This window comes from Lepus europaeus, chromosome 8, assembly GCF_033115175.1.
Source record: "Lepus europaeus isolate LE1 chromosome 8, mLepTim1.pri, whole genome shotgun sequence".
Taxonomy (NCBI): Eukaryota; Metazoa; Chordata; class Mammalia; order Lagomorpha; family Leporidae; genus Lepus; species Lepus europaeus.
Window position 1 is genome coordinate 92,376,629 of NC_084834.1, and position 902,607 is coordinate 93,279,235.

The following is a 902,607-nucleotide window of genomic DNA, read 5'->3' on the forward strand; positions in this document are numbered from 1 at the left end:
TGTCAAATTGTTAAGTCAACAACAGGAGTCACTGTGTACTTACATCTCATGTGGGATCTGTCCTTCAATGTGTTGTCTAATGTGCAGTGATGCTATAACTAGTACTGAAACAGTATTTTTACACTTTGTGTTTCTGTGTGGGTGCAAACTGATAAAATCTTTACTAATTATATACAGAATCGATCTTCTGTATATAAAGATAATTGGAAATGGAAAAAAAAAAACCTGGTGTTAAATTGGAAATTGCATAGAAAATTAATTAATTTTTAAAAAAATATTATGTAGGATCTCTGTCTTTAATGTGCTGTACACTGTTATTTAATGCTATAACTAGTACTCCAACAGTATTTTTTCACTTTGTGTTGCTATATGGGGGCAAACTGTTGAAATCTTTACTTAATATATACTAAACTGATCTTCTGTATATAAAGAGAATTGAAAATGAATCTTGATGTGAATGGAAGGGGAGAGGAAGCAGGAAAGGGGAGGGTTGTGGGTGGGAGGGCAGTTATGGGAGGGGGAAGCCATTGTAACCCATAAGGTATACTTTGGAAATTTATATTCATTAAATAAAAGTTTAATAAATGAAAAAAAATTATATTCCAAAAGCACCTATATTTAAGGATTTTTCATCTTAGATAATCAGGGTCAAAAGAGACTAGGCACATGAGGCTCCTCAGAAAATAACAACACATATCTGAGCTGAACCTTTGATCTTAGCCCATCTAGGCTAGCAAGAAGCTTTGTATATCACAAGGTATAGTGAGTATTCCAAAGCAGGAGCAATTTGCTTCACTACTCCTGAAGAAGAAAACCAATTATCACTTCATAATTTCCTTTTAAAGTTAATCCTCTTCTTAAAAGTGAGATTTACAGTTCTGAATTCTCATTTTTCCATTTCCAAGAGAAAGGAGGATTCTCTAGGCTATTCTGATTCCATGATGATGCCCATGAGTAATTGAATTTATTCCCAAACCTGTTTGTGCAAGTTATGCTTATTTTTAAAATTACATTTTACTTCAAGATCACCAAAGAGTACCTGAGGGGAATCAGACAGTAGTTGTTTCTATGAAAACTGAACTTAATACTGTGGAGAGAGTTGCTGAATTAATTTTTCTGAATTAGGTAAGGGATTGAGATGGTTAAAATAGTGAGGAGAAAATTGTAAAAATGTGGACATTTTATGCATTCAGGTTTCTTGGCCCATATTAAACATTTTATGCAAGTTAAAATAAAATGAAACAACTTCCAGATAGAAATCCTGGTGATATATAGTGATAGGTATGGTCACTGTGCATCTTGGATTGCTTGGAGCTATCGTTTTTCATTGATGACCAGGTGTCCCATCTAATTTAGCATTTCTCCCTGAAATGAAGTGTTAGCACTAATATTTATATTATAGCACTAATCTTTATATTATAGTAAGCCAAGATGGGATAGCCATCTATTTTGTGTTGTGAACTTCTGCCATGGCCTCTTTACTAATGTGTGAGATGCATGTACAGTGAACGGAGAAGATTTATTGGATATTTTCTGTCTTGTAAAAATATTTACTGAAGTGAGGCATCCTGCCCATCAGCAAATATGGAATATTTTGAAAATATCATATTGAGATTTTATAAACTTTAGATCCAAAAATTCCCCGTAAAGGGTGAGGATATTTTTTCAGTTAAACAATATACCTATAGACAAAAAGTTCATTGAAGATGTCAATATTTTAAAATGTAGTGACTATAAAATGCAACTTTTAAAATGATTACAAAAGATTTTGTGAAAAAGAAAACAAATGAGTAAAAGCATATTAAAAAACTACATCAGCTAGAAAAATTCCAGTGACTCAGTATGGGACAGCTATTGCTTAAAAACTGATAAAAATCTGTGGATGATTAAGATGACTTAATTATTCTGCTTATTTATTTTAGATATTCAGATAATCAATATCAAGATTGTAAAAAATTTGCTTTAATATATATGAATGCACAATTCCATTTTTAGGAAGAATTTTGATTTTGAGAAATGTCTTAAAATGTAGTCATTTGTAAGTATTTTAAAAAATTACAGTCCTAGCTTGAATGATAAATTATAAGAACATTTAATATACATGTGGAGCATCAGTCAGTATTTCTGTGATTAAAGAAAAATCTTTGGCCGGCGCCGCGGCTCAACAGGCTAATCCTCTGCCTTGCGGCGCCGGCACACTGGGTTCTAGTCCCGATCAGGGCACCAGCTTCTGTCCCGGTTGCCCCTCTTCCAGGCTAGCTCTCTGCTGTGGCCAGGGAGTGCAGTGGAGGATGGCCCAAGTGCTTGGGCCCTGTACCTGCATGGGAGACCAGGAGAAGCACCTGGCTCCTGGCTTTGGATCAGCGCGGTGCGCTGGCCGCGGCGGCCATTGGTGGGTGAACCAACAGCAAAGGAAGACCTTTCTCTCTGTCTCTCTCTCACTGTTCACTCTACCTGTCAAAAAAAAAAAAAAAAAAAAAAAAAAAAAAAAAAAAAAAGAAAGAAAAGAAAAGAAAAGTCTTTGACCCTCATTTTATAGATTGGTGAAAAATTATACAATTCTATATCTAAATAAAAATACAGATGTATATTTTTTGTATATAGTTAAGTTTTACTGATGAATATATTTAATTTGGATTCATTTTAGCTATATAGAATAAAATGAGATAGAGGAAACTAGATGGAAGTTTATCTCTATCTCAATATAAAAAATAGTAAATGGTGAATCTGGGTTTAGATCTAAACTCTGCTGTTATTCATTGTACCATGGGTAGCAGTTATGGTATTTTCTACTGTAAGTAATAAAACCCAACTACACATGCCCCTTGTAAATAACAGGGGTTTAACTCTCAAAATAATGGCAGGTCTGGTATTAGAGGTTCCAAGGTTGGTTGATTTAGTGGCTAAAAAATGTCCTTAATGACTTAGGCCTTTTAAAGTCCTTTAGTTCCTTGTGATTGCAAGGTAGCGCAAGAACAACCAGTGAAGAAGAATAGGGTCCTGTGTGTATATGTCACATTTTCTTTATCAATTCAGCTGATGATGGACACCTTGGTTGGTTCCAAATTTTGGCTATTATGAACAGAGCTGCCATAAAAATGGAGGTGCAGTTATCTCTTTAATAAACATTGTGTTCAAGACTTTTGGTTTTAACCAAGTAATGGGATTGCTGGATCATATGGTAGGTCTACTAGTTTTAAGAAGATTCCACACTAATTTCCACAGTGGTTGCACTAATTTACATTCCCACCAACCATATATAACTATTTCCCTTTCTCCACGTCTTTACTAGCATTTGTTACTCTTTCTGTTTTGGATTTTAGTCATTCTAAGAGAAGTGAGGTGATATCTTATTGTGGTTTTGATTGGCATTTCCCTGATGGCTAGTGATGTTGAAAACTGTCTATTGAATTCCTCTGCCCATTTCTCAACTGGATTGGTTGATTTTTGTAGTTGAGTTTTTTAAGTTGCTTATATATTCTGAATATTAATCCTTTGTTAGATAGGTGGTTTGCAAATATTTTTCCCATTCTGTAGGATGTTTCTCCACTCTATTTTCATTTACTTTGCTGTACAAAAGCTTCTGAGTTTGATATAATCCCATTTATTTAGTTTTGCTTTTGTTGCCTGTGCTTTGGGGGTCTTGTCCAAGAAGTCATCCCCTACACCAGTGTCTTGGAATGTTTCACCTACATTTTCTTCCAGCAACTTCATAGCCTCAGGTCCTAAATTTAGGTCATTGATCCATCTTGAGTTGATTTCTGTGTATGACAAGAGGTATGGATCTAATTTCATTCTTCTACATACATGCATCTAGTTGGCAGCACAATTTATTTATTCCAATGTACGATTTGAGCACTTGGTCAAACATACATACAGTTGGCTGTATGTATATGAATTGATTTCTGTGTTCTCTATTCTGTTCCATTGATTTATGTATTGGTTTTTATGCCACTACCATGCAGTATGTTTTGAAGTCAGATATTGTGATGCCTCTAGCTTTATTTTTCTTGTTCAGTATTGCTTTGGCTATTCTGTATCTTTTATGATCCTGTATGGATCTTAGGATTTCTTTTTCTAATTTTGTAAAGAATGTCACTGGTATTTTGATGGGTATTGCATTGAATTCATAGATTGCTTTAGGTAATATAGATATTTTAATGATATTGATTCTTCTGATCCATGTGCAAGAAGTCTCTTCCCATTTTTTGTTTCTTTGATGATTTCTTTCATCAGTGTTTTAAATTTTCATTGTAGAGATCTTTCACTTCCTTAGTTAAATTTGTTACTAAATAATTGCTTTTTTTGTTGGTTGTTGTAAATGGGACATTTTCTTGATTTTTCTTTCTGTGAGTTTGTAATTAGCATACAAAAAAGCTACTGATTTTTATGTTTATTTTGTTCCCTGATAATCTACTGAATTGGTTTTTCATTTCTAACAGCTTTTTGGTGGAATGCTTAGGTTTTTCTGTGTGAAACATCATGTCATCTACAAACAAGAAAAATTTGACTTCCTCTTTTTTTATTTAGTAAATATAAATTTCCAAAGTACATTTTATGGATTACATTGGCTCCCCCCCCCCGTAATTTCCCTCCCACTCACACCCCTCACATCTCCCGCTCCCTCTCCCATTCCATTCACATCAAGATTCATTTTCAATTATCTTTATATACAGAAGATTGATTCAGTATATATTAAGTAAAGATTTCATCAGTTTGCACCCACACAGAAACACAAAGTGTAAAAATACTGTTTCAGTACTAGTTATAGCATTACTTCACATTGGACAACACATTAAGGACAGAGATCCCACATAAGGAGTAAGTACACAGTGACTCCTGTTGTTGACTTAACAATTTGACACTCTTGTTTATGGTGTCAGTAATCTCCCTAGGCTCTAGTCATGAGTTTCCAAGGCTATGGAAGCCTTTTGGGTTCACCGACTTTGATCTTATTCCGACAGGGTCATAGTCAAAGTGGAAGTTCTCTCCTCCCTTCAGAGAAAGGTACCTTCTTCTTTGATGGCCACGTTCTTTCCACTGGGATCTCCCTCGCAGAGATCTTTCATTTAGGTCTTCTTCTTCTTCTTCTTCTTCTTTTTTTTTTTTTGTGTAGAGTGTCTTGAATTTCTATGCCTAAAATACTCTCATGGGCTCTTCAGCCACATCCGAATGCCTTAAGGGCTGATTCTGAGGGAAGAGTGCTATTTAGGTCATCTGCCATTCTATGAGTCTGCTGTGTATCCCGCTTCCCATGTTGGATCCTTCTCTCCCTTTTTGATTCTACCCGTCAGTATTAGCAGACACTAGTCTTGTTTGTATGTGAACCCTTTGACTCTTAGACCTATCAGAGCCATCAATTGTGAACTGAGATTGATCACTTGGACTAGTGAGATGGCATTGGCACATGCCACCTTGATGGGATTGTATTGGAATCCCCTGGCACGTTTCTAGTCCACCATTTGGGGCAAGTCCGATTGAGCATGTCCCAAATTGTACATCTCCTCCTTCTCTTATTCCCACTCTTATATTTAACAGGGATCACTTTTCAGTTAAAATTTAAACACCTAAGAATAATTATGTGTTAATTACAGAGTTCAACCAATAGAAATGGAACAAAAAAAATACTAAAATGGATAAAGTATTACACTGTACATCAACAGGACAGGAGCTGATCAAGTCACTATTTCTCATAGTGTCCATTTCATTTCAACAGGTTTCTCCTTTGGTGTCGCCAATCAGGGAGAACATATGATATTTGTGTCTTTGGGACTGGCTTAATTCACTCAGCATGATGTTTTCCAGATTCCTCCATCTTGTTGCAAATGACCAGGTTTCATTATTTTGACTGCTGTATAGTATTCTATGGAGTACATGTCCCATAATTTCTTTATCCAGTCTACTGTTGATGGGCATTTGGGTTGGTTCAAGGTCTTAGCTATTGTGAATTGAGCTGCAATAGACATTAATGTGCAGATGGCTTTTTTGTTTGCCAATTTAATTTCCTTTGGGTAAATTCCAAGGAGTGGGATGGCTGGGTTGTATGGTAGGGTTATATTCAGGTTTCTGAGGAATCTCCAGACTGACTTCCATAGTGGCTTAACCAGTTTGCATTCCCACCAACAGTGGGTTAGTGTCCCTTTTTTCCCCACATCCTCTCCAGCATCTGTTGTTGGTAGATTTCTGGATGTGAGCCATTCTCACCGGGGTGAGGTGAAACCTCATTGTGGTTTTGATTTGCATTTCCCTGATTGCTAGTGATCTTGAACATTTTTTCATGTGTCTGTTGGCCATTTGGATTTCCTCTTTTGAAAAATTGTCTTTTGAGGTCCTTGGCCCATCTCTTAAGTGGGTTGTTTGTTTTGTTGTTGTGGATTTTCTTGATTTCTTTGTAGATTCTGGTTATCAACCCTTTATCTGTAGCATAGTTTGCAAATATTTTTTCCCATTCTGTCGGTTGCCTCTTCATTTCCCTGACTGTTTCTTTTGAAGTACAGAAACTTCTCAATTTGATGCAATCCCAAATGTTAATTTTTCCTTTGACTGGATGTGCTTCTGGGGTCTTTTCCAAGAAGTCTTTACATGAGCCTATATCTTGCAGGGTTTCTCCAATGCTCTCTAATAATTTGATGGTGTTGGGTCATAGATTTAAGTCTTTAATCCATGTTGAGTGAATTTTTGTGTAAGGTGAAAGGTAGGGGTCTTGCTTCAAGCTTCTGCACGTGGAAATCCAATTTTCCCAGCACCATTTATTGAATAGACTGTCCTTATTCCAGGGATTGGTTTTGGATCCTTGATCAAACATAAGTTGGCTACAGATGTTTGGATTGATTTCTGGTGTTTCTATTCTGTTCCTTTGGTCTATCCATCTGTTTCTGTACCAGTACCATGCTGTTTTGATAACAACTGCCCTGTAGTATGTCCTGAAATCTGGTATTGTGATGCCTCGGTTTTGTTTTTGTTGTACAAGATTGCTTTAGCTATTCGAGGTCTCCTGTGTCTCCATATGAATTTCAGCATCATTTTTTCCAGATTGAGAAGAAGGTCTTTGGCATCTTGATTGGTATTGCATTGAATGTATAAATTGCTTTTGGGAGAATGGACATTTTGATGATACTGATTCTTCCAATCCATGAGCATGGAAGATTTCTCCATTTTTTGGTATCCTCTTCTATTTCTTTCTTTAAGTTTTTGTAGTTTTCATCGTAGAGATCTTTAACATCCTTGGTTAAGTTTATTCCAAGGCATTTGATTGTTTTTGTAGCTATTGTGAATGGGATTGATTTTAGAAGTTCTTCCTCATCCATGGCATTGCCTGTGTACACAAAGGCTGTTGATTTTTGTGCATTGATTTTATATCCTGCTACTTTGCCAAACTCTTCTATGAGTTCCAATAGTCTCTTAGTAGAGTTCTTTGGGTCCCCTAAATGCAGAATCATGTCATCTGCAAAGAGGGATAGTTTGAGTTCTTCCTTCCCAATTTATATCCCTTTAATTTCTTTTTCTTGCCTAATAGCTCTGGCTAAAACTTCCAGAACTATATTGAATAGCAGTGGTGAGAGTGGGCATCCCTGTCTGGTACCAGATCTCAGCAGAAATGCTTCCAACTTTTCCCTATTCAATAGGATGCTGGCCGTGGTTTTTTCATAAATTGCTTTGATTGTATTGAGGAATGTTCCTTCCATACCCAGTTTGCTTAGAGTTTTCATCATGAGAGGGTGTTGTATTTTATCAAATGCTTTCTCTGTGTCTATTGAGAGAATCATATGGTTTTTCTTCTGCAGTCTGTTAATGTGATGTATCACATTGATTGTTTTGTGGACATTGAACCATCCCTGCATACCAGGGATAAATCCCACTTGGTCTGGGTGGATGATCTTTCTTATGTGTTGTTGCATTCTATTGGCCAGAATTTTATTGAGGATTTTTGCATCTATGTTCATCATGGATATTGGTCTATAATTCTCTTTCAATGCTGCATCTTTTTCCGGCTTAGGAATTAAGGTAATGCTGGCTTCATAGAAAGAATTTGGGAGGATTCCCTCTTTTTCGATTGTTCTGAATAGTTTGAGAAGAATTGGAGTTAGTTCTTCTTTAAATGTCTGGTAGAATTCAGCAGTGAATCCATCTGGGAATCCATCCTGGGCTTTTCTTTGTTGGGAGGGCCTTTATTACTGTTTCAATTTCTGTCTCAGTTATGGGTCTGTTTAGGTATTCCATGTCTTCCTGGTTCAATTTAGGTAGGTTGCATATGTCCAGGAATCTTTCCATTTCTGATAGATTTCCCTGTTTGCTGGCATACAAGTCCTTGTAGTAATTTCTGATGATTCTTTTTATTTCTGTGGTGTCTACCTAGAAAAAACACCACTTATACATAACCAGAGGTATAAATTTCAGCTTTCTCCTTCTGACATCTTCAATTTCATGTATTTTTGACTCTTAGGTTAAGAATTCTTGAATCTAGTGGTTGTTTTCTAGATTTTCAAAGTAATAGATTAAAATAATGAATTTCTTGTGAAATTGGCAATATGATTTCCTTTTCTAAAGAATATTTTATTTGAATGAAACTAGGAGTAAGAGAGAGAGAGAGAGAGAGAGAGAGAGAGAGAGAGACTGACTGCCATATGCTGATTTATTCCCCAAATGCTGGCACAGCCAAGCTTTGTCGCATCAAAGCCAAGAGCCTTGAACTCAATCCAGGTATTTTACATGGGTGGCAGGGACACAAGTACTTGAGCTACCACCTTCTGTCTCTGTAACTGGAAGCAGAGCCAGGACTTGAATCCAGGCACTCCAATATTGGGTGTGAGTGTCCCAAGTAGCGCCTTAACTGCTGCACCAAGCACCCATCCCTATGATTACTTTTTTTTTTAAATGGTACAGTATATCATATTATCTATCCCCTCATATCTGGATTGCTAGTCTCCAGAAAGCTACTTGCAGCTATATACAGCATTAAAATATTCTGCAAATGAAAAAGTATTTCAGTTCTGATGGTTTTGTGAGAGGAAGCTCTGTTTATCCTTAGCTGTCACAGCAGCTGAGTAATATTCCCTGGTACTCTCTACTGCAGATGAGGAATATGAACAGGTGCACTGTTCCTACTTTCTTCCTGGAGTGAAAAGGGCTTTTCCACTAAAGTACAGTGCCAGTGATGCTAACATAAACATTCTTGGAGAAACAGGGGCCACATTCCAGGTGGTACCTTTTTCTTTATATTGATGCCCTTGATGATAGTAGACATTCTGTGCAGAATGGGTTAAGGGTGGCAATGGCACAACACTGCTAGGTTCACAGCGAGTCATCATAACCACAGACAACAGATGTTTCCCAGAGTTCTCACTGCCTGTGTGAAGCCAAGGTAGTTGCTATGGATTTACAGTGTTTGGTTCCAGAGTGTTTGCAGGGAGTAAGTGACAACAAGACCATGGGTTGATGGCAGGGAGAAGAGTTGCCTCTGCCCCCGTTAGGAAAAAAAGTTGCAGAATAGAGAGGAGGCAGTGCACAAATTCATAGCCAGACTGAATTTATTCAGAGAAAATAAATTTGCAAAAGTGGATGACCAACTGCCCACGTGCACATTGATGGAACAGATGGTAGAAGGCCTTGACCTCCAGGGGCCAGGCCTTTTTATATTTTAGGAGGGCTAGGGATGGGGGTGGGGTAGTGGGCAGCAGGCAGAGGGAATTCCTGGAACTGGTCTTTCAAGTGTTCCAGCAACTGGTCTTTCAGGTGGCTGGGGGGGGGGGGAGGGGGAAGGGGGGTATGAAGGCAAGAAGGTGTGAGACATTGAGATTCAAGGGCAAGGAGTACATTCCAGTGTTTATTTCTTTTGGGCTGTGAGTGACAATATCTGAGGCTTATGTCCTTGTTCCATGAGCCCCAACCATCCAACTCCAGCACAAGTGGCAACTTTTCAGCTGTGAGATAAGTAGGCAAGGTGATCATAAAGTCTTGTCCTTTTATTTGCTCACTGTTCCAAAAGGTCAATCCTCTCTGTGCTTCTACATGATATTTCAAAATTTAGATAATTTAAGTGTGAGGATGTGTAGTTAGTAGATCTGAGTAAAAAGTTGACGACTAAAAGTCATTATGTATAAAGTTTGGCAGCCAAGGTTGCAAAATTAGGCAAGGAGCAACAGTATGAACAAGTGTAAGCAATTCTGATTCTAGGGAGGCAACTTTAATTTGGAATGTCTCAGACGTTGGCAATATTTAGGTAGTTCGAAGCAGTGGTCATCTAAATGTGCCTATACTACCATCATCCTGAAGCACAGATTCTGTGACCTTCTCAAAAGGGAAACCAATGTGAATCCAAGAGATAGAGGTAGGTGAAGGGATGAGATCAAAGTGAAACTTAAGATTGAAAGTTGTCAAGATTTTTATAAGGCCCGAATCAGCCAGTGCATCAGAGACATGAGGAGCTTAATAGTACAGCAATACCTCAGAAAGAAATCTCTTCATCTTCTAGAAATATCATGCAGAAATACAAGATAGATTTCTAGGTTTGGGAACTTAACCGGTGCTACCATGCTATACTTACTCCTCATAGAGCATCAAAGGAAGTTTAGTTTATATCACAAAATACAGGGTTCTCCATAAACTTTATTAGATGATCTTATTTTTGTGATTTATTATAGAAAATTTGAAATAAAGACAAAAGAAGAGAAGACAATATAAAAATATGGTCACCCTGTTTTAACAGTTACCAGCATCGGACCAATTGCATTTCAACTAGAGTCCTTATATCTCCTCTTTCTTTCCTATGGATGTTGAAGCAACCTCAGATAGCATATTATTTCTTCTGTTAAAATTTAGTATGTGTTGTAAAAATAAGAACTAATTTTTACAATTTATTTTTACTTTTTGAAAGAGCAACATATATATATATATATATATATATATATATATATATGCACACACACATATCTTCTATCTAATAATCTCCTCAAATAATCTCCCCAAATGACTTGCAAAGCCAGGGCTAGGCCAGGTTGAAACCAGAAGCCAAGAACCCCCATCTAGGTCTCCTACATGGGTGGTAGTTACCCAAGTACCTGAGCCATCATCTGCTGCCTCCCAGGGTGTGCATTAGCAGGAAACTGGATGGGAAATGAAGTAACCAGGTCTTGTGGGTGTCCCAAGCAGTGTATTAACCTTCTATGTCACAATGCCCACCTCAAGAACTGTTTTAACATCATTATACCCCTAAAGTTAATCACTTCTTCATCAGAGAGCCATTTTTCTATTCATTCATCTTTTTGAGTGCTTGCTGAGCCCTTTCTTTGTAGTAGCTCCTGTGTGAAGTCCTAAGAACATGTCAAGTAAAGCAGATATGGCCTTTGCTTTCCCAGAGCTGCAGTATGTCTGTGAATACCAATAGTGAGAATGTAATTGCACTTAAGCTGTAGATGTTCTGGATATGATTGCTGAATTCCAAGTTCAGCAAGTTGGTTGTTTTGTTATTGATTTATTTCTTATTGTACTCACTTATTAGTAGTTAATATTTAGTTATGACTCACTACTCTTTAATTTTACTATTTGTCATCTTGGTTTAAAAAAAAAACAGTTACAAAAAACAGTAAGATAATGATTCTCACCCAGAACTTCCTAAGCATTATATAAGATAAATAATGCCAGGAAGCAGAGAATTTCTGTCTTATTCATCCAGTCATCCAGTTATCAACTACTCAATGTCACTAAGGTAAGATGAATTCAAAGAAGATGGAAATGCTCAGACCAATTTGTTTTCTAAGGCCACAGAGAGGAGTAATTTGCATTGAGCAATGCCTCTTCTGTGTTTGATTGGCACTATTGCCTGAAAGTCCGGTCAGATGTTTGAGATGAAATATTTTGAGCAATGTGTTTGATTTAATAAAGCCAGTAAGAACTTGAGACAGATTGATCATATTTTTAAAAAGTTCTTCCCTTTAAAAATATAAGTAAGACTATGAGATAAGGAAATGAGTAGGGAATGTCATCCACCAAACTGAACCATGTCTTCCTTGTTTATAGCTTTACAAAGTTGTGTACCTCTTACCCAATCACTATCCCCAATTTCATGCCTGTTTCTTAATTGCCAAACACAATTTTGGCTTCCTTGTTCTATGCATTCAATACTGTATTCTTTGTTGTGACAATGAGTTGTCCTACAGCCTACTACAAATATCTAAGTGTGTGAGTATTTTTAAGTTATCCATTGGATCTGGAAGTTTAATTCTTTTTTTTTTTTGAAATCTCTGTTTCTATTGAAGCTGTCAGGCTATATTTCTTGTGGAAAATCGAAGTGGTCCATTTTTGACAGCCACCTCTTTACCCGTGACTCTGAATCAACAATAAATAAAACTACTGACTTATTCAAAGGAAACAATAGGCCTTTCTCCACAGGCTCAAGGAGGTTTTAAGTCACTCATGTGTTTTATATTTACTGATTATTATTATTTTATAGAAAGCTTTTATTTAATAAATATAAATTTCATAAGTATAACTTTTGGATTATAGCTGTTCCTCCTCCTCCTACTCCCTCTCCCATTCCATTCTTCATTAAGATTCATTTTTAATTATCTTTATATATAGAAGATAAACTTTATACTAAGTAAAGATTTTAACAGTTTGCACCCACACGGACACATAAAGTATAAAGTACTGTTTGAAGACTAGTTTTACCACTAATTCTCAGAGCACAACTCATTAAGGACAGAGGTCCTACATGGGGAGTAAGTGTACAGTGACTCCTATTGTTGATTTAACAACTGACACTCTTATTTATCATCTCAGTAATCACTCAAGGCTCTTGTCATGAGCTTCCAAGGCTATGGAAGCCTCTTGAGTTCACAAACTCCAAAATTATTTAGAGAAGGCCACAATCAAAGTGGAAGTTCTCTCCTCCCTTCAGAGAAAGATACCTCCTTCTTTGATGGACCCTTCCTTTTTTAAGATTTTATTTATTTTATTTGAGAGGTAGAGTTACAGACAGTGAGAGGGAAAGACAGAGAGAAAGGTCTTCCTTCTGTTGGTTCACTCCCCAAATGGCTGCAACAGCCGGAGCTGCACCGATCCAAAGCCAGGAGCCAGGTGCTTCATCTTGATCTCCCATGTGGGTGCAGGGGCCCAAGGACTTGGGCCATCTTGTACTGCTTTTTCAGGCCATATCAGCGAGCTGGATTGGAAGAAGAGTAGCCAGGATTAGAACTGGTGCCCATATGAGATGCTGGCACTGCAGGTGGAGGATTAACCTACTGCACCATGACATATGACCTGATTGCCCCTTCTTTACACCGGGATCTCGCTCACAGAAATCTTTCATTTCAGTCATTTTTTGCCACAATGTCTTGGCTTTCCATGCCTGAAATGCTCTCATGGGCTTTTTAGCCAGATCCGAATGCCTTAAGGGATGATTTTGAGGCCAGAGTGCTATTTAGGGCATTTGTCATTCTATGAGTCTGCTGTATGTCCTGCTTCCAATGTTGGCTCATTCTCTCCTTTTTAATTCTATCAATTATTATTAGCAGACACTTGGTCTTATTTATGTGATCCTTTTGACACTTAATCTTATCTTAAACTGATTAACTAGTAAGATGGCATTGGTACCTGCCAACTTAATGAGATTTGGAGTCCAATGGCAAGTTTTTAGCTTTACCCTCAGGGGTAAGAGCGAGGGAACTTGTGCTGAACTGTACATCTTCTTCCTCTCTTATTCCAATTCTTATTTTTAACAGGGATCACTTTTCAATTGGATTTAAACACCTGAGAATAATTCTGTGTTAAGTAAAAAGTTCAACCAATGGTACTAAGTACAAAAAGTACTAAAAAGAACAAAATAGTAAGCTGTTCTTCAATAGTCAGGACAAGGGTTGATCAAGTCATTGCTTCTCATGTCAGTTTCACTTCTACAGGTTTCCTTTTAGGTGCTCGGTTAGTTGTCACAGATCAGGGAGAACATGTGATATTTGTTCCTTTGGAACTGGTTTATTTTTTATTTTTTATTTTTAACTTTTATTTAATGAATATAAATTTCCAGTGTACACCTTTTGGATTACAATGGCTTCCCCCTCCCATAACTTCCCTCCCACCCGCAACCCTCCCCTCTCCCACTCCCTCTCCCCTTCCATTTGCATCAAGATTCATTTTCAATTCTCTTTATATACAGAAGATCAATTTAGTATAAAGATTGCAACAGTTTGCACCCACATAGAAACACAAAGTGAAACATACTGTTGGAGTACTAGTTATAGCATTAAATCACAATGTACAGCACATTAAGGACAGAGATCCCACATGAGGAGCAAGTGCATAGTGGCTCCTGTTGTTGACCCAACAAATTGACACTCTAGTTTATGGCGCCAGTAACCATCCTAGGCTGTCGTCATGAGTTGCCAAGGCTATGGAAACCTTCCAAGTTTGCCGACTCTGATCATATTTAGACAAGGTCATAAAAGACAGAGTGAGGATAGTAACCAATGATCCTAAGAGTGGTATTTACCAGGTTTGAACAATTATACAGCATTAAGTGGGGAAGAGGACCATCAGTACACACAGGTTGGGAGTAGAGCCATTGGTGGTAGAGTAGAGGTTATGATTACAAAGGAATGAGGCCCAAGTGTGCTAGACAGGGTCTAGAACAAAGGACAGAGTCATTATTAGAGGAGCTAAGAAAGGTGCTGTCTAAGCTACAATTAAGTTTTCTGATGGAACTGGTTTATTTCATTCTGCATGATGTTTTCCAGATTCCTCCATTTTGTTGCAAATGACTGGATTTCATTTTTTTTTTTTTACCATTTTGTAGTATTCCATAGAGTACATATCCCATAATTTCTTTACTCAGTCTTCTGTTGATGGGCATTTAGGGTGATTCCATGTCTTAGCTATTGTGAATTGAGCTGCAATAAACATTGAAATGCAGATAGCTCTTTCATTTGCCAATTTACTTTCCGTTGGGTAAATTCCAAGGAGTGGGATGGCTAGGTCATATGGTAGGGCTATATTCAGATTTCTGAGGTATCTCCAAACTATTCAAAGTTTAATTTCTATTCAAGTGAGCTAGTTGAATTTAGGTTGCATCTTTTAATTCTCAGCTTTATTTAATTTTCTCCCAATGGTACTCAAGGAGAATATTTGTGTTCATTAATATTTTGTTGTTCTTATTCTTTTTCATAATTTGGTTGCCATTTATTTTCTCTTAACTTTGTCATAAGTTTCTCAAAACATTTCTCTTAGCTTTTAGTGTCCAAGGTTTAATGTATTCTTTTTCTCAATTACTTTTTTCCCTGCTTTTCCCTAAGATTATGATTCCTGTCCCTGTTGATATCAGATATGGCCAAATCACTTGTTAGACAATGGAATGAGAGTAGAAGTACCATGGACTGCTTCTCTAAAGCAGTTCTAAGAGCCATCTTGTCATCCATCATTGCCCTCCCTCTGCCATGAGAAAAAAATGAGGGCTGCTCCTTTGGCCTCCCAAGCTGAAGGCATTCAATGGGAACTGAGGCTAAGACAGTCATAAACAAAATACATGAATATTTGTTGCTGTAAAAAATTAGGGGGTTGCTGTTACAGCATAAAGGAGCTGACAAATATAAAGGAATGTGCTAGTATCATTACTGTTATGAGACAGTGCGATGGATTGTTATAACAAAGATGAAATAGGGTGTTTAATTGAGTTTTATTAAGTCTGGGTTTGACTCAATTTAAATTTTACTAGTTATGAGTACTTGGCCTATTTATTTAATTATTTGAACCTCAACATTTTCCATCTGTAAAAAGGGAATAAACCTATAAATTCATTAACTCTGTGTAAGAGCAGATGGAATGACTGCGTTGATGTATTTCTTGCTGTTGTAACCAACAATCAAGTGTAAAATTATATAATGACTCAAAATTCATGGAAGCTGATTTCTGATTCACCTCCACTGCACTGTGGATGTTCCTTATTGTTAGTTGTAATTCCTCCCAACAATGATTTAGGAATCAGACTTTTTCATTCTCTCTGTGGCTCTGCTGTTTACATTACGTGGCTTCTACAGTTGTCTGTTGGTCCTATCCATGAAGTAGTACACATTGCTTCTACTCTCAGTCTATAATGATAGGAATCCAGTCACATCCTCATACCCAAGAACAGTGGAGGCTGAAAATACAGTCTGATTATGTGCTCAAGGAAAACAGGAAGTGGATTTGGTGAGCAGTTAACAGTATCTGTTGCTGTAATATATGTAAAGGGTCTGAACTACTAACTGGAATCTAACAGATGCTTAATAAATGAGTCTTTCCTATTTTCTCTAGATTCCTTTAAGTCTTATCAGGTACATGCCATTTAAAATAGAATATCTAGGGACAGGTTTTGTGATGCAGCAGGTTAAGCCACTGCTTGGAATGCTTGTATCCTATATCAAAGTATAGGTTCTAGTCTTAGGCTACTCCACACTTTTGACCCAGCTTCCTGCTAAGGTGCCTGGGAGGCGATGGATGATGGCCTGGGTACTTGTGTTTCTGCTACTCAGGTAGCGGGAAAATGGATGGAGTTTATGACTCCTGGCTTCAACTTGGTCCATCTCCAGTATTGCAGCCATCTGGGGAATGAAACAGAAGATGAAAGTTTCTCTCTCTCTCTCTTGGTTTCTCCTCTTTCTGTCATCCTGCTTTTTCAAATAAATAAATAAATAAATAAACTTTTTAAAATGGTATATATAGACTTTGAAGCCATGAGAATTTTTTTTTTAGCTCAGGGGTCTTCCTTGCCTGATAATTCTTTTTTTTTTTAAATTAATTAATTAATTTATCTATTTGACAGGCAGAGTGGACACTGAGAGAGAGAGACAGAGAGAAAGGTCTTCCTTTACTGTTGGTTCATCCTCCAATGGCCACTGCAGGTGGTGCACTGCACTGATCTGAAGCCAGGAGCCAGGTGCATCTCCTGGTTTCCCATGCGGGTGCAGGGCCCAAGCACCTGGGCCATCCTCCACTGCACTCCCAGGCCACAGCAGAGAGCTGGCCTGGAAGGGAGCAACCGGGACAGAATCCAGTGCCCCGACCAGGACTGGAACCCCGTGTGCCAGTGCCGCAGGCAGAGGATTAGCCTATTGAGCCACGTCGCCGGCCCTGTTAATTCTTGATATTCATATGGCAGCTAGGTTAGAGCAAAGGTCTTGGTTCATTGACAATCAGAATTACAAGTAATGCTAGAGGCATTTAATAAATGTCTGCTCATTGTCTAACTGAATAAATATGCCTGTATCTATTTTAATAAAATATCATGATTGAGCTAAATGTTGGAACATTTTGAAAGTCAAATGGTGAAATATGAGGAGCTGAACTGGCTTTCTAGAGACTGGCTTTGCCATCCTTTTTACTATTTGCCTCTTTTTACTAAGTGTTTATTTACTAATTTACTAAGGAAACTTAAAAGTGAAGTGTTAATTAAATTTAAGCTAAAATTTCAATTTTATTTTCATTGTTATTGAATGATTCCTTTGGATCTGCACTTTACTTACATTGGATACATGTGAAAGATACTGATAATTTCTGCTTGTTGAAATGAAGATTGTGAGAATCATTGCAAGCCTGGAAAGTTGTGAATCTCAGGTTTTCTCGATCTCTTCTTGAGTAGCTGACCTTGAGCAACAGACCTCACGTATATGGGCCAGGATGATGATAAAGCCTTGCTTACAATCATACATTCCTATCCTTATGAGTTTTAAATGAAGTAAAGCATATAAAACTGTGAATACATTTTCTGGCATATAATAAATCCTCAGTATGTGGTAACGTTTCTATTATTATGAATAGTAGTGATGATGCCAGTAGCACGATAACATAGAAAACTAATAAGCTGCTACCAAGGAGCACAATATTTTTTAAGAGTTACACTATTCATGCAAAATAGGAATATTTTAATATCTATTCCTTGAGAATCCATCAATCCCTAGAAGAATGTAGAATGAGGTTGTAATCTGCCTTCTAGGTCACTCAGAGCAAACTTTTGTTCTCACCTGAGTGTTTTCGACATTGTGTAATTTGATAGTAAACAAATTATGTCACATGCTTAGCGTGTAGGTCTTAATAATTTTTGAAGGACCACTAGAGGGTGCTACTTTGTTAGGAAAATAAAAGCACCTCCCTACAGTAGCTTCAGTCTGCAGTCGCGACGACTGAGGTTAGGGGCTAGCTTTGGGATCTCTGCTGTGAGTATCCGGACACAATTTATTCCTTTGTCGTTTATGTCAGAAGTAAATAGCAGTAGTTTAGGTAAGCCACAGAAGTTTATTCAAATAAAATGCTAGTTTTTTCTTTCAGTAAAGGTTTATACCAATTTTGTGAGGGAAAAGCTGTGATTATTTCTTACCCAACACAATTGTGAGATTGTATGACTTTGTTATGAGAGGTAATCTGGTTTTAATATATGTGTTGTGTTTTTTACTAGGTGTCTATTGTTTTAAGTTTGGTATAATGATTTTATTCTGTCTTTGGTAGTTTTTATTGTAAGGCTTAGTGAAAATGAAGATTTTGTATTTTTGCCCTCTGAAAAATACTATTTAGTGTTTCAAAGGTCAGAAATATATTCAAATTTATATGATGTGCAGATGAACTAAATGTGTGACCTTCATCTTCGTAACTCTGGGTTTAAAATGACTGTTATGTTGGTGAGAGGTTGTATTAAGTGTCAGCATTAATTTTGAATAACAGTCTTTAGTCTGTAGCTCATATTCAATGGCAAGTGATTCTTCCTGGAGCCAATTATCTAAGGACAAAACATACCAGTATGGGTTTAGTCAAAAGATTTCTGCAGCTTAACTGTTGTCTTTTCAGCTACCTGTGAGTTGAGATTGTCGGTAGTTTGGTGAGAGGAAGAAGTATGTAGGAGACCTAAAAGGATTCTAGTTTTCTACTAGGGGTGAACCTGGACAGGAACTCAAGTTCTCAAGTGTTTTTGTTTATTTTTATTCAAAGGGGAGAGAGGGAGAGAGAGGGAGAGAGAGGGAGAGAGAGGGAGAGAGAGAGAGAGAGAGAGAGAGAGAGAGAGAGAGAGAGAGAGAGAGAGAGAGAGAGAGAAAGAAGTCTTCCATCCGTTGGTTTACTCCCTCAAATGCCCTCAACAGCCAGCGCCAGGCCAAAACCAAAAGCCCAGAACTCAGTCTGGGTCTTCAGTATGAGTAGTAGAGACCCAAGTACTTGAACCATCATCAGCTGCTTCCCATTATTGGGAAGGTGGTTTGGAAGCAGAGGAGCTAAGATTTGAATCAGCACTATGATGTGGGATGTAGGGATCCCAATCAATAACTTAATGTACTGCAACATGATACACATCCCAAAGGGGTTCTCATTTTTGAACTCTGGCAGGAGTTCTCTTCCTGACAGTGTTTTTTAAATCCATTCTACATATTGCTTTCAAAATGTGAGAGGTGGGGAAAAAGTTTTCTGATTTGTCTTGCCTTACTGAAAGGAACAGTTAAAAAGTTTGAGCCAAAATTCTCTGGCTGAGCCTAGTTTTCAAGCCTTTTGTGTTCCCTTTGGCAGGGTAACTGATGACCAGTGCAGGCTATGTTTGAGTATGGTCATGGGGCTGGCTCATACATGTAGGTACTTCAAAAACTTCAAAAAGAAATTTAAAAAAAATTTAAAAATTAAATAGGTTTGTTTTGGTGCAAAATAATCCTGAAATTGATGTACAGTTTTTAAATAATAGCGATTTCCATGACCTTTCAGAAGGCCCAGGTATGCTTGACCATAAGAGGTTAGTACCTTTTCATTCTCCACTTTACCCTACTTTAAGTGTTAATCCAACTTATTTGGCTTGTTTGTATGTTGCACTTTTGGAATAGCTTTGGTAAATTAAGTAATTATTGGTGATGGGCGAGGGGGAGGTGTCAGGATGGTCTGATGATTTTTTGCTGTTGGGGTGTTCTTCAATTCCACACTTCAAATCTTGTACAGAGACTTTGAGACTGACAACATTTGCATGGCAGTATAATATGAAAAACTATTTTTTCCATCCATGTTTCCCATTAATGTAGATCATGGCTTTCTTTTTTACTAAGTCTACTTGAGGATAGAAATAAAGTGGAATGGGTTATCTCCATTTTAGGGGCATAAGGAAAGTCTAATCTATATTTTCTTGAAGCAGAGTAGCTGGCTAAAGAGTCCATGCAGTTGATCAGAAGGGGAATTGTCAAGTCTGAGCTAAGACTTTACTGAGAAAATGCCTGTGTTTGAATTTGCCAGCTTCATGAAAGCATGGATTACAGAAAATAATATTTGATTAGAAGGAAGTTGAGAGTTAATACCCTGGTTCTCTTCTGCCTCTCCTCATTGTGGCCTCTGACTTTACCTCAGATACAGCATAGATGTAACCAGGCTTTATTTTTTGTTTCTATTTTGTAGGAAATCATACTATATTTTGTTTGTATCAGAGAATTGTTTGGGTTGATATACAAACAGGTGCCCTAAACTAGAGGTCAATAAAACTGTTGCTATGTGTGTGTTAATGTGGTCATCAAAATGAGCTTTATGAGATTAGTTGAATATTGCTGGGAAAATACCCCATTTTTTTCCCATTCCATGATTTTCTTCAGCATTCTGACTTCTCATTCTATACATTTCTATTTGGTAATTGACTGCATTAGACATTTCCTGCTGACAACAGGTGCTAAGGGTAGGATGAGGAGAAGGTTGAAAAAGGTGGCTCACCTTCCCTTGTGGTAAACAGATCGTCACTGCCAATGCCCTACTGCTGCCCTTTTGTCTTCAATTTCTTCCTGACTTTTATATGACCAAATTCTGTCTTTAAGGCGCATTGTATTCTTGGTTTCTTAAGTTTAGATGCTCAAATAATTCTATGGGGTTCCCTTTACAGAGTTAGAACTTGAGTGGACATGAAATTGAAAACACTGGACTTGGAATTGTTATTTTTTCCTCATGTTTTCTCATTTGGAAACTTAAGAGGTGTAATGTTTTTCCGTAGCTCCCTTTGCCATATCTCCAGCTCTTAAGCTCTGGATCTAGGCTCCCCTTTTTACCTTATTAGAAGGACTGATGTTAGGGAGCTGTCTTCTCTTGCCTTGTAAGTTCTTAATCAAGTCCAGTAAATAAAGGCCTGGATTTCCCTAAATTGATAAGACGCACACACACACACACACACACTCCAAATTTCTCTATATAGGAAGAGATGGAAAACAAGGAAACCCAAATATCACCTTTATGATTGGTGAAACTCAAATTGGAGAATGAATTTGGAATGTGACAATAATGAGTATCCTAATAATAAGCTGCAGGCTTTACCAGAATCAACACAAGAGCTCCTGGGTGGGAGTCTCTAATGCTTAATTAAAAGCCATGGTGGTGCATGTATACCATCTCGGGGCAGCAGGCTCCCCCGAGAGTGGCAGGGTTGGGGGGAAGGGGTTGAGCTGTGTCTACCTATATCCTCTTCCAAATTCATCCATCAAGGTAATTGACTTCACAATTATAGGGTGAGAAGTGTTGGAAAAATCACCTTACAGAAAACTGAGTGGAGGTAAAGAACTGTCCCTTCTCTTAGTCTCCCAAATCTTCTCCGTGAGTTCATTTTCCTACATTATGGAGCCTAACCCAGTCTGTGGAAAGCAGGTTACTGTTGTGTTAGAGGAAACACCTGCAGTCAATCATGAGGCTATTGTCCTACACTGATGTCCAACTTTTGGTGACTCTTCCTGGGACCACTGATGAATGAGGTATCTGTCCTAGAAATGTCCAAAAGCGGTTATACTAAAGCTGAAAATTTTCCTTTCTATTCTCAGCCCAAATTATATCCAGCTACATTGTCTAAGCTTATTAGAGATTTTTCAATGCTATTAAATGATCACAAGACACTATTCCAATAACATGTCAAAAACTAAATTCCTTAAATTTAAATATAAATCTCTGCCCATTATTAAATTCTTCAACAAAAATTAAAGTGCAAGCTTAAACTAAACTCTGACAGCCCAGACTCAAATTATTTCACTTTTGTGAGTTGAAAGAAATTAATGGAAAAAAAATCATGCAGTCCAATTTCTTATTCTGATCAGTGTCAGTAGAGAGCTCTCGATGGTTGGATTGCATGAGCTTCCTATAGCAGTTGCAGGTGAAGACATTTCTTGTGAAATACGTGTTCCTTCTCAGCTTCAGAAATTGCATTAACTCAATGACAACTGTCTAACATGATTCTTTTTTTTTTTTTTTTTTGGACAGGCAGAGTGGACAGGGTGAGAGAGAGACAGAAAGAAAGGTCTTCCTTTTTTCCTTGGTTCACCCTCCAATGGCTGCCGCGGCTGGCGCCCTGCTTCCGGCCCACTGCGCTGATCCGAAGGCAGGAGCCAGGTGCTTATCCTGGTCTCCCATGCAAGTGCAGGGCCCAAGCACTTGGGCCATCCTCCACTGCACTCCCGGGCCACAGCAGAGAGCTGGCCTGGAAGAGGGGCAACCGGGACAGAATCCGGTGCCCCGACCGAGACTAGAACCTGGTGTGCCAGTGCCGCAAGGCAGAGGACTAGCCCATTGAGCCGCAGTGCTGGCCTAACATGACTCATTTTCTACAAGATTATTATAGCATTGAACCCACTCCCACCAAAGTTAGAAAAACATGGAATCCCTAAGACCATAGAACAGTTGTCCAGTGAACATTATATTCCCCAAACTCAGTATTTAGTGATGTCAAAGTTTCTAGAAGAGAATCAGGGAGACCTGAGGTCAGGGTGGATGGTCCTGATTATACTCTGATCAGGAGACTGCTCCAGGTATGCCATTTTTTCAGAATCTATGACTGGAGGACTTGAATTTAGTTGGGAGGAATCACCTCTAAAGAAGTTACTTTTGGCCTCATGGAATTACCAGATCTTGAGGGAAAATCTGTCCATGCACACGATTTCTTTGCCTACAAATGGACAATTGAGAGATGCTGGGCAAGCTTAGGAATTTGCAAGGATTTCTACATTGTTATTTGACATGCCTCTGGCATGTGGGTTTCAGGTATCCTGATGGTAATTTAAGGGAATTCTGTCCATCGACATGTTCTCTGGTCTTTCCTGGGCCATGGGGGCAGACCCATCACTCTTGCCGTGAAATTGCTTATCCCTACTAAGATATCTAGGGGAGTTTATTGAGAGTGGGCATCTCTCTGAGTGTGTGTTTTTTAAAAGATTTATTTTATTTGTTTGAAAAACAGAGTTACAGGGAGAGAGAACAAGAGACAGAGAGGTCTTCCATCTGCTGGTTCACTCCCCAAATGGCCGCCAAGGACCTGAGGTGGACCAGGCAGAAGCAAGGAGCCAGGAGCTTCATCGAGGTCTCCAACATGGGTGGCAGGGGCTCAAGCACTTGGGCTATCCTTCACTGGTTTTCCAGGCCCTTAGCAGGGAGCTGAATCAGAAGTGGAGCAGCTGGGATTCAACCGACACACATATGGGATGCTGGCGTCAAAGGCAATGGCTTTACCTGCTATGCCAGCTCTTCTCCCTGTGTTTTCCGAGACAGTGTATCTGGCATAAAAAATGTAAAGCCAGGACCCCACACACATGTGCTTTAAAGTGCTCATAGAACTTGGATACCTTGGAAACAGACTAAAAGCAGCAAAAACTGTTTCACTTATTGTCTGTATACAATGGGTAGGTAGTGCAAGGTCATGCTGTAGCAGCCAGTTTCTGAAGGTCTCTGTGGCCTATGTGGCTTTATTTAAGGCCTATGAAGCCTGGCCTGTGGAAAAACAGCCTCTCACTGTATTAAAATAAGCGCACACCTGTGGACAAGCCACCACAAGCCATGGCTCGTCATCCAATTCAAAATCCCCTTGCGACCTATCCTTTAAAGGCCAAGGTCTAAAGCTGCTTAGGCCACATGGGTTATGAGCACACAGCACAACTGTGAAAACCAGTTACATGGTGCGAATCACCAAAGTCAACAACAGATGTGGCCTGACTTCACCCATTCCCTCAAGAGTCAATGTTATTTTTGCTATCCAGATTGCACTCCATATTCACCCCTCAGTGTCGCTGGCTTCAAGGCATCATATTCTAGCATTCCCATGAACTGAACTTCCAAATTGTAGGCAGAGGCAGAGGATGCTCTGGCCTCTTAAACACAGTACTTTGGATAAGAGCAATGAAGGTCTGTGTAGTACCTGGGTCCCAAGACTGGGGAGGACATAGGGAGCTGGGATACTTAGACACATCTCTTTTCTGAAATTCAGCAATCAGTAACTCCACCTTGATGCCCAAGTAGCTGGTGTATTTAGAACAAATCCCTCATGCAAAGGAAAGGAGTGAAGTTCTAGTCCCCTTAACAAGACTTAAGTAGATTTCTCCTGTGATAGTCTGTTCTTGAAACAAGTTTCATTCTCTAGAATGAAAAAAAAAACCCACTCCACACTGAGCAAACAAGCACAAAAGACTTAGTGTGCTAAGTAACTGAGAACTCACTAGTGAATGGTGCAACTGATGCATCATCAATTTCAATCCTGTTGCAGAAGTTTTCCCCAGGTGCTTTACATATGTCAGCTGTAACCGATCTCTTCAAACACTCAGTGTAACACTTCTCTGGAAATGCTTGGTTATGCCTCATTTTCCAAAAGTGGGCTGGAAAGATTTCAAGTAACATGGATGGGGGAAAAAGATTGAACGAATAGGAACATGATTCACAATGTGTGCTGATACAGGCAGATGTAATTACATTAAATTAAATGAGGTAATGCTCATGAAAGCACTTCACAAACTTGTAAAATATCATTTGAAGGTAAATTTTTAGGCGTTATGTTCTTTTCACATGGCTTGCAGTTTGAAATCCACAGTACCTATCATAAGGAACTAGTTCCACTCTCTGAAAGAAAGCTTGGCCTTGAAGTGGTAAATGATCTCCTCAGCTTTAGAATCCATGGTCACTAATGAAATGAATGTGCAAGTGGGACTAGAAATCAGTTCCATTCTCTTAATGATTGGTGTCATACGCTGGTGAGTGCCAGGATTCGTGTGACAGGAAAGCCACTGTGGCATGAGACCCTGAAACAATGAAAATCTACAGAAAAATGTTGCTGACATCAAATTTAGATATAAAAGAGGAGAAATGTATATTTTGGAACCAAAGAGAAGTTAATACCCTTTTTGTTTTCTTTGCCTGTATTGATAAAAAATTTGATCAGTAATGCCTTCTTAAGAATGATAAAATAATATTACAGAAAATCTCCAATCTGCCTCCATTGTTCTAATCCTATATAAATTTAGTATAAGTAAATTTTAGTCAGAGCTTTAATAGCCTGTTATTTTGCTATTTTGTTCAAATGGTTAATTCAGTGATGCGTTCTCTCAAGTCTTAATAAAATATAAATCCTAACTTACAGTAAGTTCTGTAGTGCACAATGTAAAATTGTGCCAATTGTGATTAATTTGAAAACACAGTTTATATATTTGGGGAACAGTTTGAGCAGGACACATATTTTTGCCTGTCCCTCTGCTCAGTTTTGTTTGTGGGAAGTAAACTGCACATTATGAGCCAGGCTTACCCACAACTGGAGTTAGAACTTTCAGACCCATTGTGCATCACCTCATTCCACCATTCCATAATAACTCAAAAGTGACAACCCTCTTGCAAACTTCAGACCTTTCTCGAGGTGAGGTGCTGTGTTTATATGCATTGTGGTATTTATGTGTTATAGTACTTAAAGTATTTATGTATTTTATGTTGTAACCATTTCATGTGTGTCAAACTGGGCCATGATTTTTATTAGATTCCTTTAAAATTTTTTATTTATTTCATTTTAATTGAAAGAGAATGAGAATGAGAGAAATTTTCTATCTACTGGTTCATGCCCCAAATGCATGCAACAGCCAGGGGTGTTCCAGCCTGAAGTCAGGATCCCAGAATTCTATCCATGTCTCCCACATGGGTGACAACTACCCAGGTACTTGAGCCATTATCTGCTGCCCTTCCAGGATGAGCATTAGCAGGAAGCTGGATCAAAAGTGGAAGAGCTGGGACTTGAACCAGGCTACCCAGTATGGGAGGCAGGCATCCCAGTCAGTGACTTTCCTGCTGTACAAAAATGCCTGCCTCAGGTTACTGATTTTCTAAGTCACTGATGAAGGTTTTGAGTATTTTGTTGCTAATCTCTTTCTCTTTCTTTTCAATGAACTTTATTTTCCCCCAAAGAAAACTTTTACAAACTTCATGCATCTCATAAATACAACTTTAAGAATATAGTGATTTTTCCCACCATTCCTGCCCACCTACCCACACGCCCACCCCTCCTCCTCCTCCCTCTCCTATTCTCAGTCCCATTCTCCACTAAGATCCATGAACTTTATTGTTGTTGTAAAGCTTTATTTTATTTATTTGAAAGAGTTCAGATTGAGGCAGAGCCAGAGAGAGAGGTCTTCATCCACTGGTTCACTCCCCAAATGACCACAACGGCCAGAGCTGAGCTGATCCGAAGCCAGGAGCTAGGAGTTTCTTCCGGGTCTCCCATGTAGGTGCAGGGACCCAAGGACTTGAGCCTTCTTCTACTTCTTTCCCAGGCCATAGCAATGAGCTGGATCGGAAGTAGAGCAGCCAGAACTCGAACCGGTGCCCATATGGGGTGCTGGCGCTGCAGGCTGGGGCTTTAATGTGCTGTGCCACAGCTCCAGCCCCTCACATTAACTTTATACACAGAAGCCCAACTCTATACTAATTAAAGAGTTCAAATATTTGCACAAAAAACAAAAACAATAAAAACAAAAAAAAAGTGTTCCTCAACAGTCGAGACTAGTGTTGTTCAAAGTCATTGCATCTTGAAGTTAATTTCACTTCTTCTTTTTTTGTTTTTAGAAAATTAATTTTTTTATTAAACTTTTATTTAATGAATATAAATTTCCAAAGTATAGCTTGTGGGTTACAATGGCTTCCCCCCTCCCATAACTTCCCTCCCGCCCGCAACCCTCCCCCCTCCCGCTCCCTTTCCCCTTCCATTCATGTAAAGATTCATTTTCAATTCTCTTTGTATACAGAAGATCAATTTAGTATATATTAGGTAAAGGTTTCAACATTTTGCCCATATAGCAACATCGAGTGAAAAAACTACCATTGGATTACTAATTATAGCATTAAATAGCAATGTACAGCACATTAAAGACAGAGATCCTACATAATTTTTTTTTTCAAAATAATTAATTTTCTATGCCATTTCCATTTTAACACCAGGTTGTTTTTTTTTTTTTTTTTTCAAAAAAAAAATTAATTTTAAAGAAGCACCCAACAATGATACATCATTTGGGAGCAGTTAGACATAGTTATAATACAACTCTTTGAGGACAGAGGTCCTGCATGGGAAGTTAATGCACAATGACTCTTGTTGTTAATTTAATAATTAACACTCTTATGTATGACATCAGTGATCACCTGAGGCTCTTGACATGAGCTGCCTAGGCTGTGGAAGCCTTTTGAATCCATAGATTCCATCAGTATTTAGATAAGGCCATAAGCAAAGTGGAAGTTCTCTCCTCCCTTCAGAGAAAAGTACCTCCTTCTTTGATGGCCACTTATTTCCATTTATTTCACAGGGATCTTTTATATAGAACATTTTTTGCTACAGTGTCTTGGCTTTCCATGCCTGAAATGCCCTTATTGGCTTTTCAGCTAGACTAGAATGCCTTAAGGGTTGATTCTGAGGTCAGAGTGCTATTTAAAGTGAGTGTCATTCTATGAGTCTGCTGTGTGGACTGCTTCCCATGTTGGAGCATTCATTGCTTTTTAATTCTATCTATTATTATTACCAGACACTTAATCCTATCTATATGATTATTTTAACACTTAAGATGGTATTTTACTACCCAGTTTAAGGGGATTTGGGATTCCATGGCAAGTTTTTAAACTATACCCTTAGAAGTAAGTCCATAAGAATGTATGCAGAACTATACAGATTTACAGTTATAAACTTCATACACTTCATAATTACAACTTTAAGAACATGGTGATTCTTCCCATCATACCTGCCCTCCCACCCATACTTCTATACCTCTTCCTATTCCCTCTCTTTCCCACTCTTATATTTTATTGAGATTATTTTCAATTGACTTTATACACATATGTTGAATTTTATGTTAAGAGTTCATTAAATAGTATTAAAAAAGAAAACTGTTTCTCAACAGTCAAAACAAGGGCATTCAAAGTCATTGCTTCTCAACGTGTCAATTTCACTTCTACAGATTGCCTTTAAGGTGCTCTATTATCACAGGTCAGGGAGAACATATGGTATTTGTCCCTTTGGGGTTTGCTTATTTCACTAAATATGATGTTTTCCAGATTCATTTATTTTGTTGTACATAACTGGATTTCATTTTTAACTGCTGTGTAATATTCCATAGAGTACATATCCCATAATTATTTATCTCTTCTTCAGTTGATGGGCATTTTTGTTGATTCCATTCTTGGCTATTGTTAACTGAGCTGCAATAAGCATGGGGGTGCAGATAACTTTTATTTGCTGATTTCATTTCCCTTGGGTAAATTCCCAGGAGTGAAATGGCTGGGTCATTTGGTAAGTCTATTTTCATATTTCTGAGGTATCACCGTACTGTCTTCCATAGTGGCTTTATTAGTTTGCATTTCCATCAACACTGGATTAGGGCACCTTTTTTCCTACATCCTCACTGGCATTTGTTGTTTGTTGGTTTCTGTATAAAAGCCATTCTAATGGGGGTGAGTTGAAACCTCATTATGGTTTTGATTTACATTTCCCTAACAGCTAATGATCCTGAGCATTTTTCCATGTGTCTAGTGGCCAGTTGGATTTCCTCTTTTAAAAAATGTTTAAGTCCTTTGCGCATTTCTTCACTGGGTTGTTTGCTTTGTTATTGTTGAGTTTCTTGATCTCTTATATATTCTGGTTATTAATCCTATATCAGTTGCAAAGTTTGCAAATTATTTCTCCCATTCTGCTGGTTGCCTCTTAACTTTCCTGAGTGTTTCTTTTGCCATACAGAAGCTTCTTAATTTGATGTAATCCCATTTGTTAATTTTGATTTTAGTTGCTTGTCATAATCTCTTTTAAAAAAGATTTAATCATTTATTAGAAAGGCAGAGTTAGAGAGGGAAAGAGAGAGAACTTCCATCTACTATTTCACTCCCCAAATGGCCACACTGGCCAAGGCTGGCTCAGGCCCAAGCCAGGAATCAGAAGCCACATCCAGGTCTCCTACATGGGTTACAGGGACCTAAGCACTTGGGTCCTCTGCTGTTGATTTCCAAGGGCACATGAGCAGAGAACTGGATCAGAAGTGGAGCAGCTAGGATTTGCTCCAGTGCCTAAATAGGGTGCCAGTGTCAAGGCATGGCTTAATCTACTGTGCTACAATACTGACTCTCAAGCTTGTTTTTTCAATTCTGAGAGTTTTGTATAGTAAAGTAATTTTAAGAAATGCAAGTGTTGCATAATAGTAGAACCGACTAGATTTTAAATTCAGTTCTTGTTTTTATTTATATTTTGAGACAACAAGCAACACAATTCTGTATTTGTCCTATTTCTGGCCCCTATCTTTTTTGGATGGTACTATTAGCTCATTTGCAGATTCCTGCAAGATGTCCACTAGCAAGTTCCTATGGGTAGCAAGGCTGGTTTTAGATTTGCATGGACTGGCAATAATTTCTTGAAGGAATTCGTTTACAACACTGGGCAGGAAACAACAGGAATCTTTCTTTATGTTCAGAGACACTAATTGATAGCAGTCCTGTATCCTTGATGCTGTGAATTTGAGAGGAAGTTTAGCAGTCAAAACCTTCCACATATGGTATTTAATGAAATATGCATATAGAATGTAAAGAAAAACATTTTTCCATGATTTTTTTTCTTTTGTGCATCTGTCTCAAGGCTGGTGAACAATATAATGTATGTGAGCTCCTCAAAGTGTTCATAGATAATGGAGTTAAAAATAAGTTTATATGGGGCTGGTGCTGTGGCATAGTGGGTAAAGCTGCCGCATGCAGAGCAGGCATCCCATATGGGTGCCAGTTTGAGTCCTGGCTGCTCTATTTCTGATCCAGCTTTCTGCTATGGCCTGGGAAAGCAGTAGAAGATGGTTCACATCTTTGGGCACCTGCACCCATGTGGGAAGACCCAGAGGAATTTCTTGGCTCCTGGCTTCAGATCAACACAGCTCCAGCTGTTGTGGCCATTTGCGGAGTGAATCAGGAGGTGGAAGACCTCTCTGCCTCTCCTTCTGTCTCTATGTAACTCTGACTTTCAAATAAAAAAGTAAATCTTTAAAAAAGTTTATTCAGGTACAGTTTTGAAATCCATTTGTATAAGGAGTAGTCCCAAAGTTCATGGAAAACAAGTGTTATGGGGAAAAAGTATGGAATTGATAGTTGCACAAAAATAAAATTATCTTTTAACAACACATTTCAACACATTAAACTTTTTGAAGTACCCTTATTTCCTATGATTTTTCTCTTCCAAGATCTTTATTTCCAAATTTGTGTCTGGAAAGCTCTTATCTCATTCACCATGAGCCCTATCCTACGCACAGTCACAATGGATAAAGTATAAGTTATGAACTATATTCTCAGTGATATGAGGGGAATGTACTTGCTTATAAAACTGTGAAGGGATATTGACGTTTATTGACTTCTTTCCATGTGCTACTCTGTTCATTTTTAACATCTCATTTAATTTTCAAAATATCCCTCATACATTTTATTCTCTCCAATGTAACTGAAGCTCAGGGAAGGTTATTATCTCCCAGTTGCAAGGAGCATTAGGGTCGTGCATCAGCTTGGGTTCTCTGAACACAGGCATGGAACTGTTTTGGCAAGAGATTCATTGATGTAAATGCTTGGGAAGGAATAGAGGGCAGGAATAAGAGAATCTTTGAACTGTGATTCAAATCTAACATCAGAGAGGAGACGAAAGGGAACAGGACCTGGTAGGAAGAGTCTCCGAATGCATGTGGTTGGGAGAAAGTCTCAGGCAGACTAGTGTCTTGAGAATCTTCAGGAAAAGGAAGCCTGATAGAACAGTCGAGCAATGACCCACCTCTGGTTTCCCTAGTATGCTCAGTCGTTGGCTGGGAGTAGACCTAAAGGAAGATATCTCAAGGAATATCCAAAGGTGAGGTTGCAGGAGGCTGATGATCAATTGTGAACTCCTGAGCAAATTTTCTCGACAGGAGATCTGAGGGGTGTGCCAGGATGACCACCACAGTCACAATTCACCCTGAGATCTGCCTGATTATAAAGCTTTCTCTACATGGGTAATGTCAGCGTTGGTGGCAAATGTAGTTAGTTTCCTGCTAATCCAAATAACTCCCTTAATTGCCTCCAAACAACATAATTTGAGTAAAATCTGTGAATTTGATATGCAGACAGCAGCTTGCTCTATGTAAATCTCTCCTAAAGAGAAATTGTGTACTGCCACTAAAAGCAAGGACAGAGAAGCAATTTTCTACAGCAATCGTTCTTAACCTTGGCAGCACATTAGAGTCAGAGTGAGGACATAGTTAAAGTTTCCTGTGGCTGTTCTGCACCTTGGATCAATTAAATCAGAGGTTTGGGGAGGGGGGAGAGCCTATGCATTAGTTTTTGTTAGAGGTTCTCAGGTGATTTTAATGTGCACTGAAAGTTGGGAGCTACTATATTGGGGTCTTTAAAAAGTTCACAGAATATGTGTTATAAAAATACTATGAAATCCATGGTTCCAAAGTTTATTACACCAAATTTTTATCTATTTTCAGTTGATTTTTTGAGGTAGTCATGTATTTTAAAGTATATCTGCCTATAATAAAGAATAAATACCAATTTCTTTACCAGTCCTACTACTCATTCCCACTCCAGGGAGTTAATGAGTTTAGGAACATTCCAGGGGCCACCAAACTTAAATTTTTTTTCGATGGGAATCCATAAAAGATATTCCTATATCTAATTTATATTTGCATTCACATTGCTATTTTCATTATATTTTGATTTGAATACACTTGCTTGTTTTCTTTAATGAAACAAAAATCATTATATAAATTAGCATAAGGAAGGAGTCCTTGTTCCTCTGCCTATAGTTGGCAGCATGGCTTTCAGAAGTGTCCAGAACCCTAGGGAATTCTGGCTACAGAAATAGAGAGAAGCCATTCTGCCCTCATGTAGGAAGAAACATTTCTTTATTCCTCCAAAATTTGAAAATGTCTGGGAAGAAAGAGTATACATTGAACTGAATAGAAATTTCAGATTGGGTATGTTTTTACTTATGATTGTATTTTTACCTTAAGTTATTATCAGTAAAAATAAGATGCTCGTTATAAAACTTGGAAAAATAGAAATGCAGATAGAAAAAGGGATATATTTAATATGAAAAATAGTTGTTTAGAAATCCAAGCTGGTCAATAAATATGCCGCTTATGTGCCTCAAAACTTGTGTGTTAAATTAAGATGGATTGATTGTTTTTAGCCCATGTGTATACTCCTGAGGAACAGTCGTTTTCCTACTTGTTACTTGTTGAGTTCTTTATTTAGTGGAGGATTAAGCTTGTGATTATAAAGTCAATTGAAGTATATCATTGTATAAATTAAAAGAAAAATTGGGAATGAGGAGGGAGGGTGTGTACCATGGGAAGTATCACTATGTTCTCTTTTAAAAAAGATTTATTTATTTATTTATTTGAAAGTCAGAGTTACACAGAGAGAGGAGAGGCAGAGAGAGGCAGAGGTGGGGGGAGGGAGGGAGGGAGGGACGGAGGGAGGGGGAGGGAGAGGCCTTCCATCTGATGGTTCACTTTCCAATTAGCTGCAATGGCTGGATGGAAGATTCATTCTCCCCCCCCCCCCTTTCTGTGTGTGGGTCTCCTTCTCTCTAACTCTGTCTTCTAAAGAGATAAGTAGTCTCTTTAAAAATCAAATAAGTAATAAAGCTAACCTAAAATCTATTTTTAAGAATTGGCAACTCTAGCCGGCGCCGTGGATCAACAGGCTAATCCTCTGCCTTGTGGCGCCGGCACACCGGGTTCTAGTCCCGGTCGGGGCACCAGATTCTGTCCCGGTTGCCCCTCTTCCAGGCCAGCTCTCTGCTATGGCCCGGGAAGGCAGTGGAGGATTGTCCAAGTCCTTGGGCCCTGCACCCCATGGGAGACCAGGAGAAGCACCTGGCTCCTGCCATCGGATCAGTGCAGTGCGCTGGCCGCAGCACGCCGGCCGCATTGGCCCTTGGAGGGTGAACCAACTGGCAAAGGAAGACCTTTCTCTCTGTCTCTCTCTCTCACTGTCCACTCTGCCTGTCAAAAAAAAAAAAATTGGCAACTCTAAAAGAAATCAGTGAAAAGACATTGTTCCTGAACATTTTTTTTCTTGGTCTATGTTTAAACTTCAAATTATCAAAGTTTGAAATTTATCATTTAATAAAGATTGTACTCAAATGGTATTCTACATAGAATATTCCCACTAATACTGTTGGCCTCTGAAATACGTGAATTCAGCTCCATTTCTTGTTTCTACACTTTGTTTGAAAAGGCTTAGTATCCTTACAGCTCGACTGGGACATGGTTTATCTCAAATCTCTCTGATATATATTCATATCTTTAAACAATGCATTAGAAATAGGCAGTGGTGGCACAGCAAGAGTGCGGGTGATGAATGAATTAGAACTCGAGTTATTTCAGTGTTATCCTCTCAGAAGTCTTGGAGTTGCATTTGTGTTTACTGTGCATACAGTGAAACATTGTGAACTGTGGCAGGCCACACTTTTGTTTTGTGTGTGCAAATTTTAATTCTTACATCAAATATTTTGTTGAATTCAAGTAGTGTGTTTAAAATGGAAATTTACTCTTCTGTTTGTAAATTTTAATTTAAAAGGCAGAGCGAGTAAGACACAGAGAGAGAGAGAGATCCTGCATTTGCTGGTTCATTTCCCACATGCTCAAATTGTCAGGTTTGGGCCATGCAGAATCCAGGATCCTGGAATTCCATCCTGGTCTCCCACAAGGGTGGTAGGGGCCCAATTACTTGGGCCATCTTCTACCACTTTCCTAGATGCATTAGCAGGAACCTGTGTCAGCAGTGCAATAGCCAGGACTCAAACTGATGCTTTGAATCACAGTGGCAGCTAGACCACAGCACATGCCCTTTACTCTTCTTTATATCTTTGTTAATGCTTTAAAAATCAAACTAATAATCAAGGAACTGAATCATTGCATCAATATGATTTGGAGACTTAGATATTTGTCTTATTAAAATTCACTTTTAACCAAACTGGCATAACTACATACAAAACTGGATAAAAAAACAAATTCAGTGTCTTTCTATGTTTGCAGGCTGCTACTCATTCCATTTCATGACTATTACTGCAGACAATATCGCACAGAGCAGGAGAGAGTTGAAAAGCCATCTGCTCTGTTACCAATACTCCAGGTGTGCTGTCGCTCATCTGTTTATGCAAAGAACTTGAAAGTCACTTTAGCAGGCCTGTCCTTTTCCTTTATTGTGTTGTTTTCCCCCTTTCCTCTTCTTTTGCTTGCTTCCAGCCCCCTTGCTCCCAGGACTGGGAATCTTTCCTGGAAATTTTGAAAGGAGTCCCTAATTACATTTACAGTTGTGGTTTTCCTGTGTTGTCAAAGAAGCTTAGAGTAATCCTGCCTTAGACCTGGTCAAGAATGAGCTGTGAAAGCCTGAAGAAATCGGTGAGATTGATTTGTCTGTTGCTAAAGGAAGTGTGATGAGTATTCTGCTCAGAAAGGTAAATCTGATTTGGACTGTCAAAAGGAGATGGGTTAGATTAAATGGTCACTATATATTGTGAGTCCTGTTCAGTAGAAGTGTTCAAACATTTAATTGCTCTTCGGTTGGTAAGCAAAACTGACAACTTCTTTTTGAAGGTGCATAGTTAAGGGTGAAAGGGAAAATTGAATCTCCATGGATTTAGAGAATTAAAGCATGGAATGAAAGAACTATAACACCGGAAGAATCACTTCACACCTGTACTCCTGTTTCTAAGTAGAATGACATGAAAATGTCCTTGGAGAGATATGAAAGCAGGGTGCATTAATGAAAAAGAATTTGGAGTTGGCATCCTGAGTTCTCATTTCATTTCTGTACTAAATAATTGCATGAACTGGAAAACCCACTAATCATTCTGGTAACAAAGAGAGATAAGGTAATAGGATATATGCAAGCCATACTTTAAACTATTTTTAATGGTGTTTTAAGGGCTTACTTGAGTTAGAAATGTATTATAAAAAGCATCCTATTTCCTTTGATGTTATAGTCAAAGAGAAGTAATTTCTGGAGTCACACTGATTTTTTCACAAAAAGTAAACTAGAGAAGAATTTTATCAATACAGTATATAGCTTTAGGATACAGATATGTGCAATGTATTCCAAATGTGAATAATTAGTACTGTTAAAATGAACAGTATCATTTTAATGATCACACATATTCTAATTTCTTGAATTTTATTTATAAATCTTTTTAACATGCAAAAAAGTGAAAAAAGAATAAGAGTAATATAACAAATATCCATGTGTATAACACTCTTACACAATTGTAATATTTTGCCATTTTTGTCTAAGAGTTCTTTTGAAGAAATTAAACACATTGGACATTGTTGAGCCCCTGCTTACTACTTCCTCATCCCCTTCCCTTCTCTTGCTCTAGGAATAAGAACCATCCTGCATTTTATGATTGTCATTGTCATACATGATAGAGGTCACAATCTGCTTTCAGTTCCTAGCCCAGTAGACTGCAGCTTTAGCTCTGCCCTCTACTATTTTGTATTTCAAGTCCCCAGGAATCATATCATACACCTTACAGGCATTGTATGTACTTCAGATTCTCTCATGAGAATCCTGGTCTCTGGAACCTTAAGCTCCCCATTTTAGCCTGAGCTGCTGCAGTGATACATTCCTTTTAGAGAAGCCAATGATCTTAAGTGCAGCAAAACAGCACTCACTGTGTACTCGGACACCTTCTGCCATGCAGCTCCTTCCTGAACGCCGGCAGGTATGGTCTCAAGTGTTTACAGACCAGAAAGTGTGTGAGAGGAGTGGGTAGGGGAAGAGTAGAAGACCTTTGCAGGAAAAGCATTAACTACTGGGAGATGGAGGCTGCGAGTGAATTCGTTTCTTTCCTCCATGGGCTGAGAAGTTGTCCATATTGCTTCTCAGGAGACACTGTTTTTTTTCCCTTAAGATTTGTTTAAAGTCAGATTTGTGGAAGGGAAGTGAAAAAGGGAAAGAGAGAGGGAGGGAGATAGATCTTCCATTCACTGGTACATTCCCCAAACTGCTGCAACAGCCCAAGTCAGGAGCTGGGATCTTCTTCCAGGTCTCCCACATTGGTGCAGGGCTGCAGCTACTTGGACCATCTTCTGCTGCTTCCCAAAGTGCATCAGCAGGGAGTTAGGTTGGAAGTGGAGCAGCTGGGACATGAACCAGTGCCCATATTGGATGCCATTGTCGCATGCAGCTGCCTAATGCCACAATGCTGGTCTCAGAAGATAGTCTTACAAGATGGTCAGCCAAAGTTAATACCTGTAATTTTTTTCCCCCCTTATTCCTTGTCTCACTTCTCTTTTATTTATGCCCCATGGGGTTGTTCTGCCTGATAAACTAGTAAGCCATGCTTGGAAGGGTAGGTTAGAACAGATATACTTATTTTGTTCCAGCTCTTTTTGTCTTTTTCTGTACACATTTTGTCTATCATTTCTATATGTTTGGAGCAAATATTATCTTATTCTGTCTTGAAAGAAATCAGTGATTCTGTTTTTGCAGTTGTTTTCTTGCTGAAAACATGAGCATTATCTTTGCATTCTCCAAGGAATCTTACCATTAGTTATTCATGTATTTCCTATTACATATAAAGCAACAAAAACAAGCTCTTATTAGAGAACCTGACACAGAAGAGGGATACAGTGAATATTTGTTCCTCTATTGTATCTTTTTCTAAAATGTTATTACTAAAAGGCAAGTATTTGTACAACATTTCCTATGCTTTGCACCTATTCTCATATTATAGATGACGCATGCTGGTGATTTTTTTTTTAAATTTGTATCTGTCTTTATCGTAACTCTGAACTTGAGGGCAGGCATTGTGTCTCATTTATCTTTGCAAACAGCATTGTGCCTGTCCCAGTTGACTTGTTAAGGAATGTGGAATGTATGTGATGTTTGATGTGTGCATAGATAAATGGGCATACACATTTTGGCTATTTATATGCAATTCCCTTGATATCTTTTCTGAATATAGAACCCTATCAGTAGGTCGTTGGCAGTTCAGTGTCGTGATGGTGTGTATGCAGCTGTTTGAGCAAAATTTACTCATCACTGTGAGAGTTTGGAAAAGAGAATACTCTGTGAATAGCATGCTTCCAGTAATTCAAGATATGATTTATAAGGGGACAGTAACATCAGAAGAAAAGTATCTGGCTAGCAATGAATGCTATCAGTGTCACTCTTCTTCACCCCTCAGTGGATTGTGGAGGGTCAGAGTGATGGGATCAAAGTTGTGGACAGAGAGTTGTTGAATGATTGGGAGGATGCCAGGATGAGAAAAAAGCCACAGTCCAAAATGACTCTCATGTTTAAAATGTGGGCAGTAGGAAGGATGGTTATTTCATTTGATGAGACAGGCACACAGGGAAAAAGAAAGATGTGCAAGGAAAGTAGAGGAGCTTGAGTTCTGGCTGACTTTAAGATTTATTTTATTTATTTGAAAGACAGAGTTACATAGAGAGAGGGAGAGACAGAAAAGTCTTCTATCCTTTGGTTCACTCCCCAAATGGCCACAATGGCTAGAGCTGGGCTGATCTGAAGTCAGGAGCCAGGAGCTTCTTCTGGGTTTCCCATGTGGGTGCGGGGGTGGGGGTGGTGTCCAAGAACTTGGGCCATATTCTGCTGCTTTCCCAGGCACATTATCAGGGAGCTGGATTGCAAGTAATGCTGCCAGGACTTGAATTGGTGCTCATATGGGATGCCAGCATTGAGGGCTGCAGATTAACTTGCCACACCACAGTACCAGGCCCCTGGCTGACTTTAACATGAAAGAACATCCATTCCTTCACAAATGGATATATGCAATATATGTTGAACACCTGTTTCTACAAAGCTTTGTGGTAAACTTGAAGCACGGGAATGGTATTGTCTGTTAGCCCCTTAAAGAATGTGAGTTTTTTTTCTTTTTTAAAAGATTTATTTATTTATTTGAAAGTCAAAATTGCACACAGAGAGGAGAGGCGGCGGGGGGGGGGGGGGGAGATCTTCCATCCACTGGTTCACTCCCCAGTTGGATGCAATGGCCAGAGCTGTGCCTATCTGAATGCAGGAGCCAGGAGCTTCTTCCATGTCTCTCATGTGGGTGCAGGAACCCAAGGACTTGGGCCATCTTCTACTGCTTTCCCAGGTCATAACAGAGAGCTGGATTGGAATTGGAGCAGCCAGGACACAAACCGGTGCCCATATAGGATGCTGGCACTGAAGGTGGCGGCTTTACCTTCTACGCCACAGTGCCGGCCCCAAAGAATTTCATCCACGTTTCAGGTAGCTCAAATGTAAGTGGAATAATTTCTTTTAGATGGCAAAATAGTAATTGAAAAATTTGTTTTACTTAATAGGCAATATTGGTATGAAATGAGAGATGAAATATCATAAAAACAAATTTGAGAAAAACTGGATGTCTGTTAATAGTAGGCCATAGCTGCTCCCACCATCAAATATATTCTTAAGTTATAGTAACACAGGTATATGATGAAATGGGGATATAGAAGACTTTTGTAAAATAAATGCATAAATGATAATCGATTATAAAATTTTCAGATCACATGTAGGATAGGTACTGTGTTCCATTCCTGGTGCTGTTTTCTTAGCTAGCATTAGTTCATCAACCAGATGAGCCTAATTCCATGTAGAATGATAAGGAAATGTTAAAGGGCCTAGTCACATTTAGGAACAAAATTGCTTTGCAGTATTTAGCCTCACTGCTCACTGTCAATTACTAAACTGAAAACATCTTGCTAGAATTATAAGGGAGGAATAGTTGATATAAGAAAAGATATGACAGTCTAATAATTGAAGTTATCCTGTGTCTGTGAGAGTTGTTCACACAGAGGCTAGATGAAGGGAGGTAGCACAGGAGCTCCTGTTGAACAGCAGACTTTATCACTTGCATCAAGTTAGCTGGTATTGGTATTCGAACAGTCGAACTCAATCTGAAGCTAAAGAAGACAGAAGGGACTAGAGGGTTCAGAGTTTGCTTGTTACCAACTTTCACACTAAATAGGAGGAAGAAGATATGTAAAATGACTCTGCTCCAGGGTTTTGGACATTTATTTTTGTCAGTTGTGCCACAAGGTGACATTCTCAAGAAAGAAGAAAATAAAGGGAATATTAATTTACAGGTTGGTCGGAGAAAAGGTTATTATGATTGCACACAGATAAAAAGGTCATGTTGAAAGCCTCTTCAAGTAGAATTCCTTTAATAAAGGTCTTTTAGGAGAAAATGATTGTATATACATTTTAACTGTTTATAGACCAGTTGATTTTGCGAAGCTAAATATTTGTGAGCAGAACCCACTGATGTTTGCAATTATTCAGGCTTATTCATTCATCTTTTGTACATTTGTTAAATAGCTACCAAAGACCGGAAAATAAGGAATAAAAATAAAAGGTTATATCCTTACTACAAACATTGTAGTAAGGGAGATAAGAAGTATACAAATGATCGGATGCAATGTGATAAATAATATATTAGAGGCAGTTACAGCTTAACTAAGGATGATCATCTCTTCCTGGATCTGAGGGTGATTTACAGGATTGCCCTGAAGAATGAAATTCAGATAGAGGAGAGGGGAAGGACTTTCTGTATATGAGACCCACATGTACAAATGCACAAAACACAATACACTGAAGTCTAAGTGTTTTCAGGGTTTTGTAGGTAATTCTATATAACAGCAATAATACCACCTAACAATTGGTTCCTGCTTATTATAGCCAAGATACCTCCCTGTGCATGCTATATGTATTAACTAATCTAATACGTATAGCAATCTGGGGCAGTTTGGCTCCAAAATATTTTAAGAACATTTATTTATTTGAAAGGCAGAGTGATAGAATGACTGACTGACAGAGCATCTTCCCTTGCTTTCCAAGGCACATTAGCAGGGAGCTAAACTGGAACCCAGCAGCCAGGACTCAAACCAGTACTCAGATATGGAATGCTGGCATCGTAGGTTGTGGTTTAACCTGCTGCACGACAGTGGCCCCACTAAAGGTTTTACTTTTAAGTTTAACTTTATATATATTTCCTTGAAAAGACCGTTTGAGAGTTGATTAACTATTGTTTTTGTTAGTATAGGAGAGTAGATACCTTTAAACTGAGGGAAGAGTAGAATTCAGATGCACATTTACATGTTGCTGCTGGGAGGGCAGATTGTCACAAATACTCTAGAAAGCAGTTTGCTGTTATCTTGTAAAGCTGAAGAGGTTCAGTCCTAGTGTAGACAGAATGATTGTACTCTTAGGCTTACTCCCTACAGAAACTCCCGAGCTTACGCTCCAGGAGACAAGTAGAAGGGTGTTTAGCCTGCTTGTATTAGCACACACACAAAAGCAAAAATCCAAGTGTTCATCATTAGTAGATCAGCTGTGGCAGCGGAATAGTTAAAATCACTGTGTTATATGTCCATAATTAAGATACTACCACAATAAAAATGAATGAGTTATAGCAACATGGATGGACTTCAAGAAGATTGCAATAAGCAAAAGGAGCAAATTGCAGAATAGGCAAACACCATTTGTCTAAAATCCAAAATATACTAAATTTAAACAATGTGTTTCTCAGATATACAAACATGTAAAGACATTGAAAAGCTGGGGAATAACTTTTTAAAAAAATATTCAAATCATGCTTCAAATTGAGATGCATCCCAAAATTAACAATATTATACAAGTATAACCATTAGTGTTCTTAGTTGTTCTATAGAAAACAAGACAGTGTCTTATGATTGAAGGCTTCTTTTTATTTACTTATTTTTTTATTTATTTTACAGATAGAGTTAGACAGTGAGAGAGAGAGAGAGACAGAGAGAAAGGTCTTCCTTCCATTGGTTCACCTCCCAGATGGACGCAATGGCTGGAGCTACGCCGATCTGAAGCCAGGAGCCAGGTGCTTCCTCCTGGTTCCCCATGTGGGTGCAGGGGCCCAAGCACCTGAGCCTTCCTCCATTGCCTTCCCGGGCCACAGAGAGAGAGCTGGACTGGAAGAGGAGCAACTGGGACTAGAACCTGGTGCCCGTATGGGATGCCAGCGCCGCAGGCAGAGGATTAGCCAAGTGAGCCACGGCTCCAGCCCTGAAGGCTTCCTAAATTTAATGAACTGCAGTAAGAAAAAACATTTTAAGAAAGAATATTCGGAGAGTAATTCTGATAATACCTCTGAGATTATATAAATGATAAATAGAGAAATTGTAGGATATGATACCAGAGTGGTAGATGAAGTCAGATAATTGAGGAGGTTGTATGCCACAGCTAAAGTGGTGGACCCTATAAGAAATAAGAAGCTGTTAATCAGGTTTATAAAGGGAAATAATGGGATAGATTTATATAACTTTTTGGAACTTAATTTTGATATTGTCCTGAGTTGATTCTTTACATTCAACACTTTGTTTTCTATCAATATTACTTTTAAAAAAGTGAACTTGAGTGACAATGAGTTCAAGATTAGTTTTTAAAATAATGTGGATCTCGTGTAAGGAGAATGGGTATCCATTTCCATCTGATAGCAAATTAGTGTGTTCTCCTGTTCCCATGGGGTGATGTTGGAGGAGGCCTAACAAAAGTCCAGGACCTTCATGATCACCCAGTGATCGTGAAGTCGCCTCCATCATAGGGTAGACCATAGGGGGAACTGGAACTCCCACCCTATCTAGTAGTAATGAGGAGTCACTCCTCACTGCCTTTGGTGTCAAGGAAGGCTCAGTGGGGAATCTGGACTTCTGTCTCCACCTGCCAGTGACAGGCAGCGTCCTTCCAACCTGCCATGCTAGTGTTCTAGAAAACCAGCTAAAAAGGGTTTATATAAGATCCAGAGGTTCATAATATATTATAAAAATATTTGTGTTTCAATAAACATGCAAGATACTAAGAACCAGAATGCTTTTGAAATGGAGGAAGGAAGTCTGGTAGTAGATATTAACACTGAGATGAAAGAAATGATAGGATATGTGAAACAAATGTTAGGAAAAAAAACACCAAAACTTCAGCAGTGACGTAGAAGATATAAAGAAGAATCAAATGGAAATTTTAGAATTGAAAAATACAATAACTGAAATTAAAGCTCAGTAAGTTGGCTCAGTAGCAGAGTGGAAGGGACGAGGTGTCAGTGAACTGGAAGATAACACAATAAAAATTAATCTGAAAAACAGGGAAAATAGAATGGGCAAAAATTAACTAAAAACAGAGCCTCTGAGGTCTGTGTTACTCTAACAAAAACTCTAGCATTTATAGTGTTAAAGTCCTAGAAGGACTAGAAAGAGGACTGGAGAGTACTTATAAATGAAAGGGCTGAAATTTCCCATATCTAGCAAGAGATATCAACTTACATATTCAATAAATAGAGTGAATATCAAAATAGGATAAAATCAAATAAATGCACTCCATGACAAATAATGGAAGTGTTACTCTGTTCCTAAATCTGTATATATGAAACTTGTATAACTTAAATAAAATTAAAAAAAGAAGAATCTTGAAAGCTGCCAAAGTGAAGTTATGCTCAAATAAGTTTAAGAGAAAAACAATTCAAATGACAGTGCATTTATCATTACAAACCATGGAGATCAATGGGAAGTAGCACAATATTTTTTAAGTGGTGAAAGAAAAGAAATTTCAACCCAGAACTTTATATCCAGGAAAAATAAAATCTTTCAGATTGAGGGGGAAATCAAGATATTCTCAAACGAAGGAAAACTATGAGATTTTGTCAGTAGTAGACCTACCCAAGAAGAATGTCTTGAAGAAATTCTTTAAATATAAAAAAATGCATGAAGGAAACTTAAAGGATCAGAAAGGAATAAAGAACATCATGATAAACAAAAATATTGGTTGAGTACAATAGACTGTCCTCTTGAGTTTCCTAAATTGTGTTTTTATGCTTGAAATGAAAATTCTGTCTAAGGTGATTTTAAATGTATAAGAAATATTTAAAATAATTTTAAATAAGAGAAAAGGAGATGTCAAGGTAGGCAAAGTTGCTATATTTTACTTATTGTAATTGTTTGTAAATTAATGTAATACCTTGGTGCAGCCACTAAAAAAATGCTGCACAAAAAGATATACTCACAAACACTATGGATAAATCAAAAAAGAATTCTAAAACTAGGGGAAAGGTGACAGAAATGAAAAGCAGAGGGAACAGTAAACAAAAAATAGTAAGATAGTGATAATGATGTTAAATGTAAATGATATAAATACAGTGCATCAATTAAAAAGAAAAATTGAATGGATTTGAAAAATAAAGTATATGCTTTCAACAAAAAATTCACTTCAGATGTAATGATATAGGGAAGGTGAAAGTAAAAAGATAGAAAAAGTTATATCATGAAAACATTAATCAAAACAAAGTAAGAGTGGTTACATTAATATCAGCCAAAGTAGACTTCAGAGCAAAGAAAGTTGCTAGGAAAAGAAAGGGACATTACAGTCATCCTGTGTGTCTACAGAGGGGGTGTTCTGGAACTGCTGTTACCAAAATCTGCAGATGCTCCCATTCCTTAGATAAAATAGTGCAATATTTACAAATAACCTGTAGAAGTCCTCCCATATACTTTAAGTCATTTCTAGACTGCTTATAATATCTAATACAATGTAAGTGTTAGGATAATTGCTGTTATGCTGCATGGTTTGAGCAGTAATGACAAAGAAGAAAGTCTGCACCTGTTCAGTACAGATATAATTTTTTCAAACATTTTTGATGCTAGGCTTTTTGAATATTCAGATGTGGAACCTGAGGATATGGAGTGTTGACTGTATGTAGCGATGAAAGGGTTAAAACACCAAAAAACAATAATCCTAGCTGTGATTATAGTACTAAACAAGAGAACAGAAAGATGGAGCAACAACTAATAAAACTGAAAGGAGAAACACACAACTTCATGATTATAGTTGGCAACTTCAAGATTTTCCTCTTTCAGTAATTGATAAGAAGACCAGACAGAAAGCCAGCAAAGATCCAGAAGAATTCACCAACACCGTCTACCAACAGGATCTGATCACCACTTAGAGCATGCCACACAACAATTGCAGGATACACATTCTTTTCAAGTACCCATATGGCACACCCCAAGATGGACCATATCCTGGGCCATAAAGCAAACCTCAAAAATTTCAAATAATTGAAGTCATGCAGAATGTGTTTTCTAACCACAGTGAAACGCACTGGTTATCAATAACTGAAAAAAGAGAAAATTTCCAAAACACTTGGAAACTAAGCAACACATTTCTAAATAATCCATGGATCAAAGAGAAGGTCTCAAGGGAATTAAAAAAACAAACAAACAAACAAAAACCAAAAAACAAAACAACAACAACAACAAAAAAACCACCACATTGACCTGAATGAAAACGAAGATATAGCATTTAAAATTTGTTGGACACAACCAAAACCAAAGAAATGCTGAAAGATGAACTTTATAACACTAAGCACTTACCTTAGAAAGTGGGGAAAGTCTCAAGTTAAGAATCTAGAGAAAGAAGAGCAAAATAAGCCTAATGCAAGCCCAGGAAAAATAATGAGCAGAAATCACTGAAATTAAAACCAGAAAATTAGTCATACAGATAATGAAAATAAAAGCAGAGTCAATAAAATTGATAAATAGCTAGCAATCTGAAAGAAGGCAATTAAAATGATCAGTATCAGGAATAAAAAGAAGGGGGAAAACCAGGTTTTGATGGCACCTTATGATGAAGTCAGGGATGTAAGAAGATACCCAGGAAATGTCGTCATGGTGTGTGGATAGTCAGAGGATGCGGGCTGAAGCCAGAGCAGACTGACCAAGGCCAAAGGAGCGTGACAAGGAAAACTTGAATTCTAAGGCATACTCCACAGGGTTTTTTTTGAGCAGGAATGCTATTGAGTGGTTTCATACTATAATAATATAGCCCATTTCCATGAACGTGATTTCTGTTGCACACAGGGAAGACTTCTTCTTGCTTTAAGACAATTTACTTTCTCTTGATAATTAAAATATTTCAGTAAAATATAACTACTTTTACATAATGTTTCTGTAAAGTATAATTTCAGGTAGCCATTGTGGAAACTGGGCATCTGCTTTATTCATGCCGTTATATTTTCTCTATTCTGATGCTTTGGCATCTGCAGCTTTGCTAATCCTACAAAAGAACCAGCAAACAACTTGCCTGGGTGTGTGCTTTCCATATGCAAGCCAGTAAGCCTGGAACTCATACCTCTACCCCTTCCTTTACTGGGTTCTCCTAGGAATCTCCTACTTTGGATGACTATCCACCTGCCCTAATAACCCCTGGGCCAGATACCTAACAACTAAGACAGCACCTGTGTCACCTAGCCTGCTGACATATTCAAATTAGCTGCTCCTATGCCTGTTTACCCTGCTTTGCCTGTTTCATCCCATGGAAATCACAATAAAGGTTCTTGCTTCTTTTTTACGCTTGGTCCCCTCTGCCTCCTGACTAACCTGGTGTTTCCCAGGTGGCCCCTTCCTCATGGTGTGCCCCGCCTACTCTTGGGAACTGTGTGTAATAAGCTATTTTTTTAAAATGACAATCATCTCCTGTCAAGTTCATTGTTCCTAAAAAATAATAAAACCTACATTTAAAGCCAGCATCCTAACATATTGCAGAGTGGGGCATTGGTGTGCTGTGGGGTTTAGAACTTGATATTAGGACATATATTTAGTTCTCTATACAGGGAATTGTGTTCAATTGAAGATGGGCAGAATATTTGGCAAATGTTAACTATACTGGCTTTCTCAGAGCTGGACAAGAAAACCTTTACTTAAGGCTCATATGACATTTTTGGAACAATATAAAAAAATCACTCATTATTATGAAGTTTCATAGTTTACAAGCCATTTTCAAGCACCTTATCTCATTTGAAACACACAATGCTACCATAATCCTTATTTTATAGCTGAGGAAATTGAAGCCCAGGTAGCTTGTGAATTGCGCAAATTCACAGCTTTTAGGTTTCAGAAACCTAACTGTTCCTAATTCAGCATCTTGTATACTGGAATGATCCTGTGACATTTATTGTCAGAGTAATGATTCTCAATGAGACATAAGAAAAAAAAAAAAGCCAGAGAGGCCCAAAGTTCGGAATACATTTCAGAGACATGATACTACGTTATCAATTTTGAGACTCATTTATCTAGTTTTCCTTTGCCTAAGACTCTTTTCATTTAACTGATAGTTTGCTCTCTTATTTCTTCAATTACCCAAAAGCTCTGCATTATTATTATTTTTAAAGATTTATTTATTTATTTGAAAGAGTTACACAGAGAAGCAGAGGCAGAGAGAGGGAGAGAGAGGTCTTCCATCTGCTGGTTCACTCCCTAGTTGGCTGCAACAGCCAGAGCTGCGCTGGTCCGAAGCCAGGAGCCAGGAGTTTCTTCCAGTTCTCCCACACAGGTGCAGGGGCCCAAGGACTTGGGCCTTCTTCTACTGCTTTCCCAGGCCATAATAAAGAGCTGGATCAGAAGTGGAACAGCCGGGACCTGAACCAGCACCCATATAGGATGCTGGCACTGCAGACAGTGGCTTTACCCACTATGCCACAGCACCAGCCCCTCCACATTAGTTTTAATTAAGCTTTTATTTTTGAGATAATTATAAATTCACACCCACTCTTATTTTTTTTAAACTTTTATTTAATGAATATAAATTTCCAAAGTACAGCTTATGAATTACAATGGCTTCCCCCCATAACTTCCCTCCCACCCACAACCCTCCCCCCTCCTGCTCCCTCTCCCCTTCCATTCACATCAAGATTCATTTTCAATTCTCTTTATATACAGAAGATCAATTTAGTATATATTAGGTAACGATTTCAACAGTTTGCCCTCACATAGCAACACAAAGTGAAAAAATACTGTTGGAGTACTAGTTATAGCATTAAATAACAGTGTATAGCACATTAAAGACAGAAATCCTACATGATATTTTTAAAAAATTAATTTTCTATGCAATTTCCAACTTAACACCAGGTTTTTTTTTCATTTTCAATTATATTTATATACAGAAGATCAATTCTGTATATACTAAGTAAAGATTTCATCAGTTTGCACCCACACAGAAACACAAAGTGTAAAAATACTGTTTTAGTACTAGTTATAGCATCACTTCACATTGGACAACACATTGAAGGACAGACCCTACATGAGATGTAAGTACACAGTGACTCCTGTTGTTGACTTAACAATTTGACACTCTTGTTTATGGCATCAGTAATCTCCCTGGGCTCTAGTCATGAGTTGCCAAGGCTATGGAAGCCTTTAGGGTTCGCCGACTTTGATCTTATTCCGATAGGGTCCTAGTCAAAGTGGAAGTTCTCTCCTCCCTTCAGAGAAAGGTACCTTTATCTTTGATGGCCCCGTTCTTTCCACTGGGATCTCACTCGCAGAGATCTTTCATTTAGGTCACAACCACTCTTAAAAAAATACAGAGGGCTTAAGTGGTTAAGCTGCTCCCTGCAATGCTGTCATTGAGTCCTGGCTGCTCCACTTCTGATCCAGCTCCCTGCTAATGCACCTGGGAAAGTAGTGGAACATGACTCAATTACGTGCTCCTCTGACACTTATGTGGGAGACCCAGATGGAATTCCAGGCTCATAGTTTCAACCTTGTCTCACTGTAGCTGTTATGGTCATTTGGAAAGTGGACCAGTGGATACAAGATTTTCTCTTTCTCCCTCTCTAACTCTGCTTTTCTTATAAATATTTTTCAGATTTTATTTATTGTTTATTTTTATATAAAGTGGGCACATTTTATAGGTTTCATACATACAGATTTAGGAGCATAGTGGTACATCCTACCTTACCCTCTCTTCTTTCTCTTTTCTTATTCTTTCTTTAAATTTTTATAATGACATACTTTCAGTTTATTTTATGATAATAAGATTAACTTTCCACCAGTAAGGAATTCAACAAATTGTAAGAAAAAAAAACACTGTACCTCAACAGTAGAGGCAAGGGCTATAAATAGTAATCCTCAAAATACCAATTTTACTGATATATATTACATTTTTTAGACTCTGCTAGTTATCACAGATCAGGGATTTAGTATATGGTTTTTGTTTTCTTGGGACTGGCTAATTTCAATAAGTATAATGGTTTCCAGTTGCATCCACTTTGTTGTGAAAGACAGGATCTCATCTTTTTTATGACTGAGTAGTATTCCACGGTGTACATATACCATAATTTCTTTATCCAGTCACTGATGATGGGCATGGTTGATTCCTTATCCTAGCTATTGTGAATTGAGCTGCAGTGAACATGGGGGTATAGGTAACTCTTTTTTATGTTGATTTTATTTTGGAATAAACTGTAAGAGTTTGGGGGGAAATCATTCAGACCATAGCAGGTACATTGAATCTTTCCATATTATTTCTGTAGGGAAAAAGTACCCAAATCATTGTTGGTCAGAATGCAAACTAGCCCAGCCATTGTGGAAGACAGCATGGAAATTCTTTAGGAATCTGAAAACAGATCTACCATATGACCCAGTCATCCCACTCCTGGGAATTTACCCAAACAATATACAGATCATTTTCATTACTTCAGGGATCCATCCTGTTGCCTTTTCATATCCATACTCATACTGTTCTAGTCCGTTTTCCCTTCTTAATCACTAAGAAGCACTAATATATTCATTATTTCTGTAATTTTAAAAAATAATTTCAAGAATGTCAGTGCAAATGGAGACATATAGTATGTAAACTTTCAGATTTTTTTTCACTCAGAATAATTCCCTGGGGATTCATCTAGGCTGTTGAGTCCACCTGCCCTTCCTCCCCCCACTGCTTTGCCTTTACTCTTTTGTCAACATCAGTTGGGCATTTTTGTGCTATTTTTGGGTAGCTGTTCTTTTACATTCATACTTCTTGTGGTTGTTTTTTATACTTACAACACTGAAATTAAGTTAAACTGTCACAGGTAGCAATGGTTGTGAAGATAAATACAGAGGATTGAAAGTGAAAATATCTACCTGTGGAAAAGTTGGGTAATTTGTATTAGATAATATGTGTCTCATACTGCTTATGTAGCCAAGTCCAATGTAAAAATACGTGATTGAGGTAGGGAGATTCTGCATTCTTTGTTTATACAGAGCACCAATTCTGTACTAAGCTCTGAGTGTTGGTTATTTGAATGTTGCTGCTCATCAGCTTACACATCGCTCTTAGAGAAACCTCTGATGGGTTAGAAGCCTCTGATGGGTTAGAGTGGTTAAGACTTGTGGGCTGTAAATTAGGTGAGTTCTAAGGTAAAGGAGAAGCCCTAGATACTTCATCCCTGCTCTGTCTACCACCTAAATCTGGGATGCCTGATACAATCCCCACACATCTTCAGTAGGAGCATTAACTGTAGTACCTTCATTGCATGTGCAAGAATAGTGATTTACATGTGAAGGCATTTTTGATCCTTACCTACAACTCAGAGCTGCTTCCTTTCAATCCCAAAGAATGACTCTCCTTTTCTTACTGGAATTAAAAAACTCAGTATTTTTGAAACTGTTTGTTGAAAAGCTATTATTTTCAATTGTTTCTCTTTAGAGGGGCTAAGCTATTTTGTTAACAGGCAGTATAGAAAACATGTGTGGACCGGATGGGTAAATGATATTATAACATTTCTCAGTGGATTCATTTTTATCTTTGGTGTCTACTAATTAAATGACCAGAGGATTTCATTCCCTGACTTTTAATGTATGCAAATGCATTATAGACCAGAGGTCTCCTTGCTGCTTCCCTTGTAGTAAATGCTACACACAAGGAAATAGGAAAGATTTGGATTCTTTCTCCAGACAAATAGATCTTGCTGTCACTTGTGCCTAAGTAACTTCTGCTTGTCACCCACCAAGAAGAAGTTATGACTGCTGCTTTATTTAAAGAGAAAAAAAATCTAATAATACAATCTGCTTTGTGTCTTCTAATAAAAACAGAAGGCTTTTATGTTGAGATGGTGCTTGTCAAAAATAGCATAACATATACTCTTCATATTTTATCATTAATTCATTATTTTATTTTCTATTTGTATGTTTAGAAGCTTTAGTCTTGTCTATTTTGATAGATAGCATGTTGTTTCAGCTATTAGAGTTTGACAGAATCACTCAGTCTCAGCTTCTGTAAGTGCTGACAAACACAAATAAGTTGTCCTGATTTTAATGTCTTTGGGTATATAATCATAGATTGCTTCTATTATCCTAAATTACTTATTTGGTGTTGAGGGTATGGATAACTTTCCACAAATCTGTCACCAGTGCCAGAAAAAAAGGTTAACTTCATATTTATTTATTTATTATTTTTAAAAAAGTTTTATTTATATGCAGTTTATTTGGCTTACAATTTAATCATTTTAGATATACTATTCAAGTGATTAGATAGATAAGTGGATACATAGACTGGCCAATGGATACATATATCAGATAAATGATAGGTAGAAAGATAGACAGGTAGATAGATAGTGATTATGATCTTTCAGAATATACTCAGAAATGGAATTGTCAGATCATATGTTGTATTTTAATTTGTGGGGAACCTCCATACAGTTTTCCATAATGGCTGTACAAATTTACATTAACACCAGCAGTGTGCAAGGGTTCACTTTTCTCCACAGTGTTGTCAACATTTGATATCTGTTTGTTTTCTAAATTTAAGTTCTACAAGTTTCATTTATACAAATTCAAAAACATAGTGGCACGTCCCCCCTCACCCTTCCTCTGCCCATGCTTAAAATCTTCCTTCCCCTCCTTCTCAGATTCCCACTCTTAATTTTTTTTATTTTAGAATTTTTTTTTTTTTGACAGAGTGGATAGTTGAGAGAGAGAGAGAGAGACAGAGAGAAAGGTCTTCCTTTTTGCCCTTGGTTCACCCTCCAATGGCCGCTGCAGCTGGTGCATCTCGCTGATCCGAAGCCAGAGCCAGGTGCTTCTCCTGGTCTCCCATGCGAGTACAGGGCCCAAGGACTTGGGCCATCCTCCACTTGCACTCCCGGGCCCATAGCAGAGAGCTGGACTGGAAGAGGGGCAACCGGGATAGAATCCGGCGCCCTGACCGGGGACTAGAACCTGGTGTGCCGGCGCTGCAAGGGTGGAGGATTAGCCTGTTAAGCCACGGCACCAGCCCCCACTCTTAATTTTTACAATGATCTATTTTCAGTATACTTAATGATATATAGTTAACCTTACTCTAAGTAAAAGAGTTCAACAAATAGTATGAAGAGAAACAAACAAAACAAAACATTGTTCCTCAAAAGAAGAGACAAGGACTATAAACAATCGATTCTCAAAATGTCTATTTAATTCCAATATATTGTATTTCAGGTGCCCTATTAGTTATCTTGGATCAGGGAAATCATATCTATTTTTTGGGGACTGGCTTATTTCACTAAGTATAATGGCTTCCATTTGTGACCATTTTGTTGCAAAAGGTGGAATTTTTTTTACAGCTTAGTAGTACGAATAGTGTATATCTACCATAATTTCTTTATCCAGTAAACAGCTGATAGACATCTGGGTTGATTCCATATCTTAGTTATTGTGAATTGTGCTGCAGTGAACCTGGGAGTATAGATAATTGTTTCTTTTACTGATTCCCAGGAGTGGGATAGCTGGAACATATGGTAGGTCTATATTCTGATTTCTGAGGTATTTCTGTACTATCTTCCACAGTGGTTGCACCCAGTGTACTTTCCCACAAACAGAGGACCAGGGTACCTTTTTCCCCACATCCTTACCCAGCATTTGTTGTTTGATTTCTGTATGAGAGCCACTCTAACTGGAGTGAGGTAAAACCTCACTGTGATTTTGATTTCATATCCCTGATAAGTAAAGATCCTGAGCATTTTTTCAGGTATCTGTTGGTCATTTGAATTCCCTCTCTTGAAAAATGTCTGTTCAAGTCCTTTGCCCATTTCTTAACTGGATTATTTGTTTTGTTGTTGAATTTCTTGAGCTCTTCATAGATTCTGGATGTTAACCATTTATCACAGGGTTTGCAAATATTTTCTTTCCATTCTGTCAGTTGCCTCTTTACTTTGCTTAGTGTTTCTTTTATAGTGCAAAATTTCTCAGCTTGATGTAATCCCATTTGTCAATTTTAGCTTTGATTGCCTGTGCTTCTTAGTTATTTTCCAAGTCGTCTTTGGGTATGACAATGTCTTGTAGAGGTTCCCCAGTGTCTCTAATGATTTGATGGTATCAAGTCATAGATTTAGGTCTTTGATCCATTTTGAGTGGATTTTTGTGGAAGGTGTAAGGTAGGTATCTATTTTCATACTTCAGCACATGGAGATTCAATTTCCCCAGAACCATTTATTAAAGAGATTGTCTTTGCTCCAGGGATTGATTTTCGCTTCTTTATCAAAGATAAGTTAGTTGAAAATGCATGGATTGATTTCTGGAGTTTTTATTTCATTCCATTGTCCATAAGTCTGTTTTTGTGCCAGTACCAGGCTGTTTTGATTATATCTGTTCTCTAGGATGTCTTGAAATCATGTATCATGATGCTCTGGCTTTGTTTTTGTTGTATAAGGTTGCATTAACTATTCAGTGTCTCTTGTGTTTGCATATGAATTTCAACATAGTTTTCTCTAGATATGCAAAGAATGTTGTTGATATTTTGACTGAGATTCCATTGACTCTGCAAATTGTTTTTGGCAGTATGGACATTTTTGAAAGATTTATTTTATTTATTTATTTATTTATTTATTTTTTTAATTTTTGACAGGCAGAGTGGACAATAGAGGGAGACAGAGAGAAAGGTCTTCCTTTTGCCGTTGGTTCACCCTCAATGACCGCCGTGGTAGGCACGCTGCGGCCGGCGCACTGCGCTGTTCCAATGGCAGGAGCCAGGTGCTTATCCTGGTCTCTCATGGGGTGCAGGGCCCAAGAACTTGGGCCATCCTCCACTGCACTCCCTGGCCACAGCAGAGAGCTGGCCTGGAAGAGGGGCAACCGGGACAGGATCGGTGCCCCGACCGGGACTAGAACCCGGTGTGCTGCGCTGCAAGGTGGAGGATTAACCTACTGAGAAGTGGTGCTGGCTGATTTATTTTATATTTTAACAATAGAGGTAGAGAGAGGAGGACACACACACACACACACAGAGAGAGAGAGAATCTGTCTTCTATCCACTGGTTCACTCACCAAATGGCCACAAGGGGCAGAGCTGAGCTGATGGAAGCCAAGAGCTTTATCCTGGTCTCCCATATGGGTACAGGGGTCCAAGCACTTGGACCATCTTCTGCTGCTTTCCCAGGCAATAACAGGAGCTGATCAGAAGAGGAGCAGCCAGGACTCGAACTGGCAGCCACATGGGATGCCAGTGCTGCAGGCTGGGGATTTAACCAGCTGTACCACAGTGCCATGTCAGTATGGACATTTTGATGATGTTGATTCTTCAATCCATGAACATGGAAGATTTTGCTATTTTTAAATTTCTTCAATTTCTTTCTTTAGTATTTTGTAATTAAAAAAAAATTTTTTATTTGGGGGGGGGGGGGATTCTGCTCCCAGGCAAGGTTCCCTGGTCCCAACAGAGTGGAGCTGGGGAAGTCACACATCAGAGATCAGGAGGGCTCCTTTTATAGATACAGGGTGTGGGGGTTAAAGGTAGAAGCGGGTCTGATCCTCATTGGTTGACCTTTAGGCACCTGCAGGGACCTTAACAAGGACTTTTCTTCCCCGGAAGTACAGGTAGGGGACTTTTTCCATTCCTGGAAGTATAGGCCTTCCTTCCATGCGGATCCCAAAGCTACCATCCCGACCTTTTGATGATAGGAAAGGGAGCGATGATGAGTCTCTTTGGCTACTACCTGCTGACTGCAGACGTCGTCTACGGGGGCCCATTGGGGTATCTGGGGCTCCACATGGAGCCCATACACATGGTGTGTATGGATGGAGAAGCATCTGGTTGACTGCCTGGTTGCTGAAGGCCTTGGTTCATTCCATTATCACCTGCTGTAAACACTTAAACAGACACTGTAGTATACAAGTCAAGGTGAGAATAGCAACCAATGATCCTCAGAGTGGCATTAACCAGGTACTGAAAGGATTTCATAGAGGAGAGGAAATGAGGGGGGTCTCTGGATCCTTGTGAAGATTGTTTATGGACGTTGTTTAAATCTGATCCCAGCCGAGACCAGGAGAAAGGCCACTCAACTTTTGCAGGTAGAGGGATTTGTCTGTGGAGTAATTCTGAATAATCATACAACATTAAGTGGAGGAGAGGACCATCAGTACACACAGTTGGGAGTAGAGCCATTGATGTTAGAGTAGAGACTATGATTACAAAGGAATGAGACTCAAGTGGGCTATACAGGGTCTAGAACAAAGGACAGAGTCATTATTAGAGGACCCAAGAAAGGTGCTGTCCTACGTCACGAATAAGTTCTCTGATTGAGAGACAAATAGAAACTGGCAGAAGGGGCTTGAAAATAATCTGGTGGGCTTTAGGCCTTGTAAGTTAAGAGGCCAGATCTGTCTGTCTCTTCACATGGGGCTACATCCTAATGGAGTGTGAACTTCCTTGGGGGAAGGCACCCTGTTGACTTCCATTACCTACCTGGCCCAGGAGGAGAGCTGGCCAGGTAAAGGCAGGTGGCTTCTCTAACAGGAAATTTACAGCTCCCTGCAATGTTGCTGACTCTACTTGGCCATCCCCTCAGCTGCAGTGGTCACTTTGGAAGTTGGGCTGAGTGAAGGGCTTTTCAGCTTAGAACCAATAAGATCCATGGCTCTGACCTGAAGTCCTTTGACTCCAGGGCAAGTCCATTTCAGTGATCCAACTCTTGGCTGGCAGAACTGCCAGGGCTCTTCACAAGCTGACTTCTGCTGAAGCCCAGGCTTACCACATTGCAAGCCACTGTAGTAGACTGGCCTGTTGGGTCTCCTTGAGGGCAGATCACTGTACAGAACAGCCATCCTGCAACCTATCTTTACATTTCTGATGCCTAGCTTTCTTTTCCTCCTGATTTTTGTTAAAGCAGGCCAGAGGATGCAAGTCAAGGGGTGTTCAAGTCCCATCTCTAATCTTTGGTGGCCTAACCTAAAAGTCTATAGTCACAAGCATGTTATATAGAGAAGAGAGAGCAGGAGAGAAGAAAGAAGAGAAAGGCAACCAGAGGAGGAGGCTAGAGAGCCACGTGTTCAGGAACAGGTCCTTTTAAAACTTTGCCGGAGGGCGGCCAGGGAAGCAGAGCAGCGAATCTCATTAGGATGGGGGGTAGAGCTTGACACTGGTGGTTGGGCCATGTGGCAACCTGGCTTCCAGCAATGGTGGTGGGGGCTAGAGGGAGGGGCAGGACATGGTGTGGGATGAAGAACGGGCATATGGGGGTGGGAGGTTCCTGGCTAGCTGTGGGGTCCCCAGGAACTCAGGAGGGTCCAAAAAGGTGGAGGGTGGAGAGTTTGGCAGTAACACAGAAGAGGCATCTGTAGGAGGTGGGGGCCTGATCTTGGCCAGCAAGACCTGGGCCGTAGAGCAGGCAGAGAGGATATTAGAGGAGAAGAGGGTAGGATGGGAGCGGAGGTCTCAGAAAGCTTGGACATATGGGACCCTCTGACCATTTTCTCTCCCTGCGGCAGAAATTCTCAAGATAATTAGGCCATGCCTGGGTGGAGTAGAAGATTAGGCATTTACGACGGACGTAAGTCCTGGGCCAGTCCAGTTTCTTCAAGTTCTTTAGGAGGCAGGCAAGGAGCATTTGAGTCCCACCCTCGGGATTGGCCAGATACCATGGTCTCCCCTGGTAGCCCGGATCTACTGGAATTCAGGCAAGGCGTCCCCTGTCCCGGACTTCAGTAGACAGATTAGAGGTCAGTCCTCTACAGGGTCAAGCCAGCAGCGGGACATCTCCACAGCTGCTGGGAGGCTAAACAGCGGTGAACAGAGCCCACGTGTGCACGATTTGGAGGTCTCTGTCCAGACGGAGAGCTAGCCGGAGATCACAGAGACTGGGCCAACCCAGAGGAGGGGAGGAGAGCGAGCAAGGGAGGAGATACTTACAGTAGGTTGAGTGTGGTCCATAGTCAGCCTGGGGCACCAGACAGGTTCAAGGAGCGAGGGGGCCTTGAACCCAAAAATGGGAAGCGCGCACCCTCAGCTCCCGGTTTCAGCACCATCAGCAAGGTGTCGGCGTGTAACAAATCTTCCCAGCAGATGAATCAATTAATTCACAGGCTTTTATTGGGATTCCGCTCCAGGGTGAGGTTCACAAGTCCCAACAGAGCGGGGCCAGGGAAGGTCGCAGTATTTTGTAATTTTTATCACAGAGTTCTTTGATGTCCTTGGTTAAATTTATTCCAAGGTAATTGATTCTTTTTGGAGCTATTGAGAATGGGACCAATCTTAAAAGTTCTTTCTTTCTTTCTTTCTTTTTTTTTTTTTTTGGACAGGGCAGAGTGGGCAGTGAGAGAGAGACAGAGAGAAAGTTCTTCCTTTACTGTTGGTTCACCCTCCAATAGCCACTGCAGTTGGCGCGCTGTGGCTGGCGCACTGCACAGATCCAAATCCAGGAGCCAGGTGCTTCCTCTGGTCTCCAATGCAGGTGCAGGGCCCAAGGACTTGGGCCATCCTCCACTGCACTCCCGGGCCACAGCAGAGAGCTGGACTGGAAGAGGGGCAACCGGGACAGAATCCGGCGCCCCGACTGGGACTAGAACCCGGTGTGGCAGTGCTGCAGGTGGAGGATTAACCTATTGAGCCACGGCGCCTGCCAAAAGTTCTTTCTAAGCTTTGATATTGTCTGTGTATACAAAGGCTGTTGATTTTTTCTGTGTTGATTTTATATTCTGCCACTTTACCAAACTCTTTTATGAGTTGCAGTAGTCTTCAATGGAGTCTTTTTGATCCCCTACATAGATCATGTCATCCGCAAATAAGGATAGTTTGATTTCCTCCTTTCCAATTTGTATCCCTTTGTTTTCTTTTTCTTGCCTAATAACTTTGGCTAATGGCTTTTGACTAATGGCTTTGGCTAGTGGCTTTTGACTACTTTGAATAGCAATGATCAGGAAGGCATCTCTGTCTGGTTCCAGATCTTAGGGGGAATGCTTCCAGCTTTTACCCATTCAATAAGATGCTGGTCGTGGGTTTGTCATAGATTGTCTTGATTGTGTTGAGTAATGTTCCTTTTTTTTTGACAGGCAGAGTTAGACAGAGAGAGAGAAAGGTCTTCCTTCTGTTGGTTCATCCCCCAAGTGGCCGCTAGGGCTGGCGTGCTGTGCTGATTCAAAGCCAGGAGCCAGGCACTTCCTCTTGGTTTCCCTTGTGGGTGAAGGGCCCAAGCACCTGGGCCATCCTCCACTGCCTTCCCGGGACACAGCAGAGAGCTGGAATGGAAGAGGAGCAACCTGGACAGAATCCAGCGCCCCAACTAGGACTAGAACCTGGGGTGCCGGCGCTGCTGGCAGAGGATTAGCCTAGTGAGCTGTGGCGCTGGCCAAGTAATGTTCCTTACATATGCAGTTTGCTTAAGGTTTTCATCATAAAAGGATATTGTATTTTATCAAATTCCTTCCCTGCATGCATTAAGATAACCATATGCTTTGTGTACTTCAGTGTGTTAATGTGATGTATCACATTGGTTGATATGCAAATGTTGAACCATCCCTACATACCAGGGGTTAATCCTATTTGGTCAGGGTGAATGATCTTTCTGATGTGTTGTTAGATTTAATCAGCTAATATTTTGTTGCTGATTTTTGCATCTATGTTCATCAGGATTGTTGGCCTATAGTCTCTGTTGCATCTTTTTCTGGATTAGGTATTAAGGTGATGAAGACTTAGTAGAAGGGATTTGGGAGGATTCCCTCCCTTTCAATTGTTTTGAATAGCTTGAGAAGAATTGGAATTAGTTCTTCTTTAAATGTCTGGTAGTATTCAGCACTGAAACCATCCAGTCCTGGGCTTTTCTTTGTTGGGAGAGTCTTTGCTACTGATTCAATTTCAATCTTAGTTATTGGTCTGTCTAGGTTTTCTATATCTTAATGACTCAATGTTGGTAGATTTTATGTTTCTAGGAATCTATCCATTTCTTTAGGGTTCTCAGTTTGTTGGCATATAGTTCTTTGTTTTAATTTCTGATGATTCTTTTTATTTCTGTGGTATTTGTTATTATATTTCTTTTCTTATTTCTGATTTTATTGATTTGTGTCTTGTTCCTCTTTTTTTGTTAGCTGCAGCAATGGTGTACCAATATTGTTTATCTTTTCAAAAAAATCAGCTCTTCATTTCACTGATTTTTTTTTTGGTTTCAAGTTTATTTCTTCTCTAATTTTAATTATTTCTTTCTTTTTACTAGTTTGGGACTTTGTTTGTTGTTGTTTTTCTAGGTCCTTGAAATGCATTGATAGCTTGTTTATTTGGTGCCTTAACAATCTCTTCATGTCGGCAATGATTGCTATAAACTTCTCTCTTAACACTGTATCCCATAAGTTTTGATATGTTGTGTTGTTGTCTTCATTTGATTCCAGAAATTTTTTGATTTCTCTTTTGAGTTCTTCTTTGACCCACTTTTCATTCAGGGGCATGTTTTTCAGTCTCCGTGTGTTTGCATATGATTTAGAGATTCCTGAGTTGTTGATTTCCAGCTTTATTCCATTGTGGTCAGAGAAAATGCATGGTACGATGTTCTTTCATTTAGGTCCTCTTTTTTTTTTTGCCAGAGTGCTTTCCATGCCTAAAATACTCTCATGGGCACTTCAGCCAGATCCGAGTGCCTTAAGGGCTGATTCTGAGGCCAGAGTGCTATTTAAGACATCTGCCATTCTATAAGTCTGCTGTGTATCCCACTTGCCATGTTGGATCATTCTCTCCTTTTTGATTCTATCAGTTAGTATTCACATACACTAGTCTTGTTTGTGTGATCCCTTTGACTCTTAGACTTAAAGTGTGATCAATTGTGAATTGAAATTGATCACTTGGACTAGTGAGATGGCATTGGTTCATGCCACCTTGATGGGATTGAATTGGAATCCCGTGGCACGTTTCTAACTCTACAATTTGGGGCAATTCAGAAAACCTAATCAGCAGTCCAGGAGGCAGTGGCAGGCAGGCAGCAACGTTAGGCCAGTGGCTCTTGTGTGCAAATGTTATCCAGAGATTCTAGCAGAAGGAATTGTCCATACTCTCCACTGACTTTGAGCCTGGGAGGTGGCTGGGCAGTCATGTGGGACAGTGGGGCGCCCACAGCCTTCCAAGGCTAAGATGACTAGTGGAGCTGTCTCAGGGAACATCTGCCTCTCTGTTGACTGGACAGGCTGTCAGGGAAGAGAGAAACCTCTAGAACCAGCTACTATGGGAGCCTAAATGAAAGATCTCTGTGAGTGAGATCCCAGTAGAAAGAACGGGCCATCAAAGAAAGAGGTACCTTTCTCTGAAGGGAGGAGAGAACTTCCACTTTGACTATGACCTTATCTAAATAAGATCGAAGTCAACGAACTCAAGAGGCTTCCATAGCCTTGGAAACTCATGACTAGAGCCTAGGGAGATTTTTGACGCCATAAACAAGAGTGTCAAATTGTTAAGTCAACAACAGGAGTCACTGTGTACTTACTCCTTATGTGGGATCTCTGTCCTTAATGTGTTGTCCAATGTGAAATAATGCTATAACTAGTACTCAAACAGTATTTTACACTTTATGTTCTGTGTGGGTGCATACTGATGAAATCTTTACTTAATATATACTAAATCGATCTTCTGTATGTAAAGATAATTGAAAATGAATCTTGATGTGAATGGAATGGTAGAGGGAGCGGGAGATGGGAGGGGTGCGGGTGGTAGGGAACTTATGGGAAATCCCATTGTAATCCATAAACTGTACTTTGGAAAATTATATTTACTAAATAAAAGTTTAAAAAATGCATGGCATGATGTTGATTTTTCTTAACTTACTGAGACTTGCTTTATGGCCTATCATATGGTCTATCCTAGAGGATATTCCATGCACTGGTGAAAAGAATGTGTATTCTTTTGTGGAGTGAAAGGTTCTCTAGATAGCTGTTAGGTCTATTTGGTTTATAGTGTCAATTAACTCTATTTTTTTTCCTTGCTGATTTTCTGTCTGGTTGACCTGTCTATTGCTGAATGTGGGGTATTGGAGTTCCCTGTTAATATTGTATTTAAGCTAAGTCTTTATTTAGGTCCATTAAGATTTAAGCCAGGCATCCTGTAATTGAGTGTGCCTACATTTATTATAGTGACATCCTCCTGTTCAATTTATCTTTTAACCATTACATAGTGCCTTTCTTCATCTCTTTTAACAGTCTTTATGTTAAAGTTTATTTTGTTTGAAATTAGGATGGCTACATAGCTTTTTTTGGTTTTGTTAGCATGGAATATTATTTTCCAACATTTCATTTTCAGTCTGTGTGCATCTTTGTTAGTGAGGTCTGTTTTTTTGTACTTAGCAAAAAGTTGGGTTTTTAAAATTTTTTATTTATTTATTTATTTTAACTTTTATTTAATGAATATAAATTTCCGGCCGGCGCCGTGGCTCAACAGGCTAATCCTCCGCCTTGCGGCGCTGGCACACCGGGTTCTAGTCCCGGTCGGGGCACCGATCCTGTCCCGGTTACCCCTCTTCCAGGCCAGCTCTCTGCTGTGGCCAGGGAGTGCAGTGGAGGGTGGCCCAAGTGTTTGGGCTCTGCACCCCATGGGAGACCAGGAGAAGCACCTGGCTCCTGCCATCAGATCAGCGCGGTGCGCCGGCTGCAGCGCGCTACCGCGGCGGCCATTGGAGGGTGAACCAACGGCAAAAGGAAGACCTTTCTCTCTGTCTCTCTCTCACTGTCCACTCTGCCTGTCAAAAATAAAATAAAAAAAATGAATATAAATTTCCAAAGTACAGCTTATGCATTACAATGGCTTCCCCCCTATAACTTCCCTCCCACCTGCAAACCTCCCCTTTTCTGCTCCCTCTCCCCTTCCATTCACATCAAGATTTGTTTTCAATTCTCTTTATATACAGAAGATCAGTTCAGTATATATTAAGCAAAGATTTCTACAGTTTGCCCCACATAGCAGCACAAAGTGAAAAATACTGTTGGAGTACTAGTTATAGCATTAAATAACAGTGTATAGCACATTAAAGACAGAGATCCTACATGATATTTTTAAAAAATTAATTAATTTTCTATGCAATTTCCAATTTAACACCAGGTTTTTTTTTTTTTCATTTTCAATTATCTTTATACAGAAGATCAATTCAGTATATACTAAGTAATGATTTCATCAGTTTGCACCCACACAGAAACACAAAGTGTAAAAATACTGTTTTAGTACTAGTTATAGCATCACTTCACATTAGACAACACATTAAGGACAGATCCCACAGGAGATGTAAGTACACAGTGACTCCTGTTGCTGACTTAACAATTTGACACTCTTGTTTATGGCGTCAGTAATCTCCCTAGGCTCTACTCATTAGTTGCCAAGGCTATGGAAGCCTTTAGGGTTCGCTGACTTTGATGAAAACTCTAAGCAAACTGGGTATGGAAGGAACATTCCTCAATACAATTAAAGCAATTTATGAAAAAACCACGGCCAACATCCTATTGAATGGGGAAAAGTTGGAAGCATTTCCACTGAGATCTGGTACCAGACAGGGATGCCCACTCTCACCACTGCTATTCAATATAGTTCTTGAAGTTTTAGCCAGAGCTATTAGGCAAGAAAAAGAAATTAAAGGGATACAAATTGGGAAGGAAGAACTCAAACTATCCCTCTTTGCAGATGATATGATTCTTTATTTAGGGGACCCAAAGAACTCAACTAAGAGACTACTGGAACTCATCGAAGAGTTTGGCAAAGTAGCAGGATAAAAATCAATGCACAAAAATCAACAGCCTTTGTATACACAGGCAATGCCATGGCTGAGGAAGAACTTCTAAGATCAATCCCATTCACAATAGCTACAAAAACAATCAAATACCTTGGAATAAACTTAACCAAGGACGTTAAAGATCTCTACGATGAAAACTACAAAACCTTAGAGAAAGAAATAGAAAAGGATACCAAAAAATGGAGAAATCAATCAATATCATCAAAATGTCCATTCTCCCAAAAGTAATTTACAGATTCATTGGAATACCAATCAAGATATTCAAGACTTTCTTCTCAGATCTGGAAAAAATGATGCTGAAATTCATATGGAGACACAGGAGACCTCGAATAGCTAAAGCAATCTTGTACAACAAAAACAAAGCCAGCGGCATCACAATACCAGTTTTCAGGACATACTACAGGGCAGTTGTTATCAAAACAGCATGGTACTGGTATAGAAACAGATGGATAGACCAATGGAACAGAATAGAAACACCAGAAATCAATCCAAACATCTACAGCCAACTTCTATTTGATCAAAGATCCAAAACCAATCCCTGGAATAAGGACAGTCTATTCAATAAATGGTGCTGGGAAAATTGGATTTCCACATGCAGAAGCTTGAAGCAGGACCCCTACCTTTCACCTTCCATAATAATTCACTCAACATGGATTAAAGACTTAAATCTATGACCCAACACCATCAAATTATTAGAGAGCATTGGAGAAACCCTGCAAGATATAGGTACAGGCAAAGACTTCTTGGAAAAGACCCCAGGAGCACAGGCAGTCAAAACCAAAATTAACATTTGGGACTGCATCAAATTGAGAAGTTTCTGTACTTCAAAAGAAACAGTCAGGAAAGTGAAGAGGCAACTGACAGAATGGGAAAAAATATTTGCAAACTATGCTACAGGTAAAGGGTTTTTTTATTTTAATTCATTCAGCAGGTTTGTATCTTTTTACTGGAGAGTTGAGGCTATTTACATCCAAGGTGACTATTGATAAGTAACAACATGGCCATGCCATTTTTCTGTAACTATTCCTATTGTTTATTTTGGATTTCTTTCATACTTCTACAGGGGGATTTTCTGCCTTCTCATTCTTTCATAATGAATCTTTCTGTGTTTGTGTGTGTAGCACATCGTTAAGCATCTTTTGTAAGGCTTGATGAGTGGTGACAAATCTTTCAATTTCTGTTTGTCTTTATTTCACCTTTATTCAGAAGTAGAGCTTTGCAGGGTATAGTATTCTAGGTTGACAGTTTTTTTTTTCTTTTAAGATTGGACTGTGTCTTGCAATTCCCTTCTGTCTGTAGGGTTTCTGATGAGAAGTCAGCTGTGAGTCTAATTGAGGATTTGCTGAAAGTAATCTGGCATTTCTCTCGTGGTCATTTTAGAATCATTTCTTTATGTTTGACTGTGTAAAGTCTGACTACATTGTGTTACGGTGAAATCATTTCTGCTCATGTCTATTAGGAGTTCTATGTGCTTCCTCTACTTGGACATCCCTTTCTTTCTCCAAATTAGGGAAGTTTTCTGTTATTATTTCACTAAGTAGTCTTTCTAGTCAATTCTGTCTTTCCACAACTTCAGGAACTCCTAAGATCCATGTGTTGGGTTGTTTGCTAGTTATCCTATAGATCTCCAACACTGTTTTTAAGTTTTTTTTTTTTTCTTTAGTCTGTCTGTAAGATTTCCAAAGATTTTTCTTCTAGTTTGGATATTCTTTCTTCTGCCTCACCAAGTCTGCTGTTAAGGCTTTCCACCACATTTTTTATTTGATCTATTGAATTCTTCATTTCTAATATTTCATTTTGATTTCTCCTTAAAATCAAAATTTCATGGGGAAAATTTTCACTCATGTCATGTATGGTTTTCTTCCTTATTCTTGTTTCTTTAGTTTATTCATTTGTTTTTAGGCATTTGTGGAGTTGATTTTTTTTTCTTCTGATGGCTGTTATCTTTGCACTATTCCTCTGTGCCTTAGTGGAATGTCTGCACTTTCAGTGAATACCAAGAGGTGTGTCGTCAGTGTGGTCAGGAAGCTCTGGTGAAGTCTCCAGACTGGGGTGAGTTTCCAGGGTCACACCCAAGTTGGGCATGGTAGATCTCAATATTCAGCTATTCCCTGCATTTTCTCCTATAACCACTGAGTCCCCACGGTCTCAACACACAAGGCCAGTTTTAGAGGTTTCTCTCTTCCCTGACAGCCTGTCCAGTCAACAGAGAGGCAGATGTTCCCTGAGACAGCTCCACCTAGGCGTCTTAACCTTGGAAGGCTGCAGGCGCCCCACTGTCCCACATGACTGCCCAGCCACCTCCCAGGCTCAAAGTCAGTGGAGAGTATGGACAATTCCTTCTGCTAGAATCTCTGGATAACATTTGCACACAAGAGCCACTGGCCTAACGTTGCTGCCTGCCTGCCACTGCCTCCAGCACAGCTGATTAGGTTTTCTGTCTCAGTCCACTGCTGTGTGCAGGCACAGAGGCTTCTGAAATGGTGACTGTCTTGGCTGGGCAGCAGGTGCTGCTTTGGGGAACTTCTGGGGAAACAGATGTCCCCCTCCACTTCCGCTGGTCCACGGGCAACCACCAGCAACTGCCAGCCCCCAGGGATCCAGTCCACATCCATATCATGCTCTCCTTCCAGCTGCAGTCTGGTCTCGCTTCCATCTCCAAGCTGCTGCCTGCCCTGACCCTCAGCTGTTGCAGCTGCGCTTGTGCTCATTCTGTGTGTCTGCACCCTCCACACAGGTCCATGGCATTTTACCTTCTCCTGTAGGACTTCCAGTGCAGTTTTCCAATTTTCCCCTGGGAGTGTACTTCCTACACTTTTCCTTTCACTGTTTATTCTTAACCCAGCGAAACATGTAGCTCCCTAATCTGCCACCTTGGAATCTTCTAAGTTACATATTTAAAAGTTATATGGGGGCCCGGCACCGTGGCTCACTAGGCTAATCCTCCACCTGCGGTGCTGGCACTCCGAGTTCTAGTCCCGGTCAGGGCGCCAGATTCTGTCCCGATTGCTCCTCTTCCAGTCCAGCTCTCTGCTGTGGCCTGGGAGTGCAGTGGAGGATGGCCCAAGTCCTTGGGCCCTGCACCTGCATGGGAGACCAGGAGGAAGCACCTGGCTCCTAGCTTCAGATCAGCGGCCATTGGGGGGTGAACCAATGGAAAAGGAAGACCTTTCTCTCTGTCTCTGTCTCTCACTGTCCACTCTGCCTGTCAAAAAAAAAATAGTTATATGGGGTAGTAGTGTCAGTTATCTCACCAAACAAATGATTACCTTCTCTATTCCTTAGATGAGGGTTTGGAGATATTTCTCATTTACATAATAAGGAAAGCTGTGCTATTGCATAGTATAACCTTGTATCACAGTCATGCTCTGTGTAATGATATTTGAAGGACCACACATGGATGGTGACTATTCCATATAGCCCAGGGCTGCAGTAGGCTATGCCATCTAGGTTTATGTAACTGCACTCTATGATGTTTGCAAAATAATATTGCCTAAGGACACTTTTCTCAGAATGTATCACTCTCCTTAAGTAAGTCATGACTGAGCTAAATTATTATTTCACAGTATAAGTACATTTCTAATAAATATAATTGGAAAATAAGAATTCTTAAAGGCAGCATAAATGTAATTTTAAATTGCTCATATTAACATTGCTGTTTTTCTGCTTTGGGACTTGATTGAAGGATGTTGAGCAACATAAGTGAATCAATGTACTGATTCATTTTATACCTTACATGCAGAGCATGTAACAAAAATACTCACAAACTTTATTGAGTATCTGCTGTGATTTAACTACTCTGCTTTATGTGGTGGGTGAGGAGGTTGGGTATTACAGCTGAACTCCTCTAACAGCCATAAGCAGCAATGGCAAAATCAGTAGGGGTTTGAGCTTTGTCTGTGACACCTGTCTTCTAGTGCTATGTCTTGGTCTCGTGGATGTTTGGTCATCTGGTGTTCCCAGGCTCTGGGTTTCAATCCCTGCACCCTCATTCCATCATCGACAGTTACTTGTTGTATGCCCTGTCTCATCAGGGTGCTTTTCCTATTATCCAAAACGTCAGCCACCTACTCTGATCAAGGGACATGGACGCATGTCTTCTCATGAATAGCAAAACTTAAACCTCAGGGAGTGAGTAACACAGGAATTTTAAATGGTGCAGAAGTTGCACAGGCTGCGTTTTCATAGGGTTCAATCTGTATATGTGTGTGTGTTTCATTTGATTTTTATTGTAAAATTAAGCTCTCAATGGTAAAATTAAATAAGGAAAATTGTTATGTGTGTGACATGTTCATTTCATTAACTTTTTTTGCAGTTCTGATATAAGTGGAGTAAGTAAAACTATGAATAGTGCATGAATATGTTTTGTAATTAGATCCATAGCTTTGTGGGATTTCATCAGTGCATTGGCAGTTTTTTAAAATCAAATCACTTTTAACATTTGGGGGTAGTTTGGTGATTATTTCTATATGTTCTTGGATTTTTGAACATCTATCATGTATAAATTCAAACATGTTCTTCAATTCTGTTTCATGCTAGCTCTTAGTATGGCATGAAAATTTTCCTGAGGAGAAAAACAAGCTGAGCATTTAGGACCTGTGAATCCTAAAGCAGTCAATATACAAAGCTTCCCAGCTACCCATCACTGAAATGAAAGAAGGTGAACAGTCCCCTCCTTCCCACCAAAACAAAACAAAACAAAACTAAACAGAAACATCAGTACAAATTTAACCCATGGTCCTTTGTCATCAGCTTTCTACACTCTGGGTCCCCAGATGACCCTCCTAAAGATGGAAAGCCTTTGCTGCCTTGCTTCTTCTTTATGGTATCAAACACCTTTTGCAAAAAGTGTTTTTTTTTTTTTTTAGCATGCTCATCCTATCTCAGCAGCCCTGCAAGATGGGTGGCAAAGTTGCATTTGACCAAACCCCACCCCCCTTTTTGTATCAAATGAGTAGTTTCATATTGTTACTGAGATAGCTTGGAGTGCCCACACCAAGGTGCCACACCACACCTAGGTGCATTAACTGAAATAATCAGAGTCTGGTTGAAAGGTTAAAGTTTATTCAGCTATTCAAACTAAGGATTTAAATTCAGCAAATGGCCAGCCCATTGCCTGAATTTGGTTACAGATTTTATGCTTTTCTTGGAGAGTACCTTACATTCCCTCAGGGGATGCCATCTGTAGGCAGAGAGAGGCAAACAACGGGGTCCCTAATCACTCTTCCTACTATGGCCCTAAAACCTAAAGCTTGCTGCTTCAGGTCCAGTTGATGTTTGCTTGCCTGTGGTCAGCTTACCTGCTTCAGGCCCTCTTCCCAGTGTGGACAGCATCATTCTGATTTGGGCCTCTGCAGTCCCTGTTTAAGTTCATAGGTATTAACCTGGTTTTAATTTTATATCCAATTTGGAAAGAAAATTACAGTGCTTTAACCTCCGACACTGAAAGATTTCTACTTAAAGAATGCTTGCAAGTGCAATATAGAAATTTGTTTTATGTGTCATTTTGTATATCATGTAAGTTCCCAAGAAGTGTAAGTCCTTAAATGATCATATTTGTTTTCTTTAAAATCAAGCGTCGTGAAAATACATCTTCTAAACAACCATATTGTTCCATTTTAAATAAAATTAAGCTAAAAATATATAAAAATTACATATATTGTAACTATACTCCTGTAGTTATCAAAAGTTTCTCTTTGTTTCTTTGTGCCAATAGTGCTATTCCAGTGATCCGTAATTTTTATTATCATCTGTTTAGAAATTTCATAGATGTGAGTGGAGCTGTATTCCAGAGCAAATTATTTGTTTTGCCTATCATCACCAAACAGTAGTAATAGCTGTCTGTACTTATTTTATTGCTAGCTTATGCAATATTGGTTACTATTAGGCATTTGTAGCATAAATTAATGCTTCTCAGAATGCAGCTGTTTTACTTTGCCAACTCATTGTTTTTATTTTTTATTCTTTCACATTAAATTGTACTTTTCAGTTTAACTATTCCCAGAAATCACTTCCATATATAGTGTATTTATTTATTTATTTATTTGAAAGTTAGAGTTACACAGAGAGGGAGAGGCAGAGAGGGAGGGAGGGAGAGAAAAAGAGGCCTTTCATCCTCTGGTTCACTCCCCAGTTGACTGCAATGGCCAGACCGGTGCAGATCTGAAGCCAGGAGCCAGGAGCTTCTTCTGGGTCTCCCATGTGGGTACAGGGGCCCAAGTCCTTCTGCCATCTTCTATTGCTCTCCCAAGACCATAGCAGAGAGCTGGATCAGAACTGGAGCAGCTGAGACTCAAGCCAGTGCTCATATGGGATGCCTGCACTGCAGACTGGGGCTTTAACCCACTGAGCCACAGTGCTGGCTCCATAGTGTATTCTTTTTTACATGGTGTTTAAGTTTGTCACATTAACTGCTGAGTGCTCATAAGAAGAGGAATAAGTAGTAAGATTGAATGTGGCAAAGGAAGGGGTAAATATTGAATGTACATATAGCTCCTGGGATGAATCATTTTATGCTAGAAACAATTGGGAAGAAACAGAAGTGATCATCTATTCTTAATGAAAAGTACTAGTCCTATACATTTGAAAGTAGGAGAAGTGATTGACAAAATGAAATTCTTTGCTTGTGAGGCTGGAGGATCAGCATCAAAGTTGAAAGTTGATTAGCTTAATGTACATTCAAAAGATGGATTGGAGTCTGCCGGAGGAATTAAAAGCCAAGCATGGTGAAAGGGATGTTGATGAGATTACTGCTGCAACTTAGAGCTAGTTCTATAGGTTCAAGGCCTATTTGAATCTGCACAACATCAAAGTGAAGAGAGAGGCTGCACATACTGATAATGTAATTTCTTAGGCAAGTTCTTCACCCAGTGAAGATGAAATTCATCTATTTTTGGGGAAAAAATGCCACTAGAAGTTTATAATGAGTTGTAAGAAATCAGAGCTTTGAAGGACCACTCAAGCTTCCACTGGACGAATGTGTCCTGGGATTGCAAATTTAAACCTTCTGTTTCAAACAGCTTTTCATTTGAGGAGTACATCGTAACAGAGTTCACAGGTAGCAGAATGGAGAGTATGTTTATCCATTGCCATAGTCCTGATGATATTGCTTGTGAAGGCAAAAGTGAACATCCATGTTTAAATACTAAGAATGCTGAAGTTGTCTTTCTGGTGTGTGTTAAAAAAATTTACTTTCTGATTTTTAAAATTGTGGTTAAATATACATAATACAAAATTGCCATTTTAGCCATGAAGAAATGTACAGTTCTGTGGTGTTAAGTACATTCACATTATGTGCAACCATTACAGCCATCACTGACAGAACTTTTTGCTTTTCCCAACAGAAACTGTACCCATCTACACTAACTCATCATTCCAGCTTTGCCACCCCGGAAGCCACCATTCAACTTTGTGTGTCTATGACTGACTTCTGTTTCTGTCTCTATGAATGACTACTCTAGTTGTCTAATGTGGGTAGAATCATACAATGGTTGTTCATTCACAAGTGGCTTATTTCTCTCAGCACAAGCTTTTCAAGGTTTATCTGTATTGTAGCATGTATTAGAACTTCCTTCCTTTTTTAAGGCTGCATAATATTCCATAGTATGGGTATAACACATTTTACTTATCCATTCATCTGTCAGCTTACTCTTGGGTTTTTCAGTATTCTGGCTTTTGTGGATAATGGTGCTATGAACATAGTTATACAAGCATCTGTGTAAGTCTCTGCTTTATTTTAAAAAAAAAATTTAGCAAATCCCCACTATAATTCTCTTGGGTAAAATTGGTAGTCATGTGGCAATGCTATTTTTAATTTTTTGAGGAGCAGACATACAACTTTCAGCAGTGGCTGTATCATTTTTTTTGTATCTTTTGCATTTCTGCCAACAATACATAAGAGTTCTAGTTTCTTACCAATACTTGTTATTTTCTGATCTTTGGAAAATAGATATCTAATGGATGTGAAGTGATATCTCATGGTTTTGATTTACATTTCCTTAACAGCTAGTGATGTTGAACATCTTTTAATGTGATTACCTGTTACTTGAATGTCCTCCTTGGAGAAATGTCTGTTTAAGTTCTTTGCCCATGTTTGAGTTTGATTGATTGTTTCTTGTTGAGTTCTGAGAATTCTTTATATATTCTTTATATATTCACAAATAATTTTCCTATTTTGTTGGCTGTATTTTCTTTTTTATAAAATTTTCATGTGTTTTATTTTAATTAATTAATTTGAGAGAGAAAGAGAAAGAGACAGAGACAGAGCTACTATTAGCTGGGTCATTTTCTGAATATCTAGCTGGGGTAGAGTTAAGGCTGGAGGCAGGAGCCAGAAACATCAGAATTACACAGAGAGAGGAGAGGCAGAGAGAAAGAGAGAGAGAGAGAGAGAGAGAGAGACAGAGAGAGAGGTCTTCCATTCCATTGGTTCACTCCCCAAATGACTGCCAATGGCTGGAGCTGCGCCAACCCAAAGCCAGGAGCCAGGAGCTTATCCTGGGTCTCCAATGTGGGTGCAGGATGGCTAAACCAGCTCTTTCTTGGTTTCTGTTGGCACGGAATATCATTTTCCATCCTTTCACTTACAGTATGTGTGCATCTTTGTTGGTGAGATGTGTTCCCTATAGGTTGCAAATAGATGGGTTTTAGTTTTTAATCCATTTAGCCAATCTGTGTCTCTTAACTGGAAAGTTGTGGCTATTTATATTCAGGGTGACTATTGATAAGTAATGATTTTGCCCTGCCATTTTTCCTTAAATATTTCTATTTTTACTTTTAATTTCCTTTGAACTTTTACTGGGATTATTCCTTCCTTTACCTCCTTTTGTAGTGATGACTATGTTTCTGTGTTTCTGTGTGCATCACATCCTTAAGCATCTTCTATAGAGCTGGATGGGTGGTGACAAATTCTTTCAATTTCTGTTTGTTATGGAAGGTTTTTATTTCACCTTCATTCATAAATGAGAGCTTTGCACAGTGCAGTATTCTGGGTTCTCAGTTTTTTTCCTCTTAAGATTTGGATTATATCTCACCATTCTCTCTTAGCCTGTTGGGTTTCTGATGAGAAGTCTGCTGTGAGTTTAATTGTAGATCCTCTGAAAATAATCTGGCTTTTCTCTAGTGCACATTTTAAAATCTTTTCTTTATGCTTTACTGTGGAGAGTTTGATTACAGTGTGTCATGGGGGAGATCTTTTCTGGTCATGTCCATTAGGAATTCTATGTGCTTCCTATACTTTGATGTCCCTTTCTTTTTCTAAATTAGGAAAGTCTTCTGATATTATTTCTCTAAAAAGGCCTTCTAGCCCTTTCTTTCCACGCCTTCAGGAACTCCTATTCCTGCATTTTGGATAGTTTAATAGTATCCTTAGATTCTCTACAGTGTTTTTTAGTTTTCTAATATCTTTTTTTTCTGACTGTATAATTTCCTGTGATTTGTCTTTTAAGTTGGATATTCTTTCTTCTGTTTCACCAATTCTGTTGTTAAGGCTTTCTACTGCATTTTTTATTTGTTCTATTGAATTATTCATTTCTAAGATTTCATTTTTTAAGATTTTTTAAAATTTATTTGAGAGAGAGAGATACAGACTTTGAGAGGGAGAGAGATAAAGGTCTTCTGTCTGATGGTTCACTCCCAAAATGGCAGCAATGGCCCGAGCTGCACTGATCCGAGGCCAGAAGCCAGAATCTTCTTCCAGGCCGCATCGTGGATGCAGGGGCCCAAGCGTCTTGGCCAACTTATACTGCTTTCCAAGGCAATAGCAGAGAGCTGCATTGGAAGAGTAGCGGTCAGGAATAGAACCAGCACCCTAAGGGATACCTGTGCTACAAGCAGAGGCTTAGCCTACTGAGCCACAGAGCTGGCCCCTAAGATTTCATTTTGATTTCTCTTTGAGATCTAAATTTCAGGGGAGAAATCTTTCATGTCATGTACATATTTTATTAGCTTGTGTATTTGCTTCTGATTACTTCTAAGTAATCCTACAGTCAATTTTTTGAATTCCCTTTCTGGCGTTCTTCAATCTCTTCATCTTCATCATCTAGTGTTGAAGTGTTTTGTTCTTTTGAGGGCATCATGTAGCCTTCATTATTCTTTTTCTTGAATTGGTGTATTCATTATTTGGCATTTGTGAAGATACTTGTTAGTTTCTTCATTTTTTTTCCTGCTGTGGCAGCTTCTATTTTTGGACTCTTCCTCTGTGGATTAGTGGAGTGTCTGCTTTTTCAGTGAATACCTAGAGGAGTGTTGTGGGTGTGGCCAGGGAGCTCTGTTCAGTGCTCCATGGCAAAGGGAATGTCTGAGGTGACACTAAGGTTGGGTGTGGTAAATCTCCTCATTTTTTTTTTTAAATATGAGGGAATGTTTGTTCTGCTCTGTTGGCATAGACTCAGCTCAATTCTTCTCAAAGAAGCCAGTGCTTGGGCACTAGCCCTGATGGGTATAGTATTTATTGTGCTTCCACAAGAGCTACACAAAGGATATGTGCAGTCATTGGTGTAAGCATAGATTTCCCAGCAATGTCCCTCTCCAGGGAACCAGGGAGCCCTGAGCATGTAGAGCCTCACACAGTGGCTGCCCAAAGTCCCAGCCACACTCTGAGCCCTCCCACGCAGCCTCAGTGTTTTCACAGTCCTGACACACAAGCCTCCCACAGTCACAACCATCCAGGCCCCTGTCAGTTCTCCCTTCCAGACTCAGATGTCTCTGCTCGGCTGATTGCTGGGTACAGACATGAGCTGGTACAGTTGTTATGTATGTCCAAAATGGTGCCCATTGTCTATCAGCTTGTTACAGGACATCATTCCAGGGTGGCTAGGGAGAGAAAAACATGGTCAACTCTTTTTTTCTCCTCTAATTTGGCAGGTACACTATCCCACACAGGGATCTAAGCCAGATTCTCTCCAGGCTCTTCCTGCAGCTTTATTGCTAGTGGTTTGTGCTGCTGCAGTCTGGTCTCACCTCACTCTCCAAAGCTGGTGTGGAGGCTCTTGGCTGCTGGAGTCCTGAGCTATGTGCATCTACACCCTCCACATAGGTCCACCGTGTCCCTCTGATTTGCATGGCGTTTCCTCTGCCCTTTTTCCCCCTCACTCTTCCCTGAGCCTGCACTTTCTCTACTTTTTTAGAAAGTATCTTCTCCTAGACTGGAGCTGTAGATTCCTTCGTTACTCTGTCATCTGAATTCTGTCCCCTCACTTTTATTTAAAAAAAAAAAAGATTTTTTTATATATTTGAAAGGAGGGGGTGGAGAAATGGTCAGGGAAAGGACAACTGAGAAACCCTCCTTTCACTGGATTGTTCCTCAAATGGCCACAAAAGCCAGAGCTGTGCCAGACAGATACCAGGAGCCCAGAACTCCATCTGGGTCTCCCACATGGGCGACGAGGGCCCAAGCACTTGGGCCATCATCTGTCATAGTAGTATGAATACTGGATTAGAAACAAATTAGTTGGGACTCAAACAGAAGCTCTGATACTGGATGCCAGAGTCATAAGCAGTGGCTTAATCCAGTGTGCTATGATGTCAGTCCCCTTCACTGTTCTTTATTTACTCTGTCACTTCAAGTGGTAGCCATTGAATTTCCTTCCTGAATACTTCTCAGGTGGATCCACTTCTGTGAATCTTTACTGCCACTTCCCTACTTCTGACCATCATCATTCTTCCTTTAGACTATTGTGGTAACTTCTGTACTGGTTTATTTTCCTCCAACATTGTAATCCACATGACTATAAGAGTAATATTCTTTTTTTAAAAAAATATTTTATTTGTTTATTTGAGAGGTAGAGTTACAGACAGTGAGAGGGAAAGACAGAGAGAAATGTCTTCTGTCCGCTGGTTCACTCCCCAAATGGCCGCAACAGTCGGAGCTGCGCCGATCCAAAGCCAGGATCCAGGTGCCTCTTCCTGTTCTCCCACACAGGTGCACGGGCCCAAGGACTTGGGCCATCTTCTGCTGTTTTCCCAGGCTTATAGCAGAGAGCTGGATTGGAAGAGGAGCAGCTGGGACTAGAACCAGTGCCCATATGGGATGCCGGCACAGCAGGTGGAAGATTAACCTGCTGTGCCATGGCGCCAGACCCAAGAGTAATATTCTAAAAATATAATTCTTATGATTATATCCTTGTTTATTCCTGCTAAAGATCCTCCACTGCACTCCCTGGCCACAGCAGAGAGCTGGCCTGGAAGAGGGGCAACCGGGACAGGATCGGTGCCCCGACTGGGACTAGAACCCGGTGTGCCGGTGCCGCAAGGCAGAGGATTAGCCTGTTGAGCCACCTGCACCCCATGGGAGACCAGGAGAAGCACCTGGCTCCTGCCATCGGAACAGCGCGGTGCGCCGGCCGCAGCGCGCTACTGCGGCGGCCATTAGAGGGTGAACCAATGGCAAAGGAAGACCTTTCTCTCTGTCTCTCTCTCTCTCTCTCTCTCACTGTCCACTCTGCCTGTCAAAAATAAAAAAAAAAAAAAAAGAGGAAAAAAAAATCCTTCATAATCCTAACTCCTGTCCGTTGTTTATGAAGCTTTGTTCTGCACGGAGCCTGCCTTCATCTTCAGTCTCATTTTTTTTTTTTTATTGGTCATATACTGTTTACTAAAATATTTTCTCTTTTTTTAAAAAAGATTTATTTATTTATTTGAAAGTCAGAGTTACACAGAGAGAGAAGGAGAAGCAGAGAAAGAGAGGTCTTCCATCTGCTGGTTCGCTCTCCAACTGGCCACACGGCTGGAGCTGTGCTGATCTGAAGCCAGGAGTCAGGAACTTCTTCTGGGTCTCCCATGTGGGTACAGGGGCCCAAGAACTTGAGCCGTCTTCTACTGCTTTCCCAGGAGCAGCTGGGTTCCTACCAGTGCCCATATGGGATGCTGGCACTGCAGGCTTTACCCACTATGCCACAGCACTGTCCTTGAAACCATTTTTAATTTTCAGTATAGGACATATTTGTCCAGCCACTGGCCATTTGTATCTTTTTCTTTATACTTGGAGCTGACTCCTTGTTCTTCACATTTGATAATTCCTCTTTTGTTTAGCTTTTGGCATAGAAGTTAAATTTTATCACCTTTTAAGTCCTGTCATTGGTCCCTTAAAGTGTTCAACCACCTTAGCACACTACATATCATGTTGTAATTGCCTGTTTGCTGCGATGCATTGTATTTCCATACCATCTCTGGCCCTATACCTTTGCATCATGAAGATGCAAGGTGAAGCAGCACGGTGAGTGGTGGAAGCATTCTTGACGCTTTCCGTGCAATGGAATACTGATCAATTACTCAGTTATATAGAGATGTAACCATGAAATTCATTCATGTATCTCACTAAACTTGAACAAACTTCATCCCCAAGTTTCTCTCTAATATCATCTCTCTAAACATCCTATAACCATGCCACTACCTCCTGACATCAGAGGAATGGGAATTTAGAATGGAAAGAGACAGTGGGATTAAATAATTGAGGTTAACATTTTTAACTTTTTCAAATTTTGCAAAACTTATAAGAATTTTAAGTATATTACAAGGGATCTTGGAATGATCTATGCAAGGGAGCATCCCTGAAGTTTGGTAATTTTAAGATAAAGCTGTGATGGAAGACAAAGCTTTCCTAGTTGAAATAGGGCTGTGGGTGGGGCTGGTGGCTGGAACCTGGTCCAAAGTAATTCACCAGTCTCTCCTTTCTCATTCCTGGGAATACCCTAAAATACCCCTGTCTATCTCTGAGCATAGTTGGAACATTGCCTTACTTTCCAGTGTGCCTTCCTTTAACACATGCCTTGAGAACTGAATTTCCAGTAAGAAACATTAATTTTTCAAATATGAAGAGGAAGCACAAGTCTCTTCAGCAGAAAAATTCTTTCATAGATTTAAGAGTGCTTCTGTCATTTATTATCAAAAGGGTAATTCAAATTTCTACTCCTGATTTGGTGGGAAAACAGCCAACTTTCAAAATCATATCAAAACAAAGCAGCAAAGACCCTCTTTTGAAAGGGAAATGATGAATTGGTAGGAAGTGCCGCTGTGAAGGCAGCGAGAGGTGGTGCAATCAGCCTGTGATTACAGATGTATTGCCTCTGGCTGCCGAGCCCTCAGTGCAGGCAGTAGTGATTAGGTTGCACAGTATAAATGCCTGCCCATATGAACACAATTTGGTAAGGAGTGTTTGAAATTTTCCAGCCATAATCAAGTAATATTATTGAAGAAGGGATGTTTGTGAGACTTTGTATGCATACTCTAGGCACCTTAACATGGAAACTACTTTCAGATTCAGTGATAAATGCCCCCACTGCTGTGGGCTCGTTTGCACAAAGAACAGGGATTCTAAATGTAGCCATCATCCAAGAATGCAGGTAACCACCTTGTAGAGGAGGCATGTACTTTAATTCATGAAGAGTGTTCCTGCTTCTTTTTTTAAAACATGGAATCTATAGTCATTGTTTGTGATAATATTTGAGATAATGTCCAAATGAAACACAGTTACATAATGAATTTATAGAAAATGAAACTCTGTTCTTGGTGCCAGGATATGAGGGAACCAATGAAATCTCTTTCACGAACTTACAAATTTAGATTCTCTTGAGAATTAAACTAGGAACATAAAAATACAGAAGTTATGATTGGCTTTAAGAGCAAATATGTGGACAAGAGTAAGAGAACAGCTAAATCATCAATAATGGTGAACTGGACAGAATAATTTATATGAAAAAGGACAGGAGTGAGATTGCAGTTAGAATGTGGAAAGTTCCTCAATGATTTCTGGCTCATTGGAGAAAGAGAATAATGGAGAATGTCAAGAAAGTGAGGGGCCTTAAATGAGCAGATGTAAGGCAGTCAAATGAACTAATGTTGACACTGCCCATCTTCTACCTTTTAGTCTTAACTTATCTCAGATTAAGTTTCACATATGGTGTAAAATTGAGCTGTGATCCTCAGTTCTCATGTAGGTGTTGTACTCCAAATTTGTGCTTTTTTTAAATCAGATTTTGTTTCTTGCTTGTCCTCTGCATTTTGATACAGAGTTTTTAATATTTTCTTTCTGTTTAAATTTTTTTTACTTAATTTTATTAGAGAAAATGAGAGAAAGAGAGAGAGAGAAGAAAGAAAAGAAAGAAAGAAATCTCTTCCAATCCCCTGGTTCACTCCCCAAATGACTGCATCAACTATGGCTGGACTTGGCCAAAGCTGGGATCCCAGAACTCCATCAAAATCTCCCATGTGAGGGGCAGGGGCCCAACTATTTGAGCCTTCACCTGCTGCCTCCAAGGATGCTCATTATCAGGAAGCTGGTTCAGCGCAGACTAGCTGGGACTTGAACCAGGCATTCCAACATGAGATGGGGCATCCCAAGTGATGACCTAACTGCTATGCCAAATATACATTTTAGAATCAGCTTGCAATTTTTACAACCACATTGTCCTAGGTTTGTGACTGGAATTATGTTGAATCTATAGTTGTTGAGAATTCTCAGTGTGACAATTTTGGTTTCTGATGCACAGACGTAGTATATTTCTCCATTTATTTAGGTGTTTAATTTCTCCTAGGAATGTTTTATAGTTTTCATTATAGAAATATTCCATAGTTTTTGTTAACTACATTCCTAAGTGGATCATTATTTTGATGCTATTGCAAATAATATATCTCAATTTTTATTTGTCAGTTGTTCATTGCTAATTTATAGAAATGCAATGGAGTATCATATTGACTTTATGTCTTATCCTTGATAATCCATTTAATCATTATATTCTTATTCTTTGTAGATTTATTAAGACTCAGGAAATAATGATGCTGATTGTGCATGAAGAAAGTTTCAATTTCTTATTTTTCCAATCTACACACAGTTTTTTCTTTCCTTTTTTTTTTCATTACACTAGTTGAATGAGGAGAAAGTGAATTTTCTTATCTTGTTCCTGATCTTAGAGTGAAAGCATTCATACATTTGCTGTTAAAAATGATGTGAGTTGGGGCTAGTGTTGTGGTGTAATGGGTTAAGCAGCCACCTGCAGCACCGGCATCCTAAATGGGCATGAATTCAAGACCAGCTGCTCCACTTCCAATCCAGATCCCTGCTAACTTGCCTGGGAAAGTAGAGGAAGATGGCCCAAGTGCTGGGCCCCTGCACCTATGTGGGAGACCTGGAAGAAACTCCTGCCTCCTGACTTTGGCCTGGCCCAGCCCTGGCCACTGCAGCCATTTGGCAAGTGAACCATCAGATGGAAGATCTTTCTTTCTTTCCTGCTCTCTCTATAACTCTGCATTTCAAATTAATAAAATAAATATATATATATATATTTTTTTTTTTGACAGGCAGAGTGGACAGTGAGAGAGAGAGACAGAGAGAAAGGTCTTCCTTTTTGCCATTGGTTCATCCTCCAATGGCTGCCTCGGCTGGTGCGCTGCGGCCGGCGCACTGCGCTGATCCGATGGCAGGAGCCAGGTGCTTCTCCTGGTCTCCCATGGGGTGCAGAGCCCAAGAACTTGGGCCATCCTCCACTGTACTCCCTGGCCACAGCAGAGAGCTGGACTGGAAGAGGGGCAACCGGGACAGGATCGGTGCCCCGACCGGGACTAGATCCTGATGTGCTGGTGCCGCAAGGCGGAGGATTAGCCTGTTGAGCCGCTGCGCTGGCCCTAAAATAAATATTTTTAAGAGATGTAAATTGTTTATTTTAGATGTCCTTTATCAGTTGAGTGACTTTCCTACTCTTCTTTGTTTCCTGAACATTTTTTAAAAACATCATGGTTATTTAACTTGTTAAATTTTTTTGCAGTTATTGATATGATATATACATTTTCAAATTTATTCTGTTAATATGGTGAATTAATTGATTGGTTTTCAAATGTAAAACCAATCCAAACTTTCTGTGTTGAATCATGCTTGGTCATGATGCTAATATATATATTTTAATACATACAACTATAAAAACATGAAATATGCAAATAGATGAATATAAAGATATAGGAAATATAAGCATATTGTATGCATTTGCATATATTGTATATATTATTAGATTCAGTTTACTTGTATTTTATTAGGGATGGTTTGTATTTATATTCATAGGGGTTATTGGTTTGTATTTTTTTGTAATGTCATTTTTTAAGGTTTATTGCTGAACTTATTCTGGCATTAAAACATTAATAGGTTTGCCTTCTCCTCTGTTTTCTGAGAGAGTATTCATAAGCTTGGAATGTTTTCTTCCTCAAATGTGTAATAGAAAAATGAGTTATGTCATGTGGACCTGGAGTTTGTGAGTATGTATGTGCTTACTCATTCAGTTACTTAAAATATGGTTTCAAATTTGTATTTTTTTCTTTTATAAATAATTTGTCTTTCAAAGAATTTGTCTATTACATTTAAGTCTTTGAATTTAGTAGTATTCTATTCTTGATTAATCTAGCTAGAACTATATAAATTTTTAAAAGATTTGTTTATTTTGAAAGGCAGAGAGAGAAAGGGGGGGAAGAGAGAGAAAGCTTCCATTTTAAACCTTGGAAATCAATTACTTAGAGAATGGTATTAAAATTATAACTTGTATTTATTTCTCCTTTTCATTCTATCAATTTGTATTTTTAGATTTGAAACTGTGTATTTTGAATTTTTTCAGGGTATCTTTATTCAAGATTACTAAGTCTTCATTATTATTATTTTATTAATATAGAATGTCCTTATAACTGGTAAATTCCTTATTTTAACATATGCTTTAACTAATATTAATGTAGCCACTGCAGCTTTCTTATGATTATTGTTTGCATGTTATATAACTTAACCCTTGTTACTTTTTGATGTTTGTATTTTTAGGTTTAATGTACATCTCTTCAAAATGGCATACAATTGTGTTTTGCCTTTTATCCTAATATTTAATTTGATGACGTAGTCCATTTTCATTTCTTGTAATTCTTGATATGGTTGGGTTTCAGTCCATTATCTAACATTCTTCCTCCATTTGTTATTTGTTATTTTATCCTTTTCCTGTTTTCTTTTGGACAAATATATTCTAATATTCCATTTTGCCTCCTCTATTATTTTTTGCTTTATGTTTTTGCTATTTTTAATTGATTCCTTTAAATATTACAGTATTAATCTTTTAAAAAAATTTATTTATTTGAGAGGTAGAGTTACAGACAGAGAAAAAAAGGTCTTCCAACTGCTGGTTCACTCCGCAAATGGCCGCAATGGCTGTAGATGAGCTTATCTGAAGCCAGGAGCCAGGAGCTTCTTCCAGGTCTCCCACTTGGGTCCCAAGGACATGGGTCATCCTCCATTGCTTTCCTGGCCATTGCAGAGTGCTGGATTGGAGAGGAGCAGCCGGGACTAGAACCATCACCCACTTGGGATACTGATGCTATAGGCAGAGAATTAACCTACTGCGCCACAGCACAGCCCCCATTGTATTAATCTTTAACTTATTAAAATATTATACTTGTTGTTGTGAAATATAAGAAAATTCCAATAATAAAAACTCACTGATCCCCTTTATCCTTTGTGACTGTTCTCTTGTGTTTTACTTCTAGACATGCTGCAAATCACCTAGTGTATTATTATTATTTTGATTTAAACTATTACTTAATTATGTTTTAGAGAAAATACGGGAGTGCAGTGGAGGATGGCCCAAGTCCTTGGGCCCTGTACCCGCATGGGAGACCAGGAGAAGCTCCTGGCTCCTGGCTTTGGATCAGCGAGATGTGCCGGCCGCAGCGGCCATTGGAGGGTGAACCAATGGCAAAAAGGAAGACCTTTCTCTCTGTCTCTCTCTCTCTCACTGTCCACTATGCCTGTCAAAAAAAAGTTTAGTTAATAAATATAAATTTCCAAAGTACAGCTTATGGATTACGATGGCCCCCCTATAATTTCCCACCTACCCACAACCCTCCCATCTCCCGCTCCCTCTCCCATTACATTCACATCAAGATTCATTTTCAATTATCTTTATATACAGAAGATCGATTTAGTATATATTAAGTAAAGATTTCGACAATTTGCATCCACACAGAAACATAAAGTGTAAAATACTGTTTGAGTACTAGTTATAGCATTAATTCACATTGAACAACACATTAAAGACAGAGATCCTACATGAGGAGTAAGTGCACAATGACTCCTGTTGTTGACTTAATAATTTGACACTCTTGTTTATGGCGTCAGTAATCACCCTAGACTCTTGTGAATTGCCAAGGCTATGGAAGCCTTTTAAGTCTGCTGACTCCAATCTTATTTAGACAAGGTCATACTCAAAGTGGAAGTTCTCTCCTCCCTTCAGAGAAAGGTGCCTCCTTCTTTGATGGCCCATTCTTTCCACTGGGATCTCACTTGCAGAGATCTTTCATTTAGGTCTTTCTATACATCATTGCGTTTATGTGTAGTTTTTAAAAAATCTTTTCTGGTATTTCCCACTTCCATGTGTCCTCTGGACTATCAATTGAATTTGAAACAGCCCACTAACTGTTCTCTGCCAAGCTTTACAAAATTTTCCTCTGCAAGTTTACATGTTAAATACAGCAAAAGACTAAAAAAAAAAAAAAAAAAAACAAAAAAACAAAAAAACAAAAAAAAAAAAACTGGACCCTTGTACTCATCTCCTTCTCTGCATTGCAACTTTCAGTGAGCTGTCTTTCTAGTATCAGTTTTGATATCATTTTGAGAGTAAGCAAGAGCTGTAAGCAAGTCACAACATAGGACTGCTTCAGAAAACATTGGCGTGAAAAGGAAAAAAAATTAATCTAGCATTTGTTCTTTGTTATACTTTTTTGTTATCTAAAATAAGTTATTACAAAAGCAGCTTTTACTAATACTGAGTGTTGAAATTAAGCCAGCATATGCTGGCATAGTTACAGTGATTGTATTGTACAAACTGTGACAGCTTCAATCATGAGATGTATAACTGCTGCCTCCATGTCCTCTGAGTGCCTGCCTCCTGCTCCCTAATAGAGCAAGTCCTAGGATGCCCCAATCCTTCATCCTGGAGCGTTGTATATCTACCTATAATCTAGCAGCTTAAAAGGTTAAGATTTGGATTTGTAGGGGTACTATTTGTGCCTATTTGTGTAATGCAATTTATGTCTTATATTAGCATACTAATTTTTTATTTACAAGTGGTTAAATAATCTAATAGAATCCCTACTTATACAGATATTGTGATTAAACTTCCAAGTGTCTGCAAAATGACATTAAATTCACTCCCTTCCAGTGGATTGAACTGATCAGAAAATTACAACTACAGTCTAAATATTTGTCAGGGACCATTGCCTTGACTTTAGTGCCACTTACTGGTTTTTGAAAGTTGGGAGTAGTCAGCTTTTTTGCTTCAGAATTATATGACTGATATGCCATCCACCAGTTTCTCATTTTACACACAGTTTAATTCTGAATTAAGCTAGCTGTCAAAGAGCAAATTGTTTTATCCCCCTTTGGAATTGCTTTTACTAAAGTGTGGTTGGTAGTATACAATTAGTTTGTATTGAAAGATGTTTTAAGAAATGATATTCAAACTCATCATGCCATGAGGATGGGCTCTTCGTAAGAAATTATGGGAATAAATTGTTACCAGGACTTCGTCAGGGAGGATGGTTTTGTTACTTGACAGTAACTTGTTTATGTGCATTTAATGAAAACTGTGTTGAATAACTAATTTTGTTTTTCTTAGTGGATTAATCATTAACAATCTTAGAGCTAAATTTGTTTCTCATTTTTAACACATATTCATTCTATCATTTTCTTTCCATTTTTAAAACCTCATATGGCAATTTTTTTTGACAGGCAGAGTTAGTCAGTGAGAGAGAGAGACAGAGAGGGATTTTATTTATTTGAAAGACAGAGTTACAGAGAGAGGTAGGGACAGAGAGAAGAGGTCTTCCATCTACTGGTTCACTCCCCAGGTGGCCGCAACGGCTGGAGCTGCACCGATCAGAAGCCAGGCGCTTCTTCCATGTCTTCCACGTGGATGCAGGGGCCCAAGGACTTGAGCCATCTTCTACTACTTTCCCAGGCCATAGCAGAGAGCTGCATCAGAAGAGGAGCAGCCGGGACTAGAACTTGCGCCCATATGGGATGCCGGCACTTCAGGCTAGGGCTTTACCCCGCTGCGCCACAGTGCTGGCCCCAATTGGCAGATATTTTTATAAATTTCTTATATGATTGCTTTTTATTTAATTTTTTTGTTTAAAAAATAATAGACATAAAAATTGTATGTATAGGGCCGGCTCCGTGGCACAGTAGGTTAATCCTCCGCCTGTGGTAACGGCATCCTATGTGGGTGCTGATTCTAGTCCTAGCAGCCCCTCTTCCAGTCCAGCTCTCTGCTGTGACCTGGGGAAGCAGTGGAAGATGGCCCAAGTCCTTAGGCCCCTGCACCCACTTGGGAGACCCTGAGGAAACTCCTGGCTCCTTGCTTCACATCGGCGCAACTCCAGCCGTTGCGGCCACCTGGGGAGTGTACCAATGGAAGGAAGACTTTCTCTCTGTCTCTCACTCTCACTGTCTGTAACTCTACCTCTTAAAGAAATTAGTAAAATCTTTAAAAAAAAGTATGTATATATGGAGTACTATGTGATATTTGAATGTATGTGTACATTGTATAATGTGCAATCAGGGTAAATGCATCTGTCTTCTCAAACTTTTGACATTTTCTTGTGGTAAAATCATTGCAAATCCTGTCTTCTAGTTTTTTCTTTTAGAGAAGTTTACAGTAAATTATCTATAGTCACCTTACTGTGTAGTAGGTCCCCAGAAATTCTTTTTTTTTTAATTTGACAGGTAGAGTTAGACAGTGAGAGAGAGAGACAGAGAAAAAGGTCTTCTTTCCATTGGTTCACCCCCCCCCCCCATGGCTGCTATGGCCAGAGCTATGCCGGTCCAAAGCCAGGAGCCAAGTGCTTCCTCCTGGTTTCCCATGCTGGTGCAGGGGCCCAAGCACTTGGGCCATCCTCCACTGCCTTCCCAGGCCACAGCAGAGAGCTGGACTGGAAGAAGAGCAACCAGAACTAGAACCCAGTGCCCATATGGGATGTGGGCACTGCAAGCGGAGGATTAACCAAGAGAGCCACAGTGCCAGCCACCACCCCCCGAAATTCTAACTCCTATCTTGGCATAATTTAGTAACCATTAATTAACCTTTCTGCATCTCTCTGTCCCCCTACCCCCCTACCCTTCTCTTCCCAGTCTGTGGTAACTACCACTATACCTTAGTTTCTGTGTTATTGCTTCACATATGAATTAGATCATGTGATAGTTGTGTATCTGGACATGGCTTATTTGACTTAACATAACAGCCTCCAATTCCATTGATGTTGTGAGTGATAAGATTTAATCATTTTTATGGCTGTATTGTATTCCATTGTGTTTATATATCAGACTTTGTTTATCCATTCATCAGTGATGGGCATTTAGGTTGTTCTGCTTCTTAGCTATCGTGAATAGAGCTGAACAAAGTCTAGGAATGCAGATGCTTCTTCCACAGAGAATTTTCAGTTCCCCCATATGTACACTCAGTAGGATTGCTTAATCATATGGTAGCTCTATTTTTAGATTTTGAAGAATTTCTGAATGATTTCCCACAATGGCTGTACTAGTTTACATTCCGCCAATAGTATATAAGGGTTACCTTTCTGCCCATCTTTGCCAATACTTATTATTATTTTGTCAGTTTTATAATTTCCAATCTAATAAGTAAAGTGATATTCCACTGTGATTTTGATTTATATGTCCCTGGTTATTAGTGATGTTGAGTATTTACTCTTGTACTTGTTGCCCATTTGTATGTCTTTGTTTGAGAAACATCTATGTGGATATATTGCCCAATTTTAAATTAGAGTATTTATAGATCATATCTTAAACAAGTAGAAGTTTCAAATGCATAAGAGAAATATATAAATTAAACATAACAAGTTTTCCATTAAAATGTTTTCCTGTATATTAAAGAAGCTGGGATCTAATGGCTCCATTATAAGAATAGTAGTTCTATACTTGTACTTCTGTGGTGTTTCGTTTTCGACCAGAGTCCTGCACATTGCATGCCATTGATTAAAAGATGCCACGTTCCCCCTCACCATATACAATTTCCTAGTGAGAAATCTAGATGAACTTTACAATTGAGAATGCCTTACATTAGATAGAGGTAGTATAATAGTTATGTGTGTTTGTGAATTGTAAGGGAACAAGAAGAGGCTGTCTTCATTTTCTCTTTGTAAACTAATGGAAACCTTGACTTTTCTGCTGTTCATCACAGTCTTCATCCCCCTTCCCCATCCTCTTTTTTTGGTAATCTTGATGCATTTTTCAAGGCTAAGTACAGATATCACATTCTCCTTGAGATCTTTCTCATCTCAGGTTAGGATATCTGTTTTTATACTTTAAAGCACCCAGCGACTCTCCCATTGTACATATCCTACTATTTTGTGATTATTTATTTGTGTGTTAGGGAAGCACTATAGCAGAATGGTTATGCACGTAGCTTTTGGAAATAAATACCTATAGATTATGAACTCATAGGCAAAGTAAACTCTTTGATCGTCTATTTTTTTTTTTTTTTGGACAGGCAGAGTGGATAGTGAGAGAGAGAGAGACAGAGAGAAAGTTCTTCCTTTTTGCCGTTGGTTCACCCTCCAATGGCCGCTGCTGCTGGCGCATCTTGCCGATCCGAAGCCAGGAGCCAGGTGCTTCTCCTGGTCTCTCATGCGGGTGCAGGGCCCAAGCACTTGGGCCATCCTTCACTGCCTTCCCAGGCCATAGCAGAGAGCTGGCCTGGAAGAGGGGCAACCGGGATAGAATGCGGCGCCCCAACTGGGACCAGAACCCTGTGTGCTGGTGCCACAAGGCGGAGGATTAGCCTGTTAAGCCATGGCGCCGGCCAACTCTTTGATCATCTATAAAAATGGATCTTTATGATAATTTATCATGAAATTATTGTAGGAAATAAATGACTTAACATATTTAGAACAGAGCTTGACACAGTGTTCTCACTTCTGTCCTTTCCTCCCTCCCCACCTCTTCCTCCTCCTCATCCTTTACTTCTCATTCTCTTCTTTTTTCTTCTTTTTTTTTATTTAGTAAATATAAATTTCCAAAGTAGAGTTTTTGGATTACATTGGCTTCCCCCCCCATAATTTCTCTCCCTCTTGCACCCCTCCCATCTCCCGCTCTCCCATTCCATTCACATCAAGATTCATTATCTCATTCTTTTCTTCTTCTTCTTGTCTTCTCTTCTAAAATGTGAGCACTAGAGACCAGAACCAAGTCCCAAGTCTTTTGTTTTGTTTTCCCAGAACTTACAATTTATACAACAAAGTCTCTATTCTACTGGATGTTTACAAATGAATGACGTTCTGTATTGGTGCTAAATCTCAAGTTGCATGTCATCTGTACAATGACAGGTGTATCCACATTTTGGGTAGTGTGAAAATTCCACTATGTTTGTGAAAATGCCTAATGAAATTGAGCTAGTACAATTACCAGCACATCTCTCTAAATGATGCAAAATCATTGTCTATATTGGAAAGGGTTTAGTAATTTATTTAATAAATATTAATTGACTGCCAACTCTGTGAGGTATTATCCAAAAACTTGGAATTGCAGAGGTGAAAGACAACCTCTGCCTTCAAAGAACTAATCTAACAAGAGATGTGATATCATACTGTTTTTTAAACTGGTTACTTTATTTGATAGGAAAAGTTTTTTTGTTTTGTTTTGTTTTGACAGGCAGAGTGGATAGTGAGAGAGAGAGACAGAGAGAAAGGTCTTCCTTTTTGCCGTTGATTCACTCTCCAATGGCCACCGCGGCTGGCGCATCTCGCTGATCCGAAGCCAGGAGCCAAGTGCTTCTCCTGGTCTCCCATGCGGGTGCAGGGCCCAAGGACTTGGGCCATCCTCCATTGCCTTCCCGGGCCATAGCAGAGAGCTGGCCTGGAAGAGGGGCAACTGGGATAGAATCCAGCGCCCCGAACGGGACTAGAACCCGGTGTGCCGGCGCCGCAAGGTGGAGGATTAGCCTGTTAAGCCATGGCGCCGGCCCAATAGGAAAAGTTCTTACTTGCAACCGTTTTGGATAGTATATAAAGTAAGAAAGTCTATTGTTTCATGATTTTATTTTCTCAGAGTTGGCAGGGTGATCATGAGTATATTCATTTCTTATAAAAGTTTTTAATATGTATATACTTACATTATTATAAGTATTACAGATATACAAATTTACAGCACACATTTGCAAATAATGACATTTACTACTCTACTGAAAATCCCACACAGCCAATTGATTCTTGGTATGTGTGTGTGTCTTTTTAGCCATTTTATTTCAGAATAGTTTCAAATTTACAAAACAAAAATTGTAAAGTAGAAATAAAAGATTCCCATATACCCTTTTCCCATTTTTCCTGATTATGTTTGTTATATTTAATAAACTATACCCAGAGCTCTCCCTCACTTTTTAATCCAAACATCTTTTATCCTTCTGCCACTCCCAGCCACTAATAAAAAGAACCTATTTCTTATTTCCTTACCTACACAGATCCATTTAAAAATTATAATTGAGTGACTAGCTGGTGGTTGGCATTCCTTTAGAATGCTTAAAAATCATTCATGGTATTAGATATCATCTCAGAAAAACTTCTTCAATGACAGCTTCTTTTACTAATTTAAGTTTGAACTTACTTAGAACCACTGTGAATTGTTAGACTGAAATATTACTCCCAACCTGTAGTTTTTCCATTGGTATCTGTTGTACTCAACTTGTCAGTACATGAGAAGTAACTCAGTAAAACAGACACAGTCCTTTTGGGTTTATGATGTGCTGCTAAAACAGTATTAGCAGTAAAGAAATAGCTTGGAAAACTGGTTTATATGGTAGGAAATGTGTTCATGAGAGAGATTATTATAATAATTTTTCTGTTTTAATTTCCTGAGGATTTAGTGTTTAATTTGTGGTTATTCCATCTGCATTAGTGCCCCCCTCCAGTTTTTAGCTGATGTTATTTCTCCCATGGTACGTATCTCAGCAAATGATTCCTCCAAAATATTACATGAATTCTATATTCTAGTCGATAATCTTGGAGCAGGAGTCCATTTCCTGCGCATAGTTATCAAAAGTATTCTCATTCATAGTGTTGACAATTTTGCTTCTTTCCCCTTATTTGTCTATCTGGCATTGAACTCCCATGTCTTTACCATTTATGAACTATTGGCAATATTCAGACCCAATTATTATGACTCACTTGGAATCTTTGCCAGGTTTCTCAGCACTTAAAAGATATTTTTCTATTTTATGTGCTCTAATTTTCACAGAACAGTTGGCACATATGCCTTGTTTTATTCAATTTCAAAAATGAATGCCAGGTTTGTGGTTCCCATATTTAAATCATTTACACATGTAGCCTCTAGTTCTAAAAACTCAGAGTAAGACATCTTTTATAGATGCCTTTAACTAGCATGGAAGTGAAATTTAAACAATGAACATCTTTGGATGAGGCATTAGAATGAATAAAATGTTTTTCCAGTTCTGTGAGGAAGATTGTGAATGTTTATTACCTTTTAATAATTATGCTTTCTTAGTATATCTTATAGAAAATATTTATTACCTGTAAAGATTAGTTTTCTAATTTGTAATATTTATGTCAATGAGGCTTCTCTACAATGCTGTAAGGAATTCTTTTTAAAATTTTGTTGTGTTATGATAAGAACACAACATGAGATCTCCTCACAACAAATTTTTATGTGAATGACATATTATTGTTGACTATAGGAACAATGTACAGATGACTTCCAGTGCTTGTTCATTTTGCTTACTCAAAACTTTATGCCCATTATTTAGTAATTTCCCATTTCACATTAACCCAGGCCCTGGAAGCCACCATTCCAATCTTTGCTTTCATAATTGACTATTTTAGATACTTCATGTAGGTAGAATCAGGTAGCATTTATCTTTCTATAATGGCTTATTTTACTTTTTTAAAAAAATAACTTTTTAAAAAAGATTTATTTATTTATTTTAAAGTCAGGTTTACACAGAGAGAGGAGGAGAGAGAGGGATGGAGAGAACTAGAGAAATAGAAGAGTGAGTGAGAGCAAGAGTGCCAGGCTGAAGCTAGGAACCAAGAGTTTGTTCTGAGTCACCCCCACAGGTAGCAGGGGCCCAAACCCATGGTCCATCTTTCAATACTTTCCCCAGGTCATTAGCAGGTAGTTGGATGAGAAGTGGAGCAGCCAAGACACAAATGACCCTCACGTGGGATGCCAGCACGGCAAGCTGCGGCTTAACCTGCTACTCCATGACGCTGGCCCAATAAAGGGTAAGTGAAAGGGGCAGCTGGATTTGAACTGAGGACCTCTTGATTTGTAGTCATGTGCTCTGCCATTGAGCTATACTCCCTTTTATTTCACTGCCTAAAGGTATTCAGGGTTCATTCGTGTTGTGTATTGCAGAATTTCTTTCTTGTTTTTAAGGATGGATTGTATTCTCTTGTTTGTATATACCACAATTTCTCCAGTTGTTCATCTGTTGATTGACATTTGAGTTGTTTCCACATTTTGGCTGTTGTGAATAGTGATGCAGTGAATGTGGGGGTGCCAGTAAGTCTTTGGGATCCTAATTTCCCTAGCCTTGAGATAAATATCCAAATGTACAATTACTGGATCATGTACAAATTCAGTTGTTAATTTTTTTAACAAAATATTTATCCATTTGAAAGGAGGAAAAGACAGAGACAGAGACAGACAGAGGTGGTCCATCCTACTGGTTCACTTCCCAGATGCCTGTAACAGCTAGGGCTGGACGAGACCAAAGCCAGGAACCTGATACACCATCCAGGTCTCTCATGTTGAAGGCAGGGACTCATGTACTTGGACCATCATCACCTGCTCCCTCCCAGAGTCTGCATTAGTAGAAAACTGGAAGTCCGAGCAGAGCTAGATTTGAATGCAGGTACTCTGACATAAGATACAGGTGTCCCAAGTAGCATGTTAATGATTCCCCAAATGATTTCTTTTTAATTTTTTTAGGGATCTCTGTATTGTTTGCTATAGAGGATGCACAATGTTGCATTTTCACTAACATTATGCAAGATTCCAAATTCTGCAAGGTTTAACCAACACTAATTCTCTTGTGGTTTTGATGATAACCATTATGACAGTTGTGAGGTGCTGTCTGACTGTGGTTTTGATTTGCATTTCCCAGATGGATAGTGTTGTTGAGCATATTTTTTATATACCCATTGGGCATTTGTGTGTTTTCTTTGGAGAAATACCTATTCAAGTCCTTAACCCATTTTCTTGATTGATTTCTATTGAACTAGAGGAATTTCATAGATAGCTTAAAGTTAAATCTCTCATCATGCATATGTTTTGCAAGTATTTTCTTCCATTATTTAGGTTGGCTTTTACTTTGTTGATTCTTTCTTTGCTATGCAGAAGCCTTTCCACTTGAAATAGTCCTACTTGTTTATTTTTATTTTTGTCTTCTCTGCTTTTGGTGTTACACCAATGCAGTCATTGCCAAGACCAATGTCATGAAGATTTTCCTCTGTATTTTCTTCTAGTAGTTTTACAGTTTTGGGCCATATGTTTAAGTGTTTAATTCCTTTGTGTTGACTTTTTTTGTCTTTGATGTAAGATATAGATTCATTTTTATTCTTTTTTTGTGAAATGTCCAGTTTCCCAAACACTACTTTTTTTTTTTTGACCAGAAGAGTTAGTGAGAGGGAGAGACAGAGAAAGGTCTTCCTTTTTCCGTTGGTTCACCCCTCAAGTGGCTGCCATGGCTGGCACGCTGCGGCCGGCGCGCTGCGCCAATCTGAAGCCAGGAGCCAGGTGCCTCCTCCTGGTCTCTCACATGGGTGCAGGGCCCAAGGACCTGGGCCATCTTCCACTGCACTCCTGGGCTACAGCAGAGAGCTGGCCTGGAAGAGGAGGAACCAGGACAGAATCCAGCACCCCAACTGGGACTAGAACCCAGAGTGGAGGATTAGCCAAGTGAGCCACAGTGCCGGCCCCAAACACTACTTTTGAAGATATTTTTCTGTCCCCATTTTGTATTTTTGGCACCTTTGTCAAAGATTAATGAACCTATATTAACCTATATGAACATACGTTTATTTCTGGCCTCTTAGTTCTATTTCATTGATTTGAATACCTGTCTTAATAGCAATACCATGCTGTTTTGATTACTGGTGTTTGACAATGTATTTTGAAAGGAAGTGTGATGCCTCCAATTTTGTCCTTCTTTTGCAAGATTTATTCATGGGGCTGGCATTGTGATGCAGTAAGCTAAGCAACTGCCTGAGATGCCAACGTCCCATATGAATGGTGGTTCCAGTCCTGGCTGCTCCCTCCCTCTGTAACTGCCTTTCAAATAGATCAGATATAAATCTTTTAACAATTTAGATTTGCCTATTTGTGGCCTTTTTTGGTTCTGTATAAATTATATATTTTTATAACCCTGTAAACATTGTCATTGAGATTTGGTAAGGATTGCATTGCATCTGTAGACACCTTTGAGTATTAAGGACATTTTAACAATATTGAGTCTTCCAGTTCATTAGCATGGGGATATTTTCATTTATCTGTGTCTAATTTAATGTCTGTCTTCAGTGTTTGAGATTTTCAGTATATAATTCTTATTTTATTATTATTTATATATTTGAAAGTCAGAGTTACATTGAGGGAGAGGAGAGACAGAGAGGGATATATTTTTCATCTGCTGGTTTATTTCCCAAATGGCTACAACAACCGGAGCTGGGCTAATTTGAAGCCAGGAGCCAAGAGCTTCTTTCAGGTCTCCCATATGGGTGCAGGGGCCCAGGCACTTGGGCCATCCTCCACTGCTTTCTGAAGCACATTACCAGGGAACTGGTTTGGAAGTAGAGCAGCTGATACTCGAATGGGCACCCATATGTAATGCCCACACTGCAGAGCGCGGCTTAACCCACTACGCCACAGTGCCAGCCCCAGTATTTAATTTGTCTACATCCTCAGCTGTATCCTTTGGCCACATTGTCCCATTTCCTCCATCAGCCCTCTCTTTCCCACTCCCTTCCTGCACATGGTAACCACTGTTTTATTCTTTATCTCTGTATATTTGACTTTTTTTGTTAAAGGTTCCACATGTAAGTGTGATTATGTAATATTTTTCTTTGGGTCTCCCTTACTTTGCTTACTATAATGTTTTGTAGGTCCACCCATGCTGTGGCAAAAGGCAGAATCTCTATTACTGAAAAAAAAAAAAAGAGAGAGATAGTGAATGTCTGTGAGAGTGCGGGGAAAAAAGGAAACCTTAGTACGTTGTTGGTACAGCCTTTATGAAAAGTAATATGGAGATTCCCTAGAAATTAAAAATAATATTACCACATGATTCAATGATCCCTCTTCTGCATATAGACCCAAAAGAAATGAAACACTAGCTTGTAAAGATATCTACCTCCCCATGTTCATTGATGTATTGTTAACAGTAGCCAGGCTAATGAAACAATTTAAGTGAACACCCAAAGTGGAATGTATAAAGAAAATATGGTATATATGAGTGTACAATTGGGTTGTTAATCAGCCAGAAATTTATAAAATGGAGTGTTAACATTTTCTATATATATGATCAGGTTGTCTGCTGATAAGGATGTTATTGCTCCCTGTTTATTTTAAGAGATGTTTATTTCATTTCCTGACTAATTGCTCTAACCTGGTCATCCAGTATTGTGTTGAATTGAAGTGGTGGGAGTGCACATCCTGAGGCAGCCTGATTCTTGTTCTTGAAGAAAAAGCTTTTTGCTTTTCCTAGTTGAGTCTGATGTTTTCTGTGGGATTTTTTCTTTTCTATTTTGTGGTGAGATTTCCTTTTAGTTCTAGTTTGTTGAGACTTTTATCATGAAAGTGTGTTGAATTTTGTCAAATGCATTTTCTGTGTCTGCTGTCCTGATCACGTGATTTTTCTCCTGTATTCTGTTAATGTGGTGTGTCACATTAATTTATTTTCATGTGTTGAGCCATTTTTGCATCCCAGAAATGAATCTCACTTGGTTTTGGTTTGTGGTTCTTTTTTTAAAAAAAGATTTATTTATTTATGTCAAAGAGAGTCTCTCTGTCTCAAGCACACACACACACACACACTCACTCACACACAAGCCAAGGCTCAGCTAGGCAGAAGCCAAGAGCTCCATCTGGGTCTCCCACATGGATGGCAGGAATTCAAGTATTTGGGCCATCATCTGCTACTTCCCAGGTGAATTATCAGGAAACTGGATTGGAGGCAGAGGTGGGACTTAGACACTCCAATATATAATGTGGGTGTCAGACGTGATAGCTTAACATATTATATTGCATTGGGGTAATGATTCTTTTCATGTGCTGTTTGATTTGGCTTACTCATATTTTGTTGAACATTTCTGCATCTGTATTCATTAAAGATATTGGACTGCGGTTTTCTTTTCCTATTATATCCTTTTCTGGCTTTGGTATCAGGATAATGCTAGTCTTATATAATAACTTTGTAAGTGTTCCTTACTCTTCAATATCTTGGAGCAGTTTGAGAAGAAGTGGAATTTATTCTTCATTAAATGTTTAGTAGAATTCACCAGAGAACTCATGTGGTCCTATGCTTTTATTTGTTGGGAGAGTTTTGATTTCTGAATTAATCTCCAACGTTGTTAAATGTCTGCTGGGACTTTCTATTTCTTCATGATTTAATTTTGGTAGCATGTTTCTATGAAGTTATCCATTTATTTTAGATTAATCTTGTTCATGCCCTAATGAAAAACAACTAACCATTAACAGCAGAATCCATAGTCAATACCATGGACATCTCAATTTGTTCTGTGTATGCAATTATAAAAAAAAAAATTAAAGTGGAGGAATATTTCTCCTCAGTGGGTGCCAAAACTCCCAAATCAGCTACAGACAAGGGCAGGCCTTTCAATTCAAAATTTAAATTTAATTATTTATTTGAAAGGCAATACACAGAGATACACAAAGAGAAAGATCCTAAATCCCTTGGTTCAATTCCCAAATGCCTACAACAGCTAGAGCCGAGCCAGGCAAAAGCCTAGAGCCTTAGAACTCCTTTTCAAGTCACCCACATGGGTATCAGGGAGCCAAGCACTTGAACCTATACCTACTTCCTTTCAGGGTGCTATTTGGAGCAAGCCTGATTAGAATTAGTATAGGGACTTGAATCCCACTGGTTCTATGATATGGAGTCTCAAGCATTGTGTGTTCATCACTGTGCCAGAATGCCTGCCCATCACTGAAAATGTAAACCAATAGGATTGAGATGCTGAAGAATTTCCTCAAAGAATTGGAACAGGAGGTGAAACATGGCTTTACCAGTATGATTATGAAGGTAAAGCACAATCAAAGCAATGGCTACCTGGTGATGAAAGTGGTCCTGTCAAAGCAGAAGCTGACTCGTCAAGAGTAAAGGTCACAACAACCTTTTCTTTCCCTTGGTATTTTGTTTGTTGACTTTTTTTGAAGGTTAAAAAAATAACATCTTAGGGCGGAAAGATGGTCGAATAGGAAGGGAGCACGCTGATAGTCCGGGAAGAGACAGTTTAATAAAAGTGGAGATACTGCAGGTTCAGGGAAGAGTAGGGGAAGAAACAGCAGAGGAAACTCTTCCGGAACTAGTGATTCACAGTGGACCTGTGTGGAGGGCATGGGACGCCAGGGTTCGGGACACCAGCGGCAGAAACAACACATCAGCACTGGAACGCAAGGTGAGCCGAACCTCAATACCCCAAGACACCTGTGGGCAAATGGAAAGAGGAAACTAGAGGGAACAAGGCTTGAAACCCCGTGGAGAAAAGTTCACCAGGCTAACTAGAAGAGAGAGAAAAAAAAAGTGACCGATACGGACACAAGTTTCTCTCTCTCTGCTCACCTCTCAAAGGCGAGCAAGACAAAGAGAAGGCGGCATTTTGGACATACATCATAAGCAGGGCAACCTCAGGTCTCCACCCGCCCTCAGCCAAGCAGGAAAACCTGACTCTGGAGGGGGGGGTGAAATAACAGGAGATTAGGACCTAGTGAACGTGTGGTGCTAATGAAATGAGACTGTGAAAAAAGAGACGGTGGGGGAGAGAACTCATGGAATTCACGTGAGTACTCACCAGAGACACTACAATTCGCTAACCTTGGCAATCCAGTGGGAGACTGCAGGAGAATTTGAGCCTACACTGAGGTCAGCACAGATTCCCTGTGTGGTCCTTGGGAAAGAGCTTCCAATCTCTGGCTCCTGTGGGTATATCATTCACCGGCTAACTACCTCCAATTCCACTCAGCTGTGAAGAATTACTTCCCTTTTGAATCAAAAAAAGAAAGAAAGAGAGATTTACTATGCCTAACCTGGGAGTGTCACCTTTGGCACACCCTTCACCCTGAGGAACCAAACAGAGCTCTCAGGCCATACCCATCTCAAGCCTCTAAGGCTCCATCGAAAGCAGACAGTCTACTAAATACAGTCATAGTATAACAAGAAAAAACACCACAGTGAGGGAAGAAGAATCCAAAGAATATCTCCAAAATGCCAAGCAACAAATACAGAAACCAAGGAAACAAGAACAAGGAGGACATTATGACAACCCTAAATTAACCAGACACCCCAACACAAGATTATGAAGATGATGAGCTAGAAGAAGTGCAAGATACAGATTTAAAAAAATTTATGATGAGAACAATTAGAAGTTTTCAAAAACAAATGCTTGAGCTACGGAATTCTATACAGGGCAGGATAGAAAAATCTCTCTCGTGAAAATGAAATATTAAGGAGGAATCAACATGAAGCACAGAAACTAGTAGAACAGGAAAGTGTGATAGTGAAGAGAAATCAAAATGAAATGAAGAACTCAATAGATCAAATGACAAACACATTAGAGAGCCTTAAAAACAGAATGGGTGAAGCAGAAGAGAGAATATTGGACTTAGAAGACAGAGCACAGGAAAGTATACAGTCAAACCAAAGAAAAGAAGAGGAAATTAGAAATGTAAAAAATATTGTTGGGAATCTAGAGGATACTATTAAAAAACCCAACATTCGGGTTCTAGGAGTTCCTGAAGGCATGGAGAGAGAGAAAGGATTAGAAGGCATTTTCAGTAGATACTAGCAGAAAATTTCCCAGGTTTGGAGAAGGACAGAGACATCTTAGTACAGGAAACTTATAGAACCCCTAATAAACATGACCAAAAGAGATCCTCACCACTACACGTCATAATTAAACTCACCACAGTGAAACACAAAGAAAAGATCCTAAAAGGTGCAAGAGAGAAACGTCAGATTACTCTCAGAGGATCTCCAATTAGACTCACAGCAGACTTCTCATCAGAAACCCTTCAAGCTAGAAGGGAATAGCGAGACATAGCCCAGGTACTAAGAGAGAAAAACTGCCAGCCCAGAATATTATATCCTGCAAAGCTCTCATTTGTGAATGAAGGTGAAATAAAGAACTTTCACAGCAAACAGAAATTGAAAGAATTTGTCGCCACTCATCCTGCCCTGCAAAAGATGCTTAAAGATGTGTTACACAGAAACACAGAAACATGTTCATCAATATGAAAGAAGGTAAGGGAAGGAAACCTCACAGCAAAAGATCACAGGAAGTTCAAAGCATATATTAGAAAATAATCTTTGGGAAATAGCAGGGGAAAGTTACTTCTTATCAATAGTAACATTGAACGTTAACGAACTGAACTGTCCAGTTAAAAGACACCGATTGGCTGATTGGGTAAAAGAACAAAACCCATCTATTTGCTGCTTGCAAGAAACACATCTTTCCAACAAAGATGCATACAGACTGAAAGTGAAAGTCTGGAAAAATATATACCATGCCAACAGAAATGAAAAAAGAGCAGGCATCTTAATATCAGACAACATAAACTTTACCACAAAAGTGTGAAGAGAGACAAAGAGGGGCACTATATAATGATTAATGGATCAATTCAACAGGAATATATAACGATTATCAATGTATATGCACCTAATTACAGGGCACCAGTTTATTTAAAAGATTTGTTAAGGGACATAAAGGGAGAATTAGACCCCAACACAATAGTACTGGGGGACTTCAATACTCCACTCTCAGAAATAGACAGATCAACAGGACAGAAGATCAAAAAGGAGACAGTAGATTTAAATGACACTATAGCCCAAATGGATCTAACAGATATCTACAGAACTTTTCATCCTACACATAAATAATTTACATTCTTCTCAGCAGTACATGGAACCTTCTCTAGGATTGACCACATACTAGGCCATAAAGCAAGTCTCAGCAAATTCAAAAGAATTGGAATCATACCATGCAGCTTTTCAGACCATAAAGGAATGAAGTTGGAAATTAGCAACTCGGGAATCCCTAGAGCATATGCAAACACATGGAGATTGAACAACATGCTCCGGAATGAACAATGGGTCATAGAAGAAATTAAAAGAGAAATCAAAAATTTCTGGAAGTAAATGAGGATAACAGCACAACATACCAAAACCTATGGGATACAGCAAAAGCAGTGTTAAGAGGAAAGTTTATATCAATAGGTGCCTACATCAAGAAAAATGGAAAGGCACCAAATAAATGAGCCTTTAATTCATCTCAAGGATCTAGAAAAACTGCAGCAAACCAGACCCAGATCTAGTAGGAGAAGAGAAATAATTAAAATCAGAGACGAAATCAACAGGATTGAATAAAAAAAAATTACAAAAAATCAGCCAAACAAGAAAGTGGTTTTTTGAAAAACTAAATAAAATTGCCGCCCCATTGGCCAAACTAAAAAAAGAAAAGACCCAAATCAATAAAATCAGAGATGAAAAAGGAAACATAACAAAAGACACCACAGAAATAAAAAGAATCATCAGAAATTACTACATGGACTTGTATGCCAGCAAACAGGGAAATCTATCAGAAATGGATAGATTCCTGGACATATGCAACCTACCTAAATTGAACCAGGAAGACATAGAAAACTAAACAGACCCATAACTGAGACAGAAATTGAAACAGTAGTAAAGGCACTCCCAACAAAGAGAAGCCCAGGACCAGATGGATTCACTGCTGAATTCTCCTAGACATTTATAACTCCAATTCTTCTCAAACTATTCAGAACAATCAAAAAAGAGGGAATCCTCCCAAATTCTTTCTATGAAGCCAGCATCACCTTAATTCCTAAGCCGGAAAAAGATGCAGCATTGAAAGAAAATTACAGACCAATATCCATGATGAACATAGATGCAAAAATCCTCAATAAAATTCTGGCCAATAGAATGCAACAACACATCAGAAAGATCATCCACCCAGACCAAGTGGGATTTATCCCTGGTATGCAGGGATGGTTCAATGTCCACAAAACAATCAATGTGATACATCACATTAACAGACTGCAGAAGAAAAACCATATGATTCTCTCAATAGACGCAGAGAAAGCATTTGATAAAATACAACACCCTTTCATGATGAAAACTCTAAGCAAACTGGGTATGGAAGGAACATTCCTCAATACAATCAAAGCGCTTTATGAAAAACCCACGGCCAGCATCCTATTGAATGGGGAAAAGTTGGAATCATTTCCACTGAGATCTGGTACCAGACAGGGATGCCCACTCTCACCACTGCTCTTCAATATAGTTCTGGAAGTTTTAGCCAGAGCTATTAGGCAAGAAAAAGAAATTAAAGGGATATAAATTGGGAAGGAAGAACTCAAACTATCCCTCTTTGCAGACGATATGATTCTTTATTTAGGGGACCCAAAGAACTCTACTAAGAGACTATTGGAACTCATGGAAGAGTTTGGCAAAGTAGCAGGATAAAAATCAATGCACAAAAATCAACAGCCTTTGTGTACATGGGCAATGCCACGGATGAGGAAGAACTTCTAAGATCAATCTCATTCACAATAGCTGCAAAAACAATCAAATACCTTGGAATAAACTTAAGCAGGGATGTTAAAGATCTCCACAATTAAAACTACAAAATCTTACAGAAAGAAATAGAAGAGGATACCAAAAAATGGAAAAGTCTTCCATGCTCATGGATTGGAAGAATCAATATCATCAAAATGTCTATTCTCCCAAAAGCAATTTATACATTCAATGCAATATCAATCAAAATACCAAAGACATTCTTCGCAGATCTGGAAAAATGATGCTGAAATTCATATGGAGACACAGGAGACCTCGAATAGCTAAAGCAATCTTGTACAACAAAAACAAAGCCGGAGGCATCACAATACTAGATTTCAGGACATACTACAGGGCAGTTGTAATGGAAATAGCATGGTACTGGTACAGAAACAGATGGATAGTCCAATAGAACAGAGTAGAAGCATCAGAAATCCATCCAAACATCTATAACCAACTTATATTTGATCAAGGATCTAAAACCAATCCCTGGAATAAGGACAGTCGATTCAATAAATGGTGCTGGGAAAACTGAATTTCCACGTGCAGAATCATGAAGCAAGATCCCTACCTTTCATCTTACATAAAAATTCACTCAACATGGATTAAAGACTTAAATCTATGACCCAACACCATCAAATTATTAGAGAGCATTGGAGAAACCCTGCAAGATATAGGCACAGGTAAAGACTTCCTGGAAAAGACCCCAGAAGCACAGGCAGTCAAAGGAAAAATTAACATTTGGGGTTGCATCAAATTGAGAAGTTTCTGTACTTCAAAAGAAACAGTCAGGAAAGTGAAGAGGCAACCGACAGAATGGGAAAAAATATTTGCAAAGTATGCAACAGATAAAAGGTTAATAACAGGAATCTACAAAGAAATCAAGAAACTCCACAACATCAAAACAAACAACCCACTTAAAGATGGGCCAAGGACCTCAAAATACATTTTTCAAAATTGAAATCCTAGTGGCCAACAGATACATGAAAAATGTTCAAGATCACTAGCATTCAGGGAAATGCGAATCAAAACCACAATGAGGTTTCACCTCACCCCTGTTAGAATGGCTCACATTCAGAAATCTACCAACAATAGATGCTGGAGAGGATGTTGGGAAATAGGGACACTAACCCACTGTTGGTGGGAATGCAAACTGGTAAAGACCTATGGAAGTCAGTCTGGAGATTCCTCAGAAACCTGAATATAACCGAACCATACAACCCAGCCATCCCACTTCTTGGAATTTACCCAAAGGAAATTAAAGTGGCAAACAAGCCATCTGCACATTAATGTTTATTGCAGCTCAATTCACAATAGCTAAGACCTGGAACCAACCCAAATGCCCATCAACAGTAGACCGGATAAAGAAATTATGGGACATGTACTCTATAGAATACTATACAGCAGTCAAAAACAATGAAACCCGGTCATTTGCAACAGGATGGAGGAATCTGGAAAACATCATGCTGAGTGAATTAAGCCAGTCCCAAAGGGACAAATATCATATGTTCTCCCTGATCAGCGACAAAGAACTGAGCACCAAAAGGGAAACCTTTTGAAGTGAAATGGACACTATGAGAAACGGTGACTTAATCAACCCTTGTCCTGACTGTTGATGAACAATGTAATACTTTTTCCCTTTTAGTATTTTTTTGTTCTACTTAATACTATTGGTTGAACTCTGTAATTAACACACACTTATTCTTAGGTGTTTAAATTTTAACTGAAAATTGATCCCTGTTAAATATAAGAATGGGAATAAGAGAGGGAGGAGATGTACAATTTGGGACATGCTCAATCGGCCTTGCCCCAAATGGTGGAGTTAGAAACGTGCCAGGGGATTCCAATACAATCCCATCAAGGTGGCATGAACCAATGCCATCTCACTAGTCCAAGTGATCAATCTCAGTTCACAATTGATCACACTGTTAGGTCTAAGAATCAAAGGGATCACACAACAAGACAAGTGTCTGCGAATACTAACTGATAGAATCAAAAAGGGAGAGAACGATCCAACATGGGAAGTGGGATACACAGCAGACTCATAGAATGGCAGATGTCCTAAATAGCACTCTGCCCTCAGAATCAGCCCGTAAGGCATTTGGATCTGGCTGAAGAGCCCATGAGAGTATTTTAGGCATGGAAAGCCAAGACAGTCTGGAAAAAAAAAGAAGACCTAAATGAAATATCTCGGAGATCTTTCCCTTCTCTGAAGGGAGCAGAGAAGTTCAACTTTGACTATGACCCACTCAGAATAAGATCGAAGCTGGCAAACTCAAAAGGCTTCCATAGCCTTGGCAACTCATGACTAGATCCTAGGGAGATTACTGATGCCATAAACAAGAGTGTCAAATTGTTAAGTCAACAACAAGTGTCACTGTGTACTTACTTCTCATGTGGGATCTGTCTTTAATGTGTTGTCCAATGTGAAGTAATGCTATAACTAGTACTTAAACAGTATTTTTACACTTTGTGTTTCTGTGTGGGGGCAAACTGATGAAATCTTTACTTAGTATATACAGAATCAATGTTCTGTATATAAAGATAATTGAAAATGAATCTTGATGTGAATGGAATGGGATAGGGAGTGGGAGATGGGAGCGTTGCGAGTGGGAGGGAAATTATGGGGGGGGGGAAGCCATTGTAATCCATAAACTGTACTTTGGAAATTTAAATTTACTGAACAAACAAAAAAAATAAAAAAAACCCATCTGCTTAAAAAGATTTATTTACTTATTTTCAAAGTCAGATTCATAGAGAAACCAGGGATGGTGTGGGGTGGGGATAGAAAGATCTTCCATTCGCTGGTTCACTCTGCAAATTGCTGCAATGAAAGCAGGAGCCAGGAGCTTTATCCAGGTCTCCCACATGGGTGGCAGGGAACCAAATGCTTTTGGGCCATCTTCTGCTGGTTTTTCCATGCCATTAGCAGGGAGCTGGATCCATAGTGGAATAGCTGGGGCATGCACTGGCACCCACCTGGGAGGCCTGCATCACAGGAAGTATAAACACCAGCCCCAACATCTGCTTCTTAGGAGAATGTTTTGAGAAAGCTGGCTATAGCTTTAGCAAAAAACTACCTGGTATACCTTCCTGTATCTTTCTGCTCATTGCCAATGCTCTTGCTAGCTCTGCTCATCAAACCTGGGTGTTTTTTGAGAGTTTTGAGGGGAGATCACTGGGGCATATATCATGCAGTCCTGACTTGGCTCTTCCCTCGACATTTCTGTTTGCTAACCTTAAAAAAAAATCTCTAAAGCACACCCGATTTTTCTTCAGCTATAGAAATGTAAAAAGGCTACTCTTGCTTGGTTAAATTCCCAGGACTCTTAGTTCTTCAGTGTCTCGAATGTGATACAGCTCACATTGAGAAATAAATTTTATTTCTCTCTCATTTTTGAAGTTCAATTCCATTTTCCCATAAAACCTTTAAGACATCACCTCTTGTAGAGCAGAGGAGTTCAATATAAACAACTTTATTTTTTTATGTTCATCTAATGTAAAATATTCTCTTTTCAAGTCTACAGGATTTAAAAAAAAATAGGCTTGGACTTTGGATGACAGCCAACTCCTTAAAAATGGTGTAGCAGAGACTTTTTTATACAGGATAAATATGGGATATATGGAGCTATATCTAAAATGATTATTCATTTTCTGACATAAATAGTTATAATGATACAGTATTTTTATAACTTTGTTATTGTTATGTATAGATTTGGTTACATCTTGAGAGATGATATTAGACCTGATCTTTGATAGTAATTACAAGATAGGTAATCCTGTTTCCATTGTACTAAGCTATCTTAATAAAGTTTCCTCTGAAATATTGGAATTTTCATTAACTAAATTTTAAATTACTATGAAATTACCACATAATATCATTAATTATATTGTTGAAATTGGAAAGATGTAATCCGATATAATTAAATGAGTGGACTAAGTTTATTCACCAAGAAAATCTGGGGTGTGTGTGTGTGTGTGTACGTGTGGAACTTCGTATACTGAATAGTTTGTGGTATTTGAGTCCTCCTAACTCTGAATTCCTATTTTCAGATAAAATAGAAACTGTAAGCAGCAATGCAGTGTTGTTATCTAAATGTAGTTGTCACCATGGCCTAATAAGTTTGATTAGCTCCATTAGCAGGAATGCAGGAATGCCGGAATGCCCTATGGGGAACTTTAGATCAAACACATTAAAAACCTGGATTGCCAACAAACTCTTAGTCCTCCTTGGCTGTGGGAGTGGGAGTCAATTTAAAAATTGATTGTCTCATAATTGGATTTCCTGGGGTTATCATATCAGTAGCATTTCAGAACTCCACTGATTTCCCTTTAGCTACATGAAACACTTCCCTTGCTTTCCTCCCATTTTATTTTGTTGGAATAGTTCAGATTCTCACCAAAAAACTTGAATGGCAAAGTGAGAAAGCATTGTAAATCACTGGATATAGCTAGCTCATGGGATTCATTTTGTTTTTATTGGTAGCTGAATTAATGAAAAGTTCACAGGGAAAGAGGAATAAAGTATTTCTGCTCATAGTTAATGCCACATTATGATTTTTATGTTGCTTGTATTCTTTAAATGTTTGTATGTAAATGACTTTAATACAGAAATCAAGAATGAGATTGAACTGTTTTTTTTTACAGATTTATTTATTTATTTGAAAGGCAGAGTTACAGAGAGACAGAGGCAGAGAGAGAGAGAGAGAGAGAGAGAGAGAGAGGTCTTCCATCCGATGGTTCACTCCCCAATGGCTGCAGTGGCCAGAGTTGTGCCGATCTGAAGCCAGGAGCCAGGAACTGCTTCCAGGTCTCGCACTTGGTTGCAGGGTCCCAAGGACTTGGGCCATCTTGTGCTGCTTTCCCAGGCCATAGCAGAGAGCTGGATTGGGAGTGGAGCAGCTGGTTCTTTAACAAGCACCCGTATGGGATGCCAACACTGCAGGCAGTGGCTTTACCCACTGCGCCATAGCTCCGGCCCCAGAACTAGACTGAACTGGGAAAAGAAGTAGCGTTACCTTCTATGGGCCATTCTCAAGAAAACTCATTCCAGAGATTTTATAGTCAGTATCTCAGATTTACAAATGACTTATCTTTCCATTTTCTTTTTTTAATATTTACTTTAACTTTTAATTTTAACTAATTTTTAAAAGATTCAGTATGATTTTTAGGTACAAGTCCAACAACATGATGATATTCCCTCTCTTCCTCCCACCCTCCTTCCAGCTACCTTTATTTTTTTTTTAGTTTTTGAAATAACATTTTAAATTTATATTACAATAAAAAGGCTTAATATTTCATCAAATAAGAATTTTTAAAAATATAAAAAAAGATCCTAGATTAGGGGGAATATAGACAACAGATATAAACAATAATTGAATGTATAAATGAACATTTCAGCCATAGACAGTTTTTTTGTCAATTAGTCATCTATAATTTCAACAAAATAAAAATTATAATGTAACATCTATATATTTTCTGTGTGGTTACAAGATCCCACATCTGGGAATTTGACCAAATGTAATGAAATCAGCACATGAAAGAGTTATCTGTACCCCCATGTTTATTGCTTATCAATTTACATTAGTTAAGATATGGAATCAACCCAAATGTCCATCAATTGATGACTGGATAAAGAAATTATGGTGTGTGTGTATATATATATATATATATATATATATTATGCAATGTTAATAAGCTATAAAAAGGAATGAAATCCTATCTTTTGCAACAAAATGGATTCAATGGGAAATCATTACATGTAATGAAATAAGCCAATCCCCAAAAGACAAATACCATGAGTTTCCCCCAATCTGTGGTATCTAGCAGAATACAAAAGTGTAATGTATAACTATTTTCATTGCAGTCTGATTAAAATTATTCTTGTGCATAAAAGTCTAGATGAATTTAATTACACATGACTTTTCCTATTTTTTAAAAATTTTATTTAAGTTATACAACTTTCATGTATTTCATATATACAGATTTAGGAACATAGTGATACTTCCCACCCTACCCTCACTCCTGCCCATGCTCCAACCCTTCTTCCCCTTCTCTCTCCCATTCCCACTCTTAATTTTTACAAAGATCTACTTTCAGTTTACTAATAATCTTAAGGTTAACCCTACACAAAATAAAGAGTTCAACTAATAATAATAAGAAAAAAACACTGTTCCTCAACAGAAGAGACAAGGGCTGTAAATAATAAATGAATCTCAAAATGACCATTTCATTACAATATATTGCATTTTAGGTACTCTATTAGTTGCCCCAGATCAGAGAAAACATATGATATCTGTCCTTTTGGGACTGGCTTACTTCACTAAGTATAATAGTTTACAGTTATGACCATCTTGTTGCAAAACACAGGATTTCATTTTTTTTTTTTTTTATTTTTGACAGGCAGAGTGGACAGTGAGAGAGAGAGAGAGAGAGAGAGAAAGGTCTTCCTTTTGCCGTTGGTTCACCCTCCAATGGCCGCCGCGGTAGCGTGCTGCGGCCGGCGCACCGCGCTGTTCCGATGGCAGGAGCCAGGTGCTTCTCCTGGTCTCCCATGGGGTGCAGAGCCCAAACACTTGGGCTATCCTCCACTGCACTCCCTGGCCACAGCAGAGAGCTGGCCTGGAAGAGGGGCAGCCGGGACAGGATCGGTGCCCTGACCGGGACTAGAACCCGGTGTGCCGGCGCCGCAAGGCGGAGGATTAGCCTGTTGAGCCACGGCGCCGGCCCAGGATTTCATTTTTTACAGCTGTGTAGTACTCATAGTATATATGTATGTGTGTGTGTGTGTGTGTGTATATATATATATATATAATTTTTTAATCCAGTCAATAGTTGATAGACATCTGAGGTGATTTCATGTCTTAGCTATTGTGAATTGTGCTTCAATGGACATAGGGTACAGATAATTCTTTCATATACTGATTTCTTTTGGTTTGGGTAAATTCCAGTAGTGGAATGGCCAGATTATAGGTAGGTCTATGTTCAGATTTCAAGGTATCTCCAAACTGTCTTCTATAGTGCCTGCACCAGTTTACATTCCCACCAACAGTAGATTAGGGTACCTTTCCCCCACATACTTGCCAGCATTTTTCTTGTTTGTTGATTTCTGTATGAGAACCATTCTTGGGGTGATGTGAAACCTCATTGTAGTTTTGATTTGCATTTTCTTGACTGCTAGTGATCATGAGCATTTTTCCAAGTGTCTATTGGCCATTTGAATTTCCTCTGTTGTAAAATGCCTGTGCGAGTTCCACTGGCATACACATTTATTTTTGTGCATTTCTTAACTGTATTGTTAGTTTGTTGTTGAATTTCTTGATATCTTAATAGATATTAAGCCTTTAGCAGTTGCAAAGTTTGCCAATATTTTCTCCCATTCTGCCAGTTGTCTCTTCACTTTGCTGAGTTTCTTTTGAATGCAGAAGATTCTTAGCTTGATGTAATCCCATTTGTCAATTTTGGTTTTGATTATCTGTGCTTCTTGTGTCTCTTCCAGGAAGTCTTTATGCCAATGCCTTGCATGGTTTCCCCAATGTTCTCTAGTAATTTGATGGTATCGGGTCGTAGATTTAGGTCTTTGATCCATTTTGAGTGGATTTTTGTTTAAGGTGTAAGGTAGAGGTCTAGTTTCATACTTCTGCATGCAGAGATCCAGTTTTTTCTACCACCATTTGTTGTAGAGACTGTTCTTTCTACATGGATTGATTTTAACTGCTGTTGTAAAAAATAATGTGGTTGTAGATGTGTAGATTGATTTATGGAGTATCTATTCTGTTCCACTGGCATGCACATCTATTTTTGTGGCTGTACCAGGATGTTTTGATGAGAAGTGACCTGTAGTAGGTCATGAAATCTGGTATTGTGGTACCGCCTGCTTTGTTTTTATTGTATAAGTTGGATTTAGCCATTCAGATTCTCTTGTGTTTCCATATGAATTTTAGCATCATTTTTTCTAGATCTGAGAAGAATGTCATTGGTACTTTGATTTGGATCACATTAAATCTGTAAATTTCTTTTGGTAGTATGAGCATTTTGATGCTATTGATTCTTCTAGTCCATGAACATGGAAGACTTTTCATTTTTTTAAAGATTTATTTATTTTACTTGAAAGAGTTACCAAGAGAGAGAAGGAGAGGGAGAGGGAGAAGGAGAGAGAGAGAGAGAGAGAGACTGACTGACTTACTTCCATCTGCTGGTTCACTCCCCAATGGCCGCAATGGGTGAGAGCTGTGCTGATCCCAAGCCAGGAGCCAGGAGCTCCTGCACATGGGTGCAGGGGCCTAAGGACTTGAGCCATCTTCTACTGCTTTCCCAGGCCACAGCAGAGAGCTGGATCAGAAGTGGAGCAGCTGGGACTCAAACCATCACCCATATGAGATGCTGATGGTGGCTTTACCCACTATGCCACAGTACTGGCCCCAATTTTTCCTTTTTTATTATCTTATTCTTTCTTAATATTTGGTAATTTTCATCATAGACATCTTTGACATACTTGGTTACATTTATTTCAAGCTATTGTGAATGGGATTAACCTTAGAAGTTTTTTCTCAGTCATGGCACTGTCTGTGTATACAAAGGTTATTGATTTTTATGTGTTAATTTTGCATCATATCACTTTACCAAACTCTTCTATGAGTTCCACTAGTCTCTCAGTGGGGTCTTTTGTATCCCCCATCTATACAGAATGATGTCATCAAACAGGGCTAATTTGACTTCCTCCTTTCCAATTTGTATTCCTTTGATTTCTTTTTTTTTCTTTTTTCTTTTTGGTCTAAATGCTCTGGCTAAAACTTGCAAAACAATATTGAATAGCAGTGGTGGGAGTGGGCATCTTTGTCTGGTTCCAGATCTTAAAGGAAATGTCTCCAATGTTTCTCCATTTAATAAGTTGCTGGCTGAGAGTTTGCAGTAAACTGCCTTGATTTTAGGAATGTTTTCTTCTCCTTCTCCTCCTTCCTCCTCCTTCCTCCTTCCTCCTTCCTCCTTCCTCCTCCTCCCTCCTTCCTCTTACTTTTTGACAGGCAGAGTGGCTAGTGAGAGAGAGAGGCAGAGAGATAGGTCTTCCTTTTGCCATTGGTCAACCCTCCAATGGCCGGCGTGGCTGGCGCGCTGCGGCTGGCGCACCTCGCTGTTCCGAAGGCAGGAGCCAGTTGCTTATCCTGGTCTCCCATGGGGTGCAGGACCCAACCACTTGGGCCATCCTCCACTGTACTCCCGGGCCACAGCAGAGAGCTGGCCTGGAAGAGGGGCAACCGGGACTAGAACCTGGTGTGCCGGCGCCACTAGGCGGAGGATTAGCCTGTTGAGCCACGGCACGGAATGTTTCTTCTGTACCCAATTTGCATAAGGTTTTCATAAAGAAGGGATGTTGCAATCACATGCTTTCCCTGCATAATTTTTTAAAGATTTTCTTTATTTAAGAGGTAGAGTTACAGACAGTGAGAGGGAGAGACTGAGAGAAAAGTCTTCCATCCACTGGTTCACTCCTTAAATGCTGCAACGGCCGGAGCAGGACCAATCCAAAGCCAGGAGCCAGGAGCTTCTTTTTTTATTTTTTTATTATTTTATTTTTTCATTTATTTTATTATTTTTTTTGACAGGCAGAGTTAGACAGTGAGAGAGAGAGACAGAGAGAAAAGTCTTCCTTTTTCTGTTGGTTCACCCCCCAAGTGGCCACTACGGCTGGCATGTTGCGGCCGTCACGCTGCACTGATCCAAAGCCAGGAGCCAGGTGCTTCTTCCTGGTCTCTCACGTGGGTACAGGGCCCAAGAACCTGGGCCATCCTCCGCTGCCCTCCCGAGCCACAGCAGAGAGCTGGACTGGAAGAGGAGCAACCAGGACAGAATCCGGCACCCAAACTGGGATTAGAACCTGGGGTGCTGGCACCACAGGCAGATGATTAGCCTAGTGAGCTGCGGCGCCAGCCGCCAGAGCTTCTTATGGGTCTCTCATGTTGGTGCAGGGATCCAAGCACTTGGGCCATCTTCAACTGCTTTCCCAGGCCATAGCGGAGAGCTAGATTGAAGAAGGAGCAGCTGGGAATAGAACTGGCACCCGTATGGGGTGCCAGCACTTAAGGTGGAGGATTAGCCACTGCACCACAGCACTGGCCCTTCTCTACATTTATTGAGATAGTCATTTGGTACATATAACTTCTAACAAGTATGTTTCCAGGGCCAGTGTTGGGGCATAGCAGTTTAAGCTGCTGTCCATGACACCGGCATCTTATATGGGTGCTGGTTTGTGTCTTGGATGCTATGCTTGTATTTCAGCTCCCTATTAATGTACCTGGCAGAGCAGTAGAGGGTGGCCCAACTGCTTGCACCCCTGCCACCCACATGGGAGACCCAGAGGACGCTCCAGCCTTCTGGCTTTGGTCTGGCCCAGCCCCAGCTATTATGGCCATCTGGGGGAGGTACCTAGCAGATGAAAAATCTCTATCTATTTCTCCCTCTCTTATTTTAACTCTGACATTCAAATAAAATAAATTCTTTCAAAAAAGACTACCTTTCCTTAAATATTTATTTGATTTATAAAGTTAATACGATCCTCCTTGGATTTAATCAAAAGTTTTCCCTGATCTTCAATATCCTGATTTGTCATAATATTAGTGACAACACTAATATGTTTTCTATTATCTAAATGAACTAAGTAGACTGAAATTTTATTTTTCAAATATTCACTTGACATATTTACAGAGAAAGAGGTGGAGACAGAGACAGAGACAGAGACAGAGACAGACAGAGAGAGAGAGAGAGATCTCATCTGCTGGTTAACTCCTCAAATGACAGGATATGGCTGGGTACAAATTAGGAGCTTCATCCTGGTCTCCCATGTGAGTGCAGTGGTCCGTTCACTTGGGCCATCTTCTGTTACTTTCCCAGGCTTATTAGCATGGAGCTGGATTGGAGGAAGAACAGCCAGATCTTGAACTGGCACCCATGTGGGATGCTGGTGTCACAGGTGGCAGCTTAATCTGCTGCACCTTAGTGCAGGCCCCAATGGACTAAATTAACTGAAAGTTGTTGATCATCTCAGTACTTTAAAATGATATGCCAGTGATCATTGTCCCCTTCCTCATGTATTGAAAAAAGTCTCCAGTCATCACAAAGCATCTTTTGTATCACATATCCTTATTAATTTAGATTCTTAAAGCAATCTTCATTAAGTTATTCTGTCAAACTTCTTAATAAATCAAATAAATTTACAAATTCCCCTTTTTTCATTTGTTATTTATTCTCTTTTTCCTTTCCTAGTGGTGGATTAGTTGGGCATTCTGCCTTAGAGCATTCTGTTAGTAGATTGTACCTGCCTGAGTGTGCACTGTCTTTCCTTGCAGTAGATACCATTCTGCCTGATTGGAGGGGGCTGCCATATTTTAAAGAGTTAATCAAAGTGTAGTGAACTCAGCCCTGTGCCATGTGTGCTGAATGTAATAAACCAGAAGGGAGAAGTAGAGTTCTTTATTACTATCCCTTGGCATTTTGTGTCTTTTGCACATATCTGCTTTTAAAATTCTGTCCTTAGCTAATTTCTACCACCACGCTGAGTACCCTAGTCTTATCATCAATTTGTGTGGTTGTAGTTTTATAACATACCAGTTTTCTGGATTCTGAAACTAGGCCCATGTTGTTCCTCTGTTTTTAGTACTCTCATCTCTTTTCTCTATTAATCTCCTTCTGATTTTAGAGATCCAACACAAATTTCTGATTCTCCCAAGAACATTTTTGTACATAAAAGACCCAGGGAGTCTACTTTTCCTCTGAATGCCTGTGGCATGAGGACTGTGCCACATTTTGCCGTATGCCATTTGCTACCTTGAATTGCTAGTGCTGTCCTCATGGAGTGAACTTACCTTCCACACCAACTCTGTTCCTCTTTCACAGTTCTTATCCCTGTGAGTCATGACTGCAACAGGAACATCCACCTTCAAAATACAGGTTCAGACCCAAAGAGGGGCACAGAAAGTCATCTACAACTCTCCTGTGTTTCTCAACAGCTGTTTCCTTAGACATGTTTTTTTGTTTTGTTTTGTTTTTGTTTTTTTGACAGGCAGAGTGGATAGTGAGAGAGAGAGAGACAGAGAGAAAGGTCTTCCTTTTGCCGTTGGTTCACCCTCCAATGGCCGCTACGGCTGGCGCATCTCACTGATCCGAAGCCAGGAGCCAGGTGCTTCTCCTGGTCTCCCATGCGGGTGCAGGGCCCAAGCACTTGGGCCATCCTCCACTGCCTTCCCGGGCCATAGCAGAGAGCTGGCCTGGAAGAGGGGCAACCGGGATAGAATCCGGCGCCCCAACCAGGACTAGAACCCGGTGTGCCGGCACCGCAAGGTTGAGCCACGGCGCCGGCCCCCTTAGACATGTTTATGTGAAATCCCATGCCATCTCATTGCCTGTTTTTTATTACTTCTTGCAACCCATTGACTCAAAATGCAGTCATCTCTTTTTTCGCTTTCTGCTATGGCTTTCTACAGTTGGCTGGATTACCATATTGCCCACATTGAATCCTTTCTCCTAAATGCAGCTAGTATATTTGCTAAAATGCAAATGTGACCTTTTAACTTTCCTGCTTAAATCTTCATTGATTCCAAAATACCGTTAAAATATCGTGCAAGTTTTCTAGCATGACAAACAAAATCCTTTATGATCTAGTCTCTGCTTAGTTATCCAACCTTACATCTAGGAATATTCCACTTTCCAATCTAAGCTCCTGGTATACAAGCTGAACACAGATATTGCCTGTATTACTGAAATTTTGTGTTGTCTCGGAATTTCTGCTAAAGCCTCAAGCATTTTCTATAACCTCTAAAGTGAGGTGCAAGACATTTCTATAGGACTTTTTTAAAAAACACTGAATCAAGTTTGTGACCATAATTTTTACATTAGTCTATGTAAGAGAAAAGTAGAAATTCAAAAGGCAGTTTTCTGGAAGTGGGAGAATTACTGGAGGTAGATGGCGCTGAGGTGTTCCCACCACACAGTAGAAATCAGAGCAACTATATCCTCTTCTGCAAGATGCCTGAGGGGTAATCAAGGGTGTCACAGAGATGGGCGATGTCTGAACAAGGTGCACACCGAATCTAACAGCCTTACTGAATATTTACTGTGCTGTGGAATTGCTAGTTTGGGCTCTGAAATATAATGAAGTAGAGTGTGGAGAATTCTGCCTTGGGTATTAAGAACCTGTGTGAAGCCGGCGCCGTGGCTTAACAGGCTAATCTTCCATCTTGCAGCGCCGGAACACCGGGTTCTAGTCCTGGTCAGGGCGCCGGATTCTATCCCGGTTGCCCCTCTTCCAGGCCAGCTCTCTGCTATGGCCCGGGAAGGCAGTGGAGGATGGCCCAAGTGCTTGGGCCCTGCACCCGCATGGGAGACCAGGAGAAGCACCTGGCTCCTGGCTTCAGATCAGCGCGATGCGCCGTCCGCAGCGGCCATTGGAGGGTGAACCAACGGCAAAAAGGAAGACCTTTCTCTCTGTCTCTCTCTCTCACTATCCACTCTGTCTGTCAAAAAAAAAAAAAAAAAAAAAAAAAAAAACCTATGTGAACCTGGAACCTGGAAATTTTTATCCTCTTGTTGAATTTGAAGGGCAGTAGGTTGGCTGAAGTGCCAGTGTGAAGGAGACAAGGCAACAACAGTTGGTAGAAGCAGCGTCCGTCAGAGCTAGGAAGTGGGAATTTGCTGTGGGTCGGGTGGACTCACCTCGTGCAAAGGGAAGGGGAATCTGGCCTTGGGCTCTGCATGAGAATGTAGCCCAGATGCAGGAGCTTGACGAGGATCTGAGGAGGGAATGTGTTGTCTGCTTGTAGCAAATCAACATGGAGGATTCTTCAGAGGTCAGGGTGGGTGTCTAGGAATACCCAGGCATCTCATAAAGCAGTTTGCATTTGAACTTCCTCTATCTGAGGAGCCTGATATATAACTGGCATCTACCAAGACAGAAATACAAGCATGTTCAGTTAATAAAAAGATCTCTGTCCCCTGTCCTGTAATTCTTCTTCCCTTTATTTCTTGGGGCATCTTGATAGGATGGAGAGAAGACAGAGCAGGAAGAGTGAAAAAAAAAAAAAAAGAGACCAATCTCTCCCAATTGCAGATGTGGGAGGCTTGTGCTGGACAGAGAAATTGCAAATGAGCTATGATTTTCCCATTTCTTTGTCAAACTTTCACTGAGCATTTATTTTATGGCTGGTGCTGTGTTAGGTACAGGGCACACAGGAGTTAGCAAAACACACAAAGATTGTGCCTAATAAGGGAGGAGAAATGAACAGAGTTCAACTGTAAAAATAAATATGTAGCAGGTGATTTGTGCTATGAGTAAAAAGTAAAGTGGGAAAGAGGGGAAGAGCAGTAGAATGTTATGTAAGAGGTGAGGAACGTTAGCCACCCAACAAAGACAACTAGATTCACTGATGGGTTGGTTCTGGAGTAAGATATGGGAAAATAGCTTGAATTTTGGCCTGAACAATTGGAAGGATGAAACTCCCAGTAGCTGCAAAGGGCTGTAAAGTAGGAGGAGCAGGTTGGGAGCAGGTTAATTTTGAGATGTTTGTTAGACTCCCAAGTGTAGATGTCATGCAGAATTTTAGAGTTCATGGGGGAGGTTGGGTCTGGAGATACAAATGTGGAAGTGGATACTGTATGGATGTCAATTAAGGCTATGAGATTGGGTGAGAATAAACTTTTGGTTTATATTTTTTAAACTATTTTTCAAGCTGAAGCTAACTGAGAAGTGATATGATTGGTGCAGGTTGGCAAAAGGGGTTTGAATTTGATAGGAATCCATGGAGCACATCAGTTAAGTGATAGGCGAGCAAGAGAGTTTCCTGTTTGTGTTCCATCACATTCAGCTCATTCAGCAGACAGATTATACCCTAAATGTACCGTGCCATCTCTAGTCTTCTTGTATTTCCTTATGCCTGGGTATTCTCCACTCCACCTATTTTTTTCCCAGATAGCTGTTTGGATTTTTCTGACATTCCATTTCACAAAGCATTTTCTAACTCACGACTCAATCTGTTCCCTTTCCATGAGCCGTGAGGCCCTTACGTTTCAAGATACCATTTAATTGTTCCTTGTCCCTTTCAAAAAATGCTAAGTTCATTGAGAGCAGAGATTCCCTTTAATTAACCTCTGTGTCTCCAGTGTGTAATATAAGACACACACATGGGAGAGGCCCTAGAAATAAATGTCAGCAAGCAGGAGAAGGGCAGAGATCATGCATTTTACTTTGCATCATTTCCTCTGATGCTTGGGTAACACATGTCACACCTAGGAAAGCAATCTGTGAATGTCATTCTTGTGCAAGGAGTGCTAGTGCTGCTTGCTGGTGTTTGATCACTGTAAGGAGCAGAACTTGCTAGCAGTGGCCAGGCACAGTCCTTGTCCGTAGAAATACTGGTGAGTTCATTTATCTCTACATATACAAAGATGATAAAAAGATTTGTTGAGAATGACTGGACTTCTGGAATGAACACTATATAATTTCTATGCATTTATCATTTGTACAAATGTACAATGGGTCTGAATACTTAGATATTTCTCAGTGAAACAATATACACCCAAGTTAACAGAATCCTTTTTGGTCTGTATTGATGTTCATCTGTGTGCGTTCTAGAATGACTCTCTTACAGGTTCTGTACTGGGCTTGTATTATGTAAGATCAGATGTAGCTGAATACTCGAAAGGACCTGAAATAACAGCTCATTAAATAACATATCTGTTTATTTTTCCCTATTGCAAAAGAAATCCAAAGACAAGGGGATTGAGTGGCTTCACAGTCACTAGGGTCTCGGGCTTTTTCTTGGTTTCTATTTTCTTACCCTAGCAGAGTTTCCATCTTCAAGGTCACGTCAGGCTCTGGGAAGGTTTTTGAAGTTCCATCCATATATGTGCTAGACACCACAGGAAGAAAAGGAAGGACAATAGGGACTTTGCAATGGGGTGCTACATTGAATCAGCCTTCCCAGGAGCCTCAGTGCATGCTTCCGCTTGTATCTCATCAGCTAGAACTTAGCGGTATGGCACCTGCTTACTACTGCTGGTGTTATGACTCTTGCAGCTACTGCTAGGGTTTATTATTTAAAAAAATAGGAATCAGTGACAGTGATGAATATGGTCTCTGCCATGACTGTATTCTTGTGCCAGGGTTTACTATTTACCACACTGTTGCTTATTTTATTCCATGTTCCTTTAAATACAAAGCTTTGTCTATTGATTTCCACAGAAGGCCTCGTTTCTCTCCAATCTTCTGTGAAAATCCTGGCTGGCTCCTTTGCTGGTCCACAGAGGAATGATTTTGTTAGTTTGCCTGGCCTTGCTGCTCTCTGCCCTAAACTCTCCCTCTTGCGTCTGTCTTCTCACAGCCAGCTGCACTGTCCTTGGAGCGCGGAGACAAAGGGCACAGATTTATTTTGCTCCCTTTCAGTTAAAGTCCTCACTCTCTTGTCAGAATGTGAGCTGAAACTCTAGGCTGTCTGTGAGGCATTTTGATACTTCCTGGAGAAAGGATGGTGGGGGCTGGAGGGTGTCTCCCTTGCGCCCTGGTGTGGGCAGCACATTGCTGTTTATTTTCACTAGTTGCTCTTCCTTGCTGATGCCAATTCCTGGATGGGTCTTTTCCTTCTCTGCCCTTATCCTTGAGATGGTCCTAAATGCAATTCTCTCAGGATCTGCTGCTGCCATCATGAAGGCGTCCTTGGAGGGGAAGCCCTTTCTGTTCCACACTAATATCAAATAAGCTCCATGAGTTTATAAGACTTTGTGCAAAGATTTGAGTAACTATGCTGAATTATAATGTAGATAGTAGAAAATATGAACTATATGAAAAATGGGTTTTTTTCTAAGATGGAAAATTTTTTCGGAGGGTGTGTTTCTTTGTGGTTCCTGTACCTCTTAACACCTTTGATGATACTTCTCCTCTAACCATGGTGGCTAGTGTTATACCAGAGCCTATTTAAAAGATTTCTTTATTTACTGTAACAGCCAGTACTGGACCAGGCTGAACCCAGGAGCCAGGAGCTTCTTCCGCATTTCCCATGTGGTGCAGGGGCCCAATAACTTGGGCCATCCTCTGCTGCTTTCCCAGGTACATTAGCAGGGAACAGGATTGGAAGTGGAGCAGCCGGGTCTCGAACCAGCACCCATATGAGATGTAGGCGTCGCAAGTTGTGGCTTTTTTTTTTTTGAACTTTTATTTAATGAATATAAATTTCCAGTGTACAGCTTATGGATTACAGTGGCTTCCCCCTCCCATAACTTCCCTCCCACCCGCAACCCTCCCCTCTCCCGCTCCCTCTCCCCTTCCATTTGCATCAAGATTCATTTTCAATTCTCTTTATATACAGAAGATCCATTTAGTATAAAGATTTCAACAGTTTGCACCCACATAGAAACACAAAGTGAAACATACTGTTGGAGTACTAGTTATAGCATTAAATCAAAATGTACAGCACATTAAGGACAGAGATCCCACATGAGGAGCAAGTGCACAGTGGCTCCTGTTGTTGACCCAACAAATTGACACTCTAGTTTATGGCGCCAGTAACCATCCTAGGCTGTCGTCATGAGTTGCCAAGGCTATGGAAGCCTTCCAAGTTTGCCGACTCTGCTCATATTTAGACAAGGTCATAAAAGACAGAGTGAGGATAGTAACCAATGATCCTAAGAGTGGCATTTACCAGGTTTGAACAATTATACAGCATTAAGTGGGGAAGAGGACCATCAGTACACACAGGTTGGGAGTAGAGCCATTGGTGGTAGAGTAGAGGTTATGATTACAAAGGAATGAGGCCCAAGTGCACTAGACAGGGTCTAGAACAAAGGACAGAGTCATTATTAGAGGAGCTAAGAAAGGTGCTGTCTAAGCTACAAGTGATTTTTCTGATTGAGAGGCAAATAGAACCTGATAGAAGGGGCTTGATAATAATCTGGTGAGCTTTAGGCCTTGTAAATTCAGAGGCCCAGACCTATCTATCTCTTCACATGGGGTATATCCTAAGGGAGGTATGAACCTCCTAGGGGAAGGCACTCTGTTGACTTTCATTACTTGGCTGGCCTGGGAGGAGAGCTGGCCAGGTAAAGGCAGGGGGCATCTCTAACAAGAAATTTACAGTTCTGCCTACAATGTTGCTGACCCTACTTGGCCGTCCCCTCAGCTGCAGTGGTCACTTTGGAAGTTGGGCTGAGTGAAGGGCTTTTTAGCTTAGAGCCAATAAGATCTGTGGCTCTGACCTGGGCATCCTTGGACTCCAGGGCAGGTCCATTTCCAGTGATCCAACTCTTGGCAGAGCTGCCAGGGCTCTTCACAAGCTGACTTCTGCTGAAGCCCAGGCTTACCACATTGAAAGCCACTGCAGTAGACTGGCCTGTTGGGTCTCCTTGAGGGCAGATCACTGTACAGATCAGCCATTAATAGGCCTGCCACCCATTGCTTCTGATGCCTAGCTTTCTTTTCCTCCTGGTTTGTGTTAAAGCAGACCAGAGGATGCAAGTCAAGGGAGTGCCCATGTCCCATCTCTAATCTTCGGTGGCCTGAACTACAAGTCTATAGTCACAGGCATGTTCTGTAGTAGTTTTTCTAAGGTAGACAATGCCCATGAGGAAAATTATATTCTCACTTTAAAACTTTCTTTCCCTTTGGTCTGAAAGGGAGGTTTTCTCTACTTACTGTATACTTCGCTGATGGCGAAGTGAATCTAGCTAGCAGAAAACTTCCCAGGTTTGGAGAAGGACAGAGGCATCTTAGTACAGGAAGCTTATAGAACCCCTAATAAACTTTACCAAAAGAGATCCTCACCACGACATGTTGTAATCAAACTCACCACAGTGAAACATAAAGAAAAGATCCTAAAATGTGCAAGAGAGAAACGTCAGATTACTCTTAGAGGATCTCCAATTAGACTCACAGCAGACTTCTCATCAGAAACCCTACTAGCTAGAAGGGAATGGCGAGACATAGCCCAGGTACTAAGAGAGAAAAACTGCCAGCCCAGAATAGTATATCCTGCAAAGCTCTCATTTGTGAATGAAGGTGAAATTAAGACTTTTCATAGCAAACAGAAACTGAAAGAATTTGTTGCCACTCGTCCAGCCCTGCAAAAGATGCTTCAAGATGTGTTACACACAGAAACACAGAAACATGGTCACCAATATGAAAGAAGGTAAAGGAAGGAAACCTCACAGCAAAAGATCACAGGAAGCTCAATTTCTCTTTGACATAGAATTAAACTCTGATGCTCTGTTAAAGCAATGTGTTAAAGTAATCTATTATGTTCTCTTGATGTCTGTTAAATTCTAATTGTTCAAAAACAGCTGCATTTTTATTAAGAGCTATGGGTTATTTAAATATGTGCTTATTTTCAAAGATTTGAATAATCACCTTGTAACAATGATCAAATTTGGTCTATGTTAGGTCATGATTTTAAGGAATCTTATTTCAACCAGATATTTTGGATTTTGAGCCTTCTTGGCATTCTTGACAGGCATTCAAAAAATCAAAGTTTCAAACAATCTGGTCTCTAAAATTTCCAGTAAATCCTGGACATTGGTTTTTCCAGTTTGGGTCCAACTGAAAAAATTGAAGGACCTATGTCTCTCATCTTATAGAGACACCAACTAATCAGGCTATTTGGATTATATTAGAAGGACTGTCAAGATGTGATGTGGTACCAGACTTTAAGTTTCTATAATGGAAAATGCTATTAATACAAATGTTTGAGAATTAAAAAGTCTAATGATCTTGTGTTACTAGACATGATAGTTATCTTAATGAGAAAGCCCCAGAGGCCTAAAGGGTTAAATACTTGTAAAATCCTACAGGTGCTTTCAAAAATACTGTGAAGTAAGCAAGTGCCACTTGTTGGTTGATGAGTTTATAATTTTAAACATGGCAACTTAAAGTCTTTTGTCATCCATAGTTATATATGATGTGCTTCTCATAAAACAAAAGTTGTGGCTTTACACACTATGCCATAATGGAGTCCTCAGGAGCCTATTTTCAGCCTGATTCTCCCGGGACTTTATCTCTCTAGGTTTGAATACCTAGAGGTAATACCCTAGAGTTCAGTCACTAATGATGTTTTTAGCTCCACAGGAGGTTCCAGAGTAGGTATTAGATTTGCTGGTAGATTGGATCTATTGTAAAGGAGATGCGAAACCAGCATGGTTTTGGCCTGAACAATGGGAAATTTCCTAAGCAGTATGAATTTTTTTCTATCTATTATCTGGAGATAGCTATTTTGTCTTCTACACATACACCCAAACATCTTACCAAAGGCAAACAATCTGGGGCCACTCATGGCTGGTAAACAAATTATCTGAGACTTAATCAGAGAAGGCTTTAGGAAACTTTTCTACTGTGGACTGTGTGTCTACTTTCATTCTAATAGAGGGATGTTGTGTTTCCATAGCAATCTGTGTTAGAAGAAATCTATGTATGTCCTGCCGCTGCCCAGCTATTTTTGTTTGCTGTTAATTTTGTGGAGAACTGGGAAATGAAGGTTTGCTGATCCAGAAATTAAAAAAAAAAAAAACTTGATTACTTTTGAAAGAGATGTTTCAGAAGATTTTTTTAAAAAAAATATACCTTAGAAAGTATCTAAAAACCTGAGATGCGAGAAGTAGGACAGCGGGTTCATGGCCTGGCCTGAGGCACCGGCATCCCATACGGGCACCAGTTTGAGACACAGCTGCACCTTCTGATCCAGCTCTCTGCTATGGCGTGGGATAGCAGTGGAGGATGGCCCAAGTCTTTGGGCTCCTGCACTCGCATGGGATACCCAAAAGAAGCTCCTGGCTCCTGGCCTCGGATGGCGCAGCTCTGGCTGGTGCAGCCAGTTGGGGAATGAACCATCAAATGTAAGACCTTTCTGTCTGTCTGTCTGTCTCTCTCTCTCTCTCTCTCTGCCTCTCCACTCTCTATGTAACTGACTTTTGAATAAAAAATCTTAAAAAAAAAAACCAAATATTTTTGCCATCTTACGGATTTTTTGGTAGTATTGGTGAACAATTATTCATCCCACAAAGTAACATTATAATAAGGAAAAATGGACTTTATTTTTTAGAAGAGTTATAGGTTTACAGCAAAATTGAGTGGAAAGTACAAAAAGCTCTCATATACATTCTATATGGTTAACTTTAAGATAAAATATTCATTCATTCTTCTTCTATGAAATTGTAATGAAATTAACCATACAATTGGAATTAGCAGTTTTAAGGTTAACTTTCTAGGAACTATTGGAGATAATCATGCTGGGACCCAGAATAATTCAGACATAATAGTATTTCCATTTATTCTTTCCCGCCAGATTTGTATTTTATTAGCTAAACCATCATTCTGTTTTTGGATTGAAATAGTGCACCTATAATATGCATGGAGTGGGTTTCATTCAAATATATTCCCTTTATCTATTTGATAAGTGAATAATGTGAGAGTAATTTAATTATTTGTAAATCATTATAACTCAATTTAAATAACTGAATATGGAAAAAGTGGCAATGTTATGGCTTTGCTATTGAGGAAATTACTTGTTGCCCAGGTTACTCTTGAAGTAACTATAATCTCCATTGAAGGAACTATAATTTCCATGATTCTTTATCTACCTAGTTCAAGTCTCTGATCCTGCTAATTGTGCTTATGCTGATAATTTTTCAGATGCCCTAGAGCTTCCACTTATCACACATAAGTAAATGTTGGTGCCAGCATTTCTTCATGAGTTCTGTAGCTCATGCTAAGACCTTAGGAATTTCCATTCCACCAATTTATCATGAGTAGCTTTTTGAGTTCTCTTTAGTGAACATTTTTAATCCAATAGAGCAGCAATGGCCTTGCCATATTGTCCCTTTCAAAGTTTCTCTTGAGGTGCTTTATGTTGGTTTTGCGACTCAAGGGAGATCATAAATGATTTTTAAAACTATCCTACCTTATTTGTGTGTGTGTGCGCGTGTGTGTGTGTGCACGCGCACTTTCTCTTTTGGGCAATATTATAAGTTCTTGATTTAATATAGACCAGGAAACTTCAAAAAGCTTATGGAAAAATGGAATTAAAAGATAAGCTTATTTTGGTGCAAACATCTTTGAAATCTTTGCATATGAGTATAATTTGGACTCTTTCTCTACCATTTCTTCATAAAGATTCTCTTTGTCCCTTAAATCTTGGTGTCTTCTTAGGAGAAATAAATGTGCCGGAACTATCAGATAAATGTTTCATAAATATTTACCTGGAGAAGAAAAATTTTGGAAAGTCCAAGAATTTACTTAACATGGTGGGCATATGCTACACATCTCTTCTTTCAACAATTCACTCACCAGTCTGTAATGAATAACCAGCGTTCCAGATATCAGCTCTAATTATTGGTAAAGTGAAGTGGGCATGTGTGATTGAGGCCTGAAGGAGCTTACAGTGGGATGGAGAGGTGGATTTGTGAATTCAGCATCATAGTCCTGTGAAGTAAAGATTATGGTAGAAGTTTGCTTGTTGACAATATGAATCAGAAGGGAGTAGGAAGGGATCTAGAATTGTTCCGGAGGTAAGCTACCTTTGAAGTTTGAAAGGATAAGTTGAGTTAGCTTGAAAACAGGAAGAAATAAAACATTTGAGGGGAGGGAAATGTGAAACACTGTGTGTTTTTGAAGAGTAATAAATCTGTTGATGCACAACCAAGGGGGAAAATGGAAAAGTGATGGAGAAGGTGCCTTCTCATGAAGGGCTTTGTGTGTAAGTCATGCATTTTGAACTTTAATATGAAAGTTAATTCCAAGAAGTGGAATAGGGAAAGGGTGCACTGCTCTGGGCTAGGAGAAAATAGTTAAAAAAAAAAAAGGAGGAAGAAGTACATTTTCAGGGGAGACTTAAAGAGAAAACTGCAATGGAAATTCTAAGGAAGGAAGAGGGATGCTGTGGAGCTGTGTGGAATGTGTGCATGTGCAGTAATGAGCATAGACACAGCACATAACCCCAGTATCTGAGAACCAGTGAAAGGACCAGTTTGAAGAGCTAGATGAGATCAGACTGCAGTGCCCATGCCACTGGTTATACAGCCAGAGGGGGAGACTAGTGAACTATGCTGTTTTTTGAGTCTGGCCTGGAGCCCTAAGGGCAACAGTATACCTGCTAACACAGCAGGGAAAAAAAGGGGGTCATGTTTCTCTTACCACCCCAACCACCACCCCACACTCATAATGATGCCTGGCAATGCACTGAGAGAAAACAGGCACCAATTTGGACATAAGCAGCAGCTGGAGCAGCTCTAGTGTATACATCCAGCACTGGCCATCTTGTCAGCAGTGGTAGCAGATGCAGTAGGCAGGCGTTCAGGTTAAAATTGATTAGGTTTGTGAGCTGGAAGACTATGCCTTTGCCATGCCCCTGTGTGACCTCACGCCCTACTTGATACCTTCACCACACCCCTGTGTGACCTCATTCCCCTACCCGTCCACACCTGGGTGCACACCAGCCAATCAGGTTAATTCCTGGCCTAGATGCTCCTCCACATAGCTGGTTCCTTGTGCTCGACATGAACCCAGATTTACCTCTCTCTTTTAGACAAAGTTCTCACTCCTATGCATCATTCTCACTAACTAAAGGCTTAAAATGTACCATGCTGCCTTGTTTATCTGTGCTGGTATTTAGAATTCTTCTCTAAATATTAGGCAAGAACTCTCTCTGGCTTATTAATATTGGGGATTAATAAGCATATGTTGATATCGTATGGCATCCCAAATTCCAGTAGCATATGTGGCACCCCAGATGGCACTTCTGGGGAACTTTGAGGGGACACATTTTTGTGTAAATTTTAGGGGGTCATTTCCGATATCAGCAGTGACTGCTCTAGTGTGCATATCTGACAATGGGCAAAGAGAAAGAACCGATCTAATACCAGTACTGACTTTAAAGGATCTTCTGTGCACCTGAAGACTGATGGGGAGAAGGCACCATTGTGAAATGAGTAGGGGTTGTGGCCTGTGGCTCTTATGCATAAGTGTGATCCAGGAATTTTACCAGTGGGAAAAATCCACATTCCCCACTGACTCTGAGTCTGGCTGGGAGAATTGACAAGGAGCTGGGCACCCACACAGAATAGTGAGGTACCTCCAGGCTCTCAACATATCACAGGATCTGGGGCTCACTTAACCTAAGGGAAGTACCCCAGACAGCTGGTTCTGGAAACGTCCCTGTCTCTCTGTGGTCAGAACAGGCTAGTGGGGTAGAGCAGATCCTCTGTACCCCAGGACTGTGGGAGCCTTCTATGTTGAGACTGTGGGAACACTGACTACATGAGAGGGTGTAGGTTGTGGCTGGGGCTCTGGGTAATCATTGTGAATGACTGTACATGCTCAGAGCTCCCTGATTGCCTAGGATAGATCATTGCAGCAGTATTTGTGCTCACAGTAAGGACTGCACAGATCCTTATGTGGTTAATTTGGCAGTATGGGTGAGGATTTTGCCAACTCTAGGCTAACACTTGGGCATTGATCACCTTGGAAGAGAGGAGGTGAGGTTGTTCTTAGGCCAACAGAAACATAAAAATATCCTCCTTTTTGCTAACAAGAGGAGATCAACCAGGCCTACCTTGGTTGTCACTATGGATACTTGCCCAACCCTGGAGCACTGACCAGAGCTCCCTGGCCATACCAAGCACACACCTCTTGGTATTCACTGAATGAGCAGACACTCCACTAACCACAGAGGCATAGTACAAAGATGAAAGTCATCAGAGAAAAAAACCAGTAAGTATTTCCACAAATACCTAAAAATAAATGTAAAATTCAAGGAACAAGAATAAGGCAGACAATTTGACCCTTGCAAAGGAATATAACATCACTTCACTATTAGAATATAAAGATAAAGAGATTCATGAAATGCCTGAAATGGACTTCAAAAGATTGATCATAGGATTATTTAGAAGCAATTAGATGCAAATTCAAAAGTTAAAGAAATCTATATATGACATAGATGAAAAATTTTCTCATGAAGTTAAGATTATGAAGAGAAGTCAAAATGAAATATTAGAAATGAAGAATTCATTATGTCAAATAAACAATAAAGTGGAAAGCCATAAGAACAGACTTGGTGAGGCAGAAGAGAAAAAACTGAGCTAGAAGACAAATCTTTTGAAATTTTATAATAAGACTGTTCCCAAAGAATAATATATAGTAAAATTAAAAACAGTGTCGGAGATTTATGGGATATTACCAAATGAATCAAAATATGGGTCTTAAGATTTAATGAAGGGGTGGAAATAGAGAATGGAAATGAAGGTCTATTCAGTGAAATAATTACAGAAAACTTCCCTAATTTGGGGAAAGCAAGGGATGTCCAAGTAAAGGAAATACATAGAACTTCTAATAGACATGAACAGAACAGATCTTAACCCCAACACATTGTAGTCAAACGTTCCACAGTAAAACATAAAGATTCTAAAATATGTATGAGAGAAATGCCAGATTACTTTCAGAGATCTCCAATTAGACTCATACTGACTACTCATCCGAAATTCTGTAGGCTATGAGAGAAAGGAGAGACAAGGTCCAAGTCTTAAAAGAAAAAAAAAACCCTGTAAACCCAGAATACTGTACCCTGCAATGTTTGCATTTATGAATGAAAGTGAAATACAGATGTTCCAAACAGAAATAGAAAGAAATTGCCACCACTCCTCTAACCCTAGATTTTACAAAAGATGCTTATGGATGTGCTGCACACAGAAACACAGAATGATAGTCATCAGTATGAAAGAATATGAAGGCAAAAAATAAATAAATCACCCAGTGAAAGTATAAAGGAAATCCAAAAAAGTAGGAATATTTATGGAAAATTGATAAGTTGTTACTTATCAATAGTAACCTTGATTGTAAATGGCCCATATTCTCCAATTAAAAGAATCAGACTGGCTGAGTTAATTAAAAAAGAAGACCCATGTATTTGCTGCCTATAAGAAACACACCTCTCCAACAAAGATACATGCATACTGTAAGTTAAAGGATGGAAATAGGTATTCCATTATAATAGAAAGCAAAATGAGCAGGTGTAGCCATCTTAATATCAGACATAATAGACTTTAACACATAAACTGTTAAAAGAAAGTATAGCACAATGTAATGATTAAGAGATCAGTTCAGCTGGAAGATGTGACTATAATAAATGTACCCAAAGCCACAGCACATGGCTTTTTAAAATTTTTATTTTTTTAAATTTTTTACCAGGCAGAGTTAGAGAGAGAGAGAGAGAGAGAGAGAAAGAGTTGTGGACAGTGAGAGGGAGAGAGAGAAAGATCTTCTTTCAGTTGGTTCACTCCCCTAATGGCTGCTACGGCTGACGTTGCATTGATCCAAAGCCCGGAACTGGGTACTTCCTCCTGGTCTCCCATGCAGGTGCAGGGACCCAAGCACTTGGGCCATCCTTCACTGCCCTCCCGGGCCACAGCAGAGAGCTGGACTGGAAAAGGAGCAATAGGGACTAGTACCTGGTGCCCCAAATGGGACTAGAACCTGGGGTCTCGGTGCCGCAGGTGGAGGATTAACCAAGTGAGCCATGGCACCGGCTGGCACATGGCTTTTTAAAACAAATGTTAATGGATCTAAAGAGAGACACAGACTCCAATATAATAGAAATGGTGGACTTCAACATCCCACTTTCATCAGTGGACAGATCAACTAGCCAGAAAATCAACAAAGAAACAACAGAGCTAATCAACACTATATACCAAATGGACCTAATGGATATCTTTGGAACTTTTTATCCCATAGTTGTAGAATACCCATTCTCCTACCAGTGCAGGGAACGTTCTCTAGGAGAGACCACATGCTGTGTCATAGAGCAAGTTTTAGTAAATTCAAAACAATAAAAATCATACCATTAGGTTTCTGACCTCAATGTGATGAAACTGGAAATTAACAACTCAAAAATCACTAGAACATATGCAAACACAAGGAGAAGTTTATAGAAATTGGTACCTACATTAGAAAAATGGAAAGGCACCAAATAAATGAGCTATCGGTGCATCTCAAGGACCTAGAAAAACAACAATCCAAACCCCAAATTAGTAGGAGAAAAGAAATAATTAATATTAGAGAAAAAATAAATTGAAACAAAAATACAGAAGATCAGTTAAATTAAGAGTTTTTTTTTTTGAAAAAACAACTAAAATTGATACACAATTTGCCTAACTAAAAAAAAAGGGAGAAGACCCAAATTAATAAAATCAGAGTTGAAAAAGAAAATGTAATAACAGGTACCAGAGAAATAAAAAGGATAATCAGGAGTTACTACAAAGAGCTGTATACCAACCAACTGGGAAACCTAGGAGAAATGAGTAGATTCCTGGACATACACAATCTACCAAAAATGATCAATGAAGACATAGAAAACCAAAACAGACCAATAGCCAAGATGAAGATTGAATCAGTAATAAAGCCCCTCCTAACAAAGAAAATCCAGGACCAGACATTTAAAGAAGAACTAATTCCAATTCTGCTCAAGCTATTCAAAACAATTGAAATGGTCAAATCCTTTCAGACTCCTTCTGTGAAGCCAGCAACACCTTAATTCCTAAATCAGAAAAAAGATATAAAAGAGAAAGAGAACAAAAGACCAGTTTTCCTAATAAACATAGATGTAAAAATCCTTAACAAAATGCTAGCCAATTGAATCCAACAACACATCAGAAAGATCATTGTCCCAGAAGGAGTGGGATTTATCCCTGGTATGTACGGATGATTCTAGATTTACAAATCAATAAATGTGATGCATCACATTAACAAACTGAAGAACAAAAATCATATGAATATTCCAACAGATGCAGAGAAAGCATTTATTAAATTTAACATCCTTTCATAGAGAGGACTTTGTGCAAATTGGGCATAGAAGGAATATTCCTTCAAGACAATCAAAGCAATCTATCACAAGCCACAGCCATAAGCATCTTATTGAATGATGAAAAGTTAGAAGTTTTCCCACTAAGATCCAGAAACAGACAAGGATATACACTCTCACCATTACTATTCAGTATAATCCTGGAAGTTTTAGCCAGAGTTATTAAGCAAGAAAAATAAATCAAAGGGATACAAATTTGGAAAGAGGAATTAACATTATTGCTATTTACAGATGACATGATTCTATATATAGGGGAACTAAAAGACTGTACTAAGAGACTACTAAGAGACTACTGGAACCCACAATTTGGTAAATTGGCAGTATATAAAATTAATGCATAAAAATCAATAGTCTGTTTATATGCAGATAATGCCATGACTGAGAAAGAATTTCTAAGATCAATCTGAACACAATCACTACAGAAAAATTAAATACCTTTGAATAAATTTAACTGAAAATTTCCAAGATCTCTATGATGAAAAACACAAAACATTAAAGAAGAAGACAGAAAAGTGGAAAAATCTTCCACGTTCATGGATTGGAAGAATCAGTATCATCAAAATATCCATACTACCAGAGCAATTTACAGATTTAATGCATTCCCAATCAAAATACCAATGACATTTCACTCAGGTCTAGAAAAATACAATGCTAAAATTAATATGGAAGCCAAATATATAAAGCAATATTATACAACAAAAACAAAGCCAGAGGCATCACAATACCAGAATTTAAGTTGTACTACAGTGCAGTTATAATCAAAACAGCTTGCTATTGGCACAAAAATATACATGGAAATGAATGAAATGGAATAGAAACTCCAGTATTCAATGCATGCATCTACACCCAACTAATCTTTGACAAAGGAGGTAAAATGAATCCCTGGAACAAGGACAGTAGGGAAATTGGATATCTGTGTACAGAAATATGGAACAAGACCCTTCCCTTACACCTCATACAAAAATCAACTCAAATCAATCAAACATCAAAATCTGTTACCCAATATCATCAAAATACTACAGGAGAATATTGGAGAAACTGTGCAATACATTGGCAGAGGCAAATATTTCTTGGAAAAGACCCCAGAAGCACAAGCATTGAAAGCAAAATCAAATGGGATTATTGCAAGGGTAGAAACTTCTGCACTTCAAAAGAAACACTCAGCAAAGTGAAGAGGCAAACAACAGAATGGGAGAAAATATTTGCAAACTATGAAACTGATAAAGAATTAATATCCAGAATCTATAAAGAGCTCAAGAAACTCAACAACAACAAAACAAACAATCCATTTAAGAAATGGGCCAAGGACTTGCATAGGCATTTTTTAAAAGAGGAAATTTGAATGGCCAACAGACACATGAAAAAATGATCAGTATCATTAGCCATCAGAGAAATCCAAATCAAAACCACAATGAAGTTTCACCTCTTCCCAGTCAGAATGCTTCTCATACAAAAATCTACAAACTATAAATCCTGCGAGAATATGGGGGAAAATGTATCATATCCACTCTTGGTGGAAATGTGAACTGGTGCAGCCATTTTGGAAGACCATATGGAGATAACTAAAAAAAAAAATCTAAAAATAGTTCTACCATAATACACAGCCAGGCCGGCACTGCGGCTCAATAGGCTAATCAGTTCTAGTCCTGGTCGGGGCACCAGATTCTGTCCTGGTTGTGCCTCTTCCCATGCAGCTCTCTGCTGTGGCCCAGTAGTGCAGTGGAGGATGGCCCAAGTCCTCGGGCCCTGCACCCACATGGGAGACCAGGAGAAGCACCAGGCTCCTGGCTTTGTATCAGCGTGGTGCGCCGGCTGCAGCACACTGGCCGCAGCGGCCATTGGGGGGTGAACCAACGGAAAAGGAAGACCTTTCTCTCTGTCTCTCTCTCTCACTGTCCACTCTGCCTGTCCAAAAAAAAAAAAAAAAAAAGACACAGCCATCCAGCTCTTGAATTTACCTGAGGGCAATGAAATCAGCATATTAAAGAATTATCTTTACCCCAGGTTCATTGCAGCTCAGTTCACTATGGTTAAGATATGGAATCAACCCAGATGTTCCTCAACTGATGACTGGATAAAAATTATAGTATATATACACTATGTACACTATGGAATATTACTCAGTGGTTAAAAAGATTTAAATCTTTTACACCAAAATGGATGTAATTGGTAACCATTATCCTTAGTGAAATATGCCAGTCCCAAAATACAAATACCATATTTTTTCCCTGATCTGTGATAGCTAACAGAATACCTAAAATGTAATGTATTGGAGTAAAATGGACATTTTGAGATTTGATGATTATTTATAGCCTTTGTCTTTGTCTCTACTGTTGAGGAACAGTGTTTTTTCCTTCATATTATTTGTTGAACTTTTTACTAAGTGTAAGGTTAATATTATGAGTATAAAGTAAACTGAAAATAGAGGCTTATAAATACTAAGAGTGACAATAGGAGAAGCTGCGAGAAGAAGGGTGGGAGCATGGGTGGGAGGGAGCATAGGATGGGAAATATCACTATTTTCCTAAATCTGTATATGAAACACATGAAGTTTGTATACTTTAAATGAAAGTTAAAAAATAAGGTGAAAATTATAGGGATATTCAAAAGGATTTTCAAGCAGAGTTGGTAAATGATATTTACATTTTAGGATCATCATTCCAGTGGTAATTAGGAGGAGGAATTTGAAGCAGGTTGGATTGAGAGAAAGCCATATAATTATGCTGCTACTGTGATACCAAGATGAGAAAAGGTGAGGAGTTTACCTTAGTGTATTACTGGTGGGAGTAGATTGAAAGGGAAAGAATAAAAAAAAATAAAGTTGATGTCTCTACTATATCTCCTTTGTCCCTAAATGAACACTCAGTTTGTGATACTAGTTCATAGAACAGGAAATGCAGAAAACAATATGTTTTTTTGGGGATATTGTTTTTTGTTCATGTTCAGATAGAAGTGACACTGGTACATTAATATGGAGACATCCACTCTGCAGTTCACATTATGTGTCTGAAGTCAGAAGACACATAAGGTAGGGACTTAGGAGCTGTTGCTATTAATGAGGGAACAAAAGTGTTGAGAAATCTTAACATTTTTTAGGCATGTAGAAGATAAACTCATGAGAGATATTGAATATTAATTTTCTTAGTACTTATTTTTGTCATTTACATTATCTTTGTTTATATATGGTCATAAATAAGACGCTCCAAAGCATGCTTTAAAAATTGTGGTAAAATATATGTAACATAAAATTTAGCACTTTCACTATTTTCAGTGTACATTTCAGTGGTATTAAATGAGATAGGGTCGCAATGGAGTTTCAACTCAAATTTCCTCCATGATTAGTAATGTTGGGCATGTTTCATGTGATTGTCTTCTTTGGACATGGGAAAAAATGTTTATTCAATACTTTGGCTATTTTCGATTACTTTTGTTTTTGGTTGTTGAGTTTTCAGAGTTCTCTATATTGTGTAAAGAATTATACTTTATCAGATGTGTGACTTGCAAACATTTTCTTTCTGTAGATTGCTTTTTTATAGTAAATTTTGATATACAACTTCATGAAGTCCAGTTTATTTATTTTTTTATTGCTCTGCTTTTGTTATCATATGATAGAAACCATTTCCAAGTCCAATATGAAGATTTTGTCCTGTGTTTACATCTAAGAGTTTTTGGTTTTAGTTCTTAGTTAGGTGTCTAATCCATTTTAGTAATTGTTGTGCACAGTATTAGGTAAGAATACAACTTCATTTATTTATTAAGATGTGTTATATACTTTCTTCAGCACCATTTGTTGAAAAGATTGTCTTTTGTCTATTTAATGATCTTAGTACCCTGGTTAATATAATTTGGTCATAAATGGGGGGTTGTATTTCTGGGCATTTTATTCTAGCCCATTGGTCTATATGTTTGATTTTATGCCAGTAATGTACTGGTTTGATTGTTGTAGCATTGTAGCATATTTTGAAACCAGGAAGTGTGAGTCTTACATTTTTTTCTTATTTGTCAAGAGTTTTCAAAAACCTATATGGAATCCTTAAGATTCCATATAAATTTTAGGATGTGTTTTTCTATTTCTACAAAAATATCATTAAGATGTTGGTAGGGATTGCATTGAGTCTGTAGATTGCTTTGGGTAGTTTGGATATTTTAAATAATTCAAGTCTTCCAATCCATGAACTTGCAGGTGTTTCTACATATTTATATTTTATGTATCTTATGTAACTTCTTGCTGCAATATATTTTAGTTTCTTTGTACAAATCTCTTACCACTTCGGCTAATTCTTAAGCATTTTGTTCTTTTTTATGCTCTTGTGAATACAATTGTCATGTAATATCATTTTCATTATTTGATAGTGCATAGAGAGCAACTGATTTTTGTATACAGCCTTTGTATTCTGCTGCCTTGCTGAATTCATTTATGAGTTTTAACAGTTTTTTTTTTTTTGTATGTGTGGGCCTGTAGACTTTTGAAGGGAGAAATAGAAGGAGGAAGTATTGAGGAAGCATACAAGGAACAGATTGGGTGAAAACTGATATTTTTATAATGGATAATTTGTGAATCTAAGAACATAGGATAACACAGTGGGTCCTTTATCTATAAACTTTGGGATCAAATCTGATTTACTTTAAGAACATCCGAATTCTTTTTGTTCTAGTACTATTGTTTGAACTCTGTAATTAACACACAATTATTCTTAGGTGTTTAAATTTTAACTGAAAAGTGATCCCTGTTAAATTTAAGAATGAGAATAAGAGAGGGAGGAGATGTACAATTTGGGACATGCTCAATCTGACTTGCGCCAAATGGTGGAGTTAGAAATGTGCCAGGGGATTCCAATTCAATCCCATCAAGGTGGCATGTACCAATGCCATCTCACTAGTCCAAGTGATCAACTTCAGTTCACATTTGATCACACGGAGAGGTCTAAGAGTCAAAGGGATCACACAAACAAGACTAGTGTCTGATAATACTAACTGATAGAATCAAAAAGGGAGAGAACAATCGAACATGGGAAGTGGGAGACACAGCAGACTCATAGAATGGCAGATGTCCTAAATAACCTTCTGGCCTCAGAATCAGCCCTTAAGGCATTCGGATGTGGCGGAAGAGCCCATGAGAGTATTTTAGGCATGGAAAGCCAAGACACTCTGGAAAAAAAAAAAGAAAAAAAGACCTAAATGAAAGATCTCTGCAAGTGAGATCCCAGTGGAAAGAACGGGGCCATCAAAGAAGGAGGTACCTTTCTCTGAAGGGAGGAGAAACTTCCACTTTGACTATGACCCTGTCTGAATAAGATCGAGTCAGAGAACCCTAAAGGCTTCCATAGCCCTGGCAACTCATGACTAGAGCCTAGGGAGACTACTGACGCCATAAACAAGAGTGTCAAATTGTTAAGTCAACAACAGGAGTCATTGTGTACTTACACCTCATGTGGGATCTGTCCTTAATGTGTTGTCCTATGTGAAGTAATGCTATAACTAGTACTGAAACAGTATCTTTACACCTTGTGTTTCTGTGTGGGTGCAAACAGCTTTCTTGTAGGAATACAAATTGAGGCATATTGTGCATAATCTTGACCCATTCCAAATATAGATCTACCTATTATCTTTACTTTTCAAGTTTGTTGTTGTTATTGTTTCCAATATTTATAAATGTGCTTGTGAAATTTTTATCTCTTCCACTTGGAAGTTACAGGAAGGAACTATTGGGCATGTATTGCTAAATGAGTTGTCTTAATAAGAAGAAATAGGGGGAAAGGAGCTAATTAAAGTAATGGTTTTGTCCTTCAACAAGACAATTGAGAAAAGGAATGAAGGACTTGGAAATGGTTCAGTGAAAGTAAAAGTTCAAGGCTTGTAATTAGAAAGTGGCATTTACTTTTCCTTCTGAATTTAATTCCATTTGACAGTCTCTTGTGCAAAACTGTCCTGTAAATTGTCAGACACCCACTCTATATTTTCTTCTGAGATAGGTTTGCCTTTCTTTTTATGTTAGCAAGTGGAAGCTTAATGAACTGCAAGACTAATATTAAAATAAGCATTGTCACAAAGGGTAGAGGATTCCTTTGAGCCCTAATAAGAAAGCAATGATGGTGAATGGCCAGGCAGCATATTAATCAAAACTTCTTTTAAGACATCAGGACAGTACCAAGAATGAGTGCCTGTGTTTCCCTTGTACTTTGGGAAACAGGCCAATATCCAGCAGCACCACACATCAGATCTCATAGGAGGGACCCTGACTTTTCAGGTCAATAAATTGCTTAGGGGAAATCAGCCACTGTACAAGTATAATACAGGACAAGGTGGTAGATCTTTAGCCTCTGGTCCTATTTTTGCCACTGCAGTATCAGGGTGGGGGAGCATCATCTTTCCCACTCACCTGATGAGGTGGTGGGACTGCAGTCACGGTGGGATTCAGCCGTGTGCATTGGTGGCCTGTGGGCCTGATCTGCCACCTCAGAACTTGATTTTGATTGACTCCTTTGAGCACATGGCTCCAGATGTTTCTTCCTTTTCTATAACTTTCTGTCTGAGCAGCAAGCCTGTGGCAATAAGTCTTGGGCAAATGAACACTTCCCTCTAAGTCTCCTCTTAAAATCTCGTTAAATAAGCAACTGTACAACAAGGACTAGGAGAAGGCATCCTTGGACCATCACAGACCTGTCTGTGTGATGTTGAGAGTCAAAGTGGGACCACTTCATAACACAAGGCTATATTTTTGTAGAAATTTCACGTTGGTTTAAAGAATGCTTCTTTATCCAAACTTCCTCTGAGAAGCTGGGTGTGGTTCATTAATTGTGACAAATGTATCAGGCTAATGGAAGATGTCAGTAACAGGAAGAGGTGAGTATGGGATATCTGGAATTCTGTACTGCTTCCCAAATTTTGTTTTGTAAATTAAAAAAGTTATTCTGAAATAGTTTATTTTGAAAAAAACAATGCTGCTTTAACAAAGTGATTGTGTTTTTCATGTTGTAGCATTAGCTCCTTAAGAGCCCTAGTTGTATCAAGTCCATTTGCTAAGCAATTTAGTGTTCACATAACTGAAGTTAACGGGTGTTACCAAGTATTAGGTGCACAATGGGAGCATTGTCATTGTGTTTATATTACAGATAGGAAAATGGAGACTCTGAAATATTAGCTTACCCAAGGTCACATAGCTAATAAGTGATTAAGATGAAGTTCAAGGCCAAATTGGTATACCCAGTTCCAAATGTAGCTAAGACCATGGCTTGTGAAAATACACATAATGCCTTTATCTACACTGATGATGATTTTCAGAGGTCTTGCATTGCAATGTCTTTTATTGTCTCCCAAGATCCTATAACATGATGTCATGTTGACCTAGACACAAAATTCACATCTCTTTAGTTTTATATAAATCCACTCCACCAGATATTAATTAGTAAATAGAATTTACTGAGGATTTCATAGGAGAATCAGATAAGGACTTTATATTACTATGATACAAACAACTTTAATTTTTGTTTGCTTATTTAAGAGATAGGTAAATAGAGATGGACAGAGATCTTCCATTTGTTTCACTCCCTAATTGCTTGCAGTAGCCAAGGTTGGGTCAGGCCTCAGCCATGATCCCAGAACTCAGTCTGTCTCCCACATGTGTGGCAGCAACCCAACCACCTGAGCCTCCCAAGGTGCAAGGTGGGAGGAAGCTGAAATCAGAAGTCTAGGTGGGGCTTGAACCAAGGCACTCCAATAGAGAATGCAGTCATCCCAAGCAGCATCTTAACCACTGTGCCAAAGACTTGCCACACAAGTAACTTCAATTGTCAGCATGTATTTTACTATTTTCAAAGTATTTACCCTTTGATTTGTCATCATGAAGAACTTCTACCCATCTCAGCCTTTTTTCCAATTATTATCTCTACTTTCTTCTCTTCATTTTTCGCCTTTCTTTGCAACTCCCTTCAGGAGCCAGTCAGCAAGAAAAACAACTAATCCAAAAGCCGATTTCTTTCTTTAGTTTCTGTTTTTTCTAAAGAAGCAACTTTCCTCTGTCCCTGAAGCTTTGGTACCAAAGTAGTCAATACCTCACTTTCTACCTTTAGTACTTATTGGTGTATCCACTGCCTCTTTTCTCTCAGAAAAATTCGCTTTATAAGATGAACATAAATGTTCTTACATGTACGATTAGTAGATGGAATACTTAGTTAACTGTAGATTTTGAGGTCTGATATTCAACATCGAGCCTCTTCTTCGTACGGAGAGCTGCACTGCTCTGCCCTGTCTGAAAGTGTTTCAGGTTGGAAAGTGCAGGAAGAGTAAAAGGAAGATCCTGGGATGGGCAGGGGAGCAGGTGCTGAAGAAGTCTTTTACCTTCATGTTTTGGGGGCACGCTTTGCATATGGACTTACAGATGTGAATGAAAAGTTTCTTCTCCTTTGGTGCAACAGATAAGACACCTTAGGATATCCACATCAAATACTGGAGCACCCGGCTTTGCGTCCCAGCTCTGTTGCTGTTGCTGCTTCTTTTTTATAAAAATTTATTTATTTGAAAGGCAGTATTATGGAGAGAAAGAGAGAGAGAGAGAGAGAGAGAGAGAGAGAGAAGAGGAGAGGAGAGGAGAGGAGAGGAGAGGAGAGGAGAGGGGAGGGGAGGGGAGGGGAGGGGAGGGGAGGGGAGGGGAGGGGAGAGGAGAGGAGAGGAGAGAGGAGAGGAGAAGAGAGAGGAGAAGAGAGAAGAGAGAAGAGAGAATGATCACAACAGCTGGAGCTGGACCAATCTGAAACCAGGAGTCAGGATCTTTTTCCAGGTCTGCCGTGTGGGTGCAGGGGCCCAAGGACAGGGGCCATCTTCTGGTGCTTTCCCAGGCACATTAGCAGGAAGCTGGATCCAGAGTGGGACAGCTGGGTAGGTTGCCAGCACTGCTGGTGGTGGCTTTACCTGCTATGTAGAGCCCTAGCCCACTAGCTATGCTTCTGATTCTAGCTTCTTGCTAATGCACATGGTGGAAGGCAGCAGATGATGACTTAAGCAGTTGGATCCCAGCCACTGATGTGGGAAACCTGGATTGAGTTCTTGGCTCCTGGCTTCAGCCTGGTCCAACCTAGGCTGTTGTAAGCATTTGGGGAGTGAACTAGTAGATACTAGATGTCTTTCTGTATCTGGTTTTCCATCTCTCTTTCTTTCAAATAATATGGATAAAGAAAATTTAAAAATACCCTACTCGATCCACTACCTTTAAAGTTCTTATCTCCATGTGCTTGTCTTGTGCCTTAACTCAGAAAATAGTGATTTAAAAAAATCAGAAGCAAAGATTTGAGAGGAGGAAATTTGGAGGTGGAAGAGTAATGTTCACTGCTTTAGCCATCTTAAATGTTATGATTCCTAGAGTTATAAAGGAAAAGTTTTCTTAAATTTTTTTGAAAGGTGAGAAGGAGGGCATAATTAGAATGTATAGTACTTGTGAATTGCCAGTTTCTTTTTCTACAAAGGTGATTTTTAAAAAAATAAATTACAAAAAATAGTGCAGATACTTTTTCTTTCAAAGGATGCCATTTTGTAGGACTGCAGAGTCCCTTTCTTATGCATTACCTCTGGACTGTGATCAGAAGAGGTTGTCATAATCTACAGATGAATTGAGTAGTAACTGTCAAGTTAGTCATGTCCACATTCAGTTTGTCTGTTTACAAATGGGAAGCATTTGGTTCGACTGAGTCTTCCTTTCAACTAAATTGCTTTAAAGTGAAGTACTAGAAAAATCTTTTCTGAATGTGCTGTGTCAGTTAACTGTCATTCAGCATAATGAGGTAATGAGGAACTTATAGTTCATCCAATGTTTTAAAGAATTAATACTATGTATAATAACAATTTTCCCAGAAATAGAATGAGTTTTTTAAAACTAAATTTCAACTAATTTATAAAATAGCAAATTGAAGGCTTATTCTGCTGCATAATACAGATTCTAAAATGAATGTAAAATGTATTAAACACAGCCCTTGCCCATAGGAGGCCCCCAGTTGGCAGAAAGAACAAGCTCATCTCATCTGTGTGCATGCTGCTGCCCAAGAGTGCTCACACAGCACACGGACTAAGCATGTATGCAGCTTGAATGGTTTTCAGTGGTGATGACTTTGACCTGGCTAGTTTAAGTGTGGTTTGATTGGCATAATAGCTATAATGGTGCAGTATAGATGTAAGAAACTGGGAAATGTGCTTAGAAAATGGTTCATAGTTTAGTGAGGCCTGAGTCTAGTTATGCTGGGGATGCTTGTGGGAGATAAGGCAGAAAAGGAAAACCAAGGCCCAATTTTAACTTAAAGTGTCTTTGAGTATAATGCTAAGTAGTTGGTACTTCTGAAAACCAGTGCCCTTCTCCCAGGAAACAGCTATGAACAAACAGCTGAGCAATGTTGGCTGTCTCCTCAGGCATTCGCAGTAAATAGTAACACACATGAGTGAAAGAGTAAAAGAAAAACAAAAACCTACTGTAGTAAAAAATCATTTTATTTTGTTTAACATGGGTTAACCCGTATGTACTGAACTGTGGAATCCTTGCTTACAGAACATTTTTGAGCCATGGAAGGAAACCCATGTTTCACAGAACTCAGTTTGAGAAAAACTTCAGTCATTACCATAGGCAATGGGAAAGAATATGGAATGTTTAAGGCAACAATAAAAGAATGTCTTTTTTCACTCAGATTGTTTATGTATTTCAAGATAATATAGCATCTTGGGGCCAAAATTATGAACCATAATTGTTACCATTTTGGGTATATGCAGAAGTGTGGATTCATAAATATTTCTTTTTTTTTAATTAAACTTTTATTTAATGAATATAAATTTCCAAAGTACAGCTTATGGGTTACAATGGCTTCCCCCTCCCAAAACTTCCCTCCCACCCACAACCCTCCCCTTTCCCGCTCCCTCTCCCCTTCCAATCACATCATGATTCATTTTCAATTCTCTTTATATACAGAAGATCAGTTTGGTATATATTAGGTAACGATTTCAACAGTTTGCCCCCATATAGCAACACAACGTGCCCGATCTCGTCTGTCATAAATATTTCTTATTAACAATATGAAGGATAGTATCCTAAAATATGGGATTTCTCTGAAGGAGCCACCCTATTCATGACAAAGTTAAATGCCTAGCTGATATGGCTAATATTGTGTATAAAAGTTAACTGACAATCAGTTTCTTTGACATATTCATTAACTGGTGACAAATGAGCTGCAGAATTTGCTTATAGAAATGTTCACAGATCTCATTGACCTTAAGAAAGAAGGCAACAGCGAGTAATGAGGACATTTTGGCAGTTTTTAAAAAGATGTCCTTGGGGCTGGTGCTGTGGGTAAAGCTGCCACCTGCAGTGCTGGTATCCATATGGATGTCAGTTCTAGTCCTGGCTGCTGCTCTTCCAATCCAGCTCTCTGCTATGGCCTGGGAAAGCAGCAGAAGATGGTCCAAGTCCTTGGGCCCCTGCACCCACATGGGAGACCCAGAAGAAGCTCCTGGCTTCAGATCGGCGCATCTCTGGCCATTGCGGCCATCTGAGGAGTGAACCAGCGGATGGAAGACTCTCTCTGTCAATGCCTCTCCTTCTCCTCTGTGTGTAACTCTAACTTTAAAGTAAATAAATAAATCTTTTAAAAAAAGTCCCTTTCCAGTACAGCATGATGCTTTTCATTTTCTGGTGAACTGCACTGAGGTTTCTTTTTGCTTCAGTCTCACTTTAAGAGTTTATATGCTTTATTTTATTATTATTTTTTTATTTATTTTTTTTTTGACAGGCAGAGTGGACAGTGAGAGAGAGACAGAGAGAAAGGTCTTCCTTTTGCCGTTGGTTCACCCTCCAATGGCCGCCGTGGTAGCGCACTGTGGCCGGCACACCGTGCTGATCCGATGGCAGGAGCCAGGTGCTTCTCCTGGTCTCCCATGGGGTGCAGGGCCCAAGCACTTGGGCCATCCTCCACTGCACTCCCTGGTCACAGCAGAGAGCTGGCCTGGAAGAGGGGTAACCGGGACAGGATCGGTGCCCCGACCGGGACTAGAACCCGGTGTGCCGGCGCCGCAAGGTGGAGGATTAGCCTAGTGAGCAGCGGCGCTGGCCTTGATGTCCAACATTTTAATAATTAATTATTTTTTACAAATAAAATTAAGGTACTCTTATTGAGTAGTCCTCTATTGTAGTGAGTCTTATTAAAAAGAATTGCATAAAATATTGTTAAAAACTATTACATGAGATATTACAGCTACATGCAATAATATTCTGAAATCACATGGTTACAAGGTAATCATGTCTTCATCACTAATTTCCAATTTGTGCATTTTGGCGAGTACGTTGTGTCTTTGCAGATGTTCTTCCCTTTGCCCATGTTCTTTTGGGAAGGTTCTTGCCCCATTTGTCGTCATGATTGACTTCCTCTCCACTGTGGCTTGAAAATAATTTACTCCCCTTACAACTCTTCCTGTGATTTGATTACCATAGTGGTGGTATTTGGACGTGGGGCCTTTAAGAGCTGATTAGGTTATTAAGTAAGAGTAATGCTTCTCTTGTGGATCTCCATTAATTATTCTAGGACGGGATTAATTTTAGAGGGAATAGGAGAGCTCTCCTTCTCTCAAGAGTGGATGTTATAAAGCAGGGTTACCCCTTGTGTTCTGCCTCTTGCGTACATGACCATTTGCCCTTTCATTTGGTGGCAGGAGTCAAAGCAGCAGGACAGAAGCCAAGCAGGTTCCGGCGCTGTGTCCTTGGACTTCCTGTCCTTCCGAACTTTGTTATTTATAAGTCGCCTGTCTCAGACATTCTGTTATAGCCATGGAAGATAGTCTAAAACATTCCCCTTCTTCAAATCTTCTAGAGCAGATAATCCACTTTGCATGGTGAGGATATTCATAGCCTGAATCTCAAGGACAGTAGGAAGGTTCAAAGATCTAAGGGGGGGAAATGTGAGACATTTTGTATTTGGAGTATGATATATATATATATATATATATATATATATATATATATATAGAAAAGTAAGTTAAATACTAACCTACAAAAGTAGACAGACTTCAGTCAGGGAAGATTGTATATAAAATTTTATAATATTTTTCAAGTCTAGTGCTGGGGAGAGATGATTTGAATTTTAGAAAGATCACTCTGAAAGCAGTGTTGGGGAAGACTTGTGTGAGACTAAAAATGTTTTTTTTTTTTTAGTAGAATATAGTAATGTTATGGATAGGAGATTACAGGGAATTTCATTGTGACAATAAAAATTGAGAAGTTGGGATAGGGTGGCAGATAAAATATCTAAAAATGTATTTTCATTTAGATTGATGAATATGGGTATTAGAATGGCAGAAAAAAATAGAATATTTTCTGGCATTATTTCTAATAATTCTGGTGTTATTCTAGACTTTGGCAACTAACTTTCTAGTGTCCTCATCCAAAGTAAGAAATATAAGAGGATGACCATATTTTAGGGAAGGATTTTCAGTAAGGACATGTACAAATTGAGCTTGACATGCTGTGGAAAATGGAGCTAGATAAATGATTATCAAAGTAAGGTCTGTCAAGGCTTCAGATCCCCAAGAGCATTTCAAAGAGGTATGTGAGGCCAAAATAATTTTCATAGTAATATATGATTTGCAAATATTTCCTCTCAGTTTCCAGGTTGCCTTTTCCCTCTGGTATTGGTTTCTTTTGCCACATAACAGTTTTCCACTTGTCTATTTTTGCTTTTTTATGTGCTTTTGGTAGATATCTAAGCAATGGTAGCCAATATCAATGTACTAAAGCTTTGTCTCCCTCTTTACAGTTGTGGGTCTTATCTCCTTTCAGTTGATCTTTGTATGTGATAGTAGATAAGGACCAATTTCATTCTCTTGCATGTGTGGACTCAATCTTCTCAACACATTTTTTGAAGATACTATCTTTTCCTTATTGTTTATTGTTGGTACTCTGCCAGATAGTTGACTATGCATGGATTTATTTCTCGGCTTTGTATTGTTTCATTGGTCTGTATGTCTGTCTTTATGTCATGCCATATTGTTTTATTGCTTTGTATATGTTTTTGATATCTTACTAATCTATTGTGAAATCAGGAAATGTGATGCCTCCAATTTTATTCTTCTCAAGATTGTTTTGGCTATTAGTGGTCCTTGTGGTTCCAAATGAATTTTAGGATTTTTTTTTCTATTTGTGTAATAAATGCTATTGAAATTTTGATAGGCATTGCATTGAATCTATAGATTACCTGGGAATTATGGACATTTTTACAATATTAAGTTTTCAAATTCATAAACGTAGAGTAACTTTTTGTTTGTTTGTGTCTATTGAATCCTGATAGTAAATTTTCATTTCAATTATTGTATTATTCAGCTCCAAATTTGTTTGCTTCTTTCTGAACATTTTATCTCTCTTTATTAAAATTCTGTTTGTTCATACATAGTTTTCTGAGCTCATTGAGAATCTTAATAAGTTACTTTTAATACCTCATCAGATAATTTTCATATTTTCTTTCTTTAAGATATGTTTGTGGAGATTTATTGCTTTTCTTTGATTTGGGTTATTTCTCTTTTTTTTTTTTTTGTTTTCCCTGTAACTTTGCATTGGCATCCACATATATTTCGAAAAAAAAAAAAAAGCCACATCTTCAGTCTTTAGTGAATGCTTCATATAGCAAAAGACCTTTAGCAATCATCTTTGCTAAAAATTCTTGGCTTTCTCAAACCTCTTCTATGGATATGTCCTCCTTGGAGTTGTATGTATGGATTCTTAATTAGGAGAATTTGCATTTCTTCTTTTCGGGAACCCATAATATCTTACTGTCTCTGGTATCTGTCTGTGGCCCCATGTGCCCTTTGAAGCAACAACATGCCACTTAGCTCTTTTTAGTTTTCTATGACACTCAGACATCTAGAGTATATTGACTTCCTTCTCTGCTCCAAAACAAATGTGAAAGAATCCAGTGTCTTGACTGAAACACGTAAACCTGCAATACTGGACATGTGTTCTACTCTGTTCTTTGTCCCCTCGAGGAAAGCCCGCATAACTGTATTGGCTTCTGTCTGCTATACTGTAGTACTTCTGGAGAGGCAACATGTTATGCAGCTCTCCTTTGTTCTGAGGCTTCTACTGTATGCTGGATCCTGTCAGTGTTCCATGACAGGTAGAACAGAAGCTAGTCCCCTGGGCTTCTGTGAGAAGTCAGAATGCTGGATGCACAGTCTAGGTTTCTCTTTCCTTCTCCAGGGAGAAACTGGGAGCTAGGAGTTACTTCCTGATCACATGGTGCTGGGATGGAAGAACCTATATCAGCTAGCCTTATTAATAATTTCAAATATCAATAATTTTGGTGGGTTCTTGCTTTCTATTCAGAGAAGAACCCTGAATATCAGCTTAAAATAAACCAGGTGGCATGATAAGTTTTTTTTTTTTTAATGTTTATTCAGTGAAAGAAATGTACAGGAAAGTGAGGGCTTTATTTAGGGCAGACAGAAATCTAGAAGCACAAGTTAGGTCTATAGCAGGCAGAGAGCAAGCCAGGAGGCATATGGAGCAAGGCATGTGATTAGGAGCAGCCACAGCTAGCTAGTGCAGGAAGCAAGGCAGAGGCAGAGAGGCAGCCTTTTGGCTGCGCCTGAAGGGGTGGGGGGTAAAACAAGGGAGGAGCCTACTGTGCTCCAGGCCTTTCATTCACTTCCAAAGGGGAGTGGTTACATAGTCTGATTGACAGGTGGGCTCACAGGTGAGATCAGTTAGGGATCTGAGATCAAGAAAGTGGGCAGGATGAAGGCATGGTCTCTGGCTTACAAATCTAATCAAGTTGATCCTGTCCGTCTGCCTAAATCAGAACTGTTGAGAGGATGCCATGCATTGTCCTGGCTTCATGCTCACCTGAGGTGCAGGAACCTCTTGTTTCTGAATTTCTCACAAGGCAATTGGTTCATATATTGTTGAGTCAGTGCTTTCATGGGAGAAAAGAAAGTCTGGAGCTTCTTATCCACCATACTGCTGACATTACTCTTTATCTCTTAAAAATGTTTTCTCCCATGGGTTTTTATGTCTTGTGAATGTTAAAATTAAATTTCTAAATAAATGCTGAACACTATATGTAGAACAATAGAGAGAATGAGAATGAGATAAACAGTATTTGTGCGTGAAAATATGCTGTCATTTTCCCACAGAACTCTTAATGTGAGGGCATGAAACAATTTAGTCAGGAGTTGATCTGGGTTTGCTGTTTGTCATTGCTATTGTCATCCTCAGTGCACTACAAGCCTTAAACTTCTCTTTTAATGAGCTGCTTTTGCTTTCGTCCTTGTGTGTGGGCTAGGGTGCCAATGAATTTGTCTGAGTGTTTGTTTTCCACCTTCCGTTTTCACATGTCCCTGAGTGCCTGTACCATGAAAGGGTTCTTTTCTTGCTCTTGTTGGTAACACAATATAAGCCTTTTAGTGGTGATGATGAGTTTTCTGTTGTCTGAATCCGCTTCAATCTGACACACAGCTTGCATACCTGGATCTTAGAAGTAGGGCTCTCTCAGCATTCCTTCTTCTGTCTCTGAAAGCTAACCCCAGTCTTGGAGCTGTGGTTTGTACTGGACAGGAGTTTCTTCCCCCACCCCCAGCAGGAAGCCTCAACTTCGTATCCATAGATATAACTAGAACTAGAATTATTTCCTGTCCTTTCACAATATAGAGGGTTTTTCCTTTTACCTTTCTTCTAGATGCAAAGGATCACTGACTGTGTTTGAGAGATACAGAAATTGCTGTCCCATTCCCAGAAGTTGAAGGCTTTCATTTCTTAGAAAGGAAGGGACAAAGGAAGCTGGGAGGAATTCATATTTTATTTACTAACAGCGACTGACATGCCCTTTAGCCCTACAATGTTGAGGCTGGTTCTTTACGATCTTATACTTTGTCCTTTCTTTCTTTTGAGTACCCAGAGGAAGCAAAGAAAAGCACTTGCAAGTAAGTAAAATTCCCCAGCTATTCCAGACTGACTTGGTAGTCCCACAATGGCCTTTAATGGTGCAATACTTGATTTTTTTACCCATGTGTTTAGTGGCCACTTCTTTATCCCATACTATGCCACAGATAAAACATGTTGTAAATTCTGTCTCAGAAAGACTAGTCTTTATTTAGAATTCAGTTTATTTGGTTGGCTTGTGGGATTAGCTATCTAATAGGAACAAAAATTATTATTTTGTAGTTCAACTGATTTTTTCATTGTTAAGTTGAGAATAACTATTCAATTTTCTTCATTCTGAGACCAGTGGATTTTAATTAAAAGATTATGAAAAGTTAGGGTCTGATTTAAAATTGTACATTTGAAATTACCTTTAACAACCTACCAATTGTTGAATTTCAATGTTGTATTAAAGAAGGATATTCACAAATATCTGAAAAGGCTGTTCAAATATTACTCTATTTTCCAACTACTTATCTGTGGAAGGCTGATTTTTTTGGTGTGTGTGTGTGTAATTCAACCAAAAAACCTATCACAAGAAACCTAGCAGATGTGAGAATCCATCTGTCTCCTATTAAGCTAGGTATCAAAAACATTTGCAAAAACTAAAATCATTCTACTCAATACTTTTAATCTATAAAATACAGTTATTGAAAGTGTGCATTGTAGCACAGAATAAGTTTGCTATTTTCTGATGAATCAATATTTCAGTAGTTAATAAAATAGCTATTTAAAATACTAAATATTTTAAAAATCATTTTGTTTTTCTAATACGAAATTCTATAGATATAACCTGTAAAAACAATACATCTTGAATTCTCAATAATTTTAAGAGTATAAACAATTCCTACTATGAAGAAATTTACATACCACTGAGATAGGTAAGTTTGATAGTATGTGCTTGGAGCTCAGAAGGAAGATATGAGGTAAAGACACTGATTAGAAATCCATAGATAATGGTTTATAAAGAAGATTGTGGGTATGGATAATGTCCAGAGAGAGTACAGAATGGTGGATGAAGAGACCCTGTAGAATCCCCATGTAATATGGCTCAGTGGAGGAAGAGAAATAATCAAGAAATACTGGGAATAAACAGTCAGGAGAATACAATACCATAGTGGTCAACAGAGTTAAATCTGAGAAGAAAAGGTTAATTTTACTGCAGCTGCGTATTCTTCTGTTTAAATTTCATTTATCAATGAAATTATCACATTTTAATTTCATCCAATATAGGTCATTGTCAAAACCATGTTTTGGTAATCTATGTGAACTAGTAGAAACACTTTGTACCCATTTGAGCTAATGCATTGAATCCAACATTTTAATTCAGAGTATCCAAACCAATATATCTGTTTTTACAAAACTGACATTTTAAAGCACTATATTTCAGGCAGTAACATTTTATATTTTAAAGATGCATGCCATGAACTATCATTGCTTTATTTTTATTGGCAATGAACTGTTTATTGCCTTTAGTTCTAATTAGTTCATAGGATCAGTTCTTGATCCTGTATTTTGAGGTTTTGTTTTCCTGACCCAAATGCAAAATTAAAAGGGTTTTAATTTAAGTTTGGCTTTTTAGGATAAGGAACTTGAGGCTTGTACAACTGTTGGAAAAGCTGCGGGACCACAGTCAGAGAGGCTGCCATGAATAATTTGAAAGTCAGTTACACTGAGGGAGGGAGGGAGAGAGGGAGAGAGAGAGAGAATATCTTTCAAGAATCTTTCATTTGCTGATTCACTCCCCAAGTGGCTGCAACAGCTGGGTCTGGGCCAGGCTGAAGCCAGGAGCCAGCAACGTCTTCTGGATCTCCCACATTAGTTGCAGGAGCCCAGACACTTGGGCCATCTTTCACTACTTTCCCCATGCCACTAGCAGGGAGCTGGATCAGAAGTAGAGCAGCCAGGACAAAGTTGGCATCCATATGGGAATTCTGGTGTTACAGGCAACGGCTTTACCTGCTGTGCCACAACGTGGGCCCCATGACCATTCTTGAAGTATGAAGTAAGCACATCTCAAGATTTTACCAGGGACCTGACTGCAAATCTCATATCATCTGGGCCAAACTTGCCACTGGAGAAGAGCAGCCCCTCCTTTCTTAAGTGTCTCAGTGAATGACAGATCTGATTGGGAATATGGAGGGAAGAGGATTCTGGGAAGTGTGTTTTCTAACTTTCCACCTGTACAGTAGACACAATTTTAGAAAAGGGTGGTGGTGATGCTGAGTTGACCATAAGAAATTCAGAGCAGAGCCTAAAGTGTTGGGGCACACTAGGAGACCTGGTAAGGTTTACAGCCTAAAGTAATGCACTAGCGTCAACAGAGAGTAACTTTTAGTGAGATTTTTTTTTTTTTTAATAGAGATTAACTGGCTGGAGGGCGTTCTGGCTTAAAGTGTGGCTGCATGTTGAGGCTTAAGCCAGGAAGATGGCAGAAAATGATTGACCATGAAAATTCTCCAGGATAAATTCTCAAGCTATCTTTCCATTCTTTTTTTTTTTTTTTTATTTGACAGGTAGAGTTATAGAAAGTGAGAAAGAGAGACAAAAAAGTCTTCCTTCTGTTGGTTCACTCCCCAAATGGCTGCTATGGCTGGTGCTGCACCAATCCGAAGCCAGGAGCCAGGTGCTTGCTTCTTCCTGGTCTCCCATACGGGTGCAGGGGCCCAAGCACTTGGGCCCTCCTCCTCTGCCCTCCCAGGCCACAGCAGAGAGCTGGACTGGAAGAGGAGCAACCGGGACTAGAACCTGGCACCCATATGGAATGCCAGTGCCACAGGCGGAGCATTAGCCAAGTGAGCCACGGCGCCGGCCCCTATCTTTCCATTCTTAGCATCTTGAGTTATCCCAAACCTGCTGTAGTGAAGGGATTCTTTTATTCTTCCATAAGCTTGTGTTTCTGTTTACCTGGGATGATTTCTCTCCTTTCCTCACATGGCTGCCTCTGTATTATTTTTTGGATCTTAGCTCAGAAGCCTTCCGCTAAGATGGATATCCCTGTGTTATATCTAAAGTATTCTTATATGCTGTCACAATGCCTTGATTATTTCCTTCAGGGGTTCTAACATAATTACTATCTTTACATTATTTATTGTAACAAGTGTTTAGTTAGATATAAGCATAAGAGCTCAGAAGGAAGAAATTTATAAGTGATACTAAAAGCTACTTTGTAGCAGGCCAGTAGGAGAGTTGTTTGAATAATGTGACTTTCAAGAATCCTGCAAATCACGACATGTTGGTAGCTGCTACTCTGTTTATATGCATAGGGATAGGCATTATCCATATAGGCAAGCATTATCTTCTCTTCATTTATATCTGCATATTGTTCTTAGGTTAAATTCTTCAATTGCTCTAATGGTTGGTACATGGGCATGTAGTCAAAAATTCTGAAATTGCTGATTGGTTTATGTATTTTACAAATACATATATCTATTAGCTGTGCAACATTTCCAGCACTTAAATATCAGTGGTATTGAATTTGCCTGGCAATTAGATAATAACTAATATCCTCTGTTGAGACCCCTGCCAACCTATCTGCATTTACAAGACTATAGCTATAAAGGTACATTTTCTTTATATTCCATTTTATAATATCAATCTCAAAAAAGGGAACAAAAAACACGAGACTGTTAGATTTCCTTAAGAAACAATTCCCTATTTGTCATTATAGATTATACTGCTAAGGTTGGTGGGAATTTGGATTACAGTATTCTTAGTAGTGGGGACAGAACTATGATCTTTGTTATGGACAAATACTACAATATGCTCTTATGTATTTATTTCTTAAGATATGGTTCAATACATGATAAAGCTGAATCCATTAGATAAAGATGTTCTTCTATAGAGACTGGCTTCATTTTTCCTTATTAAATTGCACTCTTTATATATTATGTTTGTTGTGGAATCATGCATACAAAGTGGAATATCATTTGACCACCTCATTCTATTTGACTGCTATTTCTCCAGTATCTTCCTTCACTTCCCTTTTCAGTTCCTTCATTTTATCAGCCACAAACCCTATATATTCTCCATTTGGCATGTTTCCCAGACAAATCTTTCATATTTGCATCTATGCAGTATTAATTCAAGTCCTCCCCAGTGATGTTGTTTTTAGATGGCTGCTGCAGATTTCAAACTTTTTTTTCTTTTCTTGAATTCGTATCTGAACTCAATCCTTACCAAATGGGGCAAGTTGCATAGTCTGGGTTTCAGTTTGTATTTAAAAGTGTTTTATTAATTTATTTATATTTAAAAGGGGAGGGGAATAGCAAAGGAGAGGGGGGGAGGGGGGGGAAGATAACTGAATGGAAGGGAGGGGTGGGAAGGGGAGAGGAGGAGAGGAGAGGGAGAGAGGCTGAGATCTTCCCTCTGCTGGTTCACTCCCCAAATGCCCTCAACAGCCATAGCTGGCAAAACCAAAGCAAGGAGCCAGGAATTCCACCTGGGTCTCCCATGTGGGTGACAGGGACCCAATACTTGAACCATTATCTGCTACCTCCCATTGTGTGTGTTAGCAGGAAGCTTGATAGGAAGCTGCAGCCCAGCTCCAGCCTAGACACTCCAATATGGGATAAAGGTGTCCCAAGTGACAGCTTAACCTGCTGTACCACAATGCTTGCCCACAGTTTTCAGTTTATAAAATTGGCACATTCATACCAGCTTATTAGACTTGTTATGAAGTTTACATGAGCCCGGCGCCACGGCTCAACAGGCTAATCCTCCGCCTTGCGGCACCGGCACACTGGGTTCTAGTCCCGGTCAGGGCACCGGATTCTGTCCCGGTTGCCCCTCTTCCAGACCAGCTCTCTGCTGTGGCCAGGGAGTGCAGTGGAGGATGGCCCAAATTCTTGGGCCCTGCACCCCATGGGAGACCAGGATAAGCACCTGGCTCCTGGCTTTGGATCAGTGAGGTGTGCTGGCCGCAGTGCGCTTGCCGCGGCAGCCATTGGAGGGTGAACCAATGGCAAAGGAAGACCTTTCTCTCTGTCTCTCTCTCTCACTGTCCACTCTGCCTGTCAAAAAAAAAAAAGATGAAGTTTAGATGAGCTAACATTTGCAAATGCCTAGCACTTAATAAGTTCTCAACAAATAGAAGGGAAAAGAAAGGTTCTCCATAATACGGTCTACTTCCCCAGCCTCATCTCCTTCCATGTTCTCAAATATAGTCTCTGCTGTAGTCATCTGGCCTCCTTCTGATTCCTTAAATATTCCCCCATTTTACCTCCTATCATTTCCCACTCTACCTGCTTGAATCCAACTCAAGAGTTAAGGTCCACTTCAAAAGCTCTGATCCTAACAACTGGGAGTAATATTTCCATTTTCTGCACTCTCCTGAGGCAGTCCCGTGCTCAACCTGGGCCATCCCCATCCTAGCAACTCTGAATGTCCCCAAAGTTGTCTGCAGGGTCCTCTTCTCCTCCCAGGAAATTATATGGTTAGAGGAGGACATGAAGAGACTTCATCCAGAGGCCCAACAGATCTGAAGCAGGTGTCCCCATTTGCTGTAAATCAGGAAGGCTTTGTATTTCTAAGATATCTCTCTTGACTCCTCCCACCCAGGGTACCAGATGTAGTAGCCAGCATGATGTCTGGAGCTTTCTCTTTCCATATCGAGTTTTATCTTTTGTCGACCTGGGACCTACTTGTTTATTTTTTAAAATTTATTTTATTTTTTATTTTTAATTTTTTTTGACAGGCAGACTTTAGACAGTGAGAGAGAGAGAGAGAGAGAGAGAGAGACAGAGAGAAAGGTCTTCCTTTGCCTTTGGTTCACCCCCAAAATGGCTGCTCCGGCTGGCGCACTGTGCCGATCCGAAGCCAGGAGCCAGGTGCTTCTCCTGGTCTGCCATGCAGGTGCAGGGTCCAAGCACTTGGGCCATTCTCCACTGCCTTCTTGGGCCACAGCAGAGAGCTGGACTGGAAGAGGAGCAACTGGGACAGAATCCGGCACCCCAACTGGGATGAGAACCCGGAGTGCCGGCGCCACAGGCGGAGGATTAGCCTAGTGAGCCGTGGCACCGGCAGCCTGGGACCTACTTGAATCAACTGTTCTTTCAGCTCCTTAGGTTCCCATCTGACCTCAGTCCTTAAGTGATGCTCTGTTTCTTCTCTGCCCTTCCTATTCCCATTTAAGCTGGACTACAGGGTTGGTCATTCATTGTAGTAATGCCATCTATTTTTGCATCTCTACTTGATTTTACCAGTTAGAATTTCCACCAAAGGAAATAATATACTTAATTCTAAGCATTTAGCTGAATCTTTAATACTGTTAGTTGTTTGTCCTTGATTTTGAGCTATGTAATTCTGTCCCAGGAGTTTACCCTATCTCTTTCTCTGAATTGGAACCAGTCTTTCCCTGTCTCCAGGTCCCTGGTTCTTCTTTACCCCCATTATTCCTTCTCATCTGGTGAATCCATACCAAACATTTTGTAGAAACCAATCTTTATACCCCAGTACTTTTCATGGACCTGATATTCAGTCCCTATTTATGGGTAGTAGTGGCTTTTATTCTATAATTCCTGTTTAGTACAACTTCTGACATAGTACCTTGCAAATAGGATGCATTTGATGTCACATATGCATATGTCAAATAAATGTCCAATGCTTGAATAAAATTGATTAGTATCATGGGTTAGATTTTTAGATATTCCTTTTGAATAATGTGAAGTTGTTTTATTGGTGATGCTGGGTTTTTTGAGGAGGAGGGGTACAGTTAAGAGAGTGGGTTTGACCCAAGCTTTCCAATTTAAATACACATACTTAAGGGCTGAGGGAAATTGCTCTGGGTTTCATCCTTCAAATACTAGATAGGAAAAAAAAATCCATGCCTCGTATAGTCATTTCCTCTCCACTGCCTGCATGTTTAGACTGAGGTAGATGTTGACAAGTTACTCTAGAAAGTTCACAGGGGCTCCAAGACACCAACATAAGGGAAACGGCAGGTGACTCACAAAGTCCTTTTCAAAGGACTCCTACAAGAGGCCCAGTTATGCTACAGATATTACTTGTCCTTGGCACTCCCTGCGCAAGCTATATGTGCTAATTTTAACAACATAGACTACTCTGGAGGGATTCCTACTGTCATTTTGTCACGTTTCAGAATAAAAATGCTAGAAGCTTATGCTTATGTTAGCGAGCTTTCTCAGTTCCACAGTGGTGTCTATCAAAACTGTCAAGTTAAGGGGAATAAGAGAATATTAAAGCCAAATGGTAAGTCTATTTCCAGTTTTCTAAAGAAATATCTGGACCATTTTCCCCAGTGGCCGCACTAATTTACGTTCCCACCAATGCTGTGTAAGAGTTCCCCTTTCTGCACATCCTCACCAGCATCTGTTACTGTCTGTCTTCTGGATAATTGCTATTCTGACAGGGGATAGGTGATATCTCATTATGGTTTTGGTTTGCATTTCCCTGATGTTGAGCATTTTTTTCAAACATGTGTTGGCCATTTATATTTTCATCTTTTGGATGCTGTCTATTGAGGTCCTTTGTCCATTTCTTAACTGGATTTTATTGTTGTTGTTTTTGTTGAGTTTTTGAGTTGCTGCTTTATTCTGGGTAGTAATCCTTTGTCAGATAGGTAGATTGCAAATATGTTTTTCATCCTATCAGCTGTCTCTTCACTGTATTGATTGTTTACTTTGCTGTGTAGAAGCTTCTGAGTTTGATATAATACCATTTGTCTAGTGTTGCTTTTGTTCCCTGTGCTTTGGGGGTCTTATCCAAGATGTCATCACCTGCACCAATGTCGGAAATATTTCCCCTACGTTTTCTTCCAACAACTTCATAGAATCAGATCTTAAATTTAGGTCTTTGGTACATCTTGAGTCGATTTTTCTGTATCATGAGAAGTAGGGATCTAATTTCATTTGTCTACATGTATATATATCCAGTTTTGCCAGTACCATTTATTGAAGATATTATTCTTTCTGCACTATATGGTCTAGAAATTTTTGTTAAAAATCAGTTTGCTGCATGTATGTGGATTAATTTCTAGGCTCTCTGTTCTGTTCCATTGAACCTGTGTTTCAGTTTTTATGGCAGCATTTTATAATTACTGTTATAATTACTGTTATAATTACTATATCTTTGTGGTCTGCTTTGAAATCAGGTATTATGATGCCTCTAGGTGAATTTTTAAAAAATTTTGTATACACAGTTTTAATAACATTATGGGAGCTGGCATTGTGTGGCATGGTGGGTGAAGCTGACACCTGCAATGCCAGTGTCCCATATGGGTACCAGTTCAGGCCCTGGATGCCTCACTTTCCATCCAGCTTCCTGCTAAAGGCCTGGGAAAAGCAGCAAAGATAGACCAAGTGCTTGGGTCCCTGCTACCTCACGTGGGAGACTTGGAAGAAGCTTCTGGCTCATGCCTTTGGCCTGGCCAGCTCTGGCTCTTGCGACCATCTAGGGAATAAATCAGTGAATGGAAGATCTCTTTCTGTTTCTCTCTCTCTCTGTGTCACTCTTACATTAAAAAAATTGCTATACTTCCTACCGTCCTTTCTCCCTTTCTTATTTTATTTTAATTTTTGAGATAACATACTTTATGTTATAATCACAAGCTTAATCATCTACTAAATAAAGAATTCAGCTACTAGAAAGTAGAAAGACCACTGTTCCTCTGGGTTATACAGAAGGTCTTTCAACAGTAATCACATCTTGAGCTGTCAATTTCACTAATACATTACATATTTTTTGTACTCCATAATTGTGATATTTGTCTTTTTGGGATTGGCTTATTTCACTTGACATAATGACCTCCAGTTACTTCTATTTTGTTCAAAGCAGGATTTCTTTTTTTTTAAAAAAAGATTTATTTATTTATTTATTTGAAAGGCAGTGTTACAGAGAGGCGGAGGGAGGTGTAGGGGGAGAGTGTCTTCTATCCACTGGTTCACTACCCAAATGGCTACAACCACCAGCGCTGGAGCCAGGAGTTTCTTCCTAGTGTCCTACACTGTAGGATCCCAAGGATTTGCCATCTTCCACTGCTTTTCCAGGCCATAGCAGAAAACTGGATCAGAAGTGGAGCATCTGGGATTAGAACCGGCTCCCATATGGGATGCCAGCACTACAGGCATTGGCTTTACTTGCTAGTCCACAGTTCCAGCTTCAGTGATTTTATTTTTTTATGACTGAGTAGTATTCCACTGTAGGTGTGCACACGGGTGTATGCATGTGTGTTTGTGTGTGTGTATATATATATATATATATGCATGTGTATTTGTATATTCAAAACATGCCTGTTCATATCCTTAGCCCAATTTTTAAATTATTTGTTTTGTTGTTGCTGAGTTTCTTCAGCTTATTATATACTCTGCACATTGATACTTTATCAGAATAATATATAAAATATTTCCAAACTATATCGTTGATAAAGGATTAATATCCATCTTGACTTTTTTTTTTTTTTTTTTTTTTGCTCAGGATTGCTGTGGCTATCTGGGTCTTTTGTGATTCCATATGAATTTTAGGATTGCTTTTTCTAATTCTGTAGACTGTCATTGGTATCTTGATAGTGTTTGTATAAATCTGTAGATTGTTTTAGGTAGTATAAACATTTTAACTATGTTAATTCTTCCAACCGATCAACTGATGGGGAAAGAGTACCTTTCAATTATTTTGTGTCCTTGATGATACTTTGTGTATTGTTTAAGAAAAGTATGAGTAAAAGAAATAGGTCTCCAAATAACATATACAGTATAATTCCACTTAAATGAAGTTCAAAAATAGACCAAGAAATTATTAACACAAAATAGAAGAGAGTGATTTCCTGCTAGGAGGGAAGATGAGGCAAAGGGAGAGGGTACTCAGGGGGTCTTCCAGACTATTGTAATGTGGTACTTATTGGCTGGATTGAAAGTGTAGGGATGTCTATTATTGTTTTGTAAACTCTACCTATATATTTTATAAACTTCCTACACGTGTGCTATCCCACACAGTTGCAAAATATTTTAAGAGTAATATAACTGCTAAACCGTAAACTACCAGGCAACTGAAATGAGAACTAACTTTAGATTTCATGTCTTTTCATTCATCTGAGCATCAGGTAATGTTGTTATGCAGGTATACTATCTGCAGAATCATCTTTATTGGGGCTAATCACTAAATATTTTTTGTGAAATATAAAACAAATAGCAACATTATATGCAGTAAAGTACCAAATAATGCTGAACATAAGTAAAAATAGCTTCCAATGACCCAGAATGTATTTTATTTTTTCAAAGAAAATTTTAGTAGGAGCAAAACCAAAATTAAATGAGAAAAAAAAGATGGTTAACAACAAAAACTTACCAGAGATCCAGAAACATTTTAATACTTCATATTTCTCATACTTTAAAGAACTTAGAAACCAACGTTGAAAGTAAAAAAAAAAAATCCCAATAGTGATAACAATAATGGAAGCTAATACAGTGACTCAATAACCTACTTTTCTCATGTGCGTAAGGCACCAATTTTTTTTATATTGACCCTGGTTTAAGAACAAAATATGGACTAGATTGCATTTTCCCTCATAACTGGGTTTTGCATTCCTTCTGTCCAAATTCCTTCCTATGTGGATATCTGTGTGTGTGTACATGATCACACCTGTGTTGACAGCTTAGAACGCTAAGGCTTTTTGAGGATTTAGGCTTGGAATACTTTGAACAGTTGCACAGAACACAAGTAAAGAATTTCATGCTTGAAAGATATAAATTATTAGGAGTCTATAATATGTTTCTTTGAATTTATGAAAAAAAGAACACTTTGTGTAATCAAACATGCATGTGCCAGTTAAAATTTGTGAGCTTAATATGTATACAAAAGAAAGGCGAAAAAATCTATTTGGAAACATATCACTATAAATAATCTAATCAATAGAAGGTTTTGAAATGCCAAAATTTTACATTATGTGACACATTTTATTTTAGCATATTGTGAGGTTGAGAGAAACGAAGTTTGCCCTCAGAAAAATTGTTTTCCAATGAAATGAAGGGATCCACCCAGGGAGGACCAGGGCTACGAAAGTTGAAATTGATGTCAACAGAGTAAAATCGCCTTGATTTTCAGTTTAGTGAGACTCTGGTGTATATGTCTGCTCCCAAATCTTAGATGCTAATTTGCATTCTCCAGTGGAAATATCAGCTCAAAAATTAGAGAATAAAGACATTCACCTATGGAGGTGGGAGGTATAATGGGAAAAATAAGTTTGCACAAAAGCAAAAGGAACATATTATATCTATCCATGTTAATCAAAATAGTCTTTCATTTAAAAATATGAGCCAATATCTAAGTATCACCTGATATTTAAGAGATACAAACGATGCAAATGAGAATCATTAGGATGAAAGAAATTGAAAAATTCAACTGGGAATAAACAGATGTAACATGGGGAGCTGAAACCCAACCTACCACTGAATACTTTTTCAATTGTGATTTATACCTTTAGAGAAATTGATGAAGACAATATACCTATAAAACAGAAACAACTTTTATGCAAAAGGGTCTTTTAGAGATTAACAAGATGTTCTGGGAAATTTAAAGTATGAAAAAATACTATCAATGAAATTTTTTAGAATGTAAGGAAGATAGAACATATGATGGCAAGTTTCAGAGATAAGTATTAATCTAGAAAGTTTAACATACATCCAAAAAAGGTAAGAGAAAATGAGAAGAGATAAGGAAACATTTATTAGATGCGATGGAAGACATATGTTGTCAGATTGTGAGTGTCTACTGCAGTCACTCAGCTTAAATATATTTACCAAGCACACATAGATGTATTTCTGTGAAGGTCATCAACAAGAAAGATATACTAAAAACTCATTAAAACTTGTAGACATAGGTACAATCATAGGGAAAATAATAGGTATAAAGGCATAATAATCAGATTAATACTTGATTTCTTTTCTATAAAATAGCGTAATACAATTACAGTTATGATGGGATATAATTTTGCACCTAAAATTCCATATTATATCAAGCCATCACTCACAGATAGAGACAATAAAGATGTTCTACCATGTGCAAGAATCCAGAAGCTCTTTCTATTCCTAACTTTTCCTCAGGAACAAGGAGTCAAAAACTCTTAAGTATTACTTCGAGAACAGTGGGGAATAAAGAATTCCAAGAAGAAAAGGGTTTGTAATACCAGGAAACAAAATAACTATTCAAAAATCTAGTGAAAAGAAATTCCAGCATGACAGCTGTATAGATCATTCTAGAATGTATTCAGTCCAAATTAGCACAGGAAAGCAGAAGATTTCTTTATGAATACCTGTGAGAAAAATAGGATGCAATTTTCTCAATGGATATTATGGTTAAAAACTGGAAGTTATTAATAACAATGAATAGAAGTATTTCCTGCAACAAGAGAATAAAAGGCAAACTGAAATTCAATTTGAAGAAACAAATATAAAAGAAATTCTGGCCAGAATATGTAACAAATAAAAACTGGATGATTTGGGCAGTTGGAGTAAGAAAAATAAAAAAAAAGAGAATCCATTTGAATATGAAATATCTTAATAGTAAGGTTTAGTGAATAATCCCTTTTCTATGGGTCCATTCAATTGATGAGTCTTACAATTACTAGTAATTAGATCATAACACTGTATATACTGTTTCTGCGTTTCTAGGTTTATAAATGAAGCCCTGAAATCTTAATTAGAAGCAATCTTCAACTTAAGATGAGATTACATCACAATAAACTCATTATAAGTTGAAAATGCATTAAACATCAGAGATTAGCCCAGCCAGCCTTAATTATGCTCAGAACACTCACATTACAATACAGCTGGGCAAAATCTGGGCTTCTCTGATTAAACCATGTAGTAGATAAGTTCTATAAAGCGGTGGTTATATGGGATTTGAATGAGGCTAGTGAGTGGAACTCAAGGAAATACAGATTCCAATGTGTGTGTGTGTGTTTACCATATCATGAAGTGCTAAGCATCATATGTAGCATAGCACGACAGTAGGTTTAGAGCACAAAAGTACCAGTAAGAAATTTTTAGGGAATACATGAGTTTAGTGATCTATCAGTAAATGTTAATTAGAATACATTAATGGAAATTGAAAGGCCATGAAAATGAGCAATATTCTGTTGGTTTGCATCTTCCTATGGTATATACGTCCTCAGGACCAGATTGATTGTGTTTGACCTTCCAGAGGTTATGGTAAACTAGGACAAGGAACTCTGATATGAATCCAGAAGTCTTCAGGTGATAAATTCCTGGTACTGCCTGTATCAAGCCGTAAAATCTGATAAGACACAAACAGGTATGTAGTCACAATCTGGGAACCTCTCACTGTGTGGTTCATGAGCACCTATAGTAAAAACAAATAACAGAAAAACCCTAGGGAAATCCCAGTGCTGCTCCAATCCTAGGAACTTGAATTTATAAAGAGTATACAGTGCATGATCAACACTTTAACAAGTCTGAGCAAAAGCTCTTTGGGAGGAGGGAATTGTCCATTCTTCCTAACTAAATGGACTATTCTGGTTTTTGAGTCAGTTTTTTCTCCTATTAAATTGCACTGTATCCAAGTGATCTAGTTGAATGTTATGTGGGTCTGGGGAAGGTCTGGCAATTGCTTTCACACTGAGAATATATCTGTTAGAAATGTTCCAGCTTAGCTTCTAGAACTTGTTGATCAGGAACAAGCCAAGTTACAAAGGAAAGGAGTGTTATTATGACGTCACCTTGTGTTCATGACTCTGCCTGCCCTGAGACTGCATCGTCTCATCTTCCAGCTCTAATCGTTCTGGGACACTTGCAGACACTATCTAGTTTTTTGTTTTGTTTTCTTCATACAGCACTCTTCTGTTATGAACCTAGGCATTCAGGTGTAAGTGAACACAGGTTGTGTTCAAAAACAGTTATCTAGGATGCTGTTGAATCCCTAAAAGGCTATGGGATTTATGGTGAAAAAATTTTATTAGAAACATGTGTAATAAGAGGCTGGCTTTGTGGCATCGCAGGTGAAACTGCTGCCTGTGACACCAACATCCCATATGGACACCAGTTCATGTCCTGACTGCTACACATTCCTATCCTGCTATAGGCTGGGGAAAGGCAGAGGAAGATGGCCCAGGTGTTTGGGTCCCAGAACCCTTGTGGGAGACCCAGGTGAAGCTCCTGGCTTCGCCCTGGCCCAGTGCTGGTGGCTGCAGCCATCTGGGGAGTGAACCAGTGGATGAAGATATCTCTCTCTGTCTCTCCCTCTCTCTCTTAACTCTGACTTTCAAATAAGTAAATAATTCTTTTTTTAAAAGATGTATTTATTTATTTGAATGTCAGAGTTATACAGAGAGAGAAGGAGAGTCAGAAAGAGAGAGAGAGAGAGAGAGAGAGAGAGAGGTCTTCCATCTGTTGGTTCACTTCCCCAATTGGCCACAATGGCCAGAGCTGTGCCGCCCTGAAGCCAGGAGCCAGGAACTTCCTCTGGGTCTCCGACGCAGGTGCAGAGATCCAAGGACTTGGGCCATCCTCTACTGCTTGTGCAGGCCATACCAGAGAGTTGAATTGGAAGTGGAACAGCCGGGACTTGAACACATGCCCATACTGCAGGCTTTACCTGCTATGCCACAGCACTGTCCACCAGAAGTAAACGAATTCTTAATAAATATGAATAATAAAATCTTAGTTTTAATGACAAAAGTATTGCATTTAATAGCTTTCCTGAAGATAGTTGACAATTATGTGTATCTTACATTAATTAATTCTTAAAGATATTGGTCATCCCACTCCAGAATATTTCTGAGAGTGCCTTCTAACCCCTTAGCTAATTCTATGCCTTTCATGTTTTAAAGGACAATGTAAAACACAATATGCAAAAGAAGGTTACTTAAATAGGCAATTATAGTAGAATTTATTTTATTTCATTATGATGTGTCTATTCTCAGTACAATGGTCACAAAATCTAACAAAAATTCACCCTGAATGCATCATTCTTTGAGATTTCTTGAAATGTTGTAAAGAAACATATTGCTTTGTGAGTATCACTATTTCTATTCCTTATTGCTTTCACATGTTGTTAAAAAAAGGCATATTTAGATCAAATAGAAAAAGTTTATGTGAAATTTTGTCAAGTGGTCTGTTTGAACAACCAAGACTTGTCCTTTGGTGTTGGAGTGGTGAAGTAGTTCTCTAACATACCCCTGCATTCTCATCTGGATCTAAGATTTCTTAAATATTTATTTATTTGAAAGATGGAGAGAAATAGAGATCTTTATCTACTGATTCACTCCCCAGATGGCATTGACTGAGGCTGGGCCAGGCTGAAGCCAGGAGCCAAGAAGTCAATCTGAATCATCCGCTTGGGTATCAGGGGCCCAAATACTTGGGCCATCCTCTGCTGCTTTCCCAGGTGCATTATCAGGGAGCTGGATTGTAAGCCGAACAGCCAGAAATGGAACTGACACTTTATATGGTATCGTTCCTTGAGTATTTGTAATTCAGTAACTGTTGAAACATCACGTGCTTCTACTTTACAGCTGTACAGGCTAACAAATTGGTTTTTGCTGGAGATATATTAATTCATTGAAGTAACAAGTTATGTCATATGCATTGGCTCTGATCATATGTATTTTGGCAACATAATCTTCCTGCATATTTAGCCAATTATACTTCACATAATAAAATTGGCAAAATATATTATTTCTTAATCTCAGTTTCTTTGGTATATGCTGTGCTTTAAATCATAGAGTTAGGAGCAGGTGTTGTGGCACAACTGGTTAAACCGCTTCCTGGTATGCTGGTATCCTGTATCAGAGCACTGTATCAGAGTCCTGGTTGCTCCACTTCTAATCCAGCTTCCTGCTATTGCCTCTAGGAAACAGCAAGATGGTCGAATTATTTGGGTCCCTGTCACCCCTCTGGGAGACCTGGATAGAGTTTCAGGTTCCTGGTTTAGTCTGGCCCAGATCTGGCCCTTGTGGACATTTGGGGAGTGAAGCTGTAGATGGAAGAGCTCTCTCTCTTGCTCGCTCTCGCTCTTTCTCTCTCTCTTTCTCTCTCTCTTTCTCTGTTTCTGTAATTCTCTATTTCAAATTAATACAATTTATCTTTTAAAAATATGGTATTATATGTGACAGGGATAACAAAAAGTAAATTGTGATTCAAATATTATTGAATGTCAATTTTCAAACATTTTATGCAGACTGAAGTGTGGAGGATACTGAGCACAGATCTGTAAGATATCTCATCCTTATTTGAACCAAGACAACTCCGAATATATGAGTTTTTACCTATGCACGGTATCTATAATGCTAGGAAACGTGTGTGTGTGTGTGTGTATTAACAGGTTTGATGTGTTCTCATGACTTTGCATTTATGCTTCCATGCTTTTAGCTTTAGACTTCTGCATGGATTTTAACTAAAGAGAGTATTCAGAGGCTGTAGAATATTGAAAACTAATGTTCTAGAAAGTTCTTATCTTTTATCTTTGGCTACCAGAATAGAAATAGTGCCTTTGGGTATGGACTCTTCCAGATCACTGGTTTCAAATACTCTTTATTCAAATGCTTAGGGGTGGATGGTTTTGCAAAAAGTAGTTTTCAAAATCACTATGGTCAATTACATTTGAAAAATGTAGAGGGATCTAGGGGAAAATATAATGATCAAAAGCGATTTATTACTTTGAATAAAAGCCATCCTTCCATAGAAGTCTGCTTCAGATAGAGTATAATCACAGTGCCTTGGACATTGATTGAGAAAACCAGTGCCGCCTGTGGAGAGTTATGAATGGAATACTCTGTTCCTGTGTTATTTTGGAACAGGAGCTGGGACGTAAAAGTATCTGTTCAGTGAGCTTCTTGTAACTTTACATAGTCTCATAATCTTGACACTAGACACTTCTATCTTGTCTCCTTTTCATTAAAAGAAGAGATGGCCTATTAATATAACACAAACATTCTGGGGGGAAAATGACATTTCTTTAAGTAATGTATAAAACACAAGGGTAAGAACGTCCCTGGAAACTACTCTTTGCAGCAGTGGGTGTTTAATTAAACTTAGCTCTAAGCTTAAATTAAAAATTAGGAAATTTTGCTTAAAAAGCATAATAACATAAGGTGTATTTCAAATAAAAGTATTATAAATTTATCACCTACACATTAACTAACTAAGCATTTCAAGGTATTCTTGATTGCTTGTGTGAAGATAAATATCTTAGTATTCTTATACTTTTGCATTTAAGCTTTTGATTTTGGGATAATTTTTTATTTACAGAGAAGTTGCAAAGATGGCTTAAAGAGTTCCCATAAACCCATCACTTAGTTTCCTCTTACGATATTTTACATAACTGTGGCACACTTGTTAAGAGGCTAACATCACTATAATGCTATTAACTAAACTAGAATTTATTTGGATTTCCCATTTTTTCCACTAATGTCCATTTTATATTCCATTCAAATGTATCTCATTACGGTTCTCACTTCCTCAGTCTCCTCTCATTTGTGACAGTTCTACAGCTTTGCCTTTCATGACTTTGACATTCTCACAAAATACTTAAATGAAATTTTTTTAAAAGAAAGTCAACAAAAGTCATTGTAACATTTAGGGCATGGTAGCTAAAAACGAGGTTTAAGATTCTGCAATGTTCTGAACTCCAGATGTCAATGATTTCCTACAGAATAACCTCATATCCAAACAAAAACAACTTAGTGGGTGATCTGAAGCATGTGTAAGGGAAGTAAGTTTAATGAAATGCTGGTACACAGATCAGAAGATTTGAATTCCATCACTAAAAAGTAAAACAATCTTCAGTATTCTCAAAATATACTAAGATATATTGCATATTAAGTAAAAAAGATCTAAAGAGATAAGTGGAGAATACTGAGAATTTTTAGAAACTCCAGTGAAATTTGTCATGTATAATATTTAGGTGGTCTACAAGCTTTTTACCTTCCCAATATTTCAAGTCCTTCTGTTACCGGAGGGAAGGCCATGGAAGCCATGGGGTTCTTGTCTTCACTTTATATAGTTTCAGTTTTCATTTTGTGCTCACTGAGATAAGTGTGGTTTTCCTTTGTTTTTGGTGTGTTCATGGCCTTATTCTCAGCTATGCTCATTTCATACCACCACACTCCCCAGGCAAGGAGTATTTAATTCTTTTTACAACTATGCAAATAATGAGAGGCTGTCTTCTGTTTATAGTTATGGGCCAAAATAAATTCTATTTGTGGGAATGAAAGCTGTCTCCCAAATAAAAATAAAAATTATTGGGTAGTTGTTAAAGTTCTCAAAAAATAGTGAAAAAAGTATTATATATTGTTGTTGAAAAGGAAATATGTGTGTGGATATGTTAATCAGTTTGAAATTGTCCAGATATATGCTTATTTATTATGTGACTCCAGAAGGTATAACATTAAGGGAACATGTGTTGCAATTTTTGCATAAAATTTCAGTGTTTTTAATGAATGGTTTCAGTGACTTCTTCATAAAATGGCTTGTACAAGGAGGATACTTTACAAAGATCATGGAGAATGGACTTAAAGGATGAATTTATTTTGCTGAAAACATTTTCAAAATCCATGCAGCATACTTTTTACATAGTATGCATTTTCCATGAACTTTAAACAACATTTTTAAAAATTTACTTATTTGGGGCCGGCGCCATGGCGCAGTAGGTTAATCTTCCGCCTGTGGCGCCAGCATCCCATATAAGCGCTGGTTCTAGTCCTGGCTGCTCCACTTACAGTCCAGCTCTCTGGTGTGGCCTGGGAAAGCAGTAGAAGATGGCCCATGTCCTTGGGCCCTGCACCCACGTGGGAGACCAGGAAGAAGCACCTGGCTTCGAATCTGTGTAGCTCTGGCCATTGGGGCCATTTTGGGGAGTGAGCCAGCGGAAGGAAGACCTTTTTTTCTGTTTCTCCCTCTCACTGTCTGTAACTCTGACTCTCAAATAAAATAAATAAAATCTTTAAAAAAATAAAAATTATTTGACAAGCAGAGAGGGAGATAGGCTGATAGAGATCTCCTACCCACTGATTCACTTCCCCAGAAAAGATCTGTAACAGCTCAGTGTGGACCAAACCAAAGCCAGGAACCAGGAACTCAATCTAGTTCTTTTGCATGTGTGTCAGGGACCCAAATATTTGAGCCATAACCTGCTTCCCCCCAGGGTGCACAGGAACAGGAAGTGTGGTGATTACTCTGACCCCAGGCACTCTACCGTGGGATGTGGGCATCCCAGGCTGTGTCTTTACAACTCTGCCAAGTGCTTACCACTCCACATGCTTTTTGAATAAGTCACTATGTATGTATTTCAAATTGTTTTACCTCCCAATCTTTTTTTTAAGATTTATTTAAAGCCAGAGTTTTAGAGAGAGAGAGAGAGAGAGAGAGAGAGATCTTTTATCTGCTGGTTCACTGCCTAGGTGGCTGCAATGGCTGGGGCTGGGCCAGGCCATAGTCAAGAGCCAGGAGCTTCCTCCTGGCCTCCCATATGGGTGACTAGGACCCAAACAATTGGGCCATCTTCAGCTGCTTTCTCACATACATTAGCAAGGGAGCCTTATTGGAAGTGGAGCAGCTGGGACCCATATCTCAGGTGGCAGCTTAACAATACTGCCCTCTACCACATCTTTTTCCACAAACTTTGAAGCCTTATTATATTTAAAGTACAGACTTTTTTGAACAAATTATTTTAGTTATAAGATGATTTGTTTGTTTGCTGGAAGTTGCTAAAATACATTTGTCAGCAAGGGCAGTCATCATGGCTCACGCAGAATATGCTAGGTGGGAAGCCTCAGCCCATAATGCTCTCTTCAGAAGACTATTTTTATAAACCTGTGACAATAGCTAAGATTTTAAGGTTTTAAGACTATGATCACCACTATTAGGCTACAGGACTCTGAGAGTATGACATTTTTTATGAAATTGAACACAAAGCAGCTAATTCCCTTTTGTTGTCCCACCCATTGGCAGATGGGTAACATTATTATTAACATGAAACAGTCATTGACAAGAAATTCTCTGCTGCTGATAATGTGACATATTCCTCAGGTATCATTGATTTCCTTAATGGGCCTGATGATTGGATAAGCTAAAGTGCTGGGTCAGAATCAGTCAATAGGTCATGTTTTTGTTCATAGGGGATCCGGGGCAAGATTTAATTTGACATTAATTGAGAAATAAGCATGTAATATTGCTCCATAGTTTATAAGAAGTAAACACATATTTTACCTTAATAGTTGTTCTGATTGCTTAATATAAACTTTACATTTGTACAAAAATTAATTGTTTAAAAAAATAATAAAGAAACCTAGGAAATCATGTCTCTTCTCATTCAGATTCAGTTTAACTTAGGGTCCTGGAACCATTTTGTTTTCAATTCAATGAGCACACACGTCTAATTACTTTGATTTCCTCTTTGTGCCATTTTCCCACTAAGGTGGAATATTCATTCTGTATTATTTCTTGTTTAGTCTTAGATAAATGTTTTATATTTAGCCAGTAAATATTCTGTTTTGGAGTTTTGTTTTGTTTTTTTTGACAGGCAGAGTGGACAGTAGAGGGAGACAGAGAGAAAGGTCTTCCTTTTTACCGTTGGTTCACCCTCCAATGGCCGCCGCGGTAGCGCGCTGCGGCCGGCGCACTGCGCTGTTCCGATGGCAGGAGCCAGGTGCTTCTCCTGGTCTCCCATGGGGTGCAGGGCCCAAGCACTTGGGCCATCCTCCACTGCACTCCCTGGCCACAGCAGAGAGCTGGCCTGGAAGAGGGGCAACCGGGACAGGATCGGTGCCCCGACCGGGACTAGAACCCGGTGTGCCGGTGCCGCTGTTTTGGAGTTTTAACTGGGATACCTCTGTCTTTTCCTGGGATTTGGTGAGTGATGTGGAGAGAGAAGGATGTACAACTACGAGGTCTACTCTTGGAAGTTGGACAAGCAACACAGATAGTTGATAACCTGCAGTGATCACTAATTAGAGAATTAACTTGATAAGCAGGAAAAGTGTCTCTGAATTTTAGGTATCTCTGGTGACAGTCTGATTGGTAGTGGGGGAATTCCATGAAGTAGTGTACTGTTGTAAAAAGAGGATCCAGTTCAACCCCAGGGAATTTTGAGGAGGAAGAACATTGTTTATACTGAAATGAGTTTAGCAGAGCTGGGTCTGGAAACCCTGTACCTAGACATGAAAGGACCTGGCTGTTATTGGCATGTTGAATACTAAGTTAACAGCTAGAAACTCGCAGCAAAGGAATAAGACAGACACAATTCAGGTATATGAGCTGAAGTTCAAGGAGCACAAATGAGAGATTGAGAAGAAGGTAGGGATTTGCTTTTCACATCTCTGGAGCATGTACTACTATTTCAGGATATTTGAGAGACAGATCCCAAAATAGGATTTTATTAGACGAAACAGCTGTGTGAGCAAAAATGGGGAGGGAGCTGTGAAAGTCTGAGGTCAGAGGGGATGCAAATCTGACCTTGAGTGAAATAGAATAGGAGGGAAGATTGGGAGGAAGCATCTAAGTTTGCCACATAGCTCAGGAAAGATACCATGAGGCTATTTAGGAATTCACAAACCGGTGTCCCGCTATCAGAGGCCTCTGATTTCTCCCATGAGAGGCGGCCTGCCTGACAGTGCCCACAGAGCTCAGTTATGCATTTGGGGCAGCCGTGGCAATTGTGACATTGATGCCAATGTGGTGGTGGGTTTTGGAGCACAGCAGTTATGACTTATAGAGTTATTCTCCTTGGACAAAGAAATGTATCAGAAAAGAGAGCCTGAACCAGGTACTTTCATATGGGATATAGGAATCCCAAGCAACGGCTTAACCGCGGTGTCAAAAGTGGCCTAATGGATTACTTTTGTGTGAAGAGAAAAAAAATAATTGGGTGTGGCAGATAATTACCATTATTCACTATATAATCAGACTTCCAAGGGTTATTCATAAGAGGGTAGACTGCTTGGGATTCCTGTATCCCATATGGAAGTACCTCGTTCAATACCTGACTGTTTTCTGATTCTAGTTCCCTGCTAATGCACACTGTAGCAGGCAGCAGGTGATGGGCTCAAGTACTTGTGTCCCTGTCACCCACATGGGAAACCCAGATTGAGTTCCTGGCTCCTGGCCTGGCTCTGGATGTTAGGAGCATCTGGTGAGACAAGGGATGGGAGATGTCTATTTGCCTCTCCCTTACTCTTTCTACATTTCAAATAAATTTTAAAAAATAAAAAATACTCTAAAGATAATTTTATTTTGCTTCTATTCAGTATGAGAAACAAAGGAAATCAAAGTACTCCATATATATATATGTATATACATTTACATTATATATTAGTCCATATTCTTTTAAAGTCTTGCCAGTGATGGTATTGGTTATCTTATTTCTTATTCATTCATCTTGAGACTTTTGTGTTTTATTCATGTTGTCTTCTGGGAACAGCTTCATATTCTCTCTGATCTTGGCTTTATTAAAGGTAATACCTTCACTAAAACAAACTTTTCCTGTGTTGGTCTCATCTCCTAAACTAATAGTACAGTCGGTTTAGGATATGCTCTGGGCCAAATCATTGCAGTTCTTTTCAGCTAAGTGAATGTGAATCCCTGAGGACTTGTAAGGTATATACTCGCAGTTCTGTTGCATTTGCTGAATTCACTGATATACCCCTGAGAGAGAGTGTTATAACACTGACCACTGAATCACACCTCCTTTTTCCTGTGGCGGTTCCTCTAATCAAGAGATAGAAGCTGTTTTTACACTCTTTGTAACTAGCCTTGTGACTTGCCTTGACAAATAGAATGTAGCAAACACATTAGCACTATAGTACAAGCACAAGGGGTCTTTAGAAAGTTCACAAAAAATGCATATTTAAAAAAAAATCAGCCGGTGCCGTGGCTCACTAGGCTAATTCTCCGCCTTGCGGCGCTGGCACACCGGGTTCTAGTCCCAGTTGGGGCGCCGGATTCTGTCCCGGTTGCCCCTCTTCCAGGCCAGCTCTCTGCTATGGCCCGGGAAGGCAGTGGAGGATGGCCCAGGTCCTTGGGCCCTGCACCCCATGGGAGACCAGGAGAAACACCTGGCTCCTGGCTTCAGATCAGCACGATGCGCCAGCCACAGCGGCCATTGGAGGGTGAACCAATGGCAAAAAGAAAGACCTTTCTCTCTGTCTCTCTCTTTCACTGTTCACTCTACCTGTCAAAAAAAAAAATCCTGTGGATTTCAAAACATTTTTATCCCCAAATAAATATTTAATCCTTTTTTTTTTCCACAAACTTTTTAAGGTACCCTCATTCTTTTTAGGCCTAAGATCTCTAATAGTGTTTATCCTTATCTTATGACTAGTTCTGTTTTGTTAAATATTTTTATTTATATAAGGTGAACATATTTCATGTATTGCATCTACACAGACTTAAGCGTGCAGTGATGCTTCCCATCCTACCCTCCCTGCTGCTCATGTTCCCACTCTCCCTCCTCCTTGCTTTCTCATTCTTTCTTTGGTTTTTACAATGACATACTTTCACTTTATCTTGTAATCATAAGCTTAATCTTCCACTAAGTAAAAAATTCAACAAGCAGTAAGAAGGAAAAAACAAAAAAACTGTTCCTTAACAGTTGAGACAAGGGTTGTAAATAATAATCAGATCCCAAAATGTGAATTTCACTCATACACATTACATTTTTTTGTACTCTATTAATTACCACAGATCAGGGAAAACATATGGTATTTGTCTTTTTGGGACTGGCTTAGTTCACTAAGTATAATGGTTTCTGTTCGCATCCATTTTGTTGCAAAAGACAGAATTTCATTGTTATTTATGACTGAGTAGTATTCCATAGTATATACATACTGTACTGTTTTTATAAAGATTTATTTATTTATTTGATAGGCAGAGTTACAGACGGAGGAAGAGACAGAAAGTGGTCTTCCATCCACTGGTTCACTCCCCAAATGGCCACGATGGTGGGAGCTGGGCAGATCTGAAGGCAGGAACTACAAGCTCCTTTTTGGTCTCCCCCAGGGGTACAGGGCCCAAGCACTCAGGCCATCTTCTACTGCTTTACCAGGCTATAGCAGAGAGCTGGATCAGAATAGGAGCAGCTGGGACACAGACCAATGCCCTTCTGGGATGCCAACAGAGTTTTGACCTACTATGCCACAGTGCTGGCCCCTACGTTTTCATTATCTAGTTATGGGTTGATGGGCATCTGGGTTGATTCCATATCTTAGCTATTGTGAATTGGGCTGCATTGAACCTGAAGGTGCATGTAACTCTCTCATTGGCTGATTTCATTTTGTTTGGGTAAATTCCCAGGAGTGGGATGGCTGGGTTATATGGTAGATTTATTTTAAGATTTCTGAGAAATCTCCATTGTGTCTTCCACAATGACTGTATTTGTTTACATTCCCATCAACAGTGTATTAGGCACCTTTTTCCCCACATCTTCACCAGTGTGTTTTTATTTATTTATTTTTTTTAACTCAAATAGCCTTTTTGAAGACAGTTCAAATGGAGGAGAATCAGTTGACAGCTTACAGCAACTGCCAGACATGTGATGGGAGTCATCTTGTACCCTCCAACCCCAGTCTAGACATCAGATGGCTATAGCTACAAGTGTGATCCTAGGTGAAACTAGAGAAACTTCTCAAACTGATACTCACAGGATTCTGAAAGCTGATAAGTCACTATTATTTTAAACATTGAAGGTTTACAATTGTTTTTTATTCATCAATAAGTAACTGACACATCTTCAAGGAGTATGGCTTCTACTTCCTCAGAGTTTAGGACTGAGGTATAATCCAGATTGTTACTCCATGATTAAAAATTTATTCATCTCATGTTTCCCTAAAATCTGTGATTTTTGATTCTGTTCAGTAATATCCCTAAGTTTATTTTGATGTAGAAATAACCTTAAAATTTTCCTACCATTAAATACAACAGATGCTCAAGAAAAAATGCTATATTTATCCTGTGGCAACATAATCCCTTGAATACCACTTTGTAACCTCAATTTCAGCAGCATAGGTTTCTAATGTATAGCTACTAAAATGCAGAGTATCAGGAAAGAAGGTGATTTTCACTGTCTCTCCTTGCCTCTCTGAATGCTGCTTCCCCATCATTTGTGATGTGATGAGTGCTCCTGCACTTCTTCCTCTGCATCCTTGCATAAAAGTCTTAGTTATCTGACCACAAGCAGAATCTCATAAGCAACCTCAGTAAAAAGCTCTAGACCTGGTTTTGTTCAGCTCTCCATGGACCTCAGGCCTTGTTTTTGTTGAGAAAGATGTGACCTGTTCATTTTCATTGTTGCTAGAAGGAAATTAGTTGTTGCCTGGCAACCAGTTGCCCATCAGCAGCGGGAGTTATGGAGGAATCATCTTACATATTTTCTGAAAAGGTTAGACTTATCCAAATACACAACAGGGCTTGAAAAAATTATACAGGAAGACAAGAAAATAAAGAAATGTCTGATCTTACAGTTTAGTTTTATTAAAATGTTGAAATGCTTTTATATTTATTGATAAATAGCCGCAAATATGATCCAAATGATTATTCCCTGTTTCCAAGTATCTCATTTCCTCCCCATACCTCACATACAAAAGATTAGGATCTGGAACAACAGGACTCTGTTCCAGGATTGTGTATCAGTAATTCTGGTTGTTAAGCGTTATTAATATTCCTAGAAGTGACTATACCAAACGGTTCAATTTAGATTTCACCAGAATAATTTGGAAGTAGACTGAAGGAAGTATGAAATAATTAAAGAGAATATGAATGAGAGGACTTGTGCCAAAACACCATGACTTTGACATGGTCTATCATGTCCACATCTTGATCATGAAGAGACTGAACTATTATATAATCTTTAGAGCTATGATCAGTACAAATATTTTAAGTGCTTTTAGTTAACCATATCCTTGTTTCTAGTTGAAAGACATCTTAACTTAGGAAATATACTATTTAAGTGTGGGCACTTGGAAAAGTCATTAAGTTGCCACTAGGGATGACCCAATTCCCATATGAGTGTGCCCGACTGAGTACCTACTACTCTGTTTCCATTCTGCTCCCTGCACATGCACATCCTGTGAGGCTCAAGTACATGAGTCTGTGCCAGTCATGTAGAAGATCTGGAAGGATTTCCAGGATTTTGACTTTGGCCTAGCCTGGTTCTGCCTGTTACATGTGTTCAGGTGTTTGGGGAGTGAATCAGCACATGGACTATCTCGGTCTCAGTATCACTTTCTCTCTCTCTCTCTCTCTCTCCCCCTCCCTCCTTTGCTCTCCTACCCTCCCTCTATCACTCCTTCTCTCTGCCTTTCAAAGAAATAAGAAAATAAACAAAATTTAAAGCACATGCTTTAATGGTTTTTAAAAATAAGGAAAACATATACTATTTAGGTAAAAATAAACCTCAGAGTCCGGCAAGATGACGGAATAGGAAGGAAGCACACTGATAGTCAGGGAAGAGACAGTTTAATAAAAGTGGAGATACTGCAGGTCCAAGGAAGAGTTGTGGAAGAAACAGCAGAGGAAACTTCCGGAACTAGTGATTCATGGTGGACCTGCGTGGAGGGCACGGGAGCCCACGACTTGGGACACCAGCTGCGGAATCTATGCACCAGTACTGGAATGCGAGGTGAGCCGAAACCTCAGTAGCCCGAGACACCAGAGGGAAAGCGGAAGGAGGAGCCTAGAGGGAACGAGGCTTGAAGCCCTGTGGGGGAAAGTTCACCAGGCTAACTAGAGGAGAGAGGAAGAAAAAAGGAACTGGTATGGACATGAGTCTCTCTCTCCGCTCACTTCTCATTTTGGACATACATAAAAGCTGCGTGAGCTCAGGGCTGTGCCCGCCCTCAACCAAACAGAAAAACCTGACTCTGGGTGGGAGGTGTGTGAAATAACAGGAGGTTAGGACCTAGTGAATGTGTGGAGCTAATGAACTGAGACAGTGAAAACAGAGATGGTGGGTGAGAGAACTCACGGAGTTCACGTGAGTACTCTCCAGAGACGCTACAATTTGGTAACCTTGGCAACCAGGTGAGAGACTGCAGGAGAATTTGAGCCCACACTGAAGGCAGCACAGATTCTTTGGTCCTTGGGAAAGAGCAGACGAATGTTATACCAACAGGAGCCAGAGATAGAAAGCTGACTACCTTCAATTCCACTCAGCTGTGTGGAATTACTTCCCTTCTGAATCAAAAAAAGAGAGAGAGAGAGAGATTTACCATGCCTAACTGGGGTGTGTAACTTTTGGAACACCCTTTACCCTGAAGAACCAAACAGAGCTCTCTGGCCACACCCATCTAAAGCCTCTAAGGCTCCATCAAAAGCAGACTGTCCACTTAATACAGTCATAGTATAACGAGAAAAAACACCAGAGCAAGGGAAGAAGAATTCAAATATCTTCACAATGCCAAGCAACAAACGCAGGAACTGAGGAAACAAGAACAAGGAAGAAAATATAATGCCCCCAAATGAACAAGACACCCCAAGCCAAGATTGTGAAGATGATGAGATAGAAGAAATGCAAGAAACGGATTTCAAAAAATTTATGATAAGAACATTTAGAAGTTTTCAAAAACAAATGCTTGAACTACATAAATCCTTACTGCACAGGATAGAAAATCTTTCTCACGAAAATGAAATCTTAAGGAGGAATCAAAATGAAACACAGAAACTGGTAGAACAGGAAAGAGTAATAGTGAAGAGAAATCAAAATGAAAGGAAGAACTCAATAGATCAAATGAAAAACACATTAGAGAGCCTTAAAAACAGAATGAGTGAAGCAGAAGAGAGAATATCAAACTTAGAAGACAGAGCACAGGAAAGTATACAGTCAAACCAAAGAAAAGAAGAGGAAATTAGAAATGCAAAAAATATTGTTGGGAATCTATAGGATATTATTAAAAAACCCAACATTCGGGTTCTAGGAGTTCCTGAAGGCATGGAGAGAGAGAGAGAATTAGAAGAAAGAAAGAATTAGAAGGCCTTTTTAGTGAGATACTTGCAGAGAATTTCCCAGGTTTGGAGAAGGACAGAGACATCCTAGTACAGGAAGCTCATAGAACCCCTAGTAACAATGATCAAAAGAGATCCTCACCACAACACGTTGTAATCAAACTCAAAACACAGTGAAACAGAAAAAAAAAAAGATCCTAAATGTGCAAGAGAGAAATGTCAGATTACTCTCAGAGGATCTCCAATTAGACTCACAGCAGACTTCTCATCAGAAACTCTACAGGCTAGAAGGGAATGGCGAGAAATAGCCCAGGTACTAAGAAAGAAAAACTACCAGCCCAGAATATTATATCCTGCAAAGCTCTCATTTGTGAATGAAGGTGAATTAAAGACCTTTCACAGTAAACAGAAATTGAAAGAATTTCTAGCCAGTCATCCAGCCCTGCTTAAACATGTGTTACACCCAGAAACACGGTCATCAATATGAAAGAAGGTAAGGGAAGGAAACCTCACAGCAAAAGATCACAGGAAGTTCAAAGCATATATTAGAAAATATCTTTGGGAAAATGGCAGGGCAAAGTTACTACTTAACAATAGTTACATTGAACATTAATGTGCTGAACTGTCCAGTTAAAAGACACCGATTGGCTGATTGGGTTAAGGAACAAAACCCATCTATTTGCTGCTTACAAGAAATACATCTTTCCAACAAAGATGCATGTGGACTGAAAGTGAAAGGCTGGAAAAAGATATACCATGCCAACAGAAATGAAAAAAGAGTGGGCATCTTAATATCAGACAACATAAACTTTAAAGGAAAAATGTTAAGAGAGACAAAGAAGGGTACTATATAATAATAAAGGGATCAATTCAACAGGAAGATATAACGATTATCAATGTATATGCACCTAACTACAGGGCACTGGTTTATTTAAAAGATTTGTTAAGGAACTTAAAGGGAGACTTAGACCCCAACACAATAGTTCTGGGGGACTTCAATACTCCACTCTCAGAAATAGACAGATCAACTGGACAGAAGACTAACAAGGAAACAGATTTAAATGACACTATAGCCCAAATGGATCTAACAGATATCTACAGAACGTTTCATCCTACACATAAAGAATTTACATTCTTCTCAGCAGTACATGGAACCTTCTCTAGGATTGACCACATACTAGGCCATAAAGCAAGTCTCAGCAAATTCAAAAGAATTAGAATCATACCATGCAGCTTCTCAGACCATAGGGGAATGAAATTGGAAATTAGCAACTCAGGAATCCCTAGAGCATATGTAAACACATGGAGATTGAACAACATGCTCCTGAAGAAATTAAAAGAGAAATCAAAAATTTTCTGGAAGTAAATGAGGATAACAGCACAACATACCAAAACCAATGGGATACGGCAAAAGCAGTGTTAAGAGGAAAGTTTATATCAATAGGTGCCTACATCAAGAAATTGGAAAGGCACCAAATAGATGAGCTTTCAAGTCATCTCAAGGATCTAGAAAAACTGCAGCAAACCACACCCAAATCTAGTAGGAGAAGAGAAATAATTAAAATCAGAGACGAAATCAACAGGATTGAATCCAGAAAAAAAAATTACAAAAAATCAGTCAAACGAGGAGCTGTTTTTTTGAAAAACTAAACAAAATTGACACCCCATTGGCCCAACTAAGTAAAAAAAGAAAAGATCCAAATCAATAAAATCAGAGATGAAAAAGGAAATGTAACAACAGACACCACAGAAATAAAAAGATTCATCAGAAATTACTACAAGGACTTGTATGCCAGCAAACAGGGAAATCTATTAGAAATAATAGATTCCTGGACACATGCAACCCACCTAAATTGAACCAGGAAGACATAGAAAACCTAAACAGACCCATAACTGAGATAGAAATTGAAACATTAATAAAGGCTCTCCCAACAAAGAAAAGCCCAGGACCAGATGGATTCACTGCTGAATTCTACCAGAAAGAAGAACTAACTCCAATTTTCTCAAACTATTCAGAACAATCGAAAAAGAGGGAATCCTCCCAAATTCTTTTTATGAAGCCGGCATCACCTTAATTCCTAAGCCAGAAAAAGATGCAGCATTGAAAGAAAATTACAGACCAATATCCATGATGAACATAGATGCAAAAATCCTCAATAAAATTCTGGCCAATAGAATACAACAACACATCAGAAAGATGATCCACCCAGACCAAGTGGGATTTATCCCTGGTATGCAGGGATGGTTCAATGTTCGCAAAATAATCAAGGTAATACACTACATTAACAGACTGCAGAAGAAAAACCATATGATTATCTCAATAGATGCAGAGAAAGCATTTGAAAAAATACAACACCCTTTCATGATGAAAACCCTAAGCAAACTGGGTATAGAAGGAAAATTCCTCAATACAATCAAAGCAATTGATGAAAAACCGACGGCCAGCATCCTATTGAATGGGGAAAAGTTGGAATCATTTCCGCTGAGATCTGGTACCAGACAGGCATTCCTACTTTCACCACTATTTCACTGCTATTCAATATAGTTCTGGAAGTTTTAGCCAGAGCTATTAGGCAAGAAAAAGAAATTAAAGGGATACAAATTCACAGATGATATGATTCGTTATTTAGGGGACCCAAAGAACTCTACTAAGAGACTATTGGAACTCATCGAAGAGTTTGGCAAAGTAGCAGGATATAAAATCAATGCACAAAAATCAACAGCCAATCCAAACATGTACAGCCAACTTATATTTGATCAAGGATCTAAAACCAATCCCTGGAGTAAGGACAGTCTATTCAATAAACAGTGCTGGGAAAATTGGATTTCCATGTGCAGAAGCATGAAGCAAGACCCCTACCTTTCACCTTACACAAAAATCCAATCAACGTGGATTAAAGACTTAAATCTATGACCCGACATCATCAAATTATTAGAGAACATTGGAGAAACCCTGCAAGATATAGGTACTGGCAAAGACTTCTTAGAAAAGACCCCGGAGGCACAGGCAGTCAAAGTCAAAATTAACATTTGGGATTGCATCAAATTGAGTAGTTTCTATACGGCAAAAGAAACCAGAAAGTGAAGAGGCAACTGACAGAATGGGAAAAAAAATTGTAAACTATACAACAGATAAAGGGTTAATACCCAGAATCTACAAAGAGACCAAGAAACTCCACAACATCAAAACAAACCACCCACTTAAGAGATGGGGCAAGGCCGGCACCACGGCTCAATAGGCTAATCCTCCACCTTGCGGCACTGGAACACCGGGTTCTAGTCCTGGTTGGGGTACCTGAGTCTGTCCCAGTTGCCCCTCTTCCAGGCCAGCTCTCTGCTATGGCCCGGAAGTGCAGTGAAGGATGGCCCAAGTGCTTGGGCCCTGCACCCCATGGGAGACCAGGATAGGCACCTGGCTCCTGCCTTTGGATCAGCATGGTGTGCCGGCCGCAGTGCACCTTTCATGGCAGCCATGGCGGGTGAACCAACGGCAAAATGAAGACCTTTCTCTCTGTCTCTCTCACTGTCCACTCTGCCTGTCAAAAAATAAAAATAAAAAAAAATTAAATAAAAAAATAGATGGGCCAAGGAACTCAATAGACATTTTTCAAAAGAGGAAATCCAAATGGCGAACAGACACATGAAAAAATGTTCAAGATCACTAGCAATCAGGGAAATGCAAATCAAAACCACAATGAGGTTTCACTTCACCCTGGTTAAAATGGCTCACATGCAGAAATCTACCAACAACAGATGCTGGTGAGGATGTGGGGAAAAAGGGACACTAACCCACTGTTGGTGGGAATGCAAACTGTTAAAGCCAGTATGGAAGTCAGTCTGGAGATTTTCAGAAACCTGAATATAACCCTATTATACAACCCAGCCAACCCACTCCTTGGAATTTACCCAAAGGAAATTAAATCGGGAAACAAAAAAGCCGTCTGCACCTTAATGTTTATTGTAGCTCAATTCATAATAGCTAAGACAAGGAATCAACCTAAATTCCCATCAACAGTAGACTGGATAAGAAACAATGGTACATGTACTCTATAGAATACTATACAGCAGTGAAAAACAATGAAATCCTGTCATTTGCAACAAAATGGAGGAATCTGGAAAACATCATGCTGAGTGAAATAAGCCAGTCCCAGAGGGACAAATATATGTTCTCCCTGATCAGTGACAACTAACCGAGTACCAAAAAGGAAACCTGCTGAAGTGAAATGGACAGTATGAGGAACAGTGACTTGACCAGCCCTAGTCCTGACTGTTGATGTACAATTTAATACTTTATCCTTTTTAGTATTTTTTTGTTCTACTTAATACTATTGGTTGAACTCTGTAATTAACACACAATTATTCTTAGGTGTTTAAATTTAACTGAAAAGTGACCCCTGTTAAATATGAGTGGGAAAGAGAGGGAGGAGATGTACAATTTGGGACATGTTCAAACTGACTTGCCCCAACTGGTGGCATTAGAAATGTGTCAGGGTATTCCAATATAGTCCCATCAAGCTGGCATGTACCAATGCCATCTCACTAATCCAAGTGATCAATTTCAGTTCACAATTGATCATAATGATAGGACTAAGAGTCAAAGGGATCACATAAATAAGACTGTGTCTGCAAATACTAACTGATAGTATCAAAAAGAGAGAGAACGATCCAACATGGGAAGCAGGATACACAGCAGACTCATAGAATGGCAGATGTCCTAAATAGCACCCTGGCCTCAGAATCAGCCCTTAAGGCATTCGGATATGGCTGAAGAGCCCATGAGAGTATTTTAGGCATGGAAAGTCAAGACACTCTGTCAAAACAGAAAAAAAAGAGGACCTAAATAAAAGATCTCTGCGAGTGAGATCCCAGTGGAAAGAATGGGGCCATCAGCCGGCGCCACGTCTCAGTAGGCTAATCCTCTGCCTTGCGGCGCCGGCACACTGGGTTCTAGTCAGGGTTGGGCACTGAACCTGTCCCGGTAGCCCCTCTTCCAGGCCAGCTCTCTGCTGTGGCCAGGGAAGGCAGTGGATGATGGCCCAAGTTACTGGGCCCTGCACCCACATGGGAGACCAGGATAAGCACCTGGCTCCTGCCATCGGAACAGCGCGGTGCGCCAGCCGCAGCGCGCCTACCGCGGTGGCCATTGGAGGGTGAACCAACGGCAAAAAGGAAGACCTTTCTCTCTGTCTCCCTCTACTGTCCACTCTACCTGTCAAAAAAAAAAAAAAAAAAAACGGGGCCATCAAAGAAGGAGGTACGTTTCTCGGTAGGGAGGAGAGAACTTCCATTTTGACTATGACCTTGTCTAAATATGATCAGAGTCGGCGAACTCAAAAGGCCTCCATAGCCTTGGCAACTCATGACAAGAGCCTAGGGAGATTAGTGACGCCATAAACATGAGTGTCAATTTGTTAAGTCAACAACAGGTATCACTGTGCACTTACTCCTCATGTAGGATCTCTGTCCTTAATGTGTTGTCCAATGTGAATTAATGCAATAACTAATACTGAAACAGTATTTTACACTTTATGTTCTGTGTGGGTGCAAACTGATGCAACCTTTACTTAATAAGTACTAAATTGATCTTCTGTGTATAAAGATAATTGAAAATGAATCTTAATGTAAATGGAATGGGAGAGGGAGTGGCAGATGGAAGGGTTTCGGGTGGGAGGGAAGTTATGGGGGTGAAAAGCCATTGTAATCCATAAACTGTACTTTGGAAATTTATATTTGCTAAATAAAAGTTAAAAAATAAATACATCAATCAATTTAACTGAAAAAAAAATTTAAAAAACCCTCAAGTTGCAATGCTAGTAAATGACACAAAACACAAGAAACAAAAGTATGCTGCTAGCTATGGCTAATTACAAGCCTTTGAAGGAAACCAGAATAAACAAAAAGGAATAGAACCATAAGTTTTGTAGATTATTTATTACTTTTACACATGCCACACTGAGTTGCCTTTGGAATTGGGTTTATTGATTACCAATAATAAAACTACAAAAAGGGTTTAATAGTGTGGTAAACTCTCTTCCACAAGAATGACATGATGTATTGTATGGGTTCCACATCCTGACAATAGATTCAGAAAGAATACAGTATATTTTTCTCCCAAATATTCGAATTAGGGAATTGTTCTTACTTAATTTATATGCAGTAATAGTGATGATTAAATGAGGTTCTATGTATAAAGACATGATGGTAGACATTAGCAAAATGATGATCTATGGAGCCCCAATACGTAAAGATGGAACTTAAGTCATCAATAATATGAAGTGAGGAAAATGGAGCTATAACAGGTTGGAGTTGTTGAATTAATATCAGTTCAAATTAGATTGGCCTCACTACAGGATGTTGTGTGTAAGCCCATTGATAACCACATGGAAATATCTATAGAGTATGTATAAAAGGAAACGAGATGGAGGTCAAAACTTCATGATTCTTCTTACATGAGAAACACAGACTAGTCAAATTTACTTTGCCAGAAAGTAGAATAGTGGTTACTCTGTGCTTGAAGGAAGGAGTAGTGTGTTATTTAATGGTTTCAGAGTTTCTGTTTGAGGTTTGAAAAAGTTCTGGTATTGATGGAGGTGATGGTTACACAATAATGTGAATACATTTACTGTCTCTGAATTCAACATTGAAACTAGTAAATTTTATGTACCACCATTAAAACTGAAGCCAAAAATCAAATGACATGAAATAATAAAGAATCTAGATTGACATGTTATTTCTAGAACATTTCTAGAAATTATTTTGCATATATGTCTCAATTACTCAGTTCGATGAGAGTTGTCATAAGTAAATCAAGGCTGAAGGAATTAAGTATTTTGTCTAAAGACAATGCAGGATGGTGAAAAAGATGTAAGTCTGTGTGGATCTGAGTAAAAACTCATTCCTTCTACAATTTCATAGAAAAGAGAAGGAAATTAAAGATAGGCACTCAGAAAATTTATGATGAAATGTGCAATTAGTATATTATAGGAATATATATAAAAACAAAGTAATAACCTGGCATTGGAAAGTCTAAGTGTATATGGGCTTGTTACTATGAAATACTCTATTTTCAAAAGTAAAGAAAATATTAATAAAATTGACTTTATTCAATGAAACTCTTATTCATTATTTGATTTGGTTATTCCTTGTTATAATGGCAGAAGATGCTAGATACTCATCCAAGTATATGGTGTCAGGTTTTAGGACTTTAGGGATCAAAGGAGAGGAAGGCAGCTAGTTGAACTAGAGAAGACTTTTAGGGGTGCATAAAGTGGGGGAGGCAAAGCGAGAGTGGGGCTGAGCCTGTGCAGACAGTGGGCAGGGCTTTGAAACTTAGATTTCATTCCCTGTGAGCAGCAGGCAGAGTTCCTTCTCAAGCTGCTTGGTAGGGGGAGGTGCAGAGCTCCACAGGGACCCAGATAAGGTGGAGGGACATTGTTAGTGGCATGTAGACAGGTTCTTACAGTACCTTGCCTTAGCAGTCTGGAATGTCCCCAGGTGCAGGGCTTTCTGGAGCAATAAACATTCCAATAGCCTTTGCATGATCTGCCTGTTCTGAGATTTATCAGGCCTGGTGGTTCAGGCCCAGTGTTTTCACACATGGTTTTCTTTTCTTTCTGAGTGCATAAGCTGACTATACGTCCTGGGCTCTTTGTATTTACAAGTTATCATACTGTTTGAGTTCTAGCCAATGGGTTAAAAAATATTGTGCATTTTTTTAACCTGTAAGATCTTCCCACCAGTGTCCTGCATTTCTTTTTCCCTTTAGTTGTAAAGGATAGAGATAATATCCAGTGTGACCTTCAAAGGCACCAAGGCGGCAGAAACCCTATCTCCCTAAGTCCTTGCATAATTGTAGCACAAAGATGTCCTATGTTCTTGTTCAACCACCTAATGTTGTCCATGATCAAGAAATACATTTTCTGGTGATATATAAATATATAATTTTATACATATATTTATATTTATTTACTTCAACCTTAAAAGAAAGAGGACATTATTTCATTTGTAGCAGTATGGATAAATTGGGAGGACATTATGTTGAGTGAAATAAGCCAGACACAGAAAACCAAATGCTATGTGATGTCACATGTGACACAGAAGTGAAGAATAGCATGCTAGTTGCTAAAGTATGGGAGAAATAGGGAGATGCTGGTCAAAGAGTACAAAGTTTTAGTTACAGAAGGTGAATAACTTCTAGATTTCAAGTGTGCAGCATGTTGGCAATTTTCAATACTGTTTGCTGTACTTGAAATTTGCTAAGAGAAGAATTTTAAATTTCTTGACATACACACAAAATTGATAACCATGTAAGATGATGGAGATGATGACTAGCTACCTGAAAGCACAAATTGAATATTACTTATTTAAAATACTTGAGGAAAGAAGTGTTGCAAATTTTGTATTTAAAAAATTTGGAATATTAGCATGCATATAATGAGATAGCTCCAAGAAAGCACCCATGTCTAAACACAAAATTCATTTATACTTTATATATATCTTGCGTAGTGTGAAAATAATTCATATAATGTTTTTAGTGCAGTTGGCAGTTTGACTGCAACCTATCACATGAAACTTGGTGTGGAGTATTCCACCCATGGCATCATGTTGGTTCTCAGAAGTTTTAGATCTTGATTTTAAGATTAGGGATGCTCATGGGAGACCAGGAGAAGCACCTGGCTCCTGGCTTCGAATCAGCACGATGCGCCGGCCGCAGCGCGCCGGCCACGGTGGCCATTGGCCGCAGCGCGCCGGCCACGGTGGCCATTGGGGGGTGAACCAACGGCAAAGGAAGACCTTTCTCTCTGTCTCTCTCTCTCTGTCCACTCTGCCTGTCAAAAAAAAATATAAATAAAAAAAATATTAGGGATGCTCAACCTGTAATAATTCCACAATATTTCACATATATCTAAACCTCAGTTATATACCTTAACTATCACAGTGATCTGAATCTTTACTCCAAATTCACATGTTGAAAACTAATCACTGATGTGATGGTATTGGGAGGTAGGGTTTTTGAAGGTGATGAGGAATTGGGGTTCTTATTAAAGTGATCCCATAGAGTTGCTTTGCCCTAAGGTGCCATGTGTGAATGAGAAGGGCACCTCACCAGGCATCCATCTGCTGCTATCTTCTTATTGGACTTCTCAGCCTCCACTACTATGAGAAATACATTTCTGTTGTTTACGAGCCTCCCAGTCTTATATTACAGTACAGTAAAGTACATTGTATTCTTCTGTAACCATCTAACAGACTCAATGAAATACATATAATTTTTGACAATAACACCTCAAAAAGAGGATTAAAAGAAAACCTTTCATTAAAATCCAAACATCAAAAATAAAAGCTTTGGTTAAAAAGGAATTATAAGTTTTGGCCGTGATCATTAGAGGAGATGATAAAACTATAAGTTTTTTGTGAAGGTAATATAAGCTAGGATGAAAATGATAAACAAGACTAAAATATAAAAGTCCATTGGATTGAATTTTATTTATTTCTAAGTTAACCACTGAAGGTCAACTCCTTGAAGGAGAGGACTGTGTTTTATTCAGTTGTTTTTCTCTTTCTAGCAGGGTTTCTCACAGATGAACTAATAAACACTTCATGGGATCTTGAAAAAAGTCTTTATTGCTACTTTAGTCTCTCTGTTTCAAAATTGTAGTGGTTGTAGTGAGAAACTATTAATTTTTCTTGGAAAATTATATAGTTTAGAGCTAAAAACGTTCAAAAGACACAAGTTTAGAGCATAGAACATATATGTAGTATATTCATACTTATAAATTAGAATGCTGTGTTCATGTTTTATACTAATTCTTCCAAAATCAATAATTGATTAGAGCACTCTTATATATGTTATGAACTGGAGTGTTTCTCAGTTCCAGTATCTCAGTATTTCTAGTTATTAACATGTTAATTGCTCTTCTTTACAATGACATTCAATGTGTTTGCCCACCTAATAATTTATAATTTATAAATAAATATATAAATTATAATTGAGTTGTTTAGCACCTTGCATATAAATTCACTATGCATACAAATTATAAATCAAGATTGGTAAACAATAAAATGTCTAGTTTTATATGTTTATGGGTAGTAAAGGGAAATGTACTCACTGGTGTACATTCAATATGCAATGCAAAATGTCACAGTAGTTGTAATTTGAATAGATATTGGGTTTTCTAGTTCCACTGAATTCTCTTGTTGAAAGTTTTCAAAGGATGCTAACAGATGCCTAATGTGCTGATCTATCACAAAGAAAAAGACACTAAGACTATGAAATGATGAATTGGTCTCTATCATTGCATTGCTTTGGAAACATTGAAAATAAAAAAGAAATAGTAGTAGCAAAAACCTATTACAGTTATGTATTACTTAATGACAGGGCTATATTCTGAAAAATGTGCCATTACCTTATTTTGCCATTGCATTATTCTGTCATTGTGTCAACATCATAGATTGTATACACACAGTCAAATGGTATGACCTACCATACCTTAAACTATTTAGGATGTATATATGGTATAACCTATTCTCATAGGGCTGTGATTAACAAAACAAAATATGAGTAAATCAAGCAAATAGAAAATAATGCAATCCTGAGACAAGTAAGCAAGATGTAGAAGACTGCTGCTGGTGTATTGTACAGTAAATTTTTTTATAAATAGATGGAGTATGCTCCAAAATATTGACAAAATTTATGGTTTATAGGTAAACCAGTAACACTGGTTTATTATCAAGTATTATAGACTATGCATAATTGTTTGTGTTATACTTTTATACAACTGATAGCCCTGTAGTTTTGTTTACACCAGCATCACTACAAATATGTGACTAGTGCATTGTGTGTTACATTGTTACAATGGCTGCAGTATCACTAGGAGATAGGAATTTTTCTATTCCATCCTATTCCTATCATACTTCCATTGCATATGTGGTCTGTTGTTGAAATGTTATTTACTACAAGACTACTTTGTGAAATTTTGAAGTTAGTCACTTTTTAAGAAATTATTTCTTGGTCAGGTGAATAAAGTTATAAAGTAATAAGTATCTTAATTTCTTCTGAGATTTGTCCTTTCACTTTATTATGTTTTAATCTTTATATTTATAATGTTTTCTGTCTTTGTCATCAAAAGCAGTGGTTCTCATCTCTGGAAGCTTGGTTTGAATGGACTTGAATGTATTTTTATATCTGTCATGCCACTAATTTATATTCTTTTTTTTTTTTTTACTGTCTCCTTGACTACATGGAATGCAGTTATAAGAATTGTTTTCTTTCTCTGGTATACTAATCCTATAATCTATGTGAACTCTAGGTTGATTTCAATTGATTGGGTTTTTCCTACTAATTATCAGTGATGTGTACTTGCTTCTTCACCTGATGTCTATAATTTTTTATGGGCTGCCACACACTTTGAGTTTTACCTTCTTGGATGCTAGATAGGTTTTATTCCTAAAATGACACTAACGTTTATGTTGGGACACAGTTAAGTTATCTGACAACACTTGAATCCTCTTGAATCTTTTTTATAAGCTTTCTTGGAGCCATACTTATTCTAGAGCTATGATGGCAAAACCCTTCTGAGTATTATTCTCACTGTTCCATGGATTACGAACATTTCTACTCTGGCTAGTGGGACTGGGAGTTATTTCTTACTTTTAGTAAGCATAAATCTCCTCCTGCCATTTTTCTATTTAAGCTTCTAAAATGACTCCCATGGATATGAACAGGTGGATAAATGACAAAGATCTCCAATGTGTAATGTCTGAGAGCAGAGATAGGAGTTGTGGGAGAGGATATAGAAGGTGGTGATGAGAAATACGTTGTAGATATGTGCTAGTTAATGTGTCCTAAGACTTACCTGAATTTCTTAAATAGTGAATACTGTTGAGTAAATAACTCAAGGATGACTAATTGAAAACAAAAGAGCTATAATTGAGAGCTTAGGAGTCAGATATATAAGTTTTGAAGAATTGAAATTTGTACTTAAGAAAAATAAAGCATATATTGTAAACCTTCAAGGTAACTCTCCACAGCCTTGTGCAAGACTATTAAAGATACAGTACAGTGTCTTCATTCAGTTATTTATTTAGCAGAGATCTGAGTGTCAGAATTGAGTTCTAGAAGGGTGACAAGGATAACTTCTGAAAAACTTCCCCTTGAGCACGCTGGGCTCTTGACAAGTAGTTGGCATTTCCTGAGACTGATTATGTGTTTTCTTTTTTCATTTTATTTGAAAGGCAGAGAGATGGAGAAACTGATTGAGAGAGATCTCCCATCCTCTGGTTCACTTCCTAAATGGGTACAACAGCCAGGGGGTGGGCCAGATGGAAGCCAGGAGGCTGAAACTCGATCTGAATCTCCTAGATTGGATGGCAGGAACCCAACTACCTGAGTCATCACCTCTGCCTACCAAGGTGCATCTAGCAGAAAGCTGGATTGGGAATGAAACCAGAACTTGAACAAGCATTCACATGTGTTATGGTGTTATGAGGGCATCCCAAGTGGCGTCTATAAGACCGCCACAAAACACACCAAATACCGGAGTTAGAGGAAAGGTTTATTGTTGGGTTTGGAAAGCCCGACAGGCAGGGGGTAGAAGGTGAGAGGATAAGAGAGAAGAGGAGAGCGTAAGAGAGGGATCAAGAGAGACATGTGTTCAGGAACAGATCCTGTTAAACCTTTGCCAGGGGGTGTGCAGGGAAGTAAGAGTAGTGGATACCATTATGTTGGGGGTAAAGCTGACACCTGTGGTTGGGCCATCTGGTCACCTGGCTTCCAGCAATGGCAGCTGGGGTCCAGAGCCCAAGGTGGTATCCGGGGCATAGATGGTGCCACACATAAGACTGTGCTATTTTACTAACAGTATCATAATCACTACACCCATCCCTACGTTTAGAAACTATGGAAAAGTTAGCTAACGTATTATGGAGGATCATAGATTGTTTACTAATTGTAGAATTGACCAAGCTGCTGCTGGGGGGCATTAAGGAGAATAAAAACCTTGGTCTTGTTTCAAACTATGTTTCTAAAAAAAACTATATTTCTAGAGCCATAACAAATCCATGCAAAAATGTAATGTTGCAAACTGAATATTCATAAACAGTACAGATGGAAATGTTTTACCTGGTTATATCATAATCAGAGACACATCCTTCCTTCTCATCAAATGGTTATATGGTTCACATTTTTGTTCCTGGATACATGAAGACACAAAATGTGACTAATAGAGATCTTTGGACAGTGAATTCTGAGCCCTTTGGAGTGTCATCTATAATGGACATACTTTTAAACTTGTAGACAGAATTTAGTTCAAAGACTAATTTTTTTCACAATATGGCTAACATTTCTATAAAATTTTTCTATTATAGTCCTTGAATCAGGCCAATATCAACATAAATTAAATTTTATTATACTTCAAATTATTAATATGAAATTATATTTTGGGGATAAATTTAAAGCAATGTTAGATGCTGAGGTAGGTTTTTTTTTCCCTCCAAACATGGCAAATAATGCATACTTGTGTATTAAGGATAAATACACACATCCAACATGGCAACACATGTGCATTAGAATATGATGAGGTGACTGCGGAATCTGTTCATTCATTGATCTAGTATTTAAAAGATGGCAACTTTAATGTGTGATTTGCATGTGAAAGGAAATCTGAAAATACTAGTAGGGAGATTTTCACATCAATGTAAATTTTTCTGACTAAAATCTGTTAAGTGTCAGTGGTTATTTTATAGACATGTGAAAAAATTTCTTATTCAATAATATGGTTCTTCATCTAATAAATACAATGTATATGTCTATTGAATGTTAGAACACCTGTGTTGATTTGGTTTTATTTTTGAAGACTGATGATCTGGAGTCTAGAATGTATCCAGGATATAAAATATATAATGTCTATAAAACTCAAGTTACTGAAAGTATAAAAAAGTATAAAGCCTGGACCTCTGTTTTAACATAGGAACTTTTCATATTGACCAGAGTAGTTTTCTTTTATATTAAGCAATGTATTTTTGGAATGCTTTTGTGGAATATTCATGTAATTTTTGCCACTTGTCCGATTCTCTTCTCCTGTGGTTTACATGTCAATAGGCTCTTCATTTCTTAGTCATAATCTGACAGCTGCTAGGTTCCTGTTAATAAGTTCATTTGGATTCATGCTCATTCTTAGGTTACACACTCCCAGCTTTACTCTGTGTGAGGCAAATCTTCTAATTTTGCCAGCCTATATTGGCTGTTGTTGGTTGCTGATACAGCATCTTGAAATATGCTGCCTGATGATTGGGTTTAATAAAAATTGAATTGCATGTGTGACATTTTCAATCAATATTCCAACATTCATATTTACAGTGTTAAGATGGTAACGCAATAGTTAGGCTCCAAAGAAACTGTGTTTCATTTTAAGGTTTCCTTGCTAATATCAACAAGGCAGATTTTCAAGTAGTTCATTAGCATTTCATGCAAAATTAGTTCTTATGCAGTGTTCTAGAAGTGTCTGCATAGATGGCTCTCCTCACATCCAGGCTTAGCTAACTCCTACTCTAACCTGAAGACTCGGTTTAATACTGTCTCAGATTTACAGGTCTCCTCACACCTGTGCACCTCCTGTGCTACTCCTCTCTGGTGTCCTCATCATCGGGACCTTTGGTACCTGCTACTGTAATTATCTGTTTACCTGGAAGACAGATTTAGCCTGAAGCTCTTTTTACTCTAGGGTCTCTACAATTTGGCATCAGTAAGCAATTGATAAAAGCTGGCTGAATGAAGAATGGCATGACTTTTAAAAGTCATTTTATAAGGTTAGTGAGTATCCTTGCCTTTTTCATTGCAGTATCTGTAAAGTATACCTTGACTACCAGCAATGTTTTAGCAGAGTTGGTTGACAGAAAACCTTTATGAGAGAGTTTTTCTGGAGGCAGGCATTTGGTGCAGCGGTTAAGACACCACTGTGCTGCCTGTACCCCATACTGGAGTGCTTGGGATCTGGTTCGTGCTCCTCTTCCAATCCAGTTTCCTGATACTGTGCACCTTGGGAGGCATCAAGTGATGGCTCTCAAGCACTTGTGTTCCTGCCACCCTTGTTAGGGACCTGAATGGAGTTCTGGGTGTCTGACTCCCAGCAGAATATATAATCTAAGTTAAACTCTACAATAAGCCTTTATTCAGGAATTAGTGTTTCCATTTTATGGATGAGAAAATTAGGTATCACAGAAGTTATTTCTTCTTCAGAGCTGCAGAGTTAATGATGAAGTCGCAATTTAAAACAAAATGTCTGAGAATAACAGTAATAGATTTGGTAAAATAATGACTCGGGATTTTAGCCACTTTAATTTCTATGGATCTTTTTGATGACCTTGATAAGAGAATTAATACATTTTTATTAGAAAGTGTTCACAGATACTGAAAAGATAATACTTTTATATAAACTTTCATATATGCAACTTATAAATAATAATTTACATGTAATTATTTTCTTTTCCTAGAATAAAATTATTAATTTAAGCAACATGCTGATTTTTCTTTAATATTTGCACATGAACTAACTGAAGAGTCTAATTAGGTTTTCTTAAATATAGTTGATGTTTTTCATCCATAGAATGTCAGGAGACAGACAACCATTCTTCAGTCAGTAACAGCCAGGTAATTGAAAGTAAGAGGTATTTGATCTGATAATGTATGGCTGCTAGCATATTGGAAGCTTTTGAAATAGGATGCAAAGTTACTAAATGACCAAGGAATATATCTTTTAATGGCATATCTGAGGATAGATAACAGTGTACATGTTTATTTCCTTTGGGAAGCAGTTATCATTAATGCTTGTAATGAATGTTTTCAAGGATGGAAAATGAATGAAGATAGGCCACAACCATGTGAAAGGATAAGAGTAGTTGTCAAGTACAGATGACAAATCAGATGGATCAATCTGTTTCCAAAAGCTATTATTGCCTGGTGTGTGTGTGTGTGTGTGTGTGTGAGAGAGAGAGAGAGAGAGAGAGAGAGAGAGAGAGATAGACATTAGTTTTAATATATATGTTACCACTCTTTGTAAGTACAGGGTGGTCAGTCACCATTCCGTAATCATCTTTGCAAGTGATGCACTAATGTTTTATGTCAAATGGAATTTGTAAACACAGTGAGTTAAAAAATATAAAAACAATTGTTTGAATCTGAAGAGGGAACCCCTAGTACAGGATCCATTCCTCAAGACTGAGCTGGGAAAGCAATCCCAATGGCAGAGCTGCACTATGGGTTCAGATTTTTGTGATTTAGTTTTCTTTTAAAAAATACAGCATCCCAACTTCTAAGAGTTTATTCAGAAATTATAGCAGAAAGCAAACCTTTCTTCCCTTCTTTATCTCCCTGTCTTTTAGTTTTCTTCCTAGAGGCAACACCAGTACAATTTTCCGAGTCTCTTCCCAGATTATGTATTTATTTTAAGCAAGGGAATTTCTGGAATGTTTTGTAATGTGTATGTCCCCATGGAACACATTAAATGCACTCTCCTTTTCTCTCCTGCACCTTTGGAGTGCTCTGGAATGAAAAATTCAAGTTGCCTGGCTATTCTGTCATCACATGCTTAATATGCTATGTAAATTGTTGGCATGGTTGCCCTCTGTGGCCCTGTCACCAGAGAACTCCCATTATAGCAGCACAATGAATGACAGGCCAGATCCCGTAGCATGTGTTTAATTTTCAATGAGCTAACATGAGAATAAAAAATAAATCTTCGTATTTAATGAAGGCTTATTCAGCTTACCCAAGCCATATATTACCTTTCTAGCAGCTGGGTGATTCTAAAAGAAAATTTAGTAGATTTGTGAGATTTTCCTTATAAAATAGTCATAAATATATGTGTGTGTGTCTATATATATATACACATATATATGTATATATATGTATGTATATGTATATGTATATATGTGTGTATATATATACACACATATATACATATAGACACACACACATATAGACACACTATATATATAAAACTATATATATTAGATTATATATATAATGATAGTTGTCTTCTATGTCACGAATGAGGAAAAATTCTATATTTAGATTCCTTGTTCACACCTTTGTAAGTTATTATGAAGATGTTATATATTTTAATAAGGATGTGAGACCTATTGTAAACACAGCATTATTCACATATAATTAGCTTGGCACAAACTAGACAAGTGTTTTAATGCTTAATTTGCTAAGTTTTGACATAGGTATGCATTGTGACACCATCACTACAATCAACAGAGCAAACATATCTGTTACTCCTACGAGTTTTTTACTGTCCCTTTGTCATTCCTCTCATCTGCCTTCCCCAACTTCTACCCAGTCAATTGGTAATTTATTTTATGCCACTGTAGGTTACTTGGCATTTTCTAGAAATTTACATAAATGGAATCACACTGTGTATGTTTTTTCATCTGGCTTCTTGCACTCAGCATAATTATTTTAAGATTCATCCATATTGTTGCATGCTTCTTTGCTTTTTATCTTCTATTTCTGAGTCCAGTGCATAGATGAAGTGCAGTTTATTCATTCATTTGTTTAGGGACATTTAAGTTAGTTCCAGCTTCAGGCCACTACAAATGAAGCTTCTATAAACATTCACATTCAATTCTTTATGAGAATGTGTGCTTTGATTTATCTTGCATAAATACCAAGGGGAGGGATGGGTGAGTCACATTGTGTGTGAATATTTCATTTTTAAGAGACTGCCAAACTGTATTCCAAAGTGGCTATATCATTTTATAGTCCCGCCAACAGTGCATGAGAATTTTTGTGGCATAATATCCTGCCAATTTTTGACATGGTCATTGTTTTATTATTTTTTTTAGATGTATTTATTTATTTGAAAGCCAGAGTTACAGAGAGGCAGAGACAGAGGGGCAAAGAGAGAGAGAGAGAAACAGAGGTCTTCCATCCACTGGTTCACTCCCAAGATGGCTGCAACAGCTGGAGCTGGACCAATCCAAAGCCAGGAGCCAGGAGCTTCTTCGGGGTCTCCCACACAGGTGCAGGGATCCGAGCACTTGGGTCATCTTCTACTGCTTTCCGAGGCCATAGCAGAGAGCTAGATCAGAAGTGGAGCTGCAGAGACTCAACCAGCATCCATATGGGGTGCCAGCATTGCAGGCAGTGGCTTTATCCGCTATGCCACAGTACCACCCCAAGTCAGTTTTTAATTGTAATTTTTTAAAAAGATCTATTTATTAAATTGAAAGAGTTACACAGAGAGAGAAGGAGAGACATAGAGAGGGGCGGGGGGGGGGGGAGAAAGAGAGAGATCTTTCATCCACTGATTCACTCCTCAATTGGATGCAATGGTCAGAGGCGCGGCAATCCAAAGTCAGGAGACAGGAGCCTCCTCCAGGTCTCCCACGCAGGTACAGGGGCCCAAGAAGTTGGGCCATCTGCTACTGCTTCCCCAGACCATAGCAGAGAGCTGGATCAGAAGTGGAGTAGCTGGGACTCGAACCAGCTCCCATATGGGATGCTGGCACTGCAGACAGGGTTTTACCTGCTATGCCACAGCACCGACCCCTTTAATTATAATTTTACTAGGATTGTTATGTTTTGTTTTCAGTTTGTATTTCTTTAATGAATAATGTCAGTATCCTTTTCTGTGTTATTTGTCATTTGTTTCTGTTTCTAGATACAGGATCTATTCTAACTACTGCTTTTTTTTTTTTTTTTGGAAATGTCTTTAACTAGATAGTAGACAGTGATTAGCAAATGTTTCCCAGTCTATGCTTATCTTTTTGTTTTCTGTAATGCCTTTTAAATAACAGGTGTTCCTAATTTTGATAAAGTACAATTTAAAAAATTTAAAAAGTTGTGTGAATTGTGCTCATTGTGTCATATCCAAGAACTCTGATAAAAGTCATAAATATTATTTCTAGAGATTTTATAATTTTTGAGTTTTACATTTATATTTATGATATCTTTGAGTTAGTTTAGTACATAGAGAAATGTATTGAGCTAAGTTTATTGACTTGCTCCCAATACTACCCTATTTTGATTACTGTGGCTTTATAATAATTACTGAAATTCCAAAATCTTTGTCTTCCAACTTAATTTTCCTTTTCCAAAGTCTGTTTGCTATTTTAGGTCCTTTGCATTTGCATATGAATTTTAAATTAGCTTATCAATCTCTCCATAAAGGCATGCCTTAATTTTGATTGTCATTGCATTGAAACTATAGTCCAATTTGGAGAGAACTTAAATTTTACAAGTACTGAGTTTTTATTCCATAAATACATTAAAGTAAGCTTACCCCATTTGTTTAGCCCTGTTTGAATTTCTCTCAGAAATGTTCTATATTTTTTGTAGTAAATGCCATGTATATATTTTGAGAGATTTACCTGTTTCTTAAATTTTTATGCTGTTGTAAGTTATATTTAACATCTTCAGATTGATTTTTTTGCCATCATACAGATTGAAGTTTTTGATCCTTCAGCCTTGCAAAAATTCTAATTAGTTTTAATTAAGCTTTCTTTAAGATTCAACAGGATGTTGTGTAGACATTCTATCATCTACCACTAAGGATAGTTGACTTCTTTGTTTTCTATTCTGGATGCCTTTTATTTATTTTTGTTGCCTAGAACCTTTCGTGCAGATTTGAATGTAAGCGATGAGAGTGATCATTTTTATCTTTTCCTAAACTAATTGTGGTAAAAGAAACATAACTTAGACTTGATCGTTTTAAGTATGTAGTTCTGTTGCAGTAATTATATTCACATTGTTAAGTTGTCATCACCACCATCCATCTCCAGAATATTTTATGTTCCACAACTGAAACTCTACACATTATGTACTAACTATCTCTTCCACACTGCCTCCTAGCTCCTGGTAATTAGCATTATACTTTTTGTTTTTATAAACTTCATTACTCAAGGTCTCTTATATAGTCTCTTATATAAATGTTATAATAGACTGAATATTTGTCCTTTTGTGGTTGTCATATTTGACCTAGGATAATATCCTCTAGAATATTCCGTCACACACACACACACACACACACACACCGCTGCCCTGCTATCCCTAGGGAATTGGTTCTAGGACCCTTGTGGATATAAAATCTCATAGATACTCAAGTCAGCTATATAAGTAACATAGTATTTGCATATATTCTGTGAAATTCTATATATTTTTAAAATAATCTCTTTCTGATATACATGGCCTAATATTATGTAAATCCTAAATAATTTTTATGCTTAATTGATTAGAAAATAATTGCAAGGAAAAAAAGTCTGTACTTGTTCAATACAGATAAAAACAAATTTTTTCTGAATATTTTGATCAGTGATTCGTTGAATCTCTGGATGAAGAACCCACATACATGGAGACAACTATATCACATTTCATTTATCCGTTCATCTATCTATGGGCTGGTATTTAGGTTACTCCTACTTTTTAGCTATTGTAAATACTGCTGCTTTGAAGGTAGGTGTGTAAATATATATTTGAGCATTTCACTGGATTATTTTTTGAGTATTTAGCCAGCAGTGGACCAGCAGGATCTGCAGACAATTTGATTTTGATAATCTTTAGGCAGTACCGTACTGTGTTCCCATAGTGACTGTACCACTTTAAAATCCATAGACCATGTGTAAGGTTCTAAGTTACCCCATACCCTTGCCAACACTTGTTATTTTCTTTTTCTTTTCTTTTTTTTAAATAGAACCCATTCTGATAAGTGTGAAGTAATATTTCATTGTGGTTTGAATTTGCATTTCCCAGTGATTAGTGTTGTTGAGCAGCTTTTCATGCCCTAGCCAGCATTTGAATTTCTTTACTGAAGAAAGATCTGTTAAAGTTCTTTGTCCACTTTTTGCTCAGCTCATTTGTTTTTTGTTGGTGGTGATTGTAGAAGTTCTTTATGCATTATAAATATAAACATCTTAGCAAATATATTATTTAAAATATTTTCTGCCATTCCAAGGGTTGCCTTTTTATTTGGTTAAATAAAATGTGCAGAAGTGTTGATTCTGATATGGTCCCTTATTGATCTTTTACTTTTCTTGTCTATGATTTCAGTTTCATATTTAAGAAATAATTTCCAAGTTCAATGTCATGATGATTTTTCCTTGTGTATTCTTTGAAGATCTTTTTGATTTTAGTTCTTATGTTTAGGTATTGGACCCATTGTGTGTGTGCGTGTATGTGTGTGTGTGTTGTGTAATCGTTCAATTTTATTCTTTTCTAAGCAGAAATCCTGATTTCCAGCACTATGTGTTAAAGAGTGTATCCTTTTCCCATTAAAGGATCTTGGCACCCTTGTCTAAAATCATTTAATCACACTTGTGAAGTTTTATTTCTGACCTTTGTTCTGTGCAATCATTCTTTCTATTAAACATGGCTTTTTTTTTTTGAAGGGCATTATCATTTGAGTTTGACGTTACACATATGATTCCATTGTCTTCTTGCTTACAGAGTTTCTTATGAAAAACCAACAGTCTTTTTTTTTTTACTTTTCTTCTGTGCAAGTTGTGTCTTTCTCTATTTTTAATATGAATGGTCCTCAAATTTTGATTGAACTTAAAACTTTTACAGTTTACAAGAGTGAAAAAGAAATGTGAGGGTCAGCGCTGCAGCTCACTAGGCTAATCCTCCGCCTGCGGCACCGGCACCCAAGGTTCTAGTCCCGGTCGGGGTGCCAGATTTTGTCCTGGTTGCTCCTCTTCCAGTCCAGCTCTCTGCTGTGGCCCAGGAGTGCAGTGGAGGATGGCCCAAGTTCTTGGGCCCTGCACCCGCATGGGAGACCAGGAGGAAGCACCTGGCTCCTGGCTTTGGATCAGCGCAGCGCGTAGGCCGTAGCAGCCATTTTGGGGGTGAACCAACAGAAAAGGAAGAACTTTCTCTCTGTCTCTCTCTCTCTAACTCTGCTTGTCAGAACAAAAAAAAAAAAAAGGAAGAAAGGAAGAAAGAAAGAAAGAAATGTGCATTTGGTAAACACTATTTTTTAAATTTTAAATTTTGATCTTTTCTCATACTGTCTTATAAAACCATAAATTCAGCTTCCAGATGACAAGGGTGAATGACAGATACTCTACATTGTACTATGTTGCTATGGTGTAAGGTTAAGTAGCTTAGGTATATATTAAAATCAGTTTTGATTTGTAGTACTTTCAATTTATGATGAGTTTTTTAAGCTATAATTGCAGCCTAAGATCAGAAGCATCTGAATTTTATTTTTCATTATCACTTTTGGTAATTTGACTTTTATATACCTAATTTTTATGTACCTTTTTATGTATCTTTTTTATGTACCTCATAGTTTTCTTTGTGTTGTTAGTGGTTGGCATTAGTAGCATACCTGGAATCATGTGCTTACAATTTTTATGAAATTTGGAAATGTTTGTTATTATTTCTTCAGACATTGTTTTCTTAAGTGATGCTAACTATATATGAGAGGATCTTTAAACAGTTCAAAGAGGCATAGGTGTTTTCCCTAGGGATTAAGATGCTTGTGGGATGCCCGCATCCCAGTACCTGAGTTTGGGTACTGCCTTCAGGCTCTGACTTCAGCTTCCAGTTAATAAAGACTCTAGGAAACAGTGGTGATATCTCAATGAATTGGGATTTCACCACTCACATGTGAGAACTGGATTGATTTCCTGACTCCCTGCTTCAGCTCTGGTCATTAAAGGCATTTAGGGAATGAACCAATTGGAGAAATCAATTTCTGTCTGTCTCTCTCTTCCTCTGTTAAATAATCAAAAACTGAATGGATTTCATTTTTGGCTCCAACATAATGGCTTTTAATTTAGTTTTCCACAAACTTGAAAAAAATACCCTCATATATTAATCTTTTTGAAGTTTTCTCATAGCTCACTAATACTGTTCATTTTTAAGTCTTTCATTCTTTGTAATTCACATTTGTTTTTATAGTTTCTATTGCTATGTCTTCTTGCTGATTAGTATTTTTTTATGCAATGTCCAATTCAGTGTTTATTTAATTGGGTGTGTTACTCAACTAAGATATAGTAGTTTGCACCAATAGTAGTCGGATTTGTGTCTTTTTTTGTATTTCTTGTCACTGCATTTTACAGATGATGACACTGAGGCAAACAGAGTATAAATAACTTGCCTGAGATTTTAGAGATATTGAGATGCCAGAATATAAACTCAGGCAGCCTGACTTCCCAGACACTTTGTTTTTGATTACTATTTGTAGTCTTATCATAAAATGATGTATCATACTATGTTTTTAGAAAAACTTTTACTTAATAAATATAAATTTCAAAAGTGCAACTTTTGGATTATACTTCCCCCCCCCCATAACTACCCTCCCACCTGCAAACCATCCCATCTCCCACTTCCTTGCCCATCCCATTCTTCATTAAGATTCATTTTTAATTATCTTTATAAATAGAAGATCAACTTAGTATATACTAAGTAAAGATTTCAACAGTTTGCACCCACACAGACACACAAAGTATAAAGTACTGTTTGAAGACTAGTTTTACTGTTAATTCTCGTAGTACAACACATTAAGGACAGAGATCCTACATGGGGAGTAAGTGCACAGTGACTCCTGTTGTTAATTTAACAATTGACACTCTTATTTATGATCTCAGCAATCACCTGAGGCTCTTGTCATGAGCTGCCAAGGCTATGGAAGCCTCTTGAGTTCACAAACTCTGGTGTTATTTAGACAAGGCCTTAGTCAAAGTGGAAGTTTTCTCCTCCCTTCAGCGAAAGGTACCTCCTTCTTTGATGGCCCGTTCTTTGCACTGGGATCTCACTCACAGAGATCTTTCATTTAGGTAATTTTTTGCTTTCCTTGCCTGCAAAACTCATAGGCTTTTTTAGCAAGATCCAAATACCTTAAGGGCTGATTTTGAGGCCAGAGTGGTGTTTAGGGCATTTGGCATTCTATGAGTCTGCTGTGTGTCCCTCTTCCCATGTTGGATCCTTCTCTTCTTTTTAATTCTATCAATTATTATTAGCAGACACTGGTCTTATTTATGTGAACCCTTTGACAATCCTATCTTTGTGATCAACTATGTACTTAAACTGATAACTTTAACTAGTAAGATATATCATATTATTCTTTCCCAAAGCATTTAGAACAGTGCCTGACACATGTAAAGGATCTGTTGTAGTAAAATGTTGGTGAGCTGCAAAACTTCCTCAAGATTAAAAACTCCACTCTGATGACACTCCTGAAAATTTTCCTAATCTCTTATCACCATTGTTAAATAAGTTTCCTCTTATGTATTTCAATTCATCTTGCTCTTTCTTATTTTAACAGCTTTACAGAATTGTGACATTTAAACCTTGAATGAAATGCAAGTTGGATGGTGAGTCCAAATTTTAGGGTGTGGACAGCTTGCTGGCTGCTCAGTGCATGAGATGTTTTGTGTGGTTGCCGAAAAGCAGCTTATTATATGCCAACTGGAAGAGAGAGAGCAAGATTACTCTGCATAGGCAATGTACCGTAGAGATGAGGCAGTTTTCAAGGGCTACACTGAAGCTACCATGAGGCTTCCAGGTCTGTTGCATATAGTGACTCAATCCCAGTTATGTGAACAGAAGTAACTCTGCAGAATTGCAGAGTCTGTAACCCTCACAATGGCTTGAAGCTTCCATAGGAAGCTACTGGCTAGATTGTAGACTAATGTGATCTAAATAGGAGTTGAGCTGGAGGCAAAGTGCCTAATTATTCTAACAAGATCGGTGGAAGTCTGGTTGCCCCATGCTAAGCTCCTTGTATTGCTCATCTGTGCAAACCTCAACTGTTCCCTCCCTTGTTATTTACTCTATTTCTCCTCCTTGGACCCTGGGGAGTTTTTATCCTGTTTTGGGGGCAGGGTACTTTGCTCTAATTTTCTTCTTTGCTCTTAGATCCTTCAGAGTAGGCTATTAGGCTTTTTTTCTTCTTTTTTTGACAGGAGGAGTGGATAGTGAGAGAGAGAGAGAGAAAGGTCTTCCTTTTTGCCGTTGGTTCACCCTCCAATGGCCGCCATGGTCGGCGCATGGTGCTGATCCGAAGCCAGGAGCCAGGTGCTTTTCCTGGTCTCCCATGCGGGTGCAGGGCCCAAGGACTTGGGCCATCCTCCACTGCCTTCCCGGCCATAGCAGAGAGCTGGCCTGGAAGAGGGGCAACCGGGATAGAATCCGGCGCCCCAACCGGACTAGAACCCGGTGTGCCGCCGCCGTAAGGCGGAGGGTTAGCCTGTTAAGCCACGGCGCTGGCCTATTAGGCTTTTACAACTTGAAAATACGGTTGTGATATAATGAATCCTCATAAAAATAAGATTTTACATTAAAAAATCAGATTATTGCAGAAATGGAGGGGCACATAAGAAATACTGAAAAAGGGGAAAGCACCTATTACTATTTCAAATATATTTGTCTCCAAACTAAGCTATAAACTCCTTAGGGGTAAGGAGTATGTTTTCATAAATGGGAGGAATGGATTTGAATACTTAATTTAACACTGACAAAATTGTCAACTTTTTACATTTTTCATTGGCATTCTACTCTAGAAGAAATTGCTATATTATGGTATCCTATAATTTCATTCCTGAAAATGTATTGTGTACCTGATGACAATTTACCTTTGTGGTACAGAGTCTATTTATTTTATAAGACTAATATTAATTACCTTAATTTTAAGAACTGTCATAGTGATTTTCCCTTCCAACCCTGATTATAGCTCATAACTACATATTCTAAGGGCTATAATGTATAAAATTATAGTGGTAGACATCACTTGCTGGATCCAGCCAAAGTGAAACTTAAAAAATATCATGTAAACTTGTTATTTCAGAACCATGGACTCACATTCTGGATACTTACATCATGGTTTCGGTTGTATGTATGCATTTTGTGGCACCAGGAAGCTATTGAACACCTAAAGATATGTGATTTTTATTTTTATGATGGGGGACTGAAATTGGATCAGTTGTAGGCTTGCTGCTTGGCATGCATGTCAATTCTGGAAAAATTATCCTTCAGGACAAATAAAACACAAATTTTACTAGTTATTTAGTTTATTCGGAAATGTAATATTTGCAAGTATAGGTAAATTTTATGATTTCTCTGTGAATAAAGAGTTTCTTTATAATTGAATTTCCGAATATACAATGAAGTACTATCATGGTAGAATGTTGAGAAATGAACTCCATTTTTTTAAAAAAAATTTATTTATTTGAGCAATTGAGTTACAAACAGAGAAGGAGCAACAGAGAGAGAGGTCCATCCACTGGTTCACTTCTAAAATGGCCACAATGGCTGGAGCTAAGCCAATTCAAAACCAGGAGCCAGAAACTTCTTTCAGGTCTTCCATGTATCTGCAGGGGCCCAAACAATTGGGCCATCTTCCACTGCTTTCCCAGGCCTTAAGCAGAGAGCTGGATTGGAAGTGGAGCAGTGGGGACATGAACTGGCACTCATATGGGATGCCAGCACTGCAGGCAAAGGCTTAAATTATGCCACACCACCAGCCCCAATAGGCTTCCTTAGGAACTCTGTGGAAGAGTCTTGGACATCATCATAACCCCCGGAGCATGCTGCTTGTGGCTGAGAAGTGGGTGAAAATGGATTTTTGATGGTAAGCCAGGAAATTTTTGAAATTTCTTTTTTTAAATTTTTATTTAATGAATATAAATTTCCAAAGTACAGCTTATGGATTACAATGGCTCCCCCCTCCCCATGACTTTCCTCCCACCCACAACCCTCCCCTTTCCCGCTCCCTCTCCCCTTCCCTTCACATCAAGATTCATTTTCAATTCTCTTTATATACAGAAGATCAGTTTAGTATATATTAGGTAAAGATTTCAACAGTTTGCCCCCACATAGCAACACAAAGTGAAAAATACTGTTGGAGTACTAGTTATAGCATTAAATCACAATGTACAGCACATTAAGGACAGAGATCCTACATGATATTTTTAAAAAATTGATTAATTTTCTATGCAATGTCCAATTTAAAACCAAGTTGTTGTTTTTTTCATTTTCAACTATCTTTATATACCGAAGATGGATTCAGTATATACTAAGTAAAGATTTCATCAGTTTGCACCCACACAGAAACACAAAGTGTAAAAATACTGTTTCAGTACTAGTTATAGCATTACTTCACATTGGACAACACATTAAGGACACAGTAAGTACACAGTGACTCCTGTTGTTGACTTAACAATTTGACACTCTTGTTTATGGCGTCAGTAATCTCCCTAGGCTCTAGTTATGAGTTGCCAAGGCTATGGAAGCCTTTAGGGTTCGCGGACTTTGATCTTATTCCGACAGGGTCATAGTCAAAGTGGAAGTTCTCTCCTCCCTTCAGAGAAAGGTACCTCCTTTGATGGCCCTGTTCTTTCCACTGGGATCTCACTCGCAGAGATCTTTCATTTAGGTTTTTTTGTTTGTTTGTTTGTTTGTTTGTTTGTTTGTTTTTTCTGCAGAGTGTCTTGGCTTTCCATGCCTAAAATACTTTCATGGGCTCTTCAGCCAGATCCGAATGCCTTAAGTTCTGATTCTGAGGGCAGAGTGCTACTTAGGACATCTGCCATTCTATGAGTCTGCTGTGTCTCCCGCTTCCCATGTTGGATTGTTTTTTCCCTTTTTGATTCTTTCAGTTAGTATTAGCAGACACTAGTCTTGTTTGTGTGATCCCTTTGAGAATTTTTGAAATTTCTATAGCAGTTAGCTCACCTTGAACAATACAGCTTGTTCATAGACTTACCATTCTTCCCGGTAATCTTTCCTTCCATTCAGAAACAAACTGTGCATTTTGAAATCTCAGTGAAGAATGGCAAATAATTTTACCTCATTAACCTCTTACATGACTGATTATGGAAGGCGGAAGGATAATTCACTTTAACAGACATTTTTGAGGCTATCTTTTATTGCAGTGGGAAAAGAGTCCAAACCCATTAGTGATCTTCATCATGGGCAAAGGTCAGAATCGTGGTATAACTGTTATGTGTTTGAAATCCTAGGGAAGGACAATTAACTATTTTTAAGGCACAGATAAGGGAAATTGCAAGATAAGACCATGTTGTACCCAAAGATATTTTCCTGGTAATAACAACATAGTTTACTATTGCAACCATATAGATTTAACCTTAAGTCCCAGGAACAAGTGCCTGGATCTTAAAAATATTTAGCAAATCTTTGGCATATGAATAAGTGGAGATAACTGGAGTTTGCCTATTAAAGGAAATTCTTTTAGGCTATATTGTGGAGAAAGATCACACACTCACCCAGTGGTGCCAGCCTCCTGATCATCTTTGGGTTATCAGTCCTTAGACCTTGGTCCCAATGAGGACAAAAACCTTTGTGTTAGTTTCAGCTCTACCCGCTAGAAGACCACCTGATAAATCAGAGGCATCAGTTAAATATTTGCTGACTCAATCAAATGAGGTTTAACGTACTCTGGCTTTAATTTGTCTTCCAGAGTTGAAAGTTGTCACTCGCTATGTTTACAGGTGATAGTACTTTTATGCTCAGCCCCACAGGTCTTAACAGGCAGTCTCTGTGTTTAATCAGTTATTTAACCATATCAGAGCAAGATGTTATTGTTCATGGGGAATGGGCCCTAGAATCAAAATACAGAGACCACTACTTCTTAATCTCTGAAGCATTTGGTTCTGTGACTCGATATATTACAGTATTGTAATAACATTTTGCAAGTACAATACCGGTCCTTCCTGAATAGTTGCACTGATGAATTCAAATAAGCAAAGCAATGTTTATAAATGTAGATCTGTAGATAAATTTTGTTAACCATCATTGAAGGGCTTAGTTGCCTCATCTTTTTTTAAAGATTTTATTTATTTATTTATTTGAGAGGTAGAGTTACAGACAGAAAGAGGAAAGACAGAAAGGTCTTCCATCCACCGGTTCACTCCCCAAATGGCTGCAATGGCTGGAGCTGGGCCAGTCTGAAGCCAGGAGCCAGGAGCTTCCTCCAGGTCTCCCATGCAGGTGCAGGTGCCCAAGTGCCTGGGCCATCTCCTACTGTTTTCTTAAGCCATAGTAGAGAGCTGGGTTGGAAAAGGAGCAGCTGGGATATAAACCTGTGCATGTGCCACAGGAGGTGGCTTAACCTACTGGGTCAAAGCACTGGCCCTTAATTGCCTCATCTTACTTACTATTCAATAGTTCGTAAAACATTCATAATGCACATTAACCATGAGTTGTTTCACATTGAAAAGAATAAAGAAGGCTCAATAGTAAGTTACTTGCAGGGCCAGAATCATGGGCATGGACTCTGTATAGTTGTGCTACTATTGGTTAAAGCTCTTAAAATTCTCAATAATTTTTATACAAAGGACCCCAGATGTTCAATTTGCACTGCACCTGCAAATTATGTCACTGAGCCTACTGTGTGACATCTTGTAAAATAGACCTTATAGATAAGTAGGGCATTGTCTGGCACAAAACAGGCACCTTTAACAAAAATTGTTTTTTTAAATGGATAAAATGTTTTAGTAGAATGTCATAAAAATACAAATGCCTGTACTTAAGTTTGGGCCAAAGAGGTTTTTATTCAGACTAGCAAATGGAAGCAGAAGGAATAAAGGGCAGGAAAGAACAATCCAAAGTTATTTTCTTTCTAAATCTGAGAGAGCAGGAAGCTGAACCTGAGTTCATTGCCTATGAAGCTAAATAACAGAAAATAAATTGTTACTTGTAAAAGAAAGTTATTATCTTTTAACCTCTTATATTTTTATGGAATATTTGTAACAATATACTCAGAAACATTTGAAAGTATATTAGACAATCCATTGAAAACTATTTTCTGTTATCATATTTAGATGGGCTCTTTCTATTTTCTGTGAATATCATTCCTCTTCTGTAAGTTGTATATTATGAATTGCTTCTTGAGATTTTTATAGACTTTTGTCTCTGTAGAGCTCAATGCTGGGAAAATAGCATCTTTCTAAGCTGCCTAATATTTGACAGCACACAAGTATCAAATAAACCACAAATGCAGGGAGAATGACATTAGATCAATGATAGGAATGGAAAGATATATCAAGCTTTCCAGTACAACATTAGAAATTTAGATTTACCTATATGTGGCTGTGTTTTCAGCATAATATCATACATCATTTTATGTGAATTATAGTTTTTATAAAATAACTTAAAATTGGTGAAGTCATCATCAAACATTTTGCATAACCACTGAGAATAGCACTGGTCAAAATGTCACTGATTTGTTTTGCTTGAGATGTAGTCTATTTGATGCGTAACCAGACATATTGAAAGATTACTGCTTCTGTAATTGCCTTCCTTTGCCACTGTAGTCCTGACCATCTGCTGAGATGAGTTAGATAATGGGTTTGGTCTCATTTCAGACCTGTTATTTCTATCGGGCAGCACAAAAGCAGCAGTGTGTGCATATGTTTAAACATTAGGTTAGATGTTTAATGTCTCCATAATTTGCTAGAGACCAAGAGTGACGTATCTGATTATTTTTTTAGATGCTAATTAATAAACTATATTCTCACTAGAGAGGTGTCATTTATTCTGGAAGAAATAAATTATCTTTTCAATCTAGAAAACTAGAAAGTTTCTAGTCCATTCTGCTGCCAGTGTTAGGCATTCCACTGATAGAAAGTAGCACTTTCAGATTAAGTTGAAATATTGGCATGCTGGCTGACAGTTGCTGCTTATTTCTTTTTTAATGGAAAAATTTAGCTAAAATGGGGTATTGATTCAATTTTGGAACCATATTTCCTTGGAAGAGGCCTCTTTCATTTATAACAAATTAGAAGTTATTTTCCTGCCTGCTACATCTTCCAATTTCCTCAGTAACTATCTTAAACAGAATTAATGAAACATTTCAAGTTTTAACAGAGTTGTTAAATATTGGTCTTCTATTTGGGGTTTTTAGTATTAAGAAAAAATAAACATTCTGAGAAATCTAGAAACTTGAAAATATTAATATAGTACATTTTGCGTGCAGGCATGTTGGCACCTCATATTAAGTCATCATTTGGGACACTTTACCCGTGCTGGAGTGCCTGGGATTGAGTCTTATCTCCTCTTCTGATTCAGCTTCCTGTTAATATACCATGGGAGGCAGCAGATGATGGCTTGTTCTTGAGTCCCTGTTACCCATGTGGGAGACCTGGATGGAGTTTCTGGCTCCTGATTTCCGCCTGTCCCAACACTGGCATTGCAGGCATTTGGGGAGTGAAGCAACAGATGGAAGATCTTTTTATGTATCTGTCTATCTCTGTTGTTTTGCCTTTCAAGTAAATATAAATTTCTAAAATAATAAAATGTAAATAATATATAACTCAATTTATTTTTAAACATATACATTTCTTCTAAGTCCTTTTTGTTACATTATCACTTATCTTAATATAACTTTAAAAATGTGAAAAACAAAATATATAAGTTCCTTAATTTTATCCTTCTTAGATTCTACATATATTACTGAATAAATATGTTAGTTATGGCATTTTTTCCTGGTTGTATTAAAATTAATTTTTTAAAGTAAATGTGTAACAGAAGCAGAACAGAAGAATATAGGGCTAGGAATCATGAAGATAAATATGATACTATATGCATTTTTGAACAACTCCTACGTTGGATTTAGTCCTTATGTACCATTCATGTAATGATACAATGGCATTTCCTTTGATACAAACAAAGGGTAATAGTAAAATGGGATAATTATTTTGAAGAAAAGTAGGTCAACATGACAGTTCCTTTTCCTGTAACAAATCTGCCAATATATATTTAGGGATAACAATAGCGGGCAAAATATGCAGCTGCTGTTTTTCAGAAATCCCACAGGTCTACTCTTCTGTTAAGTATATTCCTCTAATTTGTTTTAGGGAGAAATTATGTGTTTTGCCTGCCAAAACAGTACAAAGCAAACATGTAGTACCATTTTACCGAGGTTCAAGTTATAGCGAGATTTTACCTCGAGGGGGAAAATAATTCATTTTCAGAGGGCATAAAATCAGACAGAGGAAAGTAGGAAAAGATTAGACATGGTTTCTGGTTGCCAAACAGGAAGTCATGGTGATACATTCCTCAAAGAAGCTCAACTATAGTCAGGATACCCTCTTCTGTCATTCCTTCCTCAATCACCACTTCAGAAACATCAGCTTCTGGGCCAGAACCGCTTGCCTCACTGACATTTCTCGTTTTTGTGTGTGTGTGTATTGTTCCTTTCTTATTTTAATGTTAACAGATTCAATGTAAGTTGTAGATACAAGTCTAAGCACTCAATTTATTCACCTCCTGTCTTCCTCTCTCTAGCCATCCCGCCCTCCTTTTTCCTGTCCTTCTTTCTGTCTCTTTTATTATTTTTGAGATGGTATATTTTAAATTTCCATTATATTAAAAGGATTAATACTACTTTGAATAAGAGGTTTAACAAGTAAAAAGCAAAAAGACTGTAGTTATTGGGAATATAGACAATAGCTATAAATAATTGGATGTATAAATGACCATTTTACCCTTATGCAGTTTTTCTGATCAACTAGTCATTCATAATTTCCTTTTTTTCTCAACAGCCTTTTTTAATTATTGCTTTTTAAAAATTTATGTAAGGTATATAAATTTCATGTATTTACTATATACAGATTCAGGAACAAAGTGATTCTTCCCACCCTACCCTCTCTCCTGCTCATGCTCCCACCCTTCTTCCTCTTGCCTCTTCTATTCCCATTTTTTTAATCCAGGAACCTCTCATTTAAGGTATACAAACTTCATGCATTTCAAATATACAAATTTAGGAACATAGTGATTCTCCCCACCCTACTCACCCTTCCTCCTGCACACACACACCCTTCTTCCTTCTCCCTCTTCTACTCCCATTCTTATTTTTTACTAAAATCTATTTTCAATTAACATTATACACAGAAGATAAACACTACATTAACCCTATTACCATTCTTAATTAGAACAAACATCTATTTTCAGTTAACTTTATACTAATAAGATTAACCGTACACTAAGTAAAAATTTCAACAAATAGTATGAGGAAAAACCACTGTCAACAGTCGAGACAAGGACTCAAATCTCAAAATGTCCTTTTCACTCCTATAGATTTACCTTTTAGGTTCTCTAATAGTTACCACAGATCAGGGAAAAAATATAGCATTTGTCTTTTGGGGACTGACTTATTTCACTAAGTATAATGGTTTCAAGTTGCATCCATCTTGTTGTAAAGCACAGGATTTAATTTATTGTATGGCTGAGTTATATTCCATACTGTATATATACCATTTTCTTAATCCAGTTATCAGTTGATGGGCATCTGGGTTGATACCATATCTTAGCTATTGTGAATTGCAATAAACATGGGGGTACAGATAACACTTTCATATGCTGATTTCATTTCCTTTGGATAAATTCCCAGGAGTGGGGTGGCTGGGTCATATTGTAGACCTATTTTCAATTTTCTCTTGTATCTGCATACTGTATTCCACAATGGCTGTACTAGCTTGCATTGCTGTGGGTTGAGATACCTTTTTCCCCCACACCCTCCCAAATATTTGTTGTTTTTTGATTTCTGTATGAGAGCCATTCTAACTTGGGTGAGGTGAAATCTCATTTTGGTTTTGATTTGCATTTCCCTGATGGCTAGTGATCTTGAGCATTTTTTCAACTGTCTGTTGGCCATTTGATTCCTCTTTTGAAAAATGCCTATTCAAGCCCTTGCCCATTTCTTAACTGGATTGATTGTTTTGTTGTTGTTGAGTTTTCTGAGCTCTTTATAGATTCTGGATATTAATCTTTTATCCATTGTATAGTTTGCAAATTTTTTTTCTTATTCTGTCAGTTGACTTTTGACTTTTTCAGCTGTTTCATTTGCAGTGCAGAAGCTTATCAGCTTGATGCAATCACGTTTGTCAATTTTGGCTTTGACTGCCTGTGCTTTGTAGGTCTTTTCCAATAAATCTTTGCCCATGCCAATGTCTTCCCCAATGTTCTCTTCTAGTAATTTGATGGTATCAGGTTGTAGATTTAGGTCTTTAATCCATTTTTAGTTGATTTTTGTATAAGGTGTATGGTAAGGGTCTTGTTTCATACTTCTGCATATGGAGATCCAAATTTCCCAACACCATTTGTTGAAGGGAATGTTCTTTCTGCAGGCATTGATTTTACCTCCTTTGTCAAAAATTAGTTGATTGTAGAGGCTTGGATTGATTTATGGGGTTTATGTTCTTTTCTGTTGGTCTACTTGTCTTTTTTTGTGCCAGTACTTGGCTGTTTTGATGATAACTGCTCTATAGTATGTCTTGAAATCTGATATTGTGATGCCTCCTGCTTTGTTTTTGTTGTTTAAGATTACTTTAGCTATCTGGGGTCTTTTGTGATTCCATATGAATTTAACATGTACCTTCTGAGAAGAATGTCCAGGGATAATATTGAATTTGTAAACTGCTTATGGTAATATGGACATTTTGATGATATTAATTCTCTGAATCCATGAGCATGGAAGATTTCTCCATTTTTTGTGTCTTCTTCTATTTCTATTACATTAAAGTTTTATAATTTTCATCATAGAAAAATTTGACATCCTTGGTTAAATTTATTACAAAATATTTAATTTTTTGTAGCTATTATTAATGGGACTGATCTTACATGTTCTTTCTCAGCAATGACATTGTCTGTATATACTAAAAGCTATTGGTTTTGTGTTTTAATTTTATATCCTGCTACTTTACCAAACTCTCTTATGAGTTCCAGTAGTATTTTACTGGAGTTTTTTGGTTCCCCAATATACAGAATCATGTCTTCTGCAAACAGGTATAGTTTGAGTTCATATTTTTCTATTTGTATCCCTTTGATTTCTTCTTGTATTATAACTCTGGTAAAACTTCCATGACAATGTTGAGTAGCAATGATGTGAGTGGGTGTCCTTGTCTGGTTTCAGATCTTAGGAAGAGTGCTTGCAACTTTTCCCCATTCAATATGATGCTGGCTGAGATTTTGTCATATATTTCCTTAATTTTGTTGAGGAATGTTCCTTGTATACACAATTAAGGTTTTCATCATGAAAGTATATTGTATTTTTTCAAGTTCCTTCTCTGCATCTATTGAGATAATCCTATAGGTTTTATTATTCAGTTTGTTAATGTTATGTATCATACTTATTGATTTGTATATGTTGAACAATCCCTGTATACCAGGGATAAATCCTACTTGGTCTGGGTGAATGATCTTTCTGATGTGTTGTTGGATTCAATTAGGTAGTATCTTGCTGAAGACTTTTGCATCTAATGATATCAGTCTGTAGTTATCTTCCTTTTGTTGAAGATTTATTCATTTGAAAGGCAGAGTTGCAGAGAGGGAGGGATGGAGGGAGGGAGGAAGAAAGAGAGAGAAGTCTTCCATTTGCTGGTTCACTTTCCAGATGGTTTAATAACAGGAGCTGTGCCAATCCAAAGCCAAGAGCTAAGAGCGTCTTCTGAGTCACTTATGCAAGTACAGGGGCCCAAGTACTTGGGTCATCTTCTGTTGCTTTTCCAGGCCATTGTAGAGAGGTGGATTGGAAGTGGAGCAACCAGGACTAGAACCAGTACCCACATGGGATGCCAAAAGTGCAGGTGGCAACTTTACCTGCTATGCCACAACTCCGTTTCCACTCGTTCTTTCTTGTATCTGTTTCTGGTTTTGGAATTAAGGTGATGCTGGCCTCATAAAACAAGTTGGGAGAATTTCCTCCCTTGCAATATTTTGAAATAGTTTGAGAAGAATCGGAATTAGTTCTTTAAATGTCTGGTAGAATTCAGCAGCAAAGCCCTCCGGTCCTGGGCTTTTCTTTTTCTTTTTTTAAGATTTATTTTATTTATTTACAGACAGAGAGAGAGCGACAGAGAGAGAGGTCTTCCATCCAATGGTTCACCTCCCAAATGGCCAGAATGGCCAGAGCTGCGACGATCCAAAGCCAGGAGTCAGGTGTCTCTTCCTGGTCTCCCATGTGGGTGCAGGGGCCCAAGCACCTGGGCCATCCTCCACTGCCTTCCCAGGCCACAGCAGAGAGCTGGACTGGAAGAGGAGCAGCTGGTACTAGCCCATATGGGATGCTGGTGCTGCAGTCAGGGATTAAGCTAGTGCACCACGGCACCAGCCCCTCCTGGGCGTTTCTTTGTTGGGAGGGACTTTCTTACTTATTCAATCTTTCTTGGTTATTGGTCTGCTTCGATTTCCTATGTCTTTGTGCCCTAATTTTTTGGATTGTATGTTTCCAAGAATCTATCATTTCTTACAGATTTTCAGTTTATTGGCACATAGCTCTTTGTGGTAATTCCTGATGAGTCTTTTTATTTCTGTGGCATTCATTGTTACATCTCATTTTTCATCTCTGATTTTATTAATTTGTGTCTATCTCTCTTTTTCTCTTGGTTAGTTAGGCCTGTGGCCTATAATTTTGTTTATTTTTTCACAGCTAAAAAACACAGCTCTTCATTTCACTGATCTTTTTTTTATTCAATTTTGTTTATTCTCTAATTTTAATTGTTTATTTCCTACTAATTTTGACTTGGTTTGTTGTTTTTCTAGATCCTTGAGATGCATTCATAGCTAATTTATTTGATGTCTTTCAAATTTCTTTATGTAGGTTCCAATTGCTATAAAATTCCCTGTTAAAAATGTTTTGCTTTATCCCATAAGTTTTGATATCTTGTATTGTCATCTTCATTTATTTCCAGGATAATTTCCCTTTGATTTCTTCTATGACCAAGTGTTCATTCAGGAGCATGTTGTTCAGTCTTAATATGTTTGCATATTTTCTTAAGATTCTTGATGTGCTAATTTCTATCTTCATTACATTGTCACAAAAGATACATAGTCTAATTTCCATTGTTTTGAATTTGCTGACACTAGCCTTATGGCCTAGCATACATTCTATACTAGAGAAAGTTCCAGGCTGTGATGAAAAGAATGTGTATTCTGGGGTTGGCACTCTGGTATAGGGGCCAAAGCTGTCACCCAAGTGTCAGCATTTCATATGGGTTCTTGTTCAAGTGCTGGCTGCTCCACTTCTGATCAAGCTCCCTGCTATGGCCTGGGAAAGCAATGGAAGATGGCCCAAGTCCTTCTGAGACCCAGAAGGAGCTCCAGGCTTTGGACTGTCCTAGCTTTGGCCGTTGCGACCATTGTGGGAGTAAACCAGCAGACAGAAGACCTCTTTCTTGTGCTCGCTCGCTCTCTCCCTCGCGCTCTCTCTCACTCTCTGCATCTGCCTCTCTATAACTCTGCCTTTCAAATAAATAAATAAATCTTAAAAAAAAAAGAATGTGTATTCTACAGCTGTGGGATGAAAGGTTCTGTAGATACCAGTTAGGTCCACTTAGTCCATAGTGTCAGTTCAATTAGTTGTTTCTTTGTTGATTTTCTGTGTAGTTGATCTGTCCGTTGATGAAAGTGGGTTGTTTAAGTCCCCTGTTACTATTGTACTGGAATCTATGTCTCTGGTTAGATCCATTAACAATTGTTTTAAATAGCCAGGTGGCCTGGCATTGGGTGCATATACATTTAGTATAGTCACATCTTCCTATTTAATTGATCCCTTAATCATTACATAATGCCCTTCTTTGTCTTTTTTAACAGTTTTTGTGTTAAAGTTTATTATTTCTGATATTAGGATGGCTATACCTGCTCATTTTGCTTTGCATTAGCATGGAGTATCTTTTTCCATCCTTATCATTTCAATCTGCCTATATCTTTGATGGTGAGGTGTGTTTCTTGTAGGCAGCAAGTAGATGGGTCTTGTTCTTTAATCATTTCAGCCAGTTTGTATCTTTTAACTGGAGAGTTGAGAACATTTGTGTTCAAGGTTATTATTGATAAGTAACAACATGCCCTGCCGTTTTTCCATAAATATTTTCATTAATTTCTTTCAAATACCTTTGTAGTTTTAAAAATATTTATTTATGGCCAGTGCCACAGCTCAATAGGCTAATCCTCCACCTTGCAGCGCCGGCACACCGGGTTCTAGTCCCATTCGGGGCGCCAGATTCTGTCCCGGTTGCCCCTCTTCCAGGCCAGCTCTCTGCTATGGCCCGGGAGTGCAGTGGAGGAAGGCCCAAGTTTTTGTGCCCTGCACCCGCATGGGAGACCAGGAGAAGCACCTGGCTCCTGGCTTCGGATCAGCCCGGTGCGCCGGCCCCAGCACACTGGCCACAGCAGCCATTGGAGGGTGAACCAACGGCAAAGGAAGACCTTTCTCTCTGTCTCTCTCTATCTCACTGTTCACTCTGCCTGTCAAAAAAAAATTATTTATTTGAAAGGCAGAGTTACACAGAGCAGGAGGGAGAGGCAGAGAGGTTTTCTAAGCACTGTTTCACTCCCCAGTTTGCCACAGTGACTGGAGCTGGGGCAATCTGAAGCCAGAAGCCAGGAGCTTCTTCTTTGTTTCCCTCATAGGTGCAGGAGCCCAAGGACTTGGGCCATCCTTTGCTCTTTTCCCAGGCACATTAGCATGGAACTATATAGAAAATGGAGCAGCAGGGACTAGAACCAGCACTCATATGGGATGTTGATGTCACAGGCAGTGACTTTATATGTGCTGCCACTGCACTAGTGCCTTCATTTGTAATTTTACTATGAGATTTTCTACTTTCACAATGATTATTATCTTTCTCTGTTTCTATATGTAGCACTTCCTTAAGCATAATTTGTAAGGCTGGGTGAGTGGTGCCAAATTCTTTCAATTTATGTTTTTTTTTATGGAAGGTCTTTATTTCTCCTTCATTTGTGAGAGCTTTGCAGGTACAGTATTCAGAGGTGACTTTTTTTCTTTTAAGGCTGTAATTATATGTCCATTCTCTCACAGCCTGTAGAATTTCTGATGAGAAATCAGCTGTGAATATAATTGCCCTGAAGGTAATGTGACATTCCTCTTGTGTACATTTTAGAATCTTTTCTTTATGTTTTACTGTTTAAAGTTTTACTGTAGTGTGTCATGGTGAAGATCTTTTCTGATCATGTCTATTAGGAGTTCTATGTGCTTTCTGTACTTTGATGTCCCTTTCTTTATCCAAATTAGGGAAGTTTAGGGAAGTTTTCTTGTGATCATTTTACTGAATAAGACTTCTAATCCATTCTCTCTTTCCCCACCTCCATGAATTCCTAAGATCCATATGTTGAGTCACTCGTTAGTATTCCATAAATCTCCAATACTGTTTTTAACTTTTATAATTTCTCCCCCCCCCTTTCCTCTTTCTCTACCTCTCCTTCCCCTCCTCTCTGTTTTTAAGGCTTCCAACTGTATTTTTTATTTGACATGTTGAATTCATTTCTAGTATTTCAGTTCAGTTTCTTTTCAAAATTTCAATCTTGTAGGAAAACTTTTTATCCATGTCATCTATGGATTTCTTTAACTCATGAATTTGCTTCTCATTGCTTCTGAGTAATCTTATGATCATTCTTTTGTATTCCCTTTTAGGCATTTCATCATTTATTTTGTCTTCACATTCCAATATTGAAGGGTTGTTGTGCTCCTTTGGGGGAGTTGTATTGTCTTCTTTGTTCTTGTTTCTTTTATTTTTGTATTTAGTTTTAGGCATTGGTGGAAACACTTGTTGGTTTTCTCCACTGATGGATTTTGTCTTTGATCTATGCCTCTGTGGCTTAATGGAGTCTCTTCTCTTTCAGTGAGTCCCTAGAAGCATGTGCTGCATGGGGCTAGGGAACTCTGGTCAGTGCTCCCTTATGGTGTGAGAATCTAGGATGATCTAGGATGACAGCACGTTGAGCATGGTAGATGTTGTCTATTGTTCAGCTTAAGGGAGAGTATGATCACATCTATTGGCATAAGAACAACCTTCCCTCCTGTCTTCAAATGTGATCAATACACAAGGTTAGCACACAGTGGGCCCAACCCTCACTCACACTGGCATGTGAACTGCACAAAGAATCTGTGCAGTCCTCAGTATGAGCATGGCACTTTCAGCAATGACTCACCCCAGGCAGTCAGGGAGCTATGAGCCTCTGACGCCAGACACAGCGATTGCACAGAGACTCAGCTACACCTAACACCCTATTGTGAAGTCATAGATTCCCACAGTCACAGTGCAAAAGGCTTTCCCAGTCATGGGGCGCAGATGATCCCCTCTGTTTGTGAGCCTGCCCTGCCCATGGAGAGAGTGGAGTGGTTTCCAGAGCCAGCTGTCTGTGTGTGCTCCACCTTGGCAGCTGGAGCCCCAGAGCCTGTGATAGATTGAGAGGATAGGGGTACCTAAGTAGGCATCTAGCACCCTGTCAGCCCCCTTAGCCAGACTCAAAACCAGTGGGAAGTCTAGATTCCTCCCTCTGCTAAGATCCCCTGATCATGCACACGAGAGCCACCACAGCCTCCACTTGTGTCAAGATAGCACCTTATCCCCTCAGCTTACTGGGTCCATTGTGTGAGGCTGGGGAGAAAGAAATGTGTTTTTCCTTCCCTGGATTAGGGGGTACCCTGCCCCCTGTTGGGACTGGAGGCCAGACTCCAAGACAGTGGGGTCTAGAAGGCTTTCCTTCAACCAATATCACCGGTCATGCTGGCTGCTGCAGTCTGCTCTTATCTTGCTCTCAGAACCTGATGTCTCCTCCAGCTTCCAGCTGTGGGACTCATGGATGGTGAACCCCAATTCCTACTGTGTTTCTGTACTTTCCATGCTGCTCCACCACAGTTCCTCTCCCTTCCATAGAATTTCCACTGCAAACTTATCTCCAGCTCTCCCCTGGGAATACACTTCCTCCATTTTTTTCTGCTGTCTTCCCCTGGTCAGAATAAGCATATCCTTTCCCTATTTAGCCTTACAGTTCCTGTTTTTAATCAGAAAGTTGAAAAGACTGTATACAATTTTTATGTATTGGTTAAATAATTTCCTTAAACATTCAGCACAGGTGAAACACTAACAGTTCTATTTCTTTGTTTATCCTGAAATTTCCCACTTATTATTACTTTACAAATTAAAATATGGGCACTTCCCTTGGCTTCCTAGCTCAGAGGACACAACATGAATGTTGAGAACATGGGATAATGGGAGGCATTAAGGAACCTCAAGGAGGCCAGGACTAAGTGGCATTGCCCATGCTGTGGTGGTCAGCAAAGCCGTGTGAGTAAGCAGGATTGATGAACAGAGAGATGAGACACCAAGGCCTTTAACAGGAAGCAGTCTTTATTTATTTATTTTTATTTAATGAATATAAATTTCCAAAGTACAGCTTATGGGTTACAATGGCTTCCCCCCTCCCATAACTTCCCTCCCACCCGCACCCTCCCCTTTCCCGCTCCCTCTCCCCTTCCATTCACATCAGGATTCATTTTCAATTCTCTTTATATACAGAAGATCAGTTTAGTATATATTAGGTAAAGATTTCAACAGTTTGCCCCCACATAGCAACCCAAAGTGAAAAAAATACTGTTGGAGTACTAGTTATAGCATTAAATAACAGTGTAAGCAGTCTTTATTATGCCAGCATAAGGCTCATATTCAAAAGGACTGAGCCCCAAACAAAATCATTTCTTACATATTTTTAGCTTCTTTGTCTCCCTTATATGGCTTCATACGTACGTTTGATTGGATATTCTAATGTTACAAGGCATATATAGGTAACAGATAGCACATGTGTACCTAGTTGCTGATAATGTTTAACTAGTTTCCTTTGATATACCTTAATATTTCCTCCCCACAATACTGATCTGTACACTGTCTAGAACTGGCTAACACCATCACTCAGTGCTGACAGGCAGATATTCAAGTAGTTACAAGCAGGTAGATGGGTTGCATTCTATCTCAGGATAGGCCTTTTCTTCCTATGTTCCTGGAAGGCTCCTGTCGTATTAGGGCACATCAAGAAGTTTGTGAAAAATGGAATTAAAATATGAGATTATATTGGTGCAAAGAAAAAACAATTTTGCTACAGTTTTTCATGATATGCGTTCCACGTATGTTATGGAAAAGTGTTTTGCATAAAGATTAACATGTTTTTTTCTTAAAACATTTTATTGAAATATAGTATGCATACCAAGAAAAGCAATAGATATACAGATAAATGAATCTTTTGTCTTCTGAACACACTCCTAACCAATACCCAAATTAAAAAAAGACATTACTAGTACCCCAAGAGTTCTCACTATTCCCCCTCCCTCTCCATTTCTCTCACTTTCTTTTGTTTTAAACTTCTTGTTCTTTAAAAAATATTTATTTATTTATTTGAAATGCAGAGTTGCAGAGAGAGAGAAGGAGAGACAGATTTTTCACCTGCTAGGTCATTCCCCAAACGGCATCAATGGCTGGGGCTAGGCCAGGCCAAAACCAGCAGCCAGGATGTTCCAGATCTCCCACATGAGTGACAGGGGCCAAGAACTTGGGCCATCTTCTGCTACCTTCCCAGGCACATTAGTAGGGAGTTGCACTGGAAGTGGAGTAGCCAAGACTTAAAGCAGTGCGTATAAGGGATGCCTATGTTGGCAAGTGGCAACCTCATCCTCTATAACCCCTATAACTCTCTTCCTCTCTCTTTTTTTCAGATAGTGAAGGATAGCATTATATTTTCATTTACATGGAATGGCTCAGTGAAGCAATGTTTATAACTAAATACTGAAGTAGGTTACATCCACACAATTTTTATACTCTATTAACTTTCACAAATAAGAGAAAATGTGATATATATGAGTCTGGCTTATTTCATTTAGTATAATGATCTCTAGTTACATCCATTTTCTTATAAATATCAGGATTTCATTCTTTTGTGTGGCTGAGTAATAATCCATCATGAATATAAACCACATATATTTAATTGTTAGTTGATGGACATCTAGGTTAATTCCATATCTTAGCTATTGTGAATTGAGCTGCAATAAACATGTCAATGCAAATATCTCTTTTATATACTGAGTTCATTTCCTTTAGATACATTCCCGGGTGGGATAGCTGGATCCTATCATAAATAAATTTTTAGTTTTCTGATGAATCTCCATATTATTTTCCATAATGGTTGTAGCAATTTGCATTCACATCGACAGTGTATTAGAGTACTTGTTTTTCTACACACTCACCAGCATTTGTTATTTTTGATTTTTGAGTAATAATAGCTATTCTAAATGGAGTGAGGAAATACCACATTGTGATTTTTGTTTGTATTTTCAGGATGGCTAGTTGTCCCAACCATTTTTCCTGTATCTGTTGGCCACTTACATTTCATCCTTTGAAAAAGGCCTGATTACATCCTCAGCCCATTTCTTAACTGGATTGTTTGTTTTGTTGTTGTTGAGTTTCTTGATCTTCTTATACATTCTGGGCATTACCCCTTTATCAGATGCATAGTCTGTAAATATTTTCTCCCATTTTGTCTCTTCACTTTGTTAATTGTTTCCTTTTCTGTGCATAAAGCTTCTTATTTTGATGGGTTCCCATTTGTCCATTTTTGCTTTGTTTACCTGTGTTTCTGGGGTCTTCGTCAAGAAATCTCTGCCTAGGCCAATGTCTTGTAATCTCTATTCCCCTCTAGTAATTTGATGGTTTGAGGTCTCAGCTTTGGATCCTTGATCCAATGTGAGTTGATTTTTGTATAGGGTATAAGGTAAGGGTCTTGTTTCCGGATTCTGCATGTGGAAATCCAGTTTTTCAAATACCATTTATGGAGGAGACACTCCTTCCTGCAGAAAATGATTTTAGCTAGTTTTTCGAAGATTAGTTGGTTGTAAATGTGTAGATTAATTTCTGGTGTTTCTATTCTCTTCTACTTGTCTACATATATGTATTTTTGTGCATCAGGCTGTTTTGATTATAACAGCTCTGTAGTGTCTTACAATTTGGTATTATGATATCTCTAGCTTTCTTTTTTTTTAAAAGATTTTATTTTTTTGAGAGGTAGAGTTACAGACTGTGAGAGGTAGATACAGAGAGAAAGGTCTTCCATCTGCTGGTTCATTCTCCAGATGGCTACAGTGGCCAGAGCTGAGCCAATACAAAGTCAGGAGCCAGGAGCTTCTTCAGGGTCTCCCACATGGGTGCAGGGGTCCAAGGACTTGGGCCTTCCTCCGCTGCTTTCCAGGGGCATTAGCAGGGAGCGGGATCAGAGGTGGAACAGCTGGGACTTCAACCGGTACCTGTATGGGATGCTGGTGCTGCAGGCCAGGGCTTTAACCCACTGTGCCACAGAGCTGACCCCTTAACTTGCTTTTAACTCTTAATTTCAAACATAGACACACAATCAAATTATAGTTCATGAGAATGTTGGATGGAAGAAAGAGTGGCAGCTGAGGAGGACCTCACGTTGTCCTCTGATTGCTGGAGTATTTACAAATGTATACGTGGGTACTTCAAAAAGTTCTTGCAAAAGTAGAGTGAAAGAAAAGTTTATTTTGGTGCCAACATTGTTTAAAATCCATAATTTCATAATATACATTGTCCCTGAATGTGTCAAAGGCCCTGCAGTATGTGTGGATTTCAGATTTATTTTGCAGCAAAACAAAGATCTCTTATTTCCAATTTCCATGAATTTTTTGAAGTGCTATCATGCTTATCCACATTATTGCATGACTGTAAAGTATTATGTTTTAGATGCATCTTCCTGTTTTCCAAAACTGGATTTCTAGCTTCACGTAACTTGCCATTAATGAAAACACACATTAAAGTCCACCAGTGCCTAGCAACACATTGCTCTTACTCCCCAAGAGCCTAACTTCCCAGTACTGGTGAGACGAAAAATAAGATCTGCTTTAGGTTCAGTTTTACCAAGTTTATCTGGAACTTGATTGACATCCTGGAAGGAGTGAGAAGTTAGAGATCCCAAGAGGGAAAGCCTGAGCGTGCCTTTCACTGTTCTGGTGAGAATGTTTCTTGGACTGAAAGGTCAAGGGCCCCAGCGTTGTCATGACAATCAAAGTTCCCCACAAAAGAAGGGCATTCGCAGAGGCAACAGTCCTCTGTTTAATCTTGATTTCTCTCAGTTCCACAATTACCAATTAAATGTTAGGGAAATTGTTAATAGAGAAGCAATGTGCCATGAGATAACATGGCATCACCAGGAAGTTATTACTAACAGCTTTGTAGGGAAGAGACATTTATTTTGTTTCTTGCTAATAAAAGGAATATATGTCAAACTGTTGAAAGGTTTGTCAATATAAGGAAGATAATGTCTCAGTGAGATACTGAAGTAAATATTTAGACATTTTCATATGTTTCTGCCCAGCTTTTTCTATGTGTGTAAGTCTTATCTGTTGAGATTACACTATCTATACAATTTTCAGTTTTGTTGATTTTTTTCACCAAAAACTATATGAAATATCTTTTCACAGTAAATATTATTAAGAAACAATTTTAATCACTCAGCAATAATCTAAATATATATATATCGGATTATTTGATTCCTCATTGTTGTATATTTATATTGTGACTAAATATTTTTTTGCTATTATAAATAACATTACAATAAAAAGTTCAGGGAACATAAATATTTTCCTAGATTTTGTATTTTGTTTTCCTTGAGGCTGATTTCTGACTTACTGGCTCAGGGAGTATAAATATTTTAAGCTATTCTGGCAAATATTTATTATTCAGACTTGACATGCATTTATTCCAGCTTTCTGTCTTGATGATTTAGCATTTTTTATTAAAAGAATTTGTGTGTCCCTAAAATGTCATCAGACTCCCATACACTAGGCAGTTCATTGATCCTATTTTGAGGTGTGTGAAATTATGTGTATGTGTGCATATATATGTATGGTTATGTACATATATATCTATGGTTATATGCATATAATGACTAAACCAAAAAAAAAGTTTTTTTCAGGAAGTATTAGTTCTGTTAGGTTTTAAAACATAGGCTGAGGGGCAAAATGGTTTATGTTCAGATAAACATAGGGAATCCTACCTAAATGTTATTGCATTTGCCCTGCCTAGCTATTTACCCATGGCTAACAGCTGCCTCGAGAAAGCATTGGAGAATTGTATGGAATGGAAATAGAGTCTCTAGTTTATTACCAGCAAGCAATCTTGCTATGGGACTGGCGACCTGAAATATTGTTCTTTCACATGGGGAATACTTTTCAGAGTCTATAGGAAGTCAGGTAGAAAGCAAAGTTTTGGTGCTCTCGACACATCTTGTGGGGGCAGATAAGTGATGAAGACGGGTATGTTTGACAGCTACTATAACTTTCAAGTCACAGAGGGTAATGTGGCCCCTGGGATTATTTGTACTAATCCCTTACTGAGATGTATAGATTTTTACTATGTCTTCTTCCTATTCCTTTTCATATAGTGACTTGGACAGAATCATAATTACACCTAAAGAAAAGCACAATAGAGGTTTCATAACGATGTTTCCTAGCACATTAGAAGGTACATGTGTCCTAAGCAAACAGTAAAGAAGATCCGAGATGGTGTCTAGTGTTTGAAGAAGTCCTTTTTTATTGAGTGATATTTTTCTTCTCATTTGTTCTCTGTATATTTTGATGTATGCATCTCTATGTCTCTAGTGTAGTTTAATGGTTAGAAAATATGGCCTGTGGCAGCTGTGATATTCTTTTCATAGGGGATGGGTTGGAAGCATAGTTTCTTGTTTTTCACAAAAATCTTATGTTGCTGGTGGGTGCTGAGGAATGGGCATTATTTTTCAAGAAAACTTGTCAAATATTTGTGATAAGTTTTATCTTATACTTCCTTAAAGGAAAACTATTTATTAAATGAATCAATAACAAATTTTAAAAACCACCATAAAATTTATCAGATCATTTTTTTTAACCAGAAGCACTTTTTAGTTATTTTTAGTATATTTGTATTATCTTAGAAACTGAAAAATCTTTCTTTTGTTTGCCCTGTAAAATTGATTTCTAGGACATTTGCACATTAGGAAATAATGAAAAAGTTAATAGATGCAAAATAAAAAGGGAGACTATGATATAGAAGATAGAATGTTCTCAGAAAAGAATGATGGAGAAGGACATGTGCTCAATATTTTAGAAGATTTTTCTTTTCACTGGGATAGGGTGTGTTCATGCTGTGGTTTGGATATGATTTAAGTGTGACTTTTGAAGTTCATTGGTCCTCACTGTGGTCTGAAGTGTTGGACCCTTCAAGAGATGGGGCTTAGTGCAGGGTAATTAGGTCATTGGAGCACTGCCCTTGGAGCAGATTGATGCTGGTCTCACAGAAGGAGATCGTATTCATGACATGGGCTGTAATAAAGTGAAGTTACACCATGCCATTGCCCACTTCTTCACCAAGTATTTGCCTTCCCGCTTCTTTGCCATGTTATGATACAGCCAAGAAGGCCCTTATTAGAGTCCAGACGCATGGAGCCACCAGATGTTGTACTTTCAGACCCCCAAAATAATGAGCTAAATAAACCTCTTTTCCTTATAAGTACCCAGCTTCAGATATTTCGATATAGCCATAGCAAATGGATAATTTTCTCTTTGATTTCTACTCTTTGATCGTAGCTCTGTTTTTTGGAATTTGTTAGAATACATCTCATTATTCTCCTAATAATTCTTCATATATTTGAGAACAGTCATCACTGTTCCCAAGAGTGTATATTCATATTTGTACCAAATATTTCCTTTAATATCATGAATACACATATACATTTGGTCATGTGTATTTGCAATTGCATGTATTTTAGCACTTTTGCAATTAGACAAATTGTAATTCTTAGAAATCACTTTTGTGCTACGAATTTTTCTTCCTCATCCTGCTCAATTATTAGTAAAATATAAAATGACATTTACATATATGTCCACCTATTTCTGTGAATCAGGATAAGGCTACAGGAATCAGGCATTAATATTCTCCTAAAGGCCTTTCTTTTTCTAATAGTGTCCCCAGAAACCTAACTCTTACTCCCCTACTGCAGGCCCCAGAAACTTATTGGATCCCTGACGTCTTCTTTTGGAATGTGAAAGGTAATTTCTCCCAATACCATCACTGTATAATTTGAGTTTACCTAGTTATAGAAAGATGTGAATTATCAGTTGAGAAACGCATTTTAAGGCACACAATATGTGTAGAGATGTGGTCAGTTGAGCTTGCAGACTCAGACAAAATTTTCTGATTCGTTGTGTGAAGCCCAGCCTCATCAGTGAAGCTTATCTTTCCCTCACCCACCTGCTGGTCTCATCATTGTACTAAACCTGTGAAAAATCAGAGACATTTCTAGACTTCATAAAGCTGCAACTAATGCTGACTTTTTAGGACACATGGTATTTAAGGGAAATTTTGTTTCCTAATAATTCTTTGAGGTTAAATAGTATATGTAAGGCACAGCAGTGGTTTTTAAATAATTTATGTAGTAATCTTTCATAGGAAGATTTTTTTTTTTGACAGGCAGAGTTAGTCAGTGAGAGAGAGACAGAGAGAAAGGTCTTCCTTTGCCGTTGGTTCACCCTGTAAGTGGCCGCTATGGCCGATGCGCTGCGTCGATCTGAAGCCGGGAGCCAGGTGCTTCCTCCTGGTCTCCCATGCGGATGCAGGGCCCAAGGGCCTGGGCCATCCTCCACTGCCTTCCCAGGCCACAGCAGAGAGCTGGACTGGAAGAGGAGCAACAGGGACAGAATTCGGCACCCCAACCAGGACTAGACCCTGGGGTGCCGGTGCCGCAGGTGGAGGATTAGCCTATTGAGCCATGGCGCCGGCCATGGAAGATCATTTGAGATCAGAAGTAGAGGCCAATGATAGCACTTGCATATTTTAAAGTGATTGAGGAATTACTGATAAAAGACATATTTACATGTTCAAAAATAGAATATAGAGAATCAATTTGAGTTAATTTTATGTGATTGTAATTATAACTGTAATTTTACAAGGTACTTTAAAATACAAAAAACTTGTTGAGCTCAATGGATACTCCAACTTAACACCTGAATAAGGATGTAATATCAGTGGCAAATTCCTCACCAATTCTTGAGTGCATGGTTCTTGATGGTACATTAATTCTCCTCACTTATGGGAACTGGCAAGGGAGTCTTCAAGACATACTGGCCCTGCTGTTAGAACTCTGGGAACCAATGGATTGGCAGTGTTGTGAGAGTAATGACCAGAAACCGTGGAGCCAGCCAGACTGCTTGGATTCAGATTCTGGTTCAGTCTCTTATTAGCTGCAAGTCTTTGGGCAACTAACCTAACCTCATGTTCATCAGTACGAGAGAACTAACGATATTCCCTACCTCACAGAGTTTTCGTATAAGCAATAAATGAATTAATATTTCTAAGTCTCTTAGAATCTCTCTGTTAAAAGCAAATCAGAGAACCTTAAATGTCCTTTCTGTCTCAAGAAGCCTCTCTTGTGGTTTCCCTAGGACTTCCATGCACTATCAGAGTTTCTCTCAATTTATATGTAATTACCAGGTGAGATTTTGCATTGTGACTCAACTCTCTCCCACCAAATTACATCCCTTGGAATCAGGTTATTCATTTAGTGTCATCAGCACATCTAGAAAGAAGGTGACCCAGAAGGTGTTCAATGGGCAGTGCTGAAGCTTTCCATTTGGCCCGGAGGCACTAGTCTATGTGTCTGAAAATGAAGAATAACTGAGTTTCTATGGAATATTTGGAGTCTGAGGGATTTTACAGTGTTGATAGTGAATTTGATTTATAAAAACTGACTACTTGACTACATTAACTACATTGTCTTGGTAATTTTTGGTAATATGTAGACAATTAGTCTTAGAGAATGAGTTATAACGAATTCGGTAACAGTGTTAGAAGTAGATTTAAGATACCCTGTATATAGAATTGTTTCACCTGCAAATAGGGATAGTTTGACTTCCTCCTTTCCAATTTGTATCCCGTTGACTTCTTTTTCTGGCCTAAAAGCTCTGGTTAAAACTTCCAGGACTATATTGAATAGCAGTGGTGAAAGTGGGCATCCCAATCTGGTTATGAATCTTAGGGCGAATGCTTCCAGATTTTCCCTATTCAATAAGATGGTGGCTGAGGGTTGGTCATAAATTGCCTTGATTGTGTTATAATTCTAAATCCCAATTTTGGGGTATTCTACACCCCAATTTTCTTAAGGTTTTCATCATGAAAGGATGTTGCATTTTATCAAATGCTTTCTCTGCAACTGTCAAAATACTCATATGGTTTTTACAGATTGATTAATTTGTGAATGTTGAGCATCCCTGCATACCACTTTGTGCCGGTGAATGATCTTTCTGGTGTGATTTGGATTTGATTGGCTATTATTTTGTTGAGGAATTTTGAGTCTACATTCATCAAGGAAATTGGTCTATAGTTCTCTTTCACTGTTGTATCATTTCCCGATTTTGGAATTAAGTTTATTCTGTCTTTATATAAGGAGTTTTGGAGGATTCCTTCCCTTTTAATTATATTAAATAGCTTGAGAAGAATTGGAATCAATTCTTTAAATGTCTGGTAGAATCCAGTTGAAAAGCAGCTGGACCTGAGCTTTTCTTTGGAGAGTCTTTATTACTGATTTAATCTCTTTCTTGGTTTTTGGTCTATTTAGATTTTCTCTGCCTTCATGGCTCAATTTTGGTAGCTTCTATGTGTCCAAAAATCTATGCATTTCTTCTAGGTTTCCTGATTTGTTGGAACATAGCTCTTTGCAATAATGCTTGATGACTCTTTTATGTGGCATCTATTGTTACATCTCATTTTCCATCTCTGCTTCTATTGATTTGGTTCTTCTCCCTCTTTTTCATTTTTTTGATTAGTTGACCAATGGTGTTCATTGATTTTTTTTTCAAAAATCAAGTTCTTCATTTCACTGATCTTTTTTATTTTTTGTTTCAATTTTTTAAAAAGATGTTTTATTTATTTATTTGAGGGGTAGAGTTACAGACAGTGAAAGGGAGAGACAGAGAGAAAGGTCTTCCATCCGCTGGTTCACTCCCCAAATGACAGCAACAGCCAGAGCTGTGCCAATCCAAAGCCAGGATCCAGGAGATTCTTCTGGGTCTCCCACATGAGGGCAGGGGCCTAAGGGCTTGGACTATCCTCCACTGCCCTCCCAGGCCATAGCAGAGAGCTGGACGGGAAGAGGAGCAGCTGGGGCTAGAACCGTTGCCCATATGGGATGCCACCGCCATAGGCGAAGGATTAACCTACTGCGCCACAGCGCTGGCCCCTCAATTTTGTTTATTTTCTAATTTTTTAATTTCTTTTCTCATCCAAATTTTGGAGTTGGTTTTTTGTTCTAGGTCTGTGAGATACCTTGATAGCTCATTTATTTGGTGCCTTTCCAATTTCATGATGTAGCATCAATTGCTATAAACTTAACTATTAACACTGCTTTTGCTGTGTCCCCTAAGATTTGATATGTTGTATTGTTGTCTCATTCATTTCCAGAATCTTTTTTATTTCTATTTGGATTTCTTCTATAATCCCCTGTTCACTCAGGAGCATGTTGTTCAGTCTCCATGTGTTTGCATATATTCTAGATAGTAACTTGAACTGTTGATTCTTGAGTTGTTGATGACCACGTTCCATTGTCATCAGAGAAGATGCATGGTATGATTTTGATTGTTTTGAATTTTCTGAGATTTGCCTTATGGCCTAGCATATGGTCTATCTTAGAGAAAGTTCTATGAACTGGTGAAAAGAATGTGCCTTCTGCATCTGTGGGCTGATTCCATTTTGTCTATAGGGTTGATTAACTCTATTTCCTTGCTGATTTTCTGATTGATCTGTCCATTGCTGAAAGTGGCATGTTGAAGTCCCATTATTATTCTATTGGAATCTATGTCTCCCTTTAGATCTATTAACATTTATTTAAAATAGAGAGGCACCCTGTAATTGGGCCCATTTACATTTATTACAGTCATATCTTCCTATTGAATTGATCCCTTAATCATTAAATAGTGCCCTTCTTTTTCTCTTTTAACAGTGTTTGTGTTGAAGTCTATTTTTTCTGATATTGGTTTGATTATACCTGCTCTTTTTTAGTTTCAGTTAGCATAAAGTATCTTTTTCCACCCTTTCAATTTCAGCCTGTGTGTATCTTTGTTGGTGGGATGTCTTTCTTGTAGGCAGCAACTAGATGGGTCTTGTTTTTTAATTCATTCAGCCAGTCACTATCTTTTACCTGGAGAGTTGAGCCATTTACATTCAAGGTTAAAATTGATAAGGAATGACTTGACCCTGCCATTTTCCCATAAATATTCCTCTTGTTTATTTTGGATTTAATTTGTTCTTTTACTAGGAGATTTTCTTCCTTCAGACTTTAATTGTGATGATTATGTTTCTATGTTTCTGTGTGTAGAAATTCTTAAGCATCTTTTGTAAGGCTGGATGAGTGGCTGCAAATTCTTTTAATTTCTATTTGTTATGGAAGGTCTTATTTCACTTTCATTCATAAATAAGAGCTTTGCAGGGTACAGTATTCTGGGTTGACAGGTTTTTTCTGTTAAGGCTTGGACTATGCCTCGCCATTCTCTCCTAGCCTGTAGGGTTTCTGATGAATAGTCAGCTCTGAGTCTATTTGGAGATTCTCTGATAGTAATAAATGGAGTTTCTCTCATGCACATTTTAGAATATTTCCTTTTATTTTATTGTGTGGAGTTTGACTACAATGTGTCACGGTGAAGATCTTTTCTAGTCATGTCTAGTAGGAGTCCTAATGTGCTTTCTCTACTTGCAAGTCCCCTTTCTTTCTCTAAATTGGGGAAGTTTTCTGTAATTATTTCACTAAATAGACCTTATAATCTTTTCTCTCTTTCCATGCCTACAGGAACTAAGACCCATCTGTTGGGTCATTTGATAGTATTCTGTAAATCTCCAACACTGCTTTTAATTTTGCTAATTTCTTCTTCTTTTACTGGTCTGACTATAAAATTTCCAGAGATTTTTCTTTCGGATATTCTTTTTTTTTAACTTTTATTTAATGACTATAAATTTCCAGTGTACAGCTTATGGATTACAATGGCTTACCCCCCACATAACTTCCCTCCCACCCGCAACCCTCCCCTCTCCCGCTCCCTCTCCCCTTCCATTCACATCAAGATTCATTTTCAATTCTCTTTATATACAGAAGATCAATTTAGTATAAAGATTTCAACAGTTTGCACCCACATAGAAACACAAAGTGAAACATACTGTTTGAGTACTAGTTATAGCATTAAATCACAATGGACAGCACATTAAGGACAGAGATCCCACATGAGGAGCAAGTGCACAGTGGCTCCTGTTGTTGACCCAACAAATTGACACTCTAGTTTATGGCACCAGTAACCATCCTAGGCTGTCGTCATGAGTTGCCAAGGCTATGGAAGCCTTCCAAGTTTGCCGACTCTGATCATATTTAGACAAGGTCAAAAAGACAGAGTGAGGATAGTAACCAATGATCCTAAGATTGGCATTTACCAGGTTTGAACAATTATACAGCATTAAGTGGGGAAGAGGACCATCAGTACACACAGGTTGGGAGTAGAGCCATTGGTGGTAGAGTAGAGGTTATGATTACAAAGGAATGAGGCCCAAGTGCACTAGACAGGGTCTAGAACAAAGGACAGAGTCATTATTAGAGGAGCTAAGAAAGGTGCTGTCTAAGCTACAAGTAATTTTTCTGATTTAGAGGCAAATAGAACCTCACAGAAGGGGCTTGATAATAATCTGGTGGGCTTTAGGCCTTGTAAACTCAGAGGCCCAGACCTATCTATCTCTTCACATGGGGTACAGCCTAAGGGAGGTGTGAACCTCCTAGGGGAAGGCACTCTGTTGACTTTCGTTACTTGGCTGGCCTGGGATGAGAGCTGGCCAGGTGAAGGCAGGTGGCATCTCTAACAAGAAATTTACAGTTCTGCCTTCAATGTTGCTGACCCTACTTGGCCGTCCCCTCAGCTGCAGTGGTCACTTTGGAAGTTGGGCTGAGTGAAGGGCTTTTCAGCTTAGAGCCAAGAAGATCTGTGGCTCTGACCTGGGCATCCTTCGACTCCAGGGCAGGTCCATTTCCAGTGATCCAACTCTTGGCAGAGCTGCCAGGGCTCTTCACAAGCTGACTTCTGCTGAAGCCCAGGCTTACCACTTTGAAAGCCACTGCAGTGGACTGGCCTGTTGGGTCTCCTTGAGGGCAGATCACTGTACAGATCAGCCATTAATAGGCCTGCCACCCATTGCTTCTGATGCCGAGCTTTCTTTTCCTCCTGGTTTGTGTTAAAGCAGACCAGAGGATGCAAGTCAAGGGAGAGGGAGAAAGGATTAGAAGGCCTTTTCAGTGAGATACTAGCAGAAAATTTCCCAGGTTTGGAGAAGGACAGAGGGATCTTAGTACAGGAAGCTTATAGAACCCCTAATAAACATGACCAAAAGAGATCCTCACCACGACACGTTGTAATCAAACTCACCACAGTGAAACATAAAGAAAAGATCCTAAAATGTGCAAGAGAGAAACGTCAGATTACTCTTAGAGGACCTCCAATTAGACTCACAGCAGACTTCTCATCAGAAACCCTACAAGCTAGAAGGGAATGGCAAGATATAGCCCAGGTACTAAGAGAGAAAAACTGCCAGCCCAGAATATTATATCCTGCAAAGCTCTCATTTGTGAATGAAGGTGAAATTAAGACTTTTCATAGCAAACAGAAACTGAAAGAATTTGTTGCCACTCATCCTGCCCTGCAAAAGATGCTTAAAGATGTGTTACACACAGAAACACAGAAACATGGTCACCAATATGAAAGAAGGTAAAGGAAGGAAACCTCACAGCAAAAGATCACAGGAAGCTCAATTTCTCTTTGACATAGAATTAAACTCTGATGCTCTGTTAAAGCAATGTGTTAAAGTAATCTATTATGTTCTCTTGATGTCTGTTAAATTGTAATTGTTCAAAAACAGCTGAATTTTTATTAAGAGCTATGGGTTATTTAAATATGTGCTTATTTTCAAAGATTTGAATAATCACCATGTAACAATGAACAAATTTGGTCTATGTTATGTCATGATTTTAAGGAATCTTATTTCAACCAGATATTTTGGATTTTGAGCCTTCTTGGCATTCTTGACAGGCATTCAAAAAATCAAAGTTTCAAACAATCTGGACTCTAAAATTTCCAGTAAATCCTGGACTTTGGTTTTTCCAGTTTGGGCCCAACTGAAAAAATTGAAGGACCTATGTCTCTCATCTTATAGAGACACCAACTAATCAGGCTATTTGGATTATATTAGAAGTACTGTCAAGATGTGATGTGGTACCAAACTTTAAGTTTCTATAATGGAAAATGCTATCAATACAAATGTTTGAGAATTAAAAAGTCTAATGATCTTGTGTTACTAGACATGATAGTTATTTTAATGAGAAAGCCCCAGAGGCCTAAATGGTTAAATACTTGTAAAATCCTACAGGTGCTTTCAAAAATACTGTGAAGTAAGCAAGTGCCTCTTGTTGGTTGATGAGTTTATAATTTTAAACATGGCGACTTAAAGTCTTTTGTCATCCACAGTTATATATGATCTGCTGCTCATAAAACTAAAGTGTTGTTGGTTCTGTGTTTAGCTGTCCTCCTATAGGTTCCTATGGACTTTTTCCAGCCACTTCTATTGTATTCAGTACTTTGGGATGGCTCTGTAAACAGATTAAACCAATAATGTATTAACAGTACCAACTGAGAGAAAGTATGGTGAACTGAGGTTACTAAAAACAAAAAGCAATTCAAATCAATTGGCAATCTACAAAAAGAGTTAAAGATTGTAAAAGCTGTTATTAAAATTGCTATATTGGTCTATTATGCTATGTTCTATGTGTGTACTCATTGTATGTTCACATGGGGAAATTTTATTAAGAGTTTTATTTTAAATGGCTTATAGATAAGATTGTCCATAAATTTAAGCTGCTAAAATCAATCAAAGATACATTTTAATTTGTGTGACCTGAATCTATGTATCATATGTTTTATACTTGTTGGTAGAAAGAAACTAAAAACATTTTATATGGATGTGCTTAAGTTTATTGGTTAAACAAACTACATACACCATGTTAGATATTTAAGAGGTGTTTCCAAATACATGATTCTTGCCATTTATAGAAGGCATTGGACCTTCTGGTAAATGTTTTCTTAAGTTGTTATCTAATGGTTGAAACGGTTTGCTAAGTACTCATGTAATATTGCTATTGTCAGCAAGCGATCTAGGACTTGCCCCCTCATTTCTCTATTCCAAGCCCAACTTGTTCTTTCATTTCTCTATTCTCTTCAAGGTAGGAAACTAATTCTATTATGAAGGAATCTGTAGGATGCACAATTTAATCTTTAGACATTATAAAAGAGATGGCTAACATTTTTCTGGAATAGCATAGCCAAAATAAGAACGTAAATAATAATCTCATAGCTAGATTCACTTCACCATCAGCCAAGTATACAGTAAGTAGAAAAAACCTCCCTTTCAGACCAAAGGGAAAGAAAGTTTTAAAGTGAGAATATAATTTTCCTCATGGGCATTGTCTACCTTAGAAAAACTTCTACAGAACATGCCTGTGACTATAGACTTGTAGTTCAGGCCACCGAAGATTAGAGATGGGACTCGGATATTCTTTGTTCTGCCTCACCTAGTCTGTTGTTAAGGCTTTCTGGCATATGTTTTATTTGAGCTATTGAATTCTTCAATTCTAATATTTTATTTTGGGTTTTCTCTATCTCCATTTCATGGGAAATATTTTCATCCATATCATGTATGGATGTCTTTAATTCATGGATTTGCTTCTTATTGCTTTTGAGTAATCCTATGATCAATATTTTGAATTCCATTTCTGGTATTTCATCAATCTTTTCATCTTCACACTAGAATTTTGAAGTATTGTTTTGTTCCTTTGGGGGTGTCATGTTGTCTTCCTTATTCTTTTTCTTGAATTTTCTGCTTTTATTTTTGGGTCTTTGTGGAGATACTTGTTTTTTTTTTTCCCTCTGATGGTTTTAATCTTTGTACTATGCTTCCGTGGCTAAGTGGGGTGTCTTTCACTGAATACCCAGAGGCGTGTGCTGGTTGTGGCCAGGGAGCTTTGTTCAGTGCTCCAGAGTGATAGGAGTACCCAGGGTGACACCGAAGTTGGGCCTGGTAGATCTCCTCTTTTACTTATTTGTTTTTAATCAGAATGGAGGGTTTGATAAGCCTTGTTCATGTAGTCTCACCCTCACCTCCTCTCTTTCAATGTAATCAATGCCTGGGCGCTAGCTCTGTTGGGTGCAATATTTAGCCATGCTGCCACAAGAACCACACAAAGGATCCATGTTGTCCTCAGTGGGATCACAAATTCCTCCTCAATGACCCAGCCCAGGCAATCAGGGAGCCCTTAAGATATGTAACCACCCACAGCAACTGCACAGAGACCCAACTACATCCTGTGCCCTCCCACATAGCCACAGTTCTAGCACACAAGGCTCCTGCAGTCGCAGGGTGCCAAGAATCACTCTGCCCTACCAGTCAATCCCACCCACAGAGAGGTGAAGACACTCCCAGAGCCATCTGGCTGTGGGTGCTCTGCCTAGGCAGTTTAAGCCCCAGAGCCTGTGATGTGTTGGGAGGCTGGGGGCATCTCCCATTTCTACCTGGGTGCTCTGCCTGCCCCATCAATACTCCCAGCCAGACTCAGGCTTCTCTTCTCGGCTGGTTGCTGGACATGCAAACACAAGCTGGTGCAGCTTTTGGGTATGTCCAAAATGGTGCACACTCTCTCTCAGCCAATTTCAAGGTACTGTTTTAAGGGGAATGAGGAGAGAGGAACATGCCCTGTTTTTTTCCTTCTAGGTTGGCAGGTACTGTGTCCCCCACAGGGCTTCATGAAGAATCACGCCAGGCTCTCCCTGCAGCTGTATCACCAGCGGCTTTGGCTGCTGTAGACTGGTCTCACCTCACTCTCCAAAGCTGGTGCTGAGGCTTTCAGCAGCTGGGGTCCTGTGTTGTGTCTGTACTTGTGCTACGTGTCCACATCCTCCACGCAGAGCCACAGTGACACTCTTCCTTCCGTGGAGTTTCCGCTGCCATTTTTCTCTAACTTCCCTGAGATTGCACTCTCTTCACTTATTTTTTTTTTTTAACTATCTTCCCCTCGCCTAGTACAGTAAGCTCCCTCCCTACTCCACCATCTTGTACTGTCCCCCCTGTGTGGTTCCTTTTCAATGAGATTGTTTTATATACACACTCATAAACCTACTATTTTCCTTGTTACATACTAAATTGTATCATTGCATTTCCAATGTGAACTTACTTTACATTTCTGGAATTAACCCTAGTTAGTCATGATTTTATCTTCTTCATTAGTATAATATCATTAGCAAATATTTTTAAAAAATTCTTTCATTTAGGTGAGACATAATAATCTGACATTTCCTTATGATGCTTTTTCTGGTTTTGTCAGTGTCTGCTCTCTGATCTTCATTTTTTCTGATCACACCCTCAGCAGTCACTTATCACTCAAAAGATTGTTTTCTCCTGAGAAAGGAAACAAGCTTTGTTAAGTTTTACAACCTGGTACTCTAGGGAACAATCAAGTTGGAGGACAGAATAAATTTATTTGGACATCCCTGTGCAAATAGGAACTCAAACATCTTTAAGACAGTCTCTGCCCTCCAGTGCCCAATTTAATCAAGAAGATAAATCCTGTGTAGAAATTGACTGTTAAACAAGGTATCCTATGATGTATAATGTGTAAGTGGTTGAGTAAATGAATGCTATAGGATTCCACAAAAGCAAGAAAAAACTAGAGCCTTGTAGCATCATGGCAATGTTCATCAAACGTGAAGTTCTTAAGTTGCACCATGAAAAATGTGGAGAGATGGAGAAGATGAAGGAGGTAATTCCCTGATACTAGTATCAGTGTGTGCAAAGTGGAAAGCAGGTACAGATCTGGGTTCAAAGCTCTACTTTACCACTTAATCATGAACTTAAACAAGTGATCTCAGCTCTTTGATTCCATTTTCTGATCTGTGGAAATATGGACAATAATGCATGTTTTTGAGAGTTAAATAAAATATCTTGGAAGGCACTGAGTCCAGTGCCTGCAGCATGACTCAACAATGTAATCTAACTCTGTTTCCTCTCTGTTACCCTGGCCTTTCATTTCCTCTGACTCAGCAAGTTTCTCATACAGAAGATTTTGTTTCATTTAGTCTTCCCTTCCCATTGTTATGTTCATCACATCCTTTCAACTCCTGGTATGTTAACAATTCCAAATAAGTGACTTTAAACAAATGCTTCCAAAAGGAACCCCCAAACCGATTTCAAGAAATATAACATTTACATTTTTCACAAGCACTGCCTTAAACCTGAAGTACAATATGCTATTTGCTATTTCTTTCATGAGAATAATAATTAAAATGATTCCATGTACTAGAGAACATGTGTTACAGACATATTTCTATATCATCTGTGAATATAACTGTTTATTTTGCTGACTATTTTCTGTTATAACTGCAGTGTATGTAAGAGATTTTTAAAAAAGATTTATTTATTGAAAGACAGAGTTACAGAAGCAGAGGCAGAGACAGAGAAAGGTTGTTCATCCACTGGTTCACTCCTCAGATGGCCTCAACAGCCAGAGCTGCGCCAATCCAAAGCCAGGAACTTCCTCTGGGTCTCCCACGCCAATGCAGGGGCCTAAGGAATTGGGCCATCGTCTACTGCTTTCCCAAGCCATAGCAGAGAGCTGGATTGGAAGTGGAGCAGCTGGGACTTGAACTAGTGCCCATATAGGATGCTGGCACTGTAGGTGGCTGCTTTACCTACTACGCCACAGTGCCGGCCCTGTATAAGGGATTTTGACACAGGGTAATTTAATCATGTGGCTGGTGTAACAGTCAGGTCAGAGAAACCTGACCTTAGCTATACTAGTGCTTTCTTTATTGCTTTGTATTCCTTAGGCTAATGTGGAGATGAGAAGCCATGCACATGTGGAATTAATGAATGTGTGGAGTTAATGATGAATTTTGGAGATTATAATTAGTGAGATATATAACTCTCCATTATCAAGTTTTCTGCTGAAAGTAAGGATATACTCCACCTGCATTCTGGACACCTGTATGTCAATCCATAGTGGTAAAAGTCATATTTCCTTAGTTTTGAAGAATGGATATAGAGTGCAGAGACTTGCCAGCACGTATAATAGTCATCTTATAGTTAAATGGGTGTGGTATGCAATCTGGCATGTTGGGTATGAATTGATAAGGTGATACAAACACATATGTTTTCTGTGTTGCTCCATCTCAACTCTGTGTCACCTTTCTCTTTTCCAATAACTTAGAATCTAAAAGAAAATAGGTAGCTATGCAGAGCAGAAAGAGGTGGAGTATATTTAGTAAGGTTTTTCTCAGGCACTGGATTACTTATGCTTGTATCATTCCTGGGCAATTAGGATCCTGCTAGGTTTGGGAAAGATGTTGAATTTGTGCTACTTCCTTACTCTTCTTCTACTTAAGCTTACATCTCATCCTTAAAATGAATCATCTCTGTCCTTCTGTTTAAGGTGGTAAGGATGTTATGTTCTCCTGGCTCATGAGTCAAGTGCATAATTAGTGATGATAATCAGGGCAGAAAATGGGATCAGTGCCTGAATATCTCTGAAATATATCTGTACATGGCTCCATATGTTCTAGAGTATCTGCTTCCCAAACCATTACTAAATGCTGTTAATTCCAGTTTGGTTTTTATCAACATTTCTGGGCTTTGTGAAATGAAAGGGTTGGAGTGGGCTACAGGGAAGATGGTACAACGAACTCTGTGAGAACCACTAGGAAGTGGTAGTATATCAATCAGTTAATGTTATCTGTTGTTTTAGGATCAGAGAAACAGAATAGTGTGTTCAGACTTTTGGTCTCTGGGCTGACATGAAATTGCAAATTTTTGTTTTGGATTATTAGTAAGAATAAATCCTGAGATGTTTTCAAATTTATCACATATGCAGGAGGATTGTGTTTGGTTTTTTGTTTTGTTTTGTTTTGTTTTTTTATTTGACAGGCAGAGTTAGAGAGAGAGACAGAGAGAAAGGTCTTCCTTCTGTTGGTTCACCCCTAATTGGCCATATGGTTGGCACGCTGCACCCATCTGAAGCCAGGAGCCAGGCACTTCCTCCTGGTCTCCCATGTGGGTGCAGAAACCCAAGCACCTAGGCCATTCTCCATTGCCAGGAGGATTGTGGTTTTAACATTGATCCCTCAAGCGGTGGATCCAGTGACTTTCAGTAATGAGGATTCTAGCAGTTAAAGGGAAAATGGGAAACATAGTTGGTTTCCCAAATTTATGAGGTCAGAATCTTATGGGTTCATGAAATCCCAGAGTCAGGAAATACTGCCCTTTTGTATACTGATTTACTAAAAATATAAAACAGGATCAATAAAATTTTAACTCATTATTATAGTAGCCTAGAGACAACTGGGAAATTATGCTTTAGAATCAACAGTCACTCTCTGTTCTTAGCTCAGCAAAGAGAAAGCAAGATATTCTTCAAGTGTCAAGATTTTTATTATCGACTGGCAGCATGAACACTGTGAGCTGAAAATATGGAATGTAAATTAGGTAATATTTTAGACCTTGTTTATATTAAAAAGGCCATGGCAAACTCTATTTTCACAAATTGCTTGGGAAGTTTACAGAAGATGAACACTAGGGAGGATTTTATCACAGTAATTAATTGGTAGATTCACATAGCTTCTCTGACATCATTGAGTCATCCATCAACAACCATGACATTTACTCAGAGTTCTGTCAGCTTTTATATTGCTTTTGATTCACTTACTGTGTTACACATCAACCTGTGTGTGGCTATTACTCGTTATTTCCCCAGTGTGACAGACCTTGACAAGCCCATTGGACGTGACTAACAACCTGAGAATTTATGATTTTCTTTTTTGACTCAAGTTTGTGATTCTGAACTTCAAAGTCCCAAGTGAAAGTCCTTTTAATTCTTATATTTTAAATACTACCACACATGTCCAGGCAATAATTACTCATCTTCTAGTGTCAAGGCCTTTTCTGAATAATGCAATTTACTATTAATATATCACTTATCAATATATTGCTCAGTCTCCTAATAGTGGTTTCATAGACCAAGTGGTATCCCAGGAAGGAAATACTAACTCCCCACCTCACACCCTCTCCCCTAAATGCCATCCCAGAGCTATCTCTTAAGTAATTATTTTGCTAGATCTGTTCTGTCCTTTAAATGAGTAACATCCACTAGCATTTTTTTTAATGTAGCTAGAGGCTATGAAGCATGGTTCTTAACTCACAACAAGGCAGCAACATGGGACAATAGTGATGTTATGAATATTATGTACAATTGTATTTGCTGAACACTGTGTGTGTATGTATGTTGCTCCATGTTAACCTTTTAAAGACTCGATGAGCTAGCTGCTGTCATTATTATTATTAACCTTATTTTACAGATGTGGAAACTGGGGTGTAAAAGAGAACAAGTGATTGTCCAACGGCACACTGGGTGGTGTAGTCAAGTTGTCTGCAGAGTGCAAATCTGATGCTGATGTCAATGGCAGTAACCTTCACATACTAAGGCAGACTCATGGTCATTGTTACATTTTTACACTACAAGGAACAAAGGATGAAAGTAACTGTATTCTTCTTGTTTTATTTTCTATCCTTGTTATAAGGTCTGTATGACCTTCTGAAGGACATTACATCAAATGTAAACTTTTATCAGATATTTGGGAGGGATTTAACCTCCCAAATAACCTCCCAAAATAGTAGGTTGCACAATTGCTCACATTGTGAGCAGAACTGTGGGCTGTTCTTCTGAGATATGATGGTGAGGATCATCTCACAGTTTTGGTGACTACATGGTGAATTTTCTCCTTAAAATACACATTCTGTTATTCATTAAAGACTACTTTCATTTTCCTAAAAATTCAGCTCCATTAAATTCCCAAGTTCCCTCCCTTCCTCCCTCCCTTCCTTCCATTCTTTTGATTTATTTATTTGAAAGATAGAAAGGCCACAGCAGCTGGGGCTGGACCAGGCCAAAGCCAGGAGCCTGGAACTCCATCCAGGTCTCCCAATTGGGTGGCAGAGCCCCAAGTATTTGAACCAACTTCTGCTGCTTTCCCAGGCACATTAGCAAGGAGCTGGATTGGAACAGCTGGGACTTAAATTGGTGTTCCTATGGAATACCAGTGTTGAAGATGATAGCTTAACCTGCTATGCCACAATCTTGGCCCCTCCAGTAAATTTTCTTTTAACTGAAAATTAATTACTCGGCCTTGATTGAAACAGACAATCACTTCTAAATGTAGGTAAAATTTTCAAAATTTAAATTGTAAATTTTATTCTAAATTTGAACTTATTAATTATTTATTTGATAAGGAGTGAAGAAGGGAGGGAAAGAGGGAGGGAGAGAGAAGGATGAGAGAGAACTCTTCCACGTGCTTAGAACAGTCAGAGCTGGGCCAGGTCAAAGCTGGGAGCCAGGAACTCAATCCTTGTCTCCCACATGGGTGGCAGGGACCCGATGCTTGTCCATCATCTGCTTCGTAGGCTCTGCAATGTCAGGAAACTGGAATCAGGGGCTGGAGGTAGGACTCAAACTCTGATATGGGACATGGGATCTGAACCAGCATCTTCACCACTAGACCAGATGCCTGCCCCTTAATTGTTTAGTTTTAAATTTAAATTTTTGCATTCCCACCAACAGTGGGTTAGTGTCCCTTTTTCCCCACATCCTCTCCAGCATCTGTTGTTGGTAGATTTCTGAATGTGAGCCATTCTCACCAGGGTAGGTGAAACCTCATTGTGGTTTTGATTTGCATTTCTCTGATTGCTAGTGATCTTGAACATTTTTTCATGTGTCTGTTGGCCATTTGGATTTCCTCTTTCGAAAAATGTCTATTGAGGTCCTTGGCCCATCTCTTAAGTGGGTTGTTTGTTCTGTTGTTGTGGATTTTCTTGATTTCTTTGTAGATTCTGGTTATCAACCCTTTATCTGTAGTATAGTTTGCAAATATTTTTTCCATTCTGTTGGTTGCCTCTTCACTTTCCTGTTTCTTTTGAAGAACAGAAACTTCTCAATTTGATGCAATCCCAAATGTTAATTTTGGTTTTTACTGCCTGTGCTCCTGGGGTCTTTTCCAAGAAGTCTTTGCCTGTACCTATATCTTGCAGGGTTTCTCCAATGATCTCTAATAATTTGATGGTGTCGGGTCATAGATTTAAGTCTTTAATCCATGTTGAGTGGATTTTTGTGTAAGGTGAAAGGTAGGGGTCTTGCTTCAAGCTTCTGCACGTGGAAATCCAATTTTCCCAGCGCCATTTATTGAATAGGCTGTCCTTATTCCAGGGATTAGTTTTGAATCTTTGATCAAATATGAGTTGGCTGTAGATGTTTGGATTGATTTCTGGTGTTTCTATTCTGTTCCATTGGTCTATCCTTCTGTTTCTGTACCAGTACCATGCTGTTTTGATAACAACTGCCCTGTAGTATGTCCTGAAATCTGGTATTGTGATGCCTCTGGCTTTGTTTTTGTTGTCCAAGATTGCTTTGGCTATTCGAGGTCTCCTGTGTCTCCATATGAATTTCAGCATCATTTTTTCCAGATCTGCGGTATTTTGATTGGTATTGCATTGAATGTATAAATTGCTTTTGGGAGAATGGACATTTTGATGATATTGATTCTTCCAATCCATGAGCATGGAAGATTTCTCCATTTTTTAGTATCCTCTTCTATTTCTTTCTTTAAGGTTTTGTAGTTTTCATCGTAGTTTAGTTTCCACAATTTCTCAATTTCATTGAAATTTTCACTCAATTTTATCATAATAGTCACCAAATTTCAATAAAATCAATAAAAACTGAAAAAAAAAACCCACTTGTGCTATTGAAGCATCCTGCTTTTCATTTTATTTTAAAAATTTTAAATATTATTCTCCCTCTCTAGTACTTAGTTGAAGAGTGTTATTTGGAATTCAACCATTTGTTATTATTTTTGTTATGTTATCTTTATTGGTCTCTAGAACACACAGTTCTTTTTGGTCTAGGGATGTTTCCCCCAGGATTTGGGACAGTGAATTTAGTAATATATAGTTACTGGATTTTTTTAGATTGACCAGTAACAACTGATGAGTGCTATAGCTAAACTTAATCCAAATAGAGGGGAAAAAAACAACTTTTGTATTCTTGAATGAAATAAGCTTTGCTTTATGATTATATTTTTAAAGTAATTTATTGCTCTTTTTATTGTTGTACACAATTTCTTACAGCTTCATTCTGCCTGAACAGGAAACATTTGTCTATAGGCTTATAATTGTTCTCTTTTTCCCCCCAGTTAAACCATTCCTACCTTATTGGGAGAAAATGACTACTTTTAGCTGTGTAACAGCCCTAATGAACTGGAGGTGTTCATTCTGCTCCAAAAGTTGAATAACTTGTTTTATTTTTATTAATAATATCAGACTCAAGAAACAAGTTTTTTTTTTTTTAACTCTACTGGCTCAAGAAGATAAGTCTAAAGAATTGTTTGATAGTACATAATTTAACTAGCATGGTGCATCCCAGAAAGTAGTTCTCATTTAAGTCTCTATTTGAATTGATAGCATCTCTTCTGCCATTTCTTCTTACACTTTATCCTGAGCCAATGTTTTCTAATCTGAACTATGATACAAACAAAACTCTCAACTCATTTCAGAGATGATAAATCATGCAACAAAAGTGTACTCTCCCTTATAGTGTAGTTGCCTGATAGAAATGCCCAGCCATGGACTATTTACTCCAGGTCCTCATGCATCTAAATGAGTTGAAAAGATTGGTTTTCAGCAATGGAAGATGAGGCAGAACAGAACCTATCACCTTCCCATTTCAGTTGATGCCGATGAGCCTAGCCAGATGTTCCACTGTCTTGGTAGGCAGGTGTTAAAGATAGCGGAGCCATGAGATGAAAATAATTTGAGAGACTGGCGCTGTGGTGCAGTGGGTTAAAGCCCTTTCCTGCAGCACTGGCATCCCACATGGATGCTGGTTTGCATCCCAGCTGCTCCACTTCTGATCCAGCTCTCTGCTATGGCCTGGGAAAGCAGTAGAAGTTGGCCCAAGTCCTTGGGCCCCTGCACCCATGTGGGAGACTCAAAAGAAACTCCTGTCTGCTGGCTTCAGATCAGCTCAGCTATGGCCATTGTGGTCATCTGGGAAGTGAACCAGCAGATGGAAGACTTCTCTCTTTGGCTCTACTACTTTCTATAATTCTGTCTTTCAAATAAATAAAATAAATCTTTAAAATAGAATTTGAATTCCTGAACCATCATTTGGCTGAGAAAAATTGTCCAGGAATACATATTTTGAGTTTTATGTGAGGGAGATTTCTATTGTTTTTGAACATTCTAGTTTTAATTTTTGTCTTTAGCAACTAAATTTGAATGTGTTTAAGGTGAAACACCCTGTTTAACATCACCGTACTCATTCATTCACCAAATTGTACAGAGGACTAATGCCTTATTCATACCCATGTAAATATGTATTATTTACAGAAATATCTTTGTACCAGGTGCTGAAAATATACAGAAAGAAGACATATCTTTTGGCTTCAGTGACAGTGCACTGCCTCTTTCTCTCTTCCTTCTGGTGAATTTCTCTCTTCCTGGCCTATAATTCTCCTTTTCTTCTGTCAACAGCAATTGTTTTCCAAAATCTTGTCTTTTGTTCTCTATGATCAATGCATTTTCTCAGTTATCCATGCTATAAATGACTTTAATTCTAACTCCAATTCTCTGGTTGTGACCTCTTAACTATGTCCTAATTTTTCATTATAATTATTCCCAGGACATCTTTACTTGAATGTCTATGATCATCTTATGATCAACTTGCAGGCAAAAAAGGGTTATGAGCAACAGCATGGCAAAAGGGAGTTTAAATTGTAATTGGAATTAAATTTTCTAGGAGACAATTGTTAATTGAACTACCACTAAACTGTCACTGGACTATCATGTTTTTATTAATATTTTTCTCTAAAAGAAAACAGAACACTGAGTTTTGGTTGAAATCAATTTGTTTTGCATCTGTTTCACATAAATGAGCCTATAATGAATTCCTATATGTGCTAAGAAGAGTTGTTGCTATAGCTATTTGTAGACATTTAACTTTCACTTTTTATCCTGTTGAGAAAACTTCAAGTACCTCCTCATGAAGGAGGCCTTTATAAAAGTGTTTGCTGACTTAAAAGTCTTTCCAGGTTTTTAATAGAATTAGGGCACAAGAGCAAGGGTCTGAGCTAGAAGATGAGCATGGCCTGGATTGTTGGGAGAGCTGATGACCTAGTTATCAAGAGTTCTATTTGCATGTGGGTTTCAGAAACCTGTGAAACAGAAAGATTGGAACCCTGGAGCCTGACAATTGTTACACCCTCTGATCCAGTACTGAGAACCACTATATGATTAGAGGACAGGAGTGGCCCTAAATATCTCGAGCTGTGTCAGGACTACACTGGTGGAAAAGAGAGTCTCATAGCTTGAGCTTTTAGTGTAATCTAGCTGGGGATCAATAAGAAGATACAATTTTAGGTATAGCAAGGGAGTGTCATTCAAATTAACCTCTACCTCAATCCCAGGGAATCAGTACCAGAGAGGCAGGGTAAGGAAGATTAAGACTAAAGATAATATTGTATGACTCCAGCCATATAAGAAATAGAATACAGCCTTTAGGGTTTATAGTTTTATAGATTTCACACACATACTCATCCTTCTATAAATTGTGCTTTGGAGCATGGCAGAGAAGAGACTGGAGCTACAGAAATAGTGATATGACAGGAAAGTGATGTGTGAATGGGAAAGTTGACAGCAAACTGGGAAGGAGGAAATGGTATTTGGGACCAGATGAAGGAAATGTATACCTAGATATGTCTTCTGAGAACATTTCCGCCTGTCTTCATAATGCTTCGCTTGCTTCCTTCTTAACTTCATTCCTTCTTTCCATCCTTCATTCCTTCTTTCCAAACTTAGATGCTTGATACTATGGTAGGTATTAGAAATACAAAATCAGTGTCTTTAAGAAGCTCACATTCTGTCATCAAATTCTTAAGTGTAAGTCATCCATCATAGAACAGTAGGGAAAGTGTCAGGATAAATATATTCATGGTCTGTTTTCTGAACCCAGAGGCAAGGAACCTCCCCAGAATGGAGAAGTCAAGCAAAAGCTTTTGGAGTTGGGAAGACTGCATGGACTCCTAGAGCCATTGATGTTGATATCTTGCATAACCAAAATGACTAGTTGAAGACTGTGTGTGCAAGGACAATGTACACAAAGATATCTAAAAAAAAGTCTGACAATGAATAGATTTGGAAGCCTCTGGAAAAAGGCATCTGTGTCAGAGACTGATTCATATTTCATTTATCATCATAGAATTAGGGTCTCACTAATGTTTAAGAATATGGATGTGAAGAAAAGTAGTTAAAGCCTTAGATTTGTCCAGAACTTTTTTTTTTTTTTTTTTGCGGGGATTGGGGGTGGTGTAGTGAAAGGAGAATGAGTGAAGAAAAATTCAGTGAGTAATGACAGAGAGGGTTTAAGCTAGAAAGGAGTCAGAATCCTGTGAATTTATGAATACTCCTTTTCCCTACTTTTCCTCATCATTTATATTTCCCATAAACATCAATTAAGTGCTGATTTTGTGTCAAGATAGGAGGTTCTGGGAATTTCATAATGAATAAGGATTATCCTTTTCTCGAAATGTTTACAGTCTAGTAAAAAGGGATGTATACTTCAGGCACACTGAATCAGAGCTGGCACTCACCTCCTGTTCTGGGGAAGAAGAAGCAAATCTTGAGGTGCAGCCAGGGAAGGACCAGTGAGAAAGAAGCTGAAGAAGAAGTGCGGAGAGCTCCTTCCTTCTCTTACCTGTTAACTTTTTTGTTAGAGCCTTCAACTTCCTATTTGCTCCCCCTCCCCTCAAAAAAAGCAGAGTCATAGCACTTATCTATATTTGCTTTACTAATCTGTTAACTTGCTTTTTATAACCGAGTGTACACTATAATTGTGTAGTTTTAAAAAAACATTTCATTCTTGTATAAAATTCATGGAAAATTGCAAATATAAAATGAAAGATCTTGTGTAATATTCACCCCACTTCCCCAGTGTTCACATCTTGTGTAACCATGGTATATTTTTCAAAGGTAAGGTACTAATATTGACACAATATGTTTGCCAAACTATAGATTTTTATTTAGATTTCAACAGTTTTTCCAGTAATGTTTATTTGTGTTTCAAGATCCAAGTGAGGCTTCCACATCACATTAGTTGTCATTTCTCCTTAGTCTTCTCAAAATATGATTGTTTCTTTTAGTCTCATTCTCGTTTCCTTGTCCTTGATGACTTTGAAGAGGTGTAATTATGTTTTAACCCTAATTTGTGGTTATCCATGCCTTCTTTCTATGCTATTATCTTGGTTTTTGTAATGATTAGATTCAATTGGATATAATTGGAAATTCCTAACAGCAGTTCTGTATACATGCATAAAGTTTAGCATTTTGGAATTGATATAATTCTGTAGTTTTCAGAAACCTTTACTCTTATGTCATCTTAACCTTTAAGGCTATCTTCTGTTGTCAAGGTCACTGATTGCTCAAGATTGATTATGGAGCTTTCAGAAACAGGAAGTTAACTGCTTGGACTGTCTTAAAAGGCTTTTTTGGACTTCCTACCCAGCAGTGTAGGATTATATCTCACTGGTCAGAACCTAGTCACATTGTCATATTGACAAACAAGGGATTCTGGGAAATGTAGTCTTCCATCTAAGCTTCTAACCACTCGCAACAAATTTGGCATTCTTTTTTTAATGAAGAAGGAAGGAAGAAACATTCTTGATTTCTATCTTTTTTTACATTTTTAAGAAGATGTCAAGAATTTTCCTGAGAATTAGAGAATATGCCTGTTAGTAGCAAATAGCTTCCAAGGGTGATGGGGATAGATGGGGAAGGGCAAGTAAAGTGCTGAAAGCAGCACTGCCAGATGTTAGGGTTACTTCCCTAGCAGCATTTCAAGGAATTAAAGAGCAGCTGGCATTGCTCCTGGAATGAACTTAACTATCAGATAGCTTTTAAGGTCTTGCCTTGTTAAAGAATAGGAACTATGTGTTTTATTGGAACTCATATTTTCTTGTTGACTATGGAAGAGCCCCATGGAAAGAAATTTCTAAATGTGGCTTGATTGGCAACGTATAAAAATAGTTGGGTTTCTATCCATAGCATTTCCTATACACAGAGACCTAAATTATGAAGGTGATTTTGAAGGAACATATAATTGTCATTATCTCTAAATTAAGCTTGAATATAATTTTGAGTAATTACTGTTTTTAGGGAGCTGGTTATATTATCTTAATAATGATGCATTATTACCACCTCAAACCCCTAAGTTCTGAATTAATATTAAGTTCGGAGCATTTCATGCCTCTAGAAAGAGCACAGTCTTTCAGTGACAAATAAAAAGCCTGGGCGTATTTGAGTGATTTTGATTAATTGTCCTTTAGGGTAAAAGTGATAAAAGCAAAGATCTGGGACCTCCATCCAATCTCTCACATGAATAGAAGGAACCCTTGGAGCCAGTGCCATGGCTCACTTGGCTAATCCTCTGCCTGTGGTGCTGGCATCCCATATGGGCGCCGGTTCTAGACCCAGCTTCTCCTCTTCCAGTCCAGCTCTCTGCTGTGGCCCGGGAGTGCGGTGGATGATGGCCCAAGTGCTTGGGCCCTGCACACACATGGGAGACCAGGAGGAAGTACTGCTCCTGGCTTTGAATTGGCGTAGCTCTGGCCATGGTGGCCATTTGGGGGGTGAACCAATGGAAGGAAGACCTTTCTCTCTTGTATGTGGTCCATCATCTGCTTCCCGGATGTGTTAGTAGGAACCTGGGTCAGAAGCATAGAGTAGCCAGTACTCAAGTCAGGCAGTCCAACATGGAATGTGAGTGTGTTAACCAGGTGTTCCACAATGCCCACCCCACAGTCAATTTGTTAGGAAGAAATAAATGTGTATGTGTTCATGAATTAGTTTATCAGTATAATTGGTAGTAGTGTTCTGTCCAAACCCCCTAATTACTCTGGGTGGCATGCTCCCCAGTGGCATCTTATTCTAAGAATCATCTTAAGTTACATTTAAATATTAAAATAGCCCTAACCTATTAAGCTTTAACCTAGTTTTGAAAAGTAGCCCTGCATATTTAAAAATTCCCATCATAATTCATTCAAAATGCTTTCTGGCTCAAGCACAAGTGGATTTCTGGTTCTAGTATCCTGAGTGCAGAGGCTTTCTTACCCTTGTCTCCTTATTCCCTGTACACACAACATTTAGTCTGCTGACAGGGAAGACAATATAAAAAAATTTCCTCGTATTACTATGTATGGTGAGTTGGCTGCTCATGGTGTTAATATTTATTTCTGTCTGCTGTTGATGCATGCCTAGCAATTTGTTAGGTTTTCAAGGAACTCTTCTTGCATATAGAGGTTCTCTTAATTCTTTCTATTTAATCTGGACACCTTTAATTCAATCCCTCTCGACCCCAGTCGTTTCACCACACAGCCTCTTGTGCAGGAGCACTAATGCCCAATAGGTGACCTATATGTTGTGTGTCTGTCCTTGATATTAACTTACCTAAGAAGATCACTGGCTCTGTGATGTTATCCATGCCAAAGAAAGGCAGTGTTTGAGATCCCTCTGGAATCTTTACTTCTCAGTTTTTCTATCTCTTTACTCATCCTTTGATCATGCCCCAGCAGCCTACCTGCCCAAATGGTGTCTAAGTGGATTGGGAAAATTATCCCTTTCCTTGAGGGGTGACGCGCTCTGCCAGGTCTCACACCCTGATGTTAGAGCAGGTTGTATTTTGGTCCTCATTTACAACTTCAGCCAGGTACTCTTGTGTTGGGTATAACCTCTACAATCACACAAGGAAGTTCTGAGTTAGTGGATCAGTGGCTCAGCACTCGGCTACCAAATGATTCCTGTCACCAACAGGGTCATATTGGGTGAGGACTGTTTAGTTCAAACACCCTTATAAGTAATAGTGAATCCCTTGTTCCTGGCGGAAGAAGAGAAGGAGGAGGAAAGGTTGGTACTCTAGAAATGCTGCTCGGTGTCTAAAGGCAATCTCTTGCAGACCTAATCTTAGGATGAAGATGGGAAAAGCCAAACCAGTCGGTTTCTCTGACTGCTGGGAGCAGGGGAGTCATGTGACTTTTTAAAAGTTGTCTCTAAGGCAGTGCTTCTCAACTGTGGCTAACTTTTATCCCCAGGGATATTTGGCAATGTCTGGAGACTGGTTGTCACAACTCAAGAGGAGGGTGCTGTCTATATTTGATGGCTAGAGGACAGGAAAGCTGCGAGACATCCTATAATGCATAGGACAGCCCCCCAAAGCAAAAAATTCTGTGATCAAATGTCAATAATGCTGAGGTTGAGAAATTCTGCTCTAGAGTATTGAGTGCATTGTTTCTCACATTACTGAAGGTCAGAAAGTGACCTGACCCCAATCTCTCACTTTAAGGAACAAGGAGAACTAAATTCTCACTTTTGACTTTTCACTAAGCTATAGATAAGTATAAAACTTTGCTTCTATTTCTTTTATCAAATGACTGTTGTACTGATTTCATAGGGTGATGGTGAAAATGAAATGAGAAAATAGATATGAATATGCTTTGAAAAAATTTCAAGAAATCACAAAACTCATTATTCCTGCCAAACTGAGAGCTTTCTAGTGGACTAGAAAAGCACTGTGGTTGACTGTGGCTGAGTTTCTCTTTGCTTTGTTAACTTGCTGCACTGTAATAGCAAATAATCCATTTTAGAAGAACATTATTTGTTTAAGCACAGAATGTTATAGAGATATGAGAATATGCTTAAAGTGATTGCCTTTTGAATTCATCTTCTCTTGGAGTCTGACTGCCCTGTCATCACATTTTGTCTGTCTATGTCGACATAGCATTTTATCTACATCCATGGAAAGAAAATTACACTCAAACTAGGTTATGAGTTAATAAACCTGTATACCATGCCACCACTTTACTATGAATGGATTTAGAAGTAAATCTATATAATTTTGAAATCTATATCAAGGAAATATACAAATTGACATTGGACATGCACAATCATTAGCCATCTTGTGACCAAATATGTGTGAGATTAAACATAGATAAAAATCTAGGCATATATCCAAAACTTTCTGTACTTAGACTTTTACCCAAGTAATGCTAAAGGTAGTATGAATGAACTGAGTATAAACTTATTTTAGTGGTTTGGAATTTAGCAAAACATTACCTTTTATAGATTAAATCTTTAGTCAGTAATATAATTTTGCAACTTAATCCTATGAATTAAGAGAAATCAACTGGAAAATACTATTATATACAAAAGTACTTCAAAAATTTGTGGAATTGGAATTAAGAGATACATTTATGTAGTGCAAAAAGACCTTTGAAATCCATGCAGAGTTATTTTCATAATATACATTTTCCATGAACTTTTTGAGGATCTTTTGTGTGCATGGATTTCCAACTTTTCTGCACCAAAGTAAAGATGTCTTTTAATTCCATTTTCCTTGAACTTTTTGAAGTATTTGTGTATTAAAGATGGAGAAGAGTAGAATGGTGGAAAGGCTTTTAGTTTGTTCTTTTTCAAAGCACTGTTTGAAAGGGGGCATGCCTGTCCAGCTTGTGTCAGTGCATCATACAGCTATGTTTTGGCTGACACATGTTAGTTTTCTGGGGAAAAAATGAACACAGTGAAAGAAAATTCCTCATCTCTCATTTGGTTGATTCCATAATGATCTATCATGATGCATCTGGAATTCTTTTCTTTATTTGGAATGCTAGAAAGAAATCTTAGTCATATACCTTTACTTTTACTCTTTTTTCCTCGCTGGTTAAGCTTTACATTCTAGTGATAGTCATGCTTCGATGTATCATTTACTTGATTTTTAGTGTTCTGTTATTTGATCTTCCTTGTGCTAAGCTCTCTAAAGTATGCTGTACTGTTCACACATTTGCAGATTCTTACTGCATAGAAACCAGGAGCACAAAGACCTCATACTACTGCTGTTGACTTTGCCAAGGGAAGAAGAGTCAACAGGGCATAGGCTATCTCTGGCTTACAGATGAGTGTGTAAACAATGGAAATTTAATTAGGGCAATATCTTTGGATTTCTTCTGTCAGAAATATTTTTGCATTTACTTTCTTTTCTGCTATGTATTTTAATAAAAGAAACACTGTTTTAAACACTTCTTCAAATTATTGCAGTTTGAGCAGGGTGGGGTGGAGGAGAGCAGGCAATAAACTGGCTTGTAAATTTATAAATTGTGACTTCACCTCTCCTTCTAGAGGCATGTATCATGAATCCCAATGAAGAAATCCCCATAGGGACATAATCAGACAATTGCTGAGTTGGCTTTATGGCAGTGGTACAGTTGCTAAAATAGTGTAAGAAAGTATTCCTGAACAATCCCCAGAATTTAAATTGCTGTTTAATCTAAATCAACAGATTGTGACAAAATCTAAGGGCTCCTGGTTCCCACAGCAGTTGACCAGACTTTGTGGCATTTTTCTGCATTGATCTGAACGCTGCTTGCCTCATTTCTGGGGGTCAGTGGATGTTTCTTAATACCAACACTGTCAAGTGCTTTTGAGTTTCCACTCAAGAACATTTATAATTCTCTGCTTCATGTACTTTCTAATTCTTCATGCTCAATGATGGGAATGAAAATTAATTACTCTAAGAATGTGCGTGTCAGCTTGACAAATCATTTCTATTCTGGTTTTCTTTCGTGAAACCATGGGCTGGACCCTGTTCTGTTGTCCCAGCCTGCCCCCCACCCCCACTCCTCCTCCATCTGCCCTTAGATGATTTTAGAAGTGCCAAAACTGAACAAGATAATTGCCTTTTAATTTAGGTCTGGACTTTAGATGCAATATACTTTAAAACATTCCCGAGGATAGCATCTAAATTTACTTGAAATTCCCAATTCTTTGACTCTGTAGCTCAGCCAAATATGTCGCTTTGATTTCTGATCTGCACATTCTTGGGAGCTTAGAGTCTCATTTGTCTGAAAAAGAGAGATGTAAGCCCATTTGAAGTTTCAGTTGACTTATAGTCCTGTTGTGACCTTTGCTACTAATAACTGACAGAGAATAAAACCAGACACATCAATCACTGTCTAGATTTTATAAACTATTGACAGTTTCTTGAAGGATTGTAATGGCTGTTTTATTGGTCTGTTGTACCATAGTAGGGAATTTATAGTGTACCAAAAGAATGAAAGAACCATGACTAGGTAGTATCATCTAGATCTGCTGGTAATAGACTCACTATAGTTAATTACCATCTATTAAATGTAAATGAGCAGAAATCACACCAAGGTGCGAATCAAATCATTTCAACACCTAGAACTCTTTTGGTATTATCGTATTTAATGCTCTGTAAAGAATTAGCTCATTTGCCTTATTTTTAGTAAGCTGAAAACGTCTTAATTATTTTGTTCTAATTTTGTAATTTCTGAAGGAAGACTACAGTGCGTTTATTCATATCGTCCTTGGTCTACCCATTTCCCTTTTATTTTTCCTTATGCCTTCAAGATTTGAACTCTGGCATACTGCCATGCTTTCCAGCACAATTTCTGCCTTACCTATTGGTGATTTCCATCACAGTTTTAGACTTCAATTTCTTGAACTTCTCTACTCAAATAATTTTGTGCCACATACAGATTTAGCCACTCATTCCACTGTCCACACCCTACGCCAAATTCTCAAAGTGTGGTCCAAGGTACCCTTAGTCCCCAAGAGACTTGGAGGGTTCCATGGGATAAAAACTATTTGCATTTTACTAAGCTGCTACTTATGTTTTCTTATGCTCATTTTCTTATAAGAGTAAATTTTTTCCCAAAATTATATGTATATATTAAACAGATTTTTTGAATACAGAAGCAGATATGAGAATCCAACTGTGTGTTATTAAAAAGAAAGGCAGAAATGTGGAAAAAATGCCACTCTTCTTCTTTTGCTCTGAAAAATATGTATTTCATGAAAATATGTTATGAACATTTAACAAGTTTATTTTTTAATTCAGTAAATATTTTCAGAAGTTTTAATTTATTTTTTGATTTTTTTATTTATTGACTTGTCAATAAGGTTTACAATTTGGCATTTTTTTTTAACTTTTATTTAATGAATATAAATTTCCAAAGTACAGCTTATGGATTACAATGGCTTCCTCCCCCATTACTTCCCTCCCACCCACAACCCTCCCCTTTCCCGCTCCCTCTCCCCTTCCATTAACATCAAGATTCATTTTCAATTCTCTTTATATACAGAAGATCAATTTAGTATATATTAAGCAAAGATTTCAACAGTTTGCCCCCACATAGCAACACAAAGTGAAAAAATATTGTTGGAGTACTAGTTATAGCATTAAATAAGAGTGTACAACACATTAAAGACAGAGATCCTACATGATATTTTTAAAAAATTGTGTTTAACATTGTCATATGCTGAAACAATTTGACTTAATGCAAACCAAATGAAAAAAATAGATTACAAGATGTACTATTGAGTAATATTTTTTATAAAGGTAGGGAATCATTTTTGAAAAGGAATAATATATCCCTAAGTTATAAAGTATTGTAGATATGGATTTTATTTCAGGGATATTTATATAGACTCCTTTACCTTATGTATCAACACATATTCTACTTTTTATTGTCTTATAATTGATATTCAGGTATGTTAAAAATGTGTCCAAAATGCTCTCTAAATATTTAGCTATTAGAAAATATATATAGCTAGATGCTATTGTGTTCGAAGAAGTAAAATTTCCCGAATGACATGATATGGACAAATGAGAACACTTACAATTTTACATTTTCAGAAGGATGTTAATTTGTTATTCAATATAATTTAATAAACAAATGCAGTATAGATTTTATTTGTATATTCATTTTTCTAATTTATTCATTTTTAAAAATATTATTTAAGTTATATAAATTTCACATATTTCATATACAGATTTATGAACATATTGGGACTTTCCCCCCTACTCTCCCTCTTGCCCACGCTCCAACCCCTCCTCCCCCTGCTTCTCGGATTCCAATTTTTAATTTTTACGATGATATATTTTCAGTTTACTTAATCATCATATAGTTAACCCTACTCTAAGTAAAGGAGTTCAACAAATAATATGAAGAGAAAGAAAACAAAACAAAACATTGTTCATCAATGGAAGAGATAAGGGCTATAAATAGTCATCTATTCTTAAAATATCTATTTCATTCTAATACATCATATTTCCAGTAGTCTGTTAGTTACATTGGATGAGGGAAAACATGGTATCTGTCTTTTTGGGACTGGCTTATTTCACTAAGTATTATGATTTCCAGTTACAAACATCTTGTTTCAAAAGACAGGATTTCATTTTTTAAATTTCTAATACAGTAAATATCTAAACCAAAAGCTAAAGTTATGGAACCAACCCACATGCCCACCAGCCAATGACTGGATAAAGAAATGTGGAATATATACATTATGGAATATTACTCAGCTGTAAAAATGAATGAAATCCTATTTTACAACAAAATGGATCTAACTGGAAACCATTATATTTAGTAAAATAAGCCAGTCCCAAAAAGACAAATACCATACATTTTCCTTGATCTGTGGTAATTAATACAGTACAAAAAAAATGTAGTGTATATGTGTGAAATTGACATTTTGAGAATTGGTTATTGTTTACAACCCTTGTCAAAAAAGACATAGTCTACATAAATATAATTTCCTATCAGTCCAGAAACTAGAAATATAACTGCTGTAACTGACTAAATTTATATATTTTTGTTGTTTTGTAATTTTTATTTCACCATCTACTGGTGCTTTTGGAAAATGAAACAAAAATAAATCAGTAAAAAATGTATGTCTACAAACAGCCCACTGGTCAAATGCTTGAGTGAATTGGCATTGTCAAATTGCCATGTGAAATCTTCAACTTCTTTATTCTAAATTTCTGCAGCTATGGATTGGCCCTGTTCCATGCTTATGCATTGGGTAGCACTGCTGTGGGCCTTATCATTATCAGTAATGGCCAGTCTTTCATGGAAACAACACGCCATACTCTGACCACAGCCTCCTGACATTTCAGTTCAGTCCCACTGGTCCCTCAACTCTAAAACTCCTTTCATTCTCATCAAGACCTTCAACCTTTTTCCCTAACACATTTTGACTTTCCTTCAGTGCATCAATTTCCTATTCCTCACTTAAATTCCATGGCCAATTAAATAGTTACTTCTTTGTGTACTCTCAAATCTCTTATCCATTTCTGATTTCCTCATGCCCACTTTAGTGATTCACAATCATATTTAAATCCAACTCCACACTCCTGCCATACCTATCTCCATGTCGACTAATGCTCATAGCAGCCAATGTTGTCTAGTATTGCTTTCATAGCAAATAATGCAAAATCACAGTAGAAAAATGGATTTATAATTCACTTTATAAATGTATTGTGGATGAACTTTGACTCGTTACTGTGGCACTCAGGCTAATGGAGGTAGAATACCTCCTTCCTGGCAGTGTTACTATTCTTTTTATTTTTAAGATTAATTAATTTATTTGAAAGGCAGAGTTACACAGAGGCAGAGTCAGGGTGGTGGAATTCTGTCTACTGGTTCACTCCCCAGGTGGCCGCAATGGCCAGAGCTGTGCTGATCTGAAGCCAGGAGCTTGGAGTTTCTTCCTGGTCTCCCATATGGATTCAGGGGACCAAGGACTTGGGTCACCCTCTGCTGCTTTCCCAGGCCATAGAGGAGAGCTGGATCAGAAGCAGAGCTGCTGGGACTCAAACCATTGCCCATATGGGATGCCAGCACTAAGGTGGTGGCTTTACCTGCTAAGCCATAGTACCAGAACCAAAGGTGTTACTATTATGGAAAAGGAAAGAAGAGATGATAATACTGCATGATATTTCTTAAAGTTTACTTTCCACTTACATTTCATTCACCAAGAAAATCACTTGATCAAGCCTACCATCAGGAAGGTAGGAAATTAATCTCCTTACAGGAATGAACATGATAAACAGGGGCCAATACTCCTCTGAATGTATCTATATTAATACAACCTATCACACTACCCAATATTACAATTTCTGACATATTTACTTTTTTCTCTCAGATGAGTATTTAATGCTTTCTCCACTAGCTCAAACTTCTAATACTTCTCTGATTCTGTGCCTTGTTGATGACATTGCTCCCCATTTTATGGAAAACCTCAAAACAATCAAAAGAAAAAATTCCACTTGGTGTCATCAATATAGCTTCCTGCATTTGAGATCATAGACACTACCTTCCCTTGGGTTAACTTTCCACAGCCCATCTACTAGTTCACTCCTCAAATTCCCGTAACAACTGGGTCTGAGCCAGGCTGACACTTGGAGGTTGGAAATCAGTCTGAGTCTTCCATGCGGGTTGCAGGACTCAAGTACTTGATTCATTACCAGATGCATCCCAGGGTATGCATTAACAGGAAGCTTGAAGTGGGAGCAGAGCCAAGACTCAAATCTAGACACTCCAGTATGGGGTTGGGTATCCAAAGCAATGTCTTAACTCCTAGGCCAAATGCTCTCTCCTACTGAGTCTTTTTCAAGGCACATGTTCCATGAAGGCCAAACATAAGGCATATTGAGAAGTTCCTCAATAAATTCTGGGTGAATTTTTACCATTTTGGTATAAAGCTTGTACCAAGCCTTCTAAAAACTAAGAGTATAAGTGTATCCATTGAACAGAACTTACTGCACATTAAACATTAGGATAGTTGTAGAATGCAAGAGGCGACAAGGCCCACATGGATTTGGCCCTGTGGAGTTTCAGACCCTCCTGGAAAAGTGACCCATAAACATCAGTGCTGTACAGGGTGCAACTGCTCTAGAGTGGCCAAGTGGTGTGAGTCTGGGGTACTCAGTCTGCTTAGAGTTGTCTCTAACTGCACTGCTAATTAGAGAAATCTTTACTGAGTCTTCACTAGGTCCATCTTTCGGCTATGTGTTTTATCTATATTAAGTCAGGAAATACTGATCCAAAGCAGGTGCTAGAATGATTCCAGTTTTATAGAATGGAGGCACAATAGTGTAACAAATACAACAGTGTTCTACAATCACTAAACACCAGAGCTAAAACCCCCCAGCAGAGTTGATCTCAGAGTCTTAACACATGACTATTAAGCCACATTGCTCCTAAGGGGGTCTATGTGCGATGACCCCAGTTTTCAGTTAATGTCCAGGTGTCGTTATTAATAGAATTAACGTTTGCTCTCCAAAAATGTCCTGGGATGGATAAAAATTCATGGGCTCCCTCTTCTTAGAGGTCCCAGCCTGTTATATTGTGTACTGATATGGGTCCTTTGAGAGCTAATTTACATTTCTGTCTATGCTTTGTCTTGTATAGGATGAACTCTTTTTGGTTTTCATTAAAATACTGTTAATTACATGTGTGTGCTTTGGAGGAGTGTAAAGGGAATATGAAGCCAGGTTAAGGCTGAAAGACGTGCATAAAGTCCCAATGATGTAGATGCCACTGTAACCAAGAGAAATGCCATCAGCTAGCTGTCCATAACACAGATCTGCAGTCTCAAATATTGTGACTGTATACTCTGAAAAATTATATACACGTATACATACATATACACTATAAGACATACACATGGAAATGAAAATGAACATGTTGAACATGTTAATTATAAACATATATTTACAATTTATAATATATACTTTATAATATAATTATAATATTAATTATAAACTTTTTAACTGTAGTTCATTATTATAATGATCATAGAGAACACTTTCCTCTCACCAGTATAATAATCATTTAATATAAGTAGCCCATTATTTTCAAACGTTGGGCTCAGAGATTTTCCAACAGAGATTTGAAGACCTTCCCCACTTTATTTGAATACTTGTTTTAAATTTTTATCATAGGTTAACAACATAACTCACAAAGATGACCATATACCAATGGGAAGAGTGCAGTGCTTACCAAGTAGTTCCACATGTCTTCTTAGTCTCTCAGTCCTTCCTTGTTTTTCATGCCCTTGGCAGTTTCTGGAAGCTCTGGTGAGGTATCTTATAGAATGAGTCCAAGTTATTAAGCTATGCAGATTTGAGAGCTTTCATACATGACACAAACATGTTATATTGCTCCTTATAACATATATAAATATAGAAAAATTTAGAAACTTTTAAAATAGTCATGTTTAACAACATTCTTATTTTTTTAATTTTATTATTATTATTATTATTATTTTTTTTAATTTTTGACAGGCAGAGTGGACAGTGAGAGAGAGAGAGAGACAGAAAGAAAGGTCTTCCTTTTGCCGTTGGTTCACCCTCCAATGGCCACCGTGGTAGCGCGCTGCGGCCGGCACACCGCGCTGTTCCGATGGCAGGAGCCAGGTGCTTCTCCTGGTCTCCCATGGGGTGCAGGGCCCAAGGACTTGGGCCATCCTCCACTGCACTCCCTGGCCACAGCAGAGAGCTGGCCTGGAAGAGGGGCAACCGGGACAGGATCGGTGCCCCGACCGGGACTAGAACCCGGTGTGCCGGTGCCGCAAGGCGGAGGATTAGCCTAGTGAGCCACGGCGCCGGCAACAACATTCTTATTAACATTTCAAAAATATGTAGCTTATAATATATTATTAAAATAAAATCTTCATGTTGACTGGACATAGTTATTACTATTTAAAAGATTATCTGCAAGGTGCCATATTACCAAGTGCTACATGTTTCAAGGAACAGATCTGCCAATTTGGAGCCCTGTCTTATAAAAGAAAATTGTGTCACTCGGCTTTGGTTCAACAACTTCTGAGACTCAGATGCAGTTAACAGATGCATCTTTGGATCATGCAGCAGATTCTCTTACTCACTCCCCACCTCATTACTGAGCTGATGTGAAGGGCTCTAATGTATTTTAATAAATGAATTACATCAATGACTTCTAGCAGCACTTTGTGTACCTCTAGCTTTGATTTTGCTGTAATAACTTGCTTGTGAACAATGATATGAAAGGACTTAAAAGCATGGCTCTATATGTGTAATTTCTCTTCAAAAGATTTTTCCAGCCAAAATAATTGCTTTATTAATTTAATAATGTGAGTTTTGTGGAAAAATCCATTTAAAAATTACAGAGCTCACTTTTAGTCAACAACGTCTTTTACAACTCGCATTAATAGAGCTTTAATTCCATGATACACAAAAATCAATTTTGATGTATTTTGTTTTTGAAACAAATTCTGGCAAGTGCTATCATATTAGAAATATCTGTATATTCATCCAACTTCATAGAAAGCATCTGACCCGATATAAAAAATGGTCATCCCAGTTCTTGGTTCTTCAAATTCTCAGTTGTGAGTTCTTAACATCTTCCAAAACTGTTTATTCAGGGGGAGACATATTTTGTCTATACTGTATGTATGTTTCAGCCAGTTTTTACCAAGGAAAGTAAGAAGCGTTTTTAGAAAGTATATTGTTTTAGAATTTTTCCCACAAGTGAAAAACCTTCAAAAGGGAATTGTAACTCTATCATAAAATTTAGTTAATTCTATAAAATTAAAGTGACTTTTCAACATGATTGAAAAATGTTGTAACTGTGTCTTCTTTTGTTCTGAGTGCTTAGTTTTAATCGGTCTTGCTAACTGTGATGACTTCATATGATCAGTACAGAAAATCCCTTGGCACACTATTATATAAGATTATTTATGGTAGTAAAGCTTAAGTTCGTATTTCAGATAAAGTTCTTCATAATTTTGAACATTTTAGTCTACTTGTTGGGTGTGATTTTTTTGCCATTTTCCAGGACTGATAAAGAGCTCATACAGAAGATAGAAGAAGTGTCAGTCTTCCTATTTTCTTTATCTGCTGATTCACTTCCCAAATGCCAGCAATGTCTCAGGTTGGGTCACATTGAAATTGGGAGCTAAACTCAATATAGGTCTTAGACATGGGTAGCAGGGACCCAATAACTTGAGCCATTACCATTGCACCTGAGACTCTGCATCAGCAGGAAGCTGGAATCAGGAGCCAGTGGTGGGCTTGAAACCTAGGCCTGTGATGTAGGATGTGGGCATCTCAACCAGCATCTTAACCTCTGCGCCAAATGTCTACCCCTCTGTTTTCTCAATATTCTCATAGATGCTCATGATTCGTGTGTTCAGTCTATTGAACATTTTTGCCTGAGAAATTTTGATCCAATTTTTTAACTTTTTGTTTATTTTTAAGGTGAACAAATTTCATGCATTTTATACATACAGTTTAGGAGCATAGTGGGTATTCCCACCCTACCTGCCTTTCCCACCCATGCTCCCACATTTCTTATTCCATCCTTTCTTGTAATTTATTTTAATTTTTACAATGTTGATACATTTATAAAGATTGACTTGCTAAAAACTAGATAATATGAGCACATGCATACTGAAACACATTCAGAACCCTATAATGGGTTAAATAGCAGCCTCCAAAAAGATATGTCTACCCAGAATTTAATAATAGGATCTTATTTAGAATATGAATATTTATAGATGGAATTAAAGACTCCAAGAAGTAGGCCCTAAATCTAATGAGAGGTGACTTATAAGAGACAGAAAAAAAGAAAGAAGTAGGATGGGATGGGGGCCCAGAAAGGGAAGGTCATGGAGCACCATTGGAAGACAGAGTGAAATATTGGCATGATGTGTCAACAAGCCAAGGAACATTAAAAATTGACTGTAGCCTCTAGAAGCTGGGAGAGGTGGGGTATGTTCTCTCTCAGAGCCTTCAAGATGAATATGGTTCTTTTAACACCTTGACCTTGGACTTCTGGCCTCCAGAACTGTGGGAGAATAAATTTTATGGTTTTAAGCTACCAGATGTGTGGTAATTTGTTATGTGGTAATTTGATACCAAACTGTAAAACTAGGTCAGGCCCCATCGCTCCCTCTTTGTTCTTGTGATTGTCTGACTCTTCCAGAGGATGCTTAAATATTATACCTGACTAAGGTAAGAATGCCAACATTTACTTTAAATATCAGTGTTTGAAGAACTACGAAGAGACATCTTTACACTGGCCACACATTCTGAGTATCATCCCGCACTGTGTCTGAGGGCATGCAGCCCATTTTGTAGATGACTGAGTATGCTTTTAAGTTACAAGATACTTCTGTTTGATTGAGTCTTCCTTTCAGGGGTCAGTCAGATAATATACTGAGAACACACAGCAGTAAGATGTTATTTTTTGAAGATCTGAGAAAACAGTATGGGAAGACATGGAAAGAAAATGTGGTTTTTGGAAGACATAGGGGAGAGAAGAGGGACACTGAATTAAAACTCCTGGCCCACAATGTAATCTTGGCCTGTATATACAAAGTATTAGCATAGCTCTTTAGCACCACACCATATACATAAATTTAATGAATTTTGGAAAAACGTTTCTGCTGCTTTTCTGTAATAGGTATATCATTATTGTGTTTTCAATGATTAAAATAGTATCAAGTGCTTATTATAAAATAAAATTATAAAAGTATAAGATCTACGACACTTTTTTTTGCCAATGTGTTGTATTCTGGTTTTTTTTTTTAACTTTTATTTAATAAATATAAATTTCCAAAGTACAACTTTTGGATTATAGTGGCTTTTCCTCCCATAACCACCCTCCCACCCCCAACCATCCCATCTTCCACTTCCTCTCCCATCCCATCTTCATCAAGATTCATTTTCGCCGGTGCCGTGGCTTAACAGGCTAATCCTCCGCCTTGTGGCACTGGTACACCGGGTTCTAGTCCCGGTTGGGGCGCCGGACTCTATCCCGGTTGCCCTTCTTCCAGGCCAGCTCACTGCTATGGCCCAGGAAGGCAGTGGAGGATGGCCCAAGTTCTTGGGCCCTGCACCCGCAAGGGAGACCAGGAGAAGCACCTGGCTCCTGGCTTTGGATCAGCATGATGTGCCGTCTGCAGTGGCCATTGGAGGGTGAACCAACGGCAAAAAGGAAGACCTTTCTCTCTGTCTCTCTCTCTCTCACTATCCACTCTGCCTGTCCAAAAAAAAAAAAAAAAAAAAAAAAAAAGATTAATTTTCAATTATCTTTATATACAGAAGATCAATTTAGTGTATACTAAGTAAAGATTTCAATAGTTTGCATCCACACAGAAACACAAAGTATAAAGTACTATTTGAGTACTAGTTATACCGTTAATTCATATAGTACAACACATTAAGGACAGAGATCCTACATGGGGATTAAGTGCACAGTGACTCTTGTTGTTGATTTAACAAATTGACACTCTTAATTATGACATTAGTAATCACCTGAGGCTCTTGTCAGGAGTAGCCAAGGCTATGGAAACCTCTTGAGTTCGCCAACTCTGATCTTAGTTAGACAAGGCCATAGTTAAAGTGGAAGTTCTCTCCTCCCTTCAGAGAAAGACACTTCCTTCTTTGATGGCCCATTCTTTGCGCTGGGATCTCACTCACAGAGATCTTTCATTTAGGTCATTTTTTTTCCCAGAATGTCTTGGCTTTCCATGCCTGAAATACTCATGGGCTTTTTAGCCAGATCCAAATGCCTTAAGGGCTGATTCTGAGGCCAGAGTGCTGTTTAGGACGCCTGCCATTCTATGAGTCTGCTGTGTATCCTGCTTCCCATGTTGGATCGTTCTCTCCTTTTTAATTCTACCAGTTAGTATTAGCAGACACTAGTCTTGTTTATGGGATCCCTTTGACACTTAATCCTATAATTATGGCCAATTATGAACTGAAGATGATCACTTGGACTAGTGAGATGGCATTGGTACATGCCACTTTGATGGGATTGAATTGGAATCCCTGTAGCACATTTCTTTATTTATTTATTTATTTTTTTTTTTTTTGGACAGGCAGAGTGGACAGTGAGAGAGAGAGAGAGAGAAAGAAAGGTCTTCCTTTTGCCGTTGGTTCACCCTCCAATGGCCGCCATGGTAGCACGCTGCAGCCGGCACACCGCGCTGATCCGATGGCAGGAGCCAGGTGCTTCTCCTGGTCTCCCATGGGGTGCAGGGCCCAAGGACTTGGGCCATCCTCCACTGCACTCCCTGGCCACAGCAGAGAGCTGGCCTGGAAGAGGGGCAACCGGGACAGGATCGGTGCCCCGACCGGGACTAGAACCCAGTGTGCCGGTGCCGCAAGGCAGAGGATTAGCCTAGTGAGCCACGGCACCGGCTCCCGTAGCACATTTCTAACTCTACCGTTTGCGGCCAGTCCAATTGAGCATGTGCTGAACTGTACATCTCCTCCCTCTCTTATTCCCACTCTTACATTTAACAGGGATCACTTTTCAGTTAAATTTAAACACCTAAGAATAATTGTGTGTTGAAGAGTTCAACCAATGGTATTAAGTATAACAAAGAAATACTAAAAAAATAAAGTATTAAGTTGTTCCTTGACAGTCAGGACAAGGGCTGATCAAGTCATTGTTTCTCATAGTGTCGGTTTCATTTCAACAGGTTTCCTTTTAGGTGCTCAGTTAGTTATCACTGTTCAGAGAGAACATATGATATTTGTCCCTTTGGGACTGGCTTAATTCACTCAGCCTGATGTTTTCCAGATTCTTGCATTTTGTTACAAATGATCAGATTTCATTTTTTTTACTGCCATATAATAGTCTATAGTGTACATATCCCATAATTTCTTTATCCAGTCTTCTGTTGATGGACATTTAAGTTGATTCCAAAACCATATGATTATCTCAATAGATGCAGAAAGCATTTGATAAAATACAACACCCTTTCATGATGAAAACCCTTAGCAAACTGGATATAGACAGAACATTCCTCAATACTATCAAAGCAATTCATGAAAAGCCCATGGCCAGCAACCTATTGAATGGGGAAAAGTTGGAAGCATTTCCACTGAGATCTGGTACCAGACAGGGATGCCCACTCTCACCATTGCTATTCAATATAGTACTGGAAGTTTTAGCCAGAGCCATTAGGCAAGAAAAAGAAATTAAAAGGATACAAAAGACACTATTATTTGTATATTTTCCTCCATGTTCCAATGTGTGCATTTTAAAATTGAGATCTCTGTGTATATATATATATATATATATATATATATATATATATTTCTTGTTTTTGTTCACTTGCCATTTTGTTGTACAAATATTGGTAAGGTTGGGAACTATGGTATTGTAGGTTGATTAATGTCCTTTCAAAATTCCTATGTTGAATTTTTAACCTCCAGCTCCTTTTGGAAACAGATGACCTTATTTAGAAATTGGTTCTTGCAGAGGTCATTTGTTAAGATGAGGATAATAGGAACAGGGTGGGCCCTTAATCCAATATGACTACTGTCCTCATAAGATGAGAAATTTGGACACAAACATGAACATAGGAGGTATATCACATGAAAGATGGAGAATAGGGGGATACTTCTACAAGTTAAGGAACACCAAAAATGGCCAGAAAACATAAACAGAAGGGAGGCATGGAGTAGATTCTCACAGCCCTCAGATGGTCCAACTCTGCTAGAACTTTACTTAGACTTCAGACTTTCAGCTATCAGCACTCTGATATGGTAGATATTTTTTTGAAACATCCAGTTTGTGGTATTTTATTATGGCAGCTCTAGCAACTGAACCCATATGATGTGGTGATTACATGCATGGATAATAGAGCTTGGGAGGTCTGTGTTCAGATGTTAACTCTAATAAGCTATGTTGTCTGGGAGTATACTGACCTTTCTGTGTCTCAGTTTTGTTACCTATAAAGTGAGGAATGAGAATGGCTAAGACCTATTAGGGTTGTTACAAAAATTAAATGAGTCCATAATGCTACAACCTGTAAGGTGGTATTTGGCATGTAGTTGACATTGGGTTGTTTTTGCCTCTATGAATAACATTCAGCTAATATCATGCTATCATGGCTGAAATTGAGCCATACCACAAACAGAGTGTTTCAAAACAAGCTTTGTCCTCGAGGTTGTCTTGTTGTTGTTGTTGTTGTTGTTATTATTATTATTATTATTATTTTACTTAGTAGTTCAGCAAATTTACTAAAACAAAGTTTCAAGAAGTTCCTTGGAAAGACTGTTGCTGTCATGAGGTGCTCTTGTGATTTTTCTGTAGGTTTGTCCTCCCAGAACCCACAGCTGTGATTCCTATCCCATGACAATGGCAGAAGTGAGCCCTCTCTCCTCTCCTGCTACAGGTTACTTTCTGCACCCCACTTTAGCACTGCAGAGTCACAGAAATCTACTTCTCTGCACGGTTGGTTTAGCCCTTTGGGATAGAGACCCTTCCAATATGGTCCGTATGTGTTTTCAGGTTCATTCCCATCTTATGTGAAAATGCAGGTCACTCTCAGGGCAGCCCTCTAACCCACTTCTCTCTCACACACACACCCCACATTATTCTTCCTCTTTCTGCTACTGCCTTGAGGCTGATCTAACTTCAGCATCTCATACTAGTCCTTAAGCGTTCCCAACTCCACAAACACCTGTTTAGCTCCCTGACTTGATATCCTTAAAATACCACTCAGTTGACTTGGGAGACAGAAGTCCTCTTCCTGGAATGTTTGGAAAGGACAGGTTCCATAGAACCCCTGACAAAGTCCAGGATTTCTGTAACTGGAATGGAGTGACTTCTCATTCTTGAAGAACAGGTTGTACCACCTATTCGCACATTTTTATAAGTGATCAAGCAACTTTCTGTGGCATCTAGATATGGGTATTTTTATTTTTGCCATGATTCTCAGCCTTTGGAGCTGAAAGGATATAAAGTGAATCGTGTTTATCGTCCTGTCAAATCAAGAATTAAATTGGAATGTAGAACTTTTTAACACACTGATAAATACACACACATTCTCAAAAAAAGAGACTTGATCAGAAATCATCAGCAAGGCATTGATAAAAAGGACTCGTGAGATGTGTGTAAGGAAGAAAGTGGGGAGACTTATGCTTGCTGATAGGGCATGATAAAGACCGACACCAGGGGAACAGAACTATTAGGGAAGAGGAATGAATGAGAAAATGTCCTGTTCTTGAAGATTCACTAGATACTGTTCAGTGCTGATTTGTGTGCCCCCCTAATTCATAAGTTGAAACCCTAACTCCTGGTGTGTCAGAACAGAAGGTGACTATGTTTGAATGTAGGAGAGTAAATTAAAATGAGGCTGTTAATGTGGGCTCTAATTCAGTTTGACTGTGTCCTTGTAAGGAGGAGATCAAGATACACAAGAACCCCCAAGGATGTTTTCGTACAGAGGAAAGGTCTTGTGAGGACATGGTGAAAGGTGGCCATCTGCAAATGAGGTGAGAGGTCTCAGGAGAAGCCAAGCCTGCTGACAACTTGGCCTTGGACTTGCAATCTGTAGAGCTATGAGAAAATAAATTTCCATCATTTGAGATATTTTGTACTCATTCAGATGCCCAGTGTTGGAGAAAGGAGAACGACCCAGGACCTTGATCCAAGGTGGCATTGGGTGTGTGTCAGTCTTTGGAGAATGACTCTTTTTGTATCCTCTTTCTTCTCTTTACTTTTCTTGCATGTCATTCACTTAACAATCCAGAGTTCAGCCAAACAAATACACAGTTCTGTGCTAACTGAAGTTAGGATGAGAAGGTACGGAACATAATAGTTCAGAGCAAGAGTATTTGAGTCAGAAAAACCTGTGTTCAAATCGCAGCTAAGCCGTTTGGGGAGAAGTCATGGAACATCTTGTGAACTGGCCAAAATCACTTTGGTTGTTTGAATTTTTTGGTTAATGCTGAATCCTTCATTATGCTAATTAATAAAAGCTATGGTTCTATTTACAGATAAAGACAAATGAAAAATACCTGTGTCTCACCAGTTTGGTACTTCAGATGTTACTAACCACTAGGAAATAGCATAAAACTAAGTATCAAAGGTATGCATCACAGTGTCCATAATTAAGATTTTTCAGGTAAATGACTAATGATTCAACACTGCAAGTGCATTTGCCCATAGGCCATATGCATAATGTAAGGATTGTTGTATATCCAGTCTGTGAAGCATTGAGCTTGCTTTCTCACACCTAGTTGGAGCTTGCTTAAAAGTAGCTATTTTCACAGTAAGGTGATGAGAGTTAAGGGAAAACGAAGAAAACAGCTTGCATTTTGTTGCCAAACCAGTAACTAGTAAATTGTATGCAAGAATTTGCTGGTCAGGAACAAACATTTTGGTGTCCTGTAGATCATATTAATCAAGTGGTGATCCCGAACTGAGAGGTTACTCTGGTCTTGCCAGGGATAGAGACCTACCTCATAGTTTCTTTGTTCTTGGATCTCTACATCCTTTCTTAGTCACATACTTATTGAGATGTTGTTATTCATATTTTTAATTCAGAAAAGCAGTTTCCCTTTCGACCTTTACCCATCTTTGCTTAAGAAGTATATATTTCTGTCAAGAATGAGTGAATGAATATTTTGTAGATCTAAGTTTGAATTGTGGGCACTGTGCATAGGAATGTTTATCACCTTTGCGCTGGAAAGCTGAGCGTTGTTAAGAGAACATTCGGGATTCCGTATTATCCTGAAGCCACTGGAACAAGAGCACCTAGACCAGAGCCTTACATTTCACTTTACCCTGAAGGCATGTATGATTGAGGATATTGTTTAAAGGCAGAACACACATTTTTGTTTTGCTAAACTGCCTGTTTTTCCTTTATCATTAACATTTGTGGAAGTCTTGCCATGTACAACTGGAAATATTGGGAGAAAGTGCAATGCAAAAGTCGTGCCCTATAAAATGCCAACCATTTACTTGTAAACTGAGAAAGTTAGTCAAAATGTGAATTAAGGCTATGAGATATTCCTCTCAGTATTTGGAAACATTCTAAATGGGCCAAGTTGAAAGAAGGGAACTGATATTATTACAAGTCAATTTATAAACAAAGACTGATCTTCCTCTTTTCCAAAACTGTAATTTAATCAGGAAAACATGTTGCCTTAGCTACTGCAATATCTGTCAGGAATAATAGCAGCTGTTTTGCCAGCAGTGTAGATTCCTTTATCTACAGTGTTAGTAGCATCAGAAAAAAAATTTTTTTCCTGATTTCGAAAGGACCAGCTGCTCTGATGTTTTGGGAATGTTCCAATATGTTCTGAAAGGGAAAAATTAAATGAAGCAAACCAAAGACTTCTGACTTCATAAAAGAGACAAAGCTTTTCAAGACTTTCTCAACCAGAAAGTTTATAATTAGAGTATTAATTTCCTGGAGGGAATTTTTACTTCTTTGTGTAACTTAAAGGACAAATTTTTATCCATTCTCTCATAGGATTTTGTTTTGTACTTGGAACTAATAGTCCAAGGAACCAAAAATAGTCCTTTATGGTTGGATGAGAAGCTAATTTAAGAGTCACTAGGGATGCTTTAAAACATGAATTAGTACTCAAAATCAGAGTCTTGCGACACGTAAGAAAAATCTATGACTCTTTTTACAAAAGACTAATTTCTTATCTGTATCTAAACTCACTGGCACTGCTTTGAAGACATCTAGCTTATGAATATTATCAGATAATCCAAAGGAGAGCCAACAAAAATTGCTCTCCCAAGAAATTTCTGTGGAGGCCACTAAATGGCCCACAAAACTCACAATTGGTGAGTCAACTGGAAGTTTGAATTTCTAAGTGTAGCTTAGAAATTAGCTTCCATTTCTCCCATCTATAGGAATAGCCTTTTCTGTTAACCATTAGAGTCTCAAGTTTATATTTGGCAAGAGAGAAATTGAAGCTCTTTTGGTCAGGCCTGAACAATTTACAAAATGTATTTCGGAAATGAAACCATATGCATGGACTTGTATTAGAATATTTCATGAATGCCAGGGCTATAGTGACCTTCTCACCTGGAAATTATATATGGCCTTGGACCTAATAAATGAGTATGCTCCTTTAAGTTTGGTGAGTGATCAATCTGAACCAGTCATTTGTATTAAAGAAGGAAACCAAATACAGAAAAATAGGTAAATTATGTATCTTTATCAGAAAGTAGAAATAAACAAATTCTGTTTTCATGTTTTAAGGCTCATAAGTGTTCTCTAAGCTAATATTTTTTTATTTTTTAACTTTTATTTAATGAATATAAATTTCCAATGTACAGCTTATGGATAATATTTTAAACTCACCCTGTTTTTGCAGTATTTTTCTTTCTGCAGACTCTTAGCTTCCAAGATAATTTTGGCATCCTTTAATTTCTATTGCTTTATTTAAAAAAAACAATTAGGTATATTATAACACTTGTACAGAGTACATACACATTCTTCTCTATCCAATGTGTAGGTACACACAAAAAAGAAATGTTCTTTACCTTTATTTGGCTGTGACGGTTTGAGAATCAAATCTCAGCACGAAGGATCCATGTATTTATGTAGTCTGACACATCATGTAATTCTGACTTAATTTGGGAAAATGGGTATCTATTGATCGTTTTCTTGGTGACATGTTACAGTGGTTAATGATAATAGTAAATATTAACAATGAGATCAACTGATACAGAATAGTGTGTTCCAGCCATGGAAGTATATTACATGTATATTTTCAGTAATGCATTGTACAAAGTACTTTTAAAAACTTTTCTTTTTTTATGGATCAGGAAACCAGGTATCCCAGATGAAACATCTTAAGATCACAAAGCTACTCTCAGGGGAGCTAGAATCAGAAGCAAGGATTGCCTAACTCCAAATCCAAAGTCTTTGTTATTTTTGTTACATCTGGGTGCTTTATTGGCTAAGGCCTCACTAGGCATAATGGGGAGGAACGTACTATTTGATATCAAAGATGGTTAAAGTCTTCATGCACTGTACTGTTTTCTTCATTTGTACATTAATATCTTTTAAATCTCCTTCCTATAACAGGCATCTAGTTCTGTAGTTCTCTCATGCTACCACATGCTCTTCCACATAGAAAGAATTAGGTTACTTTTCTTGAAAGATGGAAATATTTATGACAACTATATTATAAAGTTTATAGGCAGTTGGTAAGATTTATACAGATATAAAATGTGTATATATTTATACAAATAATATATATATATATAAGAATTGAATAATGTTATGTAGTTTATGTTGTTGGTTTAGGTTTTGGGGCATTTGGAGTTTTGCCCGAAGTACTCCTCTTGCCTTGTGGCTGATTTTCTTCATACAGAGATGCTTGTGAGAGAATGGGCATACCTTGGAAAATAAAAAATAAATAAATAACTATAATGCACCCAACCCACTACCCCAAGATCAGGTTGAAACTGCTGAATCCAATTGTGGATCAAGATCCAGAAAGTCCTACTTCTAAACTTTTCCTTCAAATAGAAAGCATTGTTTTTATAGTAAGGGTTTTTATCCAAAGTGGTGATGTGAGTCAGAAGAATCCACGTGAGGTGACACTGTAAGATTAAGTGTCCTGGATGAAATGAGAACATTTTTTATATGAACATGACACTTGCAGCTTATGTTTCTGTTTTAGGGTTCCTCACAGATAGGGATATTTTGCTAAGAGAGATACCACATATGTTGCCACTTTGTGAGACTACTTTGTTTTTTTGACAGATTTTGTATCCTTGAATGACTAATTCCAGAACAATCTAATCTTAGAGACTATGTATATGAGCATGTACATGTTTATGTGACGCATGTATGTGTGCCAAAGTATGTGTATGTGCACGTGTGCATATGTCTCAGGGATAGAATTTTTCCTTTGTATACCAGAAATGCTAAAAGTATGTAAAGGTGGTATGTTATCTCAATGGTGAATTATCTCCAAATTTTATATAAGCTTCTATACCAGTTAAGTCAAAGCATTTGTGTATTTTTTAAAATGTAAATTTATGTCAGTGAAGCTGATAAAAAAGTTGGAAGTAGCCAACAAAATCCCTCACAATTGACATTATCACCCATTGGCATGGCTCCCATACCTGCTATTATCTAAAGGAATATGTGTTATTAAACTAAATAGAAATACCTATAAATCACTGAATAGTTTGTGATTTTAGCATATTTGTAGTTTGGCAAATTAGCTTGCTACAGTGTCATTGACAGTTTGTGTTATTCAGCAAGGCTGCTAAAAAGAATGCAATAGATAGGGGTGGTTTAAATGGCAGAACTTTCTCACAGTTCTGGAGGCTGGGAAGTCCAAGATCCATGTGCCAGCTGATGCAATTCCAGGTGAGGACCCTCTTCTTGGCATGCAGGTGGGCAGTTTGCTGTGTCTTCACATGGTGGAGAAAGTGAGAGAGAGAAACAGAATGCGCTAGTGAGCCTGAGAGCGTGTTCTGGTCTCGTCATCCCTTATAGAGATACAGTCTTAATCCATTTTATGCCTCAATAATAGAATATCAAAGACTGGGAATGTATAATGAATGAGTTTTATTGGCTTATGGTTCTAGAGAATGAGAAGCCCAACTTTGAGGGGTCAGCATCTGGTGTGGGCCTCTTACTTCATCATTCCATGGTGGAAGGGAAAAGGGTAGGGAGAGGGAGTAAGAGGTTGAACTTGCAGCCTCTAGCTCTTTCATAAGCAGCATTAAACCATTCCTGATGGTGGCGCCTTTCTGACACAAACACCTGCCATTCGGCCCCACCTCCTAACACAGTTGCATTTGGGCTAAGTTTCTAAAACAAGCCTTCTGGGGAACACATCCAAACCAATGTAGACACCAACCCTACCACATGAGCTCGAAGAACCCACCTCTGAATACCATCATATTGAGGATTTGGTCTTCAACATATATTTGGGTGAACACAAAAATTCAGTCCGTAGCATATTGGTAGACCACACAGTTTCCCACTTAGAGATAAAACACAGCTTATTACTCGCCTTATTACTGAGTTTATTACATGGTTTTTCACAGCCAATATCTATAACCAGATCATCAACATTTTTGTGCCATTCCTTCTTCATCAGTTCCCACAAAGTGATATGAAGCAGGCCACATGATACCCCTGCATCCCAGTGGGTTGAGTTTTAGGAGAGGAGTGCTGGCCTTAGGGAGCATGGTTCTTTTATAAACAGGTAGTAAGCAAACAGACCCTCTACTTTAGAGGAAAACTATACCTCTATCTGTTCAGTACACAAACTGGTCTTGAAAATACAGTCTGAAACAAAGGGAAATCTGTACTTTTGCTTTCAAGATATGTACAAATGCAAAAGACTTGTGGAGAATTATTTCTTTATAGTATTTTTCACTGTTTTCCTAATCCCTCTGTTTTTCCTCTTCCCATCACCCCATCACACTTGGCCAAAAGAGCAGAGAAGAAAATGTTGACATCAGCTACTTAGGTATCTTAATGGTCAATTTGGATGAACTTTATAGGTGAGCTCATCATCTATGCAGAAGTTGACCTCTAGGCTGTCAAAATAGCAGTTATGTGAATAAATCACGTACTAGAAAACATTTTCCCTTCTACCTGGGGTTTGAGGGTCAAAGAGTAAAGTGTCTGACTCTGGTGCAGACTGACCAGCATAGGCAGGAGCTGGGGACCTTACAGCTTACTTCCCGGAGAACAGACTCGAAGACCGGAGAGCAGGCTGAGCACCTGTAGGTGTAGAAGCTGTAACTCTGATCCCAGGGGCTGGCTTAGTGGAAAACCTCCCTACCAATTGGCTCCCCAGTGGTTTTGCTGTTTTCTGCTTGGTCTTACCTCTGGAGCTGTTTTCCATCTGTTTTGGCTCCTCTCTCTCTGTCCAGAAGGATCCATCCCTACAAACTCCATTGCCCAGACTCCCTTGCCACCTGACTCGCAGTGGGAGGTGCTAGTAGTGCCTGAGAGGGAGGAGAGAAATGTAGAGAACTTCCCCATTGCTTGGGCCCTGTTTCTGGTGGTGACCCAGTCTCTCCATAGTCTCTAGCTCCTATCAGGCAACCCCCTTCTCCAAGGCTTCTGTTGTCCTTGGATTCCAGGGTGCCACCTTCCACTGTCCTCAGTGTTCAGGTTGCTCCACAATTCTTAATGATTCTCTTAACTCTGCACAAACCTCAATAAAAGTCTTTCAAGCCTCTTTTAATCTTCTGAGTTGTATTCTGTCTCCTGCTGGGACTCTGACTTAGATAACTATTGAAAAATTCACCCTATTCTCAAGGAACCCAGCATAATAATAAACACACACAGAGTCTATATGTGCCATTTTAGCCACACGACATTTTAAGTCTGCAGTTGGCTCTGTTAAATAACTGAGAAAACGGGCACAAAAATCTAGCATTTGAAGGGTAAGGACTTGGATGGAGACTGAAGCCTTGCCTTTATTACTATGCTACAAGACTTGTTTCTAAAGTGCTAATATCCTCTATTTCCCTGTAAGACAGAGGCTTAGCCACACAACTGGCAGAAGCAGGCAGCCTCTCAGGAGGAATAAGTTATGAGTGAAATTTTAACAACTGGTATTCAGCTAGCCCCTGATCCCACACTGCTTTAGCCTAGGATAGTCCCACATGTCAGTATGGATTGAATTGGTGTTTTGATGTTGACACTCCCTTGCTATAGGGATCAGGTGGCATGGAATCAGGTGGCATTTACTATGTCTAAATTTCAACCTATATAGTTGTATGTCCTTTGCAAATATTAATAGTCTTCAGAAAGTTCATGGAATATGATAATATGAAAAATCTATGCATAGATTTCAAAAACTTTTGCACCCAAAAACAAACATCTAATTCAATTTTTCTACAGACTTTTAGAAGGACCCATGGAGATATATCCATGCAAGAATTGAAGTATAAATCATTTCATGCCAAGAGTGTTTAGTGCAATTCAAAACTAATCAGAGTGTGAACATAATTTGAAAGAGAGCTGTGGATTAGTAAAATAGACTGAATTGAGTCAAACAGAATGAGCAAAACAAAAATAGCATGGACAGCTGGGTGGTGACCTGACTTTCAAATGCCTGGCACTCTTAACTTTCCTACACAACAATGAACATGAAAACACATTGGAGACTATTAATCCAAAACAATAAAAATAGCTCATAACATGTTTGAGATCATGTGGTGGATAAAAGGAAAAGCACTATCTCATTGCCTTATAGTTACAAAGAAATTCAGTTCTTTTTGGCACCAAAGCCCAGAAGCCCCGAAGAAACAATAACAGTGAAAGATTGATGAAGGAATGTTTTGAAATAAATGCATCCTAGTTCATGTAGGAAAGACAAGTAGCTGGTCTCATTGCAAATGCAATGTGGCCAGAAGAGAGAAGAAAGTAATGAATCGTTGTGAGAGACTGTGATGAGAAGTGACAGCCAGTAGCATAAATTCTCACTGGAGGCGACTGAAGAAATACCAATTAGCTGAGTGCAGCAGCCAGCGATCATCTGTGTGTTGGCAGGAAGAGTTCAGCACCCCTGACACCTTCCCAGTGGCGTATCTGAGGCATTGCAACCAGCAAAGGAAGGGGTCTGTGGTCACCAGCAGTGATTCTGCCCGCAGTCTTAGAACATGCTCTGAGGGAACAAATAAAATTAGGTAAAGCTGCTCACAATTTTCTGCTATTGGAGATCTCAGTAAACCTTCACACCTCTAAAGTACGTGAGAGTTAAGGTAAGAAACCCACTTGATTTTACTTAATGCAGTCCACGAACCTAATTCAACAGGGGAATGTTTCTCGTTCTGTCTCAAGAATGTCCTTGGGGAAATGGTGCTGGAGTCTGGCACTGCAGGGCAGGTGCAGGTGTGGAGGCACCTGCAGCAGGCAGGGCTGAGTAACGTCCAGAGAGTTGAATAGAGGGGCTGTTTGTAAAGGCGTCTGCTCAATGTAGGCACAGGAACAGGAATGCTGGAGATACCTGAGTTAGCAATATCAGAGTCATTACTGCTCTCAGATGACTGAAACTGCAGAGGAGAGATGGCCTTTGGGAGAAAAACGAAGCCAACCTGTTGGGGCCCAGTAGGAAGGAGAGAAGGGAATGTGCCCAGCCTTGGCCTTCTCCTTCTCCTTCCCTTTGATCCTGCTGTTGCCTCCTCTTGATGCCAGCAGGCAGGGTGGCTCCCAGGACAATTTGCGCAGGTGGCAAAGGATGGGAGGTGTCTGTAAGGGGCAGCGAGAAGAAATTCACCACAACATCAATGAGGGACTTTCAAAAAGTTCATTGACAATGCATATTATGAAAAAACTATGCAGCAAAATAAATATGTCACACGAAAAAACAATCTTTTAATTTCGTTTTCCCCCACAAACTTTTTTTTTTAAAGATTTATTTATTTGAAAGTCAAGAGTTAGAGATACAGAAGGAGAGAGATTTTCATCTGCTGGTTCATGCCCCAAAAGGCCGCAACAGCAGGTGATGGGCTGGACTGAAGCCAGGAGCCAGGAGCTTCTTCTAGATCTCCCATGTGGGTGGAAGGGTCCCAGGGGCTAAACCCCACCACTGCTCATGATTCCTTCCTCTCCAGTGCCCTGTCCAGTCTTTAGGATGGAGCTGGATGGGAAGTGGAACAGCCAGGACTTGAACCAGTGTCCATATGGGATGATGGCATTGCAGGTGGCGACTTTCCCTACCATGCCACAACACTGGCCCCTACCCACAAACATTTGGAAGTCCCTTTGTATTATCAAACGAAACCTTTCTAAGTTACTAGCATGTAATCTGTGAAATTTGTGTGTTACATTTAATAAGATCTTACTGGAACAGAAGCATTTTTGATGGATCAGTGTAATGCTGCTCATCTTTGCTTTGTAATATGACTCAGAAAGGATAATTTCTGACAGCCTTTGAATGAAATAAAGCTGTCAACTAAGTCCATTCATGCATGCAGCTGCATTTCAGTTGAATACCGCTCGGCAAAGAGATCAGGAAATGTCGGTATCCTCAGTTCACTGCTTGCTGAAGAGTGCACACAAATCATGTGATTGAAGTTACAAAGTAAATTATGGCTCTAGACAATAAAATACAATGAGCAAACTTAATGACACAGGCAAATATGCAATCAAGAACAGTTTGGTGAACTGCTTAGAAAAATAATGCATAACTACAGTTTATGTGTCATATTATACAGTACATATTTTTTCCATTCTGAGAAAAAGTTATTTCCTAGTCGTTAAATGAGAATTTAGAGTCAGAAAGACTTGGATAACTCGTGGCTCCCTCATCTGGGTGGCAGCACCCATGGGGCAAGTTCATCAATCTGCAAGCTGGGACCCCTTCACCTTTGAAGTGAGGATTGTTGCTCTAACTATCACACAATGATAACAGGAGCTAGTGCTAACCAAGGCCTTGTTTTATGCCATGCACTCTTCTAAGGGTTTTATGGGCATTATTCCAATAATTCCCATAAAAACTTAGTGGAGTTATAGTTATTCTAATTTTCAAACGAACATGCTGGGTCACCTGCTCAAGTCACAGTGTTAACATGTGAAAGCCTTTGGTGCATTGCTTGTAGTGACAAATGATAATATTAGCTACCAAAGTTATTTTACTATTTTTTTTTGACAGGCAGAGTGGACAGTGAGAGAGAGAGAAAGGTCTTCCTTTTTCCCCCCCAATGGCCGCTGATTTATTTACCATTATTATTGATAATATTGCTTGTCAATATCATTATTGATAATATTGCTTGTATTGATAATACAATTATAATAATACAATATTGTATTATCAATATTATTGATAATATTGGCAAATAATAGGCAAATAAAGTATCTCATAGAATAAAGCAACTGCTGATTTCTTGGATGTGATAATAATATAGGCACTCATTAAAATAAAATGTAATATTGTTCTTTGAAAAATATAATTGTTCTGAAATTTTCAAAGATATAACACAAGTGTTTTTTTAAGTAAATTTAATATATGATGAGACAGTGGTATGCATATGTTTTTCTGATTTGTTCCTCATTCAGCTTTCAGAGGACAGTAAACACTTGGGCTGGTGCTGTAGCTCACTAGGCTAATCCTCTGCCTGCAGTGCCAGCACCCCGGGCTCTAGTCCCAGTCGGGACTCCAGATTCTGTCCCAGTTGCTCCTCTTCCAGTCCACCTCTCTGCTGTGGCCCCGGGAAGGCAGTGAAGGATGGCCCAAGTGCTTGGGCCCCTGCACCTGCATGAGAGACCAGGAGGAAGCGCCTGGCTCCTGGCTTTGTATTGGTGCAGCGCGCTGGCTGTAGTGGCCATTTGGGGGGTGAACACATGGAAGGAATACCTTTCTCTGTGTCTCTCTCACCGTCTAACTCTGCTTGTCAAAAATAAAAATAAATAAACACTTGGTCAAAGCATTGACCTTGAGGATGCAGGTTTTTGTAGTCTGAGAAAACACTAAAGATCATTAATTCATTTACTGAGACATGCAAAGTTAATAAGTTCCTGTTACATAGTCCAGGCAGATCAGATATCACCAGAAGTTGGTCATTGGGCCGTTATATAGAAACTATATTTCAAGATCAATTTTGCTGCTGGAGTCTTTCTAGGTGAGACCCCTTGAAAACAACAGTTTATTTTAGAAGTTCTAGAGTTGGTACAAGTAACCTCTGATGAAAGGACAACAAAAACCTTTATGGGGTCATTAAAGCATATGTATCTTGATAGATGTGTTGATCATGTACATGACCTGTTACACAAATTGTAGGGGCTAGCACATGACAAAAATGTGGGACTCCTTTTTCAAAAGTTACGGGGAATTTCAAATGGCAATAGCAAAGCATTAGCTAAGCATAGAGCTCTTTCTAGGTTGTACAGTCCACATATGCACAAAGGTCCCAGTACATGCATTTGTCAACTGGAATCACTAGACCCTTAAGATCTTTTTTTTTTTCAATTTTTTTTTTTTTTTTAATTTTGACAGGCAGAGTGGATAGTGAGAGAGAGAGACAGAAAGGTCTTCCTTTTTGCCGTTGGTTCACCCTCCAATGGCCGCTGCAGCCGGCGCATCGTGCTGATCTGAAGCCAGGAGCCAGGTGCTTTTCCTGGTCTCCCATGCCGGTGCAGGGCCCAAACACTTGGGCCATCCTCCACTGCCTTCCCGGGCCATAGCAGAGAGCTGGGCTGGAAGAGGGGCAACTGGGATAGAATCCGGAGCCCCGACCGGGACTAGAACCCGGTGTGCCGGCGCCGCAAGGCAGAGGATTAGCCTGTTAAGCCACGGCGCCAGCCCTTTAAGATCTTCATGTGAAGTATATTACAGTTTAAAGTATAAAATTAAACAAGAGTCAACATCAGGTGGAAGAATAGAGACAAATGGTACAAATCATTCTCTCATTGTCAAAGTTTAATTAATGGGTGAGTGTGTATGTTTGTGTGTGAGTTTGATCTAGGCATAGTTCCTATACTCACGTAGCTTATATTTAGAGGAGCTTCCTCTTTAAGCTCAGGTTCAGACAGGCTTTTATTTCTGCTCACACACCCAAACTGTGTATTGATCAACTCCTCCTCCTAGTTTTCTACTCATCAGTCAACATTGCCATGCTGACATTAGTTTGTTCTGGAAAAGCAACAAGTGCTTGACTTGAGGTTCTGGGTTCCTAGCCTCTGTCTATGTTGCTAGATTTCATATATGGATGTCCTTGCTTTACGTTAGCTCATGTATCCATGAGTTTCTGAAGTCCCCCTTGCAGCCCCCTACTATTACTGCAGTCTCTGTCTTCTGTTCAAATCTAAAAATTATATACAATTTTTATTATCACAGAAATACCATACCTTTTATGGTTGGAATTCAGGGAAACTCTAGCCATCTGTTTATAATGAGTATCTTTTTGTAATGCTGTCTGATGCATATAGACTTTATGATGACATAATGTGTCATAAATAAGATGCAGATGACATAACCAGTAATATTTATTCATCTAAGAAAAACAAAACAGTAAATTGAGAGTAATAAAGTACCCGGAAGTGGTAGTTTTATTACCAGTAGCCATATAAATGTGAGGTGGCAATACCAAAGAAGAAGGGAAAACCATTAGAAGGTGGCCTGCATCTTTGCCCTTGGAACCAATGAATTTCCCATTAACTAAGGATGGGAGAGACATACATGTACTAAAAACAATAGTTAAGATTTTTGATTTTTAAGTGGATGTTGAAAGAAGATAAGTTAAACTTTTCTCTACTTCAGAAGTTCTATTAGTTTATGATTCCCTATGGACCAAACCAATTATTTGGGAAAGGCTATTTGCACTTTAAATTCAGCAACAGATTTGCTTTACAATAGTTTGCCTATAATTACAAGGGGTCTTCAAAACATTCATGGAAAATGAACACTATGAAAAAACTATGCATAGATTGCAAAACTTTTTGGAACAAAGCTAAACATGTAATAATTAGTTACAACTCGTATGAACATGATCTAGTTTGAGGTACTAAGTAGGATAAGACAGATTTAAAAGAGTCTCCATAAGAGTAAGATGAATTATTCTAAAATTGTAGCAAGAAAAACATTAAATTTATGGTGAAGCTTGGGTGAAAGAATGGTGAAATCATTGATGCTTTCTAAAAAGTTTAAGGGGACAGTGCTCCAAAGGAATCAGAAGTATACAAACAGATAACTCATTTAAGAAGGGAAGAGACCAAGTTGACATGTAACCTACAGTGGCAGGCCATCCACCTCAATTTACAAGGGGAAATTTATCTTGTTCATGAGCTAATCGAAAATAACCATTGATAAAAGAAACAGGGGCCAGTACTGTGATGCAGCAGGTTAAAGCCCCAGTAAGCAGCACCAGCATCCCACATAGGCACCAGGTCAAGGCCCAGCTGTTCCACTTCTGATCCACCTCTCTGCTAATGTGCCTGGGAAAGTAGTGGAGCATGACACAAGTCCTTGGGCCCCTGCACCCATGTGGGAGAACTGGAAGAAACTCCTGATTCCTGACTTTAGATCAGCTCAGCTCCAGGTGTTGTGACCTTTTGGGGAGTAAACCAGTGGATGGAAGACCTCTCTCTTCTTTGCCCTGTCTCTATCTCTCTCTCTCTAACTTTCAAATACAGTAAATCATTTTTTTTTTTGACAGGCAGAGTTACACAGTGAGAGAGAGAGACAGACGGACAGACAGAGAGAAAGGTCTTCCTTCTGTTGGTTCACCCTCCAAATGGCTGCTACAGCCGGTGCTCTGCACCAACCCGAAGCCAGGAGCCAGGTGCTTCCTCCTGGTCTCCCATGTGGGTCCAGGGCTCAAGCACTTGGGCCATCCTCCACTGCCTTCCCGGGCCACAGCAGAGAGCTGGACTGGAAGAGGAGCAACCGGGACAGAATCCGGAGCCCCGACTGGGACTAGAACCTGGGGTGCCGGCACTGCAGGCAGAGGATTAGCCAAGTGAGCCGTGGCACCGGCCATAAAATAAATCTTTATAAAAAGAAGAAACAATAACCAACACCACAGACAATTCAGTTGCTTCAGCTTACATAATTCTGAGTGACAAGTTAAAGGGAAGCAGACATCTGCTCAATATGTGCCAGAAATGTTGCACTCAGATCAGCTGGAGACAAGAGCAGAGCTTTCAATGGAAATTTGAAACAAGCGGTATCAGAATCCTGAAGCATTTCTTTGAAGAACTGGAATAGGAAATGAAACATGGCTTTACCAGTATGAGGATGAAGACAAAGCACAGTCACAGCGATGGTGACCAAGAGTTAAAGTGGTCCAGTCGAAGCCAAAGTGGAACAGCCAAGAGCATTGTGCATAGCTACTGTGTTTTGGATTCTCCAGAGTTTGGGTTGTTGTCTTTCTGGAGGGTCAAAGAACAATAATATCGGCTTTTTAAAGAACAATTTGAGAAAGCCACAGCCCTAGCAGCAAAGCACCTGGCAAAGTTTCACTAGAGAGTTTTTCTCCACCATGACAATGTCCTAGCTCATTGCTGTCATCAAACAAGGGCAGTTTTGTGCAAGTTTTCTTGGGAAATCATTAGGCATCCACCTTAGGGTCCTGATTTGGCTACTTCTGATTTCTTTTTGCTTTCTAATTTTTAAAATTACTTAAAGGGTATTCATTTTTCTTTAGTTAATAGTGTAAAAAGCTGCATTTTATGATTAAATTATTATGACGCTCAGTTCTTTGGGGGATGTAATTGGCTGATATTATCACTTACAAAAATATCTTGAACTTGATGGAACTTTATGTTGAGAAATAAAGTTTATAATTTTTATCTTTTAATTCAACTTTCCATGAACTTTTGAAGCTCTATAACTGAAGTTATTCACCAGTTCTTCATAACCTAAAAGACAAATAGCCTTATATGGGCTTATTTTAAACAAATACCCAGTTTCCCTCTTCCTTTTTGAATTATCTTTTCTGTAAATAAATCTTACTGTCTTAATTCTTTATGATATGTAATCTTCAACAGGATCATGGGTACATTACTGAATATAATCTACAAAAACAAACTAATGTTGAAGTACTTATCATAAAGATTCTTCCTCTCTTACAGATACTGTTTGTGAGACTCTCCTACTTAGCTTCTCTATACTCCTGTAATTATTTTACAAATTCTCACATCATCCTACATAAGAATAAATTGTTTATTGGATTATATAGTTCTTCCATAGAAAGCTTAAAACAAGATCCTGGAAATTGAAATCTTCATTTGTTTCATTTTTTATAATTCAGTGTCTCAGCCAAAGTTTAGATTATCAAAGAATTAGGTGGTACATTTTGAGTCCTATTTTTAATGCACAGAATACTTAGTGCACTGCACAAAGTGCCTGAGGCAGCAGTGGATCCAATACCTTCTTATTAAATGAAGAATTAAGTCTGGAATTGGTATTTTTGCAAGAACTGGGGAATTAAACCTCATTTTGAGGTTTATAAGGTAAAATGTGTTTCAATATTAATCAATGCTAACTTTCTTAAATTTTTTGAAGGTTCTAGAAGAGCTGATTGAGGTCATTGATTATTTTCATCTCTCTTAAGTACAAAGAAAATTCTAATTCTTACTGAATTAACTACCCTCAGAGGAATTTGAGTCAGATGGGCTAAGAAGTATAAATGAACATCTAGGTCTGGGATTTATTTTATTTATTTGAAAGTCTGAGTGACAGAGAGAGGGAGAGACAGAGAGACAAAGATGGTTCATCTATTGGTTTACTGTGTAAGTGGGAAACAGCCAGGGCTGGACTAGGCTGAAACCAGCAGCCTGAGCTCCATCTGAGTCTCCCATGTGAGTGGCAAAGATTAAAGTACTTGGGCCATCTCCTACTGCTTTCCCAAGCTCATTAGCAGGGAGCTGGATCAGAAGTGGTGGAGCCGGGACTTGAACTGGCCCTCATATGAGATGCAGATGTTGCAGGCAGCTGCTCGATACACTGTGCCACAATGCAGGCTCCTAACTGGTGAATTTCTACTCCTTTCCTAGTCCTTGGTGAAGTGGAATGTACTTAGTAAATGATTGGTAAATGTCACTTACCTGATGGGTCACCCTATTGTTACTGTTCTTAATCAGTTTGTGCCAGTGCATAGGGTGATGTTTCGTTGCAATTACTCTGTTGGCAGAGATGAACCATGACTATTTAATTCCCTTCTTTCAGAAATGTCTCTAGTGATTTCTGTTTGGGATTGTTTAAAGCGATGTCCTGTTTAATGCAATACAAATGTCTATAAGCGTCACCAGCCTGTAGTAGTGTCCTAATGACAGTGGGGTCAACATTCCTTTGGTGAAAGAATAGCTTTCACTGTGCAGCAGACATTCTGGGCCTGCAATGTTCTTTCCCAAGTGTATTTGAGATTTGTCAAGTATATTTTTACACTTCTAAATTAGGCCTCCTTTTACTGCTTCTGCTTCCACTGCTGGTGGCCTTCCATGGCTAATCCACACAATTCATTGACTTTGAATCCAGTGACACCACTCTCTTTGCTTCCATGTCCAGGTCTAGGGATCTACAATCATTGGTGTCATCTACCTGGGGGTGCATATCCACTGCTGTGGATGCTAAGCAGGGCTGTAACCCTCATCTCCACTTAACGAACTCTACCACCCGAGAGGGCAGCCAGGCTGATAACTCAGGTCAACAGTGTTCTCATCCTTCCTGGGTCTTGATTGCAAAGTGAATGTCGGAATGGCATCCTTCCTGTAGAACATGATGAGCTGTGGAGATTCCCTAGCAAGGTAGCAGAGCTGAAGGTGGTAAGGACAACTCCTTCTTTAGGAAAGTGTCAGTTTATTCTTTTGGGTGTATATTAACCAGACCAGAGCTGAGATGGAGAGAGATTCCGGATCCACATCTCCTCTTTGGCCCTCAAACTCTATGCTGATTTCCTCAACCTTTCCATCCATATGTTTTCCTGGAGATTAAGTCTTTCTCAGACTTCTGCTGGTTCTACTTCAAGTTTGCTTCTTGTTAATCCCTATTTTTCCTGTGTCCTTTGTTTTGTAGATAAGTATATATTGTTGGCCCTCCATATCTATGTATCCTGCAACTGTGAATTCAAACAACTGCAGATTGAAAAATTTAGAAAAAATTGCAAACTTTTATTTCTTGTCATTATTTCCAAAACCATACATAATTATTTATAACACCTATTTAGATATTATTGCAATTTAGTAGGTACTAAAAGTATTCTTGAGATGATTTTGGGGAAGTTTTTGCATAGATTATATGCCACTACTACACCATTATATATCAAGAACTTGAACATCTGCAGATTTGAGAGAGGGTTCCTAGAGCCATCGCTCATGGATACTGAGGATGACTATCTGTGGTCTTATTTTAGGAGCTCCTCAACATCTGTGTAAGTCAATTCATTATTGGGGAAGAGCTGCAAAGTGTCACAAAAACTAAAACTTTTCATTCATAAATATATGATACTCAACTGGGGATGGCCTTCAGATGTGAAAAAATAACTATGTATATACCTTTAGGTTCTTAGAGTATTTGGGTAGACAGGTGTAACTGAAAACTTCCCTTGCATGTCTCAGATGTACTTTTCTGTGAAGATAGATACAATGAAAGGAAAGGGCAGTGGAGGGTACCCCTACCCCACCCTATATCCCCAGTACTACAAGGGTGCATGATAAATGTCAAGTTATAAAATTATGTATATAACTTAATTGTCCCTAGGCATTATAGTTACAACAGAATTCTGAGAATCAGTCTGAGGAATTTAAAGAGTCCAAGCCTGGGAAACCTCCACTTACAGTTCCTTTGGGGTTTTAGTTTAATCTAGTTTTGTTGTGCTCTCTACTGTGGATCTTCCAAACATCATGGTTTAATTACATACCTGTCAATCTTCTGAGCTCACATGTCAGGTGGGCTTTTACATTTTTCTCATTCTACAGAAGTGGTTGGTGTGTTTATCATCTTTTTGGCCTCTTTTGAAAGAATCTTTTCTATCATTTTGGAAAATATAGCTGTAGCTATGTAGTCTTAGCCCTATTGGTCAGTGAAAAATACCAGAATCAGCTTTCAAGAGAAAAAAGTCCCAGGAGGTCAAGCAATAACTTTCTGGAAGTAAAAATATTTTTGGGAATGTGATGAAAATGGATCCATCTGATGCTTGACATCTAACAAACAAGGCAGTGACAAGTTTGGATTTGTTAGCATCATGTGGTGAATCATAAGATCAGTATCACACAATTAGAGAAATTGGAGCTGGAAGGAACCTTCTAAAGCATCAACTTTCCAACTTTGTTGACTAAACTTTAGAATAAAAATATATTTTACATCATGACTCAGTAAGTAGATAGGTGTGTCTGAAATACAAATTTCAAACACACTCAAATAGTATTTACAGGTACTTAGGGCAGTGTGTTCTTATTTAATTCTTTTTAAAAAAGATTATTTATTTGAAAGTCAGAGTTGGAGAGAGGGAGAGACAGAGAGATGTTCCATCTGCTGGTTTACTCCCCAGATGGCCACAATGGCCAGGGCTAGACCAATCCAAAGGAGCCAGGAGCTTCATCCAGGTATCCCATGTGGGTGGCAGGGGAAACTTCTGTTGCTTTCCCCAGGCCATTAGCAGGGAGCTGGGTCACAAGTGAAGCAACCAGGACACAACTGGCACCATAGGAGATCCTGACATTGTTAGTGGTGGCTTAGCTCACTAAACCATATCACTGGTCCCTTTATTTAATTCTTGGCTCACTAAATTATTTTCATATTCTATGTATTGTTGTGAGCAGAAATTAGAAAGCATTATTTAAGGTTACCATTGCCAGCCTTTCACTTTATAGAGGAGTTGAACAGCTCTAGCAATTAAGTGAATTTCACAACCTCAATGGCCGGTTAGGCCTTCACTCAGGTCTTCTCACCCTTCTGGCTGTGCCATCTTCTAAACACCAGTGGATGGGCAGTGATCTGGGGCATTCACTGTCAATGTGTCTGTTGGACAATGTATTTGTTGAACTTCATAAGGATCATTATCATAGCAATATAGTAGTTCTGAATATGAATGGGAATTAAACTTCTGTTGTTTAGATAATGCTACATGTCAAATCTTTGGTTGTTACTTTTATTTATGGAAAAGGAACAAATTTTATGTATTGCATATGTACAGTTTTAAGAGCATAATGATACTTTCCACTATACCCTGCCTCCCTCCCTTATCCTTCTTCTCTCATTTTTCTTTGAATTTTTACAATGACATACTTCCAATTCTCTATATAATAACAAACTTAACCCTCCACTAAACAAAGAATTCAACAAGTAGCAAATAGTATGCATACAAACATGGAACAAGTAGAAACTCAGTAGTGTGAGGAATGAAATTGAAATTTACTTCTAAGAACTAGAATTTGGGGTTCCTTGTTCCCCATTGGAGTCAGATTATCTTGATTCCTAATCAGGCCACTGTCCAATGACTTAAAGCTGTGTATGACCTTCAAAGGAATCGATTAAGGGACGTTTTATATAAGTAGCAAAAGGCTTCCTTTAGAAAGGGATTTGAGTATCCTTGACTCCTAACTGATCTCTTGTTAGAAGTTAGTGCTCCTCAGATAGCCCTACTTGCTTGAATGCTGCTTTGATACTTTCCTTTCCCTCCATGACTTGGTTGTATAGCATGAAGCAAATATTTTGAATGGCTTTGCCAGTGGATAGCAGTGAGTTATAATGGACTCAAGTGGTCCCATTTCATAGCAGTGGCACATATTAGAAAACCAATGGTTGACCAATTATTCTGCAGAGTAATGCCATGAGACCATTAATATCAGATATTTTGTATACAGACAGTTGCCCCCCCCCACCTCCACTTATCTACAGGACCTCATCCAAGATCCCCAGCAGATGCCTGAAATCATAGCTAGTATCATGCCCTATATATATTGTCTTTTCCTATACATACATAGGTATGGAAAATTAATTTTAAATTAGCATTAATAAGATTAATAAAAATAATCAATTTCATAATTATATACCATAAAGAAAATTATGTGAATGTTGTCTCTCTCTCTCTCAGAATATTGTACTGTGCTCTCACACTTGTTGTGATGATGGGAGATGGCACGCTACCTATGAGATGTGATGAAGTGAGCCGAGTGATGTAGGCACTCTGCTGTAGCATTAGGCTGCTACATAAGGGTTACTTCAACACAAGCACTGGGATACCACAGCAATTGATTTGATAACTGAGATGACTACTAGGTGACTGAAAGGTGGGTAGCACATGCAGTGTGGATCTGCTGGACAAAGAAATGATCATGTCCTGGGTGGGACAAAGTAGCGCTGTGAGAGATTACATCACACTATTCAGATGGTTTTCAATTTAAATGAATTGTTCATTCATGGAATACTCCATTTAAGAGTTTCAGCCCATGATTTATGGTGAGTAACTGAAACCTCAAAAAGTGAAACCGTGGATAAAGGAAAACTATTATATTAGAAATGTAGGATCTTTAGCCTTGCTACAGATCATCCGAGTGGATAATGAGGGGTGAGTCTGGGGATTCATGCCTTTTACAAGGTTTTCTTTCATGCACACTGGCTGATACAGTTCCACGAGGGCAGTCACTGTGTTTTGAGTTTTGCTCTGGTTTGAATTTATCCCCTCCAAGATTTAGGCATTGACACTTGATGGGTAATATGATGATAATAAGAGGTGGGCCTTTAAGAGGTGATTGCGTCACAAGGGCACATTCTCCTATGATTGGGATTAAGACCTTTATAAAAGAAACTTCATGCAGCATTGGGTTAACTTGCCCTTCTGCCTTGTGGAAAGATAGCATTCCTCGGCTTGGGAGGATGCAGCTAAAGGAGTTCCAATCTTAGGAGCTGGGGGCGGGGACAACCCTTGATCATGACTCCTCAGCCCCCAGAACTATGAGAAAGTATATTGTTCTTTATAAATTACCCAGTCTTAGATATTTTGTTGTAGCATGAAAACAGACCAAGACACTCATCATTCCATGTCTAGTGACTAGCAGAACAGACACTTAAGAATTATTTGTTGACTGAATAGCCACTTACCTCCTAGTTTATTATATTTAGTGTCTGAGGCAACTGAAAACCAATGGCTCTGAAAAGCCTAGTGAGACTGTGTGGGATAAGCACTGGGCATAATCATGTATGTATTCTCTTATATATTTCCCAAAATACTTAATACAAGTATTTTTAACTTAATTGGTACATGAATGAGTATATGAGTAAGTTTAAAAATGAGAAGAATTGGAAACACCAGAAACATTTTTCTAAGAAGTTTGGAGAAAGTCATTGTTGAAAATAATTTTGGTTTTTAAACAAAAGAGGTCTGAATGCTTGTAAGTTAGTTGAAAAATTAGGAACCAGTAGAGAGGGAGGTATTATACCTATCAAAGAAACTGAAAATTAGGAACCAGTAGAGAGGGAGGTATTATACCTATCAAAGAAACTGTAGTTCTCGAAGAAGTCACATTCCAGAGGAAATGAGTGGACGTAGGATAAAGTTGCAAGTTGGGGAGCTGGTATTATAGCACAGCAGGTTAAGTTGCCAACTGCTATGCCAACATCCCATATCAGAATGTAGTTTCTTTTTTTTTTTAAATTGACAGATAGAGTGGACAGTGAGAGAGAGAGAGAGAGACAGAGCGAAAGGTCTTCCTTTACTGTTGGTTCACCATCCAATGGCCGCTGTGGCTGGCACGCTGCGGCCAGCGCACCACGCCAATCCGAAGCCAGGAGCCAGGTGCTTCTCCTGGTCTCCCATGCAGGTGCAGGGCCCAAGCACCTGGGCCATCCTCCACTGCACTCCCGGGCCACAGCAGAGAGCTGGCCTGGAAGAGGGGCAACCGGGACAGAATCCAGCGCCCCAACCAGGACTAGAACCTGGTGTGCTGGCGCCGCAAGGCGTAGGATTAGCCTGTTGAGCCGCGGAGCTGCCAGAATGTAGTTTCAGTTCCTGGCTTCTCTTCTGATCCAGTTCCCTGCTAATGTGCCTGGGAAGGTACCTGAAGATGGCCTAAGTGCTTTGACTTCCGCCACCCATGTGGGAGACCTGGATAGAATTTCTGACTTCCTGCTTCAACATGGCCCAGCCCTGGCCACTGCAGCTATTTGGAGAGTGAAATAGTGGATTGAAGATCAGTTAATCAATCAATCTCTTTGTCATCCTTTCAGTCAATCTGCCATTCAAGTAAATAAAAATAAAATCTTTTAAAAAAGTTCCCAGTTGGAAACATTATCTTTGCGAAGATTTGGTTTCTCTCATCCTTTTCATTTCCCTTTTAGAATACAAATTACAGCTGGGAGAAAGCAAAATCTTTAAGAAATAAATGAATACATTAGATGAAATGTAGTGCATAAATTTCTCTGTTTTATTTGTTTTGAGCTTGGAATGGCTTGAGCTTAGCTGAGTTATTCTCCAGCACGTACCCTTTGCAATTAAGGACTATTCAACATCAGCCATCAACACCTGCTATTTGTCCTAAATTTTTTACCTGGCATTATTTTCAAAGGATCTATTTCTAAATTACACATTCCTTTTTAGAAAGAACACACCCCTAATTTGCAAACAGAAATGGCATGTGCCCTAAAAAGCAAAGTCTTTGTGAATTTGTATCTTAGTTTTTAATATGTGCATGAAAGTAAAAATCTATGGAAAGGCTCCTAGTTTGTGTATTGAATGACAGTATATCACATGGCCAAAAAGTTAGCTTTTTGCTGGTTGCTGAGAGTTGGAAATTTTAAGAGCAATTTATGCACTTCTGTGAGACCAACTAAATTTAGTCTGGTTCACAAGGATAAGTTATGTATAACTTGTTTAATAGATCAACTGTGCAAGATGAAATGTAAATTTAAAAATAATGAGTGCTTAGTCCTTTTCCAATAGAAGAAATGGCTGAACAGACTTTAAGGACACTTGCTGGGCTGCTTTGGGATCAGATTAATAATGCTAATAGTAAAAGGATAATCCTGTTTTGGTTAGTGTTTTTGATTGATAAGGCCTTCCTGGGGCTCAAGGGTTGCTTGCAAGTAGATGCCTCAGGATTCACAGTGCTGCAAAATATGAGCTCTCAATTGCCAGGGGTGAACTGAATCAGAAATGGCTAATGTGGATGTAACCATTCAAGAATGCCTGCCAGTTACAAAGTCTACTGCATAGCCATCTCTATGAACTCTGGTTTTTCTTTCTTTGTTGCCTTTTGATTAAGAATGTTTTATTAAAATACAATACATATAGCAAGAAATGCACATAAGGGTACAGATCAATGAGGTTTTTTTTTTTTTGTTATCTGATCACACCTATAATCAAAACCCAAATTAATGACAAAGAATTACTAGTACCCAGAGTCCTCATTATTCTCTCCTTCCATTTCTTTTTTTTAAAGTGTGAAATGAGAGTATATTGTAATTCACATAATATGATTCAGTAAAACTGTTTATAATTCTATACAAAATTATCTGAGATCCACAGTTTTTATCCTGTGTATATTAACTACAACAAATAAGAGAAAACAGTATTTTTCTCTTTTTTTTGAGTCTGGCTTATGTCTCTTAGCACAATGATCCCAATTTCCATCAATTTTGTTGCAAATGTCAGGATTTCATCTTTTTATGGCTGAATAATATTCTATCCTCTGTGTGTGTGTGTATCACATTGTCTATATCCACTCAGCAGTTGATGGGAATCTAGATTGATTCCATTTCTCAACTATTGTGAATTGAGCTACTATAAACTCAATTACATGGGATTACGTGGGATTACATGGGATTACATGTTAATGTGTATATGCTGACTTCATCTCCTTTGGAAATATTCCCAAGAGTGGGATAGCTTGGTCCTGTGGTAGATCTATTTTTAGTTTTCCGAGGGATCTCCAAACTGTCTTCCATAATGGTTGTACCTGTTTACATTCCCACCAACAGTGTATTAGCGTACCCTTTTCTTCACATCCTTGCCAGAATTGCTTAGTTTTTGATTTTTGGATAATAGGCATCCTATTGGTGGGTGGGATGACACCTCATTGTGGTTTTTATTTGCATTTCCCTGGTGGCTTATGATCCTTAGCATTTTTTCCTGTGTCTGTAAGCCATTTGTATTTCATCCTTTGAAAAATACCTGTTCATATCATTTGGCCATTTCTTAACCAGATTGTTTGCTTTGTTGTTGAGTTTCTTGAGCTCCTTATAATCTGGATATTAATTCTTTATTAGGTACATAGTTTGCAAATATTTTCTCCCATCCTGTTGGCTGTCCCTTCATTTTGTTAATTGTTCTCTTTGCTGTGAAGAAGCTTAGCTTGTTGTATCCCATTTTGTCTTTTAACTTTTATTGCCTGTGTTTCCGGGGTGTTAGGCAAAGATGTCTTTGGCTAAGACAATATCCTGCATTATTTCTTCTATCTTTTTCCTTTACTAATTTGATGTATTCAGGTCTTAAGTATAGGTCCTTGATCCATTGTGAATTGATATAGGATTTTATATAGGATGGAAGGTAGGGGTCTTGTTTCAAACTTCTGTATGTGAAAGCCCAATTTTCCCAACACCCATTGTTGAAGAGACTATCCTCTCTCTGGAGAGTTATTTTAGCTCTTTAGCTCTTTAATACAATAGTTGGTTGTAGGTGTGTGAGTTAATATCTGGGGTTTCTATTCTGTTCTGTTGTTCTACAAGTCTATTTTTTTTTTGCCAGTACTAAGCTGTCTTTTTTTTTTTTTTTGACAGAGTTAGACACTGAGAGAGAGAGAGACAGAGAGAAAGGTCTTCCTTTTTTCATTGGTTCACCCCCTAAGTGGCCACTATGGCCAGCGCACTGTGCCGATCCGAAGCCAAGAGCCAGGTGCTTCCTCCTGGTCTCTCATGTGGGTGCAGGGCTCAAGGACCTGGGCTATTCTCCACTGCACTCCCGGGCCACAGCAGAGAACTGGACTGGAAGAGGAGCAACCCGCACAGAATCCGGTGCCCCCACCGGGACTAGAACCTGGGTTGCCAGAGCTGCAGGCAGAGGATTAGCCTAGTGAGCCGTGGCGCCGGCCTAGGCTGTCTTGATTATAACATGCCTGTAATATGTCTTGAAATCTCGTATTGTGATGTCTTTGGCTTTGTTTTTGTTGTTTCAGAATTTCTGTGGCTATTTGGGGTATTTTGTGTTTCCATGTAAATGTTAGAAATTTTTTTCTAAATTATTGAGAAGAATATCCTTGGTATTTTGATTGGGATCACAGTGAATCTGTAAATTGGTTTGGGTAGTATAGATATTTGGATGATATTAATTCTTCCAATTCATGAACATGGAAGATTGTTCTATTTTTCAGTCTTCTTTTTATTTCTTAAATATTTTATAATTTTCATTTTAGAGATTTTTCACATCCTTGGTTAACTTTATACCAAGATATTTAAATTGTTTTGTAGCTATTGTGAGTCATCTTAAAAATTATTATGAATTCTTTCTAAACCAGAGCATTGCTGGTATATAAGAATGCTTTGATTTTTGCGTGTTGACTTTGTATCCTGCAACTTAACCAAATTCTCTTATCCATTCTGATAGTAGTAGTTCTTAGTGTAGTTTTTTGGTTCCCCTATTTATAGAATCATGTCATTTGCAAACAGGGATGGTGCGACTGCCTCCTTTCCAATTTGTATCTCTTTGATTTATTTTCCTTGTCTAGTGGTTCTGGCTCAAACTTACTGAACTGTATTGAATAATAATAGTGAGAGTGGGCATCCTTGTCTTGTTTCTGATCTTAGTGGAGATGCTTCCCACTTTCCCTCAATCAATATGATGCTAGCTTTGGTTTTGTCATATATTGCCTTGGTTGTGTTGAGGTATGTTCCTTCTTTACCCATTTTTAAGGTTTTTATCATGAAAGGATGTTGTATTTTATCAAGTACTTTATCTATATCTATTGAGATAATCATGGTTTTTATCCTTCATTTTGATGATATGATGTATAATGTCTATTGTTTTTCATATGCTGAATCATCCCTGGATCCCTGGGATAAAACCCACTTGATCTGGGAGAATAATATTTTATGTGTTTTTGGATTTGATTTGGTAGTATTTTTTTTTTTTAGTATTTTTGCATCTATGTTCATCAGGGATATTGGTCTATAGTTTCCTTTTCTGTTGTATCTTTCTGTGGTTTTGGAATTAAGGCAATCCTGGCCTCATAATGAGTTGAGAAGGGTATCCTGTCATTCAATTGTTTTGAAAAGTTTGAGAAAAATTGGAATTAGTTCTTTATTAAAAGTTTGGTAGAATTCAGCTGTAGAAGTTATATGGTCCTGAGCTTTCTTTTATTCAGAGGCTATTTATTAATGATCCAATCTCAGTCTTTGTTATTGATCTATTTAGGTTTTGCATGTCTTCATACCTTAATTTTGGTAAACTATATGGGTCCAGAAATCTACCCATTTCTTCCAGATTTTACAGTTTGTCATATAACTATCCTAATAATTCCTAATTATTCTTTGTATCTCTGTAGTATCAATTGTAACATGTCCCTTTGCATCTCTGGTTAGTTGGGCCAGTAATTTATCAATTTTGTTTATTTTTTCAAAAACTGTTCATTTCACTGATCTTTAGTATAGTTTTAATTTGTTTATTTCTTTAATTTTTTATTATTTTTTTATAATTTGTGGTTTGGTTCTTGTTTTTATGGGTCTTTGATATGTATTATAAGAGCATTTATTTAAACCTTTTAAATTTTTTAATGTAGACACTAATTGCTATAAACTTTCCTATTAACACTGCTTTTGTTTCATTCTATAAGTTTTGATATGCTGTGTTTTCATTTTCTTTTTTTAAAAAGATTTATTTATTTATTTGAAAGAGTTACACAGAGAGAGAAGGAGAGGTAGAGGTAGAGGTAGAGAGAGAGAGAGAAAGAGAAAGAGAGAGAGAGAGAGAGGTCTTCCATCCGCTGTTTCACTCTCCAGTTGGCCCCAACGGCTGGAGCTGGGCCAATCCGAAGCCAGGAACCAGGAGCATCTTCCGGGTCTCCCATGTGGGTGCAGGGGCCCAAGGACTTGGGCCATCTTCTACTGCTTTCCCAGGCCATAGCAGAGAGCTGGATTGAAAGTGGAGCAGCTGGGTTTTGAACCGGCTTTACCCGCTACGCCACAGCGCCAGTCCCTGTGTTTTCATTTTCATTAATTTCAAGGAATTTTTTGATTGTCAAGTTGATTTCTTCTATGATTCTTTGTTCATTGAGGAGCATATTGTTCAGTCTGCATGTTTTTATATATTTTCTAGAGTTTGTTTTGTTGTTCATTTCCAGCTTCATTCAATTGTGATCAGAAAAGAGAACATGATATGATTTCAATTTTTTTAAATTTGTTTTTACTGGTTTTATGGCCTAAGATAAACAGTCTACCCTACAGAATGTTCCATACACTGATGAAAAGAATGTGTGTTCTGCGGCTTTGGGATGAAATGTTCTGTAAATACCTATTAAGTCTATTAGTTCTATAGTGTAGATTAGATTTGTTGTTTCTTTGTTGAATTTTTGTCTGGTTGATCTGTTCACTGATCAAAATGGGCTATTTAAGTCCCCCATCATTAATATATTAGAGTTTATGTCTCTTTTTATAGCCATTAACATTTGTCATAAAACTGGTACCCTCGCTTTGGTGTATATACATATACTGTAGTAATATCTTCTTGTTGAATTGATTCTTGAATCATGATATAATGACCTTCTTTGTCTCTTTTAACAGTTTTTCTCTTAAAGTTTATTTTGCTTGATGTGAAGATCACTATTCATACTCATTTGTTATTTCCACTTGCATGGAATATCTTTTCCCTTCTGTTACCTTTCAGTCTGTGTATATTTTTATTGGTGAAGTGTGTTTCATGTAGGCAGCATGTATGTGGGTCTTGTTTTAATTTCTTTAATTCATTTAGCCAGTCAATATCTTTTAATTGAAGAATAGTCCATATACATTCAAGATTATTGTTGCTATGTAAGGTCTTCGTACTACTACTTTTCAATAAATATTCTTATTGTTCGTTTAGAATTTCACTTGTGCTTTTACTAGGAAGTTTTCTACTCTCATGTTCTTTCAATGTGCTGATTGTCTTTTTCTGGTTTTGTGTGTGTGTGTGTGTGTGTGTAGTATATCCTTAAGTATCATTTCTAAGGCTGGTTGGATGGTGATCATTTCTTTTAAAGTTTAATTATTTTAGGAGGTCTTTATTTCATTTTCATTTATAGTGAGAGTGAGTTTCACTGGGTAAAGTATTCTACATTGGCCTTTTTTTTTTTCTTTAGAACTTGGACAGTATCTTTCCATTCTCTCTTGGCCTGTATGGTTTCTTTTGAGAATTCTGCTATCAATCTGATAGCAGTTCCTTTATAGTTGATCAGGAATTTATTTCTTGTAAATTTTAGGATATTGTCTTTAAGTTTTGCTTTTTAAAATTTAACTATAATGTGTCATAGTGAGGATCTTTTCTGGACACACCTATTTGGCGTTCTTTGTACTTCCTGTATTTGAATGTCCATATCTTTCTCCAAATTGGAGAAATTTTCTATTATTTCACAAAATAAGTTTTCTTAGCCATTATTGTGTCCATACCTTCAGGAACTCCCAAAATTCATATATTTGATTATTTGATGGTGTCCCATAGATCCTAACTACTGTTTTTGGTCTTTCTAATAATTTCTCCTCCTCCCTTTGTTTGACATATTTCAAAAGACCTGTATTCTAGATCAGATATTCTTTCTTCTGTCTCCTCAAGCCTATTATTAAGGTTTTTTGCTACATTTTTCATTTGACATATTGAATACTTCATTCCTAATTTTTGTTTGATTTTTCTTCAGTATTTCTATCTCTCAAAATTTTTCATCCACATCATGCACAGATTTCCTTGTTTCATTTAACTGTTTCCCTATGTTCTTGAGAAACCATAGAACCATTCTTTTGAATTCCTTTTTGAACATTTTGTCAATTTCCCCTTCTTCTCAGTCCAATATTAATATTTATTATGTTCCTTTTTGGGTAGTCTGTTTGGCTTCCTTGTTCATGTTTCTTGTGTTTCTACATTGATTTTTATGCATGTGGGGGAATCACTAGTTATCTTCCTTTTTTTTTTTTTTTAATTGAAGGCTTTATTCTTGGAAATGGGCCCCTGTGACTTGGAGTGCCTAAGGCTTACACTTCAGTTCCACAGCTGTGCACTGGGTGGGGTCAGGGAACTCTGGCTACTGTTGTGGGTGGGGCAAGTGTTAAGAGTGACACCAATATTGGGTGTGGTATAGCTCCTCTCACTGCAGTTATTAGGGAGAAGGGAATATTGGCATTTGCTAGTATGTTCACACTCTCAGCCTTTGTCATACTAAGGTGAATCAGCTGATTCATACAGTAGAGTGAGTTAACCTTGCTGTGCACCCCACCCACCCAGGCATGCTGGCCATACAGAGCTCCAATCCATTCTTTATTGTGTCCCCCAAGTCCTTTGCAAGATCTGTTCCCATCATGCAGGGAGCTCTGATTTTCTGCAGTCAGACTATACAGGTGCACAGGAACCCAACCACAGTGTGCAGATCTTAGGATCTCAGCTACATGGCCTGTACCCAGAACTCTGTACAGCCACAGGAAATTGTGGGTATGCTTTCTGCCCTGAGACCTGCTGCTGTTCCCTGAGTTGGAACAGAGATTGGCTGGAGCTCTACTTCAGCAATCAGAGTCTGGCACTTTGGTGGGGGAAAAGGAGGGAAACAATGTGGTATTTACCTAGTAAAGTAGTTGCTTAGTCCCTGCCAGTTCCACAGGCTGGATTCAACAGCAGCAAGGCCCATGGAATTTTCCCTCAGTCAAAACTGACAGTGTCAGGGACTGCAGTAGTCTCCTCTGACCGCCCCGGGGAGATGGTACTGCCCAGACAGGTGTCAGCTTTGCACATGGGGAAGTTACTGGTGGCATGTGGCCAGTGGCTATGTGTCTATCCACTTTCCTCCCAGCTCAGTGGAGTTTCTGTTCTGTCTATCCTCCACTGAAAATATTTCTCAATCAGTTACCTAAGAATGTGATCCTTATTTTGTTTTTCTGGTATTGTTCTGTGACTTAGGTCAATGTGGCTTCTCACTGTTCAGCCATTTTGGATATCCAACCCTGGTTACTTCTAGTAGTGGCTAGTAATTTGATCTATAATGTATGATTAATAATAGTGCTTAACATAGAATTTCTATGAAAATGAAATAAGGTAATCCATGCAAACACTAAACATAATGCCTCAGAATAAGTCCTTGGAAAATGTTAGCTACTGTTGTTATTCTATATGATTATTAAAAAGCAGAATACATGAAAAGTACAATCCACATAATGAGAGGAAATCCAGAAAATATTTTTAGCTATAATTTTACTTCAGAAAACATGCCTTGATCAATCTGTGAGATTAAAAAACAAGTAAGCAAGCAAACAAAAATTCCTGAAGCAGTAGCAACAACAATGATGCAAAATACTAAAGACTAGACTGGGTACAGTCCACCCAGCTGTGAACTAAACTCTCTTAATAGAGTCCCATCCTGTGGGACCTGAAGTTTGGGGTCCTAAGTTTATCACTCTCTTTGTTGAACTCGCATTTACATCATTATCTCATTTCATGAGACAACTATGGATAAGAGAGGTCCTTGCACCTTGGAAAGTTACATGGGAGAAGTCCCTGAAACTGGACACAAAACATAAGGGAGTGGTGGGAGAAAGAGACACTGGGGATGAATTTTTGGTGATGTATGATGTTATTTGACTCTGATTTGGAGCTGGCAGAAGTATCCTGGACTTGCATCATCTTCAAAGCTGAGCAATATCACACGGTTATTGGCCAACAAGTGGGTGCTGTTCTGAGAATAATGGAAGAAAGCTGTTACTCAGGGGCTGACAATTGTGTTGTCTGCCTATTGTGGCCTAGGAATGAGCTGTGTGTTTGGCTTTGCTTTCTAGTCCTGAATCCAGGCAGAAACCAGGTGATACAGGGAGATCACAATCTCCTTGGACCTCAGCTGCTGTAAAAGGAATGCTCCAGGCCAGATTATCTCTTAAGATTCCGTCACAGCCATCATTTAGTGATTTGGATGACATCAAACTGTGTTTAAGCCCATGGGGAGGTAGAATGGGAACGAAGAAAATAAAGAGAATGAGAGAATATCAAAGTAAAAGAGAATGTAAGCATGAGACAGAAGAAGAAAGAAAAGGTGGGAGCAAATCAGTCAGGAGTAAGAAACATAAAATGAAACAGGCGAATGAGGGAAAGTGATGGGGAGAAGAAGTGCTATCCCTAGTTATTTTATTGGTCAATAGAAGAGTTGATTTAAGAAGAAAAGACTCCTGTGCCACAACTTACCTTTCCTTCAAGGCTATGCAAATATTAGCATGACAGAAACTTGCTGTTAGAGGAAATGTGAAAGAAATGAGAATATTTCAGTAGGATAATTGGAGATTGCCTGAGCAAGGAAGGGATATCAAGATGGGGAGGGAGTGATACCAAATAAAGGAAAAAGCAACCAAAAATCAGGACTGATGCTTCCCTGTCTGCTGCACTGTTTGTCTCACCAAAGGTCCCGCCAGTTTCAGGGACTCCTCTGTGTCTCATGTCCTTACCTCTGCTCTAGGCAGTTCTTGAAATAAGTTTATATAGGATGGAAACAATGGGAAGGTCTTTTCCCTACTATCTTTGACTCTGTAAGTGTAGAATATCTTTAGAATTTTCTTTATCCCGATGGAGTCTAGGATTCCCAGAAATCATTTTTCAGGCTTTGTACATTCATATTTTAACTAATACCTGCCCAGGCTGCTTTTTTTTCCTCGGGATTCTCAGAAAGAATATGAAGAAATCTATATTTTGGATTCTTTATTTATATTTTAATGTACATTATGATGGTTATTTGAGGGGCTTTTAATATAGTTGCTTTTTGTTGTTCTAAAAACTCAATGGAACATCCCAGCCAAGGTCTCTATGCAATGACAAGGACAACAAAGAACTTCATAATCACTTGTTCTCAAAAAACACAATATGAGTAACATTAAGAAGATATTTATACAGTATCAGAAGCTGAGATATTGACAAATGCACATTTCTGTGAAGAGCAGGTGTCTGTGTTCCTGTCCTGTGAATGAAGTTTAGCATTCAAATGTGCAAACTGCAAACACTCAGGCTTCTAGAATCTTATGCAATTTGTAATACTTTTAATTTTTATTTTACAATTTTTTTTTGCTAACATATTCTGATATACGAATTTTCATAAGTCTACCTAGGAAATGTAGCCCTGTTTCAAATGGCATGGGTTAGGGGTAGTCCAGGCATTAAGACTAATGAGACGATTACCCAGACAAAGAGTACTTTCTTTTAGTTAACTAAAACAGATAATCAGTTCAGCCAATAAAATGTATCAGAGAAGATACGAAGTGAGTAGACAGAATGTTTTGATGTCTCCTACTTCACAAAGGAGTCTCAGTTTCAGTGGTCATGCTACTTGAGCTACTTGGGAGGCTCCCACTTTGAAGGAGCTCACAGCCTAGTTTTTAACACAGTACCACAATAGTATCCAATGGTTTGTCTCTATCATTTAAGCCTTAGATTCTTTGCTATGGCACTATTTCTTTGCATGAGGTCTCTTGTTTTTACTGATCATTGGTCATAGAACATTTCATCATAGACTAGAATATGTTAATGGATTTGGGGGTAGTTTTCTTTTTTTTTTCAAGATTTTATTTATTTGACAGCAGGACCGGGGGAGAGATAAATCAATCTTCCATCTACTGGTTTACTCCCAAAATGGCTGCAATGGTTAAGGCTGAGCCAGGCCAAAGCCAGAAGCCAGGAGCTTCTTCCAGGCCTCCCATGTGGGTACAGATGCCCAAGCACTAGGGTCATCTTCTGCTGCTTTCCCAGGTGCATTAGCAGGGAGTTGGATAGGAAGTAGAGCAGCCGGGACTTGAACCAGCTCCCATATGCTATGCTGGCTCTGCAATCAACACCTTCACCTGCTACACTACAGCACTGGCACTTAGTGGTACTTTTATAGAATATACTGGCTGGTGGGTGACATACATGATAATCTTTATTAACTCAAGAAGGAACTTTAAAGTTAAATTAATAATTTTATATTATAGCTCAACCACCTCAAACACAAAGAATTTTGACATATTCCCATTGATGAATTATATATCAAATTACAAAGGCAGAATTGGTCTGCAGGCCATAAATCTATGTTTGTAGAAGTCATTATTGCCAAAATTTCTAGACACTCTTATAGCAAGGTATGGCATTCACTGCTAATCCCCAGTATTCTTAAGGATCCCATAGTAACAACTCTGGTAGATTGTATTTTTGCTCCCCAACTTCACACACTCATTGTGTAATTGGACTATACATTTACAGCCTTTGCATTACCTCCCTGTGGAGTAGGTGGGGTAGACTTCTCCACCCGACTGACTTCAGATTTGGTGATGTGACTGGATTTGCTGATAAAATGTTAGCAGATGTTCTAAGAGCTCTGGTTCCAAATATGCTTGCATGAGCAGGCATGGTTTCTTGTCCTTCTGCCATCTAGATGAAAAAGGACACACTCCAAAAAGCCAGTGCTTTCAGGATGAGAGGCATGTGGAGCAGACTTGAACCTGAGCTTGACCTTCAGCCTGCAGCTGACCCATCCTGGCCAACCTGCAGAATTGTGGGAGAACAATAAATGTCTGTTGTTGTGAGCCACTGGGATTTTGAGTTTGTGTATAGACAGCATTATTGTAGCCAAACACTGACTGATATATTACAACAATATTTTCTTTTCTGGATTCAGCTTTCAATGAGGTTTATATATTCCCAAATCCTCTTTATAATAGATACAACTAAAGAGACATGGTGGGGTTATCTCTGCCTCAGGTCAATAAACTTCATGGCTCTCTGATGTAGGATTTGTTATTTCTTTTTGGAAGCATTCCTATGCTAAGATGTGCTTTACAGAAAAAGCCAGAAAGCTTATTTGAACTGTTCCTTCTTTTTCCTCATGTGCAAAAGTTTTTGATGGCATACCCCATCCCAAGATAATACCTGATTTATTGATTTGGAAACAGTAGGGATTCTTTTGCTTTAGACAGTGTCATGAATGCAGAAATGTAGGGAAACATTTTCAATCCCTTTTCAGGAAGTACACAGAAAAACTTGGAGAATTTAACACAGCTCCTCATCCTGTATCTCTTTGATGTTTGTATGGGTTGTCCATGTCACTCTAGCACACCTTGTTACAATCCATTTAGCCATGGACAACCACATCTTCTGCCATGAAAGCCTCAGCCCATTACAGGTGTCTCTGGAAAATGCCGTAGTTTTTATGTAGCTCTTGCCTTTCCCAGCAGGTGGGGCTATAGAGTCTTTTATGGTCCTGTGGTGTCAATCATCCCTACTAAATGGAAGTTTCCTTACAGCCCCCTTTTGGTGGCTATGTTAGCCCACTGATTAGGCTGTGTGTGTAGAACTACCTACCCTGACAGTGGTTAGCTTGGTTGGAACTCACTTATCTTATGTAGCTACTCAAACACAATTAACTTCTGTAACTATTCTTTCTGAGAATAGCTTCTGTTCTTTATATCTGCAGATAGATATGAATCATTCTGGATAAATTTAGCCTCACCAATAGGGCTCTATCAACCTGGTTCTTAGTATCATCTCATAATTGTGTCTGCACGTATGATGAAATTTGCTGGCTGGACCTCCTCACACCTAATGTGAGTCCTTTGGCCACACAGTATGCTGTCCTATGATTTATTACTGATTGCTCCCATTGGAGGTGTCTGTCTCCCTTAGGTCACAAATTGCTTTGCTGTCACCAACCCAGAGTGCTGGCATTCCTCATTATGCATGTTTGTAAGTGGTGACTTTTGTTTCCTTGATCTATTTTTGATATTCAGTCTCCTCATGTATTAGTCTGTGTGGGCTGCAGATATGTTGTGAGTACAAGGTATATGGGGCGGTTCTGTTAGGAGAACTAGTGGAAAGGATAGCCTTCCCCCCAGACAGTTGACAGATACATAATTTAAGAGGAAGTCAAGGTGGTTAAGCTTGAGGATGGGTACAAAGGAATCACCCAATGGCAGAGGAAAACCAAAGGCAGATGTTGAACAAATGAGAAGGCATCTTGAGATCAGAGAGGTAATGATAACCAAGAGAGAGAACAAACAAACAGGAGCATGGACTTGATATTTTACTCTATTTTGGTCTTGAGATCTTAGAGAAGTTATAAATTCTAGCTCTGCCCTGACAGGGCTCCAGGGGAGGTGGTCACAGATGTTTAGCATGTGACTTTCCTGGGACTGGTTTTTATTTCAGCAGATGGCCCAAAGCCAAACTGACTCATGACCAGGTATCCTCCTCACAGGAAGCTTGTTCACTGGCAGATACCTTCATGGGCTCTTGTCTGACCATCTAGGAACCTTCTTGGAGAGCCCTGACTGAGAGTTAGGATCATGTGTTCAGCCAGGTGAGACACACAGGAGGTGACGCAAGGCATGAAACAGAAGCTGCGTACAGCTAACAGAGAGAGAGAAGAGGCACCGTGCATTAAAGGGCCAGAAGGAACGGGGGAACTGTCTGGATCACACATGCTGAACCAGTGGGTGGAGATAAATATGAAGAAGGATTTGTGGATCAAAGGCTTCCTTGAGGTTCCAGATGTTACCCAAACAGGTGTTCCTGAAGGCAATTCTAATTACTAGGGTTAAAGCAAGAAGACATAAGTTATAGGAGTTCATGCTGTTACTGAATGGGGTCCCTGTGGCTTATCCTTGAAGTCCATGTGGGTGTGGGTGCCAATGGGGCATGTCAGGTCCATTGAACCTAGTTGTTCCATAGGGAGGTGACCACTAGGGGGCAGTTTAGTAAGATAAGTATGGATTAACTATGTAGAAGAACTGGGAAAAGGTGGAAAACTGGAGAAGGCAAGGCTGACTAAGCCCTGCTGCTTACAACATAATATAAGAATTCACTATGCTGGTGTGGATTGTGAGTGAATAACATGCACAGGCATTGATGCATAGGGCAAGAATTTTACAGCATTGTTCTGTATTGCAAAAAGAGGCCAACTTCTTTAAAACTACAGATTTATTTCTTTAAAACATATTTATTAAGCATTTACTCTGTTCAGAGCACTTAGGATATGGAAATAAAAGCAAGAGAAAAAAATCTGTGATATTTACACATTGAAGATAGAAATGGAAACAAACCTTAAGCAATTTGCCAAATTACAAAGCAAAAGTATATTGAAAGGTGATAACTGCAATGGGAAAAATAATAAATATATGGAGAGAGCAGGAGAATGTTCAAATTAAAAGTGTGATCAGGACTGGCTTACTGAGAGGGCAACATTTCAACAGAGTGAAACAAGTCCCAGGTCTATTGTGGAATGCAGCACTGCAGACAGAGGGCAGCGCCAATACAAAAATATTAGGCCAAAGGCCTTAACGGGTTGGAAAATAAAACTGAAGAATGTCCAAGAACCAGAACACCCACACATAGCCCAGGGAGCTATCTGAAGACTACAATTACCCCCAAAGAGTTATCAAGTAAGCTGACAGTGGGCTGATGGGTCAGAAAGGGCCTGAGGCTGGGAACAGGAGAGCACAGCAGTACCCACTTATCAGCTAGAAGCCTGGGCAGGCCTGGCAATGCAAAGGAGAAGTCAGGGTCTGGAGCCAAGGCTGGAGGTGAGGGCAGCCATGCCTCTGTGTGGACCAGTGGCAGCAAAGCCTGGCACCCAGACCAGACTCTATCACAGCACTGAAGCGACCAGGAATTCCTTTGTAAATTCAGTTATCTTAAGGGAAAAGGGAATGCAGGGATTTAACTGGATTTAACTGATGTCTACTCCAGGGGAATGAATTATAAGATAAGGAAATGGTTTATTCAGATTGGAAATATGCCCACTTTTAAAAATCCTGAGCAAATGTCATAGCTCATAGGTCAATTTAAGTTGAATTTATATTTTAGATCCATGAGATATGTTATATTTGTCATGTGAAAGGGTTATAGATGAAGAGAAACCAAGAGCTAATTGAAAAAAAAAGAGGTTATTCCAACTTTTAATCCTTGAAAGTCACACACCACCTTGTTGATGGAATTGTGATTCCATCTAGCACTGGTCAAATATTTACTGGGTATTCCACACATAAACTCTTATCTTTGATTCCACATATATTACAAAGTTTAAGAAGAGACCATCCCTGTACTCAAGGAACTGACATAAAATATAATATAAGAATGTTTGTTACTGGCAACATATGGAATGATCTTTGACAATTTGCTTCTTGGCAGGGAGCAGAGACAAATGTGAAGGTGAAAATTATTTTTTGAATAGTTGTAAGTTTACAGAAGTAAACAAGAAGTACAGAGAGTCACCATACCTTCTTTTACCCAAACCCCAACTTCCCCTATTATTAACATCACACATTAATGGTGTAGAGATTGTATAATTGAAGAGCAGATATTTATACATTATTATTAAGTAAAACCCCATGCATTTTATAGCTTTTGACAAATGTCAGAATGACAGATATTTGCCATTGTAGTTTCATGAGGATAGTGTCATTGTCCTAAAAGTCCTCTCCAATTGGCCACTTCATCCTTTCCTGACTTCCACACCATTGATCAGAATCCACTGATCATTTACTGTCTATAGTTCTGCCTTTTGCATAATAGCACACAGTTAGAACCATGCAGTGCTTAGGCTTTTCATATTAGCTTCTTTCACTTGGCAGTATGCTATGATTTTTCATGATTTGATAGGTCACTTGTTTTTATTGCTGAATAATATCCTATTATATCTATTTACAGCATTTTGTTTGTCCATTCACCCATCAAAGGACATCATGATGCCTTAAATAGTTTTTTTTTTAAATTTAAATCTTCTGTTCTATGGCTGAATCTCATTTTTTAATTTAAATACTATGTTTTAACTAGAAAGACATTAGTATAATGTTGTATTAGAGCTTATTTAATTGCAGGTGTTAGAAACACTCCACTGAATCAACTTAAGCAAATGGCTTAATTTACTCTAACGGTACTATGATGATACAAAGAACCTAAGGATGGAAACTAAGCCTTGGGGAAAAGTGGAACTTGTCTCAAGACATTTCCTCTTGATTGTGAAAGCAGACTGTGTCAATGTATCTGTCAAACTATCTGTGTATATCTACATATGTACACACATATATGTAACCTATTTGTTCCATATTGGTCTTTTTTTATTTAGAAAGCTTTTATTTAATATAAATTTCATAGGTACAGCTTTTGGAATATAGTGGTTCTTCCCCCAATACCTGCCCTCCAACCCCCACTCCCGTCCCACCTCCTACTCCCTCTCCCATCCCATTCTTCATTAAGATTCAGTTTTAATTATCTTTATATACAAAAGATTAACTCTATATTAAGTAAAGATTTCAATAGTTTGCAGCCACACAGACACACAAAGTATAAAGTACTATTTGAAGAGAAGTTTTACTGTTAATTCTCATAGTACAACACATTAAGGACACAGGTTCTACATGGGGAGTGAGTGCACAGTGACTCTTGTTGATTTAATAATTGACACTATTATTTATGACATCAGTGATCACCTGAGGCTCTTGTCATTAGCTGCCAAGGCTGTGGAAGCCTTTTTAACCCACAAACTCCATCAGTATTTAGATAGGGACATAAGCAAAGTGGAAGTTCTCTCCTCCCTTCAGAGAAAAGTACCCCCTTCTTTGATGACCACTTCTTTCCACTGTAATCTCACACAAATCTTTCATGTAGGCCATTTTTTGCCACAGTGTCTTGGCTTTCCATGCCTAAAATGGTCTCATGGGCTTTTTAGCCAGATCAGAATACCTTAAGGGCTGATTCTGAGGCCAGAGTGCTGTTTAGGGTGTTTGTCTTTCTATGAGTGTGCTGTGTGGCCTGCTTCACATGTTAGATCATTCTCTCCTTTTTAATTCTATCTATTGCTATTAACAGATACTTGGTCTTATTTATGTGATCTCTTTGCCACATATGTCTATCTTATGATCAGTTATGCACTTAAAATGATCACTTTAACTAGTAAGATGGTATTAGTACCACCCAGCATAATAAGATTTGGAGTCCCATGGCAAGTTTTTAGCTTTAACCTTAAGGGTAAGTCCATGGGAACATATACTGAACTGTGTATCTCCTCGCTCTCTTATTCCCACTCTTATTTTTCACAGGGATCAATTTTCAATTGGATTTAAACACCTATGAATAATTCTATGTTAAGTAAAAGTTCAACCAATGGTATTAAGTAGAAAAGATAGTAAAAAAATAAAATAAAATAACAAGCTCTTTCTCGACAGGACAAGGGCTGATCAAGACATTGTTTCTCATAGCATCAATTTTACTTCTACAGATTTCCTTTTAGATGCTCAGTTAGTTGTCACAGATCAGGGAGAAAATAAAATATTTGTCCCTTTGGGATTGGTTTATTCAACTAAGTATGATGTTTTCAAGATTCCTCCATTTTGTTGCAAATGACTGGATTTCATTTTTTTATTTTACTGCTGTGTAGTATTCTATAGAGTACATATCCCATAATTTCTTTATCCAGTCTTCTGTTGATGGGAATTTAGGTTGATTCCATGCTTAGCTATTTTGAATTGAGCTGCAATAAACATGGAGTGCAGATAGCTCTTTTATTCGCTGATTTCATTTCCCTTGCATAAATTCTGAGGAGTGGGATGGCTGGGTTGTATGATAGGACTATATTCAGATTTCTGAGGTATCTCCAAACTGTCTTCCATAGTGGCTTTAATAGTTTGCATTCCCACCAATAGTGGATTAGGGTACCTTTTCCCCTCATCCTCCCAGCATTTGTTGTTTGTTGATTTCTATATGAAAGCCATTCTAACTGGGGTGAGGTAAAACCTCATTATGGTTTTGATTTTCATTTCCCTGATAGTTAGTGATCCTGAACATTTTTTCATATGTCTGTTGGCCATTTGGATTTCCTCTTTTGAAAAATGTTTAATTCCTTGGCCCATCTCCAGGTTGGTCTTTTAGCAATCTGCAACTTTAGTCAGTGGAAAGAAACTATTCTGACTTTTATTTTTGATATCAAATTTAGACTCTTGTGAAATATTGATGAAGTTTAAAGAAAGCAAAAAGTCTATTTTAAATACAAATTTACTTACTAGAGCTATACAAAATATTTCTGAATGGTGGAAAAAAAACTAAAATAAACAATTTTAGTGATTACCTTATGTTTTTACTTTTCTAGATTTTACAGAATTCTTTTGTGCTTATTTTCATCAAGAAGTAGTATATTAAAAATTAGGTCTATATCCAGGTCTTTAAATAAGTTCTGTGGCAAAAGATTCAGTGCATTTTTTGGAAAATTCAGTGCATTTTTGGTATGTTGCTTGCTTTTTCTTTATTTTGCTGCTTAAAAATGAAGGACAAGAAAGATTGTTCAGTATGCTTTGAACAAATTAACCTCTTTTCAGTGTAAATACCTGCCTCGGTTTTCCTGTGTTTAGTTATGAACTTGTCTTCAGACTCATTTTGGAATGAATGAAATACAACAAAGTTAATACATCTGAAATCATTAGCAGCATTCACAGGCTGATTAATTTAATTGTTATGGCTGGAAATAGAAATGGCAAAGGGTATAAATATGTTGTGGTTTTGTGTTTCAATACATAAGGTAGAAATACAGTTGGATAGGCACAAAGAAGAGTAGCTATTCATTGACTACTTACCATTACTCATTTGTTAATTCAGTCAGCATTTACAGAGTATTTATTATTAAAAAATTGTCACTTTCTGTGGCTCTTTAATTAGTTTGAACTCGCTGAGAAATGACCCCTGTCTTCTGTCATATCTGTCTTTGTATCCTGTAATATTGCACATGTTTCAGAGTAAGGACGCAATCAACACACATTGAGTTGAACTCAATCAGCTTGCTTGGTTCTGACACATAAGGGATGATTAAAAGTTCTCTTTGCTTAGGGACCTCTGCCTAGTTAGGCAGTCACTCTTAGTGTCAAGTAAGCAACACATGATGGCAAGTTCCTCCCTTTAATCAGGAAGCTACTATGTGCCACTGTCACATGTAGTACATTTAGACCTTCCAATGACCCTGTGTGTGTGTGTGTGTGTGTGGTGGGAGGAGAGTTGCTATGTTTAAAGATTAAGACAAAATTGTAACTTGGATTCAAAGTCACATTCTTTAAGAATTGTATGTTTAAATTCATTACTCATTCATATGGTGAAGGATGGAGGGCTTGTTTATGTTTGCTATCTAAAGGAGCTCCCCCTTCCTTTGAATAGTATAGAAAATGCTATTGATTTTCAATAATGCATTTGAATTGTTTTTCAGTTGGGATTATGCGGCTCATTAAAATGTTCCTGCTGCTTCATTTGTGACCAGCAGCAGACATTTCCATGCCAAGGCCAAGGGTTCCTTAATTAGCAACTTCTTCCTCTGTGTGACACCAAGTAGCTCTATGGCTTGGGGGAGGCACTGATGAACTTGACCTCATTAATGCCATGCTTTAGTCAACAGATCTCAGTATGCTCTCCACTGTTTATTCCCTACAGCATCTCTTTGATTTGTATAACTTTCAGATTTCAGTAAGCCTTCCTACTAAAAATTAGATTCTGAAAACTTCAAATCCAAAAAGAGAGATTTTAATATTATTATAGACATTAAATTAAATATTAATACATTTAGTGTTTTTATATACATACTATAGAAGCATATTTGGTCAACAAAGCAATAACATTGCTATTTTTCAGTAGAGAAGAGGGGCTTCGGATGGATTTATTCTATAGTCAGCGAGAACCTGGAGCATCTGTGACTGCTTTACACAGGATCTTTACCACCCTTTGTCAAAGTGTCTGTTTATCACTCATCCACATGAGCACTGACAAGACATGCTGCACTCAGTAATCATTCCTTTTGTTCCCTGCAATCAACACTGTTCATTGACAGTGACAAATTTTTCTTGATAGAGAATCCTGAAGCTCAATTTGTCACCACACTGTGGCCCAAAGTATGTTAAAAATTAAGAGCTTAAATGAGGTAAGAGGAAAAATTTGGGTAAACTTCTTATAGCTCACCATCTTGTAAAATAAATATTGCAGACATTGACCAATATATCTCTTTTTTAAATAGAAAACTTTTACTTAATAAATATAAATTTCAAAAGTACAACTTTTTGATTACCAATATCTCTTAAATAGTACTGATACCAAACACCACTAAATCTGGTAAATAAAAGCTGTGCTTCTTGAACCCAGTATATAATTCATGATGTCAAGATAGTAAGAGTAATCTCCATACTTGAAAAATTGAGTTTACTTTGTATCTTAATTTCGATTTGCTTTGGTTAAGGGTTTTGAAGTAGTGGATCTTGTCTTTAACCTGACAGAGGCATTCCAATCCCAGTGCAGTCATCAAATTGTAATGTGAAATTTCAAGAACTGGCATAAGTGAGTCTGGAGAGAATTTTGAACTTTTGAATTTTATTATAATGAGTATGCACATTTTTTAGAAAAGATTTCTTTTATTTGAAAGTCAGAGTTAGAGAGAGAGATAGATAGACAGACACAGAGTTATCTTCTATTTTCTGGTTTACTCCTCAAATGTCTTCAACAGCCAGGGCTAGGCCAGGCCTAAGCCAGGACACTAGAACTCCTTCCAGATCTCCCATATGGGTGCAGGAACCCAAGAACTTGAACCATATTCTGCTAATTTCCTAGGCATATTAGCAGGAAGCTGGATTGGAAATGGAGCAGCTAGGATTCAAATCCAGGGCTCATATGGGATGCTGACGGTGAAGGCGGTGGTTAACCTGCTCTGCCACAATGCTGTCCTCAGAGTATGCACATGTTGATACTTAAGATGATTTGAATATTTTAAAGGAGAACCAAACATTTATTACAAAATTAATATTTTTGAACCAAAATGGATGATGATAATATTACATGAACAGTGCTCTCCAAATGGACTAAAAATAAGAACTTCCTAAATACTCTAAATATTAAATTGCCTTTATGGTTATGTTTATATTATTCCAACCTTTAAAATGAAAATAAATATGTGAAAAGTTAGAAAAGAGTAAAAATGTATTTTTGATACATAAAAACCTGTGACTTTCCTTTTAAAACAATATTTGCTGGTTATTTCCCCATATGCCATGTACTTATAAGAAGGAATAATTCTTTATCACCTTGAGGATTTTAAAACTAAGAGATGGGGGCCAGTACTGTGGTGCAGTAAGTTAATCCTCCACCTGTGGCACTGGCATCCTTTATGGGTGTCGATTCAAGTTCCGGCTGATCCTCTTTCCACCCAGCTCTCTGCTATGGCCTGGGAAAGCAGTGGGAGATGGCCCAAGTACTTGGGCCCCTGCACCCACCTGGGAGACCCAGAAGAAGCTCCTGGCTTCAGATCTATCCAGCTTTGGCTGTTGTAGCCATTTGTGGGGTGAACCAGTGGATGGAAGACCTTTCTCTCGGTCTCTCCTTCTCATTGTCTGTAACTCTGTCAAATAAATAAACAAAGAAACAAAGAAACAAAAAAAAACCACACACAAAAACTAAGAGACGTTGACAATCCTGTCTCATGTCCATCTTGATCATGGTCCTCCAGTCCTCACCCTCCACATGACTGTCATTCTGTCCCCTTTTGACTTAAGTGCTTTTGGCATCAGGGTTTGGATCTCCTACAGGTTGGGTTGAAATTTTGCCCACAACATTAACTTAATAAATAGCATTTTCATAGATGGAGTATATTTCCACTTGAACAGGACATTAATGAACTAAACAACAAACACTTGATTGAGGTTACTGTCCCCTTAAATAAAAATGGAAAATCATTCCAAGTGCTCATCAAATCTTCCTTCCAAATAAAAGCAAGAAACAACCACTTGCTTCCTTGAATGATCCTGCTAAATGTAGCAAGGCAAGATATTGTATATTTTCCTTATCAGAGAAAGCAAAAAAATGTTTAATGAAATCTCAATTTATAAACATTTACAATCTGAAGTATAAATATATTCACTATTCATTCCTTCAGTTAATTAGACATTGAATGTTCCAGGCATGGAAACAAATGCTGAGGTCATAAAGGTAATTAAGGAATAAGACAGCAGGAACTGTCGATGTAGGGAGATTTCACATTTGATAAAGGAAAAAAACAGCACATATCACAGCCATTTGGAAATTAAACACAGCAGTTTGTTCATAGTAGTTTGTTCATAGCCTTACTTCTGGGATTCATAGTTCCTTCCCACAAGTAGATCTATGGGACTTTGATTAATAATTGCACATGAATAAGGGGAACCAGGGAGAATAAACAGTAAGAAGAGGAACTTCTGGGGAATGTACATTATCTGAGTCACTTACTTATTAATTCAATAAATATTTATCAACCATATTATGTGACAGACACTATACTGAATTTACCTAGGGATGAACTAGATAACAAAAACAAAAACAAAATTCACAAACAAAAATGCAAGTAGTAAAATATTACACTAAAACATCCCCACGTCGTGACAAAGAAACCAAGTGGGAGACATGGCCTGAGAGTTAGCATTCCATATCAAAGCACTGGTTCAAGTCCCAGCTACTCTGCTTCTGATCCAGCTCCCTGCTAAATACTTGCAAAAGCAGCAGAAGATAACCCAAGTAATTGGACCCCTGGCACCAACATGGGAGACCTGGATGGAATTCTGGGCTCTTTCCACGGCTCATGCTTAACCACTGTGACCACTTGCAGAGCAAACCAGTGGATGGAAATTTTTCTGTCTCTCTCTCTCTCTCTCTCTCTCTCTCTCTCTCTATGTCACTCTACCTTTCAAATGAATGAATTAACTAACTTTAAAAAACCAAAAAAAAGGGTTTATGTGTTAGCTTGAAAGCAAAATAATGTAAAGGATTTCTACCTATTTGGCTCGCAGGATTTTTAAATTTTCTTATTTATATAAAGGAAAGAAATTTCATGTATTTTATATATACAGTTTTGAGAACAAAATGATACTTTCCACCCTACCCTCCCTCACTCCCACACTCCCTCTTCCTTCTTATTTTTCTTTAAACTTTTACAATGGCATACTTTCAATTTACTGTATAATCACAAGTTTAATGCTCAAAACTTGACATGTGGAACCTGTTTAGTAAAGATCTGTTGAATTAAATCTGGCAGATAACAGGAGGCAGGGCTGGATCAGTGAGTTCTCATATCAATGAGAAAGTTGAGTCAGTTTCCCACTGCTGCTGTAACGAATTAGCACAAGGTTAGTAGCTTTATAAAATGAAAAATAAAATGTATTCTGTGGTTCTTTTGTTGGCGATGACACATGGGTCTCACACAGCAGAAATCAAGGTGTCAGCAGGGAAATCCATTTCTTTGCTTTTCCAGCTTCTAGGCAACCACATATTTCAACTCCTCATCTTCAGATGTCTCATGTACTTCTCATGCTGCCATATCTCTGGTTCTCTATCCTACTTTTAGGACTCCTGCAGTTACAATGGGAACACCAGGATAATACAGAGTAATCTTATTTTTTAAAATTTTATTTAAGGTATAAAAATTTCATGTATTTCATGTATACAGATTTAGGAACATAGTGATTCTTCTCACTCTACCCTCCCTCCTACTCATATTCCCACCTTTCTCCCTCTGAGACAAGAACTGCAAACAATCATCAAAGCTCAAAATAGCACTTTCACTCCTGTACATTGCATTTTTGGTACTCTGTTAGTTACCATGTATCAGGGAAGACATATAATATTTGTCTTTTGGGGACTAACAGATTTCACTAAGTTTAATGGTTTCCAGTTGCAATAGACATGATTCCATTATTTTTAATGGCTGAGTAGTATTCCATAGTTTATATGTACACCATAATTTCTTTATCCAGTCATTAATTGATTAACATCTAGGTTGTTTCTGTATTTTAGCTATTGTGAATTAAGCTGCAATAAACGTGGGGGTCCAGATAACCTTTTTATATGCTGATTTCATTTCTTTGGGTAAATTCCTAGGAATGGGATTGCTGGGTTATACGGTGTATCTATTTTCTGCTTGCTGAGGTATCTCCATACTATCTTCCACAATGGCTGTACTAGTTCACAATCCTACCAACAGTGGATTAGGGTACCTTTTCCCTCACATCCTCACCAAAATTTATTTTTTGCTGATTTCTATATGAGAGCCACTCTGAGATGAGGTGAAACCTCATTGTGGTTTTGATTTTCATTTCCCTGGTGGCTAGTAATCATGAGCATTTTTTTTTCATGTGACTGTTGGCCATTTTAATTTCCTCTTTTGAAAAATATTGGTTCAAGTCCTTTGCCCATATCTTAACTGGATTGTTTGTTCCATTGCTGTTGAGTTTCTTGAGCTCTTTAAACATTCTGCATATTAATCCTTTATCAGTTTCATAGTTTGAAGATATTTTCTCCCATACTGTTGGTTGCCTCTTCACTTTATTGAGTGTTTCTTTTGCAGTGCAAAAGCTTCTCAATTTGATGTAATCTGATTTGTCTAGTTTGGCTTTCATTGCCTGTTCTTCTAGCGGTCTTTTCCAAGAACTCTTTGCTTATGCCAATGTCTTGCAGAGTCTCTCCAATGTTCATCTCTAGTAATTTGATAGTATCAGGAAATAAATTCTGATCCTTGATCCATTTTGAGTTGATTTTCATGTAAGGTAATGGTCTTATTTAATATAATATCAATTTTCTTAGCACCATTTGTTGAAGATATTCTACTCTCTCCAGGGATTCATTTTATCTCCTTTTTCAAAGGCAAGTTGGTTGTATATATGTGTATTGATTTCTATGGTGTCTGTACTGTTCGATTGGTCTACTTGTCTATTTTTGTGCCAGTACCAGGCTGTTTTGATTATAACCGCCATGTAGTATGCCTCAAAATCTGGTATTGTGATGCCTTGGGCAATGTTTTTATTATATAAGATTGCTTAAGCTATTCTGGGACTCTTGTGTTTTTGTATGAATTTTAACATTTTTTCTAGACCTGAGAAGAATCTCATGGATAATTTCTTGAGATCACATTGAATCTTTAAATTGTTTTTGGTAGTATGGATATTTTGATGCTGTTAATTCTTCCAATCCATAAACATGGAAGATTTTTCCATTTTTTTCTATTTTTTTCTTTAGTGTTTTGCAATTTCATCATAGAGATCTTTCACCTCCTTGGTTAAATAGATTCCAAGGTATTCAATCTTCTCTGTAACTGTTGTGAATGGGATTGATCTTAGAAGTTCTTTCTCAGCCATTGTGCTGTCTCTGTATAAAGAGGCTATTGATATTTGTGTATTAATTTTATATCCTCCCACTTTACCAAACTCTTTCATGAGTTCCAATGGTCTCTTGGTGGAGCCTTTTAGTTCCCTTATATATAGAATCATGTCATATGCAAATAGGGTTAATTTGACTACCTCCTTTTCAATTTGTATCCCTTTGATTCATTTTTCTTGCCTAATGGCTCTAAAATTTCCAGGACTATATTTTACAGCAATGGTGAGAGTGGGCATCCCTGCCTGGTACCAGATCTCAGTGGAAATGCTTCTAACTTTTCCCCACTCAATAAGATGATGGCTGTGGGTTTGTCATAACTTGCCTTGATTGTGTTGAGGAATGTTCCTTCTGTACCCAGTTTTCTTAAGGTTTTAATCATGAGGAGATGTTGAATTTTATCAAATGCTTTCTCTGCATCTATTGAGATAATCGTTTTTTTATTCTTCAGTTCGATAATGTCATGTATCACATTTATTGATTTGCAAATGTTGAAACATGCCTATATACTAGGGATAAATCCTACTTTAGGTGAAGGATTTTTTTGATGTGTTGTTGGATTTAATTAGCTAGTATTTAGTGGAAGATTTTACATCTTTGCTCATCAAGGATATTGGACTGTAGTTCTCTTTCTCTGTTTTATATTTTTCTGGTTTAGGAACAAAGGTGATGCTGGCTTCATAGAAGGAGTTTGGGAGGATTCTCTCTCTTTCAATTGTTTTAAATAGCTTGAGAATGATTGGACTTAAGGTCTTCTTTACAATTCTTAAAATTTAGCAGTGAAGCCATCCGGGCATGGGCTTTTCTTTGTAGGGAGAGTCTGAATTACTTATTCAATTTCAGTCTTGGTCATTGTTCTGCTTAGATTTTCTATGTCTCATGACTCAATTTTAGAAGATTATATAGGTCCAGGAACCCATCTATTTCTTCTAGATTTTTCAATTTATTGGCATATAACTCTTTGCAGTAATTCCTGATGGTTCTTTTTATTTCTGTGGTATATGTTGTTACATTTCCTTTTTCATCTCTGACTTTATTCATTTGGGTCTTTTCCCTCTTTTTATTTTTTTGGTTAGTTGGACAAATGATGTATCAATTTTGTTTGTTTTTTTCAAAAAACAACTCCTCATTTCACTGATCTTTTATATTATTTTTGTTTCACTTTTGTTTATTTTCTAATTTTAATTATTTCTTTCCTCCTACTAATTTTGGGTTTTCTTTGTTGTTGGTTTTCTATGTCCTCAAGATGCATTGCTAGTTCATTTATTTGATTCCTTCCAATTTCTTATTGTAGGCACCAATTGCTGTAAACTTCCCTGTTAATAATAATTTTGCTGTACCTCATAGGTTTGATTGAGTTTTTTTATCATCATCATTTGTTTCCAGGAATTTTTTTACACCCCTTTTGATTTCTTCTCTGACCCACTTTTCATTTCAGGAACGTGTTATTCAGTCTTTATGTGCTTTCATATGTTGTAGATATTCTTGAGTTGTTGATTTCTAGCTTTATTCCATTGTGGTCAGAGAAGATGCATGGCATGATCTAGGTTTTGTTGAAATTCATGAGACTTCCCTCATGGCTTAGCATATGGCCTATCTTAGAGAAGTTCTATGCACTGATGTAAAGAAAATGTGTTCTTCAGCTGTGGGATGAAAGGTTCTATAGATATCAGTTAGGTCCATTTGGTCCAGAGTGTTGAGTAGCTCTGTTGTTTCTTTGTTAATCTTTTGCCTAGTTTATATGTCCATTGATGAAAGTAGGGTGTGATTATTATTGTGTTGAAATCTATGTCTCTCATTAGATCCATTAGCATTTCTTTTAAGTAGCCAGGTGCCCTGTAGTTGGGTGCATATACATTTTTTATAGTCACATCTTCCTGTCGAATTGATCCCTTAATCATTACATAGTGCCCATTTTTGTCTCTTTTAACCGTTTTTGGTTAAGGTCTGTTTTTTCTGATATTAAGAAGACTATACCAACTCATTTTTCCTTCCATTAGCAAGGCATACTTTTTTCCATCCTGTCCCTTTGAATCTGTATGTATCCTGTTGGTGAGGTGTGTTTCAGTAGGCAGCAAATAGATGCATCTTGTTTTTCTTTTTTTTTATTAAACTTTTATTTAATGAATATAAATTTCCAAAGTATAGCTTATGGGTTACAATGGCTTCCCCCCTCCCATAACTTCCCTCCCGCCCGCAACCCTCCCCTTTCCCGCTCCCTTTCCCCTTCCATTCATGTAAAGATTCATTTTCAATTCTCTTTGTATACAGAAGATCAGTTTAGTATATATTAGGTAAAGATTTCAACATTTTGCCCATATAGCAACATAAAGTGAAAAAAACTACCATTGGATTACTAATTATAGCATTAAATAGCAATGTACAGCACATTAAAGACAGAGATCCTACATAATTTTTTTTTTTCAAATTAATTAATTTTCTATGCCATTTCCATTTTAACACCAGGTTGTTTTTTTTTTTTTCATTTCCAATTCTCTTTATATACAGAAGATCACTTCAGTATATAATTAGTAAAGACCTCATCAGTTTGTGCCCACACAGAAACGCAAAGTATAAAAATACTGTTTCAGTACTAGTTATAGCATCACTTGGCTTTAGACGACACATTAGGGACAGATCCCACATGGGGTGTAAGTACACAGTGACTCCTGTTGCTGACTTAACAATTTGACACTCCTGTTCATGGCGTCAGTAATCTCCCTAGGCTCTAGTCATGAGTTGCCAGGGCTATGGAAGCCTTTAGAGTTCGCTGACTTCGATCTTATTCCGATAGGGTCATAGTCAAAGTGGAAGTTCTCTCCTCCCTTCGGAGAAGGGTACCTCCTTCTTTGATGGCCCCGTTCTTTCCACTGGGATCTCACTCACAGAGATCATTCATTTAGGTCTTTTTTTTTTTCCATGATATCTTGGCTTTCCATGCCTGCTATACTCTCATGGTGAGTTTGATTACAACGTGTCGTGGTGAGGATCTCTTTTGGTCATGTTTATTAGGGGTTCTATAAGCTTCCTGTACTAAGATGCCTCTGTCCTTCTCCAAACCTGGGAAATTTTCTGCTAGTATCTCACTGAAAATGCCTTCTAATCCTTTCTCCCTCTCCATGCCTTCAGGAACTCCTAGAACCCGAATGTTAGGTTTTTTAATAGTATCCTGTAGATTCCCGACAATATTTTTTAGATTTCTAATTTCTTCTTCTTTTCTTTGGTTTGCCTGTTTCCTTTCCTGTTCTCTGTCTTCTAAGTCTGATATTCTCTCTTCTGCTTCGCCCATTCTGTTTTTAAGACTCTCTAATGTGTTTGTCATTTGATCTATTGAATTCTTCATTTCATTATGATTTCTCGTCACTATCACCATTTCTTGTTCCACTAGTTGTTTCATTTCATTTTGATTCCTCCTTAATATTTCATTTTCATGAGAGAGATTTTCTATCTTGTCCATGAAGGATTTCTGTAGTTCAAGAATTTGTTTTTGAGAACTTCTTAATGTTCTTATCAATTTTTTGAGGTCTGCTTCTTGCATTTCTTCAATCTCCTCATCTTCATAATCTTGAATTGGGGTGTCTTTTTCATTTGGGGGTGTCATAGTGTCTTCCTTGTTCTTGTTAGCTTGGTTTTTGCGTTTGTTGTTTGGCATGTTGGAGATATTTGGTTTCTTCACTGTGGTGTTTTTTCTTGTTACACTATGGCTCTATATTAAGTGGACTGTCTGCTTTCAGTGGAGCCTTAGAGGCTTGAGATGAGTGTGGACTGAGAGCTGTGTTTGGTTCCTCAGGGCTGAGGGTGTGTCAAAGATGACACTCCCAGGTTAGGTGTGGTAAATCTCTCTCTCTTTTTTTTTTTGATTTAAAAGGGAAGTAATTCCGCACAGCTGAACGTAATTGGAGGTAGTTAGCAGGCAAATGATATACCCACAGGAGCCAGAGATTGGAAGCTCTTTCCCAAGGACCACACAGGGAATCTCTGCTGCCCTCAGTGTGGGCTCCAATTCTCCTGCAATCTCCCACTGGGTTGCCAAGTTAGATGCTAATCTCCTGTTATTTCACCCCTCCCCCCAGAGTCAGGTTTTTCTGCTAGGCTCAGGGCTGGTGCAGACCTGAGGTCACCCTGCTTATGACGTATGTCCAAAATGGCGCCTGCTCTGTCTTGCTCGCCTTTGAGAGGTGAGCGGAGAGAGAGAAACTTGTGTCCGTATCGGTCGCTTTTTAAAATTTTTTTCCTCTCTCTCTTCTAGTTAGCCTGGTGAACTTTTCCCCACGGAGTTTCAAGCCTCGTTCCCTCTAGCCTCCTCTTTCCGCTTGCCCGCTGGTGTCTCGGGCTATTGAGGTTCGGCTCACCTCGCGTTCCAGTGCTGGTGCGTTGAGTCTGCCGCTGGTGTCCCGAACTTGGGCTCCCACGCTCTCCACGCAGGTCCACTGTGAATCACTAGTTCCGGAAGAGTTTCCTCTGCTGTTTCTTCCCCTACTCTTCCTTGACCCTGCTGTATCTCCACTTATATTAACCTGTCTCTCTCTCCGGACTAATAGTGTGCTCCCTGCCTATTCCGCCATCTTGCCGCCTGCATCTTGTTTTTCTATCCATTCAGCCAGTCTGTATCTTTGTAAATGGCCTAAATTCTCCAATTAATTCAACATTAATATCGATAAGAGGTGGCCTGGTCCTGCCATTTTCTTGTAAATATTCCTATTGTTTGCTTTGGATTTCCATTGTACTTTTACTGGGAGATTTTCTGCCTTTACATTCTTTCTTAATGACTTTTTCTCTGTGCAACACATCCTTAAGCATCCTTTGTAAGGCTGGACAAGCGGTGACAAATTCTTTCAATTTCTGTTTGTTTTGGAAAGTCATTATTTCACCTTAATCTGTAAGTGATAGCTTTGTAGGATACAGTATTCTGGGTTGACAGCTTTTTCTTTTCAGACTTTGACTTTGTCTCTCCATTCTCTCCTAACCTGTAGGGTTTCTGTTAAGAAGTCAGCAGCACATATAATTGGGGATCATCTGAAAGTAACATAGCATTTCTCTCGTGCACATTTTAGAATCTTCTGTTTATGTTTTACTGTCAAAAGTTTGAGTAAGATATTTCATGGTGAAATCTGTTCTAGTCATGTCTATTAGGAGTTTAAATGCCTCATGTACTTCGATGTCCCTTTATTTCCCCAAATTAGAGAAATTTTCTGTAATTATTTCACTTAACAGGCTTTCTGATCCATTCTCTTTCCTTACCTTCAGGAACTCCTAGGATCCATATGTTGGGTTGTTTGATAGTATCCTATAAATCTGCAACTCTGTTTTTATTTTTTCTAATTTCTTCTTTTTTATTTTTGTGTCTGAGAAATTTCCAAAGATTTGTCTTCTAGTTTTGATATTCTTAAGATTTTTTTTTATTTGAAAGTCAGAGTTACACACAGAGAGAGAAGGGAGAGAGAGAGAAGGAAAGGTAGAGAGAAAGAGAGGTCTTCCATCTGCCAGCTCACTCCCCAGATGACCGCTGGAGCTGTGCCAATCCGAAGCCAAGAGCCAGGAGCTTCTTCTGGCCTCCCACATGGGAGGAGGGACCCAAGGACTTGGGCCAGCTTCTTCTGCTTTCCCAGGCCATAGCAGAGAGCTGGATTGGAATTGGAGCAGCTGGGACTTGAACTAGTGCCCATATGGGGTGCCGGCACTGCAGGCCGCAGCTTTACCCACTGTGCCACAGCGCTGGCCCGTGATATTTTTTCTTATGCCTCACCAAGTTTGTTGTTAAGGATTTCCAGTGTATTTTTTATTTGACATGTTGAATGTTTCATTTCTAATATTTTCAGTTTGATTTCTCTTCAAAATCTAAATCTCGTTTGAGAATTTTTATTCCGTGTCATGTATGGATTTCTTTAACTGATGAATTTGCTTTTCATTGCTTCTGAGTAATCCTATGATTAATCTTTTGAATTCATTTTCAGGAATTTCATCAATCTTTTCGTCTTCACTTTCTGATATTGAAGTGTTGTTGTGTTCCTTTGGTGGAGTCATGTTGTCTTCCTTATTCTTGTTTCTTGAATTTCTATATTTATTTTCAGGCATTTGTGGAATTACTTGTTGGTTTTCTTCTCTGATGGATTTTTTTCAGCTATCCCTCTATGGTTTAGTGGAGTGTCTGATCTTTCAGTGAATATCCAGAGATGTTGCAGGTTGTGGCTAGGGAGCTCTGGTCAGTGCTCTAGAGTGGGGTGATATCCAGGGTGACACGCAAGTTGGGTATGGTAGATTTCTTCTTGTCAGCAGGAAGGAGGGTGTGATCAGCTCTGTTAGTTTCATCACACCCTCATCTCCGTTCTTCCCAGGTGATCAATGCCCAATGTTAACCCACAGTGGGTACAGCACTCACCTGTGCTGCCACATGAACTTTACAAAGGATCTGTGCAGTCCTTGTGTGAACATGGATCATGCTGCAGTGACCCACCCCAGGCCATCAGGGAGCTCTGAGCCTTTGGCCCCATACTCAGTGATTTCCCAGAGACCCAGCTACACTCTGAGACTTCTTGTACAAAGGGTTCCCACAGTCTCAGCATACAAGGCTCCCACTGTCACAGGTACAGAGAATCTATCCCACTGTGCTAGCCTATCCTGTCCTGGAGAGACAGAGGCATTCCCAGAGCCAGCTGCCTGTGGGTGTTCTGCCTTGGTGGTTTGAGCCCTGGGGGCCTGTGATATTTTGAGAGGTTTGGGGCCCTCACAATCCTACTTGTGTGCCCAGCCCCCTGTCAATCTTTCCAGCCAGACTCAAAGTTAGTGGGGAACATGGATTTTTCCCTCTGGTAAAATCCCTGGATCATATGCATACAAAAGAGCTGCTGTCACCACTAGTTATTTCAAAATGGCGGCTTCTCCCTGCCAGTTGCTGAGTGTGCACAAGAGCTGGTGCAGCTACTGTTGATTTCAGAATGGCAGCTTCTCCCCACCCATTGCTGGGTTGTGCACCCGAGCTTCCTCAGCTGCAACATGTGTTAAGAGAGTCCCCTCTTCCAACTGGTTGCCAGGCATCATTGTGGGTAGAGAGAAACATGCCCTTTGGTTCACTGGGTTAGGGGGTCACATTGTCCCTCTTAGGGCTCCAGGCTGGATTTCATGCCAGGCTCTCCTTCTGGCTATATTGCCAGTGTCATGGGCTGCTACAGTCTGCTCTCACCTTGCTCTCCAAAACTGGCGCTCAGGGTCATCTGCTTTGTCTGTTCTCACAGCATGTCTGTGCCTTCCATGTTAATCCACAGTGTTCTTCCTTCTGTAGAATTTCCACTGCAGATTTTTCTCTCCTCTGGGAATTCCCTTTCTCCACTTTTTTTTTTTTGCTGTTGTTTTCCCGTAGCCTAAAGCAGTACATTCTTTCCCCATTCTGCCATTTTGAGGCTCTCCTCTCCAGAATAGTCTTATAATGTCAAGTGATTGCAACCTGAGTATCTGTAGCAACAATCTGTTGTTGCCATGTAACCATACATGTTCCCAGATTCCAAGCATTAGGGTGTGGAAACCATTGAGAGTCTATTATTTTACCACTGTGGTTTCCTCTGAGTAGTGATAATAAGTATTTGAGACATATAAGATGAAAGAAGTCATCTTTGATGTAAGGTACATGCATGTGCGCATGTAGTCTGATTTTATGTTTCAAGATAGTATTATATTTTAAGAGAGTATCCCCTGGGATAAATCATATTAACAGGAATGGATTCAATCCAAAGTGCACATTTTAGTTTTAACTATAGGAAGCTACAAGTGTAATGGTTGGGGTTCAAGAGGGAGGAGAGCTGACAGTAGGTTATGAATGTTGTTGTGGGGGGCGTTGAGGATTATGCCTGGGTCAGTCTTGAGATTGTCCTTCCTGGACAGTCTCCGATCTGGTCAGGGTTGATAAAGGGTGTGAACAAAGTGGGGGATGGGAGGAGGCAGGGGCTTGAGCAGGGTGTGACTGTTTATTCTATTCAATTCATTATTCATAGATGAGTCCAGATCTTTAGGCCAACTAAGCAGGTGTTAGTAGCAGGATCTGGCCTTGATTTTTTGGCTTCTAGATTCCAAAGAAGATAAATGAGGACTTGGATCATGAGAGGGAAGATTTCAGGATGTGAAGAACTAGCAGCCAAATCTGGCAAGTGCACAACTGTTAAGAGTCTGTTACTGAAAGACTTTATGTACTGGGAGAGTTTAAATGAGAAGGTGGACCTAGAAAATTTTTAAGAACTTTTTTTAGTAAAGCAGGAATGAAGACTTTTTTTTTCTTTTTATTCATATCCATGTGGGAGACCCTGTGAAAAAGGTGAGAAGGCATGTGTCAGCATTTCCTCATTGTAGAAAGAAATCCTAGGGAACTAGGCAGAGTGCCTCTGGTGTTTTCTGATATTCCCAGAACAGCTCCAGGCCTTTGGAGCTGCTCAGTCTTTGCTGGACCTCTGGATGGCATCTGTGTGTGTTTCACATATTTTAACTATCGCCATCATCTTCTTCATCATCATCTTCTTCATCCCATACTACTTATTAAATGCCTGCAGGTAGAAACGTTTATCAGTGAAGGACTACATATGGTATTCTGTGCTATGTGGTAATGTTAACAGATCACTGTTCAGACTGAAAATAAAGGAATGCTGCCAATATCTCCTGCTATTAAGACATCCAAACCTGTGTACCATGCCAAGTGTGGCCTGGAACAGGTGATTTGGGAGTCTCAGCAGCAAGCAGATGGTCATTTGGATGCTGATTAAAATTTATAAACCATGTGCCTTTGTTTTGGTTGCTCACTTATCATGTTAACTATCTTCCAAGTGCATTCATTGGCAACAAATTTAAACTCTTCAAAAAATATACTGTTAAAATATTTATTTAGTATATGCTAAATTGATCTTCTGTATATAAAGATAATTGAAGATGAATCTTGATGAAGAATGGGATGGGAGAGGGAGTGGGAGTTGGGATGGTTGTGGGTGGGAGAGTGGTTATGGGGGGAAAAAGCCGCTATAATCCAAAAGTTGTACTTTGGAAATGTATATTTATTAAATAAAAGTTTTTTAAAAAAAGAAAGGAAAGAGGCAAAGAGAAAAAAATAATATACTGCCTTACAAGGAATGCATTGTTTTCTATGTTTTAAAACGGAGATCAGAGTGTCAGGAAGCTTCCTGCTAGAATATTCAGCATCAGATTATTAAAACAAAACATCAAAATTCAGTGTGGAAGCATTTTAGATGGTTGATGTGAAGAAGTTCAAGTGGCACATCAGTACAAGAAACTATAGTTCTACCCACTCTCCGAACCTCTTTTGTCTTCCAGTGCCCCCAGTACATCTCTTCTGTGCTAGAGAATTTCCAGGGTCCATTTTCCTCCTCCCAGATTCTCTCCAATCCTGTATATTCTTGGAGGAAGCTCGACTGCAGACAGAGAAATGTCAGGACTGCCATGGGAGAGTGAACCATTGGCGACAGCAAGCAATGCACTCAGCAGAGTGAATAGGAATTGCTTTGGGAGAACTTATTGAGAGCATTTCTGTAGCACACAGCTGGGATCTATAGATGAAGAAGAGAACTTGGGACACCTCATACCCCTACACACTGCTTAAGCCTATGGGAGTCTGGAACTTGCAAGCAGAGTTGAAAGAACCAAATTAGTCTTAGAAGGTTTGACTCAACTGACAAAGGACTTAGGTTGGCAAAAAAAGGAGCACTTGTATTCCTTATTTTATTTTTGCTATTCTTGATCCATATGCATTTTCCTTTCTGGCAATGTTTCTATAATCCCTTTATTTTTTAAAAGATTTATTTATTCATTTGAAAGGCAGAATTTCAGAGAAGCAGAGACAGAGAGAGAGAGGGAGGGAGATCCACTGGCTACTCCCCAAATGGCCACAACATCTGGAGCTGCCCCCATCTGAAGCCAAGAGTTTCTTCTGGATCTCCCATGCAGGTGCAGGGACCAAAACACTTGGGCTATCTTCTACTACTTTCCCAGGCCACAGCAGAGAGCTGGATTGGAACTTGAACCTGCATCTGTATAGGATGCTGGCACTGTAGATAGCTGCTTTGCCTGCTACAACACAGCACTGGTCCCAATCTAATTCCTTTTTTAAAACAAACAGCAAGTCCCCATCTCAGAAGTACTTAGAGGCAAAGACAGAGAGTAACAGTTCACTGTGACTGACAATAACAAATTTCATTGGGATTTTCATCCAGTGAAAGAAATAGAGAAAAAATAAGTTACTAGTCACTGCTGAGGAGGAAATTCTGCTTAGTTTTGGGTAAAGTTCATGGGTAGTAAAAACCTGAAAATAATCATTTTACTGTACTGTGTCTTCTATGGATTCTTGCCCAGAAATAGCCTTAGAGTTCTTTTCAATCTAAATTCACGGCATCAGGTAGAATAGTCCTAGAGCAAACATTTAAGTGAGGTAGTAAGAAAATAAAATTTGCTAGACAAAATGGTCTTTCTGATGGAAGAAAGAATGGATTAGAAGGATTTAGAATTAGTTTCCTACTGCTGCTATAACAAATTACTACAGACTTATTAAATGAACCATGAGTTTATTATCTTGCAGTTTTGGATGTCAGAATCTCTAAAATAAAAAATGCTGTAGAATTTATGTTCCTTCCTGAAGTCCTAGGGAAAATTGCTTTTCTTTCTTTCTTTCTTTCTTTCTTTCTTTCTTTCTTTCTTTCTTTCTTTCTTTCTTTCATCTTCCACCTTCTAGAGGTTGCCATAACTCCTTGGTTTATGGCCCCTTCCTCCATTGACAAAGACAAAAATATAGCATTTTTAAACTATTCACTCTCTTTCTAACCCTCACACTTCCTGCTCACAAGGATCCATATGAGTACTTTGTTCCACATGGATAATCCAGGTGAATTACCTCATCTCAAAAATTCTTATGTTAATCACATCTGCCAAGTCCCTTTTGTCATATCAGGTAACACATTCATAGGTTCCTGTAGTTAGGACATGGATGTATTTAGGGGTCATTATTCTACCACAAGGTAGCCGAAGAATGAAATAGGAATACCATTTAGGAAACTGTTTTTTTTTTTTTTTCCTAATCCAAATTAGCAAAAATGATGATTTAAAATGAGGTCATGGCCAAGCAATTTCATTACTAGACGTTTTCCTAAGAATGGTAATATGTGTTGCCCAAGAGTGAAGCTAATGGTGAGATTACTTGGGAAAGGGCATGAGAGAACCACATGAGATAAGAGAAATGTTCTGTATCTTGATTAGGGTACAGTTTACTCAGGGGTTCAAGAATATCAAAATCCAAACCATGCATTTAGGACTTGAGCATCTTCCTGTTTATGAATTGTATATCAATTAAGATAAAATGTAATTAGAAATAAAGTAATAGAAGTAGAGATGAAAAGAAGAGGGTGCCATTTACCCAGTAGTTAAGCCCTTGTTTTATATCAAAATGTATGGGTTGGACTGTTTCCATCTCCAGAGTCTAACTTCCTGTTTATGCAGATGCTGGGAGGCAGCAGTGGTGGCTCAAGCTATTGGGTTTCTGTTACCTGTGTGGGGGGTGTAAATGGAGTCCCTGGTTCCTGGCTTGGCCTGGCCCAGTCTTGGCAGTCATGGGTATTTTGAGTGTGAACCCCGGTGGATGGGAGCTTAATCTTTCTCTTGGTCTTTCTCTTGCAAATAAATACATAAATAAGAGGTGAAGGATCAAGATATATTTGAAGTTGATGATAAGATAGGAGCCATTAGAAAATGAACAGGCTGGCACCTTGGCTCACTAGGCTAATCCTCCGCCTGCGGTGCCAGCACCCCAGGTTCTAGTCCCAGTCGGGGCGCCGGATTCTGTCTCAGTCACTCCTCTTCCTGTTCAGCTCTCTGCTGTGGCCCGAGAGTACAGTGGAGGATGGCCCAAGTGCTTGGGCCCTGTACCCGCATGGGAGACCAGGAGAAGCACCTGGCTCCTGGCTTCGGATCAGTGCGGTATACTGGCCGCAGCGGCCATTGGAGGGTGAACCAACGGCAAAAAGGAAGACCTTTCTCTCTGTCTCTCTCTCATTGTCCACTCTGCCTGTCAAAAAAAAAAAAAAATTAACAGATAGGGATGACTATTTGGTTTGGTGATTAGGATGCCCCTTGTGATGCTCACATACCATATTGTAGTCTTTGGGCCAGCTTCTTGCTAATATGTACTGTGGGAGACAGCAGATGATGGCTCAAGTATTTGAATCACAGTCACCTGTGGAGGAGAACTGGATTGAGCTCCTTGGTTCTGGCTTCAAGTAGACGACATGCTTTAATTCAGAGGACTCATTTGTAGTTTGAGTAACCCCCGAGGGGAGCAGTGACTGAATTGGGATCTCTGGTGTGAAAAATAAGGCCTATAAGATTCAAGTTTGTTAAATGAAAAAAGCATGCATAATTAATATCAACTCTGCTGTCTTCCAGGACTGATCTGTGAAGCAAATTAAACAACTAGTGTGTTCATTAGGAATACAAACAGAAGATGGCTCTTGAACATCCATGGCTTTTGCCTGCTGGGAGCACCAGAGTGATCATGAATACATTCAAACTGATTTGAAGAATAGTAACATTAGGTTACATTGCACATTATTTAAAAAGATGCTATTATATCTAGATCTCTCATTTTTAAAATCGATAAATTGCTTTAGAGATTCTGAGAAATTGCTATGGGAATTTACTTAACATGAACAGACACTACCAGAATCTCTGTTAGGATAATTCCATTGGCTGTGTAACTCCAAAGCTATTTTCTATGTCCTCTGTTCTCCCTTTTTCTTGGCTCTATTCCATCTCCACTGTTACCAGTTCCACGCACCATCCATGCACTGATACCTCTCAAATTTCTATGTAGGATCCACACTCCCAAGTAAGCCACAGCCTTACACATGTGTACTTCCAAAAGCTCATGGAAAAGTGGAATTAAAAGACAAATTTATTCTGCACAAAAATGTTGAAATCCATGGGTACAAAACATCTTCAAAAAGTACACAAAAAATGAATATTATAAAAAAATCCCTGTGTGGATTGCAACACATTTTTGCACTTGAATAAACTTGTCTTTTAATTCCATTTTCCCACAAAATTTTTGAAGTCCCCTTGTTTACACTTGTTAACCAGAAGCTTTAGCAATTCAGTGATTTGCAAGTTCAAGCTCAGAGAAACTGTGACGATATTTGTTGTCCATATCATCAAAGATTGTGCATAGATTTCTGCATGGAAATGGCTTGAACCTCTGGTTGTGTAAAGTGTTCCTATTTCTCCCTATGTTTTCATATCTTCTCCAAAAATATTTTTGGGGAAGCTAGAGGAAAATTTTTTTTTTAAATTGTACTTAACAGAGGCCAGCACTGTGGTGTAGCTGGTAAAGCCACTGCCTGCAGTGCCGGCATCCCATATGGGTGCTGGTTTGAGACCTGGCTGCTCCACTTCTGATCTAGCTTTCTGCTGTGACTTGGGAAAGCAGTAGATGATGGCCCAAGTCCTTGGGCCCCTGCACCCACGTGGGAGACCTGGAAGAAGTTCCTGGCTCCTGGCTTTGGATTGTCTCAACTCCAGCCTTTGCGACTAATTGGGGAGTGAACCAGTGGATGGAAGACTCCCCCTCTCTCTGGCTCTCCTCCTCTCTGTGTGTGACTCTGACCTTCAAATAAATAAATCTTTAAAAAAAAAATTGTGCTTCATGAGGTTGGCATTTAGCTTAGTTAAGATGCTGTGTCTTATACTGGAGTGTCTGGGCTCAATTCCTGTCTCTGGTCCTGATTCCAACTTCTTGATAATGCAATCAGCATTGACTACCCAAGTATTAAGTCCCTGGATTAGGTTCCCAGCCCCCAGCTGGAGGCTGATGTCAGATTTTGAGAGTGAACTAGTGATTAGAATGTGCTCTCTCTCTTTCTCTCTGCTTCTCAAATAAACAAATAAAATGTATTTTATCATTATCTTATTAAATAGGTATGTACATGAAATACATGAAGTTTTTTCACCTTATATAAATGAAAATACTTAAAAATTATACTTTCTTTTGGACCAATAGACTCTGATGTCTTAGCTGCCTGTGTTTTTTAATCAGTATAACTACCATCTCTTTATTTATGACTTAAGTAGTTTACTATTTTAATTAATGGAGTTTATGTATAGTTGTGCCCTAAGGCCAGTTAAAGCAGAGGGTATAATTTCTGAACCTTTGTAAAATAAATTCATCAACACAGGCGCCATTTTCAGCCAGACTAATAAAAACACATTGGTTTTCGGCTGGCGCCGCGGCTCAACAGGCTAATCCTCCGCCTTGCGGCGCCGGCACACCGGGTTCTAGTCCCGGTCGGGGCACCGATCCTGTCCCGGTTGCCCCTCTTCCAGGCCAGCTCTCTGCTGTGGCCAAGGAGTGCAGTGGAGGATGGCCCAAGTTCTTGGGCCCTGCACCCCATGGGAGACCAGGAGAAGCACCTGGCTCCTGGCATCGGATCAGCGCGGTGCGCCGGCCGCAGCGCGCCAGCCGCGGCGGCCATTGGAGGGTGAACCAACGGCAAAAAGGAAGACCTTTCTCTCTGTCTCTCTCTCTCTACTGTCCACTCTGCCTGTCAAAAATAAAATAAATAAATAAATAAATAAATCTTTAAAAAAAAAAACACATTGGTTTTCATTGACCGTGAGCCACAGTGCAAGCTGAAGCCCTTCATCATACCAGCCTTGTGGAGCCCCTGATGACACGTCCTAAACTGAGAGCTGAACAAAGTTTCATACAATTTTGTTGAAGTGGATGGAACGAGGAAGTTAAGTTGTGTTTTCTAAGCAAGCTGAGACATGAAAATGGGCCGGGTGGAAGGAGAGGAAGGCACATCTTACATACATGGAGGTTTCTTCTAGTGCCTTGACACCAGGGCCATTTGCAGAGCCATTTGTGATGGGGAGAACTGCAGCTTCTATGAATTTCCCATTATGAACTTGGAATAACATTCCATTTTTGAGTGTCAGCTTAACAGCAAATGGCTTTGAGAAATCAAAAAGGATAATTGCTTCATTTCATTTTTTGAATTTTTATTGCAGAGTCTGGTTGGCAGAGATGAAATATGGGAAGGTTTTTAATTCTCCTCCTTTTCTAAAATTTAAAGAATTTTTAATGTTTGAGGAAGATAGCTAAGTTTTCTGTAGGTTAAAAATCTATCACTTCAAAGAAATGTTATATGATCAGGAGGTCTTATTTTACTGAGCATAAACTAAACTGAAAAATTAGAAGCTAATATTCAAGAATAGACCCTTCTTTGAACTTAAACTAATTTTTTATTGTTCATCTTCAGTTACTTACATGGTATAGACTTACATAGGCAAGTTCCTTAACCCCTCAGTTTTTTTCACTTGTAAACAGAAATTAAAATGATTTCTATAGCATCTGCCTCATGCAGTTTGGGGGGAAATTAAATTATATAAAACCAGTAAATAGTTGAAACCAAGTCAGACATATGTATTGATTCAAACATACTTCTTCACATCCTACTTCAAAATTACAGGTCCCTTAGGGCAGGTGTTTAGCAGTTAAGACACCAGTTAGTACACCTGTGTCCCGCATTAGAGTACTCAGGTTTGATACCAAGTTCAGGCTTTTGACTCCAGCTTTCTACTAATGTGTACCCCAGGAGGCATCATTGATAGTTCAAGTAATTGGATTCCTGCCTCCCATGTGATAGATCTGGATTGAGTTCCTTCTGATTTTGGCCCTGCCAAGTCCTGACTTTTGTAGACATCTGGGGAGTAAACCAGTGGCTGGGAGTGTTTCTCTTTCTCCCTCCCCCACTCCCCCTCTGCCTCTCCCTCTTCCTCTCAAACAGATTTTGAAACGTTCCTTAATACAGTCTATTGATAAGTGATGTTAATGTCAGTCTTCTGTTAATCAGGACTTTTGTATCAGCAAATGATAGAAAACACAATTCAAATTTTTTAAAACACAAAAAGTAAATTTATTAGCAGACAATAAAAAAATCCAGGAACAACTTCAATCAGCCCTTGATCCTGGGACTCTACTGATGCCATCAGAATATAGATTTTTCAAGGAGTTTGATTTTTTTGTCTGTGTGCTTTATTCTTAGCTCCCCTGTAGGTATAAGCTCTTATTCACAGTCTCAAATACAGTGGAAACATAGTAGATGCTCAATAAGCATTGATTTCCTTTCCAATTGATCTTCCACTCTGTAAGCACACTCTCTTATCCTTGCCTCTAAGTCCTTTTGATGAGTTTTTCTCTCAGGCTGTTGTGGCCCAAAGATTATTTTATCTTCTCTCTTGTTTTACTTTTTATTTCTGGCTCCCAGCCTGCCATTCTTTTTAAGAACCTGGTCTAGCTCTTCATGGACTCGTGGGTGATACAGCATAGCTAAAAGCCCCTACTCCAATGCTGGGCACAGAGACTCTTTCCCATGTTCTCTGTTTACATGAACACTGAGACAATCACCATCTAGCCTTAGAAGTCCCAATTTTCATATGTTATAGTATTTTTAAATAATTAAAATCCATGTATTTAATTTTATAATAAAAATTCCTCCCACTTTCAAAAGCAGAACAATTGCCATATAGGAAATTTGAAAAATACAGCAAAAGAAATGTTAGAAAACCACAAAGAAGAAAATAATGCACCTATAGTCTCATGATCCAGAACAACTGTTACCTTCATGTATTTCCCTTGTTCTTGCCTTCCATCTTTCCGTGATTCCTTCCTTTGTCCCTTCCTTCCTTTCCTCTCCCTTCCCCCTTTTCTCCTTCCCTCCCTCTACCTTTTGTCTTCTCTTGTGGATTTTCCTCATATTTCTGACTTCCAGATGTTGCTGTACTCACAGCCCGATCTTCAAACATCTTTCCATCTATACTCATTTCCAAGGTGAATTCATTGAGTCCCATGGCTTCAAATTCCAGCTATATGGTAAAACTTTAGCTTAGACTATTCCCTTGAATTTCAAACTCATATCCAAGTACTACTCAGAATTTCTGTTTGGATGTCCGGTTGGCATGTCCAAAAGGAGCTATTAATTTTTATGTCTGAATTTTCTTGCGTCTAACCCAATCACAGAAAACGGCAATTCTACCCTTCCAGTTACTCAGGCCAAAATCTTGATGTCATTGTTTCTACAGTTTCTTCTGTGTGCCATTAAACTGTCAGTAAAAATTTCTCTACCTAAAAATCACTTCCAGGACCCAACCCTTTCATGCTGTTGGCTACTACTTCTCTAATCTAAGCCATTATTGCTGGTCTGAATTACTACATGCTTTTGGCTTGCCCTGCTCCTGGCAGAGTGATTCTTTTAAAATGTTAGTGATTACTTTTAAATGTCACTCCTCTCCTTAAAATTCCCCAGAGGCTTCCCATTCACACAAAGTAAAATCCTAAAATCTCGTTATGGCCTAAAATCTCCTGGCCCTATGTGATCCGTGTCCCATAGCAGAAGCTACTATCTGATCTCCTCTATCGTTTTCTATTTTCCTTTTTCCATTCTGGCAGGAAGCTTCTCCTTTTTCCTCCTGGTGTCTCACTGGTCTCTGAGACAGCAGTCACATTTTGCATTTGATTGCTCACTTAAGAATAAATATATCCTGAATTATTAAGGACCTGTGTTCTACCAGACTCCCAAGGCTGAGGCTACATAGTGCCAATTTACTGAAAGTTACATCTTTTTTTTTTTTCTGTCTTGTCACTCTTGTTGAGTTGTGCCATCCTCACACCTTCATCCCTGAAAAGTGTCTCATTTGTTGCACTAGGACATCTTTTCCCAAGAGTACTTTCTTCATCCTCAGGCCTTTGATATGTCTGTCTTCCATTTAATACCACGTGACTGAAATCACTGTTTTTAGGCAGTGAAGTTAGAAAAGTAGAGTTAACAATGATCATCACAAAAAAAGCAAAATAGTATTCCTATGGCTCTGACCCACATGCTCTAGACAAACTCCGGTTTCTCTCAAATTCTTTCCAGATAGGTCGAGCAGAAACCTAGGATTGTCAGACTCTGAAGTCTAGAATAAGTGCCTCACATTTCTCTTCACCTGCCCTGGCTGAAGCCAAAAGTGGCAGATATTCCACGGAAGCTGATTGGATGTATTGCTGCTCCTCTGGAGCTGCCGATGCCCTAGGCCAATGGAGCCAATATTTTCTACTGGTTCCTTGACACTTGATATTGTGGGAACACAGCCAACACTCTCGCCTTTCACACTGTAGCTGATGGCAGCAACCTTCACTGTCCCAGTGGAATTACGGACTCTGTCTCTTAGCTGTTCCTGCCTAGTTTTTGCAGTTCACTACCTCTGCCCTAAGCCTGAGTGATGAGTAACTGTTTTGTGGCACATGGTGATATGTGTACAATGCATATATCCATTCATTCCAACAGAAGCAATGAGGTCTACCAGGCATTGAGCAGGACTCTAGGCCCTGAAAATACAGCAGTGAGCAGAGTACATGAAGTGCTTGCTGTCACGGAGCTTACTTTCCCATGGGCGGGACTAATCATAGAGCAAGTAAGTTAGCTAGCAGAATATCAACTCCTGGGTGCTATGAAAAGAAGTCAGACAAAGCAAGATTGTAGACACGTGCAGTGCATGGATTGGGGAGGCTTAGCGTTACAAGAAAATGGCAGTGATTACGCTTGGCCAACTAGTGGGGAAAGAAAAGGCACATTTCATCTTGACTGTGAAGACAAGTCTCGTGGAAGACCACCTCAGAACTCCCTGCAAGATCTCACATCAGTCTTGTGAATCACCCCCGCACTGCGATCACAAGGTGCTCTCTTGCTGAGAGACGATGAGATGGTGATAAAGGCCTAAGGCAAACCATGAGCAAGGAAAAATCCAATTCTGAGATTACTTCTACGACTGTGTCTCCAGGGGAACAGACTGTGGAGGGACAAAAACACTTTCCATGGCTGTTTTCTTTATTTCTTTGCTCTTTATGCTAATGCATTTTGAAAGTGAAATTATTCTACAGCAAATTGCTTACAGGGAACTTCTCGTGTAATTAGCAGTGTTTACTTTCTAAAGTGGTTGAGATTCACAGGCTCAAGATGGTAAGGCCAGGCCCACTTTATTATAACAAATGGAAGATGTCACTCTCAACAGTCCCAACTTGAAAAATGACATTTAAATTTAGTAAAGAAAAATGACATTTAAATTTAGCTGTCTTGCGTGGTAAAAAGGAGAGGGGGGGAGTTAGCTGTATATAGACTTGTAAATATTTAAGCCAGATTTTTCTGACATCTCAATGAATTTTACAAATAAATCAATTTGACTCTGTGATATAAGAATTTAAAAGAAGAATGTAGTTATAATTGTCCCCTCTTAGAAAGGAGTGCTTCAATAAGAGATCTTTGAACTCACCCAGGCCTTTTTTCTCTTTAATAAGCAGGGCTACTTTAGCCTGAGGAGAGGCACAATAATAGAGTGGTTACCAGGGTGGGGAGGTGCTGCCTTTCAGGGTTTGAAACACACAATTTCTTATCGAGAGTGGGGCCATGGACGAGTTTTATGATCTTTCTGTGCTTCCTTTTTACCAAGTACAAAGTGAAGGTAACAGTGCCCACCAATATGCACTATAATAGAATTGTTTTAAAAGGAAAAGAGTCAGACAAAATGTACTTAGGAAACTGAAAATAAGTTACTATGGCAACTGTTACTCATTAATTTATCACTTGTGTCATGACATAGAATTTGTATTCTCCTGAAATCACAAAACTAAACTGCATAAAGGAAACAAATTCAAAGATAAACAGAAAGAAATGTAGTATCTCAGTAACACTAATGAATAATGATAACTTAGAGAAGGAATTTCCTACATCTTTGTATTTTTTAGATGTGAGAATTGATCATAAGGAGACCGAAAGGCTAATTTTAGACAAGCAGGTGGTGTTAGATGGCTCCTTGAAAGAAACAAGCATACTGATTTGTACCTAACTTTCTCCTTGAGGAACAAGTAAATGCCATTTACATTTTGTGCCTTTTAAATCAAAGATATAAGAGAATATCTCCTAGTTAGTGTCTTCAAATGGCTTTTCTACATCCTTCATCTTTATCAATTCATGTTATGACTTTGGTGGGCTCCACTTTCTATTCCATGTTTCTATTTCTGAATGTCTTTTAGTGTGGACCTAAATATAACTCTCTAAAGCCACATCTGAACTGAGATTCAGAAAGACTGAAAATCATAGAGCAAGCACCTACTATGCTCAAACTCCTTGCATGTAATTCACATATATTAATTTTATTTAATTACTACATACAACAGCACCTAAGTATGCCTACTATCATCCTTGGGATATTGGGATATTAAGTAGTTTGCCCAAGATCACTTATATAGAAGATGATACCAATTTTGTTGACTGAACCAGATTTGTTGGTTGTTAATACAGTACAACTTTAATTCAACAGTTATATTCAGAGTATAGATTTTAGAATTTGAAGCTCTCACTTTATTACTTACTACATTTCTTTGGCAAATCACTTAACCTTCTTGATCTTTAGTTTTATATTCTATTGAATGAAACACAGACCAGCTGCCTACTATAAAGAATTGTTAAGAGGATTAAGTGAGATGATGAACAGAAATGTTTCAGAATGAGACAAATCTGTTTTCAGATCTCTACCACTTAGGAACTTGGCCTGGTTATCTACACTCACTGCTCCAAAGTGTTCCGATTGGGAAACTGAACGACAAGTGCCTGCTTTATAAGGTATAGCGTCAATAAGGAGAGTAACAAACCTAAGCCAAACACTAGCACACACATTTCATAGATGGTGGTGGTTAGAAGATTTTTACAATTTAAAACATATAATTCTAGGGGCCCAGTCTACTCATAACTGTGTAATTATTGGAAACATAATTTTGAAAATGTGAAGACATTTCTAAACACATGACAAAAACCAAAGTTAAAATTCTGCCTATATTTGGTATATAATTTGTGCAAATTGGCATAATAGAATGTTTTTTAGAGTCTGAACACTAAAAGAATAATAATTTACATACAATAACCATTTCACTTAAACTCCCCAAATGGAAAAGTTGTAACTTATATAGATGAGCTATTATATAGGCACTTCTCAGCTTATAATGAATTACGGCATCCCCATAAATCTATCTGATATTGGAAATATTGTAAATCAAAAATGCATTAGTATACCTAACCAACCAGACATCCTACCTTCACAACACAGAACACTGTAGAGCATTGGTCATTTCCTCCATGGGTGACTGGGAGCTATGCTCACTGCCCAGCATCATGTAGCAGTATCATACCACATACTGCTTGCCTGGAAAAAGATCAAAGCTCAAGATTTTAAATAAGTTTCAACCGAATGCAGATTGTGTTTGCTTCATTGTAAAGTCAAAAAAAAAAAAGAAAAAAGAAAACGACAATTTAAACCACAATAAGTTGGGAACCAGTTGTACTTGTACCTGATAAAAGCTACTCTTGTATCTTTCTGTAAACTGAAAAGAAAATGTAAACAGAAATACAAATACAACAGGTGGAACACTGATGGTTCTTTCCCACATCTTTTCTGCCCGTTTTCCTTATTAGCAGAGTCTTAGCTGTGTGCATGGCTGCCTAACTTGAACTTGTGTTCCCTATGCTGTTCAGTAGCTTGGCATAAGCATGTGACAATGTCACTGCCCATGGGATATGAACAGAAATGAGGGTGCCCCTTTCAGATCTTGTTCTTAAAGCATAGATCCTGAGCTCCTTTCAACCAGCTCACTCACCTTTCCTTCCATGATGGTGGACACCACACAGTCTTGGAGACTATGCATTAAGGATAGCAGAGCAGCTGTTCCAGTCTGGGTTCCTGGAAAACCTTTTCTTTTCTTTCTTATTTTTGTGTGTTGTTTTTTTAAAATTTTAGTTCCCACATAAAGAGAGAACATGAGGTGATTGTCTTTGTCTGGATTATTTACTCAACATGATGTCCTCTAGTTATGTGTCCATTTTGCTACAAATGGTAGAAAATATTTTTTATAGCTGAATAATATTCCATTGTGAATATATACAATAGTTTCTGTATCCATTCATTTGATGATGGATACCTTAGTTGATTTCAAATTTTGGCTACTGTGAACAGTGCTGCTATAAACATGGTGGTGCAAGTTTCTCTTTGATTCATTATGTTCAAGCCCTTTGGATATATACCCAGCAGTGTTGTTAATTCTTTTCTCTTTATTTTTGTCTGGTTGTGTTATTTCAAAATTGTTGTAAATCGAGGGCAGAAATTGTTTCCTCCACTTGGTTTATTCTGCTGTTAAAACTCTCAACTGTATTTTTTATTTCACTGCTTGAAGATTTCATCTCCAGAATTTCTATTTGTTTCTCCTTAATATTGTCATCCATGGCTCTCATCGATTTCCTCATTTCTTTAATCTGTATTCTCTTGCACCTCATTGAATTTCCTTACAGTCATTATTTTGAATTCCATATCTGTCATTTCACAGATTTCCTTCAGTCAGGATCTAATTCTGGAGGAGTATTGTGTTCCTTTGGAGGCATCATGCTACCTTGCTTCTTCACATCTCCTGGGTCCCTACATTGAAGTTTGCCCATCTGGTGTACTCGTCCCTTCTTCTTTATGGAGTAGTTTTAATTGGAAACGTGTTCATGGTTTAGCTGGAATGCAGGAAATCACTTGGCTTGTTGCTTTGGCTTTGGTTCTAGGTGAGGGCAGGAGTGTAGTCTGAGTGATTTCTTTAATCAATGTCAGCTGCGTCTGTAAGGGACACAGTGGACTCACCTGCTGCAGTTCATAGGGATAGAAGTGTGGCTTTGAGATGAAGAAGGGTTTTCTTGGTATCTTTGGCCCACAGAAAGTTTAATGTCAGTGTCCCTGGCGAGTGTGATAGCCAGGGCCTTGTTCTTGGTGCCGAGGGAGACAGGGTAGCTGACCCCTTGTCATACCGGCAAGCCTGCATGATGCTGGGACTTGCGGCACCAACTGCTATGGCTCTAGAGCTGTGTGATATGGATGGACCCTTCCTCAGGTCCTGTGAAGAGAGTCCAGCTGATCCTGTATCATACCAACAGCCCTAGTCCATGGACGAGAGGACATGAAGTGAACCTTGGTCTTGTCGTACAGGGTGACTACAAGGTATACAGGAGATTTTACTCTGAGGGTGTGATTCCCGAGAGGTGGAATGCAGGTAAGTTCTTCCTGTGTCCAGTGGGTAGATTTCAGTGGCACCAAGAACTTCAGAATGGATTCTTATAGTCCTGGTGTTGCAGGATATAATGGGGTCATTACCCAGCTCTCTCAGGGTGGGAGTTATACAGAGAGAGGGAGGGACACACACACACATACACACAGAGAGAGAGACACACACACAGAGAGAGAGAGAGAGAGAAAATCTTCGATCTGCAGTTCACTCCCCAAATAGCTGCAGTAGCCAAGGCAAGGCTAGGTCAAAGTCAGGAACCAGGAGCTTCATCTGAGTTTCCCATGTGGGTGGCAGGAGATCAAGCACTTGGTTTATATTCTACTGCTTTACCAGGTTCATTAACAGGGAGCTGGATCAGAAATGGAGCAGCCAGGACCTAAAGCGATGCCTATATGGGCTGTGGCATCACCGGTGGCGGCTTTACTCACAATGCCATGGTGCTGGCCTCTTTTTATATTCTTTAATAGCCCCAAATTTCCTCATATGAATGCAGAGTTCCCGAAATTACTGTAACTCAATGGTGATTCAAAAAACACATGACCTTCTGCTTACAGAGAATATTACTTTCTGTTTACATAATTTAATCTAAGGTAAGTTTTAGCCTTAACAGCATGATTCTGGTGATTTTTGACCACATTTTGGTTGGGGACAACATGAAGGAGTAATAGGCAAATATTTTTAGTTTCTTCCTTAAATACATTACAATTTTGATCCCTTTCTTCTAAAAGATCATGACTATTTTAGCACCTGGAAAAACGCATTTGCTTAATTAGTCTTTTGGGGAAACAGTAACTGAATACATGATGCAGAAATATCATCAGTACAATAGGTGACTTACATACTCAGTGATCTCAAGGTGAAGATATAATCATACTTTCTACCCTAAAAAAATAGAGGAAAATTTTCTCTTTTGCCACGGTTCTCCAAATGTTTCAAGAATTCTGGTGCACAGTTTTTAAGATTAGCTGGCAGTAATTTTGTGAGGCAAAATATGTAAAGAAACAGACAAATACATAGTCTAATATAAATCCAGGCTGTCCTGTAAGCATCTAACTCATGAGAGCCTAACAGTCTAAGCAACAATCAAAGCTTACCTAAGTCAGTTGGGTGGCATCTTTGACAGTGATGGAAGTCACCAAAACAATAATGCCAGTAAGGAAAAGGAAATATGAAGTATTAAATTCCACCTGAAAGGCAGTAGTTTTTTGACTTAAGAACTGCTGACACAGCACCTTGAAGTAAGGGAATCTGTATGGCATTCAGATGGAAGCATGTTTTGATCCTGCCTCCCTTTGGCCTGCTAAATCACAAGTCAGATAGCCCAGCTCTTCGAGAGGCAAGGAATCTGCAATTGCCTGGGACAGTAAATGAAACAGTGCCCATACTAGGAGGTTGGGAACAGGAAATATCTGAATCAATAGGGCACTGCCTTCCCTGCCAAGCTCACAGCAGTTCACATTATAAACTCAGAGCATCCTAAACCCAAGAAAGGACTTTTAGATGGCAGTGGTTTCTAAGGCAATGCACATTGTGGTTATATTTCATGGGTGGTTAGTCATGATATTAACCTTGAGTTAGAACCATTTTCGTAATACAGGAGTCTTCAAACAACTCACTGAAATGAATATCATGAGAAAAATTATGTATGGACTACAAAAATTTTGTACCAAAATCTTTTTAAAAATTATTTTTCATTGTATTTGAAACACAGAGAGACAGAGACCTAGTCAGGGAACTCCCACCCTTTGGTTCACTACTTAAATGCTGGCAACAGCCATGGTCTAGGGCTGGGCCAGGCCAAAGTCTGGAGCTAGGGGCTCAGTCTGAGTTAGTGGTAGGGACCCAAGTATATAAGCCATCATCTGTTCTCTTCTGGGGAAGATTAGCAGGAGTCTGGGTCAGAAATGGGAGAGGCAGAACTCAAACCAGGTGCCCTGATATGAGATGCAGGTGTCTCAAGTGATACACTGAATGCCTGCCCAAAATTACCTTTTATTTTTTCACAAACATTTTGATGTACCCTAGTATAATTGGTTCCCTTTATCATCCTGAAGATTTTGAGGGTTCTACAGACTTCACCAGACTGCCTGGGTGTCCATACTACAAAGAAATTTAAGAAATCCTGATCTTAACCTTCTTGGACCATTGAATATGGGCTGGGGCTCAGCACTCCGCTCTACCAGTTTAAGGCCAGAATTGGATTCCACTTTTATGGAAGACCAAAGTTTACTGTTCTCTAAGGACCCTAGGGTTCTGTGTTAACACCCTTCCATCCCCTCTTTCTCTAACCAATATACACTATCACTGTGACTGCATTCAGTACTACTCTTTGCTTTAAAGGCATTGTTTTCTATTCTGAAGTTCTCACCACCGACTTCTAAGTGATCAATGAAAATATCTCTATAAATTAAACTTGATATAAATTCAAAAATATTTCATAGGAAAAAAGAGTGAAATATATGGGGTAATCCTACATGTGAGATAAAATCGTAATTACTAGACATTTTTCTCTATTATCTTTTGTCTTCTGAGAATGTAATGTTATCTTACCCTCATGGGTTGTGTTGATTGAGACATATTTTAAGCCAGAAAATTTCAACTACGAGGTTTTATAAACATTTGGGGAACTTTGCTTGTCCTCTGCCAAGCATTGTCACTTCCTAACCATTTATGTTTTAAAACAAAATTTCATTTACACATTCCTAAATGGTTTACCCATCCAAAAACTTTTGTGAAAACTCATTTAAAGCCAAAGCTATTAGGATAAATATATTTTTTGCCTTTTAGTAGAATTCAGAGTCCAAGTTCACAGTTTGTTTTTTTTTGTTTTTTTGTTTTTTTGGTTTTTTTTTTTTTTCGCTCTAAATGCCAGTTAAAATTCAGAACTTCTGGCAAAATGTATTTTTTCGCTCTAAATGCCAGTTAAAATTCAGAACTTCTGGCAAAATGAAAGGAAACTGTTGAGGCTAAAGAAGCCTGGATTCAGATGCTGCTTCAGGACTTAGTAGCTGAGAGATTTGGCCACATTGCTTAATCTGAGGTTCCTCAGACTGCTAACACATTAGAAACAGAAGCTTTAAAACATGATTACCCAGTTCCCTTCCCCTTCTTGCCTCTGGCTTGATTCAGTTTGATATAATTCTAGGTTTTCACGTATTTTTAAAGATGTATTTATTTTTTTGAAAGTCAGGGTTACACAGAGAGAGAAGGAGAGGCAGAGAGAGAGAGGTCTTTCATCTGCTGGTTCACTCCCCAGTTGGCCGCAACTGCCAGAACTGCACTGATTCAAAGCCAGAAGCCTCTTCTGGGTCTCCCATGTGGGTGCAGGGGCCCAAGGACTTGGACCATCTTCCACTGCTTTCCCAGGCCATAGCAGAGAGCTGGATGGGAAGTGGAGCAGCCAGGACTCAAACTAGCACCCACATGGGATGCTGGCCCTGCAGGCAGCAGCTTTACCCGCTATGCCACGGCGCCAGCCCTACACATAATACATTTTAATTTACTTGAAAAAGTGAAGGGGAGACAGAACTTCCATCTGTCTCCAAATGCCCACATCAACTAGGGCTGGGCTATCCAGATCTAAGAGCCTACATCTCATTCTGGGTTTCTGCTGTGGGTGGCAGGGACCCAAGACTTTGAGTCATCATCTGCTATTTTCCCAGAATGTACATTAGCAGGAAGCTGGATTGAAAGTAGAGCTGGAGCTGAAATCCAGGAACTTCCGTATGAGTTGCAGGCATCCTAAGTGGTATTTAACCACCTCAACAAATTTCTTCCCTGAAGCATTTATATATTTTAAAAGTTTCCCTTGATTCTAATGGGCAATGAAAGTTGATAAAATTTGGGGTTTTTTTTGGCCGGCGCCGTGGCTTAACAGGCTAAACCTCTGCCTTGTGGCACCGGCACACTGGGTTCTAGTCCCGGTCGGGACTGGGGCTAGTTGCCCCTCTTCCAGCCCAGCTCTCTGCTATGGCCCGGGAAGGCAGTGGAGGATGGCCCAAGTGCTTGGGCCCTGCACCTGCATGGGAGACCAGGAGAAGCGCCTGGCTCCTGGCTTCGGATCAGCACAATGCACCGGCCGCAGCGGCCATTGGAGGGTGAACCAACGGCAAAAAGGAAGACCTTTCTCTCTGTCTCTCTCTCTCTCACTATCCACTCTGCCTGTCAAAAAAAAAAAAAAAAAAAAATTGGGGGGGGTTTTTAACACCATTTGTGGGAAAAAAAAAAAACAACCTCAACTCTTCTGTGTCCTGGGTTTTTTGGGAGAATCAACAGGAATAATGAATTTTAACACTGAAAAATGTTAAAACACTATAAAATTAATGATGATGAGACATGATAATAGCCCTCCATATCCTTTAGTGAGTATTGCCTGTGTTTCAGCTTTTTGTGTATCAAATGAATCAAACCACTTCAAAATGTATATAGAGCAAATATTTATTATCATGGTTATTGTTTAATTACCTGACTTATTTATTGTTTCTCACAGGACAAATGATGAAAACTATTTTACAATATTGTTAATATAAAAATATTCTTTTTGTTATTTATTTAGACATTAGGTAATCAGACAATGCTTCACTCCTATTATGAAATTAGCATTTTTATCACTGTGCATGTTTTTATAATGAATAGCTTGGATTTGGTGAACGGTTTGATAATCTTAAGTCTTATGTAATGGTACTTGGGTTTGTTTTTATTCATCTTTAAGCAAGAGGTGAACGCATTCCCTAAAGGCTACCTGCTGCATGTGACTGAGATGTCTTTGGTCTAGATTCCCTGGAAGCAAAACCTGAGGTGGGGGTTCAGAAGCATGTGCTTTCTGGAGGGAGTGCTCACAGGAGACAGGGAGGAAGGACATCGTCAGCTGGAGCAGCAGAAAAAGCTAAGTGAGGACGAATCCTCAGGAAGACTTGGTTTCAGTCTGACCCAAAGCAGGCTAGGAGTATGAACAGCACCGCAGAGCTCATCCCCCTTTGAAGTAGGGAACCTGGGCTTTCACATCTCTGTGACTGATGTAAGGCCTGGTGCCAGACTCAGTGCATCTGGAAAATGGGTACGCTACCTGGGGAAAGAGATCAGGGAGAGGCACCAACAGCATGTACTTCAGGAGCTGTTGCTTCCTTTCCGAATTACTGTATTTACCATTTGCCATTCAGTGTGGATAGCTTCATTTCTTTGGATAGAATAAAAATAACTAAAGGATGGGGCAAACCTTAGATTTACATTGATTTCTTAGCTGCAAACTGAGATGAGACCAGTATTTATCGAGCAGCTACTAGTGTTCAATAATCACTCAGTCTGTATTGTGATGGTGGACTGTCATCTTTCCTCAACATTTTCTCATGTCATTTAAGGGATACTTTAAAAAATTTGGTATTCTGAGAGCAAAATATATGTAAGATGAGGATTTGAAGGGAAAGAGTAATTTCAAAGGAGATAGTTCTATACTCTGAGGTCATGCACCAAAGATTAACATCTTTGTGTTTCTCTAATGTATCATGAAGGTTATTCAGGAAACTTATGCTAAACACATGAACAAATAAATGGAACTAGAAAATAGATGACAAAGAGGAGCCGTGAAAAGGATTTGATCCATCCACAGTTTTTCTGATTGTCAAATCTGCTAAGGAAAAAAGAAAAAGGAACCAAAACAAGGGTTAGATTTTGCATGGAAACATAGAAACCCCTTTTAAAGGCATTGCTCCAGGACAGTCTCTTTCTTCCATGATAACTTATTTTTCACTGAGAGAGGTGTGTTATTCTGAGGCATTATCTTGAAAGATGATTGATTTAATGCAATATTCTATAAGGTACCAATTGTGTCAATATTCTGTGGGTTCCTTCTCTGTTAAGCAAAAACTTTAGAGCTTTGCTGATTTGATAACCAGAGTGGAAAACATTTGTTCATTTCCTCCCAATCTTCTCAGGCAGAATGCCCATCAGATTTTCAACAGCCTTGCAGACACATTCTCCTGGCATAGTGCATGATTGTGTTCAGTTGTGCTGGAACATTCTTCTGGGGTCACAGGAAACAGACTGCAGGTGTGAGCCAGGGTATACACGTGCCCTTCCACTACAGGCTGCCATTACTATAAACTCCTGGTGGCTGCTGTCTAATCAGAAGCCTCTAGAAGCCCACACTTTCTTGTCATCACAAGTCCCTTTACCAGCAAGGATTGCTGGTCTGCATCGGGAATACTGGTATTCTGATCATTTTTTATCCTCCACCCTCAGTACCAGAAAGATCACATATTTGCAAGAATAAACACACCCATTTGTTTCACTTCCTCATCACTGCCATCTTGCAGCTGTCTGAAAACCACAATCTTTTCCCTTGGTCTACTCAACCATGTGAAATTTGCACTGTTTTCCTCTCAAAATGTTAGCACATGTGCAAGAGTTTTACTAAAATATAGTAAGACGCCAAGAAGCTCGATACATCTTGAGTTCTGAAATTACAGACATAAATATGCTAACTTTCCTCTTGGAGCAAAACACTGTAATAAGCTAGGGATTCTCCATGAATGACAGATTTGTGGTGATCTGTTCACATTTGCTACATCGCTGCCTTGGGGCTCTGCAGAGGATGCTGGAATTGCTTGGTTAGAGGAGGTTTCTGGTCATGCAAAAGAATAGAGCTATTTGGTATGAAATGTGTGGTAAATGTCATGCTCTCCTGGCTGGCATTCTACCTTTTCCCTTTGCTGATCCATGTGAGAGGTACATTGGGTTTGCTGAGCACTATCCCACAGCAGAGATATTCAGGACAAAGTGAAGTGCTAGCAGAGCCGTTGTAGCTTCAGCTTACACTTTATCTGCATCCTTTCTTATTAACGCACCATATCACAAAGATAGAGAAGGCAATTGGAAACCTTATGGGGTGCGATAAAGTTCAATCCCTTATATTCATAACTCACTTGACAACATTTTCTCCTTTGTCATAAAGATCACAGGACCAGTGACATATACTCCAGTGTATTGTAGCTCTGCAAATGCTCAGAGTGATACCACAGGCCGTTTAACAAGAGAAGGTCTCCAGTCCACCCCTGATGCCTGGACATAGCCCTGAGAGGAAGTGGGGTCTCAGTGGGGATATGACTAGAGAGGGCTTCAAGAAGAACTCATTGCAAGTTTGACCTCAACATCATAAGACTAGATCTGAAGATTTATGAAATCTCTGAACATAATCTTAGAATCAGAATCTCACTCTATAATGATCAGCTAAATCCCTCTTCATTTACATAGAAAACACAGGCCCAGAAAGGCAAGGTAAGTAGGAAAGAACATAGTGTTCTTGGTGAACAAAGGGTCTGCATCAGGCACTTGCTACCAATACTTTTGGTAATTAGAAAGGGTAATAATCTCATTTTCCTGATGAGGGAACAGTTTTTAAAAGATTACATGACTTGTCCAGGTCCCACATGGAGTTACAGAACCCATATGTCAAAACCACATATTTTTAAGAACGTGGCAAGTTTTAGCAGATCTAGAACTAAAATATAGACTTATCTACTTTCAAACTTTGACATTCTGAGAGTATCCTTAAGTGTCCAAAACAGGCTACTTTTAGTGCACTAAAGTATAACTATGGAATACAATATCAGTTTCAAATGACATGAAACATTGAAATATTAGAGACCTTCAAAAAGTTCATGGAAAAACATATTATGGAAAAAAAACTATGCATGGGTTTCAACATTTATTTTGTACAAAAATAAAACATAACTTGTATTCTATTTTTCTATGAACTTTTTGAAATACCCATGTATGAATGTACTGAGGTGTACATAGTGGTTAAGTTTGGATAGTAGGATTTGAAGGGGATTCCATGTCTTCTTTTTCTCTTTGAGAATTTCTGATCCTTCTACAAGAAACAGCTATGACCTTGGGAAAGTTGCTTAATGATGTTGAGCCCCAGTTTGCTCGTAATAATAATAATGGGACCTACTTCATGTTTTTGTCATGGGTATTATGTGACAAAATTTTATAAAAGGTTTAAGCTAGTCCATGGCCCATTGTATGCATTGCAGACATGTTGGTCACTTGTGAAAAGGGAATTTTGTTTTAAAATAAGTTGTATTTTATCTTCAATTGCTGTACAAGACCTACTTACTTAACAAGTCAATTAAATTAAAATTAATGTTTAAATTCTTTGAGAGATTACCATGATTCTTGTAGATATTTGCAGTCACTGGGAGGTACAACCCAAACAAAGCTGGATTATAGCCTACTTTTATTGCAGCCAAGGCTTTAAGTAGTGATGTATTTGGTGCTATGTAATTAATGCATGAGAGTTCAGAAGTTGCAGCTGGAGACTAAACTGTGTTGTTTACCCTGGGATTCAGGGTATGTCTCAGCATGTCCAGAGGTCTGATAAAGGCTACTTCTCATGTCTGTGTTTGCCTGAGAGACTGAGGATTCTTTGGGGATTAAACCTAGGGGAACATAGTGAAGACACTCCAATTGGAATAAAAAAAAATAGGTTCGCAGGAAAGGGGTTGACATTAAGATATGTTCAGTATACTTTGATGAAACAAGTAGAATATCCTCCTGACCATGATTTAAAGGATACATTCAGAGCTGGCATTTGAGTGTAATAGGGAATCACATGGAAATTCAGCAAGAATCTGTAGACTCTTGGGAGCAACAGTATTCATTGTTCTGAGAGTCAGTGGATGAGCTTGCTAGCCAAAACATTTTTTTTCTTGTGTTGAAAGTTTATTTAATGATATAAGAATTTACTAACAGGCATATAAAATTATGCATATTTATGGGGTATTATGTGATGTTTCAATATATGTATAAAAAAGAAAATTTGCTTTCTTGTCAGGCAGATTTCAAAACCAGCTAATATGTCCTTCAGGATCAAGGGGAATATCGTTAGAATCCTGGGGGATGCCAATCAGCAAACCCTTCCCCATACTAACTGACCTAAACAACAGGATTTTGCTGCACAAGATCCTCTGTTCATGTTTTAATCTTCAGCATGAGCCCTGTCAGATATCTGAATGACTGCCCTGTGGATGGTGGATGCAGACAGCTTGCAGGGGGCCTGGGAATTCTGAAATACAGATCAGATGACATTCTTATAACTTAATTATCTTGAGTTCTCTAACATTCTTTTATCTGTCAGCATTATCATATTAAAATTTTATCATGCCTGAAATGTTTAGTCGAGCAGTCAAAATCACTACAGGTTGCAGTTATTCCCCCTCTCAAATATATTGCTGTTTCACCAGGCAGTTGTTTTTATTTTATCATCCATCATGATAAAAGCTGGCATACCCTCGTGCTTGAATGTCTACTGTCAACAGATCAGCATTTCTTACAGTGACACAACCATTCCATTGAGCACAATTCATAGTCTCAGCAGGCTGAGAGCAGAGACTGCCAGCATACAGAAAGGGAAGTAGAAATGACTGTGATGCTATAGCAGTCAGTTGTCAGGATTTTCCTGGTCTCAGTAGGGAAGACTTGTGCCAACAAACTTTATAGGGCAGTGTCTTCCTGGCTTTACAAGCAAATCCCCCACCTCCAGGTGTGCTGCTCTTGTGATACCCCCATCAGCATCCCTCAGGGGAGAGGGCCCAGTCTTCCGCTCCCACATGTTCCTGGAAGGACCTAATCCATTGCACATCTGTACTCTGTCTCATTTCTATTCCTAAAGACAGGAGATGGGTTAATAGCTGTATAGACAGAAAATTGTTCTCAGAAGGAGTTGGGAACAGACTTGTAAAAGCATAATGTCTTCCAGACCAACATCTTGTCGTGAAGGCAACTGTAACAGATACTGGGGATTAGGTAGACAGAGGACTTCTCTCCCCCTTACCTTAGCCTTTTCTCCATTGTTGGTTGACTTCTTTTACTAACAGCTCTTCAAATGCGGCTTTATTTTTAAAAGCGAACTCTACCAGTCTTTTTTTTTTTTTTTTTTTTTTTTTTGGACAGGCAGAGTTAGACAGTGAGAGAGAGAGAAAGGTCTTCCTTCCGTTGGTTCACTCCCCTAATGGCTGTCACAGCTGGCGCTGTGCGCCGATCTGAAGCCAGTAGCCGGTGCTTCCTCCTGTTCTCCCATGTGGGTGCAGGGACCCAAACACTTGGACCATCCTCCACTGCACTCCCGGGCCACAGCAAAGAGCTGGACTGGAAGAGGGGCAACTGGGACTAGTACCCGGTGCCCCAACTGGGACTAGAACCCGGGGTGCTGGCGCCGCAGGCAGAGAATTAGCCAAGTGAGCCACTGCGCTGGCCAAACTCTACCAGTCTTGCCTTGACTCAGATTGTCCTGTGCCTGCTCTTCTCTTCCATCTATGAGCATATCTCTCGCCTCAGTGCTCTTTGTGTTCATATCCACCTATCCAAACCTTTGTTTATACGTGATAGCTACATCAACACTCCAATGTTGAACTGGGATTCTGGGTTCCCTCAGTTGTGTCTTTTTTTTTTTTTTGTCTTTTTTTTTTCTACTGTTCCTTTGAACCTGTTTTAAAATTTCTTGGTTTTCTTTCAGTTTTTGTGATCAAGTAAAGTTCCCTTTATTATGCAAGATCTGAATATTCATTGACTTTTGAGAGAAATATGTGCCTGTCATTTGGACCCAACTGGCATCCTTCATGTTAGAGAAGTTACTCCAATCTCCTTGACTTAATTATAGTTTACTCACTTGTTATGTTCTCTGCTGGCATTTTAAATTGTTCTTAGACAGTGTTTTCCTGACTGTGTTAAAGTTTTAAGCTCTAGTCTTCCATATGGAGACAGACCCTTATTCCTTTTTTTTTTTTTTTAAGATTTGTTTATTTATTTGAAAGGCAGAATTAGAGAGAGTGAAGGGGGGGGGGGCATCTTCCATCTGTTGGTTCACTCCTCAAATGGCTACAATGGCCTGGTCTGGGCCAGACTGAAGCTGGGTGCTTAGGACTCCTTCCTGGTCTCCCATGTGAGTGGCAGGGGCCCAAGTACTTGGGCCATCTTATGCTGCTTTTCCAGGCACGTTAGCAGAGAGCAAAGAGTCAGAAGTGGAGCATCCTGGACTCAAAACCATGCTCAAGGGGGATGCTGACATTATAGGCACCGGCTTAACCCTCTGTGCTAAGACACCAGCCCCTAGACATGCTTTCTTAACAAGAATCTTCTGTCATATTTTGGGGTTGCAGTAACTCTTTTTTTTTTTTAATTTGATAGATAGAATTAGTGAGAGAAAGAGAGACAGAGAGAAAGGTCTTCCTTCCACTAGTTCATACCCCAAATGGCCGCCATGGCCGGAGCTATGCCGATCCGAAGCCAGGAACTGGGTGCTTCTTCCTGGTCTCCCATACAGGTGCAGGGGCCCAAGCACTTGGGCCATCCTCCACTGCCTTCCCGGGCCACAGCAGAGAGCTGGACTGGAAGAGGAGCAACCAGGACTAGAACCCGGCGCCCATATGGGATGCCGGCAGCACAGGTGGAGAATTAACCAAGTGAGTCAGGGTGCCCACCCCTGCAGTAATCTTAAGGGTAGCTGATTCTGCCACAGAACTTGGTCATTGCTAAGAACTACATAACTAAGCACTTCCAGCTTCATTTAGAAGACAAATAAGTCAGTCCCTCATTCCCCTCAGATATAAAAATATGGGACCCCAGGGAATAACTGAAAACCATGACTGTGCCATAGAATCCTCAGACACATGGTATCTTCACCCATTTTCCTTTCTCTCTCTGTTAAAAGTCTTTGGAAACAGATTTTTTTATGTTGAATGGCAGACAGACATATCTTACTCCTGCTGGTTCACTCATCAAATGCCCACAGCAGCCAGGGCTAGGCCAGGCTGAAGCCAAGAGCCTCAATCCAGGTCTTCCACCCACATGGTACTTGAACCATTACCTGCTGCCTCTCAGGGTGCACATTAGTGTGAAGCTGGGAGCAAAAGTGGAGCTGGGACTCAAATGCAGGCACTCTCACAAGGGTTGCAGCCATCCCACGTGGGATCTTAACCAGTGCACAACTCATCTGCCCCATTTTATTCTCTTGAATGGCTTTTGCTTTCTGTTTTCTTGTCCTTTAATTTTTTTTAAGACATAGTAAAGCCATCTTTTTATTTTCCATTTTCTTGACAAGGTTACAGATATATTTGGAGAATATTTTTTAGGCTGTCTACATATATTTGATGGTAGTTTGAGTGGAAATTTCAGTTGAAAGAATTAGGAATCTTCCATGGGGATTCAGCATTTCAGTAGGAGGCAAAAGTATTTGATCTGTGCACTCAACATGGCTGTATCTGGGGAAGTAAATTGATAGTAGAACTGGCTATCAGAAATAAAATGATGCTCTCTGAAAACTTTTACAACTACAAGGAAACTCAGTGTTCCGCTTCTGTAATTTTAGAATGAAGAAAGTGAGACATAGAGAGGTTGTGTGTCCATGTTTACCAAAATCAGACAGGGCCGAGCTGACTGACCCTGGTCTCCACTGCCTGAAGTGGTTTAGTGACATCTCACTCAGTATTCAAATGCTCAACATCAGACTGTTTTCCAAACACCTGGGGACTCATTCCTACCATACTCCCGCCCATTTTATCTGTCTTTGAGAACTCTCCAGCTTCTTAAAGAAAAATACTTGTTTTCCCCCTTAATGCATACATTTGTAACATTGCAAGCATCATTTGGTGGGGTAATACTATTTAGTATGATTTTTTTTAGTCAGAAATAAAATAAGACTGAGTTGCTGTTTCTTTCAGACTTTATCTTCCTCAAATGGTTTCCTAAAGAAAAGAAGTGACTCCAGGTATCCCTCCTCCCCTCCACTTTGCTTCCCGTTTTAGTTTGCAACGTTAATACCGTGTGGGTGGAGAAATATTCAGGTAAATATTGTACATTAAGTAATATTTACTAAGGCTTTTGGGGAGTGACCAAGAATACAGTGTGCACTTTCATGCCTGAGTGGCCTGTTTTCTGCCTATTTTTGAAATCTGTTTCATGACCTTGAGCTTCCTGTGAAAGAGGAGACCTGAGCATTTCTCTTACCTAAACTGGCCAAAGGGCATCTGAATTTACCCATCACATTTGCTTGAACATAGGGTTCTAACCACAAATTTCAAGTCCCCCACATCGTGGGATTCCTACTTACACACCAGAAAGGAAAGTTACATTCCACTCTTTTAAACACATTTATTGTGTCTTTTTAATTAATTCATTTATTTGAAGGCAGAATTACATAGAGATGGAAAGATAGAGAGATATTCCATCTCTGGTTCATTCCCCAGATGGCTGCAACAGCCAGGGATGGGCCAGGCCAAAACCAGGAGCCAAGAGCTTCATCTGGGTTGCCTCCATGGGTGGCAGGGGCCCTAGCACTTGGGCCATCTTCTAGTGCTTTTCCCCAGGCCATTAGCACGGAGCTGAGTTGGAAGTGGAGCAGCGAGATCATGAACCAGTGCTCAACTGGGATGCCGGTGTTGCAGTCAGTGACTTTTCCTGCTATGCCATAATGCCAGCCACTAAAAATTATCTTAATTATAATTCTGGATAGTCTCTTATGTTCTGTGGTTTCTCAATAAACTGCTATTAGCAAGGAAAAAACAGGATCTGTTTTTTTGAGAGCCATGGTATAAGGTTTGTGCAGAACTTCTTAAACTCTTTATTTAGGAGATAAAAGGAGCACTTTGTCAGGGATGCTGGCTTCCAAGGCCTTCCCTTAGCCAAACAGGTAAGTGGAAACATTAGAGAGCCCTAGGGGTTAATGCCCTGGCCTGAAGCACCAGTATCTCATATGGACGCCGGTTGGAGACCTGGCTGCTCCACTTCCCATCCATCTCTCTGCTATGGCCTGGGAAAGCAGTAGAAGATGGCCCAAGGCCCTGCGCCCGCGTGGGATACCCAGAAGAAGCTCCTGGCTCCTGGCTTCGGATTGGTGCAGTTTCGACCATTGCGACCAATTGGGGAGTGAACCATTAGATGGAAGACCTCTCTCTCCTGCTCTCTGCATCACCTCTCTCGTGTAACTCTGACTTTCAAGTAAATAAATAAATCATTAAAAAAGAGATAGAGAATCCTCACAGAGCTATTGGGCAGATGGTCTTTTGTGTGCTTTCTGGAACACTTCTGATGATCCTTTTCATAGACTTGCCTCTCACCTTGGATACCTTAATTGTATGGTATTATTTATTTATTTTTCCATACATTTCTAGACAGTGATTGTTAAGCAAAATCAGATGAGTACAGCTATAAACTGCAGTGGGTCCAAGTGCAAGTGACAGCCATTAGCAGAGATTCTAAAAGCATAAATTATCAACAGCACAGACACAGCCATCCTAGCTCGTGAATGACAGCCATCACAAAGAACAGCTTCTAGGGAATGTATCTTTCTTTCATCCAATCTCCATGAGTCAGTGTGTATAAATACTCCCCTCCCCTGTTTACTCAGATATTAAAATGTGAGCTTAAACATGAGGTTCCACACTGGTTTTGATGCTATTTTTTCTAAAAGAGAATCATTGTTTTTAATATTCTCTCTTCCTCTTATAGTAACTTTTATGTTATTAATTGACATTCAATACTGTATGGTTCAGTAATTATCTAAAATTCCTCACGTTACTTATTTCATGGGAGACTTTCAACTCTTTGGTTTTAACTAGTTCTTATATTTCTGCCCTGGCATATTTTGTCATTAATGTCAAAAAGTTCATGGAAATGGAATTAAAAAAATGTATTTTTGTGCAAAATTTAGAACTCCATACATACAAGGAGTCTTCAAAAAGTTCATGTAAAATGCATAGTGTGAAAACAGTAGGCATGGATTTCAGTTCTTTCTCCCCAAGTAAGCTTATCTTTTAATTCAATTTAGCATAAATTTTTTGATGTACCTTCCTACTTAGTAATTTGGTTCCATTTTGTTTTCATGTTGATGTTGATCAATTTCTTTCTTTGATCCCTAAGTACACATTGGACCAAGAACCTGTGTTTACCAAAGAAGGATATACTTTTCTCTGAAGGGAGGAGAGAACTTCCACTTTGCTTATGGCTTTGTTTAGTTAGTAGATCCAAAATGCTTCCATTGCCTAGGCAAATCTCATCAAGAACCTCGGGTGATCACTGATGTCATGCATAAGAGTGTGAATTATTAAATAAACAACAAGAGTCACTAAACACTAAATTCCCATGCAGGACCTCTGTCCTCAAAGAGTTGTGTTATGAGACTTAATAGTAAAACTTGTTCTCAAAGAATAACTTCATTTTAGTGTATTAAGTGAAGGATATTCTTATGTCTCATAAGTTATAGTTATGTCTAAATGCTCACAAAAGATGTATCATCCTTTAGTTCTTCTTTAAAGGTAATTAAATTTTAAAAGGAAAAAGGGGGGGAAAGGGAGAAGAAAAAAGCTAAATTACTTTTGAGATGTGATAACTTTGAACAGCCTTAGTTTGGACTGTTGAGGAGCAGGTTTTTTTTTTATTATTATTATTTTTTACTTTCTCATACAAAGCATTGAACTCTTTACCTAGAATAGAGTTAATTCTCTAAATATAAAGTTAAATGAAAATAGATATTAATAAAAAGCAAGACAAGGAACAGGAGAGGGAAGAGGGTTAGGAGAGTGGGTGGGAGGGTGGATGCGGTGGGAAGAATTACTATGATTCTAATGTTGTATTTATGATGCATGCAAATAAAAGTATTGACATGGTTTATACCTCGTAAGTAGATGGTCATTGATATAGGGGTCTTTGGTATCCCTCTATCCATCTCATTGAATTTTTTTTTAAAGATTTATTTTATTTATTTGAAATAAGAGTTACAGAGAGAGGTAGAGACAGAGAGAGGTCTTCCATCTATCTGCTGGTTCACTCCCCAATTGGCCACAACGGCTAGAGCTGTGCCGATCCAAAGCCAGGAGCCAGGAGCTTCTTCCAGGTCTTCCACATGGGTGCAGGAGCCCAAGCATTTGGGTCATCTTCTACTGCTTTCCCAGACTATAGCAGAGAGCTGGATCGGAAGAGGAGCAGCCAGGACTAGAACCGGCGACCATACGGGATGCTGGTGCTTCAGGCCAGCGCTTTAACCTGCTGCACCACAGCACTGGCCCCCTCATTGAATCTTACTAATTCTCTTTTTTTTTTTTTAACTTTTATTTAATGAATATAAATTTCCAGTGTACAGCTTATGGATTACAATGGCTCCCCCCCCCCATAACTTCCCTCCCACCCGCAACCCTCCCCTTTCCCGCTCCCTCTCCCCTTCCATTTGCATCAAGATTCATTTTCAATTCTCTTTATATACAGAAGATCAATTTAGTATAAAGATTTCAACAGTTTGCACCCACATAGAAACACAAAGTGAAACATACTGTTTGAGTACTAGTCATAGCATTAAATCACAATGTACAGCACATTAAGGACAGAGATCCCACATGAGGAGCAAGTGCACAGTGGCTCCTGTTGTTGACCCAACAAATTGACACTCTAGTTTATGGCGCCAGTAACCATCCTAGGCTGTCGTCATGAGTTGCCAAGGCTATGGAAGCCTTCCAAGTTTACCGACTCTGATCATATTTAGACAAGGTCATAAAAGACAGAGTGAGGATAGTAACCAATGATCCTAAGAGTGGCATTTACCAGGTTTGAACAATTATACAGCATTAAGTGGGGAAGAGGACCATCAGTACACACATGTTGGGAGTAGAGCCATTGGTGGTAGAGTAGAGGTTATGATTACAAAGGAATGAGGCCCAAGTGCACTAGACAGGGCCTAGAACAAAGGACAGAGTCATTATTAGAGGAGCTAAGAAAGGTGCTGTCTAAGCTACAATTAAGTTTTCTGATTGAGAGGCAAATAGAACCTGATAGAAGGGGCTTGATAATAATCTGGTGGGCTTTAGGCCTTGTAAATTCAGAGGCCCAGACCTATCTATCTCTTCACATGGGGTATATCCTAAGGGAGGTGTGAACCTCCTAGGGGAAGGCACTCTGTTGACTTTCATTACTTGGCTGGCCTGGGAGGAGAGCTGGCCAGGTAAAGGCAGGGGGCATCTCTAACAAGAAATTTACAGTTCTGCCTGCAATGTTGCTGACCCTACTTGACCATCCCCTCAGCTGCAGTGGTCACTTTGGAAGTTGGGCTGAGTGAAGGGCTTTTCAGCTTAGAGCCAATAAGATCTGTGGCTCTGACCTGGGCATCCTTCGACTCCAGGGCAGGTCCATTTCCAGTGATCCAACTCTTGGCAGAGCTGCCAGGGCTCTTCACAAGCTGACTTCTCTCTTTAAAATGTCATAAACATTTACCATTTTTAAAGAGATAGGCACCTCCTTCTTTGATGGTCCCTTCTTTCCACTGGGATCTCACTCACAGAGACCTTTCCTGTAGGTCATTTTTTACCACAATGTCTTGGCTTTCCATGCCTGAAATGCTCTCATGGGCTTTTCAGCCAGATCCGAATGCCTGAAGGGCTGATTCTGAGGCAGCCAGAGTGCTGTTTAGGGCATTTGTCATTCTATAAGTCTGCTGTGTGTCCTGCTTCCGATGTTGAATCATTCTCTCCTCTTTAATTCTATCAATTATTATTATCAGACACTTGGCCTTATTTATGTGATCCCTTTGACACTTAATCCTATCTTTATGATAAATTTTGTACTTAAACTTATCACATTAACTAGTAAGATGGCATTGGTACCTGCCAACTTAATGGGATTTGGAGTCCTATGGCAAGTTTTTAGCTTTACCCTTAGGGGTAAGTCCGAGGGAGCATGTGCCAAACTGTACATCTCCCTCTTATTTCCACTCTTATTTGTTACAGGGATCAATTTTCAATTGGATTTAAACACCTAAGAATAATTCTGTGTCAAGTATAGAGTTCAACCAACGGTATTAAGTAGAAAAAGAAAATACTAAATAAAATAGTAAGCTGTTCCTCGACAGTCAGGACAAGGGCTGATCAAGTCATTGCTTCTCATAGTGTCATTTTCACTTCTACAGGTTTCCTTTTAGGTACTCAGTTAGTTGTCACAGATCAGGAAGAACATATGATATTTGTCCCTTTGGGACTGGCTTATTTCACTCAGCATGATGTTTTCCAGATTCCTCCATTTTGTTGCAAATGACCAGATTTCTTTTCTTTTTTTTTTTTTTTTAACCACTGTTTAGTAGTCCGTAGAGTACATATCCCATAATTTCTTTATCCAGTCTTCTCTTGATGGGCATTTAGGTTGATTCCATGTCTTAGCTATTATGGGAGGAGAGAACTTCCACTTTGATTATGGTCTTGTCTAAATAATTTCAGAGTTTGTAGACTCAAGAGGCTTCCATCACCTTGGCAGCTCATGACAAGGGCCTTGGGTGATCACTGATGTCATAAATAACAGTGTCAATTGTTAAATCAACAACAGGAGTCACTGTGCACTTGCTCCCCATGTAGGACCTCTGTCCTTAATGTGTTGTATCATAAGAATTAATGGTACAACTAGTCTTTAAACAGTACTTTATACTTTGTGAGTGTTAGTGGGTGCAAATTGTTGAAATCTTTACTTAGCATAGAGTTGATCTTCTCTGTATAGATAATTTAAAATGAATCTTAATGAAGAATGGGATAGGAGAGGGAGTAGGAGGTGGGATGGTTTGGGGGTGGGAGGGCACATATGGGGGGAAGAACCGCTATAATCCAAAAGTTGTACTTATGAAGTTTATATTTATTAAATAAAAGCTTTCTATATAAAAAACAAAAGCTGAAACCAATAAAAAAAGAGATAGGCAAACTAAAAAACAGGAATATTCTTTTCTGATTTCCTGTTAGATGAGACTTTATGTTACATTTATTACATATTACATTATAGAGGTTGTATCCATTTAAAAATTATAACCAGTTATAAGAATCTCCTTTACAATTTATTATATTTGTTCATAACTGATAATATAATTAATGCATCTTTTCACAGTAAAAAAAGAACCTGTGTTTAGACACTGTTCTTCACAGGCTGCAAAAGCATGACATGGGCCTTACCTACTCATCAATATGATCAGTAGGGAATAGGGCAAGTGTGCTATTTGCAGTCTGTGTACCTATAAATAATTCCAGCTGATGATTATTTAAAAAATATATTGTAACCCATAATCCCTTAATGTCTTGCTTTGTGTCCGTTTTTTATTCTCATAGATTTGGTTTTAGAATAAGAGTGACCTTATCTGTATTAAAATATTTAAAATGCATACTATCTAAATCAAGTAATAAGCTTTATAAAAATGATTTATTTGAGAGGCAGAGAGACAGATTACTCCTATGTTTCATTTCAGTTTTCAAATACCCAGAACATCTGGCCAAAGCTGGAAGCCAGGAACTCAATCCAGGTCTCTCACATGAGAACCCAATTACTTGAACTAACATCTGCATTAGCAGAAACTGGGGTCATCATAAGCCAGAACTGGGGATTGAACCCAGGCATACTGATATGGAAGCCAGGCCTCCTATCCAGCATCACAACAGTAATGATCTTTAAAATATTCATATTCAGGCCATCTTGACCACTAGTCAATGTATAAACTAAAACCAGAGAAGTTCAGAGCTATCAGTTTAAGAAAAAAAATGACCCAAGGTTCTTTCAATAAATGTTCATTCTGTTTCTGACAGAGAAATCAAAAGAATTTTATGTTAGCATACTTTTACCCCTACATTGGGCTCATTGAGAATAATGATCACATCAGAGATGTAGTGAGAAAAAGCACCAGGGAAGTGGGGCTCAGGAATTGGGCAAAGAACTTTCTATCCTTGGCTGCAATCGTTGTTAGGTAAGCTTAAAACTAACTGGGGACTAGACTCCAGGAAGCTATGACTACCTTAGAAAATAAGAAAATGACTGGGTTGTTTTTCAAAACATATTAATAGGTCTGTAGGAATGTATGCAGAACTATACTGCTTTACAGTTACAAATTCATACATTTCAATTACAACTTTAGGATCATGGTAATTATCCCCACTATGCCTGCCCTCCCCCCCCCCCAACCCTCTTCCTCTTCACCCTCGTATTCTCACTCTTTTTTTTTAACTAGGATCTATTTTCAGTTTTCAGTTAACTTTATACACATATGGTTAGCTCCATGTTAAGTAAAGATTAGTATGAAAGAAAAAAAGATAAGTAAATTAAGATTAAGAAAAGAAAAAAAAAGCTATTCCTCAACAGTCAGGACAAGGGCTGTTCAAAGTCATTGCTTCTCAAAATGACAGTTTCACTTCTAAAGGTTGCCTTTTAGATACTCTGTTATCAGAGACCAGGGAGAAGATATGGAATTTGTCCTTTGGGGACTGGCTTATTTCACTAAGTATGATGTTTTCCAGTTTCATCCATTTAGCCAACAATTTTGTACTCATAGTCAAAAATCATTACTTCACTCTGCCATTTGACACTATTTACTCCCTATCAGATTTTGGCTGTATTCTTGCTTTTCATTACTCAACTTTGGTGCTCTGACTTAGCCTAATTCCCAGAAGCATGCCTTACTGCAGTCTTACTCAAGCCTGCCCTAGCTCTGTTGTGTGGTTTTGTGGTGTTGCTTCACTGCTTCCTGGCTTCCCCACTATCTGACTTTAAAGCTCAACTTCTGCAACTGTTAGCCTTGTACTGTTCCAATAGGTCTCCGTCTCAAAAAGAGAAGGGACTCTTAATTTCCAGAATTAAAAATGGTTCAGTTCTTGTTCTTCTCTCCTGGGTTCTTAACCGCCAAGGATGCCAGCCAAAAAACGTAGTGACCTATCCCTACCCGTATTTTTGTGCTGCCATTTTTTTTTATCATGCTGCCCACTATGGTATGCATTAATTTTTAGGTCCCAATGTTTTAAAAATTTTATACCCCTCTCCTTTATTTCTAGACTCTAATATGTTTATGCACAACATCAGTTGACTAACAAATTAAAGTTAGGGAGCCAATTTTGCATGCGTAATGTTGCTGTGGATTTGTTCTGAGAGGAGAGGTGTGGTAGGGGCAAGAGATGTGGAGTCACTATACAGACACCAGGAGTCAGGTAAAAGCAGGCTAGAGGCAAGCCACTTGCAGACTCATTTATTTCAGTTGCTGCAGCAGCTTATATAGCCGAGGCAGCCAATCTGGTCAAGGGGCGGTTTTTGCCATAACCAGTCACTGCCTGTTGCCAGGCAGGCTCCTTTGCCAGGGGTTCCAAAACCATTCCTGAGTAACTGATGCTTACTTGCCAGCAGCCATCTTGGCACAGCCTTCTCTTCCTACCACAGCATAGTTGTGTATATTCATAATCATGCTAGGCTTTGGGGGACTTATAGGACAAAGATGTCAATGTTTCTGGATTTAAGGAACTTATTTTAATCTTGTTGAGATAAAAGTTAAAGTTGCATGAATGGGCCGGCCTTCTTGTACACTGCTCCAATTTAGCACACTGAGTAGAGAAAAGCTCCCGAGAGAAGAGACCATTCAGACTCTGACATCTTCTTGGCTGAAGTTGTCTTCATGTACATGGTGCCTACCGCTTTATTCTCTGTCATATCTCCATTTTCTCCAGGCTAAGTATACGACAGAATTCTCTTTTTGTATTTACTTTAACATAGTAGAGATAGAAGATTGTCATTCACATAACGTGTTATGAAAAAGAGGGTAAAAGAAAAATGTTAATAACAACTAATTCTAGAACTTTACGCCATGATTTGCAAATGGTGGTGGTATCTGTGATAGGTGAGGAGGGCAAAGAGTTTTGCAGAATTTGTACACATCATAAATAAGACATTGTAGTTCAAAGCCAATTTAGTTCTTTTCTGTGTGCTTATAGGCCCCAACAAAATAAGTAAAAATTTCTAATTCTGGGGATACTGGGTCCAGGAAAAATGTCATAATCCAGGTTAAAATCTCCACATCCTAGAACAACTTTTACCATAGAATCTTCTCTAGATTGGAGCAATTTTGGAGCTTTCCCTCTTACTACCTGCCTGTGACCATGGAGTCTACCTCAAGGTTCAGCCTTCTGGAACCTATCAATATGAACAACATACTCTACTGACAAAGAAATACCCTCTAATCAAGTCAAGCCTTTGTTTATTTTAAGCCTTCCCTGCATGTGGCACACATAATGGGAAATTTTCTTCAAATTTCCTTTCAGAGGTCCTGCCTACTTTCATAATTGATGTATACATAGTGAGTATTAAATAAGACTTTATCATTTCCTGAATTATGGTTCAGTCCTGCCTCTCCAAATAACTTACAAAAGAAAAAAAAATGAAAAAGACCTTAGGATAGGTTTAGAATTCACCATAAAATAATTCCACTTACAGTGTTAAAGTGTGTTTATTGACATTTGCATATGCAGACAATTATGCTGGAATATTGTGGCAAATAATCTAAAATTTATTGACGGCCTTTTATTGTCCAGTCACAAGGTCAGCAGCAATTGAACCATTTTCCCTTATATACTGTCTGATCATTGTCCCTACCTTGGTCAGGGAATATCTCTGCCATGGTGGTCCCCTATCCTCAAGGACTCAACTCTTCTGACAAGAGTTTCAGAGAAACACAAGAAAGAAACTTTCTCTTCCAGGGCATTTTCCTTGTGGCAGGGGCTGGGCATATGTTCTGCCTGTTTAATCTACTCTACAATGCTGCATATCCCACTGCAGTGAACCCTTTCTTGGTTCTTTGACCATATGTATCTAGTGCTATATCCGTTTGTAAGGATTCCTGGGTACTTGTTGTTTGCATGAACTTTGAGCCTCTTGCTCACTTCTGCTATTGGATGTTTGCCTACCTGATTGTGGATTCCCCCTATGTCTACCTTTTACAATTGCAGCAATGTTGCTGCCTAGTGTTAAAGCCCTATTCCTTGATATCCTGTCTCCCATGAGTATGGAGGAAAAGTTGCTTTTCAGGCGATGAGATGTCAGAATCGTCTAGGGGCAATGATGACATCTTCTCCACGAGCATCTTTGTAAAATGCATCCTCCCTCTGTGGGTGTAGCTGCCTCGCTTTTGTTTTTCCTGTGGTGCTCCATCAGATTCACTGTATGAGCTCCAGTCTTCATACGACTATTTCAAAAATCTTGAAATTGAAGTGTGCATTATTTGGGTTTGAAAAGACTGATTGCTACTCAGGAACTTATTATGAATTAGATTGTTATTGTTATTGTCACAATATTATAAAAATAATGCTTAAGGGTATCTAAAACACTGGAAACAAAGTACAATGTGTGGTGTCCAAGACAGCCAGACTCCAATTTAGGATAAGTTTGTGATGTTAATGCCTATTTCTAAATTAGGTTTGGGGAAACATAAAATAGAGGAAAAAACATAAAAGTGGGTATTAGATAGACTTAGAATCTTATTCCAAATGGTTACTTTTCCCCTTGGAAACATGGATATAACACTTAACATGACTCAGCTACTCAATGTCTTCCAGACTTCATACAGTTAATAAAAAAAATCAAATGAGACAATTATGATAGGGTCTAGCATAATAGTTAGGTCAAAGTGGGTTCTTAATAAACTTTAACCATCCATATCCTTTCTAATCACACCTTCTATTCTACACTGCCATTGCTCTACACACAAATTTGAATACATAAGTCTTAGACACGTCAATCACTTAGAATGAAGTAAACACTCTGAATAAAGATAAAACAGCAGGACCACAATATCTGATTTTACCCTTGAAGGTACTTAATAATGCACATGTTCAGGAGGGTATTCCTAGCCACCTTGCATTTCCAGGTGTCCATAACAGTACTTCTTTGCCATTAGTGTTGCCTTGATTGTTTGTTGGCAATTTTTGGATCGAAAGGATGTTTTCCATATGGAAGTCAACAAGAAGTTACGCAAGAGCAAAGTCTTTTTCAAGATTTTATTTATTTATTTGAAGGTTGAGTTACAGACAGTGAGAGGGAGAAACAGAGAGAAAGGTCTTCCATCCGTTGGTTCACTCCCCAAATGGTCTCAATGGCCGGAGCTGCACCAATCCGAAGCCAGAAGTTTCTTCACAGTCTCTCACGTGGGTGCAGGGGCCCAAGGACTTGGGCCATCTTCTACTGCTTTCCCAGGCCATAACAGAGAGCTGGACTGTAAGTGGCGCACCCGGACTAGATGCGGCGCCCATATGAGATTCCAGCTCCATAGGTGGAGGATTAACCTACTGCACCACAGCAACGGCCCCCAAGAGCAAAGTCTTGTTGGGTTGGTCAGTTTTTCTGTTGGGTGGCCAGAGGGAGGGGCACTGTGCAAGGAAGGTCAAAGGCAGGGAGTAGAAGAGCCTCTCTGGACCCACAGTGTGTATTGTTTACCAGGGTGCAGCCTGGCCTGTCAGTGACCTCAGTTCTTACTCAACTTTGGATGGGAGTGAGGGGTGTGCACTCAGTGGGGCTTGGTGATCTCAAGAGAATAACTGTGCCTGAGTCTCTGTTTCCCTTCCATATGATTCTCACCTCTCTCTCACCACATCTCCTTCATCTGCTCTATTTTTTCACATTGGCAAATACCAAATTAAAAGCTATCTCTAAATCACAATGATTTTCCCTAAGTGTGTTGCCTATTTATAGTAGTCTATCTATTACCCTGACTCACAGGTTCTTTAATCTCTGTCTTTTTTTTTTTTTTTGGTTGTTTCCTTATTTTCCAGAATAACAGCACAAGAGAGAAGAGAATTCTAGAACTAAAAATGCTTTGGTTAATATTTCCAAGACAGTATCACATCACATAAGTATAATTCCATCATATAGAAGTGTTCTGGGGCCTGTTAACCACCATGTGAACAATATTTATATGAGAAAATGTGTTCAGAATTTCAGAATTGTGAAGAATGTGTTAGCTGCTGATGCATGTGTGTCACCAGGGCACATTCCTTCCTGTCATCCTACTTGCATAACTAGTAAGGCATTGAACTGAGGACTCCTCCAGCTGGGAAGCTACCCATGGCAACATAAACCTGGGGACCACTGCTCCATTCTGGGATTGCCTCCTACCTGGAGTTCCTATTCTCTCTTGAGCTGTTCCCTTTCTTTGAAATCTCTACTAGTCTTCCTGTCAGCCAAGACTTATCTTCTCCCCTGTTGACTGTGACAAAGCAAAGTCTGCAGTATTGGCCTTTATCTCCTGTGTCTGAAGTTAGTACATAGTACTTTTTTTTTTAGAAAACATAGGAAAAAGTCAAGAGAAAAATCAGTTCTAATTCTAGTCCTGCCCCTGTTTGTTCTCAGGGAAGAATCTGTGCCCTCATCTTAAATCATTGAACTCACCTCTGAAATTAAGCACTTGAGTTAAGAATGACAAGCTCTCCCATCACTCACACCAAGTATTATACAGGCACAAAACAGAGTGCAACGAGATTCATCTTCATTGAGGAGAGAACATAGTTTTTGTAAAGAAAGCCATAGTAGGCACGGTATCTCCATCAGAACAGGCATTCCAATATGAAGGAGAGGAGAATACAAGCTGAGATAAGGCTTTTGCAAGAAATAACTGCCACCTTCTTTCCTCTTCGTCCTTAGCAATCTTTCCCTAGCTCTGTGAAACCTACCCCAGGTTATTTTAGACTGGTGTATAAAACAAGAATGAGTGTTGCAGAAAAAATTTTAAAAAAGTAAATGAATTCTTGGGATAGAATGAGAAATTCAATCTTCCATTTGGTTAGACAGCCATTGTATATTAAAAAGTTGTCTGTAAGTCAATTATGTATATTTCAGGAACAAATCATAAGGTTGGATAGCATTTTGCTTTCTTGAATTAGATAAAACTGACACATGACTGACTTTGTAAGCTTTCCCAAGACTATATCCCTAATTTTTGTGCTTGAAATCTGTGTTCTTTTCCAGAATTTGCCACAAGTGTTCATATTTATTGTATTGACTATCTTGAATTTTGGATGAACAGTGTTCTATTTTGATTCTTGGAAACTCATGAAGGTGAAGTTCTAAGAGAGCATAGATAGAGGTAGAGAGAGATAGAGATGGAGTGATCTTCCATCGGCTGGTTCACTCCCTGGATTGCCAAAATGGCCATGGCTGAGCCAGGCCAAAGCCAGGAACCAGGAACTTTGTCTGAGTCTTCCACATGGGTGCAGCAGCCCAAGTACTTGGGTATTTTTCCACTGCTTTCCCAGGCATATTAGCAGGGAGCTGGATTGGAAGTTGGAGCAGCCAGAACTTGAACTGCTGTCCATATGGGATGCTGGCGCTGCAGGTGATGGATTTGCCTAATACGCCACAGCACTGGCCTTGAGTTATTTGATTTTAATAATGTAATTTGCTTACTATTCCTATAGCAATTTTAAAAAGGGAGAAAGAAAGGTTTAAAACTCCAAATTCTGTGCCAGAAGAGTCAAGGTTATAATAAGGTTGTAAACTAGCTTGTTTATTAGCATTGTGAAAAATAATGATCAAGTTAATTAAAATTGAATTATACTGGAACCATCTAGATGGAGGCATGACAGCCATTTTAATGAGTTCCATTAAAGGTAGCAATAATGATTAAGCTGTTTTGAAACAAGCTCAATAGTTTTTATAAAAAAAATCTATTATGCAAATATCTCTCATTTCCCCGTTGGTAAAACTATAGTAGAGAATTCTTAGACTGTGGTTGTAGAAATACCTGTGTCCCTGATGGCTCTGCAGTAAATTCTGACATGAAGCAGCATCATGCAGGCTACTGGAGGTTCATAGTTCCAATCAGCGTGCGTCCCCCTGCAGCACTCATTGACTTGGAAAGCACAATGGGAACACTAAGGAAAAGGGGAGCATGTTAGGCAGAGCTTTATAGCTTTTTCCCAACTCTAGGGAACTCTTTAAATGTCAGAATATTTAAAAGTCCCTTCACATTTATGTAGCTGTAGTTTTAGAATCTTATTGATTAATAAAAGAGATAATAACATAGGTGACCACAGGGGAATTCAGCAATAATTTGCATTTTATTAGTCATAACTTCTGCATACAGTGGGGTCATATTAGTACATTTTTGATAGGGCTTATGATGTTTTTTGTTCTCAAAGCTGCTATGTTGTTGTCCCTCCCTTTCTCTGTTTCCCGAGGATAGGGTCACTGTATTGAAAATCTGGAAGGGAAAAGCCAAGGCCCTATGTGTGACTTCTCCTTGGGACGTCTACTTGGGCATGTAGCTGGGAGGTGGGAGTGAGGATTACTCATGTAGACCTCAACACACATGGCATCTGTTTCCATGAGAATGTGTTCTCATAGCTTATCACAAACTTCTATTATGTATTTATATGCATGTTTATAGTTGAAGCACAAGTAAAGATGGAAATAAGCTGAATACTCACTCTTTTCCTCAAAATCCAATATTAAGACTTTATATAATGAGAAATGCAAAGCAGATAGTAAATCAGTCTTGGTATTATTGAGCTCAGACAAGACCAAAGGTGTTGATAAATACCATTTGATGTAGATCATATGTTAATCTTTTTATTGAAGTCTTTTAAATAACTTATTTTAAAGCTTCATGACTACTAAAATCCCACCCCAATTTCTGATAAATATCGTAGATTAAATTATTAAAGCTCATTGTCTCTGTAATAAGAAGCTATTTATTTTCCTGTGGAGATAATACCAGTAGCTTTCAGAGCCAGAATCAGCCACAAATGTGGTCCATACTGTAGCACCATCTCTGCTTTACCTTAATGGAAAATGGGAAAAAAAGGTTTACTCTAAAGCTGTTTAGTTACGCATTCTTAAGGACTGAATGTAAAGTCCTCTGTTACATATTTCTTTATTTATTAGACACACACACAGCACATCCATCCACCATCCACTGGTTTACTCCCCAGGTGCCACCAACAGCTGGGCCTGAGTGGATCAAAGCCAGGAGCTGGGAGCTCAATCAGGTCTCCCGCATGGATGGCAGGGACACCCAATGCTTGTATTATCACTGCTGCCTCTTGGGCTCTTCCTTAGCAGCAAGTTGGAGGCAGGATCCAGAGCTGAGTTTCAGATGTAAATACTCCAAATCAGGGTATGAACATCTAACCAGTGTCTTAACTGTTATACTAGTTACCTGCCCCTAACTGGTAGATAAATATTTATTATCAATGCACATTTTTCCCATATGCCTGCCCAAGTTCACTTAAATTCCTGTCGATACTTAAGTACTGCCACAAGGAATCTCAAGTATAGAGGAAAGTATGTATGCCCAATAATGGTAAATTTATGGAGAAGATGAATATTGGGAGAAATAAACAAATTCAAGAAGTTTGGTTGCCATGTGCATGGATGTTTCCCTTCCACAGGGAAAATGTGTGTGACACCTAATTTATGCAAGATTTTATGCAGAATATAAAGTCAGTTCTGAAGTCGCTGGTAGGTTTCTGCCACAGAGCTCGGTGCAGCTCTCCATTCTCTTACCCAGTGGCTTCAGTCTGCCCCAGAGTTGGTCCTGTTAGACAGAGCTAGGCTTCATCTTGCTTTTGCTGCTTATTGCTTCTAAGATACTGACCACCATCCCATCCCCAGCAGCCCCGGTAAGCAAGACTTTCTCTAGACTGATCTTAAAATGATTTTACTTGGCTTCCCAAAGGGTAGTCTTGTTCTCTTATGTTTTATTTGTTTTGCCATCAAATTTCTTGATGAACACAGTTATTTTCCTCAAGTTTGAGTCAGAGTATGCTATGGTTTGAAAATACATCCTTCTTGAAAATGTTTCAGTGTCTCAGGCTGAAGTCCTAGTTACCTAAATTCCATTTCTCTGACTATACCCTGTTATCATCACTTGGAAGCATCTTTTGCTGGCCTCTTCTTGATAAAGCACACAGGGCAGAAAGTCTTCTACTGAACACATCTAGGAGAGCTTCTTAGCATTTAGATATTCTACTCTGGTCTCAGTGTGAACCGCAGTTCATGCTCATCTTACTCCCCAGCTTAACCTCTCCACTCTCACAAAGTGAGCCTTCCCGAAGCTTACCTTTCAAACATGAACTTGAGAAAAGAAAGCAAATAAGAACTTCGTAATCCATTTTTTAATTTTTTGTGTATGTTTAATAGCCCACATATTGAATTACCCTTTAGTTGTTGTCTTCTTAGCATATCCTGTTTATTTTGAAATTTTTTGGAAAATAACATTATTTGTATTGATTTTTGGGAAACTTTAAGTAATTTTTCAAGTATTGAGGACCAGTTGTATCAACCCTTTTCCTCATATACTGCCTAAAGCAACCAACTACTGCCTATTTTTTCTACATCGTAAAAAACAAGTTTATGATTTTGATTTTTCTTTAATTTTACTTTCAGATCTTAGTCTCAAGATCTTGACTATAAAACTCATTTTTCATGGACTAATTTTCAAGTTTGGGAATTATTTAAGCCACTTGCTGTTCCACTATTTCCTCCTGCTTTCTGGCCAATTCACTGATCATTAGCACCTCTAACAGATGGTGAGCACAGAGGAAAAGAAGAGAAGTTAATTTTGCTATTTGCTGGAAACTTAAAAGATTTGGTGGATAGGACATTAAAATTAATACCTTAAATAGGATTTAAAGTTGGTCTGTAGAAAGATGACAGTCTCTCGAGTCACTAAAGAATGGAATAACAATTATTGTCAAATACTTGGCCAGCATAAGTAATACAGGAGAGGGAAATTGTTCTGTCATTTGCATAAGGAGATATTATTGCCCATACATTAGTGAAAAGAGTCCAGAATTTGTACTTGAATAGCCTACATTCAAAGTTTTTCTCCATCCTTTATTAACTTATGTGATTGTGACTAAGGCAAATACAATGGTCTTTGTTCTCTCTTCTGGAAAACGTAAAGAATAATGGATTTTTCATAGGATGTCTGCAATGAAAAGACATCATTTCTAGGAAAGGGCTGGAAGCACCGTAAGGACCATTCCTGTTATTTTATTTTTTTATCATTATGAATGTGTTTGAATGAGTTATATTGATTCATTTATGCTTTCTTATTTAGTTTTCATGAAAGGTAGTTTCCTAATGATTATGCTTACACTCTTAACAATGAAATAATTTATCTCCTTGATAATACAGTTATTTTAAATATTGAAGGCAATGGCCTTCACCCCATGTCTCTAGTTAACCGAGATGAAACCCAACCAGGAAAATAACATTCGATCAAACATAGCGTAACTATGCCTTGTATATGGGACAATTAGCAGCCTTAGCAACTTAGCTTTTATCTTGATTGTGTATTTTCTGTCACTGGGGTAAGAATCCACAAGGAGGTAAGAGTTCTTCCTTCTCTTTAATTTTGAAAATGAGACCAGATAAAGCAAGAAATGCAGAGGGGAAGAGAACAGAACTGGAGACAAAAAGCCAAGTATTATTTAAAGAGCTTGGAGTAAGATGAGAATATGATGAAATGAGTGTTGCCTAGACAGAAGATGAGGCTTCGAATGTACATGACACTGCAATTAGACACAAAATTATGAATGTGAAGGACTTGCTGATGATTTGCTTTCTATATGTTTGAGTATATGACAATAGGAAACTCTTTTAGAAGTCACACATGTAATTCAGGTAGATTATAAGTAAAGAATTATTGAATGAAGGTGTTTTTCCATGGAAATGTTTAATTTTCTTTAAAATTTATACTTAGTAGTATGATCTCAGGGCCAGTGCTGTAGTGTAGTGGTTACGCCAATGCCTGTAACTCTGGCATCCCATTTGGGCACCTGCCTGTTTAAGACCTGGATGCTCTACTTCCAATCCAGCTCCCTGCTAATGGGCCTGGGAAAGCAGCGGAAGATGGGCAGAGTGTTTGGACCCCTGCCATCTACATGGGAGACCCAGATGGAGTTCAGCCTTGGTTGTTGTAGCCATTTGGGAGTGAACCTGTGTATGGAAGATCTCTTTCTCTCTCTGTCTGTCTTTCCTTCTCTCTTTCTCTGTAACTCTGCCTTTCAAATAAATAAATAAATCTTAGAAAAAGATTTCAACAGGATGATAAGCTTGAAATCTACAAAATGGTATGTGTTTCAAGTGAATGTCCATATTACTGTTGCTTGCATACTCATGAAATCAGATTTTTACTACCTTGAATTTTATGCTAATTTTGTATTAAGAATTGAGTCCACAAATGGAAGATGCATGTCTGAAGCAATGTTTCTTTTTATGGATGTGCATGTGTGATGCGAATGCATATGGTTTATGTGTATGTATGTGAGAGCGTTGTGAACCTGTACAGGCCTGTAATCATGGATGTATACAGAAAGCAGAGAAGACGGTGAGATAAAATGTGAATGGTGGGAAAGTAAAGACTGGAAACAACAGGAAAATGAATGAAGTTGTGAGTCAGCAAGCACAGGAAAATATTGCAATAATGAGAGATTTAGAAATAGGTATGCAAGTAGAAAGCAAATCTTTCTCTTGGAGCTGATTGGAGGAACTCTGCTTATCCTGGAAGGACAAATTTAGTATTTTTAGCAGAACCCAGTAAATTCCTAAATATAGATTTAAACACAAAAGAAAACTATTTTAATTAGAAATTGAGGCTTGAATTTGAGGCCCAAAAAAATGACCTTTTTTTTTGTTAATAATATAATCCAAAGCACCATCTAAGGTGGGTATAAACACAAAGATTGACACTCAAATGTTGGGGCTGGTGCTGTGGTGTAGAAGGTTAAGCCTCTGCCTGCAGTGCTGGCATCTCACTGGTTCAAGTCCCAGCTCTTCCACTTCCAAGCCAGCTCCCTGCTTGTGGGCCTGGGAAAGCAGTAGGAAATGGCCGAAGTTCTTAGGCCCCTGTACTCACGTGGGAGACCTGCAAGAGGCTCCTGGCCCTGGAATTCTGTCTGGCTCAGTACCAGCCATGGCAGCCATTTGGGGAGTGAACTAGTGGATGCAAAATTAATTCTGTCTCTCTATCTCTCCCACCCCCTTTCTCTCTATCTCTGCCTTTAAAATAAACAAATAAATCTTTAAAAATACTCAAAATGTTAACAAAAGTTACCATCAATGGGAAATTTTTAATATTTCTCTGTAGTTTTTATGTTTCATTAGTTGAAATAATTTTGTAATTAGACAAAACTGAACAAAAACGATTTTGAAAATCACTTTGATTCATAGAATTGTTTATGTACAATCTGCTCTGGGAGTCTTGGGGATGACGTAGGGTGACGTGGGCTGCCACCACAAATAAGTTCATTCATAAAAGTGTGGTGAGGGTCCATACGATGCTCCTCTCAGGATCCAAATGGGCACAAAATATGCTTCGTTTCTAAAGCAACTGACTGCTAGCAGGCCTGGGAGGGAATCAGAGAGGCAAGAAAGAAACTGAGCCATAATAGGCTCTTCTACTATGTTCTCTTTTGCACTTTCTCTCCTTTACTAATTTTTTTGTAATTATTTAATTAAAAGGCAGGGAGAGAGAGAGATGCAGATGAAGAGAGAGCTCTTATTCATTGGTTCATTCTCCAAATACCTGCAAAAGCGTTGACTAGCTCAGACTGAAGCTGGGAGCCAGGAACACAATCTAGGTCTCCCAAAAGGATGGCAGGGACTCAACACTTGAGCTATCACTTGTTGTCTCCCAGGGTCTGCATTAGCAGGAAGCTGAAGTCAAGAAAGGAGCTGAGGGGTCGGTGCTGTGGAACAGCAGGTTAAAGCCCCAGTCTGCAGTTCTGGCAACCCATAGGGGCACCAGTTTGAATCCCAGCTGCTCCACTTACGATCCAGCTCTCTGCTAAGTATTGCACCTGGGAAAGCAGTGGAATATGGGCCCAAGTCCTTGGGTCCCTGGACCCATGTGGGAGACACAGAAGCAGCTCCTATCTCCTGGCTCACATTGACTCATCTCTGGCCATCCCAGCCATTTGAGGAGTAAGCCAGCAGATGGAAGACCTCTTTATCTGTCTCTACCTTTGTCTGTAACTCTTTCAAATAAATAAAATAAACTTTTAAAAAACAAATAAAAGGAGGGGCCGGCGTTGTGGCGCAGAGGGTTAACACCCTGGCCTGAAGCGCTGGCAAACCAACCATATGGGAGCTGGTTCTAGTTCAGGCTGCTCCTCTTCCGATCCAGCTCTCTGCTATGGCCTGGGAAAGCAGTGGAGGATGGCACAAGTACTTGGGCCCCTACACACATGGAAGAAGGTCCTGGATCCTGGCTTGAGATTGGCGCAGCTCCGGCCATTGTGGCCATCTGGGGAGTGAACAAGCAGATGGAAGACCTCTGTCTCCGTCTCTACCTCTCTCTGTAACTCTGTATTTCAAATAAATAAAATAAATCTTTAAAAAATAAATAAAAGGAGCTGCGACTAGAAGCCAGTTCTGTAATATGTGACATGTGTGTGTCCTACATGGTATTTTAACTGCTGTGCCAAATGCCAGTCTTCCTTTTATTATCTGTCTTACAGAAATTCTATTAGATGGTTTATGTCTAAGCCATTTAAACAGCAGCAATGCATACCCATTTCCTGACCCCTGTGTTCCAAAGTCACGGAGAAAAGTGGGAATGAAACTCTCTCCATTTCTATCCATCTTATTTAGCTAAGACAAAGATGAACTTTGTCAAAAAAAAGGAGCTTCCACCAGGTAATAAAAAGAAAACAAAAACAATACAGATGTTTGAAAGTGGACATGCTATAAAGCGTAGCCTTCTGTCCTAATCCTGAAGTCAGATCTCAGCATATCCCCGTTACCCACACAAATTCTGCATTGTTGGTGAGACTGTAGGAAATGTTAGGATGTTGGCAGTCCTTGACTATGCTGTTTGTTACTGTGGTTTTGCCCTCCTAGGAATTTATATTTTCTTAAAAGAAAACATAATTAAAGAGCCCAGTATCTGTTATTAATGGACAATAGGGGAACATGAATAACTCTATGCTAAGGGCTTCAAAGACTCTGGCAAGGAATCTAGGGACATTTTTGCAATTTTTAAATGATTCAAGTACATTCAGATATATATTTTAATCCATCTTGTCTAAGGGTAACATGTGACCCATATATCTGAAATACTAGAAAAAGCGAATATACAAACTCTTGCTGAATTTCCTTAACTGAAGTCCAGAAAAAGAAAGGCCTGAGAGAAACAGTTTCCAGAGGCTTTGTCTTTGGCTGGCTTTCCTGTCCTTGCCTCTGGCAATGCTGACCCTCAAACAACTGTCCAAGTGTAATGAGGTCGTTATCTTTTCCTTCCTCCTCCTGTTTCAGTTCTTGGCCTTTGGAATTCCTCAGGTCCTGGAGGTATTACCCATCTCCCCTGCAAACACTGAAACCCTCAAAAACTGCCCGCCTCGGATACTGACTTTTCATAGACCCTTCTGCTGAAGCTACGTGGGACCTAGGAGTCCTGCACAGTGAGCCCTTGCCCTTGAATCACTTCTGGATTTTGTAGCATTTGTCAGAAGCACACCTTTAGCTCAAAATTGAGTTTGATTTGTAAAATTCCACTTTAAGTGATCTCCTGGGCAAGTGCTTAGTCTTGACCCTGGGAACCAGGTGGCAGACACTGTTTCCCTGGAGTCTCTCTCAGTCATAGCAGCGTCTTCCTCTGGTGAAAACCAGACTTCAGGTCTCAATCATGCATTGGAAAGATGTCTCCTGGACCCAATTAACTCACAAACATGGGAGAAATAGCGTACTCTGGATCCCATGAAAAGCTGACAAGTAATGACTCTCTTGCTCTACAATCTTTGCAGAATCCCCAGGGGGCTTCTCAGAAAAGAATGCAATGGTGGTTCTTATTCTGCAGAGTAGTGAAAGCAGAGGGGGTATCACATCCACCAATACCCACATGCCTACCATTTCGTTTTACTGTGCTTTGTAGCTTAGGAGAATCATGAATAGATCACACACATCAATGAAGTGATGTCAAGACAGAGACAGCAGATACGAAGGGAAATGCCTTGGACACATGGATAGGGTGTGTCTCAGAGGTGGATCTTAATCTTTCAAACTAGCTTCTACCCTGTAACCACCCACCATGAATTCAATTCTGTTTCACCTTGATCTAAATTGCTGTAGTAACAATTTATTAAATCCTGAAATAGGTTGCTGACATGATAGGTTTCCTGTCTTTTTCAAATGTCACAATCTTTTGAGTCACACCTGCCAACACTGGTCCTCCCAAGGCTTTTGAGTGCATCAAGTGCGTGCAGATTTCATGTTGGTTAATTTTATCATTTTCTAAAACTGCTCATGGGTATTCACCCGCCAGTGCTCCAGGAATGCGCAAGACCATGTGAGCTGATGAAGGGCATTTATTCCCACCAATTAGAAAATAAGCTATGTTGCTTCTGGCTAGGAATTCCATACACAGTGTTTTGGTTTTTTCTCCCCCCCCCCCCCCAAAGGCTATATCAAAAGAGTTTTCCCCTCCCCCAACACAACTTAATTTGATTCACAAAAGGGCTGAGAATTCTCCAGCCAGAAAATCAAAGTTTTCTAATACGACCTCAGTCTGGAAGGAGGCAGATGGTTTTCTCCAAGAAACTGGAAAAAAGAGGATGATGAAGAGGAAGGACCCATCTATGTCCATCAGACTCTCTATTTGAGGTGTTTGTTTCTAAATCTCAACACGGGGCCTCTTCCCATATCACCAGAGGCCCCTAAGGAGGACACTTGTTTGAGGTCTAGCGAGGATTTCCACATAGTTAAAGCAAAGATCTACGTAAAGCTTTCGAAATCAGTGAACTTGGCCCCGCAGGCCACCGGAAGTGTCCGATCTCGATGTGAATGATGCTTTTGGCGATGGTGGGAAGTGGAGACTTGCGTCAGCCTCATCTGTTCATCACTCAGCCCTCCCTCCGTCTCGTGTTGCGCGTTTCTGGAACACACGATCAAGAAGCACATGCACTTTGAAGTTCTCTAAGGAGCTAACTAGCGGCCATCCGTCAAAATGGACATTTCCAGGAATAGGAGAGTAATGACACAGGTACTTCTTGCAGAAACGAAGATTTTTATCCAAGCAAGTAAGACCGGTGTGGAGGGTTTGGTCAAAGAAATGCAGAGGCCCTTGAGGGCCGGGGACCCGCATTCCCCATGCCCCTGGCACCCGCAGCACAGCTCTGTGACTAGCACGTATCTGTGCTGCACTTGAAACCAGCGGGGCAGAGGGAGCGAGGCGGGGCGGGTTCCTTCTGTGGGCCCCGGGGCCGGGCGCCCGGTGGTGTCGCTGGGCTCAGAGATAACCCGGGGCGTGGGGAGGGCGGGGCTCCTGCCGACTCCCCGGTAGTGCGGCTGAGTCCTCTGAAGCCGCCAGCTGCCAAATGAAATCTGAAACCGGGCTGCGTCTGAGGGTTGGCCCCACTCAGTTGTTCCAGCCTCTTGTACTGTATATTTACACATTCACACACGATCACTCTTTCTAACTTCTGGGACTGCTCTTTGCGCAACTGCTAGCATTTCTCCAGTGCATGTAGCGACTCAACCCAGCTCCGGGTGCAGACCGCGGGGCTCAGAGGCCAGGGGCGCTGTCAGAACTGCGGCGGAGAGCCGCGCGAGGAGCTGGGCGCCGGCGGCTGCGGGGAAGCCCCCAACTTTCCACGGCCTCCGGTTCCGGTGCTGCGGGGCAGCCAAGTGAATGGGGCGCAGTGCTTGCCCCGGTGGGGAGAACTGAAGGAGCCTCGCCGCCCCGGGTTCCCTATCCCTTTTCTTTCGTCTGGTGCCTGGAGCCCTTTCTGTCCGAGCGGCCGCTGCGGTCGGTGGCTGGGGTGCGCGCCCAGCAGGGTAAGTGGCGCGGCCGCGGGGCTGTGTGCGGAGCGGCCGGCCGCAGGAGGTGGCGTGCCCCAGCTGGCGCCGAAGGGAGGGGGCTGCTGCGGGCGAGCGGGACTCGCAGGAATCCGGGCTGGTGCAGCGTGTGTGCAAGCGAGTGTGTGTGTGTGTGTGCGCGCGCGCGCGTGCTGGGAAACGCGAGCTGGTTGTGTGTTTCTGGCTTTAAAAAATATCGCTGGGATTAATAGAAACTTTATGCAATGAAGTTCCCTCTCTTTCTTCCGGTTGGTTTCCTCTCGTGTCTTAGAATTTTCTAGATAACAGGTATAAGAAGATAGGTTTTTATAATAAACTTTTTTTTTCTTGGTGAACACAAAGCATTAGGGGAATCTTTGAAGACTTTTAAGCTTTTTAAGCTTCTGGAAAGATTCTGTCTAGATTTTTAGAAAAGATAACATTTTGATGAAGTATCCTTCTTCTCTTAAGGATAGATATGTAATATGTTCTCATTAAAAAAAAAAAAAAAAAAAAACTTTAGACTGCCTATCTTGTATAAGTCCCCAATAGAAGTATAATGTTACCGTGAATTCCTTAGATACTAGGTTTTCACTATCAATGGTAATAGGAAGTCCAACCTCTCTTGTTGTCTGTATCTATTTCAAATCATTTCAGTTATCATTTTCAAGCATTTTCTGCCCCCATCATATTTTATGTTACTTGTTTTTTAACCTCCCAAGCCATCATTATTTCATGTCCTTCTAAAAAGAGGACATGAATAAATCAAGCTAGGCATTTGCAATATAAAAGTTGTTTGTGTATCCATAAGTAAAACAACATGTGTTGTTGTGTCTACTTGTGTAAGACAAATTAACTGAAATGCAGGGATGTTTGCAGTAGAGTTTAAAAGCTTCACTCAATTAGGGGAAAGGAGATGGACAGATTAAACACAAGCATTCATACCAGATTCTCACTGGAACTCAGAGCCAGCCTGCAAAGGCCAGCCTGGGTGTCAGTGTTGAACCAGGGCTGGTAAAATTTGAAGTACACGGAATTAATATATTTGAAAATGCCAGCAAACAAGTCTAAAGCTGCATCAAACTTGTTATCAACTCATTCCTCCTTTGAAAATTTTTTAATACTTCCTCTTCTCTGGGGGTATTTCAACTCCCAAGGCAGCCCAGTAATAAAACTCCCCCTTTCATCTTCTTGAGTGGCTGAACCTTAGGTAGCAAGTCTGCAGATCTGTTCTCTTTAGAGCCTTTACCGAATTGTCAGAGAGCTCACCTTAGACACTTTAGGGGCTGAGATAATGACAAAACTTGGAGATAAATAATGTCCCTCACAGGAGCAGTGTTTTTGGTGGAGGGCCTTCAGGTGGGAATACAGTGAAAAGCGAGTTTTTTGCAGGTCTGGAAAGGAGTGTGAGGCATGTGGTAGGGATAAAGAACTCAAGGGATATTAGAAAGGAGAACCTGCAATTCTTTCTGCATGGGGAAGCCTGTTGGAAGACTGCCCTTGCCTTTCCATTATATCACCGAACTTGGATTTATTATTTCATCTTAGAGTCTGGATTTGAGAGTGGTTTCTCTCTAGTATTCTTTTGGACTGTGCATAACTGTGAACCTGAACTACTTTGATAATACAGACCTGATACCAAGTAGGAAAGAATTAAGTTCTGTAGAAGAAAAAGTCCACTGCAGAAGAAATGACTCTTAGGATGCACCCATCTGGACAAGAACATAGATTTAAACGTGAAAGTGCTCAGGGAAATGCTTGCATGTTTTGCTTAGGTTGGTAAGACCAGTGCTCTTAGAGCTTTCATAGGCCCTGGTTTTATTTACTGTGGGATTTTGGACTCTCCAGAGTGAAGGGGGGGTGGGCAGGAAGGGTGAGGAATGTGCAGCAGGTGGTCATGAATAGCTTGAATCTGATTACTTTGCTGTCTTAGCCAAAGCCTAGGTGGTGTTTACCAACAGTGCCCTTAATAGTTTCACCATGACCTACTGGCCCACTGACGAGTTTTCTTTCTGGCTCTGTGAGTGACCCGGTTGGCTTTTCAGAGCTGAGAGAGGCAGCACCGGCAGCAAAGTTCGTGGGCCATGCATGTTGTTTCCGTTCTTATGTGTGTGGTGCTGTAGCACCATCTTGGTTTCCTCCAGTTCTTTTCCTGGACAGACCTGTGGAGCTCTTGCGCTATGGATTGAGGTTGTGTAATGCTGATTCCTTCTTTCTTCTGTGTTTCACATTTTATTAAAAGTGAGTGTTCAGGAAAAACAAGATGTGGGGAAGGAAGCAAAGTCTGGAGCTCGGTAAGAAGGCACAGTGACTCAGTGGGTCGCACGTGGGTGTGGAGGCGGTTGATAACAAGAACCAGAGGTGATCACATTTTACTGAGGAAAAAAAGGCAGAAGAGATGTAAAATAAAAAGATGCCTGCTTATTATTAAAGCAATGGCTAGAGGATTAAGTTTTTCCCAGATGGAGAAGGGCATTTAAAAATGAAATCATCAATGGTCAATGTAGCCCTGAAATTAATGCTGTTCATGTGAGAACTAAAGCCTCATGTGGAGTCTCCCAATGGTGACCCATCTTTCTCTGATGTGTGAATTGAAACTTTACAAGGTTCTGATGGTTTCCGCTGCTAAGTAAAATCATATTTGGGAAGGGAAGCATTATTGTGATGAAGAGTCAAAGAAGATTTGGTTTCAGAGATCATTGTGGACATGTGTGCTTTTAAGCAGCATCTACCCACTACTGTGACATGTTACAATTAATCTTTATGAAGTCCAGATTGGATTGTATGAACCCTTTGTTCTAAAACCTTTGTTGGATCCCAGTGACCTACAATGTTAACTCTAAACTCCTCAGAGCTTCCTCTTCCTATACAAGGGCTTCTTACTGATCAGAGTTCTGAGCTCCTGTTCATGGATTCATTCAACTAGAATGCCCTCTGCCTGGAAAGTCCCTGTTGATTCTTGGTGGCCCGCTTCAGATGGAACTTTCTTTGGGAAAATTTATCCAGTTCTATGGAGGAAGCGTTAACCATTGTATCTTAATAGCTTCCATGGCGATCTTTTAAAACATATTTTGGGGACGGGTGCTGTGGTGCAGCAGGTTAACACCCTGGCCTGGGGAGCTGGCATCCCATGTGGGCACTGGTTCGAGACCCAGCTGCTTGTCTTTCAGTCCAGCTCTCTGCTATGGCCTTGGAAAGCAGTGGAGGATGGCCCAAGTCCTTGGGCCCCTGCACCTGCGTGGGAGATCCGGAGGAGGCTCCTGGCTCCTGGCTGTGGATCTGCGCAGCTCTGGTCGATGTGGCCAATTGGGGAGTGAACAGTTAGATGGAGGACCTCTCTCTCTCTCTGCCTCTCCTTTCTGTGTAACCCTGACTTTCAAATAAATGAATAAATAAAAAATAAAAATAAAATGAAAATAAAAATAAAAAATAAAAAAACATTTTTGAATAATTGTTTTAATAACTTTTGTGCACCGCGAGTCTTCAAAAAGTTAATGGAATATGTGTATTATGAAAAAAAAGCATGTAAATTTAATATTTTTATACAAATATGAATTTCTATTTTGATTTTAGTTTTTCATGGACTTTTTCAAGCCCTCTTATACTTTCCCCTGCTGCCCAATTTCTGTCAGTGTATTGGTGGTGGGTGTATACAGGTGTCCAGTAAGGTGTCTGAAACCTGGTAGCCATTTGTTAATGTTTCCTAATGAAAGAGCAAGGCAAAAATCAATACAAGGCAAAATGAATACAGCAGTGGTGGACTCTAGTTTATGGAGTTGTGTACCAAAAGTTCATTAGAGAAGTGCCTATTTGGACTCTGAGTTCATCTTCCAAAAGTAATATCCTCTAAAACACAGTTTACTCTCTAGACCAGCCCATACATGCCTGTTTAATCTGCACAATAGATGAAATACTGTGCTTTTACAATTCTAAAGCTAAAATAAAACAAACAAAAAGTACTGTGGAATCATCTTTTTCCTTTGAAAATCAAAAAATATATTTGAGCCTAAATATAACAAACATTTATAGCAAATATACATTTTCCACAATTGTTTTTGTGTTACACTATAAAATCTGTAATCTATCAAATCCCAGTGGGAGGTCCCAGATTTGACTACGAGGAGTAATAATGAAGTTAAGTTTGGAGATACTGCCTGTGGAATGAGCAGTATTCTTAATCAAACAAAATAAAAAAGGAAATTTTTGCTGTTAGCAATTGTCTTGAGTGCTGGTGCTTGAGGGAAATCAGATTTAATTAGGGGAGAATGTGGAGGTAGAGAGAGGGACGGAAATTTCAAAGGACACCATATTTCATGTAACTGATTATTATGAAGGGACTCCGTAAATTTTATGGTAAATGAAATTAAAAGATAAGTTTATTCTGGTGCAAAATCTTCCACATTACCCTATTATCTATTTTTTTAAAAATAAGGAAGATGGAATCCATAGAAGCTTAGTAATTTGCAAAAAAAAATCACACAGCCACTATGTGGTGATTCTGGGATTCAAACTAACACATCTCACTCCAAGTAAGAAACCTTTATGATTATGCTCTAGAGATTAACCTCTGGGCTCATGGCTCTCATATGCTTCAGTCTTGCAACTTTGGACAAGTTGTATTCACCACTCACAGTTTTCCATTCTGTAAATATGAGCATCTGATAATATCTGCTTCATAATGTTACTATATATTTTTGATTTATAAAGTGAACAATGCATAGAATGAGGCTGGAAGGGTGTCTGGCACCTGATAAGTCTCAATAAAAGTTAGTGGTTGTTATGGTTAAATGATGAATAGGGTAGTCCTGAGCAATGAGTTTTTAAATTGTAGTTCTTGATCTATCATTGGCTATTAAGATCCTTTTATTGGTTCATGACCATAATTTCTTTTTTGAAAGAAAAAAATATTATATGTTGGAATGGACCTGAATAGAAAAATATCAAGATTCACTATGTGCAGTAAAAGGAAAACCTGTTTTGTATGTTTTCATTTCAGGTTTGCATGTGTGTGTACCCATCTTGCATACTGGGTAGAAATGAAAGATGTGCTCCTGATTATTGATAACAATGCAGAAAATGTATTTTAGAAAATTCTTTAAGGTGATAGTTATCAAGTGTGGTGCCAGGGCCATCAGTTTAGTTTTACCTTAAAAATGTGAATTATTGAGGTCTACCAGGGACCAGCCATTATGTTTTAGAAAGGTCTCCAGGTAATTCTGTGGCACATTAGATAAGGGCCATTTCTAAATACAGTACTTAGTAAGTGGGTGAAAGTGCTTGTTGATATTATATTGACTGAAGATTGTAGCCGTCTACAAAAAACTGTCCAATGTGTACATAGCTCTGATTTTGTGTATTAGTTTTTCTACACCACCTACTCACAAGGCAGGTGGGTAGGTACCACAGAAGTGAATTAGTTAATATACAGAAAGACATTGAGTAGTTCAATTCTGTACTTTCTTCTAGAACTACAAGGTAAAAATCCCAGCATTCCTCATGTGTAGCCCTGAATATCTAAATTGTATTTTACTTAAAGTATTTTATGATGAAAGTCCAGATGCCTAAACATATGTGAAATTAGGAAGTAAATTAAGAATTTGTAAGATAACTCAATATTATATTAATTGAGATGAAGCACATTCAAATAGGAGATAAGCAATCCAGTTAATGCAATATTAATACTGATGTTTTAAGAAATCTATTTTAGTAAAATGAAAGTGGAATTTTTCTCTTCAAAGGAAATAATAAATATGTTTAAAGTCTTTATCAACTGTATGTTATTATTGTAAAGACAGAACATGTAATATTGCATTGTCCTGCCTTTGTTGCATGTGGTGGCATTTACTGTTCTATTTAGTTTATTATTGGTGAATATATTTACTTTAAAACTTTAAGTATTGTGTTTGAAAACACACCATCCAGATTCACTAAGAAGATGGAAGGCTTTCTTTTTCATTTTTCTTACAAAAAGAATATTACCTTGGATTTTTAAAAGGGAACTTTTAAATTGCTGTGTATCAACTCTTCTAAAAGTTATTTATAGTGTGTGAAAATATTTTTTAAGGTCAGAGTGTCAGAAAACCGAATTTTGGGGGTAAAAAAAATTCTACCTTCTCATTCACCAGTTGTAAAAATGTGTAGTTGAGCAGTTTCTTGTGGCCAGCGCCATGGCTCAACAGGCTAATCCTGGCACACCGGGTTCTAGTCCTGGTCGGGGCACCAGATTATGTCCCGGCTGTCCCTCTTCCAGGCAAGCTCTCTGCTATGGCGCGGGAGTGCAGTGGAGGATGGCCCAAGTGCTTGGGCCCTGCACCTACATGGGAGACCAGGAGAAGCACCTGGCTCCTGCCTTCGGAACAGCACTGTGTGCCGGCCGCAGCGGCCATTTGGGGGGTGAACCAACGGCAAAAGGAAGACCTTTCTCTCTGTCTCTCTCTCTCACTGTCCACTCTGCCTGTAAAAAAAAAAAAAAGTTTCTTGAGAGATGTTCTGAAAGGTCCTCCTTTATTTTGCATTCTCTGGTTGAAGAGTGAGAGGGCATCTGGAGAAGAGCCAGGAGAATGTGAGCGCTCTTCCGACTTCTGGTGTTCTTTAGCATCTAGTGCTTGGGCAAATCATGTATTTTCCTAGACTTTGGTCTCCCAATCTGTAAATTAAGTGAATTGCAATAAATATGTTCTAGGATTGCTCCAGCACTGAAAAAGTCTGTGTTGCCAAACGGTAGTGTCTTTTGTGGGCAGTTTTCATGAGAACGTGGCTGTTTGCATGAATTTGGCAGAGCTCTGAGAAATGGTTATTTTTTCTTTTTTTGTGAGGCTTTAGGAGGCACACACATAACATGATCAAGTTAATGTGGCTTTCCTCAACAGGTTTCATGTGCCAAACGGCCAATTTTTGTTAGCTATGGGTTGGGAGGATGGGTGATATTACTCACAAGAAAAAAATGTGAAAATGCGTGAAGATGTTTTTGGTCATCACATCTGGTGCCCATGGTCCAAGCACACCGTTACGCTTGACAATGTGTGATGATCCCTCACCACAAAGAATTTTCCTTTCCCTAGCACCAAGATCACCCTTATTGAGAAAACAGATAATGAAGTTAAAAATTCAGTTTTAACTCCATATTTTAAAAATAATCAATTGGAAATATGGCCATGTATTTTCTGCTGTTTCAGTAACACAGATGCAAGCATTATCTATTCTTAGAGGACAACTGGTATTTATGATGCATGGGAGAGAACTGCCTCCAGCTCTTTGCACTATTTGTTGACTATGCAGTAAGAAAAGCAACAGAAATCTTAGCTTTGTTACTACAGTGAGCAACTAACTTGAAGGCACACTAGGAATAGTTCCTTTGAGTGGAGGTTGCTAGTTTCCTGATGACAATGATATCTGTAATGGAATAGCTTATAGAAGTTTCCATTCAAGATAACTAGGCATTGATGTTTAACTAAATGCAATGACTGAAGCATTCAATGCATAGATTTGATTCTCCATAATAAGAAATATCACTTTTTAAAGTTCTATCCATAGTGATGACATGAGTACTTCCTTGCTGTCCTTGGGCCTCCTTCTGGGCTTGTGTTGGCTGTGTGTCTTTTGGGTCAGGCTAAGGATAGAGGCCATTTAGCAAGGGTTACACAACCAGGGCCTTTTCAAAACCTTTGCAATGTTTCAAATTTGGGGTCAATTCATTTTGGAATCATTTAAAATCACAAGATCATTAACAGAAAATCTTTTCTCTCTTCCACCTTTCTTCTTGCATTTGTCAAATCCCTGTTTATTAGTGTGTGTATTAAAACTAGCATTCTTACAGCTGTCAGATGCTGTGGATGTAAAAGGTGTGGGATGCATAAAATTGCTGCCCAGCAACCCAGAGCCAACTTGCTATTTTCCAGGAATGAAATGGCACTCCTTTTCCCTGTTTTGCCTGGGTCTTATCACCTGTGCAGAAGAGGGGTGGGGAAAGAGAGCCATCATTGAAGTAATTTCTCTTTTCCCATCAATTTGGTGAAAATTTAGGTTGGATGAGAAAGTTGAAATCGCAGAATTAAAAATAGAAAATCTTCTGGATAATCTTTCATGTTCATGATCTGTACTTGGCCTGCTCAGTAGCTCCATCAACAGTGAGAAGCGTGCACTACCTTCTCCTCAGAATGAATTTGTCAAACTGCAGAAGAAAAGCTTACTTAGAAACAGCTATTACCATCTCACCTCAAAAAGCTTTCCCTATAGAAAAGAAGTCCAAAGTAATTTAGGTGATTTGACCCAGAACACACCATCAGAGGAGCAAGCAGACCAGGCTCTTGCTCTTGGTGACTGACCTCTTCCTCGGGGCCTTTTCTCAGTAAGGGTTTTCTGAGAATGCTCACCCTAACCCTTCTCTTAAGAGGGGTCTTCAGGAAGTCCTTGGAAAATGCAGTTTTCAAAGCACTTTTGCACTAGGATAAACCAATCTTTTTGAACTTTTTGCAATCTCCTTGGCTGTGCAACCTGAAAGGTACTGGTTAATTCCCATCTTTGGCAGGATTGAGAAAAGAGACACATGATTTTCTGTGCTCTGGAGTTCCAATGAGGAACTTGAGCTGAGGAATTCCCATATTCAGTGCCAGAAGCTGAAAGAAACCATTGAAAGCTGTCTTTTACCTAGATGGCTGTCATCCTCCCTAAGCCTCACCTTTGTTTTTTTCTTTTAACTAAGTGGTCTCAATATTCTTATAAACAATGAAATAGGGAGCCTGCTGTTTTTCTGGGGCAGTTGGCTCCATGTTATCTAGCTTTCCAAGTTTTTAGGTTGGAAATATATCATTATTTCTATAATCTTTAAGTTCATATACCATTACCCATATGATCTTCTGGAATGCAAACTGTTTCAATAAAATCTAATACTGTTTAATATTAAGTAAAACAACTACATCTTGTTTTAATTAATACTCATTGCATATACTGATGTCAATTTCTTATTGTTGTATTAGAACTTACTAAACATTCACATATTTTAGATTAAATGTTTTTGTTATTGAGGTAATTTTAAAGTATAAAATTTTGACACTTGAGCAGTACTTAAATTTCTATATTAACTACAATGAATTTTTTTACTATGATATGGTAGTATTACAAATGCATGAAAGCGTATTAGTGCAAGTAAATTTATAGTTAATGCATAATTTCTTACCCAGTAGGAAGAATAAATTTCATTCCCAAATCATATACATCATATAAATAAGATTCATTTCTAAGAATGGAATAGTTTTAAAGCACTTATTTTGGGACAAAAATCTAATCATGAACAACTTATTCAATAAATTGATAATTTTCCTTTCTATTTAGAAATATGTATACTTCTTAAGAAGAGCAAATAGATCCACAACTAACATCTTTAAAATCATTTTAATAAGTTTGGATTAACCCTAGAAGTAGCTAAAAATATACCATATCAATATCAAGGTACAACTTGTAATATTTCTTCATTTTTGGTTGCATGTTTAAGCTAGTTCTTTAAATATTTTTATTTTTTAATATTAATTATGCTGAAACCATCTAATGTAAATTGAATGTTATCAATACACTGTAGCTTTTCATTCAATTCAGTATTCAAATCATACCATGATCATACATTGTTCTTAGTTTACGCTATTCGTATTCCTGAAAAACAAAGAAATATTTAATGTTTAAGAAACATAACGTAGGAAACAAAAACAAATAAAAAGCCTGATTAATCTCTTTAAGCCAGTCCAATAGTCGTGGAAGGTGTGAGAGAGAATGGAGGAAGAAAAGAGGACTCAGTTCTTGGTGACTGCTGTGTAAGTCTGCAAAGGCACAGAGTTCTTTCCATGCAGTGCTTTTATTTTCTCTCTGTTTGCAGTCCCGTCCAGAACTATTTAATTTGTGGAACATTCCAGGCAGTATCCTTAGCTTCCCTGAGAGGCGTCTGGGGCTGGTGCTTGAGGACCCAGATGGACTCCTTTCTGAAACTGGGGAGGACAAATAGAGCCTTTGGCCATGTGCGCATGGCCCAGCTGGGAGAGACAGCCTTTTCAGGGGGCACCATGTGAGTCCTTTGTGCAGCTGAGCTGCAGGTGTCAGAGCAAGCTGCTCCACGTACCTTGGCAGGCAGTTTTGAAGAGTGTAGGATGCCTTTTCAGAAACATGGGGTTAGTTCTGTGTCTCCATAGAGAGAATTCTAAACAGTTATGCTTTCTTCAGACTGTGGTGATGGCTCAGTGGTGTTACACCGGGGGCTGCTTGTGCAGTATCTTTCCACGCAAGAATAGGACACTAGTGGCTCATGATGGGGAGTGCTTATGTGTGTATAGCAAATAACACTCTGACCTAATGAATTGCAGTCCTAATAGCAGCATAGTCTTGCTGCAGTTTTCTGTTAGTTTGATGCAATAAATATTACATAATCTGTTAGAAATGGCCATTCAATAAAAAATAAAATTACACTGAACTATTTTGTGGCAAAGCTATTAGTGTACGATATCATTTATGAGGTGTATTATAAAGATGAAACACTAAAGTACTTCGGCAAGAGAAAGGATATGTAAAGGTCATATTAACATGGGCCTGCAGGGAACAGAGAGGAGCTGCAAGGAGAGAGGGAAGGGAAAGTCTATCTATCATGTTAAGGTGGAATGTGATGGAATTACTGGCCATATTTCACATTAGTCTGTGATACGCCGACATACAGCTGGTGACGCTGTTTGTCAAAGCTGACAGGGAACAGATACAGTAACTGTTTAAGAGATTGAAGGTCGATTTCTGGTACCAACATTGACCCATACATTGAAACTAGAATACTTAAGGCTTAGCAGCAGGCAGTGAAGGTCTCCGATAATCAGGTTCAATTTTCACCTTAAATCTAAGCACTGATTGAAAATAAAGGTATTAGCTGCATTTTTTTGAGTTGCTAGTTCCTTTATCTTGCAGTTTCCTGGAGTTCTATCTTTAAATTTCCAGAAAATTCTCTCTAGAATATGTTCACATGTGAACCAGTCTACCTGTCCCTTTTCCAAGGAACTGTAATTTTATTAATAAGAGGCGAGAAAGAACCGTTACTTTTGGATTGTTAAGAACTATGGACAGGGGCCGGCACTGTGTCTTAGCTGATAAAGCCTGCACCTGCATGGGAGACCCAGAGGAAGCCCCTGGCTCCTGGCTTCGGATCCGTGCAGCTCCGGCCATTGCAGTCAAATGGGGAGTGAACCAGTGGATGGAGGACCTCTCTCTCTGTCTCTCTCTCTGTCTCTCTCTGTCTCTGTCTCTCTCTCTCTCTCTCTCTCTATGTGTAACTCTGACTTTCAAATAAATAAATAAATCTTAAAAAAAAGAACTATGGACAAATAGCGATAGACATTTTGGGGGCAGTTTTTAAGAATAATCTGGCAGCCCCAGCTGCTGTCACAATGGCACATTAACTGTCACAGGGCTATGATTCCCAACTGTGGTAAGTGGCTGCAAACTAATATTTCATAGTGCGTTGAAAGTTCTCTTTTTTGTTTTCCAAAACAGAGCTTATGGTATGATATTATGAAAGCCTCAATAACTGCAAATTATTAAGGATATTTTTCCCTATGGAGACCACCTAATAGAATTTGAAGAATCTCAGTTTTAAACTTTTTCTGTCTTTAGTCCAATATAAGTGTTCCATTCTGCAACTTCAATTTAACTTTTATTAATAGGATTATTTAGTTTACATCTTCTTTTTTTTAAGATTTATTTATTTATTTGAAAGAGTTACAGAGAGAGAGGGAGAAACAGAGAGAGAGAGAGAGAGAGGTCTTCCATCCGCTGGCTCACTCCCCAATCTGCCACAACGGCCTGCCAGAGCTGTGCTGATCAGAAACCAGGATCCAGATGCTTCCTCCAGGTCTTCCCAGGCGGGTGCAGGGGGAGGACTTGGGCCATCTTCACTGCTTTCCCAGGCCATAGCAGAGAGCTGGATCAGAAGTGGAGCATCTGGGACGCAAACTTGCACCCATTTGGAATGCCGGCACTGCAAGGCCGAGGCTTTACCGTCCACACCGCAGTGCCGGCCCCAGTTCACACCTTCCAGTTATTCAAATAAGATTGACTTTTTTTTCAACCTGTGACTGATATTTGCAAAGGTTAACATAGAACTTGTTATCCTAGGTTGATCAATTATCTTATTATCTTGCTTTATTCTCTGGAAAGTTTTGACTGAATTTGGCATGCTATTAAAATGGGTTGTAATCTATCACATAAAAATAATGCTTTCTTAGACTAATTTTAAGTTGATAACCTTTTCATAATTAATAACTGTACATTATAATTTTTTAGCTCATTGATGGCTAGGGTGGTATTCTTCCATTTAATGTGAATTCTTAAGAAAATAACAATTTTGTTCGGTCTCATTTCCTTTGCTAACATTTGTGTTTGATTTTAAATGTCAGTTTCAGAAATTATGATTACATCAGTAAGTGATGGAACTTAGTCTCTTCTGCTATGCATTGCCACTTACTGTTCTGTGACTTGTTCATTGGTTTTTACAAATAAGTCAGCTAGGTGCTCTTTCAGCTCAGATGTTAGCTAGAGACCACTGGGACTCCCAGGGGCTGGTCACACCGACATGGCTATGTGGAAGCCAGGCTGAAGGAGAGGATTCAGGTGAACCAGTGCTTACTGAGGACCTGGAAATGGTGTTTTTCATCTAGGGTTTTGTCCTCAATCTCCACCTTTCTCTTGGCCAACAAAGGCTCTTCCAGAGTGCACTGCCAACCAGGAGACTGAGGACTTGGGCCCGTGAGGACCTTCTGGGTATCTGCAATGCTGTCTCACAGAATTAGCCTCAAGTTTCCTTGGAGGTTTCAGCTGCTTCATGTTCTGAATTCTAATGAACTTGAAACTGTACGGAGCAGGTGACAGCTGTGAGTTAGAGACCCATCAACAGCTCATTTACTTCTATTCTAATTCAGAGTGATAGGCCCTTTTCTCTTTGAAGTTAAATATCCAGTTTCTGTCTTTACTTTCTCTTTCTTCTAGTTGGTTTTCTTTTCTTTTCTTTTCTTGTTTCTTGTGTTATCTCTTTATTACCCTAGAATGGTTTCCTGGAAGTATTAAACTTTCTTATGACCTTTCCCATTCCATATTTTCATTATTGTGAGTCAAGGTGTTTATCTAACCACCTATCTTCTTCAATGATACATTCGAGGATGAGCTCCAATGGTTATTTTGGGTCTTTTTGGAGCCTGCAAAGCCACTATAAATTTCTAAAACTTTCCTGAGCAAACAGTTGTATTATTAACTTCTCCATCTCCCATAAAGCCTTTGTAGAAATGTAAAGCCGGAGAAGCAGCTGAGTTAGTAAACATTACATTCGTCAAATTACTAGGGATGCTAACTTCAGTTCCTCAGGAGAGATCTGCCACATTTCTGTACTGGGATTTGCTAGTTTCCCTTTTCTAATGAATAAGTATCACATGGAAGACGCTTTGAAACTGTGTAAGTGGCCAGCTTTTCATCATACTTTAAATCGTGGATTTTAGTGCTCCATAATCATTCTTGCCTGAAACAGATGTTATTGTAGCGTTTGCCAAATAGTGATTTTCTGTTTTCATTGTTCCATCAACATTTGCCTGTAAAGGAGAGCTTTTCCTCCCACCTCACTCATTTACTTACACGATTGCTTGTATACATCACTGTGGACTCCTGGGCATCGGTTTTATTCTATGAGTTACAATCTGTTACAGCTGTTATGAGGGTACTTCAGAAAGTTCATGGAAAATGTATATCACGAGATTATGCATGGATTAAAAAAATTTTCTGTATCAAAGTCAACATTTTTTTTTTTTGACAGGCGGAGTTAGACAGTGAGTGAGAGACAGAGAGAAAGGTCTTCATTCCATTGGTTCACCCACTCCAAATGGCCACTATGGCTGGTGCGCTGCACCGATCTGAAGCCAGGAACCCGACGCTTCCTCCTGGTCTCCCATGTGGGTGCAGGGCCCAAACACTTGGGCCATCCTCCACTGCCTTCCGGGGCCACAGCAGAGAGCTGCACTGGAAGAGGAGCAACCGGAACAGAATCTGGCGCCCCAACCGGAACTAGAACCTGGGGTGCCGCTGCTGCAGGCGGAGGATTAGCCTAGTGAGCCGCGGAGCTGGCCAAAGTCAACATTTTTTAATTCTATTTTTCCTTGAATGTTTGGAATTGCCCTTTTATTTGTTTTGTCATGGAAATTGTCCACGTTTGGCCTTTGGGAGCTACTTCAAGTTGGCTCCTTTCTTCATATCGCCAGCATTCACAGAGCATTGCTTCATTTCTGGTACCACAGGATGCTCCTGGCTTCTCTAATAATTCCTTTGATCCAGCCCCTGTGCCCCCCAACTTCTCCAAGATGCCTGAAGTGTCTCTTAACTGCAGGCTAGTATTCAGAAACCAAGACTTGAGTGTTAGTTGTGCTCATTAATAAAATAATATAGCTAATGTTTCCTATAATATTTAGTAATTTGCTTATGTCTTCAACATACACATAGTGGTTTCAGAATTGCTAATCCATATCTCTGTTAAAAACATTTACTAAGTGGAGTACAATAGATAGCCTTACACTGTGGAGTCAAAATACTTTCTTTCCAAAGTTAACTTTTCTTCACCTCTCCTATAGGGAGATTTTTTAAATGTAACTATTTTATTTATTTGAAAAGCAGAGTGGCAAAGAGAGAGAAAGGGAGAGAAATCTTCTATCTGCTAGTTTACCTTCCCAAATGACAGCAACAGCTAGGTCTAGGCCAGGCCTAAGTCAGAAGCCAGGAACTCCATCCTAATCTCCCACACTGGTAGCAGGAACACAAGTACTTCAGCAAACCTCCGTTGCCTTCATACACACATTAGCAAGAAGCTGGGCCGGAAGCAGAGCAGCCAGAACTTGAACCAGCACCCTGATATGAGGGGCCAGGCATCATAAGCAGCTGCCTCACCTGCTCCACCACAGTGCTGGCCCCCATGGAAAAGTGTTACGTTTTTGTTTTTAAGCAAAGCCATAGTGATAGCGTCTTGACCTGAATCTTTGCATGCTTATGCAAGTCATCAAATAACACATTTGTAGTATTTTCTTAGACTAATTTTGATACCTGCTCTGTGGCCAACAAAGAAATGAAGCTTTGTATCTCTAATTGTGAAATTTGCAAGAATTCTGCATACGGTTAGGAAAATGTAAATCCCCATGGAAACTAGACATCATCCTACATGAAAATTTAACTGATTTTTAAAAAGATTTGGGCTAGAATTCATATAGATTCATATAGGAACTAATAGTTTCTTTATAGTTTGACTACTAATATTTTTATGCTACCATTTCAAACCCCCTGATTTAACTCTCATTGTCATTGTTCTGGGTCTTTCTCAACCTGTTGTTCCCTATTTTAATTCTATAGTGATGACTAAATCAACCTCTGGTTGTAAACGTGCAGAGTTATGTACAATTTTATGGCCTTACTCCCTATTTCTGCTATCACTAAAAATACTATGTTTTTTAAAACAATTCCTGAGAAGAAATATTCCAGGAGACAAGAGGAACTTTTTAAAAACAACACATACCTTTTATCACTGAAGGTACGTTCCACAGCTTTCATTGTCTGGAAAACAGAACAAAACTTCTTGCAGCAGATGTTCAGAGCTTTAAGTTCATCTGTTAGCTAAATTTACCTTGTTGGTGGAGGAACTACTGAATACCAGTAACTACTGAAAACTATGTAACCAGGTGGAATTGACAAGGCAAATGACCTTCCTCCTCCCCTCCTCATTTCCCCCCCTCCCTTTCCCCTGCTCCTCTTCTTCCTCATACCAATCACTGTTACATTTTTCTTTCAGGATGTGACATTCTTCCATTTCCTCCATGTAGTAAACTTCTATCATCTGCATTTTCAATTCTCTCCCTATTTTAGAAAACTGTGTATTACAGGAGCTCAGAGTACCTAGGTTCTGGGTTGATGACTCAAGATCTAATCCTGATCCTCCACGCTGTGTGATTGTTGGTCATACTAGTTACTCCGTCTTGGCTTCAGTTTCTTCCTCCGAAAATTGAGAGCAAATCATGTAACTCCTTTTTGTGGGCCTTGTAAGGTTTAAATGAGAAAATTGTTGTCTAACACTTGCAGAAGCCTGCCTGGCACATAGTCAATACTCACAGAATGATATTGTTAGTGCTGTGACTTGTTTTTCCTGCCTTACTTCAGACCTCATCATCGTGCCTGCATTTTCTAGACTACTGCATATGTGAGGATTCAAGATGTATGTGCTCAGTATAGAGGAGGAGGAGTTATTCTGGTGTTAGGAAGAGGTAAGACTGAGGGCCTGCACTGTGGTGTAGTGGGTAAAGCCACTGCCTGGAGTGCTGGCATTGCGTGTGGGTGCTGATTTGAGTCCTGGCTGATCAAGCTCTCTGCTATGGTTTGAGAAAGCAGTAGAAGATGGTCTCCCTGCACCAGCATGGGAGACCAGGAATAAGCTCCTGGCTCCTGGCTTTAGATCGGCCCAGCCCCAGCTGTTGTGGCCATTTGGGGAGTAAACCAGTGGGTGGAAGATTTCTCTGTCTCTGTCTCTGTCTCTCTCTTTCTCTTTCTCTCTCTTTTTCTTCCTCCCTCTTATGTAGCTCTATCTTTCAAATAAATAAATAAATCTTAAAAAAGAAAGTTCTTTGGTTAAAAAAAAAAGCAGTAAGACTAGGTGTCTTCCACTTCTTAGGTGAGAATAAAGTGAAAGAGAGGACGAATCTTAAAGGCTAAATGATATAGCCTGGGTTTTATTCCCAGAACTGGCTCCTGAACCAGCTTCCTGCTAATGCAGACCTGACCCTGGAAGACAATAGTGATGGCTCAGGAGTTTGGGTTCTTGCCACCCACACAGGAGGCCTGCATTACATTCCCTACTCCTGGCTCTTGCTCCAGGCCAGCCCTGGATGTAGTGGCATTTGGAGAATGAATCAGCAGATGGGAATGAGTATGCCTATTCTCTCCTTCTCTCAAATAAATAGATAAAATTGGAAGCTTAAGTGATGTATTATTATGTATTTTTTATTTTCTTAGTACCTTTAATAATGATCTGTCTAATGGCCTTCTTTCATTGTAACTGAGTTTCTTTCTGTCTTGTAACTGAGTATAAGATAAAACTTTATGAAAAGTCCAAAAATTAATAAATAACTTAAAGCTAAAATGACATCCTGAATCCATCTAACCTTTTTGGCTCTGTGAAAGATGTGACCTGTGAACTACAGGGTGTAAACAGTCTTAAAAATTCTTTTTTTCCCTGCCATGTCCCAAGTCTCATTAAAGATAGGTGGAGGGGAGAATCGGATATGCCAAAGAAGAAGAAGTCCAATTCAAGTACAGTTGCATACAGAAAAAGTTGATTGATACTAATACGGAATGATGAGATATGAGGGAAAATTGAGTTCTGTTATTACATCTGTTTTTAATCTGTTAGAATATAATACTTTATAAGAGTTGACAATATTTTCTGATACCTAGGTAGAGGTAGGATAGTGAATCAGTGCTTGGGCATCTCTCCTTAGCTGTAAGTTGTAAGTGTCAGCATTATTTCTCTTGGATGATAAAAGATTTTAATCATTTAATCATACTACTTTGTGTGTGTGTGTGTTTGTGTGTGTGTGCGTATTCATATCTTGATTTGATAGCTTCTGATCTCTGGGTGCTGCATGAAGCAGTTAGACTACTGTTAGTCTTGTGAGATTTTGATCTTTTATCTTAGATAGCAGAATGAACTCTTTCAGTGAAAGCATTTTCCATTGTTAGTCACGCTTAGTGGTTACAAAGTTCTGTGTTCTTTTATATGAAGCCAACCTTTTGTTCTTTAAACTTTCAGGTTTACGAAAGGTGTGTGGTTCAAGTTACCAGGCACCATGAAAAGGAAGGTACCACAGTCCTTTATTTACTAAGAAAGTCATTGGCATGGCATTGGTACCTTTTGCCTGCAGAGTTCTGGGAAGTCTCATGGTTGTGTGTGCCTTCCTGGCTCCACAGTTGCACAACAGTAACAGCTTGTGAGAATGACCATGTGACGGGGCCATGGGCAGCAGAAAGAGGTCCATCACAGTTACTGTTGATTTGTGCACAGGAATCCTTGGTATGGCAGGAATGTTTATTTGTTTACGTTTCATAACCAAAACCAAAGAACTCCTTCCCTGGAGAAATATATTTCTCCTCTGGTTTTTGAGAGGATTTTAATCTTTTATTTGATTTATGGATCACCTTTTCACCACAAGGATATGTCATGTCATATTAGGCAGGTTTTAATCACAACAGTAACCTGAGTGAAATCTTAGCAGTGAAAATGGCCATGCAACAATGTGAAGACTCACAGAGCAAGCTTCAGGATATATTGAGTTATAATAATTTTAAAAGCACAACCTTAGTTGCTCCATGTTCCATGGTTAGCACCACATTTTCTTGTGAGCTGTACAGAGTTCTAGCTATAGACACTCGATCATTTTGCTATATTGATACTTCCCAAATAACTTTTGGTCAAAGTCTGTTTTCGCTGGGAAAGGTCTTACGCACTGAATTATTGAGAAATGAGTATGAAACTTATGGATGGATACAAAAGGAAGTAATTTTATGGAGTTTACAAGTGGACAAAAAAGGAAAGAAGTCATTTCAGGCATAGAGAGCCCAAGTGCCAAGCAACAGTGTTGGGACTAGAGTATCAGGAGACGTCTGACTAATCTCCTGGAGGTTAATCTGAATTTTGACAGTGCTGCTCAAGAGGAAGAAATGGGGTCAAGACATGTGAAATGTCTAAGATGACTAAACTTGGTGACTGATCAACAGAAGGAGGCAAGAGAGAAAGGGCCTGAAAAGCCCCTTAGGAGCTGAACCTATGACTCAGATGGTGGTGACCGAGTCCCACTGTGCCCGTCCTGACTAGCCCAGAGTATTCACTTGCACGCGTCCATGAAGCTTAAAGATATGGCTTCTCATCTCAACTCTGTCAGTCATATGTATGACTTTGGGAGGGTGACTTCTGTGCATTTTACTGTTAGCATACAGAAGAGTACAGTTATTTCTTTTTTTTTTTTTTTGACAGGCAGAGTTAGACAGTGAGAGAGACCGAGAGAAAGGTCTTCCTTCTGTTGGTTCAACCCCCAAATGGCCACTACGGCCGGTGCTGCGCCGATCCAAAGCCAGGAGCCAGGTGCTTCCTCCTGGTCTCCCTTGCGAGTGCAGGGCTCAAGCACCTGGGTCATCCTCCACTGCCTTCCCGGGCTACAGCAGAGAGCTGGATTGGAAGAGGAGCAACCGGGACAGAACCGGTGCCCCAACCAGGACTAGAACCCAGAGTGCTGGTGCCGCAGGCGGAGGATTAGCCTAGTGAGCCACAGTGCTGGCGAGAACAGTTATTTCTTAGGGATTCTATGAATATTAATTAGAGGAGATAAGTCACTTTGAATCACTTCATGAATGCAAAATGCATTGTCATCTTGTTGTCCACTCTACTGATTGCCAAAAATAAAAGCATAACATCTGCAAAATGAACCCCTTCATGCTAAATCAAGAATGCAACACCATGTTCCTAACTTTTTATGTAAGCTATTGGAGCTGCCTTTGGACACACCACCATTTTCCCAGGTAGTCTCTCGCATTACAGTTCCCTTCACCATTGTTTTAATTTCTAATCTAAGTGAAACAGAGGTAGTTATGACTAAGCTTCCTTCACTCTTCAGCTGGTTAGTGGAGAGTTTGCAGTCTTCTATCCAAGTAAAATAAAGGCACAAGCCATGAAGCAGTCTAATAGTTTATTTTCTTTTCTTTAGTAACAGGAACACGGAGATTTTTATGAGGATACAAAATACTTGTTTGCAAAGAATCAGTGTTAATGTGTCAAAGGTGACTAATATCTTGAATCTCATCCAGATGTCTACCACAGGGGAACTAAGGACACAGTAAATTAATAGCTGGTTTTGATACCTGGGTTGGCTGTGAACACCAGATCATCATGTAACTTGGTCCTGGTCAACTGGGTCAGGCTACACTTGAGCGTTACAGACACTTCCTGCTCCTTTAATTCAACAGTAAACAGAAGACAGCCCAACTGGCTTGAGTTTTGTTTTCTCCATGATCTGCTTCCTTTGGTATTCTAAGTTCCTCGGTTGTATTAATGGAGAAAGGAAGAGAGCTCTGGAGTGACTGTGGGCCTCATGGTTGGACTCAGTCTTCTGCTGAGGAGAAACTGACCCAGGTGGGGAAATCTCAAGGTTTCTTTCCACCCAGAGAAGAAATAGAATCCTTGGGAATGTGTGTCTGGAATCTACAGTCTAACAAATGTAGAATTCAGACTTCAGTACAAACAAATTCAGAGTATGTTCCACAACCTTCTATGGCCTTTTATTTAAAAAAATGAAATTATAGCTAGTAATAACTAGCTATACTAGTTATACTAAGCACTTACCTACATTTCTAGGGAAGTGAAAGACAACTCTAAGAGCAAGAAAAAAGTCATTATGTAGTTGTTATTTTCAAATATTGTCATACAGTTTTTTTTTCTTCCATTTGCTTCACAGAGATTACAATTTCACTGCATTAAGTAGGGCCATTCGTGAGATCAGAGAAGAGCTTCACAGTTATGCTCCTCACACGCACTCCATGGATTATTTTTATTCATAATCAGTCCGGTTTTTATGTTACTCCTTATTTACTAGCTCTTACTCAGAGTAACTTCTAACTTAAGTCCAGTCAGTTATTTTAGAGTAAGAATAAGAACCAAACCGATGTTGGAAAGAATAGATCAGCATGTAGGTTGGTAACCACAGTGTTGCTAGAATGAATGTATGGCTTTCTAAGCTGACTAGTGCAGAAGGGACACCAAAGATAGCTTAAGCTTAGTGTACCTGTTGGAATTTTAAGCCTATAGTTTAGTAATCAAAGATTTTGTTTGAATCCAGTATTGATGGATGCAATGTTTTAGGGTCATTCAGAGCACTCACTTGACTTTAAGTGGGAAGGAAACACCCAGAAGATGAAAAAACCTTTTTCGCCCTTTAATTTTTTTTCTTTTGCTCCTGTCTATGGCAATGACTCAAAGTCTAAATATTTGAAGCTATTAAAAGTGAAGAGCATTCTCAAGAAGCCTAACTCATCTCTTCATGGTCAAGTTTCATGACCTTCTAGATTGTTCCCTCCTATGACTATTACTCATTATCGCCTCTTAAAGGAGGACTCTATTGAATGATCGAGTAGCAGCCAGAATGGGACAGAGTATTTGGCTCAGCGATTATTGCTGAAGAAGAAATATGAACAGATATTGATCCAGGTCAGTGCTGTTCAGGGAATGCTAACCTAAAAACTATCAATTCATCAAAAATAATGAGAAATATTTAATGTGAGTGCTGAATAAATGTTTTTCAAAGCATTTTCCTTGTTCCAAAATTTCTTCCCATATATTTTAAAGAAATTTTCCTTGGTGAAGATTAGCTAAACAAACCATGTTGTTCTCAATGTATCACTTTACATACAAATAAAGCAATAACTATTTGTGAACCATCTGCTCAGAGGTGGAGTGCCTGTGGGCTCATGGTCTCCGAGTAGCTGGGCCACAAGGCTTTTTAGTTTTTTGGCCATGAAGAATTTAGGAATATGGTAGATATCTAAAAAGTTAGAAATACAAAGCTATGTATATAACAAATGATTAAATTTGGTGCAGCTTCATTTGTCTAGGAATTTGATGGAAAAATCAAATGACTACAAACTGAGATTCTGGAGATAGAACACCTATAGATGGGTCTCGAGTTGATATGGCTGGGTCTGTAGGGAGTGGGGAGGGTGCTCCAGAGATCTGCATATTATCCTGTTGGACTTCTGTTGGGTCACTGATCACTTCTTCTGACCTTGTACTTGGCCTTTTTACTCACTGGAATTCAGACTCCCTGAGGACAATGAGCCTGTTTAGTTTATGTCCCCCAGCCCAAAGTCATTGGTACTTGGATTGTAGAATTCAGTGTATATTTGTGATTGTCAGCAGTATCTGACTGAACACCTGGCCACATCCTTATCAGAAGAAAGAGAATCACCACTGAAATAGTGCAAGCATGGGATGCGGGTAGCATCAGCCCGTCTATTGCTTTATGATTCTGTTTTTCTGACCTAAAAATAGTGCAGATGACTGCAAACTTCTTCTCAGGGTTGTTGGAGAAGTTCATATGGTAACTGAAAGACTTGCAAAACTGTAATGTGCTATGTTAGTCTGTCTTCCCTAGTACCTGGCCATGGATAGTTCTTATTCATCCTAGACTTTTTCATCTTGCATAGAAGCAGGTATTCAATAAATCATTGTTTGATAAATGAGTCAACAAATGAATCGGAGTTCATTATCTTTGCAACATGCTATGTTTCTATTTTTTTAAACTGCCTGAAAATACAGACACCCATTCTTTTAGAAAAATGTCTGCACTATGATTAAATAAACTTGGAGGAACAGCTTGGAGTCTTGGCTTATCAATAAAGTTGATGTATACAAGTCCATGGGAATTTTTATATCTCTTTTGCCTTTTCAGATTCATTTAAAAATATATTTTTTTTCTTACTTGTAGATAAGTATCACTGATTCGGATTTTTGAAGTTTCCCAACATATGACCTCTGGACTGACTTTTTCTATGGTGTTAAAAACGTATCTCATTTAAAACACATCTTCTCATTGCTTATGCAATAATATAAAGCAGATGGGGAAAACATAAAGATATTTTCTAAATTAGTGTTTAAAAATACCTGTAGACAATAATTTTGAGGAAATGAGAGTGAGATTATTATTAAAGATAATGCATTAAAAATGCTAAGTTACAGAGAAACACTACCTTAAGAGAAATATTTGCAGAATCGAGTAGTTTCTATTGAAAGTTATAGGAGTGATCTTTCATTCCTAAATTATAGCTTTGAAAAAAAATGTTTTCTCTTCCTGATGCCTAAGCATTTGACCTAAGGCTAAAAGAATTTTCACAATAAGCCAAAAGAGAAATGCAATGTAGATTCTAAAGATAAAACTCCAGCATGCTGTCTCTGAGCTCTGATAATTCTTGTGTAATATTCCTTTCTTCCTTTCCCACTCTTATCACCCTTGCCCAGGCCTTGTCATTTAATGCCTAGGTTATTGCTATTTTGTGTAAGTTTCACCTGTCAGACTTTGGTCTTTACTGCAATGAAATCCCTGTTGTATATTGGTGCCAGTTAGTGTTAATAAGCCACGCCATTCACCACATTGCTTCTCTCTGCATGTGTCTATATTGATGACCCATTGCTGTGACCTGACAGCCATCCTGGCCCCAGCAGTCTTATTTCTCTGCGTGTTCTTCCCCATAGGCTGGGCTTTCTACAGTCTCCTTCCATGTTCCAAGGTTCCTCTAATCCCTAGGCCTTTTCATGCATGGTATCCCCCTCCCACCCCCAACTCTTGTCTGAGTCTTGTCAGGCTCTGACAGGAAGCTCTCCTCCAATCTACCTTTTATAAGTCATCATTCATTGTCCAAAGTTTCTGATGACTTCTTGATATGCAATGGATCGATCATTAATATAATTTGACTTTCTAGTAGTCTTTCATGAATTCAAGTCTACTTCAAAAAGCTCATAAAAATGGAATTAAAAATATCTATTTGATACCTAAAATTTGAAATCTGTGTATCATTTTTTCATAGTCCATATTTCCATGAGCTTTTTGAAGGCTCTTCAAAAAGTTCACTTCTTACTGAAAATTTCCTACTGGAAATTTCTTACTCGAATTAAAAGAAAAGCCTTAAGACACCAGGAAAGTGATGGCTGGGTGATAAAAATGTATACACACATTGGAAGATACATGTGCCATGTTTCAGAAACCAAGTTCTCAACTATTAAACACATTAACATTTCCTAGCACTGAATGTAGCAATGATACCTCAAGAATAGTACCTCACTAAAGAACTCTTACATTGTCCATGTGTTGTGAAATGCCCCCATGTCTAAGATGGCAGCATGCTGATTCTTATAGCATAATGAAGATCTGCTTGGGACCTATTTCTTTAATACTGTTGACTTTCATTTGCTTCCTTATAATGCTTTTCATGACTTGGTTATATTAAAGATGATTTTTTTTTTACTTTGAACCCTGAAGCTTTGCAATATGATGTGTAATTATGTATATATTTGTATTCATAAGATATATTATAAATATGTATCATGGTTGTATGTTTATAAATTAAATGTTACATTTTACAATACTACTTTAGATTAGGGGCTGCTGTAGTTTTGTGTATTCCTGGAGAATTCTGCTCCTAATAACTGTGATATTCCAACGGCCCAGAGACAGGGTGGTGACAAGATGTGCTTCCACATTTATGGCCCTTGATCTTTAGTATCCAGAAATATTTCTCAAAGATCAAACCGCAGCACACTTGGCTCTTGGCACCAGGAAACTTGGGCTTTGATGGTGATCAAGTATTGCATGTGATGTGGCGGCTCTTAAAAGGGACTCTGCAAAGTAAAGTGATAGGAATATACACTGCTCTTTTGTTTCAGAGAAAAGATGTTGCCAAGATGAAAAAAACTGACAGTTTTATAAGAGTATTTCTTTCCTCTGGGTTTTTGGCTGGATACTTGCCTTTATGAGCAAGTGGTATAGACTGTGTTTTATCTCATTCTGTTGAAGCAGACACTAAGACCCTGAAGAAAGCCTATCAGTGATCAGAAAAACAAAATTCACACCCTCACACATAGCTTATGTCCCTGTTCCTTCCCCTTCTACCTCCTCCCTCCCTCTCTCCCTCCCTCTTATCCTTTCTCTCCCTCCCCCTTTCACACTCTTTTTCTCTCTCCCTTTCTCCCTCACTCCTTCCTCCTCTTTGCCTTTCACTTCTCTTTCCTTTTCTTCCTTCTCTTCCTTTTTCTTTCTCTCCCTGTCGCCCTCTTTTCTTCCTCCTTTCTCCCCACCTTCTTCCCCCCTTCTCCCTCTCCCTCTCCCTCTAATCCTCACCCCCACCCCCAGTTTCATTTTTCTTCCTTCGCTCTTCCCACCCTGTTTTTCCTCTTCTGGTCATTTCTTTGCCAATTCTGCAACAATATAGCTTCATTATCTTTCTGTCGCTGTTGTCTCTCTCTCTCTCTCTCTCTCTCTCTCTCTCTCTCTCTTCCTCTTCCTCTTCCTCTTCCTCTTCCTCTTCCAAGTTGGTATTCTTTCTACCATTTCTTTCTACTGAAAGGAAAATCCGTATCTCTACTCTAGCATATGCTGACTGTGGAATTAGGAACCGTGTGTTGTGTAAACCTGTCTCATTTGCCCACCCTAGCATTAACCTACCTCTTCTAGATAAGCTTTTATACTGTGTCCCTGCCACCTGCAAAAGACGAAGAACCCATTTTGAAAATGAAAATTGCTTCAGTATATATTTTGGCTGGTCCAGTCACTGAAAAGGACAGAGGTAAGATATTTATAAAATATTTAAAAATAATTCTAGTCATTGGTCTTAGCAGTTAAAGATGCCGACGTCCCATATCAGATTTTCTGGGTTTAACTCCCAGCTCTGGCTCCTGACTCAAGCCTCCTGCTAATGAGCATTTTGAGGGAGACCCAGCCCCTGCTATTGCAGGCATTTGGAGAATGAAGCATTGGATGGAACTTTTTCTGTCTGTCTGTCTCTCTCTGCCTTTCAAATAAACTATATTATTTTCAAGTTTTTTACTTATTTAATTTTTTTTTAAATCACAAAAATTATGTTTACCATGCTGAAAGAGAGAATTAAGAATTCTCATTTTCTAAAAAAAAATTTGTCTTGGGGCAGTCATTGTGGTGCAAGAGGTTAAGCCCACTTGGGACTCCCACGTATCATATTAGCGTGCCTGTTCCAGTCCTGGCAGCTCCCCTTCCTTCCTTCTTGATAATGCACTTGGAAGGCAGCAAGTGGTGGGTTAAATACTGCCACCCATGCCAGAGACCTGGATGGAGTTCCTAGTTCCTGGCTTAGGCAAGACACAGCCCTGGCTGTTGCAGACATTTGAGGTATGAACTAGCAGATAGGAGATTCTCTGTTTCTGTCTCTTTCTGTCTCTAGCTCTCCCTCTGTCTGTCTCTCTGCTCTTCTGCCTTGCAAATGAATAAATAAATAACATTTATTTATTTATTTAAAAATTCTGTCCTATGTGAATCTTCATATAACTATAATATAATAAAGCTGAAAAACTGTATCTATTTTATGTGTAATTAAACATTTCTTTGCTCATCTAGAAAAGACTTCCAGCTGCACTCTGAGGGGCATGGAGTTCTGGCACTGGCTGGGTCTGCCCCGGCCACAGTAGCAGAGCACCACCCTCATGAGTGTCAAACAACACCATAGGTTGTCTCACAGTTCTGAGGGCAGAAATTCCAAGGCAAGGCATCAGGTGGGCCAGTCTCCCCCAGAAGCCTGGAGGGAATCCTTGTTTGACTCCTCCTGTTTTCTGCTGCTTTGCTGGCAATGTTTTGCATTCCATGGCTGGCAGCTGCACAATTTCAATCTCTGTCTTTGTTGTCACATAGAGTCCCCCCATGGATGTCTCTGTCCTCACACAGCCTTGTTCTTAGGAGGACATTGGATCAGAGGCCATCCTTCTCCAAGATGTCTCATGCTAACTAACTGAACCTGTGAAAACTCTGTTTCCAAATATGGCCAGATTTTGTGTTAGTAGAGGTTAGGATGTCATTGGATCATTGTAGAGAGGACACAGTTGAACCCACAACAGGTAGACTGAGTTCAGGTCTCATTTCCACTACCAAGTGAGCTTGTGACTTTTGGCAAAGTACTTTACCTCACTGAATCTCACCTCTAGCCCCCACCTCCTAGCATCGTGAGGATTCATTGAGATGATGCTTAGCAAAGTGCCTGGTACAGATTGAGTACAAGTCAATGTTCCCTGTTCTTTTAGAGATTATTACTTAGGTTCATATCAGTATTGCTGTTGTAGTTGTTGGACACACCCACGATTGGCACCTGACCCATGATTGTTGCTCATTGGATGTTAAATTTCAGTCATTCAGGGCCATTATCATTTGTATACTGCAGATGCTGAAAATTCTATTAGAACTAGATTATGGTTGAGGTCACTCTGTTTTACTATAGGTTTTCCACCTGTATGCTGAGGACTGTTTAATTTTTTTAGTGTTTATTTATTATTTGAAAGACAGAGTTACAGAGAGGCAGAGGCAGAGAGAGCAATAGAGATCTTTCATCCACTGGTTCACTCTCCAATTGGCCGCCATGGCTGGTGCTAGGCCGATCCAAAGCCAGGAGCCAGGAGCTTCTTCAGGGTCTCCCACATGGGTGCAGGGGGCTCAATGACTTGGGCCATCTTCCGTGGATTTGGGCCATTCCAAGGACTTGGGCCATCTTCCTGGCTTTCCCAGGCCGTAGCAGAGAGCCAGATAAAGTGAAACAGCTGGGACTGGAACCAGCACCCAAATGGGATGTCAGCACTGCAGGCGGCAGCTTTACCTGCTCTGCCATGGTGCCTGCCCCTGTTTTTTTTTAACTTATTTAATTTACACGTGACTGAAACAAACTAAGAATGTTCATGATGAACCCTTCTTTGATTCATAAGACATAAAGGCAGAAGCAAGTTGAATCATTTCCTGTTGTCACAAAGGCATTCAAGTGAGTGGAGGATGGTGAGTTTGATGATAGTTAAACTCACTCCGCCAACTGTTTACACTGCAGAGGACAAAGCATCCCAAAAGAATTTGGACGGATTTTCTTCTGGGTTAGTTGTGTGGTCCATTTTGACAAATCTGCTTAACCCTAGGAGATATGCCCATCTCCTTACTACTTGGAATGTGTCTCTGCTTTGCAGCTCAGCTGCTCCCTCTGAGGCTCCACTCATTTTTTCTTGCTAGCCCTTTGGAAGGAGAGCAGTGCTAGTTACTGCAGCTTCGCTATCCGCAAGAATATCCCAATCCAGGCATGATTGGGACATTTGCCATCACATCCCAGGAGAGTTGGGAAAGACACTTGTTTGAAGTTGTCCATTCCCAAGTGGCTGGCGGACCTTCAGTTGACACCTTGAGTGAAGAGCTACCATAGAATCCAGAATGCCTGAGTGTGATTCCAGGAACGGAAGGAAGAAGCATAAAGCTTTCCTCCTTAGCTGCCATGTTCAACCATATGGGGATTCCTACTGCAGCGTTCTTTTTAGCCCCTGGGACCACTCACATGCCATTACCTGTCTGGTGGCCATAATTTTCATCCGATTTATGGAAACAGTGGGAAGTCGTGCTCACCACATTTAAGGAGAATATTTTCTGTCAGTGCAATTTTCAGCTCACCCAAGACCAGCTGCCTAAATAACTCCCATTTAGAATTATTTCCCTCTGTTTTTAAAGGTTCCTTGTATTTTAAAAAAGATTTGGTTGTACATGAATATCTGGTCTCTTATCAAGGAGTCTTTGACTACTGAAGATAGCAAACAAATTCGAAATAGTTTTAACACAAAGAGAAATTTATTGACTCCTGTGAGCACACTGTGGGAAAGACTGGCATGTAGTTAACATTCGGGATGACAAGGACTGAGCATTGATCAGTATTAAGACTCCACATTCATTTTTTTTTTCTCAGAATGAGAGCTCTGAGACTGCATTCACCACCCCAATGGCACCTTTCTGTGGGAAGAACTCATCTACATTTCCATAGGCTGATGACCACAAAATGAGAGTTCTTGTCTCCTCACTCGAGTTTGATCGATCTTGTCCATAGAGACAGATTAGCTCTCTTTTCTGGACTTAGTTCCTTGACACACGGCTCACTTTTTATGCATGCAGTAGGTAATCCTCTGTCCTGCATTTCTCATACATGTCATGGCCTCCCCTCAGGAGAAGAGGCCCTGTAGGGATTTCCCCTCATGTCCCAGCCATTTGTGATCTGGTGACTGCTTGAATCATTAGTGGCACCAAGAAAAGGGTTGGTAGAGGACACCCACATTTTGGCCAGTGGGCTGGCACTCCACTGTCACTCTTGCTGATACCAGAGCCATCTGTCTGAAGGAGACTTGCTCAGAAGAGCAGGGGATATTTGAGGCACCAAAATAAATAAATGCCCAATGTGTCTGATATTTTGAAATTTTATTTCCTACTGCTTTGGGGGGTTTCCTTACATGACTCTCAACCCTCCCCCTCCCCACCCCATGATAACTTTTCTTCTCTATTTTTCAGATTACCTGATCTGGTTTGTCTATAATTTTAGTTTTTGTCCTAGGGGATTGAGCTAAGTCTCAATTGCCCTGTCTCCTCTTGTTCTCTTTAGAACCTGTGAAAACAAGGGTCCTAACATGTATGCATTGGTGTGGGCTGAGGTTTTCCCATATAAAAGGTCAACATTCTGATTTTTTCTTCCTGAAAATTATGTCTTCATTAATGTTATTGAAAGTCTTTCTGGAATGATCCATGAAAATGTAGTTCCTGGAACTTCCATTCTCTACTGAAACAAAGTCCTCCCTGTCAGCATAAGACTGCACACACAGTATGACTGCACACACAGTATGACTTTTCTTGTTTGGGGGAGTTTAGCTCATTGTCACCTTGCTCACTTTTTATGCATTTGGTAGCTAGTCATCTGCCCAGTAGTTCTCTTATATATCATTTGTTTCACAGAAGAGAAAAGGCCCCACAGCAGTTTCTCTTCATGCCCCGGCCCTTGCAAATCTGAGTCCTGTTTGAATCAGGACTGGCAGAGAGAAAGAGGTTAGTAGAGGTGCAGGAGAAGCACATGTGTTTTCACTGTCCCCTAGACCCTTCATTGTGCTTGTCTAACATTCTTCCTCGGAGTGGGCATTTGGCATAAGGACGCTCAGCTCTGCTTTCAATTCCAGCTTCCTCCTAATGTGTATTCTGGAAAACAGCAGTGGTGGCTCCGGTAGTTGGGTCCCTGCCACTCATGTGGAAGACCCGTATTGAGTTCCCAGCTTCTCCATTTGGCCTGGCCCTGCCCTACTGTTGCAAGCATTTGTGGAGTAAACCAGTGAATGGAAGATTCTCGCTCTCTCTCAATAAATAAATAAGAATAAAGTTCTTGTCTGATGATTTGTTCACCACAGACCAAGTCTAGTCCTACTAACCCAACTGAACCAGATATCTTTCCACTAACTAAAAATACATGGAAGTTATTCTAAATATGTAAATAAAATTAATCTGGCCTCTCTTGGCTTGGATACTCACAGGAGCAGACCCTGAGACAGGATTTGAGTGAAAGTAGATCTGGAGAAGTGATCCAAGGCAGTATGGAGAGGAGTGGAGAAGCAAGACAGCAAAGGAATAAATGCTAAGGAAGTGTGTCCATGGTGTGAGTGATTGCTCTGCGAAGCTGGGGATGCTCAGGGAGAAATGTAGGGTATACTCCAGACTTCGTTCTAGGAACAGGAAGCTGGAGCCTGGGGCTCTTTCCTTAGAACTTTCAACCATCTGCATGAAAGGTCCAGAAATATTCCCATGATCTGAGGCTTCCTCCAAGCTGAGGGATACTTTTTTTTTTCACTCTTTTGGATTTAATTTTATTTTCTGTATGATAAATTGTGTACATGGTTTAGAAGTAAAAACTAAGTAAGAAGGTATACTCCTTTGTAGTCCTTGCACTCTATATCCACCCCCCCCATAGGTAATCATTTCTTTAGGTTTTTGGTTTTGCAAAATTAACTATGGTGTCTAAGTGTTCTTACTTATCTTCCTTAATTATACAAAAGTAGGATGACACCTATTTTCTCTCCCTCTCTCCCTCTCTGTCTCTCTCTCTTGATTCCATGTGCTGAAGTTGTTATATTAGCATTAGAATTTTCCAAAGCCCTTCTTTGCTCTTTCTTTACAGCTTCATATGATTCCGTTTTCCTGTGTATCATAAATTTTTCTTCCAGTCTCCCATTGGTGGTCATTTAGGCTATTTCCATATATTAGTTACAAAATAATGATGTAACCATGAGAATATGTTGTATTCTAGCTGTAGAATCTTTAAGGTAAAATTCACGAAATGGTGTTGCTTAGTCACAGGGTAACTAACTGCATGTAGGTTTTTTTCAGCATTGTCATAATCTTAGCTTAGGGTTGTATGATTCTGCACTGCCACATCAGTATGTGATGATGTCTGTACTCTGCCCTGCCAACAGGGTGTGCTGTTAAACTTGAACATTTTGGCTTATCTAATATGTGTAGCTATACTTTTAATTTCTTCTACTTTGTGAATTCTATCCTTCATGTTTAAAGGCTAAGCAATTTGTATATATTTGTATAAGTGAACTTCATATTATGTCCATTTACTTTACCTTTTAAGATTTTGATTTTTTAGTTTGTAAGAGTTTAATAAAATGATAAAGATTTAGTCTTATATTTGTGATATACATTGCAAATGTTTTCTCTGTCATTAGTCCTTGACTTTTTATTTAGCATGTAGAAGCCTCTTCCCCCTGTTAACTTTATGGTATTTAATCAAAATTAGAAGGGCTTTCTTGTACCTATATTTTCTTCTAGAACTTGTATGATTTCATTTAAAAATTTTTACATATCTCATACATTTGGAATCTATTCTAATATACGGTGTGAGGAATGGATCAATTTTTATGTTTCTTTAAATAGCTATCCAGTTTCCTCAACCTCAGTTTTTAAAGGTTATACTTTTCTGCTAGTATTTTGAGCTGACACTTTTACGGTGGAATAAGTTTCCAGGGTACTGAGTCTATTTCTAGGTTTTGCTGCTATTCTGTTGCTTTATTGGCCTGAGTTCGTGCCTGTTCTGGTAGGTCACTATTTCAAACATAGAAGCTTCATGGTATATTTAAACCTGTATATATAGCAAATTCAGCTCATCCAGCACAACATACTATATTTAAGTTAATAGAATATAATTTCTTTCACTTATCCCTTATTTTGGGAGAACTAGGTTTTCACCCCCAATTTTAACAAGTATCATCATCATGTTGTTTTTCCTTGTACAGCTTTTCTAAATACTCCGTAATTGTGGGAATTTTTATGATGTCTTGTATTCACCATCGTTGATACAACTGTCACAAAATTTTAAAATTAAAAAAGTTAAAAACAGTTAATAGTAAAAAAGTTAAGAAAATTACCTTTCCTCAATTGTTAAAAAGGTTAAAATTTTTCTTATTGCTCATTCACTAATTATCATTTCTCCTTGTCACTTTTCACATTGCCTCTTAGTTTAATATTTTTATTAATTTCAATACACCTGCATATAAAGATATTAACTCTTCATTAATTATGCTCAATGAAATTCTTGACCAATATCTTAGATTTTTCACATTTATTTATCTGGCCCAATGGGTATTTTAAACTTTTAGGTTTTAAAATTTGGCTGTGCTCTTATTATCTCATTAGCCATCTTAAGGTCATTTCTCAGTCATAGGTTTGATGTTTACATTTATAATTTTAAATGAACATAAATATTTATTCAAAACACAAGAATAATTCTAACTTGCCTCATAATGTTTCTTCCCTGATCTAAAGTAGGTTTGAAACAGTAAATTAGAAGGCAGAGGGGATGTCACAGGCAGCCACACTGACAGCTTTAAGAAGTGACATCTCATAAAAGGACAAGAGACATTCTAAAAATATCACATAGAAATCCTCAAAATTGTAGCAATCTAAGGCCATTGAAGGTCGAACAAGCAAATCTTAAATGCCCTAAACTAATGTCTATAAAGCAAATACATGGTCATCATGATGACATTAATCAGTGTTCAGGATATCCTGGGGAAGAAGCAAAGAAATATAGAAGATGTTTTTAGAAACATTTCTGATGCAGAGAACTAAATATGAAAAAGAATCTGAGCTTGGAAGGATAAATCCTTAACTAAGAGGGAAAATTGGCTGTGATGACTGACTTGTTTGCAGATGGTATTTTACAAAACTGATTACCTGTTTTTATGGCTTCTTAAATTTAAAGTTCTTGGGAATAATGGCCACAATTAGTTCCTCAACTCCCTTTAGTGCCAGCTGTTAGTAGGTGCTGAATGTCAGGCAGGCACTGTTACTTTTACTTCCCAGTGGAGAAAAATCAAAGATCCAGAGATGCGAAGCTCCTGACCCAGGTGGTTTTCCAGCCAGAAAGCTCTGACTCTCCCTACATAGCTGATCTCCTTCCCATGATGCCATGCACAGCCTCCTGCCTCTCCTTAGTTCAGTGTTTGCCAAGTAAGTCAGCAAATAACCTGTTGTTAATTTTTGTTTAATGAGAGTTTGGGAGTGGGTAAGATAGTTTACAGTTTTGTTAGAGAGAGAGTTTATACACATAAAACAAGATCTCAATGAGTCAGCCCACAAGCATTGAAAAAAGTAGCAATTAGATGCTCCTAGGATCTGTGGATTTGTTTCTGGAGGGAATACAGTTTGTGTCAACTGGCTCTAGAATGAAGGCATTATGCCATGAGTTGAGTGGCCTTTCGCATGTCCCTCCACTGAATTCCTCAGTGGTACTGCTACCTATTAGTCTCACTGATTATAAAAGAGAACCCAGCAAGAGAGCTCTCATCTTCACAGCTCTCCTTCGCTGTGGCTTGGTTGCCTCATGTTCTACATCAGTTTGCACAAGATCTAGTAAACATACTTAAATTTTTGTGGAGGCCATGATTTTCTCAAATCATTTTTGTACCTTTCTATCCATTTCATTATTTATCTCGTTTTTTTACTTTTGTGAGGACCTAAGGGCATATTTATTTAGTAAAATGAAGCTATTTGCACAAGTTTAATTTTATTCATACTTGATAAACTGCCACTTCAGAAACACCCTTGGTCCCTTTCACACCATTAAGCTGCTATTCATAACAAATAGTGTGTGTAAAAGAAGTTTTCATGTCCACATTTGGCATAGGAAAGCATGTAAGAGGTAGGCAGTTTTGTGATGCAAAAGGTGAAAAGATCATCAGGGAATTATCAAATGGTCCATGAATCTGAATGCCCTCTTAATGAAGGAGAGATTGGAATAAGTCATAAGAAACACTGCTGAACTTCTCAGGTTACAATACCATTGCCTTAGAGAATACTGCAAACACCACAAAAACCTTAGCTATATTATCGATCTCTTTGGATTTCCTTTAAAGTAGGAGTCCTTTATTGAATAGGGTGGACATGGAAGATGTTCCCTCAGGGAAAGTCATTCCTGTCCCATAACCCTCAAAAGCGTGCCAAGTGTAATGCCAAGAACTCCATGGGTACCCAGTTATTAATATTTGCAAATGTGGTAGTGATAGGGTAAGAAAATTTTCAATCTCTCCACCTTCTGCTCATTTATGCTACATTAATCCTTGTCTCTTACCTATATGAGTAATGTATTGATCCTTTATTTAGCTCAATCATTCAGTGCTGAATTCTTTCAGCATTGATTCAGAAGCTATTCAGCTGAACGGATATTATGCTCAGCTCAGAGAATCTTGATCCTGATTTGAATTAGCATTGATTAGATTTTGATTGGTGGATTTGTAGAAAAGAAATTTTTTATAAAACAAATAATTTGGCTCATGAGTTTGGAAAGGAATATGCAATAAATATATTTAGAAAACACTAGGTAGCTGAGATCACTCCAACAGAGAGTATGTTGGATAAATCGGAAACAGGTTAGAGAAGGGCATTTGACCAAGGAAAACTGCCAAACTTATATTTTCATTATTATTTTGTTTTCATCAGGGAAAAAATAAAGATTTAGGGCAGGGTACTGACATGATGAGAGTTTGTTTTAGCGAAGTGGCTCCTGGAAAGTAATAGGATGGATTAAAGAGGTGACTATTCATCTGACACAGAATCTATAACATGCTCACCTAAATGCATGGCATTTTCCCCAAGTCTTTTACAAGTGGCCTCCATGCACTAACTCTTGAAATGGCATTCTAGTTTATAAGTCATAAGCAACAAGGCTATTATATTTTCTGGGTTGATGCTCTGCTTATCAATCCCACACCCCAAGACTAACCTTTTGAAGGCATCTAATATTGTTGTGATAAGACTTGAAAGTTACTTGGTTGGTGAGAGAGGATATCTAGTAAATGGAGAGTAAGGTGATGCCAGATGGCCTTAAAAACAACTTGAAATATATATATATATATATATATATATCATATATATATATATATATGTGTGTGTGTGTGTGTATGTGTAATAAAATATAAAATGTAATTTATAACATATATTATACATTTCCCCCTTTTGTTTTCACCACCTCCATCCAGATGCACCCACATTCAGACACTACCACCCTCTGGTTCACACCTGCCTGTCCTCATTCCCAGGACAACACAGGCAGCCCTCCAACTGGAAACCTTGCAGCAACACCTCACGCATAATCCATGTGTCATCACACATAATCCCCAAGCAGCATATTCTTCTTTGTGACATTTCCAACCTTTGAGTCACTTTTCTTCTTTTAGCATCTTTACCCACTGTTGGTCCTAATGTGCCCCATGTTCAATTAATTAGAACCACCTGCTATGTCCACTTTAACTGATTTTCACCTGTTCAAAATTCTGTTAGGACCACAGTATGTATTCTTCCCACGTCTCATGGGAAACTACCAAGAACTTCCCTGCTAGAGATAGTTCTACCTATTTAAGAGGAAAATATAGTGATCATTCACTATTGACAAGAGCACTAGCCAAAATTAATGAAAAATTATTACTTTGGAAATAAATGATTATATGAGAATGTCAGTGGAAAAGCCATAACTATTGTTATTAAGACCTCATTATTAAAATAGTTGATGACTGTCTTGTAGAATTTCTGGAAAGTTTAAATAAAATAGGAAATGGTATATATCTCAATGTATAATTCTGTTAGGACCATAGTATGTAATTTGGTTTCCATTTGGAATCTAGAGAAATAAGGTTCTTTTGAACTCTTATGGAAAAAATTCAGTTAAAACTTCATGAAATAAAATTAATAGAAAAATGCCAGAGCATCTGTTGTATTAGTACCTAAGTATCAGCGAGGCCTGTAAAAGAAAATAAAAGTACTTAATTTAACAACAATTTATTTAATACCAACTTGAAGATCTACTTTAAATGAACACATTAATAAAATTAGCAAAGTCCACAAATTTAGCTGAAATCAAACACACATAGTATTTTTATTGTTATATCTCTTTGTTCTTGATTGTTAATTCAGTTAAATTACTGATGAAACATCAAAATGGCAGATACCTCACTTGTTACAAATAATTATTTTCATAGCACACCCTGTATACATTGTGTAATTAGAATAACTGTGTTGGTAGTGGAAGTGACAATGGTGGTGACAATAGATATAGGCAATGTGTTATTACTGCTTATTTTGCTATTTTTATCATCATCCTTTATTAACATTCTTATTTCATTAGATACTATTCTAGGTACTTTATGGGCATTATATGTACACATCACAGCAGTCTAATTAGGTTGATGGTGGAGACTCATTCTCAAAGAGCTCAATTATTATTATTATTTTTTTTTAAGATAGGCAGAGTGGACAGTGAGAGAGAGAGACAGAGAGAAAGGTCTTCCTTTGCTGTTGGTTCACCCTCCAATGGCCGCCGCGGCTGGCGCGCTGCGGCCAGCGCACCACGCTGATCCGATGGCAGGAGCCAGGTGCTTCTCCTGGTCTCCCATGGGGTGCAGGGCCCAAGTACTTGGGCCATCCTCCACTGCACTCCCTGGCCACAGCAGAGAGCTGGCCTGGAAGAGGGGCAACCGGGACAGAATCCGGAGCCCCGACCGGGACTAGAACCCAGTGTGCCGGCGCCGCAAGGCGGAGGATTAGCCTGTTGAGCCACGGCGCCGGCCGTCTTTTTAAAGGTTTATTTATTTATTTGAAAGGCAGAGTTACAGAGAGGCAGAGGCAGAGAGAGAAAGAGAGAAAGGTCTTCTGTCCGCTGGCTCACTCCCCAGATGGCCACAATGGCCGGAGCCATGCAGATCCGAAGCCAGGAGCCAGGAGCTTCTTTTGGGTCTCCCACACGTGTACAGTGGCACAAGGGCCTGGGCCATCCTCTACTGCTTTCCCAGTCCATGGCAGAAAGCTGGATTGGAAGTGGAACAGCTGGGACTTGAACCAGTGCCGATATGGGATGCCAGGGCTGCAGGCCAAGGCCTTAACCCACTGCGCCACAGCACTGGCCCCAGAGCTCAATTAATATACCTAATATATTATAATTCACAATTGGTAGAGCCAAGTTTTTGAATTCGGATCCCTGGCTTCAAAACTTCTGCCTATTTTACAATATTGCGCTGTCATGTTATCTGGGATCTCAATTTATTCACATGATACAAAATAAGTGAATTGTACAATAACATGAACTTTTTTGGGATCCGCTTAGCTGGAGAACAATGGCTTCTCACTTGGTCTTTTCTTGCCTTTCTTTTGCTGATTCAGACAATTGGTTATTTTGATATCCTGTCTGATATGAGTGTAAATAGCCTACCAGTCACATGATTACATGCCAGATGGACTGGTCATTTGGCCCTCTGGCACTGAAACACTTCCAGGTGGCTCTGCCAGTCTTTGACGCGGTAGGATGGTATCCAGTATATTCAGATAATGTTAGCTATTCACGATTAAGAACAAAGACCCATCCAGAAATGGAGACCACATTCTTTTCTCAGAGAGTGAGACAGACCTCTACTATTTAAGGATGCTTACTACATGTCTAGCACTTTCCCGCGTGTCATCTAATTTCACTGTGACACTAAAATAAAAGTAATATGTTAAGCTACTTGAATTTTCTTTTGCAGAGAACTCAAGTCCTTATCTGTGTATTGTAAATGACTGCTAGGTTTCCCTTTCTAAAAAGTAGCTTGGAATCATAACTTACACCATGCTTGCCCAGAGCACCTTCTCCCCACCATCCGCTGGTAAGTCTCAAAGAGCATAAATCAGTTTTAGACAGGACTTAATCCGAGTATGATTAGGGGAGCAGCTGTGAAGGAGAGAAATGTAAGTGCTCCTTCAATAAATATAAATGTTTATTTTTTGTGCCAATGCCAGCCTCATGAGCATAAGTGAACTTTTCCTAACTGACTCTAAACTTCAGTTATTCAATTTACCACACTTATTTTTTTTAAACTCCTGATACAAGTATGGCTGAAGCTATTAAGAGTCACAAATTGCTGTGTAGCCACTTCACAGGGGCATTGAGTGTCTCCCCCGAGGATATGCACTGTTGGAAGCCAGCTCCTTTACTCTCTGATTGTGTACGTGCTGGGTGCTGAGTTGTCAGGAAGTGCTGTTTGTGTGATTGATTCATGGAACTCATATGCAGTATGGTGTTTCTCACTGTGATACCCTACAATAATGAAGTGGAGATTAAAAATTAAGAATGCTATTTCCAAAGGCCCATTATTTTGACTACTGTTCTGAGATGACTGTGGGTAAATGCTACTGGTATGACTTGCCTTTTGAAGCGGGGGCATTTTCAAACAAAACCAAATTAGATTTTCATTTGTTAGCTGCCTAGTCTAATAGATTCTATTTTTTTAAAAATCTTTTGTGAATTTCAGTGTGGCTTAAGAAAAAAAAATGCAATATTACTCAAGTACTTTTTCCCTTACCTTAAAGTAAGTCTATAAAAAAGGCATAATTGTTACACTTTTATACTTAACCAAAGATCATTGTGTGATTTTAAACAACTGGAAGACATAAAAATGAAAATGTTGTTTCGGGGGTTGTTAGCATGTTTAAAGGAGCATGTGAAGTTTCTAATTTGAATTAGCACCTGTAATATGTAAGTATAGTTAACAATAGGATCACTTAGCCAACAGATAAATGATAAATAAATATAAATTTATAAATATAAATAAAAATGAGTTGATATGTATAAATGAGAAAGAAAAGTTATTTCTCTTCCCTGTGGAGAGAAAGGTTTTCTTGATAAGACAATGAAACAAAGTATTAAAAGAATCGATTCTATTGAATTCTTTACAACAGAATTACAGTTTTATAGAAACTGGCACGTGGATCATGCTGACTTTTAAGCCTGTATTCTTGCTATGATTAAACTGTGATGAGATTGGTCCTTTTTATTTATTTATTTGAAAGGCAGAGAAATATATCTTCCATCTGCTGGTTCACTTCCCAAATGGCCACAATAGCTGAGGAGGGGGGGAGGGACAGGCCAGAAGCCAGGAGCCTTGAGCTTCTTCCAGGTCTCCCATGTGGGTGTAGGAGTCCTGGTGCTTGGCCCATCTGCTGCTGCTTTCCCAGGCGTGTTAGGAGGGAGCTGGATCAGAAGTGGCAGCCAGTACTTGAACCGGTGCCCATATGGGATGCCAGCATCGCAGGTAGAGGCTTAAGCTTTATTCCACAATCCCGGCCCCCTGAGATTCATGCTTATTTGGATAGATCATTTCACCTGGAGGTAGTAATGGACAACACACTTCTGTGTTCATTGTTTTTATTTGTATATCTAACCATTGGATATTGGATAATTTATCGATTACTTACAGACTAATTTCAAGATAGCAATATTCTCTACCTTTTCCAGAGTGTGGCCAAGTGTGGTTCACCTGTGTCAGAATTACCTGGAGACCTTTACTACACAGAACTTTCCCTTGTTTTGGATCATTGAGTCAGAACCAGAACCTTGGGAAGGGGCTAAATTTTTTATCAGATTCCCCATGTGCTCTTAAGAACTCAATATTTGATAATCATATTCTTACATATTGATTATTCCTTGATGTTGATTCTGTTAGTCTATAGCTGGAAACATTGAATACAAGCTATTTAAAATGTTTATCATTTAATAGATAGGAATTTCACCCTATTGTAGAGTCAACAGTAATACTACAAGCTGTCACATGTTAAACACCTAAACATACAGTGAAGACCCCTGGCCATTCAAGAAATCTAATTCTCACAACAACTTTGCCCAGCAAGTAATAGTCACATTTTATGTCTGGGGAGACGAGTTAAAGAGGATAGAAAACTTAGAAAAGGCATATGTAGCATAAGAGATGGAGTTACTATTTAAGTACAAATACGGCTTAGTCCATGGCCTATACTGGTGTCACTATGACAGTGAATACACTGGCAATACACAGGCCCAATATTCGCTCATAGGGCATCTTTACATGTAGTGGAAAAAGATCCTCATCCTTCAGAAAAATGAGCAGAGCGTCACCCCTATCTTTTTGGATCATCATGTGCCCTGAGCTGTACACAGTGTGAATTACCGTAGGTGGTGGTCTAAATGTTGCTTTTCATGTGCAGGGTCTAAGATTCTGTAACATAGACCTAAAAAGCATATAAAACATGTTGGGCACCAGACTAAAATCTACTCGGTGTGACAAGGATGAAGTGGGGAAAAGCCAGGAGACTGATGATTGATTGCCCAACTCAATTGCCTGCCTTTGAGATTCTTATGAGGTGGGGCAGCTTTACACTCTGATTTGGTGATGGAGGCTACCTATGGGTTCTCTTAGCCCTTTAGCTAGTGTCTAGCATGGTTTGATTTGGTTTCATCTACATCTGTATGGCGTCTACTATTTTACTTATATCCAAATTGCATCTTTGATGCTATTATGTGCTATTTATAAAATATTCAAAACCTACTTGTACTTTGCTCCTACAGCTATATTTTTGTTAGTAGTTTCACAAGCCCAAATATTATCAGCAGTGTTTCTCCTTGGTATAGTTTATGTTTGTAGCTCCTGTTATACATTTGCATTCTCTCCATGCTTCGTGTAAGTTACCTGTTACAAATCTAACTGTATATGATTCAAGTTTTCTTTTCTATTAGACAAGGACTCATCTCAGAAAACCAAGGATTTTACAATCCAATTGAGGAAAAAGCACATGATTGTGATGATTTTTCTTAAAATAAAAAATGAATTTATCACAAAAACCCAATTTCTTAGACAAAAACCATGGTTAAATCTTCAGAAGGTACTGAAATTTGATCCAAGGATGTCATATAAACAAGCAGTACTAATTATTGAGCACCTATTGCTTATCACCTATTATCCTAGATCCTTTGCATGTTTTTAACATGAAATTCCATCATCATAATCAATCTTTTGGATACTGAATTCCTGGGGAGTAATTAATATAGTGTGACTACGTTAGTATGACCCATCGCGGTTCCTAGGAAAGAGCATCCCCATAAATATTGTACTTTTGTATCAACCATGGGCATAGCTGACATAATGAGTCACAAGCTAAAGTTCTTGGATGGCTGCAGTGAAGTGCTCCCGGTGTTGCTGTTGTCTTAGAGGTCACCCTTACTTTGTCCTCCTCTTATATGTTAGAAAAATAGATTCAGGTTTTACAGGACCTTTCTTCCTTCAGAGCCTTGTTCGTAGAGGTAACTGTTTTTAATCCTTTTGTTCCATTTCCCTCCACTGAAGCAGAGTCTATGGACCCAGTGAATTCAGAGTTTGTTCAGATACCTGTATTGATGAACACTAACGTGACTGGGCAGAGCATGAAATATGTTTTAAAGGTTTGGTTTCTCTTCACACCTCAATATAGCTTTCTTAAATCAGATTGTAAGATAAGACAGAGTTGCCTGGGGAAACGATGATTTCTAGTGTTAGGTGTTAATGGTATGAAGCCTATCTTGAAGCAAGGATTAAAGGTCATGGGGTTTCTGACTGAATTAGGAGATAAAGACAATTCATAGCATCATTTTGCCTGTATCTTCCTTAAATAATCATTTCACATGTTATATAATGGTAAATACTTGTTGGTATTTATTAAGCTCGCTTTTTTTTTTCCAAACTCACTTTTACCTCCAAAACTCCCTTTTTCATCATCTCTTTTCTTGAAAATAGGATTCTTTTGGAGATTATATTAGATATTAAAATTCTGAAGGCAGTTATCCCGTCAATTCTTAAATATTTGAGTGTCAGTAATAATCTTATGATTCTTTTATGGAGAATTTGTACATGAGGAAAATATCCTGTCATCTCTAAATCTAAATATTCCCAGCATTTTATATTATATCTGGACTTAGAAAATAATGTTATGTTAATATTTGCTTTTAAGTATATTTACCATGATTTATACATTTGTTATATAATTAATCTCTTTAGAGTTCAAGGAGTAATTTTTCCTTGAATCTTGGTGTTCAGTCACTGCTCTGCCTGTTGAGGGTCAGCAATACCCTATACACTTGATTCTCTCAAGGTCATGGGATGGATCAATGGAATGAGTATAAGCATGTTGAGCTCCAGAGAAAGGGGCAATGAAAATAGCAAGTTGCGTTATAATTGGGAAAGTTGTAACTGGCATTTTTCTGGGGACAATGCTGCCTTTTCTGTGTCAGTATCTTATTCATAGTTCATTATAATGTAACATATAAACTAAACTGTATTTCTTATATTCAGTGTAACCCCAGCATACTCCTACTGCCTCTTTATAAACTTCACTTATTGTTTTTAAATTATCAAACCCATTTTGGATATGAATTGTTTGTTAAACACACTGGCAGAATTGGGGCATTATAGTCTATCTCCTGTATTAGAAGTGAACAAATGTATATCAACAGTTAAAAGGCAAGGTTGGAAATTTTGAGTGGTAAGATTTCCTTAAAACACTTAGATTTAGATACAGTAGGGGCACTTCCAATCTGACGCCATTCTTCTCCTGTCACCTTATTGCCAGTCATATTCACTCAGAGACCTTGGCTTTGCATATGGAAAGTTTTACCTAAGTGTATTAACCGTTTTCCTCATCTCTTATTCTTTTGTACCTATTTCTCTTCTTTTACTTGACCAGTGGATGACAACTTTTTAATTTCTTTTGTACACTCAATCTCATCCTGCAACATAGAAATTCTCCTACTATAATGCAGCAGGTAGTTTTTTCATTCCGTATTTTAAATGACTCCTAATATTTCACATCGTGTACAAAATCTTCTCATTTGGCCAAAGAAGTAGGTATGGATTTTCCTGCTATCCATCATTGACAACAAACACTCAATATCTTTCCTGGGTTCCCTAAGACATATGGTCAATATGTTTGTTTAATAGCTTTCATGTGTCAGAAAGATAAATGAATTTGGAATGCTTTTCTCAAATACAGATAAAGGAGGCATATAAACAGTAGATTCCGACATGACATGATTAGTGCTATCATAGCAGGGTTATGCTTAAAATGCATTGTGAAGAAAACAAATAGAACACCTAGTTCTAGGAGAGCTAGAAGGGGAAGAGACAGAAAGTCACTAAAGGAAAGGACCAGTCCATAGGAAGACACAGAAACCTGGATAGAGATACAGATTTGGGTCAGATTGTGGCAGACCCTGTGTTCCAAACCATGACAGCTAGGTTTAAACAAGATAGTGCATATTAAGTGCTTAATGCAGGGCTGTATACACAGAAGGCAAGAAAAGTCTTAGCTCCTATTGCTAAAAATGTTTTTGCTTATTTTAAATCATAATAACCCAGTAAAAATTCAAGAGCCACTGCAATTTTTTCAGAATGAGTACACGTGGTAAAGAAAAATGAATCTGACATCTAAGGATAGAATATGGGTTAGAGGGAGAAAGATTGGGAGATAGAAGATCAATTAGAAATTGTCACAATAATGTAGGCAAGATGCAATTGAGGTCTGATGGCTTGGGTGTGAGAATAAGCTTTTTTTTTTTTTTTGTATTTCAATTTCCTCTGTTGTAATAATTGAGCTTATAATAGTATCCAATTCCCATGAGGATTAAGTGGGGTGATATTTTCAAATCTCTGATAACAGTTCCTTGTACTAGTAAGCACTATATGTGTATTAAATAAAGTTCAAACATTTGACTGTGGCTTCTGTCTGGCATATGAGTCCTGGAATTTTGCAGTTTGTATACAAAGTGCTTGCTGTCAAATCATTTACATAGGAAGTAACAAAGAACTGCTCATTTTGTTGATAATAATTATGATATTTGATAGTCAATAATTCAATATTCAATATTTAATTGTATTCAATATTATCAGAGTTAGAGACAAATCTTGGTTCCGTGTGAAGCACATAATAATATATTGGCTGCTTTTCAGCTGATTATGTTCAGTGGTAGTAAAGTTCTCTCATGCACATCATGTAGTAATTATTGTGGCAAATCTAAGGTGCAGATGTTAAAGGTCATATGCATGTATAATATGAAATGATTTTGTTGTCATCACGGATTCTGTTGGAATGCACATTTTTTTCCCTAGAAGACCTAACTGTGCTGTTTTAGATGTACCAGTCATAGAACAAATGATAGTTTTTGGCAAGTACATTGACATTCATAATTTTTTGGCATGCAATTACCAAGTCTGGTAAATAAAGCCTATGTTTCTTAATCACTGAATTTTGTTCAATTTTGCACTACAAAAATATTTGTTTGATTTTGTCTGATATTCTGATTTTAAGTGTAAATATGTTGCTGATGGAGAATAAAATATTGATGAAACCTATCAGAGGACCAACAGAAGATCAATTGGCCTGAAATTCTTAAAGGTGGTTTTCTTTGAGTTTTCCCTCTCTTGGTTGTTTCTTGGGCTCAATCTCCATGCCTTTTTTTTTTTTTAAAGATTTATTTATTTATTTGAAAGTCAGAGCTACACACACAGAGAGAGAAGGAGAGGCAGAGAGAGAGAGGTCTTGCATCTGCTAGTTCACTCCTCAGTTGGCCGCAATGGCTGGAGCTGTGCCAATCCAAAGCTAGGAGCCAGGAGCTTCTTCTGAGTTTCCCATGTGGGTACAGGGAAGGATTGGGCCATTTTCTACCGCTTTCCCAGGCCATAGCAGAGAGGTGGATTGGAAGTGGAGCAGCCTGGTCTTGAACCGGCACCCGTATGAAATGTTTGCATGTTAGCTGGAAGCTGGAATCAGAAGCAGCAGAGAGACTTGATTTCAGGCACTCCATTATGGGATATTGGCATCTCAAGAGACAGCCTACCCTGTTCCACCTCAGTGCCTGCCCCTTTCTTTGCCTTTTAATCATGATGTGAGTATTCATTTTTTCTTCTTCATATTTTAAATTTTTAATTAGTTTTTAACAGATTCAGCATGCTTTGTAGACACTATTCTAAGAACATGATATTCTCTTCCTCCCACCCCCTACCTTTTCCCTTTCTTTTTGTTTGTTTCTGAGATGACATATTTTAAATTTACAATATAGTAAAAATGTTTAACACTTCACTGAATCGGAAATTTTCAACATGGGAATTATTGGCATCGTTGGTTAGATAATTCTGTGAAGATATAGTTTTTCTGAATCATGCACCCAAAATACTGCTTTGCTCATGATTCAAAGTCAAAGTTCCAGGTTTTTATGAACCTTCTTCAGGTAACAATTTTATCTCTTGAGGATAGTGTACTAAAAGTATCCTCTTCCTATTCATTTTATTAGCTTATTAATATTTAAAGTATCTCATTGGTAAGGTTTCTGTAAAACAAAACCTCATGTATCACCTAGATGAATACGAAGCTAATTTCTTCATTTCTGTATTCAAACAAATGGATGTTGTGATACTATTAAAATAATTTTTTTCTGTTTCTTTTGAGAGTTGGTTATATCCATTCCCATTTTATTCACAATGGCAAGTACTGAAGAGAAATTCTGTTAGTATTTGTTAAAAATTCAAAAAAAGATATCCATAATAAAATAATTACTTCCAATATCTTTACAAAGAGAGTCTGCTTCTGAATTAAAAAAAAAAATTGAAGTGTTGTGAACTCCTCCAGGCTTGTGAATAAATACATGTTTCCATGCTACTTTTTATTTGTATTAAAAAATTAGCAGTGGAGCCAGTATTATGATATAGTGGGTTAAGTCACTGCTTGTGATGCCAGCAGCACATATCAAGTTCCAGTTCTAGTCCCAGCTGCTCTGTTTTGGATCCAGCTTCATGTTGACGGGGCTGTGAAACAGCAGACGATGGCCCAAGTGCTGGGCCCCTGTGGGGGAGACCACCTATCATATAATCTGTTATCATAGTCATAAGAGACTTTAAGAGTTGCTCTTAGGACAGTTTGGTGTTATTAAGTAATCTTCCAGAAACTCGAGTTACACGGGTCAGATGATTGATTTTCCTTTCTGTGTAAAATTCTGTCTTTCCTTCAGTGGCAGATGAATTCACCACATCTATGGGACTTTGTACATCAGCTTTTTGTGCAGGGCCTGTGAATTCAGCGGCTAGACTGACATAGGTGGCAAGAATATAGGAGCAAGAGACAAGGGTAAAATGAATATTTCAGCAAAAGAAATGCGCGTTGAATTGTGAGACAGAAATTTGTTGCCAAAACATGTTGAAGGTATACTTTGTCCACAGCTCTCTCCCAACACTTAAGCAGCCTCTGAACCATAGAAAACTTTTGATGGATGTCTGTTTAATGAACGAATAGATGAGTATTGCAGAAGAATGTGCGTTCTTTAAGCTTTAAGCTTAACTGATATGGGTATGTGTGTGTTGGAGGGATGAGGAGTGTGTTCCAACTCACAAGTAACCTTTTTGGGATAACTTATCTTTTTTTTATAAAGCAAAAAACGTAGAATTTTGGACACAGTTTGGATGATCCCAGTTTTGCTGGCACAATTATCAGAACCTAATGGGACATATGCCTGCCTTCTCTGCCTCAGGCCTCTCTGGGTGTTGACCTTGGCCACATCCATGTCGTGGAGTTTCTTCTTCCCAGGCTGTTGGATCTGGTGGTCATTGGCCTTAACATCCACCCCTGATACAAGTATGATTGCCCTTTGTCTTCTTAATGACTCAGTGGACACAGGGAACCTGATGATGATACAGTGGTCAAGCCTGTTTCTCCTGTGGTTCTCTTCTGAGGATATTTGTGCTGACTCCATAGTGGTAGTGTCTTGGGCCACCAGATGTTGGGTGACATAGAGATCTTCTTTTCCTTGGCTTCAACTTTTGGAGGGACGAGAGCTTTCCACTTTGCTTTCAGCAGCATCTTGTAAGTGGGGTTAATTTTAATTTCCATCTTTTCATTTTGATTTTAGGCTGATCATTGTAGAAAAACAAGTATCTCAATACCTAGTGTAAGCTTTGCAACCTATTTAAGTTCTTTTTAAGCCTTAATATTGGCATGCCAGTGATCTTTGCTTTTTAATTTAAAATAATAACCACGTTAGAGACATTTGATATTTTGATAAAATACTCATAACCGTGGTTTACTTTTGGTCTCACAACAATCTGGTAAAATAGATTTTTATTTACTCCCTTTAACAAGAGAGGAAACAAAGCCTAAGTAAATAAAATGGTACATAATCATTTATTCAAGCTAAAAAAATGAGTCCTGGGATCTTTCTCTGGGTTTTTTAATTTTTAACGTTTATCTTATTTCTGTAGCATGGTATATCAATGACCATTCCCATCTCTGCTTTTGTATTTAACACCTACTAACTGTAGACTTCTAAGTTTTATAGGACTCATCAGCCCTATATATTGTCTATAGAGTAAAATTGAAGGTCAGATAAAACTCAAGAATAATAGAAAGTGATAAAATACGAAAGAAAGCAAATGTTCATTAAGTTTTAAGAGTTAGTCATGTGCAATGATCATGGAGATGATGGAAATTGTTGTTTTCAGGAATCAGCTTCAAAGTCATTGTGTGAAATGATCTGTGACCTAACAATTTAGAAGTATGTGGTAGGGCATCTCACAGGTTACTGATGGGAAAACAGAATTCACCCAACATGGTTCAGATGGAAAGACTTTAAGAAATGAATTCCTTATCAGGACAGGGAAGAACAGAGAATGATCCTACCAGAGTGAGGGCTGTGGCTGGTCAGTGGAGAGTAACTCACACAGATGCTCATATTGAGGACTGTATGATTGATTTCTGAACGTGATCTCTGTATCTGTACTTGTATCTGTATAATTCTCTTCTGATAAAGTGCATACAGGACAACTGGACAGTAAATTTGATTTTATAAAACTATCATTGTTTATCCACAATTAGGTTCTGCGAAATTTAGTCTCAATGTGCATCGACTATAGTAGGTTTGATGATCTTTAAAAGAAGGAAATACCAATATTGTGATCATACCGTTAATAGTCGAGCTTCAGATGGCATCTGCCAGCGGCTATTCCCATCTGCCACTTCAAGATCTTTCCACAGGAAAATGTGCTGTGCTCTGGCCATTCTCATCCTGTTGTTGTGAGGAAGCCTCACCAAATCCTTAGTGTGGAAAGCGATTTTTATATCCTTCACTGCTTTTTGTCAGTGATGGAAACCTCTGAGTTCCTGAGTTCATTCTGTTCACTGATCAGTTGGCAGCTCTCGATAGACAAAAGCCAATTCTGTCAACAACTGTACTACCTTGGGAGAGGAAAGCTCTCTGCTAAGAACAAGGGGTGACACCTGGAACAAAGTCACCGCCAAGGACACAGCTGTGCGGTTTAGTTTCCACGTGTGAGAAGTTATCAGTGCCCAAGAAAAATGTCCAGATATGCTCTGTGAGAAAATACGTGAGGGTACATCAAAATGTTTGTGGAAAACTGTAATTAAACAGCAAACTCACTTTGGTGCAAACTTATTTTAAAATCTGCTTGCATAATGCATGTTTTCATGAATTTTTTGAAGACTCCTCATATCCATGGAATTCCAAATATTCATCTTTTTGTTATTGTTGTAAATTTTATCCATAGAGAAGTTTTCTAGTTTTCAAGGTAGGGATGTATACTTTATAGAAACATATCCGGTGCTTTTCCTTGAATTGTTTTAGGTTTTGATCTTAAATTTACATTATTCTATTAGTCAAGTAATATGATCTTAGTAGTATATTTTATTTGATGTGCACCCATCAAAGTTACTCTTTAAAATGACCCCATTTAAACAAAAAAAATTCTTTAAAATGAAATCTTTAGTGTTCCACTGATTTGACAGTATAGTTTTCTGTACTTTAATTAACTTTATAGGTGAAGACATTCTGCATTATTGATAGCAAAGAATAAGAGGTAACCTGCCTCCCAACCCGAATGTAACTTTGGATTCCAGGGTACTGTGGATGTAATCTGAGATACATCTGTCAGGCTGTCTCAGTAGTCAAATACAAGAATAAATAAACAAACACGAGGGGCCAGTTTTGTGGCACAGTGAGTTAAGCTGCTGCCAGCTCTGCTGGTATACCATATCAGAGTGCTGATAGGAGTCCTAGCTTCTCTGTATCTGATCCAGCCCCCTGCTGATGTGCCTGCGAAAACAGCGGATAATGGCCCAAGTACTTAGGCTCCTACCACCCACGTGGGAGACTAGGATGAAGTTCTTGGCTCTTGGCAATGGCCTGGCCAAGTATTGGCTGTTGTGGCCATTTAGGGAGTGAACAAGCAGGTTAAATGCCTCTCTCTCTCTCTTCTCTCTTCACTCTGCCTTTCAAATAAACAAATAGTTTTAAAAAGTAAAGATGGTATCATTTTCAAATTTCGTGCTATTGTAGTTATGTTTATTCTGATTAAAAATATTATTGAAAATGTCAAATCACTGTAGTTCCAAACTCAGTAAGACCCCACTAGATACACTAGAATACAGTATGATAATCACTCATGTAAAACTCTCAGAAGGATTTCAGCTAAATAAATAGCCTATGGTAAGTTGTTTTCTTCCAGGAGATAGAGGACTTGTAGGAACTTTATAGCTTGCAGCACTTTTTCCCCTGTACAGCATTGAACTTGGTGAACCCACACATGGGAGCTCAGTTATTAGGGAATGAGAAATACTTAAGTCCTGTAGGAGGGAACTAGGCAGTGAAATGATCTAAGGACATTTGCAAAGCAGTTCAAAAGACAGTGGAAGTTATAGTGGAGGAGATACTGACATCTAGATCTGACCTCTCCATGTCTAGCTTTACCTTTGTCTAGTCAGATATAAAAACGAAAAGCATTGTAAGTAAGGAAGATAAATAAGACTTGAAAAAATACCAGGGGAAAGAAGGGAAGCTCAATATTGAGTGACTTCTATTCATTTGGCGCTTCATATACTTTTTTGACCTTAACCAACATGATAATGGATAAGTTTGCTTTTGTTAGCTGAATGATAGTAAACACCTTCTCTAAGACTGCAGAATGAAGCTAGGGGCTGGGCTGGGGTACTCACCCAGATCTGCCTGCTGAACGACCAGTCTGCTCCTCTTGCTACCTGCTCTAGCCGGAGGAAGGTGGTTGGAGGGAAGAAGAGGAACTCATGCAGTAACAGATTTGCTGGGCCGTAGTAGACGGCTGTTGATTGGGAGAGAGGACAGTTGCAGATGATTCAGAATGATGGTAAGAAAAAAGTGAAGACTGAGAACCTTGGATCAGCTGAGGGGACCAGAGCATAACAGCCAGCCCCATGATATCCTGATTCCTACCTGTGCAAAAGATTATGCGGACAGCGTCTGGTTACCAATTTCAGACAAACGTCAGGTCAGCAGGATTCTTCCTTAGGCTGCCATAACCTAATCAAAGTCACTTAGTGTGGCCTCAGGGCAGGTGAAATTGAACAACGAAAACTTGCTTACTTTCCCAATCCAAAATGCCCCTGGCTAAGATCTGTTGCCCATATTTACAACGCAAAGAATATAACCTCAGTAAAGCCTCCTGTTTAATTTAAGTGGTTGTGAATGTCTCCCAAGAGGAGGAGCTGATAGATGTGAAACTTACACAGAGCCACTCAACCTTCAATTTCCTTTGCAAAATTTATTTATAAAATGCCTCAGGTTTAGCTACAAAGGTTTCTACTTCTGTGTAGTGTACAAAAAGGCATTATTGGTATGTTCCACTTTTTTTTTTTCCTTTTAATAGATGGTAAATAAATTACTCCTTTTTTTTTTTTGTTAAAGAGAAGGAAGAAAAGCTGAAATGATCGTACCCAAAATTATTCTTCACTATTGCATTCCATACACAAAGTATTCTACTTATATATTAAGAGCACACATTCATTTGAATAAAGACAGCACTACTAATTGGAATATGAGAATCAAATGCACATATATGGTAAATATTTAAGAATATTTGGTGAGCACCGTGTAATTGGTAATTGGTAGCACACATTTTGAATGAGCCTTTAGAAGGGCTCAGGGAGGATTAGAGATAAAGGTGAGTCCCCAGGTCACTGGGTTTGTCAGTTCTAGAGATGATTAAAACAAAGGAAACTGTAAAAAAGTCAGAAGGGACATGACTTGATTAAGGCTCATAGTCCTTTCCAAAGCAAAATAGTTTCTCACCTGAATTACACAGCCCTTCCTCCTGCCCGTCAAGTTTCTCACCACCTCCTTTCTCTCAATCCCACACAAGACACTGAGGTTAAGTTTACGCAAAGCTTCTACAACATGGTTTTGTTTTATGTCTGTGAATATGTCTCCATTTCCCCACATGAAGTTTTAAAAACCTTATATCCCTAAGTTGTGGCTTTATCTATTCCTTGTTGCCTAGTTTTTGGGAAATGTAATGTTAGTCCACACTCAGTGTCCCTATTTTTCACAGTTCCCATTCAGATCAGATTCTGTGATTCTGAAACTCTTTAAAGCCACTCATTTGCCTCCAGTCTCTGAAGTTCGCAGCCTCTCCTTGGTTTCCAGCCCCCAGCCTTGATGCATGAACCGTATACACCGCTCAGCATTTTGGCTCTTTTCCCACCAGAACTTCCAACATGGCCTTCCCTTCACATTCCCTATGCTTGTGTCTTGAATGTGGACGACACGAGGGCTCTATTTCACTTTCCCTACTTGGTAATCTCCTAGGTCTCATGATGCTAGTCATGACAGGTGTCCCGTGATTTAATTTATATCTCTAATATTCAGCTTCTACTTGTGTTCCATTCATTTAAAAAGTTTGATGACAGTGTTTATTGAGTCCTTCTCATGTGTCAGACAGTGTTTGAGTTGAAATGATATAATCATGACTCCCTTTCTCCAGCATAGAAAAAGTCATGGTCATTACTCTGAAAGAGCTTAAGATTACTGTGGTGACAAGATATTGACAAAAGGACCACATAAAAAATATAAAATGATATTGTGGCACGCACCACCAAAGAGAGTTATATCCTGTTGTGAACACATGAAGCCTTCTAATCAGAGAGGTTACTAACTTCCTCAGGGACATTAATGTGTCAGCCTTGTTTTCCTCTCACTTACTTGGACACCTACTGGAGGATCACAGTATCATCTACATATGGATTTATATGAACTTCCAGATGACTTGTAGCCTATTAGGGGATGTAGTTACTACTTCCTGGTAACCAGAGTTCCCCAGAATCTTACTCCTAGGTGTGTGGGATTTCCATGTTTCCATCCTTGGTGTAGAGCATGAAGCCCCATCAAATAATATGCTACATTTTATTATGATTTAGCACCCTCAATATGAGAGTTAGGACATGCATATTTATCAAGTATTTCTGGCATATATTTTGATGTATAGTTTTTCTTTAGGTCAGATATGCTAGTATATAACTGAAAATACACTGGAATATTGATTAAAATATAATATATCTTCTTTACCATCCATTTTGACTAGTCCCTTTTATTTTATTTTTAACTCTAATCCAAAAGGATTATATATCTTTCATTATTCATTCAAGCTATAATCAATACATGTCTTAATTGTAATAAATAGCTGAGTGACTTAGATGATTAATAAGAGGTAGGGATGCTTTTCATCAGAAAGGGAATTTAGTGTTCAGATGCCAAAAGTTATAGGGATTTTGTTTAAAAAAAGTAATAACATTCATGACAAACAATACTTTTGAATAATAGGTAAATTTTGTGAACTTAAATTAACTATAGATATTGGAAAAAATAGGGAGTGAGGAAAAATTGCCTTTTGATAAAAATATCACTGATAAAGCATTATGAAATTTAATGATTTGATGGATAGTACATTTTTGTAACTTTAAAAAAATACAAATATAGGAAGATTTACATATTTATTGTAGTAAAATATATGTTGTCAGCATTTCAGGTCAGAGGTAATTTCATGCAGTGCTTTGCCAAAAATCAATATTCAAAGCTGCAAGAATCTGTTGCCTATATACTGTTAACAACCTGGGATACTTGGTGTCTAAGAAAATTCTTTAAGAGAAGTCCTCATTATTTCCCCCCAATGTACTCAAGGAAAAAAATTAATCCAGAGAAAGAAAATCATCTTTTCTGAGCACTATACTATAGTAGATATTCTATATTCTACTGTTTTTGTAGTTTTCATATCCACATTTTAATCAGTAAACATGTACATATGGAGCACCTATTTTATGTTCAATTCAGGGTTATATATAAGGGGATTATAAGACACAACCCTTGACCTTGAGAAGTTTTCCAGTGGGTTGGTAAGGTAAGTTTGAGGCCTAAGATACCATTGGAGAAAAACAGATCAAGCATTAATGTAGGTGCTCTCCTCTTGTGCCTAGCCAATAATACTCCAAAATTCATTGTTTTGCTATTTTTTTGTTTCAAAAAACTTTATTCCTTGAGGGGTAGAAGGAGACACACTCCCACCCATTGTTTCACAGTCTAAATGCATGCAATAGCAAAACTGGACCAAGGTGTAGCAAGGAGCCAGGAACCCATCTAGGTCTCCTATGTGAGTGACAGGAACCCAGTTACTTGAGCCATCACTGCTAACCCCCAGGATCCACATCAGCAGAAAGCTGGAATCAGGAACTGGATCTCGATATCAAACCTAGGTACTCCTTGCGTGTTGGGTAGGAGGTCTTTATTCTGAGCAATAGCAGTATGGGACTTTAGTATGAAGGAACGAAGGCAATCAAAACAACTCAGCTGTAAAAATCCATACACAGTTGAAGGATTCCTGTAAGAAAAAATGTAATGTTGTTGCTAAATTTTGAAAGTATTCTCTAGGGTAAACTAGGTTATGATGTCTAGAAAAAGTATTGAGTTTTCAATCATTTCTTTTGCTTGTGTTTATCTCTTTGCAGAAAACTTTCTTAAGCATTGTAATTAACTTTTGGCATCTTCAAGCTTGCTTTATTTCAAATTGCAATACTATCTTGCTTTTAGTAGCCCGTATATTACTGAGTGAAGATAATTTAATTACTGAAATTTTGCCCTTCAAGACTGCTTTCCAATTTGAAAATTGAGAAGCTTAAAAACAGGCATTCAGTATGTGCAAAGAAAGCCCAGATTTGGTGTGTGTAACTCACTTAATCAACTGCTATCTTTTTGTATGTATTTTGGTGTCAGGGTTTTCCTTCACTAAATTCTGATGGAAAGGTACTTTTTAAAAATGTACAGATACATGTACCAAGCCTGAAAGATAACTTGATAATTTAGTAAAGATGTGTACTTGGGCAAAGACATTTATGTTTTACCCTGTAATCATTCATAGTTGGTCAGAAGGAGAACCCAATAATGTTTTCACTGACTTCTCCTTCCTAGCCCTTTGAGGTATGAAGTAAGCTAGGACACAGATAATTTAGATACTCAGGTCTGAAATATATGGTCCCATATTAGCCTTGGGGGATACATTGCAAGATCCTCAGTGCATGCTTGAGACCAAATCCTGGGTATACTCTGTTTTTTTCTGTATGTATAGAACTGTGATAATGTTTCATTTTAAGTTTCTTACTGGTAAGAGACTAACAATAATCACTAAAAATAAAATAGAACAATCATAACAATAGACTGTCATAAAACTGCCAGCATCACTCTTCTTGTGCTATGGGGCAAGTAAAATAAGGGTTACTCGAACATAAGCACATTGATACCTCAATAACTAATCTGATAATCCAGACAACTACTAAGTGATTAACAGGTGGGGAGTGTATATCATGTGGATTCACTGAACAAAGGAATGATTTTTGTCCTGGCTAGGATAGAGCAAGATGATGCAAGATTTCTTACACTACTCAGAATACAATGATAAAGGACCTTATTGTAAATATCAGCATTCAAATTTGCTTTACATTATTAGTGACCTTTGGATTCTTACAACTTTTTGTAAAGAGTGTCTACTTTTTTCATATTGCTGCTAATGAATATGTAGCCTATACATGATTGAATTTGTGGACTATTATGGTACATATGCAATAGTATATGAAAGTTCATAAGCAAAATGAGAAAATATTTGCTCCCTACAATAGAATTTGGCATAGTCTCTAAGATGTGAACTAAAATATACATGATTTATTAATTCAGCTGATCTATATTCAGCTAAGACAATTTAAAAGTTATGAATTATTTATGTCTGAAGTATTCTATGTAATTTTTTTTGTCCAGAGTTTAATTAAGGTATCTGAAATTGCAGAAAGTAGAAGCATGGATGGGGTGTGTGTGCATGGTACTGCTCTATTTACATAACAGAGGCTCAAGAAAGGAAGTATAACATTGCTATCTATTTTGGGCAGATAAACCAGTCAATAAAAGGCTACAAAGGAACAATGTATTTGGAGTACACTGCAGTTGTATGTTTTATTTTGCCTTTATATTATGTTCAATCATGATTTTTCTATCTTTGCAGGTCATAATGTATCAGATATCAGCAATTTGGTGTAGTTGAACTTAATCAGAAGGTTCAGGATTGGGGACAATTATACTCTGTAATGGCCTCTGAGTGACCATCTCTAAGAGGGTGGTCACTGAACCCTGCCTCCTCACTGGCAGAATTGTATCTCTGTGAACCTCCTTGACTCATAATTGAATTACTGACGTAAAAGTATGAACTTTGTATCATAACTCATTGACTTTTTTTTAAACTTTTATTTAACAAATATAAATTTCCTAAGTACAACTTCTGGATTACAGTGGCTTCCCCACCCCTCCAATAACTTTCTTTGACTAGTGAGATGGCATTGGTACGTGCCACCTTGATGAGATTGAAATGGAGTCCCCAGGCATGTACTAACTCTACCATTCGGGGCAACTCCGATTGAGCATGTGCCTAACTGTACATCTTCTCCCTCTCTTATTCCCACTCTTATATTTAACAGGGATCACTTTTCAGTTAAATTTAAACACCTAAGAGTAATTTTGTGTTAATTAAAGAGTTCAAACAATAGTATTGAGTAGAATAAAAAAGAAAAAAAAAAACACTAAACGGGATAAAGTATTAAGTTGTTCATCAACAGTCAGGACAAGGGCTGATCAAGTCATTGTTTCTCATAGTGTCTATTTCACTTCACCAGGTTTCCTTTTTGGTGCTTGGTTAGTTGTCACTGATCAGGGAGAACATATGATATTTGTCCCTTTGGGACTGGCTTATTTCACTCAGCATGATGTCTTCCAGATTCCTCCATTTTGTTGCAAATAACTGGATTTCATTTTTTTTTAACTGCTGTATGGCATTCTATAGAGCACATATTCCATAATTTCTTTATCCAGTCTACTGTTGATGGGCATTTAGGTTGATTCCATGTCTTAGATATTGTGAATTGAGCTGCAATAAACATTAAGGTGCAGACAGCTGTTTTATTTGCCAATTTATTTCCTTTGGGTAAATTTCAAGGAGTAGAATGGCTGGGTTGTATGGTAGGGTTATTTTCAGGTTTCTGAGGAATCTCCAGACTGACTTCCATAGTGGCTTTAACAGTTTGTATTCCCACCAACAGTGGGTTAGTGTCCCTTTTTCCCCACATCCTCACCAGCATCTGTTGTTGGTTGATTTCTGTATGTGAACCATTCTAACCAGGGTGAGGTGAAACCTCATTGTGGTTTTGATTTGCATTTCCCTGATTGCTAGTGATCCTGAACATTTTCTCATGTGTCTGTTGGCCATTTGGATTTCCTCTTTTGAAAAATGACTCTTTGACTTTTAACAGTTCTACCAAGGAACAAAAAACTAGCTAAATTCTGAAAACATTTTTCAGTTATATGAATCTATATTGGAGTTTAGTGTATATTTACTGTTACTTTTTTGAGAGCATGCTATCAGTTCAGAAATAAATAAATAAATATATTTCCATTCAGCTACTGGACATATTCAAATATAAAAATTAATCTTTTATATTAGTTAACACATGCTTCACAGTTTGTAATGGAAGATTGGTTTTATTTTACAATGATAAAGGATATCATTGTAAATATTGGCATTCATTTTGCTTAACATTATTAATGGCCTATTTTGCATCCTTATAACTTTTGCAAAGTGTTCTTCTAATTTTCCCATATCGCTGCTAATAAGTATTGAGCATATATGGTCCCTGAATCTGTGGCCAATTAAGGGGATATGTAAAATATAAATACATTATGGAATATGACAATTTACCAAAACATATGAAAATGTCTGCCCCTAACTATGGAACTTGGTATGATCTCTAACTGAACTAAAGGATGGTTGGTTTATCTGTACAGCAAAGGTACATCCAGTGCAAGATAGTGTTTTGATAGAAGTGAAGATAAAATGGTTCCTTGTATGTTCCATTTAGCAAGCATGAGAATTTTATCTTTTTAAGTTTTCTGTGGAAAAATAAAAGATAACATAATAAAATGTAAGGATAAGACTAATTTTTAAACTTGCAATTTAATTGTATTAAGCTAACCTTTTTAAAGTTTAATGACCTACCTTTTCAAACATTGTAAAAATTATTTTTATTTTTAACTGATATATCAAACATGTTTTAATATGAGCTAAGGGAATTACTGAAGTCATATTAAAATCTTTTAATAAAATTATACTTATTTATGGGATATTTGTGATATTTAAGCATATGTATGCATTGTGTAATCAGTTTAAATATATTTAACTCTCAAACATGTAGCACTCAATAATCCTACTAAAAGTGTGTGGTAGATCTAAACAGACATTTCTCAAAAACAGATATACAAACAGACAACAGGTACTTGAAAAGATGCTCAACACCTCTTATCATTAGGGAAATGCAAATGAAAATCACAATGAGGTACCTCCTCAACTCCAGGTAGGTTGGCTATTATAATTCCCGTTAAAATTTTGTTTGACACAAATAGGAAGATGTAGCCGTTGAATTCTCCACAATGTTGCAGTGGGTTCGTTTCTGAGAAGAGCAGTGTGGTGGGGGCAAGAGGCGCGGAGTCAACACACAGACCCCGGGAGTCCGGTGAGAGCAGGCTTGAGGCGAGCAGCCTGCAGACTCGTTTATTACAGTTGATACAACAGCTTATATAGCCAAGACCAGCCAATCTGGTCAAGGGGCGGTCTATACCCCAACCAATCACAGCCTGTTGCCAGGCAGTTTCCAGAGCCATCCAATCACAGCCTGTCGCCAGGCAGTTTCAAATCCATCCAATCACAGCCTGTTGCCAGGCAGTTTCCAGAGCCATCCAATCACAGCCTGTCGCCAGGCAGTTTCAAATCCATCCAATCACAGCCTGTCGCCAGGCAGTTTCCAGAGCCATCCAATCACAGCCTGTCGCCAGGCAGTTTCAAAGCCATTCCTGACTAACTGACGCTCGCTTGCCAGTGGCCACCTTGGCATGGCCTTCTCATTCCACTACATTTCCCCCTTTTCGTTTATTTTTGAGCAACGGGAGGCATGATTCTTGGCCATACCATTGTTGACCCCGTTTCCATGTGGTCTCCGTACGCAGCTGTGCCTGTCTTAGGTTGTCCCCCAGGGGATCTTACCCGTCATTGACTAACCAGCGCTCAAATCGAGAGACCACAGGATTGCTTGCTCAGATAGGGGTAGGAATGAGGAATAATGGTTATCAGGAATGGCATGACCACACACAGGCTGTGGGCCATTTGAGTGGCTGAGCAGAGCTAGTGGGGTACACAATGGTAACAGATGTGGCTTTGGGCAGTTTCTCACGGTAGGATGATAGGGCAGGAGCGTCTGCTAACAAGGTGGAGTCTTGGTCTTGTTCAGCTGGTTCTGGTTGGCTGTCAGTTGCAGGCTTGATGTTTCTGGCTGGTACCCAAATGGGCTGTTCTGCATTCTCTGGAAAGACACAAGCATATCCTCGACCTTTGGTTAGCAGGGGGTGTGGTCCTTTCCATTCTCCTGTCAGGGGGTCTTTCCATCTAACCATAGGGGCTGGGGTCTGGGATGGAAAGGATCCCCAGTGTTTATAAGCTGGGCTGATCCCTTGGGAATCAAAAGTAAGAAAATTGATAGTGAAAAGGACCTCAGTCAAAGCAAGCTGTGGGTCTGAGGGTATATGATTATTTTTTTGCCTTTGTAAGAGATCTTTAATCGTCCTATGAGTTCTTTCAATAATTGCCTGTCCCTGTGGGTTGTATGGGATACCTGTAGCAGACTGTATGTTCCAAGATTTCAGGAAGGAAGTAAATTCCTGTGATGTATACGCTGGCCCATTATCAGTCTTTATGGTCCAGGGGACACCAAGGACCAGCATGGCTGATTTAACTGCCTTTATCACATTACTAGCCTTTTCTCCGGATTGGGCAGTTGCAAATACAGCCTTTGAATAAGTATCTACCACCACATGAACAAACTTAAGTTTACCAAAGGAATTAATGTGGGTGATGTCCACTTGCCATAGTTTATTAGGAGCAAGGCCTCGTGGGTTCACTCCTGCTTGTTGCAGTGGGCCTAATGGGGCGAGGGGTGCACAATTCTTGCAAGAGTGCACTAGGTGTTTGCATTGGCTCATTGTTAGCTCTGGGAAAAGCAATTTTATGTTGCTTGCTGACATATGAAATTTTTGGTGTAAAATACGGGCTTGTTCTAAGTGTCCAATGGAAGCCGTGTTGCAGGAGATAAGACGATCAACCTTTCTGTTGCCTTGGAAAATAAAGCCAGGTAACCCAGTATGTGATCTTACGTGTGAGATATACCATGGGTATTTTCTGTTCTCAGTTAGCTCTTTAAGTGTTGTGAACATCTGGTCAATTGGTTTACTGGTCGGGTTAAAGATTGCAAAAGGGATCGTCTTTGCTACCTGTACTGAGTATTTGCTGTCCGAAAATATATTTACTGGTCCATCTTGGCTAAGGAGTAAGATATCATCCATATAATGTATGACCAAGCACTGATCTTTAAGTGTACTGGTCGCATGAGAAACATATCTTTGACAAATGGCAGGGCTATTTTTCATGCCTTGTGGGAGTACTGTCCACTGGAATCTTTTTGCAGGGAGCTGGAAATTGGGCTCCCATACTGTAAAGGCAAAGTAAGCCTTATCCTGCTCTGCAATGGGGATGGAAAAGAAGCAATCTTTGATATCAATGGTAACTATGTGGTATCCGTTAGGAATGGCCCCTGGATGGGGAATGCCGGCCTGGAATGTTCCCATCTTTTTTATATTTTTGTTAATAGCTCTCAAATCCTGTAGAAGCCTATATTTTCCCTGTTTTTTTGGTATCACAAAAATGGGCGTGTTATGAGGGCTAGTGGAGGGTTCTATGTGTCCCTTTTCCAATTGTTCCTGTACCAATTCTTTAAGGATGCTAAGTTTGGGTTGTAATATTGGCCACTGCTCTACCCAGATGTTTCCTGTTTTTTCCCATTCAATGGGGATTGGGCTTGGCTTTTGTATGAGGTGAGCAGTGGCCCCTAGAATTGGGGGTGAATCTTACTTGTAGGTTCTCCATTAAAGCTGCTGGCTTGTGGAGATTTGTGATCCGTAGTAAGGACCGCTTGCATTTGTGAGAGCACATCTCTCCCCCATAAGGTCATGGAAACCTCAGCAATTAGTGGAAAGATGGTTCCTGTATCTCCATTGTCATCTCGCCAAGTTACGGGCGTGATGACTTGATCAGCCAATTTTAATCCTCCAACACCTTGGAGGTCAGGTCCGGGTGCTGTCTTCCAATGTTGTATTTTTCTTGCATCCCTAGCTTTTAAAACAGTAACATCTGCTCCCGTATCAATTAAACCTACAAAGGCAATGTCATCTAAATATAGGGTCAATTTTGGTCTCAGATTGAAGATGGGCATCGACCAGTTAATGGTAGTGGGACTCCCTCTTACTTGCTGGGCTGAGGGCCGCCCCACTGGGAGTTTAAAGGTTTGGTCTTGCAATCTTTTGCCCAATGAAAGCCTTTTTTACATCTGGGACACAGTGTTTTGGGTTTGCCCCATTTTGCAGCATTTGGGCAGTTTCGCCGTAGGTGTCCTATTTCCTGGCATCCCCAACAAACTGGAGGGTGGTCTCTCGATTTGAGCGCTGGTTAGTCAATGACGGGTAAGATCCCCTGGGGGACAACCTAAGACAGGCACAGCTGCGTACGGAGACCACATGGAAACGGGGTCAACAATGGTATGGCCAAGAATCATGCCTCCCGTTGCTCAAAAATAAACGAAAAGGGGGAAATGTAGTGGAATGAGAAGGCCATGCCAAGGTGGCCACTGGCAAGCGAGCGTCAGTTAGTCAGGAATGGCTTTGAAACTGCCTGGCGACAGGCTGTGATTGGATGGCTCTGGAAACTGCCTGGCGACAGGCTGTGATTGGATGGATTTGAAACTGCCTGGCGACAGGCTGTGATTGGATGGCTCTGGAAACTGCCTGGCAACAGGCTGTGATTGGATGGATTTGAAACTGCCTGGCGACAGGCTGTGATTGGATGGCTCTGGAAACTGCCTGGCAACAGGCTGTGATTGGTTGGGGTATAGACCGCCCCTTGACCAGATTGGCTGGTCTTGGCTATATAAGCTGTTGTATCAACTGTAATAAACGAGTCTGCAGGCTGCTCGCCTCAAGCCTGCTCTCACCGGACTCCCGGGGTCTGTGTGTTGACTCCGCGCCTCTTGCCCCCACCACGCTGCTCTTCTCAGAAACGAACCCAATGCTACATTGTGGAGAAATCAACGGCTACAGGAAATGACCACTAAATACAGTATGTATCCCTTATAGAAATTTGATTCAGACAATACAAAAGTATGAAGACTTTTAGATACAGCCAGAGAAATCTGATTATGTATTGGCTTTAGATGAATTTAAGAATATACTATTAATTTTGTTAATTGTACAGATATCATGGTGGCCATTAATTATAGTCCAATGAATTAGTGAAGGTCAAAAAGAATTGTTTGAAAGAATAAATAATATAAAATGAATTGAAAAATCATATCTAGGAGATGTAAATAAGAAAACATTTGAAACTTTGTTATATATATGAAATGAGTACATTTTGCTCTTTAGATTTTGCTATTTAAGTTACCGCTTAAGGCACAAGTAATTTTAAATTAGTTAAGTGGAGAAAAAATGGGAAAAAAGTCTTCATAACTTAAATTTGAAAAATTTCTATTATTTTCGTTCTGAAGATTTGACGTGTGTATATATGGAGAACAATGTTCTTTCAAATAACCTTTTTATGTTGGCATGAACTTATATTTTTAAATAATTCACCATATTATTAACATTATTCTGTATCAAATAATTTAGTATTTAGAGAATTTCTTTAAAAAATACATACAATATATTATGACCTCTTGATGTACACATGTCAATAGCAGGCAACAGAAGTGAAAATTTAGGCCGGCGCCATGGCTCACTAGGCTAATCCTCCGCCTTGCGGCACCGGCACACCGGGTTCTAGTCCCGGTCAGGGCACCGATCCTGTCCCGGTTGCCCCTCTTCCAGGCCAGCTCTCTGCTGTGGCCAGGGAGTGCAGTGGAGGGTGGCCCAAGTCCTTGGGCCCTGCACCCCATGGGAGACCAGGAGAAGCACCTGGCTCCTGCCATCGGATCAGCGCGGTGTGCCGGCCGCAGCGCGCTACGGCGGCGGCCATTGGAGGGTGAACCAACGGCAAAGGAAGACCTTTCTCTCTGTCTCTCTCTCTCTCACTGTCCACCTGCCTGTCAAAAATACAAAAAAAAAAAAAAAAAAAAGAAGTGAAAATTTAAAAATAATAAGTAGTGGCCTGTTTCGTGACTCACTAGGCTAATTCCTCTGCCTGCGGCACCAGCACCCCAGGTCTAGTCCCTGTCGGGGTGCTGGATTCTGTCCCCGTTGCCCCTCTTCCTGTCCAGCTCTCTGCTGTGGCCCGGGAGTGCAGTGGAGGATGGCCCAAGTGCTTGGGCCCTGCACCCGCATGGGAGACCAGGAGGAAGCACCTGGCTCCCGGCTTCGGATCGGCGCAGCACGCTGGCCGTAGCAGCCATTTGGGTTTGAACCAACGGAAGGAAGGCCTTCCTCTCTGTCTCTTTCACTGTCTAACTCTGCCTGTCAAAAAAATAATAATAATAAGTAGTGGCTTTTTAAATTAACCTGGAACAAATAGGAATGCTCAGAGTCCCATTTTAATCATTAATTCAGTATGGCACATTTATTGAGAACCTACTGAGAATATGCAATTGGCTAATTTTTTGTCAGTTCTTAGCAAGATGTGACAAAACTTTTGTCCTTGAGAGGATAGCTGTCCAGAAGTTATAGTCAGCATACCTTTGTTTCTATATCAAATTCATTGGGTTATAAGTTACAAGCAGCAGTCCATGTACACTTTTCATACAAATACATGCACACACGTACACACACACACCACACACACACCCTGAAACCACCACCCTATATAAAATATAGAATATTGCCTTCATCCCAGAAATTTTAATTTCCTTTGTAAATCTTTATAGTCACCTTTGGTTCCTTGCAATGATTATACTGATTTCCCCCCCTCTACTGTAGTTTTGTCTATTTCAGAAAATTATATGAATGAAAACATACAGCTACTAGGAAACCATTGGCTGTGATGGTTTCTGGATTCTGTGAGGATTCTGGATGTCCTGTGAGCAGAGGCACTGACTGCAAAGGAAAATGATTCGTTTTCCACAGGTGTTTGTGTGTGAACAGCTTGGAAGATACAGATGTCTTTCTCCTGAGAAAAGAATAGGCTTGTTATTGTGTAGTTTCAACAGATAATGCGCCCCCCTGGGGTAAAGGTTGGGCAGACTTCTTGTCCATTTTAATAGATTCAGCTCTCCAAGGCTCAAGGTTTTTTTTCTGTAACATAATTCAGCGTTTGTTCAGGTGTGACACTCTTGCGACTACTACTATTGCTGTGAGTAATAAAGTCCCTAATTTCCGGGTTGAGCCCTGAGTCTAGCAGTTAAGCCTCCCAGTTAGGATGCCTTCATCCCATCTTAGACTGCTGGGTCTGGTCCTGACACTGGCTCCTGATTCCACCTTTCTGCTTTTATGGACCCTGGGAGGCAGTGATGATAGCTGTCACTCACGTGGGAGACCTGGGTTGAGTTCCTGGCTCCTGGCTTTGCCTACCCTACTTGGGGAGTGAACCAGCAGATGGAAATCTTTCTCTATTTGCCTCTATCTAAAAAAAAGTCCCTTCCTTCTGACCTAGGAGTCCTGCCTCTTCTGCTGGCATCCATGAACTTTCATCATCTCACACACTGAGTAAAATCTCAGATCCTTCACAGTTCTTAACAACAGTATATATTCTTTTGTGTCTCACTTCTTGAACATAATGTTTTTGAGAATTAGTCATGTTATTTCACAATTGAATTATGAGTTCCTTTTCATTGCTGAATTGTCATAATGGTACATTTATATTACAACTGATTCCTCTGTTCACTTGCTGATAGACACATTTCCTAAATAATACTTATTAGACCATTGATCCAGTAGCGATGTTTATAAAATCCTATAACAATACAGAAGGCATGAGTAATTACGAAGACAACTTCACAGGTGGGTTTGACGTTTGAGTTGGATCTTAAAGAAATATGTTTTACTATTTTTGAGCTAGAAAATCTGGCTTGTACCCTATTAGAAAGGAATCAGGGTCCTATTCAGATTTCTAGACTTGGAGTTAATTTGTATGCCTGTATGCATAAGAATTTAATTTTTTTTCCACAAAGTCTGATGCAGCTGTGCTTTCTTTGAAAGTGGAAAGGTGACCCTCATATACATAAACATCATGAAACATTTATTTAGCTCTTCTGTCAGATTATCTGCATGTGTCCATCACCACAGTGGCTCTTGAAACGTGAGAGGTGATATCCACCTTCCGTTATTTAAGTTTTATTATTTACGTTTTCCCATAGGTGCAAATAAGGACGTCTTTAGGAAATGCAGCTGTTTTTATTCAACTACAACCTATAGTGTAAGTAGTGCACTTTCTTGGTGACCATAGCCTCAAAGCCAGTGTTTTCAATCTGGGGTCTTTCAACCAAGCAGAACTGTCCTGCAGGGCCTCCCATGTAGAACTTTCTGGCAACACATGCTCCGCTCTTCATCCTCCGGCCACAGACCTGCTCTATTTCAGGTCACTTTGCTGGTGATAGGAAATCAATTTTTGTACATTTTAACTAATCATAATGCTTTGGATATTTGCTTTTCATATTTATTCTTTTCACATATAATCTTTACATACAATGGTGTTCCCTATAGACATCTGTGCTTGGGGCTAACACAATGTTCAATGCTTGGTATATGTTTATAATTTTTATTAACAGGATAAAGCATCATATATGAAATAATTAATGACTAATTATGCTAAGTACAATGAATGCATTGTACTAGTTGGTAATTGAGAGATGTTGATAGTGCTTGAGTGTTGAATCTAGAACCAAAATGCCTAGTTTGAATTCTGGCTCTCTCATGTACTAGCTGTTTGAACTTGCATGAGTTACTTAACTGCTTTGGAGCTTTTGTAAAGTGGGGATGATGGTAACAATAGCATCTACTTCAAGAGGTAATTGTGAGGATTATGAGAGTTAAATTATATAAAGTAGTGAGAGCATTGCCTTGTAGATAGCAAATGATATTTGACTGTTCACTCTGTTGATGCTGCTGCTCTGACTACAGTAAGTTTCCAGGAGGAAAGGGTAAGAATGAACACCGCATGTCTGGGTTAAACCGGGTAGACAGATTTGCATGCCTGCTTCATAAGGTGCTTGTTGGGGAAATAATGAACAATAAGTTGGAAAGGTAGGCTGGCTAGATTATGCCACCTTAAATTTGAGGCGAAGTTTGAACATGATATGCTCTGCCATTGGCAGCTATTGAGAGTTTTAGACTGTATAAAATTCATGTTTGAGAATTATCAGCCTGGCAGTCGTACTGAGAGGTGAGTCCTTAGGAGCTCAGATAGTGAGCAGGAGGATGAAGTTGTCGTTGAGATATGAGGCAAAGCGTTAGTGTCAAGGGGGAAAACCAACTGGTTGGGAGAGTGGGAGTAGGGAGGATAGAATAAAGGAATGTGTACAGCTGTGGAAGCAGGGAAATTATATCAACCACTAGTGTAGCTGGGAAAGGAAAACTTCTTACTGAATTTAGGTTGTTTAGCATTATGTTATTGATAGGACTACTGATAACTGATTTTATAGCGCTATAAGACTCAATGGCTTCTAAATCTCAAATCTGAGTTTTGTTTATTGTAGCTTTGGTGGCATGAAAACATTTTTTCTAATTAATTGGAAATTGGCCACTGGTTTAATATTTAATTAATCTGAGTGTTAGAGTTACTGTGTTGGAAAGTTGAATTGTTTCTGCAATTCTTTATGCTACAATTTTTGTGAATGACCCCTCACTTAATGCCCTCTTTTTAGGTTTCAATTCTTGAAATTATAAAGCAGCTCTATGAAAAGTAAATATTCTTAGAGAACATCCTCAATGGTCTGTTAAGTTTGTCACATATTTTTATAACATTAAGCTGTGATATAATAAATATTTAAATGTCTATCTCTTTCTTTTTCCTTTATCCCTTCACTTTTTGGAAAGCTGGGAAACATAAAATGGTGGCTTGTGGATAATCTGAGTATGAAGCACTGCAGTTCAATAGGAATAAAATGGGGGAAAAACCATTCAGGATCAAGATTTTAAAAATGTATGTTTAGATCGTTTCTCAGATACTTACTAGCCATATATGCCTTGGACAAGTTACTTTAGCCTCTTGGATTGTATATACAACAGGGACATTAGCCCTATTTTTAAAGGGTTTATGTGATTTATAATATTTATGAAAAAGTGTGTGTGTGTGTGTGTGAGAGAGAGAGAGAGAGAGAGATTATTTTTTCTAGAGCAATGTGTCAGAAATGTTAACATATAGTAGATTTCATTCTTACTGTTGTCCTAACTCTGTGACTTTGATCTGTCTCAGATAATTCCGTTGCTATTTAAATTCATCCTTGCGTAACAGTTGTTCAGTGTTGTATTTTTCCTCAGTTCAGGTCCTAGCAAAATTGCACTTAGGGTTTCCATGAGTGATTGCCTGGTGTCTGGGGAGCTCTCACTGTGCAAAACAGGTGATGCAGGTATTGGTGCCCGGAGTGAGTGAGCACTTGGAAGTCATGCTATAGTGAAATTCTTAGGACTTATCTCTTTGTACTTTCCTAACTTACAAGACACAGTGCTCTGTAGTTTCATTTTTTGTAAACAAAAAGGAATTTGTCTCATTCACTGCTAACCTTTTTGTCATAAAGGACCAAGCACATGTGCCTCATTTGTTTTTTCCTGAGCCAAGAATATCAAGTGTAATGCATACGGCTGTGTTACATTCACTGGCTCCTGCACAGGATGGGCAAAAAGCAGCTTCCAGACTCTCACTTGGCTGCACTAAACTTGCCGAAAGGGAAAGAGCAGTCAGTTGTGGTAGGAGGTTCGCATGGCAGAGACTGCTGAGCTTCACAATTTTAAAAGCAAAATCTCAGAATGGAAAGTATGTGTATAAATATCAAGAAAAGAAAACATTAGCGATATGTCTGTAACATAGGGCTATGCATACAGAAAGTGCGTATATGGGGCAAGACATAGGTAGTAGGTTTTAGCAGAAGAATGTTGAAATCTTTACTTAGTATATACTAAATTGATCTTCTGTATATAAAGATAATTGAAGATGAATCTTGATATGAATGGGATGGGAGAGGGGGTGGGAGATGGGATGGTTGCAGGTGGGAGGGAAGTTATGGGGAAAAAAGCTGCTATAATCCAAAAGTTATACTTTGGAAATTTATGTTTATTAAATAAAAGTTAAAAAAGAATGAGTTGCATTTTTCTAAATCCATGTGTGTGTTCTATTCTATATATTTCCCCTTAATATTTGATAGGCATTGTGCAGTTGCGGTTAACAGCACAATCTCTGCATCAATTCTACTTAAATTCCAATGCTTGGTTGTGTAGAATCAGCCACCTATTAACATGAGAACTGATGCTGCCTTTGTGTATCTCCGTTTCCTCATCTGTAAAGTAGAAAGATTAACAGTAAATACTTCAGAAAGTTACTGTGAGAAAGAAATGAATGTGTACTACACACAGGCACACACACACTTGTCCCTGGGGATTGGTTCTCCTAGGCTGTGAATTGTTACATAGTTTATTCTAGAACTTTTTGCTTGTAAATTTAGAATTCAGATCCATATTGACTTAATTTTTATATATTGTAGATAGTTATTATTTTAAATAAAAATTTCCCACAAATATGTTCATCAAGTGTTGTTCCTCGATGTTAATAGACGCTTATGTGGCAAGTGATTGAAACTAACTCAAATTGGATTCAGCAACAGAAAACTTATTTGCTCACGTTACTGGGAAGAATAAGATATATCTCACAGGGCCAAAGGAAAACACACAAGAACCAGAGCAGCAGGGACTAGACCTCGGGTGGCTATTCCAGGGCTCTCTCTCCATTCTTCTTCCACATTGGCTTCTCTCTGCATACCTTTATTTTTCAGAAAGCTTAGCTCTGTGGGGCTGGGAAATGAATGCTATCAATCTCAGATGCTTATCCCTCTAGTGTTTCTGTATCTATTCTAAGGAAGGATACACTTAGCATCACTTCAGTCACACATCCATTCCCAGGGCCAGTTACTCTGGCTAGGATGCTCAGGTCCTGCGAGTAATCAAGTCTAGGCCTATGTCTGTAGCAGTGGGATGCTGGGACCAACCAACACAACATGGCATGAGGGAGGAGATCCACCAAAGATAAGTTTCTGAACATGCCCTAAATAACATAGGTCCCACTAAACTGCCTAATTTCAGATTTTTTTTTCCTCTGTATAGAAATTACTTGTCTTTCACTGAATTGCCAATTAAATGTATTCAGGTGCTAGGTTCCTACTCAGCTTATCTGAAACTAAAGTATAAGTTAATTATTTATTTTGAAGGACACAATGTGTTCAAATTTTGTGATAATTATAGTACCTTATCAACACTTGCAGTTTAATGCATCACAGCTCACCACACTATGATGTGCAGTAAGACAGAACAGAAGGCATATTTGTTTTCACTTGGACATCTTCTCCCCACCTTTCTCAGATGCAAATGAAAAAGTTGTATTAGCAGTATAGTAAACCCCTGGGAGAGCAACTGTGGTTCAGTGATTAGGATAAGATTTATATATTTAGAGAGCCAGTAATTTTCCTGAGCTTACAAAGCAAGCCTGATGATGTTCAAGCCGCAGGATTAATTGACAAAGAATCAGCAGTCCTCATTGGAAATCATTAAGAACCTCAGGGCTTTTATTTGAAGGAGAAAACCTGAGAGTTCATTGGAGACAAATGACTGTCTTCTTCAAAGTTCACCCACTTGTGAAGTATTTTCTTTAAAGTATGACTGAATAAAAAGCTGGCCCCACAGAGAGATTTGAAATGATATAATCAACAACATTTGATTTTCCTGGGTTAGACTCAGGAAAGGAAACTGATATTAAAAGTAGTGTTTTAGAAAAGCTCTTATCTAGGCTTCAAAATACAAGCACTGGGGTACAGAGCAGGAGGGACTCCATGGGTGAGAGGCACAGAAGTTCTTATCCTAGTGTGGGCAGGACCCAGCTGAGGGGCATTGCCCCAGCTGAGCCTGTCTTTCCAGGTCCCACCTGCTTCTCTTCCCTAGCCCAGCTCCCTCCACCATGCGCACACCACTCCCCGGAACCCTGCCATCACAGCCTCGTCCTTTCTATATTGAAATTATATTCCTTTCCATATTTAGAAACTCTTTTCTCTGAGATAGCTTTTCAAAGCAGTTTTACTATGAGTTGGAGAAAGGAAGGATGCAGAACAGCTTAAAAATCAAGATGTTTATACAGTCAAGTTTCTCTATTGAGATGGTGGAGAGATGAGTGGTTGTCAGAGGTGGCCCGAGGAGAAGGATGAATAGGAGTGCAGGGGATTTTTAGGGCAGTGACATACTCTGTGTCACGCAAATAGAGATCCATGTCCCCATACATGTGTCCAGGCCCAGAGAATGCACAGCACCAGGAGTGAACCCTAATGACATCCACGAACTCTGGGGACGATGCCATGTAATCAGCTGTAACAGGTGTACCACTTTCCTGGGGAATTCTGGTAATAAGGGACCCTGTGTTTTGTGAGGGCTAAGGGTTTATGGAAAATCTCCATTTTTCTCTCAGTATTACTGTGCGTCTAAGACTGGTTTTAAAAACATCTCAAAGCAAAAAAAAAAAAAAAAAAGAAGAAGTTTCTAACCTACTTTTGATGATTCTAATCATAGATTGGACTAATTAATATATTTTCTTATTTTTTTAATTGACAGGTAGAGTTAGTGAGAAAGAGAGAGAGAAAGTTCTCCCTTCCGTTGGTTCACCCCCTAAATGGCTGCCACGGCTGGCACTGTGCCAATCCGAAGCCAGGAGCCAGGTGCTTCCTCGTGTTCTCCCATGTGGGTGCAGGGCCCAAGCACTTGGGCCATCCTCCACTGCCCTCCCGGGCCATAGCAGAGAGCTGGCCTGGAAGAGGGGCAGCTGGGACTGGAACCCGGCACCCATATGGGATGCTGGCGCCGCAGGTGGAGGATTAACCAAGTGAGCCACGGCGCTGGCCTGGACTAATTAATATAGACTAAAAGGAAATACAATTGTATTTCCTATTCCATGCTTCAGGTTTTGTTTCTTTGTTTCCTTTTTATCACATGGTACAATTATATTTTCTATCTTTGAGCTTTAGTAAAGCAATTCATTTTTTCTTGTTCTCATGAGAAGAAGTTGCTTTTTTTCAATTCAAATAGCATCCCTTTTGGGAAGAATGCCTCAGGTTCTCTTTGAGATTTAAGGAATATCTTTATTTCTTAGTTTGCTTACAGAACTAAAGAATGGGTCTTTTTCTCTTGTCCATATATGATTGACTGGTTGTGACTGTATAGAGTACAATTGAGAGGGGTTGTTCTGCATGTGTATCCAGGTGATTAATAATGTCTGCCAAGAGCTTGCATAACAGCAGAACAATTTCCACATATCTGTAAATCCTTTCTTAATCCCATCAATAATAGTATATTTACTTTTTATTTATGTTCAGGTTATCAGCATTGGGAACTCAAATGGTTTTCATTTTTACTTGTCTCTTAGAGAGTGATGTGATGTGGGGAACACTTCTAAATAAATATTATAAAGCTTTTCTTGCTAGTTGAATCAAAACTTCCTATAGAGGGAGCATATTTTTCCAGAAAGGATGAAGCATGAAATATACAACCAAAACAAAGTAAATACTTAAGAACATTTATTTTCCTTAATAAAAGGTTTATCCTAGTAAGCAATCTTTGTTTCTTACTAAGTGAATATGGAAAAGCTTAAAATGTAAATTATAGATTGGTATTCCTAATCCATCCCAACATATACATATTTTTCTACTATTGTGTTTTCTCTGATGTTTTAGATAATTTAATTTCAAATTATTTTTAATGTTTCCTCAGGAAAACAATCCTCCATTAACAGAATTAATAGTTAATTAATACCTAGTTCTCCTAGGTGTGCCCTTTCAGTGACTATTTTAAACTTTGTATTCATGACTGTTGTATCTTATTCCATTTCTCTTGTTTTCATCATGCTTATATTCTTAATTTTTAAGAAAAAATGTTTCTTTATTTTAAACTCACATCACAATTAAGTGTCTCATGCAGTGACACAAATGGCAGTGTAATTTGCTCAATAGTTTCTGAAATTCAGTTTAGCTTTAAACCACTGACTCTGGGTTATGTTTAGATGAGAAAATCGGACATGATATCCTTGAATGGTATATGCTAACTGCTTCAGGAGTTTTACGTCACATTCTGGATGAAACTGATCCTCTCAAAAACTGACAAAAGCATTTACTCATTTATTCATTCATTTTGCTTTTAATCAACAAATGTTTGCGTTTTCACTATATGTCAATCTATTGGGTTCAAGGAATGAGGGCATAGAAGACCGGCAAGAATAAGCATATGGCCCATGTGTGATAATACTCAGCATTTAATAATATGGGAAATTTCCTGCCTGGGGAAGGCAGTGGCATTGGTACAAGACATGGGCATTTCCAGCTGACAGGGAAGCAATGGTAGAAGAGCTAAAGTTGACCATGAAGTCCAGGCAGAGGGAAAACCATATATTAAAACTCAGGGCCCTTTCAATGTATTTGAAGAAATTAAGTTGCTTCCTAGAAGCAGAGTTAGGCTCTTGAAATTTATCTCAGGCTAAAACAATCTTCATTAGATCCTTCCCAATATTAGACCTAGAGTGTTTACTTCTTTGTAGGTACCATAGTTTGGTTTGGTCTTCAAGCAAAGAGGTGATAAGACAATGAGGGACAAAAAAAAGGTGAACTGCTTTTCACTCATCAGTTTTCTATAGTTTTTACTTTTTTCTGCTTACAACCAGCTACTAAGATCTAGTTCTTTAAATCTGCTTATTTTTGCCACATATTTTCAACAAATATACATATTTGTAAAACCTTCTATATATTCAATCTCTTATATGACTCGTTAGCTATGTAGAATGTATATGTGTGCATCTGTTACCATTCTATAGTTCAGTGCTTTTTAGTGTTGTATTAATTAGGGGGTATTCATGGACTCAGCATATGACTATGGATTTAATAGACTATCCCTGCCTCCTCTGCACTGTGGCTTCATTAAAAGGCCACCATCCAGGGTGCTCACACACCAAGGGGGAGAGAGAGATTTAAAAAAATAGCAAGCCAGAAAAGAGTTCCTTGTGTGCTTTGGAGAAAATAAAATAAGGTCAAATAGAGTATGAGGAGGGATGGGAGTGGTAGTAGCAAGGGTGGCCAATGGGAGCTTCCATGATAAGGTAACATTTAAATTGAGAATTCAGAGATATCCTAAGTGAGCCCTCAGAAGCAGTCTCAGGTCCTGACAGTGCAGCAGCCCGCAGCCTCAACCAGGGAGTCCCAGCTGCTTTCAGTGGAGGAGAAGCCCGGCCAGCCACAGCCTCAACACCATCGCAGCCACCACCTCACGCATCATCACCCCCAGCAGCAGCAGCAGCAGCAATCACACCACCGCCACCATTATTATTTCTACAACCACAGCCACAACCACCACCACCACCAGCAGCCTCACCAATACCTGCAGCATGGAGCCGAGGGCAGCCCCAAGGCCCAGCCAAAGCCACTGAAACATGAGCAGAAACACACCCTCCAGCAGCACCAGGAAACGCCGAAGAAGAAAACAGACTATGGTGAACTAAATGGTAATGCTGGAGAAAGAGAAATATCTTTAAAGAGTCTGGGTTCTGATGAAGCTACCAACCTCATTTCTAGGGTCCTCAGTGACAACCAGCAAGTTGTAGACCCTAGCCTGAAGCAGACTGTAAAGCCAGCATCTTTGGGAAAGCAGGAATTAAAACCAGGAATTTCATTCAAAAAAACAGTATGGACAAAAAGAATGGGAAGTCTTATAAAAACAAATCTGGAGAGAACCAGTCTGTAGAGAAGACTGATACGGTAGCAATTCCAAATGGTGTTGTAACAAATAATTCAGGCTATATTGCTAATGGTTATATGGGCAAAGGAGCAGATAATGGTGGTAGTGGGTCAGAGGGCAGATATAACACTCCTAAGAAAAGAAAAGCTGTGCACATTAGTGCCAAGGGTTGTATAAACCTTAATTTAGTGCAGAACAAAATAATGCAATGAGAGACCAGTGTCCCAACCTTAAAACAGGGACTTGGAACTTTCAAGCCTGACTATAGTGAACAAAAGGGAAATCGAGTAGATGGTTCCAAGCCTGTTGGAAATATGAACCTGGGCCTGGAGGCACAAATTGAGGAAAACCTGATGTGGGTGATGTGCTTCGGGAAAGCTCAGATATAAAACCTGGTGTGAGCAGCAAAAAGTCTGATGATTGGCCCAAAGGAAAGCATGCCTCGGCTGTTGCCTCCAAGGAGGACCTGTGGACCCTATTGAAACCACCCCCAGTTTTTCTAGTGGACAATAGCAGTGCTAAATCCTTCCTAAAATAAGTTATGCAAGCAAAGTTAAGGAAAACCTCAATAAAACTAAACAGAACTCTGTGTCACCATCTTCGTCCTCATCCTCTTCATCATCTACTGGAGAAACTCAGACACAATCTTTTTTTTTTTTTTTTTTTTTTTTTGGACAGGCAGAGTGGACAGTGAGAGAGAGAGACAGAGAGAAACCTTTAAGTCAGTTATCCCAGGTTCCTGTGCCAGCACTGAAATCTGTTCCTTCTGCCAGCTCTTCTAACAGGCCTGTTGAAGCAGGGACTGATGCAAGTGTGTATCCTCCAGGGGGCCAGCCACTGCTAACTCCTGCTGCTAATACGTTAACACCCTTCTCTTCTGGGACTCATTCAGTTCTCCAGGATGTGAGTCTAACTTCAGCAGCTGTTAAGCAAACAAAGCCTAGCCTTTTTATTTATCCTTCAAATATGCAAACTGTGCTTTTAAGCACAGCACAAGTGGATCTGCCCTCTCAGACCGATCAGCAAAACCTGGGGGATATCTTCCAGAATCAGCGGGGTTTATCATTTATAAATGAGCCCAGTGCTGGCCCTGAGACTGTTATTAGGAAGTCATCAGATCATAAAGTAGTGGAGGTGACATTTCAAGGAGAATATCTGCCACTTTGGTTTCACAGGGAGCTGAAATAATCCCCTCGGGAACTGAGCATCCTGTGTTTCCCAAGGCTTATGAGCTGGAGAAATGGACTAGTCCTCAAGTTCTGAGTAGCTTTCTAAGATCTGAGACTATAATGAGAGTGGAGCCTTATCCTTGGAACCCAGTCATATAGGTGACCTGCAAAAAGCAGACACCAGTAGTCAAGGTGCTTTAGTGTTTCTCTCAAAGGACTATGAGATAGAAAATAAAAATCCTCTGGCCTCTCCTACGAACACTTTGTAGGGCTCCTCCAAAGAACATAGATACCAGAGAGGCCTAGAAAGGAATAATAGCTGGGGTTCTTTTGACCTGAGGACTGCTATCGTATATCACACTAAAGAAATGGAATCTACTTGGAATTTGCAGAAGCAAGATCCCAAAAGGAAAATCACTTACAAAGAAGCCATGGCTAGTCCAGATCAATGAAAGACCTGAGTGCCTAATTTTAACCTTTCTGCAGCATTAGAGCCACCGTTTATGGGGGACACAAGGCTTTTATGCTCTTAGATATGCAACACTGCAGAGGAACCATAAGTAGAATCACAGGATAATATATACAAATATATACACATATACATATAGTTATTTAAAAAAGGCAACTGAAAGTAATTAGACTTCTTAAGGATTCAAATTTATTTCAAGGACTACACATGGTACTGAATAGTTTTGCTTTTTTTTTTTTCTTTGTTAGTTTTTGTTTTTAAGTGTGAATTCAAGTGATTAATGAATATAGACTAAACTTCTGAAGTGCTTCTGAAGTTCCTGCTGTCATCAACTTGGGCAACAAATGACCCACTGGAAAGGCAAATCCACTTAAAATCTTTGTATGTTGTTCTGTGACTAAAATGATACACTAATCACTGGGAACTAGAACAATTAAACATTTTCCCCTACTCTTCCCTTGATCTTTTGCTTTTACTTTAAGCCCTGCAAGAATTCTGAAGTTTACAGGTTTTTTTGTTTTGTTTTGTTTTGTTTTTTATTAGCGGATATAATTTGCATGTCTTGCCAGGAGTTAAGCAACCTCTGTGTGGTGTTGTGGGGTAAACACTTTGTTTCTTTTTCTTTTTACTTTCTTTCTTTATTTTTTCTTATGGGATGGGAATACGGGAGGGCATTGAAGTTCTACAATTCTGGAATAGTTGGTGGATACATAGTTAACTTGGCTTGATTACATACGGAAGTGAAAAGTCTGTATTAGTGCTTTTAAATAAACATTTTTAAAAAGTTTTTAAAATATATAAAAAATAAAATAAATTGCTAATTCAGTGATGAGGGATGAGTCACTCAAAGATGGGAGAGCAGTGTCCTGGGAAAAGCAGACAGCAATTATGCCAGGCCTTTTAGGTCATGACAAATAATTTGGATTTAATTGAATATAAATAGGTCATTATGAGGATTTTTAAGCATGGTTGTAATATGACCTCTTTTGTTTCATGATAGAAAATTCTGCTGCTATGAGAAGAATGCATCATATCCCTGCAGTCATAATGGAACCAAGGAGTAAATAGAAGGATATTATGAACAAGGAAAAATATGTGATGGATCTAGATTTGACAGTGTTTTAGATAGAGTAGGTATTCAAAATATTCTGAAGTGGTAACTCTCTCATTGCAATTACTTTTAAAGGAGTGTGTGTGTGTGTGTGTGTACATTCACGTATGCATACATGCATGTCCAGTTTTCTTCAGGGTTGAAGCACATAGCCACACACTTAATGTCTGAAATGTGGTAGACCATGATATCTTAGTGTCTCATGATGGAAATGCTTTGTCTCCTTACACTTTACCTGTTCTTTCTGCCATCACCTGTGCTTCTCTTTCCATTCCTCCCATTCACACTTGCACCCTCTTGTTATAATATCTTCCTGCCTCATTACTGCTTTCAACAAACTACCCATAAACTTGGATATGGCACTGACAAACTCATTCTCCTTGCGTTCCTGGCTTTTCTAGTTCTACCAAACTGAGAATCCAAGTACTTCAGTGCTTTGGTTGGGATATGGAGTATGGACAGAAAGTTGGAGGCAGCAGTAGAACTTGCCTTCTTGTGAGAAAGAATGGCACTAAACTCAATGTTGAATTTTTGTCACAGTATGGAAGTCAGGAGGGGAAAAGAGAGTGACAAATGTTTAGGCAACTGTAACTTGGAATGGTTTAAGGCTGGAGGTCCTTAAAGCAGAGCTCAAGGTGAGAACTCTTTTTCAAATAATTTATTAGGGGGTGATCACAGGAAAAAGCACATAAAGAAAGCAGAGTGGGACAGGGAAATCAAATTAGGTGTCAATTAGCATTGGCCTAATCTGATGGGAAGTTCTAGAGTAGAACTTGTAACAGAGAGTTGGGCTCCATGGAGCTGAAGAGGCTCCTTTTATGTTGCTTTTCCAGTTAGTCATTGGTTCAGGTCCATGGATGGAGCTGAGTGGTGGAGTCTCATAGTGGATTCCTCTTTACTGAGAACAGTTCTCCAGGCCATGGTGAGGCTGTAAGTGATGAGCAGACAGTGGGGGGATGGGTACATTGGAAAGTGTCTTATTATTCTGGGGATACCATAACAAAATGCTATGGACTGGGTGGCTTAAATAACAGACATTCATTTCATCATTCTGGAGGCTGGGAAATCTAAGGTCAAGATGCCAGAAAGATAGGTTATATTCTGAGATCTCTTCTCCTGGCTTGTAGGCAGCCACCATCTCACTGTTTTCTCACATTACCTCATGTTTGCAAATGGTACAAAAAGAGAGAGCAAGTCATAAGGTGAACTTTTTACAAGAGAACTAATCAGACTAGGACACCACCCTCATGATCTTACCTAATCCTAATTACTTCCCAAAGGGATTGTATCAAAATATTATCTAATCAGGGGTAAGGGCTTTGGCATATGAATTTGGGGAAAATAGAGACATTCAGTGTATAGCAGCATGTAAGAGAAATTCTATGTGAATTACCAACTTCTATTAATTGTAGCAAGGGTAGGAGAGAAGGACGTGGCTTTGAGAATACCCAGGAAAATCCAGATGGAATTGTGGCATGGAGAAAGGAGAGATTTAGAACTAAGAATTCATATTCAAAATTCACAGCTGTAATCAGGCACATTCAGGGTTCTATCAAATCAGGTGGGATGACAAATCCACAACCACCATTGTATTGAATGGTGAAAAGGTGGAAGCATTTCCACTATGATCTGGAACCAGACAGGGACGCACACTCTCACCATTATTATTCAGTATAATTCTGGAAGATTTATGCAGAGCTATTAGGTAAGAAAAGAAATCAAGTGGATACAAATTGGAAAGGAGGAAATCAAATATCCTTGTTTGGACATGACACAGTTGTTTACATAGCAGAACCAAAAAACTCCATTAAGACTATTTGAATTCATAAGAGCATTTGGCAAAGTTGCAGGATACAAAATCAACACACGAAAATCAATAATGTTTTTATATACCAACAATGGCTGAGAAAGAACTTATAAGATCTGTCCCATTCACAATAGTTACAAGAAATTTTAATTAATACATTGGGTTAAGTTTAACCAAGTATATGAAGAATATCTACAGTAAAAATTATGAAACATTAATGAAAATTAGAGGAAGACACAAACCATGGAAAAGACTTCCAGGTTCATGGATTAGAATAATTAATATCATCAGAATGTCCATGCTATGTAATGTAGTTTACAGATTCAATGTGATCCAAATCAAAATGCCAAGAACATTCTTAACAGACCTAGAAAAGACAATCCTAAAATTTTTATGGAAACACAAAAGAATCCTAATAGCCAAAGCAATCTTAAGCAATAAAAACAAACTGGAGATATCATGATATCAGATTTCAGGATGAACTACAGGGTTTTTGTAATCAATCAGCTTGGTGCTGGAACAAAAATAGACATGTAGACCAATGGAACAGAATAGAAACCCCCAGAAATTAATACACACATCTATAACCAACTAATCTTTGACAAAGGAGTTAAAATCACTCCCTGAGGAAAGGAAAGTGTCTTCTAGCAAATGGTGTTCGGAAAATTGGATCTCTATATGCAATAGTTTGAAACAATATCTCTCTTTTTTTTTCTTTTTTTATTTTTTGACAGGCAGAGTGGACAGTGAGAGAGAGAGACAGAGAGAAAGGTCTTCCTTTTGCCGTTGGTTCACCCTCCAATGGCCGCTGTGGTAGGCGCGCTGTGGCCGGCGCACCGTGCTGGTCCGATGGCAGGAGCCAGGTGCTTCTCCTGGTCTCCCATGGGGTGCAGGGCCCAAGCACTTGGGCCATCCTCCACTGCACTCCCAGGCCACAGCAGAGAGCTGGCCTGGAAGAGGGGCAACCGGGACAGGATCGGTGCCCCGACCGGGACTAGAACCCGGTGTGCCAGCGCCGCAAGGCGGAGGATTAGCCTAGTGAGCCACGGCGCCACTGGAAACAATATCTCTATCTTACATCCTTTCCAAAAATTAACTCATAGTTGATCAAGGATCTAAACCTAAGACCTGAAACCATCAAATTATCAGAGAAAAACACAGGAGAATCTTTGCAAGACATTATCCCAAGCAAAGACTTCTTAAATAGGACCCAGAATCATAGGCAATAAAAGCAAATCTAGGCAAATGGGATTATATCAAGCCAAGAAGCTCCTGCACAGCAAAGGAAACATTCAACCAAGTGAGAGGCAACTGATAGAATAGGAGAAAATAGTTGCAAACTATACATCCAATAAAGGATTTATATCTAGAATATATAAGAAGCTCAAGAAACTCAACAACAATAATATAAACAACCCAGTTAAGAAATGGGCAAAGAATCTGAACAGGCACTTTTTAATGGATGAAATACAAATGACTACAAATGTGTGAAAAATGCTCAGGATCACTAGCCATTAGGGAAATGCAAAGAAAAACCACTATGAGGTATCACCTCATCCCAGTTAAAATGGTTATCATCCAAAAATAAAAAACAAATAATAAATGCTGGTAAGCATGTGGAGAAAAGGGTACCCTGATTTACTGTATATGAGTGAAAGGTTTTCAGTATATGAGTGAAATGGACATCTTTTCATTTGATTATTGTTTATAACCTTTGCCTAGATTCCTGGTCTTTTAAAATTTTTATTCATTGAACTCTTTATTTAGTGGAGCATTAAGACTTTAACTATATGTATACCTCTACTGAAATATCAAATTTTACTCCTTCAACTAAAAATAAAATTAAAAAATCAAAAATTAAGAAACAAAGAGGAAGGGAAGTATTATTGCATTCTTAGGATTGTATCTATGAACCACATTAAATGTTCTATTTACATTAATATCACATTAACGTGAAAATTAATGAGGTTTGTATTAATTATCATGAATTAGCTGTGACTCTGAGAATCTAATGTGACTCTGAGAACCTAATAAATGCCTTAAAAATAATTCACAAATGAACTAAAGTATGGGCTTGGCATTTAAAATCAAGTAGAATGTTACTGATTCACATAAAAAAGAACTTATATTTTGCCCTGAAATCTGAATATTTAGAATATTAAAATTTTAATTTCTAAATCAGCCACATATTGATAGTTATTAAAGAAATGTTATGTGAAATTATAAAAATCTATCAATTCACAGATACACCGCAGTAATGGCATAATCATGTTACTTAGCAAACATCATATGAGAAAGTGCTTTTATGTTCTTTGCATCATCATTAAACAATGTTAGGGTTGGGTATTTGACCTTAGTAAGTAAGATGTGGGTTTGAGTGGCCACATCTCGTATCAGAGTATGGGTTTGACGCCTGGCTGTGCTCCTGTTTTCAACTTCCCAATAATTCACACAGAAGCAGCATGTGATGGCTCAAGTAGTTGAGCCCTGCCACCCAGGGAAACCTAGACTGAGTTCTTGGTTCCTGGCTTTGACATGTCCCAGCCCCTGCTGCTGTTAGCATTTGGGGAATGAACCAGGTGATGGGTTCTCTATCTGTCTGTACGTCTCCTTCTTTCTGTCCCTTGAGTGAATTAAATACATAATCTTAAAAAAAAAAAAAACTAATATCTGCAGGCAAACCCTTGCATGCCTTTCAGAGCAATGGCACTTAGTATTTTTAAAATGGGTGAGGAATATATATTAACAAATATATTGTGTTTAAGGATTTTCTTTTCCAGAGAACACACACACACACACAGTGTATAGCTACCCATATCCATAATACAACTGTACCTATGAATCCACAGTCATATATGTGCTCACTCTATTACTCTTTGTGTAAGTTTTGTAGTGTGAGTCATAGATACACTGCTCAATAAAATATTCTACTGCTTGACAAATCAGCATGTTAGCAACAACTACAAAACAAAGATTTTTTTTTTTTGAGAAGAATTCTGATAGATATTGGTTGCCTGCAGTTATATACTGTGTACAGTGGGATCACATTTTACAAAGGAGTTATGTTGTAATTCCAACACAAAAAGTGACAGTTTGGTATCATCAGAATTATTCCTGAAAGCCCTTTAAATCTCTCAAAAAATTGCAGTATTTTACCAACATTGCCAGTTTTGTTTTAGTTTCCTTTTCTTGAGCAATAGAAATGATCACTGTTTCTTTGATTGAACAACTGGAATCAGGTATTTATCTTAAGGGGTAATGAGGCATGAAATCATGAGTACTCAAGCTCTGGGATCACAATTGCACAGCAGTTACCATTGGGACAGAGATGTGCTGAGTGCAGTGGAGCATTGTGTTGGAATTGTTTAGGATAGGCCACTGAAGTTGTTCTTTCTCCTCCTCCTTTTCCACTCTAGCTCTACTTTTATTTCATTTTCTTGTATTTGCTCAACATGTGTAATTGAATCTGTATAAAGGAAATTCAAATGTATTACAACTCTATGGTAACTGACATTCTATGTGTATATATCTTTGCTTATGTTTGTGCAAATTCTTGTTTGAAATGAGGTCACAAATCTAAGTTCCCACAGTTACAGGTACTTCTTACCAAGGCTAAAAAGTATAAATTCTGAAAGTCATGTGTTTTTTTCTTCGTAATGGTCAGTTAGGAATTCATTCATATGTGATGACTATAACATGGTGTTTAAGAATAATTTTTGTACTAATCAAATTTTTGTATTTCAAAGGAAAAAAATCAAGTTCCTAAAGTATACAACTTCCTTAAGGCATTAGCTGCAATTTAAAAATAACCCTCCAATATAGTTTTTGTAGGAATTCCTAGTGTGATATTTATAAAATAGCTTTATTAGTTGACTCAACAAATGTTTATTGAGTGCAAGTAAACAGTGTTAAGGACACTGGGGATACTGTATGTGGGGAAAACCATCCCCACAACTTCATGGAGTTTGTGGTCTCCTGGTGATGTGAAAGAGAAAGAGAAGGGAGAGAGAGGGAAATTCGGAGAAATATCAGCGAAGCAGAAGACATAGTTCTGTGATAAGGAAAAGGAGCTAAATTAATTCAGAGGGTGCTTGGTGAGTGCTTGGTGAAGAAGGTAGATCTTAAGCTGACATTTAGATGGAAAGGCCTCGACTATTCACAGAACCTGAGCAGAGTGTTCTAGGTAGAGGTAAGTAAATTTCAATACTTGAGGCATAACGACACTTGGATATTTCCAGAACTGAGAAGAAACTGGAAGGGTTAAGTAGGTGTGAGGTACAGTGGGGGAGAAGCAGGAGGTGGCATGAGATTAGATGAGAGAGAAAGACAGATCCCAGGTGATTTAGAGCCAAATAGACCATGGGAAGACTGGAGTTTGAAATAAATATGGTGGGAAGCCAATAACAATTTTAAGAGTAACAATCATCTGATTTGAATTTATAAAGGCTCCTTTCCTTTTTGGAGAATGAAGTATGTGTGAACATGAACCCATGTGTTTGCATATATTGTTAAAAATGACCAGTTAGAAGGCTATTAAAAATTATCTTGTCAGAAGATAATAGTGGAGACATATGTTTAGCCTGTTGGTTAGGACGTCTGCACCCCACAGTGGACAGAGTACCTGGGTTCCATATCTGGCTCTTGTTCCTGATTCCAGGTTCCTGCTAATGCACATCATGGGAGGTAATAGTGGTGGTTCAAATTTTTGGGTTCTTACCACCAATGTGGGTAACCTTGGTTGAGTTTCTGGCTTACAGCTTTGGCCTCAGCCCAACCTTATCCATTGCAGACATTTGGGGAGTTAATCAGCAGGCAGTAACTCTGTCTGTCTCTTTGCCTCTTAAATAAATTTTTTAAACACTATAAAAAACTATGTCAAAAAAAAGGGATGATGGTTGTCTGGACCATAGATTAGCAGTGAAGATGAAACCAAGTGGACAAATTTGAAATATCTTTTTGAGATATTATCTTCTAGAGTTACTGATTAATTTATATTTGGAGTGAGGCAAAATTAGGAATCAAATGTTCACTTTTTTTTTACAACTAGGTATATCATGGTATCATTTAACAAGATCAGGTTTTGGAGAAGATCAGGTTTCAGAGAGTGATCCATTCACTTTTAGACACAGCATGAAACCTATTGCAAAATTGATTAATTCATCAAACATTGATTAAATGTCACCATATGCCAGACGTGTACTAAGTATTGAGGCTATCTGGTGTCCCTGCACTATAGAATTACAGAGATGATGGATTTCGGAGAACCAGGAGTGACTATAGTTAGAAATGATCAAGTCCAACATCCTCATTTTGTAGAGGAAGGGTAGAATTTGAACCATTTAGTTTCTCCATAAATATCTAGACTCCTTTATAAAAATCACCATTATTTTAATAAAACTACTTAGCTTATTTAATGATAGCTGCAATATTATTTTACCTAGAGATATGAAAAAATTATTTTCATTTCCATGTTAATGAGTTGTTAGAATTAGTATTATAAAAACACTTTCTGATACATTCTGAAATCATGAAATTATAGGCATTATGGCTAGCAGTGCCCTGGGCATGCTGTCATTGGCTTCAACCAGACTTATAAACAAAATATGTAGAAGGAATCATAAACCATGTTCTAATTTCCAAGCATTTTTACAAAGACATTAATATGACACAAAAAAGGAACTGACTATATTTTTTAACATTATTGATAGTAGGTTGCTAATTACCTTGAAACACTTTAGAGGAGATTTAAAAAAAAATTAATAGAAAGCATATATTTGAGGGAAGATGAAAAAATAAGACCAAAGAGAATTAATTTGCTATTGTGGAATGCATTCATTTGTGTGTATATGCTGGAAAATTTGTTTTAAGGTTCTAGTTAAGTTTTAAGGTATATGGTAGGTAGAGATGATCTAGATGGTTATGAAACAGGAAATTATGTAAATTTGAATACCTTAAATAGTAGGAGACAAAAAGATTATTTAGGGTTGTCTGAATACCATGCTTATTATCTAAGTTATATTCTGGCATTTATCATTCATTTAGAATAGGGTTTGCTTGGCTCTTTATACTGGGTCAAGTACTGTGAAAGAAAGAGATGAAAGTTCCTGCCCTAGAGGCATAATAAACTTGAAGCAAAAGCATGATTCAGTCTGTGTCTGCACACACACGTGCTTGCACAAGAGAGAATGTTTCCTGCAATGAGAAGTTGCGGTCATGGGAACGCTCCATGGAGCCGTGACATTTGCATGTGTTTTGCAGAGGTCTATTAATCAGACACATGTTTTGATATAAAAAGAGGAGTGGGGTAGATATGGAACGAGAGAAAATAGGTGACCTTGAAACTCAAAAAAGTGGTTTAAATAATGATGATTAAAGCAGAAAGAGTGATAGATTGGATATATGCCCGTGGCAATAGTAAAACTACTGGGAAGATGGTAGAAATGATCAAAATAAGTAATTGGAACCAAAGTTAGGCTTCATTCCTGCAACTGGAATGGAAAAGTAAATTCATAGAATGCACCCAATAATGGAAAGTTTGACTCCTGCAAATTAAAGGAAAAAGCATAGATAACCAAAGACTGAGGAATTAAAACTTCATGGAATTTATAAGTAGGATTCTGTCTATAGAAACCGATTGAAAAATCATTGGTGAGAATAAAGACTAGAGAGAATACAGCTTGTCCTCTAGAATCAATCGGAAGTAATACAATAGAAATTTGTGCATGAATATACCTAAACTGGAATATTCTGGTTTTTATTGTTATTCAACATCCTTGTACCCTTATCAAAAACAAAAGGGTGAGAGTAGGTTTCTCACTTCCTGGATAAATCCTTAAAAATAAGTATTAGCAAGAATTTAGAGGAAGCATTTGCAACAAGAATGTCTCTTTGAATTCTTTACCCTGTTTCTGTGCTCTCCCAGGAAGCGTCCCTCCTCTGCTCCTACTGGGGCAGTTTAGCATCTCAGCTGTTGTTTCATATTTTCCTGATGATGAACTTTTTTTTTTTTTTTTTTGCCATGTGGAGGGTCTGTGACCTTGTACTCCTTTACACCTCACTGCAAAACTTTCTTCTTGGCATTGACTGGGGTGCACCATGACATCCATGATGGATGTAGCGAAAAGAAACTCAAGTGACCAGACTTCTTGTATTGTTTTGTTTTTCTCTAATTGCACTGATTCTTGACAGTAAAAGAAATTCTCAAGGAGATACTTTTGAGGGAAGGGGCACACACTTTTTTAAAACTTTTCACATATGTGAACCAAATGTCTTCCTCGAGGTTTTTCAAGTAGTCCCTTTCAACTTGGCCATGTGTTGGGACATGCCCGTACAATCCCAGACTCACACAGGCACAGTGGACTGAGTGGCTTGTTATTTTGAGAACTGTGTTTTTGTTGAGCATTTAAGTTTGTGAAAAGTTGCCTTGTAGCACGTTACCTCTAGATCTTTCTCATTCTTCAGTTGTACTTAGGAAAGAAAGGTTATCATCACCCAGCTGCCAAGCTCACTGAAGAACAGAAAGCTCTTTCAAATTTCCTCAGGCATACTGCTATTGCTGTAGCTTCCAGAAGCTTAGCCAATGAGTTAGTTGATAAATATTTTTCACTTCTCCTCTTTCCCTCCACCCCCTGCTTTTCTTTGTTAAAGGATAGGGTAATTAAGAGGAAATGGAATATAACAGAGCATCTTATTATTTCCCTTTCTTTTTCTTTACTAAATAGGAAAGTCCATCCGTTTGATCATGGAGGACAACAATGACTCTGCAGAAAACCCCCAGCAAGGCCAAGGGCGGCAAAATGCCATGAAGTGTGGGTGGCTGAGAAAGCAAGGCGGCTTTGTGAAGACTTGGCACACCCGCTGGTTCGTGCTCAAGGGAGATCAACTCTATTATTTCAAAGATGAAGATGAAACCAAGCCGTTGGTAAGTAAGACAAAATAAATAGCACTGTGGGCCAAGGAGATCTAAGGCGGGGTATTTGCTGGAACCTGATGGAGCATGACCCCAACGCAATCTCTTTGGGCTTCTTAGGTACATCACACCTTCTCATTATTAGCTTTGATTCAGAGATGATGGACTTGCAAATTATACTTGACTGATGCTAATTTTAGTATTTCTTAAACTGGAGCAGAATGTCTAATCCCTCAGATTAACTTACTCCATGAGAAATTTTTAGCAGACATCTTCTGGAAAATACCTATTGTAGCCAAACATCTTTCTTCTTCTTGTCAGAAATAAGTTGACAATTATAGGGTATTTCTTGTAGCTACCATTTTACTTGTCATAGCAATAGGGGAATTTTTATCACAATTAAAGAAAGTGTGGCTTAGAAATATGAAGCAACATGGCGAATACCATGTAGCATGCAGAGGCAAACTTGTGGAATCTCCCTTCTCTTCTCTTACCATCTTGGGTCACTTTTTCTTGGTTTATGCTGTATAAACCTCAGAATAAGTCATTATCTTGGGCATAAAATCATTTCTACAAAGCTCAAAAAAAGTGAGCTTGTTAATGTGTAAACATACGGAGCAAAGGAGATGTTACATGGAGGACTTTGCAGGAATATGATATATAAACTAGAAGTATGAACAGGACTCCATATTTGATCACAAGGTATGGAGTGGACTTCGTCACTAGCCAGAATGAGTACAAAATAAGTGATTAATTAGGCATGATCCAGGACCTAGACAAAGCATTAGGGGAACAAATGGAGGATTCACGTGTTATGTGATTGGAGAATTGATACTAGATCAAACAGATGTTGTGACTCTTCAGGGAGCCCACAGTATCTTCTTGAAATGAACTCAGATTCAGTAGCTTGAGCTTGAATTTAGTGTTTCTCAAATTAAGGAACTTGAAAATGTCAGAGAGTATGCACCTGAACCTCAGTTTGTGAAGGTCTACCTTAAAATGTTCAAAGAGGGCTCATCATAGTGCCTGGGCTTTGCTCTTCTATATAATTTTTCACAAATAATGATTATTGATTTAAAAATTAGAGAGTTAAATAAGAAAATGGAAAAATATATGATTAATTCAAATGAAAATCGACCTCAGAATGAATGTTACTTTAATTCTTAATTCTAAGATAATTGTATTTTGATATTAGTATGTTACTGATATTTCAAGACTTACAGTAATAAAAATTAATGAAATGGAATTGTAGTAAGAAAATTTACTAACACTTTTAAAAGTCAAATATAGACCATCAACCACTATGCCACACAAAATGTTTATTAGTTTTTCTTTTTGCATATTTTTTAATCATTTTAATTAACAAAGCAGTCACAATTTGGGGTAAGTAATTATGAATTGGTTCTTTAATCTTGCATGGCAATTCAAACACAGGGATTTTGATATTGTGCTTTATAATTTTAATGTAATCATTTACACTAATGTTTAAACACACACAAAAAAAATTAGAGAAAAGACTGGCAATTTCTGTATCAGAGAGTACCTAGTAATTTTAAAAAACCTGGTATTAGCCAATGAATGGACTAATTGCTTATTTTAAAATTTACTTTATAAATGGCTCCATATTGTGAGTGTGGTAAAATGACAAGAAATGTGAGAGAGGGAAATGAGGCCTCAGTCAAAAGGGATTTGTGTGCTGCACAGAGACTGGATGCTCTAGGAGACAAAGGGGCACAATCTCCAGAACACCTGTGACCCTCAGCTTGCACAACTTTTCTCTTAGAAAGAAATCATGATGGCTGTTCCTTAATACCTGGATGTTGAAGCTTCAGTTAATGAATATAATTTACCAGCTTGATTTTTCTTCTGTCTGTACCTTCAATTTTTATATCTATGTGTATTTAGTACATGAAATACTTAATTACTTGTACTAAATGTTGATATTTTAGGTTTTTATTCAAATTGCACCTTACCTTCTAAATATTCAACAATGTGCCCAAGGATGAGGATGTAGAAAGTTTTATTGCCACTTTTCCTGCATTTTCTTTTTGAGCAAAAATGGAAGTGCTTCTAGGATCTCCTCTCTTGGGGGACACTACCTGATGTGTAAACCATGACGTTTCAGCTTTTAGCCAGGTTCCTTTGGTGATATATTTAGAAGCCCATCTCAAAATATAGTTATTTCATATTTAAAATAATTCAAACTAGATATCTTTAATAACTAGTAATTATTACTGAGAGAAAAATATACAACAGCTTTTAGTTCATCTAAGATAAAACTCTTTCAAGAAACTTGTCTACAAATGTTTGCAGTTACATACAATCCATTTGATTTTTAATAGCAGATTTAGAAACTAAAGAGGAATTTGTTTCTGGAACAAAATAGAAAAGTGATATGTGCAGCCATTTTTTTAAAAATGATATTTAATACATCCATTATTTCTGTCACTCAGACGCCACAATTGTAAGCATTTCGTGGTTGTATTTTCCTAGTTTTTTAGGTAATATTTTTTCTATTTTAATTTTTAATGTTTATAGTACATATTTACTTAGGAGAAAAAGCTCAAAATTGTATAAAATATCTATTAAAAAGATCTTCCCCTTCCACTGCATACTGTTAGGACTTTTGCACAGTTACTTTAAAAGGCTTTGAAACATTTAAACTGAGTTTGTGACGGTATCTGTTTTCCATCTTTTATTAATAATCATGATAAATGACCCAGGTATTAATTATACAAACAGTAACATGGGAGCAAATCAGACAGAGATGAATTATAAATATATTTATTCTAAATATGAGACAATGATGCATAGTTTGTTAAATGAGCCCACGAATAAATTCCTGAATGCTGTTTTGGACTTTTCTGTTTTGTTTATCTTGAAGTATATTGTTACTTAAATAAAAGCCAAGGCTTATGTTTGGCTCTCCTACTCAATACCTCTGATCTACCCTCATGCTAGAAGTTGACACTAGGGAGCATCGATTTTTAGAAGCCAGTCTGAGACTCTAGGTAAAATGGCTAAAATCCAAACAGGCACCAACCCAATTAATCTAGTCTAGACTTTCTACAGCAGATATTGATCCAATTGTGTGTGGAAGGGTTTTTTCTGGACATGATGAGGATGACACTATATTAGATCACAATGGATTTTCTTAATATAGAGAACAAAGTGGTTTTGAGTTATAACCTGAGGATTGACCTCTAAATGTACAAGAACTGATCACTGTTTTAAGAGTAGATTATAATTTTATATATCTAATGAATCTCATGAGTTCATGGATTTTAAAAATGTTGTTTTTCATTAAAATGATGCATGAGCCAGAGGAAGCCAAAACTCCAACTAAGTACTTACAGAAATACTAGAAACACTGAACATTGTGCTTTGTCCTCAAATCTAAAGCCGAGTACATATGTAGTATCTGAGTATGTATGCACCATTTTTTCGTATGAAAAAGATATCTAAGTGATGTTGTATGTCATAAATTTTTAGCTATTTCCTAGTAAAAATGATGTCAACAGATAGAAAGTATTATTTTATTGTTAGTTTAATATTTTTTATTATTTACCTCTGTATTGCAATATAGGCATACATTGATTTGTTTCAGAATAGTAAAAGACACAGAATTTGGAGTAATGCCTTTGGGTTGAATCTTGACTTACCTACTTAGTTTTTTTAGGAAACACTGAGCAAGTGAATTAACCAGTTTAAGCTTTGATTTCCTAATCTTTACATTGAGATCCTAGTTGTACATATATAATACATTTATTACAAATAAATGAAATAATTTATATAAGCAAATTTAGAAAGCAGTGGCACTTGGAAACTACAAAATAAATATTAGCTATTTTTATAGTATTTTTAAAAATTGTATTAATATAAAGAGAACAGTTCATGTATTTCATAGATATAATTCTAAAAAGACAACCATGTTTCCTTTCCTCCCTCTCTCCCTCCATCCTCATCCTTCCCTGCTTTCTTTTTATTCCCTTAATTTTTTAAAAGATTTATTTATTTGAAAGTCAGTTATAGAGAGAGAGAGAGAGACTAATATTTATCCACTGGTTCACTTCTCAGATGACTGCAATGGCAGAGGCTGGGCCAGGCTAAAGCAAGGAGCCAGGAGCTACTTCCTGATCTCACACGTGGGTGCAGAGGTCCAAACACTTGGGCCATCTTTTGCTGCTTTTTCCAGGCCATTAGCAGGGAGCTGGATCAGAAGAGAAGCAACAGGGGCATGAACCAAAAAGTGCCCCTAAAGGTTGCTGGCATTGCAGACAGCTTCTCCTGCTATACCATAATGCTGGCCCATGTTGTTGAGTTTCCTGAGTTATTTATAGATCCTGGATATTAATCCTTTATCAGATGCATACTTTGTAAACATTTTCTCTCATCTTTTAGTTGCCTCTTTACTTTGTTGAGTGTTTCGTTTGCAGTGTGGAACCTTCTTCTCTTGGTATAATCCCATTTGTCTATTTTAGCTTTTATTGTCTGTGCTTCTGGGGTCTTATCCAAGAAGTCTTTGTACCAATGTTTTGAAGAGTTTCCTCAGTGTTTTCCTCTGGTAATTTGATGATAGCAGGTTTCAGATTTAGATCCTTGATTTATTGTGAGTTGATATTTGTATAAGGTTAAAAGTATAGGTCTTGTTTCCTACTTCTGTATGCGTAGATCCAATTTTCCTGGCACCATTCATTGAAGAGACTGTCCTTCCTGCAGGGATTGGTTTAGCTACTTTGTTAAAAATTAGTTGGTTGTAGACATGTGGATTTTCTAGGATTTCTATTCTATTCCATTGCTCTACATTTATTTTTATATTATATATATGTGTGTATATATTATATACCTATATAACAAAAATTCAACTTTTTAAAAGATTTATTTTATTCATTTATTTGATTATTTATTTATTTATTTTGAATTAGATTTCTAAAGTGAGAGTTACAGAGAGAGAGGGAGAGACAGAGAAAGAGGGTCTTCCATCTGCTGGTTCACTTCCTTGATAGCCGCAATGCCAGGGTTGGGGCCAGGCTGAAGCCAGGAGTCGAGAGCTTCCTCTGAGTTTCCCATGTGAGTACTGGGGCCCCAACATTTGGAACATCATTCACTGCTTTTCCCAGGCTGTTAGCAGGGAGTTGGATTTGAAGTGGATCAGCAAGACACAAACCAGTACCCATATGGGAGGCTGGCATTGAAGATGGAAGCTTTACCTGCTACACAACAGTGCTGGCCCTTCATTTGATTATTTTTTTGCATTGTATATTTATATATATTGATAATGTGCTTATACATATTGGGCTGGTTTCAGGAAATATAAAGGTTATCTTTATATCTAAATCTTGATCTCCTCTCAAAATAAGACTTTTAAAAGAAATCTATTTTTTTCTCAGGTGAAAAATATGAAGTGATTCCAGCTAAGTGAAGAATTACTTTAAATGACTCTTTAGTAACACAGGTTACCAGTGATTTGTGTTTTCACTTTTTGTTTCCAAATTCACCATGGGGTCATTTTTTTCACCAGTCATCCAGGATAATGATATATAGCAGAATATTATATAGAAAGTTTAGGTGAATCAGCTGTGTATTGTGGCATATACCACCTTCTTCTCTATCCAGTGAGTTAGATATAACTGAGTCATGTGACCATACTTGACTGCAAAGCAGGTTGGACTTGTAATCTAGGTTTTTCTTGGGGAGGAGGGGAGAACACGGATATTGAAAAAGAGTGAGCAGTCTCTGCCATAGGATATTAAAATAGCATCAACCATTCATGAAGAATCCATTGACTTCTAGGGGGTATAATGGACAATTGATCTTACTGAACAAGGTGATAGATATTTTAATAGGGAAAATGATGGAAAACATCACAGTCATAAGAAGTACACCAGCCACCACTTTTAGGCTCGTGGAGTTTTTCAGTGGGATAGATAATGAACCTGAATGACATATAGTGAAGAAAAGGCATGGGCCATGGCCCTTTGGTAGATTGTTGGGGAGTTTTAATGATCAAGTATCTCAAAAATGATCAAGTACCTAGAAAAGACAAGCAATGATGAGAGATTGATTTGGAGAATTAAGTACATGCAGGTATATTAAGAGTCTAGGAAATGGTGATAAATATTTTAGATTTTATCTTGTGATCTTGCATTTCCATGTTTCTGTGTGCCTATTTTCCTTGATTTTTAGAGTTAAATCAAACCAGTTAAATCAGGGCTCATTGTATATATGGCTCATGGACAGGGAATCAATAGTGTGTACCTACCCAACAAGGCAGCCTGTAACAATCCTGGAACTCTGCTATTTGTATAATAGACTGTTTTATATTATGGTATAATCTCTGAAAAACATACTCTAAAGCAGCGATGATACATATAAACACTTGCCCTTCAGTCATTCATTATTTTGTAAGCAGGCCTATGGGAAGGCTCCCCAAGAAACTGTTGACTAAAGGAGGCAGAGACAAATAAATGTATTGTTGCAATAGAGGACACCCACAGAGGAAAAGCCCCAGGGGATCTTCAAAACAAAAGTAGAGATTGATGGGCAGAGAGATCGAAGCATGTGAGAAAATTTTCAGCCTCATAATTTTCTCTGGAATAGCCTTTGTCCACTAAGTACTTTTCCTTGGGAAGCTGTTGAATGCTATTGTTTTGTGTATAGCTCTTAGGATCAGATTGCCTGGATTCAGGTTAGACTTTACCACTAGCTATAGACCTTGTATAAGTAACTTCATTATTCTCATCTGTAAAATATAATTGATAATAAAACCTACCTTCCAGCATCATTATTATTGTGATGTGAAGTCATGTTTCTAGGATGTTTAAATGTGGTCACAAACACTATCATCTTCATCATCGTCACCATCATCATCATTTTACCATCTTCTATCACTTCTACAGCAGTGTAGAAGTTAGGATCTATAATGTGTACATTATTCAATGCATAATGCAATAAATAACAGATGATCTACCCCTGTGACATTTACAAGTAGGTTCTTTTTTTCTAGTCACGCTAACTTCAGAGCAGAAGGTAATTCGTATACCCTTGTGACCTATGCTGTCAAACACTGAAGCCACTTAGAAGGATCATCCAACTAACAATGCTTACTTTGTACTATGTCTTTCCTATTTGTTGAAATTACTGTTTAAAACTCCTTTAAAGGTAATCAGATGAGGACGGCCAAGGAGACTTAAGAGAATCTCTTTGTGAAGTTAGACCACCCATGAGAGAAGCAGCATGGTCTTCTCATCTCTGCTGGAGGACTTACTCCTCAACTCCAGTTTGGAGGAACTGGAAAGCTTCCTTAGGTTTTGCTTCTTAAATTCACTCATAATGACTGATGGCTCTTGAATTTGTGATGTAATTCAATATGTGGAGCCAGAGAGTCTATATTTGTAACATCTTATTAGCAAAAACTGAGGTAAATTTCCATTATTAGAACTTTATCTTACTTAAATCTAGCTGCTCTTTTAAAACATTTTGATTACTTTTAATGTACAAGGAAGCACCTCCAGATGCAAAAATGATTATTATCATTTTCCAAATTTTTACTTCTTTCCCTAGCACAGTGTTTGCAGGGTTCATCCATGCCGTGGCATGCTTTTGTAGTTCGTTTATTGTTATCACTAAGCATTGTGTTAATATGCCACATTTGGTTTGTGCACTTGTCAGTTTTAGGCATTTGGGCTATTTATACTTTTTGGTTATTCTGAACAATACTTCTCTGAACATCCATATACAAGTTTCTGTGTGGATGTGTTTTCATTTCTCATAGTTGTATACTTTAGAGTGGAATTGCTGGCTCATAAAGTAATACTGTTTCTAACCTTTGGAGGATCTCTGTTAGTCATTTTTAATTTTTAAGTTTGAGTCTAACTTAAAACTCAAGGCTCATACCCAGTTTAAATTTCATCTGTGTCTCTCCATACCCCACTACATAACTTGTCAGTCTTGGCACTTGTGCTTCAAACAGGGAAGAGGCACCATGTGTACTTCTTCTGTCTTCCCAGCACTGGCCACTGGCAGTGAACATGAACATAAGTGTGTATGTGTGCATGAGACAAAGAGAATATGCAAGAAAGAGCCATACCGATTTTTCCTTCTTAGTGGGAAGAGCACAACAAGGACAATTACATCTCTTCCTAAGAGCCATCACTGTCAGGATACTGTACACGTGTCCATGTTGGCTGCCCCTGCCTTTTTGGCTTTGTACTGTTGACCACCATCTTGACTACCTGGATGTCTAATGTTGGAGTGGAGATTGTGCCTTGTCCCCTGTTTACTTTCTAACTCTTGGAATGGACATTGTACTCCAGCAGCCTTGCTGCTGGGATCTCATCACTAGGGGACCCACATTCCATGGTTTCATTTGAACTCACTGGAGACCCACACGTGGTTACTTTGAGGAAAGTGGTCTTGAAGGCTTTTCCACAGTGTCACAGAATTTTCTCTTGTGTCTATTGATTCAGGGTGGGTACAGTGCAGCACAAACACATAACACATTGAGGAGTGAGGTCCCAGTCTCCCCAGTTGTTAGTGAATGTCTTACAGTTCCACCCCCCTTGACTGAAGTGGTCATGGATTATCCTCTGAACTCTTTGCCCTTGTCAGGAAGGGGAGCGCTGGCAGTGATGTCAGTGGCAGTGGTAGTGTTGGAGTTGAATCTATTCTGGTATCTCTTAGGACAGTGAGGCACTTCACACCTCTGTATCTCTGCTTTTAGATTCCAGAAACCATTCCAGGACAATAGGATAACTCCTCAACATCATATTACAAAACCTGTGTCATACTTTTACATTTAAAAAATTATAACTAATGAGTAATGTACTTCTTAATCTTATGGATAAGTGGGACAAAACAAACATTCTCTCATTAACTAACTATTCAGAGATTGTCAAAATCCTTCATATGTCTGACTTACTGTGGTTATTAACTTGAAACAATATTCAATCATTTATGAGCTAGGTACATTACCATATATACAAATATGTTTTTGTTACTTCAAACCATAAAGATACTAAAATATATCATACTAAGCATTAAATGTATCTTAATTTACTGACATATTATTCTTGGTTGTGCCCCAGCCATTAGAAAAGATTCAGGGGGCCAGCGCTGTATTATAGCAGATAAAACCCCCCGGCTGTAGTACCGGCATCCCATATGGGCACCAGTTCAAGTCCCGGCTGCTGCACCTCCAGTCTAGCTCCCCGCTATGGCCTGGGAAAGCAGTAGAAGATGTCCCAAGTCCTTGGGCCCCTACATCCATCTGGGAGACCAGAAAGAAGTTCCTGGCTCCTGTCTTCAGATCAGCACAGCTCCAGGCATTGCGGCCATCTAAGGAGTGACCAGCAGATGGAAGACCAACCTCTCTCTCTCTCTCTGCCTCTGCCTCTCTATAACTCTGCCTTTCAAATAAATAAATGAATCTTTAAAAAAATTTAAAATGTAAAAGATTCAGAATCTGTTCCATTTGTTAGCAGAATCTTTAGTTCATCTTTGTGAGCCTGGATTCCTACTTAAGCATATTTTCCTAGATATGGGATCACACATGCTCGAATAATAGATCTTACTAACTTTAAAAAATAATGCAGATAAATAGAGGAACACTTTGAATAGGGTAATAAAAGGAATCTCTGGATAGGAGTTCAGTGAGATAGATGTTGGCTTACTGTGCTATGGTCCTGGCTTGGCCTAGCTTGAAGTATGCACTGGTTATTAGAATAGACCAACATAGCCCTAACTTAACTGTGCTATTTAGCATTCATCGCCTCCACCAAGGAAGGCAGGCAACATCAGCTGCCAGGTTCTAATATATTTTTGAGACAGCTCTGAAGTCCCAAATTCCTGTATCCATTTTGAGATTTTTTTTTTCCTAGTTGCCTTTCTTTTTTTAAGTGACAAGATGTAATAATCATAATTTGCCTAGATTTTAAAGGACACTTTCTTGATGTCATTTCTGTCATTTGGTAATTCAAATGGTGGTGCAATAGTCAAGGCCCTCCTGAATTACGGACTTTATTTTTCTGTTAATGATTCTACCCACTTGCATTCATTACCTTTCACGGTTCTTCTGTTAAAAGATGAAACCAATGGCTCCCAAGCTGCTTTTCAACTCCAGGATTCTAGAAGTTTTGCTTAGCCCCACAAATGCTTCTGTTTTCTAAAAATTAGACCATGATATTCTTCCCATATGCCGGTACTTTTAATTCTTTTCTTTCCTATAATTTGCATTGCAATATCCATAGGTACTTTAGAAATAGACCACGTTACCTAATAAATCCTTTGGGAAAATGAGCAGTATTTCAATTTTCAACCTACCCATAGATTTTGTGAATGTTCAAGTTCTCTGTGTTAGCCTGAATTTTGAATATTTCAGGAAGCTTCTTTGATTAAGGCAGTTTTAGTCATCATCACAAATAATAACATGATTGCTTATCTAAAACATTCAGTGTTTTCAAAACTTCCTGTTCAAGGTATTATCACTTTACTGGCAATTGTGATAAAAGACAGTGTTTGTTTATCTTTCTCTCTTCTTGACTCCTTAAAACTACTTGAGAATATTTTCAGTTAAAAACAATAAAGTTGCCCCATCTGAAGCCCTTTGCATCCAAAATGATGGGCGCAAAACTCATGAGACAGAAAGCTTGTATCGAAATTTCAAATCTCAGAATTTTATTGCTTGAAATTCTCAGTTGATTCTATCAATTCTGACAGTTAATTTATTTTTTGAAGAATTTTCAGTATAAAGGAAACCCTGAAGAAGCACCAACATTCTTTGTGTCACTCTCCAAAAAGTTTACAATGCGGTAGACTTAAATGTTGAGTATGAATCTTTAGCTCTTAGTATTATACATCTTGATATTATTGGGGGAAAATGTTCCAAATACTGATGATCTTGGGTAAGAGTCTGAAATTTTCAACATACTTCCATCAACATATTTCAGTTAAGGTATTTTGATTACGTAATGTGATTTGATCTTAGAAATAATTTGTAGGAACAATATTTGTCGTCTTTCCAAGTTTATATGTCTGTGATCAGCCACTTGAGCAGAAATTTCATTTTGTATTTTTCTTTTAATATTCTGGATTGGGAAGCAGTGGTTGTGCAATGCTACCCCCTGAGGACTTCCATCATGTGGTATGCTTCACAGTTGATACTTTTCTCATCTTCGTATTTTGATGTTGTCTGAAAATATCATATTTTCTCTAGCAAAATATATTAGCAATTTTTCCTCCATCTAAGAAACTAAAATAAGAGGCTTCTTTATTTTAGAGTATAAGTCACTCAATAATTTCTCTTTTAAATGATTTATCATAGTGGCAGTTAAAAAGAATCCCAGAAAATAAAAATTGGAGACACATTTTTAAGAAGTAACCCCTCACTTTATTGTGCCTTTCCAGAATGACAAAGGGAATAAACATTTACTATGAACTAATGAGGCTGGCACTGTGGGGTAAAGCGCCACCTGCAGTGCCAGCATCCCATATGGGCACCCATTTGAGTCCTGGCTGCTCCACTTCCCATCCAGCTCTCTGCTATGGCCTGGGAAAGCAGTGGAAGATGGCCCAAGTGCTTGGGCCCCTGCACCTGTGTGGGAGACCCAGAAGAGGCTCCTGGCTCCTGGCTTTAGATTGGTGCAGCTCTGGCCGTTGCGGTCAATTGGGGAGTGAATCAGCAGATGGAAGACCTACCTCTCTCTCTTTCTCTCTCTCTGCCTCTCCTCACTCTGTGTAATTCTAACTTTCAAATAAATAAATAATCTTTTTAAAAAATTAACTACCATGTCCTACATTCTGTACTCAGCACTCTATTTACATAATTTCATTAATTTTCATAATAACAATTTACACATATGCTTTTATGCTTTTAGTATAGATTGGTAGACTGAACTTTAGAAGTGTTATAAAAAAATCTATATTCTAATACTAGGGATTAGAAATACCAGGCAGAAGTATGAAAAAAATAATATAGGGATAGGAAGAAAAAAATGTTCTGCAGAGGTAGGCAGAATAAAAACTAGTGTTAAGAGGGATTGTTACACTTGATGCTTAGTTGAGTAACTGGAAATATAGTTCACATTTTAAGCATTGTTGAATAAGCCCCACAGTCTTGAAATAATGGATGACGACTCTGAGGCATCCTGGGGTTTTAAGAATTAGGTTCATGACTCATCACTTTTGCTGACATGTTTTTGGAGAGGGGCTGTTGGCCTTCTCTAGAGCACAGTTGGTTGTTTGGGAAATTTTCCCAAAGGGTATATATCCAAGATGGGGTGCAGCTTGCTAAATCCCATGTACCTGCATCTTATGTTCGTCTCCACAGCCATTAATAAAATAAATGAGCCTCTAGAACTCTGTAGGCATTTGCAGGTGGTCCCTCATTTTAGTTGTTTCACATTACACCATTCTGACCCATTAAAACCACTGACACAAACCTGAGTTTTCTTTCTGGTTGCCTTTATCAGTGCATGCAATGAGAGGATTCATGGACAAAAGCAGGTGTAATACATTCTGTTTCTGACAGAAGACAAAGGCCACAGAGAGCAATGGCTGATGTTTGCCATTAAATTACTATCCGTAAGATTGAAATGGCTAACCAGGAAATGTGCCATGGATGATCTTTCCTGGGCATGTGACAGAGAACTGAGAAGAGTATGTTCAACCTACCTCTGCATGCACGTTTGTGGATTCCTGGGGAATTTACCTTTGGTGGTTGAAGCCTTAGAGAAGAACATGAAGAAATCCACTGCAATGACATTCATTTATTTCTTATTTTTTTAAAGATTTATTTATTTACTTGAAAGTCATAGTTACACACAGAGAGGAGAAGGAGAGGCAGAGAGAGAAAGAGAGAGGGAGAGGAGAGAGAGGTCTTGCATCTGCTGGTTCACTCCCCTGATGACCGCAACAGCCGGAGCTGTGCCAGTCTGAAACCATGAGCCAGGAGCTTCTTCTGGGTCTCCCACGCAGGTGCAGGAGCCCAAGCACTTGGGCCATCTTCCACTGCTATCCCAGGCCATAGCAGAGAGCTGGATCAGAAGTGGAACAGCCAGGACTCAAACGGGTGCCCATATGGGATGCTGGCACTACAGGCGGTGGCATTACCCGCTATGCCACAGTGCTGGCCCCAATAACATTCATTTGTACTCCATTTCCATTTTAAAGTTATTAATTTACAAGATGAAAGACTATCAGACTTAAACACCTGATATGACAATGTTGAAGAGTACATTTGGACATTTCTGGCAATGAATGATACTATTATTTTATAAATTGTATGGAATTCGGTATATTCGATGAGAAGTGTTTACCTTCCCTTCCATTTCCCTCCTCATGTGCCTCAGGAAAGAAAGTTCTGCCACAGTAGGCTGGGCCAGAGAACTGTTTCACTGGCTACTGTGCTGCTGCTGATTCATAGCAAGGATTAAATGTTCATTTGGAGCTTGGCCATACATTAGTCTTTTTTTCCTTTTTGATTCTCCAAGGACTGATACCCAGAATTAAAAGTGCCAATTATCTCTTTATCCTTTGTAACAAGTTTGTTTTTGGCTGAACATGTAAAAGACTTGATATCTCATTAGAGGATCAGTTTCTGACTTCATGAATCCCTCCGAGTCTCTATATATCTGCATCTCCCTTGTTTTTATATTTTCTCCTATTCTATCTCCTCCACAACCAACTGAAGGAGCACTTGTTCTTCTCTGGGATTGTCAAGTGGAATTCCCCTTGGCATTGGGACATTCTCTTGTTCTCTCTCACTTTTGTTCTTACTGTTGTTCTTGCTCATATTTTTTTATCTTAGTTGCTGGCACAGGTAGTATAGTCTATTGAAGTGGTAAGAACTCAGGCTTGTACTTGAGGTTTCCGTAGGAATAGAGGGAGTAAGATGCTGTGATTGAAGGTCACCTGTGTTTAACTGTATTTACATATTTACCTGTATGAGGAAAAGGAATCTTCATTTGTTAGTAGTTTCTTACTAGAGATCCATACAGGAATTTTGGGCCAAAGCCTAAAACAATAATAAAATGTTTGAGGTATTGCTTTACTGCCCTTGTGCATGGTCTTAATGTGACATGTGATTGATTGAATGAAGTTTCATATAGGCTGATGGTCTCTAACAAATTCTATCATAGTACCATCTTAGTAGCATGTCCATCCTTCAATCTCAAACAGAATGGATATCTATCAGAATGTTCTATCTTTTGATAGAACAGGATATTTATAGTGAGGGAAGACTAGAGATTTATATAACAAGTTTCTCATGTTTAATAAAGTTGAGAATTTCTTAGATTCTTATAACTAAAAATAGCTCATGTTTTTGAACAAGGTTTCAAATCTCAACCTAATGCTATAAGCACTGAAAAAAGTGAGATTGGTGAGTCCTCTATCAGACATTTAGAGCTACTAATAGTAACTTTTCATAAAAATATATATGCATGGTAATATAGTTGACCAACTCAGGTTTTCAGCAGTAGTTTTATCTTTATAAATATACTTATCCCAAATAGAATTCATTATAGAAGAACAGAAGTTCATTAAATACAGAAAATGTTGTATTTCCTTGAACTGAAGGTCAAATGATGTCACCATACAGTGGTGTCTGAACAAAGTTTTCTCAGTTACTGGAACAGATATAAGTGATAGACAGATTGTGGCATCAGATGCTCCTGGACTGTAGCTCATTTATACTTTGAGTGATCATTTTTAAAATTTTTAATCATTTAACAGATCATGTGAATGTTAATCATTTAAGTTTGGTTATTCTTTAGTTTGTTCACCGCAGACTTGTAGATTTGTTTGGTCTTACATTGATAGATTATTTTGTTACCATAAAGATATTTTAAGTTTGCTTTAAAAGCCAATAGAATTTCCCCTCCTTTTAAAGTATGCGCATCCGACAAATTTGGCAAATATTGATCTAATCAAGCACATTTCACCAGATGAAACAAATGCGATTGCATCAGTCTCTCGAACTCGGTAGGACAGGACTCTTGCTTCCTTTCTCTCCACTAGTTCCCTTCCTTACTTTGTCCCCCCCCCCCCTCCCTTCCATATTTATCCATGAATAGATTCATCCACTTTAATAAATGCCAACTACTGTGTTTGATATAAAGTAAGCCACTGCTCTTGTGAAATTCAGTTATAATGAGAGAGACAGCCATTTAAGAAGTAAAGTTCAATGAAGAAAAATGAGTAAGTACCAAGACAGACAATAATGATGTGTTGATAGTGATGATGGGGCCTATTTAGACAAAAAGGAGAAAGAGTCCCATTTAAATCAACCCCTGAAGGATGGAAAAGACAGTCATGGCAGGAGAAGAGCAAAGGTTATTCTGGACTGAGGGACTAGCACACAAAGGGAAAACAGGTCTGTGTGCAGGTAACTTTCTTAACAAGAAATGTCTTCATTAGACCTGCCATTATCTTGGACATAATCTCTGCCCATCCCTTAGGTAAGTTGCTGTTCTACATCACCCAGGCACTTATTGTCATGCACATGCATGATTGGGCTCTCCACAAATGCTTCCCATTGATTTTTAATCTTTTGTTGATGATGCTTCCTGCTTACTTAATGCCTGTGATGCCCTTTAATATACTAGCTCTTTTGTTTGTTTTGTTTTTGTTTTTGTTTTTTTGTTTTGACAGGCAGAGTGGATAGTGAGAGAGAGAGACAGAGAGAAAGGTCTTCCTTTTTGCCGTTGGTTCACCCTCCAATGGCCTCTGTGGCTGGCTCATCTCGCTGATCCGAAGCCAGGAGCCAGGTGCTTCTCCTGGTCTCCCATGAGGGTGCTCTTGTTGGCTTTTTGATAAAATAAAATTGTTTCATGTCCTTCTCAGCCTGTCCATAATTCCTTTCTTTATTTTCTGTGTCTAGCCCAAGTGGTCAGAGTAGAAATTAGTATCTTTTGTGGGTTCCCATAAAGCCCTGTAATTTTCTGCTGGATAGCTCTCATCAGTTAAGGTTGCTGCTGTCTGACCATGACCTCTTGAGAACAGGGAACTTCTCATATAGCAGTTTGTACTGCACACAGTATGTACCCCAGTCATGTTCCCTGACTGAGGAAGTAACCCAAACTCATATTCAGTGTGAGCATTCAATTCTTTGAAGTGCAATGATGATAAGAAAGACATTTCAGAGGAGTATGCATTGTTCAAGATGATTTTCAATGTCTGCTTCCATCATAGTTTAAATAGGGAGTTAAAATGGCCAAATATTTATTTGATTTCTGATATTCCAAAAACACTTAGACTTATATTGTATTATCAATGCAAAGTTTTAACATAGGCAGGAAGAATGGTAAAGATAGTGACAGCTGAAGACTTTGTCTCTGCAATACTTAACTACTCTTTCTGACCCATTAAGTTTCTTTCTTTTTTTTTTTTTGAATTTACTTCATACATGTTTTCTTTTTTTTTTTTCATTTATTAAACTTTTATTTAATGAATATAAATTTCCAAAGTACAGCTTATGGATTACAATGGCTTCCCCAACCCATTAAGTTTCTAATTTAATGTAAGAAGAATTTGAAGTGGAGAAGCAGAAGAAGTCATCTCCTCTCTAAAGGCCATCAGGGCTGTTTGTAGAGGTAAATCGCCTCCAAGGTGAACCTTACAGGGGAAGACAGCTTTGGAAAAGAAATTGCACTGGACCTCTGAGACACTGGCAAATAATGAACAGAGATCCCACAAACTCCACCACATCCTTTTATTGATGCCAAGTGGAGCTCCTATGTACATTTGCATGTAGATGAGTTATGTTGTATAACAAATGGAATTGTCATCCAGTAGGGGGTCAGTGTCCCAGCGGTGGGTTTCAGTTCCGAATCTGTAACCCAAAACTTGGTCAGTTAAGGACTCAGTATCCTCATTTCCTCACCTTTAAAAAAAAAAATTGCCTTAGTTGACAGCTAATGTTTCCTCTAGCTTGAAATTTTGATAACTCTTGAAATTTTATTAATATTCATGCATTATTTTGGCCTCCTAAAGCAAGCACCAGGGTATAGGAAATGTTGTTACAGGTAAACTTTGCCAGGGAAAGGAATTTTTACTTTTTACATTTAATGTTTGAACAAGTTTGTTTTTATCATAAAATTATGATAACAACATTACTGGATAATGAGTAAGGTCCTGATAATGTCTTGTACAGTTTTGGTCAGAGATATGCAAACCTTTCCTTTCCTTTGCCTCTCAATAGCAAACTATTGTTAGATTCTCTCTTTTGAGACCAATAATTCTCCTGGGATGTAGCTAGAGTGCTGTCTTTGGTTAGAGTGGAGGCACAGTGTGCTTCCAGGAAGCCAATTCAATGAATTTTCTTTGTTCATTTCACAAGAAATGGAATTTATCCCAATAACAAAAGAATAGGAAAATGTGTGAATGTTGAGATAAAATTTTGTATTTTGCATTTATGTGCCCTTTTTTGTGACAGTTTTATTTTTGAGACATCTACCATGAAAATACACATATACCTAGATAAATATATAGAGAGCACATACTAGTTTTGTATGGTAAATTCGAGAGTTGAAATTCTGTATTTTCACTTTACAAATGTTTTTCTCCTATTTTAAGTCTAGAAGTTAGAACTGATATTTTTCAAAGCCATTGCTGCAAATTCCCAGACTACGCCATATTTATGTTTCTTCAATTACAGTAATGTGCACTTTGCATGTTATTTTAGGTTATTCCCCCACTTTCTGAAGTCAAGACAGAAAATTGTAGGCACAAAGATGGCTAATGTCTAGAAAATGACCATTTAATGGAAATGAGATTTTAATTTGTTTGAAATAAGAAAACATTCCTCTTTCCTCCCTCCCCCATTCTTCTCCTTTTCCTTTTCCTCTTTCTTTCATTAAAATAAATACTTCTGGAGTACTTGTATGTCATGCTTGTCTTCCAAAAGATCATATTTTATAGCAGATCCAACTCTGCTGCTAGAAAACTCTTTAAACCTTGTATGAACACTATTAATATAATTTTAAGGAAACTTAAAGATATAGTCATTGATAATTTAATATAAATATTGTTACTTTTTCAACAAATTTGCACCAATTCTTAGACATTTGTATGGTAAAAATTAACGAATAGTAAAATAGCAGTAAAAACCATTAGTGTTAATTTTCACATTGCAAAATGAGAAAATGGACAAAAATAATTTACAATTCTCTTCCCATGCAGTGCCACTAATACATTAGAGTGGCATGTTTCTTTTCTAGTAGTGTTTGGTATTCATACTCATAATGCTACAAGCTCTTATTTGCTTTCCAGTTTGATCAAAACAAATATTTCCACGCCATTCAGTTTGCAATTAGGGAGAGAGTCTTGGAAACAAGAATGGCCAAGTGTAACACTGGAATGCAGAAGTTTAGTGTCAACATGCTTGTCTGTATTACTACTCTTTAGTTATTTAGTCACAAGTCATTAATCCTAAGTCACATAAAGTCACAAGTTATTTGTGCAGATATTAAAGCTTGAGAAAAATTTATATTTTATATAGTAGATTCAAGATTATCCCTTTATTTTTTTATTTTTTTTAAAGGCAGAGTGGATAGTCAGAGAGAGAGACAGAGAGAAAGGTCTTCCTTTTTGCCATTGGTTCACCCTCCAATGGCCGCTGCGGCCGGCTCATCGCGCTGATCCGAAGCCAGGAGCCAGGCGCCTCTCCTGGTCTCCCATGTGGGTGCAGGGCCCAAGGACTTGGGCCATCCTCCACTGCCTTCTTGGGCCATAGCAGAGAGCTGGCCTGGAAGAGGGGCAACCGGGATAGAATCCGGCACCCCAACTGGGACTAGAACCCGGTGTGCTGGCGCCACAAGGTGGAGGATTAGCCTGTTAAACCACGGCGCCGGCCAAGATTATCCCTTTAATCCCCACATGCACACTGACATTTTCTTCATTCGAAGGGAAAGGGATGAAATTGCAGCTAGAGTTCTGAGAATGGGCATAAATCAAAACTTAATAATGTCAAAGAATTCCTGTGAGCATTAAAGTGAGTTGCTGTGAACAAGGTAAGCATGTTACATGACAAATTAAAAATACAAGTAAATATTTTTACAAATAGCAACCAGCACCAACACCAACCAGCTATTATTATTAATTTTACTACTCATCATGTCTATCGTGGCAGAAGCAAAAGTCGGTTCTGAAAACTTCTGACTTAACCATAATCTGCCCCATGCCCTTAGATGGTTTTGTCAGATGTGGCTGCCATGGTTACTTCCCTCTCTAGACAGATTTGCTCACTCCATCCCTCTCCTCCTTCCCTAGAATCTGGAGAAGATCTGTAAAAGCCTTCTCAACCCAGCCTTCTAGGCAGTCACAGACAGCTGCTCAGTATTAGCATAGGAAACAATACCCATTTGGGATCCCAGCCTTTGATCTAAAAGTCATTGAGTGACCCCCTGTAATCAGTATATAAGGAAGGAAAATCTCATTTAGCTTTCATCTCTTCTGAATCCAAGAAAAAAAAAACTACCACCAAAAGCAATAGTGGCCTTGTCCCTTTACTGTGTGTGGCCCAAGAAGTCTTCTGTGGCATCACAAAAGTCACCTGTATTCCTTTGTCAACTGACTCATCAGAAACCCTACATTACAAAACACAATGAAAACATCATTTAAAATACAGCTAACTATATATGAGATGTGAAAAAAAGACCAGGCGGAACCCTAAATCCATTCTTCTACTCATCTCCTAGAAGGAGAGTAACATATTCTAATTAGAAAAATGGCTTTCATTAGAAGAACCTTAGCCCACAAACAATGCAACCCTGTTTGCTTTGCTTTTTGGAACAGTCTTGTTCTGCTTCATCTCTCTTCCCTTTACCACAATCTGCCAGCTCTGTGCATGCTTCAGACAACCCACCCTTTCTCTTCCCCCAGTTTTGCAGAAAGTGAAAATGTCTAAGATCCAATTACCTAGTCTTTGCTGAACTAATAACCCAAACTCAGCAAGAGCATAACAGGCGTTGGGGAAACTCCTCCCATTCAGAGACTCAACAGAAGATCTCACTAGAATGGGTATCTCTTGGCAGGCAAAGGGTACATTCCGTTTGTTTTGTACCTAGTTCATTTGGTACCTAGAAAGCGATAACACAAAGCACTTAACTGTAAACAAAGCAGATGATATTTATAGTTATCTGGCAGACTTGAGGCTAAGTGGCCAATTTTCTTTCAAGAACCAATGCAAACTTACCTAGGCTGGGGTTCATGGTTTCTTTTTCTTACTCAGTTTCAGTGTGTAGTATTTACTCATCAGTTTAAAACATCTCTGCTGAATTAGTAAAGCAGTTCTTACTTTTCCACTGTGGGTGATATCAAAACTTTGGAGAACATAAATGGAAAGGTGCTATTAAATAACCAGAGTGAACAGGAAGACACAAATGTGGGCAATGGAAGGAGTTTATTAAAGAAGGGAAGGGGGCGTTGAAAACAAGCCTCACAAGATGAGACTTAAGTAATCACCAGCAAATATCTCAAAGACAGGCATAGCAGGTGAATCATGTGAATTATATAAACTAATATTCATTTCCCAAGAGATCTGGTTAACTGGTTGTTAGATGTTGGTGACTGGTTCATACTAAAACAATTAGTAAAATGTAGACCCGGTAGTGCCAATCTGAAAAATGTCATCTAAGATACCTTGGTCTAATGGGTTCCTAAGAGTGACTTAGGCTCATCCCAGGCTCCTTCCTGCATGCCAGAGCTGGGCCTCCCATCAGGGTGCTGCCAACACTTTCCTCTTAATTAAAAGTCTTTGTTTCATTTTGCACAAGAACATTTAGCTGTTTCTATCTACTTAGTATCCCCATTGGTGACCCTAGCAAGCTTTCCGGTGTGGATATGACTGGTAGAAATCAATCATGCCTGGAAATGTACCTTCGTTTTCTTTGAAGAAAACCACAGTGCTCTTCTGTGAGTTCAGTTTCATCTGCAGGACTTTCATATGCATTGCGATTGTGTGACCCTTGGGGAATGGAGTTAGAATTGTACCAGCACTGAAGGTCAGATATCAAGTGGACAGTGGGCAGCCAGAGAGACCAGCAGTCCAGGTCCTTAGCAGAACACAGCTGCTGTTTAAAAACAACTGATGTGTGGGCATTTCCCAGTTTCTGCTTTGTGCCCCATAGAAAATGTCGTTGCATACGTGCTGGATGAGGTAACAGGAGAGAAGAGAGAGGAAGCATTTTCAGTTGTTCAAGGAATTCTCTGCTGGGTTAGCTTCAGATACCTGTGGTTATGAAGAAGACAGTGAAAATCCTGCCTGCATTTTATTCTTGTCACATTACTTATCTCTCAAATTTAAGACCAGCTTTTCTAAAATATAAAATGGTAAATCTGAGGGGCTGAGAACTTGAATATTCTTCTGAGATACAAGTGGAATGAAAATTTTTTTATAAAACACTGTAACATGATAAGGAGACTTTGCCAAAGGTACTTAAAAGAAAAATAAAAACTGAAGACGATTATATGGTTTAATAGCAAGATATTAATTAATTCATTTTTACTACAATAAGAAGAATGGGATGTACTTTCAAGTTTGCCATTCTTGTTTTTCAATATTATTTACAGTGTCCATCTTTTGTTTTATTTTTTGGCTAGCTATCATATTTTAAGTCCCAGTATCTCTTAAAATAAAATTGCTTGAAAATTTATATAAAACCATCTCTATTTTCCTGAATCTTTGTATAGGAAATAGAGGAAAGTTGTATACCTTAAATAAAATTTTCAAAAGTATCTGTCAAAAAACAAAAACGAAAGGAAAAAAGCATGTCCATATTAAAAGAAGAATGACTAATAGAATGATGCAGTGTTCCCAGCCTGTCACTGAACAATGCTCTTTTCTTTCTTTTTTCTTTTTTTTAAAGCAAATATTTCATTACTCGTTACTCTTGGTATTGGAACATATCTTTTTAGTATTACTTTCATGACGATGTTGGATATTCAAATTCATGCACATGTAAGATTGCATTGGTATGAATTGGTAATCAGAAACAGAAAAGATAAATTTGTTAGTTTTCCTGTCTTCATTTAAAGAGGGTTAGATGACTTCTCCCTCTTTCCATCAAATGTCACCTCACTCCTTCCACATGTGCCCGAGGGCTGCCTAGTGAGAAGACTCTGCCACTCTACAGGAGAATACCAGGCCCTTGTTGAAGGAGAGGGGAGTGGTACCTAGAGCAGGAAAAGGGGTGGAGGGGTTGGGGTTGGTGAGAGGGGCAAGGAGAAAAGTACAAGGAAACACATTGCTTGTCCCCCATCTGTCTGTTTTGATACTTTCTCTTCAGTCATTTGGCTACCAGAAAGATCTTCTAAGCTATTTCACATGGAGTCACGTTAAAAATAGAAAGTTTACACCCCTTTAGGGCAGTTGGCTATCTGTGCAGACACTGGCGCATGGGAGACATGAAGTGCTTGCTTAAGGAGAGTGTTATATCTGTACAGATGTAGTATTTTTATTACAGCTTTTATCTTATATATCTTGATCATTTCCATTTGGAATGGTGGCTTCAACAGGTGGAAAAGTAGAGAATCTTACAGAAAATAGAAAATTACCTTTTCAGAATATTCTGTCAATTTAACCTAAAATAAATTTAACCGATGCAATTGAACAAGCAAATTTCTCAGCTGAAATATCCATGAAGATTTTTGAAGAGTTGCAAATCTGTGATTATGACAGACAATGGTACTATGAAAACATAAAGGACACTTGGGAGATTATCAAATACACCTTTTATCCTTCATTTTAGTATGGAGAATGGTTTTAAGCTATCCAAAAGGATGGACATGTTGAAGTTCAGTATATCACAAGAATCCTTATTCTTTATTCAACCATAAGCAAAGTATCTAGAAGCTTCATGACTTTTCAAATGATAGATTTAATAGTCATCTTTTTTGTTTTAAAAATTCATTTTTTAAATCTTTGTCAAACAAATTGTTAAGAATTGCATATTACTTTAGTTTTAATGATCTGTGACTTTTTTAAAGATTTATTTTTATTTATTTGAAAGAGTCACAGAGAAAAGAAGAGACACAGAGAAAGAGAGAGAGATTGTCCATCCGTTGGTTCACTCCCCAAATAGTTCTACCTGGACTAGGCTGGGCTGAAGCAAGGAGTCTTGAACCTCTTCCAGGTCTTCTATGTGGATTCAGGGGCCCAAAGACTTGAACCAATTTCTGCTGCTTTCCCAGGCACATTAGCAGGGAGCTAGGTTGGAAGTGGAGCAGCCAGGTTGCAAACCATTGCCTATAAGGGATGCCAGCACCACAGGCAGAGGCTAAACCTGCTATTCCACAAAATGGCACCCAGAACTCATTTTTAAAATGAAATAAAATTTCAGCCATGTTCTGTCTCAATACTAAGTGCACAGACATTCTTGATATATGAAAAGAGCCTGAACTCATTAGCCCCAAATTGGGGCTATTTTCACATTGGACAGTTATTTCCAAATATAATTATAAATGACATTTAGACATATCAAATTCATGATGGCTAATTTTCATTTCTCCTAACATCCCTCTGCCATTTCACTCATAAGGAAACAGGCTCAGAAGGGTGAACTTTTCCTAAAGCACGTGGGTGTTTAGTTTGAGAAGTGTGTGTGTGTGTGTGTGTGTGTGTGTGTGAGCGAGCATTCTGGTTAAATTGTAAACTGTTATACTGGTACATGATTCTTTGAGATTCCTGGCCCTTGAAAATAAGAGAAGACTTCAAAAGATTTGTGGAAAAAATGAAATTAAAAGGTGTTATTTTAGTGCAATAATTGAAATTAATGCATAACATTTTCATAATATACATTTTCCATGATTCTTTGAAGAGTCCCAGTATTATCTGAAAAGAATAAAATGAATGGGAACAGTTAGGGAGTTGAGTAGTAGTGTTGGATCTCAGACAGTATTAATGATAACCCATAATAAGAATCCCCTTTTGGTGGTATGATCCTAGATGTAACAGGAACTTGAATATAAAAGCTTGAAGAAATTTTCGGAATCACTTTTTATAGTATTTCCCAAGACAAATAGATAATTACAAACTGAAAAATTATGTAAATCTAGTCATCCAATAGAAAGATAATACATGTTAAAAATGTAAGCCACATAAGTAGTTTTAAATTTTTCAGGGACCTGTTAAAAAGAACAAAATGAACAGGTGAAATTAATTTCATTAATATATTTTACTAGGTCTAATATATACAAAGGATTATAATTTCAGTATTTGAACAATATATAATTATTAAATTATTTTACATTTTCTTTTTGTATTGTCTTGAGAATCTGGGTGTATTTTATACTTACAGCACACTTGAACTTAATGGACCATATACTAAGTGGGCAAAAGCTGCTGTGGCTATCGGCTACCACACTAGACAACACAGGCCTAAATGGGCTTCTATGCCTCCTGCAGTGAGAGTTAGGGAGAATGGGGTTAAAGAGAGGGGGTGATTGGCAATCTTACTGTGGAGAGATGTTTCCAAGAGGGAGCTGTCATAGAATATTAAAATGTATGCAAAGCCAACACCTCGTTTCACCAATGAGGATATTGGGGCCTGAAAGTGTTGAGTAGCCTGCCTACGAGGATGGCAGTGTAGAAGTAGCTGACCTGGAAACAAAGCTCAGTTCATCTTTTACTTTCAGTCCTTTCCCTACTATCCTATGTGTCTTCTTGGGCAAAAGAAACAGTAAATAATGCCAGGGAAATAATGTCCTTGTACATCAAAGGTCCATAGAGCAGAAGCCCCACCCCAAAGAAAAAATTCATGATTATTAGAAGGAAACTTTCTTTTTTTTTTAAAGATTTATTTATTTGAGAGGCAGAGTTACAGACAGAGATAGGGAGAGACAGAGAGAGAGGTTTTCCATCTGCTGGTTCACTCCACAAATGGCCACAATGGCCAGAGCTGAGCCCATCCACAGCCAGGAGCCAGGAGCTTCTTCTGGGTCTCCTATGTGGGTGCAGGGGCCCAAGCACTTCAGCCATCCTTCACTGCTTTCCCCAGGCCGTTAGCAGGGAGCTGGATCAGAAATGGAGCAGCCAGGACTTGAACCATTGCCCAATGGGACGCCGGCACTGCGGGCAGAGGGTTAACCTACTATGTCACAGCGCCAGCCCCAAGGAAAATTTCTATTTGACTTGTTGACTCAGGTGACCCCCCTCCTAATGGATGTGTCATGCTATTAACCAGACGCTGCTGCTGATGATGAAATAGCATGGCACCTCATGATCTTCTTGAAAGAAAACATTTCCCTTGGAGAGATGCACGTGAATTGCTATTAAATGGATCCATTAAATTCTAATCTTAGGTTACATTTTTCACACTTCCAAAGTATAGAATTCTAATGTAAGTGAAAATGACTCTACTATTTATGCCGTATTTTATAATATGTTCTTTTTAAGCCCTATAACTGTAGAAATTGTAGATGTTATGTCTATTGTGGCCTTCACAGGTAACACTATTTTTTTAATTATATGAATTATTTTATTTGTTCATTCATGTAATCTGTTTTAACCATTAATTGTATATCCAATAAACTGTGAGAAGCTGGAACTAAAATTCAGGATAAAATAGCGTAATTTCAGTCTCATGGAGCTAACATTTTACTTGGAACACAATAAATACATATAAAGAAATATATAATTGGGGTTGGCACCATGGCAGAGTAGATAAAAGTACTTCATTTTTGATCCAGCTCCCTGCTAATGTGCTTGAGAAAGCAGTGGAGTACTTGGGCCCCCGCACCCACGTGGGAGAACTGGAAGGAACTCCTGCCTCCTGGCTTCAGATTGGCTCAGCTCCAGCTGTTAATGGCCATTTGGGGAGTGAATTGGTGGATTTAAGATTCTCTCTCTCTCTTTCTTTCTCTCTTTCTCTGAATAACTCTGACTTACAAATGAATAAATAAATCTTCAAAAAAAAAAAGGAAAAATATATCATTTTAAACCATGGTGCTAGTGTTGTGCCATGGTGGGTTAGGCTGTCTCTTGTGCCAACAGCATCCATATCAGAGTGCTGGTTTGAGTTCTGGCTGCTCTGCTTCTGATCCAACTCCCTGTTACTGTGCCTAGGAAAAACAGAGGAGGATGGGCAAAATACGTGTGCCCATGCCACCCAGTGGGAGACCCTGATGAATTTCCTAGCTCCTTGTTTTGGCCTGCACAGTCTGAACCACTGTGGCCATTTAAAAAGTGAGCCAGTGAATGGAAGTCTTTCGCTCTGTCCTCTCTCTATGTCACTCTGCTTTTCAAATAAATATGTCATTCTTTAAAGGAAGCAAACCATGTGAAATGTTATAAAGAAAAACAGATTATGCTGAAATGGATAATTAAGAGTTGGAGTGACGGATTTCCCCCAGGTAGAGAGGTCTACTGTGGGAGGTGAGATCAGCAGGTACGAGCGTCCTGGTGTGGAGAAGAGCTTAGTGTTGTATAGACACCTCTAGGAGGTCAGTGTGGCTGAAGCACATTCATTGCAGTGAGGAGAGCAGCAGAATAATTTGTACCAGATCATTCAGGCCCTGGTTAAGGATGGATTTTTTTTTCTTTTTCTTTTTGGCCTAGCATGTAATGGGAATATGTAGTGAAGAGTTTTAAGAGAAAGAGTGATACGATCTAATTGATGTTTAATTCACTGTGGCAGGTGTGTAGAGAAAGGGTTTCGGGGAGCATGAAAGAAACATGGATTCTATTTAGGACGGTTATTGTGTGCTCCAGGTGAGGAGAAAAAAAATGCGGCCTTAATCTCTTAAAGCAAAAGATTTAGAAGACAGAGCACATTCGAATTTTGCTGTTGAGTAAGCTTTGTATTCTTGTGCCATAGAGAAATCACTTATCTTCCTTTGGAAGGCTGAAAGCCCACAGGTATTTTAGATCAAACACATAAGGTGTTTTCATACTTGAAGCATTTCTGTGCTAAGCTACTCAACTTCAACTTGTGCTGTGTCTACTTCATGATGTGTTATCCATAATATGCTTTTCAAGGCTCATGTACTATGCTCTATCTATTCAAGTCTATTACCAACTCCCATGAAAACTTTTTTGAGAAAACATTCCTGAGGCAAAGTATTCAAATTGATGCATGCCTGGGAACATCTTTCTAATTTTGCATTCTGGTCATTTTTGCTAAAAGATTATAACAGACAGATGCTCAAATCAGACTTTCTTCCCCAGCAAGAACATTACTATGTGATGACTAAAATTTAAATGTGCTCTGAAGGTGGCTTTTATAGTATGACAAATAATATGCTTATTTGATCCTAACCCTACAATAATATTTTCATGTTGAACATTTTTATTTTTTTCATTGTTTATTAATTCTTATCATTACTCTTAAAAATCTTTTGAGTCTTTCATTTGCATCATTTGTCAGTGTATGTTTTGTGTTTATTGTATTGTTTTTCTCAACTGAAATGCAACTACTATGGAAGTGAAATTATATCTGTTCGGTTCAAGGTGGTGTTCCCTAGGGACTCCCAGGTTTTTGGTGCATGATAAATATTTGTTAATGAGCACTTGGAAATAAACTCTTGTATTTCCAATATATCAAAAGCTATTTAGTAGAAAAGCATTTGCTTGCTGTTGTAACCGGCAACCTCTTCTATTTAACCTCCCCTTTGATTCCCTTTGTATTAGAGGTTTTCAGCTTTACCATTGTTGGGATTAGAGGCTTAGAAATTCTTTGTTGTGGTATGACCTGTGCCTTGTAGGGTGTTTGGAAGCATTCCTTGTCTCTCACTCACTGGCTACAATGGCAAATCCCCACTTGTGAGAACCAAAACTTCTTCCAGACTTTACCAAATTCCCCCAGTTGAGAATCAACATACTAAGAGTTGTTTCCATAGTGTGCAGCTGTGAAAGTACATAGGTTCCAAACTGTTGAATACTGAATTTGGACATTTTCTATATAGAAGGTTTCTTTTAAATATTTTTATTAATTTTTTTGACAGGCAGAATGGACAGTGAAAGAGAGAGAGACAGAGAGAAAGGTCTTCCTTTACCATTGGTTCACCCTCCAATGGCCGCTGTGGCCGGCGCACTGTGGTCAGTACACCGTGCCGATCCAAAGCCAGGAGCCAGGTGCTTCTCCTGGTCTCCCATGTGGGTGCAGGGCCCAAGGACCTGGGCCATCCTCCACTGCACTCCCAGGCCACAGCAGAGAGCTGGGCTGGAAGAGGGGCAACCAGGACAAAATCTGGCACCCCGACTGGGACTAGAACCCAGGGTGCCAGCCCCGCAGGCAGAGGATTAGCCTATTGAGCCGCGGCGCCGGCCAAATATTTTTATTAATTAAAAAGTTTTATAGTGTATCTTATCAAGAAGGGAAACAGAAGCACTATTCCTTATATGCATTTGCTATGGCATCCCATAGTTTCCAAAGCTATTAACCTATAGAAATCAACCACGAACTCACACTTTCACTAAGACTGTCCTTTGGCATTTTCTCAAGATAAGAACACAAAAGGTTCTGAGGAGGCAAAAATTGGTTCTAGCGCAGTCATCCCGCAGAAAGCTATTACTTGCATGAGAAGGAAAGGAAGAGAGCGGTGTTTGGTTAACAACATACAAAAGCTTAGGATTGTTGTAAGCCTTTGGAGTGATAGCTAGAGTCCTTTGTGTGATAGAGCTTTTAGTGGGATGTTTACATTGTGATTTCCAGAATTTCTTCTTTTTTTTTCTTATTGATCAAAGTAAGCCATGGTGCAGATCAAACACTGCATGGGACATGAAAAGGGAAGTAGAATTCAAAGGAAAAATACATCACACCTCACATAATTTCCCAGGGAAGATGTGATAATCAAAGTAAATGACCACACAGCTAGTTTGTAATGAAGCTAAGCTTTTCTGAAGAAAAAACAAAAGTTTAAGGGAACGTTTGGGTGATGTAGAGAGAAAGCGAATTAAAAGCTCACAGAGAGATTAATTATTTTGTTTTGCTAGGACTTGTATGCTAATTGGATAAATCAATAAAGCATAACCCTATTTCAGCAGGAAGCATTAGATATGTTGCTGGTGCTCACTAGAGCCATTTTCATATGAAAATGAAATGAATTTGCTATCCTGGCACCTCACCATCTTTGTTACTCAAGCAGTTCACACATTAGTCTATATCTGATTTACCTTACTAATCATATTCCAAATTAAGATATTTATAATTAAGGCAAATAGAACATGGAGGCACTAGGTTCAAAATAATGTAATGTGTTGTACTAAATTTTCCGTGGTTTAAACATAATGAAACTGGAGAATCAAATAGTAGCTAGTAGCATGTCTCTTCTTCCCTTGGCAAGTTCTGAATGTTTCTCTTTTGGTGTTTTATTCTTTTTTTTTTTTCTTAAACATTTATTTAATGAATATAAATTTCCAAAGTTCAGCTTATGGGTTACAATGGCTTCCCCCTCCCAAAACTTCCCTCCCACCCACAACCCTCCCCTTTCCCGCTCCCTCTCCCCTTCCAATCACATCAAGATTCATTTTCAATTCTCTTTATATACAGAAGATCAGTTTAGTATATATTAGGTAACGATTTCAACAGTTTGCCCCCATATAGCAACACAAAGTGAAAAAAAAATACTGTTGGAGTACTAGTTATAGCATTAAATAAGAGTGTACAGCACATTAAAGACAGAGATCCCACATAATATTTTTTTTTAAATTAATTAATTTTCTATGCCATTTCCAATTTAACACCAGTTTTTTTTTCATTTCCAATTATCTTTATATACAGAAGATCGATTCAGTATATAATTAGTAAAGATCTCATCAGTTTGTACCCACGCAGAAACACAAAGTGTAAAAATACTGTTTCAGTACTAGTTATAGCATCACTGCACATTAGACAACACATTAAGGACAGATCTCACGTGAGATGTAAGTACACAGTGACTCCTTTTGCTGACTTAACAATTTGACACTCCTGTTCATGGCGTCAGTAATCTCCCTAGGCTCTAGTCATGAGTTGCCAGGGCTATGGAAGCCTTTAGAGTTCACTGACTTTGATCTTATTCCGATAGGGTCATAGTCAAAGTGGAAGTTCTCTCCTCCCTTCGGAGAAAGGTACCTCCTTCTTTGATGGCCCCATTCTTTCCACTGGGATCTCACTCACAGAGATCTTTCATTTAGGTATTCTTCTTCTTCTTTTTTTTTTTTTTTTTCTTTTCCATGGTATCTTGGCTTTCCATGCCTACAATACTCTCGTGGGCTCTTCAGCCAGATCCGAAAGCCTTAAGTTCTGATTCTGAGGCCAGAGTGTTGTTTAGGACATCTGCCATTCTATGAGTCTGCTGTGTATCCCATTTCCCATGTTGGATCTTTCTCTCCCTTTTTGATTCTATCAGTTAGTATTAGCAGACACTTGTCTTGTTTGTGTGATCCCTTTGACTCTTAGACCTATCGGAGCCATCAATTGTGAACTGAAATTGATCACTTGGACTAGTGAGATGGCATTGGTACATGCCACCTTGATGGGATTGTATTGGAATCCCCTGGCACATTTCTAACTCCACCATTTGGGGCAAGTCTGATTGAGCATGTCCCAAATCGTACATCTCCTCCCTCTCTTTTTCCACTCTTAAATTTAACAGGGATCACTTTTCAGTTAAAATTTAAACACCTAAGAATAATTGTGTGTTAATTACAGAGTTCAACCACTAGTACTAGAACAACAACAAACAACAACAACAACAAATACTAAAAAAGATAAAGTATTCTTTTGGTGTTTTATTCTTACATTCCCCAGGCCTTGATAAGAAGGACTTTCATCTTAGATCTCACACTATTAGATTTTAGCTAAAACTCTTGCATGTGCATTTCAAATAAGCTGAGAAAATTATCTTTGATTAATTATCATCACTTCACTACACCTCCATATGCTCTATTTCAATGTCTAATATGTTAAAATAGCGACTACTATTATTTCACATTTTGAGGTAAGAGCAACGCTGAGCAAAGATGCTGCTTTCGTAAATCTCTCAGCCCATTTATTTTGTTCCACCTCTTGGCACTGTGAAGAAACCGACTGCTTAATCACTGTAAGCAAACTAATATTCCATTTCCAGGAAAAAAATTAAATTTTAACTTAATTAACATATTTTTGTCCTCCATTGTTTTGGGGGATTAGAAAGTCACATAATAAATTGGCTTTGGCAATGGTCATTTATTTTAAGTGCTGAATACCTAAGAGCACATTGATGGATGACTAACGTGGAAATTCATCTGTGGAGGGACATTCTTCCTTTGGGCACCTAACACCTGCTGACAGGTGCAGCTTAGGTGTGACCCATTTATCATCCTTGACACCTCCCCCTATATAACAGCATATTAACTTTATCATTAATGATATCTTAGTTATGAAAATATTGCAATGTTTTTCAAAGCATACTTAGGTAATTTGGATACTGCACACCTTCATTTTCAGCACATAGATACTGTGTGTGTCTATTTGAGTAAAAAACAAAAAACAAGGCCTTTAGGATCCTCAGATTGCTATTAGCCTACTCACAACTCAAGTGATGATGAAACTGACACCAAGACAGTCATTGGTATTATGTTAGAAAACTTGGTGTAAGTAAAAGGAGCAGAAGACTTTTTTGTTCACTCTTCCATCTCGCGTTTAAATTTTAACTAGCTCATGTGTTACTAGCACTATGCTAGGTGCTAGTGATACATTTATGAGATCATCGTAATGGCTCATTCATGTGCCTGCAGTAGTAGTAGGGCTTCTAATTTGGTGTTGGAATAAATGTATGTGAGATTGCAGCTGTGGCAGGAGAGAGAGGGTCCTGAGGCCATGAGCACCCATAATTGGGGACTCTCAGCTGAACTGCAAAGAATGCATTCTCTAAGGAAGTGCTGCTTGAGCTCAGGTGTCAATAAATAGGATATAAACATGAGAAGGCAGGCTGGTGGGAGTGGTGGGGTCTGTTCAAGCCGAAGGAACACTATGTGAGAGAACCCTACCATGGAAATGACTAAAGCAGGCTGAGATGGCAGGGGCAATAAAAGGGGCAAAACAATGTGAGATGAACTTTGAGACCTATGTACAGATGGTCCACACTAAAAAAATGGTGTTGATTATAACAATGTGAAGCTCTCATGGCAAAATGAAGAGTCTGCATATTTGAAGGTTTATTCTAGCTGCAGAAGCAGAAAGGCCTAAAGGTTGTCCAAGAGAAGACTCAAAGATTTCAAAGGCCCAGAAATGTGCAAGTTAAGTTAAACCAAAGAGGTGACAGGTGAGAGGAAAAATCAAAACCACACAAAAAAACAAAAGGGAGTGAGGTCTGTAGGTAGTGTGGTGAGATGACATACGGTCCTACACTCTCAAGAACTCCTCTTATGAGAGGATGAGTTTTTCTGTTTGCAAAATTGGGTAATCTGTGAGGTTACCAGAGGATGGTGGACTGGATTCTGAATCAATTAAAGGCTCATATAATTTTCTCTTCAAAGTCTAAGCTATCATCAATATGACAACATATCTTCGTATCTGAGTTGCCACCTGATAATACACTCATCAAAAAAGTCTGCTCATTCATCTTTCCCACTGTTCTTAGAACTCCTGGGACCCATGCTGTGGCACAGCAGGTTAAAGCCCCGGCCTGCAGCATGGGCATCCCATATGGGTGCTAGTTCAAGTCCCAGTGGCTCACTTCTGATCCAGCTCTCTACTATCGCCTAGGAAGGCAGTGGAGGATGACCCAAGACCTTCGGGCCCTGCACTCACATGGTAGACCTGGAAAAAACTGCTGGCTCCTGGCTTCAGATGGGCTCAGCTCTAGCCATTGCAGCCATCTGGGGAGTGAACCAGTGGATGGAAGACCTCTCTCTCTCTCTCTCTCTCTCTCTCTCTCTCTCTGTGTCTCTTTCTCTCTCTGTCCCTCTTTCTGTAACTCTCTCTTTCAAATAAATAGAATAAGTCTTTAAAAAAATAACTCCTAAAATTCAATATGCATCTTTGCAAATCCTCTAAGGCAGATCAGTAAATATCAGGCACATTGGGCAGCATGCAGTTTGTAGAACACGATGTTGCCCTAGACTACAAAAGTCGATGATGTCAAAGCTGGAAGGGAGCTTCAGACTTCCTGTTTTCCAGTAACAGATTCAGATGACTCATGAAGCCTGAATGAGATGCTTTGAACTGGGGTGACTACAACCATGGACTGCTCTGCGTGTTGAAGTGAAAAGTGCGCTCTTGCCCTGTTGTCTAGCCCGCCTGTCATAGAAAACTGCTGCTGTCCAATACTGAAAGAAAACTATGCCTGTATCTTTAGGAAACAGAGCTGGATAAGATGAATCATTAAATAATTACTTATGTTCAATAAACATATGAAAAACATTAAATAAACTTGAAATGACATGATTAGAATTTACTTTCATAAACACTAATGGGGAACTTGGAAAGATAAATTCTGTTTGTATATCATAGCACTAAAGAGCCATTAAAATGTTCTTGTACATGAATAATACAAAGGAGAATGTGTTCACTATATTTTAATTAAAAGATATATGTATAAACCATTTCACTTTAAAACTGTAATTGTCTTTGGATACATAGTGATGAGTATTAACACATACCCACAAATAACTAAAGCAGAAAATAGTCACTCCTGAGTGTTCACATAGCTTGTTTGTATGTATTTCAGTATATGTGTGTTTTTTATTCTTCATGTGTAGATTTTTCATGTTTTTTTGTAACAAGCATTTATTATTTTTGTTGTAAAATAAGATTATAGAAAAAGAGATAAGTTTTGCCTATCCAACTGTGAAACATATATTTTCAGCATAATATGCTGACGTGGCTTCAGGGAAGGGTTCTGTTAAAGAGAGCTTAGTATTATAAAATCTTTCCAGTTGACAAGTCCACAGTGTACCCCAGAACTTTAAAATGTCTATACTCTATCACCTAGCAATTTCACAGAAGTGAATTTATGCTAAGGGAACATCAGAGAAGCTTACAAATATTTACTTACATAATATTTGCATGGATTTGCTGATAAGATAGTTCAGAACAGCAAAATGTCTACAAATATGGAAATTGTTAACATATTTACAGAGAGCTATTGTATGGTCCTTAATACTCTTGTAAGACTACTTAATAAAATTGAAATACTTGTAAGTCATTTTTAAAAATCTGGTGGTAGTAGTACTAAAATCTCAACTATTTTAAATGCACTATAAAGATGCATAGATTTGGTTTTTTTGGTCAATGAGATTACCTGTAGGAGAGAAGTTTTCTCCTTTGTGTTTTTTTTCTGAACATTTCTAAAATACTGTGAAGAGCATGCATTAAGTTCAGCAACAACAAAAAACATAGATGTTACCCAAATAAGTTGGAGGGAGACTAGGGTTGGAGGTGTTTGCTCTATCAGAACTTTTGAGGACAGTAGTAGATTTCTTTGAGAATTATGCTTTATTTCCAGTAGTTGTCCTCTTCTGCTTTTCCTTCCAACCTCCTCAGAAACTGTCTGTGTCCCTTTCCTTCCATGTATTTTTCCCCCAAAGGTTTTCTGGCATATGGAAAATCATAACATTCAGTTTCAGATGCAACAAAGTGTACTGAGTACCTACTGTGTGCCAGGTAAGCTATAACATAGCTTCACTATGGTACATCATACTGCAGGTGCATTTAGGATTTCTGTGGAAAGAAGATAAGATAAAGATTTCTAAGTTAAAATTTGTATCTAGAACTTACCACCAATTAGCTTTATAGCCAGAACAAGTCACAGTCTTATGAGCCTTTAAATTCAGCCCTTTTTTCATTATTCATTCTTTCAACAAATGCTGCCAAGTATGAACTATCCTTACAGGCACTATTCCAAACCCTAGGGATAGGCCAGGGAGCAAAACAGTCCCTCACCGCACTCCAGCCAAGTGAGACTGACATTATATAAACACATAAATGCACAATATGCCAGATAGAGTGAAGTGCCATGGTGAAAAACTTCAACTGGCAGGAGGGTGAGAAAAGCCGGAGGGCGGGATGAAAGAGAACTGTCATTTCACAGAGAATCGCCAGAGAAAGGCTGATAAAGTGACGCTTGAGAAAAGACTCAAAGAATATGAGAGACAATTATAATAGATACATTTCTTCCCTTGCTGGGTTGTTAGGAGAACTTGGTGAAAAGCTTTTGCCAGTGAGTAGGGGTATGTGTGATTCTGTAAAGGTCTGTTTGCCTTTGGCAAGAAAGGGTTGAGTTCGCTTCCACCTAACTGGAGGCATCTCCCTTTGGAGATGGGGTAGACATTACAGATATATAGAGTGAGGATAACAGAGCCTCACAAAGGACCAGGGCAATCAGACAACTTCCATCTGCCTAAGTAGACCTCATAAGATACAGATTACAACATTACCTTTACAGATGTGTGCATTCTGTATCAGAAGGCCCTTAAATCCCTTTTGTTTTAGTCATGATGATTCTCCAAAAAAACAAAACAAAAAAAAAACAAACTAAGAATTGTCAAAGATAGGGCGGGGGAGAGGTGGAGAGGAGAAGAAATGGAACACAATCTAAAGTTCGTGGGTATCAGGTCACTAGCTGTCACTAATTGGTGTCACACAGCATTCTGCACCTTTCCCTACTGTTAAATTTGCTTCATTTTCACCTCTCTCACATACTCTTCTATGAGTCTGTGTGTGTTCACATGTGAGAATTTTAGATCATGAGGAAGGAAAAGAAAATTCTGAGAACTGTCAAACATTGATTTTTTGTGACTTCCTCATTTAGGCAGGTGTTGGAGCCGTAGCTACATGGTGCCAAGGTTCAAGGGATTTAGTCCCTCGGGCCTGTGTTTTCTCTTAAATGTTGCTGGGCTCCAGTGAGAAGGAAGACTATAGTGCATGATGCCTGGTGCTGGCCACAGCCCAGCCTGAAACTCTGGGGCTCAGTGTTTATACAGGTGTATTCCTCACTGTGTTCTGCCATAATAAAAAGGAAGCTGCAAAATATCCCAGAAGTAGGGAGAAGCTAAGGATGGAATAAAAATTTAGAAATTCTTCAAAGATTTCTTCTGTGTAATTGTGTTTAACATTGAGTCTATTTCATTGCTTTTAGTGAATGAGCAAAAAGTGTCTTTTCTATTACGTGTTCAAAAATATAAGTTGAATTTAAGAAGGAAGGAAAGAATATACAAAGGAAAAGAAGTAGGGAGGGAGGGAGGAAGCAGAGGGCAAAGGGAAAGAGGTTGTTCTCATTTGTAACACGCCTGGACATAAATAAGCCATGTTAAAATGGAATTTTAAGTGTTAATTATCTAAGGCTTCCCTATTTTTGCCAATAAAGGCAGCAACATGAGTGTTATAATTAGGGCAACTAGCCAACCATCTATGTGCTAACAACTACTTCCTCTGTACCCCACTTTGATGTCACACATGACTTTATTGTACTTATTATTTACATAGAAGCTTGAAAAGGGAGTAATCATCTCAATACTCCTATGTTTAATATAGGATCTGGTTGATAGACAGTGCTCAATAAATGTCTTTAGTAAGAACCCATTGATATCATTGATCTGGATAATCTTGAGTTGAGAGTTGTAAGCAGATGGAATCTGGAGCCACACAGCGTAGTTTGGAGCCGTGGGTCTCCACTTACTATCTGTGTGACCTTCTAATTATTACTTAAACTTCTCCTAGCTCAGATTTCTCACCTCTAAACCGAGACTAATATAACCTACAGGAAAGGATTATTGTGATGATCAGATAACTAAATAAACTGCATATTTTATATATACAAATAAAATATAGTAGGTGCCAGGGTGATGTTTGATATTGTTTAACTGGCATTGAATAAGCCCACACTCTGAAATGAGAACCCTACACAATTGCTATTTTGTTAAATGTAGACTAAATAATGTAAATTGTATATACTACATCTTCTCTTCTTGGAGAAATTTATGAATGCCATTAGCCGAGGGAACAAAGGAGTTATTTCTCTGTTCTACTCTCAGCAACATTCCTCTGATCTCCTTGTCCTAGTCTGGTCGGCCCCTCTCTGTGTGCCCCGGCCACAGTTCTGCATCAGGGATATTACCTTGTTTCAGGACTTAGATTTTGTCACTGTTTCTGAAGATGCTCCCAGTTCACTGTTATTTGAACATTTATCAATTTCTAGGGCAATTTTATTTTCTTTAACATGTGCTATGAAATATATGCCCTTACTTTTTTTTTTCTTTTTAAAAAAAAATTGAGCCTGGAAACACCTTCACTTCTTTTCTTCTTTTCTATGTGAGTGTGTGTGTGTGTGTGTGTTCTTTGCTGTTTCCATTGTGGGAGTGGGGAAGAGAAGCCGAGTTTCCCCTTTCTGGAGAATGAGTAAGTCTTGATTAGGTTGTGAACTGGGAGACCCTTTATTGCTTCACACTATGGCATTTTCAGTCTGAAGGCCGTCAGGCAGCACCTTAGAATAGCTTACCTTATTTTTAACAGTTATGCAACTGATGTTTCTAGACTACATAATGATCAGGACATTAGACGACTTAATGAATATTGTTTGTGTGGACACCTCGAGGGCATGGCTCAAGTCTGAATCAACTGATTGCTCAGGTCTGGTGTAATGTCTAGGACTGGGGTGCTGAATTGGATGGAAGGGAGTCGGGTAGCAAGCCATGCTTGGGGCATGTATTTCTTACAAAGCACTCATGGGTATTGAGCCAAATTAATGCACTGAAATGGACTTGGCTCCTTATCACCAACACAAACAGACCAGGTGTAGAAGCTGTGAGATGGTGAAGCCGAGTTGACAGGATGTCAGAAATCATCCCTTCAAAAAGTTTCCAGCCTCTTGGGGAAAAAGTGGCTTGCAGGTTTCTCACTTGTGATTTTTGCCACTGTGGTGAACAAGTGTTTGCAGTCTAAGAGGTATTATGCTTGATAATACCTTGCAAGGTTTCTATTCACATTCACTGAGACTCACTGTCTCTTTCACTGACTTTCCAGGATGGCCCATTTACAGTATCTTAAATTCCATGGCTTTTGTATTTTCTCTTGGCAAGCTAGGCTGCATAATGGTTAAAACCATGAATTTTGACCTTGCTTTGCCCAGGCTTTTGGATGTGGCTTTCTTTTTCTTCTATTTTTTTTTTAAGATCTATTTATGTATTTAATTGAAAGAGTTGAAAGAGTTATAGAGAAAGAGATGAGAGACAGAGAGAGAGAGAGATCTTCCACCCACTGGTTTATCCCCAAATGACCATAATGGTGAGGTTGGGCCAGGCTGAAGCCAGGAGCTTCTTCTGGGTCTCCCACATGGGTGCAGGGGCACTAGGACTTGGACCATTAGCAGAGAGCTGAATCGGAAGTGGAGTGACCAAGATGCAACAGTTGCCATATGGGATGCCAGCACTGCATATAGCAGCTTAACCCACAACACCACAGCACCAGCCTCCTTGTGTATGGTTTTCAATGAGTATGAGAGAAATAGAGAAAGACTGCTTTTAGACATCAAATATATTCATTTAAAAATAATGGTAATAGAACAGAGAACGCTCATTGGAAATAGAAGAAAATTGGAAACAGAAGAAATAAATCCATTTTTGGAAAAGGAATTTCATAATGAACAATAAAAATAACTGTCATTGGGACTTTATCTTGAAAGAATAGAGTTATGCCAATAAATGTATTTTACATAATATAAGACAACATAATTGTAACTATGTTCTACTTGTATATGTTAAGCTGGGAAGAAAATTTGAAAAGGGACTAATTTTATAGTTCACTATGTAAGTTGCATATTTGGTTCTGTAAAAGCCTTCATTTTTCAATGTAGGCTTATAAATGTAAGGACTTAGGCAATAAATTTTCAAATAATGTGTGGAAAAAAACTGATGTGCATAGAACCCATTTGCCATAAAGTTTGGTCAGTGACAGTCACTGTTTAATAATAAAGCAGGAATAGCCATTGGATCTCCAGATCATTATCAACCTAAGGATGACGATGGCTCTACAAAGTGTCTGCACTTTTAGGACTTTAGAAATTCTGTTTAACTCTTTTTTTAAAAAAAGATTTTATTTATTTGAGAGGTAGAGTTATAGACAGCGAGAGAGAGAGAGACAGAGAGAAAGGTCTTCCTTCCATTGGTTCATTCCCCAGTTGGCTGCAACAGCTGGAGCTGCACCGACCCAAAGCCAGGAGCCAGAAGCTTCTTCCAGGTCTCCCACGTGGATGCAGGGGCCCAAGGACTTGGGCCATCTTCTACTGCTTTCCCAGGCCATAGCAGAGAGCTGGATTGGAAGAGGGGCAGCCGGGACAAGAACCGGCACCCATATGGGAAGCCAGAGCCACAGGCAGAGGATTAACCTACAGCTTCATGGCACCGGCCCCCAACTCTTTCTTTAAAAAAAAAATCAGACCATGAAAAGTTGGGATTTATTACTTAACCTTACAAAACACAGCAGCTCTTTACCTGGGGTGTACATTGGTGGCCCCCACTCCTGCCATCTCCTCCTCTGTCTCACCTGTTACTATGCACTCTCCTAAGGAAAACAACCAAGGCCCTTGGGCCTCCCTCAGAAAGCACAGAGTACCAGTGGAAATTAAGATGATCCTTTGAGTCTGTGGCCAATGTGTGATGAAAATATGCACTGCCTGCTTGTTGAAACTTGATGAGATAAGCAGGAAACAGGCCAGTACGCCTCGCTGGTTTTCAACCTCTCCCCTGGCTTTATCTGGCAGATAGGTTGTTTCTTTCTCCTTTCTCCTTTCTGAAGTATAATTATAATCCCTTACTTGACCTATACTTTTTCCCAAGTTTTGTTATACTCCTACTGGCTATGTTGTAATCAATTGCATGTACTGACAAGGAAATAACTGGTGCCAATCATTAGGGTTATATTTCTTCTTGGGTGGCTTCTCAGGCAAATACATGGATGAACTGGATTCTCTTTCACTGTATTATACACTTAGGCACACACATGTTTAAGACCAATGTACAGCTAGGTTGTTTAAGTGGCAAATTTATAATTTTGCAGTTAAATGTTATCCTCCCATCATCTGTGAATTAATCTGATGCTATATGGTAAATGAATGATTTACATTTTTTTTCTTTATTTGAGAGGGAGAGAGAGAGAGTGCATTCCCATTTGTTGGTTTACTTCCTGGTTACACACAATGGCCAGGGCCGGGCTGTGGCCAGATGGCCGCCAACTATAATAATATCTAGGAGCTCTATGCAGGTCTGTCAGGTGAGCAGCAGGAGTCCAGCTGAGCTATTGCTGCTGCCTCTTAGCATTTTTGTTGTCAGGAAGCGGAGGTTCTGAGCTGGAGTAAGGAATCAAACCCAGGTACCCTGATTTGGGATGCAGATATCCTACCTGCCAAGGCTAAAATGTGTGATCCAAAGGAATGAGTGCTTTCTATTTCTTTCAATTTAATATTATTTTTAGTTTTAACTCTGAAATATTTAAAAAAACTATGAGAAGTAAAGCAATAAAAGATATCTACGGGGCCGGCACCATGGCTCAACAGGCTAATCCTCCACCTGCGGCACCGACACACCAGTTTCTAGTCCCTGTCGGGGCACCGGATTCTGTGCTGGTTGCCCCTCTTACAGGCCAGCTCTCTGCTGTGGCCCTGGAGTGCAGTGGAGGATGGCCCAAGTGCTTGGGCCCTGCACCCCATGGGAGACCAGGTAAAGCACCTGGCTCCTGGCTTCGGATCAGTGCGGTGCACCGGCCACAGCATGCCGGCCATGCCAGCCAGTGGAGGGTGAACCAACGGTAAAGGAAGACCTTTCTCTCTGTCTCTCTCTCTCTCACTGTCCACTCTGCCTATCAAAAAAAAAAAAAAAAAAGAATTTCCTGCTCTCCTGAAGTTTGGGTGTTTAATCCCCATGTATACGTTTGCACATTTTTACATATATATATATATATATATATCCATAAGTAACAAATGTTATGTTGATGTTTAAAAGTTTAATAACTATCACCATAGTTTCTACCTTATTTTGCAGTTTACTTTTCTCACTCAATATTTTACTTCTGAATTTAACGTAAATTAATACAGTTAGGATGTAGTTTTTTAATATTAAGTGCTATATAGTACTCCATTGCATGAAGCTGGTCCTGCTATAAGAGAAGATCTTAAATTTATTAAATGCCCCCTAAATGTCAGACATTATGGTAGATATTTATGTATGGATGCATATACTGTTTGATTTCTTTTGTTGCCCAATTTTATCTTAATTTGATGGTATTTACTGGCTGACAAGGCTCGAAATGAGAAACTTTTTTTTTTTTTCTGTGCAATAGAGCCCAATATTCCTGAGCTCCCTATATGTCCCCTCAGTTCTATTTGCAGTCAATTCTTTACTGTGCTTGTCTATTTCTTGTGTAACTTTAGCAAATACACCTGATCACCCTACTAATATTTCAGCTTCAAACCTGCTTAGTTAAGTTCACAAGTTCTCTAGATAGAATTTCTCTCCCTAAATATCACAGATAATATTTTTATCCAATATTTTCTATTACATAAAGTGCATCCCCATTTTTGAAATCTCCTATAACAGTTTCAGCGTCACTTATCAACTCATCCCAAAGCCAGTGAGGCATACATTAGGTTTTTGGCTCACTAATATCTCAATTCTTGGTACCAATTTCATTATCATTTACCTGTTGCCACCATGCTTCTGAATATCTTTTTCTAACAGTGATCTATCCTTCTCGCTTTACCCTTGGATTTTTATAGCTGGAGATTGGCTGTCCTAGGTTGGACTTAGCTAGGTTTGAGCAGAAGTACAGATTGAGTACATTATTACCTTTTCTGTTCCTTGGCTCAAAGGCTACATGGAGGTTGGTAACTCAAGAAGGAAAACAGAAATACAATCACATGTTTGAGTCTTGTCTGCTACCGTTCTTTTCTATATAATTGAAGCTCAAGAGAGAGGAGTGATGTACTCTAAGTCTCTGACAAAGAATACATGTGGAGAGCATAAGAAATTAAGGAAAATAAACCAGTCCCCACAATAGATAGGAATATCTTGTTTTTATTGATTGCCTCCTATGTGTCAACACTGAGAGAGGCGCTTTGGAAGCATGACCTGTCACACAATTCTGACATACACACCATGAGATGTATTGTTATCTCCATTATACAAATAAGAAAGCTTAAGATTCAGAAGAGCTAACTCGTTATCTTAATGAATAGCAAAGCCAGGAATGAAATCTAGATCTAGAAATCCAGACATATACTGTTTCTTCTAAAAATCATATGCTTTCAGTTACAACTTCCAAAAGCTGAAATATTAAAATGAGACATGCATAGGCATGGAATTAAAAAAATGTAATAGTATTTTTGATCAGTTTTTCTTATATGTGTCCTTCAGAAACCATTTGCCTCACTGATTTTCTTGTGAGGAACAGATAAGGATCGTTATTCATTTGAGGTAAAGGAAAATGAAGACAGAAAAGATAAGTGAATTGAGTTGCAGTTAAAATAAGAAGTCTGGATTTTTATTTTCTTCTTGTTTAGTTTTTTAAGTTTTCAAACTCTTGTTTAGAAAACATCAAGGCAACAGATATTATCAGTATATATTGACGAAATGGCAGTAAATCCGTAAAGAACTCTGTCATCGCTGTCCTTTGTCCAGGAAGAAAGCAGAGATTAACCTTATGTTCCCTGTCCACTAAAAAATGATGAGAGCTAGGGAGATAGCATCTCAACTGTACAACTTACCTGTTGTGTGATTTGGGCATCTGTGTACCCTCTCTGGACTTAGTTTCCCTATCTGTACAATGGAGAAAGAATACCTACCTCCTAAAATTGTTCTGAGAATTAAGCTGTAATAAATGTAAATTTCCAGTGGTTAGCAGGGAAAGAATTTGGAGATCACACCTGAATAATACTTATATATCTTCCATCTAAAACCAACATGAGTTCCTGTGTTCTGGCTTTAAATTTGTTGGTTCTTCAAATTTTATATTATTTGTTCATAGAAATTGAAGTCTTACTAGAAAAAGCCAGTATTTTAAGGTATTGACCGTATTTCCTATCGTTGATGAAGTTATATCTGAATGACTCTGGTGAACTGGGTCTAGTGATTTTTAGCCCTCTGAATTAAATAGTTAGTTTGAATGATTATTTGATTTCTATGTAGGTTGAATATCTTCACTTATTCACCAATAAGTTAGCTACTTTTCGTGAAAGTCACAGTGTTAAGCAGTGCTAGGAAATATAGAGGTTAATAACATGATTCCTTCCTCAAAGGGATTGCAATCTGATAAATAAGAATGAATGTTAGCACTATGATAAAATTGAGTAACCTCAAAGAGTGCAATCACTTCCCACGTTTTGATTGCAAAATTTCATGAAAGGGAAACAGTAAAATTTTGATAGGAAAAGCAATCAGTATTCATTCTAGGAGGAGAAAATATATGTTATAAATAGGACGGTACAAGACATGCTTATTGAGCTGGAACATAGAGTGCTTATAGACAATTAATAAAAGGTCTATGATTTGATTGACTAAGTATATCTTGGTAGCAGCACATAGTTGAACCTGTTCTGATGGAGGACATCATTTAAAATAGCATAGTGTATAGAGGTCTTTGAGATTGATTTCATGTGCTGTGTAACTGGGTAGTAAGAGTTTTGCATAATCGAATAGAAGACTAAATAGATACCTGAATGATTTTTAAAAAAGAGGTTTCAAATTCAGGTGTCCTGAGGTGTCCTGGAGTTTATTATTTGCCCCTATAAAAAACCACTGAATGTAAAAATGTTGTAACCAATATTAAAATTTTATGAATTTAGAGAAAATGGTTGAGCTACTAGAAATAAGAACAGTTGTGAAATTTAAAACACTACTTAACTGTTTATTGTGAAAAATAATATATATCCATACATACATGCCACCAATGAAATATTTTTTCTGAGGAGGCCTAAAAGCACACAGGAAGAACATAGAATACTTATAAATTATAGAAAAGATGTAGGATAACTTCTTATATTGTCTCAATAAACAGAAAATAGGAGGCAACAAATGAGAAAAATCAGTGCATGCTACCTATGAGACTTTGAATTAGAGAAGAAACAAGAAAATATTAAAGTCTATGTTGGGAGGATAAGGGTGAGATGGGGTAAGATGGGGAAAGATTAGGAAAAAGTCTGTTTCTATCTATAGTTCATTAGTTTATTTTGCATAGAAAAGCAGACTTTTATTATGGGAGATGTGCAGCATATTAGCATTTTCAGTTCTATCTTGAAAAAAGTCTGGAGGGGAAAACAACCCTACATAAGAAGTCTGTGAATGACCATGTGACATGCTAACAAGGACTTCCCAGCTCAGTGAGGTTCCAGAGCTGAACCCTCAGCCTCCGGGCTCCTTAGACCAAGACTTGACGATGACCAGCTCACTGTTGATCCATCCTAGGATATAGCAGCACACTGACTTCAAACTAGTCTTCATTTTTTTCAGAGCCATCCACTCTGGACCACCTAGGAGGCGTATGGACTGACTCTGAGCTTAGGTACCGACCACAGAGGGAGTTACATACATTTGGTACCTGGCTCTCCACCATGTAATGTTACAGGGTGAATTTTCAAATGCCTCAAAAGCACTTAAATATCACTTGAACTTTTCTCATTCATTATGTATTAAGAAGTTAGTCATTTTGCATAATCCTGTCATTACAAAAAATTGCTCATAGATCCTGTGATTAAACTAGGCTATCAATGTCACATGGGCATTTTTTTTTTAAAAAGATTTATTTATTTTACTTGAAAGTCAAAGTTACACAGAGAAAGAAGGAGAGGCAGAGAGAGAGAGGGAGGGAGGGAGGAACAGAGAGGTCTTTCATCCGCTGGTTCACTCCCCAATTGGCCGCAACAGTCGGAGCTGTGATGATCTGAAGCCAGGAACCAGGAGCTTTTTCCGGGTCTCCTACACGGGTGCAAGGGCCCAAGGGCTTGGCCCATCTTCTACTGCTTTCCCAGGCCATAGAAGAGAGCTGGATAGGAAATGGAGCATCCAGGACTCAAACCAGCGCTGTTGTAGGATGCCCGCACTGCAGGCGGCGGCTTTACCCACTATGCCACAACGCTGGCCCATGACATTTTTATTATAAATTGCCCTCCTCTATGACACTGTTGTTTGTCTTAAAATGCAATTTCACTTGATTTCATGTACCTAGAAACATTTTTAAGAAAAAAAAAAAAACCTGTAAAAAACTGTGTGTCACCATGGTCATATTTAGAGTAAAGATGTTGCCTATCACATTATGGTTTTTCTCAAAATAACTGACAGAAGAAATTCCTCTTGAATTTCATTACTTATAAAAGGGGATGTTTTTCCTTTACACCATGAGTATATTGGCTTTATAAATATTTTCAGTCTCCTAAATATTTATTAACATTAACCCTTGATTAGGGTTAAGCACACAGGATTTTAGGGTTATGCTCCTTTTACACTAACTTCCTTCTATATCCATTTTGTTTTCCCTCTTTATTTTCTTTTCATTTCGGCTTCATTACTTGTATTTTATTTCTGTTACTTTGCTATATTCTTTATCTGCAAATCCTCTTAGTTTAAACCTTTCTTAAAGCAAAGAAAGATAAAATGAACTCTATGAAAGATTATTGGCGGAAATAATCATGAAGTTTTCCTTGGAATCCAGCTGTGATGAATGTAACTTAATATTCAGCTTACCTGAGCAGAGATAAATAAGCCTCCCTGTGGAACAATTTTACAATTGCTGCTGCCGTGGTCCAGGATGCCAGTTTATGCATGCCAGAGTCTTTTTCTCAGTTCTCAGTTTACTTAAGATACATATCACATCCCATATATATATCCTTAAAATTGCTGGATATCATTTTTGATAGTGAAAATGTCAGTTGAGAACATATAAACCCGTGCTGTAGAATCATCTGTATTACAGTACAAAGTTATTCCTTAAGCAAATGTAAACTCAGAGAACTTGCCAGTGTTTACACACTCATTCATATCAATTACTAATCCTCCTGCAAGGAATTAGTGAAAACCTGAGATAATTTGAGGAAACTATTCTATCAGCCAATAGATGCTTTTAATTCATGTAAACATGAAAGATGCAAAAATATGTGGTCATTGAAGGTGCTGTTTATGGTACTCATCCTGGAAAATTATTATTGTCTTTATTTCAAGATAATATTCTTTGGCTGGCATTGAATGACATCTAGCTTGTGTGTGTAATTGTGTTTCTCTGATGCTGAAATGCTGCGTGCTTGAATTGTGTGCCTGAAAGCTGATCAGGCTCATGGAGAACTCAGAGATTTAGCACCCATGAATCGGTACCTTTATAAGGGGAGAAATCTTCAAGCCTTTCCTGCATCATTGGTTTCTCCATATCATTTTCCAGCCTGAAAACCAAATGCATGAAACTATATCAATCCAGCAGCTGAGAGGCATATGTAAAATAAAAGATTTGAAATTATTTTTGCAATAGCTTTCCTGAAATTTCCAGGTAGTTAATATTGTGATTGGAATGGCTGACAGGCAGTTAAGGAAAGCCTAGTTGATGTCTTGCAGAGAACATTTTTATTCTAGCTTTACTGACATATTTTTAATTTTACAACCTCTGACCTTTGAGGAAAGATGGTAATGTTAAGAGTTTATACTGACTTTTTATTATGACTATTTTATTTATAATATCTTAGATGTTTGAAGTCTCGTGATATAATTCACTCTAAGGCTCCTGTTGGTCATGACTCTGTATCAATTTTCAGAAATGGAAATTAGACATTACAAAGGATATTAAATATTTATATTTTCTATTGTATTTACATTTTTATTCCCAATTTTGCAAAGTTTTTCTTCTTTTCCTATTTATATTTTTGCTCCCTTTTAGGAATTTTTTTCTCTAACTGTAAGGAATAAAGCTTTTCTATTTATTTACATACAAAATAGTCGGAAAGCATAACAGTGAGCAGTAGGAAAACATAATAATTTTTATATACCTTTGATTAATATATTTATAGCTACATGTAAAAACAATTGTCTTTTTAAAAATATATTTAAATTTTAAAGATATATATATTTGACAATATAAACATATACAAGCAGTCTTCAAAAAGTTCACAGAAAGCATATATAATAAAAAAGCTTTGCATGGATTTCAAGAAATTTTGCACCAAAATAAACTTACTTTTTTTATTTCCAAAAACTTTCTGAAGTTTCCTCTTATACAGATGTGTGTATATAAATATATACACATATATTTAAAATTTTATTAAAATTTAAAAATATATTTAAAATTTTATTAAGATTTATTCATTTGAAAGAGTGACAGAGAAAGAGGTAAGGAAGGATAGGGGGTTGTGGAGAGAGAGAGAGAGAAAGAGAAAGAGAGAGAGAACAATTTCATCTGCTGGTTCAGTCCCCAAAGGGCTGCAATAGCCAAGTCTGGTCCAGTCTAAAGACAGGATCTAGGAACTCTGTCCAGGTCTCCCATATGGATTGCTGGTACCTAAATATTAGGGTCATCATCTGCTTTCTTTCTAAGCAGAGAGCAGAGCACTGGCACTCCGATACGGAATGCCGGCATCACAGTGGTGGCTCAATTCACTGTGCTGCAATCCTGGCCCCTCAAAGGTATTTTTAGAGGAAATAAAAACAAAAAATGAATTCTGTGGTATAATATATATTTACAGAAAAACAAAATGCTTTCATATTTGTGTATACATTGAATAACTGGAGGATACATTAGCAAATAGTGACGGTTGCTCTGGGAGGATAGCTAATGGCTGAGGAATAGAAGTAGGAAGAATATCTTTCACTGTGTACTCTTTAGAACATTTGAAAACTTTACTTAAAACTTTTAAATTTTAAATACATAATCTTTTGAGTGAACATGTGGATATGTAAGTATGAAATTGTGTACATATATATGTATGTAACTGATACATACTTATATAAATTTATGAGCATATACTCATATCTGCACACAAAGATCTTCCCCATTGTTACATAACATTCTATTATATGGGTGTAGACCAATTTATTTAATCTACCTTCTATTGATGGAAATTTAGATTTGCAATGTTCTGTTATTATAGATGATAATTCTGCAATATTTTGTATATCTACAACTTATCCATCAGATAAATTCCTTAGAGTAGGAAGTACTTTTTAATATGGTTAGATACTTGAAAATTTCTTTTTTAAGAATTTTACCAGTAGCTGGCATTGTGGAGCAGTGGGTTAGGCTGCTGCCTGTAATGATATGAGCATGTGTCTGAGTTCTGGATGCTTCATTTCCAACCCATCTTCTTGTTACTATACCTAGGAAAGTAGAGGAAAATGGCCCAAGTATTTGAGTCCTTGCCACTCATATAGGAAACTCAGATCAACTTCTTAGCACTTGGTTTCAGCCTAGCCTAGCCCCAACCGTCTCAGCCATTTGATGAGTAAACCTTAGTGAATTGAAGATCTCTCTTACTCTCTCTTTCCTTCCTCTCTCTCCTCTCTGTAACTCTTCCATTCCAATAAATAAAATAATTATTTTTACTAAAAGAATTTTACCAATTTACACAACCATGACCATGTATATTTTTTCCAGTTTTATTGAGATGTAGTTGACAAAATTTCTACACGTTTAAGATGTAAAATGTGATATAAGCACATACACACAATGTGAAATATTTGTCAAAATCAAGCTAATTAACACATCTATCTCCTTATCTAGTTAATTTTGGTGGCGGGCAGGAGTAGGAGGTTGGGAACATTTAATATCTCTTCTCTTAGCAAATTTCAAGAGCACAATACAAGTATTATTAACCATAATCACAATGCTGTACTTAGATCTCTGGAATTTATTCACCCTGCATACCTGAACCTATATAACCTTTAACCAGAGTTTCCCTGTTGTCCCTGCCCCTAGCCCCTGGCAATGACCATTGCACCCTTCTCTTCTATGAATTCAACTTTTTCAGATTTCATATATAAAGGAGATCATAGGGTAATCGTGTTATTGTGCTTGGCTTATTTCACTTAGCATAATGACCACCAGCTTCCTTCATAATGTCACAAATGACAGGATCCCCCTCCTTGTTAGTGCTGAGTAATATTCTGGTATGTATATTCATTGTGTTTTCTTTTTTGAAAAAGATTTAGTAATTTATTTGAAAATCAGTGTTACACAGAGAGAGGGAGAGACAGAGAAAAATATCTTCCATCTGCCAGACCACTCCCCAAATGGGTGCAATGGCCAATGCTGGGCCAGGCTGAAGCCAAAAGCTTCTTCCAGGTGTCCCACATGGGTGGCATGGGCTCATGCACGTGGGCCATTCTCTGCCACTTTTCTAGGTCATCAACAGGGAGCTGGATCAGAAGTAGAACTGGGACAAGGGAACCAGCGCCCATATGGAGTGCTGGCATGTCAGGCAGTGGTTTTACCCCTATGCCAGAACTCTGCTTCTCAGGTTAGATAGATCCCATAGCTTAGAAACTGTGCAGAATGCTGTAGTGGACATGAGACTGCATATAACTCTTAAGAAAATCATTTACTTTGGATGTATTTCCAGAAGTGGGATTGCTATGTCATATGGTAGTGCTATTTTTAATATTTAAAGAAGCCTTAATACTGTTTTCACTCTTTCCATTCTCACCAACAGTGTACAAGTGTTCTTTCCCTTTTCTCAACATCCTTGCCAATGTTTACAGTTTTCTGGGTTTTTTATTGCAGCCATTCTAACAGATGTGATGTTATTTCATTGTAATTTTGTTTTGCATTTCTCTGATGATGACTGATATTGAAAAACTTTTTATATATTCATTGACCATATATTTATATATTTCATTTATAAATGTCTTGAATAAAATCAGGTCCTTTGCTCATTTTTTTAAAAAATTTGGTTACTTGTTTTCTCACAATTGAGTTATTTGTGTTTCTTATATATTACCCTCTTGTCTGATGTATAGTTTGCAAATACTTTCTCTGTAAATTGTTTTTTCACTATCTTGATTTTTTTCTTTCTCTGAGGAAGCTTTTTAAGTTAATATAACCCAGTTTGTCTGTTTATTTGCTTTTGTTGCTATGCTTCTGGGGTTATATCCAAATTTTTGCTTATACCAATGTCATGTAGATACTCCCCCCATTTTTCTTCTAGTAGGTTTTTTTTTTATAGTTTCAGTTCTTATGTTTCAGTCTTTTGTTTTTCTTTCTTTCTTTCTTTCTTTTTTTTTTTTTTTTTGACAGGCAGAGTTAGACAGTGAGAGAGAGAGAGAGACAGAGAGAAAGGTCTTCCTTCCGTTGGTTCACCCCCCAAATGGCCGCTATGGCCGGTGCTGTGCCGATCCGAAGCCAAGAGCCAGGTGCTTCCTCTGGGTCCCCCATGCAGGTACAGGGCCCAAGCACTTGGGCCATCCTCCACTGCACTCCTGGGCCACAGCAGAGAGCTGGACTGGAAGAGGAGCAACCGGGACAGAACCTGTGCCCCAACCAGGACTAGAACCCGGGGTGCCAGCACCACAGGCAGAGGATTAGTCTAGTGAGCCACGGTGCCAGTCAAGTCTTTTGTTTTTCCATATTTTAGTAATTTGCTTGAGAGAGAGGGAAAGAGAAAAAAGAGTGAGAGAGAAAACACTCCCATATTCTGGCACTCTCCCCTAATGTCTGCAACTGAGCAGCCCAAGCCAGGAGCTGGGAACTCAACCCAGGACTCTGATAAGTGTGTCAGGGACACAGTACTTGCGCTATAACTGCTGCCTCTGAGAGTCTACACAAAACAGGAAGTTGGAATTGGGAGCTGGAGCTATGGATTGAACTGAGGTACTCCAATATAGGCCATGGCATCCTAACTGATTTCTTAATGGCTAGCCGACTTGCACACCTCCCATTTTTTTTATTTCTCTGGGAAAATACTTGTCTTTCTTCTTCTCTGTTGGAAAGCCTTGCTAGGTATAGTATTCTAGGTATTTTTTTTTCTTTCAGCACTGTATAACTCTCTCTCTCTCTCTCTCTCTCTGTGTGTGTATGATTTATTTATATATTTGAAAGGCAGTGTTATGGAGATAGAGAGAGAGACAGAGAATGAGAGAGATTTTCCACTCATTGATTCATTCCCTAAATGGCTGCGATGTCCAGGGCAGGGCCAGACTGAAGCCAGGAGCTAGAAGCTTCATCTGTGTCTCCATTGTGGATGGCACAGACCCAAATACATGGGCCAGCTTCAGCTGCTTACACAGGTGCATTAGCGGGAAGTTGGATTGGAATTAGAGCAGCCAGGACTGATCCTTTCTGCTGAGAAATCAGCTGACCATGTTATTACCAGGCTTCTCTTGAATGTGATGAGCCACTTTTTTCTTGCTGCTTTCAATATTCTCTCTGTTTTTGATTGTTGAAATTGTTTCATATGCTTCGTGCTAAAAACCTCTCTGTATTTGATCTTGGACTTTTTTGGATTTTGTGGATCTGAATGTTCACTTTTCTTTCCAGATTTAAGAGATTGTTTTTTGTTTCTTTAATAAGTCTTTCCCCCCTTTTTTTACTTAGCTCTTCTTGGATATCCACAATGCATGTATTGGTTTCTTTGATGGGCTCCCATAAGTCCCATCAGCTTTCTTTTTACATATTCATTCTTTTTTTAAACTTTTATTAAATAAATATAAATTTCCAAAGTATAGCTTTTGGATTACATTGGCTTTTCCCTTCCATAACTTCCCTCCCACCCGCAACCATCCCATCTCCCGCTCCCCCTCCCATTCCATTCACATCAAGATTCATTTTCAATTATCTTTATATACAGGAGATCAATTTAGTATATATTAAGTAAAGATTTCAACAGTTTGCACCCACACAGAAACACAAAGTGTAAAGTACTGTTTGAGTACTAGTTATAGCATTAATTCACATTGTACAACACATTAAGTCTCTGGCCCTCTGACTGGATAATTTTAAAACACCTGTCTTTGAGATTTCTGATTAATTGAGCATGCTGCTGAATCTCTCTTTGGAGATTTTCAGTTCCATTATTGTGCTTTTCAGCTTTGTAATTTCTGCTTGACTCTTCTAATGATTTCTGTTTTCATTTCAGTTATATATTGTTTTCCTGAACGTAACTCAGTTGGCTATTTATGTTCACTTGTAGCTCACTTTACTTATTTAAGACTATTATTTTGAATTCTTCTTTAGAAATTCATCAATCTCTAATTTTTTAGTGTTGGTTACTTGCTTTATTTTGTTCTTTAATGGTGGTATATTTCCCTGATTATTCATGATCTTTAGGGCCTTTTGTGGGTATCTTCACTTTTGATGAAGTAGGCATCTTCCCTGTTCCCTAGAGATTAGATTTGGCAGAGAAAGTCTTGATGAGCCAATCTCTCCAGACGTTCTGGGTGGGCCAGCTGTCAGTATCCATGGCAGACTTGCTGCTGGAGTCCTTGTGTTGGCTGTCAGGACACCTCAGTCTGTGGAGGGCTGCCTGGAGACTGTGTTAACAGAGACCAGTCTGAAACCTGGATCCATGGGAGCAAACTACCTGATTATCTCTTTATTCTTATATTAACTAATTTTGCATATTATCAAACTTTTTCATTTTTGTTAGTCCTGTGAAAAATTATTTTAGGATGCTCTATTTTCATTTTTCTTTTAGAAATAAAGTTAAACATTTTTCATGTCTTATATTAGATTTCCTTTTTAAAGAATATTTTATTAATTTCTAAGAACTTTTAATATATGAAACAATTAGCCTTTGTTTATAAAATTTATATGCTAGTATTTTTCTAAGTTTGTTGTTTTTATTTGACAATGGTTATAGTACATACCACATGTGCCTCTATGTACATGTAGAGATACACACACACACACACATACACATTAATACATACACATATAAATATAAAAGAGAAAGGTATTGGTGAAAGGTCTGTCTTTTCTCAAATTGTCTCTGGATTTTCCATCATATTATTGAAGGTCTTCCACATTCTGAAATTATTAAAACAAAGTTTTATTGATTTCTCTTAGTACTTTCATGTATTTTTCCTCCAACTTTAACCTCTGTGATTGAACAGGCATTTATTTTAGTGTATGGAACTAAGGAATAGATCCTAGTTACATTTCCATGCTGATATTTCCAAGTAAAATTTAGAATTAGCTTGGCTACTTGGAAAAATACCTCATCACTCCTTTAATTGACGGTTAATATCTTCATAATTTAAATATTCCAGTCAAGGTATGATATGACCCAGTCTCTTTTGTTATCTACAAATAATATTTTGAACTTTTCTTAAATAAATTTTCTTCATTTTATTTTAAATTTGCTGTAGGTATTTGCCAGCCTTATTGAAATTATGAGAGGAAGATTTTTTTTCTTTATTTGACAGGTAGAGTTATAGACAGTGAGAGAGAGAGAGAGAGACAGATACAGAGAGAGAAAGGTCTTCCTTTCATTGGTTCACTCCCCAAATGGCCGCTACAGCTGGCGCTGTGCTGATCCGAAGCCAGGAGCCAGGTGCTTCTTCCTGGTCTCCCATGAGGGTGCAAGAGCCCAAGCACTTCGGCCATCCTCCACTGCCCTCCTGGGCCACAGCAGAGAGCTGGACTGGAAGAGGAGCAGCCGAGACTAGAGCCCAGCGCCCACATGGGATGCTGGCACCACAGGCAGAGGATTAACCAAGTGAACCACAGTGCTGGCCCAAGATTTTTTTTTTTTTTTCAAACTGTTACTGGTGATTAGATGAATAGATAGATACTATTGATTCATATCATTAACTTTGTTTGCATATGCCTTAACATATGGTCTTTGCATATGTTAGTATAACTTTGTACCATACGCTTTAACATTTTATCTTTGCATTTTTCACTGATTTCTGGTTGACTCCCTGGCTATTACAAGAAACCAGTCATATCTGCTCACAATTTTATATTTTATGTGATCAGTACTAAAAAACTGCAGAGACACCAAATATTAGTGGTTTTAAGAAATAAGGTTGATTTTATTCAGTACAGTGCAGTATGATGCATTGCTTCTCTGCACGAGGAATAATAATTTGGATATAGGTTTCTTCTGTACTCTGTTTCCATCATCTTAGGAAAGAAAGTTGTTAAACACTTTTTATGTATAGGGCAGATACTGAATATTTTAAGCTTTACTAATAATTCCATCTTTATACAACCATTAAACTGTTGTTATAGCTTAAAAGCAGTCATATAAAATATGTAAATAGTAAGCATGACTGTGTGTAATAAAACCCAACTTACAAAGGCAGTAGGCCAAATTTGGCCCCTAAGCTTAGTTTGCCAACTCTCAACTCTCAGTTTAGGACCTCAGGGATCTCTGCTGAGTTCTCAGTATCCAGTAAGAAAGGAAGAGCAGAAGGAGGTAGAATTATCTGGAGATATTATTAGATAGACTTTATTTTTAAAGATATATTTATTTATTTGAAAGTCAGAGTTGCAGAGAGAGAAGGAGAGGCAGAGAGGCAGAGAGAAAAGGAGAGGCAGAGAGACATAGAGAGGTCTTCCATCTAGCTGTGCCGATCTGAAGCCAGGAGCCAGGAGCTTCCTCTGGGTCTCCCATGCAGGTGCAGGGGCCCAAGCACTTGGGCCATCTTCCACTGCTTTAAAATTCTTATGAGCTTTTCCTTTTACACTCTAGCCCATTTTGCTAGACTCCTCTATTGTCAGGATGTATGACATTTATAAAAAGTTCTATGACTCTAATTCTCTAGTTTTAATTAAATAGATTCAGTGTTCAGTTTGAGTGATTTTGCTGTAGTTTTATTATTCTTTCTATTTGGCAAAAAAAATTTTTTTACTCATGTAATTTCTTAAAGATGAGCACATAGCAGTATTCCTTAGTTTTGTTCATTCAAAAATGTTAATTTATTGAACAAAAGTTTGGGCTACTGCAAAATTTTGGGGTCTCATGGCTTTGAGGCCCACCCATTTCTTCTGCTCTCTTCTAATGTTGAATATTATAATAGAGAAAGCTGACATGTTATAAACTGATTTTTACCCCCTTAAAATAATTCCCTCCTTCTGCTTGGCTTCCCATAAGAATTTTTTCTTTGCAAACAAGTATAACTAGTTATATCTCAACATGAAATGGTGCCCTTTGTGCTTATCAATCTAATTCTTTTATTTCTGATAAATTTCCATGAATTTATATTTTAATAATTTTGAGTCTTTTTCTGAGTTCCATATATATCCCCTTATAGTACATTTATGTCTGATTTTACTTTTATTTCATTTTTTTCCCTTTTACTGCTTTCCTGAACTTTAGCAGCTCATGATTCATCTACTTTGTTTTCTTACCATCTTTCCTCTGAATCTCACTTAGCCCTCTAGTCATGTAAAAATCTGGTCTATTGGCCGGCGCCGTGGCTCAACAGGCTAATCCTCCGCCTTGCGGCGCCGGCACACCGGGTTCTAGTCCCGGTCGGGGCACCGATCCTGTCCCGGTTGCCCCTCTTCCAGGCCAGCTCTCTGCTGTGGCCAGGGAGTGCAGTGGAGGATGGCCCAAGTGCTTGGGCTCTGCACCCCATGGGAGACCAGGATAAGCACCTGGCTCCTGCCATCGGAACAGCGCGGTGCGCCGGCCGCAGCGCGCTACCGCGGCGGCCATTGGAGGGTGAACCAACGGCAAAAGGAAGACCTTTCTCTCTGTCTCTCTCTCACTGTCCACTCTGCCTGTCAAAAAAAAAAAAAATAAATAAAATAAAAAAAAAATCTGGTCTATTTTATTATTCAAAATAATTAGAAAATACATGCTGATAGGCAACAAGAAGTTTCTGCCACCCATAAATTCCAACTTTCCATAGTGAAATTCTTCCTGCCCTATGCTATGTGTCATGGAACTTGGAAACTGACAGCATGTGTTGCCTGAAAAACTACCGCCTCTTTTTGGTAAAAGAATAGAGATGCTTGAGGCAGGAGGTATGTTCTGCATTTTCGTTATTGCACTTCACAGCAGCAAGGTCTTAACCCCCTTTCACTGGATTTTACGTAGCAGAATCTAAGGTAAATTAGGCACATTGTTACCGGAAGTATAAGAGGAAAACATCCCTGTGGCCTTTCTGCATTTTGATCCTTCTCCATCACATACATACAGTGGAGATTTCAGATTCAACTTTCTGTTAACAGGTAGGCAGTCTAGCTGCAAGTCTGTGTTAATTAATAGCAACTTAATGTCTAATAGCAGTGGCCAATAAAATGCTTGCTGCTTCAAGCTCCATTTAGCCTGGCAATTGCAATTACCTTGTGCTGTGTGTTTCTTCATGGCGTGAGGGTGTCATTTGCAGGTTTATAAATGTTTTAGAAGATCAGGAATTAAAATTAGATTTTGTTTTCCCTAGTGAAATAACAGATGTTCTAGAATGCTAATTACCCTAGGAACAGTATCATTTACTTAGAATATATTAGGGTCATTACAATTTTTTTTGTTTGTTTTCTTCCAATGGGTAACATTTTTTCCTCTTACATGTACGAGGGAAAAATAATAATGAGCATCCTGTTGTCCAGTGCCTACTGTTTTCAGCTCCTAGCAATACTTAGCATTAAAATACTTGGTGTATTTGTACATGCAGTGTTTCCAGGCTGCCCATATGGAAATCTTGGCTCCTTTTCTATTAACATTCATCTGAATGGCTGGCTGTTTTTCTTTGCTTTTCTGGCTGCCATTTCTTAGGTTTTCCTTTGGTACTCTTTTCCTTTTGGTGTATACCTTGTTGATTACCTGTCAATATAATTATCAACTACACATAGAGAAAGTGTGTGCTTTCTGTGTTAGTTAATTCTTACTTGAGTTGTGTAAGAATAGGTAGAATGTTTCCTAGTACAACTAATTTTTGACAAATTAACATGTAGTCTCCTCTATTCTCATCAAGTATTTATTCAGTGCCTTCTATTAGTACAAAACCATGTTATAATGTGTTTAACTTGGCTAAGTTTTTATAACCCTAGCATCTGCAATGTTCTAAAATTTTTATGAAGATTGCTTCCTTAACTGACCTCTTAATTCATTTTGCCATTATGCAAAATACACAATTTCTTGCCAACCAGTTTTTCTACCAGAGTTATATTTACAGTCATTGGGTAGTTTTTATTTTATCTTGTGCCCCTTCTCACCCACCAGGATCCAAGAAATTAGAAAATAATTTTAGATTAAAACTTTAACTTTTATTCGCTTTAATTAATAATTGCCAGTTAGTGCTTCAAAGATACTTTTTGGACTACATTTAATTCTTCTGTGTTTCCTAAAATATGGCAAAGGCCAACTTTCTCTTAAGTTAAGCCTCAGGTTTTAAATAGATATGAAACCAGGTGCCTCTGGTTATAGTCCTCTGTGAATCAATATAATTTTCTTTCCCAAATAAATGTTTCTATGATTTTTATCATTGGTAGATCCATAATTGCTTTCCCAGCCACATTCTGTAGGAAAACCCCTTCTTCTGAAGTGCTGATTGCTGTTTTTATAACTTCTTTTGTTTAAATAGCATGTTAAATAGCATGTAGAACATTAGCAGTCTAACCCAACTGAAGGATGAAAAAAGGCTTCACACATGGTTCAGCCCCCTTTCCATCAAAGATATTTCATCAGTATTATCAATTCTACCTCAAGATTTTATGAGTTCTCTGTGCTAAATACTCCATAGGGTTAATCAGTTAAAAAGTTTGTTCTGGGGGCCAGCGCTATGGCATAGCAGGTAAGCCGCCGCCTGCAGAGCTAGCATCCCATATGGGCGCCAGTTCAAGTCCTGGTTGCTCCTCTTCCAATCCAGCCCTCTGCTATGGCCTGGGAAAGCAGTGGAAGGTGGCCCAAATCCTTGGACCCCTACACCCATGTGGGAGACCCGGAAGAAGCTCCTGGCTTTGGATCGACACTGCTCCAGCCATTGCAGCCATCTGGAGAAAGAAGCAGTGGATGAAAGACCTCACTCTCGCCCCCTCTCTCTCTCCCTCTTTCTTCTCCCTCTGCCTCTCTGTAACTCTGCCTTTCAAATAAATAAATAAATCTTTTAAAAAAGTTATTTCTGCCTCTAATTGTCATTAATATTTCTTAATTACTCTATTTTTAATTGTAGCCTAGAGGTGAGTTAAGACCATGATAATATCAAGCATAGAATTTCTCTGGTCAGTTTTCACTCAATTTTCAGTTATTTAAACATTTTTTGGAATTTCCATTTAAGTTATACAAGTTTCATGTATTTTATATATACAGATTTAGGAACATAGTGATACTTCTCCCCCTACCCTACCCTCACACCCATGCTCCAACCCTTCTTCCTCCTCCCTCTCCCATTCCCACCCTTAATTTTTATAAAGATCTATTTTCAGGTTACTTCATTATCATAAAGTTAACCCTACATTAAGTAAAAGAATTCAACAAATAGCATGAAAAAAAAAAAAAAACACTGTTCCTCAATGGAAGAGACTAAGGGTTATAAACAACCTTTGAAGCTTAAAATGTCAATTTCACTCCAATAAATTACATTTTAGGTACTCTGTTAATTACCACAGATCAGGAAAAAAATATAGTATCTGTCTTTGGGACTGACTTATTTCATTAAGTTTAATGGTTTCCAGTAACATCCATCTTGTTGAAAAGACAGGATTTCATTATTTTTTCACACTGAGTAGTACTCCATAGATTATATATACCATAATTTCTTTATCCAGTCAACAGTTGATGGACATCTGGATTGATTCAATGTCTTAGCTATTATTCATTATACTGCAATGAGCATGGGGGTACAGATAACCCTTTAATATTCCTGATTTCATTTGGTTTGGGTGAATTTTCAGGAGTGGGATGGCTGGATCATATGGTAAGTCTATATTCAGATTTCTGAGGTATCTCCATATTGTCTTCCACAGCGGCTAGACAGTTTACATCCCACCAACAGTGGATTAGGGTACCTTTTCCCCCACATCCTTACCAGCATCTGTTGTTAGTTGATTTCTGTATGAGAGCCATTCTAACAGGGGTGAGGAGAAACCTAATTGTGATTTTGATTTGCATTTCCCTGATGCTATTGATTCTGAATGTTTTTTCACATGCTTGTTTGACATTTGAATTTCCTCTTTTGAAAAATGCCTTTTCAAGTCATTTGCCCATTTGTTAATTAGATTGTTAGTTTTGTAGTTGTTGAGTTTCTTGAGCTCTTTATAAATTATCGATGTTAACCCTTTATCAGTTGCATAGTTTGCAAATATTTTCCCCCATTCTATCAGCTGCCTCTTCAGTTTGCTGAGTGTTTGTTTTGAAGTGCAGAAGCTTCTCAGCATGATGTAATACCATTTGTCAATTTTGGCTTTGATTTTCTGTGATTCTAGGATCTTTTCCAAGAAATCCTTGCCAATGCCAATGTCTTGCAGAGTTTCCCCAATGTTCTATAGTAATTTGATGATATCAGGTCTTAGATTTAGGTCTCTGATCCATTTTTAATGGATTTTTGTGTAAGGTATAAGATAGGGTCTAGTTTTTTACTTCTACATTTAGTGATCCAGTTTCCCCAGCACCATTTGTGAAGAGACTGTTCTTGCTCCAGGGATTGATTTTAGCTCCTTTATCAAAGATAAGTTGGTTATAGATGCATGGATTGATTTCTGGAGTTTCTATTCTGTTCCATTGCTCTACATGTCTGTTTTAGTGCCAGTATCAGGCCATTTTCATTATAATTGCCCTGAACTGTGTCTTGACATCAGGTATTGTGATGCCTCAAGCTTTGTTTTTGTTGTATAAGATTGAAATTAAGCACTTTTTTTTCTTTTTTTTTTAATTTTTATTTTTTTGACAGGCAGAGTGGACAGTGAGAGAGACAGAGAGAAAGGTCTTCCTTTGCCGTGGTTTACCCTCCAATGGCCGCCGCAGCTGGCGCGCAGCAGCCGGTGCATCGCACTGATCCGATGGCAAGAGCCAGGTGCTTCTCCTGGTCTCCCATGGGGTGCAGGGCCCAAGCACTTGGGCCATCCTCCACTGCACTCCCAGGCCACAGCAGAGAGCTGGTCTGGAAGGGGGGCAACTGGGACAGAATCTGGTGCCCCGACCGGGACTAGAACCCAGTGTGCCGGCACCGCAAGGCGGAGGATTAGCCTATTGAGCTGCGACGCCAGCCTGAAATTAAGCACTTTTTAATATGTCCAACTACTGAATCACTTTTCAGATGTCTGCTGTATGCACAGTGATTAGTCTTTGACATTCAGATAGAACCTGTCAATTTCTTCCTCTCTTGTATTATGCTTTGCTTTATCTCCTGTGTTTCATTCTTTCAGATGCACACACAAGACACCATTATTCATTCTTGTGTAAGCAAAAGTATTGCTTCCAATATCCAGCAGTGTTAGGTTTGATCTGTGTTCCTAAAGTACTCTTACTGTTGATGAAACTGCAACTGATTTTTTTTTAAAGTTTTGTTCTGTGTCTTTACTGTCTCTGCCCTCAGACTCATGCTTGAATACATGGGCACTCAAGAAAGACCTTTTCACTGACAAGACCATTGAGATACTCAGAATAATTGTTATACTTTAACTCTTGTTTGTTTTCTTTAGAAAGGATATTTTCTTGTACTATGATGAAGTCTTTGTCATTTCTCATTCTTTCTTTATCCTTAAAATAAATATAACCTACCCTGTATTCATCCTGAAAGCCTAGCCAGATAAGCCTGCATGCTGAGACATACATACCATTATATTGGGGGGGGGAATCCCAGCTACACTTAGTTTTAAAATAATACCCCTATCACTTGGAAGGCTTCCATAGCCTTGGCAACTCATGACGACAGCCTAGGGTGGTTACTGGCGCCATAAACTAGAGTGTCAATTTGTTGGGTCAACAACAGGAGCCACTGTGCGCTTGCTCCTCATGTGGGATCTCTGTCCTTAATGTACTGTACATTTTGATTTAATGCTATAACTAGTACCCAAACAGTATGTTTCACTTTGTGTTTCTATGTGGGTGCAAACTGTTGAAATCTTTATACTAAATTGATCTTCTGTATATAAAGAGAATTGAAAATGAATCTTGATGTGAATGGAAGGGGAGAGGGAGCAGGAGAGGGGAGGGTTGCGGGTGGGAGGGAAGTTATGGGAGGGGGAAGCCATTGTAATCCATAAGCTGTACACTGGAAATTTATATTCATTAAATAAAGTTAAAAAAAATACCCCTATCATCTTTGGTTATCAGCTATTTATTTCTGTTACCTAGATAGATGTATGCTTTTTCTTTTTTTAAAAAAATATTTTATTTATTTATTTGAAAGGCAGAGTTACAGACAATGAGAGGTAGAGACAGAGAGAACGGTCTTCCTTCCGTTGGTTCACTCCCCTGTTGGCTGCAATGGCTGAGCTGTGCCATTCTGAAGCCAGGATCCTGGTGTTTCTTCCTGGTTTCCCACATGGGTGCAGGATCCACACTGCTTTCCCAGGCCATGGCAGAGAGCTGGATTGGAAGAGGAGTAGCCGGGACTAGAACTGGCACCCATATGGGATGCTGACGCTGCAGGCAGAGGATTAACCTATCTTGCCACAGCACCGGCCCCAATGTATGCTTTTTCTTTTATGAGGTGTTTTCATAGCAAGCACTTAAATTAGTTTTTAACTAATGTCCTTTTATTTTTTTCACTGTAAATATATGTAGTTTTCCTTTATCAATTTAAAAAATAGGTAATTTTTAAATAAGAAAATAAGGGAGAACTATAAAAATGGTCATAATTATGCCCTAAACCATAATATTAGTTTCATAAACTACATTGCACTTTTATGTTTTCTGCGTACCATAGAATGATGGTATATTTTATAATATTTGATACCAGGAAATAATCTATGTCATTAAAATATATTGTTAATATTATATGAAGTGAAATCAGATATTCTGCAAGAGAACACCATAGAATTAACATGAACTTTAGAGGAAGGTAATTCTAGATATGATTCCTGCTTATAGTACTTATGAGCCATGAGAACTGGAGAAGTATACACAATATCCTGATCTTATTTTCTTCATCTTTAAGACAGATATTATATGTATTATTATTAAGAGAGTTAATTGAGATATTTATGATATATTATGCCTGGATATATTATGTGAGTGTGTGTGTGTATAAATTTTGCTAATTCATACCTTTTGTTGTCTCCATGACCACTGCTCATTTTTTAAAAGGAATTAATAATACACTTGATTCTCAGAGTCACAGCAAGTACATGGTATTTGCTATAACATAATTCTCATGTTAATGTAATATAAAGAGAACAGATTTTATGCAATACATACATACAGTTCTAAAAATACAATACTTCCTTTTCTCCCGTCCTCCTTCCCTCTCTCCCTTCCTCGTTATTTTTTTATCTCTTCCTCTCTGCCTTCCTTCCTTTTTTAAATTTTTCGGTAACATTTTTAAAGGTTAACTTTTATTTATTTGAAAGAGTTATATAGAGGGAGAGAGACAGAGAGAGAGACAGAGAGAGAGAGATCAATCTTCCACCAGTGTCTCATCGTGTTTCCTATATGTTTTCTGCCAACAACTTCATAGTCTCAGGCTTTAAATTTAGGTCTTTCATTCCTATTGAGTTTATTTTTGTATAAGATGAGAAGTATGGCTCTAATTTCATTTTTATAGTTATATACATATGGTTTTGCCAATACCATTTATTGAGGAGACTATCCTTACTCCAATGTATGGTGTTGGAACTTTTGACAAAAATCAGTTGGAGATATGTACATGAATTAATTTCTGAAGTTTCTATTCTCTGTTGCATTGATCATGTTTTGGTTTTTCTTGCATTACCATGATGTTTTAATTTTGATAGCTCTGAGCATTCTTTAAAGTCAGGTTTTGTGTAGCATCCAGCTTGATTTTTCTTGTTCAGGATCATTTTGTTTATTCTGAGTCTTTTGTGATTCTATATGAATTTTAGAATTTTTTTTCTAATCCTGCAAAGAATGTCATTGGTATTTTGATAGGGATTGCATTGAACCTGTAGATTGCTTTAGGTAGTATAGAAAATTCAATGATATTAATTCTTCCAATCCATAAGCAAGGAATATCTTTCCAATTATTTGTGTCCTTGCTGACTTCTTTTGTTAGTGTTTTCTAATTTTCATTGTGGCGGTCTTTCACTTATTTGGTTAAATTTATTCCTAAATATTTTATTTTGGGGCTGATGCTGTGGTATAGTAGGTTACGCCTCCGCCTGTAGCAATAGCATCCCATGTGGGTGCTGATTCAAGTCCCAGCTGCTCCATTTTTGACCCAGCTCTCAGCTATGGCCTGGGAAAGCAGTAGAAGATGACCCAAGTCCTTGGGCCCCTGCACCCACGTGGGAGACCCAGAAGAAATTCCTGGCTCCTGACTTTGGATTGGCTCAGCTCCAGCCATTGCAGCCATTTAAGGAGTGAACCAAAAGATAGACAACCTCTCTATCTGTTTTTCTTTCTCTCTCTTTCTCTAACTCTGCCTCTGACATAAGTAAATAAAGGGAGCGGGAAAGGGGAGGGTTGCGGGCGGGAGGGAAGCTATGGGAGGGGGGAAGCCATTGTAACCCATAAGCTATACTTTGGAAATTTATATTCATTAAATAAAAGTTTAATAAAAAAATTTTTTTTTAATTTTCTGGTGGTTGTTGTGAATTTGATTTCTTGATTTCTCTTTCAGTGAGTTCATTGTTATATAAAAAGCTCCTTTTTATGTTTATTCACTGATTTGGTTTATTAGATATAATAGCTTTTTGGTGGTATATGTAAGTTTTTCCATGTACAACATCATGTTATCTGCAGGCATGGATATTTTTACTTCCTCCTTTCCAATTTTGATACCTTTTCTTTCCTCCCCCTCTCTAACTGCTCTTGCTAATACTTCCAGTGCTATGTTGAATAAGACAGATCATTACTACATTCTGTTACAATGCCACAAGTGGCTTAAATTAATTCTACTAGGTTGGACACCAGAATTATTAGTGTTCATTTTCATCTAAGATCTTTATCCTCTAACGTTCTTAGTCTGAAATAGTTCAGTATATAAAAATACTACAATGTTAATACCCAAGAGAAAAGCCATTATTATGTGTGTGCTGGTCAGTGTGACCAGTGTGGGATAGATTTTGTTTAAAAAATTAAAATATCATACCCTTAAAAAATGAAATAAAAGTTCTGGTGAAAGTAGACATTCTTGTCTTTTTTTAGATATGAGGACAAATGCTTTCAGCTTGTCTCCATTTAGTATGAGATTGGCTGTTGGTTTGTCATATGTAATCTTTATAATTTTGAGGTATGTTCCTTCTATACATAGTTTGTCGGAAGTTTTTATCATGAAGACTTGTTGAATCTTATCAAATGCTTTTTCTGCATTATTGAGATGACCATATAGCTTTTGTTATTCATTCTATGATGTGATTTATTATGTTTATTGATTTGTGCATTGCATTTCTGGGATAAGTCCAGGTTGATGGTGGTGGTGATGTATTTTGTATTTGTATTTTGCTATAGTATGAAAAGTATTAGAGTTAGTTGCTCTTTAAATATATTGTAGAATTCAGTAGTAAAGCCATAAGGTCCCAGACATTTTCTTAAAGGAAATCTTTAATTACCGCTTAAATCTCAAATCTCATTGTTTGTTATGGGTCTGTTTAGATTGTCTGTGTCTTCTTGATTTAATCTTGGTAACATATATATATCAAGAAATTTACCCATTTCTTCTAAGTTTTCCAATTGATTAGCATATTGTTCTTCATAGTAGTTTCTTATGACCCTTTGTATTTCAAGGCTATTGGTTGTAAAGTCTCTTTTTTTCATTTCTAATGTTATTTATTTGAGTTTTTTTTCTTTTTTTTTCTTGGTTAGTGTGGCTAACAGCTTGCCTATTTTGTTTACCAGGAAATAAAAAACAGATTTTGTTTTGTCAATCTTTTATATTTTTATTAGTTGCAATTTCACTTATTTCTGCTCTGATCCTTACCTCCCGCTAACTTGGGGTTTGGTTTGCTCTTTCTTTTTCTAAGTCTTTGAGCTGCATCATTAGGTCATTTATTTGAGATGTTTCTCTTTTGTTGAGGTAAACACTTAATGCTATAAACTTCCCTCTTAATGCTGCTTTTATTGTATTCCACAGGTTTTGATATATTGTACTTTTCATTTCATTCATTTTAAGAAAGAATTTTATTTTTTTTAAAATTTTTTCAATGACCCATTGGTCATTCAGTAGCATGTTGTTTAATTTCCTTGTGTTTGTGAATGTTCTATTCTTCTTCTGGTTGGCGATTTCTACTTTTATTCCTTTGTGGTCTGGTTTCAGTCTTTTTACATTTACTGAGATTTGATTTGTGGCCTAATAGTCAATCGTAGAAAATGTTCCATGTGCTGATGAGAAGAATGTATACTGTAACTGTTGAGTGAAATGTCCCGTAAATGTCTGTAAGGTCCATTTGCTCAATTGTATGGTTCAACTCCTATGTATGTCTGTTGATCTGTCTGGATGATCTGCCTGTTGAGGAGTGTGGGGTCTTGAAGTCACCCACTGTTGTTGCGTTGGAGACTGCCTCTCCTTTCAGGTCTAATAGTATTTGCTGTATGTATTTCGATGGTCTTGTGTTTGAAGCATATGTATTTATGATTCTTAGGTCTTCTGCCTGCATTGATTCTTTTATCAGTATATAATTTCCATCTTTCTTTCTTTTTACAGTTTTTAATTTAAAGTCTATATTATCCTACAAGAGTGTAGCTACTTCCATGCATTTTTGGTTTTCATTTGCCTGGTATCTTTTTCCAGCTCTTCACTTTCAATCTATTTGTATCTTGTGTGAGTGTGTGTGTGAGTTTATGTAGACAATACATAGTGGAGTCTTGCTTTTTTCATTCTTTCAACTAATCTAAATCTATAGGCTGGAGAATTTAATCTATTTATGTTCAAAGTTAGATAGCAACTAACACCTGTTATTTTGTTGATTGGTTACTTATTATACCTGCTCTGTTAGTGAATCTTGTGATGTGATCTGTTTTTATGTTTACTTCTAATGTCAGACTCTCTTTAGGATTTCTAATAAGGCTGATCTGGTATTGGTGAATTCTCTCAGTGTTTGCTTATCTGGGAAACACCTTATTTCTCCTTTACTTTTAAATGATAAAGTCACTGGATAAAATCTTGGTTGGAAGCATTTTAATTTTATGACCTTGAATATATTATCCCACTCTTCTTGTCTGTAGAGTTTCTGCTGAGAAGTCTGCTGTTAGTCTAATTGGTTTTCCTTTCTATGAAACATGATGCTTTTCTCATACTGTCTTTAGGATTCTCTCCTTGTCCTTAACGTTTAACAATGTAACTACAGTATGCTTTGGAGATTTTCTTTGGTTAAGTCTACTTGGGGTGGGGTCCTTTCAACTTCCTGAATCTGTATGTCCATATGTCTTTCAAGACCTGAGAAATTTCAAATATTATTTCATTTAGCAGGTTTTTGAGGCCTTTTTTTCTTCGCTTTGCCTTCAGGAATTCCTCCAGTATATATTTGTTCATTTAATTGTAACCCATATTTCATGTACACTGTTTTCATTCTTTTAAATTCCTTTCTCTTTTTTTTTTTTCTGATTGGGTTATTCAAAAGTTTTGTCTTTCACATCAGAAATTCTTTCCTCCAGCTGGTCTATTCTGTTGTATCTCTGTCATATTTTTATTTCACTGATTGAAGTTTTCATCTCCAAAATTTCTATTCGGTTCTATTAGTGTTTCTGTCCCCTAAGTAGATTTTTCATTTGTTTTGCCCATTGATTTCCCATTTCTTTGAGTAGTCTATCTGTATTCTCTTGTATCACATTGAATTACCTTACAATCATGATTTTGAATCCTATTTCTGATATTTCATAGATTTCCTTCACATCAGGATCTAGTTTTGGGGAGCTATTATGTTCTCCTGATGGTATCGTGTTACCTTGCTTCTTCATGTTTCCTGTATCCCTGTGTTGATGTCTATGTGTATGATGAAATAGCTCCTTCTTTTTGGAGTAAGTTTTAATGGTAAAGAGCTTATGACTTAGATGGAGTGCAGGGAATTATTTGACTTGTTTCTTTGGCTTTGGTTCTAGGTGAGCCTTAAGTGTAACCTCCTAGAGATTTCCTTTGCTTTAGTGTCAGCTGTGTCTATAAATGGCACAGTAGTCTAGGTTACGGCAGATTGTAAGGGTAGAGTGTGACTTTGAAGTGAATGTGAGTTTCTGAGGGTATGTATCTTCAGTCCCCAGAGAGTTCAATGTCAGTTACACTAGGGCTTGTGACAGCCAGGTGAGTTATTCTTGGTGCTGTGGGATGTAAAGAGGACTGTTGCCATGTCCTATTGGCAAGACTGAGTGATGCTGAGGCTTGTGATACCAATAGTTGTAGCTCTGGGACTGTGTGATGTGGACCAGCTCTTCCTCAGGGCCTGCTGAGAGAGTGCATCTGGTACTGGGGCCTCTGCTACCAACAGCCTCGGTCCCAGGACAGGGGGATGTGAACTTACTCTGGTCTTGCAGGATGACTACAAAGTATGCAGGTTGATGCAGCTACTAGATAATTTTAGATTTAATGCTGAGCTCACAGTCATATTTCTATTATATGGAGCTAATTTAGAGATTATTCTATGGATCTAATTTGAGATCGATCTTTAAGAATGAAATACTTACTGACATGAGAGACTATTGCTAGAATAGTGCTATTTACATTCCCATTCCTTGGCTTTATTCAAATTCTACACTCACTTCTGAGCATCACTTCTGAGCCTCATCTCCTGAGCAGAAGTGTGTACAACACACTCCATCTCTCATACCACGTTCTCTGCTTCTCTGTGTATGAATTCATCACCACCAGAGCAGACCAGGAGTGTAATATTGCTTTGAAATAACGGCCTCTTCTCCACCCCCATCCCACCTGTCATATGATCATGACTATGACTTAGCCCTGATTTTAAAAGATTGTTGTAGTGATTTAACTAGAGAGAGTATTTTTGCACTAATCCTCTGGCACTATATTTTAGATCCAAAGATCTTTAATGATACTTATTAGACTTGCACTTTGATATACAGCTTCTGAGTAGGAATCTGCCTGCCTGGCTGCCTTCATGGTTTTAGTTCAGCTGTTTCAATAAATATGGAGAACAGCCTGTTGCAATTTAATATGTGAAGAAGAGCCTATTGCAATTTAATATGCTTTATTAACACCTTTGGCATGGCTTGACAAACTGATGGGATGCATTTTCAACTGATTTCTCCTCTGTTATAGAAAGAGAAATTCTACAAGTGATAGGAGTTTATTTTGTTTAAAAAATTTTTTTGAGAGAGAGAGAAATATCAGTCCTATCTACTGATTCATTTCCCCAGATTTCCACACTTATTGGAGCTAAGTTTAAGGCCAGAGATGAGAAATAATTCCGATTTCCCACATGGGTTCCAGTCACCCAATCACTTGAGCTATCACCACTGCCACCCAGGTCTGCATTAGCAGGAAGCTGGAGTGAGGAGTTGAAGGTTGATACTGAACTGATGTGGGATGTGGAGGGTCTTAACTAACGTCTTCACTACTCGGCCAAATGCCCTTCCCAGGAGCAACTTGTTTTAAACCTGGGAAAAATAAAAGAACAAGGCTGTCAAATGGATAGCACAGGAGAGAAGATTCTTGCTCTTTTATCCTCCTCCCTTGTATTTATTTCAGCTTTGAGTTCATGACTGTGTTTGTATACATATGGCACTTAGTCTGGATGGATCAGTGAAACAGTGAATCTCCAGAAGCTTATTTAAAAATGTTTTATGTATTCGTTTTATTTGAAAAGCAGAGAGACACAGGGAGAGGGACACCTTCCATTGGCTAGTTTACTCCCCAAGTGCCTGCAACAGCCAAAGCTAGGAGCCAAGAACTCAATCCCAGTCTCCTATGTGGGTGGCAAGGACCCAAGTACTTGAACCATCACCTGCTGCTTCCCATAGTGTGCATTAGTAGGAAGCTAGAATCTGAGAGGGAACCAAAACTAGAATCCAGGCATTCTGATATGGGATTTGGGCATTCCAAGTTGCATCTTAACCGCTGTGCCAAGTACCAGCATCTGAAGCTTATCTTTCAAACTAAATTAATCAATTAATTGATTTAATTAATATTTAATTACTAGAGGATGCTATTATGGATGGATATAAGTGATCTACTGATTTATATATCCTATTAGAAAACCTCTTTTTCAAGTAAAATGTTGAGATAAAGACATAATTCCCTTAAGGAGAGATAGTGATCAAAACACTATTAATTAAAGTTAAGAACCTAATGCTGTTGGTTCCTTTCTTTACACATTGACTTTGGTCTTAGCTGTGTCTGTGTTGCTAACATTCAGAATTCTACTGGCATCACTTTCTCAGGCTTTCTTTTATTCCAACTGGACGTAGAGTGGATTACTGTTTCATTAGTTGCTGTAACATATATCTAATGAAATAATAATCTATTGTATTATTCAATATGACAGATTTCTATTCTTGTTGATGGTTTCTCAAATTGTCCTAAAGTTAACCAGAAGAGGGGAATGTTTTTCATGACATTGAGAACCAGTTAGGACCCACATTTTCACAGTCTTGGTCATAACCTATCTCCCATCCAGCAGCTTTGCAACATATTGACTACTAATAATTCAGTATTATTTTCCATGTGAATAAATCTTACAATCTAAATGCATTTTTTGAGATGATGATCACATAGTAAGTGTGATCCTGAGTATTATATTTTTAAAATTTTTCCAGGGGCTATGGAAACAAAGACATCTGACCTAAATCAGGCAAAACCAAGAATAGGAGTTGGATCTTTATATATGCTGTCCTGTGTTCACTAAACCTATACAGATGATGACCTCTCAGACTTTGCTCCAAGACACTTGCATTCAGAAAATAGTTGCTGGTGTATCCTTTGAGTCATTGAAAAATTGATGACTTTATTAAGACTTTCTGTTAAGAGAAAGAGAGAGAACCTGAGAGTGAGAGCAAGAGAGATTGAGATCTTCGATATACGAATTAACTCCCCAAATGCCTGTAATGGAACTCAGTCTGGGTCTTCCACATGGGTGGCAGGTACCCAAGTGTTCGAGCTATCACCTGCTCCACCACGTTACTATATCACAGCACCTGGAGCTTTGGTATGAAATTTTTGGGTGAAATGTGCACAGTTCAGCACATAACATAGTCCATACCTGATTCTTGATCTAAAACTAAAGACATCTTTTTCATTTTTGTTGCAATGGTGGACTACATTGCAATTAGATTTAAGAAAAAAAATATATCTGCAAACTGCTACTTCACTTTTAAGAAACATGTTATTGTCATCAACTGAAGTGACAGTCCAGGTAGTCTTTGAGAGTAAATAGTACTTGTGTGCACCTTGACACATTTCTGTTAGGCCCAGCTTAAATCCTGCTACTTCTTTAATTGGCCACCCAGTCCTCAGTGATCCTTCCTTAATCCAAACAGCTGAAACAGTTTTGATCTTAATAAGACTTTTGGTTCTCCAACTGCATGGTTAAGTGCCACCAAAGATAAAACTATGTCCTGCATATAAATTTTTAAAAATATTTATTTATTTATTTGAGAGTTAGAGTTACAAACAGAGAGAAGGAGAGACAGAGAGAAAGGTCTTCCATCCACTGGTTCACTCCCGAAATGGTTGCAGTGGCTGGAGCTGGGTCAGGCTGAAGCCAGGAGCCAAGAGCTTCTTCTCGATCTCCCATGCAGGCACCAGAGGGCCATCTTCCACTGCTCTCCCAGGCCATCAGCAGAGAGCTGGATCAAAAGAGGAAAGCCGGGACACGAACTGGCACCCACTTTGGATGCCGGCACTGCAGGCAGAGGTTTAGCCTACTAATCCACAACATTGGCCCTCATATAAATGTTTTTTACATCTACTGAACAACAACAACAAAATACTGTGTTAGTAACTGTGTATTAGATCTGAAGACTATCAAGAAAACTAAAGTATGACCTTTTCCTCTAAAAGCCGAAAACCTAGTAAGGAAATATATTGATGAAATCAATACTGAGAATAATTAGAATATGCTACTTAATCTTGGTCTTTTTTTCCTTTAAATATTTAATTTATTTATTTGAGAGGTAGAGTTAGAGACAGTGAGAGGGAGAGACAGAGAGAAAGGTATTCCTTCTGCTGGTTCACTCCCCAAATGGCCACAACAGCTGGAGCTGCACCGATCCGAAACCAGGAGCCAGGTACTTCTTTCAGGTCTCCCACATGGATGCAGGGGCCTAAGCACTTGGGCCATCTTCTTCTGCTTTCCAGGTCACAGCAGAGAGCTGGATTGGAAGAGGAGCAGCTAGGACTAGAACCGGCGCTCGTATGGGATGCCGGCACCACAGGCAGAGGATTAACCTACTATGCCACGGAGTTGGCCCCTTTTTATTTTTGTTTTGTTTTGTTTTGTTTGCTACTTAATCTTAGAATATAGCGTTTCTTGTCCTGCCTATTACCATTCCACTACTGGTCAAGGTGACCAGCACCTCCAGTACACTAAGTCCAATGGTTAATTGGTGTTCAAATCACACAATCTCTTGGCTCTCCTCTACCTCACAGTTCACTTCTCATTCTCCTCTGCTGATTTTCTTTTGATCCTCAACTTGGTGACCTCCTAGTTATGTGATAAAAGGGCCTTGCAAATCAATCTTTGATACTCTTATTCTCTGTGTCTCTGTTCACTGTGACCCAAATTCTGTTTTAGTTCCATACATATGCTGATGATTCCCCCATCTGAGGGGTGTTTAAGAAGTTCATGGAAAAATTATGCATTAATTTTAATATTGTTGCACCAAAACTAACTTTAATTCCATTTCCATGAACTTTTTGAACTCCTCTTGCGTAGAATTCCAGTCCATCTCTTTTTGCTGTACTTTCAGGTTTTATTCAAATGCTAATAGTCAAACAGAACATGCCTCCAATTGAACTCCTGCTCTTGTCCCCACACATGCTTCATCCACAGTCTTCCCCAGCTTGGATAATGACAGTCCCATCTTTCTGGTTTGATTTGGATCAAAAACTTTGGAGTCGTGTAGATTATTCTCTTTCTGTCATATCTCACTTAATATTCATTCCGTAAAAACATTGTAGGTTCCCTTTTCAAAATATATCCCAAGATTTAACATGCTGTGCATGTCTATTCTATTGCTTCTATCTGAGTCATTGTCATTTCTTACCTAGATTATTCCAAAAGGACTCTCACTCATTTCCCTGCATCTGTTCTTAATTCTATTTTTAACATCATAGCCAGAGGGAGTCCTTTGAAACTTAAATCAGATCATATTACTGCTTTACTCTAAACCCTGCAATATTCGTGGTTCTTAGAACAGAAGCTAGAGTCCTTGCAGTGACCTTCAAGGTCCTTCACCATCTGGCCCTCAGGTATCTGTCTGATGATGTCTCTTAACTTCTCTTGCCTTTGATCACTCTCCCTGCCTTGCATCAAAGCCCCAGTCATGATCACACCTTGTGGCTTTTACAGTAGCTCTTTTCTCTTTTCTCAAATACTTTTCTTCCAGTTAGTGTCATGGTTAACCCGTTTTCCTTAATTCAGGCTTTGCTCAAATCTCTGCTTTGTTGGCTATCACTGCTTAAAATTGTCAGCTGACCTCTTCCCCCTCACTTCAAACAGCCCCTAACCTGAGGTTTTTAAAAAATATATCTGTTTTTAAATTCATTTTTCTGTTCTTGTCCACAACATTTATCACCTTCTAAGATATTATACAATTTACTTCCATTATTCTCATCCTTTACAGTGTATTTCTTCCACAGGAGTGCACACTTAGAACAGAGATCTTAGTTTTAGTCTTTAGAAGAGTGTCCGGTTGACAGTAGTTTTTCTTATATATTTGTTGAAGAAATGCACAGTGAATGAATTAATCAGTGTGAACTCACATTGTAATATTTAGTGATATATTCCAAGTATCCCTGACAGCTGTGGGTTTGAATCCCCCAAGAGGGTTCAGCGAAGATTAGCTTGATTCCTGGTTTAATTATCTGTAATGATGTAATTATTAAGTATCATAGATTAAACATTAGTGTTAGTGAAAGATGATGTCTTTGGTCTCCCTCTTGGTGGATAGTGCATTCATCTTTGGCCCATAAGGACAGCGTCTATTTATGAAGTGCATGCAATTGTATAGCATGATTTAGGGCAAGTGCTCTGGAGCCATTATTCCTGGGTCCAAAAGAGCTCAATAGCTTATACAGAAGGCAATTGACTTGAACTTCAGGTGCCCTCATCTATGAGATAGCAAAGCTAAGAGGACTTACCTGACATGGTATTGTGAAAACTAAGTGAGTAGTAAACCTAGAACAGGGCTTGCCATGAAGGAGTTGTCTAATATTGTGCAGATATTGTATGGGTATTATCTCAGGAAGGAACCTTTATTTGATGAAAAGAACATCATATGAAGTTTAAGACTGAAATCTAAGTCTGGCTTCATCACAAACTAGTTGCATGGGTTAAGCAAGCCACTTAAAGACTGCTTATATTGGAAAACAAAAGGGTGGTAGAGATTTCATAGAAGACATTTTCTTGCTTTAAAAATCCCATAATTCCAGGATAATGATATTGATGACATGTTTCCTTAAAGGACCATTTATCACATATCTAACTCATTCCTTATAGAAATGAGTTTTTATTTAATTTACTCTATAGATAAACTAGATATGATTAAAGTGATAGAACTCATGCTTCTGGCAAGGACAAGGTTGAGCTTCAAGAAATACTAATTGATGGAGATGATGCTTATGTATAGCATCTCATAGATTAAAATATGAGCTTTGAATAACATCTAGACAGTCTTGATCTTTTGCAATGAATCTTTCTTTGAAGGAATATTGCAAGCCTGTGTAAAGTGTTTATTTTAGTCACATGACAACTATATATATTGCAAGATCTGACAAAATCTTATTAAATTTTCATATTTCAGTTTGATAAGTAGGAACTTAAATGCCTTCAGACCGTAGATAATTGCAAGAGCAATGAACAACTCATTTCCTAAATGTTTTATAATGATTAATTCTCAAAATGATTGTCATGAAAGTATTCTATTGCTTTTTGAAAAATTTGACCATTAGAAGTAAGGGAATAGGCTAGATAATAAAATTGTATTTAAACAGATTTCTCTTGGATGAGTTATTAAAATCAGTGGACATCTGTTTATTTTTATGCTTTTGTGTTTCTTTTCTTTCCATTTGTAGCTTAAGATAAACATTATAGATAGTTTAATAACAAAAAATAATTATATCATTCAAAACGCATTCTCTAAAAAAATTTCCATTTAAAAGTGTTATTTTCATCTTCTGGCCATTTGCACATTTAATTCAAACACTATTTCAAAGACAAAATTTTCAAGATAAATGGGATAGATTCATAGTAGTTTGGGCAATGGAAATGGATTTTAAATTTGTTTTCTTTTACTTAAGGTTTGATTTTTTAAAAAAATATTGATGAGATGCAATACTTGTATTACTGCTCTATAGCTAAGAATTAGAGCATCTACAAGATTATTTAAAGGAACAGTAAAGGAAAGTTTTTGGTTAGAAAGAAACTACTAGAAGTAAAAAAGAAATGAGGACTTATTTTATTACTTGGAACTTCTCTCTAAACATAAATGTAGTCTTGGTGTCAGGTACACTTACTTGACTCTTGAAAAGTAGATGCATATGCTACTTGGCATTGGGAAATAGACATCAAACCCGTGTGCTCCATCTTGTACTAAATGCTTTTACTTTGAAATCTCATTTTAACCCTACAAAGCAAGCAGATGTTGGGAAAGAAAATTTGATTTCCAGTAAAATTTCTCAAAAAATGTTTTTTAATAGTGCGAATTTACAGGCCCATAGGAATAAACTAATAATCTAGGGGAGGGAGTTTTGAAGAATCTTTGTAAAATAGATTTTGAATGGCTTTGAAGTTAGCCTAACTCTATTGGGATTTCAAAATATATTATGAATCTCCATATAGAAGAATATCTTAATGTTTGATGGTTGCTGTAATATATTTTATACCATAGATGTTAGTTCAATTATAGCAGAATACCAAGTTGGGCAAAATTACCTAACATTCCTCTGCATTTCCTTCTAGTATTCATCACCTTCGTTTGTCACCTGACACCCTCGTGTCATGAAATATTCAGCTCACTTCACATCACATGCAATAGTAGTAATTTTACTGATTTGGGAGTCAGATAACCTGGTTTTGAGTCCTTATTGTATCCCTTACAGATGAGTGATATTGAATAAGATATTGAACAAGTCATTTCAAAACTTGTAACCCGTTATTTTCACATATAAAATTAATAGAAAATAATACATATAAACAAAGATAAAAATCATTATGGATGTATACATGAGCTTTAAATATAAAGACAATACAAAAGTAGATAATAAGGATGCTGCCAACCATGGTAATGATATTGGTACAGTGGAAACATACTAAGAACTCAAATGTCAAATGTCATCTTTTCAGTGAACCTTATCAGATCATCCTTTTAAAAATTGCACCCATATTTGTTCAGTTATACTGCTCATTTTTTGCTTCATTTTTATCCATGGAACTTATCACCATCTGTTACACTGTACATTTTACTTACTTAATTCATGTCTGTTTTCCCCACTTAGTGTTAAGACTTATGAGTAGAGAGATTTTTTTATCTCTTTTACTTGGTTCATTGCTGTATAATCAATCCTTAGAAAAGGGACTGCTATTATATGAGTATTTTCGATTGAAGAAACACATGAATGTCTTTAATTAAGTTAGTTAATGCAGTCAGCTAACTATGTTTGTCGCTCACTTGTCCACATATATTTTAGGCAGTATGTATGCATCCACAGTTTATCTCTAGAAACAAAAGTTTGGCTCATTTATTTTAAAGGTAGAAACTCCTGATCCATGTCATTGCAGGGGTTGGAGTAGGCGTTTTCATCATCTGTGTCTCATGGAAGTCCTGCCAAAAAGGTGTGAGACGATGTAGCTTGTTCAGTTTGCTCCTCTGCCATGTTAATGGAAAGTGCATTTATTCTTAGATATTCTAGTTATCAAGGTTAATTTAATATAATTTGCACTGAGTTGGAAGTAAAAGATACATCCATTACTTAACACCAATTTAGGAAAGAAAATGAAAATATTCAAACAACTAGAAAGAATTGTGTTGAATATTCTTTGGAAACACGCCTGCCTGGAATACTTAAATATTTATTGTACCTTGTGCTTTTGTAAATGATGCACTAGCTTCATCCCACCCAGCACACTGATGACAGAACAGACAACTCTAAAAGAATCAAGGTGAAAGATTTAGTAATGCTACCATTTAGTACCATAAATCAGAAAACCAAATATGCCACACTCCTGAAAACTGTTATTTCTTCCGAGTTTCTGATAGGAGGATTTTTCACTCAGGAGGTAGCTTGTAATTTATGCAGAAGAAAATAAAAAATAAAAAAAATTATATTTCAGTGTGAATTTCCTGCTTGTCTACTATCTTTTAATTATTCCCCCCAAAATAGCTTTCTATTTGTTTCTGGAGATACAGTCACCCATGCCTCCTGGAATTAAATTGCTGTGTACTTGCAGAGCTGCCCAATGGCTGCCATTCAGTAGCTCTGTCTGAAGCACAGTACTCATAGTTAAAGGTCCTAAAATAAAGTGCATTAATAGTTTTTTTTTTTTTGAAAAATGCCATAGAAATGGTAACAACATCGCATGTGTGCATTCAGAACTCCAGGTTAAATTGTATTTTCAAATACACAAATACATACCATAGGTCTTCAAAAATTCCACGAAAAATACATATTGGGCAGACACTGTGCATGGATTTTGAAATTTTGCGCATCAAAGTAAACTTATCTTTTAATTCCATTTTTTCACAAACTTGTAAAACATATTTATTTAAGAAGCAGGAAGACAGAGTTAAAGACAGAGAGCTCCCATCCACCACCTCAAGTGCCCACAATGGCCCTTGACAGGAGCAAGGAACACAACCTGCGTCTCCCACATTGGTGGCAGGAACCCACTTACTTGAGCCATCATGACTGCCTCTGAGGTAGTGCATTTGCAGAAAGCTGAGTCAGAAGCTGAAACTGGGACTCAAGTCCAGGTACTAGAGTATGGGATGTGGGCATGGTAACTGCCAGGCTAAGTGCTGGCTTCTCCACAAACATGATGAAGTACTCATATATTCTATTTCTGAAAGCAAAATGCCGAAACAGGCTCCAAATGAACTAGGTAATTGTCTGGCTCAAGTCATAGAAATCTTGCTGTGTGATGCACTTTGGTTGCACAGTATTTACTGGATATTTCATCCATGACTGGCACTCGATGTACTATGAGAACAATCCAGTGTCACAGTCACAGAATGGCTTTAGTTAAGCAGCCATCTGACACATCTTAATCAGTATTTTAAACAGGTACTTTTTTAAGTGCATTGTCATATTTAATATTTATAACTTCCCTGTGAGGATTTGGACACCCATCTTAACACTAAGGAAGCAGTGTTAGATAAAATGTTTAGATGAAATTGTCATAGCCATCAACGACACATCCAATGTTTCAGATTGAGGCTTGCTTACATTTTTCACTCCACCACAATGCCCTCCCTCAATGATCTGATATTCTTCCTAGCTTTTACTATAAGTAACCATCTACCATTGATTAGACAAATTGGTTTAATTCACCTTTAGGAAACCATGGACTCCTTTAACAGTTTGTCAGCATGTCTGATCCATAGAAAATGGCTGTCCAGACTTATTCTTAAAATGTGATCTCTTTTCATTGAAAACTAGATGAGTCCAATGAAACTGGAATGAATTTCATGATAGAATCTGTTCATTTTTCTTCATTCAGAATTCCTTGGAGAAGCAATAAAGCTATGTGTGAACTATATTCCAGCACTGTGTGACATTCTGTATATAGTCAATAGCCTCAGTATTGTTACTTAGCAATTTCTGTGTCTCTTTGACATACATTAGGCTTTATAATGCATTCGAGTGTTAGGTATGGTTTTCCTACTTTGGGAGGTAAAAACATGGATGTTTAAAGATGTCAAGGCAGTCCTCAAGCTAGTGTGTATTAAGGAGAAAAAAGGACAAAATTGCAGACTTTCCTACTCCAAATCCTAAATTTTTTGCACTACAGCAACTCCAATATTTATTATTTAAACATTATAAAAAGTACATTATACTTTTCAGATATACAGTGTCAATATAAGAGATAAATTATCTTTCCACAAGTGCTATCTAGCAGTGATTTGATTTAAAAGAATTCATGTTTTCCTTTCAAAAGTTGTGCCATAAGACATGTTATTATCAAGGAAACAAAAGTTATGATAGATTTTACAAGTGAGCCATTTAGTAAAGTAATAAACAATATTTGCAGGCTATTTAGTGTCACTGAAAGAAGCCAGGTCTCAAGCAAAGCCTTAGAAAAACCAGCCCAACACATTTTATACAAATCATCAGAAGCCAAGATTATTTCCTCAAAGAAATGATCATCAATTATTTCATTCTTTCAATGTTGAATATTTATTTAACATTCTTACAGAACCATACTTCTTGGATTTGAGACTAGGCTTACCACTAATAGAACAAACCTGGCCACAAATCTCTCCAGACTTCCAGTTTTTTTTAATCTGTAAAATGAGGAAAATGACAGTGCCCATCTTACTGTGTTCATGGGGGTAATTATATAAAAAATGAGTTAAAATATACTTAAGGACAATGTCTAGTTCCTCTGATGTGCCCTATATAAGCACTTGCTTTCATTGAGTCATTATGTACATTTATTATTACTACTGTACATGATGCATTATGGAAATATTACAAGGAAGATGCAGGAGTCTCTGAACTCCAAATATTTGTAAACTGACTAGGAAGGTGAGCCCTGTGACACAGAATACTGAGTGAAGCCAGTAGGATTCAAACTGAGGAGATGGATTCTGAGAGCAGTAAGGGAACCTGTGAAAATGAAAACAAGAATACATATTCCTAGTTCATGTTCTTTAGTCAAGTGCAAACAGGGCATTGACTATTAGCCTTGAGGCTATGAATTCCCTTCAATAATCCAAGCAGTCCTGGAATAACTTAGTTCTTTGCATTGACTTTAGATGGGGTGGCCAGTGACAACCTGAACAGTAAGCAGGAGCCAGCCCAGCAACAGTCTATGAGGCAAAATGTCCCATTGGAAAGCACTGTGTGTGCAAAGGGCCCAGCATGGAAAATTAGCTTAGTTAAGTTGAACAAGAGGAACAATGGCAAAAAAGGAGAAAAGAGAGATAGAAAGGCCTGAGAATCCAGCGCTCAGTTTGCACTAGGCACATTTCAAACACTCAGTCACAAGTGCCTAGTGGTTACCACACTGGGCAGCACAAATTAAGAACCATTGGTTGAACTCTGTAATCAATGCACAATTATTCTTAGGCGTTTAAAATTAACAGAAAAGTGATCTCTGTTAAACATAGGAGTGGGAATAAGAGAGGGAGGAGATATATAGGTTGGCACATGCTCACTCGGACTTACCTCCAATGGTGGAACTAGAAATGTGCCAGGGGATTTCAACTCAATCTTACCAAGGAGGCAGGTACCAATGCCAGCACACTTGGTAAAGTGATAAGTATAAATACACAACCGATCAAAAAGATAGGGTATGTGTCAAAGAGATTTCACAAATAAGACCAGTGTAAGCAAATAATGAAGGATAGAATTAAAAGGGAGAGAATGATCCTGTGGGGGAAGCAAGACACACAGCAGACTCATAGAATGGCAAATGCCCAAAACAGCACTCCTGCCTCAGAATCAACCCTTGGGACATTCGGATCTGGCTAAAAGGTCCATGAAAGTCTCACAGGCATGGAAAGCCATGACATGGTGGCAAAAACAATCTAAATGAAAGATCCTGGTGAACAAGACCCCAGCAGAAGGAACAGGCCATCAAGGAGAGAGGCGCCTTTCTCTGAAGGGAGGAAGGAACCTCCACTGTGACATGGCCTTGACTAAACAAGTTCAGAGTCGGTGAACTCAAGGGGCTTCCATAGCCTAGACAGCTCATAGCAAGAGTCTCCGGTGATTGCTGATGTCATAAATAAGAGTGCCAATTGTTAAATCAACAACGGGAGTCACTGGGTACATGCTCCCCACGTAGGATCTCTGTCCTTAATGTGTTTTACTATGAAACGTAAAAACACTACTAGTCAAACAGTACCCTATACCTTGTGCGGTTGTGTGAGTGCAGCCTGTTGAAATCCTTGCTTAGTATATACTGAGTTGATCTTCAGTATATGAAGGTAATTGAAAATGAAACTCAATAAAGGGCGGGATGGGAGAGGGAGAGAGAGAGGGGAGGGCCACGGGAGGGAGGGAGGTTGGGGGGGAAGCCACAACAATACAAAGGTTGCACTTTGTAAATTCACATTTATGAAATAAAAAATAATAAAAAAAGAACCATTGGAGGGTGAACCAACGGCAAAAGGAAGACCTTTCTCTCTGTCTCTCTCTCTCTCTCTCTCACTGTCCACTCTGCCTGTCAAAAAAAAAAAAAAAAAAAAAAAAAAAACATTTCCATCACGGCACAATGTTCTGTTGGACACAGCTACTCTAAAGACACCTTTTCCCTGTCCTCTCATTCCCTGTTTTATTGTTACTAATCATGATAGTAGACGTGGATCTAACATGTTTGGTGCTAGAGTATGAATCAGAAAATACATGAGGCCTCTAAGCATTCAGAGGTCCCCCCTTATCATCCCTGGCTTTGCTTTCTATGGTTTCATTTACCCTTGTTAACTGAGTCATCCTTTTCCCAGCACAAATTTGCTGCATTTGTCACCCACCTGTTAGTCACTCAGCAACCATTTTGGTTCTCAGATTGGCTGTTGCAATAACACAGTGCTTGTGTTTAAGAATTCTACTCAGTCATGACCCCACAGAGTAACAGCAGTGATGCTGGCAATACAAGTGCAGTACAAAGGGGCTTCAGAAAGATCATGGAAACTTCTTGTTATCTTTTAACTCCATGTTTCTGTGAACCCTTTGAAAGCTTCCTCATATGTTGTTACACTTGTTCTATCTTATTATGAGTTACTATTGCTAATCTCTTACTGTGCCTAATTGCCTGTGCATGTATGTAAGTACATGAAAAAGCATGGTATAGATGGGGTACAGTACCATCTGGTGTCAGGCATCCACTTCACTGAGGATCTTGGAAAGTATCCCCCATGGATAACTCCATCTGCTAGGGTGCCATAACAGGATACTACAGTTTGGATGACATGAACAGCAAACACTTATTTCTTGTAGTCTTGGAGTCTGGAAGTCCAAGATCCAGTTGTGGGAAGGTTGGCTTCTCTCAAGGCCTCTCTCTTTGGCTTGCCCATGGCTGTCTTCTCACTGTGCATTCACATGACCTTCTCTTCTTTGAGGGCATCCCTCGCATCTCTCTCTCTCCTAAGAAGGCCATCATGATTTGAATTAGGACCTTATCCTTATGATTTCATTGAACCTTAAAATCCTGCTGAAAGGTCTGTCTCCAACTGTAGCTACATTGGAGGTGAGGGTTTCGGCATATAAATTTGGGACACACAAAATTCCATCCTTAACACACACACACACACATATTAGATGCTATAGATAGTTAAAATAATCCTACAAGAGGTTTTATTCTCCATTTTACATATGAGGAAACCATCACCATGGCTGTTAGAGAGGAGATTCAAAACTCGGCCTCTCATGTTATCTATCATGGTTTTTCTTATGTTCTTGTATTATGAATACAATCATGAATAAAAATTTTGTCTGCTTTTTAAAAACAGAAAATCTGAGACTATTTATGTAACTGATGGAAACCTTTATCTCACAGACTGGGATGTCCTTGACTACAGATCTTTGTCCGAGTAATTAATGTTTTAAAATTGTAAATTATAAGTTGGAGTTATGACATCATAGATATTACATAACACAATGTAAATGTATGTGCATATATATGTGTGCTTAATATGCTTCTTTGAAGTAGTATGTAAGGATTTAGGACACAGGTTTTGAGTATTAGAAAAATTTGTATTTATCATAAAGGCTAGATAGTGATTGAATGTAGACAAAATTATCCATAGTTTTATGAGACATGCTATGTTTGACTCTTTTCTTCTGGTTTATCAGCACAAAAGAGTTTGCTACAAGTAGAATTCATATTCCTGTATTTTCAATGGTTTTCATTAATGTTAAAATTTAACTACTTTAGCAGCTGTTTTTGGACCCATGTGGGTATCTCAACATTCTCAGCTGCAACTGAGCATTCCATCTCAGTACTTAATAGTCCTGTGGCAGGGCTCTCAGTGTTCGGGGTCTGTAACAAATGGCCTTACAGTTCTGTAACTCTTTCCATGAATATGCTTGTATCTGATGAAAATTTAACCAGCTATATTATGTAATCATATTCTTTTAGTATTGTTATTGGGTAATACCCTTTAGGGACTTGCTACCACAAGATAACTTTTATATGTAACTTTTATGAGTTCATTAGGAAATATTAATTATTACTTATTTTAATCACTTTGGTTTAATAATTATCAAAATAATTTCTTAGGTGTAACTCTGGATCCTAGACATTGAAACTTTAAAATTGAAGTTTGGATAGACAGTGCCTTAAGAGATTAAGTATACTGTGCTGTGCACTCAAAGACAATATTTGATGTCATTAATCAGAATAAACTAAATTAGTTTACTCAGAAGCTGATAAATCACATTTTATTGGGTTACTTCCCAGTAGAATATGTTATTTCCTTAACTGCTGGATAGATTCTACTGAAAATTTCCAGTTTTAAAAACTATTTACAGCTTTTGCATCCTGCATGGCCACCTATAATCCTATATTCTTGGATCAAACCATATTTTTGAATTACTTACTTTTAGTAAGAGAAAGTAATAACCATAAACCCAGAACTGCTTAATATTCATTAGAGGCAATTCTGAAATGCATTCAAAAACAGTCTGTTATATAAAATGAGAACAAGAAGCAATTTGTGCAATGACTGAATTTGAAATTAAAATTTGACAATTTAAATGACATTTGAAGAAACTGAAAACTCGTGTTTTTTGCCTAAGATGTTTCAACTTAAAACTACTTTAACACATAAAAGAGCAGAAAGATAAAGTAAAATACATCTATTATGATAGGTGGTATTTCACAAATGGTTTGCGCCATATGAGTGATTTAATAAAGTTTACTTTCTAGTAATCATCATTTTTTGAGTGTCAGCCTCATAACAGTGGCCTGGGGTCATGTTTAACCTAGGGGTTTAGTAACAGTTCTGACTCTGGTGTTTAATAAACCCTTCTCTTTAAAAAATTCATTGAATCTTCTTGCAGTGGTATTTTAATATTTTCTTGTTGAATAAAACAAGGAAAGATTTTTTTTAACTTTATTCTCATTGTTTTTAGACATGAGCATTTCCAGATCATGTTTTCTTTTAAGCTGTTCCATTTTTTTCTCCTGAGATATGGCTAAAATTTTCTATCTCTCCATGCCCCAATTTATGTGACTGTACAATATGACTGTTCGTGAGTGTGTTGTAATAATGTACTATCTGCCATGTGCACTGAAACCTCAGGGTGAGAGGCATTATAGTCTAAATGGTCTACTTAGTTCTTTCTTTTTAGAGTCGTACAGTTGAGGAAGGATATTTTTTAGGTAAAGCAGAGGAACCTTTTTTCTCTTTTAACCCTTCTCAGAACTCTTGTGCTGAAATTAACATAAACTCTTAAATATCTACTTGGCACTAACACTTTCACTGTGACTGCAAAAGAATATGGAGAGGAAAATGGTTGAAACTGAATAATCTTTAGAAAGCTTCCTATCAGCCTGCTCTCCTGCAGGGACAGGGCGTTAGGCAAAATTAATGACTTCATCCTTCAGGCACTTTCACAAGGGAATAATATTCTCACTTGGTTGACACAGTACAAATGATTCAGGAGAAGATAATAACTATTAAATAGAAAGTTTACAAAATGGCACAGTTTCAGCTATTCTTCATCTACAATAGCATTCAATTGATCAATTTGTAATACTTATTTTTTTTTGTCTGACAAAAGAAAATCTTCTCCTAAACATTGTCTTGTATACATTATCTATAAAGTTCATTTTCAATAATTAGAATAAAGACATCATTTCAGGGACTCTAGGAGAGTGTTTCTTGCCATAGAAACCAATTAAAGTATTGGCACTGTAGCATAGTAGATAAAACTGCCACCTAGAGCGCCAGCATCTCATATGGGCAGCAGTTCAAGTCCCAGATGCTCCACTTCCAGTCCAGTTCCCTGCTAAGGCACCTGAGAAAGCAGTAGAGGATGGCCAAGTGGGAAACCCCAATGAATCTCCTGGCTTCTGTCTGGCCTAGCCCCAACCATTATGGCCATTTGGGGAGTGAACCAGTGAATGGAAGACCTCTCTCTCTGTCTCTCCATAACTCTGTCTTTCAAATAAGCAAAATAAATGTTTAAAAAGGACAAACAAAATATCAAAAGAGCTTCTATGAAATTTTTTTTAACCTTTTGCTAGAAAATTGCTCCAGTGAAAATTGTTTTTATCAACCTATTGTTTATGGGCCCAAATATGTAGAAATGTTTTCACAAACATTATTTGAGCTCCAAGTTCTTTTTTTAAAGATTTATTTATTTATTTGAAAGGCAGAGTTACAGAGAGGCAGAGAGAGAGGTCTTCCATCCACTGATTCACTCCCCAAATGGCCGCAGCAGCCAACTGGGCCAATCCAAAGCCAGGAGCTTCCTCTGGGTCTCCTACGTGGGTGCAGAGACCCAAGGACTTGGGCCGTCTTCTACAACTTTTCCAGGCCATAGGAGAGAGCTGGATGAAAAGTGGAATAGCCAGGAACTCAAACTGGTGCCCTTATGGGATGCTGGCCCTGCAGGCAGTGGCTTTACTGGCCACCCCACAGCACCGGCCCCTGAACTCTACGTTCTTATGATTCTGCTCTGACTTAAGTGAACAGTAAGCACTGTCTTGCATTCATCGTCTGGATATAAAAGTGACTCATTATGAGACCAAATTAGGTCCAACACTCTAAAAGACTAATTTTCCTAGAACCATCTTTATAAAAATATTAGCATGTTGTCACACAGTACTTGAAGAGTTATAAGTATGAACTTTGGGGAATCGTTGAAGCCTTTTCTCTTGGTTAGCCAAATCTTAGAGCTCCCTTAAAGGATCTGTGGGTGTGATGTTGGCGAGCATGTGTGGGAAAGAGAGGTTTCCCCTACCAATGAGCTAAGCAGAGAAATTCAAGCCCTCCAGTTTCTCATATTCAACACCCACAAAGGGAAATAAAAAGCAAAATTAATTAAAAATAAATATATTCCCTCATAAACAGACTAAGTGAAAAATTATTCTCCAGTGTTTTCAGCATTCAAGTATATTAAAAATACTTTCTTGTTGGTTATTTTGATTCAGAAAAAGAATTAACAGGAGAAAAATGACTCCAAGATAGATAACTAGTAATAGTGCTGCTCTCAGTTAAGGTTTTCCAGCAAACGATGGGGGGGGGGGGGGGTTCCTTAACAGAAAATTATACTGGATTTGTCTCAAATTATCAGATGAATTATTTGATAAAATCAAGTATTACTCTTTGTGTGCTGCTGAGGTTTTCTTTTTCTTTTCTTTTTTTTTTTTTTTTGTCTTATAGTATTTTTTGTTGTTTCCATGGTTTAACGTGTTAATTATACTGTAATAAACCTGTCTTGAATATTAAACTTTTCCTTATCCAAAGGCAGCTGAGTTTAATAGTAGAAGTAGACTGGATCAAGTAATAAAGAAATTTAGTGGGTCTAGATTGTGTTAAAAGTTTTAAAGTCTCAGTTGTGACTTGCTGATTTTTGTCAGATGTTTGACTAAAAATCATGGGATAAAAGCATGGGAGCAGGGTGGGTAGGATGGGAAGTAGCATTATGCTCTTAAAGCAGTTTGTATGAAATACTTTAAATTTCTTCCCTTTATAGAAATTTTTTTTCTTTTTTAAAAATTTTATTTAAGGCATACAAATTTCATGTGTTTCATGTATACAGATTTAGGACCTTATTGATTCTTCTCACCCTACTTTCCCTCCCACCCACTTTCCCACACTTCATCCTCCTTCCTCTCGTATTCCCTCTCTCAATTTTTACAATGATTTATTCTCAATTTACTTTATACTCATAAGATTAACCCCTACATTTTAAAAATAAAAGGAAATTTAAAAAAACCTAAATGAAATACATTCCCCCCAAAAAATGAAAAACTTTCTTGTACTTCTGTAAGTATAAAGACAATAATTCAAATCACTTTGCTTGTCAAATTCATGAACACTGCATGAATAGTTATTGTGAAACCTCAAAATAGTTTCAAAAATTTTAAACAAAATATTTACATTTTAATTCTCCAAATCCAATAGCAATGAAAGAAAAATTATTTTGAAAACTCAGAAAAGTTTCCTTGAAGATCTCTCATAGTAACCCTATAAAGGTTTAACTTTTTTTTTTTTTTTTGGAGAGGATCTCAGTAATGTGCCAGAAAATGTCCTTGACTTTGTGGACAATGCTGTCCTTCTCATGCACACAAATCCATGGAGCATAGGGGCTGTCCTCAGCTCCATACATCTCATCAGGTATCCACTGGGAAGCACTGCATCATAGGGAGAATAAATGAGCAAATGGTATAGGGAGATAACTGCTGTGGAGAAAAACAAATGAGGGGGATAGAAAGTAAGGACTAGGGAAGTGTGAGCAAAGACTCAAGTGAATGTGATTCCCAAGGGCAGGAAACAGCAGGTATGAAGGCCTTGAGGCAAGAGTTTGTCAGGTGTATATCAAGAACAAAGAGGCGAGAGTGATTGAGTTAGAATGACATGACATCAGAGACACCTTTATAAGCTATTGTAAGAACTTTGATGTTTACTCTTTGTGAGTTAGAAACCAGTGGAAGATGTTGTGCAAGGAAGTTCATAACATTTTAACAGCATCCTGGGCTGGTGTGTTGGGAACAGGTTTAGGCAGCCAAGAGTGGGAACAGGAAGTAATGCAGGACTTAGAGATGATGGCAGCTGGGTCAAGGGGAACACTGTGAAAGTGTGAGAAGGGCATGTATTTTAGTTGTTCTGAGTCACAGACGATAGGATTTGTGGAGCGATTTATGTGGAATATGAGAGACAGCCAAGTTAATCATGACTCTGAGGCAATGGTTTTTAACCGGGGCTGATTTTTCTCTCCAGAGAAAATTTGGCAATGTCTGGAGACAATGCCTGGGTTGTCACAGCTAGGGAGGACATCACAGGTATCCAGCGGCTAGAGGCCAAGGATGCTGCCAACATCCTGTGATTGCAGGACACAGCTCTACCTTAAAGAATTATCTGGGCCCAAGTATTCACGGTGCTGAAGTTAAGAGCCTCTAGGCCATGCTTTGGCCTGGGCATCTAGACGGATGGGTTGCCAGAAACGAAAAAGGAGGCTACGGGTGTAGCAGTTTGGGGAAGGGAAGTCAGGAGTTCTACTCATTATGAGTGCCATAAAGCAAGAAAAATATTAAAGTTGATCCATTCTTACATTAGTGTTTAAATTATTCCCTTAGAAATTAAATTACTGTAGAATAAGGATCATGTCTCAAAATGCTCTGGTGACATCTACAATGTGGAACATAGATTCCAGTAAATATTTCAGACACATATAAAGAGCATGAATATAGTGATCATGTTCATTTACCCCTACTTAAATTTCGTGAAATTATTTGAAATAATTCTTGCCTTAGAAAAATTAAAAAAAAAAAATCTGTGGAGGGCATTTAGTGTAGTGGATAAGACACCACATGAGATGCCCAGATACCATACAGCAGTGCTGGATACAAATGTCAGCCTCCCTCCCCCTTCTAGCTTCCTGCTACTGTGTACCCTGGGAGGTAGCAGGTGATGATCCAAGTACCTGGGTCTTTGATACCCACATGGGAAACTCATATTGACGTCCCAGCTCTTGACTTCAGCCTGGTCCATGCTCCAGTCCTGCAGGCATTTGGGCATGAGCCAGCAGATGGGAGATCTCTCTGCCTCCCACCCCTCCCTTTCTCTCTGCCTTTCAAATTATATCAATTAAGTTAATTTAAATTTTTTAAAGAATTAGAAAATTGTGTCTCATCTTTATAAACACATTGTATAATTAAAATACAGGAAAGGTTATAATTATCTTTCCTAATATGCTATAATTCTTTTATCCCTTTATTCAGTTTGATTTCTGAGAAGAGAAAATTGTCCTGCTAGGAGGACTTGGTTATCTGAAAAAAGGAAAAATTATGTTAGGAGTCTTCTTCCTTTTTCATTCTTTCTCTATTCTTGCTTTCATACTACACAATTCTGCAAGCAACGTTTCTGATAGTTTAGAATATCCATCTGAGACCTGAGAGTGATAGGTTTACTTTCACCTACTAGTTCTCTAAATTTAGTCCAGAATGCTTTGAGCCAAGCAAGCACCTATAAGGACAGCATGATTATGGTTAAGGGAAGTTGGCCTTATTATTTCTCAGATAAGCTTGGTGGATTACATGGAAAAAAATGAATCAGCAGATAGAAAACCTTTCACTCTGTCTCTCCCTCTCTCTGTAATTCTACCTCTCAAATAAGTAAATAAAATCTTTTATAAAAATTATTTTAAAAGGAGCTTTAAAATGCATCTTCCAGGCCAGTGCTGTAATGCAGCCGGTTAAAGCCTTGGCCTGCAAGGTTGGCATCTCATATGGGCACCTGTTTGAGTCCTGGCTGCTCCTCTTTCAATCCAGCTCTCTGCTGTGACCTTGGGAAAGCAGTAGAAGATGGCCCAAGTCCTTGGGCCCCTGCACCCATGTGGGAGACCCAGAGGAAGCTTCTGGCTTCTGGCTTCAGATAAGCTCAGCTCTAGCTGTTGCGGTCATTTGGAGAGTGAACCAGTGGATGTATGGAAGACACCTCTCTCTCTCTCTCTCTCTCTCTCTCTCAGGCTCTACCTCTCTCTGTAACTCTGACTTTTAAATAAATAAAATGAATCTTTTAAAAAAATGCATCTTCCATATAAGCCTAACAAAATAGAATAATTAATTCACAGCTACTGGTTTCAATAACTCATTCAAGGCTGTGACGGTCGTATGGTGAGACTCAGGGAAGGAAAGGGAATTGCCTGACTTAATTTAAAAGGAAATCTGTAGATGGGGATTCTTTTGAGATCTGGTGATAGACATAACCTTCAGTTATTTTTAGATTTCCAATATCTAGTACATTGGATATTTTGAGAGTTTCGGTTCACCTTCAGTTATACCACTTTTATTAAAACTTCAGAAATAGAAACAGTCAAACACAGATGTCATGATGCATGTGGCCTGTTTTCTTATTTCTTACTGAGATGTCTAAATTCGGGCATTTGATCAGAAATGTTGCAAGGATGATTGATGCATATTATAAACCTAGGAAAGTCACTAAGAACATGTTCAAGTTTTGTTGTAAACATGTTTTGTAATAAAATTGTTGTGTGGGTGCTTTTCTTTCTGCAATTGAATGAAGTGAATGGATCCTGTTGGAAATACAAACTACAAATTGTGATTATTTAAGAACCAGCACAGAGGGAAGGTACTCATCAGACTGAGATAGAGCAAGTGGGGAGTGAATCCATCTAAAGAAGGGGCGGGGCAACCCAGTTTCCAGTATTCTGGCTTATTATTTTTTTTCTGGTTGGTGAAAATGAAATAGCTCATAGTCTCAAATCATTGATAAGTCATCATATGATCTCCCATTATTTTGTTAATTTAGACTTACAAATTTGCAAAAACTGCAGGGTATATGAAAGTTTGATTTAATTTACCAAAAGTATAGGTCTTGCCTAACTTTGTCATTTACTCTGTTCTCCTTTAACATCCTAAGTTATTTTACTGATATCTCTACCTATAAGCTAAATAAATATTTGTGCTTTTCTTTATCCAGTGTCATAAAGAGCAAGAGTCACTATGAAAGTTAAACAAAAAATCTGTTAGGGGAGACTCTGTTAAATTACCCATTGAGTTGTCTGATTCTCTGGAAGTTTACCATAATTGTTTGCTATTTTTATTCATCTGTGTCAGGAAACAAAAAAGAGGAAACCAGTCTAAGTTGAGGTTAGGGTATCTGGTAACATTCAAAATTATAAGCAAGAATAAACAAACACACAATTTTCCTTACATGATTAACATAAATCCCAATGATCTTTTAAATATGGAAAAGGCATGCCTCCCTAAGCTAATTTAACTGCTGTTTAGGGCTCTCTCTTGAGATCCCCTTCAGTTTTGTGGTACTTGTTGCCAATCAGCCTAACAGAAAAACGAAACAAAAGTCAGAGTATAATAATATTTTTATTAAATTGTACTTGACCCATATTCCCCTCAGTGTTTTAGTTGATTTTTCCTAATACTTTGTTTATAGACTTTCACAAGACATAATTTACAATTTTCTCTGTCATTGGATTAAATATAGAAACTTATAAACAATTTTATTCTATTCACTAGTTTGCCTATTCAACAGCTGGAAATTGAGAACTTATTGTATGTGGGTATTGCAGTAGCTATAGAGACTACTAAAAAAGTAAAAAAAAAAAAAAAAAAAAAAAAAAAAAAAAAAAACTCTACCCATAAGGACTTGGTGGGGGCATGGGGGTAATGAAAGAGAGCCAGGGAAGCTGAGAGAGAATTGCAGTGCATTTTCAAAATGCTATATAGAAACAGGCAAGTACAGGTTGCTAGAGTAGAACATAGAAGAGGTTAGTGGCATCTTCAGAGAAGAAAAAAGGCTCTTTTTTTTTTTTTGAGAGAAAAAATATAAGGAGTTGGCCAGAAAGGGAGGAGAATTGGTTGTCCTTGCTAAGAGGCTGGGATTTCCAGTACATTGTTTTGTCTGAGTTTAAGATGGAGAGCTCAGGAGATAAAGTTACCTGTGGAGGAAAGTGATCTTTCCTGATGGGCGTGATGATCCAATCCACCTGAGAGAATAGGGATTTGATTCAAAGAGCAATGGGGATTGGTAGAAGGGTTTTAACTGTAAATTAAAATGTTAGGCTATGCACTCAGAAGGATTTCTCTGGCTCTAGTTTTGGAGAAAAGAGGGGACAGAAAACACCAAAACAAAGAAGTCAGCTGTGAAGCTGGTGAGGTAACAAGGGGTGAGAGGCCTGGCCTGAGGCGATTTGAATGCTGCAAGTGAGAGGATTCAGATTGTATGGTCAGTGATAGCATTTCTCACATTTCCATCTGATGCCTTGTAGTTGCCATCGCATGCTAAGTGACAGAAATTGCTTCAGGATGCAGGAGGATACATTTCTGGCTTAGGGATCACACTCTATTCATGCTAAGGTGAACAACATTCAGGAACACAGAATTTTGAAAATCCACCTGTTCCGTTGGTGCATAGGGAACACTTGTCTCAAAATTCAGTCTTCACTTCTGAGTCAAGTTGTCTAGAGAAAAACAAACACATGACTTTATTTAATTGAAGAAGTGTCCTACCAATCTGACTCTGCATCACTCTGTGGGGCTGATTTCAGTTTTATGGTCACACGTTCAACACATTATGGCAACCCAGCTAGTTCAAAATTCATGGCACACATTATTTGGAAGGTAGGAGATGACAGCAGGTAAATAGGCCCATTCTAATATCTCTGGGGCAGTCACACTTTATATTTTGCTAGACATAGGGAAAGCAGGAAGTTTGGAAGAGAAGTACAGAGACTTGTTTGATAGGAAGCACTGTTAAAAAAAAGAACATCAATAAAAGTAGATGTCTGTGTATGTGTACTGCAAGGGTACCTCAAAACGTTCTCTGGGAAAATGGATTTAAAAATGTTTATTTTTGGTGTAAAATGTTTTTAATTCCATACACAGCCCCCCCCCCCATAATAAGTACCTTCCATGAATTTTTGAAGGTCCCATGTATGTTTAATATATATAATTTGAAATATATATATGTATATAAATCTAAATAAAAAAGCAAATAGGTGAACTGCATTGACCATGAACTTTCAAACATATATAACACAGGCTTCTACGTGAAGCTTGTGAAGTTTCAATGTATGTAATTCTACATTCTACAGGACAGAGCTGGTCATTAAAATAATTTAATGACACCAAAGATGTTGTAAAGAAAACCACAGTGCATGGTATTGGTATTTGCAACAATTCAAGGAAAATAAACCCAGCATGTTGGTGAATGAGATTCTCCACTTGTGGAGGAAAATGTGTCAGCATCCTCTTATGGGGACTTTGATACTGGTCCCCAGAGTGCCGACCTTCCAGAGGAGGAAATAAGAGTGGCAGGAGGTAAGAAGAGGGATGAACTGTAGAGAGGAATGTTAGTGGCAGTCAGTTTTTACTACTTGGATGTTATATAACACACCTTATCCAATAAACTGCCAAGCTTACGTAGCTCCATAAAGAATATGAACATAGACCACAGTACCTGGTGGTACCAGAAAAAAGAAGGAAGATGATTGGGAGATGGGGAACATTCTCTGAGGTTGACTCCTTATATCCTCACAGCCTTTAGGGGAAGATACAGTGATTATGTCTGCCATTTACCTGACATAGATGGTTAGGCTTGAAACCTGCCCATGGAGTGTGGAATTGTGCAAGTGCTGTGAGAGCCAAATCAAATGAATCTGCTTCCAAATTACCAATACTTCAAACAGAGGAGAAAGCTCTGGGGCATATTAAATTAAAAAGTCTCAGTCTCCCTTGTAACTTATACATTGAACTCAATCAGCTAAACAGACGAGAACTTGAACTTTCTTCTTTCCCCTGTCTTCTCCCCATATTTCTTTTCTTGGAGAATGGTGACAGCAAAATCAGAAAGGGTAGAAGGGGCGCACTTTTAAGTCACCAATTCTTTGTCATGTACTTACTCTGGTTTTTCTCTGACTCACTTGCCTTGTCTCCTACCATAGTTCAACTTAGGACCTCATTTGTCCTTGCCCAAGAGTTTGCCTTGCCTCTTAAACCACTCATTACACTTTCGTCACCTGCAAAAGGTCCTTCACATTGCCCACAAAAGGACCTACCAAGAGTCAAGCCGATAATGGTTTTCTCCTGCTCTGAATCTCTCAGAGGTCCCCTAAGAGCTGAAAGCAGTTCTTAAATAGGCAGGTGCATGGTAGATGTTGAAGATGAACATCTCCCCTAAGAATTACAAAATTGGCATCTCGTGTTGGGGCCTGGGTGAATGTTTAGTAAAGCAATCTCTAAGTCATTCTAGTGGACAAATCTAGTTAAGAACTACTGTCCCACAAGATAGAATCCACATTACTTCGTATGACACACAGAGCCCTTCTTTATTGGGCCTCTGTGTAGGATATTCCCACAAGATGCAATGTACATGTGCTTATCAACACTGAACTCAGTTTATCTGGGGAATACATTTTTCTTTTATTCCTCAGTGTCTTTGCACTAGTTAGTCCCTCTAGCCTGCATTTACCTTGAGTTGTTCTGGGTAAAGCCTCTCTATGTAGTATTGCTTTTTCTAAGCCTCTCTGCACTCTCTAGCAATCATTACCTGGTCTCTCTTCTGTATTTCCTCTATATTTTGTTCATAGATCTATTACAGGTGTTATTTTAATGGCATTTTTCCTTCCAAAAATAAAAACTAACCTTTAAGCTTCCATACTCCAGTAACTTGTCTTAAAGTAGATGTGAGATGAATATTTGTCAAATGAAAATATGAGCAAACACTATGTGAGCTGGAGTAGACATTGAGCACAGGTGTTAAAACACTTTGCTTGACAAATCTGCATCTCATGTCAGAGTGTCTGGGTTCGAATCCTAACCTTGCTTCTGATTCCAGCTTCCTGCTAATGCATACCCTGGGAGGAAGCAGGTAATGCAAAGCTCAAGTGCTTGGCTCTATGCCTCTTACGTGGGAAACAGGTTGAGTTCCTGCCTCCTGTTTAAGCTGGCCCAGCCTTCGCTGTGGCAGGAATTCGGGAGTGAATTAGTAGATGGAATATCTTCCTCTGTCTGTCTCTCCGCATTTCAAATTTAAAAAGGAGAAAATATAAATAAATTTAAAAAGTTTAAAAAGGGATACACATTTACTAATAAATATGAGTTCATAAAAAAGATTCAACAAAGATTATAAATGAGGAGGCTGGAGGGTATACGAGAATACTTCAGAAAGTTCATAGAAAAAATTAAAAGATATATTTATTTCAGCACAAAATATTTTAAGATCCATAGAGAATTTTTCACATTGCATATTTTCCCAAATGTTTTGAAGACCCTTTGTGTATAAAAGCTTTTGCTGCAGCCTTTTTTGTTGAAGCTGTGAATACAGGGCTTCTAGTTCTTTTTTTTACAATTTATTTTATTTATTTGAAAAACAGAGTTACAGAGAGAGGTAGAGATGAGAGAGAGAGGGAGGGAGAGGTCTTCCATCCAATGGTTCACTCCCCAGATGGCTGCAATGGCCAGAGCTGCACTGATCCAAAGCGAGGAGCCAGGAGCTTCTTCCAGGTCTCCCACATGGGTGCAGGGGCCCAAAGACTTGGGCCATCTTCTACCGTTATCCCAGGTCATAGGAGAGAGCTGGATCAGAAGAACAGCAGCCAGGATTAGAACCAGTGCTCATATGGGATGCCAGCGCCTACCGGCCCTGCTTCTGGTTCTTTTAAAAATACACATTTTTTCTGGAGTCTCCAAAAAAACACTTTTTCCAGGCCCAGTGTATTTATGTGACTAAGAGCAGAGCTTTCTCTAGAACTTTTCTGACCATGGCTTCTGAGGTTAGGAAATTAGAATTGAAGGCCAGGTCTGCCTATAAAAACGGATGCCTGCTGATGCCTGCACTGAAAAGCAGAAAGTGCTGCAAATATACCCTGGACACACACAGAAAACTGCGAGAGCAGGTGCCGGGAACCCTCCAGAGAACTGCAGTCTGAAGCAAGCAGGGGCTTTTTCTCCACTTGAGGAGCTGGGTTAGCCATCCTCCCGTGTCCTCTATCTCTTTGGACCCCAGGCTGTGGACTGAAACTTCAGCGTATGAAAAGATGATTGCTGTTAGCAGGAACACAACGCAGTTGTTGATTCCTAAGGAGGAAACAGGATTAGAACACTTTGCACATCGGAGAAATTCTGCTGTTATTTTGAGGCAGTGTGTGTGTGTGTGTGTGTAAAATTGGTTCCAAAACCATATGGTTGAAATTTCTCTTAAAAATGCTTAGCACGTACATAGAGAACACAGCGCAGAGCTCTGAGTGAGCTGGAATGAGGTAGGGAGAAGAGTTGCTTGATTAACTCATAGTGTGGCCAATTGCGGTCACTGCATTGTGGCTAAAGCCCCCTTGTTTGTGAATGTCCTGTGCTCCTGTGTAGTTCAGCCTTCCTTTGGGAGCTGTGTAAACGGTTTCTCATGCTCTGGGACATGTTCACTTTGCTCCTGCCAATGCATAGCATATATATGGAAGTCACACAGGCGACACTGACAGAAATGACTCTACTTGAACATCCTCTCTCTACCCAGCCACCCATGCCACCTTTGGGTGGAGTTTCCCAGGCTGGTCTTGGCAGTTGAGTGAAGGCTGAATCATTCCCTTTGCCAGCTCGATCATGGCTTAGCATCAGCAGGCAAAGCTTGGCCACCCATCTGTTGTAGCTGTGAGTTGCGATGCCAGGCGGAAAGAGGTAGGCACCTGGCTCCCGTTGGGCTGTGATGGTCCTGGAAGAAACTGGCTCTGTGGATTCCTTCATGGTGAGGAAAAATTAGATGCTGAATGTCAGTGAGAATGAAGATTGGAAACCTTTATTTGAAAACATTTGGAAAGAAGAAATGGAAAATACTGAATTCTCACATTCTCGAAGGCTGTTTGCCCTTCTTTTTGTACTTAAATATCTCCCCTGCTGAGTAACTCTTTTCTTTATGTCTGCTAGTTTGATATTCTACAGCCCTATGATATAATAACAGGCTATCTTTAGTAATGCATGGAGTTTATGTATTCTTTCTCTGAGGGCCCTGGGCTTTTTCAGAGATATTCAACTCATCTCTTCTTTCTGAACTTCTGGGATTTAAGTTTCACCTTTACAAAGTGAACCAGTGAGTGTGGCATGGATTTAAGAAAGCTTAAGAAATGATTTGCTTTTTAACAAAAAAAAAATAGTTTTTATAAATTTATTTGAAAGAGTTATAGAGATGGAAAGAGAGAGAGAGAGAGAGAGAGAGAGAGAGAGCGAGCGCACGCTCTTCTATCTGCTCATTCACTTCAAAGATGGTGCAATGGCCAGGACTGGGCCAAGCCAAAGCTAGGATCCTGGAACTCCACTTGGCTTCCCCATGTGGTGGCAGGGGCCCGAGCACTTGGGTTATCTTCCACTGCTTTCCTGGGTGCATTAGCAGGGAGCTGAATGGGAAGTGGAGCAAGTGGGACTTGAACCAGCACTCATATGGGATGCTGGTGTTACAAGGGGAAACTCAACCCTCTGAGCCACAATGCTGGCCGCATAAGGATAAAGCTACACTTATACACAAATCTTCAGACTGTGGCCATGGTGCTCTATCTCGCCCTTCCCTTTGCTCATGTCATTACCTCCCTTCAGTGACCTGGACTCAGAGTCCCAGTGGCAGCCCTGCACTTGTGCTGACTACCCGGGGCAGTTCTCTGCCCCCTCCCATACTGGCACATAACCACCAGCAGCCCCGCTCAGCTTATAGGCGGGGGTCTTTTAAAAGGTTAACACAGTTTATTGTATTCTTAAAACTCAATATCCTCATATACTCTTTCACAATTGGGATTTTCTTTTCTTTCTTTTTCTTTCCTTTCCTTTTCTTTTCATCTATTTTCTTTTCTTCTCTCCTTCCTTCCCTTCTCTCCCTCCCTCCTTCCTTTCTTCTTTCTTCCTTCTTTCCTTCCAGCTTTCAATGATTTCTATTTCAACTACATCCTGGTAGGGAGAATAAAACTTCTGTGCACTTGCTTTCCTTTCTCTGCTTCTCAATCAGGTATCTTCTCTAGCTTTTCTTGCATGACTTCTGTGAGTGCACTTTTCACAAAGTGACTGAAAGAGAAAAGAAAGAAATCTTCAATTTAGACATAAGTAGACAGAAAAGAGCTTTTCTCTCTCACATCACCAGCTGGCACATCTGAGCATTGAGAGGATGGCTTTCCTGCAGTTACTCTGAGGGTTGATGGCTAAATTCTGGCTGGTGCACTTGCTCACATTAAGAGCATTTCCCTTGTTATTGCAGGGACCATATGTTTAGAACCCCCATATCTGTTTTCCTGGTTTGGTGAAGCACTTTTTATGAAACTCATGAAATTACTTTTATTTTTAAAAAATCTTCAAAGGATAAGATCGAAGTTGGCAAACTCAAAAGGCTTCCATAGCCTTGGCAACTCATGACTAGAGCCTAGGGATATTACTGACACCATAAACAAGAGTGTCAAATTGTTAAGTCAACAACAGGAGTCACTGTGTATTTACTTCTCATGTGGGATCTGTCCTTAATGTGTTGTTCAATGTGAAGTAATGCTATAACTAGTACTGAAACAGTATTTTACACTTTGTGTTTCTGTGTGGGTGCAAACTGATGAAATCTTTACTTAATATATACTAAATCGATCTTCTATATATAAAGATAGTTGAAAATGAATCTTGATGTGAATGGAATAGGAGAGGGAGCTGGAGATGGGAGGGGTGCGAGTGGGAGGGAAATTATGGTGGGGGAAAGCTATTGTAATCCATAAACTGTATTTTGGAAATATATATTTGCTAAATAAAAAAAAATTCAAAGGTTTACAAAAATAGCATTTTGTTGTCCAGGTCATATTTAGTGGAAATAATAACATCATAAGAAATCTGCACTAATGGAGAATCTAAGACAACTTAGTGTTGCTCATATTGTGTGGAGTCTCGTCTTCTCTCCTGGGCTCTAAGCTTCCTCACTGTTTTAGTGGAATCCAGGAATGAAGCTCGGTCTACTGATCTGGGTGTGTGTCCTAATTGCTAACATTCTTCAAAGCCCCCTGGAAAGCTGACTCAATGGGTCTGTGGTGGACCTAACACTCTGTGAGTCTGACAGCTCTTCTGGATGCTGCTGATGCTGCAGAACCAGTGGTTAGATGTAGAGAACCACTACTATAGCAAAAGCAGTGGTGTTTATTTCTCTTTACTGCCAGCCTAATTAAAAAGGACTGGTGCTGGCAAATTCAACCGGTCTTGCTGAGCAGTCCCTTCTCCCATTAAACTCAGATTATTTACCTCCCACTGTCAAAAGTGTACTCATCTTTTAAAGGAGATGATATGAATTTATACGACTTGTGTCATTTTATCATCTACCCAAGAATTATACAAAATCTCTGAGCGAAGGTGGCAAGAATGAATGAGTATTGCGTCACCATTGAGACTTCATACTTTAGTAAATAAACACACATTTCCTTGACCTGAGTCAACCACCCTTGGCTGTTCCACAGCAAATGTTATTTTGTACACTTTGTAGATAAAGAAAGTGAACCACTTCCAGGACAAGTGAGTTACCATCATACTGCAAGAATGGCCAGATGCAGCAAGGATTACTACTGATCTTTTTGACTTCAAGTCCTATGCCATTGGACTTCCAAGTTCTTCTGATAGTGACAATCAGTGAGTTAAGGGCTCCTTTCATTTTCCTGCAAGGAGGTACCAATCTGAATAATATTGCATATGAATGATATCACTATTAATCATATAAATTCTGTACTAATTTTTCACATGCCCTGACTCTAATAACACCTTGAATTGACCTGAAAGGTGATACAAACAAAACAAATTCAAAAATTAGCTGCAAATAAATGTACCAGCCAATTATAGTTGTGTATATCTATTCATAGGTGCTAAGAGAACAGCCAGGCCATTTTTAGTTGGAGAGTTAAGCTGAAGGGTCTTCATGGAGCTTATTGTTGAGCAGTCTTTTGAAGAAAGATGTGCAATGTGGTTTGCACTGGAGAAGGAGAGAGTATGTCTGATAGGAGAAAAGTAAGTAAAGGTTGGTGAGCTTTTTCCTTAGTGAGTGTGAAAGCCAGAAGAGTGCATTTAGCAGAAGGATGAGGGCGATTAAAGAAGTGAGACTTAGTTGGAAAAATCATGGTGCACATGTCCCTGAGGCCCTCAGCTAAGACATTGGTGAATACTTGCATAGTCAAGAGTTACCCGACTGTGAGTTAGCAAGAGTCCAAATAAGAATGCGAGATGTATAGCATACCCTTTCTGGTCCCCCTCTGAATGTTTCCTATAGGATAGTGAGCTGTTAGGGAGAGTCAGCATGATTCCTGCAGCTGTGGGAAGTGGCATTCGCAGGTCAGAATGACAGGAGAGCAGCTGACAGGATGGCAGAATGCTGCATTGATTAATGTGTGTGACAACTCGGACACTGCAGTGGCTACAACATCTTCGAAAGGTTCTGTGAGAGGCAGGGATTCGAGATGACCATTTCTGGGTGCCCTTCTAGCGAAAGTATTCCTATGATACTCAAAGGCACTGAGACCAGCCTTTCTAAGATGATAGGTACCACCAGTAGAAAGTTCTAGTTCCTGGAATGGTGATTACTCTTAACCTCCAGAGTCATGGCACTTGGGTAAGGATTCATTAGTAACTGAAGTGTGCCCCTCGCTTCACCTGACATTGTGTTGGGCTCCAGCTGGCTTGTGGCTCACTGCATTTAACAAAGCAAGGCTGCCCTTGTGTTTGTACATGCTTCTAGTGTTTAAATGCTCCTATCCTCCCCAAATCCTCCAGCAGGATGGTTAGAGCCAAGCTAGTCAATTGTAATTATGCTTGTTTGAAATACATATATGACTCCTACCTGAGTCTAAGCACCTGGGGTGACATGCTATATATAGTCCCCATTGTATGGTGTGTCCCCCACCTTTCAGTGAAAGCTGCCTGGAATATTCCAAAATTAAAATGGAGAAGTAAGGAAAAGAGTTTCTAAGTTATAAATAATTGATGGTGATTACAAAATCAATGGTGAATTTTCATTGCATAATTTGGCTGATATGGCAGTTATCATAGCAGCCTTGAATAGAATGCTCATGTGAACAAGATAATTTATCTCACCGAGTCTGTTTCTGCATAAATATTTTAAATTAAAAGGCATAATAAATCTGTCCACAGCATACACACAGTGGGCTGCCAAACCTGCCACCTGTTTAAGGTTTTAATGAACCATTCTGCATTCAACAAAAACCCTATCAAATTAATGCTGACATTTTGCTTTGCTTCTGGCTGCTGTTAATATTCCAGGAACTCTAAGAGATCATTTTGCAAAACCCTCTATCCATAAATGGGGCAACTCTGATCTTTCCATTGGAAGTTGACAACTGTTAAGCAAGCTCCTCCAGAGTTCCTGTTTACACCTGCAGTTCAGTTGGGATTTGGGGTTTGAGCCTGGGGTAGGAATGTTGGGTGAGCAAAGAGCCAGAACCCTTGTGAACTGGGAAAAGAGCACTGGACAAGGACTCGAAAGATCGCAGCATTTGTCGAGGTTCTTTTGCTGTTAATTGGTAGCCTTCCTGGCTCCTGAGGACCTGTTGGACTGCCCAGCCATACATCCTGGTCTGGAGGTGGAGTAAGTGAAGGGAAGGGACGAGGACACCTGTGCAATGCCACAAAGGGGCCAAGCAGCGCCCATTCATCTTTTCAAACTCTTACTGAGACAAATAGAGCAAGGTCATGTCATTCTCTCAATATCCCGCCCTTTAATTCTGTCAAAAGAAGGAGTTGTTTTGAAGCACAGTGACGTATTAAGGAAAGGCGCCTCCATATTTCTTTTCTAGTGTTCCTAGTAGACAACCAGGACGGTGAGACTTGACAAGTGGCAACACAGGAAAGGGGCCAACAGAGCTGCTTCCTCCTTGAGGCTGAAAGAAGAGAGGCCTCAGCCACACCAGGCAAAAGGGCCACTCCTGTTAGAGAGGAGAGCACTCAGGTTGGGGGAAAGTGGGGATTTTGTGCAGGCTTTTGCAAAAGAAGTGAAGCATTACTTCTAGCAGCTCGGGTGTGCTCTGCATTATGGAGTGTTGATTAAACAAAGGTCATTAGCAAGAGACACATGTGCCAGTCATGGGTTTTCCTTCTGCTCCAGCCTCCCCTCTTTATCCTGCTCACAACATCTTAATGAGTTTTTAATCCTCCATTTGTGTGTTAGCATGTTTATATACAACGATTTGTCTTGCAGTCCTGATCTTGGCAGACAGTCCACATTTTGTATGCACATTTGGGCGGTGGGGATGATTCAAGTTTGCCACCCAACCTCATCAGGAGCACAGCCTGTACCTCCCTGTGGTCCCTTAGAGTGACAGCCAGGCAACAGTGGGCTTCCTTATCCCATTTCACATTCAGAATGTGTTTTCGCACAGCCTTTGGGTCCTGCAGGCGGATGTTCTCATTCCTGCTGTTGCTGCTGTAGGTGGGGAAGTGAGTTTTTCCCTGTGAGTTGTTGAGTTCTCTGTTACTATTTCAATGTTAAGATCTCTTTGATCTTTTCATTTCTTTGCATAGTAATCTTATTAGAGGAGAAAAATCTAGGTTTGCTAGCCAACAGCAAGTGATGCCATGAGTGCACAGAGCCTGCGTGAGGGGGTACATCTAATATCAAATGTTGGAAAAATGAACATATGTTGATATTACATATTGATTTTCAATTTCATGGGCTATTTTATCTAAATTATTTTAAAGGTTTTTTTTTAATGTTAAAAACAACTTCAAAATTCTGTATAATCAGTGAGAATTTCTGAGTTCAGTGTCCAAACATATTTTTATTTATTGTACTTTCAAAAAATAATTTAAAAGGAGCATATAATGAAAGATACAAACAATCAAAACATTAAAAAACAAGAGTCAAATAATAATGGCATTTAGAGGAGTACAAGTATTACCAGGAAGCTTACATTTGCTCAGACTATAACTCTTCGTAATTCAGGGTTGGAATGAACTGTACAGTTCAATTTATCAGACTATAAACTCAGTGCAAGATAAAATGTAGCTATATGTTTATATAATTCATATTAATCTGAATTCCAAATTCCTATCTTGGTAACAAAAACCTGATTCAAGCAACACTTAGTCATTTTTAGGTTTGCAAACAGTTGAGATAGGGTCTTCCCCTCCCCCTCTTTGTCTCCAGATTGGGTATTATGTTCTAGGGAGTGTCCTGCACTTTAGTGTCCAGTCCATGTTGACATCCACTGCAATGGAAATATTTCCTCCAGAGAAATGACCTCTGCATACTTCTATCTCTTTAACTGATGTCCCTGATCTTTCTGGCCTCTAGCCCTCAGTCTATTAATTTTCTTTCTTATGCACCCACATAACAAACCATCTGTAGTTACATTTTACTTCAATGTCCTCCTTTGGGGAACATGAAGGTTAAACTGCTCTTTCATGATCCCCGGAAGCCCTATATTATACAGATTCTGCAACATGCTGGGATAGGGTGGGGAATCCTACCACTTGCTTGCCTGATTCACTAGTCTGAGAGGATTAAGCTAACAGGTGTCCACACTGAGAGTCTCAACAGGTCTGTCTCTTTTACTTCCTTTCTTCCTCTTCCATCACAGCCCAAAGTGTATATCCTTTTCTAATCTAAAAGTGAGTAGAAATAGTGAATACATAGAAGGAAATACATGGGTTTTGCCTATTTGGGCTTTGTATCATTCTTTTGGTCTGAAGCTTTTGAACTTTGCTATTAATTTGAAGATTTTCCTCTCTCATTCTACTTCCACTGCATAGATGGAAGGGTCCTTCCAGGATCAGACATGGTCATGTGATATGGTCATGATACAGTGAAAAAGCTGGAGAGGGCAGCCTCAGCTCATGTGTCATCCCATCACAGTTATCTCCAAAGCCATGAATCCAGTTGGCACGCTCAGTGCCAGATGACTTTGTAGCTCCTGTTTAAATAGTTCCATCCATAGAAAATACCAAAATCCAGAGGTTTTCTTTTCTGTCCTTGAACAACTCTCATTTTAAGACAAAAAAAAAAATTCACATAACATATTGGAAACTGAAAGGCATCGAGAAAGGTTTTTTAAAAGCCCTGCCTACCAATCTATGCATCGTCAATCTTCCATTGACTAACACCTCACCAAAATAAACAACAGAGCTGAAAAACACTCCTGAATGGAAACCAGTTAATACTGATCATCTGAAGCATCTCTCTGCTTTCATTCACATGCTGAGGGTGCTGAACTGTGAGCTCATGCGTACAGGGTCTGTGGCTCCTTCATCCCAGCACATGAGACGTTACTCCCAGAATGTGCTCACGAAGCATCTGAAGTTGTGAGACAAATGTTGCTTTTCCATGTTTGAGCATAACATTGATATTCAGAGGGATTGTGTGACTAACCTCAGGCCCAACAGGTAGAAGGTGGCATCGGGAAGTAAAGGTCAAATATTCTGAAGCCAAGTCCACATGCATGGATGAGATAGCACTAATGCAAACACCATAAATTAAGACCTATACGTTGAATACCACAAATTTCCCCAAGCCCGACAGTCTTTTCTAGAAAGAATGAAAAATATCAATGTTGATTCCTCCTCCTCCTATTTTCTCAGTGATTTCCTAAATGTAAAGTGACAAACACTATGGAGAGCATTTTTGATTCTTAGAGCACATGTGGTCCTTGTAGCCAGGAGTCTTGCATGAATACATCAAGGCTTTTATAGAAGTATTACTGCCAAATTGTCCGTAAAGTCAACAGACAGCCTTTAAACATGCAGAAAAACTCCTACTATAATGTTGAGACTTAAAGCTAAAATGGCATTTTAACATTTACCAAATCTTGCTTTCTGAGAATGTCTTTCCCCTAATGTTTCCTATGAAACAATAAGATTAAATAAGAATGTGTGTATTGTGCTATAAGGAGCCAGCCAGCCCAGCTGACTCCAGCATGAGCAACTTGACAATCCCATGACTCAAGTCTAACTTGAGGTCCCAAATGAACAGAGATTTCTGGTTTTGTTTTAGATGCCAGTAATTTTGCTTCTTGTTCCTTCCTCCAAGAAGCACCACAAATCTAACCACATAATGAACAGCGTTTGATACAATTAAATATGATGTAAGTTCAAGGAAGCCTTGCTAACTCGTGACATTCAGCTCTCCACTTCCCTCCCTGGATCCCTTCCTGTTTCAAAAGATGGAGCCTATTTTGGCAGGTCCATAGGAGATAACAGCTGCATTGAGCTCTCTGGCTGCATCTGGGAATCACCAGTTCACCCCAAGAGAGTGCCCATTTTTTCTAGGAAAGAGGCCAAAGAGTTTATGTATATGAAAACTTTAAATGTAATGATTCAGAAAAATCTGTGTATTCATAACCTATTTGCAAATCGACAGATAGCAGTCCTTTTAGGCTTTCCAGGAGGAAATCAAACTGTCCAAGCTGGAGAGAAGTTCTGTATTACCCCTGTTCATATGCATCTATTATTCATGCCTTATATTTTGTTCTTTGTGGAACTTTCAATTCAGTAGCAAAATGCTTTCTCGTAAAGGTAGGGAAAATTAATATCAGAGTTAAGATTTATTGAACATTTGCTGTGTGTTAGGTGCTGTTAAAAATGATTTATACAGAGTACACATATTAATTCTGAAAATAGCCATGGAATATAGGTCCTACTATTATCCTCATCTTACACAAGAAGAAACAGGAGCAAAGTGAAAGGAAATTTGTCCAAGGTCAGAAATTTGTATGGAGCCTAATTCTAGTCTGTCTGATTCAAGTCTGGGCTCCTAAGTACTGTGCTACACTCTTGCTAAAAGACTGCCTGTTTGAGGAAGCATTAACCAAGCAGGGTTGGACAGTTCTCTAAGTAGCATTAGCAGCAGTCCACTACAGATACATTAAAAATAAAAACACAGCAATCAACAAAAACCACAGATAGGCAATTCTTGATATTTATAGCATGGGATCTTACTATTATTCCAACAAAGTACTCTAATTTGAACACAGTGTGCCAGTTTACTATATTACCAGAAAAAAATTAAAGTATCTTACTTGAATGAGAAAAGCCAGTGGCTTGAGTTGTCTCAGACTTCTCTGCTCAAAGCAGGGGCAATGGGATCTTTACTTCTAATATTACCTGAAGCAAGCAGAAGCAGCCACACTGGCTCATCCAGCTCCAGTGACCTTATTACATGGCCACAATGCAGATCCAACAATGGTATTTTGGGAGCCAGCAAGGAGAGAGATGATATGGAGATGTAAAATCATCAGTTTGGTCCCCAGGGAGAGGATTCAAGAAGTTGCATCCAAGAAATGCAAAAGATCAGGGTTGGAACTGAATAATCAAGAGAAAAATATTCCTGCCACTTTGTGTGCTTCTTTGAAGCTTGCTTGCAAAGCACGCATTCACCTCCTCCTGACATAACTTCAGAAGCAAGCACTATGAAAACTGCATTGATTATCTTAAAAGTATCGGATTTTAGGAAAACAAGACAGTGTATAGAGAACATTGTTTGAAGGAATAGTGTTACTTGTGTCTCTCACCAGGGTAGCCAGTGCATCTCATGTGTATTCAGTATGTTATGCATTTTCAGAGACCCATATATTTGTTCATGAATCTTCCATTGCCAAAAATGTTCTTTCTCCTTAGTCTACCTAGTATGGTTTTCCATACCCATGCTGATTTTTATATTAGTTTCAATGATTTAACTGACCCAAGTATTTTGCTCTTCAGCTCTCGGTACTCTTACCCATCTCAGTTATGTGTGTCAGTATGTATGAGAGAGGAAGAAAGAGAGACTATAAATCGGTGGCAATGATGTTTGGTAACTCTCCATGATAATTTTAAAAAGACAGTTCTTATGGCAATGACCCAGAATATGTGATGGAGCATGGCAGAAAAAGGAACATGTATGAGAGTACTTCAAAAAGTTTGTGGAAAAATAGAATTAAAAGATTAAGTTTCATTTGATGGAAAGGAATTTTGAAATCCATGCATAGTGTTTTCATGTTACACATTTGCTATGAATTTTTGAAGACTTCTCAGATGCACAGTTTTCAAATACATTTTTGTACCAAAATAAACTTATGTCTCTTTTTTTGGGAGGTAGAGAGATAGATAAGATAAAGGGAGAAGGAGAGAGAGCAGAGGAAGAGCCCTCTCATACAATGGTTCACTTCCCAAATGTCTACAGTGACTGAAGCTGAAGCCAGGAGCCATAGCTCAAACCATGTCTCCCACATGGATGGCAGGAATGCAATTACTTGAGCCTCCCAGAATCAGCATTCACAGGAAGCAGGAGCCAGGGGCTGGCGCTGGATATTGGACCCAGATACTCACATATGTAATACAGGCATCTTAATGACTAGGCTTAGTGCCTGGTCCAACTTGCCATTGCATTCCATTTTTGACTTTTTGAGTTACCATTAGCAACCTACCCACCTGTCAACACAAGCTTACATAAATTTTCTCACCTGTGTAATAGTGTGGAATTGTATTCCTGTTCATGAAAGTAAGCACAGATATTAATATGCAGATGGGTTTATTCAAACACCTAGACTTTCAATTGTTTGATTACTCATTTAACGCTTAACTCATCTACTTATTTAAAAAATACTTAAACTAATTGAAAACATGGTCTCTCTTTGATGTACTCTCCTGGATTATTTTAAAATATTTTGAATTTGCTACACTTTGTGCTTTAAAAATTTTACTTTTATTACTTTTTTTTTTTTTTGACAGGCAGAGTGGACAGTGAGAGAGAGAGACAGAGAGAAAGGTCTTCCTTTGCTGTTGGTTCACCCTCCAATGGCCGCCGCGGCTGGCGCGCTGCGGCCAGCGCACCGCGCTGATCCGATGGCAGGAGCCAGGTGCTTCTCCTGGTCTCCCATGGGGTGCAGGGCCCAACCACTTGGGCCATCCTCCACTGCACTCCCTGGCCACAGCAGAGAGCTGGCCTGGAAGAGGGGCAACCGGGACAGAATCCGGAGCCCCGACCGGGACTAGAACCCGGTGTGCCAGCGCCGCAAGGCGGAGGATTAGCCTAGTGAGCCGCGGCGCCGGCCTTATTACTTTATTTTTATATAAAAAAATAATATCTATCCTCTCAGATGAACTTTAACTATATTATATAGTTTTGATAAGTGTATATATATTGTTATACAGCAAATGTCTAGAACTTTCTCAGCTTGAATGACTATAACTCATTGCTTCCCGATCCCCAACCCCACAGCCCTTGGCAACCTCCATTCTGCTTGCTGCTTCTTTGGGTTTGACCACTCTAGATAGCTCATTTATGTGGAGTAATGAAGTGTTTGTGCTGTGATTAGCTTCCTTCACTTATCATTTGGCAACTGTGGATAGTACAGCAATACATGTAGAAGTGCAGATATCCCTTCAAGATTCTGCTTGTAATTATTTTGCTTAAATACCCAGAGGTAGGCTCACAGGGCCATATGGTAGTTCTATTTTTAACTTTTCTATGATAGCTGTACTATTCTACATTCCCACCAGCAATGCATAAGTGTCCCAGTTTCTTTCCATGTTTGCTGTTACTTGTTATTTTCTCAATTTTTTTTAAGATTTATTTATTTACTTGAAAAGCACAGTTACAGAGAGAGGCAGAGGCAGAGAGAGAGAGGTCTTCCCTCCCCTGGTTCACTCCCTAGATGGCTGCAATGGACGGAGCTGTGCTGATCCGGAGCCAGGAGCTTCTTCTGGGTCTCCCACATGGGTGCAGGGGCCCAAGTGGAGCAGCCAGGATTCAAACTGGCACGCATATGAGATGCTGGCACTGCAGGCAGCAGCTTTACCTACTACCCTACACTACTGGCTCCTCGATGTTTTAAAAATAATGCCCATCCTAACAGGTGTGAGATAATATCTCATTGTGGTTTTGCTTTACATCTACCTGATGATAAGTGATATAACACATTTTATTTTAACTTTTTGAAACATCTGTTTCATCCAGAGAACCAGTGTCATGTGGTAGACTATCTGTAGAGCACTGCTTTGTAGTCATTCAATGAGAAGTGGCCTGTGCTTCAACAGTAGCTCGCTCAGGCTGCTTCATGTGCTCCAGCAGGCTGAGACTCAGATCTCATTCATTTTGTACTGCCACTACCCCTTTATGCCCAAGCTGCTATAATTTCTTTTTTTAAAGTACTACATATTTATTTGAAAGGCAAGATTGCAGAGGGAGAAAGAGAGGAGAGAGATCGATCTTTCATCCACTGATTCACTCCCCAAATGGTCACAACAGCTGGGAGCTGGGCCAGGCCCAAGCAAGGAGCCCAGAACTCTATCTGGGTCTCCCAAGTGGGGTGACAAGGCCCAGGTACTTGAGCCCTCTGCTGCTGCTTTCCCAGGTGCATTAGCAGGGAGCTGGATTGGAAGTGGAGCAGCTGATTCTCAAATACCACTCATAAGGGATGCTATGTCACAGGCGACAGCTTAACCCTCTGAGCCACAACACTAGACCCTCAACAAAGCATCTTAATAACCACATTTTAACGATGTTTACTGCTTGACTGGTAGTCTGGATACATTATTTGTCCTGAGATGATTTCTTATTTTTTGATTTTTGTATTCTGGAAAATCTGAAGAGAAGAAAATAATATAAAATCTTTTTAAAAAATTTTTTTATTTCATAAATGTGAATTTACAAAGTGCAACTTTTGTATTGTTGTGGCTTCCCCCCCCCAACCTCCCTCCCTCCTGTGGCCCTCCCCTCTCCCTCTCCCATCCCGCCCTTTATTGAGTTTCATTTTCAATTACCTTCATATACTGAAGATCAACTTAGTATATACTAAACAAGGATTTCAACAGGCTGCACTCACACAACCGCACAAGGTATAGGGTATTGTTTGACTAGTAGTGTTTTTAAGTTTCATAGTAAAACACATTAAGGACAGAGATCCTACATGGGGAGCATGTACTCAGTGACTCCCGTTGTTGATTTAACAATTGACACTCTCATTTGTGATGTCAGCAATCAACCAAGACTCTTGCTATGAGCTGTCTAGGCTATGGAAGCCCCTTGAGTTCACCGACTCTGAACTTGTTTAGTCAAGGCCGTGTCACAGTGGAGGTTCCTTCCTCCCTTCAGAGAAAGGCACCTCTCTCCTTGATGGCCTGTTCCTTCTGCTGTGGTCTTGTTCACCAGGATCTTTCATTTAGATTGTTTTTTGCCATCGTGTCATAGCTTTCCATGCCTGTGAGACTCTCATGGACCTTTTAGCCAGATCCGAATGTCCCAAGGGTTGATTCTGAGGCAGGAGTGCTGTTTTGGGTATTTGCTATTGTATGAGTCTGCTGTGTGTCTTGCTTCCTCTAATTTTTTCTTCTTAGCAGTTCATTTTTAGCTTATCTTTTTTCTGTCAAACATTATCCTATGCAGATAAAAGAGACCACTTTGCCATTTTCAGTATTATACCTGCAAGTCTTAGACAAGTCTACCAGTTCAGTAGAGATTTTTTTTTTTTCCAGCTTAACTTTACTGCATTGCTGCCAAACATCTTGCCTGTACATAACTGGATTCCCTCATGTCCAGCCACTAATTTCCTCCCCATCCTTCCTGCCCTCCACAGAAGTCTCCCTGAGACTATTTTGGCAATCAACAAAAACCACGGATAGGCAATTCTTGATTATTTATAGCATAGGATCTTACTATTATTCCAACAAAGTAATCTAATTTGAACACAGTGTGCCAGTTTATTTATTTATTAGACAATAGACAGTGAGAGAGAGAGACAGAGAGAAAGGTCTTCCTTCCATTGGTTCATCCCCCAAATTGCCACTATGTCTGGAGCTATGACTATCTGAAGCCAGGAGCCAGGTGCTGCCTCCCGGTCTTCCAGGCAGGTGTAGGGCCCCAAGCACTTGGGCCATCCTCCACTGCTTTCCAGGCCACAGTAGAGAGCTGGACTGAAAGAGGAGCAACCAGGACTAGAACCCATTGCCCATATGGGATGCTGGATTAACCAAGTGAGCCATCATCCGCCCCAGGGTCTGGGGAATATTGGAATACTCAAGGCAGCTTCACTCACATGTCTGGCATTTTGATGCAGGAAACTGGGCTGAATCCTGACCATACTCAAAGTACCTGCACATGGGCTCAATAATATGGCTGTTTCAGATAGTTGGTAGCTTTTTGTTGGAGCATCAGGTATTTCAGAGAGTAGTACAAAAGATAGGCCTGGACAAAGAATTCAAAGCACTTACATGTAAATGCAAAGTCTCTGCCTCCTACCCAACTTCCTTCCCTCTCCCTGCCCCCCTTCTCTCTTTCACTTTTGAAATATCAAGTCTTTATTTTACATTATAATCAAGGTTTTAATGCTACACTAAATAAAGAATTCAACAAAAAACAAAAAGACCTTAGTTTGGTGGAACTATAGGCACAGACTGGAAACAGTAATCAAGTGGAAAAATGACCATTTCACCCACATTCACTAACAGCAGCTCTCGGGCACTGGACAGAGCTGTGTCTTTCTTATTCACCCTGTATGCCAGGTGCCTGGAGGAGGAGAACTGTATTTTTTGAATGAATGAATAGTACTGTTAAAAATTATGAATACAACTGATAGCATTAAATTTTTATCATCTGTAATAGACTAGAAAATCTTTGTGCTGTTTGCACACATGATGAAAAAGTCTTCCTGCCCTTGAAGAAAGGATCCCTGCTCTAACTGACTTTCTCACCCTCCCTCCCTCATCTTCTGTGTCTGTGTGTTTTACATAAAATGTACATACATGCATAAAGCCATTGTAATCCATAAACTGTACTTGGGAAATTTATATTTATTAAATAAAAGTTAAAAAAATGTACATACATGCATGCATCTATTTGCATATACGAAAGTATATGTTTTTTCAGGTTAGCTTTCAGACTGGAAAGAAAGTGTGTGTTAGATGTTACCGGAGAAATTGCAGGGTTCTTGTCTTTGCGCAAGAAAGAATTCAGGCGTGAGACAGAGAGTAGTGGGAGGTAAAATAGCAAGGTTTATTAAGAAGGAACATCTGTAAGGACGGATGGGCACCTCTCCAGACAGGACCTGAGAGAGAGTGCCCAGTCCCTCAGACTGGGGGTGGGGGGGCTGCATGGGTGAGTGGAGAGTACATCTGGCCAGGCCAGGCCAGGCCAGGCGGGCAACTCAGCAAAGATGCAGAGAGCTGAGCGCACAGTCCAGTTGAGGCTGGGGGTTTTAAGGAGATGGGTCTTGCTTCCCCACTTCTGCTCCTCTTGGAACAAAGGGCTTTTTGGATGTAAATAGAAAAACTTCTCTTGAAGGTCTGAAACAAAGGACTTTATGGATGCAAATGTTATCAGACCTGAGGAAGGGAGCAGGGTGTTTGAGATGCAGATACTGGGCTGCACCTGGGAGATTGTGGAAGATTTATCAGGCAGGAAGCAGGAGGGGTGAGGGCCTCCACCTGGCAGGTTATCAGGTAGAAGGGGGCAGGGCAGGCAGGATGCGAAATCTGGGCTTCCCCTGAAACATTGTTAGGATGACTTTGAGATGCAGATGCATATAGATGTCTTCTCTTTAGGCCTGTCACACACACATAAGCTCATAACTGACTTCCTACCTAACATTAGACTCTTTTAATATGTAAATATTAAAGAGTTTCTTTCCTAATTACATAGATAACTTCATTTTATTATTGTTAGTTATGAGTCATTTTAAAAACTGCTTTAATAACAAGTTAGTTCTATACATGACACACTGAGTGATCTGGATTCATAACAGGCATTAATGGTAACAACTAAATATAAATGCAAGAGTTAACTCAATTGGAGCAACAATGAGAATGAAGGCAAAATGATGTGTGTAATACTCCAATGTGCCATTGTATTTTAGAGCATGCCTTCAGGTTTTTATTTGGAATTTTAGAAGAACTCAAAGTCTCTAGATTTTCTCTCTATTGGAAGAGCTTAATACTGCATGGTATCTTTTAGTTTATTCTGTGTATTTCACTGTTAAAGTAAAGCAAAAGGATGTCTTGGTTCCTGTATTTATCCATTTCTATTTTCAAAATTAAACGATGCTGATTCGTGACTATGGAAGTGCTCTGCCACCTTCAAAAGGCTTTGGTGAATGTTCTCTTAAGTGACTGTGTGTGTGTGTGTGTGTCCAGAGACAGGGTTTGTCTTTACTTAAATATTTGTGTATAACATGAGCATGGGGAGGATGTGTGTGTGTGTGTCTTAGCTACCTCCTGGTTCATTTATTCACTTAAGAGAGAGGTTAAAAACTGGAACTTACTTTAGCATAATCAGAATTATCAATAATATCATAAAAGAAAAAAAAATAGCAAGTTCTTGTGTGAGGTACCTCTTTAGAAACTTGTAGCCTTCTATTTTGATATGGAAATTCCACTGTCATAGCAAGTGTGACTATAACTGAAGGATCTGAACTCTATTTGATTGTTCCTGACCCTCAAATACTATAATTAATATATTAAAATTCTGAAGCTAAGTCAGTCACACCTAAGTTACTTGATGAGGTATCACAGCAGGAAGTCCAATAAATTAGAATTGAATGTTTTCAAATTAACTGCTATCAGTTAATATTCACTAGAATAAATTCATTTAATTTCATCTTAATCAGTTGCATTTGAAAGGGAACAAATTAATTGACATATTATGCAGTATTGGCTAGTCTCTGCCTCCCACCCTCAGCACACCATACTCAAAAGCAAATATAGGGGCCAGCGCTGTGGCACAGCAGGTTAAAGCCCCAGCCTGAAGCACCAGCATCCCATATGGGCATCGGTTTAATCCCAGTTGCTCCTCTTCTGATCCAGCTCTCTACTCTGGCCTGGGAAAACAACAGAAGATGGCCTAAGTTCTTAGGTCCCTGCACTCACATGGGAGACCCAGAAGCTCCTGGTTCCTGACTTCAGATTGGTATAGCTTGGCCATTGTGGCCATCTGGGGAGTGAATCAGCAGATGGAAAACCTCTCTCTCTCTCTCTCTCCCTCTCCCTCTCCCCCTCCCTCTCCCTCTTCCTCTCCCGCCTCTACTACTCTCTGTTACTCTGTCTTTCAAATAAATAAAAATAAATCTTTTTTAAAAAGCAAAAATAATTCTAAACAAGGAATATATAGAATAACTTGAATTTATTTTCCTGAAGGAAATGTATTAATTAATGTACAAACCATTTAAGATAGCCAGAAGGAAGTGCAAGTTTATTTTTTAGCCAAATGCAATTAAAGTATAATATACAATTTTTGAGACAGACTAACTTTCAAGATATCATGGTAATTATCATCTTATTTCCAGAATGTATGAATTGAGGTTGGCATACAGAGTCTTATTTAGGGACTAAAGGCTTTTCATTTTTGTTGAAAATGAGTTCTAATATGCCTTATTTTTAAATTTCTAAAAGCAAATACATATTGAATATATTTGCTTCTTCCTGTTTCAACATCAGCTTTTAATTAAGTCTGTCTGCTATTTAGATTGATAAATAAAGGAAAAAATGTTTATACAGTATTTTTACTATTAGAGTAAGGAAAAGTTAGATATATATTAAAAAATATACAAATTTATCTAGTAATGATTTATCTGAATCAGTTCCATTTGTTTCTTTCTTTTGCTAACATGTTTCCATTTAGATTTTAATACATGTAATAATTTTATATTATTTTAAAATAAATTGAATATTCTTTTATACCTTCCAAGTTTTACATTAAGTGGCAATTTAGTTTGCTGAAAATGGCTCACTGACATCATATGTACAAGCACTTTATTTGTATAGCAAATTCTTTCAACTTAACACAAAACTGCATTGTGTTCACTGTGAATGAAAATAACCAACAAATTATCCTCTTGACCAAGGCTAGAACACCAGTTTCAGCTAGATAGGAGGAGTTGCCAGTCTCATATGATATATAGACTGAAGGACCCCATGCAGACATGAGAGAATAAATGGAACATCATCAAATTTTTGAGGATCACCCTGTCCCACCACTAGGAAGAGACAGTGAAAGGGGATGGGTAATGACAGGAGTTCTCCTAGTGGGATGCATTTGGAGTGATAATGGGATCTAATTGAGAGCAGTTATATCAGAGGGTGATGAATGTACTGTAATTGAGAGTACAAGAAAGGTCCCCTAGGAGTTGTGGAGGATCATTGGATCCATGATCAGCTGGTTGGGAATGGATCTTGTAGTTTATGTTGCTTTCTAATTCATTTAGTCATCTAGCAAACATTTATACTATCAACATTTATTTATGTTGATATGGAGAGGACTGGGCTACATCCTAAAGATGTTTCAAAGAATAATATAACCCTGTTTTTGTATTCAAGTAGTTTAAATATCTGGTAATGTATAGAAAATATGTACGTAAAAACAGTGAACATTATTGGGTAGTATAATACACAGCTATGACAAAAAGTCCAGTTGTATAGTAGATAGTGAGTAGGGTAATATAAATATGTTCTAGAAGAGAAGTGCAGAAAGGGAAGAAATTGGAAATCACCTGTGCTTTTTTTGAGGATAAAAATAGTAAAGGTGGTCCAGCCTAAACTTTAAGCATGGGTCAAATGTGGAAGACAGAGGGCGACAGTGAGAGCCTCCCAGGTTCAGTGAACCTGAGTGCAACACAGAGATTGACAGGAAAATGCTCTGTGTGGATGTGGGTGAGGGAGAGAAGGGCAGAAAAAGGAAGGATGCCTTGACCAGAAGGGATGGTAGACCCTGAAGAGTAATTAGAGTTCAGGGATATCAAGTTGAAAAATCTATAAAAACTGGATAGAATTGCTGAACATGTGTTCCTTTTTTTGCTATTGTTTTTTATTTTACTTTAAAGAGAAAAAGAGGGGGATGAGAGAGAGAGAGAGAGAGAGAGAGAGAGAGAGTCTCTTCTATCTGCTGGTTCACTCAGCTGGAATTGGGTCAGGCCAAAGCTCGGAGTTAGAGAGAGAGAGAGACTCTTCTATCTGCTGGTTCACTCAGCTGGAATTGGGTCAGGCCAAAGCTCGGAGTTAGGGACTCCATTCAGGTTTCTCACACAGGTGGCAGGGACCCAAGTACTTGAGCCACTACCTGCTGCCTCCCAGGGAAAACATGAACAGGAAGTTGTAATCATGAATGGGGCTAGTAATCAAAGCCAGGCTCCGTGATTAGGGATATTGGTTTTCCAAACAGCATTTTAACCACTGTGCCACATTGCTTGGCCACATTTTAAAAAATGTTTTGATTTTTCTTTTTTTTTTTTTTTTTTTTTGGTCAAACACATACTTAAACAAGAGGCTGTGCTGGAAGAAAGTGCGGGTGAGTAAGGGGAGCTAACAGTATTTATTTTATCTAACTCCTGCTAAAATTTTGCCATGGTTCTTCCCATTGTGACAATGCATGATAAAATTACATCAGTTCAGGTGTAAAGATATCTCTAGAGAAGCATCATTTTGAATCATTTGATGAACAATATTGTAGAAGATTGTCAGGGTTTCTGTGACTGGCTGCCTGCAGAGGCAAGAGGAACAGCTGGCCAACCATGTAGGACACTATTATAGTAATATATTGTAAAATATAGAGCACTAGGTAGATTCTATACATTTTTGAGAGTGAGAACTCACAAGATTTTTTGGTCCCACTGAATATTAAAAAGTCTCAAAGTTTTTTGAGGTGCTATAAATTGTAGTTGAACATGAACTTTCTCCATGTAATGTCTTTTGCGGCTCTATAGTCCACATTTTAATATTTCAACACTTAATTCTCTAGTGGTGTCTTAATCTGCTCCTGCTGCCTTAAGAAGATACCATAGACTGGGTAGCTGTAACAAGAGAAATTTGTTTTTCGCAGTTCTGAAGGCTGAAAGTCGGAGATTAGGGTGCTAATGTGATCTGTTTCTGGCGAGGGCTGTCTTCCTAGCTTACAGACAATAACCTTCACATTGTGTCCCCATATGGCAGAAAGGGAAAGAGATGAAGGAAGCTCTTAGTGTCTTCCTATGAAGGTACTAAAGCCATGTAGAGATCGCACCCTGGCAGTCACATATAAATTAATTGCATCCTAAAAACTCCAAATAATGTCTTCAAGTGCCATCATAGTGGAGGTTATGGCTTCAATTCAACGTATGAATTTTGGGAGGACACAAATATTCAGTTCATAACAAGTATGTGTTCTTTGGTTGCCTCCCTGCCCCTTCCATTTCTTGCTTCCTTCCTTTATAATAGGATCTTTGATTGCTGTAGTGAAGGATTTGAATCAGAGACTAGAGCGGAATATGTCATTTATTCTGGGTACTTCCTTGCCAATCATCTTTCTAGATACAGGGAAGGAAACCAAACTCACAAGTGCCTATTAAAAGTCTTTTCCAAAAAGCCTTGTCTGACCACCCCTACTTAATCCTGCTAACCAACTCCTGATCTTTCTATTTTTTTCCCTTTTCTTGTCAGTTATCTTCTCAGGAATTGCACAGCATCCTTATTTTGTGTATTTTTTAATCTGTCTAACATCAAGAATAAGATCCACTAAGACAGAGATCTTTCTTTTGTTCACTAATATATCCAGAGTGCTTAGAACAGTGCAGTAGGCACTTGGTATATGTTATTGAATGAATAAAAGCACAATTACTGTTTTAGCTAAATGAAAAGGATGTGCTTATCTATTAAAAAATAGAACATTTTTAAGGACACAAACAGAATTGGGATTTGAAAACTCGAAGCTAGCAATGATTTTTATCTTCCTGGAGAAATCATACAGTAGCAGTAATAAGAAGCAACTGTGGTTATGTTTTGAAGATAGAGTGAACCAGAGTGGCTCATGAACTGAGTGTGATGCAAAAGAGGAAAGTCAAGGGTAGCATGAAGACTTTTGGAGGACACCCGGGAGGACAAGGTTTCCATCAAGTGAAATGGGAAGGAGAAAAGGGGAGAGTGCACTTGTTGGTAATGGTGATGGTGCTTGGGAGGTAGGATGAGGAGTTTAGTTCTGGTTGAATTCAGTTTATGCTGTCTGCTAGTCGTACATCCCAGGGGAAGTGGAGTATTTGTGAATAACAAATTAAGGACATAAACTTATACTGATTTCATTTCAAAATGTTTCTATTATGAGTTTAATATGAAGTAGAGCTCACATGTATGTTAATTTTAAGATTCTATTGTGAGAAAAATCGCTGTAATTGTTTTGAGATGTGAACATTATTCAGTAGGCAAAAGACAAAGAAATTCTTTCTCTGTGATTATCCCAGACTTTTGTATCATTTTGGTGCAGATATGATTTGCCGTATCAGTTCCTTGATATTTTTTCCTGGAAATAATTAATTAAATTGCTCTTAAATAGGAAAAAACATTTCATTATGAGAAATACGTGAATAACTTCAGGAACTTTGCTAATCTGTCACTCTAAGTGATAAATAAGATTTTTAAAGAAAAGTTTTAGAGAAAGAGGAACTAAAACAGTAACCACTTCCTATTTTCTCTGCCTCAAACAGCTACTTATATTTCTTCATTGATGCAGCCACACTATACTTGAAACACTCTATCTTCATGACCACATTATCTATCTAATGTATTCATTGCCCAATAGCCACTAAGCATTTTTTGTTTCATTTTTGTAACTTGAATCATACAAAAAATCTGTAACTTATGCATGATTGCATTCTACTATAAAATAAATGACATCATCAAGAATTTGGAACAGCCATAAAAAAATATTTCCTTAAATTTTACAACTTCTCTGATCAGATTTTGGTTGATTACAACTTGCTCTTTTTAAGACAGAATTGCCTGGGTGGTCCTGTCAGATATTCAGAAACCTAGTAAATTCATATTAGCACAAACTACAGAGTTAGTGCCCTCAATATACAGATTTAGAAATAGGTGTACTATACATATTTGTGTAGAAAAATGGAGGCTCTAGCTGAATGAAACATACGGCAATACATTAATAAAATTGTTGTTTGAAAGCTGATCATCTACATCATTTACAATGTGATCAGATCACACTTCTTCATGTCTCATCTGAGAGGACAAAATAATGAGATATTGGATGCAGTTTCTCTTTCCAGGGAAGAGTATCCAGCTGTCCGTCATCCCATGGTACATGCTTCTCCTTCTGAAGTTATTTACTCCCTATTCCAGTCAGTCTATAAATTTATATATCTTTTTTCCTCTCTTTTGTTATATAACATATGTGTGTGTAAATAGAAGTACCTGTGTGTGATGAAACTTCTCCTTCATGCCTGTATCTGTGGTCATATAAATAAGATGAAGGGAGAAGAGGAACTTAAAAAGGGAAGTGCACTTTTATGTTTGGGTGGAGAGGCAGAATGAATTGGAGAAGTGAAATGAGATGAGATTTTTAAAAATATCTACTACTCTTTTTTTTTTTTTGCTAAAAGAAACAGATGTATGTTACATATACAGAGATGCAATTTCTTAAAATTAGAATAAAATGTGTCTTAAAATGATTTTTTCAGGTGACTTCCTAGCACCATAGTAAAGAGATGTCAAATTAATAACATCTTGATGCCAATTTTATGACATGTATTTCTTCAATGCATTTTAAATGAACGGTCAAGATCAGTTAAAATATATTAACATTTCATATATTTAAAATTATTATAAGATCTGTTGTCAAAACAATACATATTAGTGCATTTTCAACTTGGTATTTTTTTCTCAAATTGTCAATCAGTTATTTGGTATAATATAAAAGATAAAATATAAATATTATATTGTTTAAGGTTTTGTGAGGTTTTTTAAAATATTTATTTATTTGAAAGGATGAGTGACAGAGAGAGAGATAGAAAGTGATCTTCCATGTCTCGGTTTACTTCTCAAATGGCTACAATAGCTGGTGCTGGGCCAGGCTGACGTGACAGTCGGGAGCTTCATCTGGGCCTCCCACTTGGGTGGCAGAAACTCAAGCTTTTGGGCCATCATCCACCGCTTTGCAGGCACATCAGCAGGGATTTGGTTTGGAAGTGGAGTGGCCAGGACTTGAGCCATTACTCTGATGTGGGACACAGGCATCTCAAGTGAGGACTTAACGCTTTGTGCCACAATACCTACCTCAGTTTATGAGTCTTAGCATATTGTAATTGAGGATTCTTTTCAAATTACATGATTATATTGTGATCAAATGCCCATTTAATTTATGGCAGCATTTGTACTCAGTGTTGAACACTTGACCCCAATTTAAAGTATTATGAAGATGTAGATGCTTGTTTTATATGATTTTGGTTTTTGTATTTGTATACTGAAGTGCTACTATCTACAATCATCCAGTGCAATCCAGCTTCAGTAACAGACTGAGAAGATAAACAAAATTTTAACTTGTAATTAAACCTTCAAGGCCAATCTTTGGGTCTAAAAAGTGAAAGATACGCTCCAAACAATGACAGAAAAGATCCTGGTTGGCTGTAAGGTTGCCTGTAGATGGCCAGAGGTAGAGAGAGGTGTAGGTCAAGAGTAGCCCATGTAGCCATCACAGAGAGCCATGTGAAAAGAGAGGTCACATGTGGGAACGAATAGACCTGAGGAGCTTGTGTGTTGGAAGTGTGACTATAAGAGGCTGAGGATCTTCCCCACATTATGACTGAGACAAGAGGATCATTGTTGAAAAAAATAAAGCTAAGAAAGGAGCTTACAAACAGATCATATCAAAGCTGTGTAAATAGAATAAAATAAAAATCAACCAGTCGCCAAGAGCCATAGCTCTCTAAGAAATTCATTATTTTGGTTTATTATTCATCTATTCAACTACTCATTCCAAAAAATATTCCTGAGTACTTCTGGTGTGGAAGACACAACTGTTTTTTCTTCAGGAAATGTGGTAGATAGCGTGGAGAGGGGCACAAAGGTGCATAAGCACTAACTCCTGCCTTTGAACATAGCATAGTGGGAAAAGAGACCAGAACAATGATCGGATGTTTTCTGTTTAGAGAAATACTAAATATTAGTTCACAGGGAATGAAGCAGATCGACATGGCTGAAATAATGGATGGTGTGTGCCCAGGATTCCATGAGATAAACTGGGGTGAGATGGCAAATGGACCAGAGGCCTACATAAAGATGAAGTACTGTTTTAGATTGACTGAGCTGGCAGCCGTGCTGGGCAGCCCTCTGCTTTGTTCTGAATGTTTGTTTCCACTCAAACTTCTTACTTTGAAATCCTAACCTCAAAATAATGATAATAGCAGCAGGGGGCTTTGGGAGGTGACTTCATCATGAGGGAGATACCCTGAAGAATAAGATTCGTGGCCTTATAATAAAGGCCCCAGAGCGATCACAGCACAAAGACACTAGCTCTTGCCAGACCCTGAATCTGCTGGCACCTTGATCTTGAACTTCTCGGACTCCAGAGCCGTGAGGAATAAATTTCAGCTGTTTGTAAGTTACTCAGCCTATAGTATGTCCTTACATCAGCCTCAGTGGGTTGACACACTGCCCTAAGTCCCAGTACCTCATTTTTTTTTTAAAGTCAGGATTAATGAGGTCTAATTTATGTGTAGTTACATAATCAACACTACAATCAAGGTGCAGTTACACCAGCTGCCCCCACTAAGACCCCTATGTCTCTTCATAGTCATCCAGTCCCCCACCTTCTGGTAACAGTGGATTTCTTTTCCGACCCTGTAGCTTTGTCCTTTCTGGATGTCCTCTACGTGCAGTCCGCATGATGTTGCCTTTGAGCTTGGCACCTTTCCTCAAGCATAATGCATTGGAAATGCATCCACGCTGTCGTGTGCTATCAATAGACTATTCTTTTTTATTGCTGAGTAGTAGTCAATTGGATGGATATACCACAGTTTGCTTATCCATTCGCCTACTAAAGGATATTTAGGGTGTTGTTTCAATGAGTACTAGCAAAGCCATTGTGTGTATTTGCATACAAGGTTTTTTTGTTTAAGATTTGTTTATTTATTTGAATGGTAGAGTGACAGAAAGAGGAGAAACAGAGAGCTTCCATCCACTGGTTCACTCCCCAAATGGCTACAACTACCAGAGCTAGGCCAGTCTGTAACCAGGAGCCAGTGTTCACAAATGTGGGGCCGAGACAGAAGTACCTGGACCATCTTCTGCTGCCTTCTGAGGTGCCTTAGAAGGAAGCTGTATTGAAAGTGGAGCAGCTGCCTTGCGGCGCTGGCACACCGGGTTCTAGTCCCGGTCGGGGCACCGATCCTGTCCCGGTTGCCCCTCTTCCAGGCCAGCTCTCTGCTGTGGCCAGGGAGTGCAGTGGAGGATGGCCCAAGTGTTTGGGCTCTGCACCCCATGGGAGACCAGGAGAAGCACCTGGCTCCTGCCATCGGAACAGCGCGGTGTGCCGGCCGCAGCGCGCCAGCCGCGGCGGCCATTAGAGGGTGAACCAACGGCAAAGGAAGACCTTTCTCTCTGTCTCTCTCTCTCTCTCACTGTCCACTCTGCCTGTCAAAAAAAAAAAAAAAAGAAAGTGGAGCAGCTAAGACTCAAATTGGCCTTCTGACATGGGGTGCCAGCAATGCAAGTGGCAGTTTGACCCGCTGTACCATAATATCACCCTGCATTCAAGTTTTTAGTAATGCACTTACATATTCTTCCCACCACTGTAGCTTCTATTCCTTGAGTCATTAAAACCACTCAGTGTTTTAAAAATGCTTATAAGAATTTGTTCAATTGTTAGCACCCAATTCTTTAAGTTAAAATTCATACTGTAACATAGCATAGTGAGGTGACTGCAGTTAATAATCCTCTGCCTGTGGTGCCAGCATCCCACATGGGCGCTGGTTCTAGTCCCGGTTGCCCCTCTTCCAGGCCAGCTCTCTGCTGTGGCCCAGGAAGGCAGTGGAGGATGGCCCAAGTGCTTGGGCCCTGCACCTGCGTGAGAGACCAAGAGGAAGCACCCGGCTCCTGGGATGCTTGGGCCCTTGCACCTACATGGGAGACCAGGAAGAGGCACCTAGCTCCTGGCTTTGGATTGGCACAGTGCTGGCTGGAGCGGCCATTTGGGGAGTGAACCAATGGAAGGAAGACCTTTCTCTCTGTCTCTCTCTCTCTCTCACTGTCTGTATCTATACCTGTCAAATAAATAAATAGAAAAAAAATTTTTTAAAAAAACTGTGAAGACAAGATTGAAGTCTTCAGTATTAAAAAATTAAATAAATAAATAAAAAGCATGAAAAAAATTTTAAAAATAAAAAAGAGAAATGTTAGTTGCCTTGATTTGATCAGTGTCCATTGTATGCAACTGTCACATTGAAGCATATAAATATGTAATAATTAAAATAAATTATTAGTATTAAATAAAATGTAGGGGCCAATATCATGGGGCAGTGGGTTAAACAACCATAAATAAATAAATCTAAAATTTAAGAAAAACTATGAGGGTACTTTAAAAGGTTCAGGGAACATGTAATTTGGTGCAAATTTTTTTGAAATCCACACATAGTTTTCTTTGAACTTTATTTGCATGAATTTCCAAAATTTGAAAAGCAGAGAGACAGATATAGATAGAAATAGGATCTCCCTCTCTCTGCTGGTTCACTCCCCCAAGGGCTGGGCCAGGTCCAAGCCAGGAGCCCAGAACTCAATCCAGGTCTCTCTTGTGGCAGGGACCCAAGTCATCTTCTGTTGTCTCCTAGGGTGTGCGTTACAGGAAGCTGGAATCAGAAGGAGGTGTCTTAAACCTGCCATGTCAACTGCCCACCCCTAAAATTTTGTTTCTTGACTCAGGTTAAAAAGACAAGTTGACAAAGAAAGTGTAAAAATGTGTGTAATACAAAAAGAAAATAAGACATGTACACATTTAAGCTAAATGACTACTTGAATTAATATAAAATTGTCATATATATATATATATATATATATATATATCTTTATGAGCCAAGTGACCACACATGTTGTCACAGTAATGTGATCCAAACATCTATAGCATTAGCAAAACTGTAGACTCTTTGATTGTATTATGTATCCAGATATAGAAAATTATGATCAAACAATTTTAAGAGTTAGCATTTCTTGGTGTTCTGACCTCAAGCAGGCATTGTGTTCAGCTATCAACTGTCTTATGAGTACATTGCCAATAGGAGGGGTCTTGAAAAATCTCATGAAACATGGAATTGAAAGGTGATGTGTGCTTTCTGTGAGCTTTTTGATGTCTCTTTGTATCATCTGCCTTATAGGGAAAGAGACTGTGGCAAGGAGTGTGTCAGCAATTTGCTCAAAGTCATAATTGGGTTTTCAGGTGAAGAGGTGTTCTAAATGGTGAGCTCTTTCTCTTACCCTCCACTCTGCCTTCTCAGGTTCTGTAGTGGGGTTAGGACAGTTACAGTGACAGACTAGTATGGGGTTAAAGGGAGATTCCTGGGTGATGAGGCATCTGGAGACAAATTCTTCTGAACAAATGAACAGAAAGGGCATAACAAATATCAAGAAAGGAAGGGGAAAGCCAGGATGGGCATGATAGCTGTCCTTAGCGACGTCAAGAGTTAAATATTCTCAGCCAATGCGGAGGCGCAGAACACAGAGCCTCTCCAGAGCCAGGTTTCCGCTGGGTATGAAGGGAACTTGGGAGAATCAGAGGCTTCCACGATGGAATGGACTCCCCAGGTGGTTGGACAGCCCTTCTCTCTGGTGCTCTCCACAGAAGCTGCATGAAGACAGAATTGAGGACATTTTGTTGGACAATGAACCAAGCAAATTTAAAGTACTTCCCAGCTTTGAAGTTATGGGCCATGTATACAGCTTGGGGGCAGATACTTCTCATAATTGCTTTAGAAGAATCCTTTCCCTGATGGACTTTAAATTGACTTTAAAAACGCATTGAATGATACTTTATATATTTTAATGGCAATTTAAACAAATGTATTTTGCTTAATTATGAAATAAAAATGGTGGGATTTATTGAGAAATCTTCTAGTTTAAGAATAGCTGCTAACATACAATCTTATCTCATTTCCTATTATTACAGTGTCAAGTAACAATATAAAGTCTACTTTTAAATCAGTATTTTCTACAATAGTCATTAAATCATTTAAAAATCTTGTGTAAACAAATTTTTACTGAATGAGAAACACATTTTACTAAACTATATTCTTTTCCTAAATATGCATTTTTGAGATATGTGAACACATTATTTTATTGAGTGTTTGAAATTCAAATTTCTTTCCTAATATCACTGTTATACACACACAAGAACTACTCATAACTCATATCTCTGGGTAAGAGAATGCAGAATGCAGAGATGTAGATAATCTGTTGGAGGCATTTTATTTTCTACATCAGAGGTATTTGGCCCTCTTCCCTGTATTTCTTGAATTAATATTTTATTTTGTCTGTCCAAGAGATAAGAACTGCTAATTGTTTAATTTGTGTTTTTACCATGTCTAGAAAAATATTTCCCATGACATTCCTTATTAATACCTTGAAGGTTCCAATATTCATAAAATATAGCTAAATTTTAAATTTAGATTTTATGTCCCCAAGAAGTACTGCATGAACATATAGCTAATAACAAACAGCAATCCCCTATAGGTTTTCTATTTTTCATTAGGAACAGAAATCATTGAAAATACTTTCTTTCAGGCCGGCGCCACAGCTCACTTGGCTAATCCTCCACCTGTGGCGCCAGCACCCTGGGTTCTAGTCCCGGTTGGAGTGCCGGATTCTGTCCCGGTTGCTCCTCTTCCAGTCTAGCTCTCTGCTGTGGCCTGGAGTGCAGTGGAGGATGGCCCAAGTGCTTGGGCCCTGCACCCGTATGGGAGACCAGGAGGAAGCGCCTGCCTCCTGGCTTCAGATCAATGCAGCACTGGCCGCAGCGGCCATTTAGGGGGTGAACCAACAGAAGGAAGACCTTTCTCTCTCTCTCTCACTGTCTAACTCTGCCTGTCAAAAAAAAAAAAAATACTTTCTTTCTTCCTTTTGGACATTTATGCAAGACACAAGCTATTTCCTTAAAAAGAAACTCTAATGAACATTATTGAAGTTGGACAGTCTGTTGCCCTAACCAAAAATCAGGTTGCTGACATCTCTGGAGCAGGAGTGAGAGTTGATTATCACAACCTGGAATGAAAAGAAACCAGTGTGACTGTGGCACCTTGAGCTCTGAGTACTCACAAAGCACATGCTGTATGTCATCATTACCGGTGAATTTTATGTTTCTTTTTTAGAGAGGAAAGGAAATAATAGCCTTCTTTTTCTGCACTCCACCTGCCTGTTGCTAATAGGTGGCATAATGATGTGAGTGCACTGAGGAAATTATGGTTCAGAGCTCTGGCTCATTGGAGGTCAGAGGCTTACTGGGCTTCATGTCCTAATTTGCCACAGCAAAACTCCCTAGGAGACAAACCCGCAAACTCACAGACGTATCAGCAAGAGGGTCTTGCTCAGGGCTCATGTATTCTTCAGCGTGTGACATGGATTGACATCATATACGTATGTTTGTGACCACTTTTCAACATGAGTGGAAATATGTATTAGACTAGAATATGAATGTTAACAATTTGTCCATCTAACCGAGTGTTAAAAATTAGTCAGTACCCAATGACCTACTAAACTAGATGTAGAAGAAAAGTTGATGTTAATAATGGCTGCTGTTTACTAAACACTGACCATGCGTCAGGCACCATGGGAAGCATTTAACTTATGTAAACATCAAAAGCAGCCTTCTGTGGAAGACTTTTTTAGGTCTATTTTATGAATGGGGAAATAGAGGTCCAGATGTTTGTAATAATTATCCCAATATTGTGTACAGGATGAGGAAATCAGAATTTAAAGGCAGTTCATCACAATCTCAAGCCTACGCTCTTAGCCACTTCACTGTCTTCCTCAAATAAAAATGATTCTGATGAATGCAGGATGAATGTCTTCCTGCCCTTTCGCATTTTGGTGCCTAAGTTGGAAAGGAAGTCAGAATTCAGGATTCCCCTTCTTACCACTGTGATGCTTTCAGGGTTAGGTTTGAATTCCTCTGATAAAAGGGAGCTCAGTTCACCTAAGAAAAGTAATTTTAGATTTCAGTATCCATTATTATTAAACAAAATAAATTCTCTTGGGAGGAAAAAAGAACAAAATATATGAACCTTTCTATGGTGTTTTGCAGTTTATGAATTCTGCATGACTTATTTTATTCTCCACATTATGCTCTGTGTTAGTTCAAGAATGTATTATTAATATAATTTATTTATTTTATGGACAATGAAACTCACCAAAAGATTAGGTGGCTTCATTCATCCAACTGCTCAGTAAACCTTCTATATTTCTGGCACCTGCTTAACTAGTGGAGATAGAGAAATAAGTTAAATATAGTTCTAGTGTTGAAATCTTTAGGGACCATGGCATTACAGAGACTTAAATTCCTTCAGTGTATACCTCCATTTCTTTCTTTTTTAAAGCATATATGTATTTATATGAAATAGCAACTTGCAGAGAGAGAGAGAGAGAGATTTTCCATTTGCTTGGTCACTCTGCAAATGGCTGCAATGGTCTGAGCTAGGCCAGGCCAAAGCTGGGAGCCAGGAACTTCAACCAGGTCTCCCACCTGAGTGGTAGGGCCAAGTACTTGGGCCATCATCTGCTGCCTTCCCACATACATTTATAGGGACCTAGAATGGAAGCAGAGTAGCCTGGGCTCAAACCTGAACTAGTGGGATGCAGTTCACAATGCCTTTCCCTCTGTATTTCCTTAGAATGAGTTGCCTTCATTGGGAAAATTCAAAAATGGCCATTATATTATGGTTTTCTGAAACCTTAAAAAATCTCATAAAATTATATAAATGATGTTCTCCATGTACGTATATGATGGATATTTCTGGAGAATGAAATACACAAACACATACTTATGCATATATATTGTACATCTATATGTTACACTTACACAGTTATTTGTGGAACCAAGTATGTATCAATTTGCTGCTTTTGAATTTAAGGACACTTTTATCAATCAAATATATGAGAAGAGACAGAAGATGATACCTTATGGCCAAGTTCATTAGCACAAAACTTAGGTCCAAATAGTGTTGGTCATAACTCAGTCACGTATCTCACCTAGATACAAAAGTATCTGGGAACTGAAATCTTCTCAGGAAGGAAATTAAATAGTTGTATCAATACAGTATCTGCTCTGTTTCACTTTAGATTTTAGAACTAATTTTATTAATATGATACCATTGTAAGAGAAAATAATATGATAATCTCTGTAGGTAAAATGATTTTTAATAAAAATATTGTTCATTCACATTAAAATCAAGGCAAGAGAATCCCTGGTAAACTTTATTTATTTAAGATTTATTTATTTATTTGAAAGTCAGAGTTACACAGAGAGAGGAGAGGCAGAGAGAGAGAGAGAGGTCTTCCATCTGATGGTTCACTCTGCAATTGGTTGCAATGGCTGAAGTTGCGCCAATCTGAGACCAGGAGCCAAGAGTTTCCTCTGGGTCTCCCACGTGGGTGCAGGGGTCCAAGGACTTGGGTCCAGATACCAGCTCTGCAGGTGGCGGCTTTACCAACTACGCCACAGCGCCGGCCCCTGGTAAACTTTAAATAGAAGGAATCCTCTGAAGATGATAAGGCTCATCTTATAAAAACCTCTGACCATCATAACAATTGTGTTATTATTGACACACTTAAGGTGTTCCCTTTAATACCAAATTAAGAATATTAGCTCTCATCATTTCAGTGTATCACTTTTCTAATAGGTCCCTGTCAGCCCACAATAGAGAAATAAAGGAAAGAAGATAAGAATTGGAGAGGAATATACACAATTGCAATATTTATGTCATCTAGAGAGTATTTTATAAATAAGAATTTAGAAATGTTGTCTACAACATCAAAATACATTTCTGCTTATTAGCAGTAAATAGTCTGAAACTATATTTTAAATGCCATTTTAAAGCACAATGTATCAAAACATAGCGAATAAAAATATATAAATACATATTTGACATATACAATTAGTTTATATTTATATATATGTTAATTATCTGTTGAAAGACATTTTATTTATTTATTTATTTGAGAGGCAGAGTTAAAGAAAGACAGAGGAAGAGACAGATCTTCCATCCGCTGGTTCACTCCCCAAATGGCGGCAATGGCCAGAGCTGGGGCGATCCAATGCCAGCATCCAGGAGTCTCTTGTGGGTCTCCCATGTGGGTACCAGGGCCCAAGCACCTGGGCAATCTTCCACTGCTTTCCCAGGCCATAGCAGAGAACTGGGTCAGAAGAGGAGCAGCCAGGACTAGATGCCAAATGTGCCCAAAGGTGATGCTGGTGTTCCAGAGGCTTAACATGCTGCACCACAGCACTGGCCTCCAAAAGACATTTTTAAAACCCTAAATTAATGGAGAGAGATAGTATGTTTAGAGATTGGAAGCATTAACCCTGTAAAAATTCTATTAATATTTTAGGATTTTTAATATTATCAGAGGCACATTGATCTATGGATTCAGTTCAGTGCCATTTTGTAACTCAAAAGGATTTTTGAAGGGAAGGATTGACAAGGTTCTGACTTTATGTGGAAGTAGAAAGGAATAAGAGTAGATAGAAAATTTCTGATGAAGAACAAAATGAGAAAACCTCCTTCACCAAACATGAAGATGTAATAATAACAATACCGTGTAGTGCTGGTATAGGGTAGACAAACTGAAAAGCTATTTGCTAACAAACCTGGCTTAGAATGATCCGTTGGTATAGCATACTTCTCATTGAAAGATTCTGGGATTATTATTCCTTTTTTTCTACTGAATCATTTCCAGCAGCAAATAAATATATTAGATCCTCTCCAAAAACAAAATAAATCAACCAACACCCTGGTCCCTGTATCCTTCCTTCGCTACCAGCACTTTTATCTGATCCTTTTCTCATGAAAACTTTTGGAAGTGTTAACTAATAGCTGTCTCACTGTCCCATCTCAGCTGAGTCTTCCTGTGGTCTTCTGCAGTTGGGCTTGCTTCTCTACCATTCCACTGAGGCTAAGTTGAGCCAAGTTCACCAATGGCTTCCTTTTGGCCAAAGCCATTTGTCATGTCCCTGGCTGTGCTCTCATTTGTCCGGCAGCTTTTGACACAGATGAGCATTTCTTGCAAACCTTTCTCATCATGGCTTTTGGGATACTACTCCTGGCCCTCCTCCTTCCCTGAGCCTCCCTCATCCCTGACACTGGATTCCTCGTCACTGTACGTTCTCCAGATGTAGGCTTGCCATGGAGATCTTCCTGTCTTCCACCTCAGCCAGTCTACACAATCTCCCTAGATGACCTCAAGTCATTCCATGGCGGTAAATATTGTTCCTAGGCTGACAGCACTCAAAACTTTATTCCCAGTCTGAATCTGCCTCTGAGCTTGATTCTCATATATTCCACTTCTACGTATTGCCCTGTATGTCCAATGGACATTTTTCAAAGTGAATTTGGCCCATACCAGACTCTTCATTTCCCCTTGAATCCAGTTTCTCCCTCTCCTTTATCTTCCCTATCTATAGTATGGGAGGGCAGTGCACACACACAATGTTAGGTATTATCCTGGCTTCCTGTCTTTCCTTGAGCCTCACAAACACCTTACCATTTCCTGTTTACTTCCAAAAAATGTTCCAAATTCTGCTCTTTCACATCTCAGTGGCTACAAGTTTCTGTCTTGAAGTATTCTGAGCTTCTGTTTGCATTCTTGCTTCTCTACAATCCAGTTTCTTTTTAGTATCTAGAATTTTTTAAATAGAAATGATATGATACTGTGTTCCCATTCTTCAATGGCTTCTCATTTCACTTAGAATAAAATCCAAACACTTATCCGTATCTTATCCTTATCTTATACAAACACCACATTTCTCCTTTTTGTCTTTATGTGAAGGGATATCTCAGCTAAAATGTCACCTACTCAGAGAGCCTTTCCTGCCTAGTCCCTCTAAATAAATCGGGTACTTTCAAACATGCGACTCTTTTTATATGAACTGCATAGTATTTTATTTAATCTAAGTATTCCTTTATTTTTTAAGATTTATTTATTTATTTGAAAGGCAGAGTTAGAGAAAAGCAGAGGCAGAGAGAGAGAAAGAAAGGTCTTCCATCTTCTGGTTCACTCCTCAAGTGGCGGCAACGGGCAGAGCTGGGCCAATCCGAAGCCAGGAGCCAGGAACTTCTTCTGGGTCTCCCATGTGGCTGCAGGGACCCAAGGACTTGGGCCATCTTCTACTGCTATCCCAGGCCATAGCAGAGAGCTGGATCGGAAGTGGAGCAGCCAGGTCTCCAACCGGCGTCCATATGGGATGCAGGCACTGCAGGCGGCAGTTTTACACACTATGCTACAGTGCCAGCCCCTTCCTTTACTTATTTTTTTATTTGTTTGATATGTGTTTCTTCCTTCATTAAAATGTAAGCCCCATGACACCTTGTCTACTTCTTATTCTGCTGCATCTTCAGCATCCAAAACCTTGCCTGACCTGGAGAAAGAAAAAATGCCATAAAAATTCCTGCCGTGTTACGAGTGTAACCTGGCCTCTGGTGCATCTGTTTTGTTACAGTGCCTTCTTTATTTTATTTTATTTTATTTTATTTTTTTATTTTTTGCCAGGCAGAGTTAACAGTGAGAGAGAGAGACAGAGAGAGTTATAGACAGTGAGAGAGAGAGAGACAGAGAGAAAGGTCTTCCTTCAGCTGGTTCACTCCCCTAAAGGCTGCTATGGCTGGCGCACTGTGCTGATCCAAAGCCAGGAGCTGGGTACTTCCTCCCGTTCTCCCATGCGGGTGCAGGGACCCAAGCACTTGGGCCATCCTCCACTGCACTCCCAGGCCACAGCAGAGAGCTGGACTAGAAGAGGAGCAACCGGGACTAGTACTCAGTGCCCCAACCAGGACTAGAACCCAGAGTGCCAGCGCCGCAGGAGGAGGATTAGCCAAGTGAGCCACGGCGCCGGCCACAGTGCCCTCTTAATGTAGGAAATCAATGCATATTAAAACAGATATAAAAACTCCTATAATTAAAAGAGGTAGGCATTTGGCTTAGGAGTTAGGACACCAGTGAGGATGCCCGCATTCCATATCGTAATGCCTGAGTTCGCATCCTGGCTCCACTCCTGAATTTCAGTTTCCTCCTAATATACATCATGGGAGGCAGCAAGTGATGGCTCAAGTATTCAGGTCTCTACCACCACTGTGGGAGACCTAGATTGAGTTCCTGGCTTTGAACTTTAGCCTGGCCCAGCCCCAGCTATTATGGGCACTTAGGAAATTAAACCAGTGGAGTGCAGATCTCTCCGATATCTCCCCACCCCTTCCATTCCTCCCTCCCTCCCTCCCTCCCTCCTTCACACTTAAATAATTTTTGAAGAATAGCAACAAAATGAATTTCTACTCAGTGTACTTGAGAGGTGGTAAGAGGGTCATATTAATTTTAACTACTGAATTAAATTTGGCTTTAATTAGATTACCACATTAATTGTCTCCGGTTGATCTGACAGGGGCCAGGTAGAAATGTGTATTTGGATTTGCATCACCTTCCTTCTTAATCATAGCAACCAGTACAATGTTTTTAAAGCAGAGAAAGAAATCAATGCACTTGAGAAGCTTGGGGCAAGAGCCAGAAACAAACAAACTGTACAACACTGTTCAGCAGAACTTCCCAGGCTCAAAATATTAGACTGACTTCAGAATTAGCCAGTGATATTTTCCCTGACATTATTTTGCTAAGCAAAAAGAGTAGCTGCTTGCCAAGGTGACCAAAATAAATTAAACGTAAAAAGATTTCTTTTTCAATTGTTTTATTTATATAAGGTGAACAAATTTCATGCATATATTCACATACATATATATTCACATACATATATATTCACATACATATATATTCATATCCAGTGAAATGTATTCTTTGGAGCATAGTGATACTACCCACTGCACACTCCCTCCCACCCACACTCCCACCCTTTGTGCACACATACACAATGTCTTTTCCCAAAGAAACTTGGATGTGAAACAGAATTGCTTTTAAATTGTGCTTCCACTGTTATACCCTGCAGGTTTTCAATCCCCGATCTCATACTTTCCTAGATCTAGAATAACATACAGCCCACTAGCTGTGTTGTTAACGTTGTGACTGAAATTAACTCAAAACAACTCTTTACACAAAGGGTTTACATATTGCATTTCAAAAGGTAATATTCTTCTTATATAGTAATTCTTGAGAGAAAAATTACAAAATATTAAAAATCAGTGGTGTAACCAAAAGCACGATGCTGCTCAATTAATTTTCCCCCCACATATTATTTTCACTTTTAATTCAATCTGTAAATAAATTAAGTGTCCACGTAGTTTCAGAAGGAAAACTGTGTTTAAGGTTTTCATTGATTTTTTTTTAATCAAGTTCAGAGCATCTAAAAAGCTGTGTGATTCGGTCCCCAACTGCTTTCTTTGTTCTGGAGACTCTTTCTCCAAGTTGAAGTTTGCAATTTGAAGATGCAAATTTGTGAAAAACTATTTAACCGTAAAATGATATTTGCTTGCTTGTTAAAAAATTTACAATATCATTGTCTTCAGCATCTCAGGTTATTTTTGACCCCTAGACTTAGCTATTCCACATTTTCTTCCAAAGTTAATTCTAGGTCCTTTCCAATTAATTTTTTTTAAAACAGAGTTTATTCATTAGTTAAAATAAATGGCTTAAATGGGGCTAGTTTCCATTGATTCTGGCCCACTAATGATACCGTATTGGACTCCTGCTTAGGGGCTTAGACTTTCCTATAATAAACAGTGTCACTCTGTGGCTGGGTTTGCTCTTCACATTTGTTTCATAATGAGAAGCAAACTCCACACCCTTTTAAAGATTATTCTCCTACTGCCCTAAACTTTGTTTCAAGCCTCTGGCATTTATCATCCCTGAGCAGCTGACATTTCACTCTGTAGTTGAGAAATAATAAAAGTTGTAAAATGGCAGGAATTGTGGGGCACTAAATGCAAGATCTTGGTAATTACTTGACAAGGGTTCACCTTTCCACTCAGTCTTCTCCAAATAATGGCTTTTACCTTGCCACAGACTCTGGGACAGGAGGCACATGGATTTAACAGTCTCTTGTTGAGAGGGAAGATTGGATGAAAAGGCTTGCTTTTTTTTTTTTTTTTTTTTCCAACTATGACTGCACAATGCAGATCCCCTCCTCCACACACACAAAAATACTCACAGTTGGTTCATTGAAAGTTCTGACCCATCTTCCAGCACTTGAGGATTGAGAAGCTCAGCTCTTTCAAGGCTTCCTGGAGGGTTTGCTTCTGGTCATTTTATGCGTTCATTCCCCTTGGCTGTTGTAAGAAATGACCACAGACGTGGTGACTTCCAACAAAAGAAATGTATTCCCACACAATCAGAATGAAGAAGTCAGAAATCAAAGTCTCCAAGAAGACTTCTTCCAGTTCCCCGGGATTGTCAGCAGAGCAGCTGTGTCACTCCACCTCTGCCTCTAGGTTCACCTTGCTCTCGCCCCTGAGAGTCAGATCTCCCTGTTTCTCTCTTGTAAGAACACTAGTGGTCAGACATCAGGCACACCCTGATAATTCAGAATAACCCCTCTTTCTCGGTTCCTTAGTTTAATCACAGTGGGTAGGAAAACCTTTTTCTTGATAGAGTAACACTCACAGATTTCAGCAATTAGGGCCTGATGTCTTTGGGTGGCCGTTATTTCTCAAAGTATAATACCTTTAGACATTTTCTGGGACTGTCTTTATCACAGCTCCTACTACAAGGCAAAAACCTAAGCTTAAGATTCCCATATGCCACTATCCAATCCTGTCTTCACCTGTCATTTTTCTTTGCTTTTGAAGCACTTGGATATTTATCTGTTGTTTTTTTTTTCAATTTTAAAACACAGCTAAGCATGATCATTACTGTTTTATTTTTTAAAGATTTATTTGTTTATTTGAAAGTTATAGTTACACAGATAGGGGGAACAAACAGAGAGGTCCTCCATCTGCCAGCTCATTCTCCAAATGGCTGCAATGGCCAGAGCTAGTAAAATCCAAAGCCAGGAGCCAGGAGCTTCTTCTGGGTCTCTCATCTGGGTGCATGGGCCCAAGGATTTGGGTCATTCTCCACTGCTTCCCCAGGGTATTAGCAGGGAGATCAGTCGGAAACAGAGCAGCCAGGACTCCAACCAGCACCCATGTGGGAGCCAGTACTGCAGATGGTGGCTTTAACCCACTGCACCAAAACGCCGGCTCCACCAAATGACATTTAAATGGGAAAACTATGAAAAATAAAAATCACATGTAATGTAACTATCCAGAGTTAACCTATGTAAATATTTCTGTTTATTTCCCTGAGCATTTTGGCATCCTCAATATATAACACATACTAAAGATATGTGTGATGAAATAATAAGTGAAGGTACCAATACCTCACTTTGTGGCTTTCTGTTATCTGGTTAAGAAGTTGGACTTGGACTCTCAAGGTCAAACTGCATCTGTGCACTTTGCCAGAGCGGTGCTACTTGGTTCATGGATGCTTCAGCGTCTCTTTTGTAACATGGACACAGTAAGTCTTGGTAGATGTTAGCTGTTAGCAGTTCAGTGTGGAAAAGGGATTTTATTCCAAGTGGAAGAACTTGGAATGGAAATTGTTAAGGGATAGATTTTGTGTCAACATTTACATATTTTTGCCTCCTAATTATAAATCATTTAAAAAATGACATAGGGCACCTTAAGAATACTAATGAGATGCAGAGACAAATGCTGAATGCCTGGTTGTGCAGAGGGACTCATATGTTAGACAGTATTAAGAAAGGTAACTTCTAGGTCTCTCCAAATTTTGAGAAAGCTATTCCAATCTTTTGGTTTTAGAACCATAGTGCCTTCCTTTCCCCTTACCTCCATTGTGCTCCTTCTCCCCCAATAGCAGTCAAAGAATTTCTCCATGCAACAATGAATCAAAACAATGTTGACAAATAGAAGTGCCCCCAGTGTAGCTAGCATGGTGCTGACTGGGCTCCCAGCAAGAGCATTCATGCAGAGGGTCTTCATCAGAGAGAGAAACCATGCTCTTTTGTTTTGTTCACAGGGAGAGTTCACATGGGGTGAAGGGTCCTTGTGTCTGAAAAGAATGGAATAAAGATCTTTGCAAGAATTATATCAAAATGCTTCCCATATTTTTTCTCTATCACAAAAAGCTTTATTGTTAGCCACAGTAGGATCTGAATATCTGTGATGATATTATGCAAATCTTGCTTTAAAATTTAAATAAACCTAGGATGACAAGGCTTCTCAAGTGTTAGATCTGCAATTTAAAATATAAAAGGGTAAGAGGAGATATGTGTATCAAGTATTTTTTCTGTTTTGTGGTAATTATCAAATAGCTTCATGCTGTTATGTTTGCCATTGTTAATTTAAATAATGCTTTGAAAATATTACATGTATTACTTGCTTTTCTGTTGTTCATTAGCTGAGGGAAAATAGTATATCCCACAAGATGTGTATCTTTATTAATATTATGCTATCTTTTTTCCATAAGACAATTTATAACAATGCTTAGTTAGGGTTCCCCAAAGAGTTGGCACATCAAAATTAGGTAGATTCCAAAATGGTACCAGATTTGCAAGTCTCCCTTTCTCTTTCCTCTCCCTGCTGTTTAACTGACTTCAGAACCTAAAATTAAACTTGATAACTGTTTCTAAAACTTCCAACTCCTTTAATTCCAGCTATTGATTAGAAAAAAAGAATATATATTGGGTTAATAAAATAAAGGAAAAACCTTTTAAAAAGCAGCTTGTATTCATGTCTTCATTTTATTTAAATAAATATGCCTTAAGAATCTACTATGCTGGAATCTGAGACTTATTTTACTTATCCATATACTACCCATGTCACAGTCATGGGGTGAATTAACAATATAAACATGCAAGTGTTTAGCAAAATAATAATCAAGAAATGTTAGCCATCACCATTATGAACATCGAATGTTCTGCTATTTACTATTATGATTGCAAATTAGAGGTTAACTTTAGTTTGTTTGTCCTTTCAAACCTCGTAGTAAAAAGTGACTTCAAATGTGCTACTTTATCATTCTGTTTGTTTTAGTAGATAATAACACCAGCAGGCAGATGTTGACTCTTTACTGCAATCATTTGATCATTTGAAGATTAGCAAAAAAAAAGGAGGGGGCACAATTTCCTTGAGGCTTCTGGAATATAAGATTTTCCAACATTAAAAGCAGGTAATACATACTAAGGACTAGGCCTTTTTCTCCAGACTTCACATCTATTAGTTCACAGTGGTGAGTGGAGTAGACTCCATTCTCAGTCTCTGTAAAGGATGAGGAACCTGAGGAATAGGGAGGAGTGTGCTTCCAGAAGTGGCGTGGCTAACAGGTGGCAGAGCAGGAATCTGGACCTGGGCATTCTGGCTCCAGAACTGCAACTTCACTGTTAAGGTCAGATTGTTCCAGGATCCGATTCTTGGGGACGCAGCTTTATATCCTTCAAAAGCATACAATATCCTGTTTCCTTTTCATAATAAAGCCTTAACAGGAATATTTTTCTCAATACTCTACTCTTACCTGAGAGATCCAGAGAAACATTCTTAGTCTTTGGGGGCTTTCTCATCATTATTTTCTCTGCCCCCTGGACAGGGCCTGGCACACACCAGGTGTTATTTAATAAGTATTTGCTGAATGGGTTGATGAAGTTATTTGCAACAAAGAAGAAATGAACTGATAAGTTTCTTGAATAAAAACATTGAGTAATAATGGTTGCACCTTGTTCTCATTTTCTATCCTCTGGATAGTCTCATTAAAAATTTCCATGTATTTTTGAGCCAGACTTTGCCTCATTCCTTGTGATGCTCTTAGCTGTTGTTCATGCTGGGGGAAGAAAACCTCACCATTGTGTTTCTGAAACTAACAAAGCATGCATTTATTTACTGCACATGCACGCATTTTTCCAACCCAAATTCCAGAGAGTAAGATCTCATGCCTATTTGCAATGGCATCCAGGCTTCTCCCAGACTCCTGTGGTTTTGGCTCAGTGATCTGATATTAACTTGAGATGAGCTTTCTTTTTAATAGCAATTGCAGCTGAAAGCACACTACTAGTATGGTTCGGAATTATGCCACTTTTGCCAACTCTTAGCTGTCAAACTACAAAATATTTTATTTATCATACTCCTCCATTTTGAAGTTTTAAAGCTTCTTTATAGAAGAGGATATTCTCTATCGGGATAAAAATAAGTATAATTCTAGTCTGAGTATTCTGATTAATTATTGTCATGTGATTATTGCTATACGTGCTAAACTATCAGAAAATTACACTGTCTTCTTATACTTGCCTTCTTCTCTCTGATCATCCAAAATTTGCTGTGAGGCATATTGAACATCATGAGGTAATATGCCCATAGTTAGAGAACTCAGAGACCATCACATTGGCTATTTTACCATTCAGGAGTCAAGCAAGAAATTGATAGCTTCATCCAAAGCAAGTCATTGAAGAATGTGTGATGAGAAACAGTTTGCAAAGTGTTAGAAGGGTTCATGAAAACCAATGGGTGATGAAAACATCCTGGGGCCAAAAATAAGGAGGAAAGATTAAAACCCTTAGCTTTACTGGAACCTGGAAAACTTCCAACTTGAGGAGATGTAGACTAAGATGTGTTCCACAACAAAAGTCACTGTGCACTTACTCCCCATATAGGACCTCTGTCCCTAATGAGTTGTACTATGAGAATTGACTGCAAATTTTGTTTCCAAACTGCACTGTATATGTTGTGTGTGTGCATGAGTGCAAACTGTTAAAATCTATGCTTAACCTGGAGTTGGTTCTCTGTATATAAAATCAAACTAAAAATGACCCATAATGCAGAAGGAGATGGGAGAGGGAGAGGGTGGTGGGATGGGAGTTGGGGAGGAGGGTGGGTATGGGGGAAAGAACCACTATTTTCCTAAATTTGTATCTATGAAAAAATGCATTCATTAAATAAAACTTAAAAAAAATGTGTTCCCATGCTGCTTAATATGGAGGAAGATAGGTGAATTAATATCTTGATCTGTCTCTCTTATGGGTTTTGGGCTGTTGATGTGGCTTCTCAAAACCCAACAGAAGTCCAGGCAGCCAGGTTTAATCTCCTGGAGGCTGATTGTGGTACAGCAGGTTAAGCCACCCGCTGTGATGCCGATATCTCATATCAGTAAAGGTTTGAGTCCTAGCTTCCCTGCTTTAGGTCCAGTTCCCTGCTAAAGTGCCTAGGAAAGCAGTGGAAGATGGCCTAAGTGTTGCACCCCTGCCACCCATGCGTGGTACCTGATTGGAGTTCCTGACTCTGGCTTTGGCCTGGCCCAGCACCAGCAGTTGCAGCCATTAGGAGAGTGAACCACTGGATAGAAGATTCTGTCTATCTGCCTTTGAAACAAATAAAATAAATCTTTAAAAAAGAGATTAATCTCCTGGAGCTCAGTTAGAGGGTCCAGGTAGAAAAAAGATCTGGATGGACAAATAGAGAACATCTAGCAGAGCAGCTATCAGGAAATTTAAAAATCACATAGCTTTGGCTCAAGTACATTGAACTTTTGGAGCTTGAGTCTTCCTAATTCCCCATTTATAACAAGAGCCATCATCTTTCTTCCAAATAAGCAGAAGAGAAAAATTGAAGTCATATTTAACATGTCCTGCTTTGTCCCTTGATTAAACTAAGACCAGTTTCTTTGAATGTGTCTTTAAAGTCTTTTTCTCTTCTTACTATTTAGTGAATTCTTTACTTGGTGGAGGGTTAAGCTTGGAATTATAAAATAAGATGAAAACACATCATTGTAAAAATTAAAAGAATAAGGAAGGAAGGAGGAGAGAGGATGGAGGGAAGGGCGGGAAGAATCACTATGCTCCTAACTCTGTATATATGAAATACATGCCATTTACTCACCATATATATCAATGTTAACCATTTCTGCTGCTAACACATTTGCTCAGGTCTTGACGCTATCATCTTATGCCAAGTCAATTGCTTTATGATAACAATCTTTTAAGTCTGGTATGGATTTATAGTAGTGCTTTATATTTTTCAAATACTGTTTTTGTTAGCATGTATATTGAAAATACCTCCCAATTAGTGACACAATTATCTCAATTCTTTTCTTAACTAACTTATTTAGTTTTTAAGATGAGCACATTTCATATATGTCATATGTGCAGATTGAGGGCCAAAGTGACACTTCCTACCCTACCTCCCTCCCACCCACACTGCCACCTTCTCTCCTCCTTCCTTTCTTATTCTTTTAATTTTTGCAACAATCTACTTTCAGTTTATTTTAATTCATAAGATTAATCTTACATCAAGTAAAGAGTTCAACAAATAGTAGGCAGAAAATAACTGTTCCTCAACAGTAAGACAAGAGCTGTTCAAAGTCATCCAATCTCATAGTGTCAGTTTCACTTCTGTAGATTACCTTTTAGGTACTCTATTTGTTGCTATAGGTCAGAGAAAACATATGGTATTTTTCTTTTGGGGGATGGCTTATTTTACTAAGTATAATGATTTCCAGTTGTATCCACTTTGTTGCAAAAGACAGGATTTCATTCCTTTTTATGGCTGAGTAGTGTTCCATTATATATAGATATAGATATAGATAGATATAGATTAGATATAATGTCATATAGAAATATATATAATGGAATATATGTGTATATATATGTATACACACAGTCATCATTGTTAGACATCTGGGTTGGATCCATCTGGGTTGTTTTAGCTATTGTGAATTGAGCTGCAATGCACAAGGTGGAGAACAGATAACTCTTTCACATGCAGATTTCATTTCCTTTGGATAAATTCCCAGAAGTAAGATCACTGGGTCACATGGTAGACCTATTTTCTGCTTTCTGTAGTATCTCCATACTGTCTTCCACAATGGTTGTCCTAGTTTATAGTCACATCAACAGTGGACTAGTGTAAATTTTTCTCCACATCCTTGCTAACATTTATTGTTTATTGATTTCTGTACGATAGTCATTCTAACTGGGGTAAGTTGAAATCTAATTGGAGTAAGATGAAAGCTCATTTGCATTTCTCTGATGGCTTGTGATCCTGAGCATTTTTTCATGTGTCTGTTGGCCATTTGAATTTCCTTTGTTAAAAAATGCCTGTTCAAGTCCTTTGCCTATTTCTTAACTGGATTGTTAGTTTTGTTGTTGTTGAATTTCTTGAACTCTTTATATATTCTGGATATTAATCCTTTATCAGTTGCATAGTTTGCAAATATTTTCTCCCATTCTGTTGGCCGCTTCTTCACTTTGCTGAGCATTGGCAATTTTCTTGATTCTCCATCTACTTTGCTTAAGAATTTACACTAGTTCTCGGTTGCTGTAGATATCAGTTGCAACATCTGTTGCTTATGGCTAACTTTCTACAACACACTCTCAACATATGTAATCAACAATCTTTACCTCCTAATTATTGCTCTACGTGGGTCTTTTGCATAATCTAATGTGTTCTGCACATATGGCTCTAATTTCTGCTTTGTTGATGCTATTCCACTTTGAAAGATTACCCCGGCTCACTAAATCTTAAAAATCTATATTCCTTTAAAGACCATTTACTTAATATTACCTTTCTGAACTAGCTAGACAGCCCCAATGACATGTTCTTCTTAAGCTTTGTTTTGTTAGCTTGTTTTTCTACATAATTTGGCACTCATTTTGTTCTATAGTTTTTTATTGTGTTCTTTTTGGGTTAAGAATAAGCCATTTGTTTTTGTTTTTTTCTTTTGCATATCTCACTTCACCTGAGATAATCATAGGAATAAATATTTGACATATACAAGTATTTTAATAAATTACTTTTAATTTATATTGGGTACTTGAATTATATTTGTTTATTAGTTGCTTGATTGTTTAGCTAATTTAAGGCAACTCTGGAGAATTAACCAAACCCATACAGACAAATCATGCATACTTTTTACTACTAATCTCTCTTTTAGGAATTTGTCCTAACAGTCTAAGTAAAGAAAAATCTCAGTGATTTAGTTTCACAGATACTTATTTAAATGTTCTTTATAATAATACTTTAGAACAATAAAAGATACAAAAGAATATATATCCAACAAAGCACTGTACGGGGGGCAGGCACTGTGGCATACTAGGTTAAGCAAACACCTGTGCCACAGGCATCTCATAAGGGCACTGGTTCAATTGGCTGCTCCACTTCAAATCCAACTCCCTGCTGATGGCCTGGGAAAGAAGATGGCCCAAGTCTTTGTGCCCCTGCACCCATGTGGAAGACCTAGAAGAAGATTCTGGCTCCTGGCTTCAAATTGGCCCAGCTCTGGCCCTTGCAGCCACTTGAAGAGTGAACCAGTGGATGGAAGACCTCTATCTCTCTCTCCCTTCTCCTCTCTCTGTAACTCTACCTCTCAAGTAAATAAGTAAATCTTTTTAAAAAATAATATACAACTCAACATAAAATAATGTTGATTATTACATTTGCATGACACCACATGACATTTAGTTTTGAAGCAGTGTTTTTTATTGATGACTATTTTTTTTTAATTTACTATATATGTTTATACATATATATACAAACATACATAAAATACAGAAAGACATATATTATGCTAACATTGGTTATTGATGGTAAGTAAATGAGAGATTTTTTTTGTTTTTTATACCTGCAGTTCTGCTATTATAAACAATGCTCAATACTTTCAAAATTACTATCACAACTAAGACACTTCTGTTAGTGATGGACTTCAACTACATGGTTTCTCTACAAGGTGATGATCAGTTGTTTCAATTAAATGACTTTACTTACTGAATGATTTGTTGAATTAACCACAGTAGATGTTCATCAATCACAGTGTATTCTTTCCTAAATATTGTCTATTTGTTAAGGTGCTGAGAAATCTAGCTTCTTGTTTCTGATGTACAAAAGAATTAAAGGATGAGAAGTAAATAAAGTTTAGTAGATGAGTAAGATTTATAAGCAGAGCAGAAATATACATTCAAGAGGGAGTAAAGACATGCTCTAGAGAGAGCTGCAACACATGCTTCAGGATCAATCCTTTATGTGATCTGGAGGCCTAGAGAAATTTGGTGACTGCCCATTTTCTGGCCTTTTTAAGAAGTTTTAGAAGTGTCATAGTGTCAAGTGCATGATGGGAGGTGGAGTGTCAGCCATGGTAATTTTATTATAATGACATTATAATAGGCTATAGATCATTGCAGGGATTAATCATAATCCATGTTGGATATTTTTGGCCAGCACCAGTTCTGGGTAGCACCTTTGTGACAATAACAATCTTCAGTTGTTGGCTATGGGAAGAGTTTTCAAGACAAGCCTGGTGTGCAGGGTGTAGTTAACAGAGTTCCTCTTCCTCTTTCTATGATCCCTGATTGTCCCTGAACTTATGCACAAACTGTTATTTTTATATCACCATTTGAAAACTCAAAATATGAGTTATCTTCAAAAAAAGCTTATGGAAAAGTGCTCTGTGAAAAAAAAATTGCATGGATTTCAAAATTATGTACACCAAAATTAACTTTTATTTTCATGTTCTGTGAACTTTTTGAAGTTGTTTCATATAAAAATTGTTAAATGCCAAACTTCAAAATAAGAATTTCAGCCATAAGTAACTATCATAGGTACATAAACACAAGACAATAGTGGACTGCATTACTTAAAACATTTTAATTGAAAAGTGAGCTAGTTTGGGATTTAATAGAATTGTTATTTGTTCAGGGGAGTAGTTTAAATCTGACTTATGTTAAGATCTTAAGTAAAACCTGATGGCTTAGAATTAAGTGACAGATACATACATATATACAAATGTGTATATATGCATAAATGAATACCATATCTATCTGCAAAGTTAAGTGGTGTGTTCTAAAACTAAACTAAATCATAAATTACAAAATCATTTTAAAAAGTAAAATAAATGCAAAATTGAAATAATTGATATTGACTTCTTTCATAGAAACCATAGAAACTGAACATACATAGTAATAAAAGAAGAGCCTTAGTTATGATGAATACTTTCAAAGTATTGAGTAATTTTTAAAACATTATTTAAATTGGGATCATAGGTCAAAAGAAAAGTAGACACGATGAGAAGTAGGAAAAGTTATTTCCTAGAAGAAAAAACAAAGGAAGAGGGATATATCTAGCCTGTAATTCCTTAGTTTTAGTTAGGGAACACTATTTTTTTTAAAGATTTATTTTATTTATTTGAAAGACAGAGTTCCAGAGAGAGAGAGGTCTTCCATCCATTGGTTCACTCCCCAAATGGCCACAGCAGCAGAGCTGCATCGATCCAAAGCCAGGAGCCAGGAGCCAGGAGCTTCCTCTGGGTCTCCCACATGGGTGCAGGGGCCCAAGGACTCGGGCCACCTTCTACCACTTTCCCAGGCCATAGCAGAGAGCTGGATCAGAAGAGGAGCAGCCGGGACTAGAATTGGTGCCCATGTGGGATGCCGGCACCTCAGGCCAGGGTATTAACCTGCTGTGCCATAGTACAGGCCCCGGGAGTACTATGTTTTATCACTCTAATCCCAGGAAGGGGGAGATAGTTGATGACTGTAATTATGTGTGCCAAACAAGGTAGGATGAAAGTTAAGTAAAATACTGCTTGCATTAAATACTGCATCAAACTGGGAAAATGGACAATATAATATAGTGGACAAGAGTGTGGGTTTTGTGCTTAGCATCCTTGGTTTTTAATACTGGCTTTATTTCACTGACTGTACTCATTCCCATAGTGATATACTTCCTTATCATTAACTGTATTAAATTGTAGACATTGGTGATAAATTAGAAAGCAAAACACAGATGAGCATAATTCTAAAAGTTTATGGAAAATGAAATTAAAAGATAAGCTCATTTTAGTTTAAAAAAATTTTTAAATACATGCATAGTTTTCTCATACCAGGCATTTTCCATGGAGTGTTGGAAGACCTCGTCTGTCCTTTGTTCCTTTGCAGTCAAGTCATAAGTAGAAAAACCAGCTTAGAGATGTGAGGATAGCCAGAGCTCCCAGACATTTATGCAAAAACAAATGCAAAGCCATTAAAGACTTTTAAGCAGGAACATTGGGAGATCATATTTCTATTTCTAAATATTGCTCTCAATGCATTAAAACCAATCATTTCAAATCTGTGAAAGTATTGGGAAGGATCCCTTGAGAGGGTATTTGAAATTTGCCAGTCAGATCATAATCAAGGAACCAAGAAAGCAATGGTAGTAGAGAGAATGATTCCTACATCTGGTTTTTGCAACCAAATGGAAGATGGTGCCATTCACTTAGGTAGGGCAGACATAATGAAGACCAGATGAATTGCAATTTGACTATGTTGAGTTGAAAATACCTTTGAGATAGCCAACTGGAAATGTCAAATAAGCTCTTAATGTAAAGGTGAGAAGTTCAGAGAGTCTTGAGTTAGAAACATTAATCTGATAGTCATTGACTTATAGATGGGTATTGAGATCATAGGCCTGGAGGAGATAGCTTTGAGTAACTACAGAGCCAGAAGAGAAAGAATCATTGGATAAGTCTGAAAAACTAATATTTTAAGGCAAACTGGAATCAGCAAGAGAGCCTCTTCCAACAGAGAAACTAGGGAAAAACCTGGAGAAAGTCAAAAAAGCAAATAAAGAAGACTGTTGCGCAAAGTCAATAGCTTGATGTGTCTGGGGAGTTTTGTTCGCTGATGAATGAAATTTTCAAGCATGCAACTAGTGAGAGGCAAGGAAGTGGAATTATGGGTGTACAGAAAAACTTGCAGTGGGTACACATAGGAGTAGATCAGTATAGATTACTCTTTGCTAGGGAAAAAATAGGGGAGGGGAGATGGAGTCCAAGTACATTTAAAAAAATTTTTTTTATTTATTTATTTGACAGGTAGAGTTATAGACAGTGAGAGACAGAGACAGAGAGAAAGGTCTTCCTTCCATTGGTTCACTCCCCAAATGGCCGCTACAGCCAGCACTGTGCAGATCCGAAGCCAGGAGCCAGGTGCCCCTTTCTGGTCTCCCATGTGGGTGCAGGGCCCAAGCACTTGGGCTGTCTTCCACTGCCTTCCCTGGCCACAGCAGAGAGCTGGAGTGGAAGAGGAGCAACTGGAACTAGAACCCAGTGCCCATATGGGATGCCGGTGCCGCAGGCAGAGGATTAACCAAGTGAGCCACGGCATCGGCCCCCCAGTACATTTTTTTAATAGGATGAACTTCTAAGTATGTCTCACTAGTGGTGGAAATGGCCCCCTAAAGGGAAAGAAAACCAACAGAAAAGAGATAATTTGATCAAAATGCTTTAATCCATTTTTGCTACTATGATGGAATATTTCTGATGGAGTAATGAATTTTGTAATGAACAAAAATGTACTGGTTCATAGTACCACAGGCTGGGAAGTACAATGTTGTTGGGCTGGTATCTGGAAAGAACCTTTTGGCTGTCTTATCCCCTGGTGGGAGATCAAAGACAAGGCAAAAGAGTAAGAGAAGGTACTGGCAGACTCAAGCCATTCCAAGACAGGCACTAATCTATTCAGGAGATAGAGCCCTCATGGCTTAAACACCTGCCACATCTCAACACTGTTGCATTGCAGATAATGTTTCTATCATGTGCTTTTGTGCATATTCAAATGATAGCACAAGATAAGGCTTATCACATATTTGGCTAAATGTTCTGCTTTGGTTTACACAGCTCTAAAAACCTCATATAATTATTCAAATAAATAAATAATATGACAGAATGCTAAATAAAATTCCTGGCTTATAAAATGTATTTATTTTTTAAAATATTTATTTATTTATTTAAAATGTAGAGTTACAGAGAGGCAGAGGGAGGGAGGGAGGAAGGAGAGAGAGAGAGAGAGAGAGAGAGAGAGAGAGAGAGGTCTTGCATCCACTGGTTCACTCCCCAAATGCCTGCAACGGCTGGAGCTAGTCCAATCCAAAGCCAGGAGCCTGGAGCTTCTTCTGGGTCTCCCACATGGGTGCAGGGGCCCAAGGACTCCGGCCATCTCCCACTGCTTTCCCAGGCCATAGCAGAGAGCAGAATTGGAAGTGGAGCAGCCAGGACTTGAACCAGCACCTATATGGGATGCCAGCAGCACAGGTGGTAGCTTTACCCATAAAACCACAGTGCTGGCCCCTAGAATGCATTTAATAAATTGATTCTTAAAATGAATCCAGTAGTTGGCCAGTGCTGTGGCTCAATAGGCTAATCATCCGCATGCGGCGCCGGCACATGGGGTTCTAGTCCCGGTTGGGGTGCCGGTTCTGTCCCGGTTGCCCCTCTTCCAGGCCAGCCCTCTGCTGTGGCCCAGGAAGGCAGTGGAGGATGGCCCAAGTTCTTGGGCCCTGCACCCACATGGGAGACCAGGAGAAGCATCTGGCTCCTGGTTTCGGATCAGCACGGTACGCTGGCTGCAGCAGCCACTGGGGGGTGAACCAACGGAAAAGAAAGACCTTTCTCTCTGTCTCTCTCTCCCACTGTCCACTCTGCCTGTCAAAAAATAAATATATAAATAAATATGAATCCAGTAGTTAGCATAATGTGTGATACATATTAGATGTTCGACTAGTATTTGGATTAATTTAACTCTGGTCCATGATTTCATATTCATATTTATTTATTTATTTTTATTTGAAAGGCACAGAAAGAGAGATTTTCTTTCTGCCTCTTTACTCACCAAATACCCATAACAGACAGGGTTGGACAGGCTGAAGATAGGAATTCAATCCAAGTATCCCATATGGGTGGCTGGGATCCAAGTACTTGAGCCATCACCTGCTGCTTCCAGGAATCTGGAATTGGAAACGGACCTGGGACTGCCACCCGGGCACTTCGGAAAGTCATGTGGGTGCCCCAAGCAGCATCTTAACCACTGCAGCAATGCCCACCCCCGATACATGACTTTTTTAAGATTTAATTTATTTATTTGAAAGGCAGAATCACAGAGAGGAAGACACATACACACACACACACAGAGAGAGAGAGAGAGAGGGAGAGAAAGAGAAGAGGAGGAGGAAAAAGACTTCCATCTGCTAATTCGCTCCTCAAATAGACTCAGTGGCCAGGGTTGGGCCAGGCCAAAGGCAGGATACAGGAACTCCATCTGGGTCTCCTATGTGAGTGGCAGTAGCCCCAAGTACTTGGGCTATCTTCCACTGCTTCCCCCAGATGGAAAATGGAGCAGCTGGAACTTGAACCAGCGCTCTGATATGGGATGCTGGCATCCAAGCAGCAACTTAACCTACTGGGCCACAACAGCTAATTTTTCATCTTAGAGATAGTAATAAAGGAGTAAGATGCGTATTACTGTATACTGGGGTATAACACTCCTAGAATATTCACTGATAATGATGATGATGATGAACTAAGTTGTTTGCTAACATGTTGATATCTTATGCATACTGTTCACAGGGTACTATTTTTCTGCCAGGAAATAAAGTCCTTGAACATCCCTGCAATGAAGACCACCCAGGAAAATTCCTTTTTGAAGTAGTTCCAGGTAAGATGTTTTTCTGCTTTGATTAAATTATATCCATTCCACATTGGTAGAGGTGAAGACAAGTCAGATAGGTTTTATTCTTCTTGAGTCATGACTGAGAATGTTAATTTGAGGATGTAAGTATCAGATTGAGTGAGTACTTGCACAGGGAATCACTTAATCTTCTATACTGGTACAAATGAGTGCACATACACACAACCTTATGGCTACATGACTGATTGCCATCTGTTCACGTGACTCTCTAGTTGACCTAAAATCATGACGCAGTACTTAAAGGGACTATTGGAATAAATTTTGATGTTACAGTGATTCTGTGATATAAATTAGACGGGATGTTAAAGGTGCAATACTTTTCTCTGCTCATTCATTGACATATTTTCTCATAAAACTGAATTTAATTGAACTTTTGCTATAAAAATAAAACCAAAATGTCTTTCAATGACTGCCCAAGTATTAGAATTTTGTATTGTTCCCAAACACTTCCACATGTTTGGTTTGTAGAGTTGATTCTATCTCTGCCAAATCATCAGATCTTACAGTTAAATTTCTACAGCATGTGTTCTGTTTTCCGCAGGCGTCTGCACCCATAACTTTTAGTGTACCTGACCTTCACTTAAGTCTTTGACTAACCCAGCAACAGTCTCTCCAAGGCCGTTATCCATTCTTTGATCAGTTCTGCAGCCTTTTCCTATCCACTGATATAACAAAACGGGAGTTAAGAATGTGGTTTTCCTAGTATTGGTTCTGGCCGAGTCACTTTAATGTGATAGTGATATTGATTTAACCACAGAATAGGGTGATTGTGAATTGATTTGGGTGAAAAATAAGTGATCTGTATCAATAATGCTGACACCAGAGTAGTCAATAAAACATATTTCTCCAGGTTTATAAGTGCTGGGAATATAAAACGTGAAAGCACATTTGTTCCCCTCAGTGAAAGCAGCTGTAGCACTGAGTTCATCCGGCTCATGATGGAATCCATGACTAAATGTTAATTAATGCAGCTGAAGTGCAGAAAGGTTAGTCAGATGCGTTGTGTTATTTGTTTCCCCCTAGGGAGAACATATTGTAAGAAACCTGAATCTTGTTTGCCCTATTAAAATCCTTTTATTCTTACTTCTTAGTAGAATACCCATATGGAACCAGATTCCAGATGTTGCAAAGTCTTTGAAGTATCAATAGAGGAAATTTCTTTCCCTATTTATTCTCAAGCATTAGTGCCTGATGGCTTTTAAACCATCGTGATGTTAAACCCATGCCTTTGACTTTTTATCTCCTGTAAAGCTAGAGGTCCACGTTCCCATTCAGTCTGCTAGCAGCATAGGGGTTTCAACTTTTGGTGAACAAATTCTGATGTAATATAGATGAGTATTCTCAAGACTGTGTCTTCAAGCCCAGGAAGTCATAGATAAAACTTCCCCCCTAACATTATCAAGCTATGGGATGTATTTCACAGGTGTACATATATAATAATGGCTTTTGATAAACAAAGCTGACTGTGATAAATGGAATCTGAAGGTTTTTTTTTTTTTCAAGCAAGAATTTTGAGGAAATTCACACTTGTTGCTATGCTTATGAAAGTAAATATAGTATGGCTACATCTTATTTGAAAAGATGCTTCCTGAATTATTAATACAATGTGTAGTAGCTTCTAAGTTGGGTTTTATAATCTGAGTCATCATATGGAGTGTGAAGAGAATTGTGCCATAGGCTTCTTTGAAGAGAGCTCAAAACACATGGCTCCATTGAGAATCCAGAGTCTATGTCATTAATCTAGGTCACTAAGGTTTTATTGGCTTGACTATGACTTCAGGATGGCATTTCCAGGCAAAAGCTCCTATGCTTGTTTAAGAATGTGGGGATCTGTATCACAAAATCATGATTATTTAGGGATTTCATGATACTTGGTTTATCTTTGCAAATGGGAATGGCAAGATAACATTTTTCCAATTTCTCCAATTGTGCGATGGTCTAACATGGAAATCTGGGATGTTATACCAGAGTGGTTTCATTGGTCAGAACTTCTAAGAGGCAGAAATGGTCAATGTCTTGTACAGGTAGGCTCTGCAGGCCTACCTGGTGGCAGCTCATAATATACTCATTCTAGCTGGGCTTTCCCCATGGAATTCTCTCAATTGCCACTTCTGAAAGTCTATCCTAACATGATGCTTCTAGATTCACCATGCTTCTGTCTTTATGGTAAGCAACTGAAGTCTGACTACTACAGGTATATCAGTGAGTAGGAGAGGATTAGATTATTTAATACCTTCTACGATACTGATTTCCAAACTGACAAATGGAAGCTCTTTGCACTTTGCATAAGTATAAAGTTCATTCATACACTCACCATGTTTTTTAATTTAATCATATATCTATATGTCCAGGTAGGAATATTTGTTTTGTTTCTTATTTAGTCTGAAATGTCCTACGATATGAAGGGGGGAAATGTGAGCAAATAAAAAAAGATCAAAATTTGTAACAGGATTGAAGGATCAGGTCTTTGTATATTATCAATTTACATTTTTGTATATTATATTTCTATACAGGTTTTAGACTTTTGTAAAAACCTACCTAAAATTTTAAAAAATAATATAGGGTTAATTACTTATGGATTCATTATCCCATGAAATGAATTATCTCTCTCTAAAAATGCCATGATTTATTGCATTTTACTCTAAGTTTTTCCAATTTCCCTACTTGATATTCAAAACGATGTCAGCCAAATTGGCAAATTTGAAGGCTTTGCTGTTGGACATGCCAAATTTTAGACTGAAGTGAACTTTTACAGCCAAGTGCTAAGCTTGTGGGAGATGTGGTTGGGAAAGGAATGTTGGCAGATCTGTAATGTATAGTCCTTGAAGAAAGAAAATGCAGTCTTTCTCTTTGCTTCTCAGAATGTGTCCTGGTTGAGTTTTAATTGTGACGTTTAAAAAATAAACACTAATTAATGGAACGATAATACTTTAACATCCTTAGGAGATAAAAAGAAAATGATTCAGAGATACGTAGAGACAAGCAAAACATGGCAAAGGGCTCTGCTTGTATGCAACTCCATATAGTTAAGAGCCACATCTTTCTTGCTCATTACTGTAACCATAACACCGAAGTCCATGGAACACAAGGTACTGAACAAATATTGATTGAAGTGTATGTATTTGCAAAGTTCATGGAGGAATCTCAGCCAGATGAACCTTGTCATGAACCTCTACTTCATACCATATAGGATGCTTCTTTCCCCCGGTGCAGCCGAGACTTCTCTGTGGCTCCGATGGCTAGAGAGGAGCAAAACTCCTCTCATGTTCCTTTTCCTTCCTCTCTGATGGTGACACCCAGAGAAGGTTGGGAGGCGGTTGAAATCTTCTTACATGGGTCCTTTTGCTGATTGGCCATTATGGTCCTCTCCCAGCGTAGACTGCTTCATGGGTGTATTTGTGGATTTTTCAGTATCTGGAGGTAGAAACCCATTCTACAGGGTAGGACCCTCCTATCTTGAAAAACACTTCTAAGTGGCACTTCTTTTCTAGTCTTCCCCTTATTGTAGTCAGGGGCAGGGTTCCTTCTCTGAATTTCAGGGGCTTCCTGCAGGGAAGTGGCTAAGCGTTGTCTCCACTGGCCTTTTCAGTTCAGAATGTGGCATTTTAGCACTTTTTTCTTCAGGTTCGGGCCTCAGCCTCAATTCCAGGATCATGGGGAGGAACTGCTGTATTCGTGACTCTAGAATCTTCAGTCAGATTCGCAGCAAACACACACTGATGGAGTTACCTTGGAATACCTATTTGGGAGTGCTCACTGAGACACTTCATCTGTAAGGGAGTGAGGAAGCCTCGCTGGGGCAGGAGAAGGAGAAGCTGGCCTACAATCCAGCCAAAGCACATATATATTATATACTTCTGAAATGAGCTAGTCAGAGTGAGTGTTTGGCGTAGCGGTTAAGATGCCTGCATCCCCCATATTGGAGTGCCTGGGTTCAAGTCTCAGCTCTGACTCCCATTTCCAAATTCCCGCTAATGCTCATTCTGGAAAACAGCTCAAGTTGTTGGGATCCTGCTACTCATGTGGGAGACCTGGTTTGTGTTTCTGGCTCCCCGCTTTGACCTGCTGTAGCGTTTGCCTTTGTAGGCATTGGGGAGTAGGCGGGTAGATGGGCTCTCTCTCTCTCCATCTCCCTCTCAAATAAGTGGTTTTCTTTTAGAAAATGAGCTAGTGGAATATTAGAGGCTGAAGCATGTTTTATGAAATATGAATACATGAAGTTAGTTTTTTTTAACTGACATGGATATACTGGTATCTCTTCTCAGTTCATCTATTAAGGCTAAGAGCTTTGCCACTTGAGGTGAGAGTAGACATTTGCATTTACTTGCAAGTATTTAATGCATCTAATCCCATCAGAAAGTGGACAGTGGGTAAAGATGCCCACTTACAGATCTTTTGAAAGTGTATTCTAGGGCCACAACTACATCAACAGGAAAAAGTAGGGAGAAGAGACAGCCAGCCCACAGTGATCTTACTGAAAGATGCATAACTATAGCGGAGGAGGATTCTGCCTGTGGAATGTTTTTCCCATAGAAAACTAGTACACTCAGGGGTCCAGTTCTCTTCATTAGGAAACAAACATTGCTCAAATGGTTCTCAGCTTCTTCACAAATGCCCTCCTTACACTGGCCAAGCTTTCACTCACTGTCTAGCCACCAACATACACACCTGATATTAATCATATGCTGGGAAGCAGTCCACCAAGCAAGCAAAGACTCATTATAGGTTTTAAGGGCAATTGTCAGTATTCCAGATCCTCAAAGCCCCAGCTCGGCCCAGTGCCCAAAATCAGTAATAACTGTGGCTGGAGGCCTGCGTATCCTCTTTCTTCCCCAGGGAGAGGCAAGTGGCGAATGCAGAAGAAAAGGGGCCGAAGGAAGGAGTAGCCATGGAAACAGGAAAAAAAGAGAGAGGGAATTTTTGAAGGGTAATCTATAGTGATTTGGAGCTGCCTGGTAACAAAATTTGTCCCTTAAAAATGTACAAGGTGTCGCTTACCCCTTTCTTAGCCAGAACCATGCTAATTATTTCCAACATCTTCAGACTGTTTCATGTTACTTGTGTAAATTTCAATGAAAAGTTTTTTCCATCCTAATTATTTCCCAGAAGGACTTCGTAGGAGCCAAGTCAGAAGTGAAAGGACATGGCTGCTTGGACAATCTAATGAGTGAATCTTTTTTGTAAGAGCAAAATGCATATTTTGGTACAGGCATTTGGCCTAACAGTTAAGACAGCCACTTGGGATGCTTGCATCCCATAGCCAAGTGCCTGGGTTCGAGTTCCAGCTCCATTCCCTATTCCAGCGTCCTGCTAATGCACACCCTGGGGGCAGCAGGTGATGGCTCAAGCACTTGGATTCTGCCACCCATATGGGAGACTCAGATTGAGTGCGCAGCTTCTGGCTTAGGCCTGACCCAGCTCAGACTGTTGTGGGTATGTGGGGAGTGAACCAGTGGATGGAAGAGCTCTATCTAGCTGTCTCCCCCTCTTTCTGTCTCTCTGCCATTTAAATAAATTAAGCACATAAATATTTTTTTTTTACTTTTTTTTTTTTTTTTTTTTTTTTTTTTGACAGGCAGAGTGGACAGTGAGAGAGAGAGACAGAGAGAAAGGTCTTCCTTTGCCGTTGGTTCACCCTCCAATGGCCGCCGCGGTTGGCGCGCTGCGGCCGGCGCACCGCGCTGATCCGATGGCAGGAGCCAGGTGCTTCTCCTGGTCTCCCATGGGGTGCAGGACCCAAGCACTTGGGCCATCCTCCACTGCACTCCCTGGCCACAGCAGAGAGCTGGCCTGGAAGAGGGGCAACCGGGACAGGATCGGTGCCCCGACCGGGACTAGAACCCGGTGTGCCGGCGCCGCAAGGCAGAGGATTAGCCTAGTGAGCCACGGCGCCAGCCGCACATAAATATTTTAAATGCATTTATCTTCCAAAATTGCACACAACTTTTGAGGGTCAAGGGTCCCTCAAAACACAGTTAAGACCAGTAGCTTAAGTTTGGGACCAGAAACTGTATTCACCTCTCTCTCACTATCTCTGTCTTTATATTTAGCTAATTATATTCCTGCGTATCCATTTACTTTCTGTAGGTGCGTGCATAATTAGGACAAGTTTTCTCTATTATTTGCTATTACCTGGTATACTAATCAGTTTTATTTTTATCTCTGATTCAGTTGTTCTTTCTCCTGATTCTATGACTGAGTAACTAACAGAATTATTTCATGCATTTATAAAGGACGTTTTCCTGGATAGAACATTTCATGGGTCTGGAGGCTATAAAATTTTTAATTTACCAAAACTTGAACTTCTTTCTATGGGCAGCACAGCTGTGTTATGTAACAGGCCAACTGAGAAATACACAGTCCTGACAGATAGTCATGGGTGTCTCTGGGAAAGAATCCTTGGCCAATCTGAGTTTTTGAGATAATTATGTAACATCAGAAATGAAAATTTACCATCACTGCCTGTACTTGCTACTCCTCCCAGATTGTACAAGTAATGACTTTGGGTCCACTAACTTACTGGCATCTATTTTATATGGAAATGTAGGGATATTTTAATACTATTTTACCATAAAAACTTGATCCTTATTTTTTTGAACATTAAATATGCTGCTAAGGCATTTTCTATTACAACACTCCCTCTATCTGAACTTTTTTCCCCTTTTGTGTTAGGACTGTAAGTTAAAGTCCACGCAATTTTATTTGTTATCCTCAAGCATTTGGTACAATCTCTTTTTTTGTCTGCCTAGGTCTGTAGGCAGCCCTGATGGAGTCTTGTGTTTTTGTTTTTGCTCAGTTTTAATGTGTGCAAATCATTTAGAGAATGTGAGTAGGAGTTGTTTAGGGTATGAAAACCTAATTCTATACATACAAGTAGTTCTGAACATGAGTTAAATAAATGCATCCACGAAGATCAGAATGTTTTAGCTACTGTGTATTCTTTTCTTCTAAAACAAAGTTTGGGATTTTTATTTCAAAATTATCCTCCTCCTCAAAATATCTTATGTACTTGAAAGAGGTTATTAATATGGTATAAAGAGCATTTTGTAAATTTTTGTCATTCTTTGACATTCTGGCTGACATCATTTGAACTAATAGGCATTTGGGACATGTCTGAATCAATAGAAAGTGTGATTTTATGATCAGCCAATGAGAAGTGTCTGCAGGAGGAATGTTTTCTTATAGGGTCTGTGCACATGTTGACCCATTCACCATCACTACATACTTGGTTCGCGGTCAGCAAATGAAAGACAAAAGTCATATTTTATGCTCTTCAGGTTATAAGATCTGTGTTATATCTGTTCAATTCAACCATGGTGAGTACATGGGTATAGCTGTGTTCCAATTAAGCTTTGTCTGTGGACAATGAAAAGTGAATTTTATATACTTTTCGTGCAGCAAGAAATATTCTTATGATTTTTATCCAACTACTTAAAATATTAAAAATAGGCAGCAGGCCAGGTTTAGCCCATGGGCCATACCCTGTGCTAGATTAAAAAAAAAAAAAAAAGAAATGGGGCCAGCACTGTGGCATAGTGGGTAAAGCCACCACCTGTAGTGCCAGTATCCCATATGGGCTCCAGTTTGAGTCCTAGCTATTCCACTTCTGATCCAGCTCTCTGCTATGGCCTGAGAAAGCAGTGGAAGATGGCCCAAGTCCTTGGGCCCCTGCACCTGTATGAGAGACCTGGAAGAAGCTCCAAGCTCCTGGCTTCAGATCAGTGCAGCTCTGACCATTGCAGTCAATTGGACATTGACCATCCTCCACTGCTTTCCCAGGCCATAGCAGAGAGCTGGATCTGAAGTGGAGCAGCCAGGTCTTGAACCAGTGCCCATATGGGATGCCGGCACTGCAGGTGGCAACTTTACCTGCTAAGCCACAGCACCAGCCCCTCTCCTTCTCTCTCTGTGTAACTCTGCTTTCAAATAAATAAGTACATCTTTTTAAAAAACTAAAAAAGAAGCACAAGCCTACAAAAAGAAGGCTGGAGATACTAATGGAGCCACTAATCCCTATAGTGTGAGCAGAGCCAGAATTAGAACCCTGGGACAGTGTGTCTCCCCAGGCTATGGCATCATTGACAGCCTCAAAATCATGATTCAGAAATTATTTGGCAACACTTTAATTTAGAAGCTCCAACTCTAAATTATGTCTTTTTAGTTTCACCACCTAAAAAGTGTTAGTGACCAAACTGAAATTCTCCCTTGTAAGCACTGACTTAGTTCATTGAGACCTCTAGATTCTAATGAGAACTGAAATCATCTGTGTGGCTTTTTAAATAGTGAATACCAATGATAGAAGATTGGGTGTAACTAGCTTGTAAAACCTTCCCATACTTTGGTCAGCCAGGGAAGCTCTTCCTAAATACTCTGAGGGAAGCAGCCCTTGTAAACTCAAATAAGCTTGATGCATTTTGTATGCACACCTGCATTCTAAAGCTCCAAGTGTCTCACAGAAAAATGTTATTACTTTGTTAACAGGTAAAACAAGTGAAATTTGTTTTTTAAAGATTTTTTCATTGGAAACTCAGAGTTAGAGGAAGAGAGAGAGAGAGAGATCTTCCATCTGCTGGTTTACTCTCCAAGATGGCCGTTAACAGCCAGGGCTGGGCCAGGCCAAAGCCAGTAACCAGGTATGTCATGTGGGTGCCAGGGGTCCAAGCACTTGGACGGTCTTCCACTGCTTTCCCAGGCCACTAGCAGGGAACTAGATTGAAGCAGAGCAGTGGATCCATGAACCAGCATCCCAGATGGTAGCTTTACCCACTACACCAGAACCCCAACCCCAGACCAAATAAAATTTACTAACATCTTGGGGACATTGTTGTGGCATATTGGGGAAAGTCTCCACCAGTGATGCTGGCTGCCCATTTGGGTGCTGCTTCATGTCTCTGCTGTTCCACTTCTGATTTAGCTCCCTGACAATGACCTGAGAAAAGTAGCAGAAGATGGCCCAAATGCTTGGGCTCCTGCACCCACATGGGAGACCTAGAAGAAGCTCCTGGCTTTGGAGCAACCCAACGAATGGAAGACCTCTCTCTCCCTTTTGCTCTCTTTCTCTCCTTCCCTCCCTCCTTCTCGCTGTCTGTAACTATACCTCTCAAATTAGTAATAAATAAAATATTTTTAACAAAAGTCACAACATGCTACAACCTTCCTAAACCTGTAAGAATATGGCCAGATTTATAATCGGGGTAAGGTTACAAGTTTAAGAGTCAGTATGCTCTACATTTCATGTCTCTCACCACAGTAGTCATTCACATTTCTTGCATTGCACTGTTTCTGTCCCATTAAATTGGAAGCTAAGAAGAGAGACAATCTCTATGATGTCATGGAGTGTACGCCCAATGCTTGTTTGTTGAATTAATGAATGAACTACACCTATCTATGGAATGATTGTGATGGATTGATCAGTCAAAATTAGAAGAGTCTTCCAACTCTGGATTGTTAATTGCATAGCTCTTGTTCCCAGTGCCTTAGGAGACCGGAGCCTGGAGACTCTTTGCTCTTTAGAAAGTAATCTGCACTGCCTCATCTTTCAGTCCTTCTGTAAAACTAAAACCAACACTGCCATTTATTACTTTGATGACAGAGCTAATTATTAACAAGTTATTTGTCAGAACAAATGTCATTTCCCTCCTCACTGTTCCTTGTGGCTGGCTTTTAATGATACCTTTTGAGGCTATTTGTGTTTACCTGCCTCTATTATCCAATAATGGAAAAAGGACTTTGCAATCAAATCAAGCTGAGAAAATAGACAAGAAAATTATTAAATGAGTGTCGGCTGTTGTTACTATGAGCAGAGTTTCTCCAGGCAGTTCATTTTCTGTGTTCAGACATGTTTGAGCTAGATCTTAACAAAGGCTTGGCTCTTGCTTTTTTCCTTCCTCCCTTTCTCTCTCTCTCTCTTTTGTTCTTTCCTTTTTTCTTTTCTTTCTGCCTTCCTGCCTCCTCTCTTCTCTTCACTTTTCCTCTCCTCTCGCCCTTTCTCTTTCTCAATAGAGAACTGAGATGAAGTGATCTCAAAAGCTTCAAAACATTAAATGCCAGTGGCCATCGACGGCCCAACAATGCCTGGCTGGGGCTCTTAGACTTCTTGGCTTTTAAATGAACATTATCATCCTACTCTCGGGAATTTACCCAAACCAAAAGAAACAATTATATGAAAGAGATATCTGTACCCCATGTACATTGCAGCACAATTCACAATGGCTAAGATATGGAATCAACTGAGATGTTCATCAACTGATGACTGGATAAAAAAATTATGGTATACATACACTATAGAATACTATTCAGCTGTAAAACAACAAAAAAAAAAAAAAAGAAGAAAAAAAAAAAACCCAAAATCTTACCTTTTGCAGTAAGACAGTCACAACTGGAAACCATTATAGTTAATGAAATAAGCCAATCCCAAAAAGGCATATATCATGTGTTTTCCCTGATCTGATGCAACTAATAGAATATCTGAAATGTAATGTATTGGAGCAAAATAAATATTTGGAGAATAGATGATTGCTTACAGCCCTTGTCTCTTCCATTGGGGAACATTCTTTTGTTTAGTTTTATTTTGTTTTGTTTTCCTTTTCTTCATAACATTTGCTGAACTCCTTTACTTAGGATAGGATTAACTATATGATCGCTAGGTAAACTGATAATAGATCACTGTAAAAATTAAGAATGGGAATCTGAGGGTTGGGGGAGGGTTTGAATGTGGGCAGGAGGAAGGGGAAGCCCCGTTTTGTTCCTAAAATGCATATATGAAGTATATGAAACTTGTATAACTTAAAAAAATAAATTTTGAAAAAATAAAATGATTATTTGCATTTTCCTATTAGTCTGTAGGTTCATGTGGCCCTGTGACCCTGTCTTTATTTCTAATGTTGCCCTCTTAAAAACTATCGTTCCTCACAGCCCCCCATCACACCAGCCCTAGAAAAGCCTGTAGGGTGGTTCATGAAAAGTCCTGAGAGGTGCTGGATCCCCCGTGAATGCCACCACCACCAGCACCACCACCACCTCTAACCCCGCTGAAATCCCTACACCCTAAGTAAGAAAACTGGTAACTTAAAGCCAGCTAGGATTTATAAATCCCCAATTATGTTTCAGATACTTTGCCGAGCACTCTGCTTGATAGAAAACTTTATTTTAGGCAGGTGAGAGTAGGGAAGTAGAAACTGTCCTGTTTTACAGGGACCTGGGAGGAGCAGCACCTAAGGGAAGAACTGTAGGACTTGATGGTGGAAAGCAAAGCCTTCAAGGCCAACTAGAGGGCAGTGTAGCAGAGGGAAGAAGGAGGTTTGTGACTTCTCCATCTGAGAGGACCAGGATCAAGCCCCAACTCTGCCACTGAGTCGTTTGCTTAGTTTCCCGAAACCATGATTTCCTTTCATAAAGCAAGAATACCTCCTGGATTAGGTTGTGATTAAAATGGAAGGAGATGAGGATAAGAGGTGCACGCAGCAGTCTGCCTTGCCAAGAATTAGGCTGACTGAAGCATAGCAACTTTGGGGAGCAATTGGCTGTGTAGTGCTGTATATAAGTGCTTCCTGGAGACTGAGTTGTCTTACATAGGATTATAAATGAGGCAGAGGCTTAGAGAACAAAAGGTCAATGTCACTGATGTCATCAAGGTAGTCTTCCCCGAGGCAGTGAGTCTGCAGCTGAGATTTAGAGAAACTACAGGAGTTTGATGAGTTAGCCATGAGGTTAAGGATGTTAGGCTGAAAACATATTGGCAAAGGCACAGAGAATGTTCTGAGACCAGAAAGGGATGTTACACAGGCCCCTTGTGCTGGAAAGGGAGGGTGTAGGAGAGAACGATGTGCCAAGGACCTGTGGTGCGACTCTTGTGAACATCCTGCCGATTCAGGGTGTCTGGAGCAGATGGACATTTGGCCCCTCTTTTCCAGGTCCAGCTTGAGGAAGCCCTGACTTATAGGGAAGTTAGCAGCCATTCAGATACCAGGCTGCTATCAAACACGCCATCACACCGCGAACATGAAATTCATAGCTCAGTGCTCATCAGATGCTTGTGTTTCACACACAGGAGTAATGCATTTAAAATTCTGTGTCACATTCTAATGTCATCAGCCAGCCACACGTCCAGTCATCCTCCACCACTTTGATGGGCACTCACTAGGCTATTACTGAGATGTAGCATTGACTCAGGGCTTCTCTGGTCCCACGCCAGCTTTTCCCATGAACTTGATCCACGCTATTTTTAAAATAACACTTGTGACAAGAAAGGGGAGTCAGTAGGAAGAGTGTTTTGACTATTTATTCATTTCCTCGGGCTGCGTTAACAAAATACCAGATACGGGATGACTAAAACAACAGAAATTTGTATTCTCAGAATTCTGGAGGCTGGAAGCCCAAGATGGAGCAACTTGTAGGCAGGGTTCATGCCTTCTGAGGCCTTTCTCCTTGGCTTGTATGGCCACCTTCTCCCTATGTCTCCTCTCTATGTCTTTCTGTGTGCTAATTCCTTCTTCCTATAAGGCAGAAGTTTCACTGGACTAGGAGCCAATGCTAATGGTCTCAATTCAATTTAATAACCACTTTAAAGACCCTATGTCTAAATGGGTTATCGTCTAGGTGCTGGGGTTAGGACTTCAATATATGTGCTTTGGGGAAACACAACATGCCAGTCTATAATAGAATAAAACAGCAGATGACACCTGACTGCTCTTTGGGGGCTTCTATTTATTAGGGGGCAAACTCTTCCTTGTTTTCTTTTTTTTTAAGATTTATTTATGTATTTGAAGCTCAGTTACACACAGAGAAAAGGAGAGGCAGAGAGAGAGAGAGCGAGATCTTCCATCCGATGGTTCACTCCCTAGTTGGCTGCAATGGCCAGAGCTACGCCAATCCGAAGCCAGGAGTCAGGTGCTTCCTCCTCATCTCCCATGCAGGTGCAGAGCCCAAGCACTTGAACCATCCTCCACTGCCTTCCCGAGCCACAGCAGAGAGCTGGATTGGAGGTGGAGCAGCTGGAACCTGAACCAGTGCCCATATGGGATGCCGGTACTGCAGACAGCGGCTTAACCTGCTATGCCACAGCGCCGGCACCTCTCGTGTTTTTTTATGACTGCTAGAGCACCATCTTGCTCCTCAGGGAAAGAAGCAAATTCTCAGACTTTGATATATTTGTGTCCTGTTACAACCCAGAACTCCACTTTCCCCTTTCATAAATACTGAAAAAAGCTGAAGGATTTAGCGTCCAAAGTATTAACTAGGAGCATGTAAACCAGAACTGGGCGCTGCCTGAGGGAAATGCTAATGTTATATCCAGCTACTCTTTTGTACAAGTTAATCTTGACTTTAATTTTTTCCTTAATTTCGTTCCCAGAGTTTTGGTTTATGTTGTTTTAAACAGCTTGCCTAAAGGGAATATACTGGACATCTAACCTTAGTGTTGTCTTATTTGTCTTTGTTTTTGCACTTAAGTCAAAGCTAATTGTATTTGGGGACAAACTCCTTTGGAGAAGTGGCGCAGTAATGTGTTACATGCTGCTCGGTGTGTCTAGTCAGGGGCAGGAAGCCACAGGGAGGGCTTGATATACACTGCCCATGTGCCTGAGCCTCCCACAGTGAATCACCAACTTGTCAGGCAGGGTGTAGAGGAGCAGAGAGTATCAAGACAAACAAATAAGGCTTTTGGAAAATGGTTAGTGTGGGGGCATGACATGATGTGGGGTACCAGTTGCATCGTCTTTCTCATGACTCATTATTTCTGATGTGTCACTTGCTTACAGGAATCAGGGGGTGGGGTAATGACTTGACTGTGCCGGGGGGCTATCTGGCTGTGATTTACAGACTGTGATTTGTCATAATGGGTTCTTTGATTGGAAGACAAATAACTCATTCCACTGTGCATGTAACTGATGGACATCAATTATTATTTGAACAGCTGACTTACTATGTGTTTTATTTTGATCACTTCTCTCCCCCATGTATAACCTTACTGCCAACTCAATTGTGTGGATATTCCTCCAGGTTCCTGATACCAAATATGCAAAACCACTTCCATTTCCCATCCAATGATCTTTTCCTTTATTGCAGTAGAAGAACTGTCTATTTTCCTTCGTAAATCCAATCCTTTGGCTCTTTGAATTCTCTCTAGTCCTGTGGATTTCCAGGAAACATTATCTTTTTATTGTAATGTTTCTACCTTATTATATGGCTTTAGCTTCTATAGTTCCATATTCAAAATCACATCAATCTCATGCATTCTTAAGTTTAAAAAATAGAAACATTCAGTCGTGCTATTGTTTCTCTGATCAAAGTAACCAATTTCCTGACCACAGTTTTCCTACCACCAAAAATCTCATATTTTGTGCTTCTTTTTGCAACAGAACTCCTCCATAATTCTACACTACACTTGTTCTGATTCCTGTCTTTGTCTCAGTCTATTTTTGTCCACGCAACTCCATTGGCTTTTTCCTTATTAAAGTCATCTTTCTAAATCCAGTGATGATGTTTCAATTCTCATAATAATGGCCCAAGTGGAATCCCTTAACATGGTAAAACACTCTGTCTTTCTTGATACACATTATTCATGTACTTTAAGGACACCACACTTGCCTGGTTTTCTTTCTACAGTCACTGTTTCTCACTTCTCCTCTGTACCTCTCCCGGGTGGAGGGCTCAGTGCCTGGCCTTACTGTCCTGGAGAACTGCTCTATTCTCCTGGTTTGTCTTCAGACTCTGCTCTTTTCCCTTACTATGTTCCATCCATACCGTGGCCACTGACACTTTTAAGACTTCATTTTTTAGAGACATTTTAGGTTCATAGAAAAAGTGCATAGAAGATAACAAAGAGTTCCCATGCACAAAGTGATATTTTTGTTATTCAAATCTGATTTTAAAAATCACCTCCTGTATTTAAAACTAGAGGAATCTTATCATGGTCTTCAAGTGTGCCCAGTGAATTTAATCTTCTTGCTTGCTATCTGAACACTAACCACTACTGGACATCTTTCAGTTTCTTTTTTTTTTTTTTTTTTTTTGCATTAGCAGAAAATTGTATTGGAAGCTCAGAGTAGCTGGAACTTGAAAGAGGCACTCCAATAAGGGATGCGGGCATCACATTTTCTTCATGGACCTGTTGGCTATTTGTGTGTCTTCCTTTGAGAAATGTCTATTTAGATCTACTCATTTTTTAATTGGATTGTTTTTTTTTCTTTTTTGCTATTGAGTTCTTTTTTTTTTAACTTTTATTTAATGAATATAAATTTCCAGTGTACAGCTTATGGATTACAATGGCTTCCCCCCCCCATAACTTCCCTCCCACCCGCAACCCTCCCCTCTCCCGCTCCCTCTCCCCTTCCATTTGCATCAAGATTCATTTTCAATTCTCTTTATATACAGAAGATCAATTTAGTATAAAGATTTCAACAGTTTGCACCCACATAGAAATACAAAGTGAAACATACTGTTTGAGTACTAGTTATAGCATTAAATCACAATGTACAGCACATTAAGGACAGAGATCCCACATGAGGAGCAAGTGCACAGTGGCTCCTGTTGTTGACCCAACAAATTGACACTCTAGTTTATGGCGCCAGTAACCACCCTAGGCTCTCGTCATGAGTTGCCAAGGCTATGGAAGCCTTCCAAGTTTGCCGACTCTGATCATATTTAGACAAGGTCATAAAAGACAGAGTGAGGATAGTAACCAATGATCCTAAGAGTGGCATTTACCAGGTTTGAACAATTATACAGCATTAAGTGGGGAAGAGGACCATCAGTACACACATGTTGGGAGTAGAGCCATTGGTGGTAGAGTAGAGGTTATGATTACAAAGGAATGAGGCCCAAGTGCACTACACTGGGCCTAGAACAAAGGACAGAGTCATTATTAGAGGAGCTAAGAAAGGTGCTAAGCTACAATTAAGTTTTCTGATTGAGAGGCAAATAGAACCTGATAGAAGGGGCTTGATAATAATCTGGTGGGCTTTAGGCCTTGTAAATTCAGAGGCCCAGACCTATCAATCTCTTCATATGGGGTATATCCTAAGGGAGGTGTGAACCTCCTAGGGGAAGGCACTCTGTTGACTTTCATTACTTGGCTGGCCTGGGAGGAGAGCTGGCCAGGTAAAGGCAGGTGGCATCTCTAACAAGCAATTTACAGTTCTGCCTGCAATGTTGCTGACCCTACTTGACCATCCCCTCAGCTGCAGTGGTCACTTTGGAAGTTGGGCTGAGTGAAGGGCTTTTCAGCTTAGAGCCAATAAGATCTGTGGCTCTGACCTGGGCATCCTTCGACTCCAGGGCAGGTCCATTTCCAGTGATCCAACTCTTGGCAGAGCTGCGAGGGCTCTTCACAAGCTGACTTCTGCTGAAGCCCAGGCTTACCACATTGAAAGCCACTGCAGTGGACTGGCCTGTTGGGTCTCCTTGAGGGCAGATCACTGTACAGATCAGCCATTAATAGGCCTGCCACCCATTGCTTCTGATGCCTAGCTTTCTTTTCCTCCTGGTTTGTGTTAAAGCAGACCAGAGGATGCAAGTCAAGGGAGTGCCCGTTTCCCATCTCTAATCTTCGGTGGCCTGAACTACAAGTCTATAGTCACAGGCATGTTCTGTAGTAGTTTTTCTAAGGTAGACAATGCCCATGAGGAAAATTATATTCTCACTTTAAAACTTTCTTTCCCTTTGGTCTGAAAGGGAGGTTTTTTCTACTTACTGTATACTTCGCTGATGGCGAAGTGAATCTAGCTATGAGATTATTATTTAAGTTCTTATTTTGGCTATGCTATTGCAGAAAAATGTTAGCCATCTCTTTTATAAGGTCTAAAGATTAAATTGTGCATCCTACAGATTCCTTCATAATAGAATTAGTTTCCTACCTTGAAGAGAATAGAGAAATGAAAGAACAAGTTGGGCTTAGAATAGAGAATGAGGGACCAAGTCCTAGATCGCTTGCTGACAATAGCAATATCACATGAATACTTAGCAAACCGTTTCAACCATTAGATAACAACTTAAGAAAACATTTACCAGAAGGTCCAATGCCTTCTATAAATTTTAAGAATCATGTATTTGAAAACACCTCTGAAATATCTAACATGGTGTAGTTTGTTTAGCCAGTAAACTTAAGCACAACCATCTAAAATGTTTTTAGTTTCTTTCTACCAACAAGTCTAAAATATATGATACACAGATTCAGGTCCCACAAATTAAAATGTATCTTTGATTGATTTTAGCAGCTTAAATTTAGGGACAATCTTATCTATAAGCCATTTAAAATAAAACTCTTAATAAAATTTCCCCATGTGGACATACAATATGTACACACATATAATATAGCATAATAGACCAATATAGCAATTTTAATAATAGCTTTTAAAATCTTTAACTCTTTTTGTAGATTGCCAATTGATTTGAATTGCTTTTTGTTTTTAGTAACCTCAGTTAACCATACTTTCTCTCAGTTGGTACTGTTAATACATTATTGGCTTCATCTGTTTACAGAGCCATCCCAAAGTACTGAATACAATAAAAGTGGCTGGAAAAAGTCCATAGGAACCTATAGGAGGACAGCTAAACACAGAACCAACAACGCTTTAGTTTTATGAGCAGCAGATCATATATAACTGTGGATGACAAAAGACTTTAAGTCGCCATGTTTAAAATTATAAACTCATCAACCAACAAGAGGCACTTGCTTACTTCACAGTATTTTTGAAAGCACCTGTAGGGTTTTACAAGTATTTAACCCTTTAAGCCTCTGGGGCTTTCTCATTAAGATAACTATCATGTCTAGTAACACAAGATCATTAGACTTTTTAATTCTCAAACATTTGTATTAATAGCATTTTCCATTATAGAAACTTAAAGTCTGGTACCACATCACATCTTGACAGTACTTCTAATATACTCCAAATAGCCTGATTAGTTGGTGTCTCTATAAGATGAGAGACATAGGTCCTTCGATTTTTTCAGTTTCTTAAATAAGCCCCGCTTCGCTCTACCCACACAGCTTCTACATATGCTATCCTGTTTTCAAAATAGTTCCTCTCTTTCATTCTAAGGTTCACATAATAACTGTACACATCCTACTCATAGTACCTCCATTGTCACTTCCTTAAGGAAACCTAAATTTTATTCTCTCTTCCACCATGTCTTAACCTATATTGAAGGCCTAGGACCTATACTTCTTACCATTTTTCTTATATAAATAATTTCTGTCTCCCTCACCAGAGTGTTTTGTTATCTTATTTATAGCATGTAATTGTCATCAAATTTATATTTATCAAATAAAGACAGAAAGAAAGAGGAAGGGAGACACAAGAAATAATAGATAGTAAATATATATAAAATATGCTAACATTAGAAATAGGATAATATAGAATGAATATGTTTCAGCATTGATAGCCAGGAGCCTGAGTGTTACAGTAATTCCATAATTCAATTCATAGCTTGATTTAGTTAATCAGACATTTAGTAAAAATGAGCTCTAGGCAGATACTATGTGGCAAGTTTTTATCCACGGGGAGATATTATTTATCATCCTAATTTCCATCCCTTAGAGGTAGGGTTCTACTGAATACTTCAGAAAACTCTGTTAAAGTCCACTTTTGAAGCAGAGCAGCCCTTACTAAATTAGAGGCAGAGTAGGTGGTACAGCTGCTCTGGCCATATCTCTTAGGCAGGTCTAATTCCTGTGACATCCATTTCCTCAGCAGTGAAATGAACATTACACCATGGAATGAACAGAGGAGGTAGCCTATGTGAATGTCTGGGAACTATTGTCACCCAAATGAAGATGGTGACCTGCGTAAATTAGTCTCCCTGGTCTCTCACCACCTGTGTGTCTATCTTATCCTCAACTCACCTCTCTTTAAAGGACTCCTCGTTATTTCTAATGTACTGGAATCCAATGAAAAGTATTAGTAACATCCTTCTCCATTATTTCCCCCTAGCTGGTGTGTGAAAATCAATTCATATGAAAGCATTCATTGGAGAAAGAACAGGATATCTGACTGCAGGTGTAAAAAAAATGGATTTCTTTTGTTGGACTGCATTTCTTTTCTTCTCTAAATGCCAGAGGTCCAAACTTGAGGCATAAATGATCCTCTCCTCAGTCAGTTTGAACTGGTGGCCAAATTTCAATTCTACTCATTCTGCTCAGCCCATTGTTAGCCTGTGAACCCTAGTGCACATGTGTTAATATTCTCTTTGAGATGAATGTCTCCTGTTGCATTTCCTGGCATCTAGCAGTGCCATTTCATGACAGTCATATGTTGCATAATAACAGGATTTATTCTGAGAGATGTGTAGTTACGCAAATTGGTCATTGTGTGAACCTTATAGAGTGTCCTTACACCAACCCAGATGGTATAGCCTACTATATGCCTAGGTTGTGTGGTCTAGCCTGTTGCTTCTGGTCTACAAACCTATACAGTAGGATACTATGGGTAATTGAAGCACACTGGAAAATAATTGTGAATCTAAACACATATATAAACATGATATAATGCAGTTAAAATATTAGCCAATGGGTATTTTTCAGCTCCAGTATAATCTTATGGGATCCCCAAGTTATATGCATTCTGTTGTTGACTAAAATGTCATTTGTGACTCATGACAGTAGTTGCCTGGAACAAAAACTCTCAAAGGCACCACTGGTACCACTGAAGAGTCTATTACTGATGAAACCAACCATACATAGGCAGCAAATGGTTGTATGTTCAGACTAACAGTTCCTGACTGATTATACAGAAAGATCCAGGCATGATGGCTCAATACATTAATCATGACTGAGAATGTTTTGTCCATCCAATGCAATGTTGCTCTATTCTTGGGGCTAAAAGTAGTTGGGAACAGAAAAAAAAAGAGATATTACACTTTCTCAACTATTTGTATATCAGAGTTTTTACATGTTCTCACTTCTGCTCATACTCACCTTCAGGTTACTTACTTGAAAATAGAGCATAGAACCTTGGCACCCACCAACAATGTAAAAAAAAAAAAATCATACGCAAAGGGCCAGTGTAAAAGGTCTATAATGAAAGGAGGGAAGAAGGTTCACACTTGGAAGCTTGGATTCCGTTACATAAGAGACCCACCCCCTTGTGAATTACCTACCTATCAATTGGACTGGCACTCTCACAAACACAATATATGAAGGACTTCAGAAAATTTATAGAAAATGGAATTCAAAGATATATTTATTTTGGTAAAAAATATTTTAAGTCCATGTTTAATTTTTTGCTTTACTTAAAGTTTACTTATTTGAAAAGCAGAGTTTTACACACACACACACACACACACGAAGGAGAGAAAGAGAGAGGGAGAGAGAGGTCTTTCATCCACTTGTTCCCAAACACCCACACAGCTGGGCCTAGGCCAGGAGCCTAGAACTCAATCCAGGTCTCCCATGTGGGTGACAGGGACCTAAGTACTTCAGCTATCACCTGATGCCTCCCAGGCATGCATTCTCAGGAAGCTGGAATCAGAAGCAGGGCTGAGACTCAAACACAGGCACTCTAGTATGGAATGCTCGTGGCCCCAGTGGCATCAATCATTCCACCAAGTGCCCTGCCCTTGGACATTTTTATGAACTGAATCGTAAAGTGCATGGCCTTTATGGCTGGCTTCATTAACTTAGCCTATCATGCATTTATTCCTTGTTATTGATGAATAGTAAACCATTGTATCATATCCATTGTGTGTTATTTTGTTTATCCATTTGTCTCTTGGCACTTTTTCTTTTACCTTTTGGCTTTTATGAATAACACTGTGACGGATATTCATGCTTCTATTTTTGTGTGAACATGTATTTTCAGTTATTTGTGTATATACCTAGGAATGGAATCAGTTACATGGTAGCTTCATGTTTAGTATTTTGGGAGACTATCAAACTGTTTCCCAGGATGGCTGCATTACTTTGCATTCCTGTCCATATTAGAGTGTTTGACTTATCCTTTCTTACCATAGTGCATGTGAAGTACTATCCCATTGTTGTTCATTTCGTTTCCCTAAAGCTAATTGATATTAAGTCTCCTTTCATGTGATTTTAGTCATTTGTGAATCTTCCTTGGAGAAATATCATTTTAAATCTTGGCCTGTTTTGCAGTTTTTTATTGTTGAGTATCAAGAGTTTTTGATTTATTCTGAATATAAACCCCTTATCAGATCCATGCCTTGCAAATATTTTCTTCTATCCCACAGCTTGTCCTTTATTGATTGTGTTATTGATGGCATCCTTGAAACACAATAGTTTTATATTTTGAGTAGATCCAATTTTTTTCTTTCTTCACATTGTTTCATATATGAAACTTTACCTAAGTCAAGGTCATGAAGTTGCATTCCCATGTTTTCTTCTAAGAGTTTTATAGTTTAGTTCTTACATTGATATCTATGATGCATTTTCAGTTAATGTTTTGTGTATAGTATAAGAAAGGGTCTAACTCATGATTTTGCATATGGATACATAGCTGTTCCAGCTACTGTGTGTTGAGCACAGTATTTTTCTCCATTAAATCGGCTTGGCGCTGTTTTTATTTTTTAAGTTATGATGTTTTCTCCCTCTGGTTGAGTCCACTGCAGAGCACAGGACTAAGCATGTTTATTAAAAAGTCCCATTCTTTAATTTTTCAATGTGTCTCTTGTCTGATACCCATTATCTATTTCAGCTCCAGGGAAGATGCTCAAGCTCTAACCTGAGAGCACAATGCCGTGCTTTTGATGTTATGAAGGCAATGGACATTAAAGGAGCGTTTGGGGACCATGCTGCAACTGACTTGTTCCATTAACTGACTCCTCAGTGGGGCTGACCCCTTTCTAGCTTTTGGCTAGGAATAACTGCTCGGACTCCCTACCAACCTCTTCTGTCGCCTGCCTGCCTGTCTCCTGTTTCTTTAGCACTTGGACCTTGATTGAGTCTGCTCATACCTCTTTGATGCAGCTCCTCAAGTGGTCGGTATGCGGTTAGCTGAATGAAAACCTCAGGACTCGCCAGAATCCTGTGTGTCATCCTAAATCCTCTCTTCCTCACACTTGACTTCCAGTCCTTCAACCAGTAGTGCTGATTTTACATCTCCATTCTTTTTTCTCCTCTCCATACCCAGTTTCTCCATTCTCATGTAGACCATGTTGTCTCTCACTTGGGTTTATACGCTTAACCTTTTGAAATCTATTTTTCTCTAAAAGTCCAAAAAGATCCATTTAAGATAAGGTAAACCCAGTCACTGGCTATGTAAAGGCCACAACAGCTTCCATTCACGTGGAACCCCTGCCTGGCCTTATTTATAACCCTGCAGGATCCCTACCCTCTTCATTTCTTGCTCCCCAAGCTCCAGTCACACTGGCTTGCCTGGGAGCCCAAAAGTGTCCAGAGATTTTTCAAAGGGAAAGCCTTTGTTGCACATTGGGTGCCTTCCTTATAATGCTCTTGCCACCCCTCCCTTTTTCTTATCATTCAAATTTCAATTGAAATGTCTTCATCTCCGAGGAGGTTTCCTGTTGAAAGTAACTAACCTCCAATAGGATATTCTTTCTTAGTCATCTCGCTCATATCTGCACAGAACTTGGTCTCCTAAATTTAATAGCTGAGCTGTTTGTTGCCTGTTTTGCTCACCATTATATTTTGTGCCACTGCTCATTGTTGACACCAATAAAAATTAATTGCATATGGAAACTGCTTTCTTATCATCATCCTTTTTTCTCTCCTCTGTTCTTTTATCTTTGTGTCCGTAGAAGAAGGTTTTTTTTTTGCATTTTTAATATTTATTTATTTGAGACTGGTATTATGGTGTAGCAGATTAAGCCTCTACCTGAGATGCTGGCACCCCATATCCATGCTGGTTTGAGACCCAGCTGCTCCACTTCCAATCCAGGTCCCTATTAATGCACCTGGAAAAGCAGCAGATCATGGCTCAAGTGCTTGGGCTCCTATACCCACTTGGGACACCCAGAAAAACTTGACTCTTGGCTATGGCCTGGCCCAGCCCTGGCCACTGTGGCCATTTGGGGAGTAAACAAATGAAAAATTCTCTCCTCTCCTCCCTCCCCGGCATCTGTGTCTCTCTCATCCTCCTCTGTCTCCCCCTTTTCCTCCTCTCTCTCTAACTCTGCCTTTCAAAATAAATAAAAGTAAATCTTTTAAAAGATTTTTAAAAGTAGAGTTATATATATAGAGAGAAAGAGGAACAGAGAGAGCTTCTATCCACTAGTTCACTCGCCAGATGGCCACAATGACTGTACTGGGCCAGGCTCAAACCAGGAGCTTCTTCCACATCTCCCATTTGGGTGGCAGAGGCCCAAGCACTTGGGCCATCCCTGCTTTTCCCAGACCATTAGCAGGGAACTAGATCAGAAGTAGAGCAACTGGGACATGAAACTGCACCCGTGTTGGATGCCAACATCACAGGCTACAGTGTTACCTGCTATGCCACAGAGCTGACCCCTTTTGTAAAGTGTTTTTAAACCCATGACTTGGTCTGTGTAAGACAAACCCCTACTACATCCACCATAATCTTCCATTGAGAAAATGTTGTAAAATTATATAGTGCTACCTGATAGATACTTCTCAATAAATCTCCTCTCAGAAACATGAGTGCCCTATGCACAAAAGAATGATAGTAACAGCGTTAGTCTGTTCATGGGTTTGTTAACAATGCTTGGAGGAAGGGGCTATTATTATCTTCATTGTACTAACGAAGCTTCAAACTGAATTACCAGACACTCCAAGTAGTACCACCTGGGCCACTATCTAGCGAAATGGCAGAGGCAAGGTCTCTTTCAAAGAACAATTTTAGGCCGTGGCTTAACAGGCTAATCCTCCGCCTTGCGGCGCTGACACACCAGGTTCTAGTCCCGGTTGGGGCGCCGGATTCTGTCCTGGTTGCCCCTCTTCCAGGCCAGCTCTCTGCTATGGCCTGGGAAGGCAGTGGAGGATGGCCCAAGTGCTTGGGCCCTGCACCCGCAAGGGAGACCAGGAGAAGCACCTGGCTCCTGGCTTCGGATCAGCACGATGCACTGGCCGCAGCAGCCATTGGAGGGTGAACCAACGGCAAAAAGGAAGACCTTTCTCTCTGTCTTTCTCTCTCACTATCCACTCTGCCTGTCCAAAAAAAAAAAAAAAAAAAAGAACAATTTTACTGTTCTTTCAGAAAGCGCTAAGAAGCAAAGACAACAGCAGGGTCTCCTCCTTTTAGCACCAGCAACCTGGATGTTTGTGTCTCACTAGACACAAGACAAAAGGAAAATATTACGGAAAATAGTATCAAGATTATACCCAAGATGATGCTGGAATGGCTTTTGTTGCTAGGATAAAAAGGTGTCTTAGAGAATATCCTTAGTGATGTCTTATTAAGATTCAGAAAGGAAAGGGAAATATGAAAGTAATAGTAAACAGGTGGAGTGGGTGCTTGGTGTAGAGGTTAAGTTGCTACTCTGTGTACCTGCATCCCATATTGGATAATTTAAGTCCTGGACACTCAGCTTTGGATTAATGCACATTCCAGAAGGCAGCAAGTGATAGTTCAAGTACTTGTGGATCTGCTACCCACATAGGAGACCTAGATGGAGTTCTAGGCTCCTGATGTGGGCCTGTCCCATCCCTGCTTGTTTGAGGAGTTAACCAGTGGATGGAAGATCTGTGTCTGTTTCTGTCTCTTTGCCTTTCAAATTATAATGAAAATAAATTCTCTTTAAAAATAAATAGTGCTTTTGTTTTCATTTTAAAAGATATCTCTGAATGCAAATAGTTTAAGAGTAATGTCATTCAATATACAAAACTCTTATCCTCTTTGGTTAGTTTGGTTCACTTGGGCAGGTACACATCTTGGAAACAGGCACAACTAACAAATAACTGGTAAAAGGCTGCCTGCGTGAGGCACGGAAGACCCTCCTCGGATGTCCCAGTGTGGGCCATTTCCTTTCCTTGGAATTGGAGGGAGAGCAACCATAGTGAGGCTGGCTGCAAGCTGTTGCAGTGTCTAGTGAGATTCTGATGCGTAATTTTACAAAATTACAGCTCTGTTCCGTGAGTAAAAGGCGAGGAAAGAAGAGTACTGAGAAAGTAATTTCTTTTGCACTCACTGGTGTTTCTCCTGCTCCATGTTGCAATTGCATGTTACCAGGGCCGATGAAAGCACTCCGCATGGTCTGATTATGAAGTTCAAAAACCAAAACCAAATAAAATGATCTGCTCTTTATAAACTCTTTTTTTTTCTAATGAGGGGATTATGGAAAAAGGGACAGTGATTAAAAGTCAATGTTCTGTTTGCCCAAGTGCAGGAGGGAGTGGAAAAGTGGCGTGGGCTGGGATAGACTGGCCATGGAGGAGCCAGGGCACTCACCAAGGCCAACTGCCATCTGACTCTTATGAGGTCTCTGTGGAAGACACCAGCTGCCACCATTTGGCAAGACTTTGTCACCAGGGCACAGAGTAGACAATTGTCCTCAACCTTGGGGGCAGAGGCTGGCATCTGTCCCAAAAGTCTGTGTTCTCCCAGAAGAGATAAGAGCCATAGAGCTAAGATATGGATGGTTGTCTCTTCCTTATCCTGCAACATGGAAACTGGAAGAAAAAAAGGGGGGCGGGGCAAAGTAATAGAAGCCAAATAAAGAAAATGAATACTGAGTGGCTCAGCATGTCTATTAAGCTAAGCTTGAGCTTGAGTTTACCCACTAGTTGAATGGAATGGCAAGCCATCTCTGAACTGAATAGGCAAGAGTTTACTAAATTAAGTATAGGAGACAAGAATGAAAAGTGAGTATATAATGTAGATATATGGCTAGATACCAGTAGAATAATGTTGAATGTCTACACTACCCTAAAAGGTGTTTGTTAAATTTTCACAATAATACCATTAGGTTTGGTTCTTTAATTACATCCAGTTTACAGATATGGGAACTGAGAGTTCTACCATGGCTCAGTCCCTGATTTAATATGTACTGTCTGCTAGTGTTTGTGTATTCTCTAGTATGAATGGTTTTCAAGTTATTTTCTTTTTCTTTTTTTTTTTTTTTGACAGGCAGAGTGGACAGTGAGAGAGAGAGACAGAGAGAAAGGTCTTCCTTTGCCGTTGGTTCACCCTCCAATGGCAGCCGCGGCTGGCGCGCTGTGGCCAGCGCACCGTGCTGATCCGATTGCAGGAGCCAGGTGCTTCTCCTGGTCTCCCATGGGGTGCAGGGCCCAAGTACTTGGGCCATCCTCCTCTGCACTCCCTGGCCACAGCAGAGGGCTGGCCTGGAAGAGGGGCAACCGGGACAGAATCCGGAGCCCCGACCGGGACTAGAACCAGGTGTGCTGGCGCCGCAAGGCGGAGGATTAGCCTGTTGAGCCACGGCGCCGGCCTCAAGTTATTTTCTATATCACTAGATAGTTTGTACATTTATTAGGTGGCAAAAACAGTGCCTTAACTTCTGTTTTATCTCAGTGTCCTTTTGCAAAAATCTATAAACAATCATCATTTCTTCAACTTTTAGTACATTGTTTAAACTTGCTGAAATGTGGATGTTGGGTGGTTAATAAGCTAGAAGTCCTGATATTTCACATGGCCTCCTAGATTATTTAAAATGTGGTAAACCTCATGGTTTTTACGTGAGGCCTGGAAACCAAAGTTGTGAATAATTGCTGCTTATATAAGATTCCAGTGCATGATCAGGGACCCAGGATCTCAGTTATAATGAGGGAATCCAAATCTCTGAGCGATGATAGATGTTTTGAAATTTAGATTCATTCAGTCAGAAGCAATGGGATGACAGTGTTGTACGTTACTTTATAGAACTACATAGCTGGAAAAAAAATAATATATCAAGTATCTTAAATGGAAGCTAAAATGCATCCCTACCATTAAGAAAATATTCACAAGGATGAGAGAAGCCTAAAACTTTGGAGGTGAAATTGACAGAAAGACAAAGGGACTTCATTTCAATATTTGAGACAATCAAAGAAGGAAAACAAGCAGAGAGGAGAAACACTACCATTACACTGGCATAGCAGTTCTTAATCTTGTTCTCCTTTTGTCAAAATAACACACAAGTCAGCAGAGATTGCCTGAAAGAGACCAGTGACTATAATCCCAACCTTTGCTTCCCCATTCAACAAAACACCCCCAAATTACAGGGAAAATAATCTAAAATCAACTTTAATCATAAGTAAGCCAATCTCCTTAATTATCATTAATTAGCAGCTACAAGATTGCAACATAACAGTATGATATCAAGACTGAAAACTAATTGATTACTTCACTTTCAGGGTCTTTTCCAGCTCTTGAATTAGGGAATTTTCACAAGGGTTACCAAAAAAGGAAATTTTTAAAAAATTCTTTTAAAGAATCTATCCATCTTAAATACATCTTTTTTCAGGGGTTCTGTTTGAGTGTGTTGAGTTTGATTATCACATCTGATCCAACTTTGTCCAAATATTCATGAAAAAAATGGAATCCATTTTCCACTTGAAAAAATGCTTTTGATTTCATAAGACCCCAGACTACTTTGCTAGTAATACCACGATTCAAACATGTTTGGCATTAAGCTTCAATCCTGGAGAGCAGGGAGTCTGGCTTATGTTCCTTGGAATGGTTATTTGCTTGACTTTGAATCCCGCAGCCGCTGAATCCATGAATTTTCAAAATTCTGATTTTAGTCTCAGTCACGTCCTTGTCTGATACATGTGAGAAAGTTATAAGAAATCATAAAATGAATGAGTCGAATTTGCCAAATAGGAGCAAAGATTGGTACTCTCAGAGTGAACAGTCACTGAGAATATGTCTTTGACATTGGTTACTTAATGCTTTTCCACTGTTCAGGGCTGGAGAGAGAGGTTTCCTGAGGCTCAGAAGCAGATTGAGATTTCTCTTCAACTCTGCCCCCTCCAGTGAAGAGTTGAGCCATGTGGTTGCTTGCAGAGGTGACAGGTGACATTCCTAACTGACAGGACTGCAGAACAACTTGTAATCCTCTTCCTTCATGTTGGTCCAGGGATAGTTTCCATTATGTCGTGCTGCTGGGATTTCTTTTTAATAGTTCTTGAGTTTTTAAAAAATATGTCTTTCCCTATGCATGCCATTTGCTAAGGCCTTATTTCACAGAATTCTTAACAGTGTTGCAGTCATTAGAGGGAATTAGGCAGGCAATGGAGCCTCTTACATGCAACGCTCCATTACATAGCCAGGCAAGTCTAAATATGCCCTCCACTTTTAGAAGCCTTCTAGCCCTTAATCTAGTTTCAACACTCTGCAATATTAATTCTAACCAATGTTCAATGGATGTGAGGTTAAAGCAAGGTATAAAGTGTTTTCTTTAAGTGGTTGTCATCGTCAGGTATGGATAAATTGGAGCTCAGGAGAAAGTGAAAAGGAGAGGAGTTCATACATTCAACGAGTACTTCTTGTGTACCTGCTTGCACACTATACAGTCTGGAAGAAATGGGAAGTAGATAAAACAGACTTGCACACATGAATCTCAAATATTATCATCTCTGTGTGCTAGGAACTTTCAAACTTTACCTCCGGTTATTATGAAATGGATAACTATGTATACTATACTCTATTGTGTTATATAACATAAACACTACTCTCCTAAGTGTGTTTTGGTGCCCATTACCCTTCTCTTACTCTGGGAAACCATAAACACAGGACTTCAGGGTCCTTATTTGTACATGACCAAACCATGACCTTTGCCTCATGCCAGTCAGTACAAATGCAAAGGATATAGGCTGCTTCTTTTATTTAAAATATTATGAATAGCATTACAAACATTGTTTTCTACCTGAAAGGAAATGCCTGGAGCAACACAAGCAAATCTCTTTTTAAATATAGGCTCCTTTTTTCTTCTTCTTTTTTTTTTTTTTGTGCTTTTCTTATATCTTATTATCCATTTGTGTTTCAGTTATGTTTTAAAATGTGAAATGTTCAAAATTTATCTAAAAGGCCGGTGCCGCGGCTCAATAGGCTAATCCTCCGCCTTGCGGCGCCAGCACACTGGGTTCTAGTCCCGGTCAGGGCGCCGGATTCTGTCCCGGTTGCCCCTTTTCCAGTCCTGCTCTCTGCTGTGGCCCGGGAGTGCAGTGGAGGATGGCCCAAGTGCTTGGGCCCTGCACCCCATGGGAGACCAGGAGAAGCACCTGGCTCCTGTCATCGGATCAGCGCGGTACGCCGGCCACAGGGCACCAGCCGCGGCAGCCATTGGAGGGTGAACCAACGGCAAAAGGAAGATCTTTCTCTCTGTCTCTCTCTCTCACTGTCCACTCTGCCTGTCAAAAAAAATTATCTAAAAGAAAAGATCTAGTACAGCTTTTGAAAAAGTCTTGTTAAAGGATCATCTTAGCAGGTATTTTTGTACATCTATTGAGTGAAAAGGAGGATCAAAGCTCAAAACAAAGAAAAACAAACACAAAATCAACTACCACATGACATTAAAATAGACAAAAATTGATCATCTGTCATTTATATTTAGCATCTGAAACAGAGGTGCTTATATTTTTAATGCAATCAGCAAAACAGAATAGTCTATAAAAATGGTGCTGTAAATAAATGAAGAGAATTGAAGAGATTGTAATATTTTTAAACATTGTGAATGACTTCAAAATAAGAGTAATAAAGCAGACATACTTAAAAACCAATTAACCTAACCCTAGCAGGCCTGTTTCTGTTTATGCCTGGATTGTTTGTCTGGAAATAGTTTCTTGGTCAGTAGGTACAAAATGCACAGCAATACTGCCCTCTACAGGTTCTTTGTAAGGCATTCATGGCTCTTCTAGTGCGTACCTGTTTAAATGGTACCCGTTTTAAATGAACCTTAATAGATGGAAGACTTTAAGTATGTTTGAGTTTGACATCTGTTGTACCAGAAAACCACCTGAGCCATTCCTCTGACTCAACACATGAGGACCTACTGCCAAGTCAGGAATTATAAGTGAACAGCATAATCTATTATTTCTGTGAGCGTATGATATTATCAGCTCTTGACAGATTTTTATTCTGTGGTCCAGTAGAAATACAAAGCCCCTTTTCTTAAACACATGGCTTGCTGGAACTAAGAAAGTATTCTGATATACCAGAAATCAGTTGAATATGTAAAATTTGAGGGGTCTGTTTGATATTGAAAGCATTGGTGCTACTTTATTATAGTCACATCTTATATTGGTAGTGGAGAAAGCATTAATAGACTAAACATAATTGCCAATGATAATGAAAGTCAAAAAGTAGAAAGAGTATATAAGCCAGGCTAGATTCATTGCCAATAGCTGGGTATTTAAGTGAAATGTGGGTATTTTTAATATTATAGATGCATTGAGAGATAAGTAGCTAATACCCATGGTATTAATATATGAAACTTTTGCAAAAAAGACTTACATGAAAACCAAAGCATCTACAGAAGAAACAAATGTTTCATCTCTCAAATATGATGCAGGAGGCACTATTCTGTGGTGTGTAAGAACCCAATCACCATGGGTTCAAATCTCAGTGTTGTCACACAGTGTGAGTTTTGGCAGGTACCAAGATGGTCTGTGTCTCAATTGTGAGATTAAATTAAACTATATAAATACTAAGTTTTTGCTGTCATTATGTTTACTATTTTAAGAATTAGACATTTGTATAAATTTTCTTATGTATATATGTGACTTCTGAGGACATGGAGTATTCAGCTGTTACCTTCAGGAGGGTGTCAGTTATAAGTAGGAGAATGCAACTCACGTTAGCTTGTATCAAAGAGAGAGGTAGTATTGTACGAATCCAGGAGTGGGTGTTGGGCATAGCAGTGAAGATACTGCTTGGGATATGTGTGGAAGTTCCTGAGTTTGAGTCTCGGCTCTGCTCTCCATTCTAGCATCCTGATAATCTGCACCCTGCAAAGCAGTAGACAATGATTCAAGTAGTTGGGTCCCTACCATTCACAGGCATTGAGTTCCTGGCTCCTGGCTTTGGCCAGGCCTAGTCCTGGCCTTTGTGGCATTAGCTAGTGGATAGGATGTTTCTCTCTCTCCCTCCCCCCCACCTCTCTCACACACACACACACACACATACACAGACACACATTAATTAATGGATTTTTAAGAATTCAGAGGTTATTTCCCAGAGCTTGAGGAAGAAATTGCCACCAAGTTTCACAATATGCAAGGACGTTTTACTTGACAGTTTTCCCAGCTGTATTTCTCCCTAGCTCCTGTCCTCAGATATCCTGGCACATCTGTTCCATCCCTCTTGTCAGTCTGACTGCCTCTCCTTTGATGTGGCAGAATGTGGCCACCCACATATTGTTGCATGCCTTGTCACACAGGGATACTGATTTTTTTCTTGGTTCCTATCCAGAATGTCCAGGACTAAGACTCTAGCCCAACATGGATGAAAACGCTCGATTGTGGTTAATCAGCTGTGACATCAGAATAGGGACTGGCAGCAGAGACAAAGACCTAATATGAGAATGTTTGCACAATGTCATGCAGAAAGGGGGAGTTAAAAGATGAATTTATTTTGGTGCCAAAAAAAAATTGGGATCTGTGAATAGTTTCTTCATGACACGCATTCTCCATGAATTTTTAGAAGACCCTTTGTATGCATGTAATTAAAAAAAATTTTGCACCAAAATGAACTTACCTTTTAATTCCATCTTTCTTGAACTTTTTAAAGTGCCTTTATATGTTATATTTAGATCATTGTCTATATATAAGTTATAGGGTGCTGTTTAATTTCTGCTCTATACGTGGGTCTCTAAAATACCAAGATTTACAATCAAATAGTTGCTTGTTATTTGTTTGGAATTCAGAAAACATTGCCTGTGCCAACTGTGATAGTGCTGTGTCCTTGGGAAAGTCCCACTCTCAAAGCAGGAAAAAAGTTGCAAATAAAAAAACCGGTCCTCTATGTGTCTAACAAATTATTACTAATTGCTATACAAAGCATAGGAGCCACACAAGAAAGAGGTTTCTGAGCAACTGTGTTTTCGTAAAAGCTTGTCAGATGGTCAAATGATGCATGCTTTTTCATGGAGGTGTGAAAACTATGGGCCCACAAATACAAATAAATATGTTAGTAATAGTGTGCTGCATTCATTTTAAGGAAAAGTAAGGTCAGAACTTCCTCCCTGTAGTTGGGCAGAAGCAGGAGCGAGAATTCCCTCCCTGATCCCTGTGTCCATCTAGCCTGCTGGTAGCTGTTCGTCCATCTTCCCTAAGGGATGGAGCCTGGCACTGTCCTGCACTCAGGCGAGACAGCAGTAAACAAGACAGAGTGGTAGCTCTTCTGGAACTTGGTTTTTCTTGGGAGAAGCAAGAAATGTGAGCAAATACAGTGATGTGCCATATAACAATGTTTCTGTCAGTGACAGACCACGTGAACAATGGTGGTCATTAAGATGGCAGTCGTTAAGATTGCAATGAAACTGGAAAGTTTCCATCACCTGGCAATGCTGCAGTCCTGGTAAGGTTGTGCACAACACAGCAGCCATGTGTTTGTGTGATGTTATGGCCATGATGAGAAATGCAGTATGCACCACTTTGTACAATTCACACTACTTAATAATGGTAATAAATGATCTCATTACTGGTATACGTATTTACTATACTATACCTTTTATCATTATTTTCTGTTCTACTCCTTCTACTTATAACAAAGCATTAGTCGACTATAAGACTTGGTGCTGCATTACGCCAGCAGCTGCCCTCATACATCTTATCACATGGAGTGACAGGCTTGTGCCATGAGGGTTGTGTAAGACCATTCTGTCACATTGCCAACAACCATGGCGTCTCACAATGCATTTCTCAGAACATGTTTTGGTTGTGACATGTAACTCTGTATCAACAGTGAAGTCCCAGCTAATGTGTAAGTATCAGGTAGTGATAAGTTCGATACAGATGTGTGTGTGTTTGTGTGTGTTTAAGTAAATCCAGGACTGAGAAATGGATTGACTAGGGAGTTTCCTTAGTTGGGCTGTGAGATCAGAGACACCTAACTCTCTTGTGTGTGTGTGTGTGTGTATCGGCACATTTTGAAATATGTGGGCTAAATTTATCTATTAATATGACTGTAAGAAATCCATGGGTTTAAAGACTCTAAATGGTCAAATGTTCACATGTTTATGTGGTTTAATCTAATAAATTTTTGTCAAATTGCTCTTCAAGTCTCTTAGCCCAACTTTGTTTTTTAATTTCTAACAGCTGCTGAGACAGGAAATATCTTGGATGCTAGACTCTGCTGGATGAAATGAGAAAACCCTGTGGATTGTTATCACTACAGAATCATGGTTTCCTATTAACTAGATCCACATTTCCATTCCCAGGACACTATTTCCCCACTTACTCCAGTACCACTGTAGGAATTGGGCAGTTGAGTGGGGAGAAGGGTAAATAGGGACCTGGACTCCAAGTTGGCATTAGAATGACATTGAATAAATCATTTAACCTCTGTTGTTTGATTGAAATAATAAATACAGAAAGTATCTGTCTTAAAAACTAAATGAAATAGTACTGAAGTATTAACACAATACTTGGTACTAAATTATTTTTCTTTTAGGATTTTATTTATTATCTGAAAGAGTGACAAAGAGAAAGAGGCAGGCAGGCAGAGATCTTCCATCTGCTGGTTCACTCTCCAAATAACCTCAACAGCCAGGGCTGCTGGGCCAGTCTGATGCCAAGAGCCTCGAACTCCATTCTGGGTCTTCCACATGGGTTGCAGGGCCCAATTACTTGGGCCACTTTCTGCTGCTTTCCCTTGCACATTAGCAGGGAGCTGGATCAGAAGCAGAGCATCTGGAACTTGAAGTGGTGCTCTGAAATGGGATGTCAGCATAGCAAGCATTGGCTTAACCTACTGTGCCACAGTGCATGAATCAAAACAATCTTCCTCTCTCCCTCCCTTAGTTCTTTCCTCACTTTTTTATTCTGAATCCCCAAACTACAAGGATATTGCAAAGAAGAGCATGTTACCCTGGACCACATAGCCATCCAAGCATTAACATGCACCCGTGAGTCATTTCTGTTCCTTAGACAAGCACTGAGCAGCTTCAGGATCCAGCAGACGCCTACTTTCGCTGCACTGGTCAGTGGTATAGGACTTCTCTCAAAGAGTGAAGCCACAGCAACTGCATAGCTCTCAGTCCCACTATGGGTGTGCAGGTACTGTGGAGCCCAGTGAATAAGAACAGCTTGTACCAATATTCTGTCCACCACTTGCACAACACTCTTATGTTCACCAGGAAGCATTACTTGCTCTTTTCAAAAATCTTCATTTGGAATATATTGCAGAGAACCATAACTCCACAAAACAATGCTTTGGCATCTGTTTCAAGTGTATACGTGCACCATGCTTTTGGTACTCCATTGGGAAATCAAAAAGCTCAAATACTTCTTTGTCTCTGTCTGTGTCCCTTGTCTCTGTCCCTTGGTCTATCTCTCTCTGTCTCTCTCTCTCTCTGCCTCTAAAATGTTATAAAACACTGAGAAAACAAGCAAACCCTCAAATACAGTTAGATTCTTGGTCTCATTAAAGGTTAATCAATTAGCATGAACTATTAAAGTAAATATTAAAGTATTTTTGGGTGGCTGAGAAAAGAGATACTATGCGTACATGTTTTCAAGGAAGCACCATGAGACGTGGAAAGAGACCTGGGTTTAAAACCTGATGCTGGGATGTACTTCTTTGATTTCTGTGAGCAAATGGCTTCACGTCACTGAGCATTGGTTTCCTCCTCTGTATTCAGTGCAAATAATGCACTAATTGTTGGGTTGTATGTATCCCTCATGTGCTACAAGAGAAAACAGATATATGTCTGACACAAAAGAGGCCCTTACATAAGTGTAATTCAGTTTGATTTGTGATTCTCCACATTGATCTGATACCAGAGACACTTGTTATCAAAGACTACCAGAATTTCAGGATTTTGAGGGATTGGTATTGCCAGGGGTAAGACACTGTAAATTGTCGCAAACATTGTCTGAAATATTCTCTTCAGAACAGGAATTGAACTTCCTTCCGTTATTTGGTTGATGTTTAATTTGGAAGAGGTTTCAAAATGAATATAAGAAGATGAAAGAGTGAAAAGATAAGGTATCTTCTGACACTTCCATGTCTCTGGTGTAGACAGAGAAAAAGAATGTGTTTTTTTGAAGCTATCGTTATACTGATTAGAATGAACAATGCAGCTGAAGATTGCATACAGACAATCTGTCTGTTGGATCTGGTTCCAAACATTGTAGGGTTTTTTATTTGTCTTTTTGTCTTCTTATTCTGAGTTAGGAGCATAGTAGACTTGGCACATTAGAAATGTAACTGCTTTCCATAAGATGTACACCTAGAATGGGGGAGGGAACTGAAATATGTATTTATAGATCTCAAATAGTAAGGCAGTCATTTTGTGGAGCCTGGGTTTCAAAGCTTCATGCACGCATCAGGCTATAATAAGACCTGCCTTTGCTTCAATTGCTGAGAAACATTTTCCTTAATGCCAGGGCATCATCCTAGCCTTTGAATTGGCACTTGTTTCAGAAAAATGATTGGAAGCCAACATTTCAATAGAGTGATTTCTGGGCCCCGACACATAAGCTTGCCTGGGAGTTTTCCTCAAATACTTGGCTGTTAAATTGATTTTGGAAAGGACAATGTTCCCTTTTTTGGCTTTATTTTAGATCCACTATCATTATTTGTACTAGTGATAGTGTGTGTGTGTGTGTATGGGTGTGCTTACTAAGAAATAGCCTTCTTGTGAAGCACTGTTTTTAATGTAATTTTAACTTTCAAAGTATAACTTCCATTAGCAGTATGCGGCAGTTTTTTTCCTCTGCAGACTTACCTTTATTAGAATAACTTCATTGATATTTAGATTTTTGCATCTTTCCCGGAAAGATACAGATTGAAATAGAACTCAGAGGAAAGCAAAAGATAGATATGACAGGCAATACTGTTTTAAAGACACAGATTCAGGAAGAATTCAATAGTTTATGGTAGAGTGGGCATGGAATTCTAGTGAGCAAATAATGTCTGGATATGACTCAAGAATGTATACATACAAGGAAGTCCAATAGTTAAAGGTTTTATTTAAAGTCCTCCAAATGCTAAAATCCCCAGGCACCCTGGAAGGGAAATGAACTCCAGTCTGGACTGAGATATTAGTTAATTATGTGACACTGGGCCAGTCCCTTAATTTTTTGTTTCTTCTGTTGACAAGTGTATGAAATGGGAATGATTGTTCCCTCCCTGTCTATTGCTGGGGGATGTTACACGAATGAGGTGAGATGGATCACTTGAAGGGTTTTGGGCCATAAAGTTCTGTTAGAGTGGAAGCCCTTGGCCTATAGTGTCTCTTTTTTAAGGTTTGTAAGCTTTCTGAGGACAAAGATTGAGTCTTTTCATCACAGACCCTATGTAGGTAGTGAACAGATGAATGGACACATCGCTTGTGAGGTGGTTTGTTTTTCCTGTTTACCACACCCCAGCCTACTGATGGGGACAGTTCTGCCTTTTAAACTTGGTCAGGGAAAGTCTGTTGTGAGAAGCAGCTCTTTCTTTCCTCAGTGAAATTGTTTCCCGGTGTACCTGAGGCAGACATCAGAATGCTGACACAAAGCTTGCCTCTCATGGAATGTCAGAGTCTTGTGATTTGATTGTTCTTCTCAGCCCTTGTTTATACTCATGTGGGACAGTGGCCTTTCTACCTTTCAATTATTGAATATTATGGTTAGTGGTGCATTAAGCCTCTGATTACCGAGTGGATTGAAATAATACTTTTGCAAAAATTAGAGAAAAAAAAGAAAGGCAGGCAGGAGGGGGTTTGAGGGAGAGAAAGAAGGAGGTAGGGAAGTATGGTTATCCACTTAGAATTGTACATTAGAAATACATGAAGTCTGTTCTCTTTATATTAATAAAAATTTTAAAAATAACGGCAACACATTGTTTTCACAGCTCTAAACTCTTTAATGATTGAATAGCATGTTTTCTTCCTTAATTGTATTAGAAATTAAAAATATTCTTTTGTGTATCAGTCATTGCTTTGCCTATTGACATACGGGGAGCAAACTTAGCTGTATTGTAATTTTCCTTTCTTTTATCTAAGTTTTAATCTAAGTTTTATCTAAGTTGTAATCCCTGGATTGAGTGCTGCTTAGCAGAATAGAAAACTCTAACAAATGTAATGAAGTTTGAGTTACAGTAGCCAAGCAATGATAGATCTATACCCATTATATTGTTCCTTAATAGAAAGAAATGACCTGAAAATTCTGTACACATACAGAATAATCACAGGTACATAAGCTTAAGGGCCATACCTAACCCACCTTCTAAAAATTAGAATTTTAACATTTTACATCTAAACACTGAAATTCTTCCTCCTAAGACTTTCTCATCATAACAGTGGTTTAAGGTATAAGTAATTAATATACATATATTCATTGGAAAAGAATTCTCAGAACCTAGTTTCTTTTTTATTGTAATTTTAAAATCTTTATTCCAGTCAATCCATGTATATTATTTACATTACCTTTCATTTAGAACTAAATATTGTAATATAAATCAGTACATTAAATGATACTTTCAGCCCTTTACACAATATGCTAGTAAAGTTTTTATAGTTTAAAACTGACCTTGGTTAGGAGAAAAGCAGATTAACATTTCTTCAATTGAAATGAAAAATTATGATAGATTAGAACATAAATATATCCATACTAAACAAACACTGCTAAACAAAATACATCTGCATTATTGCATCTGCACCACTTTCTCTTTATTTTTTGTGGTGATGTTGTCAATACTTTAAATTATATGCTCTTAATAAGTGTTCAAATAAAATTTTCACTTAATAAATCAAAATGCCTATGGAGAGAGATCATTAAAAAAAGGGTTCCCTGGACAGTCTTTCCATTTACTCAACTGCAAGAACACACGTTCCCCTAGGTCATCTGTAAAATATCTTAGATCAGGATGTGGAAGTATTTGGTTTCATTACAATGAACTGGAGTTCATTGTAAACAATGAGAAGGCGTGAACAAGTATTTCTAGGAGCTGGGCAAGGTCTTTTCAGAGTGTCTTTTATTTTTTAAAATGACTTGAAACTTTTCACTGACTTCAGCACTTTTTGAGTTAAAACAGCCTCCAGACCACTTGGAGAGAACACATCTGTTACCTCGCCTGGAAGAGGACGCCCAACCCTTTGCTGCCTTTTGCTCACTTGTGCTTGTGCTTGCCCCAACAAGGGGGTTTGACTCCTGCCCTTCAATAGATTTTTTCAACCCTTTGTTTCCAGGGGCTGTTTATTGAAGTGCAGTAGAATTGCATAGTCCCCTGTTGACCACAGGAGTGTGAATCCAGACTCAAGGAAGTCCTCAGGGGCTTAACTGACTCTAATTCTACAGCAATGGGAAAGAATACATTTGTTTTGGAGTTTTACTGAGGCCCTGAGTCATCCCAACTCTGTTGCTGCTGCTGCTGTTTTCCTTACCAGAGTAGCTTAGTTGTCTTAGAGTTTCTGCAAATCAGCACTTCTCCAGAGGTCAAATGACCTTTCCACCTTTTGGAGCCTGAAATAAATCAATTGTAGCATATTTGGGCCAGAATATTTTGTCCACTTTCCCCCTGGTCTACTTCATGCTGGTTGGAACCATAGGGGATATGCCAGACTCTCACTAGAGGGCAGCAGGAGGTCAGTGGAACCAGTTCTTTAGGAATTTCCTGGACTATATTTTGTCTTGTGAAAAATAAATTAAAAAAAAAAAAAGCCTACTAGTCTGAAAGAGTTGTATTCCCCACTACTTCTTAAAAATACAATGATGTCAATAACCTTTACACTTCAGAAAAACATGAACAAAATGCAAATAAAACCTCTCTAAAGGAAAGAAGTCTGTCAATACAAGGGGCAGTATCAATTATACTTCCTACAGACAGCTGTGCACCTGCAAGAGCAAGGCTTGGAAGAGACATTCTGTGTCTCTCATGTAGAAACCAAGCCACTTGTAAGTGGGTGTTGGGAGCAGAGGCCTGGAAGCCAGCAGTGAGATTTGAAGGAGCAAAGACAAGGTCTCTCTAGTGAGCTGGGGTGATGTGCACACAACAGACATTAGATGAAAGACTGTTCGTCCCAACAGATAAAGATAAAATGTGTCTTTGCCAGAAGCAGTGTCACTCACAAGCTGGTCCAACCTGGCTCTCTAGGGAATTTGGGGAAAGAGCTTGTGAGCACGTTTCGGCTTCCCACAGTGAGAGAGGGGCCTGGCATGCCACTGCACAGGACATCTTGTGAGCAGTTGACAAGGGAATGACTTTATGAGACGTCACCAGGAGGAACAGCTTTGTAGAAGGTGGTGAGGACAAGGCAGAGACAAAAAAGACATGAGCCATGGAGACTATGGTCTGTGGAAAAGGGAAACATTAGGAGAAGTTGGGAAAAATGATGTGTGAGCCACCCTAGGATCCTCTGAAGGAACGGAGAGGGTTAGGGTACAAGAGTTGCTATTGGTTTGCTGATGAGGCTTGGATATAAAAAATTATGTTATTTTACTATTTATTGTTACTATACTCCTTTGAGCATATCCCACAGGACAGCATGAACCTAATTTACAATTAATAAGAAAAATGCTCTTTAATCCTCAGATTTCACTCTCAGATGACCACTGGTAAATATACCTATACCATACCATCAAAGAATGTTATTTTTAACCTGAGTCGCGCTGGAAAGATATTAATCCCAATTCCATTTCTTCCTCCAGCCATCATCTGGAGACCCCTTAAATTAAAATCACCAGAGGTAAAATTATACACTAAGTTTAGCAAGGGCATGTTTTATCAGGACTGTAGGAGAAAAATGTAGCCAGATGTAAAGAGAATATAAGGAAGAGGAGAGTTGCTTTCTTCTGTAAGAATTAGGAAAGATTTGATGGTGAAATGGCATTTGAACAAGTTCTTAAAATGTAGGTAGGATTTTTGCAAAGTCATGAGAGTAACATTGCAGTATAAAGGAACAGAATAAATAATTGCATCTTGACTGGTCAAGAGGGCTGATGGCTGTGATACTGGTGAAGAGTCCCGGTTGTAAGAAGTTTTATGCACAGTACTGAAGAGTTTGAAGTTTATCCTGTGGTCACTTTGACAGGGATCTGCATGGAGTGGTATGATCAATATTGCACCCGAGGACAGTTTCTCTCTCTGCAGGCTGGGGCAGGGACCAAAGGTAAAGAAATATTAGGAAACTGGTGAAATTGTTCAGGTCAAATGAGTCTATGAAATGGGGCAGCGGGCATAAGGATAGACGGAAGGAGGAGGATAGACGAAATGGACGTTACAAAGGGAAGACACTCATTGTTCACTTGCAACTCTGTATATGCTTTATCAATTCTTAGAATGAGGAAAATGTTTTGTCTTCAAAAAGCTTGTATGAAGCAGGTGTTTGGTGCGACGGTTAAATCACTGCTTGGGAAGCCTCTATCCTATATCAGAATGCTTGGTTTCAAGTTCTGTCTCTGCTTCCAGTTCCAGCTTTCTGCTAGTGCATACCCTGAGAACTAGCAAATGACAGTCAAGTAATCTGGTCCCTCCCACCCTGGGAGGAGTCCTGGATTCAATTCCAGGCTCCTGATTTCATCCTTGCCCAGCCCTACTTGTTGTAGGAATTTCGGGGACTGACAACAGTGAATGGAAGAGCTTTCTCTTTCTCTCTCCCCCTTTCTTTCGCTCTGCCTTTCAAATGAAATGAAAATAAATAAGTACATTTTCAAAACACCCTTTTGTATCACAGCCACTTAAAATGGGACCGAAGGAATCCATGTCTGTTTTCAAGTCTCCACAGAAAAACTCAAAGATGGAAACAGGAAGAGTTAAAGACAAAGGAAAAGTATATCTTGTTAATGCAGAGATCCAAAGGGTTACAGGGAGCTGTGGTATTTTGACTTTACTCAGTAAAGTTAAAATAAACATTCCTTTTTTATTTTTTCTTCTGAAAAAATTCAGATTTATTGAGTTACATGTTAGCATATTTAATTCAATTTATTTTTAAATTAAATATCATAAGCTTATTGCAATGAGGATACATATGATTTTCATTTCAAATAATAAAAAACAAAAGTTAATTAAACCTTGGACTGACTGAAGTCAAGTCAAATTTAACCGATTCAGCATTGTATTAGTTGAATATTCCATATGATGATAAAATATGAAGGTACTTCAAAGCATTCATGAAAAATGGAATTAGAAGATACATTTATTTGCAAAAAATGAAATCCATGTATGATATTGTCATAATACATGTTTTCCATGAAGGTTTTGAAGATTTTTCTGATCTTCATATGCAGGGATTTAAAAACTTGTTAGCATGCAAATAAACTTATCTTATAATTCTATTTTCCACAAACCTTTTGGGGTCCCCTCATAGTATGCAACAACTTACTATGTGCTAATGTGCCTGGGCACTAGATAGCATTGTGTATCAACATCTGAAAAATACTTTCTGGCTGACCACATTATGGGTTTTGGTTTTGTAGCCCTTGTTGATAAATGATTCAACCATATGAAATGTCATTCTTTTTTTTTTTTTTTCTCCAGTAGGATTTTACATGCTGAGGTTAAGAAACTTAGAATTTCCTTCTGAGTTTTTCTTGAACTTTAGCACTAAGCATCCCATATAGCTATAGAAACGGCATTCTGTTCCTGCTAGTAAGTCATCTACTTCTCAAGAAATATGGGGACAAGGACCAGACAGGCTGTGACACTTACCTTTGGAGCAAGACATGGAGCCAATTAAATCATTACCATATGATGTGCATTGGCCTATAACTGCTGTCATAATGAAATGCAGGAAGAGCAGAGGCCTTGGAGCCAAGAAGGACAGAGCTTGGCCGAGCTCAAGTCCTGTCCCATTAGCCGTTCTTACAAATTGGATTCAGAGGAGATCTGACTTGCCCCAAGTAGTTCACAAATTGAACAGCCTGACTTCGTCTCAGGTACGTTTTCTGCTTTCCAATTTGACAGATGCAGATGGGGTATATTCTAGTTGCTCTCTGAAACAGATTTCTTAGCTGCCTGTTTTCAGACATGCAGGAGTCTGCCTAGCGTTTATCAATAATGTAAAACAAAAACATGGAAAACAACAGTAATGAGACCTCTGCAGGCATTGCTCTGCTGACAGGAAAAATGAAAACCTGGTAATGAGGAAAACGTTAGTCTTATTATTACAGGAGGGAGGAGCCTCCCTTTGTGGTGGTGACTACGCTGTAATTACTTCTGCCAGTAGTGCTTCCGATTCCAGTGCAGGGAGAGCCGCACTTCTTCCTCACGTGATTCTCTCCTGTTATTCTGGGTTTCAGCAAAGTTGCAGAAATATGCACCCCAGTCTAAACAGAGCAGCCAGCATACTTCAAGAGCTACTTCTCCGAGTATGTGGTGATTCCTCTTTAATCTCACTGTGTGCTGAGAATCTGTCAGTCGCTGGGCATGCTCTCCTCTCCCAGGCTCATCTCCCATCAATCACTTGTGTCCATCTGAAAGAGCTCCACTCAGAGCAGGCTGATCTTTACTGGCCCATTGTTTATAGGATGGAATTCCCCTGTTGGTTCCTCTAAGCTGGAGTTGCAAGCAAGATAAAACTTAAAAAAAGGGTTTAGAAGAAAACTGGTGGGAAATATATAAAAAACCTGAATAGACTGATAAAAGGCTTGAGGGAGGGTATTTTATTTTCAATGAACTCAAAACAACTGTACATAGTTATTTGGGGTACAAGTGATGTTTCAAAACATGCATACATCGTATGATGATCAAAACAGGGAAATTGACATATCCATCACCTTAAACATTGAGCATATCTTTGTGGAAAGAACATTAAAAAGTGTTCTGGTGATTTTGAAATATGCAACACATTATTGTCACTTTGTGGGGAGAAGGTGACCTTCTTAATTTCAGCACTGTGGATGTTTTCACCTTCTGGATACAGGCTATCCTTTTCCTGGGGAGAGCTTAACCTTCTGTGAACCAGTCAGTGAGTTGAAGGTGTTTGCAGAGAGAAGGAAGACGGAATCCATAGTAACCACTGTATTATGATCAACAGTGTTACTCTGTTTCTTCCCCAAAGTTCCTGTTTATGTCTCCGAGCCTTTATGTTGTCTTTTCAAGAACAAGCCAGTTGGCCTGTGGCCATGGTGGAATTGCACCACTAGTAAGTCTAAATCCATCCCTCCAGCAAACACATCCTTCAGTATTCTGTTGAGTTTTCTATCTGAAGCAGCATATGGCTATGGGTGAACAGAGAACAGTATTTAAGAAGGATGATTTGCTCAAAATAGCATCCAAGTACAAAACTGTAACACACAGAATTAGCAGTATCTTTAACATTTTTTTAATTCTACTTTATAGAAAACCCTTCAAAAACTACAGTGTGCTCCTGCATTTACACAATAATATTTGTGTGTTTGAGCATTGTCTCATGTTCAGAAAATCCTGTGGTAGTTTTTGCTTGAGAATGAGGAGGAAAAGAAAGGCAAAAAGGGGGTCACAAGGAGGACCTAGGAGAGAGAAAATACTTGCCTGGCCTCCAGCCTTCCTGTGTTAGCAGCCTACTCTGTGCCAAACTGAATTAATCTAAAGGAACCTACACTGCTATTAACATGACTATGGTTTCTAAAAAGGTGACTGTGTTAAGCAATTTGCGTATTTTATCTCAATTACTCCTTAAACCAGATATGTGAGATAGATAATACCTCCATTCTTAAAAATTAAGAAAATGAGGGAGACCAAAAAGTTAGAAGAAAAGAAGTACCCCTCCCCGCCCCACCTCGCCCTGCCAATTGCCTGCCTGCCCAGCCACAAGCTCTTCAACAGCAGGCCCACTAATGCAAGGGCTTATCCTGAGTTTTATTTAAATGCAGAGAGACAGAGAAAGAGATAGATAGACAGGCAGACAGAGGGACTCCATATACTGGCTCACTGTCCACATGCCTGCAACAACCACGGCTGGGTCAAGCCTAAACCAGGAGACTGGAATCCAGCCTGGATCTCTCACATGGGTGACAGGACTCCAAGTATGTGCCCCAACACCTGCTGCCTCCCGGAGTGTACATTAGCAGGAAGCTGGAATGAGCAGTGGGACTGGGCTGTGACCCAGGCAGTCTGGTATGGAATGCAGATGTCTCAAGCACCATTTAACTGCAGAACCAAACATCCACCTGAACGGATTCTTATGTGCCTAAAAGAAAGAGATTTACTCTCTACCATTGCTTTAATGTAAAAGTGAAGAACAAATTCAGAAATCTCTTACTTTTTGAGGAAAAGGGCAACAAGATGACAGTGTATCAGATGGAGTACATATGATTTTTTTTAAAGTTCATGTTTAAAATTTAATGATATAGTAGTTTAAGTCTTCTTTGGGACTACTGTTTTCCTATTAATATCTAAAATAAAACATTCCCAAGAGTATCATTTGTGGTTCTTGCAAACATTACATCAATATTTTGAATATATATCCACTGTCAGATTTTTGTATTCTATTATTGTTGGGAGTTAATATTCCAAGTACAATAATTTGATGTCATTATTTAACTCTGAAAAAGTACATATATTGCAATGGTTCGTGATAAATCATTGACAACCTGTTATGGTAGCCAGACCTTTATTTTCTTATATTAAGCACAAAACTGAATGCAACAAACCAGAATGGTATCCCTTTTAATACTATTTGCAAGAATGATTAACTAGCGTGTCTGAGGCACTCACATAAATAGCTGTTTCTTGTATTTTCCAGGTGATAAAACCTGTTGGTTTGGCAACTTACAGAGAAGCCATTAGATCCAGTCCAATGCCACTGGCATAACTGTGGCCCTTTGGGCTGGGTGACCAATGACAACAGGCAGGGGATGGTTGGAGAACCAAGAGGAGCCAGAGTCCTCATGGTGCAAAAATTGTGTCCAGATTAGAAAAATTGTTTGTCTCATGATATGTCTCTGAATTGGTTAAATTTTTAATTTGAAGAGTGAGCATATTTTAGATACTCCTTTGTCACTCTCCTGAAATATTAGCACTGATAGAGTGACACTTTAAATTTTCAGAAATCTATGATGTCCTTATAAAGTATCACATAAGCCATCAAACATGTTTACTTTCTTACCAAGTACAAGGCAGCTAGTCTTCCACATTAAAGGCCTTTACAAGAGCGGCAATAAACAGGATTGATATTTACATTAACATTGTACATAAAATCCAAAAACCAGCTTCCTACATTTTCCATATCAGTGCACATATCACCTGTATTTTTAATGCTTTTGTTCTGTGTCTCTTAAGAAATGCTAAGGTCTATGAGAAAGTAGATTTACAGACTTACAAGTACTAGTAAAATCCAGCATCATTTGTTATGCCAAACGTCAAAGAGTTTACCAACAATACTGAGGGTTTCTGGAGGAACTTACTGACAGTTTCTTTTTGCCACCATTAAGTAGCCAAGCCAAATTTTCATTTCTGTAATGTTTCTTTTGCTTTTCCTACGTCATGCTTAATTTAAATTCCCTATCATAAAGAGATGTGTTGAAAGGACCTGCTTTCCTATCAACTCCAGAGAAAAGGCTCTTGTATGGAAACATTATATTCTTCTTCTTGCCTAATATAATCAATGCAATAGAAGGGAGGAGATTCTACACAGAATACTTAGGCGATCAATGAAATGCATTCCCAAGCAATAATAATGGGACAGAGTCTGCAGGTTGATTAGTGACCTTTTCATTCTTTGTAGAGATAACCTTTATTGATATCATTAACCAGATGAAACACTGGTTTGATGCAGCTCTTTTAACCACGGAGCTTGGTATTGATTGAGAAGCGAGAGCTGAGATTTTGTTAGTGTCGAGCTGTTTACAGAATCAGGAGGTATATTCCTCCCCCTTTCTCCAGCATCCTTTGTAATTTTTTTTTAAACCAGCAGTGAACACAGAGGAAAAACCAAGGACATTTTCTTACTTTTGGTCTGTCTTAGGAATAAAAGCTATTTGGCTGAGAAAGTACTTTCTGAATGCTCACAAGGTTATAGGCCTTTTTAGATGAGCAATTTTGGTAAGGTGTAAGTAAATCTCCTTTTCTGTTAGAGTCATTATCAATGATCTCTTGTTATACAGCTCTTCATTGGTGTTTTCAATTCAGAAAGCTTAAGCACCTTGTACCCGTGTTTGTGTTTAAACAAACCAGTACAGGTATGCCCTGCCCTGTGAAAGGCACATGTTATCTTGAGAAAACTAGAGATTTTTGTCTGTTGGCCCAAACACTGATTACCTTTAAAAGGGTTTATCTGTATCTGGCGCCATACAATGAGAATGGAACATTTGTTTAGCCTTTTAAAGTGGGTGACTTGCCAGAGGAATCCACCTTAAGTTTTAATTCTAAGAAGCTAATGTTTAAATGATAGTTAACTCAAGTTTAATACACTACACAGTCTAGAAAATGAGTTTAGTGAAAAGTAGCCAAAGCTTAAAACTGCTTTTTAACTTAAGTGAACCTAACTTGAGAATCATCCCATTTCTGATGTGTGCATCGGATTGTCCTGTGAGTGGAATATGAGAACATGCCTGCGAGTGGAATGATAACGCTTTTGTTTTCATTGATTTGTGGACTAAGTTTAGAGCATGTAGGGCAATCTATGGATTCAGGATGAATAATTAATTTTTAGTAATTAAGCACAAGGGAAAACAGGTGAGGAGGTTTACTAAAGTGTGTACATAAAAATATTTGTGGTGAGGGATGGAAAAAATCTTCAGCGTGAAAAGTGTTTATATGTACCCCGAGGTCTCCTAGCACAACAGACATTTAAATAAAAGCTGTGCTTTTTTTTTATTACCAAGCTTATGATATATTAAGAAAGAATATAATTAAGTGAAGAAATTACTACTGATTTATAGTTACAGAGGAACAAAAAGTACAAAGTAGCTGTGGGAGACAGTGGGGATAGATAGTAAGATGGATAGCAGTGTTTATCATGAAACTGAATGTAAAACTCTGTAATTGTAGGTTTCAAATACAGAGGTCAACTGTTCAGATGACAAGCTCGCTCAGTACACGGCCACGTGCTCTTTCAGCGCATGAAAACTCACACGCAGCATTGTTCCTTGGCAATGACAAAGTGCAAGCAAGACAGAAGTAAATTTACCCCAAATTGTATAGAGCTTTTTTTTTTTGTTTGTTTGGATTTCTTTTGTTGTTCTAGTGTTTTGCCTTCATGAATTTATTTCTGCCTTTATGAATTACAATGTGAAAAAAAATGTAAAAATATCTATCTGTTGCACTTAATCATTGGACCAAAGTTCTTGTAATTCATCATCTGTATTGAGCCTAAACAAGCATCAACCAAGTAATATAAAATCAAAATACTTACAGCCCTTTGAGAAAGGACACAATAGTAATACATGGGCCTCTGAATTCCGAATACCATGATTCAATCATCCTGTTATATTTAGAAGAAGGAAGCTGAGGAGACGGGTGGGGATGGGGAGTCAGACAGACACATTCACACCAAAGATAAAGTAAATAGGACTAAGAAAAGTACTGGAAAAAGACTTCAGAGTTGTCTGTTCATGCATAGTTGTGTAGGTTGTGATGTAACACATTGAAAGAACTCCTTACTCTTCAGCTGACACAGCACTTCTAAGTCCCTAACATTTGAAGGATTCTTTTTAAGCACATTGTGCCCAGATGCTTGCCACCCAAAAGATAACCTTTCCACCAGTAGCATTACCTGGGAACTTGTTCAGAATTCAGATTCAAGGATCTCCATCCCCCACTCGCCAGCAACAGCATCAGAATCTATATGCTTAGGTAAATTCCCAGGTGATTTTTATGCATATTGAAGACTAATATGGCTCTGTCTATTGGCAGAATGCATACTTGTTCTTTGGAATCCAAAGACAATGAACAATGAAACATAAAACGTGAAAAACAGGAAAACTCTCCTATGTTGAAAGCATATGTAAGAAGGAATTCAAAAGTCCCCTCTCATGCTCAGTGCTCCCCAATAGAGAATAGATCACTAGGACCATGCATTAGTTCTACCCTAAAAACAGCAAGCAAGACTGGGCTCACCTTTCTTCCTCCGTTTCTCAAAGTCAGACAGAAACTTTCTTATAAAGTTTAACAGGTATAAACAGTGTGAGGTTGTCCTTACTAGTGCCAGTCTTCAGGTAATAATAACGTTTTAATGTTTTGGTTTTGAGTGAATGGAAATATTTTTCTAGACTGTGTTTCTCCCAAACTGGCCACTTTTAAGTTCAGCTATGTGTTTTTTAGAGGTGAAATATGTTATGGATATGCTGTGATGGTACACATGCACACACATACATATAGCACATGTTCACATGTGAATGTTTCATCACCGTTATTTGCACACCCTCGAACAACATAGTTTATGAGTTTCCTGTAGAAGAAGAAGAAGCCATGTCTGAATATACCAAAAGCACTGGAGATTTGAACTGAGTCCCAACAGCTTCTAACAACAAAACCAACCTGATATAACTAGTACTCAAACAGTACTTTACACTTTGTGTTTCTGTGTGGGTGCAAACTGTTGAAATCTTTACTTAGTAAATACTAAATTGATCTGTATATAAAGATAACTGAAAATGAATCTTGATGTGAATGGGATGGGAGAGGGAGCAGGAGATGGGATGGCTGCAGGTGGGAGGGAACTTATGGGGGGAAAAAAGCCACTGTAATCCAAAAGCTGTACTTTGGAAATTTATATTTATTAAATAAAAGTTATTAAAAAACCCAACCTGGTTACCTGGAAGGGAGAAAGAAGAAAATGACACCTGTTCTTTGGCACATAGATTGCCAAAGGAGGGCAAGTTATTAGAGAAAAAAATGTTAAAATTTTGTAACATATTTCAGTTAGGGTGGTAGTAAGTATTTTCTTGTTGATGTTAGCAAGTGTCAAATATGATTATAGAGAGAAAGAGAGAAGGTCTTCTCAAACTGATCCCAGATTGCAGGTAAACTCTATTGGGCTTTTTATCTGACAGATGGTGTGTGACCTGGGAGACAGGGCACATGTTGCTATGAGGCACCAGTACTAACTTTTGTTTATAATTTGGCCCTTGGTAATGGCTGTTGAGGGAAAGATTGGCTCTGAACTTGAAAATCTTGAGACATTCTGAGTGTACAGCCAAAGAAATGTTGCAAGTCCTGAAGAATCACCTTCTCTCTGAGGAAAAGATAAACACTGTGCTTCCAAGGTGGAAAGGTGCCGCAGAGATTTACACTCACAGTCCCAGAGAGAATCCACTGTTTAGATGCAGCTGCTTGGTTATCCCTGAGCAAAGTGAAATGAATTGGCATGACAGCTTGCAAACGTGCTGCAGCAAAATAATTAAAAGACAAAGAAAGAAAAGTGAGAACAAATCAGGATACCCTAGCGTATATAGACTAAAAAGAATCTACAGCTGGGTAAAGTGAGACGGCAATCTCAAGTCCTCCCCAAGCACCCGTTGCTATGCATTATGTAAGAACTTTAGGAAACCATGAATCCCGTGTACTTGAGCTCAAAGACAGAGTGATAAAACCCCAGGGACAAAAGTGCTTCTGCGTTGAAGAGACAAATCCAACGTTGAATACAACTGCGTAGCTGTGGCTGCTAACAAGTAAATTAGAATAAAGAAACACTAAAAGTCACAACCCCAAGATGTGATCCATGCAGCATAGGAGAGGAGAAATGTCTCCTCTGCCTTCCCGGGCCTCCTGCTGGGCCTCAGAATTAAACTCACATAAAACAGATTGGCATCTTTTAATCTCAGACACTGTAAATTCAACAAAGACACCGGGATTAACAGACCCTACAAAGCACTGATTAACATGATGAGAGACACACTACAGAGCCCAGTTTATGATGGAGGATCAGGGGAGGGGGTCTGTTCAAGGCCAGGCTTTTTATTGCTTGGTGGTCCTGCAGTGATGATGAAAATAGGGTATTTTCACATTTGAAGCAGACATGAATTTATGCAAATTTAGTGATTTTTTAAAAAGACATTCAACAAAGCTTATGATAAAATGAGGAATGCAGGGGCCGGCACCGTGGCTCACCTGGTTAATCCTCCACCTGCGGCGCCGGCATCCCATATGGGCGCCAGGTTCTAGTCCCAGTTGCTCCTCTTCCAGTCCAGCTCTCTGCTGTGGCCCAGGAGGGCAGTGGAAGGATGGCCCAAGTGCTTGGGCACCTGCACCCGCGTGAGACACCAAGAGGAAGCACCTGGCTCCTGGCTTCGGATTGGCATAGCTCTGGCTGTAGTGGCCATTTGGGGGGTGAACCAACGGAAGGAAGACCTTTGTCTCTCTCTCTCACTGTCTAACTCTATCTGTCAAAATAAAAAAAAAAAGAATGAGGAATGCATAGATAGGGATTCAATTTATGTATGGTGTTTCCTGGCAGCATTGCCCACATTGATCAGGTCAGTGTCAGTGATGTGATTTAACCTTTCACTCAAATCAGTGAACCTTTGTTAGGAACTTGTTTTCCTACACATCTTGACTACCAGTAAGATATCATTGCTCTTATTCTTCTTAGCTACCTGATACGTTGTACAGATGCATCCAAGGTACAAGGTATAAGGTACAAGATGCATTCTTAAGAATGGAGGGCAGAGATTTTCTTTTTGATGGAGAAAAAGGACACGTTTATTGTCTCACTTGCTTGTTCGTCTTTTAGATAGTATTTTCTTTGCCAAAAACACATTTTTAGTGTGTATATATTTATGTATGCATAAGTATACAAATATGTAGACAAAGATAGCTAGACAGATAATCTGGATGGATCCACAGCAAACTGTTGCTAGTGGTTAATCTTTAAAAATAGTATTGGTGTGAGGCCAAAGTTGCAGCACAGTGGGTAAAGCAGCTGCCTATATCGCCGGCAAACAATATGCGGACCAGTTTGTGTACCGGCTGCTCCCTGCTAGTGGCCTGGAAAAAGCAGCAGAAGATAGCCCAAGTGCTTGGGTTGCTGCCGCCCATGTGGGAGACCCAGAAGAAGTTCTGGGCTCTTGGCTTCAGATTGGCCCAGATCCAGCCGTTGCAGCCAGTTAGGGAGTGGACCAGTGGATGGGAGATCTCTCTATCTCTGTCTCTCCCACTCTCTGTAACTCTTTCAAAATAAATAAATCTTTTTAAAAAGAGTATTGGTGTAGATTGAGAGGGTAGGAAAGTCAAACTCTTACGTTATAATCCTATGGACTTACTGTATATCACTTTTGTATTTTAAAAGACATCAATATAATATGAGGAAAAAGTACAGCTTCCTTGTATTTGCTGTCACCGAAGATTGGGGTCAATCCAATATTCCTGTATTGATGGACGGTTTGTTTTCATTATTTTGAGAAATACACCCGTGTGTCTAGGAACTTGTCAAAGATTATAATCCAGGGAGGTGCTTCCATATTCATTTCCAACATTCTGTCTTTTAAATGTAGATCCCCTATTTCACTGTGAAAAATGACAGTGTGGGGAGCAACTTTACAATTCTGGGAGGAACCTTTCTTTATACAAACTCAGGAAGTTTGAGCCTCAGTGTGTTTGGGGAGCCAAATGTGAATATTTAAACATTACTAAGCGCAGTATGATTTGGGCATTCTATTCCTGATACTTCTTTTCCCCACAGAAAATGAAATAAATTGAATACATTTTATTCCTGATACTTTTTTCCCCGCACCAAAAAAATGAAATGCCTGCTTATTCTTCATATCTGTATTCTTGGAAGTCTTAAAAAAATCATTGTTTTTGTTATCATTAAAATTGTTTTATCAGTAACTGAATGTTTTAATTTCCGTGTGATACAACAGACGTCCCTCCAATCCTAAAAAATTAAGTAAACCTTAAGGAAATTTAAAACATATGGGAGATAATTATCTCAGCAAATAGTTGAATTTCACATCTGAAAGAACCTTCAGGGTAATCTTACTAAACCCCCTTCTTTATACAGGAGAAAACTAAGCCCCAGTGAAGTGAAATGTTTTGTTCAAGGTCACACAGCCAGTTGCTGACAGAATCAAGGTTGAGAACATAATTAATTTTGGCTGGTATCACCTGTCTGTACCTGGGAATGTTTGCTTCCCATGCTGTGCCCATCCTCCTCTTTGTCTCTCCTTATAAAGGAAACTTGCCATGCAAGGAAAAGTGTCTACACCTCAAAAAAACATTCAGGAGTGGGCAGGAGAATGGGTTAAGATTTGATTCAGTTTGGTGTCTATTAATATTGACTCTGTGATAGTTAATATACTGAAAAAATAAAGCCTGTGCTTATTTTTTAAAAGATTTTTATTTATTTGAGAGGTAGAATTACAGAGAGGTGAGGGGAGAGAGAGAGAGGGAGAGACAGAGAGAAAGGTCTTCTGCCCTCTGGTTCACTCTGCAAATGGCTGCAATGGTAGGAGCTGGGCTGATTTGAAGCCAGAAGCTAGGAGCTTCTTCCGGGTCCCCAATATGGCTGCAGAGGCCCAAGCACTTGGACCATCTTCTACTGCTTTCGTAGGCCATAAGCAGAGAGCTGAGTTGGAAGAGGGGCAGCCAGGAGCCCACCACACCACAGCACCACCCCCTCTACTTATTTTTAAACACTCAAAATAACTTGAGGGCGCACACCTATAGCCACGGTCTTTATGTTTTATGGCCAAAATGTCTATACTAACACATTATTTACTTGGGAAACTAGAAAGTGTATATCTGTGTGTCAGTCAGAATCCTCCTGGGAAACAGGACCAATAGGATATATAGAGAGGTGTAGAATGAAATTGACTATGAGGAATGAGCTCACATCATCATAGAGGCTAAAAAATCCCAGACTCTGCTGTCTGCAAGCTAGAGACCTAGAAAAACCAGTGGTGTTCTGATCCACATTCCAAAGCCAAGAGCTACTGGTCAACGTCCAGTCTGAGTCTGAGGGCCAAGAACCAGGAGTTCTAGTGTGCGAGAGCAGGAGGAGGTAGATGTTTTAGGTCAAGCAGGCAGAGTACGTTTGTCCTTCCTCTACATTTTGTTCCATGCATGTCCTCACTGGATTGGTTGATGTCCACTGCACTGGGGAAGGCTGTCTTCTTTATTCACCCCATTCCTTCAGACGCTAATCTTTTATGGAAACATTGTCACAGACATACCCAGAAATCTGAGGGTACCTCAAAATGTTTGTGGAAAGTGGAATTAAAGACAGGTTTATTTTTATACATATAAAAATGTTGAAATTTTTACACAGGAGGCTCTTCAAAAAGTTTATGAAAAATGCATATCATGAAAACTATGCATGGATTTCGATCTTTTTACTGAAATAAATGTACCTTTTAATTCCATATTCCACAGACCTTTAGAAGTAACTCCATTCTATTCTATCAGCTATCTGAGCATCTGTTATCCCATTCAAGTTGACACATCAATTAACCAGCACAACCTGTACTCTGTGACTCTAATAATGAAGAAGCATCATTACTTTTCATTATTCTGTACCATTATTAATAAAATAAGTTATAGGACTGAAGTACGGGAATTAGTATCACAGATAGTTCTGTTGCTTTAGTTTTTTTTTTTTTATTAAACTTTTATTTAATGAATATAAATTTCCAAAGTACAGCTTATGGGTTACAATGGCTTCCCCCCTCCCATAACTTCCCTCCCGCCCGCATCCCTCCCCTTTCCCGCTCCCTTTCCTCTTCCATTCATGTAAAGATTCATTTTCAATTCTCTTTGTATACAGTTGCTTTAGTTTTTGATATTGAGTATTTACCTCCTTGTCCAAATTATTTTAAGAATTCGTGATTTGGAGGGCCTGGTACTATGGCACAGGGCATCAAGCCACTGCTTGGGATGCCCACATCCCATATGGGAGTGGTTGGTTTGAGTCCCAGCTTCCAATACAGCTTCCAGCTTATGTGACCATGGGAGGAACAGATGATGGCACAAGAGCTTGGGCCCCTGCCACCCACGTGGGAGACCCAGATGGGATTCCTGGTTCATGGATTTGGCCCTGGCTGTTGTGGGAATTTGGAGAGTCAGTAAACCTGTAAATTGAAGTCTCTCTCTCTCTCTCTCTCTCTCTCTCTCTCTCTCTCTTTCTCTCTCTTCCTTTCAAACTGTTTAAAAAATAAATCTTGGTTGTTGTTTTATCTCACTTTAGGAGCTACTTACTCCAAATCCTAGGGTTTCATTCTTGATAGTATCATTGGAAGTCAGTATTAATGCCTCCCTCTTGGAGAGGGTGATGCATGTTCAAATCTGCCTGTAACAGTCCTGGTTTGTATCTTGAGTTCCATTGTAATTAAAAATCATGAAGAAAAATAGAGAAAAAATTATTCTATTCCAACTTTAAGCCAATATCGACAGATTCTCCCATTCAAACTGTATCTGCCTCTTTGTGTTTTCAGTGTCTTAGAGTTTTACCTCTTCCCTTCTTGGGTTTCATTGAAACTGAGTTACCCTTCAAACTCCATGTAACTCAAAACTTAATATTTGACTTGATTGAACTAGGGTACCTGCCAAGTCCACTTTCATTCTGGTTCCCACTGGCTGTCCTAACAGAGTGTGTGAATAAGTCTTCCAGGCTTAAAATAATTAGATTACCCAGAAGAATCTGGTGAAGGATTTGTGCTTTTCAGGGTAGTTAAACATGTAGTTCCATAGAAACTATGCAAAGACAATTGCTTGTGTGTTGAATCTCAAATCTGAACTTACTGTTGCCAAGGAGACATAAACAGTTCTGCCCACAGACTCTCTTAAGATTTTGCCAAATTGTATTACAAACAATGCCTTCAAGTCTTTTCACTTAGTGTCCAAAATTTAGATTTCCCTCAATCAGAAAGGCAGCGTAGTGTAAAGAATATGGGCTTTGTAGCCAGGAGAACAGGAGATCAAATTTTGTCACTCCTTCAATTTGTGCGCCTCAGTTTCGTTATCTGCAAACAGAGGTCATGAAAAATGCCTTTTCTATAATGTGGATTTATTAAACTCTAGTTTCACCCAGTTCTCATACTGGATCCATTTTCCTGTAATAAATTTATAGAGCTTTTGGAAGTAAGTTTGCAAATTTTAGATCTCTCTCCTTCCTAATTCATTTCAGACTATTACAATGTCTTACTTGTTTATAGGGAAAAAAAAAGGCTTAAGTTAGTTGGACCACCTGTTCTTAAATTCTTCCCCCATTCTAAAAAAAAGAAAAGAAAAGAAAATCCCTCTTTGAAATCCTTCAGTGGCTATACATTGCCTTCAGAATAAAAAGATAACCCATGAGTGTGTTTTCCCCTATCTTTCCTTCTCATGTTTTATCTATTCGTGATTATCTTTCACCCTACATTTCAGCTCAATGGAACTACTTATAAGGACCCAAGTGTGTCCTACTTCCTCCTGGGATGTTAATTCTTTCCTTCTCCTCCTGATTTTACAATCTGTGATGGTTTCATTTTTATCAAGGATGCCTTCTTTGGTTCCTTCCAGTCCTGCTTCCATGCACTTGGATGCTGTCCTGTAACCCAGAGATCCACCCTCTCCCAGGTAGTCAAGAAACTTTTCTCACTTCTAAAAGGTTATATTTCTGAGGAAGGACTTTGTCACTGCCTCTGTAGCAAGCATTTAACACATTATATGGGCTCAGTACAGGCTTCTGTAAGTTCATAGAAGGAAGGCAGTTTTACCTTATTTTCCTGGAGAAGTCTATATTCTAGACAAAGAAATATTATCATCCATGAGGCAAGAAAGAATAATTACACAAATTCCAAAACCTTGCATAAGGCCTTTGTCCATAAGAGAAATCAACAAATATTTATAGCTTTGATTCATGGACCAATTAAATGTCATTTATGTACTTAGATTAATATATACTGGAATTTCAAAAAGTTGTTAGAAAATGAAATTGAAAGATAAACTTACTTTGGTGAAAAAAATTCTTGAAATCCACAAATAGCAAGACCTTTAAAAAGTTCATGAAAAATGCATATTATGAAAAAAAAAAAAAACCTGTGCACGGATCTCAAACATCTTTTGCACCAAAATGAACGTCTTTTAATTCAATTTTCCACAAACTTTTTGAAGTACTCTCATGGTTAATATTTCAGGAAAAGAACATGCCTTTGTTTGGACTTTAGTGGAAGTTGTTTGCCTCTGAGTGGTCCCAGTGCTCGGTAAGAAATTCCTTCCCCTGGCTGTTCTGGGAAGAGGGATGTGGCGGTCATTTTTCTCCTGACATAGAATTGCCCTCTCTCTGTCTTGCCATCTCACAATCACCCTTCCGATGTGGCTGGACCCGAAGTGTTTTGAGCCAATCACGCTATTCCACAGTGTGCCGGGGCCCTGGGACCCACAAAGGCTGACTCACTAGAACAGTAATTAGGAAACCATAGGATATGAGACAACAGAGGAAATCTAATTTACAACTCACCAGAGAGCTCCAGGTCAGTGCTGAGCAGAGCTGAGATGGGAGATTGAAATATCTGTGTGCTCACCTCTCCAAAATTGTGTGGTCTCTCCTCAGCTCTGCCCCCTGCTTTCATTTAGAAAACATATAGTGCAAGTACAGGATTTAGCTTTCTCTTCTGAAGAGTTGGCAGGTGAAGGCGGCTTCCTGAAACCACTTGGAAAGGATAGAATTAGCTCTAGGATGGCTGTAGTCTCAATAACAAATGACTGAGGTGTTCAAGAAACAAAGATGTCCAAAGACCTTCTAGCAAGTGGAATCACATATCTAGATAGGAACATGGAGAGCACACTGGCAAGTGAAGAATATTAATGGCCTTTGTGTCAATAAAATTCAAGACCTTAGAAACATCTTAGGTAGACACAATTCCTTGTAGTTCAGGAGGGACTCTTCCCTGGGATCCTGTGATTCCAGCCGCTAGGTTGAAGGTAGATTTGTAGTGCTGTGTTGAATACAGAGTATGTTAATCTTTTCTTCTGCTTATGGAGTTATATGTTTATTGACTGGTGATCACTAGTGCAGGTAGGAAATATAACATTAGTAGTTCCTTAAGGAAATACTTATCAAATGCTTGTGTTATACTAGATTCTGCTCTGAACACTTGGAATAATCTTGTTAAAAAAGTCCTAAATAGCCGGCGCCGTAGCTCAACAGGCTAATCCTCCGCCTTGCGGCGCCGGCACACCGGGTTCTAGTCCCGGTCGGGGCACCGATCCTGTCCCGGTTGCCCCTCTTCCAGGCCAGCTCTCTGCTGTGGCTAGGGAGTGCAGTGGAGGATGGCCCAGGTCCTTGGGTCCTGCACCCCATGGGAGACCAGGAGAAGCACCTGGCTCCTGCCATCGGAACAGCGCGGTGCGCCGGCCGCAGCGCACTACCGCGGCGGCCATTGGAGGGTGAACCAACGGCAAAAGGAAGACCTTTCTCTCTGTCTCTCTCTCTCACTGTCCACTCTGCCTGTCAAAAAAAATAAATAAATAAAAATAAATAAATAAATAAAAAGTCCTAAATATTACACTTCTGATCTTAAGTATACTTTCTGCTATACTTCCAATCTTATTAAACTCATTCTAGGGGAAGATAGTAAATATTTTAGCTAACTACTTGAATGAGTAAGTAAGAAACCAATTTTTGATAGTAGAAATTACTATTAAGAAAAAATAGAGTGTGGGAGGGTGGTTAGATAGCGGAGGTAGCATTTGAGATGAGTCTTGGATGAGGAAGAGATAGTTCTTTGAAAATATGAGGGAGAAGCATTCTAAATGTTGGGACAGTATGTTAGGAAGTTCAATAGGAAAGATAAACAGGAGCAGCTAAATCACATAGAACCTAGGAGGCCATGGTTAGGCATTTGGATTTCTTCTGGAGAGAACACAACTCCATGTAAGAATGAAGCCAGAGAATAAAGTGAAATTACTGGAGGGAATGAAGGAGAAGGATGTGGGAAACCACTGGACAATGTGAGGCACAGAAATGATACAAACAGTGAGAAAATTATTGGGGGTAGGGTATAATAAGGCAAGTGATCTCTCTGGCCACTGTGAAGAGAGGTAGTGGGCCCCCAAGTACACATGTGCTTAGATTAGTTTGAGAGCAGAATGGTTGATATTTTATATGCCTCAGTTCCATGCATGAAATCTCGCAGGCACAGAATATTGTGCTTTCAGAGCTACTCATGCAGTCACACCCTTCTTTGCTGTCACCAGTGAGCTCTTAGAGATTCCTTGGTACAAGCTTTCTTCTAGTGTTACTGTAAACCTGAAAACCGAGAGGAGGGATCAGGAATTAGAGAATTCCAATTGCCTTGCTGTGCTAATATATCCTGCCCCGGAGTTCAACTTTGCTGTAAGTCCTCTGCCCATCAGTGAAATTCAACACCATGGGTCCAGCCTTCAAAACACAATAACTACTCCTCTCTAAACTATACCAGCATTCTGAAATCCATAGCATTCCCACAGGAGGCCAACTTGGAGGATGACCAGGGGACCTAAATATAGAGAGACAATTGCTTTTTTAATGGTTGAGAAACACTGGGCTATTTTAGGTTGTGTTGAATTCACATATTGACAGCACATGCTTGCCGGCCATAGTTGGGATGAACTATGCCATGAATTACAAAATAGCCTTGAGGGCTAATTTCCTGTTGCTTGCACTTGTCACCAAAATTGCTAGGTTCCTCCTTGCTAAATCTATTTTGAGAGACTTTGATTCTTAAATTCAATACCTATAATCTATTGTCTGTGTGTCAGCCCACTCGTGCCTCAAACAATCTGCTTGTATGGACTTTTCTTCACACCTTCCTTCCTTCCTGAGGTCTATCAACTACACTTAGTTGCCTTGACTCATCCATCTGAACCTCCTTATCTACTCACAAGTTACTTGTTTGTCAAGGTTTTAGTCATATTTCCTTCCTGCTTCTTCTAACAGACAAAATGTAAAACAGTCAACATAGGGGCCAGCATTGTGGGGTAACAGGTAGAGCCACTGCCTGTGATGCTGGCATCTCATATGGGCACCAGTTTGTGTTCTTGCTGCTGCACTTCTGATCCAGGTCCCTGCTAATGTTTGGGGAAAGTGATGGAAGGTGGCCCACATGTTTGGGACACTGCCACCCAAGTGGGAAACCTGAAAACATCCCCCGGCACCTGGCTTTGGCCTGATCCAGCCCTGGCTGTTTTGGCTATCTGGGAAGTGAACCAGTGGATGCATGATCTTGTCTGTCTCTCCCTCTGCAATGCTGACTTTCAAATAAAACAATAATTTTAAAAAAGCAGTCAACATCAAAAGTAAATCTTTTTTTTATCTTTTAAATTTTTTTAAACTTTTATTTAATGAATATAAATTTCCAAAGTACAGCTTATGGATTACAATGGCTCCTCCCCCGCCCCCATAACTTCCCTCCCACCCGCAACTCTCCCCTTTCCCGCTCCCTCTCCCCTTCCATTCACATCAAGATTCATTTTTAATTCTATTTATATACAGAAGATCAGTTTAGTATATATTAAGATTTCAACAGTTTGCCCCCACATAGCAACACAAAGTGAAAAATACTGTTGGAGTACTAGTTATAGCATTAAATCACAATGTACAGCAAATTAAGGACAGAGATCCTACATGATATTTTTTAAAAATTGATTAATTTTCTATGCAATTTCCAATTTAACACCAAGTTTTTTTTTTCATTTTCAATTATCTTTATATACAGAAGATCGATTCAATATATATTAAGTAAAGATTTCATCAGTTTGCACCCACACAGAAACACAAAGTGTAAAAATACTGTTTTAGTACTAGTTATAGCATTACTTCACATTGGACAACACATTTAGGGCAGATCCCACATGAGACGTAAGTAAACAGTGACTCCTGTTGCTGACTTAACAATTTGACACTCTTGTTTATGACGTCAGTAATCTCCCTAGGCTCTAGTCATGAGTTACCAAGGCTATGGAAGCCTTTCGAGTTCGCCGACTTGGATCTTATTCTGACAGGGTCATAGTCAAAGTGGAAGTTCTCTCCTCCCTTCAGAGAAAGGTACCTCCTTCTTTGATGGCCCCGTTCTTTCCACTGGGATCTCACTCACAGAGATCTTTCATTTAGATCTTTTTTTTTTTTTCCATGGTATCTTGGCTTTCCATGCCTACAATACTCTCATGGGCTCTTCCGCCAGATCTGAATGCCTTAAGGGCTGATTCTGAGGCCAGACTGCTATTTAGGACATCTGCCATTCTATGAGTCTGCTGTGTCTCCCACTTCCCATGTTGGATTGTTCTCTCCCTTTTTGATTCTATCAGTTAGTATTAGCAGACACTAGTCTTGTTTGTGTGATCCCTTTGACTCTTAGACCTATCAGTGTGATCAATTGTGAACTGAAGATGATCACTTGGACTAGTGAGATGGCATTGGTACATGCCACCTTGATGGGATTGTGTTGGAATCCCCTGGCATGTTTCTAACACCACCATTTGGGGCAAGTCCGATTGAGCATGTCCCAAATTGTACATCTCCTCCCTCTCTTTTTTTTACCACTCTTATATTTAACAGGGATCACTTTTCAGTTAAAACTAAACACCTAAGAATAATTGTGTGTGAATTACAGAGTTCAACCACTAGTACTAGAACAAAAAAAAAATACTAAAATGGATAAAGTATTACATTGTACATCAACAGTCAGAACAAGAGCTGATCAAGTCACTGTTTCTCATAGTGCCCATTTCACTTCAACAGGTTTCCCCTTTGGTGTTCAGTTAGTTGTCGCTGATCAGGGAAAACAAATGATATTTGTGTCTTTGGGACTGGCTTAATTCACTCAACATGATGTTTTCCAGATTCCTCCATCTTGTTGCAAATGACCGAATTTCATTGTTTTTGACTGCTGTATAGTATTCTATAAGAGTACATGTCCCATAATTTCTTTATCCAGTCTACTGTTGATGGGCATTTGGGTTGGTTCCAGGTCTTAGCTATTGTGAATTGGGCTGCAATAAACATTAATGTGCAGACGGCTTTTTTGTTTGCCAATTTAATTTCCTTTGGGTAAATTCCAAGGAGTGGGATGGCTGGGTTGTATGGTAGGGTTATGTTTAGGTTTCTGAGGAATCTCCAGACTTACTTCCATAGTGGCTTAACCAGTTTGCATTCCCACCAACAGTGGGTTAGTGTCCCTTTCTCCCCACATCTTCTCCAGCATCTATTGTTGGTATATTTCTGAATGTGAGCCATTCTAACATCAAAAGTAAATCTTAAGTAGAAGGATAAAGTAGAAAAATTTCAGTAAACTCAAATAAATATGTATCAATGAACCAAATTCTCATCTTCAACCTACTAGTGTTATCTATGAGTGGTCTTCAAAGAATTCATGTAAAATACATATTATGAAATACTATACATAGATTTCAAGAAAATCTGCATCAAATTAAACTTGCACTAATTTGTTATTACACATCTGAACAGGATCTGGTTGGAGGCACTAAGAAGGAAAATATGTCCTTTTTGAAAACTGCACCTTTCAGAGCAAAATGAATTCTGCTAAAATGGAAGCAAGAGCAAGCATTCAATTTATTATGAAGCTTGGGTTAGTGAATTGTGAAACCACTGATGTTTTCTGAAAAGGCTATGAGGAAAATGTCCCCAAAGAAATCTGCAGGACACACTGCAGTACCTGTAATCTATTGTCTGTTCAAGACCATGTTGAAGTTGAAGTCTGTGGTGACATCAATTTGCAAGGAAAAAAGTTATCTTATTCATGCCCTAATTAAAGAGACCCAATAATTAACACTGGAAATAATAGCTAACACCATGGACATCTCAAATTATTCCACTTACATAATTCTGAGAAGTTAAAGTGGAGCAAGCTTTCTGCTTGGATGCCAAAACTGTTGCACACAGATCAGCTACTGAGAGGAGCCGAGCATTCAACACAATAATGTACGTGATCCTGAAGCATTTCTTGGAAGATTTGGAACAGAAGATGAAATATGGCTTTACCAAATATGAACCTGAAGACAAAGTACAATCAAACCAATGGCTACCAAGAGGTGGAGATGGGCCAGTCAAAGCCACAGTTGACAAAAGCACAGGTCATGTCCATGGTTTTTAGGATGCTTAAGGCATCTTTCTTGCTGACCTTCAGGAGGAACTTATGAGAGTGTAAAGCTAGCCAAAGCCTTTGCAAAATAATTTCCTGGAGAGTTTCTCTCGAGAGTTCTCTTTCACTGTAACAAGGGTCCTACTCATCCATCTCATCAAACAAGGACAATTTTGTGAGATTTCAGTGGGCAATAGGAAATCATTAGCCATTAATCTTATAGTCCTGATTTAGCTGCTTCTGACTATTCTTTCTGTTTCTTAGTCCTAAAAAAATGAAATAAACAACAACTTTTAGGGGTAGGTTTTGGTGCAGCAGATGAAGCTGCCACCTGGGGCACCTGCATCCTGTATCAGAGTAAATGGGATAAACTTAAACTTCCCCCTCCACCTCTGATTCAGCTTTCTATTAATGTGCATTCTTGGAGGCAGCGTATGACGGTCCAAGGACTTGGGTTCCTGCTACCCAAGTGGGAGACCCAGATGGAGTTCATCATTCCTAGCTTCGGCCTGGCCCAGCTCCAGCTGTTGCAGGCATTTGGAGAGTGAAGCAATGGATGAAGGATTTATCTCTCTGTTCTTCTCTCTCTCTCTCTCTCTCTCTCTCTCTGTCACTTTTGCCTTTAAAAAGGATAAATCAATAATTTTATAATAAAAATTCTGATTAAAGATATCTAATACCTATTTTTCATCAGTTAATAATGTAAAAAAAATCTATATTGATTTAATGAAATTTCAAGGACGCTCACTCAGTTCCTTAGAGATGAACTAAGTGGCTGATATCATTGCACAAAAGTGTCTTGAAACTGGTGGGAGTTTATGTTAAGAAATAAATTATATATATATATTTTAATTTTTATTTAAGGTATACAAACTTCATGCATTTCATATATATAAAGTTTATATTTTAATTTCTCCTTTTCTTCCACTTTTTTTGTTCTGATACTTTATTTTTTATGTTAAGGTAATTTTAATATAGTGAGAACAGATTCAGTGTAGTTCATAGATACAACTCTAAGAATATAATGATATTATATTCCTCCCCTTCCCTCCCCTCCCCTCCCCTCCCCTCCCCCCCTCTCCCCTCCCCTCCCCTTCCCTCCCCTCCCCTTCCTTTCCCTTCCCTTCCCTTCCCTCCCCTCCCCTCCCCTCCCCTTCCCTTCTTCTGTCCATCCTCCCTTTCTCTCTCTCTCTCTCTCTCTCTCTCTCTGTCTGTTTCTTTTCTTCTTTCTTTTTTAGTTTTTGAAATAACATATTTTAATTAATGTTACAGTCAAGGGATTAATGTTCCACTAAATAGTAAAATGGCTCTAGTTCAGTGGTTATATAGGCAAGGGCTGTAATCATGTTTTGCAGCTCCTTTGTGTAAATGTGCCTGTTAACATTTTGGGAGCTTACCTTTGCATAGAGCTCAATTAGACATAATTTACTGAGAATAAAAGATAGAATCCTGACATTGGGTCAAAAAGCATGAAGCACAATTTTCAGATTTCTTTCTCAGCATTGTTGCTTTGAATTTTAGTTACTTATTTTCAGGATTGAACAAATGATATCATACTCATAAATTGCACATTTTGTTTATTTATGTATTTTAGAAAACATGTTCCCAAACATCTAATTGTCATTTTAAATATTAGACTTCTGTAATCATTTGAACATAAATGCATTATTTTCTGCCAAAGACCAGAGCAAGAGTAGAGACCTTAAAACTTCCCTTAATAGGACATGAACAATATCCCTGCTGATCAGTGGTCTTTCTGCTTCCCAGTTGTTGAACTCTTTATTCACTGGAGCATTAAGCCTGCAACTGTAAAGTAAATTAAAAATGTTATCACAAAAATTAAAAAGAGAAAGGAAGGGAGAAGAGGGGGTGGAGGGAGGAAAGTATCATTGTATTCATAGAATTGTATCTATGAGCTACATGAAATCTGTTCTCTTCACATCAATTTTAAAAATAAATTCATTAAAAACAGAGGTAGTGAGTGACCTGCCTGGCATTTGCTTATTATGCCTTTGCATTGCAGGGTATAAAGATTTTGCTTTTTAATAACTAAGGAGTCATATACAATAGAAAGATTAATAGTGATCAGAGTGATTTCAATCTGGACCACTTTACATTTTGTCTTATCTGACCTAGGCAGGATGTTGTTGCGATTGGGGCAACTCAATAAATTTAAATAAATTTATTGAGTAAATAAATTTAAGGCACTTGTTTGAAGTTTGAAAATGTATATAATCCTTGGGCCCCTGCACCCTCATGGGAGACCTGGAAGAAGCTCCTGGCTCCTGGCTTTGGATCGGCACAGCTCCAGCCATTGCGGCCATCTGGGGAGTGAACCAGTGGATGGAAGACCTCTCTCTCTGTCTCTACGTCTTTCTGTAACTCTATCTTTCAAATAAATAAAATAAAATAAAGAAAATGTATATAAAAATAATTATAGAAAACTGACCTTACCTCCCATTCAAATCCTTTGTTACATTAAACATCCTTTGAATTTATTTGAAAGTTACACACTTTTCTAATGAAGCTATTATTTGTCACTCTATTCCACATGGGAACTATGAAATAGGCTTTTAGTTGTTCATTACATATTTGTTACATAAATTTGAAAAGTAATGAATGAACACATTTCAGAAAATTTAAAAAAAATTATTACAATAAGGACATTACTCATTTATTAAAGGAGAAGTAATTTCTTCATACATGAATGGGAAGTACTACATGGAAGATCCTAAATAAAAAATGTGATGTTGCTTCTCCATTTTCTGTAATGAAATATGTAATTAAATCATTAATAAATTTGGTTTAAAAATCTTGAGAAATTGAACGTGGGATTTGCTGTTTTATGTGTTCTGGTTCAAGAGCCATCCATCGGTATCACTGATAACTGGGTAGAAATATCAAAGAATTCCTGTAACACCTGTCACAGCACCATCTTCCTGAAGTTGTCCTCTGTGTAGGAAATAATGGATTTTAACATCCCCTGAATTATAGCAGTATTTCAAAAATCAACAAAGGATAGACTATTTCCTAAGTACGAAAAGAAATTGGGTGTCAGAGGGAAACTTTGAATACTGTGGATTTTAAAGCTTAGGGAAAGGCTTTCTCTGAGACAGATGGTTCTCACATCTTAATTGTGTTACTGCTCCCTGCCAATTCTTCTGGTACAAGGACCCAGAGGAAAAGGGTAAACGTGGTACAGTAGTATAGAGGAAGGTGGGGATCCTGGCATCCAGAAGCTGTGGCACTAACAAGCTGGGGAGTGGCTCATACAAATCCCGTTTTCTCTGGGCTTCAGTTTCATTACCTTTAAATGAGTGCACGGGGTTAAATTATATTCCAGTTTCTGATGGACTTTCTGTGGGTCTTATTTCCCTATGTTTGTTTCTAAATGCTCAAATACTACATTATTTAAGGTATTTTTGTCATGCCCCCACCCCCCCACCTCTTTCTTCAATATATGGGATAGGAGGACACTAAGTCTGAGGGGACGGAGGAGGGAGAAAATCAGCTACAGGAAGGGTTTATATCCTCATCTACAAGCAAGCTTAAATATAGCTACCACTGCTCTGAGAGGAATGGTTTACGTCCCAAGAGCACTTTCCAGACACGCTCTGTACTTTTTTGCCAACAGAATTAACTTTAAACTGAAGGCAGTAGACAGTTAAACAAGAGTCGGCACTGGGAACAGCTGTGAGTAGACCAGACCAGTTACTTATAAGGTACTGTTTTTTCCCTCATTGAAATCTTCAGGGTTCATGTGTTTCGGGACAGAATTCTGCGGTCACTTTACCTCCTGTTTCTCTCATCTCATGTCTGTTCTGAAGGAAACCACTTTTCTTTAAAACTTTTTTTTTTCTTCTGTTCCAGCTGTCTTGTTTTATGACTGCTGATATTTGAACCTACTAGCACTTTTTTTGTTTTTGTTGTCAGGTACCAAATGGGTGATGTTTTTGTTACTTTATTTGAAAGAGTCATAGAGCTTTGTTCCTTTGTTGCATGTTGTCCTGTGCAGTTCTCATGTTTTATTGTTTGTGTTGGATGAAGAGGAGTGGATCTGCCTTCACACTACAGAATGTACAGGGTGTTCCTGACCGTTGGGGAGGGGTGGTTAATCATCTTCAACTTGAAGCATAGAACGAAAATGGAGCGAAGCAGCCAGGAGGAGCAGGATAGGGCGCTGTCAGTGAGACTCACTCCACACAGCTTGGTAGAGCTGACCTAGAAAGCATACTGCTTTGGAACAAGGCTTGCTTCCAGTTGACTTCTGTATTTAATGGTTAATTTTAACCCTTCCTTCTCTATTCTCTTATTTATTTTTATTAAGTTCTGGTAAGCCTGCTTGTCTTTTCCTCTGTTGAAGTTTAGTTTAAGCTTGTCCGGCTAAAGGAGTACAACTTCTCAGAGTGGCACTTGTGGTAAGATAAAGGAAATTGCCCATAGTGGCTGTGAGGTGGGCAGGATGGACCCTATGGCCCCTTTCATTCCAAGTGCCACCCTCCCTAGTGGCCCAGCTCACTGATAAGGAATTTGCCACTGGTCAGTGAGCAGTCAGCGGAAACAGTGAAGGAATTCTACAAATGAGGAGTTCACCAAAAGCGGTATCTGCAAGTTTACCACTGAAAACTCTAAATATTTTTGGAAAAAATGAGCCCCCTTTTTTTTTTTGATCATCCTCTTTCTGAGATCTTCTGTATGTTTTGATCGCTCTCTGGAGGGGAATAAATGCAGTCTGGTGTTTTCTGGATAGTAGTGCATCATCGTGGATGAATTAGTCCACACTGCGGTGAAACCGTTAGTGGAGGGTCAATGCTTAGATGGGTAATGCTGTTATTTACTTATGTCACAAGGTCACAAAACCACTCTACTTTTTAAATTCATGTACTCTTTTTATTGTGGCACATTCTTTTCTCTCGGGTCTACCCTCTCTATGGAAGAAAAGTGAATTCTTATTGTCCTAGGCAGTTTTGCATAGCTGTAACAATCCCCTTCAACCACAGCCATCTCTTTGTAATCATATCTTGTTTGAGCAAAAGAAATAGAAACAGAAAGTTTATAAAGAATTATGGATGGAATAGGAGACAGTAAGTTTTTCTGACTGCCCAAGAGATTCTCTTATGAGAAAAGTGTATGTGCCGAAGAGCAGAGACACAGTGACGTGTATTCTGGGTGCTCAGGGCTCTTGGGCTTGGGTCCAAGTTCTCAGTTGTGTTCTGCAGTAGAGGTTGCCATGGAAGTGGTTCTGGAATAAGTAACGTGTTACTGCATCTGACACAGAAAGTGCTGTTTGTTCTCTTTTTGATAAAGTTACTGGAGGTAAGTGTCAAGGAATCAGTGACTAACCAAATCCCCAGAGGCAGAGCTAACATTCATCAGGCACTGACTATTTTATTTTAATCCCATTCACACACACATGCTGTTCACATGCTCAGCTGGGAAATGGGAAATAGCTCAATAATACTGTGTAGGAAAGAGAGAAAAGGAATAAAATCTTAGTCTTCTGGTTTGTGCAGTTTTTCTGTGTAGAGCTGATGCTTTAAGGAAAAAATGAATAAGATAAGCCTAATTTTCCCAATAAAAAATGTTTTAATTTCTTGAACCATATTGTCACTTCCTTGAAACTTCTTTTAAGCTGAGAAATCCCATGAAGCAATTTTATAAACCCTGTACATTTGATTTAACAGCACAGTATATACCAATCTGTGTGTGTTTTTTTTTTTAACCTTACAATGTTTTTATGTTGTGCATTTCAGTGTAAAAAACAACTCACTGGTCTCTAAGTGATCTTGATCATGATGATAATTATTCTTATTATTCCTACCCCCAACAAGAAAATAAATAAAAGTGGATAAATTAGATAGGTACATGATGCTATAAACTGAGTCCAGGGCAATTCCAAATTCTGACTTTAATTAAAATTCTTTGCTATTAGTTCATCATATGATTTTGGAATTGTGTTTTGAGGCCTTTTTTGTATTAGAGGTCCTTTTATGTTTTACAATTTATTTAAAAATACAAGGTTTATTTAGTCTCTGTAGAAATTTCATTAAAGCAACTTGTGGTGTTCTCTTACATGGCAAACTCTTCTGTTTAAAATAATGAATTACGAATTGTGTTTTGTCTACAACAGTGACTCTGGGATCCACATATGATTGGCAGATTTTTCTGAGAAATTGTCCAATAATTTTGCTTGTTTTTGCTTTCTCCTTCCTGAAGTTAAGTGGCATGACTTGTTTTAAAATGAATCACTGTTCCAGCTGGAACACAGCTTTTTAAAATTGAAAATACACTATTTTAAACCATTGCAGTAATGCTCATCTCCACTTGTGAATCTTTCAGTTTCATTAAAACAATTCTTACACTCATACCTAAACAGGGAACTTGACCTTTTAAAGAATATGTATCTTATAATGAGGACTCTAGTACTACTACTTTAGTACTTAAAATTCCTGAAAAGTCAATGTCATCATGAATACACACCGAGAAAGACTTCAGTTTACAAAGATACTTGTTAAAAACTAAAAAAAGAGGGGTCAGGGTTGTGGCATAGTGGGTGAAGCCACTGCTGGCATCCCATATAGGTGCTGGTTCGTGTCCCAGCTGCCCCACTTCCATCCCAGCTCCCTGCAAATGTACCTGGGAAAGTAGCAGAAGATGGCCTGAGTGCTTGGGCCCCTGCCACCCACATGGGAGACCTGGAAGAAGCTCTTGGCTCCTGGTTTAGTCCTGGTACTAAATGTACCAGTGGATGGATGATCTCTCTCTCTCTCTCTCTCTCTCTCTCTCTCTCTCCCTCTCCCTCTCTCCCTCTTTCCCTCTCTCCCTCTCTCCCTCTCTCCCTCTCTTCCTCCCTCCCTCCCTCTCTCTCTCTCTTTCCATCTTTCAAATAAATAAATAATTTTTTAAGCAACTGAAAAAGAAACTGCGGAGAACAATTAATGCACTCCGGGTTCACTGGTAATGCCTTATATGAGTTCTTGGCACACCATCACAAGAATGCTGAGTGAGGACTCAGCCTTTCATAGACTGGAACTCAGTGAGTAAGGCTTGTGGTTTCCAAGGGGCTGCCAGCCTGACAGTGTACGTTCTAGGTGAGGGATGGAAGCTCTCAGGATGTCTGGAGTTGTCGAACAGACAAAGAGAAGACGTTTTGTTTTCATGAAGCTTCACATTTACTTCATTTTCATTGCAGACTCTCAGAGAAGAAAGGCTGCTTAACTTGACATGAGTGTGTCCTTCTAGATTGACCTTTATTTAATGTATTAAATTGGTGCATTTAGACAACTTAAGAGGCAATGTGGTCCAACACCAAGATTATTGTTGTGCTACTTAGTCATGCAATAAGTGTTTGTTAAATGAATATAAAGCCTTAAAGTAAAAGTTATTGACAAAATTATGGTAAAACAGCTATTTTAGGTCAGATTTTATTATTGAATATTTGTTGCTTGGTTTATTGCTGGGTCATGACAAAACATGAACACTGCAGTAAGCAATGCCTCTTAAATGATGAAATTGCTATTAACAGTAATTTGGAACTGTGAATTGTGAAAGAAATAGCAGTATCTCTAGCCAAGAATTCAAAAACTCCAGTTGAAGGAAACGAAAGAATCAAGTGTTTTTCTATACCTATTTTTGTTTTATTTTGCTATAGGTGTTGTAGGAACTCTTTGTATATCACTCGGAACACTTTGTGGGGCAGAGAGGGGTTTAAAGCATGTTGCTATATTCTGTGACTATGCTGTGCCTAATAGAACATGGTTCCCATTGTTAGGGACTTACATTGTTTCAGCGTGTTCTGTTCTGAATTGCATTAGGGTAAGCATTCTTTTACATAGGATTTTTTCCTGTGGAAGCAAAAAATTATTTATTTACTCATTTATTTTTACCTAGAAACCTTTTATTTAAGGTGTACAAACTCCATGCATTTCATAAATGCATATTTAGGAACATAGCGATTCTTTCCATTCTACCATCCCTCCCACCCACATTCCCACCCTTCTGCCTCCTCCCTCTCCTATTCCCATTCTTATTTTTTACAGAGATCTATTTTCTATTAACTTTATACACATAAGATTAACCCTACACTAAGTATAGAGGTCAACAAATAGTATGAAAAGAAAAAAAAATCTGTTCTGTTCAAAATCATCCCATCTCAAAGTATCAATTTCATTTCTATAGATTACCTTTTAGGTACTCTGTTACCACAGATAAAGGAGTACATAAGGTATTTGTCTTTTTGGAACTGGCTTATTTAAGTATAATAGTTTCCAGTTGTATCCATTTTGTTGCAAATGACAGCATTTCATTTTTTTTAACACTATGTAGTATTTCACGGTGTGTATATACCATAATTTCTTTATCCAGTCTTCAGTTAATGGACATCTCGGTTGATTCCATAGGTAAGCTATTGTGAATTGAGCTGCAATAAACATGGGGGTACAGATCACTCTTTCATATGCTCTTTCATTTCCTTTGGGTAAATTCCCAGAAGTGGGATGGCTGGGTCATATGGTAAGTCGATATTCAGATTTCTGAGGTATCTTCCATTCTATCTTTCATAGTAGCTGTATCAGTTTACATTCCCACCAACCGTGTATTAGGGTACCCTTTTCCCTACATCCTTGCCAGCATTTGTTGTTTGTTGATTTTTTGCTCAGTTGACTATTTTAGAACAGAGTCACTTAGAAATTAGTAAGCCTGATCCCTCTGCTTTTTCCAGTCAGGCAATGAAGTCCGGAAATATTACCCATCTATAACCAAGACTTCCAGGCCATCAGCTTAGTTTCCATATTCATCCAGAAGAAGTAAGAACTGGGTGATAAATTTATTCAGGGGCCGGAAGGGATAGCATAATTTCCTTCCATCTGAGTAAGAGGTCAACCATGTACCCTAGTCTCTGAAAGTCCCCAGGGAATGGAAAGGTTCTCATACTGAAGAAAGAAGTTAAGATTCCATGCCAGAGTCTTTATTACACAAGGAGTGATAAACATATAATCGCCATGGGAACATTTTAAAATAGCTGTCATTTGGTTAATGAATATCTGCTCAAGCATTTCCTGGGCCACTGATGTTTATGGAACTTTTAAACAAAATATTTATGAAGATGGAACTGGGACTGGCTTCATAAATTATGTCCTACTTGTACCTTTGTTTTTCCTCGGTGCACAAGTGATGTTTAGGCCTTTGCTACACTAAACACACACACACACACACACACACACTCACCTTTCTCAGCCACACTCGCTTTCTGGTGCCAAGAAAAATTTCTCTTTTCTGTCTCTGCTTCCTCACTTCCCTCTGCCTCCATAACCCTTTGGAGTTTAGCACTGATTTCTACCACAATGCTGACACTACCTGTCAGAAGTTGCAAATAGTGGCTAAGTTAACAAGTAAACCCATCACCGTTTGATGCCTATCCATGCCTTCCACTCTCTGTGCTATCATTTGTACTGTTTGGTGATGGGACCTTGTACTTTCCCATGGTTCTACGCCTCTCCAGAACTCTTTTCTTTTCTCTTTAAAGGGCTCCTATCCACCTTCCACCTCCTCGATTTGAATGTCTGTGTTTGTTTTCTTTCCCCCCTTAATCTTTCTTCCTTAGAGAATTTTGTCCAGTCCCATTGCTTCAACTTAAAACCCAAGGTAGATATTGGGTTAGGAAGGGCTCTTCTAACCTCTGTGCGAGTTTGAATAGAGGGGCCCTTTGTCTGCAGCACAGCATTTGCATCAGGATCTTCAGCTTGGCAAGGAAGGGAACTGATTGGATTTCACCCACCACATGTCCCATAAAACATGAGGCATAGCATAGAAAGCCCTGGCTTGGGTATTGTCTTGGCATATTCTAATCTAGTGTTGCAAATTCCTTCTCTTTTCCTCATTCAAACCAGCTCTTCATCTTTTTTCTCCTCCCTCATTTCCTTTATAGCCAGATGTGGATTATCATAGAATTTTAAAAACTAGATCGTTGGCATTTTTGCCTCTTTATTCTCCTGGCCACTATCTTGCTCAGAATTTAATCATTTAATCACCTGCTATCTCTTCACTGTCTCGCATCTATCTTTTTTGTCCTATTCCAGTCCATCCTCCATGCATTTGGCAACTTAATGATAAATCTTTTTTATCTATATACATGCAGATGTATAGGGTTTCTCAGTTTCCTTAATAGAAGGAAAAGAGCAAGGGCTATCGAGCTGAGTTCCTTTACATTCAAACAGAATGTAAAGTCAGCTTTGGTACATGCCCACGTGTCATTCTCTGTGTTCTATAAGCTTTCTAAATCCTCAGTAGTCTGACATATAATGAAAGTATCAGGAATGGCTTCCCATGTACCAAAGCTGTACACATGCTGGCCACGCTGCTCCGCACACTTTCCATACATTTGTTCCTTCAGCACTCGGAAGAGTAAGCATGTTTTTATTGGATTTATATTAAACATTGTAAATAAAGCAAATCCAATGAATCAAAAAGAGATTGCTTGATTCTTCATGAGTTCATTTTATTCTTCATGAGTTCATTTTGTTTTTTAAAAGAAGTCTACACTAATGTTAAGTCCAGCTAATACGAATGACCCTGGCCCACTTGCAAGTGGCGGTAAAACAAAGGTAAATGAAAATTGTCTTTCATTCTGGGGCAAAGGCATCTCTTGTCCCATTTTTCTAAAGAAAGTAAAGCAAAAAAACTAAAACTTTCTTCTTTTTAACTGTTGCAAATGGTTTTTAAAAAGCTGCATGATGCAAATAAGCACTTTTCCTTATACAATATACACGACTTTCCCTATTTATTCTTCATAACTCAATCTTAGAGTCACAAAAATAGGCACGTGGAATAGCCAGAATCCTGCCCCAGGCTTTTGTTTGTTTGTTTGTTTTGGCATGAGGCTTCCCTTGCAGGCTATGTACTTCCTTTTCTTTGACTTTAAGAATCCATGCAGCAGCATAATCAAATTTAATTGGAAAGTCAAATTCAAAGTAATGACTAAAAGTCTTCAGACATATGCCTGGAATATTTTTTCACTATTATTTTAACCTGGAGTGTTAGGCCAAGTTAATTTTTCCAACATGGTGCCTGCCCCTTACTTTGGATAAGCAAACTGACTGTTCATTCTTGCACCCAGTGTGGGTTGCTAGTGGCTCTTCTACTTTACCCAGGCATCACCACCGTTACTTCTTGTTGGCAAACTACGGTGCTTTCTGAGCATCAAAGTGTTCTGTGGCTTATTTCATTTCTGTAAGCAACTCATTAGTTACTTACAAAAGCGAGTTGCATAAATCATATAACAGGTTACTGGGAAGAGATCTTAAAGACCTTATAATTAAATACACACTTTCTTCAAATGACCGAAACAGTTCAAGCTAGCTTAAGCAATGTTATCAATGTTCTAGAACATATTTCTGCATAAGAATCATGCAGTTGTACTGCCAGCTTCTTGGAATACTGCTTGCATGGCCTGGTTCTAAATTTACAATGGAAATAAGCCCAGGCCTTCTCTTTCCTTCTTCCTTCATCTTTCAGTGTCAACAGGAATAATTGAGATACATGGTATTTCTTAGAGACCTATTCTCTTTTTCATTCACAAAACTGTTTTCATTGGGAGGAATCCTCCAAACACTGTTTGACTTTGGACTTTTTCAGTTTCTGAATGGAAATAATGGCCTGTATAACAAATAAAATATTTATGAATCACTGTCACAGTACAGCTTCCAGTGCTGCACAGTGTTCTCGGGAGTAAACTATTTCAGAGATATACTTTTACATTTCAGATAATATTAACTTCATTACAGTAGCTTGTTACTATACAAGGGGTCTTCAAAAAATTCATGGAAATGTGTATTACAAAAAATTGTACATGGATTTCAACTTTTTTCACCAAAATAAGCTTATAATTTAATTCTATGTTCCCACAAACTTTTTGTAGTATCTTTATCCTTCTTATGATCATGCACACACAAAGATGTTGGGGAAAATGGTTTTATTCATTCTTTTAAAAAAGGTTTCTTTTTTATTTGCTTGAAGAGCAGAGTTAGAGAAAGACAGGGGTGGATCTTCCATCCACTGGCTCCCTCCTCAAGTGGTTGCAACAGCTGGTGTCATGCTAAGCTGAAACCAGGAGCTCCTTCCAGGTCTCCCACATGGGTAATAGGGCCCCAAGCATGTGGGTCAGGGGCATTAGCAGGGAACTGAATTGGGAGTAAAGCAATGGGGACACGAATAGCACCCATATGGGATGCTGGCATCACAGGTGGAGGCTTAACCTGATACACCACGTTGGCCCCTTGGTTCACTTTTAACACAAGTGGACATTTAATGTACTCGTCTTCCTCCTCAGTGCTGTCACCATCTCTACCAACCTTCTCGTGGTGGCTTCAGCCTTTCGCCATCATCTCTCCTTTGTGTGATTTCCCATACACAGGTGCTTTTCCAGCCTAGCAGACCATTCTACATCTTATCTTTCTGGAAATAATTACCTCTTCTGAGACACTTTTCCTACTCCATCCCTCCTCTTTAAGTTTGTATTTTGTTTATTTGAAGGGTAGAGAAAGACATAGGGACACACACAGGAAGAGAGGGACAAAGATCTGCCATCAGCTGGCTTATTCCCTAAATGCTTACAACTAGCAAGGCTGAGTCAAGACAAAGCTAGGAGTCTATAACTCAGCCTGGGTTTCCCATATAGGTGGTAAGGACCCAACTATTGAAGCTACTACCCACTGCCTCTCGTTGTGCACAGTAAGAGGAAATGAATTGGAAGCAGAGCTAGAGCTCGAATGCAGGTACTCTATAATGGGATGTGGGATCCCAAGTGGTGTCTTAACTGCTGTGCCAAATGCCTACCCCCATCCTTCCTCTTTAGTTCCCACAGAGCTCTGCTGTGACTTTCATCACTTTGCTTCTTAACTTCTTACTGTCTAACCCACTTTCTTACCTACCTCAGTCACACTGTAAGTTCTTTGAAAACAAGGCTTTGTTGCTATGTCTATCATCTTTCGCTGGTCAGTGTTCAGCACAGTACCTAACACATGAATTCCACATCTTGGACTCTAATATTGCTGTGGTCTTGGTGTTATAAGGGCATGAGAGCTTGCTTCTGTTTCCTTTGGGCAAGATATTCCAGGATTTTGCTCTACATCTATTTTATTTCTCATTTGCTCTGATATAGTAGATGAATCTCCTGGTGTTTCATTAAACTTCATATATCTTAGATTCTTCACCAGTTGCTAGAATTTCAGCAGTCTCTTCACCAAATGAAGATGTAGACTCAATGCTAACATTTGAGAACTATTTTGAGATATTAAACTCGTGGTCTGCACTTATTTTTGGATTTGCCCACATCCCATTCATTTTGTGATAAATATTACCTAAGAAAAGGCATAATTCAGAAATATAATGTTTTTGGATATTTTTCTTTGCATCAGCTTTTGAGTTTTAAAAAGCAAGCTCCTTAAGGCTTTAGGTTCAAAATTTGATTTACAACAACAACAAGAAGAAAAGGGATTTCCTTATTCCATACTTTTTAAAAAGATTTATTTATTTATTTGACAGTCAGAGTTACACAGAGAGAGGAGAGGCAGAGAAGAGAGATCTTCCATCCGCTGTTTCACTTCCCAACTGGCCGCAATGGCCAGAGCTGCGCTGATCCTCAGCCAGGAGCCAGGAGCCAGGAGCTTCTTCTCGGTCTCCCACACAGGTGCAGGGGCCCAAGGATTTGGGCCATCTCTGCTGCTTTCCCAGGCCATAGCAGAGAGCTGGATTGGATATGGAGCAGACAAGACTTGAACTGGTGCCCGTATGGGATGCTAGCACTGCAGGCGGTGACTTTACCTGCTACAGCACAGCACCACCCCCTCTTTATTCCATAGTTAAGAGCAGGTAATAATTCTCATGATAGTGAGGCAAAAGGAAGAATCAAAGAGAAGGCAGCAGAGACCTCAGGTGCTTGGGAGACGGTGTGATCCTGAATGAGTGCTCCATGTTCTGCCACTCCTTTCTCTACTCCCTGAGTTGGGTACATGGGGGACAAAAGTGAAAACCCACATCAGACTGGACAAATATAAGATCAAAGGAACCTATGGGTCACTTGCTATATAAAGTGTGTAATGGCTATAAAATTTGAATTATATTTTAGAATTCTGCATTGTGCCAGCTCATTAGAAATTGATATCTAAACAGACGTGTCCAAAACAGCCTTCCAGGTTATCTTGGTGCCCTATGTACAGGCAAGAAGGGAACAGAAGAGCAGTGAGAGCCAAATCTGGAGAAGACCAGATGGCAGGTCAAAGACAATCTAGCCCCATGGTCTGTGGACCTAAGTTCAAGAGCACAGAAAGATGAGGAAATCAGCCTCTCCAAGTTGCCCGTGGATGCGCAGGATGGGCCAGATTCCCATGCTCCCTCACCTAGGAATGCAGTGTGTTGCTGACAGCACATGATGCCCAAGAAAGTGGACCTAATTTAGCCAAGATGAAGTGTCAGCTACCTGGCAGTACTAAAGAATAGGGAGGTTATATTTTATACATCTGAATTTGTGGACCAACACCCTTTCTTTCTGCATAAGTTAAATTTTTAATTTAAACCAATTACTTTTGCTGTCTATTTTACAATAGAGAATTCTAAGGTAGAAATGATGGTTTGTAATCTCATCAAAAGTGTAAAGTGTACTTGTTTTTCTTTGAAGTTGGATTAATCATGAGGCTTGAAAGACAAAGCATGGGATTTTCCCTTGAGCACGGAGGTGAGAGGATTAGGGAAGGAAAGGAGTCCTCTTATGGGAGAATCTCCTTTCTAGACAGTGTAATAGAGCTGCCGACTTCCCTTTTCTTGTCATCAAATTCTGACCTCCAAGGACCACAAATGTCTATTATCTTTCTAACCCTTCCCAGGGTTATCTTAAGGGATACAATTCTGATGATGAAATTTAGGTAAATCACTCAAAAGAAAATTATCTGCTTGGCTAAAAGTACCTTATAGAATGAATCCATGTTGGTAATGAGTGATCTTTACTCAAGTTCTTGAAATACAGCCAAGATACCCATAAAATGACAACTGCTTCAAACTATGGACTCTAGAGATCAAGGACAAAAAAGGATAATTCATTTCTGATTTCCTGGAAGGGTAGCATAATGAGAATTATATATCTGGTCTGTCCCTGTTCCTGTACTTAGCTCCTAAAATGGCTGGAATCTCTGGAGTCAAGGGTGTCTTTTGTGCACTATCATGATGGCTGGTACCTGGGACATCTAGGGGACTGCATGGTAGGGACTGGTCTCCCATAGGACCAAGACACGTTGGAAGTCAGAACACTTAGCCCTGCCCCTAACCTCTGAAGAGGAGTGTTTGAAGGTTGAGTTAATCACCCATCCTTGATTTCATCAATCATACCATACAATGGCACCTTCAGCAAACCTGAAAAACATGGAGTTTGCAGAGTTTCTGGATTGATAAAAACATTTGGTGCTGGGAGGTTCTTGCCTAGAGGTCTACTGGGAACCTAAGAGCACTCAAGTTGGTCTTCATGGAATCACAGAAAATAGGTCAAGTAGGCTGCCTACCCCCATCACCTCCCTAGAACATCAGCAAGTTGACAGTAGTTCAGGAATAAGTCTCTTCTTAAGAAAGAAATGGTAATCAAGGTACAGACTCATTGTGGACTTGGATTCTAGATAGTAGATGGAAACTACGACATGAAAAATGGAAGAAAAGTGAACTTATAATAGGATAACCCCAAACCTGATCCTACCAGAGTAGTGCAAAGCTGAGTCAGCAATGAGAACCAAATGGTACTAGAGAGAAGCAGATTAGAGATACTGGTAATCAGAGAAACCCAAACATTCTGCAGAACTATGCTGGTTCTGGACTTCTGATATTATTGGTAGCATACCAGAAGGTATGAACAAGTTAGTGCAAGCTGCTTTACTGCATTCCCTTCAGAAACTGTTGCTGGCAATTACACTTGCCCACTCCCTGAGTGCCATCCTGGAAGATTAATCAGAATCCCCTTGAGAAATGCTATTCAGCCATTAGGTTGGAATTTTCTGAGATTACAGCAGGCTTACATCTCTTTGCTTTAAGGACTAAGTAAGAATGTTTTACTACTCATTGCCTAAGTTTTTGGCCTGTCTTCCAATACCCTGATTTTACACACCCTTCCCTCTGTCCTCTTCAAATAAATCTGTATGTATCCATTTTTTTTAAGTGCAGAAATCACCTGAAGAACTTGAATGTATATTTCTGGGCCCCATGCCCAAAGTGTCTGACTCCACTAATCTGCATTGAACATGCACTGTAACAGAAACTCTGGGGGATTATAATGCAGGAGGTCCGTGGGCCACACCTTGGGAAGCACTGCCTGGACCATCTTACATCTCCCACAGTACCTCTTGCACCTCATGTACCAGTACATTCTTTTTCACCTCATATATCTTGATTTGCAAGCATGAAAGTGGTATTTATAAGTCTATCCTGGGCCAAAATATTGACAGGGGAGGATTTTAAGATACAACTCAGAATCCATGATTGATTATGTTTTGACTGCTTTTAGTTTTGTTGTATTTATAATATCATGGGTAGTTTATTTTTACTGAAACATAGACTCATTCTGAGATATGAAAATGGTTTCAATTTATACCAGAAATGTATGGTGGTCTCTTTTTGCTCTTCCCAGAGTGAAATACCTCTCCTTCCACTTTATTAGCGAACTGTTCTTTTAAAATGTGAATATAAAGACAGCTGTAGACTCTTGGTAGAAGTTGAAAGGGAGTGGTGGGATATTTACAGTGTCTCTTCTCGAGGTGGAAGCTAGACTGCAAGCAGTCATCACATATGGGAAAAATTTACATTGGCGGAGTGGGCTCAAGTTTGATGCAGTATGAATGGTATTTCCAAGCCCTCCAGTTCTCCAGATTTTCCATGGCTACAGTATATGCTTTTGCCTCTACCAAGAAATATGTTAGTCTAGGGAATATTAAATAAGCATTCTTCCAGGCACTGTAGTCATAGCCTTTTGTTTTCAGCCAAGTTTAGTGCAACTGTTTCACATGTGATTTGCTTTTCATGAACTATATTGGAAAAAATGAAAACCTGGCCTAAAAATAAATATATTAGGCATTTAACCATTAACCCATGAACATTTGTTATTACTAAGGTCTGTAAGAACCAAATAGTAGGCGTAGGCAGCGATTGGAGATCCCGTGCTTGTCAAAACTTTGTTGTCTACTTACCCTTTTGAGCCCAACAAAGGAATAAGGAAACACAGAAAGGAAGAAACTCCAGGAAATAATGCATAAAGCCAGTCGTCTGGGAAAATAAGCAGAACTAGAATTAAATGTTTATATTTTGTGGATTTGTGCATACCTGTTGTCTTTCAAAATAGCTTTATCATCAATGTATTCAGTATTATAATTTCTGCTGTTGTATTCAGATAGAGCAAGAAATCATATTTAAGCATGAAGATAGGAGTTACTAATGTAAAATATTGCCTTCTACTAAGTGAATAGGATTTGAGAAGCAACCTCCAAAAGAAATTGAATGAGTTAAAGTACTGCAATAGGCATAAATTCTACTCTCCAAGTATTTCCAGCTCTCTGCTCTCCAGGTACATGAGACAATTATACTTTTTCCCTCTCTTGAAGTGGCTTGCTTTGGCCGATTAAAAATGAACAGAAGTGATGTGTCCCACTTCTGCGTAGAAGATTCAGGTGCCCTCTTCAGTGTACCTTGTACTCTTCCCACTGTTATGGAATTCAGAAAGCATATAGTAAGGTCCTTTAATAACTATGATAAACCAACGACCCTGCTGACCACATTGGACCTCTAATGAGAATCAGAAATATTCTTTGTTATGGAATTGCTAGTGTAGCATAACTTAGCTATCCTTGCTAGTGTAAATGCAGGCATGGAAAAAAATTTTGTTGAGTGTCTTCATAGAAAGTGGAGATTTCCCAAGTAAATGCAGAGGTTGTCAACAGTGGAAAAGTGTGCATAGTATATCCCATAATCGAACTTAAAGGCCAGCCTACTGAAGAGAATTGCACTTCATAGTTGCATTTGTATTGGGTTTGAGAAAAAAAAAACAAAAATGATACTGCAAAGTATGCATTAGTGTGTTTGTGTAATAAACAGCAGAAATATACAAAAAGAAACTTGTTAATAGTGATGGTATTTGAAAGTTGAGATTGGGAATAAAGAGCATGGCAATTCTACTTTTCCTTTTAGCTGTTCAAACTGGTTTTTTGAATGAGCATAAGTAATATGATTAAAAACTAAAGGAATATGCTATAAAAATCTAAAGTTCTGACAATTTTTAAAAAGATTTATTTATTTGAAAGGCATAGTTACAGAGAGACAGAAAGAGAGAGAGAGAAGAGAGAAGAAAGAAGAGAGAAGAGAGAAGAGAGAGAGAGAGAGAGAGAGGTCTTCCATCCGATAGTTTACTCCCCAATTGGCCGCAATGGCCAAAGCTGCACCGATCCTCAGCCAGGAGCCAGGAGCTTCTTCTTGGTCTCCCACACAGGTGCAGGGGCCCACGGACTGGAGCCATCCTCTACTGCTTTCCCAGGCCATAACAGAGAGTTGGATTGGAAGTGGAGCAGCTGGTACTCGAACTTTACCCGCTTCGCTACAGAGCCGGCCCCCATGTTTCCTCTTTCTCATTCTACTTTCTTTCCTTCATTTTCTCAGCTCTCTTTTTCCATAACGTTCTATCAAAGCAAAACCAAGAATGGAGGAGGCCAACTCTGTGTATTTTCTAAGTTAAAACAGCCACACATTAAAAACGTAATGCTCGACAGCACTCAAGAGCAGGGCATGAGATGAAGACACCCACACAACCGCATCATACATGTTCCTTTCTTTTCTGTGTTTGATGGAGTTTTGAAGGATGAAATATTGGGAACCTAGTCTTTGCTTATCTGCAATTGCATCTCTTTTATCTTTATAGAGGCCACTTTCTTAAAAAATAAGCGCTGCAGTTTTTCCATGAATGTATCTGCATCAGATGAAAGGATCAATTATATTCTCTAGTACATCCCTCCGTGGAGCACACAAATTAGTGATACTTTGTGGAATATCATGGTAATTCATGGGTCACATTCCAGAGTGGTGTTCACTCAGGGAGCATTTCTGCCTTTTGCTCCCTGCACTAAATTTGGCTTTAGTTTCTTAGGAAATGTCTGATTTCAAAAAGCTGGTGTATTTCCTGTTTTAGACCTCCAGGATCATCGAGATGATTTATTGGGATACAGTTTGAAGTTCTCTCAGAGTTCATTGTCATGCACCACTGAAGTATATCAACAAGTTCCACCCCACCACTGACAGCTGAGCTTGTTTTAACTCCCCGTCATTATTTAATTAGGCTCAAAAATGCCAATGTATTCAGGGAACTCATTATTTTTTTCAGTATTGCAGAAATTCTCCTTGAAATATGAAAATATTTTTCTTTTGTGTCACACATTTAAGGAAGCCAGATAAATAGAGAGTTGACAGGTACAAAAGAAGCCAAGTTGGCTCCCAGTTATATCACACTAATAAATTTTTAAAGAATGAAATTTCGTGTTTTCAGGAGGTCATAAATGTAACAGCATGCAGCATTCACTACGCTGTACTTGTAGAAGCATGATGTACCACAGGATTTATTTGTTTTAAGTGTGTCTGAATAGTAAGGTTGATGCTCATGATTGAGTTGGAAATACATGCTAAAGTGTGTATTTCAAGAAAATTTCTGCAGTAATTCAAATGCTGGTTTGCAGTTAAGTTTCAGTGATGAGAAATTCTTAAGAAGACAGAACTGAGCATGTCTTGTGTCTCCAGACCTTAAAGTATTTTTTTGTTGTTGTTAAAAATGTACTCATGTGCTTAAATTTTTGGTGCTGGTTTTAAAACATTGGGGATGAGTTGTAAGTAAGCTGCCATAGCATAGCTGAGAGAAACAAAACCAGGGTGAGCAGAAATGTTAAACTTTATTTCCCATAGAATATTCAGAGGATGGGATAATCCTTTCTCTGTTAGTTCTATTCATGGCACTTGGCAAACTCCTCCATCACATTTTATTTTTAAACATGCATTAAAAGTTCTAAAACCATTACCCTCAGTTTGTATATACTTTAAAAAAAAAAAAAAACCTCTCGATAAAATTTGCAAGGGAATGAAATGAGTGTGCTTTCTTCTGCATTAACCTGCTAGTCGTGGTGTGCGAGGTGTTGCCCGAGACACACAATCACAGGAAGCAAGTGTCATCTTTTTGAGCCCAGTTGATTCGTTGTCCCCACAGGCAATCTAAGAAATGGGAATAGCAAAATGATAGGCGTATGAATGAGACAGTTTCAAAGAGAATGTGCTAAGCCTTCCTCTGAGAAGGAAGTGCTGTGATTCATTGAACAGCATACAGTAATGACCAGAGAGAGTGCTCCTGTGAGTCTTGCAGTTCCCTTTACTGCACAGTACTCCTCACCAGCAGAGGGAAAGGCCTGGCCAGCAGCGGCATCAGATAATCTAAATGTACACCACGGAGAGGGGAGAAAACCACACATCCTGGAATTCTGAGGGGAAAAATAAATTCTATGTATCTGTGTTTTCAACAGAGACGTCTATTTTCTATTACCTTTTTTTTGGGAGTTGCTTGAGACGACTTGAAGGGACTTTGTAAGTCCTTTATAATGTAATTTATACCTGTCAAGAGAATAGCTGAATTCCACTGAAATAATAAAGTGGCGGAGTAAAAGAGAGACCCCAAGCGCCACTGAGGCTTATTTGGCTGATGTTTTCAGCACGCCTTTGACAATGTTATGAACTGAGCGGTGTAATCCAAAAAGCACAAAGGAAAAAAGAATCACCCTGAAATATAACTGTAGTTTATGATGCTCTTAAAATTATATATAATTTATATATATTATATATCATGCATTGTAATATATATTATATATTATGTACTACATATAATATATATTTATATATAATTTATATATATATATACAATTGCTGCAAATTTATTCATTGAGACATTGCCTCGCCCCTCTGAGAGAATTCCAATTATGTGAACTTTTGAATGAGTCACGTGGAGCCTGCCCCTCTGTAGGCTCTCTCCTCCATCTCTGCTGATTAGCGTGAAGTTGCTTGGCAACCTGTACCACAGCCCCCCCAGGCATCTCTTGGGTTATGCCTTCCAACAGCAGCCTGGAGGTTCAGCGATCAGAGCCAGGTAGCAACACAGAGTGAGGCACAGCTCTTTTCGCAGGGAACTAAAGCATGCGTAATAGGGAGCCCGGTGCTGGCACTCCTCACCGCCAGGTTGCCTGTAGTCTAAGTGATAGCTTTTTATACCTTCACGTTTTTGAAATTGACATCTGTCTCAGAATTATTGTGTTTGTTGATACAGAAATCCATGTGAAATTCATACATAGTTTCTTCATCACTCAGTCTGTCTTGGCTCTAATTTCTCTCCTCCCCCCATTTTTTTTTTTCCACTGCAAAGCAACAGGGGGGATGGAAAGCCCCAGAGTGCAACTCTAGGATTTGAACTAGAGTCCTAATTTTTTTCTCCCCAGAGGAGCAATACTGTCAGTGTTAGAAGGTTCCTGTGGAATCTATTGCAGCAGCAGGTGTGGTAAATGGTAATTGGGTCCTTTTCCCATGTTCTGGGTGCCCACAAGGCTTCGGCCCTCCTGCAGGGCCCCTTTAGTGTGTTTCCATCTCCCCTCTACATGGTTCTCATTCCATTACTGCTCAATGAACAAACAAGCGATTCAATAACAGAGCCAGAAACAAACAGTATTTTTGCCATGTCTAGTGACATGAGACTGTTGATACACTCTCAACTGAATAGATAAGGAAACTGTACCCAGTTCCTCTGTCTCTAATAAATCAAGACCGGATTTTAAACATACAAACCTTTGGTTTAAATAGCCATTTTCCTTTTCATTGAAAATAAAAAGAATTTTTAGGAAAATAATACATGGCTTCCTCCTGAATACCTCTAAAATTGAAAGATATTAGAGGCAGAACCCATTCAACTCATTTCTTAAAAGCGCACATTTGCCGGCGCCGCGGCTCAGTAGTCTATTCCTCCGCCTTGCGGCGCCGGCACACCGGGTTCTAGTCCCGGTCAGGGCACCAATCCTGTCCCGGTTGCCCCTCTTCCAGGCCAGCTCTCTGCTGTGGCCAGGGAGTGCAGTGGAGGATGGCCCAAGTTCTTGGGCCCTGCACCCCATGGGAGACCAGGAGAAGCCCCTGGCTCCTGCCATCGGAACAGCGCGATGCGCCAGCCGCAGCGCGCCTACCGCGGCAGCCATTGGAGGGTGAACCAACGGCAAAAGGAAGACCTTTCTCTCTGTCTCCCTCTACTGTCCACTCTTCCTGTCAAAAAAATAAAAATAAAAATAAAAAATAAAATAAAAAAAAAGCACATTAGCCGGTAAAGTTCACAACTCAGTTATATATTCCAACTCCCTCCCTTGCCCCAAACTTCAGTGGTAGAGTATCTAATCCAAATAATTTAGTATCTCTTAGATTCCCATCTATTTTCGAAGGAAATGATAGACTGAGAACAGGAAGTGGAGTGTTGTTATTAACCCTTTACCAAATAATGACCTTTGTTCCTTGTATAGCAATTATGGAAACACTAGGTTTGACCTGAGACCCGGGTAGTCTTGCAATTCCTCCCATTGACCTTTTACAGACAGCAGAAAATGTAGACTTGTGGGCAGACCTTCCTTTTTCTGTCACTGAAAGGCAACATGGTTTATTGCAAAGACTGTGGCTTATAGATTCCAGCAAATTACAGGTGATGCTCTGCACGTTTGGGTTTTAGTCAATGCTTCTTTAATTTTTTAAGTATTTATTGATTTTGATTTAGTGGCAGAGTTTACACAAAATATTTTTATTTGTTTTTATCTTAGTACATGGGAAATTATAGCTAAGCACTAATTATTTAACACTCAGATCGAAATTGCTGTGACCTCGCCTGTTGTCTGGCAGTCAGTCTGAAACAAGGCTATTTATTGGTATATTATTTTCTTACTTGAAGGGTACCTTTCAGGGGCCTTCCAGATTTTTTTTTATTTTGTTTTTTTAATTTGACTGTATGAAATAGGAGACATTATTTTCTGCTAATATAGCACAGTGGGAAAATAAATAATCAACTTCTACACACACATAAAATAATAATAAAAGCATAAAACTGAAACTAAAAATACCTTGTGGTCTTTCTTGGCATAAGGACCCTAGGCTTAGTTTGTGTATGTCTTATGTTAAATCTATATGTATGCATTCATAGATCTTCAACTCATTCTCTGAATCAAAGATAACTATATCATACTTACTTAGTGACATTGGTTCATTATCACAGTGATTAGTGTCAATTCCCTGGAAGACTGTCCCCTAGATGGGATGGCTGTGTGAAGCCTGTTCTTACAATACAGTGTTGCGTCAGAGTTGTGAAGTGTACCCCAGTTTGCATATGTATAATGTGTGCCTATGTATAAATATATGTATTATGTATGTGTAATTTAGAGAAAATTCCAAGTCATCGCTGTACTATCATTCCTGTATGACTGAGGAAAGTTTTCTAGTACTTGATTTTGTGTTAGTAGAGTTTAAATATCTTTTTGTTAAAGATCTATTTATAGGAATTTCTAAGATAATTTTCTCTGTATTAGCTTTCCTATTAAACTTATAGATCTTAAAATTTATGGCTATATCAGAATATTTCTAATTCCAGTAATAAAAACTCAACTCTAGCCAACATTGGCCAAAAAATGGAATTTATGAGATCATAAAATTGAGAAGTCTAAGGGAAAGTTCAGCCTTCAGGCATGGCAAATCAATCTGAGTCTCATCAGGAGAGAGAACCCACATAGTCATTTGAATGGGGATGGTTTAATATAAAGACATTAACTATAATGAAATTAGAGTTCAATGGTATGGCTAGTAAGAAATAGAAAGAATGCTAAGAAATTCAGGGACAGCAGATAGAGGAGCCGCCACTACTCCTCAAAGCGGGATCAAGCCCATTCCCTAGGCGGGATCCAGTCCTCACTGCCCTGCTGAAGGTGTGTCCTCAACTCCAGGGAGAGCCCACAGTCATCCTGATCCTGTGTCCATGGAACTTTCTGGAAGGTTCCTCTGGGAACTTGCCTGAAATAAGCTCTCCAAGGTGCCATTAGCAATCTTGGTGAGGTGTCTCTCTAGAGGCCATAGGCATAGAGGCCTTAGGCATAGAGGAGAAGGCAGGGGAGGGGAGAGGCTACCACTGGCCACTGAATGTTCTAGCCACTGTACACTGCAGGTACTTGATGCTGGAAAAGCTGTGAGTGCTGCAGGCACTGGGCCCTGAAATCAGGGTTCTGGACGAGCTGCCTGTGCTGCAGGAACCTGCAGAGCCAGCACACAAGCCCAGGAAGCAAAATCCCATTATCCTCTGTAATGTCTCTCTAGCACTCTCTAGAACAGCTTAGCATGGTGCCAGCAGGTCAAAGAAAAATTTTAAAGGGACCACATCAACTTTCACAGAGTAGGCAAAAAAAAACAAAACAAAACAAAAAAACAAAAAACAAAAAACAAAGGGATTCATTAGAGCAAAGGTGACCAGACCCAAAAATTCAAGATGATGTTAGCAGGATTTACTCGTTCTCCATTTTCCATATTGCTTCCCTCTATGGTGGTGGCTTCATCCCAGGAGGGCTGTCTGCACATGTGGTACAGGGCAATCAGTAGCAGAAGGAAAGTAACAGAAATCCCAGAGTTGAGTTTCATTGGCTTTAATTAGTGTGGTTTATGCTACCTGTCATTTCCAAATCGATCCATGTGGCTTGGGGATATGATTTATTTTGAAACCTCTCTTGCTATTAAGCTTCCTCCTGCCCCCTCCCTGTAAGAATGCTAAAGCCAGACTAAGCAGGGATGTTGCTGGACAGGCAAAACAATGCTGAGTGGATAGTGGTCCGTATCTGATGAGCAGCCCTGCAGGTATCATAGCTCGTGCCTTATGAACATGACTTCAGCATGTGCTGGGAACCTCGTGGTTACGAGGCTCACCTTCCGTAGCAGAGTGCCTGGGTTCAGTTCTTGACTCTGGCTCCTGACCCCAGCTTCTTGCTAATGTAGACCCTGGGAGGTGGCAAATGCTCAGGTAATTGAATTGCTGCCACCCCCTTGGAGGCCTTACATGAGTTTCCTGCTCTTGACTGCAATCCTTCTATCCTTTGCGGGTATTAGGGGAACTGAACCCAAGGATCACAGTTCGCTCCATCTCTCTTGTTCTGTCTTTCTGTGTCTAAAAATAATTTAAATGTGCTTAATATCCTTTTGAGCTTCATTTTTAAAATAATTTTTACAGATAGTTAGATTTTGACATATAATTAAAGACCCTTGGAGTCAGTGTTGTAGTGTTGCAGCTAACACCACCATCCCATATGGGCCCTGGTGTGTGTCCCAACTGCTCCACTTCCAATCCAGCTCCTTGCTAATGCATCTGAGAAAGCAGCAGAGAATGGCCCAAACACTTGGGAGACCAAGAGCTACCCACGTGGGAGACCAAGATGAAGCTCCAGGCTCCTGGCTTCAGCCTGAGATAGCCCAGTGAATTCATTGAGTTTGAACCCAGGATTTCTGTTAAAATAGAGTCAAAAGTTACAAAATGTGACTTCTTTTTCTATTATCTCAGCAATAGTGTACAATCGTGTCTCCAATACAATTCAGCAGTACAAAGGCATAGACCACTATTGTAACCCAGAACATGGGTGGAGCCCTAAGGCATGATGATGCTGACTGCACAGCCAATGGCAAATGGGAACCTACAGCATGATTCCATTTTATATGACATTCTTACGGTGGCAGAAGCACATGAAGGCCGCAAAAAGTTCTTGGAACATGCATAGTACATGCATGGATTTCAAAACTTCTTGCACCAAAATAACCTGATCTTTTAATTCCATTTGTTGAAGTTTTTAAGGTACCCTCTTCAAAACGAAGAGCTGAGTTATGATTGCTAGGAGTTAGTACTGGGGAAAGGGTATGTCTATACAGGAGTACCGTGAGTGAGTGTCTTCAGGGTGATGGTACACTTCTGGATCCCAGACAGACATCAGGGGAGTAAACCAGTAGACAGGAGCACTGTGTATGTGTATATGTGTGTGTGTTGTGTGTGTGTGTGCGTGTGTGTCTGTCTATCTGTCTTTCTGCCTTACAAATAAGGAAATAAAAAATTAAAAATTAAAAAAAATACCTGGCAAGACCCCAGTAAGCTCTGTGGCGTAGTTAATGCCATTATGCAAATAGTAATTTCCTGGCTTTACATTTTTACTATGGTTTTCATAGGGGAAGCCGAATAAAGAATACACAGGAAATATCTGCACTGTTTATGCAATTTCTGTGCAAGGATAAAATTGTTTCAAAATGAAGTTTGTAAAAGTAATAATTGAAAATAACAGCAGGAGCTGACATGGGGGCCCAGAAAATTAAGCTGCCCCATGCTACACCAGCATCCCATATCAGAGCAGTGGTTCAATTCCTGCTTGCCCAGCTTCCAATCCAGCTTCCTGATAATGCACCTGGGAAGGCAGCAGATGATGGTGCAAGTGTTGGGCTTCTGCCACCAACGTGGGAAACCAGCATGGAATTCCAGGCTCCTGGATTTGTCATGGTCCACCCCTGGCTGTTGCAGCCATTTGAGGAGTGAATCAGTGGATGGAAGATCTATCTCCCTTTCTCTCTGTGTCTCTCCCACTCTGTCACTCTGCCTTTCAAATAAATAAATAAATCTCTCAAAAACAGTAGTAATCCCACACTAATAATTGGTGCAGGAAAAAAATCTACCCACAAACGCTAAAATTATCGGGCATAATTCGAACAGAATCAGTATAGTTGCCTGTTCTTCAGGGATCTCCTCTGAAACTTTTAGTAAATAAATAATAACTACAGTGAAGAATGCTAGCAGCAACCATTAGCCAGAGTTGTTGTTGTTATCATTATTATTATTCCTACTAATGCATATCCTCAGTCTATCATGTTAACATATCAGAAAAACTCAAATTCAGGGTAACTGTACAAAATCACAAACTGGTAATCTTCAAAAGTGTCAATAAGGAAAGACAGGAATTGTCACAGACTGGAGAAGATAAAGAAATACAAAAACAAATTACAACTTGGGATCTTGAATTGGATCCTGGAATATAAAAGGTAAAAAAAAAAAAAAAAAGGTAGTAAAAGCTGAATGACTTCTGTGTGTAGTGGATAATCTTGCAGCAAGATTCGTGGCTTATTTTTAATAAGTCAAGTGAAATATTAACGCTAATAGAAATTGAGTGAAGAATACACTGGACCTTTTGTTGTGGGACCTTTACAAATGCTCCATGCATCTGAAAGCTCCTCAAATTTTTAAAAGCTGAGAAAGAGAAAAGCTCGCCATGCTATTGTGACGTTGAATCAGGTTTGAGAATCACTGTGCTGTGATCGAGGCCAAGTTCCTAGTAGCTGTTTCCTCTAGAAAGAGCGTTGAATTCTCAGGTGGAACCAAGCTGAATAAAGTAGGACCCAGAGGGTAAAATAATGACCCAAGCTATTGCAGACATCAGGTAAGGAAGAAGAAGAAAGAAAAACAAAAAGTGGATGGGGGAGGGAGGAGGAGGAGAAAAGAGCAGCAGCATCTGAACATTATTTGGATGAGAAGTTAGCTTTTAGGATATAAATCTTACTTATTTCCTAAAGAAAAATCAAAAGGCTGGGACAATTATTGCTACATAGCAAACAAAACAGGACACCATGAAACAATACTTACAAACACATGAGAAGTAAAACGTTTTCTTGGCCAGTGATGGGAATTAAAACATTTCCATGCTTGCTTTACATATGATTCAAGAACTTTATAGCACAGGTGGATAACTTCCTAAATATTCTGGGAGTAAATCTGTGCAATGTGCTTGATGCTCCCAGTTGAAATTTGCAGTAGTAAAAGACAATCCGCATTAAGAAATTGTTTAAAGTATGAGTGTTCTGGCGGCGCCACGACTCACTTGACTAATCCTGTGTAGCGCGCAGGCCGTAGTGGCCATTTGGGGAGTGAACCAACATAAGGAAGACCTTTCTCTCTGTCTCTCTCTCACTGTCTAACTCTACCTGTCAAAAATAAATAAATAAATAAAGTATGAGTGTTCTTTGTTAAATACGTAAATAACACAGAACTTCCAAAGGACATACAGCTCTAAGATAATCACAACAAATGCAACCTTAACTGTGAACTATGGGTAGTTTCACCATATTCTGACAGCCGGTTGTTTTAAACTAACTACAGTTTTATAGGTTTTCATTTTTTTTCTTCTCTGCATTGTTGTTCAACAATTTTAAAATGCAATTGAAAATAACAGTCTAATTGGGTAATGAATTGGCTAAATGTAAATTCTACTCTCCATTCTTCCTATTTTGTCCTCTTAACTAGAATAATCTGTGCCCCACACCTTTTTATTTTAGGTGATTATTAAATACTAAATGAAAAATGTGAATAACTTTGTCTGAAAGTGTTCTAATTTTATATTAAATAAAAGCCTTGGGAAACTCACCAAGTCCAGCTATAATTAACATTATATAAGATTTCTGTAAAGCTGTGATATGATTTAAAGGTTCTTTTCCACATCATAGAGTTACCCTGCCATGATAATTTTTATTCCAAGTAAAAAGTGAAGTATGTTTTCAGTCTCCACACTTGAGCATATGAAAAAATAGTGTGTTGTAAGATCCTTAAAATAGGAGTAACCTAAGAGAATTTTTGGGACTGTTACATTTCTGCGTTCTATAGAAATGGTTTGAAAATTATAATTGTTCCTTGGAGATCAGGCTCAATGTAGCAGTAACTACACATTCAAACAAAAGGACTGCATGTGTTTCCCCATGGAAAATGAGCAGTCATTCACTTTAGCAATGTCTTAGGCAGACGTGGTGAACCCATCACTAGTATATCCATGTATTCCTATTACCCAAGTTCAAGGGAATGAACTATGGAAAAGACCAGCACTCCAATACCACTAAACTTGGGGTAGACTATTCTCATCAGTAAAATATTATTTTTTTCTCCATGAACTTACAAAGTCAAATGACATTTGGAAGGTGACTTGGTGAACCTAGAATCTAAAGAATGGTAATTGGACGCAACAAGTGTTGAGTAATGGATCTCTGCTATTACATAATAGGAGTGGCCTTTATGGTGGATTAAAGTAAATGGCATTCATTAACTAAGGCTCTTTCCTCACCAGTGTTTCTATGAGAACTGATAATATTGGCTTTATTGTTCCAAATGAGACCAACAATTGCCACCTACACCCAACCAAATGACCTAACCTCTCTGAAACTCTATAACTATTCTAAAGGATATTGTGATCAATTAATATAATATTTATGTATATATATATGTATGTTGATATATATATTTATATATGTGTGTGTGTATATATCACCTATGTAAATGATTCTCAAGGATGATGGTCTTCTCTCCACTTACCACCTATTTCTTTTTTACAACCAGAAAGATTTTAACCAAAACAAAAGATTTTAAACAAGATGACTTTTTAGTTATTCATCTACACTCAATTATGCTGTACCAAGAGACATAAAACATGGCATTGAGTTTGAGAGCCCAAGTTAAAAGCTGAACAAGTGGGGCCAGTGCTGTAGCGCAGTAGGTTAAGCCTCTGCCTCCGGTGCCTCCTGTGCCAGCATCCCATATGGGTGCCGGTTTGAGTGCTGGCTCCTCTTCTTTCAATCCAGCTCTATGCTATCACCTGGGAAAGCAGTGGAGGATGGCTCAAGTGCTCGCTACACCCCCCCCAATCCATGTGGGGGACCTGGAAGAAGCTCTCGGCTTCGTATCAGCCCAGTTCCAGCCGTTGCAGCCATTTGGGGAGTGAACCAACAGGTGGAAGACCTTTCTTTCTGTCTCTCCCTCTCTCTGTCTGTAACTCCACCTCCCAAATAAATAAATAAAATATTTAAGAAAAAAAAAAGAGCTGAACAAGCCCATGTCTGGAGAAATGGTTGACTTATAAATGGTGAATGAAGAGCAACAATTCCTTAATTTTAATTTATTCTTTAATTTTAAATGGAAGGAATTAAGAAAATCAGATTTAAAGTAGTTTACTATCCAGTTCAAAACATAATTTGTAGGATAAGTGAGGGTACTTTCTGGAGGCAGGGCGTTGAAACTAAAACACCAAGGGCTCTGCTTTTAGCTTAGGTGCACTTGCTTTGTAACTCTGTAGCAAGGGGAGCAGAAGTCACTTCTTACTCATCAATTTTTGTTGTCATATTTACAAAGCAACAAAATTGTAAACAATAATTGATAAAGACAAATGATACATTAAGATATGTAAATTGACACACAGAGTTCAATGTGTAGCTGTTGACATTACATAATGTCCCTGTATCCACATAAACTTGAGAATAGCAAGATGATGCCTCTGGACCTGGCTCCTGTGCAGGGGTGAGACCTGCGTGCGGGTACTCTGATATAGTAACCTTGTCCACTGGTTGAGATTGCATCGTGTTACAGATTCCTAAGTACTAGAGAATAGTTGCTACAGAAATGTTTGCTTAGTGTTTGTAGTATTTTCCTTCAAGAAAATAGAGCTTACTTTATTTGCTGTCTAAACTGGATTATTCCAGGATCTCTTCTTCTTAGTTGGGATGAGGACAATGTTTTATCTTTGCTCTGATGCTCACTTTACTATTCTGTAACTATATTTCCCTATGCATCTATTTCCTTATGCTTCATGGGCATGAAACTTAGCTTTCCCCAAATCTTCTTAAATGTGAAGATTCTTCTGTTTCTAAGATTTAGAGCACAATATGTATCATACTACACATTGATGGATTTCTGGGAAACTTCAGTTAATTTTTAAAAAGACAATGCATCTGGGACCAGCGCTGTGGTGTAGTGGGTAAAGCCGCTGCCTGCAGTGCCGGCATTCCGTATAGACGTGGGTTCGAGACCTGACTGCTCCACTTCCAATGTAACTCTCTGATATGGCCTGGAGAAGCAGTACTAGATGGTCCAAGTCCTTGGGTCCCTGCACCCACGTGGGAGACCCGGAAGAAGCTCCTGGCTCCTTTTCATTGGCACAGATCCTGCCGTTGCAGCCAATTGGGGAGTGAACCAGAGGATGGAAGACCTCTCTCTGCCTCTTCTTCTCTCTCTGTATAACTCTGACTTTCAAATAAATACATAAATCTTTTTTTAAAAAAAGATGATGCATCTGTAATGGTTTTGTATATTCTAAGACATTTTATTTTATTCCAATAAAAGCTTTCCATTCTGATGCTTTCTTGGGTTTTTCTCTTGCTGGCCCTAGCTATATACATATAGCTATATGTATATAGCTATATACATATAGCTATATACATATAGCTATATACACACACACACATATATATAGCTATATATATATACATATATGTGTGTGTGTGTGTATATATATATATATATATATATATATAGTGTTCTGAGATTGCCAAAGAACACAAAATACTGAAATGAACAAACACTCTCTGCAAGTTTTAGTTCAAGGATCCATGGAACTTTGGAGGTGGGATGAGGGGGAACTGTGACTTTGGTCAATTTTGTGTTAATCAAGGGCTTCTCATCCTTTCTTCTTCCTTCTATCGCTGGTTGTAATAGGCTACCATCTTATTTGCAGATAGATGCTGACCAAGTAAGAACAAAGCTATGAGATAAAAGTTTATTTGAGCTGCAAGTTTATAGCAAGCATGAATGCAAGTTGATGAGGGAGCCTGTGGTGAGACATATAGGGAGAGACTCATAAAAATATATCATCTTGATACTTCTGCATTTGCAACTGTCTGCTGGAATGCTGTCATTACTGATGATTTCTTTCAAAGTAGATGACTTTGACAGAGGATCTTGCAGCTTTTGCTCCCCCCTGCTGCCACCACCCCTCCCATTGCCTGTCTGTCGAATCAGTAAAGGTCAAGGTGGTAGGCAGGTCCTCTAAGAGGCAGTGTGGGTGAAAACAGAACAGCCCTTCAGAGCACAGCCGGGGTGATCAGCCAGCTGCTTTGATGAATTCACCGACATCTGTTCCAGAGGCAATTTTGCTGCACAAACCTACCGTTAAAAACAGTGAAGGACTTTAATTAACTGCATATACCAAGGAGTGAGACTGATAAAATGGCACCATCTGGAATAGGAAGATGTAAAATTTGCTTCTCAACAGTGTTGATTGGGGATTATATTAAAATTTGTCTTGATCACTGATGATTCCCTTGCTTTCATAGTGTTCTTTATTAGTAGCAAAAGCTTTATGACTTGAAATACTTTGCTCAGGTGTGCCACCGCATTAAAATGTAAAGCTTCAGATTTCTCCTTTGGCCTTTTGTTAATGCCCCATTAGTGCTAGTTAACTTTCCCTGCTCCAAAAGAATTATGTTGATCAACTTCAAGCTTCAAAAAGAAGAGGTCAGCCAGAACCTAGCAATACCCAAACCCCCCAGAGCTATGCTTAGCAAACCTATTTGGAAATGTAACATAAAAGCAAGTGGGTCTCCTGAAAGAAGTTCCCTTGTGCACATTGTCATAGAATTTTAGTACAATTTCAGGTTTCCTTCACTCTAAGGTCATAGATTCCAGATTAACTATTCTCAACACTCTTATTGTGCCTGGTGCATGTAACATTGGATCTCTTTCGTTTCAGGTCTACCCCCGGTCAACTGCTTCATCTGTCCTGATTTTTCATGTTCCTCAGCAAACATGGATTTGGGAAACCAAACTTGTTTCCCAAATGTGCTTCTTAGCAAGGAAGCAATGCTTTCTTAATGATAAAGTGAAATTTTCTTACAGCTCAGTTTGCGCTCTGAGAGGGTCTTCAGAAAGTTTGTGGAAAACAAAAGTGAAAGATATTTACTTTAGTACAAACACTTTTGAAGCCCATGTATATGAGGGCTTTTCCAAAAAACATTGATAAAAAGACATATTATGAAGAAACGAGGCAGGGATTTGAAACGAGGCAGGGATTTCCTTTGCACCAAAGGAAACATGTTTAATTCCATTTTCCATGAACTTCTTTTAAGTCTTCTTGCAAATAGTTTCACAATAGTGTTTAATAGACATTAATGACATGACCTAAAATTAGACATTCTATTTCTTTTTTTAAAAAAAAGACTTATTTATGTATTTATTTATTTGAAAGAGTTACACAGAGAGAGGGAGAGACAGAGAGAGTGATCTTCCATCTGCTAGTTCACATCTCAAGTGGCTACAACAGCCAGAGCTGAGATTCCACGGAGCCAGGAACTTCATCTGGGTCTCCCACATCAGGTCAGGGAACTAAGCACTTGAACCATCTTCCGTTGTTTTTCCCAGGCCATTTGCAGGAAGCTGGATAGACAGTGGAGCAGTCGGGACTTGAACCAGCTCCCATAAGGGATGCCAGCATCCCACGTGGTGGCTTCACCTGATACCACATGACACGGACCCCTGCAGTCTACTTCTAAGGGCCTTTGAGAGAAGCTTTAGTAAATAACCCAGTATGCCAGCAAGACGTGATATACATGTGTAACTACTACTGCCTATGGCAGTGACTTTTTTTTTTAATTGCAGGTTGAATTGGGAACTCAATAGGGGAAAGTTGCTACATAATCCCCTATGATTTGATAAAACAAGCACAAAAAATAATAGTTAAGAAATAAACATTTTTGAGCCGGCGCTGTGGCTTAACAGGCTAATCCTCCGCCTTGCAGCGCCGGCACACCGGGTTCTAGTCCCGGTCGGGGCACCGATCCTGTCCCGGTTGCCCCTCTTCCAGGCCAGCTCTCTGCTGTGGCCAGGGAGTGCAGTGGAGGATGGCCTAAGTGCTTGGGCCCTGCACCCCATGGGAGACCAGGAGAAGCCCCTGGCTCCTGCCATCAGATCAGCGCGGTGCGCCGGCCGCAGCGCGCCTACCGCGGCGGCCATTGGAGGGTGAACCAACGGTAAAGGAAGACCTTTCTCTCTGTCTCTCTCTCTTTCACTGTCCACTCTGCCTGTCAAAAAAAAAAAAAAAAGAAACATTTTTTCACCAGCCCCCACAGTAAATTACCTTTATCAATTCACATGGATAATCACTACTTTTTTTTAAACTTTTTTTTTATTTGATGATAATCACTACTTCTAATTTCCATTTGTAACATGTGAATACTAATATAATTTGGTCATCAGGTAATTAAGAGAAATTTCATGACTGTCCCAAAACATATTGCTTTTATTATATATGACTTTTCCCAATCTTAATCAAATATACACCCACATGAATAAAGGCTTGTATTTTTTAGGTGATGAGAAAAATATACTTATAGGATATACTTTTAATAAAAGATCTCATTATTCTATTATGAAATAAATGTATTTGCCTTTTCAACCAAGACCTTTCCAACTAAGAGTTGTATCTTCAAGTTAGAAAGCTTTGGTATCTGTAAAATTGTGTGCTTATAACTGTATAATCTTTTACCCCACTACGGATTCAGTGCCCCAAATTAGCCTATTTTTCTAGTCCTCTTAAACCCTGAAGTTCATCTCACTAGGGTGTTGAATAAATAAAAATTTAATCTCATATATTACTACCCCTCCTTGCCTCATCTTTCCCACCCACTATAACTGGGATTATGTTAGTGGGTATTTGGCACAGCAGTTAAAATGCTACTTGGGATGCCCGTTTCCCAGTTCAGAGTGCCTGTGTTCAAGTCCCAGCTCCATTTACACTCCAGCCTCCTGCTGAAATGTGCCCTTGGAGGCAGCAGGTGATGCCTCAAGTAGTTGGGTCCCTGTCACCCACATGGGAAAGACTCAGATTGAATTTGGTGCTCCTGGTTTGGTCCTGGCCAGACGCAGCTTTTGTAGGCGTGGAGGATGAACCAGTAGATAGAATCTCTCTCTCTCAAATAGAATGCAAAATGCTAAATGCATGTGGTCTTCAGCCTAGGCCAGGCTGAAATGATCAACACCCAGGCCACATATCATCTAGTAGTAGGTGGTTCTGCTACTTCTGTGGCAGCATCTCTGAGTGCTTTGAGCTTTTATCTACTCTTGAAGCCCAGGGGCCTGGAGCTAGCCCATGACATGAGCAAAACCACCATTCTGCTACAGGTTTTGTATCCTCCCTGGAACATCTCAGTGTCACTGTATTCCAGGGGCCTGCAAAGCTCGCCATGCCTTCCCAGTTAGAGAGAATGTAATTACTCTCCCTGAGATCAGCAACTTTGTTCTGTCCGCCTGTAAGCATGTTTCTTTACCTCTATCCCTACTGCCCTCTCCCAAACAATTTTCCCTATCACAAGCCTTTACAAAAACAGTGTTGACCTGCCTTTCTTGTAGTGGGAGAGTTTTTCCTTATTAACTCGCCCTAATACATATTGTTATTTACTTGTTCTGACAGTTTTACATCATTGTTTGTTGCTTCTCATATTGAAAGAGACCAGATGTTTCAGCATTCTTGTCGTACTTTCTTGAAATACCGAAAGTATGCTTATCATTTCAGGGTCACTCTTTTGTGAAAATTATGTAACAGGCATCAATGTGAAGCAAGAATCTCAATGTTAAGTTCAAGGTGTTATAAATGGGCATTGTCTGGCCTTGCCTTTCCAACTCAGCGTCTAGACAGGTGTGAACTTCTCAACTCCCAGCAACACTACATATTTTTTTCTTTTTTTAAAATGTTATTTAAGTTATTCAAGTTTCATGTATTTTCATATAAACAGATTTAGGAACATAGTGATACTTCTCATCCTACCCTCCCTCCTGCCCACACTCCAACCCCTCTTCCTCCTCCCTCTCCCATTCCTACTCTTAACTTTTACAAAGGTCTACTTTCAGTTTACTGAGTGATCATAAAGTTAACCCTTCACTAAATAAAAGAGTTCAACAAATAGTATGAAGAAAACAAACAAACAAAAAAACACTGTTTGTCAACAGAGGAGAGAAGGGCTGTAAACAATCATCGAATCTCAAAATGTCCATTTCACTCCACTTTAGGTACTCTATTCATTACCTCAGATCAGGGAAAACATGATATCTGCCTTTTTTGGACTATCTTATTTCACTAAATATAATAGTTTCCAGTGTGTCCATTTTGTTACAAGACAGGATTTTTTCCTTTTTTTTTTTTTTTTTTTTTTTTTTTTTTTTTTTTACAGCTGAGTAGTACTCCTTGGTGTATATATACCGTAATTTCTTTATCAGAGTCAACAGTTGGACATCTGGGTTGATTCCATATCTTAGCTATTGTGAATTGAGCAGCACTACTTTTGTTAAGTTACCATCTTCCTTTTAGCTTCTCTAATCCCTCTGCCACGTCCACTGCTTTTGGTTCAGTCTTTTTTTTTTTTTTTTTAAATTTGACAGAGTTATTAGACAGTGGGAGAAAGAGACAGAGAGAAAGGTCTTCCTTCCATTGGTTCACCCCCCAAATGGCTGCTATAACTGGCGCTGTGCTGATCTGAAGCCAGGAGCCAGGTGCTTCTTCCTGGTCTCCCACGTGGGTGCAGGGGCCCAAGCACTTGGGCCATCCTCCACTGCCCACCCAGGCCACAGCAGAGAACTGGACTGGAAGAAGAGCAGCCGGGACTAGAACCCGGTGCCCATATGGGATGCCGGCACCACAGACGGAGGATTAACCAAGTGAGCCACCGTGCTGGCCCCTTGGTTCGGTCTTGCATGTTCTTCTCCCCGGTGCTCTTTCCCCCTTGCCTTGAGTGGAAGGACTTTGAGCTTCTGCAGGTAAGAAAGGCTGATGCTATGGGTTACCAGCATTCCTTAGCCCCACAGAGCAGTGGGCTGAAAACTGGATTTCCATACATCCCAAAGTGTTGTCTCCCTTTTGTCTTTTCCTCACCCCCATTCTTGTCCATAATACTGTGTTCCTGAAAGCAATCAGCAATCTACATGTTCAGAGGGCCATAGCTATCTACTATAATTATGAAAGAAAATGATCTAAAAGGAATAGTGGCAACTAAAACAGCAGCAACAGTGTTTTCTTGATGACAGAGATGGGTGATTGAGAAGATCACTCTAGAAACACAAAGCAAGCTCTTTTTTCCATATGAGCAGGGGTCAGTGCCTTTCTAGAAGTCATAGATCTTGGCAGCAGAAGCAGTCACACAACTCCTCCCACCTGTCCTCAGAGTTAAGGTAAACAGTTGTCATAAGCCTTCAGTAGAAAATCATTACCCACACTCTGTTAAAGTTTTTGGTAAGCAAAGGGAGATGCCAGCCTCCGGGTCAACTGGTTTAGGACAGAAAGACATTCTGTTAATGCAGTCAAGATCAAAGACAGCTTCTCTAGTCATCACTATAAATATTTATTGACATACAGCTCACCACCATTGCCAACTTTACTAACATTTTGAGGGTTTCTATACTGAAAGGAGTTTAAATTTAAAAACAAGGAAACTCTTCCATTTGAATAGAGATGAGAAGAAAGCTAGCAATGTATATGATTAAGAAATAACTATATCCAACTAGTTGTATATCAAGATGTTGAACGCAGCGTCTATAAATGAATTATTCATGTGATTAATCAAACAAGTATTCCAAGTAAGCCAGAAGACTCACCTAAACAGTAAGGCTCTACACATGACATGCATGGTCCCTTCTAAAATGTTAGAATGCACCTGAATGTATTTATGCAAATTAAAGTTTATTTGATATTCTTTAGCACCAACCCCTTTTTTCAGATGGAGAGCCTACTTCAGCACCTCCAGTGATTAGTTCCCACATCTTAGCACACTGAACATTCTATTGAGCCAACCTTATAAGATGAAGGAGCTGAGTGGAGTGGTCAGCATGGGGCTCTCATGATGAGAAGCGAGAGGGTATGAGGGCTATAGGGCAGGGGGCAGGTGCCACAGACAGCAAGGAGCTGGGGACATGCTTAATTCTCTTTCTGTGGTTTCCCTAGCTTCTATCCCTAGCACAGAGTACAAACTGGGGACCCCCAAAATAGGTTTGAAAGCACATTATCTTTGAGTGTAATCTTAGTTTACCACCTGACTTACATGTATTTTGGTGCTAAGCCACTTAAACTTTGAGACTGTATTTCCTCATCTGTAGCATTAATTATAAAATCATAAACAAAAATGACAGCCTACCTCTTAAGGCTTTTGGGAGGATAATAAAAATATATTCAAATTTCTTGGAACATACCCAATGCTCAATAAATGATAGGCATTACTTTTTTTTTTTTTTTTGACAGGCAGAGTGGATAGTGAGAGAGAGAGACAGAGAGAAAGGTCTTCCTTTGCCATTGGTTCACCCTCCAATGGCCGCTGCGGCTGGCGCATCTCGCTGATCCGAAGCCAGGAGCCAGGTGCTTCTCCTGGTCTCCCATGAGGGTGCAGGGCCCAAGGACTTGGGCCATCCTCCACTGCCTTCCCGGGCCATAGCAGAGAGCTGGCCTGGAAGAGGGGCAACCGGGATAGAATCCGGCGCCCCAACCGGGACTAGAACCCGGTGTGCCGGTGCCGCAAGGCGGAGGATTAGCCTGTTAAGCCACGGCGCCGGCCATAAATGATAGGCATTACTAAAGCTTCTTTTCTAGAAACTGACTGACTAACTAAATAAATAAATAAAATTCAGCTTTGCCTTTCATACTCATGAATTACAAACTCTGATAGACAATACCTTCTTCATCTTTAATTTTCAGCTCAAAACCATTGTATGACTGAAAACACCCTTGACTTGTATATGATTCCATTACTTCACATGTGAGCTAGCAGGGATATTATCCCGAGTAATGGCAAATCTCTGCAAGACCATGACTCTAACAGCATATGATCATTTTGTTTGCCGTCATTGAAACATCACAGGCACAGGTATCAAGAAGTTTCAAAGCGCAGCATAGCACAGTCACCAGGAGCCTGGACACAGGGGCCGAATGACGACATTGCTACGTACGATTCCTCCATGCAGTCTGCCTGAGTGATCTTGGGCAAGACATTTCACTGTTCTGTGTCTGAGTTCCTTCATTTTCTGGACTTCACTGACACTATTTGCTTTCCCAGTAGTAGCACAGATAAAAATCTTTTGTCCTTAAACTTCTGTTGCTTCCTCTATTGTAGTGGTGCTCTGCTTTCCAACTGTAGTAAATAGCTTTCATGAACATTTTGAATTATTTTACCACTGGCTGCATGTCAAAACTTTATTCTCTCACTTGAAATAAAAATAGATTTTTGCAGTCATTTCTTTTTTATTTACAGAACTATACAATTATTATAGCACATGTTCATTTGAAATTTAGAGTATTGTCACAAGCAATTAACTGTTGTTACAGTTATTAACACAGAGAAGGTAGTATGAAGGCAATAAGTCCCACTGATCAAAATACCCTCAGCATGTATTTGGTGCTTTACTTTTCACGAGTGAACCTGAGGTCTCCTGCCATGCAGTTCCTGCAATATTTCCATATTTATGAAAAGTTTGGAAGTTCTCTCTTCCAATGTTAAGGGTCTACTATAGTTTTCAGGAAAATGTATTATTTGATCAGTATTTTAAGCTTAATAATGAGGGAGGGATTTGAACTCCATGGCTACTGCCATCTAATGTGGAGATGCTATGATTTTTTGTGTGTTCCTTGGTAAGTTTATTAGCTATTAAAATTAGCAGCATTTGTAGCAATCTCTAGAGATATAATTGGTATGAGTCAAACAGCTTTGTCTCAAGATATTAGATTGTAAATGCTAAAAAATATGTAATGCAAATTTTAAAGCTATTTAAATAGTAAAGCTTCTCTCCCCTTATCCAATATTTTCTCTTCACTCACCACCTGAGATACATGAGTTCACACAAGAACTTGGCATCCGGCCCCTGGAGAATTTGGTTGGAGACAGTGCCGTGGTCAGGGGTCAAGGGCAATGAGCTACCCAGCCTAAGTTGCCATTCACATACATGCTACTTGATCTTCATGATGAAATTTCTAGGCAGATTCTGCTCTAAAATTTCATTTTTCTGGTGCCATTACTCAATTTTTGTACCCCACTGATAAAAAGCATAAACAGGGGTGAGTGTTTGTCACAGTAGTTGAGATGCTGCTTAGGATGCCCGCATCCCATATCAGATATGGGTTTGAGTCCCATCTTTGCTTCCAATTCTAGCTTCCTACTAAGGCACACTCAGAAGGAGGTAATGGCTCAATTATTTAGGGCCCTGCCACCCATAGGGGAGATCCAGATTGAGTTCTAAGCTTGCAGTATAGGCCTAGTCCAGATCTGATTATTGCAAGAATTTGTGGAGTGAGCCAGCAGATAAAAATTTCTCTCCATGTCTTTGTCACTCTGCCTTTCAAATAAATCAGAAATTTTCTTAATATATTTTTAAATGAGCACACATGGAAAATTTTGATGGTAAAGATACAGTCTCAATTAAAAACATCTATTTACAGATTTGAGAAAATTTTCATTTATTTTGTTATTATGTAAATTCAGCTTATCAGCAGGACACAGAAAAATAGATACATATATACAAAATTTATTTATCATTTCCAAATATGCTCATGTTAATCTGTTGTATAGAATATATATATGTGTATATATATATATATATATATAGAGAGAGAGAGAGAGAGAGAGAGGGAGGGAGGGAAGGAGGGAGAGAGGGAGCTGTTAACTAATTAGTATATTTTTAAGATTTTATTTATTTATTTGGAATGCAGAGTTACAGAGAGAGGGAGAGACAGAGAGGTCTTCTATATGCTGGGGTTCACTCCCCAAATGGCCACAAAGGCTGGAGCTGAGCCAATCTGAAGCCAGGAGCCAGGAGCTTCTTCCGGGTCTCCCATGTGGCTGTAGGGGCCCAAGAACTTGGGACATCTTCTGCTTTCCCAGGTCGTAGGAGAGAGCTGGACAGGATTTGGAGCAGCTGGGTCTTGAACCGGTTCCCTTTTGGAATGCCAGCACTGCAGGCAGCAGCTTTCCTGCTATGCCATAGAGCCAGCTCCATAATTAGTATTTTCTACCTTTATAGAAAATGTTTTCTGATAAAAAGTATTTGTCACTTTACAAAAACATCATTTTCATATCATTATTTTTTCATGACATTATTGGACAATAATAACTAATTAGAATAAGTCTGCTATTTATAAGTTTATTCTCAATCAGGTTTATGGGGGTTTGAAAATTATATCTTTAATAAGATTATTTTAGAGCATCCTTAACTTCCAAAGAAAGATATTACTTCACACTATTTCCAAACTATAGATTAATTCAACATAACCGTTGGTATCCTAAACTGGATTGTTTTCTCTTGATGAAAAAAAAAATCTATCTTCTCTTGCTTTAAGGAAACCACTCCCAGCTGCAAGAGTAAAACCCAGATTCTCCAAGTCGTCCATAAAAGGAGAGTCTCACAGTGCTAATCCTAGCTCCCATTCTCTTTCCCTGAATGCCTTGAGAATTTTCTTCCATTCTGCAGTTACTTTTCCATTAGCTGCTTGCTATCATCATCATCATGACTTCAGGGGGCCTCTAGGTTTCTTGACTTACCAGTTCAGCCTTCCTCTTTAGAGCAAGTACGACACCTGATACAAGGCTGGGTTCTTATAAAAGACCCAGGGAAGACAAAAGATCACAATAAGCAGCGAAATCATCTGGCTATGAAAGCACCACTCACTTTCCAGGGTGCCCTGCTTCGATTACACCGAGCCCCCTTCACTGTCTGGTGTGGTTGGCGCCAACTCAGAACCTGTCACTGAAGAGACTCTTCTCAAACATCCATGTTTCTGAAAGCTTAGACTCAAGTCTGAAAGCCTGGAGATGGTTTCCTCCTCCATTCCTTTGAGAGCCTTCTTTGTAAAGGAAGCACCTCACCTGGTGGCAGAATGAAATAAGAGCGCAGCTTTCAGTAATAGTCATAGCCTTTCCTGGAAAAACTGTAACTGAAGACCACAATGGAATAGTAATGACCCCAGGACACCTCAGTGCACCCAGGATTGGCAGTGGAGAAAGGCACAGGGACAAAAGGCCAGCAGACCACTTGGATTTCCCCCATAAACTGCCTTGCTTTGAACAACTGGAACAATGGAGCTATAACAAGGGAGTTAAAACTATTGTACCTGTGTAGGAGTCTGAAGACAAAACTTTTGAGTAAAATAGAACAGCAACCAGAGAGCCTTAATGTGTTTTCTAGGCCTGACTCAAATGTTCAACATCGGTGAGACTTTGGGCAAGGGAGTTTTATTCTGACAGTGTCAGAATCTACACCTATAAAATTTCTACATTCGTTTTCATGTCTATGACTTCTTCAAAGTGACAGATGCCCAAGTAATTGTGAGTGTCACTTGATGGGGATCCATCATATCTGATTTTGCTGTTCTTGTTAATTGTGAAAGAACAATTTTATTTTTTAAATCATCCCAGCTTGATTAAGTTGTATTTGACAAATAAGAATTGTATATATATTTAAGGTTTACAATGATGTTTTGATATATGCAAACATTGTGAAATGATTACCACAAAGTAATTAATACATCCATAAACTCAGGTACTTGAGAGGTTTTTTTTTTTTAGCATAGTAAGGCTCTTAGTAAATGTCAATATAGTATTATTAAGTATAGTCATCATTCTGTACATTAAATTGCCAGAATTAATTCATGTTGCCCAACTGAAACTTTTCGATCTTCAGCCAGTATCTCATTTCCTCCCCACCTTAATCCCTGGCAGTTACTCAGTTACCTGTCTGCTCTCTGCTTCTATGAGTTTGACATTTTTGCATTCCACACATAGGTGAGATCACACATTATCTGTCATTTTGTACCAGGTTCATTTCACCTAGCATAATGTACCCTATTTTCATCTGTGTTGTCACAGATGACAAAATTTTGTCTGTGTGTGTGTGTGTGCAGGTGTGTATGTACCTTGTTTTCTTTAGCCATTCATTGAATGATGGACACTTAGGCTGGTTCCATATCTTGCCTATGGTGACTAATGCTGTAAGAAATATGGTAATGCAGATCACTCTTCAAGATAGTGATTTCATTTTCTTTGAATATGTACCCAGAAGTGGGATTCCTTGGTCATATGTTAATTCTGTTTTTAATTTTTTGAGAAATCTTCATACTATTTTCTACAGTGTCTACCAAATAACATTTTAACCAGCAGTACACAAGAGTTTCCTTTTCTCCATGTCCTTGGTTGTGAGGTGATATCTCATTGTGGTTTTAATTTGTGTTTCTCAGATGATTAGAGATGTTGATCATTTTTTCACATATTTACTGGCCATTGGTATGTCTTCTTTATCAGATTGTCTATTCAGAGCTTCTGTCCATTTTAAAATTGCGTCATTTGTTTTCGTTCCATTGAGTTGTTTGGGTTCAGATATTAACCCTTTATCAAATGTATGGTATACAAATATTTTCTCCCTTTCTGTAGGTTGTCTCACCATCCTTTTGATTTTTTTCCTTTGCTCTACAGAAGCTTTTTGGCTTGATGTATCCAAGTTGCCTATTTTTATTTTGTAGTTTGTTTTTGGGGTAATATCCAAAACGGCGCTGTCCACACCAATGTCACGAAGCTTTCCTCCTATGTTGTCTTCTAGCAGTTTACAGTTGCAAGTCTTATATTTAAGTCTCTAATGTACTTTGGGTTGATTTTGATATGTGCTGTGAGATAAGGGTTCAGTTTCACTTATCTGCATGTAGCTATCCTATGTTCTATATCCAGCGTGTCCTTAAATGAGAAATAGGTGCCAGATTCAAATTAAGAAAGGCTGTCACACTATGTATGAAAAATCTGTTTATTTCATGAACGATGCATTAAAAGTATTAGTTTTCCTATATAATGCATTTGATCAGGATTAAGAGTTGCACATCTGATAATATTAAAGTCAAGTATAAATAGTAGAGTGAGGATAATCCTTTCAATGCAAAGATGTTTACCGAAGATTTTAATACAAAATTTTGGCCTTTATACCCCAGATTCTGGCATCTCTCTCAGTTGGATTCCATTTTGTTTTGATGAAATTCTTAAAGTTAACACGACTTGTAATTGGTAATCCCACCACCTTAACTTTTCAAATCTAAATTTGGATTTTTAGATTTGATCTAAAAAGATCTTATAATACTGGCCACCTACAGTGAGAGTGATATTGAATTTCCTTAAGTCACATTTTCCTTATCTATAGCAGGAACATAATTACAGTAAGTCACTTCTCCATTCGTAATTTCTTTTTCTTCTGAAAAACAATAAAGAAAATAAAGCACAATGCTCTGACATCACATATGCTCTTTTCGTTCTCGTCTCTTTTGGCCTAATATGGGACCATGTGAATCAGGAAGGAAGTATTCAGGAGCAAAGCAGGGAGTGATGGGCCTTATCAGATGCACCTCAGGTGTTGGCTGGTTCCTTTTTGTGTGTCCCACTGCTTCTAATACAAGAGAGCTTCAGAAAAGTGCATGGAGAAATAGAATTAAAGCATAAATTTGTTTTCATGCAAAAATCTTTTATTGAAATCCATGCTTTTTTCATATTCTTTTTTAAAAAATATATTTATTTATTCATTTGAAAGTCAGAGTTACACAGAGAGAGAAGGAGAGGCATAGAGAGAGAGAGAGAGAGGTCTTACATCCGTTGCTTCACTCCCTAACTGGCCACAACAGCCAGAGCTGTGGTGATTTGAAACCAGGAGCCAGGTGCTTCTTCCAGGTCTCCCACGTGGGTGCAGGGACTCAAGGACTTGGACAATCCTCTACTGCTTTTCCAGGCCATAGCAGAGAGCTGGATCAGAAATGGAGCAGCCGGGACTCGAACCAGTGCCCATATAGGATGCCAGCACTGCTTTACCTGCCATGCCACAGCACCAGCCCCCATAATATTCATTTTTGTTAGCTTTTTGTAGATCCCTTGTATGTATGATTTGCATTTTTTTTGGACAAAGCTAAACTTACCTTTTAATTCCACTTTCCGTGAACTTTTGAAGTCCCCCAATATTGCTAATCACAGCATTCAGAACTTCAGTAAGAAAGTGAAACCTCATGGTAGGGAGAAATAGTCTCACTTTCAGCTTTTCTCCCTGCACTATTCCTCATCCTTGCCAGTGAAGTGAATCTTCTGCTGCCTTCCTACAGCCAGTTATCAACACTTGCCGATGGCCAGTATTAGTTAGAGCTCCACTATTGCTCACGCCCGCTTGTTCATTCCATTTTCTCATCTCTTGCAAAGTGTCACGACAACCCTCTTCATGGCAGATTGTTTGCATGGTACAGATCTTTCCTTTTCCTGGGAAATGTCATGGGGCGCGTGGAGGGCAGTGGTTATCAGAAGATATATTTTGAGAAGCACTGTTCAGCCAGTTTGAAAAGCTGTGCAGCTGTAAACAAATGCTTGTGGACTTAATTGTATATATAATTCCTCTCTCATTTGCTTTTCTCATTATTTTTCTTTATAAAGGGGAACAGATTTCATGTATTTCATATACACAGTTTTAAGAACGTAATGATACCGGCCAGTGCCGTGGCTCACTAGGCTAATCCTTCGCCTGCGGCGCTGGCATCCTGGGTTCTAGTCCTGGTCGGGGCACCAGATTCTGTCCCGATTGCTCCACTTCCAGGCCAGCTCTCTGCTGTGGCCCTGGAGTGCAGTGGAGGAAGGCCCAAGTCCTTGGGCCCTGCACCCTATGGGAGACCAGGAGAAGCACCTGGCTCCTGGCTTCAGATCAGCGCAGCGCGCCGGCTGCAGGGGCCATTGGGGGGGTGAACCAATGGAAAAGGAAGACCTTTCTCTCTGTCTCTCACTGTCCACTCTGCCAGTCAAAAAAAAAAAGAACTTATTGATACTTTCCATGCTACCCTTACTCCTTCCCTCACTCCTACTCTCCCTCCTTCTTTTCTGATTTTGCTTTAATTTCTATAATGACATACTTCAAATTTTAATGTTGGTAGGAGCTGATAGTCATATGCCTTTAAATTCTGATATTACTTAGACTAGTCTGGCAGATAAATCATAGAGGTCAGTTTAAAATCAATGTAATATCAGATTCCTAAAGTTTAGCCCAGATTATCATCTAGTCACAACTCCTTGGATTCTGTTTACACGTCATTTCTACATCCAATATCTAATTGAAAACTCACTGGACATTTAAGGAAAGTGAAACTCACAGAGAAAGGTGATTGGTCCAGGTTGCTCAGTGAACAAGTGCTTGTGCCATCATTTATTGCTGGTTCTTGATGCAAGAAAAAACATAGATTTTCCTTACAAGGCCCCTCATCAAAATTTGCATAGAAAAGAAACAGAAATAAGAAAACTTGTGTTAATGCAAATTTATACTGGTTTCAAGCATGTTCATTCTATACATGCACACTATATATCCTTAAAAAAAGACTGTCATTCTTATTTGATGACATGTTTTATTATAGACTTAAATAACTCAAATCCTGTGTTGTGTTTCAATATAATTCCTTAAAAGTGTGCTGTCGACTTAGTTTAAATAAGTTCAACTTAAGAAAGCAGGCTTGCAGATGACTGCTAACTTGTTTTCACAGTTAGAATGTATCTTTGTTTTCTAGTTCACTTACTGTGGAAATTATGCCAGCGTATCAAGCAAACTGTATGAAAATAATAAGTTAAAAATAGCTATTAAAACTATGAAATGTAAAATGTGAGTAAATTTAAACATGCCTCTGACAGCAAGTTATTGATGAGTTACAACATGGAAACTATGACTGTTATCTTCCAATATTAATTTTTAATGAACTTTTTATATTATTAGATGTTGTTTGAAACCTTCAAAGGACCTACACATAGAATTTATCAAATAACTGCTGTGGGTTCTTTGTGTGACATTATATGTTAGTAAATAATTAGAATGTGTAAGTCATTTAGAATGTATCAACATGTATAAACGAAAGTAGCATTTATGGAACATCAACATCTACCTGTTTCTAGATGTTTTAGTGAAAGAAATGTTAATCCTGTTCTAAGGATAAAGATAAGGACAGTTAAAAAATTCGCACAAACTGACCAGCATCACACACACAGAAGACTGGAATATGGTTTAAAGTATCCAATGCATTTTATAACAGATAACTGCAAATGTGCTTATGTATTCATCCTTCAACCCTTAAAGATATTATCTAAAACTACTATAGATCAATTTTTCCACCTAATGGCAATATTCCAAGTAAGAATAGACTTTTTAACCCAGTGATCCTTTTTTCCAGAACTTGTTCTAAAAGATTTTTGAAAAGGAAATCTACAGAAAAATAAAAATGTTTTCATAGTAGTATTATAAGTAAAAAAAAAAAAAAAACAAACTTGGGAATGAAGTTGATCCCCAATTAGGGAAACATATAAACAAATTGCATCATATTATTTTTAAAAGTATTATGTAGGCATTGAAAATAAAAAGTATAACAAATACTTTTTTTTTGACAGGCAGAGTTAGACAGTAAGAGAGAGAGACAGAGAGAAAGGTCTTCCTTCTGTTGGTTCATCCCCCAAATGGCTGCAAAGGCCACTGCACTGTGCCAGTCTGAGGCCAGGAGCCAGCCGCTTCCTCCTGATCTCCCATGCGGGTGCAGGACCCAAGCACTTGGGCCATCCTCCACTGCCTTCCTGGGCCACAGTAGAGAGCTGGACTGGAAGAGGAGCAACTGGGACTAGAACCCAGCGCCCATATGGGATGCCGGTGCCGCAGGCAGAGGATTAGCCAAGTGAGGCATGGCGCCAGCCCCACAAATACTTTATCTATTTTACAATTTTTATCTTTTAAAGATTTTTATTTATTTACTTAATTGAGAGGTAGAATTACAGACAGAGGGAGAGAAAGAGAGAAAGGTCTTCCATCCTCTGGTTCACTCCCTAAATGGCCGTAAGGACCAGAGCTGGGCTGATCCAAAGCCAGGGAGCCTGGAGCTTCTTCCAGGTCTCCCAAGTGGTTGCAGGGGCCCAACGTCCCAGGCCACCTTCCACCGCTTTCCCAGGCCACAGCAGAGATCTGGATCGGAAGAGGAGTGGGACTTGAACAGGTGCCTATATGGGATGCTGGCTCTGCAGGCTGAAGCCTGGCCTACTACACCACAGCACTGGCCCCTATTTCATAATTTTTAAAGATTTATTTGTTTGAAAGGTGGAGTTATAGAGTGAGAGACAGAGGGAGAGAGAGAGTCTTCTATCTGTTGGTTCACTCTCTAAAAGGCAGCAACAGCTGGGTCTGGGCTAGACCAAAATAGGAGCCTGGAACTCCAAATGTGTCTCCCACCTGAGCGTCAGAGGTCTAGAGCACTTGAGCCATCTTCTGCTGCCTTCCCTGGCATAGTAACAGGGAACTGGATCAGAAGAAGAGCGGCCAGGACTTGAACCAGGGTTCATGTGGGATGCAGACCTCACAGGCAGTGGCTTAACCCACTGTGCCAACAATGCTAGAACCTTATTTTACAGTATACAAAATGCTGTATAATGTATCAATTGATGATGTACATACATGAAAAAATGCTTATAAAATTCTATGTGAAATAGTAAATAAATTTATAATGAACTATGACTATAACGGCATAAAACTCTAAATGGAAAAAATTGTATTACATATATAAATGTATGTGTGTATATTTAGATGGATATACATACTATATATGTGATAAGACTGTATATATAATCTTTTTCAGTATTATGGTCTTCAAATAGAAATTTTTTTTTCATAGTAGATTACTAAATTTTGAACAGGAGATGTAATATGATTATTCTCTATAGTAGATTAAAATGAAAAAGTTATTGTCTTTTTTAATGATAGAATATAATTCTTAAAGCAAATCTTTAAATAATATTTTATGTAAATGCATAAATTATGGAATTTTCAATTATTTGCTTGTAAAACAAGATGTAATTTAATAGAATAATTTCAGCTCACTCTATATAAGTAAAACTTGAGTGTACTCAAACTTTGTTCACCTTCCAAAAGCAACTAAAGTTATGACTATCCCAATTACAGTAGAAATCATGAAAATATTTTCTTAGTTAAAAGCCAAATTGAAGCTAGAACATAAGTAATTTTAGTTACCTTTTTCTTAAGAGAGTTTTTGGGAGATGCTTGTCAAACTATCTTCCTTTTCATTTTGAGCTTCAATATAATATCTGAACAGTATAGTGAGCACCTAGTTTCATTTATGTTTACTTTTTGTTTTCTTTTTTTAATTTATTTACTTATTTGAAAAGCAGAGTGACAGTGAGAGAGGGAACCACAGAGAGAGATCGGTGCTCTATCCACTGGTTCACTTCCCGAATGGCCACAGTACACAGGGCTGAACCAGAACCAAGCCAGGAGCCAAGAACTCTGTCTAGGTCTCCCCCAGGGGTGGCAGGGACTCAAGTACTTAAGACATCCCCCTGCCTTCTCAGGCTTCTTAGCAGGGAGCTGGATGTGAAGTGGAAGAGCAGAGACTCAAACCAGCTCTCAGCTATGGGATACAGGTGTCACAGTGTTGGGTTGACTCGCTGTGCCATAAGGCCATTCCTGACTTCCTATTTAAGGAGCAAATCCCAGCTCTTTGAAATAAGCCTTGGTCAGCCAATGAAACATTTCATCCATTTAAGTGTGTTAGACAAAATTTATCTCCATTTGCAAAGAAAGTAGATGGCTATGAATGAACTATTGAAAGCCGAAGTGCTTGATGTACATCGATTTAGTCTTGCTTTCTTTCCAGTCCCTCAAATGTTCTTTCAACACACGAACCATCCAGTAGCAGGTGGGTGGATTTTAGGCTGAGCTCAGATATTCTGACTGGGCTCAAGACTTCTGTGCTCCAGACATCAGCTCCCGAGAAAGACGTACATGTGGGAGCCAAGTCTGCTACTCAGTCAACAGGCGGGCGCTCGTTTGTTTGTTAGTAATCCGAGTTCTCCACCAGCTGGCTCCTGCTTTTGTCAGAAAGACACATGGAAGCCAAACAAAAGTGCAGATCAGGCTCAAGTAACATGACCGATGTTATCCCCGAGCTAGGGGCTCCACTCAGCCCTAAGCAAAGTTATTTTACCATCACAGAGGATATCTTCTGAAATACGTGCTAGAGCAGAGGACATTTTTAGTAGGAGTAGGAGATAGATTTTCTAGGCGTGAGCTCACTCTTCCCCTTCCCCTTTTAGAAATAAAGTTACCCCAAGACTATGAGTCACGTGTATATAGCACACTGTTTATATCTGTAACATACCCATTCTCTCTGCGTGTCTGAGTTTATACACACACCCCCCTCTGCTTTTCCTTATATCTGTTATGTATTTCAAAAGTCAGCCCACACTGCTCCATAACTTGTCGTCCATACTCTTCAGATGTTTCTATAGTTACACGCTGATCATAAAGCCCAAATCATATTTTGCACACTCTTTTCTGTTTTCCTCAATAATATCTTATAAAACGTCTTTTAAAAAGACCTAACGTAGTCTTCGACTATCAACCGTGATTGTGTCATAGCATATGGATGCGTATAAAATCATTTAGGATCTGGGACCGTTGTGTCTGGTGATTCTGAAGGTTTTACCATCAAGGATCACACATATTCCATGTGAGCTGACTTCCTGAAGCAGGCTGAACACTGTTCTGGTGGAATGGAGAAGCAGCTGACAGCCGTCACCCAGCTGCCAGGTGCCTGCTGGGAGCCCCCTGACTTCATGTCTTACGGCAGGGGAGGGGCCGATTGTACCACAAGCCTGTAGTTTCACAAAGATTTCAGATATGCCCAGTAGTCCTGAGTGTACATTTTAAAATAGCTTTAAATGTCCAGGGATGCCTCCCCCTGAATATATAAGCGGTAATCTTCAGGATTTTTTCTTTTTCATACTCCTAAGTGTTTCTCTTCCTAAAACCATGTGACTTCAGCTAGAAACATTTAGGTCAAACCAGGCCAGTGGGTCTTCTCCTCTTAGAATAGAAAAAGGCATTAAGAGACACATCTGTTGCACCTGGAAAAAATTACCATGCAGTAAAAAAACCAAATTATGTTTAAGAATACAGTAAATTACGACTGCTCAGGAAGTGTTCCATTGCATGATTTTAACAACAGATGCTCTCCCCAGCTTATGATTGTCCCACTTAAGGTTTTCCACTTTACAGTGGTGTCCATGTGATACACAGTGGAAACCATACTTCACAGTGTGGATTTAGATCTTTTCCAAAAGGTGTGGGCTGACGATGTGTGGCAAGATCCTCTGTGGCCATGTCATGCGGTAGCAACAGCCATGGCTCCAGTCAGCCCTGTGATCGTGAGGGGGAACAAGGGACACTGAACGGGGTGCTGTGCTGCTAGTGGTGTTGTATATACAGGTAGTCAATAAATTACACAAGATCTTTAGCACTTTATATAAAATGGACTTAGCGATAGGTGATTTTGCCTACTATAGGCTAAATCAAGTCGAAGGCAGGATGTTTAGTGTGTTAGGAATATTAAATTCATTTTTGATTTAATGATATTCTCAACTTATGATGGATTTGTTGGGATGTTAGCCCATGCTGTGCAGGGACATCTGTGTGTGCCACATTTCCTATAATATGTTAAGAGACTTTACACAGATTGTCTTTACACATCTGCATAAAATGACTGAAATGCTAAAAACATATGCATTTCAGATTACTCTCAATTTTTGCCCAAGTGAATTTCAGTGATTCCACAGTAATTGCTTTCCACAACTTATAGGCACTGCCACGTGGAGTTGTCTCTAAGACCTAATAAAAGAGCCAAATGGAAGGGAGTGGCCAAGAAAACTGTTTTAGGAAAATACTCTTTAGTTCACAAAGTAGAACTATCCTGCTCACCCATGAACCCAGTTCAACCCTACATGGAAAGATTACAAGGGATTCAGAACAAGTCTTCAAGAATATCTCCGTGAAGTTAAGATACTGCCATGGGGACTAACATTGGGCAAGGTGAAGACAACCAAGACATCTTATTTACTCTTGCAAGTCTTGGCCTGATTCTGAATGATTTCTTCTTCACACTTAAACTTATTTATTTTTTAAGATTTTTATTTTTACTTACTTGAAAAGTAGGGTCAGAGAGAGAGAAAGAGACAGACAGACAGAGATCCTCTATCCACTGGTTCACACCCCAGATGGCCACAACAATGACTAGGGCTGGGCAAGGCCAAAGCCAGCAGCCTAGAAGTCCATCCAGGTCTCTCCCATGGAAGGCAGAGACCCAAGTACATGAGCCATCTTTCTGCTGCTTTCCCAGGCACATTAGCAGGGAGCTGGATAGGAAGTGGAGCAGCCAGGACCTCACAGGTAGTGGCCCAAGCCATTGCATCGCAATGCCAGGCCCTCTCCTTCATACTTTTAAGCTTCAATGGAAGTTTCTTTTTGATATCTGCTTCTGAAAACAGCATCTCTAGTTCCATGGGGGTGGGGATGAAAGTTCTGAGATAAAGAAAGGGAGAGAGAGAGAGAGAGAGCTCTTTCTAAACAGCTATGTCATAGGATTATTGTGAGAATTAACTGAGATACTGTCCTAAAGTTTCTCAGAAGACAGGTAGCTAGGTTGTTAGTTCCTTCCCTGTTCACCACCTGTTTATCTCACCATCCCCTTCCAGAACAACCTTACTTCTAAATAATGCATAAGTGATTGCAGGAGCATTAGCATATGTGGGCAGGTTCATATGTTACTGAATTAACTCAGCAGTGAACTTAGCATTCCACCCCCAACCTTTCCCCTTCATTAACCCTCTTCTCCAGCTAGTCAGACAGGAGTACGCCAGGACACCTGGTCAACTGTGAGGCCAGTCATGCACCAGAGCATCATCTCTCAGAGCTTCCACAGGTCTGGTTCTGCCTCAAAGACTAGATGGAGCTCCTGTCGCTCACCATTAACTGACCAGCCATGGAGTGGCTGCCGTCTAGATGGGTCACCAAGAAGACCCATCACAGTTCCATATAGTCCTAAACTCTATTCATAGCCCACTTGAAACAAGCACTCTTCTGTGAAGCCCAGCGAGTTCTTGAGAACACAGGAAGTAACTCGGGACTAAGTGGGGCAGTTGTGGGTTGCAGGGTGGGATCTAAGTGCTTTTTGTCAGCAGTCTACAGTGTACAAAGCAGTTCACCCTTTGTAACCTCACACCACCCAGTCCAGGAAGCAGCCCAAACAGACTCCCTCAACAAATCACTGTATTGCAGATTAAAATCCAGATGCCTAGGACCTGAGATAAACTGCGAGTGAACAGTGGTGGCTGGAGAAGGAGGGGAAATGTCAGGGGCGAGAATTATTTCTTGTTCACACCCTCACTTGAAATTCAGCACATAAGTCTTTGCCTCCAAGGGAAAAAATACAGAAAGAAGAAGAAATAGTGTTTATAATGTATTTGCAAGCTTAAAAATTGATCCCTCTCCACTTCTAAGAACATGAAAATATGGAAAATAAAAACTGAGATTCTCCAGGGAAATCTGTAGAAACATGTCTGTAATATATCCATGCAGAGCAATTCTGTTTTATGCAAGAGACTCCTTCCTAAAGACCCGTCCCCCACACAAATTAAAGCATGCATAAGTCAAGACTAATCTTGAAAACAATGATGGGAATTTTTATGAGAAATTTTAATTGACGCTGTCAGTCAGCTCTGAAATACATCTTCACTAATTTTTTTAAAAAAGTATATTAGAGTTGTTTTCATAATTCCAGTATATTAACAAAACACAAGACTTCACTGATATATTGTTTTGCTTTTAAAAACAATTCTTAGTTTTGACAAATACTTTAATTTTCTAAGATTCATCACCATGCCTGGTTACCTGGGCAAGGTAAGCATAAAACTTTTTGTCTTGAGATTTGTGAGAATCAGCTACACTGAAGTCTGCCTGTGTGTGTGTGTGTGTGTGTGTGTGAGAGAGAGAGAGAGAGAGAGAGAGAAAGAGAAAGAGAGAGAGAGAAAGCTAGAGAGGGAGATTATTAAAAAGCCCACCTCCCATGTTAGCTGATTGGCTCTGTGCCATCTTGGCAGTCTCAGATTTACTGCTCCTCTGACCTCCTGTTGCCCTAGCTGTGATTTATGGAGTCCAGAATCTCTTGAAAGGCAAGGTGCCTGTAGTTTAGGGTCTTTCCTTAACAGCCCCTTCTCGTCCGTCCCCTGCACTGTTTTGCCTCGGGTTCACCTTGCAGTGACCTTGTAGGACTCAGCATTTTTACCTGGGCTCCGGAGCTGGCTGGCAGGGGAGAGAGAGCCGGTGGTTTCCATTCCTGGGTGATGGAGTCATGGGAGAAGCGGCAGTGAGCAAATACAGAGTAGGACCTGAGCCTGCTGAGTGTGCTGTAAGCGGCTCAGGACGGCAGCTGCTCTGTCTCCCAGCCTGCAAGTGCAGCCTGCATTTGTCACTGACCACTGAAGTGTGTGTGTGTTCAAGGTGAGAGCTGGGTGCTTTTCCTTAACGTGGAGACACATTGCCAGGTACTGCTGCTGATTGTGTTTGATACTTTGGGGATATTTCTGTCACCACAAATTCAGGACTTTGACTCGTGTAAGGTTTTATTTATGCCCTTGTTTTCTGTCATGATTCATTCAGTTTGCCGTGGAGTCCAAATCGTGACAACAGATTGGACATAGTGCTGTTCTTCCACGCTGAAATGCGATCATTACAGTGCCGATCTCTTGGATTCTTTCATTAATTGCTGCTGCCAGATGACCTGGCTGTTCCCATACAGAATTCCAGTGCTAATTTGCAGGCACAGGCAAACGGCTTCAGAGAGAAATCTGAATTGCCATATCCTTGAATACTTGCTGTGGTGCAGTCGTGGCTTCACGCACAGTGTGGTGGTTGAAACTTTCGAGAGAGTAGAGTGCCTTGTGGTCTGATCTGATGCTCAAAATAACGTGGAAGTTTTCTGTGTATTTGCTTGTCAAAATGAAAACTTCTGCTTGGCTGTTCGTGTGTTTATGTGGGACTTTAAAAATGACTGTTTGAGAACCAAAGGAAAACTAAATAATACTTTTAATCTTTTGATGTACTTATAGTTGACTTAATCAACCAGCAAAGCCTTTATTATCAGTTATTTGAATTTTGCAACGTCACAGGCTGTGTAGGAAGGACAATACAAGCACTGTGTGAGCTTGTGAGAATGTGTGGGAACACAGAGTGAGTACTCATGGTGAGTACATACAATAGGAACGAGTAAAAGCTCTTGAGTAAACAGATGGGTCTCCATCTGAACCAGATTTGAATGTTAGCTACTTAAGTGCACCTAGGAAAAACAAGGAGGTGCATTGTTTTGTTATCTCTAAATAAATGTGCAAGGGGGTTATACTTATAAAACACATAGTCTTGAAAAGGAAAAAGTATAGGAATTTGGTAATATTTACATAACATAAGGAAAAGAAAAGTCATCCAATTTAGAAGGAAAAAGATGGTACATTAAAATGAGAAATAATTAAAAGGGGATATTGAAAATACTCCAACTGCTCAAATTTTTATGTCTAATGAAAGCATAATAGCATACTTAAGGAAATTCAGAGTCAGCAGAAATAAAGCCAAGGGCCCAAATTCTTAATAAAACATGTTGTCAACTCGTGGAATGTACTTGTCTGTCTTAATTAAGTTGAATTCTGTTGTTGAGATCCATAAAATTAAAAGAAAAACAGTAAACTTTAAAACTTCATTTAAAATTGGCCTCCGTTTCAGAAGACTTTGAAAGTTAATAAATTTAATTACAATGCAGGGAACATTAAAATTACTCAAAACAAGTGACAACATACAATATGAAAATCATCCATCCTACTTTTGAATTTAGTTAATTTAGAAAGAAAATTGTAACACTCAGCTAGAATATCATCTGTTTCTACACAGTGACTGCTAAGTTCCTCAGATGCTCTCTTTATAGTTTCTTGTTTTCAGAGTTTGTGAAGCTGCTGTAGAAGCTTGAGCAGAAAATACCTGCCTCTAACATTGTCAGGCTTTCTGTGCAAGGAAAGAACAATACTTGTTTAATTTCACAGATGGGTAACTTGGGGCATGCAAAGGATTGATAATTGGCATTGGTATTAGACCCGTGTTGCATTGGCTGTTCTGCTTCTGTGTTCTCAAATTTGACTACTCTTTAAAAGTATTTAACATCACTTTATCCCCATGGCTGAAAAGATGTGCCCCAGGACCTCTTATCACTTTTTTATAAACAGAAGAAGTATTTGTTTTTGTATCACGATCAGAGTCCAAAAGGTTCACACGAGTGTCCGTGTGTACCCTTGATCAGCTTACATACAAAAAATTTACAAAGTTAGTCACTTATTTGATGAACCATAATCAGCATAAGCAGACAAGAAATGCCTCGGATACTGTCTGCATTTATTCTTTAGATAACTAGCTTACTGCAGCATGCAAAGAGGTTTAAAAGGCTTAGAGATTAGGGGTACTGACCTCAAAGCACAGGCCAGTCCGTTCAAGCACATTTACTTCTATGCAGTGAGCTCTCCAGGTTAAAAGAAGAGAAAGGCCTTTAGGTATATATGTGCTAAGGATCTCTCGTCTTCTAAAACACTCAAACTTAATACTTTGTATTCCTCCTTCCCTTCGTCCTTCTTTCAGCTTGATGCTTTTATTTTAGATTTTAAATATCCCAAGTTTTTAATGTACTGAACCTTCTTTCTTTTGACCTGTACTCAACATCTGTACACTCTGGGCACAAAAGCAGTTAGGATTCATCTTCTGGGGCTAAAGAAAGTCCTGCCTGCCCTGAGACAAAGAGATCACTGCCTACCTTCTGGGCAGGAAAAGTGGGGAGACAGTGGGGCAGAGTCGGATAAATAGTGGCCATGCCGGCAATGACTGCGCCCATGGTGGCCAGCATTTCTGATCCTCAGGCTTTTTTGATCCATCTGGTTTGTAACCAGGAACATCAACAATCATTGACACATATGAACGTAGTTATACTATCACAAAGACTTTTGGTAAACTGAGATTAAATATGATATTTTCAAAGATTATCAGTTTTTTATCTATTTACTTTAGCCAGGAAATTCTGTTCTGCTTACTGACCCCTCCCAAAGCTAAGTAGATTCAGAACACATAATCAGCACTCTCAGCCTTTTAACTCACTTTTACCTTATATTTCTAGATCCCTTCAGGTAGGCCTAGGTTGTTTGGAAGGTAGGGCATGTGGCGTGACTGTGCCGCTGGGCAATGTCTCTTTAAGACCACTGTTTCCTGACAACGACTGGCGGGCCTCCATGATGGACCTCTGTGCTACAAGGGGTTTGTAGGTGGAATAGGAACAATTAGTGGCAGGTGACTCTCTGTTGGAGACAGGGAATACAAGCAGTAGAAGGTACCCCCAAATAATTATCTGAAATACATATTGCAGGTTGAGAACCTTGTGATCCAAAATGCTTGGGACCAGAAGTGCTTCAGATTTTTTCCCCTGGATTATAGAATATTTCCATATATATAATGAGATATTTTGGGGATGGGGACCCACATGTAACCACAGAAAATATTTATGTTTCAAATATATATGTCCTGGAGGGATTTTTATGCAATATTTCTAGTGCACTTGTGTTTTGACTATGATTTGTTGCATGAGGTCAGATGTGGAAGTTTGTACCCATGGCATCTTGTTGGTGCTGAAAGTTTCAGATTAGGGAGCATTTGAATTTTGGGTTTTGGGATTGGGGGTGCTCCACCTGTATTACAACTAAGGCGAATCTTGTGCTTTAAACATTAAAGGTGTTTCTACTAGAGTACACATCATATCTGATCCCAACATCTCCCCTGGTTCTGCTTAACAGCCACCTAAAAAAATATTAATAAACCAATTAATGTAAATTCTTTGCATTTCAATAACCAAAAACTTTATAAATATGTAATTCAAGTAATCTTCAAACAAAGTAATCACAACTTCCAAAATTTTCTCTTGTACAAGGGTACTTCAAAAACATTGTGGAAAATGGAATTTAAAGATGTTTATTTTGGTGTAAAAAAATTCTGAAATTCCATGTATAGTTTTTTAATAATATGTACTTCCTGTGAGCTTTTTGAAGAGACCTAAGTATATTAGACCATAGAGCATGTCTAAGAATTCTGTTCCAGTATATTAAAGCCCAGAAAAGAGACCTTTATGTACTCTCTTCTGATGGAATGCTTTAACATCAGCATGCTTTGTGTATTTTGATGATAATTTACACAAAAAAACTGGAGGCTGTCCCTTCTCCAGCTGTTGTTCTCTTGTTGAATGAAATTTCACTTGACTGATAATTCATCAAAACATGCCAATGTGTTAAGAAGAATTATTTTGCAGCTACAAAGAAGTGTCTTTTTCTTCCTAAGATCGTGCAAGAACTGTTTTTTAGTATAGGTTTTACTATTTTTCAGATATAGTGAGGCCAACAGATCAGGAGGGGATTGCCATTGAAAAGTTATTTTGTCACTCTCAGATCCCAAGGGCACAGGGGCCATAAAGAAAAGCACCTGTGTGCATCAGGAAGCAGAGAGACCCCAGGTAAACATGGGCAAGAGCCTTTTGTGGTTTCTGCAGGCAAGAGAAAAAGGGAGGGTGAGTAGGCTCAAGGTGGCCTCCTTTATGTGATATCAGTGAACTCTGGGGTGGATGGGCTGTCCTTAATTGTCTGGCACCTGGACCTGGCATGATTAGAGCAGGGATTATGGCCCAGAGTATGAGAGCCTGACAGAGGAGGAGGCTGTGGCAGGGGTTCTGGATCAGCCAGTTTGTATGTGGAAGGCATGCTCACAGGTGACTCAGTTACTATCTCTAGGTATTGGCTGGTTCAGAGGGAAAGTTTCTCCAGGGTCACTGAGCCATGGATGCCCAAGCATCAGAAACACAGAAATCAGAAAGCATGATTCGTATAGATCAACCCAAACAAGAACAGACTACTTAGTATTATTTCACCAAGTGCAGTGTCCATCTGATTTGTCCATTGTAGACAACCATCTCTTGAACACAAATGCATTCCATCATTCAGGTACCTTTCTTAGTAAACTCCAAAGAAGTTTTTTCAATTGTTTTGCTTTTGGTTTTTGTTTCAGTACTTTAGACTAACAAAAGAGTTGAAAAGAAATGAATCCTCATTTCTTAATGAACTTGTTACCTTTCCTCACCCTATCCAGCTATATATTATTTGGTTCAGACACTAACAGTAAATGTTTTCATATTATGTTCTGGCAAAACCCCTGATTAGGGTAGAATCATAAAATGAATCATCTCCTTTAAGTTTCATTATTCTCTTTTGTGAGAATCATATTTTAGAATGCAATAGTTATTCAGTCAATATTTGCTCAGAAAACAGATACAGAAACACATCAACCAAGTTACTGGCAGAATTTTCTAGAGGTCCCCAAAGTTGCTTTTATGTTCTTTTCAGTCTCATTTTCAAAATAAAGAAGATCAGAAAAGAAGAGTAAAGTAGTTTGACTATTTTCCTCAATTTCCTGTTATTTAAAAGGATATTTAACTAGCTGTGCCTTTATAAGCTAATAAAAAATATGGCAAGGGATATGCCTAAATTAAGTAACAATGCAGTTTCTAGCTGAACTAGCAAAACTGTCACTCATGATATCTCTTCCTTTCAAGTAAGCAACAATGCACACAGGTAGAAAAAAACTTTTAAACATTGGAATAGGATAGTTAAGTTAAAAATTAGAGGATATGAGTGGATGTTAATCCTCTGAAAATAGCGTATAATCGAGTAAGTGAAGATCTCCATAGCAGGACTGTTTTCTTTGCATGTCTCATTTTTATTTTTTAAATATTGAAGACAGTTGAGAAAGCCTACATATGCTGTTTCAATGGAAATGGAATTTTTCTTTTCTTACTCTCCCTATTTAGTTTCTTCATGGCAGTTATTGGAATGTCCCACTGGAATTCGGTGTGGAAGAATGTGGAAATAGAAAACAGTAGGGGAAGAAGGAATAAGTCATTAAGAGGCATTGGGCATTGTTACAATTAGATAGCAATTTAGACTAGAAAAATTTAGATTTAGCCCTTCTACCAAACTAAATTCCAAAAGAATAGACAGTTTCGACATAAAACGTGAAGTTCTAAGCGTGTTACAGAGTCGCTGTGTTGTGCTTGCTTGCACAGAGTGGATGCTGTACCCCTGCAGTCAGGAAGCAACCACAGCAGGTCTGGAAGCGGCATTCTGCTGCTTGGGTAGGACCTGAGTTGTTGATCCTGACATTCTCTGTAAGAAGGGAGGTATCAAGTGACCTTTTTGTGGTGTTGCCGTCCCCAGCATTCTCTCTCTCAGGCTCCCAAGCTCCTGAGAAGGAGGAGGGCAAAGAAGATACAAATCTGAATTACAAATTTCTTTTTTTAAAAAAAATATTTATATATTTGAAAGAAAGTGACAGAGAGAGTGGGAGAGACAGATCTCCCATCTGCTGGTTCACTCCCCCAAAATGGCTACCAAAGTCAGATCTGGGCCAGGCCAAAGTCAGAAGCCAGGAACTCAGTCTGGATCTCCCACATAGGGTGCCAGAGGCCCAAGTACTTGGGCCATCTTCCTCTGCTTCCCCAGGGAGCTTGATCCGAAGTGGAGCAGCTGTGACGCCAGTGGCACATGAATATGGTATGCAAGTGGCAGCTTAACGCGTTGCACCACAACAGCTCCCATTTTTTCCTTTTTAATTTCAAAGCTGATGCCTATATTTTATGCTGGAGCTGGAAAAGTGTATTAAAAAAAACAACAAACAAACAAAAAAAAACTATGGACTGCTTTCTTGCTCTATCTAAACTCTCCTGATTCCTCAATCTGACACTTGACTGAGGCCTCATAGTGGCATCACGTCCTCTGTTATCTGCAGGTTTTTGATCTGTGATTTCCCTTGGGTTGACAGTGTAATGAGACGCAGGCAGCTGTGCGCACTGTCTTCTGGGATGTTATCAGACTAGACTGAATTTATTCCAAAAACTATCACAGGTGTGGGCTTGGTAGGGCGTAGGAGAGCTTCTGTTGCAAAGGTTTTTGTTTAGGGTCTGCGGATTCCTGCTTTTTTCCCACTCCCTATTCCTCTTGTCCATGTCTCTACACTGGAATTCCTCCCCTCCCGTGACCTCACGTAGCATCTCACACCATCCTCTGACCTGGATGAAAGAAGCGCTTATGTCATTCACGCTTTGTGTCTCAGACTGGCAGGCTGTTTAGAGCAATGTGCAGTGTTCCTAGCAACAGATTAAGGCAAATCTACAGAACTTCAAAAGCCTGCAGGCACTGAAGAATCACAGAGAACCACCAGTTATATTTGGAACTTCTGCTTTGTGGATTTGTGTTAGTAGCTATGAAGCCCAGAGCAGTTTTTAAACACCTTTTAAAATAATTTTAATAGAAACTTGGAAGGTACAACCAATTTTTTTAAAGTCATGATGAATTTAGTCAAAGCAATATAAATGAAGACCAAATGTATTCGTGTTGGAATTTTGTAGTAGAACATTAAAAGTTTGCTTTAAATAGAGATGTTTTAGCAAACACTTATAGTATTATCATGATTTTGTGGAGGAGTGAGTTTTTTCTAGATTAAGTGGAAGGATAAGGTTGGGAAAGTTATCAGAGAGAATAAAAACTAAAGGGAGTAAAATATAGTAAATCTTATTTTCACAGAATGGAGATCTCCTTATCATCATATGTTACCTCCTTCCATGAAACCCAATCCCATATTGTGTAAAAGAAAATTCAAAATACCTCCAACATATGCTATGTGAAGTACAGTATTTTGATTCAGTTTCTCTGTAATAGTCATCTCTTTCCCCTTGGCTTCCTTCAGTTGAGACAGAAATCATGAAGAAGAGGTGTGTTGTGCTCACAGTGTATTCATATCACAAACCATATGGAGAGAGGGAGGGATAAACCAGCATTCTGTAAGCGTGCAAAGGAGCGACACACCTGTCAAACTAGAGGAGATCTATGAGGTCCGCATGATTGCTGGTGGAAGACAAGAGGTGAACACGGAGCTCATCCTGGAAAATCCACTGATCTTGGAGAAATATCAAGATGAGATGAGATGAGAACTTTAATACAGAGAGAGCCTTGTGGCAGTCGGTGAGGGACACATATTTATCGTCCTTTGCTTTGCAGGGGATTTTGCTTCCTCAGTCATTTCCCATGAAATGCCAAACATGGCAACATTTATATGGAAATAAGAACATGACAACATCTTCCCAACGTTCACAAGGGAGTGGTACATCCGTCTAGTTGGGAATCTTGAGAGTATAAACAACAGGATGAATTATATTCAAAGGAAGTATCATGGCCAAGTATCAGAACCAAGAGTGTCACACCTTTACTTTCATGGATTTTCCAAGCATATTTTTACTCTTTTAAAGTGAAGACAAGGTCTATAATCCCTTATAACTTAAAAAAAATTTAGAAGTGTGTTTGAATCATGTTTGCTGATTTATAGGGACTCATCACTTAGGTAATGAGAGAAATTATCTCATTCTTACCTACACTCTCACGAAGAAGTCCATGTGGGTTTGTCTTTCTCTACATGTATTCCTTGCAAACGTAATAGCTCTCATAGTTATATCCAAAGGAATGCTTTATCTCATTGTAGAAAAATGGCTCTGAAAAGAAACTGATAAGACTGCCAGCAATGTGCACATGATGCAAAGAAATATAATTAAATGCGGAAGCACAGATGAGGACAGTTTTGAATAAATTATGACATTAAATTGAGAAGTATTGGCAATCTGATAAAATGTCATCCTTTTGTGAATTTGTAAAATATCGTTTCTTTATTTTCATTTTATTTGAAAGGCAGAGAGATAAAGTAAGAGAGAAACAGAGACAGATCTTCCAACCACTGATATGCTCACAAAATATCTGCAACAGCCAGGGCTGGGCCAAGCTGAAGCCAGGAACCTGGAGATCAATCCAGCTCTCCCTCATGGGTGGAGGGATCCAATTATATGAGTATATGCTGCATACATCCCAGTGTGCGCATCCTCAGGAAAGTGGATCGGAGGCAGAGTATCCAAGGCTCAAACGAGGCTTTCCAATATGGGATGTGGGCTTCCCAAGCAGCAACTTAAGCACTGTGCCAAATGCCCAAGTGATCCTTCTTGAAGCCTGCGATGCCACTAGGATCAATTCAAGTTTTCTCATGGGCAAACCTCGGACCTTTGTGTTGTTACCTCATCTGTGTATCGAATGCTGTCCTCACATCCTTCACATTCTCAAATCATACTACTGAGTTGGGAAAAATGATAACCATGAGAGATGGGACTGGCTGCTTTATTATGACCCTGCTACTCAGAATGTGCGTATTGGATTGGCAGCTTCAGAGTCACCTCTGATCTGGTTGGGAAGTGGCACCTCAAGCCCCATCCTAGAACTACCGAGTGAGAACTGGTGTTTCCTGCACCTGCAGGTGATTCATTGCATCCTCACCAAAGTTTGATCAGATTCTGTTGCTAATCAAGAGGGCGTTAGAGTAGGAAGATATGACTCGACAGTTGAATATATAATTAGCAAATCTTTCAACCAAGTAGTGTATAGTTTAATGCATTTTAAAATTGCTGAACTAAACAACAACAACAAGAAAGAAAAGATTAAAATCTATAGGACAATAGATAGTTTCAAATAACTGGCTCTTGTTGTCGTCTCACATGGTTACCTGGGGCTTGCCATTGAGGCAGTGTTGTCTCAGAGCTGTGTGTCCTTTGGAAGTTGTGTATTATTGGTGTACTTAACAGAGAAAAAGGATACTTTAATTTGAATAATCTCTTAATGTGAATTGTCTTTTTCACATTGAGACCTTTCAGCTGGAAATATTAAGCAAATTGCTTATATTCATCCTGTAAATATCTAGCAAAGGACTGCCTATGTTATACGGTACTTGAATAATATATGAATATAAGGCAAATACTAAAATTCTTTTAATCTCTAACATGAAAATGAGTCAAGAGCGTCATATTCTTATAAATATTGTTTCAATGGAACCTATTTCAGTTGTTGTTCTGACTCATAAAGTAGAAGCCCTATTTTCAAATGCCAAGCAAAGGAACAAAAAGGAGCATTGTATATGTTAGGGGTTCTGTAAATATGTACACTTAGTAAGTATGGGCCATTATTCTAGCACAGCTATTATGTTTTTCAGATAGTATTGATAGTATTGATATCTGTAGAGATAGTCTAGGGACCCAGTTTAGATGACCATTTGTTCTCCTTACTGCAGATTATCCCTCAGGAATGGGCCCAGAAGATGAGCACAAGCAATGATAGCTCAAAGTTGTTGTTGTTGCTTTTTCCTATGCTTAACTTTGCTTGTGCAAGTTGGTTCTTTTCAGTCGCCATCGTCTACTATTTGAGCCAACCTAACTAGTTGAGTCATACAATTTAATCCTGAAATAAGACCTGCCAAGGGGGAAGAAAATTCCCTGAGTAATGGGGAAAAGTCATTTGAGTTTATAATATGGTCTTCTAAGTGATTGGAAACATGTGGTATGTGGTGAACTCTTGCTTCACTTAGTTCTGGCTTTCCTGCCCTGCAGTCCTTGTGCTTCCACAAAAATGCAATTCAGCCGGAAGTTGTGGCTGTAGAGTCTATGTTACAGGAAGACAAGTGGAAAGAAACAAGTTTAAAATAAAAGGGGCAGAATTAGACTTTGTCCTGGAGTCATCTTGGGCAGATACTTATAATAGCAGGGGATGCAAATGTCACTTCCCAAGAGGAGCTCTGAGGTCAGGGTTCTCACGGGGGTGGGGAATTGGAATGACATGTGATTGTCCACAGTAAACTGTGCTTAGGAGAAGTCTGCTGTCTTAAATTTTAGGATATTAGCAAATATAAACTGTGGTCCATATTCTGGTTCCATTGAAGTTGCCACGATGTGGACGATCCTGATGATAAATATCCATACATGAGAATTAACCTTCGTAAATGCAAATTAGGAAAATGTTGATGATATTTTTGTACCATCATCTCTCAAGCTTTACGCCTGGTTTAGGTTTCTAGATAAGCATTGTTTTTCTGACCTGTTGGCTCTATGTTAAATAGTAAACACACACTTGGAACATGTACTAACAGCATCGGTTAACTGTTGTGATCATCGCTGTCTGCTGATATTTGAGCTCAAATAATGTCTTAAAAGCATAGTGAACCTGTATGAGTATTGTTGCTGTGTGCCAGTCATTCTCTTAAGTTTTCTCATCCCTGAACAATTTAAACTCTCATCTGTCCACAATGCTAACATTGATGAAAGAGGAAATTGTACAGATGAAGAAGTTGTGACATACTGATTTTAAATAAATTGCTGTGTCGACTAATGGCCGAGTCAGAATTCAACTCTGACTCCAGAGCCTGTGAGCCTAACCACTGTAGACACTGGTTTTGAAGAAAGACAAGTAGTCATCCCAAATATGTCTTTGAAATGTCAAAATAACTATCTTAAAATATGCTGTTAAAATCTCCCCTATTGCATAATTATTACTGCAGGTGTTATACTCCCCTCACCTCCTTTTTCTCAGGAATTGTGTCCTCTCTTAAGGCACATTTCCTTTCAGATTTAAAGCAAATAAAATGCTTTCCCCAGCAGGCTTTGCTAAGCACCTGCTCTTCTTTATTCCCATGGGGGATTCACTTTGGATGTTTCCTGGTCTTCCTCTCCTTGCTTCTTCCTCTAGGTACACTGAGCTCCTCACATGTACTTGTTGTTATCATTTTGGTCTGTAGGCAGCACCCATAAAAATCATGTCAGTTGTTCCAACCAGAGCATTGCCATGGCGTTTTCATGCACAACTAATTACCTTAGATAACATCCTATGTATAACACCTGCTCAATTCCAGCAAGAAGAGGAAACACAATTACAATGACCTAAAAATAGTAGCTACTCCCACTGCTGTTGGACATCATCAGGAAACAAGAAAGACTTAAAAATAATTGCACAAATCATCTTAAACATTATCAATAGTAATTTGTAAATAAGCATTGCTTAATATAGTCCTTGCTTCAAAGTATCTTTCTCAAAGACTAAAGTGTTAATGCTGATTAGAATTTGGATATCAGAGGATACTTTCTAATGTTCTATATCCCTACCTTTTTATCGGTAGTATTCATTCAAACTTGAATCCCTGAGAACAGTGTTTTTGTTCATAGTGATTTTCTTTAAAGATATATTTATTCATTGGAGAGGCAGAGTTACAGAGGGGCAGAGGGAGGGAGTGAGGGAGGGAGGAAGAGAGAGAGAGAGAGAAAATCTTCCACCCACTGGTTCACTCCCCAGATGGCCACAACAGCTGGAGATGTGCCGATCAGAAGCCAGGAACCAGGGACCTCCTCTAGGTCTCCCACACGTGTGCAGGGGCCCAAGGACTTGGGCCATCCTCCACTGCCCTCCCAGGCGATAGCAGAGAGCTGGATCAGAAGTGGAGCAGCCAGGACTCAAACCAGAGTCCATATGGGATGCCGGCACTGCAGGCGGTGGTTCTACCCTCTGTGCCATAGTGCTGTCCCCCACAGTGAATTTCTTTATAACTGCAGATAAAGCATTAAAATTGTGTAATTCTAACATTATTGAGAATAAAATAATTTCACTCTGTTGGCAAAGCAAATGCAACACTAATGCCTTTAACCAGGCTTAACTTAGATGCTCTATGTGCTTTTCACGCTCAATGACCTGTGTTTGGAGAGAACAGAACAAGACAAAACAGATAAAAACACATGACAGAATAAAGAAGTAGACTTTGATTTAAAAAATTATTTATGAAAATTAATGCCAAGTTCACTATTACCCTAGAGACGTGAGGAATCTTTTTTCCTGAGCTGCATTTCAATTCTGCCTCTAAGTGTCTGTAAATAAAAACTTTGAAGAAGAGGCTTCAGAGTGGTCTGAGAACCATATTGTGCAGTACTGAAGGTGGGCTGTCCCACCTCAGTGTGCTGTGTCTCAGTCCAAAATATTTGCTCTGCAATTTATGTCTCACTCTCAATTGATGTGGATCCAACGTCTTGAACATTTAACAGATATGGCTCTAATGGCTTTGGTTCTCTCTCTCTCTCTCTCTCACTCTCTCTTTTTTTTTTTTTTTTTTTGGTCAGGAAGAGTGGACAGTGAGAGAGAGAGACAGAGAGAAAGGTCTTTCTTTTCCATTGGTTCACCGCACAATGGCCACTGTGGTCGGCGCGCTGCAGCCGGCGCATCGGCTGATCCAAAGGCAGGAGCCAGGTGCTTCTCCTGGTCTCCCATGCGGGTGCAGGGCCCAAGAACTTGGGCCATCCTCCACTGCACTCCCGGGCCACATCAGAGAGCTGGCCTGGAAGAGGGGCAACCAGGACAGAATCCGGCACCCCGACCAGACTAGAACCTGGTGTGCTGGCGCCATAGGTGGAGGATTAGCCTATTGAGCCGCGGCATGGGCCTTGGCTCTCTATATTAAAAAGCCCATGCAATGTGATACTTAGAGTTAGAGACACTTCCTGTGGTGGACCAGTATTGCTGAAATATAGCTTTTATACATCAAAGTTCATTTTATTTAGTTTTGTAACACAGCCTTTAAAATATCTTAAAGCCATCAGTCATGTCACCTGATCAGTAGGGAATCTTTTGTGTTAAAACATCCCATTGTAAAAAGGTAGAGCAGATGGAGCAATATATGAATTATGCAATCACGTAGTATTGATTAAGCATAATCATTTTAGATGTCCTACTTGATTTTAGCTTCTTCTTTTAAAAAAAGATTTATTTATTTAAAAGGCAAAATGACAAAGAAGAGACAGAGAAATCTAGGTCTGCTGTTTCACTCCCCAAATGACAACAATAGCCAGGGCTGGGCCAGGCAAAACCCAGGAGCCAGGAACTCCACCCAGGTTTTCTGCATGGGTGGCTAGGACCCAAGTAATTGGACCATCATCCACTGCCTTCTGAAGCGCATAAGCAGAAAGCTTGATCAGAAGCAAAGGAGCCAGGACTCAAACCAGCACTCTGATCTGAGGTGTGGACATTGCAAGTGGCAGCTTAACCCACTGAGCCCGGATGCCTGTCAGCTCTTCTTTTTGGATTTGGTTACCACAGACCGTATAGATAGAGACATTAAAGTACCCACCTTAAGACCTAGCAAAGAAACTGATAGATTGTTTTTTATTTACCTCAATGCTATTCTTGACCTATTATTATGTTTAAATGAAATCAAGAATAATGGTTCAGTAGACTCTTTCCATTCAGTTGAACCTGTTTCTGTAAATCTAATAGAGTACATCTGTTAAAAACATATGGCATCTCATGATGAAAATCACTTTACTAAACTGTGGTTATAGAAGAATAGAATGAAGAATAAGGAATGTGTGTGGCAATTCATTTGAACATCTATATATTTTAGCATTTTCTGGCGCATAATCTGTGGTCAAAGACCATAGAAAATAGGAGCAGTCTCCAACAGCTGGTATTCCTCATAGTTCACTAAAGGGAGACCAAGAACATCACCATCTGCTGCAACAGAGAAATCCTTCCGGTTGGAGTGGATTTGGTTAATGACACAGCTCCTAGGGACGAGTGAGGCTTTTGCCAGCTTTTGTGAAGTAGCAGAGGGCTTGTTGACCTGATTAGGATCGATCCATGCCGAAGGATGCCGATTCTTGTTTCTGTCAGCTGCACTTCTACTTTCTCTGAGTCTGTTTTTATATTTACTTTCCATTTACTTCTGGAAACTTCCATGTCAAATTGCTTTCAGGTCATTTTGTTAGGTGAGAAAGCTGAAAGTTGTGATTCTGAGTCAAGTTTAGATCTCAAGGGTGGTGATTGTAATTCTATGGGCAGTGTTCAGGGGAGTTTTCTTTCCTCTACAGAAGCTACATAGCGTAATGTGTAAGAGTCCAGATTTGGGAGCCAGACAGCAAACTTCCAGTTCCAGCTCCGTTCTTTCCTGGGGCCTTGGATGAATCATTTACCTTCCCCAGTTTCCTCATCTGTGGAATGGAAACCATAGACCTTACCTCACAGAATAATAGTGAAAATTATTTAGAATAGTTCTTGGTTTATATGAAGCCCATATATGTATTAGAGATGATTAGAGTATTATTATCACTGTCACTTAACAAAGAAGTTTCACTATTTCTCTCCTCATTTATTTTTGTTTGTTTTATTAGAATCTTTCTTCAAATGTAATTGGGCCAAGAGGTCCAGAATACGTACAGTAGATAAAATTCACTTTTGCCTGGCTGAAATGGTGGTGACAATCCCTTCCTCTTGCTTTATTCAAGAGTCCCCCTACATAGAACACAGAGAACACATTTCATCCAGCTGTGTTATACAAGTCTAGGCATCAGCCAGATGCTTATTGGTAGTCTATAAAATTGAAAGCAAGAAGTGTTGTAACTTAAAGCGAGTTCTAATAAATGATATCATTCTCCCTATGTGCAGACATGGTTCTAAGCATCACACAGCCCTGCCTTCTTGGCCCTTCCCTGTTAGATACAAGAGACCAAAAGGAGCAGAAGTATGTCTCTCAAACTGTTGAATAGTTGAACTGCAATGAAAAGGTATTGCCTGTTGAACCTGTATCCCATATAATGCCTGAATAGTAAATGCTGTGCGAAAACAATGCATGCATTTTGAGTCTTTGCACCAGAACAAGTTTACCTTTTAATCCCATTTCCAAGAACTTTTTGGAGCATTCATGTATGTACCATCCTTGAGTGAGACAAAGGGAGATGCAGATACCCTTTAAGAAGAAATATCGAGGCTTCTCTTATGAAATAAATGTTCAGTGTTGAGTTCTGTACCTTCAGCCAGAGCCCTCAGTTGAATGTTGTAGAAGGTGGATGGGAGTTTAAGGCCTGTGTTCACTTTCCATGAGAATCAAGCTCTCTCATTGCTGCAAGTTTAGAGGACGGGCTCTGAGTCAGAGAGTCTGAACTCAAATTCTGACACTGCCACTTTCTCCCCAGGTGATGCTGGGCAGTTTACTTAGCCTGTGCTTGACCGTGACCTCATCTGCAAATTGGACAGAGTAATGTTATATGCATCACAAGACTGTGGCAAGGACTAAGCAGCATAGAATATTTTTATTGTTGTTGTTATGAGACAATAAATAGAATCCTCCTGGTCTGTGAAATGTAAAAAACACTAAAGGACTACTGCTTTCCCTCAATCCGGCCTCATAAAACAAACAGCAATAAAGAACACCGCTCAATTATTCCATGGTCATGAATTCAGCCCATTGAGAGAACTGGCAGGGCGCATTCTCAACACGTCAGCTGTGGCAAAAATTAGTCAACACTGTTTGTAGAACTCCTGTGATGTCTGGATTACCAGCTGTCTGAAAAAGGAGAACATAGCTTCCTTTTTTTGTTTAACATGGTCTGCCAGCCAGCTGGCATTAGGGGACGAGGAAGGAAGCTCTTGCTGATTGAACGATAGCCTGTGCAGAGCATGCCATGGAAGTTGACTCATTCGATCCTCTGAACTTGATGGTGAGGTTAGGTATTGTTACCTCTGATGGACACATAGGGGAATGAGGCTTAGTGAGGACAAATAACCTAGCCAAGAAGCCACATATAGTAAGTGAGATTCTGACTCCAAGGTCAGGCGGCCATACGGTTGTGAGCTATTTTTAATGCAACCGATATTCATAATTGACCATTTTGGGGTAGCAATCAAAACTAAAAAATTAACAGTAAGAAATGCTGACATTTTACATTAAGATATTTAAAGATGTGTTTCAACAAATGCTTATTTATAAATGACCTCTTTTTTTCCCCTATCAATAATTTACTCAAAAACTCCTTGTGTCTTTCATTTCTACTTTTGTCCTATCCCTTTCTAATTTTTCATTTCTCTTCCTCTACTAAAGCAATAATGGAGAGGAATATTGTGGAAGGGAAGAGTATAATGTAACTAAGACATGTTAAACCTATGAAAAAGTTGTAAGTGCTTAAGATCTGAAGTATTCTAGACTTCCTTTCTTGTAAGTGTCAATAAGGATTGAACTCAGATAAAGTGGTTAATTTTACATTGTTTGTATATTATTTGTAGGATTTGTGAGATACTCTTAGGATTTAGGATTACCTTTAAGGCTTTTAAAAGACTGGGTTAATGGTACAGTGATATATTCTATTCAGTTTAAAAATTCCATTTAAATGCTATATCACTAGTCCAATGGTTCTTCTGTCGTCTTTGTGTGTCTAACAACATAAAAATAGACTAATAGAAGATCTGCATTCTAGTTCTAAGTTTATTTATTTTCTGATTTACAGATAAAAATCAAAAACAAAAATGTAACCACATACTAAGTGGTAGGTAGGGCTAATATCCACACTTGATCTTAGCCAAAAGGCCGAGAAGCGATGGGGCTAATATCCAAACTCAAGATGAAACTGATATTAGAGAAATCATGATTTTTAAAAATGAGAAAATATGACAAAATAATATGAGAAAGCTCATGATAAAAAAGTTTATAATAAGTTTTTAATTTTGAACTTTAAGTCTTCTAAATCACCCACTCCAGATCTAAAAGCAAACTTTAGTTTCTAACCATTCTTTGAAGAAAAGTCACTTTCCTTAGCTAATAAGATAATAAAATTTAAAGCAAAGAACACAAATATATTTGGCTATTAATTCCAAATATGATTAACATGAACTTAGCAATTAATATATAATAAGAATAAAATGGTTTATACATAGCATAGGAAGCACCTGGCTCCTGGCTTCGGATTGGCGTAGCTCTGGCCGTAGTGGTCATTTGTGGGGTGAACCAATGGAAGGAAGACCTTTCTCTCTGTCTCTCTCTCTCACTGTCTATAACTCTACCTGTCAAATAAAAAATAAATTAAATAAATCAATAAATATTTTGTTCTGTAGAGTTAACAATGAGACATTGAATGTAACATGGAAGATATTACATTGCCATGGAATTGAAAAATAAGCAATTGTTCTTCGAGTGAAATTTAATTGTTAGAGAAAAACAATTGTTTTACATTTTTTGTTGTTCCCAAAGTAGATAGAGGTGTGCAGGGGGGCTGTTTATAGCCATTGTCTATATTCCCACTGAAGTAGGGTATTTTTGTTTTTTATTTGTTAAACTTTTTATTAGGTGAAGTATTAAGCCTTTTTTTAAAAAAGATTTATTTATTTATTTTGAAAGACAGAGTTACACAGAGAGGAGAGGCAGAGAGAAACAGAGAGAGGTCTTTATCTACTGGTTTACTCCCCAGTTGGCTGCAACGGCTGGAGCTGTGCCAATTTGAAGCCAGGAGCCAGGAGCTTCTTCAGGGTCTCCCATGAGGGTGCAGAGGCCCAAGGACTTGGGCCATCTTCTACTGCTTTTCCAGGCCATAGCAGAGAGCTGGATCAGAAATGGAGCAGCTGGGACTCGAACCTGCACCCATCTGGGATACCGGCACTGGAGGCGGCTGCTTTACCTGCTATGCCATAGTGCCAGCCCCCATAAGCCTTTTTTTTTTTTTTAATTTTTAATTTGACAGGTAGAGTTAGACAGTGAGAGAGAGAGAGAGAGAGAGAGAGAGAGAGAAAGGTCTTCCTTCTATTGGTTCACTCCCAAATGGCCGCTACAGCCGGAGGTGCACAGATCCGAAGCCAGGAGCCAGGTGCTTCCTCCTGGTCTCCCATTAGGGTACAGGGCCCCAAGCACTTGGGCCATTCTCCACTGCCCTTCCAGGCCACAGCAGAGAGCTGTACTGGGAGAGGAGCAATCGGGACTAGAACCCGGCACCCATATAGGATGTCAGCACCGCATGCAGAGGATTAACCAAGTGATTCCAGGCGCCGGCCCCTCCCATAAGCCTTTTTATAGCAATGTAAATTTGAAACATATGATCTCAAAAACTAAAATAGAGAAAGGAATAAGGAAGGAAGGGAGAAAGAGGGAGGGAGGAAGGGAATATCATTATGTCCTTAGAATTGTATCTACAAATTACATTGAATCTGTTAAAAACTAATCAAAAATTAAAATGCAAATTTTTTAAATATGAAAAAACAGGGCGATGGAGATTAAGCAGTTTGCAACAAGTCACATACCTGGTAAGAGCAGAGTTCCACTGTAACTATGCCCTCAGACCTTCTTACTCCCAAACTATAGATAAATCAATGCAATGAATTAGTGTAGATCCGTGTACATATTTTGGAGTTCACATACAGGTTATGTATTTACTTCCCCAGGAATTTTCTCTGCTTTGTATACTCCCTCAAATGTCAGTACAAGTTTTGCTTGCACACATTTAGACACAGCAGTGCTCCTAGTTAGAAACCTATCTCACTCAGGAGGAAGTAATCACACAATTGCATAAGTAAAGTTAACAATAAATTCTGAATGATGGATTGGAAGCCCCCACCTGCATGAATGGCATTCAGAAAAACCAAGTACAAGAGTGGTAGGTACGCTTGGTGGGTATGGGGAGAGCTACACACAGATTCAATTTTTTGTGAATATCAAGAAATTCAAAGTCATTTGAAAAGCTTATTTAGCTACTAAGAGAATATAAAGATTTATTGGTGATTGTTAGTTTTAAGTTAAAGATGTGATTTTTATCTTTCTGTTTATTATTTCATTTTTTGATGGGGTTGTTAGTGACACCGCTAAAAATGCAGAAGAAAAAAAAGCCACCTTCCCACAGATAACTTGCCTTCACCCTCTGCTCTGATTTCAATGCCATCAGGGACTTGGAAACTCAGTTTCACCTTCATATGTCAGGATTTCTGATTAATGGTGCTTTTGTTGAGAGATACTACTTTAATATCTGTTGCAACTGCTGTAAAATAAGTCAAACAGCTCAACATAAATCACCTACTATTGATCACTGGGCTTAGAAGAGTGTTTTTCTGCAGTCAACACTTAAAGTTCCTATTGGGATAATTACAAAATGATCAATTAATTCCCACATAATGGTAACAGGGTTATTCTCAGACATCCTATGTGGTTATTAACCAGCTTTCACTCTACTCTGTTATCTTGGCTTAAAGATAATTTGTCAGGATTCCAATATTGTTTTCATCACCATGCCATAGTTATCTAAGAAAAATTGATTTCTAGCCTTTTAATTAGGAAAAGCAATAAAGAAACAGATTTGCACAGTTTGTTTTCTGAAAAATACTTAAACAGTAGGTTATCCTTCAGTCATGAGAGTACCTTTAGAACAGTTCATTATTTATGCCCCAAGGTGAGCTATAGAACAAGACTTACCTTATCTTGCTGCCAGCTTTTAGCTCAACTTCCTGCTAAGTCTGGAATATAATTTATCTAAAAAAATATAAATTGATGCCTGCTGAGAGACACTGGGTGCCATCCAGGTCTAGAAACAAAAGGGGGAAATCTTGAAGACCTACAGCCTTATGGACTATGATGGGGCTTTCTGAACATCAGACTTCTAAGAACCTTTCTGGAATACATGCAAAAAAACACAAAAGTAAATTTTTATGACAATATAATGTTTCAGCATCTAGATTTTACTATTCACTTGATGACATGCGGTGATTTTCTAATAAGGTTTAAAGTGTTACCTGATTTTTTTTTTTTTTAGCCACTAGGAAATGTACTTGATTCATTTTTTTCATTCACCTGACAAATATAAGTTGATTTTATATTTTGTGACAGGTGCTACTCTGAGTCCTGAGAATATAGCACTGAAGTAAACTGTTAAAGTCCATGTGTGCAGTGCTGGACACAGCAGATAGCAACGTACAGGTTTATTTGCATAAATTATGCTTAATAAAGTGAATGTAAAATAGGCAGCAAGGCCATAACGATAGGTATTGCTGAGTCAAGGAGACAAAAGGAGTGGCAGACCACTTTAATACAGAGTGGTCTGAACAGACTGGTCCAGGAGAACTTTGAGCAAAGGCCCTCTAATTGGTAAGCTTTCTGGACAGAGGAAATCATGATTGCAAAAGTTGAGGTGGGCACCTACACCTGACCTGTTTATGGTACTACAAGAATACCACTTTGCTGGACCAGAGTAAGAAGTTGAGGGGAAGGGACCAGGTCAGAGATGTGGGCATGCCAGTACGGGTAGCCCTCACTGACTCGGTAAGATCATCTGTCCACAGCATTAGTGATTAGGGGGGTCAGGATGTGGTGGTATTTGGAGGGTAACCCTGAAGAAACAGAATTCCCTATCCTTCAAATTGCGAGTTGGGCAATTCCGTGTGTGTCTGTGCTACACGAACACTCACGCTAGGGAGTTTGATATGTGTCAGAGGATCACCCAACTGGTAAATGGGAGTGCTGGTCATTGAATCTGTGTCCCCCACCCTTTCTCCCCATCTCAGCACAGCACCTCCACAGCCAGACAGATCGGCTATTTCTGTGCCTAAAGTCAGAAACATGTGGGCTGACAAATGAAATACCACTCATTTGTAAATTTGTTCACCTGAGACACAAAGTATCTAAATTGTATGTTTGCCTTCCTGTTTCAAAAGTGTATGTATTAATGCTGCCAGGGTTTGGCACTGCTGGCCAGTATGTATATGTCCCAGGTTGGAGTGACTGGGTTCAAGTCTTGGCTCCAGTCCTGATTCCAGCTTCCTGCTAATAAACACCCTGGGAAGTAACAGTGCTGGTTCTACTACTTGGGTTTCTGCTACTCACGTGGGAGACCTGGATTGAGTTTCCACTTCCTAGTTTCAGCTCGGCTCAGACCTGGCCATTGTGGCATTTGTGGAATAAATCAGGAAGTTGGATATTTTCTATCTCTCTCTCAGCCTCTCAACTAGATAAAACAAGTAAATAAGTAAAATTATGTGTGTTACAGGGAAAAGAATTATGTGGAGTAATAATTGCCACAGAAACCCTTCCAAAGGAATAGAAGTTTCAGAGGCACTATGTAATAATTAGCAATTTAAATGTACTTGACAAATAGCATTTCGAACATACAGAACTGAGAAATTAGAAAAGCAATTTCTTTTAGTGGGCTGAAGATTTGTAGTCAATACATGAGCTCCAGGACATTCGTAAATGGGGGAATGTTGCATTGTTAGCTGCTATAAATGCCCAGAAGAAAAAAATAAGGAGCAAAATTCTAAAAGGAGAAAATCGTCAGCTTGTTTAGTGAAAACTGTTGTTTCTTTTTTCCCCACCTTCCCTTTCGCTTCCTTTGCCACATTATTTATAAATGGAAGGTGTAATAAAGTACTACCTCTAAATCTTGAAGCTTTTTCTAGAAAGTTGTAAGATTTCATAATTCCATCCCTTTATCACATTTCTCTCTTTTCCTTTTGCCTGGAAAGCCCAGAAGCCTCTTAGCTTAGTGACTGTGTGTCCGTCCTCGGGCCAGAGCCAACGTGGAGCTGGTGTTCATTGTGAGCCCTGGAAAACTGCCACTTAAAAGGAAATTTCACGATGTAGGAAATAGACAACCATGCTTGCCTGCACCTAACAGGCAGGCCTTCCTGGGAAAACAACAGCACTTGATAACCTTAAGGTTCTGAAGTTGCACAAAAGACAAGGTGCTACTTATGGAACTTTGATACTGCTTTTCAAGGGCCCAGCTCTATGTTAACCTCCCTTTGTTCTTTTTTTTTTTTTTTTTTTTTTTTGACAGGCAGAGTGGACAGTGAGAGAGAGAGACAGAGAGAAAGGTCTTCCTTTTTGCCGTTGGTTCACCCTCCAATGGCCGCCGCGGTAGCGCGCTGCGGCCAGCGCACCGCGCTGATCCGATGGCAGGAGCCAGGTGCTTCTCCTGGTCTCCCATGGGGTGCAGGGCCCAAGGACTTGGGCCATCCTCCGCTGCACTCCCTGGCCACAGCAGAGAGCTGGCCTGGAAAAGGGGCAACCGGGACAGGATCAGTGCCCCGACCGGGACTAGAACCTGGTGTGCCGGCGCTGCAAGGCGGAGGATTAGCCTAGTGAGCCGCAGCGCCGGCCTAACCTCCGTTTGTTCTTATAGAAGTATTAACAGAGTGGCCAGATGCCATCTATTCTGTGTGGCTGGCAGTTACAACCACACCCATCACTCCAGCAGATGCAGCCATTACTTACTTTTAGTGGAGAGCTTGTCCTTAAAAATAGTTTTCTATGCATTATCTCCCTTAATGGCAACAATACTCTGTGTATTGGGGTGTACATGTGTGAATATGAGAAGGTAAGAGACCCTGAGCCAAGGGCAAACTGAAATCATAAGATTCCTTTCCCAACATTTCTTTGCCTAAGCCACATAAAGCCTAAATGAAATGCTGGATGCAAACACAAGAGAGGTACAAAGAGAAGAGTGGAGAACTGACAGTGAGCAAACACAGGAACAACATGTCTTGGCTAAATTTCAGTCTCATAGTCTCTGAGTGAAGAACTCGGGAGTCCAGTGATGTTTGCATTCTCTTTAGAAAAGCAGGATGCTGAGTTCTTCATTCGCTCCACCTGGCTGTGGAGTTGGCCTCTGAATGTGACATGCAGTCACTCCTATAAAAACCCATTTTGTATTGTAATCATTCCAATGGATGTGATCGGGCTGTTATGAATGCCAGGAACATTCATGGAGAGGCTCATAATGTGCTAAAGCTGTGTGTTTAACATGAGAAACTGGAAAATCATTTTCCAAATCAGTTGCAGCATTTTAAATCCCCACCAGCACATATTTAGAATTCCAGATGCTTCTGATCACTGCCAACACTTGATATTATCAGTCTTTCTTTTAACCTTAGCTATTCCAGTGTGTGCATAGCAGTATTTCATTGTGATTTTAGTTTGCATTTCTTTGATAACTAATGATGTTGAGTATCTGTCTATGTACTTTTGGACATTGATACATTCATATAATCTTTCGACCACTGTTCGAATGTTTTTCACCTTATTTTTTTTTAAAGATTTGTTTGTTTTGAAAGGTAGAATTACAAAGAGTTAAGGGGGGGGTGGGAGACTGAGATCTTCCATCCACTGCTTCACTCCCCAGATGGAATGACTAGCATTGGGCCATGGTGAAGCCAGGAACCAGGAGCTTCATCTCCCACTTGAGCCATCTTCCACTGCTTTTCCCAGGCCATTAGCATGGAGCTGTATAGGAAGTGGAGCACCCTGGGCTCTAACCAGCACTTATATAGGATGCTGGCATTTCAGGAGGCGACTCCACCTGTTATGCCACAATGCTGGCATCTGCCCATTTACTTATTTTTTATTTTTTTAAATTTATTTTTATTAATATAAAGAGAATATTTCATGCATTCCATAGGTACCGTTCCAAGAAGACAACCACAGTTCCCTCACTTCCTGCCCCACATCCCCCTCCCTCCCTTCCCCTTCCTTTCATCAGTTTTTGCAAGGACCTAATTTTAATCCATCTATATACACAGGCTTAATCCACCACTAACCACAATATTCAACAAGAAAAATTAGGCCACAGTTCCACAGGAGTGTAAACAAGGGCTAATGCAACAATCAAATCACAAGATATCTGCTTCATTTCTATATATGTTTTTATTCTATATTAACTGCCACATATCAGAGAAAACATATGATTTTTGACATTTGGGGACTTGCTTATTTCAGTAAGCCTAATGGTTTCCAGTTGAACCCATTTTGTTGTAAAAGACAAGATTCCATTCTTTTTTATGGCTGAGTAGTATTCTATCATGTTTATATACCACAATTTCTTTATCCAGTCGTCAGTTGATGGACATCCTTGTTGACTCCATGTCTTAGCTATTGTGAATTGAGCTGAAATAAACGTGGGAATATAAATAATTCCTTCATATGCTGATTTCATTTTGTTTATTTAAATTCCCAGGAATGAGATGGTTGACAGGGTCTTGTGATAACTTGATTTTCAAATTTCTGAGGAATCTCAATACTGTCTCCATAATGGTTGTAAATTAGTTTATATTCCCACCATCAGTGGATTAGGGTGTCTTTTCACCCACATCCTCACCAGTATTTGTTTGTTTTTGATTTTTGGATGATAGCCATTCTAACTGGGGTCAGGTGAAAACTCATTGTGCTCTTGATTTTCATTTCCCTGATGGTTAATGATCCTGAGCATCTTCCTATGTGTCTGTTGGTCATTTGTCATCCTTTGAAAAATACCTGTTCATGTCCTTTGCCCATTTCTGATAGAACTGTTTGTTTTGTTGTTGATGAGTTTCTTGAGTTCTATATAGATCCTGGCTGTTAATCCTTTATCAGTTGCATAGTTTGCAAATATTTTCTCACATTTTTTCAGTTGCCTCTTTGTTTTGTTGAGTTTCCTATTTACTTTAAGCAGCATGCTATTTTGTTATAGGGTTGTAGGGGATAATTTATATTGTGTGTATGAGTGTATGTATAAGTGTGTGCATGTGTGTGTGTGTATGCTTGTATATATGTGTATATGGCCTTTACAATTTATATATAGGATGAATATTTTCTTCCAGTCTGGAGCTTGTCTTTTTATTTACTTAACCATGTCTTTCTCTAAAAATTAAAGTGTAATTTTGATGAGCTCTAATTTGTCAATGTGTCTATATATTTGATGAGAGGAAAGTATATTGAACTGAAATCATGGGTCTCACTTACTAGGAAACTGTTATTTACAGAATAATCTCATTTTGATAAAAATATTTATTGTACAGATATATGGAAATAAATAGAAAGGATACACACTAACAACTTCCATCAATGCTTTGTTTTTACTTTTGCTTGTCACCACTTTTGCACTTTTTACAATGTGCATGTTATCCTTCTGTAATAAGTTTTTAAAGGGAAAGTACTTGAAATAAGAAGTGAAAGGGCCATTCTAGCTTTGCCATCCCAAATTTACGCTTATTAATAAAGTCTCTTACCATTTTACTGCATTTTTAAGGACAACTTTTAGGTATACACTTATATAAACAAAATACAATTATATCTTGGCAACTCTGTTTTTACTTAAAATATCATGTATATAATTTCAGAAATGTCAAAAAAGTGTTATTTCCCCATTTATGGATACATAGAATGATCCAATTTTTTGTTGATCCTATCAGTAAGCATCCTGGAATGAATGTCTTTAAGAAATCAACCTTCAACAGGCTTTTCTTAGTATCTGTGCCTGACTCCACTCAACCTTTGAGAATGAAGAAATCAGCAAATCCAAGTGTCTGCGTTTTAGAGACTTAGTAGAATGGGGTTAATGAGGCAGCCTGTTGGCAAGAATAAACTTCCTTGATGTTTAAAGACTGTGAGAAAAGTAAAACAAAATTTCATTCAAAATATTTATTTATATTTTATGAATTACAAGTGATTAATAAATGTTTAATGTAAGAAATAAGATTCTTAGGAAAAGAGTATCCTAACAGGCTGCTGTCTAAAAACAAAGGAAAGCAACGCAAATACACCATTTCTCGTAGTTATTTGACTTCATAACAAGAAAGTATAGATTATATATTTGAATTAATCATCAGGATAGATTGATATTTTTGGGGTTTCCCAAAATCCACTTAATCTGTCTTCTAATAATTTCATCTCCTGTTCAGGAATGATCTCTGTGAAGTTTTTTCTGTAGGAAAATTCCTACCATTTGTTGATGAGAAAATTCTAGCTTCTATTTTTTCTGATAGAAGCGAAAGACACAAGATCCCTACTCTCTCAGCTCAAGAGAGACAGAACATAGGCACATGTATTTGTTTTGATTGATATGATTCTCCCAATTGTAAGATACATAAAATGAAGAGAAATAGTTGGAAGTCACAGAATTCAACAAAGGTGATAGATGCAGGTTAGTTATTTTTGGGGGCTGGTTAGTGTGCTTCTGGATTCCTGCTTTCTATTTTTATTTAATTATTAATTATTAATTATTTTTATTTAATTATTTACTTATTTTCTGGCTCCCAATAACTCTGAAGTTTGGTCCATAATTTCCTGTCGATTTTAAGCACATGGAATATTCTCATAATTTTCCTTTTGCTTGAGCTGATTTTTTATATCTTTTGCTTGTACATAACTTTAAGTGGACCAAAGATTACTTTGAAACATCTTTAACACTTATGATACAATATGTTCTTCCTTACCAGAACACTGTAAGAAAGGAAAATAGAATAAATAGAAGAGATGCATGCCTTTCTTCAAATAGTTGTTTATTCACATACCATTCAAGAAATATTTACAAAATGCCCATTTTTTATGACACTACTTTTCATGGAATGAGGAAGACAACTCTATTCTATTTGTGAATAGAAGCAAACAAAGATACAGAGCACATTCACTGATCCTCAGAACCCCTAAACTGATTCATCTTAGATGACAAATATATGGTATTTTACTTGGTTGGCATTCTGTCAATATTCATTTAAGCCATTTTGTTATCTAGTAACACTTCAAAAGTTCATGAAAAAATACATGTGATGAAAAATTAATTATGCATGAATTTCATTTTTGCACAAAAAAAATTAACTTACCTTTTAATTCCATTTCTCCATGAACTTTTAGATGTCCCTTGTACACAGTCATGTCTTCTATCATTCACTTTGGAACTTCTCTCATTTCAATAATAGACTACCGGTCAATGTTGCCCAGGTATAATATGCTATATCTGCTCCTTTTATTTTATTGTGACAATAGCATTTGTGTAGAATCAAATTTTTATGCAGCTAAGCTGCATTCATGCACAGAATATTCAATAAATCAAAACATAGTGATTCATACAATCATTATGATAAAACAGTATCTGATATGCTATGAGTCCCCAAAGTGACTTTGTCCTTGTGGACAGAGTAAATCTAAGAAGCAGTGTCTCAGAAGTGAGAACATTTATCAGGTAAGGGTAAGAAAGGCAATGAGTGCTACTGCAGATAAAGGAAGGTGACATGTAGAAGCAGAAGCAGCACGGTGTGTTGAGGATCTGGGGGTCCCTGGAAGATTTTATCGTACCTGGAGAGGGGAAAAGGTGCAACTGGTGAAAATAAAAATATGTGAGTCTAGGGAGGTGTGCAGATGGCAGATATTAACGAACCTTTCATACCAAGCTAACAGTATGGTACTTGGGGGAAAAAATATCTGAGCCCGAGGCACATGCAAGCAATCCAATATGTGCAGTCCAATCCACACAATCTCTATAATCCATGTCCTTCTGCCATTGCCTGTGCTGATGTCTCAGGCAAATCCCTTTTATGTAGGCCTGCAAAAGTCATTAACCCATGATCTGACAGTGGGAGAAAATAAAATGAGGGGTGGAAGTCCGACCCCAACCTTGTGCACACACATACACACGTATTTACACATGCGTGCATGCTTATAGACAGAGAAATGCAACATGTACAAGCTCACACATACACACTTATACACAGGTACAGACACACACACACACACACACACAAGATGTGCTTGGGCTTTATGCCTTTCTTGAGAAGAACTTGATTTTTATGCACTGCAAATACCAGTTCCTCCATCTTCAACCACTGAGAACTAGACATTCCTTTAGACATCCTTTAAGAGTTATTCATAAACTTCTGCCATCAGAGCTTTGATGACATTTGCTTAAATGTTCATGTATGGAGCAAAGATAGAAAATGGTGATAGAGTAATCTTAGCAGATTAAAAATACAGTACTTGATGGGTACCAACATATTTTAGTGAGAAACACCAATTATTTAAATACACACTGAATTTGGAAACAATGGCTCTAATTATCTCAATAACTGAACCACAGGGTTTTCTCTCTTCAGATTTCCATGTGAGATTGATGTCTGAACTTCTCACTAGACCTATGGTAGGAGCCGGTCCTGTGTGGCAAGTGAAGCAGCAGCGCCTTCACCACCCTTATAGGTTCATATCTGTGGGCTGTTTTTACTAACAGATTTTTCTAGGTTGTTGGAGCCTGGCATTCTACTTCTGGTTTCGTTGAAGGGCTTAAGCCTGCTAATGAGGCAGGTTGAGCAGAAGGGAGAGAAACCAGGGCAGCCTTTCCTTTTGAACTCCTTTCATTATCTGTGACTCTCCTGTGGGGTGCTTTTTCTTCACCACCATTTCAAAGTGGCAAACCCAACTTGTAGAGCCTGCAACTTTGAAAAATGCAAGCATTCCCCCAGGAGAGCGAGTATCATTCTCCCTGATATTAACAGGGCAAAGCTTTCCAATAAAGAGTGTGCCCTCAGCAGCCTTTAATATTTAACACTGGTATCATAGAAGTATTGACCTGAGAGTGTACAATAAATTATAAAAACACCCAGAAGCTCATGTCAAATGAATCAGAACAATTGATTTTCTTTTTAAACATGAGCTTGCTGTGGGAAGTGTTTTTAATATGGCAGAAATAGACTCAAGAAGCTTAGATTTAGAATGAATTAGGCAGGCAGGATAAATTACAGGGCAAGGGATTATTTATGGAGAATATAAAAAGCAAGTGTGTGGAGAGGTGGGGAGAGCAGGATGTCTTGCTGAAATACGGTGCTCCATGAAGGCACGTTGATATATTATCCAGAGAAAACATCCAAGTTGCCAAGAAGGAGCTGAGATTTACAGAGAATCTCCCCAAAGACCAAATATTAAGTGCACATGATATTTTGGGACATCTCTTCATTATGGTTTAATATTACATCTGTCAGCCCTGCTGGCCAGGACAGCCCTTCTTCACCTGCTTATTATCGGATCCATTATGGCAAAATCACCAGCCTAACAGACTAGAAAGAGTAGAGGCTTATACGGTGCATGTCTCTGTGAAACTGAAGGTTGGCTTACAGTAGCTGGCTTCACCTGCAGCGAAGCGACAATCACTACAGGGGAGTAGGTATTAAAAATAACTGAAGTTCCTGAGGACCCAGCCACGGTAAAGTGACGAATGATGAGCAGTGGACTTAATAGGGTACCCCAGGTACAATGCAAAATGATTTGTCAGCCACTCATAAAATGAAAGAGGGTATTATGGAAGGCAATTGCCAGCATCCTTCTTATCTTTTCATTATTTATTAAGATGAGTCACGGCAGTCACATTTCCCACTCACCATATTTTGTGAGCAAGGTGTTTATTAATAGTGTTAAATCTTTTTTCCTGATGTTCTGAATAAAATGCTTTGAGGGAATGCATTATGTTTAGGAGTGGTGTTCTCAGATCTATTTTATCAGTTTTTTATATCTGTGTTTTGCCTCTGAATTTTCTCAGTCCCTTTTGAGAATATGTTTTTATCCAAGATACACACACACACACACACTCACAAATACGCACAAAACCCTCTCCCATGTGACCAGATTCAATTCATTCCTTTTGTAAATTATAAGCCAGGATGAACAAGGAACAGATTTGTCTGAGACTAGATACTGTTCCAGCACCATTATTAGAATAAAATTGCCAAAATTAATAGAAACGAATTAGTAATCTGCCTAGTAAGCTGGCTAGCTCTTGCTGGTGGTTCTGTTATCCCCATTACTTGTTTATTTTGTGTGTTTTTGTAATGTTTACATTTAAGCAGTCATCCTCTTCCTTTATAAGGAGGAAGCCTGACAAAAGGTAGAGCAGCAGCAGGTGACATGCTGTGTGGTGTGGCCACATGACCATTTTGTCATGCAGGTTTCCATGGCCAAACCACAGACTCTACACTCATTCCTCTTGTCCTTCAGCATTCCTTACATCTGGGACAGAACTTCTTTGGCCCAGCGTGTACTAGTTTTGCCTTGTTGTTCATCTTACTGCTTTGTAGATGAGTGCCTCCCATCCCAGGGGAAACAAAGCATGAAGCAAAACACGTGGTGTGCACTGCTTCAGCACGTTGCCAGTGTAGATAATTCAGGAAGAAAAAAATATGAATGGCATTTGACAAAGTATTTCCTCTTATTCCCCTCCTTGCCTTTTCGGGCTCCAAAGAGTTTTTTTCCCCCGTTGCTATGTTATTCTTTTACTCTATCTTGAGACCACTGTCTCAGCCACAACACTCATTCACTAACACCATGATTTCTGATATGATGTCCTGAAAGTTCACCACATCAGCCCAAGGTTTCCCATTCCTTCAGACATTGTACATGTGCAATCATAGTTGTTTAATAATGCAAAGGATGCTCAAAAATTGTACAGAAAATTTGAATTATGAAAAAAACTCATGGACATCAATTTTTTACACCACAATAAATTTATCTTTCAATTGTGGTTTCCCCAAATTTCGTGAAGTCCCCTCGTATACTTGCTCCATGCAACACATCCTGCTCCATATCTCTATTCTATTACCGTTGATAACTCCTTAAATTTAACCCCTCCAGAAATCATAAATGTAAAAGTTCTCTCAATGTGGTCCTTACTTATTGCTTCACTATTTTTTTCTCTCATCACATCCCTGCAAGAAATCTCAATTGCAGCTAAGCTTCTCATTTATTGTTCCATAATTAGTTTGACCAAAAAGAGAGAGAGAGAGAGAGAGAGGCCAACTTTTATTCTCTAATTGTTTAGGGCCCGCCCTTCTGTGACCAAACAGTTTTCTAGAGCTTCAGCTCTTCCATCAGGGCTCACCCCCCCTCCTGAATCCCAGTCTTAGCCCTCTGCAGATTCAGACATCTCACCATGAACTTCAACATCAACCTGAGCAAACCGCAATTCCACATGCCACCTCCTACCACCAGCAGCTGTCTCTGGTTCCTTCTTATTTCAGAAAGTGACAACACTGGCCATCTAATATTGGATGGGTTCCCATATCTTCTCCATTCCTCATAATCCATTCATTCAGAGATTCTATTGGTTCTACTGACAAAATGTATCTCACATGCTTCAATGTTTCCTTATGTTTATTGCCACAGTGTGGCACAAGCCAGCGTCACTTGGAGAATTGCAACAATCTTCTAAGCTCTCACTCAAAGACATTCTCCATAAAGCAGCCATTCAAACCAACAAACAGGTTAGCATTTCCCTACTGCTTGAAACTGTTCCTATTCTTTATCATGACCTGAAGACGCAGCGTGACGAGGTCTGTCTCCAACCCCATCTTGGGCTGTACTCCCTGTGCCATATTAGGTATGAGCTACATTGACCTTCTGTGGGTTCCCAGATGACACCACTAGGATTGTGTAATGTATACCCCTTTCACTCAGAGCCACTGCACCCCATCGGCCTGTTTTTCTTAACTGAGCAGCTTCTTCTCTTTCAGGTCTCAGCATTAAACCCAAAGAGTACTTTAGTAACCACCCTAAGTAATTTGCAGCCACCACTCCATTATTTTCTCTAACAGAGCCTTATTTATTGCCTTTATAGCACTCACTACCATGTCTAATTATTTTGTCACTTCGTTATTTGCTTGATATTACAGCCCTTTTCAGAAATTCTCTCTCACCAACAATGAAATGTAAGCTCAGTGAAATCAGACATGAGTTGTGCTTATTTATCTTGCTTTTCCAGCACTTAACACTGTACCTGAAGGTAATAGTTGCTCAGTAAGTGTTATTTAAGTAAATTAATGCTACTTTTGGTGTACAAATTAAACACTGCTTTAGACAATTGTTCACCTTTGTTGTCAGTTGATTTTAAAATAGTTTGCTTACTCAATGCCTAGAAAAATATTGTAAATATACTGGGACCTCAATAAAATTTTTATTTGCTAGCATCAAAGAACCAGGAACCCTAACTTGTCAAATAGAGCATATGAGATGACCTTAGGGGAGGGGAGTTACATTTGGTAGGAAATGGCTTATGACTTCTCGAATAAAAATCTGAATGGTGGTCAAGAACTTTAAATAAATAAAATTTTAGGTAAAGACTGCCAAAGAAAACTATACAGTTATGTTAAACAATTGAATTAACTGTGTAATATTTTGTATAGATTTATCTGGAATTCAATATGTTGTGAGAAGAATAGAATTATTCTCCTCTGGCTTAGCAAATAAATCTATGCAAAGATCTGAAGGCCAAACTTAAGATGCACAGGCAATTGTATGACATGGAAGGAAAATTAGATTGCTTTTCTGATGAGCAGACACAGAATATAATGTTGAGGAGGGCACTGAGACAGGGACTGTAAATGATAGGATAAGAAGGCAGGAAGAGCAAGGCTAGTCTATGATGAATGCAAGAACCAAGATGTATACAGAAACGCCATCTAGTTAGGGAGAGGGACTCTATGTAATTTTCTTTGTTGATTTTCTTTTTCATGTGTTAGAGGAATGGAGAGGGTCTGGCTAGGTTTTTCACTAGAGTGTCTTACAGTAAATAATTTATACTAACATCTTGAGAATGTGAATACATTTGAAGTGAGTAAACTCTGCCACTTTGAGCGAATACATTCCATATGTTGCATTCATTTCCCTTCTTCATGTGGTGGCACAGCTCTGGGAGCAAACGGACCTCATTACTCTCCAGCACTCAGTAGGAAGCACTTACGGACTTCCTGAGACTTAGAAGTAGAAAGGAATTGACGGAGTTTGCTCTTCCTCCAGGAGGACATCTCTTGTTGGCTTTCCTGTTGGGAGATGTTTCAGTAGAATGCTTATGTATCTCTTTGGGATGTGAGTCCACTGCATTTTATAAGTAAAAAGCTTTTCTTTTAAAGCTAATCCTTGATTTTCTACATTAAAAATCATTGTGACCAGGTTAAGTCCTAAGATTTCATGAATTGGCAAATGAGGCAAAATCAGTTTTTCAATGAATAAATCATAAACTATGACTGGAGAACATATTATATTTTACTTACGTTTTTTCAGAATTAATTGTATGATTTATTTCAGCAATAAGACTGGAATATTGAAATTAAGGTATGTAAAATAACAAGGATTATCCACTTCAATTATTGATTAATTACATTAAAAAAACTTCCAACTAGATTTTTTGTGGAATATAATACATTCAAAATATCACTGAATTTTCAAATGTTAGCTTAAATATTTATTATTTGTAGTAACTCACCACTTATTCTCTGTATATTTCTAAGGATTGTAGGCAATTTGCATTGAAAAACAAAACAATACAAGAAAAAAAAAGCACAAAAATCAGCTAATATTAACAGAGAAATGGATTTAGATGCAGGAAACATCAGTTCTGTAATGTGTGCCAAAGAGTTTCTGAGTACAATAATACCTTTTCTCATTCACTGGGCCTCTGATCCATATAGCAATCCTTGATAGCCATTCTGGCTGGTTCATTCTATGTTAACCAGATGCAATACTATCTTGATAAATAAATGTATATTTAATATTAAGTATGTGGTATGGCAGTACAGATGGAAGAAGTAGCTGAAGTACAAAACTGTTAAATCACTTGTCTAAACACATTCAGCTCCTCAGTAACAGAGCAGAGCTAAGGCTTCAGAAACCTGGACCAACTTCTTATGACTCACTTGCTTCACCAACCAATAGCATGTTCTGTCTGGAGTGCTCTGACTTAAACAAATTATCTTAAAGGATATGCTGTGTTTTCTTGGCTGACCCTATCCATGGGCTAAGGCTACACCTGAGCTTTTGGCATATTTAAAATATGGTGTGTTGTGTGTTGTGTGTGTGTGTGTGTGTTTCTACCTAAACAAACAGACTTTTGATTCTTACCCATTTAGAGAGAGTGAGTTCAAAGGTCTTTCACTGCTAGTTTTCTAGTCTATCCTGAGAATATATAACATGCTGTTTCTATGCTAAAACGCTTAGAAATTTCAGTGTTTGCTGAACTATTCTATTTGCAGATTCCAATGCACTGCCCCTAAGATTCTTTGCTCTAGGGTGCCCACACCTCCCTTGTTCTATGCCTTTTGATAAAGTTGCCCATGGAGCACCCAACCAAGTCATCACATAGAGGGTCGGGAGTAATGGTGGGGTATCTTTACCTTTGACCCCCACTGTGGGTGAAGGGAAGGGTGAATCACCTCTGGCTGGTGAGATCCCTGATGAGTGCTACAGCCCAGCAGTGCGGAGCCTAGAATTCTGTTCTGGTGACTTCCTTGCTGCCTCCCATGCCTTGTGACCAGTATTTTTATTCAACTCTCTAAGGATTACCATGGATTAATTTGCATGGGCTGTGTCCTACTGGAATGTTGATATACATGTCATCTAAGTGGTTCTGGGTTCTATATGAATTTTTCATTATAAAAATTATATCTCTTCTGCATGCTAGTCATGGGTGTTTGAACAAATGTCTTAACCATTATTTTCTAAATGGGGTTTAAAGCACTTGCTACAAGAGAACTGACAACAAGTATTATATGACACAATCTGTGTGTAAAGCACCTGGCACCTGGCAGTCATTTCAAGTATTTTTAACAAAATTAGGACTGATTGTAGGGCACCATTTTCTTCTGTCATGTTGCTGTTTATATGCTGTGTGCTCCCTCTTGAACACGTGTGTCGTTTTGGCCTCATTGTCATGGATTCCATTGCATTTATGCCCAACGTCAGAGTTAAAAGAACATTAGACTTGTGTTCATTGGCCAAGTAACTAATGTTGAAAATATTTGACTTTCCCATCAGCCAGGGAAAGGAGATGATGACAGAACTAGCATTGGTCTGGGAATAGGCAATTATAAACATATGGGCTTTTTAGAATTTTTCTATTTTCCAGACAACTTCTTTTCCTCAAAATGGCATGGATCATTTAGCTTGTTTGATAAATTATGTTTTTTATAGAAAAATTGGAAATATAATAATGCTTGGAAGTTTAAGGTTCTCTTTTAATATCCTATTTTTGTAATCAACTCTCAGTGCTCATTTCCATAATCAGGCAATAATGATCTAGATGATCTAAATGTCCTATATTGAATGCCTTTCAGAGTTTGTAAATATATATGAAACTACTGAGCCCTTCCCAGAGGCCATATTCAAATTGGGAGTACGGCCTGGTATGGGCATGGAAATGGTCATTAACATCCAGGTGAAGCTGGTTATTCATGTTGTGATTTTGTCTTAATCTTTCTGGCTTTGGAAAACCTGAACTGCCTGGCTTTTACATTTCCTCCACTGGCTATCGGGAAAAAAGAAAACAATAACCATTTGAGAATATTGTCAACCTAGAATGTCAAGGAAGAAGGAAAGGGAGGGAAAATGGGGAAGAATGTGAGCCGTGTGTAGCTGAACCAGCACATTTACCCTAAATTGAAAGAAAGATAATGAAAAATTTAAAGAACAATTTTAAAGACAATCATAAACCAAGGACCAGATCTTTTTTTTTTTTCCTCCCCAATACCAACATTCAAAAAAAAAAAAAAAAAAAAAAAACACAAACCAGAACTCTCTTGAGAGATTCTAGACTAGGGCAGGAAACACATAAAGATGAATCTGAAATGATTTGTAGTACTAGAAGTTAAGGGAGTGATACTGAAAAACCCAAAAGCATGAGTATGTGGATATGTCAAAGGGACCAAGGAGCCAACTGAAATCACTTCCAGTAGGTGAAGCTGGTACAATTTGAGCCCCAACAATGGTAATGAAAAAGAGTGTCAGATTATAGTCTAAGCCATAAATATGTATGACATTACTGTTATAAATCAATGTGTGAATAAATAATGAGTAAACAAATCTGGAAGGTAGGATTCCAAACAGGTCATGTACATATTTTACCCTCAAACTGATGTACTGTCCTTTCCCACTTCTTAAACGTGAGCTGTGAAGAGTAATTTTCTTATAAGGAGTACAGAAGGAAGATTAGAGGGGAAGTAAGTTTAGAAGGGGGCAAGTAGTCCCTCAATCAATTTATCAAAATCAAATCAGTGACAAGTCATGTTGATTGTATGTCCCCATGATATGATGAGAAGGGTACTTCACATCTGGGGTCTTTCTCCAAGCCCATACTTACAGTCTGGTTGTGAGAAAAATGTCACACCTGAGATTTATTCTACTAAAACCTAACCAGTATGCTGACTCATCCCGTGAGGCCCATGCGCTGTCGGCATGGGTGGGGCGATGGCGCTGTTCGGCAGAAGCACCGGAGACAAGTTTCGGTGAACATGTCCATTTACTAACGATCAAGCATAAACTTTTAAAGGACAGGCAGAGGGGGCGTAGGTAATTCAAGGCAGCACTAATGCTATAGAATAGAAAACTGCTATTGGCGTCACTATACTTCTCCAATGAGTTTGAAGGTCACGTAGGCTACAGTCAGTTTCCTGATGAGCCTGGGCCACACCAGGGACCAGTTTGCCTGATTGGCAGAAGGTGGGGTGGGGAGAAATGTTTCTGGGGCTCCCACTACCTGCCAGCAGTCAGGCTAACCTTCTGCATGGGCTAGGCAGGCAGGCAGACTCAAGGGATCACTCCACACCAGAACCCCTCCAAATACCTATCTAGGTCATTGAAAACAAATAAGTCTGTTATTCCCTCCATTGGTTTTAAGTGGTATCTTTTTCCTATTGCTTTAAAATACATGTAATTAACTCTGTGTTACATGGAGAGTTCAGCCTATAGTGTGAGGTAGAGAGAGGAGAGATAAAGAAAGAAAACAGAGGAAAAAGGAAAAAAAAATTGACGAAACAAAACCAAAAGGATATACACAGTAAAAAGTAACACTAGTTAACTGTCTCTCCACAATCAGAGGAGGTAGTCTAAAACTGTAAAACAGTGTAGCTCTGCATACAGGCATATAGACTTACCTCTCAGGGTACAGCCTAAGAACTAGTCATGGGGCTCCAAACCTGTAAGAATCAGTGGTATAAACACCACCTTCACTGTTACAGTGATCAACTTAAATGTTAAAGGCAACAGATAGACCGGTTTAAGTTTAAAAGGGATGACATAAATAACATCAAATACCCCGTAAAAATAATAGAATTAAAAAAAAGGAAGGGGAGACCAACATGGGAAGCAGTCCACACAACAGACTCCTAGAATAACTTTTGCAGTAAATAACACTCTGACCTCAGAATCAACCCATAAGACTTCCTGGTCAGGCTGAAAGGCCTGCAAGAGCATCTCAGGCATGGAAAGACAAGACTGCAGAAAAAAGAAATCCTACGCGGAGGATCTCTGCGAGGCCTCAGAGGAAAGGAAGGGTCATCAAAGAGGGAGACACTCTTCTCTGAAGGAAGAGGAGAACATACTCTTTGCTCATGGCCGTGTCCAAATAACAACGGAGTCTATGGTCACAAAAGGCCTCCATAGCCCTGGCAGCCCATGACAAGAGCCTCAGATGATCACTGACATCATAAAAAGAGTGTTAATTGTTAAAGGAACCACAGTAGTCACTGTGCACTTGCTCCCCACGTAGGACCTCTGTCCCTATTGAATTGTAATATGAGAATCAACTGCAAATTCTCTCCCCAAACTGTGCTCTATATGTTGTGTGTGGGCATGGGGGCAAATTGTTGAAATCTATGATTAGCATAATGATGGTCCTCTATATATAAAGTCATACTAAAAATGATCCATAATGAAGAAGGATATGGGAGAGGAGATGGGAGGTGGGAAGGGAGTGGGTGGCTCCCTTTAGGAAGACAGTTGTACAGTTGTATACAACTGTCTTCCTAAAGTTGTATCTGTGTAAAAAATGCATTCATTAAATAAATAAAAGAAAAGAAAACAAATAAGTCTGATAAGCTGCCACGGTCAAGAATTGTCAAAAGAGACATGTTGACTACGTATAATATGATATCTAGAAAGGAGCCTGGAATGTAAGAAGACTATTAAAAACTAAGAAAATTTGGCCGGCGCCGTGGCTCAATAGGCTAATCCTCCGCCTTGCGGCGCTGGCACACCGGGTTCTAGTCCCGGTGGGGGCTCCGGATTCTGTCCCGGTTGCCCCTCTTCCAGGCCAGCTCTCTGCTGTGGCCCGGGAGTGCAGTGGAAGATGGCCCAAGTCCTTGGGCCCTGCACCCCATAGGAAACCAGGAGAAGCACCTGGCTCCTGCCTTTGGATCAGTGCGGTGCGCCGGCTGCAGCGCGCCGGTCGTGGCGACCACTGGAGGGTGAACCAACGGCAAAGGAAGACCTTTCTCTCTGTCCCTCCTGTCCACTCTGTCTCACTGTCCGCTCTGCCTGCCAAAAAAAAAAAAAAAAACCTAAGAAAATTTGAATAATGTGTGGACTTAGGTTAGTAACAGTGTATTAATATTGGTTCATTAGTTACAACAAAAGTACCATGTTCATTTAAGATGCTAATAATAGGAGATGTGAACTGTAATTATATGGGATACTAAATCTCTGTGTTAGCTTTCCCATTTTTCTGTAAATCTGAAACTATTCTAAAATAGAAGTGTTTTTAATAGAACATAATCTTACCACTTTAAAAGAAATTAAAACCTCTCATTTGTATTCATTTTCAAAATGCTTCTAGGGTCCTTTATCTAAATACAAATATAATAAATGCCCCTGTTTTAATACCAAATACTACTTACTACTTATGAATAATCCTTGACCAATTAGCAACTCCTGCTAATGTCTTTTCCTCAAGTATGTCACAATTGCTTCTGTCAACAAAAAAAAGCAAACTCTTGACCTCAATGCTGGAAACTAGGGAACTCTAGGAAGCCCCGTGGTGGATTCATAGTGCTTCAGTAGCTCATGACGTTCAGGTTGGGGCCACTGGTCTTTCCCCAGGAGCACAAACGTGCTGCCACTGCTTCAAAGCAGGAACAGTGGACAAAAGGGAGCAGTAGCCACGTTTTTCTCCTCTCTGCTACCCCACCTTCTCTCATGGAGCTGTCTGCCTGAGTCTGCTTGCCCAGAATCCAATCACTTGGCAGCAAATAGGCCCTGCTTTCCAGTCTCTAGAAAAGCTCAGCCAGGAAGTGAGAAGTTGGGAGTAGCTGTCGATACATCCAGCCCGCAGCGTCTGTCACATCAAGAGAATTGGGCTTATTTCTACCATTCTCTGCAGGGGGTTCTGATTCTTCAGGACTTACGTAGCTGTAATTCCCAGACGTTGTTTCAAGATGATGCTTCCGGCTGCACTTGGCTGAGGTCTTCTGTGTCTATCTAATTCTCTCTCATCTTTCACAGCCCCATTCTGGGGGTGCATGGGGCAGAAGGAGAGACTATAAAACTGAGAAAATATCAATGAAATTTTCACTGAGAAGCTCATTGATTTGACACCTACCTGATGAACAGAAAAAGGGGGCACCTTTTTCTTTTTTTTTTTTTTTACATCAACAAAGGAAGTTTTCATTTTCCCATGAATTTCCATTGTCATTTTGTTTAACAGAAGCATCTTGTTATAGGCACCAATTATTATGGATTTGAGAGAACTCTGCTTTGTAAAGCTAAAATTGAGGCATACATTAGAGAAGTAGGAAAATTGTATTAAGGATTCAGGACAGACTATTTGTGATTGAAATTCTTTAGAACAGGCATGGAGGTCAACTCATTATACATATGGCTTAAAGGTGGAGAACTTGGCCTTGCATCCACAATGCTTGGATTTGATTTCCTGCTCTACCAGTGTTATGACTGTGCTTTGATTAGTGTCAGCATTTCTGTCCCTCAATTTCATCAACTGTGAAATGATAATAGAAGCAACTAAGATACTGTGTGGATTGAGTTAATGAGTGTAAGACTCTTATAAAAAAATGCTTGATACATAGAAAACACCTAAATGTGAGCTTATTATTATCATTAGCAGTAACAGCATCACAGAACATTAATATGTCCTCGCTGTTTATACCTTCAAATACCAGATATTATTTTATTTATCTTTTTCTTTTACTCTAACTTTAAATGTTGCCAGACAATTGAATCTAGAAATATAAAACCATTCCTTGGCCATCTTGCTAATGTTTTTGTATACTTCTGTATTTTCTTTCAAAGATGAAGGTTAAGTAGTGTAACTCACTCATTGGGTTTGGCTAAAAAGTGGATTGACCTCAATTATTAATGTTGCTTCCCAGGAAACAAAGTAAGCTCACTGAGCTCTGCTGGCCTTTGATTACTTATCTGTGAAAGCTCTACTATGGGTACCTGGATGTGCGTAGCAGCTTGTTTTTCATAGTTCCTCAACTCTTACAGGTGAACCTTTTCAGAGTTAAATCCCACTCATTACTGGAGACATTTGCATAAACTCACCTATTTAGGAGCGGTGTAAACATGCGTGACTGGAGAGTGCAGATGTTTTATAAATGGGGACAGATGCCTAGTGTTCTGAGGACATTAAAAATCCACTTATATCATAAAGCCACATTTAGCTATTTAATGAGGCTTTTAGTTTCTTCCTTTGATATTAGGTGTACACAAAAGGAGAAACTGTTGAGGCATATCAAGAAGGAGTGGTTGCATTAGGCAAGGGAAGAATAATCTTTCCTTTGTTTTGAAGGTGGCAGCATACTCTGTTTCACTGTTTCATGAGTTTACTTCTAGTTTCCTTGTACTGAATAGTAAGCACATCCTGAATGGTCCAATTGTATTTTTTGTTTGCTGACCAGGTAATGTTGAAATAAGAGGAGGAATTATCAAATAGATATGAGATTAGACTTATTATTCCCATTTATTCTCCTCTTTGAATAAAGATTTGTTTAGATCATTCCTAATTGGGAGAAAGAATTGATTTTCTCATCTCTTCCAAGGAATGTGCTTAAATCTGTTACACAGTTGTAAGGTTTTAACCCCTACAGATTCTTCACATTATTTTCCAGAGGCAAGAGCGTTCCAAATTTTGAGAGGCCTAAAGCTTATGTAATTTAGGAGTCTGATGTAGGAAAAAGAATACAAGTTATGCATTAAAAATCAACTACTACTTTAGAATTAAAAAGAAGCTCCCAACAAAGTTATTAAAGCTAACAAATGCCCAAAAACATCAACAAAATCCGAAATCTGACTATTACGTATAAAATGTCCAATGCATCTGCTTTCCTGCCTTAATTGAATGCAAACTCATTGATTACCTCTGTCTTTGACAGCTATTTTGTAAAACCATTTTTCTAAAAACGTGAATCAGAAGGTAGTTAAACCTTTATCTGAGCCACAGATGTGCATATATTCTACCAAACTTAATCGAGATATATACCCTATACAAATTCCCCTTAACTGGTTGCCAAAAATATTATCAGCCTCTTGTACTTACTTGGCCCATGAAATAGTGTGATAGTTGGTAAACAGGAATGGATAGAGAAGACTTAATGGTCTGTGGCTAAAATATATGTCTATATAAGCATGTTGATACAGCCCTTGTGGACCTTGGAAGATGCCCATGTGACTGAAAGACCTTGAAAATCAAGCGTCATTTGTTTCATAATTAATTTCTCTCTGAGGACAAAGCAATGATAGCACATTGACTGTTCATCTTACCAACAAAAAGATATATTATCTACGCATTTTTGTCTCTTGGAGACTTCTAATTATTGGGTGACATTAACATGCTAGGATAAGGATAAGAAAAAAAAGTTTTCATTAAAAAATAATGACTATAGCCAATATTTTTAAAACTTTATTTGCTTTTTAAACTAGACATTAGCCAAAGTCTAGTGTGTACTACATATTAAGTCTAAATCACTAATGTACCCACAGAAGGAACTGTGAAAATATTCATGAATTATTTATTCACATACTTCAAACAGGCTGAACAAGTGTTTGTATTTATTTGAAGATTATATTTTGATTATGGATAGTGACCTTGAACTTATGAAACTTGATCTTTTACAAGTGCATTTGAATTTCCCAAGTCTCATATTAAGAAGACAGAATTGAGACATTGATATAGAAATCACTCTAAGTCTTAAAACATATCTTAGACAAACTAAAATGAATCTGTTGGAAATGAACTATAAAGAAAGGAGTGAATTATTGATGGCTAAATTTCTTTCCCTGATTGGGAAGTTATTGTTAACCACAATGTTACTGACAATCCAGACTTTAAGAAATCCTGTGGCAGACATCCATGTTATACACACACATGCGGTGTGTGAGTGTAGCTAGCCTCAACAGAAGTCCTATTCCCTCCTTGTAGCATGAGGAAGCCCAGAATACGGATTCCCAAAACAGAACAGTTTTCAAATTCTGGCTAGCTGCTTGACGGCTGTGTCCATCTTGGGTGAATAGATCAGTGTTGAAGCTGCAGCTTCCTCTCTCTAAACACTGTATGTACCCTGTAGGATAGCTTCAAGAATAAGTTAGACCCAGAAAGTACCAGGCTGTCCTTCTGGCACTTTATGGCCAATTGGTACATGTTAACTCCTTTCTTGCTTTTCTCCACACTCCCTTTTCAATGGAGCACCCATGCAGCATCCCTGCCTTCATTCTGTAAATACTTGGGAGAATTTACAGTGCACCAGGAATTTTGCCAAGTGGGGAAGATTGACCAAGATGGCTAAGACATGGTGCCCCATCCCCAGGAGTTTGTACATGAGTGATGAACAGAAGAAACCCAAGTGTGAGGAGGTAAATGTTGCCACAGGATGCTCAATAGTATCAGAAGGAGTTCCCTCATTCTGTGTGACTGAGGTCTGTCTGTTATATCCAAGCCTCCAATTTCAGGAGACATCATTTTATGTGTTTCTATTTCAGTATCTGTCTTGTATTTCTGTTACTTGATCCATTGAGAATTCTCCACTTCCACTCTCCATCAGAAGCCTATGTTTGCTTTTACTCCCCTCCACACAGGGATAGCTCAGTCTAGTGGCCTCAATATTGATTATGTTCTCTCAATTTAAAAAAAATAAATAAAGTTGAATATGCAGTTCAATGTAAGCATATTTATTTGTTTATATGTTTTCCACTGTACTTTTAGTATAAAACATATAGGAAAATATTAATTATTAAGATTGGATGATTATATTAGACAAATCTGCTATTATGAATATATGGATTCCTGAAAGACTCTATATCTTGCCAAATTACTTAATAAAAATAGTAAGGTTTAACTTCTTGCATAGAGTTAGAGATTGCTTGAAACTGAGGAATTTGAAAATACAGCACAAATAAATTAAAGTAGGCTTTATAGAGAGCAGCACAGTTAAATCTCAGTGGCAACATTTATCTCATCACACTCTAGTTTCTTCTCTTCACTTGTGAATGGCATCTAGCATGACCATTAGTCATTCCTTTGCAGCATTGGCTCATAGACTTCTGTGTCCTCCTTTGAGATGGAGCTTGCAAGAGTATTGCTTCTAAAGGACTTGGTTTATATCAAAATAAAAAAATTTCCTAGGTAGAGGCTCCCTCATCAATCCACTGTTTTAAGTGTGGGAGACATGTCTAATAGCTTAACCCTTTGGAAAACTGAACACTTCTTAAAATTCCCAATGAAGCCATTACAAGAAGGCATTCGTGTAAATTTTCACCTTCTCTCTTTAGATTTTCAGTTGCTAAGAGTTTCTCTTTGACAATGAGAAAGCTTGTCCCTGATTACTTCAGAACACTGACATTCTGGGGGAAAACCATGCATCAACAAAAACAGCTGCTGTATCATGCTCATGTCATCCTCCTGTACTGTGAGGAAGTTTGCACCAGGGAGACATGTAGCAGAAGCAATTGTATTTTTAAAAATATTAATTTTATTACTGAAGAATAGTGAAATTCGTATTTAAATGAAAGGTATATTTAATTTGAGGCTTTTATTTTTTTCAAAATCTGTAACATTTCATAAAAATGACTCTTTTGGTGACCATGATCACTGAGATAAGTTATAAGATTAGGCAGAATATGCATGCCCTACAGTTGACCCTCACTCAGTGTTAGGTCTATCAACAAAACAGCAGGTGTACATATATATTTTAAAAAGCCGTGCTGTATTTATAGTTTTGGCCTACTTTTTGTCAGGCTTCATTACACTGTTTTTCTTTTAATGTACCCCATGGAATGGGCTTGTGCTTGAATTACCAGCGTTGTCTTGAATTTCTTGGAAGGAATCTTTTGAAACCATCTGCCCAATTCTTAACGGTTCATTCCTTAAAGTTGAATGCGGTCACCTACCACTTTACTGAATCAGGCACCCAGAGACTACATTACAGTCCATAAGCTCATAGCACAAAAACACGGTAAGATCTCTCCTCTCAAGTCCTTTGCCTGTTGGAACTCCTCCTCTTCCCTAGGCAGTCTCCATCCTCAGTGAGGATAACCTGACATTCTGGCATACACACTGAATTGAGGCGTGCCAGGGCCAATCTCACTTTAAAAATTACTAATATTGGATCAATTTTTTAAATGCTATAAAAGTGATATAAAATCAAACTGTAACATTCTCTTCTAAAACTCAGAGGAAATCTTATCCCCTCTGGCTGGTGATACCCCTGTCTGAAGACCCTGGGCTCTAAGTGTGATGGAGCACATATAACATTAGAGGTACTTGACCACTGACCAGGGTGTAGGGCCTCCCACTTGCTGCACTGGTCTTACCACTTCATAACAAACGTGGCTTCTCAGAGTTCTTCTGGGGCTGTTTAAGATGACAGCTGTGTGATTTCAGTTAGTCTAACTCTACCATTGGGTTATTGAAATGTTCTATCTATCTAATGCCTTATAAAGATTACAAACTGAGACATGTTTTAAGATTGACATAATCAACTACTACATTATTGTAGCATTCAGTGCCTGTGAAACTTCAGAGATGGCATTTCTCTATTCTAACTCTATCGTCTATCTATGTGTCTATCTCCATACTACCATATATATTTTGTCTTTTCATGATTGCATTACAAAAAGAGATAGTGCCTTAAAAATGGTTTAGTATTTTGTTAGTTAGCTTGAGGTAGTTTTTATTGTTACTGTATTTGTTTCCTAGCTATAGTATCAATTTCTATCCTCATTGTGTATTTGTTATTTAGTGCAGGGTAGTCTAGAAAAAAAACAAAAATAACTAATGAGTATAGAAATTCATTTTGAAAGATTTCATTGAAAAAAACTTAAGGATATTATGATAGCTTATAAAAAATATAATGAAATTAAATGGGAGCATACTATTCAAAAAATTTCATGTTTAATACGTACCTATGCTGGCCAGCGCCGTGGCTCACTAGGCTAATCCTCTGCCTGCAGCACTGGTACTCCAGGTTCTAGTCCCAGTTGGGGTGCCAGTTCTGTTCCGGTTGCCCCTTTTCCAGTCCAGCTCTCTGCTGTGGCCCAGGAAGGCAGTGGAGGATGGCCCAAGTGCTTGGGCCCTGCACCCGCATGGGAGACCAGGAGGAAGAACCTGGCTCCTGGCTTCAGATCAGCATAGCGCACCGGCCGTAGCGGCCATTTTGGGGGTGAACCAATGGAAGGAAGACCTTTCTCTCTGTCTCTCTCACTGTCTAACTCTGCCTGTCCAAAAAAAAAAAAAAAAGTACCTATGATAATGCTTCATAAGCTACTTAAGGAAATACTAAAGTTGTATAGTCAGTATGGACTTTGATTCATTTATATTTACTACTAAAAAAAGATTTTGGTCCATGATTGTGAAAATAACAATACACATTATATGAAGGTTCAGGAATGGATAATTATATCATTAAATATCAAATAAATGCACACTTCAAAGTTTTAGACACTTCTTTTGATATTAAATTGGCTTGATAATAATCCTGTCTTTTGTACCACTACATAAAATAAAATGTCATATACTCTCATAATGAAAGAAACACCTATGTCTTCATAATAGTAAACTGAATTATTCCTGAATTTAATAAGTCTGTTATTTCAAGTGATTGCAGTACTTAAAGATGCTTATTTTATGCACTTTATTTTTCAATTATGCATATATATATATATGTATTGATAGAAACACTGTATATGTTTGTTATACTTATTTCTTTTAAGAGACCAATTTGAATCATTTAGAGTTGAGAGTAGAGTACAGTATGCAATAGAATAGGGTGACTATCCTGTAATAAATAAGTCAGGAATTGTGTATATTCACTTTTTTAAGATTGAGATTTATTTGAAAGGCAGAGTTAGAGAGAGAAGAGACAGAGAAAGAGAGATCTTCCATCCATTGGTTCACTCCCCAAAGGACTGCAATGGCCAGGACTAGCCCAGGCTAAACCAGGAGCTCCTTCTGGTTCACCCATGGGGTGCAGGGACCCAAGCACTTGGGCCATCCTGCACTGCTTTCCCAGGCACATTAGCAGGGAGCTGGACCAAAGGTGGAGCAGCAGGGACTCAAACAAATGCCCATATGGGATACTATAGTCACAGGTGGCAGCTTTACCCACTATGCTACAACGCTGGCCATATGTATTCATTTTTTAAACAATGTATTCACAACAGGTGTACTATCCAATTTGGGATAGTATAGTCAGCCATTATTGTAACATTGCAGTTAATATCAATTACTATTGATTCTATTATCTCTTAAAATGTAGGAAAATGTTTATTTTTTGTTTCTTTTATTACTTGAACATATGATTTTCATAATTGTAACTATAACATATTAAAAAAATTAGAAGCTCATTGCTAATAATAGTAATTAGAGTTCATTCATACATGAAAGTTAGTTCAAGCTTGGCCTTCTAATATCTGATCTTACATAATACATTTATTTCCTTGTATAAATGTAAAATATTTGCTATCACATAAGCATTTTACTATTTTTGAAGCTCCTCCAGGTATGTCCCTTACGAGGTATTAATAGAACAGCAATTTTAAAGCTTTTCCCTCCATCTCCATTATAATGCTTCTATCACATTATGGCCATTTTCTCCACAACCTTGAATTTTTCTCCATTGGCAAAGCTTTATGATTTAAGGTGTCACCTCTGTGAAAGCATTAAAGGAACTGTGTAAAAACATGAAATGAAAAATTGACATGGCACTCAATCTCCACCAAGCAGTTTAACCAACCACACTCCCAAATGTTTCGATGCTTGTTGAAATATTATGAAAAATGACTGCTGGAGGAGGGGGCTGGAGTTTTACTTTGACAAAGAACTTCAAGAAATAGGGCATTTGTATATATTTTGCAGGAACATAGCATGTCTGTGAATGAGGAAAATATTCTATTTGACTTTTTTTTTGCTTGAAATTTCAGAATCATGATGCTGTTTTATATATTTTCCAAGATAAAATACTCAATAAAATATATTTTGTGCACATGTTAATTTTATATGAACTGTGAAACTACTCTTTGGTGACTTCTTTTCACATTAAATGCAATGAGATACAGTTGATTTCTGTATAATACACTGCCTGCTCCTAGAGGATTTTTATAATCACCCTCTATCTATTGTATATTTATATAAATTCATCAAGTGATAAATACCTAGAAAAAGTATTGCTTTATAGATCAAATTAAGAAAATTGACATCTAGTTACATCCATAAAAATAAAATGCGGATTTCCAGTGCAACAAATATTTTGGTAGATTCTTAAAGTTGTTGATGTCATTCCTTAGATGAAATTATGCCTTCCTTCTTGTGAAACTGCAAGTATTTATGTATTTTCAAATATAAAATTGACTTATAATTTTAATGAAAATGACATAAAATAGTGTTTGTGCTAAGGATATTAACCAAAATTGCAAAAAATGAATAATTAAAAAATTTGTTGAACCAGAAAATTTGTGTTTCATATTTTTAATAATCATTAACCTTGTGATTTTTTTTTCTTTTTGTGGGAGAAAAAGGATCTCCATTTATTTTGTTTCATATACATCCATAGTTGAATTTTAATACAAAAAGAAAAAATTAGAATCTGACAAATGTTTACAAACAAGATACCTTCAAATAGATTTTACTCATTTTAGCCTGGTGCAGAGTAAATGACAAATGGTACTGGTATATTCAAGGCAACAGAGTCTGTAGTCCAGGACCGCTTAGCCCAACCTTTATGCAAGCTTAATTTTTATCTACCATGAACAATAAACTCATTGTTGATTCCCAGTTGTGTGTGTGTGCACATGGGTACATAGCAGCTCCTTTCATAGAAAGAAAAGACATCTAGAGGTCGTCTTGTACTTTTACCTACAGGAATCATGATACAATACAGGATGGATTACATGTAACTGGGGCTGGATTTTTTAAGAAAAAATAATTAGCTGACAAACGAGGGCAGCAATAAAAAAGCGTCTTTTTTGCAACAATAAATAAATACAGTCAAAAGTTTCCTGTGAGACTCTAAGCCAGCTTCTTCACTGAAGAGCAGACGTGGCACTTCCATGGAGTTACACTTGACCCCATAGTACCTTTGTTTCTTGCTTTCTTTCTTTTTTTTTTTTTTTCAAATAAACAAAGTTTTCCTGCTTCTGCCACAATAGTAAAACCATTTGATCTTGACAAGATAATGGTGTCGTCGACTTTGCTTTTTCCCTTGTCCGTTGGACAAAATTGGCCAAAAACATAACTGGACTGTTAGGACCAATATAACCTTGTGATGTTTTATTCATTAAAAATAAAGATGTAGTAGAAGGTGAACAGTTTGTCTAGGGTAGTTGTGCATGATTTAAGGTAACCTTTGGTATACATTTTCTTTCATTTCCTCAAGTCTACATTATTTCACAGCCACAGGGTAATTTCAAAGAGTTGTCAGTTTGGTCAGATCTAACTGTGCAAGTCAGTGATACTTGTCATACCTTTGAATTGCCAAGCATGTATCTGCTGCCTGGAAAAAGAAGGCCACAGATCTGGATGTCTGCAGCACCTGGGGACCCTCTGCAGCTCCAGTTCCAATTCTCTGCTGGAAGCTGTGCCTTCATATTTGTGATATAAATTATATGAATAGGACCCAACCCACATTGGCAGCCCCTCTGCTCCCTTTAGTCCCTCCTCTGCATTTTGTTTAGTGAAGAAAGCAGAAAATTAACAAATTATTGCTTATGTAAAAATTAGTGACAGTATTATGAATAAAATAAATTAGATGCTACTCATAAGGAATATTTAAATATATATTGTAAATATATAAATATATATTATTCATAGGGAATAATAAACATAGGCAATGACTCATCCAGTAAGATTACCTGTTTGTTGGATGTTTTCTATCCCTGAGTCATATTGATCCCTCAGTGAAGAAAACTGCCCAAGAAGCATTTTTCTTTAATGGAATTTAGAATTTGACACAAGGAATTAAAAATTAAAAGAGCCAGGGACATTCTTAGTTAACTCAAGACTTCTTTTTTTTTGTTTGTTTTTAACTTTTATTTAATGAATATAAATTTCCAGTGTACAGCTTATGGATTACAATGGCTTCCCCCTCCCATAACTTCCCTCCCACCAGCAACCCTCCCCTCTCCCGCTCCCTCTCCCCTTCCATTTGCATCAAGATTCATTTTCAATTCTCTTTATATACAGAAGATCAATTTAGTATAAAGATTTCAACAGTTTGCACCCACATAGAAACACAAAGTGAAACATACTGTTTGAGTACTAGTTATAGCATTAAATCACAATGTACAGCACATTAAGGACAGAGATCCCACATGAGGAGCAAGTGCACAGTGGCTCCTGTTGTTGACCCAACAAATTGACACTCTAGTTTATGGTGCCAGTAACCATCCTAGGCTGTCGTCATGAGTTGCCAAGGCTATGGAAGCCTTCCAAGTTTGCCGACTCTGATCATATTTAGACAAGGTCATAAAAGACAGAGTGAGGATAGTAACCAATGATCCTAAGAGTGGCATTTACCAGGTTTGAACAATTATACAGCATTAAGTGGGGAAGAGGACCATCAGTACACACAGGTTGGGAGTAGAGCCATTGGTGGTAGAGTAGAGGTTATGATTACAAAGGAATGAGGCCCAAGTGCACTAGACAGGGCCTAGAACAAAGGACAGAGTCATTATTAGATGTGCTAAGAAAGGTGCTAAGCTACAAGTAATTTTTCTGATTGAGAGGCAAAAAGAACCTGATAGAAGGGGCTTGATAATAATCTGGTGGACTTTAGGCCTTGTAAATTCAGAGGCCCAGACCTATCTATCTCTTCACATGGGGTATATCCTAAGGGAGGTGTGAACCTCCTAGGGGAAGGCACTCTGTTGACTTTCATTACTTGGCTGGCCTGGGAGGAGAGCTGGCCAGGTAAAGGCAGGGGGCATCACTAACAAGAAATTTACAGTTCTGCCTGCAATGTTGCTGACCCTACTTGACCATCCCCTCAGCTGCAGTGGTCACTTTGGAAGTTGGGCTGAGTGAAGGGCTTTTCAGCTTAGAGCCAATAAGATCTGTGGCTCTGACCTGGGCATCCTTCGACTCCAGGGCAGGTCCATTTCCAGTGATCCAACTCTTGGCAGAGCTGCCAGGGCTCTTCACAAGCTGACTTCTGCTGAAGCCCAGGCTTACCACATTGAAAGCCACTGCAGTGGACTGGCCTGTTGGGTCTCCTTGAGGGCAGATCACTGTACAGATCAGCCATTAATAGGCCTGCCACCCATTGCTTCTGATGCCGAGCTTTCTTTTCCTCCTGGTTTGTGTTAAAGCAGACCAGAGGATTCAAGTCAAGGGAGTGCCCAAGTCCCATCTCTAATATTTGGTGGCCTGAACTACAAGTCTATAGTCACAGGCATGTTCTGTAGTAGTTTTTCTAAGGTAGACAATGCCCATGAGTAAAATTATATTCTCACTTTAAAACTTTCTTTCCCTTTGGTCTGAAAGGGAGGTTTTTTCTACTTACTGTATACTTCGCTGATGGCGAAGTGAATCTAGCTATGAGATTATTATTTAAGTTCTTATTTTGGCTATACTATTGCAGAAAAATGTTAGCCATCTCTTTTATAAGGTCTAAAGATTAAATTGTGCATCCTACAGATTCCTTCATAATAGAATTAGTTTCCTACCTTGAAGAGAATAGAGAAATGAAAGAACAAGTTGGGCTTAGAATAGAGAAATGAGGGAGCAAGTCCTAGATCGCTTGCTGACAATAGCAATATCACATGAATACTTAGCAAACCGTTTCAACCATTAGATAACAACTTAAGAAAACATTTACCAGAAGGTCCAATGCCTTCTATAAATTTTAAGAATCATGTATTTGAAAACACCTCTTAAATATCTAACATGGTGTAGTTTGTTTAGCCAGTAAACTTAAGCACAACCATCTAAAATGTTTTTAGTTTCTTTCTACCAACAAGTCTAAAACATATGATACACAGATTCAGGTCCCACAAATTAAAATGTATCTTTGATTGATTTTAGCAGCTTAAATTTATGGACAATCTTATCTATAAGCCATTTAATATAAAACTCTTAATAAAATTTCCCCATGTGGACATACAATATGTACACACATATAATATAGCATAGTAGACCAATATAGCAATTTTAATAATAGCTTTTAAAATCTTTAACTCTTTTTGTAGATTGCCAATTGATTTGAATTGCTTTTTCTTTTTAGTAACCTCAGTTAACCATACTTTCTCTCAGTTGGTACTGTTAATACATTATTGGCTTCATCTGTTTACAGAGCCATCCCAAAGTACTGAATACAATGGAAGTGGCTGGAAAAAGTCCATAGGAACCTATAGGAGGACAGCTAAACACAGAACCAACAACGCTTTAGTTTTATGAGCAGCACATCATATATAACTGTGGATGACAAAAGACTTTAAGTCGCCATGTTTAAAATTATAAACTTATCAACCAACAAGAGGCACTTGCTTACTTCACAGTATTTTTGAAAGCACCTGTAGGATTTTACAAGTATTTAACCCTTTAGGCCTCTGGGGCTTTCTCATTAAGATAACTATCATGTCTAGTAACACAAGATCATTAGACTTTTTAATTCTCAAACATTTGTATTAATAGCATTTTCCATTATAGAAACTTAAAGTCTGGTACCACATCACATCTTGACAGTCTTCTTACTGCTTTGTCTTTCCTAAGATTTAATTGGCAATGGAAAAGCCACAGGCTCCAGAACTGAATAGACTTGGGTTCCAAATCTATTATTTTTCAGGAGTATAGACTTGAGAAAAAAAGTGTTCAATTTATTGGTTCCCATCTTCTTCTTCTTTAAAATAAGAAAATATTATCAGTATCATAGGATTATGGTGAGAACTAGACAATACAATATATGCAGAATTCTTGTTTCTGGTAGATATTTAATCAGTAGAAGTTAGATCTGTCTTCCTTCTCTGCCACTAATCTCTTGCAGGACCTGGGCCCTTTATTAAACTCTTGTTCCTGAGTTTCTGATCTATAAAATGAGGATCTTGACATAATAATCTTTGTGGTTCTTTCTGTTGTGTTTTTAGAAGTATTTGAGTGAAATGAGCTAAGGGGCAGAGGGTGGGGGGATATCAGAAATACTTTTTTAAAAATTTAAGCTTGTATATATTATGCTTTCAAAAATATGCTGATGACATGATTTAACTCCTTCTGACATGCAGCATAGATAAGTAAGATGCAGTTTTTAATCTATATTAGAGTTCAGATTTACTAACCTGGAAATCTTGACAAGCCAAGACACATTGGTTGGGGAGAACAGATCTGAGATCTGGCATAATTCCTGACCTTATTGGAGCCACACCAAGGGTCGGGACGTAAGCCCAACAAACCACCAGCTTACAGAGTTCGTTGAACATTAAGATAGTGCCCTCATGACCAAGAGATTCAGGGGGTATTTAACAAAGGTTTTCCAAGAGTTTCTCTTAGATGTCTAGAATCTAGCTAGTAGTGAATATACATGGATATTGTTAGCATTGATGTATGACCATCCAAATTGCAGTGAGTGCACACAGATCCTAGTAAAACTAGAGACTCCAAAAAGAGCCAAACAGGAAGTGAAGAAGAGTTTGCCCAGACCAGAGGGTTGGGCAAGGCATAACTCAGGACTGCCAGGTACTCAGTTTACTGCACTGGAGCTACCATCAGGGAGAGGGAGAGGGAGCTTCCTGAACTGACCCAGACTCTGGCAGAAAGATATTGAAGGTATTTAAATACTTGCTGCCCTGTGTTTGAATAATCTACATCAAGTATATTTGTAGGGACAATTCTGAGAAACAAAGGAATTTATTAATTTTTTAAATGTTCATTTTATTGGAAAAGTAGACAGACAGCAAGACAGAGAGATCCCTCCATCCACTGACTCACTCATGGAATACCTAAGACATTCTGATATGGAATAAGGGGCTGCACCAGACCAAACTCAGGAGCCAGAAACTCAATCTGGATCTCTCACATGGGTGGTAGAAACTCAAGAAATTAAGCCATTATCTGCTGTTTGAACCAGGCACTCCTACATGGAATGTGGGCATCCCAAGTGTTTCCAACACTGCTGTACCAAACACCTCCCCTTCTCCAACTCCTAACCCCCAAACAAAAGAATTTAAAAACAAGACTGTCACCAGTACTCTTCTAAGCTTACTGTTCAGGAGGGCTAGGAAAGTCTGGGAACAAAGAAAAGTTAGAAAGGATCATCAGAAATTTGCTCAAAGAAGCACTTCAAAGGAGGACATGGACACATTTGGCTGATAGCACTTATGAACAAGGTTTGGTGAGACAGGGAGAATTTGAATGGGGTTTTGTGGGTATTTTTTGGCTTTTTTAAAATTGTCATTTTTAATTAGTTTTTAATAGATTAAATATGCTTTGTAGATACTATTCTAAGAACATGGAGATATTCCCTTCCTCCCTCACATCCATCCTCCTTTCTTCTCCCTTTTATTTTTAGTTTTTGAGATAACATATTTTAAATTTCTGTTACAGTAAAAAGGCTTCATACTTCCCCAAATAAGAAGTTTAACAAGTAAAAACCAAAAATACCCTAATTTGGTGGGACTGTAGACAATAGCTACATTTTTAAAAGAGAAAATCCAGATGGCCAACAGACACATGAAAGAATGTTCAGAATCACTAGCTGTCAGGGAAATGCAAATCAAAACTACAATGAGGTTTCATTTCACCCAAGTTAGAATGGCCCTCCTACAGAAATCAACAAACAACAAATGCTGGCAAGGATGTGGGGGAAAAAGGTACCCTAGTCCACCATTGGTGGGAATGTAAACTGGTAAAACCACTATGGAAGACAGTATGGAGATACCTCAAAAATCTGAATGTAGACCTACCATATGACTCAGCCATCCCACTCCTGGGAATTTATCCAAGGGAAATGAAATCAGCATATGAAAGAGTTATCTGCACCCCGTGTTTATTGCAGCTCAGTTCACAATAACTAAGACGTGGAATCAACCTAAATGCCCAACAACCAAAAACTGGATAAAGAAATTATGGGATATGTACACTATGGAATACTAAACAGCAGTAAAATAAAAATGAAATCCAGTCATTTTGCAACAATAGATAGAATTAAAAAGGAGAGAATGTTCCAACATGGGAAGCAGTTCACACAGCAGACTCATAGAATGACAAATGCTCTAAACAGCACTCTGACCTCAGAATCAACCCTTAAGACATTCCAATCTGGCTAAAAAGTCCATGAGAGCATTTCAGGCATGGAAAGCCGAGACACTGTGGCAAAAAATGTTCTAAATGGAGGATCTCTGTGAGTGAGACCCCAGTAGAAAGAAGAGGCCATCAAAGAAGGATATACTTTGCTCTAAAGAGAGGAGAGAACTTCCACTTTGCTTATGGCCTTGTCTAAATACTGACGGAGTTTGTGGACTCAAAAGGCTTCCGTAGCCTAGGCAGTACATGTCAAGAGCCTCGGGTTGTCACTGATGTCATACATAAGAGTGTTAATTGTTAAATTAACAACAGGAATCACTGTGCACTAACTCCTATGCAGGACCTCTGTTCTCAGCTGTATTATAAGAGTTAACTGTAAAACTAGTTCTCAAACAATTTTTTTTTGTGTGTATGTGTGTATGTGTGCAAATTGTTGAAATCTTTACTTAGTATAGAGTTGTTCTTCTGTGTATAAAGTTAATTGAAAATGAATCTTAATGGAGAATGGTACTGGCAAGGGGAGAGGGAGGAGGAGGAGGGGTGGAAGTGTGGGTGGGAGGGCAGGTATGGTGGGAAGAATAATTATATTCCTAAAATTGTACTTATAATATTTGTATTCCTTAAAAAACAATAATTGAATGGAAAAATTACCATATACAGTAAATTTTAAAGTAATCACAGATCATTAAAACTGCAGCAGTATAACACTCTTAACCACTGGTTTTACAAAGGTATAGACCAAAGTTTTACAAAACTATGTTTGCAGCAATACTGATACACACATTTCTTTTTTCTTTCTTTTTTTTTTTTTGCTTGTTTTATTTAAATTTCAAACCCCACATGTAAGGGAGAACATATAATACTTGTCTTTCTGGGTCTGGCTTATTTCATTCAACATGATATCCTCCAGTTGTATCCATTTTTCTGCAAATGGTAGAATTTATCCTTTTGCAAAGCTGAATAATATTCCATTGTGTATATATACCACATTTTCTTTATACATTCATCTGATGATGGGCACCTGGGTTGATTCAAAATTTTGGCTACTGTGAACAGTGCTGCTATAAACATGGTGGTGCAGGTATCTCTTTGATACATTGTATTCAAGTGTTTTGAGTATATACCCAGTAGTGGGATTGCTGGATCATATGGCAAATCTAATTCTACATTGTTTTTTCTTTTAAGATGTATTTATTTATTTGAAAGGCAGAGTTACAGAGAGGTGGAGGCGGAGAGAGAAAGAGAGAGAGAGTGAGAGAGAGAGAGAGGTCTTCCATCCCTTGGTTTACTCTCCAGATGGCCACAAAGGCCAAAGTTGCACCGATCCAAACCAGCAGCCAGGAGATTCCTCTGGGTCTCCCACATGGGTGCAGGGTCCCAAGGACTTGGGCCATCTTCTACTGCTTTCCCAGGTCATAACAGCCCCCATTTCTAGATTTTTAAGAAATCTCCACACTGTTTTCCACCGTGGATGTACTAATTTGCATTCCTACCAGCAGTATGTATGTGTTTCCCTTCTCCAGCATTTGTTATTCTCTGTGTTTTGGGTTTTAGCCAGTCTGACAGGAGTAATGTGGTACCTCATTGTGATTTTGAGTTGCATTTCCCTGGTGGCTAGTGATGTTGAGCACTTTTTCATACAGTTGTTGCCCATTTGTATTTCTTCTTTTGAGAGCTATTAATATCTTTTGCCCATTTCTCAACTGGATTGGTTGTTTTTCTATTGTTGAATTTTTTAAGTTGCTGACATATTTGGAATATCAATCCTTTGTCAGATATCTGGTTTGCAATTTTTTTTGCATTCTCTTGGATGTCTCTTTGCTCTATTTGTCATTTCTTTTACTGTGCAAAGCTTCTGAATTTGGTATAGTCTCATTTATTTAGTTTTCCTTTTGTTGTCTGTGCTTTGGGGACATTGGTGTGGGGGATGAGTCATCGTGTCTTGGAATGTTTCTCTACATTTTCTTTCAACAACTTCAAAATCTCAGGTCTTAAATTTAGATCTGTGATCCATTGATTTTTGTATACGCGAAGAGATACAGATCTAATTTCATTCACATATATATATATAAATCCAGTTTTGCTTGCATCATTTGTTGAAGAGGCTATCCTTATTCCACTGTATGGTCAGAGCACTTTTATTAAAAATCAATTGGCTGTATGTATGTGGATCAATTTCTGGGCTTTTATTCTGTTCCATTTGTCTATGTATCAGGTTTTATGCCAGTTTTAATTACTATAGTTTTGTAGCATGCTTTTAAGACAGGTATTGTGATGTTCTCCAGCTTAATTTTTCTTGTTCAGCATTGCTTTGACTATTCTGGGTCTTTTGTAATTCCATATGAATTTTAGGATTGCTTTTTCTAGTTCTGTAAAGAATATCATTGATATTTTGATAAGGATTACATTGAATCTGTAGGTAGTATAGACATTTTAACAATACTGATTCTTCCAATCCTTGAGCAAGGGATATATTTCCATTTTTTGTGTCCTTGATGAATTCTTTCATCAATGTTTGATAATTTTCATTGTAGACATCTTCACTTCTTTGAGTTAAATTTATTCCTAAATATTTGATTTTTTTGGTGGCTATTGTGACTTAGATTTCTTTCTTAAAAAAGACTATTTTTTGTATATTGATTTTATGAACGGCAACTTTACTTAATTGGTTTATCAATTCTAACAGCTTTTGGTGGATGCTTGGGTTTTTCCAAGTTCAAAATCATGTCATCTGCAAGCATGGATAATTTGGCTTCCTCTTTTTCAATTTTGAGGTCATTTATTCTTTTTCCTCCCTAATTGCTCTTGTTAAACTTCCAGTACTATAATGAATAAGAGTGGTAACAGTGGGCATCCTTGTCCTGTATCAGATCTAAGGAGAAATACTTTCATCTTGTCTCAATTCAGTATGCTATTGGCTGTTGGTTTGTCATACATAGCTTTTGTAATTTTGAGGAATATTCCTTCTTAACCTAATTTGTGGAGTGTTTTTATCATGAAGGGGTATTGAATCTTATCAAATGCTGTCTCGGCATCTATTGAGATGACCATATGGTTTTTGTTCTTCATTCTACTGATATGATTTATGATGTTTATTGATTTGCAAATGTTGAATCACTCTTGCATTTCTGGAATAAATCCCACCTGATTCTATGTATGATCTTTTTGATGTGTGTTTGGATTGAATTTGCTAGTATTTTGTTGAAAATCTCTGTATCTATGTTCGTTAAGGATATAGGTCTGTAGTTTTCATATCGAGTCTGTGTTTGGTTTTGGTATCAAACTAATTCTGGCTTCATAAAAACTGAGCTTGGCAGAGTTCCATCCTGTTCAATATTTTGGAATAGTTGGAAGAGTATTGGAATTACTTCCTTTTTGAATGTTTTGTAGAATTCTGTAGTGAAGCCATTAGGTCCCAGACTTTTCCTTGGAAGACTTTTGATTACTGCTTCATTCTCATTGCTTGTTACGGGCTGTGTAGGTTGTCTACATCTTCTTGAGTTAATCTTGGTAGGTTATATGAATGCTGGAATTTATCCATTTCTTTACAGTTTTCCAGTTTATTAGCATATAGTTTATCGTAGTAGTTTCTTATGCTCCTTTGTATTTCAGTGGTGTTGGTTATAATGCCTCCTTTTTCATCTCTAAGTTTACTTATTGGAGTTTTTTTCTCTTTTTTTCTTTGTTGGTCTGGCTAGAGGTTTATCTATTCTGTTTATTTCCACACACACACACACACACACACACACAAACCACACAACTGCTTGTTTTGTTGATCGTTTGTATTTTTTTTTTTTTAGTTTCAATTTCATTTATTCCTGCTCTGATCCTGATTATTTCTCACTTCCTGCTAATTTGGGGTTTGGTTTGTTCTTGTTTTTCTAAGTCTTCAAGATGCATCACTGGATCTTTGAGACACTTCTCCTTTTTTTTTTTTTAATGTAAGCACTTAATGCTATAGTGTTCCTTCTGAATACTGCTTTTGTGTATCCCACAGGTTTTGATATGTTGTGTTTTCATTTTCTTCAAGAAAGTCTTTTATTTTCTTTCTAATTCTTTCAATGCTTCAATTATCGTCTAGTAGCATGTTGTTTAGTTGCCAACTATTTATGAGTGTTCTATTATTCTTCCGTTGTTCATTTCTAGTTCTATTCCTTTATGGTCTGAGAAGATACATGGTACGATTCAAATATGTTTAAATTTGTTGAGACATGATTTATGGCCTAATATGTGGTCTATCCTACAATATATTCCATGTGCTGATAAGAAAATGTGTATTCTGTAACTGTTGGTTGAAATGTACTGTAAATGCCTGTTAGGTCCATTAGCTCAATAGTATGGTTCAATTCCAATGTATCTAATTTGATTTTCTGTCTGGATGACCTGTCCGTTGATGAGAATGGGGGTGTTGAAGTCACTTACTAATTATTGTTTTGGAGTCTATTTCTCCCTTTACATCTAATGGTATTTTCTGTACATATCTGGGTAGTCTTTGTTGGGTGCATATATATTTATGATTATTATGTCTTCATGCGGAATGGAACTTTTTATCAAAAATATAATGTCCTTCTTTATCTACACCAGCTTGCTTTTGGTTTCTGTTAACCTGGTGTATCTTTGTCTAGCCCTTCACTTTCAGTCTGTGTGTATCTTTGTGAAGTGAGTTTCTTGCAGGCAACATATAGGGAGGTCATGGTTCTTTATCCATTCAGCCAACCTAAGTCTTTTGGTTAGTGAATTTAATCCATTTATATTTAAGGATAGTATTGATAGATAAGAACTAAGACCTGCCATTTTGTTGATTGGATAATGATTCTACCTACTCTGTTGGTGAATTTGGTAGTGACATTTGTTTCATGTTTACTTCTAATACATGGGGTTTTGTGGTTTCTAACCCTGGATGAATATTGGAATCAACTTGATCACCTGGATTGCTTCTCAAATATCACATCATGTGCTTCCTCTCCTTTCCTGGCAACTGTGATATGTAAAACTGAGGCTGAAAAGGCATTATGATAGGAGACTCTGGGAACTAGTGGCAAATTCAAGAGCAAAGACAACAAATAAACTTATTCAGGGACCTGAGAGTTATTTATCTAGGTTTGCTGGTTCAGGTCTTAGAGTACTTGGAAGAGGGAAAAAATACAGCATTACACAAAGAGGGCCAATGGAAATGCCTTCATAAACTTATTAAACAAAGAGAACTGAAGACACTAAAATAACATAAGGTAGCCAAGGCCAGTGAAATTTCTAGATACCCCACTGAAAATTACAAACACAAAGATAGAAGTCAGCAAAATGTAACAAATTAAGAAGCATCCTTTACATTTTCCTGCATCTTAATCTTATGTCATTAAGTCTATGAACGCTACTTGTTATAGTTTTCTTGCTTATTGACATAGTTTTTCATGCCTATTTAGTGAAAAACACCCTATGCCTCAATTTCCTTATTTATAGAAATTGAAACCCAATATACTTCTTTTCCACTTAAAACCCTTATGGTGTTTTGAAGGCAAGTATGTGTTCCCACAAGAATTATTGACTACAAAAATTTTGTTTAAGTGTGTAAGTTAAATTGTAATTGTTAATAATACAAAACTTAGGACTTATTTCACTAACCTTCTAAACTGCTCTAATCATTCTTTAGAAAATTGATCATTCCAGTTTATTTAACATAACCTATTTTTGAAAGAAGTTGTGCTCAAACTTTCTCAAACAAGTCCCCTTTAGGTACCATCTGATTGTAGAAGATTCCAGTCCATTTAACCTGGAAGATGCTGAAAAGTTAATGAGGGAAAACACTTTTTGCCTACTTAAACTTTAAAGACCACTGGGACAGTCAGCCACTTCAAAGCCTGTCTTTTAATCTTCTCATTGTTGAGCCCTTTGTGGTGAGGGGACAAGGGGGTGTGATTTTTATCCCTGTAATCAGTTTCTGTCAAGAGGAGCTTTCTAAACATTTGCTAAGGGGGAGTTGCAGAGGTATTATGTGTGGTCACTGGTCTCTCACCCTCAGCTGATAAAAGGGGAGATGAGGGGAAGGCAGCACCATCCAGTCTGGCCGAGCCTCCCTCTGGAAGTCTATAAACTAACCCCCTTCACTCCCAGCCCACTTGCCACAAACACCCTTAGTAAAGGAAGACTCCATCTGAAAGGATCAAGTGGTGGGATGGTTGACTTTCTTCTAGAAAGGATGGAAGGTAAACACTTTGGTGTTTTTACCCCTTATTTCTAGACATATTTGGAAAATTCGATAAAGAATTCTTGAAGTTGGGGGTTTTGAGTCCAGACAAGAGTTGGTGCAAGGACTATGTGTGTTGTCTTAAAGTCTTGCTATTGCAAGGTTCTATCTGCTGCAGCCACAAATAAATTCTATGTATAAATACAATTACTTTCTATACAGACACATACAGTGAAAATGCATTTGGGAATTTTTTAAGTATGTATGTTTTTTATTTGTCAGGAAATACAAGGAAACACCAAGTGTGGTGTGGAGCCACATGTGGGAGGAAATAGGGAGAAAGTGAGCTTGGAGAGGACTTTTCCTCTGTAAGACAAGCAGTCTTTCTTTAGTATTGAAATTTATTCATTATTGGCCAGTGGATTTTAGAAGGACATTTTTTAGGATCTGGTTCCTTTATGGTATATATTAAATTTGTTATGATTACTCTTTGTAAAATTTAACATTTTGTATGTGGTCTTTATTACAGTGTTTTAAGTGCTGTGTAACTCCCCTAGCCTTTTAGTTTTGTAATTCAAAAAGACAGCTTCAATTAATTCTATATTTCCTTCTGGAAACTTGGTGTCTGTTCCTAGGTTTTTAAATGCATGTTTTTGTTTTTAAATACATGCCTTTGTTCATACCCATTTTAAATTGTGCTTTTCAACCAAGGGCCATCTTTACAAATTCTAACTCATAGTACATTTTCCAAGAAAATCTGTATACACCTATTAGCTCCTACCCCATTTGGAGATTTTATTAATTGCCTCAGATAATGTAATGAGGTACTTTTAGAATCTTTCAGGTCATCCTTTTAGAAAGTTATTTCTTTGTCTCTGCAATTCAAGAATTGGAAATATAACAAAAGCATTGTTTAATCATATATTGTGTGGTTTAGACTATAAGATAATTGAAAATACTATGAATTTTAATCTCTATATTTTTATATATCCCTAGTAAGTTTGGGGAAAAGTAGTTCTCATTGGGATTCTACATACTTTCAAATATTTGAAAATATCATACATATGAAACTATATGGGAAAGTAAACTACTGTGTTATGCCATATGAAGTGGTCGTTTCACTTAACAGATGAGTTTTTAAATTTAATTGTTAAAATTAGAGTTAGAAAGAGTACATTGTATTGTTGTTATTTTATTATCATTTCTGACTAAGAGAAAAATTCTGGATTAGTTATTCTCTGCCATATATAAGAATCTCACAGAGAGAAACTGAAATGCAATGTCATCATTAGTTTCATTGCTGCACTTGTCCAATAAGTTAAAGATGAATATTAATGAAAGTTACAATATCACTATTCTAGTACTGTGGAGAATTTTGAATCATCTCCTGCCATTTCAAAATACCTTCAGGATCATGTTTATTGTCTATGTAGCAGTGCCTAAATGCAGAAGTAATTCATTGTCTAAGGACCAATGATAATCTTTAGCAAACCACGCATTGGGCAGAAGCTTAAATATTATCAATATTGTTATATGACAGCATAATTTATCATTAATCCTGTACACTTAATAGAACAATTCATCTAGCATTTTTACCAAGTGAAATAGAAATTGTAAACTGGGGTTGCTTAACTGATGTATGTACTACACTGAACCACTCCATGTATAGAGTTAATTTTCATTTTCATCCTTACTCCCAATTAATATTTCCATAGCATGTAAACTGAGCATTTATGGATGAATACTCAGTGCACTAGAAGTTGGTCCCAAAGTACTAAGCCTTTTCATGGTAGACCTGGCTGGTGTGTTGCTTCTGGAATCACTGCTAAAATTGAGTCTTGAGTTTATGCTACTGAAATTGATTGACAGAGGGAGGAGTAGTCATTTGATATTTAATTTCTGAGTGACACTTTTAAACTGACATATATTCCTGGGGATTTGAAAATATTAATTGAACAGCTTCTTTGATTTCAAGAACTATACTTGAATACATTATATATTCAAATCATGTCATAAAGTCACCAGGAGTAACCCACAAGGTAGACAAAGACACAGAATTTTCTTATTTACTGAATGTGTGACCTGATCATGAAATGCAGATAATCTATAATATTCAAAGCCTTCCTAATTAGTGGAAGTGGGATTTACAATAAGTACAGATGAAATACTGTACTTGGGGAAATGACTCAATAAACTTTAGGTGTTATTATTTCCTTTTTAGTATAAAACTTCTGAAAACAAAGTAAAAATAAGATACCTTGCACCCTGTCATTTGTGAGGCTTAGCTAAATGTAATAGTGGATAAGATGGTTCTGTGTTTGCAGTGCTAGAGAACACAGATAACTATGTATTTCTCAGTGGCTTTGAGCTGCTTCTCTGCAGCCATTTATAGAGCGCAATGGATGAAATGCCAAGAGGAAACTCCAAGTATCTCATTGCGTAGAGTTCTGCCCATTAATTCTACTGAAGTTTACACAGCAATTGAATTAGCCTCCTCTAGAAATAACGCCATGCTTCCTGGTGTTTCTATCATTTACAGTGGATAGAAGCAGAACAGCCACAGCACCATATTTTTTAATCCTCCCAAAATGCCTTATCTCCACACAAATCATCTGAATCCAGGATGAATCTTATACTGACCCTCCAAGACTTTTATTGCTACTTTGTCCCTTTTTTATTGGCTCTTTCTTCATTTTATTTCTAAATCCATGAGTTGAAAATGGGGATATAATTCTCATTACCCAGTGACTGAGTTATGTGTGTGTGTATGTGTGTGTATATGTGTATGTGTGTATATATATATATATATATATACACACATACACAATGTATGTATACACACACACACACACATTTCCCAGCCCATTACACAGTCAGGATTGTAGAAAAGCAAATATTCCCTCTTTTAAAAATTAACCCAAGAAAATTAATCAGTAGACTTTGGGGGGGAGCTCTACTGGAGACAGTGTCTTTCCTTTTAGCGCTGTTAACACTGACAACTAATCTTGAGCATTTACTGGATATGAAATACAGGTCGGTAGCTATTTTATTACCAATGCTTTCATCCATGATAACTTTCCTTTCTTACTCTCTCCATTCCTCCCTACCTTTCTCTCAAAAAAAAAAAAATTAAGTGAGCTTTTTGTGCAAGATTCTATTTCTTTTTTATACTTTTCCTTTATTCTTGGTTGTTACACAAAGCCTGATGAGTTACCATCATGTCAGAATTTTTGCTAAGGGCTGGCTCAAGATGCAAAAATGACTACATCATTTTTCCTGCACTTAAGGAACTGACAGCCTGGAAGGAGAGAAAGATAAACAAGCAAAGAATTATGACATTCTGTGAATATGTGCGGTGAGAGAGACATGAACAAACAGTCCTAAAGGAATGACTAGTTAAGTGTGGCTAGAATAATGACGAAAACCTCACAGAAGGTGAAAATTCCAAGCAAGCTCTTAAAGTTTGAATAGATTTATTATAAAGAAGTAAATAGATGCAGGAGGTTACATATAGATAAACATATGTTGAGGAAGTGGCAGATAGAACTGTCTATCTAGAAAAAAAAATTGTGAAAAGGTGAGATTTGAGTCTATACCAACACTGGAAATGTATTTGAAGCTAGTTTCTTAAGGGCTTGGCATGCCTCAAGACCTGGGGCTTCATTTTCTGAGGATAGATAGATAGCAGAGATTTTCAAAAAGAAGAATTATCAAATTTAGTTCATTACAATAGCACAGAAAATCCATTAAGGCAGGAAGAGAGCAGGTACACGTTAAGTGTTATTTGAACAAGTATACATCCTAAAGACTGAATTAGGTCAATGTGACATTGATAGCATACTGATGGAAAACATCAGAGTTAAGGGATGCTATGATGAGACAGGTGTAGTAATCTCTGAACTGTGACAATGGCCATCAGTTGAGCAAGAGGTCTAAACTGAGGAGGGATGTTAGAAGTAGTACTGATAGGGCTAAGTTATTGGTTAGAGCTGCAGCCTAGGGAGAAGATGAAGGATTTCTACAGTAGAACTAAAATAACTTTCAAGCAAGATTCTTTAAAAGCAAGAGAAGGTATAGGTTTGGGATGGAAAATGAAAATGATTATTTTTATTGGGGGATATTCTATGTCTGAAGTTTATATAGTACATCTAGTTGGTGAGAGGGATGGTAGATAGAGTTGTCCAGTGAAGAATTATCACACAGTGTTAACAATCCAGGTTGGGGCAGACTTTTGGCCTAGTGATTAAGACACTGCTTGGGAGGGCTGCATCCCATAGTCATACCTGGGTTTGAGTCCCAGTTCTGATTCTAGTTTCTACTTCCTGCTAATATGAACCCCTAGGTAGTAGCAGATGATTGCTGATGTACTTGGATTCCTGCCACCCATATAGGAGACCTGGATTGAGTTCCAGGTTCCTGACTTTGATCTGGCCCAGCCCTGGCTATTGTGGGTATTTAAGGAATGAGCTAGCAGATATTTCTCTATTTCATTATTTCTTTCTCTGTCTCCCTCCCTCTCTCTCCATCTTCCCTCCCTCCCTCCTTCCACTTTACCTCTCTAAATAAATACATAAATGTTTTCAAAATAGCCCAACTTACAGGAGAAAAATATCTCAGTTCATAGGAAAGTTGAATTTCCCAGAAAGAGTCTCTCTCACACACACACACACAAACAAAAGGGTCACTATAGATGGGGAGCATAGAGGAAGGCATAGCACAAGGGAAGAATGAGAGAGAGAATCCAGAGAAGTAGGGAAGGATCCACCAAGATGATGTCTGTCTCTCTTCTCCAGCTCTACTCTATGGTTTGATTCTTCCCTTGGGCTTTGTACATGCAACAGGCTCATACAGACCAGACATGGTGACAATGGGAATTTTATTTATTTTCCTTTGTCGACTCCAGGTAAAGTGGAATCACTTAAGAATTTAGTGAGCACTGATGAATGATTTCCACATTATTCATTAGAATATTTAGCACAAAGGAGACAAAACAGAGAATTGGCAAAGAAGTCAAAATGTAGGGCAGAATTGACATTTCTTGCTGCCAGCTTGTATAGTCCACCAAGGAGAATTTTACACTGATGAGCTGAGAGGCAGAGCTGGCACAACCTTTGGAAATTTATCTATGCAATGACCAGTTTGTCATGTTAAAGGCATTCATCCCAAAGTGGATCACCTGGGCTCTTGCCAGCAAGGCACTCATGAAAGACCCCCCTAGATATGACCATGGCATTCATTCCATGCACCCAGTGACTGGATGTTCCATCTTCTGTGTTTTTGTTTTCCTGAGAAAACCTCTTTTTGTTGGGAGAGCTCTGTTTTCTTTCTTCCTCCCTCCCTCCCTCCTTCCCCCTTCCTTCCCTCTCCCTCCCCCCCCCTCTTTCTTTCTTTCTTCTTTTTTGTTTTTTTGGCTTCTATGTAGACAATTCCACACCAATAATGTTTTAAAGCAGAATTCATACTCCTAATTATGAATGCCTTATATCTAGCTTGCCTGACTTCTGTCTGAGCAGTTTTTGAAATCAGAAGTGACTCCAGGCACAAATGCTGCAATGTGTGCACAAAGGAATTTGGTGGGAATTGTGCTTACCAGGTGTGTGACAAATAAGCAACAAAACAGCTTCAACAAGGGTAGTGCTAAACCGTCCACATGTTACTGCTTAGCATTTTGATATTGTTTCTAGACTGCCTATCTGATCATATGGAAATGTAATGCTAGTTCTTAAAACCTGTCTGGAAGATTTATAGGTCGTTTCTCTCTTTCGGGGGTGGTTTATGGATCTAAGCGTCTGTAGTGATCAATTATGTTAATTCCATGGAACAGAGTGTACTTCAAGTAAAGTTAATGGCTCCCAGAACTAAATGCATAATTACCTTGCTGAAACAATAACAGGAAGATAGAACGAGGCTCAACACCTAAGTAAATAAAGTGCTTGAAATCAGGTAGAGTTAAACAAATGGAATATTCTGTGGGAATTTTATCTTATTTGAGAGATGGAGGCAGAGACAGACACAGTTTCCTTCACTGATTCACTCCCCAAGTGAGTGCAATGACCAAGACTGGGCCAGAGCAACATGGCGCGTCAGGGACTCAGTCCAGGCCTCCCCCAAGGGTGGCAGGAAGCCAGTAACCTGAACCATCACCGCTGCCTCCCAGGGTGCACATTGGCAAGAAGCTAGGAGCCAGGAGTATACTAGGCATACAGTGGGAGTGTACTGACTACCATCTTAACTGCTAGGCGGAGTATCAGCCCCTTGGTGGGATATTTAAACCAGGCTTCTATGTTTTAATGAAATGATGCGGTTGCAATACAGATATTTGCTCTAGTTTACTTGGTTGATTTTAGATAACCAAAGTCACTTTGAAATCTGTCAAGTTAATATTACATTTTCACATTTACTATTAGTTCTTAATCACCTTATTATTATCTCCTCTAGCACTTTTCTGAATCTTGAAGAAGCCGTCATCTATTTCTCTTGTGGCCATCTGCTACCAGGAAAACAATACCTCTGTGGATTATACGCTTCTTCCGACCCCTGGGTTGGGAATTCTAGTCTCAAGACTCCACTTAGTATGGGATAGAACGTCTTTGTAGAAGTGGCTCACAGGTGGAATGTATTTAAAGAGGAGGCCAGATCCCTTTCTTGAAGTTTCCTTTGTGTAGCAAATAATTTGCATGCATTTCATTATTTGAGAGAGGTAGGGCTAAAGCTCTTGTACCTCTGACATGAGATTTTACCCTTTTATGCCCGCCTTTCTCTTGATGTGCAGACACTGCAGTAGCATGGAAGGTGGCCTCTCGCCTCCCAGTGCCTGCTTCTCTGCTGCACCTCTGTTGAAAGCCACGTAAATTTGAGGCCCCATCGCTCTTAGGTGTTGGAGTAGATGAGTCTGCTGCTCTGCACAAGGCCATTCTGTTCTTTGTGTGATGCACAATGCTCCCATGGTACACTGAATACGCCCCCTATGTCCTGGCTTCAAAATATAGGTTCACCTTTCATGAAATTTAGCTAAAAAAATTCTCTTCCAGACTTCACCTTCTCTTTTCTGCAAGCCTTTCCCCTTTGGCATTGCAAGCAGATCACATTGAAGGTGACATTAAAAAAAAGGAACATTGTACACCACAACCACAAGGGCAGAGGTGAGAGGCACAGAGAGAGAGAGAGAGAGAGAGAGAGAGCGGAAAGCTGCTGAGATCCATGGGAAATGTTTATATTGCTTTTATTTCTTCTCACCCCATCAGAGGTGACCATAGCCATGGACAGCACAACCTCTGTTCTCACAAGATGAGTCCTTTCTGTAAAGGCTCTGCGGTGATGCAGCAAATCAGCCCAGCCTTGCCAGACACCCCCCCCTCCCAGTCTGAATTCACATGTGAGCCCTGCTTATTGGTCAAGCAAAAGCACCAACCTGGCCATTGCCGTGGCTCACTAGGCTAATCCTCCGCCTGTGGTGCCGGCACACCAGATTCTAGTCTCGGTTGGGGCACCAGATTCTGTCCCGGTTGCTCCTCTTCCAGTCCAGCTCTTTGCTGTTGCCCAGGAGGGCAGTGGAGGATGGCCCAGATTCTTGCACCCTGCACCCGCATGGGAGACCAGGAGAAGCACCTGGCTCCTGGCTTCAGATCAGCGCAGCGTGCCCGTAGCGGCCAGTTGGGGGGTGAAACAATGGAAGGAAGACCTTTCTCTGTCTCTCTCTAACTCTGCCTGTCAAAAAAAAAAAAAGCACCAACCCCTCTAAGTAAATATGATTTCAAAGTCAAATGTGAGGGAAAAAAACTCTGTACACTGCACACAAAAAGATGTGGTTTTGCCTTTTTACTTATTTGTTTACATCTCTCTTGAAACTACTATGTATTTTCTAGATTTCCTTCATTCAAATGGATGATGTTTAATTTTATTATTTATTTATTTGAAAAACAAAGAGAGAGAGAAACAGAGACAGGGAGCTCCCATCCACTGCTTGACTCTCCAAATGTCCACAGTCACTGAAGTTAGGCTGGGCCAGTGCTGGGAGCTGGGCAGGCCATCCAGGTCCACCACATGGAGGGCAAGGACCCATTCACCTGAGTCATCACCACGCTCCCAGGGTCTCATTAGCAGGAAGCTGCGGTCAGGAGCCAGGGACAGGAACCAAACCCAGGTACTCTGATTAGGACCCAGGAGGACTAACTAGTGTCTTAACTGCTACACTACATGCTTGACTCCATATAGATTATTAATCATAGTGATAAATATGACCCCAGGAGATGCTCTGGGTCACTCATCTATTGAGAGGAAACTTTAATAATTAAGTAGTATTGTTATTCATTTTTAAAAACAAATCTATTTTATGTTTTTTTTTTCTTCCCCAGAAACCTTTTACTTAAGGTATACAAACTTCATGTAGTTCATAAGTACAAATTTGGGAACATAGTGATGTTTTAATGTGTTGAGTAATTGAATGCAGAGGATAAAGTTTGTGTGCACACACGTCTGTGTGTGTGTGAGAGTGTGAGCATTTGTTTATGTGTGCATGGCTGTGTCCATTGTGGCTTGAGTTGGAGGTAAGAAGGGAGCAAGAATACAACATATTTCCTGCATTGCACTTTATCTCGGACATTATGATGGAAGTTAGGTGTGTTTTTGGCTTTTGGTTTTGGTTTTTGGGAAAAATCTCTAAATAACATTGTGTCCATGATATTAAATTGCTACTACCTCCCTGGAGATCCACCTTCCTACTAGCTGTGTTGTTATTATTAAGATAATACTTAAGCCGGCGCCGCGGCTCACTAGGCTAATCCTCTGCCTTGCGGCGCTGGCACACCGGGTTCTAGTCCCGGTCGGGGCGCCGGATTCTGTCCCGGTTGCCCCTCTTCCAGGCCAGCTCTCTGCTGTGGCCAGGGAGTGCAGTGGAGGATGGCCCAAGTGCTTGGGCCCTGCACCCGCATGGGAGACCAGGATAAGCACCTGGCTCCTGCCATCGGATCAGCGCGGTGCGCAGGCTGCAGCGCGCCAACCGCGGCGGCCATTGGAGGGTGAACCAACGGCAAAAAGGAAGACCTTTCTCTCTGTCTCTCTCTCACTGCCCACTCTGCCTGTCAAAAAAAAATTAAAAATTAAAAATTAAAAAAAAAAGATAATACTTAAACTATGGTTTGATGAACAGCTGCCAATAGGAAAAAGAACCATCCCTCCTCACACGTGGAGAAGGCAGGCCCAAGGGAGTGGAAGCAACTTCCCTCCGATCCGTGACTGCTGGACATGGGGCTGTCTCAGAAAACTGCGGCATGATTTGCTTGGACTGACAGCAGGAGTCCCTTCCTCTGCCATCTGCAGAGATCAGTAACAGCTGCGTCCCACCGTGGCGCACGCATACTCCAGGAGGTGGATTTATATCTGCACAGCCGCTTGCTCTTCCTTGATTAAAGAGCGAGATGACTGCCTCGGGCTGGGACTGATGAGAAGCCTGTTTGGAATGGAGTTAGTCTAGGATACACTTCTTTTAAGATATAAAAAAGCGCGTTTGGTAAATCAATTAAGAAGAATGTCAGACTGAACACGAATAAAGCTTGACACATTTTCAAAAAAAAAAAAAAAATCAGGATACCTGAACAGCTGGCAGAGCTGGAATCCTGGGAGTTTACCACTTCTCTTCCAAAAAAATACAGACATCTAAAAATAATGTTAGTCTAATGAGAGTTGTAGGAGTTTAATATATGTGTAAACTTTTATTGGCTAAATATATAACTGTTGAATCCTGTGCTACAAAGTTAATCAGGTAACTTTTTTGAGAATTTTTAAAGCACAAGTTCATCAGTAATGTGTTGAATATCAAAACTATACTTTGCTTAGTTTTAGGACATCCTTAATTTGTGAAAGAAAATCTTTGGACGGAAAAAAGGAACTACACTAGATAGTGTAAATATTTGTATTTTATTTATATATTTATATATATTTATTTCACTAGATAGGGAAATTTATAAAATGCAAATACAAAGAGCACAAAAGCACATTGCTAACTAAAGTAGAATTGCACTGCCCTTGCCTTTGGGACAAGGTCAGTTAATCAGTTAGTGACTCTGGCTGTGCTACAAGCTATGCTCAGTAGGACTTTCAGGTCCTTTCCTCGCTTCATCCACACACTTCCAGAGGTCACAGTTTATTTTCTTTGCTTTTTATATGAATATTTTCATTATATTGAAACAGATTCACCCTAGAAAAAGAAAACAAAAATTTTTAATAGGTGAATGGTATTAAGGGAGTATGCTGAGAAAATGAAATGAGACTGTTATGTAGCAAAAATAAAAAGTTTTAGAGACAAAATATATTTTGGGATATTGTCTGGCCACTCCCAAATAACATTAGATCTAAAGCCATTAGTAATTTATAATTGTATCTTCTTTCTGTTGATATACAAAATCCCAAAGCTTGAACTTCAGTATTTCCATTTGTAATATATTTTGCTATTTTAAAGTAGTCCATGTTTTTCAACATAATACTGAAAACCTTGGATAGTAGAGATATTCATAGAATAAGTAATTCATGAAGATATTAGTGGAATAATATCTAAGTTCCATAACATCAAGATAGCTACTATAACAAAGAAACCAGAGGGAAAAAATGTGTGTATCAAAATACTTATGCTGCAAATCTGTGCTGCTAAGAAGTTGGAGTAATAAAAAAAAAATATTGAATAGGAAACTTAACATACTATTCTATAACAATGTTTTAGAATGTCCACCTGCTAACTTCTATATTTATATATTCTTAGCATCAAATGCTTCCTTACCAGACCTTAGTTTGTTTTCTCACCTCAAGGATGCAAGAGTGATCCTCCGACAGCATTGGCTGGTCATTTCATCTGACAGGGTGGGAAGGATTGGCATAGGCGGCAAGCACAGACAGCATGCATTTACATGAGAAGCTAAGTCTTGTGCAGAATTTCAAGTTGCAGTATCCTGCAGATCATTTTTAATGCCAATACTTTCTTCAGATAGGAGAGCTGTTCCCGGCACCATGAGGTCAGGGCCCCCCCTGGGGACCAAAAATGCTGAGGCCAGACTTCCTGGGCCTCTGTATTGAACAAAATCCATCTTCTAAATCCCACTCATGCTTGAATCCCACACTGTGAACTGCTCTCTTATGACAGCAGAAAAGGACAGATTCCTTTAGAAGGAGCTCAGATAACTTCATGACAATACAACTGAAACCATCTTACTCACCACATCTGGACCGACAGATGTTCAATTAATTGGTCTACTTACAACTTTGGTTAAATCTGGGGAACTCTGACATGACGTGCATATATTACTTTAATTTAAAACATTTAAGTGTATGTGCACTAGTCAATTTTAATGTGAGAAATACCTTGTTTTTGAAGATAGATCAAATACTTGGTTTACTCCTTCTGTTTTTTTGCAAAAATTGTATGAAATTCAGTAATTGCCCAATTCAATATCTTTAAATGATACTTGCAATATGAGCTCAGAACCCAGCTAGTGCGCTGTAGTTTTTTTTTTTTTATGTCAGATTATTTGAGAAATGATTTCTAAATCTTTTTTACATTGCTTTATATTTGAGGTGCAGTGGGGATAGGGAGGGAGGAGGTTCCAATCTGCTAGTTCACTCCGGAAATGCCTGCAGTCAGGAACACAGTCCAGGTCTCCCACATGGGCGACAAAAACTCAATTGCTTGAATTGTCACTGCTGACTTCTAGAATCTGCTTGAGCAGGAACTGGAGTCGGGAGCCTGAGCCGGAATCAATCGCAGACACTGCAGTGTGAGAGATGATATTGTAACCACTGGGCTAAATGCCTGCTCCTGGCATATGATTTTTCTATTTTGTAAAACCAATAATCACTGTTGTCCTACCCATACCCAATTTAATACTAATTTTGTTTTATATAAGCTCTGGATAGCAAAATGCTAAGTTAGTTTTTTGTAAAAAACACTTCTCTGCTTTTACATCATCTTTGAATCTTTATGTTAGTATTAGCAGTACTGAGTTCCTCAGCTCATCTGTCTATGGCTTTAAAGGGAGACAAATGCTTTAGTTAAAGCAAGATTAGGAACTGCTGGTGTATACAAGTCACCCGGGTTTTTGGACTGAGTAACTTCTCAGAGATTGTAATCATCTCATGTACCATGTGTGTCTCTCAGAGATGGGAGGGGAGTAGAGTTATATATTTGCCAAATTTATTCCGTCCAAACCATCTCATTTTATTCTGCATTACCTACATTTTTAGAAGCAACAAAAAATTTAAAGCATACAGCCTATTGACTGAGGAGAGAGGAGTGGTGAGTGAAAATATCTTAGCAGGTTACAATTTTGTGAATGAGAGGAAAGAAGGAAAAAGCAAGATTTGTAAAGGGAGATTTTATGGTATTCAGAATGGTTGAATTGGAGAAACTAAAGCAAAGTTGGATTGGAGCAAAATTAAGTTGTGGTGACCTTCCTTGAAATGCATCGTTATGAATTATTACCATGGCCGTGAAGAAAGCTATGGTTATGTGGACCTCTTCATCAGACTGGCCACTTATTTAAGATAATCCAGGATGAAAAATAATAGTCTAATCTTCAGTCATAGGAAAAATAGAGCATGGTGAATATCAGTGGCGTATCTAGTACAGGAGTTTCTTGGCAGTCAATGAACCACTTAATATTTTTTAACCTGAGTTATCTGAACAGTAGAACAAAGATTACAAAACCTATCTTTGCAGGATTATTCCAAGAAATAAGGTGTGTGAAATTGCATACAATTAATATTACTTTTCTCATCTGTTTCCACTAGAAATAAACTCCTTTGCAAACGTGGCTCACATCCTTAAAGGCAGGCTTACCCCTCCACCATCTGTGTTCCTTAACTTCCTCAATGTATTCAACTTGTTTCCTCTTGGATAAAGGAATCTTTACAGGACCAATTATTTTATTCACTTCTGAGATCATATTTTCTATTCTGTTTCTGACACTATACATGTATGACAACAAAAATATAAGAAAAGAGAATGATGTGCCAATCAGAGTTGCAGACCAATCAAAGACAAGTATTTGTGTCACAGGGACCTGCCCCCATCTTAACTTGCTGTTTCTCTCTCTTACTGGAAGAGGAGAGGTAGTAAGAAAAGAGAGGTGATTTGTGTCTTACCAGGATCCATTATGGAAGGTCAAGGACCAAAGGGGGGGGGGGGACTGAAAAGATCTTTTAAGCCATAAGAAAGCTGTTTCCTCATATTCAGATTTCCTACCACTTAGGAGATGAGTAGCACAGTCGATGGATGACTAGGTTTTTTTTTGTTTTTTTTGTTTTTTTTTACATGAGATTTCAGAAATATTGAAAATACGAGTAGAATCATAATGCTTATTAGGTTGTCATTTGCCCTCTTGGGAAGTACGTTTTATTTACTCAGCCAAGAACTTGAGAACAAAGCTGGAAATGTCATTAAGGCAGATAACTTACCAATTACTTTAGCCACTATATTGTAGTACTGCTCTTCCACGTATGTTCAACTTACAGCCAAGAAATAATTTATTTGCCAAGCAGAAAGTGACTACTTACTGTTGTTTTACTAACAAAAGGAGATGGTTTGCTTTGTTGACCATCTGTTTACCAAACTAAATGGCATCTGGGTTTGTATTGACTGAATCCTATTAATATGTGACCCTTTCTTTGTGGTAGTGACCTCTAAAAGATGTTTAAAATCTCTGTAAACCCAGGACGTGCAAAGGGTTAACTACCCCAGCCTACTGCTCTAATTTAGAGATCATGATAGTTTGTTTCCCAGGAAGTTTTGTTTGCAAATGGTCACATTGAGCAGATCCACTGCCTTCACACTTCCACATTCCAATGTTGGTTGACACAACACCACAGCTCCCTGCCTCGAATAACCTTCCAACTTTTAACTGGTCACTCGTTTTGTTAAGATTGGCCTCGAGAAGAAAACAAAACTTCCATGGTCTGGTAATCATGGCTTGTCTTTATTGGCAACATGTTCCCCTTGGGCTAGATCACAAATTAGTTTTTAAAGAGACCATCATCCCTGTCTGAAAAGGAACACAAGCATAGCCAATCAGATGTAACCAGAGTTTTGAAATTTGATGAAAACCTAAAACTTTCTATTGGAAACTAATCCAGAGTCTGGTAAAGGGCTTAATTGTTCTGTTCTGTATCCAAGTTTTTTCTTTTTTTATTTTTATCCAAGAAATAGGTTAGTTTCGTGTGTGATTTAAGAATAATTAATCAAGGATGGTACTAAGTGTTTTCTGCAAATTATTTCTCCTTTTGAATTATTGACAAACTCAAAAACTGTGTTCAATTTTTTTTTCTTAAATGAGCTATTTTGTACACTTTTGTTGTAATTAACTGAACAGTTTAATACTTGGTCAAAAGATTCTAAATTCTAAAAATCTAAAATATGCTGGATGTTGGCAATGCTAAAAGCACTGGTTTGTATTAGGTTTGATTTTATTACATTTTGTTGCAATTTGAGTAAGCTTTTAATTTTCAAATCTTTTTTAAAATTCTGTACTATTAAATCTATAGTTGATTTATCCCGGATTCTTACATTTTATAGCAATCATAATGTAATACATTCCTTCCAGGCCGTAATGACACTGATGACGTACTGTAAAGATTTAAAAATTGTACTGAACTAACCATATAGACAGTCATACTTAAAATTTTCCACTGTTAATAATATGAAGCTACTGCAGTGTACAACTTTAAGACTGAAAACTGTTTACAGTTTAAATCATTATTTAAGATAAACACAGAATAACCCACACAAAATCATGTGTGTTCAAAATTCCAAAATTACCCCAGGAGCATTTAAAAGCTACAAATTTATAGATTGTATCCATAGAGATTCTAATGCATCCCATCTGTGTTGGACATAGGCACCTCACGGATTTTGTTTAAAACTCTTGCCCAAATGAATCTAATGTGCATCCTAGGCATTACTACAGTTTAGGGACTGGCTTAAAAATCAGTATTTCCAAAAATACATTCCAGAAAACACAATTCTCTTGAGCTATTTTACAAAGAAAAGCTTCCTGAGTCAAATTATGAAAGGGACCATTAGTGTATCACTCATTCTTAGAGATTCTAGAAGTTTCTAAGTATTAAGACTGAGAATTCCTGCAAAAAAAACAAACAGAAACCCACTTCACTTATAATTTGTAGTTTCAGATGTATTGCTTCTGGATAACTTTCCAGTCACACAGCAATTATATCTATACCATGAAGCCTATTTTCTAAAAAATATTCTTTGAGATATGCATTTTGACAGGATATAAATTGTTATTTACATCAGTCTAATTTTTAATGCCATGAAATGCCTGTGAGAACGCGTCACTTTCAAAACTGAGGATTATTTTTGCATTGCTTAGGCATATGAAGGAAATATTTCTATTGCCTAACATGGATCTAAAAATGAAACACAGTCTATTTTTGTATGATTTATTTTCTCATTGCATGAAATAATCAGAAATTTAGCAAAGATAGTCAAAATATGTGATTTGTTTCATTGATTTAGACTCTAAACCACTGAAAGTGCTCTTGTCACTGTACCGTTAACTACTTGATGGGTTAAAATTTGGGTGCAAATAGGTTTTGTTGGTTAGTGATCTTTTTTCCACATTACAAGAATAAAAACTAAATAAAAGCCAAAACCAACTTAAGATTGCTTAATTGTTGTCTTTAATTGTGAAACCAAACCTAAAACTATGCCTAGGAGATAGAAGACTTTTCAATATTTGTTCAATGAATTTTTGTTAATTTTTAATATGTTCTAAACAGTTTGAGCTGTATTTAATTTACTTGTTTCTTCCATCGGGAGAACCAGTGAAGAAGTGCCGGGTGTGGAGAATAGAGACAGGATCCCATTCTAAGAAAGGATACATGCGCATAATATTGCAAAATGTTATCCAAAAAGGAAGGCAAGGAGACATTACTTTTACCTTACTGAAAAGAGGAGAAGGGTGGGTGAGGAGTGATTTGTTAACATTTTTCAGGTCCTCTGGGCCGGCTGCCAAGATAGTGACATTATCTCATTTAAGTAGCAGAAAATTTCTTCAAACCCTCTTTAACTCACAGTAAAGATGAAGTGTTGTTTGGACTGTTGACAAAAAGAAGTTGGTTGATGAACTTTGACATACCCTATCTGTATTCACACCACATACTACTTTTCCCCATTCTTCTTCTTTTCTCTGTTCTTTCTTATCTTGTTCCTATTCTTCCTTCCTTTGAGAAAATACCACTGAGCCATTCACTCCAGTAAGTCAGAGTGAAAACATCAGCAAGTGGACGAAGAGCCAAGCTTCCACGTGTTTACGTGGAGAGAGGATTCCCTTGTGCTTGGTTTCCAATGAGCTTCAGCCTTCTCCCTGAGCTTGTGCTGCACTTCAGCCCATTGTTGCATTGTTGTACATGCACAGCATTTCACTTGAAATTATAATGTCATCATAATAGCGGCACTGACAGACAATCCTCTCCCCCTCCCACATATTTAATTAAGTAAAGCAGGAACCCTTCACATGCTTGATTTCAGATGCAAAGATAGTCTGAAATTGTGTGCCTGCATAGGCTACTGTGCACATTCGATTCACCTTGGTTGCCTTCATGGCACTGTCACCTGGGTGCCAATTAGTACACTGGATATCTGCCAAGAAGGAGCTGAAATTAGACTAACAGCTCTTTCATCTTCACATCAAGGTCACTGCTAAAGCTCTATTTAACCTGGTGTTGTAGGCCAAAGACATTGTTTAAGAGCAGTATTATATGCAGAAGCCTTATCATAATGAGCGAATATGCAGGCTTTTTTACTTTTTCATTTTTACTCTTCTCACACACATACCAAAAAAAATATAGTGAAAACCTATCACAAATATCTCAGAATTATGGCAACCACTACAGCATACAAAGTACATTTTATAGTTTTTCCCACATAATAAAAACCATCATTCATAGGAGAAAGATGTTTATATCATTCTTTCTTGTATCTTAGAGTCAGATTAATAGTGACAGCCATGTTATCTGCAGGAGGTGGTATGCTCACTTGGCAGAAATGGGGTTGATAATATTCAAACTAAAGTCCAGGACCAGTATCCACAATATTGGACCTAATGGAAAAAAGGAAAACTCAGTAATAGTGGTCCTGTCTTTATTTCGATATTTTGTTCATTATGGATTTTCTCTGTTTACTTGTTTTTTCTTCATTATAAATTTATTTTATTTTATTTTATTTTTTGACAGGCAGAGTTAGACAGTGAGAGAGAGAGACAGAGAGAAAGGTCTTCCTTTTTCCATTGGTTCACTCCCTCCCAGGTCGGCCGGCGCGCTGTGATGATCTGAAGCCAGGAGCCAGGTGCTTCCTCTTGGTCTCCCACAGGGTGCAGGTCCCAAGGTCCTGAGCCATCCTCCACTGCCTTCCCAGGCCACAGCAGAGAGCTGGACTGGAAGAGGAGCAACTGGGACAGAATCCGGTACCCCAACCGGGACTAGAACCCGGGGTGCCAGCGCCACAGGCGGAAGATTAGCCTAGTGAGCCACGATGCCGGCCATCTTCATTATAAATTAAAACACGAGAATCTTTTTTATCTTGACTATTGAGTATTTTGGTGCTCCTCACTTTTTTTTTTAATTTTTATTTAATAAATATAAATTTCCAAAGTACAACTTTTGGATTACAATGGCTTTTTCCCCTCCATAACTTTCCTTCCACCCGCAACCCTCCCATCTCCCACTCCCTCTCCCATTCCATTCACGTCAAGATTCATTTTCAATTCTCTTTATATACAGAAGATCGATTTAGTATATACTAAGTAAAGATTTTAGCAGTTTGCACCCCCACAGAAACACAAAGTGTAAAGTACTGTTTGAGTACTAGTTATAGTGTTAATTCACATTGTACAACACATTAAGGACAGAGATCCTACATGAAGAGTAAGTACACAGTGACTCCTGTTGTTGATTTAACAAATTGACACTCTTGTTTATGGCGTCAGTAATCACCAGAGGCTCTAGTCATGAGTTGCAAAGGCTATGGAAGCCTTTTGAGTTCGCCAACTCTGATCTTATTTAGACAAGGTCATAGTCAAAGTGGAAGTTCTCTCCTCCCTTCAGAGAAAGGTACCTCCTTCTTTGATGGCCCGTTCTTTCTACTGGGATCTCAATCACAGAGATCTTTCATTTAGGTCTTTTTTTTTTTTTTTTCCCAGAGTGTCTTGGCTTTCCATGTCTAAAATACTCTCATGGGCTCTTCAGTCAGATCCAAATGCCTTAAGGGCTGATTCGGAGGCCAGAGTGCTGTTTAGGACATCTACCATTCTGAATCTGCTGTGTATCCCACTTCCCATGTTGGATCGTTCTTTCCCTTTTAATTCTATCAGTTAGTATTCGCAGACACTAGTCTTGTTTATGTGATCCCTTTGACTCTTAGACCTATCAATATGATCAATTGTGAACTCAAACTGATTACATGGACTACCGAGATGGCATTGGTACATGCCACCTTGATGGGATTGTATTGGAATCCCCTGGCACGTTTCTAGCTCCACCATTAGGGATAAGTCCAAGTGAGCATGTGCCAAACTGTACATCTCCTCCCTCTCTTATTCCCACTCTTATATTTAACAGGGATCACTTTCCAGTTAAATTTAAACACCTAAGAATAATTGTGTGTTAATTAAAGAGTTTAACCAATAGTATTAAGTAGAACCAAAAAAATACTAAAAGGGATAAAGTATTAAGTTGTTCATCAACAGTCAGGACAAGGGCTGATCAAGTCACTATGGTGCTCCTCACTTTTTATTATTAGTAAACATTTATTTGTTTATTTATTTGAAAGGCAGAGTAGCGTAGAGAAGGAGAGAAAGAGAGAATATCTCTCATCCACTGGTTCACTCCCACAAATATCCACAGCAGTCAGGACTGGGCCAGGCCAAAGCCGAGAGCCACAGACTCCATCCTGATCTCCCCTACAAGTGTCTGAAACCCAAGTACTTCAGCCACCGTCTGCCACCTCTGAGGCACATCAACAGGAAGCTAGATAAGAAGTGGATGCAGGGCTCAATCCCAGGCACCCCAATATGGGATGTTGCCATCCCAAGCAGTGGGTTAATTGCTTTGCCACAATGCCGGTCCCAGTGTGCTGTACATTTTATACCATCCTAGCTTTGGATCCTGACTAATATCAGCTGAAGAAATCCAAAGGATCTATGAGTATGATAATGAAACAAAAATTACCTTGCTGACCCCATATTTCGTTTTAATAAATTATGGATCTCCACATTTAATCATTACTAATTTTTGAAATTTTTTTAGTATATAAGCACGTCCAAAGCTTCATGAAGAGAGGGATAAAGGGGAAAATGTGATCTCTGTTGAAATAGGAGCCCATATTGCAGGCAGGTTGCCCTCACTGATAATTCATTCTATTCTCCATGAATCAGAGAGACATTTTCATTATTTCTCTCTAAAGAAGGGAGAAGGTTAAAGTTATGGCAGAGGACACATACTGGTAGAAATGTAGACCGAATATGCAAGGAACTGCCTTTCTTTTCATAAGAAGAAAATGAGTAGAAAATTAAATCTGATTTGCATGAAATCTTGCTTTTCTCTGACATGCAGCTATGAAATAGGGACTCAGCCTTGACTGAACTTGAGCTCCTATATTGGATTTTCAAATTCCCGCTGCCCTCCTTTGTAGTTGTTAATATATTCCTAATGTTAATAGGTTTCTAGGTCCCAAGAAAAGGGAAAACCCTCCTGTGACCAACTCATCATTTGGTTTTCCTGTAGTTGCCAACTTAAAAATGGATAACCAAACAAATCTAGTTCATTTCATTTAGTATTTTACATTTGTTTAAATTGTCAATTTATTTTTCTCATCTGAATCACTTTATAAACCTAAGTAGACCTATCCAGATGGAATGAATTACAGTCTTGATATTTAGCAAGGATCATGCACTTTATTCTCTTTTTGAAACTGATTTCTTGAATGACTTCAACATTATACATTTTCTTTTATCAATTAGGTCATCTGCAAAGGAAGCCCTATCTGATACATAATTATAGGAAAAGATGTGTGCGCGCATGTGTGTGTGTGTGCATCTGTGTTTATGTGTGTATTTGCATATGTGTGTGTGCGTACACATGTGTTTGGGTAAGCATTGGACTTGCACAAAATTCCTTTGCTGTCCTAGGAATTAGAAATTAGAGATCTGGACACATTTATTTATTTGCCCAATGGACAGGAATTGTGTTTTAATCATCTTCGTGTCCATGGCTCTTAATTAGTTTGCTGCTTGGCATATGCAGTCATCACGTCTATGGTTTCACGTTCCTTGGTTTGTTACCTGGGGTCAGCTGTAGTCCTGAAATATTAAATGGAAAATTCCAGAGATAAATGATTCAGAGGCTTTAAATTGCATGCTGTTGTGGGTAGTGTGGTGAAGTCTCATGCCGTCACACTCTGTGCTGCCCAGGAAGCAAATCCTCTCTTTGTCTGGATTATCCATGTTATGTCCTGTACCTACTTGTTAGTCACTTAGTAGCCGTGCTAGCACCAGAAGGACTCTCACTGTATCAGCGTTGGTGTTCCTCCAACCCTTGTTTCTTTTTGCTTAATAATAACCCCAAAGTGCAAAAGCTCTGATGTTGACAAGCAAAGCCGTGAAGTTCTTCTTTAATGATAAGGTGAAAGTTCATCATAGTTGTGTATGTATAGGAAAAAGACACTATGTTGGAAGGGTTCATTTACTGTCCACAGTTTCAGTTCAGTATTGGAGGTTTGGAAGGTATCCCCTACAGGAAAGGGGAAAGTACAATAGTGTTGCCCAGCGTGAGTTCATCCCAAAGGTGATGCCTTGTTTGCTCCTCTATATTAGTGATCCTGTAATAATGCAGCAGTTATTTGCAAGTGCTCAGCCCAGGGGAAGGTGGCAATGCACAGGTAAAGCAAAGAAATGCTCAGAGCAAAGGGACAAAAAGAATATTTAGGATGAAGGGGAGGCATTGTGGCACAGCAAGTTAAGTTGCTGCTTATGACACTGGCATCCCTTACCAAAGTGGAATTCTTGGCTGTGGCACTTTCAATCCAGTCTCTTGTAAATAAACCTAGAAAAGCACCAGAAGATGGCCCAAGTATCTGGACCCCTGACACCCATGTGAGTGATACCGTGTAGAGTTCCCCAGACCTGGAACTCTACACTGGGCTTTGTAGCCATTTGGGGAGTAAACCAGCAGATGGGAGATTCTCTCTGTCTGTCTCTCTCTCTATCTCTCACTCCCTTTCTCTCTGTCACCCTCCATTTTGAAAAATAAGTTAATTAAACCTTTTAAGAAAAAATAATATTTGGGGGGCGGGGGCAGGAAGAGAGGACCTCTCAGAGCTTGGACATAAGCTGGGAAGCATGTAGAGCAGTGGGAGCCAAGCAACCTGAGGCTGTGGCAGACATTTAGGTCAGGCTGCAGGCACACTATGTCCCCCATGCATTTCTATTCCTCTCCAGTCTACAGCACCAGCTTAACTTTGGACTAGCTCTCCAAACACATTTTTCAGATTCCTTTACTCTCAGATCAGCCTTACCAATAACACAAGTCAATATTTATTTCTTCATGATTGCACCTGATTCTGTTCAATCCCTGCTTAATAACATTCCTCATTTCATGCCATAAGGTCTTTTAGTACTCATCAAAGTTCCATGGCAGACCAGAAGGTATATAGCGTTTAAATAGGTACAGCATTAAGCTAAGTTCATTCTGCTCTTCTTTTGCACTACACTAATAGATTATCTCAGGTTTTAGGAATGAGGAGAATGTTGTGATTTAAAGAGTAAAGAATGCATTAACTGCTCCTGTTAGAATCCCAACTAATAAAGAAGACCCACTCAAAGATTGACAAGTCTATACAAAGAGTGGATGGGCTGCAGGGGATTCATCAACAATAATGAAATAATAACAGCTCTAATGATAATGATTGAGGTTTTCCAGCTTAAAAGACAATGACAGGGAGTTTTTAGTAGAACTCTGAATCAGAAAGCCTTAGAAAAGTCTCTGGAGAGTAGTGAGTTTTGGTCAAAAGAGCCAGCTGTAGACAACCTCAGAGCAAGGAGCCAGGGAAATGAACACAGGTAGTACTGATGTTTGGAAACGCAGTAGTAGTTTTAAGGGTCAGTCTGCTGACTGAGGTCTCCCCCATGTGACCTTTAATATATTTTAGGTCTAGCATGTAAACATAATAAAGAACAATAAATGGAGACTTTGAATGAAGGGAGCCATATAATTCTCTAATTCCATATTCATTTATTCCAGAGATATCTTCAGTCCATATCAGTGTAACTGACTATTCTTCTAGATCTGGTTTTCAAGTTAAAGGTTCGAGTCTTGCTTCTTTCAGATCTTTTGAATTGGCTCAGGCTTTTCCATTATCTAAAATATCATTTGCTAACTTTGAGATATGTATGGCGAATGTTAAAGGGAAAATAAGTAGGCTTGATTTAAAATTACTTTCCACTTCAAAACATTGTTTTTCAGCAAATGACTGGACTTCTATGACTTCTTTTTCTTTTTGGGGGGATGTGTATGTCATGTGTGGACACAATCCTTCTCTCAGATAATGTAAAATATAGTATATACCCCATTCCTTTTTGGTAGCTTCATATATATACATATACTATATGACAATATGTATATAGTATATATATGGATATAGTATATATAAGGAATATATATAATATATACAAATAATATATAAAGAATGTATATAATATACATATATAAAGAATAAATACTTTTTTGTACTCAGTAAAGTGCCTTGGCAGACCTAAAAGTATATAGGATTTAAATAGGCATGCCATTCAATTAAGTTTGTTATTAGATATGTATGTATTTTTTTAAGATTTATTTATTTATTTATTTAAAATGGATAGTGGCAGAGAGAGAGACAGGGAGAGACAGAGACAGGGAGAGAGAGATATCTTCCAAATGTTGGTTCATTCACCAAATGGCCAGGCCAGGCTGGTGCCAGGAGCCCAGAATGCCATCTTGGTCTTCCACACTGATGGCAGCATTGGGCCACTCTTCCACTGCCTCCTCAGGCTCATTAGCATGGAGATGAATTGGAAGCAGAGCCACTGGAACTCAAATCACTGCTCTGCTTTCGGACGCCAGCATTGCAGGTGGCAACTTGGCCTGCTGCACCACAAAGCCAGCCCCTATTACATATATTTGAAAAAATACTCTGTTACTTCTCACTGGGTATTTCTTTCTCTTTTTTAAAGATTTATTTATTTGTTTGAAAGACAGAGTTACAGAGAGAGGTAGAGACGGAGAGAGATCTTCCATCCACTGGGTCAGTCCCCAGTTGGTCGCAACGGCTGGAGCTGTGCAGATCTGAAGCCAGGAGCCAGGAGCTTCTTCCAGGTCTCCCATGTGGGTGCAGGAGCTCAAGGACTTAGGTCACTTTCACTGCTTTCCCAGGCCATGGTAGAGAGCTGGATCAGAAGTGGAGCAGCCAGGACTTGAACCGGCATCTATATGGAATGTTGGCACTGTAGGCGGCAGCTTTACCCACTATGCCACAGCACAGGCCCCCAATGGGTATTTTTAAGGAAGTGTGCCTTTACTTTAATAATATGCCCATCGACCTGCCAATCTGCACTCTGAGTTTAGCTAGATATAGGTTGATAATTAGATATTATTCAGGTAAGATACCCCCAAAGAGTGAGTGCTTTACTGACTTCTAATACTACCACACATACCTGTGGGTGTTCATTAAATGTTAATTAATGATGGAATGCTGCCTTGAATTAACTTGTGGATTCTGGCTGATTACTCTTCAATTTAAAATTAAGAGATGCATAGCATCAATCTATCAGCAAGAATGATCAAATTTTAATTTATTGCAGGTGTCAAGAAAATCGTAGCGCTTTAGGAATTCAAAGGAGTAATTATTTGTACTAGATATGAAAGATAATATATGACCACAAAAATCATGCAGTGTGAGAGGTCTGGCAGTGTTTTCTAGGGGCTTCTCCTTGCTTTTTTTTTTCCTCTTTAATTTCAAGAAGTTCTTGGGGCTGGCATTGTGGTGTAGTGGGTAAAACTGCCACCTGTGATGCTGGCATCCCTTTGTGGGTGCTTGTTTGTGTCCTGACTGCTTCACCTTCAATCCAGCTCCCTACTAGTGGCCTAGAAAATGCAGTGGGCCCCTGCCACCTATGTGGGAGATTCACATGAAGCCCCTGGCTCCTGGCTTCAGTCTGAAGCAACCCCTGCCATTGGGGCCATCTGGGGAGTGAAACAGCAAATGAAAGCCCTCTGTCTGTCTCTGTGTGTATGAACCCCTGACTTTCAAATAAAATAAATAAATCTATCTTTAAAAAATAAAGAAGTTCTCATTTGGATTTATTTATCCAAAGTTCATGTAAAAGCCAAGTGATTTCTACAATTTTTAGATTTTTATTACTAAGTAAATCATTATGGGAACTTCAAGACCTTGTTATCATGAATAGATGCTATGCTAGGATTTCACTCTGCAATGTATGGTCAGTGTTTATTAGGTTTTGGAAATAGTTGTAGATTATTTTGAGATGTGGGAAGGAGTTCCTGAAATATTTTAACAATTCCCAGCTTTCTGACTCCTCTCTCTCTCTCTCTCTCTCTCTCTCTCTCCATTCCTCCATTCCTCCCTCCCTCCCTACCCTTTTTTAAAGATTCATTTATTTTATTTGAAAGGCAGAGGTGGAGAGAGAGCAAGTGAGAGCGAGCGAGCTTCCATCTGCTGATTCACTCTCCAAATGGCCACAATGGCCAGAGCCAGGTCGATTTTAAGCCAGAAGCCAGGAGCTTCTTCCAAGTCTCCCCTAATGGGTGCAAGGGCCCAAGTGCTTGGGCCACCTTCTGCTGCTTTTCCAGGTGCATTAGCAAGTAGCTGGATTGGAAGTGGAGTAGCCAGGTCTTGAACAAGCACCCATATTGGATGCTGGTGCTGCAGGCAGTGGCTTTATTCACAACTCCACAATGCTAGCCTCTGATTGTTCTCTTTAAATGATTCTCATTGGTGGTAATTTTTAAACCTAGGACTCCATAAATACGTTTCCGTGTAACCTGCAAATGCTACTGGATTTCTCATTTCTAATAGAGAATTTCAGATCTTCCTTTATCTGTTTACCTAATATTGTCTAAAATCTATTAGACAAGATACTGGATTAAGAAGCAAATGCAGAGTATACTTGTCAGACTTAGATGAAAGAGTTTACAGAGTGAACACAGAGACCTTTCAACCTGCATTGGGAGAATAGCTCCTGTCTGATGAACCCATAGTTCACCCATTCTACCAAGTGAATAAGGAAGATAGCCCCAGGTGTCCTTACTAGTAGACATGATAAAATTCCTGAAACACCAGTATTCTCCCTGTTAGGTTTTTGACGTGTCACACAAATGTTACATGCTCTGTGCATCAGTGTGCCTTTTTCCTCAGTGAGAGTTCCAAGTTCCAGAACCCTTAAAAGAAATTGTTACACCTTGCTCTCCCAATAATTCAAACTATCTGGGGCCAGTGCTGTGGTGCAGCAGGTTAAAGTCCCCGCCTGCAGTACCAGCATTTCATATGGATGCCAGTTTGAGTCCTGACTGCTCCACTTCTGATCCAGCTCTCTGCTATGGCCTAGGAAAGCAGCAGAAAATGGCCCAAGTCCTTGGGCGCCTGCAGCCACATGGGAGACCCAGAAGAAGCTCCTGGTTCCTGGCTTCAAATCAGCTCAGCTCAGCTCTGGCCGTTGCAGTCATTTGGGGAGTGAATCAGCAGAATGGAAGATATTCTCTCTCTCTCTCTCTCTCTCTCTCTCTCTCTCTCTCTCTCTCTCTTCTCTTTCTCTTTCTCTTTCTCTCCCTGTCTCCCTCCCTGTCTTTCAAATAAAGAAAATAATTAAAAAATAAATAAACTAAAGTTCATAGAATCCAGGAAATTAAAACATAAACTGTGGGGGAAAAGCACCATGGACAGGTAAACTCTTCTAATTACAAAACTAATTTTAGTTGCTTAGGAGAACAAATTGAATCTAACATCAGAGGATTTTTTCATTTTTCACTGTTACACTCATTTTTTGAGAACAATAGTTTAAAACTATTTATCATAGTTTTTTAATTATTTATTTTAGAGGCAGAAAAAGTGAGAGAGAGAGAGAGAGAGAGAGAGAGAGAGAGAGAGGTGGGGAGGGAGAGAGAAAGAGAGAGAGAGGAAGAATAAGAGCTCCAAGCTGCTGGTTCACCCCCCAGATGCCTGCAGCAGCCAGGGCTGAGCCAGGCTAGGAACTTCATTCATGTCTCCCACATGGGTGGCAGGAAACCAGCTTATCTGTGCCATCACTGCTGCTTCCAGGGTCTGCATTAGCAGGAGACTGGACTCTGAGGCCAGAGCTGAGAAGTGAACTCATGCACTCTGAGATGGGAGGCAGGCACTTTAACCACTATACTAAGTGCCCACTTACCATAGTATTTTATTTTAAAAACATCAGATTCTTCTGAGTGTTCCCAAACACATTCTATAAGAATGCTACTATGTAAAATTGAATAGTCCTCATCTTTGGCAATTAACAACTAAGAGATATTTTATGAACAAAATTGTCTCAATTAAGGTGTTGCCAAAAATTTCTTGTGGAATAAATACCAAAAATGATGTTTGAACAAAAAGAGTAAAATTTAACTTTTATGAAGGGCTGGCATTGTGGTGCAGCAGGGTAAGCTGTCATCTGTGATTCCAGAATCCCATATGAGCACCGGTTCAAGTCCTGGGCTGCTCCTCTTCCCATCCAGCTCCCTGCTAGTGTGCCTGGAAAAGCAGTAGAACATGAATTTCACTCTTTTCCAGCCTTGTTTTATCCCCACGCAGATCCATGACAAAACAGCTGCCCTGTGCTGTTTCCTTTTCTTTCAATGATTGTCTTTTAGAGCTTTTTATGTATTTTAAGGTAGTAAGTTTTGGGAAGAAATCAGTTGTGTTAATTGTCCAATCTTATTAAAGATTCTGGGGAGACGGAGGAATTTAGGGCATAGCTTTAAGGAAACAGATGAGGCTTAAAGCTGCCTCTCTCCTACTTTGCCAGTTTTCTGGTTCTCCAGGGAATAATTCCATAAACAAAAACATTCTGTACCATCTCTCATCTTAAGCCCCCTTGTACTAGAGCTCATCTACCCACCCCCATAATACTGCTCCATATCTCTGCTCCTCCATCCACTGAAATGCCTAGAAGAGGCTTTGTATCCACACTGCCTGTTTTCACTCCTCCAGCACAGAATTTTATCCATGCCGGTCTGGTAGATTGAAACAGTTCTCTGAAGGTAATTCAGAGCCCCCTGTTACATAAGCCTGTGGCCACCATTCTCCCTGTCTGGGGGTCTGCGCTCGCCCAGTCATCCTGTTCCACCTCTCCAGAGCATTGGCCTCATCCATCACTTTCGTCACTCAGCAGCTCCTGTTTCTCTTCCTCTCTTACTAAATGTTTTCCATTCAAGGCACCGTACAAGGGTATTTCAGAAAGTTCCTGGAAACTTGAATTATAAGACCAAGTTCATGTGGGTGCCCAAAATCCATACATAATTGTTCCCATACCATGCATTGTCCATGAACTTTTTGAAGCCCTCTCTTATTCTCTGGGGGGTACCACTCAGCCCCTTGTCTCAAAATATCACCACTTTGCTGACATATCCTCAGTCCAGAGCTCACCCCTGAACTCCAGCCTTTGTTTTGTTCACGGCTGCATTCCCAGAACCTAGAATAGTAACTGGCACAATAGAACAGCTCAAAGAATATATGAGATAAATGAATGAATGTCCTACTTTACCTCCCAGGATTGCTGTAAAAACAAAATGTGTTAAGGAAAAAAAGGTAATTTGCAAATTGAAAATCACCCTGTCATTCCCAACTGATATTATTATTAGACTTACATATTTGTTATACAGTTAACATATTTGTTAACAGTAAAAAGGGTGGTGACTGAAGGAATGTTTTAAGTTATTTTCTGTATTTTAATCTAGATCATTAATGGTAGCATGTCTTTCCACATTCAGTGTTCTACTTAACTCATCAAATTCTGGACATCAGACAAAATGGCATAATGACTCTGTATGCCAATGCAAAGAGAAACATCTTAATTTTTGTTGTGATAAAAATGCGGTCTCTTTAATGCACGAGAATTACAAATTTGCCAGACTCATTTAATCCCAACTTGGATGGCAATGTCCTTGCAAAACCAGTTTCCTAGTGTTAATCATTTACACTGCAAGTAAGCAATTAGGTAAGTTATATGATCCATGGCTTTAAAGCTGAGTACGTTTAGGAAGACTGGGTGTCCCAGAAGGCAGAAGACAAGGATACAAGCTGATGGGGTGAGTGTGGTTGGAATGTGTGAACACCACGATGTATAGCCTCCATGGTGCAGCAAATTCTCTGAGAGGAAAGGCCCTCACGCTTTATGATGCCGCAGAATCACCTGGCAGCATCTGAGAGCACAGATGACTGGGGCCTACTGCCAGTTCCTGATTCAGTTGGGCTGGGGTCCGGCTCAAGAATTGCCAATTTTTTTTTAACAAGTTGTCACATACTGCTAAAGCTATTTTCTACAGTATTGGACATAGACACTCATGTTTTCATCAAGCTTTGAGAAACGCTGCAATGAGGTTTTATCACCACATGTCTGGGGAGTATAAAGTTCCACATAATTTCAAAAACGCTTCACCTCCCAAAAGAGGGATCCCTGTCTTATCAAGTTCTTCATGGCTTTCTGTTGTATCCCTTCCAAGCCCATTAGGAATAACCCTACTCCTCATCCATTTAGTTGAATGTTAAAGTCATCTTCTGTACTGTTAAGAGACATCCTGACAGAACAATGCTTTTAATTTTAGGTTCTGGCAAATCCACCAACTCCCTGCCTTACTCTTTGACCATGAATGCTACTGTATTTGCTGCACATTATAGATTCATACATCAGAACTTACTTTCTTTTGTGACTTGCATCTTTATCATAATTGTTGAAGAAACGCTGACTGACCTGAATATAAATGTCACTTACTCTGCCTGCCTTTCTCCTCTAGCAGTCAGATATTTTGAATTCATTGTCTCCCAACCTACATCAAGCCAAATTAGAAGAGGACATAAATTCTGCATAAATAGGCTTGCCAGGAACATGTTCTACCTTTATTTCTCGGAAGTTTTGACCAGACGAATTTAATTAGATACTGAGGAAGTGATTAGATTCTGAAACTGACAAAAGTGAAAATTGAAATATGTTGTTGGACTTAAATTCTTGACTTCCCATTGCAGTGTGTCTTATTCAAAACGTAAGTTGAGGGTGCGTGAAGCTTCTGCCTAGTGTGCTGGCATGTCATCAGGTCCCAGCTGCTCCACATCCCATCCAGCTCCCTGCTAATGGCTGGCAAAAGCAACAGAAGATGGCCCAGGTGTTTGGGCCCCTGCACACATGTAGGAGACCCAGATGGAGCTCCTGGTTCCTGGAGTATGAACCAGAAGATAGATAGACGATCTTGCTCTCTCTGCTTCTCTCACTCTCTTTAACTCCTTCAAAATTAGTAATTTTTTAAAAATTAATTATTTTACTCTTATCATTAATGTACCTAACACAGATACTAGGCTTTTTGAAAGAATGAGCTCAAGAAATATGAAAATAAATGGAGATATAAACTTAGTCTACTTAAAATTTTAAAAGCTGTATTAATCATTTAACAGTAAACATTTCAAAAACAAAAGCAAATGTATCATAACTGTACTTTTTTTAACTTTTATTTAATTAATGTAAATTTCCAAAGTACAGCTTATGGATTACAATGGCTTCCCCCCCCCCATAACTTCTCTCCCACCCTCAACCCTCCCCTTTCCCGCTCCCTCTCCCCTTCCATTCACATCAAGATTCATTTCCAATTCTCTTTATATACTGAAGATCAGTTCGGTATATATTAAGCAAAGATTTCAACAGTTTGCCCCCACATAGCAACACAAAGTGAAAAATTCTGTTGGAGTACTAGTTATAGCATTAAATAACAGTGTACAGCACATTAAAGACAGAGATCCTACATGATATTTTAAAAACATAACCAACATGAAAATCAATATGTACTTGAAAAACAAATTGCTCTCTTATTAAAAGATTTTTCTTTACAAATTTATTCAGAATAATATTTGCCCAAAAATAAACTACCTTCCCAAATTTTAGAAGATTCAGTTTCTGCAAATCAGCAAATGAAAGTGTTATCTGCACCCCCACATTTATAGCAGCTCAATTCATAATAGCTAAGACATGGAATCAACCCAGATGTCCATCAACTGATGAATGGATAAAGAAATTATGATTTATATACACAATGGACTACTACTCAACCATAAAAATATTAATGAAATCCTATCTTTCCCAACAAAATTGATGCAATTGGAGACCATATGCTTAGCGAGATAAGCCAGTCCCAAAAGACAAATAGGTGTTTTCTCTGATTTGTGGTAACTTGTATACAAAGTATATGAGCAAAATTATCACTTTGAGATTTGATTGTTTGTAGCCCTTGTCTATACTCCTGAAGAACAATGGTTTTTCCACTTGTTGCTTGTTGAATTCTTTATTTAGTGGTGAGTTAAGCCTGTGAATGTAAAGAAAATTGAAAGTGTGCCGTTATAGCGATTAAAAGAAAAATGTGAGAAGGCAGAGGGAGGAACGGAGGGTAGAGAGAATAATATCATTAAGTTCTTAAAACTGTGTATAAGAAATACATGATATCTGTTACTTTTATGTAAATAAAATGTTTTAAAAAATTCAACTTATTTTTAAAACATAGGATCAAAATTATTATACAGGGCAACAGTAATAAGAGCAGAAAGTATTCTGTGAACCTCTTCATTTAATTCATTTACGATGACTACAGAAGGTGGTGTCCTCACCCTCAGTTAAAGATGGTGATGGCTCTCACAGTGAGAAATTGAGAAATGACTTCTTTCCACCCAGGGAGTCTTGCTCTCTCTCCCAAGTTTTAACTACTTTTTAATACTTTTTTACAAGGATATGTTGGTATTTGACGTTTACTCAAAAAGCAGTGCTTTTGCTCAGATATTCACATTTTTGGACTTTTTGTAGTAAAGATTCAGGAAAAGCAAGTCTGATATAACTTGCACAGTGTACAATTCTTAAGTCAATTGTTCTATGTATCTTTAGGCCAGGAGACAGGTCTCCCCCCAAAATCATTTCTACATTTAATTCTTAGAAGTTTTCCATAATTGATAAGTGCTAATCAATCCATAATCGGTTGTTAAGTATTCATTTACAGCTACTTTAAGCTTAAACTCATACTATCTATGTGCTGCAGGATAATTTCTTTTTACAAAGAGATTGTGACCTAGGAGGGGTGTAACATATATAAAACAGTACTATAAAGTACACAGGAAATTAAAGTGAAGCATGAATCTAATTACAGTGCAGGATAACAGTAATGTGTTTGTTGTGCGGTGCTGACTACATATGGAATGCTAGTAACTCCCATGGGACTGTTAGGTAGTTCTCATTTTCTGGTTTAGGGATCTTAAAATATTTAAAAATATTATTAAAGAACAACGCCACTTTTAAAACATTAAGGTTTATTTGAAAAGCAGAACAACAGAAAGAGGGATAGACAGAGTGAGAGAGAGGTCTTCCAGCCACTGGTTCGTTCCCTACATGACCCCAACAGCCTAAGCTAGCCTATCACATGTGGCATTTTAACCTGCTGTGCCCCAATACAGGTACCAGCAATGCAATTTTTTTTCGTGTTGACAAAATGCATTTAAATCATTCCTTTCTGATATTTTTAAGACTGGCACTGTGGCTTGGTGGGTTAAGCGAACCCTTGCAGTGCCAGCATCCCACATGGGTGAGTTTCAAGACCCAGCTGCTCTACTTCTTATCCAGCTCCCTTCTGATGTGCCTGAGAAAGCAGCAGAAGATGGCCCAAGTGTTTAGGCCCCTGAACTCATGTAGGAGACCAGAAGAAGCTCCTGGTTCCTGGCTTTAGCCTGGCCCAGCTTGGGCTATTGCGGCCATTTGGGAAGTGAGCCCAGTGGATAGAATATCTCTCTCCTTCTCTCTCTCTCTCTCTCTCTCTCTCTCTCTCTCTATATATATATATATATATATATATATCTGCCTTTTAAATAAATATATATATAAAAATAAAAAAAATAAAAAATTAATGTTTGGGGAATAAATACTTGGAAAAATTCAATTGGCAAAGCATAACAAAACTCTTAGTTTTCATATGACAAAAATCTTTGTAATACACACAGTTTAATATAAAAAGCTTAAACATAATATTGAATTTAAGAAAAAATGGGCTCTGTGAGGTTGTTTTCTGAGTTATGTACTATTTTGTTATTTTTGTAGCTGGTATTTATTAAGAAGAATTTTCGTATCCATAGAAGCCTTAGTCTGTTGCTTGTAGTTCAATTGTTTTCCGAGTAGCAATCTCCATAAATGAGAAGCAATGTTTCTCCATCTCAGTAATTTTCCAGTGGTATGCATCCGAAATGCTTTAAAATTCACAATGCATCTTTAAAGTTCTACAATCAATAAAGACCCAAAGTAAGTTTTTAAAATAATGATGTATAACAAAAAGAGCTGCAGTTGTATGGATGAAAATTCACTACACTACTTGGAACATTAAACTGTTTTTCTGTAAGCTATAATAACATGGATAGTACAACAGTCTAGCTTTGACCTGATTTGCAATTAGGAATGAGGAAACATTGCACCCTTGAAATTATTAACAGCATCAGAAGTGTTCATTGGAATGTCCTCAGGTCTGCACTGGGAGCTCATCGTGAAAACGAACTCAAATGTCTGTGACCGCAGTTTCCTTGGGGGAACTCACTTTAAAATTTAAATACAAACATATAATTCCCTCCGTAGCTTTAAAAGTTTGTTTACTAGGGGATGACACACATATAAATACATCACTTCTGAGAAATTGCATTTCTTTTTAGTTCACAGTTTTACCCACAGTTTATAATTATTTTCCTCCAAAGAAAAGCAGCAGTCATCTAATTTGTGACTGTTTTCCAGAAGTTTCCACACAATGAGTTCAGTGAAATGCTTTTTGAGGCCTAATTTTCAGAAAGGTAATGCCTGATAGCAAGTTTCTTTTATCACTGACAAAGTCCTCATTACCTGATATGATGTGGACTGCAGGACGAGCAATGGGCAGTGGCCCACCTCCCATCCTAAATCTTCCACTGACGATGCACCTGTGGATCATCAGGAGGGCTGAGAGGCAGACGAGGTGATATGTGAATTAGTGACCATTCACAGGAGCAATTGGCAGCTGCACTCTGTGAGGTTGGTGGTCTTGACTCTGTGTCATTTAGTGTCTCCGTGAACTTGGTAGGATTCATATCATGTGTTCTTTTCAGTAATTCTCTCTCTCCCTCTGTGTGTGGGGGGGGGTGGGTGGGTATGTGATTATAAAGTAATATATGGTAAAACAGCTGGAATATTACATATATTATTAAACAGCAATATGCTTGAACATCTGGCAAATACAGAAAAGCACCAAAGGAGAGTAGGAAAAAAAAAAAAAAATCCCAACCTTAACATTCCGAGACAACCATGGTTAAAATGTGTATTTCAATCTAGTACCTTATTGTAGTGACTTTTTACAGTATAAAAATGAAGATAATATATAATTTATATATTTATCTCTGTGCAATAAAACTCATGTGCATATACTTCAAAGTACTAAGTTAGTGGCTGCATAATAAGGAATATTGGCTAGACTCCTGTAACCAAAGAGCATGTATACCTTGCCATACCATTTCCAATATTTCTCGTCAAAAATTTAAAACTTCCTTGCAAATGTATTCATCGAAAGTACCTTTAAAATCATGATTTTTATATGTACTAAAGTGGTTGAGATTTTCATAGTTAATGGATACCTGTGGCTCTGTTTTGAATTAACTATTTTCCTTAATGTAGATTTCTTTTACTTGTCTTTAAATTTAGTTTAGATGTTTCTTAATCTATTAAATCATTAAGTTTTTTTCTTATTTTACCTTTTAATTTTTGCAAATTAGTCATGTCAAGTATTTATTTTGTTTCTAATTAACTGAAAATCACAAATGCTGGAAGTGTTAATACTAGCACTAAAGCACTGTTATCAACAGGAGTTAATAGCTTAAAGTTGTTACAATTTACTGATATATTGCATTCTTTAAAATGTATGCAAATTCACCATCATTGGAAATAGTACCTTAAAAATCAGGGGGCCAGCATTGTGGCATGGGGTAAACCTCCCACCTGCACCTCCAGTATCCCACATGGGCACCAGTTTGATTCCTGGCTGCTGCGCTTCTAACCCAACTCCCTGCTAATGCTCCTGGGAAAGCAGTGGAAGTTGGCCCAAGTGTTGGGATCCTTGCACTCATGGGGGAAACCCGGAAGAAGCTCCTCTCTCATGCCTTTAGCATGGCCCAGCGCTGGCTATTGTGGCCATCTGGAGAGTAAACCAGCAGATGGAAGATCTCTCTCTCTCCCATTATCTCGGTAACTCTGACTGTCAAATAAATAAATCAATCTCTTGAAAAATTAAAACTGCACTGGTATTTATGTTCAAGCAGAGTTGAAGAATAGATAATGCATTCTGGCTTAAAATAATATGAAACAATACATACATATGCATGTTATATATATGGTTAAAGAGGGCAATTAAATAATCATACCATTGATTCAGTATCAATACTATATTTTAAAATTTCACTTCTTGAAATATTTTTTGTTTGAAATTATTAAGTGAAGCATTAAAACCCAAATTTTTTTTCGAGATCTTTAATTGCTAAGTACAGTCGCAGGCCTTTGGAGCTGAGGGTTTGGCTTAGGCATTTGGCCACTTGGGATGTCTGTATCTCAGAGTGCCTTGGTTTGAGCTCTTGCTGCAGTTCTAATTCCAGCTTGCTGATAATATACACCCTCAGAAGCAACAGGTGGTGATTCAAGGAGGGGGGTCCCTGCCACCCAGGAGAGAAACCTGAGTTCATCTCCTGGCCCAGTCCCAGCTGTTAACAGGAATTTGGGAAGTGAGTCAGTGATGGGAGTACTATCCTTGTCTGTCTGTCCATCTCTCTGCCTCTCAAATAAATAATAATAATAACAATAATAATAATACTAATAATAGTAATGAAGAACTGAGGGCTTTTGCTTGAGAAGAGATGGCATTGGGTCCTGTGTTGTGGCACAGCAGGTTAAGCTACCACCTGAGAGGCCAGCATCACATATCAGCACTGGTTCAAGTCCCAGCTGCTCCACTTCCAATCTAGCTCCCTATCAATGCACCTGGGAAAGCATCAGAAGATGGCTCAAGTGCCTGGGCCACTGCATCCACATGGGAGATCCTGAGGGAGCTCCAAGTTCCTAACTTTAGCCCACCCCAGCCCCAGTCATTGTGGCCATTTGGGGAGTGAAACAACAGGTGGAAGATCTCTCTCTCTCTCTCTCACTCTCTTTCTCTCTTTCTCTTTCTATAATTCTGCCTTTCAAATAAATAAATAAATCCTTAAAAAAAAGAGATGAGATGACTCCTTCCATTAGAAAGCACTATTTCCACATTGTTATAGTACAGTTATAGTATAGTTTATATCCTTACAGTGGTCTCCCTTTATATGTAGTGGACATGTTCCAAGACCCCTACTGGATGCCTGAAACCAAAATATATTCTACCTCCCACCCCACCATGTATACATGCCTATGATAAATTTTAAATGACCAATTAGCACACTAATAGATTAACAACAATAACAGAAATGCAAAAATCATAATTATCCACTGTAATGAAAGTTATTTAAAACAGGAATTGTTTACTTCTAGAATTTTCCATGTAATATTTTCATACCATGGATAACTGAAACTGTGAATGAGGGAACTATGAAATAAATCCACATAATTGCTTTGGTCACATGTTTATTAATGAGTCTATATTTTCACCAAGATTCATAGAAAATTGTCTCCTAAGTCTCATTTCTTGCTAATTTACTTGAGGAACCAAGACCTATGTCCACAGGTGAAATTCACAGATGGGATTTCATATCTGTGACTGGCAGTCTTAATGATCTTCAGGGTCAGACACACAGCATCACTGGCAGAGATAAAGAATCAAATGAAAAGTCAAGGGATAATGGCTAGTTGTGCATCTCATTCCCTTTTTCTCTACTTTCAGACTTTCTCTAGTAGCTGTCACTCAGTCTCATTGCTTGGGCTGTTTCTGCCTAGGCTGTGAGTGACAGGGCCGGATATTGCTGTCTGAATTGCTAAGCATCCTTCAGGCAAAGACAATAATTAAAATATTCTGATTTCAAAGGGGTAATTTTTTTGGCTCAGTAATGTGACAAAAGTGGATGAGAATACAGAATCGATTTTTAGTACTGTGCCATGTTAGTGGAGCACCTTTTTGTTTTGCCATGTAGTTACTCCTATCACATATGTGTCACACAGCCATGCATATTCATGTATGGTATATGCATATGCATGGGGAATTTAAAATTTTAAAGTGCTCTGTTATCTATTTATGAATCAATGAATGGTAACATTTGAAAGAAAATCCTAGTCACCATTGACTAACTGTTCCCCAGCATGTTTTATCTGATGTAAATTTAATATCATATGCCCATTCACATTTAAAGTGGGAGATAGTGAAAAAAAAAAAAAGAAACCTGGTGTTAAATTGGAAATGGCATAGAAAATTAATTAATTAAAAAAAATATTATGTAGGATCTCTGTCTTTAATGTGCTGTACACTCTTATTTAATGCTATAACTAGTACTCCAACAGTATTTTTTTCATTTTGTGTTGCTATATGGGGGCAAACTGTTGAAATCTTTACCTGATATATACTAAACTGATCTTCTGTATATAAAGAGAATTGAAAATGAATCTTGATGTGAATGGAAGGGGAGAGGGAGCGGGGAAGGGGAGGGTTGCGGGTGGGAGGGAAGTTATGGGAGGGGGGAAGCCATTGTAACCCATAAGCTGTACTTTGGAAATTTGTATTCATTAAATAAAAGTTTAATAAATGAAAAATAAATAAATAAATAAAGTGGGAGATAGTAAAATGAGATAGATGCATTTAATGTGTAAAGGAAGTCTGTTTTAATCTAACACAGTGCTAGTATTTTTACAAGTTATGTCATTCACAAAAATTTACTGTGCAGATATTACAGTCAATATGAGATAGACCTGCAATCCAGCTGAGTCTCCGTTGGCTCTTGCTCCTGAAGCCGTGTGTTTTCAGAGACAAATTGCTTAGTGGTGATTGACCCGAGGTGGCTCCCAAGGTTTAAAGTCATCATTGTTACTCTAAATATGAGATGTTCTGTGCAATGGGATAAGGCTCATTTTGATGATTGGGGAGATTTGTAAACATTGGAAAACCTATTTGATATGGTCCCTTGGTCCCGCCCCTTCCCCTATGCAGTTGTATAAGAGATCATCAAGAAGTTCATGGAAAATGCATAAGATGAGAAAAATTTCTGCATGAGTTTCAAAAGATTTTGCACAAAAATAAATAATCTTTTAATTCTATTTACTCTCAAACTGACATGCCCTCATGTTAACATCTAAAACACCAGCTGCTCCACTAGCTGGCTTCAAGGTAGTGCATTTATCTGACCTTTCACCATTTGCATCAATTCTGGAGTAGTTGTCCTCCACCTAGGGCATTCATTTAGCATTCGGAGGCACAGACTCACATGTCTGTGGCTTTCAGAGCTGTGTGTGAACCGAGCTGGACATGAAAGATTGAAGAGTGGTGCCTTGTATAGATTGCAGCCTGTAAGCCCTCTTAACAGTATTCAGATTGACTTAGGAGCAAAGAGACAGATGGCAATATCTCAGCCAAAGAAAACATTTGGATATTAATTAATGCAACCCAAGGCTGCAAGTTTACAACGCTTAGCAAAAATTAAATGTTGGTAGATATTTGAGTACCTCAGAAGTCGGTATAATATTAACATATTAACAGAGTTTGGTTAAATACTTACTATTCAATTTCTTTGCTTATTCCTTCTATGAGCAACACTAATGAATTTCAAAGAGAGTGAGGCAGTACAATCCATGATATTTGTCCTCAGAAATATTCCATGAACCATGAAAAAGAAAGCATATGGGAAGCCATGTCTCAAGACCTGTTTCCCAGTCAGATACGACTGCCCCTGCTTTGTAAATGGAAACATGTAAGTCACCAGGGATACTTAAATGTGCTGTAAAAAATTTCCAAGAAATTAGGTTACATGCTTTGGAAGTCCAGCACTTCAGAGTTGATCTTAGAGATTAGAATGGTTTTTAAGTGTATCTCTTGTCCTTTGTTTCTTTGAGGGGAAATGGCAGAGAAGCCACCCATCTTTCCCAGAAGGCACTAGGAGGTTTTCCTGTATCTCACTCTCGGGTGTGAAGGTCTTCAGGAAGCTGATTTGGCCATTGTGGCTGGCCAGGCCTCTGTCTTCTTCCCTCTCTCCTCTTTGCCCTCCTTGATCGACCTGGGGGTGAGGCTTCTCTTCCAGACCAGAGCCTTGGAGGACAACCTCGGGTCCATCTTGTTGTGTGTGACTCTTAACCCTTTCCTATCCCCTCAGCTGTACAAGCACGATGTCCTGCGGTGCTGCTCGCTCTGGGAGTCCCAGGCTGTGCTCAGAGCGTCCAGCACTTGCATCAGCTGGACAATCCAGGCTCTGAGCACCACTTTTCCACCTTCTCCATCCTTCATTTTTGTTTTTGCTATTTCTCCCTATTCAGCAGCTCCGTGTGAATAGATTGGATTATGAGTTAATGCAGGCCTATGGGTGGTTGCTAGGACAAAAAACCGGGGCTTTGTTTGGGGAGTGACATTTGCTCTCCAGCTTTCTCCTAGAAACAGAAGAGCTCTTCCTTCTTAAGTAGGTTTTTCTTTCCCCCGCTTTTGGTATACACGTGATGGTTGTACCAGCCCTGTGTGTATCACAAGGGTTCCTAGCAGGCTGATGGCGAACAATGTTCAGATGAGCTGTCGGCTGAGTGTTTCTGTGTTCAATTCCACAGGAGGCGACCGGGATCGGATGACAGCGAATCATGAGAGCTACCTCCTCATGGCGAGCACCCAGAATGATATGGAAGACTGGGTGAAGTCCATTCGCCGAGTGATATGGGGCCCTTTTGGAGGAGGTGAGTACATCTTAAATCAAGCCTGTCTACCCCTTTGCACAGCTGATGTTACTATCATCTCTTGAAGCCGTGTTAGAACAAACAGCAAACTGCTCAGCATTATTGTTAGATGTTTCGGTACTCCTAGAGACTTTAGATCACACAGCATTAATAGCTAACCTTTTTTTCCATGAATATTTTGAATTTTAAAGTGGATACTATCTTTATTTTAGTTTTGAATTTTTTCCATTTTACCAACAATGAGCAGTTACAGAAGCATTCTAGATATGAAACAAATATTGGGGGCTATTAGATTTGGAAGCAATCCCAGCCCCTAACTGCTCTGTGTTAACAAAGAGGAATGGTAGAAGTTGGGATAAGAATCTGATGATTATTGCTATTAAAAAAAATAAAGTTTGGAGCAGGTGTTTGTAAATTTGGTAGTAATAAGGTTTTTTTTTTTTTAATCTTAATATAATGTTGAGAATACAGCATATATAAAATAAACTTAAATGTGCTATGCACAGAACTACAATGAGGAAAGAAAGATAAAGATATGTTCTTAGTCTATCAAGCGATATAAAGTGAAATGATGGAAACAGAAAAATCATTTGAAGAAAAAAATGTACAGTAAATGGAATAAAAAAAGAAGATACAAAAATATTTATGTACAAACAACATGTACTTCCAAGAATGTAAAGCATAATTCTTTTATGTTGATGTAGTTAAAAATAAATTGTATTAAATCAAATTCATGGGGCTAATGTTGTGGTGTGTAGAGGGTAAAACCGCCACCTGTGGTGCCAGGATCCATATGGGCCCTGGTTCCAGTTCTGGCTGCTCCACTTCTGATCCAGCTCCCTGCTAATGTGCCTGGGAAAGCATCAGAAGATGGCCCAAGTGCTTGGATCCCTGTACCCCCAGGGGAGACCTGTAAGAAGCTCCTGGCTCCTTACTTCAGCCTGGCCCAGCCCCACCACTGCAGCCATTTGAGAAGTGAACCAAGAGATGAAAGACCTCTCTCCTTCTCTCTCTGTATCTCTGCCTTTCAAATGAATAAATAAATCTTTTTTAAAAAAATAAAACACATTCATTAAGGGAATCAGAATTCCTATATTTATTTATTTTTAAAAATTTATTTATTTGAGAGACAGAGAGAAAGATAACTTCTCTCCACTGGTTCACTCCCCAAATAGCCCCAATAGCCAGGCTGGGGCCAGGCCAAAGCCAGAAGCTGGGAACTCCACCCTGGTCTCTCACATGGGTGGCAGGGGACCAAGTACTTGGGTCATCATCTTCTGCCTTTCTGGGTACTACATTATCAGGAAGCTGGATTGGAAGTAGAACAACCAAGACTCGAACTGGCAATCCAATATGGGATGCCAGCATTGTAAGCAGTGTCTTAACCTGCTGTGCCCCCATATTTATGTTATATTCTCTTTTGTGTATTGTCAGCATCCAGAATTCAGAAAGTCAATGTTTTTCCTCTGGTTAGACTTATTGATCATTCTACATTTTAAAACAATCTTTCAATGCTTAGTTTAAAAAGTTGAAAAATTAGATTATATTTAAAATAGTAAAGATTCATTGGCAACATGTTGAATAGTTTATGAGTTTAATAATAACTATCCACAAATCACCTGCTTTGCAGCAGTACCTTCTGTTGGGAGAGGGGGTGTCCTAACCAGAGTGACCTTGGCTCCTGGCTGGCCTGGAAGCAGTCTGGTTTACACCTGGCCTCCTGGGCAAAGTGTTAATAGCTCTACCTTTCACTCTCACTGTGCCCTAGCTTGAATGACATCATGTGTGACCACCCTATCATACCTATGGTGGCACATGAATGTGGGAGACATTTGAAAAGACCTGCAGGCTGAAATCCCCACCCCAGAGGCCCGGCTGAGGATTTCTCATGATAGAAGCAAGACACATGTATTTAAGTAGGCCAAACTGACAGGTACCCTCCAGGGCCAAGGATTGGGGGGACCCCGGGGTTGTGTCTTGTCCAAGTTCCTGTTGCTTCTGAACAACCTCCTTCCCCCTCTGTCACAAGATAGCTGCGGCTGCATGAAATCACAAGAATCCTTAATCTCTGCAGAAGCACGTGGTTGTGTTGAGGGATTTTTCCATCGTGTCCCGCGTTCTGTTGTGTTGAGGGATTTTTCCATCGTGTCCCACGTTCTCCGTTTTCTCCTCTTACAAAGGAGATCCAGTGAGCATTTCCAAATAAGTGGTCACAGGCAGTCCCATCAACCCAGAATTCTGAGAAATAATTCGCGGGGGCCTGAGCGAGAGCTGTCTATCAAGGCTGTAGTCCTGGATTAGTTTATAGACTCTGTGTTTTGGGACGTACTTCAGGAGTTTTACAAATATTTGATTCAAACTAACTAAGATGTATTTTAGCCTAGAGTATTCATAATAAAAACAATGCTCTCAAGAATAAATTTTCTCTGCTCTTCTTAATTAGAGATTGTGATGAGAATGCAAGACAAGCCTTTCAAGTTTTCATTGAATTTACAAGAGATCCCTTGTGATTCCTCTGAATGTCAGAAGGTTCTAGAATCAATACAGAACACAGAACCAAACTGAATGTTGACACTAATATGAGTTTGGGACTGTCACTCATAATCTTGGGTTTCCAGTGTTCACATTATGTTAATTAATTCTATGCTAATTTATTGAAATGTAAAGAAATGTCAAAAATTTTATTTAAGCAATTAATTTGTATGATTAAAAACCCTTTTAATTTTCTTATATACTAAGATTATATTTAATGTTAATATTTCATTGAAAAAAAAAAACTTTCTACTTGTGCAGAATACTTTAAAACCAGTATTTCAGTTCAACCCCACCTTTTATGTATTATGTAATTATGACCCAGGGTGGGTGAGTAGCAGAACTGGGAAGAAACCCATGTCTTCCTTGTGCTTTAAAACACAGTAGGGTGATCTACTACTTCTACTGTGGTAGTAAAAACCCCACAATTACAATCCCATGTCTAATTGATGGCATGTTCTTCAGCACATGAAAAATAGGAGTTTTGAAAGTATGATAATTAGAATTATATCACTTCATGTATCCTTCAAAAATATCTGAACTGACAACATCAAGGATGCAATGAAAAGTGAAAGCATGGGGCTGGTGCTGTGGCTCACTTAGTTAATCCTCCACCTGCAGCACTGGCATCCCATATGGGCACCGGGTTCTAGTCCAGTTGCTCCTCTTCCAGTCCAGCTCTCTGCTGTGGCCCGGGAGTGCAGTGGAGGATAGCCCAAGTGCTTGGGCCCTGCACCCCGTGGGAGACCAGGGGAAGCACCTGGCTCCTGCCTTCGGATCAGCACAGTGCGCCAGCCACATTGCGCCAGCCATGGTGGCCATTGGAGGGTGAACCAATGGCAAAAGGAAGACCTTTCTCTCTGTCTCTCTCTGTCACTGTCCACTCTGCCTGTCAAAAAAAAAAAAAAAACAACAACAACAACAGCAAAACAATGATTAGATGGGATCAGTGGCATTTGGAAGAGAAGGTTACCACACATCACCATGATTTATCCATTACAATATCCAATTTAAATTTTAAATGTATCTATTACTTCACTGTGGCAGTTTCATATCTTATGTTTTTAGTAACTTAATGTTTTCCATAAATCACTTAAGTTTATCTTTGTTTGGGTTGTATTATATGCAAAACATTTCCTCTTTGCCATTACAGTAATGGATATATGATTGCATTATAGGAAATGCTGGAGGAGGTTGCTGAAAATTGTTAAAACTGTCTTGTGAAAATCATAAAATGTAGGCCTGTGTAGTTATAGGCCTTTTCTTTTTATTAAATAAAGCCAAGTTATAACAGATATTCACTCCTAACATGTATATATAATTGTCAATCAAAATTTAAAAAAAAAATTCAGGTGGCAGAAAGGAACCAATAGAAGTGTGAAACACAGACTTCCTTTTAACTCACAGACCAATTTGGTATTGAGTCTAAGTACCTCAACGGAGTGCTAAATGCTCAGTGCCACCCCCAAACAGTCAATTCTGAGTTATCATTGCTAACCCAGAGTCATGGGTTTCTGCTGAAAAGTGAAGCCCAAAAATTGGAAGATTGAAACACTGATTTAGCTGCTCTTGGAAAAGTTTTTCTTCTCTTCTCCACCTCTCTTTGTTTCTTTTCCATTGTCTGTGAGTCAGTATAGTGGAAGTGCCTAGCTGGGCTCCAGGAGAGTGAGAATTCATGAATCATTCATTAGATCTGAGTGCTGAGCCTCACTTGAGCCCCCAACAAAATCAGATGACTCCTGCATCTTTCTGCCTCCTCAGAGACCCAGCAAGGCAGTGCAAATCCTCCTTGTGAATAAGGTTATCATGACTAAGGGACCTGTGGGCAGACAAGGGTTAACTCCAAGGCACTGTGGTCTTGCCTCACAAGCAGAGCAGCTGTGTGATCCTGGATATATGCTTTCGCTTCCTTGTGCTTCTCTTTCTCCCTTGTGAAAGAAGAAAATTGGACAAAATCACTTTTCATTGCCAGCTCCAAAAATCCTGTGCTGCCAGTGATCCCTCCATACCCATGCTGTGTTGGGTGAAGGTTTCAGTTGGCTGAAGTCCTGCTCAGGGCAGCAAGCCCTCTGTCTCGGTGGTGCTGAGTTAGCTGTCACGGTGATCCTGTATTTTCCTAGCAGCATGCTTTGAGACAGAAGGTAGAAAAGACATTTGGACCATGGGGCAGAAATAACTAATAATGCTCCTTTCAATGGCAGAATATTACCTATCTGGGCATGTGAGTCAGGGTACAGATGTTTTTAATGAGAATACCTTTTTATCACCCCTAATAGTTCTGTAAAGCTCCAGTGAATGGCTGGGAAGGAAGGTACAGGCTGTGGGGGTCAGTTGGGGTTAAAACACTAGCATTCCAAGTCTGTTCATGGAACAGCCAGGTGGATGAATGATTAACCCAGGGAGTAAATTGTTCAGTGAGCAGGTCTCAGGAGGGCGGTGGGCACGGGAGCTGGAGGAAGGGGTGTCGAGAGGGAGCATGTGAGAGCATAGGAGAATGTTGAAAACAGAATCGCTTTACAAACCACCATTGGGGAAATCTGCATATATAGAAAATACACACACACACACACACACATGAGTTGATTTGTTTTACCTGCAGACTCTGCTACCGGATTTAAAATAGTTTTCTCTTTTATGCTCACAAACAGGTATACGTATCCATTTAGAACAAATACGTGTACATATGTTTTAATGCCATACACATGAAGTCAATATTCAAAAGTAGATTCAATTGCAAAGAGTTTCCAAAAATGCAAGCCATGTACAGGAAGATAATAAATGCAGGTATGAGGGGGGCAAAAATGGACCCCCTCAGAGGTGGTTTGGGGCTGTGTGACTTCTGGAGGGGCTGTGCCAGCCAGCTGTAAAGGTGCTGCACAGACAGGAGCCGGAAGGTCAAAGCAAAGTCAAAAAGAAGAAAGGGGTTCGCACTGCAGCATGGCACTCTCCCCCTCCCCTCATATTGTTGTGACTGCACCTGCTGCATGTGACCGGCGGGCACTGGAGGCAGCCGCAGCCACAGCCATGGTGACGAGACAGCTGCAGCCCTGCCAGCTCGCGCCCAGCTCTCATTGAGAAAAGGGGAGAGGAGCGAGTGGAGGGGGTGGAGAAGCTCCCCGCAGCGCCACCTCCCCCGCGGATCCAAGCAGCCTCCCAGATCGGGCACCGGACTCCTCTGACACGGTGATTCCCTCAGGAGTGTGAAGACAGAAGGGAAAAGGCATGCAGGGAGCATCAAAGGACGAGGGGTGCTGTAAAGGGCACAGGGGAGTCCTTTGAGAGGAATCCGTCAGGCACAGAGAGAGGCTTTCTGGAGAAGGGGCCATTCCTTTCCTCCCCTTTTGCTCAGATGAAAGAAACCAGCAAGGACAGTCCTGAAGTATTCCTCAGGGGCCTTTCTGTTGTTATAGGGCTTTCCCCTTGTCGCGGGGCTATTTGCTGACCTTCCCAAAGGAATCTCAGGCCAGCTGGGAAGATAGTACTTGACAATAATAATAATAACAGTGGTAAAGCCATTGCCTGCTGCCTGAATGGGAAGTGTAGCTTGCTTGCTGCAGTACTTTTCCTGTGACATTCTGCAGAAACTTAAAGTAAAATACCTTAAAAACTCCCTGGAGTGGGCACACGATAAGGAAATTGTGGGTTTTTTGGGGAAAAAAAAAAAAGTAAATGAGAAGTAGTAACTTACCCCTAAACCTGCACTTGGATGATGAAAACCTTCGAGTTATAGAAATCGGCACTTCAAACTTAACTAATAAGCAAGCATGAGAAGGAGTGGCCGTGGGGCTTCGCACAGAGGCAGGTTTTAAGGAAACGTGAAGCTGGCTCAGAACCTGGGGCTTGTATGATGCCTGAAGATAGAAATTCTGGGGCACGCCCCTCAGGTGCCTTAGCGTCAACTCCTTTCATCCCTAAAACTACATACAGAAGAATCAAACGGTGTTTTAGTTTTCGGAAAGGTAGGTAAATGCTGTGTTGATGTCCTCTATATCTGCATTTATTCTCGTGTGTATGTATTCTCGCTGATGTTTTAAGGTCAGTTTCTGTTCAGATAAAATGCAAGTTTGGAAACCTAGAGCTTAGAACTGCAAAAGAGCAATTCGTATGTGCCTTTGCTTGCCTGTACTAATTTTTCAAGGTCTGTATTGATCTGTTTCTCACTGCGTGTGAACGGGCTGGGTAGGTGGGGCTTAAGGAACAGTGGTCCTATAGGGATCACCTTGAGTGATGGGAGACTAAACCAGCTGGGCTGACCCTCTGTCCACAGAGGAGGGGCCGTAGGGGCCGGAGCTGTCTTGGACCCTTCCCAAACCCAAAACAAGCAACCGTGTGGTGACCCCTGGAGTTAGGTCCTCGGCAAATCCCTGTTTTGTGTTCACATCTCTTCACCTTTCCTTCTGGCTGCCTGAGCTTGCCTCACCTTCACTGCTGAGAAAATATGCAAAATTATCTGTGTTGACCCCTTTGCAGGAGGCTTTCACCTGTACTGATTCACATCAGAATCAGGGTGACTCTCCAGATGTATTTACAAGGTGGCATTGGGGGAGGCCAAACACATGAACCATTAGGAACTGGGGGAGGAAAAATATGGCAATTTATGATCAGGAAAAGAACCCGAGACATTTCTGGATTGGTTTGTTTTGGGGGGACATACAGAGTGCAGCATAGGTAAAATGTATCAACATACTGTAAAATTACCCTTTGCTTTAAACTAAGAATAATTACATGGAACCATGGAACGGGCGTTTGAATAGGACCTAGGTGATTAACGGTAATGTCCCACCCAGTAAGCTGATAATGTAGCCAGGAGCTGAGTTGCATGACATCTTAGAGTCATTCCCTTTTCTCTTTGATCTGCCACCTATTAATTTACGATCCCTTCTGACTAAACAACAACAACAACAACAAAAAAATCGGGGAAGAAAACAAAATTTAAACAAATACAAAGAAATATAATAGGAACATTTCTTGTTGAAACCCTGGCTCCTTCGGGCTTTCCTTGTGAATAGTTAACATCTGGGCACGATCACCGTGTGTTTTATTAGCAAAGAATCCAGGTGCTAAAATTCCTGCCTCATCCACTAGGGTGATAAAGAGATGCGTGTCCCTTAGGTTTTAGCTCTCGATCAGGAGTTTGTGCAGCCCGTACGATTGCATGATTGATAGAGAAACTGATGAGGATAGAGGACAGGCCTGTCCCCGGCCTCCCCTCCGGCACAGCTGGTGTGCAGGAATCCTGCCCAGGGGGGACGGCAGTGGACCGCTCCCAGGGGCCGGCGACAGCTGGTTTTAAAGCGGCGTCCTCTCCCTAGGGACTGAGAGATGAACCATCTCTTCACCAAGCGGGTCCTGCGTGCTGTCCGAAGCAGAAAGGAGAGGAGAGGCGCGCTCGGCATGCCGCCGCGGGAAGGGTCCTTCGCCGGGGTCTGCGGGCTCGTCCCAGCCTGGGAGCACCTAGCGAAGGCTCAGTGTGGCCCGGGGCTCTGCACCGCGGGAGGCGAGGGCCCTGCGGCAGCTTTTTGGCGCTGCTGCAGAGAATGAACTTCCCTCCGCCGCCCGGCTTCCAAGAACCAGGGCGCTCCTTTGTGCTCTGCGAAATCTGGGCGCTAGTGTTGGGAGAAGGGGCCCTGCGGCAGGTCAGCCTCAACAGCGAGGAGAGCGTAGGGAGCCGGGGCGAGCGACGGGAAGCAAGAGATGCGGACGTGGCTGCTTTTCCTGAGCCTCTGTTGAAGCACATTTTTCACCGTTGTCAAGGGCGGGCTGACAGCAGAGGAGACACGCTGAGTTTCCAGGGGCCTTGGAGAGCCCCTTAGGAGAGGGGAGGGTGTGTGGGCGCCCACTGCAAGCCAGGAGCCGCCTCCCCCGGGGCCTCCTGCCTCAGACCGCTTCGGTCCTCTGCTCTCCTCTTCACTCTCTTTCCTTGCGGGAGTCCTAATGAAGAGCACTGAAGATGTTTGTCCGGTGGTTTTAAAAATCTGAGAACTAAGACGTATCCGTGGGGCCTTCCGGCTGGGGTTTGTGGTTAGCTGTCATGTTCTGGTGAGATAAGATTCTAGCATTCCTGCTACCCTGTGGATTTTAAAATTCCAGTTTCTCTTCACCTGCACGAGGCCCACATCAGGAGCACCGCCGATGCTGTAATTACCGAAGTGCCTCACACTGTGGGTCTTGAACGCTGTGGTCTCCCCAAAACAGGCTGGGTTGCTTAACTGCTGTGATACCCCGATAGCAAAGTAAAATTTTAAACTCTGGCTTATTGTTGATTTGTCCTAAGTTGCCCCTTTCCAGACAATCAGTCACCAGTTCTCCTTTGGCTTTTGCTACACCTAGTGGCCGTGCACTGTTGCTTCTTCTTCATACACCTCCAGCTCCTTTTCTGTCACCCCAGTTCTTTGTGCCTTTGTAGCTTCCCGGGTGTCTCTTGCTTTCACCTAAGCTGTGACTACTTAACACAGCATCCATCCTCTCTCTGTCCATTCCCCACGTTCTTCACACTGTCTTCGCCACACTGGCTGTCTTGCGAAGCGTTACCCAGTCTCCATTTCTAGCACAGTCCTGTCCAGCCATGTGCCTGTGGGTCACAGGAGCACGTCCTGCTTGGCATCATCGTCAAGTCCTTCTAGCCAGTGTCAACCACACCTTCGTGTGCACACCCCTGAGTTTTGCAGGCCATTCCACTGTTTCTCCTGAAACAATGCCCTACACCCCCTCTCTGTGCTGGCTTTCCCTCTGCTGTGAGGCTCTCTCCTCCCTGGGTGGTCCACACATCAGCTTTCTCCTCCAGGCACTGTTGTCTTTCCGTTCTTCATTAAGCTTTTTTGGTTCACCATTTTTGTCTCTTACGTGTCATGTGCACTGCTATATACTTGGTTGCCATATCCTCACATCTATTTTAAAGAGTTTTGTACATGTTGATGGTATATACCACACACACACATACACATGAGGGTTGAAGTATGTGCATCTTCTCCCAAAGTGAAAAATGGCACTAGGTCTGTTCAATCAGAGATTCCATACTGATTGCAAACTGATAAGATCTAATATTACTATCTTTCTTTTCCTGCTAGAGCTTGGCAATAAGGAATTACAATAGAATGTTTTCATAGTGGTGGTTTATTTTGTTTATGTTGTATTCACGGAAATTAGTTTGTCCGGAAGAATGCTACTTCCAAATCCACATAATGCTAGACTGCTTATAAACGAGTCACTGATTGACTTATGTATCAAAATTATATGGGACTTCTGCCAAGGGATGCTGGGGCATGTTATGTTAGGGATGTTATGAAAAGGCATGCAAAACAGGTTGTCTTGAATCTGTGAATTCAGACTGCTTAGAGATAAAGAAATATAGCTAAGTAATTACCTACTCTGTTATAAGCACTGCCTGAGTTCTGTAGGAAGCCCGAGTGCTCATGAACCCAAGGTTGACCATGGGTTCTTCTGGAAAAACAGGAGTCACCTAAACTCATGACATGACATCAGCTTTTCTCCTGTGTGAGCTTGTGAGGGGTCAGATGCCTAGGAAAACACATGTCTGTCTTTAACATAAATTGGAAAGTTTTTCAAAAATAAACAAAAGAAAAAGAGAGAGGAAGGAAAGAAGGAAGGAAGAAAAGAAAAAAAAAAGAGGGAGGGAGGGAGTATCATTGTATTCTTAGACTTGTATCTATGAACTACACTGAATGTGTTCTCTATGTATCAATATCACATTAACATGAAAAGATAAAGTGTCAGGTGGTAAAACACAAATAAGATAAAATATATTTACTATAAAGAGTGAAAACACACGTCTGAATTGAAATAATATAGTGAACAAAGAAGAATTTTAGAATCCTGGACGCTTGTGTTTGTGTCCAAGTTTGCTACTTTGTACACGTGGCACCTCTGAATATGGCTCCTGTTTGTAAAAGAAAGAGCCATTGCACATTGTCTGTGAATGTCAGTGAGGAAAGGAGCTATTTAGAAGATGTACAATGCAGAATCTGCATGCAATGGTATGTATAGCTGCCCTGCTAGAATAAGGCCAGGGACACTTGGTAACTACGCTTACCTAGCAACGCTTTCTTAGTTTTTCAGTCCTTTAGTTTTGTCTCCTCTTCCCCATTGTGACAATGAAGAGTCAAGTTTCTACCAAGCAGTCACTTGTTATTATGGAGTCGGAGTAGATCTAGCCACTTAGCAAGCTGGTGACAGGCGGAAGGAAGCTTTGCCTGGCTTCCTGTCTTAGTTCTGTACTAACATGGATGCCTGTTATTTTCACCTATCCCATTTAACGTGGGTGAGTGTTCATTGCTAATTTAAAGACTTACAATCCTGGTGATAGGATTTATCTTACTTAACAGAGTTTAAGTCAGAAAAAAAAAGTAAAGCAAATTCCCTCAACAGCTGAGCCTATGATCTATAAATAGGCAGAGACAGGAAGCTCTGAAAAATAGCCAATAGAGAAGTTGGGCAAAAATAAGAACATTTTTAACTTCTGAATTTTCATCACCGAAGCTTGGTTTTAGGGTTTTGTAAAAAGTAATGTCACAACCTGAGAAATATTGATGAAGATCACTTGCACTGAAATTCTTCATACTTTTTCTATACTTCGGGAGGTAAAGTAGCTTGTTTCCATGTATGCGTTTATTCCACAGATGTTTATGAAGCAGTCATGCCTCAGCGATCTTTATATTAAGTTCCACTATATAGAGAGACTTTACTGTGGTTGAATGAAGTGCAAATGCAGTATCCCTAATCTGCAAATCCCAAATCCAAAATGTTCCAAAATCCAGAATTTGGGGGTACCAACATGATGCTCTAGCAGAAAATTCCACACATGAAACTTTGCTTCATGCACAGTTATCAACACTGTGTAAGATTACCTTCACAAGAAGACATGTGAAACACATATATCCTCACTCTGTCTTTTATGACCTTGTCTAAATATGATCAGAGTCGGCAAACTTGGAAGGCTTCCATAGCCTTGGCAACTCATGACGACAGCCTAGGATGGTTACTGGCGCCATAAACTAGAGTGTCAATTTGTTGGGTCAACAACAGGAGCCACTGTGCACTTGCTCCTCATGTGGGATCTCTGTCCTTAATGTGCTGTACATTGTGATTTAATGCTATAACTAGTACTCAAACAGTATGTTTCACTTTGTGTTTCTATGTGGGTGCAAACTGTTGAAATCTTTATACTAAATTGATCTTCTGTATATAAAGAGAATTGAAAATGAATCTTGATGCAAATGGAAGGGGAGAGGGAGCGGGAGAGGGGAGGGTTGCGGGTGGGAGGGAAGTTATGGGGGGGGGGAAGCCATTGTAATCCATAAGCTGTACACTGGAAATTTATATTCATTAAATAAAAGTTAAAAAAAAAAGAAAAAAAAAAGAAATGCAAATAAGTTTCTTGTTTAGACTTGTGTTGCAACCCCAAGATATTTCATTATCATGTAAGCAAATATTCCAAAATCTGAAAAAAAAATCCAAAATAAATAATTTTGCCCCCAAGAATTTCAGATAAGGGGTTCATTCAACCTGTATGAACTTCAGATTCCTTTAGCCCTGGGGCCAGTCCCAATTCATGCAGTATGTCTGTGGAACCTTGAAAAATTTACCAATACTTTTTTAAAGCTTTTAGAATAGATTGATAGTATGTTGCTGGCTTCCAGTATTATTTATAATCATAATAAATGTAAAATTACAACTATAATAATTGTAAGAAGAACTAGTTCAGTGTACACAGGTATCTATATAAATGTGTTAAGGAATCAAAGAAGAAATATATCAACTCTTGGGGTTGGGTGTGGAGGGAGTTGAGACAATTTCAGTGAAGACTTAACCAGAGATGATGTGAGCTAAATCTCATGGGATAAAATTGTTCTAGGCTAATTCTTGAAAGCAAGACCTCCCCTCTAAAAGGAGCAGGAAGACATAAGTCACATCATATTTAGGAAACAACAAATAGTTAAGTATGGTTTGACAACATATCGGTAGTGAGAAACAAGAGCGGATATGGCACAGTGTGTGGCACACAACACATGCTACCTGAACGTTTGTTGATTGGATGGTTGATAAGAGTTGTGGGAGCTTCATTTCATCAATAGGAATTTGGCTGCAGAGAAAGGCCAGTGGGCTTCATTGGAAGATTTAAGCCCAAGAATGGCACGATCTGACCTCATCAGTGATTTGGGAATGTAGCATCAAAGTGATATCTTCCTTCTGAGGAATGTAAGTCATTGCAGAGTGAAAGAGAGAGAGAGAGAGAGAGAGAGAGAGAGAGAGACTAAGAGAAGGTGATATAAAACATCCTGTGGCTTCTGTTGTGCTATTCATCATGCCTTGAGTAGGGGCTACCCACTTGATAACCACAATCAGGACTACATTAGTAGAGCAGGTTTTAAAGGTAATGTGACTTGACAAGTTTTACAAATTTAAGTTTGAGAAGGTTTTGAGATATCCAAGTTGAAGAATCCAGTGGGCCCTAAGAAGTCCAATGTGAGAGACTAGAACAGTAGACTATATAGAGATGTAAGTCTGGGAGTAATTGATATGCATTGAGATTAAATGGAATTCAGCAGAGGAACTGTATAAAATAAGGTGAAAAATGGGTTGAGGACAGAACCCACTGGCCATCAAACTCACAAAAGGATGCACTAGGTAGGATAATCAAAAAAGAGGGCATGCTGAAAGGTAAGATTCTTGTAACCTGGAAGCACCAGGGAGAAGAATGAGACTGATCATTTCACAGGGAAGGAACCATAAGACAAAAAATAAATTTGACCATCAGCAATTTGTTGGTAACTAGAAAAAGGCATTTAAGCAGAATGTCAGATCAAAAGTCAAATTGCATTGGTTAGTACAGTGGGTAAATAGAATCAGTTATCCTTAACTGGGCATGCAGGTGCAAAGAGGCTAACTGATTACAGAGCACATGGAGTCCTAGAAGGTTTGGCTTTGTATTTCTTTCTTTGCGGTTTAGGAAGGTTGGAATTTGAATATTCATGGGTACTTTTAGAAGTTCACGGATGGGCAGGCCATTGGCATGGCAGTTTAAGATGCTCCTTGGGAGGCCCGCATCCCATATTGGTGTGCCTGGTACCAGTGCTTTCTCCACTTCCAATTCTAGCTTCCTGCCTATGTGCATCCTGGAAGGTAGCAGATTAGGACTGAAGTATTTGAGTCCCTACCACCCACATGGGAAACATAGATTGGGTTCCAGGATCCTGGCTTTCACCTGCCCCTGACCTGGCTGTTGCAAGCAGCTGAGAAATGAACCAGTAGATGGAAGATCTCTGTCTTTGTCTCTCACTGCTTTTCAAATAATCTGAAAATAAATTAAAAATAATTTAAGTTCATGGAAAATGTAACTAAAAGGTAATTTTATATTGGTGCAAAATAATTTTGAAATCCGTGCCTTTCATAATGTGCTTTTCCCAGGAACTTTTTAAAGACCCTTCCCATTTATTTGATCACACTCACTAACTGGACAGGCTTCCTCTACAGTTGGGCCAATAAATCACCTGTAAAGAAAGGTGTCTACATTTCTCCCTCGCTTGCACCAGTTGGAACAGCCTCCCACAGGCATAATAAATTCACCTGTGTGATTTACCATCTCAGGCCAGAGAAAAGTCACGTCCTTTCTGATGCTTTGTGACACCATCATTGTCTCCCAAGGGAAGTAAGCATGACATGCCATCATCTGCCAGAAGCCCCACGGACAGCTCTGTCAGGGAGCGGGAAGCCTGCCTGGGCATGAGAGTGGCCTTACGTGAACTGTCTGCCTGACCAGCAGCATAGGGAATATGTTCATTGATAATAATCCACTGACCAATGTGTCCGTCCCCTGACCTGGGAGCAAGCACCTGAGCTTTGTACAATTTTGTTAATTTTAAAATATGATGTTTCACTACTCTCTCAAAGAAAGTTTAAAATAAGGTAGTTCATTATTTTTTCAAGTTAACTTTCTCCCTATCAGTGATTTTCCCCACAAAGAACATTCCTATGCAGGAGGTTAAGCCACACCCTCCCCGCCCCACCCCACCCACCCTGGGAGCTGGGGGTGTTTGGCACTGCCTGTTTCTAGTGCTGCAGAATACAGGGCACTTCCATCCAGCCTCTTGTGGGTCACAGAACACAGCTAAGTTACTTTGGTGCCAACAGTTTTGAAATTCATGTATAGAAAGGGATCTTCAGCAAGTTCACGGAAAAAGTGTATTGTGGAAAAACCATGGATTTCAAGGTCTTTGGCACCAAATGCACTTATCTTTTAATTCCATTTTCCTCCAACCTTTTGAAGTACCTTTACTAACTATGCAAAACCAGTTCTACAGCAAAAAGCTGTCATTCCTCAGTGGGGTTTTTTAAGCATATGTACAAATAGTCCATATGTTTTTACTTTATTTCTTTTCTTAACTTTTATTTAATAAATATAAATTTCCAAAGTACAGCTTTTGGATTATAGTGGCTTTTTCCCCTCCATAACTTCCCTCCTACCCGCAACCCTCTCCCTCCATTCACATCAACATTCATTTTCAATTATCTTTATATACCGAAGATCAATTTAGCATATATTAAGTAAAGATTTCAACAGTTTGCACCCACACAGAAACACAAAGTGTAAAGTACTGTTTGAGTACTAGTTATAGCATTAATTCACATAGTACAACACATTAAGGACAGAGATCCTACATGAGGAGTAAGTGCACAGTGACTCCTGTTGTTGACTTCACCATTAACACTTACTTTCTTGAGTATTGTATTGCTAAGCAGGTATCAGCTTTTTATAAAGGAAATCGCTTCCTTAAGCAGCACACTCACTGAAGTGTCCAGAGTTTTTCCCTTTGCTGTGTGTTCTGACCTTCTCCCTAATGTATATTTTCTCAGCAAACGTGACCCCTGCCCTAGTGTGCTGAGAGGAATTGGGGTCAGAAATCTAGTTAAGAGGCAGCGATTTTGTGCACACAGCAAGCAAGGGCAGTGGATACAGAGGGGCTCTGAAATCCCACCACTCAGAAGAAATCTTGGTTGCGCCATTTGCAAACTGTGTGACATTTGGCAACTTACCTGACTTTTTTGTGCATTAAGTTCTGCATCCATAAAATGGAAGCAGTGGTGGGGCCCACACCTCACAGTGTCCCGTGAGTTTTAAATTTTTTTCTTTTTTAAATTTTAAAAAAATTGTTTGTTTGAGAGGCAGAGAGACAGAGTGCTCTTGTTCACTGGTCAGTCCTCAGATGCCTGTAATGGCCTGGGCTGGATGGGAGCTGAAGCTGGGAGCCATGAACAGAATCCAGTTCTCCATAAGCATGGCAGGAGCCCAATTGCTTGAGCTATACTGCTGCCTCCTGGAGTCTCATTAACAGCAACCTGGAGTTAGGAGGCAGAGCTGGGTATCAAGCCCAATTACTCTATATTGGAACATGGGCATCTTAATTAACTGCTAGGCTAAACACCTGCCCTGTCCTGTGAGTTTTTAAGGGAAGAAATGCAGGGGCCAGCGCTGTGGCATAGCAGGTAAAGCCTCCACCTGCAGTGCCTGGCATCCCATATGGGCGCCAGTTCAAGTGCAGTCTGCTCCACTTCTGATCCAGCTCTTTGCTATGGCCTGGGAAAGCCATAAAGGATGGCCCAAGTCCTTGGGCCCCTGCACCCATGTGGGAGACCCGGAAGGCAATCCCGGCTTTGGATCAGCCACTTGGGGAGTGAAACAGTAGATGGAAGACCTCTCTATCTCTCTCCCTGGCTCTCTTCTCTCTGTCTCTGCCTCTCTGCAATTCTGTCTTTCAAATAAATAAATAAATAAATATTTTTTAAAAAGGTGAGAAATGCAGGTAAAATGTTTGTAACATGCCTGGAATCTATCTATCTATGCTATTGTCACTGTTTAAAGCACAAGACAGGTGCACTATTTTACCCCATTTGGGAATTTCCAACTATTTTGCATGACTGGAAAATGAGAACTAATGATATTCATGACTAAATAAAAAAGAAGAACTGATATTCAGCAAACAGAGAGGGTTTTAGAGATGAGTAAACCTGAATATGGACTGCCATTCTGCCGCATGACGCTGTGTAACTAACCTTGGAAAAGCCACTGCATCCCCCTGGGCTCCAGTTTCCTCCTATATAAATAGAATAGTCACCAGTTTCTATGATTCTTCCAATGGTCAGAGAATACACATCAGGGACATAGTACATAACACCTGCATAAAGGATTTGTTTCTTTCTATACTTCCTGAGTAAATTCTTATTTTATTATGAGGTATCCCTGCGTGCACAAGGACCTAAAGAGGAAACCAAAGCACACACCTAAAGCAAAACTTCCTGTTCCTTTATCACCTCCCTCAGTTGTTGGCCACAGAAAGAAATCCTGGGAGTATAAAGAAAGGAATGTTTGTTATTCATTATAGTATAAGACTAACCCTTAGAAGTTTGGCTGTTATTCATAGCACACATAGAAGCTGAATTGGAACATCTTTAGTTGATCTTCTGCTGGATTTGAAAAGAGCCATAATGTACTATATTTATCTATCCATAGTAAAAATATCCTAGCTACCTAGGATTTATTTCCCAATACCAAGGTATTCCTCTGAATGATCCATGTCTTGAAAGTCTTTTTCCTTAGTTTAGCAGAATCCAGTGCAATCATTGCAAGCAAATAAGCACCCCATTTGTTTTCAAAGAAATACACAGAAAATCAGTATTCTCCATTCATAACCAATTTGTGGGCCTTGTTATTAAAACACTGGAATAGTTCAGAATTATTATCACCGCTGAATGGATTAGAATTTTGTTTTGCTGCAAGTAACAGAAAGCCCATCTAACAGTGGATTGAAGACACAGGGGCTTATTTTTTCTTGCATTAAAAAAAACCTATCTGGGAGCTGGCATGGAGGTATAGCAGGTAATGTCGCCGCCTGCAATGCCAGCATCCCATATGCTTGCTTGCTGGCTCTCTCTCTCCTCTCTCTCTCACCCTTCCTCTCTCTCTGTAACTATGACATCCAATTTTTTAAAGCTATCTGGGTGCAGATGTTTGGCATAGCAGTTTAGATGTCAGTTAGGACAGCCATAACTCATATCATAGTGTCTGGGTTTGAGCCCCAGCTCCGCTTTCAATTCCTGCCCACTACTAATGTGCATCCTGGGAGGCAGCAGGTAACAGTTTCAGTACCTCGGTCCCTGCTACCCATGTGGGAGACTCATTCTGGGTTCTGTACTCCTGAGTTTGGTCTGGCCCAGCCCCAGTAGTTGTGGGCATTTGGGGAGTGAACCAGAGGATAGGAGACATCTGTTTCTCTCTCTCTCACTCTTGCTGTCTTTCTCTTTCAACTAAATTTTAAATAAAAATATCTTTAAAAATACCTAGCTGGAGTAAAATGCTACTGGTTTTAGGTCAGTGAGTCAATGATTTCATTTCCAACATCCCTGTTAATCTTTAAGAGTTTCCCTTAGTTTTGTTTTCTAATGGTCAGAAAATGTTACAAGGTCCAGTATCATACCCAAGTTCAAGGCAGGAAAAAGAAGTGACTGGAAGTTCCAGCTGTCTTTCCTTTATGTTCTTTATTTCATTTTTATTTATTTGTAAAGCAGAGGGGAGGGAGGGAGGAAGAGAGAAAGAGAGAGAGAGAGAGAGAGAGTGAGAATCTTCCATCCACTTGTTCACTCCCTGGAGCAAGAATCTTCACCCAGGTCTCCCATGTGCCTGCAAGGGCCCAAGCACTTGGACTATCTTCCACTACTTTCCCATATGCATTAACGGGGAGCTGAATTGGAAGTGGAGCAGCTGGGACTCTACCAGCATCCATATGGGATGCAGGTGCTGCCGGCAGCTGCTTTACCCAGTATGCCATGACGCTGCCGCCTGTCTTTCCTCTCAAGAGGAAAAGCAAGCCTTCCTGAAATCTCAGGAAGATGTCTTGGTCAAGGCTTTGCTCTATGACAACCCCACTGCAAGGAAAGTGTGAAAATTATTTGACTTTCCAGCTTCTACAGTGGAGATGTCAAGAGTGTGCATGTCTGTTGAAATAGTGAAATAGTGAATAATATTTGACATATTATTATCAAGGAACAGCTTGTTCTAAAGTCTACAAACTAAGCTAAATAGACTTGTTGCCTACTCTAATGTCTGTTGCCCTTGGAAAATGCCATTTTCTAATTCTCCTTTATATGTATTTCAATATTGATATTAGGTCATTCAACCTTATTTCCTAAAGGAATCTATGAATCCCTTTAGTGTTGGATCTGATACCAGATGTAGAATAGTTTTGTTTGGTGTTAGTGCTTCTACATGGGCTAAGAATATTCTCTTTAGTAGAAAGTCATTATTGCTTGGAATGTGATGGCTTTGCACTACTGAATCTGGGAACAAATTATTTTACCAATGGGGAGGCAAAGCATCTGTTATTATTATCAAATCCTTAACCTAGTGGCTGGAAAGTAATCTCCCAAACATGCTGGAGTTGTACATCATTTCAACACACAGCTCTCATTTTCCTTCTCCTTTTGCGAAACTCATTAGACCATTAGAGCCATTTAGTTATTCATTCCATCTGGAAACACTGGAGTCACATTTATTCTGGCTCTTTTCCCACCTTTTATCATAGGTTGATCTTGTCTGTTAAGCTACCACCTGATCTCAGTATATTTTAAAAGTATTGTCTCTTAGTCAGTGGGATACCACAGGTAGAAGTGTGGGGGTTGTTCAGGCCTAGTGAATACACCAAGCATGCGTGGCTTGTAGGTATTTTTAACTCATTGCTAACACAGACTTAGAGTTGACCTGCTTTTCTCTGTGTGTCAGTGATGCTAGACAATATAAGTGATCTAATACCATCCCTACCAGAGCCACCAGGACCCCACCTCTGCACATTCAGTATGTACTGCTTCATAGTTTTAGTCCCTCTCTCTCAAACAGGTGGATAACGTAAGGTTTGAAAGAGCAAACACTATCTGAAGCATTTTATGTGGAAGCAAATTCAAGATTTCGTTCCTAGTCTTTTTCACCTTAATTTCAGTCATGGCATCACAACTCAATTAAAAACAAAAGAAGAAAAGAGAAATGAACCTAATTTAAACTAAATGTAAATTGGACATAAAGATAAGACTAAAAAATGTAGTTTGTCTGTTAACTGCAGAATATTACCATGTTTAAGCTTTTGAATGCAATTGCTTTCCCAGAAGAAAAAAAATAAAAGCTCCAAACTGAAATCACATTTTTTACAGTGCTTCTTATTTCAAAGTATATATCACAGTATTTCTATTTTGATTGAGCTTAACACAAGCATAAGGTTACCCTTTCCATTTGTTGAATTGAATAATATGAATTTAGTTGTATGATAATGTGAAATATCCAATGTTTGCTAGCATTCCAGTCTTTGTTTTTCCTTTACATTGAGTTTCAAAAGAAAATAGCAAAGGGAGAAGAGAGAAATTTCTCAAGTGTACATTAATCCTTTATTTTTCCAGGTATCTTTGGACAGAAACTAGAAGACACTGTCCGCTATGAGAAGAGATATGGGAACCACCTGGCCCCAATGCTGGTGGAGCAGTGCGTGGACTTCATCCGACAGAGGGGGCTGAAAGAAGAGGGTCTCTTCCGGCTGCCAGGCCAGGCTAATCTTGTTAAGGAGCTCCAGGATGCCTTTGACTGTGGAGAGAAGCCGTCATTTGACAGGTAGATGTCTAGATTTTACCATCTTTCCTTGAGGAATTGAGGCTGAACTGAAAGGAAGCAATGAGCTGAGACGACTCAACCTTGATTGAAATGCTGTTTAGAAGGTGAATTATTTGATCAATCTTTATTAAGTTACAAAGTCAAAACTGTGATACTTAGATGTCTTTCTCTTCCATACTTTTTTTCCTCCATCTTAAAATATTATTATTTGTTCTTTTTGATTGGTCCTAAGTTAATGCTATATTAAACTTTTGCATCAGAAAAAGTGGTCTTGTAAAATAAGAATCCTTTTATTTTGTTTGATTTTTTTGAAAATTCTTTTAATAAAGGGACATTTAAAGTACTGCTAAGTAGAGATTTGTATGCTTGCAATGTAAATAAAATAACTTCTTAATAATAATAAAACCATTATAATTTTAAATATATTGCTCCTTTCTAATCCTGAATACATTTACAAGGACAATAAATATAGCATATGTGGCCTGCGTTATGGTGCAGCAAGTTAAACTGTCACTTGCAACATGGGCAGCACATATGGGAGTGCCAATTCAAGTCCCAGCCCAAACACTTTGGGTCTGGCCCCCTACTAATACCCCTCTAGAGGCAGCAAGTGATGGTCCAACTACTCTGATTCCTACCATCTATGTGAGAGACCAGATGGAGTTCCTAGCTCCTGGCTTTGACTTGGCCCAGCCTCTGCTGTTATGGGCATTTGGGGAATTGACCAGTGGATGAAAGAATTCTCTCTCCCTCTCAGCTTTTCAAATGAATAATTAAGTAAATCTTTAAAAAAAAAGAAGTATAGCAAGTGAAATTCAAAAAATAATGGAAAGCTCAGAGAAAATATAAAGTCCATTGGCTATGAATTAATCAGTCAATATTTTTAATTATCTCCTTCTCTTCACTTTTTAAAAATTTAGTAGAAAAAATCTTCAATCCTAGTATTAAATAATGTACAGCAAAAATTTTTCTATATTGATAATTAAAAAATTCATTTTATTTGGATATATTTTAACATTTTATCACTAACAACTTCTAAAAGCATTATCTTTAATATCTAATATTTTACTCTACAGATATATTAATACCCACTTCAATATTATTGTACATTTATTTGTGACTATTTCATATTTGTAAATATTATAGTTGATATACATTAAGGTAAATATTTTCTATTCTTAGATGATTTACTTAGGGAGATTTTCTTATTGAATTTTGTAGATAAGAATAATCATGATAAAGATTGAATTTTTTCAGAGTTTGGAGCAAAGTCATGTGCCACCTAATAATTTTGTCAATGACAGACCGCATATGTGACAGTGGTCCCTTCAGATTATATCAGCAAGTGATGATGTCTGGCTGTCTTAATTTGTATAAGTACACATTCGTCCAACAATGAAGTTCTTGGAATGTTTCACTGTTCTTAAGAAACACATTGCTATACTTGCATGGACATAGTGAGACATCTTGGAGATGGGCTCCAAGTCTAAACATGAAATTCATGTATGTGTCATAGATGCCTTACACACAAAGCCTGTGGGTAATTTAATACAATATTTTAAACAATTTTTTGCATGAAACAAAGTTTATTTACGTTGATCCCTGAGACTGGTGGAGCTCCAAAAGCTTCAGGTTTTGGGGCAGTTGGGACTTAAAATTTTGGGGTTAAGAATGTTCAGCATCTTTGAGGGGGAATGGAGGGTTATTCTATATATTTTAGAATACCTGTAAGAGATGATGTACCCAGTAAGCAGACACTTTCAAATCAAGTTCTTCATAGCTTTTTTAAAAAATATTAATATATTTATTTGAAAGGCAGAAAGAGATCTTCCATCCCCTGATTCACTCCCCAAATGGCTGCAATGGCCAGGGCTGGGCCAGGCGAATCCAGGAACCAGGACCTTCTTCTGATCTCTCATGCATCCTCCACTGCTTTCCCAGGCTCATTAGCAGGCAACTGGATCAGAAGTGGAGCAGCCGGGGCTCGAAAGGGCATCTATATAGGCTGCTGGCACTGCACGCAGCGGCTTAACCCACTTCGCCAGAGCACCGGCCCCTCTTCAAAACTTTTGACTGGTGATGAAATACTGTGCACTTTTATCCTAATTATTAAAATGTATGTATTTTTGTGTAAAGCACATCAATGCATGCATAAGCAGATGGAAGAAAATGTAACAAAAGAATTGTTTTGCCAAGAGAAATCGTGAAGTGCTAAGTCTTCTGGAAACGTTAACAAAGAGTCATGGTCACACCCATCAGGGCTCTGTAACTCGTGTTTTACTGACTTTGATCTTTTCCCTGTGGTCTTTTCTTTGAGAATCTTTTACCAGATGGGGCTGCAGTCACAGGCCACTAGATTTTCTCCAGACTTTTCTTCAAAATGGAACAGTTCCTTTTGTAGTGCCTCCTCTCGCACTACCCGACCATATACAAATAAAAGAAGCCAACTAGTGCATTCAACATGTGGCCTGAGAACCCCCTTAACCAGGGCTGAAAGTTCCTCAGGAATATGGACTATGTTCCAAGTTGCAGAATTTGACAATGCTGTTCGTTTTTCCAGCATGTTTTGCAAGCATTCTGTAGTCTCAAAGAGCACTTTTCCCCACTGTTCCAGACTCTGCCTGTTCCCAGTGCCAATACCATCTACAATAGATTTTTGTTGTTGTTGTTGCAGAAGCACAAATAAATCCCATTTTATGGAATATACTGCTGCATAACAAACAACTCCAAACTGGTTTTGGTTTTAAAAAGTAGCAAACTTTTCAGATTCTACAATACTTGGCACAAATGCCATGTGTTCCACTTGATATTGATTGCCACAATCAAGTGCAGAGAACTTTATTCTCAAGTCTAGTGCCTATGCTGGTTGACAGTAGCCAATAGGTGATTGAACAACTTGCCTTCTCTTTCTGTTTGCAGTCTGGGAACCCTCAGGGCCTCTTCCTTTCTAAGCCCTTTCTCAATAACCCCACAGGATGGTGTATTAATTACTACGTCCTTGTGTTACAGATACAGAAATTGAAGCTTTAAAAGACAAGGAGCATCATCCAAATAATAAATGACACATTTATAGTCTGAACCAGGCCTATCTGACTTCTGTTGCTCTTAATTGTTATGCTATAAACATTGATCAAAAGGGTGTTGGAAGATCAGATGGTATAGCAGTGGTGCCTCTGGCAATAGTAGCAAACCTGTCCATGCCATGGAGGAGATACAATACAGTGGTCTCCTCTATCACTCGTAAATCCTCCAAAGACATGTGGTAAAGAACATAGGAAAAATGTCTTGCCAGTTATCAGGACAGATTCTTCATAGTACTCATGTCTGGTATTCTCTAAAGTGAACTCCTACTATTTCTTCAAGTGTTTAGGTTTCAAAGTCTGTAAAGCCCAGTGTTTAAGCACCAATTTGAGTTTTTTATCACACTCTCACAGCAGAACTACATGTACTTTTGTGTTGTTAGGGGAAATTTAAAAGCAGCTTTAATTCAGAGTCTCCAGAGATTAAGGCAAGTTTGCTAAGCTTGTCAATGTCTTATCCTTATGTTTATACTTCTATTCTACACATAGAAACAGTACATATTTCTGGGGTAAGGTATATATCACTTCAGAAATCTGTCATTTCTTTGTGTATCCTCCTTTGAGTAACATCTGTTTGAGAGACTTGCCTATTTTTAAAGTAAGATCATTTGATTTTCCTGCTGTTGAGTTTCTGAGATCATTATATATTCTAGGTATTAATCCCTTGTTATTTGAGTAGTTTCCAAATATTCTCTTCCATTAAATTGACTTGCTCTTCACTCTGTTGATTGTTTCACTTGTTATGCAGACGCATTTTAGTTTAATGTAATCCTGTAAGTCAATTTTTGCTTTTGTTTCCTGTGCCTTTGGGATAATATAAAAAAATCTTTGCCCAGGTTAGTGTCTTAAAGTATTCATCTGATATTTTTCTTCTGCTGGTTTCAGAGTTTGGACTCTTATGTTAAAGTTTGATCCATTCTGAATTGATTTGTATATATTTCTTGATGTGATGTATTTGGGATATTAATGTGTATATGTTGAGCCACCCTGTGTGCTTGGGATAGATCTCAATTGATCATAGTGTAAAATCGTTTTTAAGATTTATTTATTTATTTGAGATGGACTGACAGGGGGCGGGGGAGGGAGAAAGAGAGACATACAGAGACAGAGACAGAGACAGATCTTCCATCTGCTATTTCGCTCCCCAAATGGGCACAATAGCCTAGACTAGGCAAAGTTGAAGTCAGGAACCAGAAACCACCCAGTTTTTCATATAAGTGACAGGAACTGAAGTTCTTGGGCCATCATCTGCTGTATCCCAGGTGCATTAGCCAAGAACTGCATCAGAATCGGGGCAGTTGGAACTCAAACTGTCACTAAATCAGAGTTGCAGACATCCCAGGCAGTGGTTAACCTGCTGTACCGCAATGCCTGCTCCGTGTATAATCTCTTTTATGTGCTATTAGATTGGATTTGCTGACATTTTGTTGAGAATTTTTTCCTCTATGCTCATCCAGGGTATTGGGCTGTAGTTTACTTTTCCACTGTGTGCTTGTCTGCTGTTAGTATTAGGGTAACGCTGGTTGAAAGTTTGGAAGGGTTTCCACCCTTTCAATAATTAGTAATAGTTTAAGAATTGGCATTAGTTCTTCAAATGTTTGGGAAAATTCAGTAACGAAGCCATCCACCCTGGGTTTTTCTTCCTTAGGAAACTTTTGTATTACTGATTCAATCCCATTACATATTATCAGACTGTCTGGGTTTTCTATTTCCTCATGGTTGTGGTTCAGTTTTGGTAGATTATATGTGTGCATAAATTGATTAATTTCTTTTGAATTTTCCAATTTGTTGCATATAGTTTTTAATATTAATCCCTAGTGGTCCTTTTAATGTGGTATAAGTTGCATATTTCCTTTTTTATCTGGTTTTATTATTTGAGTTTCTCTCTGTCTGGAATTGTATCTAATCTTTATCTAAAGCTTTTCTTAGATAAAACAATTTTAGTTTTTCCCCCACTGAGTATGATGTAGGATATCAGATAAAACTAGTTTCTAAACAAAACAAAACCCTTTTTGTTTCTCTGAAACCCTGATCTTTGATTTTCCATTTTCCTTTCTTTTACTCTGGTCTTTGTTGTTTATTTCCTTCTACTAATTATGGATGTGGTTTTTGTCTTGCTTTTCCAGTTTCCTCAGTTACATCATTATGTTGTGAAATTTTTTTAAACATTTTTGATGTAGGTACTTATTATGATAAGCTTTCCTCTTAGTATTTCTTTTCCTGTGTTCCATAGGTTGTAGTATATTATGTTCTCATTTTTGTTTCAAGAAAGTTTTTAATTTCCCTTTTGACTTCTTTCTTTTTCCATTTGTCATTCAAAAAATGTTTAATTTCCATGTGTTAGTACAGTTGCCAAAGTTCCTCTTTTCATTGATTTCTAATTTTATTCCTTTGTGGTTGGAAAAGATAGACTGGTGTTCTACTTTATTGATTTTTTTTAGTCTTGTTTAATGGCTTCATATATTATCTGTTGGATAATGTTCCATGTGATGATGATAAGTATGTATATTCTGGGGCCAGTGCTGTGGCATAGTGGGTGAGGTTGCCGCCTACCGTGCCGGCATCCCATATGGGTGCCAGTTCAAATCCCATATGCTCCATTTCCAATCCAACTCTCTGATATGGCCTGGAAAAGCAGTGGAAAATGGCCAGGGTCCTTGGGCCCCAGCACCTACGTGGGAGCCCTGGTGGAAGCACCAGAAGGAGCTCTTTGCTCCTTGGTATGGATCACCTCAGCTCCGGCCATTGCGGAGCTTTGGGGAGTGAACCAGCAGATGGAAGACCTCTCTCTCTCTCTCTCTCTCTCTCTCTCTCTCTCTCTGCCTCTGCCTCTCTGTGATTGTGGCTTTCAAATAAATAAATAAATAAATATTTTTTTTGAAAGAAAGAGTGTATATTCTGCATCTATTATGTGAAATAGTCAGTTTGGTTCTTTTGGTCTATAGTATCGTTTAACTCTGATGTCTCTTTGGTGTCTTTTGTCTGGATGATCTGTCCATTGATGAAAGTAAGATGTTGAAGTTCCTCACTATGGTTGCATTAGAATCTATCTCTCAGAGACAATAATGTTTGCTTTATATAATTGATTGCTTCAGCACTAGGAGCACACATAATTGCAATCATTTGTTCCTATTGTTGAATTGATCTCTTTATCGTTGAATAGTGACCCTTTTGTCTATTTTTTAGTTTTTGACATAAATTCCATTTGATATGATACAAATATAGCTACTCTTGCTTATTTTTGGTTTCTGTTTACATGGTGTATCTTTTTGCATTTTGACTCATTTAGTCTATATGTGTTTTGTAATGGTGAAGTGAATTTTTTTGTTGGCAGAATATAGTTGGGTCTTTGTTTACCCATTCAGCCAGTTGGTATCTTTTAATCAGGGAATTTTCATCTGCTTATGGTCAAGGTTGTTATTGATAAGTAATGACATACTTCTGTTATCTTGTGTATGTTTCTCTGACCATTTTATAATGTGTTATTCATCTTTGTGGTTTGTGATTTTCTGGTATTGGTAAGGTTTGATTCTCTTTCTATTTTGTGCATCTGCTCTACTAGTGAGTTTTGTACTTTCATGTGTTTTCACAGCAGAGATAGTACCCTTTCTAGTGTAGAACTCCCTTAAGCATGACTTGTAAAGCCAGTCTGGTGGTGATGAATTTCCTCAGGTTTTTGCTTGTCTTTCAAGGACTATTTTTCAAGGATAGTTGTGCCTGGTGTAATATTCCTGGTTGGCAATTTTTCATCTCTTTCATGGCTTTGAAAATCATAGAAAATTATCTCTCTCTCTCTCTTTCTTTCTCTCTCTTTATAAGGTCTTCATTGAGACATCAGCTGTTACTCTAATGGGTATTTCCTTATATATGACTAGAGGTTTTTGTCTTCTTTTTATTTAAGAATTCTCTTTTGATAGTTTCACTATAATACCTTGAAGATCATTATTGGTCAGACATATTAGGGGTCATTTGAGCTTCCTAGATCCAAATGTACTTGTAATTTCCAAGATTTGAAAAGTTTTCAGAAATTACAAGGGTATTTCAAAGAGTTCATTGGAAATGGAATAAAAGAAATTATGGTGAAAAAATTTCTAAATCCATGCATGTTTTTCACATAATAGACATTTCTCGTGAGCTTTTGGAAGATTTACTGCATATTATTGAATAGATTTTCTGTCTTTTACCTTCTTTTCACCTTCTGGAGTATTCATGCTAATGTTTAATTGCCTAATGATATCCCAGAAGAATTGTAGGCTTTCTTCATTCTTTATCTTTTCTTCTGTTTCTGACTGAGTTACTTCAAAGGACCTATCTTCAAACTCAGAAATTTTTTCATCTGCTTGAAACCACTTTTCTATTTAGGCTCTTCCTTGTATTTTTAACTTTGGTTATTGAGTTGGCAGAGCCAAGTTTAGTTCTTTTTTATGATTTCTATCTCTCTGCTGAATAGCACATTCATATCATGAGTTGCCTTCCTGATTTTATTGAATTGTCTATATTCTCTTGTGTCTCATTAGGTTTCCTTAAAATCATTATTTTGAATTATTTTTCAGATAATTCATTGATTTCCTTCCCTTTGGAGTCTGTTGTTTGAGGGTTATCAACCCTTGGAGATTCAAACTAATAAACTTTTTTTTTAATTCCTATCTTGTTAAAATGTTTTTCAAAATGGAATTGAAAAATAAGTTTGTTTTGGTGAAAAAAACTTGTGAAATTCATGCTTATTTGTTTAGGCATCCAGGAGATCTAACAATTTGATTGGGTGGCTTTTGGAGTAAGACTTTCTGCTGGTGGTATGTCCTAGGATGTCAGTTGGGTAGACGTGTTGCTTTTGATTCCAAGCGGGTAGTGTCAGTGTAGGTTCTTCAGTTTAATGAACATTGTTTATATCTGTGGATTTCTCAGTGTTGTAGACTGCAGGGGTTGTTGATTGAACCACTAGCAGGGATGCAGCTTTTTTAGGTGGGGTACTGTGCCTAACAGCTCTAGTCATGATATGCGCAGATGTGGGTGAGCATCACCCATCAGTTTCTATGGGTCATATACTGTAGGGCCATTCTAGAGGACTCATGGAGGTGAGGCACAGCTCCTGCTCCAGCAAAGTACATGGAGGCCAGGCCACTGCATGGGCTTCGGTAGGTGTGACACAGTGGATCTGGTATCGGGACAGGACACCTCTCAGTGTCTGAGGGATACATGGATTTCTGGATGCACCAGTGAGTCCAAATGGTATACTTGTCAATGTCTATGTGTTGCCCTGAGGACCTTTTTTCTTTTAAGATTTATTTTATTTATTTGAATGTCAGAGTTACAGAAAGGCAGAGTCAGAGAGAGAGGATAGAGACAGGTCTTCCATCTGTTGGTTCACTCCCAAGAAGGCTGCAATGGCCAGAACCATGCCGATCTAAAGCCAGAAGCAGATGCTTCTTCCCATTCTCCCACATGGGTGCAGGGGCCCAAGTACGTGGGCCATCTTCTACTGCTTTCCCAAGCCATGACAGAGAACTGGATGGGAAATGCAGCCAGAGCTTGAACTGATGCCCATATGGAATGCTGGCACTGCAGGCGGTGGCTTTACCCACCACACCACAGTGCCAGCCCTGCCCTGAATATCTTAATGGGGTATCTGAGGCCCACCTGCTAGTGGCAGGCTTCCTGGCTGCTTCTTAGAGCCTAGTTTGAGTGGGTGAGGCCTCTCTTCTCCTTCTCAGGGCCTTAGTAGGCCAAGCCGCTCAGGACAGATTGTCAGGTGTTTGCTGAGGGTTTGGCACCTCGTCTGTTTCCTGGGCCTCTGAGGATGTGCAAATTTATTTGCAATACACACTATTTCAAGTTAGTTTCATCAAAGTTCACCAGAAAAAAAAATGATTTTTAAAAAAGAATATAACTTGGGGCTGGCGCTGTGATGTAGTGAGTTAAAGCTCTGGCCTGCAGCCCTAGCATCCCATATGGTCACTGGTTCGAGTCCCAGCTGTTCCACTTCTGATACAACTCTCTACTATTGCCTGGGAAAGCAGTAGAAGATGGCCCAAGTGCTTGGACCCTGCCACTGTGTGGGAGACCTAGAAGAGGCTCCTGGCTCCTGGCTTCGGATTGACTCAGCTCCAGCTGTTGCAGCCATTTGGGGAGTGAACCAGTGGATGGAAGACCTCTCTCTCTCTCTCTCTCCCCCTCCCTCTCTGGCTCTACCTCTCTCTGTAACTCTGTCTTTCAAATAAATACAATAAATACAAAAAATTAACAAAAAATACAGACTCTGCAAAATATTGAATGGATACTAGCATGAAAAGCAAAATACAGATATTTTTCATTATGAGGCATATTGAAGAATGAGAATGCATAAATTATTCTCTGTCTTTTCTAACAAGAAATGCTTCTCACTAAAGAGTCAATAGGATTTACCTTTCATCTTTATTCATTACATTATATTAAAATTTGGAAAGACGTTCCCACATGTGTTCTGAAAAGATAATCTCTGTTCAGGGACATCATTGCTCTCATATAAAGCCCTGAGATTTGGTTTGTAAAGTGAACCTTCTATAATGATATTATAACACTTAAAATTTTAACAGCATATATCTTTATTAAATTTTAGTTTAAATTTTATGAAAGTTATATTTTATAGAATAATATTTTGTATACAATTTAAAGTATATAGTTACAAAAGGAGGAAAGATAAATATTTTATGATTCAGCAGTCCAGGAAGATCTCATTATAGATGGCATATAAATAAGGAGATGTGAAGAGACGTAGACATATAGATATAGCAAAATACAGTTGTGTGTATTTATCAAGTATTGGAACCATACACTTTTCATATCATGCCTTTTCTCTTTAACATCATATCACGAACACTTTTCCAATGCCACACTCAGTAGAGTGCACAAACACAATCCTGAAGACTGTGTAGTAATCTCACATATCTCTCTATTGCCTCTGTGATTTCTCTCGATGTTTTCCGGATATCAGTCCTCTACTGAAGAACATTTGTATTAGTAAATCTGCCTCTGCTTCTCAAGTCATAGATCTATCTGGGGTTTGCAAGATAACATTTCACATGAGTGAAAAGTATTTTGTGCTGAAGGAAAAAAAAAGTGATTTGGCAAAAAAGCATTTGGAAAACACATGTACCCCATTTTATTAAACCATGCACTTTCTGTACTTCTTTAGCTACCAAAATTGCTATTGTTCCATTTCTGAATTTCAAAGTTGATGTTTATATATGCATGACTTACTGTTCTTAAAGTTAAAATATTTTCTCATGGACTCCTTAACCAAAGTGAGTTTTGTGAGAAAAGGCATTCTCACTGACCTGAGAGAATTTGTATTTTTATCAGTTCCTGTCAACTTTAAACAAGGGGAAATAGCCAGATTCTTTGTTTCTAGGAATGAAAACAAATTAAAATAGAACTTTTTATATTAAACTTTCCCACTTTCCAAGGGACAAAAATTAAGCCTAGAACGGGTAAAATCAGATTAGAAACTGAGTGCTATTTAATTTCAAAACTCTCCAGATGCTGTTAGCTGTTAAAGAAGATTCACTTGGGGAGAGCTGGGAACGTGGGGTCCAGAAAGACAGCATGAGTCTAACAGTCATGAAGTTAACTGCTCAGCAACAGAATAACTGCATTTAGAGAGCATGGACAGAAGCCTTAGGAAGCCAAGGATTTTACACATTCTGTCCAAGAATCCTGTAAAACAGCTGCTGTTAGAGGCCCCCAGCTGCCCACCCACGTCCTCAGCTCAGGCTCCCCTTGTCCTTCCTTCTCTTCTCCCCTTTCATCTATTTTTTGTTTGTTTTGGTGACTAAACAAACTACAAGTCTACCGAGATAAAGTGTAAAAAACACCAGAAAAATTGAAACCAGACAAGCCAGACATATTTTAATTTAATCCCCTGTAAAGCCATGTAGCTCTGGTCATTACTGAGGCGAATTATAGAGAGTGAACTTGAAAGTCCAGAGCATTGTAAACATAGTGGATATTCTAAAATACTAGTTTGCATAATAAAGACTTAGAGGAATATCTTCAGATTCTCGTGCCCAGACTCTACTCACTCTAATACTGATCTAAAAGGTTGAGGAATGCCTAGCAATTTGCATGTTAAACCAATCCCCAGATAATTCCTATGTGCATGGTTATAAGTCCTTAACTTCAGAAAGAGTAGCTAGACTGGAGTGTGGAGTGAAAGGAAGTTTTCTAATAGGAGCTGATATGCCTCAGTTTTCTCATAGAATAAATGGGAAAATCAATGTCACAATATTACTAGAAGCAACCTAAGAGGGAAATGGGAAATGTTCAATGAAAAATTGAATTAAAAGGTAAGTTTATTTTGATACAAAAACAGTTTGAAATCTGGGCATAGTTTTTTCATAATGTACAATTTTCATGAACTTTTAGAAGATTCCTTATCTTAGATTTCAAATTTATGTGAGCCCATATAAACTTACATTTTAAATTCCATTTCCCATGAACTTTTTGAAGTCCTCTTATATTCATTCTGACTATGTTCTGCCAGTCTCATGTGACTAGGAAAGATAAATCATTTTCTGGGGTAAACAGTTGATGTGGAAAACCATAAATTGCTCTTAAAAAAAAAAAGCCTGATATTTCTACACAACCTGAAGGTTACATCCCTGCACCTTTATACTTTGACCCATAGACAGACTCAGCACTCCATAATTCAATAGCCAGCTATACAGCTACAGAGCCTTTGTGCCACAGTATGAATAAAAGATCTAAAGTACAGGCTTTGGTGAAGGAAAGTGGGAAAAGAAAACAGTAGCTTGAGGGTACGTGGATAGGTAAAAGAGAAGAATTTATCTCTCTCAAGGGTTAGAAAAGCAAAAAAACAAACTCTTGGTTGTTTACCCCAAGCAATCCTTGAAAGTTTAAATGGTAAACTGGCTACCTATTTTTCGCAACCTGAATGGTTTTCAGATGTTCAGAGAAGCAGCAGTCCTCCCAAGTCCTGAACAACTGTTAAGTTATGGTCATTCCTTTTTTCCCCAGAAATCTTTTAACCTTTTATTTAAGGTATTCAAACTTCATGCATTTCATAAACACAAATTTGGGAACATAGTAATTCTTCCCATCTGCACTGCCACCCTTCTTCCTCTCTCTCCTATTTCTATTCTTGTTTTTTACTAAGATCTATCTTCCATTAACTGTATACATATAAGATTAACCCTACACTAAAGAGTTCAACAAATAGTATGGGAAAAAAACTGTTCCTCAACAGTAAAGTCAAAGGCTGTCCAAAGTCATCGAATCTCGAAGTGTCAATTACACTTCTATAGATTACCTTTTTAGGTACTCTATTAGTTACCACATATCAGGGAGATCATATGGTATTTGTCTTCTGGGGACTGGCTTATTTCACTAAGTATAGGTTTTCTAGTTGCATCCATTTTGTTTCAAACGATAGGGTTCCTTTCCATTTTTACTGCTATGTACTATTTATTCCCTGGTGTACATATCCCATAATTTCTTTATCCAGTATTCAGCTGACAGGCAACTAGATTGATTCCATATCTTAGCTATTGCAAATAAAGCTGCAACAAACATGGGGGTACAGATAACTCTTTCATTTACTGATTTCATTTTCTTGGGTAAATTCCCAGGAGTGGGATGGCTGGATCATATGTTAGGTATATATTCAGGTTTCTGATATATCTCAAACTGTCTTCCACAATGACTGTACCAGTTTTCATTCCCATCAACATTGGACTAGGGTATCTTTTCCCCCACATCCTCGGAGCATTTGTTGTTTGTTGATTTCTGTATGAGGGCCATTCGAACTTGGGTGAAGTAAAACCTCTTTGTGGTTTTGATTTGCATTTCCCTGATGGCTAGTGTTGTTGAGTTTTTTTTTTTCATGTGTCTGTTAGTCATTCGTATTTCCTCTTACGAAAAATGTCTGTTCAGGGGCCGGCACCGTGGCTCACTTGGTTAATCCTCTGCTGTGGTGCCAGCATCCCATATGGGCACCGGATTCTCGTCCTGGTCGCTCCTCTTCCAGTACAGCTCTTTGCTGTGGCCTGGGAAGGCAGTGGAGGATGGCCCAAGTGCTTGGGCACCTGCACTCGCATGGGAGACCAGGAAGAAGCACCTGGCTCCTAGCTTTGGATCGGCCCAGCGCATTGGCTGTAGTGACCATTTGTGAGGGTGAACCAATGGAAGGAAGACCTTTCTCTCTGTCTCTCTCTCTCTCACTGCCTAACTCTACCTGTCAAATAGAAATAATAAAAAAAGAAAAATGCCTGTTCAAATCCTTTGTCCATTTCTTAACGGGATTTTTTTTTTTTTTTTTTTTTTTTGCTGAGTTTATTGAGCTCTTTATGGATTCTGGATGTTAATCCTTTATCAGTTGCCTAGTTTGCAAATAATCTCTCCCATTCTGTTGGTTACCTCTTCACTTTGCTGAGTGTTCCTTTTGCAGAAGGAAGCTTCTCAATTTTATGTCAATTTTGGCTTTGATTGCTTGTGTTTCTGGGGTCTTTTCCAAGAAGTCTTTGTCTGCACCACTGTCATGTAGGGTTTTGCTAATGTTTTCTAATAATTGTATGGTATTGGGTCATAGATTTAGGTCCTTGATCCATTTTGAGTGGATTTTTGTGTAAAGTGTAAGGTAGGAGTCTTGCATCATACTTCTGCATGTGACGATCCAGTTTCCCCAGCACCATTTGTTGAAGAGATTGTCCTTGCTTCAGGGATTGATTTTAGCTCCTTTGTCAAAGATAAGTGGGTTGAAGATGCATGGATTCATTTTTGATATTTCTATTCTGTTCCACTGGTCTATCAATCTGTTTTTGTGCCAGAAGCAGGCTGTCTTGATTATAAATGCCCTGTAGTATGTCTTGAAATCTGATATTGTGATGTCTCCAGCTTTATTTTGTTGTTTAAGATTGCTTTAGCTCTTCAGGTCTTCTGTGTCTCCATATAAATTTCAGCATAATTTTTTCTGTATCTGAGAAGAATGTCCTTGGTATTTTTATTGGTATCATATTGAATCTGTAAATTGCTTTCAGTAGTATGGACATTTTGATGATGTTGGTTCTTCCAATCCATGAACATAGAAGATTTTTCCATTTTTGTGTTCCTTCTTCTATTTCTTTCTTTAGTGTTTTATAATTTTCATCATAGAGATCTTTGATATCCTTGGTTAAATTTATTCCAAGGTATATAATTTTTTTGCTATTGGTTTTTGTGTGTTAATTTTATATCCTGCCACATTACCAAATTCTCTTATGAGTTCCCATAGTCTCTTAGTAGAGTATTTGGGTTCCCCCAGATATATAATCATATCATCTACAAATAGAGATTATTTGACTTCCTCCTTTCCAATTCGTATCCCTTTGATTTCTTTTTCTTGCCTAATGGCTCTAGCTTAAACTTCCAGGACTACATTGAATAGCACTGGTGAGAGTGGGCATCATTGTCTGGTTCCAGATCTCACTGGGCATGCTTCCGACTTCTCCCCATTCAATAGAATGCTGGCCGTGGGTTTGTCATAAATTGTCTTGGTTGTGCTGAGGAATGTTCCTTCTATACTCAGTTTGCTTAACATTTTCATCATGAAAGGATGTTGTATTTTATCAAATGTTTTCTCTGCATCTATTGAGATAATCATGTGGTTTTTGTTCTTCAGTTTGTTAATGTGATATATCACATTGATTGATTTGCAAATGTTGAACCATCCCTGCATACCAGGGATAAATCCCACTTCATCCAGATGAATGATCTTTTTGATGTGTTGTTGGATTTGATTGGCTGGTATTTTATTGAGGCTTTTTGAGTCTATGTTCATCAGAAAAATTGGTCTATAATTCTCTTTCTCTATTGTATCTTTTTCATGTTTAGGAATTAAGGTGATTCTGGTTACATAGAAGGAGTTTGGAAGGATTCTCTCCCTTTGAATTGTTTTGAATAAGTTGAGAAGAATTGGAGTTAATTCTTCTTTAAATGGTAGAATTCCATAGTGAAGCCATCCTGTCCAGGGCTTTACTTTGTGGGAGAAACTTTATTATTGATTTGTTTTCTGTCTTGGTTATTGTTCTGTTTATGTTTTCTGTGTCATCATGGCTCAATTTTGGTAGGTTGTATGTGTCTAGTGATCAATCCATTTCTTCTAGGTTTCCTGATTTATTGGTCTACAGCTCTTTTTAATAATTCCTGATTATTATTTTTATTTCTATGGTATCTGTGGTTATATTTCCTTTTTCATCTCTAATTTAATTCATTTGGGTATTCTCCTTTTTTTTCTTTTTTGGCTAGTTCAGCCAATGGTGTATAATTTTTTTTTTTTATTTTTTTGAACAACCAGCTCTTCTTTTCACTGATGTTTTGTATTTTTTTAACTTCAATTTGTTTATTTCTTCTCTAATTTTAATTATTTATTTTCTCCTGATTTTGGACTTGGTTTGCTGTTGTTTTTCTAGATCCTTGAGATGTATTGATAGCTCATTTATTTGGTGCCTTTCTAATTTCTTTCTTTTTTTTTATTTTTGACAGGCAGAGTGGACAGTGAGAGAGAGAGAGAGACAGAGAGAAAGGTCTTCCTTTTTGCCGTTGGTTCACCCCGCTAATCCGAAGCCAGGAGCCAGGTGCTTCTCCTGGTCTCCCAAGGGGTGCAGTGCCCAAGGGCTTGGGCCATCCTCCACTGCACTCCCGGGCCATAGCAGAGGGCTGGCCTGAAAGAGGGGCAACTGGGACAGAATCCGGCACCCCGACTGGGACTAGAACCCAGTGTGCCGGCGCCGCAAGGCGGAGGATTAGCCTATTGAGCCACGGCGCTGGCCTCTAATTTCTTTTTTTTTTTTTTGGACAGGCAGAGTGGATAGTGAGAGAGAGACAGAGAGAAAGGTCTCTGATTTCTTTTAATAGGCACAAATTGCTATAAGTTTCCTGTTAACACCAATTTGCTGTATCCTATAAGTTTTGATATGTTGTATTGTCATATTCATTCATTTCCAGAAATTTTTTTATTTCTCTTGATTTCTTGTGTGACCCACTATTCATTCAAGAACACATTTTTCAGTCTCCATGTGTTTGTGTATATTCTGGAGATTCCTGAGTTGTTGATTTCTAACTTCATTCCATTGTGGTCAAAGAAGATGCATGTTATGATTTTGATTTTTTTAGAATTTGCTGAGACTTGCTTTAAGGCCCAGCATGTGGTCTATGCTAGAGAAAGTTCCATGCACTGGTGAGAAGAGTGTATATTCTGCAACTGTACGATGAAAAGTTCTGTAGAATTCCATTAGGTTCATTTGGTCTACTGTGTCGATTAACTCTGTAGTTTCCTTGCTGATTTTCTGTCTGGTTGATTTGTCTATTGCTGATCATTCTTAATGTTACTTTTTTAATGTAATTTTTAGACATATAGTAGTGTCACAGATTTGATAATCATTGTGTGAGTATTTTCCAAACTTCTTTCATCCCCACACTACTATCATGATTTTAACCACATCTGTATAACACCTGTCCTAGGTTTATAGATATTTTATGTAAATGCAGTCATTATTTCCTTTTTCAATTTTGTTGTAGAGGAAATGTATATCCTTATTGTTAGTTGAAAATCAGCACCAGTTACATAACTAAAAATACAGTGTAACACAAATGCTTGGTAACCAAAACCCAGAATTTAATGCCCCTGGATGCTTTGTAAACTCTGACCATAAGGCCATCTGTTTATTTGATGAAAATGGAAATTAGCATGTGCTGATACCACTTTAACACAGCTCTCATCCCCCAACTGGTACTTTTTGTAGTGTAATAAGAAAATTGAAGCCAATCAGTGAAGGGCTAATATTTCTACTGTGGGGTATGATGTCGAGTCCAATTTTTGTGGTAATTTAAATAACTGGGATCAGCCTACACTTTAGAAAATGCAGTCAGCTCACTCTCTACTAGCATAGGCAGATGGAATTTCTTTGATGCTTGGTTTCTTACCTAATTTGAGCAATAGGTGTAAACTCACAAGGATTTTGTGAAACCACATTGGATACAGACACTTGAAAACTTAATGGAATTAAGGGAAAATATCTTGTATGTGGAAAATACTTACATGAATGGGAATTTACTAAATACTGCTTGTGAGACAAGTTGTCAACTAGAAATCTATCAGGTTTCTGAGGTCAGTGTTGTGTATTAGTGGGTTAAGCTACAGCCTATAATGCCGGCATTCCATTGGTGGTTTACTGGCTGCTGCACTTCCGATCCATCTCTATGCTAATGCACCTGGGAGAGCAGCAGAAGGAGGTCAAAGTGCTTGGGCCCCTGCACCCATATGGGAGACTTGGATTAAACTCCATACTCCTGGCTTTGGCCTGGGAAGTGAACGATTGGATAGAGGGTATCTCTGTATGTCTCTCCTTCTCTCTATAACTCTGCCTTTCAAATTAAAAAAAAAAAAAGTGTCAGGTTTCATTGTGGTTTTTAACTTTTTGTGATGGTTCTGAAAAGCTGGTATACCTGAGTTCTAGAACAAGAGCTTCACTTTCTATTCAAATCATCTTTGCAGAATTTGGACTCACTTTCACTGAAATCCAATAGGCTTATGAATAAAAATACCCAGTTAACCTAGAAATGTCTCAGTTTTTTGAATATCTTCCAGCTGATATTTTCTACTTACTGACAGGGACACAAAGTAGGAATTATGAGTTCAGGTTTTGATGACACGTGAGGGTGGGACTATGTTCCTGGCTTCCATTTATTTCCTATGTTAATGACCTGGGCCTATTTACTTAACCTCTCAAAACCTCCTAATATTCTCATAGAAAATAAAAATAATAACCCCACATGATCCTTGTGTTCACACACTTGAAGTGCCACTTGAAAAACTGGTCGAATGTAGTCCCTGACATATAGTATATATTTTTGTTGCCAGTATGGTAGGCATCCATTTATTGCCATGATGATGATGATGATGATAATGATGACAATGATGATGATAATAATTCAGAATGACATTTTTTATGATAAAAAAGTGATATACATGAATCCATGGAGTGCAGACTCTAATGGCTAACCATAAACTCCTCTGTGTTTATAATGGAGGAATTCTTCATTTCTGTTTTGAAATCTCCATGGCAATTCCCACTGAAAGAAATAAGAGACCTATAAAATTTTATGATCTGAAAGTGTGTGATTTTGTGTGTTTTATAACTCAGATTGTAAAATTTTTGCATAAAAATGAATTCCTTAAAGCCATATGTTTCTTGAAATAAATTTATTGAATTCTATTTTACATGTAATATAATTTACCCATTTCAAGAGTATAATTCAATGATCTTTAACAAATTTGCCAAGTCATGTAACTATTACCATAAATCAGTTTTAGAATATTTTCATCACCATAAGATACCTTATGCCAATTCACAGATATTTCCAGTATGGACATTATGTTTTCATTTCTCTTGGATGTATAAATAGATGTGGAATTTCTGAGTCATAACTGTATTTAACATTTGAGGCACTGCTGAACTGTTGCCAAAATGGCTGCACCATTTTATATTTCCACCAGTGGTGTATGAGTGTCCCAAGTCTTTGTTCTAGCCATCCGAGGGCTGTGACATGCCGCTTTCAGCTCTAGTGTGCATTTCTCTAATAGCTGCTCATGTTCAGCATCTTTTCATAACTTTACAAGTCATTCATATGTCTTGGTTATGCACATGGTCATAAAAACGTTTTATTTTTCTGATTGTATTATAATTTATGGTAATAAGTGGTTAAAAATCTCTAGAGAATCACAAATGATGTTTTGAGAGTACCTATTTAAGATTGAGATAAATATCTGTGATATCATGAAGAGTGTGTCTACATACTCAAGGAGTTATTACTGTGGATATTCATCTGAAACCATGAAGTTAAACTGTTAAGTCAAGAAGAAAAATCTACATGTATAACTAGAATCTGAACTCAAGGAAGGGAGAGAATGTTTTGAATCTTGGTTACCATTTTTATCCCTAACACCTAGAAAAATGCCTGGTTCAATATAGGTACACCATAAATCTCCTTGCATAAATGAGCACAAGGAATATACTTTGAATATATTTGTTGATATTGCTATTTCTGATATGTCAAAGGCAGAAAATCCATGTGCTTATTTTCATAGGTGAGAAATTAGGAAACTTGAAAATTGTCATTTTTCAAAAGAATGCCTCAAATTTTGAAAGAATATCATGTTTGTCAACCAAGACAAAAAGCTTGACTGTGTTAATATAAAATGTCATCATCCTGTGATTAGATTTCTAATTATGTAAAAGCCACAGCTCTATATAAGACCAGTACCTTTATTATTCTATTCCCTAAATTCTCTCATGCATATGGATGCATTATATTCCCAAACAAACTATATTTTGATTTATAACAAGACAATAACAACAAAGCAAACAAACCTCAAAACAAACAAACAAACTTACTTGATCTCGATAGATCATGTGCAATGCTAGTATGCCATATGGGTGCCAACTCAAGTCCCAGCTGTTCCACTTCCAATCCAGCTCCCTGCTAAGGTGCCTGGGAAAGCAACAGAAGATGGCTCAAGTCCTTTGTGCCCCTGAATCTACATGGGAGACCCGGATGGAATTCCAGGTTCTGGGATCAGTCTAGCTCTGGCCATTGTAGTCACTTAGGGAGATGAAAGATTATCTCTCTCTCTCTCACTGTCTGTCTCACTGTTTCCTCCCTATAAGCTCTGCCTGTCAAATAAATAAATCTTTTAAAAATGATTGAAAAAAATGGTTCAAGCAGAAAACACTAATATAATAAACATCTATATATGTGCTGACAAAATATCCTTTCTAGCAAAAAGTATCACAGAATTTTGATGTGAGAGCCACGAGAAATACTTATTGGGGCTCTCTTAAAGCTTTTTCTCCCCTCCCCAGTCTCCTATAAACCTATGAGTAAACTAGGATGATAATATCTGGTCCATATGCTGAGAATACTTTTATGCTATAGTAAGAGACTATTGAAATATTCAGAGAAGGGACAGGATCTGGGTGGACTTGGATAGTTTGGTGTTAGTGTATAGACCTACCTTGCTATACCAGAAACCCTTCTCTATGCCCTCTAACACTGAGTTAGAGGTTCAGCAATGCAAACCTGGGCCTCTATTTACTCCTCTCCTATGTAAGGCACAAAGGTTTGCTTTCTGTCATTTTGATTCTATTGAGAGAAAATAAGTTTCATGGGAAAAAAGGCTTGCATCCTTTATTGCTTGTCCCAGAAGCAGACAATCACAATTCTCCAACTCTGTGATGATTGTGGAAGGAAATGTACAACATGGCACAGGGCCCTTATTGAGGACACATTACTACGAAGGAATATATATATATATATATATATATATACACACACACACACACATATATATATACACACACACATATATATATATATATATATGAAGCTTTGCTTGTGATTTAGTCTTTGTTAGCTAGAAACATGACTAGTAGGCTTTATATTTTATCTCTTATTTTAAAATACATATATGGGTTTGAAATGCAATTATATTTTTTTAATTAGGCACAAATGCATCCCTTTGGCATCAGAACCTCAGTGCTTTTCTTGGTTGCATAATCCGAAATGTCTCAGTAGAAGAATGATTGTTGAATGTTATTATGATGACTCCACTTCCTTTGTTTCTCCTGGAACTTCATCTGCAGAGCTTAGTGAAGGAAAAAAGCATGTATGCAGACAAAATAAAATCCAAAAGTAACTGAATAAAGTCCATAGTGTCTCTATTTTTGCTAAGCCAAGTTCATTAACTATTTGCCAAGATTTTGAAGACCATATGAAACAAATTACAGCCCATAACATTTCAGCTCCTGGATACAATTACAGCATGAAAGGGCAATGTGATGAAGTCTCCAGCACTTATATTTACCAGTTTGAAGACAGGAAAACTGCAAGAGGCATGCAAACTCTGTGAAAGAACTTCTTTGTCTGTCAAATGGTAGGAGAGGCAGCATTCTCCAATTAAACATGAAACGAAAGCTCGTGAGCATATCTAGTAATGTAACTGTGTAGTTATGGTATACTTAGAGATTGTGTGTTGTTTATCCCACTTGTTTTTATTTCCTGGGGGAAACGTGAGGTGAGCAAGATGTGTCTCATTCCATCTCTCAAATGAAGTCTAGTCACGTAATCCATTGGCTAGTAGGTACTTATGTTAAGTCTAATTTTGAAATGTGTTCTCTTATTTTATCTCCATGAATATTTTCTTTATGTACACCTGAAAACAGGTAATCAGAATTGATAATAACCTTACCAATCTTATTGAGCATTTTTGCATTTCTCAGCATATGTTATATTACAAAAAGCAGTTGGAGAAAAGAGTTAATGTGTGGATATTACTCCATTGTGAATCCCGACCTACATCCAGAACACTTAGCATTTATAAACAATCTTAAACTGTTTTGTCCATTGGCAAATATAGATGTCTGTGGGACTTCAAAGCCCTCCATCTTCTCTTACACAAATACATATTACGTACATATATGCATATGTGTGCATGTATGTGTATGATATTGTATGTATATATATGTTACAGGAACATACACATATTTATAATAGACTCTTGTTTGCAAATAGGATATCATCTCTTTATCATTGTTGGCTTTTTTAAAAAAAAAAGATCTATTTATTTGACAGTCAGCACCACAGAGAGAGAGGGAGAAACAGAGAGACAGAAATCTTCCATGCACTGTTCACTGCCGAGCAGGGCTTGGGCCAGTCCAAAGTTAGGAGCCAGGTACCAAGAGCTTTATCCAGGTCTCTCACATGGATTACAGGGGTCCAAACACTTTGGCCATCTTCCACTGCCTTTCCCAGGTACAGTATCAGGGAGCTTGGACACAGAGCAGTACCTATATATGTTTGCTATGGGGACTGGGACAGACTTGCAGCACAAGACCAGGTAATATGCCATCATAATGATAGAAGAGAAGGATGTAAACTTAGACTAGAACAGTGCCAGTGTTACTGCTAAAGAAGGTATGGATTCAAAAATTATCATATCAAAATATAAGTGACCCCATCGTTAGTATTTTAAAAGCTTCCCAGGCCATTCCAACATATAACCCAGTCTGAAAATCACTAATCCCTATTAGATTTAGAGTCTCAGGAAGAACAAAATTTAGGTTGACTTCTAGGTTTCTTACTTGTTCATGTGAGCCATTATGTCATTCATTATCAGAAAATGCTAAAGGAAAAACAATTTTATTGCAAGGGGAGGTTTCTAGTTTTGGTGGTCAGTTTTGCTTATGTAAAATTCAGAGTATTTATGGGATATCTAAGAATTCAGCAGAAAGGACTGGTGTGGAAGTCTATTCTTTGCACCCATTGAACAGAAGTGAGAGTTGAAATCATGGATTTATCCCAAGGATTTGCAGGGAGTCCAGGAGATCAACAACACTTGGAGGCCAGCAGAGGAAAAAGAGGGGTTGGGAGCTGCCTGGCAGGAAGCAATGGCCACAGAAGAAGGAAAGAAGGTGAAAGGAAAATACCAGTGAGGTGGCAAAGAAGCAATGAAATGCAGACTTATCCTTGAGCGATGCTTGACAGAGGCATCCACTGGACAAATATCCATGATGTTTTGTTTTGTTTTCAGTTTGGGGATGTAGCTACTTTCTGTTTTAAGAATCTGTTGTTCAGAAGCCAGGAACTCAGATTAGGCAAAGGAATCTCTTCCTTACAGCTGTACTACAAGTTGGAGTTTCTTATACACATAAAGGGAGAAGAATACATAGCTCTATGCATGTGTGCTTGCATGCATGTGCCCACATGTATATTAGAATAATTGTAGATAAAATTTCAAATATTCTTTTTACATAGTTAACTAGCACTGTAAGGGGTGACCCATTGTATACGTACTGCCATATATGTCATTGTAGCAATACATATGTAAATTAAGTAGGAAAGCAAAAAGGAATTAAGCATAAGCAATATTTTCCCCCCAATGTTTCTTCTACCATCTCTTCCATTGCAGGATTCTAGAGAGACAAGTCTGTAACCAGTAGGCACCTATGGATGGTTAGAAGTGGCCAAAAGTAAACCTGAGGCAACTGCACACAGAAATCCCTTCTTTTCTTGAAAGTTTTCCACTCCAAATATGTATTCTATATATATTTGGCCTTGGCTGCACATGAGAATAAAATTTCACACGTAGGCTTCAATCCAGATCAATTATATCAGAATGTATAGGATCTAATCATTAATATTTTGAAAAAATTTCCAGATGATTCTAATATGCAACCAAGGTTGAGAATCAACTTTTTCTGTCAGTTGGTTCAATCAGACAATATTTCCACAAATCTGCATAACCAAAAGCATGTTTCTGTTTGTCTGCTAACATTTTGTCACCTAGGACTCTAACAGCAATTTTAATAGTTTTACAGGGAAGCTCACCAATTGCAGACTGGGGGACACGTTAGTCAGCTTAGGCTGCCAAAACAAGATGCAGTAGTCTGTGTAGCTGAGCCACCAGCGGGTGCTTTTTTATAGTTCTGGTGATTGGAAGTCAGAGACCAGAGTGCCAGCATGGTCAGCTCTGGTGAGGGCTCTCTGCTGGCTGCCTTCTTGCTGGGTCTTGGCATGGCTGCTCCTCAGTGAGGAGAGAAACAAAGCTCTCTAGTGTCTCCTTTTATTAAGGGCACCAATCCCTTGAGATCAGGGCCCCACCTCATGATCTCATCTGTGCCTAATTAACTCCCACAGGCCCTGTCTCCAAAAACCATCAAGGTAGAGATGAGGCTTCTATGTAAAGACGAGAGGAGGGGCACAGCTCAGTCCCTAACCTGGGTCATCATGCAGTTCTCTATCACTGCTGCCTTACACAGGAGGATTGTCCTGGGGCAAGCACCCATTCGGTCTAGCCCAGGACTTTGCCTGGAGGTGACAGTCTTTTGGTTTTGTATGTAATTCAGTGCTAACACTTACATGACTGTAAGCCCAGGTGGTTTAACCAGATCCAAGTTTCACAACTAAAAAGTGCTCAGTTTTGATGGATGCTTAAAAAATTACTTTGAACAGAACCTGGACACTTTTTCATAGCTGTTTAGTTTGTAGCTATGTAGTACCTTTGGATTTACTTTTCTTTGACACAGTGAAGCTCATTAGCAGAGCCACGTGTTGCTTATGTGGCAATTGAGAGTGCTGCTGTGGGTTTGCAATCTAGTGTGTGTTCTCCCTAGAATCCGTAATACAACATTTTGTGTAATTCTGACTGAGTTTTACATCTTATCATGGCGCTTGCTGCAGATAAATCCACAATATCATTAATTACTTCCTATAAGGGTGCGCTGGAAATGTATTCCATTCAGTTAAGTCAAAGGATTATATTGTGTTCTGTGCATAGTATCCTAGGTGAAAAATTCCCATATCTAATTTTGAGGCTTAAATGTTACCAGGTTCTCTCTGTATAATATTAAATTTGTAATTAGGGTGGCATTTGGATTTATCATTGTATATAAGTGTGTTTATTAGGGAAGGAAAACTGAGGTTAGAGGATGAGCAAGGAGGAAGTCATGTCAGACTCCCCGCTCCCTGCCCAGATTAATGAGAGACCCATAGTGTACCTAGATAATAAAAGGGCAGGTAATTTTCCAGAAAATGCAAAGAACATACTGAACATCACACACCTAGCAGAGACTTAGCAGTTAAAGTATACATAAAGTGCTATGAAGTAGAGGAGATGAGGCATGGTATGGGAAAGTGTAGTTTGTGGTGCGTTAGAGACATAAGCCCAAATGAGACACAGGGGGTCTACGATATTCCTGTTTCAACTCACATGTAACATGAGGCAATGCATGCCATGCCACAGGCATTCAGGAACTGCAAGGGCACTGGCAAGTCCATGAAGAGGTGGTTGTTCAACCTGGCACCTAAGATGCCCACATTGGAGTTCCTGGGCTCCATTTCCAGTTTTGGCTCTGGGCACCAGCTTCCTGCCAATATAGACTCTGGGAGGTAGTGATGATGGTTCAAGTAATTGGTTTCCTGCCACCCATGTGGAAGATCTGCTTGAAGATCTTGGCTCTGACCCTGAGCCAGTCCCAGCCATTGTAAGCATTTGGGGAGTAAATCAGCTGATGGGGTATCTCCCTGTGTATGTGTATCAGTCCCTATGTGTTTCTTTCCTTCTCAAATTAAAAAACAAATTATAGACAAATGAAGTAAATAGAGGAGTTTATTTTTGTATAAATATTCATTTCCATGAACTTTCTGAAGATTCTTCATATTTGAGAGAGTAATCAAAAGATCCATGAGAAAATAAAATTATACCAATCATAGGAAACAGGATTTAGAGTTAAAGCTCAAGCACAAGATCAAGTGAAAACAAAACCTAGGTGTCGATCAATTAAGGGACAGCAGCTACCGAGCTCTTCTTGGTCTGCTAGCTCTTTCACTTTGGGCCCAGCTCTGCCTCTTTTCTATCACTGGATATAATGAGCATGATTATTTAATCTTAATTTCTGAACAGATTCTGCCAACAGATGAATGAAACAGACTCATGTCTGTCGAATGACTTTACACTGGCAAATGATTTTGAACTCCTGCTAAAAGGGCTCGACCCTAAAGCTCCTCATATCTGAGTGATTAGCAAAAAGGAATCTTATCTGTGCAGTTTCCTGTTGAAGTGCTTCAAAGGGTGCTAATGACAGAACCTACTCTTCAGGTTATAGTGCAGGGCTGAGGTGTGTGGAAGTTGAGGTGTATGGTGTTGTTAACCAATGAGGGATTTGATCCTCCAGTGTTCCAGAGACTCGCCACAACACAGTCACTTCAGTGTGTTTTGGTGAAGGTTGAGATACACTCCTTTGAGGCAAGGGTGGCACGTACTTCTAGTACTGTGCTAACTAACACATGATGTTGGTGTGCAATTAACTAGCGGCACACATTACAGTCAGTATTTATTACACACAGTAATGGGTTCACAATAAGAGCAGTCAGGCTGGAGAGGTAGATGCTGAAGGCTGCTGTTTTGTAGAGTAAATACACAGCAAGATTTTTCAGTTAAAACCATATTTTTCCCATGGCAGTAGGTAGCCTACTGATAGGGGCAGAGTGGCCAGCAGCCCCTTAAAGTGAATGAGAATTGGCAAAACATGTTGAAGTTTTTCCAGAGCTGAGTTTTTTTCATTCATTGGGAAAAGACAAACCCAAAAATGAGCACAGAAAAAAAAAAAAAAAAAGGAAGTTTCTATTTCTATAAGCAAAGTTTAATAAAACCCACAAAAGTCATACATTTTTAAGTTTTAGCCTTTAAGCAAATATTTAATAACATTTCTTAAAGGGGAAAATGCAAATATATTTGGTCATTTGTTCATCATTTTTATGTCATTAACTAAGTTCACATATACTGTAATGTTAGAAAGCTCTCTGCTGTGGCCCAGAAGTGCAGTGGAGGAGGACCCAAGACCTTGGGCGCTGCACCCACATGGGAGACCAGGAGAAGCACCTGGCTCCTGGCTTCGGATCAGCGAGGTGTGCCAGCCGCAACGGCCATTGGGGGGTGAACCAACTTTCGGAAAAAGGAAGACCTTTCTCTCTGTCTCTCTCTCTCACTGTCCACTCTGCCTGTCAAAAAAAAAAAAAGAAAAGAAAAAAAGAAAGCTAATGCAACTGTCACTTCAGGGAAGGAATAAAACGGCCACCCTGCTCTGCCTCTCTTATCTTGATTCATAGCTCAGATATTTCTATTCTTAGAACCCAGCTGCAGCTTCGGTGCTAAGAAAATTGCTGGCAGAGGAAGAATGAATCTGCAGACTTTCATCCCTCACAATTTTCGCACCTTCCCGCTAAGTCTAACTTTGCAATCTCGCCATCTAGTGGTCAAACGTTCTCAATACCTCAGCTCACAAAATGGCTCACTTCCGCTACAAGGAAAATACGATGGGAAGTAGCAAGCAAGTTGCCTTAGAAATTGTGTATCTGGGGAGAATCAAGAAAATGATTAGATCGTCGATGAAACTCCAAAACATGATTCTTGTTAAATACGTGTATGTTTCTTTTGATCGTTATTGTCTAACGTATGCATTCCATTTATTCTTTAATCTATGTTATATGCTATTTACATAAACATAGGAATTATACAAAAATGCTTTGTATGTTGAGATATATATTTTTTATAAAAATATACACTTTTGCATTATCTATTATACTTTTTCCACATTCTTCTCTGTTTTACCTGTAACAACGAAATTGTGATTGACGCAGGCAGCAAAACAAACCTAACCCAGTTAGAGTAGAATCAAAATCTGGCAATTGCTTCTGTATTAGGCCATACTGCATATCCTGCCCCATGCTGTACTTTATTATCAATGACTGTACCTTCAAGATCAGAGGCTTTCTATATAGCTAGAGAAACGTGGGCGGCCTTGATCAGCATGAAATAGAGTTGCTTGCTGTAAAGCAAACAAAACTGGTGTCTTGCTTGTCTTACCACTGAGTCTAATTTAGGTCTGTTATTAAAAATCGAGGAAAATATTTTTAGGGATTAGTGAGCTTGTTTAGTTTTCAAGATATCCTACATATGTGATTTTTATTTCTCGCACCCAAAGTTAGCTTTTCATTTCACTTTCCACCAACTTTTTTCCCCACAAACTTTTGTAGTACCCTCATATAGGCTTCAAATGTTGGCCTGAGTATATTTTTCAGAGAAACCATCCAAACCCTGGGTTAGGCTCCTCATATTAGATAACATGTAATAATTTTATTCATTACCAATTGCCACACTTTGTAATTACAGACTTGAATGACTATCAACTCAATAGCTCCTGCTCCCACTCGATCGTAGGCTGTGAGCAGGCTAGAAAAACACCTTTTGAAAAACCCTCTGGGACCCTACCCATTATTTTCTCTAATACCCAATACAGAGCAGATGAGCAGCAAACACCTGAGGAAATCAACCCCTGAGTCTGACAAGTGCACTCCCAGCTCATACAGTTTTGCAAGGACTCTGCTTTTGTGCCGCCATTGTGGTAAGAGTATTCGCTGGAAGAGGAAACCTCACCTTCTCAAGGCTCACCCCTCTGGGGCTTGACAACTTCTGTGGCATGGCCGATTCTGAAACCCTGACTTCCTCATTGCCCCTCTTCCTGCTTCATCACAATCACAAGACACACAATCGCAATCACACCTTTCACAAGACAAACGTTCCTCCAAAACAACTCTCTTCCTGTCTTCCTCCCCACCAGTCATCACGGATTAGCAGGGAATGAAGGAAGAGAGAGGACAAACCATGAGTTAGTATTTTAGTAAAATTATCTCACTCTCCTGTATCTAGCAGGGGTTAAAAATAAATCACGCAGGTTATATGAAGAACTTGTCACATTTTCATTGTTTATGTTTATCACACTTTCCTTCTCTTTATAGAAAAATTGACTCTTAGAATACTAGACAAGCAATTATGCTGTGAATCAATCATCTTTGAAATTAGCTCTTCTTAAAAAAGTTACAATGTGTCCGGGCTGGCGTTGTAGTACAGTGGTTAAGTTGCCCCCAATGATGCCAGCATCTGGTATAGGAACTGATTCCAGTTCCAGCTGCTCTGCTTCCAGTCCAGCTTCCTGCTAACACAGCTGGAAAAGTAGCAGAAGATGGTCAGAGTGCCGGGGCTCCTGCCACCTATGTGGGAGACCCGGATGGGGTTCCTGGCTCCAGCCTTTGGCTTGGTCCAGACCTGGCTATTGTGGCCATTTGGGGAGCAAACCAGGGATGGAAGATCACTCTCTTTCTCTCTCTCTCTCTCTCTCTCTCTCTCTGTCTGCTTGTCTCTTCTCTCTCTCTCTCTCTCTCTCTCTGTTCTTCTCTCTATTACGCTTCCTTTTAAATAAATAAAATAAATATATTTTTTAGAAAGTTACAACATGTTATAGTAAGCTTCCAGCATCCATAACCAATCATGAATGCCTTCCCAACATGAGTTCAATATTTTGAGAGATGAAGCAATTACTTTTGATGTTAAATACACCCACATGGCTTGGATAATGTTTATAAATTGTATTATATTTTATTTAAAATCTGATACATTCTTGTTTTCAAAAATTGTTCCTTTTGCTTACTGTACCCAAGAGAACAATGTTTGAATTTTCACATCGTTTCAGACCACACAAAGGATCCTGAGTGACTGGCGATGTCCGGTCTTCCCCACCAGAGATGGCCCCTAGCAGCCCCTGCATGAATGCCCACTCCATTGCTTCAAGTGCCAACTTGAATCACCCTGACCGGCAGACTTACATTTGGTGAAACAGAAGCCAAGTGGGGTGAAGTTCACTGCTAAGAATGTCTCCGCCCTTGTGTCTCCACAGCAGCACGGACGTGCACACCGTGGCATCCCTCCTTAAACTGTACCTCCGGGAACTCCCAGAACCAGTTATCCCTTATGCGAAGTATGAAGACTTCTTGTCATGTGCCAAGCTGCTCAGCAAGGAAGAGGAAGCAGTACGTCAATGCATTTATTTCCGATTAAGTTCTGTGCAGGGCTATTGTCAGCGTTCTCAGTGTTTATTTTGTACTTGTTCCTTTGTCCTAGCCTTGGTTTGTTTCCTGCGGTGCTGTGTATTGACATCACACACATTTAGATGTAACACACACAGTTCAAGTACTATTTTTTTTTAAAATTTCCTTCTCTGAAATGAATGTGGCTGAGTAATAATGATATCAGCACTCCTTGCCATTTTTGCTCACCAAATGGTTGACCGTCCTTCCACACAGCCCACACATTCCATGAAAATGCGGAAACTGTTTCATAATCCGCTCTTCTGTGTGTGCCCACTAAATCACCTCAAGCAATGGGTGTGGACTAAGTCATACCCACTGCCTGCATTTTTTTTAAAAAAAACTTTATTGGTATACTGTTCCTATACTATGCATCACTCATTTAAAGTATGCAATTCACTACCCAGTATATTCTTAGACTTGTGCAAATATCACTAAACTCTAGTTTTAAAATATTTACAAAATTTGTTTTACACTCAAAGAAACCTCGTACCTCTCCCTATTCACCTCTTTCCCCAGGTCTTAGCAGCTACCCTTCTATTTTCTGTTCCCATGGATTTGCCTGGTCTGCACATTTCCTATAAATGGGATCATTCAACCTGTGGATTCTTGTAACTGACTTTTTCACTGTTTGGAACATCCATCCATATTTTACCAAATATCAGTATTTAATTCTTCTTATTTCAAATAATATTCTACTATTTATACGTTCACCCACTGAAGGACTTTTGTCTTATTTACATGTTGAACTATTATGAATAATGCTTCTGTGAGCATCCATATTACACCAATATATGGTTGCATGTCCCTTTGTAGAATCGCCTATTTGTAACCTTGTGCTTCTTAAGGACACACCACAAATTTAAATTCCTACCATCAGTGTGAACAGGTTCGAATTTTCCCACGTCTTGCCATTTTGCTTGCAATTTCTGTTACTTAACACAGCCATCCTCATGTGTGCAAAATGATATCTCCTCATCAAGCTTTGAATGGGGAATTCCCCTGATGGCTAATTGTGTTGAACATATTTTCATGTGCATATTTGCTCCTCATATATTTTTGTTGGAGTATTATCTACTTCGATCATTTCTCCATTTTTATTTAGGCTGTAGTCATCCCAAGTCCCTAACAGAGATTGGTTCTAGAATCCCCCCAAAAACAAAATCTGGTGATGTTCAAGTCCCTTATATACTGTGCATATCTTATGTACATCTTCCCGTGTACTTTAAATCTTCTCAAGATTAATACAGTGTAAATGCTGTGTAAATACTGGTTATACTATCAGGCTTAGGGAATGACAAGATAAAAAGAGTATCTGCTTGTTCAGAACAGAAACAATCTTTTAAAAACATTTTCAATACTTGGTTGGTTGGTTCCACAGATATGGAGGACTGAATATATTTATCTTTTTATAAATGAGCTTATGAGTTCAGATAGAAGCCCCGATCAGATAGATGACTTGCAAATATTTTTCCCATCGTGTGGCTCATGTATTCATTTTTTTTATGATATCTTTGAAGTACAACAAAGTTTTCCATTTTGATGAGGCCAAATGTATCTGTTTTCTTTTTTTCAGTTGTGCTTTTTGTATCCTATTTAGAAAGTCTTTGCGAACAGGTCACAAAAACTTACTCCTGTATTTTCTCCTGAGACTTTTAGATCCTCAGCTGTTAATTTATGTGTATGACCTTTTTTCAGCTCATCTTTATGTATGGTACAAGGGAAAGAGATCTACTTAGTTCTTTTGCACAAGGCTTTCCAGTTGCTCCAGACCAGTTGTTCAAAGCACTATTTTTTCTCCCATTGAATTTTCTTGGCACTGTTGTCAAAAATAGCTACATATTTTTGTAAATGCAGATTTATTCTGTTACGTAATATTATCCGTGACTACGTTTGCACTATAACAGCAGTAGTTTTGATACAGATCATAAATTTCATAAACATACTATAGGGAGCAGAAGAAAATCAGATTATATTATCTATTGGTTTTTCTGGGCCCATTTATGTTTGCAGGGAGACAGGCAATCAAAAGAATAAAAGAAATTAATTTCTTACAAAATTTCCAGAATTAGGCTTTCCAGCCATCCCTACAAATATATCCTTGACATGATCCATCTACCGCTAGCCTGTGTTTGTCTATGTTCTGGGAATGTTGTAAATGGAAAGGACGCTCTGCTTTGAGACTTTTTTCTTTAAAAGTAACCTTGACATAACTGAGGCCATCTTCACTTTTCAGTCACTCGTGAGCAAATGTTAAAGATGTTGAAAGGGTTTTCCTTAAATATGTTTCTCTGTAAATAGTAGTACTTTTGGAGATCTTAGAAAAATCTTTGAAAATATTTCTATAATGTTCACCGTAGTGATGGCAAATTTTCATAACAGCATCTTTCATTGATAATATGTGAAATTCGTGTTTTTAAAAAAGCAGTATGGCCATTTTCCACTTGCTTTAATTTCAAGGCCAACATGAAGAGAGAGAACATTTATTCTCTTCGGTTCTTTGTTCTCAGGGTGTTAAGGAGTTAGCCAAGCAGGTGAAGAGTTTGCCAGTGGTCAATTACAACCTCCTCAAGTACATTTGCCGGTAAGAATTGTCCCAAAGCGGGTAAAAACACTGTATTTCTCCTGATGCTTGACAATAAATACAATCACTTAATTGCTCTGAGTTAACTTCCGGAAAATTAAAAAGCTTGATAAAGTGATCTCAAAAGTTTCCTTGAACGATTAAGATTGACTAATTTTCTGATTTGATGTTTTTGAGGTCTCTCCTCCTCTCTGTATTAAATATACGTTACTTGGAATTTGCCACAAAGTTATTTGTACCACGTAGGGAGTGGTATTAGAAGAAAGAGCATGTCCCTCATCATGAGAAGGACACGCATGGGCGTATAGATTCTACTGACATTTAATGTGTCTTCATACAATGTTCTCATCCTCTCTGAATTTCAGGTTTGTAATAGACGAAGTGGTAATGAGAACACGTATTTTACACAGCTGACTAGGAACTATGGAGTGTAGGAATAGTGTCAGAGGAGGGCATTATAGTCCCAGAACTTGGGACACCCACATCCTCTATCCAAGCACCAGTTCAAGTCCCAGCTATGCAGCTTCTGATACAAGTTCCTGCTCATAAACCTGTGAAGGGAGCAGATTATGCTCCTAAGTACCTGGGTTCCTCCCACCAGCATGGGAGACTCGAATGGAGCTCCTGGCCCAGCGCTGGTTATTGTGGGCATTTGGAGAAAGAATAGAAGATTCTCTCTCTCTCCCTGTCTCTCTCTGTCTCTCTGTCTTTCTTTCTATCTCTCTCTCCCTCCCTCCCTCCCTCCTTTCTCCCTCTCTCTTACCCCTCCATCATCTCTCCCTCCATCCATCCCTCTTCCTTTCTCTGTCACTTTGAGTTTCAAATAAATAAATCTTTAAAAAAAAAAAAAAGAATTAGTGCCAGATACTGTGCAATTCAAAATTGAAACCAGAACTTTCCACCGTAAGTTTGTCTGGTAATGGTTAGGTTTGGAAGCAACAGGACCTCATGGTTCAGAATTAGAGAAGGTAAGAAATGTTTGCACTCTCAGAATGGACATTAACTGTAAGACTTTTGTCTCAGGACTCTGAGCGAATACAAGTTGCCGTGGTGGAGAATAGCCAAGCTACATTCTCCATAAATAATGGAGAAGAAAGTCTGGTTTGAGACCCATACTGCAAACCTCGATCTCCACAATAGAAAAACCTAACTTCTCCTGAAACAGTCAAGCAGATTTTTTTTTTAATTTCAAGTATTTCAAATAAGAAATGAAATTAACTCTTGCTTTCAGTTTTACTATAGTTTAGGTTGTTTGAGTGTGCTTCTAGAATAAGTTCATGCAAAATGCATATGATGAAAAAAACCTCAATGAATTCCAAAAATATTTGTTGCACCAAAATAAATTTATTGGAGGCCGGCGCCGCGGCTCAGTAGGCTAATCCTCCGCCTTGCGGCGCCGGCACACCGGGTTCTAGTCCTGGTCGGAGCACCGATCCTGTCCCGGTTGCCCCTCTTCCAGGCCAGCTCTCTGCTGTGGCCAGGGAGTGCAGTGGAGGATGGCCCAAGTCCTTGGGCCCTGCACCCCATGGGAGACCAGGAGAAGCACCTGGCTCCTGCCATCGGAACAGCGCGGTGCGCCGGCCGCAGCGCGCTACCGCGGCGGCCATTGGAGGGTGAACCAACGGCAAAAGGAAGACCTTTCTCTCTGTCTCCCTCTACTGTCCACTCTACCTGTCAAAAATAAAAAAAATAAATAAATATGTGACCACTGCAGCTGAGGGTATGGTCAAGTAGGGTCATGCTATAACTAGTACTCAAACAGTATGTTTCACTTTGTGTTTCTATGTGGGTGCAAACTGTTGAAGTATTTTATACTAAATTGATCTTCTGTATATAAATAGAATTGAAAATGAATCTTGATGTGAATGGAAGGGGAGAGGGAGCGGGAGAGGGGAGGGTTGCGGGTAGGAGGGAAGTTATGGGAAGGGGAAGCCATTGTAATCCATAAGCTGTATACTGGAAATTTATATTCATTAAATAAAAGTTAAAAAAAATAAAAATAAAAATAAATAAATAAATAAATAAATAAATTTATTGGAGCTGGCATTGTGGCACAGTGTGTTAAGTCACTCCCTGCAGCACCAGCATCCCATATGAATGCTGGTTCAAGTGCCTGCTGCTCCACTTCTGATCCAGCTCCCTGTTAATGCACCTGAGAGAGCAGTGGGAGATGACCCAAGCTCTTGGGCCCCTGCCCCCATTTGGGAGACCTGAATGAAGCTCCTGGATCCTGGCTTCAGCCTAATCCAGCAATGGCCATTGTAGTCATTTGGAGAGTGAACCTACAGGAACTCTCTCTCTCTATCTCTGCCTTTCAAATAAATAAAATAACTCTTTTAAATAAATAAATAAATTTACTTTTTTGAATTCCATTCTCAATGAATCTTTTGAAGTCCCCTCGTATAATAATGATGAACCTGTGAGAATAGGCACCCTTTTACAGTCATGATGTAGCAGTTCAGAGCATGGATTTGGATTTGTACTTGGACTGCCTGGAGTCATATTGCAGCCTTGCCACTTCCTGACTCTGTTTTTGGAGAAGATTCTTAACCCTCTGATACTTTGTGTCTCTCATCTGTAAAATAGAAACAATAATAGTACTTACTTTTGAGAATTTAACACATGAGCACCATAAATCATACATAATAGTCAAAAATATCACCTGAGTGATATTTTTATTTTTTGTAATGTCCTCCTTATCTCGTCAGTACAATAAGCAAACTATGAAACAAATAAAAGCTGTTACACAAGTGAAGACAAGTTGGTGGATAAAAAAACAAGGAGAAGGGGCCAGCGCCTGGCTCACTTGGTTAATCCTCCCCCTACGGCACCGGCATCCCTTATGGGCGCCGAGATCTAGTCCCGGTTGCTCCTCTTCCAGTCCAGCTCTCTGCTGTGGCCCAGGAGGGCAATGGAGGATGGCCCAAGTGCTTGGGCCCCTTCACCCACATGAGAGACCAGGAAGAAGCACCTGGCTTCCGGCTTCAGATTGGCACAGTGCTGGCCGTAGCGGCCATTTGGGGAGTGAACCAATGGAAGGAAGACCTTTCTCTCTGTCTCTTTCTCTCACTGTCTATAACTCTACCTATCAAATTAAAAAAATAAATAAATAAAATAAAAAACAAGGAGAAGGCTTACTAAAAAAAATAAAAATCCTTTTACTAAAAGCATTATTGTGTGCCTCTTATTTTTTAGCAACTAATAAATGGAAATAATTTGTGCTTACAACTTTTTCATATCAATAGAACTAATGTACTTTCCACTGTTGATCTTATTTTTTAATAGACTATAAATTTGTAGCTTACACATTTCTCATTTGAGAGTTGATTCCCCTTTCTCCAATTTGAGGAATAATACCACATGGTCTTATATACCATTCTCTAACTGAGTATTCATATAAAGGTAATATTGAACAACTAGAGGGAAATCCATACTATTGACTGTCAAGTCCATATTAGCAATGTCCAAACACAGTGATTCCTTTAATTAACACAGAAAGTCAAGCCAGGCCAGGGCAGATATTTGCTCTCATCCCTTAGGTTTGAAGCTTCATCATTTCCAATTTACTTTCTCCATATTTCAGTGAGAAATGCTTGAATTTCCAAATAATTTTATCTCCACAGTCATCTTTGGACATACTTAAGTTCATAAATTCCCCAGTGATCCATTGTCTTCCACTGACAAGTTTAATACAGTTGTCTTTCAATCTTATTTTTGTACTCAATAGGTTTTTGGATGAAGTCCAGTCATATTCTGGAGTTAACAAAATGAGTGTGCAGAATTTGGCAACTGTCTTTGGCCCTAATATCCTGCGCCCCAAGGTGGAAGATCCTTTGACCATCATGGAGGGTAAGTAAATGATTATCTTGCACTCTTATCAAAAACAGAATCAACTGTATCTTGGTTGGCCAGAATCTGTTCTTTGAACAGACTAAGGAAATAAATGAATCCATAACTCTGTTTGTTGACTCAAGTTCTTTAAATGTTAAATCTTCTCTTTGACCGTGAGGCATTTTCTTTTAAGTGTATGAAAAATAACCTTTACTAAATGGTGCACCAGTAGTCTTAAAAAGCAAATGGAATTTGCACAGGTCATCTGGAAAGTACAAGAAAATTCTAGGAGAAATGGAATTGAAAGCTAAGTTTATTTTGGTGCAATAAAAAAAAAAATGGAAATCCTTGCATAGTAGAGATCTTCAAAAGTTCATGGAAATGCATATTGTAGAAAAACTATGCATGGAGTTAAAGCATTGTGGCACGGTGGGTTTAGCCAACTCCTACAACACCAGTATCCCATATTGAAGTGCTGGTTCTTGCCCATGCTACTTTGCTTATGATCCAGCTTCCTGCTAACACACTGTGAAAACAACAGAAGATGGCCCAAGTACTTTGGCACCTGCCGTCTATGTGGGAGACCAGAATGGAGTCCTGACTCCCGTTTTTGGCCTAGCCCAGACCTGGGTGTTGCAGCTATTTGAGGAGTGAACCAGTGGATGGAAGATTTCCCTCTTCCTTTCTTTGTCTCATCCCTTGCCTCTCTGCCTTTCAAATGGTTAAATGAATAAAGACATAAGGAAATTTTTGGACCAAAATAAATTTACTGTTTAATTCTATTTTTCCATGAGCTTTCTGAAGTACCCTTGTAGTATGTAGGACATGAAAAAAAAACAGAAAGGTATGTTTTCTAAATCCAATGCAATTTTCAGAAAATTTGTAGAATTATTTTTAGTTAATATATATTTATTAAATGTGGTTTTATTTGACTGATTTGAAAAGACAAATTTGTCCTAATCACACAATGATGCTTGCTTTCTTATGGCTGGAAACATGCAGGCAATTTTCCAAATTACAGAATACCTCAAGTTGCTTTCCACCCTGAACTGCTACTTCTGTTTGTTTCCAACACGCCTCAGAGCTTAGGTCCCTTTCTTACTTGGGGCCATTAGTATCACCACTGTTTTCTGCAAACTGGCCTAGTTGAACATGGTGGAATTTTTATAAGGAAGAAAAAAAGGAGGAAGAATGATTATTTTTAGTTTAACCATAAGCTTATTTAGTTTAGAAAAAAAAATCATCCCCCACTCCAGCAAGTTTCATGGATCTTATTCCCTGATACTGTTTCCCTATGAAAAATGTGAGTTTTCAGTCTTTGATATTTCGTGTATGAGAAAAAAAGCTTTTTTGTGTGCCTGACTATATCACCCCAGGTTAATTTCCTTGTCAAATACTAAGAGTAATATAAACTTATCATCAGATTTTTGACAGTAAGATAATTATTCCAGAAAACTTGATTTCTATTCAAACAGTATATCAGGAAAATGTAAAATCTGAAACTATAGAAGCTTGAAGATACTTTAGTCCATTTTTTCAAGCATTGATGATAAATTAAAATATATATAAAATGGAAAACCACTACTGCCACCCCCCACACACATATCTTAGTGAATTATGTAAGACAAACCCTCTAGAAATCACCATATAGGTCAAGAAATAGAATTTTTCCAGGTATCCCCGTAGTCTCTTCTCATACCCGACCCAATTGCAATACCTTCTATGTTAATAATCAGATAATTCATTCCATTCATTTCCTTGCAAATTAAGAACACTTTAGGGGCCAGCACTGCAGAGTGGTGGAAGAGGCTGCCATCTGCAGAACCAGCAGCCCATGTGTCTGCCAGTTCAAATCCCAGCTGCTGCACTTTGGATCCAGCTCTCTGCTGAGGCCTGGGAAGGCAGTGGAAAATGGCCCAAGTCCTTGGGCCCCTGCACTCAAGTGGGAGACCCAGAGAAAGCTCCTGGCTCTGGCTTTGGATTGGCACAGCTCCAGCCTTTGCAGCCATCTGGGGAGTGAACCAGCGGATGGAGGATCTCCCCCCCGCCCCCACTGCCTGTCTATAACTCTGTCTTTCAAAAAATAAATAAATCTTTAAATAAAAAATGATACAGGACTCCCTATAATTTATTAGTTATAAATTTAGGTAATCAAACATGCAGAGAGTCCCACAGTCTGAATTCTGTTGATCGTGTGTGCATGGTTCAGTTTAATATTCCTCGGTGCTTTGTATTTTTGGTAAGTTGGAATCTGGACCACATTCATGTGATTTCTTCTGTGTGACTATACATTCTCTTTTATTTTAAAATCAGGAGGCATATAACACCTCCTTATCTCTTTCTATGAACTTAACATAATTCCTAAAACTTAACTGGAAGTTGAAATGGTGATATTCTAACTCTGTATATTTTTGTATAATTTTTATTGTGGTAAAATACATATAACATAAAATTTCCTATCTTAACCCATTTTAAATATACAGTTCAGTGGTGCTAACTACATTCAGATTGTTAGGCAACCATTAACACTATCCATCTCCAGAACTCCTCACCTTGCAAAGTTGAAACTGTACCTATTAAACACTAATGTCCCTCCCCCTCCTCTCTCTGCCCAGCTCTTGAAGCCACCATTCTACTCTCCATCATGATGAACTTGGTGTCTCTAGATACCTCATGTAACTGGAATCACATTGCATTTGTCTTTTTGTGACTGACTTATTTTATGTAACATAATATTTTCTCTTTTAAAAAAGATTTACTTATTTATCTATTTGAAAGAGTTATACAGAGAGAGGAGCGGCAGAGAGAGAGAGAGAGAGAGAGAGAGAGGTCTTTCATCCGATGGTTCACTCCCCAATTGACTGCAACGGCTGGAGTTGTGGCAATCCAAATCCAGGAGCCAGGAGTTTCTCCGGGTCTCCCACGTGGGTGCAGGGGCCCAAGGACTTGGGCCATCTTCTTACTGCTTTCCCAGGCCATAGCAGAGAGCTGGATCAGAAGAGGAGCAGCCAGGACTAGAACTGGTGCCCATATGAGATGCCGGTGCTTCAGGCCAGGGTGTTAACCCACTGCGCCACACGCCAACCCCTATAACATAATATTTTCAAGATACATCCATGTTGTACCACCTTAACATATTAGAACATTTATCTAAAAGGATAAAATTTCTCTCCTACTATTTAGTATCCCAATGGTAACTTTTATGTATAAAAGGCAGGATAAGTACTGCTTGAATCTTTGCCTTTATTTACCAGTTTTAAAATAATTTAGTAATTTTTTATCATCCTGTAAAAGTGAGTACTACTTCTTCCTTTTATAAGTATTAATGTTATTTTACAAATATCATCACGATCTGATGTGTGAAATTTTATGAGTGAGCAGGCGTTTAATCTAGCAGTAAAGATGGCTGTTTCCCACACTGAGATACTTGGACTCAATTCCCAGCTCCAGCTCCTGGCTCTGGCTTCCTGGTGGTGCAGAGGCTGGGGGCAGCAGCGATGACTTGAGTGCTTGGGCTTCTACCACCCACGTGGGAGTCTTGGACTGAGTTCCTTGTTTCCACCTTTGGCAAGACCCAGCCTCAGCCACTGTGGGCATTTGAGGAGTGAGCCAGCAAATGGAAGCTCTCTCTTTCCTCTCAAATACGTATGTTTAAAAAAAAATCTTTTTGATAAGAAAATACATTATGATTATTATCCTTTATTGAAGCTCAAATATTCTCATCTTTGGTCAGTAAAAGCCTCTCCAAGTTGCCTATTGGTTCTTTTGATGTGGTCATAGTAGTTTTGGAGAGCTTTCTTTCTGTTTTCTGTGACAAAATTTCCTGAGATTTTATTACATGCTTCCTGTCCCAACCTGGAACAGACCCATTTACAAAATGTTCTGATTTCTTGGAGTGGAAAGAAATGATGTTTCAAGGCCAAAATCTTTTTTTTTTTTTTTTGACAGGCAGAGTTAGACAGTGAGACAGAGAGAGAGAAAGGTCTTCCTTCCGTTGGTTCACCCCTCAAGTGGCCGCTACAGCTGGCGAGCTGCGATCGGCACACTGCGCCGATCTGAAGCCAGGAGCCAGGTGCTTCCTCCTGGTCTCCCATGTGAGTGCAGGGCCCAAGCACTTGGGCCATGCTCCACTGCATTCCCGGGCCACAGCAGAGAACTGGACTGGAAGAGGAGCAACCAGGACAGAATCTGGCACCCCAACCGGGACTAGAACCCGGGATGCCAGCACCACAGGCGGAGGATTAGCCTAGTGAGCCATGGAGCTGGCCAAGGCCAAAATCTAAGTACCAGTAATATGTATTGCTGCTCTCAGGGTCATTCCTTCAGATGACAGAACTAATCAATAAAAATGCATATATACATACACATTACATACATGACATATACACACATACATGCTAAAGGAAAGGCACCTCACAAGTTCATACTGTACTTCCCACTCAAGCTCATGACAATGAGGTTCTATAAAAGATTTCTTTTTCTTGTTTGAAAGGCAGAGTGACAGAGAGAGAGAGAGAGAGAGAGAGGGAAAACAGAGAGAGCATCCATCTGTCAGTTCCCTATGCAAATAGTCTCAGTGACTGGATCTGGGTCAGGTGAAAGCCAGAAACCAGTAGCTTCATCCAGGTCTCCCACGTGGGTGCAGGGGCCCAAGCACGTGGGCCATCTTCCACTGCTTTCCTAAGCACATTAGCAGTGAGCTGGATCAGAAGAGGAGCAGCAGGACATGAACTGGTGCCCATATGGGATGCTGGCACTGCAGGTTGAAGCTCCTGGTTTTATGTCATTTCTTCTGGAAATTCTTGGTGCTCAGACACTGAAGATACCAATTAGAATATCTTGTATTTAATCACTTGCCCAGTGCTTTATCATATGGAAAATAGCTCAGAACAGCAACCCTAGTAATTACCAACAGCAGTTTGATCACTACATTTTTAAAATTTTTCAATATATACTCTTCAAATCCTCCTTTAATTCTTTTAATATTTCTGCAATATCTGCATTGATGTATACCTACCATAGACTATGCTTCCTCCCTTAATCCTCACTTTAAACACACACACACACGCCCATGTGATCAAAAAGTTCATAGAAAAATGAAATTTGAAGATAATGTGAATTTTCCATGAGCTTTTAAAAGTCCCCTTGTGTGTGTGTGTGTGTGTGTGTGTATACACATAAAACTATTTGTTTAGGGGCCAGTTCTGTGGCACAGCAAGTTAAAGTCCCAGCCTGAAGCACCAACAATCCATATGGGCATCGGTTCTAGTCCCGGCTATTCCACTTCTGATCCAGCTCTCTGCTGTGGCCTGGGAAAGCAGTAAAAAATGGCCCAGGTCCTTGGGCCCTTGGGCCCACATCACAGACCTGGAAGAACTCCTGGCTCCTGACTTTGGATTGGCTCAACTCCCATTGTGGCCATTTGGGGAATGAACCTGCAGATGGAAAACCTCTCTGTCTCTCTATCAATACCTCTCTCTCTGTAACTCTGTATTTCAATTAAATAAAAAATAAACCATTAAAAAGTATGCATTCAGTACTCACTACCAGTTCTCATATTGATGTCTCTCAAGCCTAATGGGTCCAAAATGTGGTCCACAGATACCTGGGGGCCCCTGGGATGCACTTAGGAGGTCTGTAGGTTCATATGCAGACTTTTTGTCCTTTTGTTGCCTTGTCATTTTTACTAATGGTACAAAAGCAATGATGGGTAAAACAATGGTATCTTAGTATGAATCCTGATAGTCATGCCAAGCTCTACTAGCATCATGTACCTCATTGCCTTGCATTTACAATGTGTGAGAAAAAGCCAATTTGTCTTAAGATTGTCCTTGTTGCTAAGAAATTTAATTTTATTAAGTCCCTAGCCTAACCATCCATCTTTTTACCATTCCGACGAAGAGATGAACTTGCTCTGTAAAACCTTGCAAGCTGTTTTTGAGTAATGTAATGATTAGCTCAAGGAAAAGCATGTGTGTGATTATGTGGAGTATGAACAGTACTCAGGTTTGTTCGTGCAACTCTGTTTTTACTTAACAACCAGCAAACTGTGGGCACTCAGATGAGCATTTAGCCAAATCTTCTCAAAAATGAACTGAGTCAACCTTTGACTTCAAGAAATATAACTGGCAGAATTTGTTGCCATTGATAAGTTTTGAACTTTTGTGAGAAAAGCTTGTAGCTAACACCTTCAACTTGACAGCTTCCTAATACTCAACCACTTTGGGATGAGATTAATGTTGACATTAACAAATATATCTTTGATACTGTGAGTCAATATGTCAACACCTGCGAGATTGGCATAACTTGGTGATTTTTCCAAACATCATACTATGAGAAAGCTATGCCCATGTAAAAGATCTACTTAGTGGGGCACTTGTTTGGCAAAGCAGTTAAGATACTGTATGGGATGCCCACATCCCACATCGGAGTGCCTGGGTACCAGTCCCACTTCATTTCTGATCCCAGCTACCTGCTAATGTGCACCCTGAAAGCCACAATAATGGCTCAATTGCTTGAGGCCCTGCCACCCACATGGGAGACGTAGATTGAGTTCCCAGCTCCTACTTTTGGCCTGCCATGCCCAGTCATGGCTGTTGCTGGCATTTGGGATGTGAGCCAATGCATTGAAGAGCCCTCTCTGTTTCTGTCCCTCTGTGTGTGTTTGTCTCTGCCGATATGTAATTTTCCTAATTGAAACTTTGTCAATGACCTAGTTTCAATGGAATACCAGTATCTGAAGGTAGGATTTACTCTTCAAAACAGTAATATTTTAAAATATTCCTTCATCCTTTTATTCATTCAACAGATAATCAGTAGTCAACTACTTAGTGCAGTGTTCTTTTTTTTTTTTTTTTTTTTTGATAGGCAGAGTGTACAGTGAGAGAGAGAGAGAGACAGAGAGAAAGGCCTTCCTTTTTCCATTGGTTCACCCCCCAGTGGCTGCTGCGGCCGGCACACTGCGCTGATCTGAAGCCAGGAGCCAGGTGCTTCTGCTGGTCTCCCATGCAGGTGCAGGGCCCAAGGACCTGGGCCATCCTCCACTGCACTCCCGGGCCACAGCAGAGAGCTGAACTGGAAGAGGAGCAACCGGGACAGAATCCGGCGCCCCGACCGGGACTAGAACCCGGGGTGCCAGCACCACAGGCGGAGGATTAGCCTATTGAGCCACGGCGCCAGCCTGTGCAGTGTTCTTCAGTAAGCCTGGGAGTGAAAAGATGAACAAGGGAGAATTTTTACTTTCAAGAAATGTGCAGTCTAATTATCCACTTGTAGACTTTAACACACTAACATTTAAACATAATGTGAAAAATATTGTCTACATGATATGCCAATGGACTATGAGAGCAAAAAGTGGGGAGTGGCAGCCTTTCTTTTGGAGATCCGAGAAAATTTCAGAGAGGAAGGGACATTTAAACAGTTATAGTAACAGGGTGAATATCCAAGGTCATTGAGTGTTCTGTAAGGTAATCTCAGAGTTGGTATCTCACAAACAATGGGAATGTATCTTTCACATTTCTCTGGGCTGGGAAACCTATTATCAGAGCACTAACAGATTTGGTGTCTGGCCTGGGCCAGTTTCCTTGTTCATAAACAGCTATCTTCTTACCATGTCCTCAAATTAGAGAAGAGATGAGGGAGCTCTCTGGGATCATTTGGATCAGGGCACTAATATTCATGAGGGTTCTCCCTTCATGACCTAATCACACTTCAAAAGTTCCACCTCCTAATATCATCGTACTGGGTGCTAGGATTTCAACGTATCAGTCTGAGGAGGACACAGTGAATCTTTGGCAGTAAGAAAGGCCGCAGTATATATCAGTGAACAATCGTGAAAGGTCAGTGATATCAGGCATATAGGGAACATTGTGGAAGAGTGGCTAGAAAGACCTCATGTTTTCAAGGATTTACAAACTAGGAATCTTTAATAATTCTTGTGCAATAATTCAAATGTAAAAGGGTTGAGATTGAGGTTTTCATTTCAGCAAAATAACTCTGGCAGCTCTGGGAAGACAGGTAGAAATCAGACTGAAAGTACACACTGACTTTCACTGGCTTTGAGTTCCAAGATCAAATTTGTATTTGTGCTTATGCCTCCGAGTCATTTGCCTCTCATTTTATATTTAAAACATTACAATTCGATCAAATATGTTCCAAGGCTAAAGTAACCCCCTGACATACAGTAGGTTTATGCAACATTATCCTGAGATGAGTGAATTTAATCCCTGTGTCATGGTTTCCAGGCATGTACATAATCAAGAAAGCATGAACCATGTCCAGAGGGAAAAAATAGATAATAGAAAAAGACCCAAGTATGGCTGGGCCAAGTCTGAGAGCAAGTCAGAATATTAAACAAGCTATTATAAATTTCAAATTATACACACACACTTCAGTAAGGTAGAGGAAAACATCAATATGATGAAGAGAGAAAGAAAAGATATTTTAAAAATCCAAATAGAATTTCTGAAGATTAAAATCATAGCTCAAGTGAATATAATGCTGATGGGATTAATAACAGAATACACATTGGAAAAGACATATAAAGAATAAACAGACATATAAAGACCTATAAATAAAAAGAGAAACTGTCAAACATGATGTGAAGAGACAAAATGCTGATTTTTCCCCAAAATTGGTGAAAATTACAAACACAGAAATTTCAGAAGTTCAAAATATACTAAGCAGAACAAACATAAAGGAAACCACACAAAAGACGTCATAATCAAAATACTGAGAACCATAGATAAAAAGAAAACATTAGAAGTGGTCTGACAGTCAAAAGACACATTACATACAGAGGATCAAAGAGAAGAGTTACAGCGGATTTCTCATTAGGGAAGTATGTAAGCCAAAATACAGATCAAAACCTTTAAAAATTTTTTAAGCTATCAAGCCAGGTTTCTAAATATATTTAATTATCTTTCAAAATAAAGAGACATTGAAGACATTTTCAGGAAGAAAACAAAACTCAGTAAATCCATCACTGACAGCCCTGTGCTTCAAGATAAAACATTGCCCCCACCAAAAAATAAAATAAAAAATAAACAGATACCACTATATACCTCCTACAAAGTATAAAATGAATACCAAAAATATCAAGTTTGCTGCTGGCAGAAACACAAATTGTTAGGACCAATTTGCATTTAGGCAGGTTCTTATAAACTTAAATATATACCAGTCATAAGACCTTATAGAGCCCTGTACTAAATATTTACCAAAAAAAAAAAAATAAGTTCATGTAAAATTTGCAGACAGATATTCATATCAACTTTATTTACAATAGCTCCATACTGAAAACAGGCTAATTCTCTATCAACTAATGAATAGATATACAGTTGTGACACATCTACAGAATGTAATGCAAGTCAGCAATAATACTGATATATGTCAAGAATACTGATATGTATCAAAAGTATTAAGCTAAATGATAAATGCCTTTACATGAAAGACTATACACAGTTTAATTCCATTTACATAAAATTCTATAAAAGGCAAAACTATAATAATGACAGAGAGCACATCAGTGGTTGCCATGGGCAGGAGATAGGGTAAGGGATTGACAAACTACAAAGGAGCACAAGGAAGCTTTTTTGTGTCATGACTACATGATGTTACCAGAACTATGTGTATTTATCAAAATTCACAGATATCTTAAAGTCTTCAGACAAGCAAAATGACACATGTACAGGTTATTTGGTGTAAAAAAAAATTAAAACTATATTACATTGACTGCTATCCAGATGTCCTTAAAGGAAAGATTGAGTTCTTAAGAAAATGCTTATGAAGAAAAGTGCCAGTATTTAAATTTCACCTGTGTGAAAATATTCAAGCCATTGGGGAATTGCTGGATCACATAGCACAGTGAGATTGCAGACATTGCGTGGACTCTATGGCATAGGCTGGTGATTATAACCACTTTGACCTCATTATTTGGGCTTAATGTTCCACCATTAGCCTTCTAAAGAAGAAAATGACAGAAGAGAATATTAAAAAAAGGAAAAGTATAATCCCTACAGTGACACAGACATCATTATCATTACTCCCAACCTAGTCTGTCCTACATGGCCATCAAAATTCATCATCCACGGCCTATCACCAGTTGTTATCTGAGGAACTGGATGAGATAAAGCCTCCCAACGTATGAGAAAGAGAATTCTAGGTCTGAAAGGCCCTGACGCTCTGTGATTGTGGTAACTGTGCTTCGTCATAGCTGTTCACAAACGCATCATGGAGAGTGGGAATCTCACTTCAAGGAATTCAGTGCCTCACATAGTGCGTAGCTATGATTGGAAGCAAGGCAGCTTTGAATGTGAATATTTCAGTGATGGGTAAAAGGTCCACCTTCCCAAAAACACAAGGCAGAGTCATACATAATGGAAGCTTTGAACATGCGTCTGTCACATGGACAAATAGTAACATAGCATTAAGTACACAGTGTCTTCAAACACCATCCATATTGATGACAGCGTCCACAGCCATTTTAACTGCTCGAAAACCTTTTCAGCAGATTCACAGCATTGACATTAGATGACAAATTCAGAGGTTGCTAAAAAAGGAGACATGGACCTACTATTAATTTTATTCCCTCTTTTGTCTCCCACAACTATGTAGTAATTAATGCTGATTCAAAAGAGTGCTGTCTTTTATTTCATTCTCTATTTAGAACTACCCAAGCTTACTTACTGCTTCTTCAGTTTTAAATCTAGAAGCCAGAACATAACAGGCAAATGCATAATTTGGAATAAGAAGACTATTAAACTCACCTGGGTCACTTATTAACCACCCTGAAACTCAGTTTTCTCATTGGAAAAAAAATATTAACTCCCATCCCACCGACCTTTGAGAAACCTAATTTTAGAGATTCAAGTGAAAGATTTCCATCTACCTCAATGTTTCTCAAGCTCCAACAGGCAGAGGAATCCCCCTGGGGATATAATGAAGCTACAGATTCTCATTCAGAAAGCCCGGGGTATTCTGAAATTCTGAAACTTCCCTGCGGTGCCAGTGCTACTTCTCTGTTACTGTTGGTGTCTCCTGGAAGCCAGTAGAACTGCAAAACACAATGTGTTCCCTGCACCCGCTCAGTGCCTCCTGAGGTAGAATTTGCATTTTACCAGGATCCCTTACTGTTAGGTGAACATGGAAAACAATGGTGCAGCCCCAGACCTGGCATCCTGCAGGTACTTGATCTACATATGTGTTTTGCATCATCACAGAAAAAGTCATCAGTGTAGGTGGATACAACATGTTTTTGTTTTCCCTGTTCAAAATTGTATTTTGCATTATATTGCCAGGTGTTACTTTAAGCTAAAGAACAGCCATGCCACAGGTCAGCCCATTAGTAGCTCTTTCAGAAGAAGTTGGCATTGACAAAAGCCCTTTACATCATTTTCCTCACCAGATCTCATATTTTAAGTATTTTGTATAGAAACTACAATTACTAACTAAAATATAAGCTGTTTCTCTAAATGTATTTATTAAAGACTACTGTTAGGAACTTGGATTAGCATTCTATGCACACATTTAACATAGCCAATTGGTACAGTTCAAGCTAAAGTTAAAGATAGGTGATGTTTGAATTGGGCCATACTGCTTTATTGTGTGTCCATTTTTTTAAATATTTATTTTATTTATTTGAAAGGCAGAGTTACAGAGAGAGGGGTAGAGATAGAGAGAGAGGTCTTCCATCCACTGGTTCACTCCCCAGATTTCTACAACGGCCGGAGCTGTGCTGATCCAAAGCCAGGAACAAGGAGTTTCCTCTGGGTCTCCCTTGGGGGTGCAGGAGCCCAAGGGACTTGTGTCATCTTCTACTGCTTTCCCAGGCCATAGCAGAGAGCTGGATTAGAAGTGAAGCAGCTGGGTCTCAAACCGGTGCCCACATGGGATGTCGGCACCGAAGGCGGTGGTCTCACCCTCACCCACAGCTCCGGCCCCTATTGTTTTTACACTGACATTTTTATTTACTTATTTGAAATCCGAAGAGTCAGAGTGGGGCAGAAAGAGATTGCATGCCTTCTCCCACCTGCTAGTTCACTTCCCCAAATGCCCACAGTGGCCAGGGCAAGGCCAGGGCCCAAGCTGTGAGCCAGGGACTCATCCAGGTCTTCCATGTGGGTGACAGGGACCCGATAACTTGAGCCATCACTGTTCCTTCCAGGGTCTACATTAGCAGGAAGCTGGAAACAGGAGCAGATCTGGAACTGAAACCCAGGCACTCCAATATGGAGGTAGACATGCCAAGCGTCCTCTTAACTGGTACACAAATGCCTACACTAGTGAAGACATTTATAAAGTTAATACTGAATAAGGTTCTTAGAGGATTGGGGGCCCAAAGGTGGGAATGTACTCTATATCCCTAGGATTTTTTTAAGATTTTACTTTTATTAGTTATTGAAAGAGTTACACACAGAGAGAAGGAGAGGCAGAGAGAGAGGTCTCCTATCCACTGGTTCACTCTCCAGATGGCCACAGAGGCTGGAGCTGGGCCGATCCAAAGTCAGGAGCCAGGAGCCTCTTCCAGGTCTCCAATGTGGGTGCAGGGGCTCAAGGTCTTGGGCCACCCTCCTCTGCACTCCCAGGCCATACGCAGTGAGCTGGATGGGAAGCGGAGTAGGCAGATAGAAATGGATGCCCATCTGGGATGCCGTCATCACAGGCAGAGGCATAGCCCACTGCGCTACAGTGCCAGCCTCTATACGCCTAGGTTTTAGAGACAGTTTTAGGGGAAAGGAGCCCAGCTTTCCAACTGAGGAAGCATATTTGAAGATATGTTGCGAGATTTCAGTTGATATATCATGAAACGTGGTAAATCAACTCCTTTTTTTTTTTTTTTTTTTGTTACCTAACTATGTCCTTTGAAGAGCCACACTCAATATAGAAAATAAATCAGAAGTCTCTCTCACGCTACTTTTGTTCTCTGCAATTGCAGGCACTGTGGTGGTCCAGCAGCTGATGTCCATGATGATCAGCAAACACGACCGCCTCTTCCCAAAGGACGTAGAACTGCAGAGCAAGCCCCAGGACGGAGTGAGCAACAACAACGAAATCCAGAAGAAAGCCAGCATGGGCCAGTTACAGAACAAGGAGAACAATAACACCAAGGAGAGCCCCAGTCGGCAGTGCTCTTGGGACAAGCCCGAGTCTCCCCAGAGAAGCAGCATGGACAATGGCTCTCCCACAGCCCTATCCGGCAGCAAAACCAACAGCCCAAGGAACAGCGTCCACAAGCTGGATGTCTCCAGGAGCCCCCCTCTCATGGTGAAGAAGAACCCTGCCTTCAACAAAGGCAGTGGCATCGTCACCAACGGGTCTTTCAGCAGCAGCAATCCAGAAGCGGTGGAGAAACCCCAAACCACCCCCAATGGGAGCCTGCAGGCTAGGAGGACCTCTTCGCTGAAGGGGTCCGGTACCAAAATGGGCACCCACAGTGTGCAGAATGGAACCATGCGCATGGGCATTTTGAGCAACGACCCCCTCGGGAACCCCGTGAATGGACGCAGCACGGGCTGGCTGCCCAACGGCTATGTGACCCTGAGGGACAACAAGCAGAAAGAACCAGCCGGGGAGTCTGGCCAGCACAACCGGCTCTCCACCTACGATAACGTCCACCAGCAGTTCTCCATGATGAACCTGGAGGACAAGCAGAGCGTGGACAGTGCCACCTGGTCCACCTCCTCCTGCGACATCTCCCTCCCCGAGAACTCCAACTCCTGCCGCTCCTCCACCACCACCTGCCCAGAGCAGGACTTTTACGGTGGGAACTTTGAGGATCCTGTTTTGGATGGGCCCCCGCAGGACGACCTTTCCCACCCTGGGGACTATGAAAGCAAAAGTGACCGGAGGAGCGTGGGCGGCCGAAGTAGTCGCGCCACCAGCAGCAGCGACAACAGTGAGACGTTTGTTGGGAACAACACCGGCAACCACAGTGCACTGCACAGTTTAGTCTCCAGCCTGAAACAGGAGATGACCAAACAGAAGATCGAGTACGAGTCCAGGATAAAGAGGTGAGAAGAAGCTAGGTAGGGCTCCTAACTACCAGAGAGGCTGCACCGCGGGTTAAATGCGCTGGTTTCAGAGTCAGCATTTGGGAGCCGTGTGACTTAGACAAAGTTGCCTTTATCTCTGTGGGCCCTCTCCTGGTAGCTCAATGTGAAAATTCTAAATGTCGGTCATATCTACTTCCAAAGCCCCTAAGAAGACACTGATCATTGTCCCCGGTGCAGAAGAGGTGCTTGCTGGTTGTTATCTTCCACTATTAGTAAACACGGCATTTGTGTGAGGGCATTTGTGTGAGAGGTTAGGATGGAGGGGCGGCTGTAAGGCGATGGAGAATAGAGAGCCTGCTAATTTTCACTAACATGCAAAGGATGACAGTAGCATAAAATGATGTTCTAAAGGTAAACTAACCTTCAGTTTTCATTCTTTCAGTCGTTACGTGTGGAGCGGGTGTCTTCTCTCTACCAGGCTCAGTTGCAGACCCTTTGGGAATTTGGGTGAACTCAGAGAAGTGACAGGTGCAAGGTGACTTAAGGCCTGGACAGGGGCATTTTCAGTCTTTGACTTTGACTCTGAGATAGGAACATACAGAGGTTTTAAGAAGAGAGATGGTGTGACCTACAGAGAAGCTAGCCTAAAATGGCAAGTGAGGAATATGACATACAAGAGAATAGTTAGGTTAATGCCTAATTTATATAAATTTGTATCTTCCATTAAGATGATCAAGGTAGGAGTTTGCTGAGTAACTCCCACAGGGAAGAAGTCTGGGTGAGACAAGTGGCCTCAGCTGCCTGTTCTGGGTTCACAGTGCCCTGGGGAGTGGGATGGGCCATTGACAGGAGAGGCAGGAAAATGAGAACGGAGGCCTGGACACCTGACCGTGACCTGTGCCAGACACCCCACATCCTCACCCCGGCCAGAGAGTGACAGATTGATTGTGTGCACGTGCTTTCAGTGCCGTATACGGGAAAGAACACAGAATTCTCAAGTCAGGAAGGGAGGGCCCGAAGCTCGTTTCAGGGTGAAGTAGCCCCTCTGGTGTCAGCCCCAGTTGCAAGCTCTGTGATTTGGGGAGCTCTTCCTGCGTGGTGTGTGAGGATCCTCAGTAGTTTGGTGTGCCTCACCTGCTGCTGTGGCTCCAAACCCCCTGGCTTCTTTTTATTTTATTTTTTTTAATATATAAAGCCAGTTTTAGAGGATCTTAATGTTCTTCATCACCCATTTATCGATTATCAAGCAAAAAAAAAAACCTATTTCAAGAGCTATGGCAGAGTAAATATAAACCAAAGTGCTACTCACAAACGTGATTAAAACATCAACTGCTTGGAAACTATTTATGCCAAGTTTCACTAAACAAAATTGCGCTTTGAATTTCTCTGTATGATACTGACAGAAAGTTCAAATAAGAAGAAAGAAATGGTGTTAATTGTTTCCTACGATCACTCTTCTTTCTGAAAGGGGTTTGGGAAGTTCCCACTAGCTACCAGAAATCTGGATTGCTGCCATTTCATAATCAGAAAGAGAACTTAGCACTGGGAGGCTGCTCTTTCAAGGGGCAGGGATAGCACTTTGAACTTGGATTAGGAAAAGAAACAAAGTTTATCATCCTGAAGCTGGAGATGTAGGCCTGCCATTTTTAAAAAAGATTTATTTATTTACTTGAAAGGCAGAGGAGTTGTGGAGAGAGAGGGACAGACACACACACACATACACACACACTGAGGGAGAGAGAGAGAGAGAGAGAGAAAGAGAGAGAGAGAGAGTCTTCCATCCACTGGTTCACTCCCCAGATGGCTGCAATGGCCAGAGCTGTGCCAGACTGAAGCCAGGGGCCTAGAACTCCATGTGGATCTCCAATGTGAGTGGCAGGGGCCCAAGCACTTGGACCATCTTCAGCTGGGTTCCCAGGTGCATTAGCAGGGAGCTGGATCAGAAGTGAAGCAGCTGGGACACCATCCAGAGATCCTATGGGATGCCAGCATCACAGGCAGGGACTTCCCCCACTGCACCACAACCCCAGCCCCGGGCCTTTCTTTCTGAAGACATTGGAGATGCATGTATGTTCTGAGACCTGGGCTACATTTCATGAACTCTGATAAAGTAATAGAACGTTGCAGCGGAGTGCAAAAGGCCAAGGGAGAGGCCTGAAGAGAGGTGGGTTGGGGCCAAACCACAGGTATATAACTGTTCAATTTCATTTTCCATAACACCTGTTTACATTTCTATAGCTTTCTTTAAATTCCATTTTAATGCCACCCTATAAGTTCTGAGGATGAATGGATAGATAGGTAGGAGGTAAGTACGTAGGTAGGGAGGAGAGAGGGAGGTTGATATGTGTTTTGCTTTGCTTAGTAATTGGCGAGGTGTATTTTCTTTGCTTTTTAAAATTCAAGTTGTGTTCTTTTTGCCTTTCCTGATTTTGTTTTCTTAGAAATAAAATCCTTAGAAAAAGAAATTTCTAAATTTATTTTCCTAGAAAATATCATGTCATAGTCAGAGAAATTAATTTGTATAATATCAATTATTGGTCTGGTAAAACTATTCCTTTTCATTGAGTTGCAATTCTACACTCATATATATGGCCAACAGATCAAGTCAGTTAAACTTTTTAAATCTACAGTTCTCCTAATTTTTAGAACAGATCCACAATTTTTGAACTTCCTAACATTATTCTGGGGTTATACATTTCTCCTTATAATCCTGTTGTATTTTATATTGAATAATTTGAGGCTCTACTATTAGGTAAGAGTTTAGAATGGTTTTTATATCTCCCTGATGAATCAATCTTTTCATCATTAAAAAAGCTCATCTTTTATTGTGTCACTGCTTTTTGCCTGAAAGTCTATATTTTCTGATGTTAGCATTGCTATACCACCTTCCCTTTGACTAGTGAATTCCTAACATAGCTTTTCCATTTGTGTACATTCAAACTTTTTAATTATATGATATGAGTAATTAATATCTTTTTCAGTTCTGGAATATATTTATTCAATTTTTTGTATATTTCCAATCCCCCACTTTCCAAAATTGTTATTACAGTATGTTAGACCTTCTGTATCTGACTCACATCCCCGTTCATATCTTTGTATATTACATGTCTATATGTATCATTCTGTGAGGTAATTTCTCTCAGACCTCCTGCCTGGTTTACCGTCTTCTCATTCAATTCTGCCACGGCTCCAAGTCCATGAGGAGACTTCCCGCAGTCTCTTTTTTGAAGACAGTTGACTTGACGTTCTAACTTCTCATTTGAATCACTTTCTGCCTCTCCCATTGGTGGCCTCCCCTCCTGTTGCCATTTGAAAACAAAACAGAACAGGAGGACAACAGAAACAACCAGCTGCAGCCCCTAGGGACTCCGTGCAAGGCCTTGTGTGCATCCCCTTTCTGGTCTACATTTAGGTTTCTTCCTTAGCTCCGATAGCTAAAGATGGTCTTTATTTTCACCCTATGTATTTTAAAACTATTTCCTTATGTATTTTTCTATCCTTTTTGTTTGCTTGTATTGGGAGGCATTGTTTCTAATCTCAACTCAGTTCTTTGAATTCCTGCATGTTTCATACAAGTGTACAGATCTATCAAGATACTCTTTTGTAGAAGTTGTTTTCCTTAGTAATAAACTTCGATTTCTTCCAGCAATTTTAAATCTAAAATAAATTTAGAAAGCAAAGAAAATAAGTTGTAGAATAATCCTGAGGGGCAACAAGCACATAGTACCAAATTCTTATATAAAAAAGTGATCATTTGTTTAAAATGGCCTTCCAAACTATGTAGGATTACAAAATAGGAAATATTATTTTTTAAAAAAATTCTACCTGCTTAAACAGGTATTCTTAGTATCTGGATGAAATGCCAATATGTGTGGCTCATTTTTTTTTCAAAATAGAAAAAAAAATTGAAATTTAAATTTTTTTAGTTACTAAAATAATTTGATTTCTGGGAGCCACATGGATATTGGCCTTTTAAACTTCAGTAGTAGGTAAACACAATTGAGTCCCTTGGACCTTTAACTTGGGAGAGAAGAAATGAGAAAAGGCAGCTAGTACTAGTATCAATCTTATAATGAACAAGTGCTTACTACTTTTGAGCAAACTTTTGAACACAAAAATGTGTGTGTGTGTGTATCTGCTACAGGAATGTAAGGGTACTTCAAAACATTTGTAGAAAAATGACACTAAATATAACTTTATTTTGGTGTAAACATTTGAAATCCATGGGCAGTTTTCATGATGTACATTTGTCCTGAACTTGTTGAAGATCTTGTGTGTGCATGGATTTCAGAATTTTTTTCTCAACATGAACTTACCTTTAAATTCCATTTTCCACAAACATTTGGAAGTACCTTCATATTTATATGTTTTGGATCCTGTTAATTATGAAGAAAACACAGTCTCTGTTTTTAAAGAGTTAACCTATAATTCTACAATTACCTGAAAGAATACAGTTCACAATTGATAGAGACATAAAATATGGATATCCTAAAATATATTAATATCATGGAAAGGAATACAACTTGAGAATAGCGGGATATTTGTATATGTGCTGTTTTTACGAAGTACCAGGTACTCCTGTAACACATGTGCGCTCTGCCTGTCTTGTCCACGTACACTGACTGCTTTGGATTCTGACGGAGCTTGGTGTGCACCAGCGAAGTTGCCTTCTTGGCAGTGGGCTTACTCTAACAATGGCATTACTATTATTATCATCAATGTTTTTCCTGTGCTGGAAACCAAATATGATTGCCTACTGTTTCTTCCAACGTTAGTAAAGCCAAGATCACCTTGTAACGTCCAGCAAGCTTTCTGGGTTGGGTTGTCTCCCACTCTGCCCCTTGGATGCTGTGTGCTTGGTTTCTCTATGCTGATATTCGTTCACTTACTATCAGATGACAATGAATCGCTTCCAAGAGATGTCTTAGGACCTATAACAAAAATTCATCAATCATGCGAGTCAACTGCAAAATTACAAAATTAAGTATTTTTAACCACTGGACCTAGCATCATTGATTTGATAGGGCTCATTCCAATATCCTAAGCAATGGAGAGTCAGAGTTTAAAGAAAACATTTGTATCCCTCTTGCATTCAAATGAATAAAATTATTTGTTCTTTCCCTCCACCTTCCCCCAACCTTTATAGCTTAGAACAGCGAAATTTAACTTTGGAAACAGAAATGATGAGTCTCCACGATGAACTGGATCAGGAAAGGAAAAAGTTCACGATGATAGAAATCAAAATGCGCAATGCCGAGCGAGCCAAAGAAGATGCCGAGAAAAGAAATGACATGCTACAGAAAGAAATGGAGCAGTTCTTTTCCACATTTGGGGAGCTGACAGTGGAACCCAGGAGAACGGAGCGAGGAAACACGATATGGATCCAGTGAGCCTGCTCTCTCCCGCCGTCTCCGATGGCTCTGGGAAGGACTTGGGGAGTCTTGGGAGATCGTATGTGGGACCAGGTGGCTGGTCACCTGGCTGTACAGAGCACTAACTGGGGAAGAAGTATCATTTATTACAGACATTAACCATCCATACCTGCAATGTGTACCAAAGTTATACCATGCCTCATAATGCTACTGTCAAGTGTTACAACTGGATATGTGTATATAGAGTAGTTTTTAAAAGTAAACTAAAAATGAGAAGCATATCTCAAGAAGTATTTTATTGCAAGTCTTGTATTTAAAATGTTGAATCAATATGTTGTTGCGATTTAGCTTGCTTTCAAGCTTCACCCCTTGCACTTAACATAAACTATTTTTGGCATTGTGTTATCATCCGCTTATTTTATAGATCACTATTTTTATTTCCCCTTTTGCTGAGGAAATGAAGATAAGCAGAAATATAAATATATATAAAGATATATGAGTTATTAAAATCAAAAGAATACTTGGTGGCCGTGTTGTTTGCACCAATAGACCTTGCCATGACCAAAAAGAGAAATGTAAATAGTTTTATAAACTACAGTTGGATCAGCAGGGACCTTGGAAATGCTCTTTAAACTCTGTCCTCACACCAGTCAATTTGGCTTTGTGACATGACTTGACACAGGCACTCGGAGAGTGTGTAAGAACGTCCCCTTCCCAAGCCCCAGTCTGCCTTACCAGATCTAAAGAGCATTTCCTAAGCAGGATGCAGCATACAGGGGAGACAGGTGACGAATGGCATTTGACCTTGGCCTTCTGGACTCTCTAACTGCTGGATGGTTAGTAGGTGAATTCTGTCTGCCTGTTGGATGTTGGGAAACAATGCTTGCCAAATAAACAATGCCTGTGTGAAGTCCTTCCCTCACCCAAATCTCTCCCCTGTCCCCAGCAGTTGCTCTTGGCAATGCCAGCAGTACCTAGTGTTGCTGAGGTCCTCTTCGTGAGTGTGCTCTAGTCGGTACCATTTAGCAACATTTTTCTCCCATGCAGGCCGATATCATGTGGGATTCTCTCCATACCACAGGCTGGCAGCTTGCAGCAAGGTGATGAGGTAGGCCAGGGCACCAGGAGGAGAAGGAAAATTAAATTTTTCTGCTTTAATTTTAACAATGCCATTTTATGTGTTAAAAACATGTTCACTCATGATAATTGTAAAATGTGAATGGTTAAAAGTCCAACTTTGAGACTATGGTGGACATCAGTAATGCTAAGTTTCTAGAAATACCCAGGCTCTCTGGAGGTGGAGTTTTTGCTAGAATGATTCCTCACACTTCAATAAGACAATGATTTTGAGAAGCCAAGTACATAAATCTCACAGCAGAACAAAAGGTCACAAAAGGTTTAATCGGAAATAAAGGCTACTTGAGTTTATGGGCTCTGCGTGTTTGGAGATTATGTGTGTGTGTGTTTATTTTCAATGGGGAGAGTGATCCTGACACCATTTCTTCTCACCAGTGTCCCGCTTTTGTTTAGATCCTCTGCTGCGTGGTCCTCTGGCATTAACCAGTGTCTACACGGCAGTAACTTCTTTATCTTTGGTTCCCTATTCTGTCGTTACGATTACTTAATCATATACTTCCACCTGGATATCCCCGAAGAAATTCAAAATCAGAATGTGTAAAATTGATTTCAGTAACTTTCCCTTAGCTTTTTCCAGTCCCTATTTTAGTTCACGAAAATCTCAGTCATGATACCGTGGTTTAAAAGCAAAGGTTATAGGGCCAGTGCTGTGGCGGAGTAGGCTAAGCCTCCACCTGAGGCATTGGCATCCCATATGGCTGCCAGCTCAAGTCCCAGCTGCTTCACTTCCAATCCAGCTCTCTGCTAATGGCCTGGGAAAGCAGTGGAGGTTGGCCCAAGTGTTTGGGCCCCTGCACAATATGGGAGACCCGGAAGCAGCTCCTGGCTCCTGGCATCAGATCAGCCCAGCTCCAGCTGTTGCAGCCATCTGAGGAGTGAACCAGCCAATAGAAGATCTTTCTCTCTGTCTGTAACTCTGCCTCTCAAATAAATACATACAATCTTAAAAACAAACAAAGCAAATGTTGTGCAGACTACCGCCTGCACTCAGATTATCTGTAAGTTGACAATTGTTCCTGAACCTTCCAGGCAAAACTCTTTTCCTCTGTGTGATTGGAAGAATAAAAGCACTATTTCTGTTGACTTGTTATGTGGTTTTAATGAGATAGTTTGTTAGGCTGAGCACAGCAGCTAGCACACAAGGAGGACTTGTGAGTGTTCATTCTTATTTTGCTCTACTCTGCCCTTTTGGTCACTCTTAAATTCACTTGCCAAGCAAGCTCTTCCATCGTCTTTGCCTTTTAATCTGCTCCTTTTCACCTAGTTCCTCTTGCCTTTTGATGAAAGCGTTGACCTATTCGGTTTTGTCCCAGCCTTTCTCCTCTGCTTTCATCCTTTGCAGGTTTCCTTTTCTAGGTTACCATCTGACCATATCTTGGCCTCGCTAACAACGTCATGATGCTCACTTGCCCAGGATAAAGCTCTTTACATGGCACAAAAGGCTGTGACCCCCAATTTCATTTTTACCCAATACCACTTCCCACAACACCTGCCATGCCATCCCATGCTTCTAGAACTTCCTGCTGACCATGGTACTCTTCCTGCCTGCCTGCCTGCCTGCCTTTTCTCCGGCACACCCCAGGCACCTTGTAAAACTACTAACTGTTCTCCAAGAAACTTCCGATGAAGTAGCATTTGGGGAGGCAGCCTGGAGGAGCGGAAATAGCAGGAATCTGAGAGCCATTCAGACCCAGATAGGCATCACAGTGCGCCTTATGCATGCTGCTTGGCAATGACAAGTCCTTTAACCCTGTGTGCAGTGCAGCAGGTACACTGTTTTCTCTTTTAAAGTGAAAGTAATAACTCTCCCAAAGTAGGGAGGTTTTCGCGCTTGGAGATAGCACACAGGGGCCAGTGTTGTGGCCAGCAGGTGAAGCTGCTACTTGTGTGAATGCCAGTTCAAGTCTTTGGTCCTTCACTTCTGATGCAGCCCCCTGCTAATGCTCCTGGGAAAGCAGAGACAGATAGCTCAAGTGCTTGGACCCTGCTACCGGGTGGGAGACCCAGATGGAGTTCCTGGCTCTTGGCCTCAGCCTGGCCCAGCTCCAACCACAGCAGCCGTATAGAGAGCCAACAGACGGAAGACCCTTCTCTGTCTCTCCCTGATACTCTGCCTTTCAAATACATAGAGTTTACAAATAAAAGAAGATGGCATGTACTGTGCCTAGTCCAGTGTCTGCCAGTTAGCTCCACAGATAGCTCTATTAATAAATGGAGCTTCTGGCCGGCGCCGTGGCTCAACAGGCTAATCCTCCGCCTTGCGGCGCCGGCACACCGGGTTCTAGTCCCGGTCGGGGCACCGATCCTGTCCCGGTTGCCCCTCTTCCAGGCCAGCTCTCTGCTGTGGCCAGGGAGTGCAGTGGAGGATGGCCCAAGTGCTTGGGCCCTGCACCCCATGGGAGACCAGGAGAAGCACCTGGCTCCTGCCATCGGAACAGCGCGGTGCGCCGGCTGCAGCGCGCCTACCGAGGCAGCCATTGGAGGGTGAACCAACGGCAAAAAGGAAGACCTTTCTCTCTGTCTCCCTCTACTGTCCACTCTGCCTGTCAAAAATAAATAAATAAATAAATAAATAAATGGAGCTTCTTAAGGGCCATGATTATATTTTATTGATCTTAAATCCCTCCTCCACTACTTCTTATGCCAAGTAAAGTAACAGCTCCTAGAATCAGCATTTGTTTTGGATGGGAACATGTAATTATTTCCCTGTTATTCAACCTTTGATTTATGAGAGATTCTGTTTGTTCATTTTAATTGTCACTCTCAGTGGTGATACTCCCTGATCAGTGGATATCATGTCCATCTGGGTTTCCATTAGTTCAGCTGAAAGCTTGGAAACTATCAACTGCAAGTTGATAAAAGAATAAATTGGAAATAAGTAAGGATACAAAGTAGGCAGTTTTGAGCATTTACTTACTTTATCCTATATATATTTATTTAAAACTAAGTAATTAAATAATTATTGAAAAGCAAACTCAGGGGTCTGGTGCTGTGGTGTAGCAGGCAAAGCCACCATCTGCAGTGATGGCATCCCATATGGGCACCGGTTCAAGACCCAGTTGCTCCACTTCCTATCCAGCTCTCTGCTGTGGCCTGGGAAAGCAGTGGAAGAAGGCCCAAATCCTTGGGCATGTGGGAGACCTGGAAGAAGATCCTGGCTCCTGGCTTCGGATCGGCACAGCTCCAGCTATTCCAGGCATTTGGGGAGTGAACCAGTGGACGGAAGACTTCTCTCTCTCTCTCTCTCGCTCTCTCTCACTCTCTCTCTCTCTCTCTCTGCCTCTCTGTAATAAAACCTCTCAAATAAATAAATAAATCTTTTTATAAAAAAAATACAAACTCCAGAGAAAGGATCTGCTTCCAGGTGTTGGGCCTACCATGTCAGCCTCACTAGTCAGACTATTTGGCTGGTTGTCCTTTGTGGAACATTTAAATTATAATTGTCGGCCGGCGCTGTGGCTTAACAGGCTAATCCTTCGCCTTGTGGGGCCGGCACACCGGGTTCTAGTCCCGGATGGGGTGCCGGATTCTGTCCCCACTTCCAGTCCAGCTCTCTGCTATGGCCCGGGAAGGCAGTGGAGGATGGCCCAAGTCCTTGGGCCCTGCACCCGCATGGGAGACCAGGAGAAGCACCTGGCTCCTGGCTTCGGATCAGCACGATGAGCTGGCCGCAATGGCCATTGGAGGGTGAACCAACAGCAAAAAGGAAGACCTTTCTGTCTCTCTCTCACTATCCACTCTGCCTGTCAAAAAAAAAAAATTATAATTGTCTATAACATCAGGCCAACTGAAACATGAATTCATATATATATATATATATATATATATTATGAGATACTAAAATCACTAGATAATTCCCAGGGAAGACAGTTTATATTGCAGATCTAATTTGGTTGCCTTGAAAATCTAGGTGAGTATTGAGCAGTGTGATCCAGTCCCAAACCGCAGTGTTCCTTCCACTGCAGTGCCACACCCTGTACAGCCGCCTCACAGAGAACATGCACCACCTTTCAGAATCAGGCCCCTAGGTTCAACCCTACTTCCGCCACTTCGTAGCTCTGTGGACTTAGCACAAACTCTGAATGTTTATAAGCCTGATTTTTTTTAGTTTTTTATTTATTTGTTATTTTTATTTGAAGCCAGAGAGACAGAGACAGAGAGAGAGAGAGAGATTCTATCTGCTGGTTTATTTCCCTAATGCCTGCAGCAGCCAGGGCTGGGCCACACAGAAGCTGAGATCCTGGAACTCCACCTGGGTCACTCGGATGGCAGGGACCCACTACTCGAGCCATTGCCCGCTGCCTCTCAGGGTACACACTAGCAGGACGCTGTGACTAGCTGTGACAAGTGGGGACGCCAGCCAAGGCCCTCTCGTATGGAACGCAGATGTCCCAACTGGTATCTTCACTACTGCACCTTATGCCCACAACCCTGAATTTGTTCTTAAACGAAGGATGATAAGTGCCCTCCTTATTCTACGTCTGTGAGGGATAACTGAAGTGCTAACCATGCTGCTTAGCACATAGTATGCGCTCAATACGTGGAAGCTGTCAGCCCTGAAATTCCTGCTATAGGAAGGGTATTCTGGCCTCTACAGGGTACAGCAGGGTTGTAACCTCAGGAATGTGACCAGCAGTAAAACAGAGTGTCCTGCCCGCAAGTGGAGCTATCATTATATCCCTGTGCCAGGGCATTCCTCCTGCTATAATACAGCTATGTGTATTATCTCAGAATAACGTCCAAAGAACTTCCCTGTACCTACCATTTATCAGGTCTGTCATGGGCACGCTGGAGATGATACTGGATGTTAAAGGCGTTGGGTACAATAGGTGAAAGTGTTTAAGGCTGTGCCCCGAGACACCTGGTCTATAATGATCCCATCTATGATATACGTTAAACGTAATTAAGGGATCGTGACGCTGAAGCTGGGCAGGGAATTACCGAGCCATGTTGTGATGCGAGTCCTGAAGAAGTAGCAAGTCCTCAAACAGGGTGGCAGTCCGGGGCTGCAGCCCGCCCAGCTCCTGGAGCAGATGTGCTGTGGGGTCCTCAGTGCACAACCCAGGGAACCTTTTCAATGAATTTTAAATGACCTGGCGAGTCTGTGCCCTCAAGATTGTGCTGTGTGTAATCATGCCTCATCAGCACACCATGCAACCCCAAAACACACTTAAGCGGGGCAGCTGTTCTCACTCCCAGAAACCAGCCAGATCTAGACACATTCCGCCTTGTTTGAAGTCACAAACCGCAGGAAGGCGTACTGGAGCTGCGGTTCCCGCAGATCTGTTTCACGATTCTCTTTATAGTCTTCTTAATTGCACACGTGGGGAATGAGTTGAAAGCTAGAACTGCCCAGTTTAAGGGCCTCTGGCTGCGAAGAGACTTGGAAAACTAACAGTTCCCCAGGCAGCCAGCATCTTCTCTCCCTACTGAAAGTCTGCGAGTAGGGGTTCAGCTGATAAAAAGTGTGTTTTGGGAATCACCATCATGGCTCAGGTACAAGGCTGAATGACCTGCTTTATTTATGAATTAAGCATAGCTGCTACCTGTAAGTCCCATATGGTGAAGATAACCTTTATTAAGTGGAGAACAAGAGTAATGGCAGAAAGCTGATCTGCTAGAGTAGGAAGCCAAAGCAGTGTTTTCTTTTTTTTTTCTCCCTGCGGGAAACCATCTCTTCCCTCCAAGAGAGGTGCTGAGCATCCCACCCATTCCTGTGAAAACACCACACCCATCCCAGCTCTCTCTTCTCAGTACACCCATCTTCTGCCTCTTCCTGATTCCACAGATGAATTATGGGCCACGCCAATGTGACCTCCATGGTTTGAACATGTTCGGTACCCTCTGGAATTTGGGTTGGAGTCATTCAAGTTCATCACTAAGTTAAATGCATTAATTTAAAAGCTAGGAAATAATAAAAATATTTTGCATTAACTACTTATTTTTAAACCAAGAGTTATTAACTGCATTCTTGAGGAAATAAACCATGCCAAATTTGTTTCCCAGACACAACTGTTCAATAAATATTCTTGGAATGTAACAACCTGCTTTAGAATATAAGTCAGAAATTATACTAGAAATTCAGTGTAATCTTATGGCTTGATTTGTACCAAATCCAAGTTTGCAATATATAGTACTACGGAAGAGGAAATAGCTTTTTGAATGTCTTCCTTTTGTAAAAGAGCTATTTTAACATTTTTTGCTCTCTTCTTCGTCTGTGTAAAATATCATTTGCACTGCATAATTTAATTTGTGTATAATTAATTGATCACGGACAATATTTTCATCAGAATGGATTTAAAAGTGTTAATGGAGGGATTGGTGCTGTGGTGCAATAGGTTAAACCTCCTCCTGTGGCACCAGCATCCCATTTGGAGGCCAGTTTATGTCCTGGCTGCTCCTCTTCTGATCCAGATCTCTGCTATGGCCTGGGAAAGCAGTGGAGGATGACCCAAGTCCTTGGGTCTCTGGACCTGTGTGGGAGACCTGGAAGAAGCTCCTGGCTCCTGGCTTTGGATCGGCCCAGCTCTGGCCTTTGCAGCCAATTGGAGTGTAAACCAGTGGAATGGAAGACCTCTTTCTCTTTCTCTCCCTCTCTCTGTAACTCTACCTCTAAAAAAAAAAGATGTTAGTGGATGTAGCCAGCATTGTGATACAGCAGGTTAAGCCACTGCATGCAATGGCCACACTCCTTATGGAGTTCTAGCTGCTACACTTCTGATCCAGCTCCCTGCTAACAGCTGGGAAAGCTGTGGAAAATGACACAAGCACTCATGTGGGAGACCCAGTTGCAACTCTTGGCTTAGAGGTTCAGTCTGAGCCAGCCCTGGCATTTGCAGCCACTTGGAGAGTGAACCAGCAGATGGAAGTTGTGTCCGGGCCGGCGCCGCGGCTCACTAGGCTAATCCTCCGCTTGCGGCGCTGGCACACTGGGTTCTAGCCCCTGTCAGGGTGCCGGATTCTGTCCCGGTTTCCCCACTTCCAGGCCAGCTCTCTGCTGTGGCCCAGGAGTGCAGTGGAGGATGGCCCAAGTGCTTGGGCCCTGCACCCCATGGGAGACCAGGAGAAGCACCTGGCTCCTGCCATCGGATCAGCGTGATGCGCCGGCCGTAGTGGCCATTGAGGGGTGAACCAACGGCAAATGAAAACCTTTCTTGCCGGCGCCGTGGCTCACTAGGCTAATCCTCCACCTTGTGGCACCGGCACACCGGGTTCTAGTCCCGGTCGGGCGCCAATCCTGTCCTGGTTGCCCCTCTTCCAGGCCAGCTCTCTGCTGTGGCCAGGGAGTGCAGTGGAGGATGGCCCAAGTGCTTGGGCCCTGCACCCCATGGGAGACCAGGAGAAGCACCTGGCTCCTGCCATCGGATCAGCACGGTGCGCCGGCCGCAGCGCACCTACTGCGGCGGCCATTGGAGGGTGAACCAACGGCAAAAGGAAGACCTTTCTCTCTGTCTCTGTCTCACTGTCCACTCTGCCTGTCAAAAAAAAATTAAATTAAATTAAAAAAAAAAAAAAGAAAGAAAGAAAACCTTTCTCTCTGGCTCGCTCTCTCACTTTCCACTCTGCCTGTCAAAAAAAAAAAAAAAAAAAAAAGGAAGTTGTGTCCCTTTCTGTAACTCTGCCTTTTAAATAAATAAATCTTTTACAAAAAGTGTTAATGGAAGGCAAATGGTATGCGAGACAGTCTTCTAGACAGAGTGTGGAAGGTTTTGAAGACGAATAACATTTTGTACTTTCTTTTGAGTCACAAGTGTTCTGGACCATTGAGTGAACAGAGACTACAGACAAGGTCAGGTGAAGGGCTATAACAGGAATGATGAGGAAATGAATCCACCAGATCCATTGAGTGAAACTTGAATCCTCTAAAGTTACACTTTAGGCCTCTTTTACATTAGGTTTCTTACCAGGCTAATCATGTCTTTATTTATTAATCATGTATTGCTTTAAAGCAAGAAACATTTGATGTAGACTGGGTAGGAAATTTCAAAGGGTTGTTTGAGTTGTTTCTATGTCATCACGTCGTGTGCCTGAGAAACATAAATTTCTATAGCGTGCTGTCCGTGATTTAAACAGAACACACCCATCTAACTGGTTGAGCAGGTGACATCTGAGACAGGTGACTTTCCACAAACAGTGGTTCCCTACATGCAGTGATCTGGGGCAGTGGACGTTTTCCATGTGTTTTGCTCTTTGCATGTCTCTTCCAAGCATGCCTTTCAAGTCCCTTAGAGAAAGGGCATGGACACCATGGTACAAATGGGTGACATCAAAAACTGTGATGCTGGCTGACATCTAGTGCTATTACTCAGCAAGTAGACTCATCCTTCAAGGTTAGCTGTCCCATAAGTAGCTTCAAGAAAATAATTACCCAGAAATGGAATTGTGGTCCAGCAGCTTAAGCCACTGTCTGTGATGCAGACATTGTATATGAGCACCAGTTTGAGTCCTCAGGTGTTCCACTTCTGACCCAGTGACCTGCTAATACGCCTGGGAAAGCAACGGAGGATGAGCTAAATGCTTTGGCCCTTGTCACCCATGTGGGAGACTCAGATGGAGTTCCTGGCTCATGGCTTCAGCCTCATCCAGCCCTGGCTGTTATGCACATTTAGGAGTGAACCAGGAGATGAAAGATCTGTCTCCCCACTGTGCCTCTGTATATGTGTGTGTGTGTCTGTCTTTACCTCTACCTCTACCTCTCTCTCTCTCTCTCTCTCTGCAACTCTGCCTTTCAAATAAAATAAATCTGTAAAACAAAAAAAGTAATTCTTTTTAAAAAAGAAAAAAAAAAGAATTGCCAAGACCCTTTTCTTCTTCTCACTGCAAACTTTGTCAAAATTACTAAATACTAAATACTTAGTAACCCCTCATGGTATCCCAAAGGCACCAATAAACTCCTCAGAGTCTCTCCATGAGCAATTTCCCTTCTTATTACTGTGTGCATTTGTAGGTATCTG

The 902,607-nt window shown here is 39.0% G+C and overlaps 1 protein-coding gene and 1 pseudogene across 4 annotated transcripts; both read left to right on the forward strand.

The window, feature by feature from the left end:
• Window positions 1-367,315: 367,315 nt before the first annotated feature.
• ARHGAP24 (Rho GTPase activating protein 24) lies at window positions 367,316-893,944 on the forward strand. 4 transcript variants are annotated; one of them, XM_062198532.1, is made up of 10 exons: window positions 367,316-367,685; window positions 453,340-453,539; window positions 600,689-600,776; window positions 816,837-816,959; window positions 836,946-837,153; window positions 866,552-866,684; window positions 869,252-869,325; window positions 873,053-873,174; window positions 886,088-887,162; window positions 892,291-893,944. In XM_062198532.1, the coding sequence occupies exons 2-10, from the start codon at window positions 453,360-453,362 to the stop codon at window positions 892,532-892,534; spliced, it is 2,247 nt and encodes a 748-aa protein (XP_062054516.1). In that variant the 5' UTR covers window positions 367,316-367,685; window positions 453,340-453,359; the 3' UTR covers window positions 892,535-893,944. The 4 variants fall into 4 exon arrangements, with proteins under 4 accessions (XP_062054516.1, XP_062054517.1, XP_062054519.1 ...); XM_062198533.1 differs by lacking the exons at window positions 367,316-367,685; window positions 453,340-453,539; window positions 600,689-600,776 and adding an exon at window positions 666,231-666,455; XM_062198535.1 differs by lacking the exons at window positions 367,316-367,685; window positions 453,340-453,539; window positions 600,689-600,776 and adding an exon at window positions 716,866-717,093.
• On the forward strand, window positions 432,038-442,683 carry LOC133765324 (FMR1-interacting protein NUFIP2-like; annotated as a pseudogene).
• Window positions 893,945-902,607: the final 8,663 nt, after the last annotated feature.

Excerpts from the sequence above, each read along its gene's own strand:
- ARHGAP24 (XM_062198532.1), top strand. The coding sequence starts at position 453,360 with ATGGAGGACAACAATGACTCTGCAGAAAACCCCCAGCAAGGCCAAGGG. Across the intron at positions 837,154-866,551 it reads GAGAAGCCGTCATTTGACAG|CAGCACGGACGTGCACACCG; the intron begins GTAGATGTCTAG and ends GTGTCTCCACAG. Across the intron at positions 869,326-873,052 it reads CTCCTCAAGTACATTTGCCG|GTTTTTGGATGAAGTCCAGT; the intron begins GTAAGAATTGTC and ends TGTACTCAATAG.